This window comes from Mastigoproctus giganteus, chromosome 3 (assembly GCF_048544385.1).
Source record: "Mastigoproctus giganteus isolate SK-2022 chromosome 3, ASM4854438v1, whole genome shotgun sequence".
NCBI classification, from domain to species: domain Eukaryota; kingdom Metazoa; phylum Arthropoda; class Arachnida; order Uropygi; family Thelyphonidae; genus Mastigoproctus; species Mastigoproctus giganteus.
This window is the reverse complement of record NC_143577.1, coordinates 155,329,547-156,411,636: the sequence shown is the minus strand read 5'-3', so window position 1 is coordinate 156,411,636 and position 1,082,090 is coordinate 155,329,547. Positions and strand designations below refer to the sequence as shown.

At 38.6% G+C, this 1,082,090-nt stretch overlaps 4 protein-coding genes across 6 annotated transcripts; 1 reads left to right on the top strand and 3 right to left on the bottom strand.

The window, feature by feature from the left end:
* Positions 1–52,306: 52,306 nt before the first annotated feature.
* On the bottom strand, positions 52,307–90,753 carry LOC150088347 (EH domain-containing protein 3-like). The gene is made up of 2 exons (XM_090370130.1): positions 89,745–90,753; positions 52,307–53,011 (listed from the first exon to the last, which is right to left on the bottom strand). Exons 1-2 carry the CDS (start codon positions 90,651–90,653, stop codon positions 52,307–52,309), a joined length of 1,614 nt encoding a protein of 537 aa, XP_090226256.1. The 5' UTR covers positions 90,654–90,753.
* A 497-nt stretch (positions 90,754–91,250) lies between these two features.
* Positions 91,251–284,275, top strand: LOC150088346 (protein yippee-like 5). Of its 3 annotated transcripts, XR_016546789.1 has the most exons (6): positions 91,251–91,374; positions 124,312–124,429; positions 162,944–163,128; positions 225,439–225,566; positions 247,606–247,846; positions 282,186–282,221. XR_016546789.1 is itself a non-coding variant. In XM_090370732.1 (5 exons), the coding sequence occupies exons 3-5, from the start codon at positions 162,968–162,970 to the stop codon at positions 284,217–284,219; spliced, it is 339 nt and encodes a 112-aa protein (XP_090226858.1). In that variant the 5' UTR covers positions 91,251–91,374; positions 124,312–124,429; positions 162,944–162,967; the 3' UTR covers positions 284,220–284,275. The 3 variants fall into 3 exon arrangements, 2 of the variants coding, with proteins under 2 accessions (XP_090226858.1, XP_090226857.1); XM_090370732.1 differs by lacking the exons at positions 247,606–247,846; positions 282,186–282,221 and adding an exon at positions 284,170–284,275; XM_090370731.1 differs by lacking the exons at positions 247,606–247,846; positions 282,186–282,221 and having other exon boundaries at positions 225,439–225,637.
* An 89,160-nt stretch (positions 284,276–373,435) lies between these two features.
* LOC150088345 (uncharacterized) lies at positions 373,436–894,625 on the bottom strand. Its single transcript, XM_090370129.1, has 11 exons — positions 894,481–894,625; positions 658,663–659,576; positions 607,320–607,417; positions 532,053–532,169; positions 489,640–489,697; positions 489,401–489,493; positions 456,910–457,071; positions 413,394–413,552; positions 402,290–402,385; positions 385,648–385,765; positions 373,436–373,587 (listed from the first exon to the last, which is right to left on the bottom strand). The coding sequence occupies exons 1-11, from the start codon at positions 894,623–894,625 to the stop codon at positions 373,436–373,438; spliced, it is 2,112 nt and encodes a 703-aa protein (XP_090226255.1).
* A 106,509-nt stretch (positions 894,626–1,001,134) lies between these two features.
* On the bottom strand, positions 1,001,135–1,054,056 carry LOC150088344 (uncharacterized). The gene is made up of 2 exons (XM_090370730.1): positions 1,053,865–1,054,056; positions 1,001,135–1,001,800 (listed from the first exon to the last, which is right to left on the bottom strand). The coding sequence occupies exon 2, from the start codon at positions 1,001,769–1,001,771 to the stop codon at positions 1,001,247–1,001,249; it is 525 nt and encodes a 174-aa protein (XP_090226856.1). The 5' UTR covers positions 1,001,772–1,001,800; positions 1,053,865–1,054,056; the 3' UTR covers positions 1,001,135–1,001,246.
* Between the last annotated feature and the right edge of the window lie 28,034 nt (positions 1,054,057–1,082,090).

Here is a 1,082,090-nt window from a genome sequence, read left to right as displayed (position 1 = left end):
CATTTACTTTATTTAGTTCAGTAAAGCATTGGTTGTACTTCAGTGTGTGTGTGTGTGTGTGTATATGTGAATGTGTTTTGTTTTTCAGTATTTCCATTTCTTGTTATATGTTGCATAGTAAATACTTACTAAATAGGAAATTTTAAAATCAAGTTGCAGTTTCATAGACAAAAGCCATGTGCACAAATCCTTTTCTTTTTTTTTTAAATTTTGTTTCATTATCATTCCTTGTTGGCACATATTTGTATTGTTAGTCTTTGTGGCAGTATGTATTTACAAATGAAAGACCACAGTTACCATTATATGTGGTGCGTAGACTTTGTACTGTGGTTCACAGTCAGTGGAAATCACTTGTACATATTTGTACAGCTTGTATTGTGTGTCAGACATTTATGTTCCTGCTGTGTACTTTATCACTTTTCCTTTTCGAAACTGTTTGTTGTGTGCATTGTGTGCATGAGTACACATGTGCATCAATACTGTTCTTAAGTGTGTATTGCATCATTAATGCAAAGTGATGGCTATTTATAAAGACAAGACTGAAACCTGCCTGATTGTTACTTTTTTTATGCCCATCTGTTCCTGTATGGACCTCACAAACAAAAAGTATCTTGAATATATGATATGTAATATAAATTATATAATTTATCAATTTATTCAACCTGAGTGGATAAAATATTAAAAAGATAAGTACTAGCTTTTTATATGTGTGTTCGTGTGCATTTTATGCGTTATATATATATAAATATATATATATATATATATATATATATATATATATATATATATATAGTTAAATGTCAAGCTTCTTTTAAGTTCTAGAATAGAATACTGAATTAAAAAATTGTTTTCTTAACGCATAATTATAATAAATGCATACATTAAAATTTGCTTTCATCAGTAATGGCATTCAGTAATACAGTGTTACAAATAAAATTTTTCTTTGCTGTAATTAATGGTTTGTAATAACAGCTCCCACATAGCAGACATAAAAAAAAAAAAAATTAAAAAGTTAATGACAATGTGTCCTGATTTCTTGCATTTTTGAAACATTGAGATTGAAATGTGTCATGCAAAATAATTGTACACTTAGCAGTTCTTAATTGGTACCAGTGAACTTTGTGTGTTCTGATGTGCTTGAATTTGCATTAAATCTTTTTTTTTTTTTTTTTTACTTTTTATTTATTTATACTATAATAATTAGCACATGTTATGTGTTATTTTAGAAATGAGACTATAAAAAATTAAATAGACAAGCAATTAGGCAGCAGGTCTGCTCATAAATAAAATTCTTTTTCTTCTCAAGGAATACTGTTTTTCTTCTTGCTTTACTAATAAATTTATTAAAGCCACAGTGTTTATAATAAAATTTAAATTTAACAGTACAGTTACTCAGGATGAATTTATGTTTTGGCATAATGCTGTCTCTTTATAATTAATTTAAAAAAAACATAAAACATGCTTTTTTTAATATATAATTTAATTCACTTGTTATGCTCTGTAAAACAAAGGCAAGTTCTCACCTCACTTGTTTTGCAGAGCATTACAGTTTGTTAATTGAAACCCTTCCTGCTCCTTTTTGTCATGACTGTACTTCTGCATCATTTCCTACAATGAAAAATCTGTTCATCATGCCCTACAGACAAAAGGTGAGCATGCTCTTAATTTTACTAAAAGAAATTAGCTGTGATTTGATAGTACTACAATCGTGTTCTCTAAAATAATTATTAGAGCATTAAAGCATTCTGGAATATTAACAGCCTCCTGTTTTCTTACTGCTTATCTGAAACTCAGATATTTTATTTTAAAATAATATTAATGTATGAAATGTAAATATAATTTCCACACCACAGTTAATATTGAATTGCCTTCACTGAAATTGAATCAGAGAAATATCTTTAGTTGCAACGCAAACTGAACAAAAAATAACATACACAATATATTTCTCATAACTAGTGAATGAACTTGCTTAGCATAAACTGTGACTGTGCTTCTGTAAATAGCTGTTTTCATTTGTTGCTCTTCTAGAATAAAACAACTTAGTAAAGTGAACTTAGTAAATAACATAAACAAGAGTGTTTCACATGTTCATTGTGAACTACTTCTCCAGCAGTCAAAACATGGTTCATGATTTGATTGCTGGAGAGTGATGACTTCAGAGAATAGTAAGTCTGTATTTCAGTTCACTTGTGATTGTAGTTAGTGAATAATACAGCAAAATACTGAACCTTTTAATGTGTTCTTCCCATTGTCCAATTACGTGCCAAGTTGTAAAAGTAATGTATCCGTATATGTGAAAGTTTTCCTCCTAGTGATATTTATTTGAGCCAATGGGACAAGAGGGTGGGGCAATTACATCACTTTTTCGAGCCATAACTGCCTCCATAACATTCACCAACCTCGTGCACGTGATTCACTGTCTAATACATGACCATGCCCTGCGTCATTTGATGTTCCTTTGTAATGTCAGCTGATGAAGGGACCCAATATAGTTTGTATATATGTAAATATTTTTTTGTAAATATTTTAAACATTTGTACAGTTTAAATATTTTCGTCCTCTTTCGGATGCAACACTATTGCTCGTGCACTACATAGGTCATTTCCTGATTAGATATCGACCAGTGCATTTTGACAGGTGTATCTGGAATCTGTGATGTTTGAATTGCTAATTATACATACTAATATAGTAATTAACACAATGCTGCGACCTAGATTGGCAATCACCAATTCTGGGAAAACAATGCCATCATGAGCCTTCATGGAAATTTAGAGAGAAACATGCCAAAAGTGAACTAATCATAGAATAAGTTCATTGATGATGGAGCAAGTGGAAAATCAATGCTACAGGAAGCCGGTAGCTAATATGGACAAAAAACAGGCCGAAACTCAGTGAATCGTTAAACGGCTTAGACATAACATAAGATATTCACAAGATCTTGATAACAAAGAAACCCCTGAAGTATCATATTGCGATTTAGGTGATATGGTAGATGAATGTCAACATTGCGGCAGATTATCTTTTCAAGGCGAATGGGGAAGAGCTGCACATTCATGTTGTCATGAAGGGAAGGTATGTTTGCCTATGATAGATACCTATCCAGATGCTTTAAAGAGTGTTGTTTGACAACACGGGAAAAAGGGAGACATTTCTGAGAAAACGTTTGAATCTACAACAATCTTTATGCCTTTGCATCTTTTAATGCCAAAAACAGACACTTTCAAGGTGGTGGTGGTGGTGGCGGCCCTTATATGATGCGAATACGAGGTGGTGCCATGGTGAAAGGAATGACGGGTTTAATGCCCGTTAGTGACGTTCCACAATTCAGTCAAATCTACATTTATGATGGGGAGAAACATTGATAGAACGAGCTAAAAGCGTGAAAAGGACCCAAACGTTTTCTCATTTGAGTCTACATCAGTGAGGGTTGGCGAGTAAAGTAAGCAGAGGGGTAGAGCCCCCTAGTGTATATTAAAATAGGTGCTATGTTCCTGAATTGGATTTTATACAGAAAGTTGTGCATTATAGTTCCATATATTACAAGTAAATTTTATTTACTGATGGGTGTAAGAAAATGTTGACACATGCCAAGGACTGGTGTGTCACAGTATAGTGCAGTATTTAGACAGAAAGGTATACAAGTCAAAAAGGGTACTGCAGATTATCAAATGTACACTAAGATTGAATTTGATAAATAAAATTTTTAGTGCCTTTAAATGCCAGATTTCTGTAAAATCTGTTGAGCCAGAGTTTCAACTTCTTCAAATTTGAGGCATGTGTTTGGATGAATTTTGAATAAATGTACTGTGTTTCGCCTTTAACAAGAAGATAGTCCTAGTGAAAAGTAGATCATTGAGATATATCGCTTACAAATTAAGAAATATTACAATAGATTTGGTAGAATGAAAAACACTACTGTGTGAAGAGACAAATCATTTAATGGCTTTCCTGTACAATTAATTGAAAAATATTCAAAAAAAAGCTATATATTATTTTTGTCTTGGACACTTCTTCAGTAGCACATGAAAATATACTGCTTCCAATTACATCTTACTGTTTAACACATCAATTGCCATAATGTTAATAAAAAAATAGGTTACTAAGGGTCTCCAATATATTTTTTCAAAAATTTAATTATACCATGATCTATAAAAAAAAAAAAAAAAAAAAATCTTATTGAGTCATGCCAGACTACAGTCATGCAGCTTAATGTTTAAATAAAACGAAACAGTAATGCTGTGTCTCAGGGCAATTAATGTGTTAAGATACCAAATATATATTAGGTATCTTAACACATTAATTGCCCTGAGACACAGCATTTCTGTTTCGTTTTATTTAAACATTAAGCTGCACAGGCCAGTTATTGAAAAAAAAAAGTGATACTTTGGTAATTAGCATTAGTAGGGCATATGATGCAAGAAAACAAGCTTATATAGCCTCAGTCAAAAAAAAAAAAAAAAAAACCCCCTTCCCATTTCACCCATCCATTCACTCCAAATATTCGTCTAGTCTGCCTTGAACTTATTTAAGTTGCTGACCTCCACTACAACAGATGGATGTTTTTTGCAACTATCAACCACCCATTGGCTAAAGGCGAATTTCTGCACATCTAATCTACAGTTGTCTTTCCTCAATTTGAATTTATGCCCCCTCAGGTGAGTAATCTGAGCAAGAGGAAGAATTCCATTAGCATTAAGCTTGCTCAATCCATTCAATAATTGATGAATGTGAGCTTTACTTGATATATATTTGTTTGTCAGGCATTAAGTTATTGAACAGAATATAGTAAACAAGATTTGCCATTGCTTTGGCATCGAATATAATGTAATATAAACAAAATGGCAACTTTTAACAGTTGTGCAATGCATTTTTCTCCAAAATATTTTGATTATCCACAATTTAGGTTAAAATGTGGTAATCCAAATTTTTGATGCACAGTATGCTAAAAACAGCTTCTGAAGATACAATCTATTTATGAGTTATTTATATGGGTTGCTCATTGGCTGTTTATCAAAACAATTGAAACATCATTTGAAAGTAATGGAACTGGAATAAGTAGAATGTAGAGAATTTAAACTGTGGAAAACTTCATTATTGAAAATGTTGTGATGAAGAAATTAACATGGCTAAATGTGAAAATGGCATGAGCAGATGATGGAATTCATCATTTGATATCTTTATTCAGTGTTTTTTTTTTTGGAAAGAGGACAAGAAATAGTTAAAAACAGCAAACTTTAAAATATTTTATTCTCAATTCAAAAAGGAAACAAACTATGGAAAGTTATTATAGCAGTGGTGTTTTTTTATGTATAATGGTACCGTAAAGAATTTTTTATGGCTTTAATTAAAAAATAATAATACAGATTGAAAGTGAATATCGAACTGGAGGAATACTAAAATTTGCACTTATATTATTCTAACAAATATTTAAATTTGTAAGTATACTGCATGTGGTGTGTTAAATACACAACAATGCTAGCTCGATGGTTAAAGGAAGCAACATAACAGATTGACAAACCTCTGTATATTATAATGTATGCATCCCAAGACAAACAAAGTTCTGCAGATTGGAGATGTAAAAATCTCTTAAATTTACAAACATTGAAATGATTAATTACAGATCTGCAACTAATGTAGCAGAGAAAATTATTGAACTGATGATTAAGGTTATACTGTGTGATCACCTGAACAGGAATAGATTTCCACATGAAACAACATAGGCTTATTAAAGAAAAATCATGTCTAATTAAACATAAATAACCTGATATGCCATTATGAGGTAGTCATGGAACAATTGGATGCCAAGATAAATTTGACAAGAATATATTAACACTTTTGACATCGACTCATGTGATCACAAAAAGGTTTTTGATATCCTATATATATTCATCATTGGATATCTGTATTCAGTGTTTTCAGTTTTTTAGGGAGGGGAATTCCAGAGGTGAATTAAACTCTGGCAGTGAGCTAGATGATTTTATATTATAATTAAGAGCAAAGTGGAGGAGAAATTATTGAAGATAAACATAAGAAAGACACTTGGTGTGGATGGAATCTATCCAGTTATATTAAAGGAGGCAGCAAAGGAAGTAAGCAAACCCTTAGCTATAATTATGAGAGCATCCTTAGACTCAGGGGACTTACCTATGGACTGGAGATGTGCAGATGTGACCCCAATTCACAAGGAGGATCAAAGGGCGACACAAGTAATTACAGACCTGTTAGTTTAATTTCTATTTTGGGGGAATTAATGGAGGCAGTGATTAAAGAAGCACTGCAGGATCATCTAGACAAGACTGCAGTTATAGCTTGGACACAGCATGGGTTTCTTGTCTGACCAATTTGATTGGATACTATGATGTGGTCACAAAGAAACTGGATGCAGAGGATAATTTTGATATCATATATTTGGATCTTAGAAAGGCTTTTGATACTGTTGCACATGGAAGACTGCTGCACAAATTGGAGCAGTGTGGCATTGGAGACAAATTGCTGCTATGATTAAGGGATGGCTAAGTGGGAGAAGACAGAATGGTAATCAATGGACACTGCTCTTCGTGGACTAATGTTATTAGTGGAGTCCCCCAGGGTTCAGTGTTGAATCATTGTTTTGTGTATTTATTAATGATACCGATGATGGTATATCAGGCTTAATGTCCAAGTTTGCATATGATACAAAGGTCAACAGGGTTGTTTGGTAATGACAGTACACTGCTGCAACAGGATCTAGAAAAGTTGAGCAGATGGGCTGAGAGGTGGCAACTGAAGTTTAACATTGACAAATGTAAAGTACAGCATATGGGAAGCAGTAACGTATCAACTGTGTGGTACTACACTGAAGTGGTAGAGAATGAAAAGGACCTGGGGTAATTGTGCAGGCAGATATGAAGTTTTCTGAGCAGTGCAGGCATTCTCCAAGACATTCATGGTGTCTTGTCAATGATATACAGGAATTTTTCTAGCAGGGATAAGGAGGTGATTATCCTTTTGTATAAGGCAATGGTCAGGCCACACCTTGAGTAGTTCAATGTAGAGCTTCTGAAATGAGTACAGAAAAGGGCAACAAGATTAGTGAATGGAACAAAAGGTTGCTCTTATGAAGAATGGCTTAAGTTTTGCAAATTACAGTGTCTGGAGACTACGCACCTGCAAAGTGATCTGATTGAGGTGTATAAAGCCTTGAATGGTTTGAGCATGCTCAATGCTGATGGGATTCTTCCTCTTGCTCAGAATAATCGCGTTAGATGGCATAAATTCAAATTGAGGAAAGACAGTTCTAGGATCATCATCATCATCAGCCATTTTCAATCCACTGCTGGATAAAGGCCTCTCCAGCAACTTTACAGTTCCTTCTGTTTTGTGCAATGGCCATCCATTTACTACCCACAAACTCATGATTTTCATCTGTACATCTCCGTCGTTATCTTCCAGGTTTTCTTCTAGCTCATCTTGGGTACCATTCTGTTATTTTCTTAGTCCATCTGTCATCATGTCTTCGAGCTGTGTCTTGCCCAAGACCATTTTAGTTCTTTGGTTTTGATAAGAATGCCCTTTACTTGAGTTGGCTCCCTAATCCATGTGTTTCTCTTCTTATCTAACAGTCTGATTCCCAATATAATTCATTCCATTCTTTGCTGTGTAGTTCTCAGCTTTTCTTCTATTCTTTTGGTGAGTGCCCAAGTTTCACTTCCATAAATCATGGTGGAGAATATGCATTGGTTCATTATTTTACATTTCAGACAAATTGGGATATTGCTCCTCAGTATGTGACTATATTTCCTGAATGCTATCCATCCAAAATTTATTCTTCTCTTGACTTTCAACCATTTAACAGCTAATGACTTGTCCCAGATAAGTATATGACTCCACCTTTTCAATTACTGCTCCTTCGATCATTATATCCCTTTCTGTGTCATACTTGTTCATCATTACTTTTGTTTTTGCCATGTTCATTTTTAGTCCAAAATCCTTACTAACTTTGCATAGCTGATTAAGATTTTCCTCTAATTCTTTGGGATCGTGGCTTATGACCACAATGTCATCTGCAAATCGTAAATGGTTTAGGTACTCTCCATTCACATTGATCCCTTTCTGCGACCAGTCTAATCTTCCGAAAGCTTCCTCAAGGGCAAAAGTAAACAACTTCGGAGATATTGTGTCTCCTTGTAGAATTCCTTTCTTAATTTTAAATTTGCTACTGTCTTTGTCTAGTCATAAAGGAGGTAGCATTCTCATATATTTTCTTCAGAATCATAATATATGGGGTATTGTCTTATGTTGTCTTTCCAGTGCCCAAAACATTGCCTTATATGCTGTATGGAGTCAAATGCCTTTTTATAATCCACAAATGCCAGGCATAGCAATGTTTTATAGTAATTTACTTTCTCCATTAGCTGTCATATTACATCCATGTAATATGGATCATCCTGTCCTAAAGAATTAAGCCGACCGGGCTAGCCGAGTGGGTAAAGTACCTGCCCGGCAACCCAAAGGTCGCGGGTTCGATTCCCGCCTCGGGCTTGGATCAAAGTACTGCAAAAACCTTGGGAGGTGCAATATGGCCACAGAAGACGATGCGCCAACAACTACCAAATCAAAAAAAAAAAAAAAAAAAAACCTAAAGAATTGAGAATCTTTGTCCTAAAGCCAGCTTGCTCTTTCGGTTGATTCTCATCAAGTATTCTTTATAATCTGTTAGTAATGACCCTTGTGAACAACTTGTAGGTGTGAGATAACAAGCTTATTGGTCTATAATTTCCATTTTTGGATTTATCTCCTTATGCAGCAAAACTATGATTGCATTATTCTACTCCTTAGGCTTCACACTTTTTCTAATGCATTTTGTGAAGAGTCTTGCCAATTTCTGTGTCATATCTCTTCCTCTTATGTTAACAACTCTACAGTAAAATCATCTTTACCCGGGTCTTTCTGATTCTTCATTTTCTTCAAAGCATCTACTTCATCAGGAAGGATATCGGGTATGTCCTGTGTGTTACTAATTTGCGATCCATCCTCCCCACTGTTGGAATCATTCCCTCCCTCCTTGTATAATTCTGTTTAGTAGTCTTCTGCTATTTATAAGTACGCCATTGCTATTCTTCAGTTTCAGTATCATTTGTCCTTCTGTATTATTGCTCATGGCTGCTGATTTAAGTCCTTTGTTTTCCCTTAATGCTTGTTCTACTTTTCTTGTGTTAAATCTTCTTATGTCCTCTATGAGGCTCTTTCTAATGGCTTTGCATAACTCAGTATACTCAATTTTGTCCTTGTCAGTGTTTATCTTGCTCTTCATTTGTCTTCTTCGGTTCATCATGACAAGTGTTTCTGGACTAATTTTTTCTTCTTTGGATTTATTTTTACCTATAGGTTTCTTGGGCTTTATCACTTTCAGAAAGTTGTAATATTCCTCGTTGATATCTTGGTCCGATAACTTGTTCTTAAGTTCCAGTATGTACTGCTTTTTCTCCTGTTCTGTTATCTTAAAGACCTTCATATTATTTACTAGAGTCAGTTTTTTTCTTTCTTTTCTTATATCTATAGGGCAAGATAGGTGTGTTACATCTATAGGATAGTTGTAGGATAGATGTGCAGAAGTTTGCCTTTAGCCCATGGGTGGTTGATTGCTGGAACAAATTTCTATTTGTTGTGGAAGTTGATAGATTCAAGGCAGAACTAGACAAACAGTTGAAGCGAGTGGGTGGGTGAAAGTAGGTTTTTTTTTTTTTTTTTTTTTTGGCCTGATACTATATAAGCTTGCTTTCTTGCATCATGTGCCTTTACTAATGCTAATGCTATATACACTGAGTGATCACTGAATTATGACTACCCCTAGGAAAATTGAATGCGACCCATTGACCACGTGAGGTACGAGACTGCAGAGTTACTCGACCTACGTAGAATAGATAAGGTGTGAGTGGTTCAGTATGTAGTAAAATCTGAGTGTGATGGGTAAAAAGAAGGATTTATTGGACTTTAATAAAGGCCAGATTGTGGGTGCTTGATGAGCTGGTGCCTTGATTTCCCAGACAGCTTAACTGGTAGGGTGTTCAAGAGCCGCTGTAGTTAAAGTACCAGGACTGACATCAAAATGGTCAAACAATGACCCAACGGCAAAATGCAAAGGTCAGCAAAAGGTTGACATTAGAGGTGAGCGCTGGGTCCAATGACTCGTACAGCAAACAAGAACAGCACTATTGAAGAGTTGACTACCCAAATACAACATGGGCCAACCCGGAACAATATCTGGCATGACCATGCATCGCACGTATGGGCTATACCAGCAGACGACCCCTTCAGCATCCTCTCCTAACTAAGGTTCATAGGCGTAAAAGACTTGTCTAGTGCAAAGAGCTTGCAAGTTGGGCGTTAGAAGACTGGAAGAAGGTGTGCTGGTCGGATGAGTCGTGTTATTTACTCCACGGATAGTTATGTACGGATTTGGCATTAACAACGTGAGGCTCTTGATCCATCATGCATGGTATCAAAAGTGCAGGCCAGTGGAGGCAGTTGTATGGTGTGGGGCATGTTTCACTGGCAGGAACTTGGATCCCTGGTGCATTTCATGACTGAAGCTTGCCTTAAAAAATCTTCATTACCTCTTAATTTTTGATTGAAATCCAATTCTTTTTCCACAACATTAGGCCGGACACTGTTTCACCTAAACTTTGCTTCTGAAGAAACCATAAATAAAGTGCACTCTTTAAAACAGCATTTTCAGATTTCGATATCTTCTTTTTCTTGCTAGTTGGACATTAGAAGACTGGAACAACATGATGCTTCACTATTCATAATCAACACAAATTCTATTATAGCACTGGAATTTTTCTTGATGATGTAAATAGTTGGTCTCCACATTAAACCCTCTGGTGAGATTTGATTTCCTAAAATTTCACCTTTTCTAATTCTATTAATTTCCATTTTATGGTGCAATGTTAAAACTGCACGTTTTATTTTCTTTCACATTTTACTGTAAAAAACTGAGTAAAATAATAAATTGCACAGTTTCGGGCATATATTATTCTTACCGAATCTGGAATTAAACTAATGTGAAATTCACTCATAGTTTACAAGAAAACCGAGGTCTCTGTGATATTTTTCTAAAGCACATTTCCAAAGGTCACATAGAGTTCTAGAGGTTGCAACCATAAAACAAAAACAATTTTCAGTTTTTGATTTATTGGGCTTTTTGTTTGTACAATCTGATAGAAACAGGTAGCAAACTCGATCTTTTGCTTATTCTTTTAAAATTCAATTTGCAAACATGATCACTATAACCCATGCTTACTGCACTACCATTATTAATAAAAAAAAAAAAAGAAAAGAAAGATCAGCCTTTCAAATTTATTCCAGATAACTGGCATTCTACTGTATATTAAAATAGTTCAAATAGAAGGTCAAAATATTAAAAATAGGTATGTATGTAGATATCTGTACTAGAATTTTTTGATGACCTGGTGAAAAATAAATAATAATAAAGTTTAATTAAATATCATTAGGTTATGTATTATGTAATAAAATAAGTTAGATGACCCGGTCTGTTGTATGTATAATGTTTTTAATGTACATATTCTATTATCCGTCTATTCGATTATCCATACATGGTCTTCGTCCCATACCCTGATGGACAATTGAAGTTCTACTGTATTCAGATATGTAAAGAAGTTTGGACATACGGAATTACCACAAATTATCTTTCTACTTAAAGAAAGAAGCTTAAGGCAGTTGATAGTAAAAAATACTTGGAAATAACTGTGCAATTTGACTTGATCTCTGAACAGATATACTGTAGAAACAGTATGTGTCCCTATATATATATATATATATATATATATATATATATATATATATATATATAGTATTCTTCTAGAGCAGTTCTATTCCAATATGTACTGTTCTAGTAAACATAATGGAATAGAACTGCTCTAATAAAGTTAAGATGGAGTTTGAGTTATTTATTGCTCTTGAAGGGCTTAATTAAATCAAATAATAGAAATATCTTTTTTTTTTTTTTTTCTTTCACAGATGATTTTCATGTATTCTTTGGTTGGTTTTAACTACTGTTAGATGAAAAATGGAGTTTATGGGAGGTAAACCGTGCAACCCTCACCCATGGCTAACTCAGTCAGGGTGGCAAACTAGAGCATGTGCACTTAAACTTAGGTAGTTTTAAATGATATATATATATTATTTGTGAGGTTTTTGTATAAGTAATTTGCATTAAACTGCTTGCCTATCTTGTGACTGGCTGCATAGATAGAGCTAGTAAGTATATATATATATATTTATGTAAATGTTGTGCATTATAGTTAAAAGTCATTGTCTGGCTGTTTAGCTAACAGGATGCAAAATTAGGAAGGTAATTAAGATAGAAGTATACACTTCTGCCACCATATTATACTAATAGCCCAGAGGAGGGTGTGTAAGAATTTAAGTTGTAGGAAAGTAAACAGTATATGATTGAAGAATATAAAGTTGGTGCTCAGGTTATCCGGGAGTGCAATTTCCCATCTGTGTTAGTAGCAGCCCTGGACATGGCAGATATATGCATTTGGAAGTGGTTGTGTGTATATTGATATGCACCAAAATCTTATACTTATAGTTCAAATTAAAATTCTATTTAACATTACTAATAAATTTGAGAGTTATCTCAATATCCAAATAGGAGATCTTCTTTTCCAACTTCCGGGATAAAATGAATTAGAATAAATCAAAATTTACATTTAATTTTAAATCTCCGAGTATAAGCAAATTATAAAAATACCTCAATGTGCTTATTACATCCCATACGTGAACCCTCCAAGCACCGGAAAACAAGTCGACATCAACCAGCCCCAGACGCTAGATAACCTACACACTTAAAAAGACTGAACACATTTTGTCAAGATTAAAATCAAAACTCCATATAAAATAGTATAATATCTTCTAAATCTAAACTCCTCAAAGTTAAAATCAAAACTCCGTATAAAATCGTGTAATAACTTCTAACTCTAAACTCCTTCTGGGCACATTGAGGAATATTTATAATTTGCTTATACTCGGAGATTTAAAATTAAATGTAAATTTTGATTTATTCTAATTCATTTTATCTCCGAAGTTGGAAAAGAAGATCTCTTGTTTGGATATTGAGGTAACTCTCAAATTTATTGGTACAGTTTATAAAAGGAGATAAATTGAGATTTATATCTATTAGATACGTTACAATTTAACATTACTGTATACTCTTATACTTATGTTTTTATAATTTTAAACTTAAATTAGTTTAAAACCTCCCACTGACAGAATTGTAAAGGATTACACAAGGTGAGCAAAGGGTGCAGCACATTATATGGGCTCAACGACAGGTCACTATGCGAGAGCAATATCCCAAATGACGATGCACCACACACACTCAGATGTATGGGGTTCCACAGCAGATGATCCAAGGGACACCCTCTCTTCACTGCTGTCAACAGCACACTGGTTGGACAATAGGGAACTGGAAATGAGTCCTACAGGATAATGTTTGATGATTTGTCGAATGCTATCCTGTAGAGATAGGGAGGTCATAATCCCACTGTATAAGGAAATTGTAAGACTACATTTGGAATACTGTGTTGAAGTATGGGGATCTCATCTGATAAAAGACATTGAGCTTTTTGAAAGGGTCCAAAGATGGACAACTGAAATGGTGAGTTTGGCGAAGGATGGCCATATGAAGAAAGACTCCAATTATGTGCGCTGCAGAGCTTGGCAACCAGGCACTCGGAGGTGACCTGGTTGAAGTTTATCAGGCTCTGAAAGGGATTAGTCGAATGAAGGTGGAATTCTCACTGTTTTAGAGAATTCCAGAACTAGGGGCCAGAAATTAAAATTACAGGGGTTGAGGTTTAGCACTAGCATTAGTTGAGGCATATGATGCAAGAAAGCAAGTTTATACAACATTGGCCAAAAAAAAAATCTTTCGATTTCACCCATCCGATCACTCCAAATGTTTGTCTAGTTCAGCTTTAAATTTATATAAGCTATCAATTTCCACAACAAATGGAAGTCTGTACCAGCAATCAACTACCCGCTGGCTAAAGACAAACTTCCGCACGTCTATTCTACAACTAACTGTCTTTCCTCAATTTGAATCTATGCCCCCCCCCCCCCAGGTTCTTAATCTAAGCAAGTGGAAGTATCCCGTCAGCATTGAGTCTTCTCAAACCATTCAAGGAGTTATACACCTTGCAGGTACCTAGTCTCCAGATGCTACAACTTGCAGAATTTAAGCCTTTCTTTGTAAGCAAACCCCTTTGTTCCTCTCACCAATCTTGTTGCCCTTCTGTACTCGTTATAGCAACTCTACATCCTTCCTAAAATAAAGCCTCCCAACCTGTATGCAGTACTCAAGGTGTGGCCTGAACATTGTCTTATACAAAGGGATAAATACCTTCTTGTCTCTGCTAGAAAAATTCCTATATATCATTGACAAAACTCCATGACCTGCTCTGGCAGCCCATCTGCACTGCTTAGAGAACTTCATATCTGACTACATAATTATCCCCAGGTCTTTTTCATTCTCCACCTCCCTGATTGTAAATTTCTCTTGGGTTACTGATACCCATATGCAGTACTTTGCATTTGTCAATGTTAAACTACAGTTGCCATCTGCCTAACTTTTCTAGATACCGTTGCAGTAGCATACTGACTTTACTGTCATTAAAAACCCTGCCAACCTTTCTATCATATGCAAACTTGGATGTTAAGTCTGATATACCTCATCAATATCAGTGATAAATACACAAAACAACAGTGGAGTCCCCCAGCTAACCCTGGGGGACTCTACTAGTAACATTAGTCCACATAGAGCAGTGTCCATTTATTACCACTCTCTGTCATCTCCCACTCAACCATCCCTTTATCCATTGCAGCAACTTGCCCTTAATGCCATACCGCTCCAATTTGTACAGCAGTCTTCCATGTGCAACAGTATCAAAAACTTTCCTGAAATCCAAGCATATATCAAATTATTTTTTGCATCCAGTTCCTTTGTGATCACATCATAGTATACAATCAAATTGGTCAGACAAGATTTCCCCTTGATAAACCCATGCTGTGTCTCAGTTATTACTGCCGTCTTGTCTAGATGATCCTGCAATGCTTCTTTAATCAGTGACTGCATTATTTTCCCCAGAAAAGAAGTTAAACTAACAAGTCTATAATTATTTGTGTCACCCTTTGCACCCCCTTTGTGAATTGGGAATATGTTTGCACATCTCCAGTCCACGGGGAACTCCCCTGACTCTAAGGATGCTTTCATAATTATAGCTAAGGGTTTGCTTACTTCCCTTGCTGCCTCCTTCAATATTACTCGATAGAGTCCATCTACCCGAGGTACCATTTTTAAGTTTAACTTCAACAATTTCTCCTTCACTTTACTCTCAGTTATTACAAAATCACTTAGCTCCCTGTTAGAGTTTGATAACCTTCTGGCATTCCCCTCCTTGAATAACTCTCATGTGCAAATGTAGATGCAAAATACTCATTCAGTTTCTCAGCTACTTGAGCAAGATCATTAATAGTCAAACCATCTATGTTAAGGGACCAATCTGATTCATCCCCTTCCTTCTAGAGTTTACATAAGTAAAGAACTCTTTTCTGTTTTTCTTTGCAACCTTTGCCAAAGATTTCTTGTAATCTGCCTTTGCCTGTCTGACCGCCTTTGTGACTTGATTACAGACTAGCTTATATCTGCCGGAAGCTTCTGTGTCGCCTGATAATTTATGTGCATCCATGCATTTTTCTTCTCTGCCACAAGCTTCATTTATTTATCTGACATCCATTTATGCCTGCACCTTGAATAGTATTTCTTGGTTGGTCTGAAAAGCCTAGTAGTTTCCAAGATTAAATCCCTGAAAGCTTCCCGTTTAGAATTCACCGTTGGTAACATAATCAGTTAATCCCACTGTGTAGAAATTAAAAATTGTCTGAGGCCACTGTAGTCACCTTTATGAAAACAAAAACCCTTCCCTTTACCCTTGATGGCAGTTACATCTTTAAGGAAATCCCACATCAATACACTGTGATCACTGTCACTTAGTGGTTCGTTTATCTGCATATTCTTAATACATGAATAATCACTTCTGATAAACAGATCAAGGGTATTACCCCTTCTGGTTGCCCCTGAAACATGTTGTGGTTGAAAACAATCCTCCTATAAATCCACAGAAGTCTTGCGAACGTGCGAATGACCAATACACAAGTTACAGTCAATATCTGGAAAGTTAAAATCCCCCATTACAAGACATTCTGATTTAAGGCCCACTCAATTTCTCGGCACAACTGTTTTTGTACTCATCAGAGTGATTAGGCCTATAACACACTGCCTGCTACTCTTTCTCCCTTTCCCAGTGTTTATGTCACCAAACTGACTGAACATTGCACTATCCATCTGTGTCAACTGGATGCACTTCCTTAGATTTTCTGTGTTTCTTAACTAACAGCATAACCCCCTCCTCCCTTCCTATCCTGTCTGTCCTTTCTCCCCAAATTCCAGTTCTGCACTGCTTATATCTGTGTGACACCAGATCTCTGATATCCCAACAATATCTGCCTTTGATGTCTTGATCAGCACTTCAAATTCATCAAATTTATTTACTATACTTATAACATTGGTGTACATGCAAGTATACATGCACCTGTTCTTACTCTTAGTTACCCTAACACATCCCATGTATTTCTTGCTCTATGATGAAATCCTGAAATCCCCAGCAACTTGCTCTCTTGACTGATGCTCATTACAATAGAAGCAGTGCAAGAATCACTTTTGTCTCTGCCTGCAACTATTATTAATCTTTTAGTCTGTGAATCCCCCCAAGCTAGCAGTTTTCTGACCCACCTAATACTGCCTTGATAGGCTACACTTTAGATTATATTATAGGAAGTTTACTTTTAGCCAGTGAGTCATTGATGGTTGGAGCAAGTTGCCTTCACAGTTAGTTGAGGATGACAGCTTGAATAAATTTAAAGGTCAATTGGATAGTTAGCTGTGTGAGGAAGGAAGCATATAATATGTATTTTTTTATTTTTTATTATTTTTTTTTTTTCCCCAGTGCAGCAAAAGCCTGTGGCTTCCTTGCACTATATGGCAGATTCTACTTCTATCACCATTACTATAATGTAGAGAATGTTGGTAGGATAGTTCAAATACCTGGTTCAACATGTCAATGGATGCCTTCATGTGTGGCACAAGCAACAGAAGTCAACTGTTCCATCGTCTGTGGTGGCCACTATCTGGACAGTGGCAGTGGTTGCTTAATATGGGACATGTTTTGCTGGCAAGAATTAGGACCCCTGATGTGTATGGACCAATGTTTCACTAGTGAGGTTTCACTTCAGACACTTTGTGCATCCTGCTGTGTTGCATATTTTCCCAGACAGAAACAGGATCTTCTGAGATGATATTGTGCTTGAACTTTGCACGCGTGGTTTGAGGAACATGATGGTATCGCCCACTTTGACTGGCCTCCAAATTTGCTTGACTGCAATCCAGTTGAACACCTGTGGGATGTTTTGAATGGGAAGTGAGGTGTATAGACGTGCAACCGTCATCTGTTCCAACACTGTGGAAAGCCTTGCAGGCAGCGTGGCTGCAGATCCCTATGTCTTCAGCCATCTAGCGGAGTCATTGCCTAAGCAAACAGTGGCTTATGTGTGTGAATGTTGGCCTAACGTGGTATTAGATAGGTGGTTATAATTCCCTGATCACTGAGTATATATAGATATAAAATAGCCAAAGGGTTATTAACTGTTGGAATTAATTACCACCTAACCTTGCAGAAATAGTGTAGTTTGGTGACTTTATTAATACTAACATTAAAGCTTAAAGTTTTTTGTTTGAAGAGCTACTAAATATGTCAAGATTGCTAATTTCAAATATGTAAGTCTACTGTGCTGAAATGCGAGAAAATGGTTTAGTCTGAAACCATATAATACAAGTGCCAGAAGTCATCATGGCTGATAACAGAAAGAAATGTCTCAATTTCTCCCTCAAAATTTTGATGAAGATGCCAGCAAAGAAAGTTTCATCCTCATTGAATCTTTCACTTTTCATGTAAGTACAATTGTCCCCACTATAGCACAGTTCACTCAGTTGTTGTTATTAGGTTTTTAGGAGCATTAGCAACTAAGGCCATATTGCTCCGGGGATATGCGGTGGTCATTCCCTGACATTTCTGCATCCTCCGTATTTAGTGGCCACGGGCGCGAACCCCGGTCTAATCAAGAAGCATTTACTACGCACTGCTGCCCCTGCCACCTGGCTACTGAGGCGCCAGTTCACTCAGTACTTGCTTGCATAGTACTCTGTCGTTTTTGATTTCTTCCCAGATTTGTGCTTTATTTCCTGGAGTAGTTCTGTTCATTCCTAATGCTTTGTCATAAATTGGAAATGCTACTCAGCATTTCCAATTTATGACAAAGAGAATCTTTTAAAGTTATCTGTTTGTTGCTCCAAAAGTTATTTTTTGTCTGTGAGTAATTTACATCTGTGTTAATTTTCTAAGCAGTTTCACTGGCATGGGCATCTGTGTCCATGGTTTTAAAACTTATGGTCATCCAGTGCTGTAGGTGGAAAATATATTGAAGCAACCACGTGTCATTTTTTGCATTTTACAAAAAAAATTTACACTTTTTACTTAGCCACCAACTCTGGTTTATGAATCTGTCTCTGACTTCATTTGATGCTTTGTTTATCTCACTGTTATACTAGTTTCTCCACCATTTTGCAAACCAGTTTTAATTTTTTTTTTTTCAAAAAATAGTTAAACCTATTAAAATTTTAAAAAATTAAAAGAATTTTTTAAAAAATTTTCTTAATGAATACAGCCATGACAAATATATGAGAATTATTTGCTTTAATTTTTAAATTAGCTATAAATAAAAAAAAAAAAGTAAGTTAATGTATGCAATGTGTTACATTTCAGGTGTGTTAGCAAACAGTAATAATTTGTCAACACACCTGATTTGTGATTTATATTTATATATCCAGTGTGTTACAAGTCAGGTGTATTAGTAAAAAGTAATAATTTATGATTTACATTTAAAAATTTTTTTTTTTTTTTTTTTTTTAGAGAGCATTTTGTTTCTGTGCTCTCACCATATTGACCATTCATTCCTCTAATCAGCTCACAGCAACAAACAAAATATTGTGTTTCAACTACGTAACAAATTGAAAGAGCCACACATAACATTTTATGAAAATCCAACCATTAGGAATCAAGGCGTTACGTATGGATTGACAGATATAGTAAAAACAGTAGGTGCTTTATGCCTACATATTATATTTAAAAAAAAAAGTGGGTGGTGGGAGAAGCAAACGTTATTCTGCAGGTTTTCATTCCCGGTGTAATGCATATGATAAAGTCTAGGGAGATCATATTTTCACTCAGTGTAGATAGCAGTGAACATTTAGTAAAAGAATTTAAAGTTTATTTAAAACATATAACTAAATTTTCAAAGAAAATTATTTACATTTTCAACTCCTACTACTTGCATTGCAAGTAGTGTCAAAAAATATGAGTTAAAAACTCGTGTCTTCTGTCAATAAACAACAAATAATTACAAAAAATACCAATGAGAGACAAGTGCGCAGACAAGAAAGTGTTAGTATAAGTTTACATGTACTGTTGAGGTGATTTATAATATGATGATACGATTCAATACACCCATAGCAGAAACTGTACGACTTTACAAATAAATTTGGTAAATTGATTGCAGACATTGTGGTGGTCAGCAACTTTGTAGTAAATTCATAAGACCACAGCATGTTTCCTTATAACAGTTGAGATAGAATTATGATTATTATTATTAGCCATATGTTGCAAGGGAGCCTGAGGCTTATACTGCACAAGCCAAAAAAAACCAAAAAAAAAACCCTTCTCATTTCACCCATCCACTCGCTCCAAATGTTTGTCTAGTCCTGCCACTTCTACAATGACAGATGGAAGTTTGTTCCAGCAATCAACCACCCACTGGCTAAAGGCAAACTTCTGCATATCTATCCTACAACTGTCTTTCCTCAATTTGAATTTATGCCTTCTCAGGCGATTATTCTGAGCAAGAGGAAGAATCTCATCAGCATTGAACATGCTCAAATCATTTAAGGCTTTATACACATCAATTAGATCACCTCGCAGGTGCCTAGCCTCCAGACTGTAATTTGCAAAACTTGAGCCTTTCTTCGTAAGAGCAATCCTTTGTTCCATTCTCTAATCTTGTTGCCCTTCTCTGTACTTGTTCCAGCAGCTGTACATGCTTCTTAAAATGAGGCCTCCAGACCTGTATACAGTACTCAAAGTGTGGCCTGACCATTGCCTTATACAAGGTGATAATCAACTCCTTATCCCTGCCAGAAAAATTCCTGTATATCATTGACAAGACACCATGAACTACTCTTGCAGACTATCTGCACTGTCAGAAAACTTCATACCTGCCTGAACAATTACCCCTAGGTCCTTCTCATTCTCTACCACTGTCAGTGTAGTACCATATAGTTGATACGTTATTCTGGGATTACTGCTTTACATATGCAGTACTTTACATTTGTCAATGTTAAACTTCAGTTGCCACCTCTCAGCCCACCTACTCAACTTTTCTAGATCCTGTTGCAGCAGCATACTGTCATTAGTGTCATTAGCAACCCTGCCGACCTTCGTATCGTCTGCAAACTTGGACATTAAACCTGATATACCATGATCGATATCATTAATAAATACAGAAAACAACAATGGACTCAACACTGAACCCTGGGGGACTTCACTAATAACATTAGTAAACGAAGAGCAGTGTCCATTGATTGCCACTCTCTGTCTGCTCCCACTCAACCATCCCTTTATCAATAGCAGCAATTTGCCTCCAATGCCACACTGCTCCAATTTGTGCAGCAGTCTTCCATGTGCAACAGTATCAAAAGCCTTTCTACGATCCAAATATATGACATCAAAACTATTCTTTGGATCCAGTTCCTTTGTGACCACATCATAGTATCTAATCAAATTGGTCAGACAAGCCTTCCCCTTAACTAACCCATGCTGTGTCCGAGCTATAACTGAAGCCTTGTCTAGATGTTCCTGCAATGCTTCTTTAACCAGTGCCTCCATTAATTTCTCTGGAACAGAAGTTAAAACTAATAGGTCTGTAATTACCTGTGTCGCCCTTTGTGGATTGGGATCTCATTTGCACATCTCCAGTCCATAGGTACCTCCCCTGAGTCCATATAAGCTCTCATAATTATGGCTAATGGTTTTCTTACTTCCTTTACTGCCTCCTTTAATCTAACTGGATAGATTCCATTCACCCCAGGTGCCTTTCTTATGTTTATCTTCAACAATTTCTCATCCACTTTACTCACAGTTATTACAAGATTATCTATCTAACTGCCAGAGTTTAATACACCTCTGGCATTCTCCTCCCTGAATAACTCCTCATGTGTGAATGTAGATGCAAAATATTCATTTAGTTTGTTAGCTACCTCAACGTGATCAGTAACAGTTGAACCGCCGATATCAAGCAGACTAATCTGATTCATCCCCTTCCTTCTAGAGTTTACATAAGTAAAGACCTCTTTGCTGTTTTTGTTTGCATCCTTTGCCAAAGATTTCTTGTAATCTACCTTTGCCTGCCTAACCTCCTTTGTGACTTGATTATAGTCTAGCTTATATCTGCCATAGGCTTCTGTGTCGTCTGATAATTTATACGCATCCCATGTGTTTTTCTTCTCTGCCACGAGCCTCATTAATTCATCTGACATCGATTTAGGCCTGAACATTGAACAATATTTCTTAGTTGGTATGAAAAGCCTAGTAGCCTCCAAGATTAAGTCCCTGAAGGCTTCCCATTTAGAATTCACCAATGGTAAAATCATTAGTTGATCCCACTGTATCAAATTTAAAAACTGTCTGAGACCACTGAGACCAAACAAAAACCTTTCCCTTTACCATTGATGGTAGTTAGATCTTTAAGTAAATCCCACATCAGTACACTGTGACCACTGTCACCGTGGTTCCTTTATCTGCAAATTCTTAATGCATCAATAATCACTGCTGATAATCAGATCAAGAGTATTACTCCCTCTAGTTGCCTCTCGAACATGCTGCTGTAGAAAACAATCTTCCAATAAATCCAGAAAAGTCTTGCTTGCATGCGATTGACCAACCCACAAGTTCCAGTCAATATCTGGAAACTAAAAATCCCCCATTACAAGACATTCTGATTTACTGGCCCACTCTATTTCTCTGCTGTGTGGCCGACCGGGCTAGCTGAGTGGGTAAAGTACTTGCCCGGCAACCCAAAGGTCGCGGGTTCGATTCCCGCCTCGGGCTTGGATCAAAGTACTGCATAAACCTTGGGAGGTGCAATATGGCCACAGAAGCCGATGCGCTAACAACTACCAAATCAAACCAAATCTATTTCTCTGCACAATTACTTATTATACTCAACAAACTCATTAGGCCTATAACACACTCTCATTCTCATTTTCCCCTTTCTCAGTGTTTATGTCACACCAAACTGACTTGACACTGCACTGTCCAGCCATGTTGACTGGCTGTACTTCCTTGGATTTTATGTTTCTTAACCAATAGCATAACCCTTCCTGTACACATTGTACTCCCCAAATTTCAGTTCTGCATTCCTTATATCCATGTGACACCATGTCTTTGTTATCCCAACAGTATTGCCTTTGAAGTTTTGATCAGCACTTGAAATTCATCAAATTTATTTACTATACTTCTAACATTGGTGTACATGCAAGTATACATGCAACTGTTCTTACTCTTAGTTACCCTAACACAGCCCATGTATTTCTTGCTCTATGATGAAATCCCCAGCAACTTGCTCTCTTGACTGCTGCACCTTGTTTTCCAGGCTGCTGCTCATTTTAATAGAAGCAGTGCAAGAATCACTTTCACCTCTGCCAGTGGCTACTTTTGCAAGAATATTTGCTGATGCCTCGACAGCATCAGCAAATATTCTTACACCCTTTCTTTGAGAGGAGAGAGCAGTCTCTCCTGTTAACATGCACAGACCAGGCTGAGAGGTGCCTCAGTAGCCAGGTGGGAAGGAGCAGCAGTGCGTAGCATAAGCTTCTTGATTAGACCGGTATTCAAGCCCGTCACCACCAAATATGGAGGATGCGGAAAGGTCAGGGAATGACCACCACATATTCACGGAGCAATATGTCCTTAATTGCTAATGCTCTTAAAAACCAAAAAATAAACGAACAAACAGCCAGGCTGAGAAAAATTCTACTCGTTGAGCCTTGCACAATATCTCCAGAGCTGAATTGATCGACAAGGCTCTTGTCAAATACTCCCTCCTATCGTGTCTGGGTAGAATTGCAGACACTTTCAAATTCAACCCTAAGTCACGGTTTTTTTCAACATCGACCTGTACTTGTTAAGTAATTTCGCCGGTCTCCTACTCTTAATATCTTTACTGCCAACGTGTACAACATTTCCCTTTCACCTTTCGTGCCCTTATAAGATGATATCTGCTCTACTACGTCATCAACCTTTGACCCTGGCAGACATACCCTTGTCCTGTTTCACCTATCCTTTTTGCATAATATGTTCCCTGTTTCCCTGACAATAGAGTCACTGACGACTAGTTTCTTTGGGACCAGTGCATTCTGCATTGGGGGTTGCCGTGTGTTGCGTGATGTTCAAGTGCAAGCTTTGGCATTGATGTGGACAGCTGAGAGCTTGATGGGCTCCTCAATTTAAATCCTTTGAGGGGCATCCGCCCTGTCCTGCAAGCTCTCATATAGGCCCATAACAGCACTGAGTTGGCACCTGATTTCCTTACAACACACACACACACACACACACATTCCCCTTGGCAAATACACCCAGGGTCCTGAGCTGGATATTATCATTCTTTTCTTTCTTGGTGATTTCCTTCTACTTCTCTCTCTCTCTCTCTCTCTCTTGGGGTGGTTCAGAAATTTTTTTTTTGCTGGTGCAGCATAAGCCTCAGGCTGCCTTTCACCATGTGGCTAATAATAATAATAATAATATCATCATGTCCTGTTCGCTCCACAAACATCAAACAGCAGTGCATTTCAAAAGGCTGTGATTCAGTGGACAACCCCCATCCCCTAGTTCTCCCCTGAGCCACAGCACTCCCATTAGTAAGTTTGAGCCTTTTGCTTTGCTGCTCTGGTCAGAGTCATGATTTCCATTCAGTTTGAAATAAAATTCCAATAAAAATATAACCCTAAACTTATAAAAATCTTTCTTGAAGCAATCAAAATTAATTGACCCTCGAATAGAATATTAGATGTTATTGTTATATTTTCATTCTGCTGCACAATGCACTGTAATTGAGTGCTCTGTGATGCATGTTCTGTTTTAATAAAAATAAAATAAAAGATAAATCCACAGACAGAAAAAAATTTAGGTTAGTTAATGTTTAAAGGCATACTGCAAACAGCCCATTGTCAGTATTTTAATATAATTATACATATTTTTCAAATGAAAATTCATTTCTAGTGCAGTGTAGACTTAAAAACTTCCTGATATTAACAGTAGAAAGCCTGAGAAATTAATTAACCAGTATGGAGCAATGTTCAAAGAAAGTTTTCAGGCTTAATGTCCAAGTTTGCAGATGATATGAAGTTTGGTAGGGTGGTTAATGACAGTAAGGATGGTACACTAATGCAACAGGATCTAGAAAAGTTGAGCAGATGGGCTTGAGAGGTGGCAACTGAAGTTTAACATTGACAAATGCAAAGTACTGCATATGGGTAGTAGTAACCCCAGAGGAACATCAACTGGAGGCCTTTCTCCAATACCCTGAGTGTAGTGGAGAAAGAAAAAGATCTGAGGGTAATTGTACAGTCAGATATGAAGTTTTCTGAGCAGTGGAGACAGGCTGCAAGAGTAGCTCATAGATGTTATTAATGATATATAGGGATTTTGCTAGTAGGGAAAAGGTGATTATTCCTTTGTATAAGGCAATGGTCAGGCCACACCTTGAGTTCTGCGTACATGTCTGGAGGCCTCATTTTTGGAAGGATGTAGAGTTGCTTGAGCGACTGCAGAGAAGGGCTACAAGAATGGTGAGGAGAACAAAGGGGTCCTATTACTAAGAAAGGCTTAAGTTCTGTAAATTGCAGCATCTGGAGACTAGGCAACTGCGAGGTAATCTGACTGAGGTGTATAAAGCCTTGAATGGGCTGTGCAGGCTCAATTCTGATGGGATACTTCCCCCTTGTTCAGATTCCGCACCTGAGGGTCATAAATTCAAATTGAGGAAAGATAGTTATAGAATAGATGTGCGGAAATTTTCCTTTAGCCAGCTTGCTTACTGGAACAAACTTCCATCTGTCGTAGTGGAGGTCTACAACTTAGATAAGTTCAAGGCAGAGCTATGCAAGCATTTGGTGTGAATGGATGGGTGAAATGGGAAGTTTTTTTTTTTTTTGGCCGAATGCTATATAAGCTTGCTTTCTTGCATATGCCCCTACTAATGCTAATGCTAAAGAAAGTCATGAATTAGAATTGAAATTGAAAGTGTCTGCTTCTGCCCAGACATGATAGGAAGGAGTAGATGATGAGAACCTTGGCAGTCAGTTAGTCCCTGGAGGCACTGTGCAAGGGTCATGGGAGAGAATTTTTTGCACTGTGCTTGTTAACAGGAGGGAGTGTTTCTAAAAGGATGGGGTTCATAAGGGGCGCAAGAATATTTGCTTATGTTATCACAGCAAAATCATGCAGGCCAAAAAACTGCTAACCTGAAGGAAATATACAGAATAATAGATTAACAGTAGCCATAGGCAGAAGTGGTGAAAGTAATTCTTGTACACCTTCAATTGGAACATGCAGCAGTCCGGAAACCAAGGTGTTGGGGATTTCAAGACCTGATGAAGACCCCTCATAAAATGAGCAAATACATGGGCTGTGTTATGGTTATTGAGAGTATGAATAGTTGCTTATATACTTGCATGTACACTAATGATAGGAGCATAGTAAATAAATACAGTGAATTTGATAAGTTATCAAATGTAGACATTGTAGGGATGTCACATTGACATTCAAATTCTGAATACCTCTTCATTCAGACACAGGGGATTCAGAATTCGAATGTGGAGAGGACAGACAGACAGGGCAGGACAGGGGAGTTATGCTTTTAGTTAAGAACCATATAAAATCAAAGTCAATGCATCCATTGAAAATGGGTGGTTAGTGAAATGTTGAGTCAATTTGGTGTGGCATAAGCACTGGAAAAACAAAAATGAAAGTAGCCAGTGTGTTATACGTTGAATATGTTAAAGAGTAATGAGTTTAATTTTCCAGATATTGATTGGACCCTGAAAATTAGTCATTACACAGTAGCAAGACAAGTGGATTTATTAGATGATTATTTGCAATACTAGCATGTTAGAGACAACAAGAGAAAGTGGTAATCTTGATCTCATTATCAGCAGTGGCCCTTCGTGCATTAAGAATCTGCAGATTAAAGAACTACTACGTGACAATGACCATAATGTATCAATGTGGGATTTACTTAAAGTTGTAACTACTATTCAAGGCAAGGGAAAGGGCCTTTGTTATTGTACAAGTGAGTACAACTGTCTGGACAGTTTTCAATTCCCTTTAGTGGGATCAACTGATGAGCCAACAGCAAACTCTCAATCGGAAGCATTTAAGGATGCAATCAAAGAAGCTACTACTAGGCTTTTTATACCAATTAAGAGATACTTTTCTAGTCTTAGGCCTAAGTGGATGTCAGCTGAACTGATGAGACTTTAGGGGGAAAAGAAAAATGCATGGGATTCCTATTATCAGGTGATGGAGATACCTGTAGAACATATAAATTAGTCTACAATAAAGTCATAGAAGAAGGTAGACAAGCTATGGCAGATTACAAGAGTGTTTGGCAAAGAAAAGCAACAAAGACCTTTATGTATGTAGACGCTAAAAGAAAGGAGAATGAATCACGTCCATTAGATACAAATGGATTGACTGTTGATCATGTTACACAGGTTACTGACAAACTGAATATGTGTTTTGCATCTACATTCATACATGAGGAATATTTTAGGGATGGTAATGTCGAAACTGTGTTAAAGTTAAACAAGGAGCTGAATGATTTTATATCTGAGGGGGTGTAAAGGAGAAACTGATGAAGCTAAAGGTAAAAAGGCACTTGGGGTGGATGAGATCTGTCCAATTATATTACAGAAAGCAGCAAAAGAGGTAAGCAGACCTTTAGCCATGATTATGAGACCTTTCTTGGGTTCAGGAAAGGTCCCTGCAGATTAGAAATGAGTGAATGCATCTTCAGTTCACAAAGTTAGATCAAAGGGTGATATGAGTAATTACAGACCTGTTAGTTTGACTTCTGTACCAGAGAACATACAAAAGACACCAGTTAAAGAGGTTACACAGGACAATCTTCTAAGGCAGTGTTTCCCAAACTGTGTTCCATGAAATGTGAACAAGTGTTCCTTGAAAAATCGTAATTAACAATTAAAATAAAATAAATAAATTTTGCATATTTATAGCATACATTATTATTATTATTATTATTTTTTTTTTTCGGTTATTAATATACTGCCGTAGACTACTAATCAAATAGACCGTGGAACTTTATTTTGGCCTGCTTTGCATAGAGAAGTATGTGTAGATGTAGTGACATCTATGAAAAAGTGGCAATGTAGTGATCTCATATGCCATTCGCATGTGATTTAGCCTGGAATACACGGGTTGAAGGAGAGGGGCAAGCGTACTGATATCACAACTAAACTCACGTCCTTGTATAAATTTTTTTTGTTAATTATTAGTATTTTGAAATATTATTATTAAAATAAATTACCATGGATTTGTGGTTGAAAAAAGGAACTTTAAAATGAGAACCAAGTACTTCTAGTATTGCAATTGTGGTCGATGAAGAAAAACACAATATTGTCACACTTCAAAATGAGGATGAACAATCGCAGCCTAAAAAAAAAAAAAAAAAAAACCCTCTCTCTTCCTCAGGGTAACTTGGGAATTTTTTTTGGCTGTTCCAGCATAAGTTCAGTCTTCCTTGCATCATATAGCTAATAATAATAAAAAAATTCGAAGTGAAAAAACAGGAACCAACTAATAAAAGACCAAAAAGAAAGTATGATGACAGTTATTTGAATTTGGGCTTTACATGTGTTGGAAATAAAGATGTTCCTAATGCAAAGTGCATCATATGTAAAAAAATTTAGCAAACAGTTATTTGGCTCCCTCTAAACTTGTTTTGTAAGTGCTCTGTAAATGTATTGTGAGATGAAAAGTGTTCCGTGACTAAAAAAGTTTGGGAAACGCTGTTCTAAGGAATGCAGTTGTGCTGCAGTCACAGCATGGATTTTATTATGGAACGGTCGTGTTGTTATTTGGTTTTTAGGAGCATTAGCAACTAAGGCCATATTGCTCCGGGGATATGCGGTGGTCATTCCCTGACCTTTCCGCATCCTCCGTATTTGGTGGTCATGGGCTCGAATCCCGGTCTAACCAAGAAGCGTGTGCTACGCACTGCTGCTCCTGCCCATGGAGGCACCTTGGGCAATTGTGTCTGGCCAATTTGATTGGATTTTATGATGCCTTAAGAAATGAACTGGATACAAAAAAAAAAAAATTGACATCATAGGCTTAGATTTCAGAAAAGCCTTTGATACAGTTGCACATAAAAGACTGCTATACAAATTGGGGCATTGTGGCATTGAAGGCAAGTTACTGCAATGGATAAAGGGATATGGCTGATTAGTAATAGACACAGTGATTGTCAGTGCATGCTACTCTTCATGGACTAATGTTATTGGTGGACTGTCCCAGGGTTGTTTATTTTATTTCTTAATTATAGATGAAGGCATATCTGCCTTAATGTCTAAGTTTGCAGATGATATTAACATTAAGGGTAGTTAATGATAGTAATCAAGGTAAGCTTCAGCAACAAGATCTAGAAAGATTATGAAGTTTACCATTGACAAATGCAAGGTACTGCAGATTAACATTACAAATGATACTACACTCAGAAAAGTGGAAAATGAAAAAGACCTGGGGTAATTGTGCAATGAGATAAAGAAATTCTCTGAGCAGAGCAGACAGGCTGGCAGGACAGCTTATGTGATTTTGTTACTGATATACAGGAATTTTGCTAGGGAAGAGGAGGTGATTGTCCCATTGAACAACACAATGGTTAGGCCACATCTTGAGTACTTCAATCAGGTCTGAAAGCCTCATTTTAGGAAGTATGCAAATTTGCTGGAATGAGTGCAGAGAGATTAGTATTAGTAATGGCAAATAAAGCATCAGACAAAAAAAAAAAAAAAAAACACTTCCCAAATCATCTTTCCATCTAATCCAATAGTTTGTTTAATTCTTTTTGAATTTATTCAAAATACCCATTTACACAACAGATGGAAGTTTGTTCCAATAATCAACTACCTATGGCTGAAGGCAAACTTCCACACATCTATTCTGCAACCATCCTTCAATTTGAATTAATTCCCTTTATGTGTGTAGTCTGAGCAAGAGAGAAGAATGCCATCAGCATCAAGTTTGCTCAATCCATCAAAACCCTTAAATATCTCAATAAGATCACCTCACTGGAGCCAAATCTCCAGATGTTGCAATTTGCAAAACTGAAGCCATTCTTGTTCCCCTCACCAGTCTCACTGCCCTATTCTGCACTCATTCCAGTAGATCTATATCCTTCCTAAAATGAGGCCTCCAAACCTGTATGCAATATACAAGATGTAGCCAAACTATTTCCTTGTACAATGGGATAATAATGTGTATCAATGCTAACAAAATTTCATTGGATATTAGTAACAAAAAGAACACAATCAATAAATTTAATTTAAACGAGATCCAAGTAGTGGAGTGAATTTAACTGCTCAGTGAACTTGAGATCTGAAGGCACAGTTATTCTCATTTTTTTAATTTTCTACTACACTGAGTGTAGCCACACAGTTTGTACATTAATCTGGCATTAGTCCTACGCATATGCAGTACCTTGCATTTGGTCAATGCTAAACTCCCAGTGCCATTGCTCAGTCCACCTGCATAATTTTTCTAGGTCTTGTTGCAGTAGCTTGCTTGATTACTGTCAATAACCACCCTGCCAAGTTATATATCATCTGCAGTCTGTACCTTCACGACAGTGGGACTGTTAGTAACTATGGGTATGAAACCCATGTGCAAGTGCTCAAGTGCAGCACTGCAGGTGACCACCCAGGCATGAAGCAACATAAGAAGGGTCCAGATGTAGCATCCACACCACATACAGGAGTGCTGCTCCTTCTGTGTTACCAAGCAATATTAGGTGGTAGATGACTGTCACAACCAGAGCAATATCACCACCTCGTTTATTGGAGGCATGAAACCCTTATTTTAATATAAACAGTAGAGCTCCAGCAACCTCCTCCCCATAGCTTCCATCATGCATTATGATTGATGTCTTTTGAGGTTATGCATTATGGTGAGATCCAAGATTTCTTACATTTTGAGGATACAGCTCTAAAACAGTGTTTGCAGGCCAACCGCTAGATAGTCCACCACACAGAACCTATTGGTAACTCTCTAGGAGGATTTCGGATCAACTATTGTATAACTCGCTGCCGCTACTCTGCCAGATAGTGACTAGAGGGAGTCCGAGTAGTGTGTATGCAGGAGGGGGGACATTGTCAATGCCACGTTATTAGGAATTGGGTATATTCTTGCCATGTGTATACCATATCCAAAAATTTCATTACTTCATACATGTCTTCCCTACCATTTCTTTATACTGAATACATTATGAATTGTGAAACTAATAGAACAAACTTATCTGCAAAAAGATCTAAACCACCCAAACACTTCCTTGTTCATTTCACAAATATATGTAGTCTCAGTTCCAATCTCGATGTCTATTTCCACTTAATCTGCTAAAACTGCTTGTACTTTTTATAACAGAATCCCAGTTATTGGTTTATTCAACCACTGCCCATCTCAGTTGTCCGTATGATTCCTTTTGCTTCAAAGGTAGTAATTGCGCACGTGTCCGTTCTGATATTCCCTGTTAGAAACTTATTATGTAATAGTAATTTGGACTCTCCTTTTTTCGATCTTCTCTGGCTTAAAATCTCTTATCATATTCTGTCAAATACATCCATTTCCTCCACCATTCTACTAACTCCAATAATCACTTGGAACTCTTATGATAGGGGATTTTAATTTCCCAGATATTGACTTCAATTTGTGGGTTGGTCACTCATACTAGCAAGGCTTTCATGGATTTATTGGATGATTGTTTTCTATATCAGCATGTTCGGGAGGCAACTAGAGGGAGTAATACTCTTTATGCGATTATTAGTAGTGATTCTTCATGCATTAAGAATCTGCAGATAAATGAACCACTAGGTGGCAGTGATCACAGTTTGCTGAAGTGGGATTTACTCAAAGAGGTGACTACCATCAGGGGTAAAGGGAAGGGTTTTTGCTTTCGTAAAGGCGACTACGATGGTCTGAGAGAGACAGTATTTAAATACTATACAGTGGGACCAACTGATGATGTTACCAACAGCAAATTCAAAATGGGAAGCATTCAAAGAATTAATCTTGGAAGCTACTAGGCTTTATGTACCAAATATTTTTCAAGGTTTAGGCTTAAATGATGTCAGATGAACTAATGAGACATGTGGCAGAGAAGAAAAATGCATGGGATACATATATAAATTAATGGGCAACATGAAAGCCTATGATAGATATAAGCTGGTCTGTAACCAAGTCACAAAGGAGATTAGGCAGGCAAAGGAAGATTATGAGAAATCTTTGGCAAATGATGCAAAGAAAAACAGCAAAGAGTTCTTTACGTATGTAAACTTTAAAAGGAAAGGGATGAATCAGATTGGTTCACTGGATATTGATGGTTCAACTGTTGATGATCCTGCTCAGGTGGCTAACAAACTAAATGAGTATTTTGCATCTACATTCACACATGAGGGGTTATTCAGGGAGGGGAATGCCAGCGGTGAATTAAACTGGCAGTGACCTAGATGATTTTGTAATAACTGAGAGAAAAGTTGAGAAATTGTTGAAGATAAACATAAAAAAAGCACCCAGGGTGGATGGGATCTATACAGTTATATTAAAGGAGGCAGTAAAGGAAGTAAGCAAACCCTTAGCCATAAAAACCAAATAACTTGTCTGACCATTTTGATTGGATACTATGATGTGGTCAAAAGGAACTGGATGCAGGGAATAACTTTGATATCATATATTTGGATCTTAGAAAGGCTTTTGCTACTGTTGCACATGGAAGACTACTGCAGAAATTGGAGCCATGTGGCATTGGAGGAAATTTGCTGCTAGGGATAAAGGGCTGGTTGAGTTGGAGAAGACAGAGTGGTAATCAATGGACACTGCCCTTCGTGGACTAATGTTATTAGTGGAGTCCCCCAGGGTTCAGTGTTAGGTCCATTGTTGTTTTCTGTATTCATCAATGATATCGATGATGGTATATCAAGCCTAATGTCTAAGTTTGCAGACGATATGAAGGTTGGCAGGGTTGTTAAGGACACTAATGACAGTATGCTGCTGCAACAGGATCTAGGAAAGGTGAGCAGATGGGCTAAGAGGTGGCAAATGAAGTTTAACATTGACAAATGTAAAGTACTACATATGGGAAGCATTAACCCCAGAGTAACATATCAACTCTGTGGTACGACACTGACAGTGATAGAGAATGAAAAGGACCTGGGATAATTGTGCAGGCAGATATGAAATTTTCTGAGCAGTGCAGATGGTCTGCAAGAGTAGCTCAAGGTGTCTTGTCAATGATATATGGGAATTTTTCTTGCAGGGATAAGGAGGTGATTATCCCCTCCTATAAGGCAATGGTCAGGCCACACCTTGAGTACTGTATACAGGTCTGGATGCCTCATTTTAAGAAGGATGTAGAGCTGTTGGAGCAAGTACAGAGAAGGGCAACAAGATTAGTGAATGGAACAAAGGGTTACTGTTATGAAGAAAGGCTTAAGTTTTGCAGATTACAGTGTCTGGAGACTAGGCACCTGCGAGGTGATCTGATTGAGGTGTATAAAACCTTGGATGATTTGAGCATGCTCAATGCTGATGGGATTCTTCCTCTTGCTCAGAATAATCACTTGAGAGGGCATAAATTCAAATTGAAGAAGGACAGTTGTAAGATAGATGTGCAGAAGTTTGCCTTTAGCCAGTGGGTAGTTGATTGGTGGAACAGACTTCCATCTTTTGTTGTGGAAGTTGATATCCTAAATAATTCTAAGGCTGAGCTGGACAGGTATTTGGAACGAACGGAGGGATGAAATGGGAGTGTTTTTTTTTGTTTTTTTTGGCTGATGCTGTATGAGCTTGCTTTCTTGCATCGTATGCCTCTACTAATGCTAACTCTTTAACTTCCTCTCTTTGAAATGTGATTTTCTCCAGTCCTACTTTCCTATGAGTGACATAATTTTTCTTTATGTTTTTACAGTTCACAACACCAGCTGGCTTCTGCTTTGTAGTCACAATGGATCAGCTGGTCGAGGTGCTGAAGCTTTTGAAATTAGTAATGACCTTTCACAGATTGTTCATTTACCTACTAGACAATCTCAACCGTGCAGCCAACATGCTTGATCTTTTTCTCACAAACAACCCAGTTCACAGTTGAGGTTTTTTTATGTTTTTAAGTAAATACCAAAGTCCTCTTTGGTCTCTTCTCCAATCACTTGAGAGGAGTTTTGCTTTTGTAAAGGCAACTACAGCAGTCTCAAGCAGTTTTTAAATTCTGTACAGTAAGGCCAACAGATGATGTTACCATCAACATATTCTAAATGGGAACCGTTCAAGAACCTTTCTCTTTTGGCCAATCCCGGCCTTCTGTTGTTTGGCATTATAAGGATGTAAAATGGGATGATCTGCGAAATTTCTATTCTTCCTTTCCCGGGTTGGATTACTGTTTTAAATCTGATGTCAGTGTTTGCTCAGATTGTGACAGTGAAATTATTCTTGTAGGGATGAAATTCTTAGTTCCACACTCCACCTTAAAATCTTGCATATTGCAACTGGCTTGCATACAGATCTCCAGGTTATTTTCTGCCTACACCAAAGCTTGCAACAGTTTTAGAGCAGTTATTGATCAGTCCAAACTAGATCTGAAACGGGCTAAGAGTAGAAAACTTGCTTCTTGTCCAAATGGTAGACCAGGCATTCTGCTCTCTTGCCAAAGCTATTGGTTGCAAATTTTGTCCTCTCTATTCCCACTTCTGTTAGAACCTGATGGCTCTATTGCCAACTCAGCTAATCATAAAGCCAACCTACTAGCATCCTACAATTCTTCTAACTCGTGTATTGATGAACTTAGTAAACCACTTCCTACCATTCCCAGTAACTCGGTTCCATACTTCCTGTGGTTGCCATTGGTGTTAGGTAGGTTGAAAAACTGGTAGCTTGAGTGGGATACACAATCTAATAGATTAACAATAGCTACACGCAGCAGTGAAAATTATTCTTGCACTGCTACTATTGAAATGAGCAACAGCCTTGAAAGCAAGGTGCTGAAGATTTCAAGGACTGCTGGGAGTCATCATGAAACAAGTAAATACCTGGGCTGTGTTAGGGTAATTAAAAGTACTAACAGGTGCATGTAGGAGTATAGTAAACCAATGCTAGGAGTATAGTAAATAAATCTGATGAATTTGAAGGTGCTGGAAATTGCAACGTGTGCATCAAATGCACACATTGTTGCAATTTCAGAGTTGTGGTGTCACTCAGATATAAGGGATGAAGAATTTGAATATGGGGAGTACAATGTATACAGAACGGGCAGATAGGATAGGAGGAGGGGAGGGGATTTATGCTTAGTTAAGCACATGAAATCTAAAGCAGTGCATCCAGTTGACATGGGTGGCTAGAGCGATGTTGAGTTACAAGCAGAGGGAAAGCAAAAATGATAGCAGGAGTGTGTTTTAGGTGTGATGACTCACGAGTACAACAAACAGCCGTACAGAGAAATAGAGCGGGCCAGTAAACCAGAATGTCCTATAATGGGGAATTTTTACTTTTCAGATATTGACTGGAACCTGTGGGTTGATCACTCAAAGATTAGCAAGAATTTATTGGAAGACTGTTTTCTACAGCAGCATATTAGAGAGGCAACAAAAGCAAGTAATACTCAATTTGATTATCAGAAGTGGTTATTCATGCATTAAGAATCTGCAGATAAAAGAACCACTAGGTGACAGTGTACTGATTTGGTATTTACTTAATGATGAAACTACAATCAAGGGTAATGAGAGGAGTTTTGCTTTTGTAAAGGCAACTACAGCAGTCTCAGGCAGTTTTTAAATTCTGTACAGTAAGGCCAACAGATGATATTACCATCAACATATTCTAAATGGGAACCGTTCAAGAAATTAATCATAAGATGCTACTAGGCTTTTCATACCAACTATGAAATACTCAAGGTATAGGCCTTACTGGAATTCAGATGAACCTCACAGCACAGAAGGTGCAGGGGATGCATATAAATTATCAAGTGACACAGTAGCCTATGGTAGATGTAACAAAGGAAGTCAGGAAGAAAAGGCAGATTACAAGAAATCGTTGGCAAAGGATGCAAAGAACATCAGCAAAGACTTCTTTACTTCCTTCTGGTGCTTACTTATGTAAGCACCAGAAGGAAAGGAATGAATCAAATTGGTTTCAGTACCGTTAGTTTGACTGTTGATGATCCAACTCAGGTTGCTGACAAACTGAATAGGTATTTTTCATCCAAAATCACACGAGGAATTCTTTACGAAGGGGATGACGGGGGTTTATCACACTCCAATAGGGAGCTAATTGATTTTGTGAGTGGAAGAGAAATTGTATAGATAATTTTTAAAAATTATTTACACGTTTGCATTTTAGCTTTTGAAGGGCTGAAGATTTTGCAGAAAAAAAGCAGTTTTTAATTCAGACTTATCTTGAAATTACATTTCACTGATAGTTTATTTTTGTTTATTTGCTGGAGAGTGTTATTAGGAAGTGTTCTATGTATTATATTGATGTAAATTTCTCTTATTCTTTTAAAAATATTGAAATACAATGGGGAATGTACTGAGCATCGTAGCTCTGTCTTATACTAACAGCCTTGAAAGCAAGGCTTTTCACTGATAGTATACACATTTTATATTAAGATAAAATGATTAGATTGTTTACCACTACAGAATGCTCTCAGACATTAACTTACCAGCTTCATATGATTACAAGTGCTTCCAAAGATTGTTTCATTTCAAGATAATTGTTTGGGATAGCTCTTGCAGATTTTGCACCTTGAGAGCCAAGTTTACTCTCTGAACTTGGCTCTCAAGGGCAATTGCCAATTTTACCAGAAAGAGAATAACTTTCTGCACATGTGAGAGGATAATCTGTGTAGGGTTATTAACTTTCTTGTATTGTTTAAGATTTCTTTCACCAAAAGTTTACAATTCAGGAATTCTTTTCCATGAGAATTCATTAATATTCTGTCTTCCACCAAAAAACTTCTTTTTGACTATGAAATGGACATGAGGTAGTGTTACTTGATAGTGATTGTTTCTTGCAGTTTTTAATTTGGTAACTTTGTAAAACACTTACATGATTTTTCCCACTTCTTTATACAAATTAATCAGTGATTACCACTGTTCTATAAGTCTACTAAAACATATATATAACAAAGATAGTCGATATTTTCATACCTACTTCTGAATACTTTTTATTTCAGTGGAATGCACTGAAACTGTTAAAAACAGTCTTTCCTTTTAGAAGTAAATTGTTTACCTACCATATATTCATCTACTTACATAAGTAGGCATGCAGTGCCTTTTTAAGCACACAAATTAATGAGATGACAAGGACAGCCTATTTTACCCAGTGCTCAATCTCTTTTGGTACCTTTGCTACCCCCATTCTTAGGCCTACCATACAAGGACATTACTGTGTTTGATTATGCTCACCCTCCAAGTTAACACTAACAAACACTTTTTTTTAAAGGATTGCACATGCTTTCATGTTGTGCCCTGAAGAAACATCTTCCAATGCTCTGTACCGTGAGTAAGCTGCTTTTGATTTGATTAAAAAAAAAAAATCATCACAATGGGATATTGCTTGGAATCACTTTTATTATTGCCACCTTAAAAAAGTAGAAAAATAAAATTGAAAAATAGCTCATTTTTTCATCACAACCTTTTCATTCCCTCTGTGGAAAATGATAGTAGGCGTGATGACTGATAAGTACAACAAACAGCCGTACAAAGAAATAGAGTGGGCCAGAAAGTCTTATAATGGGGATTTTAACTTTTCAGATATTGACTGGAATCTGTGAGTTGATCACTCAAAGATTAGCAAGAATTTATTGGATGACTGTTTTCTACAGCAGCATATTAGAGAGGCAACAAAAAAAAAAAAAAAAAAAAAATTCAAATTTTTTTTTTTAATGAGTGCTGCTTAATTCTTTTACTTTTTTTTTTGTTTTTTGTTTCATTGTTGGGGAAACATATTTCTGAATACACCTGCATAATTAATACAATTCTAAGGAAGACTGTTCCATAATAAATGATGCAAATAAACACTCATCATATATGACATCATTACAAGAAATCTTTGGCAATGAAAAATCTATTTTTGCATTTCTTCCTTTCACCTGAAATTGAAAAGTGATAGCTAGATACAGTATGTCACCTTTCCAAGGTTTTTTTTCATTATTTTTAGGGTTATTTAGGAAGACCAGTCAACCCTGACTTCTAATTACTTGTCAAAAATTTATTAAAAAGCTCACCTTGTTTTGTTTAGCAAGGAGACATTGATAAAAGAACTTAAAACCTTTCCATATTTTATAATAATATGTTAATTTTATATATACACATAATAATTTCTACTTCTTTGGCATCTTATCGAAGGCATTGTTAAATTAGCTTCAAGCCACAAAAGAAAAACAGTCAATGCAACATGTAGCATTGTTTATATGAAGAACATACAGGTTTCTGCATTCCACATATACTAGATAGCCAATTCATTAATTAGCCAATATTGAGTAACTCATGGCAGATAAGAAAAATGCGTGGGATGCATATAAATTATCAGGACACACGGAAGCCTATGGTAGATATAAGCTTGTCTGAAATAAAGTCACAGAGGAGGTTAGGCAAGTTGAGGCAGATTACAAGAAATCTTTGGCAAAGATTGCAAAGAAAAACAGTAAAGACTTCTTATGTAAACTCTAGAAGTAAAGGGGATGAATCAGAATGGTCCACTTGATATCGCTGGTTCGATTGTTGATGATTCTGCTCAGGTAGTTGACAAACTGAATGAGTATTTTTGCATCTACATTCACACATGAGGAATTATGTAGAAAAGCGGAGGCCAGAAGCTTATCGAACTCAACAGGGATTAAATGATTTTGTAATAAAGGAGAGCAAAGTGGAGGAGAAATTGTTGAATTTAAACATAAGGCACCTGGGGGTGGATGGGATCTATCCAGTTATATTAAAGGAGGCAGCAAAGGAAGTAGGCAGGCCCTTAGCAGGGATTATGAGGGCAACCTTGGACTCAGAGGAGGTTTTACACAGACTGGAGATGTGATAATGTATCCCCAATTCATAAAGGGGAATCAAAGAGTGACACAAGTAATTGCAGACCTGTTAGTTTAACTTCTGTTCTGAAGAAAACAAAGGAGTCACTGGTTAAAGAAGCATTGCGGGATTATCTAGACCAGGGGCGGCCAACGAGTTGATTGAAATCTACCAGTCGATCGTGGATTTAATTTTGGTCGATCACGACAAATTTTAAATATACAGTCATCCCTCAATTTGTGTGCCATCTCAAAAATTTCATTTGTGCAATGAAATTTTTGAGATGTTAGATCTCGAAACATTTTGAAGGAAAAAAGCATCACAAATTAAGTTGGCCACTCCTGATCTAGACTGCAGTTATAGTTCAGACACAGCATGGGTTTGTTAAGAGGAAGTCTTGTCAGACCAATATGATCAGATGTGGTCACAAATGAACTGGATGCATATAATTTTGAAATCATATACAGGCATACCTCGGTTAACGTTACCTCTGATAACGAAGTCCGCAATTTCAAGCCCCATTTAACATAAAGAAAAGCAATTTCTTTGGAAACTAAACTAAATATCGTACGACGTGTTGAAAGCGGCGAAAGAAAATCCGATGTGGCACATTCTTTAGGATTAGCGCAATCAACTTTAACAACCATACTAAGTCAATCAGAAAAAATAAAACAGTCTGCTCAGAATTGTACAGATGTTACAGCGGCAAAATTAACTCGCTTAAGGAATCCAATTTTAGAAAAAATGGAGAAAATGTTAAGTTTGTGGATAGATGATATGTCACAACGTCATATGCCTTTAAGTCAAATGGTCATTCAAGAAAAAGCATTATTTTTGTTTAATCACCTGAAATCTAAACAAACTGAAGAAATTACGGAAACCTTTGGGGCTTCTCGTGGTTGGTTCGAGAAATTTAAAAAAACGGGCCAGGATTCATAGAACAAGAGAAGCTGCAAATAAGTTTCCAGAAAAACTAAAGGAAATAATTGAACGTGAAAATTTTCCACCAAATTTGGTGTTCAATGTTGACGAAAGCGGTTTGTTCTGGAAACGGCTACCAACAAAAAGCTTCATTTCTATTGAAGAAACATCAGCTGCTGGTTTCAAAGCAGCCAAAGACCGTTTAACGTTACTCTTTGGATCAAATGCCTCTGGCGATTATAAATTAAAATTGTTATTAGTTTACCATTCAGAAAATCCGAGGGCGTTAAAAGGTAACATAAAAATGAATTTACCTGTAATATGGAAAGCAAATAGAAAAGCGTGGGTTACCAAGGAGTTATTTACTGATTGGTTTGTTAACCACTTTTGTCCTGGAGTAAAACAGTATTGTCAAAAAAAACAACTTTGAAGAAAAAGCTCTTTTGTTGTTAGACAATGCTCCGGGACATCCTACTGATCTTAACACGCTGGACACATGCATTCCTGTCAAAGTTGTGTTTCTTCCAGCAAACAACTTTCCTGATTCAACCATTGGATCAGGGAGTAATAGCATCATTTAAAGCTTATTATCTGCGTCGAATTTTAAGCAATTTACCTGAACTAGAGGATAAAGAGGAAATGACAGTTAAAACTTTTTGGAAAAACTACACCATTAAAAATGCAATTGAAAACATTGATAGTTCTTGGAAAGAAGTCACTAAGAAATGCTTAAATGGAGTTTGGCGCAAAATATGGCCAGAAGTTGTACTAGAAGAAGAAAATAACATCCAAGAAATTAGAAATGAAGTTATCCAGATGGCTCAATCAATAGGTTTCGAAAATGTCGATGAAGAGGATGTTAGAAATTTATTGAATGCAGAAGATGATGGTTTTTCAGTGGAAGATTTAGAAAACCTTGTTAGCAACGAAGACAAAGATAATGAAGGCGAAGTTAAAGAAGTTCCTGCCGAAAAAGTGTTAACAACCAAAGATTTAAAAAGGTGCTTAAATGACATTGAAAACGTTTTAAATTTTTTTAGTGAAAATGATCCTGATTTAGGAAGAAGTGTTATAGTTAAGCAATCAGTGTTAAATGCAATAACTCCGTATAGGCAATTGTTAAATGAAAGAGAAAAAAAGCATAAACAATCAACTTTAACCTCATATTTTAAAATGTGATTTCACTTTGTATGTAAGTTGACTGTTTATTTAATAAAACTTTTCTTTGTTCGAAAAAAAGCTTTTCATTTTCTTTACGTAGGAACGTATCCCTATTCTGGCCATAGTATTTTTACCTCTGAAAACGAAGTTTCGGTTAACGAAGTAATTTCGTGGAACGCATCCTATTCGTTAATCGAGGTATGCCTGTACTTGGATTTTAGAAAGCTTTTGATACTGTTGCACATGGAAGACAAGTTACAAGTACAAGTTGCAGCAGTATGGTATTAAGAGCAGGTTGCTGCTATGGTTAAAGGGATGGTTGAGTGGGAGAAGACAGAGTGGTAATCAATGGACACTGCTCTTTGTGGACTAATGTTATTAGTGGAGTCACCCAGGGTTTGGTGTTGAGCAAATTGTTTTCTGTATTTATCAACAATATTGATGAAGGTATATAAGGCTTAATGTCCAAGTTTGCAGATGATACAAAGGTTTGAAGGATAGTTAATTAAAGAAAGTATGCTAATGCAACAGGATCTAGAACAGTTGAGCTGAGAGGTGACAACTGAAGTTTGACATTAATAATGTAAATAATGTATCAAAGTACTGCATATGAGTAGCAGTAATCCCAGAGTAACATACCAGCATTGAGGTACTACATTCAGGGTAGTGGAGAATGAAAAAGACCTGGGGGTAATTGTGCAGTCAGATATGAAGTTTTCTGAGTAGTGCAAGAGTAGCTCATGGGGTCTTGTTAATGATACACAGGAATTTTGCTAGCAAGGATAAGCAGGCGATTATCTCCTTGTATAAGGCAATAGTCAGGCCACACTTGTGTACTGCATATAGGTCTGGAGGCCTCATTTGAGGAAAGATGTTGAGCTACTAGAACGAGTACAGAAACAAGATAAGTGAGTGGAACAAAGGGTTGCTCTTACCAAGATAGGCTTAAGTTCTGCAGATTGCACCGTCTGGAGACTAGGCACCTGCGAGGTGATTTGATTGAGGTTTATAAGGCCTTGAATGGTTTGAGCAAGCTCAATGCAGATGAGATTCTTCGTTTTGCTCAGATTCTGCACCTGAGGGAGCATAAATTCAATTTGAGGAAAGACAGTTCTACAATAGATGTGCAGAAATTGGCCTTTACCTAGTGGTTGGTTTATTGCCGGAACAAACTTCCATCTGTCGTTGGGGAAGTTGACGGCTTAAATAAATTCTTAATTCACAAAATTATCTTACAATGTTTGTTTTTATACTTCAACACCTTTTTAAAGCATAGGTAAGTGCAGGCTGCAAAAGGGCCAAGTGTAGATGAATAACACAGCATGCTCTCATCAACCAGTGCAATACCACCAATTTGCTTATTGGAGGCTTGAATTTAGGCCCTGTTTAGTCTCCAGAACTAACTTCCGGTCATCCTTCCCAATCTCTTCCATCATGCACTATGACTGATGACTTTGGAGGTTATGATGGACACCATGGCGAGATCCAATTCCTAACATTTCGAGGGTACAGCTCTAAAACGGTGTTCGCAAGCCAGCCGCTAGTTAGTACACCGGATCGAACCTATTGGTAACACTTTAGGAGGCTTCTGGATCAGCTAGTGTATAATCTTGCTACCTCTACTCTGCCAGATAGTGACTGGAGGGAGTCAGAGTAGTGTGTATGCGGGGGGGCATTGTCAAGGCCACGTTTATGTCAAGGATCTGGGAATATTCTTACCATGTGTACGCCATGTACAAAAATTTCATTACTTCATATAGCATGTCCCCTCCACTTTTTCTTACTATTGAATACACCGTGAATTGTCAAACTAATAGAGTAAGCTTATCTGCGAAAAGATCTAAACCTCCCAAACACTTCCTAGTTCATTTCACAAATATACGTAGTTTCAATTCTAATCTCAATGATGTCCATTTCCACTTGCATTCTGCCAAACCCACGTACTTTTTTTGACAGAGTCTCAGTTATTAGTTGATTCAACTACTGCTCATTTCAGTTGCCCAAATTATTCACTGTATGATTCCTTTCACCTCAAAGGTGGTACTTGTGCATATGTCTGTTCTGATATGCCCTGTCATAGACTTGGTAATTTGGAATCTCCTCTTTTCGATCTTCTCCGGCTTAAAATCTCTCTACCTCATTCTTTCAAATTCATCTGTTTTCTCTATCATTCTCCCAACTCCACTAATCACTTGGAGCTCTTTGACCCTCTCTTTGCAACTTGACTTTCTCCAGTCCAACTTTCCCTATAGTGAGGTAATTTTCCTTGGTGATTTTAATGTTCACAACTCCAGCTGGATTCCGTTTTCTAGTCGAACTGACCCAGCAGGTCGAGATGCTGAGGCTTTTGCAATTACTAACGACCTTGCACAGAGGGTTCATTTACCAGACAATCCTAACCAAACAGCCAACACACGATACTTTTTCTCATAAACAACTCTTCTAAGTACACAGTTGAAGTGAGTCATCCTTTATGCACCACAGATCACAACTTGGTGATTGCCTCCTCTCCAATGGAGCCTTTATCTCATGGCTATTATCAGCCTCTTATTGTCTGGCATTACATGAATGCAAAATCGGTGACCTGCGAGCTTTTTTTTCCCTTGGTCGGATTACTGTTTCAAAACTTCTGATTTCAACGTGTGCTCAGACTGTGTCAGTGAAATTATTCTTGTCGGAATGGAATCCTTCATTCCACATTCCACTTTAAAATCTCGTCTTTTATCTAAACCTTTGTTTTCTACTAAATGTGCTAAGGCTGTTCAAGAGAACAATGTTGCATATCGTAATTGACTTGTTTCCAATTCTTCGGTTTCATTTTCTGCACATACCAAAGCTCGCAACAATTGTAAAGCAGTTATCAATCAGTCCAAACTAGATTTTGAACAGGCTAAGAGTAGAAAACTTGCTTCTTGCCGTAATAGTAGCTGAGCATTCTGGTCTCTTGCCCATCTCTACTCCCACTTATGTCAAAACCAGATGGTTCTGTTGCCACTTCAGCCAAGGATAAAGCTGACCTGCTAGTATCCCATTTTTATTCAAACTCATGTATTAATGATATTGGCAAATCACCTCACACCATTCCCAACACACTCCATTCAATGCCTCCTGTGGTCTTCTGTCAAAAGGATGTCAGAAGGATTTTGACGAAACTTGATGTTCAGAAAGCTCCAGGTCCTGCTAGTATGGCATTATGGTATTACTCCACTTGTTCTCAAAACCTGCGCTCCTGAACTTACTCCTGTTCTTTTCTGCCATTTTTTTACTTTCTTATTCCAAAGGTGTTTTTCCTTCTGCTTGGAAATTTGCTCATATCCAGCCAGTTCCTAAAAAGGTGACAAATCCCTCCCATCCAATTATCGTCCCATTGCAATTCCTTCTACTCTTTCTAAAGTAATGGGAAATCACTAACCGCCAACTCTTAAAACTACCTAGAAACCTTCCATCTGATCAGCGATTGCCAGTATGGATTCCGTCAGTGTCGATCCACTGATGACATTCTGGCTTATGCTACCCATATATATAACGCCTCCGTAGCCAGGAGCAGCAGTGAGTAGCACATGCTTCTTGATTAGACCGTGACCACCAAATACGGAGGATGCAGAAAGGTCAGGGAATGACCACCGCATATCCCTGGAGCAATATGGCCTTAGTTGCTAATTCTCCTAAAAACCAAATAACAAACAAACAATACCCATTTAAGGACAAATTCAATGGAAAAGTTTGGTGAAACAAAAGCAGTTGCTCTTGACATCTTAAAGGCTTTCGATCATGTTTGGCATAAAGGTCTTCTAAAGAAGCTTCCATCAAATGGTTTGCCACTGTTTTTTGTAATTGGTTATCCAATTTTCTCTCTGATTGCTCACTGAGGGTGATGGTATATGGCTCTCTGTCTTCTAACTTCTCCACTAATGTTGGTGTCCCCTAAGGTTTAGTTCTTTCCCGAACTCTTTTCTTCTTGTACATTAATGACCTTACGTTGACTGGAAATCCTATTAAGTTTTGCTGAAGATAGCACATTGCAATTTTGAGAAACCTTGCGCTGCTCAATCAGCTTCTACTTCTCGAATATCCGCTACCAATTCCCTAAATGCCAATCTCCAGTGGGGCAGAGACAAATTAGTTGATTTCAATCCATCTAAAACTCAGTCTTGTCTTATATCTTGCAAAAAGGATTCTTCTGCTCCTATGCTTATCTTTGGTGACATTCCAATTTCTAGGCAAGATGATATATCTCTTTTGGGGATTGTTATTGTTGCTGTTTGGTTTTTTTAGAAGCATTAGCAACTAAGGCCATATTGCTCCGGGGATATGCAGTGGTCTTACCTGACCTTTCCGCATCCTCCGTATTTGGTCGTCACGGGCTTGAACCACAGTCTAATCAAGAAGCGTGTGCTTTTGGGGATTACCCTGACTTCTAATCTCTCTTGGCACCAGCACATTACAAATATTGCTTCCTCTTCATCTAAAAATCTGTTTTCTCTTTCGCTCTTAGCGTTTCTTTTCTTCCAAACACAGCTGTTCACTCTGTATAAGTCACAAATCCTCCCTACCATTCAATATTGTTCCCACATCTGGGGCGGTGCTCCGAAAACCTCTCTCAGGCTGCTAGATCCCATTCAGAAGAGGGCAGTTAGGTTAATTAATGACTCATTTCTAACAGTGTCTCCACTCGCTGTCTTATAGATGTACTGTTTCTGCTGCATTCCTTTTCTAGATACTTCCATGGGCACTTATACGTATTTCCTGAATTGGCTTCTATAATTCCCACTCTTTCAAAGCAGTCCAAACAAGTGATGCCACCAGCCAACATCCACTTACTGTCCAACTTCAAACTTACAGAACCAACTTTTCATCTTCCTCATTTATTCATTCAACTGCTGTTCTCTGGAACAACCTTCCTTCATACGTATTTCTTGAAAATTAGTCTAATGTCAAATATCTTCTTTCGTCTTCTCAACCTCCAACCCAAGCACGGTACTATATAATATTAAGTAATATAGGTTCTAATACTTCGTGTTTGGGGTTTTCATAAAAAATTTGCACTTCAGGGCAAAGACTTTAAAACAGTACATTAATAAAAAAAAAAGTGAATGGAATGAAACCTATTTCACTTCAATTTTCTTTTAATTACTCCTTAAAATCCCATCAATCTGAATTTTACCACGTTTTCTTTCTGGCAAAGAAAACAAGTGGTAAAATTGTAGAGGATGCTAGTAACAGACTTCAAGAGAACAATAATGATACTGAAATAATTTTGGCAAATTCTCTATCCACTGGTACGTCAGCAAGATAATGTCAAGACCAGCGACGATTACTGCAAGTTGGTTCTCTTTGTCATTCGACCCAACTTGCAGTAATCGTCGCTAGTCTTGACATTATCTCGCCGACATACCAGTGGATAGAGTTTGCCGAAATCATTTCAGTATCATCATTGTTCTCTTGAAGTCTGTTATTAGCATCCTCTGCAATTCAATTTTGAACGTATTTCACTTGGGCCTCTTTATCATCCATTTTGATGCAAAGTTTTCTACAATAATCTGTTTTTTTTCAATATCAATGTCCGGCTCGTACCTTTTGCAGCAATTCATAAAGTATTCTTCATTTTCATTGTATATTTTTGAAAGGCCAGTAAAGTAAAACCATCTCACATTTATACTCTGCCAACCCAGACATTTCATAGTGGCGTTACCTCATGACTCACACGTTTTATAGATTTACATTGTCCCTTCACAATGCTTTATTTTGCTGCAAAATCAGCCAAGCAAAGCTGACCAAGCTCTTTTGTTATATTTTCTTTCCATGTGTCAGTAGAATCATCGAGATTTTCTTCAGCCTTTTGCTTCTTGCTCTTACTTTTCTGCTCATGAGGCCAAGTAGTTAGAATGTACACAACTTCTCTACTAGCTTCAGACATTGGCTGGCGAAGCAAATACCAAGCTGCCTCTTGCAAACTCATTTCATTGATGTTCAAAATTTTAATGCTAACGCGTTTTAGCAAGTTGGTGTAGTCTTGATTGGATATGCTTCTTGCAGTCGAGATTAACTCTCGATGCAAATGGCTTATGCCTCTGTTGGTTTTGTTAACAAATTCTACAACGTATGATGCACATGAATGTTCCTCGGGTATGAACTGTAAATCCATGTTCGAATTTAATATACCAGCTATTCAAGGTATTCGTCCAAAGTTGTGTCATATTTATTTTCATTAGAATGGTAGGTCTCCTCAATCCCGATCGAATAACATCCAAGTAAGTTTTCATATCCAACTTGTGCTCTTCTAGAAACTTCTTGAGTGCACCGTAATGTTTCTCTTCCAAGATCTTTCTTATATTGTTGAAAATGATGTTCGAAACTTGAACATCGATTATCTTGTATGTTCATCGGTATTAAAACTAGAGTTTGTTTGTTGTTATTTGGATTTTAGGAGCATTAGCAACTAAGGCCATATTGCTCTGGGGATATGTGGTGGTCATTCCCTGACCTTTCCGCATTTGGTGGTCATGGGCTTGAACCCCGGTCTAATCAAGAAGCGTGTGCTACGCACTGCTGCACCTGCCCACGGAGGCACCACTCGGGTTTGATCCATAGGCCAATATGGAATATTGAATCTGTGTCGACCATCATTCTTCTTGAAACAAGTAAATGTATGCTTGTGCACTTCATTTGAGTAAGACTGGAAAATCCAAAGCATCGACATTGCACAATTCATCTATTGTTTCTACAGTCTTTGGCATATCTTCTGAAACCAATTCTTTAGGATCATTTTGTAGCCGCAGCAAAATGTGAGCATGTGGACTGCCACAATGCTGGAATTCTATACGTTTGAAGAAATCGATTACTATGTATTTTTCAAAAGGATTGTACCTTTTCGATTGCAGTATATGCATTATAATGTCAACTAGCTTATTGGAGTATATTACACGACTGGACCCTCATTGACTAGCTTCGTACGCTGCAATTCTGTCAATTTTTCATTGGGTCGTCAATTTCTGTATCTTCACTACTGTTTAGTCTGTGAAGTGTTTTCAAGAGATGCGGCCAGCAAACCTCCGTCACACTCAATGTCAGAGATTAGATCAGATTACCACGTTGTCTGATCATAGTAAAGACATTTTTCTTGCCTTGAGACCAGTAGTGTACAGAATTTGGAATGGAATTGAGAAACGTTACATTTGATGCATTTTTCAACAAATCTTTCGTCTTCTATCGTACGTTTTGTTATGTAGGAAGTTTCTCCGACACATTTGAAAGTGGAATATAAATCTTTGGTTATTCTCAAGTGTAAAATTTTCGCCACGTATAGAATATGATGTGGCATTACTCCTTGGCAATCTTTTTGTCTTATTTCGCGAGTTGCTATCATAAATGGAGTAACACATAATCTATCTTTAAATTTACGTGGATGGCCTAAGTATATCACTGGAAACAACAGTTCCTCAGCATGTTCATCGGTTGATTGTGTTGTCCAGGAGCAATTGCAAGATATTTGTCTTCATTCCAAAGTAAAGTGTGTTGCTGTGCCATAAGTAATTCGATGTCACTTTCAGATGACACAATCTTCTCTACTTTGTCTACTTGTTCGCTATTGGTAACCCTCGATGAAACTGTAGCCAGCAACTGACAATAAACTGATGTTATGATGTTTGTACAGAGGAGTATTGATTAAATACCTTAGCCATGATTTGACTTTCTTTTCTCACATACCCTTGCAAGTAAGTCGATTTATGAATAAAATGCTTCTTGATGTGAATGTTGAATGCATAATCGTCGTCTAAAGCATGCGGCAACTCTCTAACTGCATTATTCACGTCAATTGGAACATTTACGACTTGTCTGACGATACCATAACTGCCAGTTTCATATCACAAATGTCAAATCTGCATGAATGGCAATCTATCTGAAACAACCATTCGCTTATACAATTGAGTGGCGGCAAATTCAGTTTAAATGAATGATAGATTAAGATGTTGGTCTTGGATAACGACGGTACATTTCCCGATTCTAAGCTTGTGAAGCATGTATTGCAAAGCATAAAGATGCCATGTCTGCTTCTGGAAATTTATCTTCAAGAATTTGTATATGGTTTGGCTTTGGTAATCTCAAATCATTCTGAAACTAGTCTGCACTGCAGACATATCTAAATGAGTTGTTCGAAAACATTCTTTTGAAGCTAACGTATAACACTTGACGATCTTCATTCGCTGATTGCACTGTTCTTTTCGATGTTGATGGCCGGACATCTGCCTCTAATTGATCTTACGCTTATGACTCTGTTGCATTCCACCACTGACTTTGGATTTTAGTAGATTTGCGATTTTGTCAAGATCTTTGAACACGTTTAGTTGACGTAACTTTTGGCATCGCCACAACTTAACTAAATGAAACAACTGCACTGCTCGACAAATGTGAAGTAACTGAACAAAGTAGTTGGCTCTAACGAGTTGTTCAACTCTCGAAAACTAAAAACCCGATTTGAAATATAGTTATATATTCTTGTAGACCTCTCAAAGGGCAACAATTTTGTTACTTTCTGTTTTTGTCTAACATTTATAGTTTTAAAGATATTGCAAAAACAAACTTGAAAATGCTCAAATTTTTCAACTCAACTTTGCATCGCTATTACTCGGGAACCATAAGAGCTACATCAAAACTATTTATGTCTATCTATCATAGTTAGAGGTTATTGAGAGTGACAATAATCAATGTGCAACAGCAAATGACCAAAATGTGAACTTGTTTTTTTGAAAAAAATTATATCAAATATCAAAATTTCTAATTTTTTCTTGCATATTCATCGACAGCATTATATACCCAACAAATTAAGCATAAATTGTTATACTGTTGTCTATTAGCTTCGGAGATATAACAGCATTTACACTTTTCGTGACAGCCTGAGCACCGTAGGTACCCCCAGCATAGACGTTATTCATGTCAAAACATACAGGTTCACCAAAAACACATTAGCACAATATGGTTGAAATGCCGCTGTGTTAACCAATAAGAACAGCCACTGCTCTTAAATTTGAATTGAGTCCTGTCAAAACTAGTTGTCTATCCTCTGAAGATCACTCCTCCCAGACTCTGGTTTTTACCCTAAAATGGTATTTTTTTTTTATGTCCTGATAAGTTTCGTAATATTCAATCCATGTTTCCACAAATACTGTATATAATTTAAATTTTCTTATGCAGAAGTCCTGGTAGACTATACTAATGGCTGGATTGCAATATGCCATTGCTTTTCACAATGCAAGATTTAAATCAAATTAATTGACAATCTTTAATATAAACTAAAGGTAGTGAACAAAAAATTCAATAATTATTCTGGCTCAATTTTGCTATACAATTAAATTTCTTTAATATTCAAGATCAAACTGCCAAATGGCTGACAGTCATTAAGGCCATTATTTCTAAATATACTTTATCACTAAACTCTGATGGCATACCATATGTTTTAAAACGTGCACAATATTCCTAAAACACTGGTTTAGGAGAGGAGTAATTTTACATAGTAACACAGAATTCTGTTTTTAATGATGAAAGTAATAAAACAAAAATCCAATGAAAGTTAGAAATGTCTTTTATTTCTTAATTGTTTCAAGTTGAAAAACTAATACCCTGGTAAATGTTATTCAAAACATTTCAAAAATGTACAAGTAAAAAAGTGTGTAAATACATGTGCAACAGGGGTTGGCATATACCTATTGATATTTTCATAAGCATCTTCTGAACCCTCTATGGCAATAACTTCTACATCTGTCATATTAGCATCCAAAAACATCAATCTATACTAGTTTGTATATATTATTTTGATCTTTATAAATTGCAGTAGAATTGTGACACTCTTATTAAGGCATAAAATGTGCATTAAAAATTGGCCCCATTAAGTACTCTAAGGCACATACTTAATAGTAAGTATAGTAGAGTATATATATATAAGATATTTTCAAAAAATAAAAATAAATCAAATTTTATTTGGCAAAATGTTGAAATCACATGTATACTGCCAAAATTATACCACCATTCTGATTTTAATATTCACAGGCATAAGCCCACATCAAGATCACTTGGAAGCATGTTAAAATATTGAAACTGACAAATTATTTTGCTTTCATTGCTCTCAATTATATCCTTACATACTGCAATTATTTAAATTATAGTAAATGGAAAAATATTATCTAATTGCTATAACTTTTTTACTTCATTATGATAGGATTTTCTTTCCATTTCTGATGGCATACTATATTTACAAATTAAATCCTTGAGAGATATCATTTAACACAAAAGAATTCTACCACAAAAATATATTGCACCCTTATTATAATTCTGTATATAAAATAAATAAATTAAGTCATGATTATATATTTATAAAAATAACAGTTATTCACAAACTACAAAAACTAATTCAACAGAAAAAAAATTAAATTATACAAAAAAATTATATAATGATGTTTAATATACATGAAGGAACTATTATTTATTCATGTGCACATTTCACTTAACTGGCACAACTTACAGAATAATACTATTAACTATGAATAAATAAGCAAAATGCTTTCAGGCATGCCTGGCTACTTTAGGATGGATAAGGTTGTATTTTTTTTCTGGTCATCTGTTTCTCAAGTTTCCTGGCTTAACAGACCAATCATTAGTATGATACATTTATATCAGAGAAACTATAATAATTACATTAATCTAACTGATATATAACAATACAGTACACTTAGACCAAATCACTATATAAAATGAAAAGTATACACTAATCAAAAGAGATAAACTAGTTACTCAAGAATTGAAAATTAGGAAGAATACTCTTGTCATATCCTACAATATGCAAAAGTGAATATGACATGTAAATATGTTATAAAAGTCAAAGTACATTTAAGTTTATAAAACTCTGAGAGGAGGAAAACAAACCCTTCCAAAAGGGTAAGAAAATGAACATAAGTTACCTACCAACAATAAGGTCCCTCAAAACAATAAGGTCCCTCAAAAATACACATTTTATGTTGGTTATTAACAGATTTTATCACAAGAAGAAAAATAAGTTTTAAATGACAATATAACTAATACAGACCAAGCTTTATGTAAAAAAAAAAAAAAAAAAAAAAAAAAAAAAAAAATGGAGAGATATAGAATTAGATTTTTTTCTGTCATAAAAAGTTGACACTTGAATCTTGGTCTCATCTTAAGTTTTTCTGGCGTATTAATTTATGCTGTGCATTAAAAGGAAAATAATAATAATAATAAACAAACTATTAATAAAATATAAAATATGAAATCACTTTTTTGCATGTTTGTGAACTGCAACTTCTGCTAATTTGTACTGTGAATTCTACAAACTTTATAAAAGGGTGTTTTCTAGGCACTTTTTCAATAAAAAAAAATAAAATTAAGAAGAGACTTAAAACTCAGACAAAACCACACTGACCCCCCCCTTTTTTTTTTCATTGCAAAAAATTTAGTTCCATTTATTGGTTTTTTAAAAATTTGCAATGATACCATAACTTATTCTTCATATGCTCAATTATAGATTATTCCATTTTCAATATTGGAATATTACAAATTTAAATCTCAATATATATAATGGTATGAAAATAAGATGATAATACTGAACATACATGTTAAAGATACAAAGAATTATCTGTAATTATAATATTTTTTTGATGGGGGTAGAAGATGCTCTGGTAGTTCCCCAGGTAAATCATACCCATCTAATTTCACATTAATCAGATGCATTGCCAAGGCAAATTCATCAGAATCAAGCATACCATCCTTATCAATATCAGAAAGTTTCCATATTTTACCTAATACAGAATTTGGTAGTTTTGATTTGACCATTTCTGATTTCGCCACTGCCCCACTTATTTTTCCATCCACAGGATTCAACCTGTTGAAAATATCATCATATTTTTCCCGATCTTTGGAAACAACCCAGTCGGGCTGTAATGAACCTGCATCGGCACCTTCGCCACTCCCATGGCCAAAGGGACCACCTGGACGTGCAAAAACACCACCATCTACTGTTGTTTCTGAAATTCCATTATTCTGATTTACTTGCTCTTGACTAATCATATTCATGAGACGTGAAATATCATCTGATAGGACCTTATCCACCACTTCCAGTAACTTGGGCTTCAGAGGATTAAACCTCATAAAATCTTGTTGAAGAAGTTTTTCTTGCATGTCTTTAAGATCTGGAAAATCACCTCGGGCAATTTGGTAGTCTTTTTCAATCTCCATATACAGAAAATCCAATTTCTTAATCAGTTCTTTTTTCTTACTGTCTTTTCCAAACATAGAAGGCATTTCCCTTTTCAGAGCACTTATAATGTATGCATGAACCTAGAAAAAGATAAATGTGAATTATATACATATTTTTACATCAAAATGAATTCAATTTTAAGAAAAATATTGCGGAAAGGCTTGCCAACTGTGTGTGTGTGTTTATTTGGTGATTTAACAATCACCAAATAAACTTAGCAACTAAGGCCATATTGCCTCGGGGATATGTGGTGGTCATTCCCTGACCTTTCCGCATCCTCCATATTTGGTGGTCATGGTCTCGAACCCCGGTCTAATCAAGAAGCGTGTGCTACGCACTGCTGCTCCTGGCTACAGAGGCGCAGGGATTTATTAGGTGCAACAGCATCTGTGGCCATACGTGTGGTTAGTGTGTATGTTATTTCTTCTTGGATAAAGTTAACAGCAAAACTAGTAACAGTAGATTTCCTTTCAACTAGTTAAATGAGGTGGTATACATTTTGAGAAAAGTAAAAATTTTCAAGACCTTTTTCTTATCCAAAAGTGAAGTAAGTGTGGAGGGTCTTCTGTTGTGGCTGGAGTAAAAAGATTCTGACATTCTCTTGTGTATATTTTGTGCATTCAACAAGGATGTTTTACTGAAAGCACAGTGTTACAGTGATGACACTGAGGGGGATATCTCCCCCCTTAAAATATAACCATGAGTAACATTAGTGTGACCTATTCGCAGACAGGCTAGTATAACCTCCTATTGTCTAATTGAACTGAAGCTGGAAGGCTTCAGCCTTCCAGCTTCAGTTAATACTTTGAAGTTTATTGTTAAGTTGTTGCTGTCATGATAACTGCCACTGGCACATGCATTTTTCCTGGATTATTGGTCTATAGCCTTGATAAGGCACTTTCCATTTGTTGTCAGGTGGTAGCTGAGTAGATTTGGCAGCACTGTCTGCTAGTTTGTTTCTAGGAATTGCCAATGTCCTGGGACCCAACGGAAGTATATGTTTCTCTCAAGTTCCGACAAGATATGCAAAGAGGTGATTATTTCTTTCATGACTGGGTGAGAAAAACACAATGTTCATGGTGTTTTTCAGTGCTTGAAGTGCACTTAAAGAATCTGAGAAAATTATGCTGTCTTTAATATTAGAGAACACAATGTAATTCGGTGCAACCTGAACTGCTATTAGTTCGGCAGAGAATATACTAAACTCACACGACAACTGATATGGTAATGTGATGTTTGGGAAAATCATATTAGCATATCAGTGATTCCAATGTGAGCATTGCTTTTTGATCCATCAGTATATACTACAACTAAGTTGGAAAACTGGTCCACTATTGCATGATATAGTTCCTATGTAAAGGAGATTTGTTCCATTCATGAAGGTGTAAGTCGCATATAGGTGGAGTGATGTTCCAAGGAGCAAGAGGGAAGTTATGCGCCACATTGTCTAAGGTTAAATTTAGTTCTTCTAAGAGGTGTTTTATTCTCATACCCAAAGGACAGTTAGCTATAGGGCAGTTTTGGTATAACCTGCTGTGCTGTGAAAAGTATTAGTCAATTTGGGTGTTCTGCATGGATCTAATTTTATATGCATAGCGTAGTATCAGTTGTTGTCTTCTGATTGAGAGAGGCAGTTCATGTGCTTCAGCGTATAAACTATGTATTGGAGATGTGCGATGTTCTCCGAGGGCAATGCATATTCCACTATGATGGTCAGGGTCAAACCAGCGAAGGACACTAGGTCTTGCTGAGCTATACACTGGTGCTCCGTAGTCTAGCTTCGATCTTATTAAGGCTCTGTATAATCGTAACAAGGTAAGGTGATCAGCTCCCCACTTAGTTGTTGAAAGAACCCAGATGATATTTAGCTTTTGCTCACAGGATGTGCTTAGTTTTTTAATATGCTCTAAAAAGGTAAGTTTATGGTCTAATGTGATTCCTAAGAACAGTATGGTGGAGTGAAACTGCTATTGGTTGGCCATTCACTAGTACAGTGGATTCCGGTTATTCGGGCCACCGGTTAATCGGGGCAGATCTTAAAAAACAGAAACCAATTGAGAAAATAGCCAGGGTTTACTTCGTTTAATTGGGGCAGGAGACCGCAGCACTGGAGATTACCCTACGATTGTCTCCGACAGTACCATGTGGTTTGGTCGAAATTCTGGAGGTCACAACCATAAAATAATAAAAACAATTAGAAGTCACCTGTTTACTGGGCTTTTCCGTTAGTGAAATCTATCATAAACGGACAGGAAACTTGAGCTTACTGAATTTGCGATAATATCAACAGCTGGAATTCTGTGGATTATGGTGAAATGTGTTTACGCTTCCACGAACTCTTCAATCATATAAAAAAAAATTAATTTTCAGGTCTTCTCTTCATTCCTATTTTTAAAGCTTTATAACTTGTTACTCCGTTCTCACTTGCATGTATCATGTTACTTGCAATTTGTGTGTGCCATGTTCTTTGTTACTGACTGCTTATCTTTTTACTGTTTTAAATTTTAACCCCCACCCACAAATGTCACTGAACAGAAATGTCGACTAGTTAGTATGTACATATTACAGTATGTATTAATTATTCTGATTATCACGTATATTCTTCCAATTTTCACATATTTAATTTTTTTAATTGGTAAGGTAATAAAGGGTAAATTTGTGCTTAATATATCTTTGCTTTTATAGCCTGTGGATAATATTCCTCAAATTTTTGCTAATTAGAATCTATGTTTAATAGAATTAAAATTCAATTCACAAATGTGATCACAATGACCAGCGCTTACTACACATTGTATAGTGAACAGACTTTACTATGGTGAGTTCGTCATAACGTGATTTGATTGTACAGTGAACCAATTGTAAAGGGGGGGTACATTGCATTTTTAAATATTTACGTGAAACTTCAGATAATTGGGGCAGCCGCTTAATCTGGCCAAAATGCACTAGTCCCGATGTGTCCCAGATAACCGGAATTGACTGTAGTTCCAGAGGTGGGTGGAGTTTACGTTGGTGGCAAAAATGGATGCACAACATTTTTTGGGGACAAAGTTGGAAGCCACTAGTTTGTGTCCATGAACTGATCTTATTTATTGCCCCTTGTAACTGTCTTTCAACAGTATTCATGTTTTTTGCTTGACACAAAATGCTAAGATCACCTACATATAGTGCTGTATCAATAGTTTTTGGAAGTTGTTCAGCAATGGTGTTTATTGCAATTATAAAAAGTGTAGTGCTGAGTACAGAGCCTTGGGGAACTCCTTGTATGAATACTTGAGTTAAGGAAGTTTTAAATCGGACCTGAAATGTGCATTTGTACAGAAAGTTCTGTATGAAAATCAGTAGATGGCCTCGAAGTCCATGGTGATGTAATTCACGGAGAATGCCATACTTCCACGTGGAATCATAAGCTTTACTGATGTCAAAGAAAACCATTACATGATGTTCTGATCTGAGGAATGCATTCCGAATGGAGTTCTCTTGTCTTACCAGTATATCTAGGGTTGATCTGTTTTGGCGAATACCAAATTGTGCAGAGTGTGTAGGAGATGAAAGTTTTCTAAGTATCATATCAGTCAGCAGTTTATCATCTTTTCAAGAATTTTGCAGAGGCAACTGGTCAAGGTAATAGGTCTCTAGCAAGCGGGGTTTGTTGGGTCTCTTCCTGGTTTAAGGAATGCAAGGACTGTAGCATGATGCCATTGTTTAGGGAATGTATCTTCTAGGTAGAGTCTATTAAACAGATTGAGGAGTGCCTAATAATTCAGCACTTAGTTCCTATATCATTGAATAGTGTATATTATCAAGTCCTACCGCACTGCATTTAGATGTTGCCAGAGCTCTACGCAGTTCGTGGATAGTAAATGGTAGGCTATATTGTTCATTCCCTTTTGACGAAAACTTTAATTTTTGTTTTTCTACATTTGTTTTAAATCTTCTGAAGGCTGGTGTGTAACTTTCTAATGCTGATGCTTTGGCAAAAGTTTCCCCTAAGATTTGAAAAAGGTCAGAAATGGTTTGTCCTCTCCATTCCATGATAAACTTGTCTGGTATTTGCCACTTATTTTTCTGATTGTTTTCCAAATTTTATGTGTAGGAGTTTCTTGATTGATGGTTGAAATAAAGCAGATCCAAGCTGCCTTTTTATTACTGGGTCTAACATACCTTGCTCTTGCTCTGGCACATTTATACTGGATAAAATTAGCTGTAGGTGGACTGCGTTGAAAGTTATTCCACGCTTTATTTTGCTCTTTTTTAGCCACACTGCATTCATAACTCCACCAGATTTTTGGGTGTACTGGCAATTTTGAAGATGATTTCGGTATGGTTTTTGATGCTGCATGTAATACTGTTTTTGTGATACAGTCAACCACTTCATCGACTGGTGATTCTGGGATTATTTCAGTGCAAAATTTAGCTAGTTTTTTTTTTAAGTCTGCCAATCTGCCTTATCAGTGAGCCACTGCAGAATTTTAGTAGGTTGATAAGAGGGCTTGTTTATTAAATCAATTAGTATGGGAAAATGATCACTATGCATTGGATCGTTGTTTACTGTCCACTTTAGAGTAGTAGTAGTATACAGGGTTGCAGAACAGATGGACAATTCTATTGCAGTATTAGTTCCAGAAGGAAGGTGAACATATGTTGGTGACACATCATTTGTTCACCTGAAGGTTGTTATCTAAACATTGTTCAATTAGTCTTCCCCTTTGATCAATGGGCTGTTACCTCATAGAGTACGATGTCCATTTAAATCTCCCAGAAGGAGGAAAGGTGTGGGGAGCTGGGCTATGAGACTATTTAGATCATTTTGTTGAAGGCTATAACTAGGTGGAATGTACAAGGAGCATATTGTAATGTGAATGTTAACAGCTACTCTGACAACTACTGCCTCAAGTGGAGAACTCAGTAAGACAAGCTTAGTAGGAACATGTGGGTTTACTAAAATAGCTACTACACCAGTAATTTGGCAGGTTGTCTTTTCTAAAGATATTATTCTGAGACAGTGTTGGTGTATCTTGAGGTTTTAAATATGTCTCTTGAAGGCTGAGACATATTGGAGTATATTTAGAGGTGAGATCATATACGTCATCAATATTGGCCTGGAAACCATGACAATTCCACTGAATTATTGTATTCATTATTAGTTTCTTGTTAAGCTTTCAGAACGTTTTCGTGTGTTGAAGTTCTGTTTTTTTACTCGTTTTTATCTTTTTTTGGAAAGTAAGGCTGTGTCCATGTCTTCTTTGACAAAAATTTCTAGGAGACCATCATCTGGAGATTTTCCATTAATATCCATTTCCTCTTGATTTCTGGAAGTTTTGATTTGTTTTTCTTTGCATTCTTCATCCGGGAGGGGGGGGGTAAAGTTTTTCACGTGGTATGGATATTGGTGTATTGACTGCTTAAGTTCGGGTTGCATGGTACAAGAATTGGAGGTGATTTGAAAATGACTCTTTTGGGGGGGGGGGGGGTACTGATAATTCAGTTTGAATTGCTGTTGATTGGTATCTTTTGGTGATTTGGGCGTATGTAGGTCTGTTTCAATGGTGAGATGAACTGCTTTGCTTTATCATTTGGAAACATTATGGCTTGTTTTATACTTCTGAATAAGTTTCTCATTTTTCCAGCATTCACATGTTCTAGTATAGGCAGGGTGGTCTTTTTTTATAGTTTGGACATATTGGTTGAGGGATAGTACAAGCTTTGCAGTCGTGTTCTATTGAACCACACCTTGCATAAGTAGGGGTTTCCCGGCAAGCTATCTGGGAATGTCCGTACTTCTGACATCGGAAACACCGTAGCAGGTTTGGAATATATAGTCTGACAATGCATACCAGATATCCTGCCTTAATGGATGTTGGCCGAAGCGGTGTGTTAAATGTCAAGATGAGATTTCGTGTAGGGGTCAGATTGCCATCTTTTATGGTGCAGATTCTTTTGACTTGAATTACTCCTTGATCTTTCAATCCTTCTAGCATTTCCTCTGCAGATACATCTAATAAATCCCAGTCTGAGATCACTCCTTTAGATCACTTCAGCAATCTGTGAGGTGTCACAGTTACAGGTAAACCTGCAAAGAGATTAATGCTCAACAGTTGCTCAAAATGTTTGGCATTAGAGGTCTCAATAAGAATATCTCCTGACCTCAATCTTTTTACAGACTTGTGAGATCCAGCTCTAATTTCTAATTCCTTTTGGACTCTGAATGGTGAGATTTTGCCAACTGAATTTTCACCAGTTAAGTGAATGATCAAGAAAGTTGGAGTTGGAACTGGATGTGTCGCTGTCTCAGTTTTCTGTTTGGAAGTTCCTGCAATGGAACTATATTTTTAGATGTCTGGGGTGTGTCCGGCAGCCCAGATAAGTCAGAGTTTGATTTACTTGTGATGTGCTCTTTTTTGGCCCTGGGAGATTATCTTTTTCTCCCAGGTTACCAGTCCTGCCATGTGGAGGCCCTGCCTTGGGCCACCTAGTGACCTAAGTGAAGAGAAGGTTAATAAGAACTAAAAATAAAAAAAGGGAGTTAAAGAGAGGTACTTTCCTTTTTAGGTTATATTATTTGAATATATCTATTTAATTCTAATACTCAAGAGTTAATGGACTTGCGAAATTCGGAAGAACGTATTTACAGTAAAGCGTACCAGATAATCACTATGAAAAGGCGCTGTGGTCACTAATATCGCTTGGCACTCAGGGCCAGAGTGTGTGTGTGGAATTATATATTCCAGATATCTGCAATTAGTGATAAAGGTTATCAGTTTTTGACAGATGTGGACATGGTTGTTCCAGAGTACTAGTTCATATCTAGGCTTTTCATACTAACTAAAAACTATTCAAGGTTCAGACCTAAATGGATGTCGGAAGAAGTGATTAGACTTGTGGAAGGGAATTAAAATGCATGGGATGCATAAATTATCAGGTGATACAGCAGCCTATCATCATCATCATCATCAGCCATTTTCAATCCACTGCAGGATGAAGGCCTCTCCAGCAACTTTCCAGTTCCTTCTGTTTTGAGCACTGGCCATCCATTTACTACTCAAAAACTCATAAATTTCATCTATCCATCTCCGCCTTTGTCTTCCAGGTTTTCTTCTAGCTCCTCTTGGGTACCATTCTGTTATTTTCTTAGTCCATCTGTCATCATGTCTTCGAGCTATGTGTCCTGCCCCAGCAGCCTATGGTAGATGTAAACTAGGCTGTAATCAAGTCACAAAGGAAATTAGGCAAGCTAAGGCAGATTACAGGAAGTCTCTGGCAAAAAAAAGCAGCAAAGGCTTATTTAATTATATCAACAGTAAAAGGAAGGGTTTGAATCACATTGGTCCACTTGTTATTGATGATTTAACATGATGATGATCCTGCTCAGGTTGCTGACAAACTGAGTAGGTGTTTTTCGTGTACATACACACATCAGGAATTTTTTAGTTGAAGGGGAATGCAGAAGTTTTTCAAACTCTAACAGAGTGCTAAATGATTTTGTGATAACAGAAGAAAGTGGAAGAGAATTTATTGAAGCTAAACATAAGAGGTGCCTGGAGTGGATGAGACCTACCCAATTATATTAAGGGAGGCAACAAAGGAGGTAAACAAACACTTAGCCATAATTATGAGAGCATACTTGAATTGTGGGCAGGTCCCTATTGACTGGACATGTACAAGTGTTTGTGTCATCTGCGAGCTTAAGAACTTGCAAATGACACAAAGATTAGCAGGAGGTTAATAACAGCAATCAAGGTAAGGCTACTGCAAAAAGCTCTAAAAAAATTAGGCTTATGAGCTAAGAAATGGCAGCTGAAGTTTGAAAGTACTGCATAGGGTAGGAGCAATCCCAGATTAACATACCATCTGTGTATTACTATACTCAGGATAGTGGAAAATGAAAAACATCTGGGTGTAAATGACAATATCCCATGAACTGCCCGGGCAGTTCATTGTGTTTTCTCGATTAACCCCAGGTGCTTTTCATTTTCAGTGATATATAGGAACTTTGCTAGTGGGAATAAGGAGGCGATTATCCCATTGTACAGGGTAATGGTTAGGATTTATCTTGAGTACTGCATACAAGTTTGGAGGCCTCATTTTAGGAAGGTTATAGATCTGCTGGAATGGCTGCAGGGAAGGGAAAAGTGATTGATGAGGGGAACAAAACAGTGGTCTTATCAAGAAAGGCTTCAGTGAGGTTATCTGATTGAGGTGTTTTAGTCTTTGAATGGATTGAGCAAACTCAATGCTGATATCATTCTTTCTCTTGCTCAAACTACAGATGTGAAGGGGCACAAATTCAAATTGATTAAGGATGGTTGCAGGGTATTTTTTTTTTTGGCTGATGCTATATAAGCTTGCTTTCTTACATCATATGCCTCTGCTAATGCTAAGTTTGCCTTCAGCATACTTCTGCACACTGATTATTGGAACAACCTTACATCTGTGGTTTTAAAATTGGGTAATTTAAATAAAGGCATGTAAGCACTAAAATTACTGGAGGGGATGGACAAGTGAGGTTGGATTTTTTTTGGTTGCTGCTTTATAAGCTTGCATCACTTACCACTACTACTACTAATAATGCACCTTCTTGTAGGCATAACTGCAAATCCAATTGTGTGTTGGGGAGGGGTCTGTTTGACTAGCCACTCTGTCACTAGAAATCAGCAATCCAGCTGATTTCTGGGGCTTATCCCTGCCACAAGGAGGTGGGACATCTGGATCAATGTTACGCTGTCTGGGTAAAAACCCAAAACGTATCCTTCTTCAGTGGGAAAACAGGATTTCCCACCAAAGTCAGCAAAAAACAAAATAATTAATAATAATAAAATAAAAATAAATTACATTAATAAACTGAATCCCTTATCACCAACAGAGTTACCAGCAAGTGCAGGTAGGTTTCTGTCTGAAATCTATCCCTCTTTGGTTTCTGTCTGAATTACAGAGAAACCAAAGAGGGGTAAACATTTATCAAGGAAACCAACAGCAAATGAAGATTTGAAAACATTTGGATATTACTGAAGAATGCTAAAGATACCACAGACAGCCATGGCATTACAATGCATATAAGAGTATGTGTGTTCCTAGGTCTATCTAAAAAAAAAAAAAAAAAAAAAAAACATTCAAAAACCTGGTCGTCATGCCTCCCCTTACAATGATATCTGGAGACGATAGTGGGTCACCTTTAGGGTACCTGGCCACCAAGCTCTGCAGCCCACACAATCGGAGTCCCTCCCAGTATGGCCGCCCTTTTCTGATTTCACCATGCAAAGTGGTAGATGACTTTCATCAACCGGTGAAATACCACCACTTTGCTTATTGGAGGCTTGAAGTGGTGAAACCCATGTTTAGTCTCTAGAGCAAAAGTTTCCGGCATCCCCCTCCCCCTATACTTCTCCTTCAACCCATGCACGGTACTAAGTACTATAGGTTTTGATACCTTTCATGTTTGGGGTTTTCATAAAAAAAAAAAAAAAAATGTGAGTTGGTCATTTTTGGATCCGCTCAAGAAGCTCAATGCTCTTTTCAGATGAGGTCTTCACACTTCAACACAGTATTCTAATTGTGGTCCCACAGTTGTCCCATACAATGGGACTATGTTTGACAAATTGCTGACAGGACACAATGGGCTTTCCTGGCTGCCTGTCTACACTGCCAAGAAAATTTCACATCTGCCTGCGTTATAACTCCTCAAACCCCCTCCTTTTCTACTGTTTTCATTTACTGAATAGATGAGTACAGTATATACTTCTGTAATTAGATAGTATGAATCAGAGCTGTAATACTCAATACGTTCTATGTTGATATTAATATTTGTAAAATAATAAGAGGAGTTTACCTCCATATAGTAAGTAGAACCGTATGATACTCTCCAGAAATTAAAACGAAAAAAATCGAAAGCTTGCATTAAAGTAAAAAATAAATAATTAAAAATCAATTTAACACAATTAAAAATCAATTTAACACAATTAAAAAGAATCTAACGAAAATATTCAAAACGATTTTCCTTCCTGAAGCTGACAACGCTTTTCGACCGTATGTCATGATCACAGAAATGAAAATTACTGAATAGGGTTCAACCTGAAACTTAAATAGTGATTATTTGTCTTCGCGCATGCAGGTCCACGCATCGGAGATCAAATATGGCTGCTGAACATTAACAGAATTCTCGTGTAATTTAATTTCTACGGTTTCTGCAATTAATAGTCGGGTATAATTAGGTTGAACATTAAGTATTTTGGCCTCGTTAAATAAAAAAGTTGTTTTTCGTTAATGGCATGAAAGGCTAATTCTGATGCTGCTGAACAAGAAGCACAAACTGAGGCTTCATGTTGATTTACATGAATATTCAGAGAAAATCGCGTCGACGAGTCGCAATCACCACAAGAAACGTTCTATACTAGATCATTAATTTGTGTTGTGAACGTGGAAAGAACCGAGCGATTGTTCAGTATAGTGTGTAATTTCCGTATTGGCTTAGCCACAATTTTAAATTCGTTATCTTTAAAGAATCTATTAAGCTGTTTGTGCCATTGTTCAACATATGGGACAGAAATAAAGTATTTTTTGATATTACTATTGTTGGTTGATGTAGTATTTTGTATCCTATCCTTAGCCTGTACCCTAATTCGGTTTATTGTGGCAAGGGGATAATCCCTGTTTAAGAACCTGCTAGATTTGTATTTCTGAGCCCAAAGCAGATTCCGTTGTTGAATATTTATAAACATTTAGAAATTGATTAAAGGTAATTGATCTTTTGTAGGTGAACGGGTGATAGCTATTATAACGTAGAAGGTGTATATATATATATTATACCGGTGTTTGTAGATTTTCAATAGATGCTAAAGTTTATTCAAGTCCCAAGTAAGCGTGAAATTTAGAAAGTTTAATAACTTTGTATCCATATCCTCCCTTTCCAATGTAAATTTGAGTCTAAAATGAATATTATTAAACGAATGTAAAATGTCTTGGATAGTACTACTACTATCAGTAATAACTAGAACATCTAAATACCTCCCATAGTATGTGATACGAGGTTGAAAAGGTGTCAAATGTATATGCTCAATCGGTGAGAGATAGTCTGACATTAAGCCGCTCAGGCTCAAACCCATTGGCAATCCAAAAATTTGTTTGAGCACCTTGTCTCGAAAGGTGATTAGTTGGCCTCAACTAACAGTTTAATTAAATGAAAAATTTCCTTAATAGGTAGCTTTGTATAATTAATCGGTGTTGAGTTTTTAACATATCCCAAATAATATCTAATGTGTATTAAACGTTTACATTCGTATATAACGAGGTAACATCTAGTGAGAATAAATTGTCATTGTCACCGAGTCTACAGTCTTTAAGATTATTAAATAATGTATCGTAGTTCTTAATCCCAAATTGTATTACCTGTCTAAAGGGTTTTATAATGCTATATACAAGAGTGTGGCTAAGGATGAAAATGCCGAGTTCCTGTAGGAAACAACAGGTCGAATAGGAAATCCAGTCTTGTGTAATTTTACTTGACCGAAAAGTACAGGAATATTGTATGTTCTGGCCTTCAATTCCTTTGACCAGGCCATAGTAATGTAGTCGTTTTTTCGATACGTGGTAACGTTTTATTGTATTGATTGACCAAATTGGTAAACAGTGCAGGGTCTACTTCAAGATAAGTGGAGGTATCTGAAATAACTGAATCTAACTTAATATAATCAGGTTTATCTAGTATTACCACTGTATCTCCTTTATCTGCCCTCTGTATAATAATGTCCTTATTTCCCCGAAGTTCTCGTAAAGCTGAACTGTCATCTGTATTCAATTTAGGAAGTTGCGTTTCTTTTATGTTATTCACTACTTGGTTAACTTGTTGAATAAATAATCTTTTTTGTGGAACATTATAAAGTCCAAATTCAATATCAATTATGCATTGTTTCTTAGGTAGTTTTTGAGGTGATAAATTATAATTTAGTCCTTTGGATAAAAGTGAAATCTGGTCCTGCGATAGCGTACACGAGGAAAGATTTGTAACCTGTTATGCCGATTCGTTGAATACTGGGTGAAGGGGTGTTCGTGAACTAGCTGACATATTCTGTGGTAGTATGTTGTGTGTCTGTGGGGGGTTGTCACCCACCTCATATGTACTTGGTTGCAAACCCGCGACAATGTGTTAGAATTCACATGAACGTGTGTGTCTTGACCTATCCGATAATGTTTGCAAATACGGAAATTACACACAATACTGAACAATCACTCGGTTCTTTCCAAGTTCGCAACACAAATTAATGATCTGGTATACACATTTCTTGCGGTGATTGCGACTCGTCTTACCAAGGTTCGACGCGATCTTCTCTGAATATTCGTGTAAATCAACATGAAGCCCCAGTTCGTGCTTCTCGTTTAGCATGGTCAGAGTTAGCCTTTTGTGCCATTAATGAAAAACCTACTTTTTTATTTAACGAGGCCAAAATAATTAATGTTCAACGTAATTATATGTGACTATTAATTGCAGAAACAGTAGAAATTAAATTACACGAGAATTCTGTTAATGTTCGGCGGCCATATTTGATCTCCAATGCGTGGATCTTTACGCGCATGCGTGAAGACAAATAATCACTATTTAAGTTTCAGGTTCAACCCTATTTGGTAATTTTCATTCCTGTGATCACGACATATGGTCAAAAAGCGTTGTCAGATTCAGGAAGGAAAATCGTTTTGAATATTTTCGTTCGATTCTTTTTAATTTTTAATTGTGTTAAAATGATTTGAATTGTGTTAAATTGGTTTTTAATTATTTATTTTTTTACACTAGTGTAAGTTTTCGATTTTTTTGTTTTAATTTCTGGAGAGTAATCATACGGAAGTTTTCTACGTACTATTTTGAGGTAAACTCCTCTTATTATTTTACAAATACTTCTGTAATGTTTTCTTGAAGTTAATGTGTGCATTTTATCACAATTAAAACTGTCTAGACAGTTTATTTTCTTCCTTTGATAGCACTCCATTTAATTGTTGATGTTTTATGTAATTTTATAAACATTCAACTGAAATCATGCTTGTTACATCTTCAAAACTGGAACTTTTCTTTGAGTACTATACTGAATATAGAATGAGGGAAGCACTTGTCCTAATACATGCACTGCATATGCTATTCTGTTTGCAGGGCCTTGCACAACTGATGGCATAGGAGAACAATAATGTGATCAGTCATCACCAATGTTTAGCTGTGCAGCTACATATTGAAAACTAATAGAAAAGCCATTCAGTAACTGCAGTTTTGACAATAGGTATTAGCTTAAAAAAAAAACCCAGAAGACCTCAATCTGGTTCTCAGAGAAATAAAAACACAAACCAGAAAATTCATATGACATTTTCAATCCGAATATTACAAAAGCATGAAGCAGCTCACTGAATGAGGTGTTTGAATTAGAAGAAAAGAAAAATGTTCTGCTATCCTTGAATTTTATTTTCTATATGTAGACACAATGTTTAGATTAAATATAGATAAAGTAACTTATATAATCAGCATAAAGCATCTCAATACCGAGAATAATTACAAAGAAACATATCTTCTGTCATTAGATTCACAACATGATGATTTGAAGCTCCTCTATCTGATCCATAAGACTGATTCCGAAACCATCATCAACCACCTAAAAACTCTTGTTGCATGCTTAGAACAGTTCTCTCTTTATATTAATCTAAATAAATCTACACAAATGGTGTTCTTACTTAAATCACATCCAACCAAACTAAACCTGGAAATTTAAGGAACCACAAGTACAGAGATCTCGGGGTCATCTTTGACCCTAAACTTAGCTTTAAACACCATCACGCAGATATTCAGAACAAGGTCTGCTGATCCAGATGGCTAGCCAAATGACACCTCCATGTCACAGTCTTAATACAATTCAATATATTTACTGGTTTCTTCAACCAGTCATCACCATCTCATCTGATGAGTACTGGCTTCTTCATTGGGTGCTTTTCAAGCACAAACTTCCACCCCTCACACACACACACACACACACTTCAGAAATAACCAAACTTCTAAACTACAGAAAAGTCTCAGAACGGATCTTCACCCTCTGCTTACTCACCTCAATTAAAATGATAGCGTGTGAAATCAATACTCCAAGCTTTTGGCAGATGTGTATCTGGAGAATCCCCAAAACCCTTAAGAGCCCTCCCTTATAGTCCATAGTGTGGAAGCTCAGGAAGGGCGACAGATTCCTGCCGATTGAGGTGCTCCAAAACATACAGGAATGGATGCTGACTATAAGAACTTCATTGAGGAAAAGGCCTACAGAAGATGTAACATCAAGGAGCAGCTTTCATCTTCAGTTGAGTGACTGTCATTGTTTTTTCTTGATCAGCATGTTGCCATTGTGAAAAAAAAAAAAAAACTGTTTATGTGTTTACAACTTGTTTTTTGGTTTTTCCTGTTTTATTTTCTAGGCATTGTATCAGGCATACATGTATAATTTTTTTTCACTGATTACAATAAAGATAAACATTTGTAAGAACTCAAATTAAAATGTTTTTTTTTTATCTTATTTCCAACAGAGTATGAAAATTAAGAATAAAATTTTGAAATTCCTCATTCTCAACTATTTCTGGCATTTTATCCCCAAAACACTGACATACTTCTCTCATTAGCATTAGTAGAGGCATATGATACCTGTTCCCCTCTAAGGGGCTTGGAGGGGAACAGGTATCCTGTGTGTTATCAGACAATCAACCTAAAACACTGGTGGATCCAATATCTCTATTACAGAAGATTTAGGAGAAGTCCAGTTGGCCTGCCTCCCTAAAATCCACTCATGCGCACCTTCTTGATGGTAAGCCCTGTTACGTCACTTAGGTGGCAACGAACGTGTAGAGTGGTTCTCTTCAAGATGCCTGGTCAGCGTGAAGAGGAAAAGAACAAACCCTCCAGCATATGACAGCACGACAAAACAAATGGCCCTCAGTCCCCACCAGCTTTTACTGTCCCTCTAATGGCAGCGAGAGGATCAGAGTGGAAGCAGAGGGTGCTAAGAATCTCTGGGTACGACCAGGCTGCCATGCACGGAAACTGAACTTGGTCTGTTATAACGTAAGATCACTCATCGGTGAAGACAGGATATTAGAGTTGGAAAAGGAATTAGAAAATGTGAATTTTAATATATCATCGGTTTGGCTGAAACAGAAGAAATGAAAAAGCTTTGGCTGAAGAAGAAGAAATGAATCACTTATAAGTTTATCAAGTGGAAATCTGCTGTACACCAATGGAAACAGTGAAAGGAGTGAATGTGGAGTTGGGTTTCTGGTCCATAAATATTTTAAAAACAACATTTTGGAATTCAAAAGTACATCACCAAGGGTGTCAAGACTAATACTCAAGATTGCACCAACATTGAGCCATGATGATGAAGAGGTTGAAGAAATGTACACCGAAATTGAGTCTTCTAGATGAGCAGAAAACCCACTACACTATTATTATGGGGGACTTCAATGCTAAGGTTGGAAAAAAGACAAAACAGCGCAGAAAGGGGAACTATAGGAAATTTTGGAATTGGTGAAAGAAATGAAAGAGGTGAAAGACTTGTGGAATTTGCAGAATCTCAGGGACTGTCAGAAATTAACACTTTTTTCAAGAAAAGGGTGAACAGAAAGTGGACATGGAAGAGTCCAAATGGATTAACTACTAATGAAATCGACTTCATCCTCACTAACAGAAGATATATTGTGAATGATTTTACCGTCCTGAATAAGGTAAATGTTGGAAGTGATCACACAATAGTAAGATGTACACTTGATATAGATGTAGGAAAGGAAAAAACTGACTCGAGTAAATAATACAAAGGTCTTTGAGAAAACAGAAGAGGAGAAAAAGCAGTATGTACTGGAACTTAACAAGTTTGAGCTTCTGCAGACTGCTCAGGACCAAGATATCGACGAGGAATATTACAACTTTCTGAAAGTGATAAAGCCCAAGAAACCTATAGGGAAAAAGAAATCCAAAGAAGAAAAAAATCAGTCAAGGAACACTTGTCATGATGAACCGAAGACGACAAATGAAAAGCAATAAAAACACTGACAGGGCGAAAATTGAGTATACTGAGTTATGCAAAGCCATTAGAAAGAGACTCAAGATTTAACACAAGAAAAGTAGAACAAGCATTAAGGGAAAACAAAGGATTTAAATCAGCAGCCATGAGCAGTAATACAGAAAGACAAATGATACTGAAACTGAAGAATATCGATGGTGTACTTATAAACAGCAGAGAAGGCATAATTCAAATAGCATAAGACTAATATAGAGAATTATACAAGGAGCAGGGGAATGCCAGAAGTGGGGAAGATGGATTGCAAAGTAGCAACACATACGACATACCCGATATTCTTCCTGATGAGGTAGAACATGCATTGAAGAAAATGAAGAATCAGAAAGCCCCGGGGGAAGATAAAGTTACTGCAGAGTTGCTAAAATTGAGAGAAAGAGACATAACACAAAAACTGGCAAGGCTCTTCACAAAGTGCATTAGAAAAGGTGTGACGCCTAAGCAGTGGAATAATGCAATCATAGTTTTGCTGCATAAGAAAGGAGATAAATCAGAAATTGGAAATTATAGACCAATTAGCTTGTTATCCCACATCTACAAGTTGTTCACAAGGGTCAATACTAACAGATTAGAAAGAATACTTGATGAGAATCAGCCAAAAGAGCAAGCTGGCTTTAGGACAGGATTCTCAACTATGGATCACCTTCATGTAATATCACAGCTAATGGAGAAAGCAAATGAATATAAAACACCATTATGCCTGGCATTTGTGGATTATGAAAAGGCATTTGACTCCATACAGCATAAGGCAATGTTTCGGGCAATGCAAAGACAAGGCATAGATACCCCATATATTATGATTTTGAAGAAAATATATGAGAGTGCTACTTCCTTTATTCGACTAGACAAAGATAGTAGGAAATTTAAAATCGAGAAAGGAGTTCGACAAGGAGACACAATATCTCCGAAGCTGTTTACTGCTGCCCTTGAGGAAGCTTTCAGAAGATTAGACTGGTCGCAGAAAGGAGTCAATGTGAACGGAGAGTACCTAAACCATTTACGATTTGCAGATGACATTGTGGTCATAAGTAACGATCACAAAGAATTAGAGGAAAATCTTAATCAGTTATGCACAGTTAGTAAGGATTTTGGACTAAAGATGAATATGGCTAAAACAAAAGTAATGAACAAGTATACCACAGAAAGGGAAATAATGATTGAAGGAGCAGTAATTGAAAAGGTGGAGTCATATACTTATCTGGGACAAGTTATTAGCTGTAATAATGATAAATGGCTGGAAGTCAAGAGAAGAATAAATTTTGGATGGATAGTATTCAGGAAATATAGTCACATACTGAAGAGCAATATCCCAGTTTGTCTGAAACGTAAAATAATGAACCAGTGTATACTCCCCACCATGACTTATGGAAGTGAAACTTGGGCACTCACCAAAAGAATGGAAGAGAAGCTGAGAACTACACAGCGAAGAATGGAATGAATTATATTGGGAATCAGACTGTCAGATAAGAAGAGAAACACATGGATTAGGCAGCAAACTCAAGTAAAGGACATTCTTATCAAAACAAAAGAACTAAAATGGTCTTGGGCAGGACAACACAGCTCGAAGACATGATAACAGATGGACTAAGAAAATAACAGAATGGTACCCAAGAGGAGCTAGAAGAAAACCTGGAAGACAAAGGCGAAGATGGATAGATGAAATTCATGTTTTTGGGTAGTAAATGGATGGCCAGTGCTCAAAACAGAAGGAACTGGAAAGTTGCTGGAGAGGCCTTCATCCTGCAGTGGATTGAAAATGGATGATGTTGATGATGATATAGAGAAAAATGTAATTCTGAAGAAAATACAGTATAGTTTTGTAAATGGAAAATTACATTTAACAAATGTGATTAGCTTTATCAAAATAGCTTTATTTTGATGGATTCACTCAAGAACTGGATATGGGATATAATTTTGACACTTTACTTTGAGTTCTCAAAGCATCACACGAGAAATTACTGTATAAGCTACATGTTGGAATCACAAGAAAAATTCTGAGATGGATGCAAGGTGACTAGAACCAGAGAGGCAACTGGTTATAATTAATGGTTACTCTTCAGATTGGGCTAAAGAAAAGAAAAAAGGCACTGAGTTTCATGTAAAAAAGGTACAAAGACAGGCAATGCATCCAGTAAGATAGGCAAAATAGAATCCAAGTGAGGAGAGACTGAACATGTGGACTACAGAGCTTGGTAATGAGGCTCTTGGTAACCTTAGAGGAGATTGAATTATAAGGGCTTTTGAGAAGCAAATGTAAATAAAATGTTATGATTCCAGAACTAGAGGCCATAAATTACACCACTTATGCATGGCTTTTGACATTTGTAAACTAACAGCTATTTCTCACTCTGTTTTTTCACAGTGATTTCAGAATTGTTATTATTTTTTTTTTTATCAAGTACTATTTTTTTGCAATTGCCTAAATAGATATCATGAGTTGTATTACTGAATGTATTAAGTTAGGAGTAAATGCTGGGAATTTGTAAACTAAATCTTCACATGTTTGCAATCAGTCATTTGTTTCACCTTGAGTGCTCCATGCAGCAGTGTTTATCAGTGTGGGCTCAGTTTGTTTTTGAGGTTACCATGTCAAACTTGTTCTGAAAATTGAATAAAATTTCTTCACGCAAGTGTTTTTGAACAATCAAAATTTATTTTTTTTATACTTGTGGAAGTTATGTAATCTAAAAGAATAGACAAGATATTACAGAATTTGTAAAAATTGTGTATTGTGCTTATTTTGTAGTGTAACAGATAAACAATGGGCTCCATATAAAGTTTGCCGAACTTGTGTTGAAACATTGAGATTATGGAAAAATGGTAAAAAGAGGGCTATGCTATTTGCAATTCTCATGATTTGACAGGAGCCTACAACCCTTTTACTTTTGCTTAGTTAATGTACAGAAATATAATGCAAAGTGTAAGAAGGGCATTGTGTATCCTAACATTTCCATCTGCCAGTCCCACATGTAGATAACCTGTCTATTCCATGCCTTCCACTTACATTGGAGAATGTGGCAGCAGAGAGTGCTGAAAGTGAAGCTTCTGAAGATGAAACAGAAGTCTACATGTATGGAGACAGTGAATCCAGCCCTCAATTTTTTCCACAGTATGAACTCAATGATCTGGTAAGATATTTAAATTTACCAAAAGAATCTGGAAAAATCCTTGGTTCTAGACTTCGGTCAAAAAATCTAGCACAAGACGTTTTTCTTGGGCATAGAGACCGAGAACTGGTCCCCTACTTTTCTCAAGACAATCCTTTGTACAAATGTATGTGCATACCTTGGAGTACTGTCTGCCTCAGAACTATGTATACAGGGTATCTCATAAATATTGGTACAAACGTTTAGGGGAGGTAGGTAACATCTAAAGGAATGTGAATCGCATAGGAACCCATAACCGGAAATGTCATGGGAAAGTAGTAGCAGGGGCACAAGAAGCAGAAATGACACAAGACAGTAATTAGTGACAAACATTTATTTGACATAATATTAACAATGGAGTACGAGATGGATGCATTTCATGATGCTCGGAGGTTCCACCATGAGATGCGATGCATGCGTGCAACCGACGCAGCATGGATTGGCGGACACGGTTGAACACACCTGGAGTTTCTTTGACAGTAGCAGCAGCGCAGACAAGTCTTGCCACGAGATCTATTTCCATCTCAACAGGCAATTCATACATGATAGATTTGAGGGGTCCCACAGAAACAAATCAAGGCTTGATAAATCAGGTGAGCTTGGGGACCAGGCAACGGGTCGACCAAGGCCAATCCATCGACGCCCAAAACGCTTGTTCAAATGGTCACAAACACCTTCCATAATGGGCAGGCGCCCTGTCATGTTGAAACCAAATTTTGCATCTCACATTTGCTGGAACATCGTCAAGTAACCCTGGTAGAACTTGTTCAAGAAAGGTCCGATATTTAGCGTTCATGCGGGATGGTAACAGGTATGGGCTGACTAAGCAGTCATCGACCATACCTGCCCACACATTTATTGCGAAGTGAGTGCTGCATGGGGACACATACCGTGTGGTTTGTCGTGTGCCCACACATGAGCATTGTGTTGATTGAATAAGCCTTCCTGAGTGAAATAAGCCTCATCCGTTAACAAAACAGGCTGGAAAATTCAAGTCTTGAACACTTTCTTGGAGAAACCACTGTGCAAAAACCACACGTGCAGGATGATCTTGGGGGAGCAGTAACCGAACCCTTTGGAGATGAAAGGGGTGTAAGGAATTGCCGTGCCAGACATGCTGTACACTGCAATGACACACTCCTAAGTCAGAGGCAACGGCACGTGTGCTGGTAGTAGGATTATTCTGGACGGCATTAACACACTTTCTTCCATGGCGGGAGTTTGCGTCGAACATGGTCGGCCCGCACTATTACTGTTACCTCTAAATGACCCATAAACGCACAAATTTTGATGCACACGCGCAAACAAATGGTTGTCCAGTACATGCCTGTCTGTGAAGTGTTCTCCATAAATTCGTTGAGCGGCTCGTTTATTGCCCTCTGCTAATCCATACACTAGGTCAGTGTTTCTCAAAGGGTGTGCCGCAAAATTTTCCAAGTGTGCCGCGAAATTTAGAAATTTCTTCTTCTATGACTACGTAGGTGTGCCGCGAAATTTTTCTTCTTTGGAAAATGTGCCACGAGAGTAAAAAGATTGAGAAACACTGCACTAGGTGCATGTCTGCCAGCTCACAGTTCGTATATCGATGCATGCTCTTCGTGTGGCGACTACTGCTTGAATGAGTAAACCAGAAATTCTCTCTCGCAAACTGATGAACAGTGCCGTCTACCGACTTACGGTGACGTTTCCAGTTATGAGTTCCTATGCGATTCACATTCCTTTAGATGTTACCTATCTTCCCTAAACATTTGTACCAATATTTTTGAGACACCCTGTATACACATAGCTATATATTTGGATATTAACTGATCTATAGCATGTTTTAATATCATGTTTGAATTTATTTTAATGTCATGGTTTACTTCTCATCTATTTGTAATACATGTTTTTATATTACCCCATAACCTTGTCAAGCCCCTGGCCTCTTGGCCGTGGCAGGCATATATTACATCTTTACTGTACAATAAAGATTTCTTCTTCTAAGGTTTTTTTGCAGTAATTAGCAATAGTAGTGGCATATGATGCAATAAATCAAGCTTATACAGCATCAGCCAAAAAAAAAAAAAAAAAAACCCCTTCCCATTAACATTATTACTATATTTAATACCACATGAAATTAATAATATAGTTTATTAGGCTATTTGCCTAAACTACTATACATTAAGGTGGCATTTCAGGTATCTACCGATACCCATCCTCAGACCATGCTGCTGAAGAACTTGCCAATGCGTTCAAAACCCTGACTTGCATGATGTGATTCTTGGAGCATCAGCAAGAGGAGTCTGTCAGCAGCATTGTCTGATGATGGATATCGGCAAGATACCTAAAACATCACCTTAACATATAGTAGTTTAGGCAAATAGCCTAATAAACTATATTATTAATTTCACCTGGTATTAAATATAGTAATAATCCTACCAACTTCCACAATGACAGATGGAAGTTAGTTCCAGCAATCAACCACCCGCTCGCTAAAAGCAAATTTCCACACATCTGTTCTGCAACTGACTTTCCTCAATTTGAATTTATGTACTCTCAAACAGAGCATGCCAAGGGCGAGGCAAAAGAGACTTCAAGTTAAAAGCTAAAGGGGGCACAAAAAGAAAGATTAAATAATTGCCAACACTGCCAACGTTAACAGTAGGGTGCAATTTTTCATTCTTGCCTCAGGTACTAAAATGGTCAGCACGGCCCTGACCTCACAAGTGCGTAATCTGAGCAAGCAGAAGAATCCCATCAGCACTGAGCTTGCTCAAACCACTCAAACCTTATATACCTTAATCAGATCACCTCACAAGTGCCTAGTCTCCAAATGTTGCAATTTGCAAAATTTAAACCTTTCTTCGTTAGAGCAATCTTATTGCCCTTCTCTGTACTCATTTCAGCAGCTCTACATCCTTTCTAAAATGAGGCCTTCAGACCTATATGCAGTACTCAATGTGTAGCCTGACCACTGCCTTATACAAAAGGATAATCACCTCATCCCTGCTAGCAAAATTCCTGTATATCGTTGACAAGACACTGTGAGCTGCTCTGCAGACTATTTGCACTGCTTGGAAAAATTAATATCTGACCGCACAATTACCCCCAGATCTTTTTCATTCTCCCTAAGTGTAGTACTGCACAGCTGGTATGTTAGTCTGGGGTTACTGCCACCCACTTTATGAACAATCTCAAGAATTTATCAGAGATATGAAGGCAAACCCTCCAGGCTGGAAAGTATCAAATATGGTACTGGAGAAGAGCAACGACCTTTTCTAGTAATGTAGTTACAGATCATGCAATTCAGTTAAAGCCTTTGGAAGGCCTGCTTGCTGAGGCAGTCCATGATGGAGGGAACAGTCTGCACTGTACAAAAACACAAGATCAGTGCATGGAATGTTTGAGTTTGAATCATGGAAAGCTGGATATCAAGAGAGAAATGATTAGGACCAAGATTGACATCCTTGGTGTCGGCGATATAAATTGGACGGAAAATGGCTACTTTTAGTCACAGTAAACTGTAAAAAAGAATTTTACAGTTTACTACTCTGGGAATGAAAAAAAATCAGGAGAAATGGTGTGGCATTTATAGTGAACAAGAGAACTGGCAGATCAGTTGATAGTTATAGATCAGTAAGAGAGAGTAATGGCCATCCACGTTAATGGAAAACTGCTTAAAGTCACATTTCTTCAAGTCTATGCACCAACAACAGATGCAACTGAACAGTTTTATACCAAAGCTAAGGATGCATCAAACACCAAAAAAGATACTGTGTATATTCTTGGAGACTTCAATGCGAAAATAGCAGTAAGAGGAAGATGAGGTCATTGGCAGATTTGGTCTGGGGGATAGGAATGAAGCAGGAAACTATTGGTGCAGTTCTGTCAAGAAAATTGATTAAAAATGAAATGACAAACACATGGTTTATCTTACCTAAGCAACGTTTGTATACATGGACTCGCCAAATGGATTGAACCGCAATCAAATTGACTACATCAAGTGCAGTCAAAGATGGAAAGCTCTTTTTTTTCAGTGAAAACGTTAGCTGGTGCAGACTGCAGCTCGGACCACCAAGTCTTGGTAGCCAAAGTCCGGCTCAAATTCTGTAACATCAAGAAGGCTGTACCATGGAAATATGATATAGATAAAATCTCACCACTGTACGCGGCAAAATAAAAAAAACAGATTCAATTAGTTTACATGGAAAGGCAACCAGACGTACTTTGGGAGGAAATAAGAAATATCATCACTGAAACAGCAACACATCCCATGCAAAGAAATGTGCAAAATCGAATAAGTGGCTGTCAGAAGAAAAGCTAAAGCTGCTGGATATAGAGATGAGACAAGGAGGCTTAAAGAATTCCAAAGGGCATCTAGAAAAGACAAGGAAAAATAGTGGAATGAATGTTGTAAAGAAATGGAAAATAATAACAAAAAAGGGCACATGAGAGACCTCTTCGCACAAGTAAAGAAGATCTGGACACCCTTCACTGTTTGTAAGGGTTCAATGAAACACAAAGATGGAAATGAAATGAATGGTCAACAAAGAATTAAGAAAGGATGGCAGGAATACAGGATAGAACTGTGTGCAAATAGAAACAAACATCAACAGATCGAAGCGAAAGGGCAGTGGATGAACTAGAACTGGCTATTTTAGAGGGAGAGGTAGTATGGGCGCTGCAACAACTAACAAGGAGAAAAGTCCGTGTAATTGAAGGAATACCAACAGAAATGTTAACACTTTTGCCAATTACAGTTATCACAGCTTTGTGCTGGGAGATCTGGAAAAACAGTATGTTGTCAAAAAAGTGAAAGAGATCAGTATTTATTCCAATCCCAAAGAAGGGAGATGCTGAAATTGCTGTATAATAACTTTGACATCACACACAAGCAGGTTCTCTTAAAAATCATACAAGCACAATTGTATACAATCATAAAAACAGAGATGCCTAATGTTCAAGTTGGTTTCCACAAATGAAGAGGCTTGTGATCACGTTGCAAACATCTGTTGGATCATGGAAAAAGCCCATTAATTTCAGAAAGAAGTATATATGTGCTTCATCAACTATACCAAAGCATTTGTTGTGTTGAACATGAAAAATTGTGGAATTCTTTAGCAATAGCATAGGTATATGATGCAACAAAGCAAGCTTATGCAGCATTAGCCAAAAAAAAAGAAAAAAAAAACACTCCCATTTCACCCCTCCGTTCTTTCGAAATACCTGTCCAGCTGAGCCTTAAATTTATTTATGCTATCAACTTCCACAACAAGGGATGGAAGTCTGTTCCACCAACCAACTACCCGCTGGTTAAAGGCAAATTTCCGCACATCTGTCTTTCCTCAATTTGAATTCATGCCCTCTCAGGTGATTATTCTGAGCAAGAGGAATATTCACCTCAGCACTGAGCATGCTAAAACCATTCAAGGCTTTATACACCTCTATCAGATCACCTCTCCGGTGCCTAGTCTCCAGACACTGTAATTTGCAAAACTTAAGCCTTTCTTCGTAAGAGCAACCCTTTGTTCCATTCACTAAACTTGTTGCTCTTCTCTGTACTCGTTCCAGCAGCTCTACATCCTTCTTGAAATGAGGCCACAGACCTGTATACAGTACTCAAGGTGTGGCATGACCATTGCCTTATAAAAAGGGAATAATCACCTCCTTATCACTGCTAGAAAAATTCCTATATATCATTGACAAGACACCATGAGCTACTCTTGCAGCCCATCTGCACTGCACAGAAAACTTCATATCTGCCTGCACAATTACTCCCAGGTCCTTTTCATTCTCTACCACTGTCAGTGTATTACCACAGAGTTGATAAGGTACTCTGGGGTTACTGTTTCCCCATATGTAGTACTTTACATTTGTCAATGTTAAACTTCATTTGCCACCTCTCAGCCCATCTGCTCAACCTTTCCAGATCCTGTTCCAGCAGCATACTGTCATTAGTGTCCTTAACAACCCTGCCAACCTTTGTATCATCTGCAAACTTGAACATTAAGGCTGATATACCATTATCAATATCATTTATAAATACAGAAATCAACAATGGACCCAGCACTGAACCCTGAGAGACTCCACTAAAAACATTAGTCCACGATGAGCAGTGTCCATTGATTACCACTCTGTCTACTGCCCCTCAACCATCCCTTTATCCATAGCAGCAATTTCTTTCCAATGCCACGCTACTACTCCAATTTGTGTAGCGGTCTTCCATGTGCAACAGTATCAAAAGCCTTCCTAAGATCCAAATATATAATATCAAAGTTATTCCCTGCATCCAGTTCTTTTGTGACTCCATCATAGTATATAATCAAATTGGTCAGGCAAGACTTTCCTTTAAAAAAACCATGCTGTGTCCGAGCTATAACTGAAGTCTTGTCTAGATGATCCTGCAGAGCTTCTTTAACCAGTGCCTCCTTTAATTTTCCTGGAACAGAAGTTAAACTCACAGGTCTATAATTTCTTGTGTCAGCCTTTGATCCTCCTTTGTGAATTGGGGTCACATTTGCACATCTTCAGTCTACGGGTAGCTCCTCTGAGTCCAAAGAAGCTCTCATAATTACGGCTAAGGGTTTGCTTACTTTCTTTGCTGCCTCCTTTAATATAACTGGATAGATCCCATCCACCCGGGGTGCTTTTTTTATGTTTTTCCTCAACAATTTCTCCTCCACTTTCCTCTCAGTTATTACAAAATCCTCTAGCTCACTGCCAGAGTTTAACTCACCTCTGGCATTCCCCTTCCTGAATAACTCCTCATGGGCGAATGTAGATGCAAAATACTCCACTTGTTAGCCACCTGAGCAGGATCATAAACAGTTGAACCATCAATATCCAGTGAACCAATCTGATTCATCCCTTTCCTTCTAGAGTTTACATAGGTAAAGAACTCTTTGTTCTTTTTCTTTGCATCCTTTTCCAAGGATTTCTTAGAATCTGCCTTTGTCTGCCTAATCTCCTTTGTGACTTGGTTACAGATCAGCTTATATCTATCATAGGCTTCCATGTCACCCATTAATTTATATGTATCCCATGCATTTTTCTTCTCTGCCATATGTCTCATTAGTTCATCTGAATTACGGCTAAGGGTTTGCTTACTTTCTTTGCTGCCTCCTTTAATATAACTGGATAGATCCCATCCACCCGGGGTGCTTTTTTTATGTTTTTCCTCAACAATTTCTCCTCCACTTTCCTCTCAGTTATTACAAAATCCTCTAGCTCACTGCCAGAGTTTAACTCACCTCTGGCATTCCCCTTCCTGAATAACTCCTCATGGGCGAATGTAGATGCAAAATACTCCACTTGTTAGCCACCTGAGCAGGATCATAAACAGTTGAACCATCAATATCCAGTGAACCAATCTGATTCATCCCTTTCCTTCTAGAGTTTACATAGGTAAAGAACTCTTTGTTCTTTTTCTTTGCATCCTTTTCCAAGGATTTCTTAGAATCTGCCTTTGTCTGCCTAATCTCCTTTGTGACTTGGTTACAGATCAGCTTATATCTATCATAGGCTTCCATGTCACCCATTAATTTATATGTATCCCATGCATTTTTCTTCTCTGCCATATGTCTCATTAGTTCATCTGACATCTCTTTAGGCTTAAACCCTGAACAATATTTATCAGTTGGTATGTAAAGTCTAATAGCTTCCAAGATAAATTCTTTCAATTCTTCCCATTTCGAATTTGCTGTTGGTAACATCATCAGTTGGTCCCACTGTATAGAATTTAAATACAGTCTCAGCTCTCAGACCATCGGAGTCGTTTTTACGAAAGCAAAAACCATTCCCTTTACTCCTGATTGTAGTTACCTCTTTGAGTAAATCCCACTTCAGCACACTGTGAGCACTGCCACCTAGTGGTTTCTTTATCTGCAGATTCTTAATGCATGAAGAATCACTACGGATAATCAGATCAAGAGGCTCAAGGGGTAGAATTTTTTTTCAGCTTGGTCTGTACTTGTTAACAGGAGAGACTGCTTCTACAGGGATGGGCTACACTTAAATAAATAGAAAGGGTGCAAGAATATTTGCTGATGCTATCGAGGCAGTGTTAGGTGGGTCAGAAAACTGCTAGCTTGGGGTGGGTATACATGGACTAATAGATTCACAGTAGCCACTGCCAGAGGTGAAAGTGATTCTTGCACTGCTTCTATTGGAATGAGCAGCAGCCTGGAAAATAAGATGCAGGGTATTTCAGAAACTGCTGGGAGTCATTGTGGTACATGTAAACAAATGGGTTGTGTTAGAGTAGCTAAGAATAGGAACAGGTGCATGTATACTTGCATGTACACCAATGCTAGGAGTTTGGTAAATAAATTTGATGAATTTGAGGTATTACTCAAAACATCAAAGGCAGATATTGTTGGGATATAAGAGACGTGGTGTTACACAGATATAAGGAATGCAGAACTGGAATTTGGGGAATACAATGTGTACAGAAAGGGTAGACAGGATAGGATAGGCTATTAGTTAAGATATAACTAATAGTTAAGAAACAAATAAAATCCAAGGAAGTAAAGCCAGTCGACATCACTGGACAGCGAAGTATCGAGTCAGTTTGGTGTAACATAAGCATTAGGAGATCAAAATTGAGAGTAGGAGTGTGCTATAGGCCTAATGACTCTGATGAGTATAACAAGAAACTGTACAGGGAAATAGAGTGGGCCAGTAAATCAGAGAGTCTTATAATGGGGGATTTTAATTTCCCAGATATTGACTGGAATTTGTGGGTTGGTCACTCACACACTAGCAAGGCTTTTGTGGATTTACTGGATGATTGTTTTCTAAATCAGCATGTTCAGGAGGCAACTAGAGGGAGTAATACTCTTGATCGGATTATCAGTAGTGATTCTTCATGCATTAAGAATCTGCAGATAAAGGAACCACTAGGTGGCAGTGATCAGTGTGCTGAAGTGCGATTTACTGAAAGAGGTAACTACCATCAGGGGTAAAGCGAAGGATTTTTGCTTTTGTAAAGGCAACTATGGTCTGAGACAGTATTTAAATTCTATACAGTGGGACCAACTGATGATGTTACCAACAGCAAATTTAAAATGGGAAGCATTCAAAGAACTTATCTTAGAAGCTACTAGGCTTTACATACCAACTAAGAAATATTTTTCAAGGTTTAGGCCTAAATGGATGTCAGATGAACTAATGAGACATATGACAGAGAAGAAAAATGCATGGGATATATATAAATTAATGGGTGACATGGGAGGCACCCATGGGATAGATATAAGCTGATCTGTAACCAAGTCACAAAGGAGATTAGTCAGGCAAAGGCAGATGAGAAATCCTTGGTAAAGGATGCAAAGAGTTCTTTACCTATGTAAACTCTAGAAGGAAAAGGATGAATCAGATTGGTCCACTGGATATTGATGGTTCAACAGTGGAGGATCCTGCTCAGGGGGCTAACAAACTAAATGAGTATTTTGCATCTACATTCACACATGAGAAGTTATTCAGGGGGGGGAGAATGCCAGAGGTGAAGTAAACTCTGGCAGTGAGCTATTTGATTTTGTAATAATTGAGAGGAAAGTGGAGGAGAAATTGTTGAGGATAAACATAAAACAGGCACTCGGGGTGGATGGGATGTATCCAGTTATATTAAAGGAGGCAGCAAAGGAAGTAAGCAAACCCTTAGCCATAATTACGAGAGCTTCTTTGGATTCGGGGGAGTTACTCGTGTACTGGAGATGTGCAAATGTGACACCAATTCACAAAGAAGAATCAACGGGCGACAAGTAATTATAGACCTGTTACTTTAATTTCTGTTCCAGGAAAATTAATGGAGGCACAGGTTAAAGAAGCACTGCAAGTTCATCTAGACAAGACTTCAGTTATAGCTCGGACACAGCATGGTTTTATTAAGGGAAAGTCTTGCCTGACCAATTTGACTGGATACTATGATGTGGTCACAAAGGAACTGGACGCAGGGAATAACTTTGATATCATATATTTGTATCTTAGAAAGGCTTTTGATACTGTTGCACATGGAAGACTACTGAACAAATTGCAGCAGTTTGACATTGGAGGCAAACTGCTGCTATGGATAAAGGGATGGTTGAGGGGGAGAAGACAGAGTGGTAATCAATGGACACTGCTCATCATGGACTAATGTTATTAATGGAGTCCCTCAGGGTTTAGTGTTGGGTCCATTGTTGTTTTCTTTATTGATAAATGATATTGATGAAGGTATATCAAGCTTAATGTCCAAGTCTGCAGACGATACAAAGGTTGGCGGGGTTGTTAAGGACACTACTGACACTATGCTGCTGCAACAGGATCTGAAAAGTTGAGATGGGCTGGGAGGTGGCAAATGAAGTTTAACCTTGACAAAAGTAAAGTACTACATTTGGGAAACAGTAACCGCAGAGCAACGTATCAACTCTGTGGTACTACACTGACAGTGGTAGAGAATGAAAAGGACCTGGGGGTAATTGTGTAGGCAGATATGAAGTTTTCAGAGCAGTGCAGATGGGCTGCAACAGTAGCTCATGGTGTAGTGTCAATGATATACAGGAATTTTTCTAGCAGGGATAAGGAGGTGATTATCCCCTTGTATAAAGCAATGGTCAGGCCACACCTTGAGTATTGTATACAGGTCTGGAGGCCTCATTTTAAGAGCTTCTGGTATGAGTACAGAGAAGGGCAGCAAGATTAGTGAATGGAACAAAGGGTTGCTCCTACGAAGAAAGGCTTAATTTTTGCAAATTACAGTGTCTGGAGACTAGGCACCGGCGAGGTGATCAGATAGAGGTGTATAAAAGCTTGAATGGTTTGAGATGCTCAATGCCGATGGGATTCTTCGTCTTGCTCAGAATAATCACTTGAGAGGGCATAAATTCAAATCGAGAAAAGACAGACGTAGGATGGATGTGCGGAAATTTGCCTTCAGCCAGCGGGTAGTTAGGTGGTGGAACAGACTTCCATCCCTTGTTGTGGAAGTTGATAGCCTAAATCAATTTAAGACTCAGCTGGACAGGTATTTCGAACGAACGGAGGGGTGAAATGGGAGTGGTTTTTTTTTTGGTTTTTTTTGGCTGATGCTGCATAAGCTTGCTTTCTTCCATCATATGCCTGTACTAATGCTAATGACTTCCTCTTGTTGCCTCCAGAACATTCTGATGTAAAAAACAACCATCCAATAAATCCACAAAAGCCTTGCTAGTGTGTGAATGGCCAACCCAAAAATTCCAGTCAATATCTGGGAAATAAATATCCCACATTACAAGACGCTCTGATTTACTGGCCCACTATTTCCCTGTACAGTTTCTTATTATACTCATCAGAGTCATTAGTCACAGATTCAGAGTCACAGATTCTTAATGCATGAATAATTATATCAAGAGTATTACTCCCTCCTGTTGCCTCTCGAACATGCTGCTGTAGAAAACATGTCACCCAATAAATCCACAAATGTCTTGCTAGAGTGAGTGACCAACCAACAAGTTATAGTCAAATCAGGAAAGATTTGACTGTCCATCTGATTTACTGGTCCATCTTTCTCTGTACAATTGTTTGTTGTACTTATGAGAGTCATTAGGCCTTATAGCACACTCCTACTCTTACTGGTCACCCATGTCATTAAAACCTAAGGCAGTGCATGCATTGCCTTAGAACTTGTGCACTTCTTAACTAAGAGGTGCACAAGTTCTAAGGCAATGCATGCACTGCCTTAGAGAGAGAGAGACAAGATAGGAGGGGAGAGCTAACCCCCTCTCCCCTCCTATCTTGTCTGCCCTTTCTGAACACATTATACTCCCCATATATAGAGATACTTCAATGTCTCTGATATCTCAACAATGCCTGCATTTGCTGTCTTGACCAGCACTTTAAATTCAAATTTATTTACTATGCTCCTAACATTGGCATACATGCAAGTATACACATAGCTGTTCTTACTTTTAGTTACCTTAACGCAGACCCTGTATTACTTTCATGATGAGGCATTATAATAATAACCGGCAGACCTTGAAATACCAGCAACTTGCTTTCGAGGCTGTTGCTCCTTCCAACAGGCACATTATAGCTTTAGTTGCTAATGCGCCAATAAAACCCAACCAGTCAACCAGTCCTTCCAGAATCAGCATGAATCACTTTCATCTCTGCATGCAGCTATTTTAATCTATTAGTTTGTGTATCCCCCCAAACTAGCAGTTTCTAACTCACCTAAGACTGCCTCGATTGCATCAGCAAATATTCTTGCACCCTTTCTATTTAAGTATCCCATCCCTGTAGCAGCCATTTCTCTTGGTAATAAGCACAGACCATGCTGTGCAAATTTCTACCCCATGAGCCTCGTGCAATCTTTCCACAGCTTAATTGATTGACAAGGTTCTATCATATACTCCCTTTATTATGTCAAGCCAGAATTGCACACATTTTCAAATTTAATTTACAACTTTTTTTCAGCAGTGACCTGTACTTGTTAAGTAAGTCTGCATATCTCCTACTCTTTATGTCAGTAGTGCCAGCATGTACAACAATATCACTGTGTGCCCTTAAGAGATGATATCTGCTCTATAATGGCATCATCCCCTGGCAGACATTCCTTGGTCCTATTCCACCTATCCTTTTTGCATGATATACATCCCGTTTACCTGACAGTAGAGTCACTGACAACAACTAGCTTCTGTGGGACTACCACGTTCTGCCTTGGTGGTTGCCGCAGTGTTGCCTGACGATTAAGTGCAGTGCATTGATGTGGGTCATCATCACCATGAAATGCAACATCAATTTTTGCATTTCTTTCTATGCACTGCACACTGTCTTTATGCTTAATTGTTCCCAAATGTCTGATTACATCATGTTACTTGACGTTTGATTTTTTTATTTTTATTTGGTAGTTGTTGGCGTATCGGCTTCTGTGGCCATAATGCACCTACCAAGGTTTTTGCAGTACTCTGATCCAAGCCCGAGGCAGGATTCGAACCCACAACATTTGGGTTGCTAGGCAGGCACTTTACCCACCCAGCTAGCCCGGTCGGCCCTGAAGTTTGATTTTGAAAAACTATATCCACATACTTCAATGTCTCAACAATGCCTGCATTTGCTGTCTTGACCAGAACTTTAAATTCATCAAGAGGTAAAGGTGATTCTTGCACAACTTCTATTAGAATAAGTAGCGACCTGGAGCGAGGTGTGTTGGGGGTTTCAGGTATGGATGGCAGTCATCGTGAAATAGGTGGGTATATGGGATGTGTTAGGGTAACTAGGAATAGGAGCATGTATACCAATGCTAGAAGTATAGTAAATAAATTTGATGAATTTGAAGTGTTGGCCAAGACATCAAAGGCGGATATTGTTGGGATAGTAGAGACGTAGTGTCACACAGATATAAGGAATACAGAATTGGAATTTGGGGAGTACAATGTATACAGAAAAGGATAGGAAGGGAGGAGGTGTTATGCTGTTAATTGAGAAAAACATAAAATCATAAAAAAGTGCATCCAGTTGATATAGATGAACAGTGCACTGTTCAGTCAGTTTGGTGTGACATGAGCACTGCGAAAGCAAAAATAAGAGTAGGAGTGTGTTATAGGCCTAATGACTTGAATGAGTACAATGAACAACTGAACAGAGAAATAGTGGGCTAGTAAATCAGAATGTCTTATAATGGGGGATTTTAACTTCCCAGATATTGACTGGAACTTGTGGATTGGTCACTCACACACTAGTCAGACTTTTGTGGATTTATTGGATGATTGTTTTTTGCAGCAGCATGTTCGAGAGACAACCAAGAGAGTAATACTCTTGATCTGGTTATCAGCAGTGATCATCCGTGTATTAAGAAATTGCAGGTAAAGGAACCACTAGGTGGCAGTGATCACAGTGTACTGATGTGGGATTTACTTAAAGATTTAATAAATTTGATACTAGAGAGCTATTAAGTGCTCGATATTTCCTGTATTCTATTATATTATGAATCAACAGGGCTTACCTTTATTTTTGATATAGGAAGCTTCTTTTCCAACTCTCCTTGGAGAGTTGGAAAAGAAGCTGTTCTAAGGAAAGGAAGAGTTCTAAGGAAGCTGTTCTGGAAAAGAGTTGTTCTAAGGAGAGTTGGAAAAGAAGCTTCCTATATCAAAAATAAAGGTAAGCCCTGTTGATTCATAATATTAAAGATTTGATTACCATCACGGGTACAGGAAAGGGTTTTTGCTTCCATAAAGGTGAGTACAGTGGTCTGAGAAAGTTTTTAAATTCTGTGCAGTGGGATCAACGGACGATGTTACCAACAGTAAATTCTAAGTGAGAAACATTCAAGGAATTAATCGTGGATGCTACTAAAAGTTTCATACCTATTAAGAAATATTGTTCAAGGTTTAGGCCTCAATGGTTATCTAATGAACTAATGAGACTCTTAACAGAGAAGAAAAATGCATGGGATGCATATAAATTATCAAGCTACTCAGAAGCCTATGGCAGATATAAGTAGTCTGTAATCAGGTCACGAAGGAGGTTAGGCAGATTACGAGAAATCCTTGGCAAAAGATGCTAAGAAAAACAGCAAGGATTCTTTATTTATATAAACCTAAAAGGAACGGGATGAATCTGATTATCAAGTGAACCATTGATGGTTCGACTGTTGATGATCCTGCTCAGATAGCAAACAAACTGAATGAGTATTTTGCATCTACATTCACACATGGGGAATTATTAAGGTTTGAAAATGGCAGTAGGTTATCAAATTGTAGCAGGATACTTAATGATTTTGTAATAACTGAGAGCAAAGTGGAGGAGAAATTGTTGAAGTTAAACATAAGAAAAGCACCTGGGGTGGATGAGATCTATCCAGTTATATTAAAGGATTCGGCAAAGGAAGTAAGCAAACCCTTAGCCATAATTATGAGAGCTTCCTTGGACTCAGGGGAAGTACCCATGGACTGGAGATGTGAAAATGTGACCCCAATTCACAAAGAAGGATCAAAGGGCAACACAAGTAATTATAGACATGTTAGTTTAACTTCTGTTCCCGGAAAATTAATGGAGGCACTGGTTAAAGAAGCACTGCAGGATCATCTAGACAAGACTTCAGTTATAGCTCAGACACAGCATGGTTTTGTTAAGGGGAAGTCTTGCCTGACCAATTTGATTGGATACTATGATGCAGTCACAAAAGAACTGGATGCAGGGAATAACTTTGATATTATATACTTGGATCTTAGAAAGGCTTTTGATACTGTTGCACATGGAAGACTGCTGCACAAATTGGAGCAGAATGGTATTAAGGGTAAGTTGCCACAATTGATAAAAGGATGGTTAAGTGGGAGAAGACAGGGTGGTAATTAGTGGGTGCTGCTCTTCGTGGACTAATATGGAGGCCCACAGGGTTTGGTGCTGGATCCACTGTTGTTTTGTATATTTATCAATGATATTGATAAAGGTATATCAGGCTTAATGTCAAATTTTGCAGATGATACAAAGGTTGGCAGGGTTGTTAATGACAGTAATGGCAGTGTACTACTGCAACGGGATCTAGATAATTTGGGCAGATGGGCTAAGAAGTGGCAACTGAAGTTTAACCTTGACAAATGCAAAGTACTGCATATGGGTAGAAGTAACCCCAGAGAAACGTACCAACTGTGTGGTACTACACTTAAGGTGGTAGAAAATGAAAAAGACCTGGGAGTAATTGTGCAGTCAGATATGAAGTTTTCTGAGCAGTGCAGACAGGCTGCCAGGGCAGTTCATGGGGTTTTGTCAATGATATATAGGAATTTTGCTAGCAGGGAAAAGGAGGTGATTGTCCCTCTGTATGAGGCAATGATCAGGCCACGCCTTGAGTACTGCATACAGGTCTGGAGGCCTCATTTTAGGAAGGATGTAGATTTACTTGAGCGTGTACAAGATTGGTGAAGGGAATCTCTTACCAAGGAAGGCTTAAGTTCTGCAAATTGCAGTGGCTGGAGACTAGGCACCTGCACGGTGATCTGTTTGAGGTGTATAAGGCCTTTAATGGGTTTAGCATGCTGAATTCTGATGGGATCCTTCCACTTGTTCAGATTACGAACCTAAGGGGGCATAAATTCAAATTAAGAAAGGATAGATGTAGAATAGATGTGCGGAAATTTTCCTTTAGTCAGCGGGTGGTTAATTGCTGGAACAAACTTCCATCTGTCATTGTGGAAGTTGATAGGTTAAATAAATTTAAGGAGGAACTGGACAGGCATTTGGAGGGAATGGTGTGATTTTTTTTTTTTTTGGCTGATGCTGCATAAGTTCATACACTTGCTTTCTTGCATCACATGCCACTACTACAACATAAAAGGCAAAAGTATTACCTTATTTACAATACACAGAAAATTTTGCATATATGTCTTCAGAAATTTTATGTTATATTTCTTTGGTACCTTACTGAAAGACATTGTTAATTAGTTTTGTACTACCCAAGTACCATGAAATGTCTGCATATAAAGAGAAACCACTATATCACTCATTTCTATTTTGCAACATAAACTACCCCGGCACACCTGAGAGCCAATTTGATCCCCTCCCACATTGAAATCCTTCGAGGGCATCCCTCACATTCTTCAAGCTCTCATAAAGGCTCATCACAATGGTTTATTATGTTTAAGGAATTTATCATTTTTATTTGTTTTAAAAAAAATGATATTTTAATTATAATGAAAATTTGTGCCTATCTAAAAGGCATAAAATTCATTTTGTTAATCTACTCTATTTTTATTATTGAGTATAAACAACTTTGTTTGGTCATTGTATGTGGCACGATAATGCTATGCCTGACCTTTTGTGGAGTTCTCTTAGTTAGCTTTTAGGACGTTGCTCAAAATTGCCTTGTAAAGTAATAAAACATACAATTTGGAAAAGAATAAAATGTCACTATCTTGAAACTGTCACCCAATAAAGGTCATAGATTAAAGTCTGAATTGAATGGTGGGATCTCAAGAAAGGTTTTTTTTTTTTTTTTTTTAAGCTTCGTGGAAAAAAAAAAAAAAATCAGAAATACAGTGTTCAAAAGGCAAGACACAAAGCAGAAGACAGCAAAGAAAAGAATCCACAAAAAAACAAGTACTTCAGATATCTGCTAACCGGGGCTTTCTAAGGGCAAATCAACTTGTCAGTGGCACACTGAAGTCACCATATGAACTGTCAAAGGGTGCAATTGGAGGAAAGCTACATTTTTGTTAAGTTCACTCAAACCATTTATATTTTAGGAAATACAGCAGAGCACTTGATAGTGATAATGATACAAGTTGGGAAGAAAGCAGTATAAGTTGCAATGAATGTAATTATATGAAGTTCCACAACTACTATTTACAAGTCCTCATCAACTAAGGCCCATAATTTTATTTAAAACTAACAAAACATTGTTGTATAATAGTTACTGACTCACACTGATGAGCGACCAGTGCTGGATAATAAGTTGACTGTTCTTGCCTGTTAACCAAATGTCAATAAATTTCTCAAAATCATTTTTTTTTTACTAATTGGCTAAGGCTAATTAACGATGGTAGAACACACATTTCTGAAATTAGCATTGATAGAGGCATATGAATGCAAGAAAGAAATGCCTAGCAATTCATCAAAAATAAGTTTAAATTTGTAAACGAAATAACTACAAAATTATATCTCACCTTTGCAAGCCTTGCTCTTTTTATTAAATCATTTAATTTCCTAAGAACGACATTTTTCGGCAGACTCTGAATATCTTGAAATAAGTCATGTTCTTCTGCTTCGAATAGCTTCTTATTAATGTCATAACATAATGGTTCATCCCAGAACGACCCTATATACACACGAGCTACTTCTGGTGTGGCTAAAACTTTTCCTAAAGACCACATTAGGGCACCGTAAACTCTCATCAGTTGCTGATGATCCACTCTGTCTGCTTTATTTAAAATAATGCGTATTTTATCATCGTGTCCCCGTAATGCTTCAATACTGCGTCGAAACTCGTCAGATATATCCAATTTGTAAGCATCAAAGAGCAATAGGATGCGATCAGCTCTCTCAGCAAACCATTCCAATATTTCTGAAAAATCATAACCCCTATCTACTCTTTGCTTTTCTCCTGAAAGTATACCTGGTGTGTCGATAATTGTTAAATTTTTTACGACAGGATTATTTAAGGTTGAACACTGAAACCTATTTAAAAATGCACTGCCAAATTTGTTAAGTGGTCTAAACTGCTTTTTAGGATCAACAACAAGCGCGTTACCTGGAATAACACCATCTTGGGCTCCATACATTACCGCAATGAATCTGTCTGTTGTTGGTTCTGGACCTATACGAATCCCTGGAAAATCAGATTCTAGAAGATAGCGTATGAAGCTTGTTTTGCCAGTGGAATACTGCCCTACCAATAATATCATCGGTTTAGCTTCAAAATCGGAATCGCTAAGCGGCGGTGAATGAAACTCATGAAAGAGATAATGTTCTTCTAAAGGAAGAATTTTTGCTTTATAAACTTTCTTTAATCCGTCTACTACATTATCGAAAACTTCGGCTCGGCTACCATCTCCCTTACTCAGCCAAGTAAACATAATGTCAAATTATTAAAATTTTGCTTAACTTGTAGGAATTACACCGGGAAAAATCCTTCAATGCGCCTCTAATCTAAAGAAATAAATGACAAAAAAATAATAAAACAGCAATAAAAAAAAAAGACTAATTATTTTTAACTAATGACAACTACAACCCTCCCCTAATGACAAACGCCCGTCGTCTGATCCTTTTTCACGAAAGTGACAAATCACGTGATTAAAAATACTGATATATTATTTTTAATTAAAATGATATTCGGACAGAATTTACAATCTGATCACGTTAATTAACATCTTCCGTTATTTTAATCATAATGTCGGTTTAAAAATTCGACAATATTCTGAAAAGCTGATTATGGAATATGTGACGTCACGCATTATTTGTTTGGGTTAGCAGCTGATACTGAACGTGGTAGTTACCTGTTACGGTGGTACTGAAAATATAATCAGGACAAAGGAAAGGATTTCTAAGTGCTATTATCCTCAAAAGTTTTGTACAGCTTTTAAAATTAACAAGCCTCACTTTTTGTGCCTTTTTTTTTTAATTTCAAGCAATCAGTTTTTTTTTTTTTTTTTTAAATCGAAGATTCTCTTCTATTTAATCTGACAGCAACGCGTCGTTCTTCGTCAAGAAAGCAATTCATTAATTAAGTCAACCAAAGAAATTATAATTTGCTGATATTCTCGAACTGTTTGTGAATTAAATGACGAAGTCAGAGAGGTAATTATAATTTTCCATGATAAATTCTGTCTTTTAAAGGTAATATCTTGCCTTGGAAAATATTGTGGTCATTTACAGTGTCTGTAAGAATAAGCTACTTAGTAAATAAATGCTGTCAAAATAAAATAGCCTACATCTCTTGAATATTGAGTAATTCTGGAAAGTATTTACTGCTGATTGGTTCTGAACTCTAGGAATGTCGCTGGTGTTTAACTTAAGTACCTTTCTGAATTTAAATACTCATTGGCTTAATTTTTCATCCATGTTTTGTTGGCGTTAAATCGTATTTCCTTTTGATTGTGTCATGTGTAGTGGCGGAAGTAGGGCGGGGAGTGCCCCAGGCTAGAGGTCTGCATGAGCCTGGGCTTGGGCCTCTCGAATGTCAAATCAAGGGTTCGGGACTGATAGCAAAAAACATAATCGGGTATGGTAGGGCAAAATTTCAGTTCAGATTTTATGAAACGTTTGAATAGCGCGCATTTCATAAGTTGGTTTTGAGTTCTTTTGTTTTTCCAAGGTCTGTAATGAAATATGAGTTCTTTAAATATAAGAAATGAAATATAAGTGTGTTCTTTTGTAATCATCAGTATATCTCCATTTTTCACTTCTGCATATATTTACAGTCACAGCACCATGTTCAAAATAGTACCTAATGTTTGTAATTCCACAGTACAGCCAAGTCAGTCACATGTTATAAATACACAAAACTTTGCAGCACTTTATAGGTGCAGAACCATCAGACAAACTGATACAGAGGCTTCGTGGTATGCAGAATAATTCTACAAAATTCCATAAATTGATGTATTCCAGTTTTGATTTAAGACAGTGCTGCTATGCAATTAGTGTCTGCTAAACCTTTTAGCTCAAAAGTGGAATGAATCAATATTGATTTCATTTAAATGTTACGTCCTTAAATCCTAATAAATGCAACTTACAGAAGTGAAAGTAAAGTTTGAAGAAGGTTCTCTTGTATCCCAATCTTAGAAAGTGCATTAAAAACCAAAGGTGGATAGTATGTGCCATCAAAAATATAAAATATCAAGAAAGGTATCATGATCACTAACTTCACCATTTACCTCATGGCATGTTAAAAGTTTTCATTTTCTGCCTTGCTTTGGGTGCCTCTGTGGGCAGGAGCAGCAGTGCGTAGCACACGCTTCTTGATTAGACTGGGGTTCGTGCCCGTGATCACCAAATATGTAGGATGCAGAAAGGTCAGGGAATGACCACTGCATTTCTTCGGAGCAATATGGCCTTAGTTGCTAATGCTCCTAAAAACGAAACAACAGCCTTGCTTTGTCATACTCATGAAATTGTCATAGCCTCCAGTTATCTTCCAAATTGTCTTATACACTAAACTGTCATTATGAAACAACAGGGATTGCCTTTGTTTTGGATGTGGGAGGCTTCTTTTCCGGCCAACTCTCCTGGTCCAACGCACTGATTCTTTGAAGGCGATGTCAATTTTGCAAAACATGTGGGACATCTTCCCCACTGTCAGAACCGTAGTGTTCAGACCCCTCGGTCTTAGCCTTGAGACAGCGCTCAAGGCTTCTGTCTTCAGGCTCCGTGCCTCTGGCGGCGGGGAGGCCATTGCATGGATTGGCATAAAATTAAGTTTTGAAGGTCTGGACCGCTTAGTAGGTATGGATCTATTGTTTTCTTCGGTCCGGTGACTTGGCATTGGGGTTGAATTTATGGGTCTGGGAGGGTTTAATGGATGTGTGGGGGGATTGTTCTCTGCATTCCTTGGGTCGGACTGGAGCTTTTCGGGGTGTCATGTTCGCAGGAGTGGAGCAGCTCACAATTGGTCCGAAGCTTTTGTCTTATGTTGTGGTGTTTGTTCTTCCTGCATGCGTGTGGGGACCAATCGTCGGACAGTGGGAGTGGTCTGCGGATGTTGATTGGGGTTTCATGTGGTTTTGTCTCTGAGGTTTCCGCGGTGAATAGTTTGTGGTGGTTGTGTTGAATATTTATAATTTTTGTCGAATGAGTGTCGTTCGTTTGTTGCGTGGAGCGGGGGTTCCGATGCGTTTGAGCGGCCTGCCTGCGCCGGGGCTTGGTGTTGTTTTGCTCGAAGCTGTGCCGCTCCCATGTTGGATCCTATATGGGCGGCGTCACAGTTTTTGCATGGGATGCTGTATGCTGGGGTGTGGTGTTTGGGGGTCGATTTCTGGGGAATGTGTGTAGTTTGTTCATGGGTTTTGCTGTGATTTTCGTGTCGGTTCCCTTGCATGTTTGGTTGGGTTTATTGTGTCAGTGCTCGACGTGTGGAGTGGTGATGGGGTGTGTTTTGGTCTTGTCGGATTTTTGTGCGTTGTTTGTTGCGAGGTGGTTGTTTGTTTTTTCACGGGCTGTTGTTTTGACTTTGTTTGTGTGGGTTGGCGGGTGGTCCTATTTGGGGGTCGTCTGGTTGATTCATTTATTTCTGTCGCTGGGGGGGTCTGGGTGGAGGAATGTTTGAGGGCATTGAGAGGTTGATTCGGCATGACCGATTTTTTTGTGTGGTTGGGGGTGGTGGTTGTGGAGATGCAAGGGCGTCCCCTTGTTGGTGGGTGTTCTATGTGTGCTGAAATTTGGTTTTTGGTCTGATCCGTGTGTGGTGAAGTTGAGGAAATTTATGGAGTGGTTTCCTGCTTCAATTTCTAATTCAGGTTTTGATCCCTGATGAATGTTTTTGAAAACCTGTAGAGTGTTGTTTATGGTCGAACTATCTGTGATAGTTGGGATGTCGTCCAGATATATTCCGTGGTGTGTGGTCTGTGGTGTAAGTGGATCGGGATGGATCTTTCTAATTTGTCTGGGTGTAGTTCGGCGGTGGGTGCACTGGTGTTTGGGCCCTTTGGGAGGCCGAAGGTCTGTCTGTATTTTTCCTTGAGGGAGAATGTGGTTAGCATTTGTTAATGGTTTTGTTGGCTCGAAGATTCTGTCTTTGGGGAGTCTGGTGTTATTAATTTTTGTTTTGTCATCGTTGAAGTAGGCTCAGACTGTGTCTAAGGCGTAAGGTACATTTACGTTAGTGTATAGTGAAGTCACATCCAGTGAATATAACTTGATATCCTCCTTGATATGGAGGATATCAAGTTAGACATAGACATAGTCTGGGCCTACTTGAACGATGATAACATAGAGGTTAATAACGCCAGACTCCCCAAGGACGGAATCTTCGAACTGGAAAAACTATTAGTGGATACTAATTGCATTCTCTTTCAAGGAGGGATGTGCAGACGGATTTTCGGCCTCCCGGTTGGCTTAGGCATCGGTGGGCTCGTTGCTGAGCTGTGCTTGGACGGGTTGGAAGAGATCCGTTTGTGCCACAGATCATATGTTGCGGACAGTATCTGGATGCCATCCTGGTTGTCACAGATCGTTTGACGATAAACATTGTTCTACAGGTTTTTGATGGCATCCATCAGGGATTGGAATTTGAATTGGAAATTGAAGCAGAAACCCAATCCATGAATTTCCTTGGTTTTGCCGTGCGCAGAATTGGACCGAAAACTGGGTTTCGGCATGTATGGAGGGCCCACTGATGGGGGGATGCTTTGCATTTGCACAGTTGTCGTCCCCAACCATGCAGGGAGTCGGTCGTGCCGAATCAGTTTCTTGATGCCTTTGAGTGTTCTTCCGCCCAGATTTCTCTGGCCACTGAGGTGGATGAGTTGATTGGAGGATTCTCGGGTAGGGGTTGCCCGCTAGCCTATATGGGCAGAGTTGGAACAGTAGCCCACGATGAAATGGATAGCAGCAGCCTCGCAGCAAGCATTGCACAGGGGTCTGATGGGACCAAAATGCATTTCATCACTGTTCCGTGTGTCGAGTGCTGGTACAGTGGACTTAATCAGGTGTGCAGGGGAACCGGCGTGAAAATCATAGCGGGGCCCATGAGCAGGTTGTGCACATTCTTCGGAGATCGACCTTCAGGTGCAGCGTGACCTCGTATACAGCGTCCCATGCAGGGGTTGCGACGCTGTTTGTGTAGGATCTACCATGGGACGAGTGGCGTGGCTTCGGGTGGGGCAGCACTGGGTTTCGGTGCGGGCAGGTCGTTCGGGTGCATCGGAGCTTTCGTTCCGCGCGGTAGGTGAACGACATTCATTTGGCTTTAATGGAACAAGGATTATAAATATTCAACACAACTGCCACAGGCTGCTTGTTGCGGGGCCTTGGAGATGGAGCTGCATGGGGCTTCGGTCAGTGTCCGCGGACCGTTCCTATTGTCCGACGATTGGTCATTTGTACGCATGTGTGAGGAGCAAACACTGCTACAGGACAACAGTTTCGGATTGGTTGTGGGTTGCTCTGTTCCTGTGAGCGTGGTGGCCCGGGGGGTTCTGGTCCAGCTTGGGGGGGTGTGGAGAGTGGTCCCCCCCATATCCATTAAACTTTTTTGGATCCCTAAATTTGGCTCTACTGTCGGGCTGCTGGGCCGAGGAGAGTGATTGGTCCATATTTGTTGGGCGATTTGGGCCTTCAAAATTGATTTTGTGTCGGTCCATGTTGTGGTTTCCTTGCTGCCAGAGGTGTGGTGTTTGAGGACAGAAGTCTTGAGCGCTCAAAGTTGGGACCGAGGGGTCTGAACACTACAGGAAACTGTCCCATATGTTTTGTGGAATTGATATTGCTTTCCCAGGGAATTATTGGGGGGTTGGACCGGGGGAGTTGGTTGGGGGGAGGATTCCTATATCTGGAATAGGGGTGGATCCTGTTGTTTCATAATATAATAGAATATAGGAATTATCGAGCACTTAATAGCTCTCTATTATCAAAACTAAACTGTAATGAACCAAATTGTTGGATACAGTTAATTGTTGTGTACCAACTGTCGTAGAATGGATTGTCTTGCAATGAATTGATGTGATCCCGGATCCTTAGTATTAGTCTAATGTGAATGCATCTTTTTTCTTTTATACAGAATAGAAAATTTATTATCTCTAACTATTTTTGGTTCCCCAGGCTGTTCTGTGTTGTTACTCACAAGCAAGATATCTTAATCGTTAACCCTAGCCATAATGATATGCACATTTATACTATTATTACATTTGTTATGTGTTTAAAGAGTTGATTTCTTTCTCTCACCCCCTCCCCTCCCCTCACTCTCATCCAAAGTTGGAGCAAATACAATATTGTGGTTTTTATTCATCACTTTCTATAGGTATTTCTGCTCATTCAGTTGGCAATTAATTTTACACCTATCTGCATGGGAACAAATAGATTCAGCTGCTCATTTCATTGAGGTTGCCTCCCTTATCAATCACAATTATAAAAAAAACCAAAAAACGGAGAGATAAGTACAACGACAATATGCATAAACATCAAAACAGGTTAAATGAACTATCATTAGCATGGCAACATGTGGCAAACTGCATTATGATAAGTGTTTTTTTTTTTTATAAATATGTTAAAGTAAAGCAGTTTCATGAACTTTGTGCTATTAGAATTTGTGTATGTTCCAGTGAACTTTTACCACTGTGGATGCAGCATTTTACCAGTGCATATTAAACGGTTACATTACAATGTGATCCAGGGGCCCACATCTGGTGAGTATGGGCTTGGCACACCCAAGGTCCTCAGCTGGATATCATCTTTCTTGGTGATTTCCTTCTACTTCTCTCTCTCTCTCTCTCTCTCTCTCTCTCTCTCTCTCTCTCTCTCTCTCTCTCTCTCTCTCTCTCTCACACACACGGTAACTCAGAAATTTTTTTTTTTGGCTGGTGCAGCATAAGCCTCAGGCTTCCTTGCACCATATGGCTAATAATAATAAAGCATGCAAAAAAGGAGAGCTTGTTATACTTTTAAGGACAAACATCAGTTGGAGTTATAAATAATTCGATTAATCACTACATATGATACAGCTAGAATGTAGGAAAAAATCCTAATGAAATTGGTGAGTTGTATGGAAAGGCACACCACTCGATAGCCAAGTTAAGAGGTCTTGGTGGGCCTGGTCCATGTTTCAGGCTCCACTCAGTCAAGGGCTGAGTACGGATTGGATAGCTTTCAGGTTTGGATATGGGCCAGGTGAAATTCTAAAATTTCTGCCTTTGCAAACCTCTAGCCCCAGAGCCTGTACTTTACAGGGAACCCGCTCCCCCATAGTGGACCAAAAGTGAGAGAGAGGAATGGAAAGCCATTGTGCTGAAGTTATTTTTATTATTATTTTACTATGAGGTTAACAGTTATAAGGTGCAGGTCTTTTGTGCAAGTATATTTCACACTTCTCAAATGAGTAAATTATTATTATTAGCACCTGGGGCCCTGGGCAGAAAAGGGACCAAATCCCAACAAGGAAGTCCTCATCTGGGCAAGGAGATGCTCACCTCTTCCTTGCCTGCCCTTTTTCAGAAATTATGCAGAAAATGTTTTTGATTTCCCCGATTCCTCAAAAATTCAATCTTGAATTTTTGAGAAATTAGACAACAAAAGCATTATAGTTTGAGAAATTTTATTCTAGCATAGATATCACATTTAACATAGTGCAAACTGAAAATAGGTTCTGGCTCAAAGTCTCTTTTGTTAACTTTGGAACACATTTTTCTCTAGACAGTATATTATAGCAGTTAGCCTATTTAATTTATAGCATATTTAAAATCAGGGCCCATATATACATCCTCAGAGCCGGGAACAGTTTTGGAACCCCCTAGATTGCCCAATTATATAAGGAAATTGTAATATAAATTTTATTTTCCCCCTTCCCATTGTACTGGGGTCTCAGGACTGCACATCCCATCCACAGGCATCTGAAATGAGTCCCGGCAAAAAATACTATATTTACAAGAAAAAAAATGCGTCTTATGGTCCAGAACAGAACCGTGCAAATAGGAAGTGCATTGGATGCAACACAACCAATGCAATGAGGGAGCCATCGAAGTCTCAACCTAAATAAACAAGGTCATCCCCCCCCTTAATGACATTTACATCTGGGCCCTCAAGTACCTTTGCACTGCCCTGGTCCAGAAAATACAGTAATTTGATTAATTCCACTTTAAGTGTCCCTGAAATAAGTGCAAAGTTGGAGAGTGCATTCTATGATCAAATCAACGAAAAAATATTATATAAAGACATATCTGGAAATGCTTCGTTAACAAACTAGAACCATTTGAAAATTTTCAGCACAACAGTAGGAAACTAGAACTTCATTTTGAAAGTGTCTTTTACTTGAAGGAAATTGGCATCGAGAATAAAAATATGAATGACTAATTGACTTTCATGACTATAACTTTACCAATTCGATAACAAAAAACACAGGCAGTATTTACAGTGATAGGTTGAGCATCAGATATTATGCACCAGCATATGCTATATGCCACTGTAAACAGGGGGTGGGGTAAGATGTATGTTAAATGCCAAAGCAACTAAGGGCTATGAGGTGTCAATTTCAAAGCCATAGTTCAAAATCAGAATTAAAAATGTGTTTTCTACATTTGTTATTATTTTAAATGAAAACAATTATTTTTCCCCAGGGGCTCACATATGGTGAGTATGGGCTTGGCACACCCAGGGTCCTGAGCTGGATATCATCATTCTTTTCTTTCTTGATGATTCCCTTCTACTTCTCTCTCTCTGGGTAATTCAGAAATTTTTTTTTTTTGGCTGGTGCAGCATAAGCATCAGGCTTCCTTGCACCATATGGCTAATAATAAGTTTACTTTATACCTTATGCTATCAAATTCAAGATATACATTACACTATACCATTATTTGCAGTTTTAAATTAGTTATATTGTATGTTTACTAAAAGTAAAATTTCTTTGTTGCAAAAAACATAAGTGAAGAATTGCATGCTGCTTTGCAAATTTGTGCTAAGGTAATAAATAAAATAAAAGCAAATGCTTTTAACAGCCGACTGTTTGTTATGCTATGTGAAAAAAATGAAGAAAATTTCAACCAATTGCTCCTTTATACAGAAGTAAGATGGTTGTCAACAGGTAACTTTTGCAAAGGCTTGTAGAACTTTATAACTCGGTGGAGATGACTCTCTTCAACCAGTGCAATACCACCACTTTGCTTATTGGAGGACTGAACTGGTGGAAGCCATGTTTAGTCTGCAGAACTAAGTTCCAGTCAAACTTTTCCATCGTGCAGTATGACTGATGACTTTTGAGGTTATGATAAACATCATGGCGAGATCCATTTCCTAACATTTTGAGGGTACAGCTCTTACTGATATATTTTCAAAATTCAATGAAGCACAAAAAAAAAACTGCAAGATAAAGACATTACAATTATACAGAGTCATACAATTATTTTGGGATTTCAAGAAAAGGTAATGCTCTTCAAAACTTCACTGGGTCGTAAAAATTTTCACTTCTTTCCAAATATGCCATCTTTAGAAGAACAAGAAACCAAAGGAAATTTTTCTGAAGCCAACATATTTATTTATGTAGCTCATCTTGAACACTTAAAAGAGGATTTTAAAAATAGATTCAATCTTGAAGACATGAAAATTCCAGAATAGATTGTCTCCATTTCATGCAGAGGGTGATAGGCATGATCTGGACTTGCAAGAGGAAATCATTCAAATGAAGATGGACCTAGAAGCTCTGCACCCAAAAGAAAGTTTCAGGGGATTTTGGACAAGTAAAAATATTATTCAAAACTACCCCAACCTGTCTGGTCCTTGAGGATGTCACAAACATTCTCTCAGATATCCCAGACAAGCTGTACTGACTACCTGGAAGTCTAATATGCTGATAAAACTGATATTCTGGTGACATTCAAGTTAAGTAGATTCAATTTCGGTGTAGTCCAGACGGTCTGTGACAGCCAAATCTTCTGCTTGTGCCTCCACAATGGTGTGACTGTTAGTAATCCTGGGTATAACCTCCATGCACAAGCACACTGTGGGTGACCACCCAGGTATTAACCAACATAAGCAGGGGTCAAGGTGTGCCGCCCACACCACATGGAGCCCCTCTGTGTTACTAGGCAATACTCAGTGGTAGATGACTCTCTTCAACCAGTGCAATACCACCACTTTGCTTATTGGAGGACTGAATTGGTGAACCCATGTTTAGTCTGCAGAACTAAGTTCCAGTCAAACTCTTCCATCGTGCAGTATGACTGATGACTTTTGAGGTTATGATAAACATCATGGCGAGATCCAATTCCTAACATTTCGAGGGTACAGCTCTAAAACAGTGTTCACAGGCAGGCCGCTATTTAGTACACCAGACTGAACCTATTGGTAACTCTTTAGGAGGCTTCCATATCACCTAGTGTATAATCTTGCTACGTCTACTCTGCCAGATAGTGACTGGAGGGAGTCCGAGTAGTGTGTATGTGGGGGTGGCGAGGCCCGTTATTTCATGGATTTGGGTATATTCTTACCATGTGTTCGCCATATCCAAAAATTTCATTACTTCATACAGCATGTCCCCTCCACTTTTTCTTACTATCGAATACACCATGAATTTTCAAACTAATAGAGTAAGCTTATCTGCGAAAAGATCTAAACCTCCCAAACACTTCCTAGTTCATTTCACAAATATACGTGGTCTCAATACTAATCTCAATGATGTACATTTCCACTTACAGTCTGCCAAACCCCATGTACTTTTTTCTGATAGAATCTCAGTTATCGGTTAATTCAACTACTGCTCATCTCAGATGCCCAAATTATTCACTGTATGATTCCTTTCACCTGAAAGGTGGTAATTGAGCATATGTCCGTTCCAATATTCCCTGTCAGAGAATTGGTAATTTGGAATCTCCTCTCTTCGATCTTCTCTGGCTTACAATCTCTCTCTCTTCCTCATTGTGTCAAATTCATCTGTTGCCTCTACCGTTTTCCCAACTCCACTAATCACTTAGAGCTCTTTGACTTCCTCTGTTTGCAACTTGACTTTCTCCAGTCCAACTTTCCTAATAGTGAGGTAATTTTCCTTGGTGATTTTAATGTTCACAACTCCAGCTGACTTCCGTTTTCTAGTCACACTGACCCAGCTGGTCGAGATGCTGAGGCTTTTGTAATTTCTAATGACCTTACACAGATTGTTCATTTACCTACAAGAATACCAGACAATCCTAACCATACAGCTAACATGCTTGATCTTTTTCTTACAAACAACCCTTCTAAGTATACTGTCGAAGTGAGTGGTACTTTAGGTACCTCAGATCACAAGTTGGTAATTGTCTCTTCTCCAATGGAACCTTTATCTCATGGCTATTCCCAACCTTGTGTTGTTTGGCATTACAAGAATGCAAAATGGGATGACCTGCGAGATTTCTTTTCTTCTTTTCCTTGGTCGGATTACTGGTTCAAAACTTCCGATGTCAACGATTGCACAGATCGTATCAGTGAAATTATTCTTGCAGGAATGGAATCCTTTATCCCACACTCCACTTTAAAATCTCGTCCTTTTTCTAAACCTTGGTTTTCCAATAAATGTGCTAAGGCTGTTCAAGAGAAGAATGTTGCATATTGTAATTGGCTTGTTTCTAATTCTTCAGTTTCATTTTCTGCGTACACCAAAGCTCACAACAATTGTAAAGCAGTCATTAATCAGTCCAAACTAGATTTTGAACAGGCTAAGAGTAGAAAACTTGCTTCTTGCCCTAATGGTAGCCGAGCATTCTGGTCTTTTGCCAAAGCTATTGGGTGCAACTTTTGTCCATCCCTGCTCCCACATCTGTCAAAACCAGATGGTTCTGTTGTCACTTCAGCCAAGGATAAAGCTGACCTGTTAGCATCACATTTTTCTTCCAACTCATATATTAATGATCTCGGTAAAACACCTCCCACCATTCTCAACACGCTTCATTCAATGTCTCCTATGGTCTTCTTCAAAAGGATGTCAGAAGGATTTTGATGAATCTTGATGCAAAGAAAGCTTCAGGTCCTGATGATATTTCTCCACTTGTTCTCAAAACCTGTGCTCCTGAACTTACTCTGTTTCTTTGCCACCTTTTTTCACTTTCTTATTCCAAAGATGTTTTTCCTTCTGCTTGGAAATTTTCTCATATCCAGCCTGTTCCTAAAAAGGGTGACAAGTCCCTCCCATCCAATTATCGTCCCACTGCAATTACTTTACTCTTTCTAAAGTAATGGAGAAATCAATTAACTGCCAACTCTTAAACTACCTAGAAACTTTCCGTCTGATCAACGATCGCCAGTATGGATTCTGTGAGTGTCGATCCACTGGTGATATTCTGCCTTATATTACCCATTTATGGACAAATTCAATGGAAAAGTTTGGTGAAACACAAGCTGTTGCCCTTGACATCTCCAAGGCTTTCGATCGTGTTTGGCATAAAAGTCTTCTAAACAAACTTCCATCTTATGGTTTGCCAACTGTTTTTTGTCATTGGTTATCCAGTTTTCTCTCTGATCGCTGACTGAGGGTGATGGTAGATGGCTTTGTCTTCTAACTTCTCCACTAATGCTGTTATCCCACAAAGTTTAGTTCTTTCCCTCATTATTTTCCTCTTGCATATCACTGACCTTCCATTTACTGGAAATCCTATCCATGGTTTTGCCGATGATAGCACATTGATTTCCATTTTGAGAAACCTTGCCCTACTCAATCATCTTCAACTGCTCAAATAATTGCTACCAATTCCTTAAATTCCGATCTCCAGGTAATTCTCCAGCGGGGCAAAGACAACTTAGTTAATTTCAATCCTTCTAAAACTCAGTCTTGTCTTATATCTCACAAAAAAGATTCGTCTGCTCCTATGCTTATCTTTGGTGACACTCCGATCTCTAGGCAAATGATATATCTCTTTTGGGGGTTACCCTGACTTCTAATCTCTCTTGGCACAAGCACATTACAGATATTGATTCCTCTGCATCTAAAAAACTTGGTTTTCTCTTTTGCTCTCGGTGTTACTTTTCTTCCAAACAGCTGTTCACTGTGTACAAATTGCAAATCCACCCTACCATGGAATATTGTTCCCACATCTGGGGCAGTGCCTCCAAAACCTCTCTCAGGCCTCTAAATTTCATTCAGATGAGGGCAGTTAGGTTTATTAATGACTCCTCTCTAACAGAGTCTCTCCACTCACTGTCTCATTAGCATTAGTAGAGGCATTTGATGCAAGAAAGCAAGCTTAAGTAGCATCAGCCAAAAAAAAATAAATAAATAAAAAATATAACCACTTCCACTTCACCCCTCTGTTCGTTTGAAATACCTGTCCAGCTGAGCCTTAAACTTATTTAGGCTATCAACTTCCATGACAAGGGATGGAAGTCTGTTCCACCAACCAACCACCCGCTGGCTAAAGGCAAATTTCCGCACGTCTATCCTACATCTGTCTTTCCTCAATTTGAATTTATGCCCTCTCAGGTGATTATTCTGAGCAAGAGGGAGAATCCCATCAGCATTGAGCATGCTCAAACCATTCAAGGCTTTATACACTTCTATCAGATCCCCTTGCTGGTGATCCTGTAATTTGCAAACTTAAGCCTTTCTTCGTAAGAGCATCCCTTTGTTCCATTCACTACTCTTGTTGCCCTTCTCTGTACTCGTTCCAGCAGCTCTACATCCTTCTTGAAATGAGGCCTCCAGGCCTGTATACAGTGCTCTAGGTTTGGTCTGACCATTGCCTTATACAAGGAAATGATCACCTCCTTATCCCTGCTAGAAAAATTCCTATATATCATTGACAATACACCATGAGCTACTCTTGCAGCCCGTCTGCACTGCTCAGAGAACTTCATATCTGCCTGCACAACCACCCCCAGGTCCTTTTCATTCTCTACCACTATCAGTGTAGTACTACAGAGTTGATACGTTGCTCTGGGAAATATGAGACGTAGGCATGCATGTTTCTCATAGAAAAGGCATGCATGTTTCTGCTGCATGCCTTTTCTACAGATACTTCCATGGGCACTTCTGAATTGGCTTCTATCATTCCCGCTCTCTCTTTCAAAGCAGTCCGAACACACGCTGCAAACATCCATTTACTGTCCAACTTCAAACTCACAGAACCAACTTTTCATCTTCCTCGTTTATTCATTCAACTGCCATTTTCTGGAACAACCTTCCTTCATATATATTTCCTGAAAATTACAGTCTACAGAAGTTCAAGTCGAATGTCAACAAATATCTTCTTTCGTCTTCTGAACCTCCAACCCAAGCACAGTACTTAGTACTATAGGTTCTAATACCTCTTGTGTTTGGCGTTTTCATAAAAAAAAAAAAAAAAAAAAAAAAAAAAACCTGTCGGGCCTTTATTATTGACTTTTCTAAGTTCATGCATGGTAGAAGCCGGATTTAGCCATGCTAACAGTATTTTAAATAAGCAGAGAAATCGACTAGATCTCGAAAATAATGTCGATCTAAGATTAAAACTAACGAATCACGAACCCAATATTTCTGTCTTCTAAAATCACATCCATCACATTAGACATGTGGTAGGCGTTAGTGTTCATTAAATTTTTTTAAGATACATTGCAAATCATAATTGGATACCTTTTCTAAAAAAATTGTTTACAAAGTATATTAATTTGAAGCTTATTTCCCTTGGGGGTCTATGTTATTACCAAATTTTTACTTAGAGGTCTCTGACCAGAACGTTTGGAAACCCCTGCTCTACACTATCAAATCTTCAACTTGATTTTCATTCTTGGGAAGAGGAAGAAGTTGCAGGGGCTAAGCTGATGAATAAGGGGGGGGGGGAGTCATGTTGTTGAATACAAAAAACGTGCCACAGCTAGAGACGTGGGCCGGTGCATTGTCATGATGAAGGACCCAGTTCTTTGTGTGCCACTTCTCTGGACATTTCTTCCTGATGGTTGCCCTTAACCGCCTCAGGATGTCGCAGTAGAACTTTATGTTGATGGTCTGGCCAGGAGGAATGAATTCCTTATGGATAATCCCATCAATGTCGAAAAAACAGATCAGCATGGACTTCTTGTTGCTCCTCACTTGTTGGATTTCCTTCGGTCAGGGCTAAGATGGGCTTCTTCCACTGGGAAAATTGTTGCTTGGTTTCTGGGTCATACCCATATACCCAATTCTCATCACCAGTTATGACCGTAGAAAGGAAGTTTTGATCACTACTAGCCCATTCTTGAAGATCTCTGCTAACTTCCATGCGATGCTGCTTTTGGTCTTCACTTAGTAACCATGCCACAAACTTGGCTGCAATCCTTCTCATGTTGAACTTGTCTGACAAAATCCACTGACACGTGCCATACGATAGTCCTACAATACCACAAATGTCATGGATGGTCTGCCTGACATCTTCACAGATCGCTGCCGAAACTTTTGCAATATTTTCCAGGGTGGTGCTCAATGATGGATGCCCAGAGCGATTGTTGTCATCAACCGACATTCAACCATTTTTAAAACGGTTAAACTTCCATAACCTAAAGCATTGTCATCAAAAGCTTGTTTCAACTTCTTGTAGTTTTCTGCTGCTCTATCATTAAGAAGGAAACAAAAGTTGATTCAAGCACATTGCTCTCTCACATCAGCCATCGCAAACTATGTGAAACACACTGCCAAAGAACTGTGCATAAATATTCAATGACTCTATCCAGCCCATTGCCATGTGGCGCACTGATTCACAAAGGATGCATGTGGCGTTACCGAGCACCACAAGTCTGTACCACCTTCTGTGTGTGTGTGTGTGTGTATATATATATATATTTTTTTTTTTTTTTTAAGCTGATGCCTCATAAGTCTAGTTTTCTTGCATCATTTTACATATACTAATATTAAACATTTGCTTAACTATGTACTGTATTTTTTTAAAATATAAGACACACTAGACCAGTGGTTCCCTAACTAATGATATTACGGACCCCTTCAAAAATGAAAAAAAGTTTGCGGACTCCTATATATATGTGTGTGTGTGTGTGTCTCTACATATGTATGAACACTGTTTTCTAAAAATAAAATACAAAGTTATATAAAAAACAACTCAACTTTATTCTTATTTTTACATAAATATATAATAATAACTTTATCATCAATTTTCTATACATAGAATGAATAATTTTACCAGTTCCAGAGGGTTCTTTTTGTGAACCCACTCTGCGGACCTTAGTTTGGGAAACGCTGCACTAGACCATAAGTTGCATCCATATTTTAGAAAATAATAATAATACTTTATCACATATATTTGAAACACAAATGGGCTAATATAAAGAAAGCCAACACGAGAACGATGAGAAACGTCAGATAACTTACACAGAAAATTAGTTTCCCGACACTGGATTCTAGTGCTGCTCACTCGGTAAACAGACAGTAGGTGTTATCGGTCTGGAGCTGAAATCAAGAAGGATATATTGATTGACAGGTAGGCATGGCAAATGATGAAATGATTGGTGGTAGGCACGACAGACGACAAGCTACTTGTCATTGGTTGGCATTATAATGTGTATTTATGAGTAAAGAATGGTGCATAATAGTTTTGTGATGAACGGTAAACAGGTAATAGTAGCGATGAATCTTTTAAAGATGGAAGGAAAATAAAACGTTGATTGATTTTTTGATGAAAACTAAATTAATAAAAGTTTTGTTCTGTTCATTTTTATGTTCTTTGTTATGTTTTATTCCTATTATTAAAAGCAGATTTTTGGAGTTCATGAGTGTTTTTACTATATTTTTGATTTATGTTTGGTTACAAAAAAAAGGAAAAGGTTTCTTTATTTTTCATTATATTTCATAACCTGACCTTAAATGGTAGGTTAGGAAATAATAGAAAAGGTTTCCTTATATTTCGTGACCTAACCTTAAACGTTAGGTTAGGAAATAATAGGAAAAGAAAGAAAGATTCTTTATATATATGTAGTGAATAGCTATTGATGTTATGATATGTGTGTATCCGCACGAGTGTCTTTAAAAATAAAAGTACAGTAATAAAAAATTAATATTTTGTTAATAATCAATTTATGCTCTAGTCCACCCATGATTCTAAAGAAAAAAGGTTAGGTTACCCCCCTCCACTTTGGGAGGGGGTTCAAGCTCCCATGGGATTCAAGTGGAGGTAACTTGTCCTTTTTTAACCATTATGGAAAGCGTTCATTAGGGCAAGTTACCATTAGTGCTGAGTGCTACTAAAGTGATACTAAACTGATGTTATCGTGTATCTTCGCGTGCCAATCAGCACATCGTTTGCCACGTCTACCTGTCAATCAATATATCATTCTTGATTTTGCTCCAGACCAATAACACCTACCGTCTGTTTACCGAGTGAGCAGCGCTAGAGTGTCGTATTGGGAAGCTAATTTTCTGTATAAGTTATTTGACATTTCTCGTGTTGGCTTTCTTTATCTTCGCCCACAAATGTTTACTATACCAAATATCAGTGTAAAATGAAGCTTTTACTATTGCATCATTGGAACTAACACATTGTTGGCACATTCATCATTACTGATGTTGTGGCCTGAACTTTCACTTTCTTTAAAGAGTGCATCATCTTTATGTCCATTAAGGACGTTACTGATTTTACATTTCATTAACATCCACTAATTTTTCACTGATTCGCACATCTGGCTGGTCACTTCATTCTTGCTGATGTTAAATCATGCTTACACATGAATTCATTAACACATGAATACTTTAAAATGAATTCATTAACACATGAATACTTTAAAATGAATTCATTAACACATGAATACTTTAAAGTGAGGGTTCTCAAATCGTGGACTGCAAATTCCTGGAGAGATGTTGCAATCAGGTGTGACAAGGGATCACAATTTTTTTTTTTGGCCTTTTTTTTAAATTTGATTATTATTCCTCATTGTGAAGCAGTTTTATTTTATAAAGTTGTAAGAGTTATATCATTGTTTTGTTTGATATTTATATCTATATATAGATTAAAATTTAATTAAAAGTAAGATATATTTATTTCTTGCCTAAATCTAAACCAAATGAAATAATTAGATTTATTATGGGGGGAGTCACAAATTAATTTATAATTTTAGGGAATCACAGTATTGCAAAGTGTAAGAATCCTTTAAAGGTTTGTTAAAGGTTTAAAGTTTTGTTAAATGAGATGACCAATGACTGTAATTGGAAAGGCCTTCAGCAATTAAAGTTAATTGTGTTTAATTTAGCAAATATCCTTTTTGTTGCCACTGTAGCATGTGATCTGAACTGATCATACAAGGAAAGCTAGCTTTTTTTTCAGTTCATCTGGATAAATAAAATAAAATATTCCATTAATATTTTGAAGATACCATCTCTACCCACGACCATACAGGGTGATTCAGGAGGAACAGTAAATATTTTGGGAGGTTATAGTTTCGATTATTCTGTGTAAAAAAGTTCATATAAACATGTGTTCCAATTCTCAATGGATATGGAAATACAGCTGTTCGAAACTGGTGCTCACCACTCCCTGAATCAGACGTGACTAAGAAGCAGTTATAACCTGATGCTGTTTGGTGTTAGACATTTTTGTTAAGAATGTTTCACATCTTCACACATGCTGAATATGCTGATATGGTGTTTGTCTATGGTTTTTGTGGTGGAAGTGCAACTGCTGCTTGTAGAGAATACTGTCTACAGTTTTTGTGTGGAAGTGCAACTGCTGCTTGTAGAGAATACTGTCGACAGTTTCCGTATCCATTGAGAATCTGCAGAATACCGGATTCAAGAGCGTTTACTAGTGTTTACACCAAACTGTGTGAGACTGGTACAGTTCCCAGCAATCATATTTCTTCTGAACATGCAAATGAACAAAATGTGGATGAAATAGAACACATTCTTCAGTCAGTAGAACGTAGTCCTACTATTAGCACACAAAGAATTTCCACATTTATTGGTGTTCCACAGACAAGAGTATGGTGAACATTACGTGGGCATGGCTTGTATCCATTTCACATACAGCGGGTGCAACACCTTCAACCAGGAGATGATGCCCAGCAATTGGAATTTTTTCGTTGGATAAATGCTAATTGCCAATTAATTCCATTAATATGGTTCGGCGAAGAAGCTACTTCACTCGTGATGGTATCAACAATACCCGTAATTCTCATTGGTGGTCAGATGAAAATCCACATACCACTGTAGAAACAAATTTTAAACATCCCTTCTCTGTAAATGTGTGGTGTAGTATCATTGACAATCAGTTAATTGGGCTTGTGTTACAAAATTGTCTTACAGCCCATTTACCTAAAATTTCTGCAAAACAAACTTCCACTACTATTGGTGGATGTTCCCTTGGCTACAAGGATTGGTATGTACTTTCAGCATAACAGAGCTCCTGCACATTATACCCATCTGGTGATACAATATCCAATATCTAAATTGAACTTTCCCTAAATGATAGATCGGCCATGGTGGTCCCATTCATTGGCCACCAAGGTCTCCAAGACCTCACTCTGTTAGATTTTTGTTTGTGGGGATGGATGAAAAGCGCAGTATAAAAGGAAAAGGTGAATACAAGAGACGAATTGCTTGCTCGCATTTTGGATACTGCTGCCCTCATAAAGAAACACTAAGACCACCTCAGAAGAACAAGTCATATTACCAGAAGAGTGGCAAAGTGCATTGAGGTTAGCGGTGGGATTTTTGTAAAAAATTTGACAATTATTTGTGTTTAGTATCATTCAAAAAGTCAATAAATACAAACAATAAGTCATTTACCGTTCTTTAATACCACTCATAATGGCTTTGTGTGCACCAGTTTCAAACAGCTGTATTTCTGTATCCATTGAGAATTGGACACATTTATATGAACTTTTTTACTCAGAATAATTGATACTATAACCTCCCAAAATATTTACTATTCCTCCTGAATCACCTGTATAATAAAGACCACTCATGCACCCAGTCTACCTTTGGACCATAAGACATGGGAATTTCAGGCATTTCAAGAGTGGTTTACATTTCAACAATGAAAACAGCAGTTCTTCTGCTGTATTCATTGTTGAAAGGTAAACCACATTTTTCAGATAACATGAAGAAATTAATCAAAGAGATTCAGGTCTGGTGAAAGACACGGGGGGGGGGGGGTTCAAGCCTGTGACTGCTAAATATGATTAACATTTGTATTGATTGATTTATTGGAAACTCCACTGATCTGGTGATCGTGCTGGAGTATAAACAAGAACATGACTGGGTTACTGCTCCATCACTCAGCATCTATTCAGTAAAAAGCATAACTTGCAAATTGACTTCAACATTGAAAGAACAGGAATTTATTAGGAATCCCATCAATGATGGGGGGGGGGATTTTTATTGGTCTTTTTCACAATGTGGCTGAGTTGGTCGGACTCAGGTGAGGGTAGCATGGTTTTTTCTCCCAGAAACTTGGGTTTTTCATCCAGAAAAAACAGAAAATCGACATCAGGACACACTATTTATAGGCAATATACGCAGAGTAACATGACCTTAGTCGCCGATGCTCCTAAAATAATAAAACAATATATGATTATTGAAGATGTTCAAGAATTACTGGTAGAAAGAGAGGTTGATGAAGCGGATTTAGTGGAAATGGCATTGGAGGTAAAACCAAATCAATTCAGAGGATGATAGCACAAAAAAAAAAATCTAAGCTTCTAAATTTTGCACTAAAAAGCATATGGAAAGGCCTAAAGTTAGCCGAACAATTAGAATGTTATTTTTTGAATGCCGATTCTGGAATGAAAGGAGCCTAAAGTTCAAAAGGGAGCTTCAAAAATGCTTAGTTCCATACATACGATGAAATTCACAAAGATTTATCAAGCAAAAGCAAACAAATCCAGATTACTCATTTTTTAAAGAGAGCAGAAAATACTTGAAATCTAGAATAGTGTGTTTTTGTTAACGAAATAGTATATTTTTGTTAACTTTTGGTACGTAATCCCCCGTTTTATATTTTTTCTTAGTCCCGTATAACATGGTTTTGCACAATGCAACATTTCACAGGAACCTAACTACCATGTTATATGAGGGCTGCCTGTATTAGATTTCAGAAAAACTTTTTGATACTGTTCTTCCTAAAAGACTGCTATACAGATTGGAGCAGTGTGACATTAGAGGCAAGTTCCTGCTATGGATAAAGGGATAATTGAGTTGCAGAAGGCAGAGAGTGGTTATTAATGGTCACTGCTCTTCTTGGACTATTGTTATTAGTGGAGTCTCTTTGGGATCAGTGCTGGACCCTTTATTGTTTTTATTGATAAAGATATGCCAAGTTTAATATCAAAGTTTTCATATTATTTTTTGATTGACAGGATGATTTATGACAGAAACCAGGGTATGATGTGCAACAAGATTAAAAAAAAAAATTGAAAGAAAAGTGTGAGGTACTGCATATGGAGAACAATATTCCCATAATAGCATACCAATTCGTTGGTACTGTTCTCGAGATATTAGAGAAAGAAAAAAAGACATATGATCATTCTGTAAGCTGCCAGAGAAATACATTGTGGAGTTTTACAAAGACATGTGCAAGATTTTCTATGAATTATGAAATCAGAAAAAAAAGTAACATATGTGTGCTGTATATAATAAATAAATTTGATGGATTTGAGGTGCTGGTGAAGACATAAAAGGCTGATGTTGTTGGGATAGGAGAGACATGGTGTCACACAGAGGTAAGGAATGCAGAATTGGAATTGGGAAGTAAGGTGTGTACAGAAAGGATAGACAGGATAGAAGGGGAGATGGAGTGTTGCTGTTAATTAAGAAACACACAATCTAAGGAAGTGCATCCAGTTAACATGGGTGGACAGTGCAACATAGAGTCAGTTTTGTTTGACATAAGTACTGAGAAAACCAAGTTGAGAGCAGGAGTATGTTAGGCCTGATGTAGCCGAGTGGTCAGAAGCTAGAGTGCAAAAGCACACGCTCTTTGAGTGCAGCTGGGGGTACAAGCCCATCACTACTAATTATTATTAATGTTTATATTTTATTCTAAATATATTTTATTCTAAACAGCACTGATCTGGTGGTTGTGCCAGAGTATAAACAAGAACATTATTTTATAGGCCTAATGATTCTGATGAGTACGACGAACAGTTGTGTGGAGAAATACAGTGGGCCAGTAAATCAGATTGTCTTATAATGGGGGATTTTAACTTACCAGATATAGACTGGAACTTGTGGGTAGATCACTCACACACTATCAAGACTTTTGTGGATTGACTGATGATTGTTTTCTACAGCAGCATGATTGAGAGGCAACCAGAAAGAGTGTGGGGGTGGAATTTAAATGTTTATTATTTTTATTTCTTTTAATGCATTACATGAATATTTTCTCATTTATTTAATGCATGTGTCTTGTTTAATCATTCCCTGTACTCTACTGTGCCCCCCCCCCCCCCGTTTAGTCCCCTCTCACTTTACACCTGACTTGTTTGTCTCCCAGAAGATTCTAGACTCGAAGAAGGTCTCAATATTTTAGGTATTCCTCCTCTGGATTGGCTGAAGTTCAAAATGACTGACTGACACTTAAGTACCAAAACATAATAATATTTATTGACATTATATATATACATTTCCAATCTATAACTACGATTAACTGTGAACTTTATTATGTGTGGCTTTGTTAGATTGTAATTATCCTTGTAATTCAAACTACAGAATTTTCATACATATATACATAACATCATGTTCTTCGTGTGTCTCATCCTTGGGTTGTAACAGATCTAGGAGTTCATTACATCTCATAATCCTTACATCAGCTTTCCTACCAATCAACTGTCCTAGTAGGTTTACAAGTGGCTTTCAGCGTGGTAATAAACAATTTCAAGTAGCCATATATACATTTTTATATCCCTTTCCAAAATTATCACATACACATATATATCTCAGTTAGAAAAACCTTTCCTCAACTACAGACCTGTTCATCATTCATAATCAACAATGGTAATTAACCGTCTTCCCGTATCTAATCCTATAATTCTTTAATTAGCAGGGCACTCAATCAGTGTTTTATCCGTTTAAACAATTACTATCACTCCAAGTTATACTCTCTATAAATCCAAATTCACTATAATATCATATTCAACTACAATCCTTTGTTACCTAATTAGTCATTCCCCCAAAATTAACTATTATCTCAAAGTATCCTTTCTACCCATTAATAAACCTTTACCAGAAGATCCTACTCTTAATTTCACTACAATTCTGTGTACATGGGTACAATTACATTTAGCTTTCTCCCATAGGTTAACTATTTCCCCTAGAGTCCTTCCTTCACTAACTTAAGATTTTTCCTTACGGAACTATCACTTACTGGTTTTCCAAATGATTTTTCTATTCAGGGCTGCCATAACCATCAGCGCAACGGCGTAGATTAGAAGGCGGGCAGTTACTCATCCTTGGAATACATCAATCTACCTGAGGTTCACTCTGTTGAGTTGAATAAGGATCCTTTTCTTATGTCATTCTCTAGAATTCTCATTGGCCGCTCTCCTTCCTTCACTATGAATTTCATCAGCTTCTCAGAACGTTTTTGTATTCATTGGCTACTCTGGATCATCTTTCTTCCACATGAACACATTCTTTCCCCAACTTTAGACTTACGAAATTTCCCACAAGGAAAATTTCCTTCCCATTACTAAACCATCTCCCCAAAACTCAGCAACGACTCTGCCACACAACTGTCTTCCTCCACACACTTCCAAAGACTCTCCCACATGACTGTCTTCCTCTTTAAAAGACTCTCCCAAAAAACTTTTCTTTCTCCTCAATCTGAATTTCAAAATTTCCTACGCTTTTCACTCTGGCCAATCGTTGACCTGAACATCCCTTCCCCTGAAATTCCCATTCGTCTCCTATATTCTTCCGTGGGCGTGTCTTCCATCCTTTATATGAGGACTTCCGGTTTTCCAGCAATTTCTGGAACTTTCTAGAAAGGTAAACGGAAGTTCCGGTCAGCCAAGAAGTTTCCAGATCTTCTTTGTGACCTACATCCACACCCATCTACGCCCTGTATTTGCCTGGCTACACCTGTCGTTAATTGCCCCCATGAAATTTTAAAGTGTGTACTTAAATTTCTGGCTCCTCCGTAGCCAGGTGGGAAGGAGCAGCAGTGCGTAGCACACGCTTCTTGATTAGACCGGGGTTCGAGCCCGTCACCACCAAATACGGATGATGCGGAAAGGTCAGGGAATGACCACCGCATATCCCGGAGCAATATGGCCTTAGTTGCTAATGCTCCTAAAAACCAAACAACAAACAAACAAACTTAAATTTCTTGAGTATCTCCATTACTGAGCTCCATCTCTATCTTAATTGTTTGTTTCGGCTCATTGTTCTTTAGGGGCGAAATGTTTACTCTGATCTGTGCTCATTAGCTACGGTCTGCTCCATCAGTGTTTCCTATTGAATCGCGTGTTCGAAACGCTTTCCCCCCCGTTGCTATGTTTATCTTCCTCTTGCTTAAAGGTAATAGGCGAAACGAGCACAATTAAACCTGGGACTTATCTGAACTATTGTATACAAATTCTGTTATTAGTTTTGACCATATATATTTTAAAATGGTTGTCTGTATTAATATTCCTTAATAATTTTTCAATATCAATAACTCTCATTATCAAATAACAGTTGTAAGGACAGGTCCTTACAAGAGTAATACTCTTGATTTGATTATCAGCAGTGATTCTTCGTGCATTAAGAATCTGCAGATAAATGGACCACTAGGTAGCAGTGATCACAGTGTACTAATGTGGGATTTACTTAAAGATGTAATTACTATTAGGAGTAAAGGGAATGATTTTGTTTTTGTAAAGGTGACTATGGTGTTCTTAGAGATTTTTTAAATTCTATACAGTGGGACCAACTGATGATCTTACCAACAGCAATTTCTAAATGGGAGACATTCAAGGAATTAATCTTGGAAGCTGCTACTCTTTTCATACCAACTAAGAAATACTGCTCAAAGTTTAGGCCTAAATTGATGTCAGATGAACTAATGGGATTCGTGGCAGAGAAGAAAAATGATTTGGGATGCATATAAATTATCGGGTGATGAAGATGCCTATGGTAGATATAAGACAGTCTGTAATCAAGTAATAAAGGATGTTAGGAAAGCAAAGGCTGATTACAAGAAATCTTTGGCGAAGGATACAAAGAAAAATAGTAAAGACTTATTTACTTATGTAAACTCTAGAAGGAAGGGGATTAATCAGATTAGTCCACTTGAGATCGACGGTTCGTTTGTTGATTAACCTGCTCAGGTAGCTGACAAACTGAATGAGTATTTTGCATCTACATTCACACATGAGGAAGTCTGTAAGGAAGGGGAGGCCTGAAGCTTATCAAACTCTGGCAGGGAGCTAAATGATTTTGTAATAACTGAGAGCAAAGTGGAGGAGAAATTGTTGAGATTGAACATAAGAAATGAACCTGGGGTGAGTGAATGGGATCTATCCAGTTATATTAAAGGAAGTAGCAAAAGAAGTAAGTGAACCCTTAGCCATAATTATCAAAGCTTCCTTGGATTCAGGGGAGGTCCTCATGGACGGTGATGTGCAAATGTGTCCCCAATTCACAAAGGGTGACAGGAGTAATTATAGGCCTCTTAGTTTAACTTCTATTTCAGGGAAAATAATGGAGTCACTAGTTAAAGAAACACTGCAGGATCTTCTAGACAAGACTGCAGTTATAATTCAGACACAGCATGGGTTTGTTATCTGCCTTTGCTTTCCTAACATCCTTTGTTACTTGATTACAGACTATCTTATATCTACCATAAGCACCTGTATCTCTTGTTAATTTATATGCACTCCCATGCATTTTTCTTCCTTGCCATGAATCTCATTAGTTCATCTGACATCCATTTAGGCCTAAACCTTGAACAGTATTTTTCAGTTGGGATTAAAAGCCTAGTAGCTTCTAAGATTAATTCCTTGAATTTATTGGGTATCTTCTGTTGACCAACCTGAAAGTGTGTGGGATTCCTTTAGATTCAAACCCTAGAAAAACAGGGGTATTCCATTAGTAATGGTCTGCATACAGGCCTCCAGACCTGTATGCAGTACTTAAGGTTAATCTGATCATTGCATTATACAAAGGGATAATCATATCTCTATCCCTGCTAACAAGATTCATGTATATCATTGAGAAGACCCCCACGAGTTGTTCTGGCAGCTCATCTGCACTGCTCAAAAAACTTCAATGTCTGATTTTACAATTACTCCTCAGGTCTTTTCCTTTCTCTACTTCCCTGAGTGTAGTACAGCACAATTGGTATGTGACGGTGTACCCATCTGCAATACTTTGCATTTGTCTTTAAACTTCAATTGCCACTTCTCAGCTCATCTGTCCAACTTTTCTAGGTCCAGTTCTGTTACAGTAGCCTACTGTCATTGACAACCCTACCAATCTTTGTATCATCTGAAAACTTGGACATTAAGCCTGATATACCTTCATTGATATCATTGATAAGTATAGAAAACAATAATGGGCCCAACACCGAAACCTGAGCAAGTCCACTAATAACATTAGTATACGAAGAGCAGTGTTCATTGATTACCATTCTCCGTCTTCTCCCACTCAACCATCCCTTTATCCATAGCAGCAACTTGACCTTAATGCCATTATTGCTCCAATTTGTACTGCAATCTTTTGTACTGTGCAAAGGTATCAAAAGCTTGCCTGAAATCCAAGTATATGATATCAAAATTATTTTTTGCATCCTGTTCCTTTGTTACCATATCATAGTATCCAATCCAATTGGTTAGACAAGATTTCCACTAAACAAATATATACTGTTTGAACTTTAACTGCAGTCTTGTCTTGATGATCCTGCATTGCTTCTTTATTCAGTGGCTCCCATTATTTTTCCTGAACAGAAGCTAAACTAATGGGCCTGTAATTACTTGTGTCACCATTTTATCCCCCCCCCCATTGTGAATTAGTTACATTCACACATCTCCAGTCCGGGTGAAACTTCCATGAATCCAAGGATGATCTTATAATTATGGCTAAGGTTTTGCTTATTCCTGTGGTGCTCTCCTTAATATAACTGAATAGATCCAATCCACCCCTGGTAACTTCAACATTTTCTTCTCCACTTTGGTCTCAGTTATTACAAAATCATTTAGCTCCCTGTTAGAATTTGATTAACTGATGTCCTTCATTTCTATACAAGATTTCTCTTGTGAATATAGATGTAAAATACTCATTCAGTTTGTTAGCTGCCTGAGCAGGACCATCAACAATTGAACCATTGACATCATGCAGAGTTAAAATAAGTAAAGAAGTCTTTGCTGTTTTTGTCTGCATCCTTTACCAACCATTTTCTCGTAATCTGCCTTCTTTGTGACTTGATTAAACTAGTTTATATCTACCATACCTCTACTCTGCCAGATAGTGACTGGAGGAAGTCTGAGTAGTGTGTATGAGGGTGACATTGTCGAGGGCATGTTATGTCAAGGATCTGGGTATATTCTTACCATGTGTACACCATATCCAAAAATTTCATTACTTCATACAGCACATCCCGCCGACCGGGCTAGCTGGGTGGGTAAAGTGCCTGCCTGGCAACCCAAAGGTCGCGGGTTCGATTCCCACCTCGGGCTTGGATCAAAGTACTGCAAAAACCTTGGGAGGTGCATTATGGCCACAGAAGCCTATGCGCCAACAACTACAAAAAAAAAAAAAAAACAGCACATCCCCCACTTTTTCTTAGTATTGAATACACCATGAATTGTCAAACTAAAAGAGTAAGCTTATCTGCAAAAAGATCTAAACCTCCCAAACACTTCCTAGTTCATTTTACAAATATATGTGCTCTCAATTCTATTCAAACAACATCCATTTCCACTTTCAGTCTGCCAAACCTCATGTACTTTTTCTGACAGAATGTCAGTTATCAGTTGATTCAACTACTGCTCATCTCAGCTGCCCAAATTGTTCGCTGTATGACTCCTTTCGCCTCAAAGGTGGTTACTTGTGCATATATCCGTTCTGATATTCCCTGTCAGGGATTTGGTAATTTGGAATCTCCTCTTTTCGATATTCTCTGGCTTAAAATCTCTCTACCTCATTGTATCAAATTCACCTGTTGTCTCTACCATTCTCTCAACTCCACTAATCAATTGGAGCTCTTTGACTTCCTCTCTTTGCAAAACCCATGTTTAGTCTCTAGAGCAAAGTTTCCGGAATCCCCCCCCCCCATACTTCTCCTTCAACCCATGCACGGTACTAAGTACTATAGGTTTTGATACCTTTCGTGTTTGGGGTTTTCATAAAAAAAAAAAAAAAAAAACTTGACTTTCCCAAGTCCAACTGTCCTAACAGTAAGGTAATTTTCCTTGGTGATTTGAATGTTCACAACTCCAGCTGGCTTCTGTTTTCTAATCACACTGACCCAGCTGGTCGAGATGCTGAAGCTTTTGCAATTACTAATGACCTTGCACAGATTGTTCATTTACCTACAAGAATACCGGACAATCCTAACCATACAGCCAACATGCTTGATCTTTTTCTCACAAACAACCCTTCTAAGTACACGGTCGAAGTGAGTGGTCCTTTAGGTACCTCGATCATAACTTGGTGATTGTCTCTTCTCCAATGGAGCCTTTATCTCTTGGCTATTCCCAACCTCATATTGTTTGGCATTACAAGAATGCAAAATGGTATGACCTGAAAGATTTCTTTTCTTTTCCTTGGTCGGATTACTGTTTCAAAACTTCTGATGTCAACGTTTGTTCAGATCGTGTCAGTGAAATTATTCTTGTAGGAATGGAATCCTTAATCCCTCACTCCACTTTAAAATCTCATCCTTTATCTAAACCTTTGTTTTCCAATAAATATGCTAAGGCTTTTGCCCCCCCCAAAACCTCTCTCAGGCTTCTAGATTCCATTCAGAAGAGTGCAATTAGGTTAATTAATGACTCTAACAAAGTCTCTCCAGTCACTGTCTCATAGACATACTGTTTGTGCTGCATGCCTTTTCTACAGATACTTCCATGGGCACTGTTCTTCTGAATTGGCTTCTATAATTCCCGCTCTCTCTTTCAAAACTGTCCGAACATGTGCTGCCACCAGCCAACATCATTTTACTGTCCAACTTCAAACTCACAGAACCAACTTTTCATCTTCCTCGTTTATTCATTCAGCTGCCGTTTTCTGGAACAATCTTCCTTCATACATATTTCCTGAAAATTATAGTCTACAGAAGTTCAAGTCTAATGTCAAGAAATATTTTCTTTCATCTTCTCAACCTCCAACCGAAGCACGGTAATAAGTACTATAGTTTCTGATACTTCTTGTGTTTGGGGTTTTCATATTTAAAAAAAAAAAAAAAAAAAGGGACACAGAGAAGGCATAGGGGAGGGGAGGATTTTGCTTCTTATCAAAAGGGAATTGAAAGCAGTTTGACTATTTCCAGATCAAGCCTGGCTGGCTGAAGATTCAGTATGCCTGTGAGTTGCCTAGTGATAATATAAAGTTGATAGTTGGTCTAAACAGATTGGATAACATATATCCAATCTGTTTAGGCAACTTAAATGGGCAAACTGGAATGAATGAGTCATAATGGGTAACTTTAACTTACCTGTTATCAATTGGAATTTGTGATCAAGAATGACACTTAGTGGGATCAGTTTTTTTGAACTACTTGGATGACATTTTATTTCAACACATCAGAAAAAGTACAAGAGACCCGACTATTAGTTTCAGTGGTTTATTAGTTTCAGTTATCAGTTTCAAAGGCCAAGGTGAGTTTTTGATTTTAATAGGGGGGAACTATAGGCTCCTCAGGTTGTAATCAACTGGCTGTGGTAATTTGAGGTCAGATTGGGTTGATGTAAGAAGTGGGTTTCCCCAAGGATCAGTATTAGGACCACTGTTGTTTTTAATTTTCATAAACGACATCGATGAAGGAATAGAGGGTGTGAAGTCTAAATTTGCAGATGATGCTAAAATTGGTAGAGTAGTTAATGATCACTGTCAAGCTGAGCTTCTTCAGAGAGACCTAGATAGACTTCAGGAATGGCAGAAAAATGGCAGCTATGCTTTAATCCAACAAAGTGTAAGGTATTACACCTGGGAAACAGTAATCCCAAAATAACTTATTCACTTAGTGAGTTCAACTAAACCCAGTACTGGAGGAAAGGGACTTGGGTGTTACGATACGGTCAGACATGAAATTCTCTGAGCATTGTAAACAGGTTGCAAGGAAGGCCCATGGTGTCCTATCGATGATCTATCGAACTTTTGCAAGTAGAGATAGGGATGTGATAATCCCATTATATAAGGCTTTTGTTAGGCCACACTTGGAATACTGTGTTCAAGTATGGAGACCGCACCTAAAGAAAGACATCGCGCTTCTTGAAAGCGTGCAAAGAAGGGTAACTCGCCTGGTGAGATCGGTAAAAGGGCATCCTTATGAAGAAAGACTTCGAATATGTGGGTTGCAGAGTTTGGAAACTAGACGCCTTAGAGGAGATTTGATTAAGGTGTTTAAGGCTCTGAGAGGCATCAGTAAAATGAATGAGGACGAAATTTTCAAGATTATAAATGATGCTAGAGCTAGGGGACATAAATTCAAGTTACGGGGGGAAATGTTTAGATTGGACTACAGGAAGTTTTATTTTAGCCAGCGAGTTATAAATTACTGGAATAAGTTGCCTACATGGGTGGTAGAGTCTGACAGTTTGAGGAAATTCAAAGGTCATCTGGATAGTACCTTCGGGTCAGGGAAGCACATAGGATGATAGGTTTAATTTCCTTTTCTTTTATTAATTATTATTATTTATTTATTTTTTTTTTTTTATCATTGTTTTATTCGGGTTTTTTTTTTTTTTTCGGCTGGTGCAGCTATAAGCCATAGGCTTTCTTGCACCATGCGGCCATTACTAATACTAATATGAATGCTCTGTGGGATGTGTTTAAATAAATTAAATGCAAGTCACAAACATATTTGTTTCAATGGTAAAGCATCACAATAGGATGCCAAAATGGATGGCATGGAAGTTGAGGTTATTTTATGAATTTGCCACGTATAGCATCAGTAGTGAAAAACAATGTAAGAAAGCAAGTATAGATAGCATCAGCCAAAAAAAGTTTCCATATCACATGTCCATCTTTTCTAATAGTTTGTCTAGTTTGTTCTTCCTTCAATTTATTCACAATAACCACTTTTACAATGCCAGTTCCAACAATCAACTACTCATTGGCTGAAGGAAAAACTTTCACACAACTATCCTGCAACCATCCTTCCCCAATTTAAATTTATATCCCCTTGTTTATAGTCTCAGCAAGAGGAAGGATTCCATAAGTACTGAGCTTACTCAGTCCATTCAATATGTTAAACATGTCAATCACATCTCCTCACAGATGCCTAGTCTCCAGACACAGAAATTTTAAAAACGGAAGCAGTTTTGAGAATTAACAGAAGCCTTTCTTGGTAAGTGCACTCTTTTTTGTTCTCCTCAGTAATCTTGTTGCTCTTCTCTGCAGCCATTCCAACAGATCCACATTCTACCTAAAATGAGGCTTCCAGAGCTTGAATGCAGTATTCAAAATGCAGCCCAACCATTTATTTATACAGTAAGATTCACCTTATCCCTGCTGGAAAAATTCTTATACAGATAGCAATCATATAACACGTATTTTGGTTCCTTCAAAATCTTGTAGTCCAAAACCATGTTATACGGGACTAAGAACCAGTACAAAAAGTGGAGGGGGGGGTTACGTTCCAAAAGCTAACAAAAATACACCATTTTTTTTTATATCTATCGAAAACTTAATTTTTATTAAAAATAGTAAAAAAAAAAAAAAAATATCCTTACAAACTGTGATTCATGTATCTCAGATAATGTACATTCATTTAATTTCTTTCTCTTCATCACTGCTAAGCACAATCAAATGAGAATGGTTTCTCTGTTGCAGAATATCTTCACCTTCTGAGCTTTCTTCTGCAGAATCTAGATTTCGTGTATCTTCTGCTTTCTTTAAAAATCAGTAATCTGGGTTTGTTTGCTTGATAGATCTTTGTAAATTTCATGGTATGAAGCTAAGCATTTTTGAAGCTCCCTTTTGAACTTCAAAGAAAGGGGCCACTAAGGGTAGAGAAACTGCATATTGCGCTGAGTTTCCTTCTCTACCAAGGTGGACATCCTCTATCCAACAAACTTCTCTTTTCAGAAAAATTGCAAAAGCAATGAAAATTTGGTGCATTGAGAATAGGACAGAAAAATTTGTAGCCCTCAGATCCACATAATTGGTACACTAGAGTGCAACGTGGAGGCCACTCTCGGGCTGTCCACAAGCAGAGTTTGGACTCGGCCAACTCAACCAGAGTCTCCAGCCATGTCTGGTCAAGGGAAATCAGTCCTCCATCCTGAACTTCAACCATGGTCTCATTACATAACCCATCAATCAATGATATTCACTTGAGTCAAAAAGGCAATGATCTCTCTACCTTTCTTAGAGTTTCCTGACTGATTCTGCCAAATAGTTGGCACCTCCGTAGCCAGGTGGGAAGGAGCAGCAGTGCGTAGCACACGCTTCTTGATTAGACCGGGGTTCGAGCCCGTCACCACCAAATACGGAGGATGCGGAAAGGTCAGGGAATGACCACTGCATATCCCGGAGCAATATGGCCTTAGTTGCTAATGCTCCTAAAAACAAAAAAAAAAAAAAGCCAAATAGTTACCAACTCATCACCGAGTTCCTCTTTTCAACTCTAACATGTTTTGGACCATACAACCACCTTCAACTGGTCATTGAAGAGGTTGATCTGCTAGCTTCTTTTTAGATATTATCTGTAACACCTTTATAGAGACTGTAAGGCTGACCTTGGTTATGCTCAGAAGAGCCTACCTCCAAACAACCATGTTTTTAAACAAGATTGTTGGCAATCCTTGCATTCTAAGTTCCCAAAGTGTAAGTCATAATAGGGACAAAAAGACCTTTATACAGTATGGTTAAGAACTTGGCCCTTAATCCTCCATCAAGCATATATGATTGTCTAGAGCTTTGTGCATGAGGTACAAATTTTATCTTTAAAAATTTTGCATGTTGGCAGTCTTTAAAAAGAGAGTAGAGGTTGTCTGTAAAAGCAGTGCCATACCTTGTATGGGCAGACCAGATGGTCGCCTGGGGCCTGGGAATGTAGGGGACCCGAATTCTGATGATATTTTAATTTTTTTAAATATAAAAAATGGTTGTTTCCATGGGTGCCTGCAGGACATTTTGCAAGGCAGTGCATATGGGAATATAAATATTTGTTAACCAAATTTTTGAATACATGCAATATCTTATGTTTCCATAAACTAATGAAAATATTTAAAATTGTGTATTACTTTGAAGTCCAAAGGTGGTGCCCTTGCACCATGCTGCCGGCACCCATGGTTGTTTCTTAATCTAATACTTTAATTATAAAAAAAAAATTCAATATTGCCTTATTTATATTGCAGTAAATTTATTTATTTTATAATCAGATGTTAAAAGAAATTAATTTTTCTCAATTTTATTATTTAAACCTAGTTTTAGTGCAACATAAACTACAGTAATGGAGATTCACATTTAAAACTGTTTGCTTTGCTCTAAGTGTAACGTAACGCCGCCTCTGTAGCCAGGTGGGAAGGAGCAGCAGTGCATAGCACACGCTTCTTGATTAGACTGGGGTTCGAGCCCTTCACCACCAAATATGAGGATGCGGAAAGGTCAGGGAATGACCACCGCATATCCTGGAGCAATATGGCCTTAGTTGCTAATGCTCCTAAAAACCAAAAATAACAATAACTCTAAATGTAACGATATCAGTTACGAAATATTACAACTGCATTAAATGAAATCAAAGGAAAATATGCAAAATTGCAGTCTGAAATATAAGGTTTGTTAACAGAAAGTTTCTTGTATTCTCTCTATCTTGTGAACTCCTCTAACCGTGTAGTTGTCCTGGATTATAAACAGAAAATTTATTTATTTATTTAAATTATTTCTTTTAAATTTATTATAAGTGTAGTTGTTTGGTATGAAACATTGAGTATTATAAATAAAGTAAGTAAAGCCAAGCAAAGTAGTACAATTGATATAAACACTGCAATTATATTGATAAGGTGCTCTTAGTCAACTAAACGAATTTTCCATAGACATTGCAACTGAGTTGGAAGTACCATCAGTGTTACCAGAAGTGCGAGTTTCTAGAGAAAAGCACGAGTTTACCTGTGAAACTTCATCAGATGAACGCCCTATTGATCCAGCCAAAAGGTTTGAAATGGAATTTTTTAATATAATGATTGATATAGCTATTGTTAGCTTACAAGACAGATTTGATCAGATGAATTAAAAATTCATGAAGTTTTCTGATTTTAGAATAAGATGAAAAGCCAAAGAGTTTTGTTAAGAAACCCAATCTTTCCAACATGTTTTAAAAGGAAAAAAATATCTGGTTGCTTAGAATTATTGACATTTATTTGTTAGTTGAATTATTACTTAATTATTTATTATTTTATTAGTTGAATAATAACCCAACATGGGCATTTCTATTTGGTTTATTATTAACATTGCCAATTACGGTTGCATCCGGAGAGAGGAGTTTTTCCAACTCAAAATGATTAAAACACATATTCACGAGCAACAGTTGGCCAAGAAAGAATTAATAGATTGACCATTATTTCAATAGAACAAGATGTATTAAAAGATATAAAAACATCAGACATTATAGATATCAAGTTGTGGGGGGGTTTTTTATAATGTGTATATATATATTATTATTTATATTATTTTAATTTATTCCCCTATTTAAACAACTCCCCTTTATAATATCTCCCCACTTGCGCATCTGACTTTACTTCTCAGAAAATTCTAAGTTCATAGGGGAGAAACTCTTATATATGTTTAATTCCCATTGGTTAGGCTTGTGTCCAGTACAACAAATAACTACACAAATGTTATACAAAAAAAACAAGTTTATTATGCATATTTACAGTTAAATCAAAACAAATCTCATTAAGAATAAAATTTCACTGTTTCAACACCAAGGTACTTACAACATATACAGTCTCTTCCTATCTAACAGGCTCCTTTACAGACTTGACCCTTTTTTTTATCTCACCTTTCTCATTACACATACACAGGTTAAATAGTTACACTCTTTATATGCTCACCTTATTTCTGCTCCTATTACAACACAATCAATTCATACCTCATAGGTGTCATTAACATTTTTTAATCATTAAAGTTAAACATATCATTGATCATATTACTTTTATGTATCATCATAACTACCAATTTATTCTTTAATTCCCTATTCCTCTTTCTTATATATTTCTTTAACCATTATCAGTTACAGAACTTGATTACCAAAATACAATATTACATTCAAACACACCTTTAAGGGTTGGCAATATACATAAATTTTATCTCCACACATTTAGTATTTCTATTTTTACTACAATTCCTTCCGTTAACTTTCTCATCTACATTACTATCCTCCTTATTCCAAATTACTGCCTAAACCAACCATAATTGCCTTAGAGTAGAATTTACTCCTATTTGGTTCACCCATCTAATCTTATCTTTATCATTAAATTCCCCAATTATCGCACTACAGTCCTTTCTCTAGCAGTTAACTTACAGTATTTTCAAAAATAACTTTCTCTTATCATTGAATTCCCCAAATATCGCTCTACAGTCCTTTCTCTAGCTTTTAACTTACAGTATTCTCAAATTAACTTTCACTTACTTAATTTCTGTGATCAGGTGTCTTCATAAGGGCCTCCTATCCTATCCTTATCCAGAGCTGTTATCTTCTGCTATCCAAGGCAACATCTTACAGCTTCCAGGGCATTATCATACGGCATTCGCAACTGCTACTCAGCTTTCAGGATCTGCTACCTTTTCCTGTCAGGACGGCTACCTTTGCCTTTCAAGACTATATCAGGATTTATCGACTTCCTCGGTGGACTGGTGTTCTAAGGGAATCTTCTCCTCTCATTCTCACTGTTTGCAGAACTTCCTTTTACTACCCCTTTCCAGTTCATCTCCTAATTTCTCACTCACTACATTACTGATAACCCCACTTCGACTTTTTTCGTCGGCTATTTCTTCATCATCTTTCAAGCAACTCTACCCGACTCACCCTTTCACTAGCATCGCTCAAAAAAATTCTCCTCTCCCCTTCTCTTCCCTTTCCACTCTCTCCCCTTGTGTCCATATCCATCCACAATTTTCTCCAATAGTTTTCCACGCCTTCCCACAGTGTTTTCTTCCAATCACTCCTTGTTTTTCATTTTTTCTTTCTTTTCATTTGTTGGAAGGCGTAATTCAGCCTGCCCCGTAGCACTAGCACGTGATTCCCTATATCCCTCTCTTTTATTATTTTCAACTTGTTAACATGTGTTCTTTGATGTCGGCCGAATATTCCAAAACAACTCTTCCTGCCTCATAACAGCTTGTCTCTATTGCACTCAAAAAAAACCACAAATTGTGACACTGGCTACTATAGCGTCTATTTTTAGAAACTAGTGTGTGTTGTACAGAATACGTTTCCGGTGTGTGACCACTCATAAACTTTAAGTTGTTTTTGTAGCGCCGGACCCCCGGTGGGTTTGTCCTAGTATCCTCCATCTGTTCTCTGGTTTAACGGAAGTAAAGCTAATGGCTCTGTTTTCGTTCCCGCTAATCTTTTAATTTTTATACCTCTTACCAGAATAATTCTTATTTCTGAAACTGCATATATTACCCATTTATCCTATTAACGGCAAGAATCAAAAGAAAACTAACTTTCAAAGTCTTAAAAAAATATATTTTATTTTTTTTGTAAGATTTTCAAATCTTACAAAGTAAATATCGTAAGGTAATCATGTGAACATTTTAAGTTTATATAAATAATGTACTAGTCATTCAAGTTTAAATAAATAATTATGATTCGAATAATTTTTGGATGTTTTTTTTTTTTTTTTTCGATTTTACAAATTCTACCTTTAATTTTTGCGAGGGGGACCCTCCAAATGAATATTTTGCCCAGGGCCGACAGAAGTCTAGGTATGGCATTGTGTAAAAGATAGTCTCTTTTAAGCACAAGCTAAGGTATCTAACTGACTTTACACACCTCAGAGAAAATGCCATCTCACAAAAGGTGGTTGAGTCTGGCTAAAAAATGCTCCAAAAGTTCTCCAGCAGTTCTTCCAATACTAATCAAAGATGGTAAAGGCAAGGCTGTGAGCATATTCCACTATTTTCACACCCACCATATTGAGCTCCAGAACAGACACCTAAGGACATGACATGACTTCTCTGTATATCTAGATCTGACAGTCACACTTCTTTCTTAGATCAACTCCTTAAGATATTATATAAGTTCCTGGAAAAAAGGCAGCTCTAGCACTGCAGAGTTACCCTTTCACCACAGAACATCAAATGTACTTTTAATGTCAATGAATAAGCCTAGGATGTAACAACTAGGATATTCATTAACCCGACTTAGCAGTTTACATACCCTGTCCTTGGACGATAATCCCTTTTTGAAGGAAAATAGCTTGTCAGTTTGTGTATAATCTTGTTGCCAGATAGTGAGTAGAGGGAGTCCGAGTAGAATATATATGGGAAGGCATTGTTGAGGCTATGATGCCAAGGAACTGGGCATATTCTTGTTGTGTGTATGCTATATACAAAAAAATATTACTTCATGCAACATGCCCTCTCCCACTTTTACTTTATCTACTGAATGCATCATGCATAGCCAAACTAATAGAAAAAAACTTATCTGTGAAAAGACCTAAACCTCCCAAAATCTTCCTCATTCGTTTCACAATTATGTGTAGTGTCAGAGATATTCATTTCCACTGATGTATACTTGCAATCCCCACTGACAGAATCCCAATTGTTGGTTCCCTCAACCATTGCTAATCTCGGTTGTTTTCAAGCCTAGGATGTAACAAATAGGATATTCATTAACTCGACTTAGTATTCACTGTGTGATTCCTTTTACCTCAAAGGTGGTATTCATGCATATGTCTGTTCTAATATGCCATGTCAAGTGACTGGGGTAAAGACCCTAGTTGTTTCTGAAAGATTATTATTGTGAACACAATACAATCTAGCACTGCAGAGTTACCCTTTCAAGCTTATGAGGTAACATTATCCATTTCCTCATTATCCACATTATCCATTCTTTTAACATATCCACATTATCCATTCTTTTAACATGGCAGTGGTGCACCAAACAGAATTTTTCCATAAATTTCTGTATAAAAATCATAAAAAAATCACTTCAGAAAAGCAGTAAAAGTTTTACTATATTTAGAAAGGTAGAAAAAATTTCATATTTTTAACCATTGATTAACAGTTAATGTGGAACGTTATTTTCTTGAGGCACCTGTGAGGCACCCTTCCATTATTACCAGATTAATTTTATCCATTGTCACTCTATACGTCGAACACCATGGACTCAAATTCCCTTGAGAAACAAAATGCTGCCTTGTTGATTTTTTATGAAAGTCTGACAAGTAACTTCATTCTCTTCTAAGCATAATGTATCATTCTTTAGATCCTTGTATGATCACTGTGCTCACTCCTGTACCACCTCTGGTTTTTTTTTTTCTTGCATTTTCACTTGTTTCCTTAGTTGTATGAGTTTCTGAGAACATCATGGATATACCATATGTATAGAACTTCTTTAAAGACAAAAATTTCAGAGGTGTAATCAATGAATCTGAATATATATTTTATTCTCAATATTCATAGTGTATATTTAAATTAAATATTAATTTAATTAATATTGTAATATTAACTGCATATTATTAAAACTAGACCTAGCACTGAAATCAAAGTTCTGCCAACTGATGCTTTTTATCCCAAGGGGGATATTAGAATTAGTTAATCATCTTATCTTTCTCAATTGAAAACTTTTCATTTCTGCTACAGCACATTGTGTAAGTTGTAAAGAATGCATGAAACTTAATTTTTACTTAAAGATATGAAATATGGCAAGAGATACTAATCTACTCATGTAAAGATTAAGCTGTTTTATTGAAAATTTTATTTTCAATAAAAAATCTTAATAGAAACACTTATCCCTTCATCAGTCATGCCCAAAATGAAACAGATATACTCATGTTGGTGTATGTGAGATATCTGTTCTATTAATTATGATTTGCTAAACTCAATTATAAAATATCAAACAAAAATAAACAAGAGAAACTAATAATAGTAATAGTAATAATGTTTTAATGGCCTCAGGTGCCAAGCAAATCTTGAGACTAAGCAATCTTCTCTGCTATTTATACTGTGGTTCCTAGAGCGATTTTTCTATAGCAACTGAGTTTTTCCTTGTTTAATTTCATTTTATAAGTTTTTTTTGTTTATTAGCTCTACTTTTTAAAAATTTAAGGAAAAGGAAAGTACTTTTTTCTTTACTCTTTATTAGTTTGCTAACTGTACTAACTCCTACACTTGGCCACAAGTGCTGCTCCTGCCTCCCCCATGGCGTTACAGGTAACCTGGGTGGAAAACTAATACCTCAGGGCAAAAAGGAACCGACATGGATAAAGAAAATTATCCAACATTAGAGCCTCCAAGCTTAACTACCACAGATTGGTATAACTTGGATTAAGGAAATGCATAAAATAAGTGCTTAAAAAAAGATAATCACCAACTTTCCTCATTATCCATTCTTTAAGTAGTCAACCAGTGAGCAAACTCTCCATTTATAATACAGAGATTCCTAGAAAATGCTACTTGATCACCTAAAATAGTCAAAAGATTACAGTCAGAGGATTTACTCATTGAGACAACACAGTCCAGACATACAGAACTGTTGTTAAAACTTACAATATTTGGGGGAATTCCTGTTAAAATCTCTCCCTACACCACCTTAAATAGTTCCAAAGGTGTTATCACTGAGTGGGATCTGTTGAATGTAACAGAAGAGGAGCTTGTGCAAGAACTGAAAGATCAAAAGGTTATACAAGCTAAGAGAATTTTGACTCGTAGGGATGGCAGTCTCATTCCAACGTGTAATACTCACGTTCGATACTCCAAACTTACCAAATACTGTTAAAGCTGGTTATCTAAATTACCATATCCACCCCTATATATTAAATCCAATACTGTGTTTTAAGTGTCAGAAGTTTGGACACTCTCAGACAACATATCGCGGAAACACAATATTCCCAAAATGTGGATCCCAGGATCACACTCAGACTGTACTGCAACATCTCCAGTTTTCCCTAATTGCAAGGAAGATCATCTTACATATTCTAAAAATTGCAAGCTATGGAAACTTGGAAAAAAAATACAGAAATTTAAAGTTGAAAATAAAGTGACTTATCAGGAAGCGAGGCAAATACTGAAAGACACTCCTGGATAGACATATGCAAATGTTACAAAGAAATATCATTCGGTTGCTACATAAACCGATGACTCAGCCTAACATATCACTTGCTGAATGGGCTATAGTGTAGCTTTCAGTTCCTCAGCCATCTTTGAAGCAAAACAACAGAGACCAGACTTGTAATACTCCAATTTCCATCCCCTCTACTAGTGGCATCAAGTGCTAAAGTGAGACCAGGATGGCAAAAGCTGAATTTTTCTACTAAGAGCCAAATTAATACTGCAGAAATGGATATAGATGACGAAACTCCAGAAGAACCTATATTAGAAATTTATGCCGAAGAAGATATGGACACTGCATGGCCTACCTTTCCTAAAAAGGATAAAATTAAAATAGATGGCTATAATCCAACTGCCTCTAAAAAGAAATCATATCATCCTACCACTAAAACTAAATAAAGAAGTGCATTTTACAATAGAATTGTCAAGGACTACGTACTAATGCAGGTTAACTTTATAACTTAATCCGAGATTTCAGTCCAGCAGGCATTTGTTTACAGAAAACATATTTAACTCCACAAGTGACCCCCTCAATAAACAAATATACAGTCGGTCCTCGTATCTTATATAACACGGACCGAATTCGCTTATGCACGATTCGCCTTTGTGTTTACAAGAAATGGCAGTCGAACGCGGAATCACCCCAACCGAACGCAACACGATAGGAATGAAGAAGATTCTGAAAATGTATTTATGTGTTTTATATCAGTGAAGGGGAAACACATTTCACCATAATAACGTAAAAACCAACACAATTCCAGCTATCGATATAATCGCAAATGCAATTAGATGGAGTTTACTACCAGTTTATAACAGATTCCACTAGCAGAAACAAAACTGGAAATTGTTTTTATTGTTTTATGGTAGTAACCCCCAGAAATGTGCTTTAGTAAAATGTGGGGTGTTAATAGTGTATCTCGGCCTTTACGGTGTTGTTTATTCAGTTGCTATACGCCCGCAGCTTTGTTTATGTTTAAGCGTGCCTCCTCGTTTTGTCATTGTGCTTTATTCCCTAAAAATTAGTAAACTACTTAAAAGGTGTGAAAAGGAAGCGTCCTGGCGAACACACTGCAGATTGAGAGAGAGAGAGAGAGAGAGAGAGAGAGAGAGAGAGAGAGAGAGAGAGAGAAAGAAAAAAAAAAAAAAAAAAAAAAAGCAATATCGATAAACAGAGGCGGACTGGGTCAAAAATTCTTACCCGGGAAAATTTATAGTGGCCTCATACTACGGTTTATGGCCAAAATCACACCTGCCTCTGGCCCACCGGGATTTCCCGGGTAAGGCTTATAGCCAGTCCGCCTCTGTCGATAGAGAAAAAAATATGAAATTGTGAAACGCTTTGGGCGAAATGAAAGACCATGTGATATTGCACGTGCTACAGACCTAAATGAGGCAACGCCGAGAATTACAAAGAATGCGGAGAAAATAAAAACAACTTTCATAGCGGGAACAACTCAAAGTGTAATTAAAATCCATTAGATTAAGACACAAGAATTGGAAGAGATGGAACGGCTGTCATCTGTTTGGATAGAAAATCGAACAAAAAACAAGTTTGCTTACGATGGAAGCAAAAGCGTTAGCAATATTTTACTACGTAATAGTCGTAATTATATACGTAAGTATTTTATTACGACTGTTTTATTTAATATAATAATTTTTTACGAATAAAATACGTATTTTATTCGTAAAAAATACTTTTTAGTATTAAAAAATACTAAAAATACTTTATTATAATATAATAAATAATAAAAAATATTTATTATTTATTATATTATAATAAAAAATATATTATATCGTTATAAAATACGTAAGTATTTTATAACGATTAAAATTACCCATTGTGTTTGGTAATGTTTTGGTTCCAAATGTGTGTTCAATCTTGGGTGGTCGGCACCTATCCCCACTTTTCCCATAGGGCCTGTTGTTTATATTGCACAAGGGTTTCTAGGAACACAACTATCATGCTATACGAGGACAGACTGTACTTTGTACAGGCGTGACAGGAATGCAGCAACTGCAGCCCATGGAGGTGTAGCAGTTTAGTAGCTGTTGCTGTAAGAATAGAACTTGGAACATTTTTTTTCTCTTATATCTATTTATCTTTCACCAAACCAAATGTATATACCCAAAGATTTTGATGAGCTCCTTGCCCAGATACCACTTCCTATTTGTTTGATGGGCGATTTTGATAGACATATTCCATTATGAGGACGTCTACATATGGTTAAAAGAGGGCAACTGATAGAAACATTACTGGACACACAGAATCTAACTCTGCTGAACACTGGTGCACATACTCATTAGCATTAGAAAAGGCACATGATGCAAAAAAGCAAGCTTATATAACATCAGCCGAAAAAAAACAAAAAAAAAAAAAAAAATCCTTATTTCCCCTATTCACTCGCTCCAAATGTTTGTCAAGTTCTGCCTTGAATCCATTAAGCTATCAACTTCTACAACGACAGATGGAAGTTTGTTCCTGCAATCAACCACCCGCTGGCTAAAGGCAAAAGGCAAACGTCTGCACATCTATACTACAACCGTCTTTCCTCAATTTGAATTTATGCCCTCTCAGGCGATTATTCTGAGTAAGAGTAAGAATCCCATTTGCATTGAGCATGCTGAAACCATTCAAGGCTTTATACACCTCAATCGGATCACCTCGCAGGTGCCTAGTCTCTAGACACTGTAATTTGCAAAACTTAAGCCTTTCTTCGTAAGAGCAACCCTTTGTTCCATTCACTAATCTTGTTGCCCTTCTCTGTACTCGTTCCAAAAGCTCTACATCCTTCTTAAAATGAGGCCTCTAGACCTGTGTACAGTACTCAAGGTGTGGCCTGACCATTGCCTTATACAAGGGGATAATCACCTCCTTATCCCTGCTAGAAAAATTCCTGTATATCATTGACAAGACACCATGAGCTACTCTTGCAGACCGTCTGCACTGCTCAGAAAACTTCATATCTGCCTGCACAATTACCCCCAGGTCATTTTCATTCTCTATCACTGTCAGTGTGGTACCACAAAGTTGATATGTTAGTCTGGGATTACTGCTTCCCATATGTAGTACTTTACATTTGTCAATGTTAAACTAGATTTGCCACCTCTCAGCCCATATGCTCAACCTTTCCAGATCCTGTTGAAGCAGTATACTGTCAGTAGTGTCCTTAACAACCCTTCCAACCTTCATATCGTCTGCAAACTTGGACATTAAGCCTGATATATCAATATCATTTATAAATACAGAAAACAATAATGGACCCAATACTGAACCCTGAGGGACTCCACTAATAACATTAGTCCACAATGAGCAGTGTCCATTGATTACCACCCTCTGTCTTCTCCCCCTCAACCACCAATTTATCCAAACAGCAATTTGCCTCCAATGCCACACTGCTCCAATTTCTGCAGCAGTCTTCCATGTGCAACATTATCGAAGGCTTTTCTAAGATCCAAATACAGTCCATTCCGGTTATTTGGGACACATCAGGACTAGTGCATTTTGGCCCAATTAAGGGGCTGCCCCAATTATCCGAAGTTTCACATAAATAGTTAAAAATGCAATGTCCCCCCCCGCATTTTTACAATTGGTTCACTGTACAATCAAATCGCGTTACGACGAACTCAACATAGTAAAGCACCATTCACTATACAATGTGCAGTAAGCGCCGGTCATTGTGATCACGTTTGTGAATTGAATTTTAATTCTATTAAACACCGATTCTAATTAGTGAAAACAGGAGGAATATTATCCACAGGCTATAAAAGCAAAGATCTATTAAGTACAAATTTACCCTTTATTACCTTACCAATTAAAAAATTAAATGATACGTGAAAATCGGAAGAATATACGTGATAATCGGAATAAATAATACGTACTGTAATATGTACATACGAACTAGTTGACATTTCTGTTCACTGACATTTGTGGGCAGGGGAGGTTAACATTTAAAACAGTAAAAAGATAAGCAATCAATAACAAAGAACACGGCACACACAAATTGCAAGTAACACGATATGCGCAAGTGAGAACAGAGTAACGAGTTACAAACCTTTAAAAATAGGAATGAATAGAAGATCTGAAAATTAAATTTTTTATATGATTGAAGATTTCATGGAAGTGTAAACACATTTCACCATAATAACCCACAGAATTCCAGCTGTCAGTATTATCACAAATTCAATAAGATCGAGTTTACTGTCCGTTTATGATAGATTTCACTAACAGAAAAGCCCAATAAACAGGTGACTGCTAATTGTTTTTATTATTTTATGGTTGTGACCTCCAGAATTTCGACCGAACCATGTGGTACCGTCGGAGATAATCGTAGGGTAATCTCCAGTGTTGCGGTCTCCTGTCCCAATTAAGCGAAGTAAACCCTGGCTATTTTCTCAATTGGTTTCTGTTTTTTAAGATTTGCCCCAAATAAATGGCTGCCCCGATTAACCGGTGGCCCAAATAACCGGAATCTACTTTATATGATATCAAAGTTATTCTTTGCATCCAGTTCCTTTGTGATTACATCATAGTATCCAATCAAAGTAGTCAGGCAAGACTTCCCCTTAACAAACCCATGCTGTGTCTGAGCTATAACTGAAGTCTTGTCTAGATGATCCTGCAATGCTTCTTTAACCAGTGCCTCCATTAATTTCCCTGGCGCAGAAGTTAAACTAATAGGTCTGTAATTACCTGTGTCTCTCTTTGATCCTTTTTTTTTGGATTGGGGTCACATTTTCACATCTCCAGTCCATGAGTACCTTCCCTGAGTCCAGGGAAGCTCTCATAATTATGGCTAAGGGTTTGCTTACTTCCTTTGCCGCCTCCTTTAATATAACTGGATAGATTCCATCCATCCCAGGCAACTTTCTTGTGTTTATCTTCCACAATTTCTCCTCCACTTTACTCTCAGTTATTACAAGATTATCTAGCTTACTGCCAGAGTTGAATGCTCCTCTGGCATTCCCCTCCCTGAATAAATCCTCATGTGTGAATTTTGATGCAAAATATTCATTTAGTTTGTTAGCTACCTAAGCAGGATCATCAACAGTTGAACCATCGATATCAAGTGGACCAATCTGATTCATCCCCTTCTTTCTAGAGTTTACATAAGTAAAAAACTCTTTGCTGTTTTTCTTTGCATCCTTTGCCAAAGATTTCTTGTAATCTGCCTTTGCCTGCCTAACCTCCTTTGTAACTTGATGAATATAATAACTATAACAGGACTACCAGTAAAAGAAGGATGCTGGAAGTATTTGGTTTTGTACAGCTGTAACTTGTTACAGACCAGCTTATATCAAACATAGGCTTCTGTGTCACATGTTAATTTATACTCATTGCATTTTCCTTCTGTGTCACATGTTAATGTATATGTATTGCATTTTTCTTCTGTGTCATATGTCTAATTAGTTCATCTGACATCCATTTAGGCCTACATCTTGAACAGTATTTCTTTGTTGGTATGAAAAGCCTAGTAGCTTCCAAGATTAATTCTTTGAATGCGTCCCATTTTGAATTTGCTGTTGGTAGCATCATCACTTGGTTCCACCGTATAGAATTTAAATACTGTCTCTGACCACCCTAGTCACCTTTACGAAAGCAAAAAGCCTTCCCTTTACCCTGATGCTAGTTGCCTTTTTGAGTAAATCCCACTTCAGCACACTGTGATCACTACCACCTAGTGGTTCCTTTATCTGCAGATTCTTGATGCATGAAGAATCATTATTGATAATCAGATCAAGAGTATTACTTCCTCTAGTTGCCTCCCGAACATGCATGGAAAGTGTAGGAAACAATCATCCAATAAATCCACAAAAGCCTTGCTAGTGTATGAGTGTCCAACCCACAAATTCCAGTCAGTATCCGGGAAATTAAAATCCCCCATTATAAGATACTAATTTACTGGCCCACTCTATATTTCTGAACAGTTGCTCATTATACTCATCAGATTCATTAGGCCTATAACACACACACACACACCTACTCTCATTTTTCCTTTCCCAGTGCTTATGTCACACCAAACAGACTCAACATTGCATTGTCCACCAACATCAAATAGATGCACTTCCTTAGATTTTATGTGTTTGTTAACTAACAGCATAACCCCTCCTCCCTTTCTGTCCTTTCTGTACACATTGTACTCCCCAAATTCCAGTTTTGCACTGCTTATGATTATGATTAGCCATAAGGTGCAAGGAAGCCTGAGGCTTATGCTGCACCATCCAAAAAAAAATCCTGTGTTACCGTGAGAGAGAGAGAGAGAGAGAGAGAGAGAGAGAGAGAGAGAGAGAGAGAGAGAGAGAGAGAGAGAGAGAGAGAGAGAGAGAGAGAGAGAGAGTGTGTGTGTGTGTGTGTGTGTGCGTGTGTGTCAGAAGTAGAAGGAAATCACCAAGAAAGCAAAAAGAGAAGAATGATTATGTCCAGCTCAGTACCCTGGGATTGCCAAGCCCATACTCACCAGATGTGAGCATCTGTGCGACACCATGTCTCTGATATCCCAACAATATCTGCCTTTGATGATGTCTTGACTAGTACTTCAAGCTCATCGTATTTATTAACTATACTCCTAGCATTGGTGTACATGCACCTGTTTCTACTCTTGGTTACCCTAACACAGCCCATGTATTTACTTGTTCCACTATGACTCCCAGCAGTCCTGGAAATTCCCATTGCCTTGCTTTCCAGGCTGCTGTTCAATTGCATTTCAATAGAAGTAGTGCAAGAATCACTTTTACCTCTGCTAGCGGCTACTGTTAATCTATTAGTCCGTGTATCCCCCTAAGCTAGCAGTTTTCCGACGTACCTAACTCTGCCTCGATAGCATCAGCAAATATTCTTGCACCCTCTCTATTTAAGTGTATCCCATCCCTGTAGAAGCAGCCTCTCCTATTAACAAGCCCAGACCAGGCTGAGAAAAATTCTACCCCTTGAGCCTTGCACAATCTCTCCAGGGCCGAATTGATCGACAAGGCTGTCATCATATACTCCCTCCTACCGTGTCTTTGCAGAATTGCAGACACTTTCAAATTCAACCCTAACTCACAGCTTGTTTTCAGCATTGTCTTGCTTGTATCTATGATAGATACAAGACTAGCTTGTATCTAGATAGATACAAGATAGATACACAGACTAGCTTGTATCTGTGATAGATACAAGTTAGTCTGTAATAAAGTCACAAAGGAGATTAATCAAGTGAAGGCAAATGAGGAAAAATCTTTTGCAAAGGATACAAAGAAAAACAGCAGAGACTTTTTTTACTTATATAAGCTTTAAAAGAGTATTACTCTTTTAAAGTAATTACTCTTTTAAAGTAAAAGATCAAGAGTATTACTCCCTCTAGTTGCCTCCCAAACATGCATGGAAAGTGTCGAAAACAATCTTCCAATAAATCCACAAAAGCCCTGCTAGTGTATAAGTGTCCAATCCACAAATTCCAGGAAATTAAAATCCCCCATTATAAGACACTCTAATTTACTGGCCCACTCTATATCTCTGCACAATTGCTCATTATACTCATCAGATTCATTAGGCCTATAACACACACCTACTCATTTTTCATTTCCCAGTGAAATGAAACATTGCGTTGTCCGCCCACGTCAGCTGGATGCACTGCCTTAGATTTTATGTGTTTCTTAACTAACAGCATAAGCCCTCCTCCCTTCTTGTCCTGTCTATCCTTTCTGTACACATTGTACTCCCCAAATTCCAGTTCTGCAAATTCCAGTTCCAAATTCCAGTTGCTTATGTCTATGCGACACCATGTCTCTGATATCCCAACAATATCTGCCTTTGATGTCTTGACTAGCACTTCAAGCTCATCGAATTTATTAACTATACTCCTAGCATTGGTGTACATGCAAGTATACATGCACCTGTTTCTACTCTTAGTTACCCTAACACAGCCCATGTATTTACTTGTTCCACTATCACTCCCATCAGTCCTGGAAATTCCCATTGCCTTGCTTTCCAGGCTGCAGCTCAATTGCATTTCAATAAATATAGTGATGCAATAATGCAAGAATCACTAATAGAAACATTACTGGACACACAATCTAACTGTGCTGAACACCGGTGCACATACTTATGTACATTTTCGCCACAAAAAATACTTCTGCCTTAGATTTGTCTATCTGCTCCTCCGCTCTGTTCCCAAGTATACATTGGGCAGTATTGGATAATCCACATAATAGCGATCATCTTCCTATTTGTAGATTCCAAACTATCTCCACCTATCCGGAAACTCACAGAAGATGGAAATTCTCAAAGGCAAACTGGACAAATTTGGACAGAATCTGTCAATAGATGAAGCCACTGGCCATGTCACTACACAGATACTAGCAGCAGCTGATAAAACCATTCCTCAGTTGTTGACCCATCCATGCAGGCACAAAAACTACTGGTGGAATGATGAATGTAATAGAGCAAAAAAATATGGAATATTTTCTGCAAGCATCCCTTCTGCAAGCTACTTATAAATTACAAGAAACTTCATGCTAAAGCATAACAAATAAGAAGAAAAGCCAAAAAAGATTCCTGTTCACTTCCACTATTACAAAAAACATCAATACTAGATTGATCTGGAGGAAAATCCAACATCTGAATGGCAAATATCCAATTTCATCCTCTCCTATATTGATCAGTAATGGACAGGAAATACAGTCAGTCCTCGTATAGCACGATAGTTGTGTTCCTAGAAACCCTCGTGCAATGCAAAATCGTGCAATATAAACAACAGGTCCTATGGGAAAAGTAGGGTTAGGTGCCAACCACCCAAGATTGAACACGCATTTGTAACTAAATCATTACCAAACACAATAAATAATCGTAATAAAACACGTAAGTTATTTATTACGACTATTACGTAATAAAATATTGCTAATGCTTTTGCTTCTATCGTAAGCAAACTTGTTTTTTTGTTTGATTTTCTAACCAAACAGATGACAGCCATTCCATCCCTTCCAACTCTTCGTGTTTTGATCTAATGGATTTTAATTACACTTTGAGTTGTTCCTGCTATGAAAGTTTTTATTTTTTCTGCATTCTTTCTAATTCTCGGAGTGCCTCATTTAGGCCTGTAGCACATGCAATATCACATGGTCTTTCATTTCGCTCAAAGCGTTTCACAATTTCATATGTTTTCTCTATCGACAGTGGCGGACTGGCCATAAGCCTTACCGGGGAAACCCCGGTGGGCCAGAGGCCAGTGTGATTTTGGCCATAAACCATAGTATGAGGCCACTACAAAATTTCCTGGGTGAGAATTTCTGATCCAGTCCACCTCTGTTTATCGATATTGCTTTTCTTTTTCTCTCTGAATCTGTAGTGTCTTCACCAGGATGCTTCCTTTTCACACCTTTTAAGTATTTCACTCATTTTTAAGGAATAAAGTGCAATTACAAAATGAGGAGGCATGCTTGATACACATAAAAAAAAAAAAAAAAAAGCTGTGTGCGTGTAGCAACTGAATAAACAACACTGTAAAGGCAGAGATACACTATTAACACCTCACATTTTACTAAAGCACATTTCTGAGGTTTACTACCATAAAACAATAAAAACAATTTCCAGTTGCGTTTCTGCCAGTGGAATCTGTTATAAATTGGTAGTAAACTTGATCTAATGGCATTTGCGATAATACTGATAGCTGGAATTGTGTGGGTTTTTACTTTATTATGGTGAAATGTGTTTCCCCTCACTGATATAAAAAACATAAATATATTTGCAGAACCTTCTCTTCATTCCTATCGTGTTGCGTTCACTTGGGGTGATTCCGCATTCGACTCCCATTTCTTGACAACATAAAGGTGAATCGTGCATAAGCGAATTCGGCTCATGTTATATATGATATTGTTCCCCTATTTATAAATCGTGTATGATCGAATTTGTGTAGTGTAAACACGTGTTATATGAGGACTGACTGTATCTTCCCCCAAAGACATAGCAAATGCTTTCGCTGAAGCTTTTGCCAAAATTTCAGCAGCAAATTCATATGATGCTCCATTCCAACAAATTAAAGAGGTGGCAGAAGTTAAATTTCAACACCAGTCTCTCTCTTCCATATAATCAGCCTTTAACAATATCTGAGGTAAAGGAATCTCTTAACAGAGCACCTAATAGTGTGCCCTCAGGGTATATTTTATATAATGCTAAAACACTTGAATGGTACAGCTTTGCAAACTCTTCTAATATTTTTTTAACAGAATTTTTCAGCAACATGTTTATCCTTGCTCTTGGAGACACTCACTTGTATTAGCCATCCCTAAACCAGGTAAAGACCTCTCTAATCCAGTTAATTATTGTCCAATTTCTTTAACTAGCTGTTTGGGAAAAACACTAGAGAAAATGGTTCTGAAGCACCTCACCTAGTTTCTAGAGTCACATAACGTCTTACATAAAAATCAGTATGGGTTTCGAAAAAATAGATCTGCATTAGATATGATGACCAAAGCAGAATCAAAAATCAGAAATTCTTTTGTCAGAAATGACCACCTAGTTATGGTAAATTTGAATTTAGAGAATGCCTTTGATACAACATGGCATTTTGGTATTCTACGGGATCTTCACACCTTTAAACAACAAGGCAGGCTTCCCTTGTTTATTCTGGGCTTTCTTCAGGGTAGAACCTTTCAGGTTAGTCATCTAAATGTTTTTTCTTAATCTGTATACAGGAGGAGGGGAAGGGGGAAGGATCCCTCAGGGATCTAGTTTGAGTCCTACTCTATTTTTAATAAGAATAAACAATATCATCCATGATATTCTAAGCACAGTAGAATTATATCACTGTGCAGATGACCATGATCTCGTGCCAAGAAAAAACTATGAATTCTATTGAGAGACAGCTTCAGATCTCAATTAACAAAATTGAGCTGTGGATGTCTCGCAATGGCTTATCAGCACAAAAATTCAACTGTAATCATTTCTGTAAAAAATGAAAGATCCACCCTGAGCTTGAATTAAAACTTAAGAATATCACCATACCTCTTTCCAATAGTATTCGATATCTTGGTCTAATCCTGGACAATAAATTAAACTTCTTACAACGTATCACATATCTGATAACGATTTGCTTGGAAAAAATTTAATATTCTCAGAGTACTGTCTTCATCAATATGGGGTGCTGACTGATACACTCTGCTTTGGCTGTATCGGGTATTAATCAGATCTTGCTTGGATTACGGTGATCCAGTCTATGACTCTGCCAAGAAAAGTGCACTAATTCAGCTAGACACCATCCGTCACAGTGCTCTAAAAAACTGCTTTAGGAGCATTCAGAACGTCCCCTGTACAGAGTCTCTATATAGAGGCACACAAACCTCCATTCTGCCTTTGGAGGAAAAAGTTGCTACTCAATTATGCAGCAAAAATACAGAGCCTTCCCTTTCATCCTATCTGACCATACTTATTTGAGCCCCAGTGGACAACCTTTTATGACAATAAACCTAATGAAAACAAATCAATTGGGATGAGGTTGCTACAGTTAACACAATACTGGAATTTAGATATGGGTAACATCTTTCAGGAAATGAGCCTACATGACCCTCCATGGTCTGATTATACACCGGTCTGTAATTGCTCATTCCAACAGTGGGAAAAAGCAAGCAGCAAATCTCACCATCTGGAAATGCCATGATGCACACGTAGCTAAAAATTCTCGGTGTTATCAAATATATACCGATGGCTCAAAAACAAGTATTGACAGTGGGTGCAGTGGCAGTTTCTTCTATCTGTCCTTTCTGTGTCCCTTCCGAAGGAATGCAGTGTCTATTCTGCCAAATTGTTGGCAATTAAAATAGCTCTGGATCACATGATTAATCTGTCCAGTAAGCAAACTATGATCTATTCTGACTATCTGAGTGCAATAACAGCATTGAAAAATACATCCAAGCGAATCCACCCCGTCTTGAAGCAAATCAGATTACAGATAATTGCGTTATCTGTATCCAACAGTCACTTTCTGTTGGATACCAGACATCAAAGGAAATGAATATGCAGATCAAGCCGCTAAACATACAATCACTGCATGCCCTCCTAACTACCAAGTGCCATATACAGACTACAAATGAGTCAAAAAAATGTGTGCGAAGAACACATGTTGCAAATCCAGCAGGCTCAGGGCAAAAATAAGCTGCTGCAATTTACACGGGAACCTAAGTTGTGGGCATCAAGCATGTGAGATGAAATAGGCAAGAGGAGGTGATCCTAACTAGGACACGTATTGGGCACATGCATCTAACCCATATTTATCTGCTCATAGGGAATATCCTCCTGTTTGTATATATTGTCAGTCTACACGTACGGTGAAGCATATTCTAATAAATTGCAACCATTATAATAATTATCGAAACACAATTTTCACATCTGCAAGAACCTTTAACATTACCTCATCTGATTGGAGACAATCCAGTTCTAGCCAAGTTCTTTGTTTTCTTGAAGCAGACAGGATTATTTAACAGATTTTAACTGGTATTTGTACTATGGAATAGAATCATGCAGAGTATGGCCTTAGTAGCCCTTGTGCCATTAAACAACATATCAACCAACCAATAGTAGAGTAGGCCCTCGATTTAACGGACAAAAAATTTCTGTCTTAAAGGAAAAATTTAGAACCTATTTATATCTGATAGCATCGCACATCAGACAGATTTTCTTAAAATTCCTTCTAATGAAATAAAGGCTGTTTTACTGCTAGATAATGCACCTGCTCACCCTAATGCTTGAGAGGTTAGTTAGAGATGGGCGAATTACCGACTTCCATCACTTGTTGTTGAAGTTGATAGCCTAAACAAATTTAAAGCTCAACTGGACAGGTATTTCGAACGAACGGAGGGGTGAAATGGGAGAGGGTTTTTTTTTTTTTTTTTTTGGCTGATGCTGAATAAGCTTGCTTTCTTGCATCATATGCCTCTACTAATGCTAATGCTAAAATGTTTTTCTGCCTCCTAACACTACTTCACTGATACAGCCAGTGGATTAGGGTGTAATTGTTGCTTGTAAGAGGTTTTTGGAAGAGGTGATGGTTGTTTTGGAAGAAACAGAAGATGCAGAAGAAGATACAAGAGGCACCAGGACACTGCAAAATTTACATGCATACAGCATCAGATCTGCTATTAGCATTAGCATTATTAGAGGCATATGATGCAAGAAAGCAATCTTATGCAGCATCAGCCAAAAAAAAAAAAAAAAAACCACTTCACCCCTCTGTCATTCGAAATACCTGTCCAGCCGAGCCTTTAATTTATTTATACTATCAACTTCCACAAGGGATGGAAGTCTGTTCCACCAGCCAACTACACGCTGGCTGAAGGCAAATTTCTGTACGTCTATCCTACATCTGTCTTTCCTCAATTTGAATTTATGCCCTCTCAGGTGATTATTCTGAGAAAGAGAAAGAATCCCATCAGCATTGAGCATGCTCAAACCATTCAAGGCTTTATACACCTCGCTGGTGCCTAGTCTCCAGACACTGTAATTTGCAAAACTTAAGCCTTTCTTTGTAAGAGCACCCCTTTGTTTGATTCACTAATCTTGTTGCCCTTCTCTGTACTCGTTCCAGCAGCTCTACATCCTTCTTGAAATGAGGCCTCCAGACCTGTATACAGTACATGTGTTGCCTGACCATTGCCTTATACAAGGGAATAATCACCTCCTTATCCCTGCTAGAAAAATTCCTGTATATCATTGACAATACACCATGAGCTACTCTTGTAGCCCGTCTGCACTGCTCAGAGAACTTCATATCTGCCTGCACAATTACCCCCAGGTCCTTTTCATTCTCTACCACTGTCAGTGTAGTACCACAGAATTGATACGTTGCTTTGGGGTTGCTGTTTCCCATATGTAGTACTTTACATTTTTCAATGTTAAACTTCATTTGCCACCTCTCAGCCCATCTGTTCAACCTTTCCAGATCCTGTTGAAGCAGCATAGTGTCAGTAGTGTCCTTGACAACCCTGCCAACCTTTGTATCGTCTGCAAACTTGGACATTAAGCCTGATATACCATCATCAATATCATTTATAAATACAGAAAACAATAATGGACCCAACACTGAACCCTGAGGGACTCCAATAATAACATTAGTCCACGATGAGCAGTGTCCATCGATTACCACTGTCTGTCTTCTCCCCCTCAACCACCCCTTTATCCATAGCAGCAATTTGTCTCCAATTTGTGCAGCAGTCTTCCATGTGCAACAGTATCAAAAGCCTTTCTAAGATCCAAGTATATAATATGAAAGTTATTCCCTGCATCCAGTTCTTTTGTGACTGCATCATAGTATCCAATCAAATTGGTCAAGCAAGACTTCTCTATGACAAAACCATGCTGCGTCCGAGCTATAACTGAAGTCTTGTCTAGATGATCCTGCAGTGCTTCTTTAACCAGTGCCTCCATTAATTTTCCTGGAACAGAAGTTAAACTCACAGGTCTATAATTACTTGTGTCAGCCTTTGATCCTCCTTTGTGAATTGGGGTCACATTTGCACATCTCCAGTCTGTGGGTACCTCCCCTGAGTCCAAGGAAGCTCTCATAATTATGGCTAAGGGTTTGCTTACTTCCTTTGCTGCTTCCTTTAATATAACGTGATGGATCCCATCCACCCCAGGTGCCTTTCTTGTGTTTATCTTCAACAATTTCTCCTCCACTTTACTCTCAGTTATTACAAGATTCTCTAGCTTACTGCCAGAGTTGAATACACCTCTGGCATTCCCCTCGCTGAATAATTCCTCATGTGTGATGCAAAATATTCATTTAGTTTGTTAGCCACCTGAGCAGGATCATCAACAGTTGACCCATCGATATCAAGTGGACCAATCTGATTCATCCCCTTCCTTCTAGAGTTTGCATTAGTAAAGAACTCTTTGCTGTTTTTCTCTGCATCCCTTGCCAAAGATTTCTCGTAATCTGCCTAACCTCCTTTGTAGCTTGGTTACAGATCAACTTGTATCTATCAGAGGCTTCTGTGTCATGTGTTAATGACACAGAAGCCTATCTTCAACTTAGTAGCTATATGGAAAGATACGAAGATTACTACCTTGGCTAATGCTTGGAAGAAGTTGTACGACATAGAACCTGAAATGGACTTTGAGGAAGTTGAGGGATCTAATTTTCAGGACACTCTTCTGAGGGCCGGGAACAAAAATGCAACTGAGAATGATGTGGAACAGTGGCTCGAAAATGATGAAGATGATCCAGACTATCAAATTTTTCCTGAAGGAGAGATTGCGGAAAATGTTCTTCATGGAGAACAAGAGGACAACGATGATGACAAAGATGAAGAATCAGTTGCACCTCATCCTAAATTGTATGTTATAAGACAACATATGGAAAACATCATACGTTATATTGAATCATCATCAGACCCATGTGCTTCCCTATTATGAACATTTTAGAGAATTTTGATCTACAGTAATAAGGAAGCAGCACCAAGGTGCAAGGCAACTGAAGCTTGATGATTTCTTCAAGACCACTTCATCAACTGGACCTGTTTCACCAGAACCCTCTACCAGCAAGGAATTAACACCTGTCCCTCCATATGACAGTTGTTTCTGACTCTGAAAATTGTGATTCTTTCAATTAAGTTAATATTAATATTGAATATGTATTTTTTTTAACATTTTTTGCATGTTTTTTATTCAATGGAGTTTAAGAATTTTAAAGTATTTTTTCCCTCTAAAATGGATTTAAATGAAAAACTAATGATCATATTGAAAACAACTTTGTGTGAGCTTTAAGGGGAAAAAAATAACAAAAAGTGGTGGAAACACTCATTAGTTACATTGTATAGTTTTTGACATGTTTAATTAAAATAAAGTTTGGTTCCTGTCGTAAATTTATTTTTATATTATTTTTAACAGATGTTTTAGTATAAATTACTCAATGTACATTATAATAATATTTTATTCATACTTATACATTATAATACCATTTTAATACATCCTGTACATTTTAAGTTCGTTATTAATATATGTTTTTAAAATAAATTTGATTTGATGGACTTTCGGCAATAGCGGACACACCTTCCCCCAATTAGACCATTAAATCGAGGGCCTGCTGTATTTCTTAGAATTTTTAAGGGCATTTATGCCCCCATAGTTTATATAGCATCTGACAGATACCTCATTAAGATTTATTTATAACAATACAAACAAAGAAATATAAAACAACAGATTTAATAATCCAGTGGATCAGTATGTGCCCCCATCATTTTCATAATTCACTGCCAAGTTCTGTGGGACATCCTTCGTATCATTTGGGGAGTGCAGCATTTGAAAGTGAATCTTACAACTTTTCTGAGCTCATCAGTGGTATTATAATGTTTTGCAAAAGTATCCTTTATGAATTGCCATAATGAATTGTTTCATGTTGATAGATCTGGACTTCAAGGTGGCCATTAAAGGGCAGCTGGCATTAAAGGGGAGCAGCGATTGGCTTGCAGCTCTTTCATTGTCTTTTTTAGTTCTTTCCTTATCGTGCAGCTGACACTAACATGTTCTTCAATAGTGTAATTACTCTGGTCAGCCATTGTTAAATCTAAAAATGTAAAATATCCAATACTAGCTGATTCCAAAATAAAATAAAAATATTTAATTTAATCTTAGGTGAATATGTATAGTATATGTGATATTGGCTAATTATATACATGGGGTAACAGGACTTTGTGACCACCCTGTATGTACTTTTGTCAGCTGTTCGCATTTAGTTTCTGTTTACCCCGCAAAAAACCAAATCTCTATGACAAGATAAGACAGCTCTTGCTGTTGTCTCACAGATGCCACGCTGAGTATCTCTATATTAATATGGAAGCCATTTTCTTGAGATGGCCATTGTGAACAATAGGCCTAACCAATTGGGCTGAAAGTGGTTTCAAATTGATATTTCTTACTAGGTGTGCAGAAAAATGAGAAAATATAAAAATTCCGAATAGTTTTATTTTACGGAATGGGCCAGTTTAGTCTACTAGCTCTGCATAGCAGGGCTAAGCTCCCGTGCTACTCTGACTGGTTGTGTTCAACAAAGAACTTGCGACAAAGAAGAAACGCGCATTTTCGTGCTCCTGCAAATGTGTTTAGGATTGGTCTGAAATGTGCATTTAAGGATCCGAAAGATTTAATATGTCACAGTATTGGCCAACTAGGGAAAGGTGTGTTCATTGTTTACCTTCTCGATGGTAAGCCCTGTTACGTCACTTAGGTGGCAACGAACGTGTAGAGTGGGTCTCTTCAAGACGCCTGGTCAGCGTGAAGAGGAAAAGACCAAACCCTCCAGCATATGACAGCACGACAAAACAAATGGCCCTCAGTCCCCACCAGCTTTCACTCTCCCTCTTATGGCAGCGAGAGGATCAGAGTGGAAGCAGAGGGTGCAATGAATCTCTGGGTACGACCAGGCTGCAATGCACGGAAACTGAACTTGGCCTGTTATAATGTAAGATCACTCATTGGTGAAGACAGGATATTAGAGCTGGAAAAGGAATTAGAAAATGTGAATTGGAATATCATCGGTTTGGCTGAAAAAAGAAGAAGAAATGAATCACTTATAAGTTTATCAAGTGGAAATCTGCCGTACACCAATGGAAACAGTGAAAGGAGTGAATGTGGAGTTGGGTTTCTGGTCCATAAATATTTTAAAAACAACATTTTGGAATTCAAAAGTACATCACCAAGGGTGTCAAGACTAATACTCAAGATTTCTAAGAGGTACAAGCTAAAGATTATAATTATTTATGCATCAACATTGAGTCATGATGATGAAGAGGTTGAAGAAATGTACACCAAAATTGAGAGTCTTCTAGATGAGCAGAAAACCCACTACACTATTATTATGGGGGACTTCAATGCTAAGGTTGGAAAAAGGCAAAACAGTGCAGAAAGAGGAACTATAGGAAATTTTGGAATTGGTGAAAGAAATAAAAGAGGTGAAAGACTTGTGCAATTTGCAGAATCTCAAGGACTGTCCGTAATGAACACTTTTTTCAAGAAAAGGATGAACAGAAAGTGGACATGGAAGAGTCCAAATGAATTAACTACTAATGAAATCGACTTCATCCTCACTAACAGAAGATATATTGTGAATGATGTTACCGTCCTGAATAAGGTAAATGTTGGAAGTGATCACAGAATGGTAAGATGTACACTTGGTATAGATGTAGGAAAGGAAAAAACTGACTCGAGTAAATAATACATAGGTCTTTGAGATAACAGAAGAGGAGAAAAAGCAGTATGTACTGTAACTTAAGAACAAGTTTGAGCTTCTGCAGACTGCTCAGGACCAAGATATCGACGAGGAATATTACAACTTTCTGAAAGTGATAAAGCCCAAGAAACCTATAGGGAAAAAGAAATCCAAAGAAGAAAAAATTAGTCAAGGAACACTTGTCATGATGAACTGAAGACGACAAATGAAGAGCAAGAAAAACACTGACAGGGAGAAAATTGAGTATACTGAGTTATGCAAAGCCATTAGAAAGAGACTCAGAGAGGACATAAGAAGATTTAACACAAGAAAAGTAGAACAAGCATTAAGGGAAAACAAAGGATTTAAATCAGCAGCCATGACCAGTAATACAGAAAGACAAATGATACTGTAACTGAAGAATAGCTATGGTGTACTTATAAACAGCAGAGAAGGCATAATTCAAATAGCAGAAGACTACTATAGAGAATTATACAAGGAGCGAGGGAATGATGCCAGCAGTGGGGAAGATGGATTGCAAAATAGCAACACATACGACATACCCGATATTCTTCCTGATGAGGTAGAACATGCATTGAAGAAAATGAAGAATCAGAAAGCCCCGAGGGAAGATGAAGTTACTGTAGAGTTGTTAAAATTGGGAGGAAGAGACATAACACAGAAACTGGCAAGGCTCTTCACAAAGTGCATTAGAAAAGGTGCGACGCCTAAGCAGTGGAATAATGCAATCATAGTTTTGCTGCATAAGAAAGGAAATAAATCAGAAATTGTAAATTATAGACCAATTAGCTTGTTATCCCACATCTACAAGTTGTTTACAAGGGTCATTACTAACAGATTAGAAAGAATACTTGATGAGAATCAACTGAATGAGCAAGCTGACTTTAGGACAGGATTCTCAACTATGGATCACCTTCACGTAATATCACAGCTAATGGAGAAAGCAAATGAATATAAAACACCATTATGCCTGGCATTTGTGGATTATGAAAAGACATTTGACTCCATACAGCATAAGGCAATGTTTCGGGCACTGGAAAGACAAGGCATAGATACCCCATATATTATGATTTGGAAGAAAATATATGAGATTGCTACCTCCTTTATTAGACTAGACAAAGACAGTAGGAAATTTAAAATCGAGAAAGGAGTTAGCATTAGCATTAGCATTAGTAGAGGCATTTGATGCAAGAAAGCAAGCTTATGCAGCATCAGCCAAAAAAAAAAAAAAAAAAAAAAAAAAAAAAAGTAACATAAATAAATAAAAATAACCACTTCCACTTCACCCCTCTGTTCGTTCGAAATACCTGTCCAGCTGAGCCTTAAACTTATTTAGGCTATCAACTTCCACGACAAGGGATGGAAGTCTGTTCCACCCACCAACCACCCGCTGGCTAAAGGCAAATTTCCGCACATCTATCCTACATCTGTCTTTCCTCAATTTGAATTTATGCCCTCTCAGGTGATTTTTCTGAGCTAGAGGAAGAATCCCATCAGCATTGAGCATGCTCAAACCATTCAAGGCTTTGTACACCTCTATCAGATCACCCCGCTGGTGCCTAGTTTCCAGACACTGTAATTTGCAAAACTTAAGCCTTTCTTCGTAAGAGAACCCCTTTGTCCCATTCACCAATCTAGTTGCCCTTCTCTGTACTCGTTCCAGCAGCTCTACATCCTTCCTGAAATGAGGCCTCCAGGCCTGTATACAGTACTCTAGGTGTGGCCTGACCATTGCCTTATACAAGGGAATAATCACCTCCTTATCCCTGCTAGAAAAATTCCTATATATCATTGACAATACACCATGAGCTACTCTTGCAGCTCGTCTGCACTGCTCAGAGAACTTCATATCTGCCTGCACCACCACCCCCAGGTCCCTTTCATTCTCTACCACTGTCAGTGTAGTACCACAGAGTTGATACGTTGCTCTGGGGTTGCTGTTTCCCATATGTAGTACTTTACACTTGTCAATGTTAAACTTCATTTGCCACCTCGAGGCCCATCTGCTCAACCTTTCCAAATCCTGTTGCAGCAGCATAGTGTCAGTAGTGTCCTTGACAACCCTGCCAACCTTCGTATCGTCTGCAAACTTGGACATTAAGCCTGATATACCATCATCAATATCATTTATAAATACAGAAAACAATAAAGGCCCCAATACTGAACCCTGAGGGACTCCACTAATAACATTAGTCCACGATGAGCAGTGTCCATTGATTACCACTCTCTGTCTTCTCCCCCTCAACCACCCCTTTATCCATAGCAGCAACTTGCCTCCAATGCCACACTGCTCCAATTTGTGCAGCAGTCTTCCATGTGCAACAGTATCAAAAGCCTTTCTAAGATCCAAGTATATAATATCAAAGTTATTCCCTGCATCCAGTTCTTTTGTGACTGCATCATAGTATCCAATCAAATTGGTCAGGCAAGACTTCCCCTTAACAAAACCATGCTGTGTCCTAGCTATAACTGAAGTCTTGTCTAGATGATCCTGCAGTGCTTCTTTCACCAGTGCCTCCATTAATTTTCCGGGAACAGAAGTTAAACTCACAGGTCTATAATTACTTGTGTCAGCCTTTGATCCCCCTTTGTGAATTGGGGTCACATTTGCACATCTCCAGTCAATGGGTACCTCCCCTGAGTCCAAGGAAGCTCTCATAATTATGGCTAAGGGTTTGCTTACCTCCTTTGCTGCCTCCTTTAATATAACTGGATAGATCCCATCCACCCCAGGTGCCTTTCTTGTGTTTATCTTCAACAATTTCTCCTCCACTTTGCTCTCAGTTATTACAAGATTCTCTAGCTTACTGCTAGAGTTGAATACACCTCTGGCATTCCCCTCGCTGAATAACTCCTCATGTGTGAATGTCGATGCAAAATATTCATTTAGTTTGTTAGCTACCCGAGCAGGGTCATCAACAGTTGACCCATCGATCTCAAGTGGACCAATCTGATTCATCCCCTTCCTTCTAGAGTTTACATAAGTAAAGAACTCTTTGCTGTTTTTCTTCGCATCCCTTGCCAAGGATCTCTCGTAATCTGCCTTCGCCTGCCTAACCTCCTTTGTAACTTGGTTACAGATCAACTTGTATCTATCATAGGCGTCCGTGTCACGTGTTAATTTGTATGTATCCCATGCATTTTTCTTCTCTGCCATATGCCTCATTAGTTCATCTGACAACCATTTAGGCCTAAACCTTGAACAATATTTCTTAGTTGGTATGTAAAGCCTAGTAGCTTCCACGATAAGTTCTTTGAATGCTTCCCATTTTGAATTTGCTGTTGGCAATATCATCAGTTGATGCCACTGTATAGAATTTAAATACTGTCTCAGTCCATTGTAGTCGCCTTTACGAAAGCAATACCCCTTCCCTTTACCCCTAATGGTAGTTACCTCTTTGAGTAACTCCCACTTCAGCACACTGTGATCACTGCCACCAAGTGGTTCATTTATCTGCAGATTCTTAATGCATGAAGAATCACTACTGATAATCAAATCAAGAGTATTACTCCCTCTAGTTGCCTCCCGAACATGCTGATGTAGAAAACAATCATCCAATAAATCCACAAAAGCCTTGCTACTGTGTGAGTGACCAGCCCCCAAATTCCAGTCAATATCTGGGAAATTAAAATCCCCCATTATAAGACTCTCTGATTTACTGGCCCACTCTATTTCTCCGAACAGTTTCTTATTATACTCATCAGAGTCATTAGGCCTATAGCACACTCCTACTCTCAATTTTGATCTCCCAATGCTTATGTCACACCAAACTGACTCGACACTGCACTGTCCAGCGATGTCGACTGGCTTCACTTCCTTGGATTTTATGTGTTTTTTAACTAATAGCATAACCCCTCCTCCCTTCCTATCCTGTCTATCCTTTCTGTAGACATTGTACTCCCCAAATTCCAGTTCTGCATTTCTTATATCTGTGTGACACCACGTCTCTGAAATCCCCACAATATCTGCCTTTGATGTTTTGAGCAATACCTCAAATTCATCAAATTTATTTACTAAACTCCTAGCATTGGTGTACACACAAGTATACATGCACCTGTTCTTTTTCTTAGCTACCCTAACACAACCCATGTGTTTACTTGTACCCCAATGATTCCCAGCAGTCTCTGAAATATCCTGCATCTTATTTTCCAGGCTGCGGCTCATTCCAATAGAAGCAGTGCAAGAATCACTTTCACCTCTGCCAGTGGCTACTGTTAATCTATTAGTCCTTGTATCCCCCCAATCTAGCAGTTTTCCGACCCACCTAACATTGCCTCGATACAGTTCAACAAGGAGACACAATATCTCCGAAGCTGTTTATTGCTGCCCTTGAGGAAGCTTTCAGAAGATTAGACTGGTCGTAGAAAGGAGTCAATGTGAATGGAGAGTACCTAAACCATTTACGATTTGCAGATGACATTGTGGTCATAAGCCACGATCCCAAAGAATTAGAGGAAAATCTTAATCAGTTATGCACAGTTAGTAAGGATTTTGGACTAAAGATGAATATGGCTAAAACAAAAGTAATGATGAACAAGTATGCCACAGAAAGGGAAATAATGATTGAAGGAGTAGTAATTGAAAAGGTGGAGTCATATACTTATCTGGGACAAGTTAGTAGCCGTAATAATGATAAATGGCTGGAAGTCAAGAGAAGAATAAATTTTGGATGGATAGTATTCAGGAAATATAGTCACATGCTGAAGAGCAATATCCTAGTTTGTCTGAAATGTAAAATAATGAACCAATGTTTACTCCCCACCATGACTTATGGAAGTGAATTTTGGGCACTCACCAAAAGAATGGAAGAGAAGCTGAGAACTACATAGCAAAGAATGGAATGAATTATTTTGGGAATCCGACTGTTAGATAAGAAGAGAAACACATAGATTAGGCAGCAAACTCAAGTAAAGGACATTCTTATCAAAACTAAAAAACTAAAATGGTCTTGGGCAGGACAACATAGCTTGAAGCCATGATGACAGATGGACTAAGAAAATAACAGAATGGTACCCAAGAGGAGCTAGAAGAAAACCTGGAAGACAAAGTCGGAGATGGATAGATGAAATTCATGAGTTTGTGGGTAGTAAATGGATGGCCAGTGCTCAAAACAGAAGGAACTGGAAAGTTGCTGGAGAGGCCTTCATCCTGCAGTGGATTGAAAATGGCTGATGATGATGATGTGTTCATTGTCAAGCCTTACATTTTAAGTGTGAAAAAGTTGGAGATCATTTTATTTTACTGTGGAATATGGCAATTTCTGAAGGATTGATCAATGGTACGAGACTTAGTCAAAGTTTTGGATCTAGAAATAATAACAGGAGAACCTAAAGGAAAACGGGTACTCTTACCACATGTAGATTTGACTCCATCCGATTCAACTTTGCCATTCTCATTTAAGAGATGGCAGTTTCTATTCGGCTGGCTTTTGCGATGACTATAAATAAAAGTCAAGGGCAAATGTTTGATAGAGTCGGAATTTCGCATATACTAACCCTGTATTTAGTCATGGCCAATTGTATATAGCAATGTCTCGGGTCAGATCATATTAAGATAAGGTTACCAGAAGGGCACAAGAATATAAAAAATGTTGTTTTCAAAGAAGTATTATAGAGACTGTATTAAATTTTATATGTGTGAAATTGTTACGTAAGATGCACATTTTGAATAATGAGAAAGATGGTGAAACAAAAGAAAATTTATAAGTTTCCCCAGATACAAGAAATGAGAAAGAATTCAATGCTTATTGTCTTATCTGCTCACAACAAAACAAGACTACATTTCTTTAGGGCAGTTAAAGAAAAACTCTGCTACTAATTGCAAAATTTGAGCTCTGTGCGTGCAAAGATTTTATGGCTCCAGCTAATAGAGAGTGTTTCTTAAATTTTTGCCATTTTATTGACTTAATTGGCATATTAATTTATTTTCTAGAAATAGCTTTATATTCCTAGTTATGAAGTTAGTTTATTTTGAATTTAGATAGAGATTTTGTTGTAGTATCGGTAAAACTTGTACCATTCAAATACAGGGTTTATATATGCGAAATTCCGACTCTATCAAACATTTGCCCTTGACTTTTATTTATAGTCATCGCAAAAGCCAGCCGAATAGAAACTGCCATCTCTTGCCAACACTGTTGTGATATATTAGAACGTTACGGAACAGTGTAACATATAACTTGGACTAGGTAGCGTAAGGTATAACATAAAACTTGAGGGCGTAATATGTAGCACTGTATTGGGAATCCGTTAGCTTAGAGTAGTATTGGCAATTAATCAATTAATTTATAAATCTTATTAAATTTTATTGTTAATTAGTTCTCCCCTGAACTGTGGTTCAGGGGAGAACTGAATGGGATGATTCTCCAATGCATCACAGTCTAAAAAAAAATATGCAAAATGTAATGTTTGCAGATCTTTCTAGAACAGTACATGATCTAGCCATGGGGGATGTCTTTGTATGTGCTAGGTGCAGAGAATGTGAAATCAGGTGCAACGCAATTTTCTGATGGGCGTCTATGAGAGTTTGAAGAGTCGGGTAGATGCCCTCATAGAAATTAAAATGGGGCCAGTCAATCTCTCAGCTGCCCAACTCAATGCCAGAGCTCACTCTTGTGCACCAGACAACACAGCACAACCTTCAGGGCAGAATGCACTGGTCCCACAGGAGCTAGTTATTGCTGGTGGCTCAACTGTCAGGGAAACGGGAAATATATTGTGCAAAAAGAATAGGTAGAATAGGACCAGGGTATGTTTGCCAGGGGCAAAACTTGACGATATTGTAGAGCAGATATCTATTAAGGGCATGATATCATTGTACATTGGCACTAATAACATTAAGTGCTTATGTCACACCAAAGATCTGCAGATTTTAACAAGTACAGTTCAGTGTCATAAAAAAAATCAAGAAATAGGGTTAAATTTGAAAGTGGCTGCAATTCTGTCCAGACACGATATGATCTAGTATATGATGAGAGCCTTGTCAATCAATTTGGCCCTGGAGAGACTGTGCAAGGCTTATGGGGTAGAATTTTTCTCAGCGTGGTCTCTCCTTAACATGAGACCCCTTCCTACAAGGATGGAATAGACTTAAATATAAAGGGTGCAAGAATATTTGCTGATGCAATCGAGGCAGTTTTAAGTCGGTCGAAAAACTGCTAGCTTGGGGGATTCACAGATTAACGGTGGATGTAGGCAGATGTGGAAATAATTCTTGCACTGCTTCTATTAGAATGAGCAGCAGCCCGGATAAAAAGTCAAGTGCCTGCCTGGCAATCCAAAGGTCGCGGGTTTGAATCCCGCCTCGGGCTTGGATCAGAGTAAAATGCAAAAACCTTTCAGAGGTGCATTATGGCCACAGAAGCCGATGCGCTACCAAAAAAAAAAAAAAAAAAAAAAAAGAATAACTAACAGTAAAAAAAAGTGCATGTACGCCAGTGCTAAGAGTATAGCAAATAAATTTGATGAATTTGAAGTGCTGGTCAAGACATCAAAGGCAGATATGGTTGGGATATCAGAGACATGCTGTCACACAGATATAAGGAATGCAGAATTGGAATTTGGGAAGTAAAATGTGCACAGAAGGGATAGACAGGATAGGAAGGGAGAAGCAGTTATGCTGTTAATTAATAAACATATAAAATCTAAGGAAGTGCATCCAGTTGATATAGGTGGACAGTGCAATGTTCAGTCAGTTTAGTGTGACATAAGCACTGGGAAAGTAAAAATAAGGATAGGAGTTTGTTATAGGACTAATGACTCTGATGAATACAATGAACAATTATACAGAGAAATAGTGTGTCAGTAAATCAGAGTGTCTTATAAGGGGCTTTTAACTTCCCATATATTGACTGGAACTTGTGGATTTGTCAATCGCACACTAGCAAGGCTTTTTTGGATTTATTGGATGATTATTTTCTACAGCAGCAGCAGCATGTTAGAGAGGCAACCAGAGGGAGTAACACTTGATTTAATTATCAGCAGTGATTATTCATGCATTAATAATTTACAGATAAAGGAACCACTAGGTGGGAGTGATCAGTGTACTGATGTGGGATTTACTTAAAGATGTAACTACCAACAGGGGTAAAAGGAAGGGTTTTTGTTTTCATAAAGGTGACTACAGTGGTGTCAGAGATTTTTTAAAATTTTATACAATAGGACCAATTGATGATGTTACCAACAGCAAATTCTAAATGGGAAGCATTCAAGGAAGTAATCTTGGAAGCTACTAGGCTTTTTGTTCCAACTAAGAAATACTGTTCTAGGTTTAGACCCAAATGGATGTCAGATGAACTAATGAGAATCTTGGCAGAGAAGAAAAATGCATATGATGCATATAAACCTATGGCAGATATAAGCTAGTCTGTAATCAAATCACAAAGGAGATTAGGCAAGCGAAGGCAGACTATAAGAAATCTTTAGCAAAGGACGTAAAGAAAAACAGTAAAGACTTCTTTACTTGTATAAACTCTGAAAGTGGTTGAATCAGACTGGTCCACTTGATATCAGTGGTTTGACTGTAGATGATCATTCTCAGATAGCTGCCAAACTAAATGAGTATTTTGCATCTACATTTACACATGAGGAGTTATTCAAGGATTAGAGGGCCAGATGTTTATCAAATTGTAACAGTGAGAGCAAATAACTGAGAGCAACGTGGAGGAAAAATTGTTGAAGTTAAACAACAATTTTTTGTTGTTTAACTTCAACAATTAAGAAACACATAAGAAAGGCACCTGGTGTGGATGGGAATCCATCCAGTTATATTAAAGGAAGCAAATGAAGTAAGCAAACCCTTACCCATAATTATGAGAGAATCCTTGGACTTGGGGGAAGTCCCCATGGACAGGATGTGTGCAAATGTATCTCCAATTCACAAAGGGGATCAAAGGGTGACACGAGTAATTATAGATCTGTTAGTTTGACTTCTGTTCTGGGGAAAATAATGGAGTTACTGGTTAAAGAAGCATTGCAGGATCATCTACACAAGACAGCAGTAATAATTCAGACACAGCATGGTTTTGTCAAGGGGACATCTTGTCTGACCAATTTGATTGGATACTATAATGTGGTCACAAAGGAACTGGATGCAAAAAATAATTTTGATAGCATATACTTGGATTTCAGGAAAGGACAGGATGTGTGCAAATGTATCTCCAATTCACAAAGGGGATCAAAGGGTGACACGAGTAATTATAGATCTGTTAGTTTGACTTCTGTTCTGGGGAAAATAATGGAGTTACTGGTTAAAGAAGCATTGCAGGATCATCTACACAAGACAGCAGTAATAATTCAGACACAGCATGGTTTTGTCAAGGGGACATCTTGTCTGACCAATTTGATTGGATACTATAATGTGGTCACAAAGGAACTGGATGCAAAAAATAATTTTGATAGCATATACTTGGATTTCAGGAAAGCTTTTGATACTATTGCACAGGGAAGACTACTGTGCAGATTGGAGCAGTATGGCATTAAGGGCCTGTTGCTGCAATCGATAAAAGGAATGTTGAGTGGTTATCAATGGGTACTGCTCTACGTGGACTAATATTATTAGTGGTGTCCCTCAGGGTTCGGTGTTGGGCCCATTGTTGTTTTGTATATTTATCAATGATATAGATGAAGGTATCAAGCTTAATGTCAAAGTTTGCAGATGATACAAAGATTGGCAGGATTGTTAATAACAGTAATGACAGTATGCTGCTCCAACAGGATCTGGAATAGTTGGGTAGATGGGCTGAGAAGTGGCAACTGAAGTTTAACATTGACAAATGCAAATTACTGCATATGGGTAGCAGTAATCCCAGAGAAATGTGGTGTTACACTCAGGGTAGTGGAGAATGAAAGGAACGAGGCGAGCAGGGATAAGGACATGATTATTCCCTTGTATAAGGAAATGGTTAAGCCACACCTTGAGTACTGCATACGGGTCTGGAATACGCATTTTAGGAAGGATGTAGAGTTGCTAGAACGAGTACAGAGAAGGGAAACAAAGGAGTGCTCTTACAAAGAAAGTCTTAAGTCTGCCTCTTACAGCATCTGGAGAGTAGGCACCTGTGAGGCAATCTGATTGAGGTGTATAAGGCCTTTAATGGATTGAGCAGGCTCAATGCTGATGGGATTCTTCCTCTTGCTCAGATTAGAAACTTGAGCGGGCATAAACCGAAATTGAGGAAAGACAGTTGCAGAATAGATGTGTGGAAATTGCTTTAAGCGAGCGGGTAGTTTATTGTTGGAACAAGCTCCGATCTGTCGTAGTTGATAGGTTAAATAAATACAAGGCAGAACTAGACAAACATTTTAAACGGATGGATGGGTGAAATGCTGATTGGCGAAATGCTGTAAAAGATTGCTTTCTTGAATCATATGCCTTTACTAATGCTAATTTTTTCAACGGGTACAGCTAGTAAGAAGTGAAATAAAAGAAACTTTCTGGCATCTGTTAAACACCAAACAAAAAATTGCTTTCTCATAATTCATATTATATCAAAATGAATATAATATCATAATATAATGTTAATTATGAAAATATCATGTCAAAATATTATATCATATTGGTGGGAGAAAGGTACACTGAAAGATTTGATTTTATTTCCATATTTAAAAAAATAAGAAAAAAACTTTTATAAATTGATGTTTTCCAGTGGAGGATTAACACTGCAGCAGTGGGATTACACTTGTTGAAGTTCATCTTAATTGTTGCCCACGTTAATTGTTGATTGAAGCCCATGTTAATTGTTGGTTGGCAATAAAAAATATATGAATTTTCGTACCTACCTAAATGTAGACAAATTTTTATTGGTTGTTTTTGGAATTGTTTTCCGAGAATTATAATGGGAAAACACTTTTATGGTGAAAAGTAATAACAAATGTGGTAACTGTATCATTGTATTTGTTACTGTTTTTCTCTCACTAGTTCTGTTATCATATACAGTACTTAGATTTTAGGAAAGCTTTTGATACTATTGCACATGGAAGACTACTGTACAAGTTGGAACAGTATGGCATTAAGGGCAATTTACTGCTAGGGATAAAGGGATAGTGTAGTAGGAGAAACAGAGGTAATCAATGGATCAATGTTGTTAATGGATTTCCCCCCCCCCAGATGTCGTGTTGGGCCAATTGTTGTTTTCCGTATTTTTCAATGATATTGATGAAGGTATATCAGACTTAATGTCCAAATTTGCAGATGATATAAAGGTTGGTAGGGTTGTTAATGACAGTAAGCACGGTATACTACTGCAACAGACTAGAGAAGTTGAGGAGATGGGCCCGAGAGGTGGCAACTGAAATTTAACATTGACAAATGCAAAGTACTGCATATGAGTAGCAGTAACACCAGAGTAACATACCTAACTGTGTGTTACTACGCTCAGGGTAGTGGAGAATGAAAAAGACCTGGGGTAATTGTGCAGTTAGTGGAGACATTTATGAAGTTTTCTGAGCAGTGCAGACAGGCTGCAAGAGTAGCTCATGGGGTCTTGTCATTGATATATAGGAATTTTGCTAGCAGGGATAAGGAGGTGATTATCCCCTTGTATAAGGCAATGGTCAGGCCGCACCTTGACTACTGCATGCAGTTCTGGAGGCCTCATTTTGGGAGGGACGTGGAGCTGCTGGAATGAGTGCAGAGGGGGGGGTGGCTAGATTGGTGAGTGGAGCAAAGGCTTGCTCTTGCCAAGAAAGGCTTAAGTTGAGCAAATTGCAGTATCTGGAGACTGGGCACTTGCAGGTTGATCTGATTGAGGTGTGTAAGGCCTTGAATGGTTTGAGTGGGCTTAGTTCTGATTGGATTTTTTCTCTTGCTCAGATTCCGTACCTGAGGTGGCATGGGTTCAGATTGAGGAAGGACAGTTGTGGACTGGATGTGTGGAGGTTTGCATTTAGCCAGTGGGTGGTTGATTGCTTGAACAAACTTCCATCTGTCTTTGTGGAAGTCGGCAGCTTGAATAGGTTTAGGTCTGAATTAGACAAGCTTTTGGAGTGAACGGATGGGTGAAGCAGGAAGAGTTTTTTTTTTTTTTTGGCTGATGCTATATAAGCTTGCTTTCCTGTATTATATACCTCTACTAATGCTATTTGTGTTATTTTATTTCTAGCTTTAGAAATGTCTTGAAGTGATATATTTAATTATATGTGAAATAATGATGTTGCTACACAATTCCTCTCCAGGTGTTTTTTGTGTAGAAGTCTTTTATAATATAACTGCTTCTGTTTCAAAGCATGTTGGATGATTTATTTTGTTTGTTTGTTCAGTCATTTCTGTTCAGATGGCTTGATATTTTTTTAATTTAAGTTAGATACTGTGTTTCACTAGATCGTCGGTATAGCTTAGCTTAATACTGTGTTTCATTCTTTCCTTTATTATTAATATATTTGACAAAAGATGTATTACTTTTGGATGATCTCTTCAATCACAGTGTATGAGCACTTAGGCATTATAGCCTAAATGGCTTTTTGTTATCCAAATAACTGTCATAAATTACATAGATTGTGCAACTCATAGGTCAAGTTTCTTCTACTACTATGAGCATAAAGCATGATAGAATAGATGGTCTATGACAAAGAGCTATCCCAGGTGTTCTATAGACATCAGTAGTCTTATATGAGGTGAGGTTGAAAGATTCTTTATTTATTTATTTTTTTTTTTTTTGGGTTATAATGAAAACAGTGAAGGCAATATTTGTTCAGAATGAAACTAGTGATATTCACATTTTGTACAGTTCAGTGTGCCAAATTTGAAATAAAGTTTATAAAATTTGAAAAATGGAAGCAGATAAGAGTTTCTAAAATGTTATATATTTTTAAAATGTTTTTAAAACTGTTTATGTGGCAGAGTAGAGGCAGTGAGATTATACACTAACTGATACAGAAGCCTCCTGGAGAGTTACCAGTAGGTTCTGACTACCTTGCGGTTGACATCTGAACACTGTTTTAGAGCTGTATCCTTTAAATGTAAGGAAGATTGGATCTCATAGTGATGCCCATCATAGCCTCAAAATACATCAACATGCTGCATGATGGAGGAGTTGGTGGGCAGCCAGTGCTTTGCTCTGGAGACTAAACTTGAGTTCAACTACTTTAGTATTGTACTGATTGATGAGATTTATCTACCACCTTATATTGCCTAATTACACAGAGGGTTGGCATTCCATCATGTAGTGTGGAAGCCACACCTTTACCCCTGCTTATGTTGATTCTCACCTGGGTGGTCACCTCCAGTATACTAGATGCCATATTTCAGGACTTGCAAAAATGGATTATACTCAGGGTACCATTGTGAAGGAGTAAGCAGAGGATTTGCTTGTCGCAGAATGACTGGACGTTTCCAAAATTCAGTCCACTTGACTCAAGTGTCACCTGAATATCTGTTCCATCAGCGTTTTACACTCCCAGATGCTCAGCTTGTCGTGGCTGAGTGAATGTCTGTGAGCATCAAGGACCTTATTATACACATAATAAGCAAAATATATGCACATGTGCGTGTTTAAAGTTTCACCTCAGTAGAAATTGACAGTGTGTGTGATGTAAAGTTTGACTGGCAGCTATCTGTTGGAATCAGCAGTGTTGAAAATGGATGCATAGTTCTGGGATTAAGGCATACAGAAGTGGGATGTGAAATTCTTGACCAAATTATGGACTCATTTTTAATATACTACTAGGGGGCTGCACTCGCTTCTTTTGATAACATAAAATACAATACTTACGGAAGCTTTCAACACTGTCTCTCTTCCTCTGCTATGAATACATAAATAAGTTACATATGAAAATCAAGAATGGTACCACATGGCCATGTTAGATAAACATAGTGCGTGACCACGCTTAAACAGAAGCTTGTTTTAGCACCGGAAAAAAGCTTCTGTTATGTATTTTAGTATTTGTTACGTATTACTACGTAACCTGCATCTCTCTTCTCCCATTGGCTGAATAAATATCACTAGGAGGAAAATTATTTTAATGTATAGAAAGATATATAATGATAAAAAGTATTTGTTTGTAATATACTTGTATGCACACATGTATATACAAAAACACCCCTAGCCTACTTATCAGGTGACCATTATATGTCATTCAATTTGATAATAAATGAAGCAGATTTGCATATAGATAACATAATCAGTAAAAGAACTTTTATCTCTAAGTTAATATAGGCCTAATAAGATGTTTCAAATTGTGTGCTTTCAATTCTTTGTAGTATTACATTGTAAGGCGTATATCCATGGGCCGTATTTTTCTGGACCACATTGGAGGATTACGTTTATTTTCTTGTGCTACTTGTGATACTATTCTCACAAACAGGAACGAATTAATTAGCACCAGGTTTACAGGAGCAACTGGAAGAGCATTTCTGTTTAATAGAGTTGTGAACCTTACCTACAGGTAATTGCTTTGTTTACTTTTTGTGATATATATGTATTTATAATTTATTGTAGAAGCTGCTTGTTGATAGATGAACAGAGTTGTTTAAAAACAAATTTATGTAGCTTTTATTCATTTTTGTTATTTATAGTAGATATACTTTATTTTAGTATCACCTAAGTTCATAAAAATATAGAAATGGGAATTTAACATTTGTATATCTAGGATTTCCTTTTTTGGTGAATGCATACTACAAAAAAAATTTCATTAGCGAAAAGATTTTAGGTATAAATTGTTTAAAATAATTAAAAGAAGAACAAAGTTGCTTCGACAGAATTTTACTTCTCTTAATCTAGTTAAGCATATAATAGATGTTCAAGTGTCATTCAGCCTTATCAGTGTATCTGTTTTTTCATCTGCCATATTTGCAAGTGGATTATTTTGTTACCACATTACTGATATTCAGGCCAAATGGTATAAATAGCTGTCAATACCTATCTTCATATATTTTAGAGAGACGAAAAAATAAATAAATAAAGCCTCCTTTCCTTTACATATTTGAACTTGTGTATGCAGGGCTGACCTCAAGTTCTGCGGAGCCTAGGTGCAAAAATTAATATGGGGGGGTTACAGTAAGGTAATCCCCCTTACCTTAATTCTAAGGTAAGGGGGATTACCTGAATTCACCTCAATCTTGTCTAGATTGAGGTGAATTCCATTTTTTGGGATTTTCGGATGCCTTTCATTCTGGATCATAGATGTATATTCTCCCTTCCCCAAAGGACCACGTGAACCATATGGATTTTCCTGGAAAAACTCAAAGCACTAATAAAAACAGAAAATTTATTAGTGAAAATATTTTACTAATAAATGCAGGAATATATACATTGTCATAACAACATAGCTTACTGTTTTTATGATTATATTGATATACTTAATATTTAATGTGCTTTGCTTGATTGACAGTGCAGTACTACCACTTTGCTCATGGTGGCGTGAATTGGTTAAACTCATGTTTAGTCTCTGGCAACCCCATCTCTTCCATCATGCAGTACGAGTGATGTATTTTGAGGCTATGATAAGTGTCATGGCGAGATCCAATAATCCATGCATTAGTATTGGCAAGAATGCAAGTTTATACAGCATCAGCCAAAAATAAATAAATGCAACATTTTCCATATCACATCTTTACCCCTTCTAACAATTTTTATAGTTCTTTTTTGAATTTATTCAAACTACCCACTTTTACAACAACAGATTGAAATTTGTTCCAGCAGTCAACTGCCCACTGAGGACATTTACGCATATATATCCAGATACATGGACTAATAGGACTAAACTAGATAGCGTAATACATAGCACTGTACTAGGAATCTGTTAGTTTAGTATAGTATTAGCAATTAATCAATTAAATTTATAAATCCTTTTAACTTTTATTGTTAATTAAATTGTATTTAAATGGAAATCATGACCCAGGCTAGAGCAGCAAAGCAACTTGTGCAAAGTAGCGAAAGTGCTGTGGTTCGTGGGAGAACCATAGGGGATGATTCTCCAATGCATCACAGTTTAAAAAAATGTGCAAAATGTGACATGTTTGCAGATCGCTCTCGAACTAGACATGATCTAGCCATGGATGATGTCTTTATGTGTTAGGTGCAGAGAATGTGAATAAATTAGGCGCCAACTCAGCATTGTGATGGGCATCTATGAAAGCTTGAAGAGACGGGTGTATGCCCTCGAAGGAATTAAAACGGGGGGCTCAATGCCAGAGCACACTTTTTTGCACCAGGCAAACAGCGGCAACCTTCAGGGCAGAATGCACTGGTTCCACAACAGCTAGTTATTGTTGGTGACTCAATTGTCAGGGAAATGGGAAATAAATTGTGTAAAAAGGATAGGTAGAATAGGATAAGAGTATGTCTGCGAGGGGCAAATGTTGGTGACGCTGTAGAGCAGATATCATCTTTTAAGGGCCCAAAAGGTGATATCCTTGTACGTGTTGGCACTAATGACATTAAGTGTAGGTGATCTGTGGATTTACTAAGCAAGTACAGGTCAATGCTGAAAAAAAGTCATGAGTTAAGGTTAAATTTAAGTGTCTGCAATCCTGCCCAGACACGATAGGAGGGAGTATATGATGAGAGCCTTGTCAATCAGTTTAACCATGGAGAGATTGTGCAGGGCTCGTGGGGTAGAATTTTTCTCAGCATGGTCTGTGCTTGTTAACAGGAGAGATTGCTTCTACAGTGATGGGATACACAAATAGAAGGGGTGCAAGAATATTTGCTGATGCTATCGAGGGAATGTTAGGTGGGTTGGAAAACTGCTAGCTTGAGGGAATTTACAGACTAATAGATTAACAGTAGCCACAGGCAGAGGTGGAAATGATTCTTGCACTGATTCTATTGGAATGAGCAGAATGCCAGAAAGTCAGTTGCTGGGATCATGAAACAAGTAAATACATGGGTTGTTCAGAACTGCTGGGGGTCATGAAACAAGTAAATACATGGGTTGTGTTAGAGTAACTAAGAGTAAGAACAGGTTGATGTATACTTGCATGTACACAAATGCTAGGAGTACATGCAAATATACATGGATGTACACAAATAATTTTCTTGAATTTGAAGTGCTGGGTAAGATGTTGTTGTTTTTTGATTTTTAGGAGCATTAGCAACTAAGGCCATATTGCTCCGGGATAGAAGGTGGTCATTCTCTGAACCTTTCCGCATCCTCCGTATTTGGTGGTGACGGGCTTGAACCCCGGTCTAATCAAGCAGCGTGTGCTACACACTGCTGCTCCTTCCCACCTGGCTACGTCTGAGTAAGACATCCAAGGTGGATATTGTTGGGATATCAGAGACGTGGTGATATATAAGTGATGCACATTTGGAATTTGAGGAATACAATGTGTGCAGAAAGGACAGACATGATAGGAAGGGAGAAGGGGTTATGCTGTTAGTTAAGAAACATAAAAGCTAAGGAAGTTCATCCAGTTGACATAGATGGACAGCGCAATGTTCAATCAGCTTGGTGTTTTTAAGCACTGGGAATGCAAAAATGAGGGTAGGAGTTTGTTATAGGCCTAATGACTCTGATGAGTACAATGAACAATTATACAGAGAAATAGAGTGGGCCAGTAAAGCAGAGTGTCTTATAATGGGGAATTTTAAATTTTCAGATATAGACTGGAACTTGTGGGTTGGTCACTCATACACTAGCAAGGCTTTTGTGGATTTATTGGATGATTGTTTTCTACAGCAGCATGCCAGAGAGGCAACTAGAGGGAGCAAAACTCTTGATCTGATTATCAGCAGTGATTATTAATGCATTAATAATTTACGGATAAAGGAACCACTAGGTGGTAGTGATCACAGTGTAGTAATGTAGGATTTACTTAAAGATGTAACTACCATCAGGGGTAAAAGGAAGGGTGTTTGCTTTCGTAAAGGCAACCACAGTGGTCTCAGATTTTTTCAGGTTCTGTACAGTGGGACCAACTGATGATGTTACCAACAGCAAATTCTAAATTGGAAGCATTGAAGGAAGTAATTTTAGAAGCTATTAGGCTTTATGTTCCAACGAAGAAATACTGCTCTACTTTCAGGTCCAAATGGATGTCAGATGAACTAATGAGACTCATGGCAGAGAAGAAAAATGCATGGATTGCACATAAATTGTCAGGTGACACAGAAGCCTATTAGCAAAGGCAAGTGATGCAAGAAAACAAGCTTATATAGCATCAGCAAAAAAAAAAAAAAAAAAACCCTTAGTTCACCCATCCACTCACTACAAATGTTTTTCTCTCCAAATTTGAGCAGAATGCCAGAAAGTCAGTTAAAAAACTGACTTTCTGGCATTCTGCTCATTCCAGTAGAATCAGTGCAAGAATCATTTCCACCTCTGCCTGTGGCTACTGTTAATCTATTAGTCTGTAAATTCCCTCAAGCTAGCAGTTTTCCAACCCACCTGTCAAGTTCTCCCTTGAATCTATTTAAGATGTCAACTTCTACAACGACAGATGGAAGTTTGTTCCAGCAATCTACCACCCTCTGGCCAAAGGCAAACTTCTGCACATCTATCCTACAACCATCTTTCCTCAGTTTGAATTTATGCCCTCTCAGGCAATTATTCTGAGCAAGAGGAAGAATCCCATCAGCATTGAGCATGCTCAAGCCATTCACTGCTTTATACACCTCAATCAGATCACCTTGCAGGTGCCTAGTCTCCAGACACTGTAATTTCCAAAACTTAAGCTCTTTCTTTGTAAGAGCAACCTTTTGTTCCATTCACTAATCTTGTTGCCCTTCTCTGTACTCATTCCAACAGCTCTACATCCTTCTTAAAATGAGGCCTCCAGACCTGTTGTGATCTGACCGTTGCCTTATACAAGGGGATAATCACCTTCTTATCCCTGCTAGAAAATTTCCTGTATATCATTGATAAGACACCATCAGCTGCTCTTGCAGACCATCCGCACTGCTCACCACTGTCAGTGTGGCACCACAGAGTTCATATGTTACTCTGGTATTACTGCTTCCCATATATAGTAGTTTACATTTGTCAGTGTTAAACTTCATTTGCATCTCTCAGCCCATCTGCTCAACTTTTCTAGATCCTGTTGCAGCAGTGTACTGTCATTAACAACCCTGCCAACCTTCATATCGTCTGAGCAAACTTGTACATTAAGCCTGATATACCATCATCAATATCATTTATAAATACAGAAAACAACAATGGACCCAACACTGAACCCTGAGGGACTCCACTAATAACATTAGTCCACAAAGAGCAGTGTGCATGGATTACCACTCTGTCTTCTCGGGCTCAACCATCCCTTTACCCATAGCAGCAATTTGCCTCCAATGCCACACTGCTCCAATTTGTGCAGCAGTCTACCATGTGCAACAGTATCAAAGGATTTTCTAAGATCCAAATATATGATATCAAAGTTATTCTTTGCATCCAGTTCCTCTGTGACTACATCATAGTATCCAAACAAATTAGTCAGATAAGACTTCCCCTAAACAAACCCATGCTGTGTCTGAGCTATAATTGAAGTCTTGTCTAGACAATCCTGCAATGCTTCTTTAACCAGTGCCTCCATTAATTTTCCTGGAACAGAAGTTAAATTAACAGGTTTGTAATACTTGTCTCCCCTTTGATCCTCCTGTGTGGATTGGGGTCACATTTGCACATCTGCAGTCCATGGGTACCTCCCCTGGGTCCAGGGAAGCTCTCATAATTATAGCTAAGGGTTTGCTTACTCTCTTTGCCACCTCCTTTAATATAACTGGATAGATTCCATTCACCCCAGGTGCCTTTCTTGTGTTTATTGTTGAAGATAAAAACACAAGAAAGTGGTTATCTTCAACAAGTTCTCAATTAATTCATTCTCAGTTATTACAAGATTATCTAGCTTACTGCCAGACTTGAATACACCTCTGGCATTCCCCTCCATAAATAACTCCTCATGTGTGAATGTCGATGCAAAATATTCATTTAGTGCATTATCTACCTGAGCAGAATCATCAACAGTTGAACCATCGATATCAAGTGGACCAATCTGATTCATCCCCTTCTTTCTAGAGTTTACATAAGTAAAAAACTCTTTGCTGTTTTTCTTTGCATCCTTTGCCAAAGATTTCTTGTAATCTGCCTTTGCCTGCCTAACCTCCTTTGTAACTTGATGAATATAATAACTATAACAGGACTACCAGTAAAAGAAGGATGCTGGAAGTATTTGGTTTTGTACAGCTGTAACTTGTTACAGACCAGCTTATATCAAACATAGGCTTCTGTGTCACATGTTAATTTATACTCATTGCATTTTCCTTCTGTGTCACATGTTAATGTATATGTATTGCATTTTTCTTCTGTGTCACATGTCTAATTAGTTCATCTGACATCCATTTAGGCCTACATCTTGAACAGTATTTCTTTGTTGGTATGAAAAGCCTAGTAGCTTCCAAGATTAATTCTTTGAATGCGTCCCATTTTGAATTTGCTGTTGGTAGCATCATCACTTGGTTCCACCGTATAGAATTTAAATACTGTCTCTGACCACCCTAGTCACCTTTACGAAAGCAAAAAGCCTTCCCTTTACCCTGATGCTAGTTGCCTTTTTGAGTAAATCCCACTTCAGCACACTGTGATCACTACCACCTAGTGGTTCCTTTATCTGCAGATTCTTGATGCATGAAGAATCATTATTGATAATCAGATCAAGAGTATTACTTCCTCTAGTTGCCTCCCGAACATGCATGGAAAGTGTAGGAAACAATCATCCAATAAATCCACAAAAGCCTTGCTAGTGTATGAGTGTCCAACCCACAAATTCCAGTCAGTATCCGGGAAATTAAAATCCCCCATTATAAGACACTAATTTACTGGCCCACTCTATATCTCTGAACAGTTGCTCATTATACTCATCAGATTCATTAGGCCTATAACACACACACACACACCTACTCTCATTTTTCCTTTCCCAGTGCTTATGTCACACCAAACAGACTCAACATTGCATTGTCCACCAACATCAAATAGATGCACTTCCTTAGATTTTGTTTGTTAACTAACAGCATAACCCCTCCTCCCTTTCTGTCCTTTCTGTACACATTGTACTCCCCAAATTCCAGTTTTGCACTGCTTATGATTATGATTAGCCATAAGGTGCAAGGAAGCCTGAGGCTTATGCTGCACCATCCAAAAAAAAAATCCTGTGTTACCGTGAGAGAGAGAGAGAGAGAGAGAGAGAGAGAGAGAGAGAGAGAGAGAGAGAGAGAGAGAGAGAGAGAGAGAGAGAGAGAGAGAGAGAGTGAGTGTGTGTGTGTGTGCGTGTGTGTCAGAAGTAGAAGGAAATCACCAAGAAAGCAAAAAGAGAAGAATGATTATGTCCAGCTCAGTACCCTGGGATTGCCAAGCCCATACTCACCAGATGTGAGCATCTGTGCGACACCATGTCTCTGATATCCCAACAATATCTGCCTTTGATGATGTCTTGACTAGTACTTCAAGCTCATCGTATTTATTAACTATACTCCTAGCATTGGTGTACATGCACCTGTTTCTACTCTTGGTTACCCTAACACAGCCCATGTATTTACTTGTTCCACTATGACTCCCAGCAGTCCTGGAAATTCCCATTGCCTTGCTTTCCAGGCTGCTGTTCAATTGCATTTCAATAGAAGTAGTGCAAGAATCACTTTTACCTCTGCTAGCGGCTACTGTTAATCTATTAGTCCGTGTATCCCCCTAAGCTAGCAGTTTTCCGACGTACCTAACTCTGCCTCGATAGCATCAGCAAATATTCTTGCACCCTCTCTATTTAAGTGTATCCCATCCCTGTAGAAGCAGCCTCTCCTATTAACAAGCCCAGACCAGGCTGAGAAAAATTCTACCCCTTGAGCCTTGCACAATCTCTCCAGGGCCGAATTGATCGACAAGGCTGTCATCATATACTCCCTCCTACCGTGTCTTTGCAGAATTGCAGACACTTTCAAATTCAACCCTAACTCACAGCTTGTTTTCAGCATTGTCTTGCTTGTATCTATGATAGATACAAGACTAGCTTGTATCTAGATAGATACAAGATAGATACACAGACTAGCTTGTATCTGTGATAGATACAAGTTAGTCTGTAATAAAGTCACAAAGGAGATTAATCAAGTGAAGGCAAATGATGAAAAATCTTTTGCAAAGGATACAAAGAAAAACAGCAGAGACTTTTTTTACTTATATAAGCTTTAAAAGGAAGGAGATGAATCAGATTAGCTAACTTAGCATTAGTAGAGGCATTTGATGCAAGAAAGCAAGCTTTTGCAGCATCAGCCAAAAAAAAAAAAAAAAAACCCACTTCCACTTCACCCCTCTGTTCGTTCAAAATACCTGTCCAGCTGAGCCTTAAACTTATTTAGTCTATCAACCTCCACCACAAGGGATGGAAGTCTGTTCCACCAACCAACCACCCGCTGGCTAAAGGCAAATTTCCGCACGTCTATCCTACATCTGTCTTTCCTCAATTTGAATTTATGCCCTCTCAGGTGATTTTTCTTGATATCAGTGGTTTGACTGTAGATGATCATTCTCAGATAGCTGCTGAACTAAATGAGTATTTTGCATCTACATTCACACATGAGAATTTATTAAAGGAGGAGAGGGCCAGATGTTTATCAAACTCTAACAGGGAGTTAAAATATTTTGTAATAACTGAGAGCAAAGTGGAGGAGAAATTGATGAAGTTAAACATAAGAAAGGCACCTGGAGTAGTTGGTATCTATCCAGTTATATTAAAGGAGGTGGCAAAGGAAGTAAGCAAACACTTTGCCGTAATTATGAGAGCATTGTTGGGCTTTGGGGAAACCTCCACGGGCTGTACCTCCAATTCACAAAGGGGGATCAAAGAGTGACACGAGTAATTACAGGCCTATTAGTTTGAGACTTCTGTTCTATGGAAAATAATGGAGTCACTTGTAAAAGAACATTGCAGTGTCGTCTTGAAAAGACAGCGTGGGTTTGTCAAGGGAAAGTCTTGTCTGACCAATCCGATTAGATACTATGATGTGGTCAAAATGGAACTTGGTGCAAAAAATAATTTTGATATCATATACATGAACTCCCTGACTTATGTAATACTTGACTTATGGAAATTCGACTTTTCATAAGTTTTTGCTGGCCGATGCAAATTTAAAAAAGCTGTGGAAAGATATTTTGCATTCCATAGGAATAAATGGAGGTATCGTGAAAATATCGTAATGTGAACCCAATAACACATTGTTAGGTTTTTTTTTTTTTTGTTGTTGTTTTTTGTAATTCGTTCCAAGTCCTTGGAAGTTGAAAATTTCACTATATTACTAAGCTGTTTATCTCTCTAAGAGGTAATATTTATAATGGAAATTGCACTACACTTACATCCTTATCATATGTTCCGTCATAAGAATCAATTTTGAATGCCTTTGTTATATTTTTCTAAATCATGTTTCTGGAGGTCACGACCAAAAAACAATTTGCACATTCTGGTTTATTGGGCTTTTCTGTTAGTGCAGCTAATTATAAATGGTTAGTAAATGCGATCTTATTGCATTTGTGATAATCCCGATAACTCCAATTGTGTGGGTTTTTACGCTATTATGGTAAAATGTGTTCCCCTTCACTGAAATATTCAATCATATAAAAAAACAAATTTTCAGAAACTTCTCTTCATTCCTGTTTATGTACTACAATAATAAAGGGAAAGGGCCAACGGAAAGTGCAAGTGGTGATAGTGCCAAGGAACGAAACAAAATTGTTTTAGAAATGAAGATGAAAATGATTAAGAAATACGAAGCAGGATGAAGTTTGTAATCCATTGCAAGGGAATTAGGTCTCACTGCTTCAACAGTGAATACTATTTTAAAGGACAGTGCACGTATAAAAGAACATATCAAAGAATCAATGCACTTAAGATCAACAGTCATCACAAAAAAAGCGTTCAGGTGCTATATTGAAGATGGAAAAGCTGTTAATAATGTGGATGGAAAATCAAATTCAGAAGCGAGTGACCCCGAATCTAATGACCATTCAAGCAAAAGCAACAAGTATTTATAAAGATATTAAGGATAAGTATGGCGAACCCCAACCCAAGTTCGTGTGAAGCAACGGGTGGTTTAATAGATTCAAGTAACCCGCTGGTTTCCACAAGGTTAAAGTATGTGGTGAAGTCACCAGTGCCGATTCTGCAGCTGGAGAGAAATTTTGTGATGTGTTGGAACAAATTATTGATGAAGGTGGCTTTTTAACGTTGATGACACTGCTCTGTATTGGAAAAAAATGCCAGATCAAACATACATTGCCAAAGAGGAAAATACAATGCCAGGTTTCAAGGTGTCACAAGATAGGGCCGTGATCTTGCTTGGTGCTAATGCAGTGGGAGATTACAGATTAAAACCATTGCTTGTGTACCATTCTGGAAATCCTCTTGCATTTAAGGGCATCAATAAAGCCACCCTACCCGTGCATTTCAGATCGAACCAGAAGAGCATGGATAACAATATCTCTTTTTGAGGATTGGTTTAAATGCTGCTTCATTCCCAAGATTGAAAAATATTGTAAAGACAATGACATTCCTTTCAAGATTTTGCTTCTATTAGATAATGCTCCTGGACATCCTATGCATCTAGATGATTTGAATTCGAACGTGAGAGTCATATTTCTACCGCCAAACACGATTTCACTCATCCAACCTATGGATCAGGGTGTTATTTCGAATTTAAAAGCATACTATTTACACACAACATTTGCTCAGACATTGTCTGCAGTAGGCAATGAGAAAAATTTTACAATGCTAAGTTATACATTAAGAGACTTCTTGAAATCTTACAGTATTTACCACGTCATCTTAACCCCTTCCCAGAACATTTTTTTCCTGAAAATGTGCCATAACGGATTGACTTTTATTATTTTATAGATTAAAAGTATGCATCATGCAAATATTCATTGTATAGTTTTTTTGTGTTTTTAATAAATTTTTTAGTAGAAAATACATGGGAGTAATTAACCCATTTTGGAATATCCCGAGTTATCTTGTGTATGCCAAAAAGTATTAGTAAATTAATAAGAGGAGTTTACCTCAATATAGTACGTGGAACACTTCCGTAAGATACCCTCCAGAAATTAAAACGGAAAAAACGAAAAAATCGACAACTTACCGGTACATTAAAGTAAAATATAAATAATTAAATACTCAATTTAACACAATTCAAAATCAATTCAAAACAATTAAAATTCAAAATAACGCAATTAAAAGAATCTAACGAAAATATTCAAAACGATTTTCCTTCCTGGAAAGATTTGTAACCTGTTGATATGTCGGTTCGTTGGATACTGGGTGAGGGGGTGTTCGTGAACTAGCCGACATATTCTGTGGTAGTGCGTTATGTGTCTGTGGGGGGGATGTCACCCAACTCGTGTGAACTTGGTCGCAAGCTCGCGACAATGTGTTAGAATTCGCATGAACGTGTCTTGAACTATTCGATAATGTTTGCAACTTATTAACGTGTCTGTTTTTTATTTCTGAGGCTTGTGCTTCCCGTCGCAAATCTATGGAGGTCTTCAATACAGACCAATCGTTCGGATGTAGATAATTTTTTAATTTATCGCGAAGCTTCCTAACCTGGGAAAGGTATTTTTGTTTATCCGAATATCGAGATTTTAAGGCAAGCTTAACAATATTACGTGATGTCGTCAGTGATAGTTGTTTTATGCCTGAAATTTTTTGATTTAAATTCACCCTGGCAAACTTCGGAACGATGTTGTTTTGAAGGCAATATTTTAGGAAAGAAATATGGTAACTTTGGGCCGAGTACCTTAGTGTAGATTTAATGTAATTTTGTACCAAGCCATTCAAAAAATCTCCCATAATTGTGTGTATCGATTGTATACTACTGGAGAGACAGGAAGTGAATGAAATAGTCAAAAAGAGTTTGAAAATAAATTAGATAGTATGAATCAGAGCTGTAATACTCAATATGTTCTACGTTGATAATAATATTAGTAAATTAATAAGAGGAGTTTACCTCAATATAGTACGTGGAACACTTCCGTAAGATACCCTCCAGAAATTAAAACGAAAAAACGAAAAAATCGACAACTTACCGGTACATTAAAGTAAAATATAAATAATTAAATACTCAATTTAACACAATTCAAAATCAATTCAAAACAATTAAAATTCAAAATAACGCAATTAAAAGAATCTAACGAAAATAAGCAAGGAAGGAAAATCGTTTTGAATATTTTCGTTAGATTCTTTTAATTGCGTTATTTTGAATTTTAATTGTTTTGAATTGATTTTGAATTGTGTTAAATTGAGTATTTAATTATTTATATTTTACTTTAATGTACCGGTAAGTTGTCGATTTTTTCGTTTTTTCCGTTTTAATTTCTGGAGGGTATCTTACGGAAGTGTTCCACGTACTATATTGAGGTAAACTCCTCTTATTAATTTACTAATATTATTATCAACGTAGAACATATTGAGTATTACAGCTCTGATTCATACTAGCCAAAAAGTATGGAAATTATACAGATTTTTTTTAATAAATTTGCGTTTGAGCTAAAAGAAAGGAACAAAAAACACTCATTATATAAACTCATTATATAAATAAATTTAAAAAATCAAGTGGAACACACAAGCAGTATCCTCCTGCCACAAGCAATAATTGTGAACTAACTACATTCTGACACACAGCCGCCCCAAGTGGATAATCAAAGTAAGCGTCGCTTACGGGCACAGTTCAAGAGGGCACCGAAATATTTTTCGATATTGTTTTCTAATTGGTTAACACTTTTAGTATTCAGCACTTAGGAAGACAAATTTTATTTTTCTTACTAGCGGCACATAGGAATGCGCACTACTGTTCTGACATTGCTGTACAATAAGTAAATATAAGTAAAATGAAAGCCAGTCGTCTGGTACCAGCCATAAAAAAATCCCAAGAAATCTCGAGATTTATCTGGCTAATGCAAAATTTGCCAGATAATGCATTTCAATCATAAATTTGGAGGTATTATTGTTTGCTTCAGGTATTATTGTATCCCAAGATATTTCGTGTATTTCCAAATAAGTTTTAAAACAAAAAACGAGATATCTCGAGATAATCCATGAAGGGGTAAAACATTAATAAGACCTTGGCAGAAATTACTAAAAGTTGTTTAAATGGCTCATGGAAGAAAATATGCCCACGGCATGCAAAAAGCTTCGAAGGATTTGAAAAAGACGAATCATATGAAGAGGTTACAGATAAGTTTGTAAAGGTTGCAGAGCTACTTCAGTTGGAGGTTGATGCCAAAGACATGGAGGAGTTAATAGAGGAAGATGAGAAGGAATTATCTAATGAAGAAATTATTGACTTGCAGGCAGCGATAGTGAAAGAAGAAAATGCTGACGAAGCTCAAGATGGACCAAATGAGGAGCCGAGATGCTTCATTGCGAGAGAGATGGCAATGGCATTTCGTGAAATTGCATTGACAATGGCGCGGTTTGAGAAGGTTGATCCTGACAGCGAACTATTCTTAAAAGTTAACAGAGGGGGTGAATGACATGCTTGCTTGCTACAAAGAAATCTACAGTGAAAAGAAAAAAGCCACTGTCCAGTTATCCATTAATATGTTCTTAAGGTTGAGTGGCCAACCCCTTCTAAATCTCCACAGCGGCGTACTTATCAGCTGAAGTCGTCGATTCTGGCAACAATGCTGGAGAGGTAAAACTTACTGACGTTATGCCTGTCTCCTCTTTTTTTGTAATTTTATTATTTTTAAATTTTTTTAAATTGAATGCTTTTGTAATTTTCCCTGCGCATGAGATAAAAAATTGAATAAATACAGTAAATAATTCTATTTACATATTCGTCTAACATTTCATTTTTGATTCAATCAATCCAGCAAGCACAGTTGCAAGTGCTGCACAAGCATGGGGGATATTCCGACATCTAAAATCCGACTTGCGTAGCGTCCCGCAAATGCAACCTTTGCGTAAGTTGGGGAGTTCCTGTACTTGGATTTCAGGAAAGCTTTTGATACTTTTGCACATGGAAGACTACTGTACAAATTGAAGCAGTATAGCATAAGGGCAAGTTGCTATAATGGATAAAAGGATGGCTGAGTGGGAGATGACAGCATGGTAATCAATGGGTATTGCTTTTAGCGAACTAATGTTATTAGTAGTGTTCCCCAGGGTTTGGTATTGGGCCCATTGTTGTTTTGTATATTTATGAAAGATGTTGATGAAGGTATATCAAGCTTAATGTCAGCGTTTGCAGATGATACAAAGTTTGACAGGTTGTTAATAACAGTAATGACAGTATGCTGCTGCAATAGGATCTGGAAAAGTTGGGTAGATGAGCTGAGAAGTGGCAACTGAAGTTTATATGGGTAGAAGTAACCCCAGAGAAATGTACCAACTATGTGGTGTGATGCTCAGGGTAGTGGAGAATGAAAAAGACCAGGGGATAATTGTGCAGTCAGATATGAAGTTTTCTGAGCAGTGCAGACAAGTTGCCAGAGTCATGGGGTCTTGTCAATGATATACAGGAATTTTACGATCAGGGATAAGGAGGCAATTATCCCTTTGTATAAGGTAATGGTCAGGCCACACCTTGAGTATTGCGTACTGGTCTGGAAGTCTCATTTTAGGAAGGATGTACAGTTGGTAGAATGAGTACAGAGAAAGACAACAAGATTGGTGAAGGGAAGAATGGGATGGTCTTATGAAGAAAGGCTTAAGTTCTACAAATTTCAGCTTCTGAGGACTAGGCACCTGCAAGGAAATCTTACTGAAGTGTATAAGGCTTTGAATGGTTTGAGCAGGCTCAATGCTGATAGGATTCTTCCTCTTGCTCAGATTACAAACCTGCCGGGGACATAGATTGAAACTGAGGAGAGACAGTTGTAGAATAGATGTGTGGAAGTTTGCCCTTAGCCAGCGGGTAGTTGATTTCTGGAACAAACTTCCATCTGTTGTTGTGGGAGTTGAAGACAGGATTTGAATGGAGGAGGGGGTTATGCTATTAGTTTAGAAACACAAAATTTAAGGAAGAGCAGCCAGTTGACATTGGTGGAGAGTGCAATATCGAGTCTGTTTGGTGTGACATAAGCACTGCAAATGCAAAATTGAGTGTAGGAGTGTCTGTACTGTAGCTAGAGTTTTGCTGCCCGGGCCCTTCTCTGAGTTTGCCCTCTCAGTACACACCGAAAAGTCAAAATGACATATAGGGAAATAAATTAAAACACTGTGTTTATTTTTGAAGTAAAACTTTAATTCCAACATTCTAAAATTAAAATAAAATAAAAATAAAATTGTGTCTCACGTGAAAAGTGCCCCCCCCAAAGTGCTGCCTCGGGGCGGATTGCCCCCCTGCCGCCAGATACCTCACTGAGGAGTCTGTTATAGACCTAATGACTCTGATGAGTATAATGAACATCTGTACAGAGAAATAGTGTGCCAGTAAATCAGATTGTCTTCTAATGGGGGATTTTAATTTTTCAGATATTGATTTGAACTTGAGGGTCGTTCACTCACATACTAGCAAGGCTTTTGTGGATTCATTGGAGGATTGTTTTCTACAGTAGCATGTTCAGGCAGCAACAAGGGGGAGTAATAATCTTGATCTGATTATCAGTAGTGATTCTTTCTGCATTAAGAATTTGCAGATAAAGGACCACTAAATGGCAGTGATCACAGTCTGCTCGTGTGGGATTTTCTCAAAGAGGTAACTACGGTGGTCTGAGACAGTATTTAAATTATATACGGTGAGACCAACTGATGATGTTATCAACAGCAAATTCAAAATTCAAAGAATTAGTCTTGGAAGCTACTAGGTTTTCATACTAACTAAGAAATATTGTTCAAATTTAGGCCTAAATGGATGTCAGATGAACTAATTAGACATGTGGAAGCGAAGAAAAATGCATGGAATATATATAAATTAACAGGTGACACGGAAGCCTATGTTAGATATAAATGGCCTGTAACCAAGTCACAAAGGAGGTTAGGCAGGCAGGCAGAGGCAGATTATGAGAAATGATGGTTCAGCTGTTGATGATCCTGCTCAGGGGTAGCTAACAAACTAAATCAATATTTTGCATCGACATTCACACATGAAGAGTTATTCTTGGAGGGGAATGCCAGAGGTGTATTAAACTCTGGCAGTAAAGTAGTTGATCTTGTAATAACTGACAGTAAAGTGGAGGAGAAATTGTTGAAGATAAACATAAGAAAGGCACCTGGGGTGGATGGAATCTATCCAGTTATATTAAAGGAGACAGCAATGGAAGTAAGCAAACCCTTAGCCATAATTATGAGAGCTTCCTTGGACTCATGGGAGGTACTCTTGGACTGGAGACGTGGAAATGTGACCTCAATCCACAAAGGAATATCAAACGGCAACACAAGTAATTACAGACCTGTTAGTTTAACTTCTGTTCCAGGGAAATTAATGGAGGCACTGGTTAAAGAAGCATTGTAAGATCATCTAGAGAAGACTTCAGTTATAGTTCAGATGTGGCATGGGTTTGTTAATAGGAAGTCTTGTCTGACCAATTTGATTGGATACTATGATGTAGTCACAAAGGAACTGGATGCAAAGAATAATTTTGAAATTATATATTTGGATCATAGAAAGGCTTTTGATACTGTTGCACATTGAAACTGCTGCACAAATTGGAGCAGTGTAGCATTGGAGGCAAATTGCTGCTAATGATAAAGGGATGGTTGAGTGGGAGAAGACAAAGAGTGGTAATCAATGGACACTGCTCTTTGTTGGCTAATGCTATTAGTGGAATCCCCCAGGGTTCAGTATTGGGTCCATTGTTGTTTTCTGTATTTATTAGTGATATTGATGATGGTATATCAGGCTTAATGCCCAAGTTTGTAGACAATGCAAAGGTCGGCAGGTTGTTAATGACATTAATGACAGTACGCTGCTTCAACTGGATCTAGAAAAGTTAAGCAGGTGGGCTGAGAAGTGGCAACTGATGTTTAACATTGGCAAATGTAAAATACTACATATGGGAAGCAGTAATTCCAGAGTAACATATCAACTCTGTGGTACTACACTGATGGTGGTCGAGAATGAAAAGGACCTGGGGGTAATTGTGCAGGCAGATATGAAGTTTTCTGAGTAGTGCAGATGGTCTGCAAGAGTAGCTCATCGTGTATTGTCAATGATATACAGGACCTTTTCTAGCAGGGATAAGGAGGTGATTATCCCCTTGTATAAGGCAATGGTCAGGCCATACCTTGAGTACAATATTCAAGTCTGGAGGCCTCATTTTAAGAAGGATGTAGAGCTGTTGGAACGAATACAGAGAAGGGCAACAAGATCAGTGAATGGAACAAAGGGTTGTTCTTTCGAAGAAATGCTTAAGTTTCGCTTTAGTGTCTGGAGACTAGGCACCTGCGGGGGTGATATGATTGAGATGTATAAAGACTTGAATGGTTTGAATATGCCTAATCTTGATGGGATTCTTCTTCTTGCTCAAAATAATTGCCTGAGAGGACCCAAATTCAAATTGAGGAAAGGCTGTTGTAGGATAGATGTGCAGAAGTTTGCCTTTAGCCAGCAGGTGGTTGACTCTGGAACAAACTTCCATCTGTTGTTGTAGAAGTTGATAGCTTAAATAGATTCAAGGCAGAACTAGAAAGACATTTGGTTGGAATGGATGGGTGAAATGAGAAGGGTGCTTTTTTTTTTTTTTTTTTTTTTTGGCTGATGCTATATAAGCTTGCATCATATGCCTTTACTAATGCTAATCTCTCTGGATCAAAGAACCTAGGTTTTCTTTGTTTTCTTATTACTTTTCTTCCAAAGAACTGCTCACTCTGTACAAATTTGAAATGTGCACTACCAGGAATATTATTTTCACATCTGGCTTGGGAATAACATAGCATGGTAGGGCAGAATGACCCATCTTTTACAAAGTCGCTTTCCACTCTCTGTCTTGTTCATTGAGTTTCTGCTAGATGCCTATTCTGTAGTTACTTCCATGGGCACTTTTTTCCTGAATTGGCATCTGTAATTTCACTCCCCTTTCCATTCTAAACCAATCCAACACTTGTGGTGAGCAGTCAGCATCCATTCATTGTATGACTCCAAACTCACGGTACCAACCAACTTTTTCTTCTCTTTATATATTCCTTCTACTTCTGTTTTCTGGAAAAACTTTCCTGCTTGCATATTTACAGAAAATTATAATACAGCCACTCCCCGGCTTAAGTAACACTTGACTTATGGAAATTTGACTTTTACCGGCCAGTGTAAACTTTAAAAAAACGTGGAAATGTATTTTGCATTCCGTAGGAATAAATGGAGGCATTGTGAAAATATCGTAATGTGAACCCAATAACACTTTTGTTTTTTGGCAATTCATTTGAAGACCATGGAAGTTGAAATTTTTGCTATATGACTAAGATATTTATCTCTCTAAAAGATCATTTTTATAATGGAATGCTCTACACTTTCATCGTTTTCATGTTCCGTTATAAGAATCAGTTTTGAATGCCTTTGTGGTATTTTTCTAAAACACATTTCTGGAGTTTACTACCATAAAACAATAAAAACAATTAGCACTTTCCGGTTTATTGGGCTTTTCTGTTAGCGCAATCTATTGTAAATTGGTAGTAAACTCAATCTTATTGAATTTGCCATAATACCGATAACTAGGATTCTGTGAGTTTTTATGTTACTGTATTATAGTGAAATGAGTTTCCCTTCGCTGAAATCTTCAATCATATAAAAAAACATAAATAAGTTTTCTGAATCTTCTCTTCATTCCTATATACTTATTATAATGGTAAAGGGACCAACGGAAAATGCAAGTTGCTGGCATGGGATTGTTGAGTGGGGGAAGACATAGAGTGGTAATTAATGGACTCTTCATGGACTAATGTTATTAGTGCTAGGAAATTAAAAAAAATTGATTTAGAAATGAAGATGATTAACTAAGAAGTACAAAGCAGGACAAAGTTTATCATCTCTTGCACGGAATTAAGTCTCTCTGCTTCAACAGTGAATACTATTTTAAGGGACAGTGCGCATATAATTAAAGGATCAATGCATTTAAGATCAGCAGTGATCACAAAACAGTGTTCAAGTGCTATATTGAAGATGGAAAAGCTATTAATAATATGGATGGAAATTCAGATTCAGAAGCAAGTACCCCTGAGTGCAATGGCCATTCGAGAAAATGCAAGAAGTATTTATGAATATATTCAGGATAAATACGGCAAATGGCAAGCCAAGTTCGTGGCAAGCAACAGGTGGTTTAATAGGTTCAAGCATCGCACTAATGTCCAAACCATTAAATTATACGGTGAAGTCACCTCTACTGATTCTGCAGCTGCAGAAAAATTTTGTGATGTGTTGGAAAAAACCCCCTTCTAAATCTCCACAGCCCTCAACTTCCACAATGGCATGCTTTTCACACGGAGAGTTAATTCTGGCAACGATGCTCAAAATGTAAAACTTGCTGACATTATGCCTGTCTCCTCTCTCTTTTTGTAATTTTAAAATTTTTGTAATTTTTCCTGTGCATGAGATAAAAAAATTGAATAAATAATTCCATTTACATGTTCATCGAACATTTCTTTCTTTGCTTCAATTAAATTCAATCAAATTTGTGAATGCTGCATAAGCATTTAGAGAAATTCCGATTTATGTTGAGTTCTGCGGAACATAACCCTTACGTAAATCGAGGAGTGGCTGTATATAGAAATTCAAGTCTCGTGTTAACTAATAATGTCTGTCTTTACAGTCTTCAACCTGTGCACAGTGGTAAGTACTCCAAGTTTTAATGCCTTTTGTGCTCGAGGTTTCATTAAAAAGAAAATAACAAAAAAAATTCCAAAACTTTTGGAATACAATTTTTTTTTAAATACAGTAAATAATATATATGATAAATATGCAAATAAAAAAGAAGAAGAAGACGAAGGAAAAAATTGGATTACCCTTTTGCATAAAATGCATGGGGTATCAGGTGACAGAAACCTATGGTAGATATAAGCTGGTCTGTAATCAAGTCACAAAGGAGGTTAGGTAGCGAAGGCAGATTACAAGAAATCTTTGGCAAAAGATTGCAAAGAAAAATAGCAAAGCATTCTTTACTTATGTAAACTCTAGAACGAAGGGAATGAATCAGATTGGTCCACTTGATATCGATGGTTCGACTGTTGATCCTGTTCAGCTACTTTGCATCTACATTCACACATGAGGAGATATTCAGGGAGGGGAATGCTAGAAGTTTATTGAACCCTGGCAGGAGCTAAATAATTTTGTAATAATTGAGAGCAAAGTGGAGGAGAAATTGTTGAGGTTAAACTTAAGAAAGACACCTGGGGTGAATGGGATCTATCCGGTTATATTAAAGGAGGCAGCAAAGGAAATAAGCAAACCCTTAGCCAGAATTATGAGAGCTTCCTTTGACTCAGGGGCTCAAATGTGTCCCCAGTTCACAAAGGGGGAACAAAGGGTGACACAAGTAATTACAGACCCATTAATTTAACTTCTGTTCCAGGGAAATTAATGGAGGCACTGGTTAAAGAAGCACTGCAGGATCATCTAAACAAGACTGTAGTTATAGTTCAGACATAGCATGTGTTTGTTAAGGGGAAGTCTTGTCTGACCAATTTGATTTGATACTATGATGTGGTCACCAAGTAACTGGATGCAAAAAATAATTTTGATATCATATACTTGAATTTAGGAAATATTTTGATACCGTTGCACATGGAAAACTACTGTACAAATTGGAGCAGTATGGCATTAAGGGAAAATTGCTGCTATGGATGAAGGGATGAAGGGTTGAGTGGGGAAGACATAGAGTGGTAATTAATGGACTCTTCATGGACTAATGTTATTAGTGCAGTCCCCCAAAGTTTTCTGTATTTATTAATGATATTAATGAAGATATATCAAGCTTAATGTCCAAGTTTGCAGATATTACGAAGGTTGACAGGGTTGTTAATGACACTAATGACTGTACACTAGGAAACATAGTCATTATGTCATTAACTACGGGATCTAGAAAAGTTGAACAAATTGGCTGAGAGGTAGCAAATGAAGTTTAATATTGACAAATGTAAAGTACTGCATATGGGAAGCAGTAACCCCAGAGTAATGTATCAACTATGTGTTACTACACTGACAGTGGTAGAGAATGAAAAGTACCAGGGGGTAATTGTGCAGGTAGATATGAAGTTTTCTGAGCAGTGCAGACGATCTGCAAGAGTAGCTCATGGTGTCGTGTCAATGATATATAGGAATTTTTCTAGCAGGGATAAGGAGGTGATTATACCCTTTTGTAAGGCAATAGTCTCAGGCTGCATATTGAGTACTGTATACAGGTCTGGAGGACTCATTTTAGGAAAATGTAAAGCTGTTGGAACAAGTACAGAGAAGGGAAATGAGATAAGTGAATGGAACAAAGGGGTGCTCTTACAAAGAAAGGCGTAAGTTTTGCAAATTACAGTGTCTGGAGACTAGGCACCTGCGAGGTGATCTGATTGAGGTGTAAGGCTTTAAATGGTTTGAGCAAGCTCAATGCTGATGGGGTTCTTCTTGCTCAAATTAATTGCCTCAGGGGATATAAATTCAACTTGAGAAAAGAGAGTTGTCAAATATGTGTCTTTAGCCAGTGCATTGTCAGACAAATACAATGACACAGTCACCATATTTGTTACTGTTTTTCACCATAAGTGTTTATCAAATAGGTGTTTTCCCATAATAATTCTCGGAAAACAATTCAAAAGACATAACCAGCAAAAATTTGTCTACATTTAGGTAGGAATGGAAATTCACAGATTTTTTATTGCCAACCGATAATTAACATGGGCTTGTTATTTTTGAGATCATCTTCAACAAGTGTAGTCCCACTGTTGCAGGGTTAATCCCTCACTGAAATTTGCCTTTAGCCAGTGGGTTGTTGATTGCTGGAACAAACTTCCATCTGTCCTTGTTGAAGTTGACAGCTTAAATAAATTCAAGGTAGAACTAGACAAACATTTGGAGTGGATGGGTTTTTTCAATTCCTACTATTAGTTCACACTCTCCCTATATATATTTATATATCTTGTTCAAATTTTCAATTGTTAATAAAATACTTTTTATTCATCCACTCAAGTTCAAATAATTTTTTTTAAACTTGTAGTGGATGACATTTGATGTTAATACAGTTTTTTCAAATATTAATTCATTAATTAAATTTAATTAATTAATTTTAGTTTTATATGGGAGAAAAAAATTTCTCTTATATAAGATATTTAGCAGGATATAAATTTAGGAATAAATACCGTCAGTGGCGAAGTGTGTAGATTGCTGGAAAAAAATTTCTTTTTCAGATTCTTTTTTCATTCTGGGTTCTAGTCTGAGTCAAGGAGGGAACAAAATGGAAAATGAAACGTGAATAAAAATAATAGTCCAACACCATATATAGAAAGGAAAATGGAAAATTGCAAGGAAATTCGCTTTCTATTTTGCCACTTAATATTGTGATTCTGTCATATGTATATACATATTTATATTAATTGTAATTATTTAATAAAAAGTAACTAAAATAAAATTTTTCTTTGTTGACCTAAGTAGGAATTGACTTTAAAAATTTTTTTTTTTATATTACTTGTTTATTATTTTTTTTTTATTGATGCCGTATAAGCTTGCTTTCTTGCATTGTATCCCTCTACTAATGCTAATAATGAATGTAGAAAAAATGTTAGATAATCCACCTGATGATGCTGATGAATTGAACTTGTATTTTCATTGATCTGTATAGACAAAAGTCTCTTTCGCAAGCAGAGAAGCTGTGCATAATGAAATTAGTAATGTTGAAATTACAAGTGATAGTTTATTAGAAAAATTTTCAATTCTGAAGTCAAGTATGGCTCATATAGTTGATGATGGCATATATCTAGTAATTTTGAGACAGGTGGAAAAAGAGTACATTGATCCTAATTACGTGGGAATCTATCTCTCCCATTATTCCTTTGAATTTGAAGTTCTGGTCTGGTATATTGCCAATGTAGAAAAGCAAGGTTTTAATATAGGACAATCAGTCTGCCTTCAGTTGTAAGGAAAATCATGGAGGGAATGATTAAGAGTGAAATATAGGGACTGTTAGAGAGAGATGAAATTCTGAAGTTTCCCATTAACATGGATTTGTTAATAGAAACTCATGTCTAACTTAGATAATATATCCTAATTAAGCTAATTATGATAGGTTCTAAAAATTCTTCACAAAGTTTCTGAACCCCTGCCAATGACCTAGTTGTATTCTGAGTCGTGGTATAAAGCACCTGTTTCAGATAGCTCTGTTTTCTGGTGGAATATATTTGAAAATTAGAGTAGGTTTGGGAATAGTTTAGTAAATTAATTTTTATTTTTATTTAATTTCTTTAATATTTTGTGAACCTAATTTCTGAAGTTTTATTAATTTGAGTTTTGGTAATTTTGGAAGTAATTTTTTGTAATAATATAATTCTTCCTTTTTGTTAAACTACTTCTGGTAAGTTGCATTTTTTTTTTCTGTACCTTTTAAGTTCAGTAGTAAATAAGTTTTTGAATAAAAATTATTTTTCATAAACTCTTAATTCTGTAATATTTTATAAACTCTTAATTCTGTAATATTTTATAAACTTAATTTGTAACTTAATAATTGTTCCTAAGATTTGTTTTGAATTTTTCAACACAAGATATCCTGACTTAGAAAGGAGTAGCTGTAGCATTTCACTTGTGAGCCATGAGTTCACACTTTTATAGCCTGTAGCATGTATGCCAAGGTCACTCTAGTAGATAATTTTAGTAATAGGCATATTAGTAGTGTCAACTGATGCAAGGAAGCAAGCTTATACAGCATCAGAAAAAAAAAAAAAAAAACTACCCACATAATCTATCCCCTCTAATTGTCTAATTCTTCTTTAAATTTATCCATACTATCACTTCCTCAACACCAGATGGAAGTTTGTTTGAATGATCAATCAATCTGGCTGAAAGCAAATATCACACACATAAAAGTGACTCTTAAAACGTCACTTTGTGTATTGTCTGAGCAAGAGTTGTGATGCATCGGCATTTAATTTACTCAATCCATTTAAGGCCTTAACCACTTCAATGAGGTGTCCTTGCAGGTGCCTGGTTTCCAGACACTGCAATTTGCAGAGCTGAAGTCTTTTATGATGAGAACCCTTTCATGTTCTTGAATAATTGTGTTGCTCTTCTTTTGTTCTAACACAGGGGAGGCCAACTTAATTTGTGAAGCAATCTACTTTTTTTCTTCAAAATGTGCCGCGATCTACCATCTCAAGAATTTCATTGCAGATGGTTAAAAAAGCTAATCAACACATATTGAAAATTGTTGTTTATAAATTTTAAAATTAAATACAATTCAGAATTCTTATTTTAAATTCATACATATTTAAATTTTTAATTTATGTGAAGTTTGTGTTTTCATATCATCTGCCAAGCTTTCAAAATCGGGGGATATGCTGTGATAAGGCCAACAGTAAAGAATCTTCTGTATGCAAGTCTATAAGAGCAGAGTGATTCTCATCTTTGTTTCAAATACGAAAAGGCCGATTCCCATAGATATGTGGAACCAAAACAGGAATTTAAAAGTTCACTGCATTTTTTTTTTTTTTTTTTACATTTGGGTACTTTTCTCGGCAAACATATTTCCCAAAGTCTTTTTCTGATGATTTGGCTTTTAGGAAGATATTGTTTCTTAATGTAATAATTTCATTTTCAAGTAATATTTTCTCCATGCAAAAAATCTCAGGGATTTTTCTGCAATTTGTTTTGTATCTAGGTCGATATTAAATGGATAAAAATATATTGAACAATGGCTTCAATTGTTTTAAAATCACCGAATCTGGTTTCAAAATCATCCACAACTTTCTCGATTTCAGAAACATATTTCTCACTATTAAATTTAAAAATAGGAATTCACATCTGGTGAGTATGAGCTTGGCACACATTAGGGTCCTGAGCTGGATATCATTATTCTATTCTTCTCTTTCTTGGTGATTTCCTTTTACTTCTCTCTCTCTCTCTCTCTCTCTCAGGGTAACTCAGAAATTATTATTTTTTTTTTTTTTGGGCTGGTGCAGCATAAGCCTCAGGCTTCCTTGCATCATATAACTAATAATAATAAATAATATTTTTGCAAATGATCTTGCATATTTGCAAAATGATCATTTTTTTTCTTTGAGATACTTAGCCATTGCCAAAAATTGATATTTATATGCAGAAATACTACTAATCGTGTCACCCACATTTTTATTTTTTCCAAATTCAGATCATTTAATTTACTGGTAAAATCTGCCAAAAGAGCCAGATCACACAACCACTCTGTATCTTGTAGCTGCTGATAATCATCTTCCCTTTGATCAACAATTTTTTAATTTCATTCAGCAAATTTTGAAATCTCTGCAGAAACTTATTCAACTCAGCCACCTCACATCTGTGTGTAATATCAGATCTGGTTCATTTTCATCGAGTTGCATTTTGAAAGGTCTTCTTTGAAGAGATTGTCCTATAATGGAATTCACGATTTTGTAAGCTATGTCCATAACACTTTTAGTATTTAATCTTTTGCTGGTTAACACTTGTTCGTAGATGTTACAGTGGTAACTCAAAAAATCTGGGAATTCATCATCCTTTTGGCACAATATGATGACTCTGTTAAGATGCTCCCTCATTGCTTTAGCTCCATCTGTTGTTATTGATATGAGCTTAAATAGTGGTAATTTAATTTTTTCAATAAAATTTTTGAATGTGTTAAATACAGGGTGTTTCAAAAATGGTCAATAATTTAAAGGTGAAAAGTACAAACTAAAATAAGCAAAAAAAAGTCCCAGTAAACATCGGGCTGCAAATGAACCGTTTTCGAGATAATGCACATTTTCTGTTAAGATCTGCTGCTGACTGTGGGAGCACTCTGGGAGGGTAGTCTGCATAGCTGAGACCTTGTACACGCTGGATATGGTAGGGGTACAGTAATTGGCGATGTAAAATTTGCCACACACTGCTATGACTCAGTACATGCTCTTGCAGAGCAACCCTTTTCGAAATTCTTGGATTTTGTTCTATTATTTCTAACACCCTTTCCTCAACATCAGGTGTTATGCTTCTAGGCCTACCAGCTCATACTCCATGTGCGAAGCATCCATGTTCTCTAAGGCGTTGATGTACTCTGATGAATGTGCGCCTGTTGGGCAGCCTTCGGCGGGGAAATGCTTCTTGGTACAACGTGCAGCCTCGAGTACACTGCCATTGGCTTTACCATATATGAAGTGCATATCTGCATACTCTTCGTTGCTGTAACCTCTTTCCATGTTGACTATCCTTTGACAAGTACTAGTATGCTACATCTGAGAGCATTGAGAAAGGGGAAAGGAAGAGAATGAGCATAACCTAACCTAAACAAACAAGTCAGTGGTGGATCCCAACTCTGTACAGTTCACCTTGTCAGTGGTGGATCCCAACTAGAAATGTGCAATACCTCGAAAACAATTCACTTAAGGACCCATGTTTACTAGGCTTTTTTTGCATATTGTAATCTGTACAGTTCACCTTTAAATTATTGACCATCATTTTTGAAACACCCTGTATATCAAGACCTCTAGTTCTTTCTTTTAATGAAACCATACCCAGCAGTTCTTCTCTAGTGGCAGAATCATTGAATACAATACAAATAAAAACGAGCAATTGAGTTGTATCACTGACGTCATTCAGTTGTAAAGCAAAGGACACACAATTAGCAATATGAGCACGCAATTGTTCGCTCACATTTTCACTCATTTTTTTGATGCGTCGCATCACAGTACTTCGAGATAATTGCAGATCTTGAAGAGCACTTTTAAGCCACGGAAGCATTGCAAATCAAACAATGTTTTCTTTTATCATTACAAAAGTATTCCAGTTCCCACTCGATGAAAATGATACGTTTTACTCTTTTTCATAGTACAGTCAGTCCTCGTATAACACGTGTTTACATTACACGAATTCGATCATACACGATTTATAAATAGGGGAACGATATCTTATATAACACGACCGAATTCGCTTATGCACGATTCGCCTTTGTGTTTACAAGAAATGGCAGTCGAACGCAAAACGATAGGAATGAAGAGAAGATTCTGAAAATGTATTTATGTTTTTATATCAGTGAAGGAGAAACACATTTCACCATAATAACGTAAAAACCAACACAATTCCAGCTATCGGTATAATCGCAAATACAATTAGTCGAGTTTACTACCAGTTTATAACAGATTCCATTAGCAGAAACACAACTGGAAATTGTTTTTATTGTTTTTATGGTAGTAACCCCTAGAAATGTGCTTTAGTAAAATGTGAGGTGTTAATAGTGTATCTCTGCCTTTACGGTGTTGTTTATTCAGTTGCTACACGCGCACAGCTTTGTTTATGTGTATCAAGGGTGCCTCCTCGTTTTGTAATTGTGCTTTATTCCCTAAAAATGAATAAAATACTAAAAGGTGTGAAAAGGAAGCGTCCTGGTGACGACACTGCAGATTCAGAGAGAAAAAGAAAAACAATATCGATAAACAGAGGCGGACTGGGTCAAAAATTCGTACCCGGGAAAATTTGTAGTGGCCTCATACTATGGCTTATGGCCAAAATCACACCGGCCTCTGGCCCACCAGGGTTTCCCCAGTAAGGCTTATGGCCAGTCCGCCTCTGTCGATAGAGAAAAATATGAAATTGTGAAACGCTTTGAGCGAAATGAAAGACCATGTGATATTGCACTTGCTACAAACCTAAATGAGGCAACGCTGGGAATTACAAAGAATGCAGAGAAAATAAAAAAAAAAAACTTTCATAGCAGGAACAACTCAAAGTGTAATTAAAATCCATTAGATTAAGACACAAAGAATTGGAAGAGATGGAACGGCTGTCATCTATTTGGATAGAAAATCAAATAAAAACAAGTTTGCTTATAATAGAAGCAAAAGCATTAGCAATATTTTATTACGTAATATTTGTAATAAAATACGTAAGTATTTTATTACGATTATTTATTGTGTTTGGTAATGTTTTGGTTACAAATGTGTGTTCAATCTTGGGTGGTTGGCACCTAACCCTATTTTTCCCATAGGGCCTGTTGTTTATATTGCACGATTCTGCATTGCACGAGGGTTTCTAGGAACACAACTATCGTGCTATACGAGGACTGACTGTATTAATTTTAAATCAAAGGGTAATAAATTCGCGTATAATTATTGTCCGGTTATTAATATTAACTAAGCTAAGTAAGAATTTGACATATACACTATGCTCTCCACAATGTAACTGCGTGAATTTTCACTAGACAAGCCTAGCTGCTGCACGGCAACAAGAGTAGTCACGTGGTTCAACGGGTTTAAGCGTATGTAAGTGGGGTGCATAATAATAACATTTAGATTTTGACTAATATATTTTTTATATATATATTTAAAATTCGTCATGACGTGATCGACCGAAATTAAAGCCGCAATCGACTTGTTGGCCACCCCTGTTCTAACAGATCAATGTCTTTCTTAAAATGAGGCTTCCAGACCTGTATGCAGTACTCAAGATACAGCCTATTTATGCTGCATTTAGAATACTGCATACAGTGTGATGATCACATCATTGTCCCTGATCGCAAAATTCCTGTATATCATGGACATAACCCCATGAGCTGTCTTAGCAGCCTATCTACACTACTCAAAAAAAACTTTGTCAGACTATAATTATTCCCAAGTATTTTTCTTTTTCCAGTACCCAATTGATACATTATTCTAGGATTGCTGCATCTCATATGCACCACCTTTCATTTTTCAATGTTAAATCTCAATTCCCACTTCTTAGTGCATCTGTCTAATTTTTCTGGATTTTATTGCAGCATTATACTCTAATTCCTGTCTTTAACCACTCAACAGAAATTAGCAGTGTCTGCAAACTTTGACATTGAGCTTGTTGTCTTCATCCATATCATAAATAAATATTGAAAACAATAAAGGGCTCATCACTGAACCACAGGGGACTCCACTAACAACATTAGTCTAAGAAGAGTTTCATCATCAGTTGGTTCCACCACAAAGGCACATGATGCTTTCTTGCATCATGTGCCTTTGCTAATGCTAAGAGTATTGTCCATTAATAACTATTCTCTGCCTTCTGCCACTCAATTGCTCCTTTATCCATTGCAATAACTTGCCTCTAATGCCACACAACTCCAGTTTCTATAAGCAGACCTTCTTGTGGAACAATATAAAAAGTTTTGCAAAATATAAGTATATGATGTTAGAATTATTTTTTGCATCTAGTTCCTTTGTTGCTGTGTCATAGTAGCCAATCAGGTTGGCCAGACAAGGTCTTTACTTAATAAATTCATGTTGTGCAAGATGATCATGCATTATTTCTTTGAACAATGGCTTAATTATTTTTCTATAGATACTGGTTGCTGTCTATGCTAAATTGGTTAATATGCACTCCTGAATTTTATTTTGAAAATGTGGTATTAAGAAGAGTTATTTGATTTTCTTGGTGATCATCTTGTTAATGTCTAGTTTATTTTTAATGATATTGGGTAGTATTTAACTACTTATAGACATTAGTTTATTTTGACAGTTGGGACGTTCTTCGTTCAAATGGTTAGTTGATTGTTTGCCTATGCTACAGCGTAATGTAAATACTTAAAATTTTATCTGGCTATAATTAAAAATCCTGATGTTTAAAGAATGGGGGACCTTAATTAATGAGAATGACCTTACTGTTCTGTGTGTCAGGGTTTAAATCTAAGGAAATATAGTTAAACTTAAAAGAAGTGATTTTTGGAAATTGTAGTGGCACTGCATATTATAATTGAATTTTGATTAATAAGCACATTAATGAATAAAATGAGTGCTAAAAATGATACTTTGTCAGGGGAGGGTAACAAAACAAATAGGAAATCCACTGTTAAAATTCAAGAGTTCTCCAAGATTGCACCTTTTGTAAGTAATGATGAAGTAAATGCAGTGAATGGGATTTTTAATGAACCTCTGGACGACAGTGATTGGTTTTCAAATTCTGATAGTAAGGGTTTCCCATAAGATATTTAAGAAAGTCTTAAAGCAAGGTAATAAGCTAAAGAGACTGAAGGAGCCAAATTTGACAGTATTAAGCAACATGACCCTCCTTCTGTTAAACAATGCAATGTTGATTGCGCTATGGCTGTTTCTGGCAGGGCCTTGGAATGTGACTTGGATATTGACAGCTCTGCTCCCTCAAGAAGCAGAACCCCTGAGAATTATATTATGACAAGAAGTGGTAGACGAGTTTATCGTGAAGGAGAGAGCTCTGTGGGCACTCCTACTTCGGTTAAGAGTGAATCTCATGTTTTGAGAAGGAGAGAAAGGAGGCACAATAAAGAAAAATCTGACTGATGTATTAAATGAAACAGAGGTATTTGAGGATAATGATGATGAAATGATGAGACAAGTCAACAGGAATATCAAAATGGACTTAAACATTGACAGTAAATATACGAATCCAGTTGAGGATATTGACAATTTTAATAATTCTGTCAACATTGGTGCCCACAAACATCAGTATCTCTCTCTCTCTCTCTCTCTCTCTCTCTCTCTCTCTCTCTCTCTCTCTCTCTCTCTCTCTCACGCGCGCACATCTGGATATCAGTTCCAAGATTTAGTGGAAAATTAATTGGATTTAATAGATTCACAGTTGTTTGATAGAGATGGACTAAATAAGCAGAAACAGGCACTTAACTATTTCCATAATGAACCAATCATCAATGTTGTCATTACATGTATGAGAAGGAAAGAAAGTTAGGGGAATTTTTATTTGCTAAAGAACATTGAATCAATAATGATACTATTTCTCAAATATTGGCTAGATGGGGATATCTGGAAAGTTTGGCCTTGAAATTGGAAATAGATAATGAACGTTTGAAAGAGAGAAATATGTGTTTAGAGGGATCACCAACTGAATACATAGCAATAATTACAGATTTGAGGTGTACTGGCAAGCCATACAGCGAGGGTGTTAAAAATGAAAATTGGAAGGATAATATAACTAATTATGACAGCTGTGCAAAGCAGAATAATGGGCTTAGAAATAGTGTTAGTTCTAATGATGTACTTCTTATGAGGCCTAAGCATGATTCTAAACTTAAGTCTAGCATGGATGTAGAAAAGGTGGTCTCTAAAATCATGGAAAATTCACTTAAAAGGGTATGAATTAGGAGAATGCGAAAACTACCCAACAAGGATATTGCGATTGAGACTGAGTCTGACAAGGAGCTTGATAATATTAGGCCAAATGACCTCATAAAGAAATTGAGATTGAATATCACTAATCCTAAGAAACCAGGTTTAAAAATAATATTCTATGACGTAATTTGTGACATAAATAAATAAAGATCTACTTAATGAGTTATATGAAAGAAACCTAATATATATGGGTCTATGTAGAGATGATTTCAGTGATAGGTGAATATACGTTTTTCTAATAAAAAAAAAAAAACGGAATTAACTGGATCTTGGAAATATCCTGTAGAGTTAAAAAGTTTCTTGATAAACAAACAAGAATCATTATTGGATTGATATCCTACAGGTTTAAGGAATTTTATTTGGTTACCATTTGTTATAATTGTCAGAGGTATGGGCACACTTCTAAGACATGTAGAAGTGATAGGTCGGTTTGCAGTCATTGTGGTATAACTGGTCATAATTTTAAATTCTGTAAAAATAAAAACAAACCTCAGTGTTGTTCCAATTGTAGTGCAAAAAATAGGTCTGTTGCTCAGTTAGAGATAAGAATACATATTCTTATCTCAGTTAGAATACATATTTGTACTGAAAATTACTAAGGAAAGAACGTATTCAGCACTTTACATAATGAACAATAGCAGTCTTACCCATAGAAATAATATGTACGGTGAACTTAAGATTCTCCAAATTAATGCGCAGCATGCAAGATCTGTAGCAGATAAACCAAGGTTAGTTTGTGAATGTTGAAAGAATTGGCATTGTTTGTGTTCAGGAACCCTATGTTTATAAGGGTCAGCTAACTGGATATCCCTCTATTAGAATTATCTCAAAGAATTGTGACAAACTAAGGGCTGCTATACTAATTTTCAGCTGTGATCTGGTTGTGACCAGAATTGATTCCTTATGTACATTGCATGCAGTCTGTGTTGGTATTGAAGCTAGTTAGGGACAATTTTTCATTATATCTATGTACTGTCAGCCTGATGTGGACCTTCATTGCTCTCTTAGCCATTTGGAAGAGGTGTTATTGAGATTGAAAGGCAGAAAAGTGATTATCTGTCTGGATTCAAATGCTAAAAATCTTTTATGGCATTCTAGATTTATGGATGTCTGAGGCAGGTTATTGGAAGAACTGATATCCTCATCTAAACTTGAGTTCATTAATAAGCCTGATAATGAACTGACATTTTGAACTATTAATGGTGAGTCTAACATAGATGTAATGTTAGCCAAAACTTAGGCTGTGCTAGAAGTAGATTTATTGAGCCTCATTCATTACAACTTCAAAGATTTGTGATTAAGCACGCTGATTGGAGTAAGGTTGACAGATTTGTTAGGACAATTTTTGGTGAAATATTATTAGCTGAATTGGATAGGATTAATGCATTTGATTTGGTTCAGTTATTACAACAGAAGTTATTTGATGCCTCGAGGGAGTCAATGAAATTAAATCAAAATAAATATGCTCCAGTGCAATGGTGGTCCTCTGATCTTACTGATCTCTGGAGGGAGATAAGAAGGGCCCATAAGAAGTTCCAATGCCAGAAATTGTGAAATAATAAAGAATCTATTGCTAGGTTGAAAACTGAGTATCAATTGATCAAAATAAAATACACCTATTTAATAGCTAAAAGGAATTTGATGCATGGAAAAACTTAGTGAAAACAGCAGCTGGTAATGAGGGTCCATGGGGTATTGTTTATAAGTTGTGTTTGCACAAATTAAGGCTATCTGGGGATGTGATGTTCTATGTGTTGCGGAGACTCTGAAACTGGAGATTGGCTTGGCAGTATTAATGTTATACTTGATCACTAATCAATGGATCTCATCATCATATGGACGAGGTGGAGCATTCTGATAGTACTGATCGGTTAGATTGTGGTTGTGTTAGCGATATTCAGGAGGAACCTTTTTCAACGGAAGATCTTAATTTTACTGTTAACAAAATTCGTAATAACAGGTGTCCTGGTATGGACCTCATTGAAGGGGAAGTTATTGAGCATTTCTTCAAAGCGTTATAAAGCGTTTCTTAAAGTAGACATTTGTTGAAAATAAATGCCTACTGTATTCAAACGAAGATGCAACTTAGGAATATATTTGATGCTTTGTGTGTATATATAGTAATTTTTTTTTGTCCTCTCTTTTTCCCATTATATATGGGGTCAGTGTTTTTATTGTTTTGGCATGCAATTTTTACGGCCGGATGCCCTTCCTGATGCCAACCCTCACCTTTTATCCGGGCTGGGGATGTGCGGTGGTCATTCCCTGACCTTCCGCATTCTCTGTATTTGGTGGTTACGGGCTCGAACCCCAGTCTAATCAAGAAGCGTGTACTACGCACTACTGCTCCTGCCCACCTGGCTACGGAGGCACCGTGTGTATATATAGTAATAATGGTGGCAAATGATATCCCCTCCAGTAATTTGTCTAGTTCTTTCTTGAATTTATTCAAACTATCCACTTCCACAATAACAGATGGAAGTTTGTTCCACCAATCAACCACCCACTAGCTGAAGACAAACTTCCACACATCTATCCTGCAACCATCCCTCCTCAGCTTGAATTTATTCTCCCTAGTGTGTGTGTGTGTGTGTGTGTGTGTGTGTGTGTGTGTGTGTGTGTGTGTGTGTGTGTGTGTGTGTGATCTGAGCAAGAGGAAGGATTCCATCAACATTGAGTTTGCTCAATCCATTCAAACTTTTAACCACCACAATCAGATCAACTTGCATGTGCCTAGTCTCCAGATGCTACAATTTGCAGAACTAAATCCTTTCTTGATGAATCGAACACCCTTTTGTTCCATTCACCAATCTCGTTGCCCTTCTCTGCACCTGTTCCAGCAGGTCTACATCCATCCTAAAACAAGTCTTCCAGACCTGTATGCAGTACTCAAGATGCAGCCTAATCATTGTCTTATGCAGTTGGATAATCGCCTCCTTCACCTTGCTAGAAAAGTTCCTGTATATCATTAACAAAACTCCATGGGCTGCCATTCTGGCAGCCTATGGGGTTTTGTCAGTGATATATGGGAACTTTTCATCATTTTATATATGCATATCTTGTTCCAACACATTGTACTTATCTTTTTTCTCTTATTGTATTTATTGTGCACCTTATATTTTATGTTTCAAATGAATGGAAAATTAAATTTCCTTTTGTGTTCTTTTCATATATTTTATGAGTGTATTTATTGTTTATCTTTAACTGCCTGTTTTCTCTAGGACCTTAGTCTTGTCAACCATTTTGACAAATTCAGCACTTTTCGGAAACTTATGCACCACAATTTGCAAGGGATTACTGTATTGTAATGTTAGCAGTGGTTTAATGTACATTATATTTGTAGCACACCCATGAGAATTGGTAGAACCATGATAAAACATTATAACGTCCAACAAACAGACATGCTACCATCACATACAGTCTGCTTCTCATAATCCTCTAGCACAGCAGTTCCCAACCAGGGGTTCACACTGAAAATTCTATAATGCATCTGTTTAGATTTACATAGGTAAATTGTTGTAAACTACAAAATATAACTAATAATAAACAATAAAGTAAAATCAAATTAAATAAAAAGTAAAGAATTGCCAAAGGAAGAAACCATATCTCCCACAATTCCTTATAATTAGTTTACTATCTTACAGTATATCGTGTTAAATAAATGTTTTCCATACTAAATTTTTTTTGATTCTCAAGTACCATTATTATGTACAGGTACTTTTTAAAAAATTTTTTTTTTTATAACCTATAGTACTTAGTACCATGCATCAGAAATGCATGGTACTAAGTACTATAGGTACTATAGTTTTTATAACCTATAGTACTTAGTACCATGTTTCAGAAAACGGAAATTGATTGAATAAAATGAGGAAGAAGAAAAGTTGGTTCTATGAGTTTGCATTTGGACAGTAAAAAGGATGTTGACTGGTTGCGGGCACGTGTTCGGATTGCTTTGAAAGAGAGAGTGGGAATTATAGAAGCCAATTCAGAAGAACAGTTCATGTGGAAGTATCCATAGAAAGGTCTATGAAACAGAGAGTGGAGAGACTGTTGAGCGGTAGCATAGTAGTATCATCACCATCCTCCCCATACCAGGTGGCAAAGGCCCTGGTTCGAATCCTGTCAATGACGCTAGGAATTTTAATGGGCTTTTTTCACTCCATGGCTGAGTTAATTGGTTTCAGACACAATAAATATATGGGTAGATGAAATCATTTATGGGTGATCATAATTTTTTTTTTTTTCTTTTTTTGTTAGAGATGAGACATTAATTAACCTAACTGCCCTCTTTTGAATGGAATCTAGAAGCCTGAGAGAGGTTTTGGCATCACCGTCCCAGAGGTGGGAACAATATTCTGTGGTAGGCCAGATTTGCGATTTCTACAGAGTCAACAACAGTTTGGAAGAAAAGTAACGCCAATAAAAAACCAAGTTTTTTAGATGCAGAGGAAGCAATATTTGTAATGTGCTTTATGCCAGGAGAGATTAGAAGTCAGGGTAATCTCCAAGATCTTGCCTAGAAATCGGAACATCATCGAAGATAAACATAGAAGCTGAAGAATCCTTTTTGTGAGATATAAGACAGGACTGAGTTTTAGAAGGTTTGAAATTAAGTTATCTTTGCCCCATTGGAGAATTTCTTGGAGATCAGCGTTTAAGGAAATGGTAGTGGATATTTGAGAAGTTCAAGCTGTTTGAGCAGGCAAGTTTTCTTAAACTGGAAGGTGGAATGCAATGTACTATCGTCAGCAAAACTATGGATAGGATTTCTGGTCAATGGAAGAAGGTCATTAATATACAAGAGGAAAAGAGAAGGAGAAGGGGAGAAAGAACTGAATCTTGGGGAACACCTGCATTAGTGGAGAAATTAGAAGACAGAGAGCCATCTACCAGTAACTAGTGAGTGGTCAGAGATAAAACTGGATACTCAATTACAAACAGCAGCTGGCAAACCATAGGATGGAAGCTTATTTAGAAGATGTTTATGCCAAACACAAACGAAAGCCTTGGAGATGTCAAGAGCAACTGCTTGTGTTTCACGAAACTTTTCCATTGAATTTGTCTATAGATGGGTAACGTAAGCCAGAATATCACCAGTGGATCGACATTGAAGGAATCCATACTGGCGATCATTGATCAGACAGAATGTTTCTAGACAGTTTAAGTGTTGGCGGTTAATTGATTTCTCCATTATTTTAGAAAAAGTAGCAGTAATTGCAATGGGACGATGATTGGATGGGAGGGATTTGTCGCCCCTTTTAAGAACTGGCTGGATGTGAGCAAATTTCCAAGCAGAAGGAAAAACACCTTTGGAATAAGGAAGTGAAAAAAGCGGCAAAGAACAGAAGTAAGTTCAGGAGCTCAGGTTTTGAGGACAAGTGGAGGAATACCATCAGGACCCTGGAGCTTTCTTAGCATCAGATTCATCAAAATCCTTCTGACATCCTTTTGACGGAAGACCACAAGAGGCATTGAATAGAATGTACTGGGAATGGTTTGAGGAGATTTACCAAGATCATCAATACATGAGTTGGAAGAAATCTAGGATACCAGCAGGTCAGCTTAACTTTGGTTGATGTGGAAACAGAACCATCTGGTTTTGACAGAAGTGGGAACAGAGATGGGCAAAAATTGCAGCCAATAGTTTTAGCAAGAGACCAGAATGGTTGGTACCATTGGACAAGAAGCAAGTTTTCTACTCTTAGCGTGTTCAATATATAGTTTGGACTGATTAATAACTGCTTTACAAAGTATGAATGATACTTAATAATAAAAATAATTATTATGCTATGTCGCTTATAAAAACGTAGCACTGGAAATAATTTATAATAAAAATTCAAAAATATTATACAATTTCAAAGAATATAGGCTTAGTGGTTCGCTTTAAAAATATTATGTTGAAAGGGGTTCACTAAAAAAAAAAAAAAAATTACGTTGAAAGGGGTTTGTGAGTCAAAAAAGGTTGGGAACCACTGCTCTAGCACATTCAACAGAGTTGTTTTTTTTTTTTTTTTTTTTTTTCAAATTAAAGTCCATTTAAAAAAATTAATGGACGAAGCTTTAGCCATTGAATGGCAAAAGTTCTAACAAAAGTCATCTTTTAACCTTCTTAATATACATTTAACTGCTGAATACACATGCATATTTTAACTGAACTATAAAGTTTTTAGATTCATGTGTGACAAGTGTCATTGGCCCAAAACTTCTCTTCAAATATGCCAATTATACTGACCATAATATTCTCATTCTGATCATCTAACCTACCTGATGATCATGAAAGTCACTTATTTTACTGCTGAGTTTTAAGTACATTATTGTTGAAAAACCAGTGGTGTGTGCACATTTTTACAATGGGATTCACATGTCTCTTTAGTGTTACTTTCACTGCTGCAGTGAAAGTAACACTTTCTAATGCAGTGAAGTTATTTATAAAACTGATGCTGCATCAGTTTTATAAATAACTTCTACGCTTCTTGAAAATCACTTCCTAAAATTAATGAACTAATGCAGCTAAGTCATCACATATTCAAAATACAAATTACTTGAAGTTCTAGTTCTGGTAAAAAAAAAGAAACCTTTTCAAGTTGTAGTTTGTTTAAAAAGAAATTGAACTGTTACTCTACTAATTTATACAATAATTATGTGAATTGGAAAGGTGTAGCATTAGGTACAAGTTACTATGTTGTGTGTGTGTGTGTGTGTGTGTGTGTGTGTGTGTGTGTGTGTGTGTGTGTGTGTGTGTGTGTGTGTGTGTGTGTGTGTGTGTGTAGAGATGTTGTGGTTACTACTCTTCGTAGACTTATAGATTACCTCAGGGTTTGGTTTTGGGCACTCCAACTCCAATTTGTACAGTAGCCTTCCATATCCAACAGTATCAAAAGCTTTCTTGAAATCCAAGTATATGATATCAAAATTATTTTTTGCATCCAGTTCCTTTGTAATCACATCATAGTATCCAGTCAAATTTTCCAGACAAGATTCTTCCTTAAACCCATGCTGTCTGAATTATTACTGCAGTCTTGTCTATATATGATCCTGCAGTGCTTCTTTAACCAGTGACTCCATTATTTTCCCCAGAACAGAAGTTGAACTAACAGGTCTGTTAGTTTAACTTGTTGTGAATTGGGATTACATTTGCATACCTCCAGGCTGTGGGGACTTCCCCAGAGTCCAAGGATGCTCTCGTGATTATAGCTAAGGGTTTGCTTACTTCCTTTGCTGCCTCCTTCAATATAACTGGCTAGATCCTATCCATTACCCCAGGGGCTCACATCTGGTGAGTATGGGCTTGGCACACCCAGGATCCTGAGCTGGATATCATCATTCTTCTCTTTCTTGGCGATTCACTTCTACTTCTCTCTCTCAGGCAGGGTAACTTGGATTTTTTTTTTTTTTTTTTTTTTTGCCTGGTGCAGAATAAGCTTCAGGCTTTCTTGCACTTTATGGCTAATAATAATAATTCCATGTGCCTTTCTTATGTTCAACTTCAACAATTTCTTCTCCACTTTGCTCTCAGTTATTACAAAATCATTTAGCTCCCTATTAGATATTGATATTTATGTAGGTATTTCAGGCTTGACATCAAAGTTTGATGATGCAAAGGTGGGCAGGATGGTTAATGGCATTAGGGTGTGCTGTATGAAAAAGATATAGATAAATGACAGACAGACAATAAATAGCAATACTTGAGGTTTAATATTGATAATGAGTTTTGGCAGCACTTACAAGAATCAAGCGTATACCTTATTCAGTATATTGTGATAATTTTTAATTTTAATTTAATTTTTAAGGGCAACATTTTTAAAAGTAATTCTTCAGTGCTGGTTTAAAAGTAAACATCATCAGTGTTATATATTGTTAGATATTTTGTAATTTCAAATTCTTTTTGAAAGAGATTATAGATTCACCTAAAAAGTTAGTCATAACATACCAAATGACGTCGTAACTGCTAGAGTTCCCAGCAGTCTTTCACCTGTGAATTTTGGCCTTTTTTTTGCTTGCACTTGTTGTTATGTGCATGCTGAACTCTCATTAACTGATGAAGATTCGTTACTTTGAACAAAATGTCAGTAGTACAATAAAGTAAATTTAAAACTCAGCATACTGTCAGATGTAATTGAGTGTCTAAGGAAGTGAGTTGATGCCCTTAGCAAATTCATTCTGGAAGCTTATTGGAGCTTCCAGCTCAAGTGCCTGATGTTATGTGTGATGACATACTCCCAAATCAGGCCCAAATTAGAAATAGACCATTTAGTACAGAATGCTTTGGTTCCAAAGACATAACTCAACTGGGGACCCAGTTGTAATGGAAATAGAACAGATAAACAAATGGAATAGAACCAGAGTACTTTTTCAACTTCTAATGGTTCTAGTAAGTGTATGGTGATACATGTCAGGACTAATGATTTAAATCTTGGACAAACTGATGAATGGATTATGAAATATAAGGTTGGTTATGAAATATAGAGCCATGAAACATTTTTTGTTTATGTGACAGGAGGGATTTCATGATAAGTCTTGTGGATTAAATCTAGGCTTGACGGACTCTGCAAGGCTTATGTACAGATTTTTCCCAGAATGGCCTTAGTTGATAGATGGAATTTATTTTGTAAACACAGTATTCACTTAAACAGAGGAGGTGCAAGAGTTTTTGCTAATGCCATTGGGAAGGCTTTCCATAATGCTCTCCAATGTCTGTGCTGTAAAGTGCTGGTTTGGGGAATTAGGGAAGCTTGCACACACATTTGACTTAGGCCAATGGCAGGGGGCAAAATTGCATTTGCCACTCCTCTTCATGAGCAATTGTGTGCAAACCCTTAATTGCCGACCCTAAACACTGAAAGAGAAACTGCAATAGAAGTAACATCCTTGAGGAATCTAGGACCATATGAAAGACATAAGTAATGATAAGGTGTCTCAGGCAGTCAAAAGCCATAAAGTAAAAAACTTAATTTTTTTTTATATTAATGCCAGGAGTATGGTAAACGAATTTGAGCTTTTGATCAAGCCAACTAATGCTGATGTAGCAATATAACTGAGACATGGTGCCACCCAGGGACACAAGATGAAAAGTTTCATTATGATGGATCTTGTTTGTTCAGGAGAGATATGGAGGGATGCAGAGCCAGAACTAGGCAATCCTATGGCTGGGGTAAAAGTGTTAATAAGTACACCCCCATTATATGCAGGTAGTCGATCTTTTAGTATTATAGCTAGGGTTGTCGACGCCCGGCAACATGTCTTCCTGGCACCCCTGATTGTGATAGATAATTCCTTCAGTTTGAACCCCTGAAGCTCAGCTCCTGGGGGAAATTCCCCCTCTGCGCCCTCCCTTGCTATGCCTCTGCAATCTTTATGAATTTATAAAAATTATTATTGCAACGGTCTGCGATTTGCATATATTTATTAATAAAATAATTTAAATAATACAATGAATATAACAAATCAAAAATATCAAATAAAAAGAAACTTACAAATATTTGTTTATATCTACAGCAAATTTAATTCTATATAAACTGGAAAGAAAATATATATAACTACAAAGAAATTAGAAAACCAGATTGTTTGTTTATATATCTAGTATAAAATCATAGAAACAAAATATTGCGAAATGTAGTACTTTTAACATTATAACATAACTAAAAATATGCAATAAAGGTGTATTATTTTAATTGAATTTTTCTCGCTTTGAAGGACTTTTCACAAGAAGCTACTATCACAGGCAGGGTAAGAAAAATTTATAGCGCTATTGCTATTTCTATATTTAGATAAGATTCTATTAGACAGTACTCATGAATGAATTGGAGAAGTTGTAAAGGGATTACAGATTTTATATCCTGCAGAATTGATAAAACATGATGTTTGAAATATCAACAGATATTTGAAAATTTTTGTTTGTCCTCCAGTGCTAACCACCGGAGGACAAACAGTCCTCCAGTGGTTAGCACTGGAGGACAAACCAAAAAGCTCAGAGGTGTGACGTCACAAAACGGGCCATACTTTTTAGAAGTTTGTAATTGGAGTGTTTCTGTTATTTTTGAAATTTCTAAAACACTGTTCCTGCCTGATTTTTTTTTTTTTTTTTTTTTTTTTCCCCGTAAATGATTATAAATCCCGAATTTATAATTTTTTTTACTCTCACAAAAATTTCGGGAATCGTAAGTAGCACATACAAAGACAATGCAGTATTTCTTCTAATAAAATTTTTATAGGTGGCTGCATACGTTTTATGTTCCACTTAACATTTTGGAACGGTAATACCTTTAATCCTTAAATTGCCTAAATGCCAGAGGTGGAAACAAAGCATACAAAGTTAAGGCTCTCTTAATCCATTTGTTATATGGAAATTTTCTTCATTCTACAGAAACTTTTAAATGTAATTACCAAAAGGAATTCAAAAAATTCGCTCTAAAGAAGTTCGTTAAACACAGGTCCAACTGTAATTAAATCAAAAATGAAGCAATTCTAAAATATATAACTGGTCGAATGGGCCCTTAAAAGCTGCACCTTGGGCTGGCACCCTGCTAGCTCCACCCTAGTTCTGGCTCTGGAGGGATGTGGGAATGCTTTTCATCAAATACTGCCTCAAGGTAGCAAGAATATTCCCTTGGTCAAATTAAGGTAATGTGGATTCAGTCAGTATAGTGTAAAATGACTTGCATTAAAGGTGAGAAGACAGTTGTGGTACACTACTACCCAAATGGTCCCGATGATTATGACAAAAATCTCTTTAGACAGATCAAATAGGTTAATAAGTACAATCGGCTTATAAATGGATGGATTCAGTCTTCCCTTTTGAGAGTGGAATACGTGTACCTGAACTATTCTGTGGTAATAGCTTTTTAAACATTGGTTGAACACTGGGTGATTGCTACTTATCCCAGTAAGTCCAAGTGTACAAAGGGTTCAAATATCGTAAATCTTCTTTTCATTAAGGAGCATTATTATATAAAAAACCTGGTGGTGGGGGAACCAGTGGCAGAATAGCAGCCAGTGACTACAATATACAAGTTAGTTAATGTATGTAGTACATTCAGACAAAAAAATTGAACAGTGAATCAACCTAAATTTTTTTACAAAACTAAAGGAAACACCAGCTGAAAGTTATGAGTTGTTACGTCAAGTTTATTAGCATTAACATTAGTTGAGGCATATGATGCAAGAAAGCAAGCTTATATAGCATCATCCAAAAAAAAAAAAAAAAAAAAAAAACCCATGACCTGTCTGCATTGCTCAGAAAACTTCATATCTGATTGCACAATTACTTCCAGGTCTTTTTAATTTTCTACAACCTTAAGTATAGTACCACACAGTTGGTACATTTCTCTAGGGTTACTTCTACCCATATGCAGTACTTTGCATTTGTCAATGTTAAACTTCAGTTGCCACTTCTCAGCCAATCTGCCTAACTTTTCTAGATCCTGTTACAGTAGCATACTATCTTTAGTGTCATTAACAACCCTGCCATCCTTTGTATCATCTGACATTTGACATTAAGCCTGATATACCTTCATCGATATCATTGATAAATACACAAAACAAAAATGGGCCTAACACCGAACCCATAGAGCAGTGTCCATTTATTACCACTCTCTGCCATCTCCCACTGAACCATCCCTTTATCCATTGCAGTAACTTGCCCTTAATGCCATACCACCCTAATTTGTATAGCGTTCCATCGATAGCTCAGCTGACAAACAACAATTTGTACAGCAGTCTTCCATGTGCAACAGTATCAAATGCTTTCCTGAAATCCAAGTATATGATATCAAAATTATTTTTAGCATCCAGTTCCATTGTGACCACATCGTTGTATCCAATCAAATTGGTCAGACAAGACTTCCTCTTAACAAACCCATGCTGTGTCTGAACTATTGCTGATGTTTTGTCTAGGTGATCCTGTATCACCTCTTTAACCAGTGACTCCATTATTTTCCCCAGAACAGAAGTGAAACTAACAGGTCTGTAATTATTTATGCAAACCTTTGTGAACCCCCTTTGTGAATTGTGGATACATTTGCACATCTCAAGTTCATGGGGAACTCCCTTGACTCTAAGGATGCTCTCATAATTATGGCTAAGGGTTTGCTTACTTCCCTTGCTGCCTCCTTCATTATAATTGGATATATTCTATCTGCCCCAGGTGCCTTTTTTTTTTTTAACTTCAACAATTTCTCCTCCACTTTGGTCTCAGTTATCATAAAATCACTTAGCTCCCTGTTAGAATTTGATAAACTTCTGTCATTTTCCCCTCTTTGAATAACTCCTCATGCGTGAATGTAGATGGAAAATACTCATTCAGATTATCAGCTACTTGAGCAGGATCATCAATAGTCGAACCATCTCTGTTAAGTGGACTAATCTGATTCATCCCCTTCCTTCTAGAGTTTACATAAGTAAAGAACTCTTTGCTGTTTTTCTTTGCGTCTTTTGCCAAAGATTTCTCGTAATCTGCCTTTGCCTGCCTAACCTCTTTTGTGACTTGATTACAGACTAGCTTATATCTGTCATAGGCTTCAATGTCGCCTGATAATTAATATGCATCCCATGTATTTTTCTTCTCTGCCACGAGCCTCATTAATTCATCTGACATCCATTTAGGCCCGAACCTTGAACAGTATTTCTTAGTTGGTATGAAAAGCCTAGTAGCATCCAAGATTAAGTCCCTGAAGGCTTCCCATTTAGAATTCACCATTGGTAACATCATCAGTTGATCCCACTCTATTGAATTTAAAAACTGTCTGAGACCTCTGTAGTCACCTTTACGAAAACAAAAACCCTTCCCTTTACCCCTAATGGTAGTTACATCTTTAAGTAAATCCCAAATCAGTACACTGTGATCACTGTCACCTAGTGGTTCCTTTATCTGCAAATTCTTAATGCTTGAATAATCACTGCTGATAATCGGATCCAGAGTATTACTCCCTCTGGTTGTCCCTTGAACATGTTGCTATAGAAAACAATCCTCCAATAAATCCACAAAAGTTTTGCTAGCGTGCAAGTGACAAATCCACAAGTTCCAGTTAATATTCGGAAAGTTAAAATCCCCTATTGCAATACATTCTGGTTACTGGCCCACTCTATTTCTCCGTACAACTGTTTGTTGTACTTATCAGAGTAATTAGGCCTATAACACACTCCTACTCTCATTTTCCCTTTCCCAGTGTTTATGTCACACCAAACAGACTCAACATTGCAATGTCCACCCATGTCAACTGGATGCACTTCCTTAGATTTTGTGTGTTTCTTAACACATTGTACTCCCCAAATTCCATTTCTGCACTGCTTATATCTGTGTGACACCATGTCTCTGATATCCCAACAATATCTGCCTTTGACGTCTTGATCAGCATTTCCAATTCATCAATTTTATTTACTATACTTCTAGCATTAGTGTACATGCAAGTATACATGCACTTGTTCTTACTCTTAGTTTCCCTAACACAGCCCATGTATTTACTTGTTCTATGATGACTCCCAGCAGATCTTGAAATCCCCAGCATTATGGATACACTTGCACATTTCCAGTCCATGGGGGCCTCCCCTGACTCTAAGGATGCATTTCTTGCTCTCTAGGCTGCTCATTACAATAGAAGCAGTGCAAGAATCACTTCTGCCTGTGACCATCGTTAATCTTTTAGTCTGTGAATCCCCCAAAACTAACAGTTTCCGATCCACCTAACACTGCCTCGATATCATCAGCAAATATTCTTTCACCCTTTCCATTTAAGTGTATCCCATCCCTCTAGAAGCAGTCTCTCCTGTTAGTTTAGGGCAAATTGGAAATGGTCAGGTTTATCGTTCTACTTTAAAGCCTGCACAATCTGCAGTTTGTAGGCATGGAGGTGAAGGCAGTTATTAACAACCCTGCAAATAGTCATTTGTGGTATACCTAACTGCAAAGAAGCTTGTATAGTTGATGTTTGTGGGCTTCAAGAAAATGTTTTGTGGATTCGATCAATATCTTCCTGTGAAATGCTCAGTTTTCCTGCTCCTTTTCAGTGAAGAATACTACCAGTCTCTTGAAATTGCTTTAACCAATGTTGGATAGCATTCTCTGAAGGTGGATCTTTCCCATACTGAGTTCTGTAACGACGTTGTTGAGATAACAGACTTTGTTTCGAAAAACCAAAGTATATTGCCTTCTCATGAACAGTCACCATTTTGAAGTAATGCTGTCAATATCTCCCAGACGTCAATGCGTGGAGTACAGATTCACAGAGGAGAGATAACTGGAAGATTGTCTTCTAATTGTCTCTTTTTTTTTATTGTTGTTTCCGGTTTGAAAATTATAGGCCACGAAACCTCAACAATAATTTAGAATCACCCTGTACTTTGGAAACAAAGTTCTCTTCAAGGAAAATGCTGGTGCTCCCCAAGTTTTAGCTCTTTCTCCTATTCTCTTGTGCATTAATGACCTTCTATTGACAGGAAATTCTATCCGTAGGTTTGGTGGTGATAGAAAATTTCATTCCACCTTCCAGTTTGAGAAACCTTGCCCTGCACAATGAGTTTCAAATTCTTGAATATCCACTACCAATTCCTTAAATGCTGATCTTCGGGTAATTCTCCAGTGGGGCAAAGATAACTTAGTTCATTTCAGTCTTTCTAAAACTCAATCCTGTCATATCTTACAAAAAAAGATTCTTCAGTCCCTATGCTTATCTTTGATAACTATCGGATTTCTAGACAAGATCATATATCTCTATTAGGATTACTGGCGCCTCTGTAGCCTGGTGGGCAGGAGCAGCAGTGCATAGCACACGCTTCTTGATTAGACCGGGGTTCGAGCCCATGACCACCAAATATGGAGGATGCAGAAAGGTCAGGGAATAACCACCGTATATCCCCGGAGCAATATGGCCTTAGTTGCTAATGCTCCTAAAAAAAAAAAAACAAATAATAAAAAATAAATAAAATTAGGATTGCCCTGACTTCTAATCTCTCTTAGCATAAGCACATCACAAATATTCCTCCTCTGCATCTAAGATACTGGGTTTTTTCTTTTGCTCTCAATATTACTTTTCTTTCAAACAGCTACCCACTCTGTACAAATCTGAAATCCACCCTACAATGGAATATTGTTTCCACATCTGAGGCGGTGCCACCAAAACCTCTCTGTTTTCTAGGTTCCATTCAAAAGAGGGCAGTTAAGTTAATTAATGATCCATCTCTTACAAAGCCTCTTCAGTCTCTGTCTTGTAGATGTTCTTTTTCTGCTGCATACCATTTCTATAGATACTTCCATTGGCTCTGTTCTTCTGAATTTGCTTCTATAATTTCCTGTCCCCCTCTTCCAAATCAGTCCGAATACATGCCTCAACCAGACAACATCCATTTACTGTCCAACTTTGAACTCAAGAACCAACTTTTCTTCTTCCACCTTTATTCTTTTTCTGAAACAACCTCCTTTCACATTTATTTCCTGAAAATTACAATCTACAGAAAGTCAAGTCTAATGTCCACAAGTACCTTCTTTCATCTTCTCAACGTTCAACAAACACACTGTAGTAAGTACTATAGGTTCTAATACCATTGGCATTTGGAGTTTTCATTAAAAAAAAATTGTGTGCTGTCATATTTTTGCTACTTGGAGATGTAGTGGAAAAGTTTTCAATGTAGCCTGTGGTCATCTGTTGTCAAATTTTCACAGCATTATAAGGCCAAATGCAGTATTACATATCACAACAATGTAATTTTTTGTGTACTATACCTGACATAGTTACTATAGTGTGCTACTATACTATTAGAATATTTTTTTTCTAATTGGCTAAAATGAAAATCAAAGTACTAATCTCAATTCAATCTCTCTCTCTCTCTCTCTCTCTCTCTCTCTCTCTCTCTCTCTCTCTCTCTCTCTCTCTCTCTCTCTCTCTCGTGTGTGTGTGTGTGTGTGTGTGTGTGTGTGTGTGATTAACTCTCTCTCTCTCTCTCTTGTGTGTGTGTGTGTGTGATTAAGGATAAAGGGGTGCAATGTATAGATTGCCAAACTCAGAAGAAGTGAAAGAAGGTGGAAAAACTAATACACTTGAAAAAAAAAATAATAAAATTAAATTGAATTGCAGTTTAATTAAGCAAGAGAATAAATTAGCAATAATTTAAAGTTTGTTTGGGGATTTTTTAGGTGCATTGGCATCTCTGGCCATAGTGCACCAGTAATTTAAAGATATGAGTATTAATATTTTAGGGAATTATTTAAATTTATTGTTCAAATGAGACTAATTATGGAAGCATGAACAGTGTTGTGAACAGTAATACCAAGAATAATTAATAGAATAGATAATTATAGCCAATTTTCAGGGGACTATTTGTCTCATAATCCATCTGTGACAGCATGGCATTTTAAATCTCCAGACTTCTATCAAAAAAGAGAGTTAATGGGTAAGGGTAAACTAATAATGTGGCTAGTTTTATAAAGTTTGAATTAGTACCATCAATAGTATGTAGGATAGTCCTAATACCATGTAAATATTAATAAATTAATTGATTAGGTTCATTAAATAAAGTAACTGAATGTATGCCACACATTGCAAGATACTGCACATGGACAGCAGTAATGTCTCTTGTGTGATGTTTTGGGTATCTTGCCGATACCCATCATAAGACCGTGCTGCTTGGGAATAGAGATAAAATTAAAAAGGTGAAGGTTACTAATTATATTTAAATTGAGCAGTTATAAATTACAATAATAATGTTTTAACAAAGGATCAATTATAAGATGTATTAACAATTGGTCATTTCTAATTTTCAATAATAATGCCAGTGAGTAGATAAATAATTATAAGTTATAATAACAAATCAAGCATCTCTAAGATTACAGTTACGACATAAAGTAGAAATTCTATGTTACTATTACACAATTATATGAGCAGAACTTGGTTACACTGAGCAATTTTTAAGTTACTTTTTACTTTTAGCCTATTTTATAAGATGAATTAAGACAAACTTAGACTCAAATTTAGACATAAAAAAAAAACTTTTTATGTCTAAAATATGAAGAATATTTCTTGGAAAACCAACAGATAAAACCTAAATTCTGGTTTAGATTTGTAGATGACATCATAGCCATCTGGAATCATGGTACAGATAAGTTACAAAAATTCTTTGAAGCTCTTAACAATCAACACCAAAAAATCAATTTCAAAATGGAAATAGAGGACAATGGCCAACTTCCTTTCCTGGACATCCTTTTTCAATAAAACCCAAAGAACTACATATGGAAGTTTTCAGAAAACCCACAGATACTGGCATCATACTAAACTATAAATCCTATCATCCTTTCTTCACTAAAATAGGCATTCTAAAGTCCTTCATCAGAAGAGCCTACAGAATTTGCAAAGAAGATAACAAAAGACCCTTCAGAATTTGCAAAGAAGAGAACATACAAAAAAGGAACTACAAACAATAACTAGGCTTGCCATAAAGAACATATATCTAATGCACATAATCAAAAAAGCCATCATAGAGACCTCAAAGTCCATCACACAACCCCAACCTAACATCGATAGAAGAAGAACCTCCATATGTATACCATACATACCATCAATTAGCACCAGAATAGCAAAAGAAGCCGGTATATTCACCTTTTACAAAAGTTCAGTCACCATAAATCAGATTGTAAAACAACAGTCCAACAACCCCGATAATCCTAGAGGTCCAATCTATAAGATAGATTGTGGTGTGAAAGTATATAGGGGAATCCTACAGACACCTACATTGAATAAAAGAGCACAAAAAAAATGTAGAGTATGGCAGAATCAATCAGTCTGATACAGCTCTCCATGCCTTCCAATGTGGGGACACTTGGAACTTCCATAACACAAGCATTATTTCCACATATAGTCAGTACAACAGAAGAAAATTCAAAGAAGCATTTCTTATCAAATTATTTGGATCTTCAGCAATCAACAGAAAACGGGGTTGAGTTCAACCCACAGTATTTTCATCTCTTCAATGAGAAAATAAGCGAAGAAATAAGGACCCAGGAAAGAAAAAGAAACAAGGCATCCAGAGGTGCAGATCGCATACAACCTCTTCCAGATCCCCAGAACCATCCCACACACCATAATGGATCATCAAACATCAACAGCAACCTGGAACCAGAACAGGAGGTCAAAGGTCAGCTTTCAAGCTCCCTGGATCTAGGATAACCTAACACTATTCCTATTGGCTAATTATAAGAATCCCTGGCTGATCCTCTTTCCCATTTCTCTTCAGGTCTGAGGGTGTTCAGCAGGTAAGATTTGTTTTGTTTGTCTTCATCTTATAAAATAGGCTAAAAGTAAAGTAACTTAAAAATTCTCAGTGTAACCAAGTTCTGCTCATATAATTGTGTAATAGTAACATAGAATTTCTCCTTTATATTGTAACTGTAATCTTAGAGATGCTCAATTTGTTATTATAACTTATAATTATTTATCTACTCACTGGCATTATTATTGAAAATTAGAAATGATAATACATCTTATAACTGATCCTTTGTTAAAAAATTATTGTAATTTATAACTGCTCAATGTAAATCTTCACCTTTTTAATTTTATCTCTATTCCCAAACAGCGCACGGCCTTGATGATGGGTATCGGCAAGATACCCAAAACGTCACACTATTGTATATGTTTAGGCTATATGTTTATATTGTATATGTTTAGGCTATGCTTAATAAAATATATATATTAAAAAAACATCACATGGTAAAAGAGTGGTTAATTATATATATTAATAATTCTCAATGGATAACAACCATGTAACGTCCTTCACCAACTATATAAGGAAATAAGCTTAAATTGAAAAAGGTTAGCTGCAGGATAGATGTGTGAAAATTTGTCAGCCTGAGAGTAATTGATTTTTGGAACAAACTTCCATGTGGTGTTGTTAGAAGTAAATAGTCTGAATAAATTTAAGGAAGCATTAGACAAATTATTAGAAGATATGGGCAGATGAAATGGATATATTTTTTTTTTTTTTTGCTTATACTATATAAGCTTGCTTCCTTGCATTATTTGGCACTGTTGTTAATACTAATACTAAATAAAATTGCTATAGTCACTTTTATAAAAGCAAAATCCCTTCCCCTTACTCTTGAAAGTAGTTATACCTTTAAATATATCTCGCATCAGTACAATATGATCACTGCCACCTTATGGTTCCTTTATCTGAAGATTCTTAAGAAGTACATGTTGGCAGATGACGATTTACTTATTGCACATGAACTAGCAGATGGTGAAGTCATCGAAATATGAAGGATGATGCAAAGCTTGAAGAAATAGGTGACAAAGATGAATTACAGTGATGATGACAAGGTGAATATTCATTTATTGGAGAAGCCAAAAAGTAAGTATCCAAAAAAGTAAGGCAATTTCTTTCTAGTTGTAATAGTGTTTGGATACTGCCTTTGGTCAGATAAACACTATTGATGAATATTTAATGTTAATTGCAACAACAACTAATTCAATCTAAAATAGATTTTTACCTGAAGAAAATAAAATTTGGATTATCATTTTGTGTATTATTATTTTGTATCAGTGAAAAATAACAAAGTTAAACTTCTTTCTCTAGATGTTTTAATGTTTGTGTTTATAAATTTTATATTGCACTTTATTTGATTTCTTGCAAATAAATGTGCTTTCAAGATTGACAGTCTTATACAAATTTGTTTACTTTTATAGTTATGTTTTGTGTTGTTTATAAGTAAAATAAGTATAAATTTCTATCTCCATATACTATATTGCATTTTAAAAGTGCAATAGAACTTCTTTGAATAAATGATGTCTTTGATTATAATGGGCAGTATTTATGATAATGAAATTTCAGTACAATAAAATAATTCACTCACACCCCATGAAGTTCATTTTATAGGGATTTTACTGTGTAACTGAAATATATATACATTATATACAGTGTGTTCCTTTTGATTATCCCTGATTTTAAATGTCTCCCAAAAGAAAATCCAGTACACTAGGAAATTACTTTTATTGGGAAGGAAAACTCAAACTGTTTATAATAAAAAAAAAAAATGTTGGCAGACTTCTGCATGTGCTCCTTTGGTGCAATGAAGAATGTCCAAATGATACTTGATTTCAGACGAGGTTCGCTCTAACATATCTGCACTGATGATGGCAATTACTTGCACAGTGCATGTACATAAGGTGGCGATGTTAGACACCTTTGTGAAATAAACCATGCCTTTCACATAGCTCCAGAAGAAGAAACCTAAGGGAGCTATGTCAGATGAATGAGGGGGTCCATGAACGAGGATATTGGTCCAACAGTCCAGGAATGTGTCATTCAGAGGTGGTGGTCCAGCTTTTTGAAAGATTAAACAACAATCTGTGCAGTCTGAGGAAATGAGTATTGTTCCAGCATATCTAAGTATGTGATTCCTGTAACGATATCCTCCAAGAAGAAGAACAGTCCAATAATAGTGTCCTTCATAAGACCACACCACACCACACATTCACTTTTGGGCTGTCTTGAATGTGCATCAGGGTCAGGTGTATCTTTGTTGAACATGTCTAAATTGCATTTGAACTGAGAGAACAGATTTTCTCTCTGCAAACCACACCACTGCCAGAACTTTCTCCTGCACTGATACCATTTTTACACAAATGACAGCAGTGCCACAGCCTTCTCCACAGTGCATTTAAAAACATCAACAATGAAACTTGACCATATCCCCACTCTACTGACTCCCACTATGTTGCCATATGTACTACACGTGAATTTTAGCCAACTTTTAAAATCAGGGACATCCTATATAACTGTACAATTTCAGCAGGAACTGACATAATCAGCCAGTTGTCATTCTGTGTTATTGTTATTATTATTGTCATTATTATTAGCCATATGGAGCAAGGAAGCCTGAGGCTTATGCTGCACCAGGCAAAAAAAAAAAAAATTTCTGAATTACCCAGAGAGAGAGAGAAATAGAAGGGAATCACCAAGAAGGAGAAGAATGATGATATCCAGCTCAGGACCCTGAGTGTGCCAAGCCCATACTCACCAGATGTGAGCCCCCTGGGGGTATTGATCTGTAACAAATACTTAGCTGATAGGAACTGCCCATGTAAAACAATTACAAATGGTTTCCAAATAGTGAAATCCAAATATCTTTGCTATCACTACCATTTCTGTTGATTGTGTAATATTCAACTTGAGAATGTAAATGGCCTCTTTTGTTTTTCTTTTGATAAAATTCCCTTCATTCTAAATGATACTGAAATTATTTTTATTAAAAGACTTCACATAAACGTGAAACTTTTGCAATTTCAGAAGTTTTGTTCTTACCTTTTTTCATTATGCTTTAGGTGTTATATCTATCATCAAACTTTTTCATAAAATTTCACCTAATGATACAAAATATTTTTAATCAGTATGTGAAAATTAACAAAGTAAAACTTCTTGCTCTAGATGTTTACCAAATTTTTAAAATTTTATAATGACTGAAAGGTTACTGCATCCACCTGTATTTTTTAAATAATTTGTCGGCAAAGGTAAAGCCAACATGAGAACCACGGGAAACTTACTGGTCATGTTGAGTAAAACTGCCAGAAGGCTCCAGGACTGCCTCTCTGAACATGAAAGGGCCATTCAATTAGCTCACTCTGCAATTGCAGAGCATTATTGGTCAATGCAACACGACCTCAATCCCAGACATGATACCGAGGTGGTTTACCAATCCTGCCACCACTATCAACGACTGTGGCTTCAGTCACTGCATACATTTAGTTGTTATAGCATTTTTAACTGCAACAGAGGTGTGCAGCTACACCCAATCATGGAGTTTGTAGCGTTACAGCATGACAAACGCTGGCAATCAGCCCATGTATGCAGCCAGCATCCACAACAATCACTTAGTCCTACGCCGTGATGCTTTAGCATTTGCATATCCTTGTGCACGCTCTCCATTTTACTCAATATGACCACACTCTGCCATTCCATTTCTAACGTTTCGTATTTATATTTATATATATATTTATATATTCACGCAGCTGACAAAGAGATACTTAAATCACGAAAGCTCTTGTTAGTTATTAGTTATTAAACCCAGTTTCTGGTTGCACTGAATTTCTTTCTTATCATAGCAGTGATTGATTGATGTTATGATATATATAAAAAAAAGAATCTTTCTTTCTTTTCCTATTATTCCCTAACCAAACCTTTGAAGTTAGGTAAGGAAACGCTTGCCAATTATATCCTAACCTAACATTTAAGGTCAGGTTATGAAATATAATGAAAAATAAAGAAACATTTCCTTTTTTCCCTAACCTATCCTTTAGATAACCTTAAAATCATAAAACTGTTTATTGTAATATTGTTTTTTTTAATTGCGAAAACACTCATGAAGTCCAATAAGCTGCTTTTAATAATGGGACAAAACTAACCATTACATTGTCTGTCATGCCTGCATGTCGATCAATATATTGTTCTCAACTTCTACTGCCAATACTGGTAAGACTAATCTGTCTGAGAATGCAGGGAGAAACTGCAGTAGTGGTAAACCAATTTGTCTGGTAAGTTTCCCTGAAGTTTGCCGTAGTTCTCATGTTGGCTTTCTTTACCTTAGTCAAATTTTTTTTTGTTGTCCGTTCGTATGGAGCAAAAGTTGCAGATTCTAAAGGAAATTGATGTGTTGATTGCAAAAATGCTCAAATGCTCAAAAAATGTATCCTATAGCATTGTTTCAAATACATCATTTTCAAGGACTTTCTTTATTTGAGGCCAAATCGAAACTTCTTCTTTTAGTTTTGCAGCTATTAAATTGGGGAACACTTCCCTTAGGTAGCCGAATCCACTTCATTCAATTATCCAGCGCCTTAACAACATCCTTCATTAATCCAAGATTATATGTGTAGGTGGCTGGAAGAACAATATTAGTTTATATTACTTCTCCCTGGTAAAAATTCCTCTCTCTCTTCCCACTGCTGCATACATAATGTTTTTCTGTTGCCCGACTTTTTTTTTAAATTTAATTTATTTTTTATTATTATTTTTTTTATTTTGAAACCTCCCTTTAGGCCAGTATATAATCCAATTACCTTAAGATCACCATATTCCAACCAAAGTCATGAATGTCTTCTGGACATCCCTGATATTTTTGTCATGCAAAATAATAATCATCAGTGTGGTTGTGCAGTTTTAGATACACACAATAGGAACAGCAAAAGACATACTTTGTATTTTTCCATTTAGTCTCATATTCAGATTTGTTGAAATATAGCACATATGTAAAGCTCGGGATCACCATCTTGCAACCAAAGTACAAATGTGCACATTTAGTAATATTGTAGATTTTCTTCCTCTGAGTTTGTTGTAAACTATCCACATACATAGCAGAAATTGCCAGGGTGATTCAAACACTGTTTGCTTCTGCCACATTTTATCAATAAAATGCTAAGCAAAACACAGAAGAAACAAACAATATGCAATCAATATGCAGATAAACTGCACACATTCTGTAACAGAAAGATATCTGCACACTTCAGATATCTTTCTGTTACTGAGAGAGCGAGAGAGAGAGATTGATATCGACAGTTGAACATGTTAACCCTCCTCAATATTACTACCATATTGGTAGTAATATCATGGCTGGTAACATATTACATGTGCTTTGAGTGAAACTCAAAGTAGAAGCCTGGGATACAAGTCCGTGACTGTTAAATATGGTGCTGTTTCATGTAATCTCTCAATCCTGTGAACTCCTCTGACCATATTGTTGTCCCAGAGTATAAAAACAAAAAAAAAAAAAAAAAAAAAAAAATTTTTTTTTTTTATTATTATGGATGAATGCAGAAATCTGTACATGTAGAAATTGTAATGTGAAATGAAAATTTAAGAATTATTTTAAAAATCTATGCATAAAAATTGACTGTAAACAGCTCATATATTAGTGGAGGTAAAAAATAATTTTGGCCAGTGTAATTTTAATTAATTATAAATTACTAAATTATGTGATGAATTATTGATGAATGAAAAATTGATTGGCCAGTAGAATTTAAACTGCTTAGTTAATGCAGTACAACAGTATATTGTACTATTGTCAAAGAAGTGGCCAGTTTTGGCTCTAAGTAGATGCATGAGGTGCAATGCATCTGGTGCTGCACAGGTGGATAAAACATGGGATGCCATCCTTGTGTATGGGTTCTGTACCTTACCCTGCAAATTTCAGTTGTGCAAATAATATTACCAAATAGATCAGTCATTCATTTAAAAGATGAAACAATGGCTGAATAGCAGGTTAAACTTTTGGTGATTTAATGTCATTGCTAAAAGTCTAACCTGCTGCTAATTGCTCTACCATCTGCTTTCAAACACGCTTGTTTGAAAATAATGTAATATTAGGCAAATTCATTCCGAAGCCAAAGTTTGTTTGGTGGTGATAATTAAGACCAACAATTGCATCAGGTTATTTTCAGAAAAATTTCGAACTGCACAAGCTAGTACAAATAGGAAAATTGAAGAGGAAAATAAATTCATACAGCTGTATTATGTTTCGTTTATCATAAATATAAATTATTTATACATATATGCATTGCAATAATTTAAGTAAAGAAAGTAAAAAAAAAACAAATAGAAAAATAATAAAAAGAACAAAATGTGTATGTGTGTATATCCTGAAGTTAAAATTTTTAACTTCAGGATATACTTTTTCATTCACTTTTGTCTTCATCATTATTGTCTTTTTTGTTTCTGGAAATACTCCTTTAAACCATCTCTGGTTCCAAGTGGATTCATTGTTGCTGGTTAACTTCAAATTCCTATAATTTTCTCAACCATATAAGAACTGCTGGTCTGGTATTCCAATTGACTAGATGGCATGTTGTGATGGATATATAAATATTTTTTCTTCTGTTAATAACAACAAATTCCCTCCCTAAAGTGACATCTTTAGTAGATTTTTGGCATGTAAGCACCTCTCCACATCTGCGGAAGGCACTGTCAGTGCCTCTATAACTATTACCTCTTTAAAAAAACTTTGTTCCCTGATTATAAGTTCTTTAAGATTGGGTTTTTCATGACAAATATTGTAAATATAACAGTCTCATCAGTCTTTTGCCTAATAAGGAGTGGATTTCTTTTATATTGCAGAAATAAGTGAATTTCAGAAAATCTTTTATTGCAGATAATACATTTTTGTAGATTTTAAAATGTTTTTTCAAAAAGTTTTCCAAGCAAAATAAAATTTTATTTTTTATTATTGGAAAATTTGTCCCATTGCTTTCACTTAGATTTTCGTTGTTTCGTAATTTGATATCCTTTAAATAATATTCTTAAATAATTTAAATAATATTCTGTGTAAATTATCTTTAAATAATATTTTGTCTGTCTCTTTTGTTATTAACCTTTCTTGAAATGTCGATTTCAAGCCTCCTAATAATTTTTCATGTAGATACTGATATTTTGGGACAAAGTTAAGGATAGTCATGTCATCTATTTGTATCTTCTTTTGGAATCAATTAAATATTGTTAGCACATCTGCCAAAAATGTCATTAATATTATATTTGTCCATATTAGTTAAGAAATGTTCATAATCATTCTCTGTAGCTCCAGTATTTAATTGAAAATATAATACTAACGTCTTCCATGATATTAAGACTAATTAATCATAAGTAAATTCGCTCCAACAAATTTCAAATACTTTGGGAATTTTTACAACTTTTAAACCAGCACTTTTGGTGATATTATGAAGGTGACATCACTTCACAATTGCAGTCCAGATTTATGAAAGTAATCAATGATTCTGAGCAGTATCTTAAAAAAAGCTGTAACTTCATCAACATAACTGCTAGTGTGTCCTCAAGCTAGTTGCACTTGATATGATGCAACGAAATTTTTATTACTGGTTGTGACTTAAATCTCCTTATCTATTAATGTCCAGAGACCCTTTTGTTCACCTTTATTAATTTCTGTGCCATCAGTAACTAGAGACATTGTATTTGCCAAAATCCATTTATAATCACCAAAATTATTATTTAATGATTCCTTCATGCAGTTAAATAAACCTATGGCTTTTCTTTCAGTTTGGTGGCCTATTCCAAGGAATAAAGTTTCCTTTTCCCTTATTGTTTTTAATCATTGCCATAATGTAAATTTTGTCCATTTGTGTTCAATCTACTGAACCATCCATTCTCAGTGATAACGCACAACAATTTTCAATTTTTTGTTTGAAATTATCTTGATCTGCCTTAACAATAAAACAGTATTTCCAAATGATATATTAATATATTGTAAATATATAATAGGCATTAATATATTGTAAATTTACTTTGGGTGGATCATTATTAGGAGAATTTTATATTTAAATTACATTCCAATTTCCAAGGCAACTGCTCGTTAAGGCTAACCGTACGCTGATAACGTTAACTTTTTTTGCATAATTATAAACTGTATATGCTAAATAGCCAATTCTATAAGCAAGATTTTCATTGGCTTTGCTAATTAGATTGTCCAAGGGAACATCTGTCTTTGGAAGAGACTTTTTTGATTTTTTTTTAAAATGTCTAATTTGTTAGCTTTAATACTGTCTATGATATGTTTGTTCAAAATTGTTGGAAATTGTTTCTTTCCTACTCTGTTGTTATTGCTGGTAATTTTGGATTTTTTTATTGTTCATTAAACAATTTCCAGATATTTAAGGCACATTATACAATGTACATACTTCTTTTCATTTTGATGCCACAATTTTAAGTATATGAAGTCGTCTTCCAAACCGTTGGATGATAATGGTTGTACAGTCATGTTTGACGATAGCATCAATGTGACTTGTATTTCTGCATTGTTTCGGTTCTGGATTGGTTTCTGGTTGTTAGGCATGAATGTCGATGTTTGATGCTGATGATTACATATCTTTTTTTTTTTTTTTTTTAAAGATTTTGCTTTGAAGATGCCTAATAAAGTCTTTTGACTTTGAAGTTAGCAATAGTAGAGGCATACAATGCAAAAAAGCAAGCTTATGCAGCATCAGCCAAAAAAAAAAAAAGCAGCGTACTGTCATTAGTGTCCTTAACAACCCTGCCAACCGTAGTATCGTCGGAAAACTTGGACATTTAAGCTTGATATACCATCATCAATATCATTTATAAATACAGAAAACAACAATGGACCCAACACTGAACACTGAGGGACTCCACTAATCCATTGATTACCACTTTGTCTTCTCCCACTCAGCCATCCCTTTATCCATAGCAGCAATTTGCCTCTAATGCCACACTGCTCCAATTTTTTCAGCAGTCTTCCATGTGCAACAGTATCAGAAGCCTTTCTAAGATCCAAATGTATGATATCAAAGTTATTCCCTGCATCCAGTTCCTTTTTGACCACATCATAGTATCCAATCAAATTGGTCAGGCGAGACTTTCCCTTAACAAAACCATGCTGTCTCCGAGCTATAACTGAAGTCTTGTGGCTAGATGATCCTGCAGTGCTCCTTTAACCAGTGTCTCCATTAATTTTCCTGGAACAGAAGTTAAACTAACAGGTCTATAATTACTTGTGTCGCCCTTTGATCCTGTGTGAATTGGGATCATATTTGCACATCTCCAGTCCATGAGTAACTCCCCTGAGTCCAAAGAAGCTCTCGTAATTATGGTTAAGGGTTTGCTTACTTCCTTTGCTGCCTCCTTTAATATAACTGGATAGATCCCATCCACCCATAGGTGCCTTCTTTATGTTTATCTTCAACAATTTCTCCTCCAATTTGCTCTTAATTATAATATAAAATCATCTAGCTCACTGCCAGAGTTTCTTACCTCTGGCATTCCCCTCCCTGAATAACTCCTCAGGTGTGAATTTAGATGCAAAATACTCATTTAGTTTGTTAGCCACCTGAGCAGGATCATCAACAGTTGAATCATCAATATCCAGTGGACCAATCTGATTCATCCCTTTCCTTCTAGAATTTACATAGGTAAAGAACTCTTTGTTGTTTTTCTTTGCATCCTTTGGCAAATATTTCTCATAATCTGCCTTTGCCTGCCTAATCTCCTTTGTGACTTGGTTACAGACCTGCTTATATCTATCATAGGCTTCCATGTCACCCATTAATTTATATATATCCCATGCATTTTTCTTCTCTGCCATATGTCTCTTTAGTTCATCTGACATCCATTTAGGCCTAAACCTTGAACAATATTTCTTAGTTGGCATGTAAAGCCTAGTAGCTTCCAAAATAAATTCTTTGAATGCTTCTCATTTTGAATTTGCTGTTGGTAACATCATGTTGGTACCACAGTAGTCGCCTTTACGAGAGCAAAAACCTTTCCCTTTACCCCTGATGGTAGTTACCTCTTTGAGTAAATCCCACTTCAGCACATTATGATCACTGCCACCTAGTGGTTCCTTTATCTGCAGATTCTTAATGCATGAAGAATCACTACTGATAATGAGATCAAGAGTATTACTCCCTCTAGTTGCCTCACGAACATACTAATGTTGAAAACAATCATCCAATAAATCCACAAAAGCCTTGCTAGTGTGTGAGTGACCAACCCACAAATTCCAGTCAATATCTAAGAAATTAAAATCTCCCATTATAAGACTCTGATTTACTGGCCCACTCTATTTCCCTGTACAGTTTCTTATTCTACTCATCAGAGTCATTAGGCCTATAACACGGAGTGGTTGAGGGGGGAGAAGACAGAGTGGTAATCAATGGACACTGCTCATCATGGACTAATGTTATTAGTGGAGTCCCTCAGGGTTCAGTGTTGGGTCCATTATTGTTTTCTGTGTTTATAAATAATATTGATGATGGCATATCAAGCTTAATGTCCAAGTTTGCAGACGATACAAAGGTTGGCAGGGTTGTTAAGGACTACTGACACTATGTTGCTGCAACAGGATCTGGAAAGGTTGAGCAGATGGGCTGAGAGGTGGCAAATGAAGTTTACCATTGACAAATGTAAAGTACTACATATGGGGAAACAGCAACCCCAGACCAACGTATCAACTCTGCGGTACTACACTGACAGTGGTAGAGAATGAAAAGGACCTGGGGGTAATAGTGCAGGCAGATATGAAGTTCTCTGAGCAGTGCAGACAGGCTGCAATAGTAGCTCATGGTGTCTTATCAATTATATACAGGAATTTTTCTAGCAGGGATAAGGAGGTGATTATTTCCTTGTATAAGGCAATGGTCGGGCCACGCCTTGAGTACTGTATACAGGTCTGGAGACCTCATTTCAAGAAGGATGTAGAGCTGCTGGAACGGGTACAGAGAAGGGCAACAAGATTAGTGAATGGAACAAAGGGTTGCTCTTACGAAGAAAGGCTTAAGTTTAGCAAATTACAGTGTCTGGAGACTAGGCACCAGCGAGGTGATCTGATAGAGGTGTATAAATGGTTTGAGTGTTTTGAATGGTTTGAGCATGCTTAATGCTGATGGGATTCTGCCTCTTGCTCAGAATAATCACCTGAGAGGGCACCACTTTGCTTATTGGAGGCTTGAAGTGGTGAAACCCATGTTTAGTCTCTAGAGCAAAGTTTCTGGTATCCCACCCCTCCCCCCATACTTCTCCTTCAACCCATGCACGGTACTAAGTACTATAGGTTTTGATACCTTTCGTGTTTGGTGTTTTCATAAAAAAAATAAATAAATAAATAAATTCAAATTGAGGAAATACAGATGGTAGGATAGATGTGCGGAAATTTGCCTTTAGCCAGCGGGTAGTTGGTTGGTGGAACAGACTTCCATCCCTTGTTGTGGAAGTTGATAGCCTAAATAAATTTAAGGCTGAGCTGGACAGGTATTTCGAACAAACAGAGGGGTGAAGTGAAAGTTTTTTTTTTTTTTTTTTTTTTTGGCTGATGCTGCATAAGGTTGCTTTCTTGCATCATATGCCTCTACTAATGCTAATGCAAACAAACTTCTACTTTCAATTTTGATCTCCCAATGCTTATGTCACACACCAGGACCCAAAGAAAGAAAACTTTCTTTGGTTATGGTTGTTAGGCGTGAATGTCAATGCTGACACTTATGATTGCGTATCTTTTTTTAAAGATTTTGCTTTGAAGATACCTAACAAAGTCATATGTCTTTGAAATTTTCCAATTAAATTTTGTCCATTTGTATGGAGATGAGCTCGATGTATATTATTTTTAAAAAAATTCTTATTTCTTCTAATGATATGTCCTTTAAAACATTTTTATGAATAAATGAAATTTCAAACTTCCCTATATCGGTAATCAGATATAAGAAGTAATAGATTATATTTATAATAGATGCTGTGCTGATGAGGGCTAAACTGTAAGAATCTTATGTTTTTATTTTAAAAAAAAATGTACTATATTATTTATTATTAAATAATATCATATTCATTCATATGGAGTTTTAATCGGCATCATCCATGCCATGATGTCGATTAAAATGATGCATTCCTCATGAACTTATCACCTGAACTGATGATCACTCATGTGTAGTGTGCAATGCATGTGGCAACTGCTTCAGGTTTTGCCATTAGATTGCAGAAGACATAAACACAGAGTACTGTTTCTGTTTGTGTCTTCATGAGATTAATATATTTTTTTTACATAACTTATATTAACTGCGCTTGGACTTCATATATCTATAATATAATTTATTTGACTTTTTAGAGCACCATATCGTTAATATAAGGTGTATTGTTTAAACCTGTGTTTTATTTATTTTTTTAGTGTATTGGGCTGTCGTATTCAATGTTATAAGATTGTTACATACATTGTTGATTTTTATATAATTATATTATACAAAACTAATATTAGAGCTGCACAATAAAATAAACCTGCATTGCACTAACTAAGCAATTTAAATCTTGCCAGCTATAAAAAAATGAGATGACAGGAAAATCCTCATAACTCAATATAATTTCAATGAGGACAAATAGTATTAGCTTTTTTATTTTATAATTATTAAATTACTATCTAAGTGTAGCTTTATATAAAAAGCTGTAGACATTTATAATGTTATATAGATAATAAAATATATAGTTCTATTTTTAAAATAAATCAGTTAGTCTGAGTCTTTTCGTTGTCTCCATTTGGTGCCTCTTACTGCAGCCACATTTGCCATACTCATCTTATGCTACTGAAGATTACACTAATGCGGCCACAGTAGTGATAAGCAAATATCTTATCACTGACCAATTTTAATAGGGATACATTATGTAATGCACAGAATATTGACCTGGAAAGAGAATAGTCTCAAGTACTTGATGGTTTGAAGTTAGAGCTAATCAATTTTTGTAATGTCCCTGGAAACTGGAGACATATGGTAATCCTAATAAAGTGATAAAGTGTATTCCTTAGGGTGATTATTAAATAAAAATTAATTTATTTCCTTCATTTTCTATAAGGCCAGAAATTTTTCATCATTAGGTGCAGTAGTAGCTGGAAATTACTACCATAAATAACTTATATTTTCAGAAGCATGAGATATATATTTTATAGCATATTTAATTTTACTTAGAATGATTGCTATTAATATTACTCCTTTATGTTGAATACATTACTCATGAAAGTAATATATTTTTTGTATACTACAGATAAATATTAAAGTTTATTTCCTATGTTTTTTATTTTTTTAAAGTGAGGTACAAGATCGTGTTATGCTAACGGGAAGACACATGGTAAGAGATGTATCATGCAAAAACTGTGATACTAAACTTGGATGGATCTATGAGTTTGCAACAGAAGAGAATCAGAGATATAAAGAAGGTAGAGTTATTTTGGAAAGGGCCCTTGTTACTGAAAGTGATGGTATAGAAGAACATATGGGTGACACTTAACTAAACTGACCATAAACGCATACAAAATCTCATCTCATGTTATCTCATCTTACTTTTCTACATCATTGTTTCACTGATGCTTTCCATTTGTTTTATATTCATTTTTCATAACAAAGCATTTTTCTGTGGCTGATTATCGAGTCAAACACAGTGTACAATTTCTTTATTTTACACTCAAATATCCCATATGATATGCTCTGTGTAAATTAATAGTGCACATATGGTTATGTTTTTTAAGATTTTCAGAAGACCTTCAAGAAAAGACTTTTAGTGATTTGGAAATATTTTGATTGATTGAAGTATAGTCATAAAATTATTGCCAATTTTTTAAATTTCTGCATAATATCCAGAAAGGTTGTTTTGTGAATTATTCATTTTTGGTTAGGCCAATTGTTTTTAATACCTCATTAAATAGAAGATGAAAATAAAAGAATGCAAAACTAGATTTTTTTCATATTTACTGTTATATCTAAATTGTTAAATCCTACTTTAATTGTTAATTATTCATTATTAAAAAAAAAGTCTTGCCCTGTCTGTTATTGAATCTGAACATGAATATGATTTGAGTAAAATTAAACAGCTATTTTGAAGCAGTGAAATCAAAGAAAATTATTTGGTTACAAATGCATCAGACTGACATTTTGATTTATCTCTAAACAGCATAATTTATAAAAACCTGACAGTTGAAATATTTAATGCTACAAAATAATGATTATTTTTAAGACTTAATTCATTTATTTCTTTTATATCGTTGGTTAAACTGGCCGTAGCAATGCTAACTTGTTTGTGAACCAACTAACAGGTCAACCCCTGAGTGCAGAGCCATTATTTCAGTTTCATACAGGTAATATGACACTTTTCTTTTTGGATATGTAATACAGAAGTGGAATGGCTATTGAATGTTGTCATGTAATTGATTGCTAATGAAGATCTATGCATAACATTTGATAATTAATATACGTTAGTATTTTTGTATGTGGCAGCTATGGTGAATTTGGGATGTAGGTAGGAGAAAATTAAATTGTAATGACCTCAGTTTATTTTAAAAAGTAATAACTGTATGATTATATGAATAGATTTATAATTATAAAGCTTTTCACTTGGTTTAGGTTGCCCTACATGTGTTCTATGTGCTATGCAGTGTGATTTCTGTGTTTCAATGAGAGAATATTTTCAGCCTGATGAAAATAAGTACATGGATTTGATCTTGGGGGCCACATATTCTTAAAAATTAGGTGAATGGAATTAGGTATTTAAGGTTTTAAAAGGATTTAATAAAGTAAATGCTGATGGCATCTTTGCTCTTTATCAGGCAATTGACAAGGCTACTGACCAGATGTTTTGTTTTTTTTTTTTGGAGCCACTAGTGGAACTTTATGTATTGATTTGAAATTATTGTTTTTCTCTAACTTTGATTTAAAATTAGTAGTGTAGTATGTACAGTATTTGTAATTCCCTGATTAATTGGGTGTATTTGTTATTTACTCAGCCCTTGTAATTGCTTAAAAAACCACAGTTGACTTCTGCCGGCATTGTGTTGTATCGACAAAAACATTGAATTTTGCCACCGTTCTTCTAGTATTGAGATTTAGATATAGCTGATACTTGGAGGTTTCTACTTAGCTTTGTAGAAGTGTATCAGTATCAGAAGAGGCTTATAAACTAAAATTTATAGCACTACATAAGTGTTTTAATAACCTAACTTTATCCTGTAGTCCATAATGTACGACATTAATATTCTTAAAGCTTTTAGTATCAGTGATTTGGTGTAGGTATCACAAATAGGTCATTCAAGAGTTCAAATAATGTAGTTTGGCGATAGATAGATAAATTTATTATCTATTATAGCTACTTATAATTTACAAAAGTAACAGTATAGCATAATACTCTTAAATTTGGTAGAAGATATGAATTACGTAGACCATAAACTTGACATTGCAATATATATATTCAGTAACATTAACTTCATAACATAATCTGTGCATATGTTGTTAGTATACAGTATATAAAACATGAATTAGAAGACAAAATGCACAAGGCATAATTTCTTATGGGTTTAGGTAATTAACTATATAATAACAGTGTAGATACATCATAGTTTACCCATAAATTTGAACTACGTATGTAGTGTAAAAGGCATCGTTTCAATTGTATCTCATATTGTGGGTGCCTTCACAACGAGATAGCTGGTATTGCACTACTTCAAATAAATAACGCTTCTCTAGTAGAGAAGACTACTGTTATTTATTTTCAATGGATGCCACCACCACCCAGATCGTTTCAAAGCTAGTTGGCTTCATCATCAGTGATTGGTCACGTACCCTGGTAATGCAACATGCCATCACAGTTGCGAAGTTATTTCAACAATATGAAAGATGCCAAATGGTGTATGAATAATAATGTATTAGAAGACGAAATGCACAAGGCATAATTTCTTATGGATTTAGTAACAGTAGTCTTCTCTACTAGAGAAGCTTTATTTATTTGAAGTAGTGCAATACAAGCTATCTCGTTGTGAAGGCACCCACAAATGAGATACAATTAAAACGATGCCTTTTACACTACATATGTAGTTCAAATTTAAGGGTAAACTATGGTGTATGTACACCGATATTATATAGTTAATTATCTAAACCCATAAGAAATTATGCCTTGTGCATTTCGTCTTCTAATACGTTATTATTCCTACATCATTTGGCATTTCTCATATTGTGGAAATAACTTCAACTGTGATGGCATGTTGCATTACCAGGGTACCTGCCCACTCACTGATGATGAAGCCAAATGGCTTTGAAATGATCATCTGAGAGAAGAGGCTTGTTTGTGATTTGTTTCGTTTAGATGTGTTCTACTCAATCTGAAGGTTGAGGAAAGTGTCCGATCATATCAAGAGATTAGCGGTAGTCCTTCCAGCTGAGGTAAACCCCCTTGTGGGGAAACCTCCTTTAGAAAGGTAGTAAGTGATTGTTTTTCTTTTGTTTTACATTTCTTTGAAATTTATTTCTGCTAAGTTAGGTATTTTCTCTTTTCGTTTTGCTGTCAGGCAGGAAACAGGATTTATATTTATTATTAGTAAAATAATAAGAGGAGTCTACCTCAATATAGTGCGTAGAACCCTTCCGTATGATACCCTCCAGAAATTAAAACGAAAAAATCGGCAAACTTACCGGTACGTTAGAGTAAAAAATAAATAATTAAATAATCAATTTAACACAATACTGAATACAATATTGAGTAGCACAGCTCTGATTCATACTATCTTATTAATTTTCCTTAAGGATTGGAGACTAATTATGGCACAGTTCTTTTTTAGAGAAAGGATAGTGGAGTTTCAGACTACTGATGTTTGTCCAATTAGAGAGGTAATGCAGGGAGTGACTCAGGTTGTTTTGGTTCACGATTAACTCCATTACCGAGGCAGAAATATCAGTTGGTCTTGAAAACAGTAGAGGCAAGAGAAAAGGTTTTGTAAGTGTTTTCTATTAGAAATGTCATGATAAAGCCTGTGAAAATTGGTAACATATGCAAAATGGTTACTATTGACAGGTTTCCGGTAGAAATGTCTAATAGTCCTGTTGAGAGCTTTTTTAACTTGGTAAGGTTGTTACACAGGAAAGGATTCACAGGAAAGAATATGAGGAATGGCCAAGCGTAGAAACAGGTACAGTGAAAATTCATATTGACATGAAAACGCCAGTGCCAAACATCACTGATTTGATGAGTCACAGGTTATTAATTCAGAAAGTTTGTTTGAGGTGCGGAGGTCCTAATAATTGTAAAAAAATGCAGAGATTCCACGCATAAATTCATTCATTGCCCGGAACGCACATTTGCTGAAAGAGTTGCTGGTGGGGGAGGACAGCAGAAAGCGAGCGAGCCACCAAAAGATAAACCTATGCCTAATGCTGAGAGCGTGGAAACTATAGTAGTGCAGAGGGGTGAGACACAGATTAAAGAAATCACACCAACATTTATAATAGCATACAATATGTCGTCAACAGTAGAAACATGTGGAACTGACCAGGACATAGAAGCGGAAAATACAGTATGAAATGTACACGGGGGAGAAGGAAGAAATAAGCGGTAAAACTAAAAGATCAAAAGGGAAAACAGAGGAAATTCAAGAAGAGACCAAAACAAAACAAATAGAGGAGGAAGTACTGTATACAGGTCTGGAGGCCTCATTTTAAGAAGGATGTAGAGCTGTTAGAATGAGTACAGAGAAGGGCAACAAGATTAGTGAATGGAACAAAGGATTCTCTTATGAAGAAAGGCTTAAGTTTTGCAGATTACAGTGTTTGGAGACTAGGCACCTGCGAGGTGATCTGATTGAATGTATAAAGCCTTGAATGTTTTGAGCATGCTCAATGCTGATGGGATTCTTCCTCTTGCTCAGAATAATCACCTGAGAGGGCATAAATTCAAATTGAGGAAAGACAGTTGTAGGATAGATGTGCGGAAGTTTGCCTTTAGCCAGCGGGTAGTTGATTGGTAGAACAGACTTCCATCTTTTGCTGTGGAAGTTGATAGTCTAAATAAACTTAAGGCTGAGCTGGACAGGTATTTGGAATGAATGGAGGGGTGAAATCGGAGTTTTTTTGGCTGATGCTGCATAAGCTTGCTTTCTTGCATCGTCTGCCTCTACTAAGCTAATGCTAATGGAAGAGGTATCAATTTTGTCAGGCGGTAGGAAAGATTTCAGAACACTTTCGGGGTCAGATTCAGATTTAGATGGTATACAAACAAGGGAATAGAATGGTTAAATGGTTAAAACAAAAGAATACAGAGAATATAGGCAAAGCTTGGCAGAAATTGTTAAGACTCGAGGAGAACCGGTTTTTCTTTGGGATGAAAATGAGGAGGGTGAAGTAATAAATATACAGTTCACTTGGGGAGATTTTGTTATTTCCAATATTAAAAATAAGTTGGTTAGAGATCTCACTGTATTGCTCACGAATAACAAATTAAAATTAAATGCTGAACATAGGAACATCTTAGCAGAAGTTCTAGTAAAGTTCTGCTTATAATGTCTGGAATAACATGTATGTCATTAAATGTACAGGGTCTGAGAGCGGTTAACAAACAAAGGATGATATGACAAATTATGATGAACATGGGAGTGAAAATTTGATTTCTACAAGAAACCCACTTCGCAAGTTTAGGGTGTCCAGCAGTTTCAAAACAGATACCAGTTGTTAGGATTTTGGAGCTTTGGGACGAATCGATCGTCAGGGGTGGGAATAGTAATGGTTCCTCCAATTTTAGGGACTATACAACTGGCGGGTAGGGATACTGAAGGTCGGGGTGTGGCAGTGGATTACAGTTATGGAGGGCGTACAATTAGATTAATCTGTGTCTATAGTACAAATTCCACTTTAGAAGGAAAAACTTTGTTTCGGGTACTGGGCAACTATTTTAGGGAGATGCAGTGGGTTGTAATGGTGGGGGACTGGAACTGCGTTCTTGACCCCATCATGGACAAAAGTCTGGGGTGTAACCTGTATCATGGTACGGGGGGGGGGGTGTTAGTGAGTTAATCAAGGTTTGTACTAAATGAGACTTGGTAGATGTTTGGAGGGAAAAAATCTGGGGAAATGAGCGGCCATCAGAATAGCTAATAATGTAGTAACTAGAATAGATCACACTTATGCAACTAGACAGTTAAAGGATAAGATAACAATGATATGGCATGTGCGATTTGCGGGAGGTCGACAATTTTCAGATCACATGGCAGTAATGTGGAAGGGAGATTTATTTACAAACATTAATCTGCGAAAAGGCCATTGGAAGCTCAACCCAGCAGTTCTGGAGAGAGAAGACTGGGACTTTACAACAGTTATTAAAAAGATAGTAGAGCAAGGTGGAAATGAGTGAGAAATGTGGGCAAAAATTAAATTAAGTGCAAAATCATTTTATTATGCAAAAATTAAGGAAAGAAATGAACAACGTAGAAACAGTGTGAAAGATCTCTTACAAGAAATAATAATTTACCAATGGTGCGGGGATGAAAGGGCAACAGCAGAAGAACAAGCAGTTATTGATGGTGTAATATTGGAAGAAGAGAAAGAAAAGGTGCGAAAAATACAGCTGAAATTTAGGGAGGCTGATAATCCTTCAGCTGTGTTTTACAAAAGAAGACTAAGGCTAAATAATTTAGCCAAAACGGTTCAGGAAATTAAAGATGATTACAACACATATTCAACAATGCTCATTATTATCTCCCTAAATTACTATGAAAAAGAACTTGCTTTGCAGAAAAAGAGAGAGATGACTCCATTTGGACGATTGGACAATTCACACCCGGGCAAAAAGCATTACAGGACAGGGAAATATTTATGGGGGGATCTAACTGTGGCTCAAAAATCATGTAGATTATGATGCATACTGCGACCAGATGGTTTGGGGATTGAATTTTATAAGAAATTTTGGAACTTGTTAGCGCCTATTCTTCTAGCTGTCTTTAGCAAATTTTTTCAGGAAGGGGTTGTACCTGAAGGCTTTTTAAATGTCTATACTACTTTCATTCCGAAGCATGGATGGGATTTAATGAAAATTGATAAGTGGAGACCTATAACGTTGGCTAATTGTGCCTAAAAATATTTGCAAAGATTTAGACAGCTAAGTTAAAATGCGACACAACCCAGGTAGTTAGAAGTACACAGTGCTACGGTATACCGGGAAGGATAGAATATAACCTTTGGCTATTAAAGGATATATTAGAATATCAAAAACGAAAGAGTTAAAATTTAGTAGTAGCAATTGACCTAAAAAAAAAAGGCTATAGATAGAACAACCACAACTACCTTTTCTCTACAATTAAGGTTTGATATAGAATCTCAGTTATTTACAGTCCTGAGAAATCTATATAAACTTAGTAGCACAAGACTTTTGATAAATGGAGAAATTCCGAAAAACATTAAAATTAATAGGGGAGTAAAGCAGGATGTCCACTTAGTCCTTTGTTATTTACATTAGCACTGCACCCATTACTGGGAAGAATAGACAGAACTGAGGCCATTCAGGGGATACCATTGCCAAAGCCCACAGAACAGTGTAAATGTATGGTGTATGCGGATGATGTTACCGCCACTCTCAGTACGAGTTATGTGGTGGAAGAATTTGTCACTCGTTAGATCTTTTGGTAAGAAGTCGGGGTTAAACATAAACGAAGGTAAAACTAGGATAAAATTGTTAGGGGAATGGGTACATCGGCCTTTAGCACAACGAGAAGTAGAATTGGATAAATTGATTCAAATATTAAGAGTTCCGTTTAGAGAGAGTCCCATGCTACCTGTAGGAGGGCTCACCACTAAAATACAGGAAAGTTTAAAAGAATGGGAAGTGGGACAATTTTCTTTTGAGAACAAATCCATCATTGTTAGAATCGTAATTCTTCCTATAATCTTATACACGGTGTTTATAACATGAATCACAGCTAGGACAATGTGACGATTTTACATTCCAACATTTCAGTTTTTATGGGGAGGAAAACGGCAAGAGATAGCACAGAAATTTTTATTTTTACCTTAGGAAGAGAGGGGAATAAGTATTCCAAAAATTAATTTCAGGTGTAGCTGTAAGAGACTGCTGGACATGGCTGATATATTGCAATCTAACCATTTAGTAGCGGTACTAATAAAATATTTTATGGAATTTAATACAGCCTTAATTAAAGGCGCCGATTATCTAGGGCCAAAAGCAGAGACAATTCCTATATATTATAAAAAAATTCGTGATATGTGCACACAGTTAAGGGAAAAAGATCTAGATCCCTTTAAGGGTGGTTTAAAACAACTCTACTGGACACTGTTTAACTTGGAATATCCAGAAAAGCCAAATTTAGGAAACCATAACATGCAGTAGTTTTTTAAAATTCTAAAAATTGGCGGAAACTATCCATCGCGTATTGACTTTTCATGGAGGGTTGGTTACAGAAATATACCAGCGAACGATATCACATATAGATTTAGTCAGACAGGTAACAGATTATGCAAATTTTGTACTGAAACGGTACCATTTATTTTATTACTGTCGATTCGCACAGGAAGTTTGGAAGAGAATTTGAGAATAAGACAATTCAAGCTGGAGGAGATAATTTACTTGCAATTCGATCATCCCTTGGGCAATAAAAAAAATGTTCACGAAAATTTTAATTAAACAGGCTAAATATCATGTGTAGAAGCTTCGAAAACGGAAAAGGTTTGGGACCTTTAGGGGATGTCTCTGGGACTTGAAACAAACTTTGTGCTTCCATGCAAAGGTTTTTACAGAGGGAAAAATGGCATTTATGGTCTGATAAGTTTCTGAAAAGGTGGGGAAAGCCAACTCTTATGTGCAGTTTGGTTGGAGATGAGATTCATCTAAAATACTGGTTTTAGTTATTAAAAAAAAAAAAAAAGCGCCTGGGTTTTTTTTTCGTTTATTACAAAATTCAGTTTTCTTGATAAAAATCTAGATCTCGTAGGCTCTCATATTCTCTTCAAAACAGTTCTGTTCAAAGTCCAAATTAAGATTTTCCATGATATAGGTTTGAATTTTATAATTCATTTGTTTGGTTTAATAGATCTGGTCCAATGTTTTTTTTTTTTTTTTTTTTCACATTAAATTCACAACTAGCTTCGAAACGATCATCTGGGTGGTGGTATCCACTGAAAATAAATAAGTGGGCAATATCAGCTATCTCCTTATGAAGGCACCCACAATACAAGATACAATTAAAACGATGCCTTTTACACTAGACTACACTACATACGTAGTTCAAATTTATGGGTAAACTATGATGTATCTACACCAATATTATATAGATAAAACATGAATGGAAACGATATGCCCAATTAAAAAAAAAAAAAAAAAAAAATCATGTTCCTTCTTAAAACAACATGTACAATTAGGATTCAACAGACTTGTAAATGTGACCTTGTAAACTTGCCAAATAGGATGTCTTTGTGTGTGCTTGATGTAAAGAGTGTGAGGATATTAGGTGCCAACTAAGCGTTGTTATGGGCCTTTGAGAACTTGAAGAACAGGGTAGATGCCCCTGAAGAATTTAAATTGGGGGGGAGGGGGTATCAAACCAACAACTGTCCACATCAACAACAGAACTTGTGCATATTCATCAGGCAACCCCCAAGGCAGAATGTGCTGGTTCCACAGGAGCTAATTATTGTCAGTGACTCTGTTGTCAGGGAAGCAGGAAATATATTGTACAAAAATTATACGTGGAATAGAACCAGGGTATGTCTGCCAAGGGGGCTAAAGATGATGACATTGTAGAGCAGATATCATCTTTTAAAGGCACAAAAGGTGATATTGTTGTACATCTTGTTACAACATTAAGAGTTAATTAAGTTAATGTTGAAAAAAAAGTTGTGAGTTAGGGTAAAATTTGAAAGTGAAATTTACAAGGCACGTGGGGTAGAATTTTTCTCAGTGTGGTCTGTGCTTTTAACAGGAGGGACTGCTTTTATGGGAATGGGATACGTTAAAGTGAAAGGGTGCAAGAATATTTGCTGATGCTATTGAGGCAGTGATAGGTGGTCAGAAAACTGCTAGCTTGGGGGGGGGGGGGTCACAGACTAATAGATAAACAATAGCTGCTGCCAAGGTGAAAGTGATTCTTGCATTGCTTCTATGGGAGCAAGCAGCAGCCCGGAAAGCAAGTTGCCAGGAATTTCAAGGACTGCTGGGAGTCATCACGGAACAAGTAAATACATTGGCTGTGTTAGGGTAACTAAGATTAAGAACAGGTGCATCTATACTGGCATGTACACCATTGATAGGAGTGTAGTTAATAAATTTGATTAATTTGAATTGCTGGTCAAGACATCAAATGCAGACATCATTGGGGTGTCAGAGATGTGATGTCACACACACATATAAGGAATACAGAATTTGAATATGGGGAATACAATGTGTACAGAAAGGACAGACAAGATAGGATGGGAGGAGGGGTTATGCTGTTAGTTAAGAAACACAAAATCTAAGACAATGCATCCATGGTTGAGTTGGAGAAGACACAGAGTGGTAGTCTATGAATACTGCCCTTCGTGGACCAATATTATTAGTGGAGTTCCCCATGGTTCGGTGTTGGGCCCACTGTTGTTTTCTATCTTTATCGATGATATTGATGAAGGCATATCAGGCTTAATCCAAGTTTACAGATGATACAAAGGTTGGCAGGGTGGTTAATAACAGTATGCCACTGCAACAGCAAGATCTAGAAAAGTTAGGCAGATGGGCAGAGAAGGGGCAACTGAAGTTTAACATTGACAAATGCAAAGTACTGCATATCAGTAGCAGTAATCATTTTTACTGCATGTACCTCAGAATGTAATATTCGCTTAACTCTTTATAATGTATTTTACTTATTTTCTCCTTTACTTTTAACAAAAATTAAACTACAGCATGGAACTTCTTTATTTTACATGTTGACTGCATTGTCAGCCATGATATCTGACACCATTAGGTTTTTTAGGTGCCGAGTCAGACATATATGGCTGACACCCTTTGTTTAAGTTGGAGTTGCATCAGCTGTATAGTACTGATGATTGATGGGAATTTACATTATTTTTGAAAAGCGTTGCCCCTGGTAATACATCTGATAAAATTTACATGCTGCTATGAGGAAAAAATAAGTGAGTAACTGCTGACGTATTTAGAGTGTTTTGGTCAACACCTCTTATATACACAATTTTGCAATTACAAAATTATGTAGATTTGCAGTGGTGACCAAAGCGCTCTACTAATCATTACAATGTGGGCAATAAGTAGAAACTATTTTCCCCTTCTTTCTAGCAGCAGATCTTCAGACTCTTTCAATTTTGCATAACATAAAACGCACATTCTTCTAACTTTCTTGGTGCCTTCTGTAGTCAGATGGGCAGGAGCAGCAGTGCGTTGCACACACTTCTTGATTAGACCGGGGTTCGAGCCTGTGATCACCAAATACGGAGGATGCAGAAAGGTCAGGGAATGACCTCCGCATATCCCCGGAGCAATATGGCCTTAGTTGCTAATGCTCCTAAAAACCAAACAAACAAACTTTCTTGTTGTTGCGCCGAATTTTGTAGTTAACGTATGAATATTGCCACTTTTTGGCTTTTCACTTTTCTCTTTATGTGCTATATTTAATTTAAAATAATTAAATGCACAAGGCATAATACATTAAGAGTTTAATATCTATATAATATCGGTGTGTAGATACACCATAGACAACTCTTAAAAAACTACAAAGTAGTTGTTGTGGGCATCATTTGCTCTTTCTCATATTGTGCTCTGCCTTCACAACGAGTTGCCATGATATTGCACTACCTCAAATAAGTAATGCTTCACTAATAGAGAAGACTACTGTTACTTATTCTCATCTCTCATATTGTGTGATTATATTCACAACTGGGTCGTCATGTCTGCAATACTAGGGTACCTGCCCACCCACTGATGATAGGCCAATAGCCTTGAAACATGTCTGGGTGGTGGTACTCACTGAGAATATGTAACAATAGCCTTCTCTATTAGTGAAGCATTACTTATTTGAGGTAGTGCAATATCATGGCAACTCGTCGTGAAGGCAGAGCACAATATGAGAAAGAGCAAATGATGCCCACAACTACTTTGTAGTTTTTTAAGAGTTGTCTATGGTGTATCTACACACCGATATTATATAGCTATATTTAGTAAATGTAGTACAGAAAAAGAAAATGACATAACACTGACATTAAAATATTTATTTTAGAATTACTAATCAAATTATTTACTAAATATTTTTTGGCCCTGAGGGTAATTTTTTCTTAAACTTGCAGCCAACATGTTAATAAAATAAACAAATATTAATACAGTAATTCATTATTTGTATATTTAGTATGGCAAAAAGCTTTGTATCTGGATAAGTATTGCTACAAAATAAATCTTGTAACAAATGATGAAACGTAAGAAATAAAACTTTGTGAAAACATAATGGTAAAAAAAAAGTAGCTAAAAATTTTTATAGGATAAAAACTAAAAGATAGTAAATATAAATAAAAACAATAAGAATATACAGATAAAGATTAAAAGCAGTGAAAGTGACAAAAAATATACACATGAAACTTTTGGAGTAGTGTGCTCTGTTATCAACTTTAAGGAAAAGTAGTATGGCCTAGCGATCATTATATTATAGAAGAATCATATGATCAGAAAGCATATGATAATGAGAAACCAGTGTGGACCTTAAATGGCAAATACCAGAAAGATAAATAAATTTGGTGGATGGTAGCACGAAAAAAGATAATGAAAGCAAATAAAAAAAAAAATGCAAGTATCAGCCATTAGACTTAGGGGAATGATGTATAGTCACATAAGGAGTTTGCTATTGCTCTCGATGTTGGAATGCAATTGCCTCAATATATGCTATTGTAGAAGCAGTTAATTTTGAAACATCATGAACAATTGCAAACATTCTTATAATGTGGCCAATATATGTCATTCTACTTGTGTAGAGTCTGATGGCTGATACATCCTCCCCTCCCCTCTCCTCTGTTTTTGATGTTGCTAAATCCCCCCCCAACACACACACACACACACACACACACACACACACACACACACACACACACACACACACACACACACACACACACACACACACACACACACAATTCCTTACCTTTCTAGTAATCACCGTTCTGGGAATACATGGTCATATAAACATATATTTCCAAAAAATATCCTTTTATAATATAATGATATTTATACCATGTGCCTTCTCCTTAAGTGATAAAGGAAAATCACTCTGAAAGCTACTTTATAAATAAATTTTGTTTTTATTGCTTTAGTGTTGTTATTCTTTATCTTCATCTTTTTAGCTTTTATTTTATAAAACCTTTTAGTTACTTTATTTTACCATACCAGTATATTTTAATAAAATATATTTTATTTCTTATGTTTCATTGGTTGCTAGAAGATTTATTTTGTAATACTATAAAATACTACATTAAATATTACAAAATTTAATATACATTTTTAATATACCATACACAATTTATATTAAAATGTGCTATTCAAAACAACCACTAACTTTAAAATGCCACAGCATTTGAACCAAGAAATTCTTTTAATTACATTGGTTTTGTTGGTTGCACATCTATTAGTAATAATATGGTAGATACAAAGAAATGATAGCCTATTATCTATGCATCTACCACATTTTGGTTACCAGACATTGTATTTTTCTGCTTCCATTGCCCGTCTGGTTTGTATTTTAAAATTTAGTGATGTGTTCAGGTTTTCTTTTCACAAAGTGCATTGATGGGTCCCTGCCTTATGTTATACAGTCACAATGTGCTTAAATTGTGTAATGTGATTGAAACAGATACAAGGGTAGGAAAGGTCTTTCAATAATCACTTCCTTTCATTCTGAAAATTTTATATTAAGCATACCAACCATTGAGAGCCTATTAATAGTCACTGATAGTCACAGACAGAGGTGAAATCAATTCTTGCAGTGCTTCTATTCAGACATGCAGCAGCCTGAAATGTAGCGTTGGAGATTACAAGGCCTGCTGAGAATCCTCATGGGACAAGCAAATATACAGACTTTTAGGGTTAAAAGTCTGTATATTTGCAGAAAACAGGCACACATATGCTTATATGTTAAAAGCAAAAACAGGCACACATATGCATATAAGCATATATTGTACACTAATAAATTTATTTACTATGTTTCTTATAAAACAGGAGCTTGGTGAATTTGAGCAATTGTTTAGGTTATCATATGCAGATGGTATAAGGGATAACAAAAACATGGTGCCATTCAGACATAAAGGATGTAGATTTTAAATATAGCAAGTAAGAAGCACATAGAATCTAAGATAATTCACCCAGTTCGGATGGCTTCCAGGATAACATCAATTCAGTTTGACACTACGTAAGTGGTGGGAAAACAAAAGTGAGAGTAGGCATATATTGTAGGCCAAATGACTGAAGGGTATAACGTGCAACTATACAGACAAATAGTTAATCAGAATGTCTTATGGGCGATTTTAACTTTCCAGATATTGACTGGAACTTGTGGGTAGGTCTCTCTTGTGCGTGCATGCATGCACACACAGTAGCAAAATATTTCTGGATTTATTTGATTACTGTGTTTCTATACCAGCATGTTAAAGGAGAAACAAGAAAGCAGTATCTCAATCTGATTATCAGCATTAAGAATATTCAGATAAAGGAATCACTAGGCTTTTGATCATAGAGTATGAATATGGTATTTATTTAAAGATATAACTACTATCAATGGCAAAAGGAAGGGATTTGGTTTCAAAGATGACTACAGTGGTCTTAGACAGTTTCTAAATTCTTTTCAATTAGACCAACCGATGATGTTAAAAACTGAAAATTCTAAGCAGGAAGTGTTCAGGAAAATATATATACCATGTAAGTACAAGGGCTGTTCCGAAAATACATGGACTGAGATCATTGCTCTGAGTCACTTGGGAGGTTGGTATGGGTCTCCTTTTCAAAATAGCATCCTTCACATTATATACACCTTTTACAGTGGTTCACGAGCTTCTGAAACACTTGCTGCAGCCCATTTTCTGAAAGGCATTGCAGGATAGCAGATGTGGCAAATTTAATTTCTTCATCTGTGTTAAATTTTTTTTCCCTCTCAACTCTTTTTTGAGGCTCGGGAAAGCCCAGATCTCACATGGTGTGAGGTCTGGGCTGTATGGAGGGTGGTCTAGTGGTTGACCACCAATTTTCCTTAAAGCTTGCATTGCTGGTTGTTTGACATGTGGCCTAGCGTTATTTTGAAGAAGAGATCATTCGTGATTAAGCAGTTCCGGTCTTTTTTTGCAAATTGCTCTTTTGAGGTGAACTCGCAACATGTTATCATAATATTCTCCATTTACAGTTTGTTTCTCAGGAACCCAGTGCTGCAGTATTATTCCATGGGCGTCAAAAAAAAAAAATAAACATCAATTTTTTTGATGATCCAAAAACTCAAAATATTTTTGGAGGCAGTGAATCGTGGTGTTTCCATATGCTTGACTGCTGTTTGGACTCAAGATCAAAATGTTTAATTCAGGACTCATCACACATGATTATTTTATTCAAAAAACACTTTTGCATAACTTTACACACAATTCAATTGTGATTCTTTGTCTAATAATTAATGAAATATCTTTCTCATCCCCCATCATAAAACGCACTTCACATAAACTGTTATAACGAACACAAAAAAATGAACACTACGTAATACGTTTGCACAAATTAACTAAGAAAAGGTGGGAGAACATTCCTAGACCACAAACTCTTCACTCATTTCCAAAGCAACGAAGCAGTGTTTCCAGTCCATGTATTTTTGGAACAGCCCTCGTATGTTGTTCCAGGCTTAGACCTAAATTGATGTCAGATGAACATAGGGTTGAGAAGAAAGCTTTCATAAAGGTCTACACTGGTCTTTTGCTATGGTGACTATAACTAGTCTGCAAGTGGACTAGGCAAGCTAAGGCAGATTAGGGGATTATTTCTTTGGGTAAAGGTGCCAAAAAAAAAAGCAGCAAAGAATTTGTTACATATAAATACAGGAAGGAAAGGGTTGAATCACATCGGTTTGCTAAATATGAATGGTTTAACTGTTGGTGATCCTGCTCAGGTTTCTGGCAAACTGAATAGATATTTTGCATCTACATTCACACATGAGAAATTTTCTGGGAATGGAGATGCCAGAAGTGTATTAAATTCTAACAGTGAGCTAAATGATTTTGTGATAACAGAGAGGAAATTGGAAGAGAAATTGTTGAAACTAAACATAAATAAGGCACCTGGGTGGAGCAATCTAGGGGAGGCAGAAAAATTATAATTAAACAAAAATATATTTAGGTGGGATGTATTTATAGTATAACTACTGTTGAGGCTAAAGGGAATGGGTTTGGCTTTCATAAAGGTCTACACTGGTCTTAAGCAGTTTTATATTCTTTTCAGTGGGACCAACTTATAATATTACCAACTGGAAATTCTAAATAGGAAGCACTAATGGAAGTGCTCATAGAAGATACTAAGCTTTTTATACCAAATAAGAGACTGTTTAAGGTTTAGTCCTAAATAGATGTTAGATGAACTGATGAGAGTAGTGAAAGATATGAAAAATGCATGGAATGATTATGAATGCAGGGAACACAGAAACCTACAGTAAGTATAAACTACTCTGCAGTTAAGTCACTAAGACTTTTCATTATGTAAAGTCTTTGGCTGAGAATGCAAAGAAAAATAGCCAAGTATCTTTTGCTTATGTTAATACTAGAAGGAAAGGAACGAATCACATTGGCCCACTAGGATCAGTGATTAGTAATGTGAATGACATTACTAATCACTGATCCTGTTCAGATTACAGACAGACACTGAATATTTTACATCTTTAAACACGTGAATGCAGAAGTAAGGGTGCATACACATGTAATGCAGGTAGCCGTTTACCGAAAACCAGCATCAACACTGGAAACTTTTCACTGGCTGTCAACACATAGAAAGCGGTTGACTAGTGCAACTTTACCCAATCACATACTGAGAAGTTGCACTGGTCAACTGCTTTCTATGTGTTCATAGCCAGTGAGAAGCTTCAGCTGCATGTTGCTACTGGTTTCCAGTAAACAGCTACCTGCATTCTACATGAACATACCTAATGCAGTATACTGAAATCACAGAATGGATTTTTTTAAGCACATTGATCTTGTCTGACCAATTTGAATAGCTTCTATGACACAATAACAAAGGAACTGGTTCTAAAAAATAAATTTGATATCATGAATTTCAGTAAAGTTTTTTACCCTCTTCCACACAAGACTGCTGTGCAGATTGGAGCAGTGTGGAATTAGGGGCAAGTTACTGGTGTGTATAAAGGGATGATTGAGTGCCAGAAGACAGGTGTTTATAAATTGCACTACTCTTCCTGGTGCCTTATCTTATAACCCAGGATCTTATTGTTTAAATTTGCAGTGTGGTTAATTTCAGGAGTCAAGGCATACTGCTGCAATAAGACCTAGAAAAATCAGACTGATGGGTTTAGAAGTTACAGTTGATAAATGCAAAGTAGTACTGCATACGGGCAATAGTAATCCCAGAATATAATACCATTTGGGCAGTACTTCATCAAAGTGGTGAAGAACATAGGAGACTGAAAGGTACAGTCTGATATGAAGTTCTCTGAGCAGTGCAGACAGGCTGCTAACAGGCTTGTGAGCAGGTACAAGGAGGCTTTCTTGCATCATTTGCTACAACTGGTACTAATACTAATATTGATTTTAATATTTTATACAAATGTTTTATAAACTGAATAATTGGCTGGGTATGGTTGCAGATTATTTCTTCTTTTTTTTTTTTTTTTTATTAATTTTTATATCCTGCCTTGTAATGTAATATGATTTTAATATATTCAAAACATTTATGAAGTCAGATTTACTGGAAATATATTTCTGTCCATTCTGTATAACATCAATGTGCTTTTAAGATTTTTTTTTATGTTCTCTTTAAAGAGATTATACACATTTAGAATGCATTCATTTATTTTTTAATATTAGCCTTTTCATTTTGTTGATTGGAAATCGTTTGTGTTATTTTTAATTCATAAGAATTAAGTCTTGTTATGATTTTTTTTTTTTTTGATGTAATAGAAAAAAAACTTTATCTTACCAATTTTTATTTATTATCCAGTATAGTATATATAGTAATCTGCATACATAACGACAATATAAACATAGCAACTGATTTCAGTGTTGAAATAAAAAAAATATACAAAAAAAAATGAATACAAAAACACATTATAAACATACCAGCCTATTTAAAAATTTTTTCTCCAATGTTTAGTGTTCTAAAATTTTTTCTCCAATGTTTAGTGTTCTAAAATTTTTTCTCCAATGTTTAGTGTTTTAAATCTCTAACAGTTAAATTTTAAAAATGTTCTTGTAATCTGTACAATAATTTGCAGTATTCCCTTTTCACTCCCTTAAGTTCTACTGCACTCCATAGCACTTCAAAAGATATCCCAATTTCTCTGGTCATGGGCATAACTCTCTGGACCTCTCTCTATCTTTGTTACCAGAATTTATTTTCTTCAGTGTCAGGTTTATCTGGTCTATCCTGTACAATGTTTTGAAAACTTTTGATTCCTTGATTCAAAGGTTGAACTATGAATGTATTCACTGGAAGAGTTTTTGGTTGTTCAACTGCATATTCAGGTTAACTGTACAGTTATATAAGGCTTTAGATTACTGTAATTCAGATGAGCCACAGATGAGGACAATTATCTATTCCAGATAGATAATTGGAATTATCTATTCCAGCTGTCAAATGTTCATTTCTGAATAATAAAGTATGCTCAGGCATTGCTCTAAAATAAATGCCAGTTTCATCAGTGTTGAAAATACAGTCAGGATTAAATTCTTCCAATAAATTAGGTAAAACATATTCCACCCATTTTTGTGCTGAATGCGTATTTGAGTCTTTCTTCATGCAATTTTTTGTACACAGTATTGTGACTCTCCTTCCACCTGCTTAGCCACCCCATCTCTAGGCTTAAAATCATTTACCGAGTTAATTTGCAAATTTCCTTGCCTTTTTTGCAAAGGATATTTCTACTGAGGAACATTTTTGAATCTTGCATTTGTGAACCATCTCATAAGTGCTTCTTTTTTTTTTTTTATGAAAACCCCAAACACGAAAGGTATCAAAACCTATAGTACTTAGTACTGTGCATGGGTTGAAGGAGAAGTATGGGGGAAGGGGGATGCCGGAAACTTTGCTCTAGAGACTAAACATGGGTTTCACCACTTCAAGCCTCCAATAAGCAAAGTGGTGGTATTTCACCGGTTGATTCCACAAGTTCATTCTTACCACATCTTTTTCTTTTCCTGTTCAGATTGTCATTCTGAGTCACTCCTAATTCATGTCATTTTCTGTTGGAATTTACACAAAAGAGGCTGTGAAACATTCAGTTTTAATGAGGCTTTTCTCTGACCTCACTTAGGTAGAATATTGTTCTCCCTAAGTGTAGCACATAGAATATTGTTCTTTTTGCTCAAACTTAAATCTCTGCATTTCTGTGGCATTTTTATTCTAAGAAAAAATAAATCTTGGTTCAATTCTCATCAGTTGCAAACTAAATTAAGTCTGTTCACAGAAAGCAGACAGCGAATACAGTACTGTACATATGTACTGTGAGATCACGTGATTGGGGGTGCTACACCAAACTTTGTATTGAGGCCCACTTTTTCTAGTTACAACACTGGTTATTATTATTAGGCATATGGTGCAAGGAAGCCTGAGGCTTACGCTGCACCAGAATATAATGGAAGTTTATATATGTATTTGTGAATAGTTTTTTTTATTAATGAGGTTGAAGAGACTTGGAGATAGAAATCTCAATTTCAATTCAATCATGCAATTGACAGCAAGTATCACACTCAGTCAAGGCTGAGCCGCTGGTGGCAAGGCTTTAGCCTTTTCTGGAGTATGTACATATATATATATATATGGTTTTTTTTTTTTTTACTTGTGCAGATTCTGAGGAGTTCATATGTATTCATATATAATATGTATAATAATATGTTCATATATAATATGTATTGATACTGCACAGAAATAGATTTTAAAATTGGGGGAGATAGGGTTTGTCAGCCATTGTTCTGATTTTGGCTTACAGAAGTCAAAAATAGTTGCAATTCAGATCCAAAAGTTTATGAAATTGAATAAATGAAGTGATACATCAATAGATGTAGAAGAGTATTGCATCAAAAAAGAAAGTATCAGAATTTTTTTTTTAGAATTTAAATTCTTATTTGATTTTTGAAACAATTTTGCTGTAATATTTTACACCATACCAAAATAAGAACTAATTAATATTTAAAAGCTTTTATGTAGTTTTCATTTTCATAAATATTTTTTAAAAAAAAAATTAGGAAAATTTTTTTTTTCCCTGGAACCCACACTGTATATAAAAACTCACTTGTGAGAACGTTAAGTGCCCAATTGCAGCTCAACATATTGGTATTATCATTATTTATTAAAGTTTCTTATTAAATTAAAATATATTAGTTTTGAAAAATAAATTTTGAGAAATGAAAATTCTGCCATTATACAGTATTCAAGGGTTTTTCCAGGCCTGTTTCTTCAGTTTAATGCCAATAAATGAACAGCAAAATGAGTGCAGCCCTTTTAATATAAAACATGGGCATCACTAATTCAAATTAATTTCATATTATTATTATTAGCCATATGGTGCAAGGAGGCCTAAGGCTACACCAGCCAAAAAAAAAAATTCCCAAGTTATCCTGAGAGAGAGAGAGAGAGAGAGAGAGAGAGAGAGAGAGAGAGAGAGAGAGAGACAGACAAAAGTAGAAGGGAATCACCAAGAAAGAGAAGAATGATTATATCCAGCTCAGGACCCTAAGTGTGCCAAGTCTATACTCACTAGATGTGAGCCCCTGGGGTTAGATTATGTGCGTATCAAAGGGAAGGAGTTTATACTCCTGTGATATATATTTACATTCAATCCCATATGTTTTGCTCGCATTCTTTTTGATTAAGATATTTACTATTCCTTATATTCTGCAGCATCAGTTGGCTGTTTCATATTAATATTAGATACATATTGAATGTGTTTGCTTTACCTGTGAAATTTGTACTGGCTTGAAATGCATTATTGGAAAGATATGGTGAAGCACAGAGATGATGACATATTGCCAAATTACACTAATGGAACCCTGCATGGGCAGGTCCATGTGCAGTGGATGTGCTATTCTGTATTCTAGTTGAAAAAAAAGGGCTCATGTTCAGTTCTTATTGGACCAGAAGAATTTTCTGTATATCCTTCCTTCCCACCACATGCTTTACCTAGCCAGTCTTGGATGTGGGTGTTCAGTTTCTTTTTTTTCTTTTTTTTAATTCTGTAAACAGTTTTATTCATCCACACATATGCAAACCAGCAGAGTATGCAAATTACAGCTATATTAGTGCCATATAGACCTAGTTGCCTTGGTGCTTTTAAAATAACCCAACTTTTTTGTAATTTGTCACTTGTACATATCACATTGTATTGCACTATTGGCACATGGGATGCGGCTTTATATGTGTTACATGGGATTGGCTTTATTATGTTACATGGTTTGACGCTTAAATTTAATGTAAGAAAAATTTAAGCATCAAGCGCTACCTGTAACTTTTTCTTTAATTCTTTTTATATGAAAAGAGCAACATGCCCCATTTAGAGTGGTTATTAGATTTTTTATAATCTGCATCTTTGTTAACCCTTTCAATAACATGTATATGTGTGTGTGTGTTTTTAGTATCTTAGTGTACAGAAGTATGTGCAGGTGTGGATGTGTATATGTGGTTTTTAATGTCATTTCAAGTATGTTTCTAATAACATGTTGGTTAATGTATGAATTGTTGTAATCTCCCAGTATGTGATGCCATCTGCAATTCCAACTGTTAGTAGATGCAGTTTGAATATATGGCAACACAAAAATAGCTTTGAAAATATCAGGAGAAAATTACAATTATTAGCCTCATTTCTCTGATTTGATGATGAATAAAGTTATAAATAATTAGATCTAAGGATATTATTGCATCAAAAAAAGTAATGTTATTTTTTATAAATTTGTATTTTTATGATTTTTTAAATTGTGATTTGATTTTTGACACACTCACTTTGGATAGTCGAGTCTGTATGGGAACAAATTAATATTTAAAAGCATTTATATACAATTTTTTTTTCTTTTTACAAAATCTCAGAATTCCACAAATAATCATTCTTCAGAGCCAGCTCCTCTTAGAAAACTCACTACCCTGAGCTCACACATTTTCAGCAAATTTGCTGCTGAAAGAGTTAAGTAAGAATAGTTTATTGGAATAATGATGTACCTAATTATTAAGGAAAATTGTTTGAGGTATATTTAATTATAATTTTTTTTCTTTTGTTGAAGTTTTTCATTTCATTCCAGTAGAGCAGTGGTTCTTAAACTGTAAGGTGCACTGTCCTTTGAGGGGGAGAAAAAAAAGGGGGGGGTGTACGATATTAAGAAATTCAACCCATGCAGTTATCAAATGGTAGGAAATCACAAATTATTTCTGACATTCCTTTTTATAGTGAGGGGAAAGTGATTAAAAAAAAAAAAGTAGAACCACAAGAAATAGAGGGATACATCAGTTTGAAAACTGGATTACTAAAATTTCTTTAAAATGGTACGTTTATGTAATAAGTATTTTTTTTTTTTTTATAAAATGATTAATTCAGCATTGTTGTTTGATTTTGGTGTTTGAATAGTTAGCAAATTGTGCTTAATTTCCTGTAAAGATCAGGAAATTCCATGTTAAAAGTATTTATATAAATATCAGTAATTTTTATTGTTAAATACCACTGTTTTATTAAATGAACATTTTACAAAATGTTGGTAATTCTCCAGAGGATTATATATAAGCATACACCCAAAATCTGCTCCCAACCTGTGTTAATAATGACAGTATATTTCTCAGTAACTATTTACAGTGAAATGTGATGAAAGTAAGGCATGCAAAAGTTATGATATGCTTCCTACAGAAAGCACAACAAAATTCCTAAACTAAACTATTTTGTGTATAATTAATATTTATTATTATATTGTTTTCTTATAGCATGGTTACATGATTCATAAGTGAAGTTGTATTATCAGTCTTCAAAGCCCTGGCAATCAGGGTATTCATGTGCATATGAACATTGTCCCTGCACAGACATATGCATCACCATCTAACCACACATGTACCACAATCATCCTTAGAGTCAGATTTGGTAGCATAGTATTGATGCATTGCCAGTTCCTTAATGTAATCCTAAAATGCATTGTTAGGGATGGATAGTCATGGGTGCAGTTCTAATGATAGATCTGACCTCTTTCTGATTCAGCCACTCGTCTGTACATGAAATGAGAGGACCGGCCAGCCAGATTGTCAGCATGTTCCTTAAAAATGGCCATTGAAAAATTATGGACTGATATGTTCCCCACTATACTAGCCCATATCGTTAAATCCAGCAGATTATGCATTTTTTGATGTGGGATTTCATTTTTTTTTTTTTTTTTTTTCCTACAACAGTTACACTGGTGAGAATTGCAATAAATTACATATTTATCTGTGAAGGGGCTAGTATGTTCAGAGTTAGCCTGTTATATGGAAATGCCACCAACAGCATATACCTTCTGATAAAGATTTCTATCGATATCAGAAAGCCACTTACAAATTCATTCTAGTGGAGATATGGACTTCTGATGTTATAGCATTGGATTCAAATTAAATATGTAATGCTCTGGCACTAGTTGTGTATAGCTGTCCTTTTCCCTACACCGTATATATTATATATGTTTTGTGTATTTTTTTGAATTTAAAAAAAAAAAAAAACAACAATGGGATCAAAATAGCTAGATATGACTGCCCATTCTCCTACAGTATATGTACATATTATGTATTTTTTGAATTAAAAAAATATAGTGGAGGTAAAAATAACTCCTGTATGCCAGGTATAGGAAAAATTTCACAAGCACAGTTCATTTTTATTTTTATATTATGTGATATTGAATGCATTTTGAATAATAATTTTAATGTAATTTTAAAGAATAATTAATATATTTTGAATAAATAAATTTTATTAAATCTGTATATATGTATCAACAGTTGTAATGATTTATTTCTGAGCTGTATATGTGATGATAACAAGGTGGAGATTTTTAAAAAATTTTATCTGATTAAAGAAAAGAAACAGAATTGCAATGTGATGATATAAATGTTTATTGGAATGAGTCATGTTCTGCAGTTTCTTATTCAACCATGTAAATAGCTACCAGTGCTATTTTCAAACTATATAAAATATCTGGCTGTTTGTCTCGTGGGTGTTTTTATGCATTCAGTCAGCAGTTGTGTGAGCATTTTTTATTGTATATCCATTTCCAAGAGATGTATCTTAAGTTTCTTTATGCTATCAGTTCAGTACCAGTAAACAGAACAAATTCAGACATTCAGTGAACTTGTATGCATGAAGTGTGAACTTGTTTGCTTCTGCAGTGTATACGAAAGTCAAATGAGCATTATATCATATGAATAGTTTTGTTTGAGACTGAAGAAATTAAAGTGAAAGTAATATACAATCATAAAGTGGTCATTAAGTAACTCTTAACACAAAAATAAATAAATCTTTTTTATACAGGGTGATTCACTACCAGTGCGACAAACTTGCAGAAGGTGTAAGGGGCACAAAGACGAATCGGAATCACGTAGCATTGCAGGGTCCGAAATGCCTTCGTCATGCGGTAGAGGACGTTGAACGGGAGGTCACGTGAACAGCAATCCCACTGGAAGTCAGCATTTGCAAACCGGTTCCCGAGGCAGTAGGATGGACGAGTATTCAAACGTTGAACTGGCTGACATGCACCTAGAGTATGGAGCTGCGGACTGTAATGGGCGCGCCGCTCTGCGCTTGTACCAGGAATGTTTCCTGCACAGGCGTGCTCCTCATCATAAGATTTTCGCACTTGTGCACAGAAGGTTACGTGAGACTGGTTGTTTCATGAGAGGTACCATGAATCGAGAGCGAACGACGAGGATGCCAGACAATGAGGAGAATGTCCTACGTCTTGCATAAGGCAATCTGAGTATGGGTACTCAAGCGATAGGCCACCGATTGGGTATTTCCCAATCCACTGTATGGAGGATATTGTCAACAAACCAAATGAGTTCATACCATCTGAAATGCGTCCAATCATTGGAGCCTGCGGATTATCCACTCCGGAGGACTTTTGCTACTTGGTTTCTTCAACAGAAACGGTTCGCAAATGCTGACTTCCAGCAGGATCGCTGTTCACGCGACCTCCCGTTCAATGTCCTCTACCGCATGACGAAGGCATTACGGACCCTGCAATGTTATGTGATTCCGATTCATCTTTGTGCCCCCTACACCTTCTGCAAGTTTGTCGCACTGGTAGTGAACCAGCCTGTATAAACATACTCATCTAAGATCAACAAAACATGTTTTATTGTGGGGATCTCAATTTACATAAATTACAGATATTCAAAATGCCTTTCCTTTAAACCGCTGACAGCTCTGAATTTCAGTAATGAAATTGTGAACAGTGAAGGAAAGCTGTTCTCTGTACATATTCTTATTTGGATTGCCCTCTTTAGTTGTGTAAAAATTTTTAGGCCATGTCTGTGGATGCAGCCTTTTAGATAACCTCACACCAAGTAATCAGTAGTCTTCAGTTGTGAACTGTGAGATGACCACTTTTTTTCAAAACCTATACGAATGTTTCTGCTTCATCCACTTGAAAGATCAGCTGTTCCATCGCCACTCGCTGTTTCAAGTCTATCATATTCACAGATAAAGTAACAAAGTGTCAGTTGACAATTTCTTAAAAAAGAAATGTATACATTTCACTTTAATATGACTTGAATTATGAAAGTGGATGCAAAACAGTGCTATATGCTTCTCATTGTGCAGTAGTAATAGCAAATGATGCAAGGAAGCAAGCTTATATAGCATCAGCCAAAAAAAAAAAAAACAGCTCACCCATCAGTACCCTCTAAGAATTTGTCTAGTTCTCCCTTGAATTTACTCAACCCATCCACTTCCACAAAAACAGATGGAAACCTATTCCAACAATTAACCACCCACTCGCTGAAGGCGAAATTCTGTACATCTGTCCTGCAACCATCATTCCTCAACTTCAATTTATGCCCCTTCATGTGTGTAGTCTCAGCATTAACATTCAGCTTACTCAATCTATTCAAGGCTTTAAACACCTCAGTCAGATCTCCATGCAGGTGCTTGGGCTTGAGACATTGCAATTTGCAGCCTTTTTAGGTAAGAGCACCTTTTTGTTCTCTTCACCAATCTGATTGCCCTTCTCTGCACCTGTTCCGGCAGATTTATATCCTTCTTAAAGTGAAGCCTCCAGGACCTGTATACAGTACTTAAGATGTGGCCTAACCATGGCCTTATACAAAGGGATAATCACCTCCTTATTCCTGCTAGCAAAATTTCTGTATATCATTGCCAAAACCCCATGAGCATGTCTGCACTGTTCAGACATGCTCATGGGGTTTTGGCACAATTACCCCCATGCCTTTTCCATTCTCCACTAACCTTTGTGTAGTACCACAGAGTTGATAAGTTACTTGGGGTTATTGCTACCCATGTGCAGTAAATTACATTTGTCAATATTAAACTTCAAATGAGATTTCTTAGCCCATCAACCCAATTTTCCTAGATCTTGTTGCAGTAGTTCACCTTGATGATTGTCGTTATCCACCCTTCTACCATCTGCAAACTTAGCCATTAAGCCTGGTATCGTTGATAAATATTGAAAACAACAATGGACCCAGAACTGAACTCTGGGAAACTTAACATTAGTCCACACAGAGCAGTGCCCATTGATAAGCACTTTGTCTTCTTCCACTTAACCACCCCTTTTTCCATAGCAGTAACTTGTCCTTAATGCTACATCACTCCAGTTTATACAGCAGTCTTTAATGTGCAACGGTATCAAAAGATTTCCTGAAATCCAAGTATATGATGTCAAAATTATTTTTGCATCACGTTCCTTGGTCACTGCATCATACTAACCTATCAGATTGGTTAGACAAGAAAGCCACTTGACAAATTCATGCTGTGATTGCAGTATAATTGCATGCCTGCCCAAATGGTCTTGCATTGATTACTGTGAACGAGGCTATTACCATGTTGGCCAAGATTTTTGCAGCTCCGGTGAACGCTAAGTTTTTATATATATTTAGTTGTTTTATTGACTTAATTGCTATACTCAATTATTTTCTATAAGTAGCTTTATAGTTCTAGTCAAGCTCCTTGGTTTATTTGAATTTAGATAGCACTTTCAAAAGTTAATACTTATTGTCCATAGGTCTTACCATTCTTAACTTTATGGCATTGCTATCTGATGCGGAATAGTGTAATGTAAATCCCGAACTTCGTAGCGTAAGGTTTAACGTAAAACTAAATAGCGGAATACATAGCACTGTATTATAAATCTGTTAGATTAGTATAGTGTTATCAATTAATTAATCTTATTAAATTGCATTAATTTGCAATCTTATTAAATAAATAATACTTAAACAGAATCATGACCCAGAGCAGCAAAGCAATGATCATAGAATAGCCAGAGTGCCGTAGCTCGGGGAGAACAGAAGGGGCAATTCTCCAATGCATCACAGTCTAAAAAAATATGTGAAATGTTTGCAGACCTGTCTAGAACAGGACATGATATAGCCAGAGAAGGATATCTTTGCATGTGCTAGGTGCAGAGACTGAAGAAAGTGCCAACTCTGCATTCTGATGGGCATCTATGAGAGTTTGAGGTGTAGGGCAGATGCCCTTGAAGAAATTAATATGAGGAGCTTATCAAGCTCTCAGCTACCCAACTTAATGAGCTCACTCCTGTGCATCAGGCAACACAGCACAATCTCCAAGGCAGAATGCGGTGGTCCCACAAGAAGTAGTTATTGTTGGTGACTCTATTGTCAGGGATACGGGGAATATATTATGCAAAAAGGAAAGGAACAGGATCAGGGTATTTCTTGATGTCGTTGTAGGGCAGATATCTTTTAAGGGCACAAAAGATGATATTATTGTAGACATTGGCACTATGACTTTAAGAGTAAGATATCTGCAGATTTACTTAACAAGTACAGATCAATGCTGAAAAAAAGTCACGAGTTAGGGTTCAATTTGAAAGTGTCTGCAATGTTGCCCAGACATGATAGGAGAGAGTATATGATATGAGTCTTGTCAATCAATTCAGCCCTGGAGAGATTGTGCAAGGCTCACAGGGTAAATTTTTTCAGCATGGTCTGTGCTTGCTAACAGGAGAGACTGATTCTACAGGGATGAGATAAAAACTAGAAAGGGTCAATATATTTGCTGAAGCTATCGAAGGAGTGTTGGGGATTCATGGACTGAAAGATTAACAGTAGGCAGGGATGAAAGTGATTCTTGCATTGCTTCAATTGTAATGAGCAGCAGTCTAGAGAGCAAGTTACTGGGGATTTCAAGAGATGCTGGGAGTCATCATGGAACAAGTAAATACATGAGTTGTGTTGGGGTAACTAAGAGTAAGAAGGTGCATGTATACTTGCATGTACACCAATACTAGAAGTATAGTAAATAAATTTGATGAATTTGAAGTGCTGATCAAGGAATCAAAGGCAGATATTGTTGGGATATCAGAGACATGGTGTCACACAGATATAAGCAGTGCAGAATTGGAAATTGGAGAGTACAATGTGTACAGAAAGGGTAGGAAGAAAGAAGGGGTTATGCTGTTAGTTAAGAAACACATAAAATCTAAGGAAGTGCATCCAGTTGACATGGGTGGACAGTTCAATCTGTTTGGCTGAGTCTGTTTGGTGTGACATAAACACTGGTAAAGGGAAAATGAGAGTAGGAGTGTGTTAATGACTCTGATGAGTACAATGAACAGTTGTACAGAGAATTAAAATGGGCCAGTAAATCAGAATGTCTTGCAATGAGGGATATTAACTTTCCAGATATTAAGTGGAACTTGTGGGTTGATCACTCGTACGCTAGCAAGACTTTTGTGGATTTATTGGAGAATTGGTTTCAACAGCAACATGTTTGAGGGGCAACCAGAGGGAGTAATACTCTTGATCTGATTATCAGCAGTGATTATTCATGCATAAAGAATTTGCAGATAAAGGAACCACTAGGTGATAGTGATCACAGTGTACTTATGTGGGATTTACTTAAAGATATAACTACTATCAAGGGTAAAGGTTTTCGTAAAGGTGACTACAGTGGTCTCGGGCACTGTAGTCACTATAGTCACCTTCAGTGACTACAGTGGTCTCAGGCAGTTTTTAAATTATATACAGTTGGATCAACTGATGATGTTACCAACAGTGAATTCTAAATGAGAAGCCTTCAAAGACTTAATCTTGGAGGTTACTAGGCTTTTCATACCAACTAAGAAATACTGTTCAAGGTTCAGGCCTAAATGGATGTCAGATGAATTAATGAGGCTCGTGGCAGAGAAGAAAAATGCATGGGATTCATGTAAATTATAAGACAACACATAAGCCTATGGCAGATATAAGCTAGTCTGTAATCAAGTCACAAACGAGGTTAGGCAGGTTATGAGAAATCTTTGGGGGGCAAAAGTGGGGAAAGACAGTTGTAGAATAGATGTGCAGAAGTTTGACTTTAGCCAGCGGGTAGTTGATTGATGGAACAGACTTCCATCTGTTGTTGTGGAAGTTGATAGCTTAAATAAATTTAAGGCTTAACTAGACAAACATTTGGAGTGTCCTGATGGGTGAAAAGGGAAGTTTTTTTTTTTTTTGGCCGAATGCTGTATAAGCTTGCTTTCTTGCATCGTATGTCTCAACTAATGCTAATTATTTCTTTAAGCAGAGATTCCATTATTTTCCCTGGAACAGACATTAAACTAGAGGTCAGGAACATTTGATTCCGCAATTGTTCTAGTATTAAGATTTAGATAAAACATATACTGGAGATTCCTCCATAGATTTTTAGCAGTGTAATCAGTATCAGGATTATATATAATCCTGATACTGATTACACTGCTAAAAATAAAGCTAAGAGGCTCATAAACTATAAACTTTATGAGCTAAGAGGCTCATAAACTATAATTTATAGCATTACATACATGTTTTAATAACTTAACTTTATCATGTAGAGTGTAACATACATTAATATTCATAAAGCTTTTAGTGATTTGACGTAGATATAATATTGCAAATAGGTTGCCTGAGAGTTCAAATTACTATGATTGGCGATAGATAGTTAAATTTATTATCTATGATAACTACTTGGAATTTACAAATGCAATGTTATAGCGTAATACATATAATTTGTAATAGGAGATATGGAATACATATAATGTAACTTGGTAAGAAATACAAAATACATATACTGTAAGCTCGATATTGAAATGTATATATTCAATAATGTAAACTTTTCAGTATAACTGCAGCACAATGCTATTACTGCATTAGGATATAAGTTTAGTTTAGTATTTTTAATTATACTGATTTTGAATCGAAATCATGCCTCAGTCCAGAGCACCAAAGCATAAGGCTCAAGGTAGTTTTGAGTGCTGTGGCTTGGGGAGTGTCACCAAAGATAAGCATAGGAGCAGAAGAATCATCTTTGTGAGATATAAGACAAGACTGAGTTTTAGAAGGATTGAAATCAACTAAGTTGTCTTTGCCCCACTGGAGAATTACCTGGAGATCAGTATTTAAGTTGAAGCTGATTGAGCAGGGCAAGGTTTTTCAAAATTTAAGTGGAATGCAATGTGCTATCATCGGCAAAACTATGGATAGGATTTCCAGTCAGTGGAAGTCATTAATATACAAGAGGAAAAGAGTGGGGAAAAGAACTGAACCTTGGGGGACACCAGCATTAGTGAAGAAGTTAGAAGACAGAGAGCCATCTACCATCACCCTCAGTGAGCGATCAGAGAGAAAACTGGATAACCAATTACAAAAAACAGTTGGCAAACCATAAGAAGGAAGCTTGTTTAGAAGACCTTTAGGCCAAACACAATCGAAAGCCTTTGAGATGTCAAGAGCAACTGCTTGTGTTTCACCAAACTTTTCCATTGAATTTGTCCTTAAATGGGTAACATAAGCCAGAATATTACCAGCTGATCGACACTGACGGAATCCATACTGGCGATTGTTGATCACACAGAAGGTTTCTAGGTAGTTTAAGAATTGGTGGTTAATTGATTTCTCCATTACTTTAAAAAGAGTAAAAGTAATTGCAATGGGACGATAATTGGATGGGAGGGACTTGTCACCCTTTTTAGGAACTGGCTGGATATGAGCAAATTTCCAAGCAGAAGGAAAAACCCCTTTGGAATAAGAAAGTGAAAAAAGGCAGCAAAGTTCAGGAGCACAGGTTTTGAGAACAAGTGGAGAAATACCATCAGGATCTGGAACTTTCTTAGCATCGAGATTCTTCAAAATCCTTTTGACGGAAGACCACAGGAGGCATTGAATGGAGCGAGTTGGGAATGGTGAGAGGTGTTATACCAAGATCATTAATACATGAGTTGGAAGAAAAATGGGATGCTAGCAGGTCAGCTTTATCCTTGGCTGAAGTGACAACAGAACCATCTGGTTTTGACGGAGGTGGGAGCAGAGATGGACAAAAGTTGCGGCCAATAGCTTTCGCAAGAGACCAGAAGGATCGGCTACCATTAGGGCAGGAAGCAAGTTTTCTGCTCTTAGCCTGTTTGAAATCTAGTTTGGACTGATTAATGACTGCTTTACAATTGTTGTGAGCTTTGGTGTAGGCAGAAAATGAAACTGAAGAATTGGAAACAAGCCAATTACGATATGCAACATTCTTCTCTTGAACAGCCTTAGCACATTTGTTGGAAAGCCAAGATTTAGATAAAGGATGAGATTTTATTAAAGTGGAGTGTGGAATAAAGGATTCCATTCCTACAAGAATAATTTCACTGATACAATCTGATTAAATGTTGATATCAGAAGTTTTGAAACAGGAGTCCGACCAAGGAAAAGAAGAAAAGAAATCCCGCAGGTCATCCCATTTTGCATTCTTGTAATACCAAAAAAATACGAGGTTTGGAATAGTCATGAGATAAAGGCTCCATTGGAGAAGAGACAATCACCAAGTTGTGATCTGAGGTACCTCAAGGACCACTCACTTCGACCGTGTACTTAAAGGGTTGTTTGTGAGAAAAAGATTAAGTGTGTTGGCTGTATGATTAGGATTGTCCGGTATTGTAGGTAAATGAACAATCTGTGAAAGTCCTTAGAAATTGCAAAAGCCTCAGCATCTCAACCAGCTGGGTTGGTGTGACTAGAAAACGGAAGCCAGCTGGAGTTGTGAACATTAAAATCCCAAAGGAAAATTACCTCACTATTAGGAAAGTTGGACTGGAGAAAATCAAGTTGCAAAGAGAGGAATTTAAAGAGCTCCAAGTAATTAGTGGAGTTGGGAGAATGGTAGAGACAACAGATGAATTTGACACAATGAGGTAGAGAGATTTTAAGCCAGAGAAGATTGAAGAGAGGAGATTCCAAATTACCAAGTCTGTGACATGGAATATTGGAACAGGCATATGCACAAGTACTACTTTTGAGGCGAAAGGAATCATACAGTGAATAATTTGGGCAGCTGACACGAGCAGTAGTTGAATTAACCGATAACTGAGATTCTGTCAGAAAAAGTACATAGGGTTTGGCAGACTGCAGGTGGAAATGGATATTGCTGAGATCAAAATTGAGACCACATATATTTGTGAAATGAACTAGGAAGTGTTTGGGAGGTTTTGATCTTTTTTCAGATAGCTTACTCTATTAGTTTGACAATTCATGGTGTATTCAATAGTAATAAAAAGTGGGGGGGGACATGCTGTATGAAGTAATGAAATTTTTGGATATGTCGTACACCTGGTAATATATCCAGATCCTTGACATAATGTGGCCCCAACAATGCTCCCCGCATACACACTACTCGGACTTCCTCCAGTCACTATCTGGAGTAGAGGTAGCAAGATTATACACTAGCTGATCTGGAAGCCTCCTAAAGAGTTACCAATAGGTTCGGTCCAGTGTACTAAACTAGCGGCCAGCCTGTGAACACAGTTTTAGAGCTGTACCTTCGAAATGTATGGAATATTGGATCTCGCCATGATGTTCATCATAACCTCAAGTCATCAATCATACTGCATGATGGAAGAGATTGGGAAGGGTTGACCGAAACTTATCTCTGGAGACTAAACATGGGTTCCACCACTTCAAGGCTCCAATAAGCAAAGTGGTGGTATTGCACCGGTTGATGAGTCATCTACCACCTAGTATTGCCTGGTAACACAGAGGGGTGACATTCCTCCATGTGGTGTGAGTACCACACCTTGACCCCTGCTTACGTTGGTTCATACCTGGATGGTCACCCACAGTGTGCTTGTGCATAGAGGTTATATCCAGGATTACTAACAGTCCCACCATCGTGAAGGTGCAAGCAGAGGATTTGGCTGTCACAGACTGTCCAGACTTCACCAAAATTGGGTTTACTTGACTTGAATGTCATCTGAATATCAGTTCCATCAGGTTTTAGACTCCCAGGTAGCCAGTACAGCTTGTCTGGCATATCTGAGAGAATGTCTGTGACATCCTCAAGGACCATTAACAACTATACAGAGAATTAGATGGCCAGAAAATCAGATTTTCCTTTAATGGTAGATTTTAACTTCCCAGATATTGACTGGAACTAGTAGGCTGTTCACTCACACACTAGCACGACTTTTGTGGATTTATTGGATAACTGTTTTCTACAGCAGCAGCATGTTCAAGAGGCAACCAAAGGGAGTAATAAGATCAAGATTATCAGCAGTGATTATTCATGCATTAAGAATTTGCAGATAAAGAAATGTGGGTTTTACTCAAAGATGGAACTACCATCAGAGGTAAAGGGGAGGATTTTTGCTTTCATAAAGGTGACTATGGTGGCATTAAGACAGTGTTTAAATTCTAATACGGTGGGACCAACTGATGATGTTACCAACAGAAAATTCTAAATGGTAACCATTCAAGGAATTAATCTTGGAGCCTAATAGGCTTTTCATACCAACTAAGAAATGCTGTTCAAGGCTTAGGCCACGTCAGACAAACTAATGACACCCGTGGCAGAGGAGAAAAATGCATGGAATGCATATAACATAAGGAGACAGAATAACCTATGGTAGATATAAGCTATTCTATAATCAAATAAAAAGGAGGTTAGATAAGCAAAGGCAGATTATGAAAAATCAAAGGATGCAAAGAAGAACACCAAAGTATTCTTTTACTTACGAAAACACTAGAAAGAAGAGGATGAATCAGATTGGTCCCTTTGATATTAATGGTTTGACTGTTGATGATCCTGCTCTGGTCACTGTCAAACTGACTATTTTGCATCTACATTCACACATGAGGAATTCTGTAGGGAAGTGGAGGCCAGAAGCTTATCAAAATCTAGCAGGCAGCTAAATGATTTTGTAATAACTGAGAGTAAATGGAGGATAAATTGAAATTAAACATAAGAAAAGCATTTGAGGTGGACGGGATCTATCCATTTGTATTACATGAGGCAGCAAAGGAAGTAAGCAAACCCTTAGCCATAAGAAAGCATCCTTGGATTCAAGGGGTGTTACCTATATCCTGGAAATGTGCAAATGCATCTCCAATTCATATAGGGGGGAAAAAAAGAGTATCATGAGTAATTACAGACATGTTAATTTAACTTCTGATCCAGGTAAAATAATGGAGGCATTGGTTATCTAGGGGTAGAATTTTGTTCATCGTGGTCTGTTCTTGTTAACAGGAGAGACTGCTTCTACGAGTCTCCTGTTAACAAGCACAGAAATAGAAAGGGTGCAAGAATATTTGCTGATGCTATAGAGGCAGTATTAGGTGGGTTGAAAAACTGCTTGCTTGAAGGATACACAAACTAAAAGATTAACAGTGGCTGCAGGCAGAGGCACAAGTGATTCTTGCACTACTTTTATTAGAATGAGCAGCAGCCTGGAAAGCAAGGTGCAGGGGATTTCCAGGACTGCTAGGAGTAATAGTGGAACAAGGCTTAAGGTAACTAAGAGTAGTAACAGGTGCATGTACACCAATGCTAGAAGTATAGCTAATAAATTTGATGAGTTTAAAGTGCTGGTCAAGACATCAAAGGCAGATATTGTTGGGATATCAGAGATGTGGCATCACACAGATATAAGCAGTGCAGATTTGGAATTTGGCAATGTGTACAGAAAAGATACACAGGATTGTGTTATTAGTTAAGAAACACATAAAATCGAAGAAAGTGCAGCCAGTTGTTTTGGGTGGACAGTGTAGTGTTGAGTCATTTTGGTGTGACATAAACAGCCGAAAACTACCTGTATATATCAGAATTAATATCAAAATTTGTAGACAATATGAAGGTTGGCATGGTAGTTAATGACAGTACACTACTGCAACAGGATCTAGAAAAGTTGGGCAGATGGAAATTGAAGTTTAATATTGGTAAATGCATATAGGTAGCGGTAACCCCAGGGTAATGTACCAGCTGTATGATACTACACTCAGGGTAGTAGGGAATGAAAAGAACCTAAGAGTAATTGTGCCATCATATATGAAGTTTTCTGAGCAGTGCAGACAGGCTGCCAGAGCATTTCCTGGGGTCTCATAAATGATACATAGGAAATTTGCTAGCAAGGATAAGGAGGTGATTGGCCCCTTGTATAAGGCAGTGGTGAGACTTCACCGAAGTCGGGAATCTCATTTTGGGGAGGATGTACAAACTGCTGGAACGAGTACAGAAAGGTCATGAGATTGCTGAGAGTAGCAATGAGTTGCTCTTACTAAGAAAGGCATAAGTCCTGCAAATTGCAGCATCTGGAGACTAGTCATGTGTGAGGTGATCTGATTGAGGTGTGTATAAGGCTTGGAATGGTTTGACCAAGCTTAATGCTGATGGGATTCTTCCTCTTGCTCAGATTATGCACTTGAGGGGGCATAAATTCAAATTGAGGAAAGACAGTTGCAGAATAGATGTGCAGAAATTTGCCTTTAGCAAGACAGTGGTAAATTGCTGGAACAAACTGCTATCTGTCTTTGTGGAAGTTGATAGCGTAAATAAATTCAAGGAAAAACTGGACAACATTTTGGAGTAAATGGATTGGTGATGCTGTGTAAGCTTGCGTTCTTGCATCATATATGCCTTCCTATTAGCATTCACATAATTAGCATTCCTATTAGCATTGGTAGAGGCATATTACCAATGCTAATAGGAATGCTAATTACTCGTGTCACCTTTTTATCCCCTTTATGAATTGAAAATACAGCAATACACTGTATTGTACATAGCACTTATAATTGGTACCGAAATTGTTCCATGTTATGTGAAGCTGTGCTAATTGAGGTATAATTATAATGGGTTATAATTTAATGCATACCTGAGAATCAATCTATAAACAATTTGTGCTTGATAGCCAATGAAAAGGATTTGAAATAAAAATATTGCAAAAATTTTATTAATGAAAGATAATAGTATAAGCAACGAGAAAAAAGCTTTGTTTATTTAGGTATTTCAATAATGGAGTCTGGTGAAGTCATTTCTTCTTTTTCTCGGCTTACAAAGTCTTCGTAGCATCGAATCCCATCGTGTAAAATTTGCCATATCTTGATGCTATGCTCAACATTCAGATCTCCATTCATAATCACCTCACAGGCCATGTCAACTCCCCGAAAAACTTTCTCCAATTCTGTTGAGCATTCTTTTGATGTCACTTCAATGTTATCCACTTTAGAATTGTTTTCCTCTTCTTCATATGCAGCTTGCTTGTCAATTTCAAGGAGAGTTGCATCATCTGAGTCTTTTGCATTTGAGTCAATGCAGTCACGTATATTGGCAGAGTCCAAAGTTATGAATCCCAAGTCTTTTCCAACTTTCGCAATGTCTTTGGCAATTGTCTGAACTTGTGATTCAAAACCAGTGAAATCATTTACCATATGGGGCAAAACATGCTGGCGAACAGAACGCATGTTCTTTGCAGTGATTTTTAGCCAAGATGCAGATATATTTTCAATTGTGTTTAAAGGGGAAATTGATATGTTTGAAAAGCTATTGTGTCATCTTGTCAGGATGGAATGAAGAATACTGAACACTGTAGCACGTTGCTGCTTACTGCCTGAGGGGAGCTATTGGCACATGTGCATGTGAGACAATAGAGTCATCATCACAGCATACATGTGCACATATCTAGGCTACAACAACGCAGCATATATGTAAAGTAGGTGTCTAGGCTATTGAATGAGTTTTAATATGTACAGTAAATTTTTGAATTAAATTTAATTGAAAACCATGTTATAGTGAAACCCACAGCTTCTCTTTGAAGCTGTGCTAAGCGAAGGTATTGCTGTATATTCACACTTCTCCGGTCTCCTCTCAAGCCAAGGATATTCTCACTATTATGGCTAAGGGTTTGCTTATCTCCTTTGCTGCCTCCCTTACTATAATTGGTTAGATTCCATCTTCCCCCCATGCCTTATGTCCATTCTTAACAATTTCTCCCCCCTTCCCTAAAGAATTTCTCATGTGTGAATGTAGATGCAAAATATCTATTCAATTTGTCCACAACCTGAGCAGGGTCATCAATAGTTAACCCATGGACACTTTGTGGCCCAATGTGATTCAACTAGTTCCTTCTACTGTTAATATAATCATAGAAGTCTTTGCTGTTTTTCTTTGCTAGAGACTTCTCATAAGCTGCCTTAGGTTGCTTTATGATTTGGCGCCTCCGTAGCCAGGTGGGTAGGAGCAGCAGTGCATAGCACACGCTTCTTGATTAGACCGGGGTTCGAGCCCATGCCCACCAAATACAGAGGATGTGGAAAGGTCAAGGAATGACCACCGCATATCCCCGGAGCAATATGGCTTTAGTTGCTAATGCTCCTAAAAAAAAAAAAACAAATAACAAATAAATAACTTTATGATTTGATTACAGACTAATTTATATCTACTGCAGGTTTCAGTATCACCTGATAATTTATATGCACATACAATGCACTTTTCCTGTCAGCCACATGTCTCAATAGTTCATCTGCCATCCATTTAGGTTTATAACTTGAACAGTATTTCTTTGTTGTTATGAAGAGTCAAGTAGCTTCTTTGATTACTTCCTTGAATACCTTTCATTTAGAATTTGCTGTTGGTAACATCATTAGTTTGTTGCACTGCAGACAATTTAAAAACTGTCTGAGCTTTTTGTAGTCACCCTCACGAAAGCAAAAATCCTTTTCCTTTACAGTAGTTGTCTTTAATTAAATTCCACATTAGCTTACTGTGTTTGCTGCCACCCAGTGTTTCTTTTACCTGCAGATTCTTAATTCATAAAGAATCACTGATGATAACCAGATCAAGAGTATTGTTTTCTCTTGTTGCCTCTTTAACATGCTGCTGCTGCAGAAAAGTTATTGAAGAAATTCACAAAAGCCTTGCTAGTGTCTGAGTGACCAACCCACAAATTCCAATCAATGTCTGGAAAGTTAGAATTCTGATTTTCTGGCACACTGTTTTCCTGTATAGCTGTTTGATATACTCATCACAGTCATTAGGCCAGCGATTTTCAACTCACGGCACACTGAACAAGATGTTAAAATTGTCAAAGCACACCATCAGTTTTTTTAAGGAGAGATTTTATCAATAAAAAAAAACAAGTATTAAGATTGTGTTTAAATGTTCAATAGCTAAAATTCTAATCACTGTGTTATTTTTAAAAATAATATTGATCTGGATTTCAAAACATTTATTTTTAAAATTTATGTTCATATTTGTTGTTATTCCAATTATTGAAAAAGATATTTAAAAATATAAAAGATATAAAAGGAAAAGATAAAAAGCGTTTATAAAAAAAAAATCATTAAAATATCATTTATATAAAAATATCAGTGGGAAACTTGTGCTTGGTGATGTGGTATGATGTTTCTTGTCCAAGGTCAGATGGTCCTCCTCCAATTTTTGAAGCCCCAGCCTGTTCTTGCTCTTCATTGTGTTCATAGCAGAAAAGCCAACCTCACACAAATACAATGTAGAGAAAAGAAGGAGTGCCTCACTTGCCTTCTTTGTGATAATGGGGTACTCCTGTTGGAGAGACAACTAAAATGAGGCCATATCTGTTGATGAGTGCTTTAGTTTCAGTCCTCTGTCGTTTCTTATTTCTGTCAGCTCATCTTCTTCTGCAACAGTTAATTCTACTGATTCAAACACACTTAACAGAAATGGATATCTTACACAGTCCAAGGAAGATACATCAAGTGATGGGAAATACTTGACAAATTTGTAGAATTAAATCGACAAGATATTTGTCCAGTCTTAACTTTTTGTCAGCTCAAACATTTCAACTTTGTTCTCTTTTTTTGATTCTAAGCCCCACAATGCATACTGTTGTATGCATTGTGGGGCCTCTGCATACTCTTAAGAGTGTTCAAGGCTTGGGAGATGTCAGCTAGAAAAGCAACTTCTTTGAACCAGGTCTCAATCACTAAGCAGATCAGTCAGCTCAGACATAAAAAAAAATTATAAGCTCTTCCCTCAGTTCATAGATCCTTGAAAGCACCTGCCCTCAAGATAGCCACCTCACTTCCATGTGCAGTAGGAGTTGTGTTGAGCAGCTTCCATGGCAGAACACAGTGCTGAAAACAACCTATATTTTAACGGCCTACTCTTGATGTAGTTAACCGTTTTGATCATCTCATCCAGTACTTTTTGGAGCTCATGTACTACTGATTTTGAAATTAGGGCCTTTCTGTGCAGGAAACAGTGTGTAAAAACAATGCCAGGGTTCTTTTGCTTGGCCAGTGTGCCAAATTCTTTCAGGCTTCCCGACATAGAGGGAGCACCGTCCATGCAGATGATGATGCATGGATCACGTTACAAATCGTGAGAATAGAAATAACTGTTGACAACATCAAGAATGTCTTAGCATTTTGTTGTTTCTGGAAGTGATTTGCAAAATAAAAATTGTTCAATGATGTCTCCATTATAAACAAACCTGCTGAATGCTAGGAGCTTTTCCAGGGATGTCAGTTGGGTTGTCCAGCTGGATGGCAAAAAAATCGGTTTCTTTAATGTTAGCTATCACTTGTGACTCAACATCTTGAAACATGTATTGTATACACCGACTAATAATGTTATCAGACATAGGGATTTTCAAAATCTTTTTCATATTCCTCACCAAACATAATATTTACAATTTTACAGCATGCTGGTAAAATTACTGACTCAGCAATTGTGTGATTTCATCTTTTTTGCCACGATTTCAGCAACGGCATAGTTTGCTTCTTGAACTTTGTCAGAAATAGTTGTGATTTTGGTTCATTGTTTAGCCTGGCATGTTCGATCAGCTATAAGCCTTTTAAAATATCCAATTGGTTTCTTGCATAAATGTGAGTGCTTTGTGTGAAGGTGTCTTTTCAGCTTACTTGGAACCATAGCTTGGTTTGCCAATTTTTCACTACAAACAACAAACACTTAGGATGTGGCTGCTCTTCTCCAGATGAAAAGAATCCAAAGAACAAGTAGTCTTCATTATACTGGCACACTGCAGTTTTAGAACTAACACTAATTGTACTATGTGTTATACTACCAGAACTAGTGCCAGCTACAACTGATTCATTGTCATCATCTAACTTATGGTTTTTAATTAAAAATCTGTCCATGTCTAATAAGCCCTAAAAAAATAAAAAAAATAACTAAATTCAGAAATAACAAAATAAATAAAATGAAATAGAAATAACAAACAAAAATGCATTAGCGCAAATTTGAACCTGATCCGAACAACAGCTGACTGAAGACTGACACTGGTGGCTTGACAAGGGCGAAAGGTGGGGTGGTAAAAGTACATTGCAGAGTTATTTTGGGATCTGGAACAATAGGGACGGAAGTTCTTGGAATTTTACTCTAATAATTTTTTTTTATTATTATTATTATTATTAAACTGTTTTTGTTTTCATTCTTATCGGCCTTTTATGAAAAATATACGATACTTCTAAAATTTACCTCAATGATTTTTTTTTGTTCCTCAATTTTTTTTCTTCCTTCTTTTCGACATTCCCTCAAACTCCAGCAGCAACATCTGCAGACCCTTCTTGGCACACCAGTTGAAAATTGCTGCATTAGGCCTATAATGCACTCCTACTCCCAATTTTCTTTTCCCAGTGCTTATATTCACCAGACCGACTCAACATTGCACTCATCACCTAAGTTAACTGGTGCATTTAATATTCTTCTTAATTAGAGCATAACTCCTCCACCTCTCCTGTCCTTCCTGTATACATAGATAGATTCCCATCATCAAATTCAGCATCACTTATATCTGAGTGACAGTACTTCTCCACTATTCCTGCAATGTCTGCATTCAACAACTTAATCAGTATTCCAAATTCATCAAATTTATTTACAATGGCTCTAGCATTAGCGTACATATACATGTCCTTACTCTTAGCTACTCTAACAAAGGCTCTGTATTCATTTGCTCCATGATGACCCACAACAGGGGCTGAAATCCCAGACACTTTGCTTTCCAGCCTGCTCATGTACCAATAGTAGCAACGCAAGAATCACTTTCACCTCTGCCTGCAGCTCTAGTTAAACTAGTCTGTGTATCCTCCAATCTAGCAGTTTTGCTGACTCACCTATTACTGCCGTTATAGTATCACCAAATATTCTTACACCCCATCTATTCAAGTGTATCCCTATAAAAACAATCTCACCTGTTAACAAGCACAGACCATGTTAAGAAAAATTCTACCTCATGAGCCTTCACATTCTCTCCAGCTCCAAACGTATACTCCCTCCTATTGTGTTCGGGCAGAATTGCAGACACTCTGAAATTCAATCCTAACTTGACTTTTTTGCCAATATTGCTCTGTACTTGTTAAGTCCTCGATCTCTTTACTATTAATATCCCTAATGTCAGTGTATAGTGTATAACAATATCACCTTTTGTTCACTTAAAAGATGGTTTGTTAGATTACTGCATGCAAGTTTTCTTCAGCCTACACAACACAATTATATGTACTTAACAGCATCACGAAGGTAAAAGTAGGCATCACTGGATCTCAAACACATTTAGTCATTGTTAGTCATATTTGTGTGTGTTGGGGAGGGGGCACTCAGTTGACCGTTTGCAAGTCCCTTATTAAAATTTAGGATTATACAGAGCCTTTGTTTAAAGAATAAGTTTTATAAAATTTATATTTTAATTGGGGATGAATTTTGTTGAAATCTTGAGTGAGACCCCTGGTTATATTCAAATCAGGTTTGTCTGAATTGTGCATGAGTGCCTGGTTGGCCACATTTGGTAAGCAGAACTGCTGCTGTGGGATGAACCAGCAAGAGCTGATTGAGGTGTTTAAGGCTATGAATGAATTGAGTAAGCTAAATGTTGATTCACTTGTTCCCTTTCACTTGTTCAGACAACACATATGAGGAAGTATAAACTTAAATTGAGAGAGGACAGATAGGCATAAATTTGCTTCCAGCCAGTGGGTAGTGTTGATTGTTGGAACAAATCTATCTAATGTTATGGAATGGAAGTGGGTATCTGGAATAAATTTAAGGGAGAACTACACAAATTATTGGAGCAGTAGGATAGATGATATGGGAATTTTTTTTTTCTTTTTTTTTTTTGGTTGATGCTATATAAGTTTGCTCCTTTTATATCATTTGCTAATACTAATACTAAATTTAAGAATTGGAGTGTAAAAACCTATTTCATTTATAATACTTGCCTTCAGTCCACTTGATAATTAATTGCTTAAGAGTATTATTGACTTAAAAATGCTTTTAATTTTAAATAAAAATTTACCCAAAGAAATATTTTAAATGTTGAATTTTAAATTGATTTAGTTTAGTTCCCAATCGTCATCACTGAAGGTGAAGGCAATGGGTGCTATTACATAAAGCTAGTAAACTACTGAAGATTAGATTCTCTTTTGCAGAGTAAATTTTTATAAACAGCAGACTTATCTGAGTCCATTGTTGTAAACATATAATGTCTCTCTTACCTTGCCTCAACTAGAGATTGAATAAAAATATATTAGTGAAATATTAATTACACATGGGATATTAATTACACATTATTAAATTGTTTAAAATTGTTACGGAAATTAAGAAGCAAATTTCTGTAACAAAAAATACTTGATATTATTTTCTAAACTGTGAAATCACATTTAGAAGTTGCAAATAGCAAAAATTGAGAACAGCACAGCAGAATGTCAGTGAATGATAAACAGTTTGTTACTAGTTAAAGTTAGTGTTCTATGTAATTATGCTATACTATGAAGCTTGTGCTGTTCACAAACCCAAAAAAGTACATCTATTTTGGGGAAGGGGTGAGTTTGATAGTCTGAGCCAGAACATAACTTAATCTATTACATTATTTTCTATCAAAAATGATTTCCAAGATGGACTAGTGCATGACCAATTGTATGATTTTTTTTTTTTTTTTTTTTGTTTGTTTAAAAAATTTTCCATAGTGGTAAAAGGGTTGTTTTCAGTACTCTTTCATTTTTTCCTTTGCATATGTAAACTCCTTACATACTGAAAACACTTTTTATTTTGACTAAAAGAGATGAAAAAAACTGCTGAAAAATCTTGCACTAAGATTCTAGGTCTTGATGGCATTTCTCTAGTCATTGTTAACATTGAGGCTCTAGAATGACTTCAAGTTTTGTGTTAACTTTTTATGCTCTCTAATTCTACTGTTGTTTTTATTTTTGCATGGAAATTTGCTTGCATCTAGTCAATTCCTCAGAAGGGATGCAAATCTTTTCTATCTAGTTATCCTGTTGCTCTTACCCATTCTTTTGAATTCATTAACTGCAAGCTAGTTATTGTTAGAATATGCTATGGGGCATAAAAGATCAAATGAAGCAATTTTTGTTGAACAGTTTAATATCATTTCTTTACACATTCAAATCAGCATAAACAGGCACTAATTGCCAACAACTTTTTCAATCTGACTGCTACATTTTTCCACTGAATCTGAAAGAAACAGTGCTCTGGGACAAAAAGATGCAAATAAACATTTAGCATGCATGTCACCATTGTCACTATGAAATACATCTATTATTTCATTTCTTTCTATGCATTACATGTATCCTTGTTTGCTTATTTGTTTGCACATTTCTGATTACATTGCATTTCTCACCACTGTATATAAATGTGAAATTGAAAATTCACATCTATAGGTAAATCTAAAGTAAATTTGTTACTGTTTTCAAATTTTACAAATACTTGGAAAACCTTACATATACATCATCTGAATTTTTCTGTTGGTTTCTGAAAAAGTAGTTACATTTCTGAAATTTCTTTGGCTCCTTGCTGAACAACATTGTTAATTAGCTTTGCACCAAACAGGGAACAAGGCTATTATCCCACGTTTTTGTTTTGTAATTTTCTGTTTTGACAAATTCTTTAATGAAAATACGCAAAAATTTGCAGAATTTCTTAAATTCTAATTTTATCATAGTTTTTTTCTATTTTTTTTGCAAAAAGACAGTTAAACTCTTTGTAACCAACTGTATTACAATGGTAAGATGGGGAAGGGATCAAATTGAGTAAAAAAAAAAAAAAAAAAATGGATTGCACTCCTCTTCCTGTAAATTTTGAGAGTTGGCTGCTATTGTATGACTTAATGTCTTATACACTTCAAGTCAATTAGATCCCTCTGTAAAATACCTTTGTTTCCAAACTCTGAAATTCACATGTTCCCAATCTCTCCTCATGTGGACAGTTCTGTATAAATGTGTAGAGAATCCAAGTGTTACATTAAACATTTTCCAGGTATTTAGTAAAATTTAGCATGAGGGCCTTGGTAAACTGCCATTTGGGTAGTCTATCCGCAGAACTTCGCAATTGGAAACCTGGCCCCCTCTCTCTCTTCTCCCCACTCACTAATGTAGACTTGCAAGTGGGGGGAAGGAGGATTTTGATTTTCCTTTGTGGTAGTGAAAGGTTCTTTCTTTATATTTTAACTTCTTAAAATAATGTTGAATTACTTGAAGGTAATTCTATCACATGCTCTTTTTCTCCATTCCTTAAAAACTGATCTCCTAGTAATTTTCCAGTGGGAAAAAGGATGGTACATCAACTTTATTTCTTCCAAAATCCAATTCTATCTTTAATTTTGCACAAAAGAGTACTCCTCTAGTACTACGCCTATCTTCAGTGACACCCATATTTCTATATAAGAACTAGAAATAATCTTAATATCTAATACCTTGATAAGCAGTCTCTACAAGATACTAGCCATTTTCTTTTGCTCTTTTGTGTTAATTTTCCTCTGAGCTTTTTCCAACTCTGTACAAATCACAATGTTCCCAACTGCAGATTACTATTTGTACATATAGAAATTGTATCTAACACACTCCAAGCTATGTAGTATTAGTAGTGGCAAATGATGCAAGAAAGCAAGCTTATACAGCATCAACTAAAATAAAAAAAAAAAAAACTTATCTGGATAGCTTGAATTGATTCAAGCTATTGCTTAAGAAGCATATTAAATTTAAGGCAGTGAGTACATCCAGTCAATGTGGGTGGCCAGTGCAATGTTGAGTCAGTCTGGTGTGATATGACTAGGAAAAACAAACTTGAGAGTAGGAGTGTGTAATTGGCCTAATGATTGTAAACAGTATACCAAACAGCAATACAGAGAAATAGTGGGCCAGTAAATGAGAATATCATATAATGGGGGATTTTAACTTTTCAGATGTTGATTGGAATTTTTGGCTTTGTCACTCATTCACTCACACACTAGTAAGACTTCTGTAGATTTCTTGGATGGCTGTTTTATACAGCAGCTTGTTAGAGAGGCAACAAGAGGAAGCAGTACTCTTGATCTGGTAATTCTTCATGCATTAAGAATCTGCAGGTAAAACACCCACTGAGTGGCAGCAATCACAGTGTACTAATGTGGAAATTAATTATAGACATGACTACTGTCAAGTGTAAAGAGGAAGGGTGACTGCAGAATACTATGGTCTCAGGCAATTTTTAAATTCCATGCAGTGGGACATACTGACGATGTTACCAACAGCAAATTATAAATGGGAAGCATTTGGGGAAGTAATCAAAGTAGCTACCAGGTTTTTCATTCCAACAAAGAAATACTGTTCAAAGCTTAAACCTAAATGGACGACAGATGAACTATTGAGACAAGGGGAAGAGAAGAAAAATGCATGGGATCCATATAAATTATCAGGTGATACAGACGCCTATGGTAGATATAAATTACTCTGTAATCAAGTCGTACAGGAAGGTTAGGCAAGCTAAGGCAGATTATGAGAAGTCTCTGGCAAAGAATGTCAAGGAAAGCAGCAGACTTCTGTGTATATATTAATGGGAGAAGGAAGGGTTGAACTGCATTGGGCCACCTGATGTCAATGGGTTAACTGTTGATGACCCTGCTCAGGTTGCTGACAAATTGAATAGATATTTTACATTTACACACGAGAAATTCTTTACGTGAGATGTCAGAAGCTTATCAAACCCCAGCAGGAAGCAAATAACAATGTGATAACTGAAAGGAAAGTGGAAAAGAAAGAAATTGTTGAAGCTTAATACAGTTGTGCCCCCATATCCGCTGATTTAGTTACCCACGGTTAACCATGGGGAAAAAAAACACACTTAACATGTACTACTCGGGTGTTCAATACGATGCTTCCCTTTAAATCGAATACGATTTAAAGGGAATTTAATACAATGTTGATTTTAAATTGAATAGCTTCCCTTTATTTTTTACAATGTCGCGTATGGTTTGGTCACCAACATTATAATGGTTCTCTAAAGATTTAACGGATGCACCATTTGCAAACTTTTGAATGATTTGAAAGCACAACTGTTGCGTTTGCCTATCATTTTCAAGATTTCTAAACAAAAAAAAAAGTTACAATAAAAAAAAAAAAAAAAAATTCCGACATCCCTGACATAAATAACGAAACAAAATTTTTCCTTTTTCAGTGCGACAGAACACAACAATAGACACAATGCACTAAATCAAACTAAACATTTGGTCTCTCTCTTTTTTTTTTTTTTTTTTTTTTTTGTTTTGAGCAGTAGGTGTTGAAGACTTATAACACCGGTTCTTGACGCTTCTTTATGACTTGCAAAATATCTGTTTATACCTAATTCTAGTTATTACTTGAATTTTATGATTTCTGGTTGATTTTTTTTTTTTTTTTTTTTTTTAATTTGGAGTCTTGAAGTGTCCTGGTAAAGCGAGAGTCTGCTATATATATATTTTTTATTACCGTATTTAATGTTGGTAATGTCTTACTGAGTGTTTCTTTATCAATTAAACTTTATTATATGTATGTGTGTACAAGAAAATTACGTTACATATGGGGTCAGCAGGTGTTCGCTTGTATCTGCAGTGTCAGCCATCCATTGTAGGTCTTGGAACGTATCCCCTGTGGATACGGGGGTCTTACTGTATAAAAAAAAGAGCACTTGGGGTGGATGGAATCTATCCAATATGGTCCCTATGGACTGAATATGTGTGAATGTATCACCAAATTTATAAACAAAGATCAAAAGGTGACATAAGTAATCACTGACACCTTTCAGCATTACATCTGTTCCAGGGAAAATAATGGAGTCACTGGTTAAAGAAGCATTGCAGGATCATCTGTACAGAAATGTAATTATACTGCAGTCATAGCATGGATTTGTTAAGGGTCAGTGTGGTCTAACCAATATGATAGGTTACTATGATGCAGCGATCAAGGAAAGAAGATTTAGAAAAATTAGGTCAATGGGCTGCATCTTGAGTATGTATACAGTTCTGTAGGCCTCATTTTAGGAAAGGTCTGTTGGAATGGGTGTAGAGAAGGATAATGAGATTTGCAAGAAGAACAAAAGGGTGCTCTTGCCAAGAAAAGCTTAGTTCTGCAAATTATAGCATCAGGACACTAGGCAACTTCAAGGAGATCTGATTATCTGATTGAGGTGTTTAAGGCATTGAATGGATTGAGTAGGCTCTTAGCATTATTAGAGCAAAAAAGCAAGCTTATATAGCAACAGCCAAAAAAGAAGAAATCCTCCCCCCCATTTCACCCATCCATTCACTCCAAATGCTTATCTAGTTCTGCCTTGAATTTATTTAAGATGTTGACCTCCAACTACAACAGATGGAAGTTTGTTCCAACTATCAACCACATGCTGGCTAAAGCACATCTATTTCCTCAATCTGAATTTGTCCCCTCAGGTGAGTAATCTGAGCAAGAGGTAGAATCCCATTAGCATTGAGCTTGCTCAAACCATTCAACGCCTTATACACCTAAATTAGATCACCTTGCAGGTGCCTAGTTTCCAGAAGCTGTAATTTGCAGAACTTAAGCCTTTCTTGGTAACACCAACTCTCTGTTCCATTCACCAATCTCGTTGCCCTTTTCTGTACTCCTTCCAGCAGCCCTACATCTTTCCTAAAATGAGGCCTCCAAACCTGTATACAGTACTCAAGGTATGGTCTGACCATTGCCTTATACAAGTGGACAATCACCCTATCCCTGCTAGCAAAATTCCTATATATCATTGACAAGACTCCATGAGCTACTCTTGCAGCCTGTCTGCACAATTACCCCCCAGGTCTCTTTCATTATCCACTGCCCTGAGTGTAACACCACCCATTTGGTACATTTCTCTGGGGTTACTGCTAGCCATATGCAGTACTTTGAATTTGTCAATGTTAAACTTCAATTACCACTTCTCAGCCCATCTACCCAAATCTTCCAGATCCTGTTGCAGTAGCGTACTATCACTGTCATTAACAAACCCTGCCAACCTTTGTATCATCTGCAAACTTAGACATTAACCCTGATATACCTTCTCAATATCATTGCTAAATACCAAAAACAACAATGGGCCAACACCAAACCCCTGGGAGACTCCACTAATAACATTAGTCCACTTCTAATGTTATTAGTGGAGGATCATCTGTACAGGATTGTGCAGGAGAAGACTGTCTGTCTTCTCCTGCTCAATCATCCTTTTATCCATTGTAGCAACTTGCCCTTAATGCCATATTGCTCCAATTTGTACAGTAATCTTCTGTGTGCAACAGTATCAAAAGCTTTCCTGAAATCCAAGTATATGATATCAAAATTATTTTTTGCATCCAGTTCCTTTGTGACCACATCAAAGTATCCAATAAAATTGGTAAGACAAGACTTACCCTTGACAAATCCATCCTGTGTCTGAATTAATACTGCTGCAATGCTTCTTTAACCAGTGACTCCAGTCACCACCAAATACGGAGGATGTGGTGAATGCTATTACTAACTCACTGTCTGACAATTTTCCATTTGCAAAAAAATTCTTTTATGCCACATCCACCTTATAGCCATTCCCAAAATTAAAACAAGACGGTCAGAGAATGACCACCGCATATCCCGGAGCAATATGGCCTTAGTTGCTAATGCTCCTAAAAACCAGTGACTCCATTATTTTCCCTGGAACAGAAGTCAAACTAACAGGTCTGTAATTACTTGTCACCCTTTGTGAATTGGAGATACATTGCACATCTCCAGTCCATGGGGACTTCCCCCGAGTCCAAGGATGATCTCATAATTCCTGTATGATGCACTAAGGGTTTGCTTACTTCCTTTGCCACCTCCTTTAATATAACTGGATAGATCCCATCTACCCCAGGTGCTTTTCTTATGTTTAACTTCAACAATTTCTCCTCCACTTTGCTCTCAGTTATTACAAAATCATTTAAGTCCCTGTTAGAGTTTGATAAACATTTGGGCCTCTCCTCCTTGAATAACTCCTCATGTGTGAATATAGATGCAAAATACTCATTTAGTTCGGCAGCTATCTGAGAATGATCATCTACAGTCAAACCATTGATATCAAGTGGACATCTGATTCATCCCCTTCCTTTTAGAGTTTATATAAGTAAAGAAGTCTTTGCTGTTATTCTTTGCCAAAGGTTTTTCATAATCTGCCTTCACTTGCCTAACCTCCTTTGTAACTTGATTACAAACTAGCTTGTATCTAGCATAGGCTTCTATGTGATTTTCACTGTTATAAAGAATTCCAGAACTAGGGGCCATAAATTCAAATTACAGGAGAAGAGGTTTATATTAGATTGTAGGAAGTTTAATTTTAATCAAAGAGTCATTAATTGTTGGTACAATTTGCTTTCTCAGGTAGTTGAGGCTTATAGTTTGAATAAATTCAAAGGTCAAATCAATAGCTTCTTATGGGATAAGAAAATCACATAATTTGTATTTTCTTATCTACTTTTTTTTTTGCCACTGTAGTAAAAGCCTTGTAGTTTCCTTGCACAATGTGGTGAATGCTATTACTAACTCACTGTCTGACAATTTTCCATTTGCAAAAAAATTTTTTTATGCCACATCCACCTTATAGCCATTCCCAAAATTAAAACAAGACATGAAAATGACTCAGAGTTGATTCAATAAAACATGATTGAAGAAGTAAAAATATTTACAAAAGATATCTAAAAATGCTTTAGTTCATAGCAGGTATGGTGGAACAAGTACAGTAAGTGATTATTAACAGTATAAATATTTATCATGGAATAAAATAGATTTTTTTTTTTTTTTTTCATTGTGAGCAAACTTTAGAATTTTTATAACTCTGGTAATATTTCTGGTATTACCTTGAAATGGTAACATCCACCATTTCAAGTGTGTATAGTAATACTCAATATAAGTTACATTACCACTTTAAATAAACATCATTACGTAAAAAAACAGCTGTACTTTCAGGAAAGAACATTTTTTAATGCTATGAAAAAAAGATTCTTTTGTGAAGAGCAAAAGAAAATTCCAGGTCATTTACTGACTTTCTTTCACTATAAGCAGATTTCTGTGTCATTAATCAGAAAGAAATAAAATTCAAAACTTATTTTTTTATTATACAGCAAGTTATTTACACCCTCTGAAAACTGTGTCCAATGTACATACAAAAATTAAGTATGTAAATATATAAACAGCAAGAATATTTAATTCTATTTACAAATTTTCAGATATTAAAATATAACAAATAGCATTCTAACACAGTGTGTGAAGCTACATGTCAGGCATAGTAGAATCTCATATAAATAACATTACTTTACAAATAAGATGTGAAATTTAAAGATGATCTCTTTAGAACCCATTGAATATTTATTGTTTGCATTATCTTGAAGTCTTTTGACCTACAAGTAATTCTATTTTATTTTCAACATACATTTCTTAAATAGGAAGAATATATTCATAAACAAGAGATACTTAGGAAACAAACAAATAAACTGGTATTAATGACTAGATGAATTGTTTCTTTTTATTTGATCAAATTATGTGGTCCCATTATTAATGACAATAAAGTGTTTTTATTACCTTGTATTCTCACTCTTTCCAGGATGCCTGCATACATGTGTACAATATTCAATTTAACAGGTTATTTAATTTTTTTTTGGGAAATAAATTCAAAAGTAGCTTATATTATATATGAGAAGTAATATACTAATTCACACTGATGCAAATTTTGTTCTGTTTGTGTTTTATGAAAAAAATATAACATTAATAGATTTAAAATTATTTTAATGTGCATTCTTTAAGAGGTTAAGTATATAATCATTGCAATCATTAATTAGTTTAAAATTTTGCTAAGAGATTCCAATGTACGTTGTGTGATATTTGTATACCTAATTCCAAGGTAGTTATAATTAAAGTGCATCGCTTTGGTTACTTGTAGGTGGCAAATATGAATAACCCCAAGATGAAATTTGGAACAAATAGTGTCCAGATTGTGTGGAAACAAAAAATAATGCAAAGAGTGGCTCTAAAAAGTGACACCCAGGTGCACACATAGCACTGCATGCTATCAATATGCAAAATTTATCTCATGACATGACTAGTGATGCACACATCATAGATGGAATAAAAGCAGATGTAACTATAGTAGTAAGAAGTCAACATTACAGTACTGCAAATGAAGGATCATAGCATGTTGGTCAACTTTTTTACCAAAATAGTAACGCCATGGCTGTGCTTCAAGATTACTGCTGTTTAAAAAGAAACTTCCCAAAATGACTTGCACAAAACAAGGAAATTATCTGTAGCTTGCAGTAGAGAATACCACCCAATCATGATGGCTACTGTTGATAAAACTGCTGTTGCTTTGGACAATGATGCCCTGCAAAATGACATTAGTGAACATGTTCACTAATGCCAGACCAGTAATTATGACAACTTAACATGACCAGGGCATGTAACACGGTTAGCATGCACTGCAGGTACTGGCAGGGGTGCTACCCCTTGACCTGGAGGTCACATGTGTTGGAATGCTCTACCAACTCAGTAGGGACAAACCCGCTACCTATATCGACCATACAACAGATCCACTAAGCAACAGACCCAGTGAGAAAAGAAGACTTCTGCCCTACCTACAACAAATTTGGCAGGAAAGGTGGACAACCTCCACCAAAGGAGAAATAACTCAAATTTATACCGGGCATCGACAGAGTATTTCCCCAGGACTACAAACTACCTATCTTCTAACTGTACGTGGTGCCATCCGCAGCAAATCCTCACCATGCTAGGCATCGAAAACAACCCCCTATGTGCATGTTGCTCCCAAGAAACCTGGGACCACTTGATGTTAGACTGCCATCTGTATGATCTCAGAGCCCTTCTCATCACTCAGCTCCAGTACAATTCCAGGAACACTGCCTACTTGATGACAAACAGAACTACAAACTATTCACAAAGTTTGCCCAAGACTTACTTGTTCACAAGGCGCAGAACCCTACTGCAACGAAGAAACTTGGCAACCACTTAGCATGACCAGAACTCACTACGAAGAACCTCATCACAACCCTTTTTATATAGGACAGCTCCACACATTATTCAACTAGTAAAACAATTGTTTTGGACCACATAATTTTCTGGTGTTTTGCAAGTAGCTGGTAACTTCATAAGTTTATTGGGGCAGTATTCAGTTTCTGGCTGTGATCAGAAACAACAAAAACCAGGGCTTTGAAAAATAGTTGACCATACCATATTGTAACTTGATCAAATAAATTATGCTGTATGGATAACCAACTGCACTCTGTCACTTTTTTTTGAAAGTCCCCCATCTTTGTTCCAAATTTCATCTCTTGGAGATATATGGTTTGCCACCTACAGGCATCCAAAATTATAACCACATTGGAATTTAAATTTTTCAATTTATTCAAGTTCCATACAGTGTTTATAACTAACACTTTCAGAAGTGTAGAGGACAGATTGGGAGTAGACGACAAACATGGATCTATGTTTTTTAAGTGTTTCAAATAATGAGGCAGTGTTTGGTGGGTCGGAAAACTGCTAGCTTGAGGGGGGGGATTCACAGACTAATAGATTAACAGATCACAGATTAACAGTTTTTTTTTTTTTTTTTTTTTTTGGCTGATGCTGCATAAGCTTGCTTTCTTGCATCATATGCCTCTACTAATGCTAGCTGCAGGCATCAGTGAAAGTGATTCTTGCACTGCTTCTACTGGAATGCAAGGTGCTGGGGATTTCCAGGACTGCCGGGAGTCATCATGGAACAAGTAAATACATGGGCTGTGTTAGGATAAGTAAGAATATGTTCATGTATACTGGCATGCACACCAATGCTAGGAGTATAGTAAATGAATTTGAGGTGCTGGTGAAGACATCGAAGGTGGATATTGTTGGGATATAACAGACATGGTGTCACAAAGAGAAGGAGAGTACAATGTGGATAGAAAGGGAGGAGGGGTAATGCTGTTAGTTAAGAAACATAAAATCTAAGGCAGTGCATCCAGCTCACATGGGTGGATACTGCAATGTTGAGTCAGTTTAGTGTTAATAAGCACTGGGAAAGCAAAATTAACAGTAGGAGCGTTATAGGCCTAATGACCAGTAGCGGATTAAGATTGGTTGAGGCCCAGGGCACAGAAGAAAATATTGGGCCCCTTAAAAAACAAGAGAGAGACAGGGAAAATAAAAATACATGTTAACCATTTTTTTAAATAAATAAAAAATATTATGTACTATTAATGTTTTATTTCCAATAAAATTTGAATATAATATATGTATAATATAATTAATAATAGCATAATAATAATCACAATGTTTTGAACATATTAGTTCAACTAATTTGTTGGGGTTTTGCGTGGGCCCTTCAGAAGTCGGGGCCCAGGGCGTGCGCCCACCATTAAATCTGCCTCTGATAATGACATAGATGAGTACAATGAACAACCATACAGAGAAATAGTGGGCCAATAAATCAGATTGTCTTATAATGGGGTATTTTAATTTCCCAAATATTGACTGGAACTTGTTGGTCATTCCGAAGTCTTTTGTGGATTTATTGGAAGATTGTTTGCTACAGCAGCATGTTCAAGGGGCAATTAGAGGGAGTAATACTCTTGAGCTGATTATCAGCAGTGATTCTTCATGCATTAAGAATCTCATCTTCATGTGATTATGCTGCATGGATAACCAACAGCATAATCACATTTAAGTAAATCCCACATCTGCAACACTGCAGATGTGGGATTTACTTAAAGATACAACTAACATCAGGGGTAAAGGGTTTTTGCTTACATAAAGGTAACTACAGTGGCCTCAAACAGTTTTTAATTTCTATACAATGGGATCAACTGATGATATTACTAACAGCAAATTCTAAATGGGAAACATTCAAGGAAGTAATCTTGGAAGCTACTAGGCTTTTTGTCCTAACTAAGAAATACAGTTCAAGGTTTAGGACTAAATGGATGGCAGATGAACTAATGAGACTCATGGCAGAGGAGAAAAATACATGGGATGCATATAAATTATCAGGAGAAACAGATGTCTATGGTAGATATAAGATAGTCTGCGCAAAGGATGCAAAGAAAAACAAAATTCTTTACTTATGTAAACTCTAGATGGAAAGAGATGAATCAGACTGGTCCACTTGGTATCAATGGTTTGATTGTTGATGAACCTTCTGTTGTTGCTGATAAACTGAATGAGTATTTTTCTAGCATCTACATTTACATATGAGGAAGGCTGAAGGGAAGTGGAGGCCAGAAGCTTATCAAACTCTAGCAGGATGCTAAATGATTTTGTAATAACTGAGAGCAAAGTGGAGGAGAAATTGTTGAAATTGAATATAAAAAAGGCACCTGAGGTAGGTGGGATCTATCCAGTTATATTAAAAGAAGTAAGCAAACCCTTAACCATAATTGTGAAAGCTTTCTTGGACTGAGGGTATGTCCCTATGGACTGAAATTGTGCAAATGTGTCCCCAATTCACAAAGGTAGATCAAAAGGTGACACGAGTAATTACAGACCTGTTATTTTAAATTCTGTTCCAGGAAAAATAATGTAGTCACTAGTTAAAGCACTGCAGTTCAGACACAGCATGGATTTGTTAAGGGTGAGTCTTGTCTGACAAATTCGATTGGAAACTATGATGTGGTCACAAAGGAACTGAATGCAAAAAATAATTTTGATATTATATGCTTGAATTTTAGGAAAGCTTTTGATACTGTTGCACATGAAGCAGTATGGCAAGTTGCTGCAATGGATAAAGGGATGGTTGAGTGGGAGAAGACAGAGTGGTAATCAATGGACACTGCTCTTCATGGACTAATGGTTACTAGTGGAGTCCCCTTGGGTCCGCTGTTGGGCTCAGTGTTGTTTTCTGTATTTATCAATGATGATGATATGAAGGTTAGCAAGATTGTTAATGGCAGTACACTTCTGCAACAGGTTATAGAAAAGTTGAGCAGATTGACTGAGAGGTGGCAACTGAAGTTTAACATTGACAAATGTAAAGTACTGCATATGGGTAGCAGTAACCCTAGAATAACATACCAACTGTGTGGTGCTACACTCATAGTAGTAGAGAATGAAAAGGACCTGTTGGTAATTGTGCAATCAGATATGAAGTTTTTTGAGTAGTGCAGACAGGCTGCAAGTGTAGCTCATGGGGATCAGTGATTAGCAGGGATAAGGTGTCCGTAGCCGAGTGGGCAGGAGCGGGAGTGCAGTAGCACACGCTCCTTGAGTAGACCGGGGTTCAAGCCCCTGACTGCTGAATACGGTCGATCTGCCAACACGCACTGGACCAGCGTGGCAGATTATGGTCCATTTTCCCTCAGCATGAATTGTTGAGGAAGCTTCCACCCTGCAGTGGGTTGATAATGGCTGCACTTTACTTTTTTTTTAAGGCGTTTGTCCCCTTGAATAAGACAATAGTCAGGCCACATCTAAATACTGCATACAGGTCTGGATGCAGAGCAGGGCAATGAGATTGATGAGTGGAATATAGGGTTGCTCCTACCAAGAAAGACTTAAATTCTGCAAATTACAGCATCTGGAGACTAGGCACCTGCGAGATGATCTAATTGAGGTGTATAAGGCCTTGAAGGGTTTGATCAAGCTCAATCTTGACAGGATTCTTCCTCTTGCTCACATTACTCACCTGAGGGGACATCCATTCAAATTGAGGAAAGGCAATTGTAGAATAGATTTGCAGAAATTTGACTTTAGCCAGCAGGTGGTTAATTGTTGGAACACTTCCAACTTCCAATGGTTTGATCAAGCTCAATCCTGACGGGATTCTTCCTCATGCTCACATTACTCACCTGAGGGGACATACATTCAAATTGAGGAAAGGCAATTATAGAATAGACGTGCAGAAATTTGACTTTAGCCAGCAGGTGGTTAATAGTTGGAACAAACTTCCATCTGTTGTAGTGGAGGTCGAAAACTTAAATAAGTTCAGGCGGAACTAGACAAGCATTTGGAGTGAATGGTTGGGGGAAATGGGAAGGGTTTTTTTTTTTTGGCTGATTCTAAATAAGCTTGTTTTCTTGCATCATATGTCTCTACTAATGCTAATGATTCAAATGTCTGTTTTTATATGAACTCTTGAAATTTTTCAAGTATTTACTGCCATTTTTTTTATCTGTATTTATAGCTATTAGCAGACATAGTTTTAAACAGTGGCAAGATGCTAGCTTCAGAAATTTTGTAAAATTGAGATCCAGAAACTGATGAAATCAAATTGAGTGATAAAAAAATAGTAAACAGTGGGTTTATTTTTTACATTTTTTATGAATTAAATTCTGGTTTGTTTTTCAATAATAATTTCCCTGTAATGCTGGGGAACCAAGTTAAAAATGAAAAAAAACTTAAAACATTCATGTACAATATGATTAAATTTAAATTAAACACTTTTTTAACATGAATGATTCGGTGTTAAAAAAATTCATATTGCTGATGTACCTTGTAAGCAAAACTTGCTTACAGGGTACTGCTGTTACCTATGCTCAGGAAATAAAAATAAAATAAATGAATACAAAATGAAATATTACCTATGGCATAGCAAACTTTTGTGACTCCAATGCAAAATTTGATGTTAGAACCTATAACATTAATTTTATTAGTTTTTGATATAAGAATTTCAGGGGCATTTAGAGGCCTCCATTTGTTTGGTGGGACCCCAGCGCCTTGTTCGGGTTCATTATATGTATGTCACTGGTACCTACACTCACCACACAGAATTCCACCAAAATGGTGCTATTAAAGTGCAAAACAAAGCAAGAAGACCGTGCAAGCCCACATCACAGTTAAATGAAGATAATTCATACAAAAAAAAAAATAATATATATATATATATAAAGGAACCATAAGCATGACTTCATTAGGGTAGCATTTATGCTTGTGGGTGTAAAGGTCATATTTCTGTAGCAAACTACTGATAGCCAGCCAAGCACTCAACTGATATCCCTTTACGATCGATGACAGACAAAACAAGAGGGGAAAAAAAAAAAAAAAAGAGAAAATATGGTCAAAGCCCTCTACTGTCAAACAAAAAAATAAAATTACAAAATGGAATTGTGCAAGTAAAATATAACTTGTACTAAAATGAAGGGAAATAACAAAATGAATAACTGAAACAATACCATTGTATGGCCATTAATCAACTAAATGATAGAAAATTACACACTTAATGAAATAAAGGGAGAGGGGAAGAGTGCAAAACCATAGGCACTAATTCAAGGCTGTGCCGATCCATTTTAGTACCTGAAGCAAGAATGAAAAATTGTACCCTCCCCTACAATATTTTAAAAAAATGAGTTATTTAAAATACATTTCTGGTACCCGTTTTAATAAAAAAATTAAAATTGACATTATAAAAATGACAACTGGTGGGGCAACAAATCATGGTGCCCCATACAGCTCAGGCATTGCAGATTGGTATCTGTACAGTGGTGCGCCAAAGATTTTTGTCTTGCAAAAGCAAGATGTAAACGGATTGGAATAATCAAAACATAAAATCATGTAATCTTTCTTTTGGTGCCTCTTTTAACATGAGGCAAGAGCCTCGTTTGCCTCACCCTCGCAGCATGGCTCTGGGCACTATACAAAAATATATAGGTACTATTATCACAAGATTATTAAATGCTCAAGCAGTGAAAATTAAAAAAATAATAAAATAAATTCATTTATGACTAGAAAATTAAAGTGAAATAGTGTCTGCAGGAAGTAATAGTCACTACAGGAAGCAACCAACTCAGAATTTCCAAATTGTTGACGATGCAGCCTGAAACAAATCATAAAGACTGTGCAAGCTCAACCCCACATATAAACACTGAATCCATACAAGAAAAAAGCAAAAGATAAAGGAACTTTCTGCTTTACTTGGCAGTCATGGCACCATTTTAGTGGAATTTTGTATTAGTTACTTCCTGTGTTGATACTATTTCATGTTAATTTTCTTGGTATCAATTAACTGAATTTTATTTAAATTTTTTATTTTTTTTTATTTTTATTTCTTGAGTAGAAGTAACAGTAGTACCTTTTTATTAAAAATAGTCTGATTTCAATTTAATTGTTTTTTGATAATACCATGATGTTTTTGCATGCATGATTCATGTATAGATTTTTAATTTTTACAGAGGATCTCACTCCATGGAGCATGCACAGATGCAGGGAAACTTACTCCTGAAAGGGCTAAAGCATGTCTTTAGCTGCCTGTAGGTGGCAAACCATGAATCACCCAGAAATTAAATTTTAAATAGCTAGACAGTGTCTAGACATATAATAAAATAACCTCATTTCACTAATATTGTGTAGAAAAAAAAAAATTAACAAGTGCATACAACATGAACTAATTAACACTGGAATTAAGACTATTATGAGAACATGATAGTATAACTAATTTTATTAATGTACATTGATAAAACCAGTAAAGAAATCATAAGAACTTTTATAAAGAATAAAATTAATGAAAAATGGTTTACTAATCATTCAGGAAAGTATTATTTTCCAGAATGAAATTGAAATATTTCAGTTTTTTAAGTACACGAACTGTTACATATCCCAGTGAGGAAAAGATGATGAACCTTTTTCTTTAAACACCTGGAAAAAGACCCATATTTTATATATTTTTTTACCAGATTCTCACTTTACTGTATTTCAGAATAGGCATTAGAAAAATGCAGCCATCCTTTGGTTACCAAAGTTTTATTCAACAGTATTTTATAGTTACAAAAGTTATGAGGGAATTGAATAAAGATAGAATGTTTGGAAATTCAGCTGTCGAAAAACCAGTTTTTTTTTTTTTTTTTTTTGTGAAACAGCCATTTTAATTTGATGCAGAACTTACCCTTCCAGTAGTGCTGGCAAACTGGTTCTTGCCTTTTTAATGACATACTGTATATCTAATAGTTAAATCTTTATTGCTTTCTAAAGTGAGGGAAAATATCTCTCTGTACTGTTGGTGTTTGTGCTGGAAATAAAAAAAATAATAATAAAAAAATAACACAGTACAAAATTTTCTTGACGGCTCATTGCAAGCTTTTTCCCTAGATTTTTATTATGGCTATATTTTTTACTCTAAATAAATTTTTATAAATATAAAAATTTACTCAAAATATTCCACACATTATTTTGTTTATGTTATTAATATTATTTATTTTTTTTTTAAATGGAATATTACAAAAACAATCACTTTGGTAACCCCATGGCAACAAATGCCCCATTTCCAAATTGTGATCAACACACCAAGGAATAAAAGATAAGTTAACCATGTAAAAAAATTTGCCATCTATCAAAAAAAGTAATTGGCCCATGCATTCTCCCTTTATGTGTCCTTGAATTGAAATTTCATGTTTAAATTAGATTTTTTCAGAAACTGGAAAAATCCAAAAATCAGAAATCTATCCTTGGGCTGCCAGATTTCAGATGTTACACCTATAAGAATTAGTGTCCCCACTCCCAATTTCCACAAAAATTACAAATAAACAGATTTGACCTTTGACCTAATATTTAGCTATCAATATACATATTTTTATAAATTAATATATACTTCAATACAAAGAAATAAATACAAATACACTTGGGTCTCCATATTTGCATGATCTATATTTGCAGATTTGTGCTTTCATGTTGGCAGTAGCAAAATTTATCATACTAAACATTTGGTTGCTGCTCGTTGCATTCACCATGAGTGATGGTGGGGAACGTACGTCTTCAGTCTCGCAGTGAGCATCATCCGAGTGAAACAGTTTGTGATCTTTGTGTGTTATGAGTGTTTGCATTAGGCTACTTGTGCTTAAAATATTACTGTGCTTATGTGAACACCCATGGGTTCACATAAGCACCCATGTGCTTATGTGAACACCGAAGTGCATCCAGTGATGGATAAAAGCTGCATGTTTGGTATCAATGAAAGTACCGTACGATACATAAGGAAACAAGAAACTGAGATCACAGAGGTAGTGAAAACTAGTGGAATTCTTACTGCTAAGTAAGAATTCCACCAGTTTGCAAGGAAATGTGCTCAGTCTTCTTTAGTGCATGGGTTATCTGATGTCTGGGGCTGGTTGATGTCGGCGTGTTCCAGTGCTTGGAGGATTCACGTACGAGAAGTATCAGCATATCAAGGTATTTTAGGTTATTTATTTATTTAAATTCAATGTTTTTAATTTAAAGAAATTTTAATTTATCTGATATTATCCTGGAATTGAAAAAAGATCTCCTATTTGGATACTGAGGTAACCCTCATATTTATTATTACTGCTAAGTACATGGCTCATGTACACGATAAAGTGATCTTAAAAATGGAGAATGCACTGTTCATTTGGATCGGACCAGCACAAGGAAAACTTGCTTGTGAACATTGGTATGATTTCCACTAAGGCCCTAGTCCTTTACAACAGATTTAAGCAGCAAACCGCCTGTACCAGCAGCACTGTGGAAACCACTTTCATCTCTAGCAAAGGCTGGTTCCAGAAATTCAAAAGGCATTATTCACTCTGTAATGTAAAGATTATGGGCGAGTCTGCTTCAGCTGATCACGAGGCTGCTAAGGCCTACCCTGCACAACTCAAGAAGCTCATTGAGAAGAAGGGATATAAACCTGAACAGGTTTTCGATGCTGATGAGAGTGTATTTTGTTGTGAGTGTGAGTGATGAGAGTGTGCTTAAGTTTTGCAAATTACAGTGTCTGGAGACTAGGCACCAGCGAGGTGATCTGATAGAGGTGTATAAAGCCTTGAATGGTTTGAGCATGCTCAATGCTGATGGGATTCTTCCTCTCGCTCAGAATAATCACCTAAGAGAGCATAAATTCAAATTGAGGAAAGACTGTTGTAAGATAGACGTGCGGAAATTTGCCTTTAGCCAGCGGGTGGTTGGTTGGTGGAACAGACTTCCATCCCTTGTCGTGGAAGTTGATAGCCTAAATAAGTTTAAGTCTCAGCTGGACAGGTATTTTGAACGAACAGAGGGGTGAAGTGGAAGTGGGTTTTTTTTTTTTTTTTTTTTTTTGGCTGATACTGCATAAGCTTGCTTTCTTGCATCAAATGCTATTATTCTGGAAGAAGATGCCTCAATGCACTTATATAGCTGTTGAAGAGAAGAAGGCCCCAGGATTCAAGGTGGCACAAGATCAGGTTACGCTGCTAGTTTGCATCAATGCAGCAGGCTATATGACAAAGCCAGGTATAATTTTCCACGTGCTGAACCAAAGAGCTGTTAGAGGACAAGAATATACTGCCTGTGTATTCTGATGTGGAATGCAAAAGTCTGAATGATGAAGAACCTCTTCCTGAACTGGTTCCACCACTGCTTCATCCCCGAAGTCAAGGAATACCTGGAGGAAAAGGAGCTTCCATTTAAAGTCCTCATGTTGGACAATGCCCAGGTGATGCACAAGCCTATGCAAATGAAGATGTTGAGGTGGTCTTTCTACCCCCTAACACTACTTCCCTTATCCAGCCACTTGAACAGGTGGCGATCAAGACCTTTAAGGCCAACTATACAAACAGGTGTATGGACCGAATTGTTGAGGCCATGGACAGCAACAAAAACCTCAACACTTTAATTTTCGATGGACTTCATCATAGCTGACAGTCTCTTCCTAATAAAACGTGCTTCTAGACATCAAGGACAAGTCTGTATAAAGGAGTTGGCCAGGAGAATAGGGGGTGTAGGTTTCAAGAGGACATCAATGATTTAATTGATGGACAGGCAACAACACTAATGGATGATGAACTCCAGGAGCTTGTTTTTTCCAACTCTGAAGATGAGGGACGAGGTTGAGAACCACGCCAAGAGAAGGAGTTCGACTTGGAAAACCTAGTGCAGTCAATGCGTGATGCCAAACACCCAGCGGACTTCTTCTATGAATACGATGACAAAATGATTTGTGAAATGAAGTTCAAGGAAAGCCTCAGTGATATTTTAACACCATACACAGCCATGTTCATGAGTTCAAACAAAAGAAGCAGCAGCTTCCTATCGCAATGTTCCTGAAAAGGACAACTTCTACATCAATGCCTGAAACTCCTCATACCCCCGAACCAGAAGTCTTGATGTCAGCCAACCCTGCTTCTTCTCCAGCCTCTAAGACCCCTACTACTGAAGAGTACTGAATCCTGTGGTGAATATCCTGGTGCATGCCTTGTTCTTAACTATGTAATAAAATTTTGATACAGTACTGCATTTTCAAAACTTGGGTCTAAAATGTTATTATTGTAAAACAAAGCTTTTAAACACGTTTAAACATTTTGCTGTTAATTGTAAATGGTTATGTAAGCATTTAGGCATACGTAGAAAACATCTGGGGCTATTTGGACAACAGTACAGATTTTCGTGGAATTTCACATTTTTATTATTTTTGCGTGAAGTGTTGACATGGAGACCCGACTGTAGATGTAAAGAAAAAACACCTCATACCTACCTGGATTAGTGGGATGGTTTGTCCACATTTCATTAAAAAAAGTGCTTTGTGAAAACAATAAGTGCCCCCCCCCCTCAAAAAAACAAGTGTGCCTTCTAAGGATGGGGAGTACATGCCCCACAATTTGGGAACCTTGGTCTAGGGCATATTTTTGTACATAGACAGTGTAGGTACATGTAGCCCTGTTTGCTACTTAATTATAAGCTTGAAAAAAATGAAAACAAATTTTAATATATAACTAAATAAAACCAGATAATGCAGTCATAGCTGTCAGTTTTTAAATTGTTTTTATTTCAAAATCTTATTTTGAGTGTCCAGAGAAAGAAGACTGAGTACAAATGTTTATTTTCACTCTGGAATGACCTTTAATGACAGAACTATTAATAATTTCATTGTTATATTATTCAATACAGTAAACCCCCGCTATTCGCGGGGGTTACGTTCCTGAGAAATGTCGCGAATACCGAAAACGCGAATACTGAGTTATGGCTCCCATAGTAATAAAGGGGTTCCGTTCCAAAGTATGAAATATATAAGAAAACCTAGTCTAAAATTTTGTCTATTTATGTATTATATGTACCTTCATAATATGACTATGTACATAGACAGTACATAGTGAAATGCAAGCATATAGCATCGAAATGAAAATAAGAAACAATTTAATATTAAATGTAATATTTATTAGAAATTTCAAACAAATCTTTCAAACCAGCGCCTTTGCTAAAAACAAACTTATCCCGCCAGTGCTATCACCAGTTTCGCTAAAGTGTTGATAAAGGAGTTTTGCCTTTTCACGAATGATGAGTGAACTTAACGGAATTTTATTTTGAGTTCGGTCTTCTATCCAGAGATTTAAGGCTTTTTCCATTTTTTCTAATTTAACACCACGAGTTACAGAGCAAATTTTTGAAGCAATTAGCGCGTTTTCACGGACACTACGGCGGATTTTTTCTTCCGATTTTTTGATTGATCGTACCGTTGACTCATCGATTTTATAATGTTTTGCCACTGAGGAGACACTTTCACCATTAGAAATTTTGTCTAATAACTCAATTTTATTCGCTAATGCCATCACCTTCTTTTCTATTTTCACATTTCTCTTGTTATTCGTAGCCATATTTTTATAGGGGTTAGAAAGAACTTGTCCACAACAAAGTCACTTTCTTCCGTTAACACACTCGAAAAAGTCTGTTTTACACTGCAAAACGGTAGATTTATCATATTTGTAAGCATTTCAATTTATAAATTGATAATGGCTGCAGTTTACCTTTTACTGAAAAAATATTGCGCATGAAGGGAAAAAAAAATAAATGCAAAGATAAAAAAAAAATGATAATAAGATCAATTTATAAGCATATAAATTAAAAGCAAACGACAAAACCTTCCATGACAAGCGCATAACACATACTGAACAAGGAGTAGCAAGAAACATCCACGCTCGCGATTTTGTCACCCCTCTTCCCCCACCCGAGCGCTGTTTTGACCGGCAAAGATAATTTTAGCCACGCCCATGTTTTTTTATGGCGGAAAATATTCACGGCGCTTTAAAATTCACATTTTTTCAGGTTTCATTTTATATTAAATCGACGATCGCGAATAGCGGGGGTTTACTGTAATGGAATGCAGTGGTTGCACACTGCACTCAGTTAATAATGTATCAATTACAGCAATATATATAAAGTTATTTTTAAATAAGATTATTGCATTTTAAATTTAATTTCAAAGCTTATTTTGAAAGTGCAGAGAGATTACAAGTTTTTGTTTTTATTTCTGGATAGTCATGTTGTGAACACTGACTCCATTGTTACAGCACTTAAACATATTATCAGTTGTAAATATAAGTTTATTTTTCTATTGCCATTTTATGAGGACTTCAAGTAAAGATCCAGATTCAACTATAAAAAATACATTTTTTGTAAGATAGCTCAAGATGTACAGTATTGCGCAAATTTTAAGCGTCCTGAAATTGTTTTGAAATGGAACTACATGTATTTTGTTACAGACCCTACAACAAAGAAATCTTTAAACATGGATAAAGTGGAGAGTACAGTTGTGTCATCATCCTGTTTATCCAAGAGGGGAGATAAAATAAAATAATTCATGAAGTGATGAATGGAATATATATGGAGTGGTGAGGACTGTACAACCTGTAGTGTCATAGAAAGTTCCAAGGGTTAGTGTTCGTGGTGCAGGAATTTCAGGATATTCAACAACAGAGAGGCATGTGAAGGAAGAGAAGAATTTGTGGATGACTACCATGTAGCAATGTACAAATTAACTTATGAGGTGCATCTAAGTTTTAGTCAAAAATTATCACACAAAAACTACTACACAAATTTTCTGCCCAAATAGACACACTGACCATTTTTACCTTTTCAGAAGATGCAAAGGCAAGAATTCTGTAGAACACCTTAAATAGTGGAAACATTCTTGGTCAGTGTATCTGTTGGGGTTTTCTGAGATCAGCATGATCCTCGCTGATTATTTTCAAAGGATATCCCGAACTTATTACTTCAATATTCTGCCTCATTTGCATACAGCTGCCAAGAAACAATGGTGAGGAATACTGACCAAAGGTATATGTTGTACACTATGACCGGGTCCCTTCATACGATTCACGTCACCACACACAAAAGCAAGCCACCACAGCAGCATAATTTTTCCACATCAACCAGTGGTGGGATTCAGCCGGTTCGCACCAGTTCGGCAGAACCGATACCTAATTTTTTGTTGAGTTCGGTGAACCGGTTGTTAAAATGGCACTTGTGATCAGCGTTCTCTATAAGGTGGGAGCCTGGGCAGCCACCCAATGTGGAAATCACAAATTTACATTCCTTACTCTTTTTTAACGTTCATCTACGCAACAGCGTATTCCAAGTGCCGGTAGTAATGTTCATTCCGTCCATAGGTGAAAAAAATTAGACGGAACTATGCTTGTAATATTTATTTATTCATTCATTTCATAAAACTCATCATACCTTTGATGAAATACTACATTTTTATTCCCTCATGTTTGTTACTTAAGTAAACAAACATAACGTAGAGAAAAAAAGTGCCAAACAACCAGGGGGGTGACATACTGTCATTTGTTTCAGCTTTGTGTTACGCCCTAAATTCGCACGAGATATTATGAGTGTGTTGGTGTTCCCCGATCAATAAAAACAATAGGAAGCTAGGACACAGTGCACCAATAAAAATATAGATTTCAAGGGTTATCTTATCGCCCATTTCGGAAGCCGTGGAAGAATGTTCTTCCATGTTGGAATCCTTATGCCAGTGTGCACGTGGTAATTAAGACGTTTTTATCATGTCACAAACAGGTTTGTCGTACACATTATTCTATTATTCTATCGTATTTAATTTGTATAGCCTATGCCATTTATTAATTCAGCAAGAAATTTTCGTTTTGTATCGATAAAATGAAAAAAATGTATGTTCTGACTGATGTTTATCAATGGTATAAGCACAGTGCTTTGTTTATAAAAGTTTACGATATGATCACACATGGGACAGAACCAGTAAAAATATTCAAATATATAGGCACATATCCGCTCCTGCTCTATAATATATTAAAATAAAACATTTTTAAAATTTTTTGCAGTAGCCCTTAAAAGGATGTGGATTTGCTCGAGCGTGTACAGAGAGGGAGACAATGGGATTGGTTAGGGGAATGGAGGGAACCTCTTGCCAAGAGAGGCTTAAGTTCTGCAAATTGCAGTGGCTGGAGACTGCTCAGCGTGCTCAACCCTTGAATGGATTGAGCACGCTGAGTTCTGATGGGATCCTTCCACTTGTTCAGATTACGAACCTAAGGGGGCATAAATTCAAATTAAGAAAAGACAGATGTAGAATAGATGTGCGGAAATTTTCCTTTAGCCAGCGGGTGGTTAATTGGTGGAATAAACTTCCATCTGTCGTTGTGGAAGATGATAGGTTGAATAAATTTAAGGAGGAACTGGACAGGCATTTGTAGGGAATGGTGTGTTTTTTTTTTTTGGCTGAGTTTGAAAAAATCAAATTTCTTATTGAAAAAATCTGTCAAACAGAGTTTGACAGATTTTTTCAATAAGAAACCAAAATCAGAATTTGTTGTATCAGAATTGGCCTTGGATGGTACAAAACAGTCACAAGCACAACCACTCCAACTTGAAGAAAGCAGCACGTCAATTATTGAAATAAAAAACGATAACAACTCCAAAATTGAAAATAATCTTCCTGAATGCTGGACAGTGCAACAATATAACAATTTTAAAGAAAAATATGATGGACTGGTAATTTTTAACAAAAAGTTAGGTTGTGAGTATTGTGCAAAATATGACTTTATAAAAGAGAAAAGTGTTCATGTGTCAAAAGAATGGAAATGTTTTCAGATTGAGGCATCAGGGAAAAATAAAGAGGCACAACAAGCTTCTCTAAGGAAAAAAATGAAAGAACGTTTTCCATCAAAATCTCATAACATTTGTAAAGAGAACTTAAAACAATGTGAGCAGGAGTCAATAACAAAAGTAATAGATACGATGAATGAAAAATATTTAATCGCTACTTGTAGGGTATTTAATAGTTTACAGCCTGGCAAAAAGATGTAAACCATTTTCAGACATAGAAGATGAGATAGAAGTATAAATTAAAAATGGATTAGATATGGGAATAGGATTACATTCTCGTAAAATTGCTGTGAAAGTAGTTGATTTCAATGCAAAGGAAATTTAAAAAAAAAGAAATATTTAATAAAATTATTGAAAATAATCTGAAAATATGTTTGATTATTGATGAAGCTTGAACGATATCCTGCAAACCAGTTATTACTGTATACTTTTCTTAAAAGTTGAGGATTCAGTTACATTACCAACAATTTTCGTTGAACTAGTTGAATTGGAAAAACAAGATGCAGAGACAATATGTTCTTCAGTTATGGAAAGTTTAAATGATGTTGGGCTTACTAAGAACTACCTAGAAAAAAAATTAATAGGATTTTGCTCCGATGGCGCCAGCGTTATGCTTGGGAGAAAATCTGGAGTGAGCACTAGGAATTGCAAAAGAGTTTCCAAACATAATAATATGGCACTGTTTAAATCATCGCCTCCAACTTGTTTTAGATGATTCAATAAAGGAAATTAAGCAAGTAAATCATTTTAAAATATTTATTGATAAGATATATACTATTTTTCACAAATCCAATAAGAACCAAATTGAACTTTCCAAAATATCCGAACAACTTGGAATTTAAATTATAAAGATTGGTAGAGTTTTGGGACCAAGATGGACTGACTGTAGTTTAAGGTCAATCCTAGCTGTGTGGTGCGCTTATCCAGCGCTACATCACTATTTTTATTCAAATAAAAAAGTACTTAGGTATGGCTGCCCGTCTTGAAAATATATATTTTATAACTGATTTGGCATTGATGATTGATATTTTAAACGAAATTTCTCTTCTTTCAAATGCACTGCAAGCAAGAAATATAGGCATAATAAAGGCTGAAAAACTCGTGATAAGATCTATTAAAGCATTTCAAATGCTTGGAAAGGAAAAGGGTCCATACGAAAAAAAAAAAGCTGATGAATTAATTACTTCAGAAACCTTCAAAAATATAAAATTTTATAAAATCATTGATTTGTCGGGCTTCCTCGGGAAAGACTTTTAGAAAACATCGTAACGAATTTGAAAAAAAAAAAAAGAATAATGGATTGTGAACATTTAAAAGCAAGTTGTGGCCATTTTCAAGATAGGAATAAATTACAATTTCTCAATTTTTTGGAGCCAGATTACTGGAATATTGAAGAAGTACTAGTTCCATGGAAAGCAGCTGAAAAACAATTGCTCGTATTTAATGACATTTTTAATTACCAAATTGATATTAATGATTATTGAGATTTCGAGGAGAACGTTTTAAAAAATTCCCAGAATTATGCAATTCCTGAAAGTGTTTAAAGAGCTAAAAATATTGTCAGAACAATTGCTGTAAGTTCAGCAGAAGCGGAAAGGGGTTTTACAAAGATGAACATAATATGTTCAGAGAAGAGAAGTCGCCTAACTGTTACTAATATATCAAACACAATGACTATTAGTCTAATCGGCCTACCTCTAAAGGAATGGGATCCTACTCCTACAGTGAAAAGATGTTTAAGGATAAATCACTCAGCTGATGATGCTTGGATAAAAGCGAAGAAAATTGCAAGTGAGGTTGCCAATCAAGAAGCAATAACAGTTTTACTGTTTTTTGTCAGGTATTATTTAATATTTTAAATCTCTTTCTTATAACATAATCTAGTTTTGTGGACCTTTTTATTGTTCTTATTTAAGTATTAACTGCATGAAATAATAAACTACCTTTCGGTATATAGTTTTTTTATACTTAGAACGATCATTAGGGCAGCGAACCGGTTGTTAAATTATTTGAATCCCACCACTGACATCAACCTTTGTATTCTCCTGATTTTCTCATTCTCTTTAGACTTCTTTGTGTGGAAAGAATTTTTCTGATCATGAAGTTATTTCTGAAACTGAATTGCAGTTTCAAGGGCAATTAGAAATATTCCACAAAAATACCTCTACAAGTGAGAGAAATGTGTCTGCTTGGCTCATGGCTGAAATCAGGCAATAAATATGCCTGATTTCAACTTCTGTCACTACTCATTCTAGGCAAATGTGGATCTTTACTGAATTGTCCATGTATCCTTTGTAGCACTGAGGGTAGAATTTAAAGTCCTCCTCAATCAAGGTTGTAGTTAGCTCACCTGAAGTGGGGGGGTAGAATTTCTTCTCTGAAAGTTACTCAAATTTTATCAGCCAGCCATTTGTCACTCATTTGGAGAAGTCTGGGTTTGAAGCCTATTGAAAGCCGGGGGGAATTTTTAAAGTCCTCTTCAATTGAGGCTATAGTTAGCTGATCTCACGCAAATGAGGTTTCCTCTGTTAGTTATTCTGGGTTTTTCAACAGACACAGCATGTAAATGTTGTGTATCTCAATCATTGGTTTGAGAATACCCACATACTAGATGAAGAATTTTGGGGGTGCTAGGAACGGATAAGTGTTTGAAAAATTTTGCCATTTTATTGACCTAATTAGCATATTAAATCATATTCTATAAATACAGGTAGTTCTTGACTTTACGAGTTACTTTAAACAGAAAAATAATAATAATAATAATAATAATAATTCCTAGCGCGCGCTCGTAAAGTAGTAATTTATTTCCCATAGACATAAGGTTAAAAATAGCGGTTACGTTCTCAACAATGAAATTAGTTAGCTAATTAGTTTATGTTTAAACAATGATTGATTTTTTGAAAGAAATGCAAACGTAGCCTGTAAAATTAAGCAAATTATAATAATAGAGAAATTATTTACAACTTACAAATGTTAAAGAATGTTTATTCTTCGTCATCATCGACTAAATGCACACTCGTTGATCACTCATTATTGGCTCAGCACTCGTTTGTTTTCAGAAATGCTTCAAGAGGTATTTATTTCCAAGACAATCTTCTCTTTTAATTATAAATTTCATGATTGCATGTATAAGCATTTTTTAACAGCACACACAAATTGCAACTAACACAATCAGCGAGGAGTAACAAGTTTATGAAGCTTAAAAAAAAAAAGGAATGAAGAGAAGATTCTGAAAATTTATTTGTTTTTTATATGATTGAAGATTTGAGTAAAGGGGAAACACATTTCACCATAATAACGTAAAAAACCACACAATTCCAGCTATTGGTATTTTCGCAAATGCAATAACATTGAGTTTACTACCCATTTATAATTGCTTACAGTAACAGAAAAGCCCAATAAACCGGATAGTGCAAATTGTTCTTATTGTTTTATGGTCGTGACCTCCAGAAATGTGCTTCAGAAAAATATCACAAAGGCTAGCAAATGTGATTCTTATAATGGAACATATGATAATGATGAAAGTGTATGCATTTTAATGATTTGAATTGGTAACTAATACAATTTACAAACCATGCTCATGACCTTTTATATGGCCTTAAGGTCATGCTGGTGACCTTAAAAATCACATTTTAAAAAGATCCTTAGTTTTACAGCAAACATTTTAACGATACGATGGTGTCTCTGGAACTGATTAATATCACAAAGCGGGGTACACTTTATTGTATAGCTACGCATGTGGTTTGAAATGTGGTATTTATGAATATTTAACATTCATTTTTTGAAATTAATGTTCATATTTTCGATTTTGTTGATACTTGATACTTGGGGGGAAAAAAACTTGTAAACCTGGGAACTCGTAAAGCCAGAACTGCCTGTAGCTTTATAGTAATCACATTTGTTAGTTTATTTTAAATTTATAAGAGAATTTGTAAGTTACTACTTAATATATACACAGAACCTTTGTATTGGTGATTTGGCACAAATATCGTATCTTGTAACATTTAACTGTATTGCATGATAGGGGAATTCTAGTATCTAATAGTAGTAAATAGGTATCTGGAAAGTTCAAGTCACACAGGATGGTGTTAATAGATAATTTTATTAGCTATTATAAATAATTTAACTTTACAAGCGTAATGGTATACAGCATAAAATCGATAGCATAAACTCCATAAAGTAATACATATTTTAACGTAAACTCGGTATCATAATGTACATTTAATAACATAAACTTGATAGTATAATATGTATTACTGCTGTAAACCGGTGCAAAGTGTTGTTATTGCATTTAAGTATATTACATTCATATTCTCAATTAAATTGAATTTGAATGGAAATCATGCCACAGACCACAGCAGCAAAGCAAGAGGCTCAAAGTAGCGAGAGTGCTGTGGTTTGGGGAGAACTAGGAGAACCCTCCAAATCATGGCCTCACAAAATGTACTACTTGTTTGAGGATATATCTAGAATGGGACATGATACAGCCAAGGACATGATACAATCAGGCTGATGGGCTGAGAAATGGAAAATAATGGAGTCACTGGTTAAAGAAGTAATGCAGAGCCATCTAGACAAGAGTGCAATTATACTTAGCCATAGCACAGATTGTTAAGGAGAGTTCTTGTCTGACCAATTTGATTGGATTCTCTGATGCAGTGTCAAAGGAACTGAATGCAAAAAATAATTTTGATATCATACACTTATATTTCAGGTAGCAGTAATCCCGCATTAAGTATTTTAAGTGAGAAATGAAAAGGACCTGTGTATTTGTGTAGTCTGATATGAACTCTATGCAATACAATTAGGCTGCCAGGACAACTCATGGGATTTCATCAGTGATATACAGGAATTTTTCTAGCAAGGATAAGGTGATTATTGCATTGTATAAAGCAATGGTAAGGCCATCTCTTGAGTACTGTATACAGAACCAGTAGCTTGTTAATTTAAGGAAGGATGTAGAGCTGCTGGAATGGGTAGAGAGAAGGGCAATGAGATCGGTAAGGGGAACAATGGGGTACTTGTACCGAGAAAGTCTTCAGCTCTGCATATTGCAGTTTCTGGAGACTAGTCATCTGTGAGGTGATCTGATTGAGGTGTTTAAGGCTTTGAATGGTTTGAGCAAACTCAATGGTGATTTGATTCTTCCTCTTGTTCAGACTATGTACATGAAGAGACATGCATTCAAATTAGGGAAGAATGGTTGCAGAATAGATGTGTGGAAGTTTTCCTATGGCCGACAGGTGGTTGATTGCTGGAACAAGCTTACATCTGTTGTTGTGGAAGTGGACAGTTTGAATAAATTCAAGGAAGAACTAGACATTATTGGTGGGGGGATAGTATTCTTTCTTGCATCATTTGCCATTATTAATACTAATACCAATATTAAGAGCCTGTGAACAGGCATTTCTACAGACATGGATATTATTATTAGCTATAAGGTGCAAGGAAGCCTGAGGTTTATGCTGCACCAACCAAAAAAAAAAAAATCCATGTTACCCCGAGAGGGAGGGAGTCAGAAGTAGAAGGGAATCACCAAGAAAGAAGAATGATATCCAACTCAGGACCCTGGGTTTGCCAAGTCCATACTCACCAGATATGAGTGCAAGCTCCTATGCCATTAAAAATAATCGGAATTTGGGCTATCCTTATATTATGTTGTTAGGTGAAAATTTTTTGTACAAAAATGCATCTTGAATTATACAGGGTGTCTCAAAAATATTGGTACAAACGTTCAGGGGAGGTAGGTAATGTCTAAAGGAATGTGAATCGCATAGGAACCCATAACCGGAAACGTCACCGTAAGTCGGTAGACGTCACTGTTCATCAGTTCGCGAGAGGGAAAATTTCTGATTTACTCATTCAAGCAGTAGTCGCCGCACAAAGAGGATGCATCGATATACGAACTATGAGATGGCAGATATGCACTTAGTGTATGGATTAGCAGAGGGCAATGGACGAGCCGCTCAATGAATTTATGGAGAACGCTTCCCAGACAGACATGTACCGGACCACCGTTTGTTTGTGCGGGTGCATCAAAATTTGTGCGATTATGGGTCATTTAGAGGTAACAGGAGTAGTGTGGGCAGACCACGTTCGACGCAAACTCCCGCCATGGAAGAAAGTGTGTTCAATGCCGTCCAGAATAATCCTACTACCAGCACACGTGCCATTGTCTCTGCCTTAGGAATGTCTCGTTGCAGTGTACAGCATGTCTGGCATGACGATTCCTTACACCCCTTTCATCTCCAAAGGGTTCAGTTACTGCTCCCCCAAAATCATCCTGCACATGTGGCTTTTGCACAGTGGTTTCTCCAAGAAAGCGTTCAAGACTTGAATTTTCCAGCCTATGTTTTGTTAATGGATGAGGCTTATTTCACTCGGGAAGGCTTATTCAATCAGCACAATGCTTGTGTGGGCTCACAACAACCCGCACGGTGTGCGCCCCCATGTGGCACAACATCGCTTGCAATAAATATGTGGGCAGGTATGGTCGGTGACTGCTTAGTCGGCCCATACCTGTTACTATCCCGCATTATCTCTGCTAAATATCGGATCTTTCTTGAACAAGTTCTACCAGGGTTACTTAACGATGTTCCAGCAAATGTGAGACGCAACATTTGGTTTCATCATGACGAGGCGCCTGCCCATTATGGAAGGTGTGTTCATGACCATTTGAATAGGCGTTTTGGGCGTCGATGGATTGGCCGTGGTGACCCATTGCCCGGCCCCCACGCTCACCTGATTTATCAAGCCTTGATTTGTTCCTGTGGGGGGGGGGACCCTCAAATCTATCATGTATGAATCGCCTGTGGAGACGGAAATGGATCTCGTGGCGAGTCTCGTCTGCGCTTCTACTACTGTCAAAGAAACTCCAGGTGTGTTCGACCGTGTCCGCCAATCGGTGTCACGCATGCATTGCGTCTCATGGTGGAACCTTCGAGCATATGTTGTAACATCATGAAATGCATCCATCTCGTACTCCATTGTTAATATTAAGTCAAATAAATGTTTGCCACTAATTACTGTCTTGTGTCATTTCTGCTTCTTGTGCCTCTGCTACTACTTTCCTGTTACGTTTTCGGTTATGGGTTCCTATGCGATTCACATTCCTTTAGATGTTACCTACCTCCCTTAAACGTTTGTACCAATATTTTTGAGACACCCTGTATAATGGGAGTCATTGAAAAAATAGGTTTTATTTAAAATTTCATTTAATGGGACAATAATACCTTTTATAAACCAAGGGATGACTGCACTTTTGAAGCTGACTGCCGTGAGAGATGGACTAATTTTTAAGAAAACAGAAACAATTGACCTAGAGGTAAAACTTAAATCTAGCTTTCATTTATACTTATTACTGAAGTTAGATAATCGCTAATTCAGAAAAAAAAAAAAAGTGCACAATTAATGATTACAGAAACTTATTTGAAATGGAGTCTGTCTTTGGCACTCTTCTTAAAATAAAGAAATATCTCTCATGGTTCATTATAAAAAATCTGCAAAATAAATTTTTTTCACCCTGAGTCATCTTTCCTTTCTTGTTGTTCACTAAAATAAATGCACAAAGTTTGTTCAACCTAAACTTACTACCGGATGAGAATTTCAACTATATGTACAGTATACAACAACTTATATAGTAGTGTACAACTATATGTACAGTACTTTACAACACTTTACTTAAATTTAATGTTTAATATCACTTTGTAGTTTTTTAACAACATGTTTCACCCAGCCTTTCATTCTGGGATGACAGTCTTCGTCGTCATTACTCTCACAATTTTGAAATAACTGATTATTTGTAGTTTTGTCTAAAGCAGTATTTACATTCAAATAAAGATGCTTCATTTCTACCTTTTCACTTCCTCCCTGAGAACACCATTTTTCTAGTTCTTTGCATCTTTGACTAATACTCTTCAGTCCTTCAAGTGGTGGTCCAGAAATATCTTCCTTTGACAACCTGGTAGTTTCTTCTAAACAACGAAGCCTATCACTGATAGTTTTGTTTACTTTTCTAACACAAATTAGCTCTGTATCTGATGAGTGTTTCTCTTGTTTGTACAAAGGTGACAGAGGGCTATGTAAATTTAACAGTGTATTATATTCCTCAGTATAAGGCTTATTAGATACAGCATAGGAAGCAGAATCAGATGCAGCAAGTTCTGCCTCATCTGGATCACTATAAATAGCAGAATCTCTAAAGAGCTCATCAGAAAGAGCATTTTCCATTGCTTCAAAAGATTTCTCATAATAACTGTCTCCAGAAGTATCACTAGTATCTGAAGGAGATTCAACATGAACTTCAATTAAAGTACTGTTTGAAGACTTTGTGATTTCTTGTGGATCAAGTGAATTTCCTGGAGAAGATTCAAGCATAGGATTACTCTTTGTGAAGCAGTCATTTTGAAATGAAGTTCTTGACACCTCTTCAGAATGTATGTCAGTGCAATGCAGTGAGACTGGTGAAGACCAGTGTTCAGAAACTGGTATTTGTAATGCCATATTAGTGATGTCTTCTCTACTTCTCACTTTATCACTGTCACTGGATGAGGTTGCATTTGATGAATCTGACAACATACTATCTGGTCTGAGTTCTTTTTCTCTCGCTTTTCTTAAAGGGATAAAATTCTCTAACATACAATATTCTGATTCCAAAGGTTGAGCAACACGAGCTCCTATGACTGAACTCCCAGGTTTGTGAATGGTCATGCTTGTTCGTGTTACATGAGGACTTGAAATACTCCAATCCCTTGTGTCAATTCGTTGTACTACTTTTGGCTTCAGGACTGAACTATATGCTTTTCCCAGAGATTGGGCTAATTTGGTACTTAACATGTTTTTATTAGTTTCGTTCTCAGTTCCAATGCTTGTATAACTACCTAAAGTACTATTTTTCTGTAAGTTTGAATCAAATTTATATTCATCTTCAGAAGTGCTTAAACCTGTTAAAGAAATTGCTGGCAAAGCTTTTATTCCTGCAATTCGAAAACTCATGCTAGAGAGAATATTCTTAAGGTTATATTTTGATGATGTCTGCCGATAAATTTTGTGATCAGGATGAACTGAGTGAGCATTTTCATTATTTATGCTAGAAGTATTAGAAAAGTTAGGAGTTTCATCATGATTTACAAACTGTTCTTTATTTACTGGAAATTTACACAACTGTTGTTTACTGGAAGGATAATTTTCTATATATTGTTCTAAATCACCCATGACATCACCTTGTGATGGTTTATCTTTTGCAGTGGTTAAAGGTTTTGTACTATCTTTACTATTATATATTATCTTGATATCTTGTGAGTGCTGCCTTTCACTAATTCCATCAGTGTGGATACCCTGACCTATATTTTCACTGTCTTGAGCCAGCTGGAAACTCCTTGGCAGAGAAATACATTTTTGAGATGGCTGTGACATATGCTCCTGTTGCTGTTTTAACCAAACTGCAGGAGCAATAGGACTAACATTACCAGACTGCTGCACAGCTGTTGTTTCAGTGATGTTGAAGGTTTCAGAATTTTCATATTTCTTATTGGAGTAAATATTTTTATCAGAGATAAGGGTTTTATAAGCAGGTTCTCTAAAAGAAGAGGAATAGTTCAGTGTAGGCTGTTTCTCTCTTATTGTTCCTGTGAAAGAATGAACTCTGCGAAGTGAAGGATTTTCTTGACACAAATGGTTTTCCTCCCTGTCTCCTTCCCAGTCATCAAGCTGCACTGTTCCTAACCTTGTCCACAAATCTAAAAGATTATCATAGTTGGCCAATTTCATCTCAAGTTTTGAAGTTGTACTGCTTTTGCTACTAGAGGAAGAACTATCCAAACTTGCTTTCCTGAATAGAGGAGATGAGCTTGTGCGGAGCATTTCATTTTGCTCAAACATTTCTGGGCTTAGTGTGCAGTATCCATCATCCAGGTTATTTACCTGTGGACATTTATTTTGCTTTTGCTTAGATGGCATATTTCGAAAGGCATATGAATTAGCAAAAAAAAATGTCACATATTCTCCTGATTCATCTTCAGCTGTTTCATCAGAATCATGTTGAAATGATACAAGTGGAGGAGGAGGTCGGCACTGAAGTAAATTATGTACATCTAATCTTTCAATACCATCTTCATTCTCAGTGTCAGTTGTTTCTTCTAAAGCATTCTGCTTTGAAAATTTTGTATTTAATACCCTCTCTTGTTTTGAAATGTATCCTCTGTGTTTATCCTTTCTGTCCTGGCCACTCTGTTTTATGCTCTTCATCAATACTCTTGGCTGAATATCCTGGAAAGAGTTAAAAATTAAAATTGAAAATATTACTGAAGCTATAAACTATTTTAGTTAAATTTCATTAGCTGACATGCTGTTAAAGCAGAGAAAAAAAAAATTAAAAGTTATATGTAAGAATTATTTTTAAAAGGTTATAAAAATATTGGAAAAAAGACGTCGGGTACCGGAGGTAGACATATTGAAGTAATATTGCATCAACTAACAAACAGTTAAACAAGAGAAGTTTATTAAAATAAATTAAACAGGTAAAAATGAATATCCTTAAAATAGACTGTCATACAAGAAAATGATAAAATATATAAATGAATAAAAGTGATAAAATAAATAAATAAATATACACGAGATATGTAACTTTCAAGGTGATGTGCCTCTTTGTCAACTTAATGGGGTTCACAAAGCAAGTCAAAATATAGTGCGAAAGTATAGCTTTGCGCATGCACTATGACTAATTAGTTGCGGATTGCAGTGTCAGCAAAAAAAAGTGGGAGGGGGGGAGTGAGGGAATAGGAGTATGGGAAGAGGGCAGCAACCATCTGACTCTGTGTTATTGTTGTGATGTATGTCAGACGTATTAGTTCGCCGCCTGTCATTCCAATGTAAAATATAACGGCCTCTATAATAGGATGTATGCAGGTTCCATATCCTATTTCCCATTCTTGATACATCCAAGAAATCCATATACAGTCAGTCCTCGTATAACACGTGTTTACACTACAAGAATTCGATCATATATGATTTATAAATAGGGAACGATATCTTATATAACACGAACCGAATTCGCTTATGCACGATTCACCTTTGTGTTTACAAGAAATGGCAGTCGAACGCAGAATCACCCCAACCGAAAGCAACACGATAGGAATGAAGAGAAGATTCTGAAAATGTATTTACGTTTTTTCTATCAGTGAAGGGGAAACAGATTTCACCATAATAACGTAAAAACAAACAATTCCAGCTATCAGTATAATCGCAAATGCAATTAGATCGAGTTTACTACCAGTTTATAACAGATTCCACTGGCAGAAACGCAACTGGAAATTGTTTTTATTGTTTTATGGTAGTAAACCTCAGAAATGTGCTTTAGTAAAATGTGAGGTGTTAATAGTGTATCTCTGCCTTTACGGTGTTGTTTATTCAGTTGCTACATGCACACAACTTTGTTTATGTGTATCAAGCGTGCTTCCTCGTTTAGTAATTGTGCTTTATTCCCTAAAAATGAGTAAAATACTTAAAAGATGTGAAAAGGAAGCGTCCTGGTGAAGACACTGCAGATTCAGAGAGAAAAACAAAAGCAATATCGATAAACAGAGGCGGACTGGGTCAAAATTCTTACCTGGGAAAATTTATAGTGGCCTCATACTATGGTTTATAGCGAAAATCACACCGGCCTCTGGCCCACAGCGGTTTCCCTGGTAAAGCTTATGGCCAGTTCACCTCTGTCGATAGAGAAACAATATGAAATTGTGAAACACTTTGAGCGAAATGAAAGACCATGTGATATTGCACGTACTACAGACCTAAATGAGGCAATGCCGAGAATTACAAAGAATGCAGAGAAAATAAAAAAACTTTTATAGCAGGATAAACTCAAAGTGTAATTAAAATCCATTAGATTATGACACAAAGAATTGGAAGAGATGGAACGGCTGTCATCTGTTTGCATAGAAAATCAAACAAAGAACAAGTTTGCTTATGACAGAAGAAAAAGCATTAACAATATTTTATTACGTAATAGTCGTAATAAAATACGTAAGTATTCTTTTTACGACTATTTATTGTGTTTGGTAATGTTTTGGTTACAAATGTGTGTTCAATCTTGGGTGGTCGGCACCTAACCCTATTTTTCCCATAGGGCCTGTTGTTTATATTGCACGAGGGTTTCTAGGAACACAACTATTGTGCTATACGAGGACTGACTGTATTTTACTATTTTATTTGATTTTATTATTATTTTCAAGTGACAGTTATAATTTCCAAGTTTCCTAGGGGGGGTGGGGTTGCATTGATAACCCCAAAAAATTGATATATTTTGCTAGTATTTTTGGTTTCATTATTATTTTTGAGCAGCAGTTATAATTATGTATTTATTTGAATAAAAAATACCATGGGGAAAAATATCCCAGTGGTTCTTTCTACATTTTACAAAATGTAAAGCGCAAACTTCTGGGTTGATCTCAATGTATGATTCATTGAAATTTGCTTTCTTAATATAATAATTTTCGTGCATTAGGAACAAGTGATGTTTAACCCCATGAAACCTGTCATGTTTTTATTTAGGTTTCAGGTTATGGTTTTTAGTATTCCGATTAGTTTTTATTTAATATTGCAGTTCATTATTAGCTTGAAAGTTTTTGCATTTCTCATTTTTTAATATGGGAATTATTATATCTAATAAGGGGAAATACAAATTATTTTAAATGGAATTCTGTGCACTGTTATTGTGCAAAACCCACATTCATTGGTGTTGCTCCAACAAATAGTATTTTCACTTGATTTATATTTAAATAAATATATAAGTATCACCTATTTTTGTACAATACATAAATGGATTTACGTAACTTACATTATTTAGAATACTACCATTTACTCATTCTGTACAGAAAAAAGATCTGAAAGAATATTAAGTGTACATGCTAAATTAAAATGATACAACCTTAAAATTATGTGGCCATTTTGTCCATGTAATTTTAAAGTTGTTTATATAAACTGAGTATTGTAAATTGCACAGATTTAGCATGATTGGCCGAGATGAAACAATTTGGCAAACTTAAAAAAAAAGTATTTTGTGTGCACATAAATGGCACTTAATTGTTCAAACCATCTATCTTTATCATTACTGTTTCAATTAAATTTTAATATTAGATATATGCAAAAATTCAGAGCAAATTCAGAACTCAGATACAAAATGTATCTAAGAGAAAAACTGGAAGTTATGGATCTGGGTTTATAATTACAGTAGTCCTACAGTTTGTCAAAATTTTTGCACCGTTTTAGTTCTAAGTAGAATATTTTAATCTATTCAGCATTTACAAAATCAGATTATATAATTAAATACATGCATGGGAAATTCAACAAATTTTTCTTCCTTGGTATTCATGTTCCTTTTCACTTTTATCTGCTGCTGCCATAATCTTTTCAATTTACAGAATAATTTTTAATCTGCCTGGACCACATCCATCAGTTTACACATGTTATTACCTAAAACTTTCATTTACTTGGCTGATGTCAGTAATTAGTATAATTTACACGGCTGCCAAGCAAGTGAGTGTCTGCATTTCCTAGAAACTTCCGAAAACACTAACTTATTCTACATATGCTAGAAATAATGAGCAGGAAACAGGGAAATTAGAGGGATTCTCTAAGGGTCCAGTAATACTAATCGAGGATAATTTCCTTGGACCTTTTTTCTAAAATTCAAATAGTATATCATGCATCCCCCCCACCCAAAATATAATAATAAATATTTGAAAATGATATCTACATAAAACAGGGGGTGAATCCAGACATTTTGTGAGGAGGGAGTGTAATGCGATATAATGTTGATATATGTGATTAACAGGAATTGAAAATTCTCAAACTTTTAATCAGCTTTTACCCAATAGATACCATACAACTTAATATCATAAAACACATGGTATTTGTTCCAATTTACTTAGACTCTTGGGGGAGAGATGATTTCACTGATTGTCCTCTCCAGAATCCTACAAATATAAAACCATTTTTCTTCAAAATGTTCCCCATTAACAGATCATTGCTGAGAATGAGTAAATATTGTTATTTTTTGGCATTTTTAAACCTTTGGCTGCAGGAATTTATTAAAAGGTATCATGCACTAAAGTGTCATTTTAATATGCACTAAACTTGTGAAGGGAGGAAAGTTCATATTAAAATAATGCCTTATTACACTATCCAACATATATAAATAGCTTTTACTGGGAGTGGATAGATTGTTTTCCTAAACTATTGGAGAAGTTTCAGTCTTTTCTATCACTGCTAAAAGTAACTTTCAAAGTAAGGCATTTAAGTATGGCATATGGGTTGATTCCAGGGAAAAAATATAATCACTTCCAATTACTGAACAGCCTTTAAGGGAATTGTGGATATCCCACATGCCTTTGCTTAAAAATCAGAAATGCAGATGAATCATTAATGTGGAACATTTTTGAAAATATCATTCTCCCCTTCCCCACTCCTTTTTCAGATTGTTACCCAACAACCTTTGGAGGATAGGGAGATATATACCCCCACCCCTACTTATATATTTTCAACATTTTTCCATGGACCATTTGTCTGTGAACCAGTTAATGACAGCAATCAGGGGTAGCTAATGCATGAGATCTAGTAAAATTATGCAACAGCCATACTCAGACATGGCAATTGAAGTTTAACATTGAAAGATGCAAGGTACAGCATATGGGTAATGGTATTCCCAGAATAACATACAAACAGTGTGGTACCACACTCATAGTAGTAGAAGATGGAAAAGATCCAGGAATAATTGTACAGCCAGATGTGAGCAGGGATTTTTAATGGCTTGGAGTGGCAACATGAACAGCAGAGAGCCCATGCCCCAGGTTGATCATTGATAAACTTAAATTTTTTTTAAGTGCCAGATTATAGAAAATTCAATGGGGGTATGGCATTCAGTGTGTCAGCAATCTGATCTATATTTGGCCATTAGCAGTGCTTCCATGGTCTGCAATTTGCAGTCTCTGTTTAACTTACTTAACCGCAATATATAATTGAGGTTTATGTACATGGTGTTGGACATGCATTTAAATCTCAGTAAGCACAGTTCCACTATGGATGGCATTAAACTATATTGTTTAAATTGCTGATATTGCAGTAGGGTTTATTTTGATTACTAAACATGGAGCCAATATTACAATACAACAAAAAAAGCTATGCTTAAAGATGTTTTTAATTCTGCAGGCTAATAAACTATGGATGGACAATGACATTATAGATTTCTGTTTGTGGAATACTAATTGATTGAAATACACAAATAATTGGAAAATAATTACTGTTTACTGGGTTTTCCAGAATTGACCACCACATGAGCAGAAACAATGTTGGAGAGCAGACTAAGTTGTTCCAGCAGATTAGTGAATATAAGGATCAGCACCAGTATTTAGCAATGTTAGATTACGTTTATCAAGCAGGGGCTCAACAGATTTTCCTCATCTACTGGTATATGGGGAGCCCCAGAGCAGATAGTGGGCATTACAAATCTCCGAATAAACAATAGGGAGGAGAAATCTGTATAAAAAGTTCTTAAAGGTCACTATAAGTATATTCTTTGTTTGGTGATAGGTAGACTGAAACTATTTTTAACAGAAATCACAAACAGACATTATTATTATTAGCCATATTGTGCAAGGAAGCCTGAGGCTTATGCTGCACCAGCCAAAATAAAATTTCTGAATTACCCTGTGAGAGAGAGAGAGAGTTTGTTTGTTTGTTATTTAGGAACATTAGCAACTAAGGCCATATTACTCTGGGGATATGCGGTGGTCATTCCCTGACCTTTCCGCATCCTCCGTATTTGGTGGTGACGGGCTCGAACCCCGGTCTAATCAAGAAGCGTGTGCTACGCACTGCTGCTCCTTCCCACCTGGCTACGGAGGTGCCGAGAGAGAGAGAAGTAAAAGGGAATCACCAAGAAAGAGAAGAATGATGATATCCAGCTCAGGACCCTGGGGTTATGTATTGCTACAGCTTATAATGAGGACTGCAGGTGGGAATTCACAAAAATAGCCACACCTCCACACATAGCAATAATGTTATTTCTATTTTGTTGGAAAAACAGTGTAGTTCTTGTAGACATATGCTTGCTGGACTATACTGCTTTATTAGATCACAGGTAATCCATCAATATTGCTATGAAGGTCTTTCTTTCCAATCCACTATATGATGCAACCCATTATTTGTTTTTAGCAGTTGGGTTTGATTCAGTCTGTGTCTATCCAAATTAATTTCTCCTTTTGTCTAGTTCTTCCTTGAATTTATTCAAGCTATCCATTTCCACAATGTCAGATGAAACTTTGTTCCAGCAATCAACCACCCACCAGCTAAAGGCAAATTTCTGCACATTTATTCTGCAACCATTCTTCCTCAATTATGCCCCTTCATGTACATAGTCTGAACAAGAGGAAGAATTTCATCAGCAGTGAGCTTGCTCAATCTATTCAAAGCCTTAAACACCTCAATCAGATCACCACACAGGTGCCTAGTCTCTAGATGCTGCAATTTGCAGAACTGAAACCTTGGTAAGAGCACCTCATGTTCATTACATTTGGCTGAGACTTCTTTGTTGGAACTAATGCTTCAGTTTTTATGGCTTCCATTGGAGAATATGGGATGCAGTCATCAGAACTGGTGTGTTATTGGCATGACCTATCGCATTCTGTTCCTTTGGAGACTGCTGCGAGAATGTGAGGTGTCTGAGCCCAGTCTGCAGTAAATAGTTGCTGGAACTGACACGTTGGTTTGTGCTGCTGCTGCTGCATATGATGTTTTGGTGTGCAGGGCATTTTTGCTCCTTTGCCTCCTGATAAGTGACTTTCCACTCTACTTTATAGTATAGAATCTTTTTTCCCAATTTTCTGCACTTTAAAGTAGGCTAGTTGTTGGCCTTGACAGTTCAGACTTTGCAATGTTTGGGCATCACAGTCTGTTTCTGTGGGATTTAGACTCCCAGTTGGACACACTACATCCCCTCACCATTTGATATAACCAGCTTTACTGGAAGGTAAATATAATGTACCAAACATAAGGATGATATTCTGTGTTTGGAGAAGCTCGCCACCTCTTTTTGATCACAATACACTTAGTTGGTATAACTTTTTGGTCTTTTAACTCTTGGGTCAGTTTATTCTCTGTGACATTCATCAAGTTCCACTCTAAAATGACTCCTCTGGAAGTATTTAGCATTGCATGTAGGGTAACTTTCATAGAGATATCACAAAGGCTGAAAGTTTTAGCTGTCTCAAAATGCTTATGATTCATGGTTTCAGTTAGTAAATCACTGGATCTAAGTCTTTTCTCCATTTTTGGTGAATCTGCTATGTTTTCTAAACATTTCTGTATGAGAAGTGGTAACAAAGTACTCATATTTGTTTGACAAGGGTTGAAAAATAAGGAATGATGGTCATTCCTGATGCTCGGTGTCTGTACAGCATATTTTTTGACTGTTATATCAAAAAGTTTTATTGTCTCTTTCATTCATTCATTTTACAGTATGATGAGTGCCAAGGCTCATTTGAAGGGTAGTTGTTGTATTCCATGTTTTGCTCCTTTTAACTCTGTGGGAGGTAATTCTTTCTGCCTAGGTGTCCAACTGCACCACATGAAAGCAGGAGTAGTGCCAACTATTGACCAAGTGATCAGAAAGGTACAAGAGCAGTACACTGCTAGCAGGTGACAGTATTGCTAGTGCAGGTAGCAAATAACATAAGTGGTCAGCAGTAACTGTGAGAAAGGAGAGGTTATGATAAATTAGTATTTGCATTAGAAATACACTAGTAAATTGCACTACAGAAATCACTTGGAAACTATCACTTGGCACACTCAGGGCCAGTAGTGTCCCGAATGTGAGAATAATTGTACCAGTAGGATGTGGTATTCCATCTTTCTCGATAACAATTCTCTTGGCATGTAACAATTCTCATGTATTACATTTTAATCTCCAAGTTCTTGAAAACTCCTTCCTCAGATACATTGAGCAGATCCCCCTCTGATTTTATCCCTTTAGAGGAGTTCGCGGTGGTGCGGAGTAACCTTTGTGGGAATTCCTCCAAAATCTTTTTTGAGTGATTGTACTGTGTGTGTGTGTGTGTGTGTGTGTGTGTGTGTGTGTGTGTGTGTGTGTGTGTGTGTGTGTGTGTGTGTGCGCGCGGACAGGTGCACTATAGCTACACTGGCTATAGTGCACCTGTCCATAGGGAGGTGTTAGGAAATAATTCAGAATTGAAGGCATTTCAATTTCATTTTAGAAAACTATTCAGAATCAATGATATATTCCAATTTTTTTCAGAAAGCTGAAAAGTTCATTAATATTTGCCTGATCACCATTGTACTCAGTCATCTCAACTAGGAGCTCCCCTCAGTATTGTAATCTTTGAACTATTTTTGAAGGGCCAGCCACATTTTCAAAACATTTCCCAATTAAAAATTGTGGACGTTTACACAGACTCTGTGGATGATCACTGAATGAGTGGAGATTTAAAAAAAAAAGATCTCGGTGATTCTTTTTCTGTCTCTTTGCATTAAATGCATTTGGTTCATCTTGTCTATATGACAAATCTGAACCAATCCATAAGGGACTTTCTGTTGTTGATCATTGCTCCTTTTAATCCTGGGATAATGACTTTCTTCACCCAGGTTTTTGGCCCCACCATGGGGAGGCAGGAGCAATGCCACCTAGTGACCATGTAAATAAGTTAGTGGGTAATTAATGTAAAGGTGTCTTGCCTTTCTTAGATTTTTGTACTTTGTATCTTAAGCACTTGTATATACAGTGGAGAATAGTATTCTCTTCATTATAGAAGAGAATATTCTCTTCACTTTTAATTACAGAAAAATTGTCTGATCGCTAGAAAATGCTTGACCCTTGGAGTCTAGGGGCCCTGGTGCATTGCATCAATTTGCTACAGGTATGTTGTGCCTGTGGATGTATGATAATTTGCTTTCATCAAAAATGTAATTCACTGTTTAAGAATAAATTGCCACCTAATCTTTCAGAGGTGTATTTATCCAATTCTCATTCACACTGAAATAGGAATTGGATAAATACAAAGAAGTTTTTTGAAGGGTGCACAAAGAATTGAATATGCATTAGCAGCAAGTGGCATGTCACTTGTTGGCATTTTTGCTTGGTAAGGTCCAGCAATAAGAGGTTGCAGAAATGTGATGCAACGCTGTCTTGAAACAGTCTTTTGATCAGTTCTATGCTGGATTTTAAAAAGCTAGTCACAGATAACTTCAAATAAGTTGGGAGGTTGGTTCAGGAGGCTGAACCAACCTCCCAATTCTCAGGAGAATTCACAATTGCAGAGATTTCAACAGCTCTGAAGGAAATAAAACCAGGCAAAGCAGCCGGAGTGGACGGAATATATCCAGAGTTCCTGAAACATTGTGGTCCAAGAGCTCTGAATTGGCTAGTTAAATTTTTTAATGACATCTTGCAGAATGGTAGGTTCCCGTCTTTGTTTAAGAGAACTAAAATAGTTGCCATCCTAAAGCCTGGGAAAAGTGGATCTTGCCCTGAAGATTATCGCCCAATTGCACTTTTAAATATATGTTATAAATTAATTGAAAGAATGGTTTACAATAGAATTTCATCCACAACCTTCCAACACATACCAATTGAACAAGCCGGATTCCGACCAGGCCGAAGCTGCTGCGATCAGGTACTGGCACTTACCAGCCATATCGAGAACGGATTCCAAGGTAAGAAGAAGACCATTGCAGTCTTTGTGGACTTGACATCAGCTTATGACACAGTATGGCGACAAGGAATGATTCTGAAATTTTTGAAGATTATTCCTTGTAAGCCCCTCGCGATCCTACTTAAAAATATGTTATGCAACAGAGTGTTTGAAGTACACTTAAACGGCAGAGTGAGCAAGCCCTATATATTAAATGATGGTTTACCACAAGGATCAGTTCTAGCCCCATTATTATTTAATATCTATACTGCAGATCTTCCAACAACTGCTTCTAGGAAATTCATGTACGCAGATGACATAGCCCTGACTGCCCAGTCTACTGACTTCAATGCAGCCGAAATTGTACTTACAAAGGATCTTCATAACCTGAATAAATATTTTCACACATGGCGACTTAAACCTAATTTAAATAAAACCGAAGTTAGCGGTTTTCATCTGGATAATCATAGGGCTAACTATATGCCACAAGTGGAATATAAAGGTCAACGACTGAAACACAACCCTTTCCCAAAATATCTGGGAATTATAATGGACCGTACACTGACGTGTAAACAACACCTTTGTAATATTGCAGCAAAGATAAAAACTAGGAATAACATCTTGCATAAACTCAGTGGAACAGGCTGGGGAGCAAACGCAACGGTGCTACGAACATCAGCCCTTGCCCTAGTCTACTCAGTTGCAGAATATTGTTGCCCCGTATGGCTTAATAGTGCACACTCTGTAAAAGTTGATATCCAACTGAATGATACAATGAGGACAATATCAGGCACCATTAAATCGACACCTTTAAAATGGCTACCAGTGTTATCTAACATCTATCCCCCTCATATAAGAAGAGAAATAGCCTTGCTGAAAGAATGGCAGAAATGTCAAAGAAATCCTCACTTGCCCATACATCAGGATTGCAACCCCCAGAAGCCGGAGAGATTGAAGTCTAGGAACCCCTCATGGAAGCTAGGCGAGAAACTTATCAAGTCACATTTTAATGCTGACCAGACCTGGCGCGAAGACTGGACTACTTCAAATCCCGACCACCTGGGCTTAGTCAGTGATCCATGCAGAGCTGTTCCAGGTTTCAACTTACCAAGAAAGGAATGGACATCCCTGAACAGAATCCGAACAAATCACGGAAGATGCAAGTTTTGGCTGCATAAGTGGGGAAAAACTGAAAACCCATTCTGCAACTGTGACAACGTGCCCCAGACCATCTAGCATGTCATCTCGGAGTGCCCAAAGAGGAGATTTGAAGGCTCCATCCAAGATCTACATAGTGTTACTGATGATGCTATTAAGTGGCTGAATAAACTGGACATTACATTTTAATTCATCAAATGTTACTTATTTTTTTCTGTAAATATTGTTTTTAGACTTATTGTAATTTATTTATTTATTTTTTGACATTGTTACAAATGTATCCTCATTTTTTGCCATACGAAATAATAATAATAATAATAACTTCAAATAGAGCAGCAATGTTCAACTACAACTTAAGTGCTGCTATATAATACTGCTGACAAGTCTAAGGAGGAATTTAGGATCCCACAGAGATATATGATTTATAATTCAATAACTAAACTAAGAACCAAGACGTATTACTGAAGGACAAAATGAAGCAAAACTGGCAAATATTAGCAGAGGTGAAATTTAAAAAATGTAAGTAGGCATTAATTATATTAATAAATAATTATAATTAAATAATGGATAAAATGAATGGAAAAATTAAACAGAATGACGCTAACAGCCACTATTTTAGCTTACAGTAGGCATTATTAATGTTTCTACAGTTCTGCCCTTGACGGAGAACTACGTAAATATTTTGATGAGTACATGCCACATGCCTGCTAGTGCATAGTTCTTTTCACACAGTCCTCCCTGTACTTATAATAAATAGCTGCACAAAGGTGGCATGAATTACATTTAGTTTCTCTCTCTCTGATATTAATATAAGTTTGCTTCCTAGTAACATTTTGTCAATACTGATAAATCCTTCCCCTCATTTCCCAATAAATGCATACTGATAAATCCTTCCCTTCATCTCCCAATAACTGCACAAAAGTTCTGCAGTACCTCAACATCCTCCTACATCTGTTTCCACTTTTGAACTCCTTGTACCAACAGCAGTAAACTAATTACACACACATGTAATTAACCATCTCAATTATTTTCTTCAAAAGAAAACAATTTTCCACTCTAGTAAACATACCAGCAAGCATAATAACAAATTTGATAGTCACATTAGCATACTGGAAGTAAGATAACAGTAAACAAAAGTTTGCATTATACACAACTTAGACATCAACTACTACAAAACAAATTGACAAATATATCAAAGCAAAGTACCCGTCATCTCCCTTATTTAAAATATAAGGTGAAATGTCAGACATCCAAACAATAGCTCACTATGGAGATAACGCCAAGTGGGCTCTTTTATGGTTCTATCTAATAAAAAATAATAACAATGAAAACATCTCTAATATTTCAATGATCTACAGAACTGCAGAGTTAAAGGGATAATTGTGTATATATCTCTTCATAATGGAGTTGTAGCACCACCACCAAACATAAGGAATAAAACAACAAAAAAAAAAAGCTCATTCTATTGAGTATTAGTATATATGAATCACAAATTATACACAAAAATATAAATTATACACAAATTATAGTAAAGAAGTTATGCAATTAACTCACTACTGGATTTATACTAGTACTAGTAGATGGAACAACATCTACACTTGCTCTTCGCAATCTCCCCTTGCTTAAAGGCTCAGCATGATGAGCAGTAGCATCATGACTGGCACTTCTACATTTGCGACCTGCATTTTCAGAAAAGATCTAGGGAAAAAATAGATCAAAATGTATTTGTGCACATATATATAATTTAATATAATATGAAAGTATTTCATTCAGCAGCATTTTAATTAAAAGACAATCTTCTAGCAATCCCAAATGACATTGTAAAACTAACTATTATGTGATCGTTTTAATATTTGTAAAAGAATAAGAGAAGCTTACCTCAATATGATACTTAGAACACTTCCGTATGATATTCTCCAGAAATTAAAACAAATAAAACATTAACACAAAATAATTAAAATAAATTGAAAACAATTAAAAAATCAATTGAACACAAAAAGTTTAACTTAAATAGGAAAAAAGATTTTCGTTTTAATTTCTGGAGAGTGTCATACGGAAGTGTTCTATGTATCATATTGAGGTAAATTTCTCTTATTCTTTTACAAATATTGAAATCACCGTAGAAGGTACTGAGCATCATAGCTCTGGTTTATACTATCAAAGTGATCATTTTAAATAATACAATTTATGTGGAAAATATGTTTCTAAGCTTTTGTAGATAATAAATTCAAGCTTAAAAGCATACGGAGTCCAGTCACAATATTATGATCACTCCCCAATGCAGACATCACACACGCACATAGCTAATCGTACACCGCACGTGTCAAGTTCACACACCGCAAGCATATAAGGACTGATGTTTGGCATCTGTGAACACAGTAACAGCCTCTCTCGTTGGTAAAGCACGTGACCTATCAGACCTGGAAAAGGGGCAGACGCTTGGTGACAACAGCAATACTGACAATGGATCCCAACGAGTGGCAATGGGTGGCCTTCTCCGATGAGTCGCAGTTTCTGCTCCACCGAGTGGATGGACGGCGTATTAAGCTTGAAACCTCTGAGAACAGACACCTGGACACGATTGTTGACAAAAGGCAGGCTAGGCTGGGTCTGCTGATACCTCTGGAGGGGACCCTGAATGCAAATGGTTACATATCGATCATTGCCAATCAGGTACACCCGTATACGTTGACCATGTTCCCCAGGGGTGATGGTATCTATCAGCAAGACAATGTGCCATGTTGCCAGAATTGTCTGCGAGTGGTTTGAGGAGCATGACGAAGTCTTCAAGCTACTCCCTTGGCCACCGAATTCCTCGAATCTTAACCCAATTGAAAATCTATGGGACCACCTCGACTGACACATCAGACAGCTGAATCCTCCACCAAGGAACCTACAGGAACTCCAGGGTGCACTGCAGTCTGCATGGTCACCGATACCCGTAGCAACCTTCTGCAGACTTATTTTGCAGCATGCGCTGCAGCGGCTGGCTGCAGCGCATGCTGCAAAAGGTGCATATTCTGGATACTAGGTAGGTGGTCATAATAATGTGACTGGACCCTATATTTTCTCATTTACATTACACACTTCCATTATGTCTAGCTTGTCTGTTATTACAGACACAATGGAAGGTTATGTAAAATAATGTATCTGACTAGACTAATGCCATTGAAATCATGATTGAACACTGCACACAACTATAAACATAGGAATTTATGTATGAATTTAATAGAGAAGTATTATATTTATTAAGATAATGCAGGTGTAAGCTCATATATGAGTGAATGAATACCCAAGTATTTGTTATGAGCCCAATGAACAATGCCTGAAGGATAAAAATAACAATAAAAAAAATTAAACACACAAACAAATTATATACATAAAGCTTACAATTATTGAGTACACTGAATGGTATGTTATTAAAGGCTAATACCATTCAGTACACCTAAACCAAGATTAGCTGTAGTTATCTGTTTCAAATTGTCATCTACCGGTTAAAGCTGGGTCCAAAGATTGGTAATACAGCTAGCAAGCCAGGTTGCAACAATTGGTAGAACAGCTAGTCCAACAGATAGCAGACTATAAAAGTACAGACAGTTCTCACTTTACGAGTTCTTTTTTTTCTTCTTCAAAGTATCAAGTATCAACAAAATCGAAAATATGAACATTAATTGCAAAAAATGAATGTTAAACATTCATAAATCTGCATTTCAAACCACGTGCATAGCTATACAATACAGTGTACCCAGCTTTACGATATTAATCTGTTCCAAAGACACCATCATATCGTGAAAATATAATGTGAACCCAATAACATTGTTTTTTAGTATTTCGTTCCACGACCTCGGAAGTTCAAACTTTCGCTATATAACTCTCTAAAAGGCTGTTTTTATAGTGCAAATTGTATTAGTTACCAATTCAAAGAAATAAAATGCACTACACTTTCATCGTTATATGTTCTGTTATAAGAACCAATTTTGAATGTCTTTGTGACATTTTTCTAAGGCACATTTCTGGAGGTCATGACTATAAAACAATAAAAACAATTTGCACTTTCTAGTTTATTTGGCTTCTGCCTAGTTGTCTCTACCATTCTCCCAACTCCACTAATCACTTGGAGGTCTTCGACTTACTCTCTTTGCAACTTGACTTTCTCCAGTCCAATTTTCCTAACTGTGAGGTAATTTTCCTTGGTGACTTTAATGTTCACAACTCCACCTAACCAAATAGCCAAAATGCTTTATCTTTTTCTCACAAACAACCCTTCTAAGTACACAGTCGAAGTGATTATCTCTTCTCCAATGGAGCTTTTATCTCATGGCTACTCCTAACCTCATATTGTTTAGAATTACAAGAATGCAAAATGAGATGACCTGCGAGATTTCTTTTCCTTGGTTGGATTACTGTTTCAAAACTTCTGATTCAACATTTGCTCAGATCAGGTCAGTGAAATTATTCTTGTAGGAATGGAATCCTTTATTCCACACTCCACTTTAAAATTCCATCCTTTATCTAAACCATGGTTTTCCAATAAATGTGCTAAGGCTGTTCAAGAGAAGAACGTTGCATATCGTAATTGGCTTGTTTCCAATTCTTCAGTTTCATTTTCTGCCTACACCAAAGCTCGCAACAATTGTAAAGCAGTTATTAATCAGTCCAAACTAGATTTTGAACAGGCTAAGAGAAGAAAACTTGCTTCTTGCCCTAATGGTAGCCGAGCATTCTCTCTTGCCAAAGCTATTGGCCGCAAATTTTGCCCATCTCTGCTCCCACCTCTGCCAAAACCAGATGGTTCTGTTGTCACTTCAGCCAAGGATAAAGCTGACCTGCTAGCATCCCATTTTTCTTCCAACTTTTCTTATCAATGATCTTGGTAAAACACCTCCCACCATTCCCAAAATGCTCCATTCAGTGCCTCCTGTGTTCTTCAGTCCAAAGAATGGCAGAAGGATTTTCATGAATCTTGATGCCAAAAAAGCTCCAGGTCCTGATGGTATTTCTCCACTTGTTCTCAAAACCTGTGCTCCTGTTACTCCTTTTCTTTGCCACCTTTTTTCACTTTCTTATTCCAAAGGTGTTTTTCCTTCTGCTTGGAAATTTGCTCATATCCAGCCAGTTCCTAAAAAGGTTGACAAATCCCTCCCATTCAATTATTGTCCCATTGCAATTACTTTTACTCTTTCTAAAGCAATTGAGAAATTAATTAACTGCTAATTCTTAAACTACCTAGAATCCTTTCATCTGATCAACGATTGCCAGTATGGATTCCGTCAGTCTCGAACCACTGGTGATATTCTGGCATATATTACCCATTTATGAACAATTTCAATGGAAAAGTTCGGTGAAACACGAGCAGTTGCTCTTGACATCTCAAAGGCTTTCGATCGTGTTTGGCATAAAGGTCTTCTAAACAAGCTTCCATCTTATGGTTTGCCAACTGTTTTTTTGTAATTGGTTATCCAATTTGTTTCTGACTGCTCACTGAGGGTGATGGTAGATGGCTTTCTGTCTTCTAACTTCTCCACTAATGTTGATGTCCCCCACGGTTCAGTTCTTTCCCCCACTCTTTTCCTCTTGTATATTAATGACCTTCTTCCATTGACTGTAAATCCTATCCATAGTTTTGCCGATGATAGCATATTCCATTCCACTTTCCATTTTGGGAAACCTTTCCCTGCTCAATCAGCTTCAACTTCTCGAATATCCACTACCAATTCCTTAAATGCCGATTTCCAGGTAATTCTCCAGTGGGGCAAACACAACTTAGTTGATTTCAAACCTTCTAACACTCAGTCGTGTCTTATATCTTGCAAAAAGGATTCTTCTGCTCCTATGCTTGTCTTTGGTGACACTCCGATTTCTAGGCAAGATGATATATCTCTTTTGGGGATTACCCTGACTTCTAATCTCTCTTGGCACAAGCACATTACAAATATTGCTTCCTCTGCATCTAAAAAACTCGGTTTTCTCAGTGTTACCTTTTCTCGGTCTCGGCGTTACCTTTCTTCCAAACAGCTGTTCACTCTGTACAAATCGCAAATCCGCCCCACCATGGAATATTGTTCCCACATCTGGGGTGAAGTCCCCAAAACCTCTCTCAGGCTTCTAGATTTCATTCAGAAGAGAGCAGTTAGTTTAATTAATGACTCCTCTCTAACAGAGTCTCTCCACTCGCTGTCTCATAGACATACTGTTTCTGCTGCATGCCTTTTCTACAGATACTTCTATGGGCACTGTTCTTCTGAATTGGCCTTCTATAATTCCCGTTCTCTCCTCCAAAACAGTCCGAACTCATGCAGCCACCAGCCATTTATTGTCTAACTTCAAACTCACAGAACCAACTTTTCATCTTTCTCGTTTATTCATTCAACTGCTGTTTTCTGGAACAACTTCCTTCATACATATTTCCTGAAAATTACAGTCTACAAAAGTTCAAGTCTAATGTCAACAAATATTTTCTTTCGTCTTCTCAACCTCCAACCCAAGCCAGGTACTAAGTACTATAGGTTCTAATACCTCTTGTGTTTGGGGTTTTCATAAAAAAAAAGAAACACAAAATTTAAAGAAGTGCATCCAATTGACGTAGGTGGACAATGCAATCTTGAGTCTGTTTGGTGTGACGTAAGCAATGGGAAAGAATAAATGAGAGTAGGTGTCTGTTATAGGCCTAATGAATCTGATGAGTATAACGAGCCATTGTGCAGAGAAATAGAGTGGACCAGTAAATCAGAATGTCTTATAATGGGGGATTTTAACGTTCCAGATATTGACTGGAACTTGTGGGTTAGTCAATCGCACACTAGCAAGATTTTTTTGTGGATTTATTGGATGACTGTTTTCTACAGCAACATGTTTCAGGGGAAACCAGAGGGAGTAATACTTTTGATCTGATTATCAGCAGTGATTATAATGCATTAAGAATTTGGAGATAAAGGAACCACTGGGTGACGGTGATCACAATGTACTGATGTGGGTATTACTTAAAGATGCAAATACCATCAAGGCTAAAGGGAAGAGCTTTTGCTTTTGTAAAGGTGACTACAGAGGTCTCAGACAGATTTTAAATTCTGTACAGTGGGATAAACTGATGATGTTACCAACGTTGAATTCTAAATGGGAAGCCTTCAGGGACTTAATTTTGGAGGCTACTAAGGTTTAGGCCTAAATGGATGTCAGATGAATTAATAAGGCTCGTGGCAGAGAAGAAGAATGTATAGGATGCATATAAAGTATCAGGTGACAAATAAGCCTATGGCAGGTATAAACTAGTCTGTAATCAAGTCACAAAGGAGGTTAGACAGGCGAATGCAGATTATGAGAAATCTTTGGCAAAGGATGCAAAGAAAAACAGTAAAGAGTTCTTTACTTATGTAAACTCTAGAAGGAACAGGATGAATCAGATTCGAGCACTTAACATAGATGGATTGACTATTGATGATCATGCTTAGGTAGCTGATAAACTGAATGAGTAATTTGCATCTATATTCACACATGAGGAGTTATTCAATGATGGGAGTGCTGGAAGTTTATCAAATGATAACAGGGAGCTAAGTGATTTTGTAATAACTGAGAGCAGAGTAGAGGTGAAATTGTTGAAGATAAACATAAGGAAGGCATATGGGGTGGATGGGATCTATCCAGTTATATTAAAGGAGGCAGCAGAGGAAGTAAGCAAACCCTTAGCCATAATTATGAGTGCTTCCTTGGACTCAGGGGGAGGTCTCCATGGACTGGAGGTGTGCAAATGTATCGCCAATTCACAAAGGGGTTCAAAAGGTGACACAAGTAACTATAGACCTGTTAGTTTAACTTGTGTTCGGGGGAAAATAATGGAATCACTGAATAAAGAAGTATTTCAGGCTCATCTAGACAAGACTGCAGTAATAGTAAGACACAGCATGGGTTTATTAAAGGGAGGCCTTGTCTGACCAATTTGATTGGATACTATTATGTGGTCACAAAGGAACTGAATGCCAAAAATAATTTTGATATCATATACTTTGATTTCAGGAAAGCTGTTGCACATGGAAGACTGCTGTACAAATTCGAGAGGTATGGCATTAAGGGTAAGTTGCTACAATGGATAAAGGGATGGTTGAGTGGGAGATGACAGAGAGTGGTAATCACTGGACACTGCTCTTCATGGACAAATGTTATTAGTGGAGTTCCCCAGGGTTCGGTATTGGGCCCATTGTTGTTTTATGTATTTATCAATGATATCGATGAAGGTATATCAGGTTTAATTTCCATGTTTGAAAATGATACAAATGTTGGATTGATTGTTAACGACAATAAAGACAGTATGCTACTCCAAGATAAGTTGGGAAAATGGGATCTAGATAAGTTGGAAAAATGGGCTGAGAAGTGGCAACTGAAGTTTAACATTGACAACTGCAAAGTACTGCATATGAGTAGCAATAACCGAAGAGAAATGTACAAACTACACCCAGGGAAGTGGAAAGTGGAAAAAAACCTGGGGGTAATTTTGAAATCAACTGTGAAGTTTGCTAAGCAGTGCAGACGGGCTGCCAGGGCAGGTCATGGAGTCTTGTCAATGATATATAGGAATTTTGCTAGCAGGGACTGGGAGGTGATTATCACATTATAAAAGGAAATGGTTAGGCCACACCTAGAGTACTGTGTTCGGGTCTGGAGGCCTCATTTTAGGAACGATGTAGAGTTGCTAGAATGAGTACAAAAAAGGGTAACAACATTGGTGAGGGGAACAAAGGGGTGCTCTTACCAAGAAAGGCTAAGTTCTGCAAATTGCAGTGCCTGGAGAGTAGGCACCTGTGAGGTGATCTGATTGAGGTATAAGGCCTTGAATGTGTTGAACAAGCTGAATACTGGTGGGATTCTTCTTCTTGCTCAGACTAAGAATCTGAGGGGGCACAGTTTGAAATTGTGGAAAGATAGTTGTAGCATAGATGTGCAGAAATGTGCCTTTAGAGCCAGCGTGTAGTTGATTGGTGGAACAGGCTTCCATCTTTTGTTGTGGAAGCTAATAGCATAAATAAATTTAAGGCTGAGCTGGACAGGCATTTGGAATAAATGGAGGAATGAAATGGGAGGTTTTTTTTTTTTTTTTTTTTTTTTGGCTGATGCTGCATAAGCTCGCTTTCTTGCATCGTATGCCTCTACTAATGCTATAAAAACAATTACAAAAAACAGTTGGCAAACCATAAGATGGAAGCTTGTTTAGAAGACCTTTGAGTTGTCAAGAGCAACTGCTTGTGTTTCACCAAATTTTTCCATTGAATTTGTCTATAAATGAGCAACATAAGCCAGAATATCACCAATGGATCGACACTGATGGAATCCATACTGGTGATCGTTGATCAGACGGAAGCTTTCTCAATAGTTTAAGAGTTGGCAGTTAATTGATTTCTCCATTACTTTAGAAAGAGTAGAAGTAATTGCAATGGGACGATAATTGGATGGGAGGGATTTGTCAACCTTTTTAGGAACTGGTTGGATATGAGCAAATTTCCAAGCAGAAGGAAAAACACCTTTGAAATAAGAAAGTGAAAAAGGATGCAAAGAACAGGAGTAAGTTCAGGAGCACAGGTTTTGGAACAAGTGGAGAAATACCATCAGGACCTGGAACTTTCTTAGCATCAAGATTTGTCAAAATACTTCTGACATCTTTTTGACGGAAAACCACAGGAGGCTTTAAATGGAGCGTGTTGGGAATGGTGGGAGGTGTTTTACCAAGATCATTAATACATGAGTTGGAAGAAAAATGGGATGCTAGTAGGTCAGCTTTATCCTTAGCTGAAGTGACAACAGAACCATCCGGTTTTGACAGAGGTGGGAGCAGAGATGGGCAAAAGTTGCGGCCAATAGCTTTGGCAAGAGAACAGAATACTCGGCTAACATTAGGGCAAGAAGCAAGTTTTCTACTATTAGCCTGTTCAAAATCTAGTTTGGACTGATTAATAACTGCTTTACAATTGTTGCGAGGTTTGGTGTAGGCAAAAAATGAAACTGAAGAATTGGAAACAAGCCAATTACGATATGCAACATTCTTCTCTTGAACAGCCTTAGCACATTTATTGGAAAACCAAGATTTAGATAAAGGATGAGATTTTAAAGTGGAGTGTGGAATAAAGGATTCCATTCCTACAAGAATAATTTCACTGACACGATCTAAGCAAACATTGACCTCAGAAGTTTTGAAACAGTGATCTGACCAAGGAAAAGAAGAAAAGAAATCTCGCAGGTCATCCCATTTTGCATTCTTGTAATACCAAACAATACAAAGTTGGGAATAGCCACGAGATTTATGCTCATTATGTCACCCAAGTACAGTGGGGCCCCCAACATCTGATGGTAATTCTTTCCACAAAACCCATTGTATGTTGAAAATTTGTGTAAGCTGAAACCAATAATACATTTATTTCCTGTAATTCGTTCCCAAACAACATATAAAACAGGTATTTCTTACATGCTATACTTCATTTTTATAAAGATTATTTTTTAAATAGTTATAAAACATCTTAAAATAAAAAACAAACAATAAATTAGCATTTACCTTAGACTTGAAGTGCACAGCTGATGAAATCAGTGGTGGCATTACTATATGAAGTGTCAGGCATCTTTTCAGTCATTTGTCTTTGCTGCTACTGGCAAAGCAACTGTCCAAAGTGGACTGTTTTTGACGACTTTTTTTTTGTAGCTTCGTGAAGTAAGAAATGACTTCGTCTTCCATTTTGCCCATCATGAGTTCAGTGTTTTCAATGTCGGGATGTTTTTTACCACTTCTCTTAAATGCTCCCAACAAGAAATGACAGTCTTCAGCTGACACTTTTTGGGTGTCACTCTCTGTAATTTTCTCCAACTCTTGTAGCTCCTCTGTTGTTAACTGATCCCATGAGCATGAATAATGTCCTCCACATCCTCTTCGCCAACTTCCAGATCCGCTGATTTACCATGAGTGACAATATCATTTGTCAAAGCACCATCATCTTCAAATCCGTCAACGTTATGGATAATAAAGGCCAGATGTTTTTCCAGGCTGAATTTAAGCACCTGGTGGAAACGTCATTCCAAGAACTTACAATCAGCCTCGCACAGTCCAGAATGTTGAACTTCAACCTCCAAAAATCTTTGAGGGTAACAGTATTTTCACCAAAGGTTGTTGCAAAGCAACTTGCAAACATTTTCATGGTGTAGATTCCTTGAAGTTTGCAAACACTTGCTGGTCCATTGGTTGAAGATGAGGAGTGGATGATGAGGTCCATTGGTTGAAGATGAGGAGTGGTATTGGGTGGCAAAAATTTGACTTGAACAGGTTGGGATCATGGCCTGGCGCATTATCGAGCAGGAGTAGTGCTTTCACAGGAGGCTTATTTTTCTCAAGATAACTCTTCACTGTAGGACAGAAAATTTCAAGAGCCCATTCATTGAAAACATATCCAAACATATCCTGTAATGCAGGCCTTCTTGTTACTGCACCAAAACACTCCAGCATGCCTTTGTCAACCTTTTGTTGTTTAAATACTCTGGGGGTGTTAGAGTGATACACGAGCAAAGGCTTCAGCTTAAAATCTCAAGGGGCATTGGCACCCAACAGGAGAGTGAGCCTATCTTTCATAGGCTTATGCCCAAGTAAAATAGCCTCATCCTTAGTGATGTATGTTCTGCTGTGCATTCACTTCCAGAAGAGGCCAGTTTCATCAATATTAAAAACCTGCTGGGGAAGATAATCCTCCTGATCAACAAACTCTTGGAATTCAATTTTAAAGGTCTCAGCTGCTTTTTTATCAGCACTGGATGCCTTTCAACACATTTGATATTTGCCCTTTTTTTGAAGTGCTCAAACCAGCCTCTGCTGGCTTTAAAGTCTTCAAAGCGCACAGCACTATCACTGGTTGATAAGCTTTAAGTTTCGGATCGTCATAGATCTGAAACAATCATACAAGTGATGTTCCATGTGCTGAACAATAACGTTGTTGAATAATAACAAAGATGCTAATTGGTTGAGAACAATCATTTGAGTGATGTTCCATGTGCCATGCATCTGAAAATTTCCACCCATGTATCTTTCTTGCTATATCGGAAAGCCATCAGTACCTGAAAATATCATCAGTCCTTAAAATAAACGATCGTATGGAAGGTATATCAGTTCCTGAGAATATCGGATGTCGATGTCATCATAAGTCGAGTTTCTGCTGTATCAGTTTCCCCTCTGAAAATCTAACTCTTTAGAATAATAACTCATCCTGCTGTAAACAAGAGGGAAGTATCTACTGCATGCTATGCTAATCACATTTATAGTACAACTCATTTCTTTACATGTGAATTTTCCTCCAATCCAACTGGGTAGACTAATAATAGATACTCTATCCATTACTTCTGGGTAAAATATATATTGTTAGTAAGCATATTTTTATATCCAACATATACAACAATCTATGCAAAAATATGTAAACTGAAGAGGTTATAATGTTTGTGATGCATATAGCTTTGTAAACTAGTGCCCAAATCAGTTTGTCAGCAATTGGTTATAGACAGGATCTCACAAAACTATTGGGGGGAGATGAAAGTTAATTATGAAGAAATACTAGATAATCACACTATCTGTGTTAGGCAAATGAAAAGCCACACTTGGAATACTATGTTCAAGCATGGAGAATTCACCTAAAAAAAAAAACAAAAAAGAAGACATCCAGCTTCTTGAATGGGTCTAAAGATAGGCAAACTCATCTGAAGAAAGACTTTAAATATGTGGACTACAGAGTTTGAAAACTAGGTACTTTAGTGGTGACTTGATTAAGGTGTATGATGGGGAGTTCTTGTATGTCAAAGGCAGATTATGAAAAATCTCTACTTGCGGGAGAGAGAGAGAGCAAGGAGCGGGAACAAGGAGTTTTAGACATATGTGAATAGAAAGAAGAGCTGAACAAATCACACAGGGATGCTGGAAAGTTGAATGACAGCTAAGCTGCATCAATATTTACAGGAGAAAGGCACTTCATGGTGAGGAGAAACAAACTGCAAGAGTGATTAGTTTTTCTAATAAATAATCTTACGAAATTTCAGAAGATCATTTATAACAAAAACTTTCGAGTGTAAAGGCAAATAGCACTCAGAGTTAATGATAAATACCCTGTAATTTTGGAGAAAGTAGGAAGAGAGCGCACTGAACCATTAAAGTTAATTATGAGGGCATCATCGGAATCAGGAGATATTTCCATGAACTGATGAAGTGCCAGTATATCACTAATATATAAAGGCAGTGCTAAGAACGAAGTGGATAACAACCAACTGGTCACTCTGACTTCAGCGGTGGCACCTCCGTAGCCAGGTGGGCAGGAGCAGCAGTGCGTAGCACACGCTTCTTGATTAGACCAGGGTTCGAGCCCGTGACCGCCAAATATGGCAGATGCAGAAAGGTCAGGGAATGACCACCGCATATCCCCGGAGCAATATGGCCTTAGTTGCTAATGCTCCCAAAAAACAAACAAACTTCAGCGGTAAGGAAAAACATGGAGGCAATGATCAAGCGTGCAATATAGGATCATTTAGAAATGAAATTCTGAAGAAAACACAGCATGGTTTGTAAAGAGAAAATCATATATAAATACCTGTTGAAAAAATTTCAACAGTTTATTTGTACGAGTACAGACCATGCTGAGAAATATTATACCCCACGAGCCTTGCACATTCTCTCCAGGGCTGAACTGATTAATAAAGCATTCATCATATACTACCCCTGATTGTGTCTGGGCAAAATTGCAGACACTTTCGAATTTAACCCTAACTCATGACTTTTTTTTCAACGTTGACCTGTACTTATTAAAGTAGGTCCACAGATATCCTACTCTTAATGTAATTAGTGCTAACGTGTACAACAGTATCACCTTTTGTGCACTTAAAAGATGATATCTGCTCTACAACATCAACTTTTGTCTCTGGCAGATACACCCCGGTCCTATTCCACCTAGCCTTCTTTTTGCACAATATATTTCCCATTTCCCTGACAATACAGTTGCTGACAATAACTAACTCCTGTGAGACCAATGCATTCTGCCTTGGAGATTGCCGCTGTGTTGCCTGATGATCATGTTCAAGCTCTGGCACTGATGTGAGCAGCTGAAACTTGATGGGCCTCAACTTAAATCTTTTTAGGGCATCCACACTGTTCTTAAAACTCTCATAAAGGCCCATAACAATGCTGAGTTGGCACCTAACATCCTCACACTCTTTACATCGAGCATACACAAAGGCATCCCCCTTAGCAATATCATGTCCCATTCCTGATAGCTCTACAACCATCAAACAAGCAGTACATTTCATAAGGCTGTGATTTGGAGGACAACTCCCCACTCAAGTCCTTTTCTGAGCCACAGCACTCTCACTGCCTTGAGCCTTTTGCTTTGCTGCTCTAGTCTGAGGCATGATTTTGGTTCAAATTAAATATAATTAAAAATACTATACTAAACTTATATCCTAATGCAGAAATCACACGATGCACTGGTTATGCTATGAAGTTTATATTGAATATATATATTTCACTGTCGAGCTTATGGGATATGTATTTCATATCTCCTAGTAAGTTTATATTATATGTATTCCGTGTCCACTATCAAGTTTAAGATATAAATATATTAGCTATAACACTACATTTGTAAATTCTAAGTGGTTATAATAGATAATAAATTTAACTATCTATTGGCAACCTAAGTGATTCAAACTCTCGAGTGATTTATTTGCAATACTATATCTTTGCCAAATCACTAATACTAAAAGCTCTATTAATGTTAATGTTGTATGTTACAGACTATGTGATAAAGTTAAGTTATTAAAACACGTATGTAGTGCTATAAATTATAGTTTATAAGCCTCTTCTGATATTGATTACTGCTAATTAGAAACCTCCAGTATCTGCTACATCTAAATCTTAATACTAGAGAAATTAATCAGGAAATCACAAACAAATACTACACTATTAATTTTAATTCAAAAGTTAGAAAAAAAAACAATAAATTCTAATCAATAAATAGAGTTCCACTTATATGCTCCCGGAAAAACGTGTAGTCTGTAGCCTCCAAAATGTGTGGTGCGTATAAATGGCTTCAACTTATAGCCAGCAACATTTTCACCCAATAAAAGAGTAATGTGATCCTTATACACTTTGAAACCTGGCATACATCTCTTTCCAATAGAAACTGGTTTCATCCACATTAAAAATCTGTTCTTTCGAATAATTCTCTTCTTTAAGCAACACATCAAAATCATTTTTGAAGATATCAGAAAATTTCTAATCTGCACTTGCTGCTTCTGTACTTATGTTTACTTTATGAAAGTTTCCATGAATTCTGAACCTTTCAAACAGGCCATGGCTTGCATTAAAACTCTGGCCATAGCTGTCACCTCTTCTTTTTAAGTTGAAAGGTTCTGCTATAGTTTGGATAGCCTCGAAACCTAGAGGAATACATTTTTGAATTAGATCTTCCATCAAAATCATTAACAATTTTTCCATTTCTTGTATGGGATATTCTAGGTTTTTTTTGTAATTACTATAGATTTTATTGGTCACGTCACAAATTCATTTTTTGTTCATTAAATTTTTCAAATCGGATAATTTTAAATCACATGCTAAGTCTGCGACTGTTTTACCACTTTTACGTTTTTTATTAATTTTATTTTCATCTCTAAGGCTATTGTATTTCTCTTATCACTTTTTTCCTTACTGGCTATAAGCATTTGATATAAACACAAATTAATTGAGGTTAATTATGAGGGCATCTTTGAACTCAGTGGAGATTCCTTTGGATTGGAGAAGTCCCAATCTATCGCAATACATAAAAGTGGTTCTAAGAGTGAAGTTGGTAATTACAGACTAGTTAATCTGACTCCGGTGGCTGGAAAAATCTTAGAGACAATGATTAAGGGTGCTTAAGAGTGATAAACATGGCTTTAAGGGTAAATCATGCTTAACTAACTTAGTAGGCTATTTTGACACAGTTACTCATGAGCTGGATTTAGAGAACAATTTCTACATTGTTTATTTGGAGTTTAGCAAAACATTTGACTCAGTCTCTCATGAGAGGTTACTGTATAAGCTTGAAGAGGTTGGGATTAATGGTAAAATTCTAAGATGGATTGCTGTGTGGCTGCAGGGCAAAAGACAGGGGGTTGTGATTAATGGATATTCTTAAGATTGGTGTAACATCAGGAGTGGGGGTTCCCCTCGAGGATAGGTTCTTAGACTAATGTTGTTTCTCATTTTCATAAATGACAAACGAAGGGACTGAAGATGCAATATCAAAATTTGCAGATGATGTAAAGATTGGCAGAATCATTAATGATCAGTGCCAAGCAGTGCTCCTTCAGGATGACTTGAACAGACTTCAATGATGGTCAGAGAAGTGGCAGCTATGTTTTAATGCTGCTAAAGGCAAGATCTTACACTTGGGGAATAGCAACCCACACATAAATATTGGTGGGGTTGAATTAAAAACAGTGGAGGAGGAAAGGGATCTGAGAGTTACAATACAGGCAGATATGAAATTTTCTGAACAGTGTAAAAAGGTCTAACAATTAACTTTGACAAAATAAATATTAATATCAATACAACTCCTAAAAAGGAAAAACTAAGATGTCTTGAAATCCTGAAAGCTAGGATGGTAAAAAAGGTGCAATTACCAAGAAATTTATACATTCAATTATATTTGTAAATAAGAAAAATATAAATGGTTACAAAATGTAAAAACATATTGGGCATGAACTGTGCCCTGTAAAAAAAAATTTTTTTTTTTTTTTTTTTTACAGGGCAAAGGGTCCTTCACTTTAAGCTAGCTTATTTCAATTTAACCTCTGATTTGTGTATATGTGGTCAATTAGAAGACTGGCAACACGTATTATATTCTTATAAATTTTAGAACTGAACTTTTCCAAATTGGTCAGGAAACCAAATTTTTTGAAAATGCCATCAACTTTCAGGGCTGTAAAATTATGCTAAAGCAATGTTTGAACACAGAAAAAGATTAATTGCTGATCACAATTTAACTAGCAATCCTCATAATTAAAACTTTAAAAACTACTCTTCTTTTAAGTTTAATCAGCTATTCTTAAATCAACAATATTAGTGCCTCTTTGTGATGTATTTTAATTTTATGACTATTCATGTGCTTTAATGACTTCTTTAAACCTAAAGCATACTTTGTAGTTAAGAATTGCTTATGTTTTAAGCTTATTTTAATATAAAAATCATCTACTTCTCTTACTTCTTGATTTCTCTTGAATAATACCATACTAAACTTTTCCAATTATGCAATTTTTACTAAACTTGTAAAAATTACATAAGTCAACAACACCTAGAAGTTTTTGGACTCCTGACCTTTGAATTCTTTTTAACTGAAACCTACGAACTCTTAAACATTTTACTGTTGATGTAAACTCACTAATTTTAATTTTTATGAATATACTTATTCATACAATGCTATATGAATCTATTGTGAAAGCTGTCACAGAAATGTAAATTTGTTATGAATATTTCCAGGCTATTGTTGGGGAGATGGGAAATACATTGTGCAAAAAGAATAGGTGGAATAGGACAAAGGTATGTCTCCCAGGGCCAAAAGTTAATGACATTATCATTATCAGCCATATGGTGCAAGGAAGTCTGAGGTTTTTGCTGCACTAAGCAAATAGAAAAATTTCTGAGTTACCATGAGAGAGAGCGAGAGAGAGAGAGAGAGAGAGAGAGAGAGAGAAGGGGGGGGGGGGGAATCACCAAGAAAGAGTAGAATGATATCCAGCTCAGTCAGGACCCTGGATGTGCCAAGCCCATACTCACTAGATGTGAGCCCCTGGGTCATTTTTCAAGGGCTCTAAAAGGTAATACAGTCTGTCCTCGTATAGCACGATAGTTGTGTTATTAGTAACCCTCGTGCAATATAAACAACAGGCCTTATGGGAAAAGTGGGGTTAGGTGCCGACCACCCAAGATTGAACACACATTTGGAACCAAAACATTACCAAACACAATAAATAATCATGTAATTTTAATCGTTATGAAATACGTATTTTATAACGATTAAAATACGTAATAAAAAATAATATATTTTTTTATTATAATATAAATAATAAAAAATATTTATTTTTTTATTATTTATTATATTATCATAAAGTATTTTTAGTATTTTTTTAATACTAAAAAAGTATTTTTTACGAATAAAATACGTATTTTATTCGTAAAAAATTTATTATATTAAATAAAATAGTCGTAATAAAATACGTATTTTATAATACCTAAGTATAAATTATAATACATAAGTCATAATAAAATGCTTACGTATTTTATTATGTAATAAAATATTGCTAATGCTTTTGCTTCTATTGTAAGCAAACTAGTTTTTTGTTTGATTTTCTATCCAAACAGATAGAAAATTGAAAAACAGATAGAAAAGACAGCCGTTCCACCTCTTCCAATTCTTGTGTCTTAATCTAATGGATTTTAATTACACTTTGAGTTGATTTTATTTTCTCTGCATTCTTTGTAATTCTCGGGGTTGCCTCATTTAGGTCTCTAGCACGTGCAATATCACATGGTCTTTCATTTCGCTCAAAGCGTTTCACAATTTCATATTTTTTCTCTATCGACAGAGGCGGACTGGCCATAAGCCTTATCCGGGAAATCCCGGTGGGCCGGAGGCCGGTGTGATTTTGGCCATAAACCGTAGTATGAGGCCACTATAAATTTTCCCGGGTAAGAATTTTTGACCCAGTCCGCCTCTGTTTATCGATATTGCTTTTTTTTTTTCTCTCTCTGAATTTGCAGTGTCTTCGCCAGGACGCTTCCTTTTCACACCTTTTAAGTATTTTAATCATTTTTAAAGCACAATTACAAAATGAGGAGGCACGCTTAATACACATAAACAAAGCTGCGCGCGCGTGTAGCAACTGAATAAACAACACCGTAAAGGCCGAGATACACTATTAACACCTCACATTTTACTAGAGCACATTTCTGGGGATTACTACCATAAAACAATTTCCAGTTGCGTTTCTGCTAGTGGAATCTGTTATAAACTGGTCATAAACTCGATCTAATTGCAATTGCAAATTATCGATAGCTGGAATTGTGTGGGTTTTTATGTTATTATGGTGAAATGTGTTTCCCCTTCACTGATATAAAACACAAATACATTTTCAGAATCTTCTTCATTCCTATCGTGTTGCGTTCAGTTGGGATGATTCCGCGTTCGACTGCCATTTCTCGTAAACACAAAGGCAAATCGTGCATAAGCGAATTCGGTTCGTGTTATATAAGATAACGTTCCCCTATTTATAAATCGTGTATGATCGAATTCGTGTAATGTAAACACGTGTTATACGAGGACCGACTGTATTATTGAATACATAAGCACTAATGACATTAAGAGTAGGAGATCTGCAAACTTACTTAACAAGTACAGGTCAATGTTGAAAAAAAGTCGAGAGTTAGGGTTAAATTTGAGTGTCTGTAATTCTGTCCAGACATGACAAGAGGCAGTATACAATGAGAACCCTGTCAATCAATTTGGCCCTGGAGAGACTGTGCAAAGCTTATTTGGTAGAATTTTTCTCAACATGGTCTGTCCTTAACAGGAGACAAGGCTTCTTAGGGATGGGATACACTTAAATATAAAGGGTGCAAGAATATTTGCAGATGCTATCGAGGCAGTGTTACGTGGGTCGGAAAACTGCTAGCTTGGGGGGGGGAATACAAGGACTAATAGATTAACAGTAGCCACTGGCAGAGGTTGAAGTGATTCTTGCACTGCTTCTATTGGAATGAGCAGCAGCCTGGAAAACAAGATGCAGGATATTACAGAGACTGCTGGGAGTCCCTGGAAAGATTGTGCAAGGCTCAAAGGGTAGAACTTTTTTCAGGCTGGTCTAAACTTGTTAACAGGAGAGACTGCTTCTACAGGGATGGGATACACTTAAATAGAAAGGGTGCAAGAATGTTTGCTGATGCTATCGAGGCAGTGTTAGGTGGGTCGGAAAACTGCTAGATTGGGGGGATACAAGGACTAATAGATTAACAGTAGCCACTGGCAGAGGGGAAAGTGATTCTTGCACTGCTTGTATTGGAATGAGCCGCAGCCTGGAAAATAAGATGCAGGATATTTCAGAGACTGCTGGGAATCATTGGAGTACAAGTAAACACATGGGTTGTGTTAGGGTAGCTAAGAAAAAGAACAGGTGCATGTATACTTGCGTGTACACCAATGCTAGGAGTTTAGTAAATAAATTTGATGAATTTGAGGTATTGCTCAAAACATCAAAGGCGGATATTGTGGGGATTTCAGAGACGTGGTGTCACACAGATATAAGGAATACAGAACTGGAATTTGGGGAGTACAATGTCTACAGAAAGGATAGACAGGATAGGAAGGGAGCAGGGGTTATGCTATTAGTTAAGAAATACATAAAATTCCAGGGAAGTGAAGCCAGTCGACTTTGCTGGACAGTGCAGTGTCGAGTCAGTTTGGTGTGACATAAGCATTGGGAGATCAAAATTGAGAGTAGGAGTGTGCTGTAGGCCTAAATGACACTGATAAGTATAATAAGAAACTGTACAGGGAAATAGAGTGGGTCAGTAAATCAGAGAGTCTTATAATGGAGGATTTTAATTTCCCAGATATTGACTGGAATTTGGGGGCTGGTCACTCACACACTAGCAAGGCTTTTGTGGATTTATTGGATGATTGTTTTCTACATCAGCATGTTCGGGAGGCAACTAGAGGGAGTAATACTCTTGATTTGATTATCAGTAGTGATTCTTCATGCATTATGAATCTCCAGGTAAATGAACCACTAGGTGGCAGTGATCACAGTGTGCTGAAGTGGGATTTACTCAAAGAGGTAACTACCATTAGGGGTAAAGGGAAGGGTTATTGCTTTCGTAAAGGCGACTACGATGGACTGACACAGTACTTGAATTCTATACAGTGGGACCAACTGATGATGTTACCAACAGCAAATTCAAAATGGGAAGCATTCAAAGAACTTATCTTGGAAGCTACTAGGCTTTACATACCAACTAAGAAATATTGTTCAAGGTTTAGGCCTACGTGGATGTCAGATGAACTAATGAGACATATGGCAGAGAAGAAAAATGCATGGAATACATACAAATTAACACGTGACACAGAAGCCTATGATAGATACAAATTGATCTGTAACCAAGTTACAAAGGAGGTTAGGCAGGCGAAGGCAGATTACAAGAAATCTTTGGCAAGGGATGGAAAGAAAAACAGCAAAGAGTTTTTACTTATGTAAACTCTAGAAGGAAGGGGATGAAATCAGATTGGTCCACTTGATATCGATGTGTCAACGGTTGATGATCCTGCTCAGGTAGCCAACAAACTAAATGAATATTTTGCATCGACATTCACACATGAGGAGTTATTTAGCGAGGAGGATGCCAGAGGTGTATTCAACTCTGGCAGTAAGCTAGAGAATCTTGTAATAACTGAGAGTAAAGTGGAGGAGAAATTGTTGAATATAAATACAAGAAAGGCACCTGGGGTGGATGGGATCTATCCAGTTATATTAAAGGAGGCAGCAAAGGAAGTAAGCAAACCCTTAGCCATAATTATGAGAGCTTCCTTGGACTCAGGGGAAGTACCCATGGACTGATGATGTGCAAATGTGACCCCAATTCACAAAGGAGGATCAAAGGGCAATACAAGTAATTATAGACCTGTTAGTTTAACTTCTGTTCCCGGAAAATTAATGGAGGCACTGGTTAAAGAAGCACTGCAGGATCATCTAGACAAGACTTCAGTTATAGCTCAGACACAGCATGGTTTTGTTAAGGGGAAGTCTTGCCTGACCAATTTGATTGGATACTATGATGCAGTCACAAAAGAACTGGATGCAGGGAATAACTTTGATATTATATACTTGGATCTTAGAAAGGCTTTTGATACTGTTGCACATGGAAGACTGCTGCACAAATTGGAGCAGAATGGTATTAAGGGTAAGTTGCCACAATTGATAAAAGGATGGTTAAGTGGGAGAAGACAGGGTGGTAATTAGTGGGTGCTGCTCTTCGTGGACTAATGTTATTAATGGAGTCCTCAGATAGTGGGTCCATTATTGTTTTCTGTATTTATAAAGAGGTAACTACCATCAGGAGTAAAGGGAAGGGTTTTTGCTTTTGTAAAGGCGACTACGATGGTCTGAGACAGTATTTAAATTCTATACAGTGGGACCAACTGATGATGTTACCAACAGCAAATTTAAAATGAGAAGCATTCAAAGAACTTATCTTGAAAGCTACTAGGCTTTACATACCAACTAAGAAATATTGTTCAAGGTTTAGGCCTAAATGGATGTTAGATGAACTAATGAAACATATGGCAGAGAAGAAAAATGCATGGGATACATATAAATTAATGGGTGACATGGAAGCCTATGATAGATATAAGCTGGTCTCTAACCAAGTCACAAAGGAGATTAGGCAGGCAAAGGCAGAGTATTAGAAATCCTTGGCAAAAGATGCAAAGAAAAACAGAAAAGAGTTCTTTACCTATGTAAACTCTAGAAGGAAAGAGATGAATCAGATTGGTCCACTGGATATTGATGGTTCAACAGTTGATGATCCTGCTCAGGTGGCTAACAAACTAAACAGGTATTTTGCATCTAAATTCACACATGAGGAGTTATTCAGGAAGGGGAATGCCAGAGGTGAAGTAAACTCTGGCAGTGAACTAGATGATTTTGTAATAACTGAGAGGAAAGTGGAGGAGAAATTGTTGAGGATAAACATAAAAAAGGCACCCGGGGTGGATGGGATCTATCCAATTATATTAAAGGAGGCAGCAAAGGAAGTAAGCAAACCCTTAGCCATAATTATGAGAGCATCTTTGGACTCAGGGGAAGTACCCATAGACTGGAGATGTGCAAATGTGACCCCAATTCACAAAGGAGGATCAACGGCTGACACAAGTAATTATAGACCTGTGACTTTAACTTCTGTTCCAGGAAAATTAATGGAGGCACTGTTTAAAGAAGCACTGCAGGATCATCTAGACAAGAATTCAGTTATAGCTCGGACACAGCATGGTTTTGTTAAGGGAAAGTCTTGCCTGACCAATTTGATTGGATACTATGATGCAGTCACAAAAGAAATGGATGCAGGGAATAACTTTGATATTATATATTTGGACCTTAGAAAGGCTTTTGATACTATTGCACATGTAAGACTGCTGAACAAATTGGAGCAATGTGGCATTGGAGGAAAATTGCAGCTATAGATAAAGGGATGGTTGAGGGGGAGAAGACAGAGAGTGGTAATCAATAGACACTGCTCATCGTGGACTAATGTTATTAGTGGTATCCCTCGGGGTGCAGTGTTGGGTCCATTATTGTTTTCTGTATTTATAAATGATATTGATGATGGTATATCAAGCTTAATGTCTAAGTTTTCAGACGATACAAAGGTTGGCACGGTTGTTAAGGACACTACTGACAGTATGCTGCTGCAACAGGATCTGGAAAGTTGAGCAGATGGGCTGAGAGGTGGCAAATGAAGTTTAACATTGACAAATATAAAGTACTACACAGGGGAAATAGTAACCTCTGAGCAACGTATCAACTCTATGCTACTACACTGACAGTGGTAGAGAATGAAAAGGACCTGGGGTTAATTGTGCAGGCAGATATGAAGTTCTCTGAGCAGTGCAGATAGGGGGCAAGAGTAGCTCATGGTGTCTTGTCAATGATATACAGGAATTTTTCTAGCAGGAATAAGGAGGTTATTATTCCCTTGTATAAGGCAATGGTCAGGCCGCACCTTGAGTACTGTATACAGGTCTGGAGGCCTCATTTCAAGAAGGATGTAGAGCTGCTGGAACGAGTATAGAGAAGGGCAACAAGGGATACATACAAATTAATGGGTGACATGGAAGCCTATGATAGATATAAGTTGGTCTGTAACCAAGTCACAAAGGAGATTAGGCAGGCAAACGCAGACTACGAAAAATCCTTGGCAAAGGATGCAAAGAAAACAGAAAAGAGTTCTTTACCTATTTAAACTCAAGAAGGAAATGGATGAATCAGATTGGTCCACTGGATATTGATGGTTCAACAATTGAGGATCCTGCTCAGATGGCTAACAATCTAAACGAGTATTTTGCATCTACATTCACGAATGAGCAGTTATTCAGGAAGGAGAATGATGTAGGTAAAGTAAACATTGGCGGTGAGCTGGATGATTTTGTAATAACTGAGAGAAAAGTGGAGGAGAGATTGTTGAGGATAAACATAAAAAAGGCACCTGGGGTGGATGGGATCTATCCAGTTATATTAAAGGAGGCAGCAAAGGAAGTAAGCAAACCCCTAGCCATAATTATGAGAGCTTCTTTGGACTCGGGGGAGGTACCCATAGACTGGAGCTGTGCAAATGTAACCCCAATTCACAAAGGAGGATCAAAGGCTGACACAAGTAATTATAGACCTGTTAGTTTAACTTCTGTTCCAGGTAAATTAATGGAGGCACTGGTTAAAGAAACACTGCAGGATCATCTAGACAAGAATTCAGTTATAGCCTAGACGCAGCATGGTTTTGTTAAGGGCAGGTCTTGCCTGACCAATTTGATTGGATACTATGATGTAGTCACAAAAGAACTGGATGCAGGGAATAACTTTGATATTATATATTTGGATCTTAGAAAGGCTTTTGATACTGTTGCACATGGAAGACTGCTGCACAAATTGGAGCAGTGTGGCATTGGAGGCAAATTGCTGCTATGGATAAGGGGATGGTTGAGTGGCAGAAGACAGAGAGTGGTAATCAATGGACACTGCTCAACGTGGACTAATGTTATTAGTGGAGTTCCTCAGGGTTCAGTGTTGGGTCCGTTGTTGTTTTCGGTGTTTATGAATGATATTGATGATGGGATATCAAGTTTAATGTCCAAGTTTGCAGATGATACAAAGGTTGGCAGGGTTGTTAAGGACACCACTGACGCTATACTGCTGCAACAGGATCTGGAAAGGTTGAACAGATGGGCTGAGAGGTGGCAAATGAAGTTTAACATTGACAAATGTAAAGTACTACATATGGGAAACAGTAACCCCAGAGCAACGTATGAACTCTGCGGTACTACACTGACAGTGGTGGAGAATGAAAAGGACCTGGGGGTAATTGTGCAGGCAGATATGAAGTTCTCTGAGCAGTGCAGACGAGCTGCAAGAGTAGCTCATGGTGTCTTGTCAATGATATACAGGAATTTTTCTAGCAGGGATAAGGAGGTGATTATTCCCTTGTATATGGCAATGGTTAGGCCACATCTTGAGTACTGTATACAGGTCTGGAGGCCTCATTTCAAGAAGGATGTAGAGCTGCTGGAACGGGTATAGAGAAGGGCAACAAGATTAGTGAATGGAACAAAGGGTTGCTCTTACGAAGAAAGGCTTAAGTTTTGCAAATTACAGAGTCTGGAGACTAGGCACCGGCGAGGTGATCTGACAGTGGTGTATAAGGCTTTGAATGGTTTGAGCATGCTCAATGCCAATGGGATTCTTCATCTTGCTCAGAATAATCAGCTCAGAGGGCATAAATTCAAATTGAGGAAGGACGGATGTCGGATAGATGTGCGGAAAGTTGCCTTTGGCCAGCAGGTGGTTGGTTGGTGGAACCGACTTCCATCACTTGTTGAAGTTGATAGCCTAAACAAATTTAAGGCTCAACTGGACAGGTATTTCGAGCGGAGGGGTGAAATGGGAGTGGTATGTTTTTTTTTTTTTTTTTTGGCTGATGCTGAATAAGCTTGCTTTCTTGCATCATATGCCTCTACTAATGCTAATGCTAATTAGTGAATGGAACAAAGGGTTGCTCTTATGAAGAAAGGCTTAAGTTTTGAAAATTACAGTGTCTGGACACTAGGCACCGTCAAGGTGATCTGATAGAGGTGTATAAAGCCTTGAATGGTTTGAGCATGCTCAATGGCGATGGGATCCTTCCTCTTGTTCAGAATAATCACCTGAGAGGGCATAAATTCAAATTGAGGAAAGACAGATGTAGAATAGATGTGCGGAAATTTGCCTTTAGCCAGCAAGTAGTTGGTTGATGGAACAGACTTCCATCCCTTGTTGTTGAAGTTGATAGCCTAAATAAATTTAAGGCTCAGCTGGACAGGTATTTCGAATGAACGGAGGGGTGAAATGGGAGTGCCTTTTTTTTTTTTTTTTTGGCTGATGCTGCATAAGCTTGCTTTCTTGCATCATATGCCAATGCTAATGAAGTTCTCTGAGCAGTGAAAACAGGCTGCTTAGCTCATGGGGTTCTGTCAGTGATATGCAGGAAAACTTTGCCAGCAGGAACAATGGGATGATTACCTCATTGTATAAGACAATGATCATGCCATATCTGAAATACTGTACATAAGTTGTGGAAACCTCATTTTAAAAAAGAACATATATCTGTTTGTAAGGTGCAGAGAACAGTAACAAAATTATTTTTTTGTCCACAAAAGGATATTCCTGCCAAAAAGGTATTCTTACTTAGTTCTGTTAATTGAAATCTTTCGGCAATAGGTATCTGTGTGGTGACCTAATACAAATGTATAAGGCTTTAAAAGGGTTAAGGTTTAATGCCGATTGCATCTTTACTCTTTCTGATGACAAATACATGGGAATATAAGTTTAAATTGAAAAAGGATGATTGCATAATAGATGTGAGGAAATTTTCATTCATCCCAGAAAGTAAGTGATCAGTGGAATGAACTTCCACCTAGTATTATGGAAGTGCGCAGGTTGAAAAACCTTGAATAATACTAATACTAATCTAATACTAGTAAAATAAGTTCTATTAATCTGAATGCCAGACATTTCTATATATGACTATAACACTCGGGTACAGGCAGTTCTCGCTTTGAGTTTTCGTTTTACAAGTTCTCGGGTTTATGAGCTTTTTTTTTCCAAGTATCAGGTATCAACAAAATCGAAAATAAGAACAGTAATTGCAAAAAATGAATGTTAAATATTCATAAATACCACATTGCAAACAACGTGCGTAGCTATACAACACAGTGTACCCTGCTTTATGATATTAATCAATTCCTGAGAGACAATCGTATCGTGAAAATATCGTAATGTGAACCCAATAACAAATTGTTTTTTGGCAATTCGTTTCAAGATCTTGAAAGTTGAAATTTTCGCTCTATAACTAAGCTTTATCTCTCTAAAATGTGATTTTTAAGGTCACGAGCATGGCCATATAAAAGGTCGTGAGCATGGTTTGTAAACTGTATTCGTTATCAATTCAAATCATTAAAATGCACTACATTTTCATCGTTATCATATGTTCCTTATAAGAATCAATTTTAAACGCCTTTGTGATATTTTTATAAAGCACATTTCTGGAGGCCACGACCATTAAACAATAAAAACAATTTGCATTTCTGGTTTTTTGGGCTTTTCTGTTACTGCAAGCAATTATAAATGGGTAGTAAACATGATCTTCTTGCATTTGCGAAAATACCGATAGCTGGAATTATGTAGGTTTTTACGTTATTACGTTTCCCCTTTACTGAAATCTTCAATCATATAAAAAACAAATTTTCAGAATCTTCTCTTCGTTCCTTTTTTTTTTAAGCTTCATAAACTTGTTACTCCACGCGAATTGTGTTAGTTGCAATTTGTGTGTGCCATTAAAAAATGCTTATACATGCAATCATGAAATTTATAATTAAAAGAGAAGATTATCTTGGAAACAAATGCCTTTGAAACATTTCAAAGACGACGACACCTTGTGCAACAAACCAACAAGTGCCGAGCCAATAATGAGTGATCAATGAGTGTGCATTTAGTCAATGATGACGAAGAATAAATATTCTTTAACATTTGTAAGTCGTAAATAATTTCTCTATTATTATAATTTGCTTGACTTTACAGGCTATGTTTTCATTTTTTTCGATAAATCAATCATTGTTTAAACATAAACTAATTAGCTAACTAATTTCATTGTTGAGAATGTAACACCTATTTTTAACCTTATGTTTATGAGAAATAAATTCCCGCTTTACGAGCATGTGCTAGGAACGAATTAACTTGTAAAGTCAAGAACTACCTGTATAGTGTAAATCCACTTTTTGGGGTATCGTGTCTGAATTGAATAGTGCTGCCTGCATGCAACTACAGTAAAATGTCATTATTTTACTTGTGAGGAATGAAATATTCGGTATAATGAAATTACTTCCCATCCCTGCAATTGTCTTGTATTTTTATGCAGAAATATTTCTTTTTAATGAATATTATTATAACAAAAATATCAGTTTAGTGCAAGAAAAATTCATCCTCCAACTACAAAAAAGTATAACCACTATAATGAAATTTGTAAAAAAAAACAAAAAAACCCACAAATAATACAACATCCAATTTTTGATGTTCATCCTTTTAGCAACAGGCAATAAATGAGCATTTAATTGCCTGTTTGCATTTAGTTACTTTTATTCTGTCTACCTTCCAAGTCTTACTTGGAAGGTAGACAGGGATTCTCTTTAAAAGTTACAGCTGTCAGTTACAGGCTCCGCAAAAACGATAAGTGTTTGCCTTTTATTTACATGATTGTTATTTTATATTGTACTTAATACGTAGTCATATAGTTATAGTTACGCTGGTTATTTTTTATTTTTAATTTAGATAAAGAGTTTTTGTGGATTTTACTTACGATAGGTAAAACCGTTATTTCGTTTCATTTTTGTAGCCATTGTTTTTGGATATAGTGGTAGGGAATTCAAATTTTTTAATTGAGGTAGCTAGGTAGCTCTAACGCATAATTATATAGTAATACGCTTCACTGTTTCTATTTAATAGTTTCTATTCAAATACTATTGACATTTAATTTATTGATTTTATTAATTTAAACTACCATGCCCCAAACTAGAGCAGCAAAGCAACGGGAGTGCTGTGACTCGGGGGAGAACTGAGGGGGGGGCAATTCTCCAACGCATCACAGCCTAAAAAAATGTGCAGCTTGTGAAATGTTTGCCGAACTCTCTGGAACGGAACATGATATTGCCATGGGGGATGTCTTTGTGTGTGCGCGATGTAAGGAAATCAGGCGACAACTCAGCGTTGTTATGGGCCTATATGAGAGTTTGAAGGACAGGGTGGATGCCCTCGAAAGATCTAAATTGAGGGGCCCATCAGGCTCTCAGCTGCCCACATCAACGCCAGAGCTTGCACTTGGTCATCACGCAACACAGCGGCAACCCCTAAGGCAGAATGCGCTGGTCCCACAGGAACTAGTAGTTGTTGGTGACTCTATTGTCAGGGAAACGAGGAACATCCTTTGTAAAAAGGATAGGTGGAACAGGAAAGGGTATGTCTGCCAGGGGCAAAGGTTGATGACGTTGTAGAGCGGATATCATCTTTCAAGGGCACAAAAGGTGATATAGTTGTACACGTTGGCATTAATGATATTAAGAGTAGGAGACCGGCGGAATTACTCAACAAGTACAGGTCACTGTTGAAAAAAAGCCGTGAAATAGGGTTGAATTTGAAAGTGTCTGCAATTCTGCCCAGACACGATAGGAGGGAGTACATGATGAGAGCCTTGTCGAGCAATTCGGCCCGGGAAAGATTGTGCAAGGCTCAAGGGGTAGAATTTTTTTCAGCCTGGACTGTACTTGTTAACAGGAGAGATTGCTTCTACAGGGATGGGATACACTTAAATAGAAAGGGTGCAAGAATATTTGCTGATGCTATCGAGGCAGTGTTAGGTGGGTCGGAAAACTGCTAGTTTGGGGGGATACAAAGACTAATAGTTTAACAGTAACCGCAAGCAGAGGTGAAGGCGATTCTTGCACAACTTCTATTAGAATAAGAAGCGACCTGGAGCGAGGGGTGTGGGGGTTTCAGGGACGGATGGCAGCCATCATGGAATAGTTGGGTATATGGGATGTGTTAGGGTAACAAGGAATAGGCATAGGAGCATGTATGCTTGCATGTATACCAATGCTAGAAGTATAGTAAATAAATTTGATGAATTTGAAGTGTTGGTCAAGACATCAAAGGCGGATATTGTTGGGATAGCAGAGACATGGTGTCACAAAGATATAAGGAATGCAGAACTGGAATTTGGGGAGTACAATGTGTACAGACAGGATAGACAGGACAGAAAGGGAGGGGGTGTTATGCTGTTAATTAAGAAAAACATAAAATCAAAGGAAGTGCACCCAGTTAATATAGATGAACAGTGCTCTGTTGAGTCAGTTTGGTGTGAGATAAGCACTGCGAAAGGAAAAATAAGAGTAGGAGTGTGTTATAGGCCTAATGACTTGAATGAGTACAATGAACAATTGTACAGAGAAATAGAGTGGGCCAGTAAATCAGAATGTCTTATAATGGGGGATTTTAACTTCCCAGATATTGACTGGAACTTGTGGGTTGGTCACTCACACACTAGTCAGACTTTTGTGGATTTATTGGACGATTGTTTTCTGCAGCAGCATGTTCGAGAGGCAACCAGAGAAAGTAACACTCTTGATCTGGTTATCAGCAGTGATCATTCGTGTATTAAGAATTTGCAGATAAATGAACCACTAGGTGGCAGTGATCACAGTGTGCTGAAGTGGGATTTACTCAAAGAGGTAACTACCGTCAGGGGTAAAGGAAAGGGTTTTTGCTTCCGTTAAGGGGAGTACAGTGGTCTCAGACAGTTTTTAAATTCTGTACAGTGGGATCAACTGACGATGTTACCAACAGTAAATTCTAAGTGGGAAGCATTCAAGGAATTAATCGTGGAAGCTAGGAATTAATCGTGGAAGCTTTATATACCGATTAAGAAATATTGTTCAAGGTTTAGGCCTAAATGGTTATCAAATGAACTAATGAGACTCGTGACAGAGAAGAAAAATGCATGGGATGCATATAAATTATCAGGTGACGCAGAAGCCTGTGGCAGATATAAGCTAGTCTGTAATCAGGTCACAAAGGAGGTTCGGCAGGCGAAGGTGGATTACGAGAAATCTTTGGCAAAAGATGCTAAGAAAAACAGCAAGGATTTCTTTACTTATATAAACTCTAAAAGGAAGGGGATGAATATGATTGGTCCACTTGACATCGATGGTTCGACTGTTGATGATCCTGCTCAGATAGCAAACAAACTGAATGAGTATTTTGCATCTACATTCACACGTGAGGAATTATTACAGTTTGAAAATGGAAGAAGGTTATCAAATTGTAGCAGTGTGCTTAATGATTTTGTAATAACTGAGAGCAAAGTGGAGGAGAAATTGTTGAAGTTAAACATAAGAAAGGCACCTGGGGTGGATGGGATCTATCCAGTTATTTTAAAGGAGGCGGCAAAGCAACTAAGCAAACCCTTAGCCATAATTATGAGAGCATCCTTGGACTCAGGGGAGGTTCCCATGGACTGGAGATGTGCAAATGTGTCCCCAATTCACAAAGGTGGATCGAAGGGCGACACTAGTAATTACAGACCAGTTAGTTTAACTTCTGTTCCAGGTAAAATAATGGAGTCACTGGTTAAAGATGCATTGCAGGATCATCTAGACAAGACTGCAGCAATAATTCAAACACAGCATGGGTTTGTTAAGGGAAAGTCTTGTCTGACAAATTTGATTGGTTATTATGATGTGGTCACAAAGGAACTGGATTCAAAAAATAATTATGATATCATATACTTGGATTTCAGGAAAGCTTTTGACACTGTTGCGCATGGAAGACTACTGTACAAATTGGAGCAGAACGGTATTAAGGGTAAGTTGCTACAATGGATAAAAGGATGGTGAAGTGGGAGAAGACAGAGGGTGGTAATCAATGGGTGCTGCTCTTCGTGGACTAATGTTATTAGTGGAGTCCCACAGGGTTCGGTGTTGGGTCCACTGTTGTTTTGTGTATTTATCAATGATATTGATGAAGGTATATCAGGCTTAATGTCGAAGTTTGCAGATGACACAAAGGTTGGCAGGGTTGTTAATGACAGTAATGGCAATGTGCTACTGCAACAGGATCTAGATAATTTGGGCAGATGGGCTAAGAAGTGGCAACTGAAGTTCAACCTTGACAAATGCAAAGTACTGCATATGGGTAGAAGTAACCCCAGAGAAACGTACCAACTGTGTGGTACTACACTTAAGGTGGTAGAAAATGAAAAAGACCTGGGAGTAATTGTGCAGTCAGATATGAAGTTTTCTGAACAATGCAGACAGGCTGCTTGGGCAGGTCATGGGGTTTTGTCAATGATATATAGGAATTTTGCTAGCAGGGAAATGGAGGTGATTGTCCCTCTGTATAAGGCAATGGTCAGGCCACGCCTTGAGTACTGCGTACAGGTCTGGAGGCCTCATTTTAGGAAGGATGTAGATTTGCTTGAGCGTGTACAGAGAAGAGCAACACGATTGGTGAGGGGAATGAAGGGATTCTCTTACCAAGAGAGGCTTAAGTTCTGCAAATTGCAGTGGCTGGAGACTAGGCACCTGCGCGGTGATCTGATTGAGGTCTATAAGGCTTTGAATGGTTTGAGCACGCTGAATTCTGATGGGATCCTTCCACTTGTTCAGATTACGAACCTACGGGGACATAAGTTCAAATTAAGAAAGGACAGATGTAGAATAGATGTGCGGAAATTTGCCTTTAGCCAGCGGGTGGTTAATTGCTGGAACAAACTTCCATCTGTCGTTGTGGAAGTTGATAGGTTAAATAAATTTAAGGAGGAACTGGACAGGCATTTGGAGGGAATGGTGTGATTTTTTTTTTTTTTGGCTGATGCTGCATAAGCTCCTACACTTGCTTTCTTGCATCATGTGCCACTACTACTACTACTACTACTTAAGTGATTTTTGAAGTGGCCGGGGTCGTTTTTGTAGAGTTACATATTTCTTTATATGTACTGATAGATGCCAGCATTATTGAAATTGTTTGCTCCTATATGTGAAGAATTATGGCATATCATACATTATATTGTCTGATTGGTTGTGCTTATTATGGTTTTATAAATTTGAAAATGGAAGAAACTGTAGTTTCATGATGATGATCTTTTTATTTTTTTTAAAGCAGAATTAATAAAAATTATTATTATTATTTCTCCCTGATTGGGGCTTCCAGCTTGTGATGGGTATTGCTACCAAGTACACAGGGTGGGTGGTTTGTTGTTATGTCTGGTGCTACTGTTGGTCAAGGAACTCTCTGACTATCCTAGCAGTGTTCAGGAGTGCGACTTTCTGGAGTTCCTTGTAGGTGTTTGCTGGGAGACCCATTGCTGTTAGGCTGTTATGTAGGGTCTTTGGCACCATACCTGTGGTTGATATGATGATCGGAATGGTCGTTGCATATGTCACATCTCTTTGATCTCCTGTCTCGGGTTCATGTACTTCCTAATTTTTTCCTCATGGGTTTTCTGATCACTGCCAGTGTTGGATACCGCTATGTCAATCAAATAGGTAGCCTTTTCCTTCTTGTCCACAAGGGTTCTTGTCCGGTCTGTTGTGTGGGATTGTCCTATCCGTTATTATGGCGCAGTCCCGGTACAGCTTGTGGGTTGGGGTCTCTAGTACTGCCTGGGGTTTGTACTATAGTACGGTACACTTTCTTAGACAAACTGGTATTTCCTTGCTAGCTTCTGATGTGTTATCCTGGCTACCTGGTCGTGTCTATGAGTGTACTCAGTCTGGTTGATCACCTTGCATCCCGTGGTGATGTGTAGGATAGTTTCTGAGGCCAGAAGGCATCGTCAACATGTGTCATCGAACACTCCGGGCTCCTTGGCAATGTATTTTCTGTAGTTCTTGGTATTGATTACCTAGTCTTGGATGGCGAGTATGAATCTTTCAGTCTCGGGGAAGAGCATCCTGCTCATGAGCCATGCATTGGAAGCAATTTTATCTAAGTGATTCTGATGGAGATCATTGTAGTGTCTGCCATGAAGTGTCTTCTCTGCCCATCTTTCTAGCTTCGTTTGTACCTCCTGGTTGGGGGGGACTCCTTGCTTAGGTTGAGTAGGGTATACCGCTTGTCTATCTTCCTTATGGCCTGGTGGAGTGCTGCAATGTGTTTCTGGAAGTAATCCTTCAGGTTAACAATCCCTGTCTTCTGTTGCTGAATGAGGTCTATCAGGCCCCTTCCTCCTTCTTCTTGGGCAATTGTCAGTCTCTCCATGGCAGATTTCGGGTCATGTTGGTGGCTCTTGGTCATCATTGTCCTTGTCTTTCTCATGATATCCTCTAGCTCGGTGTTAGTCCAATCTATGACCCTGAATGAGTATGTTAGCACTGGGACTGCATAGGTGTTTATGGCTTTAACTGTGTTCCCTCTTCAGCTTTGCTTTCAGCAGACTTCTGAGTCTCTGATGGTATTTTTCGGTCAGGCAGGCTTTAATTTCCTTGTGCTGTAACTGCTGAGCCTGCATCATCCCCAAGTATTTGTAGGCCTCTCCCTCTGCCATGGCTTCGATCTCTTTACCACTTTGCAGCTGGTAGTTTCAGTTGACTAATTTTCCCTGACACAATCCATGGGTCTTGCATTTTTCTAGACCAAATTCCATCCTAATATCATTGCTGAATTCTTCGGTGATCTGGAGTAGTTGCTGAAGGTGCTTCTCGGTTCCCACGTAGAGCTTGATGTCATCCACGTACAGCAGGTAGGTGAGGGTGTACAGGTTCTTCTTTCCTTCTTTGAGGTTATATCCATACTTGCTACTGTTGAGCATGGTAGATAGCAGGTTAAGTGCTAGACAGAACCACAATGGGATCAGGGCATCTCCCTGAAAGATTCCTCTCCTGATGAGGATTGGCCTGGTTGTGATGTTTTTGACCTTAATAGTGGTACTCCATTTCGCCATCGTTTCCCCTAGGAAGTTTGTCGCTATCGGATTGATTTTGTAGATGTTCAGCGTTCAGCTATTAGCCAGCTATGAGACACAGAGTTGAAGGCCTTGCGGTAATCAATGCAGGCTTGGTCCATAACCGCAGCATCTATGGTTAATTGCTCCTTGCATCCTTTCTGCTGTTCGGCCATTATGTTCTGGCTCTCCAAGTGCTGGTCAGGAGGCAGGTAATCAGCCTATATTTTGCCGGGTTTCTTGGATCTTTGTTTTTAGGCTTGAGATATGTGATTCCTTAAGTGAAATTTTTTTTTGTTAGTTGTTGTCACATCGGCTTCTGTGGCCTTAATGCACCTCCCAAGGTTTTTGCATTTTCTACTCTGATCCAAGCCCAAGGCAGGATTCGAACCCGCGACCTTTGGGTTTCCAGGTAGGCACTTGACCCACCCGGCTTCCTTGAGTGAGAAACTTCGGGACTGTCTCTGGGTGCCTTAACATTCGAATGAACTGCTCTGCCAGGTGATTGTGTGTGCAAGTGAGCTATTATTATTAGCCATATGGTGCAAGGAAGCCTGAGGCTTATGCTGCACCAGCCAAAATACAATTCCCAAGTTACCCTGTGTGTGTGTGTGAGAGAGAGAGAGAGAGAGAGAGAGAGAGAGAGAGAGAGAGAGAGAGAGAGAGAGAGAGAGAGAAATCACCAAGAAAGAAAAGAATGATGATATCCAGCTCAGGACCCTGGGTGTGCCAAGCCCATACTCACCAGATGTGAGCCCCTGGAAAAAAATAATTGTTTTCATTGAAAATAATAACAAATGTAGAAAACATATTTATAATTTTTGAATTTTCCTTTAAGAAATATAAAATTGTATATGTAAATTTCTTTCATTATAACTGTTTTGTAATATGTAACTACATTTTGTCATTTTTTATTGCAATTCAGTGGAATTCTAATGAAATTTATTTATAATGAATACATTTTGATTGTCCACACAAATTTGTTATATTGGTATCACTGTACACCCACATTAGGTACTTTTCTATCACAAGATAACATACTTAATATTTACATGCTAATATTTCTAAGTCTGTATTAAGGAAAAATCATTAACCCAGTTGTAAACGGAAGAGAATATCCTTAGACTGGGTTTAAAAAGCTGTTATTACCCTAATTTCACTTGGATCAATGTATCTGTGTCAGAAAATGTCTTCCATGGTAATGATAAAACTAAATACAGAAATTGTTACATCCAGGACCTTTAATCTGTATTAAACTTCTGATTTTCTAAATTAAAATTATGTGAAAGCTCTTTTCTACACATGCACTCATAATTATGAGTACATGTGTAGAAAAGAGCTTTATGAATATGAATTTTAAAAAATTATAAAGCAAAAAAAAAAAAAAACAGAAATATACTTGCTTTTTGCAGCTGGAAGTCTTTGTAAATCAAATAATTTAACCATCTTACTAAAATCAAAGATGACCATAAATGCTTACCTTCTTGGTACCTATGAAAAGGTCAAGAATATTTCAGTTACATTTACAATAGTATGACTTCACTTATGGAAAATTTTAAATAAAATAAATTGAAAGTTTCTTATATTTTTCAGTATTTTAATTTTGTTGAACTTTTGTATAATTTTGCCAGAAATAATTTAATTATTTATAGTTCTATAAATAATTCAATTATTAAAAAATTTAATCGTTTAAAGAGAAATGATTATATTAAAATATAACAACATAAATGTGGTAAATAAATATTTCATCTATATATATACATCTTGACTTATTAGAATACAAAGTGCAAATTTTTAGCATTAGCATTAGCATTAGTAAAGGCATTTGATGCAAGAAAGCAAGCTTATGCAGCATCAGCCAAAAAAAAAAAAAAAAAAAAAAACCACTTCCACTTCACCCCTCTGTTCGTTCAAAATACCTGTCCAGCTGAGCCTTAAACTTATTTAGGCTATCAACCTCCACCACAGACTTACCACCACTCTCTCATACTTCTTGTAAGTACACATTTTTAACACAGTATGAGCTTTCTAATTTATATAATGGCAGGAGTTATATTTTGAATACAATTTGAGCTTCAAAAAATTTTATTTATTCCCTTATGAATACAATATTTAACCCTTCACTAGTCAGTTGGCCTTTTATGACATTTTAGTTGCATATATGACTATGTTCTCCAATTTAAAATTCATTTCTAAACTTGTGGATTTCTCTTTGTCCCTTTGTAATTTCATAATAGGTGTTTTTATTGATCTATTCAGAGACACAAACAACTGGTTTTAAGTGTCTGTAAGTAAAGGACAGCATTAGTAGAGGCATATGATGCAACAAAGCAAGCTTACGCAGCATCAGCCAAAAAAAAAAAAAAAAAAGCCACTCCCATTTCACCCCTCCGTTCATTCGAAATACCTGTCCAGCTGAGCCTTAAATTTATTTAGGCTATCAACTTCCACAACAAGGGATGGAAGTCTGTTCCACCAACCAACTACCTGCTGGCTAAAGGCAAATTTCCACACATCTATTCTACATCTGTCTTTCCTCAATTTGAATTTATGCCCTCTCATCAGGTGATTATTCTGAGCAAGAGGCAGTATCCCATCAGCACTGAGCATGCTCAAACCATTCAAGGCTTTGTACACCTCTATCAGATCACCTCGCCAGTGCCTAGTCTCCAGACACTGTAATTTGCAAAACTTAAGCCTTTCTTCGTAAGACCAACCCTTCGTTCCATTCACTAACCTTGTTGCCCTTCTCTGTACTCATTCCAGCAGCTCTACATCCTTCTTCAAATGAGGCCTCCAAACCTGTATACAGTACTCAAGGTGGGGCCTGACCATTGCCTTATACAAGGGAATAATCACCTTCTTATCCCTGCTAGAAAAATTTCCTGTTTTTTATCGTTGATAAGACACCATGAGCTACTCTTGCAGCCCGTCTGCACTGCTCAGAGAACTTCAGATCTGCCTGCACAATTACCCCCAGGTCCTTTTCATTCTCTACCACTGTCAGTGTAGTACCACAGAGTTGATACATTGCTCTGGGGTTGCTGTTTCCTATTTGTAGTAATTTACATTTGTCGATGTTAAACTTCATTTGCCACCTCTCAGCCCATCTGCTCAACCTCTCCAGATCCTGTTGCAGCAGCATAGCATCAGTAGCGTCCTTAACAACCCTGCCAACCTTTGTATCGCCTGCAAACTTGGATAATAAGCTTGATATACCATCAATATTATTTATAAATACAGAAAACAACAATGGATCCAACACTGAACCCTGAGGAACTCCACTAATAACATTAGTCCACAACGAGCAGTGTCCATTAATTACCACTCTCTGTCTTCTGCCACTCAACCATCCCTTTATCCATAGAAATAATTTGCCACCAATGCAACACTGCTCCAATTTGTGCAGCAGTCTTCCATGTGCAACAGTATCAAAAGCCTTTCTAAGATCCAAATATATAATATCAAAATTATTCCTGCATCCAATTCTTTTGTGACTACATCATAGTATCCAATCAAATTGGTCAGGCAAGACCTTCCCTTAACAAAACCATGCTGTGTCCGAGCTATAACTGAATTCTTGTCAAGATGATCCTGCAGTGCTTATTTAACCAGTGCTTCCATTAATTTTCCTGGAACAGAAGTTAAAGTCACAGGTCAATAATTACTTGTGTCAGCCTTTGATCCTCCTTTGTGAATTAGGGTTACATTTGCACATCTCCAGTCTGTGGGTACTTCCCCTGAGTCCAAGGAAGCTCTCAAAATTATGGCTATCGGATTGCTTACCTCGTTTGCTGCCTCCTTTAATATAACTGGATAGACATATCCACCCCAGGTGTCTTTCTTGTATTTATCTTCAACAATTTCTTCTTCATTTTACTCTCAATTATTACAAGATCATCTCGCTCACTGCCAGTGTTTACTCCATCTATGGCATTCCCCTTCCTGAATAACTCCTCATGTGTGAATGTAGATGCAAAATATTGATTTAGTTTGTTAGCTACATGAGCAGGATCATGAACAGTTGAACCATCGATATCAAGTGGACCAATCTGATTCATCCCCTTCCTTCTAGAGTTTACATAAGTAAAGAACTCCTTGCTGTTTTTCTTTGCATCTCTTGCCAAAGATTTCTCGTAATCTGCCTTCGCCTGCATAACCTCCTTTGTAACTTGGTTATAGATCAACTTATACCTATCATAGGCTTCTGTGTCACATGTTAATTTATATGTATCCCATGCATTTTTCTTCTCTGCCATATGTCTTATCAGTTCATCTGACATTCATTTAGGCCTGAACCTTGAACAATATTTCTTAGTTGGTATGTAAAGCCTAGTAGCTTCCAAGATAATTTCTTTGAATGCTTCCCATTTTGAGTTTGCTGTTGGTAACATCATCAGTTGGTCCCACTGTACAGAATTTAAATACTGTCTCAGACCATCGTAGTCGCCTTTATAAAAGCAAAAACCCTTCCCTTTACTCCTGATGGTAGTTACCTCTTTGAGTAAATCCCACTTCAGCACACTGTGATCACTGCCACCTAGTGGTTCATTTATCTGCAGATTCTTACTGCATGAAGAATCACTACTGATAATCAAATCAGGAGTATTGCTCCCTCTAGTTGCTTCCCGAACATGCTGATTTAGAAAATAATCATCCAATAAATCCACAAAAGCCTTGCTAGTGTACGAGTGACCAACCCACAAATTCCAGTCAGTATCTGGGAAATTAAAATCCCCCATTATAAGACTCTGATTTACTGGCCCACTCTAGTTCCCTGTACAGTTTCTTATTATACTCATCAGAGTCATTAGGCCTATATCTCAATTTTGATCTCCCAATGCTTACGTCACACCAAACTCACTCGACACTGCACTGTTCAGCGATGTCGACTGGCTTCACTTCCTTGGATTTTATGTATTTCTTAACTAATAGCATAACCCCTCCTCCCTTCCTATCCTGTCTATCCTTTCTGTAGACATTGTACTCCCCAAATTCCAGTTCTGCATTACTTATATCTGTGACACCAAGTCTCTGATATCCCAACAATATCCACCTTTGATGCTTTGAGCAATACCTCAAATTCATCAAATTTATTTACCAAACTCCTAGCATTGGTGTACACGCAAGTATACATGCACCTGTTCCTTTTCTTAGCTACCCTAATACAACCCATGTGTTTACTTGTACCCCAATGACTCCCAGCAGTCTCTGAAATATCCTGCATCTTATTTTCCAAGCTGCTGCTCATTCCAATAGAAGTAGTGCAAGAATCACTTTCACCTCTGCCAGTGGCTACTGTTAATCTATTAGTCCTTGTATCCCCCCAATCTAGCAGTTTTCCGACCCACCTAACATTGCCTCGATAGCATCAGCAAACATTCTTGCACCTTTTCTATTTAAGTGTATCCCATCCCTGTAGAAGCAGTCTCTCCTGTTAACAAGTACAGACTAGGCTGAAAAAAATTCTACCCCTTGAGCCTTGCACAATCTTTCCAGGGCCGAATTGATTGACCGAATTGTTCTCCAATTTAAAATTCATTTTTAAGCTTGTGGATTTCTCTTTGTCCCTTTGTAATTTCATAACAGGTGTTTTTATTGATCTATTCAGAGACATAAACAACTGGTTTTAAGTGTCTGTAAGTAAAGGACGGCATAAATAATCCCTAATGTTCAATATTGATTGAATATTTGAATTGAGCATCAGTGGTGAATTTTCTATCAATGATGATAAAAGTATTGAATATTTGTATCAATTATGATTATTCTATCAATAGATTATTATTTATAGAAGGTTCTTCATGGAATAATATGGCATTCAATACTAATACAACATTTATTAGTATTTCATGTGCATTAAACAAAGAGTAAAGATACTGTACTTGTTTCCATGATGTGTATACATATCATGGAAATTTTGAAGAAATATTTCTTTGGAGAAATAATATTTTATTACAGTAAATACAGGTTAGGTTATGTTAGTTTACTCATCCACTGTAATAATTGTGCTTCACTCCCCACACTAAAATCACCTACTCTAATTCTTTTAGAACAAGAAATGGCAAAATCTACTTACGCAAATAAAATAAGAGCAAACGACGATACTGCACTCTAAAATCTAAGCAAAAACTGAAATTGTAACAAGGACAGAATAAAATTACTGTGGGAATCAACAGCAAACCAGAATGCAGTAATGTGAAAGGAGAGTAGAATCATAATGTGATTAGTCATGTGGATGATTACTGTCCTTCAGGCCAATAATCATCTGAGTAATTTGTATGCATTTTACTCAGAAAACTAACTGCCAGCTGGCCTTGATTCACAAAGAAACAATAAATTAGTAAAAGAGAGGAAGGTACTGAGAGCTGCAAGTGCAATTACTGTTTATTGGTATCAATTTAAAATTCCATGGATGACTACTGTCATCCATGCAACTACTGAAGGGTTAAAATTATATTTCTAATAAAATGCAATGCAGTCTGCAACCAACAAAATTTTATTAAAAATGAGTAACAAATTTAATTAAAACTGTAACCATCCTGCTTGAGTAAACGGCATTAAATTTTAATACATAAGTTTTATAGTTAAATAACTTAATTAAAACACAAAAAGTCAATATTTATATTTATAAAATATGAAAATTTATTTTATAATAAAAATTTTCAAGTGTTATAATAACAGTTTTATAATTTTATAAATTAAAAGTTTTATTACAACAAATTAATATATTTATCAATGGCATGAATTCTCCATGTTTTATTTCAGTTCATCCACAGCATAGAGTAAAGGTAATTTTCTCTATGCTGCATGTAAATTTAAATTTATGCAAGGTAATTTTACAATATAAACAAATGTTTATATTGTAAAATATACATTATATACATAAACAAATGTTTATCTATATAATGTATATTTGCACTAATAAATTCCATACTGGGACATCAAGAGCTAATGTGTGCCCTGGTACCTGACAGGCTTCCCCCTCCTATTTGTATGTATAATATAGGCTACAGTGCAGTGTGCACAACACCACCACCCTTACTTTCTTTGTGCATTTACATGTTGACATGAGGGTTAAAATGTAACAAGTCAATTCTAACATACAATAAATTAATAAGATTAAAAAAAAATTTTTTTAAATAAAAACATTTTTATTATTTTAAGTCTGTAGAATTATTTTTCTGATTATTGCAAGTGAATTTAAGTACAGTCCATTCCAGTTATTTGGGACACATTGGGACTAGTGCATTTTTGTCCGATTAAGCGGCTGGCCCAATTATCCGAAGTTTCATGTAAATAGTTAAAAATACAACGTACCCCCCCCCCCTTTTTACAATTGGTTCAATGGGAGAAATCCCAGGTGCCGTCCGACACGAACATACCTTATGTACAATCAAATCACGTTACGACAAAATCAACATAGTAAAGTACCGTTCACTATATGATGTGCAGTAAGCGCCAATGTGCAGTGATCACATTTGTGAATTGAATTTGAATTCTATTAAAAAGCGATTCTAATTAGCAAAAATAGGAGGAATATTATCCACAGGCTATAAAAGCAAAGATATATTAAGCACAAATTTACCCTTTATTACCTTACCAATTAAAAAATTAAATGATATGTGAAAATCGGAAGAATATACGTGATAATAGGAATAATTAATACGTACTGTAATATGTACGTACTAACAAGTTGACATTTCTGTTCACTGACATTTGTGGGTGGGGGTTAAAATTTAAAACAGTAAAAAGATAAGCAATCAATAACAAAGAACACGGCACACAAATTGCAAGTAATACGATACGCACAAGTGAGAACGGAGTAACAAGTTACGAAGCTTTAAAAATAGGAATGCAGAGAAGATGTGAAATTAATTTTTTTTTCTATGATTGAAGATTTCATGGAAATGTAAACACATTTCACCATAATAATCCACAGAATTCCAGCTGTTGGTATTATCGCAAATTCAATAAGATCGAATTTACAGTCCGTTTATGGTAACTTTCACTAACAGAAAAGCCCAATAAACAGGTGGCTGCTAATTGTTTTTATTGTTTTATGGTTGTGACCTCCAGAATTTCGACCGAACTACGTGGTACCGTCGGAGACAATCGTAGAGTAATCTCCAGTGCTGTGGTCTCCTGCCCCGAATAAATGGCATGCTGTCCCAATTAAGCGAAGTAAACCCTGGCTATTTTCTTGATTGGTTTCTGTTTTTTAAGATTTGCCCCAAATAAACGGCTGCCCCGATTAACCGGTGGCCCAAATAACCGGAATCCACTGTACTTAAAAAATATACATATTAAGGTCTCAGCCAGACCCCTTGAAGAACTGTAGACCCTCAACCATTAGAGACCATTTCAACCTGCCTTAATTTGGCAGGTTGAAATGGTCTCTAATGGTTGGCAGCAATTTGCCTTCCAATATACACAGGTATCCATTGGCATTTATGGAATCTTTTATAAACTGCAGGTGACCTACTTCGCGATACAAAATGCACCCCCATATCATTTGGTTGGTAGGGAATTTCACTGTAGACACCATAGTCTGGATGGTATTCTTCATCACATCTGCGGTGAATCGTTTGTCTCCCATCAGAGCCATGCAGGTTGAATTTCTTCTCATCCAAGAAAATAACTGACTTCCACTGCTAGGGGTCCACATTTCATAAATCCAAGCTGTGATTACCATATGGCTCCAATTCTACCTAGGTGAACCTACATTACTTTAACTATTGATTTAGCATTAGTAGTGGCATATGATTCAAGAAAGTAAGCTTATACCATCTTTCCTCAATTTGAATTTATGTCCCCTCAGGTGCATAATCTGAGAAAGAATCTCATCACCACTGAGCTTGCTTAAAACATTTAAAGCCTTAAACACCTCAATCAGATCACCTCACAGGTTCCTAGTCTCCAGACACTGCAATTGGCAGAACTAAATCCTTTGTTCGAAGAGCACCCCTTTGTTCCCTTCACCAATCTCATTGGCCTTCTCTGTACCATTCCAGAAGCTCTACATCCCTCCTAAAATGAATCCCTCCACACCTGTATGTATGCAGTACTCAAGGTGTTGTCTGACCAGTTGCCTTACACAAAGGGATAATCATCTCCTTTTCCCTGCTAAAAAAATTCTTGTATATCATTAACTGAGCTGTCCCTGGCAGCCTTTCTGCACTGCTCAGAGAGCTTCATATCTGACAGCACAATTATTCCAATGTCTTTTTCATTCTCCACTACTCTGAGTGGAGAATAAAAACTGTGGGATTACTGCTACCCATATGCAATACTTTGCATTTGTCAATGTTTAAACTTCAGCTGCTGCTACTCAGCCCAACTGCCTAACTTTTCTAGATACTATTGCAGTAGCATACTGTTATTATTGTCATTAACAACCCTGCCAATCTTTTAACATCTGTGAACTTGGCCATTAAGCCTGATATACCTTCACAATATCAATGATAAATATAAAATGCTGGGGGACTCCACTAATAATATTAATCCCCGAAGAGCAGTGTCCATTGCTTACCACTCTCTGTCTTCTCCCACTCAACCATCCCTTTATCCTTTATCTATAGCAGCAACTTCTTGCCCTTAATACCACAATGCTCAAATTTGTACAGCAGTTAGGTGCAACAGTATCAAAATCTTTCCTTAAATCCAAGTATATGATATCAAAATTACTTTTTGGATTCAGTTCCTTTGTGATCACATCGTAATATCCAAACAAATTTAATCAGACAAGACTTCCCCTTAACAAACCCATGCTCTCTGAACTTTTACTGCTGTCTTGTCTAGATGATTCTGCATTACTACTTTAACCAGTGACTCCATTATTTTCCATGGAACAGAAGTTAAACTAATAGGTTTGTAATTACTTGTTTCACCCTTTCCCCCTTTGAGAATTGGGGATATATTCGCATAATTCTCCAGTCTGTGGTGATCTCCCATGAGTCCAAGGATGCTCCAAAAATTATGGCTAAGGGTATGCTTACTTCCTTTGCTGCCTCCTTTAATATAACCAGATAGATCCCATCCACCCCACATGTCTTTCTTATGTTTAACTTCAACAATTTCTTCTCCACTTTGCTCTCAGTTATTACAAAATCAGTAAGCTCCCTATTCAAGTTTGATAAGCTTCTGGCCTCCACTTTCCTACAGAATTCCTCATGTGTGATTGCAGATGCAAAATACTCGTTCAGTTTGTCAGCTATTCAAGCAGGATCATCAACAGTCGAACCATCAATAGAAAGTGTACCAATCTGACTCATCCCTTTCCGTCTAGAGTTTACATTAGTAAAGGAATCTTTGCTGTTTTTCTTAGCATCCTTTGCCAAAGATTTCTCCTAATCTGCTTTCGCTTGCCTAACCTCCTTTGTGACTTTATTACAGACTAGCTTATATCTACCATAGTTTTCTGTGTCACCTGATAATTTATATGCATCCCATGCATTTTTCTTCTCTGCCATGAGTCTCAATAGTTTAACTGACATCCATTTAGCCCTAAATCTTGAACAGTATTTCTTCCCATTCTAAATTCTTGCCATTTAGAATTTGCTGTTGGTAACATCATCAGTTGTTCCATTGTACAGAATTTCATTATGATCCTTTGCAAAAAGCTCAAACTTACATGTCTGTAGTCACCCACATCAACCTTTAAACTACCCTCATGATTTGGCAATACATTTGCACATCCCCAATCTGTATTGATTTATGAATCTAAGAATGTTCTAATCATTGCATTGCAGCTAAAGGTTTAGTTACCTCTTTTATAGCTTCTTTTAATATAATTAAATAACTTCCATCAGTCTCATGTGGTTTATTCACCTTTAGCTGCAACAGTTTCCTCCTCTGCCTTCCTTTCTATTATTATATAATCAGCAACTATCAATCCATATTAGATAGACTTCTGCTAACACTGTCTTTAAATATTCCTTCATGTGTGAACATAGATGCAAAATATTTATTTAGGTTTTCAGCAATCTTTACTGGGTCGTCAATAGTTATGCTATTTATCCAATGGACCAATAATCTTCAATAGAGTTTATTTTGATAAAAAAAAGTGTGACAAAACACATCTTTATGGAACTCCTTTCTCTTGGAAAAACACTCATGGGAGCATAGAGCCTACATGAATTTGAAATGGGTAATTCAACAGGAATTTTTTTATTAAAATAGGAAGATGGCTTTCTGTTTTTATTAAAAATATTATATGAAGCCATAGTTATTGAAATCATTCAATGTGCCTAAGCATAGCTTTGTCAGTCATATATGCTTTTGACAGTAAAAACAGGTTCCTGGCTGACTTCTGTGATGTCAAACTGTGTCAGCTATCCAAGGATGTTCTCAGCTGGCCTTGTCAAACTTCCACTGTGTGTGTGTGTTATTTGGTTTTTAGGAGCATTAGCAACTAAGGCTATGTTGCTCCGGGGATATGCGGTGATCATTTCCTGAACTTTCTGTATTTGGTGGTCATGGGCTCGAACCCCGGTCTAATCAAGAAGCGTGTGCTATGCACTGCTGCTCCTGCCCATCGAGGCGCCCTGTGTGTGTGTGTGTGTGTGTGTGTGTGTGTGTGTGTGTGTGTGTGTGTGTGTGTGTGTGTGCGTGCGCGCGCGTGAGAGAGAGACAGTTGTTGTTGTTGTTATGTAGGTTTCACGACACAAGGGCAACTTGGCCAAGATGTGTCTGTCAGAGTCACTATATTCATTTTACTGAATTATGGATCTAATATGAAAGTGTATGTATTATTCTAAGATATTTAATATACATAAAGAGTTCACTTAGGTTTGCCTTGTCATGAAGCATACGGATGAGTCAGAGGAGCTTGCAAGTTTGCTGACGATCGGAAGGAGATGGTACAGATGGCTGAACAGGATAGACAATCAATCAGAATGTGCCTTACTGTGAGTTGTATTTGGCAGACAGAACAGAGTGGAGGATCTTCTCCTAGAAGCAGATATTTATGTGTGAGGAAGGTATGCCCAATATGCAGTCTTGTCAATATAACTTCTTCCCATCTGTTTGTAGGTGAACTAGAATGCCATTAACATAGATTTTTTTTATTCTGCTGAGTTTATTGCACAGCTGTTCTCTCAAAGTTGTGTCCAAATGGGTATAATATATTTGGCATGAAAGAAGTCACTATAATCTGTATAAGGTACGAACTGAAGGTTATATGTGTATCAAGATTTAAAGATCTTGGTTTTTTGCAGTGTGGTCTGCATAATTATTTCCTGAGATTCCAACATGGTTGGGGATCCAAGAAATAGACACCTATTTTCTTGCTTTTTGGAAATCTCCAAGTTGTTTTTTGTGATTTTGAATCAAATTGTTTGAGGAATATTTGCTATTTTGTAGTGCTACTATTGCATTAAGGGTGTCGGTGTACATTTGGGCAGGAAGAAGCTGGTGCTCAATGATACCATTTAATGTTAGTGTAATAGCACACAGTTCTGCTGTGAAATATTGCCACCTAGTGGACTAATGTTATTAGTGGAGTCCCACAGGGTTTGGTGTTGGGCCCACTGTTGTTTTGTATATTTAACATGATATTGATGAAAGTATATCAGGCTTAGTGTCGAAGTTTGCAGATGATACAAAGGTTGGCAGGGTTGTTAATGACAGTAATGGCACTGTGCTACTGCAACAGGATCTATAAAATTTGGGCAGATGGGCTGAGAAGTGGAAACTGAAGTTTAACATTGACAAATGCAAAGTACTGCATAAGGGTAGAAGTAACCCCAGAGGAACATATCAACTGTGTGGTACTACACTTAGGGAGGTAGAAAATAAAAAAGACATGGGAGTAATTGTGCAGTCAGATATGAAGTTTTCTGAGCAATGCAGACAGGTTGCCAGACAGAGCAGGTCAAGGGGTTTTGTCAATGATATACAGCAATTTTGCTAGCAGGGAAAAGGAGGTATATAAGGCCTTATCCCTTTGTATAAGGCAATGGTCAGGCCATACCTTGGGTACTGTGTACAGGTCTGGAGAGGCCTCATTTTAGGAAAGATGTAAATTTGCTTGAGTGTGTATATAGAAGGGCAACGAGATTGGTGAGGGGAATGGAGAGGTCCTCTTACCAAGAGAGGTTTAAGTTGTGCAAATTGCTGCAGCTGGAGACTAGGCACCTGCGAAGTGATCTGATGAGGTGTATAAGGCCTTGAATGGGATGAGCATGCTGAATTATTCTGATGTGATTATTCCGTTTGCTCAGATTACAAACCTAAGGAGGCATAAATTCAAATCAAGGAAAGACAGCTGAAGAATAGATGTGCAGAAAATTGCCTTTAGCCAGCGAGTGGTTAATTGCTAGAACATACGTCCATCTATCGCTGTGGAAGTTGATAGCTTAAATATATTCAAGGAGGAACTGGACAAATTTTTAGAGGGAATGGTTGTGAGATTTTTTTTTTTTTTTTTTTTTTTGGCTGAAAAAGAAAGCAAGCATATAAGCTCATATGCTTGCTTTCTTGCATCATGTGCCTCTATTACTAATACAGTGGGGCCTCTATTATGATGACATCGACATCCAATATTCTCAGGAACCAATATACCTTCCATACGATCGTTTGTTTTAAGGACCAATGATATTTGCAGGTAATGATGACTTTCTGATATAGCTGGAACGATACATGGGTGGAATTGTTCAGACGCATTGTGCATGGAACATCACTCGTATGATTATTCTCAACCAATTAGTGTCTTTTTTATTGTTCAATGCATGGCGTGCAAAATATCTCTCATATGATTGTTTCAGATCTATGACGATCTGAAACTTCAAGCTCCGTTAACCAGTGACAAACTGTGCACTTTGAAGACTTTAAAGCCAGCAGAGGCTGGTTTGAGTGCTTCAAAAAAAAAGGGTGAATATCAAAAGTGTTGAAAGGCTTGGGAAGGCATCCAATAAAAAGCAGCTGAGACCTTTAAAATTGAATTCTAAGAGTTTGTTGATCAGGAGGGTTATCTTCCCCAGCAGGTTTTTAACACTGACGAAACCAGCCTCTTCTGGAAGAAATGCCCAGGATAACATATATCACTAAGGATGAGGCTAGTTTACCTAGGCATAAGCCTATGAAAGATAAGCTCACTCTCCTGTTGAGGTGCCTCTGTAGCCAGGTGGGCAGGAGCAGCAGTGCATAATACGCACTTCTTTATTAGACCGCGGTTTGAGCCTGTGCCCACCGAATACGGAGGATGCGGAAAGGTCAGGGAATGACCACCGCATATCCTCGGAGCAATATGGCCTTAGTTGCTAATGCTCCTAATAACCAAATAACAAACAACAACAACTCTCCTGTTGGGCGTCAATGCCTCTTGAGATTTTAAGCTGAAGCCTTTGCTTGTGTATCACTCTAACACCCCCAGAGTATTTAAACAACAAAAGGTTGACAAAGGCATGCTGGGAGTGTTTTGGCTCAGTAACAAGAGGGCCTGGGTTATAGGATATGTCTTCAATGAATAGGAGCTTGATGTTTTCTGTCCTTCAGTTAAGAATTATCTTGAGAAAAATAGGCTTCCTGTGAAGGCACTGCTCCTGCTGGATAATGTTCCAGGCCATGATCCCAACCTTGTTCGATCTCTTGAGGCACAATTTAACTTTGTTCAAGTCAAATCTTTGCCCCCCCCAACACCACTCCTCTTCTTCAACCAATGGACCAGCAAGTGATTCCAACCTTGAAGAAAATCTACACCACGAAAATGTTTGCAAGTTGCTTTGCAGCAACCTCTGGTGAAAATGCTACCACCCTCAAAGATTTTTGGAGGTCGAAGTTCAACATGCTGGATTGTGTGAGGCTGATTGTAAGTTCTTGGAAAGGTGACGTTTCCACTAGGTGCTTAAATTCAGCCTTGAAAAACACCTGGCCTTTAATTATCCATAATATTGACGGATTTGAAGGTGATGGTGCTTTGACAAATGATAATGTCACTCTTGTTAAATCAATGGGTCTGGAGGTTAGCAAAGAGGATGTGGAGGACCTTATTGACGCTCATGGGCGTGAGCTAATAACAGAGGAGCTACAAGTGTTGGAGAAAATTACGGAGAGGAAGAAAAAGGTGAAGACTGTCATTTCTTGTTGGGAGCGTTTAAATGAAATGGTAAAAAACACCCCAACACTGAAAACACAACTCCTGATCTGCAAAATGGAAAACAAAGTCATTTCTTAATTCAGGAAGCTACAAAAAAAGTCATAAAAAACAGTCCACTTTGGACAGTTTCTTTGCCAGTAGCAACAAAAGGCTGAAAAGACACCTGGCACTTGATATAGTTCCAACACCACTATGCCACCACTGATTTCATCAGCTCTGCACTTCAAGTGTAAGTTAAATGCTAATTTTTGTTTGTTTTTTATTTTAAGATATTTTATGACTATTTATTAAAACACAAATTTTAATGTAAAAATGAAGTATAACATGTAAGAAATACCTATTTCATGTGTTATTGGGGAACAAATTACAGGAAATCAGTGTATTATTGGTTTCAACTTACAATATTTTCAACATGATATTGGTGTGTAGATACACCATAGACAACTCTTAAGAAACTACAAAGTAGTTGTTGTAGGCATCATTTACTCTTTCTCATATTGTGCTCTGCCTTCAGGACGAGCTGCCATGATATTGCACTACCTCGAATAAGTAACGCTTCACTAATAGAGAAGACTATTGTTACTTATTCTCAGTGAGTACCACCACCCAGACATGTTTCAAGGCTTCTGGCCTATCATCAGTGGATGGGCAGGTACCCTGGTATTGCAGATATGACGACCCAGTTGTGAAGATAATCACACAATATGAGATAATCACACAATATGATAATCACACAACTGATGCCAAAAGGTGTATATGACAATATTTAAAATAACTAAATGCACAAGGCATAATACATTAAGAGTTTAATATCTGCAATACCAGGGTGCTTGCCCACCCACTGAAGATAAGCCAATAGCCTTGAAACATGTCTGGGTGGTAGTATTCACTGAGAATAAGTAACAATAGTCTTCTCTATTAGTGAAGCGTTACTTATTCAATGTAGTGCAATATCATGGCAACTCGTCGTGAAGGCAGAGCACAATATGAGAAAGAGTAAATGATGCCTACAACAACTACTTTTGTAGTTTCTTAAGAGTTGTCTATGGTGTATCTACACACCGATATCATATAGATATTAAACTCTTAATGTATTATGCCTTGTGCATTTAGTTATTTTAAATATTTTCAACATACAATGGGTTTTGTGGAACGAATTACCATCGGATGTTGGGGATCCCACTGTACTATTATTTCATGAGGCAAGGAGACAGATGTGTAGTGTACTCCAGAAAAACTACTGCCTCACCTACTGAGTTGTTCGATTTTATCCATCTGTGTAAATCTGATAATTTTTTCTGTTTTCAAAACTGTGTAGCGCATGGAGCTTTTGCAGAACGATTGGAGATATGTACTTTTTATTCCAATTTGTAAGATATGATATAGTTGGCAGTCCAGGAGGTTCTGAATTTGTATCTACTGTAGAAATGTGATGGAAATGTATTTCCCAAACTCAAACTAAGTGTCTGAGATGCAGTCTTACTGGTTTATTTTCGTTTGGTTTGCAATCATAATTAATTGTCCAAAGTGGATCATGAATAATGGACAGCTTGGATGTGATGGTTGAATGAATATATTTTTGCCGCATACACGAAGAGTAAGTAATCTCATCAAAGATGCAGCAGAGGTTCTGGTGCATCTGCATGTAAGCTGTAAATTGGTGAAGTTCTCGAGGCTCCTAGTGCTATGCAGACAGCACTGTGGTCAATGGTGTCTAGGTGCTGTAATGTGCTCCGTCTTGCTGAAGCATATACAGGAGATCCATAATCCAATTAAAGTTTTATATAATTGTAGTACTGTGGTGTACCTGTCAGCTCCCCAGGCAAGATGTTAAGTTTTGAGAGGCAGCTAGGTCGAAACTGTGGTGTACCTGTCAGCTCCCCAGGCAAGATGTTAGGTTTTGAGAGGCAGCTAGGTCGAAGTCCCAATATATGTTCATGAAAATTTTGTTTCCTATCTAATGTTAAGCCTAAAAAGGAGAAATTTTGAACAACAGAGAGAGAGAAATTATTTAGATATAAAATCGGCTCCAGACGAAGACCACGGATTTTACAGAAATGTATAACAACTAATTTCTTTTAAGATATTCTGTATCCATTATTTTTTGTCCATGCTTCTATTTTATTTATGGATAATTGGAGCTGTCATTCAACTGTGTTCATGCTTTGTGATTGAAATGAAATGGAAAGATCATCTGCATACATATAGATCTCCAGCGAATACAGTATAATCTTTGTGGTATGGTTCACCCTAAGGGCAAATTGGGTTGCACTTAATATCGAGCCTTGGGGGGACTCCTTCCTGTTGTATGTATATTATAGATAGACAGCCTTTATATCGTACCTGAAATGATCTGGCAGTAAGGAATTTCTCTATAAATTGGAGAAGTTGTCCTCTGTATCCTAACTGAAATAGATCTCACAGGATTCCGAATCTCCATGTTGTGTCAAAAGCTTTTTCAAGATCTAGATTTACCATCACCATATGCTGCTTTCTTATAAATGCATTTCTAATATTTGTTTCAGCTTTGACATGTAGATCAAGCATTGATCTATTTTTCCTGAATCCAAATTGGTGGGGTGATAAAACATTCTCTTTTTCCAGTAACCATGTAAGTCTATTATGCACCATTCGTTTGAGGATTTTTCCTAAGCAGCTGGTCAATGAGATAGGGTGATAGTTATATGTATAGGAACGATCTTTTCTGGGTTTGTGAAATGCAAGGACAGTTGCATGCTGCCATTTGGATGAATACAGGTTGTTCAGAAAAATTCTATTATATAAAGCTAGTAGGATATCCAGACAATCAGAGTTTAGGTGTTGTTTCATAGTACAATAAACACCATCGCACATCTCTTGGTGCACTATTAGGCAAATTTGTAATGATTGTAAGTAATTCCTCTTTTAGGAACGGTAGATTATAGGAATGAGATGTCCTGGTAGAGAAATTCAACTTACTCCATTCAGCTTGTTCTTTATATTTTTGAAAATCAGTGCTGTAGCTTGTAACTATTCTACAACAGATGAGATATCAGAATTTCTGATATCTCGTCTGTTGTAGAAACGTCCTGCCCTTTCCAATGGAAGATTGGAGATTGTATGCTTGGATATCTTCCACTCAAAATCTGAATTTTTTTCCACATTGAACCAGGACTTGTGTTCCTAGTAAGCGTGGAAGCAAACATGATCCAGGAATTTTTCTTTGCCTCTCTCTGAATTCTCCTCACTTCAGCTTTGGCTTTTTTATATGCAATAAAATTGACTGTAGTTGGACATTTCTGAAATTCATTCCGTGCATGATTTTGTTTTGTTTTTGCTGTCGCACATTCTGCATTCCACCAAGAGTTGTACCGTGCCTGTTTTGCTTTACTCATTTGAGGTATTGTTGCTTTTGAAGCTTCTAACAGTTGGTCATTGATATATATGACAGTATCATTTATTTGCAGGGTTTCAATTAATTGATTATCCAGCTTGATTAATTGTATATATTTATTCCAATTAGCTTTTTTAAAATTCCATACTGTTCTGGTTTCTTCTGTAAGAGCCAATTGTGTCTGTATGGCACGTACCATCAGAAAATGATCACTGTTGTAAGGATCCTTTAATACATACCATTCTATATTGAGATAAATTGATGGAGAACAGATTAAGTCTATTCCAGACGTGATGCTTGTAGCCAACCTGATATAAGTGTGAGATCAAGTGTTCAGTAAATTCAGGTGTTGATCTTCAAAGAAAGTTTCAATTAAGTTACCTCTACTGTCCATGTGAGAAGATCCCCACAAATGGTGATGGGCATTCATATCTCCCATGAGGCAATAGGGAGGTTGAAGCTGCATAGTAAGATTGTTTAATTCTGATCTAGAGAGAGGAAGATTTGGTGGAAGATAAAGGGATGAGATTGTGATAGAAATTCCAATGACTATTCTCACTGCTACTGCTTCTAACTTGGTTTTAAATTTTATTTGCTTAGCTGGTATATTTGTATTCACCAAAATTGCCATAGCTCCTTTAGAAGGTGTATAATCATTTCTGTCTCTCCAGAAAAGTGTATATTTTTGAAATGTGGATGAAAATTGAGGTATTAGATGGGTCTCCTGAAGGCAAATGCAGACTAGTTTATATTGCTGAATAATATCTTTTATTTCATCCAATTTTCCACATAAACCATGACAGTTCCATTGTATAATATGCTGCATTATTTAGGTCTCAAGGCTATTTGTTGAATCTGACTGCACTTTTGAGTTTTTTCATTTCAGTAGGAGTGGGTACTTATCTTATTTGGATCTGTCTTTCTTCGGAAAAATAGGACGGGGTGCATCGATATCTTCTGCGGGGTGAAGTTCTAGTACATTCTCTGCCTGTTCATCAGTATCCATTTCGTCTACATTTGTATGTTTCTGTTTACACTGTTTACTAGATGCTGTCTGCTTTGTTTTTGAAGATGTTAATTCTGATTTCTGCTTTTTAGCACTGGATGTTTCATTGAAGTTGTTTTTGTAATTAACAATATTTTATTCCAGTCTATCGTTTGATTTGGAGGTACTGTCGCCTCCATTTGAGTGGTTATAGTTTGCTGTCGTTTCACTGCTGAAGCATAGGACCATGAAGGTTTGGTTGGAAGTATCTGTTTTTTTGCTTCCAGATAAGACACTTTATTTTCTATTTTGTATTTCTGTATTTGTTTTCCCAATATCCACATTTTGCACGTCTTCAAAAATGCAGGGTGGTTTCCGTGACAGTTTGGACAGAGTGAAGTGGTTGGTTGGTTTGGATATTTTACTGGTGCATCAGCTTCTATGGCTAAAGTGCACCAAACTTATGATTTATTCACCGACATCTTTTGTTATGATTTTTATATTAAATTATAGTAATTTATGTTTCAGAAACTGGAAAACTTCGGATATAAAAGATTTATCTGACAATATTGTTTGTATTGAAAATGTGTCTGTTCCTTTTAAGGATTTAAAGGTAATCTGACATTCTCGTGTAAAGTTAGGGCAGTCAAGTAGAATATGTTGGACTGTTTTCACTGTCAGTCAGAGCACTGAGGTGGAGATTCAGGTAGGAGTGGGTAACATTGGTGTGTCCTATTCTTAATCTGCTCAGTATAACTTCTTCTTGTCTGTTGGGTCTTGTACTGGTTTTCCATTGTTGTACCAATGGTTTTATCTGTAATAATTTGTTACCAGCCTGCTCCTGCCATTATTGTTGCCAATGTCTTTCGCCACTATTTTGAATTGTAATTTTATAGTCTAGGTATGGTATTTTTATGGTATTGTTGATCAGACTTTCCGCTTGCTTTGCCGCTTGGTCCACCTGTTCATTGCCATCTATTCCTAACATGTCCAGGAACCCAGCAGAAATTTATGTTTTGCTTTTGCTTTGCTAGTTTTGTTAGCATTTTTTGAATTTTACATACAGTCGGATGGGTATTTAGGCCTTTAAAGCTTGCAAGGCATTGATGAATCCATGAAGATTATACTGCTGAGTATCTTGGTAAGCTATATATGGTTTATGGCTAGTTGTATAAAAAAATTACAATTCAGAAGTCCAATTCTGCAGTATAAATGTTGCACTTTGTTGGGATTACTTGGGAGATGATGGTATTCGGAAACTTGGTGGCTATTCCTACCTTAGTTTCTGTTTTCAAACCATCTGTGTGTATATATATATATATACACACAGATGGTTTGAAAACAGAAACTAAATAACTCCCACTAAATAACAAAGTTATCACAGGGAAGTGATTAATTCCATGTGGGTTATCCTCCACCTCCCAAGTAAGTGAAGGGAGGAGAGGTGGGAAATAGAAGATAGAAAGGCCAATGGCCGAGAATATTCAGGTAGACAAGTGGAAGGTGTCAGTTCCCAAATTTAGAAGGGAGAGGTCATTATCAGTGAATATATACTCAGCAACACATTCCCTTCCATTAATATCAGCACTACTCCACAAAAGGGTGTTACTCCCATTTAAATCTCCAAGAAATATGACTTACAAAAGCAACTGCATAATAATAAGATCATCAAGGAGGATATCAATCCCAAGGTGTGCATACTGTTAATAAAAACCCAAGTATAAATTGCTGTTGCCTCTAAGCTGGTTGTAAGTAGTAAAGGCTGAAATGGGGTCTAGTTGCCCAAAAGGATAGCAACTCCTTCACAAGGATAAAGATCCTGTAATTCAGGCTTCAGTTTATTTGTTATGCTTTCAATCTATGGCCAAATTAATTTCTGCTTCAAATAAAGATTATGTTCCCTAAGCTATTATTCGAAACCTTTTATGTAACTTTTTACTTCAGTTACATGTCTTTGAGAGTATTTGGATGGTTTAGAAACCTAACTTCTGTTCTGTCATTATCCTGGGACAATGACAAAAAGCAGATAATGTTCTATACTTCATTCTTCTGCATAGTAATGCCCTTGCCACATCTATCACTGCTCATGTAGTAAAAACCCACTGAGCATGACACTCTGATGCTTTCCCACATATTCTCCTGTTCTCGTACTGTGTAATGTAATTTTTCTTTCTTTCCACAGATGGATGAGCTTGAAGGACTGTCGTTTCAAATGCAGTAAAGGTACTAGAGGGCTTTGAAGAGTGCATGCAGTATTTGGTTCCCAGAAATATTTGAAATTAGAAAATTTTAAATTTGAAAGCTGTTGAAGGGCAACATTTTGAAGGAAACTGCATTTAGTGATTGCCTACAACTATAGATTCAAGAAGATTCCTATGTCAGTAGTCTTCACTGACATAGGAATATGAAGATGAATCTTCACAACTACTTACTGAAATTCTGACTTATTTTTGCCTGGCATAATATCTGTCATCTGATGAAGATGATAGATATGTGTTCACATTATCCTCATTCTGCTATATTAAAGACTAATTTCAGACTAATAATTTTCACTTTATGACTAATTTCAGTCATAGAGTGAAAAATATTAATTCCAGACATTCATACAGTATGACCAATGCACAGATTGTCTTCCAAAATTTGTAATCACATATGAATCTAAGATATTATTAAAACACCTTCGACTGGGACTTTGATGTATACTGTCTGAAGCATCTGCATGTGTCTATTACATATTTTTCCAACTGCCGGCAAAATTCTGTTTGCTGAAAGTGATCAATTTTCCCACTTCAACACATTGCACTCTCTTTTGGCCTATCATATTTGATAGGCTGATTGCATCTGAGATCTGAAAATGTGTGTAAGGTACATCTATGTCTCATAATACATGAGCAGGTCCTAGCCTACCTATCACAATGTCATTATATTTGCTTCTGTTCCAGAAGCAAATATAATGACACTTTTCAAATCTAAACTTTTCAAAGTTTAGTAGTAATAACTGACAAGTATTGACAAAACTCTGCAGATATAGTGGCTTCAAACACAACCATTTCTAGATGTAATTAAAGCAAGAATAGCTGCTACACATGACATTACAAATTTTGAGGTTATGATGGACATTACCTTTGTGCTACACACTTATGAAAAGACATTGCATTAGGTATGTTATGTCTATCATGTATTTCTAGATGAAAAATTTGGTCTAAATCGTTAAAAAAAGATTCTGTAACAATGTTTTCAATTTTTTTTTAAATATCTCCACATTTTCAGTTTCAAAGCACAGTACTGAAGATGAAACTGATGGTTAAGGAATTTAAGCAATTTATATAATCAAAACATCTTTATTATCAAGAAACTCACCATCTGCACTGCATTTATGAATGAAATGAGGAGGGCATCCAGATGTTCTGCAGCAAAGTTCCAAATTTCAGCCTTTTTATCTCAAAAAACATCTTGCCTTTTTAAGTAAAATGATCACAATCACAATATAGATGTATTATATCTAAACACAGGGAAGCTCTTAACTGGGAAGATACAGAGAAAAATCTCAGGTGGAAGAGTGCTAAGTTTTTTACAGGGTCTCACTAAAAAGATTAATATAACAAATTCCTATATTTGTGTTCATGTAAAAATTACAGTAGTGCATTTTTATTTTTAAAGAATTAAAAAGCATTTTTATTTGTATTGAACTTTACACGGTAAAGTTCAACACAAATACATTTTCATTAAAAATGCACTGGGCCCCTCCCTTTGGGCAACAGGGCCTCTTTTATACCCTATTCCCAAAAACATAATTTTAAATCCTTATTGGGGGGGGGGGAATTTTTGTGAGGGATACAAAAATCAAAGCTGTGCCCCTGCCTACACAAGAAAGCATGTATTCTGAAAATGTTTCTGAAATTTTGTTTGGCAGGTGTCAAATCTGTTGACTGAAGAAGCAGTCTCAGGATTTTCTAAAGCACAGGGGGCTAAAGCAGTGTTCCAGAAAATCATCAAGTTTTAATCATTATATAGCAATAAATAATCCACTTTCAATCATGGGCAAATGCTATAGCCCTTTAGCCCTTACCTGATACTGCCGCTGTCAACAGACTCAGCTGACCCCCCCCCCCCCCCCCGCAACTTATCTCCAGAATCAACCTATAAATATTGTGGGTCCTTCAATCATCAAACTTATTTACTATTCCAGAAAGTCATTTAGATGCATACATAAAAATGAATGTTACAGTCATATCTACTACAGCAGGGGTGGGCAACCTTTGGTTTGAACATGCCTAATCCACCCCACATTGTGTGCATAATACAGCCTGCAAAAATATATATAAAACACAGGGTGCTGTTTTTAATATATATTTTTGAATTAATGGAATTTCTTATGTAAATTTAGAAAATACTCTGCACATTGCTACGACAAATATTGATCCAGATATCGATTCACTGATAAAAATAAACAGCATAAAATCTCTCATTAAATATTATAAAAATAAAATATTGCAATTTTTGTTACACAAATTGTATTTTGTTACTATAATTGTATTTTTGTAATTTTATCTTGAATTTGTATTCTGTTTAATTATGTATACGTGTATGTATAAATATTACAATAAATAATATAAAACTGTTTATGACAATTTTTTCATTATACACCATTTTAATAATCCAAAAATTCATGGAAAGTTAAAAAAACAATTGGCCCATGTGTACCTCACAGACATTTTATTTGGCTTGCCATTTATAAAGATTGCTCACCCATGATCTACAGTAATAAATGAATTATCAATTTCTTACATAATTTGATAAGACTTCTCTCCTTTAGTGCAGTTGGTTAACCCTTTAAGCAGTGAGTATGACACACATGGATGGGCTCCCAGAAGTGAATTTTTTGTGCAGCAGGGGTTCATTTTGTGAAAATGAAAACAAGGAGATAAATTCTTTAAATATTAATGTGTTCTTATTTTCACTCTATTACCCAACAGTAAAATTAGTGTCAAATATCAAATCAGAATTTTAAATATATATAAATTATATTAAAAAATTAGTAAACAAAACCCTTTTTTTAATTAAATAATATCTGCTACATCTATTTATATATTATCAAATTCAGGATCAAAATTTCACAAAAATTCTTCAATTCAGCTTTTGAAGCCCAAATTGGATAACTGAGGTGAACAAGTTCAATTCTGACTTTTTAAAGGCTGTTTTCAGGCTACCATCTATTATAAATTGTTTCTACAATTAGTTGGAAATGCAAATAAGAGTTGCCAGTATAAGAGATTGAAGTGACTTTCAAAACACAGCTCTACATATATATACTCCCCAAAACCTATATATACAAACTGTAGATCTACATACATACTACTGAAAGGGTTGATACCTAAAAGTTAATAATGTATCTCATTTCCATATCTTATTTTATATTATAATACATTTAGATGAATATTATTCATTCTCAAATAAGAAAAACTACAGTTATTTTTGATTAATGTGACAGCTACCTTTCTTAATTTTGAAGGCTTTCAAGCTGCTTTCTGATTTTCTTCTCTCTTGCTTCCTCCTTTCCAAATATTCAGGAGCAGACAGCTGGCGCTTTGATGTACTCTTCTCTGCTCGGATAGCATCTTCTACAAATAAAATAAAATAAATTGTTTTTTCCCCTCAAAATAGCAGTAACAATTTCAACAATAGAATTTAAATTTATAATAAATGCAGATGAAGGTGAGTTGCACTAAAGCTTACTAAAGGGCAATTACAAAAAGAGAAACTCAGAATTCTGAATTTCTAAAATAAGGAAACCATCCTATTTCACATTTGTGTAATGCCAAATGCCATGAGGCTGTAAATGGTCACAAGAGAGTTTTCATTGGAAAAGAGACCGTAACCAAGTTATGACTGAGTTTCTTGAGGACACTAAACATGCTTCATACACTTAGAAGGGTTGTTGGTGAGGAAAAGATTAAGCATTTGGTGTACGTGGTTAGGATCATGCGGTATTCTGTTAGGTAAATGAACAAATTGTGTGGTGTCATTAGTAAATACAAAAGCCTTGTTATCTCGAACAGTTGGGTCTGTGTAACTATAAAAGTTAAAATCATTAAGGAAAATGACTTCACTGTTAGGAAAGCCAGATGGATAAAGCTGAGTTTCAAAGAAAGGAAGGTAGCATTCTGAATGGTAAGTGGAATCTGGAGAACAATGGAGGTTAATTTGACAGAATGGGGTAAATAAATTTTAAGTCAAAGTATATAAAAAAACAATGGAGGTTAATTTGACAGAATGGGGTAAAGAAATTTTAAGCCAAAGTATATATATAAAAAAAAAAAAAAAAATCCCACACTAAGAGACCTTCAAACAAGGAATATCACAGTGGACATATGCAAAAGTTCCACTTCTGAAGCAAAAGGAATCGGAGCAAATAATTTGAGCAACTGAGATGAGTAGCGTTGAGAACTGATAATTGAAATTCTGACAGAAAAAGGAGGAAGGGCATATAAATTATTATATATATGCAATAATTTAACTGAAATTAATTATAATGGCATTGTTTCATTACATCTCATATTGTCAATGCCTTCACAATGAGTTGCCTCTCCAGTTATACTTCAAATAAGTAACAGTTCTCCAACAGAGAGCCGCCTCCATAGCCAGGTGGGCAGGAGCAGCAGTGTGTAGCACATGCTTCTTGATTAGACCGGGGTTCGAGTCCATGACCACCAAATACGGAAGATGCGGAAAGGTCAGGAAATGATCACCGCATATCTCTGGAGCAATATGGCCTTAGTTGCTAATGCTCCTAAAAACCAAATAACAAACAAACAATCCAACAGAAAAGAATACTGTTATTTATTCTCAGTGGATACCACCACCCAGACAGCTGTTGGGGTTGTGGTACCCAGTGTTATAACGGCTGACATATGAGAGATTCCAAATGGTGTTTAGTAGTTTAGGACTTAATAAAAATTCAGGACTAAAAGCCTAGGCTAAGGAAACACTTACAGACATAGATATAAGTTATAAGTTGGTGCAAATGCATTATATCTATACGTAGTATGTTAACTCATCTCATACTGTGAAGACATTCAATTTTTGTTAACTTGCTATGTAACATGACACATTTGTACTAACTTAAATATCTGTAAATTTTTCCTTAAATTAAAAACTATACTTAAACCTATAATGAACCTGTTTTAAATTCCCCTGTTCTCATAGGATTACTGGTCTATGAATATTAATCGAACTATTAGCTGACTTATGCAAGAGTTTCACTGGTTTCCAATTTAACTTCACTGGATGTCTATCCAGTGGTGAGCTGTGAATATTTTAACAATGGGCTTGCAGTTTTTCCGACTTTCTACCAAGTAAATTTGATCAGTCATGGAAGTGACGTCATCCTCGGCTTCACCAGAGGCACTTCCCACGCTCGCATTACTAGTAGTGTGATTAGAGTGCGTGATGCATTTTTCGTGACCGGTATGATATCTCGAATCAGGGGCTGATTTAGGGGGTGAACAGATGTGGCTTATTACCCCCTTAACCATGTATATAAGTGAATGTGTAAAATGTTCCTCGGTCTATCAAAAAAAAAAAAAAAAAACTTAAAAAAAAAAAAAAACTTAAAAAAAAAAAAAAAACTTAAAAAAAAAAAAAAAACCTGGTCGTCATGCCTCGCCTTACAATGATAACTGGATACGACGGTGTCTGGAGTTCTAAATTTTTAGAATTTTTGAATAGTATGATGTCACAATCATGCTTCCTGAAGTTACTACTGCAGTAAGTATGATTGCAACAATACAAATATTTGTCAACAATTTCTTTTTCGTCTTGCATTTTCATTACATTCCATTGTTAGGTGCCCCTAACAGCTGCGTATGTTGCTTCAACTACAAGATTGGTACATCAATCGGTGATATTTTACAGAGATATTTAGATATGTTGCACTCACAAGTATACATCTCTTACTTTAGTTATTATAAATTCATTGTATCTTGTCTTCTAGAAACTATGAAAATCTGTGAATGAGCAATAAAATATTTACAATAAAAAAACTCTTATTTCATAATCGATATATACAAATCAAAATACCTAAAAGAAACGCGAAGGATGTTTCACATAAACCATCTACCGTGCGTGCTTGGCACATGCGCAACTTTTTATTAGTATTTTTTTTTTAACAACTAGGGAAATATAATGGATACATTTTTTTCATGATAAAATTTTAATATTGTGAATAAAAAATAACACGAAATATTTCCCATATCACAAATAACATAAAAACTATCACAAAACATTCCACAATATAAAAACAAATATGACATAAAAAACAAACTTTCTAGAAAAAGTACAAAAAAAATCACAGATTAAATGAAAAAAAATTATTTCACAACTATTCAAGAAAAATTTATTCTAAAAATTTCCATATAGAATTTACTTCTTTATTAATATTTGTTGTCGATCTTCTGCTTTGCTCAACAGCTGATCGATGATTACAGAGGAATGATTTCATGTAATGATCTGGATCGATTGAAGTAGTGGTTTTCCATTTAGATGTATGGTCATCATAATCTGTAATGTGTTTAACTGTCACAATATTATTCATTATGCCTGAAAGCTCACTCAGCTTCAGCACAGCTAATTGCAATAGTTTCAAAGACATTTCTGGCTTTCTTAATTGAAAAGGGAATTTCACTTGATTTTAAAGATATTGTTAATATCTTTAAAATTAAATTAAATAATTTTTATTTCATATTTTATCAGAAAACAAATTTCTTATTCAGTTTTCACCTTATTGCCACCGAGATGAAAGTTCTTTCACATTCCACGATTTCGGGTAGCATATGTTTAAAATTTCTTTCAATGGTATTGTCATTTTCATTATTTAAAATCACTCTGTTGAATTAATAACTTATCCTTTAAGGATAAAACAATGCATTTAATAACCTGTCACAAGGTAATTTTTTTGCTTTCGATTTTGATTCCTTCAAATTCTTTCCACTTCAACATGCTCTCAATTTTAGCTTCATAATTTCCTTCAGAATTTTTCAAATTAGCAATAGCACTGATAGTTCGAATAATTAATTTATATGCTTTTACCATTGTGATTCTGTAAAGCTTCTGAAAGGTAAGAGAGCTCCTGCAGGATGTCAATCATTAGTGCTAATTTAAGAATTTCCAAATTTAAAAGTCGATTTAATAATCCGGAATATTTAACTTCTGATTCAAAATGTTTACACAAAGCAGGATAATTCCTCCAACCCACAATTGCCGTCCACAAGCTACAAGCTGCCCACCATGTCCCGAACACACGATCGATCTTTATAGTTTCCACATCAAGTTCTTTAGCAATCATCCTTAATTCGTGCTAGTTTTTTGGAGATTTATAATACAGTTTTTTTTTTTTTAATTATTGCCTGTATGCCATTATATTTTAGAGCATTTTCTACACAGTGAAAAGCTCGACAAAGTTTCAAAATCTGCCAACATTTCATCTTCATAAAGTTTATATATCTTAGTAGCCTCAACCCCCCCCCCCTCTATGTTGCTACTGTCATTAGTTGTTTGAATACTGGGCAAAATGTCGGAATTACATGATTATTCAGCTACTGTGACCAAGTAAACACAGACGGGAGAAATTTACCGGAAGGCATGGATCACTCACTTCTCCGTAAAACATATGCCCGTTTGTCAGAGTAAAGGGGAACCACAACACAGGTTGACCAGAGGTTATTATCCATGTCGGAAATCTTCTTAATCCTCTGACTGGCTATGGAAAGCAGATTGATGAGCGCGACTTCTCGGTATGTGACTGCATAGATTTTATGGACACCACTAACATTGTGAAACGGTAATCCCCTTCACCCTTAATTCACACTTTCTAATCACCTAAATTGCCTAAAGGCCAGAGGTGAAAACAATGCATACAAACTTGTCTCTCATAATCCGTTCGTTACATGGAAATTCTTTGTTCAACGGAAACTATTTTAAATGTAATTACCAAGGGGAATCAAAAAAATTCGCTATAAAGAAGTTCGTTAAACAGAGGTCCGACTGTAATTAAATCAAAAATGAAGCAATTTTAAATGTGGTGCCATCTTTCAGCAGGATAATGCGCCATGCCACACCGCCCAGATTGTTCGAAACTTTTCACAGAACATGAGGAAGAGTTCCAGGTAATGCGCCCCTGGCCTCCAAATACCCCAGACATCAATCCCATTGAGCATCTGTGGTTTGTGTTGGAAAAGCAACTCCGATCTGCAGCATCTTAACCACAGACATTACAGGAGTTAAAGGATCTGCTGGTTACATGTTGGTACCAGATACCACAAGACACATTTAGAAATTTTGTAGCATCCATGCCTCGCCGGCTACGAGCTGTTTTGGCTGCACATGGAGGACCAACATCATATTAAGTAGGTGATCGTAATGTTTTGGCTCATCGTTGTATATTTATTTGTTTGTTTGTTATTTGGTTTTTAGGAGCATTAGCAACTAAGGCCATATTGCTCTGGGGATATGTGGTGGTCATTCTCTGACCTTTCCGCATCCTCCGTATTTGGTGGCTCACGGGTTCGAACCTCGGTCTAATCAAGAAGCATGTGCTACGCACTGCTGCTCCTGCCCACCTGCTACAGAGGCGCCTCAGAGGGTTATGATAAATGGCTATTCCTCAGATTGGGTTGATGTAAGAAGTGGGGTTCCCCAAGGATCAGTATTAGGACCACTGTTGTTTTTAATTTTCATAAACAAGATCGATGAAGGGATAGAGGGCATGATGTCTAAATTTGCAGATGATGTTAAAATTGGTAGAGTAGTTAATGATCACTGTCAAGCTGAGCTTCTTCAGAAAGACCTAGATAGATTTCAGGAATGGTCAGAAAAATGGCAGCTATGCTTTAATCCAAAAAGTGTAAGGTATTACACCTGGGAAACAGTAATCCCAAAATAACTTATTCACTTGGTGGAGTTCAACTAAACCCAGTACTGGAGGAAAGGCACTTGGATGTTACGATATGGTCAGACAAGAAATTCTCTGAGCATTGTAAACAGGTTGCAAGGAAGGCCCATGGTGTCCTATCGATGATCTATCGAACTTTTGCAAGTAGAAATAGGAACGTGATAATCCCATTATATAATGGCTTTTGTTAGACCACACTTGAAATACTGTGTTCAAGTATGGAGACCGCACCTAAAGAAAGACATCGAGCTTCTTGAAAGGGTGCAAAGACGGGTAACTTGCCTGATGAGATCGGCAAAAGGGCGTCCTTATGAAGAAAGACTTTGAATATGTGGATTGCAGAGTTTGGAAACTAGACACCTTAGAGGAGATTTGATTGAGGTGTTTAAGGCTCTGAGAGGCATCAGTAAAATGAATGAGGACGAAATTTTCAAGATTATAAATGATGCTAGACTAGGGGACATAAATTCAAGTTACGGGGGGAAATGTTTAGATTGGACTGCAGGAAGTTTTATTTTAGCCAGCAAGTTATAAATTACTGGAAGAAGTTGCTACATGGGTGGTAAAGGCTGACAGTTTGGGGAAATTCAAAGGTCATCTGGAATTCGGGTGAGGGAAGTGCATAGGATGATAGGTTTAATTTTCTTTTCTTTTATTAATTATTATTATTTATTTATTTTATTTTTAATCATTGTTTTATTCTTTTTTTTTTTTTGGCTGGTGCAGCATAAGCCATAGGCTTTCTTGCACCGTGTGGCCATTACTAATACTAATACATAGCACAGTATGATGCCAATAAATTTTGTCTGAAGATTTTAAACTTTCAATTTATAAAAAAATTGCAAAAATAAATAAATAAAAATAGTGTTGTGGTTAGTGATCAGTGCAAATCGGACCAGTGCAAAATGAGGACTACCTGTGATTGGAGTGTTGTTGGTTTGGTCTACCAGATGAGGCTTAGCTAGATGCTGGCTCAAGAGTACTGATTAAGATCATTTGGAAATAAATATATCCGGGATGGAGATCAATACAGCTTTTTGACTTGCTGTATCCTAGCAATTTAGAGCAGGAGAAAGCAGAGTTGACTTGACTTTCTTACTTGCTTCTTGGTATAAAACCTTATTTTTGATCCCAACTGACTGATTTAAAAATGAATAAATAAATAAATAATTGCCCTTATAGTAAGGGCACATGGAGACGTCACAGTACATTCTGTTTGTGAATGGTTTCTGGCACTACATGTCCACAGTTTGAACATGTAGCATCACCTCTATATGTGGTCTGGGAATACCCAAATTTTTGAAATTGGCATCTTATGGGATTTGAAATGTGCAACTGAACACAACAATATAAGTAATCTGCTTTAACTACGGTTGGCACATTTGGTTTATAGAAAGTTAGAATGGTACATGATTGAGCTAAGTTGCCTCTTTTTGGATTGTTATCCTTGCTCATGTAACTCCTTGACTATTTCATCTTGTGACACATTTAATAGATCCTGATTTGCTTATAACTCTGTTAGATGAGTTCAGCGGGGTGTGGGCAATGATTATGACTGAAATTTCACTTAAGGAGGAGAGCTTTAGTAATCCCTCTAAATGCCTGGGGTGAGTTGCTTCTATCAAAGTATTATTGAAATTTGATTACAAAGTTTTTTGAAATGGTCAAGAATTCCTGACAGGAGTTGTTTAACCATTTAAAGTAATCCTACTGCATTTTCTAGTTATCTCTGAATAGTAAAAGGAGATAACTTGCTCACAAGTTCAAATGACAAATAATGCAGTACACTGAGTGGACAGAAATCATGGGATATCTACCTAGTAACGGGTAGGCCCACCTTTCACCCAGATAATTGCAGTCACATGATGAGGCATTAAGTCCACTAGTTCACAAAAGTGTTCCACAGATATTTCCATCTGTGCATTGCTGTCTATAATTCCGTCACATTCCTGGGTGGAGGATCCAAAGCTCAAACGGACCTTTCCACAGGGTTTGTGTCTGGTGAACTGGGAGGCCATTCCATGGTGGTAAAATCGGTGGAATGCTCTTCTAACCATGTTCTTGTCACCACACCTCCATAGGGAGGCATGACGACTAGAACATGAAATTCCTACTTGTTTAAGTCCTCTTTAAGGAAGATTCCATTGCTATGTGGGTGCATGATGACCATGAAGGGATGCAGATGGTCTGCAAGGATGGACACGTAACCTGGACTGTTCAGAGATGCATTTAGACATACCAGAGGTTCCAATGTGTGCCAGTTGAACATGCACCAGACCTTATCTAACGTCCACCTGCCTGAACAGTTTCTTGTTGACATGAAGGGGGCATAGCTTTGTGTGGTTTCTGCCAGATAAGCACCCTCCCATCTGCTCGAAATAACCGGAAACAGAACTCATCGGACCAGGAGACCAGTCTCCAATCATCCAAGGTCCAGTGCTGATGTTCTCTTGCCGAGTTGAGGCATAGAGTCCTGGGTAGTGGTGTTAGCAATGGTACTCTGGCGGGTTGGCAGCTCCCATAATCTATTGCAGCTAATGATTGCCTGATGGTCTTGGTGGAGACATTTCTGGCACCTCCCTCATTGGAGTCGATGGTGATTTGTGCCACTGTTGCTCTCAGATTGGCTGAAACAATGTGCGATGGCCACATTCATTCACAACCTTTCTCCGTCCACAATGAGATGTTATTCCAGAAATGGCATATTCCCAATACACTCTTGATACTTTTGAATGGGGATAGTGCAATTTTTGTACCACCTCCACAATAGAGTGATCCATGCGTTGGGCACCCACAACCATCCCTCTTTCAAAGTCGGTTAACTCATGATGCTTATGACTGACATTGAATTACTGTCTACATGAATGCAGTGTACCTATATACCTGCTAAGTGATGGGTTCGTCCACGAGAGAGAGAGAGAGAGAGAGAGAGAGAGAGAGAGAGAAAGAGAGAGAGGAGGGGGTAACAGCATCGTGTTGCCCAGGAGCCAGGTATCCCATGAATTCTGTCCTTTCAGTGTATTAGGAATATTGGAAATTTCTACTTGTTTAAGTCCTCTTTAAGTCCTGCCTATTTGAGACTTTCAGTCTTTTGAGAAAGGACAGATTATGATCAGATTGATGAGAGTCAGCATGTTCAGAGCTTGACAGCTCTAATGGTAGAAATGTGTGTGTCTATATACCTGCACTATGTTTACCCTTTTAGCTTCGGGGATGTGGCTGACTTCGTCAGCCAGGTTTCCATCCTCATCAAAGCAAGGCAGAGCAGTGCCAGCAGAGTGACAAAATAGTATTAAAGTTAATTATTATTATTATAATTAGCCATATGGAGCAAGGAAGCCAGAGGCTTTTGCTGCACCAACTACAAAAAAAGAATGTTACCCAGAGAGAGGGAGAGAACAAGAGTCAGAAGAAGTGAATCACCAAGAAAGAGAAAAATGATGATATTCAGCTTAGGACCCTGGGTGTGCCAAGCCCACACTTACCAGATGTGAGCCCATGGGGTTAAATCAAAAAATTATCTTTCAAAACCTTTAACTTGGTCTTGGTGGTACCAGTCTCATGTTTAATTACATTGAAGTTCATAAAAAATATTAAAAGTCCTACATTTGTGTTAGTTAAAAAAAAAAAAAAAGCAAGCTGACTTTCCTTTCAAAAGTTGAAAGTTTCTGAATGTTTTCCTTTTTAATGAAAACTGAACAAGAACTGTCACTTTTTAAAAAAAAACATTTTTGAAATTGCATTAAGAGTGGCTTGTGCATGAGAATACTTGGCACCTAGGGCTGCCTGCAAAATGTACCCTATGGGATGATACCAATTAGTAGACTCTCTGGCCAATCATACCAACCAGTGCATTATGTCCAGACTTAGCTATTGATGATGGTGCTTGGTGGAGTCATATACTTATCTGGGACAAGTTATTAGCTGTAATAATGATAAATGGCTGGAAGTCAAGAGAAGAATAAATTTTGGATGGATAGCATTCAGGAAATATAGTCACATACTGAAGAGCAATATCCCAGTCTGTCTGAAACGTAAAATAATGAACCAATGTATACTCCCCACCATGACTTATGGAAGTGAAACTTGGGCACTCACCAAAAGAATGGAAGAGAAGCTGAGAACTACACAGCGAAGAATGGAACGAGTTATATTGGGAATCAGACTGTTAGATAGGAAGAGAAACATATGGATTAGGCAGCAAACTCAAGTAAAGGACATTCTTATCAAAACTAAAGAACTAAAATGGTCTTGGGCAGGACACATAGCTCGAAGACATGATGACAGATGGACTAAGAAAATAACAGAATGGTACCCAAGAGGAGCTAGAAGAAAACCTGGAAGGCAAAGGCGGAGATGGATAGATGAAATTCATGAGTTTTTGGGTAGTAAATGGATGGCCAGTGTTCAAAACAGAAGGAACTGGAAAGTTGCTGGAGAGGCCTTCATCCTGCAGTGGATTGAAAATGGCTGATGATGGTGATGGTGCTTGGTGTATAATTTTTTCAACATTGTACATAATATTTAATATTAATATACAAATTTTGTAAAACTTACAAAAAGAACTTTAATGTTAATTTTTGATAAAATATTTACACTTTTTTTGCATATAGGTATGCATTATCCATACTGACATTGAATTACTGTCTACATGAATACAGTGATACAGTGTACCTATATACCTGCTAAGTGGTGGGTTCGTCTACTATTTTGAATTCTATTTATAATTTTCTGTTTATATTTATATTTTTATTGCATACACACTACAACTTGCCAGTCAACTCTTATCATCCATTTAGCAGCTCCTGCTCTCAAGTTTATCCATTAATAAGCCAAATTTTAGCTTGCTGCATTTCCTACATATAAAAATGCAACACCATCATTTACAGTCATCACTTTGGAGAGAGCTGTAAAGATGTGATGATTTATCTAGATACTTTTTTTTTTTTTGCATATTAAATAGAGTTTTACAATAATGTAATACTTACAACTTAAAAATTATCATCAAAATTACTGGTAGCAATGGCTGCATATGCATATTAAGTTATAACTCTAAATATTTAGTACAGAAAATTGGCTAACTTGTGTAATTCGGCTACTTAAAACAATTCTTTTATCACAATTTATAATATTAATTAAGGGGGAAAAAAAACCCTCAATTCTTATTTATGACTTATGAAGTTACTGCCAAAATTAACAGTGGTAATAAAATAATAAATAAATTTTCTGTTTATACTCCGGGACGACCAAACGGTCAGAGGAGTTCACAAGACAGACAGAATACAAGAAACAGCACCGTATTCAGTAGTCATGGGCTTGAACCCCGGTCACTCAAGGCACGTGTACTTATGCACCCGCGCGCCTAACCACTAGGCTACGGCGGCCTTCAAAATAAATTTTCTGTTTATACTCCGGTACGACAACCAAGTCAGTAGAGTTTACAATAAATCGTCAATACAAATATTTATCATATTTAGTAGTCACGGGCTTGAACCCCGGTCCACTCAAGGAACGTGTGCTATGCACTCTCGCTCCTGACCACTGGGCTACGTAATGGCTACATATTTTAGCTTAAAAATTACGACAAAAACTGAACTGATTTCATAGTTTACAAGAGAAACAAACAAGCTAGACAGTTTCAGTCCAAGAATTCCAGAAGAGACATAAAGGCTAAATGAGATGTGGTTGTTATGTACAGTAGATTTTTCTGAGTGCTAACTTCTGATTATTTCAGTGGATGGTACCTGAGAAAATCACAAGGTAGTCAGTTCTTGTCACACGTTGCATTTTTCACATTTTCTGTTCACTATAGAGTCTGTGGGCAGGTCCTCCTTTTATTAATGATCACAAATGATCAGAACTGTTCATATTGATGTAAGGCATGGCTTTGTCAATTCACCACGCTGATAACAGATCTTTTAGCAGTTTGTATCTGCTAAAAGCAGATACAAATCTTTTAGTGGTATGATTAGTTAGGAAAGGCATTTGGGATTGCTATGAACTACTTTGACCTTACTGAAGCACTGCTATTACTGTGCTACAGTAAGGTCTAATGCAGAAACATCGGACCTTAATATAAATAATTTACTCAGACCTTAGTCTTATCATAGAAATATCAACACAGATATACAACAGAAATAATGAATGAAAAACTCTGCTTCCATAGTTTTGCATGGATAAGGAAGATAGGGTAACTAGAGTGGTGGTGGTGTGTACAGCAGGGGAGAATCAAGATTTGGAAGAGGCTGTTACACAAATCTTGGTTTGGATGTAGGAGGGGATCCCTACCAGAATATTACAAGCTACACTAAAATTATTCTTTATCACATTTTAATAGTGACTTCACATGTAAGTTAAGTTTCTACAGACATTATTTTACTAACAAGTAAATTCATTGCCAATTCCTCATACATTTTTACTGGTATTCTTAAGCTTTATTTCTCTCTTGTGCCAAGTGATAATGCTATATACTGTACATCATATTCTAACATATGAACAGAATAATTTAAATTTTCACAGAGAACTACATTTTATAAATGGATCTGCAGTTACAAAGAAATGAAACAATAATTCTTCCATTTAATTCACTTATTAGCATTTGCTAAATTGCAGAATTATAAAAGTGTGTTTTATCTTAAAAAAAAAAAAATATATATATATATATATATATATATTTTAATATTTTAAAAATATATATTATTGTTTGAAATAAATAGTTTACCTTCTTTTTTACTCTGTCCAAGCTCCATTACTAATTGTCGTGCATGTAGTGGAATAACTGCATTATAATTTTCTAAAATGACATGTTTTAATTGTAAGCACCATTCTCTCTTCTGTTCTAGATTCCGAGACTATACATATTATAAAAGATAGAGAAAAAAAAAAAAAAAATATATATATATATATATATAAATTTTATATAAATAAAGGCAATAAATATGTATGGTGATAAGGTCATTATAAGCAAGAATATTTATTCAGAAAAAAAAATTTTTTTTTTTCATATAATTATAAAAAGAAGCTCAAGTTACTGAAAGAAACTTTATATGGAAATCTCCTGATTATCCAGACTAGAAAGGGTGTAGAGAGGTAGAGTGAATAATCAAAAACACAGATAATACAATTATTTTATTTTTTAACATTTAATGGGAAGAAAAAAATTGAAACGTGGAGCTATAAATTTTTTTTTTTTTTTTTTTTTTGTTATTATGATGACTAACCTGTTTACTTAATCACTCATATGATAAAAATGGACAAAATAATTTGTGATTTTAATTAATTTTTTTTTTTTTTTTGAGAGATATGCTTCATATGTCAAGAGGCCCAGTTATAAAAAAATGTCACTTTTGTGACCATCTGACATACTGTGTCTCAAACTGCTTGTTTAAATTTATGCTATTTTTTTCTCCAATTGATATGAGTTTGTGAAGTTGCACAGTGTAATATAAATAGTAATTATGTTTAATTAATTTTAAATGTAAAATAGTACAAATTAAACAATGTGATTTGTATAATTATATAATAATAATTAAATAAATTATAATATATTATATAGTTTACTTATTATATAATAAATCAAGTGAATTTTACTGTGTACAAATTATCACATTAAATAAGTTAAATCCCACAAAGTGGATTTACTTATTAATTTGTGACTTTTTGAGATTCAATATTGGGTCCTGTCACTGGACCTAATTATGAAAGATTTGAAGGCTGTTAATTATGTATATTAGTGCTATTTTCTTTTTTCTTATTATATAAAGAGAGAGAAGTAAGATATTAGTGCTATTCACATGTGAAATTAATTCAACATGAACAACCAAGTAATATCTTTCTCTCAACACAACTATGTTTAACTTACGAAGAAAAACAGCAATAACTATAATGTGAAATAACATCTGATTTCCCCCCCGCCACACCACTTTTTTTTTTTTTTTTTTTTATTTCATGAAAACCCCAAACACGAGAGGTACTTAGTACCGTGCTTGAGTTGGAGGTTGAGAGAAGATGAAAGAAGATATTTGTTGACATCAGACTTGAATTTCTTTAGACTGTAATTTTCAGGAAATACATATGGAGGAAAGTTGTTCCAGAAAACGGCAGTTGCCTGAATAAACAAGGAAGATGAAAAGTTGGTTTTGTGAGTTTGAAGATGGACAGTAAATGGATGTTGGCTGGTGGCAGCACGTGTTCTTGAATGGTTTGAGCATGCTCAATGCTGATGGGATTCTTCCTCTTGCTCAGAATAATTGCCTGAGAGGGCATAACTTTAAATTGAGGAAAGATGGTTGTAGGATAGATGTGCGGAAGTTTGCCTTTAACCAGCGTATGGTTGATTGCTGGAACAAACTTCCATCTGTTGTTGTAGAAGTTGATAGTTTAAATAGATTCAAGGCAAAACTTAAACATTTGGTGCGAGTGGATGGGTGAAATAAGGGATTTTTTTTTAGACCTCATGTTAGTCCCCTCAACAACCCTTTGGAGTCAATACACTTTTGCCACCAATGCTGCAATGGGTTGATTCCAGCCGCAAAGACAGTTTTCTCTTGAGCCTCCAGGAATCAACTGCAGCAATGATGTCACTGTTGGTGGGAAAATGGATTCCAGTCAGGTATTTTTTCGAATTAGGAAATAGGTGAAAGTTAGATGATGCTAGATCTGGTGAATATGGGAGAATGGTCCCAGATTTCAAAGCTGTACTCATGCAGTGCAGCCATAGCAATGATGGGCCTATAAACAGTCATGTTGTCCTGGTAGAACTAAGACTCCTTTTCTCAGTTTTTCTCAGCATTTGTCTTTGAAGTTTTCATGCAAATGCCTCACAAGATCTGCATAATGTGCCCTTATAACTGTCTGGCCTTTCTGAAGGTCAATTTTGAAATCTTGGACACTAGTGGATCACCTTCAGCATAGTGCTCTTTGGACAGACAGCTTTTGGACCTTTTAGAACCTCCTCAGTGTACAGTTTATACAGGGTGTCTCAAAAATATTGGTACAAACGTTTAGGGGAGGTAGGTAACATCTAAAGGAATGTGAATTGCATAGGAACCCATAACTGGAAACGTCACGGGAAAGTAGTAGCAGAGGCACGAGAAGCAGAAATGACACAAGACAGTAATTAGTGGCAAACATTTACTTGACATAATATTAACAATGGAGTACAAGATGGATGAATTTCATGATGTTACAACAGATGCTTGAAGGTTCCACCATGAGACGCAATGCATGCGTAACACCGATTGGCGGACACACCTGGAGTTTCTTTGACAGTACCAGCAGCGTAGACGAGTCTCGCCCACGAAATCCATTTCTGTCTCCACAGGCGATTCATAGACGATAGATTTGAGGGCCCCCCCCACAGAAAGAAATCAAAGCTCGATAAATCAGGTGAGCGTGGCGGGAGAGGCAAAGGGTCCACCACGGCCAATCCATCAATACCCAAAACACCTGTTCAAATAGTCACGAACACACCTTCCATAATGGGCAGGCGCCCCGTCATATTGAAACCAAATGTTGCATCTCACATTTGCTGGAACATCGTCAAGTAACCCTAGTAGAACTTGTTCAAGAAAGATCCGATATTTAGCGGAGTTCATGTGGGATGGTAACAGGTATGGATTGACTAAGCAGTCATCAACCATACCCGCCTACACACATTTATTGCGAAGCGATGTTGTGCCGCATGGGGGCGCACACTGTGTGGGCAATCTGCTAATCCATACACTAGGTGCATGTCTGCCAGCTCACAGTTCGTATATCAATGCATACTCTTCGTGCGGCGACTACTGCTTGAATGAGTAAACCAGAAATTTTCCCTCTCACGAACTGATGAACAGCGCCGTGTACCGACTTACTGTGACGTTTCCGTTTATGGGTTCCTATGCGATACACATTCCTTTAGATGTTACCTACTTCCCCTAAATGTTTGTACCAATATTTTTGAGACACACTGTATATAGAAACTAATGAACCCCCATTATCTCTTAGAAGGCAAACATTCCTATGTCTATATGCTGTAAAGATAGAAAGCTTTCCTACTCATCCAAATTGGAGCTATCTCTTTGAAGAAAGAGTTGGTTTATGCATGGGTACTGCACTTCCATCATTTATACTACCCAGGTAGTATGAATGCGTCGTTTATTTCTATCTCATATTGTGATCCCCTTCACAACGAGTTGCTGAGGTATTGCACTGCTTTGAATAAGTAACTCTTCAGCAGTGGTGAAGACTAATGTTACTTATTCTCAGCAGATACCACCACTCAGATGGCACTGTTTCAAAGCTTGCTGGCATACTCATCGGTGGGTGGGCAGGTATCCTACTTTTGCAATAGCGACAACCCAGTTATGAAGTAAAACATCACAATATGAGAGATGCTTGATGGTGTGTGTGCTTTAATCTAAAAATATTTCTAGACTGAATGTCTAAGAGTATGAAAGAGTTGGTTTATGTATGGGTACTACACTTCCATCATTTCTACTACCCAGGTATTATGATCGTTTATTTGTCTCATATTGTGTGTTATACTTCATAACTGGGCCACTGCAACAACAGGGTACCTGCCCACCCACCGATGAGTAAGCCAACAAGCTTCTAAATTGTGTTGTCTGGGTGGTGGTATCCGCCAAGAATAAGTAACATTAGATTTCTCTACTGGTGAAGAGTTACTTATTCAAAGCAGTGTGCAATACCTCGGCAACTCTTTTGTGAAGGGATCACAAATAAACGATGCATCCATACTACCTGGGTAGTAGAAATGTACCCATACATAAACCAACTCTTTCATACTCTTAGACACTGTCAAGAAATATTTTTATATCTCTTTGATCTTCAGTGTTTTCCTTCTATGAGGCAATGCCTACAGAGACACAACCTGTAGAACTTCACCTAAAACAACAACTGCCTAACTGGAAATTGGATTTCAGCGACATCCATCAGGATACTTACTTGCTTGATCCACCACATAGGACTCTTTCCTCACGGAAATGACTCCTTTGCACAATTAGGAAAGAATAATTTGCTAGCTCATACTTTCCAAGAAATGCATGCTGCTCATCAGAAAATTCCCATAAATTCGCAACATACACCGATGGCGTCATCTGACAACCATGTAGGTGCAGCATCCATTTTTTCCTTCTTTTATAGACAGTATTTCAGTATCCTCGGAATGTAACGTACTGATAACTGAGCTGTCTGCAATCCAGTTAGCCCTGATGAAAATCGGCAATCTTTCCTTATGGCCTGCCATAATTTATATGGATTCCTTCAGTGCATTAATGGCTATTAGAAATGCACTTTCCTCTTCCCATTCAGTATTGAAAGATAACAGAAATTGCATTCAACACTGTCAAGAACAGAATAAAAAAATAACGCTCTGGTGGATACCAGGACACTCTGGTATTCTGGGAAATGAAACAGCACATCAGGCTGCAAAACAAAAATGACCATTTGTTGCCATCTCCTTTGCTATTTCCCTACATGGTTTTTAAGAGCATAATCCAAAACTTATGCAGTCTTGAATGGGCACAGATATAGAGAGAGCAGGCTTATAGCAAACTCCGTCAAATTAAAACATAACCGGAAAAATGGATTTTTAGCTCAGAATCAGAGAAAGTCATATTAGCACATTTATGAATTGGCAATACCTACTGTATCCACCTCCAATTTACTTATGGGCAAAAGTCTTCCTTAGTTAGGGTGACCCTATACTTTTGGAGAGAAACTTGGACAAAACGTGTTCGAAAGGAAAAAATCCAGGACAAAGCAACTGTTTAAAACAAGGAAATCCAGAACAAAGCATTTGCATACTTTTAATTATATGCATGTAAACTGCACATAGTTGTTCATTAAAAGTACATTTTCATTTTTTCGCTGATGTGGCTGAAAATAAAAATTATTTTATTAATTATTATAGTTAAATTAAGCCTCCTTCTCCGGTGGATTTTTAAATAATAGATACTTTTTAATGAAAAATATTTGCTCTGAGGGTAGCTAGAGAAAAGTTCGCAGACAGCCAGGCACATACAGGCTGCTGTATGGTTTAGCTGGTTGTGTAATATATAGTACTGCTATGTTTGAGGTTTAGTATAGTATGATCAGTTATTTATTCCATATTTATTGTTTGCGTAAGATTCTACATTTATGAATAATTCTATTATTAAGCTTGGAAGCCATAAATTCCTTAGGAAGTTAGTGTTAATTAATCTCTATGAAATAGAAAAATAGACCAAAAATCAATGTCTAAAGAAAAATAGACCAAAAAAAACAATTGTGGTACTACACTAACAGAGGTAGAGAGTGAAAAGGACCTGGGGGTAATTGTGCAGGCAGATATGAAGTTTTCTGAGCAGTGCAGACTGTCTGCAATAGTAGCTCATGGTATCTTGTCAATGATATACAGGAATAAGGAGGTGATTATCCCCTTGTATAATGCAATGATCAGGCCACGCCTTGAGTACTGTATACAGGTCTGGAGGCCTAATTTTAAGAAGGATGTAGAGCTGTTGGAACAGAGAAGGGCAACAAGATTAGTGAATGGAACAAAGGGTTGCGCTTACAAAGAAAGGCTTAAGTTTTGCAAATTACAGTGTCTGGAGACTAGGCACCTGCGAGGTGATCGGATTGAGTGTATAAAGCCTTGAATGCTTTGAGCATGCTCAATGCTGATGGGATTCTTCCTCTTGCTCAGAATAATCGCCTGAGAGGGCATAAATTCAAATTGAGGAAAGACAGATGTAGGACGGATGTGCGGAAGTTTGCCTTTAGCCAGTGGGGGATTGATTGCTGGAACAAACTTCCATCTGTTGTTGTAGAAGTATATAGATTAAACAGATTCAAGGCAGAACTAGACAAACATTTGGAGCAGGTGGATGAGTGAAATGAGAAGGGCGTGTATGTGTGTTTTTTTTTTTTTGGCTGATGCTATATAAGCTTGCTTTCTTGAATAATGTGCCCTTGCTAATGTTAATTGCTGCTTAGTGCATGCACTAGAAACAATAATTCTCATCATGGCGACATGGCCAGGAGTTTTACATTATGGAAGTTTTACACTAAGGAAAAATTTTACATTATATATGTGATTAAATTGGTAAAAATAACAGTTACATGAGAAATTATGAGTTACACAAAAATTAAAACATGTAAAAATGAAATTATAATAAAGAGGAAAATATAAAGAGAAACAGAACTGAATAGCATAACACAATTTGGAAGAATTTTTCCATGTTCAACAGATGCGACCCACTCGAGGAGAATGCGACGGTATTTGTAGTCAGTAGCCATTTTCTGCAGGTTAACTCCAAGACGGAGCAGTGCCTGAATTTTGGGGAGTGCCTGGGCAGGTAGGAAACGATCACAGTTTCAACAGGTTGTATTTGAGGATCAGTGTGGGCTCTGACCTCAAGGATGGCAGAGGATTGTGACACTGAAAGAAATCCCAGACGTTTGGGGCATTTATCACTCCTATGTACATTTTTAATGTAGTCATTAAACGCCGGCTGTCAATTAACCTCAGGAACCTGGGTACATTTAGCCGCTAGCCATGTCAGTTGTTCTCAATTGAGAACAACTGACATGGCTGAGTGGGGTCGGCGATACTTATTTGTGGCCCATTTCGGGGTCCAGTATTCACACAAGAACACCAGTTTTTGAAGTGAGGGCGACGTAGATGACCAAATTTCAGCAGCGTATAAAATAACCAGATAAACAGTGGTTTGAAGATATCTGGTAATGGTTGTCGCATTGTTGGAATGAAGTAAGCGTTGCTTCGCTCTCCAGTGTAGGGTGTTAAATCGCTTTTTAAACCGGAGGTATTATGTGTGAACATTAAATTTCAGCTTTAGATCAAAATAGACACCGAGGTTCTTATGGCAGGTAACTGCTGGGATGAGAGTACCCAAAACTGATGGTTGAATTACTGTTGGTTGCTGTTTCAATGAGTAAATCATTATTGCAGATTTTGAAGGGTTAAGGTTTAATCCAAACATCTTCAAGTAAGTTGAAAGAGCGGTCAAGTTCTTTGTGATTAAAGACGTAATTGCCATTGGATTTGCAGACAGTGGGATTAAGGTAAGAAACTTTATATCGTCGGCATATATTAGAGCATCATCATGGGGACACATGAAAGGAATTAGAATGGCTGAGGAAAAGAAGGCCAGACAGTACGCCACCTTGTGGGACTCCTGTATTGATTTTTCTTGTAAAGTGGGTCTTCTTCATTGTGAGGTGGACACTTCTGTTCCTCAATAAGGCAGTGAAGAAAGCTAGGTCTCCATTAATCCTGAAGAAGAATTGCAAAAGACTGAGAAGAGCTGTCAAAAGCAGCTTCAATATTGGCATACACAATAGCTAATTCGGATTTAGTTTCGAAGGCCTGAAGAATTGATGTCTGTGCAGTCATGAGGTTTGTTATGGTGGATCTATTTGCGACTGCGAAATGGAACTGTTTCGGTTTATGCGGCATCAGCTGTTTGTTTAATGCTGGAAGGAGTACCTTTTCAAGAAGTTTGAGGAGGGTGGAAGAAGTTGAGATTGATCTGAAATCTTTTAGGCTTGTTGGCGCTTTAACCTTAGGCATTATTAGGGAGTATTCATTCCATTGAGCAAGGAAAACTTGTGTGGAAAGAACCGAGTTTTAGATTGAAAGCAATGCATCTAAGATGTAAGGGCAAAGGCACTTAATTATGAAATGAGGTATCTTATCTCACCCGGCGGTACTAGATGGACGCAGGGAGTTAATAGCATATATCAGTTGCTGTCTTTTGATGGAAATTATGGAAAGGTCATCAGTAAAGGAAATTGAGAGTTTTGGAGAGGAATTGCTGCAGAAGCGGAATTGGCTTTGAATCTTGAAATGTAGTCCATCCAGTTATCTAGATCAAGATCTGAATTAATGAGACTGTTTGGATGAGTACGGTGCTTTTCCTTTAGACAAGGTAGCATCGGTGTATCTCTTTATGGCTGATGCCTTGTGTCTGTTGAAAATAGTTCTTGCCATGGAATATAGGGGGTGTCTCTGTAGCCAGGAGCAGCAGTGCGTAGCACATGCTTCTTGATTAGACCGGGACCACCAAATACGGAAAGGTCAGGGAATGACCACCACATATCCCCGGAACAATATGGCCTTAGTTGCTAATGTTCCTAGAAACCAAATAACAACAACAACAATTGGAATATAGGATCCGATCCTCAGTTGTGCCAGAGATTTCCATTGCCTGTGAAGGTACTGCTTGTTGTGGAAACTGCAAGGTAGATCTTTGGTCCACCAAGCTTGGAGAAATGTGTACGGTTTTGGCTGATGCATAGAGGATGACTGTATTTATCCATCTTGTGAGTAGATCAACTGCGAGGATTGGGTCACATCCATCAAGCACATGCCATGGAAGACTGTGCTGACTCTGGACACTTTTTGGGATCAAGAAAAGTGCAGCAAAGCCTAGAAAAATTAGGCAGATGGGCCAAGAAGTAGCAAATTTAACATTAATGTTAAATTTGTTAAACCTCAACTGATACCCAAAATGATTACTGCTGCCCGTATGCAAGGTACTGCACATGGGTAGCAGTAATCCCAGGATAACATACCAGTTATGTGTTGGACAAAGAAAGAGACCTAAGGGAAATTGTACAGTCTGACATGAAGTTTGAGCATTGCAGACAGGCTACTACAGTTCAACAGATTCTGTCAATGATATACATAAACTTTGCCAGCAGGGATAAGGAGGTGATTAATACACTGTATAAAGCAATGGATAGAGCACATCTTGAGTACTGCATACAGGTCCTAGAAGCCACATTCTAAGAAGGATATAGATCTCTTGAGGGGGGGGGGGCAGATGACAGCAATCAGATTAGTCAAGAAATCAAAGTACTCTTATTATAAAAGACTGATTCTGAAAATTGCAATGACTGAAAACAAGGCATGGGCAAGAGGAGATTAGATTGAAGCATTTAACGCTTTAGACAGATTAAGTAAATTTAATGACGATGGACTTACTCTTACCCTTTCTCAAACAACACACACAAGGGGAAATAAATGGAAAAAGGATGGGTACAGGATAGCTGTGTAAAAATTTACTTTCAGCCAGAGAGTAACTGATTGGTAGAACAAACTATCATCTGATGTTGTGGAAGTGCGTAATTTGAATAAATTTAAAGACTTATTAGATATGTTATTGGAGGTGATGGACAAATAAGGTTGGCTAGCGGATTTTTTTGGCTGATGTATAAGCTTGCTTCCTTGCATCATTTGCCACTATAAATACTAACAACATTCAGCATGTGTGATTTTTCATTTCTTCCTATGCATGCACACTGTCATTATACTCATTTGTTTGAAAAAGTTGGGTTACACTGCATTTCCTGTAATTTTAAATTGAAAAATTCCATCTACATATAGTAAGAAAGGCAAATGTATTACTTATTTTCAGAGTTTATAATACATGTAAAATCTTGTGTGTATGTATGTCTTCTGAAATTTTATGTATTTCTTTGGCATCTCACTGACATTTTTAATTACTTCTTGCTACACAATTAATATGAACTTATACATAGAATAATGCTATTGCATGTTTATATTTTGCAACATGAACTACCAAAGCACAGGTCATTAATGAAAATAAGCAGAAATTCACAAAATATGGGGGAAAGGGCAATTTTCATGAAATTTTATTTTTAAGGAAAAAAATAGAGAAACATTAAAAATATGAGTTTTTTTCAAAAAAGATAGAGATACTTTTTGTGACCAAGTGTATCACAACAGTGTGATGAAGAAGGGTTCAATCAAGTAAAAAAGTTGATTCTGTACTGTGAATCAGGAGAGCTACCAGCTACGATAATTGGATAGATTCTATCTGCCACAGGTTCCCTCTTTTTTTTTTTTTTTTTTTTTTTTTGGTTGAACAATTTTGCTTCAATTTTCTCTTAGCTTTAAATAAAGCTTTTTTTATTTAAAGCTTTTTTTGACAGAAAGATAAAATTTTTTCGTTTGATACCTTGAAATCTCTATAGTAACCACACAAATTTTGGTTTTGATTTGACATTTCATTTTTTCCTGTCACAATGAATAAAGTGGAATACAGATAAATGGTTCGGTTCCTCTTTCTGCAAGGGAAAACACCCAAAACAATCCACAAAGAAATGGCTGCTGTTTATGGAGAAGACGTCAAAGATTACAGTGTTGTTGCACATTGGTATAAACAATTCAGATGTGGAGAATCGCTTAGTGCATGACGAAAAAATCTCAGGATACCTGGCAATGGCTTTAACAGAAGAGAGTGCTGCAAAAATCGAGGTGTTAATCCTGGAAGATCGCCGTATTAGTGTCAAACTAGCTGCAGAACTCCAAATTAGTGTAGAGTCTGTGTAGAACATCATCCATCAACAGTTGCATATGAATAAAGTGTCTGCTAGATGTGTTCCCAGACTTCTAACCCCTTACCAGAAGAAAGGACACAATGTGCACATGAAATGTTGTTGATGTGCCAAGAAAAGCAAAATGAGTTTTTTTCAAAGCTAGTTATCACGGATGAAACTTGGATCCACCACTATGATCCCAAAACTTAAATCTCAAAACAGTGGAAGCATGCAGAATCACCTCCCCCCCCCCCAAAAAAAGACAAGGTTGGTTGTTATTTGGTTTTCAGGAGCATTAGCAACTAAGGCCATATTGCTCCGGGGATATGCTGTGGTCATTCCCTGACCTTTCCGCATCCTCCGTATTTGGTGATGATGGGCTCGAACCCCGGTCTAATCAAGAAGAGTGTGCTACGCACTGCTGCTCCTTCCCACCTGGCTATGGAGGCGCCTCCAAAAAGACAAAGGTGCAACCAAGTGCTGGCAAGATGATGCTATCAGTACATTTCTAAATAACACTACTGATTTTCTAAATGATATCTAAATACAAAAATAAACTAACCTAGGTGATTAGGACCTTTGAATTATTTATTTACTGTAATTTAAAACACTGCAATTAACTACTACAATGTACTACACTACGATTTACTAGTTGTGAGATACAAGGTTCATTCCAAAATTACCAATACTAAAAGCTGTGTGAATATTAAGTGTAACTTTTGAAATACTTAGCTATATCCAAAAATAAGCTATATATGTGATTAGGACAATTAAAACTATTTATTAAATACAATTTAATATGGTAATTAAGTAGAAAACTTCAAAAATTTCTGAAACCTTATCCATTTTTGGAAAGCATGACTTACTATGGTATGTGGAAATTTTCATGTAGCCACCATGAGAAGTGTTGAGTTTGTTGTTAGGCTGTATGTAGCACATCCTACCAACAAACTCAACACCTCTTCTCCCTCCCCCCAAAATACTGCCCTGTGTCATATTATAACACACACTTATAAGTCATTAAAGAGCATTACCATCAGTTGCTTTCCCTCTTATTTATAGAAACCAGTTTATGGGAGCAGCAAACAAGTACCTAAAATTTTCACTATTCTTTTCATTACTGGAAAATTAGCCTGACAGATAAGAAGTAAGTTGTCTAAAACACACACACAACCAACCTAGAATTTAGTTGGTCGTAGGTTTGTTTTCAGCAATTCCTGGGCACAATTGAGAACGAGTGTAGCCTTGTGCAGCGAAATTTTTTAGAATAGAGAAGGAATGCTCTTGGAATAGAGAAGATTTTTCTGTTTTATTAGCTTAAATTGGCGTATCAACTCATTTTCTAGAGTAGCTTTATATTCCTAGTTACGATACTTTTTAAAGTTTAACTTAGATAGAGATTTTGTAGGTATTACTTATTACCGGTAAGGGTATCAAATCCACGTGTTACAAGTTGCAGCTCCGCTGAACGAGAAGTTTTTTTTAGCCATATTTAGCCGCTTTATTGACCAATTGTTATATCAAATTATTTTCTATAAGTAGCTTATAGACCTAGTCAGGATCCTTAGTTTATTCTGAATTGAGACAGCGAGATTTAGAAGTTAATTAATACTTAAGGGTCCGTAGATTTAACGTTCGTAACTTGCCGCCATTGTTATACGAACATTATATCCCGAACTAGATAGCATAAGCTTAGTATAGTATAGTATAGTATATAATATTGTCAATTAATCAGTAAAATCTATTAATCTTTTTAAATTCATTGTCAATTAAATTGTACTTTTAACTAAATACATATAACGACTTAGATTACAAACGTAACATAATTAATTAATACATAACTTGATAGGGAAGTTATATATACGGAACTCGTAAATAATACTCGATACTGAAAAATATATATAGCGTTATAACTGTGTTGGGATACAAGTTTAGGGTTATAATTTTTGTACTGAAATTAAAATTTTATTGAAATTAAATCGAAATCATGACTCAGACCAGAGCAGCAAAGCAAAAGGCTCAAGCTAATGGGAGTGCTGTGGCTCAGGGGAGAACTGAGGGGGGCAGTTGCCCTCTGAATTACAGCCTTTTAAAATGCACTGCTTGCATGATGTTTGTGGAGCAATCGGGTACGGGACATGATATTGCCATGGGAGATGTCTTTGTGTGTGTGTGCAATGTAAGGAGTGTAAGGAAATCAGGCGACAACTCAGCATTGTTATGGGCCTATATATGAAAGCTTGAAGGACAGGGTGGATGCCCTCGAAGGATCAAAATTGAGGGCCCATCAAGCTCTCAGCTGCCCACATCAACGCCAGAGCTTGCACTTGGTCATCACGCAACACAGCAGCAACCCTCAAGGCAGAATGCAATGGTCCCACAGGAACTAGTAGTTGTTGGTGACACTATTGTCAGGGAAATGAGGAACATGCTTTGTAAAAAGGACAGGTGGAACAGGACCATGGAATGTCTGCCAGGGGCAAAGGTTGATGATGTTGTAGAGCATATATCATCTTTTAAAGGCACAAAAGGTGATATAGTTATATATGTTGGCACTAATGATAGTAAGAGTAGGAGACTGGCAGAATTACTTAAAAAGTACAGCTCACTGTTGAAAAAAAGGCCTGAATTAGGGTTGAATTTTAAAGTGTCTGCAATTCTGCCCAGACATGATAGGAGGGAGTATGTGATGAGAGCCTTGTCGATCAAATTGGCCCTGGAAAGATTGTGCAAGGCTCAAGGGGTAGAATTTTTTTCAGTCTGGTCTGTACTTGTTAACAGGAGAGACTGCTTCTACAGGGATGGGATACACTTAAATAGAAAGGGTGCAAGAATATTTGTGGATGCTATCGAAGCAGTGTTAGATGGGTCGGAAACCTGCAAGCTTGGAGGGGGGGGGATACAAGGACTACTAGATTAACAGTAGCCACTGGCAGAGGTGAAAGTGATTCTTGCACTGCATCTATTGGAATGAGCAGCAGCCTGGAAAACCAGATGCAGGATATTTCAGAGACTGCTGGGAGTCATTGCGGTACAAGTAAACACATGGGTTGTGTTAATGTAGCTAAGAATATGAACAGGTGCATGTATACTTGCGTGTACACCAATGTTAGGAGTTTAGTAAATAAATTTGATGAATTTGAGGTATTGCTCAAAACATCAAAGGCAGATATTGTTGGGATATCAGAGACGTGGTATCACACAGATATAAGGAATGCAGAAATGGAATTTGGGGAGTACATTGTGTACAGAAAGGATAGACAGGATAGGAAGTAAGGAGGGGTTATGCTATTAGTTAAGAAACACATAAAATCCAAGGAAGTGAAGCCAGTCGACATCGCTGGACAGTGGAGTGTCGAGTCAGTTTGATGTGACATAAGCATTGGGAGATCAAAATTGAGAGTAGGAGTGTGCTATAGGTCTAATAACTCTGATGAGTATAATACGAAACTGTACAGGGAAATAGAGTGGGCCAGTAAATCAGAGAGTCTTATAATGGAGGTTTTAATTTCCCAGATATTTACTAGTATTTGTGGGTTGGTCACTCACACACTAACAAGGCTTTTGCGGATTTATTGGATGATTGTTTTCTACATCAGCATGTTCGGGAGGCAAATAGAGGGAGTAATACTCTTGATCTGATTATCAGTAGTGATTCTTCATGCATTAAGAATCTACAGATAAAGGAACCATTAGGTGGCAGTGATCACAGTGTGCTGAAGTGGGATTTATTCAAAGAGGTAACTACCATCAGGAGTAAAGGGAAGGGTTTTTGCTTTTGTAAAGGCGACTACGATGGTTTGAGACAGTATTTAAATTCTATACAGTGCGACCAACTAATGACGTTACCAACAGCAAATTCAAAATGGGAAGCATTCAAATAACTTATCTTGGAAGCTACTAGGCTTTACATACCAACTAAGAAATATTCTTCAAGGTTTAGGCTTAAATGGATGTCTGATGAACTAATGAGACATATGGCAGAGAAGAAAAATCAATGGGATACATACAAATTAATGGGTGATATGGAAGCCTATGATAGATATAAGATGGTCTCTAACCAAGTCACAAAGGAGATTAGGCAGGTAAAGGCAGATTATGAGAAATCCTTGGCAAAACATGCAAAGAAAAACAGAAAAGAGTTCTTTACCTATGTAAACTCTAGAAGGAAAGGGATGAATCAGATTGGTCCACTGGATATTGATGGTCAACAGTTGAGGATGCTGCTGAGGTAGCTAACGAACTAAACGAGTATTTTGCATCTACATTCACACATGAGGAATTATTCAGGAAGGGGAATGCCAGAGGTGAAGTAAACTCTGGCAGTGAACTAGATGATTTTGTAATAACTGAGAGGAAAGTGGAGGAGAAATTGTTGAGGATAAACATAAAAGAGGACTCTGGGTGGGTGAGATCTATCCAGTTAAATTAAAGGAGGCAGCAAAGGAAGTAAGCAAACCCTTAGACATAATTATGAGAGCTTCTTTGGACTCAGGAGAGGTACCCATAGACTGGAGATGTGCAAATGTGACCCCAATTCACAAAGGAGGACAAAGGCTGACACAAGTAATTATAGATCTGTGAGTTTAACTTCTGTTCCAGGAAAATTAATGGCAGCGCTGGTTAAAGAAGCACTGCAGGATCATTTAAACAAGACTTCAGTTATAGCTCGGACACAGCATGGTTTTGTTAAGGAAAAGTCTTCCCCGACCAATTTGATTGGATACTACGATGTGGTCACAAAGGAACTGGATGCAGTGAATAACTTTGATATCATATATTTGGATCTTAGAAAGGCTTTTGATACTGTTGCACATGGAAGACTGCTGCACAAATCGGAGCGGTGTGGCAGTGGAGGAAAATTGCTGCTATGGATAAAGGGATGGTTGAGGGGGAGCAGACAGAGAGTGGTAATTAATGGACACTGCTCATCGTGGACTAATGTTATTAGTGGAGTTCCTCAGGGTTCAGTGTTGAGTCCACTATTGTTTTCCGTATTTATAAATGATACTGATGATGGTATATCAAGCTTAGTGTCCAAGTTTGCAGATGATACAAAGGTTGGCACGGTTGTTAAGGACACTACTGACGCTATGCTGCTGCTGCAACAGGATCTGGAAAGGTGTTGAGCAGAGGGACTGAAAGGTAACAAATGAAGTTTAACATTGACAAATGTAAAGTACTACATATGGGAAACAGCAACCCCAGAGCAATGTATCAACTCTGTGGTACTACACTGACAGTGGTAGAGAATGAAAAGGACCTGGGGGTAATTGTGCAGGCAGATATGAAGTTCTCTGAGCAGTGTAGATGGGCTGCAAGAGTAGCTCATGGTTTCCTGTTAATGATATACAGGAATTTTTCTAGCCGGCATAAGGAGGTGATTATTCTCTTGTATAAGGCAATGGTCAGTCCACACCTTGAGTACTGTATACAGGTCTGGAGGCCTCATTTCAAGAAGGATGTATAGCTGCTGGAACGAATACAGAGAAGGGCAACGAGATTAGTGAATGGAACATACGAAGAAAGGCTTAAGTTTTGCAAATTACAGTGTCTGGAGATGTGTCACCAGCGAGGTGATCTATTAGAAGTGTATAAAGCCTTGAATGGTTTGAGCATGCTCAATGCCGATGGGATTCTTTCTATTGCTCAGAATAATCACCTGAGAGAGCATAAATTCGGATTGAGGAAAGACAGATGTAGGATAGATGTGCGAAAATTTGCTTTTAGCCAGTGTGTAGTTGGTTGGTGGAAAGACTTCCATCCCTTTTTGTTGAAGTTGATAGCCTAAATAAATTTAAGGCTCAGCTGGATAGGTATTTTGAATGAACGGAGAGGTGAAATGGAAGTAGTTTTTTTTTTTTTTTTTTGGGCTGATGCTGCATAAGCTTGCTTTCTTGCATCATATGCCTCTACTAATGCTAACTTCGTAAACATCAAAACCTGTTGTAAACCTAACACGCTACCTGTAATCTCAATATCTAAAACACTTCTAACTCACTTTTTGGTATAATATGAAAATTTACCTGTATAGTATATTGAAGTCGAGGATTATCAAAGGGAATGACATGGAAACAAATTGGCTCTCCTGGAATGCTTTCAATGAGCATTAAATCTGAACACTAGAAAAACAAACTCAAATAAATATACATTATAAAAACAATTTCATTATAAATGCATAATTAAAAATTATATTTTTATAGCAGTTTAATTAAAACTACGTATGTAAATATAATTTAAGAAGGTAGACTGTTTCTGAAGATCTTCAAACCACCATCAGTCTAATGGGAACTACAATAAACAATAACAAAAAGAAGAATATCCTGGTGATGGTACATGGGGAATCTTAACGTGAGAAATCCTTTAATCTTATGAAGTATAAACACTGGTGGGAGAAGTTTAGTTTCTTCTGCTGCTAAGATGGTAACAGTCCATCTCACATGTATAGTCATTTAAACTGTGTGGATATGGCTAAGAGTAAACATTCATTTGATTTTTGGCCAGTGTGACATGTGAATGAATTTGAAATCTCTCCCACATCTAATTTAAAAATCAGAAAGCTTCCTTAGTTTCCTCTGCTGCTAAGATGACAACAATCCATCTCATATGCTATTACATGTATAGTCATTTAAACTGTGTGGATATGGCTAAGAGTAAATATTCATTTGATTTTTGACCAGTGTGACATGTGAATGAATTTGAATCTCTCCCATATCTAATTTAAAAATCAGAAAGCTGTAGTTATGACAAGTGGTACAAAAGTAATGCCTCCTATTTTTTTCCTCAGAATATTTAATTCCTACAACTATGCCTTTTACATCAATTAATTTTCAATCATTAATAAACACACTGTTATTTTTAAACAAAATCACCATTTTCTATGCACTTCCGCCATCTCTGAATCAGATGCTGTACTCCAATCCTGTAAAAGTCCTTATTCCTGCTCTGGAGAGCTTCACGAATACTGTGCTTGAGCTGGTTGTTGTCTGCAAAATGGGTTCCATGGAGTGACAGAGGTGATAGTCAGAAGGCAAAAGATCTCGGCTAAGAGAAGGGTGAGAATGAACAGTGCACCCCAGTTTTGCAATGGCTTCCATGTGCACAGACTGGTGTACGGTCGTGTGCTGTCATGGAGTAGAAGAGCCTCATTAAGGTTTTTGTCCAGTCGAACTCTATGGATGTGGGCTTTCAACTTTTTCAACTTTCCACATATCAATCTGAGTTGATTGTGGTACCATGCTCTAAGAAGTCCACAAGCAAGACCCCATTTTTGTCCTAAAACACTGTCGCTATGACTTTACTGACAGAAGGGCTGTCTGTTGAACCTCTTCTTGCATGGTTAATTTTGATGGTGCCACTCCATCACCTGTCTCTATGTATCAGGGTCATAATGGTAGACTCAGGTTTCATCACCTCTGACTATGCGTGAAAGAAAAACCTCTTCTTCACTCTCATAGCTCTGGAGGAGTTCCATACAGATGACTTTTCAAGATTCTTGTGCTCCTGTGTCAGCATTTCCACGACCTACCAGGTGCAAATGTCATTGTAGCCTAGTTCCTTTATGATGGTTATCACAGCACGTTTCTTTATGCCTACTGCATTATATAATTTGCGTGTTGTGATGTGGCGGTCCTCTTTGATCAGCACATTGATCAGGATCTTGTCGTCTGTTGTCACTAATGTTACTGGCTGGCTGGGTTTCGGGTCTTGTCAACAATGTTACTTTCTCCAATCTTAAAGTGTCTTACCCAACATCTTATTGTACACATCTTACAGTATTGTCACCATAAACATTTTTCAGATGCATATGGATTTTGAAATGCATCACCATGGGTGCCGACAGCATGATGCAAGGTGGTGACAGCATGATGCAAGGTGGTGACAGCATGATGCACCACTTTTGGACATTGAAATAATACACAATTTTTAATATTTTTATGAATTTATTGAAACATTAAAAGAATACAAATTTCTAGAAAAAAAATAAATAAAATAAAATATTAATTCAAATAATTTATCAAAACTCTTGTTTATTAAAATCAAAATAACTCTTGCAAAATAGAATTAGATCCTGATAATTTTTGTCATTATCTTTAAAGACGCTTACAGATCACGATAAATCTGATATACAAAATTGCATTCTTCTCGGCGAATATAGTGTGGCATAGCATTTGGGTAAGATGCCACCCTGTGGTTTCCCACATCTGCGCCATCAGTAGTACCCCTGTGTTACAGTTCTGATACTCCTGTGATATAGTTGCGTTCATAAAATCTTCATTGCCAACGACAAAATTTGGCACCTTTTTCTTTTTCACTCTGCCCGAATGTGCTCACAGTCTGCACAGTATTTTCTCCCACCGATTACGTAACATTGGCTCAGCTGTACATGTAAATAAAAACTTGACTTAAGATATTGCATGTATTCGAAAATTTGGTGAACACAAAATTTATTCCCAAATGCACTACCTTCAGTCTGCATTGGTAGCACAGTGGCATCGTCACCATTCTCCCCACACAGGGTGTAAAAAGGCCTGAGTTTGAATCCCGTTGATGACACTTGGAAATTTTTTTGACGTTTTTCACTCCTTGACTAAGTTAGTCAGTCTCAGACGTAGATAGCAAGGTTTTTTTTTCCCAAAAATGGGTTTTTTTCATCCAGCAAAATGGGTTTTTTTCATCCAGCCAAATGGGCAAATTGACCAGAGAACACATGCAATTTACAGAAGCAATACAAATGGTATATGCAGGGTATGTCTGCCAGGGGCAAAAGTAGATAACATTGTAGAGCAGATATCATCTTTTAAGGGCACAAAGGGTGATATTGTTGTACACGTTGGCACTAATGACATTAAGAGTAGAAGATCTGCGGACTTACTTAACAAGTACAGGTCAATGTTGAAAAAAGTCGCGAGTCAGGATTAAATTTGAAAGTGTCTGCAGTTCTGTCCAGACATGGTCCTGGGAGTCATTGCGGAACAAGTAAATACATGGGCTGTGTTAGGGTAGCTAAGAATAGGAACGGGTACATGCATAGGAGGGAGAATATGATGAGAGCCTTGTCAATCAATTCGGCCCTGGAGAGATTGTGCAAGGCTCATGGGGTAGAATTTTTCTCAGCATGGTCTGTGCTTGTTAACAGAAAAGATTGTTTCTTCAGGGATGGGAAACACTTAAATAGAAAAGGTGCAAGAATATATGCTGACAATTTAACACCTTCCCCCCCACCCGGGGCTACTTCAACTAACATATATACACCACACGTGAACTTTCGGCTTTATCCTTTGGTGTCCCATAACATTCAATGCATTCTGGTCCATGCACACAGTAAGTTTTCTTGTTTTGCCTTCTTTTAGATTTCTTTCATTTTTTACAGGATTTTATCGGCATGATCTTAGCTTTTTAGCTTAACTTTATTTATTTATTATTATTTTTTTAATTATATATATTTTTTATTTATTCTTCAATTTTAATTCTTTCATTTTGGTCTCTCTCTCGGGTTGGCTATCATGTATACGTATACTTTTAACATGTACATCAAAACAGAAACAGAAACCTGACTTACTGCAGTGGCTCCTACGATTTTCGCTGCTGGCTCTATGAAGAAGTAGTTAAAGTCCTATGACCCATGGCTTTAGGTACTTACATTAATTATGCTTATGTTTATTTTATTTCAGGTAATCTGGTTTTTTTGCATACATGTGCTCTCAATCTTCCATAGTAATTATACCTGACAGTTCAGCACCCCCACCTAATTCACTGATTATAACATATTTGTCTATATTTCATTATGGTTGCTGGTTTTTTTCTACTATTACTAGTAGTACCTCGGATCCATAACCCAGTTTAATATTTTTAATATTTCATTTTTAAAACTTTTCTTGTTTGCTAAGACTTTCAGTAATTTCATTACATCTTATTTTTATCAATTATATATATATATATATTTTTTAAATTAAATAAAATAAAACATAAGCCAGTGGTATGGCAAAAACTGTAGAGAGAAAATTAACATAAAAATAACCAAATAAACGAACAAACGGAAAAGAAGGATAAAAGTTAGACATAAATAATAGCCCAGAAACCCCTATATAATTTCGAACTTTAAATCCAATTAACTTGACGTATATAAAATTTAGAATAATGCCAATTACATGTTAATTTAGCGGTCGAACGCAACCATGGATATCAGACGAGTGCCTCGACCTCGTGGACAAACGGAAACAGGCAAAGTTGGTCGACTTTGAACGGTACCAGCAGCTAAACCGAGAAGTCCGACAAAGAATGACAGCAGAAAGAGAAGCATACTGGAACCAAGTGGCAGACGATCTTGAAGTGGCGGCATCCAAAAACGAGTACCGCACTCTCTACCGCACCCTCAGATGTCTGAGTGGAAAGACCAAATTGACTAGTGACAACATCAAGAATGCTGATGGGACCTTCGTGCGATCACCATCCGAACGCCTGCAACGGTGGAGTGAATTCTTCAAAGCTTTGTATAATCACGACCCACCTCAGGGACCGCCAGCAACAGCACTCTCGATCGACCCCCCTGAGGTCTCCATGGTCGATGTTGAGCCTACAGTAGAAGAAGTGAAAGCAGCCATACAATCCCTGAAGCATGGCAGGGCACCAGGAGTGGACCAAGTCACCACAGAAGCGATCAAAGCCGGGGGAGATGTACTGCTTCGCCGACTACACTCACTCCTCAAAACCATCTGGTGCACTGAACAAATTCCGTTAACATGGAGGAAAGCCATTATCGTACCGATCCACAAGACAGGTGATAACCGGGACTGCAAGAACTACCGTGGGGCATCAGCCTCCTTTCCATCATCGGAAAGGTCTTTATGAAGATCATCCAGTCAAGACTGCAAAAACATCGCGAGCAAACCAGTCGAGAAGAACAGGCAGGATTTAGACCCGGGCGAGGATGCTGTGATCAAATCTTTGCCATTCGTCAGCTGATGGAGGAGAGGATCCGGTGTGGACAGCGAACTGTCATTGTTTTCATTGACTTTAAGTCTGCTTTCGACTGTGTCCACCGGCCTGCCTTATGGAAACTACTAGAGGTTGAACATGTACCTCGAAAAGTCATCACACTCCTCCAAACTGCATACAACGGTTTAACCAGCCAGGTGCGCATCCAGAACGATTTATCAGAGGAATTTACCATCCAAACTGGAGTCCGCCAAGGGGATGTAGTCTCCACGTTGCTTTTCAACATCGTGGTTGACGCCATTATGAGGCAAGCATTCAGAAACAGACAGGGCATACAATATGACAAGGATCACTATGTGACTGACCTGATGTTTGCTGATGATAGTGCTATCCTTGCCGGTAACGACGCTGAAGCCACGGACATCCTCTACGACATTGCCCGCATTGCCCGGCCATACGGTTTGAAGATCAATGCTGGTAAGACAAAGGCCCTGACAACAGATGGGTCGCAAGCCACCATCTATCTCGAAGGCGTCCAGATCGAGCAAGTGCAGGACTTTAAATATCTTGGGTCGCTGGTCCAGGAGAAGAAAGTTGCATCCACCATGGAAATCCACAGCAGAATTGGACAGGCGGCCACTGCGTTCGCCTCGCTCAAATGGTGTCTGTGGAAGAGGACCAACATTTCCACAAAGACTAAAATCCGACTCTTCCGGACTTTGATCCTGCCCATTCTTCTTTACGGATCGGAAACATGGATTTGTCTCAAGTTAGATTTGAACAAACTTGAGGTATTCCAAATGCGATGCCTGCGGCAGATCTTGGGCATCTCTCTTCGCGACCGCATCACTAATGATACCATCCGCGCCAGATGCCAACAGCAACCAACCATTGCCGACCAAATCCAGAAGCGAAGGCTCAGATGGTTTGGCCACGTATGTAGAATGGGCACGAACAGAATACCATCCACACTCCTTTGGAGACAACGACCCACCCAATGGAGCATCCAACGGACCGCGCCTAGGAAAACGTGGGCCAAGCAAGTGGAAGATGACTTGAAGAGCCGACATCTCGACCTTAACCAGGCCAGGACTGAAGCCATGGATCGTAAGGTATGGAAGAACATCACAGAGCAAGTCCGAAACCCTGCGGCACCTACAGCAGCATACTGGTTGCGTGGCCAACCGCCTCCCCCAGCTGCCAGCTAAGGACCAAAGAAGAAGAAGAAGAATTTAGCGGTACCCCCTGCCCAAGAGGTACCAGTTCCAAAAGACGTGAAATATCACCAAAAATGGGGGTTGAAGGAACTACTAAAAGATAACAAAATCAGAATAAATTAAAATAAATTAAAATAAAATAAAATAGACTGACCATTATGCCCCATATCGACAGAGGACCACGAGGCCAATAATGGTCATGGAATCGCTGCATTTCAATCGCTATACAAATCGTCGCAATGGTGAAAAGATCGAAGTACCAAATCACCCTTCCTCCTCTGATCGATCCTCCAATGCAGAGGATTTGCACGGCGGTGGTCCTTATGCAGCGAAAAATAAATTATAGAACAGACAGCACTCTAAAGCAGAGCTACACCACTGACATACTGTAAGCTGAATCAGCTTATATAGAAGAAAGAAAAATAGATGGCGGCACAGGCGCTGCTAAATTAGCATATCAACCCATACTACCATCGAATTATATTAAATATTGACAAAAGTTAAATTATAATAAATTAAATAAATAGATAATTCATTAGAGGTAGCGACATGCAATTCCTCCATATGAAGCTGAAATATATACTACCATTATTGACAAAAGTTAAATTATAATAAAATAAATAAATTAATTAATTAAACATTCATTAGAGGCAGCGACTCATGTTAATTGGATTTAAAGTTCGATGTACCAAAATACTGCGTATAGAAACGCAGTATTTTGGTACATGATCGGGTGTAGTCCCCTGATGAAATACCTGATCTATGTACCAATTTTTATTTTCATTATTTTCATTTCTATTTATTACTACTTTTTAATAGGCATTAATTACCACTTTTTTCTAGCTTTTGTAAATATGATTTGGCTTATCAATTCAGCCACTTTTTCCACTTAATTCATTAGGATCTTAACATTCTTTTCTTCTCATATCTTCCATTAGGCATGGCACGTTGTTGTTAATAACTTTCCCATCTTACTATGTCCTTTATCATTTATTTCTATGTTTTATTTTATAGTTGTATCCTGTTCTGTAGCCTTGCGCGTCCAGGTACATCTATTTTCTTTTTCTTTTCCTTTTTTTACCTTTTTCCTCTCCTTTCTTTACCTTTTTCACCTGTTTTATATACTATATATATATATATATATATATATATATATATATATATATATATATAATTATGAATAATAAAAATTAAAAATAAATAGGATAGGATGGTGAATATATAAAAATCGGGTAGAAAAAAGAAATAGCAAGTGTATATAAGCTGTTCTAGGCGGCGTGAGCTCAACCTGGATAAAGCTTAGGATAATAATTATTACGAATAATAAAATTAAAAATAAACAGAAGTCGGATTTGAAGTGCGATAATATGGATTATGGATCAGGGACACTGCAAGAGCAAAGGTACCCTACAACCATAATATATACATAAAATTATTTTTATTGTTATGTGTAGAATGTAGTAGATATATATATAAGTATAGAATTTAAATATAGAATTTAACTAGAATTTAAATATAGAATCTAATAATGAAAATACCGTGTATCCTGGTAGCGATATATGTGTTGAACAAAGGGTGGAAAGAAGGAAAAGAAAAAGTGTAACGATATAAAAGAGTGTAACGATATAAAAAAGAATGTAATAATATAAAAAGAAACAAATTTTGAAAAAACAACGACCAATGTGGAAATAGCATTGCAGTATTTTTCATAATTTTTGTGTCTTCGTCAGAGGTCATCCACCAAAATTATGAAAAAGAACAGCAATACTCTTACTTCTGTTTCTGACATGTTCTGTATGTCAAAGAGCACGTGTAAGAAGCCACGTGGTAAAAATAATTTAGAATAAATAAAATACAAGTTATGTAAAACTATTATGTGTTACTAATGTATTACATATAGAACATGGATGACCTTACAGAAGTAAGTGGACCGCTATGAAAGTGAAGACAAAGGAAGTGAGTGTCCGAATGACAAGAACTTACCGCTACTGGACGGGTTGAGAGAAAAGACTGAGCCGGAGGCTAACCCGTGTATATATGCATAGAAACGCTAGCGGCGCCTAGCGTTAGACGAATTTGTTGTCTGTATATTATGTAATTTACATATGCGGTGGAGTTGCTCAAACATCCGGGATAGATAAGAAATATAAAGTATTTACGTCAGTTGTGTTAAGAGTGTAACTGTGTACATTTAAATTACAATCAAATTACAATTAAATAAATAAATCATAATTACAAGATAGTTACAAGGTAAATACACTATGTCAGGCCAATCGGTGGGTACAAGTTTTCCAGACCGTAAGACACAAAAGATATAATTATTATTATAATTATTCCCATACGCATCAAGTATGTATATAGTGTAAATACAATACACTAGGCCTCTTTGGTGTCTTACGACATTCTACACATAACAATAAAAATAATTTTATGTATATATTATGGTTGTAGAGTACCTTTGCTCTTGCAGTGTCCCTGATCCATAATCCATATTATCGCACTTCAAATCCCATAGGAATCACATAGCATTGCAAGGTCCGAAATGCTTCCGTCATGCGGTAGAGGACGTTGAACGGGAGGTTGTGTAAACAGCGATCCTGCTGGAAGTCAGCATTTGCAAACCGGTTCCCGAGGCAGTAGGATGGACAAGTATTCATACGTTGAACTGGCCGACATGCACCTCGCGTATGGAGCTGTGGACTGTAACGGGTGCACCGCTCTGCGCTTGTACCAGAAACATTTTCCGCATAGGCGTGCTCCTCATCATATGATTTTTGCACGTGTGCACAGGTTACGTGAGACTGGTTCTTTCACGAGCGGTACCATGAATCTAGAGCGAACGACGAGGACGCCAGACAATGAGGAGAATGTCCTATGTCTTGCAGAAGGCAATCTGAGTAAAGAGTACTTGAGCGATAGGCCAACAATTGGGTATTTCCCAATCCACTGTATGGAGGATACTGTCAACAAACCAAATGAGTTCATACCATCTGCAATGCGTCCAATCATTGGAGCCTGCAGATTATCCACTCCAGAAGACTTTTGCTACTTGGTTTCTTCAACAGAAACGGTTCGCAAATGCTGACTTCCAGCAGGATCGCTGTTCACGCGACCTCCCATTCAACGTCCTCTACCACATGACGAAGGCATTTCGGACCCTGCAATGCTATGTGATTCTGATTCGTCTTTGTGCCCCCTACACCTCCTGCAAGTTTGTCGCACTGGTAGTGAATCACCCTGTATATATATTTATTTATTTTTTATACATTTCTTATATCAAAAACATTTTTCTCATAAAATACAATTAAATTATATTTTGTATTTAAAAAGTTATCAGAGATAGGCAAAAATTTCCCTTTGTATATAAGCAGAATTAATAAATATATACATTTTATATATTAAAAACTAAGGGAATTGTTCAATGCATTATTATTTTTCAAAATATAAATATTGGAAAAAAGTGACAGCACTATTCATGACATCCGATAATTGTAATGGCCTTGATTTCAGTTCAGGTCACTCAAAGTCACAGTTTCAGTCATCATCATCAATGCTTTCAATCTAAATAACAAGACACTCTTTCTCCAGAGTTCTTGATATGATGTGTTCCAATAAGATTAGAATTCTTCAAACCCACACTAACTATAACAGTATGTAGCTCAACCTGTTGCTTATTCCTAAGCCTAAAATTGACAGATAATAACCACTCCAGGTAATGTTTAGAGTAGGGGCTCGTGAGCTGCAGCTCCACCATGAAACCACAGTAACTCGCTACAGATAGTGGCAGCCCTTACAAGCAATCCTGTTGATGCCTGGACATCTGTCACCAGATCTAGATATGGTGGCAGAGGTTTAGGATCTAGCAGACAAGCGTCAGTATTGTGTGATTATCCTCTTCAAGGTTTGCAGGTCCTGTACAAGTTTTAATGGCTTGTGGGATCTTTTCTCTTGTTATTCCACATTTTTATAGTTACAATTGACTCTGGAAGGACAATCAATTGCCATATGAAACTCTGAGTTGTTCACTGCAACTCACACCAGCTACTATGAAAGCCATTCATGCACACCTCTCCTGATCCATCTTTCCAGGAAGAAGCACTATTATGCAACCACTGTTTCAAAGCATTAGAAAAATAAATAGATGCCCAGCTGTCCAAATAAAAATGAACATTCTTACTGTTATTACAGCAAGAAATATTTTGGTCATATTTGATTTCCTGATATTTTTAAATATCTGGCTGCATTCATGATCTCTTGGATGATGATAAGATTCAACAGTAGTTGTGGATGTCATACCACACCAAATGACCACTTTTGCATCCTCACCTGTTTCCATACCTGTCGTCAGGATATTCTCATGTTCAACAATAGCAACTATGATGATGACTGATAAACAAACCAGTACCGAAGATGGCCTTGTAACTCCACAGAATTTTATTGAAAAGTTGCAATCACTTATCAAGCCAAGCCAACACCAATTTCTCTATATATTCCATTTTTTTGGCTCAGTCGTTCAAGAGGACTTCTTCATAGTAAGGATTCCAAGCTTTGATTGGTCTATTTTTAGAATTATTTCTCTCAGTTACTGAAGTAATGTTCATTAAAACTTGAACACAATTATATATTATATAAACATCTTGCATTGGCTGCATGAGGCCAGATTTTAAAATTTCCACCATCATTTTGCTGCCTTAATTACTGATTTCCAGACCTTGTGATGCACAAGGTCTGGAATTTTAAACCACTTATGAGTTATTATTATATCTGTTATTTATTGTGAAACAAAAAAGCAAATAAAAACCTCATTAAATAATACATAATTTCTTTCATTCAGTCTGACTAAGAAATAAAAAATATTTGAAACTAGAATTTCTCATACATCTTTTAAGATCTAATAAAGGAAATGAAATGAATAAATTTTCAGTAATAAATCTTTATAAAAGAACACTTGGGGGGTGGGGGGGTTGAAAAATACCATGATATGTGCTTTATACGAAAGTGTTCCCTCGTCTTCTTTCTTTTTGGCAATAAGAAGCATTTTATCAAACAATATAAGTTGTCGCAGAGCTTTGGTCCGATACATTCGAAATTCTCCCTCAGCTACTAGTTCCCCATATGTTGTTAAGTCTTTTCCCTAATATAAAAAATAAAAATAAAATATGACTGATTAAGAAGTGAAAATTAAGTTTACTTAATTTTACAAATTTTTTACAAATTAAATGACTTTTAATAAAAGACACACCTGCAGGGTAAAACAAAAATGTTTTTTGAGATTATTTTTATGAAGTGTGTGTCATCTTTCATTATAGATTTACCTACATATTTCTCTGTCCTCTTAACAAATATCAGTAAACAACATTTTAATTTAATAAATAATTAATAATTAATTGCATACTGAAAAAATGCTAGAACTCACAAGTAAAAAATGTTTGTTTCAATCACTGGCAAGGAAGGAAAATTAATGAGCTTTAGCCAGGGTGGTGGGAAAGTGACCATGTTTCCAGGCCCACTTGAGGATATAAAATTCTATAGCAAATATGCTTTGCTCATTAGAGATAGCATATGCTATCCACATATTATCAGTATATACAAGGAATATACAAGGTGATTCACTACCAGTGCGACAAACTTGCAGGAGGTGTAAGGGGCACAAAGACGAATCGGAATCACATAGCATTGCAGGGTCCGAAATGCCTTCGTCATGCGGTAGAGGACGTTGAGTGGGAGTTCGCATGAACAGCGATCCCGCTGGAAGTCAGCATTTGCAAACTGGTTCCCGAGGCAGTAGGATGGACGAGTATTCAAACGTTAAACTAGCCGAAATGCACCTCGCGTATGGAGCTGCGGACTGTAATGGGCGCGACGCTCTGCGCTTGTACCAGGAACGTTTCCCGTACAGGCGTGCTCCTCATCATATGATTTTCGCACATGTGCACAGAAGGTTACGTGAGACTGGTTGTTTCATGAGAGGTACCATGAACTGAGAGCGAAAGAAAAGGATGTCAGACAATGAGGAGAATGTCCTATGTCTTGCAGAAGGCAATCCGAGTACGAGTACTCGAGCGATAGGCCAATGATTGGGTATTTCCCAATCCACTGTATGGAGGATACTGTCAACAAACCAAATGAGTTCATACCATCTGCAACGCGTCCAATCATTGGAGCCTGCGGATTATCCACTCCGGAGGACTTTTGCTACTTGGTTTCTTCAACAGAAACGGTTTGCAAATGCAGACTTCCAGTAGGATCGCTGTTCACGCGACCTCCCATTCAAAGTCCTCTACCGCATGACGAAGGCATTTCAGAACCTGCAATGCTATGTGATTCCGATTCGTCTTTGTGTCCCCTACACCTCCTGCAAGTTTGTCGCACTGGTAGTGAATCACCCTGTATACATATTTTTGAATTTTAATTTAAAATGATCTTTATATTTTTAATTTTTGTTACATCTAATTTCATGAGCCAGAAACTCTTTTGTAATCTTTTACTAAAATGCCAAAAATGCATTTTGAAGGCAAGTTTCAAGTCTAAAAAGATTCCAATTCCAGAACTGCACTAAAGATTAGGCACAGATGAGAAGGGCATCTGGCAGAAGAGAAGGGCTCTGTGCTAGTTAGAATATACAAAAGATCAAAATTGATTTCTGTATTTTAGCCAGATACAGTTTTTGGTTAAAGTAGGTAACTGTTGAAGTTTATGTTAGTTAATATATAAAGTTTGAGATAGCATAATAAACTTTTAATGCCCTGTTAGTTAGAATTAATGGGGATTTCCAGTTTGAGGAAATAGGTAAAGTAAAGAAGACATCATTAGCACATCAGTGAGGGCCAAGATTTTTATTTAAAAAAAGGCAGCAGTGAGGATCAGTTGATTGGTTGACTTGTTGTTTAGTGTGCATTGGCTTCTCTGCCAAAGTGTGCCAAAACTCTCTGTATATGGATATTTTTATTTATAATAAAAGTTTAGAATTTATTAAACACTGCCGTTTGTTAGTCCTAATTGAAAATTGTTTTTCTGATATGTGTGTAGTACTGTAATTCTTCATCTATTTTATATTTATCAGACACATTGGTAGTAGCTTACTGCTTTCACATGTCACCTCCTTGTTCCAGTACTTCACTGAAAGTAAGCAGTTTATGTTTCCTAAGTAGTTTCTTTCAGAGAAGTGAATCCAAAGTTGGCAGTCTAGTAACGTGTCTTTAACAGTAACATTGTGATAAAAATCTGGCACTAAACATTAGCAAAGGCACATGATGCAAGAAAGCAAGCTTATATAGCATCACCCAAATAAAACCCACTTATTTCACCCATCTACTCGCTCAAAATGTTTGTCAAGTTCTGCTTGAATCTATTTAAGCAATCAACTTCTACAATGACAGATGGAAGTTTGTTCCAGCAATCAACCATACACTGGCTAAAGGCAAACTTCCGCACATCTATCCTACAACCATCTTTCCTCAATTTGAATTTATGCCCTCTCAGGTGATTATTCTGAGCAAGAGGAAGAATCCCATCAGCATTGAGTATGCTCAAACCATTAAACGCTTTATACACCTCAATCAGATCCCCTCGCAGGTGCCTAGTCTCCAGACATTGTAATTTGCAAAACTTAAGCCTTTCTTTGTAAGAGCAACCATTTGTTCCATTCACTAATCTTGTTGCCCTTCTCTGTACTCGTTCCAACAGCTTTACATCCTTCTTAAAATGAGGCCTCCAGACCTGTATACAGTACTCAAGGTGTGGTCTGACCATTGCTTTATACAAGGGGATAATCACCTCCTTATCCCTGCTAGAAAAATTCCTGTATATCATTGACAAGACACCATGAGCTACTCTTGCAGACCATCTGCACTGCTCAGAAAACTTCATATCTGCCTGCACAATTACCCCCAGGTCCTTTTCATTCTCTACCACTGTCAGTAAGGTGTAAGGTACTCAGACGGCACCAGGGGTTTCCCCCATCTCTGTGTTGCTTTCATTGTGGGTGTACCAGTTTGCTAGAAATGCCAGAAGTTTAAAAGTGTACGGATATTGTATATGTGTAGTGTCATGTACCGTTGTTCATCTGGTCGTTTAGCCACTGGACCCCTGCTGAGGCCCAACGTTGCCCCACCTTCGCCCCGTGGAGGCAGACCAGGAACCCAGCAGTTTTAGTTTCACTCTGGCAGGTCCTGCCACCTAATTTCCTGAGATTTCAGAGGCTAGGACCTTAAAAAAAAAAAAAAATGTGTGCACTCTTTTATATGCACGTACGTACAGAGAGATCCATATATATGCAATACATATATCCATCATCGTCGGTTTGATGAGCGTTAGGTGAGGAGGATAATGCTTGCATAGTAAAGGCCGAAAGAATGGGCGAATGGGAATTTTGACATAATTAAGTTTTTGGAACATTCGCTAGTATAAAGATAGAGTGGGTGGGAGACTGAAGGCTGGGGGGGGGGTTAAGGCAGAAATCTGGGGATGATAGAGTAGGCAACCCCAGAAGTCAGTGAGGCAGGCCCATGCCTCACCAGGAGAAAGCAGGGGGCGCTGGGGGAAAGGCACCAGGCAAGGGAGCCCGGTGCGATCGGCAACAAGCGTCTGCAGGGAAACTATACAATGACCCTGTTGGTGGTGTCCAATCTGGTGTCATGTTAGAGTTGTCATCCTTGGGACCTGGGTCCCGTCCACGTTAGTCCTTTACATTACTGTGGTTTATTTCCTAAGCCTTCCAGTTCTCAGGAGTGTGTCTTGTTCACATAGATCCAGCTGGTGAGGTGTCTGAGGAAAGACAGATGTAGGATAGATGTGTGGAAATTTGCCTTTAGCCAGCGGATAGTTGTTGGATGGTGGAACAGACTTCTATCCCTTGTTGTGGAAGTTGATAGCCTATATAAATTTAAGGCTCGGTGGACAGGTATTTCGAACGAACGGAGGGGTGAAGTGGAAGGGGTTTTTTTTTTTTTTTTTTTTTTTTTGGCTGATGCTGCATAAGCTTGATTTCTTGCATCATATGCCTCTACTTATGCTAATGCTAAATTTGGTAGTCATCTCCATGAACCCCAGGGGCTCACATCTGGTGAGTATGGGCCTGGCACACCCAGGGTCCTGAGCTGGATATCATCATTCTTCTCTTTCTTGGTGATTCCTTTCTGCTTTTCTCTCTCTCTCTCTCTCTCTCTCTCTCTCTCTCTCTCTCTCTCTCTCTCTCTCTCTCTCTCTCTCTCTCTCTCTCAGGATAACTTAGAAATGTTTAGTCTATTTTGGTATAGTTCGTTTCCTGAGTTTTCTAATTCTTGGGGGTGGGTCATTTCTGATGTCCCAGTCCTAGCGAGCTGAAGAACAGATGTTCTTTGGTTATAATGGTAGTGGGTTGTGGGATGCGGCCATTTGGTTTCTCCTCCTCGCAAACAGTGCCTGTGCATAATCTGAGAAGGTTTGATACTCCTCCTTCATGTCTAGGAGGTGATGTTCTTGTCCCTGTGGTAAGTAGGGATTCTGGTGAATAAAACACCACATAGGTCTTCATAGAGCCTGCAGTCATACATGAGGTGCTGCCAGCTCTCCAGCCCCCCCGCAAGTGCAAGTTGGATCAACCTGGATCCCAAGTAGAGACAGTTTGGCATTAATCGCTCCGTGTCCAGTTAAGAGGTACGTTACTTGTAGACCTGGGGAGAACCAGTTGGGTGAGGTTGGGTAGTTTTTTGTGGAACAGAGTTGATACGTTATTCTGGGATTACTGCTTCCCATATAGAGTACTTTACATTTGTCAAGGTTAAACTTCATTTGCCATCTCTCAGCCCATCTGCTCAACTTTTCTAGATCCTGTTTCAGCAGTGTACTGCCGTTGTTGTTATTATTATTTGGTTGTTAGGAGCATTAGCAACTAAGGCCGTATTCCTCCGGAGATATGCGGTGGTCATTCCCTGACCTTTCCGTATTTGGTGGTCACAGGCTCGAACACCGGTCTAATCAAGAAGCGTGTGCTACGCACTGCCGCTCCTACCCACCTGGCTAAGGAGGTGCCAGTGTACTGTCATTAGTGTCATTAACAACCCTTCCAACCTTTGTATTGTCTGCAAACTTGGACATTAAGCTTGATATACCATCATCAATATCATTTATAAATACAGAAAACAACAAGGGACCCAACACTGAACCCTGAGGGACTCCACTAACAACATTAGTCCACGAAGAGCAGTGTCCACTGATTACCACTCTCTGTCTTCTCCCACTCAACCATCACTTTATTCATAGCAAATCTTCGCAACAGATTATATATGCATAGATGAGGTTAATGTGACCAATTCTGAGTATAGGTAGGACAATCTCCTGTTTAATCAGGAGATTGTCCTACCTATTTTACAGGTTTAATCTTTGTTTTACTGGAATAATTTGTTTTCCTTACGTTTCCATAACTTTGTCTATCATTGTACCATATAGCAAATTTGAATCAATGGTTTACTGCATACAGGATTTTGAAACTGTCATTTGTTGAAGTTGCAGATGATTTGGCAGCAAGGTCAGCTGGTATGTTGCCAGCAATCCCTTTATGGCCTGGTATCCAACAAAAATGTGTACTTTTGTTCTGCTTAGAAAACATAGGATAGCTTATATTTCCCCAAAATCAGACTGAGTGTTGGAGGATTTTTCAGTGTGTGCACACTCAAAGGAATCATATTCTTTTGCCCTTTCTCAGTTTACATATGCTCTAAGACTAGTTTTATTGTTCACAATTCTGCTGTGAATGTGCTGCATTTATATGAAAACTGTTGTCACAGCTCTTCTGATTATCTGATTGTATATTTTTTTGTAGAGAAAACTGCTGCCACTCCTACATGATTTTTGAACTTCAAGACATCTGTGTATGTTAGCATACAGGTTCAAATTAGCATTAGCATTAGCATTAGTAGAGGCATTTAATGCAAGAAAGCAAGCTTATGCAGCATCAGCCAAAAAAAAAAACCACTTCCACTTCACCCCTCTGTTCGTTCAAAATACCTGTCCAGCTGAGCCTTAAACTTATTTAGGCTATCAACCTCCACCACAAGGGATGGAAGTCTGTTCCACCAACCAACCACCCGCTGGCTAAAGGCAAATTTCCGCACGTCTATCCTACATCTGTCTTTCCTCAATTTGAATTTATGCCCTCTCAGGTGATTATTCTGAGCTAGAGGAAGAATCCCATCAGCATTGAGCATGCTTAAACCATTCAAGGCTTTATACACCTCTATCAGATCACCTCGCTGGTGCCTAGTCTCCAGACACTGTAATTTGCAAAACTTAAGCCTTTCTTCGTAAGAGCACCCCTTTGTTCCATTCACTAATCTTGTTGCCCTTCTCTGTACTCGTTCCAGCAGCTCTACATCCTTCTTGAAATGAGGCCTCCAGACCTGTATACAGTACTCTAGGTGTGGCCTGACCATCGCCTTATACAATGGAATAATCACCTCCTTATCCCTGCTGGAAAAATTCCTGTATATCATTGACAATACTCCATGAGCTACTCTTGCAGCCCGTCTGCATTGCTCAGAGAACTTCATATCTGCCTGCACAACCACCCCCAAGTCCCTTTCATTCTCTACCACTGTCAGTGTTGTACCACAGAGTTGATACGTTGCTCTGGGGTTGCTGTTTCCCATGTGTAGTACTTTACATTTGTCAATGTTAAACTTCATTTGCCACCTCTCAGCCCATCTGCTCAACCTTTCCAGATCCTGTTGCAGCAGCATAGTGTCAGTAGTGTCCTTGACAACCCTGCCAACCTTTGTATCGTCTGCAAACTTGGACATTAATCCCGATATACCATCATCAATATCATTTATAAATACAGAAAACAATAATGGACCCAACACTGAGCCCTGAGGGACTCCACTAATAACATCAGTCCACGATGAGCAGTGTCCATTGATTACCACTCTTTGTCTTCTCCCCCTCAACCACCCCTTTATCCATAGCAGCAATTTGCCTCCAACGTCACACTGCTCCAATTTGTGTAGCAGTCTTCCATGTGCAACAGTATCAAAAGCCTTTCTAAGATCCAAGTATATAATATCAAAGTTATTCCCTGCATCCAGTTCTTTTGTGACTGCATCATAGTATCCAATCAAGTTGGTCAGGCAAGACTTCCCCTTAACAAAACCATGCTGTGTCTGAGCTATAACTGAAGTCTTGTCTAAATGATCCTGCAGTGCTTCTTTAACCAGTGCCTCCATTAATTTTCCTGGAACAGAAGTTAAGCTCACAGGTCTATAATTACTTGTGTCAGCCTCTGATCCTCCTTTGTGAATTGGGGTCACATTTGCACATTTCCAGTCTATGGGTACCTCCCCTGAGTCCAAGGAAGCTCTCATAATTATGGCTAAGGGTTTGCTTACTTCCTTTGCTGCCTCCTTTAATATAACTGGATAGATCCCATCCACCCCGGGTGCCTTTCTTGTGTTTATCTTCAACAGTTTCTCCTCAACTTTACTCCCAGTTATTTCAAGATTCTGTAGCTTACTGCTAGAGTTGAATACACCTCTGGCATTCCCCTCGCTGAATAACTCCTCATGTGTGAATGTCGATGCAAAATATTCATTTAGTTTGTTAGCTACCTGAGCAGGATCATCAACACTTGACCCATCAATATCAAGTGGACCAATCTGATTCATCCCTTTCCTTCTAGAGTTTACATAAGTAAAGAACTCTTTGCTGTTTTTCTTTGCATCCCTTGCCAAGGATTTCTCGTAATCTGCCTTCGCCTGCCTAACCTCCTTTGTAACTTGGTTGCATATCAACTTGTATCTATCATAGGCTTCTGTGTCATGTGTTAATTTGTAAGTATCCCATGCATTTTTCTTCTCTGCCATATGCCTCATTAGTTCATCTGACATCCATTTTGGCCTAAACCTTGAACAATATTTCTTAGTTGGTATGTAAAGCCTAGTAGCTTCCAAGATAAGTTCTTTGAATGCTTCCCATTTTGAATTTGCTGTTGGTAACATCATCAGTTGGTCCCACTGTATAGAATTTAAATACTGTCTCAGTCCATCGTAGTCGCCTTTACGGAAGCAATAACCCTTCCCTTTACCCCTAATGGTAGTTACCTCTTTGAGTAAATCCCACTTCAGCACACTGTGATCACTGCCACCTAGTGGTTCATTTATCTGCAGATTCTTAATGCATGAAGAATCACTGCTGATAATCAAATCAAGAGTATTACACCCTCTAGTTGCCTCCCGAACATGCTGATGTAGAAAACAATCATCCAATAAATCCACAAAAGCCCTGCTAGTGTGTGAGTATCCAGCCCCCAAATTCCAGTCTATATCTGGGAAATTAAAATCTCCCATTATAAGACACTCTGATTTACTGGCCCACTCTATTTCCCTGTACAGTTCCTTATTATACTCATCAGAGTCATTAGGCCTATAGCACACTCCTACTCTCAATTTTGATCTCCCAATGTTTATGTCACACCAAACTGACTCCACACTGCACTGTCCAGCGATGTCGACTGGCTTCACTTCCTTGGTTTTTATGTGTTTCTTAACTAATAGCATAACACCTCCCCCCTTCCTATCCTGTCTATCCTTTCTGTAGACGTTGTACTCCCCAAATTGCAGTTCCGCATCCCTTATATCTGTGTGACACCACGTCTCTGATATCCCAACAATATCTGCCTTCGATGTTTTGAGCAATACCTCAAATTCATCAAATTTATTTACTAAACTCCTAGCATTGGTGTACACGCAAGTATACCTGCACCTGTTTCTATTCATTATATGCGATGAACTGCATATTACCACTAATAATTGTGGTCAGATATGGACTCTTTCACCACTTCTGGAATAGGAGATTGCTGATTACCTCTAGGCATTCCCAATGTGGATGTGTAAGTTTTGATAAGATTGGCTATTCAGTTTATTAGTAAGATGTACTGAGTTAGATTTGTTAAGATAGAAAGATCCCAATTCCAGAGATTGGTCAACTCTTATATGTGCTTGATACATGGTGTCCCATTGTGCTAGAAAAAGAACTTGCCACACTGGATGATCTAGTTATAGATTTTATTTTGTAAGCATAGTTCAAAATCAATTTCTATTGTCTGATGGCTCATTAGATTTGCCAAACAGCTTACGGTATGGTTTGTTGGTTGTTTAGGGTGCATCAGTATCTAAGGCCATAGTGCACCAATACAAATGGTATAGTATAAAATAGTTATAAAAGATTAAAACATTAGAACCACTAAATGTGATTATATAAATAAAGTTGTTGTGAAAACCTGAATATACCCGACAAGTCAGTAAGAACAACAACTTCCTCCCTGTCAATGCTGTGAAGACATGCCAAGGCATACAGGTTTGAAGTTGGTATAATTTATTTGTGAAAAGGCCATGCCAATATTCTTGCCATAGCAAAAGTATGTTGTTACATATTAAAGGTCGTAGTCTGTATAGGGGGTTAATAAGCAGATGTCATTCTGGGTTTTTGCTGATTTGGCTGATGATTAGCCAAGTCATTGCCTGTGATCCCAACATGGCTAGGCATCCAGTAAAAGCAATTTAGTCTATTCCTCAAATGTAGCATTTGTTTTGCCTAATATAATACTAGATAAGGAGTGAAACTCATTTCTGACAGATCCTGTAATAAGCTTAGAAAATCTGGAAATACTTTTTGGATATTCGTGGGGTTTTACACAATCCAAGCAACAACCCATATCATGCCAGTTCTATACCACATTCCAATTATATATAGTTTTTCTTGGGAAAACACAAGCAAATCTCAAAGATACTTCGGTCTTCAAGCTATCTGTACATACTAGCAAGAAGTCAGAATATTCAGCTCTATGTGCTGCAAAGAACTTTTGATATACAAATGAGAATGTTTAAATTATCAGACATTTCCTAAGATTAAAATCACAAAATAGAGGGCATATACTCAATTTGCTTGGAACAATTTGCTTGGCTGGCACAGATACACCATCCACTGTAAAGGTTAGATCTTGAGATAGCTCTTGGAGCTGGATACCAGAGGCAAGACTGGATTCTCTCATCTACAGTTATTTTTCTTCCCACAGTTTCCTATGGTGCAGCTATTTGGTGTCACAGAGTCACCCTTGACAGAAATTGCAAAAAACTGGATTCTATCCAACATTCTATGCTCTTAACCATGCACTGTAAATACCCCCACTCTCTCCAGGTGCTGGCCTGATGTATGCCCCTCCACCTTGAAATCATCAAGAGTGCATTATACCATAAACTAAGAAAAGGGATCCCTTGCACAGTTTCTAGTATTCAGTTTGACACAGTAAATGACCCAAAACAAGAAAAGAGAAGGACAGCAGAGAAGCTGTGTGAAATATGGCAAGATCACTCGGATTCAACAACAAAAGGTGCTGTAACCAATAAATTTATTCCAACTGTATCACTGACATACCCAAAGCCTCCTCTCTGGCATGCTCCAGGACTCCAATCTGCTTACAGAACATGGCCTGTTGAGACAAAAAATAACCATGCTCGGAATTGAAGAAAACCCATTCTGTCTGTAGTGATTAAGGAAACTGGGAACATTTCGTGTACCTCTGTCCCCAGTATGATGACTACCAGATTAGATCATTGACTAAGATACAGGAAAATCCCCGAAATTCTGAACACCTTTTTGTCACAGAAGAAAACTTCTACATAGCTCACTCAATTCGCTCAGGATGTATTCCAGAGAAGGCACTCTACCCACCCAAGGCACGCACTACCAATTCCAGGACAATCCAACTGAAAACACTTAACTCTTTGCACTTTTTTTCGCACCTGTATACCTTTGAGTTGGTCGGGTGCTGCTGACATCTGACTTGCCAAATGTGGGATGCCAACATGGCACTCTCATTTGCAGACCTCCCAATGCCAGGGGAGGTCTGCAAATGAGATTAATTTCACCCTTCATACAATCTTTCATACTCTCGCTCTCTCTCTCTCTTTTTCTCCATCAGGAAGCTCAGGCAAGGCAACTCCTGACGGAGAGCAGCCAGAGTACTGTCGACATGGCACACTTCCCAGTGGTGGTGGCAGGCAATGCAGCATCCCACTAGGGCTATGCAGCCAAGTACCAGAACACAACAACAGAACCCAACTGAACTCTATTTCTCTGTACAGTTTCTTATTATACTCTGATGAGTATAATAAGAAACTGTACAGAGAAACAGAGTGGGCCAGTAAATCAGAGAGTCTTATAATGGGAGATTTTAATTTCCCAGATATTGACTGGAATTTGGGGGCTGGTCACTCACACACTAGCAGGGCTTTTGTGGATTTATTGGTTGATTGTTTTCTACATCAGCATGTTCAGGAGGCAACTAGAGGGAGTAATACTCTTGATTTGATTATCAGCAGTGATTCTTCATGCATTAAGAATCTGCAGATAAATGAACCACTAGGTGGCAGTGATCACAGTGTGCTGAAGTGGGATTTACTCAAAGAGGTAACTACCATTAGGGGTAAAGGGAAGGGTTATTGCTTCCGTAAAGGCGACTACAATGGACTGAGACAGTATTTAAATTCTATACAGTGGAACCAACTGATGATGTTACCAACAGCAAATTCAAAATGGAAAGCATTCAAAGAATTAATCTTGGAAGCTACTAGGCTTTACATACCAACTAAGAAATATTGTTCAAGGTTTAGGCCAAAATGGATGTCAGATGAACTAATGAGGCATATGGCAGAGAAGAAAAATGCATGGGATACTTACAAATTAACACATGACACAGAAGCCTATGATAGATACAAGTTGATATGCAACCAAGTTACAAAGGAGGTTAGGCAGGCAAAGGCAGATTACGAGAAATCCTTGGCAAGGGATGCAAAGAAAAACAGCAAAGAGTTCTTTACTTATGTAAACTCTAGAAGGAAGGGGATGAATCAGATTGGTCCACTTGATATTGATGGGTCAACTGTTGATGACCCTGCTCAGGTAGCTAACAAACTAAATGAATATTTTGCATCGACATTCACACATGAGGAGTTATTCAGCGAGGGAATGCCAGAGGTGTATTCAACTCTGGCAGTAAGCTAGAGAATCTTGTAATAACTGAGGGTAAAGTGGAGGAGAAATTGTTGAATATAAATACAAGAAAAGCATCTGGGGTGGATGGGATCTATCCAGTTATATTAAAGGAGGCAGCAAAGGAAGTAAGCAAACCCTTAGCCATAATTATGAGAGCTTCCTTGGACTCAGGGGAGGTACACATAGACTGGAAATGTGCAAATGTGAACCCAATTCACAAAGGAGGATCAAAGGCTGACACAAGTAATTATAGACCTGTGAGCTTAACTTTTGTTCCAGGTAAATTAATGGAGGCATAGTTAAAGAAGCACTGCAGGATCATTTAGACAAGACTTCAGTTATAGCTCGGACACAGCATAGTTTTGTTAAGGGGAAGTCTTGCCTGACCAATTTGATTGGATATTATGATGCAGTCACAAAAGAACTGGATGCAGGGAATAACTTTCATATTATATACTTGGATCTTAGAAAGGCTTTTGATACTGTTGCACATGGAAGACTGCTACACAAATTGGAGCAGTGTGACACTGGAGGCAAATTGCTGCTATGGATAAAGGGGTGGTTGAGGGGGAGAAGACAGAGAGTGGTAATCAATGGACACTGCTCATCGTGGACTAATGTTATTAGTGGAGTCCCTCAGGGCTCAGTGTTGGGACCATTATTGTTTTCTGTATTTATAAATGATATTGATGATGGTATATCAAGCTTAATGTCCAAGTTTGCAGACGATACAAAGGTAGGCAGGGTTGTCAAGGAGACTACTGACACTATGCTGCTGCAACAGGATCTGGAAAGGTTGAGCAGATGGGCTGAGAGGTGGCAAATGAAGTTTAACATTGACAAATGTAAAGTGGTTGTGCAGGCAGATATGAAGTTCTCTGAGCAGTGCAGACGGGCTGCAAGAGTAGCTCATGGAGTATTGTCAATGATATAGAGGAATTTTTCCAGCAGGGATAAGGAGGTGATTATTCCCTTGTATAAGGCAATGGTCAGGCCACACCTAGAGTACTGTATACAGGTCTGGAGGCCTCATTTCAAGAAGGATGTAGAGCTGCTGGAACGAGTACAGAGAAGGGCAACAAGATTAGTGAATGGAACAAAGGGGGTGCTCTTACGAAGAAAGGCTTAAGTTTTGCAAATTACAGTGTCTGGAGACTAGGCACCAGCGAGGTGATCTGATAGAGGTGTATAAAGCCTTGAATGGTTTGAGCATGCTCAATGCTGATGGGATTCTTCCTCTAGCTCAGAATAATCACCTGAGAGGCATAAATTCAAATTGAGGAAAGACAGATGTAGGATAGACGTGCGGAAATTTGCCTTTAGCCAGCGGGTGGTTGGTTGGTGGAACAGACTTCCATCCCTTGTAGTGGAGGTTGATAGCCTAAATAAGTTTAAGGCTCAGCTGGACAGGTATTTTGAACGAACAGAGGGGTGAAGTGGAAGTCGGGTTTTTTTTGTTTTTTTTTTTTTTTTTTGGCTGATGCTGCATAAGCTTGCTTTCTTGCATCAAATGCCTCTACTAATGCTAATGCTAATCCAACACAACACTTTTTCACATACAACACACTTTCTCTCAAGCAATGTAGAGCCATTTGACTAAAGAAGAATTGGGAACTTCAAAAGTTAAGGCACTACCGGTGGTTTCCCACATCTGTGCCATAGTACTCTTGTGATGTTTATAGAACCTCTGTAAAAGCCAGGAAAAAAAGTGTAGCGTGTTGTATGTGAAAGTGTTGTGTAAAGTAAAGTTTACTTTACTTTACACATCACTGTGCCATAGTGTAAAGTTTACTTTACTTTACACTATGGCACAGTTGTGGGAAACCACCAGTGGTGCCTTAACTTATTATAAAATACAAGTCTCAAGAATTTTGTCTTGGGTGCTACTAGAATGATGTTTTGTCCAAGCTGGAGTTCTGGTTCAGAATGAAGGTTTCATTTGTGACAAAAGTGCACACATATGGTCTTCTGAGGAGAGAACCTGAAACATTAATCATTGCCAAGGGGTTGATGTGTTCAATGGCATGCAATTGCCCTTCAATAACCTACATGTTGTATGATTGTCAAAAGATGCTAGTCATCATTGAAGAGGGCACTGTTTATGGTTGTAAGAAGCTGTTCGATTATAGAGTTAACTTTGGTAGCAAAAAGCATAGCACTCAGAAATGACCCTCGTGGAACTCCCTCTTCTTCGCAAAATAGCTGAGAGTATAGCCAAAATAGCCTACATGAACTTGGAATGACCAGTTTGAAAGGAAGTTTTTAATAAAGATAGCAATATGTCCCCTAAGACCAAAGTTATGTCTTTTAAAATTCTGAATCTCCAAGCTGTGTCATATGCTTTTTCCATGTCAAATAAAACCAACACCTGGTGCTCGCATTTCAGGAAAGCATCACAAATAGATGTTTCCAGATGAAATAAATAGTTCAGTGTTAACCCGTTACTTTGGAAGCCACACTATGTTCTGGAAAGGAGATTGTTAGCTTCTAAATATCACATAAGGTGAGCATTGACCATTCTTTCCAGGATCTTGAACAAGCAGCTCATCAGAACAATAGGATGGTAATTTTTTGGTATTTTTGTATCATTTCCTGGTTTTGGGAAGGCAAGGGTGATTGCTATATGCCATGAGTCTGAAATTCCACTTCAATATAGTTTCTGTTATAGAGACGGAGCAAGAGATCCATGAATATTGATGAAAGATGTTTAATCATCTCATAATGGATGTGATTTTTGCTCAAGGTCCAGGAACTCTAGGGAGTACAATGTTTCTGAAGACACTTTAGTAAATGGAGGTATTGCTCAAAACATCAAAGGCAGATATTGTGGGGATTTCAGACACGTGGTGTCACACAGATATAGGAATGCAGAACTGGAATTTTGGGAGTACAATGTCTACAGAAAGGATAGACAGGATAGGAAGGGAGGAGGGGTTATGCTATTAGTTAAGAAATACATAAAATCCAAGGAAGTGAAGCCAGTCGACATCGCTGGACAGTGCAGTGTCGAGTCAGTTTGGTGTGACATAAGCATTGGGAGATCAAAATTGAGAGTAGGAGTGTGCTATAGGCCTAATGACTCTGATGAGTATAATAAGAAACTGTACAGGGAAATAGAGTGGGCAAGTAAATCAGAGAGTCTTATAATGGGGGATTTTAATTTCCCAGATTTGACTGGAATTTGGGGGCTGGTCACTCACACACTAGCAAGGCTTTTGTGGATTTATTGGATGATTGTTTTCTACATCAGCACGTTCGGGAGGCAACTAGAGGGAGTAATAGTCTTGATTTGATTATCAGTAGTGATTCTTCATGCATTAAGAATCTGCAGGTAAATGAACCACTAGGTGGCAGTGATCACAGTGTGCTGAAGTGGGATTTACTCAAAGAGGTAACTACCATTAGGGGTAAAGGTAAGGGTTATTGCTTTCATAAAGGCGACTACGATGGACTGAGACAGTATTTAAATTCTATACAGTGAGACCAACTGATGATGTTACCAACAGCAAATTCAAAATGGGAAGCATTCAAAGAACTTAGCTTGGAAGCTACTAGACTTTACATACCAACTAAGAAATATTGTTCAAGGTTTAGGCCTAAGTGGATGTCAGATGAACTAATGAGACATATGGCAGAGAAGAAAAATGCATGGGATACAAACAAATTAACACGTGACACAGAAGCCTATGATAGATACAAGTTAATCTGTAACCAAGTTACAAAGGAGGTTAGGCAGGGGAAGGCAGATTACGAGAAATCTTTGGCAAGGGATGGTCCACTTGATATCAATGGGTCAACTGTTGATGATGCTGCTCAGGTAGCTAACAAACTAAATGAATATTTTGCATCGACATTCACACATGAGGATTTATTCAGCGAGGGGAATGCCAGAGGTGTATTCAACTCTGGCAGTAAGCTAGAGAATCTTGTATAACTGAGGGTAAATTGGAGGAGAAATTGTTGAATATAAATACAAGAAAGGCACCTGGGGTGGATGGGATCTATCCAGTTATATTAAAGGAGGCAGCAAAGGAAGTAAGCAAACCCTTAGCCATAATTATGAGAGCTTCCTTGGACTCAGGGGAGGTACACACAAACTGGAGATGTGCAAATGTGACCCCAATTCACAAAGGAGGATCAAATGCTGACACAAGTAATTATAGACCTGTGAGTTTAACTTCTGTTCTCGGAAAATTAATGGAGGCACTGGTTAAAGAAGCACTGCAGGTTTGATTTGATTTGGATTTTTGTGGCGCAAAAACAGCAAGGTTATAGTGCGCCATGGAAAGAATAAAATTCAAAAAAGATTAGACTTAGTTTTAAAAAAGGTTACTTCGTCTAAAGTTGCATATGTGTATATATATATATATATACAGACATATCAATACATAAAAGCAAATTGTATATTTCATATGAGTGTATACATATTGATCGATTTTAAAAATTTAAAAACTGCTGACACATTGTCGTTGTCATTTAAAATCTGACTGAGTGTATATGGCTCAGTCAGATGGGTAAAAGCGCTAAAACGAGCATTTATAAAACTGGTACAATCGCATAAAATGTTTGGACGGATAAAACGGTGTAGCATTGCTCGCACATAGGAGGGTCATCAGCCCTCAGCAAAAAGGAGTGTGTAATATGACAACGTCCTATGCGGAGCCGAGCAAGAACAACTTCCTCTTTGCGATCTCTGCATAAGCTGGACCGCCAAGGATGGATCACAGGCTTAATTCGACATAGTTTGTTTGTAGTAATCAGTCGATGCCACGAATCTTGCCACTGAGATTGTAAATTATTACGGATCACTTGCCTGTAGTCTGTATAGGGGACTAACAGGTCAAGATTATCCGTCAGGGCTGCCGATTTGGCTGCAATGTCAGCCAAATCATTTCCTCTAATCCCGATGTGACTGGGGATCCAGCAGAAACGGATGTCGAATCCACTTACATAGAGGCTGTACATTATCTGCTGAATTCGGGACAGGGTTGGATGATTGGTGTATGACATCGCTGATAAAGCCTGTAGTGCACTCATTGAATCGGCATATATAATACACCGTTGGTAACGGTGTTTTCTTATGTGATCTAGAGCTAACTCTATGGCATGCAGCTCTGCAGTGTAAATGCTGCAGTCAACGGGTATCTGCTCTGATATGGTATTATTTGGAAAGACAGCAGCAGATCCCACATACGATTCTGACTTCGAGCCGTCTGTGTAAACTGGCAAGAAGTCAGAATGTTCTGCACGGTGTTGTGAATAGAGCTGAAGGTAGACAGACGATGGAGTATTAGACTTCGTTGCGATCTTAAGCGAGAAGTCACATGCTGGTGTTTGTGCATGCCAGGGTGGAAGGGGCTCCATTGGTGATCGAGCGACCTTGTCTACCGAGATGTTAAGCTCATTGAGTAGCTCTTGAACACAAATGCCGAATGGGCGATTGGCGGTCTGTCGTGTGTTATAAAGATTTTCCCATCGTGGCTCGAAAACGGACGTCCACGTGGGATGGTCCGGCAGGGACTTCAGCTTGAAGGCATATTGTAGAGACAACTGCATTCGTCGAAGCGACAAGGATGGTTCATTTGCTTCGACATACAGACTTTGGACAGGTGATGTTCTGAATGCACCAGTAGCGATACGAATGGCTTGGTGATGGACGGGGTCAAGCCAACGAACCGCGCTATTTCTAGCAGATGCATACACCTGAGACCCATAATCTAATTTTGAGCGTACAAGTGCACGGTACAGACGTAGTAGAGTGCATCGGTCTGCACCCCAAGAGGTAGAAGAGAGAGAGCGAAGGATGTTAAGCCCTCTCGTACACTTTGTACGTAGCTGACGAATGTGTTGAACAAATGTCAACTTTTTGTCAAAAATGAGTCCCAGGAATTTCGCCTCTGATACAACTGGAATGGTGCTTTGTCCAAGTCGTAATTCAGGCTCGGGGTGGAGGTTACGTTTGCGACAAAAATGGACGCAAACGGTCTTCTCCGGTGAGAACCTGAAACCATTGGCCGTGGCCCAGGTGTTAACACGGGCGATAGCTTGTTGCAGTTGTCTCTCAATAACCCTCATATTGCATGATTGAGAGAATATGCTGAAGTCATCGACATAGAGTGCACTGTTTACAGTTGGAGGAAGTTGTTCAGAAATAGAATTTATCTTAATGGCAAAAAGCATAACACTTAAGACAGATCCTTGTGGTACCCCCTCCTCTTGGCAAAAAGGCCGCGAAAGGGAGGATCCTACACGAACTTGGAAATAACGGCAGGATAAAAAATTTTTAATAAAAACGGGAAGGTGACCTCTTAGACCAAGATTGTAAAGGTCTTTTAAAATACCAAATCTCCAAGTTGTGTCGTACGCTTTTTCCATGTCAAAGAAGATGGACACCAAATGTTCTCTTTTTAGGAAAGTATCTCGGATAGATGTTTCCAGTCTAACTAAGTGGTCCAATGTGGACCTATTTCTTCGGAAGCCGCACTGAAAGCGGGAGAGAAGGTCATTCGATTCTAAATACCAAAGAGCCGAGCATTGACCATTCTCTCCAATATTTTGCATAGACAGCTGGTCAGAGCAATAGGACGATAGTTTTTTGGATATTTAGGATCCTTTCCTGGCTTAGCAAAAGCAAGAATAGTTGCCTTGCGCCAGGTTTCCGGAAAGTGCTCTTCGAGGAAGATTCTGTTGTACAGGAAGAGCAGACGGTCCATGGATTCTGGTGAAAGATGTTTGATCATTTCATAATGGATGTTGTCTGGTCCAACAGCGGTAGCCTTTGTATGGGCGAGTGCTGTTTTCAGCTCATGGATATTAAATGGCTCATTGTATGGGTGGGAGCCCTTCGATGTGAATTTAAGGGCCTGTTTTTCAGCGTTGCGCTTTAAGACCAGAAACTCTGGGGAGTAAGATGATGTTGCAGAGATGTTACAAAATGTTTCCCCAAGAGCATTGGCTATTGCAGTAGAGTCTGCAATAGTACATCCATTATATTCAAGGACCGATGAGGGGTGTGCTGTGTATCCCTTCATTTTCCGGATTTTTTCCCAGACCACCTTAGTGCTGGTCGTCTGGGTAATGGATGATGTGAAACGGATCCACGATTCCTTTTGACTCTGACGGCGGATGTAGCGTGCTTTGGCTCGTGCACGTTTAAATGCTAATAGGTTGACCGTGGTAGGATATCGTCGAAATATCCCCCAGGCTTTGTTTTGAGCCTTTTTAGCTGCTGTGCATTCTGGATTCCACCATGGTTTTGGAAAGGGAGGAAACCGCGTGGATGTCTTTGGAATCGCAGTTGCAGCTGCATGGACAATATTTTCTGTTATGTACGTAACTGCATCATTGATAGGCTCCTGACTGACTGCAGAGTTGTCAAACTTTGCCAGGTGTTGAAAGGCACTCCAGTCAGCCTGATCAAACTTCCACCGCGGTAACCTGACAGGAAGACAAGGTCTCCCAGTAATTAATGTGGTTATCACGGGGAAGTGATCACTTCCATACGGGTTCATTTCTACCTCCCAAGTAAGCGAAGGGAGAATAGAAGGCGAGCTGATAGAGAGATCAATGGCAGAAAACGTACGGGTAGGCGTGTGGAAAAAGGTGTTTGTTCCCACATTAAGAAGGCAGAGGTCACTGTCAATGAGCATACGCTCTATGACTCTTCCCCTTCTATTAATGCTAGCACTACCCCACAGGATGTTATGTCCATTAAAGTCGCCAAGAAGTAGGAAAGGGGGAGGCAACTGCATTATGAGATCATCAAGGTCCTTCTGGCAGATGTCAGTCCCAGGTGGCAAATAAAGAGAGCAGACAGTTAATAAGAACCCACCGTAAGGCGAATTGCTACAGCCTCAATGCTAGTTGTAAGCTGCAAAGGCTGAAATGGGATCTGGTTGCCGATGAGGATTGCGACTCCTCCGTGTGCAGGACCATCCACAATTCTATCCTTACGAATGATGGTAATGTTATGCATAGTGGGGTCGTCATTTGCCTTTAAATAAGTCTCCTGTATGCAAAAGCAAGCTGGTTTGTGCTTTTGCAGGAGTGCCTTGATGTCATCAGTATTTTGCCGGAATCCACGACAGTTCCACTGTAGGAATTTAGCCATTATTTTGGCTTGGTGGGTCCATCAGGCGGCTTCCGAGGTGCTGAGGGCTTAATTTTGTCAGTCTTGGATTTATCTTTCCTGGGGAAGTATGGACGCTGTCCTGTGTCCATTTCTTCCTCAGCGAAGAGTTCCAAAACTGACTCATCATGTACCTCCTTTTGCTCGACATCCATGTTTTCCTGGGTACTAGGTGTTACTTCCCCTTTCTTATTCTTTTCTTTTGCTTTTGTTACTTGTGGAGCATTAGGAGGTACCGATATAGGAGTGGCAGCTGATTGGTCCTTCTGTGCAGGTTTTTGGGAGCTTAAAAGATAACGTGCAATGGGAGTAAATGATTCTTTTGGGGGGGGACGGACATGTCCGTCTGAGTCCCAATCGAACACCTCCCTGCTACCTTCTGGGCGTAGGTAGGTTTTTTGATGTTAAGAGGTTTCACTGCTTTTCTTGCCTCCTGGTACGATATGTTTAGCTCTGCCTTCAGCCGTTGAATTTCTTTTTCTTCTTTCCACCTCTGGCATGCCCTTGAATAGGCCGGATGTTCTCCCTCACAGTTAATGCAGGTGGGTTTAGTGGCTGAACATGCTGTTGTTTCGTGTTCCTTTGCACCGCACCGGGCACATGCAAGGACTCCACGGCAGGCCATTTGAGAATGTCCATACTTCTGGCATTTAAAACACCGTAAAGGGTTCGGAACGTATGGACGCACTGAATAGTTGATGTATCCAGCTTTAATCTCATCAGGAGGTTTGGGAGAGTTAAAAGTCAGGATAACACTCCTGGTTTTAACAATTTTCCCATCCCTTCGCGCAGTGATTCTCTTGACGGCAGTAACTCCCTGTGGTTTTAGTTCGGAGCAGATTTCCTCCTCGGTGACGTCGAGAAGGTCCCACTCCGAAATGACACCTCTCGATGAATTTAGTGTTCTGTGTGGTGTCACTGTTATGGGTATTCCTCCAATTGATGTTACTCGGAGTAGATGTTCAGACTGCCTGTCATTTTTTGTTTCAATCAAGAGGTCCCTAGAACGGAGCCTCTTAACTGACTTGGGTGTACCTGCTAACCCATCCAACCCTTTTTGTATAAAAAAGGGCGACATTTTACCAATCGGTGTTTCGTTGGTGGAATGCATTATTAAGAACCTTGGGACAGGCCCTGATGGTAGTTCGGTTCGCTGCCTCTTTGTAGCAATAATGCTATCTGCCTCTCCGTCATTATTTTCAGATAGGGACCGGGTTGGGGGCCCCTGAAGGAATATGTTTATCAGGATTCATGAAGTTTTATAAATTGTTCAGTGCCCAGGCTCCCCACCCACCACGGAGCCCAAAGGGACGCCCACTACCCGGCATGCAATAAATGCGCTCGGGAGTGGAACGCCAGGGCTACCCAGACACTATACCCGCACCGCCGCCAGCCTGAATCCTGTCCCTCGGACCATGAGGGTAGGGGCGTGGCATTGACACGGTTGACCCTCGCAGGCGAGCCTACTAGCCGATTGATCCTAGCCGGGCCTTCCAGGACCACCCGTCTTGTCGAAGCAGGGGCCAAAGTGGTGTATTGAAGCTGGGCCCCTCAACCACCAGGATCCCCCTTTCCGAATTTCTACGGGTCGCAGCGCACGGCAAACACGCCGGATTCCATTGATGTAAGCCTGGAACCTGGGCTGTGGGCGTTGGATCCCAGTGATGCTAGTCTGGAAGTCCAGCAGCGTCACTGGGAGGTCCCCTCACCACGTACAGGTGCCCACGTCGAGGGGAGCACTGCAGGATCATCTAGACATGACTTCAGTTATAGCTCAGACACGGCATGGTTTTGTTAAGGGGAATTGTTCTTGCCTGACCAATTTGATTGGATACTATGATGCAGTCACAAAAGAACTGGATGCAGGGAATAACTTTCATATTATATACTTGGATCTTAGAAAGGCTTTTGATACTGTTGCACATGGAAGACTGCTGCACAAATTGGAGCAGTGTGGCATTGGAGGCAAATTGCTGCTATGGATAATAAAGGTGTGGTTGAGGGGGAAAAGACAGAGAGTGGTAATCAATGGACACTGCTCATCGTGGACTAATGTTATTAGTGGAGTCCCTCAGGGTTCAGTATTGGGTCCATTATTGTTTTCTGTATTTATAAATGATATTGATGATGGTATATCAAGCTTAATGTTCAAGTTTGCAGACGATACGAAGGTTGGCAGGGTTGTCAAGGACACTACTGACACTATGCTACTGCAACAGGATCTGGAAAGGTTGAGCAGATGGGCTGAGAGGAGGCAAATGAAGTTTAACATTGACAAATGTAAAGTACTACATATGGGAAACAGCAACCCCAGAGCAACGTATCAACTCTGTGGTACTACACTGACAGTGGTAGAGAATGAAAGGGACCTGGGGGTGGTTGTGCAGGCAGATATGAAGTTTTCTGAGCAGTGCAGACTGGCTGCAAGAGTAGCTCATGGTGTACTGTCGATGATATATAGGAATTTTTCTAGCAGGGATAAGGAGGTGATTATTCCCTTGTATAAGGCAATGGTCAGGCCATACCTAGAGTACTGTATACAGGTCTGGAGGCCTCATTTCAAGAAGGATGTAGAAATGCTGGAACGAGTACAGAGAAGAGCAACAAAGGGGTGCTCTTACGAAGAAAGGCTTAAGTTTTGCAAATTACACTGTCTGGAGACTAGGCACCAGTGAGGTGATCTGATAGAGGTGTATAAAGCCTTGAATGGTTTGAGAATGCTCAATGCTGATGGGATTCTTCCTCTTGCTCAGAATAATCACCTGAGAGGGCATAAATTCAAATTGAGGAAAGACAGATGTAGGATAGACGTGCGGAAATTTGCCTTTAGCCAGCGGGTGGTTGGTTGGTGGAACAGACTTCCATCCCTTGTCGTGGAAGTTGATAGCCTAAATAAATTTAAGGCTCAGCTGGACAGGTATTTCGAACGAACAGAGGGGTGAAGTGGATATTTTTTATTTATTTATTTTATTTTATTTTTTTTGGCTGATGCTGCATAAGCTTGCTTTCTTGCATCAAATGCCTCTACTAATGCTAATGCTAAATGCTAATGAATCCCCCAGAGTGTTTGCAATTGAAGGCCTAACTGCAATTGTACATCCTTTATCTTCCAGGATCAATGAAGGATGTGATGTATATTTTCCCTTCATTTTCTAAACTTTGTCCCAGATGGCTTTAGGATTGGCAACCTGTGTGAAGGAAAGCGTAAAACTGATCCAAGATTCCTTTTGACTCTGACGTCTGATTGTATCGTGCTTTGGCACATCTGTGTTTGAAGGCTAATAGATTATCTGTGCTGAGGTAATGATGAAATACTCCCCCCCATGCTTTGTTATGGGCCTTTCATGGTGCTGTGCATTCTCCATTCCACCATGGTTTTGTAAATAATGGAAACTGGGTCACTGTCTTTAATTGCAATTGCTGATACTTTCTATGATGTACTTAACTGTGTCATTCATTGGCTCCTGGCTGACTGTGGTGGTATTAAACATTGACAAACTATTATCTCCTCTTTTTATATACCCATGCTACTCCAGCTTTTAGTCCTACCATAATAAGCACATTATCAATGCTAGATGCCCTAATGTTGCACCTTATAGTCACCTTCCAGTGCTTACACTGAGAGCAAGCTGTTTTCAATTTGATAATTTTATTTTATTAAAAAAGTCACCACAAAGGGATATATAGCTTGGAATCACTTTGATTACTGCCACCTATATCAATTGAAAATGGCCCATTTTTCAGGAAACATAATTTTGAATAATGTGCCTGCATGATCAGCACAACTCAGAGGAAGATTTCTATTACAAGATATGCAAATAAAGATTCGGCACATAGGATATCATCATCACCTGAAATGTAATGTCTACTGGGAAAAATAGGTTAGAAATAAAGCAGAACCATTGTGATTGCAAGCAAAGGATAATGCAAACAGGATGTATATTGAGAATCTACAGACCAGAAGATTGTGAAGCAAGTGAAAAGAGCCTTTAAATGACACTGGAATGGGCAGCAAGTTTAAATGTCTTATTATAGCAAATATCAATTTTCCCCAAATTCAATGGAGCCATTGAGAGAGAAACTCACCATGTAGTACAAAATTTGGCTAAGGTAAAGAAAGCTAACACAAGAACCAAGGGAAACTTTTACCGGTCAAAAGCATTTCCCAGTACCGCAGCTTCTCCCTGCATTCTCAGTAAACAGATGGTGTGTGTTATCGGTAGCGGCAGTAGAAGCCAATAATGATGTATTGATTAGTTTTTTCTTATTATTAAAAGAAGATTATCGGAGTTCACGACTGGGCTGAAATTTACTTATGGGTACACCCTCCAGACTGCCTTAGTCTTAGAGTGTTTATCCATCCCCTACTCAGTGTTTTAACCCAATATGAAAACAACTTCTATAGACAGTGCATGTTATCGGCAGTTCCAGTAGAAGTTGTTTTCCTATTCGGTTAAAGGAGCAGGAAGGAGGGATAAACACCCTAAGACTGAGGCAGTCTGGAGGGTGTACCCATAAGTAAATTTCAGCCACAAAGGTATTACACTCATGAACTCCAATAATCTGCTTTTAATAATGAGAAAAAACTAATCAATGCATCATTATCGACTTCTACTGCCATTACCAATAACACACATCATCTGTTTACCGAGAATGCAGGGAGAAGCTGCGGTACCAGGAAACACATTTGACTGCTAAAAGTTTCCCGAAGTTTACCGTGTTGGCTTTCTTTACCTTCGCTCAAAATTTTTAAATCAAATAGATGATTGTTATTTGTATCAGGTTGGCTGTTGGTTTCTCTTTTTCTGGCACAAAAGCAGTTGAGGCTATAGTGCACCACAGCTATTCCAGAAAAAGAGTTATATAAAAATGATTTTAGTAACTTTTCAAAAATTTGTATCAGCATATTAGGGGAAAGTGTTATAGGCAAGAACATCTAGCTTGATCATTTATCAGACGACAGTAGTACGGAACCATTAGTAGGGAGCAATCACAGAATTATAAGTTGAATGATGATGAGAAAGAGAGAGGGGAGTAGCACTGCTAAAGGCAAAGAAATGTTTTAATTTCAAGGAACAAGATCATAACAGCTTAAAGTGCTACATGGTCTCTATCAACTAGGGAGATAACCTACAGAGCATGAATATATTAGACTTAAGGTATACCTTTGAACCTATGGTCATGAAGCCACAAATGTATATATACCACTAAGAAAATAAAGCAAAAGGAGGATTCTGCATGAGTAAATCCAACTGCTCAGCAGACAAGTGTTTGTCACTTAAATTCAGCACAAACTGAGAGCAGTCTGCTGTAAGGGCTCCTTGCTGGTGACAGTAATTACAGGTTGTTGTTATAGTAGTAGTAGTAGCAGTGACATGTAATGCAAGAAAGAAAGTGTATGAGCTTATGCAGCATCAGCCAAAAAAAAAAAAAAAAAAAAAATCACACTATTCCCTCCAAATGCCTGTCCAGTTCTTCCTTAAATTTATTTAACCTGTCAACTTCCACAACGATAGATGGAAGTTTGTTCCAGCAATTAACCACCCACTGGCTAAAGGCAAATTTCCGCACATCTATTCTACATCTGTCTTTTCTTAATTTGAATTTGTACCCCCTTAGGTTCGTAATCTGAACAAGTGGAAGGATCCCATCAGAATTCAGCGTACTCAACCCATTCAAGGCCTTATACACCTCAATCAGATCACTGCGCAGGTGCCTAGCCTGCAGCCACTGCAATTTGCAGAACTTAAGCCTCTCTTGGTAAGAGGATCCCTTCATTCCCCTCACCAATCTTGTTGCCCTTCTCTGTACACGCTCAAGTAAATCTACATCCTTCCTAAAATGAGGCCTCCAAACCTGTACGCAGTACTCAAGGCATGGCCTGACCATTGCCTTATACAGAGGGACAATCACTTCCTTCTCCCTGCTAGCAAAATTCCAATATATATCATTGACAAAACCCCATGACCTGCCCTAGAGCCTGTCTGCATTGCTCAGAAAACTTCATATCTGGCTGCACAATTACTTCCAGGTCTTTTTCATTTTCTACCTCCTCAAGTGTAGTACCACACAGTTGGTACGTTTCTCTGGGGTTACTTCTACCCATATGCAATACTTCACATTTATCAATGTTAAAACTTCAGTTGCCACTTCTCAGCGCATCTGCCCAAATTTTCTAGATACCGTTGCAGTAGCACACTGCCATTACTGTCATTAACAACCCTGCCAACCTTTGTATCATCTGCAAACTTCGACATTAAGCCTGATATACCTTCATCAATATCATTGATAAATACACAAAACAACAGTGGACCCAACACCGAACCCTGTGGGACTCCACTAATAACATTAGTCCATGTAGAGCAGTACCCATTGATAACCGCTCTCTGTCTTCTCCCACTCAACATTCCTTTTATCCATTGTAGCAACTTGCCCTTAATGCCATACTGCTCCAATTTGTACAGTAGTCTTCCATGTGCAACAGTATCAATAGCTCTCCTAAAAACCAAGTATATGATATCAAAATTATTTTTTGCAACCAGTTCCTTTGTGACTACATCATAGTATCCAATCAACTTGGTCAGACAAGACTACCCCTTGACAAAACCATGCTGTCTGAATTATTACTGCTTTCTTGTCTAAATGATCCTGCAATGCTTCTTTAACCAGTGACTACATTATTTTACCCGGAACAGAAGTTAAACTAACTGGTCTGTAATTACTCTTGTCACCCTTCGATCCCCCTTTGTGAATTGGGGATACATTTGCACTTCTCCAGTCCGTGGGAACCTCCCCTGAGTCCAAGGATGCTCTCATAATTATGGCTAAGGGTTTGCTTAGTTGCTTTGCCGCCTCCTTTAATATAAGTGGATAGATCCCATCCACCCCAGGTGCTTTTCTTATGTTTAACTTCAACAATTTCTCCTCCACTTTGCTTTCAGTTATTACAAAATCATTAAGTATCCTGCTACAATTTGATAACCTACTGCCACTTTCAAACCTTAATAATTCCTCATGTGTGAATGTAGATGCAAAATACTCATTCAGTTTGTTTGCTATCTGAGCAGGATCATCAACAGTCGAACCATCGATGTCAAGTGGACCAATCAGATTCATCCCCTTCCTTTTAGAATTTATATAAGTAAAGAAATCCTTGCTGTTTTTCTTAGGATCTTTTGCCAAGGATTTCTCGTAATCTGCCTTCGCCTGCCTAACCTCTTTTGTGACCTGATTACAGACTAGCTTATATCTGCCATAGGCTTCTGAGTCGCTTGATAATTTATATGCATCCCATGCATTTTTCTTCTCTGTTATGAGTCTCATTATTTCATTAGATAACCATTTAGGCCTAAACCTTGAACAATATTTCTTAATAGGTATGAAACTTTTAGTAGCATCCACGATTAATTCCTTGAATGCTTCCCACTTAGAATTTACTGTTGGTAACATCGTCAGTTGATCCCACTGTACAGAATTTAAAAACTGTTGGACACCACTGTTTTTAAAAAATTTGTTTTTAACAAATTAGGTCGCTCAAACTAATTTGTTAAACTTACTCTGCTGCCAAGTAAATTTAACGAGCAGTTGGATTTACTCACCCTAGGGATGAAGTTTGCCATCCCCCCCGCAGACCCCCATTACTGAACTTGCCATGGGTATTGAAGCGTCATTAGTATGTATCCCTGAGAAGGCTGTAAATACAATCTGCCTGAAAACCGTGGCAATCCTGCAACTTGCCCATCCCATCATCTCTAATCTCAGTCAACATCAAATCTCTGCTCTCAATACATTGAAATGGAATAATTCCATTGTCACTTTGCCAGCAGACAAGGGATGTCGAACAGTCATTTTGAAACATTAAAAAAAGCCTTATCACTTTTTTTTTTTTTTTTTTTTTTTTATGTAAACCCCAAACGAGAGGTATTATAACCTTAGAACCAATAGTACTTAGTACCGTGCTTCTACAAGACACCTCCATCTACGAACCCGTACTCGTCTCTCCCATGAGGATTCTAAAGTGATGGGAGACCAAAGTAAACAGTCTTGTCTACAGTTGATTTAAGTTAGGGAAGATCTCTGAATCCATTGTGCTGGTGCCTATATGCCTCAAGATTCCAGATTCCACAGTTCTACAGTGTGCCAAAGGTCCACAATGAAGATGTACCCTTATGACCTATTGTCTCCTGTCATGGTTCCCGATGTACAAGTTATCCAAGTTCATTTCCGGTCTGCTCTCACCCCTGGTAGGCAAGACTGTCCACACCGTTTCCAACAGTGGGGAATTCCCAAACCGAGTTAGCAGTCTATCCATCTCAGATGATCAGGTCATGGCCTCATTTGACATGGTGTTTCTCTTCACTTCAATCCCGGTTCAACTGGCCATCACATGTGCCAAAGAGCTTCTAGACAATGACCAGACCCTGAGCAGCAAGTCTTCTCAAACTGCCAAAGACATTTGCACTGCCCTTAGATTGTGCTTGACTGGTGTTTCTGTTATGTATGGTGAATCCATTTGTGGGTTTGCCAGATCCCATAGCCTTTTGGTGTCGCTATGTGGACGATGAGTTTGTGGCCATTCCTCGGGAGTCAGGAGACCGCCTTTTGCATCACCTCAACTCTCTGTCACCCCCTCATTCAATTCACCATTGAACTGGAGTCAGGCAATGCCCTTCCTTTCTTGGATGCCTTGTTCGGAACAACAGCATGCGTTTAAAGACATCAGTCTATTGCAAGCCAATGTGTGCTGGCCAATTCACCAACTACCGGTCAGCACGTGCATAAACAGCCATCTTCTTAGCACAGCATGAGCCCTACTAATTCTTGCCTGGACCCAATCCAGTTCTGTGAATGAGAGGTGCACTGAGATTGTTAAGGTGAAGGCAGATCTGGCAAAGTGCAGCTATCCTACTAGTGCCCTAGATAAGTATAACCTACAGGCCCACAACCACGTTGTCAACCACAGGGCCACACACAGTGATGATCCCATCTCGGCCATCTTTATTCCCTACTATCCAAACCTGTCTCAACAACTTTCTAGGGTCTTACAGGATCACGGGATAAAGTGCTTGCAACTTCCGGGCAGAGGATTGCAGTACCTTGTTTCGAGGGTTAAAACACCGATTCTGGCCCCTCCTGCAAAGTGGCTTAGTGTACCATATTTCCTGCTGTGACTGCAATGGCTGCTACGGTGGGGAAACCAGCAGAAGATTCAATAATCGGGTCTCTGAGCACAAGAAAACTATTAGTTTGGTGGACATGAAGCACTCTGCAATTTCTGAGCACTTCGGGTTTACCCAGCACAACATCGATCCATGCCGCGACATCAAGATTATTGACTGATCCCACCACTACTGTCACCATGTCGGGTTGGAATCGCTCCACATCTCATGTTGTAGCAATTCCTTTAACCGGAACAGAGGAGGTCGCATCCATCCCATCACTGAGGCAACAATCCTCCTACCTGACAAATGTTGGCACTCGACAGCATACCCAAGCATTGCAGCTACAACCGCAAGCCTCCACTTCCAACAGCTAATCGTTGACTGCGCCTGTAGCACACCATTTTCACCTTGCATGACCACTACAGTATGCACATGACATTTTGTACTTTTGCAATAAATCACAACTGAAGAAGAACGTCCTCTGTCTGAAAGCCTTTGTGTTTTGTGTGTTTTACTTTTACTTTTATTTTTGTTCCTATTTAAACTGTTTCAGTTTATTAAGTGAATTTTTAACTTCAAACTGTTTTATTTAATCCGTTTCTTCCCAGTGACATTACATTGTTTACATAAAATATGAATCCTGGATACAGAGGCCTATTTTCTCTTATACACGTTATCTGTGATTGGCCCACAAAGGCAGATTGCAAGAAATCACTGGATTTCTAACTAAGACTAAGAGAACAAAGAACAGGGACAAGAAATTTTTCATGTATGTGAATACAAAGAATAGAATTACAAATCAGATTGAAGCCTTGCCTAATGGATGAGTGCAGGAAAGTTTTAGATAACCTGGCTGATGTTATGAATGAATTGAACAGGTACTTCACATTGACATTTACAGATGAAACATCCTTCATGATAAGAAGAAACTGAACAAGTGAACTGGAAACATGAAATTAATGATACAGATATTTTAGATTATTTATTAAAAAAACCTTTTGAGCATAAAAGCAAGTAAGGTTCCTGAGGTTTATGACATATACCCAAAAATTCTGAAGACAGTGGGAAGAAAGTGCATGGAAACATTAAGGTTAATTATGAGAGCATCACTGGGTTCGGGAAAAATTCCCTTTGATTATGCAAGTGTGCATCCAGATGCCATCACTTCCCCAGGTAAACGACACACACACATACCCGGCCACCCACATGGTTCAACAGGAAACGTGATTCATCAGACCAGGCGACCTTCTTCCAATCACTCAAGGTCCAGTTTCGATGCTTGCATGCCCACTGTAGGTGCTGTCGCTGGTGAACCATGGTTAGCATGGGCACTCAGAGTGGCCTGCGGCTACGCAACCCCATTTTCAGCAGGGTTCAATGTACTGTGTTTTGTGACACATTACCCCCATCACCAGCATTCCAATTACTGGTGAGTTGCGCCACAGTCACGCTTCTGTTGCCACATACCTTCCGGGAGAGCCTTTGCTCACCTTGAGCATCGATGAGCCATGGTTGTCCAACACCTTGCCAGTGGTTCGTGGGTTTTCCCTCCTCGGACCACTTTCGGTAGGTACTAACCATGGTTGACTGTGAGTATCCCACCAGCCGTACCGTTTTGGATATGCTCTGACACAGTTGTCTGGCCATTACAATTTGGCCTTTGTCAAATTCACTTAAGTCCACTGCCTTTCCCATCTTAAGAACAAGAGTAATACCAATTAACGGAGCTCAGTATCAGGTGTTTTTTATACTGTATCCAAACCCACACACACACCAGTTGCTTCGATTTACATAACTACTCACTGGTCATAATGTTTTGGATCATCGGTGAAGTACTATTAGTGGCATCAGCCAAAAAAAAAACACTTTGCTTTTTTAACTTGCCCATCCATTCCAACAGTGTATCTAGTTTTTCCTTGAATGTATCCAAATTACTCACTTCCACAATGCCAGTTACACAACACATATGGAAGTTTGTTCCAATAACCAACCACCTACTTGCTGAAGGAAAATTTCTGCACATCTATGCTGCAGCCATCCTTCTTCAATTTGAATTTATGCCACCCTGCCTCGTGCATGTGTAGTCTGTACAAGGGGAAGAATTCCATCAGCATTTAGCATACTCAACTGATTTGAAGCCTCAAACAACTCAATATAGCCAGTAGCATATAGCTACTGGTTCCCAACATATAGCCAGTAGCTTTATGTTTTGTCGCTCCACTAGGTAGTAGATGACTCTCATCAACCGGTGAAATACCACCCCTTTGCTTATTGGAGGCTTATAGCAGTAGCTCAACTAGGTGGTAGATGAACCTCATCAACTGGTGAAATACCACCATTTTGCTTATTGGAGACTTGAAGTGGTGAAACCCATGTTTAGTCACTAGAACTAAGTTCCGGTCAACCTTTCCCAATCTCTTCCATCATGCAGTATGATTGATGACTTTTGAGGTTATGATGAACATCGTGGCGAGATCCAATATTCCTTACATTTCGAGGGTACAGCTCTAAAATGGTGTTCGCAGGCCGGCCGCTAGTTAGTACACCGGACCGAACCTATTGGTAACTCTCTAGGAGGCTTCCGGATCAGCTACTGTATAATCTTGCTACCTCTACTCTGCCAGATGGATCAGCTACTGTATAATCTTGCTACCTCTACTCTGCCAGATAGTGACTGGAGGGAGTCCGAGTACTGTGTATGTGGGGAGCATTGCCAAGGCCACATTATGTCAAGGATCTGGGTATGTTCTTACCACATGGACGCCATATCCAAAAATTTCATTACTTCATACAGCATGTCCCACCCACTTTTTCTTACTATTGAATACACCATGTATTGTCAAACTAATAGAGCAAGCTTATCTGTGAAAAGATCTAAACCTCCCAAGCACTTCCTAATTCACATCACAAATATACGTGATCTCAATTCTAATCTCAACGATGTCCATTTCCACTTGCAGTCTGCCAAACCCCATGTACTTTTTCTGACAGAATCTCAGTTATGGGTTGATTCAACTACTGCTCATCTCACATGCCCAAATTATTCACTGTATGATTCCTTTCGCCTCAAAGGTGGTACTTGCATATGTCCGTTCTGATATTCCCTGTCAGAGACTAGGCAATTGGAATCTCCTCTCTTTGATCTTCTCTGGCTTAAAATCTCTCTACCTCATTGTGTCAAATCCATCTGTTGTCTCTACCGTTCTCACAACTCCATTAATCACGTGGAAGTCTTTGACTTACTCTCTTTGCAACTTGACTTTCTCCAGTCCAACTTTCCTAACAGTGAGGTAATTTTCCTTGGTGATTTTAATGTTTACAACTACAGCTGGCTTCCGTTTTCTAGTCACACCGACCCAGCAGGTCGAGATGCTGAAGCTTTTGCAATTACTAATGCTTGCGCAGATTGTTCATTTACCTCCAAGAATACTGGACAATCCTAATCATACAGCCAATACGTTTGATCTTTTTCTCACAAACAACCCTTCTAAGTACACGGTCCAAGTGAGAGGTCCTTTAGGCACTTCAGATCACAACTTGGTGATTGTCTCTTCTCCAATGGAGCCTTTATCTCATGGCTATTCCCAACCTCGTGCTGTTTGGCATTACAAGAATGCAAAATGGGATGACCTGCGAGACTTCTTTTCTTCTGTTCCTTGGTCGGATTACTGTTTAAAAACTTCTGATGTCAACATTTGCTCAGATCGTGTCAGTGAAATTATTCTTGCAGGAATGGAATCCTTTATCCCACACACCACTTTAAAATCTCGTCCTTTTTCTAAACCTTGGTTTTCCAATAAATGTGCTAAGGCTGTTCAAGAGAAGAAAGTTGCATATTGTAATTGGCTTGTTTCTAATTCTTCAGGTTCATTTTCTGCCTACACCAAAGCTCGCAACAATTGTAAAGCAGTTATTAATCAGTCCAAACTAGAGTTTGAACACGCTACGAGTAGAAAACTTGCTTCTTGCTCTAATGGTAGCCGAGCATTCTGGTCTCTTGCCAAAGCTATTGGCCGCAACTTTTGCCCATCTCTGCTCCCACCTTTGTCCAAACCAGATGGTTCTGTTGTCACTTCAGCCAAGGATAAAGCTGACCTGCTAGCATCCCATTTTTCTTCCAGCTCATGTATTAATGATCTTGGTAAAACACCTCCCACCATTCCCAACACGCTCCATTCAATGCCTCCTGTGGTCTTCCGTCAAAAGGATATCAGAAAGATTTTGATGAATCTTGATGCTAAGAAAGCTCCAGGTCCTGATGGTATTTCTCCACTTGTTCTCAAAACCTGTGCTCCTGGACTTACTCCTATTCTTTGCCGCCTTTTTTCACTTTCTTATTCCAAAGGTGTTTTTTCTTCTGCTTGGAAATTTGCTCATATCCAGCCAGTTCCTAAAAAGGGTGAAAAATCCCTCCGATCCAACTATCGTCCCACTGCAATTACTTCTACTCTTCTAAAGTAATGGAGAAATCAATTAACCGCCAACTTTTAAACCACCTAGAAACCTTCCGTCTGATCAACGATTGCCAGTATGGATTCCGTCAGTGTCGATCCACTGGTGATATTCTGGCTTATGTTACCCATTTATGGACTAATTCAATGGAAAGGTTCAGTGAAACACAAGTAGTTGCTCTTAACATCTCAAATGCTTTTGATCGTGTTTGGCAAAAAGGTCTTCTAAACAAGCTTCCATCTTATGGTTTGCCAACTGTTTTTAGTAATTGGTTATCCAGTTTTCTCTCTGATCGCTCACTGAGAGTGATGGTAGATGGCTCTCTGTCTTCTAACTTCTCCACTAATGCCGGTGACCCCAAGGTTCAGTTCTTTCCCCCACTCTTTTCCTCTTTTATATTAATGACCTTCTTCCATTGACTGGAAATCCTATCCATAGTTTTGCCGATGATAGCACATTGCATTCACTTTCCATTTTGAGAAACCTTGTCTTGTTCAATCAGCTTCAACTTCTCGGAAATCTGCTACCAATTCCTTAAATGCCGATCTTCAGGTAATTCTCCAGTGGGGCAATGACAACTTAGTTGATTTCAACCCTTCTGAAACTCAGTCTTGTCTTATATCTCGCAAAAAGGATTCTTCTGCTCCTATGCTTACCTTTAGTGACACTCCAATTTCTAGGCAAAATGATATATCTCTTTTGGGGATAACCCTGACTTCTAATCTCTCTTGGCACAAGCACATTACAAATATTGCTTCCTCTGCATCTAAAAAACTTGGTTTTCTCTTTCGCTCTCGGCGTTACTTTTTCTTCCAAACAGCTGCTCACTCTGTATAAATCGCAAATCCGCCCTACCATGGAATATTGTTCCCACATCTGGGGTGGTGCCCCCAAAACCTCTCTCGGGCTTTTTGATTCCATTCAGAAGAGGGCAGTTAGGTTAATTAATGATTCATCTCTAACAGAGTCTCTCCACTCGCTGTCTCATAGAAGTACTGTTTCTGCTGCATGCCTCTTCTACAGATACTTCCATGGGCACTGTTCTTCTGAATTGGCTTCTATAATTCCCACTCTCTCTTTCAAAACAGTCCGAACACGTGCCGCCTCCAGCCAACATCCATTTACTGTCTAACTTCAAACCCACAGAACCAACTTTTCATCTTCTCATTTATTCATTCAACTGGCGTTTTCTGGAACAACCTTCCTTCATACGTATTTCCTGAAAATTGCAATCTACAGAAGTTCAAGTCCAATGTCAACATATATCTTCTTTCGTCTTCTCAACCTCCAACCCAAGCATGGTACTAGTACTATAGGTTCTAATACCTCTTGTGTTTGGGGTTCACATAAAAAAAATATATATATAAATATATATATATGCAGTGCATTATGATGAACTGTGTACAGCCATTTCAGAGCTGATTTAAGTGCTGAATCGTACACTAGGGCTCCATAGTCCAACTTTGTTCTAATTAGTGCTTTGTGTAGGTTTAATAAGGAATATATGTCTGCTCCCCATGCTGTTAATGAAAGGATTTTAAGTATGTTTGGCTGTTTGGCACAGCTTTTACATAGCTCCCGGATGTGCTTGATGAATGCGAGTTTCTTATCTAAGATTAGCCCACGAAATTTTGCTTTTGGCTGAGTTGGTATATTCTGGCCTTCTAGTTTTAATTCAGGAGCAGGATGGAGATTTCTTTTGCAGCAGAAATGTACATATATTGTTTTTTGTGTTGACATTCTGAATTCATTATCTAGCCCACTTACTTATATTGTTGATTGCACATTGTAACTGCTTCTCGATTGTTCTCATGTTCTGGGAGTGACTAGAGATACTAAAGCCATCGATATAAAGTGCATATGAGACTGAAGGAGGGAGTTGATTTGTGATCGAATTAATCTTTATTGCAAACAAAGTTGCACTCAAGACTGAGCCTGTGGGACGCCTTCTTCTTGTTGGTAGATTTTGGAGAAAGCCGTTTGTATTTTGGCTTGGAAGGTTCTGTTCATAACGAAGTTCTGGATAAACATAGTAAGATTGCCTCTGAGTCCAGCATGGTGCATATCTCTTAAGATCCCATATCTCCAAGTGGTATTGTAAGCTTTTTCAATGTCAAAAAATACTGAAACCATATGCTGTGATCTGATAAATACATTTCTGACATTGGCTTCTATCCTAACTAGGTCTAGTGTAGACCTGTGATGTCTAAAGCCACACTATGTTTGTGTAGAAGTTATTTTCTTCTAAATACCATATCAATCTCTTATAATTTTTTCTAGTAGTTTTCCTAAACAACTAGTAAGAGCTATTGGTCGATGGTTACATGAGGTTGTTAAGTCTTTGTCAGGTTTAGGAATAGCTAGTACTATTGCATGGCACCATGTGTTTGGAAATACATTTTCTTGGAATTTTCTGTTGTACAGTTTCAATAGATTTTCTAATTCAGTCTTGTTAAGGTGCTTGATCATATCATAATGTATGTCGTCTGGACCTACTGCACTTGGCCTGGCTGTGGACAAAACTTCATGCAGTTCATTTATTGTGAATGATTGATTTGTAGGGTTCATTACCTTTTGATTTAAATTTAATCTTATGCTTTTCTGATTTTTCTTTTTGAATCAGAAATTCTGGATGGTATGAATCTTTCGCTGATAGCTTTGTAAAGGTCTCACCTAATGTATTTGCAATAAAGGTAGAGTCAGTCAAACTGGTTCCATTTCAGACCAGTATTGGTGACGGCCTATTTCTACATTTACCTGTCATTTTTCTTATTTTAGTCCAGACTATATGAGCATTTGTTGTCCTGTTTATTGTAGAAGTGGACTGGATACATGTTGCTCTTTGGCTCTGTTTCCTAGTAAATCTTGCTATAGCTCGCATTCTTTTGTACTGAATCAGATTGTCTGTGGTGGGGTATCTGTGAAAACGGTTCCATGCCCTATTTTGTTGTTTCCTTGTTTGCATACAATCAGCATTCCACCATGTCTTGGAGCAGTTAGAGACACATGATGAAGTCTTCGGAATTGTTTGTTTGCCTGCGTTCTGCATGGTTTCTGTGACATGTGCTAGTGCAACATCTAATATTTTGTGCTCAATGATATTGGTGTTGAAAAACTGCTTTCCTCCCAAATGCTTCCCAGTTAGCTTTATCTACCTTCCAGTGGGAAGTCCTCCTGGTATGACATGATTACCCACCCACCAGTGTGGAAATTACTGGGTAATGATCACTACCAAGAGGATCTTCATATACCTCCCAATTAAATGCTGTGTAAAGCGTAGGAGTACATATGGTGAGGTCTATTGCTGTAGTGGTCCAAGTTGGAAAATAGAAGTAAGTGTGGCTACCCCTGTATCTTGTTGTTTAAGGTACGTTTCCTGAAGACACACAGATTGGGGTGTACTGTGTGATCGGATATTGGACATCGTCAAAATTAGTGTTCAAAAATAGTTGTTCAATGATGCATCCTCTTCTGTTGTAGTCTGATCATCCCCACAAAGGGTTATGTCCATTCATATCTCCCATCAAACAGAGAGGGGGGGAGCTGGTTGTTGTATTAATGCATCTAAGTCTTCATAAGAGACATCTTCTGCTGGCGGTATGTATACTGAACATATGGTTAATAGAGATCCTGCTATTGTACAAATTGCTACCGCTTCTAATCGGCGCTATTTATATGCACTTGTTGTGTTGGTATTCTTTCATTTACTAATCTAACCACTCCTCCATGGGTTATACCGTCAGTTATTCGGTCTCTTCTGTACATTGAATTTTTCCTGATATTCAGGGTACCTTGTTGTTTAAGGTACGTTTCCTGAAGACACACAGATTGGGGTGTACTGTGTGATCGGATATTGGACATTGTCAAAATTAGTGCATAGTCCTCGACAGTTCCATAGAAAAATTTTATCCATTATTTATATTTGCTCAGCCCCTCGAGCTGTTTTTGTTGGGTGGTAGTCTTTTACTTTTCTGTCCTTAGTCTGTCTCTTTTGTGAAAGACTGGTTTTCCAGTATCCATATGATCTTCGGCATGGATTTCCAACACTTCATCATCTACCTTTTCTGTATTCTCTAAGTCCATAAATTCTGATTGAGGTCCATAATTACGTGGTCCTTCATTACTATTACACTGTTTCACAGTTGAAGAATCTGAGGGGTTTGAGATTAGTGTGTTTACTGTTTAATCATGTTTATCTTTTTGTTTTGCTTGGAGTAAGTGTTTGACTTTGTGGTGAGAAAGATTCATTCGGAGGAACTGAGATTTCAGTTTGATATTCAATTGATTTATATCTGGCCGCTATTTGTGCATACATTGGTCTACTGTTATATTGGCTGGACCATTTTTCTTGCTTCTTGGTATGTAATATTGTGGTCAGTTTCGTATTTCTTTTTCTTTTTTCCAACTTTCACATGTTCTGGAGTAGGCATGATGTTCTCCTTTACAATTTGGACACTTTGGGGTTGGAGCTGGGCAGTCTTCGATCTGATGTTCTTTGGATCCACATTTTGCACATGTCGGTGTACTTCTACATGCAGTCTGCAAGTATCCATATTTTTGACATTTGAAGCAGCAAGAGAGATTTGGGATATATGCTTTTACTTGGCAGTTAAAATATCCTGCTTTTACAGTTGGTGGGACTTTTAGTGCATTAAATGTCAGAATTAGGGTTTTGGTTGGTATTATATTTCTGTCTCTCCGAATAGAAATCTGTCTTACACTCGTCACTGCTTGATTTTGGAGTTGGTTGCTGATTTCCTCTTCCGTAACTTGTAAGAAATCCCATTCGGAGATTACTCCCCGAGAAGAGTTTAAGGTGTTATGGGGGGTGACCACTACTGGTCACCCCCCATAACACCTTAAACTCTTCGCGGGGTGACCACTACTGGTATACCTTGTCCCAAAGGAAGGCACAGACAGGACATCTCTGCTCCTGTTATTTTTGAAACTAAAAATAAAGAATTAAATTTACCTCTTTAATGTGAAACCCGTGCTTGTTTTTTGCTGCACAAATGCTCAATTCTGGGTCAAACTTGAGATAAGCACGCACGGATTTCGCCTTCAACTGAAATGAGTATTTCTGTCCTTGATCTCGATGCTTGTTAAACAAGAAAAAAAGCTTGTGCACGCAGGTAAGAAGTGAAAACTGCAGCAAAATGGACATTGCTTTCCTATGAATGGCAGAATACTGTTCTTTCAAAGAAATCCACAACTTGTCTGGGGGCAGATCAGTAAATCTCATCTTGAGTGTACAATTAGACTGCAGCTCACAAAGTTCTTCCTCTTCTCTCAAAGTCAAGTTCTCAGGCTGAGCAGAAGATTCAGAGAGAGAGAGAGAGAGAGAGAGAGAGAGAGAGAGAGAGAGAGAGAGTCCCTCACCCAGTCATACACTTGTGTTGAAAGGGAGGGAAAATCTGTTCAATTTTGTTCTGCAGTTCTTCCAGTAGGTTTTCAATAAGACTTGAGACTTGCTGATATCCTTCCTCACTCTCAACATCAGAAGCAGCAGTGGAAACATTTCAAGATTTTCTTTCGCAACATGATTTTTCCAAAGATTCAGTCTTCTTTTAAATTCAAGGATCTTGTCACTTGAAGTCAAAGCATTTTCTCCAGGGCCTTGCAGTTCAACTGGTTAGTCTGATGAAAAATGTCTGCTAAGTAGGATAGTTTCTGCAGTCATTCTTCATCTTCAAAGCACTCAAAAAAATCTGGCCTACTATTTTCTTGAAAGTACTCCTGTTTCATCTATTTGAGGGTATTTGAGCTGAAAGTTTCACCTTTCGGCTCAAATACCCTGTTAAGAACTCTTCTGCTAAGCCACCGGATTTCTGTATGTAGCAGGAGATTTATATGCTCTGTCCAGATTTTCCCACAGTTTTTTTTTAAAATGTCCTCAAGTGACTGGTCTTTGTTTAATAAAGTTAACCATTTTTTTAGCATCATCCAGACTCATCAACCTGGGTAGAAAAGCTGTTGTTTTTCAGTTTATTATGCAAAACCTCTTCAGCATCAAGTGACATGTCATCAATACATTGACTTATACTGCTTGAGATTAGAATATTTTCAGTTTCTCATACTGCATCTTGTCCTAGCATTTTACTCACTATAATTTTACATGCTGGCATTATTAGGTTCTCATCAACTATGTGACTTTTCATTTTCCTTTTATGGGCAATAAGTTCTGCTAATAAATAACTTGTTTCCTGAGCGTTTTCACCAAATATGGCTTTTTTTAACAAAAGCTTTATTCTGTTTGTTTTGAGATTCCAACAGCTGTTTAAAATAATCAGCACCTTTACTTGTCAAATAGCTGTGATTTATAGTTATGTGTCTTTTCAATTTTGCTGGAGACACTGCTGCATTTGTAAGTTGCTTGCCACAGAAGATGCACAATGGAATAGGGCATCTTTTATTATCAGCTGATGTAAAACCCATTGATAAGTAGCTTTCACTGTAAAGACGGACTTTTTTGTTCGTCCCTTGTTTTGCTAGTGCATTGAAATGACTCAGAAGATTGTAATTCTTCATCACTAACCTTATCAGAATTGTCTGCAGGCCTAGGCCTAGAATGCTCCTCTTCCATCTCACACCTCGTGTTCAAAAATCGCCACGTTGGACTGTCAGACATGTTTGTAAAACATCAATGCTAATAAAATATAAAACAGAAGGGTATAATAAATAACTAAACGAGATAATTGCGAAAAATACACAAACTTCACAATACAATTCACTTCTAACCTACACAATCCACGTTTTGCAACGTTTACAACAACAACAGTTGTGGGAGGTAATTTGGGAGGGAGAAGCTGATGTCATCAGCTTACCATCCTCCCCTCCGTGCAATACAGCACTCACCAATTATCAACAGCCTCCCCTAGTTCACATCAAAAACAGAGAATGGACTCAACTAAATGAACGCAGTCCTACTGCGCACTGCCATATGGGGGCTGCACAGTTGTGGAAAACCACTGGTGGCGCCTGACCTAAATACTGTGTCATACAGGGCTGAAAGACCTCTAACAAAATTGCTAATGAGACTGTTTGGTCACCGTCCATCACTGCGAATGCTAGCATTATGTGAAGTTCAATAAACTATGTTTATTTATTTATTTTTTCAATCACAATCTCTCGTGGAACCTCGGTTGAGAAACTCTGGTCTAGAATAATGGCTATATCAGAGAATAAATGCTTTACTATGTAAATTTTTTAGAAAGTGAAATAAAAAACAGAATAGGAAATTAAAAGTAATTAAACACATTAAATACTTATCTCTAGCATTGCAGTCCACTTTCATTGCAAATTATAAGATCAAAATGTAGAACAATATCACATGATCTTAAATCATGCTTATCATTGTATTTTCATGCTACTTATAACCTTGTTGTTGTTGGTTTATATGGCACATTGGAATCTTAGGCCACATTGCTTCACTGAAATATTTGTAGAAGAGTGCACTCAAGAAATAATTTTCTTGCTGTACTGACTGAAAAACTCAGAATAACTCGCAGGGAAAATCTTACTCCCTCCACCTGAGATTGGCTAACTAGAGCACTGATTAAAGAGGTTTTAAATATTCCTGCAGTCTCTGATGGAATTTTAACCCAGACCTATCAAATAGGTGAAAAGTGGCAGAACTGCTACTGGCATATCTGGGTGCCATGTGTGACCCTTAAGTGTTACTTGTACAACCCTGCAAATGTTGTCAACTTTCACAGCATATTTTACTACATATAAGTAGCTTAAATGGTAAATGGTGACACTTAAAGGAGATACACTAATATAATATTTAAACAAAAATTCATGTTCAATCCTTTATAAATTATGATAGTTATGAGTTTTTTATTTATTTATTGTACTAGACAGTCCCAGCCAGCTTTCCTGGCATCCCCACAACTAATCACAATACTGTACAGATAATTACAGACTCACAGCACTAATTCCCTCTCCATTACAAGATACTGAAGATATACATATATATATATAGAGGCGCTTCCGTAGCCAGGTGGGAAGGAGCAGCAGTGCATAGCACACACACACTTCTTGATTAGACCGGGGTTTGAGCCCGTCACCACCAAATACGGAGGATGCAGAAAGGTCAGGGAATGACCACCGCATATTCCCGGAGCAATATGGCCTTAGTTGCTAATGCTCCTAAAAACCAAATAACAACATAACATATATATATATATATATATATATAAAAATGTACTTGTTTATACTCTAGCATGACCACCAGGCCAGTGCAGTTTACAATAAATGAATCAATGGAATCAAAAGGCTGTTTCCATCATTGGCTTAGTTTAAAAACTTCACTGGTGTACTTCTGAAACAAACATAAACCAATTTTCTTTGGAAAGGGGGGAACAACGGTTGCATGTGATATTTTCTCTTCAATATCTTCATTTAGCTGTAAAGAATACTGGCTGTACAAAAAGAGCAGTTTCAGTTACATCTCATGCTATAACCATTATGTTTGTTTTTTTTATTCATTCAAATAAAATCTTCAGTTAATTTCAGAACTAAGTATGCTAATGATATTTCTAGACTAAAACAAAGACAGGAAACAACTTTCCCATTGAGAAAAAAGATGTTGCCGAGGAAAAATTTAAATGCAGAAATTAACAAATCCAAGTGGCAATAATTATTCCAATTTTAACATTAAATTCAAAAATTTGCACACTCTTCTTGATTAGACCAGGGTTCGAGCCCGTGACCACCAAATACGGAGGATGCGGAAAGGTCAGGGAATGACCACCACATATCCCCGGAGAAATATGGCCTTAGTTGCTAATGCTCCTAAAAACCAATTAACAACAACCACTCAGGGAAGCACATGTCCTTCTCTGCCTTGAAAGAGTACTCAGTGATGAAATGTTGGCTAACTAGGGCTGAACTGGCCTATTTGTACTAGTCCTACTGAATCATTAGTGATTTCTAGCAACTGCCAAAGCTTGTGCCTGCAGTACCAGGTACAGCATCACACAGCTGTCATCCATGGCATCGCTTCTTGATTAGACCGGGGTTCGAGCACGTCTCCACCAAATACGGAGGATGTGGAAAGGTCAGGGAATGATCACCGCATATCCTGGAGCAATATGGGCTTAGTTGCTAATGCTCCTAAAAAAAAAACCAAAACGAAGCCAAAAACCATCCACGGCATAAAGAACTGCCTTGCAGTAATCTAAAGATTGCCAAATGAATCAGCTTACCTTAGGATATCAAGTTGTAGGAACTGGTGACACCTGGGAATTACAATTTCAATACGATTTAGCTGGAGGATCAACTCATGCAGCAAGGATCATTCAAGAAAATCTTGGAGCTTTTCACAGCATGGTGGAAATTGTTTTCAATACATGCAAGGAGAAAATATTCAATATATTTTGTTGAATAATGCTACTGATATGCTGTTTGCAAACTAGTTGAAACAGCATATCAGTAATATTATTCAATTTGAACCATTTGTGTGGCCCTCTAAGAACTATCTGTGTGGCCCCTGAATACTTCCGAGTTTGACACCCCTGCGCTACACTTTCAGAAGATACAGAAGATTTATAACCACAAATCCAAGAGCAACACAAAAACATTTTTTTTTTTAACTGTGTTGCTAATGATTTGAATCATACTGGCTATTATAAATAATACTATCTGTAATTCCTTTAACTATAACTTTTATCATAATTACTCAATTCCTTTCATATGAATCTGTCCCTTTTTCTTCTACTTACCTCCCAACCATAGAGAAGGCTCTGTATTTCTTGTACTCGAATGGCATTCTCATGCTTTTTCTTCATTTCATTGATATGATGCGCAATGCCTGCCATCACAGATAGTGCATTTTTAATGTCTGCATAACCTTCATCATCTGTATCTGAAGCTTTCACAATGTTCTGAAAATGGAAGAAACAACATATCCATTAAGATAATTGTTGTTAGTATATAAAAATTTCATGAAACAAGGGTAATTAAGGCCAAGATGTGTCTCTCAGAATTGTAATTTCTATATCCATTTCAGTTAATGAAGGGGTTTAACCATCAAAGAGTATCTATTATTCAAAGATGTTCAAAATATATAAAAATTTTGCAAATTTGAATCAGGAGATAGCTTAGACAGGTCTAAAGGATGGACCACCAGAATGTGCCTAGAAGTAGTGACATATAAAACAAAGTGGACAATCATACTCTAGGAGCAAGTTTTTTTGCATAAGAAAGGTTTGCCCTGGGATGTAAAAATCTTTTCGGACTAACTTCTTGCCCATTTATCTACAAACTGAAAGTCATTAAAAAAACACGATTTTGTTTCATTATTCTTCTGAGTTTAATGCACACTAGATTTCTCCAAAGTTGTGCCCAAATCAAAGTATACCTGATATGAAAGCTATATCTATAATCTGTACAACACACAAAATATAAGTTATTACATATTATACTGGATGCAAAAAATAATTTTGATATCATATATTTGGATTTCAGGAAAACTTTTGACACTGTTGTGCATGGAAGACTATTGTACAAACTGGAGCAGAATAGTATTAAGGGTAAGTTGCTACAATGGATAAAAAGATGGTTGAGTGGGAGAAGACAGAGGGTGGTAATTAATGGGTGCTGCTCTTTGTGGACTAATGTTATTAGTGGAGTCCCACAGGGTTCGGTGTTGGGTCCTCTCTCATTTTGTATATTTATCATTGATATTGATGAAGGTATATCAGGCTTAGTGTCGAAATTTGCAGATGATACAAAGGTTGGCAGGGTTGTTAATGACAGTAATGGCAGTGATCTACTACAACAGGATCTAAAAAAAACTCTAAGATTCATTCTTCATTCATAAAACTGAAAAATAGTGCAACTTCAATGAACTCTACTTAACTTTACATTGTTTGACATATTATAATAAAAAATATGTAATAAAATAATTCTCATTTTTCAGTTCCATAAATACATTTTTTAATATGTACAAGTACGTAATACACATTATGAAAATTCGGTCCCTGTTTTAAGTGGAATTTTCTAGAACCAATTATTCTCAGATACCAGGATCCCCCTGTACTATTATTATTATAGATAATTTCTTTATAATGTGTCAAATACTGTTTCTTCATTGCTATTATTATTGTACAGAGTAGTGAAAATTTAAGCACTTCAATGGGTTGAAATCTGTGTGTAATTTATAGAAGAAATGCAGATAATTCTCAGATGTTTTGTGGTACCACTTATATGATTTCTTCAGTGACAAAATTGCAGTACTTATTAGAGCATGTGAATTTGAAGTGTAATAAGGACAGCAATAGGTGGTAGATGACTCTCATCAACCGGTACAATACCACCACTTTGCTTATTGGAGGCTTGAAGTGGTGAAATCCATGTTTAGCCTCTAGAGCAAAGTCCCCCCCCCCCCATACTTCTCCTTCAACCCATGTACGGTACCAAGTATTATAGGTTTTGATACCTTTTGTGTTTGGGGATTTCATAAAAAAAAAAAAAAAAAAGATAATTTGGGCTGAGAAGTGGCAACTGAAGTTTAACCTTGACAAATGCAAAGTACTGCATATGGGTAGAAATGACAAATGCAAAGTACTGCATATGGGTAACCCCAGAGAAATGTACCAACTGTGTGGTACTACACTTAAGGTAGTAGAAAATGAAAAAGACCTGGGAGTAATTGTGCAGTCAGATATGAAGTTTTCTGAGCAATGCAGACAGGCTGCCACCGCAGGTCATGGGGTTCTGTCAATGATATATAGGAATTTTGCTAGCAGGGAAAAGGAGGTGATTGTCCCTCTATATAAGGCAATGGTCAGGCCACGCCTTGAGTACTGCATACAGGTCTGGAGGCCTCATTTTAAGAAGGATGTAGATTTGCTTGAGCGTGTACAGAGAAGGGCAACAAGATTGATGAGGAGAATGAAGGGATCCTCTTATCAAGAGAGGCTTAAGTTCTGCAAATTGCAGTGGATGGAGACTAGGCACCTGCGCAGTGATCTGATTGAGGTGTATAAGGCCTTGAATGGGTTGAGCATGCTGAATTCTGATGGGATCCTTCTACTTGTTCAGATTACGAACCTAAGGGGACATAAATTGAAATTGAGGAAGGACAGATGTAGAATAGATGTGCGGAAATTTCCCTTTAGCCAGTGGGTGGTTAATTGCTGGAACAAACTTCCATCTGTCGTTGTGGAAGTTGATAGGTTAAATAAATTTAAGGAGGAACTGGACAGGCATTTGGAGGGAATGGTGTGATTTTTTTATTTTTTTTTTTTTTTGGCTGATGCTGCATAAGCTCATACACTTGCTTTCTTGCATCACATGCCACTACTACTACATATATCATGATCTGGATTTATGCACCTCGATCCACATGCCCATTTCCTGAGAATCAAACATAACTAGGAATCCAATGGATAGTGACCTTTTCTTTTCTTTCTGAAATTCCTGAAATTCCTTAAGATGCTGTATCAATAGCAGTCTCTTCTTCCAGTCATGTAGCTCCCAAGGAGCTTTTGTAGCCACAAATTCCTCCAACTGCATTGATCTTGTGCTGTATGAGTGGCATAGCAAAATGCCATGCCCAGAAGTTCACTGATCCCATCCTTCCACCTACCTAGTTGCAGCTCTTCCTCTTCTCCTTGATTTTGCCTTCCATTATATTCTTCAACAGAAAGTTTTCCATCCTTGCTATGTGTCCAAAAAATCTGAGTTTTCTTCTGTTGATGCTATGTAGAATTTTAGGCCTGCCAATTTTATTCAATACCCACTCATTTGTTCTTCAATCAAGGTAATAAATATGCAGTATTCTCCTGAAACACCACATTTCAAATGCCTCAATTTTATTCCTGTCAACTCAATTGAGGAATTTTATTCCACTTTTCAGATTCCATCCTTCACATCCATAACTGGAAATATTAACGAATCGATGATTCTCAGTTTCGCCTTTAGGGGGCAGATCTTGGTCTCTCCATAATTTTATAATTTTGTAAGCTACATCTTACTGCCATATAAATATAAAAATACTTTTTTCGAAAAAACAAGAGCCAATCCGCAATTTTAAGCACTATTTAGATGTTCAGCACCCCAAAATCTATAAAGTAAACTTACTTTCGAGTTAATAACAAAATATGACCCAAAATTTGTTGTTCAGTGTTATAAGTGAACACATTAGTGTGAGTATACGAGCACAAGTAGGTCTAAATGTGATAATATGTATATGTTTTTAGGTTAGTGTCTACCACACTATACTAGGTGTGTGCATGCTTGTAAAAACCTGCACATGTGTGTTAGTATATAACTGCAAATGTAAAAGTATTCTTTTCTTCCCCCTTAACTCCAGTCTTCAGCACAGCTGCTAGCCACTGCATGTCCCCAGCACGATCTCCTCTTACCACATGGAGTGCCCTGACCCTATGACTTTAATATCCCCTACAATCCCTGTCTCCCTTCTCCAACTCCCATGCCAACCATTTTGCCTGGTGAATTGTTGTGCCACAAACCTTTTTCTGCCCTTAACAGGTTCCCCCCCCTTTGAAGGATGGGCTCGTTCCACAGGGGCACCCCTTATCTATTTAACTTCTTATTTCCAGATGGAAAATCTTCCTATCATAACCTTCTTTATCTTCATTTGTTCTTGTTCTCATCTGTCTCCCTTTTTCACTTTCCTGAGTGTTTTTCGCCCCTGCAGACCTCCCTTTTTTTTTTTTTTTTGGTAGTTGTTGATGCATAGGCTTCTGTGGCCATAATGCACCTCCCAAGGTTTTTGCAGTACTTTGATCCAAGCCCGAGGCGGGAATCGAACCCGCAACCTTTGGGTTGCCAGGCAAGCACTTTACCCACCTGGCTAGCCCCGTCGGCCAGTCAGTCCTCCCTGGCAAGCTCAGACATCATCCAGGGTTTGCCCCTGACAGAGACCTTGCTATTCCCTACTAATGCTATATCTTACTGGCCTGCCTCCTAGGGGCAGAGGACAGACTACGTGGGATCCCACCAGGGGCCATGCAGATAAATTAGTAAAGAACAACCCAACCCAGCACTACACTTTGCAGACCAACACTAAAACTCCACAATCTCTGAACTTACAGAGTTTGTACTGCAACACAAAGTATACAAATGTGGAGTTGGAGTCTACAAGGAGAAACAACAGAAGCAACAAACAACAAAGGCATTGTCAACTTAGATTTTTCACCAGTTCAAATATTTCGGTAGTCAGGAACTTCTGAAATACCACATGGAAAATTTCAGCCTTGGCATTGTTTTATAAAGATCATTGGGTTCTCTAAAACATATAAATCTCATTGTCTTTCGTTCATCACTTCTAAAGTTATGGGGATCAACATTTTCATACATTATTGCCTATTGAATAACATGGAGCCAACTGGATTCCAGCTGGATCCAGCCTTTGTAAATCAAATCTGGCTTTTCCACCATCTTCTGCATCACAAATTATAACCCCCCTCCAGCAACTTTCATCATGTTTCACTTAGAATTTGAGTCCCCCCCCCCATCCTTCCTGCTTGGTTGTGCCAACTCTTAAACCATTCATTAGATGCAAAAATTGACTTCACTGCTGTGTTGAGCATTCCCCAGAAAACCTCCAACAAAAGTTGTCTGGGGATCCTAGAACCATTTTTAGTGATTCAGTCTTTCTCTAACTCCCCCCCCCCCTGTCAAAATCAGACAAAAACTTTGTTGGCTTATTGCCTGGGATCTATTCATCAGACCAAGGGAAGACCACTGTTCTTCTCCTTGTGCTTCTCCCTTTCAAGGTGTACCTACCTAACATTGATAATTTGAAAATTTCCAGTATCCAAATTTTGTGATTCTCTATCTAGAGCCACAAGATGTAGGATTGTTAGGCAGAGACCATCATTAATGACATGCAGACTGCCATCCAATGAGCATCCTGGGCCTCTGTTAAACTGCAGAGCCTTGAGAAAAACCCCATCAGATTCTCCATCTCCAAACTTTGAGCCCAACCTCTGTTGCAATTTGCAACTGATTCTCCCACTCCAATTCCTGCCCTTGTGGATTTTCATCATTGATGGTGATTACAGCAACTCACCAGAAGAGGACTAGATCATTTCAGATGGTACGCCCATTGCTCAGGTGATGAACATCAGACTGGAACTGGAAGAGTTTATTGCTCAGCAGATGAACTGAATTACCTTGGCTGCAAGAACCAAATTTGGGAAGATATGGTCCAAACTTGTTGGCACTAAAGATATCAAGAGTAGGAGACCGGCAGAATTGCTTAACAAGTACAGGTCACTGTTGAAAAAAAGCCGTGAAATAGGGTTGAATTTGAAAGTGTCTGCAATTCTGCCCAGACACGATAGGAGGGAGTATATGATGAGAGCCTTGCCGATCAATTCGGCTCTGGAAAGATTGTGCAAGGCTCAAGGGGCAGAATTTTTTTCAGCCTGGTCTGTACTTGTTAACAGGGGAGATTGCTTCTACAGGGATGGGATACACTTAAATAGAAAGGGTGCAAGAATATTTGCTGATGCTATCGAGGCAGTGTTAGGTGGGTCGGAAAACTGCTAGCTTGGAGGGATACAAAGACGAATAGATTAACAGTAGCCACTGGCAGAGGTGAAAGAATTCTTCCACTGCTACTATTGGAATGAGCAGAAGCCTGAAAAACAAGATTCAGGATATTTCAGAGACTGCTGGGAGTCATTGCGGTACAAGTAAACACATGGGTTGTGTTAGGGTAGCTAAGAATAGAAATAAGTGCATGTATACTTGCGTGTACACCAATGCTAGGAGTTTAGTAAATAAATTTGATGAATTTGAGGTATTGCTCAAAACATCAAAGGCAGATATTGTTGGGATATCAGAGACTTGGTGTCACACAGATATAAGGAATGCAGAACTGGAATTTGGGGAGTACAACGTCTACAGAAAGGATAGACTGGATAGGAAGGGAGGAGGGGGTTATGCTATTAGTTAAGAAATACATAAAATCCAAGGAAGTGAAGCCAGTGGACATTGCTGGACAGTGCAGTGTCGAGTCAGTTTGGTGTGACATAAGCATTGGGAGATCAAAATTGAGAATAGGAGTGTGCTATAGGCCTAATGACTCTGATGAGTATAATAAGAAACTGTACAGGGAAATAGAGTGGGCCAGTAAATCAGAGAGTCTTATATGGGAGATTTTAATTTCCCAGATACTGACTGGAGTTTGGGGGCTGGTCACTCACACACTAGCAAGGCTTTTGTGGATTTATTGGATGATTGTTTTCTACATCGGCATGTTCGGGAGGCAACTACAGGGAGGAATACTCTTGATTTGATTATCAACAGTGATTCTTCATGCATTAAGAATCTGCAGATAAATGAACCACTAGGTGGCAGTGATCACAGTGTGCTGAAGTTGGATTTACTCAGAGGTAACTACCATTAGGGGTAAAGGGAAGGGTTATTGCTTTCGTAAAGGCGACTACAATGGACTGAGACAGTATTTAAATTCTATACAGTGGGACCAACTGATGATGTTACCAACAGCAAATGCAAAATGGGAAGCATTCAAAGAACTTATCTTGGAAGCTACTAGACTTTACATACCAACTAAGAAATATTGTTCAAGGTTTAGGCCTAAATGGATGTCAGATGAACTGATGAGGCATATGGCAGAGAAGAAACATGCATGGGATACATACAAATTAACACATGACACAGAAGCCTATGATAGATACAATTTGATCTGTAACCAAGTTACAAAGAAGGTTAGGCAGGCGAAGGCAGAGTACGAGAAATCTTTGGCAAGGGATGCAAAGAAAAATAGCAAAGAGTTCTTTACTTATGTAAACTCTAGAAGGAAGGGGATGAATCAGATTGGTCCACTTGATATCGATGGGTCAACTGTTGATGATCCTGCTCAGGAAGCTAACAAACTAAATGAATATTTTGCATCGACATTCACACATGAGGAGTTATTTAGCGAGGGGAAAGCCAGAGGTGTATTCAACTCTAGCAGTAAGCTAGAGAATCTTGTAATAACTGAGAGTAAAGTGGAGGAGAAACTGTTGAAGATAAACACAAGAAAGGCACCCGGGGTGGATGGGATCTATCCAGTTATATTAAAGGAGGCAGCAGAGGAAGTAAGCAAACCCTTAGCCATAATTATGAGAGCTTCCTTGGACTCAGGGGAAGTACCCGCAGACTGGAGATGTGCAAATGTGTCCCCAATTCACAAAGGAGGATCAAAGGCTGACACAAGCAATTATAGACCTGTGAGTTTAACTTCTGTTCCACGAAAATTAATGGAGGCACTAGTTAAAGAAGCACTGCGGGATCATTTAGACAAGACTTCAGTTATAGCTCAGATACAGCATGGTTTTGTTAAGTCGAAGACTTGCCTGACCAATTTGATTGGATACTATGATGCAGTCACAAAGGAACTGGATGCAGGGAATAACTTTGATATTATATACTTGGATCTTAGAAAGGCTTTTGATACTGTTGCACATGGAAGACTGCTGCACAAATTGGAGCAGTGTGACATTGGAGGCAAATTGCTGCTGTGGATAAAGGGGTGGCTGAGGGGGAGAAGACAGAGAGTGGTAATCAATGGACACTGCTTGTCGTGGACTAATGTTATTAGTGGAGTCCCTCAGGGTTCAGTGTTGGGTCCATTATTGTTTTCTGTATTCATAAATGATATTGATGATGGTAAATCAAGCTTAATGTCGAAGTTTGCAGATGATACAAAGGTAGGCAGGGTTGTCAAGGACACTACTGACGCTATGCTGCTGCAACAGGATCTGGAAAGGTTGAGCAGATGGGCTGAGAGGTGGCAAATGAAGTTTAACATTGACAAATGTAAAGTACTACACATGGGAAACAGCAACCCCAGACCAACGTATCAACTCTGTGGTACTACACTGACAGTGGTAGAGAATGAAAGGGACCTTGGGGTGGTTGTGCAGGCAGATATGAAGTTCTCTGAGCAGTGCAGACTGGCTGCAAGAGTAGCTCATGGTGTATTGTCAATGATATATAGGAATTTTTCTAGCAGGGATAAGGAGGTGATTATTCCCTTGTATAAGGCAATGGTCAGGCCACACCTAGAGTACTGTATACAGGTCTAGAGGCCTCATTTCAAGAAGGATGTAGAGCTGCTGGAACGAGTACAGAGAAGGGCAACAAGATTAGTGAATGAAACAAAGGGGGTGCTCTTACGAAGAAAGGCTTAAGTTTTGCAAATTACAGTGTCTGGAGACAAGGCACCAGCGAGGTGATCTGATAAAGGTGTATAAAGCATTGAATGGTTTGAGCATGCTCAATGCTGATGGGATTCTTCCTCTCGCTCAGAATAATCACCTGAGAGGGCATAAATTCAAATTGAGGAAAGACAGATGTAGGATAGATGTGCGGAAATTTGCCTTTAGCCAGCAAGTGGTTGGCTGGTGGAACAGACTTCCATCCCTTGTCATGGAAGTTGATAGCCTAAATAATGGGAAGCATTATTCCCATTCAAAATGGGAAGCATTCAAGGAACTAATCTTGGAAGCTACCAGGCTTTACATACCAACCAAGAAATATTGTTCAAGGTTCAGGCCTAAATGGTTGTCAGATGAACTAATGAGACATATGGCAGAGAAGAAAAATGCATGGGATACATACAAATTAATGGGTGACGTGGAAGCCTATGATAGATATAAGTTGGTCTGTAACCAAGTCACAAAGGAGATTAGGCAGGCAAAGGCAGATTATGAGAAATCCTTGGCAAAGGATGCAAAGAAAAACAGAAAAGAGTTCTTTACCTATTTAAACTCAAGAAGGAAAGGGATGAATCAGATTGGTCCACTGGATGTTGATGGTTCAACAGTTGAGGATCCAGCTCAGGTGGCTAACAATCTAAACGAGTATTTTGCATCTACATTCACACATGAGGAGTTATTCAGGAAGGGGAATGTCGTAGGTGAAGTAAACATTGGCAGTGAGCTAGATGATTTTCTAATAACTGAGAGGAAAGTGGAGGAGAAATTGTTGAGGATAAACATAAAAAAGGCACCCGGGGTGGTTGGGATCTATCCAGTTATATTAAAGGAGGCAGCAAAGGAAGTAAGCAAACCCCTAGCCATAATTATGAGAGCTTCTTTGGACTCAGGGGAGGTACCCATGGACTGGAGATGTGCAAATGTAACCCCAATTCACAAAGGAGGATCAAAGGCTGACACAAGTAATTATAGACCTGTTAGTTTAACTTCGGTTCCAGGAAAATTAATGGAGGCACTGGTTAAAGAAGCACTGCAGGATCATCTGGACAAGAATTCAGTTATAGCTCAGACACAGCATGGGTTTGTTAAGGGCAGGTCTTGTCTGACCAATTTGATTGGATACTATGATGTAGTCACAAAAGAACTGGATGCAGGGAATAACTTTGATATATATTTGGATCTTAGAAAGGCTTTTGATACTGTTGCGCATGGAAGACTGCTGCACAAATTGGAGAAGTGTGGCATTCGAGGCAAATTGCTGCTATGGATAAAGGGATGGTTGAGTGGTAGAAGACAGAGAGTGGTAATCAATGGACACTGCTCAACGTGGACTAATGTTATTAGTGGAGTTCCTCAGGGTTCAGTGTTGGGTCCATTGTTGTTTTCTGTATTTATAAATGATATTGATGATGGTGTATCAGGCTTAATGTCCAAGTTTGCAGACGATACAAAGGTTGGCAGGGTTGTTAAGGACACTACTGATACTATGCTGCTGCAACAGGATCTGGAAAGGTTGAGCAGATGGGCTGAGAGGTGGCAAATGAAGTTTAACATTGACAAATGTAAAGTACTACATATGGGAAACAGTAACCCCAGATCAACGTATCAACTCTGTGGTACTACGCTGACAGTGGTAGAGAATGAAAAGGACCTGGGGGTAATTGTGCAGGCAGATATGAAGTTCTCTGAGCAGTGCAGACGAGCTGCAAGAGTAGCTCATGGTGTCTTGTCAATGATATACAGGAATTTTTCTAGCAGGGACAGGGATGTGATTATTCCCTTGTATAAGGCATTGGTCAGGCCACACCTTGAGTACTGTATACAGGTCTGGAGGCCTCATTTCAAGAAGGATGTAGAGCTGCTGGAACGAGTACAGAGAAGGGCAACAAGATTAGTGAATGGAACAAAGGGTTGCTCTTACGAAGAAAGGCTTAAGTTTTGCAAATTACAGAGCCTGGAGACTAGGCATCGCCAAGGTGATCTGATAGAGGTGTACAAGGCTTTGAATGGCTTGAGCATGCTCAATGCCGATGGAATTCTTCCTCTTGCTCAGAATAATCACCTGAGAGGGCATAAATTCAAATTGAGGAAGGACGGATGTCGGATAGATGTGCGGAAATTCACCTTTAGCCAGCGGGCAGTTGGTTTGTGGAATAGACTTCCATCGCTTGTTGTTGAAGTTGATAGCCTAAACAAATTTAAGGCTCAGCTGGACAGGTATTTCGAACGAATTGAGGGGTGAAATGGGAGTAGTGGTTGTTTTTTTTTTTTTTTTTTTCTTTTTTTTTGGCTGATGCTGAATAAGCTTGCTTTCTTGCATCATATGCCTCTACTAATGCTAATGCTAATAAGTTTAAGACTCAGCTGGACAGGTATTTTGAACGAACAGAGGGGTGAAGTCGTTTTTTTTTTTTTTTTTTATTTGGCTGATGCTGCATAAGCTTGCTTTCTTGCATCAAATGCCTCTACTAATGCTAATGCTAAACTGGAGAGAGTTGTTTTAAATTTATATGTTGAAAACAAATATTATAAAGCTCCCACTATTCCATAAGTTGATCAACTTAGGGAATAGTAGGAGAAACAAAATGAAATACTACAACACCCCTCCTTGTTTGCAGAGGTGCTGAGGACCCCACTGGCAAATGAGAAACAAGCACAGTCCCCAAAAGAGAAGACCAAAATCAAAATGCCAAACCTGTAATTTTAAGGCCCAATGGAGATGTATCGCTTGATATCATCAGTGAGGTGGTAAAGCAAACAGTAACCATAAAAGTTAGGATGCAACTAAAATCTATAAGAATGAAGAGCATACGGAAGATGCGCAGTCCTGAAATCATTATTGAAACTGCCTCCAGGAAAGAAGCAAAGTGGAGAACCCTGCCATTGCATCCATTGATTTAAAAACTGAAGCCCCCAAGAAAAGGAGCCCATCTATAGTCTTTTTTCATGTTGACAAATCTTTATCCCCAGAGGAACTCTGGAAGAGATGTACCACCAAAACTTAGAATTAAGTGGAACGAAGAGACTTTCAGCAAGAGAGTAATCTGGTAACCTTTGCAATTGGGTACTGGAGTTCTTCCCAAGGTGTGGAGCATCATCCTGAAGTCTCAGGAGTATGTTTACCATGGATGGAGCTTTGCTCACCTTTGGGAGCATGCCCCAGTCGTGAAATGCTTCAAGTGCCTGAAATTTGGGCACACAACACATATGTAATGGAATCCATCTGTGGACATTGTGCCCAGAAAGGGCATGAATATAAAGAGTGGCCAAATTAAATCAAGACCCTCTCTGTGTAAACTGCAAGTTGGCAAGGCTAGAGTGTGTTCACTCTATCAGAGATTCTACCAGTCTGCCTAAAAGAAAAGCTGTTAGTCCAGCAAAAAACAGATTATGGCTGAACGCACCAACAGGAACCCTGCATCCAAGCTTAAATTTTTACAGATAAAAGAACAGCAGCCTAGAGTTGCTGATGACAAAATTTAGTTGATAGTAGATGAACAAAATATAGACTTAATTTTGGTCTAGGAACCATATACGCAATTGTCTAAAGTATAAGGATATCCCAGGAGTTATCGCATCATAGGGTGCAACCTTACACTCCATGGGCTGTCATCACTGTACTCAATCCCACGGTCACAGTAACCAAAGTTAACTCACTGTCTCCACCAAATGTCACAGTAACCAAAGTTAACTCACTGTCTCCACCAAATGCTGCTTATGCACAGATATCCACTGAACTTGGCACAATTCATCTCATCTCCACCTATGCTAGACACACAGGGATATCCAACATATCATTCGGTATCTCCAGATAGCCCTCACTCACTCCAGTCAAGCTCCTAATTGGAAGTGAAGTAAACTGCCAATCTCAACTTTGGTATATATAGTACCACTGTAGACAGAGTGGGATCCCACCATGGACAGCTCCTGGAAGATTATCTGCATACCTGACAGCTGAATGTACTAAATCAGCCAGGCAGCCTGCCCACTTTTTGCAACACCATGTGGAAAAGTGAAATTGATGCCAATTACCAGCACTTGTCAGACAGGAAACAGATCTGTTGTTGTTATTGGAGGTTTTACGGTGCAATAGCAGCTAAAGGCCATTATGTGTCAAACAATGGTAAGAGACAGATCTGTACTGGCATACAGATCTTTCTCCTCTCTTCTAGGAATGGTGTGCTCAGGTTGCCTGGATCACCTCTGACTATAAGGCCATTACCTAAAGTTAAATGCCTTGGTCATTTGGCTGACGCAGGCCCCAACTTTTATTCATAACATCATCTGCTTCAATATCAAGTCTGCCTCCAATTGGGATCTCTTCTTGGGAACGAAAGTCTCGGTTTCCAACAGACAACCTGGACTCTTACAACCTCCTATCTGCAACAGCACTCCAAACTCAACTCAACTCACTGATATCATCTATCACGCCTGGCCACTGGGCAAGCATGATAGATGATATCAGTCCCAACATTAAGGATATCCCATGGTGAGCCTAAAATCTTGAAAGGCTTCACCACTCTGTACACTCTGCTAGGAAGGAATTCCAGTGTGTGAGTACTTCTTTGCCCAGCACTTCACTGCTGGTCAAGGAAGTTCCCTGACCAATGCTTTTAGAGGCTTACCGTGCTTCTTGGCACACACTTTTTACCATGACTGGCAACTTGGAGCCCTGGGGGCTTGTCTATCATACTATTAATGATCAGATCCCAAGTGTAATTCAACACTGACACCTACTGGAGACATGACAACAACCTGGGAGCAATTAGTTGAAAACATCTTGAATACCCTATTCACCAAGGATGCCAAACCTATTACAAATTGAGTATTGTGTGGCTCCCATCAATTATCGTAATCCTGAGACAGAGGAACCATTCACCTCAGCAGAGCTAACAGTGGCACTGAGGAATGACAAGTGTCCAGGCCTCGACCTATCAAAGGTTAAGTTTCTAAAGAAAGCTACTCCTACCAGGCCAAATACTATTCTCATACTGCTCAACAAATGCCTATATGAAGGCATCTTTCTGGATACCTGGAAATTGCAAACATCAGACCCTTGTTAAAAAAACCCAGTGAAGCCCTCCCCACCACTTGCCCAATTCATATCACCCTATCACTTTCCTGCTGGTTCTTGGAAAACTGCTGGAAAGTCTGATTTTCTTCAGTCTTACTGCCCACTAAACTTAAAACCAAATGGGATCCCCAAAGCAGTTTGGCTTTAAATCTGGACATAGCACAACCGATGTCATTCACTACCTTATCCAGACTGCAACCCATATAGAAAATAAATACCCCCTTGCCATAAGAGTAGATTTCGACAATTTATGGTGGCCTTCCCTACTTAGAAGACTCAGACAAGCAAAGCTACCTGGAAACCTTTACCACTGCCGTTCAAGCTGGCTAAAGAACTAATTTCAGTTACCACAACCTTCAAGCAAACAATCAGACCAATAGCCAGAGGCTGTCCACAAGGATCTGTCTTGGGACCATTCCTATGGTTCACTGTTCTTGAACCCGGATTTGGACATTGTGGGATGTACTTTTGCCGATGACCTGGTACTTACTGTCCTGTCCCACATCTAGAGCTGTTTGGACGACCGCACTAACAGTACTATCTCGCAGCTAATCAATTGAATGAATAACCACCATCTAAAAATTTCTCCAGATAAGACAAGGACCTTCTTACTGAAAAGTACCTAAGCATAAACACATCCCCAGTTATTAAAATTTAACCCAAGTCTGCTGGGCTTGCGACCCAAATCAAGTATTTGAACATTATCATTGACAACAAAATAACCTTCCTTTCACACCTGCAGTATCTGATAAAATTTCCAAGTATACTGCTCTTATTATGAGGATCTCATGCACAGACTGGAGCCTCTGTGGTAGGATCTTGGCCATTATCTACAGGGCAATTTTCCTGCCCATTGTTACCTATTGCTGGGGCTAGGTGACATAGAGTCAACCTGGCATGGAATGCTGCAAAACTCCAATCTATACAAAGAACCATAATACTTACTATCACTTGCTCCTGCTGTACTGTAATTCTAGCTAGTGTTTTGCCCCTGGATTTCATTCGCTGTAAACTGCAATACACATCGGAATAGGGCCATTCTCACTACCATCCTTGATTTTACAATTGATATCCACAATTATTCTGAGCAAAAAGATAATCATCTGAGACAACATCTTACTCAGCTCTGGTAGGGCTGATGGGAAACTACAAAAGGTGCCACTACTAGAAGATTTTTGCCATAAGTAGATATTACCTATCCCAGACCTCCTACATGGTATTCTGCAGGGCTGTACATCACCTTTCTGGCTCCCTAAAGTGAAAATTAGATGCCCTTGACATTGTTAATGATCCTCATTGAAAATGTGGTGACCTCGAGGACTGGGAGCATATTTTATATCACTGTCTCCAATATGATGACTTTAAGTAGCATCTTAACCGCACCTATGCATGAACTCCTCGAAGGCAATTAACTTTGATTCATTATTGAAAAAGAAAATTATAATGCTTTCTCAGCCTATGCTCATGGCATCTTCACCAGATGCAGGATTACCCTCCAGGAAATTATAAATGTTGCGATCTACGCTACCAGCAGAGATAAATTCCCATCTATGGCTATGTTGCCTCAACCATCACTGTCAGGCTCGCTTTAGCAAAACCTCCTGGTGGAACCATACTGAATCTGGTCAACTTAAATTGCATCCTTTCCTCACTGGAACTCATAAATAATAATAACTGTACTCAGCCTGCACATTCAGACCTTCACACTCTGAGCATTTCAGCTGGACACCAGCTGAGATAAACAATACAATTCCCAATGGTACTCACCTATTAGTATGTAATCATCCAAACCTCATTCTCCTGTAAGATCAATTTAGTGAATGATCCGGTATGTCTCATATGCAACTGATCTACTACAAGAGTACTTCTAAAAACAATCAGAGACAAATAAACCAGATTTGGCCTACCAACGATACAATCTATATGCCTTCCATGACTTGCAGGTACATATGAAGCTACAGGAATTGACACCCTTTAGGGTTGTATTGCTTGCATATTATGTGGGTCAGGCACTACTGACATCATTCATCCAATATGGGATTAACCCTGCTGGTACCTTCGGTGATTTCCTTCCCAGCTTGGGTTTGCCTTCCTGAATACTTATCATGAGACAGGGCCCAATACCCCTGCTGATTACACGAAAATGGTGCTATTATGAAACAATGGGGATTACCTTTATATATATATTATATATAGGAAGCTTCTTTTCTAACCAACTCTCCTAGTCCAACATGCTAATAATTCTTTGGGAAGGTGATATCAATTTTACAACACATGGGTACCTCCCCTGAGTCCAAGAAATTTCTCATAATTATGGCTAAGGGTTTGCTTACTTCCTTTGCTGCCTCCTTTAATATAACTGCATAGATTCCATCCACCCCAGGTGCTTTTCTTATGTTTATCTTCAACAATTTCTCCTCCACTTTACTCTCAGTTATTACAAGATTATCAAGCTTACTGCCAGAGTTTAATATACCTATGGCATTCCCCTCCCTGAATAATTCCTCATGGGTGATTGCAGATGCAAAATATTCATTTAATTTGTTAGTTACGTGAGCAGGATCATCAACAGTTGAACCACTGATATCAAGTGGACCAATCTGATTCATCCCCCTTCTTTCTAGAGTTTACATAAGTAAAGAACTCTTTGCTGTTTTTCTTTGCATCCTTTGCCAAAGATTTCTCGTAATCTGCCTTCGCCTGCCTAACCTGCTTTGTGACTTGGCAACAGATCAGCTTATATCTATCATAGGCTTCTGTCTCGGCTGTTATTTTATATGTATCCCATGCATTTTTCTTCTCTGTCACAGATCTAATTAGTTCATCTGATCATTTAGGCCTAAATTGTGAACAATATTTCTTAGTTGGTATGAAAAGCCTACTATCTTCCAAGATTAATTCTTTGAATGCTTCCCTTTTTGAATTTGCTTTTGGTAACATCATCAGTTGGTTCCACCACATAGAATTTAAATACTGTCTCAGACCACCATAGGCACCTTTACAAAAGCAAAAATCCTTCCCTTTACCCTTGATGGTAGTTACCTTTTGGTAAATCCCACTTCAGCACACTGTGATCACTGCCATCTAGTGGTTCCTTTATCTGCAAATTCTTAATGCATGAAGAATCACTACTAATAATCAGATCAAGGGTAGTACTCCGTCTAGTTGCCTCTCGAACATGCTGCTGTAGAAAACAATCATCCAATAAATCCACAAAAGTCTTGCTAGTGTGTGAGTGACCAACCCACAAATTCCAATCAATCTCTGGGAAATTAAAATCTCCCATTATAAGACACTCCGATTTACTGGCCCAATCTATTTCTCTGCACAATTGCTCATTATACTCATCACGTTCATTAGGCCTATAACTCACACCTACTCTCATTTTTCCTTTCCCAGTGCTTATGTCACACCAAACAGACTCAACTTTGCATTGTCCATCATCATCATCAATTCGATGCACTTCCTTAGATTTTATGTATTTCTTAACTAACAGCATAACTCCTCCCTCCCTTCCTGTCTATCCTTTCTGTATATATTGTACTCCCCAAATTCGAATTCTGCACTGCTTATGTCTGTGTGATACCACGTCTGCGATATCCCAACAATATCTGCCCTTGATGGCTTGATTGGCACTTCAAAGTAGTCTGGGACTTATAGGGCTATTTCCAGCCAGACTGCCTCCCTCCACCAAAAACCCCCACTTTTAGCCCAATTCTTCACTGACTTTCTTCTCAGCAACAAATCCACCTACAGAGACCATCATATCGTCACTGTGCTTGTTCAGAGTGGCCCTTTGAAATCAACTTGGTGCGATTTTGATTATCTGGAATGACCTTGATATTCCAAATTGTTTACCAAGTTATTGTTCACAGTGACTATGAAGTAGTGGAGACAGAACTCATAGCTGCCATAAATAGAGCTAGTATACCCTGAAAACTACAATATGCACCACATACTCTCAAACAAGCAGTGCACTAGAATGCAACCATATACTGTTACAGTCACCTTCCTCATTCCCACTAGTATTGGAGAAAACTACTGTGCATGTTAAACACTCTCCTCAGCCATCCCACAGTGATAAGGAACTCAGTATTCCCAATGGTAAGCAAATTATGTTCATCAGGTCTGAGCTACAGGATGTTGTGTCAAAGCAGAGAAACCAGATCACATCAGCCGCCAGAACCAAACTTATTAATATATGTTCAAAAATGGAAACCATACTGCAAAATCTGGATGTTGACAACAAATGCGATCTAATTGAGATGTTTTTGGCTTTTACTAGATTGAGTAAGCTAAATACTGATGAGACCCTTCCTCTTTTTTTCTTTTTTTTTTTTATGTAAACCCCTAACACAAAAGGTATTAGAACCTATAGTACTTAGTACCGTGCTTGGGTTGGAGGTTGAGAAGACGAAAGAAGATATTTGTTAACGTTAAACTTGAATTTCTATTGATTCTAATTTTCAGGAAATAAGTATGAAGGAAGGTTGTTCCAGAAAACGGTAGTTGAATGAATAAACAAGGAAGATGAAAAGTTGGTTCTGTGAGTTTGAAGTTGGACAGTAAATGGACGTTGGCTGGTGGCAGCACGCGTTCGGACTGTTTTGAAAGAGAGCAGGAATTATAGAAAGTCATTTCAGAAGAACAGTACCCATGGAAGTATCTGTAGAAGAGGCATGCAGCAGAAAGAGCACGTCTATGAGACAGCGAGTGGAGAGACTCTGTTAGAGATGAATCATTAATTAACCTAACTGCCCTTTTCTGAATGGAATCAAGAAGCCTGAGAGAGGTTTTGGGGGAACCACCCCAGTTGTGGGAACAATATTCCATGGCAGGGCGGATTTGCAATTTATACGGAGTGAGCAGCTGTTTGAAAGAAAAGTAACGCCGAGAGCGAAAGAGAAAACCAAGTTTTTTACATGCAGAGAAAGCAATATTTGTAATGTGCTTGTGCCAAGAGAGAGATTAGAAGTCAGGGTAATCCCCAAAAGAGATATATCATTTTGCCATTAAAGATAAGCATAGGAGCAGAAGAATCCTTTTTGTGAGATATAAGACAAGACTGAGTTGTAGAAGGGTTGAAATCAACTAAGTTCTCTTTGCCCCACTGCAGAATTACCTGAAGATAGGCATTTAAGGAATTGGTAACAGATTTTCGAGAAGTTGAGGCTGATTGAACAGGGAAAGGTTTATAAAATGGAAAGTGGAATGCAATGTGTTATCATCGGCAAAACTATGGATAGGATTTCCAGTCAATGGAAGAAGGTCATTGATATACAAGAGGAAAAGAGTGTGGGGGGGGGGAAACTTAACCTTGGGGGACACCGGCATTAGTGGAGAAGTTAGAAGACAGAGAGCCATCTAGCATTAGCATTAGTAGAGGCATTTAATGCAAGAAAGCAAGCTTATGCAGCATCAGCCAAAAAAAAAAAAAAAAAAAACTACTTCCACTTCACCCCTATGTTCATTCGAACTACCTGTCCAGCTGAGCCTTAAACTTATTTAGGCTAACAACTTCCATGACAAGGGATGGAAGTCTGTTCCACCAACCAACCACCCGCTGGCTAAAGGCAAATTTCCGCACGTCTATCCTACATCTGTCTTTCCTCAATTTGAATTTATGACCTCTCAGGTGATTATTCTGAGCAAGAGGAAGAATCCCTTCAGCATGCTCAAACCATTCAAGGCTTTATACACCTCTATCAGATCACCTCGCTGGTGCCTAGTCTCCAGACACTGTAATTTGCAATACTTAAGCCTTTTTTCGTAAAAGCAACTCTTTGTTCCATTCACTAATCTCGTTGCCATTCTCTGTACTCGTTTCGGCAGCTCTACATCCTTCTTGAAATGAGGCCTCCAGACCTGTATAAAGTACTCTAGGTGTGGCCTGACCATTGCCTTATACAAGGGAATAATCACCTCCTCATCCCTGCTAGAAAAATTCCTATATATCATTGACAATACACCATGAGCTACTCTTGCAGCCAGTCTGCACTGCTCAGAGAACATCATATCTGCCTGCACAACCACGCCCAGGTCCCTTTTATTCTCTACCACTGTCAGTGTACCCCAGAGTTGATACGTTGCTCTGGGGTTGCTGTTTCCTATATGTAGTACTTTACATTTGTCAATGTTAAACTTCATTTGCCACCTCTCAGCCCATCTGCTCAACCTTTCCAGATCCTTTTGCAACAGCATAGTGTCAGTAGTGTCCTTGACAACCCTGCCAACCTTCGTATCATCTGCAAACTTGGACATTAAGCTTAATACACTATCATCAATATCATTTATAAATACAGAAAACAATAATGGACCCAACACTGAACCCTGAGAGAATCCACTAATAACATTACTCCATGATGAGCAGTGTCCATTGATTACCACTCTCTGTCTTCTCCACCTCAACCACCCCTTTATCCAAAGCAGCAATTTGCCTCCAATGCCACACTGCTCCAATTTGTGCAGCAGTCTTCCATGTGCAACAGTATCAAAGGCCTTTCTAAGATCCAAATATATAATATCAACATTATTCCCTGCATCCAGTTCTTTTGTGACTGCATCATAGTATCCAATCAAAATTTAACCCCGGGGGCTTATATCTGGTGAGTATGGGCTTGGCAAACCCAGGGTCCTGAGCTGGATATCATCATTCTTCTCTTTCTTGGTGATTCCTTTGTAATTCTCTCTGCCTTTCTCTTTCTCTCTCCTCCTCTCTCTTCTTTCTTTCTCAGGGGGTAACTCGTGAATTATTTATTTATTTTTTTTTTTTTTGGCTGGTGCAGCATAAGCCTCAGGCTTCCTTGTACCATATGGCTAATAATAATAATAAATTGGTCAGGCAAGACTTCCCCTTAACAAAACCATGCTATGTCCGAGCTTTAACTGAAGTCTTGTCTAGATGATCCTGCAGTGCTTCTTTAACCAGTGCCTCCATTAATTTTCCTGGAACAGAAGTTAAACACTGTGAGTTTAAATTCTGTTCCAGGTTTATAATTACTTGTGTCAGCATTTGATCCTGCTTTGTGAATTGGGGTCACATTTGCACATCTCCAGTTTGTGTGTACCTCCCCTAAGTCCGAGGAAGCTCTCATAATTAGGGCTAAGGGTTTGCTTACTTCCTTTGCTGCCTCCTTTAATATAACTGGATAGATCCCATCCACCCCAGGTGCCTTTCTTGTGTTTATCTTCAACAATTGCTCCTCCACTTTACTCTCAGTTATTACCAGATTCTCTAGCTTACTGCGAGAGTTGAATATGCCTCTGGCATTCCCCTCGCTGAACAATTCCTCATGTTGATGAGCAGATCATCAACAGTTGACCTGTCGATATCAAGTGGACCAATCTGATTCATCCCCTTCCTTCTAGAGTTTACATAAGTGAAGAACTCTTTGCTGTTTTTCTTTGCATCCCTTCCCAAAGATTTCTCGTAGTCTGCCTTCGCCTGCCTTACCTCCTTTGTAGCTTGGTTACAGATCAACTTGTATCTATCATAGGCTTCTGTCCTAGGCTTCTGTGTCACGTGTTAATTTGTATGTATCCTATGCATTTTTCTTCTCTGCCATGTTCCCCGGGGACTCACATCTGGTGAGTATGGGCTTGGCAAACCCAGGGTCCTGAGCTGGATATCATCATTCTTCTCTTTCTTGGTGATTCCTTTGTACTTCTCTCTCTCTCTCTCTCCCTTTCTCTCTCTCTCCATTTCTCTCTCTCTCTCTCTCTCTCTCTCTCTCTTTCTCCTCCTCTCTCTTCTTTCTTTCTCAGCGGGTAACTCAGGATTTTTTTTTTTTTTTTGGCTGGTGCAGCATAAGCCTCAGGCTTCCTTGTACCATATGGCTAATAATAATAATAATAATAATAATAATAATATGTCTCATTAGTTCATCCGACATCCCTTTAGGCCTAAACCTTGAACAATATATCTTAGTTGGTATGTAAAGCCTAGTAGCTTCCAAGATAAGTTCTTTGAATGCTTCCCATTTTGAATTTGCTGTTGGTAACATCATCAGTTGGTCCCACTGTATAGAATTTGAATACTGTCTCATTCCATCGTAGTTGCCTTTATGAAAGCAATAACCCTACCATTTACCCCTAATGGTAGTTACTTCTTTGAGTAAATCCCACTTCAGCACACTGTGATCACTGCCACCTAGTGGTTCATTTATCTGCAGATTCTTAATGCATGAAGAATCACTACTGATATTCAAATAAAGAGTATTACTCCTTCTAGTTGCCTCCCGAACATGCTGATGTAGAAAACAATCATCCAATTAATGCACAAAAGCCTTGCTGGTGTGTGAGTGACCAGACCACAAATTCCAGTCAATATCTGGAAAATTAAAATTTCCCATTAAAAGACTCTCTGATTTACTGGCCCACTCTATTTCCCTGTACAAATTCTTATTATACTCATCAGAGTCATTAGGCCTATAGAACACTCCTACTCTCAATTTTGATCTCCCAATGCTTATGTCACACCAAACGGACTCGACACTGCACTGTCCAGCGATGTCAACTGGCTTCACTTCCTTGGATTTTGTGTGTTTCTTAACTAATAGCATAACTCCTCCTCCCTTCCTATCCTGTCTATCCTTTCTGTAGACGTTGTACTCCTCAAATTCCAGTTCTGCATTCCTTATATCTGTGTGACACCACATCTCTGATATCCCAACAATATCTGCCTTTGATGTTTTGACCAATGCCTCATATTTATCAAATTTATTTACTAAACTCCTGTTTCTATTCTTAGCTACCCTAACACAACCCATGTGTTTACTTGAACCGCAATGACTCCCAGCAGTCTCTGAAATATCCTGCATCTTGTTTTTCAGGCTTCTGCTCATTCCAATAGAAGCACTGCAATAATCTCTTTCACCTCTGCCAGTGGCTACTGTTAATCTATTATAGTCTTTGTCTCCCCCCAAGCTAGCAGTTTTCCGGCCCACATAACGCTGCCTCGATAGCATCAGCAAATCACCCTCAGTGAGAAACCTGGATAACCAATTACTAAAAACAGTTAGCAAACCACAAGATGGAAGCTTGTTTAGAAGACCTTTATGCCAAACACGATCAAAAGCCTTTGAGATGTCAAGAGCCACTACTTGTGTTTCACCGAACCTTTCCATTGAATTAGTCCATAAATGGGTAACATAAGCCAGAACATCACCAGTGGATCGACACTGACAGAATCCATACTGGCGATCATTGATAAGACGGATGGTTTCTAGGTAGTTTAAGAGTTGGCGGTTAATTGATTTCCCCATTACTTTAGAAAGAGTAGAAGTAATTGTAATGGGACAATAATTGGATGGGTGGGATTTGTCACCCTTTTTAGGAACTGGCTGGATATGAGCAAATTTCCAAGCAGAAGGAACAACACCTTTGGAATAAGAAAGTGTAAAAAGGCAACAAAAAATAGGACTAAGTTCAGGAGCACAGGTTTTGAGAACAAGTGGTGAAATACCATCGGGACCTGGAGCTTTCTTAGCATCAAGATTTGTCAAAATCCATCGGACATCATTTTGACGGAAGACCACAGGAGGCATTGAATGGAGCATGTTGGGAATGGTGGGAGGTGTTTTACCAAGATCATTAATATATGATTTGGAAGAAAGATGGGATGCTAGCAGGTCAGCTTTATCCTTGGCTGAAGTGACAACAGAACCATCTGGTTTGGACAGAGGTGGGAGCAGAGATGGGCAAAAGTTGCAGCCAATAGCTTTGGCAAGGGACCAGAATGCTCGGCTACCGTTAGGGGAAGAAGCAAGTTTTCTACTCTTAGCCTGTTCAAACTCTAGTTTGGACTGATTAATAACTGCTTTACAATTCTTGCGAGCTTTGGTGTAGGCAGAAAATGAAACTGAAGAATTAGAAACAAGCCAATTACAATATGCAACGTTCTTCTCTTGAACAGCCTTAGCACATTTATTGGAAAACCAAGGTTTAGAAAAAGGACGAGATTTTAAAGTGGAGTGTGGGATAAAGGATTCCATTCCTGCAAGAATAATTTCACTGACACGATCTGTGCCAATGTTGACATCGGAAGTTTTGAACCAGTAATCCGACCAAGGAAAAGAAGAAAAGAAATCTCGTAGTTCATCCCATTTTGCATTCTTGTAATGCCAAACAACACAAGGTTGGGAATAGCCATGAGATAAAGGTTCCATTGGAGAAGAGACAATCACCAACTTGTGATCTGAAGTGCCAAAAGGACCTCTCGCTTCGACCGTGTACTTAGAAGGGTTGTTTGTGATAAAAGATCAATCGTGTTGGCTGTCCGGTATTCTTGTAGGTAACTGAACAATCTGTGCAAGGTCATTAGTAATTACAATAGCCTCAGAATCTCGACCAGCTGGGTCGGTGTGACTAGAAAACGGAAGCCAGCAGGAGTTGTGATCATTAAAATCACCAAGAAAAATTACCTCACTGTTAAGAAAGTTGGACTGGAGAAAGTCAAGTTGCAAAGAGAGGAAGTCAAAGAGCTCCAAGTGATTAGTGGAGTTGGGAGAACGGTAGAGACAACAGATGAATTTGACACAATGAGGTAGAGAGATTTTAAACCAAAGAAGATCAAAGAGAGTAGATTCCAAATTTCCAAGTCTCTGACAGGGAATATCAGAATGGACATATGCACAAGTACTACCTTTGAGGCGAAAGAAATCATACAGCGAATAATCTGGGCATCTGAGATGAGCAGTAGTTGAATCAACCGATAACTGAGATTCTGTCAAAAAAAGTATATGGGGGTTTGGCAGACTGCAAGTGGAAATGGACATCGTTGAGATTACAAGTGAGAACACGTATATTTGTGAAATGAATTAGGAAGTACTTGGGAGGTTTATATCTTTTCGCAGATAAGCTTGCTCTATTAGTTTGACAATTCATGGTGTATTCAATAGTAAGAAATAGTGGGTGGAACATGCTGTATGAAGTAATGAAATATTTGGATATGGCATACACATGGTAAGAATATACCCAGATCCTTGACATAATATGGCATCGACAATGCTCCCCGCATACACACTACTCGGACTTCCTCCAGTCACTATCTGGCAGAGTAGAGGCAGCAAGATTATACATTAGCTGATCTGGAAGCCTCCTCGAGAGTTACCAATAGGTTCAGTTCGGTGTACTAACTAGAGGCCAGCCTGCGAACACCGTTTTAGAGCTGTACCCTCGAAATGTAAGGAATATTGGATCTCGCCACGACGTTCATCATAACCTCAAAAGTCATCAATCATACTGCATGATGGAAGAGATAGGGAAGGGTTGACCGGAACTTAGAGCTAGAAACTAAACATGGGTTCCACCACTTCAAGCCTCCAATAAGCAAAGTGGTGATATTGCACTGGTTAATGAGAGTCATCTACCACCTAGTACTGCCTGGTAACACAGAGGGGCGGCATTCCTCCATGTGGTGTGGGCACCACTCCTCGACCCCTGCTTACGTTGGTTCACACCTGGGTCGTCACCAACCATGTACCTGTGCATGGAGGTTATACCCAGGATTACTAACAGTCCCACCATCGAGAAGGTGCAAGCAGAGGATATGGCTGTCACAGACTGTCCGGACTTTGCCGAAATTGGGTCCACTTGACTTGAGTGTCACCTGAATATCAGTTCCATCAGCATTTTAGACTCCCAGGTTGCAAGTGCAGCTTGTATGGCTGCACTTGCAACCTGGGAGAATGTCTGTGACAACCTCAAGGACCAATTTGTCCCTCATGCTTGTTGTCTGAGCAAGACAACAAGCATGAGGGGACAAATATTTAAATTGAGGAAGAATGACTGCATTATAAAAAGGCAGAAATTAGCTTTCACCCAGTGTGTAGTTGATTGTTGGAACAAACTTCCACCTGGTGCAGTAGAAGTGAATAGTTTGAATAAATTCAAGGAAGAACTAGACAAAATATAATTTGATAATTATTAAAGAGGATGAACAGGTGCTGTGGGAAGATTTTTTTTTTTTCTTTTGGATGATGGCCTCTGCTACTAATGCTAAAAAATTTCCATCTGATGTTCTTGCTGTAGTTTTAATAAATTTAAGGAAAGCTCGGACAGAAATTATCAGAGCTGACAGACAGATGAGGCAGGTAGGGTTTTTTTTTTTTTTTTTAACTGCTGCTGTGTAAATTTGTTCCTTACATCCTTTGCCACTATCAATACTCTCTTAATCCTGCAGTGGTGGTGTGGACCTGACAGTTGTCGCTCAAAAACATAATGCTCCTGAGTTACCCTTTAATTAATGATTAAAAATCAGACATATTTTCTAATTCCTGGATATAAGATTAATCTTTATTGTATGTAAGGACACAATACAATAATGCCCCCGTCACGGCATGCTGCCAGGAGTTTCACATGGATAGTAATACAATAAAATAAGATAACAAGATAAATAAGAACAATGAAAAATAACAAAATTAATAAATAAAATAAAATCCATGAACAGGTGTCATGTGAACCAGTTCTCCATACATCTAAATTACAAGATTTGTGGTTCACAGAACACAATGGCACAGACAGAGTTTTTCAGAGATATATTTTTACAGTTCAGATTCGTCATCCTACTTGATGATACAATTACTCGTTCAATGTCCAGAAATTGTATCATCATCATTATTATTTGTGTTGGGAGGAACCTTTCAGACATGTGCCGTCTCCCATGGGTCAAGCACAACTGTGGCTTTGCTCTCAGCACAGGAGGAGGATCTCTCCAGCGGATCATGTCCTGGATGTTGAGGACAGAGATTTTTCCCATGAGCATCTTCATAGTGAAAGTTAAGCGTCACTATTCCATCTTCACTGGCAATGTTCCAGACCAGCAGTCATGGCCATCACTGTTGTTTGCTGCTGTGGAGGTAAATTAGACTTCCATGTGATCCATTTAAGTAACCAAAACTCAGCTGCATATAGTGGCTTTAGTGTAGTTTTGGTAGCAGAACCCCAAATTTCTGCTCTGCAGAGGATGCCTTGGAAGATGATAGTCTGGATGTACCTCTTGGTAGTATGTGGGTTTGTGACATACAGAAGGTTCTGTTTCGCATTCCAGCAATTTCGGCTCATTTCACGATGCAGATGGTCAAGCTGTTAATTGAAGCATAACTTTTCTTCAAAGATCACCCCGAGGTCATGATATTTTGCTACACTTTTGCTGACATTCCCTTCATGCGTAGGCTGAATGACTTGAATCGGGCTTCAATGAAAAGACCATGCAAGTGGATATATACATTTTTATATATACAGTGGATTCCGGTTAATCGGGGCAGCAGTATATTTGGGGCAAATCTTAAAAAACAGAACTCAATTGAGAAAATAGCCTGGGTTTACTTTGCTTAATCAGGGCAGGAGAACACAGCACTGGAGATTACCCTATGATTGTCTCCGACCGTACCACGTGGTTCGGCCGGATTTCTGGAGGTCACAACCATAAAACAATAAAAACAATTAGCATTCACCTGTTTATTGGGCTTTTCTGTTAGTGCAATCTTTCATAAACGGATAACAAACTCAATCTTACTGAATTTGCGATAATACTGACAGCTGGAATTCTGTGGATTATTATGGTGAAATGTGTTTATACTTCCATAAAATCTTCAATTATATAAAAAAATTAATTTTCAGAACCCTCCCTTCATTCCTATTTTTAAGGCTGCATAACTTGTTACTCCATTCTCACTTGCACATATTGTGTTACTTGCAATTTGTGTGTGCTGTGTTCTTTGTTATCGATTGTTTATCTTTTTACTGTTTTAAATTTTCACCCCCACCCACAAATGTCAGTGAACAGAAATGTCAACTAGTTCGTATTATTCCGATTATCACGTATTTTTTAATTGGTAATAAAAAATAATTTTTTAATTGGTAATAAAGGGTAAATTTGTACTTAATATATCTTTGCTTTTATAGCCTGTGGATAATATTCCTCCTATTTTCGCTAATTAGAATCGCTGTTTAATAGAATTAAAATTCAATTCACAAACGTGATCAAAATGACCGCCACTTAATACACATCGTACAGTGACCGGTACTTTACTATGGTGAGTCCATTGTAACGTGATTTAATTGTACAGTGAACCAATTGTAAAGCGGAGGTTTACACAAACACGTATATATATATACAGGGTGTCTCAAAAATATTGGTACAAACATTTAGGGGAGGTAGGTAACATCTAAAGGAATGTGAATTGCATAGGAACCAATAACCGGAAACGTCACCGTAAGTCAGTACACGGCGCTGTTCATCAGTTTGCGAGAGGGAAAATTTCTGGTTTACTCATTCAAGCAGTAGTCGTCGCATGAAGAGCATGCATCGATATACGAACTGTGAGTTGGTAGACATCCACCTAGTGTATGGATTAGCAGAGGGCAATGGACGAGCCGCTCAACAAATTTATGGAGAACGCTTCCCAGACAGACATGTACCGGACCACTGTTTCTTTGCGCGTGTGCATCAAAATTTGTGCGATTATGGGACATTTAGAGGTAACAGGAGTAGTGTGGGCAGACCACGTTCGACGCGAACTCACGCCATGAAAGAAAGTATGTTGAATGCCGTCCAGAATAATCCTACTACCAGCACGCGTGCCGTTGCCTCTGCTTTACGAGTGTCTCGTTACAGCGTGTCTGGCACGATGATTCCTTACACCCCTTTCATCTCCAAAGGGTTCAGTTACTGCTCCCCCAAGATCATCCTGTAGGTGTGGCTTTTGCGCAGTGGTTTCTCCAAGAAAGCGTTCAAGACTTGAATTTTCCAGCCTATGTTTTGTTCACGGATGAGGCTTATTTCACTCGGGAAGGCTTATTCAATCAGCACAATGCTCATGTGTGGGCTCATGACAACCCACACGGTGTGCGCCCCCATGCGGCACAATATCGCTTCGCAATAAATGTGTGCACAGGTATGGTCGGTGACTGCTTAGTCGGCCCATACCTGTTACCATCAAGCATGAACTCCTCTAAATATCGGATTTTTCTTGAACAAGTTTTACCAGGGTTACCTGACGATGTTTCAGCATATGTGAGATGCAACATTTGGTTTCAACATGACGGGGTGCCTGCCCATTATGAATGGTGTGTTTGTGACTATTTGAACAGGCGTTTTGGGCATCAATGGATTGGCCGTGGTGGACCCGTTGCATGGCCCCCACGCTCACCTTATTTATCGAGCCTTGATTTCTTTCTGTGGGGGACCTCAAATCTATCGTGTATGAATTGCCTGTGGAAACGGAAATAGATCTCGTGGCAAGACTCATCTGCACTGCTGCTACTGTCAAAGAAATTCCAGGTGTGTTCGACTGTGTCCGCCAATCCATGCTGCGTCGGTGTCACGCATGCATCGCATCTCATGGTGGAACCTTCGAGCATCTGTTGTAACATCATGAAATGCATCCATCTCGTATTCCATTGTTAATATTATGACAAATTACTAAAATCACTAATGACAAATTACTATAAATCACTAATTACTGTCTTGTGTCGTTTCTGCTTCCTGTGCCTCTACTACTACTTTCCCGTGACGTTTCCGGTTATGGGTTCTTATGCGATTCACATTCCTTTAGATGTTACCTACCTCCCCAAAACGTTTGTACCAATATTTTTGAGACACCCTGTATATATATATATATATATATATATATATATATATATTTTTTTTTTTTTAAACAGTTTTTCCACAGTGTGTGTTACATTATTTATTAAACTGAATACCAAGGGAATTATACAGCTGACAAAATTTAATAAGAATTTTGGAATTTGATTTGATTTTATTGGTGCATTAGCAACTAAGGCTATAATATGCCAGAATTTTGGAATAGTAATAGTGGCATGTGATGCAAGAAAGCAAGTATATGAGCTTATGCAGCATCAGCCAAAAAAAAATAAAAAATTACAAAACAATCCCCTCCAAATATTTGTCCAGTTCCTCCTTAAATTTATTTAACCTATCAATTTCCACAACGACAGATGGAAGTTTGTTCCAGCAATTAACCACCTGCTGGCTAAAGGCAAATTTCGTGCATCTGTCCTTTCTTAATTTGAATTTATGCCCCCTTAGGTTCGTAATCTGAACAAGTGGAAGAATCCCATCAGAATTCAGCTTTCTCAACCCATTCAAGACCTTATATAACCTCAATCAGATCACTCACCTCCCAGGTGCCTAGTCTCCAGCTGCTGCAATTTGCAGAACTTAAGCCTCTCTTGGTAAGAGGATCCCTTCATTCCCCTCACCAATCTTGTTGCCCTTCTCTGTACACGGTCAAGCAAATCTACATCCTTCCTAAAATGAAGCCTCCAGACCTGCACAAAATACTCAAGGCGTGGCCTGACCATTGCCTTATACAGAGGGACAATCACCTCCTTTTCCCTGCTAACAAAATTCCTGTATATCATTGAGAACACCCCATGACCTGCCCTAGAGCCTGTCTGCATTGCTTAGAAAACTTCATATCTGGCTGCACAATTACTTCCAGGTCTTTTTCATTTTCTACCTCCTTAAGTGTAGTACACCACACAGTTGGTACGTTTCTCTGGGGTTACTTCTACCCATATGCAATACTTCACATTTATCAATGTTAAAACTTCAGTTGCCACTTCTCAGTGCATCTGCCCAACTTTTCTAGATCCTGTTGCAGTAGTGCACTGCCATTACTGTCATTAACAATCCTGCCAACCTTTGTATCATCTGCAAACTTCGACATTAAGCCTGATATACCTTCATCAATATATTGATAAACATAAAAAACAACACTGGGCCCAACACCGAACCCTGGGGAACTCCACTAATAATATTAGTCCACGAAGAGCAGTGTCCATTGATTACCACTGTCTGCCTTCTCTCTCCTGCTTAATCCCCCTTTTATCCATTGTAGCGTACTGCTCCAATTTGTACAGTAGTCTTCTACGCACAACAGTGTCTAAAGCATTCCTGAAATTCAAGTACATATCAAAATTATTTTTTGCATCCAGTTCCTTTGTAAACACAGGCTATAAAAATAAAGATATAAAGCACAAATTTACACTTCATTACCAAAAGTTTATTACCAATTAAATGATGCATGAAAATCAGAAGAATATTATCCACAGGTTAAAAAAATAAAAATAAATTTATACTTATGTTATGTTCATAGCTTAATTAATATACATATTAAACATAAATACTTTGTAACATGATTATACGTAACTTTAAATAGTCACTTATTTTAGGTTGCTTTAAATTATCACTACAAAGTCTATTTTCAGATTTTTCAATACTGTACTGTATTATTATTAGCCATATGTGTCAAGGAAGGATGAGGCTTATGCTGCACCACCCAAAAAAAAAAAAAGAAAAAGAAAGTCGAGAGAGAGAGAGAGAGAAGAATCACCAAAAAAAAAAAGAAGAATGATGATATCCAGCTCAGGACCCTGGGTTTGCCAAGCCCATAATCACCAGATGTAAGCCCCTGGGGTTAACAATCTATATTCACGATCACTTGCACCAATTTCTCCCAGTGCTCTCCTCAGGATGACTATAACTTCACGAGTTTGCCATTTTGTAACTGGAATTCGTTCGAGTTCATGATTATTTTCCTCCTACTTGACGAAATTTTCAGTAACAGACTGGGCAATTTCTTCTTCTGTTAAAGCTGTAACTACCCATTTATAACAGATTATACAAACAAAAAGGTCCAATAAAACAAAAACTGTGAATTGTTTTTAGTGTTTTATGGTTGTAACCTCCAGAAGTATGCTTTAGAAAAATATCAGTGGCATTCAAAATTGATTCTTATAACCGAAGATGTGATTCTGATAAACAATGAAAGTGTAGTGGATTTTATCAATTTGAATCGGTTTTTTGAAATTCGATTCTCTAAAGTGGATGATTCTAATAACCAGTGATCACTATACCTGGTTATTAGAATGTGTTTTTTTTGTTTTTTTTTTTTCAGTTGTCTGCACACATAATAAGCAGAAATATATGCCCATGCACCAATTTAAAATTTTGTACATTTAGTCAATTAGAAATGGAAAGGAATATCAGATTCACATCAATAATTCATGTCTAAAATGTTTCTTTTTAATTTTCAGCAAATTTACATTTTTTGGGGTTTTTTTTTTTTTTTTTTTTTTTTTTTGAAAATGAGAAGTCCAGACAACAATAAAAAAAAAACACAGCAATCTTTAAGCAATAATTTTTAAAATGAAAAGTTACACTCGTGCTACAATGCTACCCTCTTCTCATCAACAAAGTGTTAGTCTAAATACAGCAATGCTTACTTTCAGCAGTCACACCATGAATTACGTTGCGTTGCTGAAAGATATACAAAATGAGAGGGGGGGGGGGAAGCTAGTGAGTACATTCAACCACCTATAGAATTTTTCCTCACTATATAATATTATCCTTGTAAACAACTACTACTATTATACATTCCTCTGATCCCCTGTGGCCATTGCAGAATATAAAGAGAAAATGTATTTTTTTATGAAGTTAGAGCTAATATACCTTATAAATCTGAAAACAAAACCAAATACTTTGTTTTGGTTTTGCTTTCAGATTTATAAGGTATATTTTAATGTAATAGTAACTTGTAGAGGTGTTCAAAAAGAGAAAACAAAAGGAAGTTGCTCATGAAATCAGATAAAGAATCAGAATCTGAGAACTCATATAAAAGAAGGTGATGATAGCAATTTTGATCCTTTTAGTGCAGTGTAGTGCAGTGCAATGCAGTGCGAGAATGATTATACAACTAGCAACTTCAAATTAAAGAAATTTTAAGGTATCATAATGAGAATCCATTGGTTAACTTTTGCTATATTAAATATTCAAAGTTTTGTACTTGCAGGAGAAGAAAGAGAGAAAGGAAGGAAGGATATACGATCTATCAAAAGAGAATGAAGTAATTAGAATCATTACAGAATGAGTTCCCTGTAAGAGAAGATGAAAATTTAAAGATTTACCTCAAGAAGAAGCCGATATCTTAAAATCCTTTGAACAGGTTTTAGAAGATAAGAACCAAGTGGCAAACTGTGATGTAATGCAGTCTGTCTTTCCTATTAAAAAATACAATAAAATAAAATATTTTATATAATGATGGCCAGCAAAAAGCTGTACACTTAAAAAAAAAACAATTAAATTAAATATTAAAAATAAAGTAAAAGGCTCAGAAGACAATCTTTAAAAATAAATTACTAGTCACCTTAAATATTTCAGCAGTATCTGAATTTCTCATTAGTTCTGTTAAAACTGAAACAGTCCTGGGGAGAAAAAAATAAATAAATATAAATAACAACATAAAATAAAATTGTGTTTGATAAAGTAAATTTTATTGCTATGTATTACTCCCAACTTTTATCAGAAAACAGGAGAATGATATTTTACTACACCCATAACCGGTGATCCCATGCCATATGTTATATTAGAAGTTTTGTTGAAATCTAGTAAGAGAATAATTCCCAAAGCTAGAAAACACAAATTACAGAGAAATGAAGCTAAAAAACAGTTGGCCAACAATATCTTTAGTTAAATAAAATAACGCAAAAAAACCAAAAAAATGTTACAAGACATTTTTGTTGATTTTATATCAACAAAAATTGTACACATAGCAATGAAATAATAATCACCGAGTAAAATTATAAATCTTAATAACAAAAAATTATGGCAATTCATTGTGAACTGAGAATAAGCACACTGCTACTCTAGTAATGACATGATTATTTTGGCTGTTCTCTATACACAATAACATTGTATTTAACTGATATAAAAGCATTACCTGAGAGAGGCTTGAAGTTTGGTAATTTACAAAGAAATTTTTTATAAATTGAAAAAAAAAAAAAAAAGTTACTGTACTCAAAAAACATCTTTCATACTGTAATTTTGTATTCATAAATTCTGAAGTCAAATCTGTTTGGCAAATTAAGTTGTGTTGGGTTGTTTTAGAATGTTTTCAATACATCTCTGTCTGTAGATTATGCCTATTCTGTGGAAAGTTTGTCTGTCTTTGCTGAATGAAAAACTATGCATTCCTATCCTGAGATCAACTAACAGCTATGGAATGAAAGTGCCCATAAAAGATCCTCCCACCTATACAGGAATTGAACCTAGACCTTTTCCAAGTGGCATGGAAGAAAACTGGTCACATTCACCATGCTAGTCATAAGAGATCAGTAAATTGCTGAAATATGAGATATTGACTGGAGGTCATCCCAAGATTCTGGATTAAATCCAAAAATGAGATACAACTACAAGCTTAGGCAGTTAAGTTTCTTGCTATATGCTCACTTGAGAGTCACTTTAATTGCCCTGAAAGTATTTCTAAGAGTAAAGCAACTCATTAAGGATGTACAGTACAGATGCATTATAATGATGCCATTTATGCAAACTCCATCAATGTATCAGTTGTATACTTTGCTGTGACATCTCTCATGATATAGAACCAAGTCACAGCTAGATTGTCAGCTCTTACACTGAGGGTGCCCACAAGCCAACTTGCCCACCACTTTGAGACAAGTCTTCAAAATATGATTACCTGATGAGACCACTCAAAAAGTTACTATCAATAGCAGTATACTTAGCCTTTTAGGGAAAATCTGCATATATCAAGGATGCAAGTATAAGTCAGCTTGCAAAGTGATTCACAATATTAGATGTACTGTTATGATGCTTTGTATGCAACCCCAATTTGCCTTAATACAGCTACATACTGAAATGATGCTAATGCACTACTAGTATGTTAGCTGTATATGTTACAGCTTTAAATTTTATGCTCTAAATTTACATTGGTATGTTTATTCAATAAATGACTTTTATTTTTATTTTCTGAATATGTTAAACCAAAACAAATTAAAATTTATATGCCATTTGGATTTATGTCTCTGTTACAGTGAATATCACTGCAATGATCCTAACAGCACTGTTTTTACAGCAGTTTACAGACTGTGACAAATACCTGCTGTCAGAGCTGTAGAAGAAACTAGCAGAATAGGTATGCAAAAGTGTCGGGAAAATGGGTTAACAGTCACAAGAAACAATTTCAAACATTTGCTTAATTATTTAATATTAAGGTGAGCGATAAATAGTATCTGTGATCTTAAAAATTATGTTAATATAAATATTCCACATTTGTTGCCCAAAAAAGATTTTAGATTTAGTTTTGACTGGTTGGTTGTTTAAGGATTTTATGGTGCATTAGTTTAGTTTTGAATAGTTCATCCATTTTGTTATGCTAAAATATACAAAATCGGACAGCTTTGGCTATACCTTCAAAGCATACTTTCTAATATCAACTTATGCAGATTATAATGAACTCAGAATTTTTTAAACTCAGAAATCAAGAAATCAGAAAACATATGGACCCATACATTTTCTGACTTCTCAAGGCCCAAAAGTGGGGTCAACTGTACTTGCTTCCCATCTGCACTGCATGAACTTTATCTGCCTAGGTCTCAAAATCCCTTTTTTTTTTTTCCTACTCTTTTTAATTGAACTCTCCTATGTTATATCATAAATTCTCAATGTTGATTCTCAAATAAACTTCAAGTATAAGACTATCAGTTTTGGACTTTGGGGTCAGAAAATGTATTGACTCATGTATAATGTAGAGATAAGGAGGCTATAATTCCATTGTATGAGGTAATTGGAATACTGTATCCAGGTATACTGTATTCACAGGCTGCATTTAAAGCAAAAGTTATTGAAAAAATTTCCAAAGACAAGCAATGCATCTAGTGAGTTTGGCAAAAGGATGCCCATATGAAGAGCAACTTCAAATATGTGTGAAATGCAGCACTTGATAACCAGCTACCTTAGTAGGATTCTGACTGAGGTTTACAGCCTCTGAAAGAGGATAGTAAAATGAATGAAGGTAAAATACACCTTCATTCATTTTACATTCCACTGTAAGAGTGGTGTAAAATTTTACATTTATATTCTAAGGGTGGAAAAGTTACAGAATGGATTGTACGAGATTTACTTTAGCCAGCAAGTTGTTAATCACTGGAGTAAGCTGCCTCTGTGAGTAGTTAAAGCTAACAGCTGGTGCATCTCAGAAGTACAAATAGTAAGTGAGAATTGTTCAAACAAGTAAATTTAGGAGCTATTCCTCTTTTTTTACACCATTAAAATGTAATTTTTTTTTAAAAGGTTCAGGAAACAAAAAAATTTGGCATCTTAGTAAAGAGGAATGCAAAAATTTTGAAAAAAGAAAATTTTTATCCATTTATTTTGAATAAAAGGATTCATGCTAATCCTTCTCATATGCAGGCAGGAAAGTGAGTATGTGCGTTCCTATTTCAGCATGAAAGAGGAATTGGGAAGCTAGAACAAATATATCGGTGCAGAAACCAGGTCTCACAACCATCAAACAATCCATCCTACTAGAACAGCATGGGCTTTGATAGCCTAAAAAAAACCAGACTGTTAACCTTGATTTTTTTCCCTTTCAGCTAGTTTGGGTTAAAAAAATTTCTTCCTCAAATTTCTCAACATGCAACCAATCAATCCTAGTATCTGAAAAACATGGACTTCAAAAGAATTTTAAAAAAAGTATTTCTTTACACCTTGTCTCCATACTAACAGTCTTTCAGATAGCATTGTGGTTAAGGTCTGGTAACTCAGGTTTTTTAAAAGCAAACAAGGCTGTTGTTGTTTGGTTTTTAGGAGCATTAGCAACTAAGGCCATATTGCTCCGGGAATATGCGGTGGTCATTCCCTGACCTTTCCGCATCCTCCGTATTTGGTGGTGACGGACTCGAACCCCGGTTTAATCAAGAAGCGTGTGCTACGCACTGTTGCTCCTTCCCACCTGGCTACAGAGGCACCTAAAGCAAACAAGGCAGACAATACAATACATGCAATTTACAAGCATTATATACTGACACCTCACGACCTTAGTTGTTTGATTGATGCAAAAATAAACACTCCTTTAACTACTGTCCTTTATGCAAAGCATCTTTTGGTGTACCAGCACTTAATCAGGAGCATTCAGAACCAACACAGGCACGGATGAAAATGCCTCACTGGGCCAAAGCCCTTTTCCAATTAGGGGACTTGGACTCCAATTCCGACTCCTGCGTGATCCCCAAGGAAGCTTACCCATATGAAAAAGATCCGTGGCACTAGCCTACTACTAACTTCTTTCAATAAAAACTATAGCATGGGTTGCAAACCAAATATCAGTCGGTGCACAATTACCCAGCTGGCATCCATTAATGATCACTACTTTTGGTCTCTGGAATAACTCCTTCCCCCAAGCATATTTCCTAAAAAATGCAACTTACGGAAGTGAAAATAAAGTGTGAACCAGGGTCTCTTGTATCCAAATCTTTAACCTGTCTGCAGCACTTTTTTAATATAGTAATAGTATTCACCATATAGTGCAAGGAAGATACAGGCTTTTGATGCACTGGCAAAAAAAAAAAAAACCAACCAAGTAGATAAGAAAATACAAATTATATGCTTCCCTCCTCACATAGGTAACTACCCAATTTAACTTTGAATTTATTCAAACTATCAGCCTCAAGTACCTGAATGAGCAACTTGTTCCAGCAATCAACGACTCGCTGGCTAGAAGAAAACTTCCTACAATGTAATCTGAACCTCAATCCCTGTAATTTGAATTTATGACCGCTAGTTCTGGAATTCTTTAGAATGGTGAGGATTTCACCTTCGTTCATTTTACTAATCCCTCTCAGAGCCTTATTAACCTCAATCAGGTCACCTCTGAGGTGCCTGGTTGCAAGCTCCGTAGCCCACATAATCAATCTTTCCTCATATGGTAATCCTTCTGCCGATCTGACAATTCGAACTGCCCATTCTTGGACATTTTCCAGTAGCTCAAAGTCTTTTTTTCAGGTGAAGTCTCCATACCTCAACACAATATTCCAAGCGTATTCTTACAATTGCCTTATACAATGAGATTATGACCGCCTTTCATATCTACCTGTATTGTAATTCCCAGATCCCTTTGCTCCTCCACTGTTTTTAATTCAATCCCACCAAGTGTATTATTTATTTGTGGGTTGCTATGCACCAAGTGTAAAACCTTGCAGTTACCAGCATTAAAATATAGCTGAAACTTCTCTGCCCATCTTTGAAGTCTATTCAAGTGATCCCGAAGTAGTGTGCTGCTTGGCACTGATCATTAATGACTCTACCAATCTTTACATTCATCTGCAAATTCTGACATCACACTATCTATCCCTTTGTCGATGTCACTTATGAAAATTATAGGTGCAAAAATATGCAAAAAGGATAGGTGCAACAGGACCATGGTACATCAGCCAGAGGCAAAAGTTGATGACGTACAGCAGATATCATCTTTTAAGGGCACAAAAAGGTGTTCTTGTTGTACAGATTGGCACTAATGACCTTAAGAGTAAGAGATCTGCAGATTTACTTAACAAGTACAGGTCGATGTTGAAAAAAAAAAAAAGAGGTGAATATGGCCTTGAATGGTTTGAGCAAGCTCAATACTGATGGGAATCTTCCTCTTACCCAGATTACTCACCTCAAGGGACATAAATTCAAATTGCAGAGAGACAAATGTAGAATAGATGTGGGGAAATTTGAATTTAGCCAGCGGGTGGTTGAGAGTTGGAACAAACTTCCATCTGTTGTAGTGTAGTGGAGGTCAACAACTTAAATAAGTTGAAGGCAGAACCAGACAGACATTTGGAGTGAATGGATGTGTGAAATGGGATTTTTTTTTTTTTTTTTTTTTGGCTGATAAGCTTGCTTTTTTGCATGGTTAAATTTGAAAGTGTCTGAAATTCTGCCCAGACAAGATAGGAGTGAATATATGATGAGAACCTTGTCATATCAATTCAGCCCTAGAGAGATTGGGCAAGGCTGATGGGACAGAATTTTTTTCTTCGGCGTGCTCGGTGCTCGTTGACAGGAAAGACTTCTTCTACAGGGATGGAATACACTTAAATAGAAAGGGTGCAAGAATATTTGCTGATGCTATTGAGGCAGTGTTAGGTGGGTTGGACAACGCTAGCTTGGGTGGATTCACAGACTAAAAGATTAACTGTAGCCGCAGGCAGAGGCGAAAGTGATTCTTCAACTGCTTCTAATGGAATGAGGAGTAGCCTAGAGGGCAAGTTCTGTTAGTCATCATGGAACAAGCAAATACATGGGCTGTGTTAGGGTAACTAAGAATAAGAACAGGTGCATGTATACTTGCATGCACCTCTTGCACCAATGCTAGAGGTATAGTAAATAAATTTGATGAATTTGAAGTGCTGGTCAAAACATCAAAGGCATATATTGTGGGAATATCAGAGACATGGTGTCACAGATAAAAGTAGTATATAATTGCAATTTGGGAAGTACAATATGCAGAAAGGATAGACAGGATAGGAAGGGAGGAGGGGTTATGCTGTCAATTAAGAAACACAAAATCTAAGGAACTGCATCCAGGTGACAATGGTGGACAGTGCAATGTTCAGTCACTTTGGTGTGACATAAGCACTGGGAAAGATAAAATGAGGGTAGGAGTTTGTTATAGGCCTAATGGCTCTGATGAGTACAACAAACAATTGTGAATAGATATAGAGTGGGCCAATAAATCAGAATGTCTTGTAATGGGGAATTTTAACTTTCCAGATATTGACTGGAACTTGTGGGTTGGTAACTCACACACTAACAAGACTTTTGTGGATTTATTGGATGACTCAGACTCAGACCAGAGCAGCAAAGCAAAAGGCTCAAGCTAATGGGAGTGCTGTGGCTCAGGGGAGAACTGAGGAGAGCAGTTGCCCTCTGAATCACAGCTTATTAAAATGCACTACTTGCTTGATGTTTGTGGAGCATCAGGTACGGGATATGATACTGCCATGGGGGATGTCTTTGTGTGTGCGCGCGCGATGCAAGGAGTGTAAGGAAATCAGGCGACAACTCAGTATTGTTATGGGCCTATATGAGAGCTTGAAGGACAGGTTGGATGCCCTCGAAGGATTAAAAGTGAGGGCCCATCAAGCTCTCAGCTGCCCACACCAATGACAGAGCTTGCACTTGGTAATCACGCAACACAGCGGCAGGCCCCAAGGCAGAATGCGCTGGCCCCAAAGGAACTAGTAGTTCTTGGTGACTCTATTTGTCAGGGAAATGGGAAACATGTTTTGTAAAAAGGATAGGTGGACAGGACCAGGGTATGTCTGCAAGGGGCAAAGGTTGATGACGTTGTAGAGCGGATAACATCTTTTAAGGGCACAAAAGGTGATATAGTTGTACACGTTGCACTAATGATATTAAGAGTACGAGACCGGCGGAATTACTTAACAAGTACAGATCACTGTTGAAAAAAAGCCATGAATTAGGGTTGAATTTGAAAGTGTCTGCAATTCTGCCCAGACACGATAGGAGGGAGTATATGATGAGAGCACTGTCGATCAATTCGGCCCTGGAAAGATTGTGCACGGCTCAAGGGGTAGAATTTTTTTCAGCCTGGTCTGTACTTGTTAACAGGAGAGACTGCTTCTACAGGGATGGGATACACTTAAATAGAAAGGGCTCAAGAATGTTTGCTGATGCTATCGAGGCAGTGTTAGGTGGGTCGGAAAACTTCTAGATTGGGGGGATACAAGGACTAATAGATTAACAGTAGCCACTGGCAGAGGTGAAAGTGATTCTTGCACTGTTTCTATTGGAATGAGCCGCAGCCTGGAAAATAAGATGCAGGATATTTCAGAGATTTCTGGGAATCATCGGGGTACAAATAAACACATAGGTTGTGTTAGGGTAGCTAAGAAAAAGAACAGGTGCATGTATACTTGCGTGCACACCAATGCTAGGAGTTATGGTAAATAAATTTGATGAACTTGAGGTATTGCTCAAAACATCAAAGGTAGATATTGTGGGGATTTCAGAGACGTGGTGTCACACAGATATAAGGAATGCAGAAATGGAATTTGGGGAGTACAATGTCTACAGAAAGGATAGACACGATAGGAACAGAGGAGGGGTTATGCTATTAGTTAAGAATTACATAAAATGCAAGGAAGTGCAGTTATCATTGCAGGACAGTGCAGTATTGAGTCAGTTTGGTGTGACATAAGCATTGGGAGATCAAAATTGAGAGTAGGAGTGTGCTATAGGCCTAATGACTCTGATGAGTATAATAAGAATCTGTACAGGGAAATAGAGTGGGCCAGTAAATCAGAGAGTCTTATAATGGGGGATTTTAATTTCCCAGATATTGACTGGAATTTGGGGGCTGGTCACTCACACACTAGCAAGGCTTTTGTGGATTTATTGGATGATTGTTTTCTACAAAAGCATGTTCGGGAGGCAACTAGAGGGAGTAATACTCTTGATTTGATTATCAGTAGTGATTCTTCTTGCATTAAGAATCAGCAGGTAAATGAACCACTAGGTAGCAGTGATCACAGTGTGCTGAAGTGGGATTTACTCAAAGAGGTAACTACCATTAGGGGTAAAGGGAAGGGTTATTGCTTTCGTAAAGGCGACTACAATGGACTGAGACAGTATTTAAATTCTATACAGTGGGACCAACTGATGATGTTACGAACAGCAAATTCAAAATGGGAAGCATTCAAAGAACTCATCTTGGAAGTTACTAGGCTTTACATACCAACTAAGAAATATTGTTCAAGGTTTAGGCCTCAGTGGAGGTCAGATGAACTAATGAGACATATGGCAGAGAAGAAAAATGCATAGGATACATACAAATTAACACGTGACACAGAAGACTAGGACAGAAGCCTATGATAGATACAAGTTGATCTGTAACCAAGTTACAAAGGAGGTTAGGCAGGCAAAGGCAGATTACGAGAAATCTTTGGCAAGGGATGCAAAGAAAAACAGCAAAGAGTTCTTTACTTATGTAAACTCTAGAAGGAAGGGGATGAATCAGATTGGTCCACTTTATATCGATGGGTCAACTGTTGATGATCCTGCTCAGGTAGCTAACAAACAATGAATATTTTGCATCAACATTCACACATGAGGAGTTATTCAGCGAAGGGAATGCCAGAGGTGTATTCAACTCTGGCAGTAAGCTAGAGAACCTTGTAATAACTGAGAGTAAAGTGGAGGAGAAATTGTTGAAGATAAATATAAGAAAGGCACCTGGGGTGGATGGGATCTATCCAGTTATATTAAAGGAGGCAGCAAAGGAAGTAAGCAAACCCTTAGCCATAATTATGAGAGCTTCCTTGGACTCAGGGGAAGTACCCATGGACTGGAGACATGCAAATGTGACCCCAATTCACAAAGGAGGATCAAAGGGCGACAAAAGTAATTATAGACCTGTTAGTTTAACTTCTGTTCGAGGAAAATTAATGGAAGCACTGGTTAAAGAAGCACTGCAGGATCATCTAGACAAGACTTCAGTTAGAGCTCGGACACAGCATGGTTTTGTTAAGGGGAAGTCTTGCCTGACCAATTTGATTGGATACTATGATGCAGTCACAAAAGAACTGGATGCAGGGAATAGCTTTCATATTATATACTTGGATCTTAGAAAGGCTTTTGATACGGTTGCACATGGAAGACTGCTGCACAAATTGGAGCAGTGTGGCATTGGAGGCAAACTGCTGCTATGGATAAAGGGGTGGTTGAGGGGGAGAAGACAGAGAGTGGTAAGCAATGGACACTGCTCATCGTGGACTAATGTTATTAGTGGAGTCCCTCAGGGTTCAGTATTGGGTCCATTATTGTTTTCTTTATTTATAAATGATATTGATGATGGTATATCAAGCTTAATATCCAAGTTTGCAAACAATACGAAGGTTGGCAGGGTTGTCAAGGGCACTACTGACACTATGCTACTGCAACAGGATCTGGAAAGGTTGAGCAGATGGGCTGAGAGGTGGCAAATGAAATTTAACATTGACAAATGTAAAGTACTAACTATGGGAAACAGCAACCCCAGAGCAACGTATCAACTTTGTGGTACTACATTGACAGATGTAGAGAATGAAAGGGACCTGGGGGTGGTTGTGCAGGCAGATATGAAGTTTTCTGAGCAGTGCAGACGGGCTGCAACAGTAGCTCATGGTGTATTGTCGATGATATATAGGAATTTTTCTAGCAGGGATAAGGAGGTGATTATTCACTTGTATAAGGCAATGGTCAGGCCACACCTTGAGTACTGTATACAGGTCTGGAGGCCTCAATTCAAGAAGGATGTAGAGATGCTGGAACGAGTACAGAGAAGGGCAACAAGATTAGTGAATGGAACAAAGGGGTGCTGTTACAAAGAAAGGCTTAAGTTTTGCAAATTACAGTGTCTGGGGACTAGGCACCAGCGAGGTGATCTGATAGAGGTGTATAAAGCCTTGAATGGTTTGAGCATGCTCAATGCTGATGGGATTCTTCCTCTTGCTCAGAATAATCACCTGAGAGGGCATAAATTCAAATTGAGAAAAGACAGATGTAGGATAGACATGAGGAAATTTGCCTATCGCCAGCGGGTGGTTGGTTGGTGGAATAGACTTCCATCCCTTGTCGTGGAAGTTGATAGCCTAAATAAGTTTAAGGCTCAGCTGGACAGGTATTTCGAACGAACAGAGGGGTGAAGTGGAAGTGTTTTTTTTTGGCTGATGCTGCATAAGCTTGCTTTCTTGCATCAAATGCCTCTACTAATGCTAATGACTGTTTTCTACAGCAACATGTTCAAGCAGCAACCAGAGGGAGTAATGCTTGATCTGATTATCAGCAGTGATTATAATGCATTAGGGCATACGCCTCAGGCTGCGGGAGAGTTAGACTATGCACAAGTTAGTGCAAATGCATCATATTAGTACACATCCAATTCTAAATTAGCAAATTATTTGCAAATAATTTGCTAATCTAGAATTTTATCTAGAAAAGATATGACTTAAACGATGCCATTTTTGCAAATAATTTGCTAATCTAGAATTGGCTGTGTACTAATATGATGCATTTGCACTAACTTGTACGTAGTCAGCAGTGATTATTCATGTATTAAGAATTTGCAGATAAAGGAACCACTACATGTGGCAGCGATCACAGTGTACTACCATCAAGGGTAAAGGGAAGGGTTTTTGCTTTTGTAAAGGTGACTACAGTGGTCTCAGAGAGTTTTTAAATTCTATATGATGGGATTAACTAATGATGTTAAAAACAACAAATTCTAAATGGGAATTTAGAATTGGCTTTCAATGAATTAATCTTCGAAGCTACTAGGCTTTTCATACCAACTAAAAAATACTGTTCAATATTTAGACCTAAATGGATGTCAAATGAACTAATGAGACTCGTGGCAGAGAAGAAATATGCATCGGATGCATATAAATTATCAGGCGACACAGAAGTCTATGGTAGAAAAAAAAAGCTAGTCTTTAATCAAGTCACAAAGGAGGTTAGGCAAGTGAAGGCTGATTATGAGAAATCTTTGATAAAGGATGCAAAGAAAAACATCAAAGATTTCTTTACTTATGTAATATATGGCTAGATGTAATACTCTAGATCAGCGGTTCCCAACAGGTGGTTCGCACTAAAAATTCTATAATGGCATCTGCTTAGATTTACATAGGTATATTATTCTACCCCGGGGGCTCACATCTGATGAGTATAAGCTTGGCACACCCAGGGTTCTAAACTAGGTATCATCATTCTTCTCTTTCTTGGTGATTCCCTTCTACTTTTCTTTCTTTCTCTCTCTCTCTCTCTCTCTCTCACTCACTGGATAAATCAGAGATTTCTTCTTCTTTTTTTTTTTTCCCCTCTTTTTTTTTATTTTATTTGCTTGTGCAGCAAAAGCCTCAGGATTCCTTGCACCATATAGCTAATAATAATAATATATAATATTGTATATATTATTATTATTGTATGTAAACTGCAAAGTATAACTAAAAATAAACAATAAAATAAAATTAAATAAAAAGTAAAGAATTGCCAAAGAAAGAAACCACATCTCCCAAAATTTCTTATAATTAGTTTACTATCTTAAAGTATATATGTTAAATATACTGTAAGATAGTAAACTGTTTTCCATACTAATTTTTTTTTGATTCTCAAGGACCATTGTTATGTACAGGTACTTTTTTTGTTTTTTTTAGAACCTATAGCTAATAATAATAATATATAATATTGTAAACTGCAAAGTATAACTAAAAATAAACAATAAAATAAAATTAAATAAAAAGTAAAGAATTGCCAAAGAAAGAAACCATTAGAACCTATAGTACTTAGTATTGTGCATGGGTTGAAGGTTGAAAGAAGATAGTTAGCATTAGCATTAGTAGAGGCATTTGATGCAAGAAAGCAAGCTTATGCAGCATCAGCCAAAAAAAAAAAAAAAAAAAAACCCACTTCCACTTCACCCCTCTGTTCGTTCAAAATACCTGTCCAGCTGAGCCTTAAACTTATTTAGGCTATCAACCTCCACCACAAGGGATGGAAGTCTGTTCCACCAACCAACCACCCGCTGGCTAAAGGCAAATTTCCGCACGTCTATCCTACATCTGTCTTTCCTCAATTTGAATTTATGCCCTCTCAGGTGATTTTTCTGAGCTAGAGGAAGAATCCCATCAGCATTGAGCATGCTTAAACCATTCAAGGCTTTATACACCTCTATCAGATCACCTCGCTGGTGCCTAGTCTCCAGACACTGTAATTTGCAAAACTTAAGCCTTTCTTCGTAAGAGCACCCCTTTGTTCCATTCACTAATCTTGTTGCCCTTCTCTGTACTCGTTCCAGCAGCTCTACATCCTTCTTGAAATGAGGTCTCCAGACCTGTATACAGTACTCTAGGTGTGGCCTGACCATCGCCTTATACAATGGAATAATCACCTCCTTATCCCTGCTGGAAAAATTCCTGTATATCATTGACAATACTCCATGAGCTACTCTTGCAGCCCGTCTGCACTGCTCAGAGAACTTCATATCTGCCTGCACAACCACCCACAAGTCCCTTTCATTCTCTACCACTGTCAGTGTAGTACCACAGAGTTGATACGTTGCTCTGGGCTTGCTGTTTCCCATGTGTAGTACTTTACATTTATCAATGTTAAACTTCATTTGCCACCTCTCAGCCCATCTGCTCAGCCTTTCCAGATCCTGTTGCAGCAGCATAGTGTCAGTAGTGTCCTTGACAACCCTGCCAACCTTTGTATCGTCTGCAAACTTGGACATTAAGCCCGATATACCATCATCAATATCATTTATAAATACAGAAAACAATAATGGACCCAACACTGAGCCCTGAGGGACTCCACTAATAACATCAGTCCACGATGAGCAGTGTCCATTGATTACCACTCTCTGTCTTCTCCCCCTCAACCACCCCTTTATCCATAGCAGCAATTTGCCTCCAATGTCACACTGCTCCAATTTGTGTAGCAGTCTTCCATGTGCAACAGTATCAAAAGCCTTTCTAAGATCCAAGTATATAATATCAAAGTTATTCCCTGCATCCAGTTCTTTTGTGACTGCATCATAGTATCCAATCAAGTTGGTCAGGCAAGACTTCCCCTTAACAAAACCATGCTGTGTCTGAGCTATAACTGAAGTCTTGTCTAAATGATCCTGCAGTGCTTCTTTAACCAGTGCCTCCATTAATTTTCCTGGAACAGAAGTTAAGCTCACAGGTCTATAATTACTTGTGTCAGCCTTTGATCCTCCTTTGTGAATTGGGGTCACATTTGCACATTTCCAGTCTATGGGTACCTCCCCTGAGTCCAAGGAAGCTCTCATAATTATGGCTAAAGGTTTGCTTACTTCCTTTGCTGCCTCCTTTAATATAACTGGATAGATCCCATCCACCCCGGGTGCCTTTCTTGTGTTTATCTTCAACAGTTTCTCCTCCACTTTACTCCCAGTTATTTCAAGATTCTGTAGCTTCCTGCTAGAGTTGAATACACCTCTGGCATTCCCCTCGCTGAATAACTCCTCATGTGTGAATGTCGATGCAAAATATTCATTTAGTTTGTTAGCTACCTGAGCAGGATCATCAACACTTGATCCATCAATATCAAGTGGACCAATCTGATTCATCCCCTTCCTTCTAGAGTTTACATAAGTAAAGAACTCTTTGCTGTTTTTCTTTGCATCCCTTGCCAAGGATTTCTCGTAATCTGCCTTCGCCTGCCTAACCTCCTTTGTAACTTGGTTGCATATCAACTTGTATCTATCATAGGCTTCTGTGTCATGTGTTAATTTGTATGTATCCCATGCATTTTTCTTCTCTGCCATATGCCTCATTAGTTCATCTGACATCCATTTTGGCCTAAACCTTGAGCAATATTTCTTAGTTGGTATGTAAAGCCTAGTAGCTTCCAAGATAAGTTCTTTGAATGCTTCCCATTTTGAATTTGCTGTTGGTAACATCATCAGTTGGTCCCACTGTATAGAATTTAAATACTGTCTCAGTCCATCGTAGTCGCCTTTACGGAAGCAATAACCCTCCAATTTACCCCTAATGGTAGTTACCTCTTTGAGTAAATCCCACTTCAGCACACAGTGATCACTGCCACCTAGTGGTTCATTTATCTGCAGATTCTTAATGCATGAAGAATCACTGCTGATAATCAAATCAAGAGTATTACTCCCTCTAGTTGCCTCCCGAACATGCTGATGTAGAAAACAATCATCCAATAAATCCACAAAAGTCCTGCTAGTGTGTGAGTAACCAGCCCCCAAATTCCAGTCAATATCTGGGAAATTAAAATCTCCCATTATAAGACACTCTGATTTACTGGCCCACTCTATTTCCCTGTACAGTTCCTTATTATACTCATCAGAGTCATTAGGCCTATAGCACACTCCTACTTTCAATTTTGATCTCCCAATGTTTATGTCACACCAAACTGACTCCACACTGCACTGTCCAGCGATGTCGACTGGCTTCACTTCCTTGGTTTCTATGTGTTTCTTAAAAAACCAAGGAAGTGAAGCCAGTCGACATCGCTGTTGTTGACATCAGACTTGAACTTCTGTTGATTGTAATTTTCAGGAAATACATAAGAAGGAGAGTTGTTCTGGAAAACAGAAATTGAATGAATAAATGAGGAAGAAGAAGAAAAGTTGGTTCTGTGCATTTGAATTTGGACAGTAAAAGGATGTTGACTGGTTGCGGCATGTGTCTGAATTGCTTTGAAAGAGAGAGCGGGAATTATAGAAGCCAATTCAGAAGAACAGTGCCCGCGGAAGTATCTATAGAAAGCTCTATGAGACAGAGAGTGGGGAGACTGTTAGAGATGAGACTTGCGTGGGTAGCACAGTGGTATCATCACCGTCCACCCCACACCGGGTGGAAAAGGCCCAGGTTCGAATCCAGTCGATAACGCGAGGAATTTTAATGGGCTTTTTTCACTCTGTGGCTGAGTTAGTCGGTCTCAGACACAATAAATATATGGGTAGATGTAATCATTTATGGGTGACCCTAATATCATGTTTTTTTTTTTGTTAGAGATGAGACATTAATTAACCTAACTGCCCTCTTTTGAACGGAACCTAGAAGCCTGAGAGAGAGGTTTTGAGGGCACTGCCCCAGATGTGGGAACAATATTCAGTGGCAGGTTGGATTTGCAATTTTGCCAATAGTTTTGGAAAGAGACCAGACTGGTTGGCTACCACTGGACAAGAAGCAAGTTTTCTGCTCTTAGCATGTTCGAAATCGAGTTTGGACTGATTAATAACTGCTTTACAAAGTATAAATGATACTTAATAATTTTTTATTATTACACTATGTCGCTAATAAAAAATAGTACTGGAAATATTTTATCATAAAAATTCAGAAATATACAATTTCAGAGAATATAGGCTTAGTGGTTCACTTCAAAAATATGTTGAAAGGAGTTCGCTAAAAAAATTTTTACGTTGAAAGGGGTTCATGAGTAAAAAAGGGTTTGGAACCGCTGCTCTAGATGGAAGGGGATGAATCAGATTGGTCCACTTGTTATTGATGGTTCAGCTGTTGATGCTCCTGCTCAGATAGCTGACAAACTGAATGAGTATTTTGCATCTACACTCACACATGAGGAATTCTGTAAGGAAGGGGGAGGACAGAAGTTTACTAAACTATCAGGTAGTTAATGATTTTGTAATAACAGATTTAAGGAGAAATTGTTGAAATTAAACATAAAAAAGGCACGTGGGGCAGATGGAATCTATCCAGTTATATTGAAGGGGGCAACGAGGAAAGTAAGCAAACCCTTAGCCATAATTATGAGAACATCCTTAGATTCATGGGAGGTCTCCATAGACTGGAAATCTGCAAATGTATCCTCAATTCACAAAGGGGATTCAAAGGGTGACACAAATAATTATAGATCCGTTAGTTTAATTTTTGTTTCGAGGAAAATAATGGAGTCACTGATTAAAGAAGCATTGCAGGATCATCTAGACAAGACTGGAGTAATAGTTCAGACATAACATGGGTTTGTTAAGGATAGGTCTTGTCTGACCAATTTGATTGTATACTACGATGTAGTCATGAAGGGACCGGATGCAATAAATAACTTTGATGTCATATAATTGGATTTCACGAAAGCTTTTGATAGTGTTGCACATGGAAGACTGCTGTACAAAATAAAATGGTATGGGATTAAGGGCAAGTTGCTACAATGGATAAAGGAATGTTTGAGTGTGAGCCGACAGAGAGTAGTAATAAATGGAACTGCTTTTCATGGACTAATGTTATTGGTGGATTCCCCCAAGGTTCGGTGCTGGGCCCATTGTTGTTTTGTGTATTTATCAATGATATCGATGAAAATATATATCGCTTAATGTCCCAGTTTGCAGATGATATGAAGGTTGGCAGGATTCTTAATGGCAGTAAGGAGAGTATGCTACTGCAACAGGATCTAAAAAAGTTGGGCAGATGGGCTGAGAAGTGGCAACTAAAGTTTAACATTGACAAATGTAAAGTACTGCATATGGGAAACAGTAACCCAAGAGAAATGTACGAACTGTGTGGTAATAAACTCAGGGAAGTGGAGAATGAAAAGGACTTGGGCATAATTATGTAGATGGGCTGGCAGAGCAGATCATGGAGCCTTGTCAATGATGTATAGGAATTTGGCTAGCAGAGACAAAGAGGTGATTATCCCATTGTATAAGGCAATGGTCAGGCCACACCATGAGTACTGCGTACACATCTGGAGGCCTCATTTTAGGAAGGAAGTAAAATTGCTAGAACGAGTACAGAGAAGGGCAACAAGATTGGTGAGAGGAACAAAGGGGTACTCTTACCAAGAAAGACTTAGGTTCTGCAAGTTGCAGCATCTGGAGACTAGGCATGCTGCAAGGTGATCTAATTGAGGTGTATAAGGCAGTGAATAGTTTGAGGAGGCTCAATGCTGATGGGATTCTTCTGCTTGCTTGGATTACGAACCTGAGAGGGCACAAATTGAGGAAAGACAGTTGCAGAATAGATGTGCAGAAGTTTTCCTTTAGCCAGCGGTTGGTTGATTGGTGCAACAGACTTCCATCTGCTGTTGTGGAAGTTGTCAGCTTTAATAAATTTATGGCTTAACTAGAGAAACATTTGGAGCAACTGGATGGGTGAAATGGGAAGGGGTTTTTTTTGGCTGATTCTGTATAAGCTTGCTTTCTTGCATCATATGCCTCAACTAATTAATGCTAATGAGAAACAACGGTGGACCAAGAACCAATCCCACTCCTGACGTTATACCAATCTGAAAAATATCCATTAATCAAAACCCTCTGTCTTCTGCCCTGCAGACAACCAGATCCATCTTAGAATCTACCAGTAATCCTAACATGTTCAAGCTTATACAGTAACCTCTCATAAGGGACCGAGTCAAATGCTTTGCTAAAATCCGAATAAACTATGTAAAAATTATTCCCTAAATTCAGCTAATGAATAACTGTGTCAAAATAGCCTACTAAGTTAGTTAAGCATGATTTTCCCTTAAAGAAGCCATGCTGTCTGTTCAGAATACCATATCTATCTAAATGTCCCTGGACTGCAGGATAACAGTATCTCCTAAAAAACAGTTGAATGTGCATAAAAAAACAAAGATGCATAGAAATTATCCCAAAGAATTCACCGAATTGTTTTTTGCCAACTGTCTCTCACCAAATTATTATACACATATAGCGAAATGTCATTCACTACACTGTCTAGTACACTTAACTGCCATGCACCGAATTGTCACATATACTGAACTATACAGCAAATTGTCATGGGTCGAACCATTGTACAACAAACTGTCTTTCGGTGAATTGATGTGATCCCAAAGGAGAGACATGTTAAGGCAGTTATGCTTTCTGTTTAGTGCACAAATTCTAAAACAATACCACTGGTAGATACATGACAGTATAACAATGTCAATCTGGTGTGAAGTAAATGCTGGAAAAACAGGGATAAGACTAGGAGTCTGTTAAACAAGTGACTGTGAAGGGTATAACAAACAATACAGACAAATACAGTGAGCCAACAAATAAGAATATCTTACCAAGTGAGACTAACTTTCTTGATATTAAATGAAACTCAAGGGTGGAAACTCACTGAGTAGCAGAACATTTTTTGATTTGCTACATGTTAGATTGATCTGGTTATCAGCAATGATTCATCAAGTATTAAGAATCTTCAAGTTAAGAAACTTTTAGTTAGCAATGATTAGAGTGTATTGGTCAGGGATTTATTCAAAGAAAGAACTACTATGATGGATCAAGGAAAGGGATTTTGTTTTTGCAAAAGTAATTATAAAGAGCTCAAATTGTTTTAAAATTCTTTTCAGTGGGACCAACTAATGTTGCTAAAAGAGTGTAAATGCCATACAGAAAGTGTAGAGAGATAATCATAGAGGCCAGTAAGTGTTTTATACTAACTAAGATATATCATTCAAGGCTTAGACCAACTCATTAACTTACAACTCATCAGTTGGATGAACTGATGAGTTGTAAGTATAAACTAGTCTGTAATAAGGTTACTTGGGGTGGGGGGGGGACTTAGGCAGATTATGAGAGCAGTTGGCTAAGAATGCAATGAAAGTTACCAAGGAATTCTTTGGGTATGTTAACATTAGAAGTAAAGTGATGAATTACATTGGTCCTCTGCATATAAGCTAATGTACTCTAACAAACAGATTCAAAGAAACTACAAAAGAGATACTTAGCCATAATAATGAGAGAATCCTTTGATTCAGAAGAACCTAAAAATTGATGATGAGCAAATGCATTTCTTATTCTCATGGGTAGTTCAAAGGTGAAGTAGATAACTACATACCTGTAAACTTGACCTCTGTATCAAGGAAAATAATAAAGCAATCACAGCATGGATTTGTTAAAAGCAGATCAAGGTTATTCAATCTAATTAACAGCTATGCAGTTGCCACAAAAACACTGGATCCAAAGAATAATTCTGACATCCATATACTTAGATTCTAGTAAAGTCTGATATTTGATAGTGTACCACATGTATGAGTGTTATATAAATTGGAGTAATGTGGCATTATGGACAAGTTTACTACTATAGATAATAGGATCGTTAAGTGGGTAGGAGACAGTGGCCATAAATGGCCACTACTCTTCATAGAATGATGTGACAAGTCGAGTGTCACAGGGGCTATGCTGGACTCCTAACTGTTATCAATTAGGAGTCCAGACATTGATAATGTTATTAATTACTATTAATTGATGACATCAATAGGGATATTTCAAGTCTGATGTCTAAATTTGCTGATGACACAATACAGTGGTTAATGACAGTAATAAGAGTATCCTACTTTATGAAGATCTAGATAAACAAAGTGGATAATGCAAAGAACTGCATTTGGATAGCAGTAAACCTAGAATAAAATACTATTTGAATAGTGACAAATTCAAGGTAATTAATAAGAAAAAAGACCTGGGAATTATACAGTATGACATGAAATTCTTTTGAGCAATGCGATTAGACTGCTAGAACATGCCAACAGGTTCTGTTAATGTTATATAGGAGCTTTGCCACAGGGGTCAAAGAGGTGATATCCTATTACCATATAGAATAGAATACTGCATAGGTGTTTGAAAAACTCATTTTAGGAAGGCACAGTTCTGTCTGAAAGCGTGCAGAGAAAAACAACAAGATTAGTTTGGGGCACAAAAGGATATTCTTCCCAAGACATATTGAGGTTCTGTAAAAGAGTTAAGTAAACCAAATGCTGATGGGCTTGTGTGTATGTCATTTCTCAGATGACACACAGAAGGAGGTATACAAGGTACATTCAAAAAGTTCCTGGAATTTTACTATAAAAGTTTATTGAATGAAGAGTTGGGCTTACTAACCTAATCACCTTCAAAGTACCTTCCTTCTGCACAATACACCCTAACTTCATCAGTCTTTCCAAGCTTTGAAACATTTTTTTTAAATTGTGTTTTTTCAGCATACATAGGGCCACTTTGGCATTTTATTTGATGTTATCCACGGTAACGAAACAATGACTCCCAAAGCCTCATTTTCAGTTTATGGAACAACCAGAAGTCAGATGGCACAAGGTTGGGGGAATAGGGAAGCTGCTGCATGACTGTGATTTTTTTTGCAGCCAAGAAATGCTGAAATGCCATCGTTGTGTGACTGGGAATATTTTCACGGTGCAGAATACAGCCATCCTTCCATTTTTGAGGTTGTATTTGCCTCACAATCTCATACAAATGTGTCAAAACCTCAATGTAGTAAGCAGCAGCAATGCTTCTCCCCATAGTCACAAATTTGTGGTGCATTATGCCCTCATCGTTGAAAAAAAATTATCAACATGACTTAAACATTGGATTTTATAACATCAGACTTCTTGGGCAGTAGGAACATTTTTATGTGCCATTTGGATGATTTCACCTTGGTCTTGTGGTCATAGGCAAACACCCAACTCTCATCCCTGCTGACCACTTTTCTTAGGAAGCTCAGGTGTATAGATTTTTCAAATAAATCATCTGTGATAGCTTTCCTGCAGTCCATTTTGATTGTCCAACAGCAAGTGTGGACATGCTCGATGCATCCCTAAATCTTGCATCAGGATTGTATGTACTGAGCCTACAGACAGTAACTTTGTGAGCAATCTCGACAACAGTTATTTGCCTATTATTTCGCACGAATTCCTTCACTTTCCAGACATTTTCATCATTTTGTGACATCGATGGCATCCACTGCGAGATTCATCTTCCAATGTTTCCTATCCATTTTTAAACCAATTAAACCACTCATAAACTGTTGTTTTCTTCAAAGTATCATCTCCATAAACTTTCTGTAATGCTGGCAGTCTCTGTAGCACTGTCCTAAGTTTAAAGAAGAATGTGATGTTAGCACACTGATTCCACAATGCATTAGCTGTGACATGCAAGTGAAGTGGTCAAGCTAGTTCCCACTTGGCATGAGTGAACACCATGGTCAGCACCCCACAAAATATTACAGCCATAGTGCAAACCATTTAAATACCAGCATACAATTCCAGGAACTTTTTGAATGTATTATGTATTTAAATTGAAAAAAAGGATGGTTGCAGAATAGGTGCAAAGAAATTTGCATTCGACCAAATACAATAGTAACTGATTGTTGAAATAAACTTCTGTCTAGTGTTATAAAACTGGATAGTCTGAGTAAATTTAAAGAAGATCTAGACAAATTAGCAGGAATGAGGAAACAGTGTGTGTGTGTGTGTGTGTGTGTGTGTGTGTGTGTGTGTGTGTGTGTGTGTGTGTGTGTGTGTGTGTGTGTGTGTGTGTGTGTGTGTGTGTGTGTGTGTGTGTGTGTGTGTGTGTGTGTGTGATTGGCACTATATAAGTAAAACCTATAAGTATCTTTGCTTATCTTCGGTGAGAACTTTGAAACCACTTAGTAGTAGTACTTCTAATATTAACACTAATACTAAATGGTTATCAAAGTTTTGATTGTAGACAATGCAGAAAAAGATAAACTCCAACCTCCATCAAGAAAAGTCTATACGTACTAAAAATATTGTCAACTAAAAAGTTTTCTAAAGTAATACTTTCTGTAATGCTAATAATCAAATTAAACAATTTAAATATTATTACTCTTAATTAATTTTTAAAATTAACTGTTCATTTTATTTTACTGATATATAATTACATCTTTAATTTGATAAAATATTATTTTTAAAGGTCAACAATAATTAAAAGATTATCAAAATAATAAAATATGAATTAAATATGGCGTTAATAACTTATCAGAATAAACGTTTTTTGCAAAGCATGGAAAATTTGCTGAATACAACAGATTATTCTTGTGAGTGATACAGCAACATGCATCCAAGCAATTATACTGGCCAAAATGATTTTTACCTCCATTAATATATCAGTTGTTTCCAGTCAATTTTTATGTATGCATTTTAAAATAATTCTTAAAAGTTCACATCACATCACAATTTCTAGGTATACAAGCCTTTGTATTCAGCCATAATATATATAGCATACTACAATTAAGGGAAGTTGATATGGCACATATTAGTTTTATTACCTGAAAATAATGTTTGCATGTGCTCACAGATGTCAGCCATTTTGGGGAGAGTTAACATGTTCAACACTGCCTACCACCACTCTCTTTATCAATAATACAAAGAGAGTTGAAGTGTGAATAAATATATAGTTTATCTATGTATCTATTGCTTAATTTTTGTTTCTTCTGTATTTGCTTAGTATTGTATTGTTAAAATGTTTATGCTGAAGCAAAGGGTGGGTCAGAATCACCCTCAGTTTCTGCTACATGTATGGATCATTTACAACAAAAACTCAGATGAAGGAAATCTACAGTATTACTAAACTGTGCATCATCTTTGCACTACATTTGCAGGTGATCAGGACAAAAATTGGGTTCTACATATGTGCTTTATTACCTGAACTACTAATCTGAGGATATCACTAAATGGAAAAATTAAAACGATGCCTTTTGCTGTTCCTATAGTGTGGCAAGAACTACATATCCATGACTGCTATTTTTGCATGACAAAAATATATGAGATGTCCAGAAAATGCAAGTCCAGCAAAAAATATCCTAAATTATCATCTGCAATAAAGCCGGTTTTGTATAATGAAGACCTGCCAAATATCAGATCTACTAAAATCCTGGGAGAAAGGAAGCAGCGATGAATATAGTGAAGATTCTTGTGTTGTAGACTTTGGTGGACTGTCCAATTCAGCAATTTGAATTACTGACCAGAAAATTATAAAATACCACACTTAATTAAGCAAGAAGAGTTGATGACTTAGTTTGTGACTTAAACTTATCTAAAGAGCAAGCAGAACTCATTAATGCTTGGTTACAATGAAAGTTACTTGAAGCAGGAACTAAAATCACAGTATATCAAAAATGTTGCAAAGTGTTTAAAATATTTTGCATTTCTGTAAAGATATTAGTATTCTTTGAATGATATGAAATGGGCATCGAACACAATCCTAATAAATGGTGTATTCACTGATGCCTCAAAATTAAGTTTAAAAGAGTTTTGCTGCACAAGAAAAAAATTCCCATAATTTATCTACTTCATGCTGTTCACTTGGAAAAAAAAAAAAAAAACACATTAAACTATATCCAGGATTCTGAGTGCAATAAAGTATTGTGACATTCTTTAGAGTGTCTATGGTGATCTTAACATAATGGATTACATAAATGGATTACATAATGATCTGCAGGGATATTTCACAAAAAACTACTGTTTTCTATGTTTCTGGAACAATTCTGCAATATAAAAACATTATATTACAGGTGGTAGATGACTTTCATCAACCGGTGAAATACCACCACTTTGCTTATTGGAGGCTTGAAGTGGTGAAACCCATGTTTAGTCTCTAGAGCAAAGTTTCCGGCATCCCCCTCCCCCCATACTTCTCCTTCAACCCATGCATGGTACTAAGTATTACAGGTTTTGATACCTATCGTGTTTGGGGTTTTCATAAAAAAAAAAAAATAAATAAAATAAATAAAATATTGTACAGCAGTAGAAAAATATGGAGGAATGTTACCAGGGAGAAGAAATATAAACATGTTCCACTGGCTCAACCAAAAAAGTTAGCATTAAAATTATTATTAGCATCAGTAGAGGCATATGATACAAGAAAGCAAGTTTATACAGCATCAGCAAAAAAAAACTTCCCATTTCACCCATCCATTTGCTCCAAAGGTTTCTCCACTATTTCCTTGAATTAATTTAAGCTATCAACTTCCACAACGACACATGGAACTTTATTCCAGTAATCAACTACCCAATAGCTAAAGGCAAATTTCCAACAGGGTTCACATCTGGTGAGTATGGGCTTGGCAAACCCAGGGTCCTGAGCTGGATATCATCATTCTTCTCTTTCTTGGTGATTCCTTTCTAATTTTCTCTCTCTCTCTCTCTCTCTCTCTCTCTCTCTCTCTCTCTCTCTCTCTCTCTCTCTCTCTCTCGGGGTAACTCGGGAATTTTTTTTTTTTTTTGGCTGGTGCAGCATAAGTCTCATGCTTCCTTGTACCATATGGCTGATAATAATAATAATAACAATAATATTAATAATAATAATATTCGACAACTGTCTTTCCTCAGTTTCAGTTGATGCCCTCTCAAGGTTTGTAATCTGAGCACGAGGAAGAATCCCATCAGCATTGAGCCTGCTCAATCCATTCAAGGCCTTATACATCTAAATCAGATCACCTCTCAGGTGCCTAATCTCCACATGCTGCAATTTGCATAACTTAAGCCTTTCTCCATAAGAGCACCCCACCAGTCTTGTTGCCCTTCTCTATACTCATTCTAGCAACTTTACATCCATCCTAGTTTCAGGCCTGTACGCAGTGCTCAAGGTGTGGCCTGACCATTGCCTTATACAAGGGTACAATCACCTCCTAATCCCTGCTGGCAAAATTCATATGTATCATTAACAAGACCCCATGAACTACTCTGGCAGCCTGTCTGCACTGCTCAGAAAACTTCATATCTGACTACACAATTACTCCAAGGTCTCTTTCATTCTCCACTTACCTGAGTGTAACATGACCCAGTTGGTACATCTCTCAGAGGTTACTGCTACCCATATGCAGTACTTTGCATTTGTCAATGTTAAACTTCAGTTGCTACAACCCATCTGCCCAAATTTTCAAGATCCTGTTGCAACAGCATGCTGTCATTACTGTTATTAACAACCATGCCAACTTTTGTATCATCTGCAGACTTTGACATTAAGCTTGATGTACATTCATCAATATCATTGATAAATATACAAAACAACAATGAGCTCAACACCGAACCCTGGGGGACACCACTAAAAACATTAATCCATGAAGAGCAGTGTCCATTGATTACCACTCTCTGTCGGCTCCCATTCAACCATCCTTTTATCCATTGTAGCAACTTACCCTTAATGCCATACTGCTCCAATTTGTACAGTAGTCTTCCATGTGCAACAGTATCAAAAGCTTTCTTGAAATCCAAATATATATCAAAATTATTTTTTGCATCCAGTTCCTTTGTGACCACGTCATAGTGTCCAATCAAATTGGTCAGACAACACTTCCCCTTAACAAACCCTTGCTATGTCTGAATTATTACTGAAGTCTTGTCAAGATGATCCTGCAATGCTTCTTTAACCAGTGACTCTATTATTTTCATTGGAACAGAAGTCAAACTAACAGGTCTGAAATTACCAGTGTCTCCCTTTGTGGATTGGGGAAACATTTGCAGATCTCCAGTCCATGAAGACTTCCCCTGAGTCCAAGAGTGCTCTCATAATTATGGCTAAGGGTTTGCTTATCTCTGTTAGAGTTTGATAAACATCTGGCTTTCTCCACCTTGAAAAACTCCTCATGTGTGAATGTAGATGAAAATAGATCATTCTCAGCTATCTAAGAATGATCATCTATAGTCAAACCATTGATATCAAGTGGACCAATCTGAGTCATCCCCTTCCTTTTAGAGTTTATATAAGTAAAGAAATCTTTGCTGTTTTTCTTTACATCCTTTGCCAAATATTTCTCATAATCTGCTTTTGCTTGCCTAACTTCCTTTGTGACTTGATTAAAGACTAGCTTATATCTAACATAAGCTTCTGTGTTGCCTGATAATTTATATACATCCCATGCATTTTTCTTCTCTTCCTGCAAAGAGTCTCATCAGTTCAAATGATATCCATTTGGGCCTAAACCTAGAACAGTATTTCTTAGTTGGAACAGAAAGCCTAGTAGCTTTCAAGATTACTTCCTTAAATGCTTTCCATTTAGAATTTGCTGTTGGTAACATCAGTTGCTCCCACTGTAAGGAATTTAAAAAATTTCTGAGACCAGTGTAGTCATCTTTACAAAAACAAGAACCTTTCACTTTACCCCTAATGTTAGTTACATCTTTCAGTAAATCCCACATCACTACACTGTGACCATTTAATGGCTCCTTTATCTGTAAATTCCTAATGCATGAATAATCACTGATGATAATCAGATCAAGAGTGTTACTCCCTCTGGTTGCCTCTCTAACATGCTTCTGAAGAAAACAGTCATCCAATAAATCCACAAAAGTCTTGCTAGAGTGAGAGCGACCAACCAAAAGTTCCAGTCAATATCTGGAAAGTTAAAATATCCCTTTATAAGACACTGATTTACTGGCCCACTATTTCTCTGTATAATTGTGCACTGTCTCACCAGAGTCAATAGGCCTATAACAAACTCCTATCCTCATGTTTGCTTTCCCAGTGCTTATGTCACACCACACTGATTCAACAATGCACTGTCCATCTATGTCAACTGGATGCACTTCGTTAGATTTTGTGTTTCTTAACAGCATAATCCCTCCTCCCTTCCTAGCCTGTCTATCCTTTCTGTACACATTGTACTCCCCACAGTGTACCAATGTGGGATTTACTTAAAGATGTAACTACCATCAAGGGTAAAGGGAAGGGTTTTTGTAAATGTAACTATATTGATCTCAGACAGTTTTTAAATTCTATACAGTGGAATCAACTGATGATATTACAAACGATGAATTCTAAATGGGAAGCCTTCAGGGACTTAATCTTGGAGGCTACTACGCTTTTCATACCAACTAAGGAATACTGTTCAAGGTTCGGGCCTAAATGGGTGTCAGATGAATTAATGAGGCTCTTGGCAGAGAGGAAAAATGCATGGGATACATATAAATTATCAGGCGACACCAGGAGCCTATGGCAAATATAAGTTAGTCTGTAATCAAGTCACAAAGGAGGTTAGGCAGGCCAAGGCAGATTACGAGAAATCTTTTGGTAACGAACGCAAAGAAAAACAACAAAGAATTCTTTACTTATGTAAACTATAGAAGGAAGGGGATGAATCAGATTGGTCCACTTAACAAGGCGCCTCCGTAGCCAGGTGGGCAGGAGTAGCAGTGTATAGCACACACTTCTTGATTAGACTGGGGTTCGAGCCCATGCCCACCAAATACGGAGGATGTGGAAAGGTCAGGGAATGACCACCGCATATCCCCAGAGCAATATGGCCTTAGTTGCTAATGCTCCTAAAAACCAAATAACAATAACCACTTAACATAAATGGTTCAACTATTGATTATCCTGCTCAAGTAACTAATAAATTGAATAAGTATTTTGAATCTTCATTCACACATGAGGAGTTATTCAAGGAGGGGAATGCCAGAAGTTTATCAAAATCTAACAGGGAGCTAAGTGATTTTGTGATAACTGAGAGCAAAGTGGAGGAGAAATTGTTGAATCTAAACATAAAAAAGGCACCTGGAGCAGATGGAATCTATCCAGTTATAATGAAGCAGGCAACAAGGAAAGTAAGCAAACCATTGGCCATAATTATGAGAGCATCCTTAGAGTCAGAGGAGGTCCACATGGACTGGAGATGTGCAAATGTATCTCCAATTGATAAAGGAGATTCAAAGGGTGACACAAATAATTATAGACCTGTTAGTTTAACTTCTGTTTAGGGGAAAATAATGGAGTCACTGGTTAAAGAGGTTGATGCAGGATCACCTAGACAAGACAGCAGTAATAGCTCAGACACAGTCAGCATGGGCATGTTAAGGGGAAGTCTTTTCTGACCAATTTGACTGGATACTATGATGTGGTTACAAACGAACTGGATGCAAAATATAATTTTGATATTGCATACTTGGATTTCGGGAAAGCTTTTGATACTGTTGCGCACGGAAGACTGCTGTACAAATTAAAGTGGTAAGGCATTAAGGGCAAGTTACTGCAATGCATAAAGGGATGGTTGATTGGGAGACGGCAGAGAGTGGCAATATATGGACATTGCTCTACATGGACTAATGTTATTAACAGAGTCCTCCAGGGTTCGGTGCTGGGCCCATTGTTGTTTTGTGTATTTATCAATGATATCGATGAAGGTATATCAGGCTTAATGTCTAAGTTTGCAAATGATACAAAGGTTAGAAGGATTGTTAATGACTGTAAAGACAGTATGTTACTCCAACAGGATCTATAAAAGTTAGGCAGATGGGCTGAAAAGTGGCAATTGAAGTTTAACAATTGCCACTTTAACAATGACAAATGCAATGTACTCCATATGGGCAGCAGTAACTCAAGTGAAACGTACCAACTGTGTGGTACTACACTTAGGGAGGTGGGGAATGAAAAAGACCTGGAGGTTATTGTGCATGTCAGATATGAAGGTTGCTGAGCAGTGCAGACGGGCTGCCAGAGTAGGTCATGGAGTTTTGTCAATGATATATATTAATTTTGCTAGCAGAGACAAAGTGATTATCCCTTTGTATAAGGCAATGGTCAGGCCACATTCTGGTATACAGGTCTGGAGGCCTCATTTTAGGAAGGATGCAGCATGTCTATAACAAGTACAGAGAAGGGCAACAAGATTTGTGAGAGGAACAAAGGGGGTGTGCTTACGAAGAAAGGCTTAAGTGCTGCAAGTTGCAGCATCTGGAGACTAGGCACCTGCAATATAATCTAATCAAGGTGTATAAGGCCTTGAATGGTTTGAGCAGGCTCAATGCTGACGGGATACTTTCGCTTGCTCAGATTAAGAATCTGAGGGGGCATAGATTCAAATTGAGGAAAGACAGTTGTAAAACAGATGTGCAGAAGTTTGCCTTTAGCCAGTGGGTAGTTTATTGCTGGAAAAGACTTCCATCTGTTGTTGTGGATGTTGATAGAATAAATTTAAGGCTGAACTAGACAAACATTTGGAGTGACCAGATGGGTGAAATTTGAAGGTTTTTTTTTTTTTTTAACTGATGCTGTATAAGCTTACTTTCTTGCATCATATGCATCAACTTATGCTAATGTTGGTGATATCCAATGCTGTCTATACTTTTTGTACACATTGTACTCCCCAAATTCCAATTCTTCATTCCTTATATCCGTGTGACACCACATCTCTGATATCCCAACAATATCCGCCTTTGATGTCTTGATCAGCACTTCAAATTCATCAAATTTATTTACTATACCCCTAGTATTGGTGTACAATATACATGCACCTGTTCTTACTGTTAGTTACTCTAACAGTAAGAACTTGTTTCATGCTGGGAGTCATGAAACAAGTAAATAGCCCATGTATTTACTTGTTTCATGACTCCCAGCAGTTCCTTAAATCCCCAGCAACTTGTTTTCCAGGCTGCTGCTCATTCCAATAGAAGCAGTGCAACAATCACTTCCACCTCTGCCTGCGGCTACTGTTAATCCCGCACACTAGCAGTTTTCCGACCTACCTAACATTGCCTTGATGGCATCAGCAAATATTTTTGCACACTTTCTATTTAATTGTATCCCATCCCTGTACAAGCAATCTCTCCTGTTAACAAGCACAGATCACGCTGAGGAAAAGTCTACCCCATGAGCCTTGCACAATCTCTCCAGGGCTGAACTGATTGACATGGATCTCAACATATACTCCCTCCTGTCGTGTCTGGGGAAAGGTTCTTTCACCTTTGCATATAAAGCTTTGATTAATGAAGAATTTTGTTATAAAGCTCTAGAAAAAAAAAAGAAATGCTACCTAAAGGAAAGCATTTCCCAATTTAACAAATGCAAAACTGAAATAGGGAATTTTCAATGGCCTCAAATAAAGAAACTCCTTGTAGAAGAGATATTTGAAACAAAGCTACAGGATGCTAAAATAGCAGCTTTGAGATTGTTTAAAACAGTTGTATGTGGATTTCTTGGGAGAAGAGAAGCAGATAATTATGTATCTCTGATGTCAACTTGACTGCAATGTGCTGAAGTATGGGCTGCCAAATGTCTCTGAAAATTTGCTTTCTTCAATCCCTTTTTTTTTTTTTTTTTTTAATTTTCTTTTTTTAACTCAATTTGGGAGATGTAAGTATTGAGCAAGGGGAATGCTTTCATCAAGAAATATCTACAATGGAAAAACATGGCATATATTGCAATTGTGGAAAATTACTGCTGGTTTCTTATGAGGGAAAGCAAAATCAACTATAAGAAAAACTCTCTGAGTGACAAACATTTTGACCAAAAGAGAAGGTATATAGCACATTATATATTTGATTGAAGTATTTTACAATAAATAAACTCATGTTTAAGATAACATGTATTATTACATGGTATTTGAAATTTGATGTTAAATAAAATTACTAAAATTTCAATTTATCTTTAAATGTAGACATGATAGACATTTTGGTATTCTTGGAATCAGCAGATAAATTTCCTTTAGAATCTGAAACTTTTGCTTTCAAGGTACTAAAAAAAAATTTATTATTATTATGTTTTTTTTTTTGGCAAGTGTAATTCAGTGGCAGCCATATAAATTGCATCACTATAAATTTTTTTCCCAAAACAATCAATTACAATTGAAATAATTGCCCCTACAGCCTAAATTTGTTATACACTGATGTGAAATGATTATTCGTTTTATTAATAGGAAAATAAATTAAAGAAATATCTAATTATATATACTTATTTACAAATACACTGCACACCTTATGAATGCCTTTTCACCGTGACCAATATTTGATATTAACCTTATCTGATAATGGAAAAAACATACCATCAGCAAACAAATAAGGATGTGATACCATTAGGCACTCTATAACAGATATTAGCATTAGTATTCTGCTTAGTTCATGGTACCAGACATGAATAATGGTTTCTTGCGATGTTATCTTGCTTGATGTCTTTTTAGCAGACATTTTCTGTCCCATAACCTTCCAGAAGTTGGGTTCAAATTGGAACTATTTTCTGGCCATGATAAGGTTCGAATATTGCAGTCTTGCATGAACTTCTTTAGTGAAAGATAAAAACAAAAAAATTATTAAAACAGTCAGTGTTCGAAACAAGTTAAAATTAGCATACTAGAAATTGTAATAATTGATTATGTAATGTTGTACTAACCTTATGTTCAATGTGTCCAGGTGCAGAGTTATGATGGAAAGCACAAATTTCTGTTCCTTTGGAAGAGATCTCTGATGATGGGTAAAATAGCTGCCTTTAAAATTTATGTATAGTAGTCACTATAAGCAGTACAAAATCTACAAATTTTGTAATGTTAACAGGGTACACAATGAGTTAACACTCTTTTGTACTGTAAATAGGATGCATAATTTGTTGTTGTTGTTGTTTTGGTTTTTAGGAGCATTAGCAACTAAGGCCATATTGCTCCAGGGATATGCGGTGGTCATTCCCTGCCCTTTCCGCATCCTCCGTATTTGGTGGTGACGGGCTCGAAGCATAATTTGTGATGCATAATCAATGGAAATTACTGTTGATTTGAGTGCAGTCAGGATGATAAGCATTTGTTATATTTACATTAACTGTAGCATTTACCATCTGATTTGTGGATTTTTTTCCATAAGGGCTTGTCTTCTTACAAGATATGCTTTCAAACCACTCATCACAAATTTGTGCCAGTTCTATCACTTGCATTTACCCAGTATGTTCCTTCCACAGGAAGTTTAGGTCTGGGGCACTTGCACAACAATCATGGAGGCACAGATGCTTCAAAATTTTTGAAAATTAGCATACTAGTAGCTGCAGTAGTTTTTATTCATGGTTCCAGATTTTCTTTTTTCATCTCCAGTCTCACATTTCTTTTAAAATCAACTTCATAAAATAGACTTGTCACAATCAAGTTTTGTATCTACAGGTCAACTAAAAAAAAGCCCACCCTACCAAATGCAATAATTACACAAGGAAGAATCCTTGGTGTTAACAGAGTGTATACCATACTGCTACTGAACAGCATTCAAGACATATAGCATATGAATGCTTTTATAAACAAGATGATGCCACACCACTCCGATAGTACAGAATGATGCAATATAAATCAGATTGTTTTATAATGGTGGATTTTAACTTCGCAGATATAGAATGGAACTTGTGGTGGTCACTCACACAATAGCAAGAATGTTGTGGATTTATTGGATAATTGTTTTCTACAGCAGCATGTTCAAGAAGCAACCAGAGGGAGTAATACTCTTGATCTGATTATCAGTAGTGATTATTCATGCATTAAGAATCCGCAGAAAAAGGAACCACTAGTTGGCAGTGATCACAGCGTACTGATATGGGATTTCTCAAACATTTGAAAATTAAACAAAATAGAATAAATTCTACATATATTCTATAAAATAGAATAAATCAAATATATCAAATTAAGCATGAGCCAAATTATTTCTCCTTTTGTTCAAAACCAAAAATTTTTTTGCCAAAATATTTGCTTTTGGGTTTGTACATGGGTATATTTTGCTTGCATTATTCCAGACAGAATTTGTTAATTTGATTCCTATGGTTTGTTCTTCATTATTTTGTCTAATTTTAGTTCATTTAATAACTATGTGGATGCAAGTAACCTAATAACCAGTTGAAGTTAACACCACTTTCCAAACCAGATGTAAAAAAAAAGTGTTTAATCTCATGCAGCAATTCCCAACCCGTGGTTTGCGAACCCCTGGGGGTTCGTAAAAATGTTCCAGAGGATTTGCACTAAAATTTTTGTAATCGCATCTGTTTAGATTTAACAGGTCTCGGGTGTAGATAGCAAGGTTTTTCTGCCCAGAAACTGGGATTTTTCATCCAGCAAAAGAGACAAATTTACAATAGAACACATGCAATTAACAGGCATAAGACACACAGCACGATAGATGAATTTAATTATTCAGGGGCCTAAAAATAATAGTTTATTATTATTTTATTTATTTTTTTTTTGGTTAGATTTGCGTAAAATTGGTACAGTCAATTCCAGTTATTTGGGACACATCGGAACTAGTGCATTTTGGCCAGATTACGCGGCTGCCCCAATTATCCGAAGTTTCATGTAAATAGTTAAAAATACAATATAACCCCCCCCCTTTTTTTACAATTGGTTCACTGTACAATCAAATCACGTTACGACGAACTCAACATAGTAAAGTACCGTTCACTATATGATGTGCAGTAAGCGCCGGTCATTGTGATCACGTTTGTGAATTGAATTTTAATTCTATTAAACAGAATTCTAATTAGCGAAAATAGGAGGAATATTATCCACAGGCTATACAAGCAAAGATATATTAAGCACAAATTTACCCTTTATTACCTTACCAATTAAAAAATACGTGAAAATCGGAAGAATACACGTGACAATCGGAATAATTAATGCATACTGTAATATGTACATACGAACTAGTTGACATTTCTGTTCACTGATATTTGTGGGTGGGAATTAAAATTTAAAACAGTAAAAACATAAGCAATCAATAACAAAGAACACAGCACGCACAAATTGCAAGTAACACGATAAGCGCAAGTGAGAACCGAGTAACGAGTTACAAAGCTTTAAAAATAGGAATGAAGAGAAGATTCTGAAAATTAATTATTTTATATGATTGAAGATTTCATGGAAGTGTAAACACATTTCACCATAATAACCCACAGAATTCCAGCTGTCGGTATTATCGCAAATTCAGTAAGATCAAGTTTACTGTCCGTTTATGATAGATTTCACTAACAGAAAAGCCCAATACATCTGGTGAGTATGGGCTTGGCATACCCAGGGTCCTGAGCTGGATATCACCATTCTTCTCTTTCTTGGTGATTCCTTTCTACTTCTCTATCTCTCTCTCTCTGTGTCAGGGTAACTCAATTTTTTTTTTGGCTAGTGCAGCATAAGCCTCAGGCTTCCTTGCACCATATGGCTAATAATAATAATAATAATAATAATAAACAGGTGACTGCTAATTGTTTTTATTGTTTTATGGTTGTGACCTCCAGAATTTCGACCGAACCACATGGTACCATCGGAGACAATCGTAGGGTAATCTCCAGTGCTGCGGTCTCCTGCCCCGATTAAACAGTATGTTGTCCCAATTAAGATTTGCCCCAAATAAACGACTACCCCGATTAACCGGTGGCCCAAACAACCAGAATCCACTGTATATTATTGGAAACTACAAAATATAACAAATAATAAACAATAAAGTAAAATAAAATTAAATACAAAGTAAACAACTGTCAAAGGAAGAAACCATATCTCCCACAATTCCTTATAATTAGTTTACTATATTAGAGAATATCATGTTAAATAAATATGTTTTCAATAATAAATTTTTTTTTCAATCTCAAGGATCTTTATTATGTATAGGTACTTTTTTTTAGAACCTATAGTACTTAGTACCGTGCATGAGTTGAAAAGATGAAAGAAGATACTTGTTGACATTAGACTTGAACTTCTGCAACTGTAATTTTCAAGAAATACGTATGAAGGAAGGTTGTTCCAAAAAACAGAAGTTGAATGAATTGTTGTTGACATTAGACTTGACCTTCTGCAACTGTAATTTTCACTGAAATGAGGAAGAACAAAAGTTGATCTATGAGTTTGAAGTTGGACAGTAAAAAGATGTTGACTGGCTGCGGCACGGGTTTGGATTGCTTTGAAAGAGAGAGCAGGAATTATAGAAGCCAATTCAGAAGAACAGTGCCCATGGATGGTGCCTATAGAAAAGGCATGCAACAGAAACAGAAAGTCTATGAGACAGAGTGGAGAGACTCTGTTAGAGATGAGTCATTAATTAATCTGGTTTGGGGAAAATATTCCTTGGTAGGGCAGATTTGCGAATTGTACAGAGTCAACAACTGTTGGGAAGAAAAGTAATGCCAAGAGCAAAAGGGAACACCCAGTTTATTAGATGCAGAGGAAGCAATATTTGTAATGTGCTTATGCCAAGAGAGATTAGAAGTCAGGGTAATCCCCAAGATTTTGCCTAGAACGGAGCATCATCAAACCTAAGCATAGGAGCAGAAGAATCCTTTTTGCGAGATATAAGGCAGGACTGAGTTATAGAAAGATTGAAATTAAGTTTCCTTTGCCCATTGGAGAATTACATGGTGATCAGCATTTAAGGATTTGCCAGTGGATACTCGAGAAGTTGAAGATGTTTGAGCAGGCAAGGTTTCTCAAACTGGAAGGTGGAATGCAATGTGCTATCGTCAGCAACTCTATGAATAGGAGTTCCGGTCAATGGAAGGTCATTAATATACAAGAGGAAAAGAGTGGAAGAAAAAACTGAATCTTGGGGAACACCAGCATTAGGGGAGAAATTAGAAGACAGAGAGCCATCTACCATCAGCTCAGTGAGCGGTCAGAGAGAAAACTGGACACCCAGTTACAAAGAACAGCTGGCAAATCACAGGATGGAAGCTTATTTAGGAGACCTTTATGCCAAACATGATCAAAAGCCTTTTGAAATGTCAAGAGTGATGGCTTGACTTTCACCAAACTTTTCCATTGAATTTGTCCACAGAATATCTCCAGTGGAACAACAACGACGGAATCCATACCGGTGATTGTCGATCAGATGAAAGATTTCCAGATAGTTTAAGAGTTGACATTTAATTGATTTCTACATTACTTTGGAAAGAGTAGAAGTAGTTGCAATGGGACGATAATTGGATGGAAGGGATTTGTCACCCTTTTTAGGAACTGGCTGGATATGAGAATATTTCCAAGCAGAAGAAAAAACACCTTTGGAATAAGAAAGTGAAAAAAGACGACACAAAATAGGAATAAGTTCACGGGCACAAGTTTTGAGAACAAGTGGAGAAATACCATCAGAATCATCACAATCCTTCTGACATACTTTTGATGGAAGACCACAAGAGGCATTGAATAGAATGTACTGGGAATGGTTTGAGGTGATTTACCAAGATCATCAATACATGAGTTGCAAGAAAAATAGGATACTAGCAGGTCAGCTTTATCTTTGGCTGATGTGGAAAGAGAACCATCTGGTTTTGTCAGAGGTGGAACAGAGATGGGCAAAAATTGCAGCCAATAGCTTTGGCAAGAAACCAAAATGCTCGGCTACCATTTGGACAAGAAGCGTTTTCTACTCCGAGCCTGTTCAAAATGTAGCTTAGACTAATTAATAACTGCTTTATAAAGTATAAATAATACTTAATAATAGTTTTTATTATTATGCAATGTCACTTATAAAAACGTAGTACCAGAAATATTTTTTAATAAAAATTCAGAAATATACGATTTCAGATTTCAAGGCTTAGTGGTTCGCATTAAAAATATTATGTTGAAAGGGGCTCGCGAAAAAAAAATTATTACATTGAAAGGAGTTCGCGATAAAAAAATATTACATTGAAAGGGGTTCACGAGTCAAAAAAGGTTGGGAACCACTGATCTAATGCATCATTGTTCAAAATGATAATTAGGTACATGTGCTGGTAAACGTTGAAAGTTAGTAATACAATAAGTTCAGTATTCTTTAATACAAGGCACAATTGTACTCTTATCCAGCATACCATCGGATTCTGTGATCAATTTGTTTATACATATGGGTAGGGAATGTAGATAAAATAATGGAAACACCTGATATGAAAGTAGTAATTTTTGTTCAGATTGCATGATGTATTTATGAACATGGAATGTGATTTTTTTTGTTTCTTGCAGGTAGTACTGTGAAGGAAAATTGAAGCCTATTTACAGGTGATATTAAAAAGGTACATGAAGAAAATTACCAACCTGTCTAAATTCCAAATTCCTGATGCATATTTAGGGGTCAAATTGTTGGTGCACATTTAGCAGGGGCATGGATAACTAAAACTGCTGATTTAATGTATCCAGAACAACTGTATCAAATGTGAGGTCTGCATTCACCAACTATAGAAAAACTCTGGTGGGATGAATTGTGGCAGAAAATTGAAGCTAAAAGAGAAAGACCACCAGACTCCAAAAAAGATTTTAGCCCGAAAACTGCTGCCTCAAAACTAACTGCAGAACTCAATGTGAGTCTCAGAAATGCAGTTTCTATCAAAATGTTCAGTGAGAACTTCATAACGCTGAAATTTATGGCAGAGTCACAAATGCCAAGCCACTCATTACTGATGACAATGCTAGAAAGAGTATTCAATGCCGTAAGGAGCACAAAATCTGTACATTTCATGATTGGAAAGATATATTTTCAGATGAGTCATCATTCACACTTTTTCCCAGCATCAGGGAGAGTTTATGTATGGCAAATGCCAAAGGAAGTGCATAAATCACACAATTCCCTCCAAATGCCTGTCCAGTTCCTCCTTAAATTTATTTAACCTATCAACTTCCACAACGACAGATGGAAGTTTGTTCCAGCAATTAACCACCCACTGGCTAAAGGGAAATTTCTGCACATCTATTCTACATCTGTCTTTTCTTAATTTGAATTTATGCCCCCTTAGGTTCATAATCTGAACAAGTGGAAGGATCCCATCAGAATTCAGCATGCTCAACCCATTCAAGGCCTTATACACCTCAATCAGATCACTGCGCAGGCGACTAGTCTCCAGCCACTGCAATTTGCAGAACTTAAGCCTCTCTTGGTAAGAGGATCCCTTCATTCCCCTCATCAATCTTGTTGCCCTTCTCTGTACATGCTCAAGCAAATCTACATCCTTCCTAAAATGAGGCCTCCAGACCTGTACGCAGTACTCAAGGCATGGCCTGACCATTGCCTTACACAGAGGAACAATCACCTCCTTTTCCCTGCTAGCAAAATTCCTATATATCATTGACAAAACCCCATCACCTGCCCTGGCAGCCTGTCTGCATTGGTCAGAAAACTTCATATCTGACTGCACAATTACTCCCAGGTCTTTTTCATTTACTACCACCTTAAGTGTAGTACCACACAGTTGGTACGTTTCTCTAGGGTTACTTCTACCCATATCCAGTACTTTGCATTTGTCAAGGTTAAACTTCAGTTGCCATTTCTTAGCCCATCTGCCCAAATTATCTAGATCCTGTTGCAGTAGCACACTGCCATTACTGTCATTAACAACCCTGCCAACCTTTGTATCATCTACAAACATCAACACTAAGCCTGATATACCTTCATCAATATCATTGATAAATATACAAAACAGAGGACCCAACACCGAACCCAGTGGGACTCCACTAATAACATTAGTCCACGAAGAGCAGCACCCATTAATTACCACCCTCTGTCTTCTCCCACTTAACCATCCTTTTATCCATTGTAGCAACTTACCCTTAATACCGTTCTGCTCCAATTTGTACAATACTCTTCCATGCGCAACAGTGTCAAAAGCTTTTCTGAAATCCAAGTATATATCAAAATTATTTTTTGCATCCAGTTCCTTTGTAACCACATCATAATATCCTATCAAATTTGTCAGACAAGACTTTCCCTTAACAAACCCATGCTGTGTCTGAATTATTGCTGCAGTCTTGTCTAGATGATCCTGCAATGCATCTTTAACCAGTGACTCCATTATTTTAACTGGAACAGAAGTTAAACTAACTGGTCTATAATTACTCGTGTCACCCTTCGATCCTTCTTTGTGAATTGGGGATACATTTGCACATCTCCAGTCCGTGGGGACCTCTCCTGGGTCCAAGGATGCTCTCATAATTATGGCTAAGGGGTTTGCTTAGTTGCTTTGCCGCCTCCTTTAATATAACTGGATAGATCCCACCCACTCGAGGTGCCTTTCTTATGTTTAACTTCAACAATTTCTCCTCCACTTTGCTCTCAGTTATTACAAAATAATTAAGCACCCTGCAACAATTTGATAACCTTCTGCCTTTTTCAAACCTTAATAACTCCTCATGTGTGAATGTAGATGCAAAATATTCATTCAGTTTGTTTGCTATCTGAGCAGGATCATCAACAGTTGAACCATCGATATTCAAGTGGACCAATCAGATTCATCCCCTTCCTTTTAGAGATTATATAAGTAAAGAATTATAAGTAAAGTAAAGAAAGAAAGAAATATAAGTAAAGTATATGAAAAGAAATCCTTGCTGTTTTTCTTAGCATCTTTTGCCAAAGATTTCTCGTAATCTGCCTTTGCCTGCCTAACCTCCTTTGTGACTTGATTACGCTTATATATATATATGATAGGCTTCTGTGTCACCTGATAATTTCTATGCATCCCATGCATTTTTCTTCTCTGCCAAGAGTCTCATTAGTTCATTTGACAACCATTTAGGCCTAAACCTTGAACAATATTTCTTAACAGGTATGAAACTTTTAGTAGCATCCACGATTGATTCCTTTAATGCTTCCCACTTAGAATTTACTGTTCGAACATCGTCAGTTGATCCCACTGTACAGAATTGAAAAACTGTCTGAGACCACTGTATTCACCTTTAAGGAACCAAAAATCCTTTCCTTTCCCCCCTAATGGTAATTATATCTTTAAGTAAATCCCACATCAGTACACTGTGATCACTGCCACCTAATGGTTCCTTTCTTTATCTGCAAATTCTTAATACAAGAATGATCACTGCTGATAACCAGATCAAGAGTATTACTATTACCCTCTCTGCTTGCCTCTCGAACATGCTGCTGTAGAAAATAACCATCCAATAAATCCACAAAAGTGTTACCAGTGTGTGAGTCACCAACCCACAAGTTCCAGTCAATATCTGGGAAGGTAAAATCCCTCATTATAAGAAATTCTGATTTACTAGCCCACTCTATTTCTCTGTACAATTGTTCATTGTACCCATTCGAGTCATTAGGCCTATAACACACTCCTACTCTTATTTTTGCTTTCGCAGTGCTTATGTCACACCAAACTGACTCAACAGTGTACTGTTCATCTATATCAACTGGATGCACTTCTTTTGATTTTATGTTTTTCTTAATTAACAGCATAATACCTCCTCCCTTCCTTTCCTTTCTGTACACATTGTACTCCCCAAATTCCAGTTCTGCATTCCTTATATCTGTGTGACACTACATCTCTGCTATTCCACAATATCCGCCTTTGATGTCTTGACCAACACTTCAAATTCATCAAATTTATTTACTATACTTCTAGAATTGGTATACATGCAAGAATACATGTACCTAACCTTATTATTAGTTACCCTAACACATCCCATATAACTCACCTGTTTCACGATGACTGCCATCAGTCCCTGAAACCCCCAGTATCCCTCGCTCCAAGTCACTACTTTTCTAATAGAAGTTGTGTAAGAATCACCTTCACCTCTACCTGCGGCTACTTTTAACTTTTTAGTCTCTGAATCCCCCCCTCCCCAAGCTAGCAGTTTTCCGACCCACATAAAAATGCCTCGATAGCATCAGCAAATATTCTTGCACCCTTTATATTTAAGTGTATCCCATCCCTGTAGAAGCAGTCTCTCTTGTTAACAAGCACAGACTACGCCGAAAAAAATTCTACTCCTTGAGCCTTGCACATTCTCTCCAGGGCCGAATTGATTGACAAGGCTCTTATCATGTATTCCCTCCTATCGTGTCTGGGCAGAATTGCAGACACTTTCAAATTTAACCCTGACTCTCGACTTTTTTGCAATATTGACCTGTACTTGTTAAGTAAATCTGCAGATCTCCTACTCAATGTCATTGGTGCCAACATGTACAACAATATCACCTTTTGTGCCCTTAAAAGATGATATATGCTTTACAACATCATCAACCTTTGCTCCTGGCAGACATATCCTGGTCCTGTTCCATTTATCCTTTTTACACAATATATTCCCCATCTCCCTGACAATAGAGTCACCAACAATAACTAGTTCCTTTGGGACCAGCGCATTCTGCCTTGGAGATTGCCGATGTGTTGCCTGATGCCCAGGAGTGAGCTGTGGTGTTGAGTTGAGCAGCTGAGAGCTTGACGGGCTCCTCATATCAATTACTTCGAGGGCATCTACCCTACACCTCAAGCTCTTATAGATGCCCAGTAGAACGCTGAGTTGATGCCTAATTTCTAGACACTGCACCTGGCACACACAAAGACATCCTCCTTGGCTAGATCATTTTCTGTTCCAGAGAGTCGGCAAACATTTCACAAGTTGCAAATTTTTTTAGGCTGTGATGCGTTGGAGAATTGTCCCCCTCAGTTCTCCCCCAAGTCGCAGCACTCCTGCCACTTTGTGCCCGTTGCTTTGCTGCTCTAGTCTGGGGCATGATATTTTAAATTAATAAGATCAATAAATTTAATTAACTAATTGTGAATACTATGCTATCTAACAGAATCCTAAATGCAGTGATGCATATTATGTTATACAATTATACGTTAGAGCTGCCTAGTTAACACAATTAAAAATTTGACCCATGTGTCCAATCTTAGTTCAAGAAACACAAAACTGAAGCCAAACATCTCCCATGGCCTGCACAATCACCAGACTTAAACATTACTGAGCCACTATTGGAATATTTGGAGAGGAGAGTGAGAAGCAGATTTCCACTACCTTTATTACTCAATGAACTTGAACCAGCCCAACTTTTTTTCACGGATGAGGCTTATTTCACTCGGGAAGGCTTATTCAATCAGTACAATGCTCATGTGTGGGCTCACGACAACCCACAGAGTGTGCGCCTCCATGTGGCACAACATCACTTCGCAATAAATGTGTGGGCAGGTATGGTCGGTGACTGCTTAGTCAGCCCATACCTGTTACTATCCCGCACGAACTCCGCTAAATATCAGATCTTCCTTGAACAAGTTCTACCAGGGTTACTTGACGATGTGAGATGCAATATTTGGTTTCAACATGATGGGGTACCTGCTCATTATGAATGGTGTGTTTGTGACTATTTGAACAGGCGTTTTTGGGCATCGACGGATTGGCCATGGTGGACCCATTGCCAGGCCCCCACGCTCACCTGATTTATCGAGCCTTGATTTCTTTCTGTGGGGGGCCTCAAATCTATCGTGTATGAATCGCCTGTGGAGACGGAAATGGATCTCGTGGCAAGACTCGTCTGCGCTGCTGCTACTGTCAAAGAACCTCCAGGTGTGTTCGACCGTGTCCACCAATCCATGCTGCATCGGTGTCATGCATGCCTCGCGTCTCATGGTGGAACCTTCGAGCAACTGTTGTAACATCATGAAATGCATCCATCTCGTACTCCATTGTTAATATTATGTCAAATAAATGTTTGCCACTAGTTACTGTCTTGTGTCATTTCTGCTTCTTGTGCCTCTGCTACTACTTTCCTGTGACATTTCCAGTTATGGGTTCCTATGCGATTCACATTCCTTTAGATGTTAACTACCTTCCCTAAACATTTGTGCCAATATTTTTATTATTAGTTGTAGAAGGATATGAGACACCCTGTATAATTATCTGGTATTTTTATAAAGCAAATTTTGGTGGTTAATACGCCACTACACTTTTTTTTGTTCAAAAACAGTTCACTTAAAAATATAACTTAATGGCTAACAAAATTTATGTGCCTAAATAATATTATTGCAAAGGTAACATTCTATCATAATACACTTGACCTTAGCATTAAATGATTTACCTTGGATAGTTTGTGCAGTACTGAGTGTAAATGGAAAACCCATAGCTATGCTTCACAAAACATCTTGCAACAGCTACAGAATCAAGGCCACACTGTTTTAATTCTTCCAGAAAATTCCTGTAAAAATAAGAACTGCAGTCAACTTATACTTTATAAAAACTTTATACTATGATATTTTATACTGTAAAATAGTATAGTGCCTACCGGGCTAGCCGAGTGGGTAAAGTACCTGCCCGGCAACCCAAAGGTCGCGGGTTCAATTCCCGCCTCGGGCTTGGATCAAAGTACTGCAAAAACCTTGGGAGGTTCAATATGGCCACAGAAGCCGATGTGCCAACAACTACCAAATCAAAAAAAAAAAAAAAAAAAAAAAAAAATAGTATAGTATAAATTTATTAAGTTTTAAATAAATAAATAAAATAAATTTTTCTATTTAACCTGGGACAGTCAACATTGCAACAAAGGCATTTACAAGATAGTGAATACAATATTACTATATTTAGCAGTCATGTGAACTTGAACTATGGTCAATTCCAATGAGTGTACTACTGTACCCCTCCATTAACATTCAGCTACATTAGGCATGGTTCTTTCGGTTTTGAATGCTGTTAATAATGATGAAATAAATGCAATCATTTACCATAATCCACAAGAAGTCGAATAGATTCAGGTAATATTGATAAACACATACCATGCCCAGTGATGCAGGAATTGGAATAAAATGTGAATGTTTACAGACCACAGCCTCATGGGAATGTTCACAGGAGGAGGAATTACTCAATATGAATTGAAGTAATTGTGACTGATTCTGGCCCAAAACACAAGTCCTTTGGGCTAAAATAAACTTCCGAAGTCATAAAATTAATTTACTGTAACCCTCTATTTTACTTATGATTAGTTTTTCCATATTCTGTGTTCTCCAATACACTTGAACTGAAACTTGAAATACAGTTCACACTCATCTCCATCATCACAGAAGATATTTACTACTTAGTATTAGTCACAAATGATGCACGAAACCAAGTTTTATAGCATTAGCCACAATAAGAAATTGTGTTAGTCATATAAATACAAAAAACGGAAGTTGAAGGAATAAATGAGGAAGAAGAAAAGCCAGTTCTGTGAGTTTAAAGTTGGACAGTAAAAGCATGTTGACTGGTTGCAGCAGGTTCGGACTGCTTTGGGGGGGGGGGGGGGGGAAGAGAGAGAGAGAGAAAGAGAGAGAAGGAATTATTGAAGCCAATTCAGAAGAACAGTGCCCATGAAAGTATCTATAGAAAAGGCACGCAGCACAAACAGAACATCTATGAGATGTGGACAGGCTCTGTTAGAGATGAGTCTTTAATTAACCTAACTGTCCTCTTTTGAATGGAATCCAGAAGCCCAAGAGAGGTTTTTGGGTTTCGTCCCAGGTGCCAGAACAATATTCCATGGTAGGGCAGATTTGTAATTTGTACAGAGTGAACAGTTGTTTGGAAGAAAGGTAACGCTGCGAGCAAAAGAGAAAACCCAGTTTTTTAGATGCAGAGGAAACAATATTTGTGATAGCTTATGCCAAAGTAGATTAATCAAGACAAGTCAGGATAATCCCAAATAGAGATATGTGAACCATGTCTATAAATCAGAGTATCATTGAAGATAAGCATAGGAGCGGAAGAATCCTTTTTGTGAGATATAAGACAGGACTGAATTGTAGAAGGATATGAAATCAAGTAGTACATCTTTGCCTCACTGGAGATTAGCATTTAAAAAATTCATTGTGGATATTTCAGAAGTTTAAACTGTTTGTGCAGTTCAAGGTTTCTCAAACTGGAATATAGAATGTAATGTGCTAACATCAGCAAAACTATGGATAATATTTCCAGTCAATGGAAGAAGGTCATTAATAAAAAAGAGAAAAACAGTGGGAGAAAGAACTGAACCTTGGGGAACACCTATATTAGTGGAGAAGTTAGAAGACAGAGACACATCTACCATCACCTGCAGTAAGGTCAGAGAGAAAGCTGGATACCCAATTTAAAAAAAAAAGTTGGCAAGCCATAAGATGAAAGCTTATTTAGAAGACCTTTGTGCCCAACATGACGAAAAACCTATGAAATGTCAAGAGCAGCTGCTTGAATTTCAGCAAACTTTTCCATTAAATTTGTCCATAGATGGGTAATATAAACCAGTATATATCACCAGTGGATTGATACTGATGGAATCCGATAGTATGAATCAGAGCTGTAATACTAAATACGTTCTACGTTGATAATAATATTTGTAAAATAATAAGAGGAGTTTACCTCAATATAGTACATAGAACACTTCCGTATGATACCCTCCAGAAATTAAAACGGAAAAAACGAAAAAATCGACAACTTACCGGTACATTAGAGTAAAATATAAATAATTTTAAAAAAACCAATTTAAAACAATTAAAAATCAAATTAACGCAATTAAAAGAATCTAACAAAAATATTCAAAACGATTTTCCTTCCTTAAGCTGACAACGCTTTTCGACTGTATGTTGTGATCACAGGAATGAAAATTACCGAATCGGGTTAAAACTGAAACTTAAATAGTGATTATTCGTCTTCGCGCATGCGCGTAAAGGTCCATGCATCGGAGATCAAATATGGCCACCAAACATTAACAGAATTCTCGTGTAATTTAATTTCTAGGGTTTCTGCAATTAACAGTCACGTATAATTACTGTGAACATTAAGTATTTTGGCCTTGTTAAATAAAAACGTATGTTTTTCATTAATGGCATGAAAGGCTAATTCTGACACTGCTGAACGAGAAGCATGAACTGAGGCTTCATGTTGATTTACACGAATATTAAGAGAAAATCACGTCGAACCTTGGTAAGACAAGTCTAAATCACCGCAAGAAATGTTGTATACCAGATCATTAATTTGTGTTGCGAACGCGGAAAGAACCGAGCAATTGTTCAGTATAGTGTGTAACTTCCGTATTGGCCTGGCTACAATTTTAAATTCGGTATCTTTAAAGAATCTATTAAGCTGTTTGTGCTACTATTCAACATATGAGACAGAAATAAAGTATTTTTTGATATTACTATTGTTGGTTGGTGTAGTATTTTGTATCCTATCCTGTACCCTAATTCGGTTTATTGTGGCAATAGAATAACCCCTGTTTAAGAACCTGCTAGTTAATATTTGTATTTCTGAGTCCAAAGCAGATTCCATCGTTGAATATTTATAGGCATTTAGAAATTGATTAAAGATAATCGATCTTATGTAGGTGAATGGGTGATAGCTATTATAATGTAGAAGCATACTGTTCGATAGATGCTAAATTGTATTTTATTTGAGTCCCGGGTAATCGTGAAATTTAGAAAGTTTAATGACTTTGTATATGTATCCTCCCTTTCCAATGTAAATTTGAATCTAGAATGAATATTATTAAACGAATGTAAAATGTCTTGGATAGTACTACTATCAGTAATAACAAGAACATCGTCTAAATATCTCCCATAGTATGTGATACGGGGTAGAAAAGGTGTCAAATGTATATGCTCAATCATTGAGAGATAGATCTCTGATCTATCTCTCAATGGGTTTGAGCCGCTCAGGCTCAAACCCATTGGTAATCCAAAAATTTGATTGTACACCTTGTCTCGAAAGGTGATGTAGTTGGCCTCAACTAACAGTTTAATTAATTGAAAAATTTCCTTAATAGGTAGTTTCGTATAATTAATCGATGTCGAGTTTTTATTTAACACATCCCAAATAATATCTAATGTATATTCACCGTTTACATTCATATATAACGAGGTAACATCTAGTGAGAATAAATTGTCATTGTCACCGAGTCTACAGTCTTTAAGATTATTAAATAATGTATCGTAGTTCTTAATTCCAAATTGTATTACCTGTCTAAAGGGTTTTATAATGTTATATACATGTGTGGCTAAGGATGAAAATGCTGAGTTCCTGTAGGAAACAATAGGTCGAATAGGAAATCCAGTCTTGTGCAATTTTATCTGACCGAAAAGTGCAGGAATATTGTATGTTCTGGCCTTCAATTCCTTTAACCGGACCATAGTAATGTAGTCGTTTTTTCGATATGTGGTTAACGTTTTATTGTATTGATTGACCAAATTGGTAAACAGTGGCGGGTCTACTTGTCAATTGGGGTTTTGTCAATGATATATAGGAATTTTGCTAGCAGGGAAAAGGAGGTGATTATCCCTCTGTATAAGGCAATGGTCAGGCCATGCCTTGAGTACTGTGTACAGGTCTGGAGGCCTCATTTTAGGAAGGATGTAGATTTACTTGAACATGTACAGAGAAGAGAAACAAGATTGGTGAGGAGAATGAAGGGATCCTCTTACCAAGAGAGGCTTAAGTTCTGCAAATTGCAGTGGCTGGACACTAGGCACCTGCGCGGTGATCTGATTGAGGTGTATAAGGCCTTGAATGGGTTGAGAATGCTGAATTCTGATGGGATCTTTCCAAATTAAGAAAGGACAGATGTAGAATAGATGTGCGGAAATTTGCCTTTAGCCAGCGGGTGTTTAATTGCTGGAACAAACTTCCATCTGTCGTTGTGGAAGTTGATAAGTTGAATAAATTTAAGGAGGAACTGGACAGGCATTTGGAGGGAATGGTGTGATTTTTTTTTTTTTGGCTGATACTGCATAAGCTCATACACTTGCTGTCTTGCATTACATACCACTACTACTTCAAGATAAGTGGAGGTATCTGAAACAACTGAATCTAACTTATTAATATAATCAGGTTTATCTAGTATTACCACTGTATCTCCTTTATCTGCCCTCTGTATAATAATGTCCTTATTTCCCTGAAGTTCTCGTAAAGCTGAACTGTCATGTGTATTCAATTTAGGAAGTCGTGTTTCTTTTATGTTATTCACTACTTGGTTAACTTGTTGAATAAATACATCTTTTTGTGGAACATTACGAAGTCTAAATTCAATATCAATTATGCATTGTTTTTTAGGTGGTTTTCGAGGTGGTAAATTATAATTTAGTCCTTTGGATAAAAGTGAAATCTGGTCCTGCGATAGAGTACATGAGGAAAGATTTGTAACCTGTTGATATGTCGGTTCGTTGAATAATGGGTGAGGGGGTGTTCATGAACTAGCTGACATATTCTGTGGTAGTACGTTGTATGTCTGTGGGAGGGAGGGTTGTCACCCAACTCGTATGAACTTGGTCGCAAGCCCGCGACAATGTGTTAGAATTCGTATGAACGTGTCTTGACCTATCCGATAATGTTTGCAACTTATTAACTGTCTGTTTTTTATTTCTGAGGCCTGTGCTTCCTGTCGCAAATCTATGGAGGTCTTCAATTGTTCGGATGTAGATAATTTTTTAATTTATCGCGAAGCTTCCTAACCTGGGAAAAGTATTTTTGTTTATTCAAATATCAAGATTTTAAGGCAAGCTTAACAATATTATGCGATGTCGCCAGTGTTAGTTGTTTTATGCCTGAAATTTTTTGATTTAAATTAACCCTGGCAAACTTCGGAATGATGTTGTTTTGAAGGCAATATTTTAGAAAAGAAATATGATAACTTTGGGCTGAGTATCTTAGTGTAGATTTAATGTAATTTTGCACCAAGCCATTCAAAAAATCTCCCATAATTCTGTGTATCGACTGTTTACTACTGGAGAGACAGGAAGTGAATGAAATAGTCAATGAGTTTAAAAAATGAATTAGATAGTATGAATCAGAGCTGTAATACTAAATACGTTCTACGTTGATAATAATATTTGTAAAATAATAAGAGGGGTTTACCTCAATATAGAACACTGTAGAACAGTAGAACACTTCCGTATGGTACCCTCCAGAAATTAAACCAGAAAAAACGAAAAAATCAACAACTTACCGGTACATTTACTGGTAAGTTATCGACAACCTACTGGTACAGTTTGGACTGATTAATAAGTGATTTACAATTGTTGCGAGCTTTGGTGTAGGCAGAAAATGAAGCGGGAGGTTTGGATATAAGCCAATTGCAATATGCAACATTCCTATCTTGAAAGGCCTTAACACATTTATTGGCAAATAAAGGACAAGATTTTAAGGTAGAGTGTGGAATAAAGGATTTCATCCCTACAAGAATAATTTTACTAACATCAGAGATTTGAAACAGTAATCTGACCAAGGAAAAGAAATCTCGGAGATTGTCTCATTTTGCATTCTTGTAATGCCAAACAACACGAAGTTGAGAATGGCCATGAGAGAAAGGCTCCACTGGAGGAGAGACCATCGCCAAGTTGTGGGCTTAGGTGCCTAGAGGTCCACTCACTTCGACCGTGTGTGCTTATAGCTAGGATTGTCTGGTATTCTGGTAGGTAAATGAACAATCTGTGCGAGATCATTAGTAATTGCAAAAGCCTCGACATCTTGACCAGGTGGGTCTGTGTCACTACAAAACGGAAGCCAGCCAGAGTTCTGAACATTAAAATCACCAAGGAAAATTACCTCACTGTTAGGAAAGTTGTACTGGAGAAAGTCAAGTTTCAAAGAGTTCCAAGTGTTTAGTGGAGTTGGGAGAATGATAGAGGCAACAGCTTAATTTGACAGAATGTGTACAGAGATTTTAAGCCAAAGAAGATTGAAAAGAGGAGATTTGAAATTACTAAGTCTTGACAGGGAATATCAGAACAGACATATACACAAGTCTCACCTTTGAAGTGAAAGAAATCATACAGTGAATAATTTGGACAACTGAGATAAGCAGTGGTTTAATCAAAGGATAACTGGGATTCTGTCAGAAAATGTAAATGGGGTTTGGCAGACTGTAAGTAGAAATGGACATCACTGAAGTTGAAATTAATAATTTCCCACTGATTACTCTTATAGCAGGTTAATCACTGGGAAAGTCTTATTAAAGTAGTGCTACACCTGTGAGGTCTATCTCAAAAATAACGAACCCACATTAATTGTTGGTTGGCAATAAAAATCTGCAATTTTATGTATCTTCCTAGATGTAGACAAATTTTTAATGGGTACTTGACTGCACCAGGCAAGTACAGTGCCACCATATTTGTTACTGTTTTCTACTGGAAATAGAATATCTCACTAAGGGTAGAAATATTTCTTGTGTTTGTTGCATTTCTATATAATACAAAACATTTCTGGCATTTGTTGTTGCTTTGTTATTTTCTGACTAGCTTTAAAAATGTCTTTAAGTAATATATTGTTGTTTATGTCAAATAATGATTTAGCAATATGACATTTTTTGTGCAATAGTGCACAAAAAATGCCTCAAAGGCTGCTACGTATTCCAAATAATAACCACAATAAATACAAGACTAATCTTTTAGTGAGGCCATTTTGCTGTGAGCATAAAGAATATTGGAATAAACTGTCTATGGTAAAGAACCGTCCATGGTATTCTATAGACATCATCTTACAAGACTTGAAAGTTTTTGAAAGTTTCCTCACTATTTTTAGTGCAATTTGTTTTTTTTTTTTTTTTTTGGTAGTTGTTGGCGCATCGGCTTCTGTGGCCATAGTGCACGTCCCAAGGTTTTTGCAGTACTTTGATCCAAGCCCGAGGCGGGATTCGAACCCGCGACCTTTGGGTTGCCAGGCAGGCACTTTACCTACCTGGCTAGCCCGGTCGGCTGCAATTTGTTGTGCAGGCAAAGTTCTGTGAACATAAAGAATAGTAGAATAGGCTATCTATGGTAAAGAACTGTCCCAAGTATTCTATAGACATAGTCTTATAAGAGGGTTTTTTTTTTTTTTTTTAACAAGAAATATTCACTAATATTATTTTTAATTATTATTTTGAATAATCAAGATGAAAACATCAAAAGTGATTTTTACTTGTGATAAGATTTCATGACATTCATATTTTGCATGATTCAGAGTGAGCAAAACTGGAAATAATTTTTTTTTTAATTATAAATATTAGAAAATGGAAGTAAATAATAGGTTATAAAATGTTATATATTTTTTAAATGTTTTAAAAGCAATTTATATACATAATAAGTAGAAATATATGCACATGTTTAAAGTTTTGTGCATCTAACAGTTTTACAACCACTAGATGCACAATCATACAATGGATTTACAACCGTACAATAGAAGAAAATAACCCCAGGGGCTCACATCTGATAAGTATGGGCTTGGCACACCCAGGGTCCTGAGCTGGATATCATCATTCTTCTCTTTCTTGGTGATTCCTCTCTCTCTCTCTCTCTCTCTCTCTCAGGGTAAATCGGGAAATTTTTTTTTTTTGGCTGGTGCAGCATATAGCTAATAATAATAATAATAATAATAATATCTTTATGTCTCTAATGTTTTTTTTTTAAGTTTCAGCAGAATTAATTTTTGTTTTTTTGAAAATTAAAGGTAAAAAAATACACCTTTCTTCTAAAATATTTTAATTTTTTTCATTAAAAACACAATAATTATTGCAATCCATTAAGAAAGCCCGAAATAGTGGTAAACTTCAAGCAGAATAAAAAAATTAAAAAAAAAACCATTAATTTTTTTCTAGAAATAATAACAACAAAAATTTACACCTGTCAAGTACACAGCCACCATTTCTATAACAATTAGGGGTGTCACCACTGCAGGGTTAAGAGAGGAAACTTCTCTATGCTAGATATATTTGCCATAACAAAGAAGGAGAATGGTAATCCATTGTTTTGTCTTTTTTCTGCCACTACATTCTTCGCTTTTAAATGTAAGCATCTTATCTGCAGAAGGGGGGGTCTAGTTTCAGTAGCATGGAGGGTATCATTCTAGTCATATGTCAGCAAAACATTTTTTAAACCATCATTCCATTCCTTCGTAGCTTCAGTATTGATGACTGCATTTTTACTGCACATTTTTTTGAAGACAGCCCACAATGAAGGGTCTGATATATGTCTGGGACCATCCATTCGAAGACTTGAAATTTTCAACTTTCATCCGATGTGCAAATGATTTAGCCTTAGTTTATAAAAGATTTCCATTTATGTGGATGTTTTTTCTTTCATTTTGAAATGCAAATATTGTAATAGAGAAGTAAAAAACTAGTCAGAGTGGTGGAAATTTTTAGGTCATTACAGAAAATTCATTCATTTTTTCAAGGTTATTATAATATAACAGCATTAAGTTTTGGGAAATCAACTAGGACCTACCATAGAGGTCATTATAATGCACTGGGATGTTAAAAAAGAGGGTTACTATAAAGAGCTTCTACTACAAAAGAGACAGGGGAGAGGGGAGACTGGAGAAATAAATACTATTTAAATAAATGTGTCATTGGCACAATTATTAAGGAGGGCACCAAATTAAGGAGCAATTATAGTAATTTAATTTTCAATTTTTTGTTTTCAGCAAAAAACACATTTTTCAAAATTCTATATATAGGAGCCCTCGAGGGTTCGGTTTCTATATTTATCAATGATATTGATCAGACCGAATGTCCAAGTTTGCAGATCATACATCACTTTTAATGGCAATAATTACAGTGAGCTGCTGCAACGTGATCTGGAAAATTTAGGCAGATGGGCTGAGAGGTGGCAACTGAAGTTTAACATTAATAAATGCAAAGTACTGCATATAGGTAGCAGTAACCCCAGAGTAATGTACCAACTGTGCAGTACTACACTCAGGGGAGTGGAGAATGAAAAAGACCTGGCGAAATTGTGCAGTCAAATATGAAGTTTCCTGAGCAGCAGAGAGGCTATCAGAGCAGCTCATGGGGTCTTATTAATATACAGGAATTTTGCTAACAGGGACAAGGAGGTGTTATCCTTATATATATATGGCAACAGTCAGGTCACACATTGAGTACTGCATATAGGTCTGGAAGACTCATTTTAAGAAGGATGTAGAACTGCTGGAACAAATACAGAGAAGGGCAATGAGATTGGTAAGGAGAATAAAGGGATGCTCTTACTAAGAAAGGCTTACGTTCTGCAAATTGCAGCATCTGGAGACTAGGCACCTGTGAAGTGATCTGACTGAGGTGAATAAGGCTTTGAATGGTGAGAGGCTTCTTCCTCTTGCCCAGATTATGCACTTGAAGGGGCATAAATTCAAATTGAGAAAAGACAGTTGCAGAATAGATGGGTGGAAATTTGCCTTTAGCCAGCGAGTGACTGATTGCTGGAACAAACTTCCATGTGTCATTGTAGAAGTTGACACCTTAAATAAATTCAAGGAACAACTGGACAGACTTTTGGAACAAATGGGTAGGTGAAATGGGAAGGGGGGTTTTTTTTTTGGGCAATGCTGTTAAAGCTTGCTTTCTCATATGCAACTACAGATGCTAAAGCTATAGAAGGGAATAGCAAGAATATTCGCTAATGCTATCGAGGCAGCATTAGGTGAAACAGAAAACTGCTAGCTGGTAGGATACACAGTTTATTAATATAATAAAGATTACTAGTATAATAATAATATTATTATTAGCAGAGGCATACGATGCAAGAAAGCAAGATGCAGCATCAGCCCAAAAAAAAAACTCCCATTTTGCCCCTCCATTTGTTTCATATCTGTCCTGCACAGCCTTAAATTTATTTAGGCTATCAACTTCCACAACAAAAGATGGAAGTCTGTTCCACCAATCAACTACCCACTGGCTAAAGGCAAATTTCCGCACATCTATCCTACATCTGTCTTTCCTCAATTTGAATTTATGCCCTCTCATGTGATTATTCTGACCAAGAGGAAGAGTACCATCAGCATTGAACATGCTCAAACCATTCAAGGCTTTATCCACCTCAATCAGATCACCTCGCAGGTGCCCAGTCTCCAGACACTATTATCTGCAAAACTTAAAGCTGTTCTTCATAAGAGCAACCCTTCGTTCCATTAGCTCTACATCCTTCTTAAATTCAGGCCTCCAGACCTGTATACAGTATTCAAGGTGTGGCCTGAATATTGCTTATACAAGGGGATAATCACCTACTTATCCCTGCTAGAAAAATTCCTGTATATCACTGACAAGACACCATGAGCTACTCTTGCAAACTATTTGCACTGCTCAGAAAACTTCATATCTGCCTGCACAATTACCCCCAGGTCCTTTTCATTCCCTACCACTGCCAGTGTAGTACCACCGAGTTGATACATTACTCTGGGGTTACTGCTTCCCATATGTAGCACTTTACATTTGTCAATATTAAACTTCATTTGCCACCTCTCAGCCCATCTACTCAACTTTTCTAGATCCTGTTGCAGCAACGTACCGTGATTAGTGTCCTTAACAACCCTGCCAACCTTCGTATCGTCCGCAAATTTGAACAATAATCCTGATATACCATCGTCAATATCATTTATAAATACAGAAAACAACAATAGACCCAACATTGAACCCTGAGGGACTCCACTAATAACATTAGTTCACGAAGAACAGTGTCCATTGATTACCACACTATCTTCTCCTCCTCAACCAACCTTTATCCATAGCAGCAATTTGCCTCCAATGCCACACAGCTCCAATTTGTACAGCAGTCTTCCACGTGCAAAAGTATCAAAAGGCTTCCTATATGATGTCAAAGTTATTCCCTGAATCCAGTTCCTTTGTGACCACATCACAGCATGCAATCAAATTGGTCAGACAAGACTTCCCTTTAACAAAACCATGCTGTGTCCGAGCTATAACTGAAGTCTTGTCTAGATGATCCTGCAGTGTTTCTTTAACCAGTGCCTCCATTAATTTCCCTGGAACAGAAGTTAAACTAACAGGTCTATAATTACTTGTGTCGCCCTTTGATCCTCTTTTGTGAATTGAGGTCACATTTGCACGTCTCCAGTACATGGGTAACTCCCCTGAATCCAAAGAAGCTCTTGTAATTATGGCTAAGGGTGTGGTTACTTCCTTTGCTGCCTCCTATAATATAACTGGATAGATCCCAACCACCCTGTGTGCTTTTTTAATTGTTTATCTTCAACAATTTCTCCTCCACTTTCCTCTCAGTTATTACAAAATCATCTAGCTCACTGCCAGAGTTTAATTCACCTCTGGCATTCCCCTACTTGAATCATTCCTCATGTGTCACTGTAGATGGAAAATACTCATTTAGTTTGTTAGCCACCAGAGCAGGATCATCAATAGTTGAACCATCAATATCCAGTGGACTAATCTGATTTATCCATTTCCTTCTAGAGTTTACATAGGTAAAGAACTCTTGCTGTTTTTCTTTGCATCCTTTGCCAAAGATTTCTCATAATCTGCATTTGCCTGCCTAATCTCCTTTGTGGCTTGGTTTGTTTGTTTGTTATTTGGTTTTTAGGAGCATTAGCAACTAAGGTCATATTGCTCCGGAGATATGCGGTGGCCATTCCCTGACCTTTCTGCATCCTCCGTATTTGGTGGTCACGGGCTCGAACCCCGGTCTAATCAAGAAGCCTGTGCTATGCACTGCTGCTCCTGCCCACCTGGCTACGGAGGCACCTTGTAACTTGGTTACAGACCAACTGATATCTATCATATGCTTCCATGTCACCCATTAATTTATATCTATCCCATGCATTTTTCTTCTCTGCCACATGTCTCATTAGTTCATATGACATCCATTTAAGCCAAAACCTTGAAAAATATTTCTTGGTTGTTATGTAACGCCTAGTAGCTTCCAAGATTAATTCTTTGAATGCCTCCCATTTTGAATTTGCTGTTGGTATCATCATCAGTTGGTCCCACCATATCGAATTTAAATACTGTCTCAGACCTCCGTAGTCGCCTTTACGAAAGCAAAATCCCTTCCCTTTACCCCTCATGGTAGTTACCTCTGAGTAAATCCCACTTCAGCACACTGTGATCACTAACACCTAGTGGTTCCTTTATCTGCAGATTCTTCATGCATTAAGAATCACTACTAATAATCAGATCAAGAGTATTACTCCCTCTAGTTGCCTCCCGAACATGCTGATGTAGAAAACAATCATCCAAAAAATCCACAAAAGCCTTGCTAGTGTGTGTAAATGACCAACCCACAAATTCCAGTCAATATCCGGGAAATTAAAATCCCCCATTATAAAACTCTCTGATTTACTGGCCCACTCTATTTCCCTGTACAGTTTTTTATTATACTCGTCAGAGTCATTAGGCCTATAACACACTCCTACTCTCAATTTGGATCTCCCAGCACTTATGTCACACCAAACTGACTCAATACTGCACTGTCCTGCAATGATAACTGCACTTCCTTGCATTTTATGTGTTTCTTAACTAATAGCCTAACCCATCCTCCCTTCCTATCCTGCCTATCCTTCTAGTAAACATTGTACTCCCCAAATTCCAGTACTGCATTCTTTATATCTGTGTGACACCACATCTCTGATATCCCAACAATATGTGCCTTTGATGTTTTGACCAATACCTCAAATTCATCAAATGTATTTACCAAATTCCTAGCATTGGTGTATACGCAAGTATACACGCACCTCTTTCTATTCTTAGCTACCCTAACACAGCCCATGTGTTTACTTGTACTGCAATGACTCCCAGCAGTCTCTGAAATACCGTGCATCTTGTTTTCCAGGCTGCTGCTCAATTGCATTTCAATAGAAACAGTGCAAGAATCTCTTTCACCTCTGCCAGCGGCTTCTGTTAACCTATTAGTCCGTGTATCCCCCAAGCTAGCAATTTTCCGACCCACCTAACTCTGCCTCGATAGCATCAGCAAATATTCTTGCACCCTTTCTATTTAAGTGTATCCCATCCCTGTAGAAGTAGTCTCTCCTGTTAACAAGCACAGACCAAGCTGAGAAAAATTCTACCCCTTGAGCCATGCACAATCTCTCCAATAGCTGCCGAACTAAATGAGTATTTTGGATCTACATTCACACGAGGAGTTATTGAATGAGGAGAGGGTCAGATGTTTTGTCAAATTCTAACAGGAAGATAAATGATTCTGTAATAACTGAGAGTAAAGTGGAGGAGAAACTATTGAAGTTAAACATAAGAAAGGCACCGAGGTGGCAAAGAAAGTAAGCAAATCCTTAGACCTAATTATGAGAGCATCCTTGGACTTGAGGAAAGTCTCCAGAGACTGGAGATGTGCAAATGTATCTCCAATTCACAAAAGGGGAACAAAGAGTGACAAGAGTAATTACAGACCTGTTAGTTTGACTTCTGTTCGAGGGAAAATAATGGAGTTACTGGTTAAAGAAGCATTGCCGGATTATCTGGAGAAGACAGCAGTAATAATTCAGACACAGCATGGGTTTGTCAAGGGAAATCTTGTCTAACCAATCTGATTAGATCCTATGAGGTGGTCACAAAGGAATTGGATGCAAAAAATCATTTTGATATCATATGCTTGGATTTCAGGAAAACTTTTGCTACTGTTGTACATGGACTTACACCGATATTATATAGGATGTTGTACATACTATATAATATCGGTGTAAATACACCATAGTTACCCATAAGTTTAACTACATACATAGTGTAACGGCATCATTTAGATTTTATCTAATACCATTATCTTCACCATCTGGCATCTCTCATATAGTGAAATTACATTTGCAACTGTGATGGCATGTCTGCTTTACCAGGGTACATGCCCACCCACTGATGATGGAGCCAACAAGCGCTGAAGTGCATCTGGGTGGTGGTGCCCACTGAGAATAAATAATGGTAGTCTCTTCTACTAGAGAAGTGTTATTTATTTGAAGTAGTGCAATACCTGGTATCTCGTTGTGAAGGCAGCCACAATATGAGATAAAATCTAAACGATGCCATTACACTACGTATGTAGTTAAACTTGTGGGTAAACTAGGGTGCATTTAGACTGATATTATATAGTTAATTTCAACCCATAACATATTATGCCTTGAGCACTTAGGCTTCAAAATGGAAGATTACTGTATAAATTGGCGCAGTATGGCATTAAGGGCAAGTTGCTAAAATAAGCTAAAATATAAAATTAAAAGCGCTACAATGGATAAAAGGATGATGGTTGAGTGGGAGAAGACAAAGAGTGCTAATCAGTGGATACTGCTCTATGTAGACTGTTATTGGTAGTGTTCCTCAGGGTTCGGTGTTGGGCCCATTATTGTTTTGTATAGGGGCTCACATACCTGGTGAGTATGGGCTTGACAAACCCAAGGTCCTAAGCTGGATATCATCATTTTTCTCTTTCTTGCTTTCTTGGTAATTCCCTTCTACTTCTCTCTCTCTCAGGGTAAGGCAGAAAATTTTGGCTGGTGCAGCATAAACCTCATGCTTCATTGCACTATATGGCTAATAATAATAATATAGATTATTAATATTGATATAGGTATATCAAGCTTAATGTCAAAGTTTGCAGATGATACAAAGTTTGTTTGTTATTTGGTTTTTAGGAGTATTAGCAACTAAGGCCATATTGCTCCGAGGTATGTGGTGGTCATTCCCTGACCTTTCCGCATCCTCCGTATTTGGTGGTCACCAGCTCAAACCCCGGTCTAATCAAGAAGCGTGTGCTACACATTGCTGCTCCTTCCCACATGGCTACAGAGGCGCCTGATGATACAAAGGTTGGCAGGGTTGTTAATAACAGTAATGACAATATGCTGCTGCAATAGGATCTGGAAAAGGTGGTTAGATGGGTTGAGAAGTGCCAACTGAAGTTTAACATTGACAAATTCAAAGTACTGCCTATAGGTAGCAGTAACCCCAGAGAAATGTACAACTGGGTGGTGTTACACTCAGGATAGGGGAGAATGAAAGAGACCTGGAGGTAAATGTGCAGTCAGATATGAAGTTTTCTGAGCAGTGCAGACAGGCTGCCAGAGTAGGTCATGGGGTCTTGTCAATGATATACAGGAATTTTGCGAGCAGGGATAAGGAAGTGATTATCCCTTCGTATAAGGCAATGGTCAGGCCACACACCTTGGGTACTATGTACAGGTCTGGAAGCCTCATTTTAAGAAGGATGTAGAGTTGCTAGAATGAGTACTTCAACAAGACTGGTGAAGAGAACAAACAGGTACTCTTATGAAGAAAGGCTTAAGTTCGGCAAACTGCAGCTTCTGGAGACTAGGCACCCGTGAGGCGATCTGATTGAGATGTATAAGGCCTTGAATGGATTGAGCAGCAGGCTCAATGCTGATGGGATTCTTCCTTTTGCTCAGATTACAAACATGAGGGGGTATAGATTCAAACTGAGGAAAGACAGTTGTAGAATAGATGTGCAGAAGTTTGCCTTCAGCCAGCAGTTGGCTGATTGTTGGAACAGACTTTCATCTGTTGCTGTGGAAGTTGATAGCTTAAATAAATTCAAGGCAGAACTAGACAAACACTTGGAATGAATGGATCAGTGGAAGGGAAGGTTTTTTGTTTTGTTTTTTTGGCTGATGCTGTATAAGCTTTCTTGCATCATATGCCTCTACTAATGCTAATTTCTCAGTAAACCGGGCCTTGATCTCTTTGTGTTCTAACTTGAGGGCTTGCATCATCCCCAGATATTTGTGTCTCTCCCTCTACCATGGGTTTAATCTCTTTACTGGTCCACAGCTGTTAGTTTTGTCTGACTACATTTCCTTGATGTATTCCAAGGGCCTTGCAATCATCTATGCCAAACTACATCCTGATGTCAGTGGTGAAATCTTCAGTGATCCAGAGTAGCTGTTTGAGTTGATTCTCAGTTGTGGCATTGAGTCTGATATCATCCAGGTACATCAGGTGAGAGAGGGTGTACAGTTCTTCCTCCCTTCTTTTATGATATATCTGTACCCTCTGTTACTGTGCATGGTGGACAGTGAGTTGAGTGCTAGACAGAACCATAATGGGCTCGGGGCACATCCCTAGAAGATTGCTCTCCTGACAGAGATAGGTCTGGTTGTGATGTTCTTGACTTTGATGGTTGTACTCATTTCACCATGGTTGTTTCTAAGAAGTTTGTCACTGTTGAATTGAATTTGTAGATCTTCAGCATCTCCGTTAGCCAGCTACGAGGTACGGAGTTGAAGGCCTTACAGTAATTGATATGGACTGTGTACAGGTTATAGCACTTCTTGTAGGCTTGTTCTATAACTGTGGCATCAATGGTCAACTGCTCCCTGCATCCTTTGCTCATCCACTTGCATCCTTTCTGCTGTTCAGTCATGGCGCTCTATCTCTCCAAGTGGTCCGATATCTTCTTAGTTATGCAGTTGGTTAGGGTCCTGTTCGGCGACAGGTGATTGGCCTATATTTTGCCGGGTTTCTTGTATCTTGGTTTTTAGCTTTCAGATATATCAAACGTCCTTGAGTACGAAACTCTGGGATTGTCTTTGGGTGCCTAATCATTCGGGTGAACTGCTCTGCTAGGTGCTTGTATGTGCAAGTATGTGCATTATTATCATCTCCAGTATATGAGGCCTGAATTGCTCAATACTAGCAAAATTCCATTTTCCTAGTGATGAATCAATGGCATTTCTACCAAAGCATTAATGAAGAAGCAATGAAACATTAGTTTGAAACAAACAAAGAGGAGATTGCTAAATTTTGGAAAGATTGTGGGACAATCCAGAGGACTGAAACAGGAATGCATCATGGATTAAAGAAGTAGAAACTGAACTAAAAGGAAATAAAATGCAAGATCGTATAATAATCCTGAATTAGTTGAGAGGCAGGCCAAGAAGATTAAAAAATGGAAAGCACTACGAAATGACAAATTACACGGTTTCTGGCTCAAACACCTTACCAACTTACATAGAAAAATGGCCCAGCAATTCAATGATTTACGGAAAACAGGAGAAATTGAAGAATGGATAGCAACTAACAAAACCTATCTCCTTATAAAGGAATACACGAGAAGGGTCAATTCCAATCAACTTTCATCCAATAACCTGTTTACCAACTACTTTTAAGCTATATCTAGGAAATAAACTCATACACCGACCATTGAACAAAATTTTTACTGTGACTAAAATTTTTACAAATAGTATAAAAACAAATTATTTACAATAAACTAATGATTGTATATTACGGAATACTAAAAACTGTAATAAAAGATCGTTTACCATAAAATAAGCTAAAATATAAAATTAAAAGCGCTAAAAACCTGGAGCTTTCGAGAGCGTCAGCTCTCTTCTTCAACAGTAATATGACTTTCTGCAACATCTCCTTAAATAGCAGGTTCACGGTACCTCCACATGTGGTATTTCTCCACGTGGTTCAATCGGCACATGGTCAGAACCGGAAGCGGAAATGTCTCGGGTACGTGGCAAATAAAATCGTTCATCCGAACTTAATACAATTGTTTCAAAAATAGGATGAATACGCATGCCTCTATCTCTATTCATGGTATTCTTACTGGATGAACCAATCTGTAAACCCTCGAGCCATTTACGCTCCCAGTATCCGTGTGCACGATCCAAAATAATAGCGTCCTCCGGGGAGATTTGATGCTGCTTCTCCCAAAAATGTTCGGCCACAGCAGACTTACTGTAATCAGCGGTTCTTATGGCATTTAAATGTTCCCCCAGACGATCCCTAAGCTGTCGTTTTGTTTCCCCCACATAACACTCCCCACAATCCAGGCATTCTATTCTATAAATAACTCCGCTACCGAGATCTTTTGGTATACGGTCTTTGACCTGGGATACAGCTGTGCACAGCCTCCGCCGCCCAGGAAGCTGTACACAACGTGTCTTATAACCCCGTAAAATTCTTGCCAGATGCTCAGTAAGGCCCGGATAGTAGGGGATGTATGCGGTGGCTACCGGGACGAATGACTCCCTACGCTCAGACACCCCTCTACTATATCTATCCAGGATCCTCTGGGGGTATCCGCACTTTCTAAGTTCTGCCGTGACACGATTAAATTCTTTCTCTTTATCCTCAGAAGTGGTACAGTGTGATCTTACTCTGTCAAATAAAGCTTTTGCTACACTATTCTTGTATTGTCCAGCTTGTGCTGAATTATAGTGGGTGTATTGACCTCTACACATGGGTTTTTTAAAAACTGACGTCTTAAGCCTAAAACCCACCCTAGAAACCAATACATCCAAAAACGACAGAGTACCGCCCGTTTCCACCTCTGAGGTGAATTGTATAAATTGGGAGAAGCTATTAAGCCAGCAAACTGCATCATCCTCCCTCCCCTTCTGGACCAGGGCAAAGGTATCATCAACGTATCTTCTCCTTTGGATGTCCCAGGTCAAAGACCGTATACCAAAATATCTCAGTAGCGGAGTTATTTATAGAATACAATGCCCGGATTGTGGGGAGTGTTATGTGTGGGAAACAAAACGAAGGCTTAGGGATCGTCTGGGGGAACATTTAAATGCCATAAGAACCGCTGATTACAGTAAGTCTGCCGTGGCCGAACATTTTTGGGAGAAGCAGCATCAAATCTCCCTGGAGGATGCTATTATTTTGGATCGTGCACACGGATACTGGGAGCGTAAATGGCTCGAGGGTTTACAGATTGGTTCATCGAGTAAGAATACCATGAATAGAGATAGAGGCATGCGTATTCGTCCTATTTTTGAAACAATTGTATTAAGTTCGGATGAACGATTTTATTTGCCGCGTACCTGAGACATTTCCGCTTCCGGTTCTGACCATGTGCCAATTGAACCACGTGGAGAAATACCACGTGTGGAGGTACCGTGAACCTGCTTTTTTAAGGAGATGTTGCAGAAAGTCATATTACTGTTGAAGATGAGAGCTGACGCTCTCGAAAGCTCCAGGTTTTTAGCGCTTTTAATTTTATATTTTAGCTTATTTTATGGTAAACGATCTTTTATTACAGTTTTTAGTATTCCGTAATATACAATCATTAGTTTATTGTAAATAATTTGTTTTTATACTATTTGTAAAAATTTTAGTCACAGTAAAAATTTTGTTCAATGGTCGGTGTATGAGTTTATTTCCTAGATATGAGTTTTCCCGACTTCAGAGGCCCCTTTCAGGATACTTTTAAGCTAATAACTGGAATAATATCAAACGAGACATAAGATTACTTAGAAAGGAACAAGTTATTCCTGGTCGGTCAAACATAAAGGAAACAAAGAGAATACAAGAAGCACAAAAAACAACTTCTAATTGACAAAATGACTCCAAAGAACTTCAAGGAAAAAAAACCAATTTGCATGTTGCTTGGATTGACTACAAAACGTAGTTGATCCAAGACAACTGAAGACTTTTGATTCAGTTCTCATAACTGGATACTAAAGTGATTGGAAATGATTGAAATTAGTGAAAATATTCAAATTTTTTTATAAAGAAGGCAATGTTTTTTGTGGATGACACAGTTAATAGTAAATGGTGAATTATCAGGTAGTGTCAAAATCCAAAGGTTGTATTTTTCAAGGCAATTCACTCTCACCATTATTATTTATAATATCAATGATACCACTATCAGTAATTCTGAAGAGAATAGTTTATAGGTATCAAACATCAAAAATGTCAACAAAGTTTTCCCACCTTTATATGGATGATTTGAAACTGTACATAGAGTCATCACCTGAAATTGAATCACTATTCAATACTGTTTGGATCTACAGCTCTGATATTGCAATGGAGTTTAGGTTGTATAAATGTGCAACTCTGGCAATCAATTGAGGAAAATTCACGTGTTCAGAGGGAATCAAAATGACTGATCATAATGATATTAGGAGCGAACCTCGCACCAGACAAAGCCTACAATATCCGGGCAGTCTTCAAACAGATAACATTAAGCATGTAGAAGTTAAGAGTCAAATTAGCAAGGTATGTCTCAGAAGATCCTGGAATTGAAACTCAATGGTGGGAATACCATTAGCATTAGTAGAGGCATATGATGCAAGAAAGCAAGCTTATGCAGCATCAGCCAAAAAAATAAAATAAAATAAATTAAAAAATTAAATCCATTACCACCTGGGCTATCCCCATCATTCGATACACTGCCAGAATTGTAAATTGGACTCAGGCAGAACTAGAAAGCCTTGACCAAAAGACCAGGAAAATAATGACTATCAATCATGCTCTTCACCAACAGTGCCCACACTGTGAAGGTGTACGAGGAATTTTGCATGTTTGACAATCTGTAGAAGAAGAGAAGCGATCATTAGCATAGTACATCAGAAAAGGCAAGGAAGAAGGCCCAAAGGAAGTCAGAAAAGAAGTGCATTGACAGCAAATAAAACAAAGGATTATAAAAAACTACAGCTGGTTACCCTGGCATAACAAACCACTGCATGGCCAATGTATTAGTGCAATTGAAGGAAAAGTTAATAGTGAAAAGATATGGCAGTGGCTGAAAAAGGGGGCATTAAAAAAAGAAACTGAAAGCCTCGTATTATCAGTTCAAGAACAAGCATTATGCACAATGCAAGCTAAGATTGACAAGACCCAGAAGGACAGCAAGCACAGGCTTTGTAAAGAATCTAATGAAATGGTTGAACATCTTGTATGTGGCTGCAAAAATGTCGCAAAAACGGATTATTTAGAGAGGCATAACAGAGTTGCCACCATGATACATGAGAACATTTGCAAAAAATATAATTTACAAACTAGTAAAAACTGGTGGGACCACAACCAGAAAAGTTGTGGAGAATAATTATGCCAGAGTGCTATCAGATTTTCGAATACAAACAGACAAACACCTTCCCCATAATATACCCAACTCAACAGTGGTTGAAGAGAAGCAGGTGTGAATAATCGATATCGTAGAACCTGGAGACAGCAGAGTCAAAGAAAAATAGCTGGAAAAGACAACAAAATATAAAGACCTACAAACTGAAGTGGAACAACTTAGGGAAAGGAAAACAACAGTAGCGCCCATAGTTGTTGGCACCCTTGGGGCTATTCCAAAAAGCCTAGAACATCACCCGAACAACGTAGGTGCAGATAAAATATCAATCCAACAACTGCCAAAAGCAGCACTACTTGGAACAGTGCATATTTTATGCTTATACCTTTGATTATCTTAGTCCCTTGGGAAAGGTCAGATAGTGTTAAAGGACCAAATCCAGTCAATAACATTCAATAGACAGTGTAAATAAGATAATAATATTATTATTATTATTAACAGTAGTGGTGGTAGCAATAGGAGCAATAAAGAATCTAATACAAGGGTTATCCCAAAAGCAACATGCACTGTGCACATGCTCCTCACTCCATGTGCCTACATAACTGACATTTATCAGTATAATAATTTTAAGTTTAACCTCAATATTAGTTTTCTTGAAACAGAGTGAATGCACTGAATATTTGTGTAGAAGCTTATAAGAATGGATTGTGATATTGCTTCAGGTCAGATTGCAGTTTCAGATCAATCATTTATTATCAAAAGTGAAACGTTATGTGGTTGAACGACAACACAAATTTATGAACTGCTGTGGGAAGCATCTAGTGAGTGAACAGTAGATCGTACCACAATTTCTGTTGGTCTCAGAAGTTTCATCAATGTCAAACAGGCGTTGAAGACAAGTGATGCTCAGGTAGACTGAGGGCATCTATAGACAATCCATTGGCGTCGTTATTAACACCATTTTGGAGAAAGACAGATGTATGACCTGTGAAGAAAGAGCCAATGAATCTAGAATAATGAAATCATCTGTTCAACAAATTTTAAATGAGGCATTACAAAAAACAAAAGGTCACCATCCGATGGGTTGGTGACCTTTTGCTGCTAGCTGAACAACGAGCAAAGTGTAAAGAAATTGCAGCAGAGTTACTCACACTTTACTGAAAAGAAGGAGTTTTTAAAATGCATTTTTGCTATTGATGAGACACAGGCATGCAACTTTGTACCTGAACTGAAGTCACAATCAGCTCAGCAGAAGCATCCATCCTCACCACACCCCTCCAAATGTCACTGACAACAATCAAAGGTGCAACAAATAGTCATGATGACCTAATTATGAAGGAATTATTTTCACTGATCATGTACCACTCAGAAGATCAGTAACTGGAGACTGCAATGCAACATTTCTCCATCAAAAGTTATACCAAAAATTCATCAGAGAAGCCACAGATGATGGAAGTACTCTAGTACTCTATGATTAAGCAAGGCCTCATATCACACAGTCCATAAATCTGTTTTCACTGATTACAAGTGGGAAGCACTACCTCGCCCCCCTATAGTCTTGCACATACCTCAACTGGACATATTATCTAGATGTTCTGGGGGCAGAAACGTTTCAAGTGAGCCGGTAGCTAATGCCAGGGAAGAGAGCCTAAAAAACTTCAAGGGTTGTGTTAGGGTAGTTAAATATACAAGAACAGCAAGTCTTAATTGTTTATATAGTAATGTTAGAAGTGTCGTCAATAAAATAAACAAATTCGAACTGCTGGTTAAAACAAGTAATGCAGACATAATAGTGCTTACGGAGATGTGGTGCCACCCGGAAATTGGAGATGATGAGTTTCAGTACGGCTTGTATAATGTATTTAGGAAGGATAGGGTAGATAGAAGGGGTGGTGGGGTAATGCTTCTTACCAGAAGCAGCCTTAGTGCGATGATAGCTTTCCCGGATTCAGACGTTTCACATGCTAGTATAGAATCTGTATGGTGTGAGATAGATAGTAATGCGAGTAGGAGTAATCTATAGACCAGGTGATTCTGAAGATTATGACGAAAGCCTCTACATGCAAATGCAATGGGCAAGTAAGCTTGTCAATGTCTTATTATGGGTGATTTCAATTTGCCTCCAATTGATTGGAGTAAATGGGAAGGAAACTCGACATGGGGAACAAAATTTTAAAATCAACTAGATGACTGTTATTTGTATCAACATATCAGGAAAAGTACTAGAGAAAAGAATAACCTAAACCTCATCATCACCCATGAATCAGATGACATAACAGGGCTGACAGTAGAGAACCAGTAGCAGGAAGTGATCATAGAGTTCTACAGTGGATGATGATGAGAGACGTAGCAGCAGTAAAAGGCAAAGGAATGGGTTTTAATTTCAGAAAAGGAAATTACGATGCCTTAAGGTACTACATGGCCTCTATTAACTGGGTAGATATCGCACAGAGAATGAATACAATTGAACTGTGGTTTGCTTTTAAAACATTAATCATAGATGCTTTGAATGCGTGTTTACCATTAAAAAAAAAAGGTTGGGAACCCTACTCCTCGTGGAGTAGGGTTCCAAGTTGGATGAATAGTGCAGTCACCTAGATATATGAGCAGAAAAAGGTGGCATGGAAAGGTTAGAAAAAGTACTGAAGCCTATAACAGCTACAAGATGATCTGTAATAGAGCCACAGAAAAGGTTCAACAGGCAAAGGCAGTTTATGAGAAATCACTAGCAAACAGAGCAAAGAGGGGGGGGGATAAGGAATTCTTCACATATATAAATGCCAAGAAGAGCAGAACAAACCAGATCGGACCTTTATGTAAAGGAAAGGGGATAGTATTAAATACACCAGCTGCCGTTGCAGATGAACTCAACAGTTATTTTGCATTGATATTTACAAATGAAAAACCTTTTGTGGCAATAGGAAATTGTGGGAGCGAAGTTGAAAAATATGTAATTAATGATATTGAAATTTCGCAAGATTATTTAATGAAAAAACTTTCGAGCCTACAGGCCAGTACAGCTCTTAGAGTTGATAGAACATTCCCTATAATCTTAAGGGAGGCGGAAAGTGATGCAAGCGAGCATCACTAGACTCTGGGGAGATTCCCTTGGATTGGAAAAGTGCCAATGTATCTCCCATACATAAGGGTGGTACTAAGAGTGAAGTGGGAAATTATCGACCTGTCAGTCTGACTTCAGTGGTAGGGAAAATCATGGAAGCAATGATCAAGGGTGGAATTCATTGATCATTTGCATCGAATTGAAATTCTCAAGGATACTCAGCATGGTTTTGTAAAGGGTAAATCATGTTTAACAAATCTAGTTCGCTATTTTGAAAGGGTCACTCACGAGATGGATTTAGGGAATAATTTCGACATTGTTTATTTAGATTTCAGCAAAGCTTTTGACTCAGTCCCAATGAGCGGTTGCTTTATAAGCTGAAACAGGTTGGAATCATTGGGAAAATCCTTAGATGAATAGCAAGATGGCTTCAGGCAGGAAGCAGAGGGTTGTGATAAATGGCTATTCGTTAGATAGGGTTGATGTAAGAAGTGGGATTCCCCAAGGATCAGTATTAGGACCAATGTTGTTTTTAATTTTCATAAACGACATCGATGAAGGGATAGAGGGCGTGATGTCTAAATTTGCAGATGATGTTAAAATTGGTAGAGTAGTTAATGATCACTGTCAAGCTGAGCTTCTTCAGAGAGACCTAGATAGACTTCAGGAATGGTTAGAAAAATGGCAGCTATGCTTTAATCCAACAAGGTGTAAGGTATTACACCTTTGAGACAGTAATCCCAAAATAACTTATTTTGGTACTAAACCCAGTACTGGAGGAAAGGGATTTGGGTGTTACGATATGGTCAAACATGAAATTCTCTGAGCATTGTAAACAGGTTGCAAGGAAGGCCCATGGTGTCCTATCGATGATCTATCGAACTTTTGCAAGTAGAGATAGGGACGTGATAATCCCATTATATAAGGCTTTTGTTAGACCACACGTGTTCAAATATGGAGACCGCACCTAAAGAAAGACATCGAGCTTCTTGAAAGGGTGCAAAGTTGGGTAACTCACCTGGTGAGAACGGCAAAAGGGCGTCCTTATGAAGAAAGACTTCGAATATGTGGGTTGCAGAGTTTGGAAACTAGACACCTTAGAGGAGATTTGATTGAGGTGTTTAAGGCTCTGAGAGGCATCAGTAAAATGAATGAGGACGAAATTTTCAAGATTATAAATGATGCTAGAACTAGGGGACATAAATTCAAGTTACGGGGGAAATGTTTAGATTGGACTGTAGGAAGTTTTATTTTAGCCAGTGAGTTATAAATTACTGGAATAAGTTGCTACATGGGTGGTAGAGGCTGACAGTTTGGGGAAATTCAAAGGTCATTCTGGATAGTACCTTTGGGTGAGGGAAGTGCATAGGATGATAGGTTTAATTTCCTCTTCTTTTATTAATTATTAATTTTTTATTATTATTATTTTTTTATTATTGTTTTATTAGGGTTTTTTTTTTTTTGGCTGGTGCGGCATAAGCCATAGGCTTTCTTGCACCATGCGGCCATTACTAATACTAATCCTGATCCTGATATGGATCCTAATTGATTACAATCTATTTCTCAAGCTCATAGAACCATTGCACAGATAAAGATTTCTGTATTTAGAAGGGCTGAATGCAGCCGTGTCCAGTGCATCAGACAACTTAACTTTGGCAGCAGAGAGTTAAACAGCATTCAAAAATCACCCAAAGGTTGAGATTCAGTCATAAGGCATAAAGGAGACTGCACCGAAGGTTTTTAATGTAAATTATATTATAAATTAAATTGATTTTAAAATAACCACTTTTATACATTACTTTAGGGATAACCCTTGTCGATTAACAGCAGCTGCAAGCACATGTGAAAGAGAAGCTTGCATTGCTTCTATTGGGATATACAACATCCTGGAAAGCAAGGTGTCAAGGATTACAAGGCCTGCTGGAGGTCCAGATGAAATAAATAAATACATGAGTAGTGTTAGGGTTCCTAACAACAAAGACAGGTGCACATACACTTGCTTGTGCACTAATTCTAGGAGTATAGTAAAAAAAATTGATAAAAAAATTGAAGTTCTGGTTAAGTAATCTAATGTGAACATTGTAAGGATGTCAAAAACATGGTACGACTCAATCATAAGGATGCGGAATTTGAATATGGTGAGTACAAAGAGTACTTATATAGGAATATAAGTAACTTTATTACAGTGATTAAAGCCAGTCTAATATATATCGTGTTGGTCTGTGTGCTTAATGATGTGTTGTTCTGTTGTATGAATGGCATTTTAACAACCAGCCAACAAAAGTTATTTGAAAATCTCACTGCTGAGTTGGATTATCTTCTGTAAACATAAGTTATATTTCCATCTTTTGGAGGGAAAATGGAGTTACTGGTTAAAGAAATGATACAATAATACTACTTAAAAACACTGCTATACAAATTGGAGCAACGTGACATGAAGGGCAAGTTACTGCTATGGATAAAGGGATGGCTGTATGGGAGAAGACAGAGGGTTTTATCAATGGGCACTGCTTTATTATTATAATTATTATTGCTGCTCTTATATTATTTCTCCCTGATTGGGGATTCCACCTCGTGACAGGTATCACTACCAAGTACACCAGGTGGTTATTGTTATGTCTGATGTTACTGTTGGTCAAGTGTTTGGAAATGATTGAAATTAAAAGTCATCATTGTCCTTGTCTTTCTCACGATATCCTCCAGCTCGGTGTTAGTCCAATCTATGACCCTGAAGGAGTAGGTTAGCACTGGGACTGCATAGGTGTTTATGGCTTTAACTGTGTTCCCTCCATTCAGCTTTGCTTTAAACAGGCTTCTGAGTCTCAGATGGTATTTTTCGGTGAGGCAGGCGTTAATTTCCTTGTGCTGTAACTTCTGAGCCTGCATCATCCCCAAGTACCTACAGGTGTTCAGGTTTCAACTTTCTGGAGTTCCTTGTAGGTGTTCGCTTGGAGACCTATTGCTACTAGGTTGTTAAGTAGGGTCTTTGGCACCATACCTGTGGTTGACATGATGATCAGGATGGTCATTACTTGTTGCACATGCCACATAGCTGTGATCTCCTGTCTAAGGTTTGTGTACTTCCTGATTTTTTTCCCCATGGGTTTTCTGCAGGTTGCCAGTGTTGGGTACCGCTATGTCAATCAGATAGGTAGTCTTTTCCTTCTTGTCCACAAGGGTTATGTCCAGTCTGTTGTGCAAGATTGTCCTATCCTTTATTATGGCATGGTCCCAGTACAGCTTGTGGGTTGGTGTCTCTAGTACTGCCTAGGGTTCGTACTTATAGTACGGCACACTTTCTTTGACCAACTGGTATTTCCTTGCTAGCTTCTGATGTATTATCCTGGCTACCTGATCGTGTCTGTGAGTGTACTCAGTCTACGTGATCACCCCACATCCCGCGGCGATGTGTTGGATCGTTTCTGAAGCCTAGTGGCATTGTCGACATGTGTCATCTAACACTGCAGGCTCCTTGGCGATATGTATTTTCTATAGTTCCTGGTATTAATTACCTGGTCTTGGATGGTGAGCATGAATCTTTCAGCCTTGAGGAAGAGCGTCTCACTCGTGAGCCATGCATTGGAAACAATTTTATCTAAGTGATTCTGATGGAGATCATTGTAGTGTCTGCCATGGAGTGTCTTCTCTGCCCATCTTTCTAGCTTCGTTTGTACCTCCTGGTTGGTGGGACTCCTCACTTAGGTTGAGTGGGGTATACCGCTGGTCTATATTCCTTGTAGCCTGTTGGAATGCCTCTGTGTGTTTCTGGAAGTAATCCTTCAGGTTAACTATTGCTGTCTTCTGTTGCTCAATGAGGTCTATCAGGCCCCTTCCTCCTTCTTCCTGGGCAATTGTCAGTCTCTCCAAAGCAGATCTCGGGTGGTGTTGGCGGCTCTTGGTCATCATTGTCCTCGTCTTTCTCATGATATCCTCCAGCTCGGTGATAGTCCAATCTATGATCCTGAAGGAGTATGTTAGCACTGGGACTGCATAGGTGTTTATGGCTTTAACTGTGTTCCCTCCATTCAGCTTTGCTGAGCAGGTTTCTGAGTCTCACATGGTATTTTTCAGTCAGGCAGGCCTTAATTTCCTTGTGCTATAACTGCTGAGCCTGCATCATCCCCAAGTATTTGTAGGCCTCTCCCTCTGCCATGGCTTTGATCTCTTTACCACTTTGCAGCTGGTAGTTTCGGTTGACTAATTTTCCCTGACGCAATCCATGGGTCTTGCATTTGTCTAGAACAAATTCCATCCCAATATCACTGCTGAATTCTTCGTTGATCTGGAGTAGTTGCTGAAGTTGCGCCCTGGTTCCCGCGTAGAGCTTGATATCATCCATATACATCAGGTGGGTGAGGGTGTACAGGTTCTTCCTTCCTTCTTTGAGGTTATATCCGTACTTGCTACTGTTGACCGTGGTAGATAGCAGGTTAACTGCTACACAGAACCACAATGGGCTCAGGGCATCTCCCTGAAAGATTCCTCTCCTGATGGGGATTGGCCTGGTTGTGATGTTTTTGTCCTTAATGGTGGTACTCCATTTTGCCATTGTTTCTACTAAGAAGTTTCTCACTATCGGATTGACTTTGCAGATTTTCAACGCCTCTATTAGCCAGCTATGAGGCACGGAGTCGAAGGCCTTGCGGTAATCGATGTAGGCTGTGTACATGTTGCGGCACTTCTTGTATGCTTGCTCCATCAACGCAGGATCTATGGTTAATTGCTCCTTGCATCCTTTGTTCAGCCACTTGCATCCTTTCTGCTGTTCGACCATTACATTCTGACTCTCCAAGTGGCCTGTTATCTTCCTGATCATGCAGCTGGTCAGGATCTTGTACATCGTTGGGAGGCAGGTGACTGGCCTATATTTCGCCGGGTTTCTTGTATCTTCATCTTTAGGCTTCAGATATGTGATTCCTTGAGTGAGAAACTTCGGGATTGTCTCTTGGTGCTTTATCATTCGGGTGAACTGCTCTGCCAGGTGCTTGTGTGTGCAAGTGAGCTTCTTGTACCAGTAGTTGTGGTATCTGTTCCTGGAGTTTGCCAGTTGTGAGAGTTCTTGATCGTCTGTTTTACTTCTTCTACCCGAATCTCCCACCCTCTCATTAGTTGTACATCCTTGGTTTTCTTGCATTCTAATTCTATCCAGGTGGCTCGGCTGTTATGTTTTACTTCCCTGTTCCACGTTTCCCCAGAAATCCTCAATCGTCTTCTTCTTGGGTGGTCCGTCCGTTAATTTTATTAATTAATAAAATTAATTTTATTATATTATTATAATTATATTAATTCTAATAATATAATTATTATAATTATATTATTAATAATTATATTATTAATTTTATTATTATTATTAGCCATATGGTGCAAGGAAGCCTGAGGCTTTTGCTGCACCAGCCAAGTTGCTGAGAGAGAGAGAGAGAGAGAAGTAGAAAGGAATCACCAAGAAAGAGAAGAATGATGATATCCAGCTCAGGACGCTGGGTGTGCCAAGCCCATACTCACCTGATGTAAGCCCCTTTCATGGACAAATATTATTAATGGGGTCCACTAGCATTCAGTCCTGAACTTGTTGTTGTATTGAGTATTTATTAATGATACTGATTAGGAATATCAAGCCTAATGTCTAAGTTGCAGATGATAGAAAGGTTGGCAGGGTGGCTAATGACAGTCATCAGGTTATGATACTGGAACAAGTCCTCTATTAGAGAAGTGTTACTAATTCGAGGTAGTGCAATACCATGGAAACTCATTGTGAAGGCATTCACAAATGAGATATACTTAAATGATGCCAATTTTTTTAACTACTAACTCACTGGTGTGTGTACATTTAGTATTTTAAACATTTGTGAAAGTTCACTGAAAGAAATTTTAATTTATTAATTTAGCTTGATCGATATTCAGAAGATGATTATTAGTGGCAGCAGTAGTTACAATTTGGTAATGCCATAATTCAAATAAGAACTTAGCTTATAAGCAAAGGATTTGAAGACAGACCTTGACAGACTATCTGGTGGTAGTGCTACCTATATACTTACTTCCGTGAAAGAAAAGCATGTAAATGATACTGTTTAAATCATTGGTGTTTACACACATGTTACATGTTTAAAACATGTGCAATTTACATGATTTCCTGCCAGGAGAGTTGAAGCCACGGCCTTATGTAGCACTATTACCAAATACAATGTCAAGCATCTCCAAAACCCACAAACCTATAAGTTACTTAATTGTTTTGTAAACTGAGGCTATTGCCCCAAACAAATTACATAATTTTCAATTACCATACACCATCATGCATCTCTCATATTGTGGTGTTATACTTCACAACTGAGTTATCATCATTGCAGTACCAAGGTACTTACCCACTCACCGATGAGCCAATAAGCTCTGATATGGTGCCATCTGGGTAGTACTATCCACCGAGAATAAGTAACAGTAGTCTTCTCTATTAGAGAAGTGTTATTTATTTGAGGTAGTGAAGTACTGGGACCATTGATGAAGGTTATACCTTCATCAATGGTCCCAGCACCAAACCCCAGGAGACTCCACTAATAACATTAGTCTACGATGAATAGTATCCATTGATTACCACTCTCTGTCTTCTCCTATTCAACCATCTCTATATCCATAGCAGCAACTTTCCCTTAATGCAATACTGCTCCAATTTGTACAGCAGCCTTCTATGTGCAACAGTATCAAAAGCTTTCCTGAAATCCAAGTATATGATATTAAATTATTTTTTTGCATCCAGTTCCTTTGTGACCACTTGGTAGTATCGTATCAAATTGGTCAAAAATAATAAAATAAAAAGTATTTTATTATTTTTTTTTTTACCAAAGATATAAATTGTATAATGTCTAACCTATCTGTCTGCCTATCTATCCTGTAATATCTATTATTTCTTCTAGTTATTTGAGTAATTCGAGTATAATTTTTTGTAATTTAGTGACAGCAATAAGAGTTTGCTATTTGTTTATTTGTTAACTGTTTACTAATCTAAACCTATGCCAGTTATGAACACATTTTATCTTTTAGCATCAGTGGGCTCTAGTCCTTTTGTGTTTTTCTGTGTTTTCTTCTACTACAAAAGAGTAACTAGCCACCTTGACAATAAGTGACAAAATCAGTATTTTTCCAAGTCCATCTCACTTGGGCACATGTTACTTGTTTTATCTCCTTACTGTACAGACAAGCCACCCATCTTTTTTTTCTAGCCACTTCAATCATACGATCACTCAGAGGGCCAATGAAACTTTCATAGCAACTGAAGCATTGTAATTCCATTCAGTTATTCTGACAATGAGAATTTATATTATAATTCCTAATTACTCATAATTAAATGAATTGACTATTTAATGGCTATTTAACTATTTAATCTAATTATATTTATAATTTATATTTTATTTATATATAAATTTTTATAAAAAATTTTTAAATAACAATCATTATCAACGTTGTTTATTATAAATAATCTTTTGTAAAATAATAACAGAAGTTTACCTCAATATAATATGCAGAACACTTCCGCATGATACTCTCCAGCAATTACAACGAAAAAATTGCAAATCTTACATTACAGTAAGAAATAAAAAATAATTAAAACTCAATTGAACACAATTAAAAATTATATTAATTAAAAAGAAATTTAACGAAAAAAATTACAAAAAACGATTTTTCTTCCCGAAACTGACAATGCTTTTCAACCATATGTCGTGATCACAGGAACAAAAATTACTGAATAGGGATGAACATGACACTTAAATCAGGATTATTTGTCTTCGAGCATACAAGTAAAAGTCCATGAATTGGAGATTATAAATGGCCGGCAAACATTAACAGAATTCTCAAGTAATTTAATTTCAACAGTTTCTGCAATTAATAGTCCGGTATAATTACGTTGAACACTAAGTATTTTGGCCTCGTTAAATAAAAAAAAGTATTTTTTTTCATTAAAGGCATGAAAGGCTAATTCTGACACTGCTGAAGGAGAAGCACGAACTGAGGCCGTGTATTGATTTACGTGAAAATTCAGAGGAAAACGCATAGAACCTTGGTACGATGAGTTGCAATCCCACAAGAAATGTTGTATACCAGGTCATTTATTTGTGTTGCGAACGAGGAAAGGACCTAGCGATTTTTCAGTATAGTGTGTATTTTAGTGTGTTTCCGTATTGGCCTGGCAACAATATTAAATTCAGTATCTTTAAAAAATCTGTTAAGCTGTTTTTGCCACTGTTCAACATATGGGACAGAAATAAAGTATTTTTTAATATTACGATTGTTGGTTGATGTAGTATTTTTTTATCCTATCCCTAACTTGTACCCAAATTCAGTTTATTGTAGCAAGTGGATAATCCCCTGTTTCAAGCTTAGAAACCAATAGAACATCATCTTTATTCTTGGAATCCTGAATAAAGACCACATTTCAGGCTTGGGAACTTGCACTAAAGAAACCCATACAATTTCTTTTCTTGCCATTTGCACCCCCCACTGTAAAAAATACAGAACTTTTTGTGCATTGCAATATATCCTTTCTCCTTAACCCAAAGGGCAGAGTAATTACAGAAAATTTCACTCTTGTAAATGCAATAGTTCTGTCCTTATTGAGATGTGAAACTTCACCATCAAATAAGTATGCAAATATTATGTAGAAAATATAAAATGTTTAAGGCCATTTTTCAGGCCTTAAGTAGCAAGACAAAACTGAAAAACCATGATTCTTGTTGCTTAAAACCTGCTCTTTCCAATGGTGGCAAAAATGAGAGAATTGAAGGTGTCCCACATTAAGATATTTGCCCCTAAATATAGGTCAAATTTTGACTTTCAAATTTTAAGTCCATCTTTGAAGGAAAATATCTCAGCCAGCAAACAAGTATAAAAGCTCATATTTAGTTAGGCTGAATTCATGCATATGTTAAATGGAATGCTCAAAGAAGAAGGTACCAAATGTTTTTATTTCAAAGTTATGACTTTCAAAAGTCTTGCTTAAATTTGTTGCGACAAATTTTTGGTCACAGTTTTATACTGCATTGTAAAAATTTGTGAAGCTTTTTGAGCCTGGACACCAAACGTTTTGTATTCTCTGCCAAAAGTCAACTAGGTATACCAAGTTTCAGAGCACTACCTCTCAATGTTGTGCAACAGTAACACTTAAAAGTTTGAAATTTTTTTGTGATTTGCTCCGCATAACACAAGTGACCTCTACAAAAAAGATGCTGGTGCCTCAAGCATACTATCAGTAGCGTAGCTACCCTTTTCCGGGCACGGAGGCAAAGAACATGTTAGGGCCCCTACTTAATTAATGAAAATTACAAAAACATGAGACAACCAAAGACGCCAGGCTTGGAGACAATTGCCTTATTATTATTATTAGCCATATGGTGCAAAGAAGACTGAGGTTTATGCTGCACCAACCAAAAAAAAAAAAAAATTCTGAATTACCCTGAGAGAGAGAGAGAGAGAAGTAGAAGGGAATCACCAAGAAAGAGAAGAATGATGATATCCAGCTGGGGACCCTGGGTGTGCCAAGCCCATACTCACCAGATGTGAGCCCCTACCACTGCATACTATATTTTGAACTGAATTTTTGCACAGCTTCTTTGGAAATCTGTTTAAACATCTACACCAAGTTTCAACAAAATTGAAGATGGTCAAGCAGGGACTATCTTCAAAATTAGGCCACTTGACATAGAATCACCCTAATACTACACTCATGGTAGTGGAAAAAGACCTGGGAGTAACTGTGCAGTCAGATATGAAGTTCTCTGAGCAGTGTAACCAGGTGGCCAGGACAGCTCATGGGGTTTTGTTACTGATACACGGGAATTTTGCTAGCAAGGATAAGGACATGATTAACCCACTGTGTAAGACAATGGTCAAGCACATCTTTAGTACTGCATACAGGTCTGGAGGCCTCATTTTAGGAAGGATGTAGAGCTACTGGAATGGGTACAGAGAAGGACAACAAGACTTGTGGGGGAAACAAAGGGGTGCTTTTACCAATGGCACCTCTTGGTAAGAGCACCTCTCAATTTGCAGAGCTTATTCAGTTCTGCAAATTGCAGCATCATGGAACTAAACACCTGAAAGGTGATCTGACTGAGGTATTTAAGGCTTTGAATGCATTGAGCAAACTCAATGCTGATGGGATTCTTCCTCTTGTTCAGACTATGCACATGAAGGGGTATGTATTCAAACCGAGGAAGGAGGGTTGCATAATAGTTGTGCGGAAGTTCACCTTTAGCCAGCGGGTGGAGTTGCTGGAAGAAACTTCTATCTATTGTTGTGGAAGCTGACAGCTTAAATAAATTCAAGAAAGAACTACACAAAGTATTGGAGGGAATGGATAGGTGAAATGGGAGGGTTTTTTTTTTTTTTTTGGCTGATGCTATATAAGCCTGCTTTGTTGCATCATTTGCCATTACTAATGCTAATAAGATATTTGAAAGTTATGGTGTAGAGCTGTGCACTCACAAGTTTCATTAATGTGGGGCAGGGGCGTATACATTCCACATTGACACCTTCACAAATGTCAACATGTAATAGAACAATTATATAATAAAAAAACTTGTAGAAGAATAAGAGAAATTTACCTCTATATGATATAAAGAACACTTCATAATGACCCTCTCCAGCAAATAAACAAATATAAAATTAACACAAAATGATTACAGTATGATTACTGTAATGATTATATTCACAAATGTCAACATGTAATAGAACAATTATATAATAAAAAACTTGTAGAAGAATAAGAGAAATTTACCTCTATATGATATAAAGAACACTTCCTAATGACCCTCTCCAGCAAATAAACAAATATAAAATTAACACAAAATGATTAGAGTAATAAAATTAATTTTAAAAAAACAAGTTCAATGCAAATTTTGAACTTGTTTTAATTGTTTTTTAATTTTTTTAAATTAATTTTATTACTATAATCATTTTAGAAAATAGGAAGCATTAGTGATGTACGAGGAACAGTACGAAAGTAATGCCTCCTAATTTTTCTCTTTCAAATGTGCCGCCGTAGATCATTTTGCGTGTCACTGAGTGGTCACTAGAGGTCTCTAGTTTCACCATAACAAGTAGCAATGTGATCAGTCTCGTTAGTGCAGCACACGTGTAGTTCACAATTGGTGGAAGCAAAGAGTGGCGATTGAATTTCTTGCAAAGGAAGAAGTGACGCCTGTCGAAATTCATACGCGTCTGAAAAATGTTTATGGTGACAATATTGTAGATGTGAGTACAGCTAGACGTTGGGTAAGATAGTTTAAGAGTGGGGAAAGTGACATTGTTGACAAGACCTGAAGGGGCCGGCCAGTAACATCAGTGACAACAAGAGCCGGATCGACACGCTCTTCAAAGAAGACCGCCGCATCACAACGTGAACTGTGTCGTGCAGTAGGCAGAGCCGGCCCGAGGGGAGTACGAGCGCACAACGCCCCGGGCCGCTGACTAATTTTGCAAAATAAAAATGGTTTCATTTTTTTTTTTTTTTTTTTTGTTTTAATACTGTCGCAAAATCTAGCGACATCGCGACATAAAATGGCCATATTTTTAATATACATAAGAAATAAAATGTCAATAATCATGTTATTAACATTATCTGAAAGCCCGCCAAGAATTCTCCAAAGAACACGGAAAATATATTTTCTTTCAAATATATTTAAAATATCTCTCCTTACAAATAAAAATAATAATTATATAATAATTTATTGGAGTTTCATTTGAAATTATTGAATAAATATTCCCCACAAATACGAATATATATGACAGCTGATCGTACATCGTACGTTTTTATCGCGATTCGCGAGGTGTGAAAATAAATAACATATTCGTATCTATTTCGCAACATGACTAGTAGAGAGAGAGATGCAGGAAGAAAGTATATGTGTGGCTCTGATAAATTGAAGAAAAAAAAGAAAGAGAGAAGAAATTACGGAAAAACAAAGGAACTCCTTTGCAAAATTTTTAAAAACCGAAAATGTGCAACAAACTGAAGAAAAGCATAATTCACAGATACTGGAAGATCAAACTCGCGGAAATGAAATTACGCCGTGCGACATCCACGAAAACGATCCTGATCATCATAACCCAGCTCTCGTCCTAATGAAGAGGAAAGCGATGATAAGAAAACTAGAACGGAAAGATAATCATGAAGCAGAGGGAAACGTACAGACGGAGGATTTTTTGTCAGCGTCGAACAAAGAACAAGATGAATTATTCCGAGGACCGCGGCTTCAAGAGAATCAACAAAGCGACGAAGACGAAAATGTCGATATCAATGATCCTGGTACTTGGCCCGAAATTATAACTGATAAATTTAGAATGACTATCATACAAAATGGCGTGACACAAGTAAAAAACTACGATTTTCCGAAAGATAAAAATAACAGAAGTTTTTCTGAAAATTATTATTTAAGAAGAATAGCAAATACTGTTCCAAGAGTAATCTCATCATAGTACAACCTTCTGTCGAAGTAAAAATTTGATGTTTCCTACAAAACATCAGGAGTGTCAAAAACAAGCTAGATGGTCTACTTGATTTGCTTTCCTGCTCAGAGTACGACTTCGTCATTCTGATTGAAACCTGGCTCAGAGATGAAATGGAAATTGCTGCCTTCACCTCAAATCTTGGCTATCACACGCTGGCTGCTAATAGAATTGGGAGACGAGGTGGCGGTGTAGCAATCTGTCAAAGGAGTTCACTACCCCTGATTAAGGCATCCACTTATCCAGGAGGTGAGATAGAAGCTGTTCTTGGAATCTACCGAATTGCTGGTTTGTCGATCTCTGTGTGTGCCGTTTATTTACCTCCACCAGTTTCTGAGGATTCTGTCCTTAATCTGACAGCATAGCTGTCATCCGCAATCAATCATCGGCAAAAGCTCATCATCCTCGGAGACTTTAACCTTCCACTGCCAGCCACAAAGAAGCTCCTAGATACTCTGTCATTGAACATGTCGGAAATGGGCATTGGTCTTATTCATGTTCCTCCCTCACACGGCGATGCCACCCTGCAGCGCATCTTCTCAAACTGTTTAGTAGAGGAAACCCTGACCATAACTGAGAACTTCCTCCCGTCCGATCAGGTTCCGATTGCTGCGATGATATCTCTGCAGGCACCTAAGGATGAACGTACACAAGTACAAACTACGAACACTGTCAGGAGAGTATACAATCCAAAATACATCAACATTGGAAAAGTTACTACCCTTTTCCAACCTTACCCATGGAACATACTGGCTGAGCTTAACATAAATGAGGCTGCCTACTGGCTTTCGAGATGGATGGAATTCATTGCAAGGTCTGCAATGTCCAAAACTTGCATCCTTAGTCCCCACTCAAAGCCATGGTGGAATGACCTCCTGACCAAGGCCTTTAGGGAAAAACAGGCAGCCCATGCCTCTTACAAGAAGTCGCCTTCACAAGAGTCATACGCCAGATTTTCCAAAGCAAGGATGGATTTCCAGAAGAGGAAACAATTTTCTATTGACAATTTCATGAACGGCCGTCTATCCAAGGGAAAACGTGTGTGGTCCACAAGTCATACTTGCACCCCTCTGTCTTTAGATGTCCAGGAATGGTGTGAGCATGTGCTGCGTTTTAAGCGAGATCACCGTGTGTCCGAAGCATATCCTTGGAACGAAGCGCTTAACATTTCTTCACCTACTAGTAATACAGAAATTTCCGAAGAACAACTAATAAAAATAATAAATTCACTACCTGACAAGTCCACCATAGGAATTGACGCAATACCACTGTTTAGTCTAAAAATTGCTTCTCATTTCATCAGCAAAGAGCTCACTCAACTTTACAACAAAGTACTCAAATTTGCACAGGTGCCTTCAAGCTGGTTATCATACAGAGTCGTGGCAGTTCCGAAAAAGTCTCATGCGAAAAGACCAGCTGACTTCAGGCCAATATCAATTGCCTCTCCCTTCCTTAAATGCCTCGAGAAGTGCATCTATAATGATGTAGCACTCGCAATCTTTGGGCATAGGCCAGAACACACCCATTATGCCATGCCTAATAGATCTACGGTAACCTGCCTACAGTTATTATCACAGAAAATACTTCAGGCCTGGAATGACAACGAAGATCTTCACACCATTTTTCTCGACATGAAATCTGCTTTCGACTCAGTCCAAATAACACCCCTTCTTGCCTTACTTGAGAGATTCTACGGGATATCCGGAAAGATGCTCGAGATCCTCAATAGTTTGCTATCTAGGAGAATGCTTCACTTCGAAGGCGATGGCGTTAAAGTCACTAAAAGCGTCGAAGTAGGGATTCCACAAGGTGGTTGTCTCTCAGCCTTGTTATTTGCAGCAATATTCGTTCCACTAATGGATCAAATTCCAGCGTTCCTATCTTATGATGATGATATTGTTTGCTATTTGCCATGCAAACGCCATGTTGGTCCTTCACAAGAAAGACAAACCGCCTCTGAATCTGTAAACAGCTACCTAAATACATTCTATAAGTATGCTAAATTTTTTGGCCTGTCAGTCAATCCAGAGAAGTCAAACTATCTTATCTTTACGCCAAGTCGGATGACTTCTACTGATACTGCATCTTCTCTACTTCCGGTATTGGCAGGAAATGTCCTGACTCCCACAGACAGTGTCAAATTCCTAGGAGTAATCCTTGATGCCAACCTCACATATAAAAAACAAATCCAAGCTCAGTATTCCAAAGCCCTGAGAGCGTTCTGGGGAATGAAAATTGATCTGTGCAAAACGCACAATAAGAAAATAATCAAGAAGTACCTCGCAACTTATTTCTGTAGTGTACTCTCCTATGCCGTGGAAGTTTGGTCGGCGGCGCAACCCACCAGCCTCAGGAAATTATGGGGCCTCGAATTCTGGGTGCTTAATTGGGCCAACTTGTGGTCGCACCAGATCTACACAACATCTAAATCTACTCTCTGCTGCAACCTGCAATATATGCCCATAGTCCACAGAGCCCATGTGCTAAAAATAAAGTCGTTCCTTCATCTGTGCTCAGCTAAGCAGGATCACATCAACATCTGGAACACGGTTGGTTGGCGTTTGCCAGGCAGACATCTCCGTAGTACTCCCTCCTTATGCTCAAGGCTCCAGCGGTTACAGAATTTCAAAAGACACTTCCCTAATGTGACTCTGGACACTCTCAACTCGCTCGACATCGACCTGTGGATGATAGACAAGGCATATCGAGATGGCATCTTGTCCCATCTTGCTGTTTGTAAAGGACATTTATGTTAAATGCCGATCTTAGTCAGCCGATGTCATTTCATGTTCTGCTCAACTTGTAGTCCTTTTTCGCTGTAATTACTACTTCATTCATTTTTACATTTTGACTATTAGCTTTGCTTTGATCTATTAATTATTATTTAGTTATTATTATTATTTTATTTATTTATTTATTATTTTTTTATAAATCAAAATCACTTGTATAAAAAACTAATTGTAAGATTCCTCTGGCTTTCTGTGTAAGGAATCACTAGTGTATAAAATTTATGTTAATAAAGAATCTTATTATTATTATAAAATTAACGAATGGGGAACGTCAAGAACGAAGGTGGTTACTCTACTCAAAGTACAAAGATGCCACATTGTGTTATGCATGTAAATTATTCTCTTCAAATACCGCTGCGTTTAACTAGACTTAACGATTGGGTACATTTAAGTTCGCGATTACAAAGTCATGAAAGATCAGAATATCATTTACAAGCTATGTACAAATTGTTACAACTTGAAAAGAATTTGAAACTTGGAAACACTATTGACAAAGAACATGAAAAAAATAATTAAAAACGAAAAACAGCGTTTAAAATGTGTTTCTGAACGAATAGTGGCTGCAATTTTATATTTATCAGAGCATAATTTGGCGTTCAGGGGCAGTAGCGATGCTTTATATAAACCGCACAACGGTAATTTCTTAGGTCTCATAGAATTACTTGCAAGATTTGACCCAATCACGAAACAACATTTGGATCGGTGCGTAGAATCAGCATCGCGTTCCTATTTATCTCATAAAATAAAAGATGAACTGATTTCTGCTTTGGCTAAAAAAGTTAGAAAGGAAATAATAAATACAGTTAAGAAAGCTAAGTATTTCACAGTTTTATTAGATTGCACTCCAGACGTAAGCCATCAAGAACAATTATCTGTTATTTTAAGATATGTTAATGTAGATAACTCTGAAAGTGATGTGAGTATACAAGAACGATTTATTTGTTTTGAAACAGTAAAAGACTCGACAGGAAAATGGTTATCAGCCAAAATTGAAAGCATATTAGAAAAGGAGGAATTAGATTTAGGGAACTGTCGAGGACAGGGGTACGATAACGGAGCTCATATGAGGTTCATAAGAGGTATATAAAGGCGTGCAAGCACTTATCCTGCAAAAGAATTCCAAAGCACAGTATATGCCCTGCGGAAGTCATAATTAGAATTTAGTTCTTGGAGACATTTCAAAATCATCTTCTCTTGCAAATTCATTTTTTGGGACTTGACAAAGCATATATAATATTTTTGCAAGTCTGTGATACGCTGGGATATATTAAAAGAGCATGTCAAATATCTTACTCCAAAACCACTGTCAGAAACGAGGTGGGAATGTCGCCTCGAAAGTGTGAAATCTGTGAGATACCAAGTACCACAATTTTCTCGAGCTTTGAAATACCTTTATGAACATACCAGTGACATGAAAACGAAATCCAATCAATCGAAAATAAAATTACTTCATTTGAATTTTTATTAAGTTTGGTCATTTGGTATGACATACTGAATGAAGTAAATATTGTGAGCAAGATATTTCAAAATTCAAATATAGATATCGGTATGCAAATTCACATTTAAAAGGCCTTTCAAATTTTTTTGAACAGTATCGTGAATCGGGATTCTAATCTTCTATTAATAACTGCAAAGGAAATAGCTGAAGAATTACAAGTGACATCTGAATTTAAGAATCAAAGAACTGGACGAAAAACAAAGCAATTTTGTTATGAAGGAACCGATCAGCCTATTTCATCAGGCGAAGAATATTTCAGAATTCAATATTTTCTAGTCATAATCGATAGTGGGATTATTTCTTTTAAGAAAAGATTCGAAATTTATCACGAACATGACACATCATATGGTTTTTTATATAATTCGGATAATATTCAAAAACTGACTGAAAACGATCTTAAATGTTGCAAAGACTTAAATGTGATCTTGCAAGACGATATTGATTGCATTGTTTTATTTAATGAAATCGAAATTTGTCGTCGAGTTTTGCCTTCCAGGATCACAATATTACAACATTTACCGAAAAATAATTTATTTTGAATTGTATCCAAATTTGGTTACTGTTCTGAAAATTATATTAACCTTACCAATTACCGTCGCATCTGCAGAGAGAGATCTTTCTCAAATTCTGACTAATGCTAGATCTCAAGTAAAAATTTACTTGAGATCTAGCATTAGTCAAGACCGATTTACCTCCTTAGCCATTTTATCTATCGAATCCGAAATAGCCAAAAAACTAAATTATGATGATATTATCAACGAATTTGCTATAAAACATGTAAGAAAATGAAACAAAAATCACATATTGTGACCTTATTCGATTAAGTCGCATCCCAAATTGTATTTTATAATTACATGAAGCAATTATTTTTCTTATTTGATTTATTAAAGATTTTTTTGTGTTGACATGTTAATTTTATTAAAATAATTTAATTATTTATCATTTTCATGTAATCCTTACTAAACAAATTTGTGCAATGTAATAAACATCAAAATGCAATAAATTATTTTGTTGTACGAAATTTGTATCAAGGCCCCGCAAGTCAACTTTGCACTGGGCTCCACTTTTGTTCGGGCCGGCCCTGGCAGTAGGTATAGGGAAAACTGCTCTCTGATAAGTATCATAAAGGAACTAGGCTACAATAAGGTTTGTGCCTGGTTGGTTCCTAAAATGCTGACACATGAGCACTGTTGGTGCAGTGGGGAAACATGGGAGTGTAATGTTCTTTCTCATTCCTCTCATAGCCAGATCTTGCACCTTCCAACTATCAACCTCTTCGGCCCGCTGAAAGCGGCACTCCGTGGAACCCATTTTGCGGAAGACGACCTGTTCAAGCACAGTGTTTGCAAAGCCCTCCGGAGAAAGAATAGGGACTTTTATAGGATTGGAATATAGCGTATGACTCAGAGATGGCGGAAGTGTAAAAGATATTCTTCTTCATAAGTAAAAAACTGTGTATACAAAAATAATTAAAATGCTACATAAAGAAGTATTCACAACTGCCACCTTTTCCTGGACGATTTCCAGAAATCATATGCCTTTTTATGGTTTTACAGAAAGATTTATTTTCTTCCAGATTTCAGTAAGGTGTGACTTCTTTGGATTATGATTACTAGCAAGTTTATATCTATAAAAATAGAGTATAAAAATAGAGTATTTTTATAGATCTGAACTTGCTAGTAATCATAATCCAAAGAAGTCACACCTGACTGAAATCTGGAAGAAAATAAATCTTTCTGTAATAAATCGTCTTCCATAAAAAGGCATATGATTTCTGGAAATCGTCCAGGAAAAGGTGGCAGTTGTGAATACGTACTTCTTTATGTAGCATTTTAATTATTTTTGTATACACAGTTTTTTACTTATGAAGAATATCTTTTAAAAAATTGAAAACTATTTTTCAGAAGTAAGCCTTATTCAAACCACACTGAAATTTTACCAGGGCTCAAACTGGAAAAATTTCATAAAGCAGGACACTTGTAAATCATTATTTTTAACAACCAAGCATATTATTCTTAATAATTTACCATCATATCTGATACCTCCTCCTCTTCCTTTCCTTGATATCTTGATGAAACCATTCTACTTGTTTGTTACCAACAGTTCAGAAATTTGCAGACAAATAATTCAAATGCCAGAAATAAAGTTTGGAGTAAATGTTATAGCACAACTCTTTGAATATATGTTAGCACATTACCGAAAATATGTCGGTAATTTGGGTCATTGCGTTTTTCTTTTTTTTTTTTTTTTATGTAAACCCCAAACACGAGAGGTATTAGCACCTAGTGCTTGGGTACTAAGTCTTCTCAACCTCCAATCCATTGATTGGAGGTTGAGAAGACGAAAGAAGATATTTGTTGACACTGGACTTGAACTTCTGTAGACTGTAATTTTCAGGAAATACGTATCAAGGAATGTTGTTCCAGAAAACGGCAGTTGAATGAATAAACGAGGAAGATGAAAAGTTGGTTCTGTGAGTTTGAAGTTGGACGGTAAATGGATGTTGGCTGGTGGCGGCACGTGTTCGGACTGTTTTGAAACAGAGAGCGGGAATTATAGAAGCAAATTCAGAAGAACAGTGCCCATGGAAGTGTCTGTAAAAGAGGCATGCAGCAGAAACAGTACGTCTATGAGAGAGCGAGTGGACAGACTCTGTTAGAGATGAATCATTAATTAACCTAACTGCCCTTTTCTGAATGGAATCAAGAAGCCTGAGAGAGGTTTTGGGGGCACCACTCCAGTTGTGGGAATAATATTCCATGGCAGGGCGGATTTGCGATTTATACAGAGTGGGCAGCTGTTTGGAAGAAAAGTAACGTCGAGAGCGAAAGAGAAAACCAAGTTTTTTAGATGCAGAGGAAGCAATATTCGTAATGTGCTTGTGCCAAGAGAGATTAGAAGTCACGGTTATCCTCAAAAGAGATATATCATTTTGCTTAGAAATCGGAGTATCACTAAAGATAAGCATAGGAGCATAAGAGTCCTTTTTGCGAGGTATCAGACAAGATTGAGTTTTAGAAGGGTTGAAATCAACTAAGTTGTCTTTGTCCCACTGGAGAATTACCTGAAGATCGGCATTAAAGAAATTGGTAGCAGATTTTCGAGAAGTTGAAGCCGATTGAACAGGGCAAGGTTTCTCAAAATGGAAAGTGGAATGCAATGTGCTATCATCGGCAAAACTATGGATAGGATTTCCACTCAATTGAATAAGGTCAATAATATACAAGAGGGAAAGAACAGAACCTTGGGGGACACCGGTATTAGTGGAGAAGTTAGAAGACAGAGAGCCATCTACCATCACCCTCAGTGAGCGATCACAGAGAAAACTGGATAACCAATTACTAAAAACAGTTGGCAAACCATAAGATGGAAGCTTGTTTAGAAGACCTTTATGCCAAGCCTTTGAGATGTCAAGAGCAACTACTTGTGTTTCACCGAACCTTTCCATTGAATTAGTCCATAAATGGGTAACATAAGCCAGGACATCGCCAGTAGATCGACACTGACGGAATCCATATGGCGATCGTTGATCAGACGGAAGGCTTCTAGGTAGTTTAAAAGTTGGCGGTTAATTGATTTTCCCATTAATTTAGAAAGAGTAGAAGTAATTGTAATGGGACGATAATTGGATGGGTGGGATTTGTCACCCTTTTTAGGAACTGGCTGGATATAGGTAAATTTCCAAGCAGAAGGAAAAACACCTTTGGAATAAGAAAGTGAAAAAAGGCGGCAAAGAATAGGAGTAAGTTCAGGAGCACAGATTTTGAGAACAAGTGGAGAAATACCATCGGGACCTGGAGCTTTCTTAGCATCAAGATTCGTCAAAATCCTTGTGACATCCTTTTGATGGAACACTACAGGAGGCATTGAATGGAGCATGTTGGGAATAGTGTGAGGTGTTTTACCAAGATCATTAATACATGAGTTGGAAGAAAAATGGGATGCTAGTAGGTCAGCTTTATCCTTGGCTGAAGTGAAAACAGAACCATCTGGTTTTGACAGATGCGGAAGCAGAGATAGGCAAAAGTTGCCGCCAATAGCTTTGGCAAGAGACCAGAATGTTCAGCTACCATTAGGGCAAGAAGCAAGTTTTCTACTCTTAGCCTGTTCAAACTCTAGTTTGGACTGATTAATAACTGCTTTACAATTCTTGCGAGCTTTGGTGTAGGCAGAAAATGAAACTGAAGAATTAGAAACAAGCCAATTACGATATGTAACATTCTTCTCTTGAACAGCCTTAGCACATTTATTGGAAAACCAAGGTTTAGATAAAGGACGAGATTTTAAAGTGGAGCGTGGGATAAAGGATTCCATTCTGCAAGAAAATTTCACTGACACGATCTGAGCAAACATTGACATCAGAAGTTTTGAAACAGAAGTTCAACCAAGGAAAAGAAGAAAAGAAATCTAGCAGGTCATCCCATTTTGAAATCTTGTAATGCCAAACAACACGAGGTTGGGAATAGCCATGAGATAAAGGCTCCATTGGAGAAGAGGCAATCACCAAGTTGTGATCTGAAGTGCCTAAAGGACCTCTCACTTCGACAGTGTACTTAGAAGGGTTGTTTGTGAGAAAAAGATCAAGAGTGTTGGCTGTATGATTAGGACTGTCCGATATTATAGTAGGTAAATGAACAATCTGTGCAAGGTCATTAGTAATTGCAAAAGCTTCAGCATCTCGACCTGCTGCGTCGGTGTGACTAGAAAACGGAAGCCAGCTGGAGTTGTGAACATTAAAATCACCAAGGAAAATTACCTCACTGTTAGGAAAGTTGGACTGGAGAAAGTCAAGTTGCAAAGAGAGGAAGTCAAAGACTTCCAAGTGATTAGTGGAGTTGGGAGAACGGTAGAGACAACAAATGAATTTTACACAATGAGGTAGAAGATTTTAAGCCAAAGAAGATCAAAGAGAGTAGATTCCAAATTGCCAAGTCACCATAGGATGAGTGATGCTGCTGTAATGCATCTGGAAACATCCAGATGTAGATGTAAATGAAATGTAATGTTAATGTAAATTCATTTATATAGTATTAGGATACAAATAGGCCTCCGTAGCCGAGTGGGCAGGAGCGGGAGTGCAGTAGCACACGCTCTAAGCCCCTGACTACTAAGTACTATCGATCAGCCAACCCGCACCGCACCAGCGTGGCAGATTATGGTCTATTTCTCTCAGCATTAATTGTTGAGGAGACTTCCATCCTGCATTGGGTTGTAATGGCTGCATTTTACCTTTTTTTTTTAAGGATACAAATATGATGAAAAGATAGTTATGAAAATGCTTATACAGAAAACAAAATGGGGAGAGTTGAGATGAAGTAGAGCATTTTTTTTTTTTTTTTTTTTTAAACAAGGAACTTTGGTGATTGTCATAAACATTAATAATTAGACTAAAGAACACTTCTTGGCTAGAGCCTTAGACTACAAAAGAGTTTACTAACACATGGGTTAGTGCAATCGCATTATTTTTTACATACTAAACTACCAAGGTAGAAGAATTAGCATTATTTTAATTATATTTCATACTGTGGATACCTTCACGAATTGCCATGATATTGTACTTCTTCGAATAAGCATAGGAGCAGAAGGATTCTTCTACTCCTATGCTTATCTTTAGTGACACTCCGATTTCTAGGCAAAATGATATATCTCTTTTGGGGATAACCCTGACTTCTAATCTCTCTTGGCACAAGCACATCACAAATATTGCTTCCTCTGCATCTAAAAAACTTGATTTTCTCTTTCGCTCTCGGCGTTACTTTTCTTCCAAACAGCTGCTTACTCTGTATAAATCGCAAATCCGCCCTGCCATGGAATATTGTTCCCACATCTGTGGTTGTGCCTCCAAAAACTCTCTCGGGCTTCTTGATTCCATTCAGAAGAGGGCAATTAGGTTAATTAATGATTCATCTCTAACAGAGTCTCTCCACTCACTGTCTCATAGACGTACTGTTTCTGCTGCATGCCTCTTCTACAGATCCATGGGCACTGTTCTTCTGAATTGGCTTCTATAATTCCCGCTCTCTCTTTCAAAACAGTCCGAACACGTGCCGCCTCCAGCCAACATCCATTTACTGTCCAACTTCAAACTCACAGAACCAACTTTTCATCTTCCTCGTTTATTCATTCAACTGCCGTTTTCTGGAACAACCTTCCTTCATACGTATTTCCTGAAAATTACAGTCTGCAGAACTTCAAGTCCAATGTCAACAAATATCTTCTTTCGTCTTCTCAACTTCCAACCCAAGCACGGTACTAAGTACTATAGGTTCTAATACCTCTCGTGTTTGGGGTTTACAAAAAAAAAAAAAAAAACCGTCTAGACAAAAGTGACACTGTCCGGTTGGAAATCCCTGTGAATTAATTAGTGAGCATAACGTGAAACGAGCCTGACAGTGCTATTGTTGCTCTCTCCCATGAACTGTGAGGAAAACAGTCACTACTGTAAATTGTATATGTATTTGTCATTTCGTTTTATGCCTTATCATTTAATGTCATCTTGTTTTTGTTCTCGAATGTCTTATGGTATTGTTTTTGTAATACCTCTTATCTGTAAACCACTTGCCTTTTGACCGTGTATAACCCCAGGGACTCACATCTGGTGAGTATGGGCTTGGCATACCCAGGGACTTGATCTCTCTCTCTCTCTCTCTCTCTCTCTCTCTCTCTCTCTCTCTCTCTCTCTCTCTCTCTCTCTCTCTCTCTCTCTCTCTCTCTCTTCTCTCTGTGTGTGTGTGTGTGTGTGTGTGTGTGTGTGTGTGTGTGTGTGTGTGTGTGTGTGTGTGTGTGTGTGTGTGTGTGTGTGTGTGTGTGTGTGTGTGTGTGTGTGTGTGTGTGTGTGTGTGTGTGTGTGTGTGTGTGTGTGTGTGTGTGTGTGTTGCTGTACAGCATTAGCAAAAAAAAACCATTTTATCTGTCCATTCTCTCTTACGTCTAATTCTGGATACATTTATTCAAACTACCCACAACACCACATGGTAGTTTGTTCCAACAATCAATTATCCTTTAGCTGAAAGCAAACTTTCACATCTATCCTGCAGCCACCCTTTTTCAATTTAAGTTAATTTTCATTGATTACCACTCTTCGCCGAATGCATTGAAGTTTATGCGGAGCGCTGATACTCAATAATAAAAAAATAAAAAAAGGTAAACTGCAGCCATTATCAATCCACTGTAGGATGGAAGCCTCCTCAACGATTCATGTTAAGAGAAAATGGACCATAATCTGCCACGTTGGTTGGCAGACCGACCAGGGAATAGAATTTTAGTCTACTGAAAGAGCGTGTGCTACTACATTCCCGCTACTAACCAGTCGGCTACGGAGGCTTCCGTAGTATTACATACTCAGTAGTAATAAACATTATCAAAAATAAAATGAACCGGTAGAAACAAACAGCCGGGATGGCAGCCCATCAATAAATCGAACTAGATTGTTATTAGCATTCTACCTCCCATATGTATATTAGTTTCGAAAAAAACAAAAAATAAATAAATAAAACAGTTTTGGCAGAGCTAAGTGTTAAGTTTAATTTATTCATTAAAAAAAAAAAGTTGACACAGACTTTACTGTTAAGAAAACAAAGACGGAAAAAGAAACGCATGTAATCAGAAGTGATCAACAATAACACTGTTGTTGCCATCTTAAAATTTCCACACAGTCCAAATGACTTGCACTAATCTATACAACTGATTCATTTACATGTTAAGTGCAACCACTTAAAATACACCAACTCTAAATACTTTTTTTGAAGTACTTCCTCGTTTTAAATAAAGTATTGTAGAATTTTCTTGCCTCTCTTTGAACACTCAGTATTATATACCATACTTGTGTGTTTACGCTGCTATGGTTAAGTAGAGAAAAATTAGAGTTGCATCGGAACATAATTCGGTTCGTTACAGACTTCGGTAACGATATATACACACATTAATTAAATAATATATTTTATTAAATACAGTTCGTTTCATGAAATTTTCCATTTCTATCCCTGGTTACAAGTTTCAAAATAACGCTGTTCCAATATACAGTATTAGAACCATTACATGTACAGGAGGAAAAAAAAAAAAAGTGCAATTGTCAGATTTCTATCGGTTAGATTTTAATATATCAGTTATTCCCCATATTTACCATAAGCATTTCAATCCCAATTGAGATCGATGATATAATATTCACAAAATTACCCAACATTCATAAAATTATTACACGTGTGTAATATTTAAAATATAAATAAAACGACAAATGTAAGCAATGAAATTATTACATATTAAAAATATTACAAACATTACAATAAACAACGTTAAAAAACATAGGTCGAAATGGCTCCAGGAAAAAAAAAAATAAACAATTTTTTTCCAACAAAATAGGAAGTATTGATTTATATAATTAAAGAATTAATTTTTAGTTGTCAAACATACCAAAACAATAATATTTAAAAAGAGAAAATTTCCAAGTAAATAATCTAAAGGAATCTCAATTCCTTTTTATTACTTACTTGGAAATTAAAGGAATCTCAGCTTAAAGTAATTAATTAAAAATATCGAATAATCCAAATTATTTATAATCTTATTACTGTTTTATAAAACAGTAATAAGGATTTTTACTGTGCTTATAGTGAAAAACAAGCGATTTTTACGAAATTATCTAATTAGAGAAAGTTAAAAAGGAATTTTTTAACAATAAGTCACAACCTACTTTGGCATTTACAATATATAAAGTATGAAAAATTAAACGTAGTGTAATTATGTGTATGAATTAACATAATTAAAACGATAATTGTACCATGTTAAGATTTCTCCAAACTGCAACAAACATGCTAAAGAGATGCCAAATGCTACCCACCTCCTAAGCAAAAAAAAATAATAATAAAGAACTTCCTAAAAAATACTCGATTAAAATATCAAAATAAACAAGCATGGGTTATCTGTATAGCACAATGCTGCCTGAAAACAACCAAAGGATCACCAACTGTACCATATCAAAGATTAATAACTTCATAACAAATAAATGCATAAACTGCTCGAAGAAAACATCAAATCACTGCTTTAACAAAATGCTAATGAAAACTGTTAAGAGTACGAGACACTGAATCGATTATAATATCAATGATAAAAAGCGAATCTTGACATGTATACTGGATAACAAGTAGCACAAGATTGGTGCGACGTAGTTTGACTCCTTTTTTTATGTACCGTACTTTTTCTTCTAGTTTTTTTTTTTTTTTTTTTTAATGTACTGCACATATGGATGAAAGGATGTAATTTTTGCCTCACGTGCAGAAATTAAGAGATAAAGTGAGGATGATTTATATAAAAATTACGAAAGTCACAAGGGTATAATGGGGAGTGGAAAGCAAGTCCTTAGACGTCCTCTATAAATGTATATTTCTACCGATTGTGACATATGCATGTGGGGCTTGGAGTCATAGAGTGACTAATAGCCGCGTTAAAAGAAGTCTTATTTCAGCCAGAGATTTGCCCTTCTGGCGTGATACAGTCCTGCAGAACCGTTTCAAATGATGCTCTGCAAGTTATTGAAGGAAAGGAACCAGTGGGTCTGATTATATTTAAAAGGACAATGGAATACGCGATTAAGAATAATAAGAGAATAGAACTTATGGGAATAAAATCTTGTAGAAAAGAGGGAAGTATGGATGACACGATTTGAAAGTAGAAAAGAAAAAGTTACAGCAAGATATAGATTGTATATGGCAGGAAAGATGGAGCGGTTCTGCTAAGGGGCATTTTACCTTTGCCTTTCTGCCTGGGGTGAAAACTATGAAAGAGATTTCATCTTGGTCTGGTCTAGGAATGTTCCAAACAATGTTAATAACTGGACATGGGTTAAAGAAAAGACTGGTAGAGCTTGGTGAGGAAGAAAATCCAATGTGTATTCGTGGGATGGTAGAGGATACAGAGCATATTTTACGGCAGTGTGTAAAATACGATATATCAAGGAATATGTTAATCAGGCAGACTGGCTCCGATTCATACACCTGGAGTGACTTGTTTAAGAACAGAGAATGGACTGAAGCTTTTGCTGAATTCGCTAGAGAAGTAAGCAGGATTAAACAATTGTAAAAATTTGTATATATGTAAATAGTGTTTTCATGGAGTTGAGATTTAGTTGGAATTGGAATTTATTGATCTGATAGTTTATAGTTGTATAAAAAGGAAATGTTGAAAAAAAGTATAAAATACAAAAATACATTGATGAATTTTATTCTTTAGAGTTTTATATTGATTTTAGAGTTTATAGCTGCATAAAAGAAAATGTTATAAAAAGTATAAAATACAAAAATATATTGATGAATTTTAAATGTTTAGAGTTTTAATTTGGCTGGAACAAGAATCACAATTTATAGAATATTTTCCTTTGAAGTTTAAAGTTTAACTGAGCTCTAGCTAGTTGATATCCGCCTCTTCGTGGCAGGGGCGGTAACATATCCTCAATGTTTGATTTATCATAAAGAGGATATGATTAAGGATCAAAAAATTAAAACTGATAAGATAGAGGAACAAAGCGCGGATGAGCTTATTGCTCAGGAAGCGCAGGTACAAGTAGGTGTTAGGACAGTGATGATGTTGATGATTATGTACTGCACATACCACAAACTGACTCCTGTAAAGCAGACTTGCTACAGTACTCTAACACTTTTATAGTATTCTTTATTATTATTATTGCGCTCTCTCTCTCTCTCTTATATATATATATATATATATATATATACAGGGTGATTCAGGAGGAATAGTAAATATTTTCGGAGGTTATAGTATCGATTATTCAAAGTAAACAAGTTCATATAAACATGTGTCCAATTCTCAATGGATAATGAGAAACAGCTGTTTGAAACAGGCGTGCAAACCTCCCAGAATCAGATGTCACCAAGAAGCAGTTATAACCTGACGTTGTTTGGTGTTATTATTATTATTGTTGTTCTTATATAATTTCTCCCTGATGGGGGATTCCACTGCGTGACGGGTACTGCTACCAAGTACACAGGGTAGTTGTAATGTCTGGTGTTACTGTTGGTCGAGGAACTCACTGATCATCATCATTCTTCTCTTTCTTGGTGATTCCTTTCTACTTCTCTATCTCTCTCTCAGGGTAATAGGGAAATTTTTTTTTTTGGCCGGTGCGCCATAAGCCTCAGGCTTCCTTGAACCATATGGCTAATAATAATAATAATAATAATAATAATAATACAATACAAATTTATTTAACATTTGAATTTGTTTATAATAATAATAATAATAATAATAATAATAATAATAATAACAATAATACAATACAATACAAATTTATTTATCATTTGAATTTGTTTATAATAATAATAATAATAATACAATACAATACAATACAATACAATTTTATTTATCAAGAGAATTCGTTTACAATAAATTAACTTGTTAAGAAAAGTAAATTTCTTGACAACAAGTTGTAGTTCTTCCTTTACAAGTTTTGTACAAATTTGTTATCTTACAGAAAAGACTATGAAGTCACTACACATAGTATATTCCACACTGTAAACAGAGGTAGTTTATCTGCATATCAATTCTAATCTACTGTGTCATTGAGTATCAAGAATTTTCTTATTAGGAATTTTAATTTGGAGATGGGATAACTTCTCCTGAGCCTGAAATCAATGCTAGCCAACAAGTTGTTTATTACATTCATTGTGTGCCTATCTCCAAATCTATTTAGTATCCTAGGGTGAGGCAAAGTAATTTCTTTTGGGTTCCTTAAATTATGTGAGACATTTCTTTGCAGATTCGACTCTTCAAAAATAGTGTTAAGATTTTTTAAGAATAGATTTAACTTCAGTTTTTGAACTGGATACAATATTTTATGTTTCAACAAAAATTGCCTTCTCTTATTCAGGTCATTCCAAGAGTTTGTCCCCATTAAAAGTTTCAGAATCCTATTCATTAAGTTGTCTATTGCCCTTATTTCTGTTTTATTTGCTCGTGCCCATATATTTACTAAATAATTGAGTTGGGAGTCCACTAATGCATAATATAAGGTTACTTTTGTTCTAAGATTTAACTTATTCTTAATGTAGAAGAAAAAGTACACATAAAATCTCATTTTTGTATATGCATTATCCAACTTAGACTGTAGTCGATCCATAACCCAAGGTAACAATGATTTGAGACTTCTTCCACAGTTAGACATTCGCAATTCTGGAAATTCTGTTCATGTAGGCAATCATGTTTGTGCAATTTGATAGAGGGTTGAATGTCCAAGGTTTGATGAGGAGGCCTTATTACCAAAAATTTTGTTTTTTTAAAGCTGAGTGCTAATTTATTATCGTGCAGCCAATATTGTAAATGTATTGCATCCTGTTGTAAATCATTCGCCATTTTTGTTAGGTCCTTTCCTATTGTATATAAGATTATATCATCTGCATAAATTTTTATAAAGGAGTTCTTAATTACTTTGAATATGTCATTTATATAGATGTTGAACATGATTGGCCCAGCATGAGTGCCCTGAGGTACTCCTCTCTTTACATTATAAGATTTCCCCTTTGTATTTTCTACTTCTACTGTTATTTTTCTCTTGGTTAAATAATTTGCTAGTAGTTGATTGAGTCTTCCCCTTATACCATATTTCAGTAATTTCTGTTGCAATATTGGGATATCAATTAGGTCATATGCTTTGGTCAAATCTATAAATAAAATCAATATGAAGTTATTGTTGTTTAAATGTAAGTTTAGAGAGTCTATTAAGTTCTCTAATAATGTCTGTGTGCTCTTGCCCTTCTGATATGAGAATAGAGAGTTGTTTAACAGTTCATATTGATGTAAATATTTGCTTATATGGGAAAATATATAATTTTCTATTATCTTATTTAAAACTGACTGTATTGTTATTGGTCTGTAGTTGCAAAAGTCATCTGGTGGTCCCTTTTCATATATAGGAATTATCTTAAATGACAGTAAGTTTGTAGGACAGCTTAATAATAATAATAATAATTTATTTACATTTTTTTTTATTTATCAAATAATAATAATAATAGAATAGAAGAATACTTGGACACACTGTAGCAGAACCTCCTCGCACTCAACAAGAGACTACACCGATACAAAGAGAGCTCCCAGAGGAAAATAAACAACCGAATCTTCGATGAGAACCAAAGAGCCTTCTACAGGAAACTGAGTGAGGATGAGAAAGCAGAAAACGGACCACCCGAGAAGAAGACGATCGAAGAGTTCTGGGGAAATATCTGGAGCAGTGAAGTAAGACATAATAACAGAGCACCCTGGATAGAAGTAGAACGGAATGAAACGAAGGACATACAAGAGATGAGAGAGTGGGAGATTCGAGAAGAAGAAGTGAAAGGGTCGATTAGCAACACCCACAACTGGCAAACCCCGGGAATTGATAACATCCACAACTACTGGTACAAGAAGCTCATCTGCACACACACAAGCACCTAACAGAGCAGATCACTCGAAGGATAAAGCACCCGGAGACAATCCCAAAGTTTCTCACTGAAGGAGTCACATATCTGAAGCTTAAAGATGAAGATACAAGAAACCCGGCGAAATACAGGCCAAACACATGCCTCCCAATTATGCACAAGATCCTAACCAGCTGCATAACCAAGAAGATATCAGACCACTTATGTATGTATTTGTCTTGGGCGGCACCTGGAACGTTACTTCATCTTCGCCTCGTTTCACTTTTAAATTAGAGAATTCTGCAAAAATGGCCAGAAGTGAACTGGCTGTTTGGCTATCCGGTAACAAGCCACTTACAGAGTCAGAAAATAATGGCCGAACAGCAGAAAGAATGCAAGCGGAAGAGCAAAGGATGCAAGGAGCAATTAACCATAGATGCCGCAGTTATGGAGCAAGCCTTCAAGAAGCACCGCAACCTATACGCGGCCTACATCGATTACCGCAAGGCCTTCGACTCCGTACCTCATAGCTGGCTAATAGAGCCCCTGAAGATCTACAAGGTCAATCTGATAGTGACAAACTTTCTAGGAGCAACAATGGCGAAATGGAGTACCACCATTAAGGTCGAGAACATCACAACCGGCGCAATCCCCATTAGAAGAGGAATCTTACAGGGAGATGCTCTGAGACCACTATGGTTCTGTCTAGCACTCAACCCACTATCCACCATGCTCAACGGCAGCAAGTATGGATATAACCTCAAAGAAGGAAGAAAGACCCTGTACACCCACACCCACCTGACGCACATGGATGACATCAAGCTCTACGCGGCAACCGAGAAGCAACTCTAGCAACTACTCCGGATCACCGAAGAATTTAGAAAGGACATCAGGATAGAATTGGGTCTAGTCAAATGCAAGACCCACACACTGCACGAAGAAAAATTATTTGGCCGAAACTACCAGCCGCTGAATGGTAAACATATCGAAGCTATGACAGAAGGAGAGACCTACAAATACCTAGGGATCATGCAGGCTGAGCAGTTACAACACAAGGAAATCAAGAAGTGCCTGACCGAAAATTATCATCAGAGACTCAGAAGACTACAGAAATCAAAATTGAACGGAGGGAACACAGTTAAAGCCATAAACCTATGAAGCTCCAGTACTAACTTACACATTGGACTAACACCGAGCTAGAAGATATCATGCGAAAGAAAAGCACAATGATAACCAAGAGTCGCCAACACCACCCAAACTCAGCAGTGAAGAGACTAATAATACCTCGGAATGAGGGAGGAAGGGGCCTAACAGACCTGATGGAGCAACAGAAAACAGCGCTGATAGATAACCTGATAGTTAACCTGAAGGATTACCTCGAGAACAACACAGCACCACTCCACCAGACCATAAGGAAGATAGATAAGTGGTATATCCCACTCAGCCTAAGCGAGGAACCCTCTCGCGCCCAGACGGTACAAAAACGAAGTTAGAAAGATGGACAAAGAAGACACTTCATAGCAGACACTACAATGACCTCCTCAAGATCACATCGATAATTGCTACCAATGCATGGCTCACAAGCAGGAGGCTGTTCCCCTAGACTGAAGGATTCATGCTGGCCATCCAAGACCAGGTAATAAACTCTGGAGACTAAAGAAAATACATCGCAAAGGAGCCAGGAATGTTAGATGATACATGTCGACGATGCCACCTGGCCGCAGAAACGATCCAACACATCACAGCGGGGTGCAAAGTTATAACTCAGACTGAGTATACTCATAGACACGACAAGGTAGCCAGGATAATACATCAAAAGCTAGCGAGGAAATACTAGTTGACCAAAGAAAGTTTACCATACTACAAGTATGAACCCCAGATAGTACTAGAGACCCGAACCCACAAGCTGTACTGGGACCGCGCCATAATAATGGATAAGACCATCCCGCACAACAGATCGGATATAACCCTTGTGGAGAAGATGGAAACAGCTACATGCCTGATTGATATAGTGGTGCCCAACACTAACAATGTCCAGAAAATCCACGAAGAAAAAATTAGGAAGTACACGAATCTGAGACATGAGGTCAAGGAGCATATGCAAGAACTATCAACCATCCCGATCTTCATGTCAGCCACCGGTATGGTACCAAAGATTCCACATCGCAGCAATAGGTTTCCCAGAGAACACCTGTAGAATAGTCAGAGATTTCATCGACCAACAGTAACACCAGACATTACAACCACCCTGTGTACTTGGTAGCAGTACCGTCACGGTGTGGAATCCACCAATCAGGGATAAATAATAATAATATCCAACAGGTGTTCAGGATTGCGACTTTCTGGAGTTCCTTGTAGGTGTTCTCTGAGAGACCTATTGCTGCTAGGCTGCTATGTAGGGTCTTTGGCACCATACCGGTGGTTGACACGATCGGGATGGTCGTTACTTCTTGCTTATGCCACATCTCCTTGACCTCATGTCTCAGGTTTGTGTACTTCCTAATTTTTTCCTCATGGGTTTTCTGGACATTGCTAGTGTTGGGCACCGCTATGTCAATCAGGTAGGTAGCCTTTTCCATCTTGTCCACATGGGTTATGTCCGCTATGTTGTGTGGGATGATCTTATCCGTTATTATGGCGTGGTCCCATTACAGCTTATGGGTTGGGGTTTTTTAGCACTGCCTGGAGTTCGAATTTGTATTATGGTACACTTTCTTTAGTCAACTAGTGTTCTCTCGCTAGCTTCTGATGTATTATCCTGGCTACCTGGTCGTGTCTATGAGTGTACTCAGTCTGCGTGATCACCTTACACCCTGCAGTGATGTGTTGTATCGTTGTATCAACCACCGGTATGGTGTATCGTTTCTGAGGCCAGGTGGCATTGTCGACATGTGTCATCTGACATTCCGGGATTCTCTGCGATGTATTTTATAGTTTCTGGTGTTGATTACCTGGTCTTCGATGGCCAGCATGAATCCTTCAGCCTCGGTGAAGAGCGTCCCGTTTGTGAACAATGCATTTGAAGCAATGTTATGGATGCGATCTTGGTGGAGGTCACTGTAGTGTCTGCAATGGAGTGTCTTCTTTGTCCATCTTTCTAGCTTCGTTTCTTGCGCCATCTGGGTAGGAGGGGTCTCCTCGCTTAGGTTGAGTGGGGTATATCACTTAACTATCTTCCTTATGGGCTGGTGGAGTGGTGCTGTGTTGTTTGCGAAGTAATCCTTCAGGTTAACTATCACTGTTTTCTGTTGCTCTATCATGTCTATCAGGTCTCTTCCTCCCTCTTTCCGAGCTATTGTTAGTCTCTCCACTGCTGACTTCGGGTGGTGTTGGCGGCTTTCCCATCATTGTTCTTGTCTTTTGCAACATATCCTCTAGCTCGGTATTAATCCAATCTATAACCCCAAAGAAGTATGTTAGTACTGGAGCTGCACAGGTGTTTATGGCTTTGACTGTTTTCTATCCGTTCAATTTTTCTTTCAGCAGGCTTCTGATGATATTTTTCAGTCAGGCACTTCTTATTTCCTTGTGCTCTAACTGCTCAGCCTGCATCATCGCTAGGTATTTGTAGGTCTCTCCTTCAGTCATAGCTTCGATCTCTTTACCGCAGCTGGTAGTTTCAGACGACTAATTTTCTGTGGTGCAGTGCATGGGTCTTGCATTTGTCGAGACTAAATTCCATCTTGATGGCATTGTTGAATTCTTCGGTGATCCGGAGTAGTTGCTGGAGTTGCTTCTCGGTTTCCACGTAGAGTTTTATGTTATTCCATGTACATCAGGTGACTGAGGGTGTACAGGTTCTTTCTTCCTTCTTTGAGGTTATATCCGTACTTGCTGCTGTTAAGCATGGTGGATAGCAGGTTTAGTGCTAGACAGAACCACAGTGGGCTCAGAGCATCTCCCCGAAAGATTCCTCTTCTGATGGGGATTGGTCTGGTTGTGGTATTCCATTTCACCATTATTGCTTCTAGGAAGTTTATCACTGTCGGATTGACCTCGTACATCTTCACGGTCCCTATTGCTAATAGAGAGGCCGGCTATGAGGTCCGGAGAGCGGTAATCAATGTAGGCTGTGTGTAGGTTGTGGTGCTTCTTGCAGATTTGCTTCCTAACTGCGACAGCTATGGTTATTGCTCCTTGAATCCTTTGCTCCTCTGCTTGCATCCTTTCTGCTGTTCAGCCATTATGTTCTGACTCTCTAAGTGGTCTGACATCTTCTTGGTTATGCAGCTGGTCAGGATCTTGTGCATAGTTGGGAGGCATGTGATTGGCCTATATTTCACCGTGTTTCTTGTATCGTCGTCTTTAGGCTTCAGATATCTGACTCTTCAGTGAGAAACTTCGGGATTGTCTCCGGGTGCCTTATCATTCGAGTGAACTGCTCTGCTAGTGTTGCTTGTGTGTGCGTGTGCAGGTGAGCTTCTTGTACCAGTAGTTCTGGATGTTATCAATTTCTGGGGGGGTTCGTCAGTTGTGGGTGTTCCTGATCGACTGTTTTACTTCTTCTTCTCGAATCTCCCACTCTCTCATCTCTTGTATTTCCTTGGTTTTCTTCCGTTCTACTTCTATCCAGGGGCTCGGCTATTATGTCTTACTTCACTACCCCAGAACCCCTAGATCGTCTTCTTCTCGGGTGGTCCGTTTCCTACATTCTTATCTTCTCCCAGTTTCCTGTAGAAGGCTCGTTCGTCCTCATCGAAGATTCGGTTGTTTATTTTTCTCTGGGAGCTCTCTTTGTATCGGTGTAGTCTTCTGAGTGCGAGGAGGTTCTGCTTCAGTGTGTTGAAGTACTCTCCTATTCTCTGATTTCTGGTCTCATGTTTGCTGTGGACGCTGTCTCTCTCTTGAGGATGCTCTTCACCTTTCCAATCAATTTCTTACTTCTGTTGCCCTGTTGGTACTGGATCAACTGAACTATCTTTACTCTTAATTCTTCTATCTTCTGCTGAAGTCTTCTTTCCCAAGCTGACGGTTCGTTCTGTTTTCGGTTCTTCTGCTGCTGGTCTCTCATTTCTTTTCCATTAATCCTAGTGTCTCTGTTATGGCGGCACAGTAGGCTGTGTGGATAGCTTCCAGCATTGCACCAATGTTTTCAAAGTAATGTGGCATTATTTCCCGATTGAGGTGGTCTGTTACTCTCCACAGGCTGCGCTTGTAGCACAGTGTTATCGTCGCCGTCTTCCCCACACCGGGTGGAAAAGGCTCGGTTTCGAATCCCAGGTTTTTAACCCCAGAAATTGAGGTTTTTTTCGTCCAGCAAACAGGCGAATCGACCAGAGAACCCACGCAATTTACAGAAAAATAAATATATGAGTAGATGTAATCATTTACGCGAGTCCCTAATAAGATATATATTTTTTTTTTTTTTTTTTTTGTTACTCTCCACATGACCTTATGATTGAGTTTCTGGGCGCTCCAGACTTATATTGCAAGAAAACATACAGTCTGTTTTAAATGATTTAATGCTTTAATTAAATGATTTAATCAAATTGAAGATCTCTGCAAGTAAGACCTGTTGTATGGTTTTCAAGAAACAATTTGATTACTGCAGCCCTCCAAGAGTTCTTTTAGGTGGAGTTCAGATTCCTTATGTGGCAGAGGCGGATTTAATGGCGGGCGCACCGGGCGCGCGCCCTGGGCCCCGACTTCTGAAGGGCCCACGCAAAACCCCAACAAATTAGTTGAATTAATATGTTCAACTATTAGTTCAAAACTTTGTGATTATTATTGTGCTATTATTAATTATATTATACATATATTTTATTCAAATTTTATTGGAAATAAAACGTTAATAGTACATAATATTTTTTATTTATTTAAAAGAATGGTTAACATGTATTTTTATTTTCCCTGTCTCTCTCTTTTTTTTAAGGGACCCAATATTTTCTTCTGCGCCCGAGGCCTCAACCGACCTTAATCCGCTATTGCTATGTGGCTAAAACTGAGTATTTGGGATTAATCATAGATCACAAACTTTCCTTTTTTGCCACATTTCACACCTGAATGTAAAAGTAAGACACTTTACAGCCTCCATTGCTAGGATTTCTCGTAAGAAGTGGGGACTGAATAAGAGAGTGTTGTCATTATATTATAAGACTATTTTTCTCCAGATAGTGGCATATTCAGCTGTTGCTTGGTTTTCTGTGATAACTAAAACTAGGATTCGATCTAAACTTTTATCGCTTCAGCCCTCTAAGTTATTAACTTTACTGAAAGTACCTAGAATAGCGTCTATATCGCCCTACAGATTTGATTTATTTATTGTCTACATGCCATTTGATTTATTTATTGTCTACAGAGGTTTTTTTGTACAAATTGAAAAAAGGGTATGTTGTTAACATTTTTTGGATATCACAATCAATTTGGAGAATAATATTAAAGAAGAAAAACAACGAATATGGAATAAATTAATGGATTTATGGCAGGCCAGATGGGAAAGTGGAGATGTTGGAGCTGTGACGAGGAAATATATTCCCCAGGTGAACTATGGATTGTCAAAAACTATGGCATCTTGGTTTGCGCCTTCCATGTATACTTCTTTTTTTGTTAACAGGACATGACTCACTTAGAGCCAAATTATATAAGAGAGGATTGGAGACAGATCCTTTCTGTACATGTGGTGAAAAGGAGACTTTGGTGCATGTAATTTTTTTGTCGGGAGTATGAAGACGAAAGGCAGACTTTGACGGCACATATTCCTGCCTTATCGTTTGATACAGTACATTTACTTATTGTAAATCGTGAGTGCTTTAATTCATTTCAGGAGTTTTCAGCAGCTGTTTTTGCAAGAAGAACTGTTTTAGAGCCTTTCTTTGAGAGGCAAACCTCTCTGGAGTTTCTTGTTGGACACGATTCCTTGTGTCGGTTCTGGGATTTTGGAGAACATGGCATTCAACTACTGGTTTCTACCACTTGCTAGCAGCTAGAGTGCTGGACCTGATTCATGGTGTTGGGTCTGGTGCCCTGGTTAATTGTCTTTTGTGCAGTGATAATGAATACTTCCTGCTAGATTCTGGGGTGCTGGACCTGATTCATCGCATCGGGTCTGGTGCTCTAATTGCTATTATCCATATGCTATTATCCATAGCATATAGTTGGATATTTGCTGGACAGTACCTTTATTGGGTTTGTAGGTTCCAGTGCATGTGGAAAAGATTATTAGTTTTTTTTCCCCTGCTGGCTCCCTGGTATGGGCAACCCGGGGAGCAGGATTTCTGGCACTCACTGGTATTGCACTACCTCCAGTGGGTGCGGGATTTCATGCGTGAATTGCGCTACAGTAAAATCAGACCCAGGTAATTCAACATACTTTTCCAGGCCTGCTTTGTACAGACTACATATTCACAAGTTCTCAAGGTAGCGTTGGGCTTATGTCTGGGAAATACCCTGATTAAAGAACACAATTACACACGAGTGTTTAATATATGCAGAGCATCTAATTATATGCAAATATATATTGTATACAAATCATATATATACTTTGATGTACATAATCTTGAGACGGTATATTGTGGGTAATTAATAAATGAATCAAATGAATGTTACTCTCCACAGAATTTTATTTGGCCTCTGCTTAGGTATCACATGGGTTCTTGTGGGGTCCATTCCTTCGAATTCTGTTAGGGCCTTCTTCCACTCGGCACCTCCGCATCCAAGTGGGCAGGAGCAGCAGTGCGTAGCACACGATTCTTAATTAGACCGGGGATCGAGCCCGTGACCACCAAATATAGGGGATGCAGAAAGGTCAGGGAATGACCACGGCATATCCCCAGAGCAATATGGCTTTAGTTGCCAATGCTCCTAAAAACCAAATAACAACAACAACAACAACAACATTCTTCCACTCGTCTTCTGTTCTGGATATTATGACTTCGTCTCTTTCCACTTCAGCTACTCTGGGTTGTATTTCTTCTTCCTCTTCCTCCTCTTGGTTCCGCAGTATGCTGTTCCTTCTCTGGTTCCATATTGGCCATATTCTTTGTTCTTTGTAGTTGAACGCTCACATCCTGCTTGATTTTTTCCAAAATGGCAGGAGCTATTAGGTTCTTCGTGACGATGGTCCTTTGGTCCACTAACCGCTGTTCAGTGACCTGAATATCCGGGAATATTTCCAAACACTTGGTATGTAGTCGCGACCTGTACATTGTCATAACGGATCTCTAGCCTAGTTATTTCATATTATGCTCGCATGATGTACATATTCATTTCGATGCTCCACGTCATGCGTTGGCATCTTCTTCTTCCTGGGTGGTCACTAGCGCCGGAAGCACTTCCAGTTGGTGGGGCTTAATGATCTTGCCCTTCTCTTCTGGTAGCCATATGGCGGACAGGGCCACTTGATCCACTGTCTTGCTCAGGAGACTTTTCCAACTTTTCAAACCGATCCCTCTGCCTAAGGCCTGAACGCGAGTGACTTTATCATGCGTCACACTCGATGCAGTATGATTAATATTTTTCTGCAATGTCATCCATCTATGGATGGTGGACTTGTTTCATCTTATGTCCAGTGTTTTTTTTTTTCTCAGCCGTCACTCCGACCTTGGGGGAGTAAGTCCGATGGAGAAACTTTCGCGATGTTTTTTTTATTATTATTATATCGATCTCCCAGCGTAATAGAGCCGGGTTCGCTTCCACCAAGGCGGGATTCGAACCAGGTCCATCAGGCTGGTAGTCCAGTGTCTTACCCACTGGGCCATAGAAGCCATATAAAGACTAAAAGTTTCAGCACACGTTATTAATTCTCCTATAAATAAAGCTTATTGATAGATATGCAGTGTATGTGCCTACCATTAATATGGAACGCGCCTACTGTCTTCATCATGTTCATCCATCTCTGTCCGTCCGCATTTAACTCTACTTCCCATGAACGAATATTTAAGAAATTTTATATTTAGTTCTTAAAGAAAGATTTGTCGAGCCATCCCAAATTTCATTAAACAAATAATCCAGCAATTATTATTGCATTTTTCAGTACAATTTGTACGGAAAAACAAATTCATAGATTAAATGTTGTTTTATTGCAGTATTGTCATTTTAGACAGCCTGAGCATTCATCGCGTATATAACGTATGATCGTGAACATAGTGTCGCTTGTGAAGATTACAGATAGATACACAGATAGAGAATGAGCCAGTACTACTACTACTAGTAGTAGTAATGGCAAATTATGTAAGAAAGCAAGTTTATATAGCATCAGCCAGAAGAAGGGGGGGGGAACACCTACACAGTTCGCCCATCTGTAACCTCCAAGAATTTGTCTAGTTCTTCCTTCAATTTATTCAACCCATCCATTTCCACAACAGATGGGAGCATGTTTCAACAATCAACCACCTGCTGGCTAACGGCAAATTTCCGCATTTTTATCCTGCAACCATCCTTCCTCAATTTGAATTTATGCCCCATCGTGTGTGTGTGTGTGTGTGTGTGTGTGTGTGTGTGTGTGTGTGTGTGTGTGTGTGTGTGTGTGTGTGTGTGTGTGTGTGTGTGTGTTTGGTTTTTAGGAGCATTAGCAACTAGGGCCATACTGCTCCGGGGATATGCGGTAGTCATTCCCTTACGTATTCGTATCCTCCGTATTTGGTCACGGGCTCGAACTCCCGGTCTAATCAAAAAGCATGTGCTACACACTGCTGCTCCTGCCACCTGGCTACGGAGGCGCGCGCGCGTGTGTGTGTGTGTGTGTGAGTGAGAGAGAGAGAGAGAGAGAGAGAGAGAGATCCTGTATCGGGGTAGCTCCTAGGGCTAAGCCCATCTCCACCTTAGTTCTCTGTGATAGTGCAGAAAATCTGCATAACAGGCCTGAAAAAGTGTTAGTGTTTGGGTGTTAGTGTAATGTGTGTTCTGTTCTGTTGTTAGTGTCAGGCCACTTTGCCACCCAGGAGCAATCAAAACCCGGGAAACCGCTGCCCAGCGCCCATTTCCGGCACGAGGAGCCAGGCCTGGGTCTGTTATCACTGTTTTTAGCACTATGTTCCCGCACCCACCGGATGTAGCGCGATACCGACGGGTGCAGCATAAAACAATCCCCTACCCAGGATGCCTAGCAAAAAAAAAAAAAAAAAAAAAGAACTAGTGGTAAAGGACCTTCACTTAGGTCTTCAAGATCTGATTTGGATCAAAATTATGTCCCGTTCCAGTACGGGGCAAAGTTATTAATTTACACTGAGTGGGCAGAAATCATGGGATACCTACCTAATGACGGGTAGGCGCACCTTTCGCCCGGATAAGGGCAGTCACATGACGAGGCATTCAGTTCACTAGTTCGCGAAAGCGTTCCACAGATATTTCCATCCATGCTTGCTGCACTGCTGTCCATAATTCCGACGCATTCCTGGGTGAAGAATCCAAAGGTCGAACGGATCTTTCCACAGCATCCCAAAGATGTTCCACAGGGTTCATGTCCGGTGAACGGGGAGGCTATTCTATGATGGTAAAATCGGCGGAATGCTCTTCGAACCATATTATAGTCGCCACGGCTTTGTGGGGGAGTAGAGTCCATTGAGAGAGTCCATTGCCCTGTGGATGCACGATGGTCTGCAAGGGTGGACACGTACCTGGACTGTTCAAAGATGCGTCTAGATGTACGCAGAGGTCCCAACGTTGAACACGCACCAGACCATTACCGACCATCCACCTGCCTGAACAGTTCTTTGTTGACAAGACAAGTGCATAGCTTCGTGCAGTTTCCACCAGATACGCACCCTCCGTCCGCTCGAAATAACTGGAAACGCGACTCATCGAACCAAGAGACCCGTCTCCAATCATCCAAGGTCCAGTGTCGATGTTCTTTCGCCCAGTTGAGGCGTAGGGTCCTGTGTCTTGGTGTTAGCAATGGGGCTCTGGTGGTTCGGCGGCTCCCATGACCTATTGCGGCTAATGATTTCGTGATGGTCTTGGTGGAGACGTTTCTGACACCTCCCTCGTTGAAGTCGGCGGTGATTTGTGCCACTGCTGCTCTCCGGTTGGCTGAAACAATGTGAGACAGACGTCGACAGCCACTTTCATCCACCACCTTTCTCCGCCCACAGCGCTCTCCACGATGAGATGTTTTTCCAGAAATGGCGTATTCCCGATACTGCCAAATGAAATAGTGTAATTTCTGTACGACCCCCGCAATAGAGTGACCAATACATCGGGCACCCACTACCATCCCTCTTTCAAAGTCGTTAACTCACGACGTTTATCCATACTGACATCGAATTACCGTCTACGTGAATGCAGTGTACCTACATACCTGCCAAGCGATGGGTTCGTCCCCTAGCGAGAGGAGTGACTGTTTCGCGTTGCCCAGGAAACAGGTATCCCATGGATTCTGTTCTTTCAGTGTACAACCCATGTAAATGTCCCTTATACCTGTATGAAGCTTCTCCCTGTCTCCTTATTTCGTCGTAATTCTATGGTAAACCACCATACCAAATTTTGTGCCACGAGTCAATTTGTTGAACAGTATATATAATTGATATGAAGATTAATCATATCAATCATATTAATTAATCATATTAATTTCACTTCAATTAATCACAGAAAAACATTTTTTTCAATTAATTTAAGAAAAAAAATACTTCAACTAAAATACAACCCACTACATATATTACCTTACTTGTTTTTTATCAATTTAAAGTAGCCATCCCACCTGATGATTTTTGCACTTCAAGATTTATAACATGGCCACGTATCAGTATATCTCAGTGAATTTTTTTTTTCCGTTAATCAATTTTTATGCTCACCTTTCATCTGTTATCGTATTCACTGTTGTAATATTTAAAGAAAAACAAAACAATTAAACATTGCAATTATCACATCGCCATTTTACATCTGCAATATTTGTCATTTTATAACGCGCCAGCGTATAAATGCTTCGTATTAATTTTTTTTAGACAACTAAAACTATACCCATTATAAAAATGAAAATATTTTTAAACGTGTTTGTGATATGCGTATATCGCCTATTGTTTTCACCAAGTCCGGATTTCCATCTGTCTGTCTGTCCGTCCGCATGTAATAATTCGCCTGCTAGTGAATGCATTTTCATGAAATTTTACAGCTGCCTCCTTCAAAAAGATTTATCAAACTATTCCAAATTTTATTAAAATGGGACAAATAAAAATCCAGCAATTATTATTATTTATTTATTTTTTTTTTTTCATACATATCCTTCAAGGGATAAAGGTGTTGTAATTGAGGCAGAAACAAAGTAGGATTTCAACAATATAAGGTAGTGTATTCAAATTACGGAATGAAAACAGAACTGCGTAAGAAGTCGATCAAGAGTTATAATATATGATGTGGACAAAGAAATAGAAATAAAGTGAACTCTTGGATCAGTTATATAAGAAGAATGTGGTGGAGTTTGGTATATCAGTTCTTAAAGGACACACAGGTGAGATCAGTGACAACGGCAATGAACAAGGACACTAAAAATTGGATTTTAGACATGCCATTCAGTGTAGATAAATTTATGGGAGAGTGTTCAGACATGGGTCTTCTTATAAAATAACAGATATATTATTTGTTAAGAAGTTTTTTAAACGCCTGGCATTTGAATATGTGGCTAGAAGTTGTAAACCAAAACAGTATATCTGCATTGCGCAGGAGATGGACACTTATTAAAGGATTGTCCTCTTAAACAGGAAACACCAAGGTAGAAGAAGATATAGGAGTGCTGCCCATTCAATGCCTAGTCGAAGTTGTCCAGAGTTTCGGAAATATACGGAACAAGTAAGGGATAAGATTCAATACAGATAATCCTCCAAATGTGGATTGTCAAGTGTTGAAAGTGGTACAGGTGAATAGTTAGCGCTCATATCAACTTTGCTTTACAACTTCAGAGGACAAATCGAGAAGGTTGTGCGGACACGGTCAACTTGGCGATGGTCAACTGGGCGACGGAAAACTCGGCAACAGTAAACTCAGCGACAAAAATTATTTTGAAAAGAAAATTATATATATTTTTTCATTTAGGTTATTATAAATTTATTAATGGAAATGTGTTAAGTCAAATATATTAGTACAATATGTTATTTATTAAGAACACAGATGTTTATTAGAAGAGAATTTATTGCGTAGTTAAGCATACATCGTTGAATTTTTTTAACAATCTTAAAACTTTAAGAGCACTGGCCAATCCAGAATCTCGCGAGACAATAATTACACCTCAGGAGTATACCCGTTATGAGTACAGTCGAACAAATTTTGAGCGTTTTCTTCTAACAGATTCTGGAAGAGACCAGTCCGACCCGCAGCGCATCCTGGTATTTGGTTGGGAATATCAGTCAACGTGGAGCGAACATATGAAGGAATTATTTATGGACGGAACTTTTTTGCTCTCTCCTCCTCTTTTTCTCAAATTTTCATCATACTAGCTAGAAAAGATGGAGGTGCAGTTTTCCCTATATTGTTTTGTTAGCTGCCGGATAAAAGAGCTGAAACATATATAAAATTATTTATCATGATACGCGAACTTTGGCCTCAACTGAATCCAGAGATCATAAATGTGGATTACGAACTTGCAATCCATCAAGCTATTCGTGCAGTATTTCCAGAAGGACGGTTGCTTGTTTCACATAATTAAAAAAACATTAACGATTGCTTGTTTCACTTAATTAAAAATCTTCGGAAACACTTGGCATCATGTCAACTTCTACGAAGATTTTGCATTACGTTCATTTGCATTACAACTTTGCGTTCAAAAATGATTACGTCTATTGCATTTGTTCCAAAAGAAGACATTATTAATGCAATTACCAGTGTAGAAAATTATTTAGCAGAAGAGTTTAAACCAATTTTAGAATGGTTTACCAATACGTATATAGGATGTCTCAGAAACAACGGTACCAGAGCTGTACTAACATTTCCCTCTAATATTTGGTCCGTATACCAACGAAATTTTGGTGAAGGCGATAGAACAATTTTGCTGAAGCCTGCCATCGCAAACTACAGTTAGATTTTGGTAGTAGTATTTCTCACCCTACTTTGTGGATTTTTATAAATAAATTAAGGAAAATTCAAATAACTTAGGATATAGATTTCGAAAGAATTATTGCCGGCCTTGAACGTCCACTGAACGAACACGCTATGAAGAAGCTGGCCGCAGAATTTTAAATAAGATCAATAACTATCAATATTTGGGAATGATGTCTAAATTTGCAGATGATATAAAGATTGGTAGAGTAGTTAATGATCAACCCCAAGCAGCGCTCTTCAGAGTGACCTAGATAGACTTCAGGGGTGGTCGGAAAAATGGCAGCTATGATTTAATCCAGCAAAGTGTAAGGTACTGCACCTGGGGAACAATAACCCCAAAATAACTAATACATTTGGAGTTGAAATAAAGCCGATAGTGGAGGAAAGGGACTTCGGTATTACGATATGGTCAGACACGAAGTTCTCTGAGCATTGTAGACTGGTTGCAAGGAAGGCTCATTGTGTTCTATCGATGATATATCGAACAATTGCTAGTAGGGATAAGGATATCATGATTCTATTATATAAGGCCACACTTGGAATACTGTGTTCAAGTATGGAGATCACACCTGAAGAAAGGCACTGTGCTTCTTGACGTGGTACAAAGACGGGTAACTCACTTGGTAAGATCGGCAAAAGAGCGTCCATATGAGGAAACACTTCGAATGTGTGGGTTGCGCAGCCTGGTTTCCAGGCTGCGCAACCCACACATTCGATAATTTCAAGCTACACGGGATGATTTAGACTGGATTGCAGGAAGTTTTATTTTAGCCAGCGCATTATAAATTACTGTAATAAGTTACCTACATGGGTGGTAGAGGCTGACAGTTTGGGGAAATTCAAAGGTCAGCTGGATTATTATTTTCTTCTTCTTTTTTTTTTTATTTATTTTTTTTTTGTTATTTTATTTTTTTATTTATTATTTTTTTGTTGTTAGTTTATTTGATTTATTTATTATTTTTGTTGTTGTTATTTTATTTTATTTTATTTTATTTATTATTATTTTTTTTTTTTTTGGTTGGTGCAGCATAAGTCATAGGCTTCCTTGCACCGTGTGGCCATTGCTAATACTAATACTATAATCGGCAAAATATTATAGAATATCTCCGTGGTATAATCTACAACTACAATATGGATTAAAAAAGTAAAGGATTTGTAGTTTTATAGTTTATTTTTCCAGATTATTAAAAAAATTCAAAGATGTCTACTTAATTATGCAATAAATTCTCTTCTAATGAATATGTGTTCTTAATAAATAACATATTGCAGTAACATAGGTAAAAAGGCATAGGCGCTCTGGTTTCATTATTCTATATTCTCTATTATGAGAATATAGAATAATGAACATAGAGCAGAATTAAAGTAAAATAAAATGACGAGTTCTAGTTAAACTAGGTTTAATGTTAAATACATACAATAAACAGAATATGTTAGATACATACAGTAACCAGTAATACAAAAAGCTTTCGGGCTTTATGTTGCCCTTCAACAGTTACGTCAGCTGGATTGAAAGTTTTGGGAACGAAGAAGTTAAGAGCGTGCGACGGCAGTCATGAACAGTAAACTGCATGATGCAGCAACTAACTGTTGGAAGTTGAAGTCTGTGGTTGTGACGTATGGGAACGTTGCGTATGGGAACGTTGCCACCGTTTGTCAATCATGAGAATGCTTCAATCATAGGATGAATATGACATCCTCTGTTTCTGTTAATGAAAGTATTAGAGCACGTGCTGTTCAGTGACTCCAACCAGGCACGGCGTCAGTAATGACGGGACCGATCAACAACCATGACATCGCGGCGTGGGTCAATGTCGTGTCGGGTTGTCCAGAAGTGCTCAGCAATGGCCGAGTGTTCTATGTCCACTAAGCGAATGGCTCTTTCATGTTCTGAAATACGTTTTCCGAGTCTTCTGCCAGTTTCCCCGACGTAGCAGCTAGTGAAGTCATGGAAAGAAATAAAAGAAATACGGCAGAATAGCCCACTCTGTAGTAAGGTGGGAATTGGTGTTTTCACTTTGGAGATGAGGGATCGCAATTTCCTGCCAGGGAGTTTTACGTACTTTATCCCATGAGATTTCAGGACCCTAGAAACTTGATGTGAAAGGTTTGGGTAGTATGGGATAAAGGCAATCGCGGCGGAGTCATTACCTTGAACGGTCCTGTCGGTCGCTACGTGGTCACGGGCCTATAGGTCGCACCTATCTAGGGAACTGGTGGGATAGATACATCGCGTAAGATCTGTATTGACCCTAGCAATCTCGGTGCGTCTCTCATCTGCAGAACTAGAGTGGGTCCAGGCTCGAGTTAACAAGGCCCGGCAGTGCCGAGAAAATGGCTGCGCGTGTGTGCTGCCCGGTAGTTGGTAAATTGGCCAGCACACACTGGCGTGTGATAGACTATTGTTCTCAGGCGTGTGCCCTCACGTCGGACCAGGGTGTCCAAGTATGGTAGGGTATTGGCCGACTCTAGTTCGATAGTGAATTTTATGAAAGTGATAGAGAATATAGAATATTGCAGTAATATATTTGACTTAACAAAATTCCACTAATAAATTTATAATAAGCCTAAATTAAAACATGTATATAATTTTCTTTGCAAAATAATTCTGTCGCCGAGTTGACCGTTGCAGAGTTCACCATTGCAGAGCTGACCGTCGCAGAGTTGACCATCGCAGAGTTCACCGTCGCCAAGTTGTCGCGTACCCAAGGTTGTGACTGTCTCCTGGTGCAGGAGCCCTATACAGTGGATTCCTTAGTTAAAGGATATACATTATATTTATAGGATTGCACAACATGTTCTAGGCTGCCCAGCTGCTGTACGAATTTGTAATCCGAAATTGAGAGTTAACACAAGTCCACAGTCTAGCCTTTTCACACGGTTGTCGTGGAGGTGGTTGCTGACTTTAGACTCGTTGTGGGGTTACCCTGATAGTGAACCACCTTGAATAAGCAACGCACCGACAATAGATTCTCGAATAGGCAACTCTTCGCCAATAGATTGTCGCCGGATACCACCACCCAGGGGTGGTGGTATCCGCCGAGAATAAGTAACATTACATTGGAAGTAGTGCAATATCAAGGCAACTCGTCGTTGTAAAGGCATTCCCAATATGAGATATATCAAAAAACGACGTCATTTCACCTAATTCTGTGGTTTACTACCAACTAAAATGATGCTTGGCACTAACTTGTTCGATTACCAAATGTTTATATTATTAATATTTATTAATATTAAAAATAAATAATTTCTATATTTAAAAACGTATTAAGTGGGAAAACGTCATTATAATAACACAGCGTGTATTCTTTATCATTTTTATGGGGGAAAATTTTTACCCGGGAAACTTCTAACGCAGGAAAGTAATACATTACAACATACAGAGTTGAAATTGGGACTTAAGAGACCAAACCTAGTACAAGGGGAAACTTTTTATGCGGGAATTTCTTATCCGTGTTCTACCTATATATATATATATATATATATATATATATATATATATATATATATATATATATAGGTAGAACAAATATACAAATATATATTTGTATATATATATATATATATATATATAGTCAGACACATGCATGTATATATGATTGCTTTCGCCTCAAAGGTGATACTTGTCCATATGTCCGTTCTGATATTCCCTGTCAGGGACTTGGCAATTTGGAAACTCCTCTTTTCGATCTTCTCTGGCTTAAAATCTCTCTACCTCATTGTGTCAAATTCATCTGTTGTCTCTACCGTTCTCCCAATTCCACTAATCACTTAGAAGTCTTTGACTTACTCTCTTTGCAACTTGACTTTCTCCAGTCCAACTTTCCAAACAGTGAGGTAATTTTCCTTGGTGATTTTAATGTTCACAACTCCAGCTGGCTTCCGTTTTCTAGTCACACCGACCCAGCTGGTCCAGATGCTGAGGCTTTTGCAATTACTAATGCTTGCGCAGATTGTTCATTTACCTACAAGAATACCGGACAATCCTAATCATACAGCCAATACGCTTGATCTTTTTCTCACAAACAATCCTTCTAAGTACACGGTCGAAGTGAGAGGTCCTTTAGGCACTTCAGATCACAACTTGGTGATTGTCTCTTCTCCAATGGAACCTTTATATCATGGCTATTCCCAACCTCGTGTTGTTTGGCATTACAAAAATGCAAAATGGGATGACCTGCAAGACTCCTTTTCTTCTTTTCCTTGGTCGGATTACTGTTACAAAACTTCTGATGTCAACGTTTGCTCAGATCGTGTCAGTGAAATTATCCTTGCAGGAAAGAATATCCTTAATCCTACACTCCACTTTAAAATCTCGTCCTTTATCTAAACCTTGGTTTTCCAATAAATGTGCTAAGGCTGTTCAAGAGAAGAATGTTGCATATCGAAATTGGCTTGTTTCTAATTCTTCAGTTTCATTTTCTGCTTACAACAAAGATCGCAACAATTGTAAAGCAGTTATTAATCAGTCCAAACCAGAGTTTGAACAGGCTAAGAGTAGAAAACTTGATTCTTACCCTAATGGTAGCCGAGCATTCTGGTCTCTTGCCAAAGCTATTGGCCGCACCTTTTGCCCATCTCTGCTCCCACCTCTGTCCAAACCAGATGGTTCTGTTGTCACTTCAGTCAAGGATAAAGCTGACCTGCTAGCTTCCCATTTTCCTTCCAACTCATGTATTAATGATCTTGGTAAAACACCTCCCACCATTCCCAACACGCTTCATTCAATGCCTCCTGTGGTCTTCCGTCAAAAGGATGTCAGAAGGATTTTGACGAATCTTGATGCTAAGAAAGCTCCAAGTCCCGATGGTATTTCTCCTCTACCAATTCCTTAAATGCCGATCTTCAGGTAATTCTCCAGTGGGGCAAAGACAACTTATTTGATTTCAACCCTTCTAAAACTCAGTCTTGTCTTATATCTCGCAAAAAGGATTCTTCTGCTCCTATGCTTATCGTTAGTGACACTCCGATTTCTAGGCAAAATGATATATCTCGTTTGGGGTAATCTCTCTCTCTCTCTCTCTCTCTCTCTCTCTCTCTCTCTCTCGACACAAGCACATTACAAATATTGCTTCCTCTGCATCTAAAAAACTTGGTTTTCTCTTTCGCTCTCGACGTTACTTTTCTTCCAAACAGCTGCCCACTCTGTATAAATCGCAAATCCGCCCTGCCATGGAATATTATTCCCACAACTGGGGTGGTGCCCCCAAAACCTCTCTCAGGCTTCTTGATTCCATTCAGAAGAGGGCAGTTAGGTTAATTAATGATTCATCTCTAACAGAGTCTCTCCACTCGCTCTCTCATAGACGTACTGTTTCTGCTGCATGCCTCTTCTACAGATACTTCCATGGGCACTGTTCTTCTGAATTGGCTTCTATAATTCCCGCTCTCTCTTTCAAAACAGTCCGAACACGTGCCGCCACCAGCCAACATCCATTTACTGTCCAACTTCAAACTCACAGAACCAACTTTTCATCTTCCTCGTTTATTCATTCAACTGCCGTTTTCTGGAACAACCTTCCTTGATACGTATTTCCTGAAAATTACAGTCTACAGAAGTACAAGTCCAATGTCAACAAATATCTTCTTTAAGAACCTAATTAGAACCTATAGTACTAAGTACTATAGGTTCTAATACCTCTCGTGTTTGGGGTTTACATAAAAAAAAAAAAAAAGACACATGCGCACACAAATTATAGACGCCTCATGACCTATCTGCCTTAGCGCAATTCAAAAGTCAGCTGACCACGCAAAAGTAATTTATATATTTTATATCAAGAATATCAAATGTTCAAAACATTAGTCGAAGACGAAAGGTGAGATCATCACCAAATTGTCAGAGTATGTTCGCTTTATCGTTAGGAATGTTGCAGGTTCAATTTAGATTACGTTTAATATATATATATTTTTTTTTTTTTTTCTGATTATACTCCGACACGACAACCAAGTCAGTAGAGTTTACAATAAATCGTCAATACAAATATTTATCGTATTTAGTAGTCACGGGATTGAACCCCAGTCCACTCAAAGAACGCGTGCTATGCACTCTCGTTCCTGACCACTGGGCTACGTCAGGCTATATATATTAAACGTAATGTAAAGTCAAAGTTACAGTTGATAAAAAAAAAAAAAAATTGAATAAGAAAGGTATGACAAATGCAACAAAACGCGCAAAGCAGAAGTAAAGGATGCAAAAGTATATAAGCATGTAAGAATAGTCTAATTAAAGTTTGCATAGATGGAGGTCAAAATTACACGAAGTGCCAAGTACTAGAAGGGTAGGGATAGTAGAAAAAAGAAGTAATGTAGATTTGAAAAAGGCGAAAGAATGTTAATATCCTAAAAGTTATGAATGCAGTAAGAAAATTATGGGCTGAATTGCAAAGCCAATTTGGAGGTGGAGGAACTGCAACGCAATGTAAGCTGTACAGCTCTGTACAGCTTGTAAGCTGTACAGGGCTGAATGTAATAAATATTAATAACTTTGACTTAATACATTGATAAATCAAAAAGGGAACATTTAATTTTCTGGTTTTTAAAATCCAAAAACGAGAAATAAGCACTGAAGTTTTAAATTGCATCGAGGCGCCAACACGCCTAGGGCAGGTGCTGTGCTGAATTGGAAAAGCAAATCTATCCAAAACTATCCTTACCGATTAAACTGATAAATGTCTTCAATATTACTGAAGAGATCTCTCAAATTCTGCTGATCAATCTTTTCTGGGTTTTCAGAAATATGCCTCTGATAGCCCTAAGGACAGAAAATATTAAAAATAAGCGTTTGATCTAAAATAAATAAAAGAAAAATTTTATACATACATTTTAAATTGTAACTAGGTTAGCCAGTAATTACGAGTATAATTAACTTGGAATTAGTGCGAGACCACTATGGCATAAGTAAATCACAAGCTTGTTTACACAGTGATTACAATCCAAAACCAAATCAAACTATTATATTAGGCCACCCGAGTATTTAAATTCATATGTCGTGCTGTCTTATGTCTGTTAATTGCGTGTGTGCCATGGTTGATTTGCCTGTTTTTGCTGGATTAAAAATCCGTTTCTGGGGAGAAAACCTTGCTATCTACGCCTGAGACCAACTAACTCAGTCACGGAGTGAAAAATGCCCATCAAAGTTCCTCGCGTCATCGACGGGATTCGAACCCAGGCCTTTTCCACCCGATGGTGACGATACCACTGTGCTACCCACGCAGATGTGTGATTACAATCGCTGTACTTCCACATTTTACGTCGAAAAGGCCTGGGCTCGATTTCCGTCTTGAACGGAGGAACTCATATTTTGGGTTTTTTCACGCCGCGGCGAAATTAGCCGATTCGGGAGAAGATTACACGGTTTGCTCTCCCGGAAACCCGCGTTTTTTATCCAACAAACTAGGCAAACCGATCATAGAATCCAAGCGCACGCACGTGCAGACACATGCGCGCACAATTATAGACGCCTTGGCGCAATTGACCTATGACCTATCTGCCTTAGCGCAATTCAAAAGTCGGCTAACCACGCCAAAGTAATTTATATATTTTATATCAAGGATATCAAATGTTCAAAACATTAGTCGAAGACGAAAGGTGAGATCATCACCAAATTTCCAGAGTATGTTCGCTTTATCCCTAGGAATGTTTTTCAGGCTCAATTATAAATAGACATTTCGTTTAAATCAGTTGTGGGTTTTAAGGGACATGGGATTTTAGATCCCTAATGCTATTGTTTTTGTTTTGTTTTTTTTTAATTTTTTTTTATTTGGATACACATTTCAACTCTTTCCTACTTTCCACATATCCAGAATCTTAGGATGAAAGTTAATAAATTTGCAGCGATGATCTTCAGAGGAGAACCTTACGCCTACTTTATAATACTATTTTCTTACTTGTAGTAACGTAAGCTTTGTGTGTCTGGTTTAGACACCCTGCTCTTCTCACGATCCAAATGCAATTAGCAACCACTCAAAGATTATTTCTTTTGACAACAGTAAGAACGCAGAGAACAGTATCTACTCCTGAATTACAAGTTTTAGGGAGAATTCCATCTCTTGACTTTCGCCTAATACTTAAAGGAGTTAATTATTATCATTATCATATAAAAAGTAAACCACTACATTCTGAAGTATTTCTCTTGGTTACAGTTGATTCTAAAAAAGTAAAATACTAAATGCTGCAATATTATTAAACGAAGTCACAACGATGTTAAAGATAAATCTTTTATCTTTAACATCTCATTTACTTCTGTCAAGAATATACAAGAAGTGATTTTTGCCCCAGGACATTACTCGTCTAACCTTTCAACAGACCATGGTTTTATAAATGTGAAATCACACCAATTTAATCTTTCACCTACTAATGCTTGTGTTTGTGGTTCCGTGCAGGATTAGCATGTTTTATTTCATTGCACCATCTACCAAAGATCTGGTCAAGAAATATCACCCGTAACACATGATTTCTCTCCTGCAAATGAACATGACCTTATTTCAAACCAACAAAGTTTCACTGCCTTCCAAAACTTTGCCAAGGAATTGTTTGACAGACACTGCCACCTTCTTGGCTGGCCCAATCCTTCAGGAACTTCAATTATTTAAATTATACCAATAATTCTATTCAACACACTCTACAGAACCTACTGAGTCTACATGTCTGCTATGTCGTGGATCTGCATGAACCCCTTCTGGTGAACACAAAACCCTCAGGACAACTTATGAGTAATGTCTTTTGACCTCCCTCTGCGCCTGTTGGCACCAAACATCTGTTTGGTGCTGTATCAATTTAAGTCAAACATGTCCTCCTTTATAATTTTATTTCTTCTTTTTTCAGTTTCTTCTATCCTTATATGAATGAGAGTGATTCTATGTGAGTTTGGATGTGAGTGTGTATGGATGCGGGATGCTGGCATCTTTGAGATGAGCCCTTTTTTATTCATCCATGATGAGGGATCTGCTGGTATCACTGGCTGGGTTCCAATGATACTGAATTTCTGGCATCCATAAACTTGCTCTACTGTTTGTGGGTACGGAATTGGGACAGTAAGAATATAGCTGTGACCCGGGCTTCCTGGTGATCACTCTCCCCTTCTAGCAAAGTGGCCAGAAACAACACAATACAATACAATACAATACAATGCACACATCGCACAAACGTAGCACTACGCTCATTTCTGACCATTTTACAGAGTTCTGTATTACCGCAGAACTCTGTAAAATGAAGGAAAAAAAAGGAGACGAAGAAAACTTGTCAAAAGACGCCCTGCATAAGATACAACACAATTACGCAAAAGCACTTTTTGCATAATTGTATCCCTTATTCGAAATGGCCATTGCCATCCACTTCGAAATTTCAGGGCTTATTTAAATCGTTAAAACTTTTGTATCAAATTCATGTAAAAAAGCTAAACAGTGCGCTATTTCTCTCACCTCCCACTCACTTTCCGGCTCCCGATCAAGTACTTCAATTACACCTAAAAACATGCTATTAAAAAGAAACAGTGCACATATAAGCAATAAAAAAAATAAAAATTATATATACTTATTCCTCTTCCAATTATAAGGTATAAGGCAGTGGTCTCAAACTCAAATTTCATGCGGGCCGAATGCACGATCTGAAAGCAGCTGACGGGCCGGAATTTTTTTTTTTTTAAACAAAATGAGAGTGAATATAAGCACCGTATTTACAACAAATACATAATTTTGGCCCACGGGCCGCCAGTGATTTTTCCCATCTCCGCGTGTGTCCGCTGTATCGAGGACAGTACACTGTCAAGTAAGAAACTTGAAAGTGTGTAGGCCATGTCTGTGCAATATGATGTGTTGTTCCCATTGTTTGTCCGGCTTACTGGCCGCTAGGCCCCAATAGGGTCCTAGCGGCTAATAAGCTAGGCCCCACTAAGCGACGTTGCCCATACCTCGCCACGTGGAGGCTAACTGGGTGTGTCCAGCATCATGACAAGTTGCTCTGGTCCTGCCACCTAGTTTCCTGGGATTTCAGTGGCTAGGACCTTAAAAAAAAAAAAAAAACACGCGTTTGACGTTAATTCTTAATGAGATTGCTGTTAGGAAATCGCTGGTTGGGGTTGAACGCTAGAGAGATGTGTTAAAAGACCTAATAGGTCAGGCAAAATTTTGTTGTTATTAAATTTAGACGTGTGGGCTAGATGAAAGATAATAGTGGGGGGAGACTGGGGGGTAGAAGTATAAGTAAGAGGTCGATAGAGGAGATGACCCTTGCAAGGCAGTATGGCATACCCATGCCACACCAGAGGGAAGTTTGGATGGCAGGTGGGGGGAGACGAAGAAAAGTTATCTCCCCCTGCCGTGGCGTGGATAGGGTATACAGGTAGAGTGGGGGGAGGGTGAAGACTGGAGGTAAAAGGCAGAAGTATGGGGACAAAAGAGAAGGCGACACCAAGGTGGTCAGTGAGGAAGGCGAAAAGATGAGTTAGCAGGAGAAGTGTAAAGTGTATTCTTGTCAAACGACACCAGGGGTTTCCCCCATCTCCACGTAGTATACATTGTCATGTGAAACAGAACACTGTTGTGGCCAGAGATTTAAAAGTGTATGGATATTGTATGGATACGGTACACTGACGTGTACCATTGTTCATCTGGTCATTTATTCGCTGTACCCCTACTGAGGCCCAATGTTATTTACTCGGGCAGGCCCTGCCACCTAATTTCCTGCGATTTCAGTGGCTTATGTTAACAAAAATGGCATAGACGCTAGAGTTTTAGATAAGGGCGAGTTGGTTTTAAATGAAGGTTAGGTTAATTTTTCACATTAAAGTTCAGCAGCTTGCAGTTGGGACATCCACAGTCGGTAAAGGTAGAATGGGGGGAGACTGAAGATTGGGGGAACGAAAGAGAAGGCGATTCCAGGAGTGTCAGTAGAGCAAGCCCCACCAGAGGAAGAAGAGGGAGGCAGGGGAGGGGATGAGACAGAGGCACATCTCTTTCCCCTCCCTGCCTAGGGATGGGGTTTTAAAAATGAACTAGGCAAGGGTGCCCAGTTCGGAACGGCAGGTGATGTGCTGCAGCAGAGCTGCTGTGGTCATGTCTAGTCGTTGCACCGCACATGGGAGAAAGAGTCCTGTACAGAGAGAGCATTGTCTGGTAGAGTCCGCATAGATGGTGACGGATCGTCTATCCTTTGCGATGGATGTTCAATCCTGAGAGAGAGAGAGAGAGAGAGAGAGAGAGAGAGAGAGCGTGTGTGTGTGTGTGGTCCCACCCCAACAGTCATAGTCTGGTTCAGTTTGGATGCTTATGTACATAGTGGCATAGTGTTTTTTGAAAGTTGCCACCTGTGGTTTCCCACATCTGCACCATGGTACTTTGTGAAGAAGTACAACATCTCTGTAAAAGCCAGAAAAAGTGTAATGTCTGGTCTCTGTCAGAGTAGTGTTATGTTTTGTTGTTGTGTCTCTGGCTGCTTGGCTGCAGAGTCCCTAGTGGGACCCCACGTTGCCCGCCACCACCACTGGGAGGTGAGCCAGGCTGCCCATTATACTCTGGCTGGCCTTTGCCAGGATTGCCTGAGCTTCCTGACAAAGGTCAAGTGAAAAAAAAAGGGGGGGGGGCGAGAAAACAGAGCAGGAGTACGAGTTAGAAGGAACAGAAAGAGGGAAAAGGAGGATGGACTGAAGTTGAGGAGCAGTCTGCTCTTTGTGAGGTGAAAACAAGGGTCTGGGAGTGGGAGTTAAAGTAGCAGGGGACAGGTGCCCCTGCATGATCACCAGACGTCAATGGACTCTGTATCCCGCACTCAGAAGTTCTCCAGAGTGCCACCAATCCCGCACCAGAACGTTGCCGGCTGATCCTACCCTATAAGGGGTTTGCAGCAGTCCCACACCAGAATGGTACCAGCAGTGTTCCTACCCTTAAAGGGTTAGCAAGTTGTCAAGGCAGTGTCCTCTAGCGGAGAAGGAGATAACCCATGCCAGTCTGATTCAGGCCTTGGGCAGCATGATCCAATGCTGTTCTCATTTCAGCAATCTTGGCTAGCCTCAGTGCGAAGATTTCCTGCGCATACACAGTTAGTGCCCTGTACGTGTTTTCATCGAGCAGCAGCGAGGACTCTTGGTTACATGGATTCCTTTGAATTGCGGTAGCAAACTTGATTCTACTGTTGTCATAGGCAGGGCACTGATACATGAGATGGCCCCAGGACTCTTCTTCTCCACAATGGCACCGCGGGTCTCTTTCAATCCCCATAGCTGTGAGTTTCTCACGGAAGGGGCCGTGACCAGTGATAATAAATGTCATGTGCAGACCAGGTGAGAACCAGGGAGGGGCTCTGGGTGAGTATGGTTTACAGTTGGGAGGAATCGCCTCGTGATGTCTCCTTTCTGCATGGTTTCCCAGCTCTGTTGCCATATCGCTTGTAGGTGTTGGGTGATTCTCCTCTTCTCTATCTTCTCATATCAGTTGTCCAGTTGTCTTGGGATCGGAGTTTGTCTAGGAGATTTTCACTCTCCAGTCAGAGACGTGGGTGACCGTGTTAGTGGATGCAAGTGAGATATCAAGCGTTGCCTACCACAGCGTATTCCAAAAGGTAGGGAGTTGGTGCGGCTGGTTGGGTATGGCTAGGGGTGACCCTGCAAGGAAGTTTTCCAAGAGCTGGCCATTATTTGTTCCTCTCCTGTCTTCGGTTGCACTAAGCCAGGCAGGCGAGCGGAAATTGACAACTGCTCTGACAATGATTTTCTGGTTTGGAAGGACATCCAAGAGGTGTTGAAGGTAGTTTATGGCAAAAGTGGTTTCTACCCCCCCCCCCTCGTGTACAATATAAGGAGACCACATAGAAGGATCCTATGGGTGGTGTAAGGTGTGTTGGGGGTCTAATGGCTCCTGGGGTTCCCCCCATCTCCGCGTATTTTCTATGTTTCGGGCAAGCCTGAGATTTTTTTAAAAAATATATATGGTTCATGTGATATGTGGTGTGTTGTGCTGTATATATGCATATCTTCTTCCTGAGGTAGTTTAAGTGCGGTTTAAATGAGAGATTGCTGTCAATGATAATTCCTAAGTACTTTATCTCGTTTGATAATTTTACTGTTATTCCTTCTACTTTGATTTGTGGTGGCCTGTATAAGTTTAGTTTTCCTTTCAAGAGGACCAAGTTGGTTGGTCTTTTCCAGTGCTAGTTTTAGGCTATTTAGTTTAACCCAATCCTGTAGGATTTGCAGCATTCCATTTGCTTGTTTTTCAAGATTGGCTCTTGAATCAGCTGCTGTGATTAAAAGTAAATCATCGGCAAAGGCCTGGGCCTCAACCCCGGCCCCCCAGGTCCTTGCAGAGAGTCATTGAGGACAAGGTTCCACAGGAGCAGCCCCAGAACAGAACCCTGGGAGCAGCCCCAGAACAGAACCCTGGGAGCAGCCCCTGTGAACTGCGCGCGATAGGCTGGAATAGAGAGCAAGGATCTGCACTTCTCTGTCAGTGAGATAGGATTTTACACAGTCAAATAGATTTTTTGGAAGGGCTGCAGCACAAAGCTTCGCCAGGATGCTCAGCCACCAAAGAGTGTTGAACGCCCCAGTGAAGTCCACCGTGATCACCAGGAAGTACTTGCTGGTACATTGTGCAGCTCTGTTAAGATCTCGGATCGCATCAATAGTAGAGGTTCCACATTTGAACCTATATTGTTTTGAGTTGCTAAGGTTTGCTTCCACATAGTGCTGTTCAATTCTCTTTTGTAGTAGTCTTTCCAGGATTTTACTCATCGTCGATAGCCAGGCAATTGGTCTGTAGGATGTAGGCAGCTCCGGCAGTTTTGTAGGGCTTTTTCATATCAATTTTAAGATGGTTTTTTTCCATTGTGTTGGAAAGTGACCTTGCTCCAGGCAGCTATTGTACAGTTGTAGTAAGAGTTGGGGGACACATTCAGCAGTCTTTTTAATCATCTCTGGTTCAATTAGATCTGAACCTGGGCATTTTTTGTTTTTTGTTCTGCTCAACGCTTCTTGGAGCTCCTCAAGAATAAACGGCGGTTCTTTACGGGTGTTTCTATATCTTTCATTTGCGTGGCATATCTCCTCTTGCTCCACTGTCAGTTCTGTTGGCTGTTCCACGAATATTGCTGCAAGAATATTTGCAACTGAGTTTCTCAGCATTGTGGTCAATGAGCCTTGTGGCGTTTTCGTTGCCACCATAACTTCTCCTCTGGGGAGCTTGCTAGTTATGATTTTGAACACTACTCCCCAGGGATCGGTGTTTCCTGTTGTTTCGACGAATCTCTGCCAGCTTTCTCTTTTGCTCTTTTTGATTTGCCACGTGTAGTGATTTCTAAGCTGGCGGTACCTGTTTATCATTTCCGTGACTTCTTCCTGTGGCCAGGTTCTTCTTGCCCTTTGAAATTCTCTTCGTTTTCCCTGTACCATTTTCCTTAGTACATGTGAACAGACAAACCGCCCATAGATATGCCATAGCAAAGGCAGACTGGGAACTCTTCCAGACCACCCTACGGAATAGCATACAACAACGACAGAGAGAACTCCAACGTATCGAGGACACAAGAATCCTCCAAATTAAAACGACTGAAATCATAAAACAAGCCAGCGACACAGCCATCAGGAAGAAAATCCAACACCAGGGAAAGTGCCCTGGTGGAATAAAAACCTCCAGCGATTCAGGAAGGAGGCACAGGAAAGAAGAAAGGCCTTTGAGCCAGGCGCTCCTGGCCGATGGCAGAAATTGAAACCCTACGACAGAGCTACAAAGAGGCGAGAAACGCCTATACAGCACAAATTAAAGAAAGCAAAAACCAATCCTGGGAGCGCCTGGTCTCCACTACTGGAAACAAGGACCCTTGGGGACTTGTATACAAGCTTGTCACCAACAAATTTCCCAGAGGGGAAGTAGTTGAAGCCACTAAAACACCTGAAAGATACTTGACTATCACTTGGGAACACACCATCAACAATATCCTTGACGCTGCCTTTCATCCAGAGATACAAACAACGACAACAGAACAAAGCCGAGTTTTCCAGGCCAACGAGACTCATCAAACAGCAACAAAAGAGCACCCTTTCACCATGGAAGAGATCAACAATGCAGCAGACCTAATAAAGGGAAATAAGATGCCCTGGATTGGACCTTCTGGAACCCAAAATTATCAAAAAAAACAGTAGAGTACGCTCCGAACTTACTATTAAACCTGTATAACCTCTGTCTCAGAGAAGGTACCGTCTCGAATTCCTGGAAGATGGCAAAGGTTAAACTCATCCTAAAGAATCCAACAAAGCCACCACACCTTCCGGACTCCTACCGGCCCATTGCACTTTTGACAGTTATCAGTAAGCTATTTGAGCGACTACTTTACACAAGGATCCAACATTACTATGATGAGGCAGGCCTGGCCTCAGCAAACCAATTCGGCTTCAGACGGGGAACCTCCACCGTGGACGCCTTAATTCAACTCCTGACCAAGGTAAACAGATGTAATACCAAGTACTTCCTAGTGATAGCCGTGGACTTCGCTGGGGCGTTCGACTCACTTTGGTAGCCGAGTGTCCTGGAGAGGCTGCGCGAAGCCAACATGCTGGAAAACCTCTATAACACCATCAAAACTTACCTAAGCAACAGAACCATCAAAATCACCGCCCCCTATGGCACACTCTCCAGGCATGTCCATCGGGGCTACCCTCAAGGTTCGGTCCTTGGCCCATTACTGTGGAATATTGTCTTGGACACCTTTTTTAACATCGATCTCCATGAAGTACAATCTCAGGCAATTACGGACGACCTCATTCTGACGATACAGGCAAACTCAACAGCCACGTTAGAGATCCTCGCAAATCAGGCCCAGACCACTCTCCAAGAATGGGCAAACTGAAATCAACTCAAAATATCCCCTACAAAAACAAACTCCATCCTACTAAAAGGATGCCTTGATCTTAGGCGGGCGCCTCCGTAGCCAGGTGGGAAGGAGCAGTAGTGCGCAGTACACGCTTCTTGATTAGACCGGGGTTCGAGCCCGTGCCCACCAAATACGGAGGATGTGGAAAGGTCAGGGAATGACCACCGCATATCCCCGAGTAATATGGCCTTAGTTGCTAATGCTCCTAAAAACCAAACAACAACAAGGTCTTAGGCGGCCTCCGCAAATAAAAATTGGGCAGGAAACAATCAAATTCTCCAACCACCTGAAATACCTAGGCATGATATTGGACCAAAACCTGTCATTTCAGGACCATCTGAAATATCTCTGCAAAAAAATAAGACGCTACGCAGCCAAGGTTGCCAGAGTCATGCGTAAAGAATGGGGCTTGAAAAAGCGAGTCCTCAAACTGTTCTACAAAGCTATCTTCACTCCGATCGTCACCTACGCATCCGGCGCATAGTTTCAAAAAACTATAACAGCAGTAAACAGACATATAACGGACGAAATTCACAGATCCATCCTCCTAACCATCACTCGTGCTTGCTGCATGGTGAGCACCCACACCCTGCAAGTGTTTGCAGGCACTCTCCCGCTGGACTTAGAAATAATACAATGCAGCCTACTGTACTACCTAGACAAAGGCACCCCACAGACTGTTCTGGGGTTCACTATTGACCTAACCAGCAACAGAAATGTGGAAAAGAAGAAGATACAAACTCACCTGCAGCAGGCATGGCAGGAAAGGTGGTGCAACTCTCAAAAGGGAGAGATCACGAAGAAATTTCTACCCAATATTGAACAAAACTACCCAACCTACCTCACCAAACTGGTTCTCCCCAGGTCTACAAGCAACGTACCTCTTAACCGGACACGGAGCGATTAATGCCAAACTGTCTCTACTTGGGATTCAGATTGATCCAACTTGCACTTGCGGGGGGGCTGGAGAGCTGGCAGCACCTAAAGTATGACTGCAGGCTCTATGGAGACCTATGTGGTGTTTTACTCACCAGAATCCACTACTTACCACAGGGACAAGAACATCACCTCCTAGACACGAAGGAGGAGTATCAAGCCTTCTCGGATTACGCACAGGCACTGTTCGCGAGGAGGAGGAGGAGAAACCAAATGGCCGCAGCCCACTACCATTATAACCAAAGAACACCTGTTCTTCAGCTCGCTAGGACTGGGACACCAGAATTAGAAGACTCAAGAAACAAACTATACCAAAATAGACTAACATGGACGGGACCCATGTCCCATGAAAGACAAATGGAGATGATTACCAAACTTAGACACCCCACCAGCTGGGTCAATGTAAACAAGACACACTCCTGAGAACTGGAAAGCTTAGGAAATAAACCACACAAAGGACTAACATGGACGGGACCGACCCAGGTCCCAAGGATGACAATTCGGACATGACACCAGATTGGACACCACCAACAGGGTTATTGTATAGTTTTCCTGCAGACGCTTGTTGGCAATCGCACCGGGCTCCCTTGCCTGGTGCCTTTCCACCCCCACCCCTGCGCCGGTGGTGGGACGGTCCCCCCGGCGCCCCATACTTTCTCCTGATGAGGCATGGGCCTGCCTCACTGACTTCTGGGATTGCCTACTCTATCATCCCCATATTTCTGCCTTAACCCCCCCCCCAGCCTTCAGTCTCCCACCCACTCTATCTTTATGCTAGCAAATGTCCCACACACAAAAACTTAATTATGTCAAAATTCCCGTTCGCCCATTCTTTCGGCCTTTATTATGCAAGCATTATCCCCCTCACCTAACGATCATCAAACCGACGATGATGGATATATGTATTTGTCTGTACGTACGTGCATATAAAAGAGCGGGCGTGTTTTTTTTTTAGGTCCTAGCCTCTGAAATCTCAGAAAATTAGGTGGCAGGACCTGCCAGAGTGAAACGAAAACTACTGGGTTCCTGGTCTGCCTCCACGGGGAGAAGGTGGGGCAACGTTAGGTCTCAGCAGGGGTCCAGTGGCTAAACGACCAGATGAACAACGGTACACGACATCACACAGATACAAAACCCACACACTTTTAAATCTCTGGCATTTCCCAGGGAACTGGTACACCCACAATGAAAGCAACACGGAAATGGGGGAAACCACTGGTGCCATCTGACACTAAATACACCTTACACCTTACAAAAAAAAATTATTATTTTAGGGTTGCCCGTAATTAAATACATTAACCCGTATTTTGTGTCTGTAAATTGTGTATGTTCTATGGTTGATTTGCCTGTTTTGCTGGACGAAAAAACGCCAGTTACTGGGGTGAAAAACCATGCTTTCTACGCCTGAGACCAACTAGCTCAGCCATGGAGTGAAAAAAGCCCATTAAAGTTCCTCGCGTCATCGACGGGATTCGAACCCAGGCCTTTTCCACCCAGTGTTGGGAGGACAGTGACGATACCACTGTGCTACCCGCACAGACACCTTACACCTTTCCTTAGCCTTTGCAGCTCAGGGGTCCACCAAGGCATTGGCCTTGAGATCGGTGTTCTCCTCTTCATGCTTGCTTCGGCCGACGTGGTGATCATTTTGGTTATGACTTCTTGGAGGATTTCCAGATTTTCCATCTCCGATTGTATATTTCTGTAGGCTTCCATGTAGGCCTGTTCTTGGCTACTTAGTTTCCTTTTGAATTTGTCCCAGTCAGCTTTGTGGATGTTGAATCTGTTCTGCATCTGCCTTATAATAGGGATCCTTTCCAAGCTTCTGTTTATGGAGTATGTGATTGTCCTGTGGTCTGAAGTTGTCCAATCAATTTGCACTGTCCAGTCGGAGATGTAATTTTCAATATTCCTTGTCACCAGGGTAACATCTATGGTCGATTCCCACAGCGTGTTTGAGAATCTTGGAAGGCAGTGTTGTTGATTCATAACAGTAAAGATGGAATTTGATAGAAAGTCTTCTAACTTCTGTCCATTTGCTGTTGCTCGTCGATCAGAGGTATAGCTATGCCACTGTGGGGACCGGCAATTTACGTCTGCACCTATAATTATCTTGTTTCCAGCTAGGATTGACTGGACGTTTTCTTTATATGCTGTAGCAAAGTCAATTTCTATGCCGGGTTTACAATATAGAGCGATTATATAAATGGTTCCAACAGATATGATCAGCTGGGCACAGGCTGCCCAGGGTGTGCAGAGCTGTTGGATTTTAGCGACAGTTATGTCTGGATTTCTTACTATAATTGCCGCCCAAGGCGTATCTTCTGTACAGTGCACGATTTTGTATGATATAGGGTATCCCCTCACCCACTTCTGATGTGTGTATGGCTCCTGCACTATTACAATATCAGTGTTTTCCTTGTCTGCTTTCTTTCTGATCTGCTCTACCACTGCTCTGGCTCACTGCGTGTTTAGTTGCTGTATCTTTAGGATCCCTGTGTTGTATGATCGTTTAGAGAGTGTCCCCATAATCAATCCTGGCCTGGTATAAACTCTTTGTGTGGATGTATGTTGGGCAGTTTGGATCTCTGATTGAGTGTGCATGATCTAATTTTAAGCCTTTGCAGTTGGCGCAGTTTGGTTCGCTAGCTTCGGGCAGTTTTTAAATTCGTGCCCTTCTCCCGAGCAGTGGCCACAGGTAGATTCCTTCTATTTGCATGTATGCGTTGTATGGCCATGCTTGCAGCAGCAGCGAAAGCATTTTGGTATCACCACATGCTCTCTGAAGTGCAGACTACTCCACTCGACATATATTTGAGATTGATCCTTGATGACTTGCCAAGCAACCGAAGCTAACTCTATTGTCCAGTTGCTATCTATTCTGTTTCTTGCCTTTGTTTTGTATTTAGGCATAACTATATTCTTTGCTTCCTTGTCTGGGAGGATCTGTTTGAGATTCTTTCTAAAGATTTCCTGGGCTAGTTGTTCTGGAGTTGTCAGAGTCGACACCGAACACGACTATTGCGCGGCCCTTTCTTTGCGGGATTTCCGCTTTTAATCCAAGTGTCGTTATTTTGGTGTTTGTCAAGATCTGCTCAGCTTCCTCTTTGCTTGCCGTTTCTATCACAACTCCCGGGTTTCTAGTGTTCCTTATTGACTTGATTGTTGTGTTTTCAAAGTCACTCTTCATATTTTGTTTAACCATTTGTTTGATTTGGTCGCTTGTATTTTTCCTTTCTTCTGTTGGTCTCAGGATTACTAGATTTGGCGTCTGCAGCAATGTTTTTTTCTTCTGAGCTTTGTCATTGGTCTTGTTTGTGTCCTCAGGAAGTGTGTTTCTCAGCACGTAGTAGTAGTAGTGGCATGTAATGCAAGAAAGCAAGTGTATGACGTGATGAAGTGTATGACGAAAGCAAGTGTGATGCAAGAAAGCAAGTTATGCAACATCGCCAAAAAAAAAAAAAAAATTCACACCATTCCCTCCAAATGCCTGTCCACGTCGGCGTATGATAGGGTGCGCTGCACCATTTGTATACCTCCATCAGTCTTGTATGTTTGTAGTACTGCGATTGCTTTTTGGTGTTCTACATTAGTTTGAAGTAGAATAGTTTCTAGCTTTGTCCACTGCAGGACTATCTTTGCTCTTATTTCAGAGGAAATTCTGCTGCTGTTATCTCGCATTATGGTCTCTAACGCAGCTCTGAGTACAAGAATTTGGTCATACACCAAGTCCTTTTTTCCCTTGCTTCAGGTCTTCTATTCCTTTAGTTGGTTCTGGCGCTTATTTAGCCTCACTGTTACTCCTGGTTTCCCTGTCATATCTTGCGATGGTATTTTTCCTCTGTCTGCTTCTGGTTATTGCGCCTTGTTTAGGGTCTTCTTGTTCTTCTGCCCTATTGTTGATGTTCATGTCTTGTTCCCCATCTTGCAGTGCCAATTGGCTATATGGTTGGGTTGGGTTGTATCCATTAGTCGTTTCTGTTTCATCTGCCTCCATTTGCTCAAATTTCATTATAACGGGATATCCGATTTAACGTGGTTGAAATTTTGTACGTTTTAAAGAGAACTGAAAATGCTGCCGAACGACAACAGTGTCAGGTCCGTGTGATGATTTGAAGCCGCACACCAACTTTCTGAAAATTTTTGAGTTATACCCAGAACACAAGTGGGGGAGAAGTAGCCAGCGGTGAGTGTGGCCCTAGACGTTGAAATGCGCGTAGCAAGTGGTGGCGGTGACGAAGCTATTGCCGAAGGCTGTATATGGCAACCAGGGGCTCTCGCTAATAGAGGCTTAAGCATTAACACACATGGGTGGGTCACCCTCCCCACTCAATAATGCAGATCACCATAGTCACACTCTCCAGTTCCAAGAACAATGGGTGAAGCAGTATGTGTGACGTCGCAGACCGTCCCAGTGTAGCACGGCGCAGTAAAAAATAGTTCCCTACACTAAGTACATGTTTCAAAACACACGATTTTACACAATTCGGCGGTTTACAGTACAGTTTGGTGGAGCGGTCTTTAGCTCAGTTTTAAACACAGTTTGGGCAACTCCACAGTCAAGTGTAACCTACCAGCACGGCTTCTGCTGGTAGAAGCCGTGGCCCTCTATGGCCCTCTGCCAGCCACATGGTGACTATTTAAGTCTGACAACAAAGGACAGACACAGAAATGCTGGTAATTTACTAAATTCCCAATAGATAATAAAACTAATCACACCTACGGAATTCTCCAGATAAGCTCTTTCAGGTGGAGCACTTTTTTAAACTGATTAAACATTTTAAACACTTAAATTCCACACAAATTCAGGAGCGCGAAATAATGTGTCCGGTCATAACGGCAGCCTGCCATACTCCTCAGGATCCTATGGGTGTGATTATGTGGGCGCAAGCCACTCAGGTCGTACATAACTGCGTCACTTTGGTGGCTGTTATATTAAGATTCCTGATGAGCATGGCCGCCCAGGGAGTGTCTTCATTACACTGGTCTTGTAAGTCAAAGTGTACCCCTTTCCTGTTTTGCGTTGGAATATGGCTCTTGGACAATAATTATATCGGCATTTTCCTCGTCAGCCTTCACTCTGAGCTGGTCAGCCACTGCTCTGGCCAGCTGTGCATTGTGCTGAAAGATTTTGATTTCCGTGGTATTGAACTGTTTTGGCCTAGTTCCCATAATCGGTCCTACTCTGGTACATAATCTTGGCTTTTGTATACGACGGGCACTTAGGATCTCTTATGGAATTATTGCTATTCATTTTTGCTGCCATGCAGTTCGCACAGACGAGTTCTTTGGACTTGTTTGGGCAGCTATTAAAGTTGTGCCCTTGGTCAGAGCGTTGGCCGCATGTTGTTGTTGTTTGAACACAGGTGTGGGAAGTGTGGCCGAACCTGCATCATTTAAAGCATTTGGGAACGATCACATGTTTCCTGAAGCGGTGACAGCTCCACTCGATATATATTCTCGTTTGGGGTTTTACCGCTCGCCAGGCCTCCAGGGAGAACTCCACAATCCAGTTATTGGTGTTTCTGTCTTTAGGATTGGTCGCATATTTTGGAATTACTAACTGTTGCGGGTTTTAGTCGGGGGCAGATCCCAAAGGTTCCTTGTATAGATCTCCTCTGTTAGTTGTTGTGGGATAATATTCTTTCCAACGTCAGAAATAATGGCAGATGGTCCCCTTCTCTTTGGCAGCTTTGCAGTTAAGCCTAAAGTCGCGATTTTAGGATTCCCTATTATTCCTTGTATTTCTTCTCTCGTCTCAGTTTCCGTCGCTACTCCCATACTTCTCATCTTCCTTATTGACTTGATTCGTGTCGTCTTGAAGTCGTCTTTCAATGATTCCATTATTTTAGTTTTAATTTCCTCACTGGCGGTTGCTGGTTCACTCTCCTTCGGTCTTAGGATGACCAAATTTGGCCGCGGGATAGGTGGTTTCTTTTTTGTTTGTGCTACCTCTGCCGAGGGAGAGGGAGCAGCGGATGTACTCAGCGCAGCAGAGTAAGAGAGAGAGAGAGAGAGAGAGAGAGAGAGAGAGAGAGAGAGAGAGAGAGAGAGAGAGAGCGTTGTGGCATTTGCTTTTCTCTCCCTTCCATGAAAGCTTCAAGCTTAGCTTTCATCTTTTCTTGTTGAAGGTGTTCGTTCATTACGATGGTTTCTAGTTTGTTCCAAAGGATTACTCTGACGGCCGTAGTGAGCCTATTGTTGTTGTCTTTCATTGTTTTCCAGCTTGGTTCGAAATACTGAGACCTGATCCAGCACAGTATTTTTGTCAGTAATGGGAGCTGGGAGAGGGCAAGCTGGAGTAGCAGGGGAGGCCAAGGCTTCATTTGCAGCAGACGGTGAATGCTGGACTGGAGTGGCAGTGTTTAAGCTAGAGGAGATAGTTGCCAGCAGAGATCGTGGTCAGTTTGTAGATGATTCCCCAGGGGTTCTCGTCTCCTGTAGTGGAGACCAGGCGCTCCTAAGATTGCTGTTTACAGCTGATTTGGGCTGTGTAAATGTTCCTTGCTTCTTTGTAGCGTTGTCGGAGTACTTCGACCTCCGCCGTCGGCCAGGAGCGCCTGGCCCACTGAAAGGCCTTTCTTCTGGTTTGTGCTTCTTTCCGGAGTCGCTGCAGTTCTAGGTTCCACCAGGGCACAGCCCCAGGGGTTGGATTTTTCTTTTTTAATAGCGATGTTGCTTGTGTGCGTTATGATCTCTATCTTGCTTTGGAGGTAATCTTTGAGGCGCTCAAGCTCCCTCTATCTCTTTTGTATGCTGGTTTTAAAGTAGTTTGGAAGAGTTCCCAATTTGCTTTGGAAATGGCATATCTGTGAGTGGTTTGTCTAGCTGCAGGTACCGTAATCTGTTAAGTTGGAACATACTGGCTCGATGATTGGACATTGTCCAGGCCTCTTGGACGGAGCAGTCGGTAGTATTATTAGCCATGTTCCTGGAAGCCAAGGAGATATCTATGGTGGCCTCTCACAGTGTATTACTGAATGTGGGCAAATTGTTTGGTTGGTTTAACACTGTCAATGTTGAATTTGCAAGGAACTCTTCCAATCTAGTTCCGTTTCTGGTGCCATGTCTGTCTGGCGTGTGACTGTGTCACAGTGATGACTGGCAGTTCACGTCTGCACCAACTATAATTTTATTGTTGGGAAGGGTGTCAGTAGCCAGTTGGAGGTATCTTGTGGCGAAGGTGATGTCTTCGCCCGGGCGACAGTAGAGGGCAATAACATAAAATGCCCCCAGAGCTGTGGTGAGGTGGGCACATGCAGCCCAGGCCGTGCAAAGCTGTGTGATTTTGGTCACGGTAATATCCGGATTTCTGACCGCTACTGCGGCCCATGGGGTGTCGTCCTCGAATTGTATCCCCTGACTATCTTCATGTGTGAGTATGGCTCTTGTATTATCATGATGTCTACATTTTCCTCTTTAGCCTTCATATGGATCTGATCCACTATTGCCCTGGCCCTCTGTGCGTTCACCTGCAGAAATTTTACCTCTGTAGTGTTGTATCCTCTAAGGCACGTCCCCATAATCCAGCCTGTATTGGAACAAGCTCTTAACTTTCAGGTAGGTGGGGCACTTGTTATCCTTGATTGAGTGGGTGCAGTCCAGCTTCAGACTCTTGCAGTTGGCACAGATTGGGTCAGTACTCTTGTTTGGGCAATCCCTGTAAGTGTGGCCTTTTGCCGAGTAGTGGCCGCATGTGGGGTTAGTCTGGTTGCAGGTGTGCGTTATATGCCCGTATTTACAGCACCTGAAGCATTTGGGTACAGCCGCAAGTTCACGGAAACGGTGGCTGCCCCAGTTTACATATACTCTGTTCTGGGTGTTTAATACTTTCCATGCTGCGGGCACAAGTTCAATTATTTAGTTTCGTTGAGTGCCATCCTTGGACTTGGTTGAATAATTTGGTGTCAGCAGTTCGTCCCTTCTGTGATCCGGGAGAGCGGACATCAGGTTTCTTTGATAGATTTCCTCAGTTAATTGGTCCGGGATCAGGTCTTTCTCCAGGTCATATATAACTATTGAGGGCCCTTTTCTTTTAGGGGTTCACGCTCTGAGCCCCAGCTCAGTGAATTTGGTATTAGTGATAATTTTTTGCACTTCCTCACTTGTTTCTGTCTCTATCAGTACTCCAACATTTCTAGTTTTCCTGACCGACTTTATTCCGGTTGTCTTGAATTCCTATTTTAGGTTGGTCATGATTTGCATCTTTAGTTGTTCACGTGTTTGATTTTCCTCAATGTTTGTTGGTCGCAGTACCACCAGATCTGGTTGTTTTGGCAATATCTTTTTCTTTGTAGCAGGTACACTGCTTTTTATTGTTGATTCACTGGCTGACGTCCTCAGCGCTTGTGCATAAGATGGGGGGGGGGCGCTGTTGTATTTTATTTGCCCCATCGTCTAGGTATGCCTCCAGTTTCACAGTAGTTGTTTCATATTTTAGTTTTGTCTGGTAAAATCCGGTTGTTAGAGTCTTTTATGAGATGCTCAAGAGCGGTACGCAGGATTTGAGTTTTTTCCAACACTTTGTCCTCTGGCTAGGAGGGGTCCAAGGGGGATGAGGCCTCTGGTTGTTTTGTCTCCACAGTCAAATCAATTTGTGGGATGGAATCCTCCCGGGAGTCCTTTAGCTGAGCACTCTGGCTTCGCGTTTCTGTCAGGTTTGGGCGTGACCAGCTTCTTCCACTTCTTTTTCGAGGCTGGTACAGTCCTCATCTCATCAATCGCTTCCTGCTTGTTGGTGTTAAGGATACGAGTCAGGTCCGGTTGACTTTCAGCACTTCCCTGGGTTTCTTGGTTCATATGAGTGTAGTAGGAGAATGTCACAATTTTTCACAAGGATGAGATATCTTGACACACTTTTAAAGTTCAAAGGCAATGTTCAGGTTATGTTTGATTGCTGATGCAATGAATAGCAATGGTATATAGCAATGACAAATAAAAGGGGAGGTAGGTCCACAGCACCAGAGGGGGAGGAAAGGGCAGGGAAGACATTTTCGCTACTGTCCCCCCCTTCTTTCCCGTTGCCAGGGTTCCTCTGCCAATTAATGTGAATTACAATTGGGAACAAAAAAATCTTTTTTTTTTTAATTAAAAACTAGGGGGGGCTCCCCCTGCTCGCTTTGATCGCCAACCCCCCGCGCACGCTTTTCTACGTAAAATGTATAGGTATGACGGAGTAAGTAAAATGACACAACTGTCGAAACGCACTATTCTTCCTCCTCCTTTTTACTCCCATCCTTCAGCTACCTCCCTAACTCATGCTTTTTTTTTTTTCTTTTGTTCTCCGTCAGGAAGCTCAGGTGACCCCTGATGGGGAGCAGCTAGAGTACTGTGGACAGACTGGCTCACCTCCCAGTCGTGATGGTGGGCAACGTGGAATCCCACTAGGAGAGACCTTGCGGCCAAAAAGCCAGCACAAACAACAGAACACCACACTAAACTACACATGCAACACACAACACTTTTCTGGCTTTTACAGAGGTTCTGTATTCATCACAAGAGTACTGATGGCGCAGATGTGGGAAACCATAGGTGGCGCCTAAACCAAAGCACTATGATCAATATCTAATCAGGAAATGACCTATGTGCATTTGTAGTGACGTAATTTCTCCGCCCACTGATGCCACGTGACCCGCATCCGTCTTCTCCCTTTGGCTACCCCCCACCACGTGGCATTCTCAAAGTGGAATAAATATCATTATGTAATTATTTATCTGAGTTTACATAGGTCACTTAGGAAAAGGCCTTTTGCTTCAGGTTTCATAATGCATGAGGAATACTGTTGCATCCGAAAGGGTAGGAGTAAAATATTTAACTAAAATATTAAAAACTATACAAATACAGTATCTAAAATATTTACAAAATACTAAACTATTTATAAATATACAAACTATACGGGTTCCTTCTTCAGCTGACATTACAATGGAACATCAAATGATGACGTGCGTGGTCACGTATTACAGAGTGAAGAACGTGCTCGAAGTTGGTGAAGGTTATGCAGGCAATCTTTCAATGGAAGATAATGTAATTATTTATCTGCGCATTTGTAGTGACGTAATTTCCCCGCCCTCTTCTCCCATTGGCTCGAATAAATATCGCTAGGAGGAAAACTTTTTTAATGTATAGAGATATATTAAAAGTATTTTACAAAGTCCTTTGTTTACTAAAAGTAAACCCCAGGGGCTCATATCTGGTGAGTATGGACTTGGCACACCCAGGGTTCCGAGCTGGTATCATCATTCTTCTCTTTCTTGGTGATTCCCTTCTACTTCTGATTCTTGTTTTCTCTCTCTCTCTCTCTCTCTCTCTCTCTCTCTCTCAAGGTAATTCAATTTTTTTTGGCTGGTGCAGCATAAGCTTCAGGCTGTCTTGCACTATATAGCTAATAATAATAATAATAATAATAATAATAAAGTACTCTCCCTTTGTTTTCTAAAGTTCGAGAGAGAGAGAGAGAGAGGTGTACGTTTTTCCCTCCTTTCTTCCCCTTTATGTAAAATAAATAATCTGAGATGGACGAAACCTTAGTTCAATATTGAACATATATTGAGATATCCAAATAGTGACATGTACAACTGATTCTGCTCTAAAGCGCGGCATAACGTTCGGAGAAAGTAGAGGGGGGTGAAAAAACGGCACATAGTAGAAATGGATGCTATTAGTATACACATTTTCATATAATAGTCAGGAATATGATCCATAAAAACTATAAATTGTCAATACTTATCCATTTTCAAATTTATTTTTATTAATACATATTATGCTATGATTGATAAATAACACTGAAACAGTTTTGTTTTTGATCGCTAATTTTGAATCGTTTACCGATTGAAAATTAGAGTAAAATGGGGGCCTCTTCTTGTACTGGGCCGAGTTTTTTTTTTTTTTTTTTTTAATAAGGAACGTAAGATTGGTTGCTTAGTTTGCTTTTTCTCTCCTCTAAAATAAATATGTAATTGTTCAATAGTTTCAAAAAAAAAAAAAAAAAAAAAAAAAAAACATTCAATTTTCTTTAGAACCTGCGGCCTCTTTCAATATATCGATCCATGTCAGGAATACCATTTTCGCAAAAACTTGAAAAAACTTAATTTCATTTCAATATTTAATGCTTTCCTTTGAAACACTTTTTTCTGTTTTTTTTTTGTTTTTTTTTTAAACTTATTGTTTACAGCGCGGGTAGTAAAACCATGTAAATAAATTTGTACTAATGCAAAATACAAAATATACTAAAAAAGCACTTACGGACAACCATAAACTGAAATGGTGCTAGTGGGAAGGGGTGTAACATGGCGGTGGGTGGGTTTCGCGCGCGTAACTTCAAATTTTCATTCGCGTAATAGCGGACGGGTATCAAATAAATAGACTCATAACTTGAAACTAGTGATGGGACCCAATTAGTAGTCAAGTGATTTCAATAATCGAAATAATATCTACGATCCACAATCTTCCCCGTGACAGGAACATCTCTTTAACGTAGCAGCTGTACTATCAAACCTTTACGAAGTTTGCGCACAAGCTCTTTGCAAGCAGACAGGCCCTCATGGCCACAGCAAACCTCACTCTTCTGACTTTGACTTTGCTGACGAAACCTACTTAAAATTATCCCTCAACTGAAGTCAGTGATTGATAAATCACTGACTTCAGTTGAGAATTGACCAACGATGTCTCGTCATCTGGACTTGACTGACACAAATCTTCTGGATGGAGGTTACAGATACTGGATTTCCTAACCCTGGACTTCCAGGACAGGACTGAGAACCCTGATATCATAGAGTGGGATTACTGGGTTCTTCCAGCTCACACCAACTGGCGATCATGCGCGCTACCCCTTTTTCCCACTATTTTGAAGGCCCTTTCCCTACTTTTCGCCTTGGTCAGAGCAATCCCATCCTAACCCGGAGGATGCTTATCTCTACAGCTGCCGACACTATTTCTTTTCCCCTTTCTACCTGATCGTTTACCTACTCTATCTTTTCTTTTTCTTTTTTTCTTTTTTTTTTTTTTTTTTTAACCTGCCAAAAGGTTGCCCCGGTGCTTAGGCAACCTTCTTCTGCCTGGCATACTTCACGTGGTGAGTGACGCACAACGTGGGGTCGCTATAGGGTCCCACGGCTAAACGGCCAGAAGAATAACACAACCCAAACTATACTTCTTCAACCCTACACTTACACATATACATTCTGGTCTTTACCGTTAACTGTAAAGGCGTCACAGAGTTACTATGCTGAGTTAGGGGATACCCCCGGTGCTTCCTGGCATTGAACACTATGACACTGTGTCACTTAATCGAAATTAGCCTTAATTTTAAACTTTTACACAGCAGTTTTACCACCAACATTTGCAGGCATTTATTTTCGAATTCAAACTACAAATACGACTTTAAAATCATTCGCGTGTCTAATGCTGGAAAAACAACTTATGCCCATTAATTCCGAAAAAATAATGAGAGCTGGGCATATATACTCTGGACCATACGCAGACTGTTTAAAAAGTACAGGGACTATTAAGAGGGAAAAAAAGAGGGTGAATGCAGATATTATATTTATATTACAGAACAAGATCGAAATGCGATCAGAATCGCTTCTATACATTATTTCGTTATACATTTATATGGTTACTTTTGTTTAAAATTAAAAATTAATCTAAAAATCAAAGAACCCTAATAATAGATTCCGATCATCCATTTACTCCTAAAATAGACAGCATCTGGTGGTGGTCTGTTAATCCGGCAGGAGTTGGTCGGTTTTAGATCTCGAGGGTTCCTTTTGGAATACGTCCAAACAAATTTAACACCCGTACCGCTTTACGCTTCGGTACTCTTTTCAGGAGCCTACTCTACTCAACTAAATAGATTTCTTGGGGCTGAATATTAGCTCCTGAGGTGGCCAAACAGGGAGATGGGCTACCCTTTCACCATCTCTAGAAGCGTGCTCTATGTAAACCTTGGTATCAAACCCTGGAAAACCATCATCAAAAAGAGGATTCTACACACCTTGGCACAACTTTTATTATTATTATTATTGCTCTTATATTATTTCCCCCTGATTGGGGGATCCCACTCCGTGATGGGTACTGCTACCAAATACACAAGGGTGGTTCTAATGTCTGGTGTTTCTGTCGGTCGAGGAAATCTCTGACTGTCCTACAGGTGTTCAGGATTGCGACTTTCTGGAGTTCTTGTAGGTGTTCTCTGGGAGACCTATTGCTGCTAGGCTGTTATGTAGAGTCTTTGGTACCATACCGGTGGCTGACACGATGATTGAGATGGTTGATACTTCTTGCATATGCCACATCTCCTTGATCTCATGTCTCGGGTTCGTGTACTTCCTAATTTTTTCCTCATGGGTTTTCTGGACATTGCTAGTGTTCGTCACCTCTATGTCAATCAGGTAGGTAGCCTTTTCCCTCTTGTCCACAAGGGTTATGTCTGGTTTGTTGTGCGGGATGGTCTTATCCGTTATTATTGCGCGGGCCCAGTACAGCTTGTGGGTTCGGGTCTCTAGTACTGCCTGGGGTTCAACTTGTAGTATGGTACACTTTCTTTGGTCAACTGGTATTTCCTCGCTAGCTTCTGATGTATTATCCTGGCTACCTGGTCGTGTCTATGAGTGTACTCAGTCTGGGTGATCATCTTGCACCCCGCAGTGATGCGTTGGATCGTTTCTGAGGCCAGGTGGCATCGTCGACATGTCATCTGACATTCCGGGCTCCTTTGCGATGTATTTTCTATAGTTTCTGGTGTTGATTACCTGGTCTTGGATGGCCAGCATGAATCCTTCAGTCTCGGGGAACAGCCACCCGCTTGTGAACCATGCATTGGAAGCAATGTTATCGATGTGATCTTCTCTGGAGGTCTGTTCACAATCTTACGTCAATACCTTACCTTACGTCAGTGTTTCCGGCGAATACGTTCGGAATATATAACTCCCTGGGAATTGATGTCTCATCTTTCTGCAGCTCGAAGTGCTATAGACAGGATAGTAAAAGAACTGTATAAACATGAACAATAAGCATTATGTGAAAAGAATTCCCTGCCAAGGCTTCCCTGGATTCACCGTTGCGTTTTTTTATTGTTTATTATTTATTTATTTTATTTTTTTATTATTTTATTTATTTATTTTATTTTGTTGTGTATTTTTAATCTGTTTCGATTTCTTGCAATTCCAATCAATGTAATCAACTGGAATTTGTATAATGCACACACTTCTAGCCGAACCAGGCTGTTCCAGGGGTGTCCACTGATGTGGAAATAAAATTATGTTAATAATAATAACTTGAGTCATTCTCGTGGCGGTATTACTTTTTTTTTATTCTTATACATCCATTACTTCTGTCTCAGGGTTTCCCAAAGTGTGGTCCGCGGCCCGGTACCGGTCCCCGAAAAGAAAATATCGGTCCGCGAACAACTTATTTGAAATATACCTACATAAAACTATAAGAAAATTTCCTTATTTCCTTTCCTAAAATATGTCAATTTTATGTAAACTTTTGATAAAAAACAAAGAAATGAATTACCTATCTTTTATTTATAATTACTGATATTAATGAATACCTAATTGTATTATTACTGGTATGTTAAACGTCCTAATGGCAGTGTCATTATTTCCTGAACCTACGAGTATAAGTATTGAAGTATTGAAGTATTGAAGCCTACAGCATTAATTTATATCTATAGGTGGGCAGCGAAAAAAAAAATCTGCAAACACCGGTCCGTGCTTGAAAAAGTTTGGGGAAAACCCTGATTTGCGATTTTAGTAGTAGTGCGTATTTTGAGTGCACCCGCTGTGCCACGCTGTAGAACACCATGATCACCTCAAGGATACGATGTTATTTTCATTACTAGTTTCGTCGAACTTTGTAATTTTGTTCTTTAGAAGACGTAACTTGAAAACTGTTGTCATGCGCTGTGTTCCAAACTTATAGGCAGGAGTGGACATAGTGTTATTGTTATGCGGTTCCCGTGGTTTCCCACAAATCCGCGTTAAATACTCTGTTAACATAGCAAAGCCAGTCAGTGTGGGTTATGTGTGAGTAGTTTGACTGGCCTCTTCGTTACTGGGAGGCGCGATCACCAGGAAGGAGCATCCGTCCATTGGCACGAGGAGCCGGATCAGGGAGTAAAAGACATCTGGCGGGTCGTCCACACTCCTGCAGGAGCGAGAGTGGGGAGGGCCAAGGAAAGAGCAGAGAAGAGACATGATCCAGGAGTAGTGTTCGAGAGTTGCAGGTGATGCCAGCGACGACGAAAGACCTCGTTGGCATAACTGGTCAGTACACGGAAGGCATCATTAGATTCCAATAACTTGGTTTCTGGCCGAAGTGATGTAGTTTGGAGGTCTAGGAGTAGTTGGATTCTTAGATCTAAGTATACATTGCATGAGTGCATCACGTGATCCCAGTCTTCAGGTTCTCCGCAGGTACAGAGGGCATCCTTGACTAGGCCGAACTCTAGAAGGCGTCTCTTGAAGGACCCGTGGCCAGTTAATAGGAAGGAAGCATAGACGTTAGGGAAGAACCAAGTGGAACGTTGTTTATTGATGTAGGTTACCTCAGGAAGGAAAGGTTTAGTAGTTGCACCAGTTGTGGAGTTATTCCAGCGGGTTTGCCATAGGTTTATCAATTCTAGCCACACACGTTTATGTTCCTGTTTGATGTCGGTATCGGTACGGGTTTGAATAGTGAGGAATTCAGCTTCCTTATTCTTCTTAATGGCATGAGAGAGTCCGATAGAAGCGTTGGAGGTCCAAGGGAAGGCGACCTGGTAGTAGCTGTAGGGCGGCAGTTGATGTCGTTCTACATGCGCGGGTCATTTGTAGTAGCATAAGTCGTTGAATTTGCTGAATTTTACGTTGAGCATGCACTAAAGTCATTCGGTGGTACCATACTGCAATTCCATATGTGACAATTGGTATAAATACTGCTGGGTATAAAAGGCGTTGAGTTGGTCCTTTAAGACCCCAGTCCTTGCGGGTAAAGCGTGCTAACATAGTGATGTAATTTTTTATCTTTTCTTTGATAGCTTGGATATGGGGGATGAAAGTTCTCCTGTCGTCCAAAATTACTCCTAGGTACTTCACCGATCGGTAGTTTTTCAGTGGGCGGCTATTAAAACGCATGGTAGAAGGTCTGGAGAAGTCTAGTTTGCCTTTTAATAGGAGTGTTTTGCTCTTCTCAGTGGAGACTGAGAGTTTATTTTCCGTGGCCTATACGGACAGAGCAGAGAGAACAACCGTAGCCTGGGTTTCTATGGTGGCACGGGTGGGGCCCTCGATGATGATAACCATGTCGTCGGCGCAAGAAAGCTGAGTAGTGTGTGGGTAGTCCCTCAGGAGCCAGTCGTCGAGTATCATATTCCAGACAGCTGGCCCCAGGATGGACCCTGGGGACAGCCTCGGGTTAGATGTCGGGTGATGCAGTGATATTTTGTTTTGACGCTGACCTTGCGGTTAGAGAAGTAGCTTTTGAGGCAGTGGTAGAAATTCCAGGTACAGTTAGAGACTCTGGCCCTCTGAAGAATGCCCGGCCACCACACTGTGTCAAAAGCTCCTTTGAAGTCAATGAACATTGTCAGTACATAAGTTGCATCCGACTGTTCTGCAACTTTGAGGGTTTTAGATAGAGCATCAATTGTGGAGCACCCTTATTTGAATCCAAATTGAAGCGAGGATGCCAAACCACTGGCTTCGTATCGGGGTTGGAAGCGGGAGAGCAGCAGTCTCTCAAAAACTTTGCCGAGAATGGGAAGCAGCGCAATCGGGCGATATGCCTTGGAGGTACCTGTGGGATCCTTAGGTAAGAACCTTGGGTTAGCATGCTTCCAACGTGATGGAAAGTTACCCTCATTCAGAGAGGTGTTGAAGAGCTGAAGAAGTATCATTGGAGCCATGGCCCAGAGACGTTGCACAGTCTCGCCTTCAATAAAATCCAGACCAGGAGCTTTACCTTTTTTGTTATATATATAATTGATTGGCGAGCCGAATTAAGTTTTCTGAAGTTTCAGTGGTGGTACTATTGCAAAAATTTATAAACGCTGATTTTATAAACCTAAAACTGATTTAGGAATCACAAGAAAAAATGTCAACGTTGAGAGGAGTTATACTCAGTCGCGCAATTACAGAAAATTGACCCCATCATAAAAGTAAATCATTGGTGAAATGAAATAAATAAAAAAATAAATAATAATAAAATTCATCTTTCTCATAGGTTTTGTGTTTCTTTTGCTGCTCAGGCCCCCAAACCCCTACCGAATTGTGGTGATTAGGACAACACCGTTAGTCGTCTGTTAAGGCCTCAACAACAGCATTAAGCAATAACCTCTTTTTAAGACAGGAAGCAGACAATTTTGCCCACGATTAACCTCTTCCAATCCAAGCAGTTCCGCCTCAAACTAATATAGAATGTCTGCTATTTCATTTTATTTCGGAAGGTTTATTTTACATTGTTGGAGGAACATTCAGGTTTCAACTTGGCGCCACAGTTTCGCTTTCATGAGACAAGCCTTTCTTTTCATAAAAATTATCTGAAAACTAAATCAAAATAGCTTCCGATATTACAGTTTGTGTTAAGCTAACGGTGGTGAAGCTATTTCATTGGCCTAGAGCAGGAAAACACGTTAGTTTTCCGCTAGTTATCCCCTTAACATGCTGCTTCAATCTACTGTCTTGTCAGAAGTACTCAGGAGATAAATTTGGTGATAAACTCTAATCTAGTCAGTGATGATGGATCATCTTGGCGCCTAACTGTTTCTATCTTAACTCTCCCCTCCCCCTCCCTTTCATTTATCCATGGCATCAAGTTGCATTTCCTCTTCCTTTTTTTTTTTTTTTTCCTTTGTGCGTTTTGATTTCTGACAGTGAATGAAAAACTGGAAGGGGAAAAAAAAAAAAAAAATCAATGATGAGCGACACGCGGGCGGCATACAGCTCGGAATGGAATTTCACTTAACTAAATACATATAATAAGAGTAACACTTGGGATATGAGCTGGCAGCCAGTGCAGAAAATACTGATTTACTGAAATGCATCAAGAAACAGCGTTGAACAGTCTTGTCATCGGTTATTGTTAAGAAATATGCAAATATGCCACGAATATGCAATCTCATCCATCCCATTAAAGGCAGCTAGTTGAAGTTCATCGCAGTTTTTTTTTTTTAATGTAACTCTGCATTTAATAAATACTATACAGCGTAGAACTTTGATCACAGATAAGTCCGGATCAAACGTATACTAATGCTGAACACATAAAAAACGACGTTTACTGTAATCAGAGCTCCGGTTTATCTTATCACTTTTATGGCTTACTGCAGTTTACACATGTTCAGTAAGTAGTAGCGATTACATAGATTTGTTCTTGAACTCCGACATGTTGCATGTCTATTTACTGCTGTTTCTTCGTACAGTGCGTATTGTTGTCGGTGTCGTTACTCCATCAAAGAAAGTATTATATCTGTACTCCTATCAATTTAACTGTTTTAAAGTAGAGCATTAACCCTTTTCTAATTGTTGATTTTAATATCTTTCTATACATTAAAATACTTTCCTCCTAGTGATGTTTATTCAGCCAATGGGAGAAGAGGGATGCGGATTACGTGATAATACGTAACAAATACTAAAATACGTAACAAAAGCTGAGGTAAAACAAGCTTCTGTTTTAGCGTAATAAACCTCGTGCATGCGCTTTGTTTATCTAGCATGACCACGCGGTACCATCCTTGATTTACATATGTAACGTACATGTATTTATGTGTTCATAGCTGAGAAACAGACACACACAGTGTCGAAAGCTTCCGTAAGTATTTTATTTTTTCAAAAGAAGCGAGTACTGAAAACACTTACCACGCACATTCTCCCTCACAGGCCTCAGCAAATTCATTATTCTTTGCAAAACAGATCAACAGTTAGTAACCTGATTATGACTACCAATGCCATCCTTGTATCGTTTGAGGAGAAAGAAGAAATGGCAATCACATATCTTGACCTACAAGCTGCGTTCGATAGTGTTCACATCCCAGCCTTGCTTAAACTCCTTCGAAATTACTATCACATCACAGGCCAAGTATGGAAGTTTCTGGCATCTCTTCTTCGGAAGAGAACCATCCAAATGTCCATAGGGAAGCAAAGGTATACTAGACAAATACAAGCAGGTGTTCCACAAGGAGGAGTCCTGTCTGGAATTCTTTTCACAGCTATCATCTACCCGCTAATACACAATGAATAGATATGATATCATATGCAAATGATTTAAAGATCTTCACAAAATAAATTCGACCGATGAAGCAAAAAACACCACAGTAACCATCAACAAGACCTTATCCGAACTACAGCAGTACCTCACAAATTCTTGGTCACTTAAGAAGCACATGTAAGCTTTGCATACATACTTCAATTGCTTGACAAAACTAAATGGTTAAGCTTAACATGTGTGTTTTGATTTGTTTTTGGAAATTTGAGTTGAGTCAAAAAAAAAAGCACACTTGATAATGCAAAAATATACAGTTTTATTCTTGAGGTAACATTGAAAATAACCTAAAATGCCAGCCTTAACGTTGGTAATTTTCAGTTAAACTCATTTAAGCAAGTACACTTGATGTCGCTTAATATACACTTTTATTGTTTTTGTGACAGCTAAAACGTCGAACTTAACATTGGCAATTTTCACATAACATCTTGTGCTAACAACTAAAACGCCAAATTACAATCTTAAGGAAAATCTAACTGGAGTCACTGAGAAATAGTTTTGCAAAAATGAACACAAACGGACATCATAACCACTTGAGCTCCATAAGAAAGGATTTTGTACATGTCATCTACCAACATTTTTTAACTGTTTCGATTAAGTTTCAAAGACAGAAACAGACAGTTTTCACTACATTTTACACATCAAGTATATACAGAGGTTTGAGAAAATAACATAATCATTGCAGATAAACTTGATAAGACTCTATTATACACAGACAGGTTTAATTTTTCAGCTTTCAAGAACAGGTAATAACATTTAAAGTGTTAAACAAGTGCTTAATTTTAAATCTTAAACTTCTTTACTTTGGAAAAAGATTTTACACATCAGTATATACAGAAGTTTGAGAAAATAACAATCATTGCAGATAAACTTCATAAGACTCCAAACAAACACACAGGTTTAATATTTCAGCTTTTCAAGAACAGGTGTTCCCTTTGGAAGAAAAATTTTAAGAATACAGATAATTTTATTTTCAGGTCTCAACAACAGTTGGAAACAGCAAGGAATTTATCTTTCAGGAAAAAAAGGAAAAAGTTTTTCATCCAACAAACAAAACAAGGTGCCGCGTCTGTGAAGCAGGGCAGCCCTTCCCCACCCATAGCATAAACACTCCAAAATAAACTTCCCAGAATACACCTCCCCAGTTAATTCACCCACAATTCAAAGCACAAACCTAATTACACATTCACAAACTTTTTTGACGTCAGACTGCTCGCTACCTTCAACTACTACATTTACTCTCAATCTCCCAATAAACAATGTAGCCCCCCCCCCCCCCGAGGAAACGCAGATAAACAACGAGACAGACCCCAGTTGCGTCCCAGCTCAAAAAATAAACTGAAAATTAAATTCTGAAATTACCACTATCGCCATCTATCGAGACAAAAACAAACCTGTTTATTTCCAAATACCATTTCCCGCCAAATCGGGACCCGCCTCCGTCTCCGCCAAATCGGTTCATACCATCCTCGGATACTACTCAAATATATAGATTTACCATTTTTGTTATGTACATGAATCTATTATAAAATTAAAATTCCCAATGAAAAAATATTTATCAGCTCGTCTACACTCCACTGGTCTGCATATTGTCATCAAAGCATCGCACCCTTTTCGATTGTAGCACACAACTCTCTCCTATTTGCTTTCCTACCACGAGCGCCGGTCCAAGGCGTGTGTAGTATGTGATATGTGCGCATTGCACATGGGCGCCGAGCATGATTGGGGTACGCTAGACATAGAGGTCAGTGGACGTCTAGGTCAAGCGCGCGCAGAATATTAGATGCAATTTATGAAGATAAAATAATAAGAATGTTTTCTTCTGCAAAAACCAGCAAGTTCAAATTTTGTATTTTATTAATTATATTGTACCGTGTTTTGCTTATCGTTATTACTATGTATTGTAATGTTTATATGCGTCTATAATAAAATTGTAAGTTTCATGTTCTTCCTTTACACACAAACATGAAGTAACTATAAAAAATTTTTGTTGGAGAATTGGGGGCGCCGATGTTTTTTTTTTTTTTTTTTTTGCACACGGGCACCAAATATTCGGCCTTCCTACCACACATGTACGTCATACCAGATTGACTCAATAATATCTTAATAGTCTCATCAAAAGAACCAGCATCTCATTATTGATGAGGTCAATTGCATCATGTTGACTTATTTGTGGGGAAAAAAGTAATGTTCATGGTCTTCCTTACCCACAAACGTAAAGTATACAAAATACAAAAATACGTGGGCTGTTATTGCATTATTAATGAACCTATGCTTTGTGTAGATACATTAGCAATGATTGTGGCAGAAATTTTCCAGGATGTTTGATAACGGCAGTCGTTGTGGAAATTAACTTCCACAACGACAGATGGAAGTTTGTTCCAACAATTAACCACCAGCTGGCAAGGCAAATTTCCGCACATCTATTCTACAACTGTCTATAGACTATAGAATGTATTCTACAACTACAAATGTGTTCCTCATCCGCCTTACATTTGACTTTGCACCCTGAGATTTTTTTTATTTCCAAAGTTAAAGAAGAAGCTGCGAGGAAATTGTTTCCGGTTGTCAGAAGAAGTAGACATTGGAGGAGATTCTCAAACGAATGTCAAAAAATAGCTTCCAATATGTTTTTGAAGAATGGCAGAAAAATTGGAGTAAGTGTATTTCATCAAATGAGGAATACTTTGAAAAGGACCATCAAAATATGGATCATTAATAAAGATATGTTGGGGGTGGAAAAACTATGATCATTCTTTAATGAACAGTCCTCGTATTTTCATTGTATAACTTTAAAATACCACATTAAAAGCTTAAAGATAAAATAATAAAATCTAAAAAAACACAGGAGCGCTTTCGATACTGTGTGGTGCATTTATGAACTATAAAAGTTACATTAGGGCAGTGAATATACACACTGTACGTACATAACGATGACGGAATGTATACGTCAGGGGAAAAGTAAGGGGGGAAAGAAAAAATAAATGAACTGTATAGGAAAAGGAGTGGAAGATAGAATGAAAGTGAAGATATGGGGAAAGATAGGAGGGGATGAAGGAAAGGTAATTCCCGAATGCTTTGAGATTAAAGTGACTTCTAGTTCCTTGACGAATTACTGAAATGGGGGAAATCGAAGAATGGGGAGGGACAGGACAGAGAAAACAGGGATGGGAAGACCGCTTAACTCTGGTGCGGTGTCAGACTGACGTAGTTCCCGGTTTTCCTTTCCTAGATTCCCCCACCTCCCTCCATAAATTATCCCGAAAGTCCGGAGATTAAAGTGACCTCTTCAAATACATCTTTTCTTTTCTCCCCTTCTATCTTCTACTTTTTTTTTTATTCTTTCTCTTTACTTTCATTCAATTCCTACAGTTCTTATACTGTTTCCTTTTTTTTTTTTTTTTCACTCTTACTTTTCTTTGTTTTCTGACATATACATCTCGTTATGATCATCATATATGTATTGTATTTATACTTATTGCTCTACTGTAATTTATACAGTTAATAAAGACACCACAGTATAATAAACTCTATAAAACCAGAGCATACTCAAAACTAAATTTATAAAAAAAAAAAAAAAAAAAAAATAGTTTACAATCCAGAAATATGAAGAATACAGCCCGGGATTTGTATTAACAATCGCATTTAGGAAGAAGAACTCCTTATTACATACAAATTTGTCTTTAAGAATCCATGGAGACGAAGGGTGACATTTCTCTCTTTGTAAGATGCTTCTAGACCTGTCCTGTCCTTTAAACTGTTTTAGCGGTCAGTAAGATTTAAAGTAGAAAGATAATGCAATGGTCTTAATTCTCAAAATAGAACAAACTTGCCTTTTCAACGAATTGCCTTGCTCCTGCACTACTTTCAAATGGATGGCCTCAACAAAAATTAATTGGTCATTTGTTTAACAGAACGCTACGATCTGTTTTAGGCTAAAGGGGCCCCTCGTCAGGTTGTCTCTAGTGGCAAACAGGTAGAGAAAAAAAGAAGAAGAAAAAGTTGTAGTAAATAAGTTATTCGATTTGAGCTGCCATGCTATATACCAGGGGTTAGTTAGTTAATTTAAGTTAATGTTTAGTGTTTAGTTTTAGGTTAGGGTTAAGTTAAGTTTGAGTAAAGTTTAAGTTCTGTTGTGTGTTTAAGTTGAGTGTTAGTTAATTTAGTGGGCAAGTTTGGGTTTGAGTTAAGTAATTATGAAGCTGGTTTTGACATTAGTGTAGGTTCGGTTTAGGTTTAAATTTAAGTTATAGATGAGTTTAAGTTTAGGTTGTAGTTTAGGTTTAAGTTTAAGCTTAGATTTGAGTTACTGTTTAATTAAAGTTATAAGTTTAATTTATGGTTGATGTTTCCTAATTTAATTTAGTTTTAAGTTAAGCTGAAGTTAAGTCGGGTTTGAGGTAGAGTTAGGTTTAATTTAATTTTAGTTTAAGTTTAGGTTGAATGTAAGATTTAAGATTTGAGTGTGATTTATAATTATAGTAAGTATTTAGTGAGTGATAAGTACGCGAGCCTTTACGGAATTTAAGTTATCTATCGCGGTTACTATTTATAATTGTCATTAGTGTGTGTAATGTGTTGTGTATGTTGTTTGTGGCTGGCATCTGGCATTTAGCAGCAGGGGGCCGCGGAGAACTAGTCCCGACCCCCCGCTCCCGTACCGCGCCACGAGGAGGCAGCCAGATTCTCTTTTTTTTTTTTTTTTTTTTCCTCCTTTCTCCCTTCCTTTAACATGGTTATAAGCTTAGTATTACGTGGTAAGCCATCCCACACTTGCAGGGCCCAATCCTGACCTAGTGTGAGGGATATCTAGGTATGTCACTTAGTCATTACGTGTTTATGGACCGTCCAAATGTAGTAGATCCCACACTTGCAGGGCCCAATCCTGACCTAGTGAGGAAGATACTAGTGTTGACACATGATTTGGACTGTTCAATTGTGATGGATCCACTCTCGCAGGGCTCAATCCTGACCTAGTGCGGTGCCTCATGGTGAGTGAAAGTCTGTATTTACATGGTTTAATATCCATTTTGGCAAAGGCCCTGGCATTTTCGAGCCCATGCTGGTCTGGTGAGTTGATGGTAGTTTAGGGCACATATTGAAGACACATATTGATGACACTTAAGCGTGAGTATTGCCCAGAGTGGCATGTCCATTTGTGGTGGACCACCACGTGGTTCCAGTTTAATGACGCACATCACAGTGTGGATTGAGTCCCAGTTCGTCCAGTCCAACCAGTCAGTTCTGATTGTTCCCTTGTATCGCCTGTCTTCTTTTGAAAACGCGCTCCGCGAAAGTCGATACCTGTTTATAGTGTTCCTCAGTAGCAACCAACCGTGGAAAGTCACTTGTATCAAAGACGTTGGTTTCGAGTTGAAGGGGAAGCCTGTAATCCGTGTAGTAGGGACACTCCAGGATGATATGTTGGACCGTTTCCAGGCCCCCACACTTACAGCACGGGGTAGCTGATAATCCCAGTGCGTTTAGCCTCAAGTTCAGGCTGCCATGACCACTAAGGAGGAATGTTAGGTAGAGTCCCGGATTAAACCACGATCTTATTTGTTTGGTTATTTCCGCCGCTTGAGGTAGGAATAGATGTGTTGTCCGCCCCTTGCTGTCATTGGTCCAGCTCTCTTGCCAGTCTATGACGTATAGTTCCCGTAGTCTCTCGTTGTCTTTTTTAATTGTGAGGTTTCTATCTATTTGGTATCTTTCAAAAATAGATATGATGTTCCTACTTCGGCAATATTGGAGATAGGTATTTATGACCTCAAATTTAATTGGGAGCTTTCCGCTAATTATCTGTAGTGCTGATGTTGATATAGTGCGGCAGGGGTGGGCAACAGCCGGCCCGCGACGATGTTGAACCCGCCCCCCTCGGTAAATGCATAAATATAGAAAATCCATACCTGACTACACTCGCCGTAAACGTTCTGCTTAATTCGGTTCAATCGGGAATCGCGGCCAGTACAACAGTAACCAAGTGATTCTACGCAGCGTCAAAGAGTTATTTCCTAATTATTATTGTAGCATCGATCGAACGAAGTTCCTTTGGGTTTGATTTCTTATTGAAAAAAATAATATTGGTGCGAGATATTTTATGTTTTATGCCTTTTCTAATTATTACAATTTTTAATTTAATATAATTTATAGCCCATAAAATTAGCCAATTAAAAAAAAAATTGATGCCGAATGCCGCATTTTCAATGATAATTGGACATTCAGATATTTTTTTCAAAAATACATTAATAATTTGGTAATTCAAGTAATATAACATTTTTTAGGTTCTGATTTTTTTTATTAAATCGTTCAATCTATTCCGGCCCGCATCATGATGCGAAAATTTCATTCGGCCCGCTGACGAAAAAGTTGCCCACCCCTGCTATATACGATAGTTGTGATATAGCTATTTTCTATCTGTTTTGTCTGAGCGTTGTTACTAAAGACCACCTGCTATACGATGAGGGAACGGAGTTCTAAAATAGACTGCTATAGCAGCCTGAAACAGGCTGCTAAGACAACCTTATGTGTTTCGCCATTTAAACAGATATAGCCCGTTAACCTTTTGATGAGGCCATCTGTTTGAAACTAGGGCAATAGCATGAAAATTCGTTAAAAAACCAAGTTTGTTCTGATGTCAGAATGACGAACACTGAATTAACTATGCAGGTTAAATCCTGCTAGCAGTAAAAAGAGATGAAAGGACAAAGTAGTCCTGCAAACATTTTATGATTTCCATTAGGCCATATAGCGCTTTAGTTTTATTATAACCGAATATCTCTCTTTTAATGCTATAACTTATTCTTTGTAACTTGCCACGAACTGCCCATGCAAAATTACGGAACTGTGGCTGATCGTCAGTGGCGCAACGTATGAGAGCTTCTTTGGACTCAGGGGAGGTACCCACGGACTGGAGATGTGCAAATGTGACCCCAATTCACAAAGGAGGATCAAAAGGTGACACAGGTAATTATAGACCTGTAAGTTTAACTTCTGTTCCAGGACTTCAGTTATAGCTCGGACACAGCATGGTTTTGTTAAGGGAAAGTCTTGCCTGATCAATTTGATTTGATACTATGATGTGGTCACAAAGGAACTGGATGCAGGGAATAACTTTGATATCATATATTTGGATCTTAGAAAGGCTTTTGATACTGTTCCACATGGAACACAGCTGAACAAACTGGAGCAGTGCGGCATTGGAGGCAAATTGCTGCTAGGGATAAAGGGATAGTTGAGTGGGAGAAGACAGAGAGTGGTAATCAATGGACACTGATCATCGTGGACTAATATTATTAGTGGAGTCCCTCAGGGTTCAGTGTTGAGTCCATTAGTGTTTTCTGTATTTATAAATGATATTGATGATGATATATCAAGCTTAATGTCCAAGTTTGCAGACGATATGAAGATTGGCATGGTTGTTAAGGACACTAATGACAGTACACTGCTGCAACAGGATCTAGAAAAGTTTGGCAGATGGGCTGGGAGGTAGCAAATGAAGTTTAACATTGACAAATGTAAAGTACTACATATTGGAAGCAGTAACCCCACAGTGACGTATCAACTCTGCGGTACTACACTGACAGTTGTAGAGAACGAAAAGGATCTGGGGGTAATTGTGCAGGCACATATGAAGTTTTCTAAGCAGTGCAGACGGTCTGCAAGAGTAGCTCATAGTGTCTTGTCAATGATATACCAGAATTTTTCTAGCAGGGATAAGGAGGTGATTATCCTCTTATATAAGGCAATGGTCAGACCACACCTTGAGTACTGTATATATGTCTGGAGGCCTCATTTTAAGAAGGATGTAGAGCTGCTGGAACGAGTACAGAGAAGGGGAAACAAGATTAGTGAATGGAACAAAGGGTTGCTCTTACGAAGAAAGGCTTAAGTTTTGCAAATTACAGTGTCTGGAGACTAGGCACCTGCGAGGTGATCTGATTGAGGTGTATAAAGCGTTGAATGGTTTGAGCATGCTCAATGCTGATGGGATTCTTCCTCTTGCTCAGAATAATCACCTGAGAGGGCATAAATTCAAATTGAGGAAAGACTGTTGTAGGACAGAAGTGCGAAAGTTTGCCTTTAGCCAGCGGGTAGTTGGTTGGTGGAACAGACTTCCATCCTCTGTTGTGAAAGTTGATAGCCTAAATAAATTTAAGGCTGAGCTGGACAGGTATTTGGAACGAACAGAGGGGTGAAATGGGAGCGTTTTTTTTGGCTGATGCTGCATAAGCTTGCTTTCTTGCATCATATGCCTCTACTAATGCTAATGCTAAACTACCATACCACCAGGTCTGCCACTGGATAGGAGGGGGAGAAGTAAGCGGGAACCAGACCGTTTAAAAAAAGATTTTAAAGGTCACGTCCCCCACATGACATTTAAAAACCTTCATTTCATTTGATCATCTAGAGGGGAAACCAGAAATTATAATTTTCCATTTTGCTAGTCATATTAGCACTTGAATGAGCTAGTGATCAGTTTGACGACACTTTAGGTCCACAGAGATACACTGAAAATGCACAATATAAGTACAGCTGGAAAAATGGTAAATCGATGGTTAATCTATAAATGGCGACTAATTGATGCACACAAAGTACACAAATTTAAGTAACCACACAACCAATTTTATCTTTTTTTTTTGCCGCCATCTTAACTAATCATACGGCTTCTCAAGTGCATGCCTAGGGAGAAAAACAGGCAGCTCAAGTAAAGAGTGGGAAGCATATGACTTCCCACTGTGTACTCAGGCTATGGAAAAGAATGCCTAATGAGCGACTGACACACTCTCTCTCTCTGCTATAGTTAAAACGTGGGGGAGGAATTAAACTTACCAATCTTTATTATTACCTGCGAAAAATTGATTGGATTTCTCCATACTACCCTATTAAATGCAAAATATCATGCAAATTTGCTTTATAATTCCTTTCGTCTCAAAGGTGGTACTTGTGTAAGGACCTGTCCTTACAACTGTTATTAATAGTGGTTTTTTAAATATTGGAAAATTATTTGTATTTCAAACAGTCAGTCTTCAGTAATATACGGGGTTTTGGAAAACAATGGATTTTGAAAATTGTAGTTCAGACACTCCCAACTTGAATTATATCCCTTGTTTGGCCTACTATCCTAAGTAAGTTTATGATTGAAATAGCAACGGGGGTAGCGGTTTCGAACTCGCGGAACAATGGGTTCACCGATCTGGAAAAATTCATAGTAAAAGTATACTGAGCGAAGGCAGCACCCCAACCTTAATCAAACAATAGACCGTTACGAAACCCATTTGGGGAAGGAGACAGCACACGATAGAGGAGAAAATTCGAGAATGGGAGTGCACTTAATTTCATGGGGCGATTAAGAGCATGTGAAGTCACAAAAATTAGATCCAGAAACTTCTAGACTTCCGGTCATCCTTCTAGAACGTTCGAGAAAATTCTGGATGCCGGAAGTTCAGGCAACAAAGTTGGATATCAAGACAATAGATGGGAATGAGCAAATGAGATAGGAGATGAAAGGGGCAAAATAGCTAATGATTGGTCAGAAATAAGGGGTGAGAGAGAGAATAAAGAGAGAGTGAAGGGGTTGGAGAGAGAGTGAGAGAGACAAAGTCAGTCAGTTGAGTAGCTGGTTTATAAGAAAGCCGTGAATGAAAAGGGGCAGCCCGAATAAATGCAGAAAGGTGGTAAGCGGAATTTGTAGCACGAATAGACGGGCAAAGCTCAGAATGGAATGCAGCAGCAGCAGCCCGAATGGATGGAGCAAAGCTGGGAGTGGAATGCAGAAGCAGCCCGAATGGAGGGAGCAAAGCTGGGAGTGGAATGCAGAAGCAGCCCGAATGGAGGGAGCAAAGCTGAGGATGAAACATAGTAGCCCCGAACCGACGGAGCGGAACTGTGCAAGCGAGGTAACAGCTAAAACCAGACGATGGCAGTTCCGGAATCGAAGAAGAGCGTTTTCTGATTGATGGTGAACCCCGATGCTGAGCCGATAGTCACAGGCCGAACATTCTATTAGCGGGAGGATTCAAATCCTCAGAAGTAAGTGATTAAACAACGTATGTACCTCTATGTAATTGCAAAGGACTGCAGGGAAGATTAGATAATTATTAAGTGAGATGTTAGGGAAATATACAGTTAATTCAATGCATGTTCTATAGATAAGAAAAGAAATATCACAGAAATAGTTTAACGAAGGATTGTTCGTAGTTATGGTTTATTTACTGATTAATTAGTGGAGGGAAAGTAATAGTTTTGGACGGGTTAACCTATAGTGCAGGTAGAGTTATATGTTAATTTGTATAATGTTACTGAAATAGAGAAGTGGCGCAATTAGCCACTAGATGCTGATATTTACCTGAGAGAACCAAGAAATACCTGAGAGAACCAAGAACCAATGTACATTCCATTAACAGGTAATTTGGTTGTGATAGGGTGAGACTAGCCTAGAATAATTTGTAAAGTGGACTTTAAATTGCAGAAAAATTTGTTGAGTTGGTTGATTTTGATTTTTGTGGCGCAAAAACAGCAAGGTTATAGTGCGCCATGGAAAGAATAAAATTCAAAAAAGATTAGACTTGTTAGTTTTAAAAAAGGTTACTTCGTCTAAAGTTGCATATATATATATACACAGATATATCAATACATAAAATCAGTATAATGATAAAAGCAAATTGTATATTTCGTATGAGTGTATATATATTGATCGATTTTAAAAATTTAAAAACTGCTGACTGTCGTTTTGCAGAAGAAGAATTGTATTAACCATGAAGAAGAATAATGAGCAATCCAAATAAAATACATATGTAATAAAGAGTATAAGAGAGAGAGAGATAGAATGTTGATCTAAGTCTTAAGATAAAATACAGAACAGTAGGAATACATAAATATATATATAAGTACAAGATATATATTGTCATTAGCCTAGAGGTTGCTCATTACCTATATTTTGGAAAGGGGTTAATTGAGATGATATTAAGAAGAATGTTTATGTATAATCACAAGAAATTATACCTATATGCATTATGTACTCATGTTACTCCTTTGTGGGAAATCAACGGCTTGGATATTGATGAGTGACAAGTGAGACAAAATCCTGGACGTGAGGTTTGACATCTATCCAAGTGACATTAAAAAACTGACGTGATTGTATTAATTACTCTAATCAATATTGCATACATTATATAATTATTTGCTTGATATAGATCAACGGTATTATGATCACTGCCATCAATTACCTATATTTGTAAATAATGTTAATAAACAAATTTGTATATAGTTCATATATGAGTTGTGTCAGTCCTTCTGAACACTGAGCCAATAGTCTGTGAGAGGAATATATTATTACAGAAACCCCCTAGGGCCTAGAATCTTCTGGGAGTTAACAAGTCAGGTGCTATGTGGGAGGGAATTAAAGGGGGGCATAGTAGAGTTTAGTGAAGAATTAATTAAATAAGACTATAAAGTAAAGGAGTAGGAAAAGAATAAAGGAATAAAATAAAATAAAGACAAGTAAAATAAAAAACATTTCCCCCCACACACACACACACTTGTGCATATGTCCGTTCCGATATTCCCTATCAGAGACTTGATAATTTGGAATTTCCTCTTTTCGACCTTCTTTAAAATCTCTTACCTCATTCTGTCAAATTCATCTGTTGTCTCTACCGTTCTGCCAACTCCACTAATCACTTAGAGATCTTTGACTTCTTCTCTTTGCAACTTGGCTTTCTCCAGTCCAACTTTCTAACAAGTGAGGTAATTTTCCTTGGTGATTTTAATGTTCACGGCTCCAGCTAGCTTCCGTTTTCTAGTCACGCCGACCCAGCTGGTCGAGATGCTGAGGCTTTTGCAATTACTAATGACCTCGCACAGATTATCCATTTACTTACCAGAATAACGGACAATCCTAACCATACAGCCTACACGCTTGATCTTTTTCTCATAAACAACCCTTCTAAGTACACGGTCGAAGTGAATGGTCCTTTAGGCACCTCAGATCACAACTTGATGATCGTCTTTTCTCCAATGGAGCCTTTACTTCATGGCTGTTCCCAACCTCGTGTTGTTTGGTATTACAAGAATGTAAAATGGGATGACCTGCGAGATTTCCTATCTTCTTTTCCTTTTCCTCAGATCGTGTCAGTGAAATTATTCTCGTAGGAATGGAATCCTTTATTCCACACTCCACTTTAAAATCTCATCCTTTATTTAAACCTTGGTTTTCTAATAAATGTGCTAAGGCTGTTCAAGAGAACAATTTTGCATATCGTAATTGGCTTGTTTCCAATTATTTAATTTCATTTACTGCATACACCAAAGTTCGCAACAATTGTAAAACAGTTATTAATCAGTCCAAACCAGAGTTTGAACAGGCTAAGAGCAGAAAACTTGCTTCTTACCCTAATGGTAGCCGAGCATTCTGGTCTCTTTCCAAAGCTATCGGCCGCAACTTTTGCCCATCTCTGCTCCCCACCTCTGTCAAAACCAGATAGTTCTGTTGTCACTTCAGCCAAGGATAAAGCTGACCTGCTAGCATCCCATTTTTTTTCCAACTCATGTATTAATGATCTTGGTAAAACACGTCTCACCATTCCCAACACGCTCTATTCAATGCCTCCTGTGGTCTTCCGTTAAAAGGATGTCAGAAGGATTTTGACGAATCTTGATGCTAAGAAAGCTCCAGGTGGTCCTGATGGTATTTCTCCACTTGTTCTCAAAACCTGTGCTCCCGAACTTACTCCTGTTGTTTGCCACCTTTTTTCACTTTCTTATTCCAAAGGTGTTTTTCCTTCTGCTTCGAAATTTGCTCATATCCAGCCAGTTCCTATAAAGGTTGACAAATCCCTCCCATCCAATTATCGTCCCGCTGCAATTACTTTTACTCTTTCTAAAGCAATGGAGAAATCAATTAACCGCTAATTCTTAAACTACCTAGAATCATTCCATCTGATCAACGATCGCCAGTATGGATTCGTCAATGTCGATCCACTGGTGATATTCTGGCATATGTTACCCATTTACGGACAATTCAATGGAAAAGTCGGCGAAACACAAGCAGTTGCTCTTGACATCTCAAAGACTTCCGATCGTGTTTGGCATAAAGGTCTTCTAAACAAGCTTCCATCTTATGGTTTCCCAACTGTTTTTTGTAATTGGTTATCCAGTTTCTTTCTGACTGCTCACTGAGGGTGATGGTAGATGGCTTTCTGTCTTCTAACTTCTCCACTAATGCTCGTGTCTCCCCCCAAGGTTCAGTTCTTTCCCCTACTCTTTTCCTCTTGTATATTAATGACCTTCTTCCATTGACCGGAAATCCTATCCATAGTTTTGCAGATGATATCACATTGCATTCCACTTTCTAGTTTGAGAAACCTTGCCCTGCTCAATCAGCTTCAACTTCTCGAATATCCACTACCAATTCCTTAAATGCCGACCTCCAGTTAATTCTCCAGTGGGGGCTAATTCTCCATGGGCACTGTTCTTCTGAATTGACGTCTATAATTCCCGCTCTCTCTCAAAACAGTTCGAACACGTGCCGTCACCAGCCAACGTCCATTTAATGTCCACCTTCAAACTCACAGAACTAACTTTTCATCTTCCTCGTTTATTCATTCAGCTGCCGTTTTTTGCAACAACTTTCCTTCATACGTATTTGATTAAAAATCACAGTCTACAGAAGTTGAAGTCTAATGTCAACAAATATCTTCTTTCGTCTTCTCAACCTCCAACCCAAGCACGGAACTAAGTACGATAGGTTCTATACCTCTCGTGTTTGGAATTTTCATAAAAAAAAAATAATGCTTAAAAATGCTTGGCTTAATAATTTAATAATAAATAATTCTTGCTTATTAATGCTTAATAATAAATAATTCTTCTTAAGAAGAAGAATTATTTTTTTTCTTATTCTCTATTGCGAAGTGTTTTTTTTTTTTCGAAGTATTTTTTCTCTCAAGTTATTTATATTTTAATGCTACTGCTATAGTTTTAGTCAGTGTAATTTACACATGTAATTAAGTTTAGTTTTTAACGTTAACAGCCTGACGTAGCCCAGTGGCCAGGAGCGAGAGTGCATACCACGCGTTCCTTGAGTGGACCGGGCTTCAAGCCCGTGACTACTAAATACGATAAATATTTGTATTGACGATTTATTGTAAACTCTACTGACCTGGTTGTCGTGCCGGAGTATAAACAGAATATTTATTCACTGAAAGTTGATTCTTCAAAACTGCTCCATCACTAGGTATACGTCTTTAAAATCCGGCACCTCTCAGATCCTGAGGATATTAACATTTTAAATTTCGGTGTTAATTTGATTTTAACAATTTTGGTATAATACCTCGGTTCCCAAACTGTGTGCCGCGTCGCCGCGGGGTGGGATATTTTAAATTTTCGAAGGAAAAAATTTGTGAGTAATTGTGATTATTTAAGAATGTAATAAAAATATTATTTTTCCTTGCAATTTATGTGTATTATTTTTTCAAACGGTTACTAAGTTGTTAGGACATAAATACTTAATAAACCGAACTGTTAAGTATTTCTTTTGGCTTAGGGGCACCGTGAAAAATTATTAAGGCACTAAGGGAGCCGTGAACCGAGAAAGTTTGGGAACCTCTTCTAGTGTCTGGTCGGTGCAGACAAGAATTATTCATGTATCCACTTCCCGAGCTGCAAGAGCTTTTTCCAATACAGTTGATTCCAACTCAATTCTTTTATTATAACTAGAATTAAAACTGAAGAACTGAGCATTAAAAATGAACACGCCTAGTTTGAAATATGCACAGGATCGATTTTTTTCATCCAGCTTTATTATTTATTTATTTTTGTTTTTAATTTATATACACACAGATTCCATACGGCCGACATGGTTTCCACTGAGTTAAGTGTTACTTAACATAACGCATGTGTTATTGACTTCAGGTATTTTGTATTTTTTTATGACGCTTCGTCATAAAAAAAGGACGATATTTACAGAGAAAACACAAATGGAAGTAGGTTTATGGATTCATAACACAGATAGTAATGTACTGGGAGCTACTATAACAGGAACGACTGCTTTCAAAGACAGATAGAGTTTCCTATTCATTAAGCAGAAGACGAGCTTGTCAATAACCAACAGCACTTGCTTTCTATTCACAGATTTCACCACTCCTAAACAAGCTCTTCCTATCTCTTCATATACCACCGACACACAGGAAATCAAGCAATAGAAAAACATCTCCTCGGTTAAAAATGATGGTTCTGCCGCATGTAAATATACGACCATGTCTAAAAGGATGCTTAACATCTAGAATTACAGTGGCTTCTGTGTACGTGTACTGGTGACTGAGGAGATGGAGGACGTATCTCAGTGAAGAACAAGAACGCGAACAGAAAGGGTCAGGATTCGGAAATATGATCAGAGAGAGAGGAATCGATATGAAAAATTTAAAAAGCCTGTTGCAACTTACTGTAAAAAAATACATTATCAAATTCATTCTTGAATGATGGGTGCATCATCATCCAAGGAATCGATCGCTTTGAGTATGTGTCGGTACCAGACCATATAAGACAGCCAGTCAGATACCGAGAGATGATGTGTGTACGCGCAAGCGAAATTTAGTGAGAGAATCGGTCAACAGCAGCACAAGAGTAGAAATAATTTCAAGCACCAGGCGTACAGTGCAGAGATCACGGACCTATCTTCCTGTTAGGGCATTCACGCACAACAGTGTCTGGAATGCAAAGTTAGGCATTATTTAAATACATGTTCATTCGAATAAATATTTGAATAAAAATTATTCTTTATTTAATTATTGACTATTCAATTATTCACTATTCAATTATTCCTTATTCAAGTTAATTGTTATTCGTTGGAGAATGCATTATTCGTTATTTTTATTTGAACTTCGAATAAAAAGGATTTAGTTTTTTCTTAATTAGTATTGAACAGTATAATGAATACTGCTTATACGTCTTAATCAATACATACGTCTAATGAAAGTTTAAATATATGACTGGTGGAGGTTACTCAGTGAATGATATATGGATTTCGATTGGTACTTGATTTGCATTGTAAAGTGAATTAAGAAATTCTTTTGGTGATGGAGAGTAGAAAAAATGTAAGTTAAAAGTTAAATAGGGAAGGGGATGAATAACTTAATTGAGAATGAATGCCAATTATATTCAGTGATCACTGAATTATGACTACCAAATCCGAAATGTGGACTATGCTGCATAACTTAGCAACAAAAAAAAAAATAAAAAATAGACAGCTTTGTACGAGAGAACAGTGGTAATCTACATCTGGTCGTGTAAGACAAAGTGATAAAGCAGCAGTTACGGGACGTGTAAAGATTTCACGGAGTTTCGAAAAGGGCTTGATTGTGGGAGCTCGTGCGTTGGATGCTTCTATATCGGAAAAGGCATGTCTTGTCGGTTGCTCACAGCCCACTGTGGTTAAGGTGTACAAAGAATGGCCTCCCGCCGACAGAACTATAAAGGATTACTCAAGTTGGATATTCGTGGTAAGCGAAGGGTGCAGCGCGGTTGTACAGACTCAACGGTAAGTCACTGTGTATTGCTATGTCAGCTAACCAAAGCTGATATAGCACTGTAATATGGTGAATGCAAGAACAATAACCCAAATGACGATGCGCCGCACACTCAGACGTATGAGTTTCCAGAACAGACCTAAGAGACACCCTCGCGTCACCACTAATCATCATCATCGACGGCAAATGGTGCAATGTAAACACGCTGGCTGGACACTGGAGGACTAGAAATTAGTGTGCTAGTCGGATGAGTCAAAATATCTGATGCAACACGCCGACGCGGGCTTCGTGAGTCATGGACCCATTGTGCATGATTCACACTATCCAGGCGGGTGGCAATGGTTGCCTAATATGGAGCTGTTTGTTTGTTTGTTATTTGGTTTTTAGGAGCATTAGCAACTAAGGCCATATTGCTCCGAGATATGCGGTGGTCATTCCCTGACCTTTCCGCATCCTCCGTATTTGGTGGTGACGGGCTCGAACCCCGGTCTAATCAAGAAGAGTGTGCTACGCACTGCTGCTCCTTCCCACCTGGCTACGGAGGCGCCTCTAATATGGAGCATGTTTTGCTGACAAGAACTAGGTGCGTATGGACAACGTTTCACTGGTGAGGTCTATCTGCAGCTCTGAGGAGGATAATAACCAAGAGTTGAGATTATCCCGCAATCTTCACCAAACGGTCCACAAAGACCTGGACAAGTCAGATTTAAACAGAATCTATGCCCTGTGAATTGGCTGAGACACTCAAAGATGGCTCCAGACTGACTCAAGCGGCAGTCTTAGACATCTAGGAAGCCTGCAGCCAGATGGAACATCTCATAGTGGAAGTCTCATAGAGAATGAAACACTCAAAAGAAGATTAGAAGAGAAAGAGGAAAGACTTCAAAAAGAACTACAAGCGTCCCAAATACAAACAGTCTTATGCACAAATAAGAACAAACGATATACCTGTACTTGCTGTGAAGAGGAACAACTCCAAGGATAGAAACATGCAAAAGAACAAATCCCATAACATCAGTCAATCCTATGGATGCCGATTCAACAAAAACAAGTGAGGAAATCAAATCAGACATAACAACTAAACTGGACACCAACCTGAAACACATCAAGATCAAGAGCATCTGAAAAATCAGAAATACGGGCATAATTTTTGAAGCAGTTACGCAGGTGGAGCTAAATAAAATTAAGGAACGCCAAAATTTCCAAACCACATGCAGCTTGAGATTCCTAAAAAGTTGGCCCAACTCTTGCTATCTGTGACCTGCCCTAGGACATAACAACTGATGGATTGCTAGAAGACCTATACTATAATAACCTGCAAGACTATACCTAGAAGCAGGACGACTATGCGACAAAACCCACATAAAAGAGAACGAAGCATTTTATAATGGAGACCACAGGTAGCATGAGAAGGGATCTTCTCCAACAAAAAATAAGATATACATTGGCTGGACTGCCCGTAGCACTAAGGACCATTTGTCCAAATGTCTGAGCTATTTAGCTAAATTCTGCAGGCAAGATGATCACACCTGTGGCCACTGGGGAGAAATTGAGCACAAACAGTCAGATTGCCCCAACAAAGAGAAAACCCCACCTGTCTCAACTGTAAATTAAAACATAAGCAATATAACCACTATTCAGAGACAGTAAATACCAAGAGTATGCAAGAGCCATAGAAACCCTAAAACAAAAAACAGATTCAATGAGATGTCACACATCTCTGATTTTATTGGGCAGATCAACACAATAATACTAGAGAAATAGAGTTCCTGCAGAAGCAAGAAGTTACTTCTTGTTTCTGTAGGAACTGTACTCTTATAGAGGGGTAATTAAAGGACTCTCTCCGACTAGCAGAATAATAAAATCTCACACTTACAGTTGGACAAGGAGATAATGTTATTGCCGTGTTTGGGCAGCAACAGCCATCACTGATTAGTCATATACAGCGGCCTCTGCACCTCTTAGGCTGCCAGTGACTGCATTGGTAAGATTCACCTAATGTTTCTATTGCCAATGCAGACAAGGCCAAACCAATGGACGCGTACATCAACTACCTGTACTAGACCATTATTAACTCAGAGACACTGATCTAATCGCAACAGACTCCAACTCTAAATCTACTCTATGGAACAACCCCTCCACCTGTCCCAAAGGAGAGTAAGTAATTTGAGGGTCTTATCCTTGCTCATAATTTGCAGATCCTGAGCACAGGGGCATCCTCCAAATTGTGTGACCTCTAGGGGCCAATCTTTTATTGATATTACCTTATCCACAAGAGCACTCAGCAGAAGAATCACTGGATGGTATGTCAACACAGAGTGGACCACGAGCGATCATAACCATATTATGATGAACCTGCATAAAAACACATCACGTGTCAGGCATAATTGTCCATAGTCTCCCCAGATTTAAAACAACAAAAGCGAACTGAGAAACTTTCAGAACTGAACTTCAGTTCTTAACTACCATGAGGGCATGTGCACTGTCTGAACACCTGCTCTGCAGGTCCTGGCAGGAACACTACCACTGGACTTAAAAATAATTAAAAGAGGACTCAACTATAGACTCAAAAAGCTAATCCCAACTAACATCTTAGGGTTTACCATAAATCTTGAGGCTGATATCACACAAGAAAAATAATACGAGAGAAACCACACTCTATCAGAAACAGCAGAGTACGTGGGAACAGATACCTAAAGGGGAAGTCACTAGGAAGTTCATACCTCGGGTAACCCTATTTTCTCCAAAAGCCACTCACCCTGGTTTGTCCCAGGGCTCTATGCCACATATTTGCTAAATTCTAGGTGGTAGATGACTTTCATCAACCGGTGAAATACCACCACTTTGCTTATTGTAGGCTTGAAGTGGTGAAACCCATGTTTAGTCTCTAGAGCAAAGTTTCCGGCATCCCCTCCCCCCATACTTCTCCTTCAACCCATGCACGGTACTAAGTACTATAGGTTTTGATACTTTCGTGTTTGGGGTTTTTCATAATAAAAAAAAAAAAAAAAAAAACAGGACATAGATCCCCCAAACGCAAGATTGTGACAACAAGGTCTCAATCAGTATCCTAAATGTACCTGTGCAGCTAATGACGATTTGGGCCCATATCCTTTATGACTGCCCCAATTACCAATTCCACAGATATAGACTTATGTCCAAGATTGGACTGATAAACCGCAGAGATGAACAGCTACGAATCTTAGATGAAACGTATTACATGGTCTTCTCTGTGTTTGCTCAAAAAGTTTTTGAGACCAGAAGCAACCATTGTATGATTATCCTGACTGTTACCCCCTCCACTTAGACCAGGATGCATATTTGATTGTGACATGTTTTTTTTTTTTTTTTTTTTTTTTGGTAGTTGTTGGCGCATTGGCTTCTCTGGCCATAATGCACCTCCCAAGGTTTTTGCAGTACTTTGATCCAAGCCCGAGGCAGGAATCGAACCCGCGACCTTTGGGTTGCCGGGCAGGCACTTTACCTACCCGGCTAGCCCGGTCGGCCATTGTGACATGTACTGACAGCGATTAATCCAAGTGAGACCGGCCTGTTAGAATGTGTTTTCTACCCAGTGAGAATGTATAGGTTAGATACTGTTAATATTTGTTAAAAGAAATATCCATGTGTATCTGTATTAATGTATAATTGTGTATACATTAATATTTTATATGTGTATTATGTATATTTTATATTTTATTGAATTATAATATTTCATGGAATTAATGTTTCAAGTTCAGGAGTATGACAATGTTTATACGTTTCATGGTGTGCACTTTTTTTTTTTTTTTTTTTTTTTTTTATGTGAAAACATCTATTGCGGCACCTAACAATGGAATGTAATGGAAATTTAGCAATCTTCTGTTTGCTACCGTCCGCTTGTGGCAACGTTGCCGGCTTGCTGAATAGCTGCAGCTAAAATCCATCGATTAAAATGAGAATAATTATGCTGTTCAGTAAAAATCAATCATCTGAGAGGTGATACCGAAAAAAAAAAGCAAACATTACCTAACACACATACATATTTGAATACCCCTCCCAACATAGTGAACAGTGCGAAAGAGATGTGCAAAGCAGGAACAGATTTAAAAGTGTGCAGGCAACAGCATAGATTTCAGAAAATTTGCACCTGCTGCGAAATATAAGTTCATTACAAAAAAAAAAAAAGGGGGGGGGGAGATAGTTAAGAGCTCAGAGCATTTCATTTCAGTCGCGTTAGCAAAGGTTAATAATTCACGATTTGCAGCTAAAAGCACTATTATTCGCAAAAACAGAAAATTTCGTTTCTGCGCATGTCAGCAAGCATAATATCCAGTGCTTCAACTACAGTATATGGATAGCCCATGTGATATATATTACAAAAAAAAAACTAAATAATAACTGCTAGAATTCTACTGGTGTGATTTTAAAGAAACACAGGGAGGGTCGACAAATCCTTCTTACAGAGCGAAATATAAAATTTCTTTAAAATCTATCCACTGGGAAGAGTTATTACATGCAGACGGACGAACAAAGAAATAACAACTGTAAAATTTCTATTAGTCCGGTTTTAATGATATTTGGAATGTTCAACAAATCTTTCTAAAAGGTCCAAATATAAATTTCATGAATTTCCATCCTGAGAGTTGAGTTGTTACATGCTAGTAGTTCGGTATCATAACCACTGGACCATCGCGCCCATTATAACAACAACAACAACATCCTTTGATCATAATTATGAGATCACCCTCTTTTCTCATAAAATACTACAGCTCTGGAAATTGCAGCGCTTGAAACTAGCAACCTGCGAGAGACCTGATTGAAGTGTTTATGGATTGGATAAAAATTATGATGACAATCATACAATACACAGAAGGGACTGAATATAAGTTGAAAAAGGAGGGCTGTATGAAGATAATTTGAATAAGTTTTAGAAAGCCGCCGTAGCCGAGTGGTCAGGCACACGGGTGCATAAGTACACGTGCCTTGAGTGACCGGGATTCAAGCCCGTGACCGCTAAATACGGTGCTGTTTCTTGTATTCTGTCCATCTTGTGAACTCCTCTGACCGTTTGGTCATCCCGGAGTATAAACAGAAAATTTATTTATAAATTATTACAGGAAATGAAAAGATTAGGTGTGTGTGTTCGACTGACGTATAAGAATACTTACTTGCATCATTTGTCACTGGTAATACTAATTATTTATTTATTTTATTAAATATTCCATTTTTCGGTGGAGTCCTGCATGCTGAAGAAGAAATATAGTTTCCTGTAAACGTAGGATAAATATTTTACAATATTTGATTAGTGCTACGCCCCAGTATTTAACTGAGTCCTTTCGTTATCCAATTACTGTTTTGCTACCAGATATGCTCACACCCGGCGGAACATCTTGATAAAACAAACATTTAATGAAAATAATTATATTTACAAATGGAAATCAATTTACGTGAGAAATCTTACCTCAATAATCTCTTGGAGATTCTGTACATAAGTCCTCTCTGTGTCTAAAATCTCCAGGATTACTCTATCAGTACGACTGAGATTCGAATCGCAATATCCTAGTGGACAAATGGAGTATGATGAACCCATGGTGTCATTGTATCCATTTTGTGATCCCTCCGACATGGCTGCAGAATTCACCCTTTCCCTCTCTGGAGAGGAATTATTCCTTGATGACAATGATACTGCTGCACAGTCTTCACCGAATTCATCATCGTCAAGACTTTCGATACTGGCAAGATACATTTTTTTACTGTCTCTCCTACTACGGGGTAAGGAGCATGAGGAAGAAGAAGATGAAGATGACATAGAACTAGTACTTAAAGGTCGTTTTCTTTCACTTGAAAAGACAGGGTTTGCTATCGACGGTTTATATGTCGATTCGGCAGAGAGTGAACTAGTGGTGTTTATAAAGGCACCATAATTATAATTTGGATGTGCAACTTCGTTGTGTGTACATCCCTTCTGTATACAATCACTCAAAGATGTAGTTTTCGTGAAAGACAGATTATTCTCTGACAAAGAAGACAGCCTAGAGTTTTGACTGTAATAATCTGAAGTTGCCCTAGGACGTTGATCAGAACAAGAAGAGACTAATTTTGTAAACTGCGGACCATAATCATCTGGGGTTAATTTAGTACACTCATTGCTGCTATAGCTAGAAGGGGCGATTTTTCCAGATCCCTGATAGAAAGGTATGGAATTTATTCTAGAAAGCTGCTTATCACAAATGTTGGTAGAAGTGTTTTCTTGCACGGACAAGTTGAAGGAAGATGATACGGTTTTAGCCTCCTGTCCGCTGTCTTTTATCCTGTTCCTTGCCACACGGATATCATACATGTCCAACAAAATAGCGGTTATATCGACTGAAGAACCTGTAAAAATAACAATATTAAATTAGCAACAGTTTCAAAAAACCATATGATTTCTTAATCACTAAAACGACAGAACTTTAATGAACTAATAGTTAATATAATATGTCGGCAGTACTTTCAGGATCGACTGAGGACCTGACAACAACGAAAAAAAAATTGATATGAACATGGGTCCGATTCTAATGAACTATGGAGCTATGTATGAATTTAAAAAAAAATGGCTGTGGACTTTCCATGGTTAAAAAAATAATAATAATAAATAAGAATAAGCAGGAAAAATAAATAAGCAGACACATAAGTAAAGTGTTTAGTCCGGTTTGCTTATTCATATTTATTTAGTAGTAGTAGTACTGTATTTGATTATCTATCTATACATTAAAAGTTTTCCTCCTAATGATATTTATTCGAGCCAATGGGAGAAGAGGGCGAGGCAATTACATCACTACAAATACAATTAATTATTGACAGCTGTCTCCATAACGTTCACGAACCTCGTGCACGTGATTCACTGTCTAACATTTGATGTTCCATTGTAGCGTTTTTTTGTATATTAATGAATATTGTATATTGGTAAATACTATAGTTTAGTATTTTGAAAATATTTTAAATATTTGTATAGTTTGTAAATATTTCAGTTAAATATTTTAGTCCTGCTCTTTCGGATGCAACAATATTCCTCATGTATTATGGAACCCGAAGCAAAAGACCTTTTCCTAAGGGCAGGTCATGGGGTTTTGTCAATGATATATAGGAATTTTGCTAGCAGGGAGAAGGAGGTGATTGTCCCTCTGTATAAGGCAATGGTCAGGCTACGCCTTGAGTACTGCGTACAGGTCTGGTGGCCTCATTTTGAAGGATGTAGATTTACTTGAGCGTGTACAGAGAAGGGCAACAAGATTGGTGAGGGAAATGAAAGGATCCTCTTACCAGTTTTTTTAAGTTCTGCAAATTGCAGTGGCTGGAGACTAGGCACCTGCGCGGTGATCTGATTGAGGTATATAAGGCCTTGAATGGGTTGAGCACGCTGAATTCATCAGAATCCTTCCACTTGTTCAGATTACGAACCTAAGGGGACATAAATTCAAATTAAGAAAAGACAGATGTAGATTAGATGTGCGGAAATTTGCCTTTAGCCAGCGGGTGATTAATTGCTGGAACAAACTTCCACCTGTCGTTGTGGAAGTTGATAGGTTGAATAAATTTAAGGAGGAACTGGACAGGCATTTGGAGGGAATGGTGTGATTTTTTTTTTTTTTTTTTTTTTTTGGCTGATGCTGCATAAGCTCATACACTTGCTTTCTTGCATCAAATGCCACTGCTACTACTACTACTAAGTGACCTATGTAAACGCAGGTATATAATTACATAGTGATATTGGCTGAAGTCCAGTATAGTATACACCGGCAGGTACTTTGATGAAAGCGAGGAAGTTGTTGTTGTTATTTGAAAGCTATTGGCGCAAGAGCAGCTTAGGCCATAATGCGCCTAGCCTAGGAAGGAGTGTTTTGTATATCAGCATTTTTTACATTACTTGTGGTTTATGGCAGAACCAAGACTTTGCTATATATATTTATGTAGCTTCTCTATAAAACGTGTACTATTAATTTTATATGTTTTGAAAGTATCCAGTTAACTTAAGGAAGCAGAAAACTTCGGTTATATTTAGCCGGTCATCTAAAATTGTTTTAAGCATTAGATTGTTTTGTTTATTCATTATTGATTGAAAGGCTCTTTGACGTTCACTATGAAATTTTGGACAGTTCACCATGAAGTGATGTATAGTCAGCGGAACTTGATAGTTTTGGCATTGAGGGGGGGTCTTCACCTCTGAGTAGATAACAGTGAGTCATATGTGTATGCCCGATTCGCAATCGAGCGAGGATCACTTCTTCCTGTCTATTCGATCGGAAGCTAGTAGACCATGGTCGAAGTGTTTCTTTTATTAGGCGAAGTTTGTTGTTAGTCTGATCTAGCCAGTGTTTTTCCCATTGTTTTATATTGCTTTGGTGGATCAAGGACTTGTAATCTGTATATGGCATTATATGAAAGGCATAATCAGATGTGGAAGCTTCTTTTGCTGCTTTGTCTGCTCTTTCGTTTCCAGTTATTCCTGTGTGGCCTGGGATCCAGCAGATTCCGATATTGTGATTTCTTTGTAATACCTTTGATACTGAAAATTGGATATGTTGTAGGATTGGGTGTCCTTTGGTATTTGCGTTCTGCAAGGCAGTAACAGAGCTAAGCGAGTCCGTGAAAATAATGCTGTTTGCTAACTGTTTATGTTTGATTTGGTTTACAGCCATTGAAATGGCTTGTAATTCAGCAGTAAAAATACTGCATTCTTTTGGGAGTTGTTGGATGAAGGTACGATCCTCAAAATGAATTGCAGCGCCTACACAAGTCTCTGATTTAGACCCATCTGTATATATGAAAGTGTGATGTGGATATTGTTCTTTGTATGCTGCATATAACTGCTGGTAGTTTTTTCTGGATAGAGTGTTTTTCCCCCAGGTTTGAAAATACATATCATATATGGGTTGAACTATGCACCATGGTGGAATGCTCTGTGTAATTGCAGTAGCTAAGTTGTCATAATCAAGCTCTCGGCTTAGTAGTAAATCTTTCAGACGGATGTTGGCAGGTCGATTCATCCGTGGATGGGCTTGATATATGTTTTCCCAGTTATATGAAAACAGAAAATCTCTATTTGGATGATCACTGATAGATTTTATCTTGACGGCATAGTGCAATAACAAGTTCTGTCGTCTAAGCTCCAATGAAGGTTCATGGGCTTCTGCATAAAGGCTTTGTATAGGTGAAGTTCGAAAAGCGCCGAGTGCTATACGGAGTGCACTGTGGTGTATGGGGTCTAACCATCTCAAAGCACTTGGTTTAGCCGAGTCGTAAACAGCTGCTCCATAATCTAGTTTGGCACGAACTATAGATCGATAAAGTTTGAGAAGTGTATATCGATCTGCTCCCCAAGTTGTTGCGGAAAGAACTTTGAGAATGTTTAATTTCTTTAAGCAAGAAAGCCTGAGTTGTTTAATGTGATCAAGGAATGTTAGTTTCTTATCCAAAAGAAGTCCTAAGAATCTTATGCTTGGTACTTACTGGGATAATATGTCCGTCAAGTTTCAATTCAGGATCAGGGTGTAGGTTTCGTTTTCTACAGAAGTGTATACACGCAGTTTTTTGTGTGGAAATCCGGAAGCCATTTGTTTGAGCCCATTTGCTTATTTTGTTTACTGTTCCTTGTAGCTGCCGTTCTATATTTCGCATATTCTGAGAGTGATAGGAAATGCTGAAATCGTCAACGTATAAAGCTGCGTCAACGATTCTTGGAATTTGCTCGGTTATTGTATTTATTTTAATAGCGAACAGGGTCGTGCTAAGCACAGACCCCTGAGGCACTCCTTCTTCTTGGATGAAAACCTTTGAAAGGATTGTTTGCAGCCTAACTTGGAATGTCCTGTGTTGCAAGAAATTTTGGATATATTTAGGAAGATGTCCACGTAAACCAAGGAGGTATAGGTTTTGAAGGATTCCATAACGCCATGCCGTATCGTAAGCTTTTTCTATATCAAAGCAGATCATGACGTGATGTTCCTTTCGGATGAAGGCATTCCGTATACTGTTTTCTAATTTTATAAGTAGGTCTAGTGTTGAGCGATTTTTCCTGAAACCATGCTGTGCCGAGTCGAGAAGATTATTACTGTTCAAATACCACATTAAACGAGCGTTGATGATTTTTTCCATAACTTTGCCTAGGCAACTTGTTAAAGCAATTGGACGGTAGTTGCGTGGATTAGAAAGATCCTTTCACGGTTTTGGGAAGGCCAGAATTATTGCATGATGCCAACTATCTGGAAACTGGTTTTCTAGAAAGATTTTGTTGAACAGTTCAAGTAATGCCATTTGGGATTGGTGGTCAAGTTCTTTTATCATCATGTAATGAATTTGGTCTGGTCCTACAGCGCTTTGCTTTGTCTGCGACAGAGCTGTTTTTAATTCATGGAAAGTTAACGGAAGGTTGTACTGTTCGTCATTTCTTGTGGAAAAATTCAGTTTGTGTTTTTCTATTCTTGCCTTGTATATTTGAAAATTAGGAGTATATGATGTGGTTGCTGATATTTTGGCAAAGGTTTCGCCCAATGCATTGGCTATTTCTGAAGGCTGTGCGGTGATTTGCCCGTTCCAGTTTAGGATTGGAGGTGGATTAATCTGGTATCTGCCATTCATTTTGCTGATTTTATTCCAGACAGTTTGAGATGGTGTGGAACTTGTTAAAGTAGATGCAAATTTTATCCAGGATGCTTTGCTACTGGCTCTTCTAACATACCTGGCTCGCGCTCGTGCCTTTTTGAATAATACTAGGTTCTCTGTAGTGGGACATCTTCGGAAATTATTCCAGGTTTTATTTCTCTCTCTTTTAGCGTGTGAACATTCTTCATTCCATCATGGTTTTGGATGTGTTGGAAGGTGATGTTTTTGGAATAGTCTGCTCAGCAGCTTGGATTAGTTTATTTGTTACATATTGTACTGCTGCATCTAACGGTTTTTGCTTGATAATATCTGCATCTAATTTTACAATGGATTTATACTTTTCCCAATCCGCTTCATTTACTTTCCATTTGGGATTTCTACGTGACTGACATGTGGTTCCTGATATCATGGAAATGATTATTGGATAGTAATCGCTGCTGAGAGGATCTCTGTGTACAGACCAATCAAGTATTGGAAATAATGTTGGATAGAATAATGATGGGTCGATAGCTGTGCTGCTTCCCGATGGAAGATGCGTGTATGTATGTGTGCCATCATTCAACAGGGTTAAGTCATTCTGTTCTATCCATTTTTCGATCTGTTTTCCTCTCCGGTCTACGGCTGTGTTTCCCCACATAGGACTGTGTCCGTTGAGATCTCCCAGTATACAGAAGGGTGGAGGTAACTGAGTTAATATATCTTCCAAGTCTTGTTGTTGTAATTCTTGGTTTGGGGGAACGTAAATTGTTATAATGGTTATGAGAGATTTAATGGCTATGCGTACTGCAACCGCCTCAAGGGTTGTGTTTACTGGAAGAACTTGGGAAGGAATGTGTGAATTTACCAAAATTGTTACACCACCATGGGTCGTGCCGCCTGTTACTCTGTCTTTACGGTACGTGATATAGTTCTTTACTGTGGGAGAGTCTTGAGGTCTGAGATATGTTTCTTGCAGGCAAAGACACAGCGGGGTATGCTGCAATCAGATCATAAATATCATGTATATTATTGCGGAAACCTCTGCAGTTCCATTGGATTATAATCCCCATTATTTGGTTTTGGAGAAAGTGTCAGACTGTTTCTTAGCTGTTGCTTTAAGCTTTCCAAGTTTATGTTTTTCCTTTGGAAAATATGGTTTGCCGGTATCCATCTCTTCTTCCGCAAAAATCTCTAGTACTGATTCCTCTGCTTGATTGGTCAATTCTGTATCCATTTGTTCCGTTGGCTTCTGGCTTATGATATTACGTTTTTCTGTGGCTTTTGTTTCTGAGTGTTTTGCATTTGGAGGTACAGATAGTGGTGTGTTTGTGACTTTCTCTTTTTGTTTTGGCTGGGATGTGATAAGTAGACCTCGTGCCCAGTCTGAAATAGACTTCTTTGGGGGAATCGTGAAATATGTTTGCGTCTCTATTGTACGCCGATTCTTTATGACCTGTGCATTGGAAGGTCTGTTTAAAATAGTCGGCAGTACAGTTCTCTTAGCTTCTTGGTATGTGACGGAGTGTTCTACTTTATATCGTTATCTGCTTTTCTCTTTTCCAGAATTCGCAGTTCTTAGAATAGGCGGAATGATCCCCCTTACAATTTGGACATTTCGGTTGCTCAGCTGGACAGTTCTGATTGTATGATCTTGAGATCCACAGTTGGAACAGATATGAACTCCACGGCATGCCATTTGTGAATGACCATACTTTTGGCATTTAAAGCAGCGGAGAGGATTCGGAATGTATGGTCTGATGTTACAATTTAGATATCCGGCCTTTACCGATGTAGGTGGTTTGGGAGTGTTAAAGGTCAGTATCAAATTTCTAGTTGGAGTAAGTATACCATCTCTAGTTACATTAATCCTTCTCACAGCAATGACACCTTGATCTTCTAGCTCATTTTTAATTTCTTCTTCTGAGACGCTAATAAGGTCCCATTCAGAAATTACTCCTTTTGATGTATTTAGGCTGTTATGGGGAGAGACTGCTACTGGGATTCCTCCAAAAGTTCTCATCTGAAGCAGTCTTTCTGCATGTTTGGCACTGGCTGTCTCGACTAAAATGTCGCCTGATTTCAGTCTCTTGACATTCTTTGGTGTTCCAGCTACACTTTCTGGGCATTTTTGGATTACAAATGGCGACAGTTTTCCCAATGGCTGTTCTGATGTTGAATGAAGGACTAGAAAGGTAGGTGCATGAAGCGATGTTATGTCCTTTTTTGTCTTTTGGTAACATTTGTCTCATTATCCTCATTTTTCTGACTCAAAGGAGTCGGATCTTTGGGATCTGTGGTTGTGATATTTGGATCATTCATGTTTGCTCCTTTTAGCCCTGGGAGTGAGAGCTTTTCCTCCCAGGTTTCCGGCCCCGCCACGGGGAGGCAGGAGCGGTGCCACCTAGTGACCAAGCGGAAGTTGATTAGTAGTTAGTAGAACTAGAAAATAAATAAAAGAAAGGTGTCTTTCCTTTCTTAGGATTCTTTGTGCTGGTACTTTTCAGCAACTATATATATATATGTACAATAGAGAATTTTCTTTAAACTCTATAAATGTGTATCACTATCACTTTAGAAATTGCTTTATAATCGCAGAGATATCGCCTGATCACTAGAAACGCTTGGCACTCGGGGCCGAAAGCGAGGAAGACAGCGATAGTTGACAGGTGAAGGCACCTTCCTTTTCTGATTGTTTTGTGCTGTCGAGGAGGAGGGCATAGCTTAAGTAGGGTTTATTATCCCTCCATCCCGCTGTTTTAAAATGGAAAAAAACGAGTTCCCGATTTAAAAACAGTGGCAAATGCGGAGAAAAACACCCTAGATATATCAACTTAGGAGGACAGTGAACGGGGAAAGCACTGGCATCTGCCAATACTGCTTTGTTCCTGTCCGTTTTGTCGAATTATGGGAGTCAACTTGTCAACCACTGCTTTCCCACTGTTTTGCTTGCCGCCATGTTGGAGGACGTACACCGTTCTGGAGTTCACCGTGATATTTATTCGACCTTGAGAATGTTGCGCACTACAAATGCACAGGTATATAATTACCTAGCTCATTTCCTGATTAGATATCGACCAGTGCGTTTTGACAGGTCTTTTACGTAGAAAAGATTTGACTTACTCCGTATATCTCTACATTTTACTTAGAAAAACGTGCGCGGGGGTGGGCGAGCAGGGGGCGAAGCTCCCTAGTTATTATTATTATTATTATTAGTGGCATTGCAAACTGCGCAGTCATTATTCAAAATTCAAATAGCTTAGCTCTGTACTGCGATTTTCTGAGGGGGGGGGAATCTAACACGTTAATATGAATGAATCTTTTGTCATTATTTTCAAGTCCTGAATAAATCCTGAAAGTACAGTCCAAATGTTATGAAGCAACCTGTATATTTACAGCAAGGAAAGAAACTATGCAGTTCCAGAAAAAAAGTCTTAACAATAGAAATATTGTCCACAATGTTTGTACATTTTATTTTAGCTAGTTATTTTACTAGGATTCTTTGGCAAGCCTCTCTACCCCCGACTATTACAAATAGTCCGCGGTAGAGACTATCCTGGCGGCATGGTACAACATACCTCCTGCAACGTCCAGAGGTCTTATAGAGTCCATGCCTTGCCGTACGGCAGCAAGAACAGGAATTACATACTATTAGCTAGGTGATCATAATGTTTTGACTCGGCAGGGTACGAGAATAAATTTGGATGCAATTCATCTGTTTCTTAAGTCGAGAGAGTCCTCAGAATATTGAAACTTTAAGATCTCGCTGTATATATAGTCTGAAGGTCGCGGAAGCGTACGGACGCATCTGCACGAAGCTCCACTTGATATAAACGGCGGACGACGATATTGCGCGATCTTCGATTTAGGCAAGTATTACAACGTGGATTTCAGGTTTGAAGAGTATCACAGATGAAGGTAAGTAAATTAAGTCGGGCAAGAATAGTTTTTGTGATTGTATTTGCCTGTTTTTCTTCAGCGCGATAGCTAAAACTTCAGCGGTAGCGAGCACACTGGCATAGCCACTGATTTGAGTACATCTCAAAAGTCCAAAAATTTGAATATATTATACTTCAAACTGCTTGTGATAAGGTTATTTTGTATGGAAAATATAATACTACTGACAGAATTAACTTATACTTAGTTAAAAGATAGTTCTCTTTGTCTACAGGCGTTTCCCGCCAAAACTGGAAAATCGCGATTTCTGATTTCTAGTGGGCCTACACTGGAAATAAGTACCTCAAAGCACTACTTGAAACGTCAGAAACTGACTTATTTATACGAAAGTGAATTTAATGCAGAAATTATGACTGAAAAATCAAATAATGACAAAATTCTGGTCAATGACTTAAGACTCCTCCGAAAATGAAACTAGAGTGCTCAGGGAGAAAGCCCCTGTTAATGAGGAAAATGGCAATGAACTGGATAGCTGGCCTCCTCAGTATTAAGAAGGGCAGGAAAGGAAAAATATCAAGAAACTATAGAAATTCCAGAGATGCAACAAAAGACAGAAGAACTAAAACTAGACTACCTAACAAATTTGACTGAACCAATCAAACAGGCAAAGGAAACCACGTTGGGGAGGGAGATTTACAGGTATCCAGGGAAGAAGATTAGCTGAAAAATATCAGTAGGCTAGTAGCAAAGTGACGCAATGTAGCATGAATGAATGAGAATGGAAGACAATGAATAGGCTGGGCACCGAGTGAACTAGGAATTATGGTAAAAGGGAATAAATGGCAGTTTTGGTGAAACAAAGAGTGACCTAGCATGACGGAAAGAGAGAGTGAATGGGAATGAGTGGAAGAGCAAATGTAATTAGCTGAAAGAATACAAAGTTAAAAATAACTTACATTACTTTATATATATACTGTACCAACAAACATTTACTAACCACATCAACATTATCACTGCATTCTCCCCTGGCCTGCAAAAAAAAAAAAAAACTTGCGGCTAGGCCTGCACCACAACTGAAGAATAACAGTAAGTTGAGGTGCCCAGAGAGTGCAGTGCAGAAAGTAAGAGTTGAATAAATGAGATGAGAGCTAGAAGAATGAATAAAAGTGTAAGCGTGTGAGAAAAAGAACAAACCATAAGTGCTACAGTTAAGTACACACTAACCCTAGTTTTAATTAGTATTAAAATTTACACTACACATCATTGCATTCCCTCCTGGTGTGTGAGAACAAGATGAATGAGTTGAGTGGAAAAAAAAAAAAAAAAAAAATATATATATATATATATAAAAAACTTGGAAAAATTATAAAATAAGAAAAAAGTATTTTAAAAAAATAAAATAAATAAAAGAATGCAAATATAGTGAGAATGCAGATTATGAATGAAGTGAATATGTCTCTCCCACCCCGTCACCTGGTGGGTTCCCCACTGCCAGCTAACATATCCCACCCCCGGAGCGGGATGGACAGCTTAACCTTCATACCGGATTCGACACTCCTTGGACATGACACCGACGAAGACATTCTGCGACTTTGCTGCCAATGCGCCATTGGCGATCTGAACTGGGTACTCTAACCTGGTTCCCTTTAAAACCCCATTCCCAGGCAGGGGGGGGGAGGAGACGGATCTCTGTCTCCCTGCCTACCCCCCCCATACTTCGCCTGGTGGGGCTCGTCTCCACTGACCTCTTTAGGGATGCCTACTCTATCGTTCCTATTCTTCTATCTGTTTTCCCCCCAGTCTTCAGTCTCCCTCCCTCTCTTACTAAATCGACCGAGTACACCCTTAACAATGCCGCCAAATTCTAATCAACGTCTAAATTCTACCGGTTTCCTATAAATCTCTAAGACAACTAACACTATTAGCTTTTATCTAGCGTATAGCCTCACATGTCTAAATTTAATAACATCAAAATTTTGCCGACCTATTTGGCCTTTAACACATCTCTTTAGCGTTCAACCCCAACCAGCGATTTCCTAACAGCAATCGCATTAAGGTCAAACGCAAATATATTTTTTTTTTTTTTTAAATAGGTCCTATTTAAAAAAAAAACTGAAATCCCAGGAAACTAGGTGGCAGGACCTGCCAGAGTAATTTGTTGTGATACTGGATACACCCGGATAGCCTCCACGTGGCAGGGTATGGGCAACGTCGGGCCCCACTAGGGGCCCGGCGGCCAATAAGCCGGATAAACAATGGACACAACATATCACACAGCACAGACACGGCCCTCACACTTTCAAGTCTCTGGCTTGACAGTGTACTGTCTTCGATACAGCGAACGCACGCGGATATGGGAAAAATCCCATGTGCCGTCTGACACGAACATACCTTATGTATATATAGTCTATTTTTATTTCATTTTTTTTTTAATTTTTTTTTATTTTTAATTTTAATTTATTTTATTTTTATCTTTATTTATTTTATTTCATTTCATTTTTTGGCCAGTGCAACAAAAGCCTGCATCTTCCTTCCACTATATATATGGCTAGTACTAATAATAATTCTTGCTGTCATATCTTTTTGAGGGCATCATCACGATTTCAGAAAAACTGCAGACTGGTCATGCGCAGCTGAAAAGTTCCACAGATACTTAAAGAATGGAAGAATTACAGGACTCGCTTTAATGGCGCCTCCGTAGCCAGGTGGGAAGGAGCAGCAGTGCGTAGCACATGTTTCTTGATTAGACCGGGGTTCGAGCCCGTCACCACCAAATACGGAGGATGCGGAAAGGTCAGGAAATGGCCACCGCATATCCCGGAGCAATATGGCCTTAGTTGCTAATGCTCCTAAAAACCAAATAACAACAACAACTCGCTTTAATAGGCAACAACGGAACTTCTTTGAGAGTGGCTGCATGGAATAGCCAATAAATGCAAGTACTGTACAAAGCAAAACTTACAGTTCGGAAACTTTTTTAACCGAAGTTTTTTATAACGATCATTCATAACCTCAACTTCCAGTTCTAATTTGGTTAAAACCAAATTTCAATTGTTATACAGTATGTATGTAATATCTGTATATTTGTATGGATTTGAATGTTTTTATGAATTTGTATGTAATACACAGTAACAAAGGCATTTCAAGAAATTAATTTTAAGAAATCAAACCGTTTATTGTTAGTCATGATAGTAATGTTTTAACAATAGCATCACGAATCATAATAAATTTGGCCATGAAGAGATTGTGCAAGGCTCATTGGATGGAATTTTTCCCAGCGTAGCTGTGCTTGTTAACCAGAGATTGTTTCTATAGGGACGAGACGCACTTAAACAGAAAAGGTACAAGAATATTTGCTGATGGTATCAAGGAAGTGTCAGGTGAGCCAGGAAACTGCTACCTTGCGGGGGATAAATAGACGATTATATTAACAATAGCCACAAGCAGATGTGAAAGTGATTCTTGCACTGCTTCTATTGGAACGAGCAGCAACCTTGAAAGCAAGGCGCTGGGGATTTCAAGGTTGTTGTTGTTGTTGTTATTTGGTTTTTAGGAGCATTAGCAACTAAGGCCATATTACCCCGGGGATATGCGGTGGTCATTCCCTGACCTTTCCGCATCCTCCGTATTTGGTGGTCACGGGCTTGAACCCCGGTCTAATCAAGAAGCGTGTGCTACGCACTGCTGCTCCTGCCCACCTGGCTACAGAGGCGCCAGGGGGATTTCAAGGACTGCTGAGATTCATCACGAAACAAGTAAATACATGGGCTGTTTTAGGGTAACTAAGATTTTTTTTGATTTTGGTAGTTGTTGGCGCATTGGCTTCTGTGGCCATATTGCACCTCCCAAGGTTTTTGCAGTACTTTGATCCAAGCCCGAGGCGGGAATCGAACCCGCGACCTTTGGGTTGCCGGGCAGGTACTTTACCCACTCGGCTAGCCCGGTCGGCTCAGGTAACTAAGAGTAAGAACAGGTGCATGTACACCAATGTTAGGAGCATAGTAAATAAATTTGATGAACTTGAAGTGCTACATGGGCTGTTTTAGGGTAACTAAGAGTAAGAACAGGTGCATGTACACCAATGTTAGGAGCATAGTAAATAAATTTGATGAATTTGAAGTGCTACATGGGCTGTTTTAGGGTAACTAAGAGTAAGAACAAGTGCATGTACACCAATGCTAGGAGCATAGTGAATAAATTTGATGAATTTGAAATGCTGGTCAAGACATCAAATGCAGACATTGCTGGGATATCAGAAACGTGGTGTCATTCAGATAAGGGATGCAAAATTTGAGCATGAGAAGTACAATGTATACAAAGGACAGACAGGATAGGAGGGGTGGGAGAGGTTTTGCTAGTTAAAAAGCACATAAAATCTAAAGTAGTGCATTCAGGTGGCCAGTGCAATGTTGAGGCAGTTTGGGGTGATATAAGCACCGGGAAAGCAAAAATGAGAGCAGGAGTGTTATAGGCTTAACACACTCCTGCGGGATGAGTACAACGAACAATTGTACAGAGAAATAGTGAACCAGCAAATCAAAATGTCTTATAATAGGGGATTTTAACCTTCCAGATATTGACTGGAACTTGTGGGTTGGTTCTTGCAGACTAACAACAAGACTTTCTGTAGATTTATTGGATGACTGGTTTCTACAGCAGCATTTGCGAAAGGCAACCAGATGGAGTAATACTCTTGAATCCATGGCAAACTATTGCCGCCTAGAAGAAATGCTACACATCGCTGTCTAGCAGGGAGCAACTGCAGTTACATTTGTGATTACTTTCAAGTTAAAAAAAACCCTCATGTCTTTTTGTATCATAACTGCGTAAATTTTATATATATATATATATCTTAAAAATATGACAAATAAAGATGATGGTAGTGCGAAACGTCCGGAAAGCCACAGGCCAAAAAGGAATTCACTATTCATATCCTGTCCGATTTATATTTTTAATTCTATCTCTTAAGTTTTTATATATATATATATATATATATGCTAACACGCTCAACATATACAACCCTTTTAAACCGATTGAGATTTAATTGTAAAGAAGTTATATTTTGATAATTTCTTCATAATTTATCAATTTACTGGTTTGTTTTTTGTTTGCTTTTTTTTTTTTTGACAAGACCATGAATAATTATGTAAATTCTATAAATATTTCTGTAAACACTGAAAATAATTCTGTCATTTAATTTGTCAGTACAATATGCCCTATCTAAATATTTTTTTTTAGGGATGAAACCATTAATTGTTAAATTGGTATAAATAAAACAGGCATGAGTGACCAACAGGAAGGATTTGAATTTCTTTTAGTTCACAAATTTCTCTACAATTACTTATTTATTCATAATAATTCTATATCTTTCCTTCAAATTTAGTTCAAGTTATCACTTTGAACCTTTGTTTAGTTCTAATGTATTATTTCTTCAAATTTAAAATATTAAAATTTTATTTTCATATGAGACTGGACTTATGGAACACCTTACACACAGCCATGAAAAAAATAAACGATAATCATTTGATTTAAACAAATACCACATACAACTGAATTCAGTGTGCTCCGAACTCATACAGTATTTGCAATTTCAAGAAACCAGCATTTCAAGGTTCAAGAACAAACCAAGAATGGAAATACAAATGACGAAGAGACAACACTCTTTTAGAAATTCTTTTCTCGTAGACTTGTAAATAATGTCAGCCGCCACGGAAACCTGATACCTTCTTTAATGTTCCTTTTCCTGTAGCAAGCACCATTGTGAAAAGAATATTTATTCGGCGTTTCACGTCGAAGTACATCCGGTGGGGAATTAATGTACGCTTTTATGCACGTGCCTCTGACGTTACTCACTGCTTTTCCTGTCGGCGAGGTGTAACCAAAGTACCTGCGTCTGGTGATGTTTCCAATGCGAGGAACTGGGAAAGCACCCCGGGTGGCGTCATCAACCTGGCAAGTCTATGTATATGCGGGGGAATTTTCGGTGTTCCTATTGTGTTTCATGCTAAAAGACTACTTTTACCTTCGTAAAAGTAGTCTTTTAGCATGAAACACAACAGGTTGCTTCTTTTGAATAAATAATTTTAAAATAATTGAAAATTACTATTATATTTTTAACTTACCAGGTTAATTCATTGCTAGGTTTATTTATTGTAACATGTAAACCCTTGGCCTGTTGCCATGATGGGTAGGTCGCAACATAAAGATAAAGTACTTGGTTGAGTCTAAAAGCAAAACTACACAAGCTAATATAGTCACTCACGGATTTTTTTTTTTTTTTTTGCGCATCGGCTTCTGTAGCCATAATGCACCTCCTAAAGTTTTTGCGTTTTACTCTGATCCACGCCCGAGGCGGGATTCGAACCCGCAACCTTTAGGTTGCCAGGCAGACACTTTACCCACCTGGTTAGCCCGGTCGGCGTCACTCACGGAACTGTTTATTTACGTACGTTAAAACAAGGTGCTAGCGAACTTGAGGCAGCCCGCTTACGGGGGAGGGGGGCACGCGCAATAAGTATTAACCCTCACCTAGAAATATTTGAGTTAGGGACTTCATATTATGTGTATATATAAGTCTCATAACTACCAAGACTCATAAGTTAATGTATATTTCTTTGTTTTTCTACATCAACTGTAACCAAGTTACAAAGGAGGTTAGGCAGGCGAAGGCAGATTACGAGAGATCCTTGGCAAGGGATGCGAAGAAAAACAGCAAAGAGTTCTTTACTTATGTAAACTCTAGAAGGAAGGGGATGAATCAGATTGGTCCACTTGAGATCGATGGGTCAACTGTTGATGACCCTACTCAGGTAGCTAACAAACTAAATGAATATTTTGCATCGACATTCACACATGAGGAGTTATTCAGCGAGGGGAATGCCAGGGGTGTATTCAACTCTAGCAGTAAGCTAGAGAATCTTGTAATAACTGAGAGCAAAGTAGAGGAGAAATTGTTGAAGATAAACACAAGAAAGGCACCTGGGGTGGATAGGATCTATCCAGTTCTATTAAAGGAGGCAGCAAAGGAAGTAAGCAAACCCTTAGCCATAATTATGAGAGCTTCCTTGGACTCAGGGGAGGTACCCATGGACTGGAGATGTGCAAATGTGACCCCAATTCACAAAGGGGGATCAAAGGCTGACACAAGTAATTATAGACCTGTGAGCTTAACTTCTGTTCCAGGAAAATTAATGGAGGCACTGGTTAAAGAAGCACTGCAGGATCATCTAGACAAGACTTCAGTTATAGCTAGGACACAGCATGGTTTTGTTAAGGGGAAGTCTTGCCTGACCAATTTGATTGGATACTATGATGCAGTCACAAAAGAACTGGATGCAGGGAATAACTTTGATATTATATACTTGGATCTTAGAAAGGCTTTTGATACTGTTGCACATGGAAGACTGCTGCACAAATTGGAGCGGTGTGGCATTGGAGGCAAATTGCTGCTATGGATAAAGGGGTGGTTGAGGGGGAGAAGACAGAGAGTGGTAATCAATGGACACTGCTCATCGTGGTCTAATGTTATTAGTGGAGTCCCTCAGGGTTCAGTATTGGGTCCTTTATTGTTTTCTGTATTTATAAATGATATTGATGATGGTATATCAAGCTTAATGTCCAGGTTTGCAGACGATACGAAGGTTGGCCGGGTTGTCAAGGACACTACTGACACTATGCTGCTGCAACAGGATTTGGAAAGGTTGAGCAGATGGGCTTCGAGGTGGCAAATGAAGTTTAACATTGACAAATGTAAAGTACTACATATGGGAAACAGCAACCCCAGAGCAACGTATCAACTCTGTGGTACTACACTGACAGTGGTAGAGAATGAAAGGGACCTGGGGGTGGTTGTGCAGGCAGATATGAAGTTCTCTGAGCAGTGCAGACGGGCTGCAAGAGTAGCTCATGGTGTATTGTCAATGATATATAGGAATTTTTCTAGCAGGGATAAGGAAGTGATTATTCCCTTGTATAAGGCAATGGTCAGGCCACACCTAGAGTACTGTATACAGGCCTGGAGGCCTCATTTCAAGAAGGATGTAGAGCTGCTGGAACGAGTACAGAGAAGGGCAACAAGATTGGTGAATGAGACAAGGGGGTGCTCTTACGAAGAAAGGCTTAAGTTTTGCGAATTACAGTGTCTGGAAACTAGGCACCAGCGAGGTGATCTGATAGAGGTGTACAAAGCCTTGAATGGTTTGAGCATGCTCAATGCTGATGGGATTCTTCCTCTTGCTCAGAATAATCACCTGAGAGGGCATAAATTCAAATTGAGGAAAGACAGATGTAGGATAGATGTGCGGAAATTTGCCTTTAGCCAGCGGGTGGTTGGTAGGTGGAACAGACTTCCATCCCTTGTCGTGGAAGTTGATAGCCTAAATAAGTTTAAGGCTCAGCTGGACAGGTATTTCGAACGAACAGAGGGGTGAAGTGGAAGTGGTTATTTTTATTTATTTATGTTACTTTTTTTTTTTTTTTTTTGGCTGATGCTGCATAAGCTTGCTTTCTTGCATCAAATGCCTCTACTAATGCTAATGCTAATCAATCGATTACCGAACTAGAGCCATAAATACAGCGATAGGCGGTATGCTCGAAAAAAGGTTGAGGTCTGATCCGTTATAAAATTAAAAAAAAAAAAAAAAAAAAAAAATCATTTATACTCCGGCACGACAACCAAGTCAGTAGAGTTTGCAATAAATCGTCAACACATATTTATCGTATTTAGTAGTCACGGGCTTGAACCCCAGTCCACTCAAGGAACACGTACTATGCACTTTCGCTCATAACCACTCGGCTACGTCAGGCCTTCTTTAATTTACAAATGAAAAGAAGCAAAACAAAGCCATTAGGAGATACAAATTTGTAGAAGTGTGTATAGAGGGTGAATTACCCATCATTTGAGACTGTAAAATTGGGAAAAAACGGTTCAAGTGTAGGCGAAGCAGTGTGCACAATGACTCAAAGGCAGGAAGACCCATCTCAGCCACAGACCCTTGGTTGAGATAGCTACTGTGGAACAGCTGGTACTTGACGGCAGACGTGTGACTACAAATTTTACAGAAAATTAATAACAGTAATAATGGGTCTGTTTGCAGCTAAATGCATGACTTCCTACACACGTCTAAGGTGGCAACCCGATTGTTCCCAAAATTATTGACATCTCCTCAAAAGCTCCACATGAATGCTGGGTACATCACTATGATTTAAAAAAAAAAAAAAAAAAAAAGAGAGAGCAACAGTGGGTACATTCATCTTCACCAACACACAAAAAAAGCCATTGCTCAGTTTTCCGCCACCAAGGTCATGATGTTGTCAGTCCTGGAACTCTAAAGATACCATCCTTACAGATTAATCCCCAAAAGACGACAGCATTAGTAGGGAGTAGTACAGAAACCTGGGGAAGTTATGAGAAACTATCAAGTTGCAAAGATGCGGAAGCTACCCAAAAGTGTTCACCTCTTAGCTGACAATGCTCCTGTTCATAAGACTACTCTCAACAGTGCACTTTGCAATCAGGTGCAGTTTTGAAAATCTGCAGCACCCACCTTATTCTCTTTACCTCTCTGATCTTCAGACTCTTCCCGTTCTATAAAATGAAGAAACCATTAAGGGGCCGTATATTTCAGACTGACGAGGAAGTAATTAATGATGTGGAAGCCTGGTTTTGTGCTTAAAGTGAAGAGTTCTATTGAACGTGCCTGAAAGAACTTATCTACGGATGTGGAAAAATGTATAGTTTTAAGATGCTACATAGAGAAGGATGAAATTTCCAGCCAAGTTTCAAATCGCTAACTCAGGGTTAAATATTTATTGACTGCCCTCGTTACTCTAACTACTATTTGTGAAACATTTCCACATTTGATGCCATGAAAATGTGCATCGAGTAGTTGTTAAATTTCTTAGGCTAGTGCAATCGAGTCGAACCTCCAAAGCGGGTAACCTGTAGGGATTTGATCCTTACTGGATCTTAGAATTTTCTAGATGACCACATTATAACCACCAAAAAAAGAACCCGCGTTTTTCTATACTGCAGCTTATGTGTATACACATACACATCTAAAGGAAGATAACATATAACGGATGAAAATATAGGTTATTCTACCAAGAAATTCCAAGAGCTCAAGAAATTTTCGAAGACTAATACTTTGTCAGTATCGTACACAGAAATTAGGGTCTCAGCAGAAGAACTATACAAACTATTTATATTTTTTTTGGCTGATGCTCTATAAGCTTGCTTTCTTGCATCATTTGCCAGTATTAATGCTAATACTAACATGCAACTATTTACAGCTTCAAACAACATAATGACATACGGATAATAACGTAAAAATTTACAACCTAAATACCCTTGGTTAGCCTGAAGTGAACATAACAGGTAAATAACAGAATTTAAATTATATATATATATATATATATATATATATATATATAAAGTTACCTTAGCACATCGAGAGTCAACTTCCTGAACGTTAGGAAGTTTCATAACATGAAATACCGGAACAGGTTCGTTCTAAGAAAAGGCAAGGAAAATATGTATTGAAGACGGAAATTTGCTCAAGGAACGTGCCAAGGAATAAGAGTTACAAGAGTAGAAGAATCAATGAAATTGTGAACAAATGCATAAATAAAACAGCAAGACATTACGTCGTAAATTAAGAGACTTAAGTGAAACCTGTTGCATAGAACGTTGTAATCTCTGCGAAACAACTGGATGCGTTTCGAGTGGTCAGGAGCGAGAGTGCATAGCACGCGTTCCTTGAGTAGACCGGAGTTCAAACCCCGCGACTACTAAATACGATAAATATTTGTATTGACAATTTATCGTAAACTCTACTGACCTGGTTGTCGTGCCGGAGTATAAACAGAAAATTTAATTTAATATAATTTAAAGGAAGCGAATAAATTTGATTTAAATACGTTAGAATAGAACAGGTTTGTTCTAAGAAAAGTTCCACGAGAGTTTTAGTTCTAAAAGATGTTTCTGGAACAGAGACTAATTAATTGCTCAATAGTCAACGACAGATAAAATTACTTGCTTGGAAGGATCACAATAACAGCCTCATTACTGAAAGCTGAAGTAGTGCGTTTAATGAGACGAAGAACCCGAAAAGGTTTGGGAACGTGTTATTTATATGAGCCAAAGGGTGAATGTCATGATTTAAATAACAAATTCTAAAATTCCCACATTCTAAAATATTCCTAAAGTGCTAATCACTTTAGGAGATCACGATGCTAACACCAAGATCCTCTAAAGTGACCACTCCAACCTCTACCTGATCGACATAATAATTCAATAATATTAAAGGTTTCAGTGACGTCAAGAGAGAAAAAAAAAAAAAAAAAAGAGTTTGGAGCACTGTTGAGAAGCCATTTAAAAGTATAATGAACAGCAGAGAACTCAGAGGAGACACCTGTGACACTTTGCAAGAGGCAAAAACCTTTACTGACCTGTTACTTAATATCTGAATTATAAAGTCAAGTAATGGTGGTGCTATTTTTGGTATATTGTGGTATAAATGTAGTATACTGATTAAACTTATTTAATACTGATTAAAGGAAATATAACTTTTCACAGATTGCACCGACATAAAACGAATAAACTTTGACCAGAAAAAAACTCTTAGAAAGTTAAACGCAAACTGAAACGTCGGCCACGCGCAAAGGAAAACTAGCGACACACAAAACTATTAAATTAATTTTGCCATGTTATTATTCTCATTTGTTACGGTATTATAAGAGATAAGTTAAGGGATAAGTTACTGCTTTGTGACAAGCAGTGAAATAAAGATGGTCTCATGTCCAGACAGAGGTCATTCAGTCAGTAAGAATCAAAGAAATTGTGCAATCAAGCAAGCTAGGACGGTGGCATAATTTGGTTTACAAACATTTCCTTCCGACAACAGAAACAGCGAAAGTGATATGCAAGCTAACAGCCGAGTATTAATATCACTTTCAAGCAAAAAAGGCCACTATGAGCGTGGCGACGCTTTAGATCTCTTACATACAAAGTTCTGGGCTTACCTGAACATAACTGCCAATCAGTCCCTATTAAGTTCAACTGTCAAATATCACTTGACAAAAGTAAATACTGAAACTATACCAACATTAATCCTTGGTTCCTGGTAAATCCGATGGCCTACCCAGATAGCGAGGAGCGGCACACGGTTCGGTTCTGCTTTTGCTTTCACTTGTCGCAGTCTGTTTCACTAACCTTTCAGGTCTCAAAGAGGAGAAAGGTTAATAAGCATCAGTGCAGCAGAAACAGACCGCATGCAGACAGACCCATGAGAGAACAGCTCACTTAGAGAGATTTGCGGACCGCATTTGAGAAGGCGAAAGTCGTGTGGGAATAGACAGTTGGGTGAAATTGCTGCCTCACATTCGTAACTACACGCGCCGATCAACCACACGTCACAAAGACCACGTGATACGTCGTTTCCGTATCGACCAGGTACTCGCGTCTTTACTATTGTGTTCAATCTCATATACTGCAGACAAAGTAAGTGGGTCTGGAGATTACGGTATCGCGGTACGTGAAACGAGAACTCGTAAAATCCCATCTATTAGATGCTGCCAGGAGACAGTCTGGACTTGGGTCCCAAAACTACGTTCCTCGTGCATTGTATAAGCGACGAATGTATCGAACAAAGTGCAAGTTATTCATTCTACCTCTCCTAAGTTCATTTCACGCTTCTCCGGTTGCTATGAAAACGATTTTCTCAGTAAAGAGGCCGAAGGACGCAAGTTCTGCCAGACAACAGAGGACAAAGTACGCTGACGCGCGGCCATTGGCTACTACTGGATGGAGAATACAGTGTTCAACGGGAGGGGGAAATGAAAAGTAAACAACGTATCATGTCTTATCATTGAAGCTTCATATTTGTGAACAGCAGAAATTAATAGCTCCTAACAGCTATTTCTAAAACGGATGGGGAGAAAATAAACTATATTACGAAAATATATATATTTTGATTACGCTATAAAATTTTTAACATAATAGCCTGGCCCTAGCGAGTGGCAACCTATGATGGCACATGTTGCAATTAAACAAATGCATTTGTATCAAAATATTACACAAGATATTTGGTGCACAAGGGGGAATTCAAGTTTTCTGATAGGGTACTTAAGTTTTAAAAAGTTAGGAACCGCTAGCACTGTCTATGCTGCAGTTTAACTGAGCATAATTCAATTTAAAAAAAAAAAAAATCAAGAATACTGGATTGTATTTTGGATTTATTATTGTGATATTGATAAAAGTCAAATTCCATTGACAGACGTCCACATTTGGCAATACACCCATGACTTTTGTTCCTTTAAGACAATGTGTTATTACAACAGAAAAAAATGGTTAAAAGGTCTTAGACTATGCTAAGTTATGCTGAAAACATCGCATAATTGTTTAATTTATTAAACAGTTATGCGATGTTTTATAATACATTAAATATCGCCATATTGATTAATTTATTATTTACAGCCTTCGACTGTTATAAAAACAATGAAAAGCATAGAATAGCACGTGAACCTGGGCACTTGCCTGTTTAATTAAACTGGGACTCCAAGAACGATGAGTACAGGGAGAATAAATTACACAGTCCAAATCAATTAAACGGAACAAATATCGAAACAATTCCAGGTGGGGAAAGGTGCAAGAAAGAGATACCGGCCTCAAATTTCCAATTGATGCACTGTTTGAGCTTCTTGAATATCGATTCAAGCCGTACAGACAGAAAAGAAAGGTGTTTTTTTTTTTTTTTCACTAGTAGCATTTTCTGAACTTCGCTTGTTAGAATTTGAAAGGGACAATTCGAATTTTTTTACTTTTATTTTATATAAAATATAGACAAAGCCTCTGCCATTTTTTATTTTTGTTTTTGAAACGTCACTTTTAAAAGATCGTTTCTACCAGTATTCCATTTAGGCTAATTGGCAGTTCACACCATACGAACTTCTTCCTCGGTAGAGGGCCGACGATTTCGATCGCTTTGCAGTCTCTCTTTGTAAACTTAGGCTTCAGACTAATGGCGGAATTAGGGTGAAGCAGGTGGGGTACGTGCCCTGAGCGCAAAATTTGGGGGCGCCTTTTTATAGTTAAAAAATGCAAAAATTCCAAAAGAACAGTTTTCAAGGGGCGCCATTTTTTTATTTGCCCTGGGCGTCATCAACACTAGTTACACCACTAGTTCAGACACATCGCACTGAAGCGGATATTGGTTACTGGGAAGCACAACACGCACACACGCGCGCGTGTCTCTCTCTCTCTCTCTCTCTCTCTCTCTCTCTCTCTCTCTCTCTCTCTCATGCACACACACCACTACCTCATTTCTGACCATTTTACAGAGTTCTGGATCATCACAGTATACAAAGACGGAGTTGAACTAACATTTACGGAACGCCATACATATGAAACGATACATGTCTACAGGCGGCACTGAAGCGGATGCGGCAGTGTTTATTGCTCCAAGCAATCAATAAAACTAAAGAGGTGTGCGTGGTCATTAATTTTTTTGGTCAGTTGGAGAAATGAGCACTGCCACATGCTGTTCATTCTAAAATCCGATCAGACAAAGAATCTTATGTGCCCTCAACAACCTCCGAACCTTTTACGTTGGATGAACTGCAGGCTGTCTTGCATAAAGTTAGTGCACAGAAATACCCTGGACAAGATCTTGTAGAAACATTTTTATTATCAGAGTGATGAAATTAAAACCTTATGTTCTAAACTTATTCAACAGATAGCCTTCAGGAAGAAACTTTTCCGGAATTTTGAAAGGTCGCTCTCGTTAAGTTGATCAGAAAGCCGGGCCCGGATAAGCCTTCTGGAGCGGCTAGATCGTACAGGCCGATCGCTCTTCTGGCTAATTTGGTAAATTGCTAGAGCGACTAATGGCCATTAGATTGAATAACCTACTGGTAGAACAGAATCTGCTTTCAAGGAGTCAATATGAGTACTGTCCCGGACGTTCCTGCGAGGATGCTCTTGTGGATTTTGTCTCTTCAGTTCAAAATTCGGTACATAAATATACCCTTGCTGTTCTCATCGACTTCGAGGGCGCTTTCGACCCCCTTTAGTAGGAGAGCGTCCTCGAGTGTCTGCGATCGGTTAGGTGCTCCAACCACCTTTACCACCTTAGATGTCCTTTGTCAACCAGATTGACAAAATCAGTACCAGATTTTCTCGTCTACGGTGGATCTCAAAGCAGCAGCTGCTACACGTCCGACATCCTGTCACTGTTAAAAGGTTCATCGCCTCCACCGTCTACCCCGCCATTCTCTATGGTGCAGAAATATGGGCTTCTGCTGCACCTACAAACCTCAAGCGGGTGTACACCGCTGAATACTGGCTACTGAAATGGGCCAACAACAAGCTTCGGCTACCTCCTGCTACCACAACCACCATGATGGCACAAGCACTCGACATCCCGAGGTTGAAGTTCCTGATCGTGGAAAAGAGGCTGGTCTTCACAGCCAAACTCATCACGGGCCAGATATCATCTCCAAATATTTGGAACGCTTGGCTCTTGGAGGATTCCACAGCCAAGCCTAAGGTCGGTACCAGCACTCGTGGCTCATCACAACAGGCTTGTACTCACTGAGAGATTTCTTCCCAAGCAGATGCTCCCCGTACTCAACCGTGTGGACGCCGACATCGACAGCGTAATAAGTAACAAGAAGGACAGACACAACTTTATCAAAGCCCTTGAACCTTGATATTTATTTATTTGTATTTCTTATGTATTTATTTCTGTATTTGTGTCTAGCTCTGTGTTTTTATGCTGTATTTGTATTTCTCTTGCATTTGTGATCGGTATTTTGTAGCCTTTTTGTATGTTCGCTGTACTTTGTAGCCTTTTGTATTTGTATGCCGTACTTATCTTATCTAGATGTGAACCCCTGGCGCTCGTCGCCGTGATGGGATATTATGCTGTAACTCTACTTCACAATAAAGATTTATTTATTTATTTACTTTTTAATCCGTAATTACTTTGCCAATAGAACCATAATAGTCAAGGCTAAACATAGCCAAGTATCAAGATCAGTATCTAGAGGGCCCACAGAGCTCTATATTGGGTCCTTTTACATGGAACATGGTGCTGCAGAGTGGATCTCCCGATAACGTCAAAATAATATCGTACGCAGACGACGATTTCCCCATCTTGGTCAATACTAGGGCCGCTCTTGAAACTACCCCAAATTTTGTTCTGCGGGATCTCTACGATTGGACTGTTACCAAAAGGCTTAAAATCAGCTTGTCAAAAACAAAGATGATGATTCTTGGCTCAAAGTTGGATATCTCTCGTCTTCTATTGGTCAAGATCAACAATATTCGTCTTCCCATAGTTAAAGAGAACAAGGTTCTAGGAGTGGTAATTGATTCCAGTCTCAATTTTATTCTTCACTTGACAAGCTTATCTTCTAAAATAAGAAGATTTACTGGTGCAATTGTTATGGTGTCCCGTCTTGAATGGGGTTTCTGTAGAAAAACTTTAAGGATCTATTACAATCCAGTTTTCCTCCCTCTGGTTCACGTATGCTGCCGGTGCGTGGTTTCACACGGCACAGCTCAATCACTTCAAATCTAAACTCGCCTCCTTGCAGGGAACCATCTTGTGATGTATAGTTAAGGCATGCAGGTAATGGCCGGAACCTTTAGACTTGCAGGTTACTTATAGAGGATTTTTTATACAGACTGAAAAAGCAGATTGAGACTGAATTTCTGGGAATAGCCATCAACCTTCATATGATACCAAAAGAGAAAGAAGACGACTGTGGAACGAGTTAGTTATTATCTAGCAGTCTCGATGGGATACAGCTCCCGTTGGTGCAACAACGAGAAAATTTATACCACAAGTTTCATTTCTCCTGGATAAACGTGTTCGATTGTGGTTCTGCATGGATCACGTCTTATCTGTTGACAGGACATGGATCGATGAACCAGAGTCTTTTTTAGGTTCAATTTATCACAAACAGATCTCTGTTCGTGTGGATCACCAGAAAGTTGGGATCACATCTTGTTTCATTGCTCCCTGTATGATCTCAGACTTCCTCTTCATACACTTACTAATTTTCAACCAGGACAGGAGTCGTCTCTGCTGCAAAGCTCGGAGTCATATCTCATTCTTTAGGCTTTCGCTCAAGGTGTATTTCTGCGAAAGTTGTTCAGTGTCGACAGATCTCAACAGGATACAGCACAATGGCCCTGTTGATGCATAGCTGGTTAGATCTCCTTTAATAATTGTTGAATATGTAAACTCAAATCCTCAAGAAGTGTGATTTTTCCACTGGATTAGGCTCGCAGACAAAAGTGAGAGTTATTTATTTATTTTTTTGTATCAGCGTCACCGGCTTTTTTTTTTTTTTTTTTTAGCAGCACCACTACTTTCTTTCTTTTATTTATTTATTTTAACAGCACCACTATCTTCTTTCTTTTTATTTTTATCATTATTTATTTTTATCCTGTTTTTATTATACATATTTTATTTTATTCTACTTCATTTATTTATTATTTCATTTTTATTCTTTTTTTTCCCCCATATCCAGCGCCATGAGTGTTTCCCCCTCCCCCTCTGGAATGGGCCCCCAGAGGATTCTGGCAACACCAGGTGGGTCAGAGTCTCTTTTGAGACAGTACATGCTTTATGCTTTATACGGACTGGCCCACTTTACTGAATCATCTGTCCAGGTGACTGGTGCTTCTGGGTAGCCAAGCGGCCAGAACAGAACACACATATAAAATACACAAAACTACACCGAGGCCATTTTATAGTGGTACTATTCTTCACAGCGATACGAGGCGGAGTTGAACCGACGTTCTAGGAGCCGCCCTTTACATATACACAAACTGCTACATGTCAGGCTGCCACTGTATTGTCATCAAAAAAATATGTTTATACTCCTGGACGACCACAGGGTTAGAGGAGTTTATAAGATAAACAAGAAACAGCACCACATTTAGTAATCACAGGGACTTAAACTCCGGTCACTCAAAGCTCATGTTCTTATGTACCAATGCCCTGGCCACTCGGCATAGTGGCCTACAACTGAATGAGCGTTTCACACACGCAAGCAGGGAACAGATTGGCGGCGATTATATTGAAGGTTGTAAAGACAGAAGGTGTTCGTTGACATTAGACTTGATTTTCTGCAAACTGTAATTTTCAGGAAAAAAAAAATAGGCGAGTGGGAGGAGGTCCATGTCAGATCGGCTCAAAACAATTCGATGCAGCAATTTGGGGTTTGAAAGTTGCGTTAGAAACGATTTCTTGGGTACGATAAATTGGTGAATTGTCTATTCTGTGTTGGAAAGAAGAACGCCCAAAACGTACAAACTTTTAACATCGCATTATGTAAATGGTAAATTTAGTACAGAGTGTACTTTAGGTAAATATAGAGTGCATTATCTAATCTACCGGGCATTCTACCTTTTTATGGACATCCTATAAAAAGTACTTATGCTATTCTAGTAGCAGGAAACAAAAAGTGTTTACGTTCTAGTAGGAAACAAAAAAACTAGGTGTTTACAGTTTTCTTTCCTTCTGTAGGTTTTAATTTACAGGAAATACACATGAAGGTAGTTTTTCCCAAGACCAAAAGTAGAAGTCATTAACGGAAGCTGGCTGGTTAACGCAAGACTTCTGACATTCGTTATGTAACTCACATTATACTTCTTTTATAGACGCTATTAAAACTAATGATATTAGTATAATACCATGAATAAGGGCTGAGAAACCCGAAGACACTTGGCTAACAGAATGGAATTAATGGTGGCTTAGGATGAATGGTGATAAGGCCATTCCATCCCAAACCAAGTAAACCCCCATCGACAAACCCAGGACATGTCAATAATTGACACGGCGGATAGTGAGAGGAAATTGCAAAAGCATCAATATCATGAATTCTATTGGCATACAATATTTTCAAACAGTTGATTTTGCGTTTCCTACTCTTTCTGCTATATTGTGGATGGGTGTGTACCCCCCTGTATGATGACCTATTATCACACCAGTTGTGAAGTGTGTATGTCATTTATATCCTAGTTTTCATTGGTACTGCCAACCATCGGTAAAGTGAACTCTGTAATTACGGTAACCATTACTCCCGCAGGAATGAAGTGTGCTAATACGTGTTGGAGGACAGCGTAAGCCGTAGCTGATCAGAATCCAAAATTTTATAGATGTACCTGCAACAATGTCATAGATTGGAAGAATAATGGTTACACTATTGTACGTATAGAGAATATGCATCAGACGAGCCGATAAATAAACTGATAACAACAACTTTTACACCCCTAATTGTATTATATTTGATTAACTGATTGAAACAAAACAACAAAACAAAACAAAAAAGTACTCAGTGCGTAACATTTCAGGCGCGTTCGATTTTTTTTTCTCAAATTAAACAATTTTTTTTCATATTTTTGTGATTAATAGAAATTAAAAGTAAATATAATTATCTTCTTTTCAATTAATTACTTAGGTAATAACTTTATAGAACACTTAATAAAACTCTATTACGTTTCCACTCTCGCTAAAGCCATTTAGCTAAATTACAACTGTGTAATATTTATTACTCTCCTCCCGTATGATGTGGTTACAAAGGAACTGGATGAAAAAAATTATTTTGATATAATATACTGTATTTGGATTTCCGGAAAGCTTTTGAAACTGTTGCGCATGGAAGACTACTGTACAAATTGGAGCAGAATGGTATTAAGGGTAAGTTGCTACAATGGATAAAAGGATGGTTGAGTGGAAGAAGACAGAGGGTGGTAATTAATGGGTGCTGCTCTTCGTGGACTAATGGTATTAGTGGAGTCCCACAGGGTTCGGTGTTGGGTCCACTGTTGTTTTTATATTTATCAATGATATTGATGAAGGTATATCAGGATTAGTCGGTCGAAGTTTCCAGATGATACAAAGGTTGGCAGGGTTGTTAATGACAGTAATGGCAGTGTGCTACTGCAACAGGATCTAGAAATTTTGAGCAGTTGGGCTGAGAAGTGGCAACTGAAGTTTAACCTTGACAAATGCAAAGTATTGAATATGGGTAGAAGTAACTCCAGAGAAGCGTACCAACTGTGTGGTACTACACTTAAGATGGTAGAAAATTAAAAAAACTTGGGAGTAATTGTGCAGTCAGATATGAAGTTTTCTGAGCAATGCAGACAGGCTGCCAGAACAGGTCATGGGGTTTTGTCAATGATATATAGGAATTTTGCTAGCAGGGAAAAGGAGGTGATTGTCCCTCTGTATAAGGCAATGGTCAGGCCACGCATTAAGTACTGCATACAGGTCTGGAGGTCTCATTTAAGGAAGGATGTAGATTTGCTTGAGCGTATACAGGGCAACAAGATTGGTGAGGGGAATGAAGGGATCCTCTTACCAAGAGAGGTTTAAGTTCTGCAAATTGCAGCGGCTGGAGACTAGGCACCTGCGAGGTGATCTGACTGAGGTGTATAAGGCCTTGAATGGATTGAGCACGCTGAATTCTGATGGGATTCTTCCACTTTTTCAGATTACGAACCTAAGGGGGCATAAATTCAAATTATTGAAAGACAGATGTAGAATAGATGAGCAGAAATTTGCCTTTGGCCAGCGTTAATATTTTAATTTTTGTTTAATTTATTTGTTAATTTTTGGAACAAACTTCCATCTGTCGTTGTGGAAGTTGGTAGGTTAAATAAATTTAAGGAGGAACTGGACAAACATTTAGTGGGATTTGTTTTGTAATTTTTTTTTTTTTGGCTGAAGCTGCATAAGCTCATACACTTGCTTTCTTCCATCACATGCCACTGCTACTACTCCTTTTTAAAGTCTTTTTTTTCCCCATATATGTTTATCTCTTTACTGCTATTAAAACTACATTTAATAGATCTGGTACCTCCATGCTGTGCTGTGCTGTGGAGGTACCAGATTTGGCACATCATCGTGAGAGACTGATCTCGTGGCTAAATCCACGTTCGGATAAATAATTTTGTGCTTATTTTACCAATATACAGTTATAGTCACATTACGAAAGGAACAATCGCCATTACGGTCTTTTGGCTCCCTCCATATCATGGATTTGCTAAACGGCATTGATATTTTCCTCTTGTTCCACTAATCATGTAATCCATCCAAACAAGATGTATGTGGTGTCCACTCTTTATTCTGGTCGCAATACAACTAGTAAATTTTACGAATATCCATCATGATTGTACACCGTTGTAATTTCATTAGGAAAGATCCGCACACAGCAATATTTGTTGAGGTGATTTTTACGCATTCGAGACATGACGATGAATGTGTTTCAGTAAGTTACCTGAAGCAATTTATAATCTAATAATTAAGTTATTAAATGACAAATATATAGAGACATTTAAACAATTACATAATTATGAATATATAAACGATAATAATAATAATAATAAATAAATAAATAATTATTATATTTATGTACGTTAGCCAGATGCATATATGCTCCTATATTCATATAGGAGCAAATATTTTATGTGAATAAAATGAACAAAAACAACAAGCAGTCGATCTAAAGAATTTTGCGACTTTCGGTCACCTAAAAATCGTGATCCAAAGTCGCAATAATTCTGTCTTTCCGATCCACTACTCTCAATTTTTACCCGTGTCTTAACACAGCACTACTTTCCCCCTCTCAGGAACAGATATGCTGTGAGGCCACATCCTAAATGCCAATCTGCGTCTCTCATTAAACAATTCAGGCCAATCACTCGCTCTTCCAGCATCTTGAAGCTCATGGAGAAGACATTACTTTCTACAATCACCAATCAAATCAAGCCTCACAATCCCCCCACAAATTCACTATGCCATTCCTGGAAGATCCACAGTCACCAATTTAAAATCTATACCAGCACCATTCTCAGAGCACCAGAAGCTAAAACAGAGCTTGCCTTCACGTACGTCGACCTGGAAGCAGCCTTCAACTCAATCAGCATTCCTTTGCTCATTCACCTCCTAGACAATTACTTCCATATAAAAGGTGACATGTTGTGGTTTACCATTCTTGTTATAGCGGATCAAGGTTTAATCTTAAGAAGAATCACTGCGGGAGTTCCCCAAGGCAGAGTTCTCTCCGGAGCATTATTTACTGCAGTCATTATTCCGCTTGTGCAACAAAGAGAAGACATAACTGCTATGCCGATGATATTAAGCTATATACCCAGATTAACCTCGGCGGCGAACATATCTCAAACGTCATTGAAAAGATCATGTAGGTGGTAGATGACTTTCATCAACAGGTGAAATACCACCACTTTGCTTATTGGAGGCTTGAAGTGGTGAAACCCATGTTTAGTCTCTAGAGCAAAGTTTCCGGCATCCCCCTCCCCACATACTTCTCCTTCAACCCATGCACGGTACTAAGTACTATAGGTTTTGATACCTTTCGTGTTTGGGGTTTTCATAAAAAAAAAAATAAAAAAATAATAGAAAGTTACACGACTTAGGATCCTCTCTCCATCAATTTGGACTACTGATTCACCCTGCAAAATCAGCCTAAATTTCATTTCTTTGAAGCACCAACCCACTGAAGTCCAAACTTCTCTAGATGGTATTTTTCTTCCAGTGGTCAATATACATACGGACTTAGGAGTCGTCTTCGATTACAAACTGACCTTCAATTCTCACATTGAAAAACATAATTAAATTCTGCAAAATGAGCTGGAATACCAAACAACTGATCTACGTTAAGGATCTGGATGGGAGTTGTCGGTACATATACACCTCTGCAGCCGAGTGGGCAGGAGCGGGAGTGCAGTAGCACACGCTCTTTGAATTAGACCGGGGTTCAAGCCCCTGACTGCTGAATACGGTCGATCTGCCAACCCGCACTGGACCAGCGTGGCAGATTATGGTCCATTTCCCTCAGCATGAATTGTTGAGGAGGCTACCGCCCTGCAGTGGGTTGATAATGGCTGCACTTTACTTTTATACACCTCTGCATACTCCATCGTGTTATATGCCTCAGAAATCTGGGCATATGCAGTCCCCACCTACGTCAGGTGCGTGTACTCCTCCGAATACTGGCTCCTTCGTTGGATTACACATAAACATCGTCGTCCACCCCGGCAAAGAACAACTGCGATGGCAACCGCACTAAACTTTGCCCGACTGCTAAATTTTATGATGGAAAGACACCTCGTCCTAACTGCCAAAATGATTACCGGAATAAACTCGGAGCCAACCATCTGGGAACTGCGCGGCTGGAGACTCCTTCACCCAAACCAAGGTCAGCTCCCGCACTTATAAGCCGACCCTAATAGACTAGCCCTTAACGACCGTTTTCTCCCTAGGCAGATGCTCATCACAGTCCAAGCAATCAACGGCGACCTGTACAAATTTGCCAAGGATCGGAAATAGCGGAGACTGATCATTGATGGCCTTACCTTCAACTATGCAAACTGCACAGTAATGTGGGCAGTATAATGAAGTCAAAAATTATGTCTGTATAATATTGTAATGTCAAAAGTATAACATCTTTATGAATATATTGTAAATAATTTAACTGAAACTTATTCTGTTGTTGGCTCTTAGGGATGAACCCGAATCTCGATGTGGGCCCCATTCCCCAAGGTCACCAACCAATGTAAAGCCCGTGGCATTGTTGCTGTGAAGGGTACATTGTATACATCCTTTTGTATGCAATAAATATTTTACACACACACACAGGAGGAACAGTAAATATTTTGAGAGCTTATAGTATCGATTATTCTGGGTAAAAAAGTTAATATAAACATGTGTCCAATTCTCAATGGATGCGGAGATACAGCTGTTTGAAACAGGCGTGCACAGCTCCCTGAATCAGATGTCACCAAGAAGCAGTTATAACCTGACGCTGTTTGGCGTTAGAAGTGTTGTCAAGAATGCCGCACATCTTCACACATGCTGAATATGCCGATATGGTGTTTGTCTACGATTTTTGTGGTGGAAGTGCTACTGCTGCTTGTAGAGAATACCATTGACGATTTCCTAACCGCAGAATTCCGGATGCAAGAATGTTTACTAGTGGTTACACCAAACTCCGTGAGACTGGTACAGTTCCCAGCACTCATATTTCTTCTGAACGTGCAAATGAACAAAATGTGGATGAAATACTTCAGTCGGTAGAACGTAGTCCTACTTCCCATTTCGCCGATCCGCAGTAACCGGATCGGCGAAATGGGAAAGTTTTTTTTTTTTTTTTTTTTGCTGTTGCTGTATAAGCTTGCTTTCTTGCATCATATGCCTCAACTAATGCTATTAGCACATGAAGAATTTCCACGCGTATCTGTGTTCCACAGGCAAGAGTATGGCCAACATTACATGAGCACGACTTGTACCAAAAAACATTATTTTTAGGCCACCCGAATAATTAAATTCATCTGCTGTGTCTGTTAATTGTGTGCGTTCTGTGGTCTGTTTTGCTGGACGAAAAACCCCAGTTTCTGGGGGAAGGAAACCTTGCGATCTGCGCCTGAGACCGACTAACTCAGCCATGGAGTGAGCACGACTTGTACCCATTACAGCGGGTGCAACATACAGCGGGTGCAACATCTTCAGCCAGGAGACGACGCCCAGCGATTGGAATTTTGTCGGTGGGTAAATGCTAATTGCCAATTAATTCCATTAATATTGATCAGCGATGAAGCTGATCCCGAAGCTGATACCTTCACCCGTGACGGTATCAACATTATACTACGGTTTCATCCTGCACATTATGCCCGTCTAGGTATAATGTGCAGGATCTTGAATCACAATACAGTATCTAAATCAAACTTTCCCTGAACGATGGATAGGACGCGGTGGTCCGCGTTCATTAGCCATTAAGGTGTCCAGACCTCACTCCGTTAGATCTTTGTTTGTGGGAATGCATGAAAAGCGCAGTATACAAAGAAAAGGTGAATACAAGAGACGAATTGCTCGCTCGCATTTTGGATACTGGGGCCCTCATAAACGCCAAGACGACATCAGAAGAACAACACGTGATATCACCATAAGGGTTGCAAAGTGCATTGAGGTTGGCGGTGGGATTTTCGAACATTTATTGTGAACCGTAAAAAAAATTGTTAATTTTTGTGTTTCCTATCATTCAAAAAGTCAATAAATACAAACAATAAGTCATTTACCGTTCATGAATACCGCTCATAATGGCTTTGTGCGCGCCAGTTTCAAACACCTGCATTTCAGTATCCATCGAGAACTGGACACGTGTTATATGAACTTTTATACTCAAAATAATCGATACTATAACTTCCCAAAATATTTACTATTCTTCCTGAATCACCCTGTATAATTAGTAATACTGTATATTTACAGTGGCAGACAAAAAAAAAAAAAAAACCTGCATCACTTGTGAATTTTGCAAATAATGTGTTTTGCGCTGCATTGTGTGTTGCAGAAATGATCGAAATGCATTTGTTAGATGGGATATATATTTCTGTAGTAGTAGTAGCAGTAGTAGTGGCATGTGATGCAAGAAAGCAAATGTATGAGCTTATGCAGCATCAGCCAAAAAAAAAAAAATAAATAAAATAAATAAATCACACCATTCCCTCCAAATGCCTGTCCAGTTCCTCCTTAAATTTATTCAACCTATCAACTTCCACAACGACAGATGGAAGTTTGTTCTAGCAATTAACCACCCGCTCGCTAAAGGCAAATTTCCGCACATCTATTCTACATCTGTCTTTTCTTAATTTGAATTTATGCCCCCTTAGGTTCGTAATCTGAACAAGTGGAAGGATCCCATCAGAATTCAGGGTGCTCAACCCATTCAAAGCCTTATACACCTCAAGCAGATCACCGCGCAGGTGCCTAGTCTCCAGCCACTGCAATTCGCAGAACTTAAGCCTCTCTCTTTTTTTTTTTTTTTTTTATGTGAACCCCAAACACAAGAGGTATTAGAACCTATAGTACTTAGTACCGTGCTTGGGTTGGAGGTTGAGAAGACGAAAGAAGATATTTGTTGACATTGGACTTAAACTTCTGTAGATTGTAATTTTCAGTAAATACATATGAAGGAAGGTTATTCCAGAAAACGGCAGTTGAATGAATAAATGAGGAAGATGAAAAGTTGGTTCTGTGGGTTTGAAGTTGGACAGTAAATAGATGTTGGCTGGTGGCGGCACGTGTTTGGACTGTTTTGAAAGAGTGAGTGGGAATTATAGAAGCCAATTCAGAAGAACAGTGCCCATTAACGCCAAAAGTGCCAAAAGTAACGCCGAGAGCGAAAGAGAAAACCAAGTTTTTTAGATGCAGAGGAAGCAATATTTGTAATGTGCTTGTGCCAAGAGAGATTAGAAGTTAGGGTAATCCCCAAAAGAGATATATCACTTTGCCTAGAAATCGGTGTGTCACTAAAGATAAGCATAGGAGCAGAAGAATCATTTATGCGAGATATAAGACAAGACTGAGTTTTAGAAGGGTTGAAATCAAATAAGTTATCTTTGCCCCACTGGAGAATTACCTGAAGATCGGCATTTAAGGAATTGGTAGCAGATTTTCGAGAAGTTGAAGCTGATTGAGCAGGACAAGGTTTCACAAAATGGAAAGTGGAATGCAATGTGCTATCATCGGCAAAACTATGGATAGGATTTCCAGTCAATGGAAGAAGGTCATTAATATACAAGAGGAAAAGAGTGGGGGAAAGAACTGAACCTTGGGAGACACCGGCATTAGTGGAGAAGTTAGAAGACAGAGAGCCATCTACCATCACCTTCAGTGAGCGATCAGAGAGAAAACTGGATAACCAATTACTAAAAACAGTTGGCAAACCATAAGATAGAAGCTTGTTTAGAAGACCTATATGCCAAACACGATCAAAAGCCTTTGAGGTGTCAAGAGCAACTACTTGTGTATCACCGACCCTTTCCATTGAATTAGTCCATATTTGGTAACATAAGCCAGAATATCACCAGTGGATCGACTCTGACGGAATCCATACTGGCGATCGTTGATCAGACGGAAGGTTTCTAGGTAGTTTAAGAGTTGGCGGTTAATTGATTTCTCCATTACTTTAAAAAGAGTAGAAGTAATTGCAATGGGACGATAATTGGATGGGAGGGATTTGTCACCCTTTTTAGGAACTGGCTGGATATAAGCAAATTTCGAAGCAGAAGGAAAAACACCTTTGGAATTAGAAAGTGAAAATAGGCGGCAAAGAATAGGAGTAAGTTCAGGAGCACAGGTTTTGAGAGCAAGTGGAGAAATACCATCAGGACCTGGAGCTTTCTTAGCATCAAGATTCATCAAAATCCTTCTGATATCCTTTTGACGGAAGACCACGGGCGGCATTGAATGAAGCGCGTGTTGGGTATGGTGGGAGGTGTTTTACCAAGATCATTAATACATGAGCTGGAAGAAAAATGGGATGCTAGCAGGTCAGCTTTATCCTTGGCTGAAGTGACAACAGAACCATCTGGTTTGGACAGAGGTGGGAGCAGAGATGGGCAAAAGGTGCGGCCAATAGCTTTGGCAAGAGACCAGAATGCTCGGCTACCATTAGGGTAAGAATCAAGTTTTCTACTCTTAGCCTGTTCAAACTCTGGTTTGGACTGATTAATAACTGCTTTACAATTGTTGCGATCTTTGTTGTAAGCAGAAAATGAAACTGAAGAATTAGAAACAAGCCAATTTCGATATGCAACATTCTTCTCTTGAACAGCTTTAGCACATTTATTGGAAAACCAAGGTTTAGATAAAGGATGAGATTTTAAAGTGGAGTGTGGGGTAAAGGATTCCTTTCCTGCAAGAATAATTTCACTGACACGATCTGAACAAACGTTGACATCAGATGTTTTGAAACAGTAATCCGACCAAGGAAAAGAAGAAAAGAAGTCTCGCAGGTCATCCCATTTTGCATTCTTGTAATGCCAAACAACACGAGGTTGGGAATAGCCATGACATAAAGGTTCCATTGGAGAAGACACAATCACCAAGTTGTGATCTGAAGTGCCTAAAGGACCTCTCACTTCAACCGTGTACTTAGAAGGGTTGTTTGTGAGAAAAAGATCAAGCGTATTGGCTGTATGATTAGGATTGTCCGGTATTCTTGTAGGTAAATGAACAATCTGTGTTAGGTCAGTTAAGCCTCAGCATCTCGACCTACTGGGTCGGTGTGGCTAGAAAACGGAAGCCAGCTGGAGTTGTGAACATTAAAATCACCAAGTAAAATTACCTCACTGTTAGGAAAGTTGGACTGGAGAAAGTCAAGTTGCAAAGAGAGGAAGTCAAAGAGTTCCAAGTGATTAGTGGAGTTGGGAGAACGGTAGAGACAACAGATGAATTTGACACAATGAGGTAGAGAGATTTTAAACCAGAGGAGATTCCAAATTGCCAAGTCTCTGACAGGGAATATCAGAACGGACATATGCACAAGTACCATCTTTGAGGCGAAAGGAATCATACAGCGAATAATTTGGGCATCTGCTATGAGCAGTAGTTGAATCAACCGATAACTGAGATTCTGTCAGAAAAGTACATGGGGTTTGGCAGACTGCAAATGGAAATGGACATCGTTCAGATTAGAATTGAGACCACGTATATTTGTGAAATGAATTAGGAAGTGCTTGGGAGGTTTAGATCTTTTCGCCGATAAGCTTTCTCTATTATTTTGACAATTCATGGTGTATTCAATAGTAAGGAAAAGTTGGTGGGACATGCTGTATGAAGTAATGAAATTTTTGGATATGGCTTACACGTGGTAAGAATATACCCAGATCCTTGACATAACGTGGCCTCCACAATGCTCCTCGCATACACACTACTCGGACTCCCTCCAGTTACTATCTGGCAGAGTAGAGGTAGCAAGATTATACACTAGCTGATCCGGAAGCCTCCTAGAGAGTTACCAATAGGTTCGGTCCGATGTACTAACTAGCGGCCGGCCTGCGAACACCATTTTAGAGCTGTACCCTCGAAATGTAAGGAATATTGGATCTCGCCACGACGTTCATCGTAACCTCAAAAGTCAATCATACTGCATGATGGAAGAGATAGGGAAGGGTTGACCGGAACTTAGCTCTAGAGACTAAACATCGGTTCCACCACTTCAAGCCTCTAATAAGAAAAGTGGTGGTATTTCACCGGTTGATGAGAGTCATCTACCACCTAGTACTGCCTGGTAACATAGATGGGCGGCGTTCCTCCATGTGGTGTGGGCACCACACCTCGATCCATGCTTACGTTGATTCACACCTGAGTGGTCACCCACCAAGTACTTGTGCATGGAGGTTATACCCAGGATTACTAACAGTCCCACCATCGTGAAGGTGAATCTCTTGGTAAGAGGATCCCCTCATCAATCTTGTTGCCCTTCTCTGTACATGCTCAAGTAAATCTACATCCTTCCTAAAATAAGGCCTCCAGACCTGTACGCAGTACTCAAGGCATGGCCTGACCATTGCCTTATACAGAGGGACGATCCGCTCCTTCTCCCTGCTAGCAAAATTCCTATATATCATTGACAAAACCCCATGACCTGTCCTGGCAGCCTGTCTGCATTGCTCAGAAAACTTCATATCTGACTGCACAATTACTCCCGGGTCTTTTTCATTTTCTACCACCTATGATGCAAAGCACTTTATATACATTTTCTACCACATTAAGTGTAGTACCACACAGTTGATACGTTTCTCTGGGGTTACTTCTACCCATATGCAGTACTTTGCATTTGTCAAGGTTAAACTTCAGTTGCCACTTCTTAGCCCATCTGCCCAAATTATCTAGATCCTGTTGCAGTAGCACACTGCCATTACTGTCATTAACAACCCTGCCAACCTTTGTATCATCTGCAAACTTCGACATTAAGCCTGATATGCCTTCATCAATATCATTGATAAATATACAAAACAACAGTGGACATAACACCGAACCCTGTGGGACACGACTAATAACATTAGTCCACGAAGAGCAGCACCCATTGATTACCACCCTCTGTCTTCTCCCACTTAACCATCCTTTTATCCATTGTAGCAACTAACCCTTAATACCATTCTGCTCCAATTTGTACAACAGTCTTTCATGCGCAACAGTGTCAAAAGCTTTCCTGAAATCCAAATATATGATATCAAAATTATTTTTTGCATCCAGTTCCTTTGTAACCACATCATAATATCCTATCATATTTGTGAGACAAGACTTTCCCTTAACAAACCCATGCTGTGTCTGAATTATTGCTGCAATCTTGTCTCGATGATCCTGCAATGCATCTTTAACCAGTGACTCCATTATTTTACCCGGAACAGAAGTTAAACTAACTGATCTGTAATTACTCGTGTCACCCTTCGATCCCCCTTTGTGAATTGGGGATACATTTGCACATCTCCAATCAGTTGGAACCTCCCCTGAGTCCAAGGATGCTCTCATAATTATGGCTAAGGGTTTGCTTAGTTGCTTTGCCGCCTCGTTTAATATAACTGGATAGATCCCATCCACCCCAGGTGCTTTTCTTATGTTTAACTTCGACAATTTCTTCTCCACTTTGCTTTCAGTTGAATGAAATCCAATAAAAAAAGACTCCACCTGATATTCCGAACTGCCATAAATTTCTTCCCTAAGGGTAAAATGCGTAATTAATGGAAATATGAGAAATCATGCAAATAGCAATCATGACAACCAAACATACATTTTATTGAATTTACGTGTACAAACTGAAATGACAAGTTAACGTAATAGTATTACGTACTGTAAATCAGCAAAAGAAGTCCTCAATATTTTGTTGTACCTCCTTAAGCTGCAATTACAGCCTTGCAACGATCTGGCATAGAGTTAATCAACTTTTGTATATACGTTTGTCCAATTTCGTGGTATCACACCCTTACAATGCTCTCCCGCAGCTGAATCTTACGTGTTGGCTACTTCTGAACAATTTTAAACGACATTATGTACCAGTAATTTTCAATAGGGTTCAAATCTGAACTGTTGCCAGGCCAGCCTAACAATGTAATGCCAGCATTTGAGGTATGACTGCACCTTAAGGGGAAAAAAACGACGGAAAACATTGGTTTATGTCTTAAGCCTTGTGAGACAAGAAGACAAACTCATCATTAAATCTAAATAGCATAAAACTTACCAATTTTTCTATGTTGCAAGGTGCTGAGTCCTGTTGAAAAATGCAGTTTTGGACGTGTGTGTGGGGTGATCCCTAATAACGGGTTTCAGGCACTCCTCCAGGATAGCAGTGTAGGTTTCTGCATTCACCATTTGTTAATAAACTTAATTCGCCCCACCCCTTTGCTTGTTATGCATTCCCAAACCATCTGAATAGCGGGGAACTTTACAGTCGGTGTTATGCGGTCAGGATGGCATGTCTTCGAGTTTCGTCTTGACATATCGCGTCCATCAGAGCCATGCAGGTTCAGATGAATATGTGCCATTGCTCTTTTGTCAATGAAACATGCGTTTTAGCCTAAACAAGTCGCTTCTTCCTCATTTGTTGGGTCAACAAAGGCTTCTTCTTGGGCCGATAGACATGCGGACCACATTCTGAAAGCAGTCTTTGGATAGTTCGTGTACTTCTTTCAATACCAGAGGCCATCTCAAAATACAGTTTTAGATCAGGAGCACTAGCATGGCGATTACGAAGGCATAGCCGTTTCAAATATCGATCTTGGGAAGGCGTAGTCGTTCTCTTACCACCTGATCCAGGTCTTCTCTTCACATCACCGGTTTCACGTTTTAATTTCATCACCCAGGATACTGTTGACTAGTGGCAGCCTATATTATCAATGATAGTATGCGTAGAAAGCCCTTCCTGGGACAGGGCAACGGCAACACTTTTTTTTTTCTTGGTTTCAACTGAACATATGGAGCCATGCTTACACCTCCGCAAATCATCATCATCATCAGCCATTTTCAATCCACTGCAGGATGAAAGCCTCTCCAGCAACTTTCCAGTTCCTTCTGTTTTGTGCAATTGACATCCATTCTGTTATTTTGTTAGGTACCATTCTGTTATTTTGTTAGGCCATCTATCATCACGTCTTCGAGCTATGTGTCCTGCCCAAGACCATTTTAGTTCTTTAGTTTTGATAAGAATGTCTTTTACTTGTTTTCTGTCTAATCCGTGTGTTTCTCTTCTTATCTAACAGTCTGATTCCTAATATAATTCGTTCCATTCTTCGCTGTGTAGTTTTAGCTTCTCTTCCATTCTTTTGGTGAGTGCCCAAGTTTCACTTCCATAAGTCATGGTGGGGAGTAAAGATTGGTTCATTATTTTACGTTTCAAACAAATAGGGATATTGTTCCTCAGTATGTGACTATATTTCGTGAATGCTATCCATCCAAAATTTATTCTTCTCTTGATTTCCAACCATTTATCATTATTACAACTAATGACTTGTCCCAAATATGAATCCACCTTTTCAATTACTGCTCCTTCAATAATTATATCCCTTTCTGTGGCATACTTGTTCATCATTACTTTTGTTTTAGCCGTATCATCTTTAGTCCGAAATTCTTGTTAACTCTGCATAACTGATTAAGATTTTCCTCTAATTCTTTGGGATCATGGCTTATGATCACAATGTCAACTGCAAATCGTAAATGGTTTAGGTACTCTCCATTCACATTGACTCCTTTCTGCGACCAGTCTAATCTTCCGAAATCTTCCTCAAGGGCAGCAGTAAACAACTTCAGAGATATTGTGTCTCCTTATCGAACTCGTTTCTCAATTTTAAATTTGCTACTGTCTTTGTCTAATAAAGGAGGTAGCGTTGTCATATTTCTTCAAAATCATAATATATGGTGTATCTACGCCTTGTCTTTCCAATGCCCGAAACATTGCCTTATGCTGTATGGAGTCAAATACCTTTTCATAATCCACAAATGCCAGGCATAATGGTGTTTTATATTCATTTGCTTTCTCCATTAGCTGTGATATCACGTGAAAGTGATCCATAGTTGAGAATCCTGCCCTAAAGGCAGCTTGCTCTTTCAGTACTTGTAGACATTAGACATGAATTTTTGTAGATTCTAATTTTCAGGAAATACAAACGAAAGGAAGTTGTTTCAGAAAAAGGAAAGTGAATGAGTATATGAGAAAGAATAAAAGTTGGTTCTGTGAGTTTGAAGTTGGAGAGTAAAAGAACGCCGACTGGTTTGGAAGAAAGAGGGGGAATTATAGAAGCTATTTCAGAAAAACAGTGCCATGGAAGTATCCATAGAAAACGCATGCAGCACAAACAGAACGTCTAGGATAAACACAGTTGGGGGAAAAAAACCAAAAAAAAAAAAAAACATTATATTAGGGTCACCCAGAAATTCACTTCAACTACCCATGTGTATCGTGACTGTAAATTGCGTGTATTTCTGGTCAATTCCTGCTTGATTTTCTGGACGTAAAACCCCAGGTTTAACAGGAAAAAAACTTTGCTATCTACACCTGAGACCAACTAACTCAGCCACAGAGTGCAAAAAGCCCATAAACGTTCCTCGCGTCATCGACGGAGTTCGAAACCCAGCCTTTTCCACTTTGTGTGTGGGGTTGACACAGAGTAGAGAGCCTGTTAGAGATGAGTCATTAATTAATCAAACTGCCCTTTCCCTTTTTTTTAATGGAATATAGAAGCCTGAGAGAGAGGTTTTGGGGGTACCACCGAGATGTGGGAACAATATTCCATGATACGACGAATTTGCGATTTGTACAAAAGTGATCAGCTGTTTGGAAGAAAAGTAACGCCGAGAGCGAAAGAGAAAACCCAGTTTTTCAGATGTAGAAAAAATATTTGTAATCTGCTTATGCTAAGAGAGATTAAAAGACAGGGTAATCCCAAATAGAGACAGATGATCTTACCTAGAAATCAAAGGGTCAGCCAAGATAAGCAGAGGAACAGAAGACTCATTTTTGTGAGATTAAAGACAGGACTGAGTTTTAGAAGGATTGCGATCAACTAAGTTATCTTTGCCCCACTGGAGAATTATCTGGCATTTATTGAATTGATAATGGATATTCGAGATATTCGCTGCAAGGCAGGGTTTCTCAAACTGGAAGGTGGAATGTAATGTGCTATCATCAGCAAAAATTTGGACAGGATTTCTGGTCAATGGAAGAAGATTATTAATATACAAGAGGAAAAGAGTGACAGAAAGAACCGAACCTTGGGGAACACCAGTATTAGTGGAGAAGCTAGAAGACATAGACATCCACCATCACCCGCAATGAGCAGTTAGACAGAAAACTGGATGCGCAATTACAAAAAAACAGTTGGCAAACCATAAGATGGAAGCTTAATTAAAATATCTTTATGCCAAAACACGATCAAAAATCTCTGAAATGTCAAGACAATTGCTTGAGTTTCACTAAGCATTTCCACTGAGTTTGTCGATAGACGGGTAACATAAGCCAGAATATTACCAGTGAATCGACCCTGCGGAATCAATACTGGCGATCGTTGATCAGATGGTTAATTGATTTCTCCATTTCCTTAAAGAGTAGAAGTAAGTGCAATGGGTTGATATTTGAATGGGAGGGATTTTTCACCATTTTTAGGAACTGGCTGGACAAGAGCAAATTTCCAAGCAAGAGGAGTAAGCTCAGCAGCACAGGTTTTGAGAACAAGTGGAGAAATATCATCAGGACCTGGAGCTTTCTTATCATCAAAATTGTTCAAAATCCTTCTGATATCATTTTGATGGAAGAACACAGGAGGAAAGAAATTGAATTACGTATATTGGGAATGGTAGGAGGTGGTTTACCAAGATCATCAATACACGTGTTAGAATAATAGTAACAGGAGAGCTTTATCTTTGGCTGAAGTGGAAATAGAACCATTTGGTTATGAGAAAGGTGGGAATAGAGATGGGAAAAAGTTGCGGCCAATCTTTGGCTAGAGACCACAAGGTTCAACTACCATTTTTACAAGAAGCAAGTTATCTACTCTTAGCTTGTTCGTAATCTAGTTTGGACTGATTAATAACTGCTTTACACTTGTTGCGAGTTTGGTGTAGGCAGAAAATAAAGCTGTAGATTTGGATACAAGCCAATTACGATATGAAACATTCTTATTTTGAACAGCCTTAGCATATTTATTGGAAAACGAAGGTTTAAATAAAGGACGAGATTTTAAGGTAGAGCGTGGAATAAAGGATTTCATCCCTACAAGAATGATTTCACTGACACGATCTGGGCAACCGTTGGCATCAGAAGATTTGAACAGTAATCCTATCAAGGAAAAGAAATCTCGCAGATCATCCCATTTTAAATTCTTGTAATGCCAAACAACATGAGGTTGAGAATGGCCATGAGAGAAACGTTCCACTGAAAATGAGCCCATCACCAAGTTGTGATCTCAGGTACCTAGAGGACCATTCACCTCCATAGTGAACTTAGAACGGTTGTTTATGAGAAAAAGATCAAGCGTGTAAACGTGTTGGCTGAATGGTTGTGATTGTCTGGTATTCTGGTAGGTACAGTATGTGCCAGATGATGGTAATTGCAAGCGACCTCGTGGGTAGCACAGTTTGTAGAATCATTGCCTCCATGCACAGGATGGAAAAGACCTGAATTCGAGTCTCGTCGATGAACTGAGGAAATTTTATTGGCCTTTTCACAACGTGGGTGAGTTAATCGGTCTCAAGGGAGCATGGTTTTTTTTCTCCCGGAAACTCGGATTTCTCGTTGAGCAAACTCAAAATCGACCACAGAACACATGCAGTTTATAGACAGTATACACGGAGCAATACGGCATTATTCGCTGATGCTCCTAAAATCCTATTACAGCAACAGTAATTTACATAATTGTTATTTTATATTGTACTTAATACGTAGTCTTATAGTTATAGTTACGCTGGTTATTTTTTATTTTAATTTAGATAAAGAGTTTTTGTGGATTACTACTTAATTTACATAAAACCGTTATTTCGTTCGAATCTTGCAGCCATTGTTTTTGTATATAGTGGTCGGGAATTCAAATTTTTCATTGGGGTAGCTAGGTAGCTCTAACGCAAAATTATATAGAGTAATACGCTTCACTGTTTCTATTAGATAGCGTAGTATTGACATTTAATTAATTTAATTTATTGATCTTATTAATTTAAAATAGCATGCCCCAAACTAGAACAGCAAAGCAACGGGCACAAAGTGGCAGGAGTGCTGTGACTCGGGGGAGAACTGAGGGGGGCGATTCTCCAACGCATCACAGCCTAAAAAAAGGGGGAACTTGTGAAATGTTTGCCGAACTCTATGGAACGGAACATGATATTGCCATGGGGGATGTCTTTGTGTGTGCGCGATGTAAGGAGTGTAAGGAAATCAGGCGACAACTCAGCATTGTTATGGGCCTATATGACAGTTTGAAGGACAGGGTGGATGCCCTCGAAAGATCTAAATTGAGGGGCCCATCAAGCTCTCAGCTGCCCACATCAATGTCAGAGCTTGCACTTGGTCATCATGCAACACAGCGGCAAACCCCAAGGCAGAATGCGCTGGTCCCACAGGAACTAATAGTTGTTGGTGACTATTGTCAGGGAAACGGGTAACATGCTTTGTAAAAAGGATAGGGGAACAGGACCAGGGTATGTCTGCCAGGGGCAAAGGTTGATGACGTTGTAGAGCGGATATCATGTTCTTTTAAGGGCACAAAAGGTGATATAGTTGTACACGTTGGCACTAATAATATTAAGAGTAGGAGACCGCGGAATTACTTAACAAGTACAGATCACTGTTGAACAAAAGCCGAGGTTGAATTTGAAAGTGTCTGCAATTCTGCCCAGACACGATAGGAGGGAGTATATGATGAGAGCCTTGTCGATCAATTCGGCCCTGGAAAGATTGTGCAAGGCTCAATGGATAGAATTTTTTTCAGATTTGTCTGTACTTGTTAACAGGAGACACTGCTTCTACAGGGATGGGATACATTTAAATAGAAAAGGTGCAAGTATATTTGCTGATGCTATCGAGGCAGTGTTAGATGGGTCGAAAAACCGATAGCTTGGGGAGATTCAAGGACTAATACTTTAACAGTAGCCGTAGGCAGAGGTGAAGGTGATCCTTGCACAACTTCTATTAGAATAAGTAGCGACCTGGAGCGAGGGGTGTTGGGGTTTCAGAGACGGATGGCAGTCATCCTGAAATAGGTGGGTATATGGGATATGTTAGGGTAACTAGGAATAGGAGCATGTATGCTTGCATGTATACCAGTGCTAGAAGTATAGTAAATAAATTTGATGAATTTGAAGTGTTGGTCAAGACATCAAAGGCGGATATTGTTCGGATAGCAGAGACGTGGTGTCACACAGATATAAGGAATACAGAACTGGAATTTGGGGAGTACAATGTGTACAGAAAAGATAGACAGGATAGAAAGGGAGGAGGTGTTATGCTGTTAATTAAGAAAAACATAAAATCAAAAGAAATGCACCCAGTTGATATAGATGAACAGTGCACTGTTGAGTCAGTTTGGTGTGACATAAGCTGCGAAAGCAAAAGTAAGAGCAGGAGTGTGTTATAGGCCTAATGACTCGAATGAGTACAATGAACAATTATACAGAGAAATAGAGTGGGCCAGTAAATCGGAATGTCTTATAATGGGTGATTTTAACTTCCCAGATATTTACTGGAACTTTTGGGTTGGTCACTCACACACTAGTCAGACTTTTGTGGATTTATTGGATGATTGTTTTCTGCAGCAGCATGTTCGAGAGGCAACCAGAGAGGGTAATACTCTTGATCTGGTTATCAGCAGTGATCATTCGTGTATTAAGAATTTGCAGATAAAGGAACCACTAGGTGGCAGTGATCACAGTGTACTAATGTGGGATTTACTTAAAGATATAATTACCATCAGGGGTAAAGGAAAGGGTTTTTGCTACCGTAAAGGTGAGTACAGTGGTCTCAGAAAGTTTTTAAATTCTGTACAGTGGGACAAACTGACGAAGTTACCAACAGTAAATTCTAAGTGGGAAGAATTCAAGGAATTAATCGTGGATGCTACTAAAAGTTTCATACCTATTAAGAAATATTATTCAAGGTTTAGGCCTAAATGGTTATCAAATGAACTAATGAGACTCGTAACAGAGAAGAAAAATGCATGGGATGCATATAAATTATCAAGCGACTCAGAAGCCTATGGCAGATATAAGCTAGTCTGTAATCAGGTCACAAAAGAGGTTAGGCAGGCGAAGGCAGATTACGAGAAATCCTTGGCAAAAGATGCTAAGAAAAACAGCAAGGATTTCTTTACTTATATAAACTCTAAAAGGAAGGGGATGAATCTGATTGGTCCACTTGACATCGATGGTTCGACTGTTGATGATCCTGCTCAGATAGCAAACAAACTGAATGAGTATGTTGCATCTACACTCACACATGAGGAATTATTAAGGTTTGAAAATGGCAGAAGGTTATCAAATTGTAGCAGGATACTTAATGATTTTGTAATAACTGAGAGCAAAGTGGAGGATAAATTGTTGAAGTTAAACATAAGAAAAGCACCTGGGGTGGATGGGATCTATCCAGTTATATTAAACGAGGCGGCAAAGCAACTAAGCAAACCCTTAGCCATAATTATGAGAGCATCCTTGGACTCAGGGGAGGTTCCCACGGACTGGAGATGTGCAAATGAATCCCCAATTCACAAAGGGGGATCGAAGGGTGACACGAGTAATTACAGACCAGTTAGTTTAACTTCTGTTCCGGGTAAAATAATGGAGTCACTGGTTAAAGATGCATTGCAGGATCATCTAGACAAGGCTGCAGCAATAATTCAGACACAGCATGGGTTTGTTAAGGGAAAGTCTTGTCTGACAAATTTGATAGGATATTATGATATGGTTACAAAGGAACTGGATGCAAAAAATAATTTTGATATCATATATTTGGATTTCAGGAAAGCGTTTGACACTGTTGCGCATGAAAGACTATTGTACAAATTGGAGCTGTATGGTATTAAGGTTAAATTGTTACAATGGATAAAAAGGTGGTTGAGTGGGAGAATACAGAGAGTCATAATCAATGGACGCTGCTCTTCGTGGACTAATGTTATTAGTGGAATCTAACAGGGTTCGGTGTTGGGTCCACCGTTGTTTTGTATATTTATCAATGATATCGATGAAGGTATATCAGGCTTAATGTCGAAGTTTGCAGATGATACAAAGGTTGGCAGGGTTGTTAATGACAGTAATGGCAGTGTGCTACTGCAACAGGATCTAGATAATTCAGGTTGATGGGCTAAGAAGTGGCAACTGAATGTTAACCTTGACAAATGCAAAGTACTGCATATGGGTAGAAGTAACCCCAGAGAAACGTACCAACTATGTGATACTACACTTAAGGTGGTAGAACATGAAAAAGACCTGGGACTAATTGTGCAGGCAGACATGAAGTTTTCTGCGCAATGCAGACAGGCTGCCAGGGCAGGTCATGGGGTTTTGTCAATGATATATAGGAATTTTGCTAGCAGGGAAAATGAGGTGATTATTCCTCTGTATAAGGCAATGGTCAGGCCACGCCTTGAGTACTGCGTACAGGTCTGGAGGCCTCATTTTAGGAAGGATGTAGATTTACTTGAGCGTGTACAGAGAAGGGCAACAAGATTGGTGAAGGGAATGAAGGGATCCTCTTACCAAGAGAGGCTTAAGTTCTGCAAATTGCAGTGGCTGGAGACTAGGCACCTGCGTGGTGATCGGATTGAGGTGTATAAGGCTTTGAATGAGTTGAGCACCCTGAATTCTGATGGGATCCTTCCACTTGTTCAGATTACGAACCTAAGGGGGTTTAAATTGAAATTAAGAAAAGACAGATGTAGAATAGATGTGCGGAAAATTGCCTTTAGCCAGCGGGTGGTTAATTGCTGGAACAAACTTCCATCTCTCGTTGTGGAAGTTGATAGGTTGAATAAATTTAAGGAGGAACTGGACAGGCATTTGGAGGGAATGGTGTGATTTTTTTTTTGGCTGATGCTGCATAAGCTCATACAGATGCTTTCTTGCATCACATGCACTACTACAGTAACAACATTAAATGCAAAAGCCTCAGCATCTCGACCGACCGGGTCCGTGTAATTAAAAAAACGGAAGCCAACTGAAGTTGCGAACATCAAAATCACTAAGGAAAATTAAGTTACTTTGTGGGAAAGTTGGAATGGAGAAAATCAAGTTTCAAAGTTATATCATTTGTGTTATGAAAAAGTTCCAAGTGATTAGTGGAGTTGGGAGAACGATAGAGGCTACAGATGAATTTGACAGAATATGATAGAGATTTTAAGCCAGATAAGATCGAAAAGAGGAGATTCCATATTGCTAAGTCCTTGACAGGAAATACCAGAAAGAAGATATGTACAAGTACCACCTATGAAGCGAAAGGAATCATACAGTTAATGATTTGAACAACTGAGATGAATAGCGGTTGAATCAACCGATAATTGAGATTCTGTAAGAAAAAGTACAAGGGATTTGGCAGACTGTAAGTGTAAATTGACATCACTGAGATTGGAACTGAGATCACGTATATTTGTGATATAAACAAGGAAGTGCTTGGGAGGTTTAGATCTTTTCGCAGATAAGTTTGTTCTATTAATTTGACAATTCATGATGTGTTCAGTAGTAAGAAAAGGTAGGAAGGGCATGCTGTATGAAGTAATGAAATTTTTGGGTATGACATACACATGGCATGAATATACCCAGCTACTTGACATAACGCGACCTCAACAGTGCCCCCCACATCCACACTACTCGGACTCCCTCCATTCACTATCTGTTAGAGTAGACGTAGTGAGATTACACACTAGCTGATCCGGAAGCCTCTAGAGAGTTACCAATAGGTTCGGCCCAGCAGACTATCTAGCGGCCGGCCTGCGAACATTGTTTTAGAGCTGTGCCCTCTATATGTAAGAAAGATTGGATCTTGTCATGATGTCCATCATAACCTCAAAAGACATCAGTCACACTGCAATGATGTTAGAGATGGGAGGAGGAGATGTTGCCGGAGATTTGCTCTGGAGACTAAACTAAACATGGATTCCACCACGTCTAGCCTCCAATACGCCAAGTGGTGGTATTGCACCGGTTGATGAGAGTCATCGACCACCTAGATACAGAGTAGGTAATATAAACACCTATATACAGAGTAGTTAGTTGTTTATTAAAATTATAAAAATATATGTCTAACCTCTTGGACCGTAGGCTTTTCGGTGGGTGAGAGCTTTCATAAGAAAATAAAAAGATTCAATTTATTCATTCAATTTTACTATTTTGCATTATCATTTATTTCGGCAAGCCACTTTAAAATGTTTTCGCAACCCACAGTTTGGATACAGCTCTTCTAAATCAATACGATTTTGATCGCTTTGTTACACGAGAAGAATTAAAAAATAAATAAATAAAATAGTATATCATTAATATTATCTCTCACTTTTAAATATCGAGAGTTTGGATTTTTAAAATGTTATTTTGAATTCACTTATTTTAAGCCTTTAATATTAATATGTGATTGATTATTGTTATTTTCTACATTTTGGTTTTGATATTTGTGCCCGTTGTACTATTATTTCTATCTGAAATTTCAGCATGCTGTAATGTACTTCCTATTTGTGTTATGAATAAATAAAAAAAAAGAAATCATATCGCCTCCCGGTTCCATCGTAGCACCACGACCACCACTATGTCGTGTAACAGTGTAACACTGCGTAAGCCACTGTCAAACGATTTTATCACCCCAGACTAGACAGATTTACATATAAATGCGTCCACGGAACATTTATCTCACATGATCCGAGATCAGTGTGGCTAATATTAATCAAACAAGAGTGGTAATCTCTTACTCCAACCATGGGAAATTCTAAAATTGCTTTACAATTTTCACGCACCGCTACATGCAAACTGGCACTCTGAAAGTGATCAGCATAGTGTGTATGTATGTATACATGTAGGCGTTCATTTATGACAAACAATCGTTATTGATTATAAACAGTAAAATAATTATTTTCGTTTTCTTTATTATTCAAACATGTCGATAACATCACAATGGAGAATAAGCAACATGCACATTAGTACTCTTCAGATATTTACCTAATTAATCTTCAGTTGGCAGCATGTTTTGATGAACAAATAATATTTTAATTTCCGTTCATCTGCTATTTATCTAAATTGTTAAGATTACTCCCGAGACAATGCGTAAAAATAAATTCCTAGAACGGCAGCAGTCCACGACAACAATGAGATAATTTTGATTACCTCGTGCAATAAGTAAGATTCTTAAAACAAGAAATAAACCTACCGAAGGAGCAATCTTCTGGTCACAAAGTAATGATTGGATCTTCTATCGCACAACAAACGTACTTTTGGTCTGGAAAATTCACTACAACACAGCGCTATCCATCAAAGGTCTGGGACGTTTTAACCGGCTACCCCACATGGTCCCTTTCGACCACTGTCATAGCGAAGGTTGCTGCTAAACAACTCACATTTCACCAAAGGTCGCGCACTGACTGACGGGAAGGTCCGAGACGCTATCGCATGGGTGTACACGCATTCCTCTCAGTGGTAGCAATTAAGCAGCAAGATGATGAGGTGAAGGAGCGTTGGAAGGTCTTCGCTAATGTGATGTATGGTGCTGGCTGCTGAGTGCTAATTGAGAGAAGTGAACAGTCGCTTAGTCGAGCGTTCTTTCTTCTCACCTTCTGTTAACGATCGGGTTCACTTTCTTTCCAGTTCATTCATAAGACTGTGGGAAATTCTGTAATGGGAAATGTAAACTGGGTAATTGAAATTGTCTAAAGGGGTTATGTTACTGTAAATGTCTGCCTTCTAAAATTTTGTTATACTGTACTGTATATTTATGCTGTTTTGAACAGCATTCTTTAACGAAATGATCCAGAAAGTGATTCAGAAATGATCCACTTCGTTTCAATAGTTTATTTCTAGATTTAGTGTTTAACGTTCAGCTAAAAAGCAGTAGACCAGTGCCTATTGTCGGCACTAGAAAGCAACACTGATCTTCTTACTAGCTATGGGCACACAGAAAGCGTAGAGAAGTCAGAAAATGTCAGTCTTTATGTGTAAAATAAGGGGAATGTAACATCTCTTCATGTTCCGATTCCTTAGATGAGAAATTAATCCTCGCGGAAAAAGCCCCCCCCCCCCTTAATCACTTTTTGAGTATACACAAAAAAAAAAAAAAAAGAACTGGTATACAACAAATCAATTCTTGTAGGAAAAATTTTGATCATGACTTATTTAATGAATTAAAATAAATATAATCTTTATTATGGAAAGAGAAACAGCAGGGGAAAAAAGAGAAACAAATCCCTTCACGACACCCAAATGCCTGGGGGTTTACAATCTAAGCGAGCCACCGTGAGTAACAATATAGCAGTTAACAGGAGAATACCTTAATATAATATGAATGACAAATAAACATTATTTTATGTTTTGAATTGCAGACATACACGTGTATTTCATGGGTCGAAAAAAAGTCAACTATTACTTTTATTATGACGGAGAGGTCGTTATGACAAGGAAAATGCGTGCTGTGTCTGTAATATATTTTCTCTTTTACCAATTTTTTTCACATCGGCATCCATTTTGCTGAGCGTGTCAAGCATTTGAGTGGGATGGAATCTGTGGGCCACGACGTCTGTTAATGTGACTGACAAGCATCGGAGTGGATCTGAGTAGAGATTATGGGAGCCTCCCTCCAGGCTGCCGGTTCAATGGTAGTGATCTTAGGATTGTGATGGAGTTTGGCATGGGCCCACTTCAGAAGCCAGTACTCCCATCTAGAGAGTGTTGGCTTCTGAATTAGATTCTCTTCATGTTAGTGGGAGCTAATGGGGCCAAAATTTTGGAACAGTACATATACCCCCCCCCCTCCCTGGATACATAGAAGTTATTAGGAACCTTGAGGGTGGAGTGGGGGGGGGGCTCCTGCACATGGAGCAATTGCAGTTTGACGGCCCCTCTAAGCCGAGAGACCCTAGTGATTGCCATGTCAATATGACTGTTAAACGATATTTTGGTATCAAAGACCACGCAAAGGTCGGTCTTTGATACCGCCTGGCCTGCATATTCAGAATTTCCTCCAAAGGAGAGATTCATATGTGAAGGGTTGTTTTATTGAGACCATTTTTGTGGACTTCGGCGGAATTATTTGTAGATTAAAACAGGAATGTATGCTTCAGTATTCCTGAGGGTGGTATATATGGTATTCGTAACTGGTAAGGGACTGTCCTCTCTCTCTCGTGGCTGAGTTAGTCGGTCTCAGGCGTAGATAGCAAGGTTTTTTCCCTCAGAAACTAAGGTTTTTTCGTCCAGCAAAACAGACAAATCGACCAGAGAACACACGCAATTTACAGACACGAATACGGGTTAATGTAATCATTTACGGGTAACCCTAATATAGTAATTTGATTTTTTTTTTTTTTTTTTTTTTTTGTCCTCTCTCTCTCTCGTCTGCGCGTGCAGCACAGTGGTATCGTCACCGTCCTCCCCATGCCGGGTAGAAAAGGCCCGAGTTCGAATCTCGTCGATGATGCAAGGGACTGTTATGCGTTTCTTTTTTTTTTTTCCACTCCGTGGCTGAGTTAGTCAGCCTCAGGCGTAGATATCAAGGTTCCCCCCCCCCCAGAAACTGGGGGTTTTCTTCCAGCAAAACAGGCAAACCGACTAGGGAATACACGCAATTTAACAATACACATGGGTATATGTAATACCTTACCGGGTGAACCTAATGTAATATTTTTTTTTGCCTTCTCTCCCCTCAGGCCTGACAATATTTGAAAAACCAAGAGAGGTTTCCATTGGATGAAACAGTCATCGTTTCCCAGAGCACGTCGCAGTCTCTAAATGCTTCTACAAGTTTGGACACACCACCCATACCTGTACGCAGGCCAAGTCAACTTGTGACCACTGCGGACACGAGTACAATAGCTGCCCAAATAAATTATAAAATCCCATTTATGCCAACTGTAAGGCAGTCAAAATGGATCCTAACCAAATGCCTAGTATATTTGAAAGCAAGACGGAACCAGCAGCAAAAAACCGATTATGTCAGGACGGCCTAAACCATACAATACTAGAGTACTAAAGTTTATTCAAATAAATGCATAGCGGGCTAAAGCCATGGGGCTGACTAAATTCGGCTAAAAACAGATGAAGATAGCACTGATATATTACTAGTACTTGTCCAAGCTGAGAACGAAACTCCCTGGACAGCAATAATTATTTCTAACCCATATAATAATAATAATAATAAGATTCCTTATTAACATAAATTGTATACAATACAATAGTGATTCCTTACACAGAAAGCCAGGGGAATCCTACAATACGTTGTTTATACAAGTGATTTTTTTTATTAAAAAAAAATAAAAAAATAATAATATATATACAATACTGTAACCAAATATTTCATCACTCTGCTCCCTCTGGGCTGTATGTGCACAGGTCCTTAGTCCCTTGGACTCGTTTCATGTCGTCTCTCTTTACTGCAGACCTGGTGAGGGCATCACCTCAGCAATCAACTTTCTCCAAACATTGAATAATACCCTACCAAATAGGAAAGTAATTGTTGGAGCGGTTGATAACTGAAGATCGCCGATCAAGCAACCTCCTCCAACAAGATACAGAATCTTCCGAACAACCTACCAACTTTTTCCATACCCGTCCAGAATAAACAATCGATATTACCCTTGGCAACTCGATCACTCTCAGGTAAACTAGCAAACTGGTGTGTCAACGAAGCCTGGACCACTTCGGATCATAGAGTGATCATCTTTAACCTCACAAGATCCATCGACGCAACTCCACCAACCCGACGATCTGAGAATTGAATAAGCTACCGACAAGGCCGAATGGAACCGCTTCTTTGCTGCTCTTCAAACACAGCTTCAAGCTCGTCACCTTCCAACGCAACTGCGGCCAACGCAGACAGATCAACATCAAAAAACCCTCGCAGATATTATCATCAGAGCTTCTAACCAAGCCATTAAGAGAAAAAACCCTTGCCATGGAGCGGTCCCACGGTGGTCTCCAGAGCCGGCCCAGTTGCATAGAGAAGTGCACTCTGCAAGGAAAACATTTCAGAGGGCCACAGCTTCCTGGCCAGCTGCCGAAGTTGAAGCCCTCAGAAATGTCTACAGAATATTAATAAACCAATATACAACCCTCATCCGACCTAGGAAAAGAATATAATGGGAGAAACTGGTCAGCACAGCACTTGCACCCTTGGGGAATGGTATATCGGATCAGTACAAATAAATTCCCCAGAGGAGAAGTAATTAACTCTACCATAACCGCACAAGGAACTATGACACCTTCTTTCCTGAAATGAACCAACCACTGACCTCATCCCAAATTGCAATAATCCAACAGAACAAGGAGTACAGTATCTCACAAAAAGAGCAGTCATTTTACCGTTGACGAACTGCAACAGATCCTTACCAGAATGAAGGAGAGAAAATATCCTGGTCCACATCTCCTGGAAACTGAAATTCTCAAAAAAGCTGTACACACAAATTCGCCCATTTTCCTGGAATTATTTAATAAATGCTTTAGCACAGGACCCTTTTCCGCAGATTGGAAGCTGGCAAATGTGAAACTTATTATTAAGAACCCTACAAAACCTCCAGAACAACCCTGATCATATAGCACTACTTATAATCTTAAGAAAGCTCTTGGAGCGACTCCTGTTAGTGCGCATCAAACAACACTTTGAAAATGCCAACCTTCACTCTGACAGCCAATTCAGATTCCACCCTGGACGGTGCACTGAAGACGACCTACATAGAATAACCGTAGGAGCCACAACTACTAATGACAAATACTACTAGGTGATCTCGGTCGACTACGTAGGGGCTTTTGATATGCTCTGGTGGCCGAGCATCCTCTGACGCCTCCACAAGCTCAAATACTAGGAAATTTGTACAACTGCATTAAGGAGTACCTTACCAACAGGGAAATCTGCATAACGACCACCTACAGTAGCATCACACATCCTGTTCACAGAGGATGTCCATAGGGGCCCCTTCCTGTGGAAGGTCATCCTGGATAAACTTGGGCGACGCCACTGCTTATGCTTTCGCGGATGATCTTATCATTATGCTAACTGCAAACTCCAGAGCATTCCTCGAGGCCAAGGCAAATTATGCCCTAATTATACTCCAGGATTGGGCCACTATCCACAAGTTGCAACTCTCCCCTGCAAAAACCAAATCGATTCTACTCAAGTGAACTCTACAGACCACCAGACCTCCACAGATCAAGATAGCAGGAAGAACAATCTCTCGGTCACAGAACTCAAATACTTAGGAATTATGTTAGACACTAAACTGTCCTTTTAGCCACACCTAGCATATCTACATACAAAAATCCGCAACTACACGGCCGTATACACGTGTGTGAGAAGGAGCGACTGGGAGCTAAAGAGACGCACCCCTCTCACTTCTGTGTTCCTGTCCATGATCACTTATGGTGCCAGAGCATGGTTTACCAAAGTCACCACTGTTAGGAATATTCGGAAACTTGAAACCATCCAGCGCTGCAAGTTATTCATAATGACAAGAGCCTGCCACACAGTCAGAACTCCTGCTCTCCAGGTTTTGGCTGGGGTTCTTCCTTTAGACCTGGAGGTAATCCGCCGTGGAATACACTATAGCCTATCAAGAGGAATTCCAGCCACCATCCTTAACCATACGATCAATCTCACAAATGAGATTCGTACGAAAAGCAAACCCTGTTCTCTATACTGATTCAAACTTGGCAGCAGAGATGAACAGACACAAGCAAAGGACCAATCACGAAGAAATTTATTCCCCAAGTCACTACAGTTTCCCCAAACTCCCTCTTGGTTCTCTCCTGGTCTCCATGTTACATATCTTATTACCGAGCATGAATCTATCAAACGGAAGCTGACCCTGATAGGTATTGAGGAGGATCCCTGTTTCTCCTGTGGCCAAGAAGAGGACTAGAGTCATATGGTTTATACGTGTCCTCACTACGAAGACTTGAGATGAAGTTTAATTTTCAAAATACATGATCTCCCATGACACAGAGAATTCACTGAACTTAGCTTTTACCAAGTTTGTTCAGGACTTGTTTCCCGCAAGAAGATCACGCCTTTCACAGGCAACTGCCTTAATTGATAACTAGCCTTCTGACCATTCATCTTAACCTTCATCTCTAAAGGACACTCTTCCCTCCGGAAGCTGACAAAAACAAAACTGGATCGGTACCCTCTAACTGAAAACAACCTTCATGGATATGGCACCCTGAGATAATGAAAAGTTGAAGGTGAGAATAAGTGAAGTGCAAGTGAAAGCTTCACTGATTGATGATATAGTTAGAGGTCAACCACATGGAGAGCAGACTAAGATGTATGCTGATAAGGTGAAAAGTGGTAATATGGGAGATCAATTAAATAGCTCAAAGGAGGTGAAGGATAGGCTTTCTATGCGAAATATGCATTTTAAACTTCAGTTCATAAAAATAATAATGTTACAGGAGGGGATAATCGTTTGATTCGCGAACTGGTGCAAGATTTTGTTTACCGCGCAAACTTTCCATAATTGCCGCTAGAGGCGCTATCCCTGATTGTTACTGAGCAGACTGTGTACGCATGTCAGTACTTGTCAAGCTAGTGTTGCGTGAAGAGCATTTTTTCAGCCATGTGTCACTGACGACCGTTTTGAAGCGAGTATCATGTCGGACATACAGATGAACAGCGATATGTGTTTCGTTATTGTGTCAGATGGAGCTTAAATGCATTGGAAGCAGTCAAAGAGATGAATGAAGCATATAGTAATGAGAGTCTTGATAAGACGGAATAGGAATATTTTCATATGGTTTTGGGATTTGGTACAGGAGGATAGTGTAACAATCATTCTTACATATACAAATATATTAAGAATTTAAAATTTACCATATTTTTGGGAAATATCTAATGTTTAAAACAGACAAGCACTCAGCAGATTTGCTTGCGCTGTGTACTTTTCAAAAGGGACCAGATTAGCGTAGCAGCAGGAGGGGCGTTGACCTAACTGTAATACAATGGGAAGGCCAGTTTTGATGCAGTTCTTGTTTACAGAATGTAGGGCTGTACCGAACTTACGGCAGCAGGGGACAAAAGAACGCCCACACCCTAGAACGGTTTCATACTCCATCCAAAGGGGAGACCCAAGATCAGAGAGCACACCAGTTTCGAGTGATAAACAAAGTACAAACGGGCCGGGCTCGGAAGGCACTCCAACAATTTCAGGGGCGGTGTCTCGAAAGGAAGCGTGACTAAAAGGTAAGTGGTAGCAGACAGTCCCAGATAAAATTCTAGTGATGATTTGTGCCCGGATGCTCTCATCACAAAGAAGGCAGTTTGACCTACCAGAATCTGGTTAAAAACAAAGGAATAAGAAATGAGTGAATGAAAAAGAAGAGTGATGGAGGACTACCAAATGATTGGATGAAAAATACGGAAGAGAGTTTGAGACAAAAAGGTGATGCAGGGAGCAGAGGAACCCCAAGAGTCAGAGTCCCGAAACCTGAAAGGAAAGGATCTGGAGGAGAGTCCCAGGGACAGGCGCGAGAGAGTGGCGGAAAGATATTTTGGGAGTGCGGGAAACGCGTATGGAAAGTCCGATCATGATAGTTTAGTGGGTAAAGATAATAGCGAAAGGCAGAATGACCTGGAGAAAGTCCTGAGTGTGGGAAGATTGACGTGGAGGCAGAAAAGAGCTGTAAGCCTAGCGGATCAGAGAAAAAATAGGAGAAGAGGCACCCTTGAAAGACCGGAAATCAACTACTCTTCCAGGTATATTGGGAAGAGACCAAGTAAGTCAGTTTGGTGAATTTTACTAACGAGAACTGCGTTATAAAGAAACCCAAGGGAGAAAATTGGACAGGACAGTTTGAGAAGTATTGTAACGTGATGACTACTATATTGTAAGGATAGGAATAGAATATAATAGAAATACAGAGAGAGCAAGTGAGTACGTTACTTATCTGTGATTAGGAACTTAAAGAAATGTGATAAAAGTAAAAGAGTTGGTTTCATGAACTGTCTAATTGCTATTAACGGAGTGAATTGTATTCCGTAGAAATTTCCTCCATATGGTATGTAAGAGAGAGAGAGAGAGAGAGTTAAAAATTATTGGAGTTATTCAGTATATGTTTGTAAGGAGATATATATATATATATATATATATATATATATATGACCATATAAAAGTGTATAGGATAGAATATTTAAGATTTTGTATTGAGAACATAGTGGAAGTTTATGAATTGTTTAAGAAGAGTGATTAAGGGAGGACACCATTTCAAGTATAATAATAATTACTGTGATGAAAAAGTTTTGATATCATGAATAATTTAGAATATGTAAATAATTGTTGTACAAATGGTAAATAAATCCTTGTAATGTTAATATCCCTTGTTTCGTCTTAATAGACCCCCCCCCCCCCACCTCAGAGCTGTAATTAGTAGTAGTACGAACAATCCAAGCTAGGGAAGCTAGTTTAAAGAGAAAAATAATAAAATAAAGTCCTCAGTACTTGGATCTTCTGATTAACAAACAAGATAAAATTAATCGAAATAATATATTATGCAGCAGGTAGCATGTGGGCCCTGGAATGGAAGTGAGGGCCCCCTGTTTAAAGGAATAAAGAAATAAAAAAACAACAGCCTGTGTGGTTCCAAGGTAAGGGGGAAAGACATAGGTTAGGAATAGATATAAGAATATAAATATATGTAAATTAATAATTTTCAACCCCCCCCCACAATTGTCGAGCCATAGCCGGGATAAGAACCCCCCCCACAATAGCAAACGTAAAAATAAAAAATAAATTACATTCAATACAGCGAATAATTCTACTGGCTACACAGAGTCCGTAGGACAGTTTCAACAAATGCCTTAGAGGTGACAGCTGAGATTTTATCTCTGGATTTACAAATAGTATACAGAGGATTTATATATCACTTAAAGAATTGTAGGGTAGTGGAATTTATAGGAATACCTTCTAATATAAATAATGGTACTAACATTGAGAAGAAAAGGATTTTAAATTAATTGCATAATATATGGCAATGCAGATGGAATGGTAGCATAACTAGTTCTGTGACTAGGTACTTTTGATTGACAAAAATCGTAACGAAAATGCGACAGCAAACTAAGCCCTCAATACACGCATTACAAGTGCTCTGAACAGCCAACTATCATACTAGGTTGAATGCACTGGTTCTCGTCCGAACACCGAAATTAAGCAGCGTTAGACCCGGTTAGTACTACTTAGTGGTAAGTACTATTAATAAAACTTTATTGATGTCATGTTTTCTTTAAAATATTTTTAGTGTTTAAAATATTTTTGCTGCTTCATAAAATGTAAACATAATCTCTTAATGGGACAATTATTGCAATGTATAGCTGTAAATAAATAAATGAATTATTAATATATTGCTTTGGAGAATTGAATGAAGCAGTCATATCATATATTAATACCGTCTGTTAAATTAATTCAAGACATTTAAATTGCTATATGGAGAGCGGAATAATTACGAACCGTTTAGATCCAGTGAAAATATAATCTACTAGTCTTTGCGATCTGAGACCAGGATAGCTGTATTTGAGCAGATTGGAGAGTAAACTGCATTTATTGAAAGTCTGTCCAACAAGGTGAACGTATAATTATTTGAAGCTTAAAATACCTTGATAAATATCTGAACAGGCTTTCTTTAATTCCTTTTGAAGTTAAAATTCTTTAGGCGCACCCCAGGCAGTTTTAACATGGGAGCAACGTGCGTCCGTAGATTGACAGTAATCGCAACGAAAATGCGATACGAAATGATTCGTCGCCTCCCACCATTGTACCACTCCCTACCAGGCACGAGCGAAGCGGCGCCGTACATAACAGCGACACATGGCACAATCATTACTCTTACAGAGCAGCCACGGTGTAACTCGCATGCGTGTCGATTACATATTCAATCACTATATCTCAGCTTCTAGCAGTTCGATTTTAAAAATTTAAAAACCAAAATATTTATTTCGTCATTTTCTACCATATTTCATAAAAAAAATTTATAATTCAACATGCCGAAGACTAATAGAGAGAATTGTAAGGCGTATAGAGCACGTATACGCACAATGAAATTACCTTCACTGAGTACAAAGGAGAGATGTGTAAAAACTTTGTAATAAACTTGTAAAACATTAAACCACTGTAACATTGAAATAATAAACATTTCAAAAGATTCTAACTCGGCACACACAATTTTTTTTACCAGATGTTCGGTACTTATTATTGAAAAATAAAACAATGTGGTTCTATTTGTTTGTTATTTGGAGCATTAGCAACTAAGGCCATATTGCTCAGGGTTATGCGGTGGTCAATCCTTGACCTTTCCGCATCCTCCGTATTTGGTGGTGATGGGCTCAAACCCCGGTCTAATCAAGAAGCGTGTGCTACGCACTGCTGCTCCTTCCCACCCGGCTACGGAGGCGCCATGTGGGTCTATCCAACAATGAAAACGTCATGTATATTAACGGGTCATGGGTCTATAAAAGATAAAATTATTTCAATTAGGTTTAGTGAAGGATAGTTCTTGTATTTGTGGCGCTTACAAATACTGGAAACGTGTATTATTTGAAGGTACCCTGTATGATAAATAAAATTGTAATTATTTCAAACGGTTGTAATACATGATAATAGTGATCTAAATATTTTAGTCTCTAACAGTATTAAAATTAGTGCTTTCCAGCACTTTTGTTTTATTGTATTTAATAAGAGAAGGCAATTAATGCAACTTGCTCAATGATATACATACTCGACTTTTTTTTTTTTTTTGTTCCTGAGTTCCTGAGGTGGAGGGGGAGAGAATTTTTTCCTGAGTTTGGGTGTTTTTTTTTTTTGTTTTTTTTGCTGGTACTTAAGATTGTGCTCCGAGTACGGGATGACTGGCATCCACTGGCTGCTGTTGTAGTATGGTTTTAGGAGTATCAACGACTAAGGCCGTATTGCTCCGTCGTTATATTTTCTCCAAAGTTTCCGGGAGAAAAAACCATGCCACCCGTACCTGAGACGGACTAACTCAGCCACGTTGTGAAAAAGATCCATAAAAATTCCATGTCATCGACGGGACTCGGAACTCGGTTTTTTTCCACCCGGTATGGGTAGGACGGTGATACTACCAACTGTGCTACCCACGAGGGCGCATCCACTGGTATGTCACATCCACCAGTGGATGCGGGATTTTGTGCTTAAAACAGAAAATACTGCCCTTAACACAGATCAGGCCCGGCTCCAGGTACCGAGGGACAAGCACCAAGAATCAGCTATCCAGGTGCAAGCTGCTTCATGGTGGCAAAGTAGCCTGACTGCAGTACATACAATAATACACATGCAAACACATTATTATTATGTCAGGCCCGTTTTACAGAGATTCTGTATACCATCACAGAGACATTAGGTCGAGATAAGCATATGCTTATGAGCCACCAAAGGCGGGGAACACATACCTTCAGAGGCTTAAGGTACTATACATGTCTACATGTTTTTGAGAGGCGATCTTTGTTAAGAGTTTCAAGTAGTGTATATAACTGACCATATCTCTGAATAAGATCAGTGATGTGATTACTACAGTGAATAGAACGCATGACAAAAACTCCTTGAGGAACACATAAGGTGATTTTAGGAGAGAGGGTGTGGCTATTGGTTTGTAGCACAAGTGACCATTAATGGAGTAAGACACCGATGAAAGGATATTTGTGTACTTACTCTCTAGTAAAATCACCGCAGGCGTTGCATATAGGATAAGAAGACCGATTTTTTTCTGTATATATATATATATATATATTTTATGAACTAAAGCTTCTAATTAAATTAAAAAAAAAAAAAAAAAAAAAAAAAAACGAACATCGAGTAACAAAAATATGCGCTGACCTAGCATAAACAGACACTGTTGTCACGTTTTCTTATATAATAATAAAATAAATACCATTAACAAACACAGTGCAACCTCGATATAACGCCCCCTCTTCATACCGCGGTTTAGGATATACTAAAAGTATGATCATGCCTCCCAAAAGGAATTATGAAAAGAACTCAGTACATTCAAAGAACTAGAAATTTCATACAGGAAACAGGAAAATACACAGCCTTTACTTGTAGTCAATAGATTACGTTTAAATTATAAAAATGAGAAGAGGAAATATACTAAAGAAATATACACTGAGTGATCACTGAATTATGACCATCTACCCAACACAAGAGCTCTATGACTGGTCGCAGAAAGGAGTCAATGTGAACGGAGAGTACCTAAACCATTTACGATTTGCAGATGACATTGTGGTTATAAGCCACGATCCCAAAGAATTAGAGGAAAATCTTAATCAGTTATGCACAGTTAGTAAGGATTTTGGACTAAAGATGAATATGGCTAAAACAAAAGTAATGATGAACAAGTATGCCACAGAAAGGGAAATAATGATTGAAGGAGCAGTAATTGAAAAGGTGGAGTCATATACTTATCTGGGACAAGTTATTAGCTGTAATAATGATAAATGGCTGGAAGTCAAGAGAAGAATAAATTTTGGAGGGATAGCATTCAGGAAATATAGTCACATACTGAAGAGCAATATTCCAGTTTGTCTGAAACGTAAAATAATGAATCAATGTATACTCCCCACCATGACTTATGGAAGTGAAACTTGGGCACTCACCAAAAGAATGGAAGAGAAGCTAAGAACTACACAGCGAAGAATGGAACGAATTATATTGGGAATCAGACTGTTAGATAAGAAGAGAAACACATGGATTAGGCAGCAAACTCAAGTAAAGGACATTCTTATCAAAACTAAAGAACTAAAATGGTCTTGGGCAGGACACATAGCTCGAAGACATGATGACAGATGGACTAAGAAAATAACAGAATGGTACCCAAGAGGAGCTAGAAGAAAACCTGGAAGACAAAGGCAGAGATGGAGAGATGAAATTCATGAGTTTTTGAGTAGTAAATGGATGGCCAGTGCTCAAAACAGAAGGAACTGGAAAGTTGCTGGAGAGGCCTTCATCCTGCAGTGGATTGAAAATGGCTGATGATGATGACCCAATACTTCGTAGGTCGTCCTTTTGCCCTCAGTACAGCAGCTATCAGACGTGGCGTTGATTCAACAAGATGTCGGAAGCGTTCTGGAGATATGGCCAACCAAGCTGTGTGTAATGCGACCAGCAATACAGATATAGAGGTGATTGGTGTATCCAGACGCCTCATATGCCTTTCCGTAGTGTCCCACAAGAGCTCTATGAGATTGATATCGGGGGAAGTTCGGAGGCCAATCGATATGCTGGAAGTCAGAACTGTGTTCCTCAAACCATTCCTGCACAACAAGTATCCGATGGCTAGGCGCAATGTCATCTGGGAAGACACCATCGCCATTCAGGAAAAAGTGTAGCATAGCGGGGTGTACACAGTCAGCAAGCAGTTGGCTATAGCGGAGACCACTGATACGTTGTTCCAGATGCACCTGGGTCCAAGTTCCTGCCAGTGAAACATACCCCACACCATACAACAGCCTCCACCGGTTTGCACTTTTGATACAATGCATGATGGGTCAAGAGCCTCATGTTTTTGACGCCAAATCCGTACACGACCATCCACGGTGTCGAGTAAATAACGTGACTCATCTGACCAGCACACCTTCCAGTCTTCTAACGTCCAACATGCATGCTCTTTGCACCAGGCGAGTCTTTTACGCCGATGAACCTTGGTTAGGAGAGGATGCCGTGGGGGTCGTCTGCTGGTATGGCCCATACGTGCCAGCGTGCGACGCATGGTCATGCCAGGTATTGTTCCGGGTTGGCCCATGTTGTATTAGGTAGTCAACTCTTCAACAGTGCTACGCCAGTTCGCCTGTACGAGTCGTCGGAACCGGCACTCACCTCTAACATCAACCTTTCGCTGACCTTTGCAGTTTTGCCGTCGGGTTGTTGTTTGACCATTTTGACGCCAGTCCTGGTACACTTTAACTACGGCGGCTCTCGAACACTCCACCAGTTGAGTCGTTTGGGAAATCGAGGCACCAGCTCATCGAGCACCCACAATCTGTTCTTTATCAAAGTCCGATAAATCTTTCCTTTTACCCATAAAGCTCGGAATTGTATTACCTACTGAACCACTGACAGCTTATCTATGCTACGTAGGTCGACTAACTCCGCACTCACGTACCTCATGTGGTCAACGGGTCGCATTCAGTATTCATAGGGGTGGTCATAATTCAATGATCACTCAGTGTATAATAGTAAGGTAAAATCATGGCAGAATTTCGTACACACAACTGGAAATCAAAATCCGTGGATCTTTTATATAAAAAAAGTAGAAATAAATTAACTCTTGGTAATCAAAGATAGTACAGTAATCTCAAATAATACTGTTGTTGTTTCTGTAGGATTTCAGGAGCATCAGCGATTAAGGCCATATTGTTCCTTGTATATTGTCTGTAAATTGCGAGTGGCTGAGTTAGTCGGTCTCAGGCGAAGTTTTTCTCTCCCCGGAAACTCCGGTTTCTCGTCCAGTAAAACAGACAAACCGATCAGGAACACACGCGGTTGACGGACATATTCACATTGGTAGATGAGGTAGCTCTATGATGGCTTTTTTTTTTTTTTTTTTTTTTTTTTTTTATTCCTGTGAGCCATATCAGAGTGTTTATAAGCAATAGTGTACTTTCTGGCGGGACATTAATATCACGTTACGTGCACTAAGCAGCTAATGAGGGAATACTGCTTACCAGTTTTTGTGCGAACATAGCATGACTTTGCGTAGAATGTGGACGTACTACCATATACTAACGTTGCTGTTTTCTCTTGCACTTCGTAATTTATTATCCTTGGGAGTTCTTCTCTGCACTAATTGTGCTACAATTTACCCTAAATTGAGTGAAACTCTCAGATGTGTCCGTAGGCACAATAAGGTTGGGCCTACCGAATTCTAACTTATGAGTTCTCGACAATGCCGAGAATTCGAATTGACCCAATTATATCTGTCAACATGTCCGGACAATTTCAAGGCGATCTAATCAAATCTCATCGTTTGCTCCTAATATTTCTGGTTCTCCGAGATCTCTCATAATGGCAGGGGACTATTTAGATAAAACGTCCCCCGTGGCATCTTAGTCGATATAATACATCGCTGTCTGCCACTTGTTTGGACAGGCGTCGTTGTAATAGGGTTTTAGGAGAATCAGCAACTAAGGCCATATTGCTCCGTATATCATATCTGTAAATTGCGTGTTTCTGTGGTCGATTTTCGGTTTTCTGGGCGAAAAATCCGAGTTTCCGGGAGAAAACACCATACAACGTTCGCATGAGACCGGCCATGTTGTGAAAAATGACTCATAAAAATTCATGTCATCGACGGAACTCGAACCCAGGTCTTTTCCGCCCGGTGTGGTGAGGATATCGGTTCTACCAACTGTGCTACTCACGAGAGCTTGGAGAGGTGTACGGGAGGGCTCAAAAAAAAAGAAAAAAAAAAAGGTTTGTATCCACCCAGAGTTAGCTGTGATAGAAAGACGATTTTTTAATACTTTGACATCTGTGTAGCAACCACACAAATTTTGGTTTTTTCCGATCTGACAATTCGTTTTTTTTTTTTTTTTTTTTTTTCCTAGCGCTGAAAGACGTGAACTGTCATGGTAGATAAAGTGTAAATACAGATTCCATTCGGTTCCTCTTTCTGCAAGGAAAAACACCCAAAACAATCCACGAACATATGGTCGCTGTTTATGGAAAAGACTGCCCAAGTCACAGTGCCGTTGCACATTGGTATAAACAATTCAAATGTGGTAGACCTCGGTGCATGGTGAAGAAATCCCAGAACGCCCAGCAACTGCTGGGCGTTCTGAGGTGGCAAAAATGTGTAATTTTGTCTGGCGACTATGTTGAAAAACTGTAACAGAAGAGAATGTTGCAAAAATTGAGGCATTAATCCTGGAGGATCGCGGTATTTAGCGTCAAAGAACTAGCTACAGAGCTCCAAATTAGTGTAGGGTACGTGGAGAACCTCATCCATCAACAGCTGCATATGAGTAATGTGTAGTATGAGTAGTCTGCTAAATGGATTTCCAAAATTTTGACCGCTTATCAAAAGGAAAGGGCACAATTTGCACATGAAATGTTGTCAATGTGCCAGGAAAAGCAAGGGAAATTTTTTTTTTATATGAAACTTGAATCCATCACTATGATCCTGAAACTAAACAAATGTCAAAACAATGCAAGTATGCAGAATTATCACCGCACAAAAGAGGCAAAGGTGCAATCAAGTGTTGACAAGGTGTCAGTTTTTTGGGATCCGCATGGTATAATACTAACAGATTAACCTCAAAATGGCTGTACTGTGACAGCGAAATAGTATTCCAACCTTCTCATAAAGCTAGGAGCTGCTATCAAAAGGTGTGCGCCTCCTCCACAATAATGCCCCTGCGCATTCCTTGCATGCTGCAGCGAGGTGTGCCCACGAATGTGGGTTTGAAATATTGCCGCATCCTTCTTATTCCCCCGACCTTAATTTTATCCTCTTTCCTGTCCCGAAGTCCTTTCTTAGTGGAAAACACTGATGCTGATGATGTGATTTCTGCCGAGTCGTGGTTTGAAGGATAGTCACAGGATCTCTATAAAACTGGCCTGCGGAAATCTAATGAGAAGTAGCAAAAATGTGTAATTTTGTCTGGTGACTTATGTTGAAAAACTGTAGCAGAGGGCGTTTGCTTCAACCTTCTATCACATCTACTTCTGGGTGAACAAAAATCTTTTTAATCCCCCCCCTAGTAGGTTCAATTCCCTTAAACTAGTCTATCCAATCAATAATGAAATTACCCGATCTCAGGCGGACATTTACCTTCATGATCTATTCCATATTTTTCATCCTGTACAACACGCAAATCGGCCCGTGCTGGGTCAATCAGCTTTATCATCATCAACAACTGACTTAGTTGCTTATGGTGATAAATGTTTCATCGATTTCACTTCGCTCTTCTACATTTCCAATTTCGTTGGTTAATAGCTAGGTTACCAGCCATTATTACCTATTGTAAAGTGGAAAAAGCTATTCAATAGATTCAGCATATGTATACCTATTAGGGGTTACTGTTTATTAGCCCTCCAGAATAGCACAATTGTTATGATCATTGTTTATTTATTGTCTTTCCACACCAGGGATCCCGTTAACGAGGCAGAGAATGTATGGATTGTTGGTTGTTATCAGAAGACGGATGAGCTAGTCGGTCTCAGGCGAAGGCTGATGGTTTTTCACCCGGAAGCTGAGGGATTTTGTCCAGCAAACACAATATATTAACGCCCTGTAGCCTTAGTTGTTTTGGCGCTTAACTCACACATCTAACCCTGTACTATAGAGACCCTGACAGTTAGCCCAGTGGCTACAAACCATCCTTCTACGCCGCGTGAAAAAGGTTGAGTTCGAATCCAGTTCTTGACGGGTGTAAATCTCTCGGATTTTTTCATAATGTGGCCTATTTGGTTGGGATCTGGCTTCTCGTCCAACAAACAGACAAAAGAATATACACTATTACAGACGCCTTGTAGCCTGAGCGCTTAAAGCGTCCCTACACTTGAACACATCTGAACCTGTATTATACATATTTTTGTTTTAAAGGAAATTTGAAATATATATATATAGTATTTAGAGCCAGTAGAGAGCAAAAACAAACTTTTAGATTTACAGTCATCGTGGAAGGAAACCCCCCCCCCCCCCCCCGTTGCTCTCCATCACCTGAAGTTAGCCTCTGTCAAGCACTTATGCCACTTGCTACCCGTTTGGAAAGATCTGGTTTCAATTCTGTTCATTAAGTAACGAGACTGGAAGTAATTGCCCCGTTTCAGTACGCTGGGTGAAAGTATCGGTTTCAGGTGGAGGTACACGGTTTTTCGTGCACAAGCACAGAAACTGACTTAGAACACACGATTCACTGTCAGTTCAGTGATATACAAAATTTTTATAAGAAAAGAGTTTACAGGGGAATAAAAAATAAGAGGGTAAAGTACAGCTAGCGCCCATACCTCTACCACAACTCATACATTCAAACTGGCAATATTGAGCACAGAAAGCAAATCTCTCTAATAAGAGAAAAACAACAAAACAAAGAAATGAAAAGAGAGTGTAACATAGCAATATTTAATTTTTGTTTAGATACAACAGACGTTCTTTAATAAGGAGATACGCTTGTTGAAAAGCTTAGCCATTAAACTTGACTATTGCCTTGTAGTTGCACTCCATGCTTCAAATTCTAAACAATTCAATCAGATATCACGTCACTCGGTTATTGGAAAAGTCGCCTTCCGTCTGCGGAAACATATCACTTGTTTGTTACACACGGCGCCAGTACCAGACTTTTAACCTCTCTTTCCTGGCCTAGATGCAGAACCCCTATCGTCTTACATCATCTCGAGACCAGCGTCTTTACAATCCTCGTTCTATATTTCTCCATACAAAACGACTCTGTTTTAAAAGAACCTTGAAATCACTTCCTGCGCTCATTATGGAAGTCTCGCGATTACCTCCGTCAATACTTGTTGGAAATTCGGTTAATATTATTACAACGCTCTCTATCGAAACATTAGCATAATTAAGAAAAAATAAAAGAATAAGTATTATTACCAATAAAAAAAGACGTTAATTAAAAATTGTACTTTTATAAAAGGACATTTTTGTTGAAAATAATTTTCATGAAATGATGAAAAACAGAAGACATAAAAGCTCGAAGCCTTACCAAGGCATTTTAAGGGGAGGGAGACAGATCATTACTGTTAACTAGATAAGTACAATAGAGGATTGTTTAATGTGCAATGTTATGTTATTCACAGTTCTACAGCATGTGAAGAATACATGGTTAATATATGATATATATATCGCATAATGGTACAACAGAACCTCAATTATCCGAGATGAAGGGGACCGAAACGGTCTCAAAGAACGGAAACCTCGGATAACACGGAAAAAGGAGGTTTCTACACCTTTTAATAGGGGTCTGAATTAATTCATTACTGTTCTATATAGTACTTGTTATTAAAATTTATCAGTACGTATAAAAATATTTATATATTGTACTGCACTTCAATGAAAAGTTTTGTTAAGCAAAATTACGAGCTGTACGAATATGTATCAAATATAGTGTATACTGCACTAAATTAATAAAAAAAAAAAAAATTTTAGTCTCTCTCTCTTAGAGCATTTATAAAAGTGTTTAGAAATATCAAGTTGAATACGCCGGTTGGTAATTTTGCTTTTTTATATTAAAAAAATAATAATAAAATAAAAGCAAAGGGCCCGGTTTTCAGACATTCCAGAAAAGTCTTCCACAATCTTAAAACGGTCAGTCCATATTATAAGGTGTAGCTCACTTGTAACTAGTCGTGGCTTCCATGTGTCAGAACAAGTAAGAGTTAGTGCATAACGTTTGCATATGTTGGATCAACTTTTTAAAAAATAACACTTTAATCTTGTTTTTTTGCCAAATACTAGAGTTCCGGTTTTTAATATTTATCAGTCGGAGTCCTGCCTTCGTACTCTTCTGTTTCACTGTCGAATAAACAATTCCTGTCGCGGAATTATTTATTCGACAGTGAAACAAAAGAGTACGAAGACAAGCAGTGTCACCCATTTGGTTTATGTGAACAATATGTACACATGAATTAAATAAATATTTTAAGTTTGTAAATTTCTAGTTTAATTTAAATATGATATAGTGTATAAGTATCACAAATTCACCAGCTGTGTTGTTAAACTAACAATAATCACTAGGACTATTTTAGTGTATGCCGTACCTACTTCCGATATCTACTTCCGAATTTGAAGGGAATTTGTCGATTACTAATGTACTACCTCTTTTTTTTTTTTTATTTATGGTAAGACCAAGAAAGATTTATTTATCTTTTACATAAGTATTGTTTGAAGACGACCAAGTTGTGGTAGCACAGGACGATGAATACGCAAATTACATGGGCAGAAAGTTACTATAAGAATATAAAACATGGGGACTGACAGTAAATTTTAATAAGACAGAGTACATGAATCGAAGCGAGGATGTTCTGGATTCAGAATACACGAGAAAATTGTACAGCAATTATTCAAGCTGATAGGCAGGAAATTGAGAAAAGATTGGGTGAGGGTGGAAAGGTCATAGAAATGTTCAATTCTGTGCTATGGAATAAAAATATTAACAAAACTAAACATCAAATATATAATTTAATATTACAAAGTGTTTTATTATATGGATGTGAGACTTGTACCTTAAATTAAAGGGGGAAAAATAAAATAAATAAATAAACTACTGGCTGTTGAGATGGATTTCTGGCGAAGATCGGCAAGAAAATCTAGGACTGAAAAAGTTAGAAATGATGTGATAAAGAATACAGTGGAACGTCCAAAAAACCATCACTAGTAAAATAGAGGAAAAAATATTGGAGTGGTTTGTTTGGCCATGTGAAGAGAATGGAGGACGACAGACTACTCAGAGGAGCCATGGAATGGATGCCATGGAGAAGGAAAAAGAGAGGAATAAGTGGATAGAAGGTGTGAAAAGAGCTATGAATAGAAGAGGACTGGTGGACGGAGATTGGGAAGATAGAAGAAAATAGAAAAAAGAATGATTTTTCGACGTCAGGTTGAGAAGAACCGTTGTAATTGTAAGAACTATTCTTACACTTAATTTTTTTGAATTATAAATTATCAAATTTTAATAATAATGTAAGTTAAACGCAGTCTAGCTCTCAGTAGAATTGTTTGTGCTGTTTACTTACTGTACACTGAGAGATTAGCTTAACAGCAGGAGGGGCGCTTACCGAACGGTAAACACAATGGGTAGGCCAGTTGATGCGGTTCGTGCCTACAGAGAAACAAGGGCTGGGCCAACAGAAGATAGCAGGGGGACAAAAGAACGCCCACACCCCTAAAGTGGTTCCATCTCCATCCAAAAGGAAGACCCAGATCAGTAAACAAACCCAGATCAGTAAACAGACTCGAGATGTAAACAAAGTACAAACAGGCCGACATGAGAAGCACTCAATGATTTCACAGGCGATGTCTTGTAAGGAAGCGTGACAGAAGAGGTAAGTGAAATGGTCATCCCAGGATAATTTCTAGAGATTGGTTAGAGCCCGGATGTTGTGAATACAAAGAAAGGAGTTGTACCTATCAGACGCGGGTCCAGGCGAGGAGAAAAGAAAATTAAGCGAATGAAATTCAAGATGAAGAGAGAGAGAAAAATATGATTGGATGGAAAATAAGAGAGAGTGGGACGCAAAAAAAAAAGAAGACGGAGCAGAGCCCGAGAGTCAGAGTCCCGAAGCCTGGAAGGGAAAGATCCGGAGGAGAATCCCGGAGGTGCGAAAGAGTGGCGGAAAGATATTTTGGAGTGCGGGGAAACGCGTACGGAAAGTTAGATCATGATAGTTTAGTGGGTGCAGATAATAGCGAAAGGCAGAATGACCTGGAGGAAGTCCTGAGTGTGGGAAAGTCAACGTGGAGACAGAAAAGAGCCGTAAGCCCAGCTGATCAGGGAAGACATCACAGGAAGGCCTAAAGGATCGAAAAACTCATCCAGGGGGTAGAAAAGGAAAGCAAGTAAGTTTATGTAGAATAATTATTAACGGAAACGGTGTTAGAAATAAATAAACGAAAGACAAAGTAATGGACAGGACATTTTGTAAAGAACTGAGACCAGGGGAACAGAATATATTGTAAGTGATAGGAAGTAGAGTCAATAACTTGGGAGAAAGAGAGAAAGAAAGTGTGTGTTACTCATCTGTGATTAGAAGTGTCTGAGAACAAGGAAAGTTGTTAAGCCTGAAAAGGCTCAAATGATTGTGTTAACCTCAAATGATTGTATTGGTTAGTTATTAGCATTCTGAATAGTAGATGAGGAAGTTACAATTATGGTTAGAAGAACAAAGATGAGTGTAGACATCATAACATGTATAGTAATAGTTGATTGTTGTAAAATTTCGATATTATGAATTATAAAGTGTGTGTAAATAATTGTACAAATGGTAAATAAATCTAGTTTGTTGTTTTATCATGAGCTTTATGTGTGATATTGACACCAAGCATTAATTGTAAGTCACGGGAACTATTCTAGCACGGGGAGCTAATAACACAAATAAGAGAAAATTAGTATTTCCTCCAACTTGGATCTTCTGATAAAATTAATGGATAATATATATCATGCAGCAGGTAGCATGTGGGCCTTGGAAGGAAATTGAGGACCCCCCCTTGCTTCAAGAAAAGAAAATCAAATAAATTTCTTAAGCATCGGCCTAATGAAGGTTCCAAGGAGAGGGATGAATATATATATTGTGTATAAATAGATAAAATAATATATATAATAAAAAAGAAGCGGTAATAATAAAATAATATATAAAATATAAAGAGAATAAAAAGTAAATAAATAGAATCGAAGGTCAATATATAAAAAAAAAAAAAAAAGAATATCATCATAAAAAAAAATCCCCCCCCCCACATAATAACGAAATATATCCTAAGAAGAGAAGAGACTTACGTATTAGTTGTGCACTCGCTTAACTTCTAACATTTTTTACATATTAATAATAATAAACACTTTCTTCTTTATGAGATTTTTCCCGCCACGTGACGGTTACTGGTACCAAGTTCATGCGGTGGTTGGTTGCGTCTGGTTACTATTATTATTACTGTTGGTCGATGAACTCTCTTACTATCCTACCCTACAGGTGTTCAGGAGTTCCGTTTAAGTGTTCTCTGGGAGGTATATTGCTGCTAGGTTCTTATGGAGAACTGCTGTTTGGCATAATGTGATCGGGATGGTCATTATTTGTCCCATATGCCACATTTCTCTAGCTTCCTGAACTTTTCCTCGTAGGTTTTCTGGAGGTTATTGGTTTTGGGAACTGCTATGTCAATCAGGCAAGAGCCCGTTGTGGTGGTTAAGGTGTATAAAGAATGATGTCGAAAGGGTTAAACCACCTCCTGCCAACCCAACTATAAAGGATTACGCAAGGTGGATGTTTGTGCTAAGTGAAAGATGCAAAGCGTTGCACTGGCTCAACGGGATCGCTCTCTCTCTCTCTCTCTCATCATCATTATCATCAAAAGCGAATGCTGTGGTGTTAAGAACATGTTGGTTGAACACTGGAAGAGAGTGTGCTGGTTGGATGAGTCCAAATACCTGATGTAACACGCCGACGGGCGCCTTCATGTGTGGCGCAAGCAACACGAGACCATGGACCCATCGTGAATGATATCCACTATCCAGGCAGGTGGCGGTGGTTGCTTAATGTGGAGCATGTTTTGCTGGAAAGATAGAAGCCCTGGTGCATATACAAAGGGTACTAGGAAAGTTTTGCAATATGACGCAACAATGAATCACAGGAAGCTGCTTGTTGCTGCATGTTGAGACATGTTCATACGTGCATAGTAGCCGCCGCGCCAAGTCGATGGGCTCAGTTATTCATTAGTAGTGAGAGTGTAAAGTGCTTGCGATGGCATCGTGGTCACGAAATGAGATAAGGACAGTTTTGCGGTATAATTTCGTGCGTGGTTTAATCATAGACCAGTGCTTAGAAGAAATGACTCTTGCACTAGATGATGATGATTGTCCACATCGTACAACGATATTCAGGTGGTATAGAGAATTCCAAAGGGGAAATTTCACTCTGGAGGATTTTGAGAGGCCGGGAAGGCCACGAACGTCAGTTACGGAGGAAAACGTTACTGCTGTGAGGAAAATGCTTGACGAAAACAGGCGAGTGACCTACCAACAGATAGAGGATACTTTGGGCCTAAATGCACCAGCAATTCGTTCGATTATGCAAGATCATTTGCACGTGAAGAAACTTTGTTCTCTCTGGGTGCCGCATCAACTGACTGAAGAGCAGATGACACGACGTGTGACTTGGTGCCGGGAGATGTTAAAAAAGTTTGATAAGGGACAATCTCGGTATGTGAACAACATTGTGACAGGTGACGAGACTTGGCTGTACTATTACGATCTGCCGACCAAGGCTCAAAACAAAGTTTGGGTCTTTGATGATGACGACACACCCGTAATTGTCAGAAAATCCCGATCTGTAAAGAAGAAAATGATAGCTGTATTTTTCAAATCGAGTGGAATTGTGGGACGTGTCGTTTTGGAGACGCAGAGGACAGTCACAGCTAAGTGGTATACTGAACAATGCCTGCCTAAAGTCATTGGATCTATGAAGAACCTGCGGCCAAAGTCAAGAATGGACACCTGGTACCTCCATCACGATAATGCTCTAGCTCACCGCGCCAAAGCCTGCACCGAATATTTGACCACGACAGGACTGAAACTTCTCGAGCACCCTCCCTACAGTTCGGACCTTGCTCCCTGCGACTTTGCACTGTTCTCGCATGTGAAAATGAAGCTAAAAGGGAGGCGGTTTTCCAGTGATGTGGACCTTCTACGGGCTTGGGACAACGAGTGTGCTTTACTCCCTAGTGAAACTTGGCAGAACTGGTTTAAAGATTGGTTTCGGAGGATGGAGAGGTGTATTGAATGTAGAGGAAATTACTTTGAAAAAATTAAATAAACAAAGCTGTATTGCAAAACTTTCCTAGTACCCTTTGTAGACTAAGGTTTCACTGGTGAGATCTAACGAAAACTCTTAGGAGAAAAAAGCAACATAGCAGGATGTGCATCTAGCCATGTTACATTTTTTCCAGGACAGAAAGTTGATCCTCCAATACAATAATGCGCTGTGTTATCGGGCCCGCACTCTGCAACAGGTGGTCGTCCGATGACCACATTCACCTGACTTCACTCTAATTGAACACCTGTGGGATGTTTTGGAACGAGAAGCGAGACGTATGGACACGCAACCGTCATCTATTCCGACACTGTGGAAAGCCTTGAAGGCAGGATGGCCGCATATCCCTGCCGGACGCCTTTAGACATCTAGTGGAGTCAATACCTAGGTGAATAGCAACGTTATCCATCCGAACGGTGGTCCAACAATATTAGGTAGGTGGTCATAATTCAGTGGTCACCCAGTGTGTGTGTGTGTGTGTGTGTGTAGCTCGAATAATCGACGTTCTAATATATATTTATTAGATATAACATGAAAGGTATTCACACCAACGAGCTCTAGTCTCCAGAGATTTGTTCATGGCGAGTGTTCATAATGAGACAACAATAACGGATTGTGTAGGAATCATTAGTATTTTCTACCGTGAGTAGAAAATACTAATGATCTTTGAATCTGCCACATAAATAAGTTAACACTTATTTATGTGGCAGCATCAAAGCAAAGTTCATGAGTAACGGAGAGTTGACAAGCACGCTGGTTGAGTAGTAGAGAACTCTTGCCTATACTAGTCATGAATGTGAGGTATGGCGTAGGCAGGTCTGTTTATCAATAAGAACAGCATACAAGCAGGACTGACTGGTGGAAAGAAAGGGCAGGGCAGTCTTTAGGTGATCCGAGTTACTCTTCATATTGAGACCTCACTACATTATATTAAACATATTAAATAAAATGTTCTACATTAAATTGCATTTATTATTTTTAAATAAATTCTGAAGCGTTTCTATAAATTCAGTATCGCAGTTATTTAAGCAACATTTATTCAATCACCAACTTACTTGCAACACTAACTTTGATGATGTTATTAATGATTCTGCTAACAGAAAAAGCCAAGAAAGAATTTAGCTAAGAAATAGGATTTAAAAATTAGTTGGAAAAATTTTATTGTTAGAATAAAATGTTCAATTCTATTTCAAGTACTGTATATTTTTCGAACACCTTTTTGTTGTTGTTCGCAGGCCCTGGCACAATTCTAAAGTTGCTAATGGAAAAAGCGGTCATTGTGCACATTCTGAGGGATGTGCACAATTACTCTTACCGGCTTATGCAATGTAAGAGACCTGCTATGGCTTCTTTCCTGTAGGCTTTTTTTTTTAAAAAGTTAAATACCACTTTTCTGAGAGAGCATTTTAAGTTTTTATAACTGTATGCCACTTCTTTAGTTAATCACCGGTAGCGAGATAACTGTTGATTGGGTATTCCGTGGCGCAGCGACTACTTAGATATAGTGCGCCGGTTCACAGATGCTTGGTGTGATCATTATCGTGTATTATGTCTGTGTACAGGTGTATTCACGGACTAATTTGCTTGTTTTTCGGATTAAAAACCCAGAAATAATTCACTATTTCCCTTCACCCGAGATAAGCTATCTATAGCACTAGATGAAGAGGCCTTTAAGAATTCCTCCAGTCTTTCTCAGGATTGTGAGAGACCGGAGGAATTCTTTCATCATTTCTCCAAAAGAGCAACACGAGTGAGATAGTCGTCCGTCCAGCTGCTTACTCCAATTATCAAAACGCCTGCGTTTTAAATTCTGTTCCACTTTCAAACTTAACTTTACCTATCACGAAGTCACGTAAAAAAGACATATTATAATTTGAATGTGATGTTTTCAGAGAAGTTAATGTCATTTCCTATCGTTCCCTATTTTAAGGAGTAATTTATATAATTCTATGGTTTGGTTATGCGTTTGCGTTACTGTGGTGTTTATTGTAACTCATGATAAGCCAAATAAATGGTTGAGTAGTTGTTTGGGAGTTCAGCCTTATGGCTCTTAAATTTAGGAACCTACCAACGCATTTTTAGTATGTTTAAATATTGCGCTTCGGAGTGAAACAGCAAAAGCACGTCGATCGATATGAGATGGGAGGACGTATTTTGCCATTGTTCAAAACAAGAAACGTCTCATGAAAGTTGAAAACAGATAGTGGAATACACATTACGCTTATCAGAAACTAAAGCAGCTTCAGAACTAATTTTTGTATGGTAACTAAAATTTGGACTACTTAAACCGCACAATTAGAGTGAAAATGGTAAAATATCATAACATTCCGCTTTTTAAAGTGAAACTTCTTTAGGCGAGCTCCAGGCACTTTTCAGATGGGAGTAACTTGCGTTCGTGGACTGACAAAAAACGAAACGAAAATGCGACCGTTGCCATAAGTAAACGAAATACAAGCACTCCGGATAGTCAACTATCGTATAGGCTAAATGCACCGGTTCTCGTTTAATTAGTCCTGATATGAATTATGCATTTAAAACTGTAACTGGGAATTACTATTAAAAATCAATGATCCTCAAGAAGCACTGGACTGCTTTTATCAAATCATTAACGAAATTACAAACAACCTTGTTCCATGCTACACCTAATTCAAATTACTCACACTGGTTCTCTAAGGAATTAAAATCCCTACTGGCAAAAAAAAAAAAAAAACACGAAAAATGCATAATAGATTTGAGATAAATAAGGAAATATGCCTTTATAATAAATATTCTTCCTTAAGAAGACAGGTCAAGATGACATTAAAACAGGACTACAACAAATACTTGGGCTTCGTTGAAAGAAGGATCTTTGAGGCAAAAGATATACAGCCTATATTCAGCTATTTCAAGGCAAAAAATCAAAATGCGGCTGTAAACACGCTAGATATTCCCAATGACTTGTCATCTTTGTCTGGGGCCAACTACCTTGCTAGCAGCTTTGGAGAAATTTACAAAACAGATACAGTACAGACAACAATGGGATGGACAGTAACGAAATTTTCCCTCTCAACTACATTGATACACTAAGAATATTTGAACTCAACCAAGCAGAATTTTTGAGCACAATCCACAGTATGAAAAAAGGACCTTACACGAGGTCCGGATGGTATCCCTACTGTTTTATGGAAAAAATGTGGAACCACACTGGTAAAGCCATTACTTCACTTAATAAGGCCTGATGTAGCCGAGTGGTCAGGAGTGAGAGTGCATAGAACGCGTTCCTTGAGTGACCGGGGTTCAAGCCCTTGACTACCAAATACGATAAATATTTGTATTGACGATTTATTGTAAACGCTACTGACTTGGTTGTCGTGCAGGAGTATAAACAGAAAATTTAATTTTAAAATTGTTCTTTGAGGGTGGAATCTATCCAGTTCAACTAAAAAAGGCTTTTGTTACCCCTATTTATAAAAAAGGAGACCCATCCTCACTCAACAACTACAGCCCACTTTGTCAATTAAATACACTCCCAAAGATTATTGAATCCATTGTAATGAAGCAGCTATTCAAATTTATGAAACTTAATCTATCGGACTATTCTCACGGATTTATCAAGGGTCGTTCCACCTGCACAGATATGATTTCGTTTGTCTCGAATATATCCCAGGCGCTTGAGAAGTAGAACAAGTCGACTCCATCTTCCTTGACTTAAGAAAAGCCTTCGACAAGGTTTTCATCAGAGAATAATTAATAAAATGGAGCATTATGGTCTCAGAGGACAGGCACTAAACTGGATTGCAAACTACTTGGAAGGTAAAGAAATGTCGGTGATATTTAAAGGCAAAATCTCATATCCTTTTAACCCTGACATTGGTGTCCCACAGGGCTCATCCTTGGCCCACTGTTATTTCTTATATACATCAACGACTTGCCAAGTAAGTACCCTTGGAGATTACCAAATCAAATCAACATATTTTCAGACGACATAAAAATTTATAAAGCAATTCGCAATACCAGTGACTGCATCATCCTAAATGAAGCTCTTCAACGAGTTATTCTGTGGCTGAAGGAGAGCAAAATGGTAGTCAATGAAAATAAGTGCGAGCTGATGAGTTTTGTCAATGCACACACACAAAAAAAAAAAAAACCTTCATTTTTCTTATTGTATCAACAACAAGGCGATCAAAAAAGTTAGTACAACAAAAAATTTAGGTATCTTTATTAAAGCATCCCTTTCCTTTGATGTTCATGTCTCAAATATTGTGAAGGCAGCTAGAAAAAAACTATGCTTTCTTAAAAGAATTAACCGAGACTTTAATCAATTGGCACTTTTCATCTTTCTCTACAAAATTTATGTTAGGCCAGCCCTAGAATTTGCCTCCCAGGTCTGGTCCCCACATGCAGCTTACAAAAAGTTAGAAATTAAAAATATTCAAAAAAGAACAATACAGTACGTTTGCTTTAAAAGTGGCCTTGATACAAAAAAAAAAAAAAAAAATTCAACTTATTATAATAGGACCACCTGTAATCTCTTACATATACCCATATATGTATTATGAAAAAGGACCTCACATGAGGTGGTCCTTTTTCATAATACATATTGCTGGACGAAAAAAAACCCAGTTTCTGGGGGGGGGGGAACCTTGCTATCTACGCCTGAGACCGACTAACTCAGACACGGAGTGAAAAAAGCCTATTAAAGTTCCTCGCGTCATCGACGGGATTCGAACCCGGCCTTTTCCACCCGGTGTGGGGAAGGACGGCGACGATACCACTGTGCTACTCGCGCAGCCTGGCCTTGAATATAATGAGAAATCTTACCAAGAGTGGTGTGTATTCTTTGGACTTGAAACGCTAGAAGAAAGAAGAGATAAAGCCGACTTACTCCTTTTTAATCAGCTGTTAAATGGTACTATAAACTGCCTTCATCTCATCTCACAAATAAACTTCAACGCACCGACAAGAACTTTAAGAAACCATCCACTGCTAAACCATCCTATGCAAGAACTAATTATGGATACTATAACAGGGCTACAAGATCAATCAACAAAGCAATCTGGAGGTATTCGATACCCCTAGACACTTCAAGAAACAACTGAAACTGCTACCCACATCCGTTACTTGAACCTTAAAATGGTTCGGTTTGTAGCTGCACCTGCAGGCACGTTTTATTGATGTTTTGTAGCTGTTAATAACAATAATAATAATAATAATAATAATAAGCAGCGTTAGGCCAAGTTAGTAATTCGGAGGGTGACCACATGCGAACTAAGCGGTGTAGTTGCCTTCCTTTCTTTTTTTTCTTTTGTTAACCTGTGAAAAATATTCTTCCGATATTCACGTATCATTTAATTTTGTTAAATGGCAAGGTCAAGTGTAAATCTATAAAAGTAAAGATAGCCTGTGGATAATATTCCTCTTATTTTCGCTTATTAGAATCGCGTTAATAGAATTAAATTTCAATTCGTAAACGTGATCACAACGACCGGCGCTTACTAGAAATCGTATAGTGAACGGTATTTTGTTATGGAGTGTCCATCGTAAAGTGATTTGAACGTACAGTGAACCAATCGTAAAGCGGGGGTCGACTGCAGTGAGTGTTGTAAAGCGTATAGCGCACGTACACGTGCAATGCGTCCGTGGATTGACAAAAATCACCAAGAAAATACGACAAGAAATGATTTATTCCCCCCCCACCACCACCATTGTACCACTCCGTACCAAGCACGAGCGATGCATGACCAAATCAGTACCCCTACTGTTTGCGTCATGCTATTTCTTTCATCATTCTCCACCGTTTTTAATAAAATATTTCGACGGAAAAGAATTTATAATTCAACATGTTGAAGACTAATAGTGAGCGCTGTAAGGTGTATAGAGCATGTATACGTGCAGTGCGATCACCGACCACGTCCATTGAGTACAAAGTAGAGAAATAAGCTATTTCGACAGCGGAAGAAATTGCAGCATGCGATGGGGTTGAACAAAGAAGCTGGAGAAGATCCATCCACATCTTCAGAACCTTACATCTCCCCAGATATGTTAGAAATGAATTTGGAAGAAAAAGTCATTGAACTTGATACTGCAAATGAAAACAATGAAGAGTCCTCGAAGTCCAGTCGTAAACGAAAAGCGATGAAACCAAAACCGACTGCCAGAAGTACTCAATCAAATCGTTCAACACGTAGCGGGCGTAAGCAACATGATTTTAAGAAACACCGAAGCATCCACGCACAGTCTAAACGTACATTCGTGGATAATGATTTCAGTTCAGTCTGTTCCGTGTACGATAGGCTTTGGTTCAAGAACGATGTAAAGATTGTAGCAGCTCGAGATCAAGCTCTTCTTCAAACAGCATTTCCAAATGAGTATGTAAGTCAAATGTCAGCCTGTAAGTCTGTTCCGTGTACGATAGGCTTTGGTTCAAGAACGATGTAAAGATTGTAGCAGCTCGAGATCAAGCTCTTCTTCAAACAGCATTTCCAAATGAGTATGTAAGTCAAATGTCAGCCTGTAACAGCTGTCGTGGCTTTCTCAAGAACAAAGTAATTCCGGCTCTATCGAAGTCAAATGGCTTTAAACATCATCCGATGCCACAGCACTTGCCTAAACTAGGTTTGGTAACGGAATGTCTCGTACCTCCGAGGCTCCCATTCATGCAGATTCGGCCCCTGCGGCATTCATACGGTCAATGCGGGATCCTCGGTCAAGTGATAAATGTTCGTCTAAAGAAGTTTCACTTTACTTCCGCTATGCGTGCTCGGCACACACACACACACACACACACACGATTTTTTTTTTTTTTTTTTAACAGGCGTTCTGATTTTCTAATTACAAAATCGGTTAAAAGATTAAAAGAAGCGTCCCGCTTTGGACATGAGATCTAGTCACTTTACAGATGTGACAAACCTACTGTGCTGTCAAGGAGGAAAGCGAGTTATCAAGTGCACTAACATATACGTCTTTATTTGCGTATAAGAATTAACTGCAGTAAATAATTATTATAATATTGTGTTTTATAATTAATTTCGAGGAGAACACTTTGGGAGTGCTGTACTCAGAATATTATGCACTCTTGATTCGGCTCTCTGCAGCTATCTATAAATAACGACTATTGTACAAGAAGCTGGATGAACGAAAAATGGGCATGTAAGCTAAATTCTTAATTTTTATACAATTAACTGTTCCCCCATCATGACAGGATCTACTACAGCTATTTCAGGTTTGGGAATAAACCAGCTCTTATACAAATAAAGTGGATCATCTTATTAGCAAGTTGTGTACATGCACTATTCGTGACAATGAATACATACAACGCCGTTAGTCTGTAAACATCTGCACCCAAGCATGCGTAACTAAATCAAAACGTGAAAGAGCTGAAGGCTGTAACGTGCATAAGAATCATTGAAGAAGGGTAAATTACCGAATCCTTCTTCTAAGCGTTTGTTATGTTCGATAGCAGAGGAAAAAGCACTCTAGATATTCCTAGTCTTTAAGAGATTCGAAGGCCAATACTAATTGTGCGATCTTTTCATCTACCCACGCAACTATCCACGATGTACAGGGGTTAGCTGAGATAGCACGTTACGTAACGAACCTAGAGACCTTGTCCAACCATTTACCGGAACCACACGTCCTCTGTTACAATCACGAGGGGATGTAAAACCGTGACATCGTAACGTGCAATGACGTCAGTTCCCTGTGGCACAGTTCGCGCATCCCAGCTGTTCAGCCGAAACAGATTGCTACTGACACAGAACATTCTATCAGTGCAACAGCGCAGCAACCCACAAGATTCATTTAACCGATATGACGTGCACAGGGTTGTGTTAACATGGATGAGGACACATCAAGGCGAAAGCTTTCGTGGGCTGTAAAATGCACAAACAGTGACCTCCAGGATGGGATCGCATTTTGTTGTTTACATACAGTTGTCCGAACGTCTTGAAACGGCAAACACTGTGCGTGCATTCCTTTATTAGTATATTTCATAAAAATTACTTATTGAAGAGGGAAAAAATCAATACGCTTTTCGTTTGTTTCTTCTTTGGGAACCTGCTCAACAATTTCGACAGTGACAAAAAGATCTTTCAGTCTTATGCTTGTGCAGGCATGAAATAAAATGCGACACAACTCCATAATTCCAATACTAAAGAAGTATTAAAGATCCAATCAGTCTTAAGGTAGAAATCTCTACTTATTAGAGGCGCCTCCGTAGCCAGGTGGGAAGGGGCAGCAGTGCGTAGCACACGCTTCTTGATTAGACCGGGGTTCGAGCCCGTCACCACCAAATACGGAGGATGCGGAAAGGTTAAGGAATGACCACCGCATATCCTGGAGCAATATGGCCTTAGTTGCTAATGCTCCTAAAAACACAACTCTACTTATTAGTGCAAAATCCACATGACAACTGCGATATTTTTTTTTTTTTTTTTTGTTATCAATAACGCATTACAAAAATAAAGTAACTGAATCGTTATTACTAACTGATATGAACAGTAATACTAGCGCTGAATTTGATGAAGGACCAAGGAATAACACCAGTTCTATACATAATTATTCGCTCTCTGGAAAATAAATAAATACAGTATATATAAATAAAATAGCAATACACTTAAAATATCTCGCACCCTCGGGAATTAGAAGGTGCTAATTTTAAAAATTTCCTATATTTCGTAGTGGAGTTGAGCAATTTAGAGGAGCACATTTCAATAAAAATGTAAGGACAAACAAGTCAACTTATTTACATTCATAAATTTATCTTCCTTCCTGGTCAAAATTAGCTCCCATTCACCAGATTTTCGAAATTTAAAGTAAACAATACCTCCCAAACCTTTGAAAAAATAAATTCTATCACAATAACCAATGATGACATCTTAGGATCTTTTGATGTAGTCTCATTGTACACTAATGTACATTTGCCGTCAACATTACAAACCTTACGTAATTTCTTAACAGACGACAATACCTTATCCAATCGCACTTCCCTCTCAATTAATAGCATACTAGAGCTCACAACCTTTCTATTAGATGCCAGATACTTCCGATTTCTTAATCAGATTTACCAGCCTACCTATGGGATTAGGGATCTCAGCCCCCGCCCCCATCTGAAATTTACCTAGCCTCCGTAGAAAATCATATATTACAACCATACCCCCTCCCCCCCAGATATTAAATTATTTATACGATACGCTGATGATATCCTCTTAATAGGGCACAAATCCACAATAAATGATCTTTTCATTAAATTTAATTCCATGCATAATAGATTAAAATATACCCCGGAATTAGAAGAAAATGGACAAATTAATTTTCTAAACCGCACTATATACAGAAGCGATACAAAATTAGGAACAAGAATTTTCAGAAAAAATATTCACACCGGCAAATACTTACACTCTGAATCACATCACCCCTTTAAACACAAAAAAAGCAGTCCTTTATAATCAAATTTACAATGCTATAAAACACAGTTCCACACATTACGACCTTAATAATGAACTACAATACCTTACAAGTAAATTCATATCTAGGAAATATCCTATTCAATTAATCAAACAAACTATTATCACAGTCCAAAATAATATTAACAACCCACCCAAACACAGTTCTAATAATAATTCACGTATTATCCTCCCTTACCATAGTAATTTTGCCAACCAATTCCGCCGTTTATTCGAAGGTACCGATATCACCCTTATATTCTCATCTTATAATAAACTAGGTTCATTGTTCAACTCATAAGGTTACACAAAATTACCACATTAGTGACATGAATAATATCATCTACTTAATAAAATGTCAAGATAACTGTAACGCTTGCTACATTGGTAGCACCACCACAAAATACGGTTCTACCAAAACATCAAACACACGTGCGTACTACCACTACAATAGCTTTAGGACGGGACAGTCCAATACCGAATTAGCAACACATGTTCAATCCCACAACCACACCCCCTTAGTAGATTCAGCCATTCCTATTATCAAATTAAAATCCAGTTTTAAAATTTTCCAATATGAAGCCCTAGTTATAGAATGGTTTCGCCGCCATTCCACTCTCCAAGTATTAAATTCCAAACTACCCTATAACATAGCACCGGTCTGGAATCTCATGCACCTGAGATTCCCACGTGTATCCAGGAGCATCACGGGAACTTAGTCTTCTTAAATACACGCGTTTACTCTCATTCTACCATTGCCAACTGAAGACATAAAACGAAGCCACTTGTTATGCCTATTGGCCTTCTGTTTCCAACTATATAACTGCAATTGTTTTAAATTTCAACATTGACAACCAAGGACGAAAACGTGCACTTCTACTTCCTTGCGCATATTTTAATTTTGTTTTTAAATCCTAACTTATTCACGCTAACTTAAATTTAAAATTATCATCCATTTTATTCCAACATCAACTTAAAAAAAAAAAATTAAAAAGGCGAGTATAATAATAAATAAAAAATAATAAATTATAATAAAAAAATAAATTAAATTAAGCTACGCTATTATATTGTGATTCATAAATTTATAATAACTATCTTGTTCTTTCATTTGTTTTTGCGGGCAACAGGATTTGAACTGCATGGGTAATGCAATGGTCATAATCTCCACAGCAGACTAACGGTTTTCATGGTATTACAGTACTTTCAACAGACAGCTTTAGGTATATTTGAATCTTTGAAAACTGATTTCGTATATGGGTGAAACATGGAACAATTCTTTACAACTGTTTTGTCTGCGCTGTCAATAGACACCACCCCCTCTCTAATGAGGGGGGCTAGTTAGTCCTGAAATAGGACTGCAATGTTAAACTTTTCAAGAGACCATCTGTTTAAAAATTAGTGCAATACCAGGAAACTAGTTGAAAAGGCAAACGTGTTCTTCTGTGAGAATTAAAACCATTTTGTCTATGCAGTTTAAATCCCGCAGGCTGAAAAAACAGATTGAAAGGGCTAGACAGTTGTGAGAACATCTTTTAAAGAAAGAAACTTTAAAAAAGAAACTTCTTTTTAATTCTTAAAGACAAATGTGACGCTGCTGTTTCTTACTTGATTAGATCCATTAACTCCGGGTAGCTTATTCACATTTAGCTTCAACAATTCCTCTTCCACTTTCGTATAAGTTATCATTCAGCTCCCTGTTAGAATATGATATACTTCTAGCATCTGCATGCCAAAAAAACTCCTCACATGTGAATGTAGATGCAAAGTATCTATTAGTAACAGTAGAGGCATATGATTCAAGAAAACAAGCTTATATAGCATCAGCCCAAAAGGAAAAAAAAAAAAATAAATATAAAAGTTTCCAAGTTCACCCATCCATTCGCTCCAAATCTTTGTCTAGTTCTGCCTTGAATTTATTTAAGCTGTCAACTTCTACAACAAATGACTGTAGTACCACACAGCTGATATGTTACTCTGTGGTTACTGCTACCCATATGCAGTATTTTACATTTGTCAATGTTAAACTTCAGTTGCCACCTCTCAGCCCATCTGATCAACCTTTCTAGATCCTCTTGCAGAAGTGTACTGTCATTAGTGTCAATAACAACCCTGCCAACCTTAGTATCGTCAGCAAATTTTGACATTAAGCCTGATATACCTTCATCAATATCATTACTAAATACAGAAAACAACAATGGACCCAACACTGAACCCTGAGGAACTCCACTAATAACATTTGTCCACAAAGAGCAGTGTCCATTGATTACCACTCAACTGTCCCTTTATCCATTGTAGCAACTTGCCCTTAATGCCATACCACTCCAATCAACACTATCAAAAGCTTTCCTGAAATCCAATTATGATATCAAAATCATTTTTTGCATCCAGTTCCTTCGTGACCACATCGTAGTATCCAATCAAATTGGTCAGTCAAGACCTACCCTTAAAAAAAACTATGCTGTGTCTGAACTATTACTGCAATCTTGTATAGATGATTCTGCAATGCTTCTTTAATCAGGGACTCCATTATTTTCCCCAGAACAGAAGTTAAACTAATCTATAATTATTTGTGTCACCCTTTGAACGCCATGTGAATTGAGGATACATTTGCATATTTCCAGTCCATGGGGACCTCCCTTGAATCTAAGTATGCTCTCTGAATTATGGCTAAAGGTTACTTCCTTTGCTGCCTCCTTTAATATAACTGGATAGATCCCATCCGGCGCCTCCGTAGCCAGGTGGGCAGGAGCAGCAGTGCGTAGCACACGCTTCTTGATTAGACCGGGGTTCGAGCCCGTTCCTACCAAATACGGAGGATGCGGAAAGGTCAGGGAATGACCACCGCATATCCCCGGAGCAATATGGCCTTAGTTGCTAATGCTCCAAATAACAAACAATCAAACAACAACCCATCCGCCCAAGGTACGATTTTTAGGTTTATCTTCAATAATTTCTCCTCCAATTTGCTCTCGGTTATTAAAAAATCATTTAACTCACTACCATAGTTTAATACACCTCACGTATTCCCCTCCCTGCATAACTTCTCATATGTAAATGCAAAATACTCATTCAGTTTGTTAGCTACCTGAGCAGGATCATCAACAGTTGAACCATCGGTATCAAGTGGACCAATCTGGTTCAACCCCTTCCTTCTAGAGTGTATCCGTAGGTGGTAGATGACTATCATCAACTGGTGAAATACCACCACTTTGCTTATTGGAGGCTTGAAGTGGTGAAACCCATGTTTAGTCTCTAGAGCAAAGTTTCCAGCACCCCCCCTCCCCCCTTACTACTCCTTCAACCCATGCACGGTACTAAGTACTTATAGGTTTTGATACCTTTCGTGTTTGGGGTTTTCATAAAAAAAAAAAAAAAAAAACCATAAGTAAAGAACTCTTTGCTGTTTTTCTTTGCATCTTTTGCCAATGATTTCTCGTAACTGATTTGCCTAACCTCCTTTGTGGCTTGATTACAGGCCAGCTTATATCTTCCATGGGCTTCTGTGTCACCTGTTAATTTTTACGTATCAATGCATTTTTCTTCTCTGCCACACCTAAAACCTTGAACAATATTTCTAAGTTGGTATGAAAAGCCTAGTAGCTTCCAAGATTAATTCTTTGAACGCTTCCCATTTAGAATTTCAGTTGGTAACATCAGTTGGTCCCATAATTTCAGTTGGTAACATCAGTTTACTGAATAGACTGTAAAAAAATTGTCTCAGACCTCGATAGTCACTTTTACGAGAGCAAAAACCATTTACTTTATCACTGATGGTATTTCTGCAAATTTCAGCGACTGGAGACTAGGCACCTGCTAGGTGATCTGATTGAGGTGTATAGCATTAGCATTAGTAGAGGCATTTGATGCAAGAAAGCAAGCTTATGCAGCATCGGCCAAAAAATAAAAAAATAAATAAATACATACATAACAAATAACCACTTCCACTTCACCCCTCTGTTCTTTCGAAATACCTGTCCAGCTGAGCCTTAAACTTATTTAGGCTATCAACTTCCACGACAAGGGATGGAAGTCTGTTCCACCAACCAACCACCCGCTGGCTAAAGGCAAATTTCCTCACGTCTATCCTACATCTGTCCTTCCTCAATTTGAATTTATGCCCTCTCAGGTGATTATTCTGAGCAAGAGGAAGAATCCCATCAGCAGTGAGCATGCTCAAACCATTCAAGGCTTTATACACCTCTATCAGATCACATCGCTTGTGCCTAGTCTCCAGACACTGTAATTTGCAAAATTTCAGCCGTTCTTCGTAAGAGCACTCCTTTGTTCCATTCACTAATCTTGTTGCCCTTTCCTGTACTCATTCCAGCAGCTCTACATCCTTCTTGAAATGAGGCCTCCAGACCTGTATACAGTACTCTAGGTGTGGCCTGACCATTGCCTTATACAAGGGAATAATCACCTCGTTATCCCTGCTAGAAAAATTCCTATATATCATCGACAATACACCATGAGCTACTCTTGCAGCCCGTCTGCACTGCTCAGAAAACTTCATATCTGCCTGCACAACCACCCCCAGGTCCCTTTCATTCTCTACCACTGTCAGTGTAGTACCACAGAGTTGATACGTTGCTCTGGGGTTGCTGTTTCCCATATGTAGTACTTTACATTTGTCAATATTAAACTTCATTTGCCACCTCTCAGCCCATCTGCTCAACCTTTCCAGATCCTGTTGCAGTAGCATAGTGTCAGTAGTGTCCTTGAAAACTCTGCCAACCTTCGTATCGTCTACAAACTTGGACATTAAGCTTGATATACCATCATCAATATCATTTATAAATACAGAAAACAATAATGGACCAATACTGAATCCTGAGGGACTCCACTAATAACATTAGTCCACGATGAGCAGTGTCCATTGATTACAACTCTGTCTTCTCCCCCTCAACCACCCCTTTATCCATAGCAGCAATTTTCCTCCAATGCCACACTGCTCCAATTTGTGCAGCAGTCTTCCGTGTGCAACAGTATCAAAAGCCTTTCTAAGATCCAAGTATATAATATCAAAGTTATTCCGTGCATCCAGTTCTTTTGTGACTGCATAGTATCCAATCAAATTGGTCAGGCAAGACTTCCCCTTAACAAAACCATGCTGTGTCTGAGCTATAACTGAAGTCTTGTCTAGATGATCCTACAGAGCTTCTTTAACTAGTGCCTCCATTAACTTTCCGGGAACAGAAGTTAAACTAACAGGTCTATAATTACTTGTGTCGCCATTTGATCCTCCTTTGTGAATTGGGGTCACATTTGCACATCTCCAGTCCATGGGTACTTCCCCTGAGTCCAAGGAAGCTCTCATAATTATGGCTAAGGGTTTGCTTACTTCCTTTGTTGCCTCCTTTAATATAACTGGATAGATCCCATCCACCCCAGGTGCCTTTCTTGTATTTATCTTCAACAATTTCTCCTCCACTTTACTCTCAGTTATTACAAGATTCTCTAGCTTACTGCCAGAGTTGAATACCCCTCTGGCATTCCCCTCGCTGAATAACTCCTCATGTGTGAATGTCGATGGAAAATATTCATTTAGTTTGTTAGCTATCTGAGCAGAATCATCAACAGTTGACCCATCGATATCAAGTGGACCAATCTGATTCATCCCCTTCCTTCTAGAGTTTACATAAGTAAAGAACTCTTTGCTGTTTTCTTTGCATCCCTTGCCAAAGATTTCTCGTAATCTGCCTTCGCCTGCCTAACCTCCTTTGTAACTTGGTTACAGATCAACTTGTATCTGTCATAGGCTTCTGTGTCACGTGTTAATTTGTATGTATCCCATGCATTTTTCTTCTCTGCCATATGTCTCATTATTTCATCTGACATAGGTAGTTCTCCTGCAAGATAGGTAGTCCTCCATTACCTTGTATAGGTTGATAGGGACTGCAGCCACCCTTAGTCTGCCCAGGACGCTCGGCCACCACAGTGAGTCGAACGCCCCAGCAAAATCAATTGAAATGACTAATAGGTATTTTTTTCTGCATTCCTGTGCCTTCCGAAGCAAGTTTCCAAGTGCATCCACTGAGGAGGAACCCGGCTTAAATGCGAACTGATTTCTAGCCGCCAGGTTTGTCCTCTCATAGTGGTTTTTGATTCGCTTGTGCAGCAGTCTCTCATATAGTTTGCTGACCACTGAGAGCAGTGCGATAGGTCTATATGACTCTGGGCAGTCCGGTTTTTTGTTAGGATTTTTAAGTAACAACTTAGTGTTTGCTGTTTTCCATGCTGTGGGGAATTTGCCTGTTTCCAGGCACCTGCTGTAGAGAGTAAGTAGTAAGTGCGGTGCAAATTCTGCAGTTTTCTTCAAGATCTCTGGTTCAATCATGTGCAGTCCTGGGCATTTGCGATTTTTGATCTTGGTGGCAGCCTCACTGAGCTCCTCTAGGGTGAAGGGGAGTTCGATTGCCGAAGTGGTATAGTTTGCGTTGTCCTTGCAAATTTCGTGTAGTTCTTGCATGGTTAATATTGCTGGTTCCTTAAAGATTTTATCCAGTATGTTGCCCATTGACTGCTCCCAGGTGGTCGTTAGGTTTCTCTCCGGTGTCCTGGTAGTACTAGTGACCTCACCCCTGGGGAGCTTATTGGTTATCACCTTGTAGACTAAGCCCCAAGGGTCGATGTTTCCAGAAGTAGACACTAGGCGCTCCCAGGAACGCTTCTTACTTTTTTTTATGGTGTCTGTGTAACGGTTCCTAGCTTCTCTGTAATGTTGTCTCAGGACCTCCAACTCATCTTCGGGCCAGGTTCTGCGAGCTCTCTGGAAGTCTTTTCTTGTTTTTTTGCATTTGTCGTCGTAGTACTGCAATTTCTGGTGTCCACCAGGGTACTGTGCCAGGTTTTGGGTTTTTTCTTTTTATCGCTCGATCACTGATGTTCAGTAATAATTTTGCAGTTTCTCTCTGAAGGTCATCCGGGTGGCTCCGGGGGTTTATGTTTTCCAGATTGTGTCTAATTGCCGTGGTGAGCAGCTCTCTATACAGTGTCCAGTCTGCATATCTCTTTTGTGGTTGGTTTGTTTGAGTTATTCTTGTTAGTTGTCTTTCAACTGAAAAGGTTATTGCCCGGTGGTCTGAGGTGGTCCATGCTTCCTCCACCCTCCAATCAGTCACATGTCCGGCCATACTCCTGGTGGCTAGGGAGATATCAATTGTGGCCTCCCAGAGGGTGCTCGAAAATGTTGGCAGATGGTGGGGTCGATTTAGTACAGTTAGATAGGATCCTGCAAGGTAGTCTTCTAAGAGTTGTCCATTTCGAGTTCCTCGCCTGTCTGGGGTGAGGCTGTGCCATGCCGGGGAGCGACAGTTGACATCAGCTCCAATGATGACTCTTTGATTTGGTAGGGTATCCTGTAGGCATCGGAGGTAGTCGATTGCAAAGTCTATATCTTGTCCCGGTCTGCAGTAGAGTGCCACGACATATAGAGATCCTAATACTGTGCCAAGTTGTGCACAAGCAGCCCATGGAGTACACAGCTGTGTGATTTTAATTGCGCTGATGTTGGTGTTTCTTACCAGAACGGCAGCCCACGGGGTGTCTTCATCCGTGTGGATCACCTTGTAATTGGGTACCCTGCGACCCGCTTTAGATGTGTATACGGTTCCTGGACTGTAATGACATCCAAGTTTTCGTCTTCGGCTTTGGTCCGTATCTGGTCAGCCACTGCTCTGGCCCGTTGTGCATTAATTTGGATTATTGTCAGCATATTTGTGTTATAATTCTTAATTCTCGTTCCCATAGTTGATCCTGCTTTGGTATAAGGTCTTGGTTCGTTGATATGTAGGGCATTTCGGGTCCCTAAGTGAGTGCTTGTGGTCTAATTTCATAGTCTTGCAGTTAACGCAGGTGGGTTCCTTATCTTTGTGGGGGCAAGCATTAAAATCATGGCCCTTTTCAGAGCAGTGGCCACATATTGGGGTGGTTTGTGCACACGTGTGTGTCGTGTGGCCAAACTTGCAGCAACGGTAGCATTTCGGTATGATTACTCGTTCATGATAGCGGTAGCTTCCCCATTCAATGAAAACCCTTGTTTGGTCTTTCAGGACCTTCCAGGCCTCCGGGGTAAGCTCAACTACCCAATTTTTGTTTATTCCGTTTCTCGCTTGTATGAAGTATTTGGGTATTACTGTTTCTTGTGGGTCTTTTCCCGGGATTTTGCTCTGTAAGTTCCTGTACCACAGGAACTTACAGAGCAAATTAATTATTATAAATTATTATAGCCGGACCTTTCCTTTTTGGTGGCTCAGCTGTTAGGCCCAAGGCAGCAATCTTGGGGTTTTCAATTATCTCTTGCATCTCTCGCTTTGACTCGGTTTCGATAACGAGTCCTACGCTCCTCAGTTTGCGTATTCCTCTTATTCTTGTTTGCTGGAAGTCGTTCTTCATAGTGCTTATTAGTTTGTTCTTGATTTCGTCACTTGTACCAATTTCCTCTGTGTTTTTGTGTCTTAGTATTACAAGGTTAGGCGTTGGTAGCAGCGTTTTTTTCCCTGGTTGTTCCTTGGCTGGTATATTTATTACAGTTGGTGGTTGTTCCTTGGCTGGTATATTTATTACAGTTGGTGGGTTCCTCAGCGCATTTGCGTAGGTAGGGGCGCGCTGTTGCATTTGTGTGCCCCTACATTTTGGCCACGTTTAATTTGGCCACATTTCTTTCTGCCTCGCTGTTGACTTTGTGGAGGACTGTTTCTAGTTTAGTCCAGATTCCCACAATCTCGCCTCTGAGAGCTGCCGTGATTCTGTTCGTTGACTCTTTTAGTTTGTTTTCGAGCTCTACCTGAAGGGCCAGTACCTGGTCCAGCACAGTGCCTTCCGGCAGCCTGGGGTCAATGTTTGGGGATTCAGGCTGTTTGCTTGCTTCTTCATTGTGTTCTGTTCGGACGTCCTCTTTATCTTGTTCTTTAGGTTCGCCTTGGGATCTTGTCTCCCTTCCCAACTTTGGGGCAGCGTATTTCTTGTACTTCTTTTTGGGCGTTGGCTGTGGCAGTGCAACGTTGCCGTCTCCACTTTGCTCTATTATTTGCAATTCGTCGTTTTGATCTTGTTTGTGATGTCCTCTTGTTAGTTTTTCTTCGTCCATAGTTTGTTCTGTGAATTTCTGATTTGAATTGCTCATTTTGTCCCAGTTGGTGTCTGACTTCGGATCCTCGAGGCTGTTGCGGATTAACGAACTCAGGACCTCTCCGTCGTCGGGAAGAGCCTGTGAGATGATAGCAAATGATGCCGACCGTGAGTACGTGGCGAAATTTGTTGCCTGGCAACGTTCAGTTCAAGTTTTTAACTTCCCCGTTACAATTTGGTGGGGGGGCTGACCCCGAGAGTGAAACTAGTCTTTGAGAGATCAGACTAATTTCTGTTGGGGTTTTCTATGACGGAGGTTATGATGGTGAACACAGTTTTTATCCTAATGGTGTAGTTACGATGATTTGATCCGTCCATGAGAGTCTATGGCAGATGGGGGGGGAAGAGCACTAGAATCATTGTTCCTTGCATTTAAGTCCACAACAACGTTTCAGTATTGGGGCAGAAGCACTGTTCAATGTTACTCTGATTGGGACACCTGCCCAGTCAAGTGCAATACCCTGTATAGTGCCTTCAGATGGACATTCGCAATTAGTGAAATGCGGCAGTCAAGGTCACAACTGAAGGAATACAGTAGATGTCTTTACTCACTAATTCCTGCGCCGGAGGGGAATGCTACACATTCTTGTCACACAAGGGGGTATACATTCCATTGTCACACAAGCCTCCCAAGTCAAGTGCAGGGTATCTGCGTGGCAACCACAGTGTAACTGGTGCCTCTCTATAGCCTTGCTGTCAGCCGCATGGTGACCAGTACGGTCTGGCAACAAAGGATACAGATAGAAAACGTAAATATCCTGCAAAGTTCCCAGTAAATAAGCAAAAGTTTCTCACCCTGAGATCCACTATAGTACTTCTTCTAATTAGTACACTTTTCATTAACTGGTAGACACTGTAACCAAATATTCATAGACAAAATCCAGGAGAGCCGAAATGCGTCCACACTGGACGACGGCCATGACGTTCCTCCCAACCCAAAGGTAAGTGTGTTTTTAGGGTCAAGCGGCACCAGGGGTTCCCCCCATCTCCGCGTAGTTTACGTTGTGGTGTATCACAGTACACTGTAAATGCCAGAGATTTAAAAGTGTATGGATCTTGGATCGTGTAATGTTGTGTACCGTTGTTCTTCTGGCCATTTAGCCGCTGGACCCCTGTTGGGATCCAACGTTGCCCCACTTACGGCCCGTGGAGGCAGGCCAGGAACTCCGTAGACTTAGTTTACTCTGGCAGGTCCTGCCGCTTAGTTTCCTGAGATTTCGGCGGCTAGGACCAAAAAAAAAAAAAAGCTTTGGGTGACATATTTCAATGGTCATCAAGAAAATAAAATAAAGTGTTTTTTGTTATTTGCGTTGACGTGGGGATATTATCGCTTTAATTTCTTAGACCGAATGCTGGGCGTATGGCGGTTTTGATGTATTAATTTTGATGTGTGGGACTTCGCTAGCGTGAAGATAGAGGGGAGGGAGGCAGAAGACTGGGGGGAAAAGGCAGAAGTATGGAGCCAATAGAGAAGGCGGCCCCAGTTTCAGTGGGGCATGCACATGCCCCACCAGAGAGGAAACAAGGGATGGCGAGAAGGGGGGACCGTGTGGCCGTCCCCTCCTCCCGGTGAGTCAGGAATTATAGGTGAAGAGGGCTAGAGTGCCCTCTTCAGGTCTCCAATATGGCCTTTGTCTCACGTCTATTTCTCTTCATTGTCACTCATGGGGCAAGCCGCATACTTGTGTTCCTCTTTCCCGAATCGAACTTGTGTTCCTCTTTCCCGTTCGAATCCCGCCTCGGGTTTGGATCAAAGTACTGCAAAAAAACCTTGGAAGGTGCACTATGGCCACAGAAGCCGATGCGCCAACAACTACCAAAAATAAAATAATAATAAAATAATATAGTTTGGATTTTATTCCTGTTGTTCAACTGTATTCCGTTGTTAATTGTTTGTTTCCATTCTTTAATAATTTTATTGATGTAGATATTAAATAAATTTGGTGATAGTCCACATCCTTGTTTGACTCCTTTATTGGTGTTAATTGAGTTGCGCCTCCGTAGCCAGGTGGGCAGAAGCAGCGGTGCGTAACACATGCTTCTTGATTAGACCGGGGTTCCAGCCCGTGACCACCTAATACGGAGGATGCGGAAAGTCAGGGAATGACCACTGCATATCCCCAGCCTGGATAAAGGTTGGTGTCAGGAAGGACATCCGGCCGTAAAAATTTCATGCCATAACAGTAAAAACGCTTCCCTCATATAAAAAATGGGAAAAAGGCGAGGACAAAGAAAAAAAAAAAAAAAGGTGTTAATTGGGTCTGAGAAGCCATTAGAATATTTTATGCAGACTTTTGAGTTTTTATATAGGCTTTGCATCGCTTCCCGGAGTTGGGTTGGGATATTTTCTTCACGTAGAATCTACCACAGTTTTTCTCGATTTACATTGTCGTATGCTTTTTCATAATCAATAAACAGCAGAAATGTTGCTAGATTGAATTCTCTTCTTTTCTCCAAAATTTATTGTAATGAGAAAATGCCATCTATTCTGGACTGCCAGGGCAGGTCATGGAGTCTTGTCAATGATAAATAGGAATTTTGCTAGCAGGGACAGGGAGGTGATTATCCCATTATACAAGGTCACGCCACAACTGAGTACTGTGTACAGGTCTGGAGCCTCATTTTAGGAAGGATGAAGAGTTTCTAGAACGAGTACAAAGAAGGGCAACAAGATTGGTGAGGGGAACAAAGGGGGTGCTCTTACCAAGAAAGGTTAAGTTCTGCAAATTGCAGTGCCTGGAGAATAGGCACCTGCGAGGTGATCTGATTGAGGTGTATAAAGCCTTGAATGGGTTGAAAAAGCTAAATGCTGATGGGATTCTTCCTCTTTCTCAGATTAAGAACCTGAGGGGACACATTGAAATTGAGGAAAGACAGTTGTAGAATAGATGTGCGGAAATTTGCCTTTAGCCAGCGGGTATTGGTGGGTGGAACAGACTTCCATCTTTAGTTGTGGAAGTTGATAGTCTAAATAAATTTAAGGCTGAGCTGGGCAGGCATTTGGGATGAATGGAGGGGTGAAAGGGGAGTTTTTTTTTTTTTTTTGGCTGATACTGCATAAGCTTGCTTTCTTGCAAGTCTGATCCTTGCTAGGATGGGACTGGGACCACCGGACAGATCGCAGCTCTGCTGCCAAATGCCATTTGGCGATCTGAATAGGGTGCTCTAATCCTGTTCACTTTTAATTATCTAACCCCTGGCAGGGGGATGATACTTTTGTTTCCTCCCTCCTCTGTCGTCCCTTTTTTCGCCTGGTGAGGCACGGGCCTGCCTCATTGATCTACTGGGGTCGCCTTCTCTATCGTCCCCATACCTCTACCTTCCCCCCCAGTCTTCAGTTCCCCCTACTCTGCCTAACCCGCCAGTGTAAGCCGCACACAACTTATCAAAAATTAAAAAATGTCTAAATTTAAACCGCGCTTACGTAAACCATTTGGCCCTCTCTATTTCTTAGCGTTTACCCTTTTTTTTTTTTTTTTTTATAGGCCCTGCACACTGAAATCTCAGGAAACTGGGTGGCAGGGCCTGCAGAGTAAAAATTCCAACTACTAGTTACCTGGTCTACCTCCACGGGGCCAAGTGTGGGCAACGTTGGGCCCCCAGCAGGAGTCCAGCAGCTAAATGGCCAGAAGAACAACGATACATAACTCTACACCTACAAAATCCATACACTTTTAAATCTCTGGGCTTTGCAGTGAACTGTTACAACTACAATGAAAGCAACGCGGAGATGAGGGAAACTCCTGGTGCATCGCTATGTAAAGTGTACACTTTACATAGCGATACAGTTCACCCACATGATAAAGCACCGTGACACAATCCAGGAGCCTCTGACTCAAGGAATCACTAATCTGAAAGTTAAGGACCAAGATACCACAAACCGGCAAAGTACAGAGTGATTACCTGTTTCCAAAAATGCACAAGATACTGACCAGCTGCAACAAATAAGATTATCAGGCCATTTGGAAAGTCAGAAACATCACGGCCGAACAGAAGAAGGGGTGTAAACTGGTGAGCAAAGGATGCAAGGAACAATTGAACATTGACGCGACAGGTATGGAGCAAGCCTAAAAAGTAGCACTGCAACATGCACACGGCTTGCATCAACCACCGCAAGGCCTTCGACTTCCTACCCCATTGCTGGCTGAAAGCGACAGTGAAGATCAACAAAGTAAAAAAAAACACTATTATATTTAGGTCACCCGAATAAGTAAATTCATCTGTCGTGCTATGTGTCTTATGTCTGTTAATTGCGTGTGTTCTGTGGTCGATTTGCCTGTTTTGCTGGACGTAAAACTCCAGTTTTGGGAGAAAAACATCGACAAAGTCAACCCAACACTGACACACTTCCTGGAAGCACCATGGCGAAATGGAGGACCACCATCAGGGTCGAGAACATCACGACTAGACCGATCGCCATCAGATGAGGAATTTTTCAAGGAGATATTCTTAGCCCACAGTGTTGCTGTCTATCACTCAACCCACTGTCATCCATGCTCAACAACACCAAGTATGGAAATATCCTAAAAGAAGGGAGGAAGAACCTCTACACGATCTCTCACCTGATGTATATGGATGATATCAAACTCTATGCGGTGACCGAGAATCATCTCCAACAGCCTCCAGATCACTGAAGAGTTCAACACTGTCTTGGCCTAGACAAATTCAAGACCCATCGAGTGCATCAGAGAATTCCAGTCGGCCGAAACTATCAACTGAAGATCGGTAAAGGGACTGAAGCTATCACAGAGGAAGAGACATACAAATATATATGGTTGATGCAGGCTCAACAGCTAGAATAACAATACATTCACCAGGATATCAAAGCCTACCTCACTGAAAAATACCATCAGACACTGAAGAACCTGCTAAAATCAAAGCTGAACAGTGGCAACATGCTCAGAGCCGTAAACACCTAAGCAGTTCCAGTACCAACTTACTCCTTTGGATCATAGATTAGAGCAACATTGAGCCGGAGGAGATTATATAAATGACAAGGATAATGATGACAAAGAGCTGCCAACACCATCCGAAGCCGGCCATCTAAAGGCTGAACATAGACCAGAAAGAAAGATGGAAGGGTTTCAGAGACCTCATTGAACAACAGAATTAAGCAATTAAGAACCTGATGGATTATTTCCAGGAAAAGTCAGCGCCAAACTACCAAGCCATAAAGAACAGTTAAACGACAACAAGGAGACTCCACTCACACAGACAGAAGAAATGAAGACAGGAAGATGGGCAAAGCGAAGAAGAAAATCCACTAAAGTGACCTCCGTCAACATTACATAGATAAGATCGATTTATCTATGTAATGTTGATGGAGGTCATTTTAGTGTCCGCAATTGGCTCACCAGTACATTCTCTTTCAATGTGTTTAATAACAATTGTTTCGCTATAAAAACAAATACGAAATTAAATAAGTACTGTACTCTTTGATCCAGAAATATGTATTTGAATATGCAAGTGTATATAATCCAATGTCTAGTCATGAGTTTCATCATATCGTTTCTGTAGAAAATACAATATTTTTAATTAAGGAAATCGGAAAAAAAGCTCTGATGGTACTACAGGAGGCACTTTCTGGAGAACTGAATCTAGAATGCTTGGAAGATGTAAGCTCTTTTGCGCTTGTGATTGGCAGCATTTTATATATATGTATATTTTTAAATCTTGTGATTTCCCTTTCATTTACACACTTTTTAATAACAGATGTGTTCATAACTAAATATTCATATCTCTGTTACGTTTGAGGATGGGACACTTGTTTAATGTAACAATTTCGATTGAAAGTTGCCTACAATTTTCTACACCCGTTTTATTATTAACTCCCTGAAGTTTATCGTTTCGTGGAGTATCCGGTTTAAATCTGTAGGCTATATTATTACTATTTTTTTCATTAATGTGGACATTTTTCCTATGACCCCTTATTCTCGCGGGCACACTTGCCGTGAGCGTTTTTTCCGTGGGCATTTTTTGCTGCTGACATTTTTTTCCCTGCAAGCATTCTTTTTTCCTAGATAGTAGGGTCTATTGTATTAGACAATGATGCTTACTTCTCTGAAAATAAACTTCCACTCCTTTATATTGAAAGCTTAACAGTTTATTCCTTACGACACTACAACAGATTTATTCCTCCCCGTTTAGAAAAAAGTTAATATTTTTAAGGAACTTTTTAAGCAGTCAGGAAATGATTGAGATGACTGTGAAACTTGCACTCCGAGCAAATGAACAGCTCGCCAGCTAAGTCTTTGGAGGTTAAAAAAAAATATATATATTTTTTTTCTTTTTTAAATAAAATTTAATATTAATACAAATTATATATATATATATATATATATATATGTTTTGATATATATCAAAAATAAATCATAAAGTTGTGTATACTGACTTTAATTTCAATAAGAATGTTTTGTGATTGAAGTCACAGTTACTCTGATAATTTGGGAATTGTGGCTTCAGCAGACGAAAGCTAGTTGACTTTACAGTTAGAGAAAAAGGTAACTGTGACAGTTTTGTGACTGCTCATTTTATTTAATCAGGTTCGTGGGGCACTGGATTCTACACCCCGATTACCTGGTTACCTCAGGATACAATTAGTTCCATTCAGGTCAGTCAGGGGGAACCTGTCTGATGCTGTTATGGGAAGAATGCAGTTACTACGCATACCATATATGTTCAAGTGCCATGGCGTTGGCTTGGTTTATCATTTTATTTAGTTCCGGATCCATTATAAGTTAATAACACAGCGGTTGCACCGGCAAGAGAAAAAAAAAAAAAAAAAAAACATTCCGAAATGTTCCAGTTTTCACTTATGATATCTGAAGCAACTAAACCAGTATAAAAATCATAAAACCTCACTAAATAATGAGGATACATTCGAATTCGGTACTAAGTCGTAATTAGTACCGAATGGACCTTGTTTTTTCATCTTCTCCGTAAAATCTCTGAATATTTATAGTTATCCGTATAATAACAGCAGTACGTATATTTAAATATAGCCATAACATTCTTCATTCCTTGGAACAATCATATTTGCATTGGTCTTCACATTTAGCTTTTGAACTTTTTTGTCCTCCACTAATGCACATTGTCTACAAGTGTTGGTATTGTTTTAAAAAAAATTCTCTTTTGTTTATACTCCGAGACGACTACATGACCAAAGGAATTCACAATACAAACAGAGAATACAAGAAACAGCAAGGCATGTGGCAGTTATCTCTTTCTTCTCCTAATGGGTTTCCCATCCTACGACGGGTACTGGTACCAGTTGTGTGGGGTGGTTATTATGACCGGTTACTGTTATTGGTAGACGAACTCTCCGGCTTTCTAAATACGAAATTTTTGAAAAATTAGAGAACTTTTCAGAACGAATGGAAAAACCAATACACTGCCACAAAGAACGAAAACATTAACTGTGTTATGTATTAATTCTCGTTTTTATTAAAGGCTCTGGATAAAAGTACATTCTCTTTCAATGTGTTTAATAACAATTGTTTCGCTATAAAAAAAAAATACGAAATTTTTGAAAAATTAGAGAACTTTTCAGAACTTGGGAGAATTTCTGGAACTTTAATTCAAAATGGTCACTATGGCTAGACACAGACATTCTCTCAGGAATTCTAAGCTGGGCTTGCTACCTGGGAGTCTATAACACTGATTGAACTGATATTCGGGTGACATTCAAGTCAAATTAACCGAATTTCTCTGAAATTCGTTTTGCGACAACCATTTCTGCGAAATCCTCTGCCTGCACCGTCACGATGGTGGGACTGTTAGTAAAGCTGAGTATATCCCCGGCATGCAAGTCCTGAAACACTGCACGTACAGTAGTATACTGGAGTGACCACCCAGGTGTGAACAAATGTAAGCAGGGGTGAGGTGTAGTCCCTCTGTGTCTGCAGGCAATACTATCTGGTAGAGGACGGTAATTTTTTGGTATTTTTAGATCCTTTCCTGGTTTCGGAAAGGCAAGGACGGTTGCCATGTACCATGAGCCCGTAAACGTCTCTTCAATATAGATTCTATTATAGAGACAGAGCAATGGATCCATAGATTCTGATGAAAGGTGTTTAATCACTTCATAATGGATGTCGTCTGGCCCAACAGTACTCGTCTTAGATTGAGAATGCTGCTTTCAGTTCCTACTGTGTAAAAAGCTGAACTTTGTCCCAGATGGCTTTGGGATTGGTAGTCCGTGTGAGGGAAGATGCAAATTGGATCGAAAATTCCTTTTGACTTTGACGTCTGATGTAATGTGCTTTGGCACGTGCAAGGCTATTAAATTATCTGTGGTGGAGTAACGAAGAAATATTCCCCATGCTTTGTTTTGAGTTTTTCTAACTGCTGTGCATTCTCCATTACACCATGGTTTTGGAAAACGTGGAAACCGGGAAGACGTCCTCGGGACTGCAACTGCTTGGACGATACTTTCTGTGATGTGCTTTACTGCTTCATTAATTGGCCTCTGGCCGACTGTAGTCGTATTGAACGTTGCCAGATGTCTAAAGGCATTCCAGTCGGTATGATCGATCTTCCAACATGGTATCCTCGACTGGTGGCATTGTATACCATTAGAAACGGTGGATAATACGGGGGAGTGATCACTACCATAAATGAAAAAAAGGGGGATCACCTTCACTATCGATCCCCCTTCCTGCTTCACCCCCCAGTCTTCAGTCTCCCCTCCCATTACTTTCTCTTACACAGCGTTCGTCCCACACGTCCAAATTACATTAATTACTTAAATTTCATCAAAATTTTGCCCGACCTTTTAGGCTCCTAAAACTCGTCTTTTCAGCGTACAACCCCACGCAGTGCTCTTTAACGAAATCTTACCTAAATCAACTGCGATCACTTCAACTTTTTTTTTTTCAAGGTCCTTGCCACTGAAATCCCAGGAAAGTAGGTGGAAGAACCTGCAGAGTATCACTTACTGGTAACACCTGACTAGCCTCCACGTGGCGGGGTAATGGGCAACGTCGGTTCTCAATAGGGGCCCGGCAGCCAATAAGCCAGAGAAACAATGGGCACAACATATTACAAAACCCACGATCCACACACTTTTAAATCTCTGGCTTGACAGCGTTCTGTTTCCGATACAATGTGCATATGCGGAGATGGGAGGAAACCCCAGGTGCCGTTTGACCTGAATATACCTTATACCTTATACCATAACGGATTAGCAGAGATGGGGTAAACTCCTGGTGCCGCTAGACATCAATACACTTACCATAAAGGATCGCCAATATGGCTGCAGTTCTCACTGGTCCCGTTGCTACATCGCTCCGCGATTTTGGATTACAATATGTGGTTTAAGTGCATGATATTTCAGGAAACGTGTATCAGCAAGTTTTTAAACATCAGTGGATTCTCTAGGTGAGAAATTTTTGTTCTTATCCGGGCTTTTAAGCTGAATACCAGCGTTTTTACGAATAGATGGCTATGGGAGCGAACCAAATGCAACAGCGTACGCACTCATACACCCAAGCGCTGAGAACCACAACTCCGACTGCACTCCAAAAGACAGGGACCATAAGCGACTATAACAACAAAACGCAACACTCTCCTGCCGACGCCGCATTTGGTCATCCTCAGACCAACCTCCACGGAAGAGCATCGCACCAGTGAGGAGGTCAAGAATGAGATGCAGAATGCGGGCGTCATCATTGAGACGGAGACAAAGGAGTCTGCAAGATACTTAATAACCCAAAGGTACTCGGCCTGGAAGCTGTGCCCTATAAAAGAAAGGGCCCCATCATAGTAATATTTAATACCGACAAAACGTAACCCCAGAGGCACTGCAGGAGGAATCTCCAACATGAACGAACACCCAGAAGTGGAACCAGCCACCCTGATAACCCCGAAACGCCAAACAAAGGCCAGGGCAGGAAGCACCACAAACTGGGTAGTGGAACTCTCACCAGCGACATGGAAGACAATCAGCCAAAACAAGTCTTCATACACTGGGGCAGCCACTGCTTTAAAGAGCACGCGTCTGTCCCCAAGTGTTTCAGGTGTTGCAGTTTCGGGCACACCATACCTGTGCCGCTTTGAAAGTAGAAAAGCGAAAAGTATCGAAAGAGAATTACAAAAATAAAGGCTAGAAGTTTCAGCACACGTTATTAGTTTTCTGTAAATAAGATTATTTTTGAATAAGGTGTCCAGATATATTAATAGTAAGGCAATGTGTGTTTTAACGGAAAATCCCTGAAGACATTTTTTAAAATTATTTATAATTAAAATATAATTAATTTTAATTCTAGTATTCTCTGTCTTATCAACTCCACCGATCCCATTTGGTCGGGATATAAACAGAAAAGTTATGATATTATTAACAAATGTGAAAAATATTTACCATATTTAGCGGTCATGTAGACTCGAATCACGGTCGTCTCAAACGCGTACTGCAAAAAAAAAAAAAAAAAAAAAAAAAAAGTGTGAAACGTGTTCTGCCAACTCAGGGTATCATAATACACTGAGTTGGCTTTGCATTAACAATACAAGCAATTCCACTTTACAAATTCGTTTTTTTTTTTTTTTTTTTTTTTCAAGTATCAATAAAATCGAAAATATGAACATTAATTGCTATAAATAAATGCTAAACATTCATAAATACGGAATTTCAAACCACGCATGTAGCTATATAATACAGTACTGCTGTGCGTGCATTTGTTTGTTCAGGCAGAGATAAACGGGGAGATCCAACTTTTAAATAAATTTGGAAAGAATTCCATATTTTAGATGCGATGAAAATAACAAAACGAGTGTGGGACAAAATTACAGAGAAGAACATGAAGTGTATTTGGAATAAATACTGTCATCAAACAGTTTATTGATAACTTTGAAGGGTTTCAAGAACCAGCAAAGATAGTATAAAATGAAACAGAAGAGGTAGTAAATTTTGCTACAACTGCAGCTTGGGGTATATACAACGGACGTCACTGATCTGCTTCAAGTACAAAATGGAGAGCTCACAAATGAAGACCTCATTGAAATGTGAGGAAGCTGAAGAATATGGTTTAACAACTATTCGTTCCTTCACTCTCAAGGGGCTTGACGAAGCTTTTCAACATAGAAAAAGCCATTGAGATTTTCGAGTCATAAGATTCAAATGTCTAGCGCACTAGAAATATTGCTACAGATTTAAGAAATGCTTATGCATGCCACCGCGAAATTTATAAAGAAAAGAAAAGACTGTCTTGAAAACAAACGACTCTTGAAGCAATTCCGAAGAAGATGACTCCTTGTGCTGCCAACAATGAGTGATGAGCCATCAACAAGTGACGAATCATCAACGAGTGTGCCTTTAGTCGCTGATAATGAAGAATAAACATTCTTTAATATTTGTATGGCATAAATAATTTCTCCACACCATCACGCATCTCTCATATTGTGGATTTATACTTCGCAACTGGGTTGTCATCATTGCAACACCAGGGTACCTGCCTACCCACTGATAAGGAGCCAATAAGATCCGAAACGGTGCGTATGGGTGATGGTATCCAGAGAATAAGTAACAATAATCTTCTCCTATGGTGAAGCGTTACTTATTCGAGGTAGTGCAATATAATGGCAACTCGTTGTGAAGGTATTCACAATATGAGATATACTTAGTGATGCCAATTTATAATTATTTATGTAGTTGGCTATGTACAGAAATGATGCAAATGCACTAACTTGTACATTAGATAAATAATTTCTTTATTATTATAACCTGCTCGATTTTAAAGGCCATGTTTTCATTTCCCTGGATAAATAAATTATTGTTTAAGCATAAACTATTGTTTTGTTGACCTTTACTTAACGTTACTATGGTAAAATTTCATTGTTGAAAACGTAATCCCTGTTTTTAACATTACCGTCTATGAGAAAAAAATTCCCACTTTACGAGCGCGCGCTAGGAACAAATTAACTCGTAAAGTTGGGAACTGTCTGTATTCCATTGTGTAAGAATAGACTGATCTGTAACGCAGGTGAAGGCTCAAAGTAGGATACTGCTCACGTGGCGATTCGTTTTTGAGTGTCTGCGAGGAAGAACAGGTCAGAGTCGCGATCTTTCCAACTTCAAACGAGGAGCGATTATTGGGAAAAGACGTACAGGTGTCAGTATTTCGACAAGATGGTTAATTGCTCCCGTTCTATGGTGTCACGAGTTTACCGTCACTGAAGAGCGGTTGAAAAAAAACTGCCAAAGGACACACGTGGAACATCTACATGTGGTCGACGCCCGTGGTGAGCGTCGAGTGTGAAGCCTTGCAACTGAGCAGCGACGCGAAGCAGCGCAGCGGCCCAGTTAACTAAATTATTACAATGTAGGAACAGCAAGATTCATATCCATATGGCTACATGACGTACGTTAGCTAGTACAGGCTATGGCAATCGATGGCCGTGATGTGTATATATGCTCACTGCGAAACACAAGAAGCTGCGCCTTGCGTGGGCTCGTCAACACCAACACTGGACCACCGACATGTTTAGTGTCAAAGCACCAAGGGTTTTCCCCATCTCCGTCGGGCATGGGCCACCGACATGTAGAAATCTATTTCTTGGCATGCCCTAAGTCCTCTGATCAGGGTTAATCAATGGCTCGATGGAAATGCCTACCTTTTTATCGTCGCTGACGATAAAAAGGTAGGCTTTATATCTCCCCCACACATCCAACACCAGAATAATCATAATTTAGAAAGTTGTTTGAAAGTGAGGCTTAACTAACCATCCACCCCGATGGACATTTAAACAACAAAGAAGCGGTGGGTTCCAGGACAACTGACCTGGCAACCTGCTACTAGCCAAGTAATTAAAATGCCGGTGTCCCCCAAGGTTCAGTTCTTTCCCCCACTCTTTTCCTCTTGTATATCAATGACCTTCTTCCACTGACTGGAAATCCTATCCATAGTTTTGCCGATGATAGCACATTGCATTCAACTTTCCATTTTGAGAAACCTTGTCCTGCTCAATCAGCTTCAACTTCTCGAAAATCTGCTACCAATTCCTTAAATGCTGATCTTCAGGTAATTCTCCAGTGGGGCAAAGACAACTTAGTTGATTTCAACCCTTCTAAAACTCAGTCTTGTCTTATATCTCGCAAAAAGGATTCTTCTGCTCCTATGCTCATGTTTAGTGACACTCCGATTTCTAGGCAAAATGATAAATCTCTTTTAGGGATTACCCTGACTTCTAATCTCTCTTGGCACAAGCACATTACAAATATTGCTTCCTCTGCATCTAAAAAACTTGGTTTTCTCTTTCGCTCTCGGCGTTACTTCTCTTCCAAACAGCTGCTCACTCTGTATAAATCGCAAATCCGCCCTGCCATGGAATATTGTTCCCACATCTGGGGTGGTGCCCCCAAAACCTCTCTCAGGCTTCTTGATTCCATTCAGAAGAGGGCAGTTAGGTTAATTAATGATTCATCTCTAACAGAGTCTCTCCACTCGCTTTCTCATAGACGCACTGTTTCTGCTGCATGCCTCTTCTACAGATACTTCTATGGGCACTGTTCTTCTGAATTAGCTTCTATAATTCCCGCTCTCTCTTTCAAAACAGTCCGAACACGTGCCGCCACCAGCCAACATTCATTTACTGTCCAACTTCAAACCCACAGAACCAACTTTTCATCTTCCTCATTTATTCATTCAACTGCCGTTTTCTGGAACAACCTTCCTTCATAGGTATTTCCTGAAAATTCCAATCTACAGAAGTTCAAGTCCAATGTCAACAGATATCTTCTTTCGTCTTCTCAACCTCCAACCCAAGCACGGTACTAAGTACTATAGGTTCTAATACCTCTCGTGTTTGGGGTTCACATAAAAAAAAAAAAAAAAAAAAAAAAAAAAATTAAAATTCCCAGTCCCAATTAAGGTATAATTAAGCAGTTAACAGCACCTCTTGACTGAAGTAGACTTAGGCATTCGACAATTAGGAGGCTGTTAACATGTAAGTTCTTATTTATTGTACAATAAATAAGATGTACAATGTACAATAAATACAGGTAACCCTCGTATAACACGGTAGTTCCTATAAAATCTTGTGTAGTGGGAAATCGTGTTATACGGGACTAAGACCCAATACAAAAATAGGGATTACGATCCAAAAGCCAACAAATATACACCATTCAAATTGCATCTCTTTAAAACATCAGAATACTGATGTTTTAAAGAGAGCATTATCTTCTGCTCTCTTTAAAACATCAGTATTCTGGGTTTTTGTTTTTGCTTGATAGATCTTTGTAAATTTCATCACATGGAGTTCCCTTTTGAACTTTGTTCCTTTCATTCGAAGAATTTGTTCAGCTAACTTTATGCCTTCCAGTATGCTTTTTAGCGTAAAATATGAAGTTCAGAATTTTCACCTGTGGTATCATTCTCTGAATTGATTTGGTTTAACTCTGATGCCATTTCCACAAAATCCGCTTCGCCAGCATCTTTTTCTACCAGTAATTCTTGAACGTCTTCAGTAATCATAGATTTTTTTTTTTTTTTTTTCTTAGGAGCATCGGTGACTAAGGCCATGGTGTTCTGTGTATATTGTCTATAAATTGTGTGTGTTCTGAGGTAGGCGTGTGTTTAGCTAGTCGAAAAATCGGAGTTTCCGGGAGTAAAAACCATGCTACCCTGGCATGAGACAGACTAACTCTGTTATGAACTAGTCGAACTCGGGTCATATCCACCTGGTGTGTGTGGGGGGGGGGTTGTTTGTTTGTTTGTTTGTTTGTTTGGTTTTTAGGAGCATTAGCAACTAAGGCCATATTGCTCCGGGAAATGCGGTGGTCATTCCCTGACCTTTCCGTATCCTCCGTATTTGGTGGTGACGGGCTCGAACCCCGGTCTAATCAAGAAGCGCGTGCTACGCACTGCTGCTCCTTCCCACCTGGCTACGGAGGGGCCTCTGTGGGGGGCGTTTCTACCCACTGTGCTACTCAGGAGGGCTTATGTCATCAAAACCTTCCCCTCCTACCGACTTAGCAAGTTCTACTATCGCACCGATTCCGTTTTATGATTCCAGCCCGTCACCACCAAATACGGAGGATGCGGAAAGGTCAGGGAATGACCACCTCATATTCCCGGAGCAATATAGCTTTAGTTGCTAATGCTCCCAAAAACAGAATAATAATAACAACAACAACCGTTTTCTGCCGGTTCTACCATATTTCCTGAATGAACTCACCTGGCCATACCTTTTTCCAACACGCATCGCATTAAATGCGTGCTGGAAAAATGTTGACGGTTTTACCTCTTTGGGCGATAAAGCTAAGATAAAGCCAATACAGTCCATAACTGAAAAAGGTTTTCATCACTTCAACAGATTCGGAATCAATTTTTTCCGTAATCCATTGTAACGATTTTTTGATGAAATGAGTTTTAAAGGTAGATATAATTCCTTGATCTGAATTAAAGAAGTTGTATTAGGTGGTAGGAACATTACTTCGAAGTTTGGATGACTTAAATATTTTGGATGGTCTGGTGTGTTATCCAATAGTAATAAAACTTTGAAATCTATATTTTTCCGCAAGTTCAACAAGCACAAGTTCAATAGAACAGAATTGTGTGGGGATTTCCCAATATTTTTTTTTTTTTTTTTTCGCGAGTCAACAGCAGTGATTCACAAAAGAGAATGGAAATGTTGAAATATTACATTCAACACAATAGCAGGGTTTTCTCCCACACAAAAATCTCAGAAATATCGTGTTATGCGATGTTTGCCGTAATTCTCTAACCGTGTTAGAGCGAAACCTTGTTATATAAATAGGTATATCAGGCTTAGTGTCGAAGTTTGCAGATGATACAAAGGTTGGCAGGGTTGTTAATGACGGTAATTGGCAGTGTGCCATTACCGTCATTAACAACATACTGCAACAGAATCTATAAAATTTGGGCAGATGGGCTGAGAAGTTTAACATTGACAAATACAAAGTACTGCATATGGGTAGAAGTAACCCCAGAGGAACGTACCAACTGTGTGGTACTACACTTAGGGTAATAGAAAATGAAAAAAACCTGGAAGTGATTGTGCAGTCAGACATGAAGTTTCTGAGCAATGCAGACAGGCTGCCAGAGCAGGTCATGGGGTATTGCCAATGACATACAGGAATTTTGCTAGCAGAGAAAAGGAGGTGATTAACCCTTTGCATAAGGCAATGGTCAGGTCACACCTTGAGTACTGCGTACAGGTCTGGAGACCTCGTTTTAGGAAGAATGTAGAGTTGCTTGAACGTGTACAGAGTAGGGCAACAAGATTGGTGAGGAGAACGACGGGGTCCTCTTACCAAGAAAGGCTTAAGTTCTGCAAATTGCAGGGCTGGAAACTAGGCACTTGCGAGGTGATCTGATTGAGGTGTATAAGGCCTTGAATGGGTTGAGCACGCTGAATTCTGATGGGGTTCTTCCGCTTGCTCATATTACGAAGGTTAGTAGAATAGGTTTGCGAAAGTTTTCCATTAGCCAGGGGGTGGTTAATTGCTGGAACAAACTTCCACCTGTCGTTGCAGAAGTTGATAGTTTAAATAAATTCAAGGAGGAACTGGACAAACTTTTAGAGGGAATGGTTGTATGAAATTTTTTTTTTTTTTTGGCTGATGCTACATAAGCTCATACGCTTTCTTCTTGCATCACATTCTTCTATTACTACTACTACTACCGTTGTGCGAAGAGTGACGCAATTTATCACCCGTTAGAGCGAAACCGTGTTGTAGAAGTACCGTGTTATACAGTACAGTAGTTGTCTGTATATAAACACTTACAAGTAATAGATAATTATATAAAAACTTACTAGCAATAAATATTTGGAGATGTCTGTATTAACACAGTAGTTCTCAACATTTGTGGCCGAGGTACCTCCCAGAAGTCAGGCAAGGTCCTCAGGTCTCCCCTAAGAATATCGTAGGCATAGAACGCTACGAAATGGGCGTTTTTCGGTTTTTTGCCCGTATATACTGTATTATGTATATACGAGCCGAAAAATAAAATAATCGCCACTCTTAAAATTTTAAACTAAAAAAATTTAAGTATTATTAAGACTCCATATTAAAAAATTTATTCAGCGACTCTAATGAAAGACATGCTGAGACAGATTTTCAGCGATTTTGCTGATATTAGTTGTCAAAGCTGATAATTGACAGCGAATGTTTGCTGAAGTGACAAGTTTGTTTCTCTTTTTTTTTATTTTGTCATAATATTTGGCAAACCCATGTTCACAGAAATACGTCGTCACAAATGGTAAAAGTTTATGACTTCTTTGTCTGCTGTATTAGGAAAAAAGAGTCCAAAAACAAGTCCAAAATGAACATAGTGAAACACTAAAAAACTTTTTTTTAAATGACGTGTCACAAGAGATAACAATCAATTCTTCTTTTGTGGATAGGACAGAGGAGTTTGTTTTTCAAGAAAGGGTTAGCTATCCACCTGTAATTTTCACTATCTGTATTGAAAGGAAAATATTCTTCAAACGAGATCGACAGCTGGGGGAGGGGGCCCATTATTGCTTTCTATAAGTCTAACACTGCGGATATATATATATATATCCCCCCCCCCCCAAGAAGACATGTAGAAAAAGTATAGAAGGTATCATATTGTTTCTGCTTCAGCTCTCTTTCTCCAAAGAATAATTTTATCTTTGAATACAGAGATTTTATCATTAATCATGAAAACTGTCATGTTTTTACCTTGAAGTGATAGATTCAGTGCGTTCAGATCGTCATATATATCAGCAAGGTATCCAACCCCTTGTGCATTATAATCACGAGATATAAAGTCCATAATTCTCTGCAGTTTACCTCCAGTTGTTTTTCTTGTGGCTTCAACTTTACAATCAATAAGAACATCACAATTTCAGTGGGTAATTCAAAGAATCTCGTCAGCAATTTACCTCGATTTGCCAATTTACCTCAGCCAACGTCCTTCGGTGTGAAAAAGTAGGCACTCATAGTCACTGCCAAGGCAGACCCGAGCTTGGCGAGCCGAGCGGTCGCCCGGGGCGTTGACACTTTGGCGGTGCATGACATTGGGGGTGTCGAAGGTTTGAGAGGACGCATATGCTTCGTGAAAGGGGGAATTTGTTTGTTTGTTATTTGGTTTTTAGGAGCATTAGCAACTAAGGCCATATTGCTCCGGGATATGCGGTGGTCATTCCCTGACCTTTCCGCATCCTCCGTATTTGATGGTGACGGGCTCGAACCCCGGTCTAATCAAGAAGCGTGTGCTACGCACTGCTGCTCCTTCCCACCTAGCTACGGAGGCGGCCGTGAAAGGGGGAAAACGATTTAATACGACAATTATAACATTATAAATATTCTGGTTGTCTTTTTCTTTGTGTTTTGATTTGTCATTTTAAAAAATATTAACTCAATAAAAACATCTTAATTTTTTTTTCTATCTGCAAGGGAGCACAGGAATGCCTTCTCGCCCAGGACGACAATATACCTCGGGCCGACACTGGTCACTGCCCATTTCGCCGCAAATCTGCCGGAAAAGAATTGCATTTAAGCCACTAGATTTCAGTTTGGAGTTTTGTTCGTTTTTAATTACTGTTCAATCTCTATTCTGATATGTTTGTTTATTTGTGTCTTTATAGATTTTTTTTGTCTTCTTTGTAGTTCTCTGTTTAGTCACTTGTTTAGACAATGGATTGTTAGATTCCTCTGGTTATCTCTGTACGGAATCAAGAATGTATGCGATTTTAGTTATTAAAAAACCTTATTATTATTATTATTATTATTGTTTGTTTTGTTTTTAGGAGCATCGGCGACTAAGGCCATATTGCTCCGTGTATATTGTCTGTAAATTGCGTGTTCTGTGGTCGATTTTCTGGTTTTTTTGGAGATAAACCCGAGTTTCCGGGCGAAAAAATCACGCCACCCTCTCCTGAGACCGACTAACTCAGCCACGTTGTAAAAAAATGCCCATAGAAATTCCTCACGTCATCGATGGGTCTCGAAACTCAGGTCTGAAAACCTCGGTGTGGGTGGACGGCGATTCTACAAACTGTGCAACTCACGAGGGCCATTTGTATTACTGCAAAAAAACCATAGAATCTGCCTCAGAAAAGTAGGGGACTAGTTTTCATTCTCCGTGTCTTTACCATGAGAAAAACCTCCCATGAAATGCTAGAAGATTTTTTTGGCTTAAGTCCAGAACCAAGAAGTTCTGTAGATTCCTTTGGCAAATTTATAATGGTTTGTAGTATATTTGCATAAGTCATCACAGTGGTTGGTAGGCTCTCACCAAATCATGGGAATTGCCATTTTTCCACAATCTCAATGCTTCAACATAGGTTCGGCAAACTTTATGTGGATCCCATTGGTTTATCTTGGTCACCGAGTTTCACTCCAAAATAAGCACAGTACACATCTTTTTACAAATTATATAATATCTTGTTTTTGTTTGAGGACTACATAACTTCCACAAATATAACAAAATAAGTTCGGATTGTTCAAACAATTGCGTGAATATATTTACTCACTTTTTAGCACAGGTTTGACACGATAACCTCAAAAATAAACCGAGCTCACACTGGTAAACACTCGCCACTTCAGTTGTCAATTGAGGCATTCTCGACCCCTCTTCGCATCTTTTCTCAGGATTTTCTGTTCTCTCCGTAGGATCTAACTTTCTCTTTGTTCCTCTTACTAAAAATTTATCCATGATTGGACGGTGTGAAATAAAGATTAAAAAAAGTTACTCAGAAAAATCACCACATCGCGTTGTGTTGTAAGCAACACAAAGCGTTTCTGGGGCTCGTATCTACTTTATATCCGTATTTGTAAGAGGAAAATAGCAAAAGGTTGGCTGTATATTCACTTCGACATTCAGCAGCCCAGTAATTTTGTAACCAGTAGGATTCGTCAGTGAATAATTACTGTAAAAGCCCAGTTTCTCTCTTCAGCTGGAGATGCAATGGGAGTATTTCAGCGGAACTAATTACAAACAGCTATCTCTGAAGAAGAATAGGGCTATCGTTCGTCAAGTGCGTTACATTAGTTGCAAAGCAAATTTTTATAAAACAGCACATGACATCCTTTCGTCGACTAGAAGTTACACTTAGGATAGCAAAAGCTGTTAAGGTAAAAAAGCTGCTAAACTAGACAAAAACATGAATAAACTAAACTGACAAGTGATTTATGGAGAAATCACATGACTTCATGTGATTTCGGCCGTACAGCTTGGTTTTGATTTAGTTTTCTCAAAACACGATAAATTCTGGGGCATCAAAAATAAATACAAGGCAAAATCAGTTAAATTTCGCAATTAACTAACATATATATTTTACTGAAAACCCGCCGACCGGGCTAGCCAGGTGGGTAAAGTGCCTACCTGGCAACCCAAAGGTCGCGGGTTCGAATGCCCCCTCGGGCGTGGATCACAGTAAAATACAAAAACTTTGTGAGGTGCATTATGGCCACAGAAGCTGATGCGCTAACAAAAAAAAAAACCGCCATTTTCGGTGCAACACCCGAGGCACCCTCCCCGATTCAGAACCCATGATATCAACACATTAATAACATCACTCTACATTGTGATATTCGACGTTTGTCAACTACTAGCTGTTTTTTATGCTGATTTCAGAAATGTTATTCGGGTTTGTTTTTTTTTCAATCAAGTACCGTTTTTTCACAAATCACTTAAGTTGATATGTTGATATCACGAGCTGTATTATTAAATGCATTAAGTTAGGAGTAAATGCTGGGAATTTGTAAACCCAATAACACTACCTTCCGTCCTTTGTTTCTTAACCATAAAAGCTCCATGCAGCAGCATGGAGCTTTCTCCATGAGAAAGTGGGAAAATGGCAATTTCCATGATTTGGTGGGACCGTACCAACCACTGTGATGACTTATGCAAATATACTACAAACCATTGTAAATTTGCAAAAGGAATCTACAGAACTTCTTGGTTCTGGACTTAAGCCAAAAAAATCTTCTAGCATTTCATGGGAGGTTTTTCTCATGGTAAAGACACGAAGAATGAAATCTAGTCTCCTACTTTTCTGAGGAAGATTCTATGGTTTTTTTTGCAGTAATATAAATGACCCTCGTGGGTTGCACAGTTTGTAGAATCGCCGTCCTCCCACACAGGGATTTTCAGACTAACTGAGTTTCGAGTCCCATCGATGACGTGAGGAATTTCTATGGGCCTTTTTCACAACGTGGCTGAGTTAGTCGGTTTCAGGAGAGGATGGTATGGTTTTTTCGCCCGGAAACTCGGGTTTATCTCCAGCAAACAGAAAATCGACCACAGAACACGCAATTTACAGACAATATACACGGAGCAATATAGCCTTAGTCGCCGATGCTCCTAAAAACAAAACAAACAATAATAATAATAAGGTTCTTTAATAACTAAAATCGTATACATTCTTGATTCCGTACACAGATAACCAGTGGAATCTAATAATCCATTGTCTAAACAAGTGACTAAACAGAGAACTACAAAGACAATAATCTATAAAGACACAAAGAAACAAACAAACATATCAGAAAAGAGAAATTAAAAACGAACAGTAATTAAAAACGAACAAAACTCCAAACTGAGCAGAACGTACAATGACATTAGCATACTATTACACTTACACACCTGTCCTTTGGGTATAGAAAGATAAGCCAAGATGTCATTGCGATATGACTTATCCATAGACCATAGGTCGAGGTCGATGTCGATGTTGAGCGAGTTGAGCCTGGCGAGAGTCACGTATGAGGTATGAGGTATATTGAGGGTCTAGCGGCTCCTGGGATTTCTCCCATCTCCGCGAATGTTCTATGTATCGGTGACAGTACCCTGTCAAAGCCAGAGATTTAGAAGTGTGTGGGTCATGAGTAGTGTTATATGTTGTGCCCATTGTTTATCCGGCTTATTGGCCGCCAGGCCCCTAATGGGACCAGACGTTGTCCATACCTCGCCACGTGGAGGCGAGAGTCACGTTTGGGAAGTGTCTATTGCAGCTCTGTAACCTCTGCAGCCTTGAGCACAAGGAAGGGGTACTGCGGAGGTGTCTTCCTGGCAAACGCCAACCAGCGGTGTTCCAGATGTTGATGTGATCAAGCTTAGATGAGCGCAGATGAAGGAATGCCTTTATTTTTAGCACATGGTCTCTGTGTACTGCGGCCATGTATTGAAGGTTGGAGTAGAGCTATTTAGATGTAGTAGATCTGGTGAGACCACCAGTTAGCCCATTTCACCACCCAGAATTCGAGACCACATAGTTTTTGAAATAGGTGGGAGGTCCGGCAGACCAAACCTCTACGGCTTAGGAGAGCACACTACTGAAGTAGGTTGCGAAGCATTTCCTGATTATGTTTATTGTGAGTTTTGCATAAATCTAATTTCATTCCCTAGAAGGCTCTTAAGGCTTTGGAATACTGGGCTTGGATTTGTTGCTTAAAGGTGAGGTTCGCATCAAGAATTACTCTTAGGAATTTTACACTGTTTGAGGGTGTCAGAACATTTCCTGCTAATTCCAGAAATAAGGATGTTGCATTATCAACAGATGTCCTCCGATTTCTGCTGATACCGCAATGAAGATGAGACACTTTGAATTCTCAGGATTAACTGACAGTCCAAAACATTTGGCTTATGAATCGCAGTGAAGATGAGACACTTTGACTTCTCAGGATTAACTGACAGTCCAAAACATTTGGCTTATGAATCGCCAACATGGCGCATGCATGGCAAATAACACATTATATCCGTGAGAGTGAGAGCACACTACCTTGCGGGATATCGACCTCGCAGAATGAATGTCCTGTTATTACTTGTGAAGTGAAGCATTCTCTTAGATAGAAGATTTTTGAGGAGCTCGAGTATATTGCCGGATAACCCTTAGAATCTTTTGAATAGGGCAAGCAGGGGCGTGATTTGGACAGATTCGATAGCAGATTTCATGTCCAGAAAAATGGTGTGGAGATCGTTGTCATTGCAGGCGTGAAGTATTTTTTTGTGATAAGGATTGTAAACAGGTTATAGTGGCTCTATTTGGCAAGATATAATGGGTATGTTCAGGCCCAAGCGCAAAGATTGCTAGCGCGACATCCTTATATAGGCGATTGATATTGGCCTGAAGCCCGCCAGCGTTTTCGCAAGAGGCTTGAAGGCACCTGTGCCTGTCTAAGTACTTTACTGTAAAGATGGGTGAGCTCTCTGCTGATGGAATAAGAAGCAATTTTGAGACTGAAAATTTGCCATGTGAGTCTTCTGAAGGAGATTTCTTGTAGGAAGCATAGGCTGCCCGTCTTTCCTTGAAGGCCTTTTATCAGGTCACCCCACCAAGGCTTTGAATGCGGACTAAGGATGCATATTTTAGACATTGCAGTCTTCGCAATGAATTCCATTCATCTCGAAAGCCAGTAGGCAAGCTCACTGATGATTAGTTCAGCAATTATGTTTCATGGGTAAAATTGAAACAGGGTAGTAATTTTTTCAATGTTGATGTATTTTGAATTATACATTCTCCTGACATTGTTAGTGGTTCGTACGGGCGAACATTCATTCTTCGGTGCCTGTAGAGTAATATTATGGCAGCCAGCGAGCGGGCAGTAGGAAATCATCGGTGATGATCCTGGTTTCTTTTACCGAACAGTTTGAGAAGATGCACTGTAGAGTGACATCGCCATGTCAGAGAGGAACATCAATTAGACCAATGCCCATATTCGACATAGTCAATGACAGTATATCCAGGAGCTTCTTTGTCGCTGGCAGTGGAAGGATGGAGTCTCCGAGGATGATGAGCTTTTGACGATGATTGACTGTGTAGTAATATTATGGCAGCGAGCGGGCAGTAGGAAATTATCGGTGATGATCCTGGTTTCTTTTACCGAACAGTTTGAGAAGATGCACTGTAGAGTGACATTGCCATGACAGGGAGGAACATCAATTAGACCAATGCCCATATTCGACATAGTCAATGACAGTATATCCAGGAGCTTCTTTGTCGCTGGCAGTGGAAGGATGGAGTCTCCGAGGATGATGAGCTTTTGACGATGATTGATTGTGTACGGCAACCAGGCCGTCAGATTGAGGACACAATCCTCAGAAATCAGTGGAGTGAAATAAACTGCACACACACACAGAGAGACCGACATTCCAGCAACTCGGTAGAGCCCCAGAACTGCTTCAACGTCCTCCCCTGGGTAAGTGGAAGCATTAATTAGGGGGAGTGCACTCCTTTGACAGATTGCTACACCCCCATCTCGTCTCCCAATTCGATTAGCAGCCAGTGTGTGATAACTAAGATTAGAGGTGAAAGTAGCGATTTCCATTTCATCTCTAAGCCAGGTTCAAATCAGAATTCGAAGTCATACTCTACGCAGGAAAGTAAATCGAGTAGGCAGCTTAGTTTGTTTTTGGTACTCCAGATTATTATAAATGACTTAATGGACTGTATAGGAATTAGTTACAATCCTACACAGTGGAAACGTTTTAATGACTCATCAAAGAGGAGTCTCAGAGGTGTGTTTCTCCACAATGGAAATAAAATTATGAGTCAAGTAAAATAAATTTTAATTTTCTGTTTATACTCAGGGACGACCACACGGTCAGAAGAGTCAACAAGATCGAAAGAATACAAGAAACAGCACCGTATTTAGCAATCACGGGCTTGAACCCCAGTCACTCAAAACACGTGTACTTACACTGTGCTGCCACTTTATTAGGTACACCCCTGCTGTGCACACAAATGATTTGTCCCACAACGTTGCAAGTCACATGACCACAGTTGTGGATATAAATGCAGCAGAACAACCTTTCTAGTATCAGTTAAGCGTACAAAGCGTAGCACGATTGGGGAAAAGGTTCGAAGTCCGTTAGATCACTAACGGACTTCGAACGTGGCATGGTAGTAGGTGCAAGACGTGCTGGACAAAGCATCTCTGAAATGGAAGTTCTGAACTTTTTACGCACCACAGTTTCAAGGGGGTATCGAGAATGGTGCAACGAACAGAAAACATCCTCTCAACGGTACTCCTTTGGAAGAAAATCGCTTGTTGATGAGAGAGGTCACAGGAGGATGGGTCAAGCAAACAGACGGGCCACAATGTCGCATATCACGTCAGAATACAACCTTGGTGCGCAGAACAAAATATCGCAACGGACCTCTAGTCGTACTTTGTGGGTAGAGGGCGCTGTGATCGCGGAGGTGAACGGACGCATCAGCAAGAAGTGCCGCTTGATATAAACGGCGGAGGATAGTAACCGACGGCGACAGGGAGAATTTCTTGGATTTTCCGGCTTCAAAAACCATGGAACTTGGATTCTTCATGTTGTATACAGATGAAAACAACTAGTATTATTCAAGCACGCTTGTTAGTTATAGTTGTTTTTAGCTATTGTTGGTTTTTGAACGCGTTTACGTGCACTACGATTGTACAGCATTAGCGGTAGCGATCCTATTATTGCCGATTTCGATATTGCAACGCCTCAAAATTCCAAAAATTGGGATAAATTTGTCGAATAGATTTTTCTTGCGTATAAGAGTACCTTTCTTTGGGTGTGACTAACTAAACGTTGCATATTGGGTTTTAATAGACCCACGACGATCTAATATATCTTACATTACTCCCCTGGATATAAAGAACATTATAATAACAGCAAAATGACTGGCAAAGACCAAAACTCAAGGGAAAAAACTGAAAAATAAAAAATATATCGATCGCGATCCTGACTTGAAGGACCTGCCCGATTGTGGGATGGGGTGCTAAACAATGAAGAAATTAGAAACGAAGACTTAGAATCTTGCCACATTTGTGTAAAACGGGCTAGAAGAGGCAAAAACCAGGTAGAAAATACAGATCAAAAGGAGAATGATAATTTAGAGCCACAGGTAACAAAAACAGAGGAAGAGAGGATCCCATAAGACAAATTAAAGAAATGAAACTGTTCCTAGAAGAGTTTCTTTATAAACAGACAAATAGGATTATATCTGCAACAAGATTGCAGATAGTGAACTGCTGGTCTGTTTTGGAACATACAGTGCTAAACAATGAAGAAATTAGAAACTAAGACTTAGAATCTTGCCACATTTGCGTAAAACGGGCTAGAAGAGGCAAAAACCAGGTAGAAAATACAGATCAAAAGGAGAATGATAATTTAGAGCCACAGGTAACAAAAACAGAGGAAGAGAGGAAATTTCAGCTTATAAATCAAATAGAGGATCCCATAAGACAAATTAAAGAAATGAAACTGTTCTTAGAAGAGTTTCTTTATAAACAGAAAAATAGGATTATATCTGCAACAAGATTGCAGATAGTGAACTGCTGGTCTGTTTTGAAACATACAGTGGTTCAATTTAATACAGAAAACAAAGTATTGAAAGCAAAAATAGAAACAGTGACTGAAGAGAAGAATAATTATAAAGAAATAAATACTTTGACTTACGCCCAAGTAGCAAGGGCCACCAAAGCAGATTCATCACAAAGTAAACAAACCAACAAAAAGACTAAGGGAATACCAAAGGCAAAAGAAACAAGCATATTCATTATAAAGGCTAAGCCTGACTCTACATACAAATCCAGCGAGGCAGTCAGGGATACTGTCATGACAAAATTAAAACCTCATTTGAAAGAAATAAAAGTGAATAACATGAGAAAAATAAAAGATAATGGAGTTTTAATTGAATTAACAAATAAAGAGGATGTTAAAAAGATTGAACCAACCCAGAGGTAGTAAAACTGGGACTGCAAACAGAAAAGCCAAGAGGCAGGAACCCCAACATCATTATATTTGACATCCCTGTTAAAAAGATTGAAACCAACCCGGGAAAGAGATCTTATGTTGGATTTCTACAACAAAAACTTTATCAATATAATGGAACTGGACGAGTTTGCCAAAGAATTTCTGCTAAAAAGAGGGGCAAAAAACAAAAGAAATGGGCAATTCAATGTCATTGTGGAAGTGTCACTCAGAATTTGGAAAAACCTACAAGGACAGCAAAGAGTCTACGCTGGCTGGACCAGCCATAAATTCACGGAATTCTTTCCTGTACAGAAGTGCTTTAACTGCTTATGGCCATACTGCCAGAGAGACTGTCTGTGGCCACTTTTTTTTTTTTTTTTTGCTGGCTCTCAGGTGTGGGCGGCCTGGGAGCGGGATTGCTGGCACCCACCGGTATAGTACTACTTCCGTTGGGTGCGGGATTTTTGTGCATGAGGCACTTAAAATAGAAGACCAGGCCCAGCACCAAGTGAATATGGGCGGCCATTAGGGTCTATTCGCCAACGGGGAGCGGCTGTGCAGGTGACAGCTTCTCCCTGATGGCGAAGAGACCTTCCATACAGGTCTATTTTGCAGAGGTTCTGCACAAAGTCAACTTTATCAGGTGCAGATAGACGGAAGTCTAGGTGCCACCTTAGACATAATAATAATAATAATAATAAATGTCTGTGGCCACTACGCAGTCACTGGCCACGATTACAAGAACTGACAAAATAAAAATCAGCAGCCAAAATGTGCTACCTGTAAAGTAGCACGGCTAACTGACTATGCACATAGTATCAGGGATAATAAATTGCCCTGTTATAAAAAAAATGGTAAAACTTATACAACCTAGGACCAACTATGGGCCAGATTGAAAACATAAATGTGACTAGGGCTCTAAATCTTGTCCAACTGAATGCTCAAAGAGCAAGAGCTGTTGTAGATCAGATCAAACTCAAATTGGAAGAAAATAATATAGATATCTTGGTACTCCAAGAGCCCTACACACATATGGGTAGGGTTTAAGGATACCCAAGGGGCTATAAAATAATATAATACACCTCAGGTGTATTATATTATTCCCTTCTACAGCAATAATACTTAAAAATACTGACCTTACAGTCACAAAGATGGGTCACCTCTGCTCTCCAGCGGCAGTGTGTGCCCATATCACAAGTGCTGTAGGACAGTTTTACATTATTTCATTATATTCTAGACCAGGTGAAGATATAAATTCAGCTATTGAATACCTACAAGTAGTCATAGACTTGCTACCTACTGCAAATATCATAGTGTGTGCTGATGTCACCTGCCGATCAGCATTATGGCATAGTCGTACGGAAGACAAGCAGGCACACACAACGGCCAGATACTTTCAGACTATATAGCCACCTCACCCTTTCAAGTGCTAAACCAACCAAATAACCTCCCAACTTTTAGCAGTACCATGTGGGAGAGTGACATTGATGTTACTCTTGCCACCAATTCAATAGCTTATAAAATTACAGACTAGTGTGTCTAGCCGGTCTGGATCACATCGGATCATAGAGCCATCACCTTCAAACTAAGCAGGCAATTACAAACACCCCAACACTCCTTGTTCGATATCAAAAGGTATAACCTCAAAAAGGCAAACTGGCAGATTTTTGCAGAACAGCAGCCCAGCTGCAAAAACAGGAAAATGAGTCGTCTAGATCAAGCAACTGTAGCCCGGACGAGCAAGCACTGACTATGACAAAGATTTTAACAAAAACAGCAGACCTGTCTATCCCACAGAAAAAAACCGAGGAAACAGGCAGTCCCCTGGTGGTGCCCTGAACTGACTGTACTCAGGAGAAGGGTGCACCAGGCGAGGAGAAATTTTCAGAGCCAAAACATCTTGGCCACAAAATGAGGTGGATGCACTGAGAAATTCTTATAGAACCTCAGGAATCAATATACAGCCCTCATAAGAGACAAGAAAAAGGAATGCTGGAGGAACTTGGTGGGAACCCTTGGGAAGTTGTCTACAGAATAGTGACCAACAAGCTGCCAAGAGGAGATGTCTTAGAAACTACTATCAAACCAGATGGACCCGCAACCCTGTGTTGGGCGGACTCTGTAAATAACATCCTAGACAGTATTATTAAGACCGAAACTGGGGATCATTCCCTCACCCAGCTGGACATTATAAAAGAAAACACTAAATATGACAATGCCAATATTGAACTTCTGTTTACTATACAAGACTTAGAAATAGCACTATCTAAAACCAAAAACAACAACTGCCCAGATTTTGACCTCTTAGAGGTTGAGATTATCAAAAAATTAGCGGAAATAGCACCAGACAAATTAATAGCACTATATAATAACTGTATAACAGAAGGTATAGTCCCAAAAATATGGAAAAAAGCTGTATTAAAATTAATTCTAAAAACCCTGAGAAACCCCCTACTGATTCCAAATCATATAGACCAATAGCCCTACTCCCTGTACTAGGGAAAATATACGAAAGACTAATATACAGCAAATTAGCTCAATACTAAACAGAAGCAGGTTTACATTCCAACAATCAGTACGGTTTTAAGCAGGGCAACTCTAAGGAGAATGCCATGCACCACCTACTGACAACAGTTAAAAACTCAGAGGAGAAATATATCTAGGTCTGAAGTAGCCGAGTGGTCAGGAGCGAGAGTACAGAGCACGCGTTCCTTGAGTGGACCGCGGTGCGGTTCAAGTAGTGACTACTAAATACGATAAATATTTGTATTGACGATTTCTTGTAAACTCTACTGACTTTGTTGTCGTGCCGGAGTATAAACAGATTTTTTTTTTTTTTTTTTTTATATGCTGGCAATCTCTATTGACTTTGCAGGGACATTTGACTCACTCTGGTGGCCTAGTGTCCTTAGGAGACTCCGCCAGGCAAATGCCCCACAAAACTTATATAAGGTAATAAACAGCTACCTTACAGACAGAAGCGTCTCAGTGCGCACAAGGTTCCAGGAATTGACACGCCCTGTGAATAAAGGCTGTCCAGGCTGTCCGCAGGGTTCAATCTTTGGCCCTTTCTTCTGGACCATTGTTCGGGACGAATTTTTGGCCTTGGATCTGGGCCCTGCGGAAAGCCTAACCTTTGCAGATGACATGATTTTCCTTGTAAAAGATAATACGCGAATGGTTGTAGAACAAAGATCAAATGCCGCCCTCTTGCAGCTGCAGGAGTGGGCACAAATGCACATGCTCAAAATATCGCCTGAAAAACCAAACAAATACTTCTAAAAGGAAATTTTGACATAAGAAGACATCCAAAAATTAAAATTAACACAACTACTATAAAAATAGTTATAGAACTAAAATATCTTGGAGTGGTCTTTGATTCTAAATTAAATTTTTATCCCCATTTGACCTACTTGGCGAAGAGAGTGAGAAATTATGCAGGTATGATTTCCAGGATCAGTCGATCAGACTGGGGGCTCAAAAAAAAAAAGACCCTGGCAATCATATACCGTACAATGTTCCTACCTGTTATCACCTATGGAGGCGGTCCGTGGTTCACCCACTCGGCCATAGCAAGAAACAGGGATAAATTAGAATCGATACAAAGAACAATACTTCTCACCGCTACCAGAGCATGTCGCACACCTACGCTACAGTTGCTGGCCGGAGCTCTCCCACTTTACCTGGAATAGCCAAAAGTGGCTTGTATTATAGACTTACAAAGGGCATACCCATAGAATTTCTGGGGATAGCCCTTGATACAGCCAGCACCTTCAATGAGGAAAGAAAACGAATAGCCATAAAGATCCATGAGCTATGGCAAACAAAATGAGAGTAAAAAACCAGAGGTCTTAGTTACCAAAAGGTTTCTGCCACGGGTGGCAATAGTCAGCCCAAAGCCGCCTAAGCGGTATGCACCTGGACTTTTTACAACATTCATATTGACAGGTCACGGCTCCCTAAAGGCAAAACTAACCCCCTAGGGCTGACTGATGACCTAAATAGCACCTGTGGCGAGAGTGAAGACTGGGCACACATTCTATATGAATGTCTAATTTATGACATCCCCAGAACACAGCTAATAGCACAGATTGGCCCCTTCCAAGGGAAGAAGAACATCTATTCATTATAAAAGAGGAAAATTATAAAGCCTTTACAACCTTGAAATACCCAGGACAATCCAAAGAATGGCAATTCAGCCCTCCCAGCAATTAAATAATCAATAGTTAAAATCGCCCACTTCTCCCACTACGCCCGGGGACGATGACCTAATAACTGTCAGAACAGCAGTATTCTGCGCCCTGACATAACAAAACCGGATTGACCTGGGTACCCCCCTAGGATTACCCTGCCATGAGTAGGAACCTGAGGTCCCCACACCGAATAAGTAACCATGTGGGGGAGGGGGATGTAGCAGCCAGGGAAGCAGATTAGCTGAAAAATATCAGTAAGCTGGTAGAAAGGGGATGCAAGTAGAATGAAAGACAGAATGAATAGGCTGGTCACTGAGTGAAAGAGTGAATTAGGAATTATGGTAAAAGGGAATAAATGTCAGTTTTGGTGAATGAAAGAAGGACCCAGCACGAGGGAAAGAGAGGGAATGAGTGTTATGGTGAATGGGAATAAGTGGAAGAGCAATTGTAATTGGCTGAAAGAATACAAAGTTCATAATAATTTACACTACTTTATATATACTAATAAACATTTACTAACAACATTATGACTGCATTCTCCCCTGGCCTGCAAAAAACTTGTGGCTAGGCGTGCACCACAACTGAAGAATAATAGTAAGTTAAGGTGCCCAAAGAGTGCAGTACAGAAAGCAAGAGTCGAACAAATGAAATGAAAGCCAGAAGAATGAATGAGTGTGTAAGTGTGTGAGAAAAAGAACATAAACCATAAATGTCAAAGTTAAGTTCACACTAACCCTAGTTTTAATCTTTTACAATCTTTCTTATTTAGCTTAATTATTAAGCATCAATATTTAAATTACATTACACACCACTGCATCCCCCCTGGTGTGTGTGTGTGTGTGAGAAAGAGATGAATGAGTGAGTGAAAAAAAAAAAAAATATATATATATATATAAAACCTAACAGGAAAAAAAACATATACATTATACTCAAAAAAAAAAAAGTATAAAAATAGAATGCAAGTAAAATGAGAATGTGGATTGTGAATGAAGTAAATGTGTGTCTCTCCCCCCACCTGGTGGGTTTCGCACTGCCAGCTAACATATCCCACAGCCAGAGCGGGATGGGCTGTTTCATCTTCCTACCGGATTCAACAAGACATGGACTTGACAACCATCACCGATGAAGACATAGTGTGGCTTTGCTGCCAACACGCCATTTGGCGAACTAAACTGGGTACTCTTACTCGGTTTTCTTTAAAACCCCATCCCCAGGCAGGGGAGGGAGGAGACGGGTGTCTGTCTCCTCCCCTCCCTGGTACAGAGATCAATATTCGCTCTGACTGTAGAGGCGAAAAGAAAAGATGTATGAATGAAATAATCAATTTATAGCAGATAAGATGGGATACCATACCTACTGGAAGAGTGACCAACTTGTTAATCCCGAACGTGACTTTTCTGAATGATAAAAAAGTTCGCAATTGGTTTACACCTATTTTAACAGTCGTCATTTTTGTTTACAGGGCACGGGTCAATGAATGAGAAATTATATGCATTAGGACTATCACGGACCTTTGTTTTTGCGAGGCCAGGGAAGGCTGGCGCACATACTATATGATTGTCGAATATATGACAATGCCAGGACAGCGATACGTGAAATTCTTGAGAGTATAGCTCTAGGAGAAGAAGCTATATTTTGAAGAGACTGTAGTAAGTTTCAGATGCTCCAGGTATTTGCTAAAGAAGTGTTTGAACTAAGGAAAAGTATGATTCCAGTGATACGAGGTCGATCAAATCCATCTGGCTGGAGGCATCGAAGTGTTTTTATGCTGCCGTTCTTAATGGTTGCACAACTGGAAGATCTACTCTTCTTTTCTCTTTCTCTCTCTCTCTCTCTCTCTCTCTGGCTCTTCCCCCACTTCGGTTTTTTCCCCTTTCGCTTTTTGGTATACATATGTATGTATGATTGTGTATATATGCTAAAAAGCAATATATATATATATATATATATATATATATATATATATTTTTTTTTTTTTTTTTTGTTATCTTAGTTAATTATTCTTATTCTTTTCTTTCTCTTCCTCTTCCTTTCGGGTTTCCCTCCCCCCCCTGGAGTGGGCCCCAGAGAAGGATATTATTATTTTTTTTTTGTTGTGTCATACTCTGAGACCATAGGTGTCCCATCTACTGGAACTGGCCCACCTTCCCGTGCGTGGTGTGGACGAGTACCCAGAATCATCTGTCGAGGTGACTGATGCTTCTGGGTAGCCAAGTGGCAGAACATAACAACAGAACATACACAGAATATACACAAACCTCCGTCACACACGTATCTGGCACATTTGTAGTGATACTGTTCTTCACAGAGATACGAGTCGGAGTTGAACTGATATTCTAGAAGCCGCCCCTAACATAAACACATGTCCACATGTCCTCCTTGCCTCCCCCATACTTCGCCTGGTGGGGTTCGTCCCCACTGACCTCTTTGGGGATGCGTACTCTATCGTCCTCATCCTTCTGCCTGTTTCCCTCCAGTCTCTCCCCCCCTAACTAAACCGACTGAGTACACCCCTAACAATGCCGCCATATTCTAATCAGCGTCAAAAAATTCAACCGCTTTCTCTTTAACCTCTTTCGGCCTTTCCAATTTCTAGTCTTCACTCCCTCCTTTTTTTTTAGGCCTTTCCACTGAAATCCTCGGAAAATAGGTGGTGGGACCTGCCAGAGTACTTAAATAATCTACTGGGTGCTTATCTGACTCCTCGTACAAAGTGTGGGCAACAGCGGGTCCCAATAGGGGCCCAACGGCTAAGTGGTCAGAGAAACAACAGAACATAACACTACACAACAAACTACTCCCCACACACTTTTTAAATCTCTGGCCTCCACAAAGTTCTGTGTCACTTACAAAGAATACAACGCAGAGATGGGGGAAACCCCCGGTGCCGTCAGACAACTAAAACACTTTACTTAGTCGCACTTTGTCGCGAATGGGCTACAACAGCTGACGGCCACATCGCATACCTCTGTTACCAATAAAGAACAAGAGAGCACGCCTCCTGTGGGCACAGGAACACCAGCACTGGACTATCGAGGATTGGAAAACAGTTGCTTGGTCTGACGATTCGAAGTTCCTGGTGCATCATGTTGATGGAAGGCTCAGAATTTGGCGAAAACAACATGAATCCATGGATCCGTCATGTCTGGCGACTACTGTGCAAGGTGGTGTGGGCAGTGTTATGGTGTGGGGAATGTTTTCTTGGCACACGTTGGGTCCATTGATACCCATAGATTCACGTCTAAGTGCCACATGTACCTAAACATCGTTGCTGACCAACAGCATCCGTTCATGTTGACAGTTTATCCTAAGTCAGAAGGTTACTTCCAGCAGGATAATGCGCCGGTGCACAAAGCCCGAATCACTATGGAATGGTTCCAGGAACATTACAATGACTTTTCTTTGCTGCAGTGGCCCGCTCAGTCCCAGGATCTCAATCCCATTGAACATCTTTGGGATGAGCTGGAAAGGGCTGTTCGCTGAGGCCTACACCTCCATCGAATCTCAGGGAACTGCGTGACACACTCATGTCTGCATGGTACTTCATTCCTGCACAACGTTTTCAGCATCTTGTTCAATCCATGCCCAAACGAATTCAGGCTGTTTTGAAGGCTAAAGGAGGCTCAACACGCTACTAGGTAGATGTACCTAATAAAGTGGCTGCACCGTATATGTACCCTAGCGCCTGAGGCATGTTACTTGGACAGCAATCTGGCTACACAAAAATGCCTTGCTTTTTGTATGAGTGGGACCGTCAGGCAAAGAGCAATGTTAAACACTGGATGTAAAGGTCTGGCCAAAGAGGGGCAGGTTGTTGCCTGGATCAAGGAACATAAACCACTGGTAGATCTCAAAACTGTCTTCCTTCCGCTCTTGCATATCAAACTAGGTTTCAATGAAACAATTTGTGAAAGCTTTACATCAGAAAGGTCCCTTCTTCAACTACCTTTGTAATAAATTCCCATCGATCACCCAAGAGAAACTAAAACAAGATTTTTTTTTTTTTTTTTTTTTTTTTGGACCTGAAATTTGCAAACTGATGAAGGAGAGAGAGAGATTTTGAGGGAACTATGAATAAAAGAGAAAAGCAGGCATGGATTAGCTTCAAGTGTTGTTGAAAAATTCTTAGGAAACAACAAGGATCCAGACTACGAGAATATAGTTGAAAATATGTTGGCAAACTTCAAGAAGCTGGGCTGCAACATGAACGTCCAGGTAATTTTTTACATTCCCACATCGACTACTTTCCAGAAAATCTAGGAGGAAGTATTAATGAAGAACAGGGCGAGGGGTTTCACCAGAATATTAAAGACATGGAGATGATATACCAGGGAAGGGGAGATGGAATGTCAACATGACGGCGCCGACCGGGCTAGCCGGGTGGGTAAAGCGCCTGCCTAGCAACCCAAAGGTCGCGGGTTCGAATCCCGCCTCGGGCTTGGATCAAAGTACTGCAAAAAAACCTTGGGAGGTGCACTATGGCCACAGAAGCCGATGCGCCAATAACTACCACAAAAAAAAAAAAAACGTGACGGCTGACTATTGCTATATGCTGAAGAGGGACTGTAAAGTAGAAAGCTCTGAAAGAAAATCAAAGAAACAAAAATTTAACACATCGTAGATCAATTTTTAAAAAGAGAGGTGAGTGTTTAGCGAACTTTTTACCACACTGCTCTTTTTAATAATGTTTTCAAAGTGCATTTAAATATAAAAGTCTGGTAAGAGTAGCATTTTGTTATAATTTCAGTGCAAAATTTTGCCAAAATTAATAAAAATTTGTGAAAAATCACATTTCCTTTCGTGATTTTGAAGAACCTGATGATGGAAACAAAGAAGTCATTTCTGAAACGAGCATTAGAAAATGATTCAGAAACATCCATCAATACAAATCACTGAGAAAACATCAGTGGGATGTGTTTTTTTTTTTTTTTTTTCCCTTTTCAAAATGCAGAGTAGTGTAATTATTGTTGCAGTTTGTTTCTCTGTTCTTTGGTACAGCCAAGTATGGACTGATGATGGGTTCCGGCAAGATTCCCGAAATGTTACCTAATTGTATAGTACATTTAGTCAATTGACTAAATAAACTAATTAAAAAAAAAAAAAAAAACTCAAGTGATATAAGAGTGGTTATTTAGAGTGGTTATTTAGAGAGAAAAATTTAATTTCACAATGGCTCAGATTTACTGAAATATGGAAATGTTTTATGATTCAATTAACAGGCAGGAGCGAGAGTTCAGAAGTACGCGCTCTTTGAGTGGCCCGTGACTGATAAATACGATTAACGTTTGTATTGATAATTTATTGCTAACTCCTCTGACCTGGTGGTCGTGCCGGAGTATAAACAAGAATTACTTGAAATTAAAAAAAAAAAAAAAAAAAAAAAGTACATTTAAAAGTTAATTAAAGCGTACTATGAAAGATCAATCTCCAGTAGTAATCACCATCCCTTAATTTGGAAAATAAATGCAAACACTTCTATCCAGATTCAACAATGGCGTTTTCCTCTTTGCCTGAACACTACACCAAACATCGCAACACTTAGTACGTTTGCCACAATACACAACAGTCAATAAGTGGTACTGATTCCAAGAGTACGGCTTAACGGAAACTGTTATCAACAGGAAATCTTGAGAATTTTTTCCCACTTGTTTGAATACCAGGCCAAAACACGTGCTGCCTTGCACTAGTGACAGTACACAATGACGCTGAAACGTTACCAAAAATGGAATCAAGTGTGGTAGAAGCTAAGCCTCCATTAGTAAGTATCCTAAGAAAGGAATGTTGAAACTACAGTTAAGAGATGACTTTCTAAATGTATTCTCTGTGGAAATTAAATTAAATTAATACAGTAGAACCCAGATAAGAAGTTTTCCAAGGGACTGGAGGTTTAGAACTTCTTAGAAGGGAATATGATAGAAGAAAATCTTTATTGTACAGTAAAGATACAGATACAATAATGTGCCCGCCACAGCCAGGAGGCCAGGGGCTAAAGTTATGAAAAAAAAAAAAATGATCTAAAGGTATGAAATATCAACTACACAAATGAAAAATGAAAAGATACACATACATAAGTTAAAGATGATTTTTAAGTATTATTTCAGAATTTATAAATATTTTACTCTGCCTATGGGAAACATTCTTAAACTGAGGATTTCTAATTGCTTAACATTCTGTGCATTAAACTCATTACTAAGTTGGAAGGATGAGCTCCTTTGAAGTTTCAACAAGTGGCGGCTCGAGACTCTATGGAGGTGCTGCTTCTTAAAGTTACATTAAATTGCCTTGGTTATAAAACATGTAGGCATAGTTAGAAATAATAATAAGCAAGTTAAAAATACTACAAAACATTAACTGGACACTTACCATTAACAGACTTGGGTAATCTTGAAATTTTATTTAAAAATAAAATCCATTCTTCGGTTTTTATTTGTTGAAAACAGATTAATAACTTTTTCATTCAAGTTTGATGCACTATTCAAATCGACATTCTCAAATCGACATTGCCCGCTCTCAGTTCCTTTGCCTCGTTATGTTACCTCTAAAAACTGCGTATTGGCAACCTGCCAACTAGGTACTGACTGAACCACTGGGACCAAAATGTGGAACTGTGTAGCGCAGTTCCGCCTACGGTTGAACTTCAAAGTTGAAAATGATTTCGTGTTTTTATTCGTTTATTATTGAAATTATTATTGGTAACAGAGGATAGGTATATTATATGTGGGACCTGTTAATAAAAATATTCATTGCGTTGCATTATTCCTCGCAAAATTTCATATAACTCTGTTGACTGTATATTTAGATGTAACAATCTCGGGGTGCTGCAGTTCCGCAGAGGCTTACCAACGAGCTGCCCCTGGTTTCAACATACATTAAAAGGTCACAATTACAATAAAACAGAGAACAATCCACTGAGTAATTCAGAACTGTTCAGAAAAATCGCAACTTAACAGCAAATGCTTCACTGTGCTTCACGTGGTTGAAGCTATCCAAATACGGATATCGATCGATGAAAAAAATTGCAATATGTCACTTCCATTATATCCAAAATTTTTATACTAAAAAGGTTTTAAGGCCAAAAGCATCAGACTATGGAAAATTGACTACTGAACAAGTTAGTGCGTAGAATAATTTTAGTTCGAAGTAAATCACCGAAGTAGGTGGCATCGTTTTTGTGCTATCTCATATTGTGAATGTCTTCACGAGTTGCCCTGATATTGAACTACCTAGAATAAGCAATGCTTTGACACTGAATTCTCGAATAGGCAAAACTTCACCAGTGGATTCTCGGCGGATACCACCACCCCTAGTGGTGGTATCCGCCACTAGGGGTGGTGGTATCTGTCGAGAATCATTAGTCTTCTCAGTGGTGAAGCGTTACTTATTGGAGCCATGTAAGACGGTGTCGACCAATGCATTGCAAGTTTTAGCTGGGGTGATGCCTTTGGATTTATTTCTTGTATATAGATCATTCTGCTATTATTTACGTAAGGGAGGTCAAATAACTTTTTTGGGTATTACTGTAAATTCATCATTCATCATGTTCAAATTGTCTTTCCTCAATTTGAACATGATGGTATTTATGATTCAGAAATTGTGACATGTAAGGACAGCGAATCAAGGTGTAGAGGTGTTGCTATGATTCTTTCCAAAAAGCTGCATAATTACTAATGAAAGATGTTTCCAAACAATGAAAGTGGGTATTGTCTCATTAGATCTTCAGGTCAAACTATTCTTTTGACATTAAAGCAACTGTATGTTTGATTGAGAATTTTTTTGGCGCATTGGCGTCTATGGGCATAGTGTGCCACAATAGAGTAGCCGCTACCTCCGGTTGATGATAACCTTATTGATAAATTTGTAAGTACACTCACAGATATCAATGCTATAATATACTCCATAAACAAAGTTTACATTTTCTGTAATTTCCATGTTCAGGAAACCAAAGTAAAATCTGATGAGAGGAATGCTATCACAAGAAAATTATTTTTTCTCATGTCAGCATACAGCCTTAGATAACTGCTATTATGAATACCGGGAAGAATGGTCGGGAGAAAAATTCCACGTTTCAGAAGAAAAACATACATGCTAGTCTCGCTTGAGACCGACTAACTCAGCCACGTTGTGAAAAAGGCCTATAAAAATTCCTCGCGTCATTGACGGGATTCGAACTCAGGTCTTTTTCACCCGGTGATTACACCAACTGTGCTACCCACGAGGGGCTGCCGCGGGGTATTCCGGAGACACCTTATATAAGATATTATAAATGTCTACATGTCAAGACTAGCCCAAAATAAATAACCCCACTGTCCAAGTCTTTGACATCGATAAGGGCTTGACTAACGAAGAAATAACAGATGACTTATTCCACAAAAAATTTAAAACAACAAGGGATATTTAAAGAAAGAATTAAGAGAAATCCTATTTAGATTCAAGACGAAAACCAAATCAACAACCACAATCAACTGTGTCTGGAACTCTTTTCCTCAATCTACAAAACAATTCTTTCTTCAGAAAAGATCTTCTTCAGTTGGCGGCTAACAAAACAAAACACTTTGCCGTAGTAACAATGTTTTATCTGCATAGGGTTCTAACATAGGTCCCAAATTGGAATCTGAAATCAGTTACCTTCGGCCTCCTGGGTAGCACAGTTGGTAGGATCGCTGCCTCCCCACACCGGGTGGAAAAGACCCAAGTTCGAATCCCGTCTATGAAGTGAGGAATTTTTATGGGCCTTTTTCACAACGTGACTGAGTTAGTCAGTCTCAAGCAAGGAGAGCATGGTTTTTTCCTCCAGGAAACTCGGTTTTCCGTCCAGCAAACAGAAAATCGACCTCAGAATACACGCAACTTACAGACAGCAATGAATTTTACAATTTATTCAGTGTATTAAAGTCATTAAGGCGGGATAAGGAGGTGATTATCCCCTTGTACAAGGAAATTGTCAGGCCACAGGTCTGGAAGTCTCATTTTAGGAAGGACGTACAGTTGCTAGAACGAGTAGAGAGAAGAGCAACAAGACTGGTGAGGGGAACAAATGGGTGCTCTTACGAAGAAAGGCTTAAGTTCTGCAAATTGTAGCGTTTGGAAATCAGATCACTTGCGAGGTGATCTGATTGAGGTGTATAAGGCTTTGAATGGATTGAGCAGGCGGCGCATTGCTGATGGGATTCTTCCTCTTGATCAGATTACAAACCTGAGGGGGCATAAACTGAAATTGAGGAAAGACAGTTACCGAATTGATGTGCGGAAATTTGCTTGTAGCCAGCGGGTAGTTGATTGCTGGAACAAACTTCCATCTGTTGTTGTGGAAGTTGATAGCTTAAATAAATTCAAGGAAGAAGTGGACAAACGTTTGGATCAATCAGATGGGTGAAATGGGAAGTTTTTTTTTTTTTTTTTTTTGGCTGATGCTGTGTAAGCTTTTTTCTTGCATCATATGCCTCTACTAATGCTAATGCTAATATTGCTCCGTGTAAATTTACAATTTACACGGAGCAATATGGCCTTACTCGCTGATGCTCCTAAAATCCTACTGCAACAACAATAGTCACCTGCATCCACTGGAACATGGACAAGCATGTTTCCTTGGACTGCCATAACAAGGTAAAAGAGCTAGTGTGCTTAAATTGTGAAAAACAGAAACACGACACCAATGATTCCGTCCGTGAACCAACCTGTCTGGAATACATCAGAATTGGAAATAGTAAATTCGCGAAAAAAATATGAATAATATAACATCAAACGATAACACAGAAAGGAAATGAATCACCTGGCACATTCGAAATCAAGATAATGTAGATAGCGCACATAAATCCAGAGTTTCAGCCAATGAAATTAGAAAAACAACAAAAGAGCTACATTTTTAGCAGAGCAACTTAGAAATCGCTACAAGATTACCGGATACTCGGGTTCTTCCGTATTATCTGCTGGATTACGGAGTAAGCAATACATATAAATACCAAAGCTAGCAATATAAACTACCTAAAATAAATGCACTTTCATTATATTCATCGACATAAAATTTTCACAAAAATTTTCCAAAGGACTCAATGATACAATGTACAGCAAGAGTGTAGACTTTCTACTAGTAGCCTTTCTTCAACTACATCAAATCTCTAGGGAAGTGTCCCCGCTTTTGCGGAGCGGAGAAATTTTTTTTTGCGCCAGACCGATACCGAATTTATTTTTATTTCATTCGTCCATATTTCTTTAAACTTTTTCATTTTAAAGAAAAAATACAATCTGTATTCCCTCCTTAATAAATTTTCTGATTATGCATATAATTTCTCCCGACTGAAAGAGTTTAATACGCCTTCAGTTCCATGATTATTAATTCGAACAAATTTTAACTTTGGGGTACTTTTTAACTTTAATATTTTTGCCATAATTTTGTGCTCTGGATGAACGGAGGAAAAAAATACGTTTTAAGTGACTTTTAATGCTTTATTTTAACTAGATTTTAAGATAACAAATTATTTTTTTGAAGGGATTCTAGTGCTTATTTTCCCCTACTATTTCTTCTCCCCCCCTACTTCACTTTCTGTTTCTTTACTTACGCCTTGGACCAGGGTGGGCATCAAACTCACACTAGACCGCTAACAACGTTTGTTCTTAACTTGATACATCGTGAGTTGGCCTGGTACCAGATGGAAACCAAAGGTTTACAATGTTCTATAGGTCTCTGGGATAAGAAGCCACTCACGACAACAGAAAGAATATACCACTTCAATACAAGAACGCCACTACATTGACTGACTTTTAAAATGGACGGTATCTCTGCAGTTACGCAGTGGGTTTTTCCGATGTGCCGGAACTGCCTACAATTGGCCCTACATCATAGAAATACAGTAGACTCTCGATTTTTCCGGAATAGGTGGTAAAAAACAAATCCCGGATAATCGATTTCCCGGTTAATCCAAAAATACAGAAGTCCCCGACATACGTAAGAGATACATTCCAGGACTTCTTACGTAAGTCGACTTTTAAGTAACTCGGGAATAACTAATAACACATTGCTACTATATTATTATTGACAAATCTGAATTCGGCGCGATACTTGTTAATGTTTGACAATTTTCATACATCCTTATTTATTTTAATTTTCTGATCCAAATCGATCGCTTTCCTTTTGTTGGTAGAAGTACTAGTAGCGCTATCACTTATTCTCTTAGTCGGCACCATGATAATGGTCAAAATGAAATTTTCTGTAAAGAACTTCACAGGGTTAAGGTGAAAACTCACTATTATCACCCCACCCGAGCTCACATTTTACTAAAGCACGTTTGTGGAGGTTATTACCATAAAAACAATTTGCACTTTCCGGTTTATTGGGCTCTTCTCTGTTAGTGCATTTAATTAATTATAAACGGGTAGCAAACTCGATCTTATTGCATTTGCAATAATACCAATAGCTGGAATTCTGTGGGTTTTTATGTTATTATGGTGAAATGTGTGTCCCCTTCACTGAAATCTTCAGTCATATAAAAAAAGCATAAATAAATTTTAAGAATCTTCTCTTCTTTCCTATTTTTTTGCTTGTTACTCCGTATCTCGCTTGTGCAATTTGTGCGTGCCGTGATCATCGTTATCGTTTGCTTATTATATTTTTTTGTTTGTTTTAAATTTTACAATCCTAAAAAAAAAAAAGGGGGGGTGAAAAAAATTTACGTAAGTCCTAAGTTGTGCAAGTCGGGGACTTACTATATCGAAAAATGTTCAGCAACCTACTATTTTTATCTATCGCCAAAGTATGGCGATAGATAAAAAATTTTACCACGCACTACTCGAGTGTCCAATACGATGCTTCCCTTTATTTTTTACAATGTCGTATATGGTTTGGTCACCAACATTATAATGGTTCTTTAGAGATTTAACGGATGCGCCGTTTTCAAACTTTTGAAAATTCAAGTTTTTGTTTAACTGAAAGCGCAACTCTTTTGTGTTTACCCATCATTTTCGCGATTTCTAAACAAAATATATATATATTTACTATAAAAAAAAAATTTTAACATCCCTGACAAATAACGAAACAAAATTTGTCTTTTTGCGGTGCAACGGAACACAAAAATCGACGCGACGCACTAAAACTAAACATTTCTTCTTTTTTTATTTTTTTTGAGCGGTAGGTGTGAAGACAGCGGGTTTGCAAGATAATTATTACAGTATTATCATTAGCTATATGGTGCAAGGAAGCCTGAGGCTTATTCTGCACCAGCCAAAAAAAAAAAAAAAAAAAATTCCCGAGTTACCCTGAGTAAGAGAGATAGAGAGAGACAAAAGTAAAAGGGAAATACCAAGAAAGAGAAGAATGATGATATCCAGCTCAGGACCCTGGGTGTGCCAAAGCCCATACTCACAAGATGTGAACCCCTGGGGTTATAGGTACATTATCTCCCAATGACGACTTATAACGCCGGTTCTTGTCCTTATTTACGACTTGCAAAACATCTGTTTATACCTGTTCTAGTTATTACTTGAATTTTATGATTTCTGGTTGATATTTTTTTTTTTTTTTTTTTTTAATTTGGAGTCTTGAACTGTCCCGGTAAATCGAGAGGCTGCTGTAAATACATAAATTTTACTCTAAAATGGGAACGAATATCTAGCGCTTAATAAAATATAAGTTAACTGTAAAGCTACTTTCGATATAAGGAAAAGAAAATTTGTTATTAATGAGAATAATATTAACGTGGCTAGTTTTCCAAGCCTTTCTTTCTAAGGAGCAATATTAACAATCACATTTGTATCAGTGGCAATTAATATAACTGCCACTGATACCAATAATATAAGGTCCCTTCAACATGACAGTAAAACATTTAAATTTAGCAATATTAAGACTATCAAATCGTCAAAAACATCTATCCAGTCTGAAGAAATTCTGAAGTTTCGCTTCAGTTTTCAGAACATCAGGATTCACTAGTACATCCAGTGGCGTTTATTATTAGCTAGTGGCGTTTATAATTAAACGCCACTAGCTCTACTAGGTTATAAAAAAAAACGTAACATGTTTCATGCAGTTGGTGTACATAACGTAAATTTTCATTCTATATGAGTGAAAATCCGCTGCTATGTACATGTGGACATGTGTTTATTTACATACGTCAGTTCAACTCCGCCTCGTATCTCTGTGAAGAACAGTATCACTACAAATAGGCCAGAAATGTGTGTGACGTAGGTTTGTTTGTACAGTATTATGTGTGTGTGTTCTGTTGTTCTGTTCTGGCCGCTTGGCTACCCAGAAGCATCAGTCACCTCGACAGATGATTCTGGGTACTCGTCCACACCATGGGAAGGTGGACCAGTTCCAATAGATGGGACACCTATGGTCTCAGAGTATGAGACAACAAAAAAAAAAAAAAAAAAAAAAAGAGAAAAGAAAAGAAAGAAAGAAAAAAGGGGGAAAAAAAAAAGAAGAATTTCCTTCTCTGGGGACCACTCCACGGGGGGGGGGGAACCAAAAGGAAGAGAAAGAAAAGAATAAAAATAATTAACTAAGATAACAAAAAATACCAAAAACCGAAAGGGGGGAAAACCGAAGGAGAGAGAGAAAAGAAGAGTAGATCTTACAGTTGTGCAACCATTAAAAACGGCAGCATAAAAACACTTCTATGCCTCCAGCCAGATGGATTTGATCAACCTCGTATCACTGGAATCATACTTTTCCTTAGCTCAAACACTTCTTTAGCAAATTCCTGGAACATCTGAAAGTTACTCGAGTCTCTTAAAAATATAGCTTCTTCTCCTGGAGCTATACTCTCAAGAATTTCACATATCGCTGTCCTGGCATTGTCATATATTCGACAATCATATAGTATGTGCCGCCAGCCTTCCCTGGCCCCGCAAAAACAAAGGTCCGTGTTACTTAGTCCTAATGCATATAATTTCTCATTCATTGACCCGTGCCCTGTTAACAAAAATGACGACTGTAAACTAGGTGTAAACCAATTGCGAACTTTTTTATCATTCAGAAAAGTCACGTTCAGGATAAACAAGTTGGTCATCCTTCCAGTAGGTATGGTATCCCATCTTGTCTGCCATAAATTGATTATTTCATTCATACATCTTTTTTTTTTTTCCGCCTCTACAGTCTGTGCTAATATTGATCTCTATACCAAAAAGTTCTTTAGGAATTTTCCTCTTAATACGGTAGCAAAAACCACGATACAACAAATGTATATCCAAGGGTAGCACTCTGGCCAACACCTGCAGCGCAGCAGTGGACACCGTTCTGCACACTCTTAGAATACCAAGAAGCATGATGCGTTGTATGGAATTTAGTTTAGCCCGAAACGTAGCTATTTTAACTCTATGGAACCAGGCTCCTGCAGCGTACGTAGTTATAGGAAGAAATACTGCCTTGTAATACAGAAACAGTGTTTTATGTGATAGGCCCCAGTCAGACTTTGAAATTCTAATGATAGCACCAGAAAATTTCCTCATTTTATTGCTTAAATATAAGTGCTAGTGAAATTATAACTTATAAATTATAACTTACTGTCCACAATAATTCCCAGGTATTTGGTATCAAGGACCATAGGTAACTGTACACCATTCAACTTGATCTGAGGAGGTCGATTTATATCTAAAGCTGTTTTAAATAACATCATTTTAGTTTTGTAAGGACTAATAGCAAGCTTATAGCTTTGAGCCCAAGAACTTAAGTCTGTCAGCACACTACTAGCTCTCTGTTCTAAGAGTGAGCGAGATCGTCCTGCAATTATAATTGACAGATCATCCGCAAATGCCAGCACCTTACAATTAAGGAATGTGCGAACCAACCAATTCTGTAAGACTAGGTTCCAAATAAGGGGTCCCAAAACGGATCCCTTATGCTATGTACAATAGGAAAGTTCAAGAAATACAAAGTTTTATTCCTTAAAAGCAAATCATTATTTTAATATGGAAAAAATTATATGAAGAAATGCCGCAACCTTAAAATAATCCAAGTATCCCTTCTTATTTTTTTTAAATCAATTTCATTTGAAGATCCATTCTACAAAGAGAGAGAGAGCATACAACAATACTTATAAAACGTCCAGTGAAATTCACTGTACCGCAATTACATGAAGAAAACATCAATTCGCTATTATTCAAATAACCTGTTTGCTGTACGGAAATGAATGATTAATCCGCTATAATGAGCAGCTCGTGCGGCACCTGCAAGTGTGCAAGCGTGCATGTGATAACATCTCCATTTCGACATTCATTCGGGCTAAAGTAATTAAACATGTATTCACCTGTAGATACTAGTTATTTGTTTTATTTTGTTCAAAGTACTTGAGGTAAGTCTCACGAAAATCCACATACGTAATTTCTTTTTAAAAAGCTCTGATATGAAAACTTCCCCCCGAGTCAAACAAAATAATAATTATTTTGTTTGACTTTCATAATAATTATGAAAGACCATAATTATTATGGTCTTTCAGTGTTAGATACCTCAATTACACTGAGTTTTCAATTTATTAGGTACGCCTATCCGATGGTTGTCACCGCATCACCCGTTGAACCATTGCCTGCCCAATGGCACAAGGATCCCCATTTTTCTCATTTTTTTTTATTTCAAAAAAGAGCATCTACACAACTACAACCCATATTTAAGAGAGGAGGATAGATTATTTTCCAAAAGAAGTTTATTACATCTGTATGCCATGAGTTTTTCTAATAACTTGCCTAAATAAGATAATAGGAGGATAGGCCGTATGATTTAAAACCACTTGGTGCGAGCAGACTTTCAAATAGCAGGGAAATTCTGAGCCTCGAGACACCTGTTGAAGAATTTAAAAAGATGGTTTAGGCTAACAGAGAAAAATCTTTTTATAAAAATGCTTTCCAGTAGATCAATACCTGGACATTTTTTTGTCATTCATAGAAGAAACGGCATTTTTAAGCTCTTCAACAGAAAACAAAAGAGTAGAAATGGGCGAATCAATATCTTTTCTATCCCCAGAATATAGGCAGAATCAAGAGTTATATCATAATTAGGAAAGAATTTATCAAGTATTTCACTGGTAGTTGTGTCCAGTTTTGAATTTCAGTATTACTTGAAGTTACTGTATTAAAGATATCACCAGGAGTTAATTTATTTCTACTGATTTTTCCGTCCTCCCCACACCGAGCGGAAAAGACCTAGTTCGAATTCCGTCAATGACCCTAAAAAAATTTTGTGGGTTTTTTTTCATAACGTGACTGAGTTAGTGAAGCTCATGCGAGAGCTTCATGGTTTGTCCTACCATTCCGATTTTTCGTGCAAACAGAATATCGACCACAGAACACAAGCAATTTACAGACGTATTATATATGGCGCAATATAGCTTAAGTTGCTGATGACTAAAACATTATTACAATCAAGCAATCTAATGATTTTATATATAAGACTCACAGATCTTGATTTTCAGTTGTGGTTACAAAATTCTGTCAAGATTTGATCTTATATATACTGCTTTAACGTAATTTCCCCTTCTTATTTTTATAATTTAAATGTAACCTGTTGACCACAAGTATAGGCAGTCTATTAAGTTATGATTTTTGATAAAGGTGCCTTGCGTGACGAAATTTCCGACGATGAATCGTAAGATTATTCGTCCACCAAGGGGTATGTATACTTTGTTGTTGTTGTTATTATTTGGTTTTTAGGAGCATTAGCAACTAAGGCCATATTGCTCCGGGGATATGCGGTGGTCATTCCGTGGCCTTTCCGCATCCTCCGTATTTGGTGGTGACGGGCTCGAACCCCAGTCTAATCAAGAAGCGTGCTACGCACTGCTGCTCCTGCCCACCTGGCTACCGGAGACGCTGCTGTATACTTTGTACGTAGTTTTAGTGCTTTTAACATAATTTGTCATTTGATTTTCATGAAATGAAATTTATTGGGGAGGAGTGAGTAATGAGTGTGAGGAGGATGAGCAGAAGAAAATGGTTAGTTAGAGTTAAGAAGAGAACCTTCGCCTGAAGTTTCAGAAGAGTTGAAGGATTTGAGATGGGCCGATAGCGACTGTCCACTGTGGGAGACTGACATTTTGGTAATGTCTTGACAACATAGCTATGGGGAGGGGGGGATAAAATTGCATTAAAAACAAAAAGAGTGAGTCCAACATATATAGACTTAGGCACTTCTTGAGTACAAAATAAAGAATTATGTCAGCTCCCTGCAGTTAGATCTATCTTGATAGCAAAAATAGTGTTAAGCTCAGCAGAGTGTCCTCTGGTAAACCTTCTTCTTGGTTAAAGAACCAAGAGAAAGAATATCGTATCAGTGGCTGGAATTTCAGGTCGTACAAAGTTGTTTTTTTTTTTTTTTTTTTTTTTTTGATCCATCTACCAATTTATTTTCATTTTCATTTTATTTCTATTTTATTATTATTTTTTAATATTCATTAATTACCACTTCCTTTCTAGCTTTTGTAAATATGATTTGGCTTGATAATTCAGCCTGTTAATTCAGCCATTAATTCCACTTAATATATTAGGTTCTTAACATTCTTTTTCTCTTAACTTCTTCCATTAGGCCTGGCACGTTGTTGTTAATAACTTTCCCATCTTACTATGTCTTTTATCAATTATTTCTGTTTTTCACATACATATATATAACACTAGATAAAACTCAGTATAAAGGTGAAAAATTTATATGAGTGTGTAAATATTAATCGTCTTTAAAAATTTAAAACCTGCTGACACATTGTCATTATCATTTAAAATTTGAGTGAGTGTATATGGCTCAGTCAGATGTGTAAAAGCGGTAAAACGAACATTTTTAAAACGGGTACAGTCGGATAAAATGGTGTCGCATTGCTCGCACTTAGGAGGGTCATCAGCCCTCAACAAAAATGACTGTGTCACATAACTGTGGCATATGAGGAGCCGAGCAAGAACAACTTCCTCTTTGCAATCCCTGAGTAAACTCGACTGTCAAAGATGGATCGCAGGCTTAATCCGATACAGTTTGTTTGTAACCCAGCAGCCTGGTTACAAACATTCTCAGTGGCAAGAATCGTTGCAGCAACGATTCTTGCCACTGAGAATGTAAGTTACTGCGGATTACTTGCCTGTAGTCTGTATAGAATTCGGGATAGGGTTGGATGATTAGTGTGTGACATCGCTGATAAAGCCTGTAGTGCACTCACTGAATCGGTATATATAATACACCGTTGGTATCGGTGATTTCTTATGTGATCTAGAGCTAACTCTATAGTATGCAGCTCTGCAGTATATGTATGCTGCAGTCAAGGGGAATCTGCTCTGATATAGTATTAGTTGGTTTTTTTGTTTTATTTTTTATTTTATTTAGGAGCATTAGCAACTAAGGCCATATTGCTCCGGGATATGCGGTGGTCATTCCCTGACCTTTCCGCATCCTCAGTATTTGGTGGTGACGGACTCGAACCCCGATCTAATCAAGAAGCGTGTGCTACGCACTGCTGCTCCTTCCCACCTGGCTACGGAGGCGCCTGTATTAGTTGGAAAAACAGCAGCAGATTTCACATACGATTCTAACTTCGAGCCGTCTATGAAAACTGACAAGAAGTCAGAATGTTCTGCATGGTGTTGTGAATAGAGCTGAAGGTAGACAGAAGATGGGGTATTAGACTTCGTCGCACTCTTGAGCGACAGAAGTCACATGCTGGTATTTGAGCATACTAGGGTTGAAGGGGCTGCTCTGGTGATCGAGCAACCTTGTCTACCGAGATGTTAAGCGCATTGAGTAGCTCTTGAACACGAATGCCGAATGGGCGATTGGCAGTCTGACGTATGTGTTATAAAGATTTTCCCATCGTGGCTCAAAAATGGATATCCACGTGGGGTGATCTGGCAGTGATTTCAGTTTGAATGCATATTGTAGAAACAGCTGCATTCGTCGAAGCGACAAGGATGGTTCATTTGCTTCGACATACAGACTTTGGACAGGTGATGTTTTGAATACACAGTAGCAATACGAATGGCCTGATGGTGAATGGGGTCAAGCCAACGAAGAGCGTTATTTCTGGCAGATGCATATACCTGAGACCCATAATCTAATTTTGAGAGTACTAATGCAAGGTACAGACGGAGTAGAGTGCATCTGTCTGTGCTCCAGGTAACAGTAGAGAGACAGCGGATAATGCTAAGCCCACTCGTGCACTTTGTGAGTAGCTGACGAATGTGTTGGACGAATGTTAGCTTTTTGTCAAATATGAGTCCCAAGAATTTCGTCTGAATTACGACTTTGCCCGAGTCGTAAGTCAGGCTCGGGGTGGAGGTTACGTTTGCCACAAAAATGGACGCAAACGGTCTTCTCCGGTGAGTACCTGAAACCATTGGCCGTGGACCAGGAGTTAAGACGGTCAATGGCTTGTTGCAGTTGTCTCTCAATAACCCTCATGTTGCATGATTGAGAAAATATGCTGAAATCATCGACATACAGTGCACCGTTTATAGTTGTAGGAAGTTGTTAGATAATGGAGTTTACTTTAATGGCAAAAAGCATGACACTTAAGACAGAACCCTGCGGTAACCCCTTCCTCACGCAAAAGGGGCGGGAAAGGGTGGATCCTACTTAAACTTGGAAAAAACGAGAAGACAAAAAGTTTTTAATAAAAGGGGGAAGGTGGCAGTAAATATATTTTACTGCCACCTTCCTTAAATAGGGAGTAAATATCTTTTGAAATACGAAATCTCCAAGTCTGGCGTACGATTTGATTTTGCCATATCAAAGATTGACACCAAATGCTCTCTTTTAAGGAAAGCATCTCGAATAGATGTTTCTATTTTAATTAAGTGGTCCAAAGTGTTCTTTCGGAAGCCGCATTGATTTCGAGAGAGAGAAGTTCATTTGATTCTAAGTACCATAGAAGACGAGCATTGACCATTCTCTCCAAAAATTGACACAAGCGGCTAGTCAGAGCGATAGGACGGTAATTTGTTGGGAGTTTACGATCCTTGCCTGGCTTAGCAAAAGCAAGAATAATTGCCTTCCGCCAGGCTTCCGGAAACTACTCTTCAAGGAAAATTCTGTTGCATAGGAAGAACAGGTGGTCCATGGATTGTGGTGAAAGGTGTTTGATCATTTCATAATGGATGTCATCTGGTCCAAGAGCGGTAGCTTTTGTGAGGACATGTGCTGTTTTTAGCTCGTAGATGGTAAAAGGCCCATTATATGGGTGGAAGCCCTTTGATGTAAAGTTAAGGGCGTGATTTTCACTTTTGTGTTTAAGGACCAGAAACTAGGGCGGGGGGATAAGACGATGTATCTGAGATGTTAGCAAATGTTTCCCGAAGAGCATTGACTATTGCAGTAGAGTCTGCAATAGTACGTCCATTATATTACAGGACCGAAGAGGAGTATGCATTATACTTTCCCTTCATTTTCCGCACTTTTTCCCAAACCACCTCAGAGCTGGTAGCCAGGTTAATAAAAGATGCAAAACGGATCCAGGATTCTTTTTCGCTCAGAGTCGGATTTAACAGGCTTTAGTGCGTGCACCTTTAAAAGCTATGAGATTGGCTGTGGTGGGAGATCGGCGGAATATCCCCCATGTTTTGTTTTGCTCCTTTTTTGGTGCTGTGCAATAGGAATTCCTACCGCTTCTAATTTAGTGGAAAGTGGCAATGGTTGTAATGGGGACTGGTTGCCCACAAGGATTGCAACTTCTCCATGGGCAGGTCCATCCCCAGTTCTGTCCTTACGTATGATAGTAGTATTATGAATTGTTGGGTTTTCTTTACCCTTTAAATATGTTTACTGCAAGCAAAAGCAGACTGACTCGTGCTTATGGAGGAGAGCCTTGATGTCATCAATATTGCACCGGAATCCACGACAACTCCATTGTAGGAATTTAGCCATTATTTGGGCTTCGTAGGTCCATCAGACGGCTTCCGAGATAATGAGGGCTTACTTTTCTCCTTGGATTTGTCTCTTATAGGGAGGAATAGACGCTGTCCTGTGTCCAGTTCCTCCTCCGCAAACAGTTCCAAGACGTCCCAAATCCTCAGAATGCCTAAAATTTTTTCGTTTCAATTAAGAGATTTGTCCCCAGAACGGAGCCTCATAAAATTAGCAGAATGTATACTCTATGAATGTTACGAAAAGCAATGAATATACTGTGCATATTAATCAAATTCCAGAGGGTATACGCCGGATACCTGTATAGGCCATATTTCAGCCTTTCAAAAACCAGAAGGTATATTAAATTCACCTTAAAAAATCCAGAGGGTATACGGCGTATATCCTCCACTACAGCCCTGCTCCTAACTGATTTAGTGGAACCTGCTAACCCCTCTAAAGCTTTCTGAATAAAAAAGGGAGCCATTTTCCCAATAGGTTTCTCGCTGGTGGAATGGATAATTAAGAACCTTGGGACCCTGATGGCAGTTCAGTTTACTGTCTCTTTGCATCAATAGCGCTCTCTGTCTCTCCGTCTGTATTTTCAGATAGGGACCACGTTGCGATCCCTGAAGAAATTAGTTTATCAGGATTCATAATGTTTTTTTTGTATTGGTTCAGTGCCCGGGCTCCCCATCCACCACGGAGCCCAAAGGAACGCCCACTACTCGGCATGCAATAAATGCGCTCGGAGTGGAAGGCCAGGGCTACCCAGACACCATACCGGCATCGCTGCAAGCCTGAATCCTGTTCCTCGGACCATGAGGGTAGAGGCATGGCATTAATATGGTTGACCCTGCAGGCGAACCGACTAGCCCAGTGGTGTCCAACCCACGGCCCGCCGGCTGAATCCTTCCCGCGAATAATTTTTATAAGGCCCGCGCCGAAAGTGAACTAAAGCAGCATCGATCTCCACTGCGTGTACAGGCATGCCAGCGTCCAGCTCGACTGTATTAAACATGTACATGTGGTTCAGTGCAGTCATATGTACGCTAAATACAGTTATGTATTTTGATATAGCTTGTTCATTGCATTGAATTAATTATATTAATTTGTATTGAATTTAAAAAAATCATTCTTAAAAATGTTCCAAAAGGGGAAAATCGATTTGGCGTGTCGTGTTTTTGATCCAAGGTGGACTGAAGACTATTTCTTCATTGGTTACAACGAAAAAGCAGCGTGTTTGGTGTGTCAGTTTGTTTTGTTATTTGGAGCATTAGCAACTAAGGCCATATTGCTCCGGGATATGCGGTGGTCATTCCCTGACCTTTCCGCATCCTCTGTATTTGGTGGTGACGGGCTCAAACCCCGGTCTAATCAAGAAGAGTGTGCTACGCACTGCTGCTCTTTCCCAAGTTTGGTGTGTCAGAAGACTGTGTGAGTTTCTAAAGAATATAACACTGATTCCAATCATGAATCTTATGATCAACATAAAGGCTAGAAAAGAAAAGTGTTCAAAGTGACAAAACATACTGAAAACGTATCGGTTAAGAAATTTATCTGCTGTACGTGCCAGTTATCAAGTTGCACATTTGATCGCTTTTGAAAGTAAACCGTTCAATGATGGTGAATTTGTTAAGCGTTGTTTGTTAAAAGTTGTGGAAGAAATTTGTCCAGAGAAACGAACAACGATACAAGACATTAGTTTGTCTCGACAAACAATTATGCGAAGAGCAGAAGATATTGGAAAGAATTTTTTCGAACTACTTTTGGAAAACATAAAACAAATGAAATATTTTTGTGTGGCACTGGATGACAATACTGATGTAAATGACACAGCCCAACTCCTCATCTTCATACGTGGAATTAAACAAGATTTAGGTGATCTACAGAGTATGCGCGTAACAACTACAGATGAAAATCTTTTTTGAAAATTTTTGCCAATCTATCGAAAAGTTAGGATTAAATTTTAAAAATCTGGTAGAAGTCACAACTGGCGGTGCAAAAAATATGTTTGGTAAAATATCGGAGCTGAAACTGCGATTGTAATTCACTGCATTGTGCATCAAGTAGCTCTTTATGGGAAATTATTGGATCTCTAACACGTTATGAATGTGGTTATTTGAACTGTAAATTTTACAAGATCACATGGCCTTAATGTGGCTGTTGAAACATCACCGAATGTTTCAACACAGTAAAGGGAAACCAATAAAACAACTATCAAATAGGGAGTGACTGTTTGATCTTGAATTAATAAATACATTCATTTCTAGTCATTTAAATGCTCTTAATTTAAAACTACAAGGGAAGACATCAAATCATTTCAGAAAAAGTTGCTATTATTTAAATTCCAGTTGAACAAGACAATTTAGTTCACTTTGAACGTTGTACTGAGCTATAGGAGAAACACATTTCCAAAGAGTCGTTGCCTTTCGTTATTACAATTACTTTTTGACAAGTTTGAAAGTCGATTTTCTGATATAAAATCCAAGGAAAAAGTTTTTGTTTGAAAACCCATTTACTTCAATTGTTGAAAACTACAATTCCAGATTTCAACATCGAAGTTACTGATCTTCAAGCCAAAAATATATGATTCAAATATAAGTCTATATATGCAAAAATAAACTATTTGAATTCTACAAGGCTTTCCTATTCTGAAGATTTTCCGCCAATAAAAGAAAATGCAATGAAAATGACTACTTTGTTCGGATCAACACATGTTTGCAAGCAGATTTTTTTCACCAAATAAATATTTAAAAAGAAAAAGAATAACAGATGAGCATTTTTTTTTTTTTTTAAATAAAAACCCCAAACACGAGAGGTATTAGAACCTATATTACCGTGCTTGGATTGGAGTTTGAGAAAACGAAAGAAGACATTTGTTGGCATTGGACTTGAACTTCTGTAGACTGTAATTTTCAGGAAATACGTATGAAGGAAGGTTGTTCCAGAAAACGGCAGTTGAATGAATAAATAAGGAAGATGAAGAGTTGTTTCTGGGAGTTTGAAGTTGGACAGTAAATGGATGTTGGCTGGTGGTGGCACGTGTTCGGACTGTTTCGAAAGAGAGAGCGGAATTATAGAAGCCAATTCAGAAGAACAGTGCCCATGGAAGTATCTGCAGAAAAGGTATGCAGCATAAACAGTAAGTCTATGATACAGCGAGTGGAGAGACTATTAGAGTTGAGTCATTAATTAACCTAACTGCCCTCTTCTGAATCTAGAAGCCTGAGAGATGTTTTGGGGGCACCGCCTCAGACTTGGGAATGATATTCCATGGTAGGGCGGATTTGCAATTTGTACAGAATGAACAGCTGTTTGGAAGAAAAGTAACGCCGAGAGCAAAAGAGAAAACCAAGTTTTTTAGATGCAGAGGAAGAGATATTTGTAAAGTGCTTGTGCCAAGAGAGATTAGAAGTCAGGGTAATCCCCAAAAGAGATATATATATCATCTTACCTAGAAATCGGAGTGACACCAAAGATAAGCATAGGAGCAGAAGAATCCTTTTTGCGAGATATAAGACAAGACTGAGTTTTAGAAGGATTGAAATCAACTACGTTGTCTTTGCCACACAACTGCTTGTGTTTCACCTGGAGATAGCATTTAAGGAATTGGTAGTGGATATTCGAGAAGTTGAAGCTGATTGAGCAGGGCAAGGTTTCTCAAACTGGAAAGTGGAATGCAATGTGCTATCATCGGAAAAACTATGGAAATGACTTCTGGTCAATCGAAGGTCATTAATATACAAGAAGAAAAGAATGGAGGGAAAGGACTAAACCATGGGGGACACCAGCATTAATAGTGAAGTTAGAAGACAGAGAGCCATCTACCATCACCTACCGTGAGTGGTCAGAGAGAAAACTAGATAACCAATTACAAAGAACAGTTGGCAAACCATAAGATGGAAGCTTGTTTAGAAGATCTTTATGCCAAACACGATCGAAGGCCTTTGAGATGTCAAGAGCAACTGCTTGTGTTTCACCGAACTTTTCCATTGAATTTGTTCATAAATTGGTAACATAAGCCGAAATTCATACTGACGATCGTTGATCAGACGGAAGGTTTCTAGATAATTGAAGAGTTGACGGTTAAGTGATTTCTCCATTACTTTAGAAAGAGTAGAAGTAATTGGACGGGAGAGTTTTGTCACCCTTTTTAGGAACTGGCTGGATATGAGCAAATTTCCAAGCAGAAGGAAAAGCACTTTTGGAATAAGAAAGTGAATAAAGGTGGCATAGAACAGGAGCGCGGGTTTTGAGAACAAGTGGAGAAATACCATCAGGACGTGGAGCTCCATCGAGAAATACCTTCATTATATATTGAGATTGCCGTCACAAATTTGCAACCAAATTTTGAACAATTATTTAAAAATATCCAGCCTCAATCATCAATCAATCATTAAGTGTTAAGTTTTGTCCAGTAAATGTTATTTTGAATTGTACTTAAACTGCTTTTTAAATTTTCTAAAATGAGCATTTAAAAGCAAAAGTAAAGTATTTAAAAAAAAAAAGTAAGTCATATTTTTACAATTTTAATAAAATCTAAAAAATAAATCACTGGCCGATTTGTTGCACATAAAAGAACTGGGAATTTCAATTTTTTTTATATATAGCTTGAAAATAAAAAACGGTAACATGAAATTAGAAACTTTCTTTTGCGAGTAACAAGATATAGAAAATGTGACACACAATTTTTTCTCGAATCACTCTGTGCAGCCCGCGAAACAAATCTAATTTTGAATACGGCCCCCGTACGGGAAAAGGTTGGACACCACTGGACTAGCCGATTTATCCTAGCTGGGCCATCCAGGACCACCCGTCTTGTCGAAGCAGGAGCCAAAGTTGTGTGTTGAATTTGGGCCCCTCAACCAACAGGATCGCCCCCCCCCCTTTTCGGAATTTCCACGGGTCGCAGCGCACGGCAAACAAGCCGGATTCCATTGATGTTAGCCTGTAACTTGGGCTGTGGGCGTTGGATCCCAGTGATGCTAATCTGGCGGATCAGCAGCGTCACTAGGATGTCCCCCTCACCACGGATAGGTGCCCACGTCGAGGAGGTCCACGCCAGCTTGACGTTCCATAGTGCAAAGTGTTAAGAGAAATGCTGATAATGGTACTATAAAAGGTAATCCCACAAGATAATAAACAATGGCTAAATTTTTCAGAGAATGGCAGTTACAAAGAATTCTTCTGTACTTCTACGAATAGCTTCCTGCACTGTTTCACTGACAAAGACGACTGGTTTCTGGACTCCTTTTAGTAGAAAACTATTATGTTAGGCCACCCAAATAATTAAATTCATATGCCGTGCTGTGTGCTTATGTCTATCAATTGCGTGAGTTCTATGGTCGATTTGTCTGTTCTGCTGGACGAAAAGCCCCAGATTCTGGGGGAAAACCTTGCTATCTAAGCCTGAGACCGACTAACTCAGCCACGGAGTGAAAAAAGCCCATTAAAATTCCTCGCATCATCGACGGGATTCGAACCCAGGCCTTTTCCACCCAGTGTGGGGAGGACGGTGACGATACCACTGTGCAACCCGCGCAGACCTCCTATTAGTACAGCCCGTTAGACTATTTCTTGAAGGAATTACAGAAAAGAATTGCTAAGCATGAAGTTTAATGATATGTGCACATTCTAAAACGGGCACCGATATTTTTTTTTTTTTACTCTTCCACGTCGTGTTCTACTGAGAACGACAATAAAAGAAAGTGTGTACAAAGAAGTCTCTGCAAAACTATTTATTTATCTAACAATCTGTGGATTGTTCAAAAATCTTCCTGTGCACGTTCATTCTTATCGGACCTCTAAAAAATAAACTGACGACAGTGAGGAAGGGACTATTTGTGACAACTCCCAGACAGCCCTTGACACACTCCGGGCTCCTACGTACGTCGCCGCAAAATTTATGCGTTCTGTCACCGTCGCTTAGCTTATACTGCCCCTGGTATCTGAATGGCCTTGACAGCTCGTTGGCACGTGATCAGTGCAGGAATAAGTCGAATGACTACTTTTCGGAGCAATGACATAGAGAATATCTCTGCCTTCACCGCACAACGCGAACCACACTTACTTATGGAATAAGTTTTTCCATTCGGAAGGTGGCTGGGTAGATGTAGATGTTGAAATCCTTTTGGGCAACTGGAAGCTTCTTCAGTGTTATATTTCGGAATACTTCCGGATGATACGTTTTCGCCGCAAACATGGAATCCGTTACAGACAGTGGCGGTCCCAGCATTTTCTAAGGGGTGGAGGGATTAAAGAAGTGTTCGGAAAATCATTAAGATTTAATCATCATGTAGCAGTAAAAAAAATCTACATTATTTTGACCATAAGGGAGCTGTATGTATATATTTTGCGACAAGATCCTTGAATTTATCGGAAACTCCATCCCCACTTAGCTTTTTTTACCTGCTAGCTCATTGGAGTCATATTGCAATAATCCTTCAGTTAACTGTACTAGTGCACGATTCATTTTAATTCTACTCATGTTTTTTTTTTTTTTTTTTGTAATATTGTGTCCGTGCATCCATGATGTGAAAATGGGAGATGTTCTTTCTATTAAACAAACATCCGCTCATCAGTAAGCATGAAAGAGGTACTAAAACGTCAACATTAATGCGTCTCTACTTGACTCCACGGAACAACAAGGATACACCTCTTTCTTAATGAACAGTTCGGCTCATTATTTCAATATTCACAAACTGAAAATTATTATTATTATTATTGTTAACAGCTACAAAACAGCAAACAAACCGTTTTATATCAAACGATTTATGAATACTATTTAATCTTGAAATGATATATGAGTAATTTCTTCATCCTGATTTTGTGATCAGCTGAAATTTTGCAATCAAGTTATTTCCTGCAAAATTTCACTGTATTCTGTAAGAGTGGATCTTACATGATCTGGTGTATTTGGATCTAGGCGAGTGAAAGAGTAAGTAAAGAAGGTTTAATTTAGCATCAACTAAGATTTAGTATAAATTTCTGTTCTAAGTGATAATGCCACTTAGAACAACTCGAAGTTTGACAAAGGGGGCGATTAAAAGTTCAGGTATAGATAATGGTGACTAAAATGTTCACTTAAAATCGACAAAGGGACACCACACCAGAAATAAGGGCAAGTAAGGAGCCTGGCGTAATAAACCAAGCAACAGGAAAGGATTAGTTGTCACGCCGAACCAATGAAGGCCGGTGACAAATTATGAAGAGGGCTGCTGTAAGCGATTCTCTGGGAGGACTAAGGAAGAAATATTAAAGACAATAAGAAATAGCAATAAAGAATACGCTATTCTTAGTAAGAAAATAGGCGGGAAATAAAAGTTCAGAGAAAGGAATTTGACGCGATGGTGGAAGAGATCAGGCGATGAAGGACGAACGAATAGATGAGAGAGAAATTAACATGTGATTTTGGGGGGAAAAGATAGGGGATGAGACATAGAGAAGTCGAAGCACAATCGAAGTGGTAGTTTGAGTGTAGGCCGGAACAAGATCGGTGATGCGAGAGAAGTAAAAGAAATTAACGATAGTGAATGAAAAGTTAAGATAATTATGTGCCTTACAGTGAGAAAGAATCCCCAAGTAAAGTGATGTCCTTATGGAGAGATGGAAACCATACGAGAAGTGAGAAGCTGGTCCTTATTCGTCTACCACAATCCGCCAGCAGTACAGCCTACTAAACTGGAATGAAGGCCATCTCTTAGATGTAATAATCGCCGATCACCAGAGGACCTTCAGAAAAGTGGAAGCAGCAGCAGTAAATACCCAGAGGAAACACCAACTTAGGACAAGGCAAGAGCAAGATAGAAATAAAGTAAGTGGACTGTTACTTTCATGCTATATAAGCCACAAAGTAAATTCCAAGGCATAAATATATATATATATATATATATACATGTGTGTGGACTTGAAAACGGGCAGTATAGAAAAAGGAGTGTAAGATAGCATAAGTGAATGTGCTAGGACCAAAGTACTTGTATGTTTGTATATATGAATATGCATATATTAACTTAGGTAACTTAGTTAACTTAGATAAATGAAATGTTAAGAGAAACGATTAAGGCCAGAATTACACAAAAGGAGATGGTTATGTCGCATCTGAGCATAACCCGATGAATTTATGTTAATTTAAAGGATAAGGTAAAGTCGCGACAAACTTTAGGGAGAGCAGAGTCAGTTAATGCTTTATAGAAGGGGAAATTTTCGTAAATTAAGAAACCTGACATTTATAGGATGTTTTTCGTACCGAAGGTAGAAATTAAAATATCTTAAGGGTATTTAGAAATAGGATAAGTGGATTTTGTGTTAAAACTGAATTGGAATGGCTTCAAGAGTAGAAGATTCCCATGATGTTAGAAGGAATTATATATATATTAAGTAAGATAGCTTAACCTGTTATAGGGCAAGAATAACTAGTAGAATTGTTATAGTATGCCTATGTTGTTTACTAAGAGAAGGTAAACCCAATGATATAACCAGATTAGAATCTGCTGGTATAATGTTTGACCTATCTTCACTCTGAGAAATATTTGTAGATATTGTAATTATGAAATTTATAATATGTTTTTATGTACTTATATATATTATGACATATGTTAAAGCCGTTTCAAAGGAGGTATTATAGTTGTTTGTAAGAGACACTGGCTTGCTGACATAATTAGGTTCTATCAAGACCGAGGGAAATCTGATTTAGTTATTGTAGTCAGGTAGCGTAAGTGGGTATCAGAGGTTTGAGGGCACTTCACTTTATTACTGTTTATCTCATGTAATTGAGTAAGCAAACCAATAGAGAATACAATAATAATAATAATAATAATAATAATAATAATAATAATAATAAGGAAAAAAAATTAGGACTCCTCCCCCCACAAGTTATTCACTTGACAATTTGTTCACTGAAGGGACCAAATTTTTCTTCAATATATGAGTAATTTAACCATTTAAACATAAATTTAACCATTTATGTTTCGCTGATGATCCAAAAAAATTTTACATTAAAATTTCAGCAGCTTTTCTTTTTCAAGAAAAAATGCCCTCGATACGTTTGAAAAATTTTAATACGCAATGGATCACTTGGTATAAACATAACCAGCGAATTTTGAAAGTGTGAATAACTTGTTACATGTTAAATCTTCTAAAGAATAAAATTCTCAAAATTATAAAGTTCGATGAACTAGTAATGAAAACAACATCGTATCCTTGAATATGATCACTGAAAATTGCAAGGCAGAACTATGCCCCACAAAAGCAGATTGTCCAATTTCCAAGTAGAATTCCGCTTTAGCCACAGGAGGGTGCTCTGCAGGATGGTTTAGCGGGTGCACTCAAAATCTGAACCACCAAGACTACTTATAGACAGAAGAAAAGAAAGGAAAGTATTATGCCCAGCAGTCATTATTATTTTCTTACAATCAACTATTAGCGAATTTACGTGCATAACTGGTTTCTCCATGGTACTAGAAATGTTACTTCATTTTACAAAGATGCAATTGGTAGATATATTTTGAGACAGAAAATGAATTCTGCAAACGGAAATTTGCAGAATTCATTCCGATAAAAACTTCTGGAAATAAAATTTCGGAAAACTGAGACATTTTTGCATCCGGAAAAGCAACTTCGTAACTCCAGAAAATCAGGTAAACGCACTATTGAACTGAAAGATGAAATTTATTTTTCAGTTCATTTATCTCTTTAAGGCACACATTTAAATGCGTCCCTTAAGAACTTAAGCACTATATAATTACAGTGCAATAAGAAATGCTATTAATATTCACATTTCTATAAAGCGTTTAGGGCGTAAGCCTCAAGCTATGGAAAAGTCTAGACTATGTATAAGTATAGTGCGAAAGCATCAATAATACACAGCCAAATCTGAATGTACAGAATATTAGCAATGCGGCATCGTTGTAAGTTATATCTCATATTGTGAATACCTTCACAACGAGTTGCCATGATTGCACTACTTCGAATAAGTAATGCTTTACCTGAGGAGAAGATAATATTCGTTTTGCTAATATTCTGTACATTCAGATTTGGCTATGTATTATTGGTGTTTTCGCACTATACTTATACATAGTCTATTCACATTTCTTTGTAAAAAAAAGAAAGAAGAAATTAAATATACAATTTTACTATGAATTGAGTTATATTTATTTAAATGACGTTCTATTGATTTAGAGTATAAGTTACATAATTCTATTCAATAGACCTTTTCCAAAGCAGTTCTTGTTAATAGGATGATGCTTCCAAATTTAAGTAGTACCATTCAAAGTAGGACAAACCAAAATAAAAAGCGAATTTCATTGTTTTCTCTTTTCAAAAAATTACACATTCGTATAAAATTAATATCAGATCTAAAGTTGTAGTATACGTTTATAAATATGAACATAAAGATGAACAGAAGGCCGCCGTAGCCTAGTGGTCAGGCGCGCGGGTGCCTAAGTACACGTGCCTTGAGTGACCGGGGTTCAAGCCCGTGACTGCTGAATACGGTGCTGTTTCTCGTATTCTGTCTATCTTGTTAACTCCTCTGACTGTTTGGTCGTCCCGGAGTATAAACAGAAAATTTATTTATTTTTTTAATAACACACTATGCATGTAAATAATTTTTTTTTTTTTTTCTCTCTCTCTCACATTTACGAGCTTTTCTTTCATTTTGGGGATTATCCCAGATTTCGATTATTCGGGCAAATTTTCCCACTAGGGATAATCGCGAATCTAATGTTGGATATCATCATTCTTCTCTTATTGGTGATTCCTTTCTACTTCTGACTCTCTCTCTCAGGGTAACTCGGGAATTTTTTTTTTTTTTTTTTTTTTTTTGGTGCAACATAAGCCTCAGGCTTCCTTGCACGATATGGCAAATAATAATAATAATAATACGTATTTCAATAGCAACAAATAATGGCCTCTCTCAAAACTGAGAGAGTTGAAAACAGGGGCATATTCGTGTCGGCTCAGTATTCGTGGATTTCAACAGAACGTCAGTACCTCTGCATTTCTAGGGTACCCACTTGATAAAAGTCGTGACTTAGGTTCAAATGTTATTTGCGTGGTCTCTACCTGCACATTCTGAAATACCCTAGTGCTTTTTTTTTTTTTTTTTAATAAGAAAAGCATTTCGGTAAAAACATCTAAAATCAGCTGCGCCTTATAAAACAACCAATATCTGAAACGGATGCATTTCAGTTAAAATTTTTAATTTATACATATTATTAAGGATTCATCTATATACTGAAAAATACGGTAAGTGGCACATTGAAAGAGAAAAAAAAAAAAAAAAAAAAAAAAGCGCTACTGATATAGAGGAGCAACAATTTACACCTTAATTTATGAAAATCTCATTTCTAAAATCCTGCATTTAATAAATGTCTTTTAAATGTCAAATACTTATACTGTAAATGTATGTGAAGTTGTATATGGAAATCTATATTAAAATAAACTGGGATAAACTACGTTTAATAAATAGCTAAGCTATTCAAAGCACATGATAAAAAGGAAGAGAATTGACTTTTAAGTAATCAGAAGAATCCATTTATGAGTCTCTACCCGCCTATAGTTGTGAATATATTGCGACACATTTCTGAACTGATACACAGATATATGTGTACCAATGCAGAAGAAATTTCCATTGGTGGGGACAGCAAACGGAAAAGGTGGGGTGATTGCTGATGAACTCTTCATCATAGTAATGTCTGCTGTCTGGAAGCTGCCTCAGCGGCCTACTAAATTCAACGATAAAAACGATATGTTGGTGTCTTATTAGAGGCTGCAGAAGCCGTGCAGCCTTGGTTTCTAAAAATGAGCCTCCATCCCTCCCCACTTCTAATTATGTAAATAATTTCTGGAATTTGAGGCCTTCTCGTGATTACAAAGCGTGTATTTTTCGTTATTCGTGGCCACCATGAACAGAGCAACTGCATCATGGGATAGCTGCAATGTCTATACTGTATTTTGTTTCTTTAAATAACGCAGAATAAGGGAGGATCGGCACCCGAACACAAAAAAAAAAAATACAGGAAAGAAAACAATAGCTAACTAGATATAAACAAGTCATGAGCAACAGTTTTGGAGCCCTCCAAAACCTGAGGGCCTTCGTTACGTCCAATATACTAATCTAAGACTGTATATTGAGCATTTATGTCGAACATAATCTGTCTTCGCCTTGAATCTTTATCTTTTTATTTGTGTATTTTATATTACCCAATATAAATTTGTATTGCTATGGTATGGTTTTGTTTACCCTCCTAGCATCTGATTGCTGTTTAGGGGTGAATGTAACTTTTACTTTATCTGGATTAAAATAACAATAATAAAATAAGTGCGCTGTAACCAGGGGCACTGTAATTATATTCACCGTGTCATGCACAGGTTTACAAGGCCTGAGTTCGAATCTTTTCAATGACAGAATTTTTTGACTTTTTCCACAACGTGGCTGAGTTACTCGGTCTCAGGCGAGGGGGTTGTATGGTTCCCCCACCCCCACAGAAACTTGGGTTTTTCGCCCATAATAGACAAATCGACCACAGAATACAAACAATTTACAAATACAACAGACTTATACCTTAGAGCCTTAATTACTTTGGCGCTTAACATCACACACATATCTTTGTTGGACGCTGCCACACCAAACTTTCTGCTATATTAAATTCAGAAGCAATATCTGAATTTTTTTAAGAATCAAACAATACCCGAGGAGGTATTGGATTATACTGTCACGTAGTCTTGTTATTATTTTAAGTTAGTGAAAACAAAGTCGCATCAGTATGTCATACTCATGATTAGCATCTAGTAATGCTGAACCCTCGTCGAAGAACTAGACAAATTCTTGGAGGGTATGGATGGGTAAAGTGTGTAGGTTTTTTTTTTTTTTTGGGCTGCTGCTATTATATAAGCTTCCTTTCTTGCATCATTTGCCAGTACAGTACTACTAGTACGAATGGTTAACATGAATCAAAGTTTATTTCATTTAATCAGTTATTGCCAAAGGTACAGACAAACCCTACAAGGCCCTGTGGCAAGCAGCAAGTATGAATAAAAATATGTTTACAAACTGTAATCAGACAGAAAATATTAGTAACATTTCAAGCAACATTTTACATCGGAACAGATTTGATAGAAATTTTACACAAAGTTACATATTGAGATAAGATAGGACACATTTTCAGCATATTCTAGATCTCCAATAAAGCAAGAATAATTACACTGGTTTACAGTGTATCTGGGGGTTGGGTAAAAGTATGTGGCAGTTATTTATGCATGTTTACTGATTACTAAATCGAAGTTCGTTTGTTTCTATCACGTAAAGATTTTTCACAATTCATTAACAAAATATTACCTAGGTATTATACGCAAATGTGTATAATACCTAGGTAACTATAGTTTCTGCAATGGTTTACAAGTTTTATGCCCCTATATTCGTAATCAGTATCAAATACAACAGACTGTGCATGTTTAACCCATAACTACACACACTGCAAGGTAGCCGACCTTGACCCAGGAAGGCAGACGGCCCCCCACCCCGCTCTTCCGGCCCATCTGTGATTCCCAGAATTTTATTTTCCGAGTGGAGTCTGGGGGACTCCTGTGTGTAGTTACGGGTTAAACTTGTCTGAGCATGCACTCACTTGTTTGTACAGTCCACTCAGCCACAGAGCCTATATAAGTGGCACATCCCTTATGCGGTCAAATTACTCTTGTAAAAACCGTCGTGAGCTCTCATTGTGTGTTAGTTTTCTTTTAGTATGGCAACCAGAAAGTGTATAAACAGTCCCGACATACAGGGTGATTCACTACCAGTGCGACAAACTTGCAGGAGGTGTAGGGGGCACAAAGACGAATCGGAATCACATAGCATTGCAGGGTCCGAAATGCCTTCGTCATGCGGTAGAGGACGTTGAATGGGAGGTCGCGTGAACAGCGATCCTGCTGGAAGTCAGCATTTGCGAACCGTTTCTGTTGAAGAAACCAAGTAGCAAAATTCCTCCGGAGTGGATAATCCGCAGGCTCCAATGAATGGACGCGTTGCAGATGGTATGAACTCATTTGGTTTGTTGACAGTATCCTCCATACAATGGATTGGGAAATACCCAATCGTTGGCCTATCGTCGAGTACTCGTACTCCGATTGCCTTCTGCAAGACGTAGGACATTCTCCTCATTGTCTGGCATCCTCGTCGTTCGCTCTCGATTCATGGTACCTCTCGTGAAACAACCAGTCTCACGTAACCTTCTGTGCACACGTGCGAAAATCGTATGATGAGGAGCACGCCTGTGCGGGAAACGTTCCTGGTACAAGCGCAGAGCGGCGCGCCCGTTACAGTCCGCAGCTCCATACGCGAGGTGCATGTCGACCAGTTCAACGTTTGAATAGTCGTCCATCCTGTTGCCTCGGGAACCGGTTCGCAAATGCTGACTTCCAGCGGGATCGCTGTTCACGCGACCTCCCGTTCAACGTCCTCTACCGCATGACGAAGGCATTTCGGACCCTGCAATGCTATGTGATGCCGATTCGTCTTTGTTTCCCCTACACCTCCTGCAATTTTGTCGCACTGGTAGTGAATCACCTTGTATTTTGTTACATATGTGGTTGTTTTGTTCCTGTAAAGCAGAGGCGAAATATTACCGATTTAGTAAAAAAAATCGTATTATGCATGCTTTGATATAAAACTAGGCGATCAAGATAAATCGTGGGCACCGCATAAAGTATGCCATACATGTGTCGAACATCTTAGAAAATGGAGTCAAGGAAAAAATATGTGCTTGCCATTTGCTATTCCTATGGTGTGGCGCGAGCCAGTAAGCCATGCCGAATGTTACTTTTGTGTAGGTGACGTTAAAGGTTACAATTCAAAAAATAAAAAGGACATCAAATATCCAGATCTACCGTCAGCCATAAGACCGGTTCCGCGTGGACCTGATCTGCCTGTAAAACCTCCACCGAAGCAGAAGCTAAAGAGGTTAGTGAAGAGGAATGTTACCAACCAGAAAATATTTTAACGCCACAGCAATTTACGCAAGTCGAACTGAACTATTTAGTAAGGGACTTAGGTCTTCCAAAGTATGCTGCTGAAATTCTGGGATCCAGACTTCAAGCGAAGAACTTACTTGCTCCAGGTACATCATTTTCCTGGTACAGAAATCGTGAAAGAGAGTTAATACAGTATTTTTCACAAGAAGGTCCTCTCGTATATTGCAGTGATATCGCTGGTTTAATAAGTACCTTAGGAGCTCCGTCATATGTTCCTAGTGAATGGAGACTATTTATAGACTCTTCTAAGACTAGTTTAAAAGGTGTTTTCTTGTATAATGGAGATAAGTACACATCTGTGCCAGTTGCTCATTCAGTCTACTTAAAAGAAACTTATGACAATCTAAAGTTGCTTCTGGAGAAAATTAAATATCAAGATCACGAATGGCAATTTAAGTGGAGACTTAAAAGTGTCATGTACGTTGTTGGGGCAACAGGGTGGGTACAATAAAATGGCACGCTTAATTTGTGAATGGGATAGCAGAGCTAAAGCGCTGCATTGGACAAAGAAGCAATGGCCTCGGAGGCACAATCTTACACCGGGGGTCAAAAAATATTGTGCACGAAAGTTTGGTGAAGCTAGATAAAATACTTTTACCTCCACTGCATATCAAGTTAGGCATAATGAAGCAATTTGTTAAAGCATTGAATAAGGATGGCAACTGCTTTAAGTACCTTTGCAGTAAATTTCCCGGTTTATCTGAGGCAAAACTTAAGGAGGGTATCTTCACTGGTCTCAAATTAGAAAATTGGTTTTAGACGGTCAGTTTGAAACTATTATGACTGACGTTGAAAGGGAAGCCTGGATTGCTTTTAAAAGTGTAATGGAAAACTTTCTAGGAAATCATAAATCACAGGATTATGAGAAAATTGTTCAAAATATTCTCGAAAGGTTTCGCAATTTAGGTTGCAATATGAGCATCAAAATTCACTTTTTGCATGCCCATCTTGATTTTTTTCCCCGAAAATCTTGCACAGATGAGCGAAGAACAAGGGGAGAGATTCCATCAGGAAATGGATCAGAGGTACCAGGGAAGGTAGAATACAAGCATGATGGCCGACTATTGCTGGTGTTTAAAAAGAGAGAAACCTGGCACTGTACATAAAAGAAAAACGATTAAACGTTCTTTTCAAACAAAGAGACGAAGGTCTGATTAATGAAAGTTTCAGAATTTTGATTAATACTTGTTAGTATTTACGTATTTTTTGATATATGAAAATGTAATCTTATCAATTTGTCATTACTAAATACAATAAAGTTATATACTTTCGTAAAAAACAATACTTTTTTATTTCTTAAATTGTGATGTATCTGGATGTGATAGAAAAAAATCTAAGTCATATTTGAAATCACAGCAACATATTTCGGCAGTAGGACCTATTGAAATTCAAACCCAGTAAACAAACTTAAATTTGTAAACTAGTGTTATCATGACTTTCCGAATCTACAAATAGAGGTATACACTGGAGCCACTTTTAAGTACACCTACAATCAAATTAATGTAAACAGACAGATATTTTTCAAAAAAATACATTTCATAATTTAGAAAAAAAAATAATAAATTAAATTTAAGGAACACTTCAATCAAGAAATAAATGCAGAAGATAAATTAATGCTATTAATAGGGTTATCGGTAAGGCAAGGTACTATTCTTCTTCTATGAATCTAACGGCCCTTAATATAAAAACAAAAATGAATAAATCCAATAAATAACTCATTAAATTAAATAAACATAAAAATAAGATTAAGAATAGAAAACATAAGGACCAAAGCAACACACACAGTGGGGGGAGAGAGAGAATGCACGGCCACTCGCCAAATAACGAGGACTACTAAAATAAAAAATACCACAAAAGTAACAGAACCCACTAGCATTTAACTTTTCAGGGGGCACTAGCACTTGTGCTAGTGGCCCCTGAAAAGGGTCGTAATTCAATCACTGATCGCTGTCCCAACCATATAACAATATATGTCCCGATACGCCCCAGACAGGCATTAAGAGAAATAACGAACCAAATATAAAATACAGTACAGGTAGTTCTCGACTTTACGAGTTAATTCCTTCTTAGCGCGCGCTCGTAAAGCGAAAACTCATAAAGCGGGAATTTATTTCCAATAGACATAATGTTAAAAATAGGGATTGCGTTATTAACAATGAAATTAGTTAGCTAATTAGTTTATGTTTAAACAATGATTGATTTATCCAAAGAAATGAAAACGTAGCCTGTAAAATCAAGCAAATTATAATAATAGAGAAATTATTTATGACTTACAAATGTTAAAGAATGTTTATTCTTCATCATCATCGATTAAATGCACACTCATTATTGGCTCGACAGTCGTTGGTTTGTTGCACAAGGAGTCGTCTTCTTCAGAAATGCTTCAAGAGGCGTTTGTTTCCAAGATAATCTTCTCTTTTCTTTATAAACTTCAATAGATGCATAAGCATTTTTTAATGGAATGCACAAATTGCAACTAACACGATTTGCGCTTCGTAAACTTGTTACTACATAAGCTTCGTAAACTTATTACTACAAGTTTACGAAGCTTAAAAAAGCTTTAAAAAAAAAAGGAATGAAGAGAACATTCTGAAAATTTATTTATGTTTTTTATACTATCGAAGATTTCAGTAAAGAGCAAACGCATTTTACCATAATAACGTAAAAACCTACACAATTCCAGCTATCGGTATTTTCACAAATGCAATAACATCGAGGTTACTAATTACTAATTTATAATTGCTTGCAGTAACAGAAAAACCCAATAAACCGGAAGTGTAAATTGTTTTTATTGTTTTATGGTTGTGATATTGTTTTAATATGATAACGATGAAAGTGTAGTGCATTTTAGTGATTTGAATTGGTAACTAATACAATTTGAACTATAAAAACGACTTTTTCAAGAGTTACATAGCGAAAATTTCAACTTCCCAGGTTGTGGAACGAATTAACAAAAAACAATGTGTTATTGGGTTCACATTACGATATTTTTGCGATACGATGGTAACGGATTAATATCGTAAAGCGGGGTACACTGTATCGTATAACTACATGCATGGTTTGAAATGCGGTATTTATGAATGTTTAACATTCATTTTTTGCAATTAATTTTCACATTTTCGATTTTGTTAATACTTGATACTTGAACAAAAAAAAAAAAATAAAATAAAATAAAATAAAATAAAAAACGTAAACCCGGGAACTCGTAAAGCGAGAACTGCCTGTACTCGCATACTATGGTCACCTCCCTCTATGCAATAAATAAAGAAACATAACAAACAAAATGCAAATTTTGATCTACTCGTACAATCGACAAATCTAAAATAACATGTAAATATGAACTCAAAATTAAGAAATTATAATAAACAAAGACTAAACTTAAATAACTGAATTAATTAAATTATTAATATAAACCAAATGACGTAATAAATTAATAAACCAAATGAGAGAGTAAATTAAAACACGATTTTATTTTATTTAAACGATATAACCACGTTTCATTTCCCATAATAAATTGTAACTTTTTAATATTTAACATGATCTTCGGCCTTTATAACCATCTTTACTCGTTTTGGTATGGAATCAATCCGTTCTTTGCAAGTTTCATTTATATTTGGATCATTGAACTACACTTTTAACCCAGCACAAAAATGTGCAGTCCATTTTGTTTTTTGAACCTCTCTTTATCGATGACCCATAAATTTTCAATGGAATTGAGGTCAGGGGAACTTCCAGGCCATTCCAAGCAGTTTAAATCGTTTCCTCTAAAAAAAAAAAAAATTGAATGACTGTTTTTGATGAACGCAAGAAGGAAGGTCCTGCTGGAAAATGTCATTCACGGTTGTATCTCACTCATTCAATTCTGACAACACTTTTGTTGCTAAAATTGGTATGTATTCTTCATTCTATCTAGAGGTCCAAGGGATTTTTGTACGAAACACAACCCCAAAACATATCTAATAGGGTGTTTAGTATCTACTGCTTATGCTTACAAATGCTCTTTCTCCATCATAACATCCTTGCATGTCTGATTCTGTGTACCTCAAAATGGCTTTCATCAGAAAAGAGAACATTTATCCAAATCTTCTTTAGTCTAGCATTTATGCCTGTTGGCCCGATCCAGTCTTCTCCCCCCCCCCTCCTTCATAGCCCGAGTCAAAAATTTCTTCTTGGCTGGCTTAAAAACTCTCCGATCAACCTCAATGTCTGCAGTGGACAGTTGAAATCATGTATTTTTACACCAGTTCCAGCCAAATCCTTTTGTAACAAAATAATCTATTTTCTTTCTTCTGGGCCGAGTGGGTAAAGTACCTGCCTGGCAACCCAAAGGTCGCGGGTTCGATTCCCGCCTCGGGCTTGGATCAAAGTACTGCAAAAACCTTGGGAGGTGCAATATGGCCACAGAAGCCGATGCGCCAACAACTACTAAATCAATCTTTCTTCTGATTATGTAAGCATCAGTTTTAGGCATACTTTTTCTTTTGCTTCCACATCAGCCTTTTCTTTGAGGTGAAATTGAAACTGCCTCATATTTCAGCTTGATTATTTTGCTAACATCTGCCAAACTAACTTTGCACTGTTCTGCTATCTCCTTCTGAATAAAGGATTAACTTACACGTTCATGTAAGGCAGGAGTGGCCAACTTAATTTGTGATGCGATCTACTTTTGTCCTTCAAAATGTGCTGCGATCGACCATCTCAAAAATTTCATTGCACAAGGTGCACAAATCGAGGGATGACTGTATATTTAAAATTCGTCGTGATCGACTGGTAGATCGCGATCGACTCGTTGGCCACCCCTAATGTAAGGTAACAATCTCACCCCGTTTTTATAGGAGTCAAATTCAGTTCTGCAACGAAAGATCTATGAACATTAAAACTAAAGCATTTCTAAGGATTTCTATTTAAAAGTACAGCTCTCTGCGTAAATTAATTTCTTCTATAAAACACGTTTATAACGAAGTCAAACAATCCTGTTAAGAAACAAATGAAAATACAGTTATAAACAGGTGTTAAGAAGTTGACGAAAGACAATAAATACCAAAATTTCCATTTTTTTTTCACATTAATTTGCACAACTGTCCCTAATAGCAAATAGGATCCCCCCCCCCCCCATTTTGGCCTTCAAAACAGCCTAGACTTTTCGTGGCACAGACTCAATGAGATGTCGAAAGTGTGCTATAGGAATGCTGGTCCGTGATAACCCAATTACTTCCCACAATTTAAAATTAGATGGTTGCGGATCTCTACTCCGCAGAGCTCGTTCACGCTTCGTCCCACAATATTCACAACTGGATTGAGATCTGGTGAATCTGGCTACAGGAGGAGAAATTCTTAGGTAACTGAAATTGATGTTGCTGATGAACTGAACAGATAAGTCGCATCGATCTTTGCGAACAAAAGACTCTACACAGTGAGGAGAGGCTGAGAAGTCCGCAATTAGCAACACTGAAATTACAGATGGTTGTTTATAAGAAATTAAGGTTTTATGAGGGCATCATGGGACTCGAGAGAGATTCCTCTGGAATAGAAAAAAATCCAACGTATCATTAGTATGTAAAGGCGGTTCAAAGACTGGCGTGAATAACTACAAACCGGTAAGTTAGATTTCTGTGGCAGGGAAAATCAAGGAGGAAATAATAGAGAGTTCAATAAAACAAAGAATTCAGAGGCATTTAGATAGAAATGAAACTCTGAAAGATACACAACTGGTTTTATTAAGGGAAAAATCATGTTTAACTAAACTGATTAACTATTTTGACATAACTGCTGGATGACGGAAATAATTTCCACACTGTTTGTTTGGATTTTAGCAAAGCGTCTGACTCATTTTCTCGTGTAATATTATTGTATAAGTTTGTAGAACTTGTTGAACAAGTAGGAATCACGGTTAAAATTCTATGGTATTGCAGGGTGGCTACAAGGTAGGAGGAAGAGGATTGTCGTTAATAGTTACTCGACAGATAAGGCTAAGGTAAGAAGTGGGAGTTCTCCCTTCGATAGGTTGTGGGATCACTTTTTTTTCTGATTTTCATAAACGACGAATGATCGAAAGGATAGAGATTCTGATGATGTTAAAATTTGCAGGTCATCCAAAAAAGTGGGAGGTGGTTAAAATCAGCGCCAAACAACATCCCATCAGAATTATTCTGATAGGATTCAAAGTTGGTCAAAAACTTAGTAGCTACATTTAATGTAGCAAAATACAAGGTTCTACACCTGGAAATTTGAAAACAGTACAAGAAGAAAGGGACATGGAAGTCGTGTCAAGGGTGGCCATTAAATTCTGCGAATAGAGTAGACAAGCGAAAAGGGCTGCCCATGGTGTCCTATCGATAATTTATCGAACATTTACTTGTAGAGATAAGGTCATAATTCCACTATACAGTGAAACTTCTCGTAACGGACACCTCTCGTTAACGGACATCTCTCTACAACGGATATTTTCAAATTCCCCAACTCACCTCCATTGGTTTTAACGTGTTTGCAGCTTCTGTCTAGCGGACATTCTCTGTAACGGACGCGGACAGGCAATCTGCACTGTTTCGTTTAGATTAGCACTTAATTTGATCTCCCCATAACGGACAGCGGGCGAGCTCACGGCCCTTTTTCTAGGAACGTTTCTTCCACGTTGCCTCAATCGTGTGTTTATTTTCTATTTCCGATTCTCTGAATTTTATCAAGGTTTACGTCGCGGTTCTAAACCCTTTTTCAAGAATTTTAAGGCACGTGTAAAACTTCTGATGAATTCGGTGTGTGCAGGGGGGGAGAATATGGTCGGCCTTTAGTCTTTTCAGTTTCAGTTTTGTTCAGTGTCGTGTGAAGTGCACAATGTCTTTTCGTAAACATTTAATTTTAAAAGATAAAGTCGAACTCATTAATGCGTATGATCGGCAAAAAAATAGTGTTCGCAATCTCGCTGCAAAATTCAAAATCGGGAAGACGAGGTAAGCGACATCCTAAAGAAAAAAAATGAACTGCTCAAACAATTTTGGCAACACGTAAATGATCAGGTTCAAAAATCATTCCCGAAAACTGTTGGACTTCAAATTGACAATGCTACGTACGAGTGGTTTTGTCGCGAACGTGCTAAAAAAATTCCCATTAATGGGCCTAATATTAGGGAAAAGGCTTTGGGGATTGCGAAATCTATGGGAGTAAATGAGTTCAAAGCTTCTGTGGGATGGCTAGACAAGTTCAAAACTCGGCATAAAATTTCTTGGAAAATCGTAAGTGGTGAAGGTGGATCTGTTGATACTGGAGTTGTAACAGAGTGGACCGTCAAATTGGAAGATTTATGTCGTGATTTTGAAGCTAAGGATATTTACAACTGTGACGAAACAGGGTTGTTTTTTAAAGCTCTTCCTGAAAAAACAATGAGTCTAAAAAACGAAAAGTGCCAGGGCGGAAAAATGCTTGACTGTACTATTTTGTTCAAATATGCTGGGAGACTTTGAACAACCTCTTGTTATAGGAAAACCACAAAATCCTCGTTGTTTCAAGGGCATAAAGTTGAATCTTTTGAATGTTGACTGGAAGTCTAATAAAAAAGCGTGGATGATACGAGATACTGTATCATGAGCGAATGGATATCATTATTCTTTTCATGGATAATGCTGCATCTCACCCGCACATTGAATTGTATCATTCAAATCGTTTTTCTGCCATCAAACACATCTGCAGAGTGTCAGCCCTTGGATCAAGGGATAATAAAAAATTTTAAACTTCACTACAGAAAACGTGTTTTAAGACATCTCATTGCAAACACGAATGATGTAACATGTGCGAGTGACCTTGCAAAGAAAATCAGCATCCTAGTTGCGATTCATAGATTTCCTCTTCAGTAAACGCAATTAGAAAACAAACTGTCGTGAACTGTTTTGTAAAATCTGGCTTCTCAAACGCAAAAATTGAAGTTGTGAACAGCAATGTGGAGCACCAAGAAGAACAAGAACTTCAACATCTATTGATAATGTACGATACTTCCGCTACAAGTGACCCTGGCTACAAAGATATAGACTCGAACCTCACTACAGAAGATGGTGCTATAGATATCACCAACATTATCGATATTTTTCAAGAAGTTCCTCATGAGGATGAAGAAATGGAAGGTCATTCTGTCGAAGAACATATTAACGACGAACCACCGATGAAAATAGAAGCGCTCATACAAATCAATCGTTTAAAAATGTTTTTTTGCCGCTGAAGAAGATACTGAAGGACTTTCGATGGTTTCTTCATTCCAAACAAATGTTGAAAACAAAATTATCAGCCGGAAGAAGGTGCAGAAGAAAATAAGTGATTACTGTATGTATTTTTCTTAAGATAAAGTCATAATATGCATAGCACAATTGTATGTATATTATTTACAAAAATATTGTGCAAAATCTGTATATAATTTAATTTAATTTTACATTAAACGTTTAACGTTTTTTCTTTCTTTCTTTTTTTTTTTTCTCTCTCAGACTTCTTGTTAGCGGACACTTCTCTCCAACGGACACATTTTCGTTCCCCGTGGCTGTCCGTTAAAGGGAAGTTTCACTGTATATGAATATTTTAGGTGTTAGGTATCAAGTATGGAGACGGCACCAAGTGTCAGGAAAAAACTTCGACTATGTGGGCTTGACACTTAACGATATTCCCCTCTCAAAGCCCTTACTAACCTCTGAGAGGGGGCAGTAAAATAAATGAAGGCGAAATTTTCATTGTTATAAATGATTGCAGAAACTAGTGGCCATAAATTCATATTAAGGGAAAGGAGAGACTGGACTGCAGGAAATTTTCTGCAGGTGGCTGAGCCTGACGGCTTGGGGAAATTCAAAGCTCAGTTGGATAGCTATCTAGGTAAGGAAGGAACACATAGATTGTTTATTTTCTTTATTTTTTACATATTTATTTTTATCACTAATAATTTTTATTATTTATTTTTCTATATTTTTAATATTTTTTATCATTGAAAAGTTACTTTTTTATTTGTTATTTTTCAGATTTTTTATTTTTATTTTTTGGCGCTATTGCAGCAAAAAGCCTGGGGCATCATTGCACCATATGGCTAATACCAATACTTGCATCAAAGTCAAACAGCAACCCTTGAAGATAACACAATAAATTTAATCGCCATCCTCCCCACACCATATGAAAACGGTCTGGGTTCGAATCTCGTCACTGACGCGAAGTACTTTTTTGACGCGCTGCTCCCAAAGGCCGACCAGGCCACTACGCAAGTCCAAAAATTAATTGCCAGTAACGCTGCTTGCACCAACCATCAAGTGGAACCGCCCTTCACTCCGGAGGAATTAACGTCGGCCCTGGAAAAGACAAAGGAAAATAAATGCCCTGTACACGGTCTGGTTGAGGTGGATGTCCTTAAGAAATTTGCGGGTTTACGCCTTAATATACAAATTCCTTGAGGCAGGCGATTTCCCGGCTCCTGGAAACTGGCAAAACTGAGGCTCCTCAAAAACCCGAGAAAACCACAGCGCCTCCTATTATGAAGGCTAAACAACTATTATATTGCACTCATCTGACAAGTGATACGCAATTTGGCTTAAGACTCGTGTACAGAGGATGCAATGACCTACCTGATAGCAGCAGCCGCTTGTGCAGTGCAGAAATATCTCCTAGCCAATGTGGATTTCGCAGGTGCCTTTGACCCTTTTGTGGTAGCTAAGAATTCTGAAGAGCCTGCACCACATCAACACACCCAAAAATCTGTACATGTGTATAAAGAGTTATAATAGAACCGGCAAGGTAAAAACGGGGGTCCAGTAGGCATCCCATAATGTCGCTAGTAGCATCCTCCAACGCTCCGTCCTTGGTCGTTCTTTTGGACCACTGTCCTCGATGAGCTATTAGACATGGACCTTGGTCCAGTTGACAGCACGGCCTTCGCTGACGACCTGGATGACTTGCCATCCTGGGTAATGGAGATGTGGCTTTCCTACTGAGCAAGCCAAAAAACGGTAATGAAGTGATGTAGTCGTAACTCGTGTTTTTATAGACATGAATAACTTGTATAATGGTTGCTCTGTAATGTGGTAGATTGATTTTGATTTCTATTGGATACTCAGAATTTGCATGCCATGATGTCTATTATATCAAATATTCGCCTTCGGCGACACTGTTCACAATAAAATGTTCAGGAAAAACATTTTGTTCTGTTAATTTTGTCAAGCAGTGTATTTGTTTAACGTCGGGTATATCCGAACCGCACTGGAAGTAATCCCTGGCTTAAAAACTAATTGCACTGCAGACGGAGATAATCCAATGTGAGAAATCACTGACTTGCTATATTTAGTTAATTTTTACTTTGATATTAATTAGTAACGACGGTGCGACATAATTTTCTTTGGGATTGTGGTGGTGGGGGGGGGAAAGTTCCACATTGGAATCTTTTTAAAATTATCAACACGTGACTTTACAATACACTACAATTAAACTAAATGACCTTGGGTTTAACCCATGCAGTTTCTCGTGAGTTCGCCTATAGTTAGCAGCGATCAATAATAAATAAATTATCTGTTTAAATATCTAGTGCAGAATATTGAAGGAATAAAAGAACACAGACTGAGGGAAATGTCTGATAAATTGATACTCGCTTTATTTTCAATTCTTCCTTAATAATAGTAAAGACAACACATACTACCGAAGAAATTACAAGCACAGAAATATCGAAATGTTTTTCAATGTCAAATTGCAATTGAAATGAAATCATGTGAAAAATCATATAAATATTAAAAGCATGGGAAGTTGCACATACGGTTTCCAAATATTATTAATTTTGACCATTTCAGAATTTTGAAAAACTGCCGTCAGGAAGTGAACACTAAAATGTTGGTTGCAATTTACACCGATGAATCAAAACATCATGACCAGCAAGTCGTTATAAAAATCGAAGCAGCTGCAGGTGAATTGCGGCGCGTGTGCGGGTCAGGACACGGTATAAAAAACACCTGATACTGAACTCCGTTAACCAGTGTTACTCTTGTTCTTCAGATGGGAAAGGCAGCGGACTTAAGCCAGTTTGACAAAGGCCAAATTGTAAGGGCCAAACGACTGGGTCAGAGCATATCCGAAACGAAACGGCTGGTAGGATACTCATGGTCAGCAGTGGTTAGTACCTACTGAAAGTGGTCCAAGGAGGAAAAACCCACGAACCGCCAGCGAGGTGTTGGACGACCACGGCTCATCGATGTTCGAGGTGAGCAAAGGCTCTCCAGGATGGTACGTGGCAACAAAAGGACGACTGTGGTGCAACTCGCCGGTAATTGGAATGCTGGTGACAGGAGTAATGTGTCACAACACACAGTACATTGAACCCTGCTGAAAATGGGGTGGCATTTTCAGCAGGCCGCTCCGAGTGCCCATGCTAACCACGGTTCACCGGCGACAGCGCCTACAATGGGCACGCGAGCATCGAAACTGGACCTTGAGTGATTGGAAGAAGGTCGTCTGGTCCGATGAATCACGTTTCCTGTTGCACTATGTATACGGCCGGGTACGTGTGCGTTATTTACCTGGGGAAATGATGGCGCCTGGATGCACCGTGGGTCGAAAACAAGCCGGTGGGTGTAGTGTCATGCTTTGGGCAATGTTCTGCTGGGATACCCTGGGTCCAGTCATCCACTCTGATGTCTACCACCTACCTAAACATCATTGCTGACCAGGTACACCCTTTCATGGCAACGGTCTTCCCTTCTGGCGGTGCCATCTTTCAACAGGATAATGCGCCATGCTACACCGCCCGGATTGTTCGAGCCAGGCTCGCGGAACACGAGGAAGACTTCCAGGTATTGCCCTGGCTTCCAAATTCCCCAGACATCAATTCCATCGAGCATCTGTAGTTTGTGTTAGAACAGCAACTCTGATCTGCGGCGTCTCAACCCCGGACCTTACAGGAGTTAAGGGATCTGCTGGTTACGTGTTGGTACCAGATACCACAAGACACATTTAGAAATCTTGTAGCGTCCATGCCTCGCCGGGTACGAGCTGGTTTGGCTGAACTTGGAGGATCAACATCATATTAGGTAGGTGGTCATGATGTTTTGGCTCACTGGTGTATTTTGTAAATATTCCTAATTTTACAAATATGTAAATAGTGAAATTTATTTATATATTTTTTTTCTTATTGTGATAAGTGGCAAATTTAATTAACTGGAATCTGGAAATGTTTTCTTTGTTTAAGGCTTTCTTCAGTGTATCAGGACAGTGTTTCTTCTTCTTCTTTCTTGTTCCAAGATGAATTTCTTTTTTTGTTATATATTCAGTTGGTTTTTTGGTTATTTGGTTTTTAGGAGCATTAGCAACTAAGGCCATATTGCTCCGGGATATGCGGTGGTCATTCCCTGACCTTTCTGCATCCTCCGTATTTGGTATATATATATATATATTTTTTTTTTTTTTTTTTTTTATGAAAACCCCAAACACGAAGGGTATCAAAACCTATAGTACTTAGTACTGTGCATGGGTTGAAGGAGAAGTATGGGGGGAGGGGGGGATGCCGGAAACTTTGCTCTAGAGACTAAACATGGGTTTCACCACTTCAAGCCTCCAATAAGCAAAGTGGTGGTATTTCACCGGTTGATGAAAGTCATCTACCATCTTCAGTACACACACGCATGCACACTAAATATTATTGAATATGCATTAGAATCCCTACAAATATAAAAATATTGGGATGAAGGGTAATGAACTTTGCTGAATTTCAAATCTTTGCACACAATGGTCACTACTCTGACTATACCACAGAGAATGGCTGAGCATTTATGGATTCAATCTGAGGAAGCAGTACACTCTACTGTCAAAGAGATTAAGCAGCATTGATGTTACAGATAACTCTCTGGTTCTTCTGCAGGGTAAAAAAAAATTAAAGCAAAAGTCCTTTTAACCAGTTTCCAATTTCAGAAGAATGACCTTTAGAATCTTTGAAATGTCCAGTTGCTGAATATATCTCCAACGTGGCACTGATTTGATGACAATGACATTCTTTAATTCAATGGCCAGCCAAACAGTTTCATCGACAACATGAACTGCTTCCTAATATTCAGTAACAATATGACCTAAAAATCGAAACATCCACATTGGTTTACAAGGTGACACTTTTCCGACCATTTTCTCTGAACAGCATTACACAATCACAGTAAAACAGCTTTGTATTCCTGGTTCATCGTTTGAACATGAGGGACAAATTTATAATTAGCATTGTCATATGAGTCAAAAGATAAGTTCTTCATTTGATCTTGAATTTCTTGCTTCTTTTGGAGATAGTAGAAGACGAAGTCTTGCATTGAGAGGCCTCGGCTTTTGTTTCCTAGTCATAGATCTACACCAACGATTCGTAACTAGTAATGATGAAAAAACAAAGTGTGGTTGAGCAGCAGCACACTGACGAAGCGAACTCAACAAGCTCTCTGATCATCAGTGAGGATACGAGGCACAAACTTTGCTGAAAAGTGTTACAAGTCTTATGTTAAAACACAAAACTCGAGAGTGGGCCACGTCAAAATTAAATAGAATGGGTCCTGTGGGTCATGTAAAAATTGACTGAAAAAACCGATGAGAAATACCAATATTTCGTTAGAGACGCGTATAGTTAAACATCGATCACTCCTGATCAGCTCACGAACACGAGCAATTAAATCATTCGTTTTTGAGGTCGAATGGCGACCAGAGCGAGGATCATCTTTAAAAGACAAGCGACCCTCTTTAAACTTTGCGAACCAGTAAAAAGTGTGAACGACACATAACATTTTCTCCAAATGCAGGTTTTAATCTAGTCGGCTTCTGTTCCTCTTTTCCCTAAATTGAAAAAAATATATATATTCATTTTAAAAAGTGACAAAAAAACATAAAACGCCTTCTCTTCAACGGAGGCTTAATCAGACTGCAGATAAACGGTGATGAGTTACTGTCTCCGTGAGTTACCAAACACTGCGACAAGTCGTAACTCGCTATGATGCCACAATTTCATTATACAAAGTCAGTTCCCAAACTTTTTCTTCATACTTTGTATGATGTAATATCAACTGTAAAATCATTACAAATCCATTTCTTTGCATTCCTCTATTTACATTTAACTAAATGTAAATAGAGGAATTAAATAAATAAATAGATAATTAAAGAAAATGTGCACTTTCATCGGGTGACAATATTAATGACAGTATTAATATTGTCGCTGCATTTATTTGCAAAATACATGTAAAAAAGGCTTCTTTTTTTAATAAAACAATGATTTGCTTTTCAGAAAGAAATCAACGTTTATATTCCCCACTACTAATCAATTGGAATGTCAATTAATGACACATAAACTTTTTTTTTAACCTTGACGTGCCCGCGGAAGTTATAAAGCAGTAAAAACGCATTACGTATCCAAGAAGAGTTTTACACTCTACCATGTGTTGCTTCATGAAGTGGAGGGAAAAACCGGCGCCCGAATGCTGACAACTATGACGCCAGTTTGCCGCCTTACCCGAGAAGAGAAACTCAATGGGTCTGACGTGCCGATCTTACGATCACCGTAGTGTTTAGTAGATAACACACAACGCTTTGTGCGCTTCCTGCGGTGGGCAGAAAATTTTAATACAACCTATGCTGTGTATGGGGTCACCGTAGACTATAAGCCTAATAGTCTACCTCATTTAAACATAATCCACTTACAAGAGCTAAAAATAGTATTTCATAAGGCTAAGAAAACACTTTAGCAACATAAATGTGCATAGAGTTAAGAGCGAACACTTCACAGAGTATTTCTTTGGAATCTGAATTTAAGCAGTTAAAAATCTTGCAGTTCAAGGTAGGCGGATGCTCACTCCCTCTATTTTGCTGATTGTTCTAGGAAAGAGAGATTGAAATAAATCAAATGATTTGATAATAATTTCATCATTACAGGATTTACTTTTATTTTAAATCATATTCCTACTTTTTTTGTTGTTCTAGAAATATGACCATTAGAGGTTCAAAGTTACATATAATTTAATGGAATGGTTTAATTAACATGTAAATTAAACATAACGTATTCAATTAATGAGTTACAAAATTAAATACTACAGTATTATACCACAATGAAGCTATTGTTGCATAACAGTAATAAGTATGGCTGAAGAGGTACCGACTGCAACCGGCATGCCAACAAATTAAAAATAAGACTACTAAATTAAAATATAGAGCAGATAAGCAAGGACCTTGCAGGCATAGATGCATATGTCAGCACCAGTACAGTGCGCAGGCCGCTGCATGATATGGGTTAACATATTGCCTGATCGTTACCACGGTCGGGTTCGCAAACCATTATCGCTCCGACTAATGCCCGAGGTTGGTGTAAGGAGCGCTGGTTTTGGAATGCAAACCAACGGAAAGCTGTGCTTTGGAGTGGAAAAGTCTTCTAGTGGCATGGCCTTCTAGTCTGACGGCCATGCCTGGATGTGACAGATGCCTGAAGAAAGCTAACTGCCAGTCTGCACTGTCCCGACAATGAAGTTTGGCGGAGACAGTGTAATGGTCCGATGCTGTTTTTTCATGGTTTGGTCTGAGACCATTGACTGTTTTGGCAAAACCATGAATGATGAGGTATATCTAGACGTCTGGACAATAATGCGTTAACTAGGTTGTGGCAGCACGCCGGGGAAAGCATATACTTGTATTAGCAGGACAACGCTCCATGTCATACTGCTCGAGTCATGTCGGACTGGTCCGAGGACACGAGCCTCGAAAAGTTGGACTGGCCAGCCCCTGACCTCAATACTATAGAGAACCTCTGGAATGAATTGGATCGTAGGGTGCCTTTGAGGAGAGCATGTTCCAAAAAAAAAACAGAGCTGAACTGTTATTCGCTTTCAAGGCTGAATGGAGAAAAACATCAGAGGACATTTATAAAAAAACTGGTTTAGAGTGGTCCACAGCTGTTATAAATTTTTATAAACGTTATTAGTTTTTCGCCGAATTAAGGTTATTTGTAGATATGCAGGTATCTGGATATTAATAATCAAGCAGTGTATATTGAATATTCAATAACCAATGCTATTGAATTTTCAGACCGACTGATATATGCACAAATATTTCAAATTTATATTAGATTATTCTTAAATTTACTGGGGGGAAAATGCTGTCTAAGGAACTTCTTCAAAACACACAGTGTTGTTTAAGTTGTTATAATCTACGGAAATTTTGATTCCGTTGCATGACTTACTTCAACAATGCCCTATACAGCACCCCATAAGCAAAGGAATTTACAGGCAACATCTATACCCACCCCATGGTAATATATGCCTACACCTACACCTACACCTACTATTTGAAACTATCTTGAAATAAAGGTCATACGGCATTGATATGGGATTTGTTCCAAGTCACAGATACTGTCACGGGTAAAGTGAAGGGATTTTTCTCGCAAAGGTGATTAGAACTTTCTGGAATATTTTTCTAAACTCTTTCAATGGGACCAGCCAGTGGGGGATTCAGGGTAGGGGGGAATGTGCCTCCCTGTCGTTTTTCTGAAAATATACACCACTCGTTTAAATTCCCTTTAACTACAAAGGCGTTTTTTTTTTTTTTTTCATTGTTAACATACGATTTTATCTATTTTTGCATTGTGGCTCAGCTATTTTCAACTGACTACAGTTGGCAAAACTGATGCTAATGTGATCGACATTCTAGTGCACAAAATGGTGGGCCCCCTGTCACAAACGGTGCCCCTCCTGTTATTTTTTTCTGGATCCGCCACTGGGACCAGTTAATAACGTAAGTGACATATGGGTAATATGTTCTGAGAGGTAATCATGGAGAAAATTTAGCGTTTTATACCAATTAAGAAGTATTCTTCAAATTTTAGACAACAACGGACGTCGAACTGACGAGCTGATGAGCTTATGGGCAGAAATGAAAAATGCAAAGTATGATTATAAATTTTCAAGAATACAGAATCATACAAAAAGTACAAACTACTGAGTAATCAAGTCACTCATGGAGATAGGTAAGCTGTGGAAGTTATGAGAAGTCTTTGGCGAAAAGTGCAAAGGACAGCAATAAGAATTTCTTTGTGTATGTTAACGCTAGAAGGAAACGGAAGAAACACATTGTTGATGATCTTGTACAAATTGCTGATAAACCGAAATAAATATTTTGCATCTACATTCACACGCACACAAAGAAGTTTTAGCAGACAGTGTTAGCAGAAGTCTATCTAATAGATTGGGAACAGTCTGAGTTTACAATAACAGAAAGATGGAAAAGAAACTGCTGCAACTAAAGGTGAAAAAAGCACCTGGGGCTGATGGAATCTGCCCAATTCTATTAAAAGAGGTAATTAAACCTTTAGCTACGAGTATAATAACGAAAGCGTCCTTAGATTCAGGAAAAGTACCTACAGATCGGAGTTGTGCAAATGTACGTCCTAATTCACAAAGGAGATTCAAAAGGTGAAATGGGTAACTACAGACCCTTAAATTTAACCTGTGTCGTGGAAAATAATGGAATCAATAGTTAGAGTAATACAAGGTCATCTTGACATAAGTGGGGCCATAAGGCAATCAAAGCATTGGTTTGTTAAAGAGAGATCATGCTTCACCAATCTGATTAGCTACTACGTTAGAGAGGCACTGTATGCAAAGGATAATTTTAAATAAGATTCAGTAAAGCCTTTGATACTGTACTACTTGTAGGGTTGTACTATAACTTCTCTGGAATGAATTGGAAAGTGGCATTAGGGGTAGCTTACTATTATAAATAACGGGGTTAATTAATTGGTAGGACACAGAAAATGGTTATAAATGACAGCTGCTCTTTGTGGGCTAATGTGATAAACGGATTCCACAAGGATCAGTGTTGGAAAAATTAAGTTTTTCATATTTATTTATTAATATCACCATATTTATTAATGATATTGATATAATGTAGGTGTAAGTTTGCTTGTGATACAAAGTTGGGAACAATGGCTAATGATCGCCGTCCTCTCCCGCACCGGTTGGAAAAGCTTCAGTTCGAATCCCGTCGATAACGTGAGGAATTTTTACGGGCCTTTTTCACAACGTGGTTGAGTTAGTCGGCCTCAGGCGAGGGTACCATGGTTTTTCTCCCGGAAACTCGGATGTTTCGTCCAGCAAACAGAAAATCGATCATAGAACGCACGCAATTTACAGACAATATATATGGCGCGATGTGGCTTAGTCGTTGATGCACCTAAAACCCTACAACAAACAAAGTTCTAAATAAACTAAGCAGTTCTAAATAAAATAAGTTCATCTAAATAAACTAAGCAGATGGGCTGCAAAATGCCAATTGATGCCGAATAGTGAGCAGTTGAAGAAAATGAATTTGGGTTGAAGTAATCCCAGAATAACATACTACTTCAATGGTAATAAATTTACAGTAGTGGAGTGCGAAAAAAATATAACGATAATTTTAGTCCAACATGAAATTCTCTGAGAAGTGGAAACAAAATGGAGTAATAATGGCAAATGATGCAAGAAAGAAAGCTTATATAGAAAAAAAACACACACACACACAGTTCTATCTGTACCCTCCAAGAATTTGTCTAGTTCTTTCGTGAATTTATTCAACCCATCCACTTGCACAACAACAACAGATGGTGGAAGCCTGTTACAAAACAATCAATCACCCGCTGACTGAAGGCAAAATTACGCACATCTATCCTGCAACCTTCCTTCCTCAACTTGAATTTATGCCCCATCCCGTGTGTGTAGTCTCAGCAAGTGGAAGAATGCAACCTTCAAGACCATTTTAAAGCCAAAGCACCTAATTGTACATCAAGAATTCCGTGAAGAATACACCGTCACCTGGGGCATCCCTCAGGGAGTTGTTTAATCAGCATTGCTGTTCGCTGCCGCCCTGGAACCTTTTCTAGCGGAGAATCATAATTTTAATTCTTATGCCGATAATATAAAATATTTTGTTGTCTCTAACGAAAAGCTGCGCGGTAGCACAGTGGTATTTATTTTATTTATTATCCCCGTCCTCCCCACACCAGGTGGAAAACCATAGGTTCGAATCCCGTCGATGACGCGAGGAACTTTAATGGGCTTTTTTTCACTCCGTGGCTGGATTAGTCAGTCTCGGGCGTAGATAGCAAGGCTCTTTCGTCCAGCAAAACAGCAAATCTGCCAGAGAATACACGCAATTTACAGACACAAATACGGGTTTATGTAATCAATTACTGGTAACCCTAATATAATATATATATATATATATATTGTTTTTTTTTTTTTTTTTGTCTCTAACGAAAGAGCCCTTGTGACCGACGTCAAAATCCATGCCAATGCTAAGCTAAGTAAGCTTTAGAACTGCAGTCATACTTATCTAAAATAGGTTCATGGCTAAACACTGACAAGTCAGCACAACTGACAATAGCTAATAAGAAGATGAAGAACCAAATCGAATTATCTATTAATGGAGTAGTGGTTAAGAAAGTCAGCTCATACACCGACCTAGGAACGACGTGGGACGAGGCCCTTACCTTCCAAAGGCGTTTTCAGAATACCAGATCAAAAACTCTTGCTGCCATATGGGCTGTAAGACAGGAGATAACTGTGATTCGAAACCAGCAACTAGTGACCCAACACATCCAAAAATGTATTGTGCCTGTATCCCTTTATGTTTCAGTAATTTGGTCCTCTGCTCCAAATACTTATATTAGGAATTTTCTCAGCCTGGAATGCTGGGTGCTTCGGTGGTTGAATAGGATTGCTGGAAAGCCATTTACAATTTCAAAAGTCATACTGTATATAAACTTAAAAGTAGTAGATCCGTGGATTCAGATGGTCACCTTACGTCACATCTACACGCCAGCACAACTTCTGACTGGGAGTTTAGATGCCCCTCAAATTGAAAATCTTGTGATCAGCCCCACCCTGGATCCCGCCTCCACTACCCTCGTTGTCTCCGTAGAGCTCTTCATAACACGGACGGATTAAGGCGGATGTTTCCTGCCAATACTGTGGAGCTCTTTAGAGACTTCAAAATAGAGCCGGACAGGTACTGTAATTACAGAACTGACAGGAAGCTCATTACAGCGGATCTGTTGTTTACTAAACTACAAATATAATGAAGAACGTAATTCAAGAAAGCAGAGTATTCATAGCAAAAGACTTTCAAGTGCCCATGAACTCATAAAAATCTATACTGAATGCTTTATTAGGTCTTCAAAAGACTCTTATAGGACTGACGATATTCCTTTTTGGTCAACAAAATAACTATCAGATTCAATTCTTAGTGTAAATGACTATGTAATTTTTCTATGTAAGTAAAAAACGTATGTAATTTTGTAATTTTTCTATGTATGTATTGATTTCTGTATCTATGTAATGTTTCCTCTTTATTTATTTATTTATTTATGTATTTTGTGATATTTTATTCTGTGTTATTTCTCTCATAAGTGTTGTTCGATGTATGTATGAGGCACCCTCCTAGATAATTTCTGTACAGGGGTGTTTGTTAAATAAACTGATAATAATAATAATAATAATAATAATAAACGATGATAAATAATAATAAAGAAACGATGGCGAAATGGAGTACGACTATTAAGGTCGAAAACATCACAACCAGGCCAATCCCCATCAGGAGAGGAATCTTTCAGGGAGATGCCCTGAGTCCATTGTGGTTCTGTCTAGCACTTAACCCGCTATCCACCATGCTCAAGAGTAGCAAGTACGGATATAACCTCAAAGAAGGAAGGAAGAACCTGTACACCCTCACTCACCTGATGCACATGGATGACATCAAGCTGTACGCAGGAACCGAGAAGCACCTCCAGCAACTACTCCAGATCACCAAAGAATTCAGCAATGATATTAGGATGGAATTTGGTCTAGACAAATGCAAGACCCACGGATTGCACCAGGGAAAATTAGTCAACCGAAACTACCAGTGCAGACTGGTAAAGAGATCGAAGCCATGGCAGAGGGAGAGGCCTACAAATACTTGGGGATGATGCAGGCTCAACAGTTGCAGCACAAGGAAATTAAGGCCTGCCTGACCGAAAACCACCATCAGAGACTCAGAAGCCTGCTAAAAGCAAAGCTTTTAGGAGGGACACAGTTAAAGCCATAAACACCTATGCAGTCCCAGTGCTACACAAAACGGAGGGGACAGTTAAAACCATAAACACCTATGCGTTCCCAGAGCTAACATACTCCTTCGGAGTCATAGATTGGACTAACACCGAGCTGGAGGATATCATGAGAAAGACAATGACAATGATGACCAACAGCCGCCAACACCACCCGAAATCTGCCGTGCAGAGACTGACAATTGCCCGGAAAGAAGGAGGAAGGGGCCTGATAGACCTCATTGAGCAACATAAGACAGTGACAGCTAACATGAAGGATTACTTCCAGAAACACGCAGCAGCACTCCAGCACTCCAGCAGGCCATAAGAAAGATAGACAAGCGGTATACCTCACTAAACCTAAGCGAAAAGTCCCCACCCCACCCCACCAGGTGGTACAAACGAAGCTAGAAAGATGGGCAGAGAAGACACTTCACATCAGACACTACAATGATCTCCATCAAGTCAAGACCACCTAGATAAAATTGCTTGCAATGCATGGCTTACAAGCGGGACGCTCTTCCCCGAAACTGGAGGATTCATGCTCGCCATCCAAGACCAAGTAATCAACACCAGGAACTATAGAAAATACATTGCCAAGGAGCCCGGAGTGTTCGATGACACATGTCGACGATGCCACTTGGCCTCAGAAACGATCCAACACATCACTGCGGGATGCAAGGTGATCAACCAGACTGAGTACACTCATAGACACGACCAGGTAACCAGGATAATACATCAGAAGCTAGCAAGAAAGTGTACCGTACTACAAGTATGAACCCCAGGCAGTACTAGAGACCCCACTCACAAGCTGTACTGGAACCGCGCCATAATAACGAATAGGACAATCCCGCACAACAGACAGAACATAACCCTTGTGGACAAGAAGGAAAAGGCTACCTATCTGATTGACATAGCGGTACCCAACGCTGGTAACCTGCAGAAAACACATGGGGAAAAAATCAGGAAGCACACGAAACTAAGACAGGATATCAAAGAGATGTGGCATATGCACGACCATCCCGATCATCGTGTCAACTACAGGTATGGTGCCAAAGACTCTACATAACAGCCTAGCAGCAATAGGTCTCTCAGCGAACACCTACAAGGAACTCCAGAAAGTCGCAATCCTGAACACCTGTAGGATAGTCAGAGAGTTTCTCGACCAACAGTAACACCAGACATAACAACAACCACCCTGTGTACTTGGTAGCAATACCCGTCACGACGTGGAACCCCCAATCAGGAAGAAATAATATAAGAGCAATAATAATAATAATAATAATAATAATAATACAATACCATTTATTTTCATTAAAAGAATTTGTTTACAATAAATGAACTTGTTAAGAAAGTAAATTTCTTGACAAGTTGTAATTCTTCATATACAACAGTTTTTCCATACAAATTTGTTATCTAACAGAAAAGATAATGAAATCACAACACATAGTACATTCCACACTGCAAACAGAGATAGTAATTTATCTGCATAGCAATTCTAATCTACTGTATCATTGAGTAACAAAAATTTTCTTATTAGGAATTTTAATTTGGAGATCGGATAACTTCTCCTGAGCCTGAAATCAACACTAGTCAATAATAATAATAATAATAACAATAATCAACATTCAGCTTACTTAATTCATTGAAGGCATTAAACACCTCAATGAGATCTCCCAGCAGGTGCCTAGTCTGGAGACAGTGCAATTTGTAGAACTGAAGCCTTTCTAGGTAAGAGCACTCTTTCGTTCCCTCCACCAGTCTAGTTCTGCACTAGTCCAACATATTTATATCCTTCCTAAAGTGAGGCCTCCAGATCTGTATACAGTACTCAAGATGCGGCCTAACCATGATCTTATACAAAGTTTTAATCACCTCCTTATCCCTGCTAGCAAAGTTTCTGTATATCATTGATAAAACTCCGTGAGCTGTGCTGGTAGCATGTCTGCACTGCTCCGAGAATTTCATGTCTGACTAGACAATTACCCTCAGGTCTTTTACATTCGCCACTACCCTGAGTGTAACTTACTCTGGGGTTAGTGCTACCCATATGCTGTACCTTGCATTTGTCAATGTTAAACTTCAACTGCCATTTCTCGGCCCATCGACCCAATTTTCCTAGATCTTGTTGTAGTAGCTCATCTTGATGACTGTCGTTAACTACCCTGCCAACCGTTGTATCATCTGCAAACTTAGATATTAAGCCTGATATATAGCTTCATCAATATTAATAAACGATGGTATTGATTTCATTGATATCGAAATCAGCTGTTCTTTTTGGACTAATGTAATGGACGGATTCCACAAGTATCAGCTTTGGAAAATTAGGTTTTTCATATTTATTAATGAAATTTTTGCACTCCTCCAGCAGAACATAAAACACCTATATGCTGTAGGTGTTTTATGTTCGATGTCTAAGTTTAATTGTAATATAAAGTTAGGAACAATGGCTAAGAAAGTAATCGGAGCATGCTACTTCAAGAAGCCCTCGTGGGTAGCACAGTTAGTTGGTAGAATCGCCGTTAATGGGCCTAGCACTGAACCTTGAGGAACTCCACTAATAGCATTAGTCCACGAAGAGCAGTGTCCATTGATAACTACTCTGCTGTCGTCTTCCCCTTAACCATCCCTTTATCCATAGCAGTAACTTCGTCCTTAATGCCACATTGCTACAGTTTGTACAGCAGTCTTTTATGTGCAACAGTATCAAAAGCCTTCCTGAAATCCAAGTATATGGTGAGTATGCTAATGGTGTACAAGAACTTTGTCAGCAGAGACAAAGAGGTGATTATCCCCCCTGTGTAAAGCAATTGAACAATGCATAACTTGTAAAGCTTTGTAACAATGCACATAGTTTTGAAAACTCATTTTAGGAAGAGAACAGATCTTTTGGAAAGGGTGCAGAGAAGAGAAACTATTTCTTAGAAGCACACAAGGATATTCATCCCAAGAAAGAATGGGATTCTGTACATGCTAAGTAAGTGCATAAGGATTTAAAAGGGTTAAGTAAATTAAATGCTGCTGGCACCTTTACTCTTTCTCTGAAAAACACGAGGGGAGACAAATTTAAATTGAAAGAGGAATTTAAATTGACTGTAGAACAGATGTGAAGAAATTTTTAATCAGCCAAAGAATAATCAATTGCTGAAATAAAATTCCACTTAGTGTTGTGGAGATCAGTAGGTAGGTAGTTTGGATAAATTTAAACAATATCTGTATAGATTATTGGAAGGAATAGGATGTGTGACTTCCATTCTTCGTTTACTTGGTAGGATTACTGTTTTAAATCCTCCGTTCCCAATGTTTGCTTAGAACTTTTGTACGTGAAATTATTCTTACAGGGATCAAATCCTTTATTTTTCATTACATCCTGAAATTTCGTCCTTTATCTAAACCTTGAGTTCCCAATCAAAGTGCTTAAGGCTATTCAAAATAAGAATATAGGTATACAGCAACTAGCTTTTAGCCAAATCTCCAGCTTCATTTTCTGCCTACATTAAAGCTCGCAACAATTGCAAAACCGTTATCAATCCAAATTCGATTTTGAAGAAGCTAGGAGTAGAAACCTGCGTCTTGTCCACATGGCAGTCAGCCATTGTAGTTTCTTGCCAAAGCTATTATTGGTAGCAACTTCGTCCCCCTATACTTCCACCTCTCTCTTACAACCTGATAATTCTGTTCAGTCCTCAACTAAAGATAAAGCTGACATTTTTCTGTCGTTGTCTTCCGACAAAAAGTTGAGAATAATTCAACAATCTTGATGCCAAGAAAGCCACAGGTCCTAATGTGTAGAAATGGACCTCCAGGTCCATTTCTATATTTGTTCTTAAAACCTGTGCTCCTGAGCTTACTTCTGTTGTCGTTGCTTTTTTCACTTTTTCTTATTACAGTGGTGGTATTTTCTCATGTTGGAAATTCGCCATATCCAACAATTTCCTGAAATGGGTTATAAATCCCTCCAGTCCAATTACAGCCCCTTTGTACTCATCTCTACTGTTCCAATAATATGGAAAAATCTATCTAATGCCAACTCAAAGTATCTTGAAATTTTCCATCTGATCAATGATTGCCAATATGGATTCTATCAGTGTCATTCTATTAGTGTTATGGTGGCTTGTGTTACTTATCTTTTGACCAATTTGAGCCTGTCCTTTTCGGTGAACATCTATGAATCATTTCCTGTAGAACTGTCGGTTGACGTCACAGATACTTCTGGAAGGTTCTTTTCAAGGTAGCATCCTGTCTCAAGCAGGAACACGTGTTTATTTCCAAAGACATAACGCTTCCTGATTGGTTGAAAAAATGTGAGCTGATATTTTTTTCCTTCTTCGGTATGAAATTGATTTTTCCCCCCTTATCTGTAACTATCTTTTGAAAAACTAAAATCAACAAGCCCGTTCGCTTCTGCGGAAACGTTTGGTGATTCAAGATTATTATTAGTGATCTCGTCTTTTCCAATATATTTTTTACAGCAGTTTTCAATTACTGTTGTTGAGCTTACTTTCTCCCGCTGTATTACAATATTGTATGCAACGTCTTTCAGTGTTAATGTTTTCAGATATTCTAGAACTTGAATTTCTGAGTTCACAACACCAACAAGTAGCTCATCACGTTAGTAGGATTTGAAGGCTCCAATAATGTCGTGATCCAAGGGCTGAATTTGTGCAGTTGTGTTCCCTGACAGAAACGCGATTCTGGTCTTGCCATCTTTCAATTTGACATCAGCCAAAGGACGAGCTGGGCAGTGATCCAACAGTAACAGAGCCTTTTCTTCAACGTTTTCTGGGAAGAAAATGCCGTTTCACCGATGGTACAAACTCATTTTCAAACTACGAAGCAAAAATATCACTCGTCATCCAAGCGTTGGAACTATTTTTATAAATTCCAAGTAGAGATTTCATGCTGATGTGCTAAAAACACCTGGGACTTCGACGCACAATGGCTTTAGCTGTGATTTCCAGTCTTGTTTGTGCACGTTAACACAGTTATTCTCTCTTTTTAGATTTCATTCCCGCTTTGTTGGGTGCGTTCTCAATATCCACTGATTTGTCGGGGAGAAGTATATAGCAGAGCGTTGTTTCGTCAGCTGAACAACTGTTCATCTGTGAATTCATCATCCCGAATTACGCAGAACTTCAGGAAACGCTTCTGCTGCTGTAATGTCACAAAATACAAATTAGTCTATAAGATTAACCTCAGATATCCCATGACGAGCTTTCCATCTTCAAAGCCCTCCTACAGAAGCTCCAAATGCGTCACCACTCCACCAAGTAGCTTATGAAATTTAAATCCCCGTTGTTTCAAAATTACCACATTTATCGGTACTCCTTTCACTACGTTCTTCGGTAGAAACCACTTGTACACTGCTCGAAAAAATTAACAGAACACGTAGAAAAAGTGGAGTAACTCGGGAAGTTCGCGATGAGGTGTAACAAAATTTGGTATAGGGTGTACCATAGAATAACAATGAAATGACGAGACAGCGAGAAACTTCAGACAGGTATAAGGACATTTATAGGGGTTGTATATGAATTACAAAAAAGGTCACATTACAGAAGTCGATACACGATGCTCAAAAATATGGTCACATGATATTTAGTTACGGCGTATTTGATCCCATCCGTACGGCTAAATAGGGATCTCATCCCTTTCATTTTAGAGCATGGTTCACTGACAGCAGTGAACCATGCTCTATAAAGAGCGTCTATAAGATTCTGTGGCAAAAAATCCTATTCTTCTACCACGCAGACCTTAGCTCACCAAGTGACCCAGAAGACGGCTGTCGGCGTGCAATGCGACACCCAAAGACGTTCCGTTCCACACATGTTCGATAGGATTTTAGTCCGCTGATCTTGCTGGGCACGGAAGTTGTTGAATATCTTCAGTTTCAAGATATTCCTCCACCATTTGAGCCCTATGTGCAGTGGCGTCGTCGTGCATGAAAAGAAAATCTGGGCTAACTGCGCCTCTAAAAGTCCCATATAGGGTTCGAGGATCTGTCCTAGGTACCTCGGCGCAGTTACGTACTCCTATCAAAAAGATGAAGAAATGTGCGACCGTTGAATCATCACACACGACAACAGCGCCCCATCGTGTGTCCCTTTCTCTGACATTGGAGGGATGGACGCAATCCTTGTTGTCTCCAGATGCAATGACGTCAGAGAAGAGGTCTGTACCCTAATTGTCAGGGATCCAAGTCACATATTCATGCAACAAGTAATCACTGATATTCACCATGAAACAAGTAAATACATTGAATGTGTTAGGGTAACTAAGAATAAGTCTATGTAGCTGAGAGGAAGTCCATGTATACTGCAGGTACGCCAATGCTAGGAATATAGTAAATAAATTTGACGAATTTGAAGAGCTGGTCAAGACTTCAAAGGCGGATAATGTTGGGATATCAGAGACGGGGTATCTCACACAGAAATAAAGAATGCGGAATAAAATGCGTACAGAAAGGACAGACAGACAGAATAGAAGGGAAGAAAGGAAAGGTTATGCTGTTAGTTAAAAAACAAAAAATCTAAGGTAGTGCATACAGTTGGCATGGGTGGGTCTTGCAATGTTGAGTTAGTTTGGTATGACATAAGCACTGGGAAAGCAAAAATGAGGCTGTTAGTTAAAAAACAAAAAAAATCTAAGGTAGTGCATAAAATCTAAGGTTGGCATGGGTGGGTCTTGCAATGTTGAGTTAGTTTGGTATGACATAAGCACTGGGAAAGCAAAAATGAGGCTGTTAGTTAAAAAACAAAAAATCTAAGGTAGTGCATACAGTTGGCATGGGTGGGTCTTGCAATGTTGAGTTAGTTTGGTATGACATAAGCACTGGGAAAGAAAAAATGAGGGTAGGAGTGTATTATAGGCCTAATGAATCTGAGGAGTACAACGAACAACTGTAGAGAAATAGAGTGGGCCAGTAAATCAGAATATCTTATATTAGGGGATTTTAACTTCCCAAATATTGACTGGAACTTGTGGGTCGGTCACTTCAACACACCTAGTAACAATTTTGTTGTGGATTTATTGGATGATTGTTTTGTACAGCAGCAGGTTCGAGAGGCAACGTTTAGTCCAGAGGGAGTACTATTGATCTGATTATCAGCAATGATTATTCATGCATTAAGAATCTATAGATAAAGGAGCCACTTGGTGACAGTGATCACAGCGTACTGATATTGGATTTACTTAAAAATGTAACTACCATCAGGGGGGGAAAGGGAAGCGTTTTTGCTTTCGTAAAGGTGACTTAAGTGGTCTTGGACAGTTTTAAATTATATACAGCGAGACCAAAGGATGATGCTACCAAAGTAGATTCCAAATGGGAAGTATTCAAGGAATTAATCTTGGAAAATACTACGCTTTTTGTCTCAACTAAGAAATACTGTTCAAGGTTTAGGCCTAAATGAATGGCAGATGAACTAATGACACTCGTGGTAGAGAAGAAAAATGCATGGGATGCATATAAATTATCAGGAGAAACAGAAGCCTATGGAAGATATAAACTAGTCTGCAATCCAGTCAGAAAGGAGGTTAGGCAAGCGAAGGCGTATTACAAGAAATCGTTGACAAAGGATGTAGAGAAAAACAGCAGACTTTTTTTACTTATGTAAACTCTAGAAGGAACGAGATCAATCAGATTGGTCCACTTGGTATTGATGGTTCGGCTGTTGATGATCCTGCTCAGGTAGCTGAGCAGGATCATGAATGCGTATTATGATTCTACATTCACATATGAGAAATTCTGTGGGGAAGTAGAGGCCAGAAGTTTATCAAACTCTAACAGGGAGCTGTTGTTGTTGTTGTTGTTGTTGTTGTTGTTGTGGTTTTTAGGAGCATTAGCAACTAAGGTCATATTGCTCCGGGAATATGCGGTGGTCATTCTCTGAACTTTCCGCATCCTCCGTATTTGGTGGTGACGGGCTCGAACCCCAGTCTAATCAATAAGCGTGTGCTACGCACTGCTGCTCCTTCCCACCTGGCTACGGAGGCGCCTAACAGGGAGCTATATGATTTTGTAATAACTGAAAACAAAGGGGAGAAGAAATTTTTGGTTAAACATAAGAATTTTAAGTGTGTATCCCCCCCACTTGCCGCTGTGGGGGATAAACAGCGGCAAGTGGGGGTAAACACTAACGATATCAGTTAGGAGACTGCATTAAATGAAATCAAGGAACATACCAAAGGAAAAGATGCAAAATTGCAGTCAGAAATACAAGGTTTGTTAACAGAAATTACTCCTTTTAAATTTATTATAAGTGTAGTTGTTTGGTATGAAACACTGAGTATTATAAATAAAGTAAAGCCATGGAAAGTAGTATAAATGATAAGAACACTGCAATTATATTGATAGAAGGTGCTCTCAGTCAACTAAACGAATTGAGAACATCAGGATTTAAGTTTTGCGTGGGTAAAGCTATAGACATGGATAAAGCTATAACTGAGTGAGAAGTACCGTCAGTGTTACCAGAAGTGCTAATTTCTAGACAACAGCGCGAGTTTACCTATGAAACTTCGGAATATTTGCATTATAAGGAGTATATCAATACGCCTCACGTCATTCTTGCAAATCTGGGTTTAGCGTATCGTGTCACTTATACATAGATTGAGAAAACACACTTTTTTTTCCCTACTGGGGCTGGATTATTCAAACGAAAGAAATATAGTTTTTAAGCAGATTTTCATTTTGAACTACTTAAAGAAGGTTAAGTTAGTTTACACCACCAATACGGGACATATTCAAGAAAAACGGTGTGTCCACAATCTTGTATACCAGGAGTGGCCAAACTTAATTTGTGATGCGATCTACTTTTTTCCTTCAAAATGTGCCGTGACCTACCATCTCAAAAATTTCATTGCACAAGGTGCGCAAATCGAGGGATGACTGTATATTTAAAATTCGTCGTGATCGACCGAAATTAAATCAGCCATCGACTCGTTGGCCAACCCTGTTGTATATTATAGATAACGAAAGACGTTTTGCACATGAATCCGTTGGTCTTGAGTGTTTAAAACAGCTGCAAGTGGGGGGGATAAACATCCTAAACTAAAACTAACCATAGCAGGCTAGGCATGTCATTCACTACTACTCGCAACAATCAGTCGGAAGGGGTGTCAAATGGTAAAGAGTTACCTTTTTTTTTTTTTTTTTGATAATTTTACGTTTCCAAGCATTACACAATGGTTTTCTCTCATATGCTGTTATATTAAATCCAAACTGTGATTCACTGCGGAAGTGTTTTCTCAATCTATGTTTAAGTGACACGATACACTAAACCTAGATTTGCAAGAATGACATATCCCGTAAAATGCAAGTACAATGTATACCAAAACGTCATCAGCTGAACGCTCTCTATTGATCCGTTTCAAAAAAAGATTTGAAACGGAATTTTTTAATTTAATGATCGATGTAGCTATTGTCAGCTTACAAGAAAGATTTGATCAGATTAATTAAATATCCTCAGCTTTTCATCTTATTCTAAAATCAGAAAACTTCATGAATTTATATGAAACTGCAATAGAAACGAAATGGCAACACCTTGAAGGAATTCTCACTGGCGAAGACGGGAGCAGCGACATCAATGCCAAAGAGTTACGTCAAGAAATCCAATCTTTGTAATATGAATATGTTTTAAAAGGAAAACAAAAAATTAGTTGCTTAGAATTACTGAAATTTATTTATTAGTTGAATTATTTATTATTTATTAGTTGAATTATATACCAACATCACCATTTCTCTTCGGATATTATTAATATTGCCAATTACGGTTGCGTCTGGAGAGGAGTTTTCAAAACTCAAAATGATTAAAACGTATTCACGAGCAACAAATGGCCAAGAAAGAATTAATAGATTAAAAGATATAAAAACATCAGACGTTATAGACAAATTCATATCATATAAATATCGTAAGGCAATGGTGTAAAAACTTTTAAGCTTATAGAAATCATGTCGTTAAAGTTTAAATAAATAATTATAATTTAAATAATTTTTGAGCGTTTTTTTTCAATTTTACGAATTCCACCTTTAATTTTTGCAGGGTGCCCAAAGACGAATATTCCGCCCGGGGTCGACAGAAGTCTAGACACAGCACCGACAGCGTGGCTGAGTTTTTATTATTTTTTATTTATTGCGTATTGCAGTTTCCCTATTTACAATGTGTGAGAAAATAAATCAAAATTACAACTGCACAGTACAGCGAATGAATATATGTGCAGTAAGTTAAAATAATATTATTTACATTGCATTAAGAAAAATAAAAACTTAATACAGAATTTCAATAAAAATTTTACAAGTCTTTATTTTTAAGAATTTGCTAATCCCCTTTAAAGGTGGACAAGGATCAAGCATAAAAACATTCAATAAATGGAGAAAATAAAATATCGGGCTTAAGTTACAGCGGTCAGTTAGAAATTTTAAGTGAAACAGTTTCACACTTCCGCAAAAATAACTGGGTTGTTGAAACATATCTGTAATTGATTAGGGAGAAATTGATGCAATTATTGTTCGTAACCTTATAAATTATGCCGGAATAATTTTAGCATTCTCAGTTGTCTTCTACGATGAAATAACGATGAGTTCGATTAACGCGATATTCAGTTAACGCTATTTGAAAAATGATACCACTTTTCACTTTACATGATGCAAATTTCCAGTTAATGCTACCTTTTTTTTTATGCGATAGTTGAAAAAGATTTGAATCGCGCGTTAAGCTTACCGCGAGTCGTACGGTCAATAAACAAACGTTTGCCTGCTGTCCGTCTCTGTGTGTTCCATCAACCATCGGAAGAAGACGTGTTTGTCTCCTGCTAATAAAGTCAATGCAGACTTGCATTTAAAAATTCAATTTTTTAAATGAGCCAGATGAAAATGTTACCGCGAAGGAGATAACGGTAAAAGAATTAGATGAAATCTTTCGTATCGCACAGAACCTCAAACAAAAGGTTTGAGGTTCTCTGCGATATTTATTTCGCCAGGGCACAGAGAAGATTGTTGTCGGCTATCGGAAATTGATTGATGAAAAGAGAAAGTCAACACTGTTCAAATATTTCCGCAACAGCAATTTCTTCATTGTGTATTTTATGTCAGAGGTTCCCAAAGTTTCTCGGTTCACGGCGCCTTTAATGTCTCAGTAATTTTTTCAAGGCGCATCTAGACCAAAAGAAATACCTAACAGTTTCGTTTAGTAGTTAGGTCCAAACAACTTAATAAGAAATGCTGAAACTGTGAACTACCTCGAGCTAGTAGTTCGCGCGGTGTCCGACAGATGTCGAGTATCGCTGTGTTTCCCTCGAAAATTTAAAATATTCCGCGGCGCACAGTTTCGGAACCGCTGTTTTATGCAATAAACATTTAATTCCATAATTATTTTCATTATCTTTTACATTATATAATGTCAAAAAGTTATTTAAAAGGTATTTTTAAAATTCTTTATGAACATTCCAGAAAGTCAAGGACCAATTATAATTTTTCCTATTGGTCATGATATTCGATTAACGCGTTTCCGTATTGCGCGATGCGCTCGCGGGACGAATTAATCGCGTTAATCGAGGCCCACCTGTATATTTATTTAGATACTGATTGTAATTTATTCTATGGTAATTATAAGAATTAGTCTATTTTTAAAAGAAATCTAATCATAGTAGACTGAATGGTTTTAATTTTGAAGGCTGTAGAATATAATCACGGATCACACTAGGCAGGTTTGACCAAGGCTATTAAATTACGTTTAAAGAAAGAAAGAAAGAAAAAATGCATCTGCATGAAATCACAGGGGATTTTAAGTTGTGGTTTGGCTGAGGTTCAGATGTTTCAGCGTGTCCTCCGCAATTTTCAAATTATTGTCGAATGCAGATTTGAACCACTTTATCGGGGGCCCGAGACAGCTAAACAGATTTTCCTTCTCTACCATGATGGACACTATGATCTTGTGCACTCTTTGAAGGCCTTGCTTGATGGTGCTTATTATTGGCCTCCATGTTTAAGGGTTTAAGAAAACCCTTAAACATGGAGTTAAATAAGCACCCCCTTTCTACACACACTTGTCCATATAAATGTAATCGACACAGGTCCCACGCCATTCATAGTGGAAGCAATCTTCATTTGTGCAGTACACAATAGAGATTTCAGGGGCAGCAACTGTTTGGAAAGTCACAGCGCGAACAAAACTTGCTATGAACTGAATCGCTGCCACGTTTGTTTGTGCACCTTTTTCACAGACAAAGCACACAAAAGTGTGATTCCTGACTACTGCATACATTGCAAGACTGCACAATGCCCAACACCCTTTCATCCAAAAACTCGAGGAACCAAAGAATCCTGTTTCTGTTGTTTATTCTGATGCAGAAACGATCCTCTTAAATGGCGACCACGTGGCTGTACTTTGTGTTGCTTCTTTTGGTTGCCGGGAATGCATATACTGGGGCTGATCTTTTGTGGCCAAGTTTTTGGGGGAATTGTTTGAGGTCCAAGGGAACTTGAAACATGCCTGTTTTGGCCAAAACTTCAAAACGTCAAGGCGAGGTAAAAGAATGTACAAAGATTTATGACACTTCGAAGATTTTGGGCATTTTTCTCGGCTCGTTGAACATTGTCTTTTTGGACTTGTATTCATTTCTTTCAGTTTCCCTCCAAAAACTGCCATCACTGTTCGAACTGCCTGAGATTTGACACTTGAGGAAAGGGATCCTTTCCTCAAGATTTCCACAAGATAGACACTTTAGACTATGAAGGAGCATTGCCCGATCAAAAATATTTTAAGCCAGAATTCATGATGAACAAAACCCGGATGGAATTTGAGTTATAGTACCAAGAGAAGTCACGCATCTACAGTTTCAAGTCGGTACTCTTGGCATATGCCCGCAATGACGTTTGGGTATTGCAAGATTCATGCAACAAGTTTAAATCTCTCTTTATAGTCATCTTGCAAGTTGATCCTTTCAGTCAACACATCACTTTCGCCGGGGCCTGTAGCAGGATCTATGCCCATAACTTTCTAGAACTGAACACAATGGTGGTCCTGCCCTGGGAGTAACACACAGAGTCATAAAGCATTGGCTTGGATTTCGTGGCTGGAACAACAGAACAACATTAAAATTCAACACACTCATTCACAGGAAGGGGAAGTTTGAGTAGGGCCTTTTTTGATATATGGGGTTTGTGGTTACACTGTCTACGAGTTTTATGGCTGTTACTATTGTGGGTGCAAGAAATGTTTTAGGCCTAACACTCTACAGACACAAAGAAACAAGATGATAGGCATCCTGCACGAAGAAACCATGGACCATGAGTCTTTCATTAAGGTTGAAGGGTATGAAGTGTTTTCTATCTTGGAATGCCAATTTGACAGCCAACAGAAAAACCACTCAGCCATGAAAGCTTGTTGCAGCACGTATCACTCTCAGAGGTGGTAGAGTTGACTGCTTTAAACTTTACCACCAGGTGGCAAATAATGAGGAGATTTGCTATGTGGATTTCTGCTTGTTGAATCCATGGGTTTCTAAATATGGCATCTTTGCTCGCAGTCACCTTAAAGTCATTCTTAGTGACTTTGACTACACTCACAATGCATACTTTTGTATTATCCATGCAAGGGTGACTGTTACCAAGAAGCTATTTTTGCTTGTCCTCCCAATAAGCTCCAATGGCAAAGTGGTGTTTCCACTATGCACTCGTTGTGCCGAGCAGATGTTGCCCAAGTGTAATCACAAGGACAGGAGCTTTTCACGGATCAGGTGTATGCCCAAGTTTTACCTTGCTATCAAGAGCGGCTATAAAATTAATGAAATCTACAAAGTTTGGCATTTTGAAGACAAGCATAAGTCTTTATTTGGTGGCTACATAGTTACTTTCTTGAAAATGAAGCAGGAGGCATCAGGTGGCCAGAGGGGTAGACCCTGACATGTACATCTCTGACTTTAAAATAAAGAAGATATCACTATTGACAGGCATGAAATAAAGGCAAACCCCACAAAGCGTGCACTTGTTGAAATTTGTTTGAATTCACTGTGGAGACATCTTGCAATGAGAACAAATAGGTTGAGCACTAAAGCATGTAATACTTATGAAAATGTTGTAGAGCTTTTCTTGGACAATACCAAAATCATTCACGAGGCCATTTAGTATTGGATAAAATAATGTTAATTGGATTCTCCCTGATCGAGGGAACGTAGGAACCCTACCGTTGGAGGAATGCAATTATTGCTCCTTCGTTGCTTTCTATGGCCGAATAAAGCTGTACAAGGCAATGGCCCCTCTACGCCAACAGATGCTTTCTTGTAACACTGATAGCTTAATTTACACCTGTAAACTGGGCAACGAAAGTCCACCCATCTGTCACTCGCTTGGGGAGATGATGGGCAAATTAAGCGGAGATCACATCATCGAGTTTGCCTCCACTGGTCCGTCTTACTCCTTCCAAATCTGAGGAAGAATGGTGACGAAATGCAAGGGTGCGTCTCTTAATGCCAAGAACGCCAGGTTAGTCAATCTGGACATTATGTCAGCTACAGCAAAAGTTCAACATGTTGATGTTTTAGTCGAAGTGCTGTTTTCTGTCTGGAGAGACAAGCGTTCTTGTCTACTTGAGCCCTCTGTAACAAAAAGGTTCGGCTTTACTTTCACTAAATGTGTACCTGGAGACGACACACGCACCTACCCTTATGGATATTTCCAAGATATCCAGTGAAAGCTACCCGCCCAATTTTCATCAAACTCTCAACGTTAGAAAATTCCGATGAAATCCCGATGATTTGACACTAAACAGTCTTTATTGGTGAGTCGAGGGTGCACGGGACTGCCCCTCTCTACCCATCACTTTGTGAGGGCCCTCTGGCGTGCAGGAGCCCATGGGCACATTGGGGGGATCGTGGGTGCAGGGGGCTGTGGGTGCATATTTGGGATCACAGGCACACACTCCTTTCCGCCATCATGAAGTGACGACCAGAGGAGATGGGATTGGGAGGGTGTTTTTAAAAATATATAAATAGGAATAAAACCTGTTTCTATGAGCTTTTTTCAAATTTAAAAGGCAACAAGCTAAATATAAATACACTTTTTTTTAATGTGGAAAAATTTAGATGAAAAAACAGAATTCACAGTCTAGTTTTAAAAAAAAATAGAGGGAAACTGCACACATTTTCTTTTTTCCGGAGACGTTACCTTCTGTCTTTATCATTGCAAGCCCATCTCGCACTTGCCTTTGCGAACACACATAAATACCAGGTACAAAATTGCACGTACACACTGTTTAACCACCCGTCTAGTGGCAGAGCTGCCCAATCAGGAAAGGCATTATTTGTTTGTCACTACTAAAAAGCAGCCAAATTTTAATTTCACCTCCCCCTCAGAGAATTGTATATTGTCATTTTGAGCATCACGAAAAGTTTCAATGGTACCCACAAATCGAGTTCATAGAGCGCTTAAACATTTCTGAATTTGAGCCTAGAGTAAACAATTTACTAGTTTTACATGATCTCATAAACCAAGCAAAAGATAGTACTCTAGTGGCCAAAATATTTATAAAGGGGTCACACCACAGAAACTCTCACTACTTGGCAGCTTTTAAAAACCCTCGAGACACTTGCCAAATCTCCCATGTAGCTACGCAATTGTTCCCGGCCATGTGTCCTTGTGGACATCTATAAAGATGGAATGCACGATCCACTCTTGTATTTGCTCTGATTTTTGTCAGGCGAATAACAACATATTAAGGCTGCACACACACACACACACGTATTACCAGTCAAAGGGGACACGATTGTCTACGTGTCTTCATGGGTGGACATTTAAGACAAAACGCAAACTTTATCAAGTATCTGGTGGAAGCATAACCCCAAGCAGGCCAGTGCTCTTCTGAAGGCTTCAAATCCCTCGCATATTACATTTTCAAAAACTTGATTCAGGGTATCATTCCCATGTCTGCTCAAGAGTCCACTCATCCCGTTGGGAACAGAAAAATAAGTACTACTAACTCTGTTAATCGGGTAAACACAAGTGACTTATTTTTTCTAAAAATGCGTGAGCTTAACTCTGCAGACAAAAAGGCATGCTTCTCATATGTGTATTTTTGTTGTGGCCTCCAGAGATAACAGACAAATTTCTGGGGAACTGTGAACCACTCCCAGATGAAGTGACAGACTGTTAACAATATATTTGGCTTGGTGACACAAATCTAGTCTGAGATGACCCAACAGTTGTACAGTTTTTGGCTTTGAAAAGAACTTCATCCACTAATGCATCTGCTATCAGCTTGCGGAAACATCGCCCCCAAGTTGCAACAATGTCTTTAACAAACAGCTCTGTATTAAGTTAGGAGTTGTTAGCACTACTGTCAAAGTTCAGAAGCATTTCCAAATAAGCTCTATAAGCATACATATTTGAAGCTGCATTGACAAGCTTACCTTGCCCAAAAAGATCAATGTGGTTAAACAGAGAGTGGAAGAAATTATTAACAAGGCCCACGTTCCCTTGCATGTCTTTACCATCGGCTTGTGTAGGCTGCACTTTGTGTCATAAATAACTTTTTCCCAGGTCTAGATATTCTTCTGACGTTCCCAGTGTGAAATTTTCAATCGGCCCTGTCGTGTCCACAGAAGCAATAGGTGGGAATATTATGTAAGAAGAAAGCTCGATACAAAGATTAGTTGGGGGTTGGGTGAACAGATCCTGTTCTGACATCATGAGCTCCATTATTGAAAAATGTCTTGGTATTTCTGCTGTCTACCTGCTTTCTGACTGTGGACTTTTTGCTTAATGGCTTATCCCACTTCAGATGCTCAATTTATAAATCCTCGCTTCACCAGCCCTCCAGAAATAACATCATCGATCATATTATGTCCAGCTGAAAACATCTGGCGACCGATGGAACTAGCAGTCGGTTTGAGAAGTGGAGAAAGATTTGTATAGGCTGACTTTTTCTGCCCAGCCCGTAGCCTCTTAGATTTCTACGACTTGCACATACTGATCAGTACGGGTATAACATTCTGAAATCATACTTCCAAGAGCAAAAGATTAGAGTCTTGGCCAAACATCTGACATATGAGTCTGTCGGTTCCAGAGGAGGCCCTCAGGGATCAGTACTCGGGCCTCACCTCCAGAACACAGTATCGAACCAATGGTTACTAAGGAAATCTTGGACTGTTTAAAAATAGCATATGCAGACGACTTGGTGCTGGGAATCTCTGGACATTGGAGGAAGGATATTGAAGTAATAATACAAACAATTCTACACGACTTATCGATTTAGGAAAAAAATTATAAACTAAAAATTTCACCAAATAAAACGAAGTTCATGGTCTTCGAATCAAAATTAGCTCACAATAGACCTCCCACAGTTCTACTCACGGGTAAACAAATTCCCTATGTTTGTACAGTTAAATATCTAGGTATAACTCTGGATGAAAAATTTTCGTTTCAAGCACATCTGAATAACATTTCAGAAAAAAAAATTTTTAATTTTTTTGTGTCATTTATCCAAATTTCCAGAAAGGAATGTGGCCTAACAAAGATGGTTCGTTTCTTATATTATAAGACAATTTTTATATTAACTGTAACTTATGTGGCTAGGAAAAGCAGCAATAAAAGTAAAAAATCAAAACAAAATTGATTTTAATACAAGTCCATTCTTTTGGCTATTTTGCGTGTTCCTCGAACTGTCTCCAATGTTGCTTTACAGGTGATTGGGGGTACTTCACCTTGGACTTATATATTATAGTATTTATAGATTTATTTATGAGTAACCTGAAAAAAGAAGGTTACCACTTATCTTGAGCTGACTACAGATCTAGCAAACAATCTTAAAACTGAAAAAACTAGAATTTGGAATGGTATGATTGAAATATGGCAGCAGAAATGGGACAGGAGTGAGCACGGTGAAGTAACTAGAAAGTTTTTTTCCCAAAGTTGATTATGTGGAATCCAGGACGGTGATTCCCTGGTTCTCCCCGTGCATGAGTACGTCTTACATGCTCACTGGGCATGGGTTGATCAGGTCGAAACTGTATGAATGGGGGCTGGAGGAGCCTGATCCCTTTTGTACTTTTGGACAGGTTGAGACATGGTTTCATATTATGTTCCACTGTAATCTTTTATTATGATGAAAGAAACTTTGACAAGTAAAATACCGGTTATTCGACAGTAACGTTCATCTGTTGGTTGGTAGCCCGGAAAACTTTAAAGCCTTCAAAGTCTTTGCGGCAAAATTTTTTGCAAGACTATTTTCAATTACAAGCTTCTGTGTAAGTTGAACAATAATTATAGGACATGGAGTGATCTGAGGCTGTTTCCTCTATGCTCTATCCTGGAAACTATTTCTGCTAGCCCATGAAGAACCAAAATAGATTAATAAACTATCTCAGGACTGACATTACACTGTTGGGCTGTTAGACATTTTATGTCAAGGCACCTCATAATATACAGGCTATGAAACTATTTGTGAGACTTATAGAGATTTTGCGTGACATATCTACCAAAAATTAGTAACTAGAAGAAATCTAAGTGGTCCTTAGTGCACTTTGAGTGGTTACAGCTAAACTGTGACAAGTTGAAGTTATTGAACGGGGAAATTATCGCTCCTTGAAGTATATTTTGAGGTCACTGAAGAATTGACTTTTGCTGATTTCATTAGAACTCTCACATTTTGGGAATCTATTGAGTGTCAGTAACTTTGTGAAAGACTAAAACTATTGACTTCAGGATGATACATATGTGTACTGTGGTGGTACAGTGAGTACTTATTGCAGTGGAATACTCAAGATGAGAATACTGGATTTCACGAACTTTTGTAAATTGGAGGAATTTCCTACATTGAAAATTTCGACTGTTCTCTGGTGAGAGGAGACTCCTTGCATGAACTAAATGAAAATCCATTTAACAGATAGAAAGAGATTGGATGTACATATCTATGTGCTTTGTTTGTGACGTCAGTGTTGTCTAAAAATACATTTTGCCCTGTGGGGTTTTTACATTTCAATTTGCCAAGAAATCTTTGACAATAGTATGAAAATCACTCTTGTTCATGTAACTCAACTTGTAACACTTCTCTCTTTATTTATTTATTATTTATTTTTTTTGCTTGCTCCCAGATTGTCCAGACCTGGGAGCAGGATTGCTGGCACCCACTGGGTGCAGGATTTGTGAATTACAGCACTGACAGAGAACAGTAGACCCTGACCTGGCTCGTCGTGCCTAGGGATGGGCACCAGGCAGCAGCTGACCATGTGATGGCTGCACCGTTGTGACCTGACACTAACTACACACCAAACACACACACACATACTTTTATCAGGACCATTTCGCAGAGATTCTGGGCCATCACAGATGAACTAGGTGGAGATGGGCTTATGCCTTGGAGCCACCCTGATACAAGGCCGTACACAAAAAAAAGCCCATGGCCTCTCTGGATTGGTGGTCCTGCGAAGTACAGACTTCCATGCCCCTGTACACTGTAGCATTGTAGGTAGGTATTCATCGCGGTCGGAAATGCAGCTTAATTTGAATTTTCCCACCTCTGAATGGAAAAAGCTGACCACTGTCTGTGCGTATTTGAACAGATATGGAGTGGACAGTTGGGTAATAATTCAAGATTCAAGAATTTGCCTCTGTTTCCGAATGCAACACGAGAAAGGGGAGCCTTAGTATTGCCCAAAATCTGGTCTTCGATCACATTGCTGTAAACGAAGTATGAGTTGACACCTCTAGTAATATCGCTCTGATATTTAGATCTCACAGTCCCTTCAAAGTCTAACAGCTTCCCCGGGCCTGTATTTGGGAAGCAAAGATACACACCGCTTTTGATTTCGAGTCAAAACCATGGATATTTACACTTGCCTTAATTTCGGGAAGAATATTCGTCATAGCTTGTATGATTTCGGAAACTGCTGTAATTACTGTGGGGAATTTTACACTCATGTCGGGCGCCACTCAATGGTCCACCAAACGGTATTCTCCGTTCGTCTGCTTTTGGAGGAAACAATTTCAATTTATCTTTAGGTAACCATTTTCCAACATGTACAGTTTTGAAAGTTCTATGTTTGGCATCAATCTCGTTCCTCGGTTTTGATTTCTGGCCCAAACCCATAACTTCAGCCATTTGGTTAGGGAATCAAACCTTGCTTCTGTTCTTGACGTAGGGTGTAAACCATTCTCTAAACTCGGTCTGAACAACTTTCAACTCTATGTTTTTGTTAAGACTACACATGTGTTCGATCAATTTGGAAAAATTTTCGTACTCTGGTTTTAAAACATAAAATTCTGCTCGTCGGGACAATAGACTTTTCTGGAAAACTGGAAAGTCTGCCCAGCCTTTGGAAATATTATTCCAAGAATCAGGAATGCGGATTTCTGCTAGGGACACTTTACACTTACCGGCTGCATCGCTGCATTAGGCAAAACAACCATAAAATTTGACCTAGTGCTCTCTCAGTCCATACAAGAGTTACTTGGCAGTGTTAAGAAGAACATCATCGGCATCAACCCAGGAGTTAGAGGAGGCAGGATATCCGAATCACTTAACCAGTAATTGATGCTGACCGCGTCTTTTTCTCTCCTTAAGTGTGTTTTCGATGAGGAAAACGTGTGTGGGCAGTTTGTCTTTGAGATTAACTCTCAAAATTGTTGCTCATAGAATGTTCCTTCAATCGATTTGCTGGTTCGATCTTTCACTCTGTACACAACTGGCTGTCAGCGTCAAAACTTGAGAAAGAGAAATTGTGAACACTTTTTTGACTCCAGTTGACCCAGAATCTTTTGCGAAAGGGATGAGAACCACTGTCTAGCATGACACGATAGCCGACTTTAAATTTAGGAATCTGCTCTTTGGTCTTTTTCAAGTACAATCTTTGATAAATGTCTTCTTCATTAAACAAGGTGGCATCTGCAGGAGGCATACCAATGGTACGATGTGTTGTTCGATTATCGACAATATCGGCAAGCACATACATAAATATCGACAATATCGGCAAGCACATAAATATCGACAATATCGGCAAGCACATAAATATCGACAATATCGGCAAGCACATGAACATATTTCTTACTTTGAGAATGAGTTATCTATTTGAATATTTTTTCTTTCAGGGTTCGGATGAAATGCTTAGCTACTGCTGCCTTTTTATCTGATCTGGTCACATAGAAATTAATGTTCAGAGACAAATAAAAAGCCTTTACCTCTTTATTTGTAAACTCCTTTCCTTGGTCTGTATTGACATTGAAGGGCGTTTCTTCTTCGAAAATAGACTTTAATGCCTTAACCATTTGTTGTGAAGTTTTATTTTTAAGTACTCTTACCCAAACATATCTTGAAAAGGCATCGATACAAACGAGAAGATAGGATATACCTCCATTCTCTTTAGACAGACTGGAAATGTCTTCTAAATCACACTAAAATGTATGGTGAAGCCCGGAACTACTATCTCGTTCCTAGGAAAATTAACTGTTTGCGGTCTGTGGCTCACATAACTCGGCTGGCTTGCCAAGTATTCTTTCACGATATGGTGGCCCCTATATTGATTGCACTGGGCGCCTTCTACGACCTACCACTGTTGGAGTTACAGAGAAGTATGAATGTCACAAAAGAAGAAATCACAACAGCAAAAACATGTCAACAAATAGTCCTCCATTGTAAATTTTATATTATTTATTTTTTCTAATTGGTTACAACCAATAAAATTATTCTTTTTGAAAATTGTATCTGTCTGTGTGATTCCTTAGCATTATTGATCAAAAAAATAAGCTTTTAATTGATAAACAATTGGCAAGTGCTTAATTTTAAATCTTAAGCTTTTTACTTTGGAAATTATTTACACATCTAATATATTCAGAGGTTTCAGAAAACACAAATCATTGCAGGTACACTTGATAAAACTTAAAAGAAACAAACACACAAGTTTAATTTTTCAGCATTCAAGAACAGGTGGAACACAGTCAAGCAAAACTTTAAGTATATGCACATGCACATACAATTTTAATCACAAGAGAAAAACAACAAACACAATTTTTTATTTTTCAGCTACAGAGTGGAGAATAAGTAATTCTTCAGGTAGCTGCCAACAGATGGATCCAAAAGAAGACATCTTGGTACAATCAGCACGTGAAAAATAACAAACACAATTTTTTTTTTATCAGCTACAGAGAATAAACACTTTAATTTTTCAGGTTTCAGCCAACAGATGGAGTCAAAATCTTGGTAAGCTTAAATTATAACTTTAGTGGCGCAACCAACCTTCATCTGGCGGTCAGGTGTCGGAGGACTCGCCATTTGTGAGCAAACGACCCACCCCCACAATTCAAAGCGCAAGCCTAATTACACATTTACAAACTTTTCACAGACCCCTATCTTCAACTACCACCTTTACTCTCAAGTTCCCAAGAAACCATATAACCCGGAGGAAATGTATTAAGGTGCTGATCAAACAGAGCTGGGATCAAATCCAACTGAAGAAAATAAAATCGAAAAACAAATACCATTAACGACAGCTATTGACATAAAAACACCAGAAGTAAATTTTCTCACCTTCCCCAACTTCGAATGATGTCACGGCTGGTCAATTAGCTGCATGTGTTCATATCGCACGGTGACACCAGTTCCGGTCAATTAGTCATGCTTGTTATTATCATCACCCAATACTACTCACTGAAAGAAATTTAAAATTTTACGTCCATGTTTTATTTCTTTGGCATCTTACTGAAAGACACTTAATTACCTTTAAACTAAGTACTGTACTATGAAATTATTGCACATTACAGAGAACGGCGTTCTTATCTCGCGTTTCTATTTTGCAACGTGGAATACCATAGCACACCTTGCGACCAATTTGTTGACGAAAATAAGCAGAAATTCGCCATATAAAAAATAATAGTAATCTGACAATCTTATTTTTTATGAAAAGAAAAAGATGAAGAAAAACTGGTTTGCCAAAAAAAAAAAAAAAATGGTGATAGGGAGAGAGATTAAATCGAGGAAAAACGACGGATTCTCTCTGTAAATCCGGAGAGTTGGCAGCTGTGCAGCCTTAACTTTTGGAAATCGGAAAACATTCCATTTCTACGGTAGTATTTGATACTACCTAAATAAACGCTTTATTTAGATTTATTTAGCGTTTATTTAGATATCTAAATAAACGCTTTAGGAACGCCATCCTTCAGGCAAAGACATAGCCAGGAGCGGATTGCGGAAGCGACCATGTACCAGTAGTAGCAAAATTTGATCTATTGCAGAAAGATGATGGCATCAGGAATGTATATGCTGAGGCGGTCAGAGGCAGATATGAGCTACTTTCAAATGAAGGAAACAGCAAATGATACGCACTGCAGGAAGCCTTGACCAACACTGCAGCGAGATCGTTCCAAAGAAAGAGGAAAAGTAAAAATCAATGGATGACGAGCAAAATCCTGAGCTTGATGAGAGCAAAGGCAACAGATTTTTCCAAAACACAGCGAAGAATATCAGAAGATGGATAAGGAAATTAAGAGGGATAAAGAAATTAAGAGGGAATGCAAAGAGGCAAAAGAAACATGGTTAAATGAGCAGCGCCAAGGGATTGAAAAATATGAACTCTCAGAGCCAGCTACAATGTACAGGAAGATCAAGGAGTTGGTGGGATATAAGATCTGTCCAGCGTCGGGCTGTATAAAAGCGAAGGACGGAAGAGTAATCAGGGGAAAAAGCAAAGTTATGAACAGATGGACAGAATACGTCGAAGAACTCTTTCAGGACGAACGTGGGGAAAAACCAACAAGCCATAGGACCCTGAAAGGTCCGGTAATACTGAAATCGGAAGTCACGCCAGCTGTATCCCGATTGAAAAGTAATAAGGCGGCTTGACCAGACGCCATCGTGACAGAGATGATAAGTGCTTTGGATAATTTTGGGTTTGCGATAATAACAGAGGTTTTAACACCTCTGTTATTATCGCAATGTTAAATGAGATATATGAGAGTGGAGTGATACCAGAGGATCTTAGTAAATCCATATTCATAGCTCTACCAAAGAAACCAGGGGCTATCGATTGTGAACTACATCGCACCATTAGCTTAATGAGTAATATTACTAAAATTCTTCTAAGAATAATATTGATGAGGATAAGGAATAAAATAAGGCCGGAGATAGGAGAAGAACAATGTGGGTTTATGCAAAATACTGGAACCAGAAATGCTATCTTCACGATAAGGATAATGTCGGAGAGGGCTATTGAAATGCAGAGAGACCTGTTTATGTGTTTCATTGATCTTACGAAGGCATTCGACTCTTCAACATTCTAGATTGTTTAGACACAGACGGGAAAGACATAAGGATACTCAAGAACTTATACTGGGAACAAACAGCCAGCCTGAGAATTGGAAAAGACAGGGGTGAGAACATAAGAATTCTGAGGGTAGTAAGACAGGGCTGTGTTTGCTCTCCGGTATTGCTCTCATTGCTGAGACAGAAGAAGAACTACAGGAACTTCTAGACAAAGTAGTGGAACAAGGTAGAAGGAAAGGCTTAACAATAAACATTAAAAAACAGAGTGCATAGTTTTCGGCAAAAAGAAAATTGTGCCCAAATGCATACAGAGTGCATAGTTTTCAGCAAAAAGAAAATTGTGCCCAAATGCATACAGAGTGCATAGTTTTCAGCAAAAAGAAAACTGTGCCCAAATGCATACTGAAAATAGGTACATCATAAGACAAGTAGAGAAATACAATTATCTAGGGTTACACAAGATGGACGACCAGATAATGAAATCAAAAGACGAATTGGTATGGCCAAGGCCACGTTTCAGAAACTGGGCAACATAGTAAAAGATAGGAAATTGTCATTAAAAACGAAAAACAGAATTTTGAACTGTTATGTTATACCTGTCCTTACGTACGGTAGTGAATGCTGGACAATTTCCCGAGAAATGGCAAAGCGTTTGGAGGCGACAGAAATATGGTTTTATAGACGGATGCTCAGAATATCCTGGACTGAACATACCACGAATGTAGAGGTACTACAAAGAGCAGGAACGCAAAGATCATTACTGAGGAACATAAGAGAAAAGCAGCTGAAATTTTTTGGGCACATCATGAGGAAGGAAGGTTTGGAGGAGATCATGGTGAATGTACAGCGAAGCAGAGGAAGACAAAGAATAAACTATATAAGTAGTCTGACCAATTGGATGAGTGTACGGAGTCTCAAGGCACAGTGTGTGTGTGTGTGTGTGTGTGTGTGTGAGAGAGAGAGAGAGAGAGAGAGAGAGAGAGAGAGAGAGAGAGAGAGAGAGAGAGAGAGAGAGAGAGAGAGAGAGCTTATCCTGCGAGGGCGAATCATACCAAAGTATCGCAATAGCAAGTTTGCATTATTAATTGGTTTTACATACTCTTATTTCGAGGAAAGGATGGGATGGATGCATACGTTTTATATATTTAAACTTATTTCCTCTTGTTTTTATTTTTTTATTTTCTTTTAATAGTAATGCGTATGTGAAACGAATGCTGCTTTGAACTTTCTCCTAATTTGTCAACCGATATTACCTGTCAGACCACCAAGAAACATCTGTTATGGTTGCGAAGTAAAGATAATTCACTAAATTAATATTTCATTTCCAACGACTGGACGCATGTTCTTGGATGAGTCGAAAACATGAATGATTTATTATATAGTTCTATATCTGGTTTCTGTTCACAAGTGAAGTTTAATAGAATTAATTATACACTAATAGTTACTATCGACCTGATAAGCACCTGATAAGTAAATCACTTGCATTTAGTTAGGAATTCCTATCTTGCGCTCTCCTCTACAATATACAAATTGTTTAAATATGTAAATCATTTTGTGTTTTCCTTAACCTGAATATACATATATTTCCATTTTCCTTTCTCAAATTTCGAAATGAAAAGAGGGATATTGCATACTCCTAACAGCAAGCAGTGATCTCTCTCTCTCTCTCTCTCTCTCTCTCTCTCTCTCTCTCTCTCTCTCTCTCTCTCTCTCTCTCACACACACACACACGGAATAAACTATTTAAAAAGTCACTAAAAAATCAAGGTTATATTAGAGAAAATAAAAAATTATGAAATAAAAGTATTTAACTATGCACTGTTATGATAACGAAAACGCAACACTTGAACTTTAGGCATATGTGATAACGACCAGGAATGATGGGATATAGTAGACTGCTTTTTGGAAAATACAGTAACCAAGAACCCAATACACTGTGCCTGGTCGGGTGGTCAAAAACTTAGTACCTGCCCTTATAAATAAAGCTTATTCACGCAGGTTGATTTTTAATAACCATAAAGCATTTCTTCTTCTTCAAGTCCGATGCCCATGGACGGGTTCTGGATTCCCATGACGTTAGGAATTCCTATCTTGTGCTCTCCTCTACAATATACAAATTGTTTAAATGTATAAATCATTTTGTGTTTTTCTTAACATAGAGCAACGATGAGCAAGACGTCTATCGCGTTTTCCCAAAGAGAGTGCCAAGGCAATGCATAAAATTAAAGGATGAATGATGAGTGAACAATAGTTATCTATTACTTATACAAGGTACCCCAAAAACCTCGACCCACAGGGAAAAAAAAATTATATTCTTAAAGTTAAAAACAGACCTAATGTTAAAACAGACAAACTGAACTATACTGTTAAAATTAACCAAACATAATTCTAATATGTGCTAACTGCTAACAAGATGACTGGTTTGGTTTGGTTTGGATTTTATCGGCGCATTAGCAACTAAGGCTATAGGTAGGTATAGGTATGTTGAGGGTCTGACGGCTCCGGGGATTTCTTCCATCTCCGCGTATGTTCTATGTATCGAGTGACAGTACCCTGTCTATGCCAGAGGTTTAAAAATAATGTATGGGTCATGTGGTATGTAGTTTGTTGTGAACATTGTTCATCAGGCCTGTTGGCCGTCGGGCCCCAGTGGGACCCGGCGTTACCATACCTAGCGACGGGGACGCCGGCCGGGTATACCAAGAGACTAATTATACTCTGGCAGGTCCTGCCACTTACTTTCCGCCCACCCGGGCTAGCCGGATGGGTAAAGTGCCTGCGTGGCAACCCAAAGGTCGCGGGTTCGATTCCCGCCTCGGGCTTGGATCAAAGTACTGCAAAAAACTTTGGGAGGTGCATTATGGCCACAGAAGCCTATGCGCCAACAACTACCAAAAAGACAAAATAAAAAAAAACTTACTTTTCTGGGATTTCGGTGACTAGGACCTAAAATAAAGGTTGGAGCTATCGCTGTTGATTTAAGTAAAATTGCATTTAGAAAGCGCTGCGTGGGGTTTTACGCTGAAAGAACTATTTCTAGAGAGCCTAAAAGGTCGAACAAAATTTGATGTGATTTAAATTTCGACATGTGGGGCAGTCGCTGTACAAGAGAAAGTGATGGGAGGGAGGGTGAAGATGGGGGGATGAAATAGGAAGAAAAGGGGTCGGATAGGAAGGTGACCCCCCTATTTTTAGTGGGGCATGCCCATCCCCCATGACAGTGAAAATATAGGGAGGCCAGGAGAGGAGAAGAGCAAATACTTCCCTTCCCCCCCTCCGATAAGAGAAAAAAAAAAAAAAAAAGCAGCACAAAGGGAGTGCAGTTTTGGGTCGCTAGTAGGCCATCCAAATCACCCTAAAGTCTTGTCTTTCTGTGGTATGGTGAGTTTTTTTTACTTGTTTGACCTCTTGCATTCTTTCTAGTCGGGTTGCCTTTGGTGTATTTCTATCATTGTTTTCCGTCTAGAAAATAGATCCTGGACATATTGACTGAGTGCCTTGTAGTCCTCTTGAGTGTCTAACAGTCTGGGTTCTTAGTTGTCTGGGATATATTGGATTGCCGTTATTAGTCGTAGTCGTAGGTTGTCATACAAATCGCACTCAAACATTAAGTATCTCCAGGACTCCGGGTTGCCACAGGGACAGTCCGCGTTATTTATGATGCCAAGTTGGTGAAGTTTAGCTTTAAACGGGCCTTGTCCTGTAAGAAGGAAGGTGGTATTTCGACCAGGGTGAAACCACGCTGGCGCCTTAAGGGTACAGCTTGGTGACAGTAGGGAGGAATCTTCTGGTCACTGCACCTTTTTCTGTGTTGCTCCATCTCCTCTGCCAAATCTGGACGAGATGGTCGGTGATTCTTCTCTTCTCATAGTTGCGGTCATTAGTGATGTCAGTGGTGAGGTCATACATTGTAGCCGATGTGTTTCTGGCAAGATGGTAGAGCAGACCACAGCGGGTAGCTTCGAGATCCAGGGGCAGAACTCCTACCAGGACTTGGAGGGCAGCCGTGCTAGTCGTTCTAGTTGCTCTCGACATAGTAAGGAGGATGGTCCTCTGAATGGTTTAGAGGATCCGTTTATTCACTTCTAGTCCCTCCCTCGCGTACCAGACAGGGGAGCCATATGTGATGGCAGGGATGAAGAGAGGTTTGTAGTACAGAGACAGGGTAGTACGTCTGAGTCCCCAGTCTCTGCGAGTGACTCTAGCGACGAGGGCCGCGGATCTTCTTGTCTTTTGTTTAATATATTCTAGGTGTGGCTTCAAATTTAATTTTCTGTCCAGGATTATCCCTAGGTATTTAATCTGTTCGCACAGCTTAACTGTTTTGTTCTCAATCTTAATTTGTGGTGGTCTCCTTAAGTCTAGCGTACCTTTTAGCAGCACCGATTTTGTCTTGTCGGGTGCTAGTTTGAGCATGTGTAGCTTCGTCCAATCTAGCAGCTTATGCAGGGCATCATTTGCTTGCATTTCTAGGGAGGATCTGCTGTTAGCCTCGATGGTCAAGACCAAGTCATCTACATAGGCCCGGGCCTCCACACCTCCAGATCCATGGCGAGGAATTCGTCTAAGACAAAGTTCCACAGGAACTAAGGCTATAATGCGCCAAGACCAGATAACAAGATGATAACTGACCAAACACAAATTAAAGAAAACTATAAATAAAAAGAAAGAGGCAATTCTCGCCAAGATCCTTAGATTCTCCAAGGATCTTATGCCGCTGTGGTGGCGGTGTGTATTATGTGCCCAAACAATCAAGGCTATGACGCATCGGTATTGTAAGATTCAAAATCTTACAGAATAAAAATAAAAATAAGTTTGTTTTTATTAATTAAGAAATAGGAATTCTTGCTGCTAGTGAATAAGAAAGTAATATCGTCTGAGTTCAATAATAACAATTTTTCAGCATGGAATATAAATTCAATGAGTAGTAAGTAATAAAAGCAGAGCCATTAGCAATCAACTTCCGTTATAAGCAGGGAAACTACTATAAAGCAGCATGGGTCCAAACAACAACAGACAAATTAAGCTTCATGCGGGGTCGAACCTAGTAGGTCGTAAACAGGAAGTGGGTTCTTAAAGAGCACACAAGTTTCCAAAGATAGATGCTGTGGTCACTAATGTCATTTTTTGTTGTTTTGGAACGCTATGGAGATAAGCCGTTATATGAGAGGAGAAGAGTTGTTTTCTGGATGTTCGGCAAACATCAAAGGGCACACCGGATGGCAGCAGATCCAGCAGGTTGTAAAAAGGGGAGTATTGATCACGTGCTACTGGGCCGGCGGAATAAGAGTTTTCCAACAAATGGAATGAAAAAAAATCCGAAAGTAGATATAGAATTGGAAGGAGTCACTGAGAATAGGCGTAGCGAAATCGGGAGTAAGATGAAGGAAAAAGGAAGTGTAAGGAAAAAAGGGACACAAAGTTGAGATTTTGGCGGTGTGAGTTAAAATGGTTTAGGAGGGCACAAAGTTGAGATTTTGGCGGTGTGAGTGAAAATGGTTTAAGAGACAGAGTTAAAGTTTTAGTCGGGGTGTCTGAAGATGAGTTAGTCAAAGACACAAAGTTGAGTAGGAGAGTTTTTCCTTGAGTGAAGGAGTGGGTAGAGAGGGAGAGGGATGATTTTAAGAAAGTAAGTCGAGCAGTCCAGATGTGTAAAGAAGTGTACAAAAGTATAGGACAGTGTAGTACTGTAGTGTAGTGTAGTGTACTGGGAATAGAGTAGTAAGAAAAAATGAAGGGGAAAGGAAATGTCGATAGCAAGTGCCTGTGACAAGTAAGTGGACGAGGAGAAAGTGGAACATAGTCAATGTTAGCTCTTTGGAAAGTCTAGGAGTTGGGAAGAAATAGTGAAAGACAAAACGAGTCTCTCACAAGAAAAAGGTAAATCAAATCTGCCGTTAAAGATCAAGATTCCTGAAATCTTGGAAGGCAAAGTGCTGAACTGGATGGAATCGGAACACCGACCGACATGAGAGTAACCATTCTGGAACAGAAGAAGTGCATCAAGCGGGCTGAATAAATGAAGCCGAAATCTACCTGGCGGCCCTACTACCCGTGCCAAATTCTTCGAAGATAGTAAGACGCCGCCCCAGACAGTGAAGATAAGCAGTACCTAACCGGAAAGACGAGAGGTGACGTCCCGCAGAGTTCTACAAGTAAGTGGCTAGATCGTAGTAGTACCTTCACACACATAAAGAGCTGTAGGAACGCCGAAATTTAATTAGCAGGACTTTTAAAAAAATACTGTGAGATATGTACTAGAAATACCTAATTGTAAAGATAGTTGAGAGAAGAATCAGGAAGGAAAGACATTAACAAAAGGGGAAATTTATTATATATACAAATATGATATTTTGTTTGTATATATGATATTTTGTAAGGGAATAGTAAAGGATCGATATTTGTTATTTTGGTTTTAATATACTAGGATTAAACATATGTAGAAAGGAATAGAATGGAATTGATATTTCTTGGTAATGGTATTTAATTGACGCGGTATTAAATATATGTAGGAAGGAATAGGGTGGAATTGATGTTTCTTATTAATGTATTTAGATGATGCAGTATTAAACATATGTAGAAAGGGATAGAATGGAATTGATATTTCTTACTAATGGTATTTAAATGATGCAGGATTAAATATAATCCTGCATCATTGATAAAACTGAATTTTATATACAACATTGTGTTTTTTTGTTGTTCTGAGCACAAGCCTATCCGAAGGGAATTAAATACACCTAAGAGATTTTCCCCTTGAACTTAGAATTTTCTGTGAAGTTAATAGTCAGATGCGCAAGTGGGGAGTTATTGTAATGGGGATCTAATCGCAAGGGGAAAGTTAAAAATATATATATAAAAAAAAGTATATACAAATATAAAATATATGTAATACATAAGATTCTTTAAATCCCCACCCCCACAGTATAATTTAATTTAATGGTTACCAAACGGTTTCCGCCACGGGTGTCAATGGTTAACCCAAAGCCACTTAAGTAGTATGCCCCTGGACTTTTTTACAACATTTATATTGACAGGTCAAGGCTCCCTAATGGCGAAACTAACCTCCTTAGGGCTGACTGATGACCCAAACTGCACCTGTGGCGAGAGTGAAGACTGGGCACACATTCTATATGAATGTATAATATATCACATCCCCAGAACAGAGCTAATAGCACAGATTGGCCTCCTTCCCAGGGGAGAAGAACATCTGTTCATCATAGAGGAGGAAAATTATAAAGCCTTCACATTTTTCACACAGAAAATATTCGAAATGCACAGAACAGTCCAAAGAATGGCAATTCAGCCCTCCAGCAATTAAACAATAATCAACAGTTAAAATTGCTCAAGTTTCTCACCACGCCCAGACGATGACTTAAAAACTGTCAGGATAGTAGTATTCCGCACCCTGACAGAAACCCGACATGACAAAACTCCCCAGGACTACCCTGCCATGGGTAGGAACCTGAGGCCCCACACCAAATAAGTAACCATGTAGGGGAGGGAGATGTACAGGCAGCCAGGGAAACAGATTAGCTGAAAAATATCAGTAAGCTGGTAGCAAGGGGATGCAACGTAGTATGAATGAATGAGAATGAAAGACAGAATGAATAGGTTGGGCACTGGATGAACTAGGAATTATGGTAAAAGGGAATAAATGGCAGTTTTGGTGAAAGAAAGAGTGACCCAGCACGAGGGAAAGAGCGAGTGAATGGGAATGAGTGGAAGAGCAAATGTGGTTGGCCGAGATTGGGAATAACTTATATTACTTTATATATACTAACAAACATTTACTAACCATACAAACACTGCATTCTCCCCTGGCCTGCACCACAACTGAAGAATAACAGTAAGTTGAGGTTCCCAGAGAGTGCAGTGCAGAAAGCGAGAGTCGAATAAATGAAATGAAAGCTAGAAGAAAGAATGAAAGTGTAAGTGTGTGAGAAAAAGAACCCAAAACATAAATGCTACAGTTAAATACACACTAATCTTAGTTTTAATTAGTATTTAAATTTACATTACACATCATTGTATCCTCCCCTGGTGTGTGAGTAAAAGATGAATGAGTGTGATGGGGAAAAAAAAAAAATATATATATATAAAACTTGGGGAAAAAATTATAAAATATAAGAAAAAAAAAGTACATAAAAAAATTAATGCAAGTAGAGTGAGAATGCAGATTATGAATAAAGTAAATGTGCGTCTCTCCCACCCCTTCGCCTGGTGGGTTCCCGCTGCCAGCTAACATATCCCACCCCCAGAGCGGGATGGGCAGCTTGACCTTCTTACCGGATTCGACACTACTACATGGACATGACAACCATAACCAACGAAGATATACTGCGGCTTTGCTGCCGACACGCCATTTGGCGATCTGAACTGGGTAATCTAATCCAGTTCCCTTTAAAAACCCCATCCCCAGGCAGGAACGGGAAGAGACAGAGATCTGTCTCCTTCCTCCCCTGCCTCCCCACCATACTTCGCTGGTGGAGCTGGTTTTCACTGACCTCTTTGGGGTGCCTAATCTTTCATCCCTATTCTTCTATCTGTTCCCCCCCCCCCAGTCTTCAGTCTCTCCTCTCTCCACTAAACCAACCGACCGAGTACACCTCTTAACAATGCCGCCAACTTCTAATCAACGTCTAAATTCTACTGCTTTCGTGTAAATCTCTTTCGGCCCAATTCTAGTGTACACCCCCCATCCCCCTCCTCTTTTTTTTTTAATCTACTGGGTGCCTGACCTGCCTCCCTTTGGAAAAGTGTGGGCAACGGTGGATCCCAATAGGGGACAACTAACACTATTATCTTTCATTTAGCGTATAGCCTCACGTCTAAATTTAATAACATCAAAATTTTGTCCGACCTATTAGGACTTTTAATACCTCTCTAGCGTTCAACCCCAACCAGCGATTTCCTAACAGCAATCCCATTAAGCATTAATGTCAGAGCAACTTGTTATGATACTGGACACGCCCGGCTAGCCTCCACGTGGCGAGGTATGGGCAACGTCGGGCCCCACTAGGGGCCTGGCGGCCAATAAGCCGGACAAACAATGGGCACAACACACACTGCACAGACATGGCCCACACACTTTCAAGTCTCTGGCTTGACAGTGTACTGTCCTCGATACAGCGAACACACGAGGAGATGGAAGAAATCGCAGGTGCCGTCTGACACGAACATACTTTATACCTTATAATTTAATTTTATTATTTATTTATTTATTATTATTATAATTTATTTATTTTTCTCCTCTCTCTCTCATTCTACCCTTGGGATTGAGTCTCCCCTGAGCTGGGGAAGTCTCCTTCCTCTCTTCCCCCCTCTTCGTCTTTAGATAGTTCTACTTCCTCCCTGGGAAACTCGTTCCTAAGGGAGGAGGGCGAGCAGAGAGTACAGGAGACCTGCCTTCAAGCGGCAAGGGACGAGTGACTGGAAGCGGCCGTCCTGTTGATTGCTGCTCTCAGGTAGCCAAAAGGCCAATACGAAACACAATATGACAAGACACACGCACAAGAGTATTTATTTTCTTTCCTGTCCTCCTGTGCGGGATGAAAAACTTTTTTTTTCCCCTCTCTCTCTCTCTCTCTCTCTCTCTCTCTCTCTCTCTCTCTCTCTCTCTCTCTCTCTCTCTTCTAACTATCCTTTTCCTGCCTGTGCGGCAATAATGCACTGTACGAGTGGAAAAAAGTTTTTTATTTATTTTTTTATTATTATTTTATTTTATTTTTTTTTTTTTTACACTACACACAGTGGCCTTACCTTGACAGTCTGTTAAAAAAAAGTACAAAGTAACGAGGCGGAGTTGAATTTATGTTCTAGGACCCGCACACACACACATCCACTGGTGTCCAAAGAAAGTGCATCACCTTTAAAATTGTAATGTCGTCCGAATAACGTAAGTATATGGCAATATTTCTTACAGATTGCATCAGATAAGAGTGACACGCCTATATGATGACGTAATATTGCATCAGCTCTTACTTTCGGTCATATAAGCACGCTCTGCAAGAGTTGCAGTCCTTGCTTTGTCAGGATGGCGAGTTACGTGCAGTTGACGCCACGAAGAAAGAGTGCTATTGTTGCTTTACGTGAGGAAGGATGTTCTTTCCGTCATATTGCTTATAGAGTGTCTTGTAATCAGTCGACAGTGAGTAGATTTCTTCCAAACTCAAGAATACTGGTTCTGCTGATAGGAAAGAAGGAACCGGGCACAAACGATTCTCTACGCCAAAACATGACCGCGTTTTGAAGCGCTTATGCCTTAAAAACCATAAAGCTTCGTCTGAGCTGAAAAGAGAATGGGAAGAACATACAGGAGTGGTAACAAGTGCAGTAACAGTCAGAAGAAGAAGTCTCTTCAAAAATGGACTTGTAGCCCCTCGTCCTCACACAAAAAATTAAAAAGGCCCGATTAATTTAGTTTAAGGAGCATATCAGATGGACCCTTGAGCAGTGGAAGTCAGTTATTTTCTCGGATGAGAAGAAATTCAACCAGAATGGCTCTGATGGGAGACAAACGATTAGCCGTAGATGTGGTGAAGAATACCATCTTCACCACGTCTTCTGTATGGTGTCAATAGTGAAATTCCCTACCAGCCAAATGATATGGGGATGCATTTCGTATCGTGGAGTAGGTCACCTGCAGTTTATAAAAGGTTCCGTTAATGCCAATGGATACCTGCTATATTGGAAGGCAAATTGCTGCCAACCGTTACAGACAATTTCAACCTGTCAAGTAACTGCATCCTTCAGGATGATTCTGCTCCTTCTCATCGGGCGAAAAGTATAAGTAGGCACCACTGTAGTTACTTTAGCTTCATTTCTGCATTAGAAATTCGGCAGCAATCTGTTTACATTTGTTATAGGTGAAAAAATGATTGGAAAAACGGGCCATTACAACTCTTAGCTGGCCAGGAAACAGCCCGGATCTGAATCCTATAGAGAACGGTTGGCAAAGTGTGGAGTTTCCAGAAAGAAACCAAAGACCCCTCGTGAACTTAAGGAAGCCATAATTCGTATTCGTTTTTGGAACCACGAACTATCAGTTGATATGCCTCGACGGTGTGCTACTGTCATCAACGACAGAGGCGGTTCAACTAAATATTAGTTGAACCGCCTGGGTATATTCTTACCACGTGTACGCCATATCCAAAAATTTCAATACTTCATAGAGCATATCCCACCCACTTTTTCTTACTATTGAATACACCATGAATTGTCAAACTAATAGAGCAAGCTTATCTGCGAAAAGATCTAAACCTCCCAAGCACTTCCTAATTCATTTCACAAATATACGTGGTCTCAATTCTAATCTCAACGATGTCCATTTCCACTTGCAGCCTGCCAAACCCCATGTACTTTTTCTGACAGAATCTCAGTTATCGGTTGATTCAACTACTGCTCATCTCAGATGCCCAGATTATTCGCTGTATGATTCCTTTCGCCGCAAAGGTGGTACTTGTGCATATGTCCGTTCTGATATTCCCTGTCAGAGACTTGGCAATTTGGAATCTCCTCTCTTTGATCTTCTCTGGCTTAAAATCTCTCTACCTCATTGTGTCAAATTCATCTGTTGTCTCTACCGTTCTACCAACTCCACTAATCACTTGGAGCTCTTTGACTTCCTCTCTTTGCAACTTGACTTTCTCCAGTCCAACTTTCCTAACAGTGAGTTAATTTTCCTTGGTGATTTTAATGTTCACAACTCCGGCTGGCTTCCAATTTCTAGTCACACCAACCCAGCTGGTCGACATATTGAGGCTTTTGCAATTACTAATGACCTTGCAAAGATTGTTCATTTACCTACAAGAATACCGGACAATCATAACCATACAGCCAACACGCTTAATCTTTTTCTCACAAACAACCCTTCTAAAGTACACAGTCAAAGTGAGTGGTCCTTTAGGCTCCTCAGATCACAACTTGGTGATTGTCTCTTCTCCAATGGAGCCTTTATCTCATGGCTATTCCCAACCTCGTATTGTTTGGCATTACAAGAATGCAAAATGGGATGACCTACGAGATTTCTTTTCTTCATTTCCTTGGTCGGATTACTGTTTCAAAACTTCTGATGTCAACGTTTGCTCAGATCGTGTCAGCCAACTTATTCTTGCAGGAATGGAATCCTTTATCCCACACTCCACTTTAAAATCTCGTCCTTTATCTAAACCTTGGTTTTCCAATAAATGTGCTAAGGCTGTTCAAGAGAAGAATGTTGCATATCGTAACTGGCTTGTTTCTAATTCTTCAGTTTCATTTTCTTCCTACACCAAAGCTCGCAACAATTGTAAAGCAGTTATTAATCAGTCCAAACTAGAGTTTGAATAGGCTAAGAGTAGAAAACTTGCTTCTTGCCCTAATGGTAGCCGAGCATTCTGGTCTCTTCCCAAAGCTATTGGCCGCAACTTTTGCCCATCTCTGCTCCCACCTCTGTCCAAACCAGATGGTTCTGTTGTCACTTCAGCCAAGGATAAAGCTGACCTGCTAGCATCCCACTTTTCTTCCAGCTCATGTATTAATGATCTTGGTAAAACACCTCCCACCATTCCCAACACGTTCCATTCAATGCCTCCTGTGGTCTTCCGTCAAAAGGATATCAGAAAGATTTTGATGAATCTTGATGCTAAGAAAGCTCCAGGTCCTGATGGTATTTCTACACTTGTTCTCAAAACCTGTGCTCCTGAACTTACTCCTATTCTTTGCCGCCTTTTTTCACTTTCTTATTCCAAAGGTGTTTTTCCTTCTGCTTGGAAATTTATCTATATCCAGCCAGTTCCTAAAAAGGGTGACAAATCCCACCCATCCAATTATCGTACCATTACAATTACTTCTACTCTTTCTAAATTAATGGAGAAATCAATTAACCGCCAACTCTTAAACTACCTAGAAACCTTCCGTCTGATCAACGATCGCCATATGGATTACGTCAGTGTCGATCTACTGGCGATGTCCTGGCTTATGTTACCCATTTATGGACTAATTCAATGGAAAGGTTCGGTGAAACACAAGTAGTTGCTCTTGACATCTCAAAGGCTTTCGATCGTGCTTGTCATAAAAGTCTTCTAAACAAGCTTCCATCTTATGGTTTGCCAACTGTTTTTAGTAATTGGTTATCCAGTTTTCTCTGTGATCGCTCACTGAGGGTGATGGTAGATGGCTCTCTGTCTTCTAACTTCTCCACTAATGCCGGTGTCCCCCAAGGTTCAGTTCTTTCCCCCACTCTTTTCCTCTTGTATATCAATGACCTTCTTCCATTGACTGGCAATCCTATCCATAGTTTGGCCGATGATAGCACATTGCATTCCCTTTCCATTTTGAGAAACCTTGTCCTGCTCAATCAGCTTCAACTTCTCGAAAATCTGCTACCAGTTCCTTAAATACCGATATTCAGGTAATTCTCCAACTTAGTTGATTTCAACCCTTCTAAAACTCAGTCTTGTCTTATATCTGGCAAAAAGGATTCTTCTGCTCCTATGCTTATCTTTAGGGACACTCCGATTTCTAGGCAAAATGATATATCTCTTTTGGGGATTACCCTGACTTCTAATCTCTCTTGGCACAAGCACATTACAAATATTGCTTCCTCTTCATCTAAAAAACTTGGTTTTCTCTTTCGCTCTCGGCGTTACTTTTCTTCCAAACAGCTGCTCACTCTGTATAAATCGCAAATCCGCCCTGCCATGGAATATTGTTTCCATATCTGGGGTGGTGCCCCCAAAACCTCTCTCAGGCTTCGTGATTCCATTCAGAAGAGGGCAGTTAGGTTAATTAATGATTCATCTCTAACAGAATCTCTCCACTTGCTTTCTCATAGATGTACTGTTTCTGCTGCATGCCTCTTCTACAGATACTTCCATGGGCACTGTTCTTCTGAATTGGCTTCTATAATTCCCGCTCTGTCTTTCAAAACAGTCTGAACACGTACCAGCCAACATCCATTTACTGTCCAACTTCAAACCCACAGAACCAACTTTTCATCTTCCTCATTTTTTCATTCAACTGCCGTTTTCTGGAACGACCTTCCTTCATACGTATTTCCTGAAAATTACAATCTACAGAAGTTCAAGTCCAATGTCAACAAATATCTTCTTTTGTCTTCTAAACCTCCAACCCAAGCACGGTACTAAGTACTATAGGTTCTAATACGTCTCGTGTTTGGGGTTCACATAAAAAAAAAAAAACTACGGCTTTCTAAGAATTTACAAAAAAAAAAAAAAATCGAAGCTTTGATACGAATGAAAAAAAAAAAAAAAAGTTCCAAGAATGGGCTCAGGTGACATTTGATCAGTGCAGCCATTCCCACCCAATTTACATATTCCCAATGTAGACTAGCCAAGAAAACCCTCTTTATGAACAATTATAATTTCCTTCAGGGTTTCATGAGCAACCCTAACTCCACGTTTGGTCCACCATGGGACCAGATGGTTTCCCACAAATTTTGATAAATGTATGCAGCACTTTCATCCTTGATTCTCTCCTGCATCTCTCTAAGGAGGTCTTGGATAAGGCAACCATACCAAAGATAAAGAATCACTACTATGTAAAGCCTGTGCCCAAATCAAAGAACCCGAAGGTACCCAAAGACTTCCGACCAATAGCCATCTCCGGTACCCTCTTGAACATATTTGAAAAAGCAATACAGTCCGATCTTGTTCAGCACTGCTTTAATCACAGGCCTTCTCCCCCTTTCATACGACAGTCTAGGAAGGATCCACAACAACCACCTTGCTCGACACCATGTTGAGAACTCAGCATACACTTAACAATAAAGTGCTGCTGGACATCATCTTCCTGGATATAAAAGCGGCCTGTGATAGCTTGGCTTTATCTGCTCAGAAGATACTTTATCATTGAGGGGAAAGTACTGGGTCATTAAGGCGATCATTAGGCTTAGGCAACTTCTTAGTCACCCATAAAAATCTCCAGGTATCATATACAATTAAAAAGGGGTACCTCAGGGAGGGGTCCTCTCAGCTACCCTATGCTGCGCCGCTAGAACCCATTTTATCCCTATCTGCAGACTTCACTTCTTACACAGACTACATAAAATCTTTCATATTCTCAAAAGATGCTAAGCAGATTCCCTACATGAAGAAAAGTGCAAATCACCAAATACAATTGCTTCGGAATTATTTAATCTCGGTTGGTCTGGAGCTTAACCCAATGAAAACCGCTCAAGCGACAGTAACAAAAAAAAAAAAAAAAAAAGAAAGAAAACAATATTGACATCCAAATAAGCGGCATCCTAATGAAGAAAGTTTCCTCCGTCACGGAACTGGGCCTTACGTGGAAAGAGAGCATTTAGGCAAGAACTAGGGGATGTAAGGGACCATACACTAATGATACAACATCCAAAGATGCCTTTTTTCCTATCCCACTCTATGCATGCGTTATCTGGTCCTCAACCCTACAAGCACAGTTCAGCAGATACTATAGGCTGGAATACTGGATCATGAGATGGGGCAACCAGGAAAACAATATTGACATCCAAATAAGCGGCATCCTAATGAAGAACGTTTCCTCCGTCACGGAACTGACGGAGAAAGAGAGCTTAGGCTCTGGAAGGCACTTTGCCTATATAAAAGCCAAGACGTACACAGTCACGTGGGCATTTAGGCAAGAACTAGTGGATGTAAGGGACCATACACTAATGATACAACATCCAAAGATGCCTTTTTTCCTATCCCACTCTATGCATCCGTTATCTGGTCCTCAACCCTACAAGCACACTTCAGCAGATACTAGAGGCTGGAATACTGGATCATGAGGTGGGTCAACCAGTTAACGGGTGTGACCGTTTCCAATCTCTAGGTCGATTCTCCACTCCAACAAGAAGACTGGCATAAAAATAAATAATAATAATAATAATAATAATAATACAGTAATATAAAAAGAAAAAATCGCGAAAGTCGCTTCAGCGAACCTACCTCTCCAAAGGGCGAAATGACAGCTTAGGCAGATAGTGATCCCATCTGGTGTCCCTCCGTAAAACTAACACTACTGGATGCATGCCAAAACTAAACAGGTTAACCTCCATCGATGGAAGATGATGTCGAAGAAAAGTAATGAACATACTGCAGCCAGTATGGCGCAGTATAAAGTCACTCGCGTTCAGGCCTTCGGCAGAGGGGCTGGTTCAAATTATCAGAGACAGTGTCCAAAGGAAGACAGTGGAGCAAGTGGCTACCACAAGTTAAGGGCAAGACCATCCAACCCAAACAACTGAAAGTGCTTCCTGTGCAACTACAATAGTGACCATTCAGGAAGGAAGGTTTGTTATGTTATTTGTTTGTTACTGTATTTGGTTTTTAGGAGCATTAGCAACTAAGGCCATATTGCTCCGGGGATATGCGGTGGTCATTCCCTGACCTTTCCGCATCCTCCGTATTTGGTGGTCACGGGCTCGAACCCCGGTATAATCAAGAAGCGTGTGCTAAGCACTGCTGCGCCTGCCCACCTGGCTACGGAGGCGCCCAGGAAGGAAAGAAACATCAACACACGAATTAGAGCATTAATGAATACGTTCATCATGCGTGCGAACATACTACGAAGTAACCAAGCGACAGATTATGACAATGTACAGGATGAGACTACATACCAAGTAGTTGGAACGACCCGGATGTTCAGGTCACCAAACAGCGAATAGGAGACCAGAAAAGGACCATCGTCACAAAGAAACCTGACAGCTCCTGCAACCTTGGAAAATATCAAGCAAGATCTGAGCGACCAACTACAAAGAACAAAAAAAATATGGAGAACATAGAACCAGACAGGAAGTGCAAGAAGAAATAAAACCCAGAGCAGCTGAAGTAGAAATGGTACGGCATCGTGAACAGAAGACGAGAGGGAAAAGGCCCTAAGGAATAGACCCCACAACGATCCACGCCATGACGAAGCAGAAACCTGATAGAATCCTGTGGCAAGTCACAAACCACCTCAATCAGCAAATAATACCACATTACCTCGACAACAACGGTGCAACGCTGGAGGCCACCCATAGAGCAGTATACTGTGCTGCCGAAACAGCCACTAGAATCAACGGAAGAGAACCGAGAGAGCAGAAGAAACAAAAATTAAGGAACTACCCACTCCTGGAAAAGAAGGCTTGGGCAGAGCTCCTATCACCCCTGCTACCGGGCCAATTGACCCGGTAGCAGGGGTGATAGGAGTAAGAAGTTGATTGGAAAGGTGAAGGGCTCTCCTGTCTCTCTTGAGTTTCACTCAAGTTTTCTCTGAGTTTGCTGTGGATTGTCTCTATTGAGTTTCATTCATGAGAGATAGATAATCCACAGCAAACTCGAAGAATACTAAACTATTATATTAGGGTCACCTGGAAATTTACTTTTGACTACCCATGTGTATTGTGTCTGTAAACTGCGTGTGTTCTCGGGTCGATTTGTCTGCTTTGCTAGAAGAAAGACCCCAGTTTTTCCGGGTGGGAAACCTTGCTGTCTACGCCTGAGACCAACTAACTCAGCCACGGATTGAAAAAAGCCCATAAAAATTCCTCGCGTCATTAACAGGATTCGAACCTAGTCCTTTCCCGCCAGGTGTGGGGAGGACGGTGACGATACCACTGCATTACCTGCGCAGACTCGAAGAATACTATCCAAAGACATTCCACAGCAAACTCAGACACACTAAAGCAGAATCTCCTCTTCGCACCCAGCAACAGATTACGCCACACAAAGAAAGCTCCCAGAGGGAAAACAACAGACTTCGATAAAAATCACAAAGCCTTCTACAGAAGTATTAGACAAGACGAAAAAGATGGCAAAGGACCACCAAAGCAGAAGACGATCAAGGATTTCTGTGGCAATATACGGAGCAGTGAAGTAATAAGTAACATAACAGCCGAGCCTCCTGGACAGAACTAGAACGAAAGAAAACAAAGACATACAAGAGCTGACAGAATGGTCGATTTGGGGGAAGGAGGAGAACCAGGGGCGAGCCGTCCAGAGGATGTCAGGGGTGCACTGCACACAGGCGCAAACGTTAAAGGGGCGCCTGAAAACCTGAAACTTACATACATATACAGGGTGTATCGTAAATAGTGGTCCAGAGTAAAGGAGTCGGTACACTGTGTTCTTAGGTATCACGTACAGGAATTTCAGTTACTTTTAGTCAAGATTCTCGGAAAAAAATAAATTTTATTTTTTTTTTAAATTTCTGTGTCTTGCATCACTAATTTGCCTATAATTTCAACAAATATCAATATTTTTTAATTCTGTTTTTTTATTATTACTCCTGAATAGGTGAACTATCGTAAACAAATACATTCGACTAATTTAAAGTCAAAGGTTTTTAAAGAAATTCATTTTTTTCCTATTTCGATACTCATCTCCAAAAAGTCATGTGACTTTAGGTGCATATTGTCTAAAAAAAATGTACTACACTGTCAGTGCCCATTAATTTAAAAAAATCATTATTAAATCAAGATTCTAAAATGGTACAACATTAATTGCTAACAGTTCAGAAAAAAAAGTTATTGGCATTTAAAACAAAAAGCAGCTTAATTGCCTAAGATATTTTGGATTCAAACTTTTTTATTTTAAGTTCTTTGATTGGGTTTTTTGAAATAAAACATTCTTTTCAAATTAACTATTTATTTCAACTAAACGAAATGCTCAAAATGGCCACCATTAGCGGTGATGCATGCTCTGCATCGCCGAATAAAAGATCGTTTGAGTCTGCGAGCAAATCCGTTTGCATTAATTTCTTCAGCCGCTGTTTGAATCCTTTGACGCAATTGTTCGACAGAAGTGATTTCCCCTTTGTAGACCTTTTCTTTCAGACACCCCCAGTAGAAAAAATCTAGGGGGTTGAGATCCGATGAACGTGGTGGCCATAAAATTGGGCCTAACCGCCCAATCCATCTTTGTGGAAAAGTTTGATTTAAATGTTCTCGTACAATAACAGCGAAGTGAGCGGGACAGCCATCATTCTGCAGCCACATTGTGTCTCGTATTTCTTGGTCGACATCTCTCAATAACTCAGAGAGGTGTTTCGCAAAAAATTTAATCTTTGCGAATCTTGACTAAAAGTAACTGAAATTCCTGTACGTGATACCTAAGAACACAGTGTACCGACTCCTTTACTCTGGACCACTATTTACGATACACCCTGTATAAAGAAAATTTTAAAGGGGGACGCCAAATTTCATTTGGCACCCGCGCGCAACACCCCTGGGAACACCCCTGACTATAATAGTCGATCAGGAAGTCCCACAACTGGCGAAGATATAATAAGGAAGAGATAACATCCACAACTACTGGTACAAGAAGACTTACAATCACATACCTGAAGGGTAAGCACCAAGATACAAGAGACCCGGTGAAATACAAGCCGATCACCTGTCTCCAAACGATATACAAATTTTTTTTGTACAAGATCCTGACCAGCTGCATAACTAAGAAGATTTCAGGCCACTTCGAGAGCCAGAACATCATGGTCGAACAGCAAAGGGAATCCAAGCGGATGAGCAAAGGTTGCAAGGAACAATTAACCATTGATGCAACAGTTACAGGGCAAGTCTACAAGAAGCACTGCAGCCAGTACACGGCCTACATCGATTACCGCAAGGCCTCCGACTCCGTGCCTCATAACTAGTGACAGAGAGGCTGAAGATCTACAAAGTCAATTCAACAGTGACAAACTTCCTAGAATCAACCACGGCAAAATGGTTGATCAAGATCGAGAACACCACAACCGACTCCAGTCAGGAAAGAGATCTTTCGTGGAGATGCCCTAAGCCCATTGTGGTTCCGTCTTGCACTCAATCTGCTATCCACCCTGCTCAACATGAACAAGTATGGCTATACCCTCAAAGGATGGAAAAACCTGTGCACCCTCTCCCACCTGATGTACATGGATGACATCAAGCTCTATACGACAACCGAGAAGCAAATCCAGCAGCTAGTCCAGATCACCGAAGAATTCAGCAATAATATCAGGATGGAACTTGGACAAGACAAATGCACGGATTGCACTACGGTAAATTAGTCGGCCAACACTACCAGCTCCAGACTGGTAAAGAAATCAAAGCAATGACGGAGAAGAGACCCACAAATACCTGTGGATAACGGAGTCTCAGCAATTAGAACACAAAGAGATTAAGGCCTGCCTGACCGAAAATATACCACCAGATACTCAGAAGCCTGCTAAAAGCAAAGCTGAACAGAGTGAACACATTAAAATTCATAAAAATCTATGCAGTCCCAGTTTTAACATACCCATTTGGGATCACAGGTTGGAATAACCGAGCTGGTGGATATCATGACAAGGCATTAGCATTAGTAGAGGCATATAACGCAAGAAAGCAAGCTTATGCAGCATCAGCCAAAAAAAAAAAAAAAAAAAACACTCCCATTTCACCCCTCCGTTCGTTGGAGTACTTGGAGTACATGTCCAGCTCAGCCTTAAATTTATTTAGGCTATCAACAAAGCATGGAAGTCTGTTCCACCAACCAACCATCCACTGGCTAAAGGCAAACTTCCGCACATCTATCCTACATCTGTCTTTCCTCAATTTGAATTTATGCCCTCTCAGGTGATTATTCTGAGCTAGAGGAAGAATTCCATCAGCATTGAGCATGCTCAAACCATTCAAGGCTTTATACACCTCAATCAGATCACCTCGCAAGTGCTAGTCCCCAGACACTGTAATTTTCAAAATTTAAGCCTTTCTTCGTAAGAGCAACCCACTGTTCCATTCACTAATCTTGTTGCCCTTCTCTGTACTCGTTCCAACAGCTCTACATCCTTCTTAAAATGAGGCCTCCAGACTCAAGGTGTGGCCTGACCATTGCCTTATATAAGGGGATAATCACCTCCTTATCCCTGCTAGAAACATTCCTATATATCATTGACAAGACACTATGAGCTACTCTTGCAGACTGTGTGCACTGCTCAGAAAACTTCATATCTGCCTGCACAATTACATCCCAGGTCCTTTTCGTTCTCTACCACTGTCAGTGTAGTACCACAGAGTTGATACGTCACTCTGGGGTTGCTGCTTCCCATATGTAGTACTTTACATTTGTCAATGTTAAACTTCATTTGCCACCTCTCAGCCCATCTGCTCAACCTTTCCAGATCCTGTTGCAGCAGCATAGCGTCAGTAGTGTCCTTAATAACCCTGCCAACCTTTGCATCGTCTACTAACTTGGACATTAAGCTTGATATACCATCATCAATATTATTTATAAATACAAAAAACAATAATGGACGCAACACTGAACCCTGAGGGACTCCACTAATAACATTAGTCCACGAAGAGCAGTGTCCATTGATTACCACTCTCTGTCTTCTCCCCCTCAACCACCCCTTTATCCATAGCAGCAATTTGCCTCCAATGCCACACTGCTCCAATTTGTGCAGCAGTCTGCCATGTGCAACAATATCAAAAGCCTTTCTAAGATCCAAGTATACAATATCAAAGTTAGTCCCTGCATCCAGTTCTTTTGTGACTGCATCATAGTATCCAATCGAATTGGTCAGGCAAGACTTTCCCTTAACAAAACCATGCTGTGTCCGAGTTATAACTGAAGTCTTGTATAGATGATCCTGCATTGCTTCTTTAACCAGTGCCTCCATTAATTTTCCTGGAACAGAAGTTAAACTAACAGGTCTATAATTACTTGTGTTGCCCATTGATCCTGCTTTGTGAAATGGGGTCACATTTGCACATCTCCAGTCTATGGGTACCGCCCCTGAGTTCAAGGAAGCTCTCATAATTATGGCTAAGGGTTTGCTTAATTCCTTTGCTGCCACCTTTAATACAACTGGATAGACCCCATCCACCCCAGGTGCCTTTCTTGTGTTTATCTTCAACAATTTCTCCTCCACTTTACTCTCAGTTATTACAAGATTATCTAGCTTACTGCCAGAGTTGAATACACCTCAGGTATTCCCCTCGCTGAATAACTCCTCATGTCTGAATGTCGATGCAAAATATTCATTTAGTTTGTTAGCTACCTGAGCAGGATCATCAACAGTTGAACTATCGATATCAAGTGGACCAATCTGATTCATCCCCTTCCTTCTATAGTTTACATAAGTAAAGAACTCTTTGCTGTTTTTCTTTGCATCCCTTGCCAAAGATTTCTCGTAATCTGCCTTCGCCTGCCTAACCTCCTTTGTAGCTTGGTTATAGATCAACTTATATCTATCATAGGCTTCTGTGTCACGTGTTAATTTATATGTATCCCATGCATTTTTCTTATCTGCCATATGTCTCATTAGTTCATCTGACATACATTTAGGCCTAAACCTTGAACAATATTTCTTAGTTGGTATGTAGTAGCTTCCAAGATAAGTTCTTTGAATGCTTCCCATTTTGAATTTGCTGCTGGTAACATCATCAGTTGGACCCACTGTATTGAATTTAAATACTGTCTCAGACCATCGTAGTCGCCTTTACGAAAGCAATAACCCTTCCCTTTACCCCTGATGGTAGTTACCTCTTTGAGTAAATCCCACTTCAGCACATTGTCATCACTGCCACCTAGTGGTTCCTTTATCTGCAGATTCTTAATGCATGAAGAATCACTACTGATAATCAAATCAAGAGTATTGCTCCCTCTAGTTGCCTCCCGAACATGCTGATGTAGAAAAGAATCATCCAATAAATCCACAAAAGTCTTGCTAGTGTGTGAGTGCCCAACCCACAAATTCCAGTCAATACTGGGAAATTAAAATCCCCCATTATAAGACTCTCTGATTTACTGGCCCCCTCTATTTCCTTGTAAAGTTTATTATTATACTTATCAGTGTCATTAGTCCTATAGCACACTCCTACTCTCAATTTTGATCTCCCAATGCTTATGTCACACCAAACTGACTCGACACTGCACTGTTCAGCAATGTCGACTGGCTTCACTTCCTTGGATTTTATGTATTTCTTAACTAATAGCATAACCCCTCCTCAATCCCTTCCTATCCTGTCTATCCTTTCTGTAGACGTTGTACTCCCCAAATTCCAGTTCTGCATTCCTTATATCTGTGTCCACGTCTCTGATATCCCAACAATATCCGCCTTTGATGCTTTGATCAATACCTCAAATTCATCAAATTTATTTACTAAACTCCTAGCATTGGTGTACACGCAAGTATACATGCACCTGTTCTTTTTCTTAGCTACCCTAACACAACCCAAGTTTCTTGTACAGCAATGACTCCCAGCAGTCTCAGAAATATCCTGCATCTTGTTTTCCAGGCTTCTGCTCATTCCAATAGAAGCAGTGCAAGAATCACTTTCACTTCTGCCAGTGGCTACTGTTAATCTATAAGACCTTGTATCCCCCCCAAGCTAGCAGTTTTCTGACCCACCTAACATTGCCTCGATAGCATCAGCAAATATTCTTTCACCCTTTCTATTTAAGTGTATCCCATCCCTGTAGAAGCAGTCTCTCTTGTTAACAAGTACAGACCAGGCTGAAAATAATTCTAACCCTTGAGCCTTGCACATTCTTTCCAGGGCCGAATTGATCGACAAGGCTATCATCATATACTCCCTCCTATCGCGTCTGGGCAGAATTGCAGGCACTTTCATGTTCAACCCTAATTCACGGCTTTTTTTCAACAGTGACCTGTACTTGTTAAGTAATTCTGCCGGTCTCCTACTCTTAATATCATTAGTGCCAACGTGTACAACTATATCACCTTTTGTGCCCTTAAAAGATGATATCCGCTCTACAACGTCATCTGAAATGCAATCCCATGGTGGAATGCAGACCTTCAAAGGGCTCGCGCTCAGCTATTTCAGCGGGAAACGGAAGCGGCCAGGGGGGTGCACAAATTGCTTCGAAACAACTACATAGCCACCATCAGATGCAAGAGAGTCTCACAGTAGCATCTTGTTTCTACGAATGGGAACAATTACCCCTGGGGAGTAGTATTCTGCACAGTCACTAATAAACTCCCCAGGGATGAAATCCTCAACTGGACCACCAGGCATGATGCTTCCTGCACATACACATGGGAAGATTCTATAACTAATATGCCAGTTGTTCGGTTCCTCACTGATGATAAACCGCTCAATGAAGAACGACATATCATCTCCCAAAACGAGTACTACACTACAAATACTGGAAGAATCCTTCACGATCAAAGTGCTAATCGCGGCCCTTGAGAAAACCCCCAAAAGAAAAAACCCACGGTAGAAACCTCCTGGAAGCAGATGTTTTAAAAAGTTTGCTAATCTCTAACGTACCCTCCTAGCAACTTACAACAAATGCCTTGAAGTAGGCCCTTTCCCTTCCTCTTGAAGGAAACAAACCTTAAACTTATCATCAAGATTCCTGACAAAGTATCTGAAGAACCAAAATCGTACACACCAATTACTCTCCATTCCATCCTGGTCAAGATCCTGTAAAGACTCCTCCTTTACCGGCTAACTAAGCAGTATGCAGCTCAGAACCTCAGCTCCTTATTACAGTTCGGTTTCAAGACTGGCTGATGTGCTGAAGATGCCATCCAACGAATGATAACTGAAGCTGAAACCAACACCAAATACTCACTAGCTATTAGAATTGACTTTTCAGGTGTCTTTGACAAGAATGGTGGCACAGTATCCTAAAAAGATTGCAACACGCAAAGATTCCCTACAATCTCAACATACAAAGGTCCTACTTAGACCACTGAGAAGTATTTGCCACTGCCAAATTCTAACAAGCATCAAAGTTAATCTCCCGAAACTTCCCTCAAGGATCGGTCCTTGGATCATTTTTCTGATCCATTGTCCTGGACGAATTACTGGGGTCAGACCTCGGAAATGTTGAATCACTCGCCTTTGCGGACGACCTGGTCCTTGTGGCTCATACTGACACAAGGGCAGAGATGGAAGTTCGTGCTAACAGCCAACTTGCCACCCTGCAAAGATGGGCGACTAAACACCGTCTGGCTGTCTCGGTGGGGGGGAAATTAAGTCGATACTTCTTAAAGAAATCCTTCAGCTTACCAGGCCACCAAGAATTAAAATAGCAAACACCTCATCAGGCTCTACCCGGAAGTTAAGTATCTGAGCGTAAAATCGGACATGAAGTTGACCTACAGCATCTAGTTTACCTGGCTAAAAAAAAAATTAAGAACTACACAGTTATAATAATTCGAATCAGTCGTGCTAACTGGGATTTAAAGCGCCGGGCACTTGTCATCTACAAAGTCATTTTCATACCTATTGTGTGCTATTGTGGTCTACTAGAGTTATCTTTGATCGTAATCGACGCAATTGGATTCGATACAAAGGTCATGCTTTTCACTATTACCAGAGCATGCCATCAGCTTCCTTGCTGTGCAGGAGTTAGCTGGCTTTATGCCCCTCTATTTGGAAGTCATTAAGAAAGGTCTTTATCAGACTACAGAAGAGTATTCTAGCCGACGTGCGTGGCATAGTACTAGACCTTGCTAACAGCCCCAAAGAGCAAAAGAAAAGAATAATGGAAACAATGCTTAAAATCTGGCAAGAACCATGGGAAAATTCCACTAAAAGGTTAATTACTAAAAACATTTTCCTGTCGGTTACCTTCACTTGCCTCAAGCCTCCTCCCTGGTACTCACCAGGGCTGCAAGCAACTTTCCTGTTAACTGGTCACGGCCCTTTTAAGGAAAAGCTAGCTTCACTTGGAGTGAAGGACAACCCTCTTTGCACATGCGGGGACATCAAGAGTTGGAGTCATATAATGTATATCTGACCAAACTATGCAAATCACCGACTGAGACTCATCACTAAGATCCAAAAACTTCCGTAAAAGAGGAAACACTTACTCATCACGGACGAGCAACACCACATAGCTTTTAGAGAAATTGCGCAGTCAGTATTTGACACTAGGAAAATACTCTACTACGGAACAACTCATGACCTGTACCTCAAGATGACACGCTGCCAAAATCAACCTCGTTAAAAACCTTTCCCTTACCTGGACTGACACTACTTTAGTTCCCTATAAGCTCAGAGGAACACTATCTCCCAATATTAGCAAACTCCTCATGCGGTAGGACCTACCGGCTGATACTATACCTGTAGTGTGGGATTGATTTAATTTGCAAACCCCATGTGGGTTTGCTTTCCAGCTGTCAATAAACTTCTTAGAATGAACTGTTAACCCCTTCCGGGGGTTAGCAGTTCACCTACACTTGAAGGGGTTTGCAGTGTTCCCTATCCCTTCCGAGATAGGAAACACTGCAAACCCCTTCGAGGGTAGGATCAATAACCACCATATGGGCCAAATAGTGATCACATGAAACTCCCCTTTCTAGTGGGCCCCCTACTCTGTGGCCTATCCCCTTCTGAACTTATACATTCCGCTCCACACTTCGCAATTTCCCTGTTGACTACTTTCAATTTTTTTTTTTTTTTTTTTTACTTGGCCTCCGTCCAGGAAGCTCAGGCAACCCTGGTGGAGACCAGCCAGAGAATGACGGGCAGCTTGGCTCACATTACAGCGGTGGTGATGGCGGGCAATGTAGAATCCCACTAGGAGCCATGCGGCAAAGTAGCCAGAATACGACAACAGAACGCAACACAGTACTATATAGTATACACATACAATGTCTGCGCGTGAAGCACAATGGTATCGCCACCGTCCTTCCACCCACCGTGTGGAAAAGGCTCGGGTTCGAATCCCGTCGATGATGCTATGAACTTTATGTGCTTTTTTCACTCCGTGGCTGAGTTAGTCGGTCTCAGGCGTAGACAGCAAGGTTTTTCAACCCATAAAAACTGGGGTATTTCGTCCAGCAAAGCAGGCTAATTGACCAGAGAACACATGCAATTTACAGACACAATACACATGGGTAGTTGAAAGGTAATTTCCAAGTGACCCTAATATATAATAGTTTATACACATCCAACACATTACGCATATTTCTGGCATTTACAGAATTCTGTATAACAAGAGTACTGATTGTGCCTTACCCAAACAGTATGCTGACAATCTGAAGTTTCTCGATCGGATCTACGAGACCAACACCTCATATAAAGTCTGCAGATCCAAGATGCCATTACCAAGCAACACCTTTTACATGTCACTAAGTATGATATCACATTACAGTACACTTACCGGTTTGTTCAGCCTCGCTTTACCTGTGGGGCTGAAATATTGGCATTTTCAACAAAAACAACGCTGAAACCCATCACATCTGATGAGTACTGGCTACTTCGATGGATCCTATACAAACATAATCTTCCTCCACTCATACACACTTCCCGAAAATACTGAACTTAGGAAAAGTTTCAGACCAACCTTTGTCATCCGCTTACTCGCAACAATAAAACTGACAGCGAACGAAATATACACGCCCAGTTTTTGGCAACTGTGCCAATGGAGAATTTACTCTACAGTCTATCGCATGGTGGCTCAGAAAGTCTACAGGTTCCTGCCAATGGAAAGCTACACAACATACAGTAGATTGATGCTGATTAATTTGCATTGATGCTTTGTCGTCAGTAAAGTTAATTTACTGACGGCAAAGCCTACAGAAGGCGTATAATCAGTGAAAATTCTCGTCACAACGGCCTTCAAGAAGTGGGGTGACTACGCCAGAGTGGTACAAAGAGCAGTGATATTGCAATGACTGAGAGATCCAGCTGATGCCAAGTAAGCAATCATGATTACTGTGTACAAAGTAGATCGAGATTTTGATGCTCAATGTTGTTTGTTTGTTATTTGGTTTTTAGGAGCATTAGCAAACAAGGCCATATTGCTCCGTTGATGCTCAAGGAAAGGGGGGGGGGAACTACAATAACTACTCTCGGTGAATAACTGTTCTTTGTAAAGAACTATTCTTTATAACGATATGTTACACCCATTGCATTACTGTTGTTATAGGTATTGTATCAGTCCTCAATGCAACTAGGAGGTGCGGGCTAGTGCAAAAGGAGGCGCTAAAAGTTTAACAGAAATGTAATTTTCATAACATAACATATATAAATAAAAAAATATATACATATAAATAAACTTTCATAACATAACATTAAATTTTATAACCTATTTTTTAAAGCATTTACCGCCACCTATCTCACTCTAACTTCGATATAAACATGAGATAAACATTTATTTGGAAAAAAAATATTATATTTTTCTGAAATGGATTGATGAATTATGATTGATGTTGATGTAATGTAATATATATAATTTAGTGCGTACTATGTATGACATATATAGGTAGATTACATAGTATAGCATCAGCTGCATGGTTGAAAATATGGTTTCAGCGGTGTGCGATTGTGTTTTTTATTGTTTTTGGCGTGATTACTTACTAATAATAATCGTTAGTAATTTTGAAGTTGTAGTTCTAAGTTACTAACGTAATTTAAAACTGCAGATGCTTATTATTTCATGTAGTATTAATAATTATTGTATTAACATATTAAAAATAAGAAATTGCACAATTATAGATGCTTTACTTCAAGGGAGACACCGGGAAAATTTTACAGGGCAGGGAGGCGTGGGCTCAGAAATTTTGAGAACCGCTGCCTCAATGTATCACAACGTAACTGATTGTAACAATGATTGATACAGGTATAATTTTTTTGATAAGTTGGCTATAAAGGAGTGTATGTGTGTGTGTGTGTGTGTGTGTGTGTGTGTGTGTGTGTGTGAGTGAAAAAGAAAGGAATAAGTAAATAAGAAAAAGGAGACAGAAAAGTAGGTAGAGGTTCAACGACTAGGGCCCTTGATTATTAGAAAAACCCAACGACCATGATAAATATTAGTTATTAGTTTAATGATAAACGTAATGGACAGAAAGGGAAATAGAAGAGTGAAGAGAAATAAAAAAAGAATTAAAGGAATAAAGAAATGAAATCAAAGTGTGTGTATATATGTGTGTGTGTGTGTATATATATATATATATAATTATACATAAAATTACACAAATACTCTAGAAAATAATTTACACACACACACACACACTGATTCGTTTCATTTCCATACTCATTCTTTATTTCTCTTTGTCAAATAATATTTGCATAACCACAGCTCTATATAACATACAGCTTTTTAGATATTTAAATAAAGTTAACTTGATACATAATATGAACGGTATGGAACTGTTTTAACCAGTGTTCAAATGGGGCCGGAACACTGTTCTGAATACATAGGTCTACCTTATTTATTTAATGTATTTTATTTATTTACATTTTTAAAGTTACGTTTATGTTAACATTCCGGTTGTTTCCTAATTCGAACAATGATTTTAAGTGTGATTATCACTTCACGAAAATCGGATAAACTCCAACTGGCAAACCTATAACAAAGAGGAAGTTGGCTTAACAGGGTTAAGCCAGAGAATCCATTTCGCGAGACCCACTTAATAGGAAATCCACTGTGACGTTATTCTCATAGAATTTAAAGAATTATTCTTCACACCAGATAATTAACAAATATGGCGTTAAAGCTGTGTAGTCCAACACTAATAGATAATAAAATACTATTAAATTATATATCGAGATCTCAAACAATCAGTTCTAGATAATTTCTTCATAGCTTTTCATTTAATTAATCTCAACGACAATGAGTGAGATTTATTGTTAGTGCATGGTACTAAAATCTTTCTAATCGTGCTTTACACTTACTAAAATTTCCTTTATAGTGAGAGAAACCAGACAACTATTATCGCCGAAATTGGACGATAAACCTAGTCCTGGTCACACGATTATTTATTTATTTATTATTATTATTTTAATATTAATGCTGTGTCGCTAATGAACACCAAAAAATAAAAAAAAATAAAAAACACCTTACCAAAGAAGTCTTCCCACTTCAGTGAGTCATCAGAATCGCAATCGTGACTAGTCGGAGCATCTTTCCTCATCTGGGACTTATCCATCACAGTATTGCTCTGACAGCAGCCCTTAATTCTGTAGGATAAGCTGAGAGTTCGGATCATAACATTATTTGTACAGAAATCCACCTTCCCTCCCAAGAACGCACAACATTCGGGTGGCACTATCCGTTGCAGGCCAGTTACGGCAGGTGCCTAATAGCAGGAGGATATGGAACTTTGATAAGGAACGGAGTATTAAGTCTCGTGCGTGGGTCGCCATCAATGAGTTCCACTGGTTCACTCACTGGGCGGGGCGACTGCCTGGTTTGGGGGCGGTTCGAAGTTCATGGCTACATTCAGCAACTTAAGTGTACGACCTGCTACAGAGAGGAAACGCGCGAGTGTCGTGATTTTACCGTTGAACGAATGCTATCTTGATTCGAATGATGAAGTCAGTCGCGAACATTTGTACTAATCAGACAGTATACGATGCTGTTTTAAAGGGCACTACTTTCGTTTAATGAGTCAAGAAAATCATTTATTACAATCGGTATTCTCTCCTATTAAAAGGGGATTCGATGCGATAACAGTTCAGTAATGAATAACAATGCTTCAAGTATTCACCATTTGTAGTCCAGAAAGGTAGAGTAGAAACTATTTCAATCCCGAGACTATTCACAAGATCAACTACTTTCAGTTACAGGTGATGGCAAGGTGCAGTCTTTCGCCCCATGCAGTATAGTCACTAGTGTCACTTGTTTTTCAGGCCGCCTACATCTTTTAAAATCTTTCAAGTGCTCCGGAGGTCCTGCGTGAGCAAGTCTCTGGGACGGAACAACCCTGACTTACTGAGTCTTGAATGTCAGACAGCAGCTGTTGCGCGCAGCAATAAAGAGGCGCCACGATCGACCGCTAAAGCAAAAAAAAAAAAAAAAAAAAGAGAGAGAGAGAGAGAGAGAGAGAGAGAGTTAAAAAAAAAAAAAAAAAACACGGCAGGTTAGTCGAAAAGATGTGGGTCGGACGAAACAGACTGCCCAGGGGCCACATATCCAACGTTAGCTGTCTCCGCCACAGCCGGTTGGCGCCCAGCAACGAGATAATCGAATAGTCCAAATCTTAGTGATGGGGGAGAAGGAGAAACGATGACGTACTTTCTTTGGAGGCCAACAGCGACGCACACTCAGCTCGTTTCGGCGGTAACTTCAAGGCGTGTGCGTGACCTACACGACCAACAGACAAAAGGAATGACCATCGTGTAATACACAATCTGTCTTATTCTAAAATTAAGAGTGACTCCCAGTAAATTTTTGGAAAAGGAATTATTTACTTGAAAGATAAAAATTTACTGACTTTACATTTGTTTGTAGCAGACATGGAGTGAGAGAGAGAGACTCATTTATTACCGCCACAGTCAATGTGCCGACCTCCATGATGATTGCCACACTGTAATCAATTCACAAGATGCGAACACTCGTAATACACAAATTAAGTGTGGCAGAATTAGGGCGAGGCAGTCACAAAAGTTTGTTGGAGCCGTATTACAAAAGAACCTGAGAAGAAGAAAGTGAACCCAAAAATGTGAGAGTGAGGAGGAACAGAGAGCCATTGTGTTGAAATTATTATTTTATTTTACCACAGTGATGTTGGACCGCCGTAGCTGAGTGGTCAACCATGAGGGTGCATAAGTACATGTGCCTTGAGTGACCGGGGTTCAAACCGTGACTGCTAAATACGGTGCTGTTTCCTGTATCTTGTGAACTCTGACCGTGTGGTGTCGTCCCGGAGCATAAACAGAAAATTTATTTATTTTACAGTAATCATAACATATTTGTTTGGATTACTGTAAAATAAACAGAAGAAAATAAATGGAAGTGTATTTTACACTTCTCAAGTTACATCATTATTAGGAGTCATACAACTCCAAATCAACTTGTTACTCGCTATGTTTTCTGTGCTCACCTGAGTTTCCACTTTTCCCTTGAACGACCAAACCGCATAGGAGATTTCTTCTACTATTAGAATTTATCAAATATTTAATAATGTTTGAGAAATTTTATTCTGGCTTAGATATCAAACAGTTTTAATAGCCGTGTGGTAAAGTGAAATGTCGCCGTTTTCTCTTTCCGCGGTTCGAATCCCACGTTTATGGGTAAGTGCGCTTGCGCCAGCTAGTGTAGTCGCCTGATTTTAATGCTCTTCGTTTTCAGGTATTTCTACTAACTTTTCCGTAAAGTTTAATTTAGTATGGTTAGATTCATCATTGTGAGCTGAACAAGAGGATACATCACTCAAATACTGGATTTATACAGGTAATATATTATTAGTATTTTAAGATGAAAATAGGGAATTCTCTATTTTCTGGGCACATTAATTACCAACAACAAGAACTTCGAGGATATATCGCTGTTGGGATAAACCCCTTGGGATGCACCACGTGTAAATGCCGCCTACGTAGGTAGTCAACTAAGAAGTAAGACGAGGGCTTAAGACAATGCCGCAAGCAATAATGGTCAAACAATGTACCACCCCACATGGCACAATAATCTCTTAATCACTGAAAGTACTAGAAAGTTCAAAAGTGCACTAAAGGTAGCAGAACAATTTCAAAACTATGCAGAATTGCGAGCCGACCGGGCTAGCCGAGTGGGTAAAGTACCTGCCCGGCAACCCAAAGGTCGCGGGTTCGATTCCCGCCTCGGGCTTGGATCAAAGTACTGCAAAAACCTTGGGAGGTGCAATATGGCCACAGAAGCCGATGCGCCAACAACTACCAAATCAATCAATCAAAAGCAGAATTGCATACAAAGTCCACATTATGGATCAACAAGAAATCATTCCGGGTCCATTAAAATGTAAAATTTGTGACGATAATGAAGAAACGATTATTACATGCATTAAATGCCTCGGGTTGATATGTAATTCTTGTACCAAGATAAACCTTACTAAATTGCCCAAAGCTAAAAGACGGCTATTTATTTGCGATCAGTGTAAAGAAAATACGAAACAAATAGTTTCCTGTAAGGCGCCAGATGAAGCTCTCATTCAAGAACCACAAAATAAACACCCTGAAACTCTAACGGATATCAATGCCGATACTCCTGAACGTGACCACACGTTAGAAATAGCTTCAAAAATGAATGAAGAAACAAATGAATCGCTGGATGATAATAATTTTACACAATATCCTCTAAGCACTCAAGATTACTTAGATATAGAGCCCTATCCGGCCCCTGACAATCAGGAAATCAGTACACGTTCTCTGAATAAAAGCACGCAAACTGAAAGTATAAGCAATGCCGAGAGTAGTCATGCACTGCTAATGGCAAGTACGGATTTTCAAAACACAAGAAAAGCCCCTAAACAACTCTCAGCAGCAATAGAAAGTATAGCTCTGAATCTGAAGAACGTTCAAGAAAATCAAGCGGTTTTGATTGACGAAAACCAAATACTTCGAGCGCAAAATACAGAAATCTTTCAAGAGCTATTCACCCTCAAGCATTTCATAATGAATCTCCATTTATCAGAACATACACTGAGACCTGAAAGTACAGCATATAGCAAGTACAAACAACGAGATAATGAATAGCATGATTCAGACGCTATCTCAACAGAAACCCAGCAACGGGTCACTGATAGCAGTGTCACACTAGAGCCAGAGAGAGTACCAGTATCCACGTGTAGCAAACAGTTCCCAGTGATGATCTCATCAACAAGTGGACACATACCACAAGCTGAAGAATGTTTTGTCACCTTCGAACAGGAAAAAATTGATAAGCATCCGCATAACAGTACAACCGTTTCCTCTCAGAGCTGCATCTCAATGCATAAAAACTCCTCATCTGAAATTCATACAGTAAAAAACAAGGACAACAGAGCATACATTGAAAAAGGATACTTAGAAGATAAGGGGTGTAACACTTGCTGGTACCAATTCAGTGGATACAGTCAATGAGGTTGTCGGCTGCTGTCTAAACCCGCCACAGCAAAAACAATCGTTTTGGCGGTCTTATGCCGACGTTACCGGCCAACTGGCGTCCAACTCAAGGGTAGAGACAACCAAAACGGCACCCATGAAGAGAACGAACTTCTTAATCCCAGCGCTGTGTCGTATTTACCTCCATCTCTAACAAACATCAATGAAAAGGGTGTCATAAGACATCATCCGAAACCCAATCAACGAAAGACATGCCCAGCATATAACTACAATATAACGGCTGTACTGACTCGGGACCAAATCTTTGTGTCAAGATTAAATCCAAAAGGCACTACTCAGGCAATCACAGAAATGTATTGGAAGGAATACTCCATCAGAGTAGATGTTAGACAACTGCGTACGCGGCACGCATCTTATGCCTCTTTCATTGTCTCAAAGCCAGCTGACCCCTGCCAACCGGTAATAAAATAAATAAATAAATAAAGCTTGGATCCATGGCCACAAAATACACTAATCAAACCTTTTGAAGACAGAAAAGCTAGCGTGCACCAGAGGGGACATAATAATACTCGGGTATAGCAATTACAGAGTGTCCCATCCACACCCGCATCTGTAACTATCAGATGCTACATTCATAACATAAGAGGCATAAGTTGCAAACTCCATACACTTCAATCTATTCTCCTTACTGCAGAGTACGATATTATTTGTTTAATGGAGACCTGGCTGAACCACAATATATGTATTGACACTCTTTGCCCCCCTTTGAACTATGGTGGTCAAGTTAATGGACGAGCCATTCGCTGCGGTGGTGGAGCTGCAATCATCTATAAAAATTCCTTTTCTCGACATGAGACCAACTCAAATAGTTCCAAAAACTTTGAAGCCATCTCTGTAATCCTTTACCTCGATGAAATTAGAATACAGGTTTGCACTGTCTACCTCCCTCCAGAACACACCCTACAGGTTAGAACGGAATTGGCGGCCTGGATTACTACCAATCTCCAACCCAACGTCCCTACTATTCTCGTAGGGGACCTCAACATGCCCCCGCCAAGGTAATCAACCGCTCGGTCTTCTCTGGAAAACATGTTACATATGCTCAAACTTCATCCTCTTCAAACTCCCCCAACTCGCGGAAATCAGCAGCTGGACCTCATTTTTCACAACACATCTCATGCAGAACTTATCAAACCAACCTTCTTCAAATCAGATCATCAACCATTAGATTGTGAAGAATTTTATGCCCACTCCGACCTCTCTCTAATACCTCGGTTGAAGGATGTGGCCCGCTGCATACGAGAAGAGTCTTTTCAAACAAGTTCATTAAGCAAGAAATAATCCTCCATCGCCTCACTACGTATAAATGGAACTGTCTGTTAGAAAAGTCAGGGCCTGAAGCCGCTTCCATCCCGGCTGAAGAATTATTTCAAATATCTTGTGTTGGTACGTCTAAGGAGATTCGGATCTCACATCGATCTAACTGGCGGTTTAACAACAATATGAAGGTAGTGTTTGTAAGAAAACAAAAGGCTTACAGAAAATGACAGAAAACCAGAACCCCTGAAGACTACATCGCTTACAAAAAAGAACCAGCCTGTTTCTTAAAGCACAAACGCCAAGCGTACTACTTTGCAATTTCTAAAAAGCTTAAACAGTCTAAAAGAATCAATAACAACAAGAATACCAACTTCATCATGGACGAAACCTTATTTAGGGAATGGGCGAACAGTACCTTCGGAATCTCTCCAGATCCTAATTTAAAGTATAACTCTCTCGCACCAGACAATACCAGTTGGCTGGTAAATTACATGAATAACATGATTCCATCCGGATCCAATCTTGATATAAGACCTCTACTAACAGAAATCACCATAACCAAAGAAAATGTAATTCAGGCATTAAATAGTCTCCCAAATAAATCCACTTCTGGCCCCGATATGTTCCCCCTCTTCATCATGAAAGTAAGCAGTCCATTCATCATCGAGGTCTTGCTACACATATTTAGAGAAACTCTACACACTGGAATTATCCCTGAAATATGGAAACATTATATTGTAAAACCCGTGCCTAAAGTCAAACATCCGAAAGACAAGAAGGATTTTTGTCCCATCTCTACATATAAGCTGCAATTTATTAAAACTGTTCGAGAAGACTCTGCTGCCAATTCCTGTTATGCATTTTTTCCATAAAAGACCACCATATTTACACACTGTGATTCCAAAGAGATCAACTGTGGCTAATCTAATGGACACCCTATTTCGGATCCAAACGACTCTGAACGCCAAAGAACAGATTGATGTAGTATTTTTAAACATTAAAGCTGCTTTCGATAATGTCTCAATCAATTCCTTGATGACAATACTTGAAAGGCATTTCAGAATACAGGGAGGCCTATTAAAAGTCGTCGTTTGCATTCTCAAACGAAGGCATTTGAGAGTAGAACATAGAACCTTCCAATCGAACCACGTTTTCTACAGAGGAATTCTCCAAGGTGGCGTCCTTTCTGCACTATTTTTTGCTGCCGCTTTGGATCCCTTCCTCTCTACGCATCCTGACTGCAGCTCTTACGCAGATGATATAAAACTTTTCATCTCGTCAAAACACGGTGACAAATCTGACGCAATCAACGCCCATGCCACTGCCCTAATAGAAGAACTTGACCATTATCTTGAGAATATTGGCCTAGCCATAAATCCGACCAAGTCAGCACAAATGTCTTTCACCAACCTGAAGAAGAAGAAGATGAACATAGACATCTACATCAATGGTACCATGGTCCAAAAGGTCTCTCATCACACTGATCTAGGGCTCACATGGGATGAAGGCCTGACCTTCCAACAGCACTTCGCCAACATTAAAGCAAAAACTCTGTCAGCAATGTGGGCGATAAGACAGGAACTTACTGGAGTAAACAACCAAAAACTTGCTACTCACTACATACAAACATGTCTTGTTCCGATTCCCATGTATGCCTCGACGATCTGGTCCTTTGCTTCCCTCACTAATATCAGAAAATTCATGGGTATCGAGTACTGGATTTTAAGGTGGTTGAACCGTGTTAATGGCCACCCTTTCACCATCTCGAGATCAATCATGTATGCTAACCTTGGTTGCACTTCTTGGAATCAGTTGCTCATTACAGAAAATCTGCGTAATCTCTGTCAGCTCCTCATCGATCGCGTTGACGGTCCAAATGTCCATAATCATGTTGTAGGCCCTAAGCTTTCCCGCGTCGTTTGCAATAGTGCATGGATTCCCCTAAGAAGCTTATTACAGAATTTAACTATGCTTAGAAGATGTTTTCCGTCTAAGATCCTCCAAACGTACAACACCCTGAAGATTGATCCCCACAAGTCTGTGATGAGAAAGCATACAGATCTGAGAAGATATAGGACATGTACCACCACATACAACTGTAGAAGTTTCCTCATTATATCCTTCAGGATGGAATCTCCCATGAACTCTACTTTGCTGAAGAATTAATTTGTTTTAAATTATTATGTGTTTTGTATGTATATGTATTAGTTGTATATACATATATTACGACGCGTATGTGTTTATATGTCTCTACCTTTTGCTTGTGTCACTGTATATATTTGTATGTGCGTTATTTGCTCACATTAGATGTTATTTGTTGGAATATAGAAACTAATGTTTATAATATTATATAGAAAGTAATGTTTATAATATTATATAGAAAGTAATGTTTATATATGCATAATTTATGTACGATTTCTATGTTTGCTCTCTAAGTTATAATGTACAAATGTATATAGGCACCCTCCTAGCTGAAGGCTGTTCAGGGGTGAAGCATATGTAATAAATTGAATAATAAATAAATATCACATTTTATTACATTTTACCTAATAAAATTAAAAAAAAAAAAAAAAAATTATTTATACTCCGGGGCGACCACACAGTGAGAGGAGTTAACAAGATAGACAGAGAATACAAGGAACAGAACCGTATTTACTAGTCATCGCTTTGAATCCTGGCCACTTATTGCACCCTCGCACCTGACCGATTACAATTACAAATGGGTTCTGCCTCAAGAACTCCTTCATTAAGATAGTTCTGATGGACGCGCTTTCCCATAGAAACAATATCATAAATAGCTAGTGGCAAGTATTCTAAGGTCAGTTTCATAGACAAGCCATGCTGATCTGATGATATTTTTCTTTATGCCTAAAGTATAAAGAAAAATGTGAGGAGTGCACCGATTCTCAAATTAAAACTTGGGGAATGCATTATGAGATGAATCTTAGTCACTGAAGAAACAAGTGCTGATCCGGGGTACAAATAAAACTGGAAGAATTACATACTACACAATATCCCATCACGGCGACCAGCGCCAGGGGTTCACAAATAGGAGCTTGAGTAAACAGACTACAAAGTATAGCATACAAATACAAAACACAGCTAAGCATACAAAAACTGCATACAAACACAAAAACAAAATAAGGGATGAGTTTCTCTATGGAATGAGCAATGTGTTAGGATAGAGAGGAGTGAGGTGGGAGAGGGTCATTCTTCCTATAAAAAGCAGTTATACGTATTATTGAACGCGAAAAGAGTTTTCGTAGATTCAGAAATAACGCATGACAGCACAGAACCCGTGTAGTGTGAAATTAGTTTAAAGCAAGAGTACGATGAGAGTGAGAATAATCTACAAACCATAAGATGATGATAAGAACCTCTACATGCAGATTAAATGGACAAGAAAGTGTGAATGTCCTATTATAGAGTGATTTCAACTTTCCCCTAAATAACTGGAGTAAGTGGGAAGGAAATCCACCATGGATTGGAAACAAAATTTTTAAATAAACTACAAGAAACAAAAACAGTACAAGACGGAAGTTTAATTTTTCGGTATTCGTGCAAACGTAACTGTTGTTATTTTGGAGCATTAGCAACTAAGGCCATATTGTTCTGGGGATAAGCGGTGGTCATTCCCTGACCTTTCCGCATCCTCCGTATTTGGAAGTCACGGGCTCGAACCCCGGTCTAATCAAGAAGCGTGTGCTATGTACTGCTGCTCCTGCCTACCTGGCTACGGAGGCACCTAATTGCTGTGCGACATGAACCCAACCACTCTGTTCTCTCTAATAATTTAATAAACCGTTTAAAAAAATCAATTCGATTCTTAAGCGAAAAGCACAGGAAAATCAAAAACCAAGAAAATTGATTATGAAAGAACTTCAAAGCAACCTCTTCTGATATTGTTTATTCCGATCTTCATCTCCTAAGAAAAGCAACATGTGATGCGAGAAGTAAAAAAATGAGTACCATACTAAAAAATTTAAATGATGCTTTAACTCAACACAAAATCAGTCAGCTACTAGCACTGGCGAAAGGTTTTGTCATGTACATTCTAACCCAGTGGTTCACAATCTTTTTTGCCCCATGCACCCTTTTCACCATACGTCAGAATGTCATTCCCCCTTTCCAAGATTGTCTGACTCAAAAGGCTCCAAAATCTGTGCATAAAAAACAAGAAAAAGTCAAATATAATTATAAATGGAATATTTCCACAGATAAAAAAGTGAAATATTTATGTTTAATTTGTGACATTGTTGTTGTTTGGTTTTTAGGAGCATTAGCAACTAAAGCCATATTGCTCCGGGGATATGCGGTGGTCATTCCCTGACCTTTCCGCATCCGGGTCACGGGCTCGCACCCCGGTCTAATCAAGAAGCGTGTGTTAAGCACTGCAGCTCCTGCTCATCTGGCTATGTGACATCCAATACAGTGTGATGTCCTGTAGATTAAGTACAATCTGTAGAATTGTAGTTTGTAGAAAGATCAATATTCCAACAGTTTGAGTCTGGCGATCTGCGGTCCCAATTCCCCCCCCCCCCCCGCCCAGAAACCCTAAATTTACCCCTGAGGGGAATTCACCCCCGGGTTGAGAACCCCTGTTCTAACCGAAATGTGTCGATATTTACCAGTAAAAAAAAACACGGCAATTCCAAAGAATGCAACACTTCTTTTGCAGATGACAAGTTTTCTTATTCGCAAAAATTTTTTCACCAGCTGTACACTGTCCATGTAGGGAAGACCGGTTTTTACTTGCTTGTAGACTATTGTTTTATGCAGTCAAAAACAAAAGTGGCGCTTACACTATATAGTGCGGACCACATTAAAGGAAATTTGTATGGAACTTACTGGTCGTGAGCTGCACATTACTAAAATCCATTTGGACTTCGAAAGAAGTGCTCATTCAGCGGGTTTCGAAACGCCAAATAGCAGGTTGTCGATTCTAATTTGGGCAGTGTTGGTTACCGGAAAATACTGAAGGGCAAAGGTGTCAGAAATTATTATAGTCAAAATGCAGAAATAGGTCAATGGCTGAAATAGTTTTTTGCACTCAAAATTTTACCTTTTCATTAAGTAAGTGACGAGTTTAGAACACTGATTGCTATTGCTCAAACAAAAGATATGTCTCTTCCTGATTACATTCTGGACAACTACACTCAGTGATCACTGAGTTATGAACACCCCATCCGTTATGGCCTATTCGGAGTAGCTCGAATAGGACAGAACAAAAAAGCTGAACAGCTTCCTACGGCAGAACAGTGACAATTTGCATCTGGCAGTGCAGGTCAAAATCATAAAGTAGCAGTTATGGGACGTAGTAAAGACATCAAAGGAAATTTCAAAAGGGAATGATTGTGAGCGCTCGTGCTTCGGGTGTTTCCAGATCGGAAACAGTACGTCTCGTCGGCTACTCATGGCCCACTTTGGTTAAGGTGTACAACGAATGTTGTCGACAGGTGAAACCACCTTCAGCCGAGAGAACGTTTTTTTTTTTTTTTTTTTTATGAAAACCCCAAACACGAGAGGTATTAGAACCTATAGTACTTAGTACCGTGCTTGGGTTGGAGGTTGAGAAGCCGAAAGAAGATATTTGTTGACATTAGGCTTGAACTTCTATAGACTTTAATTTTCAGGAAATACATACGAAGGAAGGTTGTTCCAGAAAACGGCAGTTGAATGAATAAACGAGGATGATGAAAAGTTGGTTCTGTGAGTTTGAAGTTGGACAGTAAATGGATATTGGCTGGTGGCGGCACGTGTTCGGACTGGTTTGAAAGAGAGAGCGGCAATAATAGAGGCCAATTCAGAAGAACAGTGCCCATATCTGTAGAAAAGTCATGCAGCAGAAACAGTACGTCTATGAGACAGCGAGTGGAGAGACTGTTACAGATGAGTAATTTATTAACCTAACTGCCCTCTTCTGAATGGAATCTAGAAGCCTGAGAGAAGCTTTGGGGGCACCGTGCCAGATGTGGGAACAATATTCCATGGTAGGGCGGTTTTGCGATTTGCACAGAGTGAACAGCTGTTTTGAAGAATAGTAACACCCAGAGCGAAAGAAAAAACCAAGTTTTTTAGATGCAGAGGAAGCAATATTTGTAATGTGCTTGTGCCAAGAGAGATTAAAAGTCAGAGTAATCCCCAAAAGAGATATATCATTTTGCCTAGAAATCGGAGTGTCACCAAAGATAAGCATAGCAGCAGCAGAAGAATCCTTTTTGCGAGATATAAGACAAGACTGAGTTTTAGGAGGATTTAAATCAACTAAGTTGTCATTGGCCCACTGGAGAATTACCTGGAGATCGGCATTAAGCAATTGGTATCGGATATTCGAGAATTTGAAGCTGATTGAGCATGGGGAAGGTTTCTCAAAATGAAAAGTGGAATGAAATGTGCTATCATCGGCAAAACTATGGATAGGATTTCCAGTCAATGGAAGAAGGTCATTAATATACAAGAGGAAAAGAGTGGGGGAAAGAACTGAACCTTGGGGTACAACAGCATTAGCGGAGAAGTGAGAAGACAGAGAGCAATCTACCATCACCATCAGTGAGCGATCAGAGAGAAAACAAACTGGATAACCAATTACAAAAAACAGTTGGCAAACCATAAAATGGAAGCTTTTTTAGAAGACCTTTATGCCAAACACAATCGAAAGCCTTTGAGATGTCAAGAGCAACTGCTTGTGTTTCACCCAACTTTTCCATTGAATTTGTCCATAAACGGGTAACATAAGCCAGAATATCACCAGTGTATCGACACTGACGGGATCCATACTGGCGATCGTTGATCAGACAGAAGGTTTCTAGGTAGTTTAAGAGTTGGCGGTTAATTGATTTCTCCATTACTTTAGAAAGAGTAGAAGTAGTTGCAATGGGACGATAATTGGATGGGAAGGATTTGTCACCGTTTTTAGGAACTGGCTGGATATGAGCAAATTTCCAAGCAGAAGGAAAATCATCTTTGGAATAAGAAAGTGAAAAAAGGCGGCAAAGAACAGGACTAAGTTCAGGAGCACAGGTTTTGAGAACAAGTGGAGAAATACCATCAGGACATGGAACTGTGAAGGAATTAAGAAAAGTTCGTAGTAAGCGAAGGGTGAAGAGCAGTACCAGCTCAAGCAAGGCATTACAGTTGACATCGCAATATGATTTGGGAAATGCAAGAACAATATCCCAAATGACAATGCGTCGCACTCTCAGACGTATGAGGGTTCCACAGCAGACGGCCCAAGAGACACCCTCTCCTCACCGCTAATCATCGTCGACGGCGAATGCTGTAATGTCAACAACACGACCGCTAATCATTATCGAGGACAGCGAATGCTGTAGTGTCAACAACACGCTGGTTGGACACTGGAGGACTGGAAACAGGTGTGCTGGTCGGATGAAACTAAATACCGTGCAATGGGAGCATTTGCCTTCCATAATTTTATACCCCTGTGGCTAGTCCCCTTCCCCACTCCTCCCTGTTTCCATCTCTGGGAGACCCCCTTCGCCGTGCCCTGCTCCTATTTAACTACATTCTGACCCACCTTTCTTCCCTATTTCCGTACTCACTCCTTCCAAACTTTTATTTTTTTTGGTCTCTGTCAGGAAGCTCAGGCGACCCTGACAGAAGCCAGCCAGAGTATAAAGGGCAGCCTAGCTCATCTCTCGGCGGTAGTGGCGGGCAACGTAGGGTCCCACTAAGGGGCCCTGCGGCCAAGTATCCAGAGACACAACAGAACATAACACTACTCTAACACAAACCAGACAATACACTACTCTGACGCAAACCAGACATTACACTACTCTGACACAAACCAGACATTACACTTTTTCTGGCTTTTAGAGGTTCTGTACTTTTCCACAAAATACTATGGCACAGATGTGAGAACCACCTGAGGCGCCTTCCACAAAACACTATGCAACACTCCACATACGCCTTCGTGTGGGACGAAGCAACGCGAGTCCATGGACCCCATCGTGCACTATCAAGGACCGCGATCGCCAATATGGCTGCCTTACAGTACGTGTTGTTTATCGCTCTGCAATAATTTGTCTGAAATATGTGTTTTAAATGTAATACAGTTAAAAATTATTGGTTCTAGCTGAAGATCAACCAACAGTGGACTCATAGGGTGAGACCTTTCCAACTTTCTAGGGAAATATAATCAGATTTTTACGTTCTTTATCTATTTCCTTTGTTGTGAGACAGGTCACCATGCCGCTCACAACGAGGTAATGGAGAGTGCTCCGATATAACGCGGCTGCTACGTCCAAATCTGATTCTTGACTTGGGAGGATTCGCCAATTAGTGCTCTCTGGGTTGCAAGAGTGCACCATCATTTTGTGTTACTTTTACTTTTGCGGAACTAAATGTACCATGCGCTCAATGTTCCCCCCCCCTCCATAGACATTCCATGGAAGAGACAGATCTCTGTAATTATTGTTCCTGTTGTGAAACTGATTTTACCAGCGTGATTAGCGCCTCCGAAAACCGTAAGAGGAAGTAACCCCGTTTTTCTAGGAGCACTTTCACACCTAGGTGTTTCTCCCCCCCCCCCTCCACAGCTGACAGAGGGGATAGCCTATAACTCCCATAACCAACTGTGTGCCTTCAAATTAAGCAACGGACTTGTGGTGGGCATCATTTGCCATCATTTTCAGGGCCTTATCCTACTATTTTACCATACACCCGATAATCCGAACTGTACCGGTTATCCGGATTTTGTGAAATGGAAGTAAGAACAGGAAAACACAATGATCCCCAGGGCCAGAGTGACAACCCTGTTATTGTGGACGAAAAGGAGAACCCCGTTCTGGATCCCAACTCATCAAGCGGAAAAAATCGCAATCAACTGATCCCCAAGTTTGGGCGGGAAACGCGTTCCCAGACAGAGACTAAAGAACAGCCAGAAATAGCCGCATCACAAAAATACCCGAAAGAAGACAAACAACAGGACTCACCCCTCGACCATGCCATACCAGAGGGTACCATATATGAAAAGACGCTCTTTCTCAAAACCACACTTGAGAATATTTTCAAAGAAAATTCAAATAGAGTTTCAGCAGCACTCAGATCGGAGATTGTCACAATCTTCCAAAAGATGGAGACAATCCTACATAATGAACATCTCGACAAAGAGAGAGCTACCACACGACTACAGGCCTATATGGAATGCGGGGCAAGTCAAATGCCACAGCGCGCCCAGACATATTCAGAAGCGCTGAGGACCCCAACGGAAACGCAACAGACAACAACGCACCAGGCAATAACAAAGCACCAGAAGAGGAAGACGCTCCTACCAACACAAAACCTGGTGATACTCAAGACCGAAACAAACAGAAAAAATTCCCACAAGCGAAGACCTCAAAGCAAAAGTAATAAATAACATGAAGGAGGACCTGAAGCTAACACGAATAAAAGGGATGAGAAAGACGAGAGACGTAGAACTGGTAACAGAGACAGAGACCAGGCAAGAAATCCAGAGCATCATTGAAAACCCCAAGATTGAGGCCCTTGGATTAACAGCCCAGTCGCCCAAAAGGAAGGAACCGAATATATTAATTTATGACGTTAGCCCAGAAATTACGGCCACCCAGTTAGCTGAAGAACTTTACCACAGAAACCTCCAACGCGAAATCCCAGACAAGCAGCCGCAAGAAGTGATAACACCAAAGTTCCACATGGAGGCGAGAGGAGGCTTAAAAAACAGCTGGAGTGTGGAACTAATCCCGGAGGCGTGGCAAGTCCTAAACGACTGAGCAAGGGTCTACATAGAATGGGGAAGCTATCGTTTTCGAGAGCGGGTGGCAGTATCGAAATGCTTTAGATGCTGTAAGTTCGGCCACTCCAGCCACGTCTGTTCCCAGACGGTCCCAACATGCGGACATTGCACTGAAAACGGCCATGAATATAAAGAATGCCCACACAAAGACAAGGAAGCCACATGCGCAAATTGTAAAACAATGAAACTCGAATATACACACTCAATCAGGGATCCTAACTGCCCAATCTATATAAAAGCCAAGAGCACCTACCAAAACAGAATCGATTATCGATTATGGGTACAAAAATTAAGAAATATAACACAACCATGATCAAAATAATGCAAACAAATGCCCAGCGAGCAAAAGCGGTGGCTGGCCAGATTCGGGTCAAGGCTGATGAAGAGAACATAGACGTTATTATATTACAGGAGCCGCACGTCCATGCAAGGCGGGTGGCGGGCTACCCACTACAATATAAAGTGATCCACACAGAGGAAGACACCCCGTGGGCGGCGGTATTGGTCAGACACAAGAATATTACTGCAACAAGAATAACGCAACTATGCACGGCTTGGGCAACCTGTGCCCAACTCATGACAGCACTGGGTTCCCTCTACGTGGTGGCTATATACAGTATAGGTATAGGTACGTTGAGGGTCTGACGGCTCCGGGGATTTCTCCCATCTCCGCGTATGTTCTATGTATCGAGTGACAGTACCCTGTCTATGCCAGAGGTTTAAAAATAATGTATGAGTCATGTGGTATGTAGTTTGTTGTGCCCATTGTTCATCGGCCTGTTGGCCGCCGGGCCCCCAATGGGACCCGGCGTTACCATACCTAGCGACGGGGACGCCGGCCGGGTGTACCAAGAGACTAATTATACTCTGGCAGGTCCTGCCACTTACTTTCCTGGGATTTCGGTGACTAGGACCTAAAACAAAGGTTGGAGTCATCGCTGTTGATGTAAGTAAAATTGCATTTAGAAACGCTGCGTGGGGTTTTACGCTGAAAGAACTATTTCTAGAGAGCCTAAAAGGTCGGGCAAAATTTGACGTGATTTAAATTTGGACATGTGGGGCAGTCGCTGTACAAAAGAAAGTAATGGGAGGGAGAATGTAGACGGGGGAATGAAATAGGAAGAAGCGGGGGTCGGATAGGAAGGTGGTCCCCCATTTTCAGTGGGGCAAAAAAAAAAAAAACCGCACAAGGGAGTGCAGTTTTGGGTCGACAGTAGGCCATCCAAATCATTCTAAAGTCTTGTCTTTCTGTGGTATGCGGAGTTTTTTTTTTATTTTTTTATTTACTTGTTTTACCTCCTGCATTCTTTCTAGTCGGGTTGCCTTTGGTATATTTCTATCACTGTTTTCCTTCTAGAAAATAGATCCTGGGCATATTGACTGAGTGCCTTGTAGTCCTCTTGAGTGTCTAACTGTCTGGGTTCTTGGTTGTCTGGGATATATTGGATTGCCGTTATTAGGCGTAGTCGTAGGTCATCATACAAATCGCACTCAAACATTATACCGGGACAAGAAATAGAGATCGCCATCAACTACCTACGCTACCTACAGAACACCCTGCCAAACGAAAGAATCATAATAGGCGCGGATGTAAACTGCCGCTCCCCGCTATGGTATAGCGCTACAGATAATAGAAAATGGACAGCAAACGGACAGCAGCTTGAGAATTACCTGACATGATCACAGTTAACGGTCCTAAACCAGCCACACTAGTTACCGACATTCTGTTACACCCTCTGGGAGGCCACATTCGACATATCCTTAGCCATTAGGAACATGGCGAACCATGTGGCCGACTGGAGGGTGGAGGAAGCCTGGACCACCTCGGATCACCGAGTTATAACTTGCACAATAACAAGAACAATGGCAAGAGTAACAACAATCAACCAACGATGCCATAGATATGCAGTTGCCAAAGCGGACTGGCCGCTATTCAAAGAACTACTGACCACAGCGATCAACAGTAACCCATTAACCCTGAACCCATTGAACAGCCCAGACGATCTGCAGAAAGGTACTACGGAACTGATGACAACTATCAGTAACCAAGCAGTAAGAAAAAAACACCCCCAACTGGGTGCAGTACCCTGGTGGACTCGAGAAATTGCCACGCTCCGGTGGCAAACGATAAAAGCAAGGAAGGACTTTCTTCGTTTGCAGGCCTGCAGATCATAGCCTGCAAACGAAGTCGAAGCCCTGAGACAGCAATATAGGGAGATAAGAAACCGCTATACTGATGCCATTACGAAGAGCAAAAGACGCTCTTGGGAGCTCTTCGTATTCACAGAAGGAAACACTGATCCCTGGGGCCTAGTCTACAAGGTAACCACCAACAAAAGCCCAGTTTGGAGGTGAATGCCACCACCAGGACCCGGCAGGGAAACCTTACCACGACCCGGGAACAGTCGATGAACAACATACTGGACACAATCTACCAGAAACCAGCGATGCCGATACTACCAGCACAGAGCAAAATATGCGAGAGCAATGCCAGTTACACCAATCAGGCAATGGAGGCCCCCTTTACCAATGACGAGCTCAGCGTGGCAGCAAGTCGAGTAAGAAGCAAGAAATGCCCAGGTCTCGACATGATTGAGCCGGAAATCTTAAAGAAAACTGTTGAATGCGCACCGTACCTATGGTTTCAAGTATGGTTTTCAAGTAAATCAGTATGGTTTCAAGCCAGGAACCTCGACAGTGGACGCACTGGGAAACCTACTCAGGACGGTGCAAGAATGTAGAAACAAGTACCTGCTTCTCATCTCGGTTGACTTTGCTGGGCGTTTGACCCACTTTGGTGGCCAAGCATCCTGGCGAGGTTTAGGGAGGCAGGGGTGCCAACAAACCTATTCAAGATCATGGAAAACTATTTATCATATATAAAAGTGGAGATCAATGTAGAATACCAAAAGGTCACAAAAGAAATGCACAGAGTCTGTCCACAGGGGTCGGTGCTGGGACCACTCCTGTGGAATATGGTGTTAGATGAGTTCTTGGTGATGGATCTGGGACCCGTCAGGACACAAGCATCCGCTGATGACCTGATATTGACCGTGGGAGCGGAATCCCGGGCCCAGTTGGAAACCCAAGCAAACCAGGCGCTGCAGCAACTCCAGCAATGGGCCGCAAAACACCAGCTCAAAATCCCACCCATAAAGAGCTCTTCAATCCTGCTTAAAGGAACCCTGCAATTGCGACGACCGCCGCAAATAAAAATTGACAATGTCACCATTAAGTTTGTAAACCAACTTAAGTACCTAGGCGTGGTCCTGGACAACAACCTCTCGTTCTGGCTGCACCTAAAGCGCATAAGAAAAAAAATCAGGAGCTATTCTGCACTGGTAGCCAGAGTTACTAGGAAACATTGGAGACTCAAAAAAAGAACCTTGATGCTTGAAACAAGACAACGTTTCTCCCAGCAATTACTTACGCCTCAGCAGTTTGGTTCCCAAAAACTGCATTGGCAGTGAATAGAAGAATTCTGGATATGATCCAAAGAACCATACTCTTAACTACAACGCGTGCATGTAGTACAGTGAGTACCCTAGCACTGCAGGTACTCGCTGGAGCACTTCCTTTGGACCTGGAGGTCATTCGCACAGGTCTGCTATACTTGCTGTCCATGGGAGTGGCGGCCACACATCTGGACTACACAACTGACTCAGCGAACAACATAAAAACAGAAAAAACTAGACTACCTGCTAAAATTATGGCAGAGAAGATGGATGGAGACCACCAAGGGCGAGATAACCAGAAGATATCTACCAGAACTCCAGAAAATCTACCCAAAACAGCCGACCTGGTACTTCCCAGGGTACCATTTGACATCTCACGGACCCTACAATGAGAAGCTGCACAGATTCGGATCCACTGAGGACCCCAACTGTACGTCCGGGGAGACAAAAAGCTGTAATCACATAGTGTACGAGTGCCCACAATATGAAGATCTCAGAGGGGTACTTATAACAAAAATAAGATAACTACCAAAAGGATTGGAATCCCATTTCATAGATACTGAGGATGAATATAGAGCATTATTCCAGTTCGCCCAAGACCTCTTCGTCAGGCGAAGGACATTAATCATCATCTACAATGACTGACATCAAGTACCACTATTGAGACACCAGCCAGGACAATGTAAGAGCTGAAACTAAAGATGAGAGACACAAGCACAAGGACGGAGCTTGCCCCATGAGTGAAGAAACTTGAAAACAGAAATGCAACAGTAGCTGCCAATAGCCATATGGTGATCTGAAGAGGGCACTCTAGCCCCCTACACCTTTATACCTACTTCCTTGGGGGGGACGTTTTTGCCCCCCCTCCTCTCCCCTATATCTTCTACTCTGGTGGGGCAGAGGCATGCCCCACTGAAAACTGGGGCTACCTACTCTAATGGCCCCATATTTCTGTCTTTCTCCCCCAGCCTTCTGCCCCCCCCTCTCTACCTATACTCTAGCGAAAGCCCTACACACCAAAACCTTAACATGTCTAAATTATCATATGCCCATAACTTGGCCTAGCAACACTAAGCGATTCTACCCCTATGTCGACGCGTTTCTTTCTTCTCTCTCTTTTTTTTTTTTTTTTTTTTTTAAGGTCCTAGCTGCCGAAATCTCAGGAAATTAAGCAGCAGGACCTGCCAGAGTGAAAAGAGTGAAACTGGGTTCCTGGTCTGCCTCCACTGGGCGTAAGTGGGGCAAGGTTGGGCCTCAGTAGGGGCCCAGCGGCTAAATGACCAGATGAATAACGGTACAAGGCATCACACATATACAAAGTCCATACACTCTTAAATCTCTGGCTTTTCCAGTCAACTGGTTCACCCACAACGTAAACTACACGGAGATGGGGGGAACCCCTGGTGCCGTTTGACCCTAAACACACTTCACACTTTACACTTATCCAGGACCGCCAATATGACCACCGTTGTGTTCGGACGTACGATATATCGCTCCGTGATTTTTGTGAAAAAAATGTGTTTAAACTAGAGTTTATGTTCTACAGTGTGTTATCTCAAGAAGATATACAGTGCAGGAGTCCCTTGGTGAGAAACGTTTTGCATTCTACCGGGTATTTAGTTAGATCCCAGCGTCATTTATCTGTTTCCTTTGTTGCTAGACCACACTGGTCACCATGGGGCTGACAGCAGGGAAATAGAGAACCGACCAATATAACGTGGCTGGCACGTTGGTATCTGGCGGTTGACTGGGGAGGTTGCCCTCATAGTGATTGCCCCTTGTGGTAACTTGGACAGAAACAATGTTCCAATATTTCTGGACTGTGTTTAAAGCGATATTATAGAGGAAATTATGACTGCTGTGCTTTCTCCCGTCTCCCATAAACTTTCCATGGTGACACGTGAACTTCTTACTCGTGCGACACATTGAAATTGTAATGTCACCATCGTCTTCGGCGTTGCACGAAAACACCACAGGGAACTAATCTCATCGCTGTGGGTGCATTTTAGTACTCGGCTGTTCCCTCCCACACCACGTGACCAAGGGGAGAACTCAAAATTTGCGATTAACAGTTTCAAGACACCTAATAAACCTGACTTGTGGTTAGTGTCTATCGACAGCTCTTCGAGCCCTACTTTCAACAGGCACGCCGAAACCCGATAATCCATTTTTTTTTTTTTCCATTTATTTGTACACACAATTCTTTACAGATTATATACAAAAAATTACAGAGAAGATATATATACATTTTATATACATTAGCATTCTCATTATACATATAAAAAAAAAAAAAAAATATATATATATATATATACTGTATTATATACGAACACGTGTGTGTGTGTGTTTTACCTGTATCAAGGGTGGCTCCTAGGCCTTAGCCCATCTCCACCTTGCACGTCTGTGTTGGTGCAGAAACTCTGCAAAGCTTTTTATCGCTTGTGTACGTCCACCTTGCCACCAGGGAGCAGCCAACACCTATGCAGCCGCTGCCTGCCCCCAGGCACAAGCAGCCTGCCTGGGTCTACTATTACCTTTAGTGCCTTGGGCACAAATCCCGCACCCACCGGAGATAGTGCAATACCGGTGGGTGCCAGCAATCCCGTCTCCAGGTTGCCCAAACCTGGAAACCAGCAAAAAAAAAAAAAAAAAAAAATCCAAGCCTCTGCAGATACAAGCCAGTTTGGAAACTCCAATAAACTTAGCGAAGTAAATATTTACATTTGTACAAAAGATAATAGAATTTTAACTCTAAATCCTAGCAATACAATTCAATTTACATATCTTACAAATCATCCTATTTATATTTAATGGAATACAAACATATATATTAACTTCTCAGCTATCAGATTTATATTCGATTTTGGATTTGAGTTCTTAGTTGAAGTCTTTTCTTAAAGACCGATTCTGCAAAGGTCTAGAAAGTCTCAAAGTTTGTTTTGTTCTCAACTAGTATTTTCACATTGTCCTCAGCTAGACCTGGAACCTGATTAAGTAGCAATACTCGATGGTCTGTATATTGCGGACAAAACAGTAAGACATGGATCCAGTCTTCCATTTGACCACAGGTACAAAAAGGATCCGGCTCCAAACCTCTGTCGTATAGTTTGGCCCTCAGAAATCCATGGCCTGTTAATAAATACGTCGTAAACATGCTTGGTGCAAACCACGAAATAGAAGGTTGAGTAGAAGCAAACTCAACATTTTCAATATACTTCTTTGTGACTTCACCGTGCACAGACTCATTCCATCTACTTTGCCAAATACTAACCATTTCACTCCATAATCTTTTCCGTTCTGTCTTTAAGTTACTAACTGGGTCGGTTGTAGTTCCCATAATAGATACCTGCAGTCCTTTCTTATGTTTATAAATCATGCCACGGTATAAGATAAATAAATCTAAAGGCAGTTCTCCTTCAATGATTTGGAGGGCATTGTTTGATACTGTACGAGGGGCATTGTTTAGTGCCAGAAGCATTGTTCTTTGAATTGATAGTAGCTTATTTTTAATTTTCACCTTAACGACGTTCTGATGCCAAATACCTGCTCCGTATGATACTATAGACAGAAATATTGCTTTATAATATAGTTTCATGGTCTTTTTATTCAAACCCCAGTCTCTTTTGGAGATTTTTATGACCGAAGCAGTAAACTTTCTAATTTTTTCCTTCAGTTTGGTGACATGAGGGAGAAAGGTAGATTTATCATCGAGGATTATGCCAAGATATTTGTTTTGAGGAACATAAGGTATCTGTAAACCATTCAGTTGAATTCTTGGTGGTCTTCCATAATTAAAGTGGTTTTTAAATGTCATGAAATTTGTTTTACTCGGAGATATCTTGAGCTTGTTGATGTCAGCCCATGCCACCAAGTCATCTAAGATGGGTTGAATTTTGTCCTCTAATACCTTACGTGACCTTCCTTCTATGGCAATAACGAGATCATCGGCGTAGGCCACCTTTAGAGAATCCTCGTGTGTTTTCGTGAGCCACTGATCTAGTACGGCATTCCAGAGGAGAGCCCCAACACAGACTCCCTGGGGGGCATCCTCTCGAAACCTGGGCCTTGTAAGACAGATGCTTTGCCTTGACCATGATGTATCTCTCATTAAAGTATGATCTCAGTACCCTGTACACATAATTATCACATTTAGCCAGCCTTAAAGACCTGAGGGCACTCTCCCACCAGAGGGAGTCGAAAGCGCCCTCAAAGTCCACAAAAATTGCCAAAACATATTTAGAAGATGAATTCTGGATAAAGTTCGTCAACGTAAGAATAGCATCGTCGGTGGACCTCCCTTTTTTGAAGCCAAACTGACAGTTTGAGCATAGTTGGTTTTCCTCAAATTTCTTTAGTATTCTGGGAGCCAGAAGATGTTCGAATAACTTTCCCAGATTAGCAAGTAAGGAAATTGGCCTGTAAGCACGGGGATCGGATGTGTTTTTCCCTGTCTTGTGAAGAATCTTGAGCAATGCTAATTTCCACTGATTTGGAAAGTATCCTTCCAGGAGGCATTTGTTCAAGAGATTTAGCAGTACTTGTGGGTATAAGTTGAAAAACTTGACGATAACAAGATTCTCCACAAGGTCAATTCCGGGGCATTTTTTGCTGTTTAGTCTAGCTATGGCAGAACCCAACTCCAACAGATTAAAACACTCAATATCAGTTGAACCCGAATACATACTGTTTTCAAGACGTATCTGGCCTTGCTCCAATGTATCCAACTCTGGAATATCTTTAGGGAACAGACTTGACACTATAGCATGTACCATGGAGCTCCAGTCCTCAGATTCTGCTCCGTTTATTCTTACTGTATTGTACACTTCTCCACAGATTAATTTGTTTCTGGAGATTTTGTAAACTAATCCCCACGGTTCTGAATTTCCAACCTGTTTGACAAATCCTTGCCAACAATCTATTTTAACATTAGCTATTTCTTTGTGGGATCTCCTTCGAAGATTTCTATAAGAGTCCTTGTATGCTTGAACATCCTGTTGAGACAGATGTCTGTGTTTTTGATATTCCTTCCTTGCTTTCTGAACTTGCGATCTTAAATTTGCAAGATCTGAGTTCCACCAAGGGACAGGAGTTGTCTTGTTGTGTTTTTTCTTCGCTGCATAATCCGTGGCCAGATACAACTGGGTTTGAACAAAATCAACAATCTTCTCAGCCATTAATATATTAAGGGATTCGATCATTTCTGTCGTAAAGCCAGCAGAGAGGAAATCTTTAAATTTGTTCCATTTAATAGTCTTAATGGAAAATCTCCTAAGATCAGTAAGTTGAAGGTCATCGACTCGCTGCCCAGGAAGAAGACCATAAACTATGGCACGGTGGTCACTGTTGATTAACTCTGGGACAACATCCCAATGCGAGATACAACAATCAATTTTGACAGAGGTCAGAGTAATATCAATGTTGCTTTCACCGTTAACGGTCGAAAAAGTGTAAGGTTTATTAGGCAAATTTTGAACAGTAAGTCCATGAGCAAGAATAACATCTTCCAGGGCCGAACCACGAGGGTCAGTAAACCCGCTATGCCACATATTGGATTTTGCATTTACATCACCAGAAATTATCAAGTTTTTCGAGGTAAACTTTGTACATAATCTATCTATATTGTGCAGAGCCAATTGGAAGTCTTCTGACGGCGGGTAATAGAGAGAAACGATGTAGAAATTTATTAATTTCGAGGAGACAAGCACACAGACTGCGTTCTGAGAACATTCACCAGAAATAGAGGTGACCACCAAATCGTTATCCAAAATGACGATAGCTGTCTTGGGCGAACTGTCAAGCGAATGCACAATTCTTGCAGAAGTTGGGAAGCCCATTAGCTTAAATGCTCTACCACCAATTTGTGCAGAGCAATAAGGTTCCTGAATACAAATAATATCCATTTTATTCTCAAACGCTGCCACCCTTATCTCGTCCATAGCTGCTCTAGCTCTTTGGCCGTTAATTTGCAGGATTTTAATGCCCTGGTAAGAATAATTTACACTCAAAAGAGGATTTGGATTAGCCGTATTATTCATATTGTGTTCTCTTTTCTGTCAATTCCACCGCTCTTATGTATTCGGGACAGCAGCTATCACGAACAGAATGTTGAAAATCTCGATTTCTCCTCTTACTTTTATGTCCTGACCATTTTGCTGGCTCCTCTTTGTGTGTGCATTCCGAGAAGACGTGGCCTCCATTGGCACAATGGCCACACGAGACTGTTTTGTGCGAACAGTTTTGCGCTGAATGTCCATACCCCAGACAGCGAAAACATTTAGAAACAACTGTAAAATGACGAAACCTGTGTGAGGAGAACGCCAGAAAATTACGGTCATTTTGCATTATGTTTTTGTATATTTTTGGAGCTAATCCAATGACCCAGTTAGTAACACGATTTCCTGCACCAGAACTGAACCTGAAAGTGATTCTTTGCCTTACCTCTTCAAAGCTAAAGCCAAAGTCTTTCAAGTTTTTAATGTAGAGATCCTCTACAATGTCCTCTTTGGAATAATCCTTGGGGATATTGTATATCATAACCGTGGGGCGTTGCAAACGGGGTTTATCCATAGCCAGACCAACACCAGTCAGCGTTGTGGAATTGCAAATGGTTTTTGCATCTGTAGAGTTCGTCGTTTCGACTAGAACACCATTGTTTCTTAACAATCTAATGTTTTTAATCTTCATATTTCTGTGCTCTTTCCTTATTGTGGCTGTGACATTGTTTTTTATGTCCTGACCACTGGATATTGAACTGTCAGGTGAAGGCTTTAATATTATTATTTTGTTAGGATCACTACTAACTACACTTTTGTTCCTGGGTTTATCATATTCTGTAGTTCTGGATTCAGATACACTTTTGTGTTCTTTAGTAATAACTCCTGAGGGGACAGTCCGATCCGCCGGACGTTGTGCCCAAGTTCCAGTGTGTTCTCTAACAACGTTCGCATAAGACGTAACTTTAGGATCTTCTTTAAAAAGGTTTTCAAAAAGGTTTGCTCTTATTTGCAATTCCTCTGCCTTGACTTTTAAACGCTCGTTCTCAATTATTAGTGCAGTAGTTACAGCCGCAAAATCTGACCATAAACCCTGGATACAATTAGAGGCAACCTTTGTTACCTTACTCGATTCGGCTGCTAAGTATTCCCCTAGAGATCTTTCAATTTTTGTAATTGTATTATATACCCTTGTTGGGTCGAGAGGTTCAGAAAAATCAAATCCTTCCACAAAAGAAGTGTTTTGTGTCAAGTCAGACTTGGGCAAAGCTTGTTCCTTTTCAAGATTTTTATCTACATCAGAGTATTCATGTACAATTTCTTGATTGCCCAGAGAACTTAAGTTTGAGGTATCCTGTGCATCAGGATTTTTGTATACCTTTACTTCACTGGTATCCGATGCAAGAGAGTTTTTCTTTTCAGTATTGGAGATTGGAGATCTGATTTCAGTGTTGGAGATTGTAGATCTGATTTCAGTGTTGGAGATTGTAGATCTGATTTCAGTGTTGGAGATTGTAGATCTGATTTCAGTATTGGAGATCTGATCACATTTTTTGATCACGGTCTTAGGGTACGCTTTGCCCACATTTTTATTAGTTCCCTCAGATTTTGAGTTTCCAATTTTGGCGAAGCTAGATTCTAGCAATTCCTTTTTTCCTTTTTTACCAACAGTTTTTACATTTGCTGTCTTAGCTATCTGCTCCCCAGCATCTACGTCAGTCCGTTTTGGGCCCTCTTTTCCAGCTTGCTTTGAAAAGCGCTGAGAAGCTGATTTAACTGGGAATTCATTGTCTGAATCAGACATAATCATGGTACGTTTTTTTTTTTTTTTGGCTCTCTTAGACGGGAGTTCTGGTGCAGATTTAGCACTCGCATCTGAGTCTATAGTCTCAGACTCAGAGTTCTGAGAGCTAGGTATGTTTTCATCCATGGGATTGAAAATAAAGAGAGGGAAAAAAAAAAAAAAACAGCACGCACAAGATATATTAATTAAAATTCTCTTCCCTGAAAGCGAAATAAGTTTATTTTGTTTGGTAGGTGAATTCGGTGGCAGGTAGCTTCTGCACAGCAGCTGGACGAAAAGAAAACTAGCAATACAGTGCTAAGATGAGTGGATCCAGCAAAAGCGGTCATCTTGTCGAATACTGTACTTGATTGCCAGACAGAAGTAGACAAAAATAATCAGAGTTAGTTTGCTGAGTTCCTTCTAACTCGCTCTCAACATGCAATCTCTTAAGCTAAACAGATGTATAAGTAGGTCAGAGTTATAAAAGTCGCACCTTACGAGCGGTCAACTGACGGAGAACTCCCACCGCAGAGGAACTGCTTGACCTTCTGATTTAGCCCGAAGCGGACAGTAGTTAGCCAGCAGGGTAGGCCTACAGAAGTGAAGTTCGAATTCAGGGCTCGGAGATTAGCAACGCTGGCAAATGTGAATATATGGATAGAAACATATCATGCAAAAATCATAATTACCTAAAATGTTAGGGTAATAATCTTCCACAGGATGCACAGTATTACCACTAGGCAGGTCACTATACAAAAGAACTAGCGTAACTCGTGAAATAAACACGTGAAATCACTGTAAACTTGAGGAGCACAAGATTAGACAGTCTTCATAGCTACGCGCACGCACTCTTTCCTCTCCGCGCTCTTTCCTCTATAATCCGGAAAACCTCTTTAAACCTCAACAAAATGGAGAGAAAATCGGACAGAACTACCGTCGGCGCGGAACAAGATCAAAATAATTACTCGCTATTGATAGAAAACCAAGAAGAGATGGAGAACCCTTGCTCAGAAGCTGCCCCGACCAAAGGAAAAAACTGGAAAATAACTGTCCCGAAATCAGAAAGGAAAACGCTCGCAATCCGAGCAAAAGGACACAAATGAAGTAGCTGCAACACAGAATGACACTATGGAGGACAAATGGGATGCCAATGATGCACAAAAAAATGAGGAGTCCCCCCCATGTACCCTACGCTGCCCGAGGGTCCTGTTCTGAACCAGATGGTGGCCCTCCGGGTGCAGCTCGAAAACAAGCTGAAGAAATCTTCTAGCAGAATAACCACTATCCTCAGAAGAGAAATCGTGACCATCTGGCCCAAGCTGGAAACAATTCTACAGAAGGTCCACTTAGAAGCGGTAACAAATAAGGCCAAATTGGAGGCCTATATGGAATGTGGGGCAAAACAAATGCCACAGCGGGCATCCACTTATGCAGAAAGGCTGAGGAAACCTACAAATGTACAGACCAAAAGTCAACCGGTCCAAAGAAAAACCCTTCTGCCCGCACCCAACATAGTTGTTGCACGAACAGTAGGGAATGAAAAATCCACCAGTGAGGAAATAAAAAAGAAAGTCACAGAAAACTTGAAAGTGGACTTCGGCACAACTAGAATCAAAGCAATCCGAAAAACCAGGAACCCCGGAATAGTTATCGAAACGGCAACAAAAGAAGAAGCACAGGAGATGTTTGTTTGTTGTTTGGTTTTTAGGAGCATTAGCAACTAAGGCCATATTGCTCCGGGATATGCGGCGGTCATTCCCTGACCTTTCCGCATTTTCCATATTTGGTGGTGACAGGCTCGAACCCTGGTCTAATCAAGAAGCATGTGCTACGCACTGCTGGTCCTTCCCACCTGGCTACGGAGGTGCCCCCAGGAGATAATAACAAACCCCAAGATCTTCACGCAGCCTTACCGCGGAGTCCCCCAAAAGAAAAGGGCCATCTGTAATCATTTTTGATATTGACCAGGACATACATGGCATCTGAAAGTCTAAGAGAAGAGATATGCAGGAGAAACTTCCGAAACGAATTACCTGACAAGGATTAAAAACAGCTGAGAAATAGTGGAAATTGCAACTGGTGGTAGAGCTGGTCCCCCAAGCATGGAAGATCCTACGAATGCAAAACACCATATACATAGTATAGTGTATAGTGTATAGTGTGTTTAGGGTCTAACAGCACCAGGGGTTCCCCCATCTCCGCGTAATATACATTGTGGTGTGATACAGAACACTGTAGAGGCCAGAAGTTTAAAAGTGTGTGGATATTGTGGTGTGATACAGAACACTGTAGAGGCCAGAAGTTTAAAAGTGTGTGGATATTGTGGTGTGTAATGTTGTGTAAGCAACGGTGGATCTCAAATGAGACCCACCGTTGCTTACACTATACCTCGTGGAGGCAGACCAGGTACACCAGTATTTTAGAAATTTACTATTTACTCTGGCAGGTCCTGCCACCTAATTTCCTGAGATTTCAGTGGCTAGGACCTAAAAAAAAAAGTGGAGGGGGAGGAGGAGAAACGCTAGAAATTGGGTCAGGCCGAAAGAGATAAGTTATATGGGTTAGAGTTCTTTTTTTTTTTTTTTTAGTTTTTTTTTTTTTAGTTCTGGCAAGGGTAAAACGCTAGTTGCAAGATAGCTAGAGAGGGAAGGGAGACTGAAGACTGGAGGGTGAAAGACAGAAATATGGGGTCAATAGTGAAGATAACCCCAAAAGTCGGTGGGGCAGGCCCATGCCTCACCAGGTGAAGATAAAGGATGGCAGGGTGGAGGGTACAGAGTTACCATCCCCTGCCAAGTGAAGGGAAAGAAAGTGAACCGAGTGAGGGTACCCGGTTCAGATCGCCTAATGATGTTTCGGCAGCAAACTGCATAATGTCTTTGTCAGGTCTTCGTACGCCATTCCTGGGACATGTTGTCCCGTCCGTGTGAGTAGTCAAGTCCAGATAATGACTCCAGTTTAAGCCAGTGGTCAGATCCAGGTTAAGTTAATGATTAGTTTTTCAGATTGTAGCTGTTAGGTTTTTGTTTGGTTGACACATCAAGGATCTTTATTATGGATGACGAGTGGTTAGTTTGTGGGAAAATTCCTGCTAAGGTTGTGGGTATGTTCTTCTTCTAGTAAAAAGATCCTGCGCAAACTGCGTTAAGGCTTTATAGTTGTCCTCGCTCTCCAGGAGATATTGTTCTTGGTTTATTGGCGAGAAATGAATTCCAGTTATTAAGAGGCAGTGGAGGTCTTCGTCTAGTTGGCAGTGGTGCATGAGGTGCTCCCACGTCTCTGGCTGTCCACAGTGGCAGAGAGGAGTGTCACTCAATCCGAAACTGGAGAGTTTTGCTCTTATTGCGCCATGTCCCGTGAGCAGGTAAGATGTCAGCAGTCCCAGTGAAAACCAGTTTGGGCTTTTGGGAAACACTAGTTGATTATCCGGTATGAATCTTCGGGTGACTTTCCCTTTTGTCGAAGTCGTCCAGCGGGTTTGCCAGGCCTGCTGCAGGTGGGTGAGAAGGCGTTTTTTCTCGAGTTTACGATCGTTCGCCAGATCAGTTGTGTAGTCTAGGCAGGTGATTGCTTTGCCTTTGGACAGTTGATAAAGCAACCCACAGCGAACGATCTCCAGGTCCAGGGAGAGAGCGCCCAAGAGGACCTGGAGGGCGTGAGTGCTTACAGTACAGCAGGCTCTCAAGATTGTCAGTAGGACTGAACGTTGAATGGTCTCTAGCTTCCTTTTGTTTACTGCTGTTACCAACTTGTGGAACCAGACTCCTGATGCGTATGTTATTGCTGGTAAGAAGACTGCCTTATAGAAGAGGGCTAGGGTCCTCTTCTTAAGCCCAGAGTCGCGACGAGTGACTCTAGCTATTAGTGCGGAGTATTTTTTGATTTTGCTTCGGAGGTAAGTAAGATGGGGTGTGAATGACAGATTTTTATCCAGCAGAATACCAAGATATTTAAGTTCGGTGGAAAGCTTAATTGTTGTTTCTTGAATCTTTATCTGGGGAGGCCTTCTGATATTGAGAGAACCTTTAAGTAGGATGGAGCAGGTTTTTGTTGTGGATATCTTTAAGTGGTTTTGGGTGGCCCAGCCTTGTAGGATATTTATAGCACGATTTGCAGAGATCTCTAGTTGAGTTCTTGAGTCTGCCGCCAGCATCAGGATCAGGTCATCCGCATAGGCCTGTGACCTCACACTACCAAGGTCAAGGTTTAGAAAGCTGTCGAGCACCACATTCCAGAGGAGTGGGCCAAGTACTGAGCCTTGTGGGCATCCTCTATAGACTGTCGTGTGACTGGACAGTACGGAGCACTGACGGTTACTGTTCTGTTTGCAAGATAGGTTTTTATACAATTGTACAAATTAGCTGGTAGTTTTGCTTTCCGGAGTCTGCCGAGGACGCTTGGCCACCAGAGGGAGTCAAATGCCCCGGCAAAATCCACTGAAATGACAAGAAAGTATTTATGGCTGGTAGTGGTAGCTGCTTTGACGATATTCTCTAAGGCGTCCACCGTGGAGCATCCCCTTCTAAAGCCGTATTGGTTGTCAGAGTGAAGGCCAGCCTTGGAGTAATGAATTTCTATTCTATTGCTTAGAAGGTGTTCTAGGAGTTTGCTTAGTATGGATAGAAGAGCGATGGGCCGGTATGACTCCGGAAGATCTTGTCGTTTTGTCGGATTCTTGAGAATAAGCCTTAATTTTGCAGATCTCCATACTGCTGGGAAATGGCCTGCTTCAAGGCAATGGTTGAATAGGTTTACGATCTCATTTGGGATGGTTTCAACAGCCTTCTTTACGATCTCGGGCTCTAGCATATCGTCTCCTGGAGATTTCTTGTTTTTTATTTTTGCTGCAGCGGTGTCCAGTTCTTCCTTGGTGAAGCTGTCTTCCACTTGGGCCGTGGTGTATGTGCTGTTTTCCTCACATAGCAGTATTTGCTCTGGGGTGTTTGGTGGCATGTGTTGATGGAACATGGCGTCAAGGATGTTATTTATAGATTCGGACCATGTTTTTGTATACGTGCCTTGTGGCGTCTTGGTGGCTGGGATGACTTCTCCCCTAGGGAGTTTGTTTGTGATTACTCTGTAGACCACTCCCCATGGAGAAGAATTTGCAACTGTGGAGACTAGGTGCTCCCAGGAGCGCTTCTTCCTTTGTTTAATCAGGGCTGTGTATTTATTTCTTGCCGTTCGGTACTGATGCTTGAGATACTCTACTTCCGCTTCCGGCCATGTCCGTCTTGTGCGTTGAAAATTTTTCCGTCGGGTGTAAACCTCCCGTCGCAGTTGTTGGAGCTCTGGGCACCACCAAGGTATGGCTCCAAGAGAAGGTTTCTTCCTTTTAATAGAGTTAATTGAGCTTTCAGTGACTAGGCTTACAATTGGCTTTTGGTGCTGGTCTGCATTCAGTCCAACTGTGCTGAGAGTGTGGGCGGCCATGGTCAGTGAATCCTTAAATTCCTGCCAGTTTGCCTTGTCAATTGCAAATCTATGTAGAGTTTGCCTTATAATTGGTTGTCAGCTTACTGATCGGTGCAGTTGGAAAGTTATTACACGGTCGTACGAAGTGGTCCAGCTTTCTCTAACTGTCCAGGATGAAAGGTGTCGTGCAATGGATCTTGTGACCAGGATGATATCAATTGTGACTTCCCACATTGTACTAGAGAAGGTCGGTAGGTTATTTGGTTGGTTGACAATTGAGAAAGAACTGTTTGAGAGATATTCTTCCAGTCTTTGTCCGTTGTTTGTGCCTCGTCTATATTGAGTTTCACTGAACCACGCTGGCGACCTGCAGTTTACGTCGGCGGCAACGATGATTTTCGCATTTGGGAATTCCAGAGAGATGCTTTGTGAGTATCTAATAATCAGGAGAATATCCTCTCCCGGCCGAGAGTAGAGAGTAACTGCGTAAAATTCCCCCAAAAGGGGTGATGATATGGGCACAGGCTGCCCAGGGAAGGTAGTAATGTGGTATTTTGGTAACAGTGAGATCAGAGTTTCTGACCAGAATAGCCGCCCATGGGGTCTCCCCGTCCACTTGAACGATCTTAAAAGTCAACGGATACCCTCTGACTGCCTTACTATGCGAATATGGCTCTTGAAGAAAGAGGACATCGAGGTTCTCCTCATCTGCCTTTTTCCTCAACTGCGCTGCAACTGCTTTAGCTCGCTGGGCATTAATTTGTGAAAATTTTACAGTGGTAGTATTAAATGGTTTAAGGTAAGTCCCCATAATCAAGCCTTAGTTGGCATGTGCTCTTAGCTTTTGTGTAGACAGGGCATTTATTGTCCCGGATGGAATGATCTGCCTGCATTTTCATTGATTTGCAGTTTGCGCAAGTGGGTGGGTCTTCTTTTTTAGTGCACGAGTTAAAGTCGTGGCCTCTCTCAGCACAGTGTCCACATGTGGGTTGAGCTTGGGTACACGTGTGTGTCGTGTGTCCAAAACGACAACACTTGTAGCATTTGGGGACAGCCACATGCTCCTTGAAGCGGTGACTGCCCCAGTTTATGAACACTATTTTGTTGACTTATTGTTCTCCAGGCTGCGGGGGAAAGCTCCATTACCCAGTTGGTAGAATATCCCGCTCTGGCATTTTTTGGAATCTCGGGAAAACGAGGTCATTTGGTTCAACATCGGGGTGGTCCTCTGGAGGTTTCTTCTGTATAGTTCATCTTGGAGTGTTGCTGGGGTTAGGTCCTTTTCGGTATCATAAATTATTATGCTGGGCCCCTTTCTTTTCGGGAGTGCAGCCTGTAGGCCAAGTGTTTGTACTTTGGGGTTACTAATGATTTTGTTAGCTTCTTCTTTCGTCTCAGTTTCAATGATGATACCAATATTACGTGTCTTACGCACAGATTTAATTTTTGCCATTTTCAGGTCTCTGCTAAATTTGCGACCACTATATTTTTTACTTCCTCACTTGTGTGATGATCTTCTGTGGAAGTAGGTCTAACAATTACCACATGCAGATTTTGTAGAAGAGTTTTCCTTTTGGTTGTTTCCTGATTCAGTTGTTCGTTCAGCATTTCTGGGAATCCTCAGCGCGTCTGCATAGGTAGGGGAGCGCTGTTGCATTTGATTATCCCTACCGTCAAGATATGTCTCGAGTTTAGCCACTGCTTTCTCGTGTTCGAGGTGCGTTGTAAGTAAAATGGTTTCCAACTTCGTCCATAGGGAAACTATGTCTGCACGCAGAGCTGTACTGACTCTGCTGTTGGTTGTCTTCATTAAAGTTTCTAGTGCAGTTCTCAGGTAGAGAACCTGCTCTAAAACGGGACCCTCAGGCAGAGGGGGATTAAGTGGTGTCTCTTCATCATCATTTTCTCCTTGCTGGGAAGATCGGTCTTGTAGTTCCTTTTGTTCCTTTGGGATCTGGTTTCCATTTCTGATTTCGGAAATGATTTTTCATTACGCTTCTTGGAGGCTGGAGTAGGCCTGGAGGCCTCAGTATCACCCTGTAGGCCTAGAGTTTGGATAGTAGCTCAGGAGTAATTTCCTGGCATTCATCAATGATATTATAGTCAGCAGTGGACATGATTTTCGAAAAACGGAAAACAGGGGTTTCCAGATAATCGGGTCGCCGTTAGTATTCTCCTAAAAAGTAGCAAAATGATGGTTGAAACAAGTCTCTATGATAAACAGGAACCTGGCATTGGGCGGTAGCCTTCTGGTCACGTGGGAAAAATAGGAAAAGCTCAAGCGGAAAAACCTCTAAATGAACAGAACAAGGTTTTATTATTATTATTATTATTATTATTATTATTATTATTATTACTAGCCATATAGTGCAAGGAAGCCTGAGGCTTATGCTGCACCAGCTAAAAAAAATTTCCAAGTTACCCAGAGTGAGAGAGAGAGAAGTAGAAGGGAATCACCAAGAAGAGAAGAATGAAGATATCCAGCTCAGGACCCTGGGTGTGCCAAGCCCATACTCACCAGATGTGAGCCCCTGGGGCTAATTATTATTAGAAGTTTTTGGGGACGATAAATACGATGAATACGATGATTTGCTGACACACAGCGGGTGGTCTCCTCCCCAGTCACAATTTGCTAGATATTAGTGTGGCAGCTCCGAAAAGACCGAAAACTGCTCTCTTCAATTTCCTACCAATGGCGGCATGGCGACCTAACCATTGACAAAGACGTTGAATAATTAACGTTAAGATCTAGCAGAAAGATCCCAGAAAACACCAAAAAAGTCTCACCAACGGAATCCTCTTCTAAACGTGTCTATGGAGAACATAATTCCAGAAGTATGGGGCACTTTAAGCACTTAAATTAAACAAAGTATCAGGAGCTCGAATTATTGCGTCTGCATGCCGAGACCTCCAAGCGCGCGTCCACCATATACATAGAGTGGAGTAGTCATAGATTTAGAGAACGTGTGGACGTACCAAGGTGCTTCCGATGCTGCAATTACGGCCACACATCACACACCTGCACCCAAAAAGAAGCAACATGTGCTCTGAAATGGGCCACAATTACAACAGTTGCCCAAATAAAGAAAAAGATCCCATCTGCACCAATTGCAAATCCCTGAGGTTAGATTATGCCCATTCCACACGCGACAGAAATTGCCTAACCTACCAGAAAGCTAAGAGTTCATACCAGCCACGAATCAGTTATGGCGATACACCATAAGAATTTTAATAATGGAATCCTAGTGGTGCACCAAATAAACGCGCAGCGGGCCAGAGCAGTGGCCGACCAGGTACGGCAAAACGCTGATGAGGCTAACGCAGATGTTATCCTGATACAGGAGCCCTACACTCACGCAGGGCAAGTCAAGGGCTACCCGCTCCGATATAAAATTGTACAATGCAACGAAGACACTCCGAGGGCGGCAGTGGTAGTATGGAACCCGGAGATAACCACGAAAAAAATACCACAACTCTGCACGCCATGGGCAGCATGTGCCCATATTATTAGCTCTGTTGGCAGTCTGGAGACCCGCTAGGGGGCCGAATGTGAACAGGTACATACAGGTTGTATGTACCTGTGCTCCGTATTATTTTTAGTTTTGTTTATTTAGGAAGCAGTATTTTGTTACCTTTCAGTGCTACTACTTCAAGAAGGACTCGTGCAAATGTGAGATGGGACCATTTCGTTTTAAGAATGGACAAAAGATAAGTACTGTTTAAATTTCTGCATGCTCTTCGCTGTAATTGCTTTACCAGCGTGTTTGGCCATTGTCCATTTGTTGCGACAGTTCTCCCCAGTGATGTCCCAGAACAAGCTGTGTGAACTTGCCTGGACGTCCATGGTCTGCTAAAGCGTCCCATTTATCCCCCCCCCCCGTACATCGTAGGATAATAGCAAGCGAACCTTCAGGTAGCCTTTTGTCTGACATACGCGCTATAAACAATTGAGGTTGACAGATTTCCTTGTCTAATCCCGTACTGTGTGATCACTACACCAAACTGCCACCTTTACTGTACTGTTACATAGTTTCTTTTCTCAGGACAGCATATCCAAGTTTAATATTGAATTTGTGTTGGATAACATGGAATAGGGAATCAGTATGGATGGAAATAATACTGGTGTCAGAAAACTTACAGATATATCTGAGGGAGGAAACGACAGCACCACCTTATTGCTTTCCAAAATGCCACAAACGTCTCCTGAGAAAGATATTGCTGGTGGTTTATCTACTGATCAAAAAGCTGGGACAACCGCAAATTCTGAAGATAACAAAACGACTGAAGAATTAAATATTACTGAGGACGCATCTTTGGTCTATGAGGTGATTTCAAAAATGCGTAAAGATACGAGGAGCTTTGTTTTGGGAGAGGCCAATAAAGTAACTAAAAAGGGCAGGAGATGCTATTATGGACAAATGGTCCAAACTTGAGAAAGTAACAACAGCCCTCCTGATAGAAAATGAAATACTGAAGGCCACTAATCATGAAATAAATATGCGAGCTAATCTTCTAGACAAAATAATACAAACCTTTTCCACAATGACTCCAAATAAAACAGATTATGTACAAGAGCCAGAAGTTTAGTCTCCTGCTGATAAGAAAGTGCAAAATGAGGACCTCCTACTACAGGGATCCCCTTCTGTTAGATCTTATGCTGATGTAGCCCGAAATAGACCCACACTGAAGGAACAAATAGCTAAACCTAGTAAGAATGTAATGGTACTTAGAGCGTTAGAGAACAGCAATTTTAAAACCAGCGCTGATCTAAAAACCTTGGTAACCAATACTTCGAAGACAGAATTTAAAACAGTCAAAATAAAATCAATCAAATTAGCACGCAACAAAAGCGTAATTTTGGAAACGGCCTCTCAGTCGGACTTAATTAGTATCTCAACATCTGATTCCTTGTCCTCTGCAGGAATCTCTATGGGAGTTCCTAAAAAAAAGTAACCCTTCCATAATTATCTACGACGTACCCAAGGATCTAAGTAAGGAGGACATAATAGAAGAACTGTATAATAAATATCTAGCTGACTACGACTTTACAATGGAGGAGATTAAGAAAGAAACCTCGTTCAGATTCACAACTAAGTCAAGGTCCTTGTCATTGGTACACTAGGTAATCAGTTTCTTCCCCAAAAATTTACAGGTCTATTTTTTTTTTTTTTTTTTTTTCGTCAATAGACAGAATATTTCTTGCTTGTAGCTCACATAGGCATAGGCCATTTACAATAGTTACTAAGTGCTTTTTGTGCTTGGGATATGGGCACACAACACAATACTGTACCCATAACTCCCCATCCTGTGGACATTGCGCCTGTAGTGGTCATGTGCATGCAGAATGCCCTCATAAGGATGAGCCTGCCTGCTGCATAAATTGCAAGAGGCGTAAAAGAGACTTTTGGCACTCCATCCGCGATCCTAACTGCCATGAATATAAAAGAGCTCTAGAGATTGCACGATTAAGGACCGCTGATGAATGAGGCAATTCGTGACTCCAAATGCCCAGAACTTTTGCGTATCATAGATCTTGTAAGACAACGGACCAACTATGGATACATTGTCTTTTACCAGTTCTTCATCTGCAGATGAATTAGTCTCTGAACTTAGCCTGCTTCAACTGAATGCTCAGCGGTCACGATTGGTGGCCGATGAAATCCGAAAGGTAACTGACGAAATTAAATATGATATTATAGCCTTACAAGAACCATACCATTTCCACGGTAAAATAACCGGATACCCTATCTCTTTTAGGGTTATTCAGCCAGAACATGCTGAACCACATATTGCCTTCCTCATAGTTAATTCTAAATTGGATGTAGTCATGATAATTAGTCTTACTAATCAACACGCTATCTGCATAAGTGTCTACTCCTCATGGCTCTTACTTTTAGTTTCACTATACTGCCCACCAACTTCGGACATTACTCTTCATCTTGCCTACCTCGATCAAGTTATTTCTTTGGTAGGTACTGCCAAGCTTATTATAATGTCAGACATTAATGCCAAATCCAGTCTATGGCACTCCAACCATACTGATAACAAGGGTTCACTCATAGAAGACTTTCTCCTTTCACATGAGCTGACGATTCTAAATAAACCCGGCTCGCCTTATAGGCTTCAGCTCTCTTCAGCTTCTACCTTCAGCTCTCTAAATGGCGAATCAAATATAGACATCACTGTTACTCCTTACACCGTTTCTTCAAACATTAATGACTGGACAATAAATACTAACATTTGCTCAAGTGACCATCGTGCGATCACCGTGCTATACGGAAAAGTAGCCCCTCGCATCTCGTCCCTCACATCTCGCCCACATCTCGCTCCTGGAACATTTCGCCCCAAGTAGATAATGAGTAGGTTACAAAAATGTAAATACAGTCAATTCTCGATAACTCGAATTTTTATTGAAGTCCAGTTCCTTTAGTGGAGATTTAATGTTAAACTCTGTCGACTACTCGAACTGAACTTCCGATAACTCTAATTTTTCCAAACAAATTTTCAAAATTACATTCGTGTACAAATTGTGGAACAGTGACTAATCTTATAGGAGTCTTTTCAGTAACAAGTGAATCTTGTTCTAATTTGTCTAAATTCGAACAATAAAAGTTCCTGCATCTGGCTCTTCTCACATTTCCTGGCGCAGTGGACAGCGCACGTTTACTGTTTTCACCACCTCATTATCGGTGGTGCATCGCGTGAACAAGCTGAGCGTCGCAGGCAGAGCAATATCTTCATATTATTTTTGTATCTTGATTGATTAATCCTGTGTGTACAATGGCAAAAAGTGTTTCGTCAATAAGAGGCAAAAGAAAATTGGTAGATGATGACAACCACATTTATGTGTTTTCAAAGAGAACTCTAGATGAAAAACATGGAATCTGGGTTTGTGAAAAACGTTCAACCTGCAAAGGGCGTGTTTGGACAGAGGGTTTGGAAGGCCGAGCTGTGAAAGTCGTAACTAAACATAACCATGCAGCTCAAGCTGCAGGTTGGAAGCATTGCAATTGATTGGTCAAATACGGCAACATGCAACAACCACGAACGGCCACAGCAAATTGTTGCATCAGTAATTGCAGAGGCTCATGCCAATGTCACGGCATTACTTCCTAAGAAGGATTCACTTGAACCATTCGTCATGTTCGATGCAACAATGGTACTCCTGCTTTACTGAGCAATCTCCAGGACCTAGTAATTCCACAAAATTATCAAGAAATTATCATCGATGGCAATGTACAACAGTTTTTGATGTATGATTCTCAGGACGAACTGCTCCCGGGTTGCATGCTTTTTTTTCCACTAGTAACAATCTTTAGTTATTGGCGGTAGCCAGGAGTGGTTTTCTGATGGAACTTTTAGCACAGTACCAACGCATTTCCAGCAGCTTTATACAATTCATGTGGTTCAATTCAATGTAGTCATTCCAGTGGTCTACGCGGTTCTGCCAAACAAAACTCGTGCCACATACGTCAAGTTGCTTCAGGAAGTTAAAAAATCTACAACCGGGTTTCCAACCCCAGCAACTTATTACAGATTTCGAACAGTGCCATGCAAACCTTCCAACAAAAATTTTTCATCTTTCCCAAAGCGTTTGGCGAAAGGTACAGAATGAAGGTTTAAAAGCCCGATACGAACAAGACCATGAATTTGCTCGTTGGATCCAAATGATTCCAGCATTGACATTTGTCCTCCTGTTAACGTTATTCAAGCATTTGAAGATTTAGTTGAAGCTGATGACTTCCCCATTGAAGCTATGATGATTGCAATCTACTTTGAAGATACATATATTGGAAGACAGCGAAGAGGCCGGCAATTACCCATTTTTTCCATCGAATTGTGGAATGTTTACACACGAACACTGAATGATCGGCAACGTACCAACAACGGCGTGGAGGGGTGGCACAGGAGATTTCAGGTAACTTGTGCTACTTCATTCCCAAATATTTACGGATTCATTGATTCTTTAAAGAAACAACAAGGGCTACACAATTTCGAAATTACACAACTAATTGTCGGTAATTCAGGCAATCAAAGAAACAAGAAGTACACTGTAATTTCTGCTAGAATCTAAAGAATAGTCCAAGATTTTCAAAATCGTAATGTGATTGATTACCTTAGAGGCATTGCATACAACTTCGAGTTTTAATCAATAATAATGTGCATTTATTCTATTAAAACAAAATAAATTAGAATTATTAAAAAATTAGGTGTATCATTTACATTTCTGTAGCCTACTCAATATCTGCAGGAGGCAAAATGTGTCGGGGGCGAAACGTGCTGGGAGCGAAATGTGGTAGGCGAAATGCGAGGGGCCACTTTCCCGGATCCCGATCACCTCCGTGACTTGCTCTGCACAATCATATAATCCTCCACTACAGGACCTCAGAAGATTTTCTTTGTGACGCATCATGTGGAACCGGTTTAATGACTCAATCAACACTGATTTCCCAATTGAAACCATAAACTTCATCCATCACTTTACGGCTTCTGAATTAGCTTCCTATGTTAATGATGCTCTCAGCAACGCGTTATAAAGCAGCCAAAAATAAAATTCAGTCTTCCCATCCCACTCCATGGTGGAACCGAGAACTCACTCTGCTTCGTCAGCAAGTGCATCAGGCTAGGCGTACTTACCAACGACATCACAAGAACTGGCCACCTCCATGTCGAAAGTCTTAAAACAGAATATCAGGTTCTCAAAATACAATACGTCAAAACCATCACTATCTGTAAAATAAAATCTTGGCAGAACTTGGTTACTTCTACTGGAAATGGAGACCCATGGGGCCTTGTTTATTGCCTTACGAGGAACAAATCCTATTCCCCTACTGTTTATTGGTCGGTACCTGCAAACGGCACCGAAACTCTCACCTGGAAGGACACCATCAACACTATCTTGGACAATCTGCTTCCTTCTGATCGCCCAGAGGATGACTGGACTACTCATCAACAAATAAGACAGCTCAATATCTCTTACACTACTACTTCTGAATCTTAGCCATTTACGCAGTTGGAGGTGGACACAGCTGTCCTAAAAATTAACAACTCTGGTTGTCCAGGCCTCGACCTTCATGACGGCATCTTTATCAAACAATTCCAAAAGGTACGTCTAACGGTTCTTCCGACTCTGTTCAACAAATGTCTGAATTAAAGCACATTCCCAGTTATCTAGAAGATAACTCTTCTTAAACTAATTCCTAAACCTTCAAACACCCAAAGTGGCAAGTCCTTCCGTCCTATTGCTCTGTTATCGCATTTGCCCAAAACACTTGAAAGGCTGATTGCTGTAAGACTCACTTCATTGTTCACGAACACCTCTCTTGTATCAGACGATCAACATGGTTTCCGAACTGGACGAGGAACTGAAGAAGCAGTCGTTGAATTCCTTTCTCGAGTTAACTCTGCAAATTCTAAATACGTTCTTCCTATTTTTGTTGATTTTTCTACGGCGTTTGATCTGTTATGGTTGTCTAGTTTGTTTGCTCACTTACGTTCTGCCGATTGTTCTCTTCCTTTCTATAACCTTTTAAGAAGTTATTTTGAAAACCGTACAGTTTTCTGTTATTTCTGGATCTAACTCCGTCTCCCGCTCTGTCACTAGGGGCTGCCCCCAAGGCTCTGTTCTTGGACCACTCGTCTGGAACATCGTTCTTGACGAATGGCTCCTTAAAACTATTCCTTATACTTCCAAATTGGCTTATACAGACGATCTCACCCTGCTGATATCCAGGGCAATTCCCGTGCCTCCCTTGAAAGTACTGCCAACTTAGTCATGTCAGATCTCTCTCAATGGTCCACCATAAATAAATTATCCATGTCCTCCACGAAAACTAAAATGATGCTGGTTAAGGGTTCACTTAATATTTCACGGCCACCTGTTGTAAAACTTCAAAACAAATCACTTTCCATGGTTTCTTCTCTAAAATTTCTTGGTCTTGGTCTGATCATTGATAGTAAACTAAACACTTGGAAGATCTCTCAGAGAAAGTCAAAAAACTTACCTTCTCACTTCTGCATCTCTCTAAACAATCTTGGGGTTTAATTCTCATTCTCTACGGTTATACAGGGTTATTCAAAATGAAGTTCGGGTTTCAAACAATTCCTGTACACACATGAGCAGACACAGGAAGAAAGAAATATTTCCAGAATGCAAGTATAGTAATTAAGTTTTTTTACATACCTGAAAAATGTTCAATATGAGAGCCTTTAGTGAAATCGCCCAAAATCGCACATTCTGCTTATTCACTTTCCCCGACAAATGGAAGGTCGATTCATCAGAAAAAATCACTCTGTCAGCAAAGTGGCGTTGCACAACGGTAACAGATTTACTTACATGAAACTCCAACACAGTAAAAGCTTTCTCATTACATTCCGAAGCCATGTCACAACAGAGAAGAACTGGCGTCACAGGCAAACGAACGACTGCACGGTGGTATGCGTCCAACGCCATCTGGTGGTTATCCGTGCAGAATACCGATCATCGCGAGCATGGGAACGAAACTTGAGATATTATGCGTTCTTTCGAGATGGCTACAAATGATTATGACACATGCGCTTTCCCAAAAAAAAAATTCTGAAACCACGGACTTCATTTTAAATAACCCTGTATTACAAAGCTGTGTTTCTACCAATTTGTTCCTATGGCGTGGCCGCCTGGTTCTGGCATGTTAAGAAGGTACAGACTAAAGTACAGACTAAACTTCACAGGATTCAACATTAAATGCTTTTAGCAATGTGCAGGGCCTGTAGGACTGTGTCTACTCCTGCTTTGCAGGTCCTTAACGGCTGTCTGCCCCTCGATCTCTTTCTTGTGTACCGAGGCCTGTGCTTCTACATTAGGCATGCTGTCCCTGTCACCTTTCTTGGCATTACCATCGATGTCATTGTGGATCCCAAGGCAGAGAAAAGAAGCTGTTGGAATATTTTGATGCAGAGCTGGCAAGACAGATGGTCCGCTACCTCTAAGGGTCTTCTTACGTTAAAGTTCATCCCTAATGTCACCTTTGCCACTTTAGAGTCCACTCAGAAATGGTTTCATCCTGGTCTGTACACTCTCTACTTAATCTCTGGTCATGGCTCCCTTAATGCCAAACTTGCAACTTTCAACCTTGCTGAATCACCTCTGTTTTTGTAGTGACCCAGAAGACTGGGAACATATTTTATACCACTGCCATCGATACCTAGATCTTCGACAGAACCTTCTCTCCACCAGTATCACTGTCCCCGGAAATGAGCCTGACTTCCTGAGTACCAGAGAAAATTTCCAGTCCCTGCAAGAATTTGCTCCTCATGCTTTTGATCGCCGGAAACGCCTTTTCACTCAACTACGGAATACCTCCTAGCCTTCCTAGTGGAGACCCCTGCTGGCACTGGCTTTTGGCCAGTGCGGGATCAGATATACATTTCCCCCCCCTCTTTTTTCTTTTCTTTTTTTATTTTTTTAAATTCTATATTTTATTTATTTTTATTTTTCTAATTTTTATTTTATCATTTTTTATTTATTTTATTTTATTTTATTTATTTATTTTTTCACTTCTTTTTATTTTTTTTTCTTCACTTTTTATTTAATTTAATTTTATTTTATTATTATTATTTTCATTTCTTTTTCTTTTTTTTTCTTCACTTTTTATTTGTATTTATTTACTTATTTATTTTTGATGGTTCCCTGGGTTTGGCCTGCCCGATGGAGAGGATTTTATTATCTAGTTTTTATTATTTTCTTAAATATACTGTACAGTATACTGTATTTACTTTTTGTGTTAAAATTAAACATACAATATTTTATTGCACTTCGATAGTACTTCTTTGTACTAAGCAATTCGCCTTTTGGTGACAAAAAGTTTCCTAAATAGTTAGTTATAAAGGTCATTTATAAATTTTGCGACGAGAAGTATTTTTTTAAACAATTTTCAAAGCTGGAGTTGTCCCGGCAAGGAGGAACTCAGAGAGCCAGTGTTGAGGCGGCAGTGGTGGGGAGGCGCCTGCGCGGAGTCTTGCACGGCCCTCACCTGTCAGTCGCTTCTCTCCCCAAGACATTAATCGCTTCCCCAGGAAAAAGTCGGAGTCTCTTCTCCCACCCTTGTCATTCACAACAACCTGCAAAGACTCAAATAGACAACGTTTTCGTTAGTTCCTCAGTTTTAGGCCAAGCCAGGGCACTAGAAACTTTTTTCAGTTACCATAAAGCTCTCTATTTGAGATACTACACTAACGACCATTCGTGACTAATGACCCTTCATTCTGAGTGCCCGACACTCAGTAGTTGACCAATTTATTTACTTATTTTACTCATATTTTACATATTTTTTAATATACTTGAATAATAAATTTATGCTTAATAAACTGTGTTAATATACTAAATTTGTTGTTCTTATTCCAAAAACATTACTACGAAAGTAACAATATCAGGAAAAAAAAAACTTTTAGAGTACTTTTCATATCCTTTTAATTTTCAATTTTTCCTCATAGCAAAAAATTAGTACCGGCACCTATTTTTTTTCAAGAAAAGCTGGTTATTTTCATTTTGCGTACACTTTTGTGCGCGCGCACAATAGCCTTAGATGCTGATGCGCCATAAAATTCGTAATAACTTTTATGCGCTGTTGTTGTTATTTGGTTTTTAGGAGCATTAGCAACTAGGGCCATATTGCTCCGGGGATATGCGGTGGTCATTCCCTGACCTTTCCGCAACCTCCGTATTTGGTGGTCACGGGCTCGAACCCCGGTCTAATCATGAAGCGTGTGCTACGCACTGCTGCTTCTGCCCACCTGGCTATGGAGGCGCCCTTTCGCGGTAGACTTTCCGTGTGGCAAGTCTATATACGTTGCGTATGGGTTATTTATTATTATTTTTTTTTTTTACTTGGCTATTATTATTATTTTTTTTTTCTTGGCACCTTGTCTTTCCTTGGCATGGGGCCCAATGCCTTGCACGCCTTGCCCTAATACTCGACCTGCACTTGATCTTAACAAAAGAGGACTTGGAAGGGAATAACTTCCTAAAAAAACAGTTACAGTAGAGTAAGTTGTAAACTCTTATGGCCTCGACCATACAGAAAACAAACGTAATAATTATTTTGGTAAAATCTTTAGATTACGGTGCCAGTAGGCGTGGCCAACGAACAATCAAAGTTAATGACGTGGAAGCCGCGTGACGAACAGATCACGTGACGGACCTGAATTGGGAAAAATCCTTGCAATCAAAAAAAAAAAAAAAATACTATGAAGTGAAGGAGCAAAATAAAAAGACAATAATTCAATAAAAAGAACAACTTTTTTTCTGGGGCTTCTGCTAATATTCCAAACTAGTCAGTCATATAATCACTATTATTTCAAACTAGCGAGTCGTATAATCACAATTATTTCAAACTAACAAGTCGTACAATCACTGCTGCTAAAGATAAACACACAAAAAAAAAAAAAAAAAAAAGACCAAAAACACATCAGTGGGAGCCCTCAACCACTGCCCTCGCCTGTCGGCTTGTATACCTCTGTAACAGCCGTCCCGAATTAGTGGCGTAAACTAACATAACCTTTTTTTCGCTAAAATGAAAGTCTAAAACGCGACCTTTCCCAGCAATTTTTTTTTTTTTTTTTTTGCTTCTCACTGCAACTATTTTTCTCAGTTCAGTCCTTCACGTGACCTTCTGTTCGTCACGTGGCCTTTCCCTGTAACTTGTCACGCAACACGAGGAGGGCTGCAATCACGTCCTTCACTTCAACTATTCGTCTGCCGCGCTCAGTGGCACCGTAATCTAAAGTTAGCCAAAGAAACACTTCGGCTTCGAAGTAGAGTTCTGAGCGCGTAACTCAAGGAAAAAAATGCTTGAACTCCTTGCAGTCAAACTCTAATTCCTATGTGGCGTCCTGAAGTATCAAAAAAAAAAAAAAAAAACCCTTTTATTTATGTACTAATGACAGAATTAGGCATAGTCAGAATTACTGCTTTCAACAGCAGATATTGAACCGAATAGCAGATTATACATGTAAACTGTGCACGTATCTGGCAATGGGAAATCAAGGGCATGGGATTCCTTGATAATTGCAATACACTGAATAAAGTTCTGATGCTCAAACCCAACGATTGTATTTTCCCTTGTAATGAATGAATCATATAATAAAAGATCTCAATCTGGTTGCTGAATTCAATTTAGTGCTTAATGCAATTCTAAGGATATTTTTATTTATTCATTATCACTGTATATATATATATTTTTTTTTTTATTATTTTTTTTTTTTTCAGAAACTTTCATTCTAGTAGACGATGAGCCTATTTGTATACATGCTGCTAACAAGCATTAAAATTATTATGCAGTTCAATTTTGCGTAGTACAGTAGCACCTCAAAATCCGGCACGTTTTGAATATTTTACCTAGATTATCCTAGATTATCATTATTACTATATATTTGCAAAGTATAAAATCATTCATTTTGCGAGGCATTCAATATTAGTCCACACTATAGCACTTAGCAGTGTAGTAAATATATAGTTTTTAAGACAATTCGATTGCTAAAATCATATCGCACTGTTTATACCTCACATTAAAAAATATTACACACTCGTAATACTCATTATTTCTTCAGCAAGCACATTATCCACTGGACCAATTCGGCAGTACGGGTTAACATTTTTGGCTGGCGACTCTCATTCTGTAAAATTACAGAGATCAGCGTATAAAAATAACGACTTACCCTTGAATAGTTAAGACTATATGCATAGGCTTAAAAAAAAAAATGAAATTCTCAAAAATCTGGAATGTGTTGAGTCCCAATAATGCCGAATTTACGAGGTTCTACTGTTCTATAACTGACCAAAATAAAAAGGATATGAAATACATTTTAATATAAAAATCCTCACTGTAAAAATAAACAATGTTGGAAGAGTAGCACCTACCTGGTTATTTATCAATGATTTTCTGCTTTATTCATGTTGACGAACTTGGCGAATGCACACAAATGATTACCAAATTATTTTCGGAATATCTTACTTTCCTAGAACGTTATCTCAACATAATAATTTATTATCTATTATAAAAATTGGATGGCCATCAGAAGAAGGATACAGTTATATGTCACCGTATAAAAGCAAATCCAAATATCTAGCACAGTTACAATTAACACACACCAAAATCACACTGTACTCCAACTACGAACGCACAATTAAGAAAGATAGAGGTCTCTATTCGGACAACAAAAATAAAACACCTCTGTCCGCACAAAAATATTTAATACTCATAAATTCTACTATAAGCTAAAATGAAAGTTTATTTATGATCTATTATTATAAACGCCTAAAATCGCATTTAGGCGTTTTTAAAATCAATGAATCTTATAAACACATTTTGAATTAATTATGAAATATAAAATCAGGTCAGGTTTAATGTATATTATTATTTTAAAAACCATTACTTAAAATTTATTTAACTGTATAAAGCATTATTTATTGTTAACATTTTTATTTATTAGTAATATCTTATATAATATGTGATAAATATTAATTTAATATAATATAATGACATGTAGGTTAGTGCAAGAGCATCATTTTAACGTAACCATCTACCAAAGTAGTTCAATTAAATAATTAAATTTGCATTGTTTTGGTTATATTTCATATTGTGAATGCCTTCACAACGAGTTGCCAACGAGTACTGGTGGTGGTATCCGCTGAGAATAAATAACACTAGTCTTCTCCACTGGTGAAGTGTTATTTATTCGAGGTAGTACAATACCATGGCAACTCGTTGTGATTCACAGTATGAGATATAACCAAAACGATGCCAATTTAATTAATTAATTGAACTACTTTGGTAGATGGCTACGTTAAAATGATGCTTTTGCACTAACTTACATGTTAGTCATTCTACCTCGTAGCATGAGGCCTTTGCCCTTTAATATTTTATAATATAATAAATAATATAAAATAAACATTTTTATATTAATATTGTTGTTACCCCTTCATGAAATAAGCACAGCGTTGTGCTTATTTCATGAAGGTGAAATAGCACAGCGTTTTTCAAACTGTGTTCCGTGAAATGTGGACAAGTGTTCCGCGAAAAATCGTAATTAATCATTTAAAAAAATAAAATAAAGAAATTTTGCAGATTTGTAGGGTACACCACTTTTGTGTCATTATAATATTTAACATAATTTTTTTTCGGTTAATATACTGGCATAGACTAATAATCAAATAGACCGCGGAACACTTTATTTTGGCAGGCTTTGCATAGAGAAGTATGCGTAGAGGTAATGACACGTACGAAAAGGTAGCAATATAGTGATCTAGTATGCCATTCGTATGCGGGCGCCTCCGTAGCCCGGTGGGCAGGAGCAGCAGTGAGTAACACACGCTTCTTGATTAGACCGAGTTTCGAGCCTGTGACCACTAAATACGGAAGAGGAGGCGGAAAGGTCAGGGAATGAACACCGCATATCCCTGGAGCAATATGGCATTAGTTGCTAATGCTCCTCAAAACCAAATAACAACATTCGTACGCGATTTAGCCCGGCGTACACAGGCTGAAGGAGAGGAGGAAGCGAACCGTTATCATATCATAACTAAACTCACTCACTTCCTTGTATAAATATTTTTTGATAATTATTAGTATTTCGAAATATTATTACTACAATATGTGACTATAGATTTGCGGTTGAAAAACGGAACTTTAACACGAGAAGCAAAGTACGTCTAGTAGTGCAACTTGCTCGATGAAAACGAACACAATATTGTCACACTTCAAAGTGAGGATGAACAATCGCAGTATTTTGTTCCCCAGAAATCCGAAGTGAAAAATCAGGAAAAAACTAATAAAAGACCAAAACGAAATTTGAATTTCTGCTTCATTTGTGTTGGAAATAAAGATGCTCCTGATGCACAGTACGCCATGTATAATAACATATTAGAAACAGTTCTTTGGCTGTCGCTAAACTTGTGTTTCGTAAGTGTTCCGTGAATATGTTGTGAGATGAAAAGTGTTCCGTGACTAAAAAAGTTTGGGAAACGCTGACATAGCATATGCGGTCAGGACTAAACACTGTAGGAAGAGAGAATGAACTGCGGCTGAAACTTAAACATTCCAAGAGCGGTGACGGTAAGTACACTCATCATATAACCAACGCTAAAATCATGTGCTGTGGCACCTTATACATACTTCAGAAGAAAAGAATCTGTATTCCAATAATAATAGCAACAACACATCGCCAAGGAACCTGGAGTGTCCGGTGACACATATCGATGATGTCACCTGGCCTCAGAAACGATCTAACACATCACCGCGGGATGCAAGGTGATCACCCAGACTGAGTATACTCGTAGACACGACCAGGTAGCCAAGGTAATACATCAGAAGCTAGAAAGGAAATACCATTTGATCAAAGAAAGTAAACCATACTACAAGTACGAACCCCAGACAGTACTAGAGACCCCAACCCACAAGCTGTACTGGGACCGCGCCATAATAACGAATAAGACAATACCGCACAGTAGTCCGGACATAACCCTTGTGAACAAGAAGGAAAAGGCTACATATCTGATTGACATAGCGGTACCCAACACTGGCAACCTGCAGAAAACCCATGGGAAAAAAAAAATCAGGAAGCACACGAACCTAAGACAGGAGATCAAAGGGATGTATGCAACAAGCAACGACCATCCCGATCATCGCGTCAACCACAGGTATGGTGCCAAAGACCCTACATAACAGCCTAGCAGCAACAGGTCTCCCAGCGAACACCTACAAGAAACTCCAGAAATTCGCAATCCTGAACACCTGTAGGATAGTTCCTCGACTAACAATAACACCAGACATAACAACCACCACTCTGTGTACTTGTGAATACCCTTCACAATTATTATTATTATTGTTCTTTATCCTAAAGAACAATAATAATAATAAGATACAAAATACAGTTTATGTTGCAACCTACCGTCACGGCACTGGCAAGGGGTTTACGTGTTCAGGGAGCAATGAATTTGAATTTTAAATGAAAAGGAAAAGGGTATTTACAAACATAATATACAAAGCGACTAATATTTAGGATAATTTTAATAAGGTTGAAAAATAAGCAGTGAATGAAAAACACTGTTAGCCTCTTCGAGTTGAAATGCACTCGTCTATTTAACAAATTATATACTTAAGAGCTTCTTTTCACACCTGAGATAACTTCAGTAATCAGTAGATATGTTAAATAACATACATCCAGACGATTTGAAGGCAAGGCACAGTTCTAAATTTTCAGTTCGGCGAGGATTCCTTTATTGTATCCTTTGTTGTTGACCAATTTTTGGAAGTCACTGTCGATCGTTTGTAGTGAGAGAAGCATTTATTTTAGCAAGAGTCTGTCGCTAAATTCCAGCCAGTTATGGTCGGCTAGCACCTGTGCTGAAAACCAGAGATAAGTGGGAGGAATGCGCCAGGAGCAGTGATCCCAGAAATTGGGCTTTCTAATTTTACAGTTGGCCACCTTGATCGTGAATAGCAGCCTTCTTCCTTCGATGTAGGATCGGAGCCTGCGCAGTTGAATGATATCTGCTAACTGTGTTGATCCGAGAGCTTGGGGAAGGTGGAGTTTGGTGCTGGCCCATTTTATAAGCCAGAATTCAGAAACAAATATCATTTTAAGGTTGTATTCGGAAGCCGAGGCCCATATCTCTGAAGCACATTTAATCGGGTATATCTAATCTAATATCTAATCGGGTATACATTAGATATGAGATACATTTTTACCAAGTGTGGGTCGTTAGTGTGGAGCAGTTTTTGCTTAGCTCCCAAGCGTAGTGAAGTCAGCCTCGAATGTATAAGGTTAACGTGATCGGCGAAGGACAGCTTGGAGTCGAAAATTTCCCCCCCAGGTACGTTTGAACACTTGTAACTGAGGAGCTATTGAGTGCAAGCCCCCAGTATTGTTGGACTGTCCTTTAGTGGGAAAATGATTTATGCCGATATCAGAGCATTAATCTGGAGGTTGAATGAGTTGAGGTAATCAGCAATGTCCTGTATTTTTCGGGTCGGATGGTGATATGCTAGTAAGGAGCTTGACATTGCCAGCACTTTGCTGGCAATGTGCATTCGTTTCTAATCCAATTGCATTCGTTGGCCACAAACGGCACCATGATTGCCGTTAAGAGAATGCCGGACAAAACCCCTCCTTGAGGCAGACCACCAGTTATCTGGAGTATGAAGGTCTTCGTTCCGATCTTTAGCACAAGGGTCCTCTTGGATAGAAGAGATTCTAGGAACCAGAGAACGTCGCCGCGGAAATTGGAATATTTTTCTAGCAGGTGTAGGATTTGGGGTAAAAAGATGGCGTCAAATGCAGCATAGATGTCAAGGTATATAATTGACAGTTCCTGTCTTTGTTCTAAGGCTTCTAAAATGTGTAGTGTGGTCGTTGCAAGATAAGTTATAGTTGATCTTCCAGAGATGCTCAGGACTGTCATGGAGAATATGGTGGATGATGGAAGGTAGTAGTGCGTTCTCCAGAATTTTTAGCAATACAGAGATGCAAGCGATGAGTCTGTATTGGTTAGGGAGAGTTGATTGTTGATGCTTAGGAAGAGGCCGGACAGAATACCTATTCCACTATGGTGGAAGGTGATGATCTTCAAGGCATCTGTTATATAGGTTGAGGAGCAGATCGATGATGAAGACACTTAAGCATTTGATAATGAACTAGGAGATACCATCATCACCCATGGTTGCTGAGAGAGAGAGAGAGAGAGAGAGAGAGAGAGAGAGCATTGATGGCCTGTATCAGTTGTTTCTTGGAAATTCGGATTTTAGCGAGACCATCAGTGGGATGAGTGTGACTGAAGCCTGGTAGGTTAAGTCTGGAGGCTGTTTAGAAAATCTGGCGATATAGTCAAGCCACTCAATTGGATTGATGTTATTGGCAGGACTAGTCTTAGTTCTGTAGAACAGTTCCCCCTTTTTTTTAGGGTTCTTTCGAGGTGCTCTCTGATTGCCGCTGATTTTTGTCTGTTGAATTCGGACCTAGCTCTGGAGAATGCAATGCGATCTTGGATGTCGGTAGTCTTTCCATTTCCATTTGAATTGTAATGATTGTTTGGAGTGGAAATGTTGGTTAAGTTGGGGCCCACCATGCTCTGGAGCGCGGTGTGATAGTGATGGTCTTGGTAGCGGTATGAAGGACAATAGTATTGATCCATCTGGTCACCAGATCAATTGCGAGGCATCAACGCAGCGCACTCGATTCAGGAATTAGTGCATAGTGTTAGGGTCAGGCGCCACCTGTGATTTCTCACATCTGCGCACGATTCAGGAATTGTGGGGCAGTGACCTTACACACAGATTTGGTTTTCGGGATATTAAATTTTTTTTTGGTAGCAGAGCTGTAAATATGATTATCTGCGCGTGTAGCACAGTGGTATCTCACTGTCCTCCCCACACCGGGTGGAAAAGGCCTGAGTTCGAATCCCGTAAATGACGAGAGGAACTTTAATGGGCTTTTTTCACTCCGTGGCTGAGTTAGATGGTCTCAGACTAGACAGCCTGAGAGAGAGAGAGAGAGAGAGAGAGAGAGAGAGAGAGAGAGATAATGAACTAGGAGATACCATCATCACCCATGGTTGCTGAGAGAGAGAGAGAGAGAGAGAGAGCATTGATGGCCTGTATCAATTGTTTCAGATTTCATCCCCAGAAACTGGGGATTTTCGTCCAGCAAAACAGACAAATCGACCATATAACACAATTAATACACATTAAACACACAGCAGGGCAGATTATTCGAATGGCCTAAAAATAATAGTTTGGTTTTTTAGATTTTTGTAAATATGATTGGCTGGTGGTCCAATTGAAACATGTTGCCTGTGGTTTCTTCGAGTTGACATATCCCCGAAGAATAGACTGTCCAGCAGGTTTTGGTCTCTCATTGGCCGGTAATTAATTTGGAAGATTTGGAGTAATAGAAGAGATTCTGTGAGCTTACGTTTAAGGTGTTGGATAGACAGCAGAAGATTGAAGTCGCCACATGACATGAGTGGCTACAGATCATTGATTAACCAGTTAGTGGCTTTGTCGATAGCTATCATAGTTGTTGAAGGAAAGTACAGGAATGTGAAGTCTATAAGGTGTAGGGTGTATTTTGTGTCAAACGGCATCAGGGGTTTCCCCCATCTCCGCGTTGCTTTTATTGTGCGTGTACCAGTTCACTGGGAAGGCCAGAGATTTAAAAGTATATGGGTAATGTGAAGTACAGTATCGTGTACCATTCTTCCTCTGGTCGTTTGGCCGCTGGGGCCCAACGTTGCCTACCCGTGGAGGCAGACCAGGTACCCAGTAGTCTTAGATATTTACTCTGGCATGTCCTGCCACCTAGTTTCCTGAAATTTCAGTGGCTAGGACCTTAAAAAAAAACAAAAAACAAAACATGTATTTGCGTACATATATACATCTCAGAACGATAGGACGCATATGGGAATATCGCTAGGTTTTAGATAGTCCGAATTTTGGGCGAACAGTAATTTGGAAGTGTTAAAATTTTGATATGTAGGGCATACGTTTACGTACAGATAGAGTCGGGGGGAGGAGAAAGGTAGAAATATGGGGTTTGCCCATACCCCACAACAGGAGAAGGTGGGAATGGCGAAGAGGGGAGGAGTAAGGGAGACAATCCCCGTCCAGTGGTTTAAAGATGGAGGGAACTAGGGTGCCCTCTTTAGATCGCCATATGGCGTTAGGCAGCTAGGTTGTGCTTTAGTTCTTCTCTCCATTGTCTCTCATTTGAAGTTGGGTAGCTCATGGGGCAAGCCACGTCATTGTTTTCCATTTTTCATGCTTCTGGAATTTTCATTAAGGTTACTCTGTCTTGTATGTAGTATCTAGTGGTGCTCAGTCAGTCGCGATGTATGGCGATTAACACTTTTCTCCTAGCGAAGAGGTGCTGCACATACTGGGAAAGCGTTCGGTATTCCTTCTCGGTGTCAATGAAGTGGGATTCCAATCATTTTGGAAGGTATTGTATCACGTTATGAAGAGATACATCTCAGGTCTTCGTATTGTGGGCAGTGATAAATCATGTGGTTTCAGTTTTCGGCCTCCCCACATGAGCAATTGGGGTCATCAGTGAGGCCGAAACCAGGAAGCTTTTCGTTGAAGGGTCCGTGTCCTGTTAGTAGAAAAGTCAGGCGCAATCCCGGGAAGTATCAGGCCGGTTGCTTGGGATATATTTTGTTGAGGTCTGGGAAAAATTTGCGAGTGATCTCTCCTTTTGTCGTCTCTGTCCATCTTTGTTGCCACTCCCTAAGCAAGTAGGCCTGCAATAGGGCTTTTTCTGTTTTGAAACTACTCGCTGAGTCGATTGTGAATTCCTGGTGGGTGGCGGCTACCCCCTTGGTACGCAGGAAGAGTAGGCCTGCTTTTACAGCTTCTAGGTCCAGGGGCAGCCCACCAGCAAGCATCTGCAGCGCAGGTGTGCTCATTGTACTGCATGCTCGTTTGGTTGTTAGTAGGATGGTCGTTTGCGTCATATCCAGGATTCTTTATTGACTAGAAGTATCGTTTTGTTATACCATACTGCAGCTGCATAAGTTATTGCTGGGATGAAGATAGACCTGTAATATAACATTACAGTTCGTTTTTTTTAATCCCCAGTCTTTCCTTGTGACCCTGGACACCAGTGCTGAGTCTCCTCTTATTTTTGTCCTCATGTATTTTAGATGGGGTAGGAAGGATAAGTTATTGTCTATAATAACTCATACGTATTTCAGTTGGTTGGCAAGTTTGATGGTCACTCCATCTATTTTGATTTCTGGTGGACGTCGTACTTCGAGGGTTCCTTTAAGTAGGATAGATATGGTTTTAGTCGGTGAGATTTGTAGCTTGTTTCTTGTAGCCCAGTGCTAAAATTTCTGTAATGTTTGGTTAGCGATGCGTTCCAGTTGGACCCATGGAGTCCGCTTCGATAGTAAGGATGAGGTGGTCCGCAAAGGCCTGGGCTTGGACCAGCCCCAGGTCCAGCTTCAGGAACTCGTCGAGAACCATATTCCATAGGAGAGGCCCCAAGACCGAGCCGACCCCTGCGGACAGCAATTTTTTTTTTTAATGAAAACCCCAAACACGAGAGGTATTAGAACCTATAGTACTTGGTACCGTGCTTGGGTTCGCGGTTGAGAAGACGAAAGAAGATATTTGTTGACATTAGACTTGAACTTCTGTAGACTGTAATTTTCACGAAATACGTACGAAGGAAGGTTGTTCCAGAAAACAGCAGTTGAATGAATAAACGAGGAAGATGAAAAGTTGGTTTTATATGTTTGAAGTTGTACAGTAAATAGATATTGGCTGGTGGCGGTACGAGTTCGGACTGTTCTAAAAGAGAGATAGGGAATAATAGAAGCCAATTCAGAAGAAGAGTGCCCATGGATTTATCTGTAGAAAAGGCATGCAGCAGAAACATTAAGACTATAAGACAGCGAGTGGAGTGACTCTGTTAGAGAGGATCCATTAATTAACCTAATTGCACTCTTCTGAACGGAATCTATAAGCTTGAGAGAGGTTTTGGGGGGGGCCGCCCCACATGTGGGAACAATATTCCATGGTAGGGCGAATTTGCGAACTGTACAGAGTGAACAGCTGTTTGGAAGAAAAGTAACGCTGAGAGCGAAAGAGAAAACCAAGTTTTTTAGATGCAGAGGAAGCAATATTTGTGATATTCTTGTGCCAGGAGAGATTAGAAGTCAGGGTTATCCCCAAAACAGATATATCGACTTGCCTAGAAATCAGAGTGTCACTAAAGATAAGCATAGGAGCAAAAGAATCCTTTTTGCGAGATATAAGACAAGACTGAGTTTTAGAAGGATTGAAATCAACTAAGTTGTCTTTGCCCCACTGGAAAATTACCTGGAGATTGGCATTTAAGGAATTAGTAGCATATGTTCGAGAAGTTAAAGCTGATTGAGCAGGGCAAGGTTTCTCAAAATGGAAAGTGGAATGCAATGTGCTATCATCAGCAAAACTATGAATAGGATTTCCAGTAAATGGAAGAAGGTCATTAATATTCAAGAGGAAAAGAGTGGGGGGAAAGAACTGAACCTTGTGGGAAACATGCATTAGTGGAGAAATTAGAAGACAGAAAACCATCTATCATCACCCTCAGTGATCGATCAGAGAGAAAACTGGATAACCAATTACAAAAAACAGTTGACAAACCATAAGATGGAAGCTTGTTTAGAAGACCTTTATGCCAAACACAATCGAAAACCTTTCAGATGTCAAGAGCAACTACTTGTGCTTCACCCAAATTTTCCATTTAATTTGTCCATAAATGGATACCATAAGCCAGAATATCACCAGTGGATCGACACTGACGGAATCCATACTGGCGGTCGTCGATCAGACAGAAGGTTTCTAGATAGTTTAAGAGTTCGCCGTTAATTGATTTCTCCGTTACTTTAGAAAGAGTAGAAGTAATTGCAATGGGACGATAATCGGATGGTAGGGATTTCTCATTCTTTTTAGGAACTGGCTGGATAAGAGAAAATTTCCAAGTTGAAGGAAAAACACCTTTGGAATAAGAAAGTGAAAAAAGGCGGCAAAAAACAAAAGTAAGTTCAGGAACACAGGTTTTGAGAACAAGTGGAGAAATATACTCGGAACCTGTAGCTTTCTTATCATCAAGATTCGTCAAAATCCTTCTGACATCCTTTTGACGGAAGACCACAAGAGGCATTGAATGAAGTGTGTTGGGAATGGTGGGAGGTGTTTTACCAAGATCGTTAATTCATGAGTCGGAATCAAAATGGGAGGTTAGGAGGTCAGCTTTATCCTTGGCTGAAGTGACAACAGAAACATCTGGTTTTGAGAGAGGTGGGAGCAGAGATGGGCAAAAGTTGCGGCCAATAGCTTTGGGAAGAGACCAGAATGCTCGGCTACCATTAGGTCAAGAAGCAAGTTTTCTACTCTTAGCCTCTTCAAAATCTAGTTTAGACTGATTAACAACTGCTTTACAATTGTTCCGAGCTTTTGTGTAGGCAGAAAATGAAACTGAAGAATTGATAACAAGCCAATTACGATATGGAACGTTCTTCTCTTGAACGGCCTTAGCACATTTATCGGAAAATCAAGGTTTAGATAAAGGACGAGATTTTAAAATGGAATGTGGAATAAAGGATTCCATTCCTACAAGAATAAAAAAAACTGAAACTCAAACTATTCTACAAGAATAATTCACTGACACGATTTGAGCAAACGTCGACGTCAGAAGTTTCAAAACAGTAATCGAACTAAGGAAAAGAAGAAAAGAAATCTTGCAGGTCATCCCATTTTGCATTCTTTTAATGCCAAACAGTAAGAGGTTGGGAATAGCCATGAGATAAAGGCTCCATTGGAGAAAAGACAATCACCAAGTAATGATCTGAGGTGCCTAAAAGACCACTCACTTCGACCGTGTACTTAGAAGGGTTGTTTGTGAGAAAAAGATCAAGTGTGGTTAGGAGTGTCCAGTATTCTTGTAGGTAAATGAACAATCTGTACAAGGTCATTAGTAATTGCAAAAGGCTCAGCATTTCAACCAGCTGGGTCAGTGTGACTAGAAAACAGAAGCCAGCCGGAGTTGTGAACATTAAAATCACCAAGGAAAATTACCTCACTGTTAGGAAAGTTGGACTAGAGAAAGTCAAGATGCAAAGAGAGAAAGTCTAAGAGCTCCAAGTTATTAGTGGAGCTGGGAGAACTGTAAAGAAGGCAGATGAATTTGACACAATGAGGTAGAGAGATCTTAACCCAGAGAAGATCGAAAAGATTCCAAATTACCAAGTCTCTGACAGGAATATTGGAACAGACATATGCACAAGTACCACCTTGGAGGCGAAAGGAATCATACCGCGAATAATTTGGGCAACTGAGATGAGCAGTAGTTGAATCAACCGATAACTGAGATTCTGTTAGAAAAAGTACATGGGATTTGGCAGACTGCAAATGGAAATGGACATCGTTGAGATTAGAATTGAGACCACGTATATTTGTGAAATGAACTAGGAAGTGTTTTGGAGGTTTAGATCTTTTCACAGATAAGCTTACTCTATTAATTTGACAATTCATGGTGTATTCAATAGTAAGAAAAAGTGGGGGGACATGCTATATGAAGTTTTTTTTTTTTTTTTTGATTTGGTAGTTGTTGGCGCATTGGCTTCTGTGGCCATATTGCACCTCCCAAGGTTTTTGCAGTACTTTGATCCAAGCCCGAGGCGGGAATCGAACCCGCGACCTTTGGGTTGCCAGGCAGGTACTTTACCCACTCGGCTAGCCCGGTCGGCACTATATGAAGTAATGAAATTTTTTGAGATGGCATACACATGGTAATAATATACCCAGATCCTTGACATAACGTGGCGTCGACAATGCCCCTCGCATACACACTACTCGGACTCCCTCCACTCACTATCTGGCAGAATAGAGGTAGCAAGATTATACACTAGCTGATCCGGAAGCCTCCTAAAGAGTTACAAATAGATTCAGTCCGGTGTACTAACTAGCGGCCGGCCTGCGAACACCGTTTTAGAGCTGTACCCTCGAAATGTAAGGAAGATGACTGGACCTCGCCTTGATGTTCATCAATCATACTGCGTGATGGAAGAGATGGGGAAGGGTTGCCCGGAACTTAGCTCTAGAGACTAAACATGGGTTCCACCACTTCAAGCCTCGAATAAGCAAAGTGGTGGTATTGCACTGGTTGATAAGTCATTTACCACCTAGTATTGCCTGGTAACACAGAGGGGTGGCATTCCTCTAGGTGGTGTGGGCGCCACACTTCGACCCGTTTACGTTGGTTCACACCTGGGTGGTCACCCGCAGTGCTTGTGCATGGAGGTTATACCCAGAATTACTAACAGTTCCACCATCGTGAAGGTGCAAGTAGAGGATTTGGCTGTCACAGACCGTCCGGACTTGGCCGAAATTGGGTCCACTTGACTTGAATGTCACCCAAATATCAGTTCCATCAGCGTTTTAGACTCCCAGGTAGCAAATATTAAAGAGAGCTCTAGTCTCCATCACTGCAGACTAGGGCTCTCTTTAATATGATTCACAGCTATGGTCTTGAACAAATTTGCAATTTTCCAACCAGAGAAAATGCCTACCTTGACCAAATATTCTCCTCTACTCATATAAAAGTTCACAATGACAACCCTATATTTCACTCGGATCATTCGCCAATTACTTTTGACATCACTGTGACTTCTCATAACTTCAAATGCAGCTCCCGTTCTCCACGATTCAAATTCAGAATGGCTGACTGGCCTCTGCTCAACCTAGCTCTCGGCAACATAGACAAGCAGCTCTCTGACACTATGGATGACATCGATATGCTCACCAGCAACCTGATCAACTGTCGACTCAGTTATATCTGATATTGTTCCTCAATCCCATCTGACCACACGCTCTACCTACCCGCACTGGTATAACAACGAACTAATACATAAAATTAAATCCAAATAATTCTATAGAAACAAGTATAAGCAATCAGGCGAAATATGAGATATATTTCATACTATGAAATATTCAGTCAACTCCACAAAGAAGTGAAAATGCTCATATTAAACTCTTACAATATGTATAGAGTCAGTTCCAGATAGTCTGCTTACTCACAGAGATATCAAACAATTCTGGAATTTCATGGAGCATAAGAATATAACCAGTAGAAAGTTACAACTCCATAACGCAGATGGAATTCTCTTATCGGACGAATTCAGCATTGCTCAAGAGTTTGCCAAACATTTTTCCAGAAATCAAACAAATGATACATTGAGATCTACCTCATTTCCTGACTTCACACCTGTTAAAGATGAGATGCTCATTAACCTCTTTATCACTGAAGATTTAAATTCGGCATTAAAAAGCATGAGAAATGACGATAGTAGAGGCCCAGATGACATTCCAGCTTATTTTGGAAAATGACTGTCACTACCTTAAAACCCCATCATACTGTGGATCTTCAACTTGTCTCTCAGGCCGGGGAAGTAGCCCAAGCACTTTAAGCAGGTCAATTTAGTTCCTATTTTTAAAAAAGGTGATAAAAATTACCTTGCAAAACAGCCTGGCTAAATTCTTCGACACAGCAGTACACAAACATCCCTTCGAATTCTTCAGGACTTTCATTGATCAGAATCAACATGGTTTCTGTAGTGGCAAGTCAGTAGTCACAAATTTGCTTCCTTTCTGGCAATACACCTCTGAAGCTCTTGACAACCACCTTCAAGTTGATGCAGTCTACACAGATATATCTAAAGAATTTGATAAAGTCCCGCACGAACAACTTCTGGAAAAACTTAAGCTATATGGTATCCGTGACCCTTTGCTCTCATGGCTACGCAGATATATTACTCATCGTTCCTTGAGCGTTATCATCAAGTGAACTCAGACTGTTTTATACCACTAAGTGGAGTACCACAAGGCTCACCCTTAGGTCCTCTTCTCTGCATTGTTTTCGTAAATGATCTTCCTTCTTTCATCTACACCTCCAATGTTCAAGTTGCTCTCTATGCAGATGATCTTAAGATCTACTCAGCAGTGAAGGAGATTACCGATTCTCAACAGTTTCAATGTACTCTCAATAAATTCTCTCTGTGGCTATCTCTGAATGGCTTGTCTGCTAACCCCTCGAAGTGCAAAGTAATCTCTTTCTCATCCGGCAGATCTCCACAACTAATAAATACGGAGTACAGTATTAACTCTGTGATCATCGAAAGGTGTGACCAAGTTAACGACTTGGGGATTCTCTTCTCCAGCAGTGCTAAATTCGATGCTCATGTCCTTAAAATCACTAACAAAGCATTCAAAACACTGGGATTCATCAAACGGAACACATACAAGTTCAAAAACTACAGCTATGCGGTTATCCTTTATAAAACTATTGTTCTGCCAATCCTTGAATTCAGTTCACCCATCTGGAATCCTCACACAAAGACTTTAACAAAATTGAAGCAGTCCAAAAAAATTTTGTCCGTTACCTTACGTACCGTAATCCTCTATTCTATCACTCAGTGTATTATGAATCGCTGTGTGATTACTTTCATCTGAGGCCTCTGTACACTAGAACAGTTACTGCTGACATCACCCTTCTAGCCAAAGTAATCACTGGAACTTAGGAAGCATCTGATATCCTTAGCAAAATCAACTTCGATTCTCCTTGTAGACAAGTCAGGAACCATACACCGTTTTGCTTTGACTCTGCCACCACGGACTTTATGAAGTTCAGTCCACTGAACAGAATCAGCAAATGACTCTCTCATTGACTTCTTTGATAACTTCCAATCAGTGATGAACTCCATCCACAAGTTTGCCTCTTCTCTTAAACTGCAATGTGACTAGCTCTGATCTAATTATTGTAATTTATTATTATTATTATGTGTTTTATTATTTTTCTATTCTCTAACTGATTAATTATTACTTGTTTACCGGTAACTTAACTTAATGCAATCCTCTTTTGTACATATGATTTTAATGCTTGAATCTATACCAATGTTTATCTTCCTGTTGGATTTCATATTATTGTTATTATGTTTATTGTTCTGATCTCAGATATACTGTTAATGGTTACCTGTTGTGTATCTTGTTATTAATAAAAAATAATAAAAATTAAAAAAAAATACAGCTTGTCTGAGACAACCTCAAGGACTGTGTACAGTTCTTGTAATTTTCTAGTAGTTTGCGTTTATTTCCACTTTCCTGGATGATCAGTAATCTTCCATTACCTTATATAGGCTGATGGGGACTGCAGCCTACCTCAGTCTGCCCAGGACGCTCGGCCACGAAAGTGAGTCGAATGCCCCGCCAAAGACAATCGAAATGACTAGGCGATATTATTTCCTGCATTCTTGTGCTTTCCTAACCAGGTTTCCAAGTGCGTCCACCGTGGAGAATCCGGCAAACTGATTCCTAGCCGCCAGGTCCACGCTCTCAGTGGCTTTGAATCCGCTTATGCAGCAATCTCTCATATAATTTGCTGGCCACTGACAGCAGCGCGATGGGTCTATATGATTCCGGACATGCTTGTTTTTTTTTTAGAGTTTTTAAGTATGTTTTCTATTTGCGGTTTTCCACGCTGCGGGAAATTTTCCTGTTTCCAGACATCTGTTGTAAAGGTTGAGTAACAATAATGGGGCAATTTTCTGCAGTATCTCTGGTTCAATCATATATGACTGAACCAGAGATACTGCAGAAAATTGTCCTGGACATTTGCAGTTGCTAATCCTAATAGCGGCTGCGCCAAGCTCCTCAAGGGTGAAAGGAGGCTGAAGCGCAGGAGTGATGTAGTTTTTAATGTCTTTGCACATTTTGCGTTGCACTTGCAGGGTTGGTATCGCTGGTTCCTTGAAGCTTGTGTCTAGAATATTGCCCATCGACTATTTCCAGGTGGTTGTTAGATTTCCTTGCAAAGTCTATAAGTTTGGGCGAGCAGTAGTTTGGAAATGTTAAAATTTTGACATGTAGGGAATATATGCGTACATATACAGGTTGTTTCACTACCAGTGCGACAAACTTGCAGGAGGTGTAGGGGGCACAAAGACGAATCGAAATCACATAGCATTGCAGGGTCCGAAATGCCTTCGTCATGCAGGAGGTCGCGTGAACAAAGAAGCAAAGAAAAAGAACAGAAACAGCAACTCGTTAATGTAACAGAAATCATTTTATTGATAAGTTTTACATTGGCAAAAAGCCATGCAACAGAAGGTGTTCGAAAGTTCGACCAGAAGCAGTCACAGGCTTCACAGCGCCGGCGCATGGAATCCCTAACATTCTGGAAGATTCCTGGCGTGTCTCGAATCTCCCCGGCAGCTACAGAGATGCGAGCGACGAGGTCTTCAACTGAATTAACAGGGTCTCGTACACCGATGTCTTCATTTGACCCCAGCAGAAGTCCAGAAATGATAGGTCCAGCGAGCTAGCAGGCCAGTGAACCGAACCACCACGGCCTATCCAATGCTGTCCAAATGTTACGTTTAGGTGCTGGCGGACGTCACTGGTGTAATGTGGGGGAGCCCCATCATGCTGGAACCACATTGAGCGGCGCAACGACTGAGGAACATGTGCTTCTTCAATAAGTTCGGGCAGGACTTGCTGTAGAAAGATCAAGTATGCCCTACCGTCCAGACAAGGGGGCAGAAGGTACGGTCCAATGACATGGTCTCCAACAATGCCCGCCCAAACATTGACAGAGAAACGGCATTGAATTGCACGTGTTTGTGTACCATGGGAGTTCTCCAAAGCCCACAAATGGGCGTTATGTTGATTGAAGGTTCCCTCTCTTGTGAAACTTGCCTCATCCGTGAACTATACAGACGCAGCAAATGCGTTGTCTGCCGCAATCTGTTGAAGAAACCAAGTAGCAAAAGTCCTCCGGAGTGGATAATCTGCAGGCTCCAATGATTGGACGCGTTGCAGATGGTATGAACTCATTTGGTTTGTTGACAGTACCCTCCATACAATGGATTGGGAAATACCCAATCGTTGGCCTATCGCTTGAGTACTCATACTCGGATTGCCTTCTGCAAGCCATAGGACATTCTCTTCATTGTCTGGCGTCCTCGTCGTTCGCTTTCAATTCATGGTACTCTCGTGAAACAACCAGTCTCACGTAACCTTCTGCGCACAAGTGCAAAAATCGTATGATGAGGAGCACGCCTGAGGGAAACGTTCCTGGTACAAGCGCAGAGCGGCGCGCACATTACAGTCCGCAGCTCCATACGCGAGGTGCATGTAGGCCAATTCAACGTTTGAATACTCGTCCATCCTACTGCCTCGGGAACCGGTTCGCAATTGCTGACTTCCAGCGGTATCGCTGTTCACGCAACCTCCCGTTCAATGTCCTCTACCGCATGACGAAGGCATTTCGGAACCTGCAATGCTATGTGATTCCGAATCGTCTTTGTGCCCCCTACACCTCCTGCAAGTTTGTCGCACTGGTAGTGAATCACCCTGTATACATTTGAGAACAATAGGACACACGATGGGACATCACTAGGTCTTAGATATTCCGAATTTTGGGCCAGCAGTAGTTTGGAAATTTTAAAATGTTGACATGTAGGGAATATGCTTATGTACAGGTAGAGTGGGGGAAGAAAGACAGATTTGGGGTCAGTATAGCAGATGGCCCCGATTTTCAGTGGGAGAGGGGAGAGGAGATAGAAGAGACCATCCCCTCCTACCTGAGGAAGAGGGGTTTAAAGTAAAGAGGGTTAGGGCGCCCTCTTCAGATCGCCATATGGCATCAGGCAGCTGGGCTGTACTGTCTTCTCCAGGATTCACACCATAGCTTGACATTCATGGAGCAAGCCCCGTCCGTGTATTTATGAATTTCTCCATTTTGTGGTTCAAAGTCAATTCCGGTAAATGGCATCGAGCGTCTTTCTTCTGGCGAAGAGTCCTCCACAAACTGGGAGTGCGATCTGTACTCCTCTTCGGTGTCTAAGAAGTGGTGTTCCATTCCTTTTGGAAGGTAATCCTCGTGAAGAGGATACCTCTGAGGTCCTCATAATGTGGACAATCGTATACTAAGTGATCCCAACTGTCGAACTCCCCACATGTGCAGCTGAGGTCCTCCGTGAGGCGAAAGCTAAATAGTTTCTCATTGTATGGTCCATGACCGGTTAGTAAAGTTGTCATGTGCAGTCCCGGGAAGGATCAGGTTGGCTGTTTGGGATAGATTTTCTCCAGGTTGGGTAGGTATTTACGAGTGATTTCCCCTTTTCTGGTTCAGTCCATATTTGCAAGAGAACATTTAAAATATGTAATAAAAAAAATCAGAGGTTACTCCACATTGGTGGTTAGTCACTAGAAAAGATTGGGGTCTCAAAAAGAGAGCCCCGACCCTTTACTATAAGACAATTTTCAGAAATTTGCCTTTAGCCAGCTGGTGGTTAATTGCTGGAACAAACTTCCATCTGTCGTTGTGGAAGTTGATAGGTTGAATAAATTTAAGGAGGAACTGGACAGGCATTTGGTGGGAATGGTGCGATTTTTTTTTTTTGACTGATGCTGCATCAGCTCATACACTTGCATCACATGCCACTACTACTACTACTACATTTTTATGGTTACTCGCTGGATCAGTTGTATTGTTGAGATGTGTAGCGGGCACGCCTTTAGATAGCAGGTGTAGTAGCCTGGTTCTGGCGGCCTCCAGATCCAGGGGTAGTGCCTCAGCGATTACCTGGAGCACAGGAGTGCTAACTGTGCTACAGGCACGCGTTGTTGTTAAAAAAAATTGGCCATTGTATCATGTCCAGGATTCTTTTGTTTACTGCCTTCGTTTTCGGGAACCATATTGTGGATGCATACGTGATTGCCGGTAAAAATGTCTTATAATAAAGGGTTAGGGCTCTTTTTTTGAGACTCCCAATCTTTCTAGTGACTCTAGCCACGAATGCAGAGTAACCTCTGATTTTTTTTCTTACATATTTTAGATGTTCTTGGGATGAGAGGTTTTTGCTTAGGATGATGCCTAGGTATTTCAGCTGATTCAGTAGCTTCATGGTAACAGCGTCTATTTTGATTTGCGGCGGTCGCTGCAAAACTTGAGGGTGCCTTTAAGTAAGATCAATGCTGTCTTTGTAGATGATATGTTTAGCTGGGTTCTGCTAGCCAATTGTTGAAGTTGTTGTAGTGCCCTATTTGCCAAGTCTCCAAAGGGTCTCCAAGTCAGTCCTGGAATCGGTTTCTATGGTCATGATGAGGTCATCTGCAAAGGCCTGGGCACAGACCGGTCCTAAGTCCATCCCCAGGAACTCGTCGAGGACCATATTTCTATGTAAGTAGCTTTCCATAACACTGCGGCTTCCCTGAGCCTAGCCAGGACGCTCAGCCACCAATGTGTCGAACGTCCCAGCAAAGTTAATGGAGATGATTAGCAGGTACTTCTTGCTGCAATCCTGTGCCTCCAGAGTAGATTACCCAATGCATCAACCGTTGAGGTACCAGGCTTAAAGCCGTACTGGTTCACAGCCACTAGGCCAGCAGCTTCGTAGTGGTTAAGCAACCTTCTGTGCAGCAATCTTTCAAATAGCTTACTAGCCACTAGGAGCAGCGCGATGGGCCTGTAAGATTCTGAGTATTCAGGATTTTTTATGACGAGTTTTAAGTTGGCCGTTTTCCATGCGTCTGCGAATTTTCCTGTCTCTAGGCATCGGTTGTAGAAGTTGAGTAGTAGCTGTGGTGCGCATTGTTTTATTTAGCGTTTCTGGTTCCATCATGTCTGTCCCTGGGCATTTTCTGTTCCGAATCCGGGTGGCGGTTTCGCTGAGCTCTTCTTGAGTGAATGGGGTTTTCGCTACAGGGTTGGAGCAGCTGGCATTGTTCTCGCATATTTTTGTTTCACTTGTTGGGTTGGCGTTACCGGTTCCCGATAGATTGCATCCAATATATTACTTATCGACTGCTCCCAGGTGGTGGTAAGGTTCCCTTGCGGAGTCCTAGTGGTCGTGGTTACCTCTCCTCTGGGGAACCTGCCAGTAGTTACTTTATATACTATGCCCCAGGGGTCAATGTTTCCTGTGGTAGAAACGAGGAGCACCCACAACCGCTTCGTACTCTTCTTGATGGCGTCCGTATAACGATTTCTCGTTTCTCTGTATCTTTGCCTGAGGACTTCAACCTCAGCAGGCCATGATCTGCGAGCCCTCTAGAATTCTTTCCTTCTTTTATTTGTTTGTTGTCTCAGTGTGGCTATTTTCTGGGTCCACCGAGGAACCGCACCAAATTTAGGTTTTTTCCTTGATTGTTTGGTCGCTAATACTTATTTAGCATTAGTAGAGGCATATGATGCAAGAAAGCAAGCTTATTCAGCATAAAAAAAAAAAAGCACAACCACTACTCCCATTTCACCCCTCCGTTCGTTCGAAATACCTGTCCAGCTGAGCCTTAAATTTGTTCAGGCTATCAACTTCAACAACAAGTGATGGAAGTCTATTCCACAAACCAACTGCCCGCTGGCTAAAGGCAAATTTCCGCACATCTATCCGACATCCGTCCTTCCTCAATTTGAATTTATGCCCTCTCAGGTGATTATTCTGAGCAAGAGAAAGAATCCCATCGGCATTGAGCATGCTCAAGCCATTCAAAGCCTTATACACCTCTATCAGATCACCTCGCCGATGCCTAGTCTCCAGACTCTGTAATTTGCAAAACTTAAGCCTTTCTTCGTAAGGGAAACCCTTTGTTCCATTCACTAATCTTGTTGCCCTCCTCTGTACTCGTTCCAGCAGCTCTACATCCTTCTTGAAATGAGGTCTCCAGACCTGTATACAGTACTCAAGGTGTGGTCTGACCAATGCCTTATACAAGGGAATAATCACATCCCTATCCCTACTAGAAAAATTCCTGTATATCATTGACAAGACACCATGAGCTACTCTTGCAGCTCATCTGCACTGCTCAGAGAACTTCATATCTGCCTGCACAATTACCCCCAGGTCCTTTTCATTCTCTACCACTGTCAGCGCAGTACCACAGAATTTATACGTTACTCTGGGGTTACTGTTTCCCATATGTCGTACTTTACATTTGTCAATGTTAAACTTCATTTTCCACCTCGAAGACCATCTGCTCAACCTTTCCAGATCCTGTTGCAGCAACATAGCATCAGTAGTGTCCTGAACAGCCCTGCCAACCTTTGTATCGTCTGCAAACTTGGACATTAAGCTTGATATACCATCATCTATATCATTAATAAATAAAGAAAACAACAATGGACCCAACACTGAACCCTGAGGAACTCCACTAATAACATTAGTCCACGTTGAGCAGTGTCCATTGATTACCACTCTCTGTCTTCTGCCACTCAACCGTCCCTTTATCCATAGCAGCAATTTGCCTCCAATGCCACACTGCTCCAATATGTGCAGCAATCTTCCATGCGCAAAAGTATCAAAAGCCTAAGATGCAAATATATAATATCAAAGTTATTCCCTGCATCCAGTTCTTTTGTGACTACATCATAGTATCCAATCAAATTGGTCAGACAAGACCTGCCCTTAACAAAACCATGCTGTGTCTGAGCTATAACTGAATTCTTGTCCAGATGATCCTGCAGTGCTTCTTTAACCAGTGCCTCCATTAATTTTCCTGGAACCGAAGTTAAACTAACAGGTCTATAATTACTTGTGTCAGCCTTTGATCCTCCTTTGAGAATTGGGGTTACATTTGCACATCTCCAGTCTATGGGTACCTCCCCTGAGTCCAAAGATTATATCCATGTCCATTATATCCATGGATCCCTTCTGTAGGTCATTCGGGTCGCTCTGAGGATTTAAGATCTGTGTTGTTGTTTCCAATTGCCTTAATCAGCAAGTCCCAGTAAGCTTTGGTGATTGCATATGTTTTGCAATTTGTTTGTTGATATTGCTTGTGTCAGCGCTCTTGCTATTCTACAAGTTATGACTCAGTGATCCGAGGTGGTCCAAGCTTCTTCAACCCTCAAGTCGATCACGTAGCCAGCCAGGTTACTAGTGGCTACAGAAATATCTATCGTGGCCTCCCAGGGGGTGATGCAGAAGGTCGGCAGCTGGTGTGGTCGGTTTAATACTGTGAGTTGGGATCCTGAGAGGTAATCCTCAAGTATTTGCCCGTTTCTGGTTCCTCGTCTGTCAGGTGTGGTGCTGTACCACACTGGGGAGCAACAGTTTACATCTGCGCCTATTATAATTTTTTGATTTGGAAGGGTATCCTGAAGGTGACACAGTTAGTTAATTGCTATTTCTATCTCTTTACCCGGTATGCTGTACAAGGCCACTACATGGAAGAACCCGTGCCGTGATTATTTGGGCACATGCAGCCCATAATTGAGTTTTGTAGCAGTGATGTTCTTATTCCTAACCAGGATAGCCTCCCATGGTGTGTTCTCTTCTGTATGTATCATTTTATATTGGAGTGGGTACCCAATTATTCGTTTCACGTGTGCATACGGCTCTTGGATTATTATATCTACGTTTTCCTCTTCTGCTTTAAACCAAAATCTGGTCAGCCACTGCTTTGGCTCGCTGTGCATTAGTTTGGAATATCTTTATCGTAGCTGTATTGTATGTTTTGGTTTTAGTTTCCATAATCAATCCTGTTTTGGTGTGTGCTCTTGGCTTTCAGGTAAGTTGGACACTGGGGATCCCTGGTAGAGTGGTTAAGGTCAAGTTTCATTATTTTGCAGTTTGCACATGTGGCTTCCCTGTCCTTGTGCGGGCAGGCATTGAATTTGTGCCCTTTTTCCGAAGTGGCCACATGTTGGGGTTTCTGTGCACAGGTGTGAGTGGTATGGCCGAACCTGCAGCATCTGAAGCATTTCGGCACGACCACCCGCTCATGGAAGCGGTAGCTTCTCCATTCAATAAAGATCCTGGTCTGATCCTTTAGTGGTTGGGGTGCCTCCGGGGCAAGTTCCACAATCCAACTTCTGTTTGTGCCTTCCCTCACCTTTAAATGGTGTCTTGGCATTACTACTTCATGCGGCTTGCTGCAGATTTCTGCAGTAAAGTTCCTCTGCTAGCTGGGCTGCCATAACTTCTGGACTCACATCATAGATGGTCCCTTTTTCTTGGGCCATCAGCCCTAGGGCGTCTATCTTGGGGTTTTCGAGGATCCCTTGCATTTCCTGCTTGGTCTCAGTTTCTATTACTACCCCGACATTTCTCATCTTGTGCATTCCCTTGATCCTAGTTTGCTTGAGATCTTCCTTCAAGTTGTTTTGTTTTTTAGTTTGTCGCTTGTGGAGATTTCCTCTGCATTCTTTGGCCTGATGATCACTATATTTGGTGTTGGGAGTAATGTTCTTTTTGGCTGTACCTGTGTTGTCAGTTGGGTTTCTCTTGCTGGTGGGATCCTCAGCACATCTGCATAGAAGGAGCTCACTGTTGCATGTTTTTTGCTCCCCCTTTGCTGTAGACCTCTAGTTTGGCTGTGGCTTTCTCGGACACAGATGCGTTTTATACAGAATGAATTCTAGTTTGGTCCATAAAGTAACTATTTGGCCTCTGAGGCCCGCTGATACTTGATTGCTGTTCTCTCTGAATAGGGCTTTTAGGGCTGTTCGGAGGACACAAGCCTGGTCCATTGTCTCCCCTTCCAGGAGGATGGGGTTCAGGGGAGCGTTCTCTTGGCTTTGTATCTTTTGCTTTGGCAGTTTGCTTGGAGCCAGTGGCTCCCTGTGGTCCTTCAGCTCACTCTGGCTTCTGGTCTAGTCAGACCTTTGACCAGCTTGATTTCGGTTTTTATTTTTGGCAAGGGGGTCCGGCCTCGGATCCTCGGGGTCGCCCTGACAATCTATGGAAGTTCGCTCGTTGTCGGATTCCAAACGAAGAATCTCAAGCTGCCAGCTGGAGCCTTCCTGTGGTTGGTCCTGGGTTGGCTTGTATATTTCGGATTAACAAGTATCCGGATTATCGGGTAGACAGCTCTCTTCTTGAAGGGGTGAGAGTCTGAGTAGAAAGAGGTGTCACACAAGTCCGTGCGATGATTTGCTGGTGCACAGCACTATAAGGTTTGCTCCTCAGTCACTTTTGGGAGGGGGGGGAAACAGCCAGATGTGGAAATGCCCCTAGAAGAACGGGATTAATTTCCTGTGGGGTATTTTATATCGGCGAAGACGTTGGTAGCATTATTTTGTTGGAAAACTCATCGGAACGGAAATAGCTTCTCTCCATAGTCAGTTTATGGTAGAAGGGGAGAAACAAAAGTCATTGTTTCCGGTTGGAATTTCACTCAGTTTGATAGAAATTAGTTGGGACACGATCACTGTCCGAAATTACATTCACTGAACGATTCAGCAGTCAAGAGCCACCAGATAGGTACGTGGCACCCGCGTTATATCGGTGCCTCTCTATTTCCTTGTTGTGTGCCACATGGTGACCAGTCAGTCTCACAACAAAGGAAATAGATACTAACTTAAATATCTGGCGATAAACCCAGTGAAGCAGCAAAAGTATCTCACCGGAGGAATCCACTGATGTTACTCTTCAGTTGAAAACTTTTCTGGAGATAAAATACACTTAAACCACATATTTAAAAGCGAAGTTCATGGAGCAATGAATAACACATCCGAATAGTAAGGTGGCCGTATTGACCACCTGTGACGTCTATAGTGGTATCTTGATGTTTCTGAGTTATCATTAAGGCTTCGAAGTCTTGAGACCTGCTTGAGGCAGAGTGGACAATGGTTAACTTCGTCGTATTGAAGATTACGACAACTCTGCGGGAATGGAGCAGCTTATATCTGTCTGGTTAGGCTCTAGCCACATTTCACCAAGGCACAAGATGTCTAAGGAGTTTGATAGCAGAATCTCTTCCAGCGTGTAAGTTTGTTTCTTAAGGACCTGATATTCTGGAACTTTATCTGGATGGTACGAGAGATCGTTATGGTTATTCTCACAGGAGGGAGCCTGGCTTTCTGGCTGCACATGAGTGGAGGTTCTCAACGTTGAGATCAGAGCAGCAATGAGGCGACCTTGGTTTCCCTCACGATGGAGGGCGGTATTAGCAACTTTGGGTGATTTGTCCTAGTATGTTAGTGTGCCAAGGTTATGGTGCTGGCATTCTTTCTGGCAAGCAAGTATAGTCAGCAAGTCAGCTGCAGCTACAGTGGGAGTACTTTGTTGTGGTGAGTAATCACTTTAGGTCTCAAGGTTGACTGGTAGCAAACAAACAGCATGATCCTCGTTCCTACCGGTCAAATGAGACGCTTCCTATTAGGTCTGCTTATTGTAGGCTACAGCAGCTGATAAACTGAATGAGTATTTTGCATCTACATTCACACATGACCAATTCTGTAGGAACGTAGAGAACAGAAGCTTATTAAACTCTAACAGGGAGCTAAATGATTTTGTAATAACTGAGAGCAAAGTGGAGAACTTGTTGAAGTTAAACATAAGAATGGCACTCGGGGTGGATGGGATCTATCCAGCTATATTAAAGGAGGTGGCAAAGAAAGTAAACCCTTAGCCATAATTATGAGAGCATCCTTGGACACAGGGGACGTCCCCATGGACGGGAGATGTGAAAATCTATCTACAATTCACAAAGGGGATCAAAGGGTAACATGAATAATTACAGCCTGTTAGTCTAACTTCTATTCCAGGAGAAAAAATGGAGGCACTGATTAAAGAAGTACTGTAGGATCATCTAGACAAGACTGCAGTAATAATTCAGACACAACATGGGTTTCTAAAGGGAAGGTCTTGTCTGACCAATCTGACTGGATACTATGATGTGGTCAGAAAGGAACTGGATGCAAAAAATAATTTTGATATCATATACTTGGATTTCAAGAATGCTTTTGATACTGTTTGCACATGGAAAACTACTGTACAAATTGGAGCAGTATGGCATTAAGGTTAAGCTGCTACAATGGATAAAAGGATGGTTGAGTGGTAGAAGACAGAGGGTGGTAATCAATGGACACTGCTCTTCATGGAATAATGTTATTAGTGGAGTTCCCCAGTGTGCTGTGTTGGGCCAATTAGTTTTGTATATTTATTAATGATACTGATGAAGATATCTCAGGCTTAACATTCAAGATGGCAGATGATACAAAGTTTGGTAGGGTTGTTAATGACAGTAATGGCAGTGTGCTACTGCAACAGGATCTATAAAAGTTAGGCAGATGGGCTGAGAAGTGGCAACTGAAGTTTAACATTGACAAATGCAAAGTACTGCATATGGGTAGCAGTAACCCCAGAGTAACATACGAATTGTGCTGCATTACACTCCAGGTAGTGGGGAATGAAAAGGACCTGGGGGTAATTGTGTAGTCAGATATGTTTTCCGAGAGTGCAAACAGGCTGCCAGAGCAGGTCATGGGGTGTTCTCAATGATATACAGGAATTTTGCTAGCAGGGATAAAGACTTGATTATCCCCTTTTATAAAGAATTGGTCAGGCCACACCTTGAGTAGCACGTACAGGTCTGGAGGCCTAATTTTAGGAAGGATGTAGAGTTGCTAGAATGAGTAGAGGGAAGGGCAACAAGACTGGTGAGGGGAACAAATGGATACTCTTACCAAGAACAGCTTGAGATCTGCAAATTGCAGCATCTGGACCCTAGGCACATGCAAGATGATGTGATTGAGGCGTATAAGGCTTTGAATAGTTTGAGCAGGCACAATGCTGCTAATATTCTTCCTCTTGCTCAGATTACATACCTGAGGGAGCATAAACTCAAACTGATGAAAGACAGTTGTAGAATAGATGTGTGGAAATTTGTCTAAAGCCAGCAGGTAGTTGATTGCTGGAACAAACTTTCATCTGTCATTGTAGAAGTTGATAGCTACATAAATTTGGTTAGAGCAATAGCCTCAGTTACAAAGATGTTAACTAACATATAGAATGGTGCTATAGCATCATGTTTATACGTAGCCAACTAATAAGTAGTTACAATATTAGTATCATTTAAGTATATCTCATATTGTGACTTCCGTCACAACGATTTGTCATGGTATTGCACTATCTCAAATAAGTAATGCTTTTCTAATAGAGAAGACTACTGTTACTTATTCTTGGTGGATACTACCACCCAGACAACACCGTTTCAGAGCTTATTGGCCCTTCATCGGTGGGTGGGCAGGTATCCTGGTGTTGCACTCACAATATGAGATATTTAAATGATGCTAATTTTGTAACTACTTAGTAGTTGGCTACTTATAAACATGATGCTGTAGCACAAACCTATATGTTAGTTAACTTCTTCATAACCTGAGGCTATGCCCTAAACAAATTATGTAATTTTCAATTACTGTACACCATCAAGCATCTCTCATATTGAGGAGTTATACTTTGCAACTGGGTTGTCATTACTGCAACACCAGGGTACCTGCCCGCCCACCGATGAAGAGCCAATAAGCTCTGAAACGGTGCCGTCTGGGTGGTGGTATCTGCCGAGAATAAGTAACGGTAGGCTTCTCTATTAGAGAAGTGTTATTTATTCGAGGTAGTGCAATACTGTGGCAATTTGTTGTGAAGACATTCACAATGATATATGAGGAGTTTCTAAAAAGTAGGGTAACAGTTGTTCTCTGCATAATTTTTAATAATACGAAGTTGAAATTAAACACCAAGAAATAAGTGAACATGCACTACTTCTCCACAGAGTTTCCAGTTTTATTGATGCACTTGTCCCAACAATGGATCAGTTTATCAATACCAGTACTGAAGAAGTCCGTGCCGACATGCAGTAACCAACATTGCACCACCTGATGAACTTCCTCATCTGTGGTGAAATGCTTTCCTGAAAGGTGCTTTTTTCAGAGGGCCGAACAAATGGAAGTCTGAAGGCACTAAGTCTGGGCTGTGGGGGGGGGGATGTGACAGAGTTTCCCATCAATTACGGCACAACCACTCACGAGTGGTGTGGGCAGCGTGTGGAGTTGTGTTATCGTGCAACAAAATGATGTCCCCTCTCAGGAGTTCTGGTCGTTTGCGTCGAATGGTGGCTTTCAGTTTTTCCAAAGTTGCACAGTAAAGCTGTGCATTGACTGTTCCTCCCTTCGGCAAGAAATCCACCAACAGAAGCCATGGCGATCCCAGAACACCTTGGCCATGACTTTTCAGACACTGGGAACAGTTTTGAATATTTTGTGCACAGGAGATTGTAGATGTTTCCAGGTCATGGAGCCTTGTTTGCTCTCCATGGTAAAGTGATGAACCCATGTTTCGTCTGTTGTGACTATGCAAGCGAGAAAATGCTCTCCCTTGTCTCTGCATCGCAACATGTTCTCCAGACATCCCCATGCATTTTGCTTTGTCATCCTCTGACAATTGTCGGGGAGCCCAGTGGCAGCACACTTTTTGAAAGCCAAGGACATCGTGAACAGTCGACTTACTCATGTTCACTAATTCAAGAATGATGCCCTTAATGTGTGAAATGTTGTCTTCTGTCTTGCTCTTAGAAGGCATGCCTGCCCAATGTCGATCTTCAATGTCAACACAGCCCGCTTTAAATTCATTGCACCAAAAACACCTTTTTGACATACACATCAACCAGTTTACGGTGATTGTCACTTGGTGAAGACCCTTTTGCTTGCAAAAAGTGAATAATTTCACAAACACCTGCTTTGGACCACACTCGCATGGTAGCCACCATTTTGCAACTGGAATCTGCTGTAAGGCGACAGTACCGTAACACTGCACTGGCGGTATTTTTGAATGTTATTAACAGGTTCACTGTGTTTCATCTCATTCCCTTTCACCATTATTAAGAAAAAAATGTGTTACTTTACTTTTCAGGAACCCCTCATAGCATAATGTTTATATGTAGCCAACTACTAAGTAGCTACAAAATTGGCATCATTTAAGTATGAGGGGTTCCTGAAAAGTAAAGTAACACATTTTTTTCTTAATAATGGTGAAAGGGAATGAGATGAAACACAAACCTATATGCTAGAAGTTGATAGCTTAAATAAATTCAAGGAAGAAGTAGACAAACTTTTGAAGCGAATATACAGGTGAAATTGGGAAGTGTTTTTTTTTTTTTTTGGCTAATGCTGTATAAGGTTGCTTTCTTGCGTCATATGCCTCTGCTAATGATAATGTCTGGAAGCCTCGTTTGCAGAAGGATGTGGATCTGTTGGAGCACGTGCATTGAAAAAGAATAATATTAAGATTAGTGAGTCAAAAAACAAAAGGGTGCGCTTGTCGGGAAAGGTTCCAGTTCTGCAAATTGCAGAATGTGAAGATGTCACCTGCGAGGAAATCTGAGTGTTTAAGGGTCTTGAATGGATTCGGATTCATCAGCAGTGAGCTTATCTCAATGCCGATGGAATCCTTCCTCTTGCTCAGACTATGAACATGAGTAATTCACACTGAGGAAGGATTGTTGTAGGATAGATGTCCAGAAATTTGTCTTTAGCCAACAGGTAACTGAATTGTTGGAACATACTTCCAACAATTCTGGTGTTGACGAAGTGCATAGTTTGAATAAATTCAAAGAACTAGACAAACTGTTAGAAAGGATGGAGATGGAAATATTTATTTTTTGGCTGATGCTGCATAAGCTTACTTTCTTACACCATATTCCACAGCTACTACTAACTCATGGAAAAATGCTTTCACAATATTATTAATATTACTTGCCATATAGTGCAAGGAAGCCTGAGGCTTATGCTGCACCAGCCAAAAAAAAAATTCTGAGTTACCCTGAGAAAGAGAGAGTCAGAAGTAGAAATCTGAGATTGATGCACAGACTGAAGTTATTCCTGTCATGTACAATGACTTTATATAGCTTTCTTAGACAGACTTTTTCCCTAGAATTATCATGGTTAGATCTATACTTGTATTGGTTACAATTTTCACCATTTCTAGTCTTTAAAAATATTCAGTTTCTGCTTTAAAGTAAACCACACCACCACCATCTCTACATTTTTCACAAACTTTCTGATCTTGTTTTACTACATAACAGATGAATGGGTTACAGATATCACAATATAAATATACTTGTAAACATAACCAACAATTTAATGGTGGCACTTGGAAGGAGGACAGATTTTAGTGTCTCTCATGATCACTTTTCATGTTATGTGAACAATAAATAGTGTATTTTTCATCATTAAAAAAAAAAAAAAGGCTTCAAGCTACTGTATATTCCAACCTTTGAAGCACTCAAAAATCACCTAATATTTTAAAGTATACTTTTACACCTAGTATAATTTTAGTCTTCAAGTAACTAATCAATTATATAAATACAGTTTAATAATAGATTCCTGTTGATTATTAAGCTGTATTTATTTGATTTTGTTGACCTTAGTGTGTGAAGATGATAGTATAATAAGGACAGCAATTCAGGTATGCTGGTGTTTATTTTTATTGTTTTATATTTACATTTGATCTACAAAAATTAATCAATTAATATGCATATAAGTTTGAGAAATTGCATCATGTCAATACCCAGAAAGTTAACTTAAATTATTGTAGTCACATAATTTCATTGCATCTCATATTGGGAATGCCTTCACGAGTTGCCTATCCAGTTGGTTATACTCTGAATAAGTAATGCTTCCCCAATTATTAACAATAGTTACTTATTCTGAGTGGATACTGCTGGGAATAAGTAACTATTGTTAATAAGTAACTATTGATCTCAGTGATATCCACTGAGAATAAGTAACAATAGCCTTCTCTATTGTGGAAGACCGTTGTTTGGGTAACATCTGGATAACCTGATCATGAAAATAATTCCACAACACAAGAGATGCCAAATGGTGTTTAGTATAACTTAATAAAAAGGCTAAAGCCTTAAACCATAGGAAAATTTAGAAACATAATTTTGAGTATTAACTACTAAACACCATTTGGCATCTGTCGTATTGGAGAATTATTTACACAACTGGGTTATCAGCTGTTATATCATCAGGGTATCTACTCATCCATCCAGAGAATAAATCTATTGTTTTCTTGGCACATAATAGCCCCTGCTGCTAATGCGCCATAAAAATTTTAAACCTAAACATCTTCTCTATTGAGGAAGAGTCACTTTACTTATTCGGAATATAACCAATAGGCAACTTATGAAGGTATTCACTATAGGAGATGTAATGAAACAATGCCACTATAATAACTTGGTTGATTTAGGCATAGGCATGCCTAAATACAACTGCATTAACTTATATGTCTGTATATTTTCCGGCTTTAGCCCTAAATTTTTATTTAGTAATCATTTGATATTAAATATTTCTATTAATTAACAATTTATCTATTAATATTAATCAATTTATTTATTAATTAGTTAAAAGTTGTTACGTAAGCTCAAGGTTAATTAAAGTAAGAAGAACACACAGAAAAATTCAATTACTAAAATCTACCTTTTCTGCTGCCTTTAACCACTTCATCAATTACCATGAAATGTCTGATAATTATTTGTACTCCTTTAATAAATAAATAAATGCAGATTTCACCATGTTGAAGCACTTAGATTTTCACTATTCCCCATTTCAGTGTCCTCGAACCTCACTCTCTCTCCAGAAACAGGAACTTAAAATTTAGAATTAATCTGGAAATTGATGAGACAGACAGAGCCCCCAGAGTTCCATAGCTAAATTTAAATAAATACTATAAACAAAAAGAACATTAAAAATCAGTCTTATGCAGCCAAATCAACAATTGTAAATAGTTAACTGATATGTGGGTGGGTGGGTGTATTTTATTCATAGATAAGAAAGATATACAAATATATGCATACAGTGTTAAATAAAAATATGATACAAAACACTGTACCAAGCTAGAAACGTGTCTTTGGGAATGCTGGGCAATGAAGTCAAAATAAGACATTTTCAAAATTCCATGAAGAAATGTACTCCTTAGAGCACATCCTTACCCCCTCCCATTGAAAATTTACTCGATCGTGAAAGGGTTGAAAACTAAATCAGGCAAGTTATAATTAATGAGACTGGCCCTGGTATTATATAGAAAATTTAATAGTATAAATCAGAGCTATGATGCTCAATAGTTCTACATTGATTTCAATATTTGTAGCAGAATAAGAGAAATTTACCTCAATATGATGATACGTAAAACACTTCTGTATGCTAATCTCTCGAAGTTAAAACAAATATAATATTAATGCAAAATAATCATAGTAAAAAATAATAAATTGAAAATAATAATAAAAAAAGGCAATACAAAAAATCAATTGAACACAATTAAATTAAGAGATGTTTAAAGCAAATTTTGATAAACAATTTTCTTCCTGAAGCTGACAGAGCTTTTCGACCATATGTCGTGATCACAGGAATGGAAATTACTGAGTATGTGTGAGCATGAATCTTAAATAGAGATTATTTGTCTTTGTGCATGTGCTTTAAAAGACCATGAATCGAAGATTAGTTATGGACAGCAAATGTTAATAGAATTCTCATATAATTTAATTTCGACAGTTTCTGCAATTAATAGTCTCATATAATTACACTGGACACTAAGTATTTTGGCCTCATTGAATAAAAATGCATGCTTTTCATTAACTTTCATTAACGGCAACTAAGGCTAATTCTGACACTAAACGAGAAGTATGAACTGAGGACGAATGCTGTTTAACTCTGAATTCAGCAGAAATTGAGTATCCTTGGTAAGACGAGTTGCAATCACTGCAAGAAATGTTGTACACCAGGTCATTTATTTGTGTTGCGAAAGAGGAAAGGACTGAGCGATTGTTCAGTATAGTGTATAATTTCCATATTGGTCTGGCCACAATCTTAAATTCGGTATCTTTAAAGAATATGTTAAGCTGTTTGTGCTATTGTTCAACGTATGGACCAGAAATAAAATATTTTTTGATGTTACTATTGTTGGTTGGTGTAGTTTTTTGTATCCTATACTTAGCTTGTACCCTAATTCGGTTTATTGTAACAAGGGGGGCAACCCATGTTTAAGAATCTGCTGGTTAATATCTGTATTTCTGAGTCTAAAGCAGATTCCGTCATTGAATATTTATAGGCATTGAGAAATTGATTAAAAATAATAGACCTTTTGTAGGTGAACGGGTGATAGCTGTTATAATGCAGAAGCATACTGCTGGTTGTTGATTTACAATAGATGTGAAATTGGATTTTATTCGCATCCCGAGTAGGCGTGAAATTTAGAAAATTTAATTCCCTTTCAAGTGTAAAATTGAGTCTAGGATGAATATTATTAAATGAATGTAAAATATCTTGAATAGTGCTACCATCAGTAATAACAAGAATGTCTAAATACCTCCAGTGGTGGGATTCAAATAATTTAACAACCGGTTCGCTGCCCTAATGACCATTCTAAGTATAAAAAAACTATATACCAAAAGGTAGTTTATTATTTCATGCAGTTAATACTTAAATAAGAACAATAAAAGAGGTCCACAAAACTAGATTATGTTATAAGAAAGAGTTTTAAAATATTAATGAAAAAATATTAAATAATACCTGACAAAAAACAATAAAACTGTTATTTAAGATATTTCCATATTGCTTCTTTATTGGCGTCCTCACTTGCAATTTTCTTCGCTTTTATCCGAGCATCATCGGCTGAGTGATTTATCCTTAACCATCTTTTCACTGTAGGAGTAGGATCCCATTCCTTTGGAGGTAGGTTGATTAGACTAATAGTCATTGTGTTTGATATATTAGAAACAGTTAGGCGACTTCTCTTCTCTGAACATTTATGTTCATCTTTGAAAAACCCCTTTCCACTTCTGCTGAACTTACAGCAATTGTTCTGACAATATTTTTAGCTCTTTGAACACTTTCAGGAATCGCATAATTCTGGGAATTTTTTAAAACGTTTTCCATGAAATCTCGATAATCATTAACATCAATTTGGTAATTAAAAATGTCATTAAATACGAGCAATTGTTCTTCAGCTGCTTTCCATGGAACTAGTACTTCTTCAATATTCTGGTAATCTGGCTCCAAAAAATTGAGAAATTGTAATTTATTCCTATCTTGAAATTGACTACAACTTGCTTTTAAATGTTCAAAATCCATTAGTCTTTTTTTCAAATTCGTTACGATGTTTTCTAAAAGTCTTTCCCGAGGAAGCCTGACAAATCGATGATTTTCTACAAATTTTATATTTTTGAAGGTTTCTGAAGTAATTAATTCATCAACTTTTTTTTCGTATGGACCCTTTTCCTTTCCAAGCATTTGAAATGCTTTAATAGATCTTACCATGAGTTTTTCAGCCTTTATTATGTCTATATTTCTTGCTTGCAGTGCATTTGAAAGAAGAGAAATTTCGTTTAAAATATCAATCATCAATGTCAAATCAGTTATAAAATATATATTTTCAAGATGGGCAGCCATACCTAAGTACTTTTTATTTGAATAAAAATAGTGATGTAGTGCTGGATAAGCACTCCACACAGCTAGGGTTGACCTTAAACTACAGGCAGTCCATCTCGGTCCCAAAACTCTACCAATCTTTATAATTTCAATTCCAAGTTGTTCGGATATTTTGGAAAGTTCAATTTGGTTCTTATTGGATTGATGAAAAATAGTATATGTCTTATCAATAAATATTTTAAAATGATTTACTTGCTTTATTTCCTTTATCGAATCATCTAAAACAAGATGGAGGCGATGATTTAAACAGTGCCATATTATTATGTTTGGAAACTCTTTTGCAATCCTAGTGCTCACTCCAGATTTTCTCCCAAGCATAACGGTGGCACCATCAGAGCAAAATCCTATTTAATTTTTTTCTAGGTAGTTCTTAGTAAGCCCAACATTATTTAAATTTTCCATAACTGAAGAACATATCTTGTTTTTCCAATTCAACTAGTTCAACGAAAATTGTTGGTGATGTAACTGAATCCAAGGCCAATTCTAATACAACAAATTCTGATTTTGGTTTCTTATTGAAAAAATCTGTCAAACTCTGTTGCCATTTCATCCTTTTAAGGGCTACTGCAAAAAATTTTAAAAATGTTTTATTTTAATATATTATAGAACAGGAGCGGATATGTGCCTGTATATTTGAATATTTTTACTGGTTCTGTCCACGTGTGGTCATATCATAAACTTTTATAAACAAAGCACTGTGCTTATACCATTGATAAACATCAGTCAGAACATACATTTTCTTCATTTTATCGATACTAAACGAAAATTTCTTGCTGAATTAATAAATGGCATAGGCTATGCAGATTAAATACTGCAGAATACCAGGCACCTACCTTAGAGAGAACCCTGATCACAAGTGCCATTTTAACAACCGGTTCGCCGAACTCAACAAAAAATTAGGTATCGGTTCTGCCGAACCGGCTGAATCCCACCACTGAATACCTCCCATAGTATGTGATACAGGGGTAAAAAAAAACCATCAAATGTATACGCTCAATTGCATTAATGTTATATTTGTTTTAATTTCTGGAGAGTAGCATATGGAAGTGTTCTACGAATCATATTGAGGTAAATTTCACTTATTCTTCTACATATACAAAAAACTATATTCTTATGCTCCATAATTGAAAATTTCCTGACCCATTTTAAACTATGGCACTGATAAGGTTCTAAACTGGAAATCAGAAATCTATATAGTAGTAAATAGTTATTACAAAAGTTCTTTTAGATAGTATGAATCAGAGCTGTACTACTCAATATGTTCTACGTTGATAATAATATTAGTAAAATAATAAGAGGAGTATACCTCAATATAGTGCGTAGAACACTTCCGCATGATACCCTCCAGAAATTAAAACGGAAAAAACGAAAAAATCGACAACTTACCGGTTATTAGAGTAAAATATAAATAATTAAATAATCAATTTAACACAATTCAAATCAATTTAAAACAATTAAAAATCAAATTAATGCAATTAAAAGAATCTAACGAAAATATTCAAAACGATTTTCCTTCCTGAAGCTGACAACGCTTTTCGACCATATGTCTTGATCACAGGAATGAAAATTCCTGTGAGGTATACTCCTCTTATTATTTTACTAATAAAAGTTCTTTTAATAATTTTTTCCTAATAACATTTAGCAAATTAATTTTTATTTAGAAAGTAATCTAAAATTGTATTTTACATTAAAAACTTGCACGGTTTCTTTTGCTACACAGCCCCTGCAATCATCTCCAAATCACATCAGATCAGAGATTATGAAAAAGGTGGTTCTTTGGAACAACCTTCCTTCACATGTATTTTCTGAAAATTACAATATACAGAAATTCAAGTACCCTCTGTTTTCTATAGCAGCATGTTAGAGAGGCAACAAGAGGAAGCAATACTCTTGCTCTGGTTATCAGCAGTTATTCTTCATGCATTAAGAATCTGCAGGTAAAAGATCCACTTGGTGGCAGCGATCACAATGTACTAATGTGAAATTTAATTAAAGACATAACTACTGTCAAGGGTAAGGCTTTTGCTTTCATAAGGGTGATTAGGGGTCTCAGATAGTTTTTAAATAGTGTTCAGTAGGACCAACTGATGATGTTACCAACAGCAAAATTAACCCCAGGGGCTCACATCTGGTGAGTATGGGCTTGGCACACCCAGGGTCCTGAGCTGGATATCATCATTCTTCTCTTTCTTGGTGATTCCCTTCTACTTTTCTCTCTCTCTCTCTCTCTCTCTCTCTCTCTCTCTCTTAGGGTGACTCAGCAATATTTTTTTTTTTTTTTTGGCTAGTGCAGCATAAGCTTCAGGCTTCCTTGCACCATATAGCTAATAATAATAATAATAATAATAATAATAATAATAATAAATGAGAAGTACTCAGGGAAGTAATCAAAGAACTACTCAGTAATCAAAGAGGCTTTTCATACCAACAAAGAAATACTGTTCAAGGCTTAGACCTAAATGAATGTCAGATGAACTATTGGGATACATGGCATAGAAGAAAAGTGCATGGGATGCATATAAATTATCAGGTGATAAAAAGCCTATGGTAAATATAAATTAGTCTATAATCAAGTCACAAAGAAGCCAGGCAGGCTAAGGCAGATTATGAGAAGTCTCTGACAAAGAAAAAAAAACAAAGACTTCTATGATTATATAGCAGTAGAAGGAAAGGGTTGAATCACATTGGGCTACTTGATATCAAAGAGATTACTATTGATGACCCTGCTCAGGTTACGGACAAATTGAATAGGTATTTTGCATCTACATTCACACAAGGATTTCTTTGGGGAAAGGGCTGCCAGAAGTTTATCAGACTAACTAGGAGCTAAATGACTTTGTGATAACTGAAAGGAAAGTGGAGGAGAAATTGTTGAAGAAGAACATAAAAAAAAGGCACTGATGTGGATGGAATGAACCCAATTATATAAGGAAGGCAGCAAAGAACATAAAAAAAAAATGTTTAGCCATAATTATGAGAGCATGCTTGGATTCAGAGGAGGTCGCTATGGACTGAAGATATGTAAACGTAGCCCTAATTCATAAAAGGGGGATCAAAAGGCAACAGGAGTAACTACAGACCTGTTAGCTTAACATCTGTTCCAGTGAAAATGAAACCACTGGTTAAAGAAGTAATGCAGGACTATCTGGACAGGCATATCCAGACAGTCCTACATTACTATCTGGATAGTAATTATACTGCAATCACAGGATGAATTTGTTAAGGGGCAGTTTTGTGTAACCAATCTGATAGGTTACTATGACACAGTAACCAAGGAACTGTATGCAAAAAATAATTTTGACCTCATATACTTGGATTTCAGGAAGGCTTTTGATACTGCTGCACATAAAAGACTGTTGTACAGACTGGAACAATGTGGCATTAAGGGCAGGTTACTGCCATGAATAAAGGGATGGTTAGTGGAAGAAGACAGAGCATGGTTATCAATGGACACTGCTCTTGGTGGAGTAATGTTGTTAACAGAGTTTCCCAGGGTTGTGCTGGGACCATTGTTGTTTTCAATATTTATCTATGATACTGATGAAGGAATATCAGGCTTAATGTCTTAGTTTGAAGATGATACGAAGGTTGGCAGGGTGGTTAACGAGAGTCAACAGGGTGAGGTACTGTAACAAGATCTAGGAAAATTACGTTGATAGGCTGAGAAATAGCAGCTGAAGTTCAACATTGACAAATGCAAGGTACTGCACATGGGTAACAGTAACCCAGAGTAACTTATCAACTGTGTGGTACTACACTCAGGAAAGTGTAGAATGAAAAAGACATGGTGCTAACTGTGCAGTCAGATATGAAATTCTCTGAGTGTTGCAGACATGCTACCAGGACAGCTCATGGGGTTTTGTCAATGATATACAGAAACTTTGCTAGCAGGAATAAGGAGGTGATTATCCCTTTGTATAAGGCCATGGTTAGGCTGCCATCTTGAATATTGTATACAGGTCTGAAGGTCTCACTTTAGGAAGGATGTAGATCTGCTGGAACGGGTGCAGAGAAAGGCAATCTCACTGGTGAAGGGAACAAAATGGTGCTCTTACCTAGATCTTTAGTTCTTCAAATTGTGCATCTCGAGAATAGGCACCTGTGAAGAGATCTGAGGTGTTTAAAGCTCTGAATGGATTAAGTAAGCTGAATGTTAATAGCATTCTTCCACTTGCTGAGATTACGAGGGGCATAAATTCAAGTTGAGGAAGGAAGGTTGCAGGATAGATGTTCAGAAGTTTGCCTTCAGTCAGTGGGTGGTCGATTGTTGGAACTGACTTCCATTGGTTGTTGTAGAAGTAGATGGGTGAACTGTGTAGGTGGTTTTTTTTTTTTTTTTTTTTTTCTGGCTGATGATATATAAGCTTGCTTTCTTGCATTATTTGTCATTACTACTATTATAGTAAGTCCCTGACTTACATAAGCCCGAGTTACGTAAATTCAAACTTACATAAATTTCGCTCAATTTTTTTATTTTTTTTTTTATTTTTTTTAGGACTGTAAAATTTAAAACATTAAAAAAAATACGCAATTAATAATGACGAACACAGCAGGCACAAATTTCAGAAGTGAGGTACAGAGTAACAAGCTTAAAAAATAGGAATGAAGAGAAGATTCTGAAAATATGTTTTTTTTCGTATGAAGGGGACACACATTTCACCATAATAACAAAAACCTACAGAATTCCAGCTATCTGTATTATCAAATGCAATAAGATCGAGTTTACTATCCATTTATAATGAATTGCACTAACAGAAAAGCCCAATAAACTGCAAACTGCAAATTGTTTTTATTGTTTTATTGTAGTGACCTCCAGAAATGTGCTTTAGTAAAATGTGAGCTCATGTGAGATGATAACAGTGTTTTTACCTTAACCCTGTGAAATTCTTTACAGAAAATTTCATTTTGACCATTATCATGGTGCCAACAAAGAGAATGTGACAGCTGTACTAGTAAATCTACCAAGAAAAGGAAAGCAAATGCTGTTGTTGTTTGGTTTTTTTTTAGGAGCATTAAGCAACTAAGGCCATATGCATATGGAGCAATATGGCCTTATGCATACGGAGGATGCGGAAAGGTCAGGGAATGACCACTGCATATGGCCATAAAGCCATATGCGGTGGTCATTCCCTGACCCTTCCGCATCCTCCGTATTTGGTGGGCACAGGCTCGAACCCCGGTCTAATCAAGAAGCGTCTGCTATGCACTGCTGCTCCTGCCCACCTGGCTACGGAGGTGCCAGAAAGCAAATGATTTGGATCCGAAAATTAAAATAATAAAGATGTATGAAAATGGTCAAACTCCAATAAGGAGGCAAACTCCTTATTGGCAATTCTCGGCACAAGAGCTATTGTGGCTAAAATGCGCCTGGAAGGTTTTTAACAACAATTTTGTTTGTATTCGTATTTTGCTACGAATATTTTCCAAAAGTCACAGAGTGACTATAGCTTACTGCAGAGGTTATATTTGGTTTCATATTAGATTATAGAAATGTATTTCCTTGAGGAACTGAAAAACATCTGCTATATTTTTCCTATCTTCCAGTAGAGTTTTGAGAGTGAGAAAGTGATGTTTGCTTGTCAACTCTTTGAAGCAATTTCAGTGCTCAACTGTAAAAGCTGGACATGTAATACATGTTCTACTGTTTGCTGTGTGAGACAGGTAGGATAAAGAGGGGGATCCTCTCCTCGCAAGAGATGACAGTGGCTGAAATGAGAGTGTCCTATTCTTAATCTTGCAAGTATCACTTCGTCATGTCTGTTTAGTTGATTACTGGATTTCCATGGTTGGAGTAAACTTTTAATTGGTGCAATTTGTTGTTGGTTAGTACTTGCCATTGCTGTTGCCGGTGGAATATCCTGCTGTGATGAATAACTTTTTTGTAATCTGTTTGTTTGTTATTTGATTTTTAGGAGCATTAGCAACTAAGGCCATATTGCTCTGGGGATATGCGTTGGTCATTCCCTGACCTTTCCGCATTCTCTGTATTTGGTGGTCACGATCTCGAACCCCGGTCTATTCATGAAGCGTGTGCTATGCACTGCTGCTCCTGCCCACCTGGCTACAGAGGCGCCCTTTGTAATCTGTGGAAGGAATGGATTCGGCTTCTTTAGCAGCTTTGTCTGCTTGTTCGTTACCATATATTCCGACATGACTTGGGATCCAGCAAAATCTTATGTTATGACCTTGTTCAAGGAGCTTTGATACTCAGCATTGAATTTGTTGTTGCAACAGGTGTTTATTAGAATTGACATTTTGTATAGCCACCATGGAGCTAAGGAAGTCAGTAAAAATGATGCTGTTTGGTGAGCTTGAGTGTTCGATTTGGTTTAGTGCTAACATTATGGCTTGCTGTTCTGCAGTATAAATGCTGTAGTCTTTTGGTTGTTTTTGGGATGTGGTGGCATCAGATGTGTAAACTGCTGCTCCCACATGATAATCAGTTTTGGAGCCATCTGTATATAGGAAGCGATGATCTAAAAATTGCAACTTATAAGCAACATGCAGATGCTGATAGTTGATATGTGGACGTGCTTGTTGGTCCCAAATGCGGAATGAGAAATCATATGTGGGCTGTTTAATGATCCATGGTGGTGTAAACTGCTTCGTCAGTGGAGTTATATTATCGAGGTTAAGATTTCTACTGAGAAGGTTTTTTAATCTCATGCTCGCAGGTTTATTGATTCTTTGTTGTTGTTCTCATTCTGGTGTAAAAAGGATTTCCTGTAGGGATTTTATTTTAGTGGCATTGGAAAGTAATTGGTTATGTCTTCTGATTTGTAGTGGAGGTTGTTGGGCATCTGCATACAGGCATAGTACAGAAAGCTCCAAGGGCTATTCGGAGCACACGGTGATGTACTGGATCGAGCCATCTCAGAGCACTAGGTCTCGCACCACAGTCTAACTTGGAACGAATGAGTAGGCGATATAATTGTAATAGTATTGTTCTGTTGGTTCCCCAGGATATATAGCAGACAGGACCTTTAAGATATTCATTTTCTTTAGACACTGAACTCTTAAGTGACTAATGTGCTCCAAAAAGGTTAATTTTTTTGTCAAACACAAGCCCTAAGAAACGGACTCTATTTTTAACTGGGATAATCTGCCCTTTCAGCCTGAGTTCAGAATCAGGATGGAGATTCCTTTTCCTCCAAAAGTGTATACATAGGGTCTTTTGTGGAAATTCTGTATCCATTTTTTTCTGTCCATTTTATGGCTACTTGTAATTGCCATTCTATTGTCCTCATATGCTGGGCTTGATAAGAAATGGTGAAGTCATCTGCATAAAAAATTGTGATGATGTTGACTGGTATTTGTTCTATTATTGTGCTGAAATGGACTGTAAAAAGTGTGGCACTTAGTACGGATCCTTGAGGGACCCCTTCTTCCTGAGAGTATGTTTTGGAAAGTGTATTGTTAAGTCCAACTTGGAATGTTTCAATTTTAAGAAAATTGCTTATGTATAGAGGTAGGTGTCCTCTAAGACCAAGTTGGTGTAGTCCTTTAAGGATGCCGTAGTGGCACGTGGTATCATATGCTTTCTCAATATCAAAATTAACCAGGACTTGATATTGTTTTCTGAGGAAAGTGTTTCTTACCTGATTTTCCAGATGTATGTGTACATCTAAAGTAGAGCGATTTTTCCGAAAGCTTTATTGTGCAGGATTGAGAAGGTTATTGTTTTCTAGATACCATGTTAGTCTATTATTGACAATTTTCTCCAACAGCTTGCCCAAGCAGCTGGTCAAAGCGATAGTTCTATGGGTCTGATTTGTCTTTTCTTTGCTTCTGGAGAGCTAGTATTATTGCGTGGTGCCATTGGTCTGGAAATGTATTCTCAAGGTATATCTTATTAAATAAATTAACAGGGCTAATTGAGATTGTTCATTTAATTGTTGAATCATTGCATAATGCATTTCATCTGGACCAACTGCGCTGTGTTTCGTACGTATCAGGGTTTGTTTTAATTCTGCTACCGTTAGCGGCAAGTTGTATTGTTCATAGCGATTGGTGGAAAATTTTAGGTTTATTTTTTCAGCTTCATTCTTGTAAGTTCTGAAAGCAGTTGAGTATACACAATTAGCAGATGTATTGGCAAAGTTTTCGCCGAGCATGTTGACAATATCTGAGGTATTTGTCCTTTCTATTAGTAATGGAGATGGATTTATTTGGGAATTGTTTGACATCCTTCTGATCTTCTTTCAGATAAGTGTAACAGGTGTGGAACTGGTTATAGTGGATGCAAATTTGATCCAACTTGCTTTTCTGCTGATTTTGTGCACTCTCCTGACCTTAGCTCTAGCTCTCTTGAATTGTATCCGGTTGTCTGTTGTTGGATTTTTGCAAAAGTGATTCCTGGCCATATTTCTCTCTCTTTTAGCTTCCTGACACTCAACTGTTCCACCATGGTTTTGGATATATTATAATGTTAGCAGACGTTATAGGTATTGTCTGTTTCGCAGCTTGAAGAATGGTGTTTGTGACAGTCCACTGCTGTCGGTACTGATTCTTGTTTAATGATGTTCCAGTCTAGTCTTGATAGTAATCTGAAGGTTTCCCAATCTGCATCATATATTTTCCATCTAAGGTGGCTTGGCATGGTGGGGGGTTTTCTTTATAATTTTCAAAATTATGGGGTAGTGGTCACTGCTCAAAAGATTTTCATACACAAACCACTGGATCTTCGGAAACAGCGTTGGGGAAACAGACTGATAGATCTATTGCGGAGCTGCTTTTTGATGGGAGATGGAAATATGTGTGTGTGTGTGTGTGTGTGTGTGTGTGTGTGTGTGTGTGTGTGTGTGTGTGTGTGTGTGTGTGTGTGCGCACCATCATTCAGAATCAGAGGTTGTTCTCAACTATTATTTTCTCGATTTGTTTACCTTTCTGGTCTATTTTGGGATCACCCCATAGTGGATGATACCCATTTAGGTCACCTAAAATGCAGAACGGAGATGGCAATTGAACAATCAGCGCTTCAAAATCTTTCAAGTAGAGTTCTTGACTAGGAGGTAAGTATATTGAGATAATAGTAATATCGAAGCCTATTGCTAGATGGACTGCAACTGCTTCTAAGGGGATGTTCAATGGTATTGCTTGGGATGGTACATGACTTAACTAATATTGCAAATCCTCCTCATTTTGTTCTGTCCAAGATGCGGTCCTTTCTGTATATACTATAGTTTTTAATTGTACTGATGTCCTGTAATTTTAAAAATGTTTCTTGTAGGCAGATACTTAAAGGATGATATTGAGTAATCAGGTCTATAATATCGTTAATGTTTGCACGGAAACCTCGTGCCTCCGTAGCCAAGTGGGAAGGAGCAGCAGTGCATAGCACACGCTTCTTGATTAGACCAGGGTTCGAGCTCATCACCACCAAATACGGAGGATGCGGAAAGGTCAGGAATGACCACCACATATTCCCGGAGCAATATGGCCTTAGTTGCTAATGCTCCTAAAAACCAAAACAACAACAACAGAAATCTCGACAGTTCCACTGAATGATTGTCTGTCATTTCTGTTTAGATGATCCGTCGGATTGGTTCCTTGGGATTGTTTTCACTTTGTCTGCCTTGGTTTTGTCTTTCTTTGCAAAATAGGGTCTTCCTGTATCTATTTCTTCTTCCACAAAAATTTCGAGGACAGGGTCCTCTCTAGGTATTTCCTGCCTCAATATCCATTTATTCTGTAATCTTTGTTTCTGTATTACTTTTCTTTGTTTACTTTTCTTCTTACATTTTCTGCATTATGGGGAAAAGATAGAGGTGTATTAACCATTTTTTCTTGTTGCTTTTGTGGTGGAGAAGATTTGTAAAATTCATACGCCCATTCTGAGATTGATTCTCTTGGGGGAATTGTGATATCTGTTTGAATTAAGAAGGTCTATTTCCGAGATCTTTTTGGTTGTGGTGACTTGAGCATAAGGTTTGTTTTCAAGATTTATTGCAATTGTTCTTTTCGCTTCTTGATATGTAACTCAGTTTTCTGCTTTGTACTTTTGTATTCTTTTTTCTTTCTTCCAGATTTCACACTCTCTTGAGTATGCCATATATTCCCCTTTACAGTTTGCACATTTATGATTTCCAGCTGTACAAGTAGAGGTGAGATGTTCTTGGGAGCCACAGTTTGCACACGTTGATTTCCTCTACATACAGTCTGTGAGTATCCAAACTTCTGGCAGTTGAAGCAGTGGAGAGGATTTGGGATGTATGGTCTAATGTTTCAATGTAGATATCCTGCTTTTACTGATCTGGGTAGTTTCGGAGTGTTGAAAGCGAGTATCAGGTTTCTGGTGGGGGTGACTATCCCTTCTTTTTTAATTGCAATTCTTTTAACATTTATTACTCCTTGTTCCTGAAGTTCGCTTTGAATTTCATCTTCAAGTATGTTTAGGAGGTCCCATTCCACTATTACACCTTTAACATATTTAAGGTATCGTGAGGGGATACTGTTACTGGTATTCCTCTGAAGGTTGTTATTTGCAACAGTCTTTTGGAATGTTTAGAGTGGGCTGTTTCTACTAAAATATCGCCTGATCTCTTAACATTTTTTGGTGGGCCGGCATAACTCTGAAGAGTCTTGTATGAGAAAGGTTGACAATTGGCCTACCGATTTCTCATTATTTGAATGAATAATGAGATATGCTGGGGCATATCTCACAGGAGCAGTGCCACCTTGTGACCAAACACTAGGAAGTTAGTAATTAGGATATATACAAGAAAAGAAAAGGAAAGGTTGCTTTCCTTCTTAATCTAGTAAAATTGATTTCTTTACTATAGATTATTTGATTGTGTGTTAATAGATACTTTAAATAAAGAAACCATTTTTACTTCAAGAAAGAGCGTTAATTCAGAGCAAAGTCACTTGATCACAGAAGCACTTGGCACCTGGGGCCTATGAAAATGGTAAATTCCAAGTATCGCATGGAATTTAGATTTGTTAGGGTCAACAGTGAACACAATAATAAAAGACAAAGACAGAATACAAGAAGTGGTGAAGGGTCGGCTCCAATGAAGTCAACTATAATAACTAAGGCTACGAAATACATATCTATTTTTATAATACAATAACCAAGGCTACGAAATACATATCTATTTTTATAATACAATAACATGTGTTCTTTCTTCCTTTCATGTTTCCTTTTATGTGCCACTCCGGCTACTTCACCGCTGTCCCCATATAAAGTTTTTAATTGAACTAATTAAAAATATATAACTATTTTTCTATAGACAAATGTATTTTATCAATGTATTGGGTGTAATTAATGGAGAAAATTGAAAATACCTGCAAGGTAAAAACAGATTAACTGAAATTAAGATTAGCATAAAAATAACGATGATAACAAAACAAGGTACCTAATGCAGTGGGTCCTAGGACTTTAACTACTTCTTCAAAGGGTCGGCAGCCAAAACCGTAGGAGCCACCACAATAAGCAGGGTATCTGTTTCTGTTATGATGTATACATACGAAACGTATGCATCATAGCCAAACCGACAGAGACCAAAAGGAAGGAATAAAATTCAAACATAAATAAAGTAAAGTAAAGTTAAAAAGCTAAAATAATGCCGATTAAATCCAGTTAAAGGAAAATTGAATGAAAATTTGAATTAAAAAAATGAAGGTAAAAAGCCCTGTATGAAATTTAAACAAAATAACTTAAGATAAAGGAATAAAATCAAGTTTTTGAACACTTATTGTATGCTTAGGCCGGGGAAGGTGTGAATTGGTCAAAGTGAACTGTACCCGTGTGGCGGGGAAGTAAGCAATTAAACAAATGAGGCAAAATGCCAGCAAAGGGAGAATCAATTACTAACAAGGTAGTGTAGAAAAGACACTAAACTTTGTTTAAGAAGAAAAAAGAGGTAATAGCAGAAGAATGACATCTCGTTATTGTGTTCGGCCAGCCTAATCGTGCATGAGAAATTAGTTGCAGTTATTAAGGACAGCAGAAAGTAATTGGAAGATGGGGAATATAGTTGTGCTTGGGCTGTCTGGGGTTGCGAAACCCATACCAAAGTCGGTCCCTGGACTATTTTTCTATATATATATATAACTAATATATAACTAATTAATTGAAAAATATAAAACCATTTTTCTTCATTCTTCTGATGATATGTGGTTTTTGTAATTTTGGCATATCACGAATATAGTAGCAACATTTTATTAGTCATTCCCGAGATATGTAAAACTCAACTTATGTAAGGAGTCTTGGAACGTATCTCTTACATATGTTGGGGACTTACTGTGCTATCCTCTTTTTACAAGAGAGAAGATATTTGGAGAAAATGAATGGTGGCTACACCCAAATGTGATCATCCTTGGTTCTCCAGTTCTAAACAGAAACACACCATAGACAACTCTTAAACAAATAAACTACGTTAGTAGTTTGAAGAGCATCATTTTATCTGTATCTCATATTGTGCCCTTCCTTCACAACAAGTTGCCATGTATTGCACTACCTCGAATAAGTAACACTTCACTAAAAGTAACAAAAGAGAAGACTGTTACTTATTCTCAGTGGGCACCACTACCGCCCAGACAGCACCGTTTCAAGGCTTGTTTATATATGTGTGGGATAATAACTCTACTATCCACTTGTCCCTATTAGACTTAGAAAAGCAAAAAGTAGAGGGTAAGTTATAGTAGGAGTGGAAGAAGAAAAGAAACAGTGTAAGACTGAAAGGAACAGTAACTCCTTCAATTCACACCACTCATAAATTCCTTGAATAGGCAATGCTTCCCCAGTAGAGAAGACTGTTGTTACCTATTCTCAGAAACTCCGTGAATATCAGGCTCCCCCAGGTGACCATTTCAAGGCTTGTTGGCCTTTCATCGGTGGGTGGGCAGGTACCCTGGTATTGCAGACATGACAATCCAGTTGTGAAGAAAATCCCACAATATGAGAGATGCCAGGTGTACATGATAATATTTAAGTAAAATTAAATGCAACAAGGCATCATATCTTTAAGAGTATAATAATTTATATAATATTGGTGTAAACACACCATACTTGCATTTAATTTTACTTAAATATTATTATGTACACCTTCTGGCATCTCTCATATTGTGGGATTATCTTCACAACTGGATTGTAATGTTTGTAATATCAGGGTACCTACCTACCCACCCACCCACGAATGAAAGGCTAACAAGTCTTGAAACGGTCACCGGGGGAGCCCGATATTCATGGAGTTTCTGAGAATAGGTAACATAAACAACTACTATTGTAATTTTTTTGTTTAAGAGTTGTTTATGGTGTGTTTACACCAATATTATATAGATTATTTGATACTATGAGCACAGATTCTGTCGGTGTCGATCAGGCTTATGTTACCCATTTATGGACAAATTCAATGGAAAAGTTTGGTTAAACACAAGCAGTTGCTCTAGATTTCAAAGTTGTTGTTGTGAGGGTTTAATGGTACATAAGCTGCTTTGGCTATAATGCATCTATTCATTTATTATATAAAGAAATCAGATATTCTCGTATGGTCAGAAAAACCTGTAATCAAACAAGATTAAAACTCCAGTTTTCTTGAGGAAATTAAAAAACTTGGAAAGATTTGCTTTGTTACCAATCAGATTCTCTAGCGTTATAGGTTTATGAAGATTAACCAGTGATAGCAAGGTTGAAGTTCTGTCTTCTTTATAGTAGGGGCAGTTAATCAGAATATGTTTCACAGTCAGATTTATAGAACAATATGGACACTGTGGTGGATCATCTCCTGTGAGTAAATGAAGGTGGGTCAGATGGGTATGACCTATTCTTGTTCTTGAAAGGACTACTTCTTCTCGTCTTGATGTACTGAAGCACCAAAATTTCGGATCCTGTTTAAATTGAAAGAGTTCATTATTAGTCTGAGAGTGCCAGAGTGCTGTCCATTCTGATAGGCATGCAGCATAACTGGTTAGTGCATAGTCTGATGCTGGAACAGGGATATTGGTTAAATCTAAGATGGATGGATTTTTTTGCAGCTTTATCAGCCAAAATACCAGAATGTGGTGGAATCCAACTGGAATCAAATCTTCAATTTCTAACAATAAGCTTCTAATTTCATCTAGAAAAGGATGAACTATATCTGAGGAATTAATAGTGCCATGATTGAACTGAGGGAATCAGTGTAAATAACAGATTTTAAAGAACAATCAGAACACAAATTTTCTAGGGCTAGTTGGATTGCATATAATTCAGCTAAGAAGATACTGAATTCAGACGGAATGGTTGCTGAAATAATGATATTTGAAAACACTGCTGCTGCTCCAACGTTTGCATTAGATTTAGAGCCATCTGTATAAATTGGAGAATAATCAGTATATCTTTGAGTGTGAGCTGCATAAAGTCGTCTGATGCTTTTAAAATATTCTTTTCCCATTAGCAGGGGTAAGTGTCACAGATCGGTTCAGGAGGTTCAAGTTGCTATCTGTTGTATAGAGTGGGTGGAAACATTCCAAACCTGCAACGGTTCAAGAAGGCGAAGGCCAACTGGTTTTACTATGCCAGGTTTATTTCTGTAGAGGTTTTCCAAAGGTGGATTGAAAAGGTATTATGACCAAATGGGATGCGAGGCACAACTTTGTATCTTAACAGCATACTTTAGTAGCAGTGTTTTCCTATGTAAAGTTAGTGGGGGGCTCGTGAGCATCAATGTAGAGACCATGTGTGGGTGACGTTCTGAATGCACAAAGTGCAATCCTCAAAGCACTGTGTTGAATGGGGTCAAGCCAGCATAATGCACTTGTTCTGGCAGAATCATAGATGGGAGCACCACAATTGAGATGAGATCTGATTAATGCTCTGTATAAGGGGCTCACATCTGGTGAGTATGGGCTTGGCATACCCAGGGGTCCTGAGTATCATCATCATTCTTCTCTTTCTTGGTGATTCCCTTCTACTTCTCTCTCTCTCTCTCTCTCTCTCTCTCTCTCTCTCTCTCTCTCTCTCTCTCTCAGGGTAACTCATTTTTTTTTTCTGGCTGGTGCAGGCTTCCTTGTACCATATGGCTAATAATAATAATATAACTGAAATTAGGGGGTATGATAAGCGCCCCATGTTAGGGCGGATAAAGTTCTGAGTATGTTTAACTTTTTTTTAGACGGGAAGTACGTATATTTTTAATATGATCTAGGAAATTTAACTTGTTGTCAAGGGTTAATCCTAGAAAACTGATGTTATTGGTGACTGGGATGGGGACGTTAGAAATTTGAAGTTCAGGATCCAGATGAAGTTTGCATTGCCTACAAAAATGGATAGCAACTGTTTTGTGCTGCGAGAGTCAATAGCTATTGATGCTGGCCCACTCTTGTATTTTATTAAGTGATATCTGAAGCCATCTTTCAATGGATCTCATGTTTTGGAATGGCAGAAGATGGAAAGGTTATCTGCATAAAGGTAAGTCTGAACTCTATTTGGAAGCTGTTTAGTGATAGAATCTATTCTAAGAGCAAAAAAGAGTGGCACTCAGTACTGATCCCTGTGGGACATCTCCTTCCTGAATGAACGTTGCAGAGAGGGCATGTTGGTATCGAACTTGAAATGATCTAGTATGTAGAAAGTTCTGAACAAACATAGGAAGGTTGCCCTGTAAACTGTTCACTAAGTATGCCATGCCGCCAGGTGGTGTCAAAAGCCTTCTCTATATCTATCGAAACCATTACTAAATGTTTATGTTTAACAAAGGCATTACGAATGGTGAATTCAGCCTTCACCATTAGAGATCCATGCACGACCTATTTTGACGAAAGCCATATTGACTATGGCTCATTATATGTTCAGCCTCAATGATCCAGACAAGTCTTCTGTGTACAATTTTTTCTAGGATTTTGCTGAGGCAGCTTGAGAGAGATATTGGTCTATAGCTATGGGGGGGTTGGTTGGATCTTTTCCAGGCTTTAGGAATGCCAAAACTGTAGAGTGATGCCAAGAAGCTGTAAAAACATTTTCTAAATATATACAATTGTAAAAAACCAAGAGCAGGCGCAAAGCTTTGTCATCAAGGTGTTGTAGTATTACATAATAAATCCCATCTGGCCGACAGCACCATTGTGGGCTATTTTAATGGCATGCAGAAGTTCAGAATATTGCAGAGGTTTGTTATATGGAAGAAGGCAGGCAGTTTGAAAGTTAATAGCATGCTTTTCTGTAGTTTTTTTAATTTGTTGGAATGATTGTATAGACTGATTCCGCTGAGATTTCAGCAAAAGTATATTGCTAATGCCCAAAGCATTAGTAATATCTGAGGGACTGGATAGATCTTGTCTGTTCCAGGAAAGGATTGGAGAAGGTATGGTAGGAAACTTAACAGAGAGCTTTCTAATTTTCCCCCCTATTATTTTGGTGTCAGTATTTCTGTTAATGCTTGATGAAAAACAAGTCCAGAATTCTTTCCTGGCTTTCATTTGTATGAATACTAATGTAAGAAGTTTTTGCCCTTAACTTCTTATAATCAATAAGGTTGGCTGTGGTTGGACGTTGTCGAAATAAATTCCAGGCTTTACTTTTTTGCTTTCTTTGCTTTTGTGCATTCCTCATTCCAACAGTAATTAAAATGCTTTTTGCGCGGAGGATTTGTTAATGGTATTGTGTCTTTGGCCACTTTTAAGATATGTGATGTGATGTAAGCTGTCACATTATCAATATGCTGGAGGTGGATTTTTTGCTCATCAAGGGAGATTGAGGACTGAAATTCTGCCCAGTTTGCTTGGACAAATTTCCATTTCCTGCAAGATTTAGTTGAAGGCGTCTGTGCTAATAGAAAGTTGCATACGATTGGAAAATGGTCACTGCCCATGGGATCATTTATAACATACCATTTATGGTTGGGACCAGCATTGGAGAACAAATTGAGAGATCTATTGCTGAGGTGTGTCCATATGGAAGCTGTATGTGAGTATGTGCACCAGTATTGAGTATTGTGAGATTTTGTGCATCTAGAAAGTGTTCAATGAGTTGACCGCGTTTATCTAGTTTAGGATTGCCCCCATAAGGGGGAGTACCCGTTAAAATCTAGTATACAGACAGGTGGAGGTATCTGCATGAAGAGATCTTCAAGATCTTTTAAAGAAATATTTGTGGTTTGGCAGTAAGTATATTGACACAAGTGTTATTGACACATGAAGAGTTATCCGTACAGCAACAGCTTCTAATTCAGTCTGAAATGGGATATGTTTAGTTGGGATCTTTGAATTTATGAGGATTGCTACACCACAACCTCAGGGGCTCACATCTGGTGAGTATGGGCTTGGCAAACCCAGGGTCTTGAGCTGGATATCATCATTCTTCTCTCTCCCCTTCTCTCTCTCTCTCTCTCTCTCTCTCTCTCTCTCTCTCTCTCTCTCTCTCTCTCTCTCACTCACTCACTCACTCACTCACAGGGTAGGGTAACTTGGGGAATTTTTTTTGGCTAGTGCAGCATAAGCCTCAGGTTTCCTTACACCATATGACTAATAATAAAATAATAACCATGGGCAGTATCTGCTGTATTACGATCTCTTCGATAAAGACCTATTGTCTTTATCAAAGGAGAAATTTGCGAGGTCAGGTAAGTTTCCTGAAGACAAAAGGCAACTAGTGAATATTGGTTAATTAGGTCTTTAATATAGTCTGTGTTGCAACGAAAGCCTCTACAGTTCTGTAAAATGTTGTGCATCATTTTGGTTTAGCTGAGGATGATTCATCTCACTGCTTTTTATTTGAGGAGCATTTTTTATTTTTGGTCTGTTTTTGGGAAGGTAGGAAGTCCAGTATCCATGGTGTCATTTGCGTGAAGTTCTAGTATGGGTTCCTTGTAATCTGAGTGTACATCTCATACTATTGATGGATGATTCAGTTTTCTTGCTGTCTTTAGTTTTCAGTTTTTCTTTGTCATATGGGACCATCAGAATGTCAGTTAGGATGCTGATTGGAGTGTTGGTTGCTTCGCTGGTTTTAGTTTGAGGTATGACTTTTCCAGAGTTTGATAGTGTACTTTTAATCCAGTTTGCTAGAGATATGCTAAGTGGAATTGTTATATCTGTATGAGCTGCTGTTGAATGAGAGCTTCAAGTGTGAGATGCATAAGAACAACTGGGCATGGTCGACATAACTTGTCTGCATGCTATCAAATGATTATAGAAATTTCTACAGGGTGTCTCAAAAATATTGGTCCAAACATTTAGGGGAGGTAGGTAACATCTAAAGGAATGTGAATTGCATAGGACCCCATAACGGGAAACATCGCCGTAAGTCGGTAGATGGCGCTGTTCATCAGTTTGTGAGAGGGAAAATTTCTGGTTTACTCATTCAAGCAGTTTGTTTGTTTGTTTGTTATTTGGTTTTTAGGAGCATTAGCAACTAAGGCCATATTGCACCAGAATATGCGGTGGTCATTCCCTGACCTTTCTGCATCCTTCGTATTTGGTGGTCACGGGCTCGAACCCCAGTCTAATCAAGAAGTGTGTGCTATGCACTGCTGCTCCTGCCCACCTGGAGTAGTCGCCGCAATAAGAACATGCATTGGTATACAAACTGTGAGCTGGCAGACATGCACCTAGTGTATGGATTAGCAGAGGGCAATGGACAAGCCACTCAACGAATTTATGGAGAACGCTTCCCAGACAGACATGTACCAGACCACCTTTTGTTTGCGCATGTGCATCAAAATTTGTTTGATTATGGGTCATTTAGAGGGAACAGGAGTAGTGCGGGCAGATCATGTTTGATGCGAACTCCCACCATGGAAGAAAGTGTGTTGAATGCCGTCCAGAATAATCCTACTACCAGCACACGTCCCGTTGCCTCTGCCTTAGGAGTATCTCATTGCAGTGTACAGCGTGTCTGGCACAACGATTCTTTACACCCCTTTCATCTCCAAATGGTTGTTACTGCTCCCCCAAGATCATCCTGCACGTGTGGCTTTTGCGGCAGTGGTTTCTCCAAGAAAGCGTTCAAGACTTGAATTTTCCAGCCTTTTTTTGTTAATGGATGAGGCTTATTTCACTCGGGAAGGCTTATTCAATCAGCACAATGCTCATGTGTGGGCACACGACAACCCACACAGTGTGAGCCCCCATGTGGCATAACATCGCTTCGCAATAAATGTGTGGGCAGGTATGGTCGGTGACTGCTTAGTCGGCCCATACCTGTTACCATCCCGCATGAACTCCACTAAATATTGGATCTTTCTTGAACAAGTTCTACCAGGGTTACTTGACAATGTTCCAGCAAATGTGAGACGCAACATTTGGTTTCAACATGACGTGGTGCCTGCCCATTATGGAAGGTGTGTTGTGACCATTTGAACAGGAATTTTGGGCGTCGATGTATTGGCCATGGTGGACCCGTTGCCTGGCCTCCATGCTCACCTGATTTATTGAGCCTTGATTTTTTTCTGTGGAAGGCCCTCAAATCTATCGTGTATGAATCACCTGTGGAGACGGAAATGGATCTCGTGGCGAGACTCGTCTGCACTGCTGCTACTGTCAAAGAAACTCCAGGTGTGTTCGACCGTGTCCTCCAATCCATGCTGCGTTGGTGTCACACACATCGTGTCTCATGGTGGAACCTTCAAGCATCTGTTGTAACATCATGAAATGCATCCATCTCGTACTCCATTGTTAATATTATGTCAGATAAATGTTTGCCACTAATTACTGTCTTGTGTCATTTCTGCTTCTTGTGCCTCTGCTACTACCTTCCCGTGACGTTTCCGGTTATGGGTTCCTATGCAATTCACATTCCTTTAGATATTACCTACCTCCCCTAAACGTTTGTACCAATATTTTTGAGACACCCTGTATAATTAAGCATTGCTATTAAATTTGTCTTGTCTGCATGCTTCCTGATATGTGACTTTCTGTTCTATTTTATATTCCTGTATTTTCTTTCCTGTTTTCAACATTTCAAGGGAGCATTAGATGACTTTCTTTACAGTTAGGGCGAACGGGAGTTGAGGCTGAACAATCTGTTTGTGTATGCTCCTTGGAATCACAAATAGGACATATGGCATCACCTCTACATGCTTGGAGTGTCTGTATTTCTGGCATTTAAAACACATTGAATGGGGTTAGGAATACAAGGCCAAATTATGCAGTTTAAATAGCCAGCTTTTACCGAGGATGGCACTGACTACTTTTTGATTGCTCAGTTCTTGAAGTAACTTCAGACACTGTAATTAGACACTCTTTGGACAAATTCTGGCAGCCCACCAAAAGTTGTTGTTTTGAGTAGCCACTCAGAATGTTTTGAGGTGGTTGTTTCAATCAGGAGGTCTCCAGATTGTAGACGTTTAACCATTTTTGGTGTCTCAGCAATAGTCCAAATATCTTTGGATAACAAAAGGTGATAACTTGCTTACAGACTGGGTGGAGGGAGAGAGAGAGAGAGAGAGAGAGAGAGAATCACCAGAAAGTTTGGCATCTCAATGCACTGCACTTCTCTTCGAAATCTTTTGGGTTGATTAGTGTCATTGACATCAGACATTTCCGATTTTGAGCTTGAAAGTTCTAATGGCGGAAACTTATTCAAACCCATGCTTGCTCCTTTTAGCCCGGGGAGAGGAAGATTCTTCTCCCAGGTTACTGGCCCCCACCACGTGGAGGCAGTAGCAGTGCCAACCAGTGACCAAGCAATCAGAAGAATAGGAGAGCAGTATGTTGCTAGCGATAGCAGTAAAGTTGCGAGCAGTGGGGAATTTAGGATAGCACTAGTACTCAACCCTAGGAAAAAAGTTAGATAATCGCACTAGAAAGATCGCTAGTCACTCAGGGCCAACATTTCAAAGGATTTCGATCATGTTTGGTATAAAGGTCTTCTAAATATGCTTCCATCATATGGCTTTCCAACTGGTTTTTTTTTTTTTTTTTTTTGTAATTGGGTATCCAGTTTTCTCTCTGATCACTCACTGAGGGTGATGGTAGATGGCTCTCTGTCTTCTAACTTTTCCACTAATGCTGGTGTCCCCCAAGATTCAGTTCTTTCTCCCACTCTTTTCCTCTTGTATATTAATGACCTTTATCTATTGACTGGAAATCTAATCCATAGTTTTGCCGATGATGGCACATTGTGTTCCACTCTCCAGTTTGAGAAACCTTTCCCTGCTCAAACATTTTCGACTTTTCGAATATCCGCTACCAATTCCTTAAATTCCTATCTCCAGGTAATTCTACAATGGGACAAAGATAACTTAGCTGATTTCAATCTTTCTAAAACTCAGTCCTGTCTTATATCATGCAAAAAAGGATTCCTTCTGCTCCTATGCTTATCTTCAATGACACTCCAATTTCTCGGCAAGATCATGTATCTCTATTGGGAATTACCCTGACTTCTAATCTCTCTGGCATAAGCACATTACAAATATTGTTTCCTCTGCATCTAAAAAACTTAGTTTTCTCTTTCTCTCTCTCAGCGTTACTTTTCTTCCAAACAGCTGTTCACTCTGTACAAATCGGCTCTAACATGGAATATCATTCACACTTCTGGGGCAGTGCCCCCAAAGCCTCTCTCAAGCCTTCTAGATTCCATTCAAAAGACAAACAGTTAGGATAACTAATGACTCATCTCTAAGTGTCTCCCCACTCTCTGTCTCATAGACATTCTGTTTCTGCTGCATGTCTTTTATGTAGATACTTCCACAGGCACTGTTCTTCTGAATTGGCTTCTATAATTCCCACTCTCTCTCTTTCACAGGAGTCCGAACACATGCCACCACCATTCAACATCCTGTTACTGTACAACTTCCAACTCACAGAACTAACTTTTCTTCTTCCTGATTTATTGCAGTTTTCTGGAACAACCTCCCTTCATACATATTTCCTGAAAATTACAATCTACAGAAATTCAAATGTAATGTCAACAAATATCTTCTTTTGTCTTCTCAACCTCCAATCCACGCACGGTACTAAGTACTATAAGTTCTAATACCGCTCGTGTTTGATACTTTCATGGAAAAAAATAATAAATAAATAAAAAATAAAAAAATAGAATTTCCTGCAATCCAGTCTTAACATTTCCCCTCGTAACTTGAATTTATGGCCTCTAGTTCTAGAATCATTTATAACCATGAAAATTTCATCCTCTCATTCATTTTACTTTTGAATTTACAGCTAGAAGGGACTTTCTAGCTGTGGTCACCCTTATAGTATTCCAAGCCTTATATAGTGGGATTATGACATCCTTAGCTCTGCTAGCAAATGTTCAATAAATCATCAATAGGACACCATGGGTCTTCCTTGCAACCTGTCCACAATGCTCAGAGAACTTCATGTCTGTTTGTATCATAACTCTAAAGTCCCTTTCTTCCACTACTGACTTCACTTCAACTCTACCAAGCATATAAGTTATTTTGGGATTGCTATTCCCTAGGTGTAAGACCATGCATTTTGATGAATTAAAGCATAGCTACCACTTTTCTGACCATCCATGAAGTTTATCTAAGTCACTCTGAAGCAGATCTGCTTGGGTGATTATTAAATACACTATCAATCATTACATTATCTGCAAATTTAGACATAACACCCTCTATCCCTTCATCGATGTCATTTAAGAAAATCAAAAATGACAGTGGTCCTAATACTGATCCTTAGAGATCCTGACTTCTTACATTAACCCAATCTGAAGAATAACCATTTATCACAACACTCTACCTCCTGCCCTGAAGCCATCCTGCTATCCATCTAAGGATTTTCCCTGTGATTCCAATCTGTTCCAGCTTATAAAGTAATTGCTCATGTGGGATTGGGTCAAATGCTTTGCTAAAATCTAAATAAGCAATGTCGAACTTATATTGTTTGTTTATAGTTAACAAACAAATATTGTTTATAGTTTTGTGTTTGTGCATAAAAGGCACTGTGTGCTTACTTCTGAAGGTACACAGCTGTCTATTTTTTGCAGAGCTTTAGTTTCGGCTTTGATTTCTCTAGTCCCATGTCACCTTGCACTGGAAGCAAAAAAAGCATTACCAAACGTCTCAGTAATTTATCTGTTCTTGGAACAGGTAGTCAGGAATTCCCACCCCCTCAGATTATTAGAATGAGTCCCTGGAAAGGAGATTCTCAAATCACCATGCTCTTGAACTACTCTCTTTCCAGGTCAATATTCGGCACATCACAAGCTCTCTTGCAATGGTCAATGATCATATATTCACTACTGTAGCTGCATTAGTGTAGTGCAATATCAGTGGCATAACCAGGTGGAGGGTATGGCAAATGTACCTCTACAACAGGTGCCAAATGGAATTAAAGAAAAGACTCAGAACTAACTGAATTTATGATTTATTTTAAAAATGACTCATTTTTATCCAAATAAATTATAATAAAAGTCTGTGATTTTATTTAGAAGTTACATAAAAGTTACAGACTTTTAGATAATAATTCAATAATTGTAAAGTAAAATAGCTAATGATATTTGGTCTTATTGAAATTAGGTTCTCTCTCTCTCTCTCTCTCTCTCTCTCTCTCTCTCTCTCTCTCTCTCTCTCTCTCTCTCTCTCTCTAGCCAGTAGGATTTAAACTGCTTAGTTAAACATCTTAATGCTCACAGCAAAACAAACTTTGCCTTCAAAATGAGTTGCCCTGATATTGCACAACTTTTAAGCATATTTGTCTGAAAGTAGTGCAACTTACTGATTAACCTTCTGGCAATGTCACTAAATCACAAAAAAAGGTTATTCCACTTTTGAGGCACTGTCTTATCTCTTATATAAATACCAGATTAACCTTCTGGCAATATCATCTGTTTGAAAGTGGTGCAATGCCAGATAACTCATTCAGGCAAAGTTTGTTCTGCTTAAGCATTAAGACCATCTCATTATTAAGCTAGCATCAAAAAAGACAAAGACAGACAGCCTAACTCTATATAATTTTAATTTAATACTTATTTTATTTTATAATTTAATTATTATTAATTAATACTGTTCCTGGGAATACAGAATGATATACTTTTATTTTGAAGACATTTTGTTCCCAAATTTAAAAGGAGGGAAAATGGTAACCATAAGTGAACCAGAGATATTATTTATTATTATTCTTATACAATAGTGTGAGAAAAAATAATAAAATTATAAAGTGCACATATTCAAGTATTTCTTTTCCTTTATGCCAAAAAACCGAATGGTTTATAAAACAAACGATGAGGTTGCTCATGGATTTCTTTTTGATGTGATCACTAGATGGCTAACCTAAAGGCATTTTACAAAAACCAGGCATGTATACAGGGGTGCAAAAATGAATCAGAGAAAACAATATGGAGACTCCACTAGATAAAATAAACCAACAGTTATCTGGGATAAGTATAAGCAGAGCCACTAACATGTAACAGTGGATTTGAACTTATATCACATACATCATCATGGCCCAAGACAGATATAATATTCCACATGTGGTCACTTGCTGAAAAGAATGCACAACCCCTACTTTAGGTGATACAAGGTAGTTTGCTTTTTGGCAATCAATTTCCTCAACTCGATTATGAAACTTAATCTGTTGGAAACTACCAAGGGACAGATGTCATTTAAACAGCTACTTTTGTAGCTCTTTTGTGCTCTAAAAGCACTATTTACTCAGTCAATGTCTGCAGTGCCTTTAAAAAAAATAAATAAATAATAAATTATCTGCCCCCCTCTCCAGCCAAGCTATTAAAAACTTTGAGAAATCTGTTGAATTGGATCAAAATACTTCATTTTGACTACCCAAACACAGGTTTTGCCCAAGCAATAATATCAAAGGCCAAGATTTAAATTATTTTTAAAGAATTTAACTACAGTAGGGTATAACATTTACCCAAATCAGATGTTGAAAAGCAATGCAAAGCAACTGAAGTTTAACAAAGTACTACATATGGGTAGCAATAACCCCAGAGTAATGTACCAACTGTGCAGTATTACACTCAGGGTAGTGGAGAATGATAAAGACCTGGGAATAATTGTGCAGTCAGATAAAAAGTTTTCTGAGCAATGCAGACAGGCTTCCAGAGAAGCTCATGGAGTATTGTCGATGATATACAGGAATTTTCCAGCAGGGATAAGGAGGTGATTATCCCTTTTTATAAAGGCAGCGGTCAGGCCACACCTTGAGTGCTGCATACAGGTCTGAAGGTATCATTTTGGGAAGGATGTAGAGCTGCTGGAACGAGTACAGAGAAGGGCAACGAGATTAGTTTAAGTTCAGCTTAAACCAAGATAGGTTTAAGTTCTGTAAATTGTTGCATCTGGAGCCTAGGCACCTATGAGGTGTTGTTGTTGTTTGGTTTTTAGGAGCATTAGCAACTAAGGCCATATTGCTCCGAGAATATGCGGTGGTCATTCCCTGACCTTTCCGCATCCTCCGTATTTGGTGGTCACAGGCTCGAACCCCAGTCTAACCAAGAAGCGTGTGCTATGCACTTCTGCTCCTGCCCACCTGGCTATGGAGGCACCTCCTATGAGGTTTTATTATTATTAGCTATACAGCGCAAGGAAGCCTGAGGCTTATGCTGCACTAGCCAAAAAAAAAAAATTCCCGAGTTACCCTGAGAGAGAGAGAGAGAGAGAGAGAGAGAGAAAGAAAAGTAGAAGGAAATCACCAAGAAAGAGAAGAATGATGATATCCAGCTCAGGACCCTGGGTGTGCCAAGCCCATATTGGTTTGGTTTTGATTTTATTGGCACATTAGCTACTAAGGCTATAATGTGCCAAGACCATCCTATGAGGTGATCTGATTGAGGTGTATAATGCCTTGAATGGTTTGAGCAAGCTCAATGCTAATGGGATTGTTCCTCTCACTGAGATTACAAACCTGAAGGGGCATAAACTTAAATTGAGGAAAGACAGTTGTAGAATAGTTGTGTGGAAATTTTCCATTAGCTAGTGAGCAGTTGATGGCTGGAACAAACTTCCATCGGTTGTTGTGCAAGTTGATAGCTTAAATAAATTCAAAGGAGAACTGGACAAACTTCTGGAGTGAATGGATGGGTGAAATGGGAAAGTTTTTTTTTTGGCTGATGCTATATAAGCTTGCATCATATTCCTCTAATAATGCTAATGAGTGTATAACCAATTTTGATTACACTTTATATATTATTAGTTTAATATTTGATATTTTATTAGATTCATTTTATATTTTATTAGATTCATTTTATATATCAGTATTATAAGAGGTGGCTGTAATTTAAAAAATTACAACCACTAAAGCATTTTATATCATATTCTGTAACAAAGGGTTTTTAAAATTATGTCAAATAGTCACTAAACAAGGGGGAAGGAATGTAAAAAAATTTAGAGTTTGTACAAAAGGTGCTGTGATGTACATATTGCTAATATTTTGTCTGAGCAATTACAGCTTCCGTTTTGCTGTAACTACTTTTAAAGGTACTGTCATTTTACTTCTAATCATTTCTAAGAGCTGAGCATTCATGCCAAAATCATAGAAAGGGAGGAAGCAAAGTACACAACTCAAAAGGAATCCTAAAGGCATCCAAGAAGGAAAAAGTCCAGTAGAAAATGCTTTGGCTTTGGCATAAGAGCCACCGCTACCACTTGACTTTCCCTGAAACTTTACCTGAATGACATCTACCCATCGATAACGAGTAAACACTAGCACTTCAACAAAAGAATAGTCATCTTCTTTCCGAAGACGATTCAAAACATAAACTACACCATGATTGTTCTGGGACTGTAATTGATGGATTGCATTTTCTACATCAGCCGCACAAACAGAAAAATTAGCAGAGATTTCCCAAGTTTCCTGGAACTGATGAAGGGCTCTCATTCCTGGAATCCATAAGCCTGGCTTTAGCTGGGCTTGGATGTTTCCCTGAGAAGAACACAAGCAAGATGCTTCTGGTACAGATGTTTCCATTATAATTTAATTTTCTTCTGTTTCATAACCTGAAGAAAACAAACTATATTTTAAGTACTTGCAAACAAAATTTAAGAAAGATATTGATAACATGAGTTGAAAGGCATGGTGAAAATTGAGGGAGACACTTCACTGCATTAAAATAGCTTCTAATTTAGAATTCAGAAAACACTACATCACATTCACATGTTTTAGAACAAAACTTTCAGAACAAGCTGAAACATATGAAGCATTATAAAACTTATGAAGTGTTTCAGAGCAAATGAAGATGTATGTTCTGAAACCTCTTGGTGGCTACAAAACATTATTTTAAATTGAAACTAACACTACTCACATTCAAAACAAGGATCAAGGTGCGACATCAACACCTTGTGTGGCTGAGACTCTCTGTAACTAAGCAATATTGGATGCTTGTAAATGGCTAAAACTGTTTGGCTTCCATAATAAAATATGATTTTACTCTGGCCTCCCCCCCCATCCATCTCTTCTATCACCAACACAAGCCATGTCTTTTGAGGTCATCACTGTAAAAATAAATGATTCCTTACAGTTTGAGTTACAACTGTAAAATCATGCTACCTCTACTCAGTCAGCTCTAACTAGAGGGAATCAGAGCAGGGTATATATGAGGACACTGCATAGGGCACAGTGTTAAGAAGTTGGGTACACTCTAACTCTCTTAAGGGTGAAGTAATTTTCCATAATATTTTAACATTGATAATTTCTGCTGGTTTCAGTTAGAGAGAGAGATCTTGTTTACAAAAAAAAAAAAAAAAAAAAAGTATTTTTCCTGTGTGGGCTCTCAAGTGAACATATGTAGATCTATGTTTCTTCATGATGGTCATCTCAAATAATGTGTCCCTTTGTGTATGAAATGTCTTCAAATTTGTTCATTAGATACTGCCATCTTTTATCTGCATTTCGAACTAACAGCAGATAATTATTGAAAAGATAGCAGCATACTTTGAAAATCAGAGAAGAAGGTCATTGTACATGTTGGCTGCTGCTGTTTAATTCTGGCCCACAAAATCAGAAGAAATTCTCTAGAATTCAGATACATGAGTTGATGAACTCAAATTAAATGATACATAAATAGATGTAGAGCATATTATTGTTCAAAAAAAAAAGGAAAAATTAACAATAAGTTATATTTTAACCATTTTTATGAATTTTTTAAATAATGGCTTGATTTTTGACAATAATTTTACTCTAAAGCTAGGCAATGAAGTCAAAATGAGAACTTAATATTTAAACAGATTTATGTACAAGGTTTTCATCTTTACAAAACAGCAAAATATTTGTTCTGATATTCCTTATCAGAAACAGCACAATCTGATCTCCTTTTTTTTTTTATCTACTTTAAGTAAAAGAAATCTCTTTATCCCATCCTATTAAAATTAATTTACTGTCACTGACTCTCCCAACTCAACAAATCGATCTGAACTTTCATAAGAATGAAGTAATTTTTCTTAGTGATTTTAATGTGTATAATTTCTGATAGTTTCAGTTAGAAAGAGGCATAGGCTTTAGTTTACCCCCCTCACAAATAAAAAAGGCTTTATGAAGTACTGAACAAGTTCTATAAGTATTGGCAAAATGATATACTGAATTACACTTGAACAGTATTAACAACAAAAAAAAAACCATTTCATTTGCTTATCACTTCTAATAATCTATCCAGTCTTCAATTAAATTTATTAAAACTTCCTATCACTATAAACTAGGTGGAAATTTATTGCAACAATCACTCTTTGGATGAATGCAAATTTTCATATATCTATTCTGCCACTATCCTTTTTCAATTTAAATTTTTGTCTACTTGTGTGTATCTTTTAAGAAAGAGTAAAAATAACATGAGTATTCAGTCTGTGCAAATCTTTTACAGTCTTAAACACTTCAATCAAGTCATCAAAAAGATGATCTGATTTCCAGACTGCACTTTATAAAACAGTCTTTCTCAGTATGAATATCCTTTTATGCTCTCAACTAATCTTGTTGCTTTTCTTTTCACTCTTTCCAAAAGATTTACATCTCCTTAAAATGAGGTATCCAAACCTGTTTGCACACAATTTTTTGTGGCACACCAAGTTATGCTATGAAATGCTCAAAGCATTCCATAAAAGTTTAACACATTTAGTCCTGCCATTGTGTTTTACTGATGCATTGCTTCTACTCTCATAGATCACAAATCAGCATAACTCAACCAGTGGACCATTAAATATAATTTAGTCAATTCTAAAGACAGATGACTTTCACTCTATTTCCTAGAGCTAGCAATGGGTCTGGAACTCCTGGAATTTTGTGTGTCAAATAAAAGGAAGTAAGATAAACGGAATGCTGATTGAAGTCTAACATCTGAAAGATTTCAAACACAAGACTTTATTACACAATTGTCTGCTCTAGTTTTCTTTGATCAGTTACTTTCCATCATATATTTCTATGAAGGAAGGATGGAGGATTACACTACAGTTCTTCCACAGATTTCTTCAACAATGCATCAAAACTTAGTCCTATAGAAATGGAACAACTTATCGACTTATCTTGCAACACATTTAAAATGAAATTTCTTGCTCTATCTGCAATTTGGTGATTCACAAAAGAAAAATTCCCGCAATATCTAGAATAATTTGAATATTTTGCTACACTTATTAACTTCCTACCAATACAGAATTTATTTTCAGTTATTAGCATTAGCATAGGCATTTCATGCAAGAAAGCAAGCTTATGCAGCATCAGCCAAAAAAAAAAATTAAATTAAATTAAAAAAATACATAAATAAATAAAAAAAATAATAAATAAATAAAAAAAAACCACTTCCAATTCACCCCTGTTTGTTCAAAATACCTGTCCAACTTAGCCTTAAACTTATTTAGGCTATCAACTTCCACGACAAGGGATGGAAGTCTGTTCCACCAACCAACCACCCGCTGGCTAAAGGCAAATTTCCGCATGTCTATCCTACATCTGTCTTTCCTCAATTTGAATTTATGCCCTCTCAGGTGATTATTCTGAGCAAGAGGAAGAATCCCATCAGCATTGAGCAAGCTCAAACCATTCAAGGCTTTATACACCTCTATCAGATCACCTCGATGGTGCCTAGTCTCCAGACACTGTAATTTGCAAAACTTAAGCCTTTCTTCGTAAGAGCACCCCTTTGTTCCATTCACTAATCTTGTTGCCCTTCTCTGTACTCGTTCCAGCAGCTCTACATCCTTCTTGAAATGAGGCCTCCAGACCTGTATACAATACTCTGTGTGTGGCCTGACCATTGACTTATACAAGGGAATAATCACCACCTTATCCCTGCTAGAAAAATTCCTATATATCATCGACAATACCCCATGAGCTACTCTTACAGCCCGTCTGCACTGCTCAGAAAACTTCATATCTGCCTGCACAACCACCCCCAGATCTCTTTCATTCTCTACCACTGTCAGTGTAGTACCACAGAGTTGATACGTTGCTCTGGGGTTGCTGTTTCCCATATGTAGTACTTTACATTTGTCAATGTTACACTTCATTTGCCACCTCGAAGCCCATCTGCTCAACCTTTCCAGATCCTGTTGCAGTAGCATAGTGTCAGTAGTGTCCTTGACAACCCTGCCAACCTTCATATCGTCGGCAAACTTGGACATTAAGCTTGATATACCATCATCGATATCATTTATAAATACAGAAAACAATAATGGACTCGATACTGAACTTCCCTAATAACATTAGTCCACGATGAGCAGTGTCCATTGATTACCACTCTCTGTCTTCTCCCCCTCAACCACGCCTTTATCCACAGAAGCAATTTGCCTCCAATGCCACACTGCTCCAATCTGTGCAGCAGTCTTCCATGTGTAATAGTATCAAAAGCCTTTCTAAGATCCAAGTATATAATATCAAAGTTATTTCCTGCATCCAGTTCCTTGGTAATAACATCATGGTATCCAATAAAATTGGTCAGGCAAGACTTCCCCTTAACAAAACCATGCTGTGTCTGAGCTATGACTGAAGTCTTGTCTAGATGATCCTGCAGTGCTTCTTTAACCAGTGCCTCCATTAATTTTCCAGGAACAGAAGTTAAACTAACAGGTCTATAATTATTTGTGTCACCCGTAGATCCTCCTTTGTGAATTGGGGTTACATTTGCACATCTCCAGTCCATGGGTACTTCCCCTGAGTCCAAGGAAGCTCTCATAATTATGGCTAAGGGTTTGCTTACTTCCTTTGCTGCTTTCTTTAATATAACTGGATAGATCCCATCCACCCCAGGTGCCTTTCTTGTATTTATCTTCAACAATTTCTCCTCCACTTTACTCTCAGTTATTACAAGATTCTCTAGCTTACTGCCAGAGTTGAATACACCTCTGGCATTCCCCTCGCTGAATAACTCCTCATGTGTGAATATTGATGCAAAATATTCATTCAGTTTGTTAGCTACCTGAGCAGGATCATCAACAGTTAAACCATCGATATCAAGTGGACCAATCTGATTCATCCCCTTCCTTCTAGAGCTTACATAAGTAAAGATCTCTTTGCTGTTTTTCTTTGCATCCCTTGCCAAAGATTTCTTGTAATCTGCCTTCTCCTGCCTAACCTCCTTTGTAACTTGGTTACAGATCAACTTGTATCTATCATAGGCTTCTGTGTCACGTGTTAATTTGTATGTATCCCATGCATTTTTCTTCTCTGCCACGTGTCTCATTAGTTCATCTGATATCCACTGAGGCCTAAACCTTGAACAATATTTCTCAGTTGGTATGTAAAACCTAGTAGCTTTCAAGATAAGTTCTTTGAATGCTTCCCATTTTGAATTTGCTGTTGGTAACATCATCAGTTGGTCCCACTGTATAGAATTTAAATACTGTCTCAGTCCATCGTAGTCGCCTTTACGAAAGCAATAACCCTTCCCTTTACCCCTAATGGTAGTTACCTCTTTGAGTAAATCCCACTTCAGCACACTGTGATCACTGCCACCTAGTGGTTCATTTACCTGCAGATTCTTAATGCATGAAGAATCACTGCTGATAATCAAATCAAGAGTATTCCTCCCTCTAGTTGCCTCCCGAACATGCTAATGTAGAAAACAATCATCCAATAAATCTACAAAAGCCTTGCTAGTGTGTGAGTGACCAGCCCCCAAATTCCAGTCAATATCTGGGAATTTAAAATTCCCCCATTATAAGACTCTCTGATTTACTGGCCCACTCTATTTCCCTGTACAGTTTCTTATTATACTCATCAGAGTCATTAGGCCTATAGCACACTCCTACTCTCAATTTTGATCTCCCAATGCTTATGTCACACCAAACTGACTTGACACTGCACTGTCCAGCAATGTCGACTGGCTTCACTTCCTTGGATTTTATGCATTTCTTAACTAATAGCATAACCCCTCCTCCCTTCCTACCCTGTCTATCCTTTCTGTAGACAATGTACTCCCCAAATTCCAGTTCTGCATTCCTTATATCTGTGTGACACCACGTCTCTGAAATCCCCACAATATCTGCCTTTGATGTTTTGAGCAATACCTCAAATTCATCAAATTTACTTACTAAACTCCTAGCATTGGTGTACACGCAAGTATACATGCACCTGTTCTTTTTCTTAGCTACCCTAACACAACCTATGTGTTTATTTGTACCCCAATGATTCCCAGCAGTCTCTGAACTATCCTGCATCTTATTTTCTAGGGTGCAGCTCATTCCAATAGAAGCAGTGCAAGAATCACTTTCACCTCTGCAAGTGGCTACTGTTAATCTATTAGTCCTTGTATCCCCCCAATCTAGCAGTTTTCCGAACCACCTAACACTGCCTCGATAGCATCAGCAAACATTCCTGCACCCTTTCTATTTAAGTGTATCCCATCCCTGTAAAAGCAGTTTCTCCTGTTAACAAGTACAGACCAGGCTGAAAAATATTCTACCCCTTGAGCCTTGCACAATCCTTCCAGCGCCGAATTGATCGACAGGGCTCTCCTCATATACTCCCTCCTATCGTGTCTGGGCAGAATTGCAGATACTTTCAAATTCAACCCTAATTCATGGCTTTTTTTCAACAGTGACCTGTACTTGGTAAGTAGTTCCGCCGGTCTCCTACTCTTAATATCATTAGTGCCAATGTGTACAACTATATCACATTTTGTGCCCTTAAAAGATGATATCCACTCTACAACGTCATCAACCTTTGACCCTGGCAGTCATACCCTGGTCCTGTTCCACCTATACTTTTTACAAAGCATGTTTCCCGTTTCCCTGAGAATAGAGTCGCCAACAACTACTAGTTCCTTTGGGACCAGCGCATTCTGCCTTGGAGGCTGCCGCTGTGTTGCACGATGACCAAGTGCAAGCTCTGGCATTGGTGTGGGCAGCTGAGAGCTTGATCGGCCCCTCACTTTTAATGCTTCGGGGGCATCCACCCTGTCCTTCAAGCTCTCATATAGGCCCATAACAATGCTGATTTGTCGCCTGATTTCCTTACACTCCTTGCATCGCGCACACACAAAGACATCCCCCATGGCAGTATCATGTCCTGCACCTGACTGCTCCACAAACATCAAGCAATTAGTGCATTTTAATAGGCTGTGATTCAGAGGGCAACTGCCCCCCTCAGTTCTCCCCTGAGCCACAGCACTCCCATTAGCTTGAGCCTTTTGCTTTGCTGCTCTGGTCAGAGTCATGATTTCGATTTAATTTCAATAAAATTTCAATTTCAGTACAAAATTAAAACCCTAAACTTATATCTCAACACAGTTATAACTCTATATTTATGTTTCAGTATCGAGTGTTATCTACGAAATCCCTTTATATAACTTCCGTATCAAGTTAAGTATTAATTATTTATTTTTTACTAATTATTTATGTTACGTAACCCAAGTCGTTATATGTATAGTTAAAAGTACAATTTAATTGACAATGAAGTTCAACAAGATTATCTGATTAATTGACAATATTATAAACTATACTATACTATATTATAAACTATACTATCTATTTCGAGATATTTTGTATCGTGTAGCAATGGCGGCTATTACAAACGGTAAACACGTGGATTTGATACCCTTTCCAATACTAAGTAATACCTACAAAATCTCTATCTAAGTTACTTTAATCTAAGTATTGTAAATAAGAATATAAAACTACTCTAGAAAATAAGTTAACATGCCAGTTTAAGCTAATAAAACAGAAAATAAATCAGAAAAAACTTCTCTGTTCCAGGAGCGGTAAATATGCACTTCCGCACAGGCTATTCTCGTTCTCAAACTGGAGTTTTTATAAATGCGCCTTGACAGCCCGATGTACTTTTGGTACAAAAAAGTTATAAAAACATTCAAGCCAAAAAAGTCATGCAAAACTGCAAAATACATTCTTTTCAATTTTTTTATTCATTGCATTAAGTGGTTCTACCAAAATTTGGCAAAACCGCTGTTCAATCTACAGAAAATATAAATAATTTCAATGTACTCCCTCCCTGTTTATGCCCAATTCAGGGTGAGAAGACCCTATAAAATGAAACACTAAAGCAATAGAAAAAAAAAAAAATAATAATAATATATATATATATATATATACACACACATATACATATATGGTGGGAACACTTTCAGTGATTTATTGCACAAAGACTAGGACTGATATCAGTGTCATATACATACCTTGTGAAAGAGAAAATGTCAGTTTTTTTTTTACATCACATCATTTCACAACGATTCAATGTGGGAACCACGTGTGATACGGCAAATGTCCATACGGTAATTGAACTCTTGACATACCCTGTCCAGCATATCCTGTGTGACCGTGGTGGTAGCTTCTTCAATTCTCTACTTTAGTTCCTGGACGTCATGTGGCAAAGGTGGTACATAAACATGATCCTTTATGTAGCCCCACAAGAAGAAATCACACGGAGTCGAGACCGGTGATCTCGGCGGCCACTTCAAGAAACATTCGTCCCTTTCTCCAGCACGTCCGATCCAGTGCTTGTCTAGCTCAGTGTTAAGGTAGGCCCGAACGTCATTATGAAAGTGGGGAGGAGCCCCGGCTTGCTGGTAAATAAAGTCATCACTATCTTCCTGAACTTGAGGCATCAACCATTGCTGCAGCATATCGAGGTAGGATTGCACAGTTACAGTGCCCTCGGCAAAGAAGAAAGGTCTGTACAGTTTGCGGCATGACAAATGCAGAAAACATTCACCTTCGGTGAATCATGCTCATATTCAATTATCTCTTCAGGTTTCTGGGTGCCCCAGATTCAACAGTTGTGTCGGTTGACCTTACCATTAGTGTGAAATGTGGCCTCATCGCTAAACACTACGCGATTAAAGAAATCGTCATGTTCTTCTGTCAGTCCTTGTAGTTCACAACAAAATTGGAAATGCTTCTCTTTGTCGTCTTCCTTTAACATATGCATCAACTGTAATTTATACGGCTTCATAGAAAGTTTTTTACAAAGAACCTTCCATACTGTCGGTGCTGGCATTTATTATTATTACTATTATTATTAAACCCAAGTGTTTGCTTTCACCCCTTGTACACAGCCAACCAGCTAGAAAGGTGTATAAAAATGCAAGAATTACAATTATTTACAATATAAGAAGGGCATACAAAAATGCACGATTAGAATTATTTACATTATTTACAAAAGTAAACAATTGTAATATTCAATACTGTTTACAAAATTCAATTATTGACAAGATTATAATCGTGTTATAATTCACTTTACACATCAGAGAGGCTCTGAAGTGTGAAGAGCCACTTCAGAGGCTCTTCACTCTGTACTGCTTGCTTTAGGAGAATTTCACAGGGTCTATTGCCAATGAATTGAAAAGGTTGACTACGTTGTTTGGGAAGAAATTCTTCAGACAGCACAGTTTGGACAATACAGATTGCAATGGTAGGTAGGGGTTGTCATTACTGCATCCAGCACATGGAGTAGAGATAAGTCCTCAAAGACTGGGGGCATCAATCACACGTAAGCATCTGAGACAGAAGGAAGAATATTCCTGGATGCTATGTGAACTTTCCAGGGAGTGACATTTAAGTTGGTATATAAAACAGCCCTGAAGATGGTGAATACGTTGCCCACGACCCTGTTCATCCACTGCATTACCCAGTACTTGACTGCCAGGAATCTATTTACGTATGACGTTGGGGCAGAAGACCAAATTTGTGATGCATATAGTGCAATAGGTTGTGCACTGCTGGATGTATTCTCCAACTACATCGACATTGAGTAACCCTGTCAGCTCTATTTGAATTGCCCACATCGCCGAGAAAGTTTTCGATTTCATGGTCGAAAAATGAAGCCATCGTCCCAAGTCATGCCAAGGGCAGTGCAAAGTGTAATGTGTGTTAGCTGTCTGATGGCACTAGGGGTTCCCCCATCTCCGTGCTGTATTCTTTGTAAGTGACACAGAACTCTGTGGAGGCCAGAGATTTAAAAAATGTGTGGGGAGTGGCTTGTCATGTAGTGTTATGTTCTATTGTTTCTCTAACCATTTAGCCGTTGGGCCCCTATTGGGACCCAGTAGATTATTTAAGTACTCTGGCAAGCTCCACCACCTAATTTCCAAGGATTTCAGTGGAAAGACCTATATATACTATCATTGAATTATATTAAATAAAATTAAATTATAATGAAATAAATAAATAATTAAGCATCCATTGGAGGCAGCGACATGCAATTCCTCCATATGAAGCTGAAATACATCCAATATGTTAAATTAAATAAAATAAAACCTAAGCCAGTAGTACGGCAAAAACTGTAGAGCGAAAATTAACATAAAAATAACCCAAATAAACAATCGAACGAAAAGAAAGAATAGATATAAATAGTAGCCCATAAACCCTTGTATAATTTCGAACTTTAAATCCAATTAAAACTATACAAAATTTAGACTAATGCCAATTATTTATTAATTTAGCGGTACCCCCCAGAGGTACCAGTTCCGAAAAACGTGAAATATCACCAAAAGAGGGTTAAAGGAACTACCAGACGATAACAAAATCAAAATTTGGTGATATTTCACGTTTTTCGGAACTGGTACCTCTAAATTAATAAATAATTGGCATTAGTCTAAATTTTGTATAGTTTTAATTGGATTTAAAGTCCGAAATTATACAAGGGTTTATGGGCTACTATTTATATCTATTCTTTCTTTTCGTTCGATTGTTTATTTGGGTTATTTTTATGTTAATTTTCGCTCTACAGTTTTTGCCATACTACTGGCTTAGATTTTATTTTATTTAATTTAACATATTGGATATACACATATATATATATAAAAAAGGGGGGGAGATGAACACTAGAATTTGGAAAGGTCGAAATAGGTTTACGAGAAGGCAGTTGAAATTTTTGATGCTGATTTGAATTTGGCGGCATTATTAGGGGTGTACTCAGTCGGTTTAGTTAGAGTGGGGGGGTCAGACTGGGGAGAAACAGGTAGAAGGATGGGGACAATAGATTAGGCATCCCCAAAGAGATCAGCAGGGACAGGCCCCAACAGGGGAAGTATGGGGGGAGGCAGGGAGGGGAGAGACAGGGACCAGTCTCCTCCCCCCCTGCCTGGGGATGAGGTTTTAAAGGGAACCAGATTAGAGTACCCAGTTCAGACTGCCAAATAGTGCGCTGGCAGCAAAGCTGCAGTATGTCTTTATCACTGATGGTTGTCAAGTCCATGTCATGTCGAATCCGGTAGGAAGGTCAAACTGCCCATCTCCCTCTGGGGGTGGGATATGTCAGCTGGCAGTAGAGAACCCACCAGACGAGGGGGTGGGAGAGAGACATATTTACTTCATTCGTAATCCGCATTTTCACTCTACTTGCATTCCATTTTTATACCTTTTTTTTTTTTTTTTTTTATAGTTTAGAATATATAAAGGGTTTTCCAATAGTAACGCTCGATGTTTGGCAACAGCGCATGACAAAGTCGACAGTCACACAGGTGGTATCTTTGGTAGCCGTATTCAGTTAGTCTCTGCATTTTATTATGGAGCGTTACACGACTGAGCAACGAGTCGAAATTGTAAAAAATTATTATCAAAACCAATGTTCTATTCGTCAAACGTTTCGTGCACTCCGTGCAGTTTATGGTGTCGACGAACGTCCTTCAGAATCCACAATTCGCCGTTTAATAAACAAATTCGAAGCAACTGGGTCTGTGGCAAATCTGAAAGTGCCTGTACGTCAGCGAAACGCAAGATCCGTTGAAAATATTGCTGCAGTCCGGGAAAGTGTGCGTGAGAATCCGCAACAGTCCATTCCGCGTCGGGCTCAAGAACTTGGCCTGTCTTCGACGACAACTTGGCGAATCCTGCATAAGGACTTAGGGCTTCACCCTTATAAAGTGCAATTAACCCAACAACTAAAGCCCAACGATCATGCGCAGCGGCGTGCATTCGCTGATTGGGCGAATTGCATGAGAAATTTGAAGGTTCCGTTATATCGCGAAATGGTGACGTTAATTGGCCGCCCAGATCCTGCGACCTAACGCCACTGGATTTTTTTCTCTGGGGCTTTCTAAAATCCAAAGTCTATGCTAACAAACCACGGACGGTTGCCGCCTTAAAGGCCAACATTAGGCGCGTTATTGCTGAAATTGAGCCACTTTTATGCGATAACGTCATCACCAATTGGGTATCCAGGATTAACCAAACCAGACAAAGCCTCGGCGGACATTTATCTGATATAATTTTTAAAACATAATGTTAACACATATACTTCATAATAAAAATAAAAATAGATCACTATCACTCTCACAATTTGTTTTATTGCGTTACAAAAATCGAGCGTTACTATTGGAAAGCCCTGTATTAGTATTAGTAATGGCTGCATGGTGCAAGAAAGCCTATGGCTTATGGTGCATCAGCCAAAAAAAAAAAAATCCGAACAAAACAATGATAAAAATAAATAATAAAAAAAAAGGAAATTAAACCTATCATCCTATGTGCTTCCCTTACCCGAAAGAACTATCCAGATGACCTTTGAATTTCCCCAAATTGTCAGCCTCTACCACCCATGAAGGCAACTTATTCCAGTAATTTCTAACTCGGTGGCTAAAATAAAACTTCCTGCAGTCCAATCTAAATATTTCCCCTCCCCGTAACTTGAATTTATGTCCCCTAGTTCTAGCATCATTTATATCTTTGCACCCTTTCAAGAAGCTCTATGTCTTTCTTTAGGTGTGGTCTCCATACTTGAACACAGTATTCCAAGTGTGGTCTAACATAAGCCTTATATAATGGGATTATCACGTACCTATCTCTACTTGCAAAAGTTCGATAGATCATCGATAGGACACCATGGGCCTTCCTTGCAACCTGTTTACAATGCTCAGAGAATTTCATGTCTGACCGTATCGTAACACCCAAGTCACTTTCCTCCAGTACTGGGTTTAGTTGAACTCCACCAAGTAGTAGTAGTAGTGGCATGTGATGCAAGAAAGCAAGTGTATGAGCTTATGCAGCATCAGCCAAAAAAAAAAAAAAAAAAAAAGAAAAAAAAAATCACACCATTCCCTCCAAATGCCTGTCCAGTTCCTCCTTAAATTTATTCAACCTATCAACTTCCACAACGACAGATGGAAGTTTGTTCCAGCAATTAACCACCAGCTGGCTAAAGGCAAATTTCCGCACATCTATTCTACATCTGTCTTTTTTTAATTTGAATTTATGCCCCTTAGGTTCATAATCTGAACAAGTGGAAGGATCCCATCAGAATTCGGCGTGCTCAACCCATTCAAGGCCTTATACACCTCAATCAGATCACCGCACATCTGATTAATGCACCTCCAGCCACTGCAAATTGCAGTGGCTGGAGGTGCATAGTCTCCAGCCACTGCAATTTGCAGAACTTAAGCCTCTCTTGGTAAGAGGACCCCTTCATTCCCCTCACCAATCTTGTTGCCCTTCTCTGTACATGCTCAAGTAAATCTACATCCTTCCTAAAATGAGGCCTCCAGACCAGAACGCAGTACTCAAGGCGTGGCCTGACCATTGCCTTATACAGATAATCACCTCCTTTTCCCTGCTAGCAAAATTCCTATATATCATTGACAAAATCCCATGACCTGCCCTGGCAGCCTGTCTGCATTGCTCAGAAAACTTCATATCTGACTGCACAATTACTCCCAGGTCTTTTTCATTTTCTTCCACCTTAAGTGTAGTACCACACAGTTGGTACATTTCTCTGGGGTTACTTCTACCCATATGCAGTACTTTTCATTTGTCAAGGTTAAACTTCAGTTGCCACTTCTTAGCCCATCTGCCCAAATTATCTAGATCCTGTTGCAGTAGCACACTGCCATTACTGTCATTAACAACCCTGCTAACCTTTGTATCATCTGCAAACTTCGACATTAAGCCTGATATACCTTCATCAATATCATTGATAAATATACAAAACAACAGTGGACCTAACACCCAACCCTGCTCTTCTTGGACTAATAACATTAGTCCAAGAAGAGCAGCACCCATTGATTACCACCCCTGTCTTCTCCCACTTAACCATCCTTTTATCCATTGTAGCAACTTATCCTTAATACCATTCTGCTCCAATTTGTACAATAGTCTTCCACGCGCAACAGTGTCAAAAGCTTTCCTGAAATCCAAATATATGATATCAGAATTATTTTTTGCATCCAGTTCCTTTGTAACCACATCATAATATCCTATCAAATTTGTCAGACAAGACTTTCCCTTAACAAACCCATGCTGTGTCTGAATTATGCTGCAGTCTTGTCTAGATGATCCTGCAATGCATCTTTAACCAGTGACTCCATTATTTTATCCGGAACAGAAGTTAAACTAACTGGTCTGTAATTACTTGTGTCACCCATCGATCCCCCTTTGTGAACTGGGGATACATTTGCACATCTCCAGTCCGTGGGAACCTCCCCTGAGTCCAAGGATGCTCTCATAATTATGGCTAAGGGTTTGCTTAGTTGCTTTGCCGCCTCGTTTAATATAACTGGATAGATCCCATCCACCCCAGGTGCTTTGCTTATGTTCAACTTCAACAATTTCTCCTCCACTTTGCTTTCAGTTATTCCAAAATCATTAAGTATCCTGCTACAATTTGATAACCTTCTGCCATTTTCAAACCTTAATAATTCCTCATGTGTGAGTGTAGATTCAAAATACTCATTCAGTTTGTTTGCTATCTGAGCAGGATCATCAACTGTTGAACCATCGATGTCAAGTGGACCAATCAGATTCATCCCCTTCCTTTTAGAGTGGCTAATTATGCGAGCATCTAGTGATGCTCGCATAATTAGCCTCAATGGTTCAATGCACTCGCTTGCCGCCTCCCTTAAGATTATAGGTTATATTCCATCAACTCCAGGAGCCTTACTGGTCTTTAGGCTCGAAAGTTTTTTCATTAAATAATCTTGCGAAATTTCAATATCATTAATTACATATTTTTTAACTTCGCTCCCACAATTTCTCATTGCCACAAAAGGTTTTTCATCGATGCAAAATAACTGTTGAGTTCATCTGCAACGGCAGCTGGTGCATTTAATACTATCCCCTTTCCCTTATGTAAAGATCTGATCTGGTTTGTCCTGCTCTTCTTGGCATTTATATATGTGAAGAATTCTTTATTCCCCCTCTTTGCTCTGTTTGCTAGTGATTTCTCATAAACTGCCTTTGCCTGTCGTACCTTTTCTGTGGCTCTATTACACATCACCTTGTAGCTGTTATAGGCTTCAGTACTTTTTATTGCTCTGTAACCTTTCCATGCCACCTTTTTCTGCTCAAGTAATGTGGCAACTTCACTATTCATCCAACTTGGAACCCTCCTCGTGTATTATTTTTTTAATGGTATATACGCATTCAAGGCATCTGTGATTAATGTTTTAAAAGCGTACCACAGTTCAAATGTATTCATTTTCTGCATGATATCTACCCAGTTAATAGAGGCCATGTAGTACCTTAAGGCATCGTAATTTCCTTTTCTGAAATTAAAACCCATTCCTTTGCCTTTTACTTCTGCTACCTCTCTCGTCATCATCCACCGTAGAACTCCGTGATCACTTCCTGCTACTGGTTCCTCTACTGTCAGCCCTGTTATGTAATCTGATTCATGTGTGATGATGAGGTCTAGGATATTCTTTTCTCTAGTACTTTCCCTGACATGCTGATACAAATAACAGTCATCTAGTTGATTTAAAAATTTTCTTCCCCATGTCGAGTTTCCTTCCCATTTACTCCAATCAATTAGAGGCAAATTGAAATCACCCATAATAAGGCATTGACGCTTACTTGCCCTTCCATTTGCATGTAGAGACTTTTGTCATAATCTTCACAATCACCTGGTCTGTAGATTACTCCTACTCGCATTATACCTTTGTTTCCAACTATCTCACATCATACAGACTCTATACTAGCATGTGAAATGTCTGAATCCGGGAAAGCTATCATCGCACTCAGGCTGCTTCTGATAAGAAGCATTACCCCACCACCCCTTCTATCTACCCTATCCTTCCTAAATACATTATACAAGCCGTACTTAAACTCATCATCCCCAATTTCCGGGTGTCACCACGTCTCTGTAAGCCCTATTACGTCCGCGTTACTTGTTTTAACCAGCAGTTCGAATTCGCTCATTTTATTGACGACACTTCTAACGTTACTGTATAAACAATTAAAATTTACTGTTCTTGTATATTTAACAACCCTAACACAACCCTTGAAGTTTTTTAGGCTCTCTTCCTGATATTAGCTACCCGCTTACGTGAAACGTGTCTGCCCCCAGAAAATCTAGATAATATGTCCAGTTGGGGTAACAGATAAGAACTATTAAGGTATGTGCAAGAGTTACTTTGACCAATATTATCAGATAAATGCGTGTCAGTGTTACAACCATCCTCCCTAACTAGCAGTTTCCCTTAACATTTAAGGTATCCTCAATAATACTGGCAAAAACTTTTGCACCACCTTTGTTTAAGTGTATCCCGTCTCTACAAAACAAATTCCTTCTACCTACAAGTGTGGGCCATGCTGATAGAAATTTCCCCCCTAAAGGTTTGCAGATTCCTTCAAGTCTTGAGTTAATCCACAAGGTTCTTAACATATAATCCCTCCTATCGTGTCTGGGCAGAATTGCAGACATATACATTGTGGCCTAGCTCGCGGCATTTCCTCAGCATGGTCCTGTATTTTTCCAACAAATCGTCAGATCGTGTACGTTTAATATCATTAGTCCCCACATGAATAATAATATTCTCTTTACCCCCTTTAAAATATCTGACAATCTGTTGGTGACATCATCAATAGTTGCTCCCGGCAGACATACCCTGGTTCTATTCCACCTATCCTTATTACAAAAAATATTCCCCGTTTCCCTGACAATGGAAATAAAACGATTTGAGGCTCGGATCGGGTGTGCATCACTTGGTAAATTGCCAGAGTCTTGAGTCCTTGACAAGCTCCCAGATGCATTAATCTCGAGGGCAAGCACCCGTTTTTTCAGGGACTCAAATTGTTCCATCAGTGCACCAAATTGTAATTTATGATCAGTGCACTCCTTACATCGATCACAAAGAAAAGAATCCCCAGGTGAGGTAGGATTAGTCACCAGGTCGACCTTGGAAAACATTCCACAGGTTCCACAACGGATTAAATCACCCGTAAATCGCCATCGGCTACTTCCGTGTGAGCCACGATACCCTGTAACGTGTTTAAGGCAGATCTCGTAACTACCATTATAAAATTAAATTAATATCAATGAAAGTTAACTTTAAAAAATTATCTATAATATTATTAAAATCAAACTGTTACAGGAAAACCTATAACAAAATAATCCAACAATATCTAAATAAATCAAATATTTAAAAGCACTATCCAAAAGTAAACCACTTAACTGAGGAGCCCTGACTAAGCGCATCTGCTCACCTCGATAAAATATATATTTTTCCCCCCCACTTACTCACTTCTCTTTCTCCCACACCAAGGGGGATGCAATGGTGTGTAATGTAATTTAAATTCATCTCTTTCTCCCACACCAAGGGGGATGCAATGGTGTGTAATGTAATTTAAATAATAATGCTTAATAATTAAGCTAAATAAGAAAGAATACAAAAGATTAAAACTAGGTTTAGTGGGAACTTAACTGTAACATTTATGGTTTGTGTTCTTTTTCTCACACACTTACACTCTCATTCATTCTTTTGACTTTCATTTCATTTGTTCGACTCTTGCTTTCTGCACCGCACTCTCTGAGCACCTCAACTTACTATTCTTCTTCTTCTTTGGTCCTTAGCTGGCAGCTGGGGGAGGCGGTTGGCCACGCAACCAGTATGCTGCTGTAGGTGCCGCAGGGTTTCGGACTTGCTCTGTGATGTTCTTCCATACCTTACGATCAATGGCGTCAGTCCTGGCCTGGTTAAGGTCGAGACGTCGGCTCTTCAAGTCATTTTCCACTTGCTTAGCCCACGTTTTCCTAGGCGCGGTCCGTTGGATGCTCCATTGGGTGGGTCGTTGTCTCCAAAGGAGTCTGGATGGTATTCTGTTCGTGCCCATTCTACATACGTGGCCAAACCATCTAAGCCTTCGCTTCTGGATTTGGTCGGCAATGGTTGGTTGCTGTTGGCATCTGGCGCGGATGGTATCATTAGTGATGCGGTCGCGAAGAGAGATGCCCAAGATCTGCCGCAGGCATCGCATTTGGAATACTTCAAGTTTGTTCAAATCTAACTTGAGACAAATCCATGTTTCCGATCCGTAAAGAAGAATGGGCAGGATAAAAGTCCGGAAGAGTCGGATTTTAGTCTTTGTGGAAATGTTGGTCCTCTTCCACAGACACCATTTGAGCGAGGCGAACGCAGTGGCCGCCTGTCCAATTCTGCTGTGGATTTCCATGGTGGATGCAACTTTCTTCTCCTGGACCAGCGACCCAAGGTATTTAAAGTCCTGCACTTGCTCGATCTGGACGCCTTCGAGATAGACGGTGGCTTGCGACCCATCTGTTGTCAGGGCCTTTGGTATTGTATGCCCTGTCTATTTCTGAATGCTTGCCTCATAATGGCGTCGACCACGATGTTGAAAAGCAACGGGGAGGCTACATCCCCTTGGCGGACTCCAGTTTGGATGGTAAATTCCTCAGATAAATCGTTCTGGATGTGCACCTGGCTGGTTAAACCGTTGTATGCAGTTTGGAGGAGTGTGATGACTTTTCGAGGTACATGTTCAACCTCTAGTAGTTTCCATAAGGCAGGCCGGTGGACACAGTCGAAAGCAGACTTAAAGTCAACGAAAACAATGACGGTTTGCTGTCCACACCGGATCCTCTCCTCCATCAGCTGACGAATGGCAAAGATTTGATCACAGCATCCTCGCCCGGGTCTAAATCCTGCCTGTTCTTCTCGACTGGTTTGCTCACGATGTTTTTGCAGTCTTGACTGGATGATCTTCATAAAGACCTTTCCGATGATGGAAAGGAGGCTGATGCCACGGTAGTTCTTGCAGTCCCGGTTATCACCTTTCTTGTGGATCGGTACGATAATGGCTTTCCTCCATGTTAGCGGAATTTGTTCAGTGCACCAGGTGGTTTTGAGGAGCGAGTGTAGTCGGCGAAGCAGTACATCTCCCCCGGCTTTGATCGCTTCTGTGGTGACTTGGTCCACTCCTGGTGCCCTGCCATTCTTCAAAGATTGTATGGCTGCTTTCACTTCTTCTACTGTAGGCTCAACATCGACCATGGAGACCTGAGGGGGGTCGATCGAGGGTGCTGTTGCTGGCAGTCCCTGAGGTGGGTCGTGATTATACAAAGCTTTGAAGAATTCACTCCACCGTTGCAGGCATTCGGATGGTGATCGCACGAAGGTCCCATCAGCATTCTTGATGTTGTCACTAGTCAATTTGGTCTTTCCACTCAGACATCTGAGGGTGCGGTACTCATTCTTGGATGCCGCCACTTCAAGATCGTCTGCCACTTGGTTCCAGTATGCTTCTCTTTCTGCTGTCATTCTTTGTCGGACTTCTCGGTTTAGCTGCCGGTACCGTTCAAAGTCGACCAACTTTGCCTGTTTCCGTTTGAACTTACTATTATTCTTCAGTTGTGGTGCAGGCCTAGCCGCAAGTTTTTTTGCAGGCCGGGGAGAACAGTGATAGTGTTTGCATTATTAGTAAATGTTTGTTAGTATATATAAAGTAGTGTAAGTTATTATTAACTTTGTATGCTTTCAGCCAATTACATTTGCTCTTCCACTTATTCCCATTCACCGTAACACTCATTCACTCTCTTTCCCTCGTGCTGGGTTCGTCTTTCTTTCACAAAAACTGACATTTATTCTCTTTTACCATAATTTCTAATTCACTCTTTCACTCAGTGACCAGCCTATTCATTCTGTCTTTCATTCTACATTGCATCCCCTTGCTACCAGCTTACTGATATTTTTCAGCTAATCTGCTTCCCTGGCTACCTATACATCCCCCCCCACACGGTTACTTATTTGGTGGGGGGGCCCCAGGTTCCTATTCATGGCAGGGTAATCCTAGGGGGTACCCAGGTCAACCCGGTTTTGTCATGTCAGGGTGCAGAATACTGCTGTCCTGACAGTTATTAGGTCATTGTCCCCGGGCGTAATGGGAGAAGTGGGCGATTTTAACTATTGATTATTATTTAATTGCTAGGGGGCTGAATTGCCATTCTTTGGATAGTTTTGTGCATTTCGAATACTTTTTGCGCGAAGGTTGCAAAGCCTTTATAATTTTTCTCTTCTATAATGAATAGATGTTTTTCTCCCCTTGGAAGGGGCCAATCTGTGCTATTAGCTGTGTTCTGAGGATGTCATAAATTATGCATTCATATACTTTAGGGAGCCGTGACCTGTCAATATGAATGTTGTAAAAAGTGCAGGGAGCATACTACTTAGGAGGCCTTGGGCTGACCATTGCCACCCATGGCAGAAACCTTTTGGTAACTAGACCTCTGGTTCCCATTTTGTTTGCCATAGCTCATGGAGTTTTGTGGCTATTCTTTTTCTTTCAGAGTTGGTGTTGGCTGTGTAAAGAGTTATCCCCATAAAATCTGTGGGTATGCCCTTTTTAAGTCTATAATACAAACCACTTTTGGCTACTTCCAGGTAAAGTGGGAGAGCTCCAGCCAGCAACTGTAGCGCAGTTGTGCTCACTGTGCAACACGCTCTGGTAATGGTTAGAAGTATTGTCCTTTGTATCGATTCTAATTTATTCCTGTTTCTTACTATGGCTGAGCTGGTGAACCATGCACCGGCTCCATAGGTGATAACAGGTAGGAACATTGCACGGTATATGATTGCCAGGATCTTTCTTTTGAACCCCCAAAAGAAAGATCCTGGCAATCATACTTGCATAATTTCTCACTTTCTTTGCCAAAGAGGTCAAATGGGGATAAAAACTTAATTTAGAATCAAAGATCACTCCAAGATATTTTAGTTCTGTAACTATTTTTATAGTAATTGTGTTAATTTTAATTTGTGGATGTCTTCTTAGGTCCAAATTGCCCTTTAGAAGTATTTGTTTGGTTTTTTCAGGCGATATTTTGAGCATGTGCATTTGTGCTCACTCCTGTAGCTGCAAGAGGGCAGCATTTGATCTTTGCTCTAGAACCACTTGTGTGTTACCTTTCACAAGGAAAATCATGTCATCTGCAAAGGCCAGGCTTTCCACAGGGCCCAGATCCAAGGCCAAAAATTCGTCAGAACAATGTTCCAGAAGAAAGGGCCAAGGTCGGTGTGAGACTTCACTTTCCCTATCTGTAATCCGTTGTGATAGGCTTTACTGTCATTTTTGATTATCTTTTTTGTAAAGGTAAGTTGAGCTGATTTTGATATGTTTAATTCCAGACCTATTTGCAGTAGATAGGCTACAAAGCTGTTGATCAGGATGGAGACTCGCTGATTTATCAGGTGAGTTTGTTCAGCATCTTTAGATGTTAGGTATAATTTGAGGTTGTCTTCATATGATGAAAAAAATCAGTGTACCTTGCGAGGAAAGGTTCAAGGCCTGTGGTGAACAGTAGACCGGACAGGACACCTCCCTACAGTACTCCTCTCGTTATAATGCACTCCTGTTGGAAGGATTTATAGCTGATGATCAGTTGTCTTGGTGTAAGGATGAAGTTGATGGTTTTTAGCAGGCTTCCTGTAATACCAAAGTACTTTTATAGAATGTAGATGAGAGCAGGAATTGAGAGCTTATCATAGCTCTCATCAAGCAGATGAAATATCAAGGAAGATGACTTCCAGCTGAGATTTACTGTTGAGAGCAGTTTGAATTTTAAATAGGGTCCAGTAGGTTTGTATATGTAGATCTTTTGGGGATCACAATATGCACATCTTTTGGGGAGGATCCCAGTATGCAGATGTTTGGGTCTATGAGAGATCATAGAGTTTGGGTCTCTGAGAGATCACAGAGTTTGGGTTTTTTCAGGCGATATTTGAGCATGTGCTATGAGAGAAGTATTGGTCGATCAGTGCTGATAAGATAGTTTTCTCAGGCACTTTTAATAGAGAGCAGCCCACTGAGATCAGTCTGAAGTCCTTAGGTTCCTTAAGGTTTCTTCTTTTGGGTATGGGTTGCATCCAGTAGTGACTCCACACTGTTGGGATTGATCTGGAAATCAATATGCGATTAAAGATTACAAGAAGGGGCTCCACAATTTTCAGCTCTCCGCACTGATTTATTGGGGTTCCGTTTGAATGTCTCTCTCGTTCCACATTATCAACAGTAACACTAGGCCGGCCACTGCTTTTTCCTGAACACAAGCAACCCGTGTTTACAAATTGCTTATGCCACTTGTAAATAGCCTTCCTGGTTGGTGGCTCTTTACCGTACGCACTTCAAAATTTCCTTTGAACACCTGTTGCACACTTGTTCTTATCAAACAGAAGCACACAAAATGCCTTCTTGGGATCTTTCAACAAGGCTATGTGTGTGGTAGAGGTACGACAGGTAACGCCAACTGATGATGAATGATGGAACTACATGCCTCAACAGTAACAACTGGGAAACTTTCATGTTTTCTCTTTCACATGGTATAAATAAGTAAATGGTATCTCTCTTACTCCATGTGCAATAAATTATTGCAAGTGTTCCCACCATTTATAGACACCCTGTATATACACACACATAGAAGACAGTTCACCAAGTTGAGGTGTCCAAGTACAGGTTATAAATAACTATCAGCCCATTTCACATCATCATCAGTTAAAATGGCTACAGCAAACCATAACAAATCAAATACCAGTGAATAAGGAAATCCTCAAAACATTAAAGTTCTTCAAGAATCTGCATCCCAGAGTCTGTAGGAATCAGGTACTCCGAGTAGCTGCCTAGAACAGAATTGCAAACACAAGGAGCTGCAGCTCTAGTAGTAGTAGTGGTGGTGGTGGTAGTAGTAATGGCAAATGATGTAAGAAAGCAAGCTTATACAGCAAAAAAAAAAAAAAAAAAAAAAAACCACCCTCTTAGACAGTTCACCCACCTGTACTTTACAAGAATTTGTCTAGTTCTTCCTTGAATTTATTCAACCCATCCACTTCCACAACAGCTGGAAGCCTGTTCCAACAATCAGTCACACCCTTGCTGAAGACAAACTTCTGTGCATCTATACTACAACCATCCTTCCTCAACTTAAATTTATGCCCTCTCATGTGTGTAGTCTGAGCAAGCGGAAGAATATCATTCTCATTCAGTTTACTCAATCCATTAAAGGCTTTAAAAACCTCAATCAGGTCACCCCAGATACCTAGTTTCCAAAAGCTACAATTTGCAGAACTGAAGCCTTTCTAGGTAAGAGCACCCTTTTGTTCCCTTCACTAGTGTGGTTGCATTTCTCTGCAACTGTTCCAGCAGATCCAAATCCTAAAGTGAGGCTTCCACACCTGTATAGATTACTCAAGATGCAGCCTAACCATGACCTTGTACAAAGGGATAATCGCCTCCTTATCCCTGCTAGCAAAGTTTCCGTATATCATCGACAAAATCCCATGAGCTGTGCTGGCAGCATGTGTGCACTGCTCAGAGAATTTCATGTCTGATAGCACAATTATCCCCAGGTCTTTTTCATTCTTATAGTGTCACAAACGAGCCCAAAGCGCTGCCCATGACAATCACAACAATGCTAATGGCACCATGAACTACCAGGAGATATCAAGAGGAAACCAAAGATGACGATTAGGTGGATGCAGAAGTGGGAGTGGATACCTACCCAGATTCAGGAAAAAAATACCACATTTTTGCTCACTCCCACTACAAATTCATTCATTCTGTTCCATCACATAGCACAATCGTCCATATAAAAACTATGAACTATGTAAAAAAGCCTGGTAACTGCAATACTGTCTGCATCTTCCATACCTGTATTTCTAGCTGAGTTCCAGAGCATTTCAGGATCCTACCTCCATATCTATTACAGTGTCATATTCCACCACAAGGGATCCTCAATTTTTCCAATTAGTAGATCTACTCCCGAAGAGATAAAGATTTGAATTTGACTCCACCACATGAATTCATGACTCCAGTAAGCTAAGTTCTCAGAATTCTAGCTAAGCCAGCTCATAAAACACAATGTAACCCACTACCAATCCAAGGCATCCAGATGAAGAAACATCCTTCCCCTATCAAATACAGCAGTTAAGTGTTGGAGAGCCAGGAAGTTATCTTGTATTTCCACTAGAATTGTTCCACAGCCTTCTATAACAATGAGATCACTCACCTGTGATAACAATTCAACTCTTAGATCATTATATTCCTCATAGGTGCACACAATATGTTTGTTTCACCACAATTGCAAGTAGTTCTTTCAGTGATTCCTAAGTTGTGGAACTTTGCATTAATCAAATCATGATCAGTTAATAAGAACATAGCCTGTAAGTTCAGTGCAAACAATTTAGGTCGTATAGATGCTGCATGTTTTACATCCAACAAAACCTTTTTGGTAATCCATCCTTTATCACACACTCTCCACCATTCCTACCATTTCTACCAAAAATTTATCAAAGTCTTCCAGATTATTGCTTTTTCTCTTCATAGACCTGCCAAGATGTCCACTTCTATACTCAGAAAACAGCTTGTAATAACATAGCATACAGAATAAGCTAACCCACGGTACACAAAATGTAGATCAATAAGTAATTTGCCAGATAAAACTTGTAAAGCTGGGGATGACACGTTTCTAGAGCTTCTGATTTATTACTAATATCTTTAGATATAGTTAAGTCAAAATTACAAGATTTGTATCCGTGAATTCCCTGTTTTTCAAGCTGCATTATGGTAAGCAGTTTTTGAACTTTTTCAGACTTTATCACTTGTTTTCAGTGTTTTCTATCTGGCATCTCTGATTATGGAACTGGACACTCACTGCCATAGACAGGATACTAGACAGTGCAGCGGAATGTGTTCCCAGGTTGCCATGTTCAAACCTTACTCCTCGACTGGGGAGGGTCCCCCCATGTTACCTTGGACTGTGTTCACTATTCCATTTTCCATCTTCTGATATTGTTTCGGGTAACTTTTATAATTTGTTCTCCCTTTTATTATTTGTGTATAGTGGACATAGTCAGCAGTACCAGTGGTCCCGACAAAACCACATTAAAGTGTCACAGTGGAGTAGCAAAATCTGCCAAGGCCAGATGTAGGTATGAGTAGTGTGGGTATCATGAATATACTGTAGTTGTGTTGTTCACCTGGCCACTTAGTTAGTTCAGGGCTTGCAGCTAAGTGCCGTACATGTGCCCAACCTTCACATGCAGCACTGATTTCTCGTCTTCTCTCCCAACTGTCACAGGAAACTTGTGTCAGTGATGATTCAGAACAAGACAAGTAAGATGACCATGACATCCGTGATGGCTCTCCTATCTCTCTAGTGATGCACATTAGAAATGACCTGGAAGAGTCTGCCTCCCAACAGCCAAATTAAATTACATTTGTGGCAAGAAGCAAAATTATAAACAATTGGACAAAAATGGAAACAGTTTTATTTAAGTTACAAATTGATATTATTTAGTTAGTTATTACCACTTAGTTATTATTTGTGTATAATGAAAGTATATTTCCAAATTATTGCTCTGAGCAGAAAACCAACTACACCATCATTTTCTCCTATTGCACTCCCCAATAATTGCCAAAATTTTTGCCCTATTACTCAGCAAGGAATCATCCTGATTTTCTGTAATATATACCTCATTCTACTCAACTCTAACAGTTCTATCGAACTGTGACAGTGTCTGGTCTTGTTTATCTGAAATTCTTGATTTTCCCCACTTTGCCTATAAGCTGAATCTGACAAACCGTAATAAAAGAAGTCTAACTCTGAGATGGACTGGGCTGATTCCAAACTCCTTGATGCCATTAACAGGGTCAACCAGTACTCTGTTTTGGAAAACCTTGAGAAGACCCCCAGCATTCTGGGGCTTGCTGCTAAGTGCCCAACCTTCACGTGTGAGCACTGATTCCCAGTCTTCTCTCCTAACTGTCACAGGAAACTTGTGTCAGTGACGATTCAGAACAAGACAAGTAAGATGACCTTGACATCTGTGATGGTTCTCCTATCTCTCTCTCTCTCTAGTGATGCATATCAGAAATGAGCTGGAAGAGTTTGCCTCCCAGCAAATGAATCGAATTACATTTGCTACAAGAAGCAAAGTTATAAACATTTGGACAAAAATGGAAACAGTTTTATTTAAGTTACACATTGATAATGAAAGTATAAGGCCCAGATAGACCTGATTTTGAGTGAGAAGAAAGCAAATGAAACAAAGATTGGGAATGCAGTTATAAGTGCGAAGTTGTAGATTTTTGAGCTCCTGCAAACAGATAAGTATTTTGGAAATTTTTACCATATTCTTGATTAATTAACGTATTAAATTGTGTTTTACATATATATTAAATAGACTTAGCAGCATTTATTAGTTTATTTTTGAAATTTAGCTAGTGATTTTGTAAGTTATGACTCACTACTCGCACCGCTATTGTATCGGTGTTTTCAAGCGAATATTGTAGCAAGTAGCCGGCAGCACAGAAGAATAGTAGGGTTTTAATTGTGATAAATAAGTAGTTTGAAGGTTTTAACCACTTGTTGGGCATATATCTTTTGTATTTAGCTAAGGATGTAACTAATTTAACATTGTGATCATTACGGTATAACACATACAGTGAATTCCGGTTATTTGGGCCACCGGTTAATCGGGGCAGCCGTTTATTTGGAGCAAATCTTAAAAAACAGAAACCATTCGAGAAAATAGCCAGGGTTTACTTTGCTTAATTGGGACAGCATGCCATTTAATCGGGGCAGGAGACCGCAGCACTGGAGATTACCCTACGATCCTTGGACTCAGGGGAGGTACCCATAGACTGGAAATGTGCAAATGTGACCCCAATTCACAAAGGAGGATCAAAGGCTGACACAAGTAACTATAGACCTGTGAGCTTAACTTCTGTTCCAGGAAAATTAATGGAGGCACTGGTTAAAGAAGCACTGCAGGATCATTTAGACAAGACTTCAGTTATAGCTCAGACACAGCATGGTTTTGTTAAGGGGAAGTCTTGCCTGACCAACCTGATTGGATACTATGATGCAGTCACAAAAGAACTGGATGCAGGGAATAACTTTGATATTATATACTTGGATCTTAGAAAGGCTTTTGATACTGTTGCACATGGAAGACTGCTACACAAATTGGAGCAGTGTGACATTGGAGGCAAATTGCTGCTATGGATAAAGGGGTGGTTGAGGGGGAGAAGACAGAGAGTAGTAATCAATGGACACTACTCATCGTGGACTAATGTTATTAGTGGAGTTCCTCGGGGCTCAGTGTTGGGTCCATTATTGTTTTCTGTATTTATAAATGATATTGATGATGGTATATCAAGCTTAATGTCCAAGTTTGCAGACGATACAAAGGTTGGCAGGGTTGTCAAGGACACTACTGACACTATGCTGCTGCAACAGGATCTGGAAAGGTTGAGCAGATGGGCTGAGAGGTGGCAAATGAAGTTTAACATTGACAAATGTAAAGTACTACACATGGGAAACAGCAATCCCAGAGCAACGTATCAACTCTGTGGTACTACACTGACAGTGGTAGAGAATGAAAGGGACTTGGGGGTGATTGTGCAGGCAGATATGAAGTTCTCTGAGCAGTGCAGACGGGCTGCAAGAGTAGCTCATGGAGTATTGTCAATGATATACAGGAATTTTTCCAGCAGGGATAAGGAGGTGATTATTCCATTGTATAAGGCAATGGTCAGGCCACACCTAGAGTACTGTATACAGGTCTGGAGGCCTCATTTCAAGAAGGATGTAGAGCTGCTGGAACGAGTACAGAGAAGGGCAACAAGATTAGTGAATGGAACAAAGGGGTGCTCTTACGAAGAAAGGCTTAAGTTTTGCAAATTAGTGTCTGGAGACTAGGCACCAGCGAGGTGATCTGATAGAGGTGTATAAAGCCTTGAATGGTTTAAGCATGCTCAATGCTGATGGGATTCTCCTCTAGCTCAGAAAAATCACCTGAGAGGGCATAAATTCAAATTGAGGAAAGACAGATGTAGGATAGACGTGCGGAAATTTGCCTTTAGCCAGCGGGTGGTTGGTTGGTGGAACAGACTGCCATCCCTTGTGGTGGAGGTTGATAGCCTAAATAAGTTTAAGGCTCAGCTGGACAGGTATTTTGAACGAACAGAGGGGTGAAGGGAAGTGGGTTTTTTTTTTTTTTTTTTTTTTTGGCTGATGCTGCATAAGCTTGCTTTCTTGCATCAAATGCCTCTACTAATGCTAATGCTAATTGTCTCCGACGGTACCACGTGGTTCGCTCGAAATTCTGGAGGTCACAACCATAAAACAATTAGCAGTCGCCTGTTTATTGGGCTTTTCTGTTAGTGAAATCTATCATAAATGGACAGTAAACTCGATCTTACTGAATTTGCAATAATACCGACAGCTGGAATTCTGTTGGTTATTATGGTGAAATGTGTTTACACTTCCATGGAATCTTCAATCATATAAAAAAATTAATTTTCAGATCTTCTCTTCATTCCTATTTTTAAAGCTTTGTAACTTGTTACTCTGTTCTCACTTGCGCGTATCGTGTTACTTGCAATTTGTGTGTGCCGTGTTCTTTGTTATTGATTGCTTATCTTTTTACTGATTTAAATTTTAACCCCCACCCAAAAATGTCAGCAAGCAGAAATGTCAACTAGTTCGTATGTACAGTACATATTAATTATTCCGATTATCACGTATATTCTTCTGATTTTCATGTATCATTTAATTTTTTAATTGGTAAGGTAATAAATGGTAAATTTGTGCTTAATATCTTTACTTTTATAGCCTGTGGATAATATTCCTCCTATTTTCTCTAATTAGAATCGCTGTTTAATAGAATTAAAATTCAATTCGTAAAAGTGATCACAATGACTGGGGCTTACTACACATCGTATAGTGAACGGTACTTTACTATGGCGAGTTCATCATAATGTGATTTGATTGTACAGTGACCTAATTTACTATGGTGAGTTCGTCGTAACGTGATTTGATTGTACAGTGACCTAATTGTAAAGGGAGGGGGACATTGTATTTTTAACTATTTACGTGAAACTTCGGATAATTGGAGCAGCCGCTTAATCGGGCCAGAATGCACTAGTCCCGATCTGTCCCAAATAACCAGAATGGACTGTATCTCGAACTCGATAGCGTAAGTTATAATGCAAAAACTAGATAATGTAATACATATTAGCATTAGCATTAGCATTAGCAGAGGCATATGATGCAAGAAAGCAAGCTTATTCAGCATCAGCCAAAAAAAAAAAAAAAAAAAAAACCACTCCCATTTCACCCCTCCGTTCGTTCGAAATACCTGTCCAGTTGAACTTTAAATTTGTTTAGGCTATCAACTTCAACAACAAGTGATGGAAGTCGGTTCCACCAACCAACCACCCGCTGGCCAAAGGCAAATTTCCGCACATCTATCCGACATCCGTCCTTCCTCAATTTGAATTTATGCCCTCTGAGGTGATTATTCTGAGAAAGATGAAGAATCCCATTGGCATTGAGCATGCTCAAACCATTCAAAGCCTTATACACCTCTATCAGATCACCTCGCCGGTGCCTAGTCTCCAGACTCTGTAATTTGCAAAACTTAAGCCTTTCTTCGTAAGAGCAACCCTTTGTTCCATTTACTAATCTTGTTGCCCTTCTCTGTACCCGTTCCAGCAGCTCTACATCCTTCTTGAAATGAGGCCTCCAGACCTGTATACAGTACTCAAGATGTGGCCTTACCATTGCCTTATACAAGGGAATAATCACCTCCTTAAATATCACTGCATTAGCTTAGTGTAGCATTGTCAATTAATCAATTAAATTTATTAACCTTATTAATTTTCATTGTTAATCAATTCAATTGTATTTAAATGGAAATCATGCCCCAGAATAGAGCAGCAACGCAATGAGCACAAAGTAGCGGAAGTGCTGTGGCTAAGGGGTGACTGAAGGGGAAAATTCTCCAATGCATAACAGCCTAAACAAATGTGCAACCTGTGAAATGTTTGTGGATTTTTCTGGAAAAGGACATGATCTAGCCAAGGAGGATGTCTTTGTGTGTGCTAGGTGCAGAAAGTGTCAAGAAATTAGGTGCCAACTCAGCATTCTGATGAGCATTTATGAGTTTGAAGGGTAGGGTAAATGCCCTCGAAAGAATTAAAACAGGGCCATCCACTCCCCCAACCTGGGTGTCAAACCCCCTTTGCCTGGTGAGTAACCCACCACCATCTTTCAACTCCACCCCCAGGACAGGATAGGCATCCTGACTTGGGGGTCCCTCTGCTGTACTTCCTTCAACGAGGTGGGCACGTTTAACTACTCGCCCCTTTCTCTCTCTACCACTTTCACTCCTCCCACTTCCTATCTCCCTACTTCTACCTCTAACTTTGACTTTGACTTTTTTTTTACTGGGCTCTCCCTGTCTGCAGCCTTGGTTACCACAAGATTCAACCCACGAATGCTTCATACTCCCTACCGCTCATCCCACCTCCTTGTGGCACTGGACAGTAAACTAGAGGTTTCTATGCAAAAACACAAGCCCCTAGGCTGAGAGCCGGATGAAGAACACAACCAACATAACTAAGACTACACGAACACTCACTAACCTACATAAATCTGCCTTTACAGAGTTCTGTACTCATCACATTCCTTGATAGGGAGTTGGGGGAACCCCCCCCCAGAGCCACATTACAAATAACACTATACATTATAGTTCAGACAGGAAGTGTTCACCAAAAATAAGATCAACCTGAGAATCCAGGCCAACTTGATTCTAGCTCAATCTGAAAATTAATACCAAAACTCTACAATCTACATAGAATTGACTATATAATCATCTACCCCACATGGGGTAGAACTCTACCTGTATACCTTGTTGTGGGACGAGTAGAACTGTCATCTTCGGATGACCCATGCCATTACGGCACTCTTCTTTGTGTGGCATCCCAGCCATGCAATCTTTTACCCTTTCTCTGGGCCTGGGTGGGCTCCTCAACCCAGAAACATCCAAACTCTTTGCCCCTCCCTACCTCTTAGAAATTTCAGGTGACTCTGGGGGTTCACCTAGCTAGAGTTCTTTCCCTCTATTACACTGCCTGCATCCACTGGATTACTGACGAGCAACATGGGGATGACTAGGGACCCCATGGATAAACAGCCAGCAGAACAATACAACCCAACACTACACTGCACTGCACAACCCTACACATTCTGGCCTTTACAGGGAACTGCATGCATCACAAAGTTACTACACGGAGTTGGAGGAAAGACCCTTGTGCCGCCAGACAATAAACACTACGTCATTAAGTCCTGCATGCCATGCATATCCTAAGTAGCATTACCCTTTGAACTGAACTGAGCTTCCTAGCAAATACTCTTCAATTTATGTGCTCAAACCATATTGGGACACTAAAAGTTACTATTGGGATAAACATATTCATACAGCAAATCCAGCACTTTACTATATGAATGTGTTTATCCCAATGTTTGTGTGTTTATTCTTTTTATTCTCCAGCCAACCCTAGTGATCTGGGTAATCACCTAAATTTTCTTGCCTTATCAGATACGTATGCAACATTCGAGTTGAACGTTAAAAAACCATCAAGCGTAACTGCCAGCTATTTTAATTGCCTTGCCAAAGGTAGGCTGAACCCATTCATTCTCACAACAGGGGTATTTCTCTTGACAAATGGCCCTTAAAAACCATTGTCCTTGTAGTTCCTGGCACAGTCAATTTGTGTAACTACATCAATTACTAAGCTTGTGTAAAGTGTGTTGTTATTTGTTATTTGTTATTTTGGTTTTTTTTTAGGAGCATTAGCAACTAAGGCCATATTGCTCCGGGAACATGTGGTGGTCATTCCCTTGACCTTTCCGCATCCTCCGTATTTGGTGGTGACAGGCTCGAATCCCGGTCTAATCAAGAAGCGTGTGCTACGCACTGCTGCTGCTCCTTCCCACCTGGCTACGAAGGCGGCAAGTGTGTTGTAATCTGGTTTCTAGTTGCATTCATGAATTCCCTTCAATAAGGGGGACCAGGAAACGGATAAGTTTTTGAAAACATTTTGCTGTTTTATTAACCTAATTGTCATATTAAATCATATTCTATAAATAGCTTTTTAGTTCTAGTCACGCTCCTTAGTTTATTTTGAATTTAGCTAGAGATTTTGTAGGTTACTACTTAATATACGTTGTAGTTATTAATTCTAATCTTATTAATTTTCATTGTTAATCAATTAAATTGTATTTAAATAGAAATCATGCCCTGGACTAGAGCAGTAAAGCAATGGGGAAAAAATAGTAGCAGGAGTGTTGTGGCTCGGGAGAGAAATGAAGGGTGAAAATTCTCTAACACATTACAGTCTAAAGAAATGTTAAACTTGTGAAATGTTTGCAGATCTTTCTGGAACAGGACATCTAGCCAAGGAGGATGTCTTTGTATGTGTTGGGTGCACAGAGTGTAAACACCAATTCAGCATTCTGATGGGCATCTACGAGAGTCTGAGGAGTAGGGTAGATGCCATTGAAGGAATTAAAATAGGGGTCCCATCAAGCTCTCACTGCCCAATTCAATGCCAGAGCTCACTCTTGTATATCAGGCAACACAGTGGCAATCTTCAAGGCAGAATGCACTGGTCCCACAGGAGCAAGTTATTGTTGGAGACTATAGTGTCTGGAGATTAGGCACCTGCATGGTGATCTGAATGAGTTGTATAAGGCCTTAAGCTTTCTTTCTTGCATCATATGCCTCTACTTATGCTATGGAGCAGATACCGAACCAACATTTAGAGGTGAAGGAAAGATAAAACATTGATGAAAGAAAGTTCTTTCATGAACCTATATGTGAAAAAAATGAGGTTGATTTTTCAGGAAATGTGTATCCTGCTTTCTGTTAAACACTTTCAATAAAATGATAGATAATCTAACTGTATGGGTCAAAGCACAAAATGAAAATTACAAACATTAATTAATGTGTTCACATTCCTGTGAGATACATAAGCTTCAAAGTTTATTCAAATATATGGGAAAAATGTTGATGAAAATTGTTTGAAAGAGGGATCAGTGCAATTTGATTCAGGGATATACTGTTTTCAGTTGATAAATTTAACTTCATTTTATTGTTAACTAATCTCAAAGAAATACAATTACTTTGAAATATATATTGAGAGAGAGATTATTTTCAAAACTGAAATAATTGAAGAATCACTCAAGAACAACTATGATTAAAAACAGACTCAAATTACATAATGCTTAAGGATGTCAACATAGTAAAAAATTTATATTAGATGAAATAATTGATCAGTTTCCCAGTAGCCATTATGTAAAGTTACACATTATACCAGGGGAGGATCTCTTTCACTATTAATAAGGCATATGATGCAAGGAAGCAATTTAAACAAAACAGAATATATACACTATTCCCAATCCCATAAGGTAATCATCCAATTCTGCTTTAAATTTAACAACACTCACTTGCCTCCACCACATTGGGAGACAAATTATTCCAATGTTCAACAACCTGCTGCCCATAGGTGAATTTCATGAGATCCGATTTTCTGTTATTCCCGAAGATTTTGTTTGTGTTCCCTGGTGGTTTGCATCTCTCCCAAAGGAGAATTGACCTTCTTCATTCATTTTAAATCACTTCAGTGCTTTATACATCTCAATTAGATCTCTCCTTTGATGTCCAGTTGTTGAACTTTGCAGTTCACACCTTCTAAGCTGTTTCTTCATAAGTACGTTGCCTTGCATTTGTCACCAATTTGGTCACCCTTCTCTGAACGTTCTCCAAAAGTTGCATGTCTTTTTTTTTTTTTTTAGTGACTTCATTATGAGGTCACTACAGTGACCTCATGATGAAGTCACTATAGTTTCCAGACCTGAATATGATATTCCAAATAGGGTCTAACCATTGCCTTGTAAAGATGGATAATGACATCCTACTCCCTACTAGCAAAGGCCCTATAAATCACAGACAGGACACCATATACCTTCTAGCCACATGTTTACACTCATTGAAAATTTCATATTAGATTGAATCATAACAACTGCAAACTTACAGAATAAGCTTCATATGCTTTCATCAAACATCATTAATAAATTTTGTAAACCCAGCATAAACTCTGAAGGACTCCACTACAAAATCAGTCCAAAAAGAGCAGTGCCCATTTATAACTATCCTCTATCTTCTGACATTCAACTTCCCCATTATCCACAGCAGTAACTTTCCCCTAATGCCACATAGCTCCAATTTGTATAGCAGTGGTTCATGTGGAACAGTGTTAATGAAATCTATATACAATATCAAAATTATTTACTGCATTCACTTTCTTTGTTACTGCATCATAGTAGCTAATCAACTTGGTCAGACAGGCCCAAATGAACAAACACATACTGTGATTTCCATCTAATTCCATTCCTGTTAAGTTGATCTTGTGATATTTCATTAATTAACCACTGACTCCACTATTTTGCTAGGAACAGAAATCTAGCTTACAGGTCTATAAATGCTCACATTACCTTGGATTCCCCTTTGCAAATAAGAGACACATCTGCACACTTCCATCTATAGGACCTTCTTCTAAAACAAAGGATACTCTAACACAGCATTTCCCAAACTTTTTTAGTCACGCAACACTTTTCATCTCACAACATATTCATGGAACACTTATGAAACACAAGTTTAGCGGGAGCCAAAGAACTGTTTGCTAATATTTTATTACACATGATGCATTGTGTAATAAAATGCATCATGTGTAATAAGGAGCATCTTTATTTCCAACAATGTAAAGGCGAAATTCAAATAACTGTCATTATACTTTCGTTTTGGTCTTTTATTAGTTGGTTCCTGTTTTTTCACTTCGGATTTTTGGGAAACAAAAGGCTGCAACTATTCATCCTCACTTTGAAGTGTGACAATATTGTGTTCACTTTCATCAACCACAGTTGCACTACTAGAAGTACTTTGCTTCTTGTTTTAAAGTTTATTTTTTAAACCACAAATCCATGGTCACATATTTTAATAATAATATTTTGAAATACTAATAATTATCAAAAAAAATTTATACAAGGAAGTTAGTTTAGTTATGATATCAGTTCACTTCCTCCTCTCCTTCAACCCGCGTACTCCAGGCTAAATCGCATATGAATGGCATACAAGGACAAATGCAAGGTACTGCACATGGGTAACAGTAACCCAGAGTAACCTATCAACTGTGTGGTACTACACTCAGAGAAGTGTAGAATGAAAAAGACCTGGTACTAACTGTGCAGTCAGATATGAAATTCTCTGAGCATTGCGGATGCTACCAGGACAGCTCATATGGTTTTATCAATGATATACAGAAACTTTGCTAGCAGGGATAAGGAAGCGATTATCCCTTTGTATAAGGCCATGGTTAGGCTGCATCCTGAATATTGCATACAGGTCTGGAGGCTTCACTTTAGGATGGATGTAAATCTGCTGGAACAAGTGCAGAGAAGGGTAAGCAGATTGTGACAGGAACAAAAGGGTGCTCTTACCTAGAAAGAGCTTCAGTTCTGCAAATTACAGCATCTCAAGACCAGCACCTGTGGGGAGATCTGATTGAAGTGTTAAAAGCCTTGACTGGATTGAGTAAGCTCAATGTTAATGGTATTCTTCCACTTGCTGAGACTACACACACATGAGGGGGCATATATTCAAGTTGAGGAAGAATGGTTGCATGATAGATGTGAAGAAGTTTGCCTTCAGCCAGTGGGTGGTTGATTGTCGGAACAGGCTTCCAGCTGTTGTTGTGGAAGTGGGTGGGTGAATAAATTGAATTGAATAAATTTACAAATCCTTGGAGGGTACTGATGGGTAATCTATTTTTTTTGGCTGATTCTATAAATGTTTGCTACCTTGCATCGTTTATGTTACTTGTTATATTTGATGGTTTTTTTGGCACAACGGCCATACTGTGCCTGTTCATGATTTACTTAACACTAATTTCACATTATTATGATTAGATACTATTATACAAATTTATCAGTATAAACTAGAGCTATGATGCTCAATATGCTCTACGTGGATTTCAATATTTGTAAAAGAATAAGAAGTTTGCCTCAATATGATACGTAGAACACTTCTGTATGATACTCTCCAGAAATTAAAATGAATAAAACATTAACACAAAACGATTACAGTAAAAAAAAAATTAATTGAAAACAATTAAAAAATCAAATTTAACACAATTAAAAATTAATTTTTAAAAGTTTAACGTAAATTTTAAAAAATATAAAAAAATGAAGGAAAATCGTGTTTTAAAATTTATGTTAAACTTTATTTTAATTAATTTTTAATTGTGTTCAATTGATTTTTTGTTTTCAATTTATTATTTTTTTACTGTAATCATTTTGCATTGTTTTATTTCTTTTAATTTCTGGAGAGGAAGTGTTCTACGTATCATATTTCAGCAAACTTCTCTTATTCTTTTACAAATATACAAATTTATGCATTTTCAAATGCTTGAAACAGTTCCTCAAAATTTGCTTCATTACCAAGAGTACGTGACAAGGTTAAGGATTCCTGCAAATTGGATAGGGAGCTAAAGCTGGATTTTCTTGCCATTAACTACTACTATTATATCACTGTTACATACTATTATATCACTATTATAGTTACATATACAGTATATAATTTTTTTATATATGCATATAAATAATTCATATTACATATATATAATTTTTTATATTATATATAAAATACATAATTTTATATATTTTATATATCATTTTTTATATCTAAAAAGTCTTGAAACACAGCAGTAGACAAAATTTGTTTCAGCATGTGCTTGAAGAATGTTGCCTGTTAGGTTCTCCCTGCACATACCGCTACATTTTTGAAACTAGATGAGTGGTCAAACTGCTTTCTCAACTGAACAGCAGAGTGACACTCTATTAACTAGTTACAAGGTTTAATTCTGAAAAATTTAAGTAACGCAAAATCTTTCTGGTGCATGCTTTTCTGTATGCTATCTATTTTATATTTTATCTAGCTAATATTTTATGCAGAAAAAAACAAAAATGCATAAATGAATGAATCACTATTTTTTAAATTAACTATGCAAAGTAGGAGCTGATAAAATTATGAAATAATAATTATTATATGAAGTCAAGAGGATCGGCTGGTCCATTCATATAATTTTGCAGTGAACAGGATTTCAAATGCCTAGTTAATGCATTGGTTCTATCACTCACAGCAGAATAAAGTCTACTTTTGAAATAAGTTGACCTGTTACCGCACTACTTTCAAACAAATGGCCAATCTACTATTCATTTAAAAGACACTGTTATGATGGCCTGTTTTAGTACTTACTGGTCCCTCATTAGACAGTAGGTGGTTTCTTTTAAATAAATGACAGATTAATCTTGTCAGCAATATCATTTGTTTAAAAGAAGTACAATAATCAGGGAACCTCATTGTGAATGCACAATTTCTTCTACTGTGACCAATAACCATTGTATTAACTAGGCAGTTTAAATCTTTCTAGCACAGCAAAACTGAATTATGTCCATAGTAAACAAAACAGTGATTTTTTAGTTTTCAAAATTTTCTCAAATCAGAAATGCCGAGAGCTCATCAAACTTATGTTCTTACATAATAAATTATGGTAATATGAAACGAATTTTCATATGATAATTATTATGATTTAAATTTTTTTTGTAAATTGAATTTTATATGAAAAAAAAAAAAAAAATAGTTGGAATGCTGCTACGTATTGGATAGACCCATAAACAATGGTTTCTCTTTCACGATTTCATTTTTAATCCTTTGTCTGCCACACAGGGTCAAATCTTCTAGCACACAGGATGTTTTTCTCATGGTACTGCACAGAGAATGGGAACAGTCCCCTGCTCTTCTGAGGATGATTCTACGGTTTTGCAGTAATATAAATGACTCATTGAACTACTGTACTACTAAGTAATATACTGTGAACTAGTACTGAATGTCTTGCAAAATGAATAATTTATGTTTAAAAATGCATAGTCTTCAGAGAGAGAGAGAGAGAGAGAGAGAGAGAGAGGGGGGGGGGGTTTCAAAAAAAGTTCCATATTTTGCAGATATTCAACAAATTGCAGAAGTGCAGTTTCTGGGTCTCATGATTTATCTGAATTATGAGGGGCATGTGAATAATTTATGGCCTGAGTATTTGATTTGAGGAGTCTGACAACTTGTTACTTTTCAACATAGTCCCATTTAGAGACAATACACTTTAGCATATGATACAAGAAAGCAAGCTTATGCAGCATCAGCCAAAAAAAAAACAAAAAAAAAAAAAACACTTTCCCATTTCACCCCTCTGTTCATTCCAAGCACCTGTCCAGCTCAGGATTAAATTTATTTAGGCTATCAACTTCCACAACAAAGGATGGAAGTCTGTTCCACCAACAAACCACCCGCTGGCTAAAGGTAAACTTCCGCACATCTATCCTACATCTGTCTTTCGTCAATTTGAATTTATACCCTCTCAAATGATTATTCTCAGCAAAAGGATGAATTCCATCAGCACTGAGCATGCTCAAACTATTCAAGGCTTTATACACCTCTATCAGATCACCTCGCAGGTGCCTAGTCTCCAGACACTGTAATTTGCAAAACTTAAGCCTTTCTTCATAAGAGCAACCCTTTGTTCCAATCACTAATCTTGTTACCCTTCCCTGTACTCGTTCCAACAGCTCTACATCCTTCTTTAAATGAGGCCCCCAGACCTGCATACAGTACTCAAGGTGCGGCTTGATCATTGCCTTATATAAGGGAATAATCACCTCCTTATCCCTACTAGAAAATTTCCTGTATATCATTAACAAGACACTATGAGCTACCCTTGCAGACCGTCTGCACAGCTCAGAAAACTTCATATCTGACTGCACAATTACCGTCAGGTCCTTTTCGTTCTGCCACTGTCAGTGTAGTACCACAGAGTTGATACGTCACTCTGGGGTTGCTGCTTCCCATATGTAGTACTTTACATTTGTCAATGTTAAACTTCATTTGCCACCTCTCAGCCCATCTGCTCAACTTTTGTAGATCGTGTTGCAGCAGCATACTGTCATTAGTGTCTTTAACAACCCTGCCAACCTTCGTATTGTCTGCAAACTTGGACATTAAGCTTGATTTACCATCATCAATATCATTTATAAATACAGAAAACAACAATGGACCCAATACTATACCCTGAGGGACTCCACTAATAACATTAGTCCACAATGAGCAGTGTCCATTGATTACCACTCTCTGTCTGCTCCCACTCAACCATTCCTTTATCCATAGCAGCAATTTGCCTCAAATGCCACACTGCTCCAATTTGTGCAGCAGTCTTCCATGTGCAACAGTATCAAAAGCCTTTCTAAGATCCAAATATATGATATCAAAGTTATTCCCTGCATCCAGTTCCTTGGTAATAACATCATAGTATCCAATCAAATTGGTCAGGCAAGACTTTCCCTTAACAAAACCATGCAGTGTTCGAGCTATAATTGATGTCTTGTCTGGATGATCCTGCAGTGCTTCTTTAACCAGTGTCTCCATTAATTTTCCTGGAACAGAAGTTAAACTAACAGGTCTATAAATAATTACTTGTGTTGCCCTTTGATCCTCCTTTGTGAACTGGGGTCACATTTGCACATCTCCAGTCCATGGGTACCTCTCCCCTGAGTCCAAAGAAGCTCTCATAATTATGGGTAAGGGTTTGCATACTTCCTTTGCTGCCTCCTTTAATATAACTGGATAGATCCTGTCCACCACAGGTGCCTTTTTTATGTTTATCTTCAACAATTTCTCCTCCACTTTCCTCTCAGTTATTACAAAATCATCCAGCTCACTGACAGAGTTTAACTCACCTCTGGCATTCCCCTCCCTGAATAACTCCTCATGGGTGAATGTAGATGCAAAATACTCATTTAGTTTGTTAGCCACCTGAACAGGATTATCAACAGTTGAACCATCAATATCCAGTGGACCAATCTGATTCATCCCTTTCCTTCTAGAGTTTGCATAGGTAAAGAGCTCTTTGTTGTTTTTCTTTGCCAAGGATTTCTCATAATCTGCCTTTGCCTGCCTAATCTCCTTTGTGACTTGGTTACAGACCAACTTATATCTATCATAGGTTTCCATGTCACCCATTAATTTATATGTATCCCATGCATTTTTCTTCTCTGCCACATGTCTCATTAGTTCATCTGACCTCAGTTTAGGCCTAAACCTTGAACAATATTTCTTATTTGTTATGTAAAGCCTAGTAGCTTCAAAGATAAATTCTTTGAATGCTTCCAATTTGAATTTGCTGTTGGTAACATCATCAGTTGCTCCCACCGTATAGAATTTAAATACTGTCTCAGACCACCGTAGTCACCTTTACGAAAGCAAAAACGCTTCCCTTTACCCCTGATGGTAGTTACCTCTTTGAGTAAATCCCACTTCAGCACACTGTGATCACTGCCACCTAGTGGTTCCTTTATCTGCAGATTCTTAATGCATGAAGAATCACAACTGATAATCAGATCAAGAGTATTACTCCCTCTAGTTGCCTCCCAAACATGCTGATGTACAAAAAAATCATCCAATAAATCCACAAAAGCCATGCTAGTGTGTGTGACCAATCCACAAATCACAGTCAATATCTGGGAAATTAAAATTCCCATTATAAGACTCTCTGATTTACTGGCCCACTCTATTTTCCTGTACAGTTCCTTATTATACTCTTCAGAGTCATTAGGCCTATAACACACTCCTACTCTCAATTTTGATCTCCCAATGCTTATGTCACACCAAACTCACTTTTGCCACTGATGCTGCAATGCATGATTCAGGCTGTGCAGAAAGTTTTCTCTTGGGCCTCCAAGAATGCATTCACTGAAGCAATGACAATCATTGTTAGTAGGAAAGTGAATGTCAGCCAAGTAATTTTTCAAATTAGAAAATGGGTGAAAGTGCAATGGTGCTAGATTTGATCAATATTGGGTATGATCTAAGATTTCAAAGCAGCAATCATGTAGTGCGACCATAAGCAAGCCTGCTGTCCTGGTGAAACAGGACTCCTTAGTTGAGTTTTCGACAGCATTTGCTTTTGATGTCCTCAGGCAAAGGTCTCTATAACACTGCCCAGACGCGATATGAGGGAGTACATGACGAGAGCCTTGTCGATCAATTCGGCCCTGGATTGTGCAAGGCTCAAGGGGTAGAATATTTTTCAGCCTGGTTTGCACTTGTTAACAGGAGAGATTGTTTCTACAAGGATGGGATACACTTAAATTGAAAGGGTGCAAGAATATTTGCTGATACTATCGAGGCAGTGTTAGGTGGGTCGGAAAATTGCTAGCTTGGGGGGATACAAAGACTAATAGACTAACAGTAGCCACTGGCAGAGGTGAAAGTGATTCTTGCACTGCTTCTATTGGAATGGGCAGCAGCCTGGAAAACAAGATGCAGGGTATTTCAGAGCCTGCTGGGAGTCACTGCGATACACGTAAACACATGGGTTTTTTTTGGGGTACCTAAGAATAGGAACAGGTGCATGTATACTTGCAAATACACCAAAGCTAAGAGTTTGGTAAATAAATTTGATGAATTTGAGGTGTCGGTCAAAACATCAAAGGCAGATATTGTTGGGATATCAGAGACCGTGGCGTCACACAGATATAAGGAATGCAGAACTGGAATTTGGAGAGTACAATGTGTACAGGAAGGATAGACAGAATAGAATGGGAGGAGAGGTACACATGAAATCCAAGGAAGTGAAACCAATCAACATCGCTGGACAGTGCAGTGTCGAGTCAGATTGGTGTGACATAAGCAATGGGAGATCAAAATTGAGAGTGGGAGTGTGTTATAGGCCTAATGACTCTGATGAGTATAATAAGAAACCGTACAAGGAAATAGAGTGGGCCAGTAAATCAGGGAGTCTTATAATGGGGGATTTTAATTTCCAAGATAATGACTAGAATTTATGGGTTGGTCACTCACACACTAGCAAGGCTTTTGGGTATTTATTAGATTATTTTTTTTCTACATCAGCATGTTCGGGAGGCAACTAGAGGGAGTAATACTCCTGATCTGATTATCAGTAGTGATTCTTCATGCATTCAGAATCTGCAGATAAAGGAATCACTAGGTGGCAGTGATCACAGTGTGCTGAAGTGGGATTTACTCAAAGAGGTAACTACCATCATTGGTAAAGAGAAGGATTTTTGCTTCATAAAGGCGACTAGGGTAGTCTTAGACAGTATTTAAATTCTATACGGTGGGACCAACTAATGATGTTACCAACAGCAAATTCAAAACAGAAAGCTACTAGGCTTTACATACCAACTAAGAAATATTGTTCAAGGGTTAAGCCTAAATGGATGTCAGATGAACTAATGAGACATATGGTAGAGAAGAAAAATGCATGGGATACATATAAATCAATGGATTACATGGAAGCCTATGATCCATATAAGCTGGTCTGTAACCAAGTCACAAAGGAGATTAGGCAGGCAAAGGCAGATTATGAGAAATCTTTGACATAGGATGCAAAGAAAAACAACAAAGAGTTCTTTATCTATGTAAACTCTAGAAGGAAAAGGATAAATCAGATTTGTCACCTGGATATTGATGGCTCAACTGTAGATCATCCTGTTCAGGTGGCTAATAAACTAAATGAGTATTTGGCATCTACATTCACACATGAGGAGTTATTCAGGGAGGGGAATGCCAGACGCGAGTTAAACTCTGGCAGTGAGCTAGATGATTTTGTAATAACTGAGAGGAAAGTGTAGGAGAAATTGTTGAAGATAAACATAAAAAAGGCACCCAGGGTGGATGGGATCTATCCAGTTATATTAAAGGAGGCAGCAAAGGAAGTAAGCAAACCCTTAGCCATAATTATGAGAGCTTCTTTGGACTCAGGGGGTGCTACCCATGGACTAGAGATGTGCATATGTGACCCCAATTCACAAAAGAGGATCAAAGGGCAACACAAATAATTATAGACCTGTTAGTTTAACTTCTCTTCCAGGAAAATTAATGGAGGCACTGGTTAAAGAAGCACTGCAGCATCATCTAGACAAGAGTCCAGTTATAGCTGGGACACAGCATGGTTTTGTTAAAGGAAGGTCTTGCCTGACCAATTTGATTGGATACCATGATGTTATTACCAAGGAACTGGATGCAGGGAATAACTTTGATATCATATATTTGGATCTTAGAAAGGCTTTTGATACTGTTGCACATGGAAGACTGCTGAACAAATTGGAGCAGTGTGGCATTGGAGGCAAATTGCTGCTATGGATAAAGGGATGTTTGAGTGGGAGAAGACAGAAGACAGAGAGTGGTAATCAATGGACACTGCTCATCGTGGTCTAATGTTATTAGTGGAGTCCCTCAGGGCTCAGTGTTGGGTCCATTGTTGTTTTCTGTTTTTATAAATTAGCATTAGTAGAGGCATTTGATGCAAGAAAGCAAGCTTATGCAGCATCAGCCAAAAAAAAAAAAAAAAAACCCACTTCCACTTCACCCCTCTGTTCGTTCAAAATACCTGTCCAGCTGAGCCTTAAACCTATCAAGCTCCACGACAAGGGATGGAAGTCTGTTCCACCAACCAACCACCTGCGCTGGCTAAAGGCAAATTTCCGCACGTCTATCCTACATCTGTCTTTCCTCAATTTGAATTTATGCCCTCTCAGGTGATTATTCTGAGCAAGAGGAAGAATCCCATCAGCATTGAGCATCCTCAAACCATTCAAGGCTTTGTACACCTCTATCAGATCACCTCGCTGGTGCCTAGTCTCCAGACACTGTAATTTGCAAAACTTAAGCCTTTCTTCGTAAGAGCACCCCTTTGTTCCATTCACTAATCTTGTTGCCCTTCTCTGTACTCATTCCAGCAGCTCTACATCCTTCTTGAAATGAGGCCTCCAGACCTGTATACAGTACTCTAGGTGTAGCCTGACCATTGCCTTATACAAGGGAATAATCACCTCCTTATCCCTGCTGGAAAAATTCCTCTATATCATTGACAATACTCCATGAGCTACTCTTGCAGCCCGTCTGCACTGCTCAGAGAACTTCATATCTGCCTGCACAACCACCCCCAAGTCCCTTTCATTCACTACCACTGTCAGTGTAGTACCACAGAGTTGATACGTTGCTCTGGGGTTACTGTTTCCCATGTGTAGTACTTTACATTTGTGAATGTTAAACTTCATTTGCCACCTCTCAGCCCATCTGCTCAACCTTTCCAGATCCTGTTGCAGCAGCATAGTGTCAGTAGTGTCCTTGACAACGCTGCCTACCTTTGTATCATCTGCAAACTTGGACATTAAACTTGATATACCATCATCAATATCATTTATAAATACAGAAAACAATAATGGACCCAACATTGAGCCCTGAGGGACTCCACTAATAACATTAGACCACGATGAGCAGTGTCCATTGATTACCACTCTCTGTCTTCTCCCCCTCAACCACCCCTTTATCCATAGCAGCAATTTGCCTCCAATGTCACACTGCTCCAATTTGTGTAGCTGTCTTCCATGTGCAACAGTATCAAAAGCCTTTCTAAGATCCAAGTATATAATATCAAAGCTATTCCCTGCATTCAGTTCTTTTGTGACTGCAAAATAGTATCCAAATTGGTCAGGCAAGACTTCCCCTTAACAAAACCATGCTGTGTAAGAGCTATAACTGAAGTCTTGTCTAAATGATCCTGCAGTCCTTCTTTAACCAGTGCCTCCATTAATTTTCCTGGAACAGAAGTTAAGCTCACAGGTCTATAATTACTTGTGTCAGCCTTTGATCCTCCTTTGTGAATTGGGTTCTTTGTGAATTTGCACATTTCCAGTCTATGGGTACCTCCCCTGAGTCCAAGGAAGTTCTCATAATTATGGCTAAGGGTTTGCTTACTTCCTTTGCTGCCTCCTTTAATATAACTGGATAGATTCCATCCACCCCGGGTGCCTTTCTTGTGTTTATCTTCAACAACCTCTCCTCCACCTTACTCTCAGTTATTTCAAGATTCTGTAGCTTACTGCTAGAGTTGAATACACCTCTGGCATTCCCCTCGCTAAATAACTCCTCATGTGTGAATGTCGATGCAAAATATTCATTTAGTTTGTTAGCTACCTGAGCAGGATCATCAACACTTGACCCATCAATATCAAGTGGACCAATCTGATTCATCCCCTTCCTTCTAGAGTTTACATAAGTAAAGAACTCTTTGCTGTTTTTCTTTGCATCCCTTGCCAAGGATTTCTCGTAATCTGCCTTTGCCTGCCTAACCTCCTTTGTAACTTGGTTGCATATCAACTTGTATCTATCATAGGCTTCTGTGTCATGTGTTAATTTGTAAGTATCCCATGCATTTTTCTTCTCTGCCATATGCCTCATTAGTTCATCTAAAGTTCATTGTAAAGCCTAGTATCTTTCAAGATAAGTTCTTTGAATGCTTCCCATTTTGAATTTGCTGTTGGTAACATCATCAGTTGGTCCCACTGTATAGAATTTAAATACTGTCTCAGTCCATCGTAGACGCCTTTACGAAAGCAATAACCCTTCCCTTTACCCCTAATGGTAGATACCTCTTTGAGTAAATCCCACTTCAGCACACTGTCATCACTGCCACCTAGTGGTTCCTTTATCTGCAGATTCTTAATGCATGAAGAATCACTACTGATAATCAAATCAAGAGTATTGCTCCCTCTAGTTGCCTCCCGAACATGCTGATGTAGAAAAGAATCATCCAATAAATCCACAAAAGTCTTGCTAGTGTGTGAGTGCCCAACCCACAAATTCCAGTCAATACTGGGAAATTAAAATCCCCCATTATAAGACTCTCTGATTTACTGGCCCCCTCTATTTCCTTGTAAAGTTTCTTATTATACTTATCAGTGTCATTAGGCCTATAGCACACTCCTACTCTCAATTTTGATCTCCCAATGCTTATGTCACACCAAACTGACTCGACACTGCACTGTCCAGCAATGTCGACTGGCTTCACTTCCTTGGATTTTATGCATTTCTTAATTAATAGCATAACCCCTCCTCCCTTCCTACCCTGTCTATCCTTTCTGTAGACATTGTACTCCCCAAATTCCAGTTCTGCATTCCTTATATCTGTGTGACACCACGTCTCTGAAATCCCCACAATATCTGCCTTTGATGTTTTGAGCAATACCTCAAATTCATCAAATTTATTTACTAAACTTCTAGCATTGGTGTACACACAAGCATACCTGCACCTGTTTCTATTCTTAGCTACCCTAACACAACCCATGTGTTTACTTGTACCGCAATGGCTCCCAGCAGTCTCTGAAATATCATGCATTTTGTTTTTCAGGCTTCTGCTCATTCTAACAGAAGCAGTGCAAGAATCTCTTTCACCTCTGCCAGTGGCTACTGTCAATCTATTGGTCTTTGTCTCCCCTCAAGCTAGCAGTTTTCCGACCCACCTAACACTGCCTCGATAGCATCAGCAAATATTCTTGCACCCTTTCTATTTAAGTGTATCCCATCCCTGTAGAAGCAATCTCTCCTGTTAACAAGTACAGTCCAGGCTGAAAAAAATTCTACCCCTTGAGCCTTGCACAATCTTTCCAGGGCTGAATTGATCGACAAGGCTCTCATCATATACTCCCTCCTATCGTGTCTGGGCAGAATTGCAGACACTTTCAAATTCAACCCTAATTCTCGGCTTTTGTTCAACAGTGACCTGTACTTGTTAAGTAATTCTGCCGGTCTCCTACTCTTAATATCATTAGTGCCAACGTAAATAATAAATTTTCTGTTTATATTCCGGAACGACCAAACAGTCAGAGGAGTTAACAAAATAGACAGAATACAAGAAACAGCACCGTATTCAGTAGTCACAGGCTTGAACCTCGGTCACTCAAGGCACGTGTACTTATGCACCCTCGCGCCTGACCACTAGGCTACGGTAATGAAATGATACTGATGATGGTATATCAAGCTTAATGTCCAAGTTTGCAGACGATACAAAGTTTGGCAGGGTTGTTAAGGACGCTACTGACGCTATGCTGCTGCAACAGGATCTGGAAAGGTTGAGCAGATGGGCTGAGGGTGGCAAATGAAGTTGAACATCGACAAATGTAAAGTACTACATATGGGAAAGAGCAACCCCAGAGCAACGTATCAACTCTGTGGTACTACACTGACAGTGGTAGAGAATGAAAAGGACATGGGGGTAATTTTTCAGGCAGATATAAAGTTCTCTGAGCAGTGCAGACGGGCTGCAAGAGTAGCTCATGGTATCTTATCAATGATATACAGGAATTTTTCTAGTAGGGATAGGGAGGTGATTATTCCCTTGTATAAGGCAATGGTCACGCCGCACCTTGAGTACTGTATACAGGTTTGGAGGCTTCATTTCAAGAAGGATGTAGAGCTGCTGGAAAGAGTACAGAGAAGGGCAACAAGGTTACTGAACAGAACGAAGGGTTTCTCTTACGAAGAAAGGCTTAAGTTTTGCAAATTACAGTGTCTGGAGACTAGGCACCAGCGAGGTGATCTGATAGAGGTGTACAAAGCCTTGAATGGTTTGAGGATGCTCAATGCTGATGGGATACTGCCTTTTGCTCAGAATAATCACCTGAGAGGGCATAAATTCAAATTGAGGAAAGACAGATGTAGGATAGATGTGCGGATTTTTGCCTTTAGCCAGCCAGTAGTTGGTTGGTGGAACAGACTTCCGTCCCTTGTTGTGGAAGTTGATAGCCTAAATAAATTTAAGGCTCAGCTGGACAGGTATTTCGAATGAACGGAGGGGTGAAGTGAAAGGGTTTTTTTTTTTTTTTTTTTTTGGCTGATGCTGCATAAGCTTGCTTTCTTGCATCATATGCCTCTACTAATGCTAATGCAATGCTGTAACCATATCCTCATGAATTACTTTTGGTGTTAGTCCCATTTTTCCCAATTATTAGAAGACTGCACAGTGACCAATTTTGTCCATCTTTTCCCATTCACACAACTTGGTGGATTACTATTCAAAGTGTTATACATTAAGTACAAAAATTTTTAATGCTGGACCATTACCCTTTCATGCCCAGGCCAAAAGTTTCCAAATACCCCTCATAATTCAATGAACACAACAACTTTTAAACTATCAGGCAAATTAGCATATATATATATATATATATATATATATATAAAAACAGGGTGATTCACTACAAGTGCGACAATCTTGCAGGAGGTGTTGGGGGCACAAAGACGAATCGGAATCACATAGCATTGCAGGGTCCGAAATGCCTTCGTCATGCGGTAGAGGACGTTGAATGGAGGTCGCGTGAACAGCGATCCTGCTGGAAGTCAGCATTTGCGAACCGTTTCTGTTGAAGAAACCAAGTAGCAAAAGTCCTCCGGAGTGGATAATCCGCAGGCTCCAATGATTGGATGCGTTGCAGATGGTATGAACTAATTTGGTTTGTTGACAGTATCCTCCATACAGTGAATTGGGAAATACCCAATCGTTGGCCTATCGCTCGAGTACTCATACTCGGATTGCCTTCTGCAAAACGTAGGACTTTCTCCTCATTGTCTGGCTCGTTGTTCGCTCTCAATTCATGGTACCTCTCATGAAACAACCAGTCTCACGTAACCTTCTGTGCACACGTGCAAAAATCGTATGATGAGGAGCACGCCTGTGCGGGAAACGTTCCTGGTACAAGCACAGAGCAACGCGCCCGTTACAGTCTGCACCTCCATACGCGAGGTGCATGTCGGCCAGTTCAACGTTTGAATACTCATCCATCCTACTGCATCGGGAACCGATTTGCAAATGCTGACTTCCAGCAGGATCGCTGTTCATGCGACCTCCCGTTCAAAGTCCTCTACCTCATTACGAAGGCATTTCGGACCCTGCAATGCTATGTGATTCCGATTCGTCTTTGTGCCCCCTACACTCCTGCAAGTTTGTCGCACTGGTAGTGAATCACCCTGTGTGTGTGTGTGTGTATATATATATATGCATAACGTGCCTATTTGTCTTCATTACATCTGTTTGTCTATCTGCATGTAATAACTGAACTCCCAAAGGGCAGATTTTCAAGAAATTTTATAATGGCTCTTTCAGAAAGATTTGTTGATAGTCTCAACAAAGCTTCCTGAAACCAATCCCGAATTTCATTAAAATCAGAAACATTTGAATATTTTCTATCACCAAGAGAAACATGGCAATTATTTATTATTTTTTTAAATCCATATACAGTACTGTATATTGTAGCTGAAGCAGTGGATATTATATTATGTTTGTTGCTGTGCACTGATTTGAGGAGTGAATGGGTAATCAAATTTCAACATGATATGCAGAAAAAAAATGTTGTCAGTTTTACAAAAAACTTGTTGCTTTCTCTCTTTTTTTTTTTTTTGTTTACTATATATATAAATCATGAAGTGTTGCTGTTTACTTATTATATTAATCACATTAGAAATTTTAAATACGTTTCAAATTGTTATTAAAAACCATGAAGAAATAAGTACCCCGTGTGTGTGCCAAAATCTTGACAAGTTTTGTTAATTAGCTAATTAAATAAGCAGGTCCTGAAAACTGCAGTGGTTCAAAATGCAAACATAGATATATCACAGAAAATACTGCCTCTTTGCCTCTTAAATAAACTTGAAAGACATTAAAGTGATTGTGAAATTTATGGCATTGACTCGCCAACTGTGTATGTCAGTGATTGGCAAATTGCAGTCCACAGGTGAAGGCAACAGAGATATATTGGTCTTCCAACATGTTTGTGTTCTTGTTATTATTATTACTATTGTTAGCCATATGGTGAAAGGAAGCCTGAGGCTTATGCTGCACCAACCAAAAAAAAAAAAAAATACTACAGTGTTACACTGAGAGAGAGAGAGAGAGAGAGAGAGAGAGAGAGAGAGAGAGAGAGAGAGAGAGAGAAATAAAATCACCAAGAAAGCAAGAAAGAAAAGAATGATGATGATATCGAACTCAAGACTCTGGGTTTCCCAAGATGTGAAGACTCACCAGATGTGAGCTCCTGGGGGTCCTTACTTAACTACTGGCGAAGTTTGTATGTCAATTCTGTCATCCATCCCAAGAACCGAGAAATTAATAAACAGAGAGACATTATACAAAGTTTACATGTGGAGCACACACACAGAACTTTTTTTTTTATGAAAACACCAAACACAAAAGGTATTACAACCTATAGTTCTTAATAACTTACATGGATTGAGAAGATCAAAGAAGATACTTGTTAACATTAGACTTGAATTTCTGCAGACTAATTTTCAGGAAATATGTATGAAGGGAGGCGGTTCCAGAAAATGGAAATTGAACAAATAAATGATGAAGAAGAATAGTGGGTTCTGTGAGTTTAAAGATGGACAGTAAAAGGGTCCTGGCTGGTAGTAGCATGTAATCGGAGTGGTTTGGAGGAGAGAGAGCAGGGATTATAGAAGCCAATTCAGAAGAACAGTACCCAAGGAAGCACCTACAGAAAATGCATGCAACAGAATCAGAACATTAATAATAAAGAGAGTGGAGAGACTGTTAGAGATGGTTCATTAATTAACCTAACTGCCCTCTTTTGAATAGAGGCTAGAAATATGAGAGGTCTTCTGGGTATCACTTCCAAAACCTCTCTCTTGCTTCTAGACTCCATGTGGGAACAATACCCTTAAACAGAAAGGGTGCAAGAATATTTGCTGATGCTATCGAGGCAGTGTTAGGTGGATCAGAAAACTGCTAGTTGGGGGGGGGATTCACAGACTAATAGATTAACAGTAGCTGCAGGCAGAGATGAAAGTGATTCTTGCACTGTTTCTATTGGAATGAGCAGCAACGTGTATTGTTTTTGTCAACTAGATCATAATGCTCTGTTTTAGTCATCATGCAGAGAAAATTGAAACAATTTTTTTTTTTTTTTTTTTTTTTATTTGGTTCCGCCTTATAATGGCACCAACTGCATCCTTTTGGGTCATATAAGCAAACAGCACCCTTTAAATCTTTCTAGTCCCCCACCCCTTCTTGAAGAGATCCCACTTCCTTTCAATAAACTTGAACAAGAAAACAGTGCAACATAACTGAAGACAAGCAAAGCCAGCCATTCACAAGAAGACCATGGCTGAATAAGGCTTTGACAAGCATGCTGTCTGTATAGTGCTACAAATTGTTAGATAATGGCAGTTAAATTTTTTTATGAAAACATTTTTTTAATTTGTAACATTATTAATGACAGGTATTGAAAATAGAAACACTGCTTGAGGAATACTAAAATTGACATTTGGGTCAGTCTGATGGGCATTTTTTATTTACATAAAATGGCCACTGCAGCACTATTTTGGATAGGTGTGCTCACCATGGGGTTTTAATTTACTGAAGAAGGTATGATGAAGTGGAATTAATGGTTAAAATTTTCAGTTTACTTGCACACAGCTCTAGATATAGATCAGCACACCTGATAGAACAAAAAACTGTTAAAAACTCAAATTAAAGGGCAAATATGCATACAAGAAATAAAAATTAAACAGGCAACACGAGTCACATGCATTAGAGTATTATAAAAAAATAATTTCTGTTTATACTTTGGGATGACTAATTGCAGTAATAATTGTTTTTACTTGTTTCTGCTTGAATATTTATTTTGTTGATAACATGTATAATATGAAAATAAATACTTAACGGTCCATCTGCCTTTGGTGGAGAGCAGATGAACTGAATACTTTATCCCAAGTTGTAATTTTGATTACCTATGCATAGATAATCAATGTATCTGTCATGATAATCAATACAGATGTAACTATGCATCTGTCTGTTAATTTACTGATATGAAATACAATCCATGTGGATGAATAATCAGAATATCACTGATCCTATGTTGTTGTTGTTTTTATATGAAGTGTTTTGGAAATTTTGAAGTTTTCATGAAGTTTTTGTGAAATTCAGACAATATTTTAGGGGGAGGAGGCAGGCGCAAGGAAGGTATACGATTGAAAACCTCTGGTCACAGAGTAGTAACATAGAGTAGTATCTTACTTCTCTGTGCCTCTGGTTTAAACCAATGGTCTCCAAATTTTTTGGTGGCACATGCCCACCCCAGAATAAAAAAATTAAATATATAAGTTTAATATATATTTTTTTTATTTATAAATAATTTACACGCAACGCATTATATCTAAAATCACATATAATTTTAAAAACTCACAAAAATGAAAAAATACAAAACAAAATTTAATTGAAGTTCAAGTACAAATGCATGTATGATGGCATGATGAAATAAAGCCGCGCGTTCAAAGATTATTATTGAAGTATTAAAAAAAAACATTTATAATTTTTATTTTCAATTACGTTTCGAAAAACTAAAGTTTTCATAATTAATATGAAAACTTTAGTTTTTCATATTAATCATCTGAAAACCTGATCATCTCACGCACCCCATGGATCACCTCGCGCACCCCACTTTGGAGGCCACTGGTCTAGACACATCGCTAAACGTAGAGCGATTAGAATTAGTACACAATACATAAAAGTTAACTTTTAATAACGTTTCCTAAGGCTCAAAGGAAAAACCAAAAAAATTAGCAAGCGAACTATTTCTGCTAGTTTATACTTACTTACTTTACATTATTTGGCATATATATGTGCCAAATAATGTTATCTGTTGTTACGGGATAGTAATGATGATGTATAGTCTGATCATACATTAATTAATTAATTAATAATGAGAAAAAGAGGACAATACACGAATAAATGAATTTTAACCTTGTAGAATCACGCCCACCGTAGTACCGAGTGACTGTCACAGATTACCAAGATAAGTAAGATATCTTACTAAATTTTTATAACTGCTTCAGCGACACCAGTGTGAATTTTTATGACTGATGGGCGATGACAATTTTCCGACGCCGATGTATCGCGTCTACTTTGCAATCACAAAGCAAGCGACTATACTTTTCCCATTATATCGTCACAGATTTAGCATGACGTATCCTAGCAAATAGTATAAGATGCTATCGTGATTTTATAAACAGGGTAATTCTTGACAACTTTGTTTTAAAAATAAGGACAGAAAACATCTTTAAAAAAGAAATGAGAATATACTTCTAGCTCCGATTGTTAACAGAGTTTTGTATAGGGTTTCTCAAAGAAAAGTGATTCTCTCGCTAGTATCTCCGTTCCCTGTCTTAATCTAATAACAATATTCATGCTGATTAATCATGTTTAGGAGCAAGTTAAATGACTTAACCTTGATGAAGACGTATTTTACTCATTTTCAAGGAGGATGCTTTCTCTAGTTAGCTTAAATTCCCACGTCAAGTTTTTCCACTTCATTAAGTTTATGATATCATTAACTTATGACATGTACATTTAAGTTTCAAATTCTACGTAAAATACAATCATTTAAAGATCTCATTTCCCATCCCCACTATTACATAAGATAGATATATTGAGGTAAACTCCTCTTATTATTTTACAAATAAGATAGAAACAAAAGTGGACACTTCCATAAGCAACTATGTTCATTCCAATAAGCCTTTAAAAGGCACAGAAAGTAGAGTCAACAACATTCGCCACACTATTGCGGCGACATTGGGAAACTTTCCTCGAAGGGATTTATATATGTACACTCCCGCCTAAAAGTTTGGATTCACATTTCATTTTTCTGAATTTTCAAAGTTTTTATTAAAATAGGGCAAACTTGTTCACTAGTTTTTATTAAAATATTTTCTATTATGTATAAAAAAAAACTGAAATAATATTTAAGAAATTCCTAAAATATTCAAGAATATCTAGTGGGTATGGGCTTGGCACAACTCAGGGTCCTGAGCTGAATATCACCATTCTTCTCTTTCATCGTGATTCCCTTCTACTTCTCTCTCTCAGGGTAATTCAGAAAATTTTTTTTTCGGCTGGTGAAGCATAAGCCTCAGGCTTTCTTGCACCATACGGCTAATAATAATAATAATAATAAAAGATTCCTGAATGTGGTAGCAAGTTGTAGATGACTCTAAAATATTCTAGAAAGTGGGAATATTGTTTCAATATTATAGAACATTGTTAGTATGAACCACAGCTGTAATGCTCAATACGTTCTACATTGATATCAATTTGAAAATGAAATGCACTAGGCATAATTCTTATGGGTTTTGGTAATTAACTATATAGTATCGGTGTAAATACACCATAGTTAACCCATAAATTTGAACTACGTAAGTGGCGTAGAAGGCATCGTTTTAACTGTATATTGTGGTTGCCTTCACAACGAGATAGCGGTATTATTGTTCTACTTCAAATAAATAACGCTTCTCTAGTAGAGAAGACTACTGTTATTTATTTTCAGAGGATAACTATGGTGTATTTACGCCGATACTATATAGTTAATTACCAAAACCCATAAGAATTATGCCTCGTGCATTTCATTTTCAAATTACATTTTTTTTTATCAACACCCATTGGCATCATTCAAATATTGTGGATATAACTTCGCAACCGTGATGGCATGTTGTATTACCAGGATACCTGCCCGCCCACTGATGATGAAGCCCAATAGCTTCGAAACGATCGTCTAGAGCAGGGGTGGGCAACTTTTTTCGTCGGCGGGCCGAATGAAATTTTCGTATCATGATGCGGGCCGAATGAAATTTTCGTATCATGATGCAGGCCGAATGAAATTTTCGTATCATGATGCGGGCCGAATGAAATTTTCGCATCATGATGCGGGCCGGAATAGATTGAACGATTTAACAAAAAAAGTCAGAACCTAAAAAATGTTATATTACTTGAATTACCAAATCATTAATGTATTTTTTAAAAAAATATCTGAATGTCCAATTATCATTGAAAATGTGGCATTCGGCATAAATTTTTCTTTTTTTTTTAATTGGCTCATTTTATGGGCTATAAATTATATTAAATTAAAAATTGCAATAATTAGAAAAGGCATAAAACATAAAATATCTCGCACCAATATTATTTTTTTCAATAAGAAGTCAAACCCAAAGGAACTTCGTTCGATCGATGCTACAATAATAATTAGGAAATAACTCTGACGCTGTGTGGAATCATTTGGTTACTGTTGTACTGGCCGCGATTCCCAATTGAACCGAATTAAGCAGAACGTTTACGGCGAGTGTAGTCAGGTATGGATTTTCTATATTTATGCATTTACCGAGGGGGCCGGATTCAACATCGTCGCGGGCCGGCTGTTGCCCTCCCCTGGTCTAGAGGCTAGTTATGAGTTTTGTTTCGTTCAGCAGTGTTCTACTCGTTCTGAAGGTTGAGGAAAGTGTCCGATCGTATCAAGAGGTTAGCGGTGGTCCTTTCAGCTGAGGTAACCTGGTCCTTTCAGCTGAGGTAACCCCCTTGTGGGGAACCTCCTTTGGGGGGGTAGTAAGTGATTGATTTTCTTCTGTTTTACATTTCTTTGAAATTTATTTCTGCCAAGTTACGTATTTTCTTTTTTCGTTTTGCTAGTGTCAGGCAGGACACGGGATTTTTAACTATTCATTTTCCTTAAGGAACCGAGATTAATTATGGCACAGTTCTTTTTCAGAGAAAGAACGGTGGAGTTTCAGACTACAGAGGTTTGTCCAATTAGAGAGGTAATGCGGGGAGTGACTCAGGTTGTTTCGGTTCACGAGATAAAAGGATTAACTCCATTACCGAGGCAGAAATATCAGTTGGTCTTGAAAACAATAGACGCAAGAGAAAAGGTTTTGAAAGGGTTTTCTATTAGAAACGTAATGATCAAACCTGTGCAAATTGGTACGCAAACATACGCAAAGTGGTTACTATTGACAGGTTTCCGGTAGAAAGGTCTAATAGTCTTGTCGAGAGCTTTTTTAACAAGTTTGGTAAGGTTGTTAAGATTCACAGGAAAGAATATGAGGAATGGCCAGGTGTAGAAACAGGTACGGTGCAAATTCATATTGACATGAAAACGCCCGTGCCAAACATCATCGATTTGATGGGTCATAGGTTTTAATAAATTACCCAGGAGTTCAGAAAGTTTGTTTGAGGTATGGAGGTAAAGACCATTTGGGAGCAGAATGCCAAAAATCACGTTGTTTTAATTGTAATGGCACAGGTCATATTACGGCCTTAATAATTGTAAAAAATGCGGAGCTTCCACGCATAAATTCATTCAATGCCCGGAACGCACGTTTACCGAAAGAGTTGCTTGTGGGGGGGGGGGGACAGCAGAAAGCGAACGAGCCACCAAAAGATATGCCTAACGCTGAGAGCGTGGAAACTATAGTAGCACAGAGCGGTGAGATGCAGATTAAAGAAATCACACCAACATTTACAATAGCGTACGATATGTCGGCGACACAATCGGAACACGCGGAACTAACTGAGGACATGGAAGCGGAAAATACAGTACAAAATGTACATAAGCGGGGGGAGAAGGAAGAAATAAGCGGTAAAACTAAAAGAGCAAAAGGGGAAACAGAGGAAATTCAAGAAGAGACCGAAACAAAACAAATAGAGGGGGAAGAGGTATCAATTTTGTCAGGGGGTAAGAAAGATTGCAAAACACTTTCGGGGTCTGATTCGGATTCAGATGGCATACAAACGAGGGAATATGAAGGAATAGAATGGTTAAATGTAGTAGGAAACACAAAAGAATACAGGGAATATAGGCGAAGCCTGGCGGAAATTGTTAAAACTCGAGGAGAACCGATTTTTCTTTGGAATGAAAACGAGGAGGGTGAAGTAGTAAATATACAGTTCGCTTGGGGAGATTTCGTTATTTTCAATATTAGAAACAAGAATGTTGGAGATCTCACTGTGTTGCTCACAAATAACAAATTAAAGTTAAATGCCGAACATAGAAATATCTTAGCAGAAGTTCTAGTAAAGTTCTGCTCATAATGTCCGGAATAACATTTATGTCGTTAAATGTACAGGGTCTGAGAGCAGTTAACACACAAAGGATGATACGGCAAATTATGATGAACATGGGGATGAAGATTTGGTTTCTACAAGAAACCCACTTCGCAAGTTTAGCAGACATCCAGCAGTTTCAGAACAGATACCGGTTGTTAGGGTTTTGGGACAAATCGATCTGCAGGGGTGGGAATAGTAGTGGTTCCTCCAATTTTAGGGACTGTACGACTGGCGAGTAGGGATACAGAAGGTCGGGTTGTGGCAGTGGATTGGAGCTATAGGGGGCGCACAATTAGACTAATTTGTGCCTATAGTCCAAATTCCACTTTAGAAAGGAAAACTCTGTTTCAGGGACTGGGCAACTATATGGGGGGGTGCAGTGGGTTGTAATGGCAGGGGACTGGAACTGCGTTCCTGACCCCACTATGGACAAAATTCTGGGGGGTACCCCGCATCATGGTACAGGGGGGTTCGTGAATTAATCGAGGTTTGTACTAAATGGGACTTGGTAGACGTCTGGAGAGAAAAAAATCGGGGGAAACGAGCGGCCACCAGAATAGCCAATAATATAGGAACTAGGATAGATCGCACTTATGCAACGAGTCAGTTGAAGGATAAGATGACAATGTACGGCATGTGAAATTTGCGGGAGGTCGACAAGTTTCAGATCACATGGCAGTAATGTGGAAGGGAGATTTATTTACAAACGTTAGTCTGGGAAAAGGCTATTGGAAGCTCAACCCAGCAGTTCTGGAGAGAGAGGATTGGGACTTTACAACAGTTATTAAAAAGATAGTAGAGCAAGGTGGAAATGAGTAGGAAATGTGGACGAAAATTAAAGAAAGTGCTAAATCATTTTATTACTCAAAAATTAAGGAAAGAAACGAACAATGCAGAAATAGACTGAAAGATCTCTTACAAGAAAAAAGAATTTACCAACGGTGCGGGGATGAAAGGGCAACAGCAGAAGTACAAGCGATTATTGACGGTATAATATTGGAAGAAGAGAAAGAAAAGGCGCGAAAAATACAGCTGAAATTTAGGGAGGCTGATAGTCCTTCAGCTGCGTTTTACCAAAGAAGATTAAGGCTAAACAATTTAGCCAAAACGGTTCAGGAAATTAAAGACTATGACAACACACATTCAACAACGCTAACTATTATGAATAGTTTTGTAAATTACTATGAAAAAGAACTTGCTTTGCAGAAAAAAGAGAGAGAACTCCATTTGGACAATTCACACCCGAGCAAAAAGCATTACAGGACAGGGAAATAATTATGGGAGATCTAACTGTGGCTCTAAAATCATGTAAATTACGATGCATGCCAGGACTGGATGGTTTGGGGGTTGAATTTTACAAGAATTTTGGAGCTTGTTAGTGCCTATTCTTCTGGCCGTCTTTAACAAATTTTTTTCAGGAAGGGGTTGTGCCTGAAGGCTTTTTAAATGCCTATACTACTTTCATTCCGAAGCATGGATGGGATTTAACGAAAATTGGTAACTGGAGACCTATAACGTTGGCTAATTGTGACTACAAAATATTTGCAAAGATTTTGATAGCTAAGTTAAAACGCAACGTAACCCAGGTAATTTAGAAGCACACAGTGCTACGGTATACCGGGGAGGCGGATAGAATATAACCTTTGGCTATTAAAAGATATATTAGAATATCGGAAACGAAAGAGTTACAATTTAGCGTTAGTATCAATCGACCTAGAAAAGGCTTTCGATAGAATCGACCACGACTATCTTTTCTCTATAATTAAAGATACGAACATAGGATCTCAGTTGTTTACAGTCCTGAGAAATCTGTATACACGTAGTAGCACATGACTTTTGATAAATGGAGAAATTTCGAAAAACATTAAAATTGATAGGGGAGTAAAACAAGGATGTCCGCTTAGTCCTTTGTTATTTACGTTATCACCAGAACCACTACTGGGAAGAATAGACAGAACTGAGGCCATACAGGGGATACCGTTGCCAAAGCCGGTAGAGCAGTGTAAATAATAATAATAATTTTCTGTTTATACTCCGGGACGATCAAATGATCAGAGGAGTTCACAAGATAGACAGAATACAAGAAACAGCACCGTATTCAACAGTCACGGGCTTGAACCCCGGTCACTCAAGGCACGTGTACTTATGCACCCGCGCGCCTGACCACTAGGCTACGGCGGCCTTTTTTGTATAGTGTATGCGGATGATGTTACCGCCACTCTCACTACGAGTTATGCGGTGGAAGAATTTATGTCACTTGTTACTTCTTTTGGTAAGAAGTCGGGGTTAAACATAAACGAAGATAAAACTAGGATCAAATTGTTAGGGGAATGGGTACATCGGCCTTTACCACAACGAAAAGTGGAGTCGTATAAATCGATTCAAATATTGGGAGTTCCGTTTAGAGAGAGTCCCATGCTCCCTGTAGGAGGGCTCACCACTAAAATACGGGAAAGTTTAAGAGTGGGAAGTGGGACAATTTTCTTTTGAGAACAAATCCATTATTGTTAGAACCGTAATTCTTCCTAAAATCCTATACACGGTGTTTATAACAGGAACCACAGCTAGGACAATGAGACGATTTTACGTTCCAATATTTCAGTTTCTACGGGGAGGAAAACGGCAAGAGATAGCGCAGAAATTTTTATTTTTACCGTGGGAAGATGGGGGAATAAGTATTTCAAAAATTAATTTGAGGTGTAGCTGTAAGAGACTGCTGGACGTGGCTAATATGGTGCAATCTAACCATTTAGTAGCGGTACTGATAAAATATTTTATGGGATTTAATGCAGCCTTAATTAAAGGCGGCAATTATCTAGGGCCAAAAGCAGAGACAATTCCTATATATTACAAAAAAATTCGGGATATGTGCACGCAGTTAAGGGAGAAAGATATAGATCCTTTTAAGGGTGGTTTACAACGCCTCTACTGGACACCGTTTAACTAAGAAAATCCAGAAAAGCCAAATTTAGGAAACCATAATGCGCAGTTGTTTTTTTTTTAATCTAAAAATTGGCGGAAACTACCCATCGCGTATTGATTTTTCGTGGAGGGTTGGTTACGGAAACATACCAGTGAACGATATCACGTATAGATTTAGTCAGACAGGCAACAGATTATGCGAATTTTGTACCGAAATTGAAACAGTGTATCATTTATTTTATTACTGTCGATTCGCGCAGGAAGTTTGGAAGAGAATTTGTAGATTTTTGAGGATAAGACAGTTCACACTGGAGGAAGTAATTTACTTGCAATTCGATCATCCCTTGGGCAAGAAAAAAATGTTCACGATATTTTTAATTAGAGAAGCAAAATATCATGTGTGGGAGCTTCGAAAACGGAAAAGGTTTGGGACCTTTAGGGGATATCTTTGGGACTTGAAACAAACAATGTCTGCTTCCATGCAAAGGTTTTTACAGTTGGAAAAATGGCGTTTAGGGTCTGATAAGTTTCTGAAAAGGTGAGGAGAGCCACCTCTTCTGTGCAGTTTGGTTGGAGATGAGGTTTGGAGGTAAAAAAAAAAGCACCTGGGTTTTTTTTTTTTTTTTCGTTTATTACAAAATTCAGTTTTCTTGATAAAAATCTAGATCTCTTAGGCTCTCATCAAAACAGTTCCATGATATAGGTTTAAATTTTATAACTTATTTGTTTGGTTTAAGAGATCTGGTCCAATGGGTTGTTTTTCACATTAAATTCACAAAAAGCTTCGAAATGATCGTCTGAATTAAGATTTTTCATGATTTAGGTTTGAATTTTATAATTCATTTCTTTGGTTTAATAGATCTGGTCCAATGGGTTTTTTTTCACATTAAATTCACAATAGCTTCGAAACTATCGTCACTCGGGTACCTACCTACCCACCCACCCACCCACCCACCAGAGAGGGGCCAAATAGCCCTGAAACGGCACCGGGGGGGGGGGAGCCTGATGATGTCCGGAGTTTCCAAGAATAGGTAACAACAGCCTTCTCCGCTGGGGAAGCGTTGCCTATTCGAGGAGTTTTTGAGTGGTGTCAGTTGAAGGAGTTACTGTCCCTTTCATTCTTCTACACCGTTTCTTTTCCTCTACCTTTTTGCTTTTCTAAGTCTAATAACGACAAGTGGATAGTCGAGTTATTATTCCACACACATATACAAATAGCTTCGAAACGATCGTCTGGGTGGTGGTATCCTCTGAAAATAAATAACAGTAGTCTTCTCTACTAGAGAGGCGTTATTTATTTGAAGTAGTAGTCGTAGTAGTGGCATGTGATGCAAGAAAGCAAGCGTATGAGCTTATGCAGCATCAGCCAAAAAAAAAAAAAAAAAAAAAAATCACACCATTCCCTCCAAATGCCTGTCCATTCCTCCTTAAATTTATTTAACCTATCAACTTCCACAACGACAGATGGAAGTTTGCTCCAGCAATTAACCACCCGCTGGCTAAAGGCAAATTTCCGCACATCTATTCTACATCTGTCTTTGCTTAATTTGAATTTATGCCCCCTTAGGTTCGTAATCTGAACAAGTGGAAGGATCCCATTAGAATTCAGCGTGCTCAACCCATTCGAGTTGATGACGTTGTAGGGCAAATATCATCGTTTAAGGGCACAAAAGGTGATATTATTGTACATGTTGGCACTAATGCCTGAGTAAGAGATCTGCAGATTTACTTAGCAAGTACAGGTCAATACTGAAAAAAGTCGCGAGTTAGGGATAAATTTGAAAGTGTCTGCAGTTCTGCCCAGACACGATAGAAGGGAGTATATGACAAGAGCCTTGTCAATCAATTTGGCCCTGGAGAGATTGTGGAGGGTAGAATTTTTTTTCAGCGTGGTCTGTGTTTAATTGTTAAATTTGATGAGTTTGAAGTGCCGATCAAGGCATCAAAGGCAGATATTGTTGGGATATCAGAGACATGATGTCACACAGATATAAGCAACGCACAATTGGAATTTGGGGAGTACAATGTGTACAGAAAGAATAGACAGGGTGAAAAGGGCGGAGAGGTTATGCTGTTAGTTAAGAAAACATAAAATCTAAGGAAATGCATCCAGTTGACATGGGTGGATAGTGCAATGTTGAGTCCGTTTGGTGTGAAATAAACACTGGGAAAGGGAAAAAATTTTTTTTTTGTTATTTTGGTTTTTTTTTTTTAGGAGCATTAGCAACTAAGGCCATATTGCTCCGGAATATGTGGTGGTCATTCCCTAACCTTTCCGCATCCTCCGTATTTGGTGATGACGGGCTCGAACTCCGGCCTAATCAAGAAGCGTGTGCTACGCACTGCTGCTCCTTACCACCTGGCTACTGAGGCGCCTGAAAGAAAGGGAAAATGAGAGTAGGAGTGTGTTCTAGGTCTAATGACTCTGATGAGTACAACGAACAGTTGTGCAGAGAATGATTATCAGCAATGAGCTTGATCTGATTATCAGCAATGGTACATCACGAATAAGAATTTGAAGATAAAGGAACCACTAGGTGACAGTGATCACTAGGGTTCGGATTTTTATGTATTATCATATTCATTTTCCGTTTACATAAAGGCATGAAACTTAGTGTGTCCATGGTACATGGTCTGAGGATCCTAAAGAAGCGTGTTTGTAATTTTATATTTCATCATATTTTACACATTAGGTCATAATTTCAAAAAAAATATATCATATTTATTATTATTATTATTATTATTATTATTATTATTATGTCTAAGGGGCACCTCGACTTCCGTCTATCTCCAGCTGATAAATTTAATTTGTGCAGAACCCAATGGTGGGTTTAGCACTTGAGCCCTCTAAAGTGTGCATTCTACGCGCACGTTTTTACTATAGCACGCGCTCCAGATTTGGTGTTGCGGTTTTAATCATTTTGGTTGCGCAATTCTTTCATACATATTTTAACTAATGTTTAAATGAAAAAATTACACAACTACCATCCCTCCCAAATTTAACATTAAAACATAAAATTAATACATAAAATCTAGCATTAAAGATATAACTACCATCAAGGGTAAAGGGAGGGTTTTTGCTTCCATAAAGGTAACTACAGTGGTCTCAGACAGTTTTTAAATTCTATACAGTGGGATCAACTGATGATGTTACCAATGGTGAATTCTAAATGGGAAGATTTCAGGGATTTAATCTTGGAGGCTACTAGAATTTTCATACCAACTAAGAAATACTGTTCGAGGTTCAGGCCTAAATGGATGTCATATGAATTAACGAGGCTCGTAGCAGAGAAGAAAATGGATGGGATACATACACTGATGAGCCAAATATTCATAAACTGGGGATCGCACCAGTATAGAGAGCATATAGCACTACCCAAGTGTTTCCGCTGCTGTCGCTTCGGACATACAACCCACACGTGTGCCCTAATCTTGACCTGCGGCCATTGCGCAGAGAAGGCACACAACTTTGTAAACTGCCCCAACAAGGAACAAGAACCTTGTAGCGTCCATGCCTCGCAGGGTATGAGCTGTTTTGGCTGCACGTGGACGACCAACAACATATTAATTAGGTGGTTATAATGTTTTGGCTCATCGGTGTATAAATTAAAGGGTGGCACAGAAGCCTATGAAAGATTTAAGCTGGCCTGTAATCAAGTCACAAAGGCAGATTACGAGAAATCTTTGGCAAAGAATGTAAAGAAAAACAGCAAAAAGTTCTTTACTTGTGTAAATTCTAAAAGGAAGGGAATTATTCAGATTGGTCCACTTAACATAGATGGTTCGACTATTGATGATCCTGTTCAAGTAGTTAATAAAGAGTATTTTGCATCTACATTCGCACATGAGGAGTTATTCAAGGAGGGGAATGCCAGAAGTTCATCAAACTCTAACAGGGATGTAAGTAATTTTGTAATAACTGAGAACAAAATGGAGGAGAATTTGTTGAAGTTAAATTTAAAAAAAGGCACCTGGGGTGGATGGAATATATCCAGTTATATTGAAGGAGGCACCAAGAGAAGTTAGAAAAACCTTAGCCATAATTATAAGAGCAACTTTAGATTCAGGGGAGGTCCCCATGGACTAGAGATGTGCAATTGTATCCCCCAATTCAGCCTGAGAGGTAGCACAGTAGTATGGTCACCATCCTCCCCACACCGGGTGGAAAAGGCCCGGGTTCGAATCCCAACGATGACGCGAGGAACTTTAGTGGCCTTTTTTTCATTCCGTGGTTGAGTGAGTCGCTCTCAGGCGTAGATTGCAAGGTTTTTTTTTTTTTTTCCCCAGAAACTGGGGGTTTTTCAGTCTAGCAAACTGGCAAATCGATCAGCGAACACACGACATTTACAGACAAAATAAATATGGGTAGATGTAATCATGTACAGGGAACCCTAATATCATAATTTGGTTGTTGTTTTTTTTGTATCCCCAATTCACAAAGGGGATTCAAAATAATTATAGGCCTGTTAGTTTAACTTCTGTTCTGGAGAAAATAATGGAGTCAGTGGTTAAAGAGGAGATACAAGATCACCTAGACAAGACTGCAGTAATAGTTCAGACACAGCATGGGTGTGCTAAGGGGAAGTCTTGTGTGGCCAATCTCATTGGATAGCACAATGGGGTCACAAAGGAACTGGATGCAAAAAACAATTTTCATATCATATACTTGGATTTCAGGAAAGCTTTTGATACTGTTGCAAATGGAAGAGTGCTGTACAAATTGGAGTGGTATGGTATTAAAGGCAAGTTGCTGCAATAGATAAAGGGATGGTTGAGTGGGAGCTGGTAATAAATGGATACTGCTATATGTAGACTAAAGTTATCAGTGGAGTCGCCCAGGGTTCGGTGCTAGGCCCATTGTTATTTTGTGTATTTATCAATGATATTGATCAAAGTATATCAGGCTTAATGTCCAAGTTTGCAGGTGATTCAAAGGTTGGCAGGGTTGTTAATAACAGTAAAGACAGTATGCTACTGCAATAGGATCTAGAACAGTGAGGCAGATGGGCTGAGAAGTGGCAACTGAAGTTTAACATTGACAAATGCAAAGTACTGCATATGGGTAGCAGTAACCTAAGAGAAACATACCAACTGTGTGGTACTACAGTCAGGGAGGTAAAGAATGAAAAAGACTTGGGGTAATTGTGCAGTCAGATACGAAGTTCTCTGAGCAGTGCAGTCTGAGCCAGAGCAGGTCATGGAGTTTTGTCAATGATATATAGGAATTTTGCCAGCAAAGGCAAGGAAGTGATTATCCTTTTGTGTAAAGAAATGGTCACGCCGCATTTTAGGAAGGATATAGAATTGCTAGAACGAGTACAGAGAAGGGCAAGAAAATTGGTGAGAGGAACAAATGGGTGCGCTTACGAGGAAAGGCTTAACTTCTGCAAGTTGCAGCATTTGGAGACTAGGCACCTGCGAGATGATATGATTGAGGTGTATAAGGCCTTGTTTGGTTTGAGCAGGCTCAATGCTGACGGCATACTGCCGCTTTTTCAGACAAAGAACGTGAGGGGGCATAGATTCAAATTGAGGAAAAACAGTTGTAGAATAGATATAAGGAAGTTTGCCTTTAGCCAGCGGGTAGTTGATTGCTGGAACAGACATCCATCTTTTTTTTTTTTTTTTGGCTGATGCTGTATAAACTTGCTTTCTTGCATCATATGCCTCAACTAATACTAACCGTAAAACTTCGTCTTAAACAAGCAGGATTCCAAGGTCGTGTAGCCTGGCGAAAATCTATTAAAAACTGTAAAATGGAAAGAAACGGTTAACTTGGATCAAGAGCCATCAAAATTAGGCAATGGAAGCATGGAAAAAGATACTGTGCACAGATGAATCCAAAATTTGAAATTCTTGAATTCAAGCATAGAGTTTATGTGAGGCGATAAACTGGGAGAAAAATAAAATCAAATTATTATTTTATATATGGACGTGCTGCAGGAAGTTTTGTTACTGCTGAAGAAGGAGGCTGATGCCTCCGAAAGCTCCAGAGATTTTTATCGTTTTTATCGCTTTTAATCCGGTTTATTTTAGTGTATTTTATCTCAAGGATTTTATCACAGTTTTAATGTTTTATATGTATATAATTTAATTTAATATAACAGCAGTTTTTGTAAATATTTATTTATTTTATTTTATTTTAATATGTAAATATTTTAGTTACAGTGAATACTTACTCTTATGGTTGGTGTGTGATCTGATTTAATGCTAAAATATGAATTTTCCCAACCTCAGAGGCCTTTTTCAGGATATTATTATTTTAGGGTTGCCCGTAATTAAATACATTAACCCGTATTTGTGTCTGTAAATTGCGTATGTTCTATGGTTGATTTGCCTCTTTTGCTGGACGAAAAAACCCCAATTACTGGGGAGAAAAACCTTGCTATCTACGCCTGAGACCAACTAACTCAGCCACGGAGTGAAAAAAGCCCATTAAAGTTCCTCGCGTCATCGACGGGATTCGAACCCAGGCCTTTTCCACCCGGTGTGGGGAGGACGGTGACGATACCACTGTGCTACCCGCGCAGACGATAAACTGGGAAAAAAAATTATGCCACATTGTTTAGTGCAGGAACGGGGAACCTCACACCCGCGGGCGAAATTTCTCTCCCAGTCAAATTTGAAACCGCCCTCTGACGAAGTCTTCTAAAATGCCCTATGAAAAAACGGCAAAACTTTAAGAGCAAAACAGTCTGCGCGCGTAGCACAGTGGTATTGTCCCCACGCCGGGTGGGAAAGGGCCGGATTCGAATCCCTTCGAAGGTCTTTTATCCCAGAAACTTGGGTTTTTTTCGCCCAGAAAACAGGCAAATCGACCAGAGAGCACACGCAATTTACACACAAAATAAATATATGGGTAGATGAAACTATTTACGGGGGACCCTAATATCATAATTTTTTTTTTTTTTTTTTTTTTAAGAGTAAAACAGTCATCATTAGCCGTGATGCTTGTTTTTTGACATTAATCACGAGTCAGAATACGTACGAATTGATGACATAATAGCCACACCATTATTACTGCAAATTAGCCTTTAGCACTTGTTTCTCTGCCAAAACCAAGCCCGTGCACGTTGGCTCTGTCTTCTTAGGCCTTGTTATCCGTGATGAATAGTCAGTATTGCTTTAAGTTTTTTCTTGGTTGATTGTCGGCTGCGTCATTACACACAGAGCAACAATTACCTTCTCCGCATCAATTTGGATTTAAAACAGCTTCAGTACAGAAGATGCCATCCACAGATTAATCTCTCTAGCTATCCAGACAGAATCTAAATACTCTCTAACCATAATGGTGGACTTTACTGGGCTTTTCGATCGACTATGGTGGCCCAGCATATTTCAGACTTCGGCAGGCCAAGATGTCCGGCAGTCTTTATAACAGTACAAAGTCCTACCTCAGCAATAGAACAGTGCAGGTAACCACCAAATACCAAACAATCACCAGGAATATACTGCGAGGCTGTCCTTGGGCCATTTCTTTGGTCCATTGCCTTGGACGAGTTCCTGGGGTTGGATTTCGCGAGGTCAAGCCCCTGGCGTTTGCCGATGATCTTGTACTGGTTGTTCATTCTGGTACAAGAGCCACATTGGAAGTACAAGCCAACTTTGCATTGAGAAAACTTCAAGATTGGGCTGCCATGCACAAATTAACAATCTCCAGTGAAAAAAACAAAATCAGTCCGATATAAGACAGATGAATTTAATTCATCTGCCGTGCTGTCTTATGTCGGTTAATTGCGTGTGTTCTATGGTCGATTTGTCTAATTCTGGAAGAAAAAAACTTGATATCTATGCTTGATACCGATTAACTGAACCACGGAGTGAAAAAAGTCCATTAAAGTTCCTCGCGTCATTGACGGCATTCGAACCCGGGCCTTTTCCACCCGGTGTGGGGAAAAAGGAAAGCTCCAAATTTGAAGGCCACCAGTTTCTCTACACAGAAATCAAGTATCTGGACCTGTATCTAGATGCCAACTTATTCTTTCACCCCCAATTAAAATACCTGTCAGCTAAAGTCCGAAAATACACTGCAATAATAAGGCGGATTAGTAGAGCGGATTGGGGCCTAAAGAATAAAGCTCTATCATTAATATATAAGGTAGTATATGTCTCAATTGTGTGCTACGGAGCCTCCATCTGGTGTGAAAAGGCAATTCTGGAAAGGAAGAAGCGCAAGCTTGAATCCTTTCAAAATTTATGTTACTATTGGTTACCAGGGCGTGCTGTACTGTCAGCACCCCTGCATTACAAGTCATTGTAGGATACGTACCTCTCTATCTGGAAGTTGTCAAGAGGGTCTCTTCCAGCGCCTGAAGAAGGGAATCCCAACGAAATTGTTGAATCTGCAGTTGGACCATGCAAATGACCCTAAAAAGGAAAGAAGAAAAATTGCAGACCACCTACAAAACCTCTCGCAAGAAACATGGGATACGATGCTGAAAGGAGCAATCACCAAAAGGTTTATTCCCTCAATAAGTCGGACTTCCCCAAAGTCTCCTCCCTGGTACTCGCCTGGATTGCAAGTCACCTTCCTGCTTACAGGCCATGGATCATTCAGGCCATGGGAATAGAAAATAACCCATATTGCCACTGTGGTGGAGGAGTCCTGGGAACACCTTATTCTTGTAAGTGAGACACTTACGAGTGTCTCACTTACAAGAATGCAAGACTTCAATTCCTCACAGAGATTCAAGGAAATCCCCGCAAACAGGAATCAATTTTACTTCAAGAAGAGGCCACATACCTAGCCTTAACACGCTATGCGCCGGCTGTATTAAATTCAAGAAGAGCAAGACTTGCGGAACTCAGGACAGAACAGAATAACATGCCACCCCTGCGAACCCCGACTGAGGTAGGATAATGCTAGCACCGTGGGTGCAGGATTTCAAAAGCAAATTGCCCTGCTAACCCGATAACGGTAGGATTCATGCTAGCACTCCTCAGAATGCAGGATATTCAGAGAGAGCAAAGCACTCACACAGGAGCACCTGCTCCAGTGACTTTCAACTCCCTTGTCCATCCCCTACCTTTGCCTAACTTAGAGTGGAATGCCTTCCCTATTGGTCCACTCCAATTACTGTTCCCCAGATTCTGACCTCTGCTTCTTACTCCCCCATATGCTCTCTTCAAAAAACAAAAAAAAAAAAAAATTTTTTTATAGCCTCAACTTTTATTTTATTTTTACGGCCTCTGTCAGGAAGCTCAGGCAACCTTGGTAGAGGCCAGCCTGGCTCACCTCCCAGTGGTTGTGGCGGGTAACGTGGGGTCCAGCGGTAAAACAGCCAGAGACAACAACAGAACAAAGCACAATACTACATAAACCAGACATTACACTTTTTCTAACCCTAAATACTATGGCACTATGCGTCATTACACACCATTGCAAATTAAGTGCAATAATTTTGAATGCTGGCAACATTTATCATTAAATTGCTTAATTCTGTGTTTAAGTCAATAGTGTAAAATGCATAAAAGTAATCCCTTTCTACAATGACTTGTAGTAATAATAAAAGAAGTGCAGACAAAAGTTCTTTGTTTGATGAAAAATGGATGAATTTTTTTAATGGACGTAAATGGAAAGTGTGGCTCATTCGTAAAGAATCGGTTGAAGTTTATAAAAAGTACAATCTTGAACTCCACTATTTGAGCAAGCATAAGGAATACAAAAAACTAAGAGACTGCATTTACACAAGCTAACATTTTTAAAACAATTTTTATGCAAACAGCAGTCTATTTTCTATTTTCAAAAGACATATTATTCATGAAAATACATCTGTAACGCAAGCAAGTTATGGAGTGTGTGAGCTAACTGAAAAGAAACTGAAACCATACATCGAAGGCGAGTTTGTTAAAGAGTGTACAGTTGTTGTTGCATGAATTTTAACTCTAGAAAAATTCAGATTGTTTGAGAATATTAATTTATCACGGAGGACAGTTTCGGACAGTGTAAAAGCCACACCTGAAGATATTCAAGTATCCTTGAAACAAGCAGCATCAGAATTTGTGTTTTATTCCATAGCTGCAGATGAGAAAACAGATATAGCAAATACGGCACATTTCGCTATTTGGTAAAACTCAAGAATAGGGTACCCCATCCAACGTTGCGGCTAGAAAACAGTGATTGACAAGTTGCGACTCCGCAGACTCTCCGCTCACTGTCCTCCTAGGTTGATGTGCCTAGGGTGTTTTTTCCCCCACTTGCCGGTTTTTAGAACGCGAATTCATTTTCCAATTCAAAAACAGCGTGATGGGAGAATAAACACCCTATCTAGGCTAAGCATCCCGCCTCGACGACACAAAACAATGAGAAAAAATACACTTCCACAATAATCACCCAATCACAGCACTAAGCGGGAGGTGCCTTCACCTGTCAATCACCGTCGTATTTCATCGGTGTACTCTATACTAGAGTTAGCCAGATATTTTTGGAACGTGGGAAACGGTAAACTTAACGATACGAGATTTACTTGCTTTAAAATCGATGCAAGGGACTACCACAGGATTACAAACTTTCAGATTCCTTTTCTGAAGTCAAATCAGCAGTAAGTGATTTCGATTTACCCTATGAAGAACTGGGCAGTGTAATAACGGACGGTGCATCACATAGGCTAGGATCTTAAAAAGGACTTGTTGCTTTAAATAATAAAGAACTGAAGAGCCGTCAACTAGAATCTAGTGTGTTAACAGTGTGTCACTTTCTTATTCTCCAACAAAATTAATTTGCACATTATCTATGTTGTTGTTGTTGGGCTGAGGATTTTTTGGCACAAGGCCCTCCTGGACCACATTGTGCCTGTTCATGATTAACTTATGACTGAATCTTTAATATTATAGTTATCAGAAGCACTTATCAAGTATTGAAACAGAGCTTCAAAATCTGCATTATTGCCAAGTACGTGTTGTAAAGTTAGAGGTCCCTGAAAGTTGGACAGAGAGCAAAAACTGGATTTCTGGATACTTGAATATTAAGGGCATTCTATGAGAATATGTTTGATTGTTAATTGGGATTGACAGAAGGAACATTGAGGAGGGTTCTTGCCCATAAGCAAGAACAGATGAGTTATATAGGAATGACCGATTTGGAGTCTTGCCAGCTTCGCATGAAACTAGAAGTCCACAGATTAGGTTCTTTTTTAATCTGGAATAGTTTATTATTGACCGGAGTTTGCCCATTCAGTTCAGCCCATTGATTCCTACATGCTGTTTTCATAATGGATCTGTAATCAGTAAATGGTAATTTTAGATGGCAGAAAGATCCATTATCAGGATGTTTAGCAGCACAATATGCACATTCATTACCTGGGATGCCAACATGAATCCAACAGAATGCGACCATCTGGTTGGATGGTGGCAATACGTAGTAGATTGAATGGCAGTGACTGCACTTAAGGAGTCTGTATATATAAGAGCGTGCTTGAATTGCTGCCTGGTTATATTATCTAGGGCTAGTTTTATTGCATACAATTCTGCAGTATAAATACTGCATTCTGTAGTGTAGGAAGAGATACGGCTATTGAGAAGGTAAAGCAAATTGCTGCACCTACAGCTTCATGCAGTTGCTGTAAGTTGTTTAGCAGGGAGACTTTTCCCCATCTCAGAAAGAAATTATCACAAGGAGACGTGGATTAAATCCAGGGATGTTCAGGAGGAGCAAAGTTAATATTTCAACTAGGCAGCAGCTCTTGCAATCTAAGACCCGCTGGGCGGTTTTGATTAGGTTTATTACAGTATAGCATTATATGCAGAGGGTCAAACAGTTATTCCCAGCTGGGATGAGATGGAATACTTTTAATTTTTGCAGCATAGCTACATAGTAAGGATTTTCGTCTGAAGTGTAGTTGGGGTTCATTTGCCTCAATATACAGGCTGTTGACGGGAGATGTTCTTAAGGCTTCTGTGGCTAAACTTAGGGCGCTATGTTCAGCGGTATTCAGACGTGACAAGGAACTGTTTCTTGCATTTATAAACAGGTGATGCATAATCTAAGCGGGACCGAATTAAAGCTTTATAAAGATGTAAGAGGGAATGTCTATCGGCAGCCCAGGAGTTAGCGAAGACAGCTCTTAAGCTGCTTAGTTTTTTTTAGATAGGTCGTTGTAAGGTAGGCTATGTGATTGGAAAAATTAAGTTTATTGGCTAGATATAAACGAAAATTGTTGGTAAGAGGAATCGGGTTGTTTTTTAAATATATTTCAGGATCCGGATGCAATTTGCGTATTTTACAGAAATGAACTGTAGTCGATTTATTTTCTACTAAGCAATATCCGTTCCGTTGCGCCGATTCTATTCTGGCCAGAGGCGTATTCAGGGGTGGGCAGAGAGGGTATATGCCTGGATACACCACTGATTCTGGCTATGGACAGTTGAAGTTGCCTTTCAATGGCATTTATAATTTATGACTGACAAGTGATAATGAGATCAGCAAACACGTATGATTCAAGTTTTTGGTATGTCTGTGTCATATTTGTAATTCTTATTGTGCATAATGTTGTAGGATGGAATCTTGCAGTACACCCTCTTCTTCAAATGATTTATATGAGCTGTTCATATATCTAACCTGAATCGTTGTGGTGCAAGTTTTGTATAAATTTGGGTAACTGTCCTCCTGGATCAAAAGAACGAAGGTCCTAGAGGGCACCACATCTCAAAGTGGTATTTCAGGCTTTCTCAATGTCAAAATTAACCATAACCAGATGTCTTCTTGCAAAAGCATTGCAGATGTTAGCTTCTGCTTTGATCATCACGTCTAAGGTTGGGTGATTCTTCCGAAACCCATACTGGTTTCGGTTCAGCAGATTGTTTGTTTCCAGGAACTACATTAGCCACCTGTGAATAATTAAGACTTTGCATAAACAGCTAGTCAATGAACGTAGCCAAGTGGTCAAGAGCGTGAGTGCAGTAGCACACTCTTTGAGTGGACCAAGGTTCAAGTCCGTGACTGCTAAATACGATTTACATTTGTATTGATTAAGTTATTGTAAACTCCATTGACCTGGTGGTTGTGCTGGAGTATAAACAAGAACTTTGAAATTGGCCTGTAATTATGTGGGATGGTATGATCCTTCCTTGGCTGCGGAAATGCTAGTACAATTGAGTGACACCAGAAATGCAGATAAGCATTTCCTAAAAATATTCGGTTGTAGAAATTCAACAGGGAGTTTATGGCTTTATTTTTTTAAACTTTACATAGCAGACTCCATCCGAACCAGCAGCAGTACTGAATGTTTTATTGGGACTCTAAGTAAAAGTTCTTTCAATGTGAATGGCTGATTATACTGGTGTGATACCATGGTAAAGTTTATTTTTTTCTTTTTCTTTAGTTGACTTAATTTTTTTGAAAGGTTTGGCTGTATGACACTGCTGATATACTGGAAAATGATTCGGCTAATTCATTAGCTATTTCTGTTGGCACAGATAACTCCTCTCTCTTCCAGTTTAGGATGAGACATGTATTTACCATTAAATGATGGGATTTTCTTACAGATGAAGCTGTTGTCCATGTCTTTTTTAATGGTGGAAGTAAAGCTTATCCAGGCATCTTTATTTGCTTTTCTTTTTATGTGGCAGAATTGGCCTTGACTCAAGTTAATACTGTAAGATTATCAGTTGTAGAGAATTTTCAAATTAAATTCCAAGCTCTATTTTTTTTTTTCCCTGTTTAGCATATGTGCAATCCTGATTCCACCAGTAACTGGTGTTTCCATTTCCAGGCACAGATTTTGGTATAACAGAAGTAGCAGCCTTTAATATCTCGTTGGTTTTTTGATCGGTGACATTATCTGTGGGCTGGGACTGGATTATATCATCATCAAACTGAATTAGAGGGACGTATTCATGCCAGTGAGCCCCATGGAATTTCCAATTGGAGCGCTGCAATGGGGAAACGTTTACTCCTGTTTGAATTACAAAGGATTGGTAGATGATCACTGTTTAGTGGGTTATCAAGAACTGATCACTCAGTATTGGCATATATGGAGGGAGAACAGATTGACATATCTATTGCAGTCATGGATCCTGTTGACAAATGGATATAAGTTTCCAGAGTTTAACAGGGTAAGATTATGAATATCAAGCATGGATTCTATTAGTTTGCCCCTTTTGTCTATTGTTGGAGATCCCTATAGCAGGTGGTGAGAACTGAAGTCCCCAAATAAGCAGAAGGGTGATGGTAGCTGATCTACAAAGGGTACTAGGAGAGTTTTGCAATACAGCTTTATTTAATTTTTTTCAAAGTAATTTCCTCTACATTCAATACACCTCTCCATCCTCCGAAACCAATCTTTAAACCAGTTCTGCCAAGTTTCACTAGGGAGTAAAGCACACTCGTTGTCCCAAGCCCGTAGAAGGTCCTCATCACTGGAAAACCACCTCCCTTTTAGCTTCATTTTCACATGCCGGAACAGTGCAAAGTTGCAGGGAGCAAGGTCTGGACTGTAGAGAGGGTGCTCGAGAAGTTTCAGTCCTGTCGTGGTCAAATATTCGGTGCAGGCTTTGGCGCGGTGAGCTGCAGCATTATCGTGATGGAGGTACCAGGTGTCCATTCTTGATTTTGGCCGCAGGTTCTTCCTAGATCCAATGACTTTAGGTAGGCATTGTTCAGTATACCACTTAGCCGTGACTGTCTTCTGCGTGTCCAAAACGACACGTTCCACAATTCCACTCGATTTGAAAAATACAGCTATCATTTTCTTCTTTACAGATCGGGATTTTCTGACAATTACGGGTGTGTCGTCATCATCAAAGACCCAAACTTTGTTTTGAGCCTTGGTCGGCAGATCGTAATAGTACAGCCAAGTCTCGTCACCTGTCACGATGTTGTTCACATACCGAGATTGTCCCTTATCAAACTTTTTTAACATCTCCCGGCACCAAGTCACACGTCGTGTCATCTGCTCTTCAGTCAGTTGATGCGGCATCCAGAGAGAACAAAGTTTCACGTGCAAATGATCTTGCAGAATCGAACGAATTGCTGGTGCATTTATGCCCAAAGTATCCTCTATCTGTTGGTAGGTCACTCGCCTGTTTTCGTCAGGCATTTTCCTCACAGCAGTAACGTTTTCCTCCGTAACTGACGTTCGTGGCCTTCCCGGCCTCTCAGAATCCTCCAGAGTGAAATTTCCCCTTTGGAATTCTCTATATCACCTGAATATCGTTGTACGATGTGGACAATCATCATCTAGTGCAAGAGTTATTTCTTCTAAGCACTGGTCTATGGTTAAACCACGCACAAAATTATACCGCAAAACTGTCCTTATCTCATTTCGTGACCACGATGCCATCGCAAGCACTTTACACTCTCACTACTAATGAATAACTGAGCCCATCGACTTGGCGCGGCGGCTACTATGCACTTATGAACATGTCTCAACATGCAGCAACAAGCAGCTTCCTGTGATACATTGTTGCATCATATTGCAAAACTTTCCTAGTACCCTTTGTATTACATTTTCTAAGTTGTCTGAGGAGAAATAAAAATTTGGAGGGAGGTATATAGAAGCTATTGTGAAAGTGATACCAATTACAATGCACACTGCCACTACTTCAAAAGGAGTCTGAAGAGAAACATGTTTGGATGAAATATTCCCCACGTGGCGTATCCAGGTATCATCGTTAAGGGTAGGCATCGTGACCAGGCTTTTGAGTTTTTTTTTTTTTTGAATTTTTTTTTTAATAATGCCTCCTCTGTTCTTTTTAATTTCAAATTTTTAGTTGAGGGTATAGGCCCCTCTGCCCACCCCTGATTCAAGGTAATATTAAACTTTTTGTTAAATGATAATAAAAAGCAACAATTAATAAAATGTAATTAAATAACAAATTAACTAGTTAATTCATAATAAATTACATTTACAGCACTGATATAATTTGCTGCTACCATATATACCCATGTATAGTATAAAAAAGTAAGAGGTAACATTATACAAGCATAATTTTTTTAGTTTAAAACTCGTGCTTATTCATTGGGCATTAGAAGAGGCACGTGATTCAAGAAAGCAAGCTTATACAGCATCAGACAAAAAAAAAAAAAAAAAAAAACACATTCCCATTTCACCCATCCATTCATTCCAAATATTTGTCTAGTTTTGCCTTGAATTTAATTAAGCTTTCAAATTATACAACAGATGGCAGTTTGTTTCAACAATAAACCACCCGCTGGCTAAAAATAAATTTCTGCACATCTATTCTAAAACCGTCTTTCCTCAATTTGAATTTGTCCCCTCAGGCAATTAATCTGGGCAAGAGGAAGGATCCTATCAGCATTGAGCTTGCTGAAACTATTCAAGGCTTTTTACACCTCAATCTGATCACCTTGGAGGTGCCTAGCCTCCAGACACTGTAATTTGCAAAACTTAAAGCCTTTCTTCGTAAGAGCAACCCTCTGTTCCACTCACTAATCTTGTTGCCCTTCTCTGTACTTGTTCCACCAGCTCTACATCCTTCCTAAAATGAGGCCTCCAGATCTGTATACAGCACTCAAGGTGTGGCCTGACCATAGCCAGGGGATAATCACTTCCTTATCCCTGCTAGAAAAATTTCTGTATATCATTGACTAGACACCATGAGCTACTCTTGCAGACTGTATGTACTGCTCAGAAAACTTCATCTCTGATTGAGCAATTATCCCCAAGTCCTTTTCATTCTCTACCACCCTGAGTGTAGTACCACACAGTTGATACATTACTGTGGTTACTGCTACCCACATGCAGTACATTTGTCAATGTTAAATTTCAGTTGCAACCTCTCAGCCCATCTGCTCAAAAGTAGTGTAGTCATATCTTACAACCTTATGCATTTGTTGCAAATTGCTCACTAGAAGTTTGTGATTTAATTCTTTTTCTTGGAGTTTATTAATTCACTTCTTTCAAAACTTCCTTTGAACCACGAACTGGATTTGCATGAGTCTGTAGCACTACCTAGTGATTGTTATTGTTGTTATTTGGTTTTTTTTAGGAGCATTAGCAACTAAGGCCATATTGCTCCGGGATATGCAGTGGTCATTCTCTGACCTTTCCGCATCCTCCACATTTGGTGGTGACAGGCTCGAACCCCGGTCTAATCAAGAAGCGTGTGCTACGCACTGCTGCTCCTTCCCACCTGGCTACGGAGGCACCTCTACCTAGTGAATGCTTGTGCTTTTCAATTTGGTAACTGTGAGAGCTCATAGTTTTTTTCACCACTTCTAAACTATTCCTTAGACTTGTCAAAGATTGCCACTGTTCAACCAGTCAAGTTACACATTAAAACAAAGCCAACCAACATGTACACATACCAATTGAAATTATATGAATCTATCTTTCCTTTTAGCACTTGTCTAGATAGCAGTAAATGCCTACCAAGTATTTGTCCACTTTCAAGGCAAGAAATGAAGCTCCCTTTTCAGCACATAAATTCAGTAAGATGGCAAGGACAGCGTATTACCGCAATCTTCTCGCTACCCTGATTTCTTGGCTTAACCAAAACAAACGCTATTTTCACACAATTACTCATGAGCTGGATTTAGGGAATAACTTCAACATACTTTATTTGGATTTTCACAGAATATTTGACTCGATCCCTCACGAGAGGTTACTCTCGTGAGGGATCGAGTATATAAGCTTGAACAGATTGGGATTACTGGTAAGATTGTAGGACAAATTGCTGAGTGACTGCAGAGCAGAAGGTAGAAGTTACACTAAAACTTAATTTTTTTTAAATCACAAACCCAGTAATTTTTTTTAGAAAACCCAGTAATTTTTAAGAAAACCCATTAATCACAATCTGCAGGCAGATTGTGATTAATGGGTTTTCTTCAGATTGGCGTAACGTCACAAGTGGGGTCTCTCAAGGATTTGTTCTTGGACCACTGTTGTTTCTCATTTTCACATACATCAACGAAGGGATAGAATGCGTGATGTCAAAATTTGCAGGTGACAGATTGGCAGTCATTAATGATCAGTGCCAAGTAGCACTCCTACAGGACGACTTGAGCAGAGATGATCAGAGAAGTGGGCTATGTTTTAATGCTGCTAAATGCAACCTATGAATAAATTATACTTGGCAAGGCTGAATTAAAAACAGCAGAGAGGAAAGGGATCTGGGAGTTACAATACAGGCAATGAAGTGTAAACAGACAGAAAGCCCATGGTGTCCTACCGATGATTAATCAAATGCTATCCTGTAGAGATAGGGAGGTCAATCCCTTTTTATAAGGCAATTGTAACACCACATTTGGAATAGTGTTCAAGTATGGAGATTTAATCTAAAAGACAACGAGCTTCTTGAAAGGGTCCAAAGAACGGCAACTCGAATGTGAGATAGGCAAAAGGGAAACAGTAAGAGGAAAGACTGAAATACGTGAGCTACAGAGCTTGGCAACATGGCACCTCAGAGGCGACCTGATTGATGTTTATAAGGCACTGATAGGGATTATTAAAATAAAGTGGAATTCTCACTGTTCTTTAGAATTCCAGAACTAGGGGTCATAAATTCAAATTACAGGGCTTGAGGTTCAGATTAGATTGTAGGAAGTTTTCTTTTAGCCAGCGGGTCATTGATAGCCGGAACAAGTTGCCCTCACAGGAGGTTAAGACTGACAGTTTGAATGGATTCAAAGCTCAACTGGATACTTACCTGTGTGAGAGAAGTATGTATTTTCTTTACTTGGTTGGTTTTTTTGCCAGTGCAGGAAAAGCCTATGGTTTCCTTTCACTTTATGGCCAATACTATAGTAGTACAATCACATGACCAACACAAAGTGCCTCGAATGAATCCCACATGCTTTCAGATTGTTCAGAAGATGTCCAATGTTGTATCCTGTAGGATCACCTTCGAACATTGGCACTGACAGCAAGCTGCTTCAAATTTGCACAATTTTTTTTAAAATTAAAAAGGTCACCAAAATGAAATACAGTTTGAAATCAGCTTTTCATTTTTCAGAGCCATCACTACCCTTTTTACCATCTCTTTCTCTATTTGTGCAATTCCACTAACAATGACCATTGGTTTTGTTCTAGATTGAACAAAACCAATGACCATTGGTTTTGTTCAGCACAACTCTGAAGAAGATTGCATTCTATAAGATACAAATAAATATTTGGCACTTATGACATTTTATGGGCTTTCACTTGAAAGTGAAAGTCACATCAACATAATAACAACACAAACATACTGTAAAAAAAGATTTTACAATACATAGAAAAATCTTGCATATATACATGTATTCTGAAATTTTGTCATATTTCTTTGGCAACTTACTGAAAGACATTGTTAATTAGCTTCACACTAGTATTTTGAAACACAACTGCACAAATACTATGAAAAGATCGCATAACATCGAACACTATTACCCAGCATCTCTATTTTTCAACAGAGATTAGCACAGCACACCTGAAGGCCATTTCATTAACGAAAATAAGTAGGAATTCAAAAAAACTTTAAAAAAATAATAATCAAATAAATGACATTTTAAAAATAGTTTTATTTTATGTGAAAAGGAAGATGGAGAAACTCCTTGCCACCAACTATATTATGATGGTGAGACAGAGAAAGGATCAGGTTTACTAAAAAGGATAGATTCAACCTTGTAAACCCAGACAGTTGGCAGCTATGCCGTGATATTAGTAACAGAGGAGTGCAATAGTAGTGAGAGTTTTAGAAATGGAATAGAGTGGGAAGGTGTTTTACTAAAAAAAAATATATTTTGAAATATTTATTAATAGTATTTCTAATTAATGTGACTTTTGCTGCTGAACTCCTTGAGCAAGTTTCTCAACATCAGGGAAGTATGCCGTAATTTTCATCTTTAGCATGCTGAGAGACTCATTGTTCAGATGGGTTCTTGATTTATTTTTAATATAGTTCATGTTTCAAAATATTTGCCCGCAGCAATTCGTCGAACAAAAATTGAGAGAAATCCAAAAGCAACTACAGTGAAACTTCTCCTAACGGCACCTCTCTACAACGGACATTTTCAAATTCCCCAACTCACCTCTATTGGTTTTAACGTGTTTGCAGCTTCTGTCTAGCGGACATTCTCTGTAACCGACGTGGACAGGCAATCTGCACTGTTTCGTTTAGATTAGCACTTAATTTGATCTCCCCATAACGGACAGCGGGCGAGCTTACGGCCCTTTTTCTAGGAACGTTTCTTCCACGTATTGCCTCAATCGTGTGTTTATTTTCTATTTCCGATTCTCTGAATTTTATCAAGGTTTACGTCGCACTTCTAAACCCTTTTTCAAGAATTTTAAGGCACGTGTAAAACTTCTGATGAATTCGGTGTGCAGGGGCGGGAATATGGTCAGCCTTTCGTCTTTTCAGTTTGTTTTGTTCAGTGTCGTGTGAAGTGCACAATGTCTTCTCGTAAACATTTAACTTTAAAAGATAGTCGAACTCATTAATGCGTATGATCGGCAAAAAAATAGTGTTCGCAATCTCACTGCAAAATTCAAAATCGGGAAGACGCAGGTAAGCGACATCCTAAAGAAAAAAAATGAACTGCTCAAACAATTTTGGCAACGCGGAAATGTTCAGGTTCAAAAATCATTCCCAAAAACTGTTGGACTTCAAATTGACAATGTTACGTATGAGTGGTTTTGTCGCGAATGTGCTAAAAAAATTCCCATTAATGGGCCTATTAATTGGAGTTTGCGAAATCTATGGGAGTAAATGAGTTCAAAGCTTCTGTGGGATGGCTAGACAAAAAAGTTCAAAACTCGGCATAAAATTTCTTGGAAAACCGTAAGTGGACCATCCAATTGGAAGATTTATGTCGTGATTTTGAAGCTAAAGATATTTACAACTGTGACGACACAGGGTTGTTTTTTAAAGCTCTTCCTGAAAAAACAATGAGTCTTAAAAACGAAAGGTGACAGGGCGGAAAAATTTCTAAGGAACGCTTGACTGTACTATTGTGTACAAATATGCTGGGAGACTTTGAACAACCTCTTGCTATAGGAAAACCACAAAATCCTCGTTGTTTCAAGGGCATAAAGTCGAATCTTTTGAATGTTGACTGGAAGTCTAATAAAAATCCGTGGATGACACGAGATAT

What these genes read in the sequence shown, in the direction of transcription:
- LOC150088347 (XM_090370130.1), bottom strand. Translation starts at nt 90,653, where the DNA reads ATGTTTACTTGGCTGAGTAAGGGAGATGGTAGCCGAGCCGAAGTTTTC. An exon ending in AAAGAGCAAGGCTTGCAAAG is followed by an intron (nt 53,012 to 89,744) that starts GTGAGATATAAT and finishes ATCTTTTTCTAG; the next exon opens with GTTCATGCATACATTATAAG.
- LOC150088346 (XM_090370731.1), top strand. Translation starts at nt 162,968, where the DNA reads ATGGGCCGTATTTTTCTGGACCACATTGGAGGATTACGTTTATTTTCT. An exon ending in GTTGTGAACCTTACCTACAG is followed by an intron (nt 163,129 to 225,438) that starts GTAATTGCTTTG and finishes ATTTTTTTAAAG; the next exon opens with TGAGGTACAAGATCGTGTTA.
- LOC150088345 (XM_090370129.1), bottom strand. Translation starts at nt 894,625, where the DNA reads ATGATCCGAACTCTCAGCTTATCCTACAGAATTAAGGGCTGCTGTCAG. An exon ending in GCCTTCTCTATGGTTGGGAG is followed by an intron (nt 413,553 to 456,909) that starts GTAAGTAGAAGA and finishes TTTTTATATTAG; the next exon opens with GGAAAAGACTTAACAACATA. An exon ending in AGTAATGGAGCTTGGACAGA is followed by an intron (nt 373,588 to 385,647) that starts GTAAAAAAGAAG and finishes TTTTATTTGTAG; the next exon opens with AAGATGCTATCCGAGCAGAG.
- LOC150088344 (XM_090370730.1), bottom strand. Translation starts at nt 1,001,771, where the DNA reads ATGGAAACATCTGTACCAGAAGCATCTTGCTTGTGTTCTTCTCAGGGA.